We start from the raw sequence: 1,153,433 nt of genomic DNA, 5'->3' as shown, positions 1-1,153,433 counted from the left end.
TTTATAAAACTGGCAAGACTCATGCTGCTATGTCCTTGGACTTTGAAAAGAAAGGGAAGATCTGCCTCCATAGATTAAAGACCGAATATAACAATGTATTTATTGGTTCCAGTGAGTGCGAACATAATTTCTTAGTTATTGAGAGATGGGGATTAAAAGGTGGAACAGATCCAGTGGTTCCTGGAGTTTATTACGTGTGTGGCAATAAAGCCTATTTCAGGCTGCCTGATCATTGGTACGGGAGCTGCTATTTTGGAATAGTATTCCCAAAAGTGCACCATGTGAAAAGAATCACTGGAAGCAAAGGAACTAACACGTATAAAAAGAGCTAGTTTTTCTGAAGTAGCAGGTGACATTTTTAGTGCATTGATACCTTCAGTGGGAGTAATTCTGAATTCACGAAAAATTTGTCAGCTATCTACAGTAGTAGATCGGTTATCTACTGACACTGCTGGAGGATTTTTGATGATCAATACAGAAATGGTTGCGATCAGATCTATGGTTTTGCAAAATCGATTTGCTCTTGATATATTATTGGCAAAAGAGGGCGGAGTCTGTAAAATGCTATAGCGCATCATTGTTGCACCTACATACCTGACAAAAGCATTGAAATCGGAAGATATATTAAAAACATTACGAAATTGGAAGAAGATTTGAAAACACTGGAAGTTGACAGTGTATGGAAGAAATTAACAAATAGTATTACTACTCTAGGGAGCTGATTTTCTAACATAGGTAAGGGCATAATAGGTCAAATAATACTGCCAATCTTAGGAATAACATTATTAGTCTTAGCAGTAATGATGTGGTTCAAATGTTGCTAGAAAAGAAAAAAGTACGAAGTAAATGAAAAGGGAAAGAAAAGAAAGTATGAGGAAATACAACTTGAGGAAATGAAAGGGAATCTATATAAAAGAATGAAGGGTTTACAGTACAGAAATGAAAAGGAAGGAAATGAAAAGGTTGAAGAGGGAATCGAGATGTGCTAAAGTTGGCATCGGATTTGGTGATGGGAATTTAGTGATGGCATAAAATGCCATTAGAGAGGGGACTGATGGAGCAAGGGCTTGTATAAAAGAGACTTGCTCTGAAGCAATCTTCTAAAATAACTTGTAATACCGTAATAATTGTGTTCGTAAATACTAATAATGCATCAAAAAATGTGTACGCTTAAGGGAAGCTTGCCTATGTGTCGTACTAACAAGTAACAGAGTGTGATTAAAATGGCTGTTAACGCGGGAATTTTCACTGTGCATGCATCACCTATATCTACGTAGTAATCACGTACCTATGCTTTGGAGGGAAATCTTTGCAGCTGCCCAATAGCTTCCAAAATGGCCGCTTGGAACTCACATGTTAATGCGCATGCTTAAGCTGAAACAAAACCCTGCTAATTTAATAAAATGCTAATGCGAAAGATTTATATAAGTAAAGGGGGTTAGTATACAGTGAAATAATTTTAATTTTAATTTAATATGTCTCTTTCTGACTTCTTTATTAGCTCGTATTTTGGGCCTCAAAGAATGACAGAGGTCCGTGCCCCCTTGTCTTCTGCACATGCGTATTTGCATCCCGCTAGGAACCATGAAGAACGAATAGAAACTCATCCAAGGCCACAACCTCTGTTTGTCCTGGGAACAGAACCCTCTTCCTGACCAGTGAATGGAAAAGTTATTAAATTGTATAATTTTGATTGATAAAAATGTGAACTCGGGTGGGAAATAAAGCATGGGTGGGGTGCGACGCAGGCGTCGTATCTAGAAGAGGTCATCTATCCTGGGGTTGGTTTCCACACCATTCTAGGTAACTATAATTCTGTGTAGTATGTCATTGTACTGCTCTCTCTGTTTCCTCCCTATTCAGGTTCTGTCATCGTAATAATTTTGTTTTAACAATGAATCCAATCAAATTTTATTCCCTTCCTCTCTTTGAAGAAAACAGTGTTCTAACTTATTTTGGTTTTGGCTCACATGAATTTGCAAGATACATTTTTTAAACTCTCCAGAGTCTGTGGTTATTTAAAGAAGGTTATTCTAGGTAATTTACATCTATTTAGTTAACTAAAAGGTCCATTGACCAGAGGAAAATATATTGGGTCAAGAGGTTTGGTAAGAAATAATTAGGTACAATTAATCTTACAGGTATCAGCACAATAAATTGACCCCAGCGGTATCTACTAGCCTATATGAATGAATGTGTGTTTATGGGCCCAAGAGAATATATGATGGTTGAGTACCTGAGGTTGGTAACCTGCTGGATCATCCTGCTGTCTGACTACTAAAAGTGCCCGTACCTGCTTCCTTAGACCTGCGCCAACTTGCATCTTTACAGCGAGTGCCGTGTGAAGTGGGAACCTCCTTCTACATGTACCCTCAAGTCTCTTTTAACTTTATTGGGGACTCTGCTGCATGCTTTCTGATCCTGCTGTCTCCCTGACCTGAGAGCTTTAACGGGACAAAGAGACCAAGAACCAGGGAATGAGGACGAGATCCGGTCAGTGTTTTTTCACCCTGCTGAGCTTGAGACAACTTTATTTTACCAGCTCCTCCTGCCTGCTAACCTGCTGTCTGCCAGTTCTTGTACATCGGTCGGCCTCACTTTGTTGTTTCCTGCTCAGGTTACAGAGCAGGTTGCACAGAGCCAAGAACGGGGGGAAGAAAATCTGAACCTGTACAAGCCCTTATCTTAGTCCAAGTTTTCAATACTGTAGTGACCTGGAGACAGGGCACTAGGACCCTGCAGCGGGACACTTGGGGACCTGAGGGCAACCGGACACCACATCCGGTCAAGGGTGTGGGGAGGGGCAGAAAGGGCATGAGAGGGAACGAGGGTGGACATAGGAACAAGGAACTCGTGGGCAGACAGAGAATACAGTAACGAGATCACCCTTACCTGTGTTCTGTGTCTTTCTTGGGGACACGACAAATACCAGCGAAGAAAAATGTACACCGGAGAAAGAGACCCTGAACCGGAGATACTACAGGACAAGAGGCTGATTTTACAAAAGGAAGTTTATGGATATTTGCTGCCATCTACTGGAGGTCAGCTTAACTTTTATTTGTCTACATTTTCATTTTATTATGGAAAACGTTTCCCTGAGCCACGTTACTGTCTTCGGAACACCAATATGTGAGTACTTTACGTTTTGGCATATTATCTCGCTCTGCTCCCGTTATGGCAGTTGAACCGCTGCTGTACATTTTAAATTTGGCACGAGCTGCATGCAGCGTATATACACATAGAGCACGCAGCCATACCTGTGCCACGCGTTCCTGCAATGCTTCATCATTTTTTTTTTTGTGACGTCTGGATGCCGGGAGCCCTCCGGCGTGGCATCACCAGTGCGTGCTGCCATTTTGTGTTTGGCGCCTTCCATCAATTAACATGCAGCTCCCAGCATACTACAACAATACTACAAGCTTTGCCAACGTACTGTGTATGCCGATAAAGTTTATTCAAGTTGTCTTCGTGAACGTCATCGTCACCGGTATTTTCCCCTTAAGGCTCCCCTGTCGTGTTTTTTTTTCTTTCAAGTTCCTACGTTTTCTCCTGACGTATGGATTTCCTTTAAAACTTCTTCTGAGCGTTGTTGTGGATCATCATGCTTCACTGTAGGTACTGTTTTTAAACTTGCTGGCCCTCCTGTGCTGCTCTTTTATTCAAGCCTTCTTTTCTGGGAATGACTCTGGCTGTGAAGGACTTCTAACAGTTTCACTATTAGCACACTCAAAGTACTTGTTTTTTTTTTCTACTGTGCCATCTAGTTCTTTAATTTTGCCTGCTGTGCTACAAGGATTCACCCTGCTGCGCTACAAGGATTATTTAACCTGCTGTCAACCTGCAATTTGCTTGGACATTTATTCTCCTTCATTGTTTATTTATTTATTTATTTATTTCTCTATTTATTTTTCTTGCGATGTCCTGCGTAATCTACATTTACTTTACTGCAAGTTTCTCTTACATGCTGTTGTTTCTTTTCTGGGGAACCTTTCTTTACGTAATATTATTGCTCTGGTAGTTTCTACCCTCTGCTTTTGCTACTTATTGTATTGTTCTGTGTGGTGTCTGCCCACACCTTTCCTGTGTTTGGAGTAGTTTTACAGTTCCTATTAGTACTGTGTGGTTATTTCCACACCTCCACTTGCAAAGTTTTGCTGTACTTTGTGCCGTGCTCCACACCTAATTTTACAGTTCCTGCATATTACATTATTACAAGTGGAATTTTACACCACACCTTGTGTTTTTACTGTATGGTATTTTACACCATACCTTGTGTTACTGTGATATTTTATGTCACACTAGTTTTACGTTTCCGTATGGCATTGTACTGTGTGGTTCTTCCCGCACCTATTTCTGTTTTTTGCATATACATATTGCAATGTACCGTGTGGCATTTTCTGCCATACCTAGGATTTGCTGTCTTTCTGGGGACTTTTCTCCATACTCTTACTTTAGTTAAAGGCAACTATCCTTTTGCTTGTTCTATCTATAGCTGTCTTCCACCCTTTCATTGTTCTTTTGCTTCTGTCTTTTGTTCTCTTCTTCGCCTTTTTTTTGCTATGCCCTTGTATATTTTTTTGTTTGCCTGGCCAGCTTTCATATCTTTTTACTTGGGTTTGTTTTGATATTTATGTGAGGGAGGATGTGGGTTTGTCTTTCTGTGAGAAAGGGTGTTGGTGCATTAGTCATTGTTTTCTTTTCATCTTTTCTTGTCTGCGTTTCCTACTTTTCCACCTTTCATTTCCATGCTTTCTTCCAGTTTATTTTCTTCTTCATTTTCTGATGTACTTCAATACTTCCTTCTTTTCCATTGTAAAGGAGGGAGATATGTGGTATCCTGCTGCTCAGCCAGAATGATTGCGTGAGAGTTGGGGTGTGGCATGTTGGAGTGCCTGAGTCAGTTGGTGTATGGGCTGAGAAGCAGGGAAGCTGCTCCTGGTGGGGATCTTATTCTTCTTTTCCATGTAATCTGCTAACTAATAAATCTTCATGGAAAATTACTTGGACTTGACTTTTTTCAGTATACTACAGTGGAATAAGTCAAAGGACAAAAGCATCATTCAGGTTCAAAAAGAGAAACGAGAACAGTGGGAGATTAATTAAATATGTAAGAGTAAGTACCCAAGAGTCAAATTCCATTTAGAAATGGGACATTTGGGATCCTGAACTATAAAAACTCATCTGACGGGTTTTCTGGATTTTATCCTACAGAGTACCTCTTTATACAACACAGTGGTGAGAGTGCGAATTTTATTGAATACGAAAGAACTGTGAAGGATGCAAAGAAAGCCTCCTTAGGAAGGTAAGTTTTTTTTCCAAGAATGATGCATTAGATGCCGTAATGGTAAACTAAACCTCTGGAGGATGACTGACTCCGCCATCAAGCCGACTTGCGGGGATCGTTTTGTCGTGGGTCAAAGCCCCGCGATCAGAAATCGGAGTAAGAGATTCAGTGATCCGACCTGAACTCTGCAGTTCCGAGCTCAGGGGGTCATAACTCTGCGAATCAGAGCTAAAAAGGCAGGACTCTGCGAATCAGAGCTCTGGGGATCAGAACTTTGGGAATCCGAGCTCCACGGGATATGAACACTGAGAATTGGAGCTAAAGGGTCAGAACTCAGCGACTCAAAGCTCCGGGGAACAGAACTTTGGAATTCCAAGCTCCAGGGGACAAGAACGCTGCAAACCAGAGGCCCAGCAGAAACAGGGGTTGAGTCCAGAGTCCGATGTCCAGGAATCACTTTTAAATGCTTGGAATAAGAGCTTGGGACAGTGTGAGGACTTACTGTAGATGTTTTTGCCGCTTTTGCCCCCGTTGTTTGGGGCTAACACCAGCATTGTGCCGATTTTAAAGGGGGACCGGAGTTTCAGCGGACAAACCCGACCACACAGCTCTTCCTGGCACTCATAGCGCTGCATCGCTACATCACGAACTACAAGTCCCAGCATCCCCAGCCCTACACCAGGATCCGCCGGTCAGAGGGAAGCGTGGCTATCGCGCTTACATCGCTGCCTCTCCCACCACGGCGCAGGACTTCCTGTTGCTGTTTTTGCCCCAGTTGTTTGGGGCTTGGGGCTAACACCAGCATTGTGCCTATTTTAAAGGGAGACCGGAGTTTCAGCGGACACACCCGACAACACAGTGCTTCCTGGCACTCATAGCGCTGCATCGCGGACTACAAGTCCCAGCGTCCCCAGCCCTACACCAGGTGCCGCCGGTCAGAGGGAGGCGTGGCCATCGCGCCTATAGCGCTATAGCGCTGCCTCTTCCACCGCGGCGCGGGACACGTGCAGGTGGTGCCCGGGCCAAGGGCGGGCCCGTCTGCAGCCGGACGAGGCAGGGCAGGGCCACCTCCCTAAGGACTCGGTTACGGGCACATCTGTAATGATATGGACAAGTATGTGTAACATTTCACTGTAGTATAATTCATACTGTACGCTTGATTCGCTATTATCAGTATGAGTAAACGAAAACTAGGAGTAGGTTAGGGTGTTGTAAGGACCCTTGACGCTTATTTGCTGAGGGCAGAATCAGCTTTTATCAATGAGATCAAACTCACGGAGCAAAGATTATCCCTTCAACCCCCTCCCCCTAGACTTTCCCTGAGCCCTGTACTCACTGATACGAGATCAAAGTCCATCCAAGAGGCACCCCTATACGGAATAGAGCACCATTATGTACTGAACCTGAAGCAGTTACGGAATTTCTTTCCTCTTTCTTGTCTTCTAACTCAGAATGTAGCCCTGTCAGACCTAAAGTAACAACTAGAGGCCAGAAAGCCAATTTAAGTTCGTATCACTCTGTTGATTCTATACCCAAGAAAAAGAAGGGTTGAGGACATTAGAAACAGAGTAGGCCTGCCCAAAAAGTTCCAGGGAAGAGATCGAGACTCGCTGTAAGCGAAAAGGAGCCCAATAAGAGTCCCTCTAACACTATCTCCCATACTGAGACAGAAGAGCCTGCCAACGCCACACAAGAGGGGAACTTTTGGGGTAGATTGGAAACAATGTTTACTGTATTATTGGAACCAATTCTGCTAAAATTAACAAACGTAGAAGCCAGGTTGATTAAGGTAGAAGAGATGGTAACCTGCAAAGCGTCGGCCCTACCAGATGTTAGTTCTCCGACAATTCATGGTACATCAAATAACAGGGTGAAGGGCAAGGGGGCTGGTCAACCTGAAAGTTCTTCCGCGAACAGGCAGGTAAATAGACAGACCCACACCAGGAGCTCTTCTAATAACATCGTCCATAATACAGCCAACGCCCTTAGTAATTCTGGGCCTCCTCCCCTCAAAACAGGACCCCCCATAGTAGAATCCAGCAGTTCCGCTATTACAGAAAGAGGCCCTGACGGAAATAAGGAAGTGGAGAGAGATATTTATTCAAAAGACTACTCTGACAAGTCTCCCAATAACTCACGAAATCTAAATTTGCCACCAGAAGCGACCCTGTACACTGTCGTCCTGGCCAACGTACCTCCCCTGTCACATAATGCCTTCGAACATTGGTTGACCTTAAAGAATAAATCACTACATTTCTTAAGTTCAAGGACTGGCATTAGTAACACCCTTTTCTCAGATTCAAAATTGTATGGAGAATAGGGTGTGTGGGTACCTCAGCAAAAACTTTGCAGGGAGACTGTGTTGTTCTAACTTTTAGTTTGCCAGCTTTGTTATATACAATCCTGGCGAGGGGAGGTAATGGGTCTGTGAATTCCAATGACATCAACATCTTACCACTCAGGTTTTTCTACCAACCGCCCAAACATTATATACCACAATGGTGTGTGCCTGTAGGTGAAAACTTCATGGGTAGTAGGGAACCCAGACATTTGGTCCCAGTGAGCAACCGTTTTAATGTCTTGAGCTCACTGGAAGAGATTGATTGACTGGTTTCAGGGAAGTATGGTCAACCCAAAACCCTATCCGTTCGGTCCGAAGCTAGGGGCAATCAAGGTTTGGCTGAGGCAGGAAAGGTTGTGCCCCTCCCCACTTGCACTGGTAAAAGCCATACAGATGAGGATCTAGGGACAATAGTTCTGAAATCAGTAGTTTTAACGGATCCTGCGGGTTGTGCAGATAATTCCCATCGATATAGTAATACACCTAAGGAACCACTCAGGATAAGAACCCCTACTAACACCCCCGACGCTGGTAAACTACTTCTTTGTAACATCGCTTCATGGAACATTGCTGGTATTTCTTCCAAGTTAAATAATACTCTGTGGTGAGACTTCATCCTGCAATTCGGGGTTTTATGTTTTCAAGAAACCTGGTCAAGGGAGGCGACCCATATGAATGGTTACAGGACGTATCACACCCCAGCGATAGATGGTCTAAGTGGTAGGGCTAAGGGTGGGCTGTGCACATATATATCATGCAGCTTAAAAGTGGAGGTAATAACGATGTTTAAAAGTGATCCCTACTACCAAATGGTCATACTGGATTTGGACAAAAAACACTGTATAGTCCTGACCAACTTTTACAACAATATCCCATCTGAGTGGGAAATGTAGTAAAAGATATGATCAAATCGTTGAAATGTGCCTGTAAAAATAAGGCAAAAGACTGGCAGGGAATTTTAACTGTGCACTATGCACCAATGCTGATAACTTATGTGGTGTTTTGAATGAAGATGGGGCATGCTCATCCCACTTTCGGCATTCTGTGCTGGGAGAGCAATTTAATGAATCAATTTTCAGCCTTAACTTGGGCTTTGTAAATTAATTATGTCAACCACCCATCCCCATGCCCTGGACATTTAATGGTAGGGGCTTTCACACCACCATAGATTACATTTTAACATCATGTAATTATGCGCATAGGTTGAACTCATTTACTGTCTCAGATAATTCTCTCAGCCATCATTTCCCACTGTGTCGGTCAGTGATATTGCCCTCAAGTACAGCAGCTAGACTAGATAAAAATGACCAGCTGTTAGAAAACATAGCGATCGGGAGATCGAATGGGTATTGCCTGCACTGGGCTATGGTGGACCAGGAAGCAACAATAAAGACAGTGGTGGACAAATGTAGATCTGACATCGGGACTTTTTTGAATGAATCAGCTGCCCCAGATAATATCCTAGCCTCATTCCAGGTGATATCCAACGCAATAAAAGAATCCCTCTTAAGACGTAATAGCAGCAGCAGACACTCGAACGGATGGTTTGATTACAGGTGTACTCTGGCATACTCCTTTTTAAAAAAGGAGTTACACAAAACTCCCAGAATCTTAGCTGACGTGAGGAGTGCTAGAGTGGAATATAAAAAAGCTATAAAGGCCAGAAAAACTTCCCTGAAAAACGAGGCATGGGAGGCTTTACATAAGGCCTCAATAACAAATGACAGCTCAGCTTTTTGGAAGGTAGTTAAAGCTCCTTTCTTGTCAAGCGAGGTTGGTCCTTCCATTGAAATTGCAATTGCTGAGGAAGAATGGATCAAACACTTTTCTGGAGTATATAGTGGCGAGGGAAACCCGGACGTGATATGTATTTTTGCCCAGGAGGTCTATAATTTGAAGTCCCCTCCTCACTACTCTGACTTGTTATTTACTCTGGACGAGGTGGAGCGGGCCTTATCCTTAAGTCGGGGTGGTAAGGCTCCTGGACCAGATGGGGTCCCTATAGAGCTGTTTAAAACAAACATTTCTTTTTGGGGCCCATTCTGGTCCAGGTAATTAGAGAGAGCTGCAGCAGCACTTTCCCATCGACTTGGGTAGAATCTACTATTGCACCGATCTTTAAAAAGGGGGACAGACAGGACCCTGGTTGTTACCGGCCAATCTCCTTGCTGGATGCAGTAACTAAAGTTATAGGTAGGATAATCTTAGAACGCCTTCAGGATTGGGCAGAGGAGAACTCTGTCCTATCCGACCTGCAATACGGATTGCGAGCAGGATTGGGGTCGGTGGAACAGGGCTTAAATCTGTCTATCTTGGTGGGGAAATACACGAGGGCAAAGAAGGGGAACTTATTTTTAGCGTTTGTGGATCTCACAGCCGCTTTTGACTGTGTCGTCCACGGCAAACTTTGGTCTATTTTAAAAGTCATGGGGGTTGACGTTCAGATTATCGATTTTCTTAAGCGTTTTTATTGTGATTCCAATGCACGCGTCCGCTATGGACTGAGGGGCGAGTGTTTGGCTGCATTTCCCATTAGGAGCCGAGTCAGGCAAGGTTCCGTCCTGGCTCCGTTCCTTTTTAATCTCTATATCAACGGCTTGGAGGAGGCCCTCCTGAAAGATAATAATGACTTTCCCCAAGTGGCAGGACATCCAATTCCAGCCCTTCTTTACGCAGATGATGCGGTGCTGATGTCCCGCACACAAGTAGGTCTTCAGAGGGTGCTAGACAGTTTCTCCCATTTTATGAAAGATCTTGGCTTAAGAGTAAACTCCTCTAAGACCTTTATTATGCGATGTGGCTCTGGTGTCAAGAAACCTGAAGACATGTTTGTGGCAGGACAGAAGATTGGGGTAACCAAGAGGTTCTCATATTTGGGAATCCTTTTTGCTCATAATGATACTTTAGCACAAACTGTAGCAGTGAAAAAATTGGTACTCTTAAGAACAACATCTGCCCTTACTAACTTTGCCAGGAAACTGGGAAAAAGGCCACCTGAGGAGCTCATTAAAATCTATAAGGCAACGTGTGTCTCTTCAGTAGTGTATGGTGCAGGGGTTTGGGTGTTTACTGATTTGCTGCCTATTCAACATATTCCCAACAGTACATCATCATGTATATGTCACGTGGAGCTGGGACTTCCCTTGATCACTGATCTAATAAAGCTTGAGCCTGTGCTCTTATGGCACAGGCTCTGGACTAAAGATGAGGCAAAATTGAACAGATATTTTACTACATATTTTGAAACTAGGAGGGGTCTTAAATATTTCATGGATAAGGTACGTCCGCAACTTCTTACAAGATCTTGGCCCTATAGACCATTTTAATAACCCTAGAACTATTGAATTAAGGAATTACGAAAGGAGGGCCTCTTGTTGCTGGACTCTATTAGAATGTCCTCCGAGATACTGAAACCAACAGTCCTGCACCACCATACTTGACTTTTGTACCCGGAGTATATGATAGGTTTTTAATAATTAGATTTAGGTTGGGGGTATTTCATAGACTAGTCAATTAACCCACAATGAATGACTGGACTCATAACCTTAGACCCTTTCCCTGTAATAATAACTCCAGCCAATCTACGATTCATGTTGGCTTTTTTCGTAGATTCTATACCCATGGAAGGAAAATTTACTTAGTACCAGTTTTAAAATTGTTTGGCTCCGCCAATGTCGACCTGCTCTTCTTGCACTGCAACACCTATATTACGAGCATAGTGTTTTTAGAATTGTAATTTTTCTGAAGGAAGTTCTGAGTCAAAGAAAAAGTACGCTTATTTAATCTATTCTAATCAGACAAAGGTTTCAATTTAATACTGCAACTGCCCTCCTCTCTAAATCTGTTAGAATTGGTATACCTCTAATTGGTACATTTAATTTCCTAGTAAAACCCTAGTACATGATATCACATTCCCCTATTTAAAAGGTGGTGCATGTACATTTAATGTTTTACAAGCCCTGACAGTGGAAAACGTCCAAAGCCGTTTTTTCACTGTGGCAAGGTTGGCTATTACCTAAGGTAACACTGGTTTCCAGTATTATACTTAATAACTGCCAACTCCAGTTTAGGAGTAGCTATAAAAAAAAAATAGCTCAAGGACTCATTTTAATAGTAATTTTAAAATCCAACTCAATGGCCAATGCGATCTTTATATTACTATTTTAGAAATTACACTTCTAGAAAATGTCATTTTCTTGTTCAAGCAAAAAGGGCTTTTCTGCCAATGTTACCCGACTGCTGATGGCTCCCCTGTGGTGAGATCTGGATTGCTTCCAGACAGTAGACAAAGGGCTAAAGAGTAAGGAGGTGTTTTTCTTACTTGAGTAGGATGGCCGGGGGCAGTGCCCAGCCCCTTCCTGAGCTTCAAAGGATTAATACCCTGTCCCTGACACATGTACTTCTCACCCAAGCCTGCCCACCTTGATATTCCTAGTTACCTTGGCTCTAAACCCAGTGGAAGGGGGGAGCTGCCCCAGAACTGGTTTGGAGTGACCACAATGGAGGGGTTGGCATTATCATAGCCACATCTCTGGGTGGGCACATGGAGCTCTACACAAGGAAAGGAAGGTTATGCCATATTGGTTTTTGGCAAAGAGGGGCACTGTGGAATAGTTTACAATAGAACACACAGGCAGTGCTGCAAAAGTGGGTAGGGTCACACGTGGGAACTTTTACCCCGTTGGCTAAGGAATGGCCTAGGGTTTCTGCCACTCGCAGGCTGCCACGGCTCATAAATGTTCCATCCCCACTACTCTCCTCAGATCACTTCTGGACCTATGGAAGAATAGAAGAGGACTGTAGCTGCTGTCTCTGACCTAAGATGAGACTTGAAGATTGAACCTGCTCTTTCCCTTGTACTAGGACACAGTAGTGAACTCCAAGGGCCATAAGGCTGACTTCCTGTAAGGGCTACAGGGACACAACAAGCTCCAAGAGGCCTTATACGTACATTCCCAGCTGACCAATTCCAATTGAACTTGCCCATGACCCAGCTGTTGGCCTCCACTGGAGTGATGGAAGACCGAGACCAACCTGCCAAGCTGAGCCAACAAAGAAGCATCACCTCTGAGCCAAAGATCCAGATTGCTCCTGCTACGTTCTCCATAACAGCAAATCCAATTTAGCTGTACCTCACGCAAAAGGTATCCAGCCTTGTACAGCCGGATTCGGCTGTAGCCTTGCCCCGCTAGAAGAATCCGATCTCCAAAAAATTGATTAAATCCGAAAGTAGAAATCTTCACTGGGCAAAGGCGAGAAAAGTATCTGGCTGGAAAGAAACCTTATTTGGACACAAAATTGAAATTTCTCACACTTGGATATTTCCTGCCAAAAGTCTACTGCTTCACGAGACCTCATCAAGTGGGTATTCGACGACATGGAGCCCTCTTCAGCCACAGCTGGATGCCTTGCCTCACTGCGATTTTTGACTTCCGTCCCAGACACTAAGTTAGAAGGTAAAACTTTTCACCAGGACAAACCTAGTTCATGTATTCGACATGTGCTCCACCGAGGTTGGCATTAAACCTTACCTTCCGGTCAAGCTCAACCATATGACAGCGGTTAATGCTTTTGGTGCTATTTTGAACCTTAAACTTTAAACATTCATAATGCAGAGAGCTACTTTTTGGTTTTTGTTATTTTGGTGTCATTTTATTTACTAAAATACTCTCGATTTTTATAAATCTGTTTGGGATTTTTCTTGTGTTGTGTTTTCACTTTAATACTGTTTGAGTACTGCATAAATACTTTGCACATTTCCTCTAAGTTAAGCCTGCTTTGAGGCAAGCTACCATAGGGTTAAGCACAGTTTTATTTAGAGACCTTTATGGTTAATTTGGACAAGGATTGTGATTATTATTTGACGTGGATTCTCACCTCCTCAACTAATACTTCAATCTCTTACACTCCTTTATGCACTGTTACCATTTAATTGGAGTTATTTTCAAATGAAAACTACTCTACATAGAGATCACAAAGTAGATTACAATACTACAAATAGGGTCACACAAAGCTGAACCATGGCGAACTACCGGTGAACCTGTGAGAAATCAGAAACAAGCAAAGAATGGTCAGCTGATCTAAATGAAGATTTGCACTGTAAATATGCAGTCAGATAAACCTATTTCTGTAGGTCTTATAAACAACCTTTCCAGGAACGGGATACGGTGGTTGGATCCCTCTGAGATTAATGGGTGGAGAAAGCAATCAATCAGGTACGGTGTGTGCCCCTTGCTCATGTGCTGCCATCAAAATGACCATTTTAATATCGCAGCGCCATTAGAACCAGCATAAACATTTCCGTTTTCTAAAGCTTCCTGAAGAACAGGTAAGTTTCCTTTGGTAATGCTCTTTCTGGTGGATACTGTATTTAACCACAGATTCCTCACCTTTAGAATATCCCGAGATGCCAGACTAGATCTGGAAACTTTTACACAGCAGTGCTCCTGCTTGCTGGTAGGGAGGGGGCGGCATGCAGCTTCACACTGACTATGCTACCTCTGAAACAGATGAACAGAGCTGCTTATAAGCGCCATCCCTGCGTGATGACATGAGTTTCTTTCTTGAAACTGTCTGTGTCCTTGGACGTAGAGTCCAAAAAACAATGAGAGTACCAGTGTGCTGATCTCAAGCTTGGGACCTGTTTGATAGAAAAAGAGAGCAATCCACAGAACAGGGAGATGGAAGGGCAGTGAGGTATCTAGGGTGAGATGGAGTAGCCACCAGAAAGAGCGCTGCCAAAGGTAACTGCTGTGTGTAACTTGTATTTCTGATGGATACTTCTAACTGCAGAGTCCTCGTCTTTAAAATAGATACCAAATCAGTACCTCCGAAGGTAGAGGGTCTTTGAATTGGGCTCAGACCAAAATGTCCTGCAGGCCCGAACAGGCGAAATGCCTTTCTCATCGAACCTGGCTGCAAGGCAGTAGTGTTGTGTGACTGTATGTATGGATGCCCATGTCACAGCTTAACAACTGTCAAAAACAGGTACTCCGCATGCCAATGCAGTGGTAGCAACCTTGGCCCTGGTGGAATGAGCCCTCAGTCCTTCTGGAAGCTGCTTCTTTACCAGTCAGCATCAGATCTATTCACCATGACAATGTTCTTTTTTGTACTGCCTTACCTTTCTTTACCACCGAGAACACCACAAAAAGCTGATCATCCACTTGACGGTCTTTGGTGTGATGGAAGTAGAAGCTCAAGGCTTTTTGTGGGTCTAGCATATGAAGCCTCTCCCTCCCCTTTGGAGGGGTGAGGAGAAGCAAAGAACATTGGAAGGGTGATGGATTGACCAATATGAAGAAGTCACAACGTTTGTCAAAAAGTTCTCAACATCAGTTTGTCTGGGGAAAAAGGTAGTGTAGGTCGGGTGCACCTAAGGAGCCTGAAACTAATTAACACAAGGAGCCGAAGTAATTACAACAGGGAACAATGTCATTAAAGTCAGTGAGCAGAGATACAATGAAATTCCGTAAAGGATGCAACGAGCAGTAGTGTATCGACTCAAATGGAATTCTCACGAGAGAAGTCCGGACCGCTGTAACATCACAAAGGGTGTTGGGTAAACGTATCTCTTGGCCCAATACAGAGGCATTAGGATGAGGAAACAAATATCCACAACCAGCAAATATAATTATCTTGGTGTCTGACTGTCAGATACAGGGAAACCCAGGGGCACTAGGTGGCGCACGAGCAGAATGGCCGCACTGGAGTGAGGCTCCCGCAGCTCGGTGCCATAATCCGATCACAAATCCTGCCCAGATGGCTCCAAGTGGTAAATAATCCTAACAACGGAAAGCCTACATAACCGTGCTTTGATCCTGAAAGTTTGGTGCAGGTGGCGTGCTGCTAACGGCTGCTACGACGCCGCTGTACAAACGCCACTGCTGGTAACCTGAGTGCCTGGAGCTGCTGATGGGCGAGTCTGACTACGCAAGCACCGTGGTGCCCACGTGGTGGAAGGGCCTCAAAGCCGCTACGGTCCTCAATCTCGGCATACCTGCTAATCGCGGTGAGTGCGCAGACAACCCACCCTCCACGAGTACTACCGTGTCAGAGCTCACACTGCCCTGCAGCGCTGGACGCCTTACCCACTCCTACACCCTACCGCCGATATAATTATCGCGAAATCCCTGTGGACGCCGCATCGCCACTGCCTCAATGGGACTGGCAAACGGCGATATACGGGAGACGCTGAGGCCCACTAATCGCGACGCTGCTAATGCTGCAATACGGCGGCGCTTAACTCTCTATCTGGTGTTAGCATTTCAGCCTAGTGAAGAAACACACGCCAAAAGAAACAGCACTACTGCGCGCTACAACAGGCGCGCACAATAATTCTCCGGTAACTCTGCGACGATTGCTGAATCTATCTGTGCTCGGCATAGTGACAGCGGGACAGGTGGAGGGGTATACCACGGCTCTTGCGCTTAATACAGCAGAGGACACTACCACGCCCTGCCATTAGATGTAACATTTCATCCTCTAAACCCCTGCATAGAGTGGTGACATTTTGCGCTGCGCCATGCCAAGGAGCCCAGCCTCGCGCCCTCCCTGATACTCTGCAGCACGCTCTCACTGGAAACAATAGTGGAAGTTGCAGTTTCTCCATACCCATAGAGCTGCTAGCGACACCGGTCGTTGCCATAGACGGCCGCGCGGCGCAGAAAGGGAGACTGGAAACTGCATACCCGTTGGTTCACACTACCTCTGTAGCCGCACCAAACCCAATATGGGAAAGCCAGACGCAAAGGCCAGGAAAAGCAGTCGCATGTCACAGGAAGATCCTGACATGGCTAGAGGCGCTACCGCACAGGGGTCATATCCTGCACCAGAGGATGACATGAAAGCCATACTCCTGGAAGTACGCCAAAGTCTCACATCCATAGCCAAAAAGATGGACGCCATGAATCATCTGATGGACGCCATCGTACATAAGCTGGAGGGCCACAAAGACACGGAGCGGCGGATCTCAGATGCTGGAGACGCCACAGTCCATCTCCAAGCAAACGTGGCACACATGGACAAGCTGCTGAAACTCATTGCTGTGAAAAATGAAGATTTAGAAGCGCGCAGCAGAAGGAACAACATACGGTCCTTGGTATTCCCGAGAATACCAATACTGGGAAGATGGAAGAGTACATAGAAAAGCTGCTGTGCGACATAATAGTTGCCAAATCCTTCTTGCCCCAGTTCATCGTTGAAAGGGCACACAGATCACTCGGACCCAGACCTCCCTCGAGAAGCACGCCACGCCCGGCTTCTAAATTACCAGGATACTACGCTTAAGGCGGCTAGAGAGAAGCGCCAATTGATCTTTGCAGGCACTCATTTCACCATTTACCTGGACTTCACAGCCACGGTGCAGGAAGAACGGCGCAAGTTCATGCCCGCCAAAAAGAAACTGCGAGAGGCCCAAATCGACTACGCACTCCTGTACCCAGCACGACTGCGCGTCACCCACCAAGGCAAGCAGACTTTTTTTTACTAAACCGAGTGGATGACTTTCTAAAGCATCACAACAACCCCTCTGCCACACCAACCTCATCACCTAGGTCAAGATCCCGGCCACAGAATAGCGGACACTGGCAGCATGGCAAAGTCGTCAGTCGAAATATTGGTGCCATCGCAAAGCCGCAGAGACGCCCGTCCTAGACAGTACACGGAAACAACTGCCTGGTGGTGCGCATGAAATGAATGACTCTTTGAGACAATGGGACACTTAACTCCCGAGCACCCTGGCCCTCTTGGAGCGAGACCACTCCATAGTCCTGACTCCCTGAGGGTGGGAAGCACACGTGCATGACCCTAGGAGTTCCCCCCTTTGTTCTGTGATGCAGATTCATATGCAGCTTGTTCTTGCAGTTACAGGGTCTACGGAAGGGGGGTGGGGACAGTCTTTCTGGCATGTTTGGGATGCTTCAGGGGGAGGGAATGGGGATGTTTTCAGAATTTCATCATAGCACACACATCACATGTGACAACAAGTTGCATTGCTGCTTCTTCTATCTATCTATCTTCTTCTATCTTCCTCACAGACACTGAGTAGTTACCCATAGCTCACTACAGCACATGGCTAGCCTAACACCTTCCCAACCCGTACAGGTCCTCACCTGGAATGTCAGGGGGCTGGGAGACCTGAGGAAACGCCGCCAAATACTGTCATACTTGGATAGACATCAGGCCCATATTGCAATGCTTCAGGAAACTCATATTAACCCCAAATGGTCAGACCACAGAATATTCTTGTCCTATTCCTCGTACTCTAGAGGGACGGTCATACTCATTAAAAAAAAAAATCGCTTTTATTTTAGATGGTTCAGCACAAGATCAACACGGCGCTACTGTCTAGCATGGGGCAGGCTGGGCATCACTTTAGCGTGTTGCTACGGCCCCAATGTTGATTCCCCTGATTTCTTTAACATGCTATGGGGAAAGATCATAGAGATAGGGTCTACCCACATCATATGGGGAGGGAATTTTAATGTTACTCTCTATCCTGCCAAAGATAGATCCAATCCTACTACACACCATTACAATGGGTCACATAAAGCGTTACAGGGCATAACAACGAATAATGGTTTACTAGACGCATGGCGCCATCTGAACCCGAATGCCACTAAAGGCACACACTTCACCACTAAGTTCGCATCCTGGGCCCGACTAGGCTACTTCCTACTAACACGTGGTTTAGGCCCCTTGATCACTACTGTCACGCACTTAGCGAGAACGTACTCTGACCATGCTCCTGTGAGACTAACTCTTGCACCCCCAGGTTATGACGCTCCACGTAGAATCTGGAGACTCCAGCCCTTAGCATTGCTGGATGCAGTGTTTCAAGATGAATTAGGGAAAGAAATTCAGGAGTTCTTGCAAAGGAACAAAGGTTCTGTAGAGAGTGTTGAGACAGTCTGGGAGGCCTTCAAGGCCACAATCAGGGGCTTCTGTATCTCTAAGAGCTCGAGGGTCCTGCGGTATTTACAAGGTAGACTGAAAAAATTGGAAACTGAGTTCAAGAGGCTCGAGACACAGCTCTCTGCCGGAGACACTCGACATGAACTTCGTGACCGGGAAATGAAATTCAGAGGTAAACATTGGGTCGCTCGAAGATATGGTGAAAGGGAGCGCCCTGGGAAGGCGCTAGCTGAAACAATTCAACGGCCTCGCTTTTCCAATCATATATTAGAAATCACTGGTCCTGGTGACATCTTATACAGAGATACCACCAACATACTCAGTACATTATCAACACACTATTCCTCATTGTATACATCACAGAGACAAGACAAACTCAATCTAGACAACTACCTAGAGGACGTAGCATTTGGATGGCTGGGCGACATACAGAGGGAGTTCCTATGCGCCCCCTTCGAGTTGGATGAGATACGGGAAGCCATAATGCACAAGAAATCAGGCAAGGCCCCAGGTATGGACGGGATCCCCATAGAATCCTATAAAACATACATAGATCACCTAGCTCCTATCCTTAAAGAAGTATATGAGGAAGTTCTAGAAGTTGGCACACTCCCCCCGTCCATGAGAGAGGTACTCATTACATCTCTGCTTAAGCCTGGAAAACCTGCTCACCACTGTGACTCGTACAGGCCACTTTCTCTCATTAATTGCAATACTAAAATCCTGGCCGAAGTCATTGCCAACAGTTTGAATTTGCTTATGGACAAATTGGCTCTCTCTGACCAAGCAGGCTTTATCGCTGGTAGAGCAACCACACATAACCTCTGCACTTTTTTCTCAATAATGTTGACCCAGATCTGCCACTTGCGGCAGTGTTTTTGGACGCCACCAAGGCGTTCGATTCCGTCGAGTAGGACTACCTAATAGGGATCCTTCAACGCATGGGCTTTCCTCCATTGTTCCTCTCCTGGATCAAACTGCTCTATTGACGTCCCACACCCAAAGTCCTTATTAATGGTCATTTATCTCCAGCTTTTCATATCTCCAGAGGCACCCGGCAGGGATGCCATCTCTCACCCCGGCTCTTTGCCCTTGCGGTAGAGCCATTGGGGGCCAAATTGCGACAACACCATAAGGATAAAGCACTGCGCTGTAATCTGCGTCAGATATTACTATCTCTCTATGCAGATGACATCACCCTATATATCCGGGACCCGCAGGCCAACATAAACTGCCTTCTACGAGAATTTATCGTTTTTGGGAAATTATCGGGGATTCACATAATCTGGGGAAAGTCACAAATATTCCCTCTCACTGCTGCAGTCACGCCATTCCCACTGAACTTCCCACTTGAATGGTGCCATTCAGACATGCGCTACCTGGGAATGCGCATCACTAAAGACAGGGAAGAGCTCATGCGCCTAAATTATGGTAAAGCACTAGACCACATCATGGATAATGTCATCCGATGGATCTCTCTGCCGCTCTCATTAGCAGGCCGCGCCTCTCTGATCAAAATGGTGGTCCTCCCACAGTTGCTGTATCTTTTCCTTAATATCCAGTATAAACCTGGGCGTCATTGTTTTAAGGCATTACGAACAGAAATGATTAGGCTTGTATGGGGAGGCAAACAAATGTGATTACAGTGGAACATACACACCATGCCTTACTCGCTGGGGGGCTTTGACATTCCTAATTTCGAACTCTACTACACATGTGCCCAAGCGCACTACGCATATTATTGGTTTCACCCTCCCCGCTATATGCCACAGGGTGCGACAGAACACTGGTTGGCTGACCCTGTGCCCCTCGAAGGTGTACTGTGCGACAACCCCCCGCCGCAAGACAAGAACCCAACCACAGTTACATGTACGGTTAATGCCTGGAATCGCATTTCACACTTATTACAATGCCCCATGCTTTACTCCACACTAATCCAATTATCATACCATCCCCGCATGCAGCTCCTACAGGAAAAGGGATTTCGCAAGCTCCTTGAACATACTAAAATTGTTACATGGGGTGACCTTTACCATGATGGGCAGTTTCGGACACTAAACCAAATATTTCACGAGACCCAGCCGTCCCCTCTCGACGTATTCCTCTATATACGACTTTGACAAGGCATCCGCTCCATCACCCCGGAGTTTCCCCATGAGCCCCCACTCTGGCCCCCCTACACTTGATATTACGAGCATATTCTCCAGGGCATATGGTTTCCACACTTTACCACACCATACATACGACACAGGAGACATCATCATGCCCCTCCAGAACCCACTGGACTGCGGAGCTAGGCTACGAACTCACAGACGAACAATGGACGTATTGTTGTTTACAAACGGAGCAAATTTCAGCCAGCACTAGATTGGTTATCACGCACTTTAAATTCCTGCACTGGTTATACTACACTCCAGCAAGAATGTACAAGTATGGGTTGAGGGACTATGACAGTTGTGACAGATGCGGAACCCCGAAGGCTTATTTCCTCCACTTAGCCTGGGAATGCCAGGGAGTGCACAAATACTGGGAACAAGTGTTCAATGCCCTTGATCAGATGGTGAGGTTGTCTTTGGAGCGTACTCCCCTGGTCTCCTTACTGGGGTATACCGAACTTATTGCCAAGCCATACCGTAGGTACATCGCCATGGCCAAGCGCCTTATTGCCTGTCGGTGGGGCAGAGGGCGAGCGTCCAAATTCAAAGACTGGCTCAGCGATTTCATATATTGCCAGGAACAGTTAACCAATTATGCAGAACTGCTTCCCCGGGCCTCACGCCCCACAGACATGTGGGGCCCTCTACAAACTTACCTCCTCACACATTCTCTTGACATGTCAGCTGCCACCCCATCGGAATCAACGTCATACCTACTGCGCTTCCAGAAGCCTAGTAAACGACACACACATCTTGCACCTGGGGTTCCCACCTCACCCCCAGTCTCTGCTACACCCCCAGACTAGGAACTAAGGGCAGACTCCCAGTACCGAGTAGGAAATGTAACAGAGACAACATTCATGACAAATGTGTAGATATGAATGCCAATCTGTTTATTTGCTGCTGTGAAATATAGGGCAACGCTTTGTGACGAACAGAGGGAAGGTGACAATCATATTACGGAATTAGATGGCATTTGTCTACGCCATGAGCTACGTGTGTGAATAAGGTAAAACATTTGTATATTGGAAATCACGTCTGATTATACATATTGATTACTGTGACTGCATTACCTTATTATGAAAAACAACCAATAAACACAGTTTAAAAAAAATAATAATAAGATACGGAGAAACCCTTGTGGCAGGTCACAGCAGTGACAGAAAAAACATCTAAAATCACTTCTGCTTTATCCAAATGAAATCACAACTTACAAAGCCACTTGGCTGAGGCCATCCGAAGGGCCATACAGGTGAAATTGCCACTTGCAAGTAAGCTACGGGCACCTTGCCTTCCCCGGTAGGCTCACGGACCCTTCAGAGTGCTGTCACACAGCAGCATACAAGAAAATATTTAACATCCCTAAACATACCCGGCGCACACTGATCCGCCTAGAGTTCGACTTAGTGAACATGGACATTGAATCAAGGAAGGATATTATTAGGTTCCATTTTCGGGTGACCAGGGCAGATCCGGTGTCCTTGTGAGGCGCTATGAACACCATATTTCTAGACAAAAAGTTGTTGGTCAAAAGTTCTCGGTAATGCTAGAGTCTCATTAAACCTGGCCCCAATCGACTTAACAGATTCAAGTAAGAGCAAGGCAAACAGGTTTCAAGAGACTGTGATATAAAACAAATCCAAAACATTCCAGGTGCAGTGGGTCTCGCTACTTCGCACAAATCCAATTCCTGCCAACCGTATCTGAAGGCTACTTTGGGCAGACAGCCCTAAAAAGCACACTGCTGAACAGGCTCTTAATAATGCCTATATGGGAATATAGGTCCCAATGGAAGAATCCTGTACCGGGGCATGGGCAGTGCATGTTGCGCCACTATTAGTCTGAATCGGCAGCACACATTGTATGCTGCTACTTGGGTTTGATTGCACTAACAAGAGGCACTTTAATGCACTACTCTGACGCGGGGGTCCGGATTCAGCTAACAAGGCACTTCGCACACTAATCGGCACTAGCATTGCAGTTTGTCATAGAACAGCCTTCGAATCTGACTTTTTGTATCCTACATTCCTTTATTTCTACGTCCAGTAACACTGTAAGTGCTTGCCACTGTGCCCTATGCCAGTAATATAGTAAGGCTTCCTTACTACTTGCCTAAGACTGTGCACTTCTTACTTCTAGGTCCACCAAATCTGTAAGTGCGTGTCACAACGCCTAGAGTCCCTGGGCCAATATCAGATAACTGGGTACCTGGCTAGCGGGCTTTCAAACAGGCGCACTCTTAATTGCACTAGCAAGGGGCACTTTATTCGTACTAGCACAGGGCACTTTACATTACTACCAAAGCAATGTCGGATAGGTTCTTGCCAATAGGGAACCTTGCCACATGGCTTTCTATAGAATACCCTTAGAACTTGGCCTCTAGCACACGGCATGTGTTAGGAATGCCCTTCGACCTCTTGCGTTTAAGCTAGTTTATTACCTTTCAATAGTAGGCTCACTAACGTTGCACATGCTTGCTTTGTGAAATTGCTCAAGTGAATGTTAGCTGTTCTATAACTTTTAACTTGTGATGTAACTTTTTAAATGATTGTAAAGATTTTAAGTAATCATACAATAAAGCTTTTACTACTAATACTCCTACTTAGGATGACTTGGGCCTGGTCGTTCCTGATCTTCATCACTCTGGACAGGAGAGGTAGGGGTGGAAAGGCATATAGGAGTCCTGTGCTTCAAACTAGCTGGAATGTCTCTCCTAGAGAGCCTTCTTGAGAACACTGGCACGCAAAAGCAGTGTTTTTGCGTGTTCTCGGCTGTGGCAAAAATATCTTGCTAGGGTTCTTCCCATTTTTGGAACAGGCTCTGTGCCACCTCAGAATGGAACCGCAATTCATGATCCACCAGGCACCGTCAGGAGAGCACATTTGGCTCAAGGATCCCTCCAGATGGCTAGCGACCAGGAAAAGGCCCCGATGTCCCAACCAACCCAAGGTGAAGAGCCTCTCGACACAGAACTCGGGATCCCACACTGCCCTGATTATTGCAAAACCACATGGTGCCCTGGTGATTGTTGCAGTACCACCTATGCCATTCTACCTTTGATGGATGGCACGAAGGCTGTCAGCACCAGGCAAATGGCCTGCAACTCCAACAGGTTGATATGGAGTTGGATTTCTGCCATATACCAGAGTCCTCTGATCTCTACCTCTCACAGATGACTCCACAATCCAGCAGCTACATATACGTCGTAACTGTCTGTTTTGGGTAAGGAAGAGAGAGGGGTCTGCCACAAGTCCAACGGAGGTTAAGCAACCACCACTGTAGATCATTTGCCGTCTCCTCCTAAACCTGGATGGAATCCAACAGGTTCCCTTGGTGCTGGACCCAGTGAGATTTCAGGTTTCACTGTACAGCCTACATATGCCACCTGGCGAGAGATGAGCAGGATACAGGAGGCCAGAAGTCTCACGACTCTCACTGAGACCCAAGACTGAGGCTGAAACATCAGGATCGTAGCCTGAATCTCCTGGACTCATTGTGACAGAAGGAATGCCCTAAACTGCGCCATATCTAAGATGGCTTCAACGAAACAGAACCTCTCTGAAGGAGTCAGGTGTGACTTCGGCACATTGATTATGAACCCCAACGATGTCAGAAGGTTTGCCGTCATCTAAAGGTAGTCTACGACTGACTGGCGAGCCCGCCTTCAGCAACCAGTCACCTAGTTAGAGTAAAACTGGTATCACTAAATATGTGCTGCGATCAATGCCATCACTTTTATGACCACCCGAGGGGCAGTAGTGAGACCGTAAGGAAGCATGGTAAATTGAAAAGGCTCCTGGCCTATCTTGAACCGCAGGTTATATCTGTGGGACTGCTATATAAAACCACATGTTTTGTAAGTCCAGGCTACCATTTAGCTGCCTGGATCCAGCAACAAAAGAACCTAGGTCAATGTAAGCATTTTGAATTAGTCATTCTGCAGGAAGGCATTCAGATGGCAGAGATTGAGAATAGGATGATAACCTCTGTCCTTCTTAGGTCCAAGGAAACAGCAGGAGTATCAACAGTTCCTATTTCCAAGGCCGGTTCCTGTTGCAGGGATTCTGCACCTACACAGATCTATGCGCAGGAAAACAGGACCTCAGTGAATAGGGGTGTACCAACCTACCACATTAGTACCCAAAATCCCAAACCAACTAGCTATAGTGTCTCATTCGTTCTCCACCAAAGATCACAGAGCTACAAATGATTAGACAACCCAGAACAGAACACTCCTAACTCTCTCAGGAATCGTGGTAGCAAGACATACTCTTTCGCTCGCTCACTCGTACTTGTCCACAATAAGAATTGTCAGAGTCACTGAAATAGTTCAAAATGTTTATTTTAACTATCGTGCTCTGCAATACAGTATGCGAGCCACTACCAGCAGCAAAATGCATAAACTCTGCACAGTTAGCATTGTTACAATACCATAGAATACAAAGGGAGAAGTAATTTTATAAAGACTGTGGAAAAAGGGCAATTGGGCCTAACCACCCTCTCCTGGACTAGAAGATGTTTATTTTATATAAAGGAAGATCTCTGGGCTTGGACAGCAGACCCCATATCTTAAAGCCTGGATGTAAGGTTTACATCATAGGAACATCGGAGCTCTTCTCCATGGAATGGCTTTCTCCAAGTTTGTTAAAACAACATGCAACAATGTAATATCAAAGCAAGAGTCTTCAGTACTGCAGCTGTGTGTAGCATGTTATGTCTAGGTGCTAGGGCTTGACCAGAACAGAACAACAAGTGGCATTGCAAATCGTGTTCAGACTAAACTCCAGGAAAGGCAGAGAACGTGAAAAGGCAGCCCTGTCTCATGTGAAAGGGCACAAACAGAGTCTTGCAAAAACAAGGTTATGTAGTAACGTGCGCAAAAGCGGCATCATGGCAGCAAAGCTCATGCCAACTTAGTAATGTCGACAATGTCCCTACGGAGCATATAACACCCTCCCCCTGGTACGGTCATAGGACATAGATAAAGGATTAAAACAGAGTTCAAAGTCAAGCAGAGTTCAAAGTGTTTGAAAAAATAAATTTGGAAAAAAATCGAAAGTGTAAAAAAATGTTGAATAAAAAAAAACTCAATACTGTTATTTAGAACGTATTGATTGAGTGATGTCTACGTGATAACAAAGTTATTAAGGAGGAGGCGTTCAATCCAAGGTGTGTGAACAGAGTAATGCAATTCCTTCTAACAGATCATCCCTATCGTTGGGTTTCAGTATCAATGTTACTGTTGCCTTGGCCCAACTTACAGGAGGATCTTCCCCCTTTCTTAGTATTAAATTAAAAAGTTCCCTGAGCTCTGGAACCACCTCATCTAAGAGGTTAAGATAGATCTCGGTTGGAAGGCCATCTGGCCTTGCGGCTTTCCCTCTAGCCATTTCCCTGAACTGTTGTCGGATCTCCTCTTCTGTTATATCCACTGATATTGTTACCTTCTGATCTTCGCTCAACTTTGGGAGTTCAATTGCCTTAAAGAAACCTTCAATGTTATCCCTCCCAGGGGAGGTATCTTCCTTATACAATTTACACATGTGTCAGAGACCTCCAGCCCAATTTTGGTATTAGTATCCAATATGTCCCCTGTCATATCATCTCTCAGGCATTTTATTTGGTTACGTACTCTATCGGTCTTTGCTTTCCATGCCAACAGGGCACCGCTTTTCTCCCCATAAGCAAAATGCTGCAGTTTACTAACCTTCCATTTATCTGTTAATATTTTATCCAGGGCTCCTTGATATTCTGATTGCAGCAGTTCTAGTTGTTTCCTAAGAGATGCCACATTACTGGAGCTCGCAAGGGAAGCTTTTTGTACCTCCTGCTCTTTATTCTTAATGGTTTCCAAAAGCCTTTCTTCTTGATGCCTCACACTACTTTTTTACCTGCCATAAAAGGCCTTAAAAGAATCCCAAATAAATTGAGGTGTGGCTGACCCCGTTAGCTTAAAAAATATCTTCTATTTTGAAAATTACCCACTCATCCAACAGAATTGTCTTATCTGGAGTCCATCTGGTTATACCCCTCTTATCGGGGGTTTTTAGTGATAAGAGGACAACCGAATGATCTGAAAATATAGCAGGTACATGCTTAATCGTTTCAACCCCAGATACTAGCTCATAATTTTATTAAAAATAATCGATTCGGGAATGATGGCCATACTTTTTACTAAAAAATGTAAAATCTCTTTTATCCCCCATCTTATGTCTCCAAATATCGATTAAGTTTAACTCTCTAATCATATATTTAAGCACTGCTATAGTTTTTAGTGGCGTAACATATTTAGCTTTGGAGGTTCTATCCAAGCTTTTATTTAAGACTAAATTGAAATACCCTCCAATTACCACTGGGATGTTAAAAGACATTAAGCATGATTCCAATTTGATTAGTGCATCCGGGTTGTGTTCATTGGGCCCATAATAACTAATTACAATTACAGATGCTCCTTGTACTTTTATCTTAGCTAGGGCCCACCTCCCAGAAGGATCTGTCTGATGACTTTCTACTATAATACCATCATTATTTCTTATAAGAATGGCCACCCCCCTCGTATTACTACTTTGATCCGAACAAACGTTATCTTGCACCCAAGACAATTTTTTAAAAGCGTTCATACATTCGTGTTTTGTTAGGTGCGTCTCTTGTAATAATAGAACGTTCGCCTCAGATCTCTTCACAAATTCCATTACTCAACCTAACTTCTTTGCAGACCTCAAGCCATTTACATTCCATGATACAAAGTGCACTAAATTCTTCATCATTTACCTATTTATTTATCTACCCGTAGGCCTCTACCAATACCTTCTAAGTCACTCTTATATTGACCAACCCTAATACACAAATCAGCATAAATTAATAGGGACCACCCATCAAATAGCTGAAACCCAATAAGGATCCCCTAATGGTAGACTCATATAGGGCCATATCTTTGTTAAACACGGACTATAAGGTGTTTGCGGGGATTTTTGCCGCTAGAATTGCAAAGATTATTAAGAGTATAATACACAAAGACAAGAAAGGTTTTATTTCTGGAAGGCAGCTTAACAAATTGACTTTTCAAATATTGGGAGTGATAGATCTGGTGGAAATATATAATCTTCCCCTAATGCTGGTGGCAGTAGATGCTGCAAAGGCTTTTGACCAGGTTCACTGGTCTTATCTGTGGGAAGTTTTAAAGTTATTTGGATTTCCTCCCAATTTAATAAAGGCCGTACAACTTCTATATAAATCACCAAGGGCTAAGGTCTTGGTTAACGGGGAGTTAACCGATTGGGTCAATATACTACGTGGAACAAGGCAGGGATGTCCCCTGTCTCCACTTTTGTTTAATATGTATATTGAAGCACTAGCGGCATGGATTAGACAAGACCCCGATATCATTCCTTTCAGATATGGGAATCTTGAGATTAAGTTAGCGCTTTATGCAGACGATCTTTTACTTTATACTGTGAATCCGCGAGTGGCTATTCCCATATTAATGGCTAAAGCCAAAGCATTTGGAAGGGTTTCAGGATACAGAGTAAATATAAATAAGACCGAAATTATGGAATGGAATCAACCAGTACAAGAATTAGAGGCAAAACCGAACATGCATTACCTTGGCGTTAAAATTAAGCAGAAATTGGCAGAAGTCACTAAGGTAAATTGGGAAAAGATTAGGCAAGAAGTAGAGAAATGGCTGGTCAGATGGGCAAATCTTCCGTTAAATTTGTACGGTAGGGTAAAATTTATCAAAATGATTATTGTACCCAAAATAACGTTTCTTTTTAATTCGATACCACTATTGTTTGATAGAACAAAAATTGCTAAACTCCGAGGAAGGCTAGGAAGCTTTATTTGGGCTTCCAAGGGTTCACGCATATCTTGGAAGAGATTGAGGAGGAGATTGGAGAAGGGTGGGCTGGCTTTAGCGGATTTGATGACGTATGGGTATGCTTATTTAAGAATTGTAGGATGGTTTTAAATAAGGTTGACAGTTCTGCTATAGGCAGCCTGTTTGGAGCCATGCTTAGAGAACTAAGGGAGGGCCAAGACAAATGTTTGTTTAAGTTCGCAGACCCGAAGTTCTTCAAAAAAGTAAGGTTGAAGATTCTATTGGATGTTTCGAAAGCATGGGTTCATATCTGAAAAAAATTAGGAATTCCATATTATTCGTCTAGGGCCCCGATTTGGGAGTCTCCAGGGACTCCGGAATGTTTGAATGATTCACTTAGTCTTCCATTAAAGGCTTCGGATATCTCCTGCTGGGGGGATTTGAAGACGGGAACCGAGCTAGTTAGTTGGGAATTTCTAAATCTAATTACGGGGGGAAATTTAACTAGGTTTAAATATTATCAGCTCTCTGCGTGGTGGGGGGATCAAAACTGGAGTGAAGAGAAGGATGATACCTGGTTAGCTCAAGCGATCAAAACTGGTGTTATTAAGAAGGAGGTAGCTTTGTGGTACCAATTTCTGATCAATTCAGAAGTTGAGTTAGAAAGAGATATTCAGAGGCTTTGGGGGGAGGAAATTTCGAACATTGATTTGAGGGAATCGTGGTTGGCCTCCTTTGTATTGTTGAGAGAAAGTGTGAAACCTGCTTATTTAAAACGTAACCACCTCTTCGCTGTATATAGGTCCCCGGCGAGATTAGAAAAATTCTTTGGTACACATTATGAATGCCCAAGATGCAAAGACCCCGTAGCTGATAACATTCATATTTTTCTTACATGCCCTGAAATTGAGAAGTTTTGGTTCGAGGTGTGCCATTTTTTAACTGAAGTTACAGGCATTATTGTGAAGGTCAGTCCCGCCCTGGTCTTTCTTGGAATTTGGCAAGATAATACTGCTAATATTAGTAGATTAGATGCAAGATTTATTGTTTATGTAATTATTTTAGGAAGAAGAGAGATCTGTAAATTATGGAAGGTGAATCTTCCACTGCACTTCCTGGAATGAAAAAAGTGTTATATATATAAGTAAGCAGGACCTATTGTGTGATCCTAGTAGTAAAGAGAAAGTATGGCTTAAGTTGGTGGACTGGATCCAAAAATCTGTGGTCCAATGATTAACCCAATGTTGAGCTGTCGGTCCTGTGGTCCTTCCGAGCTATGGGCATTCCCGGGAAGGGTGGAATTGGAAACAGCTTTTCCCTCTTGATTGTAAGGACTCCAGCCTGTCCTGGTATACCAGAGATGGGTAAGAGTATAGCCAGCAAGTAAATTGGCAGAATGAGGACAAAAAACAAAAAAAAATCCCTATCATTTGTAGAAAAAAGGGATGCCGTCCAATTAAGTAAGTAAAAGGAGCAAACGTGATCCTCATAATGAGACGCCTCCAAAAGCATAACTGGGCACCTTGCGTGATATTCAATGAAGCTCTGTTGCATGATGTGCGGCGCTGCCGCACATGCATCCCATTCAGCCAATACTCCAAGTGCTGCTGCACGCGCCATTCGACCATCCCCAGAACAAGCCTGGTCATGAGCCTCTAAGGGACCCATCAACTGGTTAAAATCCGGGACTGGACGCATCACGTTGGAGAGGCATACATCCATTGCCCAATAGAAGGGGCATCGCGGACAGTAAAACACGGGTTGCACGCAAGTGAAGTAGGTGAAGGGAAAAGTTAATACATAACTTACGCCAAGCGTTGCTAAAGGCAAGCATCCAAAAGGCTGGTGAATGCGATCACCGTACAGCGGCAATTGGTCTGGTCTGTGCATTGCCACAAGATGAGCAGCAATTGCGCAGCAGGAACAGGAGAAGCAGGATTCCAGTGACTAATGTCAAAACTAAGTGGAAGTCTCCGAAGACGCTGGAAAAAATTGAATGAATAAAGGCCAGTATTACTCCAAATATCGTCTGAAAAGAAGTCACAAGGCCAGATCCCATAAGTTTAAAAAAATTTGCAAGGCAGGTAGTGTCAAACACATTAAATATTTGATGTAAAAGCTCCCCAAAGTGAAGTGAGAGGTTAGTGTTCAGAAGTGGCTGTATCTTGCTAGAGGTCCTAGCCACCTGTAACTCGAAGGGTCTCTCGGGCCGAAGTGAGAGCTACTGCTTGGAATAATAGCGGTTTGAGCCTGTTCAACTTGTTGAAGTCTGTTTTCAAAGTTGGAATGGAAGGCCAAATGGAGCTATCTAAACTCCCATGCGGGGGAGCGGAAAAAGCACATTGCTACAACAAGTTACGCAATGGGAAACCGTTACTTAATACGGGACTCCTGCCCGTAAATCACAGCAGTCTTGGTTGTTCAAATTAAGATAACTGCCGTTTGTAAGCAATGTAAAAGCGGGAATTGTTGCTGGTACTGGGGTCCCTTTTAAAAAACAAGCCAGATTGGGCGCCGACACATTACAAGCACCGTGCAACTTAACGTGATTGCAAACCAGGGAATGTCCTACTGTGTTATCACTGTCTTCCCCTATAATAAAAACGTCCTTACCCTCCCTCTGACATCTGTAAGTGAAATGTAGGGACCACTATTCATGTAGAAAAGCACTACCCAGTGGTTCAAAACGTCCAATCGGAAAATGTTGCATGCAGCATTTAAATTGAAACAGCGAAAAAGGTAGAGAGATAACCCCATGAATTAACCAAACACCCGAGTCGGTTTCCGCTACCGAAAACGGTAAGGGCTCCAATTTTCAATATGCAAAAGTGTGTATGTAGCATCTTTCATGGACATTAATCCTCTGTCGTCAGTTAGATTAAATGGCAAAAATAAAGGAGTGGCATTCAAATAATCCCAAGGCACTTTCCCCAATTTAAGAGTTTGCAATGTCCAAGCAAATTGCATAACAGATCGTAACTGAGTTTGACCATGGTATAACACAGACACATCACTTTGCACAATATCAATAACAGACGAAAGAATATTATCAAACGTGTAAATGTATGAGGAAAGTGTGTTGATGCTATTGTCTACTACGGCAAGGACTTTTTCTAAGTTTGCTTGATCAATTTGGCGCAGACGGAAGGCGGCCTCCATTTGCGAAAGTTTCCAAATTTAATTGTATGCAGCATAAAGGAATCGCATAGCCCTAGGATTTCTAGTTCCAAGGATGAAATCAGCCAAATTGATGTCATGCGACAAAAGATATTGTTTCACTGATGCTAACGTGGAATGTTCCAACCATTGTTGGCATAATTTACCCACTGAATATGTGGTGACCGAATGTGTAAGGGTATAACGAGAATCAAGTAGAGTCTGAATGAAACCAGGCGTTGCATTATAAAAACGCAATTGGCATGCATTCGCAGTAGATTGCCACACCAACCACACGGAGGAATCAATTTCAGAGACATTGAAAGTGTCATTACGAAGCAAAGCTTGCAATGTTTCAACTGTATAATTTGTCTGAGAGCACCAGTCGTCATATTCCGCTAAAGACGGAATGGACGGGGTGGTCAAATTTTTGACAGATGCCAGGCCAAAACAAGTGGTCTGGTACACTGTATCATTTAAGAATACAATTTGAGCTGGGATCAGGCAGGCACGATGTAAAGCCTCATTGCCCTGAACCTGAGTTGGACAATGTTCCCATTGTGTATAATTAAAAACAGGTCTTAAAGTGTTTGATTTGTGTAAAAAATAATGCTGATAGTAAAATAGATCACAATAATTGGCCAAATTGAAATACAAATCTTCAGCATCTATTCAGAATATTTCAAATCAGAAAATAATGCATGAACTGCCTGTACATCCCAATCGTCAGAATGTAGATCCCGTGTTGCCACATCTCCTAATGAGATATGAAACACATATGGAACCCTGAGAACCTCAGTCGGACCATGGATTTCGTAGGCTACATTATCCCAAATGATGCCATCTGCCACCGGGAATGGTGAAATGTTAACAAGTGTTTCTTCACGTTTAATAATATGGGACGAAGTGTGAGGGGCCAGAATTCCATCAACCAAGTTCACTGAAGAGCATTTTGGCAAGTAATGACCATTGATGAGCAAAAAGAACACTGTCACAAAACCAATTGACATGAAGAAGAAAATTAGTATAAGCACCAACCAAATGTAGGTCCATGGAGGGACCAGGTAAGTCTTTTTGAACCAAGTGAAGAAATTACTCAATTTAGTCAGCCAAGCTGGAAGTTGAGGAGGACAAGCTCGAAGATAGGCTGGTATGATTGTCATAGTAGTAACTCGTAGGTCGATTAATCAGAGGTGGAAGTGCTGCGTCTGCCTGATGTTCTTGAGGACTGCTTGCCACTTCACTCACGGACTCCTCAGGATGATATACATACTCGACATCCATAGTGGATAGAGGTCGGATGGGTGAAAGATCAATTATAGTGTCCATCACTTTCTTAGCCACACGAGGACCAGTGGAAGATGATAAAGTCAGTGGATCCAATGAAATGGCATTGCACGAAACTGCAGGCGTGACACTAATCAGAATCGGGTACATGGTGTAACTTGACATTGTCCACTGAGATGTATCTGTTGTCTTTGCAACCAGGTAAAGGTGGTAAAATGACTGTACGAGTACCCTTCAGTCCAAGCGAACAAGTTACTTACCTTCGGTATCGCCTTTTCTGGTGGATAAAGTATCTGCCTGTGGATTCCTCACCTTGTGAATATCCCCTGCGCCAGCAACATTCGGAAACTTTTGTAGCAGTCCACGCCGATTAGGTCGAAGACGACGTCACAGAGACACGGCTCCGCTCGCGACTCCGCTGACTTCACCGGCTCCATAAGAAGACTTCATCAGCGTGATGACGTCAGTTCTGCCCTTTTTTCCATGCCTTCGAGGCACACGGACGGACTGACAGCAATATATACACAGTACATAATATACCATTCGACACGCACAGTGTCGAGAATAAAAAGGAAGGCAAAAGAAACAACACAATGCCTTTGACAGTAACAAATAAATTTTGAGACATTATCATCAGAATTGTAGGTATACAAGAGTGGACAACGGGGAGGCGGGTGGGTCAGTGAGGAATCCACAGGCAGATACTGTATCAACCAGAAAAAGCATTACCGAAGGTAAGTAACTTGTTCTTCTGATGGATTCATCTGCCAGTGGATTCCTCACCTTGTGAAAAGATTCCCACAGCAGTCCCACTCCCGGAGGAGGGTGTCCACCCTTCTATATCAGAAAGTCCTGAAGGACGGAACGAGCAAAATGTCCGTCCCTCCTCACATCGGAATCCAAGCAGTAATGCTTTGCGAAAGTGTGAAGGGAGGCCCAAGTTGCCGCCCTACAAATGTCCTCCACAGGAACACCTCTAGACAAGGCAGAAGTGGAAGACTTAGCTCTAGTAGAATGAGCCCTTAAACCCTCTGGGTGTTCCCTACCGGCCAAAAAATAGCATATCTTGATGCACAAGACAATTCATCTGGAAAGGGTGCGCTTGTGCACCGCTCTGCTTTTCCTGCAGCCAACAAAGCCCACGAAGAGCTGGTCGTCAACTTGAAAGTATTTTGTCCTGTCAAGGTAGAAGCTCACCGCCCTCTTAGGGTCCAAGCGGTGAAGTCCCATCTCAACTGAAACGCGTCCCCCAAAGCTCCCTGCATCGGATACTGGAGACTGAAGAATGACGGGCAGTGAGCGTTCTTGTGAGTGGCAAACAGGTCCACCCGAGGAGTTCCCCATATCTGAAAGACGTGACGAACCACCTCCGGATGAAGCCTCCACTCGTGGTCGGCGGAGAACTGCCGACTGAGACTGTCTGCACGTACGTTCAGAACCCCGGCCAGATGATTTGCCATCAGACAAATCTGATGATCCTGAGCCCAGGACCAGAGACGCAGAGCCTCTCTGCAGAGACAAAGAGACCCCACTCCTCCCTGCATGTTGACATACCACATCGCGGTAGTGTTGTCCGTCAGAACTTGAACCGACTGACCGCGAAGGGAAGGGAGAAAGGCCTTGAGCGCCAAACGTATCGCCTGCAATTCCAGAAGGTTGATGTGAAGCAACCTTTCCTCTGGAGACCAAAGACCCTTGATCTCCAGATCCCCCAGACCTAAAGTGGATGCATCCGTTATCACTGTGGCCACCGATGGAGGTAGATGAAAGGGCTTTCCTGGAGACAGATTGCCCTCCACGCTCCACCAAGAAAGATCCGCTGCAGCTTCTCCCGAGATCCTCACAGACTTCCTGAGATCTCCTTTGTGCAGATACCACTGCCTGCGAAGACACCACTGGAGCGCCCTCATGTGCCAGCGTGCATGGTTAACCAACAGAATGCAGGAAGCAAACAGACTGAGCAGGCGAAGGTCCTTCAGGACAGGAACGACCGCTCCATTGTAAAACAAAGGAATCATTTCCTGTATGTCGAGAACCCTTTGTGGAGGTGGGAATGCCCAACACACAGTAGTGTCCAGTACCGCCCCTATGAACAGGTTGCGCTGAGAGGGCACCAGGTGAGATTTGGATACGTTTATCGAAAAACCCAATTTGTACAACAGCTGAGTTGTAACCAGCAGATGATGAAGCACCTTCCCTGGCGACTCCGCCTTGATCAGCCAGTCGTCTAGATAGGGGAAAACTGAGATCCCTGACCTTCTGAGATGGGCTGCCACCACTGCCATCACCTTCGTGAAGACTCGAGGTGCAGTAATAAGACCAAACGGAAGGACCGCAAACTGATAATGTTACGACCCTACCGTAAACCGGAGATACTTTCTGTGCGACTTCAGGATGGGGATGTGAAAATACGCACCCTGCAAATCGATCGACACCATCCAGTCCTCCTGATTCAGCGCTTGAAGAACCTGTGCAAGGGTGAGCATCTTGAACTTCTCTTACTTCAGATAAAGATTCAAGATCCTGAGGTCCAATATCGGACGCAATCTGCCATCCTTTTTCGGGATCAGGAAATACCGGGAGTAGCATCCCTGACCCCTCTCCTGCTCTGGAACCACCTCTATCGCACCTTTTCTTAGTAACGTCAGGACTTCCTCCTGCAGGAGAAGACGGTGGTCCTCCGAGCAAGCACCTTGACAAGGAGGGTAATTTGGAGGAAATTCCCGAAAGGGAAGGGTGTACCCATTTTCTACAAGATCTATAATCCAAAGGTCTGTAGTAACCGATTCCCAATCTTGTAGAAAATGGGTAAGCCGGCCCCCCACAGGACCAACATGATCCAGAATGGTGGATCTAGGGCTGCTTTGCGGTGGTGGGAGGGGCTGAGGAAGAGGAGGAGAGCTGCCGACCTCGAGAGCGACCCCTGAGTCTGCCTCTGTAGCTCTTATACAGAGTGCTTTGTTGCTGTTGCTGCTGCTGCTGGGGCTGTCTGTAAGAACGAAAGGTTGACCTTCCGAAGCCCCTGTACCTCTTGAACGAACCCCTTGACTGAGATTGAAGGCCCAAAGATTTAGCCATGGCCTTACTCTCTTTAAATCGTTCAAGCACTGCATCCGCTTTCTTGCCAAGGAGTCCGGAGCCTTCAATAGGCAAGTCCAATAGCGTTGACTGAACATCAGGGGAGAATTCTGAAGATTTAAGCCACAAACTCCTCCTGGTGGCAACAGAAGACCCCATGACTCTTGCAACCGAGTCAGCTGTATCCAAGCCACTTTGGATCACCTGACGTGACGCCGCTTAGGTATCCGAAAGGACCTCATTGAAACTTAACCTATCCTCTTCTGACAGCTTAGGGGCTAGCTGCTTTGCTGAGTCCATAAATGCATGTATATACCGGCCCAAAAGACAGGTGGCATTCGTAGACTTAAGGGCCATGCTGGCAGAAGAGAAGACCTTCTTGGCTGACTGATCCAATTTCTTCTCCTCCCTGTCACTCGGGACCTGGAGAAAAGAACCCGATAATTTTCTGGAACAGGCAGCCTGAACCACCAGACTCTCCCGAGATGGGCGAGATGTCAAAAAGTCTGGGTCCCCCGGAGCTGCCCTATACCTCCTGGCAATAACTTTACAGACTGCCGGAGCAGAATAGGGCTTATGCCACACCTCCATTACTGGCTCTATAATGGTGTCATTAAAAGGGAGTAAAGGCTCCGAAACAGCAGAAGGAGAGTGCAGAACTTCTGTTAAGATGTTAGGCTTGAACTCTGCAGAAGGCAATTGCAGATCCAAAAGTTCAGCTGCCTTCTTTATAACGGCATGGTATGGAGCCACATCCTTTGAAGGAAGGTTAGAAGGAGGAGTAATCTCCCATTCCGGTGATAAGTCCAGGCCACTAGCCTCTTCAACTCATCAAACACATCGTCCGATTCCATGAGCTCCCCTTCCTCTACTTCCTCTATCAGGTATCTTTGTTCATCCAGCACCCTTTGGGCCTCCCTCCTAGACCTGATCCTCACAACTGGAGTCGGCGGTGCCGTGACCGAATCTGACAGCGCCGGAGCCAAGCGTGGATCCGATGGACCAGCCGGCGTCGAACGATGTCGAGTCAGCACCGGTGAAGAAGGGAGTGGCGTCGATGTCCACGGCGCCGCTAGATGCCAAGACGGCGTCGCCGGAAAAAATGGCATGAAGGGAGCCTGAGGATAGGCTTGGGGAACTCCCAAACTAAAGGCCATAGGACCCGAAGGTGCACCAGAGGGGTACATGGCTCTGGAGAAGACTCCGTATATAGCTTTAAGATAATGCGTAGGGTCCTGACCTGGTCCTGGAAATGCAGGATATTGTTCAGGCATCACTGGAGTCGGGCCAACCGGCGCCGACAGTGGAATCAGCGGAGCCAAAGGCTCTCCCGGAGCTGGAAGCTCCTCAATCGGAACCAGGGACCGAGCCGGCGTCGGAGATGGAGCCGGGGCCGGAGCATGTTCCGGTGAAGCCACAGTTGACGACAGGCCAATAGGTGAATCCGGAACGGGCGAGGGAGATACAAAGTCCTTACGGTGTCGGGAGGGCAATGTCGATCTCGGAGCCGCATCCCTATCCGAGTGACGTCGAGATGAATGCCTCCTCCTTTTCTTGTGCTTCCTAGATTTAGAAGCATGCCCAGGAAGTCGACTTCGACGCCGACCTCGATCTCGACCTCGATTTCCTCCGGCCCCTTTTTTCTTTCTTCATCTTGGTTATGAAGAGCATTGCTTCCCTCTCCTTATGAGCCTTGGAGCTCATCTTGCGGCAGCAAGAGCATCCTTCCACATCATGGTCCGATGACAGACGCCACACGCAGTCGTCATGCGGATCCGTTATCGTCATGTGTTTCCCACATTCTCGACAAGGTTTGAATTCAGACATCTTCGTCGATATTTCAGCTGAAGAAGACAAAGAAAAACCAGCAGAAAACAAAGTAACAAGTATAGCTACAGAGAGAACTGACGTCATCACGCCGACGAGGTTTTCTTATGGAGCCGGTGACGTCAGCGGAGTCGCGAGCGGAGCCGTGTCTCTGTGACGTCGTCTTCGACCTCATCGGCGTGGACTGCTACAAAAGTTTCCGAATGTTGCTGGCGTAGGGGATATTCACAAGGTGATGAATCCACTGGCAGATGTATCCATCAGAAACTGGTACCGGTGGACGATAAGAGGGACCAAATTCTTTTTTGTTCTCCAACTTTTCTCGTACCAGCTCTCCAATTTTTGGAAGCCAACCGGCAACTGGAATCAGAAGTGCTGCATCAGTGTAAGAGGGTAAATGTTCAGTTGCAAAGCTGTGACATGTCTTTTGTAGATCCTGTAACACAGTAGAATGATTATCTACGTCAAAGGTTGTGGCAGCTGCCACAACGTCTAGACGATCAAGGTCTGGCACAAACATTTTAATGCCAAAGAGCATTTCGTATGGGATCCGCCCACCCAGAGATCTTCTAGGGAGATTATTAAGTGCACGTTAAACCCCATACAAGTGGGCCAGCCAGTTCCTGCCAGTATCTAAAACTCTAGCTGGCGAGGATTGCTCTAAGTCACGGATGATTCGCTCCACAATTGAATTGTCCTCAGGCCTGTATGGAGACGAAAACTGCACCAGGGCCCCCATTGACTTCATCGCATCCATGTACGACGAACGCCGGACCTTGGTCTGAATGAAAGGTGCCACAGGCAAACATCCTGACAAAGACACGCAAATCCCTGATGACATTTCGAGCGTCAGCACTGCGTTGTGGCCAAACCCAAAGGAATGTAGTGCACAAATCAACTGCAACAAATATATATTTAAACACAGTATCAGAAGAGAGTGGACCGCAGTGATCAAGATAGACACAGCCAAAAGTTTGATTGGAAATACATAGCTGTGTTTCAGGCGGGCGTGTGACCGTAGACGGCTTAATTTGTTGACAAATGTCACAAGAGAGTACATAATTACGGGTCTGTTTATATGAACTATGCCACCAGAAACGTTAAAATAGAGACCGTAGCCGACACACCGGCATGCGCAGACGCAATACCTTCGTGTGAGGCTATGATCAGAGTTGGTCTGCGGTCCAAGTTGGGAATCATCCGATCCCCAACTGAAGGAATCATCACATAAGGAACCTATTCGGAAGTTAAGCGATTAGAGTATTTTGAAGGGAAACTCTCAGGATACGCAGTTCCCTCCCTCGTTGCAGCGACAGCTGCCAAAATCTCATTATCTATTTTAGTCTTGGATCTTGTAACTGCTGCTACGGAACACATGGCTACTGCAAACTTGGCCGCTTCATCAGTCAAAGAATTACCAAGAGCATGTGCTCCCACACGCTGATGGCAAAGAGTATGTATAACATGTGTGAGGTGCAGATATTTCTTAAGATCTGCCACTCGAACCCAAAGCATTTTCTGCTTAATTGTGCTGCCTTTAGAGTCTCAGTAATCATTTTGAGACCAGAAAAATAGGTTATCATTAAAAGACTGGACACAGTAATAAGAATCGCACACAATAAGAGTATTCACATTAGGATCAGCAAACTCGAGAGCAAGTACAAGTGCACGCAGCTCCCCCAATTGTGCCGTACAGTCTCCAAGTGCCTGAGTGTGCACAATGGAAGACTTAAACTCTCCATTAACAATTGAGCCAGAAACAATAGCGCAAGCCGCAGAATAAGCATGCTTGGAATCCGTGGCCAGTTGCGCCGAGCCATCGGTATAAATGATGCAGGTGTACTCATGCAGAGGAAGTAGAGACAAGAGAGGAGGATAAACATGTTCATACCGTAAGAACTCCTGTGTCTGAAGTGCAGGATCAAAGATAAACACGACATCAGCTGATGTCAAATTAGCCCATTGTATCCAACCGGGGTGTAGTGCTTTCGAGTTAGGTAAACTCGCCTTAGTCACAGATTCCAAAGCCGCGAAGGGTGTGGCCATAAGAATGCGTTTTACTTGCACCAGTGAGCGTGCTTTTAGAATCGCCATCTGAACGGGCGTCAAGATCTTTTCAATAGATGAAAAATGCATTTCAGCAGCAGTGTATAAATGTTATTTGTATGCGATAGGAATTGTGTCATTGAACGTCAAATAAGTGAAACCCACAACTATACGTATAACTCGGTTTGTTGTGTTATCACGCGTCAATAAGTAGTTAGTTGCAAGCAAGTCTGATTGCAAAGAATTCAGGATAGAAGAATGTTCCGGAAGCCAGCTGGCAGCAGAAAAAGTTGGTTGTATCAACGCATAAAGCGGTTTGATACGCTGGGCATAATCAGGAATGTATGTCCTCCCGAAATGTCAAAATCCCAGCAAAGACTGAAGTTTCTTCAGTGTAGAAGGGGGTTGCAATTGCACACATTTTTCCAAGAAGTGAGGGGCTAAGCCCTTTCCCTCATTATTGAGCTCATAGTCCATAAAGAGTACCGCCAAATGGGGGATGTGCGATTTTGCAAAATTGAATTTATATCCATAGTCAGCAAAGGATAAGGTAATCCTGTCAACTCGGACAAGATGTGGCATTAGTTCATTGTCCGTCAGATAAATGTCATCTATGTAGGAGAACGCATCTGGGTCCGTGTCGTTCAACTACCACACAATTTGTGCCGCAAATGCCCCGGGACTAATCTTATACCCCATAGGAAATCTTGTAAATTTTTCTAATTCCTGACGGCAGTAAATGCTGTCAATTCACGGCTCTCAGGAGCAAGATTGTGACTGTAGGAACCATTAGAAATATCAAGTGTAGTTTTGTATTTTTTAGGAACAAAATTTTTCACCAGCGCAGAGCTGTGTGTGTTCTGCACTGCAAAAGTGCGGCAATGACTGTTCAGATTTCAGTAATCCAATACAATCCGATATAAACCATCAGGTTTTGATACCATAAAGAGAGAATTATTCATCTGTGATGTACATGATTGAATCACTCCCTGATACTCTAACTGGGTTAGAATGTCACCGACGAAAGCTTTCGCTTCACGCCTGATTGTATATTGCGATTGTGGCATAGAATGTAAAGGTATTTCATGAGCCGGTGAATCAACATCCCAACCAACCTGATTACGATACGCCGCCGGGGCAAGGGCCAAAGCCCACTCTGCTGCGTATGCCTTCGCATGTTCTACCAAATTCGTTCCTCAGCGGCTCAGGAGCATGACAGAGGCACATAGATGATCTAGCAACTTCTCTGGTGACAGAGTGGAAGAAAGGGGATGAGTCCCATTTGGTTTCTTGTATGTCCTCTTTGACCTTGATTTGGACTTACTCAAAACTTCGAACTGTTGCAGGTACGATCTTGGGAGGGGGAATGAGTCTGCACTCTCGACTTCTGAGTGGAACTTGTGCTATTTCTTTGAGTGTTTGGTGACATTGTTTGGCTATGTTCCCGGTTCACATTCCAAGTCAATACAGTGCATTGCTCACATGACTTGGAGTAGTGTTCGGAGCCTAGGCACCAATGGCATAACTCATGCGAGTCTATCACAGACATTTGGTTGCAACAGTCCCGGCATGGCTTACATGCTGCAGTTTTAGGAGGAGACATAGGGCTACATGCATCAAAATTGTAAGTTGCGAATACCTAATTGCGAATTCTTGAGACTCGCAATTAGGTAATCGCAATTTACAATGTATGAAACTCAAAGAGTTTCATAAAGCGATTCCTAGGGGGTTGCAAATCGCTTTACCTCATTAATCTTAATGAGGTAGATCACAATTTGCAAACCGCTAGGAATCACTAAAGTCATGGGGATGGTGGCCTGCTGGGGTCAGCAGACCACCATGTCCGTGATTGCTTTTAAATAAAGCACTTTTTTTTGTTTTGAAATGCATATTATTTTCTTTAAAGGAAAATGGGATACGTTTCAAAAACAAAAATGAAAAGTTTTAATTTCTTTTTTAAGAGCAGGCAGTGGTCCGTGGGACCACTGCCTGCTCTTAAAAAATGCTGTAACAAACATTCATAAAGGGGAAAGGGTCCCTTGCAGACCCCTTCCCATTTGCGAATGGGTTACCACCTAGGTGGTAAAGTGCGAATGTTTTGTGACTGCATTTCGGTCACAAAACATTCCTACATACTGATGCGATTCGGTATTAGGAAGGGACGCCCTAAGCACGCCACTTCCTAATAGTGAATCACAAACCCATTTTGCGATTCAGTAACAGGTTACTGAATCACAAAATGGGTTTTGATACATGTAAAATGCCTTTTTAGCATTCGCAAACGGGCGGATTCGCAGAATCGGCCCGTTTACGAACGCTAAATAACTTGATACATGTAGACCATAGTTCCCTTGCACACTGGTTGATAATATGTGGAAGAAAAAAATTGCATCAACCGACAAAGAAAAAAAGGAGTGGAGCTCCTGATCTGCATACAAAGGAACAGAAAGAAACTGATGTCAGCGTGCAGGGACTGCACTTATATGTGGCTGCATTACTCACTTCAGGACAAATCAGCGTGAAGCTGCATGGCGCCGCCTACCGGAGTGTGGAAGCACTGCTGTGTAAAAGTTTCCAGATCCATCAGAAAGAGCATGTGGCAATAAACAACACAGTGTATCAGTATCCTGCAAGCTAACGGGCAGTGTCTCAAAGTGTTTCGGAGCTTGGGAAAGTGATGAGCTGCAGAAACCAAAACATCAAGACTAACTCCTGTTTAGATTAGGTGGTGTCAGCCCCTCAAAATGTGGAAATGTTTCTACTCACTGACTAACTGTACAGATTTAAGGCAACCAAAATGCAGACCATTTGATACTCCTGCATATGTAATAATTGTGAGAAAGAACCAAAGACAACATTCAATTTATCAAAAATACAAAAAGTTAGCATTTATTAAGTTTTTAAACCGTGAAAGAAAATTTATTTTAAATCATTCATTCACTTTCATATCCATCATACAAACTCACAACCATACTGAAAACAGATTAAAAACATTGTTATAATGATAACAAATTATCATGAATTAATAAATCAGCACAAAATTTGCAATACACTATCCGAAAAGTAGCACAAATTCAATTGACTGGTGGAATTCTACGCGTGTTTCGGCACTACAAAAGTGCCTTCGTCAGGAAGACGGCCACAGTGAAAGCAATTGATGAATTCTTTGTTTAGATAGCACAGTCGAATAAGGACAATACGATATTTCGAAGATAATCTCAAAACAAATGACGATGGAACATCAGTTTATGCCGCAAAATACAGAAAGATATCCTGATGTGGTTTCAATAAGGGTATACTGATTGTCCAATGGACATGCATCGCCTGGACAGGCAAAAAGGATTAGTAATGTCTGTAGATAACAGGATGTCACTTGCTATTCTTTCTGCGCTAAAAGAAGTATATAGCGATCTTAGTTACGTTATGATGCAGATGAAGGGACTAAATACAATTCTAATTGCTGGTTTCACAGATAATGGTGAATAAAATCAGAGCCTCCGGGTATAGGGTTCCTTTTGTCTGCAGGTGTGTCTGAAAACTCACGGACTACTCACTCGGAGACCAACCTTGATACAAAAGGGTGAAAACAACAGTCTAACCGGTAATGGTTGCAAGCCCAAACACTCACAGGGCCGACTCTAGACTGCACACAATCTGGCTAGCCGAGAGCTGGACCTTCACCAAAGCAGCAGAGTCAAAGAAGAAAACAATTTGTAGAACGGAAGTGTGCTTACCAGGTAGGGTCACCACTCAGCTCACCAACTGTAAGAAAAGGTTTGGAATTTGGATGGGTAAGATTTACTATTCCCATTCTAGCCTGCGCAACAGCAAAGAAAACACAGGGCTGTGGAGAAGTCAGAATTACTATTCCCACTACAACCTAAGCAAGAGTTGGGAAAGCAACAGCAGGGAAAGCATTGGACTTTGGAGGGATCCAATTTCATAGGATCACTTCAATCTAAGGAGAAGTAGGGAAAGAGTTGGACTTTGGGGTGAGGGCGGTTCTCCTATTCCTACATCTAATAAAAGTAGGGCAATTACTAGATTCTGGTGGAGTTGTGGGGTGTGCAGGGGGATGGGTTCAGATTTACTGGTCCCTCACCAACCTAAATAACAGTAAAGAAAGTGTTCGACTTTGGAGGGCGCAGATTTAATATTCTCACTACAAACTAAGCAACAGTAGGGAAAGTGTTTAACCAAATAAATAATTGTTATAAAATATTTTATAAATAGCACAATATTAACAAGCATTGGCAATGCCACTAGGTCTCGCCAATGGGAGACCTATTGGCTTTGTCAATGGGGTGCTGCACGGAGATCGCCTGAGTGATGGAGAAGAGAGCTTAAGTGAAGAATTTGGTTTGAACTTAAATATTAGCCCTGGAAGAGTGTTCAATACTTTAAGAATTGGGTCATTAACGATAAATCATAGACGCAGTTCATACTTGAGGTCTCACATGTAAGACATGGACTGTCATACATATGTGCATTGCAAACATGGTAATGGCACAGATAAGTAGCCCGAAATCTTGGCAGTCCTGAGCACTGTATGAAGACAGTGCAGGAAAACGAGACCTATACTGGAGTCAGTTATCCGAAAATACAATTAAAATATTTCTGATAAACTTCTAATTTTACAGTCGGCAGAGACCTAAAAGTAACCCAATATAAAATGCTGATCAAGAGTATCTTTTTTTTTTTTAACATGCTATTGGATTGCCTTCGACTGCATAGTAGCAATTCCTCTCTTCACCCGTCAGTATACATGACAATTCACACATGATTTGCAAATATTGAGGATGCATACAATCTTGGCCATTACACAATAAATGCTTATTTCACAATAATAAAAAAAGAACGCAATTATTGATTTAACAGCTCTTGCGTATGAGCACTAAAAATCATGTTTTATGTATTTTCGCTATCAGCTTATGAAGAAATTCACATAATTCGGGTTTGGTTTTGAAAAACATACACAGTGGATCTTTGCAGAATGGGACATGTGTTTGTTGATCCAGTAGGCAGCGGCGGGGCTCACTAGAACCCACAGCCTAAGGAGCATGTGTACTCAAGTGCAGACAAGCAGCTTTGTTGTAGCAAGCACAACTTTCTTAGAAATGCAGGCATGACCAGTGGTGGTTCAAAGAGGCTTTTCTCTGTGTCACTGCAAACAGCATGCATAAACGTCTTTCTTTATCTTAGCCGGCAATGGGCTAGAGCACCATGCACTCAAGGAAATGTATAAGCAGCTAACAGAGCGCCATCGTGTGGCTCACAAACAGTGCAACACGATGAAAGGCTTATACCCTTCTTACTGCGAAAGAAACAGCACCATACAGAGTCCCCTTGCCAGCCTTGTTGTTGCCAGTGTGGGCCACTCTAAGGGGGTTCTCAAGGGACAGGCACTGGAATACCACCCACAGCTGAACACAAGCCAGAACAAACAGATGTACAACAAGAAGGTACCCTGAGGCTCAGATGGGCAGACGGGAAGGGCCATTGCACGCCGTGCCAGGAGAAAGCGTGAACGCGTTGCGATGGCCAACAAAAAAAGGATCACTTAGTGAAAACACCTGGGCGGGAACAAAGCACCCAAAGAAGATACAATTACTACGAATGCACCAAAAAAGGCAGCATTTCTGAATGGCACAACAAAGAAGGAATGGCAACGATGGGCATGCAAATCCCACAGAGAAAATACAACACGTCTTGCAGACAGCGTGTGCATGCTGCCTGGGCTCGACCTAAAAACAAATATCAAAAATAATATCAAATAAAATATTATTTTTAAAGTTATTTTTTAAAACAAAACTAATATCTATAAACAACTAAACAGTCTAAATATTTACCTAAAACATAATTTAAAGTGTTACTTATAAAAAAACCAATGTAAACATAATCAAAAATACAAAAGATTTCAGTAGAAACACTTCTCATCCTTCAAATCTACAATCCAAACTGGAAAAAACATAAAATCATGCTAAAATGATTACTCACAACAAAAAAGGCAACCTTTACAAATTTTAAAAGAAACACCTTACTATAATCAATGAAATAGTTATCCACTTAAAATTTAAAAAAAACAATTAAAAAAAATAATTGAATAAATGAATCAAAAGATTAACATAACCTATAATCTACTTAACCACTTAAAAAAATTATGTTTTACAATATTGTTTCAATAATGTAACAAATAATTCACATATGTATTAATAGAATTAAGTTTAACAAATAAGAAATGTATAAACAAAAATATCTATGTTATAATAGCTTCCCATTTTCTCTACTACAAGCTCAACTATCCTCCAATAAAAAATGAAAATATACTCAAAAACAAAACATTAAATATTACAAAAAATATAAAGTTACTGAACAAAATTGCAGATGACTAGCATAAATATATTAGTAACTTAAAGTACACAAAATCATAAAACATTAAAATAAAAGAAAATCGACATTATACCCAACAAAATTTAAATAAAAACAATATTCAAATCCTCCAGCGTTTTGCGATTCACAAAAAAAAGCGAAATTAGCTGACAAGTGCAATGGCTGCAATATTTACTATTTGGCCGCAAAAACAAGGTCTCCCGGCAGATACCAAAATAAATTGTGCCCCCTTATTGGCTGTACGCAATCACAGTGAAACCAGAAATCTGGGTTTTCCCCATTGACAAAATTGTGTGCTCCTAGGTTAGTGGGTTGTACAAAAACCTCTTGTGTTTTGTTTAATACACTACACAGACCCTCCAGCATTTCGTGATTTTCGTGGCCATCGTGCTATTCAGCTGATTTCGCAATTTGTTTGTGAATCGAGAAATGCTGGAGGGTCTGTAAACAAATAATATTAAAGCAAATAAGCATGTGTGCCCCACTATGTTCTGGTAGGTCAGGCCGCCGGTTTCTAACATATGCTCTTGGGTACCCTCATATGTACTAATGGACTAGTTACTTCAGTACACGAAATGAGGGGGATCTTTAGGACTAATTACACACCAATTTAAAAAGCACTTACAAATTAATATTTTAATTCTTTTCTTTTAATAGCGCTATTCTTTCTAATGCAGGATCTCAGAGTGCTTTGCATCACACCCACGTATTAGACAGAGACAATAAATCATACACGTATGTGACTCACATGTATATGGCGTTACTTATGACAAAAAGGGTTACAAGGTGTAAGAGTCCCCTATCATCCATACTGGAAGGCATTAGATTGTATTAGAAAGATTGAAACGTAAGAGCTGCAAGTAACAAAAAGATCTCTGTGCCAAAAGCAGTAGCACCTTACTTATGTACATCAAATACACATGTGATTTGCATGTTAGACAATGTGCTTTGCAGCGAGCACATTAACCGTTTATGCTGCCTAATGAGTCAATACTGTGACCAGACAAAACGTAACCGATTCAAGCTTGTTTCCGAGAGTTGAACAGAATAAAATACTATCTCCAGAGAACATGCAGGAAGAGGCTGGTGCAGTAACTTGTTGAGAGACCGAGTGCTGCTGTTTGGAAAAAAGAGGGGTGTGGCGCTTGTGGTATTGTCCCGGGACAACACTGTACATAACGACAAATAACTCAATACAGGTGTGAGGCGAGAGATGGGACAATGGTGAAGCTGGTATAATTATTGTGTGTGTGTGTGTGTACATTAACTGTAAAAATGTTCTTTACTAACTTGGCCTGCCAAACTCTTATCAGTGGGGCGCTGGGTAGCTGCAGTTAAGTTAATGCATGCGTCATTATTTAACACTGAAATGTGAGCTATCGGCATATCAGGGACTCTGTGTACTATGGCTCTAGTGACCCTGTTTGGGCAACCACACAGTACCACATAGTGTTCCATTTGTTAAGGTCGCAAAAAATAAAAACTTTTCCGGAAGGGGACAGGTGTTAAAGGAGTTTTAAAAGTCAACTATATTTAAACTCTTTATAAACAAAAGAATTGATGACGTAATTTTTTTTAAGGTCTTTCTTAAAATGTACTAAAATATCATACAGAAAATTAAAAAGATGGTAAAGTTTCAATGGTTTTCGGTTATATTACCTTGCAGGTCACTTGAAGATTGACAGCCGGGTGATGACCTATGGACACTGCAATCAAAAGTGAAAACAGACTACAATGCACTGGATGAAGAAACGCAATATCACTGTTTTCTTAAACCAAACATTTTTATTGGTTCCCATTGGCAACAAAACATAACCTCATTATGAGGCAACAGTAACCAATGGGATACAAGCAGATGCATCATGAGGTCGGGTTTTGCATAACTGCTTAGAGTCTTTGTGTTGCCCTCAGCCCAGGCTCAGTTCAGATAACAGCAAACTCAATGAACGGGTGTCCAGTGGGGGAGATAAAAGGACTCTAAACCGGTCTACTAACTGCAATTTGCTTAATTGATAAGTTTCACGAGGCACTTGTTATCACACCTGCACACAAGCTCTCAAACTGGTGCAAGGAGAAAGTGAGCCAGAAAGTGGAAAACTTCTTTGCCATCCACTGGCCGAGCCAAGAAAAGAGGTGATCCTTCCTGCCAGTACCTTTCGTGTGGTTGGATAAGATAATAAAACAATGTTATAAATAAATATACGAAATAAAAGTTTGATAGAACTGTGTTTGCAGAAGTTGCAGCTGTGTTTCCAGGAACCACTGGCAGCTCGACCAAAAGGCTCAAGGTTGTTGTTAAAAGTAAACTGAGAAACGTTCAGAAACTCTCAGAGCCAGACTGCAACAGCTATTAGCCTCAGGTGTTTAGACTGCATCGAAACAATGCCTGGTTCAAAGAAGCAAAAAAAGTGAATCACACGTGTTGAATTGTGACACATGGACAGAAGGGGAGTGAGAGGATGAAAACCTATGCAGTGCACCTGAGATACCTTGCAGCCTAATGACACAAGGAAGTGCTGTACTTGGAAAGAAGCCGGGGCATCAGTTAGTGGTGCATGGTCCCTGGAGGGTTGGACTACACAATCTAATAGCCACATCTGACAATAGCTGGCTGCCTTGTGGACCAGGTGAGCATCATTTCTGCTAACCGGTATAAAGCCTCACAACATGAAAAACACAAGGTGTGGATTGTTTGCCAATATGGACACATTAAATCACAGTCTGATAAAGTGATTGTCAACTTCATAGGGCGTCACGCGCTTACCAGAAGAACTACCATTTCTCTCATCCAAAAGCAGCGCCATTAGCACATGCCAGAGCAGATAAGGGGTTCAAAGGACAGATGTGTGTTCTAACCACTGGCTGTGCATGAAAATATGAGGCAGATGCTTAACAAGGTAACTATGTTCTTTCTGGTACTAGTTGGTGCTTTTTACTTCTCCCCAGAGTCTGACTTTCCACTTTAATACAAACACAATCAACAACAGCCTTTGACTGACACTGGCCCTGTCAGGCAGCAGGAGCCAGTGTGGACTGAGGAACTGGAGCCCCTCACAACCACACTTATGCGCACTCTGGCCACTACCTCTCGGCCATCAAGTCGCCAAGGAATGGACTTCTTCGATAGCTCCCAGGGGATCCAACTTGTGCATCATAAAATGTCCCTGGACTTGGGCAGCGCTGAGGCGGTCAGAGGCCTCCAGAGCTGCTGTGGCAAACCTCTCGGCTTCAGCTGCAGGCTGCTCGGGGTAGAAGCGGAGGTACATCTGAGTGAGCTGCCAGTGGGAGCAGTGCCCAACATACTGTTTAACATCCACTCTGCCGGGGCGGACCAGGGCAGGATCCAATCTGACATTAAAAACAGAAGAGAAGATAAAGTCTTGTCATCAGATCGTGTTGTATAGCGTACTTTGGGGACAGTCATAGGTTTTCCTGCTTTTTCTATACAGTTACAACAAAGTAAAACTCTGTACGTTAATTGAAATAAAAGAACAATGTTGCACATACATAACAAAGTGCGTTTCATTATTATCCCCTACTAATTCCTCTACATTGTGTTTAAACTTGCAAAGGGGAGCTGTGCATCTTAGCTCAGTGTTAATGGAACCTGTAAGCCTGGGATTTCCAGATCTTCTCAGGAGGGCCTATACTCAATTGTCTGCTGCGGAATCAGGCCTCAGGTTAAAGTGGTTTATAAGTGCCAAATCACAGGCTCTCTGCTTCCATGCATATACATATTGATGAAGGGATGACAAACATGCATAGAGAAACCCTTTTTGTCTACATAAATGCAGATTTTGTTTAGTGTAATCTTGCATGTACAGCTTGACGGAGAGGGTCTATATCCTCTGCTACACTCCATAACAATGTACTGACCTAACGTCTTCCTGTATGCAGACTCCTGAATTCAAGTGAGATAGGGCTTTCCTTATTTAACACTGGACAGCACAAATTTCAGTAGCAGACGCCCTGTGACCGGAACCTCCCACATTAATCTGGGCCAATCACATCTAAGAGAGGGAGGCACTTCCCATCCACTGCCTTTCATTGCCATTCAATCAATCAATCAGGGAATTGTAAGCGCGCTACTCACCCGTGAGGGTCTCAAGGCGCTGAGAAGGGGGGGGGGGGGGGTGGGGCAGAGGGGCGGGGGAGTCCGCAGATCTGTTTAGCCGAAGAGCCAAGTTTTGAGGTTCTTCCTGAAGGTGTTCAGGGAGGGGGCGCGTCTGATATCTGCCAGTTGCTCGTTCCAGGTCTTGGCTGCAATGTGAGAGAAGGATCTTCCGCCTGCTTTGGCTCTGTGGATGGTCAGGGTTTCGGCCAGTGCGAGGTTGGAAGATCTGAGGTTTCTTTTGGGTACGTGGAAGTTGATTCTGTCGTTGAGGTATTTGGGTCCGTTGTTGTGTAGGCATTTGTAGGCGTGAGTGAGGATTTTTAAAGTGACTCTTTTCTCCACGGGGAGCCAGTGGAGATTTCGTAGGTGTTGACTGATGTGTTCGTGTCGGGGGATGCTGAGGACGAGTCTGGTGACGGTGTTCTATATTGTCTGGAGTTTGCAGAGTAGGGACTTGTTGATGTCGGCATAGAATGCATTTCCATAGTGCAGTCTGCTGGTGATGAGTGCGTGGGTGACTGTCTTCCTTGACTCAGGGGGGATCCACTTGAAGGTCTTGCGGAGGATGCGGAGGGTGTAGAAGCAGCTGGAGGTGACGGCGTTGACCTGTCTGTTCATGGTGAGTGATGAGTCGAGTACGATGCCAAAGTCATTGGCGTGGTCTGAGGGGGTAGGTGGGCTTCCGAGGGCGGTCGGTCACCAGGTGCTGTCCCATGCAGAAGGGGTGGTACCGAGGACGAGCACTTCTGTCTTCTCAGCATTGAGCTTCAGGCAGCTGTTGGTCATCCAGACTGCAACGTCTTGCATTCCTTTCTGGAAGTTGAGTTTGGCAGTGGTGGGGTCCTTGGTGAGGGAGAGGATGAGCTGGGTGTCATCGGCGTAGGATACGATGTTAAGACCGTGTTGTCGGACGATAGCTGCGAGGGGGGCCATGTAGATGTTGAAGAGGCTGGGGCTCAGGTGGAACCCTGTGGGACTCTGCAGGTGATTTTCGTGGGGTCGGAGAGGAAGGGTGGGAGTCGGATCCTTTGGCTTCTTCCGGTGAGGAATGATCGTATCCAGTCCAGGGCTGTTCCTTGTATGCCTGCATCTTGTATTCTGGCGACTAGTGTGCGGAGGGAAACGGTGTCGAAGGCCGCTGATAGGTCGAGTAGGATGAGAGCTGCGGAGTGGCCTTGGTCCAGGAGGGTGCGGATGTCATCTGTGGCTGCAAGTAGGGTGGTCTCTGTGCTGTGGTTGCTTCAGAATCCGGATTGGGACGAGTCGAGGTCGGCATTCTCTTCAATGAATCGTGTCAGTTTGCTGTGGACTGTTTTCTCTGCAACTTTGGCTGCGAATCTGAGGAGCGAGATGGACTAACAGTTCTTGAGGTCGGTGGGGTCAGCTGTGGGCTTCTTCTGCGTGCTTCCAGTCGTCTGGGAAGGTGCCTGTTTTGAAGGTGGTGTTGATGGTGTGTTGTAGTTCAGGTGCGATGGCGACCGCGGCTCTGTGGTAGATGTGAGGGGGCAGGGGTCGGTGGAGGCCCCCCGAGTGGATACTTTTCATGGTCTAGGCGGTGTCTTCGGCTGTGATTGGTGTCCAGTTGGAGATGGTGGGCTGGCTGGTGTTTCAGGGGGGCGGGCGGCCGTCTGTGGCGCCAGGTGGATGGTCGATAAAGTTGTCATAGAGGTTTTTGATCTTGAGGTGGAAATAGATTTCAAGCTTGTTGCAGAGGTCTTGGGATGGGGTGATGTCTGTGGCTTCGCTGCGTGGGTTGGTTAATTCTTGAATGATACTGAAAAGTTCCTTGGAATTGGTGGAGGTGGCCAGGATTTTGTTGTGGATGAAGTTCCTCTTGGTGGCTCTAATCTGGTTGTGGTAGTCCGTCATAGAGTCCTTGTAGGTGGTGTGGTTTTTGGTTGTCTCTGTGTTTCTCCAGTTCTTCTCCAGGCATCTGCAAGTGCGTCTGGCTTCTTGGAGAGCAGAGGTGAACCAGGCGGCTTTCCTGGAGCGTTGTATGTCGGGGTTGCGCAGCGGGGCAAGCTCGTCTGCGCAGTCAGAGATCCAGGTGTGGAGTTCTCTGGCTGCGTCGTTTGCGTCGGGTGCCCAGGTGTGGTTGTCTCGGGTGAGGGTGGAGTTAAGTTGCTCGTCGGTAACCTTGCTCCAGTTCCTTCATGGGGGGCGTGGGGCTGGTTTGGGTGCCTTGGGTTTGTTGATGGTGAAGGGTACATAGTGGTGGTCGGTCCATGGCGACTGCGTTGTGTGGCTGAATTGGATGTTGTTTCCTGCCGCGTAGATGGGATCGAGGGTGTGTCCTGCGCTGTGGGTTGGTGTGTTGACGAGTTGTTTAAGTACGATGCTGGCGAGGTTGTCACGAAGGACAGTGGAGTTGGGGTCGCTGGGGTTGTCGAGATGGAAGTTCAGGTCTCCAATGAGTATGTAGTTTGTTGAGGCGATGTCATTGAGTGCGATGAAGTTGGTGATGGTGGTGGCCAAGGGTGTTCGGGGGCCGGGGGGTCTGTAGACGAGGGTTCCTCAGAGTGTGGCTTTGGGGGTGGTCTGGATCTGGAAGTGCAGGTGTTCGGCAGAGGGGAAGGTTTCGCTGGAGGTGGTGAGGCGGAGGGTGCTCTTGTGGGCGATGGGAGGCCCTCTCCTGGGTGGTTAGGGCGGTCTTTCTCTTGGATCTTGCATCTGTCTGGGATGGCGGTGCTGATGTCGGGGGCGGAGAAGCGTTGGTCCAGGACTCTGTGAAGAAGGCGATGTCGGACGAGAGAGAGAGTAGGTTCCAGATTTCCATGGAGTGTTTGTGTACGGAGCGTACGTTGAGGAGGATGCATTTTAGGGTGTCGCCGGTGCTGGCGTCGGCGGTGTTGGGGGCCGGGGTGGCGGTGAGTGTCTGGTGGCAGTGGAGGCAGGAGAACTGGCTGTGGGTCGTGTTCGGCGAGGCCTGTTGACATTCTTTAAGTCTTCCAGGGTTGAGTGCGAGGAGGGTGGTGGTGTCGTAGCGATGGGTAGTGGGAGGGCCAGGGTTTCTAGCGCTGGCCGCAGCCGGGTCGCGGACGGGTGCAGACGGGCTTGCCTTTGGCACGCCGGTGGCGCAACCGCGCAGCGGCCGCTATTAAGTAGGGGAGGTGGGAGGGAGGAGAGGCTGGGAGGTGGGAGCGGGGGAATTCCGGGGGGGTATTCCGGGGGGGAGGTGCCGCAGGGGCAGCAGCGGCGAAAGGAACAGGCAGGCACGAGAAAATAAAAACAGTGGTGGAATCAGAGCAAGACACAGATGGGCACAATAAAAGTGGCACAACAGGGAAAAATTAAGAAAAGTCACAGTGATTGCAGGCAGTCTGGTCCTAGTTGGAGCGGGCAGCAGGCGCAGGAGCGGGCAGCAGCCTCGAATCTCACAAGGAGGAGGTCAGGGTCTGGAGGCAAGAGACGGCACAGCAGAGCTGCGGGGAGAGAGTGGACCTAGACCGAGGGTCATTGCCTAAGACAGAAGCTTAGTATCTCTTCTATGGGAGACTTTACAAATAGGAAGCTTATCACATAAAGTGAATGATCATAAACTGTAGATGATGACAGCAGTACAGAGTCAATGACAGGGATGCCTTATCCACTTATAAGTCTTGCATATCCTTTCAAGAGCTCTCTTATCTTAAAAATAAAACTCATGCATTAACTTTAGGACAACTCCAATCATGTCCATGCATCTACATTCACAAATACTCTCTCTCACTTTTGAGACTCAAAGATTTCCTAAATATACAGTGTAGTCTGAAGTCCGAGCTAGAGTCTGCACATATCAGTCTAAGCTGAGAAGCTCAAAATGTGACCCCTCATTGGTCTGAATTCATCAACAGTGCTCCCCCAATGGATACAGGAGCCATGAGAATAACCAAGAATCCCTAAGCTTTTATACTTATTAGCCTTATTCCATCCAGAGTGCTGTGCGGAGTGCAAAACCAGCCTGTACAGTGTTTGGAACGCTTACACACTGTACATACATCATTGGCCGTGTACAAACTATGCTGAGTCCCGGGTCTATGAACTCAGTTTTCTCCAGGTTTAACCATAGGAAACTGCACATTTACACGGTCTGATAAAGGCTGATTGCAATACAGTTCTCAGAACGAGGCCACGATGGCTTTGACATCAGCCTTTCAATTCCAAAGTGCCTTCTTGAGATTTTATGTTACTACATCGACCACCACTACACTGATGGCACCACACTGCAGCACTGTGGCTACATCCTTTCAATGGTACTTACTTACCTGTCAATGTAATTGGTGGTCATGAACACGATTCTCGCTTCAGTGGAGGCCACGCCATCCAGAGCGTTCAGTAAGCCGCTGAAGGTCAGTCGCCCCATTCCCTGGTAAGCAGTAGGATCTGTAGGAAGAAGAGCCATAAGATGCAAGTGTTTGTGAGATCATAATGTGGAGTCGGGACGATACTATACCAGAATAAAAACCCAATGAAACAAAGTGATTCCATATTTAACAGATTAAATAGGAAGTCTCAGGTGTTTTCATCGTCAACAATAGGACATCACAAATGTTGCTATAAAAGGGGCAGAGTTAACGATAAAGAACAGACTAGATAGTCATGTGTATGCCTGTCTGCCTTTAGTATCTAGGCACCTCCATGTGAGAGGCCAGCTCGGCTGGCCAGGGTCGTGGCTCCGTTACTCACTCTGTGTGCCCATGTCCCGGCTCACAAATGCCGCATCCACGTCCTCCAGAAGGATGATGCTCTGCTGGGGTGCCACGCTCAGCAGGTGGTTCAGGCGATCATCAGACAGACTGCTGTCACTCAGGCTCATCAGACAGATGCTGTACTCTAGTTCCCCAGCAAGGGCCGTGCTGAACAAAAGATAAAAGATGTCAACAAAAGACACAAGAAGTCAACAAAAGAGACAAGAAGTCAACAAAAGAGACAAGAAGTCAACAAAAGAGACAAGAAGTCAACAAAAGAGACAAGAAGTCAACAAAAGAGTCAAGAACTCAACAGGAACCGCAATGGAAAGGAATTACATTACTTTAGGCACAACTAGAGTACCAAACTAAAACCTGTGAGGCTTACCACAAAAGACAACTAACACTAAACAATGTACACAAAATACTTTTGGTTGGGTCCAATTAGCAATATGTATCATCGCAAGGCCTATCACTAAGCCAAAAAGAAAGACCAATTAGCAACGTGTCTGCAATGAACACAGGAATTTGGTCAGCACAGATGCATGCCGCATACACATGCACAAACATGAAACTCACTATTCAATGCATTCATCGCCACCAACAGCTGCAGGACTTTTCCGGGGAGACAGGCGGAAGTCTCTCAAAGTTTACATCATCCGCATACCTTAGGTGTCATACTGAAGCCCCCTTTTAACAATGCAGCATGGGGAGAATGCAAAAGGTGTGGTGTATAAAAGTAACATTCTTAAGCACCTACCTCTAACCTTAGACCAGACCCGATATGCTGCAACTTTTACCCAGGACGTAAAGGTACATGTTTGGGGCCGTCTGTGCAAGACTTTGCCGGACACCCTAAATTGGACTGCCAATCAATCTGCATTCCCAGCAGCATCACAAATGTACAATGGTCTTCCCGTTGATGATGAAGATGATCATAGCATACCTGTGAAGTACTTTGTTGTCCCAGATGGTGATGTGGCACTCAGAATCAGCTAACGTGGCAGATTAACGGGAATTCAGTAGGAAAAGAAATAGATTTTCAGGGATTTTCAAAAAGAAGATAGTTGGAGAGACGACAGAGAGAGAGACGACAGAGAGGTGGAGACAGAAGGTTTCAGCATTTACTGTAAAAAAAGAAGAGGCTTGATCACCAGCTCCATGCCCTATGAATTATGGAAGGGTGAATCAAATAATACTGAAAGTAACAAAGGAAACAGCTTGGAATATAGGGGGTAAGTATGTACTAAAAGTAAAGTGGTTCAGATCTAACAAAGCCTTGATGAAGCAGGAAAAACGCAGTGAAGACAATCTGTCTGGTGATGAGCATAAGTCAAGGGCGGACAGGTGATTGGTAACAGAGAACCACTGCAGGAAGCCAACAATGAGTCGAATGACAGCATTCTGGAGAACCTCAAGCTGACAAATTAGAGAGCGGGAGAGCCAAAGATAGGAATTTCCGTAGACCAGTCCTGAAAGAGTGGCTGCCAGGACAACAGTTTATATGTATTCGGAGGCAGAGAAAGAAGAACTTTAAGCAGTGAGACCAAACAATTGCTAGTTTAAGGGGAATTGGTGAGCTGAGAGTGGACATGTTCCTCACAGATTCTGTATACATAGCAGAAGAAAAATGGGGTGATAGTAAGAGCTGTGCGCTCCACAGAAAAACTCTTTCTCAAGGAACAATTAAGGCTAGATTCCAACTGGCTTGCAATAGGGCTACTGTGATCAAAGCATTATTGCGCTCAATAGTAGCTGGGAAGATTGGGTGTCAGGAGGAAGGGGGCTTGGGTCCAAGTTAAAAGAGGAGCAGATGCATTAAATGTTAATATGGAAGTCGTTCAAGAGGGAGCAACAAAGCTCATAAGAAGATAAAATGCTAGTTTGCAAGCAGCGTAATATACGCAAAATAAAAAGCAAAGCTGAGGCTTCTCCTAAGAGATTGTGTGCTTTGCTGTCAGCAAAAGAGCAAGTGGAGTACTCCCTACAAGTGAAGGTTTGGGAAGGAAACTTCATTTAATGTGGTTTATTACCGAGAAGCAATGGCGAAGAAGACTGACTGTTCATGACATCTTTACATCAAGCCAGGACAGGATTGGATTCATTTCCAATAGAGCTAATAAAACCTTGAGAACTACTGAGAGATTGTGGTCTTATTATATTCGAAAACACGCAAGAGCACAATTAGTTGTCTGAACACAAAGTTGTGTATTCCCAACAAGACGTGTGGTCTCATTTAAGGCAAAGTCACATTCGACTTGTTAAAGATGTCCTAATTAAGGCAATGGAAATTTACCTTTCCAGATGGCACACAGCTGTGCTGTTCTCGGCTTCTACTTAGTGCAGTTTATGCTGGAAAACAAGAGCATTATAAGCATGCGCCAAAAGCCAAGCGATCCTTAATGTCTTCAGTTATTGAGACAGGCCTTTCGGGAGAGAGAACAGCACAGGAAAAGGCAAAAAAATGCACGCACTCTCAAGGAGTACTTAATTAAAAAATAAGAAAACAAGTTACTTACCTGTAACTTTACTTCTCCACTATTGGAAGCTTTCATAGATTCAAATGCATGAATCAATCCCCGTCGTCGAGATGGGAGTCCCCAGTATATAAGAATAGCAATGCAAAGCCATTACAAACTAGAAATCAGGCCTAGGCCAATTCCAGTTTTGTAACATATCCATCTCTTTTTGTAAAAGAGACTAAATAAACTCCACAACCAATCAGATCAGCCTCACCCTCTAGAACCCTCCTGAGAGAACCTCAGACCTTCAGAGTTTCGTAGCCATAGTGGCATAGGATAACCATAAAAGATGCAGAATGCCGAGCTTTCCATGGGGAGGAGGGTGGGTTGCATATGAATCTATGAAAGCTTCCGTTACTGGAGAACTAACGTTGTTTTCTTACTCCAGTACTGGAACTTGCATAGATTCACATGCTTGAAACAGAGTAGCTAGCAGTCAAGGGCACATTTTTTGTTCTTATTATCTTGAACAACCGCAAATAATGCACAGAACAGATTAGAGAAAGGAAAACATTTCCTCAATTTAGACTTCTTAAAATATCAAGACTACATACAGCTTAATCGTACAGAAAATTCAAAGAAGTAGTAAGAAAAACAAAAGGCATCATCAAAGCTTATAGGCAGACAATATAGCCAGAAACAATACATTTATCAAAGAATGTGCGAAGATCTTAGGAAAGAAAAGGAAGGAGGGATGAGAGGAAAAGCTCACCGCTACTGAAACAGGTACCTCAGAATTGCTTGGCCCGCTGCAGTATCACTGCGCGTCGAAGAATCAAAGCAGTAATGTCTGGTAAAAGTATGGATGCTCTTCCAGGTAGCCGCTCTGCATACATCCCAGATAAGTACCCCCGCAAAGAGGGCCGTAGAGGAAGAGACTGCCCTCGTAGAGTGAGCACGCACCTTTCCTTGGAGGGGTTTCCCAGCCAATTGATGAAAGTACTGGATAGAACTGGAAATCGAACGTGCAATACCTTGCTTGGATAGGGGATAACCCTTACGAGGAGCACTAAAAGCCACAAAGAGCTGAGGTGACTTTCTAAAGTGTTTAGTTCTATGGAGATAGAATTTTAAACAGCGTTGAATGTCTAAAGAATGGAGTGGTTTCTCAGCTGGTGTAGTAGGCAGAGGGAAAAAAATCTTAAGAACCAGAGGTTCATTCAAATGAAAGTCCGAAGGCACCTTAGGGATGAATTTGGGGTTAGTACAAAGAACCACTGTATCATTTTTGAATTGAAGAAAAGGCTCCTGAATCGTGAGCGCCTGCAATTCGCTAACCCTTCTTGCAGATATTAGCGCTAAAAGAAGAGCCACCTTAAACGAAATACATTTTAACTCAGCTTTATGGATAAGCTCGAACAGATGTTTCATGAGCTGAGCCTAGACCACATTAAGGTGCCAGAGTGGAGGAAAGACCCGAAAGAGTCCCTTCATGAATTGCTTTATTATGCTTGTTGACCATAGAGTAGGGCCTGAAGACGTCCTTCTGAAACGAGAGATGGCTGCAAGGTGAACTTTGATGGATGCGTGAGCTAAACCAGCCTTGGCCAAGGAAAGAATATAAGGAAGAATCTCTTGAGCTGAGGAAGAGAAAGGGTGAACTCCTGATCTTTGACACCAGAGACAAAATCTCTTCCACTTCATACGGTATGTCTTGTTCGTACTCTGAGCACAAGCCGGGGAAAGGATGTCTCTACACTCTGTGGACAGATTCAGGTCGAGAAACTCTCTGTGCTCAGGAGCCAAGCTGATAATTGAAGGGATATGGGATCCGGATGCAGTACTTGGCCCTGGGACATCATCAGCAATGATGGGATAGGATCCAAGGGAATATGTTGATCCACTGACAGAAGTAGCAGCTCCGTGTACCAGTACTGGCAAGGCCAGTACAGTGCTATGAGAATCATTTTGCAGGGTTCTGACTTTATCTTCCTGCGAAGCCTAGGGAGAAGCATAATGGGGGGAAAAGCGTAGCCTAAGGCGCCTGACCATGCTATCGAAAACGCATTCCCCCAGGATCCCGGATGGTAATGCTAGCTTGCAAAGCACTGACATTTCTTGTTCTCTGGTGTCGCAAACAGATCAATGGACGGTCTGCCCCATCTCCAGAAGATGTCGTCCAGTGTCCTCTGGTCCAGCTCCCACTCGTGGCAGCCTGACTTTAGCCTGCTTAGTGTGTCTGCTGTCTCGTTGAGATTCCCTGGAAGATTCTCGGCTTTCAGCGAAACCCCATGTAGGATCTCCCATTCCCAGATACTTTGGGTTTCCACAGAAGATAGACGGGATCTCATGCCGCCCTGCTTGTTGACGTAATGCATGGCCGTGGTATTGTCTGTTCTGATCAGAACCGATTAATTTTTTATTCTTGGAAGAAACGCCTGTAGGGCTAGGCGAATCGCTCTTAGCTCCAGCTGATTGACGTGTAGAAGGCGATGATGCTGTTGCCATCGACCATTGATTTAGAGGTCCTGCAAGACCGCTCCCCAACCCTCCAGAGATGCATCTGTTGGAATTATCTGAGGAGCTGGGATGACCAGAACAGAGGCCCTGCGAAATGTTCGCTTTGTGAATCCACCATGAAGCAGCCTGTCTCATTGGCGAAGTTACTGTGATCATGTCCTCGAAAGATCCTTCCACCTGACACCACTGTAAGTCTAGTTGCTCCTGTAGAGGATGCATTTGTAGCCTGCAGTGGGGTATCAGAGAACACAGGATGAATTGTATCCCAGAAGGGACTTGTAGAGGCGAACTGAAAGTGACCACCTTTTTAGAAGCCGACGAGCCATTGACATCAGCCTGACTTGACTTTCTAGTGATGGAAATGCTCTGTTTAGGGACGTGTCCAATATGGCTCCCAGAAACATGGCGTTCATGGAAGGACGCAAGTTTGACTTTTCCCTGTTGAGGGTAAGACCTAGACCTTTGAAAAGCGTTGTACAGGCCGTCACATAATTCCTGGCTGCTGCTTTGGAAGGGGCTTTAATTAACCAGTCATCTAGGTAGGGAAACACCTGGTGCTGTTGTCTTCTTAGGAAAGCCGCCACCGGAGCCAGAATTTTCGTAAAGATTCTTGGTGCCGATCTGAGGCCGAAAGGGAGGACCTTGAATTGAAAGTGGCTCTTGGCTACTGTGAAGCGAAGGAATTTCCTGTGCGATGGATGAATGGGGACGTGAAAATATGCGTCCTCTAGGTCCAAAGTGGCCATGAAATCTCCTGAATTTAGAAGTCGAAGTATATCCTGCAAGATCATTCGGAACGACTGCTTTATGAGATCCCTCAGATCAAGGATAGGGCGCCACTTTTCGACAGTCTTTCGGTTCAGAAAGAACCAAGATTAGAACCCCCTTCCTCTTTGTGATAAAGGGACCGGTTCTATTGCCCCTTTCTGCAACAGTTGTAGGACTTCTAAGTGCAGGAGACGGATATGTCTTGTTAAGTGGGTGCAAGGAGGGGTGCTTGGAGGAGGGTGAACAAACTCCAACGTATGGCCAAATTGAACTATGCTGAGCACCCAACGATCCAATGTTATTTGTTGCTAATTTTGGAAGTAGAGAGAAATCCAGCCCCCTACAGGCGAGTGATGAGGGGGAGGAACAGTAGTCAGAGCCTGCAAGCCGCTATTGCCGTCTTGAGGAATCCTTCCTCTGACGTCCTGCTCTGCCTCTGGCAGCCGATTTGGAATGGTTTGCTGACTAACCTTGTCGCTGATTGTACTGCGGACGGTAACACTGCGTGGCAGGTGTATAAGAGGAGAATCTATACTGTTTGTACCCTCCTCTATATGAAGGAAGCCCTCCACCCTTGCGTCTCGATAATTAACCTTGCGGTATTGAAGCGTCCCCAGCGACTTCACCGTGTCTTTGTCATTTTTTAAGCCTTGGAGAGCGTCATCCACGTTTTCCAAAGAGCGCTTCTCCATCGAATGGAAGGTCTAATATTTTGTTCTGAACCTCTGGTCTAAAAGGTTGCTCGAAGCCAACCCTGGCGACGTAGGACTGCCGCTCCTGCCAGGGAACGAAAAGCAGTTGTAGCACTATCCATTGCACAATCAATGACCTCAGGGGAGGCTCTCTCTCCTTTCAAGAGGATCTTTCTTGCTTCGGTTTTGCTGTCTTCAGGAAGGTGGTCGTGGTAAGGAGACAGATCACACCAGATATGACGGTTGTAGCGTCCCAAAATCGCTAAAGCGTTAGCTGCTTTGACCAGTAGGCCTGACATAGAGGAATATCTTTTGCCCGCATTGTCCAGACGTCTGCCTTCCTTGTCCGGAGGTGTAGTCAGAGGAGCTGCCGGATTCTTCGACTTCCGCTGCGCTGCGTGCGATATGAGTCCGGATTCGGCTGACTCACTAGGCAGGCCGGGCTATCCTCTGGGGCTTTATATTTCTTTTCCAATCGAGGAAGCAACGGGATCACCGTGGCTGGGGCCTTCGTGATTTTAATACCCTCATCCCATACATGATTTACAATGGGACTGGTTCTTACCGTCTTCTTATAGGGTTCCTTAAAGTCATATAAGAAACAGTCTGTCTGCACCGAAGGCATAGGCAGATGAAACCTCTTGGCCGCCCTCTCAAACAAATTGTGGAAACCACCTATGTCCCCCGGCGGAGAATCCACAGGAGCCGGTGAAGGGGAAGAAGGAGTAGGAATAATATAATCATCCCATTCCCCATGAGGGTCTGGAAGATCTGTGCCCCTTGGTCATCATCGAGGTATCTTGTTGGATAATAGGAGTAGTAGGTGGAGGATCCTCTATCAATTGCAGCGGCGGTGGTGGTACCCAGGGGGTGGAAGGCACAGAGGTTGGTCCAGTGGGAACGGAGCCCTGTTCAGGAGCCAAAGATGGTGTTGGAAATCTCCGTTTGTAGTCTGACAGCATAAATTGCAAGTCTGAAATCAACGAGGACGGCATATAGACCATCTCCTCTTGATATCCTCTATGGTAGTCCTGGGGAGGATCATAGTCCTGTTCCCCTTCATTTCCCTCTTCAGAATCCTCTTACTGGCACTTAACGTGCAGTTCGCAGGGCTATGGGCAGATCCGAAAGGACCGTCATCCTCCGAGTCCTCCTCTTCAAGGAGGTGAGCGGGTAGAAGAGGGATCACCTTGCTAGGTGAAGTGACTTCCGGAGTCACATGGCGCTTTCTGTCCTTCTCTGCAGAATTTTTCACTCCCTTCGACGATGAAGATATTGCCACAGACAGGGCTGTTGTCAATACCATCGTTGTCTTAGTGGCCATCATTGCTGCAGGCATCGACAGCTTCGTCCTCACTGCCGTCGTCGCCTCCGTCGTCGACAGAGTTGGAACTACCTTCGTCACCATCCAAGCTCCCGGAGACGATCCCGTCGTCAGAACTGACGAAAGTTGCCACTCCGCGACGACGATGTCGATGATGGTTTCTTCACCGACTGTGTCGTCGACTGCTTTGTCGACGGTGGTAACTTTTTTTCCTGTCATTCCTCAAGAGGCACAGAGGATGGTTTCTTGAGCACTTTCGTCCCTCAGGAGGGGAAGAAGGAAGAATAGCGCTTGACTTCCTCACTCCACTTTCTCCTGTTTTAATTTCTTTCCTCTCCTTTTCACCTCGGTGAGGAGATTTAGTTGGACTGAGCCTGTCAGACCCATGAGAGTTCTTTTAAGAGGCTTTTTGAGGGCACTCCTCAGAAGAAGTAGGGTCAGACCTTCTTTTTACAGATCTTCTGGAAGATGAAGCAGATGAGGCCTCATCACTGTCATCACTAGAAACTGGATCTCCTCTGGATTTTAGCTTCTGGACACCAAAGGTGTTGATGGACGGAGAGTTTGAGCAAATCAAACACTCACCCCCAGTCAACTGATCTGGGTTTAATCCATCATCATTCTTTAGCTCACTCCACCACCCCAGTTCAGACATGGCCATATGCAAATCAGTCTGACCCTGTGCCTCATGGGAACAGTCCAGCCCGAACTGCTAAGCCATGTCTTCCTTGGACCGAAACAAGCATCCTGGGACCGGTTTCGGGTTCATAACCCTCATCAGCCAGGCTATCTTGAATCCAGTGGCAAAGTGAGCAAGTTACCCACGTCTGGGCATACCCTGCCAACTTAGGGCGAACAAAGCAATACCAAAGGGAATGATGGACGGAGCGTTTGAGCAAATCAAACACTCACCCCCAGTCAACTGATCTGGGTTTAATCCATCATCATTCTTTAGCCCCGAAACCGGTCCTAGGATGCTTGTTTCCAGTCCAGGGAGGACCTGGCTTGGCAGTTCGAGCTGGACTGTTCCCATGAGGCACAGGATCAAGACTGATTTGCATATGGCTGGGTTCAAACTGGAATGGCATTGTGAGCAAAAAAACGATGGATTTAGGCCCTAATCTCTATACTGGGGTGAATGTATGACATTGTTCTGCATTCTGTCCATCAATTGTTGTTTTTGCTTTTAGCTTCTGGAGCCAGGTAAGGAGACGTCCCCTCAAGATCCCTCAATGTTTTAGTAGAAAAGGTACGACATACCTTGCAGTCCTTGGCCTTGTGGTCTGGATACACGCAATATATACAAACTTTATGTGGGTCATCCACATAAAGCCTCTTTTTAGAGCATGTGGCACAAGCTCTAAAAAGGCCTTTTTTCTCCTTGTCTACCATGATAAATAGAGAACAGACCAAGATTTAAGAGTAATCTCAAAATTAGAGCTGAAAGATTTCTCTCAAGAGTAGTAGAAAAAGGAATAGCTGAGCAGAGCTCAGTCTAGATGCTCTAGCACAACGTACGGTAGAAAATCTGAAGGTCTGAGGTTCTCTCAGGAGGGTTCTAGAGGGTGAGGCTGATCTGACTGGTTGTGGATTTTATTTGGTCCCTTATACAAAGAGGTGGATATGTTACAAAACTGGAATGGCCTGGTTTCTAGTTTGTAATGGCTATGCATTGCTATTTTTATATACCGGGGACTCCCATCTCGATGACAGGAATGATTCAAGCATGTGGATCTATGAAAGTTCCAGTACTGGAGTAAAAAGTAGTTCCCTAATGTGAGAAGTGCAAGAAGACAAGTCACCTAATCAAAAAGATGGTAAAGAGGCTATACTCCACGGAAGTGGCAAATGTGAGAAGAGGGGGGCAAGCCCTTGAATAAGAAGCAAATGAGTGACAATACAGACAATTAAGCAATAGCAGGCTCTAAGTTCACTGTAAGGTTTTGGCATGGTTGACAAGAGGTCACAAATGCGTATAATGCATTAATAACCCACAACCCAGCTTCTTCATCTATTACTCATTGTCTTTATGCTTGTCTTTAAACTTACCTCTTGGCTGCCTTATGGGCAGGTCTGTGCTATAGAACTGCCACATACACACATACAGGACTTGTGCAGAAGCTAAAAGATGTCTGGAGGCGAGACCGAAACCTCTACTGGTACTCACATGAAGCTGCTCTTTCCGCAGCCAGGAGGACCGTAGAGCAGGTAGCCTCTCCTGTACGGGATTCCTGGAAACAGATAAATCATATTAATCAACTCCAAACTGCTGCCCATTGGTTTTTATTTCGGGAAAGTACAATTGTGCTTTCCTCACTAATCTAATCTTTAGAGTATTGGATTTAGATGGATTGCATTTCATGCAATTTTCTTAACTGAGTGAATATCCACTTCAGTGAACCAACTACCAGCAGTGGAATGACACTCTGCGTAAGCCAGCGCAGCTCTGCAGTGCTAGTAATGCAATACCACACTTTAGCCCCACCACTAATGCCGCCTTTCACAGCCGCACTGGATAGAGCACACATAACACACCACCGTCTTCCTCTGCTGGTGGGCATTCTTACTTTGAACTGTGGCATAATCATGTTCACAACAATCTACTCTCAAGCAGAACCAACAAAGGCAACAGGTGCCCCACCAAATCAAAAGACCCATGCGCCCACATGAGGGCAAACTATTCAGGCACCAATATTCAATCAAAATAAACCGACACCAATGTCAATCAAAAACCCACGCATCCTTCTACAATGGGACCACATAGATGCCCACGCCCTATTCAAACAAGTACAATAATTAGACACACCAGCATACAGAAACAATCTATCACAGAGATATACTCACAGCTAGCAAATCACATACAAAAAGAGTCAGAGACACAAATAATGCTACAAGAAAAAGAAATATGTGGCGACAGCGACTTAATGCTCAAATGGTCACATTCGAGTTGCCATAAACCGCTAACACAGTCGTACATACTGCCAAATAGTGTAAAATGCACTGCCAGAACATGCACAACCAAAATCGTGTAAAATGCACTGCCCAGGACTTGCACAACCAGAATATTGTAAAATGCACTGACAAGGACATGCACAACCAATCACACACATGACCACATATGTGGGGTGAACTAGTAGAAGGGGTGCTTGCCTCTGTCGCTGTACCATTTTGGGTTATTGATGAATCCTTTAACGTCCTCCACGATCTTCTCCGATAATCCCTCATCGAGCACCACAGAGGCCAAAGGACGACGGCGACGCGGAAAGCCAAAGAGACGCCATTCAGCTCCCATGGCTGTGTACATCACTGTCTTTCCTTCCTGCTGCTTCAAGGCCAGCTCCTTGGCTGTGAAGGGGAGAATAGGAAGATGGGATCAAACAGGTTTTCAGAAAGTGACACTGTAGCCTTAAGGCCCTAAGTCCATCCAAGTCATGATATCCTGTGTATGCAGAGCAGGTCATGGATTTCAAAGCTCAAAAATACTGCTGGTGACCTGAGCAGTATGGTGTTCAGCCTCCTACTCCCAAAGGAGCTCCTGGAACCGAGCTTGCACCTGTAATCGGGGTACACCAAACTAATCAGCAAGAGCCATGCTAAGGGAGAGGGTCTGCTTAAAACAAACCAACCAACCATGGGGTAATTTGAGAATTGTCACTGCCACTTTACATCGGGCACCCCGTTTCTTAAAGAGGGTTTGGGAATGAGGTGTTGGAGTAACCTATTGATCCAAAATATTATTTGTTAAATTAGATTGTAATATATTTGCTCTATTCTTCTGTATTTCTCTTTTTTTAAATGATTCTGGCCACTTGGAGCTCCAAGAACAGAATCAGTGGGGTATAGAGATTGCAGCAGCCTGCAGAGGGAAGAAGGGAAGGAAACTGTTTCTGCAGACGGCTGCTTGGACTTGGACCAGGCAGGTCACAGTATTTCATACATGAAAAGCTGGGATTGGCCTATGTGACCGATCTGGTCTCAGGGCCTCTATATGGGATAACCGCAAGGCCTTCTTTAATCGTGAGATTGTTGAGGATTGTTTGTCTTGTGGTCATGGCTTAAGAATCCCCTGGTTGAAATATATACAGAAAACAGCAGAAGCTATTGCAAAACCTACTTTCTAAACCCCACGCTCTTCTAAAGCGAAATACCAAGAACATTACAGATTTGTTTTTGAGCAGGGCAGTGTTTGAAGCACAATATCAGAGACTGATCAGCTTACAAAGGTTTTGAACCATGGGCCGTATTACACATTATCACTGTTTGCGCCAGGCGCACCTTTCAAAAGGAGCGCCAGGCGCAAACAGTGATAACACACCCCAGTATGGTGTATGCGCTGCCCTGGGGGCAGCGCATTCATGTGAAAAAACGGAGCAGCCGCTCTTGTTTTCACAGTGCATGCGGCACCCGCCTGCACTTTCAAAGGGGTTTAGAGATCCCCTTGCAGGCGGGTGCAGTCAGTGACTGGTTCCGCCTAAAGGGGATGTGTATGGAGTCCAGGGGACATCCTTTACCCCCTGCAAAGGGCTGCTGTCAGGAGGCGCACTGACAGTGCGCCACCTTTTAAATGAGGTCCTGTCAGCGAGCCTCCTGAGGGCTTCTTTGACTGTACGCTCGCGTCTGTAATATGGCGCGGGTGCAGAGTCAAAGGACTTCCCTCATTTGCATAAGGCACATCCCCTATTGATGGCGCTGGCGCTTGAAGTGCACCAGCGCTATCAGTATTATAGAAGGGGACGGACAAGCATCTGCGTCCCCTTCTATAATACCAAAGTGCCCCGGGGCACGCAAAGCAGGCACAAACGCGTGTTGCGCCCCCGGGGCACCCTCTGTAATATGGCCCCATATCTCCAGCACATAGATGATGCTAGGGAAAAGTAATTGCTGCCGAAATTCCGTCTAGCAACAGTAAGATGCTATTTAAGTTTCCCTGTTGGCCCCCAAACCCTGTATCATGGTATGTTCTTCTGTCAGTTCAATAAGGAGGCAAGAAGGAAATTATCAATTTTAAAGAACATGGGTTATTGCCAGTACAGACCCGCACTTTGGTATCCTCGAATGCTTCCAAGCCACGAGGTGTGTTATTCTGTAGGAGCTTTCCGAAAAAAATGCATTTTATTGGTGGGAGCAAATGACTTTTTAGATACAACGGATCGGTGTTCTTATCTTCTTTTATGTGAATTATTATCTGGATGTTATTGATTTTACTCTGATCTCAATGAAGTGGGAGAGTTTTTTATATGGGGAATTGAGGTGTTACACGATTTTATCATTATGTGTTAACAATGTTTTATATGACTTTTTGGTACTTGATAAATTCCATTTTAGAGCTGAACAGGGGCTGCGCACCTCCCTTATAACACAGCAGACCCATAACTGACGATTTTGTGATTAGGTTCATGATGTGCGAGTCCCCCAGGTTCTTACAGTATTTTTAATCTGCGTTTTGAATTCCCGGCTATGTAATGGAATTTATTCCTGTTTTATGATGATGTTTTTGATGCTTTCATGGTCAATATATACCGAATAAAGTGATGGATTGATCCAAAACATTATTTGCCAAATAAGATCGTAATATATTTGTTCTATTCTGCTGTATTTTCAATCATGATGTCCGAAACTTGAAACTCCTTACAACATAATCACATTCACTACTTTGAATTCAGAATCTGAATGAATTGTTCACATTTTTCATTAGATTACATTTTCTAGACATGTGTGCTTTACATTATATTTTTATCCACTGTGCTCATAGCTAACATTTATGATTAAAACATACTCCAAGAAATGATTATGCTAGTGTTCATATATATTTGTATTAATTCATTCAATGTGAGGTTGTGCTGTGTTGAGTCCCGAGATGCTTGACTAATACCTAGGGCTGCTAAGGACAATGTGAAATAGAGCAGGGCTATCAGTAATCTGACACAGTTTCTTTTTGGTTCAAGCAGAACAATTGAATGAATAGTTTAAATGGCATTGTTTTTTCAGAGCAATAAAGAAATATATAATGCAAGCAGGTATCAAGTAGGTAAATTGCTAAATAGGGTCTGTGATATTTTTTTAAGTGCTTATCTATTGAGAATTTTGTTTAAAAGCACCAAATATGTGTTTGGTGAATTGTACATACATAATTGAATAATTGTCTCGGTTTCCACAAAGATTTCAATTTTGTTAGCCATTATGGCTAGAGACAAATAAGAACTGTAGCCACAGATAGAGCCCTGGTGTCCTCTAAAAAAAGGGTGCAACATTTCTCTTGGTTTTGCAGGCAAACAATCCCTTCACTCAGTCGCACAGACCCATGGGAAGAAAGCTGACTTGGCCAATCAGAATGCTCTATTTTTTTTTATTTGTGGTGCTGCTGGAGAATCGTGGTTCTTCCGCTGGACCAACCGCCGCTATATCACTAAATGTTTTACCTTCATTTCTCGAAAATGGCTAAACAGATTTACACCAAATCACAAAAACACACTTTCTGAATAAAGATTTGGTGTAATTCTGCATCCCTTCCCAAAATTCCTACGGGGAATTATATTGTAAAAAGAAGTTTTTAGACCCTCTTCCTTGGCTCCCGCTTGGCGGATCGCTCCGAAACTCTCCACGGAGGAGATTAGATAGATGAACTTTTTTAGGTAAGTTTTGTGGCAACCACTATACATTTATCTATTTTTGGGACACAAGCATTTTTTTCTTTTCCTAATAATTTTGGTGCGGTTTGACGAATCTTCGTGAAACTTAAATAAAAATAAGTTGTTTCACCTTGCTCCTTTCTGGAAGGTTTTAGGGAGATCTGTCAAGCTGGGGCTGAGGAAACAGAGGGGTCCAAAAATGAGTTTTCCCCATTAATTTATCCATAGCAACTTTAGACACAGTATAGCTCAAACCGCTGAATGGATTTATACTAAATTTGGCCGAAAGCTAGATCTTGGTTCAAAAAGAGTACTTTTCTTGATTTAGTGTAAATCTGTTCAGTAGTTTTTGAGCAATTCATGGTCGAAACTTCATACATATCACGCCGCTGAGCCGACAAATCTCTTGGTGAGATCTGATTGGCTGATACCACATCAACAAGGATGTGGCGGCATCCATCTTAGGACTCGGGTCTCAGTCTTGAGTCCTAGAAAGAATGCAAAAAAAAACATAAGTAGCAGAGTCGGATTACCCGGACTCCCTAGGGGTCCAAAAACATTTTTTGTTTGTTAACTTTTGCCTCATCTTTGCCTGAAATTAATCCCTCCTCCCTAGTGGGCATAGGGAGAGGATGGCCTGTTAAATTAATAGGGGGCACGTGCCCCCTCCTCCCCTAACCTCCCCTCCCCTCCCCGAGCCCCGAAGAGGCCAGGGGGACCCCATTCCCCAGAGACAGCTTATTAAGGGGTGGAGAGCATGCAGGCCCCTCCCCCATGAGCCATAATGGGCCCCAGGGACCCCATCCTCTGTGGCTGGCTCACACACCGTTTCCCAGGGAGCCCAACCCCCTAGCCACAGTAGTTTTAACAAAAGTCTGTTTCCACCTAACAGGAGCTTTGAAAATGCTTTTGCCGGGTGGGTGCAGACTTCTGTTTCCCTGCAGGCATTCCTACAGGCAGGGAAACACACATTGCTCCTTTCCAGAAGGAGCAAGCAGAACAGTAGCTACCTCTGGGCGGGAGGAATGTCAGCTCCAACAGCATTCAGCTCCCCACTAGTAATTTGTGTGTGGCAGGGTGGGAACCCACCTCTGTACCTGGGTTTGGGGGTCTCTAGACAGAAATCCCCCCCCCAAAAAATTAGAATAAAAGAAAAAAGGGATCTGGGTAGGAATACACTATTACAATATATTTACTGAGCCCTCAGGGATCCCCCCCTGCCAACCTTCTCCCTGGAGGTTTCTACCAATAGTGGAGGGGGGCCGAGTGGACCCCCCCTCGAGGGACTTGAATATGCCCCAGGGACCACCACCTCCCCGGGGCTAAGTAAATACTATTGGGGGGGGGAGGGGGAGGGAGGGGAGAGGTCCCCCTTCTGGAGCCATGTATGGCCCTGGGGCCTGCCACCCCCAGGGCCAGATCCTGCTATGTCCGGGGTGCCCGCCAAGTGAGAGCAAACACTAATTCCGCACCCAGCAAACGGGAACTGTCAAACTGTTCCCGCTCGCTGGTAGCGGAGTTATCATCTGTTTTCCTGCCTGCTTCCATGTGGGCAGGGAACTAGATAAGCACGCAAGGAGCTGCACAGTGGCATTCAGGCTATCCTCGCGCTCCCTATGAAAGGACACTGGGTGCCCTGGGTGGGACCAGGGGACAAAGGTAGACGTGGCTGGGCGCCAAGAGATAGGTCACCGGGGTCAAAATCAGCCCGGGAAGAGGGGCTGTGCGGCCCCCCCCTTCCCGTAGTTTTGGCCTAGTCCCGGGGGGGGGGGGGGTCCTGGCCCTGATGCGCATTTCACAGAATTCCAGATTTGTAAAGTGCGACTCATCACACCAAAGGGTATCCAGGTGCTGGTATGTCCGGGGTGCCAACCAAGTGAGAGCAAACACTAATTCCGCACCCAGCAAACAGGAACTGTCAAGCGGAGTTATCATCTGTTTTCCTGCCTGCTTCCATGTGGGCAGGGAACTAGATAAAAAATTGCTCCAGCACGCAAGGAGCTGCACGGGGGCATTCAGGCTACCCGTGCGCTCCCTATGAAAGTACACTGGGTGCCCTGGGTGGGACCAGGGGACAAAGGTTGACGTGGCCGAACCCCAAGGGATAGGGTCACCGGGGTCAAAATCAGCCCGGGAAGAGGGGCTGTGCGGGCCCCCCTCCCTTCCCTTAATTTTGTCCGAGTCCCGGGGATGCGCATTTCACAGAATTCCAGATTTTTAAAGAGCGACTCATCACCCCAAGGGGTATTCAGGAGCTGGGGGTTGTCGGGGAGATTAAGTGAGCTATTGCTCAGAGTCACATGATGCTGAGCTGCTGCTGGCACCCGGGGATCGAACCTTGAGCCCTGTGCTCTGGAGTCAACCACTCTGGCCGCTGCGCCACACCTCTCCCACTAATCACTTGGAAGCTTCACCATTTGGCTCTGCCCAGCTTAGTTGTTAGCAAAGGTCTTCCTGCCTTTTGCCAGGATGATGAACAGCTAACCATGGGGCGCCCCAGTGCGTTTCCCGCTGATTTTGGTGGGTCGTTCTTGATGCCAAGGAATATGAGCACATCTCCACCAAAAAAGGAGCATTTACTTCACATAGTTAAGGAGAAAGAACCTTCTTTGGTGGAGATTTACCTCTTTCTAGTCTCATGGTCTTCTCTATAGGAGGATTCATGTTATCCCATATATTTGGATAAAGATGCACCAGGAACAATCACATTGCCAAAACACACACGGTCACCGGTGACATTTCCTTGTGCTCAATTACGCAGCTATAGTGTAGAATATTTACTGGACATTTACCCAAGGAGGTAGCACTTAGTAATTAGCCAGTAGAAAATACTTAACTTGGGTAGATATTTTGTGCAAGACTGTAGACTCTGTTGGATAAAGGGGCAGATGAGATTCCTTTGTGGCCGTCACTCACACAGCTACTGACACACCCACACAGACCCTTAGACACCCTCTCACACAATAAGGCACTCACACACCCTCTGACAGACCCACTCAGACACAGATACACCCACTCACACACCCACTCAGACACACATGCACCCACTCACAGACACACTCAGACACTCTCACACCCACTCACAAACCAACTCAGGCACTCATGCACCACTCACAGACACTCATGCATCCACTTACTGAACCACTCATACTCTCTCACACCCATTCACAGACCCACTCAAAGACTCACGCACATACTCACAGACCCACTCAGATTCACGCACTCACTCAAAGACTCAAACACTCATGCACTCACTCACACACTAACTCACAGAGGCACTCACAAACTCACTCACGCACCCACTCACACACCCATTCACAGACCCATACAGCGACTCTCTCTCTCACACAGACCTTACAGTTTGGAAATAAAAAAATGTACAAAACCTTCAAAATGCACACACAAAAAAAAAAGGTTACAGGGACGTTCTAGTTAGGAATAAACATTAAAAATCATCAAAATACATTTGTATGATTTGTAATGATTAGAATGAATCTGTCCACACTTCCAGTTCTAAATGTACCTTCTTGTAGGATGGTGAAGAAGAGCTCACGGTTGGTGCCCATGGCAGTGAAAGTGACGGACTCCCAGGGGGTGCCTGTGTGAAGGTCAATCATCTGTTTTTCTCGGTTTCTCTCAATACGGATCCATTTATTCCTGTACCTGGAAGCAATAGAAAACAACCATTGGCAAAGCTAATAGCCCTGGCACTGGAGTGCCTGCAGTGTTTTCTTTTGTAAACGCATTAAAATAAGCATTAAAAGTTTAAAAGCAAAAATGCTGTAATCTAAATACATAAAAACACATGAAATAAAAGCAGCAAGCATGTTCCTTACCTTCAATAATGCGCTTTCTGGTGGATACTCTAAATAACCGCAGATTCCTCACCTTTAGAACATTCCAGGTGCCAAACGGGATCAACGCTCCCTCGCGCGAGTAGGTGGCACAATATGTTTTTGTGGTGATTTCATACCGCCATGGAAATAACAGATTGGATCCACGTAGAAGTGGCACTCCAGACGCTGAATTCAGTTTCTTAACCTATCTCATTCATAGCTTTCAGATGCAGACCACTTCAATATTACAGGTTACAGTGTGCCAAAATCTAACCGGAGACCTCCAGAGAATGGGGAGTCAGGGACTATGGTTAGACAGATTATCCACCAGAGTGTTACTTAAGTAACTTGCTCTTCTAAGGATACGTCTGACCACAGATTCCTCACTGTAAACCATGCTATGTTAAATATTTGTAAGTGCTTCCTGTTGAAGTTTAAGTTCTTCCTGGGCAGTGATACCTTGTAAACAAAATTGAGAATTGTGCTTCCGTGCAGCTTTGGAGTGATAAATCGATTTAGGATGAGAAATCTAAATCAACAAACTATTAAGATCTTGCTGCATGAGTGAAAAGGTATATGACAAAACTTTCTCAGTTCCTTAAAATCATATGAAAAATTTCTGATCCACAAGCATTGGCAAAGCCAATAAGTGTTTCTTCAATGACTGGGCTTTTGTGTCATTTTGTAGAAAGGATGGGCTTATGACTAACAGAGTGAATCAACAGTTGTGAGACTGGATGTATAAACCAAATGCACTTATGAATAGATAAGAATAAAAAAGAATCTGTAAGTCTAATGGAAAATACTAACGGATCGTGATTAATAGCACTCACAGTGGGTTTAACTGGATGTCTGCTTTTGTTTAATATAGGAGAGTGTATACGTATCAATTTAGAACTGAGTGGGATATGTGCATGTTGGTACTTGGTTCCATGTTTGCACATATATGCATGGAAGAGTCATTCAATTATTAATCCTCTGCAGAAACCCAGATTACCCAGATGTCACCACTGCGTCCTACATAGATAAACACATATATGGAGCTTATCTACTTGTTACAGTCATCATATATTTTTTTTTAGGTATCCCCCTTCTTGAATTACTTGTTGTTTATTTAGGGATACGTGTCAAATATAAATGCATGTTTATTCATGACTTCCATAGAAAGCCACTATTGTTTCCAGCAGGGGTGTGGAATTTAATAAAATATCTACTCGTCCATGGGGCAAGTTGCTTCATAAATCTACTTGTCCTGTAACAAAATCCACTTGTCCCTTTTGGTGGCATGTAATGCGACGACAAATTATGGTGGCAAACTAATTATATACGATTTCTGATATAGCCTCTCTGATTATGCCAGGCCTCATACCATAGTAGGGTTATGTTTCCGCAGATCTACATACTAGAGCTGAAAGTAGTGGTAAGCAATAGTTCCAGGGTTGGAATGCACTTTTGAGTCTCTGCAAACCTACTAACTTGCATGTTTTAAGGGTTTTCACCAACTATTCTCTAATCTTTTCCCATTCTGAGAAAAGTTGAAAATGTACTCCTGACAATGGCAGACATAAAACTTTTTCTAGGCCTGGGAAAAAGTGAACTTGCAAACACTCAACAGATTTTTGCATGAGCAAATCCACACATGCATATTTGTTCATACTTTAATGCAGTTGACAAATATTTCTAGGAGAACCATTTCGTTGGCCTTCTTCTGTAAATTCTTGTGAATTCACCAAAGCCGTAAATCTGAACTTAATGCATAGACATATACCATGGGTACACTTCGAGACTTTCATTAATAATTGGGCCCCTTATTAGGTGTGCCGTTAACCATGACCTTTTGTGTTTATTAAAATTCTGTCTCTCCCTCTCGCTCTGTCTATTGGCTGGCTTCACTGTGAGTGACATTATTCTGCTCTTTCACAAAGAATATAATCGGCATACAAAGTAGTTTTGTTGCCACTACTGTGGCAGTGTGTGCTTTTTGAGACCAAACGCAAGTTTTGCTGTTGTCAATGTTTGTTATAATGGTGAGGACCTGGCAGCTCCCACACCAATAAGGTTATACAAAAACCATGCCAAAGCAAGACACATTATCAAAATCGAAAGGCTGACCACCAATTTCTGACCTACTTGCTTCGCCAATGCTGGTTTATTTTTGTTTCCAATAATCTTATTGAAACTGGTTACACTGATTATCCATTATGAATATTTTTGGGAAATGCTAGCATACATCAACACATTTTACTAAATGATGCTGGAAAGAAATGGTACCTAACATATTACAGTAGTTTAGCAAAATGTTTTTTTTCCCCATTTGCATTTTTTATGAACATTTTATTTTGAAAGCAAAGAATCATCAAGTCATGCTTTCAAGCTTCTGCACATATTTTCATCTAAGCAGAGAGCATTATACATAGCCTCAAATTGCTCAACTTTGAAAACGTATGTACACCTTTTTATACTGGAAATACTGTCAGTAATGCAGTCCTAGCTTACATTTACTTAGAGCGCAACCCTAATAATAAAGGCTTTGTAATAATGAACCATAAATACAAGTTTAAACAGCATTAATACATGGACACAATTAACTGCAGACAATGCCCTTCGCTGATCCATAGTGTGGTAATGTAAAATGGCAGCCAAATGGTTTGTGCTGTAGAGGGTTGGACGTACTTATCCCAAGGACAAAATACACATGAGAACTTGTTGCCCTTGACCCTAAACAATATGTCCTGGGTGTCCGGCTACATCAGATTCTAAATCTAGTAACTCGTTGCTATGACGTGGCAACAGTTGATAACAAAACTGGTTACCTAATGAGGCTATGTCATAAAGGTCTTCCAGGCCAGGTTGACCCAAAAAAAAAAAAAAGAGTCTGTAAGTCTAATAGAAAATACTAACGGATCGTGGTTAATAGCACTCACAGTGGGTTTAACTGGATGCCTGCTTCTGTTTACTATAGACTGGGTGGGATATGTGCATGTTGGTACTTTGTTCCATGTTTGCACATATATCCACTTTTAATCCTCAGCAGAATCCCAGATTACCTTAAAAATCAATAGGCTGTGTGAAGAATAAATTAAGTTATAGACTGAGACATGCAACTGCATATCAGCAGGTTTGAAGTAGATGATATCTTGCACTGCAAGGTAAGTACACTATCCTCCCCAGGGACTACTGCTGGTAGTACTGAGAGAGTAACCCTGTACCTTTTCACCAAAGGAGACACCTCCTCGTATACCTCCTGATGTGCCCACCAGAAACTTACAGGATCCACAGTGGGATGCTCCCTTGATCACATATGTTTCAGTTCATCTGCTACAATAATCAAGGATATTATAAAGGAGTCTTCATACTGGGATTGCGCTGGAAGGGGGATCAACAGCAATTCAAAATCCCAGGCTGCTACCTAATGCTTCGAGACACTTTGAAAATTGTAGACCAATCTGTACTGCGATGCGATACAGAGCTGCCCTCTTTGGAACTGGGGTACCTGGTGGATCAACATCCTGTGATTCTGGTGAAATCACTTAATCTCCCTGTGCCTACAAGAAATGAATGTGTACTTGTGTAATGTAACTGGTGCTCATGTAACGCGTTCCAAAACCGTTGGGTGAGTTTGGCTATATTTAAAAAAAAAAAAAAAAAAATAGATAATGGATGATGCAAGCACAGGTCGGGTGGGGTACTCCTCTGAGCCTCAGATGCCACTCCAGCATTGTGGGGTGTCCCTGCTGCTATGCAGGCCCTCACCTTTGTGTGGCAACCAAGCTACTGGATTCAGCACACAACAGCTGCTCAGGAGGCTGGTGTGTCTACTGCTGTAATCATGTTAAAGGGCAAAATGCAGTCGCTCTTGATTAAAGCAGCAAATTGAAGAAGGGGGGTTGGCCCGCTGTCCAATGCTGTATGTTGTGGTGGGCAGAAGCAAAATGTGAGTGACAGATGAACAGACCAATGGATGAAGAGGGCTGTCCACAAGACACTATATGTATCTCTTTTATTACATGAAGCTGGTAAGACAGCTAAAGCTTTCCCTAAGCCAAACCTAAAAATGTATGTAATCCATAACTCTTAACATAGTCTAACCTTCTCTTTCAACGCTTTAAGTTTTAGAATGCAGATCAATATTTAAATGTTGGTACAAATCACTTTCCATAATGTCACGGAAGGTTTCAACTTATTACGACATCATTAAACCATTGCTCCATTAGGAGGAACACTAATATTAAAGAACATAAATGCATATGTCACCACTGCAACCTACATAGATAAAAACATACATGGAACTTGCCTACTTGTTACAGTCATCATATATTTTTTCTTTTGGGTATCCCATTTCTTGAATTACATGTTGTTTATTTAGGGATAAGTGTCAAATATAAATGCATGTTTATTCATAACTTCTATTGGAAGCCACTATAGTTTACATCAGATTCTAAATCTAGTAGCTCGCTGCTATGACGTGGCAACAGTTTATAACAAAACTGGTTACCTAATGTGGCTATATCTTAAACGCCTTCCAGGCCAGGTTGACTGGGCTCTCAGAGAGCCGGTCAGTGCGGCACTGCTTTTCTGCTTTGACTGAAAGCAGAAAGCACAGGTGCAGGAGTGGGAAGGTGAGGGCTGGCTAAGAATTGCAGGTAAGGCATTTTTTGCACAACACGCGCATCCTGCGGTGCAGGCAATTAGTCCACACACTATAAATGCCATTATGGGCAAAGCACCCACAAATCAGGATGAGATTCGGTTTTGGGTCGCTTGTGAAACAAGCCAGCTAGAAGTGTTCTATCCTCATACAACACCCCATAATACACATAGATGTGAAGTAGGTGTGTACCACTTGGCATGGTACCATCTGTAGAAGAGAGTACTACTTTGGGAACACTATTTGCGAGTATCTATACAATTCTGCATGGCACAACCTCACCAGTGGTGTCACTGGAGGTGTTAAAACAAATACAAAACAAGCATGGAGCTGCACCTGCTCTTGATATAGATATCAAATTCTTAGGTATTTTTGAGAGTTTCCTTGATAGTTCTTAGTAGCGTTCAAAGAGAAGCGGCAGGACTAGCAGTAAGCCAGTGGTTGGCAGCAGTTCCCATTCAAGATCACGAACACGAACTTCCTACGTTTATTTCAGAAATTTACACCTGTGGGCTGTGATACCTTATCTTCTCATGCGTCAAAACCAAAACTCAAAGAAAAAAATAAGAATGACTGTACACCACGTGTGTGACTATGATCATTTAAATTCGTAGATTTTTAAACTATTCCACATGAACTATCAAGTGTTAACACCGAAAAAGAGGAGTGTTTATGGTGGAATGAAAAGGCACTAAGTCTTTGTGACACCCATGAAAAAAGGCTGGTTCCCACTGTAATTCAGTGCCCAGCCGGTTCCGCTCCTCCAAAGGTTTATCTTGTCTCACAGGAAAGACACATGCTTTCACCAAGTTTATCTTCAGACCAGAAACCTGTGCGAAATCTTGCAGTGCCCGTCTCACTGCAGGCAGGTGTGCCATTGAATCTATGAGAAATAACTGGACATCATCGCATACAGCAAGCTAACAATCTCCTTGGGGAAAAGCTATACCTCATTCACAGGCTAGAGTATGCAGCCACGGTGCCAATGGCTCCACAGTTAATGAAAATAACATCAGCAGGTAGAGACAACCCTGTCTGGTGCCTCTGGCAATCGGACACTGCTGAGAAACAACTAGGCCATTTCTTATTTGCAAAAGGGGTTACGCGGGGTGGAGTCTGGCCACCAACTGAAATGGCCGCCTCGCTGGAGGGAAGAATTCTTCAATTCAGCTGTCAACTGGTGTCCTTGGAGCCAGAATGAAAGCAATATGAATGAGACAACAGAACCCTAACTTTGAGGTTATTTTTCACATGAGAAATTTCAGTTAACCAGCTCCTCAATGAAAATGAAATCCTGGTCTTTTTCTTCAGCTGAGATTCACAAATCATTCTGTGAGACAACAGTCAGCTGCTCAAGAGATAAGTGACTTTCCTTGATTTTAAACACAGAGGCAACTTCAGGGGAATTTAATTACTCTTGAACTTTAGTTGAACTCTTCACACTGGCAGAGGGGAAGGGCAGGTGTTTTCCTGAGCCTGTGGAGGGAAAATTAGAGCACCATTTCTGTAGCTGAGAGAGTCTGTGAAAAACAACTCATTCTGTCAGGAAACAGCTTGATTCTAAAGAGTTAAGAGAAATTCCCTTTCTTGAAGTGAAAAGACTGCTGTGTGTTTAGGTCTCCCGCCTAGGGTTGCACTGTGCAGCAGTGCTCACGGTGCAAGAGTCCTTTTGTCCAGAAATGGACCCTGGAATCATACACGCTCGTGCATGTGTTTTTTGTTTTGTCTTCTATTATTGGGCTTTTAGTGGCTGCATCTTTTAGACAGAGCACGCAATAGGCCAAAGGCGGGCACATCGCTCCGCCCACAGCATATTGGTGTCTGTTATGCGCACTAAAGCCGATCTGGTTTCAATTAACGTGCCCAGACACAGGCACGATAATTGAAAGCATATGGCTGTCTGTGGCGCACGCACCATTGGCGGCTGTCTCTCCTTCCAAAAGCGATTGCTTTCGGTTTTGCGATCGCTTTAATTGTGGCTTTGCTTTCAGTTTTGCGATCACTTTACTTGTGGCTTTGCGGCTGCAATACAGTTTGTTGCTTAATTGGGAGGAATGCGTGGCTAATCTTTACGCGGTTACAAGGTAAAATAAATGAAGGCGGTTACATGGCAAAAAGAATAAAAAATGCGCTGCAAATATTTACGCGGTTACAAGGTAAACAATGCGTGCCTAATAATTGCACTATACTTCTCTTTTTCTAATGTTGCGTCAGGCTTACTGAGATAATTGACTGTATCTGCTTAGCTACAAAACAAGGACTCGTTGGGGCTAAGTCATACTTTCTGACTGGACTGAAAATGTGTGATTTTGGATAGAGTTCTTTCTCTATCCGTTACCCGATTCCCTTAATCTAAAATGGCGCTTGCTTACAAATAGAGTTATAGACATATAGACAGAAATACACAGAGCTAGACCTAGGTACAGGAAAACAGACGTACACACATATAGAAAAGGAGATTAACAAGCAAAGAGATATACAGAAACAGAGGCACATACACAAAGCTAGAAACTGAGACAGATAGACAACGAGGAACAGAGGCAGAGATAAAGACAGAAACTATACTAAAAGGCACATATAGAGTTTGATACATACACGCAAATACAGTGTACACATAGGTAGACACATATAGCGGAGCATGACAGGCAGAGAGGAGCATATACAAAGACAGAGACACACAGATAGATTGAGAGAGAGATAGAAATGCACAAACTAAGAGAAAGATGAAAACACTATGAGAGAAGAAACAGAGTAAAACAAATACATCTTGTGGCTTTGCTTTGAGTTTTGCGATCACTTTACTTGTGGCTTTGCGGCTGCAATACAGTTTGTTGCTTAATTGGGAGGAATGCGTGGCTAATCTTTACGCGGTTACAAGGTAAAATAGCGGTTACAAGGCAAAGTAAATGAAAATGAGCTGCAAATATTTACTTTGTTACAAGGTAAAATAAATGAAGGCGGTTACAAGGTAAAAAAAATGAAAATGCGCTGCAAAGATTTACGCGGTTACAAGGTAAACAATGCGTGCCTAATAATTGCACCATACTGCTCTTTTTCTTATGTCGCATCAGGCCTACTGAAATAATTAACTGTATCTGCTTAGCTACAAAACAAGGACTCGTTGGGGCTAAGTCATACTTTCTGACTGGACTGAAAACGTGTGATTTTGGATAGAGTTCTTTCTCTTTCCATTACCCGATTCCCTTAAGTTGTGTGTGATTGTGTGTGTGTGTGGTTGTGTGGGTGGCTGTGTGTGTGTGGTTGTGTGTCTGGTTGTGGTTGTGTGTGTGGTTGTGTGTGTGGTTGTGTGTGTGGTTGTGTGTGTGTGCGTGTAGTTGTGTGTGAGTGTGGTTGAGTGGTTGTGTGTGGCTGTGTGTGTTGTGTTTGTGTGTGTGTTGTGTTTGTGTGTGTGGTTGTGTGTGTGTGTGGTTGTGTGTGTGTGTGGTTGTGTGTGTGGTTGTGTGTGTGGTTGGGTGTGTGTGGTTGTGTGTGGTTGGGTGTGTGTGGTTGGGTGTGTGTGGTTGGGTGTGTATGGTTGTGTGTGTGTTTGTGTGTGTGTGTGTGTGTGTGGTTGTGTGTGTGGTTGTGTGTGTGGTTGTGTGTGTGGTTGTGTGTGTGTGGTTGTGTGTGTGTGGTTGTGTGTGTGTGGTTGTGTGTGTGGTTGTGTGTGTGGTGTGGCGAAAGACGCTGCTGTTTCCACTACTTTGTAGCCCTAAAAACAACGCCCGAGCTACAGGAGTAGCAAAATAATCATATCCTGTGTGGCTGCAGAGGAGGGTGAGGCGCTGGCCCCGGGACTGCGAGGACCAGCATACAACAGCTCCAGCTGGTCCTCTTCCCGCGAGAGCCGCGCCCCCTCACAGTGCCACGCCCACAGCCAAGCCCTTCAACTTCTCGCGGCACCCGCTTCGCGGGTGCCACTCGCAAAAGACGCTGCTGTTTCCACTACTTTGGAGCCCTAAAAACAACGCCCGAGCTACAGGAGTAGCAAAATAATCATATCCTGTGTTGCTGTGACCTGGGAAAAAACCGCGTGGCTGCAGAGGAGGGTGAGGCGCTGGCCCCGGGACTGCGAGGACCAGCATACAACAGCTCCAGCTGGTCCTCTTCCCGCGAGAGCCGCGCCCCCTCACAGTGCCACGCCCACAGCCAAGCCCTTCAACTTCTCGCGGCACCCGCTTCGCGGGTGCCACTCGCAAAAGACGCTGCTGTTTCCACTACTTTGGAGCCCTAAAAACAACGCCCGAGCTACAGGAGTAGCAAAATAATCATATCCTGTGTTGCTGTGACCTGGGAAAAAAACGCGTGGCTGCAGAGGAGGGTGAGGCGCTGGCCCCGGGACTGCGAGGACCAGCATACAACAGCTCCAGCTGGTCCTCTTCCCGCGAGAGCCGCGCCCCCTCACAGTGCCACGCCCACAGCCAAGCCCTTCAACTTCTCGCGGCACCCGCTTCGCGGGTGCCACTCGCAAAAGACGCTGCTGTTTCCACTACTTTGGAGCCCTAAAAACAACGCCCGAGCTACAGGAGTAGCAAAATAATCATATCTTGTGTTGCTGTGACCTGGGAAAAAAACGCGTGGCTGCAGAGGAGGGTGAGGCGCTGGCCCCGGGACTGCGAGGACCAGCATACAACAGCTCCAGCTGGACCTCTTCCCGCGAGAGCCGCGCCCCCTCACAGTGCCAAGCCCACAGCCAAGCCCTTCAACTTCTCGCGGCACCCGCTTCGCGGGTGCCACTCGCAAAAGACGCTGCTGTTTCCACTACTTTGGAGCCCTAAAAACAACGCCCGAGCTACAGGAGTAGCAAAATAATCATATCCTGTGTTGCTGTGACCTGGGAAAAAAACGCGTGGCTGCAGAGGAGGGTGAGGCGCTGGCCCCGGGACTGCGAGGACCAGCATACAACAGCTCCAGCTGGTCCTCTTCCCGTGAGAGCCGCGCCCCCTCACAGTGCCACGCCCACAGCCAAGCCCTTCAACTTCTCGCGGCACCCGCTTCGCGGGTGCCACTCGCAAAAGACGCTGTTGTTTCCACTACTTTGGAGCCCTAAAAACAACGCCCGAGCTACAGGAGTAGCAAAATAATCATATCCTGTGTTGCTGTGACCTGGGAAAAAACCGCGTGGCTGCAGAGGAGGGTGAGGCGCTGGCCCCGGGACTGCGAGGACCAGCATACAACAGCTCCAGCTGGTCCTCTTCCCGCGAGAGCCGCGCCCCCTCACAGTGCCACGCCCACAGCCAAGCCCTTCAACTTCCCGCGGCACCCGCTTCGCGGGTGCCACTCGCAAAAGACGCTGCTGTTTCCACTACTTTGGAGCCCTAAAAACAACGCCCGAGCTACAGGAGTAGCAAAATAATCATATCCTGTGTTGCTGTGACCTGGGAAAAAAACGCGTGGCTGCAGAGGAGGGTGAGGCGCTGGCCCCGGGACTGCGAGGACCAGCATACAACAGCTCCAGCTGGTCCTCTTCCCGCGAGAGCCGCGCCCCCTCACAGTGCCACGCCCACAGCCAAGCCCTTCAACTTCTCGCGGCACCCGCTTCGCGGGTGCCACTCGCAAAAGACGCTGCTGTTTCCACTACTTTGGAGCCCTAAAAACAACGCCCGAGCTACAGGAGTAGCAAAATAATCATATCCTGTGTTGCTGTGACCTGGGAAAAAACCGCGTGGCTGCAGAGGAGGGTGAGGCGCTGGCCCCGGGACTGCGAGGACCAGCATACAACAGCTCCAGCTGGTCCTCTTCCCGCGAGAGCCGCGCCCCCTCACAGTGCCACGCCCACAGCCAAGCCCTTCAACTTCTCGCGGCACCCGCTTCGCGGGTGCCACTCGCAAAAGACGCTGCTGTTTCCACTACTTTGGAGCCCTAAAAACAACGCCCGAGCTACAGGAGTAGCAAAATAATCATATCCTGTGTTGCTGTGACCTGGGAAAAAACCGCGTGGCTGCAGAGGAGGGTGAGGCGCTGGCCCCGGGACTGCGAGGACCAGCATACAACAGCTCCAGCTGGTCCTCTTCCCGCGAGAGCCGCGCCCCCTCACAGTGCCACGCCCACAGCCAAGCCCTTCAACTTCTCGCGGCACCCGCTTTGCGGGTGCCACTCGCAAAAGACGCTGCTGTTTCCAGTACTTTGGAGCCCTAAAAACAACGCCCGAGCTACAGGAGTAGCAAAATAATCATATCCTGTGTTGCTGTGACCTGGGAAAAAAACGCGTGGCTGCAGAGGAGGGTGAGGCGCTGGCCCCGGGACTGCGAGGACCAGCATACAACAGCTCCAGCTGGTCCTCTTCCCGCGAGAGCCGCGCCCCCTCACAGTGCCACGCCCACAGCCAAGCCCTTCAACTTCTCGCGGCACCCGCTTCGCGGGTGCCACTCGCAAAAGACGCTGCTGTTTCCACTACTTTGGAGCCCTAAAAACAACGCCCGAGCTACAGGAGTAGCAAAATAATCATATCCTGTGTTGCTGTGACCTGGGAAAAAACCGCGTGGCTGCAGAGGAGGGTGAGGCGCTGGCCCCGGGACTGCGAGGACCAGCATACAACAGCTCCAGCTGGTCCTCTTCCCGCGAGAGCCGCGCCCCCTCACAGTGCCACGCCCACAGCCAAGCCCTTCAACTTCTCGCGGCACCCGCTTCGCGGGTGCCACTCGCAAAAGACGCTGCTGTTTCCACTACTTTGGAGCCCTAAAAACAACGCCCGAGCTACAGGAGTAGCAAAATAATCATATCCTGTGTTGCTGTGACCTGGGAAAAAACCGCGTGGCTGCAGAGGAGGGTGAGGCGCTGGCCCCGGGACTGCGAGGACCAGCATACAACAGCTCCAGCTGGTCCTCTTCCCGCGAGAGCCGCGCCCCCTCACAGTGCCACGCCCACAGCCAAGCCCTTCAACTTCTCGCGGCACCCGCTTCGCGGGTGCCACTCGCAAAAGACGCTGCTGTTTCCACTACTTTGGAGCCCTAAAAACAACGCCCGAGCTACAGGAGTAGCAAAATAATCATATCCTGTGTTGCTGTGACCTGGGAAAAAACCGCGTGGCTGCAGAGGAGGGTGAGGCGCTGGCCCCGGGACTGCGAGGACCAGCATACAACAGCTCCAGCTGGTCCTCTTCCCGCGAGAGCCGCGCCCCCTCACAGTGCCACGCCCCCACAATCTATCCCATCTTAAAAGCGATTACCGGACCGCGCATCGCGGGACGCGCGCGGGTCGCAGCCCGGGGCGAAGACCGGGCAAAGAGCGGGCCGTTTGAGGCCGTTCGAGAACGTGAGAGTCCGGTCCGGCCCACCCTCCTAAGCCCTACATTCAGGACATCCAAATACAGGTATCTGTCACTTCTCTGATTTTCCTTACAAGCTAACAGTCGCCACATAAAGTTCCCTCTACAATCACTCATTGGAAAATGAATACGAGATCTAGCAAGCAAAAGAAACTTAAAACAAAAAACGGGATTGGAGAAAAACTGCTAGGCCCAATGGATGATTTCCTTGCCAAAGCTAACACATTCATTGACCAAAGTCTAAGTCTAATTGAGGGGAGGGTTTCAACCGAACTTGCAATTGCACGTCGATCCTCAATGGGACTATTAGCAGCCGCAAGAACTCCAGACATACAGCCACTGTTAACTCAAACTTCCGTGGCTTTAAACAGACTTAGCCTTCCAAACAACGTAGACCTTTCAGCTTCCCAATTCAGTGTAACTTTTACAGAAAGCGACCTAGAAAAAACCCCAGACATCTTCCCTGATCCAACCCCCGAAGAAGTAAGGCAAATGAGAGGGAGACGGGAGGGAGCCATAAAGAAAAGGAACGCTAGGAAAAACCTAATCCACACTGAAAACACCAAAACAACTGAGCACACAGTTTTGGTTGGTGACACAGACTCAGCAGTATTGCCCCATCACTCTGTCCCCCCAAATAACAACGTAGTAGTAATACATCAGCCACCACACGACCATCAAGACATCTCTATTCCAGATCCCCCAAGCACACATCAACTAGGCAAAGAAAGAGAAGTAGCGAGAATAATCAAAGAGATAGCCTCCCTCCTAAACTCCTATATTCGCCCTTTAGAAACTAGACTTAGTAACATCGAGGGTCAACTAACAAAAATTTCTGGTTCTTTTAAAACTCTTCCCCCTCAAGCCCTTCCAAAACCAGTCTTAAATCCCACTACTACTCTTCCTATACTTAAGCAACCTGTAACCTTACCTCTTCCACACACTAAAAAACAACCCACACTAATACCCCCTACCGTACCAAACACTCCGACTGTAAAAAACCCAATCCCCAAGCCCCTGATCAATCCCCCACAAACTAATTCCCAACCTATATCAATAGCAAATACCCCAATCATAGGCTCATCTGCCTCCAAAACCCCTGTCATAACAAACACATATCCAACAAAAACAAAAGGACCCCTGAAAGAGCCCTCTGATCAGGGACCTACCTTAAACATGCCACCTGAGGCATGCCCATATGTGGTAGTCATGACGGGGGTCCCCGAACTTACAGGTGAGGGGACAGAACCCAACTGGTCACTGAAGAACAAAGTCCAGTACTGGCTGAATACAAACCGCCCCATCCCGCCACCCTGGAAAAGCAGAATAGTATCAGTCAGCAGGACCTCGTGGGTGGGTCATAGGAAAAAAACTATTCGGGGAGACTGCGTTGTAATCACGTTCGAGGACCCCACTATAGCGGAGTACATCTGCTCCTGGGAACACAATAACATCACAGGGGGGATCACTACAAGATCTTTGTCATACTTTTACCCAAAAAGATACAATAACAACAATCACTTACGTGACACTGATAACATCTGGCGGAAACCTATTCCACAGCCATGGGAGCTAGAGGTCGTTGGACCAAAACTACCCCCGCGACATAGTGACCTTGATAACCCCTGGTGGCCAGCAAATCAGAATCACCAGCAAAGAAAAGTCCCGTGGCAGATTATGGGACCACAAAACAGACCTAGAAACTGGGAGCAGTGGGAGAGACCACCCCACCAACCATACGGATCCAATTATAGAGATACCACCAATGGGCAAAACTGGCCAGGCATACCGACTATGAATCGGTTTAGCGGCCTGGAAATGGTCGATTGACCAATAATTAAATCCCCGGAGCCCCCACAAGAAACCTTGGCTCCATCCATCTCCATTCCAGCCGCTCTACAATCGAAAACCCTAGCCTTAGACAACACATCCTTACAGCTTCCTGTGATCTTTTGGAACGTGGCGGGTCTCCGAAATAAAATAGAGGACGGTTCGGCCGCTGGTTTCTTGAAGGAGGCCCAAATTATTTGTTTACAAGAAACCTGGGCAACGACGCCCCTACACCTTGAGGGATACAGGACATTTACATCCCCCGCTCTTCCTAGTATTTCAGGTAGACCTAAAGGGGGTCTGGTAACCTACCTAGCAAATACAATTTCTGACATGAAGATCGTCAAGGTAGACCTTCTATCAAATTTCCAGATCCTCACCTTCATAATTGGGAAAAAACTCCTCATCACAATAATCAACATATATAACAACCTAGCGGATGACAATTTTTTGAACGTTCTTTCCCTAATTCAAGAAAAAATAATCGAACACTGGCACCCCAAACAGAAAATCGGAAGTGCCCATATAATTTGGGGAGGAGATTTCAATCTACATCCCTGCCCCAACAACGACACCTGTGGAATGGTGGACGAATATGAGAACCCTATAATCCACTTTATAGACTCAGGAGTGGGGCCAATCATGAATAAAATACTTTCCGATCTGGATTTGCAAATTATAAACCCCATTCAACAGTCAAACAACAAACTAGAACCCACCTACAGAGGAAGGGGCCATGAGACCACTGTTTACTACGTAATAGTCTCAGAAGCCCTCAAAGACCAAATTAATAACTTTAAAATTCTGCAAAACAATCTGAGCGATCATTCTGCCTTAAGTATAAACTTCCAAACAAACCAACCAAGAACATTAATGGCAACTATAGCAGATACTCTAACACAGAACAGGTTAGAATTGGGAAAAAACAATGGATATACCATAAAATGGGAAAAAGTGGACCCAAATATTCTTACAAAACAACTAGTTAAATCTACCTATAATAATATTTTGATTTGTCTCGACCCTCATGCAGAGCTGAATCAAATCGTGGAAAACTTTATGACAATTACAGAGCAAGTCAGAAAACTACTAACTAAAACTCCTAAACAAAACAAAACAAGCTCCACGGGTTGGTTTAACCGAGACTGTACCAAGGCACAGACTAACCTGAAGAAAGCTCTCGGAAATCCAAATAGAGACAAAACAAACATCCAATCTCTTCGACGGGAGTATAACACCGCTAGAAAAGCAAGGAAAAAAGAACTGAAACAATCTTTGTGGAATGCTCTGCACAAGAGTGCACTTCTGAAAGATAGTCAGGCATTCTGGAAAATAGTTAAATCTCCCTTGCTAACGGACCTCAACGGCCCAAAAATAGATGTGGCCATTGACGAGGATTCGTGGGTGAACCACTTTTCAAAAATCTTCAAACTGACATCTACTAGTGAAGAACACCATTCTAACATCAACCCAGTAGTTTACCCAATCTTAATGGATGTTGAGCTGCAGGACTTTGAAATGGCGCTATCACTAAGTAAGAGTGGGAAAGCTCCCGGCCCAGATGGGGTCCCAGTCGACTTATTTAAACACCTCCCAGACCTCTGGGTACCAATACTCACAAGAGTTTGCATAGCAACAACGAAACTCGGCCTGTTAGAGTCATGGTCATCTTCCATTATGGTCCCAATCTTTAAGAAGGGGGACCGACAAGACACTAAGTGTTATCGACCAATTTCGCTCCTCGACTCCTTGGGCAAATTAGTTGGCAGAGTTCTTCTTGAGAAGTTACAGCAATGGGTAGAAGACAATAACATCCTCTCAGATTTACAGTTCGGGTTCAGGGAGGGCTTTGGAACTGTCGAACAGGCCCTAAATTTAAGCCTGCTAACATCAAAATATACTCATGCGAAACCTGGTTCCATCTACATGGTATATGTGGACTTGTCCTCCGCATTCGACTGCGTTTCGCACGCGAAGCTCTGGTCGCTGCTGAGCGCAATGGGGGTAGACCCCCCTCTTTTGGACTTTCTGAGGGAGCTATACAGTGAAGCCACGGCGAGAGTGAGGTACGGGACAAAAGGAGAACTGACATCACCATTCAGGGTAGAGCGGGGAGTGAGGCAAGGCTGCGTCCTGGCCCCCTTCCTCTTCTCTTTGTACACCAATGGCTTAGAAGAGTCTATGTTGAGAGGGGGGAGAGACCTCCCAAGAGCAAAAGATCGCTTGATCCCCGCGCTGCTCTACGCGGACGATGCAGTCATTTTAGCACGTACCCCCATTGAACTGCAGAAATCTTTATCCAAATACGCAGATTTCATGGGTGCCTTGGACTTGCACATTAATGTCAAAAAAACTTTTGTCATGGTAGTCGGTGGATCAAGAAAAGCAACTAAGTCCATCTTTCTGAAAGACCAAAAAATTGAAAAGACCTCACAATATCCCTACTTAGGCATTATGATCGACGACGCCCTAAACTGGAAAGCGGCGGTTGAGGCCAGGAGACATCTCTTCAAACGAGCGATCATGGCATTGATGAAATTCTCCAATAAACTCGGGAAAAGACCATCAGTAGAATTACTACAGATTTATGTGGCGAAATGCCAAGCCATCGCACTATACGGTGCAGGGATCTGGGGACATACACCCACCGGCTCCATACAAAAAGAGGAGAATATCTTCATGAGATTCCTTTTATCAACCCCAAGAGGCACCTCCACCTATGCCTCACACATAGAATTGGGAATCCCTTATATCGAAGATTTAATGAAAATCCAACCTCTTTTACTTTGGAGGCGAGTCTGGCTGTCGGAAAAAAATAGCCTGACCAAAAGCATTCTGCACGACTCTATGGTGTTGGACCACGCTCACAAAATACCCTGGCTCTCTTATGTAAGACATTTTTTTTCTGACCTGGGTCTACAAAAATATTACCACACGCCAGAAAATTTGAAAGAAATATCCAAAAAAGAACTGAAATTATTTGCGTTTGAGCCATCTGGAATCCCTTAGACTGACCTCGCTGATTGCGAAAAAATCTGTTACTCACGCAATCATGACACAGCAGTCCCCGAAAATCCAGCCATATTTGACTCTGGAGATTACAACTTATGAAAAGATGCTCCTAACAAGGTTCAGAATGAATCTTTTCTTCAGGCTAGTGTCATTTCCTGAAAAAAACAACTGGAATACTCAGATGGATCCGTGCCCATGTGATGATCTTTCCCAACAGTCCACCATGCACACAATATTGTTTTGCAAATTTTTTTATACCCATCGAAAAATCTGGCTAATCCCTTTACTAAAAAAATGGGGTCACAGACAATGCCGTCCAGCTATGCTGGCACTTCAAACTTTGGACTCAGAATGTACTGTTTATCATGTATTGAATTTTTTAAAGTGTATCATGAGGCACAGAAATAATCTGTAAAACTGAGGACTAATTCGCATACCATCTAACCGTTTACATTTCCCTCTTTTTAACTGTATATTTAATTATACTTTTTAAAACAAATTTTACTGTGAATATTTGTATGCTATGATATCTTTTATGGTTTTGCAATGCTAAAAAACCGAATAAAGATTATTATTATTATTATTATTGTGTGTGTGGTTGTATGTGTGGTTGTGTGTGTGGTTGTGTGTGTGGCTGTGTGTGGTTGTATGTGTGGTTGTGTGTGTGGTTGTGTGTGTGGCTGTGTGTGTGGTTGTGTGTGTGGTTGTGTGTGTGGTTGTGTGTGTGGTTGTGTGTGTGGTTGTGTGTGTGGTTGTGTGTGTGGTTGTGTGTGGTTGTGTGTGGTTGGGTGTGGTTGGGTGTGTGTGTGTAGTTGTGTGTGTTTGTGTGTGTGGTTGTGTGTGTGTGGTTGTGTGTGTGTGTGGTTGTGTGTGTAGTTGTGTGCGAGTGGTTGTGTGTTTGTGGTTGTGTGTGTGTGGTTGTGTGTGTGGTTGTGTGTGTGGTTATGGTTGTGTGGTGTGTGTGGTTGTGTGTGGTTGTGTGTGCATAGGTGTGTGTGCATAGGTGTGTGTGGTTGTGTGTGTGTGTTTGTGTGTGTTTGTGTGTGGTTGTGTGTGGTTGTGTGGTTGTGTGTGTGTGGTTGTGTGGTTGTGTGTGGATGTGTGTGTGTGGTGTGTGTGGTTGTGTGTGCATAGGTGTGTGTGGTTGTGTGTGTGTGTGGTTGTGTGTGTTTGTGTGTGGTTGTGTGTGTGTGGTTGTGTGTGGATGTGTGTGTGTGGTGTGTGTGTGGTTGTGTGTGCATGGTTGTGTGTGTGTGGTTGTGTGTGTGTGGGTGTGTGTGGTTGTGTGTGTGGTTGTGTGTGAGTGTGTGTGGTTGTATGTGTGGTTGTGTGTGTGGTTGTGTATGTGGTTGTGTGTGTGGTTGTGGTGGTTATGTGTGTGGTTGTGGTGGTTGGGTGTGTGGTTGTGGTTGTGTGTGTGTTTGTGGTTGTGCGTGTGGTTGTGTGTGTGTGGGTTGTGTGTGTGGTTGTATGTGGTTGTGTGTGTGAGGTTGTGTATGTGGTTGTGGTTGTGTGTGTGGTTGTGGGTGTGGTTGTGTGATTACACATCACATAATTACACTGTATTCAATACAACAAACACACTCCACATACCACTCAGTACTACATAACTGCACGTCACATAATTACGCTCTACTTAATGCAATATAAATACACTCCACACAATACCACTCTGTGCCACATAATAACACAACACATAATTACACTGTACTCAATGCAACATAAATACACACCTTTCACTCAAGTTCGTGCTATATAAAAAAAACAACTAAAAAAACAATTGCAATGCAATAGGTCTCACATTACTGAATCTTTGAGGTGCTATTTGTGTTGCATTATTATTAGCAATGCCAACAGCTCAAACTTTAATAATGCGAGACCTATTGCATTGAAAATGCTTGTTTTTAATTGCTGTTGTATTTCTCACAGGACACAGGAGAAGCATAGACTCTGTTACGTAACATGGGAATTCCTGTCAGCAGAGTGGGTAGAGGGAATTTGGCTAAAAAGGGGAAAGCTATGTGGCATTTCTGACACTCTGTTTTTCAGCAACCCCTGTTTGAAAACATGCAGCCATACTTTTTAGAATCCCAGAAGTCTGTGAAAAAAGGACTCATTCTGTCATTAAACAGCCTGATTCTAAAGAGTTAAGAGAAATTCCCTTTGTTGAAGTGGAAAGACTGCTGCCTGTTTTTGAATTGTTTTTGAATTGCTCACATGACACATGAGAAGCATATAAGAACTTTCAACTCTGTGGTATTTATCTCTCTCCATTTGATAGCTTAGTCTCTGCTACGTAACATGGGGATTCCTATTAGCAGAGAGTGTAGAGGGAATTTGGCTAGGCAGGGGAAAGCGGTGTGGCATTTCTGATACCCTGTTTTTTAGCACCCCTTGTTTGAAAACATGAAGCCATAATTTGTTTTTTTTAGAATCACAGAAGTCTGTGGATAAAATGACTCATGTTGTCAGGAAACACAGCAGGGGAAAGCTGTATGACATTTCTGATTACCCGCTGACAGTTTTTCAGCAAATTTTAAAAATAGGGACAATAGTGGATTTGTACCATGTCGTTAACAGCCCCATTGAACAGCATGCATTAAAAAGTTGCGTAAGCAGTGGTCCCCATATTGCCACATTATTTTTAAACAAGTCAACCGGGACACCATCCGGGCCCGGTGCCTTGCCGCCCATGCTAGCCATTATGGCAGAATTGACCTCACTCAAAGTAAAGTCCATTCTAAGATAATGTAAAGAGGATAAGAGCTCCAAGTCAGCCTCTATCTCCACCGGCACATGATCATCTAGTGGTTTATTAGTGTAGAGCTTGGAGTAATGTGATACCCATTCCTCCTCCGGGATGGCAATCTCTATAATTGCTTTAGTTTTATCAATAAGGAGAGGCGCGTTAACCGCCTTCCAAAAGGCAGCGGAATCGCGATTCGTCCAAGCCTCATGCAGGGCATTCCACGCTTCCTCTTTTAATTAATCCTTCCTTTTTGTTAGTGCCCTCTTGTAATTCCTTCTGGCTTCTCTAATAAGGTCATAGTCCTTAACTCTAGCTTTTAAGGCATGTTTAAGTCTAGAATAGGCCTTAGTACAGGTAGAATCAAACCATCCTTCACTGTTAGTGCTGCACCTTTTGGCGTTTACCCAGAGACAATTTTTAATTTGGGCTGAAATACCTATAAAATTCTCTATAATTGCTGAGTGAGAAGAATTTTCATCTAAGCAGACACGAAAACTATTTTTACATGTCATCAGTAATTTAGAAAGAAATTCCTCTGGTATCACTTTCGTCCACTTCAATGCGTATCCATTTTGTCTGCTCAAGATGATGTTATTCAAGAATTGCGTGGATCTATTTTTCCTATTAAAGTCTTGATTAAACACCAAAATATCAACACTTAATGGAAAATGGTCGCTTAAAGCGATATCATGAGTAATAAAGTTCCTAACATGGGCAGAGTGTCTACAGGATATCAGGATGTAATCGATAGTTGAAAAGACACCTCTACCATTAAAAGTTGGACTGAAAGGGGCCTCAGGTAAACATAGGCTATTTGCAAACCCCATGTCACAAGAGAATATAATGTCATTCAGGAGATCCCCATGCAATGAATGAGAAAAGTGTGGGAAACTAGTGTCTTTACCAAGACTAATCCCACACACCCCCCTGTCTCCCTTGTTACATAAAACAATTAAAATCGCCTCCCCAAATGACAAAAAAGTCTTTGGTAATCCAGCTAAGCAAATCTTTCACATCTCTGCATAAATGTCCCAATACCTCCTCCACCATTTCAGAGGGGGCATTATTATAGGAATTCAAAATAATCACACAGGAAGCCTTGTCCACGTGCATACTAATAATATGATAATAACTATTATTAGCCACCATCTCAACTTTCCTAGTTTTTAAATAATTGGAGATGTAAGTACAAAGACCCCCTTTTGCTCTGCCATGTATCGATCTGGTTGCTGGGGTGTGCAATGTTTTATAGCCACACAAATGAATCGGCTCCTCAGCCCAGGTTTCTTGTAGACTAAGTATCTCATATTTGTTTACATAATCCACCCACACAGTGTTAGTCACTGTTGTTTTCAGTCCAGCCACATTCCAAAACATGATCTGACATTTGATATCCTTTACATTGCTGCCCAATTTACCACCAGTACCTATGCCAAAAGTGGGGATAATTTCATTGTGAGGGATGGAAGTATGCACAAAATTATCCCGCTTCTCTCCATGATTGACAGCTGTGTTGGCTGGTATCTCTTGGGGTGGTTGTACTGTTCTAGTACAACTAGGGCGGACTAATAAAGGACCCTTATAGCGGACACCATCTGATGGGCTAATAGGGGCAGCTTCGATAGAGTCCCCAGATCTCAGGCAGTCTACTTCTTCAAGCTCGTTAAGTCTGTCAAAGCGATTTTGGGTGGAAATATTAAACTGACTCCTATAGGACTGCATAGACTTTTTCCCAGTTTGGCCTAGGGGGATTCCATTGTAAGGGCTGATGAAAATATCCTAGGGTAACGGCACTGATCTGTGAGTTTCCCATAAGGTTATCTCCAACTCTATTCAGGATTAATCTCACAGAATTTGGCGTTTTGAATGTCAACACAACGCAGTCCCCTTGGTAGTTTTTTGGCCCTCTCCCTAACCAGCCTACCCTCCTTACCATTTTGAACTCATCAAATAATTTGCCGGTTAAGCCTGACCTACAACCCAGCCACTGTAAGGACTTATTCCTTAGATTCACCCATGTCATCAGCCAATGCAGGGACATTAACTAAAATCACTACATACGGTGTAACCGCTGGTGGTAAATCTAAGCGTGTGACATGTTTTAACTCCGGATTCTGGCTCGCATTACTTGGGTTTGCTAAGGAAGAAGTTGTTGCTGACTTCAACAGGGCCGGTGCGCTAGTAGCTAAGTGGACCGATGAATTAGCGGCTAGTGTATTTTGAATTATTGGAGGGGAGACAATTGTAGGAGCCTTAAAGCTAGTACTAACAGGACCAGTGTGTCTTGTATGTCAGATAATAGCTAAATGGTCATCTTTAGTAGTGTGGCCAACCAAATTCATTCTACCTGATACTGAAAGCTGAACGATATCTAAGCATTTAGCTAAAGATGCCTCAATTGCGCCTATTCTAGTTATCAGGCTACCTAGGCTGTCTCTTATCAATGTGTCTAGAACATCCAGTATAACTTTTAGCTTTTCTACCTCAATTTGCGTGCGCGTGTTAGTATTAATTATTGCTTTTTCCCCGTTTTTTGATTTAGTTACTGGTATTGACTTTGTCCTTTTCTGGGCCCATTTTCGGGTTTTAGGGGAAAACCTCTCTACTGCAATAGAGTCTATAGCTTCCCCACCGTTGGTGTTCGGGCAGATACTGGGACAATTACTCGGATTCCTGGCACGCTTATTTGGTGGCTGGTGCTGCGCATCAAGTTCCTGCTCACTACCTGACAGATGGTCAGAAATATTCACCACACAGCCATTTTACTTCTCTTATCCTCAACTAATTCAGAGCTCACTTTCTCTGTGGTACTCTCATCTACACCAGGTTTAAGGACCTCCTCGACTGTGTTAATCTGCCATTCTATGGCGCCTACAGCTCCAGTGAGGTAGCTGAGTAAAGACTGGCGGGAGTGCTCTCCTGTACTAACTGATTTCCTATTCTGAGTGGACATTGTTTTTCTCTTCCCCATATTGAGTATGTCACAAACAGATGGCAAAAATCAGGATAAAAAGGACCCAACACTTTTTAAATTACCAACAAAGCAGAGATAAAAGAAAAAAGAAGAAGGATAAAAATATATATTAGCCAATACTCATGGCAGGCTTAAAACCTTTCAAACGCACTCCCTTGGGTGTGAATAGCAGCAAAACAGCAGTCCAGTATCCAACCAAAGTTATATCAGATGTCTACAAAGTTCCAATCCTTAGGCGTTATGACACCTTTAGCAAAATAATTTCAAAGACACGATACCTTGGGACATGAATTTCAGAGCTGTGGCCCAGCCCGGGTGCGGCCGTGCTGCGGGAGCCCTGGCAACCTTTAGGCGCCTCCTGGCGCGCTGGTGACTGCGTGCACTGCGTGAAGCGCCGCTAAGGATCTTGGGAGGCGTAGTTCTCCTGTCCGGCGGTCCGCCCGGTCTGCCTGCGTGCTCCCCTTAGGCTTCTCCGGTCAACAGTGGGTAGAAGAGCAGAAGGACAAAACTGCTGGTGCAAGGTGCGTGTAATGGGCTCCCAGAAATGAAGTCAATAAGGATGGACCTAAACTATTTTCATACCAAAGTGGAAACTCTAGATAAACGAACCACCCTTTTGGAAGAAAGATTAGATAATGCAGTTTGTTGGGGTCCAGATATCTGGCATTTAAAACAAAAAGTAATAGATTTGGAAGACAGGGCCCGAAGAAATAATGTTCGCTTTTATGGAATTCCAGAAAAAATGGAAATGAATAATGATGTAAAGAGCTTGCTACTAACCTTGATACCGCGGCTACTGAACATATCTTTTGAACATCCCCTTGAGTTGCAGAGAGCTCACAGGATTCGGTCAAGAACTTCAACTTCAACCCTTGAATCTAGACCTAGACCAATTGCGTGTCTCCTGCGTCATGAACCGGTCCGTCAAGTACTCACACAGGAAAATACCAGAGACAAATCGAGATCACCTCTGAAGTTATCCACGTCTTTTGATAAAGTATCTGATGCTAAACCTTCCACTGTTGCTTCTTACAGGTAGAAGATTATATATGCATGCTATGTATTAATATAATTTTATTACTGTTTTACTCCAGTTATTACCTCTGATAGATATGATTCATTTCCTTTTCTCCTACATTGTTGTTCAATACACCATGTATATCTCATACTGTATTTGTATATACAAATCTCCTAGATGGACTTTATAACTCCATGGCTTGGTTCTTTTCATAATCTGTTTACCACGTGTAGTTTTCGCCCCTGCGTCTGCGTCTCACATTGATGTTTAAACCCACCGACGAAAGATATACATTGTTGATTCGTCGTGTTCTTTTCTTTTCTAGCAGGTAGAACGGTGTACTTACACCAATTGAAGTTTAGTATAAACAATATTTTGTGATCATATTTGCACATATTGGTTTCAGGTTAATTATACTTTTTTTTTCCACTCTCTCCCTCGCTTCAGTAATTTTCCATTACCATATTCTCACATCATTTATCAACCTTCCTTTCCCTTTTTACCCTCTTTGATACATTCTCACACAATACAAACATACAACATTTCCAATCAGCATCATGACAACTAGTCCTATGCACATTGTGCCTATCAATGTCAATGGCTTTACTAATTACATTAAAAGGAAGAAAATTCTTTCCTATTTAGCCTCCAAACATACAGATATTGCTCTCATTCAAGAGACACATCTATCCGGTATAGAATCAGAAAAATTAAAACGAGATTGGGTAGGCCAGATTCTTTACAGCTGTAAACCTCCTTCTCACACGTCAGGAGATCCTATGTCCCATACTATTACTAGAAAATGTGGTGTAGCCATTCTGATACGGAAAACTCTGCAATATCAAATACCACAGTCCTGGTCAGATGAAGATGGTCAGTTTGTTTTAGCCAAGCTGAAAATCGGTAATAACATATTAGGAGTGGGGTCCATTTATGCCCCCGTTGGAAACAAAGCTTCTTTTTTCCTTCATCCAAACAGAATTGTAACAGAGATGGGAATTTCCAAAATAGCTCTGGGGGTGACTGGAATCTTGCCCCAGATGTGGTCTTAGACAGGACGGGCCCCCTAGACACGACACATGGCAGAGATAGAGCGATACTTGGAGACATCCGTGAAGATCATGGGTTGACTGACATTTGGCGTTTACTACATCCTTCAGATAAGGGGTTTACATATCACTCTGCAGTACACGATTCCTATTCTAGAATAGACTATTTCCTTATTTCACATTCTATCATACCACATGTACCGAATTGTGATATTTTAGAAATTGCACTTTCAGACCATGCTCCTATCAGTCTACAGCTTAATTTTGGCCTGAAACGTCCTTGTAGGAACCATGGCGTTTAAACATATCCCGATACAAACTACCAACAGAAAAATCACAATCACATTTGACGACTTATATGAATGACAACAAAGGTTCAGTTTCTTCTCCACAAATTTTATGGGCAGCTGAAAAAGCCACCATTAGGGGTCAAATTATGAGAGATTCTGCCATAGCAAATAAACGTAGAACAGAACAACAGAGTATTTTAGAAAATGATATCAAAACCCTGACACATGCTCATTTTACCAATCCAATCGAAGCTTCCAGATGTAGATTGGAAAAGGCTAAAAAGGACTTCAATACACTATATACTTCAGAAGCAGTATATATGTTATATAGACTTAGGGCTCGAAATTACGAACAAGGAGAAAAAGCCGGTCGTTTACTAGCAGAACGATTAAAACAGAGAGAAGCTATGACAGCTATTTATAATTCTGAAGGTAAGCTGATAACTGAGACTCAGGAAATAGCTAATACATTTGCAGATTATTATGAGAAGTTATATAGCTCAGAGGTTGATGATGATCACCACAAAGATCCGGATTTTTTTTATAAAATAACACTCCTCCCGCCTAAATGAACAGGATCGGCATATTCTGGCAGGCAGAACAACAAGAGATGAAATTGCCCAACCAATCTTTAATCTTCCATACAAAAAAGCACCGGGAGAAGATGGTTTTCCTGGGGAATTTTACTGTTGGGTAAAACCAGAAGCAATAGACGCCCTTTATGAGGCCTATAAAGAAGCAGAGGAAACTGGTATCCTCTCCTCTCTCACAAATAAAGCTACCATAACGGTCCTTCCCAAACCTGAGAAAGATCCATTATACTGCAGTAACAATCGTCCAATTTCCCTTCTGGATACAGATTTAAAGATATTAGCCACCATTCTCGCCAAAAGACTCAAACAAGTTATCGCTAAACTCATACATAATTCTCAAGTGGGATTCATGCCAGGCTGAAATTCTCATAAACATCTACGCACTCTGGCTCACATACTCTGGCTTTCGAAGGATGCTGGAGAAGACAGAGTAGCCTTATCCTTAGATGCCAAAAAGGCCTTTGACCGTATTGAATGGAGCTATATGTTCCGTACACTACGTAGGCTGGGGTTAGGCAATGAATATATCTCTAAGGACAAATGGTTATATGAGACACCCTCCTCACAAGTGAATTGTGGGGGTTTCCTTTCAAAATCTTTTTTAGTGCCAAGAGGAATCTGCCATGGTTGCCCTTTATCGCCCCTTTTGTTCCTTCTTGCTCTTGAAACGCTGGCTGCGGCAATAGGACAGTGTTTACAAATAGCAGGCATTCCTACACCAGCAGGGATCTCAAAAATACTTCTTTATGCAGATGACATATTGCTCACACTTACTGATCTGCCTACTTCACTCCCTAGACTCATGTCTACCATTTCTCGCTTCTCAATCATTTCTGACTACAAATTCAATTGGAATAAGAGTGAAGCTCTACCATTGTTCAGGGGTACAATGAAAGCAGCTATTTTGGGCTATAATTTTAAATGTAAAGTGGACCGCCTGAAGAATTTAGGTATTTACATCAACACAGGTTTAGAACGTATGATTCAAGATAACTTAGATCTACTTATTGCCAAAACGAAGTCAGAGTATGAAAAATGGTCCCATCTTAACTTGTCTTTTTGGGGTAGAGTACAGGCAGTGAAAATGATTATAGTGCCCCGTTTCACTTATGTTTTAGGTATGTTGCCTTTGACAGTTAAAATATCAATATTGCGAGATATTGACAAAGGTATTAAAACCTTTATTTGGGGATCCCTGAGACCTAGACTTAGAACCTCAAAATTGATTGCTCACAGGCGATATGGGGGGGGGTCTTAGTTTACCATGTATTGAGCATTATTATACAGCCCTCAATTTATCTCAATCGGTTTATCTTTGGCCCAGACAGGATGATCCCCCACTATGGGTTCTCACTGAAAGACAACTGTACAGGCAACTTCAGGTTTGCACATGTTTTACACTCATAAATCACCTGCTTTACAAACTTCCAACCCTATTATTCAATCTATGCTTAAGATTTGGATACATGCCCACAAACTCCTTAAGAGTGACCAAAGACTGCATGGAAAGGTCCCCATATGGCATAACACTGATATTAGAATAGTTCAACAGACTATATCCTGGGATATATGGGAGAGAGAAGGTATTCTAACGTTGGATCACTTACTCACTTTAGAAGGTGAGCTTAAAACCTTTGAAATGCTTCAGATAGAATTTCAACTCCCTGCCCCCCAAGAGGGGAAATACTTACAACTAAAACCAGCCCTATTTCGTAGACTAGGACCATTTCCTTGGATAGTTGAGGATTCCCCAATGTTACAATACTTTAAAAGTTGGGGGGAATTCAAAGGTGCAGTCTCTGGATTTTATAATCTCATAGTGCATACATTACACTCATACCCATCACTAGCACAACTTCATGTCAAATGGCAAGGGTTAATTACTGTAGCTTATTCCAATGAGAAATGGGAGGATGTTATTATGAACATGGATAAGGGAGTCAGAGAGGCCAAAATGAAATTTACTCTTTTCAAAATTCTTCATAACTGTTACTGGTCACCACAAAAACTCAAGTCAGCAGGTTTACTACACCAATCTACCTGTTGGAGGTGCCCATAGCAGGACTGCGATATACTACACATTTTATTTCGATGCCCAATTTTGAAGGAATATTGGTCTTCCATAACTGCCTCTCTACACAGAGCTATACAAGTGTCCATTCCCTTAACGGAAAAATGTGTTCTATTACATGATGTTACTAATCTCCCAAATCTCACATTTCATACAAGACGATTGATAGCTATTGCACTCACTGTAGGAAACATTTGTATATTAAGACATTGGAGAACACCACAATGCCCTACACATGATGAATGGCTTATTGAAATGTATAAAATAGCATCATATGAAAAACTCATTTATAGATTGCAGGACAATGTTGGAACTTTCATCCAAATTTGGAACCCCTTTCTAGCTAATAAATATTCTATTTCTGGTAATATTTCAGATTTTTCTTCTAATTAGGAACTACAATCAGGGAATCACTTTTTTTTTTCTTCATTTCCTTATTAATTTATTACCATCATTATTTATATTCATGCTGTTGATGTTATCATTAGGGCTGTTGATGCTTTAGCCAGTAACACTGTTATTTGAATTAGGACTTACTGTTCACCTATTGGAAATTGTTGAGTTAGTGAGAATATCTTCAATTGAAATATTATATGTGTATGATATTATCGCTACTATCTTCCATCTATCTAGAATACATGGTTTACTGCATATTGTATACTATCTTTATCATCTCCTCCCTAGTCCACGATTCCTATTTCTTCCTTTCCAGGTTTTATGAGTGCCTCAACAATTCTATCTTTTGATATCTGTATTATCTTTTTTATATTTAGAAATCTGAGAAGGTAACATTTCATAGTAATTTATTGTGTGGCCATAATTTGATTTGTTTATACTCCTTTTTTTAATGTATTGTTTATGAACTGACATGTACTTCTAAAAAAAATAATAATAATACTAAGTACATCATGGTAATAGCTGGAATTCTAACAGGTCAGTTGGGGCCTATGGCAAAGCCTTCAGTTGTCTTTTGTGCAAGATATTTTACTATACGTGCATAAACATATAGCTATTAGAATAAAACAATGTGCCTGATAAAAAAAAAAGGGTTACGCATATAGGGGATGACTCTCACAGAGGGATCACTTAGACTCCAGAGTATACATATTGGATATTTCCCCAACAAGGGGAGAAGGAGTGCTTAGTCAAAGGGCACAAGGGACAGGGGGCAAGGCGGCGTCGCAGGCAAGGGGAGAGATTCAGGGGAGAAGGGATAGGAGCAGTGGGAGTAGACAAAGAATGAAAGAGGGAAAACGGTGGGGGAGGGTGAGACAGAGCGTGAAAGAGGAGGGGGAGGGTGAAGGGGAAGGGCGCACAAACCGGAGGCTCCCTTTACGCAGTTGACTCTCTCAGAGGGGTCTCCAAGACTCCAAGGCCTACCTACTGAATCCTTCCCCAACGAGGGGAGGAGGAGTGCTTAGTCAAGGGCGACAGGGGGTAGGAGGCGGGTCGGAACTGGTAGGTCAACAGAGGGGGAACAAACAGCAAAAGAAAAATCACATTCATTACAGAAAGTTAACACATTCAATACCAGGGTAAATTAGCGATCCAGAAAAAGACAGGATCCCCAAAAGGCAGGGGTCAGGGAGAACAAAGGGAGGGAGTCAACGAGTTGAAGAGTCCCACAAGGAAGATATATAGATAGAAGAAAAGGGAATGTGTATGTTGTAGAGTCACTCAGGGGAGAGATGCAAATGGGGAAGCTCAGAATCACAGAATAGTGATATTAAGTACAAATAACTGCTACATATAATAGTGGTTAGAGTTGAAACTATGTAAATAGTAAATTCACTCAGGATTCCATTTTCACAACGATTTGGCTAAAAACAATAGTATATTACTTATCTACAGAGCGAACGGAGAAATAAGACATCCAAGGGGGTAGAGGGGGGGGGGGGGGGGAGATGAAATGGGTGATATCAGAGCGCTTTACCTAAGGTTCCATAAAATAGCAAAGTACATTAGAATCAAGATACATCAGTAGCGAAAAACATTTCAAGAGAAGGGAAGACGATAAAAATGGAAAGTAAAAGGGTAATGGCGTAGGGTAGGGGTTAAGGGGGAGATAGGACAGAGAGACGGAGGAATGTCTGCCCAAAGACCGGCTGGGATAGTCCTGGCATAGTAACACTGTCCATTCAGGGGGCCCATAGCCCAACATATTCCGCTGTCACTGGCCGTTTGTCTTCGCTTTCTTCGCTGCTACGCAGCCGAACTAAGTACCCTCCAGTTATCTGTTACTGTTTGGTGCTAATGCTGTGTTTTTTTGTAGACTTGTTTCTCATGCGCTGTTAATTTTTATGTTTAGCGCTTCTGGATGTGTCATATTGATTGATGTTAATGGTTTAGTTATTGCTGCCGTGCGAGTGTTACTGCGTCTTTCAATCAATCAATCAATCAGGGTACTTGTAAAGCGCGCTACTTACCCGTGAGGGTCTCAAGGCGCTGAGGGGCGCTACTGCTCGAAGAGGCTGGTCTTGAGGAGTCTTCTGAAGGAAAGTAGGTCTTGGGTCTGTCGTAGGTGGGTTGGAAGGGTGTTCCAGGTCTTGGTGGCGAGGTAGGAGAAGGATCTGCCACCGGCGGTCGTACGTTGGATGCAGGGGATAGCTGCGAGGGCGAGGCTGGTGGAGCGGAGCTGGCGGGTGGGGGTGTAGAAGCTGAGTCGGCTGTTCAGGTAGTCTGGTCCGGCGTTGTGGAGTGCTTTGTGTGCGTGGGTGAGGAGCTTGAAGGTGATCCTCTTGTCCATGGGGAGCGAGTGCAGGTCTCTCAGGAGGGGGGAGATTTGCTTGATTTAGCTTCGTCAGCATTGCATGTGTTTTTTCCGCAGCGCTGACCGCACTCGACTAATTACTCTGGAATCGTTATCCGATTTCCCATCGGTTTCGCTCTTACGCGGTGTTGCTGGTGCCTTCGCTCGTCGCGTCAACCTCCCAGCGCCAGGGGGCGTGGTAGACGACGCAGAGTGCAGCGCGATCTTTGAATTGCTTGCATTCCTGGAATTTAATCATCGCGTGCATTCCTCGAGCGGCCGGTGGGGAAGGCGAGACACCAGTCTGGGTCCGTATGCAGTCAGGCTGTAAGAGACAGAAAGGAGCCGATCGCTTTTACATAATTATCAACGCTCTGCTACCAAGTGAGATTGGGAGCAGAGTCTGCACTTCAGTTTGTTGCAGCCCGCATTTTAGGGGTCTGTATTAGCCTGAAGGCCTACTTATGGAACACTGCCCCCACCGGCGCCTTTAACAGGGGTTGCTACCCTAACATTTTAAAATCTTGTTTACCAGCCTGTGTCCCGAGGGGCTTTAACCCCATTGATTTGCGAGTGGCTTGCACCTAATTTTAGGCTGACACCCAGCCCCTGAGATTGTAGGCCCTACTGTGAGGCCAGGTGCTCTGACAACCAGGCATCCCTATTGGTCCCTAACCTGACCCACCCTATTATCATGGAATACCAGGATGATTATCAGGACATGGAAGACCCTCTGGCTGATCTTCCTAGGGGGGATGATTTTTATGACGCTGTAGACACATCAATCTATCAGGCAGTGGCGGAGGCCATGACTCCGTTAGAAAGGTTTTCCTGCCAGATTGCCCAGGCATTTGAATGGCTGCCCCCAGTCTACCACTCCTGATACCACTCCTTCAATCCCGGAGGGGACAGTACAAGGGGAACAGGGCCCACCACCATCTACGAAAAACCAGTGACTCAGGGGTGGTTTTGGATGCTTTTACCAGTTAAGCAAGCCTTCCTTGACAGCCAACCTGCCCTTCTGGCAGGGAAGCCCCCTACTCCTCCGCCCTGTAGGGCCTTCAAACGTGGCAGGAGATGCAGATGAAGAACCAGGTCCTTCCAGATCTTGGCTCCCTTCCCACCCCTCTCAGGCCTCTAAGAATTCGTCAGACATGTTAGACCGTGACGATATTGTCCACCTAAGTTCCTCCGAATGGCCCCGGCCGACAAGGTCGATACTTACGTGGCGGGGTGCATTCGTAGGCCCCTAGAAAAAGAAGCCCGTAACAGTCGCAGGGCGGAGTGTCCCCGGCCCTCCCTCGAGGGTAGAGTGGCCCTTACCCCGGATATTGCTCCCCGCATGGCCACTTTTTGACATAAATGTATTAGAGATCCCAAAAAGGGGATTGACAAGTCATGGTGGGCCTGCCACGACAAGCTCCTGGATGTCCTAGGCCCTCTTACAAAGATTTTAGATATGGCCGAGGAGGCCAAGGTCTCAGGTTCTTTAATTTCCTCTGACACTTTGTCGGGGTGGGCCCAGAGAGCCGTAGTTTTTTTGGGCAACGCTAATTGAGCACTGTCCACCGAGCGCCGCTGCTCCCTTCAAATTAAGGTAGCCCTGAAATTTGGGGATCTGGCGGACTCTGAGGCGGGCGCTATAGCTCAAGGAGGTCTCTTCGGAGTGCCCTTTATAATGGAATTAGGAAAATTTGTCAATACATTTACATCGCTTGACAAAGCCCAGACGACAATTAAAAAAGTGTTTTACAGGCCGTCAGTTCCACCAGAACGCGCAGAGAGGATAAGGCCTCAGAGAGTATCAGGACCAGTCCCGATTTGGGAACTTTTACCCGACGTGAGGATGTTGTGGCAAAGGCAGAAGCTTCCGAGAAGCAGCGGCCACTGCAAGTCCTGGTGAGTGTTCTCCCTTCTTCCCGCCTAAAAATAGGGGGGCGACTGGCGAATTTTTTCAAGGCATGGGTTTCCCTCACAGGGGATGCATGGGTCCTTCAGGCGTTGCAAGGGTTCCGTTTAGACTATCTAGGGGAACCTGTCCAGTGGTCCAGACCCTGTCCCATTCAGTTCTCTCTCCAGGAGACCGCCCTCGTGGACGAGGAAGTGACATCCCTCCTCGACAAGGGCACCATCTCTCCCGTCTCCCCACATCCCGCAGGCTTAATCAGCAATATATTCTTGGTCGACAAGACCGATGGTGGCAACAGGCCGGTCATAAATCTAAGCGAATTCAACGAGTGGCTAGTGTACCGCCACTTCAAGATGGAGGGTATTCCCCTCCTCAGAAACGTTTTGCGAACTCAGGATTGGATGGTGTGTCTAGACCTCAAAGTCGCTCACCTGGTAATTCCAATTTTTCCTCCACACAGACGTTTCCTTCAGTTCGTCTGGCGTCAAACTTATGAGTTTTCTGCTCTTCCATTCAAATTGTTCACAGCTCCTTGGTGCTTAACCAAGGTTCTCAAATCAGTGGTGGAGTTCTTGAGAGCTCAAGGCATTCAGATGATTGTGTATCTGGACGATCTCCTTCTTATGGGGGATTGCCCGCGGCAGTTGTCGGCGCATCTTCAGAAGGCGGTGGATCTACTTCGGGCCTCGGTTTCGTAGTAAACGAGAAAAAGTCCCTGTTACAGCCCTCTCAATCCGTCATCTATTTGGGGTTCGTAATAGACTCCACCGCCTCTACTCTAAGTCTTCCCTCCAGTAAAGTGTTAAAAATCCGGCACGAACTTCGACGTGTCCTTTCCAGGCAACAGGTATCCCTCCGCTAATTGGCTCGAGTGGTCGGCCTCCTTTCAGCTTCATATAAGCTATTTTCCCGGGACCGCTGCATTATCGGGCCCTACAGCGCCTGAAGGTATATTTCCTTCGCAAGGGGTTCCCTTACTCTCACAAAGTGTCCTTGCCCAGCGAGGCTCGAGAGGAGATACAGTGGTGGTCAGACCACATGGAGGCCTGGAACAGCCGCGCGATTTTGGGCTCAACACCAGACCTGGTTATAGAGTCCGACGCCAGCAGGCTAGGATAGGGAGCCAGGTGCGGGGACCTCTCTACAGGGGGTTTGTGGTCTCCTGATGGACAGAAGTTACATATAAATTGTTTCGAGTTTCTGGCGGGATCTTTCGCCGTCCGCTGCTGGACGAGGGACTCAGTACAGTCATGCGTCCTTCTCAAGCTGGACAACATTTCGGCAGTCCGGTATATAAACCACCTGGGGGGCACCAGATCCAAAGCCCTTTCGGACCTAGCCGCGAGCTTCTGCCAGCACTGCCTGGACAGTGAGGTAGCGGTGAAAGCGGAATACTTGCCAGGTCTAGAGAACCAGGAGGTGGATTTTCAGTCCCGCAATTTCTGGGATTCCAGCCTCTGGATGCTCGATCCGAGCATATTCGCGATGTTGAACGACCGCTGGGGCCCATTCTCGGTGGATCCGTTTGCCTCGAGGATAGACCACCAGCTTCCCCGGTTTTTCAGCTGGAGACCGGATCCCTTGGCAGTGGCCATTGACGCTTTTCTGCAGGACTGGAGCTTGGAGAAGGGGTATGCATTCCCTCCGTTTGCGATAATCACAAGATCGACAGCTCAAGTTCGGCATCAAAACGCAGAGTTGGTCATAATCACCCCCTATTGAAGGTCACAAGTCTGGTTTCCAGTTCTTCTGGAACTTTCTTGGGATTCTCCAATCCTACTCCCCCAGTCTCCGACTCTGCTTCTGAGTCCCTACAAGGTTCAACATCCTCTGGTGTGGACAAATCGTTGTGACTCATGGCGTGGCGGATTTCAGGGGACGATGGGAGGTCCCAGTGCATTTGCAGGAGGCTGAAACCTTTATATCCAAGGCTTGGGCGGACAGCACTGTCAAGAGGGAGAGATCAGTTTGGGGCAGATGGTCCCGTTGGTGTTTGCGATGGGGTTTGGATACCCTGGTCGCCGATGTAGCGCATGTCATCAATTTGTTTTCTGGCATCCAAGGGCATGGCTTATAGGTCGATAAACACCTTTCGCTCTGCCATTTCCTCCGGACATCTACTGGTGAATGATGCCTCTGTAGGCGAACACCCTTTGGTATGCAGGCTGCTGAGGTGTATTCGGCTTTCGCATCCTCCGGAATCTCGCTACTCCGTCCTTTGGGATGTGAACCAAGTGCTTAACTTATTTTTGTCTTGGCAACCAAACCGTTTCCTTTCCAGAAAAGAGCTTTCGGCTAAATTAGCTATGCTTCTAGGCCTCATCTCCTGCAGACGGGTCTCTGATATCAGAGCTTTAGATGTCACAAGCAGAATGTTTACTCCAAATAGGGTGACATTCACTCTCCTTAGAAGGACGAAATGTCATTCCAAGGTTATTTCTTACCCAGAGTTTCCAGATTCCTTGAAACTGTGTGTTAGATGTTTTAAAGCATATGAAGAGATGACGGAGGAAGTTCATCCACTAGGTGAACGTCAGCTCCTTATTGCTCTCCAGAAACCTTTTAAAGCGGTCTCTTCCCCCTACCATTGCTAGATGGGTGATGCAGGAAGCAGGCATCAACCTCCCTCAATTTGGTGCCCATTCGGCACGAGGGGCTATGGCCTCCAAAGCATTCGGCTTGGGTGCCTGGCTTGAGGATATCCTCAACGCAGGCAGATTGGTCTTCGGACTCGATGTTCAAGAGATTTTATTTCAAGCCGGTGATGGACAAGGCTCAGCTCGTTGTGAGCAAGCTTTGAACTAGCATAATCCTCACCTCCAGTCCTGACATAGAATTAAAAATTTCCTAGCTATCGTAACAAAGTTTCAATTCAATTAAGGACTCGGAGGCGAGGATTATCCCACCCTAGGGTCCAAAGGAGGACAGCCCTCCCCGTATGCGAGTAAGTATTTGCTTTTATTGAGAGGGTTTGGTGGGGAACGATTGTTCTGCAATGCACTAACTATGTGGCTGATTATCTTTCGCAGGCTTTGTAGTTTTGGTTCAGGTGATAATGTTCTCTCTGTCTTCGCAGGGTCTGATGCGAACAAACAGGGTGCAATTACAGTGCGCCAACGGCTGGCTTCGCACGACGAAAGTGGACAAACGGTCAGTGACAGAGGACTATGTTAGGCTATGAGCCCCCTGATTGGACAGTGTTACTATTCGAGGATTGGCTGTTTCTATGTGTTTTCTAAACTACCTTTTGCCCTATGATGTTGGGAATCGTATTTTTTTGTTATCCTTTTAATGAGTTGCTATGTTAATAAAGTGAAGAAAGAAGGCATAATCATTGCCTCCCGAGTCCTTAACAGAATTTAAACTTTCTGTTACGATAGCTAGGAAATCTTTTGTTAGAGGGTTTCTCCTAGACTGTGGATAAAAAAGGTAAACCAAGATATGCTGTTCATTGGCAAAACGTCCATTCTCTGCTGATGCCGCTGAGCACTGTTTGCTTATCTTTTCGGTTTTATGAGAAAATCAAAAAGTGTTTAATAAAGCAAATTAACATTTATAAAATACACAGACTGCTGCAAGTATTTTTTCTGGTGTTGTAAAATACCATGTGCTGACCTGCTCATGTTATTGCCGGTGAACTTAACTATTCCACTTACTACATCATAAAAGAAGTATCATCTCTGCTATATATTGTGCTTCATCTGACTACATACAGAGAACTGGCGGTGGATAGAAAAGAGGTTTTGCCAGTGGGAGGAGAACAAAATCATTTTCCACTCCGAACACTGCATAGATTGCTAACAATTAGCACCATTTTAAGTCACCAAATTCATCAGAAAGGCTGTATATTTAGCATTTGACGGCTCTTCTAATCTATCACAAGGCGGGGAAAAATCCTGGGAGTTTAGAAAATGCATCACCAGCTTCTGCAAAGAGTGTTCCATCTGCAAGGTGTATCCATGCATTGGACTGATCCTCAAGAGACTGGTACGTGTTCACTAACACTCGGGCTATACGTGGAAGAAAAAAAGAGGGGGTTTCTAAAAGGGAAGTGGCCTATCTAATAAAGGGTGTGGCTTAAACACCTAAACTGTGTTTACCACTGTCTGCCATTCGATTGTTATTTTAGTTCCTCTCTGATCTTTCTCTTATTGTATCAAGATATACAACACAACACCTAAACCCAACCAGAACAATTGGCTCTGTCAATGGTTCTTAGTTATGTAGGATAAACAAGTAACAACGATTTTGTTGTAAATAATATTGAAAATGCTTCAATTCTGAAATTATGAGACTATGAATTACAATTACTGAGGTCTGTGGAAGAGTAATGGTATTTAGGGTGTTTCAATCACCCCCAATGTGTTCCCTTCTTATTAGACATGTATGTCCCTATTTCTCTTCACAGTTTGTTCATTTGCATATCTTACACCTCATCTCTTTCCTCTTCAGCATCCTCTTTTCACTCTCTCCTGTATTCCCCTTTCACTCTCTCCTGCATTCCCCCTTCACTATTCCCTGCATGTCTTTTGCTTCACCCCATGCCCCAAACACACAATGTACCCACTCACCTGTAGGCACTGCATTTCCTTTTACTTTCGCCTTGTCATCATTTTGACAACCATGTACCTCCTTCACATCATTTGCATAGAATCACAATGGCAACTGGCATACGTGCCATTGCTTTGTGCACTTTGCAGAGAGGCCAAGGATTGAATGACCATGTATTCTGAACGGTGCTTTTACCCAGTGACGGGCACTGAGAGAAACTCGCACTACCTTCAGTCTCAGCTCCAGAGATTTCAATCGTGGTCCCTCAAACACCTGGTGGCGACAGCGTTCAAGGTATCCCCTATAGAAAAGAAATACCCTACACGAAAAAAATAGAAACATAACTTACTGGAAATAACTAACCTACTTAAAGAATGTAAGATTAGGTGAAATGTAAAATAAACAGAAGCTAAATTGTTCACATAGATTATCTTTTTTTACATTAATTATATCAGTGTTTTTGCTCTTAAAGTTAAGGACATGAACATTGAGCTTGAGAGGGACCCATCTCAATGACCATATTCATCACTACTGGACCGAAGACCAGAAGACACGCAGCCCACTTAAAGCCCTGACTAAAACTACCCTTCGAGACACGGACTATGGTGTTTTAAAGTAAAGGGCGAGGCTGCTAAATTCTGAAGGATTTTTTTAAAATTGACAGCCCTTTAAACTGAAGGGTAATGTGGGACCGTGGTCTTTACAGTCAGTGGGACTATATGCTTGCTATTGCATCCTACCTGGGAGATCAATACCTCCAGAATTATGTTTGAGTTCTTCCTGTTGCAAGCTATTGGTGGACGAAGGCGTACCTTACAAGAATAAACTTCAGTTATCTTCGTATTTGCATACAACTTCTTATCAATTCGAAAGGAAGAGGCAAAAAAACGATTAAAGGAATTCTATTTCCAAAGGATTGTACACACTAGGCAAAATATAGTGCGATGTGATTCTTCAGACCTCATGTTATACCTAAAACTTCAATTATGACTGCTTGAGTACACAATCATAGTACTGAGCATTCTCGTTAAATCTTAAATCTTATACCAGTTGTGCGATGGCTTTTATCTGTAAGGCTTTTCATCACGTGTAGAAATCAAAAATACAACTGTAAGCTTGATCTTCAACTTCAGGAAAAGAGATCGTGTATAAGAAATGTGTTAACTTAGAATTGGCTCACAACTTGACTCCTTGACTCCGGATCAATTTCACAATTGTTTCAGTCCCATCCATGAGCGTTACTATGGTATGGAATGTCACCTCGCTAGGTATCTCACATGCTATTGGCATATGATCCACTCCTGCTAACTGCTGCCAAACCCATGAAACGATGGATGGCTTGACATATGTGATTCCCAAAGGTGCTTTATCATCAAGAAATTAATAACCATAGGCCTCATTTGCAAAGTCCTCTGTTAGGATCATTTCCAGACAGCCTCCCGCTTGGTGTATATTGATTAGCACCAAGAGAGACCAATTATGCACATCCCAAAAATGAAAATATTGTGTCTTACCAGATGAAATGGTTTCCAGGACTAGGGATGAACTCGAACTTGGTGGAGATGCGGCCACTCTCATGCTGCAGGTATGAGGTCTCAACGCTGAGATGCTGGGTGCGCTTGGCATAGTGGGAAATCCAGCTCAGTAGCCACTGGTAGCTCTTGTCCCGGCTGGGCACCTCCAGGGTGATCATGTACATTCTACGGAAGGCGATCACTCCAAACTGGGCACCCTTGCGGGCTAGAGCCAAGGCAGTGCCAACTCCAACCAGACCAAAGCCGGCTCCAAAATAGGGATTGTCCTTCAAGGCCACAACAAAATCGGAGAGAGGCATTTTCTGGGATATGAATCATTAAACACCACGTTCAGCGCTGCTTCTCAGTCTTGGTTGTTTAGCAGCGCCAGCCCACACCTTGGAGTAAAAAAGAAAATATTACACTTTTTTTCTCTGACAGTATAAAAATCTCCATTTTGCAGTACGGTCTTTACAGTGGCAATGTTATGTTAAATTGTCAACAAGTTTAAATACTATCTATGATGTATTTGCTGATGATAAGAATCTTTTATATGAGCCAAGCTGTCGGCTATTTTATACGAGCTCAAGTACTCACCACTGATCGTTATAAGGATATCGCAAATAACTGAGGAGTTTCGTCACCACACAGAGCAACGAAGGCAAAGATCCTTTATCATGTTAAGGAATTCCTACGTGACTTGCAATATGCTTGTGTACATATAGTTAAGGGTATTTTATCCGTAATAATAGATGATTAGACACACTGTCACCGTTCCTTCACCCGTCTCAATTTCTTGTCTAATGCTCTTTCTTATGAAAGACACCCACTGGTGACAGATTTGTAGAATGAATGTGGAATTGGTACTGTGAAAATATGCCACTATGCGGACTGTAATCTGCGGTAAATATATATGTTAAAATGGTTAAAGTATTTCAAATCCAGTAGTCCACAGAAACATTACTACAAAATCCCATTCTTCTTTGCTGATAAAAATATTTTTGTAGTGAATAAAACTAAAAACAAAACAGCTGAAAATGTAGTACGCCTTTTGTCAGGTTAAGAGATAGTTGTAATTCTAGACAATGATCTGCCAATTACATAGTCTGCTGTCTCTAGTATCGTGCACAGCGATGTCACAACTCCAATGTATTAAGGTATTTCAGTAGATTAGTGAAGTCACTTTTTTAATTACAAGTGATTAGTGATGTCACAACTAGCCTGTAAAAACAATGGGAGGCAAACTGTTATACACTTATTGTAGACTTCCATGCTTTACATAGCTGTATATTGATACTGAAGATTAAATATTTCCTGTAGTTTGAATAGAAACCAGTATTACCAATTATTTGAACTGGCTACAGGAATGAAAGAACATATATTTGGTATTATTTCTCCCAAATAAATCAGACCAGTACTGCCAATATCAGGAACATTGCCAAATCCCCAGGCAGCAACCATCAGTGAGGTAACACCATACCAACCACTTTGAGCAACATCTAGGTATCGGGACCGCCCCAACAATGAAACAATTTTGTAAATAGTTGAAGCCGCACCTTTTAAAAAATACTGCATTACAATGCATTAACTGTCCACAAACCAGTGTTGCAGGTAGTCTGCACATATACAGAACTATGCGCAGGAAACCAGGACCTCAGTGTGTCGTGGTGTACCAAAACCCACCTTAGTGCCCGGAAACCCAACCAGACTAGCTATAGTGTCTCATTCGTTCTCCAAACTACAGCGAAGCTACCTATGATTAGACATCCTAGAACGTGTAACTCAGATCCTCCCAGGAATCGCGGGAGCAAGAACACTCTTTCGCTCACTCACTCATACTTGTCCACAACGTGAATAATCAGAGACACTGTATAGTTTAAAATGTTTATTTTAACTAACGTGCTCTATAAAGCAGTATATGAGCCAATACCTGCAGCAAAATACATAAACACAAGATAGTAAGCATTGTTACAATTCCATAGAAAATAAACTGAGATAATATTCTATAAAGATAGCTTACATCTCCGTTCAAGCACAGCTCTTCTCTCTGGAAGGGTCTTCTTGAAATGCCTCATATGCATGCAATGCCTTATTAAAAGCACTCGATTTTCATTAGTGGAGCTGTGTGTGTATTATGTCTAACATGCGTGGGACTGACCAAAGCAGATTAATGAGGGACATTTTTTTTCGACCTTGAACACGATGTGCAGACAAGACCCACAGAGTACAGCAAGAAACGTGAAAGGTAGACGGTTCTCATGTGGACAAGCACTGGTTTTGCGAAAACAAAGTAATATAGAAACGTGTGCAAAAGCGGCAACATGCCAGCCAAGCGTGTACTAACATATGCTAACTTAGCAATGTCCGCAGTGAATCCCGTATCCTCACTACACCTTCTCCTATCACCCATTGACTTTATGCTATCTTTGACCATATACTGCACTCAGCTGCCTTTTGGCTAGGTTTACCCTACAGAAATACTACTGATTGCATACATCTCTTATTATCCCCGAATTACATCACCACTTAGTAAAGAGTATCAGCAAAGCAGCAAGCCCCCTAACCATCTAGGAATGTCTGCTTCGTAACCAAGCAACATCGTCAAAGGTGAGAGATCAATAGTAACCCGAGTGATCTTGGATATCATTTCAATTGCTGCCATCCAGTAAATCTAAATGCCCAGGCAATGCCAAGCTCAGTAGATACAGTCCATGTAGAGGAGTGCAGATCTGTGACAGATAGAACTAAAGGCATTATCTGTGTTAGTAGTACTGGGATAGAGTAAATATAGTGCATACATGTAAACTTTAAACGTATGTGTCTGTAATCATGAAAACATCAGAGCCCAAGCACAATAATAATGACCGCAATCCTCTTTTATAGTTCGCACGAAATCTGCCTCCCATAATTTACGAGCTGGAATTCCTATGTTTGTAGCTGTGAAGATAAGAGTCTTTAGTAAGTAACACTGATGTTAGTACAGACTCCAGGGGTTCCTCTGGAAAGGACAATAATTAATACTACAAAGTCTGCCTCAATCTAAAGTCTGCAAATAATTTAAGTGACGTGGCCCCCAGATTCCCACGAAATTGAGCCATGAAAATGGAACTGCCAAATTTATGTCAGACCTCGGCTAGTCAGTACATATCTCTCAAAATTATATAATGAAGGAGGAAGTACAGTGTAATGGAGAAGAGAAACTGTAGGAGAGTAGAGGTGTACATGGCCTGCTAACCTGCTCATCTAATGCCACGTCCAGTGACTACATATACAACCAAAAACATACAAACGATCTGGTGTAGTCATGTAGTCAGGATTGTCTGGAGTTCTCCCAACTCAACCTGGTCTTTCTTTGCCACTAAAAGAGACCTATGGAGGGAAGGGTGGGACTAGAATATGGCGTAGAGGGCCTGGGGAGCAAAATAATACCTCTCAAAGTCAGGGATTGAGAATCCATCTCTTTCATAAGGTAGAGTTAATATAAGCCATCATTACCAAGGTTGCTAGTAACTCCACATCAGCTTGGACAACAAAGATTATTAGATTTTTTTTTTTATAGTCACAAAATCTGCACAAATGAGTACAAACAATTTCCTTCCAATAGTCATATTTAGGACCACAAAACATAACCCCATCACGCAAGAACACTGCTGAAATTTATAACAAATGAACTTTGGAAATTATGTCAATGCCCTTGGAAATTAAAATGGTGCTGCTCACAAGGCGCAAAAGAGGGGGAGAGGAAAGCAGAGAGGCAACCAACACACTGAGGAAACAATCGGAGTACCTAAGCCCACCCATCGCAAGTTCTTCTGATTACTCATCTTTACCCTAATCATACCCCAGACTCAGCACTAGCCCCATATCTCAAATAACACCACATCTACCACAACATAGGCATCACTACTTCCACCTCATCCATAGTCCCTATGCAACCCCTCAACGTCGAGTTCACCTGCCCGAACACATAGCGCTTCGCACCGAGTTCTACTCGAAATCTGATCAGGAAGACCACAGAGGCTGGCGGACCCCACGTCACTAGTTTTTCTGACCTCCATCAAAGCTCTCTTTCTTGCCAAGGTTCCGGCACTGCCCATAGCATCCGCTCTCTTCTGTCCTGAGACTGTAATATCATCACCATAGTGTCTCATCACTGCAAACACCCTATCCTGGCACTTCAAGGGCAGTCAGTAAGTCTTTCAGATTACTGCGGCATTGTTTCCCAGACCTTTTAACTGATCGCAAAGCACACGCCACCACCAAGCAGGCACGGAGCCAGAATCTCGGATGGTATCCCTAACTCTCAGACATTGGCATCCCTCCTCCCAGGTCATCAAACATCTCAAAACTTGCCTTACATTTCAGCATCTCTTCTGTGGTGCAATGTTTAAGGGGTGCTACATCTTTCAACACTTCGTCACAGCTTCTTTTCCACATTCGGACCACTGTTTCAATTGTGTTGATCTTCTCTTTTACTATTGTGCATAGCTGCTATAGATTCCCCTTTCTTCATGGCTGCCTCATTGGATGCAGCTTGACCCTTTGGAAGCCCGTGTTCGAGGCTTTCTTCTTTGCAGCCACGATGAAGGTCTGTTGTACAACCTGTTCACTAATTCAACAGGGTCATTGACTGGTATTATGTTTATGAGCAGGGACCCCCTCAGGGAACTGCTAGAGAGGCAAAAGGACTGGTAGGTAACCACATCCTCCCTTGGCTCAGTCCCTTCTCTCTCTGGTCCTCTTCTGGGTGTGTACTGGATACTGCAGATCTGGCCTCCATCAGATAAGTGCAGGGCATCCACCAACCACTTCACGCAGTCAGCAACACTGCCTCACTATGGAAGAGAAGGTACAGTGGGGAAACATGGGAGAGGGAAGTGATGCCATGCCTGAGGTCACCTCCACCAGCCGTAGACTCTCCTGTGCCACGGAGTGAGCCCACTGGCACGAAGATAAGCAGGGAGCGATCATTCAAAACACTGGTGTCAGAAGAAAAAAGACGCACTCCAATGAGAGCTCAGATATCCTGTTGCATCTACCATCAACTCTTGCAGTACGGCAGTACCTGGTATCTGCCGAAAAAAACAGAAACAGAGCTCGAGCTCCAAGATTTCACAGTCATCTTTGGATCTGCTCAGCTCTGCTGCAGAATGTAATTTAGAACAAGCATTTGCAATGCAATAGGTCTCGCATTTACGCGAGTTTGAGCTATTGACCTTGTAAATGACAAAGTCTTTTATTTTTGTTTTTGTTTTTAAAACCTAAATGAAAGGCATGTCATTTACAATACTAATAGCTTAAACTTGTGTAAATGCGAGACCTATTGCATTGCAAATGCTTGTTTACCTGTTGAGGTGGTTCTTTTATTAACTGTTGAGGTGGTTCCTATATATATATATATATATATATTATTACCAGTATTAATCCGCGAGACGCACGCAGAGGTCAGGTACCACACTCCTGTGCTCTTACTCGTCACCTCGGCCCTGCTAGAGCGCTGCGTGGAGGGGAGACAGGTCTTCCTGGCGCCTGGCAGCAGTGACTGCTATCTACGCAGCAGATCTTGTCTCTAGGGGCCCAAGTGAAAACTTTCACATCTCCTTTTCAAGTCATTTCTTCCCTAAAGAGTCGCTCAAGCCCTCCCTGGGAGTCTCCCCCCCCCCCCCCTACACTTCCACCAGGTCTGTTGTTGTGCAGATTTACCGTCTCCAGGCAAGATGCCTGTCTGCGCAGAACTGCAGCCCCCTCCCATCCACAAGGCCCCACTGACAGTACGGGAAACACACAAAGTCTGCCAATATCGAAGTACGGGAAACACACAAAGTCTGTCTGTCAATATCAGCGCTTGCCTCGAAGTACGGGAAACACACAAAGTCTGTCACTATCAGCGGTTGCCTGGAAGTAAAAAAGATGCCAGGAAACACACTCGGGCTGAAACATTTAAACTCTGTCAAAAAGCAAGGCACATTAAAAAATGAGATCTCCCCCAAACAACAGACCAGAAAAAAGTGGACTAATACAAGTAAATGGGCCAATAGCCATAGGCGTGCACAACAGGAAAAAAGGATGGACTTGGAACACTAAGTCAATAGCAAGTAGTAAATTTTGAAAGACACACTCAAAAACAATTAGTAAATGGAGGCGGAGACTCCCTCACTAAAGCATATACTGCATGTCTCAACGAGACAGCGCATGCGCTGCCTAGGCGAGACCTAAAACGGGACACTCCTTAGTCTCTCTTTATTTTCTATCAATCCAACTCGATGATGTTCATTTTCTATGTTTATTCTTAGGGTGGCAGTGCCTGCAAGGTTTTTCTCAGGACCCTTTTCCGTTTCTCTACTCTGCGCATTGACATCGTGAAGGGCGGAATAAAGGGGTGGCCGGTAACCATAAGTAACGACGGAAATATTAACCTGGAGTTGCTAGGTAAGGATTTTTAGGGATGACACAGTCCCTGTAGTGCCAACTTTACCATAAAACAGGCTTATGATATGATAGCCTTTATTAATTGTCCCGTGTTGTCGGCTAACCTAACTCTCACTAATAACGTAGAAATTTAGCCACTACTCTATCTCTCTTGGCAAGCAATGCATTGTACGAATGAGCCAGCACCAACGCTTTTCCAAATTCTGGTTAACGTTCTCTGTACAAGCGCTTTCCTTTAGCACAGTACCACCAGCTCAGAAAAGAAAATTAATCGCTTAATACGTTTGTTTTGTAATAATTAGGTTTGTTAGGCTATTCAGCCTTTCCAAACATTTCACATAAAAACAAATCTGGACAAAAGTTAATGAAAACAAGTATTAAACCACGAGCGTTTGCATAGCTGTGGCTGTCTTCTATCAAGAAGTGTTTGCAACTTAGGTTCCTCTTGACCAGGTAAACCTGTGAAGAGCCTTTATTGCTTCCCTTTCTGTGCTTTGACATGTAACATTTGTAGTTCTCGTTTCCCTGATGTAGTGACCCTTTTATCTGAATCTAGGCTTGTTTTTGCCCTGATGCGGGACATATGTGATATTTGTCCCGTGTTTTATTTGATTTCTAGACTAATTACCTAGATTTATTTTTCCCTTACAGTGGGGACCGAACATTATCTCGTTCTCTTCATTCTATGACTCCATCTATATACAGCTTACACTGAATAATACGCTGCATGACTACACACTTATAAAGGTCCAAAGGCGAGACATATTGGCTATGCCAATGCTTGTCAATGAGAGCCACTAAAACACCTATAGACAGCTGGTGTGCGATTAATTACTCCACTTAAGAGAGCAGGTTTTCAAGCACTAGTCCTTACTTCTCTGGATTCTTTCAATAAATATTGTGATCTCTTTGTATATGGATGCCTAAATAGCGCACCGAATCTGTGAACCAATGCAAAGGATATTTCAGGTTGGGCTCAAGTTACGTATCCAATATTAGTAGATATATTTAAGACTTTCCACAGTACATTCCTGTATGAGAGAAGTATCTGAATACAATGATTTCCCAAATAATGGGCAAGAGATTCATCTCAGGATGCTTAACAAATAAAAGGACATTGTCACCATAAAGCAAAACAAGTAGCTTCCCAGTGGTAAAAGCAACACCCAGTGAGCACCCAGTTTCCTCAGCCACCAAAATAAGTGGTTCCATTCCAAAAGTGGAGAGCAAAGAGGATATGGGCCATCACTGCCAGAAACCCATGTCAACTGAAAGGGGTTCATGCAGACTGCCTTTAACAGGGAACCTGCCTACGGGGTCAGAATAGAGACAGGAGGAGCTTCAGCAGACCAATAAGGAAGTGCCCAAGCCAGTCCTGCGAAGGACGGGCATCAAAAAGGGCAATTCTAATGAACAAGAATCTTTTTCTGCATTGGTAAATAAAAAGGCTGTCTCAATTCTAGTCTGAGTTCGTGTATTAGAGCAGGGATACTCAAAGTGCGGCCCTCCTGACCTTTACATGCAGCCTCCTGACCTGCAGCAGCTTTGGGCTGCTGCTTACTCAACTCAGCACTAACATTTAAAAAATGTAAAAAACAGCAATCACTTATTTAAAGGTTAATTGCAGTTAAACAAAAGGAAGTAACTAGGCCCTTAACTTTAGGAACACCTTCATTTTTAAAGACAGCTCACATATACAAATATGATAGTCTTTTCAAAATTCAAGAAGTGTGTTTCATTAACTTGTAGAACCATTTCACATTAGTAAATCAGATGATAGCAGTTCATTCAGAAGTATTTTTTTTAAAGGTGATGGTCTTCAAACATGAATTTAGAAAGATTCGTTCCTTTCATCCCTACCCTGACAACAATGCCATCAGTGATTACTTCCAAACATAGGAGAAGGTTTTGTACAAGTCATGTATTTCGAGGTCCTCTTATTTGCGATAATGAAGAAAGGAAGTTGAAATAAAACAATTGCCTAGGATCACGCAATTTGGTCAAGTGGGGAAGCCGGGATTCATGCCATGTTTTCTGGTTTTATATTGTGCAATTGAGTTCAGCCACCAAAGGTACATGCTTTGCTTCCCCTACACCCACTTTATGCAACCCCCCCTGCTGTCATCAGTGAGGCCCTCGGTCACATCAAAGACATTGCGAGTACCCCATGTATTCGAGCAAATGGAGTCAGCATACTGCAATATTGGTCTGCCAGGAATTAAACCAGCATGATCCAGAATAACCAGTTTGTCCAGCAATAATATGCAAAGATCTGAGCAAGCATTTTATTACCCTAATTCAGGAGCGAACACAGGGATACGTTTAACAGACCCTATCTTCTTTGTCAGGTAAGCACCTATACACAACCTCAGAATAGACAGGCAAAAAGACTGCATTCTTTATAAAAATGTGCTTGTAAAGCCATCAAAGCCCTCTGCTTAACCAGTGGCAAGACTTTCAATAACAGCCTTGTCTCTGCAACATTAAGCAGTTCCACAAAGGGCCGTCTGTAAACCTTGTCAATAGAGGTGGGTGCCATACCATCTACAGAGGTGTCTAGAGATGTCTTAGAGGTATCCAACTTGGTGTAGAATTGACAAAACCTCCAAGAAACTTTCCCAAATACTGTCAGCAATGGAGCCATCTTCTTGGCACAGCGTTGCCATGCCATTTTAGCTATGACACCAAGAAGCCAACCCAGGCTTGAGGCTGTGATCCAGGGTCTGTAGCGGCCTCCACACCACAATTCAGGGATTCCTTATGAATGCTACATTCTAAGTGACACCAAAGAGCAGACATGGCCTCAGGCTCTTCAGCAGAAACTGTCACTGCAAGTCCTCTGTGGTCATACTCTGCAGAAAGCCCAGAAGTTCAGCGATCATGGGCTGCAGGCTTCACAGATAACATTGATGAAGTAAGACTGGATCCAAGCCGCCAATTCAGAGGGGACCAACGTTTATTTGAAGCATGGCTGTTCCTGCCAGTGGTGGCATCGTCGGCAAAAGAACAAAGATGGACTGGGTTGCAATCCAAAACTATCAGTGGGTGAAATTAAATCAAGCAATCCACTCATCAATTGATGCACCAAGTGCAACAGGTATACCCATATATGGGTCCTGCGCTCACTGTGCTATAAACCTCATGTTCCACCCTACTGATGAGGCCCATATAGGCCGATACCAGTATAGGGTTGCTTGTGTTCCCATTCAGATGCAACCTGACTAGGCAGTTCAGGCTGGATGGTTGCATCTAAAGCAGGATCATGGTTCTTGTCTAAGGTGGCATGGTGGGCAAAAAGAAAAAGCCCATTTTGTACTGGACTGCTGCCAGAGTTCTTGCCAGTGGCTGAGATTAATTCCAGCAATACACCTATCATTTTTTGTTTTCCTCAGTGCTAGCTCCATGTAGTCAACAGATGCACCCAGTGAGAAGATGATGCAACTGTGGTAGTGCAGCACCAATATCAAGTTGCCATTCTAGCCTGCAGCTCAGTCATGCACAACCCCTTCACTGTACCATATACCACACAAATAAATTGCAAAACATTTGTGACTTGGACCTCTGCAAGCAACTGTCACAGTGACCCTATGACCAGACCTGAGGGCACACTGCAACCAAATAGAAATCCAGTGGGCAAGCCATTCTCTCATCCCCTTCCCTCTCTACTCTGCCACAGCAGACAAGTGATCTGGGGTTCCAGGATATGATTTCAGCAGCCATCTTTTCCTCCTTTCTCTGCAGCTTTTCCAAGACACCGACACCAAACAATATTTTACTAGAAAATTATTTGATACAGGGGGTATGCATTTGGTGAGACAGCTGCTTTCACAGCAGATGGTTGGAAAATAACAAATATCAAAGTCTAAACTTAATGTATGATCTCTCAGTCTAAACAGGTCCAGTTTCAGGCAGATCACGTTAGCAAATCAAATACATTCACAGTTATCTCTTTTGGCTTGTTTGCGTCAGCTTCCTTAAGCTGTTGTTGAAGAAAAAAAAAGTTGCATTCACATTCTGGAACAGGCCAGAGCGGCATTTCTCTCGCTCATCCAGTCTGGTGTGCCTCAATACGGTGCTAGGGTAGCCTATGTCATTGCAAAAGAGGAGCACTGTTTAACTTTAACTGTTGACGTGAGCTCCCCTAAAAGTCCCACTTCCTCTCATAACAGTCAATATAGAACTGATGCCACCAGTACACAGTGCTTGAGCCCACGCCGGCTTAGTGACGGGCAGTGGAGTCACACCAGAGCCTACTTTTGCTCCCTCAGAACTAAGTGTGGTGCGCAGCTGCTTCTCCCCAGCGATCAATGCCAGCCAATCCACAAAGCACGATCTGTGCTCTTCTCAGGGGCAGCCAATCCGCTGCAATGCTTGTGAAGGGCACAGTCATGAGAGAAGTAGGCTTAGGCAAAAATCCTTGGTGACAAACCATTTACCAGTAATCCACCCCCATCGGCTTGCAACAAAGACCCCCAAACCCAAAATGTTTCTACAACACTACCACGGATTTACTGCTTTGGTGGGAAGAGGTGTTGTACGTCAACCATATAAATATGGCCACCACTTTCAGAGCAGAAACAACATTATGATGCACCTTTTGTAGTCCCAGACTCTGCTAACCACTCTGCCACCAGGGCATTTTGTTCGACTTACCATTGCTTGCATGCAGACAGCATGAGCTGCACATGCCACATAGGACCACACATGTCACATAGCCTTGACCCGCTGGATGCATCCTACTTGATTCACGGGCAGAAAGCCAAATTCAAGAGCAACATTAAGAGAAACCATGTTGAGTTCAAGAAGAAGCAGCTCAAAAGACAGGCCAGGCAGATACATTCCTAAATACTGTGGCCATCTGGTTCACCCAATAGAAAAACGTCAGATTCAACATTGTATTCAGGGGACTAGGGCTTCAGTGCATACTCACACTGCATGCCCTGTGCAATCACACTTCACACTAAGAAGACAAGAAGTGTACCAGGCGAGGGCTGCATTACACAAACCCTGAACAGTGCACCCTAAAGTAGCTACACAGCTTTATTTCAGTACAACTCCTACCGAAGAAGAGAATGAAGTGATTCATTCCAAAGTAGCCCAGGAATGAACAACATTGTTTTTTACATTTAAGATGTGAACAGGTGTCTCTGTTAAACTGTACCTCCTAACTGAAGGACGTCCTTTGATTTCTGATTCTCATATCATGTAAAACGCGATTGGAGTGTCCTATGGAGATCATTGCTTTTTATTTTCTTAGATTTTTTTTTTTATATATGCTTTCCAACATTATGGCCAGCAGAATCTATAATTCACTGCAGACGAGTTAGCGTTTGGTACAGAAAAGAATAGACGTGAACTTATATGAAAGGGATCACAGAATATTAGATAAAATGGCAGTTGGAAATGACCACCTTTTGCATGGTGTACCCCCAGTTTTTTACTTTGACTGTTTTTAATGGCTGTAAAACTCTGTGCACTTTACCTCTTGAACCCATATTAAAGTGCCAGTACCCCCTTTAAACACGATGAAACATACCCCTTATTGAAATAATTAGTTTAACTATGAGTCCCTATGATATAAAGTGTATCTAGCGCCTGTAAGTTAAATGTCGCCAGTGGGCTGCAGCACCCATTGTGCCACCCACTGCAGTCCCAATGCAAACAGGACTGTAGTCTATCCTCTGAAGCCTGGCTTTGCAGTTTAAAAACTGCACATTGGGCTTGTCAAAATAACCCCTTTTGACAGGCATAAGCCTTATTTTAATAAGTCAACCTTAAGTGTCTGTTATTTTCCATAAGGCATAGTGCATCGTATTTAACAGTAGGACATAAAAAAAATGTAAGGTTAAAGATGTCTTTATACTGAAAAGGAGCTAAAAGCCATTTTCACTGTAGTAGTTGTTGGCTGCTCCTTAGGACAGCACTAGGTTACAGTATTACACTGATGTTGCAAAGTCCTCTTGTGCCCTGGGCACCCCCCAACTTTTTGCAGAATGGTACTGGTGGTAACTGACTCTGACTGACCCCGGGCTCTGCCTAACCAGGCCCAGGGCCAGTGCTATGCTGAAAGAGACACATTAAAATACAGTTAAAACACCTACATACACTAGGGTACACAATGGTACGGTGGGGTACCCCTGTGACTGGCATGACATTACCCTATAAGCCCCTAGTAAATAATAGGGCAGGGGGATTGAAACTACCTAGAAGTCCCCAGTACTCTGGGGCATGGCAGTTTAGAGGCCAGCAGCCTTTTTCAGCACTTGCATGGGTGCACTGCTGAAGCCTGAGGTCAGTTTAAAAACAGCCCTAGGCGCCAGGACTGCTTTTAAAAGGTAAATTGTGCTCAAACTCGACTTTGGTGTTTGGGGCCCTTAAACATGGACAACCTACAATGTTTTGGCATATTAGGGACCCCCAGGGTCTCCCCTAGGTATCCCAGGGATGGGGGGATCGGGTATTTAGAAGGCACACCCTTATAAAATTAGTTTTTATATGCCTTGGTAAAGTGGAATTTCACATTTCACTCCCCACATTGTGGTAACATGCTGCTCAAATTCGACTTTGATGCTAGGAGCACTGTGGAGGGAGAATCTGCAATATTTCTACAGATTCAGAACCCCTAAAGTTCCCCTAGTTGCAACTTGGGTGGGGGTTCCTGTAAATCTAAGACAAGTACTTTTGAAGTATGTTTTTGTTATTCCTGGTGCTGGAAAACTGGCCCAAGTAATTTTTCCCATTGCAAATCCCCTGCTACATAGGTTAACATGGTAGGAAGTTATTGATTAATAACTCTTGATAGGAGAGGGCTAGAAATGCCATTCAAAGACTTCCCAGAATGGTATTCATAAATCCAACAATATCATATTGTTGAATTTCTCCTAAAGTGTATATACAAGAAGTTATAAGTCTTTCTTGTTTGTAAGTCCAAATTCAGCTTTCCAGTGGTCTGTCCTGATTGGTCAGAGTTAAGTGGATTAGCCAGACTGCCTTGTAGAGGTCATAAAGAGCCCCTGGGGTTAACCAGCTCTGCTGGCAGAGCAGTGTGCTGTTTCATAGGAATGCCAGGCCAGGGGTAGGAGTCGTAAACTATGTTCTTCAAAGAGGAGAGTAGAGACCAGTGTCATTTACAGATCTGAATGTCCTGACCTTAGGCAGATGGTAGGATTAAGGAAGGTATGAGCAGGTGCAGGGGGGAGAGTCTAAGTAAATTAGCCATCCTAGGGGTGTGTTTAGCCAGCTCTTACCTCCTTGGTGGAAAATCAGCCATTATGGAATTGGAAGATTTGATGCACTCTGATACAACATAATGCCACACTCTACAGGATGTGGTCATATATTGGAGGAGTTACCCTGCTCCCATTAGTCAGATGTGACCTCCTGCTTGACCCAGAGAGCTAGTAATATATATCTGAGAGGGGCGGAACCTTTCAGATCTGCTGCTTGAAACTTACTGAAGCATGAAGTGCCCTGTTGAGCAGATAACTGACCTCTGAAGACTGCACCATCTGAAACTACAGCCCTGTGGATGATCTTGCTGAAAAGGAACTAAAGAGTGGACTCCCTGAAAGCTACAGGTTAAAAGAGCTCATCTGGAACATCACCAACTAAATCTACACCGTGGAGAACCATCAGTGGATTTGTAAGGGTTTTGTACCAGTGGATTGTGGGAACTGACGTCCTCAACTTTCAAGGACAATCTTGGAGCTTCCAGACACTTGGAGTAAGTTTGAGACACTTTGGGACCCCTTGAGGAACTTCAGGAAGAAGTACAAGAAGTTTGGAGAACTTTGAAAAAAAGCTCCATAAAGATACCGAATCAACTTGGCCAGCCAGGCCGCCTGTCTTCAACCACGAGCAGGCCAAGCCAACCAGGTTCGTCCCACTAAATGCTCCATGGATCCAACTTCCAGAGTTTGACCAGGACTAGAAGAAAACTGAAGCCGGCGAACCCTCACCGGATCCGGCTACATGAGGAGCATCGAGAGACCCCGCGAGAAAAAGCTCCAGAAACGTTTCTAAGTCCGCTTGTAGAAAAGGTGACCGGGAGCAACCGCGAGAGCCAAGTCGCCTGCCTTCCATCGTGTGCCAGCCAAGATTCCTGGGTTGCCCCACTGAAGTAATCTTGGAAGTTGACCGGGACCTCGTCACAAGTCAAGCCGGCGAACCCTCACCAGATCCAGACTGGCTGGGAGCTTTGAGGGCCCTCGGGAGGAAAAGCTCCAGAAAAGTTTCTAAGTGTGAAGGTAGAAACTGCGACTGGGACCTGCTGCGAGCTGTAGCCGCTCAGGGCTCCATCGCGCCCGGCCAGAAACTTTGACTTTGGCCCAGTCTATCGCGAGCAGGTATCACAATATGGTGCTATAATCTAAGTGCAATATTTTATTAAATCTTTGAAAATTCATATCTCCGGTTCCCTACATTGGATTCTTGTCGTTTTGGTGTCATTTTAAAGATAAAATTGTTTCCTATTTTTATAAATTGGTGTTGGATTTGTATTATGTGTTGTGTCTTAATTATTTACTGAAATTGTGTTTTTAAATGCTTTACATACCTGTTTTTGAAATTAAGCCGGTCTGTTTGCAGCCACATTACCAAGGGTTGAGCATAGGAATAAATTGTCTAAGACCTATGCTGAGTCCTACCATGTGTTAGAGGCCTTATTGCCAGTGGCAGACCTACATTTGCCCCTACCAATAACTCACTTTCCAAAAATTGAATATTCCCTTTAGTTAAGAAGCAGCTACAAACTTATTTTTTGACTGTTTGAAATATTTATTACAATCCCAATTCACTGGTGAGGTTGGATTTGTAATAAATATTTTGGAAATGAGACGTTTGGAAAGTTACCTTTTCCCTGCTTAAAGCCCTTAAGGGCTAATTTGTGTGAGCTACAGATGTTACCCAGGAGCTAAATAGCCCTTTAATGAGATGGGAACATGCTCATAGAGTTGAGATCAAGGTCTTAGGTAAGGGGTAGTGTTCTGTTCCTCTGGCAGGATGACCATCTGGGCTGTGCCCGGGAACTTATTTACCTTCAAAGACGCCTACCCTGTCAAAGACAGATGTAGCTAACACATGGGCCTAACTCCTCTTTTTTCCCCTCTGGTCAGCCAGGCACCAACCCAGTAGGGAGGGGGGCTGCACCCAGAAATGGTTTTTAGAGACCACAGAGGAGGGGTTGCTCATTTCCCTGGCCACATCTCTATGGTGGGCACAGGAGCTCTGCGTCGGAAAGGAAGGATCTGTCATCTTGGTTTTAGGTAGAGAAGGGCAGTGTAGGATTGCTTGCAGTAGGGCACAGAGGAAATGCAGAAAAGTGGGCAGTCACCCCTTTGAACTTTGAACCCATTGGTTAAGTAGCCAGGAGTTCCACAGCCACATGCTGGTGCCAAGCATACAAGTGGTACCCTAAGCACCCTCCTCAGAAGACTTTCTGGACCTGTGCAAGAATAGAAGAGGTCTGTGACCTGAGAAGTGCCTAGAGAACTGGAGCTGCTCTCCCTCTTGTATCCAGAACAAAGAAGTGGACTCCAAGGATTATACGGCTGACCTCCTGTTTAAGCTGCATGGACACTGACAAGAGATCTTTTCTGCAACTGCTCAGCTCACCAGTTCCTGATTTTGCTTTGGGAACAAGGGGTCTTCAAATCCAAAATCTCAGCTATTGCTGAAGTCAAATTGTACTTAAGAAATGTGTGCCTATCCCCTTGAGGATATGACACCAACCCCTCACACTGAGAATCAACAAGGTTCTGTTAATGTATGGGGATACTGTTGCACAACGTTATGTACACAATAATTGCTAATAGCATTACAATTCTTAATATGGTAAATAAAATAACGATAATGTACATATATATGGCCAATCATCCATTTGATGACGAAGAGCCAATGCAAGTTAAGATTGGTTTATTCTGTGTTCTTCAACATCTACAGACAACAGCCAACGCCTGTTTTGCCCCATAGCAGGCCTTGACCTTTTTCAAGGCTGGAAAATCTCATTGGCATAAACGGAATTAAAATCAGGAGATAACCGACATATGTAACACCGAGGAATGTGGGCAGGACAATCAGTGTCAGGTACAAAAAACAACACACCAATGTTAAGCATACTCATGATCAAAGACTGCAGAAAAAATTAGAGGGGCCCAACACACCAAAGGAACAATTCAAAAGCATAAGAAATTCCCCTTGGGAGCAATATACCATACAGTAGGAAAAGTCAGAACCTACTCACCACACTCAATCAGTTTTTTCGGGTCCCAATCAAGATTCTACTCATTAAACATTAACTACCACGCAGAAAATATGCATAAAGCGTCAACATCCTAAAATGCATATATTCCTGCCCAACTCGTGATCAAACTTCACATTAAGTGAAAAGGCGGCCTCAGAAACGCTGTGTTTCAGGTGAGCAATCCCAAAAATAAGTATAAACGGGCAGATTGCACCGTCCGTTAGTCAGCATGGTGTACAGTAAACAAAGTGAGTGAATATTGTGAGAGGGAGGCAGGGAAAAGGAAAACGTCCGAGTGCATCAAAGGATTACCTCAAAGTCACGTTAGAAGAGTGACTATTCTCCGCATACGTCACAAAAGCAGATAGTCCACACACGAGAATCTAAGTAAATCAAAATTAAAAAAATCATTTTAATGTTGACCACAAACGGTCAAACAAGAGAACAGTTAGGGACAGTAATACTTGAAGAGATTTAATCGAAAGTACTTTACAGTCAGATGGAGCAAAAAGGCTGGGGTGGAAATAACAGACACCATCATTAGAAAGAGGCCTATGACATGGGGATAGACATTAGCAAAAACATGTATAAAACCTGTGATAAATTGTAGCTGTAGACGTCAAGTGAGCTTCTGTCTCTGTATCCAAAAATCCGAATCTGTCTTCGGATCCGTAGTGGGAATGTATAAGACAATCACATACGGTCTGAGAGTCAGAAAGAGTAGAGGAGGAGTGTGCGGGTGTAAATTTGACTGGTGAAAAACAGAAATTGGAAGGCATGCCAAATCTATGTGTCCATTGAAGCAAATGGTCAAGCATATTGGCTATCTTGGAAAGGTGTTTTGGAAAAGCAGCACTGTTATAAGAGACACATATTAAATTCCACCCCTTTAGTTAATACATTGCTTATTGGAAAATGTTTTAAAGAAAGTAACATTCGATATCCAAATTCTATTTAAGGAAAAATGTATCTCTAATATAGAAAAAGCAATAAATGAATCCCAGTACATAAATACACCAGACCAGTGATTTCTTACCTGTGGTTCAGGGACCCCTGGTGTCCGTGTTGCCTAATCAGGCAACTGTGAATAATATTAACAGATAATACGTTTTATAAAAATAAAGAAGCAAAATGTAAAATTGGAATTTTTAAAACACTGTATAAAATGTGTAGGAATTGAAAATTGGAGGCTAAAAATGAAGTTGCTATTCTCATATTGATTCAAGTGCAAACAGAATATAATATATGATATTAATATAATATAGATGATGAGTGGCCATGATCAAATTAAGAAAAGCTCCAACCTTCCCATTGAACTTTAGATATTTTGTTTGTTAAAATGAAGTGGCTATCCTCATAGTGATTCAAGTGCATCAAACAAAAAATAATATGGATGATGCATGGCTTGAATCCAATTAAATTAGAATTTAGATCAATTTTTCCTTTTTTGTTAATTAAATATTTCATACTTTGTGTATTAGTTTGATAAATGCTTGTGTCTGTATGTTTGGGTATAGTTTTACAGTCCAAATCATCACAGTTGCTTAGGCCGAGGTCCCCGTATTCCAATAATGAGTCAGTGGGGATCCCCAGACTCTAGTAATAATTAAGAGGGGGCTCATAGTAGTCAAAGATTAAGAACCATTGCACTAGCCATCATCAAGGGGGTCAGGCTGCATTTCCAGTAGTAAACAACACATCTTTCCTGAATTACCATATATGACACCAGGTCTTGATAAATTGGAATTGGTCACAATGCTGGGTGACTCTCTCCTATAGCTACTATGCTGGTATACGATGCATTATTTTATAACAAACCACAGTTTCTCTTCTGAGATCAAACTTTCTCTCTTGAGGATATTTAGTGTCTTTATATGATTACTGTCTTACCAAGTGATTATGATATGTATAATTATGAATTATTATGCAGCAAGGTGAGTTATTGCACTATAAACAGTCTGGTTTCAAACTATGATACTGTACTGGTTTAGCACTAGTGGAGGTGATAGATTCTGTCAAGTTGACACTTAATCAGGGAAAACAGGCTGTATTGATCCTACTCGATCTAGCTGCAGCCTCTGACACGGTGTCTCATTCCATTCTTCTCCAGTGACAGGAAGATATCAGTCAGTCGTACTGCCTTGGCATGGATTTGTTCTTTTGTCTCGAACAGAGGCCAAGCAGTCTGAATGGCACCACACTCCTTGGATTTTAAAGAGATTCAGTTTGGAGTCCCAGAAGGTTCAGCAAGGAGTCTTACTCTTTTCCACAATTACAAGTCCCTTTTGGCGTCATTAGTTGAGTCTGTTGGGGGGGGGGCGTGGCTACGGCGGCGATGGAGGAAGACGTGTCCGGGTGAAGCTCCGGCGGAGGCTCCCCCCAAACGGGCTCCAAACCCTGGCGACGGAAACCCTAGTACGCAGCACTGAGCGCCGACCTGGCGGGGACCCGTCCTGGCCCTCCGCTGCTCACGCTGTCTCCGTGGGTTGCTCTGGCTGCCGCGGACCGACGGGTCCTAGCTCACTCCGGCTGAGACACACTGGGCGAGCCCGGGGATTGGCTCCGCCCACTAGGCCGCGAGGAGATGGTGTAGCGGCGAAACGCACCTCCACCGGTTAATGCGGGGGGTGAGGTAAGATCGGAGTCCCCCCGCACCCCCTGCTGCACTGCCTGCACTGGCCTCCTGCGACACCCGACTGCAGCTGATGCCGGCAGGATCGCGGCTGCTGCTTCCGAGGTGTGACTGCGACAAAGCTGGACTGCCCATGCATTTATGCTGGAGGGCTTGCACTGCACCGGCTGTGAGTGCGACGGCTGTGGGGATCATCTAGCTGCCCCTCCGCTACATTGAGGCGAGCAGTGGCCCCATCTGGACGGGGGTTGCCTATGTTGCTGATTACTGCGAGGTTGAGCCTGTGGGTGGCTGCTGCATGCTCCGTGAACTCCAGGGGGAAAGAGACAGCAGAAGTGACTGCCAGCCCTGCTATCATTGGCATTGCCCTCCTGGCAGGCCCAATCGGAGCGAGCCACTGCTACTGGGCTGTTTGCAAAGGCCTGAAGACCCATGCCCGCCTTGCCGCCACCTCCCATGCTGCCACTATCGACACCGGCGTTCATGGCGTGGATATCTCACACCAACTAAGGTATGATGAGGAGTGCAGTGCTGATGCCTCTGTGCGTGGGATGTGGTGCTGCATGGTGAGGCGCGGGGCCTGTCCTGCCTGATGCCCGGTGGCGGTGGCGCTTGGGGTCTAGCGCGCCCTGCCATTTGACTATTATACTGGAATACCGCACCATCGCCTTTGTGTTGACAGAGGGGCGCACATTGACACGAGGAGGCTCTTGCGCTGCTGGGTCACGCTCGGAGGACTCTGTGTGGGATGTCTGTGTGCCTAGCGGATGCCCACGAACCGGAGTGAACCAGATGCCAGCAAGCCGCGGATGGTGGTTGTGCTGTGACGGAGACACCAGTGCGGGGCGGGAGTGCCCTATCGCCGGGGCTCCGGGCAGTGGAGCGGACGCAGTTGCTGACCGCGACTTCCGAATATCACCGGGACCCCGCCGTGACCCTTGAGCCCCGACGTCATCGTCTTGAGATCCTGTCCTAAACGGAGCGGCACGGTGTTTGGTCGCGGTGACCTATGTCGGGGGGTACCCGGGCACGGGCCGGAACGAGGGGTACACAGGCCCAACAGCCGCCGACTAAGTCCAAGACGGACAAAATGGCGAAGCAAGGACACGATGATCAGACTGCGAACAAATTGGATGCTGTGCTGGCTGCAATGGAACGTATGGAAGAAACCCTCAATCAGACCCGCACATCCTTGGAATCTAAGATTGACAAGGTTGCCATTGATCTCACTCATCTGCATGCTGACCATCGGAAACTAACGGATCGCACGACCGTCCTGGAGTCCGCGATTGCAGACATTAAGCCGCAGGTGGCCCAGGCAGATAAACAAGTACAAGATTTGCTCGCTCAAGTGGAGTTTCTGGAGGACAGAGCCGAGGACGCGGAAGGACAAGCGCGCCGCAACAACGTGCGAATAGTAGGTGTGCCGGAACGCTGGGAAGGAAAGGTGCCTATCGTGCACATGGAAAAATGGCTCAGAAGCCTGCTGCCGGAGGGAACACTCTCGCCTCACTTTGTCATAGAACGTGCGCATAGAGTACCGGCAAGACCTCCCCCCACGGGAGCGAATCCTCGGCCAATGCTCCTCCAACTTCTCAACTATCGAGACCGCGACTCAATCCTACAAGAAACCAGAAAGCTACAATAAATTCAAATAGATAATCACAAAATAATGTTTTTCCCGGACTATACCATCCAGGTGCAGAGACAGAGGTTTTCATTCCTGGCAGTGAAAAAACGTCTTCGGCAACACAACCTGAAATACTCCCTGCTTTTTCCGGCATGTTTGCGGGTCGTGGCAAATGACAAGACACACTTCTTTGCCACATCGGAGGAAGCGGAGGACTGGCTGGACACCTTCACTGCTGCGGGGCCTCGTGATGCCCCTGTGACGACGGCCCCATTGAGATCGAGGGGCCCCCTTCGCCGCCGCCGGAGAGAGCGTAGGCCGGCGAGGATCCGGGCACCGCCATCGCCTCCGGTGGGACCACATACAGATTTGATTCTTAGCGGACAAAGAGATGCCCTGCAGGCGGTAGCGGAGATCAGAGGTTCTTTGGTGACCGTGGATGCGTCCAGCTCCGGCCAGCGTGAGCTGTCCAGCGATGATGAGAGAATGTATGGCCTACAGGACTTACAGGAATCAACTGAGCAGCCGGACGTTACCCCGCAGACAGCCGATACAATTATATAACCAATGTACAATATAATCCTATTCTGGACTGCGACCTGAGGTATTGTACTCTATACATGGGGGTATGCAGTCGCACATGGTATAGTCATGTGTAATAGTCCTGATATGACTTTGAATATAGCATGCGATGGTGGGTGGTGTCGCGCTGGGAGGGGGGGGGGGGGGGCTTGGACGGGAACTGATTTTGGGCTTGATTGCGGCTGGGTGGACACTAGCACCCAGTGTCGGCCTGGTGGGTACTCCTGAGCCGGGTTACAAAGTTTGCTTTTATTATATTGTATTATGCCTGGAGGCGGGGAGCCTCTGAAATGCGGGCCACATATACCGTAAGTTAACGGAACGAGAGACGTAGCGCATCCCCCCTAGATTGGTTGTTACTGTTACCTCCCTTGGGAGTTTGGGCGATTGCTGGTTACATCATCGCCCTTTTGGCATTCTCTTTAGTTTATTATTCAGTTTTGGTTTTTATTATGAGATCCTTTATTGTATGCTGTTCACACAAACTGCATGATGCCTTGGGTCATTGAGCTTGGGGACTGGTACGTTGCTGGGTCCTTCACACTGCATAAGTTTGTCGCACTGCCGCGACTGAGATGCTACTCAACACATTATAAGACCTATGGCTACACTTAAAATGGGTACATGGAATATGCGGGGCATGCCCACACCGTCACGTAGATACCAGATATACTCGTACCTCAAACGACATCACATACAGATAGCTCTTTTGCAAGAGACACATGTGGCCAAGTCAGAAATCCAACAATTACACCGCCGCTGGCGCGGTCAACTATATGCCACAGGGTATTCAGCCTACGCGCGAGGTGCACTAATCTGGGTACGACCAGGGGTCCCACTTAAGATCACACAAACATTAATAGACACGGAAGGCAGATATGTAGTGATCAGGGGCTCATTAGATGGCCGACAGGTGGTAATTGCATCAATATATGCTCCCAACACGGACCAGGCTAGTTTCTTTGATGATATGTCGTGCGTCCTGGCGCCATGGCATGATATTCCTATGCTCTTGGGGAGGGGATTACAATTGTGTACTGGATGTCTCATTGGACCGCTACTTTCCACCCCTTCCAGGTACAAATGCGCATGTCGCCATGAAGGCATTACACAGCTGGGCAAGGCAGTGGCATCTAAAGGACGTCTGGAGACACCGGAACCCCCATGACAGGGTGTATTCCTATTACTCTGGTGCTCATACGTTGCATGTCCGGTTAGACCGCTACATGCTCTCAGAAGGGTTGCTCCCACATGTATATACAGTACACTATTTGGGCAGGACACATTCAGATCACAACCCGCATGTATTGGAATTATCCGGGGACTGCGCCCAACCGCCAATTCCTGCCTGGCGACTGCAGCCAGATGTATTATTGGACGCACCTTTCAGGAGTCTCCTAGCCGCCAATATTGCACAATATTTTGAAGAGAACACAGGCACAGCTGCAACACCTCAGGTTGAATGGGATGCATTTAAAGTAGTGGTCAGGGGCGATTGCCTAGGCATGCAAGCGGGTATGCGGAGACAATTAGAGACTGAACTCACACACCTTGAAAATCAGCTGCTCCAGAGAGAGGGGGAGGCACTGGGAGGGGATGATAGGTCCTTGATGCAGATAAGAGGGGAGCACTCCAGATTGCTGGACCGACTTCGCAATCTGAATTATGCAGCACACTCAGCGCGCTCCCATGGTGCGAGAGACAAACCAGGCAAGCTGATGTCGTGGCTGATAAGACAGGAGGCGACTACCCCACACGGTGACTTAGTACATTCCCAACGAGATATACATGAAGCCTTTGTAGAACATTACTCCGCGGTATACAGGTCTCACCTCCTAGCTACAGACGCGGACATAAGAGAATTTCTCTCTGCCCTGACGCTTCCGCAATTGACAGACCATCAGCAGGAGGAATTGGGTGCTCCTTTGCTATCGGAGGAACTGCGCGATAGTATTTTCTCCCTCTCAAATGGTAAATCTCCGGGTCCGGATGGACTGCCGGCTGAATTTTATAAAGCCTACTCGGACATATTAGTACCGGAACTGTTGCGTATATACTCAGCGGCCCTAGAGGACTCGTCCCTCACGCTCACGCAAAATGAGGCACTGCTGGTCTCCCTCTTGAAGCCCGGCAGGGATCCCGAAATCCTTGGTTCTTATCGTCCACTGGCCCTATTGAACACAGACTATAAAATACTTGCTTCCGCCCTCGCCAAACGAATAACCCCGTTCGTCCCAGCCATAGTCCACACCGATCAAAACGGCTTTGTCCCAAACAGCAGCACCTCTCTTAATATACGCAGATTCTTCAGAGTTCAGAAGTATGCAACGAGGGACTGGCCACGGACGGGCTGCTTAGTGCTGGATTTAGAAAAAGCCTTTGATTCATTGGAATGGCCCTATCTAGCGGCAGTGCTACGTAAATATGAACTAGGCGACGGGTACCTCAAACTGGTGCGATTGTTATACCAGCGACCCATGGTACGGGTCCGCACAAGCAAACTCATATCTGACGCAATCAGGGTCAGACGTGGCACTAGGCAGGGATGCCCTTTATCACCGCTGCTTTTCTCTCTTGCCATGGAGCCGTTGGCAGCTATGCTCCGGGAGAGCGGCGCGGACTGGGGTGTCCCCCTCGATGATGGTTTGCATACGGTGTCTCTATATGCGGATGATTTGCTGATCTATATACGTGACTTGCATGCTATACCGCCGGTCATATCGGAGATATTCCATAACTTCGAGGTGGTGTCTGGCCTTAGGGTAAACTGGACTAAATCGGGAGCCTATCCTTTTCATGAAAGTGTAGCCTTGACGGACATAGTTGTTAACGGGACCATGCTTACTTGGTACCCGACCACGTTCAGATACCTCGGCATATATATTTACAGGTCACCGGTGGACGTGCTGGAGGGTAACCTGGTACGAGCTGTCACCTCCATAAGGGCACAGATCCAATTCTGGAAGACTCTGCCGCTAAATGTCATGGGCCGTATCACTCTAACCAAGATGATAATACTGCCGAGGCTGTTGTATTATTTTGCAAACCTCCCAGTGTGTGTTCCGGTGCGAATGTTTAGGGAGCTAGAGGGATTAATACGGGGTCTAATCTGGAATGCGGGACGGCCCAGGATAGCATTGCAGAAGCTATATGCACCGCCAGAGAATGGGGGCTTAGCAGTTCCCCGTTTCGAACTGTATTACTTAGCGGCGCAGCTACAATGGGTAGCCAAATGGCTAAGTGGCAAGAACCTAGCGGACACTGCCACCGCATCAGCGTCATGGACACAGACTCAGATCTATAGTCTATTTCATCCATTGGCGAAACTTCCCCGTCCGACACAGATACATATAGAATTAGCCCATAGATGCTCTCGAAGGAGCCTTCAACTCACAAAAGACGTCATTCCCTACGCCCCGGTACTCCCACTAACTGGGACACCCAGAGGCAGGGATACTGTAACGGACACGGTATTAGCACCCTGGACCACTGCAGGAGTGGAGACACTAGGAGACTTATTCGAGGATGGTGCCCTGCTGCCTTTTGCAGCCTTGTCGGCGGATACAAGATTGCCGTTGGGCCAGTTCCTCCTGCATGCAGCCATCATACGAACGCTGACACTAGCGTGGGGAGACTTGACTACTGAGCCGCCAATGCATCAGCTTATACAATATCTGTATGTGATGGGGGAGGGGTCGCATGTGGTTCACTGGCTGGTGCAGGCCCTACTCACGCATGTATTAAAACCACCACAACGACTCCGTACGCGCTGGACTGAAGACAGGGGTAGGCCCTGGACTGACAAAGAATGGGAACGTATCTTAGCTAGTGCCACGCACATACCACGCAACTCACGCTTTAAACTCATACAAACATTCATACTACACAGAGCGTATCTGTCGCCAGACAAGATAAATAACTATTTCAACGTTACTACCTCTGATTACCCAAGATGCCATTGCATAGGGGCTGACCTGCTACATATGCTGTGGTCTTGCCCATCACTCCTGTCCTATTGGCGAAAGTAACGGAAACACTCACAAGCAGCACTGGCGTCGAGATATCGAACACGTGGGAGGTCTGCATATTGGGACTCTACAAACGATCAAAAGAAAATAAAGTGAGATCTAGGTTCCAAGACTTAGGCCTAATAACCGCCAAACGATTGATAACCAAGAGATGGAAACATAAAGACTCTCCAGAGGCACCCCATTGGTTGAAATCCCTAGAGGACTGGGCGCAGACGGAGAGCATTATTCTGCATAGGGAGGAAACGGCAGGACGGCGCAAATTCCCCATCGCGCAGGCCTGGGATGAACTTTTAAGAACTCTTATACAAACTAAAATTACACCGCATGCGCCTCCTACGCAGCAGGCGGAGGTGGATGCCTAATAGGCAGTCTGGGTGGGAATGGGCGGGCTATGCATGCAAGACGTCTAAGTCACAGATGTCAAGTTCAGTAATGATCCCACATTCCAACACGGTGATCCATAGACAAAACTCCAGATACACGACACTTCATTGCCTGTATGCCCACACACAACACAGGACGAGCATCTCATATCCGCTGTGCACACATGACTCTTGGCACAACCCTACTCGGAAGTCGCAAAACCCGGCACATACACGTCCTGCTAGATAATTGATGTCTCTCATTCTCTTTTTATTTATTTATTTTCCTTTCGTTAGTTGTGGTTTAATTGTTGTAAGTAAAGACATTTTGTATTGCATTGAGATGGTAACTGTTTATCGCTCATGCACCAACGTTTATTGTGATTTTAAAGCGGCATTACGTATGAGTCACGCACCCCTAAAATAACTGATGTCGCTGTACATGGCTCATTGTCATTATGGGGACACATGAGAGGTAGATGGACCCTGCCCCCCTGATAGGAGGTGACAATCCGAATGAGATGCAGGCTTCCACACCAGTCGGTACATTTATGTTAACTCTTACACCACAGACGCTACCTGTGCCATGGTTGTTAGATGGCAAATGCTCGGAACAGTATTAGTAATGGCATAGCGAAAATGATTCTGTTACAGAATAAAGAAAAGAGGGGGGGAAAAAGAACAGGAGTAAAAAGTGGAAAATGTAACACTGTTCAGCTTGGCTGTATTAGGAAAATTGAAAATTGTAATAAAGATATTTAAACAAAATTAGTTGAGTCTGTTGGGGTCCGGATAGTGTCACATGCGGATGACGCGCAGCTCTTTCTCTCAATGGAGAAAGACTCTGCCTAAGCACCTAGAATGTTCAAGAACTGTCTAGAAGCAGTCTTCAGTGGACATGGGCCAGCAAGCTTCAATGAACATGGGCCAGCAATCTTCGATTAAATACCAGAAAACTGAAATTCTACTGTTTGGCCCCCTATTGGGATGCTGAGTGCTGGATGGCGTGTGGTGCTTCACCTTCTCCTCAGACCACTGCAGCTCGTAATTTGGGCATGAGGATCGACTGCCAGTTGACCTGGAGTTTTCAGGTTGCAGCTGTAGTTGGATCTTGCTTTGGTCTTTAAAGTCAGTAAAGAAATGTCTTCCTTTGCTCCCTTTTCAGGCTCAAACAACTGTGATGCGTGCGCTTATTTCGTAACTGGATTACACTAATGCGCTATATGTGGGTCTTCCTGCCTAGCTATTCAAAATGTTGCAGGTGGTTCGGAACGCAGCTGTTAGGATGTTATTGAAGGCCATTAGGAAGCTGGCATGTTCTCCATATCTGAAGGAGCTCCATTGGCTCACTATCAGGGAGAGGATTCAGTTTAAAACATTAGCCCTAGCCCACAGGGCTTTCTATTGCACAGGTCTGATCAATCTTTCCATTAGACTTACTCACTATTCCCTGCCAGAGCTCTCAGCTCCTCTGATGCTTCGCTTACCGAGATTTAAGCATAAGAAGTGCGATGCTCATCCTTTTCCTATCTTGAGGCGCACGCATGAAATCGCCTCCCACTTTATCGGAGCGAAATGAGGGATAAAACTGCTTTAGGAGAGCCCTCAAAACTTGGTTATTTGACAGAGCTTTCCGAGCTGGAGAAGATAGGGCCGGGGGTTTGGGTGAATACCGTCTTCCAGCACCAGGACACTCCTGTCAGAGTAGATGGGCGCTGTACAAATGCTTGATTGATTGATGGCATGCAACTTGAAAATACTTTTTCCTGTGGCGAATTGTAGTTACAACCAGGAGAATGCATCCGTGGATCGTGTACGTTGATTAACAGATTACTTTTTCTATTTAAGAGATACTTTTTCCCTAAACAGAATGTGGATATTGAATGTTAATTGCTGAAAAAACCTTTTGAGTAAGAGGTGTTGTATTAACTAAAGGGATCTAATTTAATATGCGTCTCTTATAACATTGCCGCTTTTCCACTACCCCTTTCCAAGATGCTCGACATACTTGATTGCTTGCTACAATGGACACAGAGTAGACATGACTTCTGGCCTTTCCACCAGTTATAGTTTCACCCGCACAACTCTCCCTGACTCATTCCGACAAACCCCGACTGTATGCGATTGTCGTACGCGCACTAAATATGGACCTGGAGAGAGACGCGTACGTTTGGATATAGAGATAGAAGCTCACTTGACGACTAGTACAGGTACAATCTGTCCCGCAAGTTTTATCTCGCTTTGTTGGCCTGGCAAGCTGGCCAACGCTAATTTATTTATGAGTTTTATATAGCGCAAACTTGACCCAAAAGTATTAGAAAACTTTACAGAGTAAGCGCAACAGCAATAACATGAGGTACATAGGAAACAGATTAAATATATGCTAACAGTGAAAAGACATGGGGAGATGCGGAAAGGGAACCAGATACGTAACAGGTGCTGCAGACTCTGATTACACATGGGAAGGGCAGACACGCGGTGACGGCCTTATACAGTTCTCTCAACCCCGCTTCTATCCTCCTACTGGCGCCACTCCAGGAATACTGAGATTCTGAGCTGACAACCACCATAACCGATAAACAGTGGACGCAGTGTATTGGGTATCCCCAAAGAGTATCCACAAACGCCAGACTCAAATATACACAATTTAATTATTTGCATCACACATATCTAACACTGCACAGACTGGCCTGTATGTACCCCACGTCAGTCGATATATATGCCCTCGCTGTTTGGAGTCGGATGCCACGTTCCTCCACATGGTATGGACATGCCCTCGTCTGGGGGCGTATTAGAATGAAAATGCGGGGACACTTGGGGGGCAACGGACACACTGATACCTGTGCAGGGCTTGCACTTTCTACTTGGCGTCACCAAGCGCAATGCGAAGCGGAACAACTTGAACAAATTCCTAGATTTAGCACTGGCACTAGCAACGCGGAGAATAGCTATGTTTTGGAAGTCGAGAGCAGCACCCGATCTGCGTATATGGCTGCTGGACCTCCGCAGGCCACTGTTGGTGGAACATACGACAAGTTTTGACGGCAACTCGTAACCCCCCTCAGGCCCATCCTATGTCCGGGCAGGAATATTTGTCCTTTGTGGAAGGCAGACTGAACGCGTCTAGACCCTCGCAGGGCTGAGAGGGTCTCTCGCATTTGGATCCGATACCAATACTATGGAACACAGATATGAGCAACTTGGACACTTCCTTATGGCGCTTTAGCTTCTCCATGATCCCCATCCCCAACCCCCCTTATCCTTCCACCTCCTGCTCTCGCAGACCACAAAGAGCACATACTTATACACACACTGTAGCTCATGCACGATTCGCATCACTGCCATGTGTGGGCCATTACACATTGTATAGGTTTCTTTTTCTGTGTTTTGTTTTCTATTCTTCCGATTTGTTTATAACGTTTTGATTGGTGTGCAAATAAGGTGACAAGGATGGTCTGTTGTATTGTTTGCGGAGTATAAAGTGGATAGCATACAAAGATATATATATATATAAAGTTTGTTTTCTCCTCTTGTCACCAGCATACAGGGTAGCCCAGCTCCTCACCAAGTGGCGGGTTAGTAAATGTCACTGTATGATATTGTATGACGACGACGGCAACTTGTACTATGCTTAAAACTGTGAAAAAAACAATAAAGACGATTTTTAAAAAACGGTGAAAAGAGTAAATGGAATACAGTGGGATATGTAGGCAGAAAAACAGTAGGTACACGAGTTACATAAAGCGAATTTTGACATGAGGCACCCAATGCTTTTCAATGGGGATTCTTCTTTTGGCCAACAGGGTGCAGATGTTGCACGGGAGGTTGCAGGAGGGAGACCAACAAAAGCAGAGGTAAGTAGAGATGTAGATGATAGTAGGGGCACAGTCCAGTCAGCTCACCAACGCACAGGGGCTTAAAGTGCTTTGGGTGCCTTTCAACGTCGGAGTGTTCTTACTGGAGCCGGTCGCGGTCAGAGGAAGCCTCTGGATTCACACTGCAGGCGCCGCCATGGGGATCAGGAGAGGCCAGCCCACGCTGGACACAAGGTCAGGATCACTGGAGAGACTTCACTGCACTGGTGGGCCACTCAGACTCTGGCCAGGGGCGTAGCGTACAGAGTGGGCAGGTATTGAGGTTCCAGCTGGATCTGGAGCCCTTGGAGTCGGTTTCTTCTAGACAGGTCGCTGTCCACGGGAGATTGGAGTCTTTTTCGAAGGTAGCAGCCCTCCCACGGTTCTCAGAGCTCACTGGTTGCAAGACAGGTTGCTGGTTTGCAGAAGCCAGAGACAGGCCGGTAGGGCTGGGGCCAAGGCAGTCATCATCTTCAATCTTCTCTGCAAGGTTGTCTTCTTGCATCTTAGGTCGTCGCAGATCTAGTTTCATAGTTATGGGGAAGCCAGCTAAATACTACATTTAGGGGCATTTTAGTGGAGTAGCAGGTAAGGCCAATAGGCACCTTACCTGGGAGTAACCACACCCTCTATTAGGCCACCCTCCTGTTGGAGGGGACAAAGACCTAGTCCTGATTGGAGGGGTTTCCCCATTTTCAAGATAGCGGAGACTGAAAGATGTGCTTCACCTCGCCTCCCCCACCTTAGAGATGGTGTTGTCAGAGGAGGGCACACCTCTTCTCCTGAATTTTTTCGCCCAAAGTGGGGGTGTAAACCAGGGGCTGCCATCTACCGCTAGCAGCAGAGGCTGGGGGTTGCGTTACAAAGGCAGCATGCCTTTGAAGCTTCCTCCTTCGACAACTGGCTGATCCTGGGGAGGAGGTGTGATACTTCTGCACAGGATGTGCATTGTTTCTAGTCCTACCCAGGGGTCCAGAAACATGTCTGGTGGTGGGTGGGTGGCTGGCTGCAGCGGATCAGAGACTGTAAGAAACCGGCTCCATATATACTGCACCAAAGTGAGGTACAGGGTGTATAGAGTCCAAGAGTCTCCAGAGGTTTGGCAGAGGTTAAAGTTAGATAGAAATTTACTCTCTAAAGTGGTAACTTGGTCGAGCAGTAAGGAAGTATCAGAGGACAGTGTAAAGCATTTGATTTACACACTCAGTCAGCAAATGGTCTCACACACTCAAGAACTGAACTCTAGGCCAATTGTTTTGTATAAAAAAAAATATACTGTTGTTTTATTTCTAGAACCAAGCAAGCTTGGTACAGGTAAAGCATATAAATACTTTGCAGTAGTAATTGACTTGTCTGAACACAGTTCAGAATTGCAGTATAACTGGTACTGGTTTTGATTACAGGTTTAAGAAAGAAGTTTGCAACACATTGCAGGTATAGTACATTCAATTGAATGGGCTTTTTAAGTAAAATGCAGTTAATTACTTTTCAGATTACTTTTCGAACCACATGACTGGATCCTAGATTCAGCCCTGGGACATTTCCTGAAAACAGATTAGCAAATGCATTTTGGTTAAAGGTATGATTTTTAAGGAATATTATTGTATTTCAAAAGTTGACACTTGGAAACTTTTTCACATAAAATCACCAATGTGGGGAGGAGCCAAGATGGCGACCGGACCAGACGCTTGAGCGCCCGGCTCCGTCGGCCCGTGGCCTCGGACTACTATCCTGACGCCCATCCTCGCCGATTCTCGAGGTGCAACGTGTGCGAAGACACGCTGACCGCGCTGCCGCTTTCCCGGAGTCTCAGCCCGCCCGGATGCCCGAGTTCTGGGTGCTTTTGTCCTCTGCACGGAACCCCTGCGCCATTATGGCCTTTGCCGGCCCCCTGGAAGCTCCGCAGATACCGGACCAGCTAGCTCTAAACTGAGCCCCGCGGTCCCGATCTCACCTCGCACCACGGATCGTTGCTGGATGAGTCCGGGGAGGGACGGCCGGACACCTTCTGCACCCTGTGCCTGACGGGCTGGAGCTGTGGGGTGGGCCCCGGTGCGGCGGGCCTCCTGCCCCGCTCTGAGGACCGCGCTGTGGGAGGCTGCTGACCCCCTTCACCTATTGCCCAGCCGGCGGCAAAGAGAACCTGCGAGTAGAGAAGCGACTGTCGGCCTTCCCTGTTGCGGTGTAGACTTGAGGGGAATTGACTCCTTGCCACGAACCCCCCCCCCCTGGCCATTGCAACGTACAGCGGCAAAACATGGCGTTGAGTGCCTGCTCGCGGCTGGGGGGTGATACTCTGGTCTCGCCCGCTGCCCACTTCGCCCTCCCTCTTCCGGACACCAGCTCCACAGTGCCGTCCCGGATTGCTGCCGATTTGGGGGCCCAGCTTCCGCTGACATGCGGCTCCGTTCTGGCTGTCCTGCGGGACTTTCAACTACAGATGTGCGCTGGCCTGCAGGCGCTGAGTGAGCAGTTTGACCCCATACTGTCGGCTGCGGGTCGTGAGCGCTCTGTTTGTTATCCACAGGGCGTGGGTCTCCCGGTGCTTTTATCCTCTTGCGGGGACGCAACGGTGGTGTATGATTGTGCTACACTGGTGCCTTCATCCGGTGTTCCCGGCACCCGGGGTCCACCGCTCTCCACCTCAACTGCGGATACTTTGTCCCCCTGGTCATGGCTGCCTGTTTCATTGTTGCCTGCCTCACCGCGTCCGCAAGAGTATCCTGTTGAACGACACCTAACGGCTCCGAGGAACCGTCCGCTGTGGCCCACTGCTTCTTTTTTGTGGAACTCCTGTACTTTACTTGCCAGGTTTGGATTTTATGTGGTGCACAGAGGGGCCTCAATAGCTGGTCGGCGGCCATTTCGTGATCCTACTTCACCATCTTCTCACAAGCGGCCATCTTGCCTTTGTCTGCTCGGGACACGGGGCCTTCATGTAGGGGCTGGTTTAATCCCAAGCCCGCGATCGGGCCAGGGCTAGACTGACTTCTATCGCCATGGTTCATGGACGGGCTGGCCTTGGACTGGAACTGTATGTCTGTTTTGTGCGCACTCGTCGCGACTTGTATTCCTTCGCTTACATTGTGGTGACAGGGTATCTTCGCATGCAATTTTTTGGCGTAGTGGGCTCTCAGTGTGTGGAGGCCATAACTGGCTGATGGTTTGGGGCGCTCTGGTGTCCCGTGGGCTCCTCCTCACCTTCTTTTCTGTTTTCTTCATTTCCTTACTCGATTCCTACTTTCTCTCTTGTCTATATTTCGGGTTCATTGGGCGACAGGCACTATGCTGGGGGGGGGGGCAGGCCGTAGCCTCCGCATTGGTGTTGGGTGGGGGGATTATACTCTGTTCTTAATTAGTTCTATGGGCCTTTTTCTCTTATGTCTCTGCGCTTTACTTGCTTCGATTCGGGGTCCGGGTGTGGGGTGGATCGAGTGGGGGCGGCTCTGGAGGGGTGCGTACTTGCTCATGTGACTATCCTGTAATATCTCTGCACCGCCTCACTGCGTGAGATTTTACTTCCATTGTTGTTTTTATTGATGTTGCTGCTCTCCCGTGTGGTGAAGCTATCTTGCGGACTCGAATCTCCTTTGTTCTTATCCTTCACTTACTTTTTTTTTTTTTCCCTGATAAAATTACCTTTAAAACCTAAAATTAACCTTCATCTCTCCTTCCCCGGGTGTCAAAGATATCTCCAGTATGTAACTCATAACTCGGTGTTAATCTTGACCGTTGACACACGGGGGCTGTAATGTGGGTATCAGTGCTTCACTGTATCGTGGCCGGCCTGACGGTTGTAGGCCCGTATTTGTTCTTTTAAGATGCACGAATAAAGGTTTTAAAAAAATAAATAAATAAATAAATAAATAAAATCACCAATGTTATCCTACGGGAGGAAATTCACTTAGCTGGTAAGTTGGGTTATCGTTACTTTTTCTTACTCAGTGCTGGATCCTGGAGTTGAGAAAATGCGTTTTGGTTAATCGGCTGATTTTTAAGGAAGATTTGCAGTTTTCAAAAGTCGACACTTAAAAACTTTTTGAGAGAAAAAGTGTCAATGTTATCCTATGAGGAAAAATGAGTTATCGGTTTCAAGGTAAGTAATTGGTCTTTTGAGTTAGGGTTCTGGGGTTAGACTCAGGGCACTACCAGGGTCAGTGATGCACTGTTGTTGCACCTTCAGTGGCACTCGGGCGGGCAGGTGTAGAGTGTTGAGGCCCAATGTTATCCTATGGTGGATAGGGTGTCTCCGGTTGGTGGCTGCTGGCAAGCAGGCCACAGGGTTGTGGGAGCAAAGCTCCTAGGGTTAAGCTCAGGGCACGTTGGGGACCAAGTTAGCACCACAGGGGCGCCCTCCGCGGCGCTAGGGCAGCAGGGTGCAGGGTGCAGTTTTGAGGTCGGATGCCCTGTTGAATTCAATGGAGATTCTCTGGGACAAAGAAACACTGCAGGCTCAGGGACGAAGATCTTCCAGGAGTGACCACCACTTCGAGGTGTAAGTTGGGATGGTTAGGCACCACTGTGGGGTGACGAGTGCGGGGGATCCTTTAGACGTCGGATTTTCTTACCCGCTCTGGTCGCGGTGGGGGGGGGGGGTCTCCTGGATTTAGGCTACAGGCGTCGTCGGAAGGCTTGAGGTAGGTCAGGAGTCGCCGAATCTCGGGTCAGGATCGCTAGGGGGGGCCTCCTCGTGGTGTTTGTTCACTCAAACACGGGCCAGGCTCGGCGTATGCAGAGTGTGCTGGATTTGCAGGTCCTGGCTGGCACCAGAAGCTGCAGTTCAAACACGTCCAGTGTTCACGGGAGAAACAGCTTGGAAGGTGAATGCAGGCAGGTCCTCCGGGGTTTTTGAGGTTGCTGGCCGCTGGACACGTCGGGGTTTTGCAGGAGCAGGTTCGAGGGTAGACAGGCCTGTAGAGCTGGGGCCAAGTCAGTGGGCGTCGTCCTCTTGTTAGCTCTGCACGGCTTCTCGTCCTTCTTCTTTTCTTGTTGTTGCTGGATCTGAGGAAGGAAGGTTCAGGGTGCCCCTAAATACTAAATTTAGGGGTGTTACAGGTAGGTGAAGGGCAGTGACCAATGGGTCCCTTCCCTGGGGTGGGTACACCCTCTATTCTGCTACTCTCCAATGGTTGGCTGTGTCCCCCTATCCTCAAGATGACTCAAGGTTGTGCTTCACCTCGCCTCCCCCACCTTAGGGGGGAGTTGGCAGAGGTGGGCACACCTCTCTTCCTCACTTGTTTTTCCCGCCGGTTCTCTCGCCCAAAGTGGGGGGTAGAACCAGTGGGGACCAGTTGCTGAAAGCAGCAAATTGTCTGGAGAGGTTCACAAAGGCAGCATGCCTTTGAAGCTTCTCCTTCGTGAACCCTGCCCTTCCTGGGGGATGAGGCTTGGCACCTCGTCCCAGGATGTGCATTGTTTCAGGCCCCCCGAGAGCAGCAGGCTCTCGACCCAGGGGTCCAGAAACTTGTCTGGTGGTGGCAGTCTGCACAGCCACTCAGTCAGGTCACTGGTAGTAGGTCGTTTTTCAGGGGGCATCTCTAAGATGCCCTCTGTGGTGCATTTTACATTAAATCCCACACTGGCATCAGTGTGGGTTTAACGTGCTGAGAAGTTTGATACCAAACTTCCCAGTCTTCAGTGTAGCCATTATGGTGCATGTGGAGTTCGTAATGACAACCTCCCAGCACTATATACTCTTAATGGCAGCACTGCACTTACAGGGCCCAGGAATGGACCTGGACACTGTAGGGGTACAGGGCTCATGCACCTGTACCCTAACCACTGGCACAGGGCACCCAGCTAGAGGGTTGACTGATGTAAGCAGGGCAGTGGTTTGTGGGCATGGCACACAGGGATGTGTGCCATGTCGACTCTTTGTTTTGTTCTGCACCCAGACACTCAGCCTGCAAAGGCAGTGTATGTGTGTCAGGGTACAGGGCCTCTAAGGGTGGCACAATAAGTGCTGCAGTCCTTAGGGGCCTTCTCTGGTCACAGTGCCCTGGGTACGTATGGTACCATTTACCAGGGGCTGACATGTGGCCAGAGATGCCAATTGGGTTTTGTTTTGGGGAAAGAACACAGGCTCTGGGGTTACTGCAACAGAAACCCACTTTCTCATAGAGACCACACCAGGGTTGGTAGGTTTTGGTGGCACCTCTGAGGTGCCCTTACAGTAAATGGTACAACAAATCACACACTGGCATCAGTGTGGATTTATTGCAAGAAGTCGTTTGGTGCCAAACACTCCTGTGTTCAGTGAATCCATCATGGTGCTGATGAACTCAGGTTGTCGAGTTTCCAGTCCATATACTCTCTATGGCTCACTTGCAATATTAAGGAGAGGACCCCAATATTGTAGGTGCTTATCTGCTCATGCACATATGCCCTCATCTGTAGTATAGTGCACCCTGCCATAGGACTGAGGTCGCTAGAGGATGGCTTACCTATGCCTTCAGCCAGTGCCGGCTGGCATGGCAGAAAAATAAAGTGCATTTTAACAAATGAAATGACACCAAGACAACAAAAATTGAATAAGGGAAACTGGAGTTATGAGTTTTCAGACCTTAAATGTGGAAATAGCACCAAAAAGCGCTAAACGCCAATCGCGGTCATCTAATTGCGCTTGACCATTACTCAGGTGCACGTTAAGGCCAAACAAGATGGACCATCTGTCGGATACATGAACTAGGTTTGCTCTAGTCGGAAGTTTTATCTTCAGACTTAGTCTCTGAAATGGAAGTGAAAAATCCTCATCTTGGAAAAACAGCAGGCTGTGGCCAAAGAAGGCTCCATGTTGTTAGATAGCCACTGGATGAGGTCTGGGTGAAGCTGTTCACTTTTGGCATAGTGGCTCAGAGCGGTAGACATTTGCATTTCTTGCCTAGAGAGGGTCCCTCGCTGGCCGGATACTTTTTTACGCCTTCGCTCAGTGAAGATTTCTACCACTGGACTTAGCCAGCTTTTTGGAGCTTGATTCTTCATGTGTGGCAAGGCTGCAAACTGTAGTCGAAGAGGGCTCCACGAGGCCATAAACCTTCTCCGTGAAGTCTAACTGAATTGGATTTGCTGCTGCAGGAAAGCTCCTAGTGGGAGCAGTCTACATTTTTGACCCACCTGCAACTCGTGTTTGTCAGATCAGCTTGGCAGATTGGTTCCAGTACTCCGGAGATCCTTGAAGCCAAAAAGATTTAAAGTGGCAGGTTTCAAGAAAAGCTAGGTAGTGAACACTTTGACACCTGCCAGGGGCCCAGGATTGTGGGGTCAGGATCTGAGGGGGGGGTTGGGGTGTCAAGGCTCACTCCAGCAGAGTCCAGGACAGGTTCAGTTGGAACTGGTGAGCTCATGTTAATGTATAGGGATGCTGTTGCACAAAGTTATATAATAAATAATTGCTGTAGCATATACAATTGTTAATTTGTAAAACACTTATTTTAGAGAACATATATCAAATGTACTTATATATAGACAATCATCCATTTGACTAAAGAAAGGGGACTTAGGAATGTGTAGTATTATGCAGTGAGGATGGTTAGGCTTTACTACGCAATACTCTTACAATAACCCAAATAAGTCCAGTGGATTCACACTAATAAAATTCCTAGCTCTGTCCTGGTAGTGTGGCACAGTGCAGTCAGGCTTTACTAGAGGAACGTGTTAAGCAATTCAGAGTATCAACATGGACGATAAGTAATTGCTATTACTTAAAAGAAATCCATCATGAATTTATTAAAATAATGCAGATTTCTAAATAGTTATAGACATCAAAAGGAAGACAATCGGATGAGTACAACCGGAGATATGGACAGCCAGTTGATTTTTACCTAGCTAGTTGAGCCTGAGTGCAGAGAAGTCCTGCCCGTCCTTGGTGCTAAAGAACGGGAGCCGCGGTTTCTGCTTTTAACTCGTAGACGTGCTTGTGAGTAAAGGGATGCAAGCTCTCGACAACGGGGTCAAGGAGGCGTCAGATTGAAGATGCTGCGGGGCTCCCCCCGAGGCACAGCGAACAAACAATCCTTGGCAGGAGCAAGCTCAGCCTGTGGTCACTATGACGTCCTTGAGTTTGGGGGAATACGGTAGCCGTATGAAACTTGCTGGAGGTCAGTACTGCATTTCCGACAGTGCACTAGACCAGTGATACTTAAAGTGCGGCCCTCCTGACCTTTACTTTTGGCCCCCTGGGCAACAGCAGCACTGGGCTGCTTTTTATGCGACTCAGCACAAACATTCAAAACATTTTAAATAAACTGCAAGCATTTAGTTAAAGGTTAATTACAGTTAAAGGAAGTAATTAGGGTGTACTGCACTCCTTAACTTTAGGAACAACTGCATCTTTAAAGACAGCAAATGTGTAAAAATATGATAGGCTCTCCAGATTTCAAAAAGTGTATTTCATTAACCTGCTGAACTGTTTCACCTAGTAAATCAGATTTTAGCCGTGCATTCAGAAGTATTATTTTAAAAGTAATAGTTTTCAAATATTAATTTAGAAACTGCCATGCTCTCTCCCCCCCACCCTGATAACAATGCCATTAGTGATTAAATTCGAACACAGGAGAAGGTTTTGTACAGTACGCATCCTGAAGTCATGTATTTCGAGGTCCTCTTATGTGTAATAATGAAGAATAAGGAGGGAAATTGAAATGAAAAAATTGCCCCGGGATTCATCCCAGCCTTCTGTTTCCACATTGTGTAATTCAGTTCAGCCATTAGTTGTACATGCTTTGCTTCCCCTACACCCACTTTATGCCCCCGACCATCAGTGGAGCCATTGGTCATACCAAAGACCAAATTTTTTGGCCCCTGGGAAAATGTTTGCGAGTACTCATGCACTAGACCATTTACTTTTGGAAGATTCCCTCGGCAGGCCAAATGGCCAGTGATTCTTTGGATCCGGGTGCGGTTCTTGGCTGCTGGGGGCTAGCACCTCTAGTCTAGGGAAGTTCTGGATTTGCCTTTGGATTGTAGAGAGGTTATGGTTTCTGGTCCAGGATGAGTCCCAGTCGTGCAGTTGCAGGGTGGTTACCACAGGTCTAGTTTGTGCTGCCTTTGCTTTGTGCAGGTCCTGAACTCGCAGACTCTGGTCTCTTCTTTGACCTTTTGTTGCAAGTCAATCCGATTTGAGGTTATGATGCCCCTTAAATTCTAGATTTAGAAGTTTTATGGGTGTGGGTGCTAGTAGCCAATAGGCTGCTGTTCCCAGTGGCCAATCCGTACCTGAGGTAACCACTTCTGGACGAGTGAGGCACCTTTTCTACTCAGATGCTTCTATTCTTCCACTTTTAAAAATGGCAGAAACCTTCTTTGTCTGTACAGCCCAGGTAGCCTACCCTAGGGGTGTGGATAGCCTTCTTGGGGTTTACGCCTACTGACTACCTAATATTCCCACCTGCCTGGGTTGCAAATGTGCTGGGAGTAGGAGATTGGCTTTTCCTCTTCTGGTAGGGAAGCCTGCTTGCATATCAGAGGCGGTGACAGCTGTGAAGCTCACTGCTCTGATACACCACTTCACTAGACATTCTGTCAGGGAGGGAGGTGACACTCCCTTCCAGACAGGCCTTTGTTTCTGACTCCTGGAAGTGTTTACACATCCTGGCAGGGTGTCCGATTCTTGTCTTGGCAGCTGCAGGCTGTCAACCAGAGCACCGGAAAGGCTGGGGCAACCAGGCAGGCAACCTCTAAGGTAGCCACCTGGGTGCATGCCACATCAAATCCGACTTTGGAAAAAGGTTAGGTTAGTCAACAACAAAGTCGACATGGCACCGTACCTGGGTGTAATTTTGGGGGATTTTTCTTGTGTTGCGTTTTCACTTTATTACTGTATTGGCACAACATTAATACTTCACACATTGCCTCCAAGTTAAGACGGTCTGCTCTGTGCCATTACTACCAAGGGGTTGTGCTCAGCTTAATTTAGTAAATTTAAGAGTTTCCCCTGACAAGGGTTTGGGTTATTACTTGAGGTAGTCACCCCCCCCCCCCCCCCCCCATCAACTAACATCCCAATTTCTTACAATATCGTATTGGAAGGTGGGCAAATAGCTATCTATCTCTTACAGAGTTGGGACCTTGAAAAGCCTATTACTTGAAAATATATCCTGCAAATTTTAATAAACTACTTGATGGGCAAAACAATCCCAACCGAAAAAAACAGCTGCCAAGTTGAATAAAAATAACAATTATAACATTAAAGATTTTATCAAGTGTACACTATTTTCAGCATGGCTTGGAGGATTTTGAATAATTAAGTAATTAAAGTAAATCATTTCCCCTTGAAATATACAATACAAAACAATTTTTAAGTCAGGATTCTGTTGTCGGTCCCCTTCCTTGTCCACCCTGAACAAACACGCTCACCACAAAGGCCCTGTTTGCAAAGCTTCAAAACTTTCCATTTCAGGTGTCTATTTTGAATTACAGTTGCAAAAAGAACAGTTGATGGACAGAATGCAGAACAATGTCATACATTCACCCCAGTACAGAGATCTGCACCTAAATCCATCATATTTTTTTTTAGTTTTTATGGCCAGGTCTAAACTGGGGTGGCATGGAGAGCAAAAGAATGATGTATTTAACCAAGATCTGTTGACTGGGGGATGAATGTTTTGATTTGTTCTGCATTCCGTCCATCAATTGTGTGTCTCTAGCTTTCTCGCCCTCAGTGCGCCAGGTACACCCAGACGTGGGTCCTGGGCTCACTGTGCCACTGGATTCAAGCGATCCTGGCTGATGAGGGGTGAAACCCCAAAACCGGTCCTAGGATGCTTTTTTACGGTCCCGGGAGGACCTGGCTTGCCAGTTCGGGCTGGACTGTTTACATGAGGCACAGGGTTAAGACTGATTTGCATATGGCCAGGTCTAAAATGGGGTGACATGGTGAGCAAAAGAATGATGGATTTAACCCAGATCTCTTGACTAGGGGTGAAGGTTTTGATTTGTTCTGCATTCCGTTAATTAATTGTGTGTCTTTCATTTTGAATTACAGAGCAATTGATTTCTTACTCTCTCCATCCTACTCTTCAAGTTAACCATCGCCAGCATTACTTCAGCTCTGCCCCAAAACATGGAAGGCTTTCTCATTAGACATGTATCTGGCTATGCAACTTATTGCATTCAGAGGTGCTATGAAACCCCAACTGTGCTAGTAGTCCTTCCCTACACTCTGAATCCACTGGTAATTTCAACTCAATTCAACCTAGGATAAACTAATCATTCCATGTATACTCAACTCCACGTACACTTGTTGGGGGTGTTAATACAAAGTGTTAGCTCAGTTGCAACAAAAAGACTGTTTCTAATGTGTAGGGGAAAAAACAATTTAAAGAGGTTCTGTGGTGGGGATTCTTAATGTTTAAGGACGAAAGCCCTCACTCACCCAATGTGCGCCATGCGTCACCATCTGGCCCCTCCCAGAACCATTCCGATTGGATAAGGTGCAGGACTCATGTGGTCTCCCTAAGAGTGAAAATACGTGTGAGGCTTAAGTGCAGAGGGTACTGATGTTGTGAAAACGAAGACAAGTATGGGTGGAGTAAATGATTTGATTAGGTCCCCCAGTGACAGAGTTAAAAGAAAGTGGGGAATAGTTCTGCGCACTAGCAAGGAAGTTTACCTTTGCTAGTTGGTAGAACTACTCCCTGCTTTCTTTTAACTCTGCCATAGAGGGACTTAATAACATTTTTTACTCCAACTAGGAAGCGGTTTTAATTCCCCCATACATGTATTTTCACACTTAAGGAGACCACAATATACTTATGAAAACATTGCCCCAAAGCTCCCCATATAGTAGCTGGGTAGTAGCTTGCACCTTATCCAATTGAAAGGGTGCTAGGATGGGCCCAATTATGAAGCATACCACACACTGTGTTTACACCCAGTGCGTGGTATGCTTCATAATTGGGGCTTTTATCCTTAAGCATTAAGAATTTCCAACACTGGTAGTTTCAAAATTATTGTGTTTCTCCAGAACAAATTAGTAAAAGTCAGTGTTGGCGTGTTTTGTTGTGACAGAATAGAAGGTTGAATTGACTGTTTTGACTCTTACTAACCCTGTTGTGTTCGATGGTTAGCTCAGTTGCCTTAAATGAAAACTACAAATCTCAGAATGCACTGATTTGCTAAATGAAAACTCAGGCCTGAAAATATAATGCAAGACCTTCTTGGAAACTTCTGGAAACCTTAGTGCTAAACAAGAGCATTCATCTAATCCAGGGGTCTCCAACCTTTTCTATAGTGAGAGCTGCTTTAGATAATTGAAGGCTTTCCTGAGTCACTGCCCAACATAATCATTCTGTAAGGGTAAACAACTTAAACACCGACTCGAGTACCCTCAGTTGTGCTCCGGTGAGCAATACACCACTGTTACAATAGCTGTATCACAGAAGCTGAGATGCATGCAAAAAACAGAAGTAGCTGTTAAAAAAAAGGAAAGGAAAGAAATGAAGATAGTGAAGAAAGAAAGAAGCAAAAAATAGTAAGAAGCCAGCATAAAAATTAAAGAACAAAAGAAAGAATTTTGTTTTAAAAGGACACAAAAGTGACTTTAATGAAAGGAAGAGGGAGGCACAAAAGGAAAGAAGTAAAAACAAAGAAAGCAGCAAAAAAGAAAACGAAAAGAAAGGTGTGAAAACAAGAAGCAATAAACAAAGTGGAGTGAATAAAAGGTGAAGAAGAAAATAAAACAGTGGATAAAGTAACAAAGGAATGAGCAAGAAAAAATGAACTAGAATGAAACAATACAGAGAAATGTAGAGGAAGAAAGAAAAAAGTAAAGAGAAAAACAAAAGTAAGAAAAAAGGCAAGGCAAAAGGAAAGAAGTAAAGCATGAAAGACAGGAAGAGAAAATGAAAATGGAGAAAGCAAAAAAAGAGAAAAAAGTGACGATGGAAAAAAGTCTAGAAATAAAAGAATGATCCAAGGAAGGGGAGTAGGTAAAGAAAGGAGAAAAAGAATTAAGTAGAAAAGGAAAGAAAAATAAAGAACATTTTCAGAAGACGGTACCCGGCACTGTGAGCTTCACAGAAAGGGGTGCACATTGCTTCAAAGTGCTGCCTTTGCAAAAGGACAGCTGCATATTATCACACTAGCTAACAGGCAATAAAGTCCGAGCTACTGGTAGCTCACAATCGACATGTTGGAGACCCCTGGTCTAATCACTGACCTTTTCAATGGCCTATGCTTTTATTTTTGTCCCATAACTGCATTGCTGCCAACCTGTCATGTGACCAACTTTCAGCTTGAGATGGTTTTCAAACCAACAGCACTAGGACTATGGTGATGTGTTTTCCTATAGTCTAGGGTGACAAGATATCACGGATTTCAGAGGTCTTTCTCGGCGTCCCTGCGGTTTTCTACGTTTTAAATACATGTCCCGGTTTTGGTACAAGGTCAAGACATCAAGGAAAGCAGACCTGACACCTTGTTTCCACAGGTGCCTTTAAAGTGTAGGGTGGCCGAGGAGGGAGGGGGGGACAGGCTAGAGGTCCTACCACAGTAGCTAATTTTTGTGCAACTGTAGCCGTGTAAATAGAGAGTTCAACTGAACAAGTGTTAAAACTGGTTTCAGTGTTTTAAAGTCACTTCCACACACTGAATGTCTATATATCTTTTGATCACTGTGAGCCTTTAGTCCTACTTCTATGTTTAGCCTGTCCTGGGTCTTGCTTCTCAAAAGTTGGTCACTTTAGTAGCAATGGCAAACTTGAAAAAACAAAGCTCAGCTCGCTTAGTATCAATGGATGAAAATCACAGAATTAAAAATTTGCGAACAGACATGACAAGAATTTTCAATTCTATTAAGGACACGGAGGCGAGGATTAGGCTTCTCATTTCTTTGCATTTATTACAACAGCAACCAATTACAACACTTTTACGAATAAAAAACTACAAATCCCATGAGCACTAGGTGCCCCGTAACCATAGAGAGTACCCTATATAAAGTCTCACAGAGGTAGTCACCTCCTCTTTCTTTGCATGATCCATCTGAAAACGATTAAGTCCAACGTCTTTAACTGAAAACAATCCAGTACGGTAACCAACGTTCCGACGCCCAACAGGAACTTTCCAGCTCTCGGGGAGGAACAACTCCGCGTCCTAAAAATCGACGAACGCTCGCCGCACTTCAAAGGAAATAGAACACTCCAACAAAGCCAGGAAGGCGAAAGCAGAAATCCTTACTTGCCATTCGTATCTGAAAACAAAAAGAAAAAGCCCGTAATAATGGTCACAGAAGAACTTTTCGCATATATATAGATTATTTAATCAGGGTGGGAATACAAATCAACAGTACAATCAAATAGCATTAACAGTAAACACTGCAATTCATGACATATGATTCAGTCGAACGTATAGTCTTGGGTGGGATAATCCTCGCCTCTGTGTCCTTTATAGAATTGAAAATTCTTGTCACGTCTGTTCGCAAATTTTTTATTCTATGTCAGGACCGGAGGCTCCGACTATGCTTGTTCAAACAGCTGACCTTGCATATTAGAACGAAACTCAGCCGTGCTTACCTCATACACTTTATGGCATTGAACCACACATAAGTTCGGATTATCCGGAAAACTAGGATATGAAACTGAAGTGGTATTGCACTTGGTACGCCTGGAGATAGTAAAAGTGACCCCTTCTGGGGAGAAATGGCGACCAGCCAAATACAAAGCTCTGATATCAGACACTCTGTTGCAAGAGACCAAACATAACAGCATGGCCAATTTGGCCGAAATCTGCTTGCGCGATAGATATCTGTTAGCAGGCCAGGATCCTAAAAACTGTAGAACTACTGCGACGTCCCATAGGAACGCGTACTTTGGACATGGGGGTTTGACCATCCGAATAGCCCTTAGCAGCTTGCAGACCAAGGGATGCTCTCCCACCGGTTTGCCATCCAGCTGAACATGTCCCGCCGATATCGCAGAACGAAATGTATCAACTGTTCTGTACGCAAGACCCGCTGAGGCTAGGAAAGACAGATAATTCATGATCATGGAGACATTTGCTATAGTGGGATTGATATCCCGTTGAGCACACCAGCTACACCATTTGTTTCATGCTGATGAATACCTCTTGTGGGTATTATCGGACCAAGCCTGTTTAATGAAGGCGTTAGCGTCTCTCGAAAGGCCAGGGATCTCCCATCTATCCCTGAAACTCGCCATGCCACCAGCGGGAGTTGCCCTGCTATTACCAAGGGATGGGGTAGCTTGTGAGGATCCAGCAACAGGTTCCATGTCTGCGGAAGTAATATAGGTAAAGCACAAGACATCTCCTGTACAACTAGGAACCAAGCTTGTGCTCTCCACAACAGAGTGACTACAATGAGCTCCATTTGCTGATGCCTGGCCTGCGCCAGTACTCTGGGTATCATTACAAATGGCGGGAAGGCATAGCAAAGGCCGGGAGGCCAGACCTGCAGAAATGCGTCTGAGGCAATCGCATCTGTGTCCCGAAGTCAACTGAAAAATTTCTGGAGTTGTTTGTTCAGGCGAGATGCAAACAAGTCTAATTGACAAGTGCCCCATGTTTGGTTCATGAAGCGAAAGATTAGAGGATGAAGTCTCCAATTGCTGTAATCGCATAGGTACCGAGAGTGCCAATCCGCCACTTCGTTGCTGCGCCCTGGGAGATATTCCGCCACAACTGATATTTTGGCGATCTCCACAAGAATCTGTGACTTCGTCCCGCCCAGCTTGTTCACGTATCGAACTGCCGATATGTTGTCCATCCGTAAGAGGATACAGCAATTCATCTTCTGGGGGGAAAGACTGTGAACTGCAAACGAGCCTGCCAGCAGCTCCAGACGATTGATGTGTAGGAAAAGCTCCTCTGGGGACCACCGACCTCCATCAAAATCGGCCCGCAGCGGGCTTCCCAGACCCAGCTGCTGGCGTCCAATTCGATCACTATCGTTGTACTCGATCCAAATATGGCTCTGCCATTCCACAACTCCATGTGATCTAACCACCATGACATCTCCCACCTCGCTTCCTCGGAAAGAGGGATCCGTTCTGCATAACCGAGGCCTTTGCGGAGATATTTGATCTTCAAGAGCTGGAGGGCGCGATAATGCAGAGGTCCCGGAAATATGGCCTGGATCGATGAGGCTAACAGGCCCACAACTCGGGCCACCGCCCTCAAGGATACAATCCGCTTGTTCACAATCAATCTCAATTCTTTCTGGATTGCTCTGATCTTTTGTGCTGGAAGGAGAAGCTGGCAGCTCCGAGAGTCGACTTGAAAACCCAGGAATTCTATAGATTGCGTGGGGGACAGAATGGACTTCTGCGGGTTCACCATGAAACCTAGGCTCTGAAGTAAATCGATTGTCCACTCTAGGTGCATGAGTACCAGGCGAGGGCAACGGCCATGATAATGATGTCGCCGAGATAGACGATCAAGCGAACTCCCAGAGCTCGCAACGACACCATGACTGGGCACAGGAGTTTCGTGAAGCACCAAGGGAAGGACCTTGTACCCGTAGCAGACGCCCTGCCAGAGAAACTGAAGAAACCTCTGATGTGGAGCGTAGATGGGCACTGAAAGATAGGCATCTTTCAGGTCGAGACGCACCATCCAATCCCCTTTCTATAGAAGGTCCCGCAACAAATGGATGCCTTCCATTTTGAAGTGTTGGTAAATGATCCACCCGTTAAACTCTTTCAAGTTCAGAATCAATCTGGATCTGCCCCCTTTCTTCTGGACTAAGAAAACCGTGCTGATGAAACCTCGAGGATGGGGTTGAGTGGCCACGATAGCCCCTTTCTTGAGAAGAGCGAGGATTTCGTCTGTAATGAAATCCTGATCTTGACGGGAAAAATGAATGGGAGGAGGAAGGGAATCCTGGGAGGGAGTATCGTACAATTCCAGTATGTAACCCTGAACCATCTCCAAGACCCAAGCATCTTGCGAGATCGTTTGCGAGGCCTGTAGAAAAAATTGAATGCAACCCACCAGAACCACTTCTGAAAACAGAATGAGCCTCACCTGCATTTCCGGTGTCCTGGTGGTTTACCTGGTTGCCACCAAATCGGCCTTTTCTGAAGCAGTTTCGACCTCTTCGAGAGGGGTAGAAGGAGGTGTTGCCGGAGTTATTATCCTGGTAACCTCTTCTGTGATGTTGTTGTCCACGTGTTGCGCCTTGATTGTACCCGCGGCCGAACGACCGCCCTCGATTTCGTCCGGCCCTGGTGAAAACCGGGCAGAAGGCACGCCTGAGCGATTCCTGCACCTTGTCCAAGCCACTGAAAGTGGCCACAAACTTGGTCAACTCCTTCAAAAATGGCTGGCCGAAGAGAAGACCTTGGGCCAAGGGAATCGCCTCCGAAGAGGATAACTCTGCCAACTTGGGGTCCAATTTGAGGAGGATAGAGCGCCTCCTTTCGCTTGACATGGCGCAGTAGGCGTTGCCCAACTGGCACACTGCCTGCTGCGCCCATTCGATCAACTCATCTGGGTTTATCGGGGATCCGGATTCCTTGGCCTGAAACCCCATTTCCAGTATCTTGGTAAGTTGTCCGGATACGTCTAGCAATTTATCTTGGCATGTCCGCCAGGCGCGATCTATGCCTTTCTTGGGGTCTTTGGCATATTTCTTTAAATATGTGGGCATTGTAGGATCCACTTCGGGTGTCTCCGCAACTCGCACCGCTAGATCAGGCCTCGGGCACTCCGACCGCAGTCGGGCCCTAACGTCCTTGTCAAAGGGACGTCGGAGGTGCGATTGTACATAATCTGCCACCTCCTGCGACGGAAGCCACGCGGTGGAATTAGGGTGGACTATGTCCGTAGGGTCAAAGGTAAGGAGATTAGGCTGACTGGGAACCTCAAGGTGGTGTTCCTTCCTAGACTTTTTCGCTGGTCGGGGTGCTTCATCCTCCTCTGACTTCTTGTCCGATGAGGAGTCCCCTTTCTCACCTTGAGTGGAGTCAGTAGACTCCTTTTGAAGCAAGGTACGCATGGTCGTTCACCAGAGCCCTGGATAGTAGAGCGAAGACCTCTGAGTAAGGGTTAGAACCTTTTTTGTTGTTGGCTGGTGGTTTAGCGCTTGCTGCCGGAACCCACCCCTGCTGGATGGCGTATTCATTTAGATGTCGTTTAAGGGGTGCAATCACCCTTACTAGGGCATTGTTGACAGAATCTTGCACCCTGGCATCCAGGGCCTCCATGAGGTCCTGCTCTAGTGTGCGAGATGGCTCCTCCTCCAGATAGTCATCTTCGAAGAAGAACTCAGCCACTGTGTGACAGAGAAGTGGCCTTTACTACTGTACTTCAATTTAGGGTTGTGCCAATTGTAAGGAGGAGACACAGGGGGAAGAGGAGCAACCCCCAGACAAGCCAGACAGACAAAATACAATTTTGTGGTGGACGGAGGGCTTGTATAGACCTCTCTCGGCAGAGCCTATGCGTGATTGTACGGCCCTCCACTATAGGAATGCCTCGGGCGTCAATGGGGACTGTAGGCAGGTTTTGAATTACAAAAGCAGCTTTAAAATTGGAGCGTTTTCCCGCTCGTAATACTCACGTACACCAGTGACTCAAAGTGCACAAAATGGCTGCTGCGCAGGCGCCTGCCAGACAACAAAAGAGGACGAAACGCGGTCCTCGTCCCCGACTCCCACTCCACCTGAAATTACCGAGGGCGCAGCGCGCCCGGTAAGGGAGGCAAAAGCGCTCCCGCTCGCGAAGGGAAAAGCAACACCAATATCGAGCTATTAAAACTCTGAGCGCGCTAACAAAGCGCTTGTGAACAACACAATATTAAACATCAAAATGAAGAATAAAACCCCCAAACGGGGACAAACACATAGCATAAGAGGCTATACTCCAAGGAAAAACGCATTAATAAAGCGCATTACATTTAAACTGAAGGCAAAACCCATACAGTACAGTATTATAGAGTAGCAAGGGAAAGGCACTTAACTGGCTGCGGAGCAGCAAAGAAAGAGGAGATGACTACCTCTGTGATACTTTATATAGGGTACTCTCTATGGCTTTGGGGCACTTAGTGCTCATGGGATTTGTAGTTTTACGAATAAAAAAGTGATTTTATTGGCTGCTGTTGTAATAAATGCAAAGAAATGAGAAGCATAATCGGAGCCTCCGGTCCGGACATAGAATTTAGGGCGAGTAGATGTACCGGATTCCACACGACAGTCCCAATTTTAACCGACATGTCCCGTGGTCCTGGAAATTTCTTGAAACTCTGTTAAACGTTCAAGTCGTGTCTCCGTTTTCAGATGTCTACACTTTTCTGTAAATAAAATGAAAGTGTCTGTTTCGAGAGCGAGCATAGGATACGCATGTGCACAGTTTACACGCTTCCCATTTCGCCACCTACCTCCCTGTCTCATGAGATTGACAAGCATAGCATGGGAGCCTTCCAAAACAAATACGCTTCCCTGTATTTCTTCTATCCAGACTATTACATACCTCTCAACCCACAGCGTCTCCAAGGAGTTTGAGGTGGAGTGGTTTTGAAAGACAAGGCAATTGAAATCAATGTAGGATAAATATTTTTGGAGGCCGTGTTCGATTTTGGGGTGAGGGACATCCCACTTAACTCTAACATCAACATATTGGTAGTGTGGAAGGTAAAGATTAGTCCAGGGAGTGTGACACAAAACGAGGGTGAGGTTAAAGGTAGGTATACATCAGATCTTTAAATCGGCAGGTACTGTCCGGTACTGAGTACCTGGAGTACCTGGACTTCTTTAACTTTAAAGGGAGAGTACATGCACTTCTCAACACAATTGCAATAAAATAAATAGGGGAATACCGGCAGTTCCTAGATGCAAACAGGTACTTTAAATAGTGAGTACCTCCACTCCTCTATTTACATTTAAAAAGATGGGTATATACTGTTACAGCTCGCAGTCAAAGCCATCCTCAATGTGCTCTAGCAATGTTGTCTGTGCCATATAATATCAGAGTCTAACCCAGGAAAATTCTGACGAGGGAGGCAGGTCTCCACACATTACAAACCAACTTAGGCTGCAAATGCGCTAGGTTCTCTGTGTATGCATTTATTCCGCAGGCGCATCAACGATTCGCATAATGGAATGAATCGATTCTGCAGACTATAAACGATCAGACAATAAAATGTAAGTATAAAATGACTTGCCAAGTTTGTATTTCATTTGTCCTATGGCACCGTTGCGAAAGTGCCAGTCCTTGGAGTTTCGTAATGTCATTGACTCTCCAGTACAGCCTGGTTTTGGTACTGTGGTCCTTCTATATCCAGGACATTGACAAATGTTAGTCCTACCTCCCTGTCTACTGCCCCCAGTCCCTCGTTTTTTAAAAAAATTCTGGCTACTAGTACTACGTTCTAGTACTTTTGGCTTACCTCCCACTTTCCAAACACCTATTACAATCCGACTGACTCGGTCCCTTTTCTTGTTTTGCCGACTGTTAGCTATAAACGAAAGCAGGGGAAAAGAAGCCTGTAAACGGTGTTATACTGACTCAAGCTGCCAGTTTAAGTTAAACTAAATAGACTTGTGTCCAGTGATTGGCTAGAAATACGACCTACCTCGGAAAGCTCTATTCTCCCCGGAAGTAAACACATACGCTCCGGAACGAATGACCCATCTTTTACGGAAGTTGCGGTCCAGCTACAGGTGGGCCGGTGTGTCCAAAACTGTGCAGGCGACGAATCGATGCACTCTGCTGGTTCGTGCTGCCCGTGTTGGCCAGGGTACACTCTGGTACTATAGCCAGGGAGGTCCGGTCTCTGGCACTGTAGGGGGAGCTTCACCTGTAGGTGGCACCGCAGCACAGCCCGTGGGCAAGGTCAGTGTTAGTGTCTTAATATTTAAGCGGAGGATGTGTGCACGAGCAGTGTTTTTTTTACCTGATACTTATGAGCAAAGGAAATGGCGTTGGACGGAGGCACTTAGGCTGCCGGATTTTAAGTTTGAGTAGGAGTTTTGTGAGGTGTTTCAGGATTTTTATGACGCTTTTATACATTTTGTTTGGCCGAGTAAATGGATACCCTTTTGATGTGCACTGCTGTGTGAGTTGGCTATGCTGTCATACATGCTTATATTTTAAATATTGTAAACGTATTTGGATGAACTATTATTGAAACCTGTTGATATTAGTCAATGTGCTCCCGCATGGTTAATCTTTGATCTAACATCATGATATTTATGTTTCCAGTTCGCCATGTGGTATTGGAATGCAGGCTGAAGATTATTCAGCATGGTCTGTTGCTAGAGGAAGGTAAAGGAAGTATTGGCTTAATGGCGCAGTAAGACGATGACGAACCTGTGTGCAGAGCTCCTTCTACTACCTTCTGTATCCTCCACTGGGTCTTGCCATGTGGGTGCTGAGCCGGAGTCAGCAGAACAAGATGCTGATAAGGTCATTGGAGGGACGAAGAGGACCATATCCCCTCTCAGCATGGACCATGACTATCAGGTGGTGGGGATTGAGACTGCCCACCAAGGAACCTCACTGGAAGAAAACTGCACTGAAACATATGCAGGTACATTAGAGGAGGCGGTCTCTGTAATTACCCCTTGCAGTCCTGCAGGTAGAGTGTTGCGTCTTTCTTCTGAACCATTAAACTATGTACGATCGTAGCTAGATCGAGAAACCAACATGGTAATTTCAGTGGTAAGTGCTGTTATGAGGTCTTATGTGGTTAAATGACATTGCTGCTGCCAGCATGGTTAATAAACCTTAGTGCATAGAATTTCGACTCTGAAGGAGAAGGGTTCTGGAAGGACTCGGAGTAGTGCGACATCAGTAATTATTCAATCTGTGGCATTTGTCGAGGTTCCGGGAGAGACGATTCCAAAAAAGGATCATTGAAGTTTTGTTAACTTGTAGGAGGATGAAAAATAGCTTTGTTTCCATCCAACTTAACTGTGCAGTAAACCTAAACCTCCTGTAACATTCAGTTTCTATAATTTCCAGTTGTTTTACATTGGCCCGCCAAAACTTAGTTCTAACCCATTTAGCTGAAGAATCGAGACTAGACCACAGTTTTCATATACAAGACTATTGTAATATATGTTTTGTAATTTGTAATTGAGGCTAGAAATACATTAAAGTTTTTTACTAAAGTAGGCCTTGGTGAAAGATACATTACTCCTGTGTAATTTGCTGAATTTAATTGTGCATTAACGCTTCTTATGCAAAATTCCCAATATTATGTCACTTCGAATAATTACATGCCATATGCGGTATAATTTAACACAAATGCACGGGAACAAAAGGACACTAGCCGTTGTTTGCAGTAAATTTGTTTAAATGCATCCTTGCAACAAAATTTGATGTAAGGACGCATTCCATGTTAAAATTCAGTGCAAAATGACAGATTTGCAATTCACATAAATTTGCAAAAATGCCTCACAGCTACACAAAAATAAATTGTGAATTTCGCACAACCCTATACTAAGGCACAGACACAGTCAGTCTTTAGAAGTCATAAACGGTGAAATGGACATGCAGATGGCATATGGAGAGACACCAAAACAAGTAAGCTGAAACATGGTCATCTAAAACATCATAACTCACAAGGCCCAGGATGCTATGATTACTTACCGGTAATCCCCATTACTCTTAGTCCTACTCGTCCTCGACCCAGTCATTACTAATGAGGTATTCCACTTGACAGGAAACGCTTTTAGGCTCCACCCACCCTCCTGCCAGGGGCAATAAGTACATAGCTAACAGAAAGCACATCCTGATATACCAAGCAACAAAGGCCTGAACAGGGAGGGTGGGTGGGAAGTATGACTGGGTCGAGGACGAGTAGGACTAAGAGTAATGGGGATTACCTCTATGTCCCTCGTCCTCGACCCAGTCATTACTAATGAGGCATACCAAAGCAATCTCACAAGCAGGCCTTTGGCAAACCACACAGAGAACAGAGACCGAACACAAAAAGTGGAGTGCAGCAAGTGAAAAACTTTAATAACACACAGAATCGGGGGGGGGGGGACAACCCCAACAGCACGCAACACACCACAACCAAAATTGGTCCGGTCAGGCAGAGCACAATTCAGACGATCTTGCCGAACAAAAGTAGAATCAGACGCCCAAGTCCCAGCCCAACAGATCTCATCAAGGGAAACCCCATGAAAAGCAGCCCAGAAAGCAGAAACACCCCTAGTGGAACGGGCCTGAACCCCAGAAGGGCAAGGCAAACCAGAGCCCTGATATGCCAGAGAAATGACAGCCTTGATCCAGCGACCCAGAGTAAGACTGGAGGCAGCCTTACCCCGACCAGCCAGACCAAAGGTCACAAAGAGAGAGTCTGAATAACGAAACCCCGTAGTGCGGGCAACATAAACAGACAACGCACGTTCACATCCAGAGAGTGAAGCTACAACTCAGCAGGTGAGGAAGAAGGACAGAAAGAAGGAATAATCAACTCCTGAGAACAATGAAAACGAGAACGAATCTTCGGAACAAACCCAGGATCCAAAGAAAGGACCACCGCGTCATCTAAGAAACGCAAAAAGGGAGGAGAACAACGCAAGGCAGTGAGCTCACCCAACTGCCGAGCAGAAGTAACAGTAACCAGAAAAGCCACCTTAAAAGAGAGGAATTTAAGGTCAACAGTCTGCAAGGGCTCAAAAGCAGAGGACTGCAGAGCACCCAGGACCAAAGAAAGATCCCAAGGAAGAACCGGAGAACGAGCAGAAGGAGAGGACAGCGAGAAACTCCGGAACAACTGGGAAACCAACAACCCATCCGAAGACGGGAGCGAAGCCGGATTCCGGAAAGCCCGAACAGCAGCCCACTGCCCCTTCGGAGTAGACAAGGCACACTTCTTCTGAAACCCATCCAAAAAAAACTGAAGGATAGAAGCGATAGGGCAAGAGACAGGAGACAGGAGACAGACCAAGCCCCAAACACCAGGAGGAGAAAGAATCCCAATGTTTTGAGTAGGAGGACAAAGTGGAACTCCTACGGGAGCCCTGCATCACAGTGATGAGGTGGTCAGGCAAACCCCGGACCCCAAGAGACATCCGTTCAACCTCCAGACCGCCAGGATGAGAGGGACCAGGAGCGAGGGAGAGGGCTACCTCAGCGGAGATGGGTAGCGGGGAAGAATCCAAGGAGGGCCCACTGCCAGGCTCAACAACAACGGGAACCAGGACGTCCGAGGCCAGTGAGGCAAGACAGCCACCACCCGGGCACCCACCCGCTGGACCTTCAGCAAGAAGGCTGGAATCGGAGGAAGGCGTACAGTAACCAAGGGGGCCACCGGAGAGACAACGCCTCCACCCCCCAAGCACCCAACTCCGGAGTCCGAGAACAAAAAAGGGTAGGTTGTGCATTGGCCCTCGAGGCAAACAAGTCCAGCTGGGGAGTCCCAAACCTCCGACAGATCATTCGGAAAATCCTGTGGAAGAGACACAGGGTCAGGGAAGACAGAAACCTGTGACTCAAGGCATCCGCCACCACATTGTCCACACCCCTGATATGCTGAGCAGAGATGGCTAGAAGATGACACTCCGCCCAACCCGTAATTGCACAGGCCACCAGATTCAACGAAGGGCTGCGAGTACTGCCCTGGTGGTTGATGTAAGCCACAGCTACTGAGTTGTCGGACCTCACCAGGACATTGCACCCCAGTAGACGATCCCGGAAGAAACAAAGAGCACGGTCCACCGCAGACAGCTCCCTCCAATTGGATGACCGGCGGGACTCCGACCGGAGCCAACGAGCCTGAACAGTCCACTGACCCAGAGTCGCCCCCCAACCGGACGCACTGGCATCCGTCGTCAACACCAATGGAGGCGGCAGGCGAATCCACATTTCCGTGGAGAGATTGGAGGAATCCAGCCACCACTGGAGAGCGGACACAACCTCCAGAGACACTGGCACAGAGAGAGCATAGTCCCTAACTGGAAACGGCACCCAACGTTGAAGATGCCACAGCAGAGGTCGAAGATGAACCCTGGCCCAGGGCAGCGTGAAGACAGTAGCAGCCATATGACCCTGAAACTCGAGCCACTGAAGGAGGGGAGCCGCAGCCTGGGACAACAAACTCGATCCGATACCCCCGTTCCAACAGCACCCACTGTTCGGAGGTTGTCAGATGCCAAGCAGGAAGGAACAACTGCAACCTCCCACCAACCTCGGGCGCAACACCAGTATGACCAACCTCTGGGGTGGCATAGACAGGAACGCTGCGGCCCCTGTCCAGCATCACAGGGAGGCTTCTTCTGGAACTTCTGGGGGAAACACCTACCAGTACCTAGCAAACAAAGTCCTGCGCACGCAATCAGGATAACGCTATTGTTAGCATATAAAGCGAACTGAACAATAATCAGAGACTCAGGTTTCTTGAAAGGAAAACATCAACAACAATGACATTTTTCAGAGTGATGTTCTTTATATATAACAAAGTCTGACCAATACATGGTACAAGAACATTCAGCCGACACGTGTTTCGTCACACTGTGTGTAGCTATGACTCTTCAGGGCTGAGAAGGACATGGAAATAAAGAAAAATTCTTTTAGAAGAAAAACATACATACTATAGCAAAAAAGAGAAATAGAAGCACATGGGTTCACATGGCCTAGTACTTGACCAGTACAAGTAAATCACTTAATCCAACACAAAACGAAAAGAGCAATGTGACTATTATGGCCGGAGAGGAAAACCACCCCAAGTGTTGGGGTGGAAGTGACTGTCCAGTCAAAGAGGAAAATCATTGGCCATGCGAAGTGCTCGTGGATGAGGATAATACCATAAGGTGTTGAGAAGATTGAAAACGTGAGGAATGAAAAGTCAAACTCGCATCACTGGGTAAACGTGAGTGAAAGCCCTAAATAGTATTAAGGTGGGACCCCATGCAATGGGCCCAATATTATTTAAACTGGAAAGCAAAAAAGACCGGGAAAAATAAGGTGGGGAGACAGAAAAGGAGTAATCAGTAACAATCGTGAAGTCAAAACATCAAATTTGGAAGAAAAACATTCGATATTTAGAAAAGATGCAAATGCAAAACTGTCAGTAGTGAGTTAAAGAACGATTGAACTATTGACACTGACATAATTCAAGATCACGTGGTATATACATTATCCGTGAGAATTGGTGAAAGATCCAAAAAGAAAAAAACAACCACTGATGCGTAGCAATGTACATAGTTAAAGCAAGCTGTAACATGCCTGCCATTATGCGGCGAGAAGCAGTAAGTGCTGGGTTCGAAATTATGAGAACAAGAATTACGACATTTGATAATGAACGCAACAATGCTTTAGAAAAACAAACTCCTACAATTATGGAAAACAGAGGTTAAAGGAGTCTACCCCAAAGGGGAAAAATAGAGAATCAAAAAGCCTGTGTTGTAGGAAAAGAGCAACCTAAGGAAAATTAAGCATGCACGTATCGTGACAAAGATCGCATGGAGGTAGAAAGAACACAGACAATCCCGTACCTGTATTAATGTACGAGAACGTGGTTTCAGAGAATATTGTGCTATAAAAATAAATCGTATCCGGAGTAATCAGGTGAGCGGCGAGATATTTCAAACAGCTAGGGTGATCAGCTGGGCGCTCTAGGGTAGAAAAGGCAGAGTGAGCCTGTGTGCCGGTATGGGAACAGTTAGTGAAACTGGCGGGAAAAACACTCTTACCAAAATGTATTGCGGATCACGGGTGGTGGATCCTCCGGTACGGGTGAAAGCTCTGGAGTGGGGAGAGGGGCAGAGTGAGCCGAGCGTACTGAGCAAAAAACCAATAGTAATGGTTGGCGCTGGTGGAGTCTTACCCGATATCTGAGTGGATCGCGGATAACGAGTTCCCGGTTTCCAAGATGTTGGAACCCCGAGGTCTAAACACCGGAAGTTTAAGTAGGTCAGGTGCCTCAGGGGGCAAAACAACTAAAACGCGCGATGCATGCAGCTGAAATAGTGAAGAGGAAGTGAGGGAGACGTAGTATCGCGTCGTCATGGTGACGCGTGTTGGAAGCGGCACACCGACGGATGTGAGGGCCATGCACGTAGACAGGAAAGATTATAAGAGGCAGTGTCAAAGAGTTCAAGATAAACAGTATCTAAAACATGACAGAAATAATGAGCTGGCTTGCTGAATACACAGTATACATGTGATGAGCAACATTTTAAATTCGTGTTTGGTATTGTAGGATGATAAGAGGGCATAGGGTAGAAAGTCAAACAATCTGAAATTGTATGTCACACAAACCAATCGGATATGAGTAATCAATGAGAGGGATAGGGATCCCTGCTTAAGAGAGAAAAGGCAAGACCAAAACATACAATGCATTGATAGGAGAATGAGTACATGTATGGGGAAGCATGATAGTCAGTGCTATCTATACAAAAGAAAATTGCATTATTGCACATGGAGAAACCTCAATGAAAATTTACAAGAAATCAGTTTAGGTTCCTAGAAAGTACTGTAGTTCGTGGTCGATATTGAGACCGTGTTTCACCGACTGAAGACGCATGATCCATGTCGCCTCCTGTCGTCTCAGTCTTAGCTCACGGTTGCCACCTCGGGCATTCTTCCTTGTGATGTCTATTCCGAAGAATGAAAGTTTTTTCCGTGCGCCCTGTGTTTTGCATGATGCTATGTGTGACGCCATCGGGTATTTGGCATCCACATTATGCATGGCACGTACATGTTCACTGATGCGCTCTTTTAATGGTCTGATCGTGCTTCCCACGTATTGGAGATTGCACGTACATTGTAGGATGTAGACTACAAAAGAGGAATTACAGTTGATATTGCAAGATATTTTGTATTTTCTGCCATTCCAGCTACTGAATTCCTTAGTGCCGTTCGCGGCCCATTTACAATTGCCACAGCAGCCACACTTGAAGAAACCAATGGTATGGGGTTTAAGCCACATGGTGGATGCCGGTGTGGAGTGAGGAATCGTTGGACAAAGTCTGCTTTTTAGCGTTCTTCCTCTTCTGAATGTGATTTGTGGGTGATTACTGATGTTCTCTTTGATGCTTGGGTCAGCTAGTAGTACACCCCAGTGTTTGTTGAAACTTTTGCGGATGGTGGTACTGATGGCATTATATTCTGTGATCAGTCTTACAGGTTGTTTGTCGGTGGAACCACCGGTTTTTATTTGTAGAGTTTTGTTTCTAGTGATGTTTTGGATTCGGGTGGCTGCTTTAGTGAGGGTCTGTGGTTTGTAACCTCGTTTCTCAAGTCTGTCCTTCATGTCATTTAAGCAGCTTGAGAATTCTGTGTCTTCACTACAATTCCTCCTGGCCCTGGTGAATTCCCCAAAAGGGATCGTCTCTATTTGGTGGATGGGATGAGCACTGTTCGCATGCAGAATGGCGTTGCATGAGGTCTGTTTGCGATATAATTTACTTTGTAGGGAATCATTTTTGACATAAAGTTCCACATCCAAAAAGGAGATATTAGTCTTGCTTGATTCACATGTAAATTTCATGTCCATGTGGTTTGAGTTGAGATAATCACAAAATAGATTGAGGTTATCCTGCGTGCCTGACCAGAGCAGAAGACAGTCGTCGATGTATCTGCCCCAGTATATGATGTAGTCTGTCCATTGGGCTGCTTTCTTGCCCCACACCCATTCTGTTTCTAGGGCACCCATATACAGGTTGGCAAAGGATGGTGAGAATTTGGAACCCATTGCCACGCCCTTGATCTGTCTGTACCAATTTTGTTCATACATGAAGACGTTATTATGAAGTATGATTTCCATCATGCTGGTTATCATGTTGGTGTGTTGCCACAATGAGGCTGATCTATGGTGAAGAGATTTAGACACCACCTCGAGTCCCAGATCAGGTTTGATGGATGTATACAGGGAGACGACGTCGAGAGTAGCTATAATCATGTTCGGTTGCCATTGTATGTCGTTCAGGATCCCTAGTATGTGCTTAGTATCTTGTATTTAAGAAGGCAAGTTTCTGACCACTGGGCTGAGGAACAAGTCCACATACTGGGAAAGTCTTTCAGTTGGTCCTCCTATGCCAGAGATTATCGGACGGCCAGGAGGAAAAGGGGCCTGCTTGTGTACCTTGGGAAGTGTATATAGCACAGGATATGTAGGTTTGCTGGTAGTCATGTAGCATGTCTCGGCATCATCAATCAGTCCCATCTCCTGCCAACTACGGAGTTTGCTGTTTATGAGGCTAGTCAAAGGGCCAATCGGGTTGTTATCGAGTAATTCATAACAAGTGCTGTCTTGTAATTGGCTCATGATCTCGGTGTGGTAGTCCTCGCGGTTCATCACAATGACGTTCCCGCCTTTGTCGGCTTCCCTGATGATAATGTTCGGCTCCGCGGACAAATTCTTGAGGGCTATTTTTTCGCCCTTGGTAAGATTTTCTTTGGTGTTATGGTTGCTCCTTCGTAAGTTATTTTCATATTTTTCAAGATCTTCCAGTACTAAGTTATGAAATGTGTCAATGTTATTCCCTCCAGACAGAGTAGGCGTCCATCTTGATTTGTTCTTAAGGCCACTAGGGATGGTGCCAAATGGGTCGATGTCGAGGTCTTGTAATAAAAGTTCCAGGCTTGGAGGTGGATCATCTAATTCAGAGATGGACAGGAGTAGGTGGGTGTCGTAGACCTCTTTGATGGTTTGAGGGTTGAGAGGGCCGGTGTTGCGAGTAGGTTCAGTATGGTATGTGGGCATAGTTTGAAAATGTTTTTTGAGTTTGAGTCCTCTGATGAATTTAAACAAATCTATTTTGGTTCTGCACACGTCCCCTACTTCGTACGGATTGAAGCTAAGGCCCTTGCTGAGTAGAGAGATCATATTGTTGTTGAGAGGAAAGGAGGAAAGATTGACTACTTGTATTGCAGAGTTGTCGGTCACTGTTTTTCGTTGCCCGATCTCAGTTTTTTCTTGTATTGTTCGGTTTCCTCCCCTTTTCCCCCTGTGGGTTTTTTGTCCCCTGTGCCCTGTCTCTGTTGTGTTCTCGTCTCGCGTCTGATGGCTTGTACCTCGCGTAAAAAACTGGAACTAGTTGTCTGTGGATTGGCTGAATCTGTGTTTTCCGGATCACTTTCACTGGTGGCCTCAGTGTTGAGGGATGAAGTGCTCGAGGAGGTTGGAGATTTGTTGATATTTGTGGTTCTTGGTGCATTAGGGACTACGCGGTCGTATTTGCGAGCAAAGGTGAATACCCGTCCCTCTTTGTAGTCAGCCTCATCCCTTTTAAGTTGTCTAGTTTTTCTTTCTTTTATGTCATTTTGATGTTTGGTCAATACTTCTTTCAGAATTGCATAGTTTTTTTCGGTTGCGTCTTTCAGGTTGAGTTCTGCAATTTCTTTTTCCAGATTTGTGATTTCTAGTTGTAGTTTATTCACTTTGCGCTCTGCATTTTCTATTAAGATGTGAATGAGTGTTTTGGAGTTATTTGTTAAAGATTCTTCCCATTTGCCCAACAAGTCATCATCCAGGTCATCAAAAGTAGGGAATATTTGTGAACGTAATCCTCTTGGTACTCTGTTTAATCTCAGGTAATGTTTCAGTGTGGCGCTGTCCCACCATCTAGAATTTTCTGTCTTTTTTAGCTTTTCCAATTTAATGAATTTTTCTTTAAGTCCTTCTTTACGTTGTGGATCACTGTTATTAGCTGTACCGGTCAGTGGTGTACCTTTTGCTAAATTCTCAAAAAGATCTGCTGCCACCTTGTCTCTATCCATAACAAGGGAGATGGGCACGGTGCTTGAAATATAGAGAAATATGAGTGAGGAGATTGGTGCTATGCGGCTGCCCTTCCTTATTTTGTCCAGAAAAATACACAAAAATGGCCGGGTTGGATGGGTATGAAGGAAAAGGCGCTCAAGCGTGTGCACTAAGGGTATCACTTTTCGATAGTAAGTTTAGGTGCTGCCAGGTCAGGGATACCAACCCAAAGGATCCCTGCGATAAAGTGGGAGAACCCACTTAAGGAAATAGCAAACAAAGTCCTGCGCACGCAATCAGGATAACGCTATTGTTAGCATATAAAGCGAACTGAACAATAATCAGAGACTCAGGTTTCTTGAAAGGAAAACATCAACAACAATGACATTTTTCAGAGTGATGTTCTTTATATATAACAAAGTCTGACCAATACATGGTACAAGAACATTCAGCCGACACGTGTTTCGTCACACTGTGTGTAGCTATGACTCTTCAGGGCTGAGAAGGACATGGAAATAAAGAAAAATTCTTTTAGAAGAAAAACATACATACTATAGCAAAAAAGAGAAATAGAAGCACATGGGTTCACATGGCCTAGTACTTGACCAGTACAAGTAAATCACTTAATCCAACACAAAACGAAAAGAGCAATGTGACTATTATGGCCGGAGAGGAAAACCACCCCAAGTGTTGGGGTGGAAGTGACTGTCCAGTCAAAGAGGAAAATCATTGGCCATGCGAAGTGCTCGTGGATGAGGATAATACCATAAGGTGTTGAGAAGATTGAAAACGTGAGGAATGAAAAGTCAAACTCGCATCACTGGGTAAACGTGAGTGAAAGCCCTAAATAGTATTAAGGTGGGACCCCATGCAATGGGCCCAATATTATTTAAACTGGAAAGCAAAAAAGACCGGGAAAAATAAGAATTTTTCTTTATTTCCATGTCCTTCTCAGCCCTGAAGAGTCATAGCTACACACAGTGTGACGAAACACGTGTCGGCTGAATGTTCTTGTACCATGTATTGGTCAGACTTTGTTATATATAAAGAACATCACTCTGAAAAATGTCATTGTTGTTGATGTTTTCCTTTCAAGAAACCTGAGTCTCTGATTATTGTTCAGTTCGCTTTATATGCTAACAATAGCGTTATCCTGATTGCGTGCGCAGGACTTTGTTTGCTATTTCCTTAAGTGGGTTCTCCCACTTTATCGCAGGGATCCTTTGGGTTGGTATCCCTGACCTGGCAGCACCTAAACTTACTATCGAAAAGTGATACCCTTAGTGCACACGCTTGAGCGCCTTTTCCTTCATACCCATCCAACCTACCAGTACCTCTCGGGCCCTTAAAGGAGGACTGCTGAAACCTGGAAGGCTGGCAAAGTCTTGGCATAAGAAAAAGAAAAATCCTTACGAGAAGGCTGCTGACGAAAGGAAAAGGAATGCTTTCGCTCTTCGAACACCTTATGAAGCTTATCCTCAAAAACGTCCCCATAGATACGAGGGCTAGTAAAGGGCAAACGCAAAGCCATGGACCTCTGCGCGGCGTCAGTATTCCAACCCTTCAGCAACAAATTCCGACGAGCAGCAATAGAGGAACCACAGGACAAGGCAGAAGCGCGCACAGAATTGAAGGCAATGTCCGAGAGGAATTCGGCCTGACGTTCCATGGATTCCAGCAAGTCCGGGCAACTGCCCCCCTCCTGCATCATGGAAAACAAAGTCTTAAAGTCAGTCAACAGTGACTGAGCGACATAAGCCCCATAGACACCAGAACGGATACCAAGGTGAGAACCAGCATAAGACTTCCTCAACGCAGAGTCAATCTTCTTATCCACACCATCACGTAGAATGTTATCATCCGCCATAGAAGGACGACCCACCAAACTTGCGACAATGGAATCCACATGCACCGACTCAGGAAACGATTCCTCCATGTCCTGTAAAGGATACAGTTTTGACATGAAGCGCGGCATTATAATGTGATCCGGATCCTTCCATTCTTTCAAGAGGACATCCATCACAAATGGATAGATTGTGTTGGACTTGGCCCTTTTTGCAGGGTCATCCCTAAACTTTTTGCCTTCCTCCGGTATTTTTTCTGACCTGGTGTTGGCTATTTTATGACTCTGGGCACCTTACCACTGCTGACCAGTGCTAAGGTGCATATGCTCTCCCTATGGTAAAATGTATTCATTAATTGATATTCATGATTGGTTTATTGGATTTACTGTCAGTCCCCAGTAAAGTGCACCAGGAGTGCCAGGGCTTGTGAATGCCAATGCTGCTAGTGGGCCTGCAGCGCTGGTTGCGCCACCCACAGAAGCGGCCTTGTAAAATGTGTCTAGGGTCTGCCACTGCAGAACCTGCGTGCAGTCTGGTACTGTCATGCTGGCTGGGCAAGTGCACACACTTGCCAGCCTCCAAACCTTCCCTTTGCCTCATGTTAGTCACCCCTATGGTAGGCCCACGGGCAGGGTGCATTGTAGGTGTAAGGTAGGACAAGCCCTGAGTGTGTGGCATGTCCTAATAGTGAACTACAGCCATTTTCGTTTTTCACTATTGAAGGCTACCTGCTCTCCATAGGCCAGAATGGGCTGCTGGAGTCACTACACGCTGTGACCCCAGTGGACTCATAGAGCATGGTAGAATGTCAAGTTTCGTATGCCTGAACTCAGAATAATAAAATACTTCTTGTAGTCAAGTTTATTTTAGTATTCTGGGTTTGTAAATACTACTTTTAGAAAGTTAGTATTTACTGACCTGGCCATTTCAGTCCGCCTCTGCTGTGTGTGTGTGTGTTCTGCCTAGCAACAGTAAGGAGCAGGGTTGGGGAATCCCCAGAGACAGGCTGGCTGCCAGGTGGTGGGTAGAGAGATTACACCAGGATGGGTGGGAGGAGTACACCTTGATTCTTGAATAGACCTGTGCTCTGCCACTACAAAAGCCGGCTCCGCCCCCTGTGGAGCGGCTGATGTCTCTGCCCTGCTGCTGAAAGGAAAGAGCAGAGTCACCATAACAAAGTGCTCCAGAACTGGACTGGGCCAGGCCCCCTGGCGCTAAAGAACAAAAGAATCACTGTATAAAAGTAGGAGCCTGGCTCCTAAGAAATCAGAATCCTGTTTTACCACAAAGAACCTCTGCCCGACTAGAAGGAGAAGACGACGCTGGAGGAACTGGCCTGCTGCTTGCCTTGCTGAGAAAGGAGAGGAAGAGACTTGCTGAAAAAACTTTGCTGCTTTGTGCTTTAAACATTCTCCAAGGGCTTGATCTGAGCTTGCCCCCTGAACTGAACCCCAGGACCAGTGGGTTCTTTGTGCCTTTGCTCGTCCTGAAACTCGAGCCGTCTGTGCATCCCGCTTGAGGAAGACTGCGCCCCTCATCGCCCCTCCTAGGGCCGTGACACTCGGGAACTTGCCTGCCTTCGCCCCGTGAGAGCCTCGCTCCGACCGGAGTCGCTCTCTGCCCCCGGGCTAGGCTGCCTGCGCCTCTGCCACCGCCCGCTACTGGAGCGCGCTGAAGCGCTATCACCCCTCCCGCCGGAATCCCTATCCGACGATCGTGATCCCCGCCGGGTCCCCAGCTGCACGGACCGTGCCCTGTGACCCCGCTTCGCGATCTCGGTCTGAGATCAGGCCGCGCCGCCCCCGCTGAGGAGACCCCCGCACTGCCGTGCTGAGGGTCGTGGGCCGCGCCTGCCTGAATACACGCACCCGCTCAAGAGGATCCAAAGGTGCTCCCCCTCCCATCACCGGAGTCGCACTGCCCCGTGCCGGCTCCCCCAAGGGACTGCAACGTTCCTCAGCATTCCAGTTTCGGGCTCGGGGCCCGCAACGCCTTCTTTCCCCGTCTTCGAGAGCCGCGGCAGGGTCCGGGCTGATCGTTGACAGAAGGGAGAGAGATACGCGAAGAAGAGCACCGAAGGGCTGAGACTGCCCCAAACCCCCCTGTAAGTGACTGGAATCCCGAGTAAGCCATGCTAAAAAGACTGAAGAGTATAACATTTTAAACTACCAACAAAGAACATTTGCCTGCTTTACAATCTGGTGGCATAGCGAAAATGTTATTGGTCTTGTGATAAGTCTGCTGATATATATACCTATTTTTACATAAAGAGCGTATTTTTACATATCCAAGCCTGGTGTCCATTTCTGGGGGGATTGATGTATTTACTGTGTGTGCGGTTACAAATGCTTAACTGACTAACGCCTGGAGAATAGCCTTGGCTGCTCACGCCACGCACCTAGAGGGTGAGCAAGGGTCCTTCAGAAGGGGTATCCTGCGCCCTGACGTAGAGGAGAGGGTTCCTGCTTGACACAAGGGCAACCTTGCGCCCACCAGAGACCCCCAAGTCTAACAGATAGGAAGAGAAGTAGTAACAGGCTTCCGAAATTGCCGCAAAACAACATCCGAGGAAGTACTGGCCTCCGCATCATCAGGAAACCCCATGTTCTCACACACATGAGAAAGAAGGTCAGGCAACAACTCCTTGGAAACATATTTACCTTTCAGATCCACCCCCCCCAAGGAAGCGTCATCAGAAGAATGGGAAGAAGAAATGTCCGACTAGAGGGCAACACCCCCACCTGAATGACTCCCAGCAGACTTCTTGGAGGACTTCAGATCAGACAAAGTCTCCAAAATCAGGTGCTTTAATCTGCCGTCATCCAACCTGGCTCGCTTCACCGCTGGGGCAGAATCCCCACTGTCAGCAGGGGAAGAGGAAACAGACACATGCTTTCGCTTTTTGTGATGTTTCCCCATCATGAACATGCAGCAAGTGAAAAAACTACAAAGACAGGACCCAGCGCACACAACCAACAAAGGCAGGAACAGACCAGAATGCGACCCCCCCACCCCCACCTTAAACAAAAAAACAAGCCGGAAACCGCCCATAATCAATCCGGCAAGTGAAAACAGCTGAGCTGAACCAAAACCAGGGCGGGAGGGGGCGTGGCCAATCCCTAAACTTCAAAACACCACTCATTATGGCCGCCGAAGGCCGAAAACTCGTCAAGCCCCAGTGCGAATGGCACGGCGCTCTATGGAGTAGCAGAGCACCTGGAGCCCACCCGGGCGCACCACATCGGGAGCAGGACACAGGTAAGCCGAACGGAGTACTCGGAACCCAACCCGATTGCTCCTAAAGATAACGCGGCACACGGAGCGCCCAGACACCACCTCGGGCACTCCACAAAGACCGCGCCAGAGCGGGCCAGAAAAAAGCACAGCGTAGCATTCTGGGCCAAACACGAGCGCACCGAAAGAGAAGCGGCCGGCACACGGAGCGCCCAGTCCCCACCCCGGGCGCTCCACAAAGTCCGCGACCGAGCGGCGATATTGTAACAAAAGAAGAAATACCAGGAATCGAACACTCGACCCTGAGGGCAAGAGTGACTCCCTTGCCAGAAACACCCGGGATTGAACACGGAAACTTGAGAGCAAGAGTCCCGCTCCTAACCATTAGGCCACAGTGTCTCATGCAAAAAATGAGGCACAGAAAGGACGCCCGTACGATCGGCGAGGTCTAGGCTCCTGGAAATACTTCGGACGGCAGAAAAAAATATAACACAAAGCCCCAAGGAGGCGCAGCAGGGAAGGACTCACCCGACAACAGGACCCCAGGAAACCAGCGCAGCCCAGCAGAACCGGTAACCAGGCACCCGAAGGAGTCCAGAAAGCCAAGCAGCCCGACTCAAGTAGCTCCCACGAAGGCCCATGAGCACCCCCAGAGCCCAGCAGAGGAGGAAACTACAGGACACGAAGCAGGTAAATGCCCAGCACCTACCCCAGCATCCCCGTCGGGTCCACTGACAGGAAACAAAACAGGATATGCTTTGTGATGGCTATGTACTTATAGCCCCTGGCAGGAGGGTGGGTGGAGCCTAAAAGCGTTTCCTGTTTTTTTTTCCTGTCAAGTGGAATACCTCATTAGTAATGACTGGGTCGAGGATGAGGGACGTAGAGGTAATGGCTGATTCTGCACCACACATCGTCATGTCAAGGAGTGACAGCCCTGCAACATCTCTGTATTATTTTATTTATTAATCAAATTTTGTATTGCACAAATTTGACCCAAAGGTATCCGAGCGCTTTACAGAGTTAGCACAGCAACAATTGCATGAGTTACATAGAGTAAATAAAAGCACATAGTAACGGTATAAAATAAGTATACAGTAGGATATGTAAATGAGATAGCAGCAATTACACAAGTTATATAGTAACAAGAAATATAAGCTAGCCAGTAGGATGTGGAATTGACAGTTCTGAGGTAGTTATGGTGGGAAGATTGAGGGTGGGGAGCTTAGAGGTAGCGATGTTCAAATTTACATGGAGTGTGAGGGGTAGGAGCATCAAGCCAATCCGGTTTGGGAGTGTAGGTATTTATTGAGAAGCAGAAGTTTACGTTTCTTCCTGAAATGAGGGAATGAGTGGATTTCGCATAAACCCTGAGGCAACAAGTTCCAAATTCCGGTAGCGTTCCTGGAGTAGCGTGTGCAGGATTTTATTTCTTAAATTTGAGCAGAATCAGGAGTAGTCTATTGGCTCTTAGAAGAGACCTCATTTATCCTGCTTTTGATAGCTTGTCTGTGAGAGAGACTGGTTTTGCCGTTTGGAGTTTGGTTATGCAGGCAGTTTTGATTATACATCTTGCCTCCATTGGTAGCCCTTTGAGTTTCATGAGAGTGGAAGTAATGTGGTGAAAGCGACTCTCCCCCGAGAGTAGTCTGGCCAGTGCATGGAGTGTAGCTTTCAAAGGGGCTAAGTGTGTTTTTGCGGTGCCCTTGATCGCTGTGTTACCACAGTCTAGCTTGGAGAGGACTAAGTATTGCACTACAGTCTTAAAGTCTTCGATAGGGATGAAGAGGTTTTTTTTTTTTGTGTTATTTTTTTTTTTTTGGTATAAGGTGTTTCAATGTGTAGAATTAAGTAAGAGGGTGCCTACAAGGGATTTTATTTCTGTATTTGATTCAATAGTTATTTCTGTAAAAGTCACTTCCTGTTCAACCCTAATCAGTGATGAACCAATGATTAATCAAACAAACAAAACAAGACACATTTCTTTTTCATGCGGACAATTTTCTCGCAACCAAGGAATGGGTAGAAGGCACTTTTAGCTGAGGCATTGACATGCTTTCATGTTCGGGTTTTTCTCAAGTGTATCCCTACCTGTGATAGTTCCTGGCAAGCTTAAGATCTTGAGATCTCATTGTAGAAGTTCTATTCCTTGACTTGTTGATTCTTTGAGATTCAGAACTGTAATACCACAATAAAACATGAATTGAAAGTTAGTTTGGTCAGTATATTCATCTCATATGTCTCTTTGTACAGGTACATGTATGGCATGTACCTGTATTTGGAAGCAAGACTATTCGAGGGGCCAGGAGAATATGTGCTATATGTTGCTACATAATACGTCCATTGTCTTGTTAAAAGAGAACAGAGAGCATGATAGTTGCAGGATTGCGGTCCGAGTGCCTTTTTATTAGGTTTGGTAATAGCCTACGACCTTTTAATTTCACTCACATTTTATGTAGGTTATAATTATTTTAGGGGCTTCAGCCAGCTGCCTTCATGCGTTATGTTATTGTTTCATTCACGTTTTTCTTCAGCCCACTACATACAGGATGGACCAGTTTGCGATTCTACTTCAGATATTGGCTAACTTCACTGTGAATAACTGCATTGTGTCGTTTTACCAGAAACGCATGCTCAAACTACGTAGCTTCTTTAAATGGCATGAACTGTATGGTAATTTATGCTTTTTGATACCAAAAATATATTTTTATTTTAGCCAAATTTTTAAAAAACATTGATTACGGCCCTGCAGCTTCCCCAACAATAATGTTTTGCAGAAACTTCAACAAAACGTGCATTAACAAGGCCAAAGAACTGTTGGCTGAAGCCAGACCTATTGACTTTGCCACTGTTTGTTTAGACAGAAGTGGGCCATCAAAGGCCTTCCTTTCATTTCCTTAAATCGGATAATATGGACGCTGGAAAGAATGTGCCTGGCGAAAGGCAGCCAGTGAGAGCACGTCCTCGGGTCAGATTCTTTACACTTGGGAGTGCTAGTGGGTCGTAATTAATCTGTGATTGCATCCCTTCTAGTAGAGATGATACCTTTATTTGGCAAACTCTTGTCAGGTAACCTAGAATTGCCAGTGCCAGGTGCCTAGTCAGGTCTGGAAGTTAAACTGCCAAAACTATGAACTGATGTCCTCCCTGCACGGTAATTTGCTTTTAGAAACCTGTTTCAAGTGCTACACTTTTGCCTGGCCTGCACGGAGTTTCCTCCACTGTATGATTGCTTTTTAACAGAGCATAAACTGGAATGGCAAGGAAATTAGTTGATATATACATTTAAACATGCCTCTCAAGTACAAGGAGCTAAGTAGGCCCTGCTGAGTTTCGTATGTGTGACCTGTTTCCCGAATCCCATATCTCTCAATTAAATGATTTTTCTCAGTGAGCTACTGTCTGGCGCTGCATGTTGGCACTATAGAACACCTTAGTGATTTATAAATCCCAACCTAATATGCCATAGTCAAGGTGAAGCCGTTGGTGGATCCCCCCTCTTTATTCTTGAGACAATCAAGCCTCTATTTTTAGAGGAGATAGTGACCAAGACAGCAACTATAGCCTCAGATTAACTGGGTTATAAGAATTCATGCACCCGAACCATTATGTAATCCTGAGCAGATTTCGCTTTACCATATTGCATCTCTGGTCCCTTATCTGCCAAAGCAGGAAACGTTTATTAACAGGTTAGAGGTGCAACCACAGGAATTACTACTTAGTTGACTATAGTCTGTGATAGCCACTGTGTGCATCCTGGGACTATTTACAGCAAAATAAATGAAAGTATAAATGCCCAACGAGCAAGATCAAAGGTGGTCCCTTTGGTATGAACATTTTTTAATTAGAGGCTGCCTCTACTATTTGAAAAGCCGGGTACGGTTTTGGCCCTTTCTGCCACATGCCAGCTTTGCAAATGTGACTGGCTCAGTCTTTCAGGGTTCCAGACATTTGGGCAGTTACAAGTTTTCCCTATAGACCAGGAACTGATAGTTTGGAGGTAATGTGCTGTTAGAATCCGGGGTCTCTGGTTGGCGCAGGTATGCACTTGCGACAAGCAGGGACCCTTTCCTCTAAGTCAGGGCAAAGGATTACCTCTTTAAAAATAACCCCTGCTCACCCTCTAGGTAACGTGGCGCGAGCAGTCAGGCTAGATTTCCAGAGGGCATTAGGTTAAGCATTCAAAGTGTCCCACACAATAATCACCACCCCACCACACAAAGACACGAGGCTGTATTTATCAAAATAAAGTTCTTTATAGATAAGATTTCTTTAGGCAGGTTGTCAAAATACAGTTCTCTTGTATAAATAATGTTCCAGTTACTTTCAAATGCTTTCAGGCAGTCCACAGTTCTTAAAATGGCAAAGTTCTACTTCAAAAATGCTTCTTTGGGGTATTGTGCGCTTCGTAGCGCCTCCGGTACGCATCGTACCGCTATCTGGACGCGTCGTGCCGTTCCTCACGCTTCTCGCGTGAGTACGCATATGCCGGACGTGAACCGTACGGACCGTACCCTCGTTGGTACGCGTCGTACACGTTCGGGACATCTCTTGCCAAGTCCCCGGCTTCCCACGTGAGCGCCGACAATGGATTTCACACTGTACGGACCTTACAGAGGCAGGGACGCGCCGCACAAGGACGGCAGAGCAGGTATGGCTCGTACAGAAAAGGGGAGAAAGGCCCCTATCCCTTACTCGCCAGGTATTAAGCGTTTGTCAAAAGGTGCTGGTTCTTGCCCGATGACAGGGGGAGACCCCTATCCCCCTAATTTTAGCAAAAGTTCTGAGGGTTTGTCTAGGCAAGATTGATATATTTTAATTCTTGGAGGAACAAATTCCAATTCAAAACAAGTTGATCCAGAGGTGAAAAAGTCCTTTATTTGCACTCTCACATAGGAGTGGGTATGAAGGATGAGGAAAGAGGTGGCACAGCCAACACGTGTTTCGCCCCCTACATGGCCTATAGGCCTGGGGCTTCTTCAGGGCTGTACAGTAAGGGTTAATAAAGCCATTTGAGAGTATGCAGATACATATAAGAGTATATATCAAGAGAGTCAGAGAGAATATACCGGTGGATCAAGATGTGAAAGCGCGTTGGGAGGAGAGAGAAAGGCGAGAAGGTGGATGAACAGGGTGATAAACGTTACAAGACAGCGAGTATATAGTTGACAGCGGAGAGTTAGTGAGGGAATGAATAGTGCATTGAAAGGGAAAAACAAAAGGGAGGTTGTAATGCAGAAGTCATGTGAGGGTTAGTGATGGAGATGCAGTAAGAGTTAATATGTACAAGTTTAGATACAGTGTGTAGCATATTTTAGAATGAAACACGATAATGGTCATATCATATGTCCATATTTTAGAACAAAGAGAAAGAGCAGTACGTGATTATAGGTGACCAAACCGAAGACATCAAGGGTTGCATTGGCCACAGGTCATTTAAGTATACGAAGAGAAACATTGTTATATACAGTTGGTATGTCAGTAAGGGCCATAAACAGAGATTGAACACGAGGTTGTTACAAGATACAGGGTAAATGGAATGTGATCCACATAGGCGGAACGAAGAAAGTGAGAAATTCGACAAGTCATGGAACATGGAACATATGGGTGGAGTAACGAACATAACAATGCATACACAAGACATTTAAGGCCAACAAAACATTATTATATGGAATGTAAATAAGTAAAGGTTGTATATTTACAAGGTCAGTACCGGATCACGGGCAGCAAGGTGATGAGTTGATAATGGGTTGGTAAAGGGTTATCACGAGAGAGAAGATCACAATTAGTCTTAATAATGGGTCTGGTTGTTGAGCATGCAGTGCAAGTCAGGCGATATCTAGATGCTCGACGAAACAGTGAATTTGCTAAGAGGCAAGTAGTGGTGATCTGCGGTCGTGTGAAGGCAAGTGGCGTGGTTGCTAGGCAATATCATGCTCTATAGTGATTACATTAGTCGGTTTGTATCAGGTTGCAGGCGTGGTCACGATTCAAGTATCCAACGTAGTGCTTTCAAGGATTGTTTCCATTTAAAGTTGATCATAGGTATTAACGTGCTCATGAAGGTTCCATGCGTGAACTATTTTAAGGTGATGATGATTTCAGCTGAGGTCGGCAACGCGGCAAAGTGCGGTCCCAAGGGGGATTGACGTGTTGAGATACGAGTGGCGCGGTATTAGAAAGATGTAGGTTTGGATTGAACGTGCTCATGACGATTGAGGCTTATTTTGATTCTGACAGTGCGGTGGTAGGAGTGAAGACTTATCACAGTGACAGCAAAAACGTGATCAGAATGGCGCTTACCGGGTGTTTTTAAAATAAGTAATTTACAACGAGATACGAGTGGCGTGGTAGTGCGAGTATTTATTTGGAATGAGGGTGTTTGTGACAGGTGAGGCTTAAAAACTACAAAAGTAGGCTAGTCACGGTGATGCGTTAAGGCAGTAGAAGCAAGAAGTAAGCAGAATAGGGCTTACCGGGTGTTTCTGTAATAAGAGGTTTCAACGATGTACTAGGTAAATTACCGTAGGATTCTAAGGGGAGGGGATCAAAAAGGAGAAAGAGATTTCCTTAGCACATGGTAAGAGGTAAAGCCAAAGCGAAGTATCAGCTATGTTGCAATGCTTACCTCAAGTCTTGGCAAATGCCTAATGCGAGTGTTCTATTCGGTTCGGTTCAGTGTTCGATGTGTGCCCTGAGAAAGCAGCGTTAACAACGGGGCTCAGAGGAGGACATCCGGGTTAGAACCGGGGGCGAAACACGTGTTGGCTGTGCCACCTCTTTCCTCATCCTTCATACCCACTCCTATGTGAGAGTGCAAATAAAGGACTTTTTCACCTCTGGATCAACTTGTTTTGAATTGGAATTTGTTCCTCCAAGAATTAAAATATATCAATCTTGCCTAGACAAACTCTCAGAACTTTTGCTAAAATTAGGGGGATAGGGGTCTCCCCCTGTCATCGGGCAAGAACCAGCACCTTTTGACAAATGCTTAATACCTGGCGAGTAAGGGATAGGGGCCTTTCTCCCCTTTTCTTGAAGAAACCTTACCACAAGGCCATATCCCTGAATAACCAATAAGCTTCATCAATCGTGAAAAGATATTAGCAAACACCACCTGTAAGAAGACACCGGGATACTTATAATATACATTAGATCTAGATCTCATGGCATCGTGCCAAGATCGACGAGCACAACGTTCAACAAGGGTTGAGGAAACGTTTTCAACTGAACCTTTAACCAATAGGAGCACAACGTCCAAACCAAACCCTACATCGGCAAGAAATACATTCCAAAACTTGCAACGCGCAGTAAAGAGAGAAACCAGCAAATTGTGGGAAGCAGAATCCTTAAAATAATACCTTGAAGCTGACTGAATCCCACGGGGACCAAGAATACTAATCTTTCCCCCCTCAGACTCCACCAACCCCCAATACATCAAGAAATGAGAGGAGAACCTAAAAGAATGTTCTAATAACATGATCAGACAACTCATAGATCATGCAGAAGAGGAATACAACACAGCAAAAACCGAAGTTGACTCCTTAAGTAAACATATAGAGGATTCTAACTGGGGAGAACTCATAAAGAAAAACTACGAGATCCTTAATCAAATAATTGATGAATACGAAGAGGATATTATAAAAAGGAAGAATCGCAAATTCAGAAGAGACCAACTTGACTATCAGTTCGGAAGAGTCTATACTTTCGCCAAAAAGTACGACACGAAACCACAGGATGCTTCAAACACAAACAATTCGGTGCAATACCCAGGAACCACTACCAGCTCTGACATCGACTCACCTACACCTGCATCGGAAGGCGAAAATCCAAGATGCAAGGTCAATTTTTTAGAGGAAGTACTACGTTATCGACTCGGTATGAAAACCTCAAACACCACAAATATTTCAACCATGGGAGGTTCCCAGCAATTTGGACGCCAACAGACCCCAACAATCGGCGTAACTACAAGATCCAGGAAAAAGGAGATGGAAAGAAGAACATAATGTCCACCAACCTAATAAAAAATCTATCCCACATCCAACTATCCGAACATGAAATCAGTATACTCAACAAGGGACTCTCATTCTGCCCAACTGCCCAATGGAATTTGACCAAAACACAAATAGATCTGTTCAAATTCATTCGCAAACTAAAACTCAAGGTTTTCTTTGCAGACAGGGATATGAGACAGGAAGCGCCACTCATAGCCACAACCTCAGAACTATCAATTCAAGAACTAGAAAATGTGGATTTATTAATTCACTTGAGCGAGGAAGAAAATGACTCAGACACACTAACCACAACTGCGCTGGAACTAGGAATAGAAACCAATATCTTCATAGACAGCAAACTAACCAAAAAATCCACTTTCTTACCACAACTACCTGCAGGGAACAGCATAGATGCCTTCCATCTAGCAGTTACACGCGATCTGGCAAATGAATACACCAAACACCAACGAAAATTAAAATACCTCCCACACAACACCACTCCAGAAGAAAGGAGAGCAATAAAACAACTGAAAGACAGGAAAGACCTGATAGTGAAAGAGGCTGACAAGGGAGGTAACCCAGTCACAATACATATAGATGATTACATACTAGAAGCAAATCGACAACTTGGGGATAACACCTGTTATGAACTCCTCACGAGCGATCCCACCACAGATATCCTCAAATCTATCAAAACCAGACTTGACAAATGGTACACCCTGGGACTTATATCCCAATCAGAGAAATCATTCCTATATATACCATACCCCACCATGCCAACCCTCTACCTCCTTCCCAAAATACATAAAGGCATCTACCCCCCACCTGGAAGACCTATCATAGCAGGTATCAATTCCCCTTGCTCACGGATAGGAGAGTACGTGGACAGAAAACTACAGGGACTTATGAAAGAAATACCGTCTTTCATCCAAGACACAAAAGACATTCTTGATAAACTCCAAGATATAACTTGGGAATCAGATTTCATACTAGTCTCTATTGACATTGTTAGCCTGTACACATCCATCGAACACCGCGATGGATTAACTGCAGCACAACTCTCATTATGGACACAATCAGCCAACCTATTGGAAAGCAATAAAATGACTCTTGAAATGCTGAACTTCTGCTTGGAAAACAACGTCTTCAGTTTCAATGGGAAGATATACAGACAGAGACGCGGTACGGCTATGGGAGCCAAATTCGCGCCGCCGTACGCATGTATCTTTATGAGCCATGTGGAAAAATTCTGGCTGTGGGACCATGACTTCGCCGATTTCACCTCCCACATAATATTTTGGCGACGATACATCAACGACATTTTATGCATCTGGCAAGGAGATGAAACACTCCTAAAAAGATTTCTGGACAAACTCGACAAAAACCCCTGGGGAATAAAAACGACTCACACTTTCTCCAAGAAGGAGGTCAATTTCCTGGACGTTACTCTTTATGTCAAAGATAACACTCTACATAGCAAACTTTACAGAAAGGAGACAGCTGCCAATTCCATCCTGCGATCTGATAGCTTTCACCCACGTCACAACATTAAAAATATCCCTAAAGGAGAATTTCTGAGGACCCGCAGGAACTGCAGCGAGGATGAAGTTTTTGAAACTAAAGGGAGAGAGATCATATCAAGACTATCCCAAAGAGGATATGAGCAATCCATACTTAAAAACACTATGAACACAGTATCAAAGTTAGAACGCAAACGGATGTTCACAACCAATGGAAGGGGAGAAAAAAAGAACGACTCAGCAATAAGATTCATCACAGACTATAGCAATGGCCATCACCAAATAAGACAAAGCCTGAAAAGACACTGGCACCTGTTACAACATACTCCGAACCTAGTTGAAGAAATCAAAACATATCCTGAGATAACCTTCAGACGTGCCCCGAACTTGAAAGACATCCTGTGCAAATCAGAATTCGAAGATAAACGCAAACAAGTTACCACTTTTCTGGACAGACCACCAGGATACCATACATGCAAAAACTGCAGTGTCTGCAAATTGAGCCGCAACAAAACCAAAAAGATACCAATGACACAAGGGAAAGAATTCACCATAAAAGAATGGATTGATTGCAATAGCAAATTCTGTATTTATGTGATCCTCTGCCCATGCAACCTACCGTACATTGGGAGTACAATCCGACCGTTGCGTATCCGGATACAAGAACACTACCGCAATATCCATAAATACACATCTGGTCACCCCCTGACAGAACACTTTGCCGACAAACATCAACATAAAAAGGATTTCCTTTTCTTTGGACTGGAGATTGTACACCAGACCAAAAGAGGAGGAAACCGGGAACTGAGGCTTCACAGACGTGAAAGTGAGCTAATCATGACTTTCAAAACAACTGAACTGGGACTTAACAAGGATGCAGAAATGCATGTATGGCTGGGAGAAGATTAATTTCATCAAATGTGTTTCCATTGTTTCTAATTGTTTTTCTCCCTTCCCTGTAATACAACTGCTAATACATCCCTAATTTCCTTTTTATTTTCCTTTTTCATCCCCCTTGGGAATGAGTTAGGTATTAATGTTAAGAACACTTTGCCACATATACCTAGATTTCCTTCTAGGTCCGACCCTTTCGCATACCCTACGTAATCGTTGCATAATTGTACGCATCCTTATTGACATGCAACTAACTACTCTCCCCATATTTTTCTCATTTCCCCACTACATTTCAAATCAGAACCTTATCCGTCCTTTTTCTGATTACACATGACATTTGGCAGCTGATCACCCTCCCGCGTCCCCTTCCCATTCCAAAATGGCGCATTCGCGCGAACCTGGCCACTTCCGGGTCCTAACCCGGATGTCCTCCCCTGAGCCCCGTTGTTAACGCTGCTTTCTCAGGGCACACATCGAACACTGAACCGAACCGAATAGAACACTCGCATTAGGCATTTGCCAAGACTTGAGGTAAGCATTGCAACATAGCTGATACTTCGCTTTGGCTTTACCTCTTACCATGTGCTAAGGAAATCTCTTTCTCCTTTTTGATCCCCTCCCCTTAGAATCCTACGGTAATTTACCTAGTACATCGTTGAAACCTCTTATTACAGAAACACCCGGTAAGCCCTCTTCTGCTTACTTCTTGCTTCTACTGCCTTAACGCATCACCGTGACTAGCCTACTTTTGTAGTTTTTAAGCCTCACCTGTCACGAACACCCTCATTCCAAATAAATACTCGCACTACCGCGCCACTCGTATCTCGTTGTAAATTACTTATTTTAAAAACACCCGGTAAGCGCCATTCTGATCACGTTTTTGCTGTCACTGTGATAAGTCTTCACTCCTACCACCGCACTGTCAGAATCAAAATAAGCCTCAATCGTCATGAGCACGTTCAATCCAAACCTACATCTTTCTAATACCGCGCCACTCGTATCTCAACACGTCAATCCCCCTTGGGACCGCACTTTGCCGCGTTGCAGACCTCAGCTGAAATCATCATCACCTTAAAATAGTTCACGCATGGAACCTTCATGAGCACGTTAATACCTATGATCAACTTTAAATGGAAACAATCCTTGAAAGCACTACGTTGGATACTTGAATCGTGACCACGCCTGCAACCTGATACAAACCGACTAATGTAATCACTATAGAGCATGATATTGCCTAGCAACCACGCCACTTGCCTTCACACGACCGCAGATCACCACTACTTGCCTCTTAGCAAATTCACTGTTTCGTCGAGCATCTAGATATCGCCTGACTTGCACTGCATGCTCAACAACCAGACCCATTATTAAGACTAATTGTGATCTTCTCTCTCGTGATAACCCTTTACCAACCCATTATCAACTCATCACCTTGCTGCCCGTGATCCGGTACTGACCTTGTAAATATACAACCTTTATTTATTTACATTCCATATAATAATGTTTTGTTGGCCTTAAATGTCTTGTGTATGCATTGTTATGTTCGTTACTCCACCCATATGTTCCATGACTTGTCGAATTTCTCACTTTCTTCGTTCCGCCTATGTGGATCACATTCCATTTACCCTGTATCTTGTAACAACCACGTGTTCAATCTCTGTTTATGGCCCTTACTGACATACCAACTGTATATAACAATGTTTCTCTTCGTATACTTAAATGACCTGTGGCCTATGCAACCCTTGATGTCTTCGGTTTGGTCACCTATAATCACGTACTGCTCTTTCTCTTTGTTCTAAAATATGGACATATGATATGACCATTATCGTGTTTCATTCTAAAATATGCTACACACTGTATCTAAACTTGTACATGTTAACTCTTACTGCATCTCCATCACTAACCCTCACATGACTTCTGCATTACAACCCCCCTTTTGTTTTTCCCTTTCAATGCACTATTCATTCCCTCACTAACTCTCCGATGTCAACTATATACTCGCTGTCTTGTAACGTTTATCACCCTGTTCATCCACCTTCTCGCCTTTCTCTCTCCTCCCAACGCGCTTTCACATCTTGATCCACCGGTATGTTCTCTCTGACTCTCTTGATATATACTCTTATATGTATCTGCATACTCTCAAATGGCTTTATTAACCCTTACTGTACAGCCCTGAAGAAGCCCCAGGCCTATAGGCCATGTAGGGGGCGAAACACGTGTTGGCTGTGCCACTTCTTTCCTCATCCTTCATACCCACTCCTATGTGAGAGTGCAAATAAAGGACTTTTTCACCTCTGGATCAACTTGTTTTGAATTGGAATTTGTTCCTCCAAGAATTAAAATATATCAATCTTGCCTAGACAAACCCTCAGAACAGGTACGGCTCGTACAAAGGCAAGTACGGGTCGTACCACAGCGTACAAGTCACAAATACCTTAGTTCTTTGATGGGAAGGTTCGCTGCGGCCTCAGGAGTCCACAAGGAGGTGTCCCACGTCGCGTTGTCGTCCCGTGCAGTCAGAGGGCGGCGGTGCTTCGTGGAACACTCGAGGACAGTCCCCGGCTCACAACGAGATTGGCAGAAGGAGGAGCGGCTCGGGGGTGATTCCTAGCGCGTCGCAGCACTGTCTGCTTCGTCCAGGTGACGAACAGGTGCTTGGGGTCTTTACAGTGATCTCAGCGGCGCAGGGTCGCAGAAGCTCGGCGCTTGGACGTCCAGGGTCTCTTCCTTGCGGTGCGAGCTACGGCACGGGGGGGGGGGCAGGTGCTTGCGGTGCTTGGGCCATGCCGGCAGGCCTTTGCGGTGCTCACGGTAGCCCCGGTGGCAGACGTCGCGGTGCTCGGAGAGAGGAGCACCCAGGTTTTCTGGGGGTCAGCGTTACAGGGTCACCTCCAGCAGCTTCTCTTCTTCTTAGGGACAGGTAGCGCCCACTGTTCCTGGGGCGCAATTCAGGGGGCAAGTTCACAAGCAAGCCCTTGGAGATTGTTTAAAAGCACAAGTTGAATCAAAGTCTTTTCCTTTAGTCTTTTCCTCTCCTTCCAGCACACAGGCACCCACTGCAGGCCAGTCTCTCCAGCAGAGGGACAGTATTCCTCCTTCAGCTTCTCCAGGTCCTTCTCCTTCAGGCAGAGGTTCGTCTTGTTGCAAACAGGATCTGATTTCTTAGGAGCAGAGCTCCTTCTTTTATAGCACAATTCTTTTGTTCTTTGTCGCCAGGGGGCCTGGGCCGGGCTCAGTCCAGTTCTGGAGCACTTTGTTGTGGTGACTCTGCTCTTTCCTTTCAGCAGCAGGGCAGAGACATCAGACGCTCCACAGGGGGCGGAGCCGGCATTGTGGTGGCAGAGCACAGGTCTATTCAGAGTCAAAGGTGTACTCCTCCAACCCATCCTGGTGTAATCTCTCTACCCACCACCTGGCAGCCAGCCTGTCTCCTGGAATTCCCCAGCTCTGCTCTTCTCTGTTACTAGGCAGAACACACACACACAGCAGAGGCGGACTGAAATGGCCAGGTCAGTAAATACTAACTTTCTAAAAGTAGTATTTACAAACACAGGATATTAACCCCTTGGCTGCGGCAGGAATTCCGCCGCAGCGCTGGGGGGGGAGGGGGGGGTTTGGGGGCAGTGCGGTGGCGCTGTGCTCATGACGGAGCCACTCCGTCATGAGTCACGGTTGAGCTGTGCTCATGACGGAGTGGTTCCGTCATGACTCCACCCACTGCGCTAATCGCCCGCACAGGCGGGGAATTAGCACCGCGTGGGCGGAGCGGCCGCCAACGGCCGCAGCATGACGGAACCACTCCGTCATGAGCACACGGCGCCCGTGGCTCATGACGGCGTGGTTCCGTCATGAGCACGGAACGGGTTAAAATAAACTTTACTAAAAGAAGTATTTTATTATTCTGAGTTCAGGCATACTAAATATGACTTTCTACCATGCTCTCGGAGTCCACTGGGATTACAGCGTGTAGTAATTCCAGCAGCCCATTCTGGCCTATGGAGAGCAGGTAGCCTTCAATAGTGAAAAACGAAAATGGCTGTAATTCACTATTAGGACATGCCACACACATCAGGGCATGTCCTACCTTATGCCTACAATGCACCCTGCCCTTGGGCCTCCCAGACGGGTGACTAATATGTAGTTAAGGGAAGGTTTAGGGACTGGCAAGTAGGTGCACTTGCGCAATCAGCGCGACAGTACCAGACCGCGCGCAGGTTCTGCAGTGGCAGATCCTAGACATATTTTACTAGGCCGCTTCTGTGGGTGGCACAACCAGTGCTGCAAGCCCACCAGCAGCATTTGTATGTACAAGCCCTGGCACTCCTGGTGCACTTTACTAGGGGCTGATAGTAAACCAAATAGGCCAAACATGGACACTAATCAATGTATGCACTTTTCAAAAGGGAGCACTTGCACTGTGGCACTGATTAGCAGTGGCACAGTTCCCTAAGCAGCTAACACCAACAAAACACAATGAGGCACATCAGCAAAAAGTGGAAGGGAAACTCACGCCAAGGTGCCAGGTCTAACATGTGCCCTAGTTACTAAGTTGTAGTCTGAATTGGAGTCTAAACCTGCTTCCTGCTATTGACCACAGAGTGCGATTACGGGAAAATCACTATACCTCCTAGAATTCAAGTTCCCTTTTTGTGGGTGAATTGGCTCAGTAACTTGTGTCTCTTTTTACATAGATTTCCAAGTAATTTGCAATAGTTTGAATACCTGTTAGAAATGGGGGTCTCTAGTTAGCAAGGGCTTGCACCTTTGTCCAAATAGGGACCCTTCTTCCTAGTCAGGATAAGGGAGTTACACTCCTAAAATAACCCCTGCTCACCCCATTGGTAGCATGGCACGAGCAGTCAGGCTTATCTTAGAGGCAGTGTGTAAAGCATTTGCACATAACCAACAGTAATACAGTGTAAGCACTAGAAAAGGATACCACACCAGTTTAGAAAAATATCCAATATTTTTAAATACTTAAGACGACCAAAAATGATAAAAATCCACAATACAGTACTTAAAAATCTACAGTTATCAAAATCCGCTTCAAAAACAGTTCCTTGATGTCGATAGCTCCGTCCGGGGCTATCACGGCGTCCTGAGCAAACAAATCCAAACCGTTCTGGCTGACCGTGGCGTCGCGGGCCAGCTATGGTGTCGAGAAGACCCGCAAACAGTACCTTTTAGAAATGCAGTGCGTCTATGACCTCTCGTTGAGCTTCCGAAAACCCTGCTTCTGCAGGCGTCGGTTCCGGACGTCGGTGCAGGAGTCATCGGGGCCCTCTAAGTCACACACGTTCCAAGTCGATCTTCTCTCTTTTGGAGTCAGGAGCGATGGCGGCGTGCGGTGCCCTCAGGTCGCGGTGGGAGTAGCGGCCCGGGGCGGCGTCAGATGGCGTCGCCGGTTAGACCAGAGTCTTGGTGCGAGATGAAGGCGGTGCTCGTCACGGTGCTGGCAGGTAACGGTGCAAGCAGCGTTGTCGTAGTTGCTGAAGCGCTGTCGCTGGCTGACGAACTGAAGTCGATGGCGCCGGCGTCGATAGGCCAAGGCTGCGATGCGGGATGAGGGCGGTGCATCGTGTATCTTTACGAGTGGTGCCCTCGAACCACGGTGCAAGCAGCGGTGTCGATGTCGGCATGAAGCGTCGTAGTTGAGGATACCAAGGCGTCGTCGTGAAGCGAGGCGGTGCAGAGTGCGGTGCCCACAGGTCGTGGTGCGAACAACGGCTCGGTGGCGGCATCAGCGGTCGGCGTCGGTGAGACCAGGGTCACCGTGCCCTCTGCAGTGCCTTCAGGACACGGAGTCGGCAGCGGTGTTGTAGACGTCATTGAGTTGCTTTTCTTCTGTTGCAGCACAAAACACACAGTCCCCAGTGCTGAGGGCAGAAGAGCTTGAAGTCCTTGCTGTTCCTGAGACTTCTTGAACAGGGGGCAGGCTCTACCTCCAGCCCTTGGAGAGACTCACAAAGTAGATTGCAGAAAGTTCAGTCCAGTCCTTTCACTGCCCAAGACCGAAGCAACCACTGCAGGCCAAGACAGCAAAGCACACAGCAAAGTGGATGTCCTCCTCACAGCTTCTCCAGCTCTTCTTCTTAGCAGTCTTCTTGATCCAAAAGAGTTCTAAAGTTCAGGGGTCTGGGCCCCAATAGTTATATCCCCAAATCCTTTGATCTCTTAGGTAGAGAGTGTTTGTGCCCAGCCAGAACCACTTCTGCCTTCTCTGGTGTGATTTCCTGACAGGAGGTGTAGACGTCATTGTCGGAGGCAGACCAGGTCCTCTGAGGTGCAAGGAGATCTCCCCCTTTCCCCATTGCAGCCCAGGTCTATTCAGCCCTTTCCTGACCCACCTAGACTATCTGGAGCCACTCCTGCTCCCCCAGCCTTCTGTCATCCAAAACCCAGACAGGCAATCCATATTCCAGCAGGGGCACACGGGATGATTGAGCAAGAATATACCTACTTTCTAAAAGTGGGATTTTAAAACACAGAATGTAAAAATCACCTTCACTAAAAAATGCATCTTTAGATTCTGAGTTTAGGCATACTAAACTTTATTATCCTACCTAATTCCCCGGGCCAGTTATGTTTATAAGATGTTATAAACAAACTTCCCATTCTGTCCTATGGGGAACAAGCAGCCTTGCAATAGTGTAAAACGAAATTGGCTGTAATTCACTATCAGGACATGCCACACACACCAGGGCATGTCCTACCTTTCACATACACTGCACCCTGCCCACAGGGGTAACTTGGGCCTACCTTAGGGGTGCCTGACATTTAAGAAAAGGGAAGGTTAGGGACTGGCCAGTGTGTGCACTGGCCAAGTCGACATGGGAGTTACAAACTGCGCGCACGCTCTGCAATGGCAGGTCTGAGGTACCTTTTCAGGACTACTCACGTGGGTGGCACAATCAGTGCTGCAGGCCCACGAGTAGCATTTGATTCACAGGCCCTGCCACACTCAGTGCACTTTACTAAGGGCTGACAAGTAAATCAAATATCCAATCATGGAACCACCAATCCATGACACACTTTACCACAGGAGCACTTGCACTTTACCACTGATCAGCAGTGCAAAAAGTGCGCAGAAACGCTAAGCCAGCAAAAACAGAGTCAAAACCGGGAGGTCAGAAAGCAAAAACTCAGAGGAAACACGCCAAAAGATGCCAAGTCTAACAATACCCAACAGGGCTGATGAAAGTAACCTTCCAGTGTCCATAAATGTATTTCACTTAGGTAGGTTGATATTTAAACCTGCTCTTTACAACAGATAAAATGTCAAACTACGGTAGCAAGATAAACTACCTTGACAGCTAGCTAGACAAACAATATATTTGACAAAATTGTCAGCACATAAAAACGTTCTGTTTTTTAGGCCATATGAAAACAGTATTTTGGTCAATAGGTAGACCTCTAACCTCAGGAGAGAAATTGCTCCAAAAAACCGCACCAATTCTAAATGTGTTTGCATAATTTTTTTGTGTGTGGAAATGCTACAAGAGAAAGCATGCATCACACATTTCATGTATATTTGCCACTTGTTGAAAAATATGCGACTGTGTGTGCATCCATTTTGCCCAACTACTCTTCTGTGTCTATAGCAGTGACTATTAACATCACTGAGTATGAAGTAAAGATGGAGAGTACCGTTTCTAGGTTTGACATGATTGGCGTGTTCACCTTTTAAGGTTTGATGTGTATGGTGTTTGCACAATTCGTTTTGAACATATTGTATTCCATACTCCCTTTTTAAGGAGCTTTGATTAAGCTGGTTTCTTCCCTGACTTCTTTTGATCGATACTTCTCTTGCTGGCTTGAAATATTGTCAATTACATCTTGGATCAGCCTACAGGAGTATTTCTGTCTCAATATTTTCCTATTGGTTGCTTGGGTATGTTCTTCTGCCTCCATTGCAATGCATGAGTGATATCTGAAATCAGTTAACCAGTGGCACGGGTGGCACATGGGAGCGATCCCTGACAGTGGTATCTGAAAAAGTGTATACAAAAAAAGTAGCTTTTTTACGCCTTGCTTGACAGCGCAGCGACCGTGCAACTCCTGTTACCAATACTTCAGCATATGTAGAGTGGGATTTGGCTCTCAGACAAGTATTTCTGTTGACCTCATGCTACTGGTTATATGGTGCATCTTTCCTCTTCGTAAGGGATTCTTGCAAGAGATCTACATTACATCAATCCGTGCTGTAAATCATCACACATACAATTGTTTATCTCATACATGCAGTAAACACAGAACACAAATATTTGTGTGTGTATATATATATATATATATATATATATATATATATATATATATATATATAATAATTATATATACACAAAAAACAGGATACCCAAACGAAGAGGCCACAGGAAGACTAATTTGGTCACGTAGTTTATTTGACTGCTTGCAAGCCGGCAACGTGACAGAAACCTCATCGGTAAAAGTCCTTACGCCAGACGCGTTTCGGGAATCACAAAGTCCCTTCTTCAGTGGCGTGTGGTTTGTTGAAAAGCAGAAAGCCTCTTTGTTTGGGTATCCTGTTTTTTATGGATGTATTATGTAGGAAGGTGGATATCTGACTATGGTTACCCCCAACTTTTTGCCTAGTGTCTAGCTGGTTTTTCGACTTAGTTGGCCTGAGATCCTGCCATTCAGGGTCTCAGGCTGTCTGCTCTCTCTGTAAAATGGACTCCATGTACCCTAGGTACATAACCAATTGGTAAGGATCACCTTATTGGACCCTGTACAGTGTACCCTAGGTACCCAGGGCATAGGTGTACCCTAGGCCTCCCAGGGGCTGCAGCATGTATTATGCCACCCCTGGTCTGGCCTTCCAATCAGACACAACTGGCTGATCACTCAGCTGGGGCAAGGTCGTGTAATCACCCCTTGCTTAGATATAGTATGCCTATATCTACCCTTATATATAGACACATGTGTACCTATCAGTCACTCCTATGGCAGGCCTTAACAATCCTGGAGGCAGAGTGCTTGGTAATATGTGAGATGGTGCTCTAGCATGAGCTGAGCCTGTCTGCAGCTTTCGGAACCATGTCCTTATAGCTGTTCTATGATATAACCTACCATATACTCTTAAAGTGCCTTATAATCTTAAACGGTTATGGTAACTATGGTTGGGCTGTATCAAAACATGTCGTGTAAGGTGTCTAACACTTTGGAATAATACCCCCATGCCATTTCTGGTGATGAGGATATTATTCCCCCCTTCTAGAGGGAGAGACATGTTAAAATCCTACTTTGCTGTGTAACCTCTGACCAAAGCCTCAGCATCACAAAATGGATGCTGCTGCCACGACACAAGTCTGACCTCCTGCAGCTGGGAGTGATCCCAGCCAGGGAGGCCTGGACAATAGGTTTCCTGCTTGGGGAGGTGCTAGCACCTCCCCAGACAGCCTTTAGTGTATTGGGGCAGGGTGGGCTGAAAGGAATGAGACATGCCTGGGGCACACAAGGTGTTCCTTGCATAGTCCAGTTCAAACCGGCGCTGGGGCACTCCAGCCCCAGCTCTGGCGCGAAACTGGACAAAGGGAAGTGGGTGTAACCACCCCCTCCCAGGTCCCACCCATAAGGCGTGACCTAGCAGGTATCCCAGCCCCCCAGATTAGTATAAGAGTGGGAGTTGGGCCTCAAGACTTTAGATTATCCTGAACCTGCAAAACTGAACAGAAACTCTGGACCTTCGACATTCGACGAAAGAAGAAGACTGAAGAATCTCCCTTGTAGCCAAGGAGTGGCTACCCTGTGCAAACAGGCACCATCAAGAGACTACCCTTTGCTTTGTGAAACGTTCGACGAGGAACCGACTGCAGAGCCCGACCAGAGCCTTGATTTCCAGACTTCTCCGACCCTCATCCACATCTGCAGCAGAGCTGAGATCCGTGGAGGCGACGAGCGACGTGGGACCGGCTACCTGGGAAAAGTGGCTAGTAACTTACAGCGCAGCTTCTGAGGTACCCTCGAAGTTGTGCACCGGGGATTGAGAAGCCCCAACCCCAAGTACCATCTGCACCGAAGACCAGCCCCCCACACTCCACGAGTCCTGCGTGGGGCCCTTCAGCATTTTCCTGCTTGCCGCGTCTGTCCGGTTGCTTGCCCGCTGGCTAGTGGCCTTTGTGACGACGCTCCCTGAAATCTTCTGCGCTGGTTTGGCTCCTCCAGACTGGCTCCCGCTTCTCTGCAAAGAAGAAGCACCCCAGACCTTCCTGGTCTGCACCAGAAGCAAGTCCTTTGTTCTTCGTGGGTTCCGCTTGCCAAGGCTTGGTGAGTCCTAGTCCAACTTCGACGCCGCCGACAGCAAGAGCCTTCGTGGGACAGCTCGCCTCCTGGTCCTGGTCGTCCTCGACGCTTCCTGGTCCTCCTGGCTGCAGCGACAAGCTTCACCTTCACCTGCAACTCTTCACGACATCGCCTGGTTCCTTCCTGGTTCCACGTGGTCACTGGCTAGTGACCTTGACTCTGTCCCCTCTGCTTGCAGGTTTCTTCGCTTCTTGATCCCAGCCTTGGGATCCACCGGACACTCTCCCCTGACTGCCTGTCAGCATCTTTCTTCAGGCATCCATAGGAGTCGACGACGAAAACGACGCATCTTCACCCCTATGCACCCGCAGCCTGTGGGCTAGGTAACTTGGGTACTCCGGTGCTCATCAGGATAGTGACTATCCTAGTGTCTAGTTTTCAAGTCTCAACTTCCTAGCTACTCCGGAAGTGTCCTAAATCTATCTATTTCTAAACTGTAACATTGCTATTGACTTTTACGCATTACGCGTGAGTGTTTCCACTCTGCACACGAATCCCGTGGGCCTCCCACTCCCTAACTAACGCTAGTGTAGTGTAGCCCCAGCGATTCCCTAGGCCTAGGCCTATTCTATTTCCGTGACAGTGGTTCTTATACCACTTATTTAGTATATGGTTTGCGTGGCCCCTAGGGCCTAACTGTATTACTTACCTGTGTGACTTACTGTATGCATTAATAAGACTGTGTTGTACTTACCTCTAAACTCATAAAGAGTGCTGAGGGTTTGCTTAGAATAAATACACTTTATTTTATATATATATATCTGTTGTGGTGTCCTTTCATTTGGTATTCAAGGGATTATATATGGTATCACAGCTGGCTTCACATGCCATTCAGAGTTTAGCCTAAGACTGCTCTTGTCCATGCTACCACTAGGATAGCTGGTCTATAAGGTTGACTTTACAACCAATCACCATAAGGGTATTTGGACTGATATAAGGTGTACACTATAACTAGTGACATCATACATCAGGCCAACTTCTCACATATTACGGCTGTTCCGGGTCATGAAGTTAGGCCCACCGCCAGTTCGCGGGTCCGAGCTGGCACCACATCGGTGCTGGAGAAGGAAGGAAGGAGGTCTGGCACCATTGCAGGGTGGTGTCTGATCGCTCGCATTGGCAGCAGGAAAGCAGGGTAGGCTACTGCTAGCATTCGCATCTACCCACTTGGGGAACCTACATGGTTTTATTTGAGGAAATGAACAGCACGCCCACTTGGGATGAACTACTGCGCACTACAACATCCAGAAGGCCATGTATTTGACCACGCCCACCGTGGCAGGTGTATATAATTGAGCCGTGCGCAAGTAACAGTGCTTTCTGCTTTTCAACAAACCACACACCACTGAAAAAGGGACTTTGTGATTCCCGAAACGCGCCTGGCGTAAGGACTTTTACCGATGCGGTTTCTGTCACATTGCCTGCTTGCAAGCTGTCATATAAACCACGTGAGCAAATTCATCTGCCTGTGGCCTCTTCGTTTGGGTATCCTGTTTTTTGTGGATGTATTACGGCTGTTCCCGGTCGTGAAGTTAGGCCCACCGCAGGTTCGCGGGTCCGAGCTGGCACCACATCGGTGCTGGAGAAGGAAGGAAGGAAAGAGGTCTGGCGCCATTGCAGGGTGGTGCCTGATCGCTCGCATTGGCAGCAGGAAAGCAGGGTAGGCTACTGCTAGCATTCGCATCTACCCACTTGGGGACCAAACATGGTTTTATTTGAGGAAATGAACAGCACGCCCACTTGGGATGAACTACTGCGCGCTACAACATCTAGAAGGCCATGTATGTGGCCACGCCCACCGTGGCAGGTGTTTATAATTGAGCCGTGCGCAAGTAACAGTGCTTTCTGCTCTTCAACAAACCACACGCCACTGAAGAAGGGACTTTGTGATTCCTGAAACGCTTCTGGCGTAAGGACTTTTACTAATGCGGTTTCTGTCACGTGTTATTTATATATATATATATAGAATTTTTTTTTTCCCCACCGAAGCAGCACCAGTACATTATATGCAGCAGCATTGCAAGCTTCCTTCAGACACACACACACTCTGGGCACAGGTATATCATGGACAATGGCAGTAAAAGGTTATATATACATGCACTACCCCCAAAAAATGAAACCGCAAATTATCATTTAGCTTGGTACACTGAATATTATTCTCACTATCAGGATTTCTAGCAGGCAAAAGCCAACCAGTCTGACTTTAGTGTGCTAACACGTGTAAATAGCATTTGAAATGCCTTTGTTTACACGTATTAGCGCATTAAAGCCAGACCTATTGGCTATGCAAATGGTTAGTTCTATAGCGCCTGTTTTTCAGATGCTTTTGTTTGCCCCTTAGTAAAATAGGTTTAATGTTTGTTTGGCACGCTCACTGCCTTTGCCAATGCTTGTTCCCTGCTGTCCTGCCATGTAAAATCCAAGAGTTTGACAGTAGCAGTTATTCATTCTCGTATGTATGTGTGTGTGTTTTCTTCATTAATTAACTGCATGTGGCTGGTTTTCCAGTCATGGGGATGTAGATTTATTTAGCCTCATTAGTTGAACTGATGTTAATGGAACATGGTGGGGAGAAGGTCTCCCTGGTTGATCAGAGAAACGTCAGTAAGTGAGTTATGTGCGGGAAGGGTTAGACCCATGATGGAGAAAGGAGTAATTAGTGATATCTTTGTGAGAGCCTTTCATATCTGGTACCACCAGATCTAGCTGTTTCTTTGCCTTTTACATTGTGTTTCCCATATCCAGCAGGACGGTGGCAATATGCACCATAACATACCCATGGTCCCAAAACTAGAAATATTCTGTCACATTTTCACTAATCTTTTTGTTCTTCATCATTGTTGAACAACCTCTAAGTCTGCTTCTGCTTGGGAAAGGTGCAGGCTTTTCTTTGCTTGCTCCACTTCTCGTACTTGGTCGAGCTTTTGTCCTCCATTTTGTGTTCCTACTTTCTTGCACAGAATAGTAGCTTGTGTTTTGTGTGACTTTATCACACAAAAGGTGATGAGGAATGCTTGTAGTAAGTCTACCCACTGGCAATCGTTTGGGGTACCATTGCAACCCATCAGTCTTTTGCCCACCATGCTTCCTTCGGTTTGGACCTAGCAATTTGCAAATCAGTCTTGGTCCTGCTCTAGTAGGAACAGTCCAGCTCGAGCTGCCAAGCCCGGTCCTCTCATTACCTCAGGGCCGGTTTAACCCTGAAGTCCATCCATCTCCAAGTGGTTCTTCCAGTTTATTTCCTAAGTACAATCTGATTGCCCAGACGTGGGTCCTGTGCTCACTGTATCACAGTGCTCAAGGCATACGTCACTGATGCGACCTTAATAGGTCGAAACCGGTTTGGGGTTGCCTGTGTTCCCTTCTGAAGGAGGGCTTGCCTGGCAGTTTGGAATGGCCTGTTTCCATGAGAAGCAGGGTTGGTACTGATTTGCATAAGACAAGTTTTTTACTGGAGTAGCATGGTCGGGCAAAAAATGATGGACTGGAATGCGGTTTACAAGATTTATCAGTTGTGGTCTAGATTAATTCATGCATTCCATCCATCACCTTCTTGTCACTGCAGTTTGTGTAACTTTATGCAGCCCAGTTCACTTTAGATCTAAATACATCTGCCTACGTCTAACCTTCTGGGAAGTTTGCTAAGACACTGATTGTATATTGGGGAAAGAGCTGCGTAAACTGGGCAAATGTTCAGTTTTCTTGTAGTGAGAGAGTAGGTTGACCCAGCAGTTTGCTTGGCTATGAGCCCAAGTAATGTTTTTAAAGTGGGAGGAAAGGAACTGGGTCAACTAGACCGAGCAACTCGTATAAATGGTAGTGTGACTTGTTCAAACATTGTAAGAAGCTCATATTTAAATGTTTTTAAAATAAATATTTGAAATTAGGGAGGATATGTGGTATACTGGCAGAGTTGCAGACTTTGGAAAGTGAATGGGGATTGAAATAAAGACTTCATCATGATTGAAAAGCTCATGTAGGATACCAAGTTGTGTTATATAATTTTTCTTTTACATACTTCTGGAATGAGAGGCAAGGGTCTTTCTGGAAGCCCCAGGCCTTGCCATTTGTAAGGTAAGCTTTCTAGCTTGAAATCGGTAAGGCAATATGCAAACTGAGGCTAGTGCTTAGACTGCTTGAGGATAAGCACCCTTTTGGTTGGGAGTGCAGAGTATAAAACTGGAGGAAGCTTAAATAATTGTATTAATTTTTGCTTTGTATCCACTAAACCCTAGGTGTCTTGGTTGAAGAAGGTGGCCAATATTTGTGCCAGAAATGTGGTGAGAACTTTCCGTATTCCAGCCTCCTGTCCCCACATCAGTGCACTATGTTTTCTCAGTCTGAAAATTTGGATTTCCATGCAGCTTCCCACCTGAGTCTGACTGGGCACATACCGGAAATGCCAATATATGGCCAGGAAAGTAAGGCGCACCAAACCCGGCGTAGCCTCTACCTAAGCAAGGCACTGAGCTCCACAGAAGACAGTGGACAGGAGCTTAATATCATGCCTTTGGATACAGAGAACGTGTTTTGCCCAATTTGTAAAGAGCAATTTACACAGCTTGATGAACTGAAGGGCCATTTTAAGTGTCACTCCCATCATCAGGAGATGTTCACCTGCACGAATGGGGATTGTCGGTTTGCCACAGATGAACGCAAGTTGTTTCACATCCACCTACAACGGGTGCATAAAGTGACCCCTATTCCCTGTGCCCATAACGCCTGCCAACTCTTGTTTACTAACGCAGATGATATGTCACAGCACCACCGTACTCACTTCCCCTTCCACTGTCTTCATTGTAGCTTCGTGAGCTCAAATGTAAAGCTTTTCTGGCAGCACCGGAAAAACCATGTGGATCAGGCTGAGGATTCTCAGTCAACTCCTACAAGGAACATTGGTCTGAAAGCGCTCTCCAGGTGCAACAAGTGTGACTTTACTACAGTGTCGACGAAGACCCTGACTCATCACCTCCTTCTTCATTCAGGTACTTTCTCTGTTCTTATTGGTGACACTGTGCTCCTGCAAAAGATGCCAGGTAACCTGAATGACTTGAAGTAATTTAGGATTTCAAATAATCTGCAACTAACGCGGACTGTGAAGTGCCAGACTTAAATATCAAATGTATATGCATTTGTAAATATGGGAGGAATAATGTAGAATGTATTTGTCCAAATTAAGTGATTTGGAACTTCAGGGTAATCAATCCTTGTTACAGGAAGTGATGCAAATGTAGGGCAATAAAATTAAGTGACCCAACAAAAGAAGGGTACATGAGGTTGTTGTGGAAGGGATGCCATCATAAGGTAAAGGTGGAGATCAATAAAGTTAAAATTGGGTAGAATACAGGAAGGGATGTAGGTGCAAACCATGGATATAAGAAGTAGTGCAGAATTCTGGAAGGGATCGTGAGACGGAGAGAAAGTTGGAGAGGATGCAGTCATGGACAAAATTATAGAAGGGATGTAGGGCCGAAGAAAACGCTCAAAAGAGAAGCAAGTAGAGAGAGAACACAATAAAAACAATGCCAGGCGTATAAGTACAAAGAAGAATTTTGAGTGGCTTTCGGACATTATGAATGCTATACAGGTAGAATGGAAGACAGCTGGCAGAGAGATAAAGGCAAAATGATGGTATACTAGTTGCAGACACAGTAAGACAAAATTAGAAGCAAACTCCGAGGATACTGTAGATGGTACAGGCACTATGGCAGCATAGAGAAGATAATACTAGCTGAGAAGGGGTTTCAGGTACTGGATAAATATTATGTAGAGGGTGTAATTTCCATAGGGGCAGCATTTAGAAGGGATGTGGAATATAGTGCTAACACTGACCGTGATACAGCCACATGGCTGAGGTACAGGAACTGATGCAGAGAGGGAACATATTCTGAAACGAGTTCAGGAAAGAAAAGGGACCTGAAAAACATGCATGCAAATGATGGAAGGACGGCTGGCACAATGAAAGAATGCACACCCAAAGCAAGGTTAGACTTATGGCAGCCGACACCAGGAAAGGATGCTAGGAAAGATGCAACGATGAGACCAGGACAGAGCATTACGACAGCAAACTCTAGAAAAGGGCACTGAGAGGGATGCGGCAGAAGATAAGGGTAGATAAATTGCTGTTGATGCCAGGCATTTGCACTGGGATTGACACAGACTCAACAGACGAGCAGAGGAAGGGCTACAGACAGAAACAAAGATTACAGACATGAGAGAAGGCTGCTGGGAAAGATGCAGACCTAAAAGAATGGCATTTAAAGAGCTAAATGTTGTTGGGATGCTAGGGAATGAAAATGATGCAGGTACAAAGGGAGGAAATGGAAAAGTACGACGATGATGAAAATAGAATAGTGTTACAGGGTATACATATTATGTGGAGTGAGGCTAAGTGGGGGGCCCATTCAGAGAAAGATTTGAAAGGGGTTGTCACCCTGCGTAACAGTCAGTCATTTGTTTCCAAGAATTTCATCAGCTGGGAGTCTGACGCATTGAATTTTAGAATCTACATCACTTTCCCCTTAATTCAAAGTGGAAAAATTACAAAAGCCAGATTCCTCGCAGATAAACTGTTTCTTTGACATTAACATTTGTATTATTTTGTGATCTAACCAGAATTATCATGAAAGTTTTCCTCAATGCAGCGCTTTACGGTAGACCTGACGTTTTAATGCTTTATAGCTGTTAAAATATTGTTTTCCAATGGTTGCAAGCAGATGGGGATGTCTCACAAGAGGAACAGAATAGTCGGGAGACAGGTGACCAGGGAGACAACGTGGTCAGCAGTGCCAGTGATGGGTCCCTCCATGGCAGAAGAGGGACCGCAAGAGAAGAAAATTCTGAGAGCAAAGAGGACAGTTCATCTTCATCAGAAGAGGAGGAAACAGGGGAGTTTAGACGAAGTATATGTAACGCGGCACAGGGAAAAAGAGCACCACATATGATGGCCCAGGGACCCCGGGATCGACATTTCAAAGGTATGGGCATCTGTGTACGTTTTAGACCCCCTTAAGGGATTTGGGTGAAATTGGAATGCCTGAATTAGGGGCACCAGATAAGCTTACACAGTCTGTTTTTGTCATCGTGTAGTAACAGCATGCTGTTCGTATTGTGGAATGTTATTATTATTATTAAATGCAGCTTGTAGAGTGCCTGGTTGCTCCCGCGCTAGAAACCAACTGAGCCAGAGTGAGAGATACTGGTCAGCAGGACAAGCATACTGTTGATTGAGTTGCTTCTTGAAAAGCCAGGTTTGAGGTGTTTACGGAAGGCCAATTCAGATTGCTCTAATCTGACATCTAACAAGTCAGAGTTCCAAAGTTTGGCTGCCAAGAACCTGAAGGAGGCGCCGCCCAAGCGTTTTCTGTTGTATGAGGGGACCTAAACCTATCCCTTTCCGTCTGAGTCAAACCATCTGCTTTTGTTTGTTGTACTTTGAGAAGAAGTCAAAAGGGCGGAGACTGCAGATGCACATCAAAAGCCAAAAACTGGACTATAGTAAGAAACTGATGCACAGAAAGCAAAACAGTAGACTGACTTACACAAACACATCCAATGTGTGTCATCCAATCACTGCATCCGAGCAGGTTTGTTCTGAACAAGAGAATACAAAGTGCAATCTTTTCTCACATGCATTCTGTGTTGAACACCTAACTTTTCATATCTATATCAGTTAATGCAATATGTATTACTTTTAGACGTGCATTTAGAGAAATGCAGAGGTAGAGATCTGTCATTCTAGTCCTTGTGTCTCAGTCTTCGAGGAACCTTCTTTAGTGGTCCTATTTTCACCAGCTACATTCAAATGTAAAATTTGTCTCCTCACACCAAATGTTCTAGATAAAGGAAGACTAATATGACATGCCCACAGAGACGGATTGTACTTGCCTCTGCACATTATATTTTATGGGATGCAGTGGGCTTACTTGGGGTATAGAAGTACAGGAATTTCATTCAGAATCTACTGTCCACTAAACCGTGGCAGCACTCTCCTTGGTGAGTTAAGCTCTTTTAAAACTATTATTTAAATCTTCCTAGGACCACAGTTAAATTCCTTGATGTCCCATGAATAAGAACGTCTATTCTTTATAAATGAAAATTTGGATTGAATTTAACCCTTGAGCACAGTGAGTGTTCAAAGGTTTCTGCAGTCAGTCATTGAGACTTTCTGATAGGCACTCCCTTGGTAGGTTTTAAATTCCTTTCAGCAGAAGTGAATGTAATTGTCACTTTAGGGACCAAGATCAGCTTTCTAAGATCAGCCATTAGATATTCTTGCATGAAATAGGTTGATTAAAACTTGAAATTACTTTAAACTTAATGTTTAGTTTGATCTGGATGCCAGGCAACAGATCAATTTTAATATATTAAGATCTATTAGTTCTCCCAACAATGAGATATTTTGTATTTTCTGGATAGTCTGATGGCCTTCTATGTATACCAATTTTATGCAAACATAGATGATGCCTAGGTTATTCTGCATTTGGATGTTTACGCCAGCACCCTGCATGATCGATTTAAGAGTCATCTAGTTGAGGTGGCTAGTTGGATGAACATGAATGCCCTATGTCACAATTCTGACAAAACAGAGGTTCTGGTCTTTCCCCTCCTACTGTTTGCGTTCCCGGTGGCCTGAATCTCTAAGTAAATGTCCCACACCGACTGCCAACGTTCAAACCCTGGGGGGTCATATTTCACATGTAAAAATGTTTACAGTATCATCAGTGAAGGGAATTTATATCCAAAACATATTTGGAGATAAAAGGTAAAACCTATCATAAAAACTGATTGAAAAGTAGTTTTCCTTGCTTCTTGCAGTGCATAAGGCTAGTGTAAGAAAATGGAGTACAGGATAATGTTTCTAGATGCGGGAAACTGATCAATATAAGGTTTGCGCTTTAATTTAATTTTTTTAATTGGGTAGTTTCCGTCCATGGGATAGATTTACTTTAAAGACTTTAAAGAAAAGACATATTGTTTCTATTAGTATTTCATTTCCAGCAGTAGCCAATGCGATGTCCTAAGGCCAGAGGTGTTCTGCCCTAACTTACAAGTTCTAGGACTGGACTAAATTGCAGCATTTAACTCTGCCACAACTGGCACCACAAGGATTCCTTGAGGATTCCCTTAATCAAAAATGTTTGATCACACCACTGATATTTCATAATTGGATACAATAGATCTTTCTTACAATAGTATGTTTCTGATAATTTGTCTCTTACATTTTTCTCCCACCAATCCACCTGTCTTTATGGAGCAGGAGGGTTGGGGGTGGCGGTGGATTGCAGCCACTATCCACTATGGTTGGTGTACAGTTCCAGGTCAGCCCAGCCTACCAAAACTATGTTCACTGCTGTTGCTGCAACACAAAAATATGGTACACCATCCTGGGACTAAAAGAACCTGGTCCAAGGCAGAATATTTTTCTTCATTGAAATATATAATAAAATCAAAATAATTGGAACACAAATTTCCAAGCAGTCTCACTTGTTTGGGTCCAGAATGTCGAGCTTGTCAAATATTCTTCCCTTCGTCCCCCACCTCCATCTTCTCAGGGCTCAGTTTGAGCCAGGAGGAGGCCTTCTAGTCCATTACCTCCAAAATGCACTTGCGTCAGCTTGCAACTGCTATTCTTAGATCACCATTTATCTAAAGGATGATCTAGGTATTCTCAATGTGCAATTTGAAGAGAAAGGCATAACGGTCTGATAGGATTGACCCTTGAGTTAATACAGAAATGGATGGGTGGGATCTAGATTTCAGTACTAGAAAACCAGGCATATTCCTGAAACTGACAATGATAGTGTAACGGTGTCTTGAAAGCCTTTGCCCCATAATTTCATTTCTATTTCTCTCTAGGGTCTTGAAAATGTTTATTGTAATTTGGAGCGTGGAACCTTATCATTATATCCTAGGATGGCCGCATTTGGTGCATATATCGTTGATGAGCAGTAACCGTAAACAGTACGTTGGTGCTTGCAGCTTCCTCTGACTCAGTCTCTTGTACTTTTGTAGGTGATGTTGAGGAAGGCACAGAGTATCTATTCAAAACCCACATGTGTCCGGAATGCAAACGCTGCTTTAAAAAAAGGACCCACCTGGTGGAGCACCTGCACCTGCACTTCCCAGACCCTAGCCTTCAGTGCCCAAACTGCCAGCGGTTCTTCACCAGCCGCAGCAAGCTTAAGATCCACATGATGAGGGAGCTAGGAGAGAAGAGCCACCACTGCCCAATCTGTGACTACAGCGCTGTTGAAAAGAACGCCTTGAATCGCCACATGGCCAGCATGCATGAGGACATTTCCAACTTCTACTCAGATACTTATGCCTGCCCAGTGTGCGAGGAGAAGTTTAGACTGAGCCAGACTCTAAAGGAGCACATGAAGACCCACAAGGCCGAGCAGCAGCTGTTGACCTGCTTCCAGCAGGATTGTGGAAGTTCCACCACCGACCGCAAAGAGTTCCTACGGCACCTGAAAGAAGCTCATAGCATAAGAGCAGTGGAGTGCCGCTACCATGCCTGCTCCCTACTCTTCCCCACACGGGAAGAGATGGAGGTGCACCGCCAGAGCCACTATGCTTTCCACTGTGATCAATGCACCTTTGTCTGTTCCAACAAGCATGCCTTTCGCAAACACAAAAGGCAGGGCCACCCAGGCAGTGAGGAACTAGAGTGTGATTTCTGCCCCTTTAAGACCTTCAATCCGGTAGAGTTCAGTGACCATGTGGGGAAGATGCACGCTAATGAGAAGATCCACAAGTGCACTGAGTGCGACTTTGCCACAGCACACAAACGGGTTCTGATCCGGCACATGCTTCTGCACACAGGTAACACAGCTCATCTTGTCCTAGAGTTTACCTTTGTCTGGCCCTTACTTTTATTTATCTTGCTTATTGTGACTTAGAGAACTGTTTATTTTTGCTCATGGGCAGAAATACTGCTTCCACTCTAGTCCATTTGTCCAGTTTTTGCTTTGAGGACTTTATTGATCCCTTTCTGTGGCAATTTACATGTGTGAACAAACTTGGGGGAGGAGGCTATTACATATGTGGGTCATGAAAGTAAACCACACAAGTATGTGTGATTAGAGAAATCCTTGTTGCAAGACAGCTGCAACTGTTTTTGATTTTAGAACCCCCAGCAAAATCTTTTACTTAAATATAAACTATTTCAGAGGTAGTTGAGTTGGCACCCATGTTGTATGTATTCTCTATTAAATATGGGAATTAGTCCTCAACTGCTTCTGTCTGTTCTGTGTACGAGGTACAGTTTCAATCATGCTCACCATGGTGCACCTGTTGTCTATCACGGAAACTGGCACTGTTGCTTGCTATGCTGTGCCTTTTCTCTGTGTGATGCAAGCTTGCATCACTACTCTTTGCGATTAATCTCTTGTCTCTGTGAAGAATGTTTGTTCATCTATCATTTATGCTGTGTGTGTTGTGTGCAGTGTTGTAAGCACTGTACCTTTAGTCTGTGTTGCTTACATTACTACTCCATGTTGTACCAGTTGCTAATGGATACGGAAGCATGCATTGTTGGTGCCCATGCTGTCTCTGTTCTGTACATGTTTACTGAACGTTTGCTGAGCCGCCTCAGTGTTGCGGCTTGTTAGGAAGCCTGCACTGCATTTGCCCAGGCTTTTCCTTCTGTGTGTAGGGGAAATGTTCACTGCTGCTTCCACTGCTGTTTCTTCTCTGTACTATTGCCCTTGTACTGTTTGTACTGTTTATGTTTTGTTGATGAAACCCTCCAAGTTCTTCTACATACATTCTTTCCATATTCAAAGCTAACACTTGCAGACTAGTGATTTTGGACCCATAATGTACTTTAAAGAGTCCTGACCTATTTACCGTCTCTGCCATCCAAATCATCCTGCCACTGCCTGCTTGCAGCTTTAATATAAAGGCTTTGGGTTTGTGCTTGAGTAGAGTTTGAGTTCTCCCTCCTCCTCTTGGTTCTAGGTGAGAAGCCCCACAAGTGTCAACGCTGCGAATTCACCTGCAGAGATGTGAGCTATCTGTCCAAGCACATGCTGACGCACTCCAGTGACAAGAACTACATGTGCACCGAGTGTGGCTATGTCACCAAGTGGAAGCACTACTTGAACGTACACATGCGCAAGCACACCGGAGACCTCAGGTATGGCATTGCACACAATTTATTATGGATGCATGAAAAGTGTATGTGAGATCTACACACAATATTAACCATCACTGGCAAAACCAATAGATATGGGCTTAATAAGTGAACACATGCACACACAGCCATGCACAAATGTGCACAGATTGTGCGTTTCTATGTACAGGCTCCCTCTTCCTGTGCTTTCTTTGTCATTGCTCTATTTGTTTCTTCCCCAAGCCTGTGTTCCTTGAGGTTCATGCGTGTTATTATTTCGGTCTCTGAGTTTAGCATTGATGGGGTGCATGAAGGTGATGATTTTAAAAGGAATACAGAACCTGTCTGACAAATCATTGTTGAAACGGTTGGGGATTTGTATGTCTTATATTTTTTTTAGGAAACCATATCCACAGTAGATCAGTAATTGTGGGCAAGAATGTCTTATCTTTTACCCAGGTGCGGTTAAAATCTACGGGTTGCATTGCAGGTCAGAAACGTACGAGGCCTGCTATGATGTGATGTGATGTAATGGTTAGAAGGTAGGTCACTAGGTTGGGAGGAGATGATTCTTCTGCGACCGCCTGGGCAGACGTTGTACTTGTGACATCAGCTGTGGAGAAACTGACAATAGGATCGGTTGTCATAACTGTGATGGTAGAGTACTCCGTTGCTCTGGGTATTAGTGCTTTGCTTGTAGAGGAGTGCTGCAAAGGGTGAAGAATGTACTCTTCAATAGAAAGTCTAACCGGGTTTAGGAGAACTTGTGGCAGAGAGATGGGGAGTGTGGTTTGCAGACTTTTATTATCATCTCAAGTGGGTGATCCACCTTCAGTTCGATGTGAAATAGTTTGTTTGGGGTTTGTGCTCTAATCAAGAGTAAGTAGTTGTAATGAAGTGTGAGGCGAGTAATATCACCTCTCATGTGACTCATGGGTGGTTGAGTACTTCAGTGGAGAGTCTGCATGCGATTGGTTTGTTAAAGCTGGGCTGGACCTGAAGATTGGTTGGACTGGAAGTCTGTTTAGAATGGGGATGTTGGCTACCAGGTTAGTACTTTGCAGTAATTCATTGTATGTCATGAAGGAACACCTTTCTTTCAGGTTATGGCCCAGACTACCTTGATTTATCCTGCCATTATTGACTACACAGCTCGTGTAAGGATCCAAAATATTGTACAGGTTTATTTGACACAGAACAGCGTCCAGCCTACCAGTGACCAACAGGCTGACCGAGAACACTAACACATCCTTGAATCAGACTGATACTGTGACGGCACAGCTCATTCTGCAGTCAAAACCCCTCTTTAATCAAATGTGCATTTTCTGGTTTGTTGCATAAAGACATGTGATAATGAAATATACAATGAAAACAGTATACTTACAGTTCTTGCCGACCTCCCGCTGTAATAGAACTCACACCTACACACACATCTAATTATCCCAATTCTGATTGGATCGAACGATTTAATGAGCTAGCCATCGTCCTAGTCCATCTCAAGGCTGAAATGCAAAATCTATCAACCATCACCAAAGAACTCCTAAACACACACACAGCTACTAGGGCCACCGTGAACCGAATCAGTCACCAAACTAGCAGATATATCACCAAGAACTCAAGCCTCGAGGACACCAGACAGTATAAGATACCTTCCCCCAATGATCCATCTCGTCCTAGGAGGGCAACTGCTGTACTGTCTGACAATGACATTGATGACCTCTGCACATCCTATGCCCGCCAGACCGGCATCAGTGAGTCTCGTTGTGGCACTATCCAATCCATTCAAACCAACCCCTTCAGAGAACCCACTCACAACTACAGATCCATTAATAGAGAAAATCTCACAAATATCAACATAGTGCAGACCACTCCCCCCCCCCCCCCCCCACTTCGACTAGCAAGCGGAAATTTGCACTCATCAATTGCAGATCTGCTAACAAACATGCCCCTAACATTTACGACTTCATCCTCGCGAATGATCTTTACATTATCGTCCTTACCAAAACGTGGCTAAATAGTTCCTGCTCTCCCATCTTGGACCTACTGGTCCCTCTTAGTCACGACCTAATCCGCCTAGACAGAAACATGCAAGGGCTAGCATGCATTTATCGAAACACAATCGCAGTCAATCAAGCAGACTCCATCTCTTTATGCTCTTGCGAATATCTCTGTATCAACATCTCTGATGACGAGTGCCTCGCCTGCAAACTTCACATAATTTACCAACCCCCGGGTGATAATTTGACGTTCATCGATGAGCTAATGGAAGTTATTGCATCCAATGACAACTCACAAGTACCACAGATTTTCCTGGGCGACTTCAATCTCCATGGGAATAACTCAAGCAATCATGGTGTAAGCTGTCTTAAATCTTTTCTGGCAAATCAGGATCTGTCCCAACCATGTGACAGTCCAACCCACAACAAGGGAGAGACACTAGACCTCATCATAGCTAAAATGAACACGGTATCATTAGAATCCATCACCCCATGTGACTGGACAGACCATTATAGCACTCTCTTCTCCATCAATATCGTGGTAACTCCTAAAAGGGGTCAACCCACAAAAACAAAACAATGGAAAAGGAATGTACAAAATATCAACCCCATCGACCTGGTAAACCGATGCAACTCTGCCCTGATCCCCTCGACAGAAATGGCTGACGTCCATGACCTCACAGTCTTTTACAATTCCACAATGCTTAAAATTCTTGACTCTGCAGCGCCCATCCAGGAAAAAAAACGTTTCCTCCAAACTCTCCAAACCATGGTTCAGTGAGAACCTGAATTCGGATCGTCGAAAGCTAAGCTCAGCGGAGCGACTATGGAAATCAGCACCCTCCATTGAGCCTCTATATCACCTATATCAACTCAGAGTGCTGAGGAATTCATACAATAGGAAGATCCTGAAGGCTAAGGCAGACTTTTTCAAATCCCAGCTGAACCAAGCCATCAACCGTCCCAAAAAACGATTCGAAATCATCAAACAACAAGCGCGCAACAAGCCAAACTCCCTGGAACCAAGCGACTCGGTTGCACCTAACTGCGATGAGCTGGCCAACTTCTTCCTAGAAAAAAACAAAATCCATTGAACTCAACATCCAATCTAAGAAGGCCCTCCCTCAGGCTATGGCCCTTGATGATAAATCTCACTCTCAGATCAAGGTCCATTTTATTACTCCGATGGAAATCCCAAAAAACAATGCCTTTTGGCACACCTTCTCGCCCATCCCTGAACAAGAATTCTATAACACTCTTCTAACGATTAACCCCTCAAATCACTTCTCGGACCCCTTACCTCCTTCTCTATTCAAAATGATAAAAACCTCTATGCTTTCCCTATGGTCAAAGATCGTAAACGCCTCCCTGAGACAAGGGTCCATACCGGCCTGTCTTAAAATAGGGCATGTCACACCTATACTAAAGAAGTCTGACTCCCTCTCCACCGATCTCAATAACTACTGCCCTATATCCAACATCCCCACTCTGGCGAAATTGCTGGAAAAATGTGTTTAAATACAACTATGCAACCACATCGAGAATTACAACCTACAATATGACACAATTAAATTACTGTGTAATACTTCGTACATGAATATCATTTTAAAAGAACCATCTTAAAATACAGATAAAACCTTCATAATGTATTACAAACTTAAAGGTTGTAACATATCTTGACGACACCAATCCACAGTTATTTCATTTCATAGATCTTATTGCGCTTATTAGACCCATTACTCCTAAGATTTACTATTTACACTATTGTTGGTTAAACTACAGTTCAATATGTGCAAAGTAATCAATAAAGTGCAACATGCCATGCTAGGTTCCTGTTATCCTGGTACTAAATAATGGACATGGATTAAACCAACCTAATTAGTACATGCAGTCATACACCAAAACTAATTGAGGGCAACAATCTACAGGTTTTGCTTATCATTAGCTTTGTTGCCCGTGGTTCAATACCATTGCACCTTCAATTAGATTCTGTCCCTGTTTTTCTGTAGACAAGGATTTAATTTATGCAGAATAATATTTAAAGTGCAACATGTCTTTCCTAAAATCCTTACTCGTCTTAATACTATATGTTGGTCATAATTAAAACCATCCTGTTTAATCCTAAATCAGAAATGCCCATTAAACCAAGTGAAAAATAACTCATTATAGCTATGCCTCATACAATCTACTTGTGTCCCTGTCAATGGGCAGTGCTGTTCGCTCTTTGGAAGTTTCCCCTCTGCTATGGACATGTATTTTTTAAAAAGATCCAGAAAATAATCAGGTCCTCTTCCTGAAGACACGCTACAACTGCTTGCCGACATGTGCGTATAGTGTTCTGGTTAAAATACTGTCTCAACAAACTTGCGGTCATCCGTTAGGGCTTGGCAACAGCAGACAATATGGCAGACGCCTTCCTTACAATAATTACTAAGACGGCATGACATTTCTTTGGTCTGCCTTTTCCAAGCTGGTAAATTACAACAAAATTGGAAATTTCCAAGCCAGAATCGCAAAAGCTTTCATTTTGAATTTAGACCATTCCTGCCTCCCAGATAATTCTGAAATTTTAAAAGGCCATATGTAACGATGGCCATCTGTGCCTGGGCACTATCTGCTAACACCTCTCTATCCATCAAAGCTTAAACCTTTTTGCTGATACCTTTAGTGACTCTATTAAATGCAATTTGAGAGAAGGGTGCAGCACAGAGTTCATCTGCCTTAAAAGTGGATGCAGCCAATTAAAAAAATTTGTGTGCTGCAACATTTCTAGGGTCATTTATTGCCTCCCATACGAGTGTGGATCATGATTCATTCTTCAATTTAAAACCATTTCGAATATGTTCCAGGGTCACTTATGTACGAATTTGGGCTGGCGAAGCCTGAAGAAGTAGATTAAACAGGCAACAATAAGTTCTGTTACGGTGTTATGTGGCCCTTAGAGACCTTGTCGATATTGCTAAGTTAGCATGAGTTTGCCTGCTCTATGCTGATGCCTTTGCGTACGCCCCTGCTAGAGTTTGTTTTCGCGACACTTTGCCTCTGCCCTTTACATGATAACAGATTGTTTTTCACGTTCTCTGCTTTCCCTTGAGTTCTGTCTGAACATAATGTGCAAGGTCGATCAACAATGTTTTTGTCAGTCCCTAATACCTAGACAAAACATGTTACAAACAGCTGCAATGCGGAAAAATCGTGCTTTGATATAGCGTTGTTGCATGTTTTTAAAACACACTTGAAGAAAGCCGTTCCATGGAGCTGAGCTCTGCTGTTCCTATGATGTTAACCTTTGCGTTTAGGCTTTCAGGTAGGGGGCTGCTATCAACGCCTAGAGATCTTCTGTTTTATAAAATAACTTCTTACTACCAAGGGGAGGGGAATTAGGCCTAGGTATTTTGCTTTTTTTCATAGTCTTTTTAAAATGACGACTCCTTTTGTATTCTATGGTATTGTAACAATGCTTATGGTGCTTACTTTATGCATTTTGCTGCTGGTCGTGGTGCGCATGCTGTTTTATGAATCACTATAGTCAAAATAAACATTTTGAACTTATTTAGTGACTCTGATTATTCTTATTGTGGACAAGTACGAGTGAGCGAAAGAGTGTCTTGTTCCCGCGACTCTGAGAGGGTCGGGAGTGTTAAGTTCTGGGTTGTCAAATCATTTGTAGCTTCTTAATATTTGTTGGAGACCGAATGAGACACTATAGCTAGTTGGTTGGGATTTTGGGTACTAATGTGGTAGGTGGTACACCCCTGTTCACTGAGGTCCTGTAATCTTGTACATAGTTCTGTGTTTGAGCAGAATCCCCGCAACATGGTGCCCAACATTTGGTCTAGTTCTTATCTGCGAGACGCTTGAGTAGTGCTTGTGCTGGTCCACAATCCCCTCACTTCTGTTTCCTGTGACGGTGTAACCTCCGATATTGACGTTTTTATAGGTTTATTCAAGCTTGAAGTTTTACAAGGTATTCTTTTCTTATAGTCCATGTTTGCGCTGACGCTCTTCAAGTTGTTTTACTCCCTTATTTATAATGGCTGCGATTGATGTTCCGGCTCATAGTAGAGCCGTGCTGAGGGTGCACTTTATTCATTACGCAGTCCCTGATGCTGGGGCCGCACTTATTTTCACGGTAAAAGCCGTCCCAGCTCACCAGTTTGAAGAATTTAATTCTTGGGTCACCTTACTGGCGGTGGATGGAACTGATAATTTGTTTCACGAATACACTCCTCAGCTATATCAGCCTTATAGAGCTCTTGAAATTCCACTTACAGCTTGACAACACCGTATATGGTTTAATAGTGCCCTTCCTCACCCAATAACGGCAGTCCGTTTAGGCCCTTTAGCTATAGATGGGGCCACATGGCCTGGTTTGGCAGGGTTCACCCCACACCCACATGCTTTTAAAACATGCAACACTTCATGAGCTCCTCATTTTACACACTTTATTGATACTCATGTATAGAGCTGTAATACAGTACGTAACACGCAACGTCCAGGTGGGACCACCTGGCACTGCTGTGCAACCTGCTCGTCCTGGTGCCGTGACCATCAGTCCCCTAATGGTTAATTCTGTCATGGGCAAGCACCCACAGAATAAGGATGAATTTCCTTATTGGCTTGCAGAGAAATTTGGACAGATAGAAGCTGTCTTTCCTAATACCACTCCTGGGGAAAAACACAGGATCTTAACTATTAGTTTACCTAAAGACTTAATTCCTGAGTTGGCGGATTGTAACACCTGAGCCAGAGTGTTTGCAGCCGTATATTCTATATGTTTCAGCACTCCCCCCATGATCGTGCTCCCTTCTGTGATTAAACGCGTTCAAGATGAACACGGAGCTGAAGCGGCTGTCGAGCTGGGGATGAGACTGGTGGGGGTGTTCGACGTGGTAGCTGATATGATCCTTGCGAATGTCAAGGGCGATACTGTTAGCTTTCAAGTGGCGAACCGCTTGGAGACTGTAGCGGAAGCTGACAAACCACGAAAATTACCTAAGATAATTGCAAAGGCTTATAAAATGATAGGCCGCAATAGTTTGGGAAATAAGCCTTCTAATCCAACACAACCGCAGTCTCAGAATCAACAAAAAGCCCAACCTGAAAAGGATGGGTGTCCTTTCTTTCCTAAAAAGATTTGGAAAAATTCTAAAAAGCAGGTTCCGCAACAACAGAAGCAGGGTTCGTGTGCTAGTTCACCGGCACCTGAGTCTTCTGAGCGTACTTATGATTTGCGCGACCGCGCTCAAATTAAGTCTCCTGATATGTATCAAGTTCCTGATCAGCGTTCTTCTCGTTCTTTTGGTTCTATTGGTCTCTCAAGCTGGTGGAGGTGATCGCCAGGATCGGAGTAGAAGTCAACCTGCATCACAAACTCATGAACAGCCTCGACAGATTGATGTCAAGGACAAGCAGAGTGATTTCCCATGCCTCCGTCCCCAGTTTCAGAAGAAAAAAGTTGCCGCTTTAACCGCGAGTTATACCACAGACGGTGAGAACGCGACTCCTGGATTGGACTTGGGTAGGGCATCTGCTCGACAGTGCGGCGGAAGTTACCATAGGCCGGGAGGCTCTACGTCCAACTGACACATTCATTACTATTGAGACTGCAGATACCTGGGTTACCCCCCCCCCCACCCCCACCCCCACCCCCCCAGATAGACTCTATGAAGTCCTTTTCCTAATTGAAGGTGATATACTTTGTCCCATTAAGGCAGTTTTCTGGGAGAATCTGACCTCTTCCAGGGGTGGGGGAATCATATCGCCCGACGCCCGAAACATGTTGATTTTTATGTTGGCCAAGAAGATTTAATATCTACTTTGTTCGACGGACAACTAGACATTAAATCACAAAAAATATACGAGCTGCGTGCACTCTCGGGTACTTGCGGTGATTAGACATGCTGACAGCCTAAGAACATTGGAGGCTTCTGATTGGCTAAAAGTCCATGACTGGGCTCTAGCCAGTGATTGGCTGGAAGTCTTTAGCCCAGCAAAACATCACTGTTTCTTTAGTGGGAAAAGCGCGGGTTAAACACTGGTGCAGCCCACCCACTCTCTGAACCAAGCTGCCGAACATGCAAAGAGTGGGGCGAGGCAGGAAACGCTTTCTCTGCTGCCTGGTCCAAGCGTCGTGGGACGGGGCATCCGTGTAGTCTCTCTGCCGCCGGTTATAGAGTGGCTCGATTTTCCCCGTCCTGCAGTGTCCGTTACGGCCTAACGCAGGCGCTCGTGTTTCTGGAATTGTCAGTGGCAGGTGTCTCTGAAAGGTGAGTCGGACCCTGAATAAACCCATTAATTATCTGCAGAAAACCGCACCATTTACTAAGAAATGTACGGAAACTGTGATGCTGCATGCTACGGGCCAGGATCAATGACCATGGGAGTGGGGGTTAAAAGGTAATTTACAGCAAGGGTATGAATTTATCACGCATAACCACATTACGTTAGTTAGTGCTGGGCAAATGTTTTCCCTTTGCTGAAAAAGCGCACTCCGGTGACAGTGATCGATGGATTCAATAGTCACAGGAGCTCATCAGCTTGGATGTACCTTGCAGCTGGAGAGCTCTAGACTGGGTCATATTTAGACCCAACTGTGGCCTCGCATCCTCCATGTTGACACGGAAACCTTGTATTCTGTTTACTATGGCTGTGGTTATGTCACGCGAATATGGCGTCTTTACACATGCCCCTATATGAGCAGGGCACTCTTCTATGTAAATTGAGACTATTTATGCAGCTCACCTCTTGATAACTAACGATTGTGATATATTGGGCACTAAAATAATTGAACAACAGTGCCCCCTGTCATTTCCAAGGATGCATTAGTGACAGTCTGTGAGTCTTTTACTGTAAACACAGGGTATTCTAATCCCTGCAGGAGTTATACCTATGCACAACATTTACAGTACTGCAAGTCATTTTGTTTAGGTTTATTAAGGAAAACCTCAATAAAAAGACAGAAATGAAACGTTCTTTTATTTAAGTTTATGCCTTAGCTGTTCAAAGTGTGCTAACACGCTATTCTACATCTTCAGCATCGCAATCTCAATCACTTCAAGTTCATATTGTCAAAGACTGAGATTCTCGCACGTAAAACAAACTTGGACACAGTATCACCTCTTCACCATCTGGACACAGGGGCATGAACCAGAGCTATCAAATGAAGTGAGAAACATGATGGGGACTATGGCCTCGACCCACTGCTTAGGTAAACTAAGTGACTAAGGCATGTTTTACTCAATGTGAACTCAATGCCACATTTTTCTACATCTGGGGTTTCCTCACAGGGAGATGGCCACCATCTCTTTGGGTCAGTCACACCTACATTATGCCAAGAGTTTATTTACTGGTGCCCAATGCTATTTTTCCTCCCCAACTTTGAGCTAATTATGAATGCAGGCGTCAGACAATATCAACACCCATGTATGCATAATCCTATCACTCACATTCTTCAAGAATGACACTGGCTGCAAGAAACAGCTCATTCATGGCTCTCTGCATCGCACACGAGACCATCCATTACACCGGACCGATCTTTCTTCAACTCAAACGTCACACCTACTGCTAAAGAATGTGTCTCTGGTACAGACTGGCCCTGCGAGTCACACTCTGGAAAATCTCCCAGTCAAGAATACGGATACTTCAAAAACACCCAGAATTTCAGACAGCGGTAAGGAATTGGCACCTCCCAAACACACAAGCCTTTCCCAGCAGAGGTCCAACAAAAGAATGGAAAAACATTACTTACCTGTAACTTAGTTTGCACCTTATAAATGTTACAAATCACCATGCTGTTCATTTCGTGCTGAGCTTAGACCACTGCAAGGTGTCCTTCGTTGTTGTGCAAATTTGGGTTTCAAGCTTGTGACATGACGTATGATCAGCATGATCAAATACCCTGCAACCAAAAATGCACCATTCGGTATCACATCATGCCTAGATACAACTTCAAGCTTGCCACAACAAAACTGGAGTACTTTCAAACCCCCCTTGCAACATCCAATACAGATATTTTAAACCCACTGTCTACAAAATTCATGCTTTAAAGGACATGTTGGCGTGCTATAAATCAACCTAATAAATCTACCAGTCATGCAAAGCTAACGAGGTGGTAACTTTTCAGAAAATCCAGAGTCCCCTTCAGGCCCTTGACATGAGCACGCAGTGCTGTAGAAATGCAACAACGTGTAATACAAAATAAAAATATAGTGAATGTTACTCTGCCAGCTTATATAATTATGTCGGGAGTTGGTGGGACAAGTGGATTTTTCAAGACATGTAGATCTTAGTAGGATTTTGTCTCTTGGCCAAGTAGATTATTTTAAAAATTCCACACCCCTGTCTTCAGATGACATTTTGTTAGCGGAGGCAGATTGGCCTCCAGCCTTTGTGTTAGCCTCATCTCGAGGGGAAGATGTGATTCTTCCGAGTTTTCCGTGTTGCGTCCCTGAGGAACAAGCGCAGACTTTCGCGGAGGACTGGGCTTTGGCCTTAGCCCCAGCGGTGTATCGCAATCAGGTGGGTTGGGATGTTGAATCATCGGCACATTTAATACCGTTGCGCTCTATGCCGCAACCACAACCTCAATATCCCATCAACCGTGAAGCCAAAGCTTCAGTTTGTGACATTCTACGACAGTTGGAGTATCAGGGGTAATTGAGTCATGTACATCACCTATGCATAATCCTCTCTTTACAGTCCCTAAACGTGATGGTTCCTTTCGGATTGTATTGTTTTATAGAAATTTGAACAGCCATTGCAGCACATTTGCGGTACAAAGCACACACAGCTCAGCGCTGGTGAACAATATAGTTAGTAAAAAATACAAAACAACGCTTGATATTTCCAATGGTTTCTAAAGTCACAATATCGACCATGCGAGTAGTGACTTGAGAGCATTCAGTGCCGTCGGAAATCAGAAAAAATGTACACAATTGCCTATGGGGTATAAGAATAGCCGCGGGGCATTTACGGCACGCATAGTGTCTTTCTTACATGGCTTTGACCCCGAGGCCTTGTCGTACGTTGATGACTTTTATTTGACTGACGACGAAATCAGCCGCATCTTGAACGAGTCGACCACATAATATTGTCTTTTGCCGACTGTGGTTATAAATTAAATTTTGCAAAGTCACACATTGCCCATTTGGCAGTGCTCTTTTTGGGCTATGAGCTCAATAACGAGGGAAAGGGTTTAGCACCTCATTTCCTAGAGAAATGTGCACATTTGCAACCACCTTCATCATTGAAAAAGCTTCAATCCCTGCTGGGTTTTTTGAATTTCGGAAGAATATACGTTCCCGATTATACCTAGCGTATCAAACCGCTTTATGCGTTGATACAACCCAAGTTTTCCTCTGCCAGCTGGCTACCAGAACATACTTCCGTCCTGCAGTCTTTGCAAGCGTATTTGCTTGCAACTAACTTCCTAATGACTCTTGATAACACCCTCAACCGGGTGATACATATAATTTCAGGAGCAGTGGGTTTCACGTACTTAATGTTCAATGAAGGGGACACAATACCTATTGCATACAAATCACATTTATACACTGCGGCTGAAATGCGTTTTTCCTCTTTTAAAAAAATCTTGACGGCAGTGCAGATGGCGATTCTAAAGTAACGCTCACTGGCGCAGGGCAAATGCATTCTTATGGTCACGCCCTTACCTGCTTTGGAAGTGGTGACTTAAGCAACTGTACCTAGTGTAAGGCACTACACCCCGTTGGATTCTTAGGGCTACTTCCTTGACGTGTTCGGATGTCACGTTTATCTTTGATCCTTCTCTTCAGACTCAGGAATTTTTACAGTATGAATGTATTCATCCTCCTCCTTTGTCGCTTCTTCCTCTGCATGAATACAAATGCATAATTTATACTGATGGCTCGGTGCGACCGGCCACGGGTTCCAAACATGCTTATTCAGCATCTTGCGCTATTGTAGCTTTCTCCATTGTAGATGGAGAGTTTAAATCTTCCATTGTGCACACTCAGGCACTCGGTGACTGTATGGCGCAATTGGTGGAGCTGCGTGCTCTTGTTCTTGCTCTCGAGTTTGCTGATTCTCTTGTGAAAACTCTTATTGTGTGTGATTCTTACTATTGTGTCCAGTCGTTCAATGACAACTTATTCTTTTGGTCTCAAAATGACTACTGCGATTCTAAAGGCAGCGCAATTAAGCATAAAATGCATTGGGTTCGAGTGGCAGATCATAAACGTCTGCCTCTCACACGTTATTCACACCCTTGGCCACCAGCGTGTCGGAACACACGGTCTTGGTAATTCTTTGGCAGATGAAGCACCCAAATCTGCAGTAGCCACGTGTTCCGTAGCAGCAGTTACAAGATCCATGACACAAATAGATAATTAGATTCTGGCAGCAGTCGCTGGTACAAGGGAGGGAGGTAATTATCCTTCCGGTTTCCCTTCTAAGTACTCTTATCATGTAACTCCCGAACCGGTTCCTTATACTACCATTCCTTCGGTTGGGGATCGGCTGATTCCCACCGCATTCAAGCTTTGATCAAGGCCGCACAAGAAGGCATTGCTTCGGCCCATGCTGGTGGGTCAGCACCAGGCTCTATTCTTCAGCAACGTTACTGGTGGCGTGGTTTATGTAAACAGACTCTTAATTATGTTCTTTGCTGTGATGTTTGTCAACAAATCAAGCCTTCTACGGTCCCACATCCGCTATAAACTCCGCTATGTATTTCTAATAAACCTTTTGGCTGTGTCTATCTTGATCGCTGCAGTCCTCTTTGTTCTGATACTACATACAAGTATATCTTTGTTGCCGTTGATTCGTACACTAGATTCCTGTGGGGCTGACGCTCGAAATGTCATCAGGGATTTGCGTGTCTTTGTCGGGATGTTTGCCTGTGGTACCTTCCATTCTGACCAAGGTCTAGCGTTCCCCTCTAAGGCATACAAGGATGCGATAAAGTCGTTGGGGGGTACAGGTGCAGTTTTCGTCTCCATTCAACCCGAGGCCAATTCAGTTGTGGAGCGAATGAACCTTGACTTAAAGCAATCCTTGACAGCTAGAGTCTTAGGTACTGGCAGGAACTGGCTGGCCCACTTGTATGGGGTTCAACGTGCACTTAATTATCTCCCTAGAAGATCTCTCGGTTGCTTTCATATGTTTGTTCCTGACCTTGATGGCCTGGACATTGTGGAAGCTGCCTCTAAGTTTGACGTAGATAATCATTCTGCTATGTTACAGGATCTACAAAAGAAACGCGATACCCTGGCAACTGAGCATTTACCCTCTTCCACTGATGAAGCACTACTGATTCCTGTTACCGGTTGGCTTCCTAAAGTTGGAGATCTGGTACAAGAAAGGATTGAAAATAAAAAGAATTTGGTCTCTTATTGTGCTCCTGTTTCAGTACTTGGACTGAAGGATACTCGTACAATCCTTCTACCACCGTTGCCATGTCGAAAGACAACAGAGACATCTCAGTGGACAATGTCAAGTTGCACCGTGTGGCCGATTTGAATAGTGTGACACCTGCAGTTTAGTGCAACGCTATTTCCTTAGCACTATTGGCTTTGTCGTCATCTGTTACCCCACGGATGTCTGCTTATATGGTGGACTCTAATTGATCTTCAACCAGTTCGACAATCCTCTTCTGCAATGGATATCGGGTGCCCTTTTCAGGCTCTTAATTCCGCGAGTGAGATGCCATCTATCCCATGAGTACAACTGGACTATTTGGCGCATTCACCTTTGCTTGCACATCCAGTGAGTGCCTGCCATGGAGAACCGGCAAACCTTTCTTCCGGCTCGTCGTCCTCAACATCCAGTTTGTCTGATGCACCACCATCTAAATTGCGTATTGTATACTCTTGGTTCAAAAAGACGTACCTCATTCCCCCATGGACCTACATTTGGTTGCTCCTTAGCCTGATTTTCCTCTTTATGTCAATTGGATTTGTGACAGTGTTCTTTTTTACTAATAAATGGCCATTATCTCCCTGAACGCTCTGCAGTAAGAATGGTGGACGGAACTTTGGCTCCACAAACATTGTCCCATATCATGAAACGTGACCAGTCTCTTGTGAACATTTCAGCATTCCCAGTTCCAGATGACATCGTTTGGTACAAAGTTGCTTACGAAATTTATGGGCCGACTGAGGTCCTTCGAGTTCCATACGTGTTTCGCGTCTCATTAGGAGATGTGGTGACACAGGGGACATACATCCGGATGATTGGGATGTACAAGCAGTTCATGCATTGTTTTCAGATTTAAAATATTATGCTGCCTTTGATGCTGAAGATTTATATTTAAATTCTGCAATTATGGTGATCTTTTTTGCTAACAACAATATGGGCATCATTTATTCCACAAAACTAACATGTTGAGACATGTTTTTAATTTTACACAATGGGAACAATGTCCAACTCCCTTAGAGGGGAGTTCTAAAACTCTACGAAATAAATTCACCTATTTTTCAAATTATGATGTAGATAATCCTGCATCTTAATTTTTTAAGCTTCAAAAATCCCCTGAATCCAAGTTTCTGTTATCCCACACTAAACTGATTTATGCCAACTTGGTTAAAAACGCAATTGGCTACACGGTTATGACCACTGGAAATAGACTATAGATTTAAAATCAATCTTGGCAGGTACAGGGCACTGAGGCATTGCATCGTGCATGCCTGATCCCTGCTCAAATTTTATTTTTAAATGATACTATTTACCAAACCTCTTGTTTTGGCCTGGCAACTGTCAAAAAAGTAAATACCCCCTCCATTCCTTTCTTAGCGGAATATGACGATTGGCGGTTACATAATAACTACACTATTGAGGCTTTGCGAGCTTTGCTTCGAAATACCTCTTTTAATGTTTCTGAAATTGACTTATCAGGATGCTTGGTGTGGCAAACTAATACAAATGCATGCCAGTTGCGTTTCTATAATGTTACCCCTGGTTTCATTCAGACTAAGCCTGACCCTCGTTATCCACCTCTTCATTCTGTGACTACATACTCAGTGGGTGATTTATGCCAACAGTGGTTGGAACATTCCACCCTGGCATCAGTGAAACAACATCTTTCCCTCTTATCGAACGATATTGACTTGGCTGATTTCTCCTGGACCCTCGTAATCCAAGAGCCAAGCGATTTGTTTTTGCCGCTTACAATGAAATTTGGAAACTTTCACAGATGGAAGCAGCCTTCTGTCTGCGTCAAATTGATCAGGCTAATTTAGAAAAAGTCCTTGCTGTAGTGGACAATAGCATTGGCACACTTTCATCACGCATTTACACCTTAGATGATAATGTTTCCTCTGTGATAGATATTGTTCACAGTGATGTTTCTGTGTTATATCATGGTCAGAATCAGTTCAGGTCAGTCATGCAATTTGCTTCGACATTGCAGACACTGAAAATGGGTAAAGTGCCTTGGGATTATTTGAATGCCACTGCTTTATTTTTGCCTTTTAACCTGACTGATAAACTGACTTTTATGTCCATGAAAGATGCTGTATATACACTGTTACATATTGAACAATTAGAGCCTCTGCTGTTCTCTGTGGCGGAAAATGACTCTGCTGTTTGGTTAATTCATGGGGTTATCACTTTGCCCTTTTCACTTTTACAATTTAAATCATGCATGCAACACTTTCCTTTTGGCCGCTTTGAACTGCTTTTCTGCATGAATTATGGACCCTGCCCTTTGCATATCGGTATCTGAGGGAAGGTTTCCTTACAGGGGAGGAGTGTGATTCGACAGTGGGACACTCTCTTGTGTGCATACACGTTCAATTGCACGGCGCGTGTAACGTGTCGGCACCGAATCTTGCTTGCTTTTTAAAAGTGACACCAGTGCCATCCATCACTCCTGTCTTTACATTACTTACTAACGGCAGCTATTTTATTTTAAATAATCAAGACTGCTGTGGTTTGCGAGCGGGAGTCCCGTATTTGGTAACAGTTTCCCAGCGCGTAACTTGCTGTAGCAATGTCCTTTTTCCGCCGTCCCTAGGGAGTTTAGATTCTTCACTTTCGCCTTCCATTCTGACTTTGAAACAGAGTTCAACAAGTTGAGCAGGCTCAAAGCCCTGTTATTCCAACAGGAGGTGGCTCTTATTTCCGCCCGAGAGACCTTCCAGTTGCAGGTGGCTCGGACCGCAAGTGAGATACAGTCCCTTCTGAACACTAACCGCCCACTACATTTTGGGGAGCTAATAAACCAAATATTTAATGCATCTGACACTTCTGGCCCTGCACATTTTTTTAAACGTGTGGGATCTGGCCTTGTGTCTTCCTTTCAGACTATATTCGGAGTAATACCGGCTTTTATTCAATATTTTCCATAGTTTTTGGAGGGTTTCCCTTAATATTGGTGCTAGCAGTGGGTGTCATGCTTCTACTCATTGTGCTTCGAAATGGTTGCTCGCCTTGTGGCATTACACCACAAGCCGGGCCAGCTGCAACTGTACCGTTATCACCTGTATGAGACTTTTGGATGCTGGCCTTTAGCAACGCTTAGTGTCAGTTACGACTTGAACTTTCGCTTTGCCTACTATACTTGCGTGCAACCAGTGCTTCATTGCAAAATGTCCTTTCTCCTATGGATCTTTGCCTATCTAATACGTGGTGTCCAATCCCTGGTTTCAGCCAGTTGATGGGTCCCTTGGAGGCACATGACGAGGCTTGTTCTTTGGATGGTCAAATGACCCTTGCCGCTTTACTTGGAATCTTGGCTAAATGGGATATCTGTGTGGCTGCACAGACCTTCCTACAATGTAGTTTCATTGAATATTATGCAAGTTTTCCAATTCTGCTTTTGAAAGCTCCTGCTTATGAGGAACATGATTGTTCCTTCGACTTACTTGATTGGATGTCATCGCTTTTTTCTACCAATGACCGAGATGAGCTATTGGAGGGAATTGCATTTCTTTGCACACAGACCTTCATGGATTGACTACTTTGGTCGTCACAACCCCGCTGTCTGGGTTACAGACTCTTTTTTTCAAGCTCACTGTGCTTTTTTGCGAACTTTTCCCCTTTTTCTCCGATTTGGTTTTTTAGAAAGTTCCTCACCATTATGTTGAACATTGCCTGACTTTTTAACTCTGTTTTGTTCTTCTGTCTATGCCCTACTGACTTACCAGGGGGAGAGTGATATAGGGTGTTATTTGGCCCTTAGAAACATTGTCGACATTGCTAAGTTAGCATGAGTTTGACTGCCCTTGTGCTGCTGCTTTTGCGCATAGCTCTGCTAGAGTTTGTTTTTGCGACACTTTGCCTCTGCTCTTTACATGATAACAGATTGTTTTTCACGTTCTCTGCTTTCTCTTGAGTTCTGGCTGAACATAATCAATATCTCTTGTTATTCTGTTCTGGTCAGTCCCTAATACCTTGACAAAACATGTTACAAATCATTCGTAGCTTCTTAATATTTGTAGGAGACTGAATGAGACATTATAGCTAGTCGGTTGGGATTTTGGGTACCAATGTGGTAGGTGGTACACCCCTATTCACTGAGGTCCTGTTTTCTTGTGCATAGTTCTGTGTATGAGCAGAATCCCCGCAACAGTTCCTACCATGACGTTATCTATGATTTTGTTGTATTTCCCTCTTAGTATTTTCACACCATACATCCAGGAAGGAACATGTTTAGCTGCCAGTACTTACAGTAGCGGCTGAAGGGACAAGCTTTTCAAGGAGTTCTGTAGTGAGGCAAACACAACAACTAATTAACTATTCCTTCTTGAAACTGCAGCACCCTGATTCTTGAATGACCCTCTGGAATCGAATCTCACTCCTAAATATCTGTACTCTAATACTGATTCCAGCGCTGTCCCTTCTGTGTAAAATTTTGGGCGGGAAACTCTTCCCCTTGAAACTATCATGCTTTTAGTTTTGTTTAAGTTGAATTTTAATCCATGGTTCGCAGCATACTGAGCGGTTTTAGTAATTCAGCGCTGAAGCCCCACCTTTGTATAGCTAATCAAGAAAATATTGTCAGCATACAACAGATGGGAGACATTAAAGCAGGCCACAGTCAGGAATGCAAATTGATACTGGTCAAAGCACGGGTAATATCGGCTCGATACAAGTTAAATAAAAGGAGGGCCAGTACACAGCCTTGTTTTAGACTGATCCTTGTAGGGATTATTTTGGAGACTGTTGATCCGCTGCCCAGTCTAACTCTTGTCCAGCTATTTGTGTACAGTAGTTGAATCGCTCTGAGGAGAGAGGAAGAAATTCCCCAGTTCGTCCGCTTTACCCAAAGGATATTTCTCTGCACTGCATCGAATGCTGAGCGAAAGTCAATAAAAAAGAAATGAAGGTCAGTTGAGCATAGCCTTGCTTGTTCAATTGTTGAAGCCAGCAACTGAATATTGGTGGATGTACCAATTCCTTATATAAAACCGATCTGGTGTCTCGGCACCAAAGCATTGGACTCCACCCAGGCCATTAGTTCAGTAAGGAGGCATTTAGCAAACATCTTTGCCTCCCCATACATTAAGGCAATCGGCCTGTAATTATAGGGTAGCTTTATGTATAGGGGCCAGTAGTGACCCCCTCCAAATATCGGGTATTTCTTGGATGTGGAGCATGTGATTAAATAAAGTGACCAACCTATCTGCCCAGAATTGCGAGTTCTGTTTATAGAGAGCCTGTGGAAGACCATTAGGGCCAGACTCCCCATTTCAATGACTGTTGCTGATTATTTTTTCCACCTCGCCAGATGAGAACACTTTGAAAGGAACTTCTCTATCAAATTTTGAGTGCCAGCTTTTGGGGGGACCTTGGTTGTGACGGTGCCCCCATACATTTCTTCCAGGTGATTTGTCCAAGAGGCTTCTAAAATATTCAATGACGAAAGGTGAGTTTTCCAGATGTTAGGTTGGTTCACTAATTTCCAGAATTCTCTGGTATCCTTACACTTGGAGGCAAGTAGGATTTTGCACCAATACTGGTCTACTTCTGTTTTTGCTTTAATCCATACAGCTTTTTATATAGCAGTCTTTAGTTTGGTAGGAGTTCGTTCCGCACACTTGGGTTTGAGTTGTTTTTCAACACCCTCAATGCGTGATTCAGCTTCGTTTTTTGCTGTTAGAAGTTGGGCTGATGTTTTCTTTGGCTAAAGACTTGCCGAATCAGTTGTGGCTCTAGCCCTATGGCAGCCTGCATTCCTCTCTAATAAGAGCTTTGAGAATTCTACCCTATGATCCAATGGATTAAAAGTTGATTCACACTACTTATCCCATTAGGGTCTGGCTAGATGTTACACTTTTTGGATGTATGTATGCTACCGACCACCGAAGCTTTTTTATAATTCGACATTATGGAATAACTAATATCTGGTGGGACTTGTTCATGCAAAGAAACTTTTAGATCTAGTCCAATCATTTGTGGTTGGTAATCACTTTCCAGTCTATTTCCTAGTTCATAATTAGTCACCATATGGAATGAAGGAAGAGACAGTAAGGTGTAGTCTGACTGACTGGGAGCTTGCTGAGTGAAGCGTTGTGTGAGCCGGGATGTTTCGGAGCCACCCAGCCGGTCGGGACTTCCAGACCCAGGTGCTCCATAGTGCTTGCAAATTGCTTCCCACATGCATCTATTCTTTGTTTGATTGGTTGTAGCATTGGAATACGGCAAATCTGATCATCAGTTTTCATTATTTGATCCCTGGACACCATCTGGAGCTAGTTAATGTTAAAATAACTGGTCATAAAAATAAGAGGCAAAGGATTAGATGTACACTGAGTGGATATAAAACCCAATAAAGGTTCGATGGTTTCTTTTGTGCCTGGCTGTGGATATATATAAACCTGAATGATCAACATGGGGAGCGCACTTGGTGAGTTATTGTCCCAAACCTTTCCTGCTTGCAGATTAGGATGTTCAATGTTGATCTTTTCTATTCTGACGTTAAGTTAATCTGATACATATAACGCCAACCCTCCAAAGCGTGTCACATTGTTTTTATTGTATTTGCCGGTTTACTAAAACACAAATAGGCTGAAAGGTCTATCGCGTCTTGGGCCCACGTTCCGTGCAAAATTATCAATCTGAAATGTGTTAATAAAGTTTAAAAAGTCCTCGTCATCAATTTCTCCTAGGAGACTCTCTATATTCCAGACGCAAAACAGTATGGACTCCTGCGGTTGACTAACGGTCAGGTGATTATTCTGTCACTTGTGCAAATTCTTATGTGGAGCAGATAAAAGTGCACTCTGGAGCCAGGATTAGTCCATGTTTCATATTGAACTTAACATACTATTCAATCCTCAGTGCTTCATTTGTTTAAATTGAACTTAGTGGCACTGGCCAACGTGATCGACTGGCTCTTGATCCCTCTTAAGATTGATGCTGCAGTGGGCTGGATACGACCCATGGAACTTTTAAAACGTTTCCTCTGGCCTTGAGAGCCCCTACCGCCCCTTTCCCTACTACTGGGGAACAGACCACAAGCCTTTCAGGCTGAAGAAATTGACAGTAGGCTTCGTCCTTTTCTCATGTAATTTCTATATCCCCTTTGATAACACCTGCGTCTCTTCCCACACTTGCTCAGCAAACTGAGCCGCAGCCCTGGAAAAATTGGTCAGTTCTTCCCCACCCGAGATTGGAGCATTTAAAAAAGTGACTGAATAAATTTCGGATGATTCAGTGCGACATAAGGACGGAATTTCTTGAACCATATTTAGCACTGACCCTCTATTGATTTTGTCAGAATGCCCCCTTGATTTATAGTTTGGTGTAAAGGTCACGTTACAATGTTTGTTAGGTGGGCAGGTAAAAGGTGGGACTGATATTAAACTTGGCAGTGTATTGTAAACTTCAGCTGGCTGTTGAGTAATCGGCACCTGTGCAGTGGTTTTTAAGACTTTATTAATTGTTGGAGGGACTGCAGATTCGGACTGTTGGCTTCGAACTTGAATTTTTCTCCTGTCATCTTTATAAGAGATCGACCTTTCATTGATAGGAGAGTGCATTCCTCTTACAGGGTGACGGACTCTGGAATTATAGTTCTTTTTTACAAGATGAGCTGTTGTGATGGCCTGGCTGTTTGAAAAAATAGTTCACCCCACTTTTGGGCCTATTTCCTCCTACTGGTACTTGCTCTTGCTTTAACCCTAGTATGTCGAGTCCCATCTTTCCCTGAGCGAGGAGGGCTTCCAACAGTGGATTAGATTCTGATTGTGATGTAGGTTCACTTGAATTTGTGATGGTGGCCATGTTAGCTTGGTTGGTGTCCAAATTAATCTGGTTGTTGTCAATAGCTGCCCTCTCATTATGATCCATTTCATTTTACGTTATAACGGCTGTCTCTGTTTGTATTTGCAGATGTTTTGAAAATAGCATAAACTTGACCTCTCCGTCCAGGGTGTATTTCACCCATGCACGAGATAGTTTTTATTGTGGGCTTTCCTAAGCCTTTTGTGCTGTCTTTTAGAAGGCTGAGCAGGATCTACAAGTGGAGCAGACCTTGTAGCATTGTGTGTTTACGGTAACTCCCGACACCGGGCTAATGTTTAGAGGTGATTGAGGCCAGGGCCTGTCACTGCCATCGAAAATGGTGAGATACTTACTGGTTGAAAGCCTTTCAGTAGGATTACCCTGCTGTTCCAGATCCGTAGCGCTCAACTCCACTGTGGCATTTTCAGCTGGTGTTTTATTTATAAAGATGACTTTATTGTTAGAGATGACTTCAGTCGGTTTAGTATATCCCTGGATCTGTTGGCTGGGCAACATTTGCTTCGTCGTGGTGCTCGAGGAGTTTTCCTGTTTTTGGTCTTCAGAGACACAATTGTCCGAGTTAGTTGGCGTTAGTATATCCACTGCTTCTGAGATTATTTTTAGCTACAGCTTGATGTCTGCTAGCACGGTTTCTAAAATTCCTGGGAGATACGCCAGTTTATCGAAGACTGGACTGCAAGCTCAAGACTGGACTTATTGAACGTCAACTTGTGCCCTCTGGACCTGCAAGTTTAATGCACCTATTTGTGAATCAGTTGCAGAAATATATAAAGACCTTTGTTGCTGTATTTGGTCACAATTAAAACATATAAAAACTGCAAAGTTAAAAAACACACAATATAGAATAATCCTATCTATTACTGTCTACCACGTTACTTCACAGGGAGAAAATCAATAGACAAAAATATCTGTCATTGATTACCACATTCACAACTGACAATTAGACCAACTTGTAGGGTGTTTAAATATACAACATCAAGGTCTACTGTCCATCAATAGATGGAATTTGTGGATTTTCGTTAGAGGGCGTCGACGCGTTTCGAAGGACTGATCAAATTGTGCCTTCTTTTTCAAGACCAGACATTATTTTTCAACTCCCGTATTTGAAAAATCTATAAACATAAACATATAAATGTATTTAAGTTAACATTTAGATCAAGGTTGTATTACATCAACAATGTTACAATGTTTAGTGTACCATGGATCTGGTAAACCATCTTTTTCTTACTTAATACTAAAAAAGGTAAAACATGCTTGTCTAAACAATTTATCAAATTTATTTGTCTATTGTCTTTTAACAGTTTATTTAGGTACTTGCATGTCATACTGAGAATAAAAAAAAGGGGGGGGGGAAAACAACCTCCTACATAAAAGTAAATGTATGCCAATACATTACCTCATTGGTTCTGGATTTATACACACCCACAGCGTTCCACATTCAAATAATCAAACTTCACATTCACACTATCATGCATTCGAAATTACAGCTGATTCGACAAAGTTCGAAAAATGATTTTAATCTATGGGCAGGGAGGGTAAAGCATCCTTCTCCTTACCTCTTCCCGTATTCCTATTGTGGAGAACACACCATGTATTTTTGGTAATTGGCCACTTAAATACTTTGGGAGACGTGAACCCAGGTAGCCGTGATGACTCCTGTGGAGACCAAAGATTATTACTGTTAGTCTTCCCTTACTGAGTAAATGTCTAATTGCGTAATTCTGTTTTCTATAGATGGTATCTACCTGATTCTTTAATTCCGAATTCCAATTAGTTCTATCCGTGGAATATCCTCGTTTTCCCTTGTTTCCTTGCGTTTAATGAAACTGAGGGGCGGAAGGCCGTTAATTGTTTTCCTCCATGTTTCTTACGGACCTGTGCTGCTTATTCTGATACGTTCCTTATTCCCCGTATTATTATTTTTCGGGCCTTATATCAATAAAAACAAAGCGAAATGGAGTATTACTTCTCGCTCAATTGTGTCATTATTTAAGTCTACCTATCACTTTCTCTAATGTCTAACCAATCTATACATGACTTCATTTTTCCTTTTTATATGTCTCCGTTATTGTCGCTAAATCTCTTTTCTCATTTGTTCAACTCACTCGTATGGTGGCCTTTCTATTACTAAAATATGTTACCTTCTGATCAAAACTACACCTTGGGTATGAAAATAAAAACCAGATTGTTGTTCTACTGTGTACAAGGAGAAGAAGGATCACGGAGTCCCGTAGTGCAAATAGTTATTCATGCATTTTATCGTCTGTCATCTCCCCTCGTTAACCTCTATGGCCACCCTTTCATTTCAATTCTAGAGAACGATCTACTACTTCCTATTTTAACTCCCCCATTATCTAGAGTGTAGCTCGACGGATTCTTACCCGTTTCTTCAGTTGTAGCTCCGATAGCCGGCGGCGTCTCTCTGCGTCCGTCACGGTGTCGTCTAGTGTATTGTATGCCCTACATCAGTTTCTCTTTATTTACGTGTGTGCGTTAGTCGTCATCACGTTAGTCCTGTCATCATTTATATCTCTATTCCCGATTGGATGTCCTGACTACTCCTTATCCATTCACATTTGTTATTCTGTTAGACGGTCTTAGCAGAGTGAAAACTTTATTTAAAAAAAAGTGTTCATGTGTACACACAAACTCGATGTGTATGATGTTTTATAAGTGTGTTATCTCCAATTTCAAAATGAGATGAGGACCATATCCACTTAAATAGTGATTTCTGTCCTATTTAACATGCTCACTTATATTTTATATTTTGAGCAAATTATAAAAGTTCCTCAAACTCTAGTCCTTTGGGTTACCAAGGGTTCCTCTCTTTTTTTTATACGAAATATATAAAGAGCCATTGTGTTGAGGAGGTCCACATATACGTCTAGCTTACTAGACTGATGTGTTAGAGCATCAACCACACCTTGAAATGAACAAAGCAGGATATCCCATGTATTGCTGGCTTTTCCTACCCGGCGAGGTGATTGGCTATATGATGTATCAGCTTGAAGAGAAATGTCTGGGGACACCGATGAAGGGGAGCAAGCCAAATACATTCCTTCATCCTGTATCACCGCTGGCTCCACCTGAGCGAGTGGAAAGCCCTCATCCAACTGAGCCTCTTCCACCAAGGATATACTGATTTTTGTCTGGCCTGTGAGTGGTGAACCCTTAGCTGTCTGCTGTACGGTACCCGGGATAGAATCGTTGCCAACCGGGCCTGTTGGTTAAGATTTAAAACTGTTATTATTGGAGGAAAAATGATGGTGCACCTCGACTGCTACCTGAGTGACCTTGCCCTTTATCGATACATAATTGGACTCCATGCTGCATTTAGCTAATTCTAGTCCATTGGGATTGTGAACCTCGCCCTCAGAACTTTGACAAACTCAGGCTGCGAGGTCTCAGGATTGTTGTTAATTTTTGAAGAACGAGCACCTGAAATTGCCTTATCTCCAAGGATTGAATGCTCCTTTTCACCCAGTCCTCCCACTGAAAGGCAGGCTTTTTTTTTTTTTTTTCTTCAAGGATGACTGACCCAGGAGTTTCCTTCTGATGTTTTGATACTGAGTTAGTCACCAGGCGAGAATGGTTGTAATGGACTTTGCAGTCCGCTTATATCTTTATGATATGAAAGTAAGGTGTTCACAGAATTCTTTAGAAAGACCAATTTTGTCTGAACTTTCCCCTGTGATTTTTAGCTGAGGGTCGAAACCTCTGTTGTAATAAAAAATAATGCCTTTTCTTGTTCTGCAGTTGCTGTCGCAGCCTCTACTTGTGTGAGCCTTTGTTTAAAATTGACAAGTTGGAACTCTTCTGTCTGCACCGGGCAATTATAGGGACCCCTCTTGTCCTCCCTGAGCGCATGGTGAAAGAGGCAATAAACGTTGTACTGGATAGCTGGAGGAACAAAGAGGTTGCAGAGGCAGTTGTATGGAAGACACCTTCTTCAGTTTCCACACTTGTACACTTCCTGAAGCCTGGCGGTAACACCAAGCACCCTGCGTTGTTTCTGCCAAAACAGGGAGGTTAAAAGAGCTTATAAAATCTCACACAAACCTCTGCATCATCAGTTATTAATGCTGTTAAAATTGAACAAGGTTAAATGAGCTTAGATGCACAGGTTACTTACCTTCGGTAACGATATATCTGTAAGAAACATTAATTAGTTATAGATTCCTTACCTTAGAATTACCCCAAGGTGTCAGACTGGATCCGGAAAGTTTTTTTTTTTATCAGCAGTACCTCTGCGCGTCGGAAGGTGGCGTCTGTCAGCACCGCGTCTGCGTCGTGGTCGCCGGGATGACGTCGCGGCAGCTACTTAAACGCTGCCCTCGCGCGCTGACGTCCGTTCTGTACACGACTTTCCGCGCTAGAAATGCAGAGCCATGCAAGACACTGTCCATTGGTGCACAAAACTAGGGCCTTGAAAGGATGTCCTTAACGCTAGAAATCAGTTTGCAGAACGGGGAGGATGGGTGGGGCGGTAAGGAATCTATAACTAACTAATGTTTCTTACAGATATATCGTTACCGAAGGTAAGTAACTTGTGCATCTGCAAGATACACGTTAGTTATAGATTCCTTACCTTAGAATAGATACCCCAGCAATACCAACCCTGGTGATGGGTCTGCGAACCAAGATCACACCAGAAAGTCCTGGAGAACAGAACGCCCAAAGACGCCGTCTCTCCGGACTTGGCTGTCCAGACAGTAGTGTTTCGTAGACGTGTGCAGTGATGCCCACGTGGCTGCCTGACGGATGTCATTAAGAGGCACTCCCCTTTCTAAGGCAGTAGTAGCTGCCGTTGCCCTGGTAGAATGGGCGCGTAGCCCGACTGGAGGCTCCTTTTTAGCCAGAGAGTAACATAACATAATACACAGCACGACCCATCGAGAAATGGTGCTTTTGTGTACGGCCGACCCTTCTTTGCACCCACGTAGCCAACAAGAAGTTGATCATCCACCCGGAACTGCTTTGTGCGATCCAGATACGAGAGCGCACGTTTTGGGTCCATACGGTGGAGCCTCTCTTCTTCCTTTTAAGTATGCGGAAGCATAAAGAAGTTGGCCAAAGTAATGGTCTGCCCGATGTGGAAGGCAGTGACCACCTTAGGAAGAAAGGACGGACGGGTCCGGAGAACTACCGTGTCTGGATGAACAGACAAGAAAGGAGGTTTTGAGGAGAGAGCCTGGAGCCCACTCACCCTTCTAGCAGAAGTGATGGCTACCAGGAAAGCAGTCTTAAGGGTTAAAAGAAGTAAAGGACAGTTATGAAGCGGCTCAAAGGGAGCGCACATTAAGTAAGTTAGCACAAGTTTCAAGATCCACTGAGGCATAACAAAAGGAATTGGAGGAAAAAGATGTGTTAAGCCTTTCAAGAAACGGTTAACTACCGGGGACTTGAAAAGAGAAGGCTGATCTGGCAGCCGAAGAAAAGCAGAGATGGCTGAAAGGTAGCCCTTGATAGTGCCCAGAGCAGAACCCTGCTGGGCCAAACAGAGCAGGAACAAGAGTACTTCAGAGAGAGGGCCAGAAAGGGGATCCACAGCCTGTGCTGTGCACCATGCCACAAATTTGTTCCACCTGCAGGTGTATACCGTCTTTGTGGAGAGGCGCCTGGCTGTCAAGATTACATCACAGATTTTGGGAGGCAGTTTGAAAGACGTCAACTGCCGCCGCTCAATCGCCACGCGAGGAGATGGAGACTGGACAGGTTCGGGTGGAGGACCGTCCCCTGCGGCTGCGACAGAAGATCCTCCCGAAGAGGCAGTCTGATCGGAGGATCGATGGCCATGTTGAGCAGCTCGGGATACCAGACTCTTCGTGCCCTATCCGGAGCCAGAATAATGTCTTGGCCCCGGTCGCGCCTGATGTTCTTCAGTACTCTGGGCAGAAGTGGTATAGGTGGAAAGGCGTACAACAGACCACAACTCCACTAGCGATGAAAACCGTCACCGAGCGAGTGCCGCCTTGGAAAATCCAACACGCAGAACTGCTGACATTGTGCGTTCTCTTCGGTGGCGAATAGATCTAACCAAGGCTCTCACCACTGTTGAAAGAGACCTTGCACCACCTCAGAGTGAAGACACCGTTCGTGATCCATCATGCACCGGCGGCTGAGTTTGTCTGCCATGGCATTCAGAGAACCTGCCAGGTGTTGAACCACCAAGGAAAGGCCCTGATGTTCCAGCCATGTCCAGAGGCTGAGGGCCTCCTGACATAGGATCCACAACCCCACCCCGCCCTGTTTGTTGCAATACCACATGGCGGTGGTATTTTCCGTGAACACCTGCACTACTCTTCCCCGTACAGAGGGAATCGATGCCTTCAGTACAAGACGAATCGCCCGGAGCTCCAGGAGGTTGATGTGAAACCCCGACTCTGCCGGAGACTAGAACCCTCTGATCTCCGCCTCTCCCATGTGGCCGCCCCATCCCAGAATGGAAGCATCCGTCACCACAGTGTGGTCTGGTTGGGGAAGGGAGCGGGACCTGCCACTGACCCAATCCTGGTTCATGAGCCACCACTGCAGTTGTTGAGCAGTGCCCTCCGAGATCTGGACGTAACCTGACCGATTCCCCTGATGCTGCACCGACTGGAACTTCCGGTCCCACTGCAGAGCCCGCATATGCCACCTGGCATGATTGATCAGCAGGATGCAGGAGGCCATGAGGCACAACAGCCTCAGGGTCATTCTGACCAAAACACGGAACAAGGGCTGAAAAAGATCGGTATCATAGCCCGAATGTCCCGGACTCGCTGTTTGGGAGGATAGACCCGAAACTGCGTAGTGTCCAGAACCGCTCCGATGAAGAGGAGCTTCTGAGAGGGAATCTGGTGCGACTTCAGCACATTGATGAAGAAGCCCAGCTGATGCAGGAGGTCGGACGTAGTCTGGAGGTGGGAGACAACTGCCTTGGGCGAGCCTGCCTTCAACAGCCAGTCTTCGAGATAGGGGAAGACTGAAACCCCGATCTGCGCAGATGTGCTGCGACCACCGCCATCACTTTCGTGAACATCCGAGGGGTGCTGGTAAGGCCAGAGGGGAGCACGGTAAACTGAAAGTGCTCGTGGCTTACCGTGAACCGCAGGTAACGCCAGTGGCCCGGCAGGACGGAGATGTGAAAATAAGCGTTCTGCAAGTCCAACGCTACCATCCAGTCTTGCGGGTCGAGGGCAGACAGGCCCTAAACAAGCGTCAGCATCATGAACTTCTCCTTCCGGAGGAAGCGATTGACGTCCCTGAGTTCCAAGATGGGGCGCAGGCCCTTGTCCTTCTTTGGAACCAGAAAGCAGTGGGAGTAGCAACCACGACCTACTTCTGGGACATGAACGCGCTCGATGGCTCCCTTGGCCAAGAGAGCCGTAACTTCCTGCTGGAGAAGAGCCAGATGATCCTCCGACATGCGGTGGTAGCGAGGTGGCATGGCTGGAGGGGTAGTTTCGAAGGGGAGGGAGTAGCCCCTTCAGACTATCTGCAAAACCCACCTGTCAGAAGTGATGGTGCGCCAGTGGGGGAGGTGATGGCGAATCCTGCCGCCCACTGGCGTTTGATGGGCCTGAAAGGTCGAACTAGGAGGCTGCTGCAATGGGGGAGGGGGGGGTGGTGGTGTTGGGCGTCTGGCCCCCCCGTCCCCTGAACCACGACTCTGATTCCCATGTCTCCGGCCACGCGAAGGTTGGGGGTAACTTGCTGCGGCCTGTGACCCTGGGCGGGACGTAGCGGGACACCCCTTCCGTAGCCACAAAAGGAGCGAAAAGCAGACTGCACCGGACGGGAGCAGAGGCCCAAGGACTTGGCAGTAGCCTGTGAGTCCTTGGAGTGCTCTAGGGCGTTGTCTGCTTTGTCGCCAAAAAGGCGATTGCCATCAAAGGGCATGTCCATCAGGGTGTTCTAGACATCCCCCAAAAAGCCAGTGGACATAGCGACGGAGCGTTACCGACGTTGAAATGTTCCTGCCCAGAGAGTCGGCGGTGTCCAGCCCACAACTGATAGTAAACTTAGCTGCATCTCTCCCGGCGGCGACCGCCTGGGAGAACACTGCCAGAGCCACCTCCGGACACTGAGGCAGCACTTGTGGCACCGTATCCCACACTGAGTTACGAATAACGGCCCAAGAGACATGCAGTGTTTACGTACTGCAGTCCTAAGCTGACGGAAGAGAAATTTTTCTTCCCAAGATGGTCCAGCTTCTTGGATTCCCTTTCTTGGTGGAGCCGTAGGGAAGGCGCCAGGCGCTCCGAAGAGCACGCTGCCGGTTGAAGCACCTCAATCAGGAGGTTAGTCATGACCACCACTGTAGGAAGCTCGAGGTTGAGAGCCTCAGCCGCCCTACGCAACACCACAGCGTAAGACGCTCCTGCCTCCGTAGCCACGGGGGGAGGGGACAACATGCCACGGTCGGGTGAAGTGTCAAGACCACTGGCATCCCCCAGTTCCTCACTCCAGCCCTGTTCAAGCTGGTCAGTTAAAGGGTCACCTGACCCCTCCCAGTCCTACTCATGTTCCTCTGAGTGCCACTGTGGTTGGAAAGGGGCCCCAGGAGTGAACAGAGGCATAAAAACCCCACCTGTCGTCGGTCGATGCTGGTCCGGCGCCATGTCCACGTCAGGAAAGAGGCTGGGGTCGACGCTGGCAGGGGGGCCGACCGGCGTCGGGCACGGTAGTGGTGCCATTGGAAGCAGCGCTGGTGGAGGTGTAATAAGTTAAACCGGTGCGATCTGGATCAAGGCCTGGATCCAAGGGGGCCTGCGGCGCCGGAGCTGCCTGCAACGAAGACCTAGGCCCCCCCAACCGAGTCCGCGGGGTCCAAAGGTGCGCCGGTGGGAGGTCTACCCAAAGATGGCATGCATCGCCTCGTAGAACATACGAAGCTGAGCGGGGGTCGCTCCGGGTCCTGGAAAGGGAGGGGAGCTCGTAGTTGACCCTTCATGCTCCGCGGTCGGAGCCGTGAGAATGGCACCACCCGCGCGCCTCGTTGAGTCGGCCGACTGACGAGGAGAAGGCGAAGAGCGATGATGCTTTTTCGACTTCTTCTTGTGCTTAGACTTACCCGACCCTGAGTGCAAAGACTTGGATGACTTTGAGCCAGACTGATGGTGGCCCCACGACCGGTCCCTCGACCTCTCTCTCGGAAGCTCGAACGGTGCAGAGCCAGCTGCTGTCGTTCAAGCAGCTTTCGGGACCGCTCCCGCAAACCCTTTGGCATCAACAACTGATAGTTGGAGCACGACTTGGGGTCATGGTCGCGCTTCAGGCAAAAGAGCCACACGCGGTGCGGATCCGTCTCCGATATCAATCGGTTACAGGATCCACAGGCCTTAAAACCAGGCATCCCTTGTGCACCTGTTCGGAGACTCGAAATAAGACGTAGACAAAAGTCGAGAAAAACGTAGTAAAAAAATGACTGAGGTATCGCTCTTCCTGGATCTGCGCTGGCTGACGCGGAAAAAGAAAGAACTGACGTCAGCACACGAGGGCGGTGTCTAAGTAGCTGCTGCGACGTCATCCCGGCGACCACAACGCTGACGACTGATGCAGAGCCGACCGACTCCACCTTCCGACGCGCTGAGGTACTGCTGACGAAAAAACTTTCCGGATGAGGTCTGACGCCTGGGGGTAGTTCTAAGGTAAGGAATCTATAACTAACGTGTTTCTTTCAGATTCTTTTATCAAGAGTGTTGGTGATTTATGCACAGAACCGCTGGCATTTAGGCAGTCAGCTGCAGGAGTGGACCTCTGATTGGGCAAGCCATGCCGGCTGCTTCCGTACGTAACGGAGGATATCGCAGCTCTAGCCTTAACTGTGCCTTCCAACTATGCTCCTAGTCTCATCCCCCTGCTTTGACAGCTTTGGGCGGCACTTCCTTCTTCTTAAGGCTCACCACCATCTACATGAGCCAGAAGACGCCTGTTTCTGCCAAACACCAGATGTCTTCCGCTGCAGAGGGGCCCAATACAAGCTGGAGCATGATGGGGCACACCTGCTCTGAAGCCGCACAGTCCAGAGCCACACAGACTGCGATTGATTATTTCTGCCAAGCAGCAAACCGCTTCCGCTATGAGGGGGTGGGGGAGTGATGGTGCAAGCCCGAGAGAGAGGGTGGGGGGGGGGGGGGGGTGGGAGGGAGTGACTGTGCAAGCTGGAGCGGGATGGCGTGGAACTGTTCCGGAGCCTCGCAGTTCCAAGCCACACAGTTCTGGCACCAACACGCTGTCACTTCACTTGCTCTCCTCACAAGTTTCTAGGAGGTACTCCATTGTTAAGATTAGAGTCTTCTAAATTTTAAAGTCCGGCTTTTCCTGAAATGGCGGCTCCTATCTCAGTTTATTTGCCAGTGTAACTTTTGGCTTTTGACAGCTTAGTTTTCAGTCTCTGTCACTAGTCGCATCTTGACTTTTGACACCGATTCAGTTCGGACAGTCTGCATGAAACCTCTCCCAAAGACAGGACACACATGTTCAAAGACATTGGGTGTGTCATGGCATATGACAATCCAACGGAAGGAGTGACACGACTGACTGAGTGTGACTAGGACCTCCCGGCTTTCCTCTCACGCTATCCCCTGCCTTTCAACCTCCTATTCCACCAAAGCGTTTGGACGTATATATTCTATGGAGTCTCTTTATTTGTACTTTGTGAGTTTTGATTCTCATCCCATTGTTGAATGAGGAAATTATTAGTGTTCTAAAATTTGCATTGATATCATGCTGCAATAGTCCAAGACTGTCCTCTGATAGTTCCGTTACAGTTCTCACTTGCATGACACCACTTCTATTAATTTAGAATCCTCCCCATCCCTGATTGCTGTAACAGGTCCACCGAGGATGTGTTAGGTAGGATCAGGAGTGTTCAACTCTGCTCGGATCTTTCAGACTAGGCCTGGGTGAAATTTTATGCTGGCATAATTCAAGTAACTTAGGGAAATTTATGTGTGCCTATTTCACGAAATTACTCCAATTTCATGGTAAAAATGTACAGCATATGCATCATTAACAGAAAAAAAGAAATATTCCAAAAGCATGGTAGCGGAACTTGAGCAAATGTTTTTGGCGCTTTTGCTTTTTTTAGTGTGCACTTTTTGGGGGAGTGAAGTGTCCCCTTGCCAAACATTTACCAGAGGACGCATTTCACACTAAAATGTAGTGAAAATGGCTGCTTTGCATTCCCCTCGTTCGAGTAATTCTGTGTAATTTTGTTAAAATGACATCATTTTGCAGTGGCGGCTTCTCTACTAAGGTGGAGGAGTCGCCCGTCGTCCCACTGCTCAAAAGGAAAAATAAAATGATAATGTATCGTTATTATCATATTAGTTTTCCTATTGCAGTCAGTGGCTCTCGGTGCGGGGCTGACCAGAGCAGGGGGAGGAGTGGTTTTCAAACCCCAAGTGCGCATGACTGCTTGAGCCAGTCAAACAGTTATGCACACTTTGCATCTTCCACACCAGGCTGTAATGCCCAGCCTCCCATTCCCCGCCTGAGCGCCGAACCACAGCGTTCGAGCCAATCACAACGCTGCATTGCAGCATTATGATTAGCTCAGGAGAGGCAGGGTGCTTCCTGCTCCTGGGACCGGAGACAGGAAGAGGAGGATGGAGGAGGGGCGGCGGCCGGTAGAAGCCGCTACTGTACTTATGTGACAGCAAATTATGCAAATTTTGCACAGACCTAAACCATGCTCTTCAGTCTGTTTCAGATAATATATAGAAAAATATTACTTTTGAAATGCATCATATTTCAGGCCTTATCAGTTTGAACTACCAAACACTCAATATCGGTTGCATTTTAACAATATTTGTTTTTAACAGTAAAGCATGGTCTAGGTACTTCAAAATTGCTCTGCCACTCCATTTTCACCAAAACATTTAAGACCATAAGTTCTATGCCAATATCAATTTTAACTCCATTTGACCAAGATGTTCAACTCTATTAACAGAATGTTGAGCAGCTGTATGTTAGGGTTTTTTTCTCTGAAGTTTGCAACTGTATGGTTGTTTTCTTGTCTGCAGAATGTCCATCTTTTCAAATGCAGGGCTACACAAAGGATTTGGAAGAAGTTCTAATTTTTTCATGTGCCTTGGCATGACACTTCTGGTCCTTGAATTTAATCACTAGGATTGTATTTTAGACTCGTAGATTATTTTCCTCTTGGTTGCTGAGACTTTAGATTTCCCATCTATCCTGTGTCATCTGCCCTAGCTGTATTAGAGAAATTTCCAGCTGCATTAGGTCTCTTGTCTTAAGACTCTGGCCCCTAAAGAGTGGAACTCCCTTGTCGGGACAAGAGATGGTGGCATTTGATTACTTGAGGCAGAAGAAACCATAAGCGCAATCCCTCCTGTGTGACAGCTCAGATAATTGCAGAAATTCTTAACCTGTGAAATATTTGAAGTGTTGTACAGGAGGTGCTAGCTTCTTCAATGACTGCTAATTGAGTTAGTGTAAGGGGTTAGGAGATTTTTTTTATTGTGTCCTTTGCAATTTCCTCAACTTTGTCGCCAGAACTGGGAATAGAAAAGTTAAGATAGGCTTAAAGACCTTCCCACTTGGTGCATCGGGGAGTCCATGTTCTCATTCGTAATCCTTTTTGGTAAAATGGAGGAGGATGGTGTAAGAACTAAGGCAGTGTTGGACTTTGAAAGAGCACCGTGAATATGCTGGATGGAGAATACCTGTGAAAGACTGGCCCGTTGAGTGTTTGTGGTACTAGAATTTGTATGTGCTTGCTTCTTGTCTCTATGAATCATCAGCAGACTGCTGGAAGCTCCATGGTGTTTTAAATTTTTAAAACATTTTTTTTATTGTGTTTCAGACAAAACAAATAACAAAACAATCCACCCCAACACAGGGGGCATGTGGACAAACGTGTTACCAGTTACAGACAATGCTACCCTTTAAGCTGGGACGGGACCATTGTTTTCTGTAACCTGACATCAGTCATCCAATGTTTCTTGAGCCCGCAGGGCTTTGTCCAAGACCCAAGTCAGACTGATATTTTCAACTTGTGTCACCCCTCTCCCGGAGTCCTACCCTATGTCTTTTGTCATTTCCATCCATGGGCCTCAAATCGTTTCAAATTCCGATGACGAGGGATTGCGATGTGAAGTCTACCGCTGAGGAGGAATTGGATCCAAGGAGCCGTGAGACTGCGATGCGAAGTCCGGCACCATCAACAAGGGATGCGAGGACATGTGCTGGGGATGCGTCATGCAGTGGCGGTTCGGACGTGGCTGTGGGCTGCAAAGGCGATGCTGGTCTTTACAACAAGTCCAATCCACACTGCACCATGCAAAGGCGATCCATGACTCTGTGACCGGTTCAATCCACGCAGCAGTGGTGATGCGTCTGTTCTGCTCGGGGTTCATCGCACAGCAGAGGAGATGCCTCCGTTGCCCTGGATCAACAGAGACTGGCAGAGCACCTTAGGTCCACTACCAAGTGTCCAGGACCAGGATGGCACCACTTGTCAGGGTAAACGCACAGATGGCAGAGTCCAGGTGCTGAGTTCAAGGTTGTTGGAGCCTTCTGTCCCTGAGGGTCTAGTAAGGAGGCCAGCCAACTAGCCCTTGGAGTCATTTTGTGGTCCTAGGTTCTAAAGATTCAGGTCCAGTCGGTCTCACCCAACCAAGAGGGCAGCAGGTCAGCACAACAGGGCAGCAGTCCAGCAGACTGGTAGTCCTTTCAGTTGCCCAGCAGTCCTTCTTCCTGGCAGAGTATCCACAAGTCCAAAAGTGAACTGACGAGTTGGGAGTCTGAGGTCCAATATTTAAACCCAGTGCCTGCTTTGAATTTGGAGAAGCTTGTAGAGGTTTCTACCCTCCTGAGGTGTCGGGCATTCCCTTCTCACTGTTCTGGCACCAGCTTGTCTAAGGGTCACAGTGGACTAGTGACAAATACCCAGAAGGAATGTTCAGTAGACCTCTAGGAGTCAGTTACAAATGCATAAAAGGCCTCGAAAAATCTACTCGCTATGGCGAGTTAGAATATATCAGGTCAAGCTATTTTTAGCACCTACTCATCCATTCTGGTGAGTGAACTTAAGCAGGAAGGAACCGGTGTTCTGTTCATTCAGAAAGTGAATTAGCAATAAAGACGCCTTTGAATCTTATTTTTATCTTGAAACATTTGCTGTACTTTCAAGGACAAAGGTCAAATTTCAGTTTTTCTTTTTACTTATTGTTTCTCATGTTATCCTGGAGGTTTTTGTCAAGCGAGCTCTCTGACAATCATTGTGAAACAAAAAGCTGTTAATGTCGAGATTTATTTTTCTCTGACACAACATTTAAACAGCTTGTAAATGAACAGTAAAACATTTCAAAATATATCCAGAATTACTAAATATTTTTTTTTTGTTGTAATTCTGAATTTTGATACACACAAAGATTTAAGTAGGAGCAAATCAAAATACTTTACTTGATGATGTGCAAATCACAAATATTTGCAGAAACTCAATCTCCAAACATTGGGCACTATATAGTTTTATCAGTAAAATTGTAAGTGGGAAATGTTGTGGCCATTTCAGTGGAAAATCTGCTGATAGCAAATAAGTGCACTACCACTTCATGCTTCAGGTATGTATTTATTAAAAGTGAATTGATAAACATTCCTGCCCCAGCGCTGATGACAATGCGGTTAATGAAAGTAAGTCAGTGGCCATGTGTATCCAATATGTGGTAGATGAACACTGAGCAAATGTTTAGTCTATTCGAGCAAACAAAAGTATTTTTTGAACAGCAGACACGCTGCACTCGCATGTTTGAAGGGGTTTGCATATGTGATCAAGAAAAAATTGGCGGCTCAGTGAATAAAAACATTTGCCCAGAATCACATGATTTTAAACCATTTTATGTGCCAAGAGCATTATAATTAGGTTGAGTAGATTTTTTAAGTCACTAGACCTGCAGGTCTAGTAACATTTTTATGTTGTGCATTTCGTAATGGATTTGCATGTAGAGTTTGAAATGATTTAGAGTGTAATTCACTCTTGTCATAGATCAAGCTTTCTAAACATTTTCTTTATCTTCACTCCTGACTACTGAGAGTGAGGGTATGAGTTTCCTTTCAAGTACAGACATTAAGAGACACCTTTTGAAATGGGTACACGAGGGTTGGCCATGCAACCCAAATGGTCCCTCACAAACAGCCACCAACACATTGATAAGGCTATAACTACAAAGGTATCCAATGTTTTATGTCTGCAGATTCAGAAAATAGTTTCACACTTCATATTAGTTTGTGAGTACTTTGAAATTGCACCCGATTTAATGGCAACACACCTCATATTATTGCAACAGAAGCACTGTTGTGCACAGAAGGATCTGGTATTGTGGTGCATCACAAGTTTCTCTGGAAGGATATTTCTAATGTAATCATCGCACTTGCAAACGTTAGCATAAAACTTTGTCTCAGGAGGAAGATTGCTTTAATTGTGGGCCAGTGGTTTTCATTTCAGTTCTCATTCTTTTCTCTTATTTCCTTCTTAGATATCGTTGCAATCAGTGTTCCTACCGCTGCCATCGAGCTGACCAGCTCAGCAGCCACAAGTTACGCCACCAAGGCAAGTCCCTCATCTGTGAAGTTTGCGGTTTCGCCTGCAAGCGCAAATATGAGCTGCAGAAGCATAAGCAGGCCAAGCATTCTCTGAACTACCAAATCCCAGTATACCATTGCCAGTACTGCAGCTACCAAAGTAAGTACAAGCAGGCCCTCCACAACCATGAAAACTGCAAGCACACCAAGCAGAAGGAGTTCCGCTGCGCCCTTTGCACATACCGGACGTTCAGTAACACCAGCCTCTTTTTGCATAAACGGAAGACTCATGGCTATGTCCCAGGTGACAAGGACTGGCTAGAAAACTATGCAAACAAGGAACAGGAGATAAACTCTGCTGATGTGTTAATAAACTATGACCTTAGTGCTGCCCTGAGATTAGAAGCCAACCTGACTACATCTGGGAGGGATGTGTGTCAAAGAGGGAAATCTGCTCCCATAGAAGACCATAACAATGATTTTCCACAGATCCATGACGTAGCTGTGTCTGGCGGTGAACATTCACAGCTCAAACCCCAAGATTCCTTGGACGGTGGACCCACAGACTTTTTTTCAAAGATGTCCTCTGTGGAACCACAGTCCCACCTTCCTGATCGCACATCTGATGACATTGCGAGCTGCAGCGTGCTGCTGGAGAGCATGGGTCCCCAGGATGACTCCGTCTCTGCTTCTAAGCAGTTATCTAAAGAGTCCACAGCAGTGCAGTTTGAGGACATGACCACATTAAGCTGTGAAGAACCATCCACTAGATATCCAGACCTGGGCACAGGGCAAGCGATGGTAATGGAAGAAAATAGTAATGCTGTGGATAGCTTTCAAGATTCTGAGCTGTCAAATGGGCCACTTACAGAAGAGTGCAGTGGATTAGAAAATGTGGTTGTCTCTAGTGCAGCAAGGATTGTGGTCGATAATGCAGCGGATGCCATGAATACTCTTTGTGAAAAACAGCCACCAGCTCTTGAGAAATCTTTGTTAGATGCTGGCCTAGGAACGGATGGACAGATTAACATTGATATTCAGGAGTCCTGGGCCAGTGTGTTGAAGCCAGGAGAGCTCTTGACTATTGACCTGACTGTCTGCAGCTCTGCTGCTCCTGAGCAGAATCTTCCATCTACGGACGATGATCCAACTATTTTCTCAGAAGACGTGGAAGAAGAAAGTAGATCTGACTCTGCCCTTAAAGCTTTACGAAAGCAAGACAAAGACCAGGCTGAGTCCCTCATGCTGGAAGGTAGGGTGCAGATGCTTGTGCTTCAGTCTGAAGGCCAAGTGTTCAAATGCGAAAACTGCTCCTACATTACTAGGAAGGAACGGGCGCTGTCCCTGCACTCCAAAGCTGGCTGCCTGGGTAGAAAGTCCACTCTGCTGTGCAAGGAGTGTGGTGCCAGTTTTAAACAGCAGAGGGGCTTGAACACCCACATCATGAAAAGATGCCCAGTCACCCAAAAAAAGAACAAATCCAGGACCCCTTTTCATTTAGAACATGAAAGTTGCCCAACCACAAGGGAAAGTGTGTTGCAACTAGAGAGTGTGTCCAACGAGTTGGCATGTGGATTTGTATCCTCGTTGTCACATAACCAAAGTGCGGTAGGAGCACAGTGTTCTAAAAATGGTGTTGAGGATCTCCAGGAATCTGCAGGCAAGGTCCTTGTTGACCTCTGTGTCCCTCAGGAAGTGGTTTGTGAGGATCTTTCATGTGATGCGCTGCTTAGAGAAATGCCCCCTGGCAGTAAGTATGTCTCTGGAGCAGAATGTCCTAGTTCACCTCTGAGCACAGACAAGTACACTTTCCAGCAAGGGAAATATCACTGCAGTGGCTGCTCTTTTGTGTGTTCCAGAATCTCAACCATAATCCGCCATGTAGAGGAAGCGTGCAAACAGTTGCGACAGTTCAAGTGCGCAAAAATGACTTTGAAAGGTCATCAGATGGAGAAACATATGGTCCTGGAGTCTACCTCAGAAGGAGGTAGTAGCACTGGCTCTTCCAAAGAGGATGGGGACCAAGTGAATAGCGACCAAGAACAGGATGGCGATACAGATGTGAGTGAAACTGATCTGGTCAGTGACTTGCCAGGCACCTCGGAACTGGGAAGGAAAACCGGTTCCAGAAAAGGCAAGGGAGAGTGTCTATTCTGTCCTGAATGTCCTTTTACCTGTTACCAGGAGAGAGCCATGGACACTCACAAGAAGAGAGGCTGTTTGAAGTCTGGGGAGTTCCAGTGTCCCTCCTGCTCCTTCAGCTGCAAGTCTTCCACGGCACTTCAGCATCACAAACAACTGCATAAGAAGTTCTACAGCAAGAGGCCACAGCTGAGGTGCAGGCACTGTGAGTTTACCTGCAAGCAGTCCAGATGCTTAAAACAGCACATCAGGATCCGCCATGAGGGTGTGAAGCCCTACAAATGCGCCTACTGTGACTTCAGCACTACTCGGCGCTACCGCCTAGAGGCCCACGAGTCACTGCACACAGGGGTGGGGCGGATTGCATGTGATGTGTGCAGCCAGACATTCGGTACCAACTCCAAACTGAGGATTCACAAGTTGCGGGTGCACGAGAAGAAGCCCACCCACTTCTGCTCCCTATGTGACTACAGCGGCTATAACCAGAACGACATAAGCAGGCATATGAACAGCTGCCACAACGGGGAACTCCGCTTCAGCTGCTCCCAGTGCGAGGCTAGATTCAGCTCCGAGACAGCTTTGAAGCAGCATTGCTTGCGCAAGCATGAAGAGAAGATCTGCCTCAGCTGTGAACACTGCTTCTTTGTGTGCCACAGCGATACCACACTGAAATACCACATGCAGAAACAGCACCCCCACCTTCAGTGTGGCACATGCAAGGAGATGTTCGACAGCCGTGATGACCTGGAGGGCCACAAAAAGAGCCACTTCAGCCACCACTGTGAGCTCTGTGACTTTGCAGCCAAAGAACGGCCACAACTTGTGCATCATTACATGGAGGCTCATGAGCCTGGTGAAGGTGTTGAGCGCAATCTTTGCTGTCCCTTTTGTGACTTTGCCTGCCATCACCAGCTGGTGCTCGACCACCACATGAAGGGACACGGGGGCACCCGAGCCTACAAGTGCTCAGATTGTCAGTATACCACCAAGAACAAGCAAAAGATCACATGGCATATCCGCATCCACACCGGGGAGAAGCCGTACAAGTGCCACCTCTGCGTGTATGCCTGTGCTGATCCGTCCCGCTTGAAGGTGAGCTCTGGTTACCACTGACTTGCTTGTCAGAGACTCTTCATTGGACACGTTGGTGTACTCCTCTGGTGTGAAAGGAAGTGCAGCATGTGTTGCAGTGCTCTGCTTAGTGAAGCAAAGCTAGCTTTCCAACCAAGCTTCAGATGTCGACCTTACCCAAAGAGAATTAATTTCCTATCAGCTGACTAAGATAATAAAGGAGCTTCCAGTGGCTGAGCCCCGGCCATGTAAAGAAGGGCGCACCTAAACCTGCCCAACACCAATGTAGTCACCCTTCTCATTTTCTTCTGATTCTGCTAAAAGTCATGTGGGTCTTTACGAGCAGTCTGGCGGTTATACCAGAATGTTGTGCGTGGCACAAAGAATACTACCACCCCTTCCTCAGTTTTTCGATGGGGATAGATGGGAGAACTGGTGACAGTCTTTCTTTTCTCAATTCATTAGGATGTTTTTCTTGTAGCATGCAGGATTCTTAAAGGAATGATCTTACTTGTAGCATGCAGAATTTTTTGAGTGGTCGTATAACTGACTGGAATAAAACCTTTCTCCCATCTTGTTATAACCACAGCCCCTAGCGTCCTGCCTTAAATATCTGAATGCTTCGCTCATACTGTGCCATAAACAGGCAGGAGAGAGTCTGAAAGGCTGTGGATACATATAGAGAAATCATAACTCTCTGCTGGAGATTATCCATGCTTGACAAAGGAAAACACCTCAGAGCCCTTTACCAGGGATTACTGGCTGCTTTGTTCCTATGGAGATATCACTGATCCCAAAAAATCATCCTAATGAATTGGGAGAGGAAAGACTGTCACTAGCTCTCCCATCTATCTTCATCGGAAAACGGAGGAAGCAGAACCAGGGAAATAAGGGTGCCTGCGTTGGTGTTAGGCAGGCTTAGGTATGCCCTTCGTTCCATGGCTGGGGGTAAGCCACTGGAAGTTCCTTTATTAGACAGGTATCAATCATGGTTGTCACACATTGGGTTTGCAGAGCAGTGTTCTGCCACTATGCCTCATCCTGGCATACTCGTGTACCATGAGTACATTCTGTTGCTGGCAATATCCCTGTGTAAGCTAAACCCTCACCACTGACTTTGGCTGTGATCTGCAGGTCTCACGCTTGAACACAGGCATGGCCAAGGGCTTTGATTTTTCTGAAGTTGGTAAATTGAGTGCCATTAACATGTACAACAACAACACCGGTTATTCACTCTTCTTAGAAATTTCAAAAAATGGAATACAAAGTGCTATCAAAAATACTGTATTATTATTATTATTAGGGTGCAGGTGTGTCCAAGGGCTACTGGTCAAAGCATAGACAATACTGGCTAGAGCACAGTGGAGTGAGCCTGGCTGATTGCACGTGTTTTGGATGTGAGAGTGCATACCATGTGACATTTAACAGTATTGAGATAAGAAGAACAGCAAGCCATAGCCTTAACCCCTACAGAGATTAAATGTTTCTGTGCCAGGAGAGGGCACTGAGGGAAAATCACAACTTCTGAGAAAATGGGCAAAGCTCAAATGTAAACTAAGTGGGAAAGCACATTTTGTACCAAGGGATGAAAACCCTGGGGGCGGGGTGAACTTGGTGAGGCTCCAAGGATTAGTGTAAATCAGGAATGCCTTGGCTCCACTGTGATGATTAGACTTTATTGTTGTCACTTCCTGTAGTTGTCTGAATCATGCTAATGCATATATACTGCTGCAACGTCGCTAACCACCAAGCGATTGGCAGGGGCCCAAAGGTGGCATGGTGGTTCTGTTTATGGATTTGTTATATTTGAAATGCTCATAATATGTCACCAGGACATGTTTGCAGTGGAAATAAACTGAATAAGATCCTGTAATCCTTTCGATGAGAGAAGTAGGAACGTTTATATGTGAATCAATAGAAAGAAAGGACACAAAGTCCAAAGGGGTCCAACCCCTTTAAGAAAAACAGAGGGTGGTCCCGATGGAGACGATCATACATTAGAAGTCTCTTTAAATCTGTATATTTCAAGGCTCCCAGGATCCCTGGAGGGGATCCTGCCAGTTCAAGAAGCTTGTTTCCTTTAATTTTTCCACCATAATTCTTTCCCTTGTGTTTGGAAGTGCACTGGTGAATGGGGTCTTTAACAAAATTGCATTGCTTTGATCTGTGGTCGAGCCAAGGTTCCAGAGGAGACTTGTGTCTTGTAAGTGCTTGGGATCTTCTCACTGATATGATTTGAAAACAAGTCTTCAAACACAAAATGTTACCCTTTACTTACCCTTTATTCTTCCGTAGCCAGTGAAATATTTGAAGGACTTAGTGATGTTTCTAATTATTGAGACAGAGACTTGCAAACTGTTTATCACAATGATGATTTAGTCCTACAGTGCTCTTTGGTGATGGATTGAACCTTGTTCACTCCCAGTTGCTTTATTATTATCCACACTGTTGTTGATCTTTCTTCGACCCGCACTCCACATAGGAAAAGCCTGGAAAGTCAATGGTATTAAGACTTTCCTGACCAGTAGAGCTGAGATGTGGTTATGGTAAGTGATTTGGAATGGTTGTGTGTGAAAGAGCGTCTCCTCCTTGGGGGTTTTAAATATGAATCTCTTTGAGACAAGTCCATAACAAGAAGGCTCTGATAGCCGTGCGACACAGTGGACTGCTTTACGGAAGTAGAGCAACCGCAAAAAATGAAGGACAAAGGAACACATTTGAAATTCGTTTTTAGAAGCTGGACAAATATAAAGGCCGTGGAAAATAAGAGCTTCTCAAGCTTAATGTTAATGTGGAAAGGTAAAGTGTACTTTCATTAATTGGTCATGTAGGTCTTAAAGTTAGACAGAAAAAGTCCAGGCTGTAGGTAAATGGCAGTGGTGAATGACTGTTGAATCATAAACGAAAAATGTCTTCAAGTCGTGTTTGGAGACCGAAGCAATAGGAACCTTCATTCAGTAGAAAAGCAGATCTCCTGCTATTCCCCGAAGAGGTTAGGATGCTGTGTGATCTGTTCTTGAAATGACTATTCCATCGTCCTCTATTCTAGTGTGTTTAATAATGGAGAACCTGTTCACGGGTAGCTTACGACTGCTTCAATTTGAAGGGAGCTTAGTAGAATTCATGTCTCTCTTGCCCATAGGCCCTTCCACTTGCTTCCAATGTGAATGATTACCATGCTAAAAGTGACCTGCTAACCATATCATGACCATTCCTGGATCTACCCTTAAACCCCACTTGATCAACCAGATTATCTTTCATACACCTACCCGAACATTCACTCTTGGTTGTCAAATCAGGCCAGATTCTTCAGGTTTGTTTCAGTATCTTCTGAGTGGTCAACTTTATACTTCCTGTCAAGTTACTTATACACAAGTCTCTGTCACTCTTCTCATAGCAACTCAAGTCTTGGCTCTTTTAATAAAGCATTAATGTCTTCCCAGCACCTTTGGTATCACTGGTTAGTGATAGTTTGCTATGTAACTGCACTTGCAGGTCTTATTTTGCAAAATCCCTTCATAATGTAGTTTGGTTGGTTGCATACTAAGAGCTCCATTGTTGCTTCCTTCTTTTTCCACAGTGTTTTACTTTTTATTTGCTCTCCCAAAAACATATAAAGAAACAAAACACTCCACTCAGAAGCCCAAAAATGAATGTCTTGTGGTATTACCATTAGGATGCAGGATGGAAAGTTTTCAAATTGTGGTAGTAAGCAAGAAGTCTGGAGAAGAATCTACCAGTGGAATTTCCTTCACCATAGGAACAGCATGATGGAGCCTGTTCGTCTAAGTGTCCTAATAGAGCACCATCCGCCTTTTGTACGATGTACTGTGCTGCTTGCTTCAGTTTACATTTGGTGGACTTACATCCAGGACAGTCCTCAGAATTAAGTGATTGAAAACAAATGCAGTTCCAGGTGCAGCTGCAGACGAGGAATCCCATAGGATGGTGCCTCTTTACTGCACTAACCACATAGAAACCCACTAGATGGTGGATTGGTGGATTTTATTTTAGGAAGGGTGTCTCTACCCTGACTGCCCGTAAGCCTGTATTCAGAGGAGAGCTGCTGCTCAGTCCAGTGTACATCATTTCCACACCTGAATTTTATGAACCTGTTCTTACTAACCACGTCACTGATCAGGAGCAGTTAGTCAGGTCCATCATTTCTGTACTTTGTGGGATCCACACCTTCCTGTCCCATAGCCGTACCAGGCTCAGAGAGGGAGTTCCTGGACATCTAAAAGCAGCACACCTGTATCTATGCAATTCTGAGGGAAGATTTGAAAGATTTGCAGGTGTGAATGCAGGACCTTGATGAGTTCCCTGGTCCGGGATGCTGTTATTCTTTCTCTGAAAAGCCTGAGTGATCTGCTAGGTTAGGCAATGGACCACTGGCAGAGACGTGCTCGCCTTTATAGAGTCCTAAATAGGAACACCAAATAACATCGCTCTGGAATCTAGCAGGGTCTTCAGGCAATAGGGAAGCAGGACAGGTTCCCGTAGGATGCCTACATGATATACAGGCTGTATACCATGGGGTTAAACATGAAGCAGGATCAGAATAAAGGTGTTCTAAGGCTATGCTGTCCTTAGAAGTCTACAGAAAAAACTTTTTTTCAAATGTGTTTATTACCTTTCCACTTTTCGATTAGTTTACCCCGTTCTCTGTAAAAAAATTATAGAGGCGAGACTACTGTCTAATGCAGCTGTCTAAGTGATGTATGTTATGAAATGTAAAACCCATTAGTAAGCGGTCACCAATCCGCTTCAAATTGCCATGAAACACGCAAGAGATCCTAGCCAGACTAGCATCTAAATCTGAAGAGTGCTTGAACACTACTGAAAATAGCTGCTCTGTTCCCAGCCTGCATGCACTCTATCTACCAGGTTAGTTCTTCTCTTGTAAAAAACAGAGAATTCTATTTCATCTGTATATGAGATCTTAGAAAAGATGTAAGGTGTCCAACCTCTGAAGAGTGCAATAATGCAACAAGGTTAGAATGTTCTCCTTCATGGACACTAGAAGCAGACCAGTATTCTGAGTTGGTGTCTTCAATATCTAAACTGTGAAATCGGGCTTTACGTACTGCTTGATTCTCTTTTTAGCTTGGACGGATGATTTTTAATTGGGGCGTCTCTCTGCCTGGAAAAAACAGAAATTTGAATTCTGTATTTTTTCTTCGAGTTAGTTGAAACGTTTCTCAGAATATGCCAAAATCCATATTTTGAAGCAGATTGGTTTTAATATGTGTGTGTTTTGATATGGACAAATCGTCAGGTGAACACTTAAGTAAAGCCCTATCACTCACTGAGCCGTAACCACTACTGTTCTCAGTGTCGTGAAACCTCATGGAGACATAACAGGTCGAATGGTATACAAACACACTTTAATACCGTGTTGTCTCAAGGAAAGCATGGGCACTTCCGAAAGCCTTTGGAATGCTGAAAAAAAACCTATTAAACTTACAGACCAGCAGAAGTGGAGGGTGCATCAGGTATGCCGTGGCCTACTGTAGCTGCTGAGTGGTGGTTGATCTATCGGCACTCTGGGTGTGTTGTTGTTAGTGTTCTTTGCCTTTCTTTGCTGGTAAGAGTTGAATAAAGGTGGCCAATGCAACATTTGAGCGTCAATATCCTGTTGGAAAAATGTCATTTGTATTTCTGTGAGCTCAGTGGATTCATATGACAACATAGTGTTCTTGCTTAAGTTTAATAATTAAATCCTTTTTTAAATGTATTGCATGCCTTTGCAGCAGAACCAAAATGTAATGGAGGCAAAACGTTGATTAAGCGAACATGATTTGCCTATATCCTATTAGTACCTGGTATACGAAGTGAAAGTGGCCACCATGTCTGCATTCTGCTGAGGACAGTTTATGTTCTGTTTCACTCTCTCTCCCCCGCCCTGCCAAATGTAAATATGGCAGCCCTCATTAGAAACTAGTAATTCAGTGTACTACAGCTCAGATCGCATGAAAAAACTGGCTTCATGGGGGTGTGGGGTTTAAACTAATTAACTTGTGAAGAACATTGCATGCCTGTGCTCTAGTATGCCTGGAGAGAGGCTTGCATGCTGTGGAGTGTTCCGATGCTCAAGCTTAACTGTTGCTCCCAGCTACTGACTCTGCATGTGTCTCGCGTTCCTCCCTTTAGTACCACATGCGGATCCACAAGGATGAGCGGAAATACCTCTGCCCTGACTGCGGTTACAAGTGCAAGTGGGTGAACCAGCTGAAGTACCACATGACCAAGCACACAGGTTAGTCTCCAGACATCATGGAGGGCAAGCAGTTAGAGCTTCTGTGGTTAGGCGACCCCCTGCACTAAGCTGTTAATATGACCTCCCTAGTAATTAGGCTACTGAAACCGCATTTTCGCTAAAACTATACATTGGGTGATGCTTCTAGTGTAGAATGTTAGTTACGGAATATTTCTTCATTAAACGCTTCTCTGTAGTTGAAAATAGAGCCTTATTTAGTAACTGCAAAGTAGTGGGCACCTGAAAGAAAAACTTACCAAGATAAACAATGTTAGCACTGAAAGAGGTAATGCATTGACTAGGTGGCCATCAAAAGGGAATTCCTCGTCTTTTCTGCTTTTCCTCATCTGTCATCATCTAAGGATGTTTTTTAAAATATGTGTTTCTCTATATGGCTGGATTTCTGGGATATACTTTTTGGACAACTAGGCAGATCTGCAGCTTTTGTTCTGGGCAACACCTCATATTTAGAAACCACTTGAAGGTTGCTCTGGTTTGAAGTTGGAAAGCTTTAGAATTTACTACTAACATGGTAGCTCACTGAGTTGATCCTTAGCAGAGATCTTTGTATAACTTGTACATCTCTGGTTCGAATTTCAGCTGGGCAGACTCCTCATTTCTTCTGAAGCGGTTAATATAATGAGTACCATTAAATTGTGTACTGCTTTGATGACTCCGGATTTGAGCCCTGTGTTAAAATAAGAAATTGTCATCACAGAAACATAGTTCCTCTCCACATCTTCGCACATCCTAGACGTCCTTCTTTCCACAGGCTACAGCATCCATTGTGTGGACCGTGCACATACAAGGGGAGGAGGCCTCTTTGTCATACATAATTCGTCCTGAACCTGCACCGTAGGCAGCCAGCACTCCACTCCGTAGAGCTGCTGACATGCCATTTCCCTCTCTTTGCACTAGCAAAAAAGCGGATGAGATATTCGTCATGTTTGTGATGGAACTTTATACCACAGACACCAAAGCACACCAAAATAGAGTTACTGTATTCCTTAGTAAATTACACGCTATCTACAGTCAAAGATCACAATTAACTGATCAAGTTCCAGGTATGCTGTCTTGATACACAGTCCACAACAAATTGATCCGCAGCTGGTGAAGTGTTCCGTTATCACTTTGTATTTCATACAAAATGGCAGCCGACGCGCGTTTCGCTCTCCTGGGCTTCCTCAAGGCTTATTCTGACCGTGTTGATGTCTTATACATTCAGAGCCAGTCGTCTCATATGAGTATCAGTTACCACTAGAGTCTTTCCATTATTTCTAGTCCAATAAATCGAAGTTTGTTCAACAAAATCTATTGTAGTTAGATAATCACAACTGTTTTTTCAAAAGGTCCAAGGCACAGTCATCCCATATGGGCAGGGACCATGATAAGTCCACGAATATCTGTACGGGTCCCGAAGGCGTCTTTACGTTTAGTGCTCCTAGTGGTAACTGATACTCATATGAGACGACTGGCTCTGAATGTATAAGACACCAATACGGTCAGAAAATGTCGGCTGCCCTTTTTGAATGAAATAAAAAGTCATACAGAACACTTCACCAGCTGCGGATCATTTATTGTGGACTGTGTATCAAGACAGTATACATGAAACTTGATCAATTAATTGCGATCTTTGACTGTAGATAGCGTGTAATTTACTAAGGAATACAGTAACTCTATTTTGGTGTGCTTTGATTGTCTGTGGTATAAAGTTGCATCTAGACTATGTTGTAGATCTAGTAGTGTAAAACTCAAGGTGGGTGAGTATTTTTGCACCATGTGAGCACCATTTACTTGATGTGGTTTGTACTACTAATGAACATTTTTGATGTGCAGGTCAAAAAAGCATATCCACCAATTCTCTTTGACATATGTTTGTGATGGAGTAACCATCTACCAAACTCTAAATCCAGCCCTTGCGTCTTCGGCAGTGGATCGTAGGTGCTAAGAGTAGTTCGTCTTCAAGGTATAGCTACAGATAAAGTGTGAAGATCTTTCCTTTTGCGTCAATAGCCACTCTGCTTTTAGTGGAACTACATTAAAACAATCACAATAATAAGTAAATGAAACCATACATTTTCAAGGACGTGTTCCCCTAACACCTGGATTCAGTAACGCTAGCATTTGTGTTGCCTGAGAGTTCTTTTTTTTATGTCCCTAACAATATATTGGAATGAAAGAACCATCCGGCATACCAATTATGTCAGTATACAGCGGCTACTTTTTTTTTTAAGACTCTTAAGAATACCACTTTGTGTGTTGTTTGTCATGGAGCATCTGATATGAGATACTAGAAATGTGCACATTAGTTATTTTGTTTTGTATTGATTTCTCATGATATTGCATTCGATTACAGCCAATACAGATAGTTTAAGTATGTATTAAATAAGTAGAAGCATTTGACTGATAGTTGTCTGCATTGATTGTATTGCTCATTTTTGGTTGCACACCTATGACCTTGTATGCCAACAATTTGCCTCATTTCTTCCAGGCTACAAACCATACCAGTGTGATGAGTGCGAGTACTGTACCAATCGGGCAGATGCTCTTCGAATCCACAAGGAGACACGGCACCGGGACACACGCGCCTTCATCTGTGAGCAGTGCGGCAAGGCCTTCAAGACTCGCTTCCTGCTGAAGACTCACATGAAAAAACACAGTGAGGATAAGCCCTATGTTTGCAATGTCTGCCTACGAGGCTTCCGTTGGGCAGCTGGCCTGCGCCACCACTACCTCACTCACACAAAGGAACACCCCTTCTTCTGTCGCTACTGCCCCTACAAGGCAAAGCAGAAGTTCCAGGTCATCAAGCATATCCGGCGCCACCACCCAGACAAAGCTGCTGTTGATCCCCAGGAAGGTGTTGGCAAGGATCCGAGCGCACCTACTGTCCACCTGCATGAAGTCCAGCTGGAGAGTACAGAGAGCACTGCTCCCTCCTTGCATGCCCCAGCAGAAGCATTGGCATGAGGCCCACGTGCAAAGAATCTGCCCCCAAACTCTCATGCCCTTTTTCCACTCTACTGAAAATGGATTTGAGGCACCAATGACCACGCCCTCAACTAACATCCCACAAAATCATTATAAAGTAGAGTTCTGGCACTGGCTGCCATATATATAGACTGAGGGCAGACCTTGTGTGACTTGTGAGTCTCTTGCTTCCTCTACCAGGAAGACTAAAGGGATTCAAGAACACACCCATGCTGACTGCAGCAGGACAGAGTGTTCTCTAAAACTAAACCGAACTGTACAGAATCAACCAGACATTACCTCTGCCTTCCTAGAACTCTGTTTTTTGGGGGAGGCTAGCAATTTTTCTTCAAATCTAAAGCACTTTTAATGTGAAATACCCGACTCTAAAGAATGTATGTACCATACGGAGCGTCCAAGACGTTTCTTTGGGACACTTCCCGGGTATGTCCATCCAAATGTTGGGTGTTGTCTCAACAGGTGAGAAGAGCCTTTGGAAGGAGAAAGGCACTTGTTTAAATTTTGGCACAATCTAAAGAATAGAAGCACTGCACCTTTCCTTAAACTCCTGCATTAAGGAAATAGAATAAATTGGAAATATTGGAACAGTGTGATTTAATAAGATTGATGTGAAATAACTTATCCCTACCAGGGTCTGTCTGTCTTTGACTGGCAACATTCTGCATGATACAGTGGCCTCCAGTACTGGAGCATATGCTTTCATACAAGTTGGCTTAAGCCAAAGGTAATAGTGACAGGAGCAGTGGGCACTTCTTCTCATATACTTCTACTGTTTGGTGCACGCCAGGTACCACCAATTAGCTTTTAAGTTGTCATTAAGCAATGCCATCGTGCAATGAACTGTTGAGCTCCGGCTGCATGGTATAAGGGGAGTGGAGAAAAGTAACCTGAAATGCATGTTTTTTAACTAGGAATCTGACACAAATAGCTTTAGAAAAGCCATTGTCTGCTTGACCTCGTTCAGACAAAAGGCTGCATATATTTCCAGTTTGAAAATCTTAAAATATATAAATGTGTTGAATATTTATTTATTTTTAATGATTTATAAAGCGCACAGCTACCCAACAGGGTTTCCTGGCGCTGAGCAGGATGAGTGAGGTTGCGGCAGGATTGGAGGAGGGAGTTAAACCTGACTATAAAGGAAGGTCTTAAGATTTTTGCGGAAGGCTAAGAGAGACTGACAGATACTAACTTCCAGTGGAAGAGAATTCTACAATTTAGGTCCAAGGTAAGAGAACGAGTGACCTCCCATACGGGTCAGTCGTTCTCTAGGAACTGAAAAAAGAGAAAGGCTGGCCGTTCTCAACTGGCGGGAGGGTAGGTAAGGCTGGACAAGGCTTTGAATGTATGAGGGTGCCAAGACCTGCTGAACTCAAATGATATAACAAAGGGCCTTGAACTCACTACGTTTGTTAACCCTGAGCCAGTGGAGTTGATGGAGCAGAGGAGAGACAAGAGGCGTGACGGGGCAGCTGAAAAAGGCTAGCGGCCGCATTTTGAATGAGTTGAAGAAGGGCGAACAGAAGCCTTGTCCGCACCAAAGAAAAGTACATTGCAATAGTCCAGTCTGGAAATCACCAAAGCTTGCAGTATGGTTCTTTGGGCAGCAGGTGGAATTAACCAAAGGATCTTTTTTAGCCATTTTAGGACCGCAAAGCAAGCTGCGGTGACTCCAGACACTTCGGCTTCAAGAGAAAGCTTGCTATCAACGGTAAAACCCAAGTTCTTAACCTTTGTGACCGGAGCAGGTAAAGGTCCCAAAGAGGCGGGCCAATGACTAGCTTCCCAAAGTTCAGGATTGTTCCCCAGGATGAACGACCTCAGTCTTAGAGCCGTTCAACTTTAAAGCATTGCTGGACATCGATAAGGAAATGTTATGTAGTCCAAGCTGGAGTAGTGAGGGGTCCTGATGTTGAGAAGATCAAAGAGAGAAAACGATCTGAGTATCATCTACGTAAAAAAAGATGGTCAAACCAGATTGTTCTGCGATGTCCGCCAGGGGGTGAACATAAAGGTTAAAAAGCAGAGGACTCCGAATCGAGCCCTCCGGTACTCCTGATGTTAAGGCTACTGATTTAGATTTAGTTGTATGTGAAAAGACCTGAAAGGAGCGGTCCTCTAGACAATAGGTCAGCCACTGCAAGGCCACACCTTCACTGCCTGCGACTTTAAGGCCATCCACTAGGATGGAATGGGTGACTGCGTCGAAGGCTGCGCTCCAATCCAATAGGATGAGCGCTGCCGTTCCACCCCTGTCAAGCTGCTGCCTGAGATCCTCCGTCGCCCCAAGCAGAGCTGATTCTGTGCTATGACCAGTACGAAAACCCAGCTGCGATGGATGGAATAATTTGTACAATGTCACATGTGCAGAGAGTTGAGAATTGATATGTCTGTCCGGTATTTTGGAAAAGGTTGAAAGAAGATATATGGGTCAGTAATTTGACCAAAGAGAGGGGGTCCAGGCAGGTCTATTTTTAGTAAAGGGAGCACAAGTGCTTGTTTCCAATTTCGAAGCACCTGCTCATAATTTAATCCCTTCCCTGCGGGGGTAATTCCCCCACGGTGCGGGGGGGGGGGCACGGCGCCGCTGTGCTCCTGACGAGCTCAGCTCGTCATGACTCACAGTGGAGCTGTGCTCATGACGAGCTGAGCTCGTTACGACCTCGCTCACTGATTAATTCTCCCGCACAGGCAGGGAATTTATCACGCGTGGGTGGGCCGCGGCCGTTATGACGAGCTCAGCTCGTCATGAGCGCAGCTCCACTGTGACTCATGACGAGCTGAGCTCGTCATAAGCGTGGAAGGGGTTAAAGAGGAATTGAGGAGAGTGAGAATCACACCAAGGGCAGACTCATACAAAAGTCTGACCTTGGATGGAGGGAGCGGATCAAGTTGGGACCCAGACTTAATAGTTTCCAGTAGTCATTGAAGGGAGGTGAAATTAAGTGGGAGCCAGGCCTTAATTTGACAAGACTCAACAGATGAGAGGGCTTGGGGAGCGATATTGCCCTGATCAGATAGTTGAGTGTTAGGAAAGATGAGGTTGTCTTGAAGGGAGGAGTCAGAATCAAGCTGGTGATGAATAGAAACAACTTTATTGTGGAAGAACAGTGATAGTTTGTTACATTGAAGTCGCGAAAGTGAAGGGGACGACAGGAACGTGCTTGACGCAGAGAGTTCCGACACAACTTTAAATAGAGTTTTCTGGCAATTTTGAGCAGTCATAATCTTGTCCGTATAAAAGGAAGCTTGTGTTGATCTGCATAGAGCATGGTATTTTTTCAGTGCCTCCAGATAGGCAGTCTTAGCCTGTGGAGCATAGTGCTTTCTCCACTGTCTTTCCACAAATTTACAGTGTTTTTTATCAAGTCTAAGAGAGTCGGTGAAACACGGGGCAGGGAGAAGCACCCAGGGTTGAGATATGGTGGAAAGAGGAAGAGTGGAATCAAGAGCCTCCAACAGCCAGTGATGCAGCAGAAGTTGATCCGAGTCCAGTTGGGAAGTACTGGTAGGAATTGTGTTGGAGAGCTGCTTATTAAGTGCCTTCATATTGAGTTTAGACCAGTTCCTCTTTTTTTGGCAAGACGGAAGGTCACGACAGAGGGACCAGAGAAGACACAATGGAGAAAGGGACAGCAAAGTGATCGACAAACCAAGTTTAATAGGAGGTGCAGTGGACAAGGAAGGGAGATTAGGAAAGATAGGGTCCAAGAGATGCCCCGCTGAATGTGTGGGTAGGGAATTGATAAGTGAAAGGTTCAGGATCTTCAGATCATCCATAAGAGTTAAAGCTGCTTTGTTATTAGAGGCATCAAGATAAAAATGTAGATCACCGAGCACTGAGAAGTTAGCCACCCAGAGTATATGGGGGCCGGGTTAATGATTCAGCAAAGATGGAACTCCAATTACTAGATGGCCCCTGGGGGGCGATAGACAAGACCACCAAAGAGGGTGAATTTGGGCAAGATAGAAATAGAAAAAAGCAAAGCTTCGCAATTAGGAATCGTAAGTGCCTCAATTTTACAATTTATTTTTTTAAAAAAATAACAGCAATCCCACCACCAGTTTTCTGCGATCTGTTAATACCTAGCAGCGTAAAGTTCTTAGGGAGCGCCGCAAACACGTCCGGCATGGACCCAGCATGAAGCCAGGTTTTCTGTTAGAAAACATCACATCTGGATCAGTCTCAACGAGGAAGTGAAATGGGTCCAATTGATGTTTAGGAAGAGAGCGACAATTAAGACTAAAACAGCGAAATTCCTTAGATGGACAAACAATGGTCTGATCGCATACTGAAGTATGGGAGGTCTCCATGCCAAAGGGAAAGTGGGGCCCAGTCCCGAAATGAGAGGCAGTAATGTCGAATAGGCAACTAGTGCAATGCCTAATGCCTGTATCTGGCACAAGAAATTGGCAACAAGCGTTAGGGGTGGGTTTAAGTCTGACAAGGGCCTGAGGGGAATAGATGAAGCGGGGGTGTGAAACGAACTGAGCAGGGCTTCTGGCTGTGAGCGGGTGCAGATGGGCTTGCCTTTAGCGCCAGCGGCGCTCCAGCTGCGCACGCCTGCCATGGCATGATTTTAAATATTGTGATGCTGTGCCCCACCTCAAGTGCCGCCAAACACTAGCCTGACTGAATTTGGTCACGTTTCTGCACAAACAACATGCAGCCGCGGCGGAACGGGGCTAAAACAGAAGAAATCAACAGGGAGTGTGAGCAAAGCGCCGGGAAGCAATCAACTGTAAGTCTAATCCCACTGGAAAAGTAGTTCCCTACTGAAATAGTAATCCCCCAAGTCATTCCACCAGCGGTAATCCCAAACTGTGCAAGATATGTGCAAAATAGCAACACATAATCAAAATGCTTTTAGGTTAAAAAGGTTCAAACAAAATGCATAAAAACTGAAATAACTGCAGGGTAGCCGCAGACACTCAATCATGTCCGCTGCACGTCCGCCACGGTATGATTATTACTCGAATGGTGCTACAGCGGTGAATTGAATGCAGTGCACAGTGTTTATTTTTCAGATTTATTTGCTTCCCTTAACGATTCAACAAAGCATCTGATGTAAGAATATAAAGACCATTCTACCTCTCACCCTACTAAAAATTGAATTGTGCTGAGAGAAGCTCACTCTGCATTCGCCGCTTGTGGAGATGTGGTGGCAAATACTGGATCTCAAACCCTAGCTTCATGTAACCAAATTGTGTGATCATTTGCAAATCACTTAATTTCCTTGAAACCCACATCCTATAATAACCCAAAATATTAATCGCAGGATGCCCTTCAATGTTATATGCCAAGGACAAATTAGATGTTACTAGAGGAGAAAAGGATGGTGCAAATATGATAGTACAATATCAGAGTAGACTGGCACAAGCGAAGGTACTGTGCCTTGTGTTTCCCAAGTTGCTATGCTTTTTGATTATTTTGTAATGATGCCATGTTGTATCATTCATGAATTGACTGTTTCTGGGCTACAGCTGGAGTACAAAGGAGGAAAGGTAATATCTGCCCATCCATGCACTTACTTTATATAGTAAATATTGACTTTGAACACGACAGAGGTTCACTTGCTTACAAGCCGATTTTAAGTAAGCTGGATGCAGTTTACTTTGAGGTAGGATTGTCTTCCGTTGCCTGAGCGCATTGCTTATGAAGGCTCGTTTACTGAGCTTTACTCTAACACTTCTTGAGTGTGTTCAACAGTGTGTGATACTGGCCGTGCACCTCCAAACCATAGCCCAAAGTACCTGAATAGTTGAAGACTTCAGTCGGCGGGGACACAAACTTGACTCCTAGTCAGCAACTGAGGTTTTAATGAAAATAAGCACCTTGGGCTCAGTCAACCATTGAGTTCAATTTGTGTGAGCTAATTGCTAACACAATTGGTATAAAGTCAATCATTGTGAAACTATGCAAACCTTTGATGGTTTAACAGCCAAATTGTGGTGGTTTCATTTTTTGGGGTGGTTGTGGGGTGTTGTGCAGGAAAGTGTCTGTTTTTTTTTCTTAATAATGGCACCAACCAAAGGTTTTCTGTGCTGAGGTCATGTTATTCCCAGCTGAGGATTTATATCTTTTTTTATTTTTGAGTGAAAGTGTGAAACCCATGGGTGAACCCTGTGAGCTTTATATTTCTGAAAAGTAGATAAAATTCTGAATTCAGTAAAGCAGCATTTGTGTATATTCCTCATTTGTTTTCCATAGAAACTATTACAATTGAAAACTAATGAAAGTAAGTAGGAAGAAAATAGAAGTAGGTATCAATGTTTTCAGCTGTGTTCTTTTGTGCCCAGTGGCCGATTTACAAAAATTACATACCGATACACCCATCAGGGATTTCTATTCACCGGCTAATATAGTGTTTGCTGGCTGTCAAAAACACACCATCTCTAGAGACATCAACTAAACTGCAGCTTAAAATGATTGTTCATTGTGTACCAACCATGCTTCGGCTCATGTGGTAGAATTTAAAGAGTGAAAATGGGTGTGAAGGAAACCTTTGTATTTTTAAATGTTCTAAGATAAAGACTTTAGAAATAGTGGTAGTTTTAGAAATCTGAATTTGGGATTACCTGTAATAGTATGAATATCAGGTGATTCAAAGAGTATTTTGCAAAATCTGTTCTCTCTTGCACACTGGCTTACATTTGGAAGCCAAAAAGGTAGAGAAATTAATTTGATAATAACTAAGGTTCTACTATTCTGTATTGACACACTTCTCATGATTTAAAAACGACACCTCACATGTGTGGCTGGCCCCTTCACCTGTGACCAACTAGGCCCCAAAATGCAAAAGGGAAACTTCAAGATTTTTTATTTTGATTTAATTAATTCTTGCATTGTGACTAGCATTGGTATTTGGGCCTGGGTTCTGTTCACATTCAGTGAAACTTACCAGATCCAGACCTTTCTGTTAACTAGAATGAAGGTAGTAACAAGTATGACCTTTTTCTGTAGTGGTGGGTATAGTGATCTATGTCACTCCTAAAATGACCATCTGCCTTCTACCTACACAAGATCTGAGAAAACAAGTTTAGGCTAAGCTATGCATACATCTCTTCATGTCTGTCTCGCTTGATTCCTGACTGATATTGTGCGTCAGGTGAACCTTTACTAACGCCTCACCATGGCAGCCTGTTTAGGCTGAAGAGGACTTGTCTTTCTTGTACTTTTAGCTCACCCACTGTGCTAAATTGGACTCCTTTCACTTTGTGGTGGTAATTTTGGAAGTGTTTAAGATGTTTTGTTGACCCATGCTTTGGACAGAGTGAGCATACACCTCAGACAGTTTCCCAGAACTTCACTTTTGTGTGGTATAAAGAGAAGCAAATTACAATGAACTGGCTAAAATGGGCACTGGGGCAGTAGTAACAACCCTCTTGCCTCTTTCCTTGCTGAGTGCAAGCTTGGCTTCTGAGATGTGGCTGACTGTTCTCTGATGCAGAAATGAGGTCTGCAAAGTGTCAATCTTGCAGTCTTGCAACGTCTTCTATAACAGATGTATAGGGTACGGCTTCTACAATGGTAGGACTAACAATAATGGCCAACTCATAAGTCAAAAAAGGACAACAGTCTTCCAGTGGTAGTGTGATGAACACCCTATGCGTTGTCCAATGCCATATGGATCATGTGAGTTTCAAGAGTCCGATTGTATGGATGAAATAGCTCGGCTGTTTTATCAACTCCACCCATTTACTACTTCTAATCAAGTATGCAGGTGGCTTGTACACTTCTGCCAACTGACCTTAAACCATGACTCGAGAAGTGCACTAATCATAAACTGTAGTGAGAACGCAAACTTCTCTCCTGTCTGAGAATTTCACAGGAAGGAGTTTGGAGTTTTGTTTTTTTGTACTAACACTTGAGGCAACGCTTTGCGGTGACTTTGAGTTGTGCACAGTGCCAATGTTGTACAAGTCGCTGAACAGCTATACTCCTGTATAAAAATTGTCCACATAAATGTTTGAACCAATATAAAAAAGGGATTGAGCAAGATCCAACACATTAGTTTCACTAGTTTTCCAGTATGCTCTCAGGTTGTATGTGTAACCAATGGAATTCTTGCGCCACATCAACATATAAAGATTGATCAGCACTGAGGTCTCTTGCTTGGTCCATACTGCTAAACAGCAGCCGCACTTTGTAAAGGATGAAAGACTTGTCAACCACTATCCTCTTCGCTCAGTACAATTGATTAGGAAGCTTGGCAGATAGATTTTTCAGGACCGGACAAATTTTAGCAACTGCAGTTCTGCTTTTTGGAACCCAAACCTCGATCTTGAAAATAACTGGTGGCATGAGACATTAAGTATTTTACCTATGCCAACAGAGAAGGCTAAGAATTTAGGGGTGATCATGGACTGCAAGCCTTCTTTAGATTGGCAGGCCAGCCGTATATCGTCAAGTTGTTTTTGGCTTATAAGAATGTTGAGGAAGCTCTTTCCTTTCATCCCCATCTCGGCACAGAAACTAGTGGCCCTGGCGTTAGGCATGTCAAACATCAACTAGGGTAATGCTCTTTATCTAGTTACCAACAACAGCACCCAAGCCAAACTGCAGGTAGTGCAGAATGCGTTGGCCAGGATTTCTATGGATATACCAAAACGGCAACCTGCGGCCAAGGTCTGATCTGCACCGGCTCCCAAAACAAAGCGCATTATGTTCATGGCCATCTGCATAGTGATCAAGGCCTTTCATCAGGACAGCCCGGTGGGAATCAAGACAATGTTTGACCAGTATAGCCCTGGGAGAAATCTTCGCTCAGCTCACCTCACCTTAATTTGGTGAACGTGCTCACAGCTCAGAGGAAGAGATGGGGAGGCAAACCGTTCTCAGTTGCGGCAGCAATACTGTGGAAGGCAATGTCAAATAATTTGACTGGTATCAAATTACACTTTCCCTTCAGAAAATCTTTAAAGACCTGGCTTTTCACATTGTAGGGAAATCCCCTCCTCCCCTTCCGCTAATCTTCTTCTGGCTGTATTGGACCACAAAGACTATAGCGCCTTGATGCCCACCGGCATTTGCTGTGCTTTATAAATCCCATTCAATTCAAAACATGTTCTGGATGGCCCTGTGGCAATCAAACAGAGTTATTAGTGAAATACATCATATGCTGCAGACTTAAACTCCACTGACTGAAAATTTACTTCCCAAATCTGGTCCATGATCTCCCTCAGATGAAGTCTTAGTATCAGAACCAGCCTCAGATCCCTCTGCCCATTTGGCCTAATTTTATGTATTTTATTTTTAAAGATTTATAGAGCGCGCAGCTACCCAACAGGGTTTCCCGGGCCTACACAGTAATCATCCACTACACAGTAATCATCCAATAAGCCATGTACATTTCCTATCTTTTTTTGCTTAAATATTGTGTGCTGGATAGAATACAGAGGTCCTCCTAGAAATGTTACTCCACTGACCGTGATCTGTGTGTGAGATATGGAGAGAAAGGGAGAATATGGTGCAGTTCAAGTGAGAATGGGTGCAACCGAAAACGAGTGAATCTTGTGATATTCATGGAAAACAAGGTGTGCTTACCAGCAAAAAATATCCTACAAGAGAAAATAAAGGAAATAAAGAAACTTCAAATTTTACCACATGAAGACAAGTAATATTCAAAGAAGCAAGTCTGTACAGATGATAAACAACCACAGATATGGTTTAAGCACCACAACTCATCAACAGCAAAGGAATCAAAGTCTGTGATCATGCAGGAATGATGAGAATAAATTAAATTCTTGGCATTTCATTCTTCTGTTTTTATTCTAATCAGTGACGGTGTTGCTTTTCTTCATCAGCCGACGCGTTACGTCCTGTTGACTTACGACTTCTTCAGGGCTGAAATAAAAAAAAAAAATATATATATATATATATATATATATATATATATACACAATTGTATAATCTTACACATACATATGTACAAACAAATTGACATGTCACAGACAATAGTTTATCTTCTTTCATATATATCAAAATACAGAAAACATCACCATATGATGCAAAGGAATATATTTAACACCATACCCACAGACCAAAAAAACAAAAAGTAATAATACAAAGAACAACGATTAGCTAAAAATGCAGAATATTTTTTTTTTTTTGCATAGGAGAGAAATCGAATAAATTCCAATAAGCATAATGTTCCAAAGTAAATAACTAAGAATAAAGAGAAAGGGAAAGTGAAGAGAAAAGGAAAAGCGAAAAAGAAATAAATAATAAGTGCACAGTAAATAGTGAACCAACTGAGTGAAAAAAACACACCACATAATACAAGTTAGAAGTGTGTTTTTATCAGAAGGTAGGTGCCACCGTGTAGGTTAAAATCAAACAAGAGTCCTCACCACCTTAGAAAACCCATAAAGGTGGGGAACCCATGAAGTTAAGAGACACATAAAGTCAAATATATCATTCTATATTATATGCTTGATCGACAACGCAGCTCCTCGTCCACCGGTGCACTGAGGGACTTGCATTGGCTCCCGGTCAGGGAAAGGGTCTCCTTCAAGTCTCTGTGTATGACATTCAGAGCAGTGCATGGACTGGGCCCAGCCCCTCTGCAGGATAAACTTGCTCTCCATATACCAACCAGGCAGCTGCGCTCCTCCACAGCAGGCCTACTGGTAGTCCCGAGATTTAAAAACTCGCGGGTAGGCGGCAGGGCCTTCAGCATAGTAGCCCCGGGTTGTGAAATAAGCTCCCTCTGAACTTGAGACAGTGTAACTCTCTACTCGAATTCCGCAAGGGACTCAAAACCTGGCTCTATCCTAAAGTCTAGCCTGGTCCACTCTCCCTGTCTCGTCTTCTGTCTTTCCGGTATGGTTTCCTCAGTCTAAAGCGCCAAGATGCCCGTAGGGTGATAGTTGCGCTCTACAAGTACATCATCAATCAATCAATCAATCAATCAATATTGAAAGTTGAGAGAAAACACCTCTTGAAGCCAGTATGCAAAGTAATGAGAGTTCTTCAATGAATAATATTAAAGGTCACATACCATTCCATTCATTAGTCTTTATTGTCGATGTATTTCATCATAAAAGACAGTTACAATACATAAAGAAAAATACAAACAAAATACATAATAACAAAACCAGATAGTCACACTTAAAAAATTAATCATATTAGCATATTCAGTAACCTAATACCTCTTGATTCTAATAAACCAAACCCAAGCCAAAAATTTAGCAACAGCAATAGCAACGTATTCACTAGGGTTAAAAACGCAATATTTCAAGTGCTTCTGACCCTTGTCTTGTTCCCAGGGTACGACATATTGGTTTGAGCCATTTAGCTCGGGGTGCAGCATAAGCGGGACATACAAAAAAGATATGACCAACAGAATCAATGCAGTCAATACACCTTTTACAGGAATCACAGGAAACACCCTTCCATTTTTTAGTAAAAGAGTTAGTCGGAAGGGTGCCTACCCTAAATTGGTGGTAGAGTTTCCTGTCACAAGGTCTAGTGATGGTATCCCAGTAGGCTTCAAGGAGAGGGATTTTTTTTTGGACTAGGAACCTTCCTGTCAGAGACTCTGCAGAAGCTGAATTTAGATGTTTTTGCTGCACCATTAACCAATAAAGGCCCTTAAAATCTTTCTTGGAGGAAAAGGGGTTATTGGCCGGATCGGTCCATAGATTACCCAACCCCATAGAATCCAGGAGTTGTTTAGTCTGTCTGAACCAGGGGATGTTGCCAGCCCCCAAGATGGATCGCACATCAAGAAAAGCCTTGGCATAGAGGTCCAACTCGGGGACTGTCCATAATCGCCTCCAAAAGGCCAATGGCTTGAACCTAGCAATGTCATCAAAAGAGTGACAGCCAAGATCCAACAGGAGCGGTTTAACTGGGGTAGAACAAGGAAGGCCCGTGAGCATTCTGAGAAATTTATGTTGTGCCTTAACCAGGGGAGAAAGATCAGCAAAACCCCAAAGTTCAGCGCCATAGAGGATCGCCGAATTGATCCTAACATTAAAGATTTTAATGGGGGGGCCTAGCATTCTCGACTGGGATTGCTTTTGTTCTTTAACTAGGCAACCAGAAAGCTGTGCAAATTTTAGGGTTAGAACATCAATTTGCGGCCTCCAATCCAACTTGTTTTCAAAAACTACCCCCAGATAGGTCATGACATTAGTTCGTTCAAGCAGGACATTGTCCATGGAAACATGACCCTTCACACCTCTCCCTTTGTTAAAAACCATATATTTGGTTTTGGACACATTAACAGACAAATCAAAATCAGAGCAAAAGTTCGTGAAAACATTCAGAGCCACCTGTAGTCCAGACAAAGTCTGGGAAAGGAGTAGGGTGTCATCGGCGAACATAAGGAGTGGAATTTTGGTGCCACCCAGCGTTGGGGCGTCCGTGGAGGTGTTGGAATAGTACTGGACCACTCTGTTAATAAACAGTAAAAACAGAGTGGGAGCAAGGACGCACCCCTGCCTGACACCCCTATTGACCCTAAATCTATCTGTAACCTGGCCCTGTTTCCCCCAGCGAACTTGTGCAAAGTTATTATCATGGAGCCTAATGATGATATTCAGGAGATCAACTGGGATCCCTAGCTCGGCCAATACACTCCAAAGTTTCGTCCTATTGACTAAGTCAAATGCTGACCGAAGGTCTACAAATGCAGCATATAAAGTACCGCCACACAGATAGACCGTTTTCCAGACAATCAATTGAAATTTGAAAGCCTGGTCGATGGTACTAGTACACGGTCTGAAACCGGCTTGCAGGGGAGAGATGATGTCCTCCTGCTCAATCCAGGCCTGGATTCGTGCCAGGATCATTCTAGCGATAATTTTCTGGACAGAGTCAATAAGACTAATTGGGCGGTAGTTCCCCGGGCAGGAGCGGTCACCTTTTTTGAAGATAGGAAGAATCTCAGCCCCCCCCCAAGAATCAGGAATGTCGGCCCCTCTGGCTACGGCGTTAGCAAAATGTGCAATATAAGGCACCCAATTCCCAGGGTCAGATTTAAAGAGATCCGTGGGAACACAATCCATACCCGGCGCCTTACCACTTGGAACCTTACTTAAAGCCTTTTCAACCTCAACACAGTCGAAGATTAAGGTCGGGGAGATGGACAGGTCCCTGTTTATTGCTGGGGCAGGCCCCTCAACCTGTGAGGAATCCGAAAACTGGGATTCAAAATGCGTCACCCAGGCGTCCGGAGGAACGTGGTTGGTGGGGACCTGGCTATTCTGTGAATTGCCCCACTTAACAATGTGCCAGAACAGGGTTAGGTTCCGGTGTTTACTGGCAGCCAGAAGGTCGTTCCAGTGATCGTTGTCCCACTCTTGTTTGGCCTTGGCTTTAGCCTTATTATAAACTTTTCTAGCCAATCTGATATTATCTGGATCTTTGTTGGCAATAGCGAGTTTTAAATTTCTATATGAATCTCGGCAAGCTTTATTGTACCAAGTAGATGGTTTTAAGATAACAGATTTCTTAGCCTTACAAGGTTTTGAGAAAAGAGATTTAGGGCCAGAGAAGAGGTGGTCATGTACGCGTGTAGCTTTGCCAACAACATCCTCAGTGCTCTGAAGAGACTGTAAATCATCCAGAGCACAGGATACCTTGGAGCTGATCTCTGATAATAGTGCACTATCAATAGCAACCTTGTCCCAGCGTACACGCCGTTGGTCATTGGTTAAAACGGCTTCCGCAGTCACTGTTTCAGAGGGTTTGGTTCTATATGCTGGACAGAGTGAGAGACTTAAAACCAGTGGGTTATGGTCACTCTCGGGGCGGTCGAAAACCGCCATATCACATAAAGTGGACCAGAACTCCACTTTAACAAGGGCATAGTCAATTCTGCTGTTACAACGTCGGCCATCTGAAAAAGTCATCTTTCCACCCTTATCAGAGGCGGTCCGCCCATTGGCGGCCCTGAAACCCCGCTCCATACATAATCCCATCCACTGAGTGGCAGACTCGGTCCACCTCTTGATAGGAGGGAGATCGAGAGGAGGGATGTTTAGGATCGCGTCCACCTCCCAAGTAAGTGAGTCGAGAGCAGAGAGCAGGGGTTCAAAACAGCAATTTAAGTCACCCACAATGAAAACATTAGTGTATATATTAATAGTGTCCAGAAACCCATCTAATTGTAAAAAGGTATTAGTACCACGTCCACCTGGAAGGCCTCTATTATAGACATTTATAATTAAAACTTCAGGTTCATTGCGGTGTTGCAAAGAAATAATCAATAGATCAGGGCTATCGATGACCAATTCTTTAAGGGAATACCCAAGGGATTGCTTAACCCATATACAGAGCCCGCCAGACAGACGGCCCCTGATACCACGAGTAGCCCCCTTGAAAAAATTTACATACCCGGAAAAATAGATAGGGTCCACAGCCCAGGTTTCCTGAAAAACCAGGATATCATGGGTGTTTACCCAACCTGACCAATCTTCCGAGGTTACCCTACTACTGAGGCCCGCAACATTCCACGAGACCAGGGTCAGGGGGAGAGAACTAGATGACATAATACACGGGGAAGCAGGGGCGGGGCCCATAATGGCTGGATTGGTTGCAAAGTTATTGGGGCCCTTACTCTCGCTTTCGGGGGGGCGAGGATCGATAGGGGTAGAGGGTGGGCTGATTAGTGGAAAAGGCGGGGTGCTGGGAGACATAGTATCCAGACCAACTTGTGCCCCCCATAAACCACCTCTCCCTGTTAGCCCCGTGTTATCTGGACCGAGACAGACCTCCCGCATGTTACTCGAGTTTTCCATGTTTGGTGACTGTCAATCAACCCCATCTAGAGAGTTCAAGGGGGCATAAAAATTTGACAATGGGAGGTTGAAATCCGGACTTGTCTGTTGGTGGGAATTCCTATTAACCCTTTACCAAGCAATGGGCGTATCACGTGTTGATGCAAGGGGGTTGTGAGGATAGAAATATGACAAATCCACAGTGGATATGCCAGTCGCTCTCGAGGTGTTGGGAAAAGAGCGAATGTGGCTCACCACCCTAGGGCCACGAAAATTTATAATCACACAATCACCCTCCACTTGTTTGGCTCTATTGCCCAACCAACATACCCTACGTACAGTCAATATTTCAGCCCGTAGACCAGCAGGTAAAGGCCTGTTATTATTTAACCAGTGTGTGACTTTGTTCTTCAGCTCACTACTTTGCCTGTAGGAGCCGAGGAACACCGGCCATTATAATTGTATAAGGTTGGGACTCGGGTGGAAGGTTAATACATGGGAGTTTTTGGAGAGGGTCAACATCCTCTAGGTTGGGCTTACTGATAGAGATATTGTTCATATTGGTGGCAGTGTTAATATTACAACCTGATTCTATCGGAACATCGATGTTGACATGAAGGCGAGGTGCTTCCACGGCCTGATGGTTAAGAGCAGGGATATTGGGTGGTGCTCTATCCATGAGTGCATTAGCAGTGGAAGCAGGCCTAGTTTTGTCAACTTTGTCTAAGTTAGAAGGAGTTTTGGGACCAATAGAAGACACTGCAATCTTTTCCAACAGAGACGTATTGGCAAACACCATACCCTCTATCTTCTCAAGCGAGGTGGAGAGTCGAGTAACTCTCTCTAATAAAGGAAGGAGAAGTGATTTAAATAACTTCTCTACAGGCTTGAGAAAATCAGAGGTAGTGGAGTCTGCGTTGGATTGGAGGGTAGAAGGGTGCGGGGACCTCGGACTACCAGTTGCCAAGTGGGAGCTATCAAACATGGTAGAATTGGAAGCGTCACAAATATTTGCAGATTTATGTGAGTTGGACACTTTGGAGGTTTTAGCACGTTTCCCCTTGGGGGGAGCTCCCGTACATTTTCTTTTACTCGGAATACGCCTAGGCTTGTGGACCTGGGTCAATGCTACAGTAGATAGTTGGTCAGAGGTAAACTGTGGGAGGCTGGTGCTAACAATAGTTGGTTCACCACTGGACTCGGGAGTACTAATTATCTCATGCAAGTCAACCAACGGACAATGAACAGGTGTGTCCGACGGTACATTTGGGGAATTACATGACATGCTGGAGAGTGGTTGGGGCTGGCTGTTGTCGGGCGAGACGGCTGTCATAATGTTGCCAAGAGATGATCTTTTAGCAGACAATTCAAGGGACAATCTTTTTTCCGTTAATAAAATCTCATGTTCGAGAACACGAGCAGCTCTTGTGATAAAGTTATCAAGGGTCCCTGTTACTTGACCCCCTAAGCTACCCCGGGCCACCTTCCTACCGGACCTTAAAGAGGTCATGATTTAGGAAGAGAGCAGACAAACAATGGGGGGGGGTAACCGAGGAGAATAAAAGATGAACCTCTGAAATTAAAATAGGATAAAATTGACTAAATATGTCTAAATCACACTAAAATGTTGGAGTGCTAAATATGGGCAACAAATACTGAATAAGGCAGTTCACCAGTCAGCAGTGACACGTGTACTCGCAATAACAACAATGTTTGTAACTCGTTGGGGGCGACCCTTTTTCAGGGGGGTGGCCCGCCCCGACCACAACCGACCACGAACGGCCACAAACGGCCCGCTCTTTGCCCCGGTCGGCGGCCCGCGCGCGTTCCGCTGGCACGTTACAAGGTTGGGATGTTAATAACGAGGGCCGTTAACAAGGAGGCGGCACCGGGAAGAGCAACCAGATGAGGCGGATCTGATTGGCGCTGGGCCCCTTGGTCCTCGCAGTCCCAGAGCTGATCAAGGCAGCAGCCTTCCCCCTAGTGCAGCGTAGCGTCCGTAGAAGTCTGTTAGCTCCGAGGCACACAGCAAGAATGGAGACTCATCCAGGGTTTTATGCTGATAGAGCCGGCGAGCGGCTCCCGCGAAGCGGGGGCCGCGAGGCGTTGATTGATGCTGGGAGGCGGCTCCGGGAAGAGCAACCAGGTGAGGCGGATCTGATTGGCGCTGGGCCCCTTGGTCCTCGCAGTCCCAGAGCTGATCAAGGCAGCAGCCTTCCCCCTAGTGCAGCGTAGCGTCCGTAGAAGTCTGTTAGCTCCGAGGCACACAGCAAGAATGGAGACTCATCCAGGGTTTTATGCTGATAGAGCCGGCGAGCGGCTCCCGCGAAGCGGGGGCCGCGAGGCGTTGATTGATGCTGGGAGGCGGCTCCGGGAAGAGCAACCAGGTGAGGCGGATCTGATTGGCGCTGGGCCCCTTGGTCCTCGCAGTCCCAGAGCTGATCAAGGCAGCAGCCTTCCCCCTAGTGCAGCGTAGCGTCCGTAGAAGTCTGTTAGCTCCGAGGTCACATACCAAAATAGTGGCACACCAGCCACCCTTGATTTCAGATATTTTGTATATCCATATGACCGCAATTATTTTTTGCGTAAATTCTATTATTACCCAGTGGTTTCTGCAAGCTAACGCGAAGAGGGGAAGATAAAAGACAAAAAGAAATATTTTTGTGTCTTTCTTCAAGGGCAAACGCCACTATTAATCTAATTTAATAACCTTAAGCATTCAATATACCATCTCACCTATTAAGGATACTTTAAAAAAATTCCCAGATACATAAAGATGTCAAATACGCATCTATGATGGCACTTTGCTATCCTTAGACAAAAATGGCTTGGTAACCAAATTTTCAGGACAATGTATAGCCAAATAATTCTAATAGGAAAGTTTGGCAATGAAGAGACAAATAGTGTCCAATTCGACCTGCAAATGAGTAGATCCAAATATCAAAATGTATTCTACATGACCCATTCACAATCTGCATATTTTTTAGCATGAAAAACGCACCATTTATCCCATCAATATTCCGTCAGGACAAACCTAAGTAATTCATTAGGAGTTTCTACCTGCATTATATAACTTCCCAAGGGTGCCTTAGTCATCACCCCACATCCTTATGAACATATCGAAAGAAAAGTAATTACCACAAAAGTGTCGGGCCACTATTATAGAGGAAAAAACCCCCACCACGAGGGAGAAGTAACATGATCGCTTTTCGCATCGATTGTCAGTCTCGAAGTAGGAACGTCAAAGTTTAAATTTAAATCTAGATTTAAAAGTTGCCACAAGAGACCGCATGCAAGTAGTTAGAAGATATGTATATACATAACATCAAACACTTAATTATACTCAATAGAGGCACCGTCTCCTGTCCAATTCACCAAACACCAGAATCGGCTCAGCGTTTCTCTTGAAGCACCCGCCGTGCAATCCTATCCCGATCATGTGATGGGTGCTCATGCCGGTATTGCGCAACCACCCTGATACAACAAACGCATGGGTGCCATATTTTAGTGGTATCCCAATAGTCAAGGCATACATGAAGTCATCATGAATGAATTTCGATATTGTGACTTCACAATCCAAAATTTCAAACAACATATTTCGAAACAAATGTATTCCGTTCTAAATGAAAACCAAAAACGTTCCAAACATTTTCTTGCCCTTTGTCCCGGCAAAAAAACCAATGTATTACAATCCTATATTTCAGTTAAATTTATCATAGAAAGTTCTAGTATACTAAATAAATATGCCTCACTCACTTAGTATCGATATAGCGGTGTATCGAAGTGAGGTCGACTAACTTCTTATCTCCTCCTCTCAGGGTTTAAAAAAGACCATATGAGAGAGGTCCCAAGGGAAAAGTTTATAAAAATCATATAATAAGGGTCCCGATACAGATCATAGAGAAAAAATAAATCCACTGTTTTGATATAAACAACGCCATCTTAAAGGACAATTTTATATGAACACTAAACCAATCCCAATGTGTGAGCCACTATAAACAATCAATGTTTTGGCTCCCGAACTGACAAAAGAAGTGCAATGTATACAGGTTGAAAATTAACCATGATTAATTTATAGGAAAAGGAAAGGACACAAGAAGCAAGTATATATAGAATGGTAAAAAGCAAAAAAGACACACAGTATCCAATGTGTATATAATTAAACATTTCCTTGTGTACAGTCCAACATCCTCTATGATGCTTGTGTTGACACACAAATAAAGGTTGCTGTCAACACGTCATCAAAAATGGAGGCTAATATGAAAAAATGTTTTTGAGCACAAGGACAGTCAAGCCAATCCATTCCGAATACTAATAGTATAGCACAATCCAATGTAGTCACACATACTCAACCGGAGGTGTGACCAAATGCAATCAAGAATGTATCAAAATTACATAAAAACTCAGAGGGTGACCTATTTTCAAAAATCTGGTAGGGCCAGTTGACAATTTCCATATTTTTATCAATCACCTAGAGGTGTCCAGAGTAACATTGGCATTTGGCATATAGAAACAAACAGAGAATGGAAACACATCAGGAAATCTGAATCCATGCATTAGATAATTGATTGTTTCATTTGATAAGTTGTTTTTTCTCTTAGAAACAAATGAGAAACACTAAAGTACAACATCAAGAACCGATTGTAAAAGCAAAAAACTGTTAAATCATAAATGGTAATGCATTTCATCCTCTGTATTGTGTCCCAGTTCAACACATCTCAGACGACAAATCCAAATAGCTTCCCTACGGCGTAAGGCAAGCAGCCTGTCCCCCCCCCCCCCCCACGTGGGGGTAATGGGATATGGTCAATACCATAAAACCATATCTTGCATTCTCCCCCATGATGCTCACCCATATGGTAAGTCATTGGAAATCTAAGGTTGTTGTTTCTTATAGCTCGTACATGCTCCTGAATCCGCTGTTTAAGCGGTCTAACAGTGCTCCCTACATCAATCTTATTGCATTCGCACCCAAGCACATATACCACATATTTAGTTTTACAATTGATGAAGTGTCTTATTTCATATTCCTTATTCGTATGGTATCTGAACTTTTTTTATCTTGTTGGTACCAAAAATGCAAACATTACAGCTTTGGCATGTGAAAAAACCCTTGGGTGCCTGTGGGAGCCAAGTTACCTCAGTCTTGTCCATAATGTAACTGGGACACAGTATGTTTCTCAAAGTTTTCCCCCTGCGGAAAGTAACCCTCGGTGTGGGTGTCACATGTTCCCTTAGACTTGGTGTACTATATAGTAAGTCCTAGTGTTTTCTAAGAATCTTGAACACCTTATCACTATTTTCAGTATACTGGGTGATAAATGCCACGTGTGTGTTGGGAACACCACTAGTAGCCCCTTTTGGCTTTTTCACAAGGGTATTGGCCCTACTCATATGTCGAATTCTCTGGTCCGCTTTCTTCAAAATTTCTTTACTATAGCCCCTCCTTTTGAATCTATTTTTAACATCTAAGATGTTCTCCTTAAATGTGAACTCTGTGCTGCAATTGCGGCGAACACGTATGGTATATTTTTTATCACTGATTTGGGGTGGGTGCTCGTCGCATGTAGGGTGCTCTTAATACAAAATGTAGGTTTTCAAAAGATGGTACTCTGTACAGTGTTGTTCTCAATAAAAAACAGTACATCCAAAAACTCAATACTATGGTTGTTATATTTGATGGTCAAATGTACATTATATGGATTATAATTAAGAAATGAGTGAAACTCCAATAGTTGTTCAGGGGAACCCTTCCATAATAATATAAGATCATCAATATACCTCCACCAGAAGACAATCATGTCCATCCAGGGGGAGGCATATTTGCCGCAGGCATGCTCCCTCTCCCACCCGCCCATAAACAGGCCGGCGTACGAGGGAGCAAACCTGGAACCCATTGCGGTCCCTTGTATCTGATGGTACCAGGATCTCCTTTGCTGTTGATGATTTATGGTGCTTAAACCATATCTGTGGTTGTTTGTATTTTATCCCCTTTAGTGGGGAGGTGCCCTTGGGCAGGGGGCCCTTTTTGGTTTTCTAGCACGCTTTCCATGATTGTTATTGCATAGGTGATCTACGGTACAGGTGCTGCCATGTGTGTATGGTCCACGGCTCTTATTTTTTGTATTGTCTGTACAGATGATGATTAAGATTGGACAACAAAACTAAATTAGTGCACATGCTCCCATGTGCTGTCAAACTAGGATTACAATCCATAAGCAACATTCACCCTCAGAGGAGTTGGTGCACACTTAATATTCTGGAACTCTACTATATCACTTCTGTAGCGTGATAATCCCTGCACAGATATGATTTTTTGGATCAATTTCTTATTCATGCCATGATTAATTCATACACTTGTATTAGTCCCTTGAATGATTCCTTTTTGATGTTACTTCAAAATGTATTCCTATATCCATTTATTTTTCATAGTGATATTATTGAAGCTGCCCCAATGCATTTCAGGGAGGGAGCAGTTGTAGGGGAGAGGAGGGTATAAACGTTCGTCAGGAGGCTAATCTCTACATGGAATATTGTCCGAAATGAGAGCGTGCCATGGAGCAGGATTTTAAGGGATTAAATGGTCCTGAGAGTATCATTTACCTGATGGCTGGATGTTTTTAGTTATGATAGACCCCTGAACAGGAATTCATTTGTACCCAGGGGTGATCGATATCCCACCAAATGTTAATTGCAGTTCGTACTTGCTTCCTGTGGCTGTGTTGTCCAGTTGATAAATCAATGATGTCATCGATCTGGTGTGGTAGAGGTGGGGGGGCTGATGTAGTAGTGCTTCTGCATGATTCCCCAGTGAGGGCTGAAACGAGGGAAGCCTCTGGTGAAATCACTGTAGGTTTCTAGGTTTCTATATACCTTCCCCAGGAGGGTGAGACATTTACTTCCTCTGCACTGGGGAGGTAGTGCACATGACCTGAATATCTCATCCTTTGCACCTACCAGATTAGCACTGCTGGCCTTGATCGCCTCTGGGTAGATCCTATTGGTTAATTTAACCGCACCTCCAGTGGGTGGGGCATATGTCACTGCTGAGTAAACTCCATTGTTAAGTTCAATAGCGCCTCCAATGAGAGGGTATTCCCTTGGTAGATGAGCAGCTTGTTCAATGAGATGGCCCTCTATTGCTAAGGATGAACTCTTAATCAATCAGGGGAATTGTAAGCACGCTACTCACCCGTGAGGGTCTCCAGGCACTAGGGGAGGGGAGGTGCAGCTCCGATCCGTCCAGGAGCCAGATCTTGAGTGTTTTCCTGAAGACGTTCAGGGAGGGGGCGCATCTGATGTTAGTCGGGAGCTCGTTCCAGGTCTTGGCCGCTATGTAGAAGGCTCTTCCACCTGTTCTGGCTCTCTGGATGCTCGGGAATTTGGGGAGAGCGAGGTCGGCGGATTGGAGGTTTCTCTTGGGTACGTGAAAGGTGATACTATCGTTGAGGTATTGTGCTCCGGTGTTAGAGGCATTTGTAGGCGTGGGTAAGCATCTTGAAAGTAACTCTCTTCTCAACAGGGAGCCAGCGGTGGTCTCGCAGGTGTTGGGTGATGTGCTCGGTTTGAGGGATGCGGAGGACGAGTTTGGCTGCAGTGTTCTGTATGATCTGGAGCTTGCCGAGCAGAGACTTGTTGATCCCGGTGTAGAGGGTGTTTCCGTAGTCCAGTCTGCTGGTTATGAGTGCGTGGGTGACGGCCTTTCTTGATTGGAAGATCTTTTATTGGATGCGAAGGGTGTTGAAGCAGCTGGAGGTGATGGTGTTGACCTATCGGAGTCGAGTACGATGCCGAGTTTTTGGGCGTGGTCCGTCTTGTAAGGGCTGCCAAGGGCGGTGAGCCACCAAGTGTTGTCCCATGCAGAGGACGAGGACCTCTGTCTTCTCTGAGTTGAGCTTCAGGCAGCTGCTGTAGGAGAGTAGGATCTGCACTTATGTTGCCCCCACTTTTTTTCTGATGTATACACTGGTTTCTGGCTATAGTCTGGCTGGGTCCCTGCTAATCAGGGCCCCAGTCTCACTGATCTCTCTAAACAACTTGGTGTGCATATTAGATGCACTAGTGATTGGATACTGTGGTACCTTATGAGCCCCTAGTATATGGTACCTTAGGTACCTAGGGCATTGGTACTTCACAGGCCTACCAGGGGCTGCAGCATGTATTATGTCACCCCTGGGAAGCATTCTCAATCGGACACTACAGGCCTGCTACGGCAGCCTGTGTGAGGTAGTGTTAGCACTCCTCACTGAGGTATAGGTTCCTATATCTCAATATACACACACATATAAACCTATCAGCCACCCCTCTTGCAGGCCCTAACAATCCTGAGGGCAGGGTGCTTGGTTTACTATGTGAGGGGGAGCTTCTGCATGAGCAGGACCCCTCTGCAGCTGGCAGTCTATTCTCTGCTGCTGTTTGTGGATGCGGTTAAACTATATACTCTTAAGTGCATTATAACCTCGCGGTAAATGCTAACTTTGGAATGACTGCATCAAAACATGTCGTGTTTGGTGTCAAACAACTTGGAATCGTACCCCCACACCAGTAACTGGTGTGGAAGTATGATCCCACCCTTCTAGATGGGGATGACATGTACCCACTGTACTAAACGGTAGAAATCTTCTAGAGCCCTGGCATCACAAAATGGATGCCACCAGCACAGACACTGGGCTGCCCTCCTGCTGCTGACCGAAACTCGCAGTGGAGGAAGCCCAACAAAAGGTATCCTGTCACAGGGAGGTGTCACCACCTCCCAGACAGGATTTAGTGTATTGGAGCTGGGTGGGTGCACTCTTAGAGTGCTTTGAAGTCCTGCACTGGGGGAGCAGTAGGCTCCTCTGTGCATATGCCAGCTCAAACCGGTTCAGGGGCTACCTGCCCCTGCTCCGGCGCGAAACTGGACAAAGGGAAGTGGGTGTAACCACCCACTACCCTGACCCTCCTAGAGGAGTGGTCATAGAGCTAGTCCCTCCCCTATCTTCACTATAAGATACCAAGTATTGACAATGCAATTCAGATTACCCTGGACGATGCTCTACAAAGAAGAATCCTGGCCCTTCGACATTCCACTATCTCTGGAAGACTGAAGAATCTCCCTTGGAGTCAAGGAGTGACTCCCCTGCTTGGCAGGCACCTATAACTTCAATCAACGGTTGCAAACTTCACCGCTCCCGCCGGAGTCCGAAGTCCCTGCGTCCCCAGAAGCGGATTTCCTGACCTCTCGACGGCCATTTTGAGTCCCCAGCGAAGCTGTGGCATCTGGACCCCACGAGTGACGAGGAACAGCAATACCTGGGAACCGTGCACTGATTTCGAATGCAAACCCTAAACAACGTTCTACTAACTTGTGCTTTGGACCATCTGTAGTCCAAGTCCCTAGCAGGTGTTGTTCCAAAAATCAGCGGCCTACCCCGTCCCGAGTGACCGTGGGCTCCTGTGAAACTTTTCCTGTGAAGGCGTCTTCGCGGTTACTTGCCCGTTGGCTAGTGACTCACCCGAAGACTTTCTAACCGACTTCAAGGGCTCTCCTTGTTGCTCCGGGCCTGCCCTCACTTACCCTCGCTGGGTAAGTCCATCAGACCTTGCTGGTCTGCATCACCGACTATCTTCAGTCCACACGAGACTTGCAGTTGCCAAGGCTTGTTGGCTCCAATCCGGTTGCCGACACCGTCATCAGCTGCAGACGTTGTGGGACACTCCGAATCCAGCTGCTGGTCATCGTCGATCCCTCCTGGACCTCGTGAGCGAAGAGACAAATCACCATCGACTACCTGAAACGACGCAACATCTGTGGTCATCCATCCTGCTGGCCACCGGTCATTGGCAAGTGACTCTGAACACTGTCCCCTCAATTTTCAGGTCCTCTTCATCTTCAATCCACCTTCGGATTCCAGCGGACACCTCTTCAGTCGTCTCAAGCAGCAAGTCTTCATTCGTCTCCATTGAAAACAGCATCGCGACCCGACACCAAAAGACACCTATGCACCCGGCTTCCCTGGGTGAGGTAACTCGTGCACTCCGGTGCCCAATTGTGTGTAGGCCCTCGAAATACTTACCCTGTAAGTGGCTTGCTTGTTGACTTCTTCGAAGTGTCCTAAAACTTTAAAATACAAACCGCGAATTGCTCCATTGTAACCTATAGGAAACCCGCGGCTTTGTTTAGACACTGCACGCGTCTCCCGTGGGCTTGTTACTTACCTGCTAATACTGCAGTAGTGAAGCCCCAGCGATTCCCAAGGCCCTAGTCTTTGTCATTTTGCAAGTCGACTTTGTTAAACCATTTTCTTAGTATATGGTCTGGTACGCCCCTAGGGCTACAGCCATATATGTGCTTAATTTATTGAGATCTGTTGACATTTGAATGTGTATCTGGGTTCTAATCTCATAAAGAGATTAGTAGAGTGTATCTAGAAATAAATACATATATATTTGATATATATACCTGTGTGGTGTCCTTTTCATTTGGTAATTCAAGAGTTTATAAGGTAAAACAAGCTGCTTTACATTCCTCAGAGACTTAGCCTGAAGGCTGCTTTCCACAGCTACCACTAGGATAGCTTTCTTTAAAAGGTTGTCTTAAACCTATCTACCATAAGAGTCGAATTGGACTGGTGCAAGGTGGCCACTATAACTAGTGACCAGCATATGCCAGGCCAACTTCTCACAGCTGCCGCTCATCCAAAAAGCGATGTCCTTCATTCCTTCCTGGAAGTTGAGTCTGGTGGTGATGGGGTCCTTGGTGAGGGAGAGGATGAGCTGGGTGTCATCGGCGTAGGATATTATGCTGAGTCCATGCTGTCTGACGATGGCGGCGAGGGGGGCCATGTAGATGTTGAAAAGCGTATAATACTTCATTGGTTTCCTTAATAGTGCCTCCAATGGTTTAGGTTTTTATGCTGCTAAGTGGCGTCCATAGTTGACACAACTGATACACATCAACTTAAAGTTCTACATTTGGTATTATCCACCCTAACTTTTGTGGCTACCTGCATATTCTAAGAAATCTATTCTTTCACTCTCCACTACAGCCCAAGTGTGAGAGGCTGGCTCACAATATGCTATACCACAAAGGGGTTTAGTGTGTAGTGAGTCTAGTGGGTTTCCTGAGATTGTACAGAGGCTAAAAAGATAACACTAATTGCTCCTTTTTGTGGCAGTGTAGGCGAGCATTTAGGCTTATCAGGTGGTTGTGTTAATTAATTTGTTACACAGTGGCAATAAATGAGACACACACTCAACGAATACCTCCAAGACCAATTTATAAAAATAGTACTTTTATATATTTATTTACTAAGACCACAAAACTTTCGTAGCAGCAAGTACGTTTTGAAATAAAATACTTTTCAATTTCAGAAGTGGACATTTTGTGCCATTTTCAGTTTTTGCAATGTTAACCTATTGGGAGTAAAACAATAATGCGGTTTTACAGGTAATTACACAACTTACAGTTCCAGTCTTCGGGATTGGAGGTCAAGGTTCAGGTAAGCACAAACACTGCACAACTAGCGGCACAGGGGTGGCCGGGTGAAGAAGCCAAATCTGGAGTTAGGGTCCAAAGTTAACTAATGGAGAGTGGGGGTGCTTGAAGACACGCTGCTTGCAAATGAGTAATGCGGCTTCTGGGTTCAAGCTTCGGACGTTTAGGCATACACTGGGTGGAGTAGAAGGGGCACAAGGCAGCACCAAACATACACCACCAGCAGCACAAATCAAGCCTGGTGCAGGGTGCAAACACGGTGTAGGTCGCCCAATGCAAGTCAATGGAGAAACTTGGTTTTGGAAACAGGCTGCAGGCACTGTACTGGAGGCTGCACGAAGAACACCAGCAACAGCAGAGGTAAGTTGGGATGCTGAGGGTTGCAGGGACACCGATGGTTGAGCTCCTCAAGTTCCAGGGACTTTTTCGTGCAAGGGTGTCCTTTGACGTCGGGTTTCTCTTACCGGAGCCTGTAACTTTGTATTCACGCTGCAGGCATCCTCGTGGAGTCCAGGAGGGGCCAGCCAACACTGGACTTGGACTCAGGATTGCTGGGGAACCTACTCTGGACTGGTGAACCATCTGAACACAGGCTGGAGGCATCCGTGCAGAATAGTCAATAATCGCTGTCCTGGAGGGCATCAGAGCCCTTTCTTTTGGTTTCTTGGGGACAGAGCCGCTGTCCTCGGAAGTTCTGGTCTTTTGCAACGGCAGGCAGTCCTCCTACGGGTTTTGGAGGTTGCTGGCTGCAAGACCGGTGGTGTTTTCTTTGCAGGATCCTCTAAGCTGTAGACAGGCTGGTAGGGCTGAGGCCAAGTCAATGGGCATCTTCAGTCTTCATTGCAGTGTTCTTTGTCTTCTTTCTTCTCCGGTCGGAAGGAACTAGTTTCAGGGTCAGGGGGAGCCACCTAAATACTAGATTTAAGGGCTTCACAGGGGAGTAGCAGGTAGGGACCAATGGGATCCTTACCTGGGGTGGCTACACCCACTTAGTCCACCCTCCTGTGGAAGGGGGGGGGGGGTGGGCATAGCCCTAGCCCTGATTGGATAAGTTACACCATCTTCAGGATGCTGGGCACTGAAAAGTGTGATTTACTCCGTCTCCTCCTTAGGGGTGTAATTAGTGAAGGAAGGGCCACCGCCTATTTTTACAAAGTTTTCCCACCGGTTCTTCCTCCTAAAGTAAGGGTTTGAACTGGAGGCTGCCATCTGCTACTAGCAGCCGGGACTGGGGTCGCATTACGAAGGCGGCATGCCTTTAAAGTTCCCCTTTCGAGCAATGTGCCCATCCTGAAGGAGGAAGTGTGACCTCCTCCGCCCAGGATGTGCTTTGATTCTGGCCACAGAGCAGAGGCTCTCGACCCAGGGGTCCAGAAACATGTCTGATGGAGACAGGCTGCCTAAAGGTAGGTTTTCAGGGGGGCACCTCTGAGGTGCCCTCTGAGTACCTGGTTTAATAATTCCAACACTGGCATCAGTGAGGGTTTATTAAGGGGAGTTGTTTGGTACCAAAAACTATTTGGTTCAGAGAAGCCATCATGGTGCTGGGGAACTCGAGCTGTCGAGTTTCCAGCCCTTGTACTCAAGGCAATATTCCCTGGCACTTCAATATCTAAGAATAGACCTAAATAGCTAACTCATCACCACGACCATGAAGTAGACTCACTCAGGAGCACCTACGGACCCCCTGCCCACCACACATATTCCACAGGGCTGCCGCCGCCATCGCACCCAAACTTGGTCACGCCATCAACGCCTCCCTCACATCTGGCATCTTCCCCGACGATTGGAAACGGGCGGAGGTGAAACCCCTCCTCAAGAAACCAACGGCCGACCTAACGGACCTGAAAAACTACCGACCCATCTCTCTCCTCCCCTTTGCGGCCAAAGTCACAGAGAGACTTGTAAACGCCCAGCTGACCACCTTCGTCGAAGATATATCCTAGATGCCACCAGTCTGGATTCCGCAGCAACCACAGCACTGAGACTGCCCTCCCCACCGCTACTGACGACATTCACAAGCTACTGGACCAGGCACACATGGCAGCCCTCATCCTGCTTGACCTCTCCGCGGCCTTCAACACTGTTTCACATCGCACACTCACAGCCAGGCTTCACAATGCAGGGATATAAGGACCCGCCCTCGACTGAATCCAATCCTTCCTCTCCGGCTGAACCAAGAGGATCAGACTCCCTCCCTTCCACTCCGAACCCACCAATATCAACTGCGGTGTACCCCTGGGATCATCCCTCAGCCCCACGCTCTTCAACATCTACATGGCCCCCCTCGCTGCCATCGTCAGACAACATGGGCTCAACATCGTATCCTACGCCGACGACACCGCTCATCCTCTCACTCACAAAGAATCCCGAAGACACCAGACTCTGCTTCCAGGAATGAAGAACGTGGCAGCTTGGATGAAGCACAGCTGCCTGAAGCTCAACTCAGAGAAGACCGAGGTCCTCATCCTCGGACCCTGCCCCACCGCCTGGGACAATACGTGGTGGTTGTCCGCCCTCGGGAGCCCACCCTCCCCCACCGACCACGCCCAGAACCTTGGCATCATCCTCAACTCCTCCCTCTCCATGAAACGCCAGATCAATGCCGTCACCTCCACCAGTTTCAACTGCCTTCTCATACTCTGTAAGACCTTCAAATGAATCCTCCCAGACTGCAGAAGGACCGTCACTCGCGCACTCCTAACCAGCAGACTTGACTACGGCAACCCCCTCTATGCCGGAATCAACAGAACTCTTCTACACAGACTCCAAACCATCCAGAAGGCTGCAGCCAGACACGTCCTCGGAACCCCACGGCGCGAGCACATGACCCAACACCTACGCGGCCTCCACTGGCTCCCCGTCGAGAAGAGTCACTTTCAAACTCCTCACCCACGCCTACAAAGCCATCAACAACATCAGACCCAAATACCTCAACGAGAGAGAGTCTCCTTCCAAGCACCAAAGAGAAACTTCCGCTCCACAGACCTCGCCCTGGCAGAGGTACGCCGCAGAAACAAAACCGGAGGGAGAGCCTTCTCCTACATCGCAGCCAAGACCTGGAACGAGCTTCTGGTGAACATCAGACGCTCCCCGACTCTGCACAGTTTCAGGAGGGACCTCAAGACCTGGCTCTTCGACTGATTCCGGAGCTGCCTCTCCCCTCCTCCCCCCCAAGTGCCTTGAGACCCTCACGGGTGATTAGAGCGCTACACAAACCCCTGATTGATTGATTGATTGAATCTTAATGCTCAAAGAAGGATCCTTAGCTCGATTCTGGCAGTATGTGAACACCTTAAAATCTCTCGGACCCCCAAGATCAAACGCGGGACCTGTGTGACCTTGTGGGAGAATCACGTGAGAACCCAATTTCTGGCGCAGAATCACTCAGTTACCACGACCACAGTCTCATTGAACGGAAAAAAACACCAAATCCAGATCCAACCGAAGGAAATCGTTAAACTAATAAAATCAATGAAGTCTAGTAGGGTGCCGGGCCGAAATGGGCTCCCTGCGGGGATCTTCCAATCTGCCACCGAGGGCTGGGCAGCGCTACTCACCCCATTATTTAACAGAGCATACACCCTTAGTAAAACACCTGAAAATTGGAGTTGCTCAATACTTTGCCCAATCTACAAAAAAGGAGACTGTCTAAATCCAACCAGCTATCATCTAATAGCCCTGTTAGATCTGGAAGCTAAAACGTATGCATGTATCCTTTTGGAAAAACTAGAAACTTGGGCAGAAGAAAACTAGCTGCTCCCTTTCTTTCAAACAGGCTTCTGAGGCGGAGCTGCTACAACTGATAACATAATCGCTCTATCAGCCTCCTGTCACCAAGCCACCCAGCCGGACCAACCTCCACTCTTTTGCTGCTTTGCCAACCTAACAGCAGCCTTTGAATAGGTCGACAGACAACTGCTGTGAAAGAAACTAGCAAACTGGGGCATTCCATCTTCATTTCTAACAGCCATAATGTCCCTATATTCGGAAACCTGGGTACAGGTGAAAACAGGCCCCACATCTCTCTCCGCTAAAATCTGTACGACCAGAGGTCTGAAACAAGGTTGCGTGCTGGCTAGGGGTGGGCAGAAAATTCTGCTCCGCCAGCAGAGCTGATAAAGCTAGCCACCCCGCTCCCCGACCCGGTCCCTGCTTCTGAAAGCAGCCAGGCCAGGGAGAGTCTCCCCAGGCCCCGGTGGACCCTCGGCTGGCTTGCAGGACGGGGGGCGCCCGTGGCCCGCCGGATGGAGTTTGAGCCCCGGGCCCGGTCTCAGCTTCTGAATCCTAGCCAGGCCGGGGAGAGCCTCCCCGGGCCCCGGTGGACCCCTTTCCTCAGCACCCGGACCCTTCGCTGGCTTGCAGGACGGGGGGCTCCCGCACCCTAGGGCATGATGGACGGTGCACGAGCCCCGGGCCCGGCCCCGGCCCCAACTTCCGAACCCCAGCCAGGTCAGGGAGAGCCTCCCCGGGTCCTGGTGGACCCCCTTCTCCAGCGCCCAGATTGTCGGCTGGCTTGCAGGACAAGGGGCTCCCGCACCCTGGGGCTCGCCAGACAGAGCACAAGCCCCGGGCCTGGTCCCAGCTTCCGAACCCTAGGCAGTCCAGGGAGAGCCGCCCCGGTGGAGCCCCGTCCCCAGTGCCCGGACCCTCAGCTGGCTTGCAGGACGGGGGGATCCCGCACCCTGGGACGGAGCACGAGTCCCGGGCCCGGTCCCAGCTTCTGAACCCTAGCCAGGCCGGGGAGAGCTTCCCTGGGCCCCAGTGGACCCCCGTCCCCAGCGCCCGGACCCTCGGCTGGCTTGCAGGACAGGGAGCTCCCGCACCCAGGGATGTAGCCCAAGCCCCGGGCCCAGCTTCCGAACCCTAGCCAGGCCGGGAAGAGCCTCCCCGGGTCCTGGTGGAACCCCGTCCCCAGCGCCGAGACCCTCTGCTGACTTTCAGGATGGGGGGCTCCCGCACCCTGGGATGAAGCCCAAGCCCCGGGCCCTGTCACAGCTTCTGAACCCTAGCCAGGCCGGGAAGAGCCTCCCCGGGCCCTGGTGGAACCCCGTCCCCAGCGCCCAGACCCTCGGCTGGCTTTCAGGACGAGGGGCTCCCGCACCCTGGGACGGAACACGAGCCCCGGGCGCAGACCCAGCTTCCAAACCCTAGCCAGTCCGGGGAGGGCCTCCCCCAGGGCCCCAGTGGACCCCCTTCCCCAGCACCCGGACCCTCGGCTGGCTTGCAAGATGGGGGGCTTCAGCACCCCGGAGCCTGCCAGATGGAGCACAAGCCCGGAGCCCGGTCCCAGCTTCAGAACCCTAGCCAGGCAGTGTAGAGCCTCCCCAGGCCCCGGTGGACCCCCGTCCCCAGCGCCCTGACCCTCGGCTGGCTTGCAGGATGGTGGGATCCCGCACCCTGGGACGCAGCATGAGCCCGGGCCTGGTCCCAGCTTTCAGACCCTAGCCAGGCCGGGGAGAGCCTCCCCGACCCTGGTGGACCCCCATCCCCAGCGCCTGGACCCCCGGATGGCTTGCAGGACGGGGGCTCCCACACCCTGGGACGGAGCACAAGCCCCGGGCCCGGTCACAGCTTCCGAACCCCAGCCAGGCCGCGTAGAGCCTCCCCGCGCCCTGGTGGAACCCCATCCCCAGCGCCCGGACCCTCGACTGGCTTGCAGGACAGGGGGCTCCCGCACCCTGGGACGAAGCACGAGCCCCAGGCGCGGTCCCAGCTTCCGAACCCTAGCCAGGCCGGGGAAAGCCTCCCTGGGTCTTGGTGGACCTCCGTCCCCAGCGCCCGGACCCTCGGCTGGCTTGCAGGACAGGGGGAACTTGCACCCAGGGGCTCGCCGGTCAGAGCACAAACCCCGGGCCCGGTCCCTGTCCCAGCTTCTGAACCCTAGCCAGGCTGTGGAGAGCCTCCCCGGTCCCTGGTGGACCCCTGTCCCCAGTGCCCGGACCCTCAGCTGACTTGCAGGACAGGGGGCTCCCGTACCCTGGGACGGAGCAAGAGCCCCGGGCCCAGCTTCCGAACCCTAGCCAGGCTGGGGAGAGCCTCCCTGGGCCCCGGTGGATCCCCTGTCCTCAGCGCCCGGACCCTCGGCTGGCTTGCAGGACGGGGGGCTCCCGCACCCTGGGACGGAGCACAAGCCCCGGTCACAGCTTCCGAACCCTAGCCAGTTTGGGGAGACCCTCTGCGGGCCCTGGTGGAACCCTGTCCCCAGCGCACGGACCGTCGGCTGGCTTGCAGGACGAGGGGCTCCCGCACCCTGGGACGGAGCACGAGCCCCGGGCGCGGTCCTAGCTTCCGAACCCTAGCCAGGCCGGGGAGAACCTCCCCAGGTCCTGGTGGACCCCCGTCCCCAGCGCACGGACCGTCGGCTGGCTTGCAGGACAGGGGGCTCCCGCACCCAGGGGCCCGCCAGACAGAGCACAAGCCCGGGCCCGGTCCCAGCTTCCGAATCCTGCCAGGCCGGGGAGAGTCTCCCCGGTGAACCCCTTTCCCCAGCGTCAGGACCCTCGCTGGCTTGCAGGACGGGGGGCTCCCGCACCCCGGGGCCCGCCGGATGGAGCACGTGCCCGGTCCCAGCTTCCAAACCCTAGCCAGGCCGGGGAGAGCCTCCCAGGGCCCTGGTGGACCCCAGCGCACAGACCCTCAGCTGGAACCAAGGAGGGTTAAGCCCAGGCCACGTCCTCTCCTCACCGGCCTGCCTGGGGAGCCCATTTTCTTCGAATATTAAGACCCCACTACAGAACTCTGGGGAAGGACAAACGATGGAGACAACCCGGCCGGCCAGCAGCCCAGCCAACTGGTCATCCAGTCCGCAGGGCCATCTAGTCACATGGCCCGCAGGGCCATCTGGTCGCACAGCCAGGCGACCAGATGGCCTGGGAGGCTGCCATACCCAGTCGCCCTTGCAGTCCGGCCGAGGGTGAACAGGCGCTCCGAGGCAGCCGCTCGGGAGGTTCCTTCCCCGGGGCTGCCGCTGCTCGCCTCCCTGCTCGACGTGCCTGGGAGCAGCGGGAAGGGGAGTGCCGGCCCAGGCCATCTGGTCACCCTGCTGACCCATAAGGGATGGTGGTCCCTGTACCTTACCCCGGTGGGGCAGGGTCAGGAGGGGGAGGCACATGATGGTGGTGGCGGTGGCCTCTCGCAGGCCCACGTTACCCCCTCCGCATCCCACCTGGCGGCAGAGAGACCCACCCCTGGGTGTGGTGGATGGGGTCCGCGGGTGCCCACGCACAGACAAAAGCTTGGCTCAGATGATGACCAGGTCGTCTACGAATGATTTAGCACCGGGTGCCCCACGAACATGCAGTGCAATAAGGGCGGTGGAGGCGGCCCCCTTCTGTCCACGCTCCGGTCCCCAAGCGAGCGGCTCTACGCATCCCCCCTCCCCCCCAAGAGAGGCCGGCTATCCCAGGCCAAATGAGGCTCCATGGCACTGCGGTATCGTTACGTTTTAGGGGGGATTCTGACTTAGAGGCGTTCAGTCATAATCCCACAGATGGTAGCTTCGCCCCATTGGCTCCTCAGCCAAGCACATACACCAAATGTATGAACCTGAGCAGGATTAGTATTGCAACAACACATCATCAGTAGGGTAAAACTAACCTATCTCACGACGGTCTAAACCCAGCTCACGTTCCCTATTAGTGGGTGAACAATCCAACACTTGGTGAATTCTGCTTCACAATGATGGGAAGAGCCGACATCGAAGGATCAAAAAGCGACGTTGCTATGAACGCTTGGCTGCCGCAAGCCAGTTATCCCTGTGGTAACTTTTCTGACACCTCCTGCTTGAAACACCAAAAGTCAGAAAGATCGTGAGGCCCCGCTTTCACAGTCTGTATTCATACTGAAAATCAAGATCAAGCGAGCTTTTGCCCTTCTGCTGCACGGGAGGTTTCTGTACTCCCTGAGCTCGCCTAAGGACACCTGCATTATCGTTTGACAGGTGTACCGTCCCAGTCAAGCTCCCCAACTGCCACTGTCCTCTGAGCGGGTCGCACCGGGCAGGCGCCGGGCACTTGGAGCCAGAAGCGAGAGCCCCACGGGGCTCGCCCTCCCGCCTCACCAGGTAAATGAAAAAACGATAAAAGTAGTGGTATTTCACTGGCGGCTCGAGGGCCTCCCACTTATCCTACACCTTTCATGTCTCTTCACAGGGCCAGACTAGAGTCAAGCTCCCACAGGCCCTCTTTCCCTGCTGATTCTGCGAAGCCCGTTCCCTTGGCTGTGGTTTCGCTAGATAGTACTATCCAGAATCCTTTGGGGTTATTTGCAGTATGACGAGCAGTGTCGCGACCCACTACGTAAACTATTTTAAGCTCATTCGAGCGACTTTGGGCTGACGAGCCTGGTGTCTGCACCTGCGCGCCTTGAAAGGTACTTTACCTATATATTTTGGCAGTCATCGGCACCCCGCATACCTACCTGCTCCCTGCTGACGAGAGGCAATTACCTCGAAACACGTGTCCAGGGATGGCATTATTTTCATATACTCGTGGCGTAGGCGTACTCACCGCAGCCACTACACTATCCAGAATCCTTTGGGGTTATTTGCAGTATGACGAGCAGTGTCGCGACCCACTACGTAAACTATTTTAAGCTCATTCGAGCGACTTTGGGCTGACGAGCCTGGTGTCTGCACCTGCGCGCCTTGAAAGGTACTTTACCTATATATTTTGGCAGTCATCGGCACCCCGCATACCTACCTGCTCCCTGCTGACGAGAGGCAATTACCTCGAAACACGTGTCCAGGGATGGCATTATTTTCATATACTCGTGGCGTAGGCGTACTCACCGCAGCCACTACACTATCCAGAATCCTTTGGGGTTATTTGCAGTATGACGAGCAGTGTCGCGACCCACTACGTAAACTTTAGATTTAGTTTACCACCCGCTCTGGGCTGCATTCCGCGGGGTGTGCCTCGATCAGAAGGACTTGGGCCCCGTGAGCAGCGCCGGCCAGTCTGTCTTCTGTATGCCACATTTCCCGTGCCCGCCGCCGGGTGGGGATTCGGCACTGGGCTCTTCCCTCTTCCCTCTCCGTTACTGGGGGAATCCTGGTTAGTTTCTTTTCCTCCGCTTAGTAATATGCTTAAATTCAGCGGGTCGCCATGTCTGATCTGAGGTCGTAGTCGGGGGGGAAAAAAATGCCGAAGCGTCGGGGGGAGCCGCCGGGGGAGTCTATGTCCCTGCCGGAGCAGGGGCCTGGTGTCCCGGCAGCGCACGGGCCCTCTTTCCCTGGATCGGATCTGGAGGGCGTTCGACCTCCCCAGGGAGCCGGCCCGGGAGAATTTCACCTCTAGCAGCACAATACGAATGCCCCCGGCCGTCCCTCTTAACCATGGCCCCAGTTCGGAAAACCAACACATTAGAAGTGGATTCCTATTCCATTATTCCTAGCTGAAGTATTCAGGTGACCGGCCTGCTTTGAACACTCTCATTTTTTCAAAGTAAACGCTTCGGACCCCCAGGACACTCAGTCAAAAGCATCGAAGGGGCGCCGAGAGGCTGGAGCTGGGATAGGCAGTAGCTAGCCTCGCGGTGGACCGCCAGCTCGATCCCAAGATCCAACTACAACCTTTTTAACTGCAGCAACTTTAATATACGCTATTGGAGCTGGAATTACCGCAGCTGCTGACACCAGACTTGCCCTTCAATGGATCCTCGTTAAAGGATTTAAATTGTACCCATTCCAATTACAGGGCCTCAAAAGAGTCCTGTGTTGTTATTTTTCGTCACTACCTCCCCGAGTCGGGAGTGGGTAATTTGCACGCCTGCTGCTTTCCTTGAATGTGGTAGCTCTGTCTCAGGCTCCCTCTCCGGAATCGAACCCTGATTCCCCGTTACCCGTGGTCACTATGGTAGGCACAGAAAGTACCATCGAAAGTTGATAGGGCTGACATCCGAATGTATCGTCGCCGTCACGGGGACGTGCGAACGGCCCGAGGTTATCTAGAGTCACCAAAACGGCCGGGCGAGCCCGGATTGGTCTTGGTCTGATAAATGCACGCATCCTGGGAGGTCAGCGCTCGTCAGCATGTATTAGCCCTAGAATTACCACCGTTATCCAAGTAACAGATGGAGCGATCAAAGGAACCATAATTGATGTAATGAACCATTCGCAGTTTCACTGTACCGGCCGTGTGTACTTGCACGTGCATGGCTTAATCTTTGAGACAAGCATATGCTACTGGCAGGATCAACCAGGTACCCCCACCTGCTGATGGGGTGGGTTCGGGGGGCGCGTGCCCATCTCCCTGACAGGCAATCTTCATGCACCCCTCCCTCTGGGAGCCTGCTGGGAGGGCTCGCTGGAGGGGTGGAGAGGTGCGGTCACATGGGCACGAGAGGCCCAGCCATCTCTCCCGGAAGGGAGAGGCGGCCCGAGGCGCAGCCTGAGCGAGATGCAGGGGTGTTAGAGCCTGGCGGCGGCACCCCTCGGAACGTTTGTTCCGAGCTGCTGTGGAAATGTGCTGGGCAGAGAGGGGTGACAGCGTGGTGCACGGAGCCTACGAACCTGCTGGGCAGCAGCATCCGAGGGCCTGGCACCACCCAACCCCTTCCGCTCGGGTCAGACCACTGGGGGGCATAAGCTGCCGAGGCCACTCGGCCTTCGCTCTGCTGGGTAGGGTGAATGGCCTCCCGCCAGGCAACAGGCCCTCGAGTTGGACGGTCCATGCGGGGAGGAAGCTCCTTGCTTGAAACAGCCGAGGCTGGCTAAGCAGTCCATCCCTAAACGGACCGAGAGTGCCCAATCGATCAGAGTACAGCTGGGGCATCCCCTGGCAGGCCGCCCTGCGCAGGGGGTATGCTGGCTTAGCGCCCCTGCCTGCTCCCGGGGCAAGCAGGCTCGGAGAAAAACGACCATTGGGAAGGGGCTGAGAGTTCGGTGCGTACCTGGGCCCTTGGAGGCCCCGGCGGGCGGACCCGGGTGCTGCCTTCCCCCATCTCGGCATCGCTGGACCTCACGGAGGTCTGACTGAGCAAACTCGGAGAAAAAAGGACCATCGGGAAGGGGCTGATAGGCTTGTGCCTACCCGGACTCCTGAGGGTCCCGGCGGTCTGGCCCGGGTGCTTCCTTCCCCCCCCCCCCGTCTCAGCATCGCCAGACCTCACGGAGGTCTGACTGAGCAACCGCGGAGAAAAACGACCATCGGGAAGGGGCTGAGATGCAGGTGCGTACCAGGGCCCCTGGGGGCCCCCCGGGGCAGGCCCAGGTGCTGCCTTCCCCCATCTCAGCATCACCGCACCTCACGGAGCTGAGAGGCAGGCACGGACCCGGGCCCCTTGGAGGCCCCGGTGGGCAGGCCCGGGTGCTGCCTTCCCCTTTCTCAGAATCCACACGAAGGTCTGACTGACCCTCTCCCTACTAATCCGGAGGAGAATTACCCCCCTTTCTTGTAATCCGTGCACACAAGGTGACAGAGGGAACCCAAGGCGTGAATGTGCCTGATCTCCTGGAGCCCAGACTGGGATTCGGGAGGCAAATGAGCCCTCATCGAGGCTTCCAGGGAAACTCGGCCATCTGGTCGCCCCATTGGAAAGCGTTGTGTGCGACCAGATGGTCGGACTGGAAAGGGAAGCCATCTGGTCGCTCTGTGCCCCAACTAAAGAGTGAGCAGGCACCGGGCATGGGGGGCAGAGGCCCAGGGCCCCAGCCATGGAGGCTGCGAGGGGGACCCAACGGGCCCACCGACCCGGGGCCCGCGGACACTTTGAGGAGCAGGGAAGGCCTGCACGGGACCGATGGACCACCGTCCTGGGCCTTTGGCAGAGCGGCAGGCCGGGGGACGGTGCCCAGGGCGGGGGGCCCCGGGACCCAGCCGGGGCTCCCGGGCCCAGAGGTGCAGGGGAAGCCTCCACAGGCCCACGGGACCCCATCCCGGGCACCCTGCCACACGGCAGGACCGAGGACACAGCCCGGGGTGGGGAGGCCACCCTCCCCGGGGCCCCGGCCAGAGCTCCTGAACGAAGCCAAGCAAGGGGAGGCTCTCCAGGCACAACGGAACACCGACCTGGGCCTTTGGCAGAGCGGCAGGCCGGGGGACAGGGCCAGAGCACCCGACCTGGGGCCCGCTGGGGCCCCTGGACCCACCCGGAGGCGAAGGGGAACCCTGCCCGGGCCTGCGGGACCCCGTCCCGGGCACCCTGCCATGCGGCAGGACCAAGGATGGACCCTGGGGTGGGGAGGGGCCCCTGGGAGCCGCTGAACCCAGCCGAGCACGCGGAGGCTTCCCGGGCATGACGGAACTCCGTCCTGGGCCTTTGGCAGGCTGGCAGGCTGGAGGACGGGGCCCAGGGTTGGAGCAACCAACCCGGGGGCCCGGTGGGCCCCTGGAACTACCCGAGGTTCCCAGAGGCGAAGGGGGAGCCTCCACTGGCCCGCGGGACCCCGTCATGCGGCAGGACTGAGGACGGAGCCCGGGGTGGGGAGGCCGCCCTCCCCGGGGTCCCTGGGAGCCCCTGAACCCAGCCGAGCAGGGAGAGGAAGGCTACCCCTCTTTCTGGGAACCAGTGCGCACCGAAAGATGCAATTGACCCTAGGTCCGGACGTGCCCGGCCTCCAGAAGCCCTGGCTGGTATCAGGGAGGCGAATGAGCCCTCATCAGGACTTCCAGGGCAGTCCGGCCATCTGGTCGCCCCATTGGAAAGCATTGCGCGCGACCAGTTGGCCGAGGGGAGAGGTACGACCAGATGGCTGGGACCGAAAGAACTCCCATCTGCCCGCCCCGAGCCTCCGCGGTAGGGCTCCCGCCTGCCCTTGCAGGGCTTGGGGGCTCCGCGTCCTGGGGGTCTCTGGGACCCTGGCTGGGCCTTAGGCACGGGGAGGACCACTGGAGCTCTCGGGCCCAGACGCCCGGGGGAGGACTGCCCGGGACCCATGGAGCCGGTCCCGGCCACTTTGCCACGCCGTGGGCTGGAGGAGGGAGACCCCGGACGGAGGGGAGGTGTTGTCCGGGCATAGCCTATCTGGTCCCCGGCAAAGAAACGCCAGCCCAGAAGTGGTGTTCCAGCATACCCTGCCCCTACTAATCTGGAGGAAATCTACCCCTCTTTCTGGGAACCCGTGCGGACCGCGAGACTCAGGGGACCCTGGGACGAACGTGCCGACATCTTAGAGCACTGGCTGGGATCCGGGAGGCAAATGAGCCCTCATCTGGACTTCCAGGGCAGCCTGGCCATCTGGTCGCCCCATTGGAAAGCATTGCGTGCGACCAGATGACCGAGGGGACAGGTGCGACCAGATGGCCGGGACTGAAAGGACGCCCATCTGCCCTCCCCGAGCTGAGCCATAGCGGTAGGGCTCCCGCTTGCCCTTGCAGGGCTCCGGGGCTCTGCACCAGAGACCCTTGTCCTGGGCAGATGGACACTTAGCAGGATGGGGGCTCCCACACCCTGACTGGTCCCTGCTTCTCAACCCAGCCAGGCAGGGGAGATCGGGGAGCCTGCCTGGGCATGAGGGACCCCTGTCCTGGGCACACGGACCCTCAGGACGTGCGCTCGTTTTCCACACATTTTTTTCCATAATTCTGCGTATTGGCGTTACGCCAATTCCACCCAGCCCTAGTGCTGGCTCCCCTCCTTTTCAACCTGTTCACGGCAGACCTGGGAAAAGCTCTTGTCAAAAGCAGCCTGGCCCGCCCTCGCCTAGGCAACCGATCCCTACACATTCTCCAGTACGCACATGACATAGTCATCATGAATCACACCAAAGTGGGCCTCCAAAGAGCCCTGACCAGTTTACATGAATGCAGCACATCGAATTACCTTACCATTAACTCAGAAAATATCAAGATTATAATAATAGGCAAGCGAAAGCACAAAAGACATATTACATGTACTATAGGCCCCAGGAAATTCAATCCAGTGCAGAAATGCAAGTACTTTGGGGGGGAGGGGGATCTGGTTTACAGAAACGGCAACCTCTGCCCATAAAAAGGAACTGACTAACAAATTGACTGCCGTAACATATGGTCTGATGAAATTGAACAGCAAGTTAAAAAGTCCCTCAGCCTTGGGCATCAGAAAGGTCACTCAAGCTTCTGTTCTCCCAGCACTCTTGTATGGGCATCAAGCGTTTCCTGAAGCATGTTCGGAAATTCTAGAGCGGGCTCAATGTGTGTCTTATTAAACTTTCTTTCTATTTCCAAAACACCTCTCCAGGGCGAGACTGAGGCTGGAGCTCGGCCTGGTCAAACAATCATTAACCCTTGAGGCCAACTTTCTAAAATATTATATCCGAATTCTAAAATCTCCGAGGGACTCCTTAAAGAGCTGCCTCAGACACATATTCGAAAAAACTGGCTCGCCATGGAATAAACAGCTCACAAGAGCCATGACCTCCCTTGAAATTAACAAACCTGCACTCGCTCTCCGTGGCATTTCATACGCCATCTGGAAATCGCGTATTAATAAACAAATCCAGTTAGTCTTGTTCCCGCAAGACCAGGCCACATTAAAAACCTTATCCTTCCTGACCCCGCTGAATGACTCCTAACTAGTGAATAAACCTCATCCCTACCTTAATGTCCCGCTTAACCCTAAAACCAGATGAGAGATTATGTGCATGCGATTGCTGGCACTTCCAATTAAGGACTTCGGTAGGGCCTGGGCATAGCAAAACACCGAAGGAGCCTGCCGACTGTGTGATTACAAATGTGAATCATGGCTACACCTCCTATGCTGTTGCCCGACCTTAACCACAGAAAGGAGGATTCTTCTGAGAGAACTATGCCTAAGAGAAAAAGTAACTACTTGCCACTAGGCCTCTACAGTATGTCTTTCACAAAAAGAACCTCACAGCCTGGCCCGCTGCAGAAGATTTGTACAACTGATCAGAAGTGCTATGTACCCCGGAACTGCCCCCATCTCAGCCCTCGTAAGGTCCTGTTAGAAATGGGGGGTCTCCAGTTGGCAATGGCGGGCGCCAATGTCAGATTAGGGACCCTTCTTCCTAAGTCAGGGCAAGCGGGCTACCCCCTTTGACAACCCCTGCTCAACCCTGTGGTAATGTAGCACGAGCAGTTAGGCATATCTCAGAGGCAGTGTTTGAAGCATGTATGACCATGTACAATAAGGCAGCAACGACACCACAAAAGGACACAACTCAGGTAGGTATAGAAAAATAATATCTTTATCTAACAGTTTTACTCGAAATTCTCAAAGCATTTCAACAACTACAATTCATGTCAACCCGTAGGGACTCCAAAAGGCAATTACTTATTCACCAGAACTTGATACTGACTAAGTTCAAGGCCGGGGCCTATGCGACCCGTTGCGCACCAGATACCTGTCGGTGAAAGGGGACACAGCACGCAGCTTCTCGAAGAAGCGGAGACGATGACAGGCGGACTCCCAGCGACCACAAGTCCGGGCTACAGAGGTCCGTAGCGTGCACCCACAATGATTCGGGCACTCGGGGACAGGCGGGCTCTCAGCGGCAGCAGCATGCGGCTGCGGTGGCCTGGGCTGGGGGTGGCGATGACTCTCGTCGTGCAGCTCCGTGGTGGGCTCACAGCGGCAGCAGCTCTCTTAGCTGCGGCAGCCCACGATCAATAGCAACAATCCTCGACAAGGATGAACAAGGTGCAGGCCCACAGCAGCAGTAGCTCTCTCTTCGCTGCAGCAGCCCACAGGACAAATCCCAAGGATGCAAAGTTGATAAAGGTGCGGGCACTCAGCGGTCACAGCTCTCTCTTCGCTGCGGCGGCCCACAGGACAAATCACGATGGTGCAAAGTGTGCGGTGCACATGGCAGTCTTTAGGGCATCAAAAGCTTTTTGACGGGTGTCAGTCCAGTTAACGTTCTTTGGCTGCTTCTTAGAAGTCAGCTCAGTCAAGGGTGCACCAATCCCCTGACAAACAACCGGCAGTACAGTTTTGTTTGACCAGGAGAGACGCCTAAAGAGCTACCCTCATAGTGGTGGAAGGAAGAGGCAGAGAGTTAAGTAGCACAAGCACAGTAGTGATCAGTAGGAGTCAACAATTCCTTTGTAACCTGTGTGTCCCTGGAGTGTGGCCTAATGGCGCACTCATTTTAAAGTTCCACTGCAGTGTGCTTTAACTCCCTCCTGGCCTGCCTCGGGTTGGTGTGTAGTGCTGCTTAGTGCATGTGTGGGGTATCTGCATTGGGTGTATGGGGTACTGGGAGGGGTACAATACAGGGATAATGCAGAACTGTGCAGTGAGGGTATGTTGAATGCACGAGCTGGGTGTATATATACTTATCAGTGGTTTAGTACATGAAAGATGTAGTGCTGAGCAGTGCATGCAGGTCAAATGCATGTGCTGGGTGTATGTGTGCCTGTGAGAGGTGCAATACAAAAGTGGAGTGTGTGCATAGTAAATATAGGTGCTGTATGTATGAGTGATACAGCACAAGAAGGGCACAGTGCTGTGCAGTGCGTCTATGTTGTATACATGCACTGGGTTTACATGTGCCTCTTAATGGTGCAATAAATGGAGGACCCTAGCTTCCATTTTGGGAGACACAAGCCTGAATGGCGAAGCATTAAGAGCGGAGGTGGAGTTAACGCCCAGAATGATTTGTGTATTGCTGCGTTCTTGTAAGCTGGGTGGGACCCAGACTGGAGACGGCAGAGCCAGGTTTCCCACCGTACACTTTAAAGGGTGCTCTTTGATTCAATGAGAGGTCACACAGAAGGGACATGGACACATCACAGGAAGGATCCTAAAGAGTAGGGCTGAGGACTTGGAGTCACCCTTTGATCCACATATCACTGTGGCTGACATCCAGATGTGAACTCTAGTCACTCCCATGGCCTGCGTTGTGGGGCTATCAGCTTTGCAGTCACTCATGCTGTAACAGACTACTTTTAAGAGGAAGAGAGGCCAGTGAAGTGGGCACTTCAAAAGAAGCAGACCCCCAACATAAACTTAAAAGCCTCAGACTCTAAATCACATTTGGTGTCTGGAAATGGACTTTAAGAAGGGGAGCTTGAGACCCCAATAATTGTCATCTGCCTAGCAACCAGATGGGCTGTGTGAGGAGGGAAGCCCAGCAAGACTTCTGCCTGTGACCAGGACTGACGGCCAAGGCCTACTAGTCTCCCTGCTGCGTAAGGGAACATGACCCAGGAAATCCAAGACCAGCTGTCCTGGCACCTGGAGCGCTAACACCTACCTGCTTGCCAAGGTCAGTGTGCCCTGTGATGAAGAAGAGAGCATTGGCGGGATCGAGGTTTAGTGAGGAGCCTGTTGTATTTTATGATGTAACATTCCTGGCTATCGATGCTGTTCCTAGGCAACGTGATGCTTCTACTACTGGAATCTGGTCAGTGAATTCTAGGAGGCTGGTGGCAGACAGTTGCTGAGGAGCAGGGTGGTCAGGAGTCGTCGTAAGCAGCTAAATGAACACCTCTCAGTTATACCCCGACAGTGTCCTGACTTCTTAACATTGGCAACAAGGATGGGATCCTGACCAAGAGGGCACCGTGGTAGTGAGGATTTTGTGGACTGCAAGCGAGATTCAGGTTTCCTATCGGATTGAGGAAGGATACCAGCTCTGGCCAGAAAAGGGAAATAATTTTGATGCAGCTCAAGTGCAACCTGACTCTATGCCCAAACTGAGTAGAGTGCAGTGACTATTCTGCACTGTTTTGGGGGGCAAACCTGTAGCCTGACAAGAGAGTTCTGCCCATAAGAGTGTGCAAAACTGTGCTGAGTGCATTAAGTTATTGCCGATCTGTCTGGAGGTGTGGGACAATGTACAATATGCGATAGGAGCTGCACGCAAAACTGTGGAGGTTGCATGGGTGACTATTGTGCCCCCGAATTGATGGCGAGTGTTGAAGGTGAACCGCTCACCTGCAAGTGGTATCAATGGAATCTAAAGGAGCGCGCTTCCCGCAGAATTTTTCAAAGGCATGGCAATTTTCTAAGAGGCCTGTCGGTGTAATCAGGAAGTGAAGAAACTGTGACGTCAGGTGGCTGTCATGATTGCTGGCTGTTCATTGAAGGGTGTGTTGTCAAGGTTGCTTGCTTTTTATTGGAGGGTGCATTCAGGGATACGGCACCCGCTTTTGGTGAAACGAAAAGTAAACTAAGCGGCACCAGCTGGAGACAGAAGTGTCGCTGGTGCATACAGCAGTGGGTGTTCATGAGTGTAGGGTGACCAACTGGCATGGGTGCAAATTCAGGATGGTGAGTGTAAAAATTCAGGACAGGAGGTCAAAATTCAGGACAAAACTTCAGGACAAAAGGTAAGTTTCACAGACACATCAGAGGAGGTCACACAATAGTATATAATGAACTCCATCCATATCCAAACAAATTCAACCATTTGCAAACCTATCCATCATGTATCCTTCCATCCATAATTTCACTCATCCATCCCTCCATCCACCCTTTGACTCATCCATCCATTAGTCATCCATCCATGCTTTCACCCTATTCATTGTAACACTCATCCATCCACTCTTGCACCCATCCAGCCATTCACTCATCCATGGAGCCTTTTAGCCTTTCACCCATCCAGCCATCCTTTCACTTCCTCATCCATCCACCCAGTTACTCATCCTTCCACCCCTTCACCCTTTCAGTCATCCATCCATCCTCTCTTTCTCTCTCCATCAACCCTTTCACTTAGCCATCCTTCCACCCATCCATCTGCTCATCCACTCATGAATCCATACATTGACCCTATCACTCATCCAGCCACCATTTCACTCCTTCAGTCATCTATCCATCCTTTTATCCATCTACCCTCCCGTTCACTCACTCATCCATCCTTACATCCACCTTTTCACTCATCCATCCATTCACCCTTCCACTTATCAATTCATCAATCCATCCATCATTTCACTCATCCATCCACCCATTCACTCGCCTATCATCCACCCTTTCACTCATCCATCCACCCTTTTACCCATCCATCTACCCTTCCACCCATACATCAATCTTTTTACCTTTTCTCTCATCCATCCTTCCACTCACTCATCCCTCCATCCTTTCTCATTATCCATCGATTCACCCTTTCATTCATCCATTCACCTTTTCACTAATCCATCCTGCATCCCTTCACTTACTCATTCACGCACCTTTTCATATTAATTATGAGCTGAGCCTTTGTCTGCAGAGTTGCAGACAGAAGAGGCCCATCAAGAATTTCACCCTTGCTGTAGTTCCTATAGCAAGGGGTGGGGTGGGGGTAGGGTTCACTATGCCCTTGCGCATAGGCAATCTGAGTCATGAGTAATGCATGATGCACAGTGCCAGGCCATGAGGTGACTGTGACATGGTGATTGTTTCCAGGGCTTTGTGGGATGAAAAACTGGGGGGGGGTCTCTCCAAAGGGGATGTTCGATGTAATTAAAGGAGTGGCTTAAAACACCTAAACTAAAAATCTGTGCTTAGTATAGTGTACCGCCTGACTGGTATTCTGCCTCTTCTGTCATTGTATCCAGATATATAACACTACAAGTAACGTTACACCTGTAACAAGCCAGAACTATTGGCTTTGTCAATAGTTGTTCGTTGCATAAAATAAAAAAAAAACAGCAATCATGGCTTCCTTGAATATAATATTGAAAATGCATCAGTTCTAAAATGGCGAGACTGTGAAAGAACTCTAGCCCCTTCCTTTTAACTTGTTTCACCAGCTTCTTTTCATGAACTGGATGCTCATGTAGCAGCATTGGCGTTTTTGCACATTTCTTCTGTCTGACAGAATGCCCTGCCCTAGACCGCGGCTGGAGGAGGCCACCACATGCTTTGCAGCCCAGACTGGCCCATTGTCATTCTGTATGTGGCAATAAGCCGCATACAGAATGACAATGGGCGGGTGGGGCTGCTCTTGTGCTCCGAAGAGGAGTGCGAGGCGGCCCCAGCAGGGAGTTAAGGCTTCATGCAGGGAACAGTGCTGTCCCCTACAGTGCCCAAAATTACGGACAAAAGGCGTCCGTAAAAAGGCTCCTCACAGACAACGGACGTGAGGTCCAAATTGCGGATGGCCCATGAAATGTACGGACGGTTGGTCACCCTACACGAGTGGTTAATTGCTGTGGCTGGTAGCAGCGCCCACAGGAGGAAGAAGCGTTGCTGATGTGCACAGCAGTGTGTGCACTGAAGTATGTTTGCACTGACCGAAGCATTGCTGCTGCACACAGACGGGCGCGCACATTCGTAAATATGTGCTGTGACTGGCAGCGGCACCAACAGGAGGAGGACGCTTTGCGGGTGTGCACAGTGTTACAGTTAGCGCTCTAGCTTTTCGGCTAGAGCGCTGGAGGAGACGCGTAGGTTGTGCTCACCTCAGGGACGTGAGCGCGTAGTTAAATAATAAACGGGCGGGCGAGCGAGGCAGTTCGCGCCCAACTGAGCAAGAGGCTGCAGAGTGATTATTGTGCTGCGCGCGCTAGGCACCTACCTGCTCCCAGACCGCAGGGGTGTGTACCCAGGGCCCCCACTCATCACAAGCAGAGGTCAGGGAATGAAACATAACACTGGCGACGAGGGTTGACTGCTGAACCCCAGGAACTCATCCACCGGCTGAACAGCCAAGGAAGCCTCGCCTAGCTGCACAGCACACCGCGCCTGCCCACGTGCAGCTGCCACCTAGTCAAGTGAGTGCACGACGGTCACTGCTCACGAGTCAGTGGTTTCGACACCACCATGAGCGACACTGAGACGCCCGACCCTGCGGGGGTGCTGCCCCATCACCCCGCATCAGGAGTGCTGCCTCCTTTTAGCGAAACCGCGGACCCCGCGACCGCCGCTCCGCGGTGGCAAACATGGATGGGTAGGCTGGAAAACTATTTCGTTGGGTCCAGAGAGACGGACGGAGCAGTGAAACGCTCCCTACTCCTCCACTATGCGGGAGAGGAGATTTACCTCTTATTTAAACACCTGCCCGACACGGGACCCCCGACTGACTATGCAGCAGTGGTGGCAGCTCTGAATGCACATTTTGGCCCCCAAGTCAACCCGGATTATGAACACTTCAAACTTCGACAAGCGAAGCAGCGTGAGGGGGAGTCGGTTGACGCGTTCCACGCGAGGCTGAGAGCCCTCGCCGACACGCACCTGGTCGGGGACCGGGCCAAGGAAGAAATCAGGGCGCAGCTGATATTGGGAATCAGGAGCAAGACGCTACGAGGCCTGACACTTCGCAAGCCCAACATCGCGATGAACGAAATCCTCGTCCTGGCCAGAACACACGATTTGTCAGCGGCGCGCGCAGAGGAGATGGATTTGGCCCTGGTGAAAGGAGCTGACAGAAGCGTAGAGGTGAAGGTGGAGAAAACGGACGCAGTCCGGAGGAAAGAACGGCCACAGAGGCCCTGCGACCGGCGGGCCCCAGACCAAGCCAAGCAATGCGGATACTGCGGTTACGACGAACACCCCCTCAAGACATGCCCGGCTCGAGGGAAAACGTGCACCAACTGTGGCATTGACAACCACTTCGCGTCGGTCTGTCGCAGGAGGACGCAAAGAAGCAGCTACAAGCGAGACAAGCCAGTAAGGAAACTGGTGCGACAACTGTCACACACGTCGCTGTCGTCGCAGCCGAGGCCCAGAAGAGAACAAACCAGAGATTATCCTGACTCAAGCACTGAGTCCGACGATGGGGAAGAAACGTACCTTGTGTCGTTCACCAGAGCCCTCAAAAGCACCCGGCGACCACAGCCACGATGTGACATACTAGTAGCTGGATCGGAGGTGAACGCCGTGATAGACACCGGCGCGTCAGTGACGGTGATGGGCGTGCAACAGTACAACCGCCTCAGACCGAGGCCGGAGCTCCGGCCGTCGAAGGCCAAGATATTAGCTTATGGAAGTGACACGCCGCTTCCGCTGAAGGGAAAGATGACGGTGGCAGTACAGTCAGAAAAGGCGGAAGATCTAGGACTGATCACATTTCTCAGAGTGGTCCAAGACAGGCAAGTCGAAGACCTGCTGGAAGCATTTCAAGGCCTATTTTCAGGACTAGGGAAGATCAAAAGGCCACCGGTACGGCTCCACATAGACCCCGCGGTACAACCGACAGCCCTTAGGCACAGGCGCATTCCGTTCCACTTACGCCCGTTAGTGGAGGAGGAGCTCCAAAGGTTGGAGGAACAGGGTGTAATAGAAAAGGTCACAGGACCCACACCATGGGTGTCACCGATGGTGATAGCCGAGAAGCCACGACAACCTGGGAAGATCCGGCTATGCATCGACATGCGCCTCCCAAACAAAGCCATCAAAAGGGAAAGGCATATCACGCCAACCATGGATGACATTGTATCTGATCTAAACGGCGCCCGATGGTTCTCAAAACTGGATTTAAATGCAGGGTACCACCAACTCACCCTAGCAAAGGAGAGCCGTTACATTACCACCTTTAGCACACACTTAGGGCTAAGGCGGTACAGACGCCTGAATTTTGGGATCTCATCGGCTGCCGAAATTTTCCAGAACACTATTAGAGATATCCTGGTCGGACTCCCTGGCGTCCTGAACGTGAGCGATGATATCCTCATCTACTCCAAAACAGTGGAGGAGCATTACCGACATGTCCGGGCCCCCCTAGTGCATCTGCAAGGGCACAGAGTCACCCTCCACCGAGAGAAGTGCCAACTGTTCCAACAAAAGATCGAATTCTTTGGCTACATCTTCACCAAGGAAGGCATCCAAGTAGACCCCCGAAAGTCGCACGCCATCAAAATGGCTGCGGCCCCCGCATCAGTGGCGAAAGTATGCAGTTTCTTGGGAATGGCCACATACTGCGGAAGGTTCGTCCCGAACTTGGCCACCCTGGCCGAGCCCCTCAGGCGCCTCACCAAAACTGACGTGGTATGGCAGTGGACTGACACCGACGAAAAGGCATTTGAGGCGATCAAAGAGGCGCTACTAGACCAAACGACACTAGTCTATTTTGATCCGACCAAGAAGACCGAAATCCTGGTGGATGTCAGCCCCGTAGGGCTCGGGGCAGTCTTAACACAAGAACAAGAACCGGGGCAATGGGCAACTCTGGCGTATGCTAGCAAGGCCCTCACAGACACAGAAAAGCGATACTCCCAAATCGAGCGGGAAGCACTGGCGATCCGATGGGGCTGCAGTCACTTCCATCTGTATGTATGTGGACATCCGTTCACAGTGGTGACCGACCATCAGCCGCTGGTGCCGCTATTCCGGGGAACGGTGCCACACCCGCCCCCACGCATAGAGCGGTGGCCCATCGGCCTGCAACAATACCACCTGAGTGTAATGTACCGGCCAGGGGCCAAAAACCCAGCGGATTCCTTGTCCCGACACCCAGAACACCGCAGTGAGCCCAAGCACAAAGACGCTGAGGACGAGGCCGAAGAGCACCTTGACATGGTGGCGGCACTGACGTGTCCCCGGGCCATAACGCTGGAGGAGCTCCGAGAGACAGCCGACCAAGACCCCGTGATGGTCAAGGTCAAGAGCACCATCCTCGAGGGAACCTGGCAGCATTTTCTGCAAGCAGCGAACTCGTGGGCCAGTGAAGACCGCGAGGACCTTCAACAGATGTGGCGGGTACGCCACGACTGAGCGTGACCAGAGGGGGGCTCCTTCTAAGAGGTTCCTGAATCATCGTCCCAGTGGCACTGAGGACAAGAGCGACACAGCTAGCCCACAAGGGGCACCAGGGGACGGAGAGGATGAAAGCCCGGGTGAGAGAGAAGGTTTGGTTCCCGGGTATGGACGACTATGTCAACGACACCGTCCGCAGCTGCCAGTCATGCCAACTAACAGGGGAGGCCCAACCACCGGCGCCCATCATAACCGAAGAGTACGGGCGAAGCCCATGGGAGAAGATCAGCGTGAACTTTGGGAGCCTGCCCGACGGGTGAGTCACACTAGTCATCATCGACAGTTACTCGAAATACCTGATAGCAGAGGCCTTACCATCCACCGCCTTCGTGCATGTAGGGCCCGCCCTGGAAAAGGTGTTTGGGATGTTCGGATACCCCGCGGAGCTGCGGAGTGACAACGGACCCCCATTTCAAGGACACGAGTTCGAAGAACTCCTAAAGTCACACGGCATCAGACACAGGCGCATCACCCCGCAATGGCCCCCAAGCCAACGGAGAGGTGGAGCGGTTCATGCGCACCATCAACAAAATAATACGCATCGCCGTGTCCGAACAACTAGACCCGGAACACGAGCTACAGCGATTCCTGGGGGAGTACAGCAGCACTCCCCATTGTTCCACCCGACAAGCGCCCTGGGCCCTAATGTTCCACGGGGCTCGCAGGGATGGGTTACCAGTAGCCCCAGGCTGGGTAGCGCCGCCATTCAGCGAGGAAGAAGCGTTCCGGAGGCGCCAAAGGCGAAATAACAGAGTCAGTGAGGCACGGAGGGCTGTGACCCGAGAGGTTCAGGCTGGAGACACGGTGGTCCTAAAAGAGCGCCGGCCGGGAGGAAAGTTTAAGACACGATATGAAAGAGGGTACTGGAGAGTGGTCGACCGTCGAGGGACCATGGTGACAGCGCGCTGAGGGAGAGACCTGGTCACCCGGAACATATCGTGGTTCAAGGTGGTGAGAAGACCCGCAGACGACCAAAGGGTGACCGACCTCAACGAAGACCATGACTCCGGGGACATCCCGGCGAGTGCACCCAGCTCCGACCCACGGAGCAACACAGAGTCTGAGCCAGGTGGCGCCGACTGCACAGGTGGTGGACCAAGGCAAGAGGTGGCACCCGAGACCCAGGCCCCGGGCGCACGAAGGGCCGCCAGGTATGAACTGAGGGAGAACCCCAGGCCCAGCAGTCGGCTGAGAGACTTTGCGTGCCAAGTAAGTGATGCGGCGAACTAAGAATCGAACTGTCGTCAAGGACTGAGTTGAGAAGGGATGTTACAGTTAGCGCTCTAGCTTTTCGGCTAGAGCGCTGGAGGAGACGCGTAGGTTGCGCTCACGTCGGGGACGTGAGCGCGTAGTTAAATAATAAACGGGCGGGCGAGCGAGGCAGTTCGCGCCCAACTGAGCAAGAGGCTGCAGAGTGATTATTGTGCTGCGCGCGCTAGGCCCCTACCTGCTCCCAGACCGCAGGGGTGTGTACCCAGGGCCCCCACTCATCACAGGCAGAGGTCAGGGAATGAAACATAACACACAGCAGTGTGTGAATTGAGATGTATTTTCGCTTACGTGCACAGCAGGGTGCGTGTTGAAGGCTGTTTTTGCTGATGCGCACAGCTTCGTGATTACATCAGAGGATAATCAGAACGAGGCGCTTGGTTTGAGCGCTACATTGACACCACTCTTTGCGCATTATAACAAAGTACTGTTGACAGTTTTCAACTGGGTGGGGGGTGGGGGGGGGTTAAGTATCTTTCTTACACCGTGTTGGCTCTCTATCCAAGCCAAATCAAGAATTTCATCTGCTGGGCGGTGACACTCAGCTCAACAGAAGTCTCACCTCAACACTGACATGTTTGTTGAACTCCTAAGGAATGTGTGGTTCATCTCTTTGGGTGTCAGACACACAAGATAAGTGACGAAGGGAAAGCTAGTAAGCTTCTATTCCATTTGTAATGCATCCTATTACTGGATGACCTGACGGCAAGGGTGTTAAACTGTCAGTTACCAGAATAGTCCTGTTGTGAGTGAAGTCAGGAGAAAGCATTTCCCCCCTATAATGTAGTCATGACAACGCAGTCTATATACGTCTTATTACAAGATCCAGGGGTTCCATGTAAGGGAGGGGAAGATTGGAAGGAAACTCTTGAGACCTATATGGTGTCTATAGGGGGAGATGTTTTTGTTGCCAAAAGAAAATTGGCCATTTTAAAACATAGTTTGGGGCTGGAAGGCACAAAGGTGGTCCAGACTCTGCCAAGACGGGTTGTGGAAGGGAGAAATGCAGATGAGGAGTCTGATGCGGACGAGGACGAAGAGTGCGAAACTGTGATTAGGGCCCTGGAGGAGAATTGTGGCACATATCTTAAATGTGATCTATCATGTAAAGAGTCCAAGGGTTCCCTTTGAAATGGACAGAGGCTTGCTCTAAAATCCCAAGGTACTCTTCTAGGGGTAGTGTGGTCGAGCAGCCTTAGGCTTATCTTAGAGGAGGGCAAGACATCTGAAAATACACACACTGGTCAATGAACGAGACACACAACTCAATAAGGTGATCCACAACAATTTCCAAAAACAACATGTATCTTGTTATATGTTCAGGCACCAGAAGCAATTAGTTCAGGTAAGTACATTTTTAAATAAGAATTATTTTCAGTTCAAAAAGTTGACAGTGCAATTTTTAGAAGCTGCTATGTTATCCTATGGAAGGAAAAGTCAATGCGGCATTCAGGTGCAGTACAGCAATTTACGGCACCAATCTCCAGGAGTTAAGGCGAGTGGTGAGCAAAGTCCAAGGCAGCATCAGCAGAACATCACAGTGGCACTAGGGCGGCCGGGTACAGGGGTGTAAAACAGCGTTGGGTGCCCAATGTTACTCTATTGGGATTGATCTTTGCGTAAAGAGGCTGCAGGCTCGGATTGGGAGGCCAGTCGGGCTGAACCGACAGCAGGGCTCACGATGCTCGGGATGTAGGGACACCTTTGGTACTCTTCTCCATGGCCCAGGGGCGATGGGCTCAGAGGTGTCTTTAGGTGTCAGGTTTTCCTTACCAGGAGCAGTTGTGGAAGAGGGCGCCTGTGTGCAGAAGCTGCAGGTGACATCAGAGAGTTCCCTGGGGACGTAACCATGGTGGACTCAGTCTCTAGAGGGATAGGGGACCACGATAACACAGTTGGCCCACTTCAACTCAGGCATGGAGCGAGGGGTGCAGTGGGGTCTTCAGGCATCGTGTTTCTGCGGTAACAAAGTCCTCACAGGAGTACCTGCAGGTTGCAGGGAAGCAGATCTGCTACTTCTCTGGAGGTCTTGGTTCATGGGTGAAGTACTGGCAGGTCTCCCGGACTTTGGGGACTCAGAAGCTGCAGGACAAGTCATCTTTTGGCGCAATAGTCTAAAGTCAGCAGGCAGGCTCGTAGGGTTGGTGCCAGGTGAGTTGCTGGGTTTTCAGTTCTTGCAGGATCTGATTTCCTGGTGCCAGTGGCTCCCTTAAATACTGAATTCAGGGGGGTTAGGGGAGTGTAGGTATGGGCTATTGACCTTTGGGGTCACTATGACCCCTAGTTGACCATTTCTTATGGGAAGTGGGCACAAGCATGTCACAGAGTTCCTAGTTATGGCAACACAAATGTGGCCACTTCTGGAAATCCATACCCACATCAGGTTAAGCCATCTTAGAGGTGGTACTAGCCTGGGCATGGGCATGCCTACCTGACTAGCTACTTTTCCATTTGTCCAGGTGCCAAAGGGAGCTGGACAAAGGGGGTTGGCCTCCTCTTCTGTGAGGGGAGTCAGTTTCGCATTTAAAAGGATGCAGCTTCTTTGAAGCTCACCGGCTTAGGAGTGCTAATCAGTAGGCCATCCTGAGGGAGGTGGTGTGAACACCGTCTTCCCGGGACGTCTTTGTTTCTGACCCCCTGAGAGCAAAGGCCCTCACTCTAGTAGGTCAGTAATCTGTCTTGATGACAGACTGGCAGAGACCAGTCCGCCAACACACCAGAGGCTGGTAGGTTTTCAGGGTGCACCGCTAAGGAGCCTTTTGTGTGCATGTATTCACAAATCCATCACTGGACTCAGAGTGAGTTTGTAAATACGAGATGTTTGATACCAAACATCCCTATTTTCAGTGAAAACAACATGAGGATGGGGAACTCGTGTTCATCAGTGTACAGTACATGTTCTAAAAGGGCTTCCCTAAAAATGGACAATTCAATCTGAAATCTCTGAAGTTGTTTCATGATAGGTCCCAGCCTACTTTGCTTTTTGTGGATTATGTTTTTATTACCCTATAGCTTTAAGAGAATGTGTTCAAACTAAACATATCTTAACATTTTATTGTGTGTGATAGGAAGATCTCAACTTGCTCCATGGCTGGCTGAATAACTCCTCCACTCCCATTTTTAGGTCTGGCATTAGCCAAGAACGTTTGATTTACAAAAATTATATGTATGACATACTTCTAGGAGTTTTCAGCAACCACTCGTCAACAATTGCTCTATTATTCTGTCATTCATGTTTTTCCTTCCACTTACAATAGTATACAGCAAGGGGCAATGTGTCAGCCCACTTCAACCAGTATCTAATGTCATTGTGAGTGACACCATTATCCCCTTCTCAAGGCACACATCCACACACAAAGTATTTCCCTTAAGTGCCACAGACTACTATGGTAATGAGTGCTTTTTGAGACCACAAACATGTGTTTGCCTTTAGCAATGACCAGTGTCTGCAAACCTTGGTGAACTTCACAGCTGCAGTTCATTGAAATAGCCTCGCACTTTGAAAGACCATCAGTCTTGGCACAATATTCTTCAATGATCCAGCACTACTTCAGTCACAATATTTATCTGTATAAATATTTCTGAACAAAATGATGTTGGTTGATTGGTTCGATTCTTCCTTTCTTAGACAAAGGGGCCTATTGTTGAGTTTCGTGGCGCAGGGCAGCGCAGCAATCCACCCTACTGCGCTGCGTCATAGTGGAAGGGCACAAATGCGCCCTATTTATCCAATACAGCGCATTCCTCTCCTTTTTCCTGGCGCTGGTGTCGTTTTAACGGCCTAGCGCCAATGCAGTCATCTTTGCATCATGGTGCAAGGGTGCCTGGGTTCTGTAGGCAAGATTGTTTTGTGCAGGAAGGGGTAGCTTCCTGCACAAAAACAATCCTGAGAAGCTGCTGGAATTATAATTCCTGGTTGGCTGTGCTATTCAGCCAAGCCCGGCAGGAACCGCCAATCTAGTCACAGTAAGATCAGTATACACTAGAGGATAACCTGTTCTCACCCTCTGGTAGCTTGGCGCAGAGTAGTCAGGCTTATCAACACACACACGCGCACACACACGCACACACACACACGCACACACACACACACCAAATTCACCACAAAAATACTCCACACAGGTTTATAAAAATAGTTGTCTTTATTATTAGCAAAACAAGACCAAAACGATAAAATTATCACATGTTTTTCTTAAGACATGCACAATTAAAGAATACCGAGGATCACAGCGTTCAATTGTTCTTGAGTATCAAAGGGACATTAGCATTCAAATCGGTCTGTCTAAAGCAGGCAAAAATGCAAGATTAGCAAACTCTGGCGTGCCGAAAAACACTCTTGTTGGATCGGGCAGTCACAGTATCGCTGAACGGTTTACACTACCAGGCTCAAGCAAAAGAGGAGTTGAAACAACATGGCCCTTCTACTGAGCCAGACTCCGCAGCCTGTCAGTGGTAGCAAGGAAGCTGCTGGGACCTCTGAGGTCTGCTCTGAATCCAGACCTGCTCTGGCACTGAAAACAAGGGAAGTTGTTCACCAGCATCAGACTACCCAAGGTGGCTGTGGTGGGGATGATGTAGTCGATGCACTCCATGTTGCCCAGGCAACACGTTAGAAGGGAATACAGCTTATGTGCTAGGCACCCAGCCCGAGGCGTTGCTCTCGTCTAGAGTTTCAGCTTACATGGCGCGGATGTGGAGGCCACGGAGCGCTGGCCTCCCAAGATGGAGTGCTGGTCCTTGGAGAAGGGAAGCACAGAGCCTGAGGAGATTGCAGCTGCCAGACTCAGGAGTCTCACTACAGCACCGGTACGGCAAAAAGTCTTTGATGACCCTGAGACATTTAGGGACAAGGGGCAAGCTAACCAGCCATTGGAAAACAATTGTAGCACAACAAAAGGTAGCAGGGCAGCACACAAAAGCATGTAGCAGAGTGGCATTCCCTCCTGCAGCACAGCACTCATCAAGCAGCAGGCCAAAAGGGAAAAGCAGTTAGCAAATTGTCAGTCCCTCCTGGCAGCGCAGCTGTCCTTTTGGCAATGTGCAGATGTTTCGCCAGCAGCATCTGTTTACAAGTCCCAAGCAGGGTCAGATTTTAGGGGGTCAGAGCCCCAGTACTTATACCCAAAAGTGCCTCTGATGTAGGGACTGACTTCACAGGAGTTCTCTGAAGTGCACCAAGATCCCTTGGAACCCAGTCCTGTCTGCCAGTCTGTCGGTGGGGAGTTATCAGTACCTTGTGGGTGGGCAGGACCCTACCTATTCAAGTGGAGTTGGAGCCCCTCCTACCCCTCCCAGCCTAGTGGGACCCATCAGAATGCAGATAAATGCAGATGCAGTTGAGCGACCTGTGTTGTGGCTGTCTAGCGGGAATGCACAAATGTAGCTGTCACCCAGCCCAATGCAGACATGTATTGGAGACAGGCTGTCAGGCACATAGAGCAGCAAGTGCAGAGAAATGTCCACTTCCTAAAAGTAGCATTTCTAAAATAGTTAAATAAAATTCAACCTCACCAGTAAGTAGAATTTATCAATACCATTCCAAACATATGATACATCAAAAAGCTACTCCGCTCCGATCAGGAATTACCACTTAAAAAGGAATAAGGGAATTCCTAATGCTAACCTATGAGAGTGGTAGGCCTTACAGTAGTGCAAAATGAATTAGGCTGAATGTCACTACCAGGGCATGCAAACCACCACAGTACATATCCTATCTTTTACTTACATAGCACCCTGCCCTTAGGGCTCCCTAGGACCTGCCTTAAGGGTGACTTATATGTAATAAAAGGGAGTTTAAGGTTTGGCAAATAGTTTTAAATGCCAAGTCAAAGTGGTAGTAAACTGCACACACAGGCAATGAAGTGGCCGGCATGAGAGGTTTAAAAGTCTGCTTCGATTGGTGGCACAATCAGTGCTGCAGCCCACTGGCGGCATTTAACTTCCAGTCCTCAGGTATATGGGATACCACTTTACAAGGGGCTTACAAGTAAATTAAATAGGTCAATCAGGTATACACCAACTACACACATGTTTAGGGAAGAAGCACATGCACTTTAGCACGGATTAGCAGTGGTAAAGTGCTCAGAGTCCTAAAACCAACAAAAAGGATATAAAAAGCAAAAAGATTGAGGAAAGACCACCCTAAGGATGCCGGGGTCTAATAGAGTAATTTTCCTGTTTCTATGTGTGCTGCAGAATGCAGCACACATAGAAAGCGGAAAACTAGGAGAAATAAAGATAATTCTCCTTGTTATGCCTCACCAGGGGAGGAGTATCCTTTTGTTGCATTCCCAGGTTTACAAGTCCTTGCAAATTTGGGAATGTTTCAAAAAACCATTGGGAGTTGCATGGGAACACCCATGGAATGCCTACCCAGGGCCGAGGAATGTAATGCAGCAATTTGTGCTGCAAACTGGGTCAAAAGTTTTCAAAACTTTCCGAAATGCACACTGAAATGTTTAGAGAACAAGAAACACTCTTCAGCTCTTCATCAAGAATTTTCACAAGAAATTATGGTACAAGCCATGTGAATATTTTCATGGAAGCATGCTCCTTCCTAAAGCAACATTTATAAGAAGCTTGAATGAAGCAATTATAATTTTAGAAACCTATACAGTCAGTAACTTTTGATTATTTGGAACCCACTGTGGTGAAAAGTGGATGTTGCTGTGCGTGTCGTCTGTAGCCTCGGCTTAGAGGCAAGGTCTTCCCTACTCAACTAGGCTTTGAGGCTGTACTTTTAAATCCACATAATTTCAGTGGTTTTGCATACGTGAGGGTCCCTAGCTGATGTCATTAGCCGCATTGTGTAATTACATTCCTGTTTGCTGAAAATTATAGCGCAATATAAATAACCAGATTGTGAACAGCCGTTATTCACTGCAACTGTGTTTTTTGCACTTTTATTTTAACACATAATGCATCCTTTCGTAGAAAAATGACCCAAGGATGCATTTTGTGCCACAACATAGAGCTAAATGACAGATTTGCATTTTTCGTAGTTATAGGTAATTTTGCCTAATATTCGTGAACTTTGACATAATTATGTGAATTTCGCACACCCCTAGTGAAATACTGGGGATTCGAGTGTGCTGGGAAACCTATTTTTGGGTCGGGTGTTAGCCAAGACCTTTTGATTTTACTACAATTGTATGTATCATATACTTGCATAAAGGGGCTTTAAGCCTCTCTTTTTATCCATTGGGCTATTGTTGTGTCATTCACATTTTGCTTCCGCCCACTACAGCGTACAGCATGGGGCAATGGGTCAGCCTATTTCAGCTACTGGCTAACTTAACTTTGAGTAACTGCATTTATCCCTTTCACAAGGAGCACATCCGCACATAAGGTAGTTCCCTTAAGTGTCAATGTTTTTGTTTTTACTTTATTAATACTTTAGTGTTGTAAAGCTACATTCAAGCTTTATCAGTTCTTGTCTCCTGACAATGCTGTTGTAAATTCCATTTGAAGTGGCATTTAATTATTTATCTGACTGCTGCTTTTTCACATCATACCAGCAGCTCACATGAACTATAAATATAAGCACTCGAGGGTGCTCTATCTTTGTAACCTGTCTGTCACTTAGTTTGTTTCTTTGTTTCACTCATTCTTTCTTTCTTCACTTTTTGTTTCTTGCCTTCCTGTTTCTTTCCTTCTTTCTTGCCTCTTTCTTTCTTATGTGTTTCTTTCTCTCTTTCTTTCTTACTCCTTTCCTTTCTCTTTCCTGACTTCCTTTGTCTTTCTTCTTTCCTGTCTTCCCATTTCTTTTTCTTTCTTTCTTTCTTCCTTGCTTTCTTTCTTTCTTTCCATCTTTCATTCTTCTTTTTCTTTCATTCTTGCCTTCCTCCTTCTTACTTTCCTTTTTCTATCCTCCCTCTTTCTATCTTTCTTTCTGTTTTTCCTTTTTTTCTGTCCATTTTTCTTTTGTTCCTTTTTTCCTTTTGCTTTGTTTCTTTGTTTCATTCTTTCTTTTCCCCTTTCTTTCTATCCTTTCTTTGTTCCCTCTTTCTTCCTTGCCTTCCTCTTTCTTCCGTTTGTTCCTTATTGTCTTTTTTCCTTGTTTCCTTCTATTCTTTCTTTTCTTTGTTTCTCTCTTTATCTCCTTTCTTTCTTTTCTTTCTTTTTTTTCTTGCTTTTCTCTTTCATTTTTCTTTCTTTCATTCATTCTTTCTTTCTTTTTTGCCTTCTTTCGAAATGTCAAGAGGCTGACAGCCAGTGCCAGACCAGTTGGCTTTTTTAAGTCTAAGTAAGCCAAGACCTTTAGATTTTACAGAAATATGTGTATAACATAGTTGCAAAATTGGGGTTTTCAGGCAGACCTCATCCATAATTCTGTGGTTCTGTCAGTCAAACTTTTCTTCCACCCACTCCACCATGCTTCAAGGGGCAATGTGTCAGCCGACTTCAGCCTTTGGATGACTTCACTACGAGTTACAGCTTACAGCTGTTTCACACAGAGCACATCAACACACAAAGAAGTTCTCTTCAGTGCTTTTTTGATACCAAGACAACATTTTTGACTTTAGACAACGATTTTACTGCTAAGGGAGCTTCGCGAAAGATAACGTCTTGCAAAAGCCATGACAAAACAAAACAAGATTTGCCACAAGGTTGGCATGCCAAGGCCAGACATATTGGCTTTGCAAATGCTTGTTTTACCAGGAAAGTAATAGGTTTAGCTTCCCACAATTTGAAGTCTTCCTTCCTGTGGCAGGGCAGATCACAGGGTGAGGGTGGGTGCCACTATAGCTTCTTGTTCTCAAGGAGCTTGACGTGTGAGTAAACGTTCTCTTTCGCTAGTGAGAGTTCTATTTGTGCATCTTGCGTGTTTGGGTAGTTTGAGCAAAGGCTGACTGTCAGCAGGACCGGGAGAGATGAGACACATTCTCCAGGAGAGCTAGCCCAGTTCGGCTGATGCAGCCCTGCCAACTCACACAGTGTCACCTTGTGACACACGATATCGGCTCCCATCACATGGTCACTCAGTGAGGAGCCAATATCACACAGTGGCAAAAAGGGCAGAAAACCACTATAAATTGTGGATTTTATGGCAAGACAGGAAGTTAGCTTTATGCATAAACATCTTATGGCCACTTCCAAGTGGCAAACCTTCAAAGAATTCCAAATAGCACTTTAACAACCAAAGAATATGAAAGAACTCAGATTTTCAGCTCATTTTAGGAAGCTTTGAACTGCCGATGTCCATTTAGGGGTGTGAAAACACCCCAAGACATTGGCACCGGCCTCAGCAAGCTTTTTATTTTATTTTGAGAAGGGGGCTTGAGGGATAGGGCAAACGTGCCTCTTAGGTACTTCTCGGCACAAGACACCACCCCCTCCTCACACGGTGAGATTTTTGTTCGAGTTGGCAGGTCTGCTGATGGGCATCTTTGGATGACCTACAGCCATGTTTCCTCCGCTTCATCATTAAGCATTGAGTTACTCATTCCGATGTGCGTCAGTGGTCGAAGTGCAGAAAGAAAATGTGGAGGAACTGTGGGCGAAGAACCAGAGGCGGGAATAACCTGAGCATTGTGTCAGTGTTGGAAGGCGTTCCCCGGGGAGGCTGCGGAGTGTGTTCCTGACCACCCTGAGGCCCACCTTTCCCAGAATTAGGCCGAGCAAGAGCAGAGAGGCCCTTCCTGGAAGGGTCTCGCACCTAGGATCGCACGCGCTGCGCTTACTCTCTCTTCGGATAGAGGGACACCACACAGTAGGTCGTTATAAGGCAATAAGTTTTTATCGGTAGTTGTCAGGGATCTTTATGATCCGGCAGGCAGGTGCAGAAGTAATGCCACAAGCGGCAGCGATCTCGTGATGAGGGAAAAGGGGTAGCGGGACAGTCTTTGAATCAGTGTCTCTGCGAGTTATCCGGCGCACAGCTCTCAATCCTCGAGCTGAGGGGATGTTGCTTCTCTCGGCGATCTCTGCCGATTCTCTTGGAGGAACGGGCCGCGAGTCACTCAGCAGGCACCGGAGGGTCTTAGTTCAGGGAGCCGCGACGGCGTCAGCAGGGCTCAGATGGATCAGAGTTCGGGGAGCCGCGACGGCGTCAGCAGGGCTCAGATGGTTCAGGGTTCGGGGAGCCGCGACGGCGTCAGCAGGGCTCAGATGGTTCAGAGTTCGGGGAGCCGCGACGGCGTCAGCAGGGCTCAGATGGTTTCAGAGTTCGGGGAACCGCGACAGCGTCAGCAGGGCTCAGGTGGTTTCAGAGTTCGGATAGCGATCTTCTGTTCGGTGAGCGATCGAGCCGCGACCAGGTCAGCAGGCTCTCGTCAGTCCAGGTCTTCTCTGCCTCTCGTCCCTTCAGCACCCCTTGTTATACTCCCCTTCCTCTTTGAAGTCCGGAGTCCTTGCGGAGAGGGGTCTGGTGCCTGGGGGGCGGTGTGTCGGGGTTTCCTGTCGCTCAGCCCCCTTGATCTGTTCAGATGTGTCCGGGAGGGACTCCAGACGCCCAGCAGGAGAGGCGCCCGCTCACCGGGGGCCTGGTGGCCGATCGAAACCTCCCTCGGGGAAGAGACCAGAGGTGTGACAGAGTCGGCGCCTCTCGGTCTGGTTTGGGGGGGGTGTCGTTCTCCCTCGGCCGGGCATGCGTTTTGGGGATCTGGTCGGCCCTCGGGATGTTGGTCCACGGAAGCCGGAAGGCCGTGCCCACGAGGTTCGGCGTGTTTGTAGTGTGACTTGCTGGTCGGGAGGGCCCACGCCACGAGGCCGGTCTCACACGGGCCCCCCCCAGCTGAAAGGCGGGGAGAACTACCCATCCACTTGGGAGTTCTCCTCGCTGAAGCGGAAGAATCGGGACAGGCCGTCCGCGTTGGCGTGGTCAGTCCCGGGGCGATGTTCCACAGTGAAATCCATCCCCTGGAGAGAGATGGAGCAGCGTAGCAGCTTGGGGTTTTCCCCTCGCATCTGCATCAACCACCGCAGGGGTCGATGATCTGTTTGCACTCGGAAGTGTGTTCCGAACAGGTAGGGCCGTAGCTTTTTGAGGGCCCAGACTACGGCGAACGTCTCTCGTTCAATTGTGCTCCACCGCTGTTCCCGGGGCAGTAACCTTCGGCTGATGAAGGCTATGGGCTGATCTATGCCTTCGTCGTCATATTGTGAGAGGACTGCCCCGATGCCGTGTTCTGAGGCGTCCGTCTGGACCACAAACTCCTGGGCGTAGTCGGGTGCTTTGAGTACTGGAGCCGCGCACATTGCGGCCTTTAGGGTGTCGAACGCCTTCTGGCAGGCGGGAGTCCAGTGTATTTTCTTGGGGTGTTTTTTGGAGGTTAGTTCTGTGAGAGGGCCGGCGATGCTGCCATAGTTTTTAATAAACCTTCGGTAGTAGCCGGTGAGGCCCAGGAAGGCTCGGACTTCCGTTTGGGTTGCAGGGGGTTCCCCAGACAAGATGGCGTCGATCTTCGGCTGGAGGGGGGCGACCTGCCCACTCCCCACCTGGTGCCCCAGATAAGTTACGGAGCCGTGCCCAATTTGACATTTGCTAGCTTTGATGGTGAGGCCGGCCCGGCGTAGAGCCAGCAGGACTTGACGGAGGTGCTGGAGGTGCTCGGTCCATTGGGAGCTGAAGACTTCTATGTCGTCAAGGTATGCTGCGCTGAACCCCTCTAGTCCGGCCAGGACCCTGTTCACCAGCCGCTGGAAGGTGGCCGGGGCATTTTTCATTCCGAACGGCATCACTCTAAAGCGGTAGTGCCCATCCGGAGTGGAGAAGGCGGAGCGCTCCTTGGCTCCCTCGGTGAGGGCAATCTGCCAGTACCCACTGGTCAGGTCGAAGGTGCTGAGGTAGCAGGCGGCCCCAAGGCGGTCAATGAGTTCGTCGGCACGGGGGATAGGATGAGCGTCTGCTCGGGTGACCGCATTGAGGCCTCGGTAGTCCACGCAGAATCTCAGCTCGGGGGCAACACCCGGGGTAGTCGCTTTCGGAACCAGGACTACCGTCGGTCTGTTGGGCTGTGAGGGCGGTCGATAGTCTCACTGCTTCCACGGATCCATCGGTTTCCTTCGCCCCCAGGGGGTCTGGGAGGGGCTCGGTGTCTTCTTCGGCCCCATCGTCGGTGGCTAGGAGTAGACTTAATTCGGTCCGAACAAAGTGGGGCTTGAGGCGGTTCACGTGGAGAACCCGGAGGGGGTTCCGCGGGGACTGCACATCGATGAGATAGGTGACTTGGCTCTTCCGCTCGATCACCTTGTAGGGCCCAGTCCATTTATCTTGGAGAGCGCAGGGTCTCACCGGGGCCATGACCCAGACTTGTTGGCCCGGCTGAAACTCGACCAGCGTAGCATTCTGGTCATACCAGCGCTTCATCTCTTCTTGACTGGCCTCGAGGTTTGCTTCTGCGAGTTCCCTGAATTTTCGGGTCTGGTTGCGGAGCGCCAAGATGTAACGGAACACGTCCGGAGGGGTCCCCCGGGGGGTTGCTTCCCACCCCTCTTTGACCAGGCTCAGGGGTCCTCGGACGGGGTGTCCGTATAACAGTTCGAATGGGCTGAATCCCAGGGATTTTTGGGGAACCTCCCGGTAGGCGAACAGGAGACATCGGAGGAGGACGTCCCACCTCCGGCGTAGGGGTTCCTCGAGGCCCATGATCATCCCTTTCAGTGTCTTGTTAAAGCGCTCGACTAGGCCGTTTCCTTGGGGGTGGTACGGGGTGGTGAATTTGTACGATACTCTGCACTGCTGCCAGAGGGACTTCCTATAGCGGGAGATAAAGTTTGTACCCCGGTCACTCACGACTTCGCGGGGGAACCCCATGCGGGAGAAGATCCCCATCAAGGCCCGGCCCACCAAGGGGGCCGTCACGGTGCGGAGAGGGATGGCTTCGGGGTAACGGGTGGCATGGTCCACCAGGACGAGGATGAATCAGTGGCCCTGGGCGGTCTTGGGGTCCAGGGGTCCGACAATGTCGATTCCTACCCGCTCAAAAGGGGTACTGACGACGGGGAAGTGTTGGAGCGGAGCCTTGCGCTTGCCCCCACTCTTTCCGCTGGCCTGGCACGTGGGGCAGGACTTGCAGTGGGCCTCCACATTTGCTCGCATCTTGGGCAATAGAAGTTGGTGACGAGTCGCTGGTAGGTCTTACCCTGGCCTAAGTGTCCGGCCAGGGGTACATCATGGGCCAGGCCTGTCGCGGCTGTGTTAGCAGCTTACCTGAAAACCACTAACCTGACTAGAAGACAGCAGGGACGATGTTCGAAGAAAGGTCCTTCTTCCCGATAGCGCGGCTACCCCCAGAGAGGAAACAACTACTCTGGGAACTGGCGCCCCACCGGGAGGGAAGGGAGTGAAGGAACGGGACTGGAAAACTGTGCGATGGAATCTTTCGACGAGCCTCTGAGGTGTCAGGGGCCTCGGGGAAGGTCGCACCAACTAGAAGGGAGCACAGGCAGACATCAGTATACGTCCCCCGGCCTGCAATGCCTACTACCCTCTATTGAGGACCCCAATCCGTTCCCCAACACAGCTTACCTCAAGGAATGGGGAAAAGGATGTTGTAGTTCCTCAGACAACAATGAACTCAAGGAAGTAAAATAGGTAAGTGATAGGAGGGACCGGCACGAGAGCGAGTCCAGTCGTGTCGTCCTCCACTGCAGTCTTTCCTAGCTGGTACGCTGTTCAATGCACAGCGTGCACCTAGGATCAAAATATCCTCAATACGAGTCAACGCTGTTATTGGCACAGCGTGGAATGAGCAGCTCTACTAACGGAGGGTTTTTTGAAGCTGTACTACGCGTTTTCAAGCACGCGTCTAAGGGCCTAAGTACCTAGTAACAAGGTGAACAGGTTCTGTTCTCCTAAGGGAAGATAACCGGTGAGGAACCAAGGGTCTCGTGCTCCCGAGGAGCCCTACCTGTTCCTTTCGCGATGTCGGATGGAACGAAGCTAGCGCCCGACCTCCGGCGGGGAAGCACCTTCCGCCCGGCGCTATCCTGAAATGACTGAAGTCTCTGGAAGCAGCTTGATCTCTGGGTGAATCCGGAACGTTGATATCACGCCCGACCTCCGGCGGGGAAGCACCGTCCGCCTGGCGTGCAGGAACGAAATAGGATTGTCAAGCCCCGCTTCCTGGACTGGGCGGGGCTTAAATAGCTGTCCAATCAGAAAACGCGCGGTTTTCCCCAGCCGCGAGCTCGCGAAGCGGGGCGCTGTGGGAATTGTAGTTTAGTAACCGGTTGTCCGGTTGTCCGACAGCCGTGAGGAATACAGGCCATGACAGGCCCAGGAGAAGACTTCGGAAGCATAGGGGTACTACTAGTACTCGGGCCGATCCCAACTCGGCCGACTTCTGTTCGCTGTAAAGCAGTCCGTTCTCCCAGTATACCCAGTGGGTGCCAGTCCGGTCGCCGGCTGCTTGGGCCTCGGCCTGTTGTCGGGGTCCAATGAGGGACGGGCAGGTGGATTGTTCTTGGCAGAACTCTTCACGGGAGGGGCCCCCTTCGCAGGGCCACGGGGCCAGTTCTGTCAAGTCCCCGAGTTTGGTCAGGGCTTCGGGGTCGGAAGGCCCGGATTCTTCGCCGGGAGCGGTTGGTTCGTCCAGAAGGGGGTCGTTGGCCTCTGGTGGTGTATTCTGGCTCTCGGGGATAGTGGCGGTGCTCAGGGGCCTGGCCTCTCCCCCCTCGGAGGAAGGCGCCCGGAGAGTCATCGAGCGCATGGTGGCGCATACCCACTCGGGTAGGCCCATCATCTCGAGGTGGGCCCTTCGTTCCACTTGTCCCCACGGGGAGTTCTCCAGGTCATTGCCCAGGAGGCAGTCCACGGGCCGGGAGGTTCGGACTGCTACTTTTAACTTGCCGGTGACTCCCCCCCATTCGAAGGGGACTAGGGCCATCCGGCAGAGGCTCTCGGAATTGTCTGATGATATGACGGGGCAAAAGGCGTCAGGCAGGATCTGATCCTCGGAAATCAGGTGACAATGGGCCGCCGTGACACTCGCCCCCGTGTCCCGGAGCCCCTCGATGCGGTGACCGTTGACCGTTACCTGCTGTCGGTACTTCTTCGTGTTGGCGGGCAGGGGCGTTCCGGGGACCATCTCCCGGTCCCCTAGGGAGACCAAGGCCATGGCGGCTGGTTCCCATTCTTCGGAGTCTTCCATCTCTTCCCCCAGGGCTACAGAGGCCATCTGTCGAGCCGGCAGGGTTGTGGTGGCGGTCCGCTGGTACAGGGGACACTGAGGGTCACTGGCATAGTGTCCGGTCTGCTGGCAGCGGAAACAGGTGATCCTCACTCGGGGCCCCGGCCTCCCGGGTGGCCCGGTGCTGGCCGGAGGTGGAGCTGGAAAGGGTGGAGATTGTCCTCTGGGAGGGCTGAGCGGGGATCCCCCCGGGAGCTCCCTTGGCCGGCCTTGGTTCCCTCCGCCCCTCTGGCGGGGGGGTCCCTGACTGTGGCGACCGTAGTCTCCCACGGGGCCCCGGGAGGTCCGGGTGTTCACCCACCGGTCAGCCTCGACGGCCAGTTTCCGAAGGTTTGTGAGTTTGCTGTCCAGGAGGTGCTGCCACAGCTCTACGAAGCAATTAGCGGCCAAGTGTTCCCATGCGATTAGGTCGAACAGCTCCTCAAAGGTGGAGACCTTGCTGCCCTTGATCCATCCGTCCAAGGCCCGGCTGTAAAAGTTCACGTACTCCACCCAGGTGGTACCGGGTATCTTTTTGCAGTCTCTAAACCGTTGCCGGTACATTTCAGGGGTGAGCCCATATCTGGCTACTAGAGCCTCTTTCATGTGACTGTAGGAGTTCATCACGGTGGAGGGCAGGTCCAGCAGGGTATCTCTCCCCTCACTCAGGAACCGGCCCCACAGCCCAGCCCCCCAGTCTTTCTGCGGGACTCGGTGGGAGGTCATGGCGACTTCGTAGGCCTTGAACCATTGCTGAATGTCGTCGTTCTTATAATATTCTCTCACCACATCTTTGGGGATGTGGACCTTCGGTTCCACGGTGGAGGAGATGGGTTGGGTTTCCGAGGGTCGGGCCTCCGCCCTCTTGGCCTTGAGCTCGATTTCTTTTAGGCTACGTTCGTGCTCTAGTTGGAGTTTCTTTTCTTCGTGTTCTCTCTGTCGTTTCTTTTCCTCTTGTTCTCCTTGTAGGCGTAACTGTTCCACCGCCAGTTTTTTCTCAGCCAGTTTTATCTCTCCTTCGATTTTTAGTTTTGCTAGTTCCAGTTCGTGGTTGCGACCTCTTTCTCGGTCCGCTAGTTCCTCTGGGGATAGGCCCCCTCAGGGGCGCCGTTCCTCCCCGGGGTGCTTCGTGGTTCGTTGGGGGTTTCTCCTTCTGTTTGTGTCTGGGGAGCTTCTGCCTCGACCCAGGTTTTTAATGCCCCCTGGAAGTCCTCTTTCGTGCTTAGTCCGGTGGTAGCGATTCCAAAGTCTTTGCAAAATTGTTTCAGTTCTCGGTGCATATAAGATTCTAACTGGTCTTTTTGAAATGCCGTGCTTGGGTTGGTGCCTGTGGCACCTAGGGAAGTTTCTCCTTCCATTCTTCACGGTAGTGCGTCAGCCGTCTACTGCACGATCTCTAGGTGTTGGCTCGGATCCCGTCGCCTGCCACCAAATGTTGGAAGGCGTTCCCCGGGGAGGCTGCGGAGTGTGTTCCTGACCACCCTGAGGCCCACCTTTCCCAGAATTAGGCCGAGCAAGAGCAGAGAGGCCCTTCCTGGAAGGGTCTCGCACCTAGGATCGCACGCGCTGCGCTTACTCTCTCTTCGGATAGAGGGACACCACACAGTAGGTCGTTATAAGGCAATAAGTTTTTATCGGTAGTTGTCAGGGATCTTTATGATCCGGCAGGCAGGTGCAGAAGTAATGCCACAAGCGGCAGCGATCTCGTGATGAGGGAAAAGGGGTAGCGGGACAGTCTTTGAATCAGTGTCTCTGCGAGTTATCCGGCGCACAGCTCTCAATCCTCGAGCTGAGGGGATGTTGCTTCTCTCGGCGATCTCTGCCGATTCTCTTGGAGGAACGGGCCGCGAGTCACTCAGCAGGCACCGGAGGGTCTTAGTTCAGGGAGCCGCGACGGCGTCAGCAGGGCTCAGATGGATCAGAGTTCGGGGAGCCGCGACGGCGTCAGCAGGGCTCAGATGGTTCAGGGTTCGGGGAGCCGCGACGGCGTCAGCAGGGCTCAGATGGTTCAGAGTTCGGGGAGCCGCGACGGCGTCAGCAGGGCTCAGATGGTTTCAGAGTTCGGGGAGCCGCGACAGCGTCAGCAGGGCTCAGGTGGTTTCAGAGTTCGGATAGCGATCTTCTGTTCGGTGAGCAATCGAGCCGCGACCAGGTCAGCAGGCTCTCGTCAGTCCAGGTCTTCTCTGCCTCTCGTCCCTTCAGCACCCCTTGTCATACTCCCCTTCCTCTTTGAAGTCCGGAGTCCTCGCGGAGAGGGGTCTGGTGTCTGGGGGGCGGTGTGTCGGGGTTTCCTGTCGCTCAGCCCCCTTGATCTGTTCAGATGTGTCCGGGAGGGACTCCAGACGCCCAGCAGGAGAGGCGCCCGCTCACCGGGGGCCTGGTGGCCGATCGAAACCTCCCTCGGGGAAGAGACCAGAGGTGTGACAGAGTCGGCGCCTCTCGGTCTGGTTTGGGGGGGGTGTTGTTCTCCCTCGGCCGGGCATGCGTGTTGGGGATCTGGTCGGCCCTCGGGATGTTGGTCCACGGAAGCCGGAAGGCCGTGCCCACGAGGTTCGGCGTGTTTGTAGTGTGACTTGCTGGTCGGGAGGGCCCACGCCACGAGGCCGGTCTCACAGTCAGTGTGTGGAGTCAGAGGTGTGGCCAGAAAGAGCAAAACATCCCAATCTTTAGTATTTGTTTGGCATTTCACTGACCTGTTACAGCTTATTACGTTATTTAATTCAACCAATGGATGCTCATGTTTAGTTAAGGTTTAGTATGAGTTATTGACATTAAAATACATTCACAAAGTGGGATATGTTTCCAATCACAGAGAGCCCCAAATATGCTTAAAGGTGGAATCACAAGCCATTTGTCTCCGATCCATGCACATTCTGTCATCAGCACTTCTCTCTTTTTCCACAAGAGCAGTTCAGACATAAATGGCAAAATATCCTAGTTTGCAATTGTTTTCCACATAATTATGGCTTTGCCATATTCGCCACATAATACATCATCTGCTGCATAATCTGACAATTTTATTTAAAAAATTGTTGGTAGCTCAAACAGATCAAAAGTTACTAAAACATGTGACTTGTGTTGCTGCAAAGTGGAGTGCCCTTTGCAAAGGTTGACTGGTCATCTTTCTCACTGCTGCATTTGCGTATTACACTGGTACTAATGAGGCAAAATCTTTGAAGAGACAGTATGTGTAAAAATGTCAAAATAATGTTTCAGAAAATGTATCGCATTATGCTGCAGCCTTTTTTTTGCTGCATAATTTAGTCAATGCACATAATTTTGTCCTCCATTGTGGCATAATTCCAATGCCCCCAAAGCAGGCAGCAGATGTTAAAAGTGCGTGTGCATGAAGTGGAGAGACTATGAAGTTTGTGAACTTAGTTTGGTGTGCTTGCAAATCCTGCATTGCCAATCCCTGGTGAGTTGCACTAGTACAGCTGAAACACGGCAAATGGGTGAGGCGGGCTGGCCTCAAGGGTCCTGTGACCTCAGTGACAGAGTCACTGTCACTCTAGGGTGTGCTGCTTCATAGGCCTGCCCGCAACACTGGAGGTGAACTTCAGTGTGGATTGTGGTGGAAAGCATTCAAGGTTAAGCCACACTTGCCACCGCTCGGGACCACCTGCTAGTGCTAAGACACCAGAGCTTCTGAGGTCTAGCAGGGCCTTCTGAGGTCTAGCAGGGCCTTCTATGATCTAGCATGGGAATGTGCTCCCTCTGGAGAGTGGTCTGGTGGACTGGTCATGAAGGGTGAACCTGGTTCCCCAGTTCCAAATTCGGTTGATCTGGCCATAGTGCCACATCCTATCCCCCACTGAACACCATACTGCCCCACTCATAGAAACCTGCATTGCCTTCAGCTGCAACCCAATTGTGCCCCACTATAAACACCTGGATCTGACTCAATTCAAATTCCGCACTAGACAAGAGTAATATGCTGCCTGAAATAACAAGTGATAACATCCTGGAAAAAGCAAACACTCTTAGAGAATGCAAGATTATGTAAAGGACGTCAAATGTAGGCAGGAACAACATGGTCACCTTAACGCTTGTACACATTATTCAGAAATCAATGAGTGTTTTTGCCTGAAAAGTTAAGGACATGACTTCAGGGCCCGGAAGGGACCCCTCTCAATGTCCATTGCTTATATCCTTATAAAACATAAGCAAAAAGTCCTCATCTCTGAACAAAGAGGCGTGATACACATTGGCTAAACTAAAATAAGGAAAACAGCTGATAAGAATCACATTAGAGTTGCACACTCCATGCATTGATCCGGTATTGCAGGACCTCAAGGAATGGTGCACTTCCGCACCCAGGGAAAACAATGCTCTTCAAAGTAAGACGAGAAAACCAAAGTTTTGCTTCACTAGCAAACTCTGTAAAGTGTTGTTAATGTGTGTGGGTGTGAATGAAACCAATCTGTCAACTCGCGAAAACTCTGGCTTGCTTCATTTTGTTATTTTTTGTATTTTTAAACTTTTTTTCTCTTCATCCCGAGGCTGCACTTTGGAATAGAAAAATGTCAGAAAAAGACGACATTTCGAGCAAAGGTGTTCCTTTCTCTTTTGGATCCATTTCACAGGAGAACGAATGAAGGAGAGCAGAGGAAAGAGAGGGTAAGAGCCGTTTTTGAAGTCTGAGGAGGAGTGAGACAGAAAGAGAGGGAGGAAGAGGCAGAGAGAGAGGGGGGGCTGCTCCCAGCGGTTGAGCGGGAGAAGTGGACACTGTCATTGTCTTCTCTGGGCAGGAAGGAAAGGACAGTGTGGCATACTTACAAGCTCCTATTGCCACCACAATGTCACTTTTTACAACGTTGTGGTGGCAATAGTGGTTTCACGTTATTTAGAAGACAGGGTTAAGCCACATTAAAGGTTTAATGCCACCTTATAAATAAGGCACCCTTTCACACTATACTTAGCGTGAAAGGGGAGGTCAATCGGTGTTGTGGTGGGCGTTCCACTGCAACACCCATTGATTTTGATGCTTCCCCATATCTACAAGGGTGGCGTAAATATGGAGCAGCGCCAACATTAAGACCAGTGAAAACCTTGTCTTACCCTGGAGCAACGAAGAGAAATGTTTAATTTCTCCTTGTTTTTGCTGTTTCCGTGTATGCTGCGTTGTGAAGCACACATGGAAACAGCAAAGCGCCATGGATTGTTTATGTGCAGGAAGGTGTCTCTTACGGAACATAAACAATCATTTGAAAAAATAACAATTTGCAACTTCTGTGTGTGCTGCAGCACACACAGATGTAACAAAATGCTATTTAAAGATTATTTATGTGCAGGAAGGGACACCTTTCTGCAAATCAAAAATATTTCCCAGCAACGCAGACACCCTTGCACTATGGTGCAAGGGTGCCTTTGTTGGCATTAGGCAGCTAATTTTAGCAGTAGCGGTGCAGAGGGAAACGCAGGGCTGCACCAAATTGTTGTAAATAAGGTGCAGCCCTGCGTTTCAGAAGTGGTGGAGCACGGTGTTAAGCCAAGAAGGCTGACAATGCGCTCCGTCACTTCTATTGTAAATATGCCCCAGAGTGCCTTTACTTCTCTGCCACCTGCCCATCCCCGAACAGGTCAAGCTTTATCTATAGGCCTTGGTTATTTCTGCCCTTTTTGGGATACATTTTTAAAATAAAAATGTAGAGGAACAGATTCTATTAAATTTAAAAAGTAGGACCACGCTGTGCCCTGCAGATCCTGCCTAATTCCACCACTGATAAACTGGCATTCTCATATTCACTAGATGACCCTAAGCTACCATTTTATCTTTCTGCTTCTCGCACTGTGAGAAAGCAGAAGAGTTTAGTTGGGAGCGGGCAGGTGGGCGGGTCTGTTCTAGAGCAGGGGAGGAGTGGTTTGCCCACTCCTGAGGGCGCTGACTGGTTGGTCGGCCCTTTGGGGCTGCCGAAACAAGTCATGCGCACTCTGTCCTTTCTCCATGCAGGCTGCAATGCAGCCTACATGGAGAAAATGGCCTCTCCATAGGCACCTGGATTGGATCCGCCCCGACCAATCACAACGCTGCCATTGCAGGGTTGGGATTGGCTTAGGGGAGACTGTAGAGCAGGAATTGGGACCCAACCGGCCGTTAGACAGGTCAGTTTTTAAAATGTATTATCCCTTCCCCGCCGGCCCCACCTATTTCCAACCCGCGATTAATGCCTCCTGCGACTAGATTTGAGCTTGACGTGCATTTCGCTTTGCAGGATTATTAGATCAATTATAATCAGGGTGTAATTGTGTATTTGTGTCTGGCTGGTCCCGAAAATAGCACGCTCCAACCATGGTACCTTAAGAAATGCCTCCTGGCACTGAGGTTTCAACTTCATGGACAAATATAAAATACATCCTTTCCAGTCAGCAGACTTGGTATTATTGGAGCAAGGTTGCCATCAAGTGGCCAAATGAATAACTACACATTACATTCATTTGTCGATCAATTCTCGCCATATTTGATAATGTAGTCACAAGGAGTATAGTAAGTTTTGTTGCTCTGAAGCTAGGGAACTGTAAAATCCGCTTTCTTAGAAACCATCATTTGCGTTAAACAGAAGCGAGTTCTTTCTTTAACATTATCTGCTTAAAAACAGTTTCTCAGGTTTGAAGATGTGTCCACTGGTCACAAACGCCCAGATTCATCAAAACATTGTTTTTGTCATTGGTTCACGCAAGTTGACACAAGGGCAACGCGATCCTTAAGTCAGATTTGAAAAGCCACACAAGGCCACCTTCCGTGGTCCTGTGTTGCTTGGTAAATTGAAGTAACTCAAGGCAGCGGAAGCCGCTGCCTTGTGTTGTTCTTCGCCTGGAAGGAGTGTGGGTGTTCTCACGCATCCAGCCATGCTTTTTTGCGCATTCCCACATTTACCAAGACTAGTAAACCTGGGAAATGCATCAAAATCAGAAGCCTTGCTTATAGAGATGCAACTAGGAGAAACACCTGTATTTCTGCTCATTGCTTCCTCTTTGTAAGCGTGCTGCATTCTCCAGCACAATTAGTAGAGGAAAACGTTTTTAAGGATTGTTTTTTGCAGGAAGGTGTCCTTTTCTGCACAAAAACTATCTTACCTGCAAAACAGGAACCCTTCCACCATAGCCCAAGGGTGCTTGCCTTGGCGCTAGGCAGCGCACAGCGCACCAGCGCAGGGAGAGAGCAGGAATGTGCGTTCCTGCCCTCTCCCTTTGACGCAGCACAGCAAGTTGTCTCCCCGTGTTGCGCTGCATCAAATAGTGATAAATCTGGGACAAGGTAACTTAGAAAGTTCTAGACCCCTAGGCCCAGAGTAGCTAAGCACTTGTGTTTCCCTTGCGCCACACAAGGCAAAGCAAGCCCTAAAATCAGATTTACTAAGCCACGCAAAGCCGCCTTGCGTGGCTATGCATGGCTTGGTAATCTAGGGTAACGCAAGGGAGCACACGTCGCTGCCTTGCATTACTTTGCGTTGGGAAGGCGTTCAGTGGGTGGAATGTGGGTGTTCCCACGCATCCACTGATTGATGTTGGCACATTCCCACACTTATCAAGAGTAGTAAACCCGGGAATGTGTCAAAATGTTATGCCTTCCCAACAGAGGTGTAATGAGGGGAAATATGTTTATTTTTCTTTGTTATTTCCTCTTTCTATGTGTGCTGCATTCTACAGCACACGCAGATAGAGGAAAATGTCTCTGAGGATTGAGTTTGTGAGGGAGACGCCGCGTCTCTCACAAAAACAATCCCGCCTGGCACCATGGTGCAAGGGTGGCTGCATTGGCGCTGGGCTGCACTGTGTACCAGCGTAAGGAGAGAGCAAGAATGCATCATACCTAAGTAGATATGGTGCATTCCTGCTTCCCCCTGTCATGCAGTACAGCACAGCCAGTTGTCTTGCTGTGTTGCACTACTTTTTAGCAATCTGGGCCCTAGTCTTTACAACAAAGTTGTGTTTATCATTTCGTTTCCTGTGTTGTCTCAGTAATACTAATTGTGAGAGACAGTATGTTTTGCAATACATTAATATTCATCAATATTCACAGGCAGGGTTGATGTTTCAGTCGGCTGGAGTGAATATTCCAAGAAAGACATTCATGGTGACTCCAGTGCTGTGCCCTCGCTTTTAAAGTGGATGGGGGAATCAACATGGGGGAGCCGTGGATGGGGCGGGGGGGATGTGACAGAAGTGACATGGGGATGAAAGCAACATGGGTGGCGAGGGTGGAAGGGCAGAAGCTACAAGGGTGAAAGGATATTGCAGGAGCAAATTGGATCACCAGGTAGGGGGGAGCAATCAGGAGAAAAAGAGCCATGTGGAGCTGGAGGGGAGAAGCCCACAGACAACAAAGCAATGTAGATGAAGTGGAGGAAAAGCACACAGGTAAGAGAGAGGAATCCCGGAGCAAAGTGGGTACGCAAAACTATATGAGGGAGACAGCTGGAAAACACATGCACTCTCTGGGAATGCTTAACCATAAAGAAAAAAGTAGCACCTGAAAAAGCGAGCAGTGAAAGGCTCAGTGATGTGTCCATGTTCTAGGTGAGGGAAAAGCACAAGTAGAGGAAGGAAATCCCACATTTGTTAACAAATACAAAGCAGGTAAATGAGAGTGAGATGAAGCTAACCCTCTTTGCCCCCGAGAGCCAGCAGAGCTGTTCTTCTGCCTCTTTGCCCCCGAGAGCCAGAGGAGTTGTTCTTCTGCCTGTTTGCCCCGAGAACCAGAGGAATCGTTCTTCAGCCTCTTTGCCCCGAGAACCAGAGGAGTAATTCTTCTGCCCCTTTACTCCCCCTGAGAACCAGAGGAGTCATTCATCTGTCTCTTTGCCCCCCTGAGAACCAGAAATCGCCTTTTGCCTCCTCAGAACCCCTTCTGCCTCTTTGCAACCGAGAACGAGAGGAGTCGTTCTTCTGCTTCCTTGCCCATGAGAACCAGAGGAGTCGTTCTTCTGCCTCTTTGCAACCGAGAACCAGAGGAGTCGTTCTTCTGCCTCTTTGCCCCCAAGAAGCAGAGAGGTTGTTCTTCTGCCTCTTTGCCCCTGAGAACCAGAGGAGGTGTTCTTCTGCCTCTTTGCACCCGAGAACCAGAGGAGTCGTTCTTCTGCCTCTTTGACCCCCTGAGAACCAGGGGAGTCGTTTTTCTGCCTCTTTGCCCATGAGAACCAGAGGAGTTATTCTTCTGCCTCTACCCCCCAGAACCAGAGGAGGTGTTCTTTTGCCTCTTTGCCTTAGAGAAACAGAGGAGTCGTTGTTCTGCCTCTTTGCACCTGAGAACCAGAGCAGTCATTCTTCCGCCTCTTTGCAACCGAGAACCAGAGTTGTTCTTCTGCCTCTTTGCGCCTGAGAATCAGAGGAGTCGTTCTTCTGCCTCTTTGCCCCCAAGAACCAGAGGAGTCATTCTTCCGCCTCTTTGCAACCGAGAACCAGAGTCGTTCTTCTGCCTCTTTGCCCCTGAGAATCAGAGGAGTCTTTCCTCTGCTTCTTTGCCCCTGAGAACCAGAGGAGTCGTTCTTCTGCCTCTTTGCAACCGAGAACCAGAGGAATCGTTCTTCTGCCGCTTAGCAACTAAAAACCAGGGGAGGTGGTCTTCTGCTCCTATCCCCAGAGAACCAGATGAGGTGTTCTTCTGCCTCATTGCCCCCCTGAGAACCAGAGGAGTCGTTCTTCTGCCTCTTACTCCCACCCGATAGAAACTAACAAGTCCTACCGAGGTCAAATCCAAACCATTCAGGCTAAGCCCTACAGAGAACCCAGGCACAATCACAGAGCTGTAAATAGCAACAACCTCAAGCGCATTAACATCTCTCAGGCTGCCACTGTCCATAACAATAGCCAACTGAAATGCGTACTCCTCCACTGCAGATCAGCTAGTAAACATGCACCCGATATCTACAAACTCATTGTCACAATGAGCTTGATATCGTTATCCTCATGGAAACCTGGATAAACAGCTCATCTCCTCCTATTTGAGACTTACTTGGCCCCCCTAGTCACGGCATATTTGACTGGACAGATTTAGGAAGCCAGGTGGTGGAATAGCCCGCATCCCCTGAAACACAATCTCTGTGCACCAGTCAGAAACTGTCATATGAATATGTTTGCATCAACATCGCTAGCAACAACAGTTTCATTTGCAAACTACACATGTTCTACCACCCCCTGAAGACAATCTGCTGTTCATTGATCAAATTATGGAAGTCATCACATCCAACGATGACCCTCAAGTGGCCCAGATCTTCCTCGGAGACTTCAACCTCCACTGGAATAATCCGAACGACCATGCAGTGAACTGCCTAAATCTTTCTATCAGACCACGAGTTGATGCAATTCTGCGACAGTCCCACCCACAACAAGGGTGAGACATTGGACCATTTCTAAAATGAACAACATCACATTGCAAACCATTATCCCCTGCAACTAGTCAGACCACTACAGTATCATTTTCCTCATCAACGTGGAGGTGACCTCGAAGAGAGATCAACCCAAGAAAACAAAACAATGGAAAAGGAATCTTTGAAACATTAATCCTAATGACTTATCAACCCGATGTAACATTGCCTTGACTCCTCAGATGGGCATGGTAGATGTCCATGACCTCACGGAGTTCTATAATACTTTTGTTTTGGATGTCCTTGACTCTATCGCTCCCCTTCAAAAACAAAACTTTTCCATCAAAGTCTTCAAACCTTGGTTCAATGACAATCTAAACTCTGAAAGACGCAATCTAAGATTAGCAGAAAGAGCCTGGAGATCCGTATCATCCACTGAACACCTAAAACGCTTAAGATCAGTAAGGAACACATACAACAGAAAAATCCAAAATGCAAAGGCCAACTTCTTTAGAACCCAGCTTAACCTAGCCAGATATTGTCCCCAAAACCTTTTTGAAATCGTCACACACCAATCGCTCAATGCTTCAAACTCACTGGACCCTGGATTTATCACTCGCCCAAACTGTAAGGAATTGGCCTCCTTTTTCATGGGAAAAACTAAAACCATTGAAAACAACCTACAATCAACGAGGGAACTATGTCCAGCGGCCTTGCACTTTTTTCCACTCACCACCCAGGTCACGGATCAGCTTGGTCCCTCAGGACCCTATTGATTGATTGACCTGGGGTACCCACGTAGGTGCCAGCGTGTTGTGGGACCACTCTTTCCAGGGCCAGAGACCTTTCACCAGAGAGGTGGGGCACAATCTTACCGTGGTGAAACAAAGTGCCAGGGCAGCATAGGGATCATATGTGAGGTCTCCGATTGTTAATCTGGGTAGACAGAGGGTCGACCCGGTGTCTCAAGTGCCAAGATGATCAAGGGGAAGAAGAAGAAAGGCACGTCTGACTCTCATGAACTCCACCACCCCCAGCTCATGCTATGCTGCAACCAGCGGTTAAATGCCTGGCAAGCAGGTGGGGGCAGGTGGTAGGTTGGAGAATATCAGCTGGCATAGGCAGATAGTCATCGACGATGGCCGCACTTCTCAAGGGTTAGAGCAAGCTCCAGCCCAGTTGCTGCAGATAACTGGATCCATCAAGTAAGTAATTATGATGTTTGTCCCGCTGTGTTCCTCATGCAAGCTTCATTCCTAGGATGGTTGTTGGTGTCGTGGCTGGTAGCGTTAAGCTAAGGATAAGTGCCCATAGGTAATCCCAAACTCTGGGAGCTGCCACCATGAGCTCCTACACAGTGGCCATCTTGAAAGCTCCTCCCACAGTTTACCACACAAAGGGCTGATTACCCCCTACTCATAGTCTGGAGCCAGGGCTAGGATGTAAGGGGGACCTGTGTGCCTCAAGAAACCAATGCATCGGAACCATGCATAGCTGTTGCAGCTCAGAGAGATCAACGCATCCCTTAACTGCATGGAGAAAACCAGCGCATCACTCTATGGAACCAAGGCATCTTGGCCCAACATCGTACCTTCTAAACTGATGCATTGCCATCCCCGCGTGGAGAAGAATTGATGCATCCTCGACCTGCGGGATTGACATCTATGCATCTCACAATGCATCTCGCTTTCACAACCAGGAAAGATACTTTGTTCACCAGGGCCTGCATAGGTCCTGGAGCCGGCCTTTGCTCCATTGCGGTTGGCCTGAACTTTGAGTCTGCCCCGGTCCAACGTGACCTCAAGTAACCCCTAAAGAGCTATTTGCTTCAAAGTGCTATTTTACACTTATTCTTTTAAAATGTTTATCTCGACTTGTATATATTGGATTTTTGTCGTGTTGGTCTTGTTTTATTCAGACTATTATAAATAAATTTTCTAAACCTGTGTGGAGTCTTTTTGTGGTGTTTGCATTGTGTTACTGTGGTTGTGTGTGTTACACAAATACTTTACACATTGCCTCTATAGATTAGCCCACCTGCGATGTGCCAAGTTACCAGAGGTTGAGCAGAGATAATCTCAAAGTGTGTCTCTGATTTACCCTGACTAGGATTGTGGTTTCTGCCTGTAAAGGGTGCATACTCTTACAACCGGAAATCCAATTTCTAACACAATGGATATCACAATTTGAGGGTCCAACCCCTTCGGTTTTATAAGTGCTCCAGCTCATTTATGTTTACACTGGTGAATTCTAGCACAGAATGGACAGAACTTCACTGGGTGGAGAATATGCAATCTAAAATGCAGGATTAGGTAGGGTCACCCACAGACAACTGCTAGTTATGTACTATGCGCTGCTACAAGCCTGTCATAACCATCACACACAGGACAGGGAAACAAAGAAGTTTTTAGTCACCCAATCCCAGACCAGGATACTGTGAAAGAACAAAAGCACTGCCAAAACAAAAGGAAAAATCCAGCGAAGCAATGCTCAGTTTGTAGCTTTGTATGTGAAGAAGAATCAGGCACTGCACATGCGCTGTCATTTGAGGGACATTTTGTTTACTTACATGGGACTCAGAACCCTCCCACTGCTTACCATTGGTTGTCTTCATCATCACTTTAATTTCCTTGCTTCTCTTTGGTCAGTGCGTGCCGTCTTCAAATCTTCGTGTGGTTATCCCTATACTGGAGCATGGCACAAGTACTGCTTCCTTGCTCTGTGTCCTTCCATTGCTTGTTCTTTCAGAGCTACTTTTCTATTTTAGATGCAGCACTCCATAAGACCGCTTGTGCTTGCCAATGTTGTTTGAAGCTTTGCTTTGCCCCCACCCACTCTCTCTGCTGTTTGTGTTGCTTTGCCTCCATCCTCTCTGCCATCCATGTTCCTTTGCCCCATCCTCCCTTTCCAGCACCCGTGTTGCTTTGCCCCATCCTCCCTTCCCACCATCTGTGTTGCTTTGCCCCATCCTCCCTTTCCAGCGCCCTTGTCGCTTGGATCCATCTTCCCTTCTCACCATCTGGGTTGCTTTGCCCCATCCTCCCTTCCCACCATCTGTGTGCTTTGCTCCATCCTCCCTTCCCACCATCTGTGTTGCTTTGCCCCATCCTCCTTTCCCACCATCTGTGTTGCTTTGCTCCCGCCCTCCCTTCCTGTCGTCCATCTGCTTTTCCCCAGGACCTGCCATAAAAACACGCTATGATGCAGCATCGCCGGCCGCATCATAGCACCTTTTCACTTCCCCTATATGCCTGTGTGGTGCCTCCCTACACTCTACTTTTCTATTTTAGATGCAGCACTCCATAAGACTGCTTGTGCTTGCCCATGTTGTTTGAGGCTTTGCTTTGCCCCCACCCACCCTCTCTGCTGTTTGTGTTGCTTTGCCTCCACCATCCCTGCCATCCATGTTGCTTTGCCCCATCCTCCCTTCCCACAATCTGTGTTGCTTTGCCCCATCCTCCCTTTCCAGCACCCGTGTTGCTTTGCCCCATCCTCCCTTCCCACCATCTGTGTTGCTTTGCCCCATCCTCCCTTTCCAGCACCCGTGTTGCTTTGCCCCATCCTCCCTTCCCACCATCTGTGTTGCTTTGCCCATCCTTCCTTTCCAGCACCCGTGTTGCTTTGCCCCATCCACACTTCCCACCATCTGTGTTGCTTTGCCCCATCCTCCCTTTCCAGCACCCGTGTTGTTTTGCTCCATCCTCCCTTCCACCATCTGTGTTACTTTGCCCCATCCTCCCTTCCCACCATCTGTGTTGCTTTGCCCCATCCTCCCTTTCCAGCACCCGTGTTGCTTTGCCCCATCCTCCCTTCCCACCATCTGTGTTGCTTTGCCCCATCCTCCCTTTCCAGCACCCGTGTTGTTTTGCTCCATCCTCCTTTCCACCATCTGTGCTACTTTGCCCCATTCTCCCTCCCCACCATCTGTGTTGCTTTGCTCCCGCCCTCCCTTCCTGTCGTCCATCTGCTTTTACCAAGGACCTGCCATAAAAAAACGCTATGATTCGTCACTGCCAGCCGCATCATAGCACCTTTTTACTTCCCCCACATGCCTGTGTGGAGCCTCCTTAACCTCCCCTATGTTGCCTGCCTTGCCGCCCTCCATCCCAGCACTAATTAAAACAACAAGCACTGGTAAAGCCAATAGGTCTTGGGTATGTGAGGTCTGGTGACTTTGTTCGTGGTTTGTTTAGCTGTGTTTACAGCAGCTACTGTGCAGCATGGCTGAAGGTAAAGAAGAAAGCAATATGATGCAGCCATAAAAAACATTGAGAAAGCTTATAGCTCTCACGTAGGCGAGACTGATTGGCTTAGCCAATTTTTGTTTTTAGAGAGGCAGCGTTCTTTCAAAGCACCCTTCGGGGCATATTCTCAAGAACGTGTGATAACCATCGCAAAAGTAACTTAATGCAACTCTCAACATCGCAGTCTATCACGGGAAAATTATGCTGTGTCAACTAAGTATTCACAACACGGCGGTACCATGCGATAGTCACCAGATAACGCGTCAAATGGCCGCGCTAAAATCAAAGCCATGCCGCAAAAATGCGAAACACAAATGCAATAAAAGCTGCGATGAGGCCAATTGCGATACAAAAAGCAGCGGAAACCAGCGGCAGGCTTGCAAATCCCACGTGTCTGGCGGGAAAATGCACTATAAAAGCTACAAAAACAACATACCAGAAACAATCCAAAGTGCGTAGCAACATGGATGCACCCCGACCGTGCGCAGAGGCTAACGCGAACCCCACAGACCCCCCCGACCACCAGCAAGGAACAACGGGGTCGGGGAAGGCCAAGGAGAATGGGGAGAGGAGTTGGCCTAACGGCTAGGGCGGTCGACCTCGAATCTGGGGAACAGGGTTTGAGTCTCGGCAATGACACTGAACATCCTGTGATTCTGGGCAAATCACTTAATCTCCCCGTACCTAACAAACATGAATGTGTCCTCATGTAATGCAACTGGTTCTATGTAAAGCAATTTGATACCCGATACCAGGTCAGGTTCGCGCTATATAAAACTCCGTAAAAAAAAAAAAGGAGAAGAGGAAGACGGGGTACAGTCTGCAGGAAAACAAGATCAGCGTCACGGAGGTGACAGAACACTACCAGCAACTGATCCACAATCAGACTACCTTGAATGCAGCCGGAATGTCAAGGAGGCCAATGGAGGAGGCCAAGAGGCGTTGGCATGACGTGAAAACTTAAACCAGGCACAAAGACGCTGCCAACAGGAAGGCAGCAACAGCGACATGAGGTGTGAGTCCTGCGCCACAGGAGGAGCTGGAGGAAATGGAGGCCAGTCATCAGTGCGGAGACGGTGCAAGGAGGTGAGAGTACGGACACAACTCGAGAGGACCTGACACAACAACAACAGGGTGAGTAACGACCAGGGACTGGGGGGACGGGGGGAGATGGGCACAATGACACACATGCACAAGTATGTATAGCACACTGCACACCCACAATGACCCAGGATCATGTCCCTCATCCCCGTGGCAGACTGCAGCACACACACATAGCAATCACACCCCATCCCATGACAATGTGGCACAAAGTGCAACACCGACACTGCAGAACAGGGGACACAACTGGGTCCCCTCATGCGCAGAAACAGGCCAATCACATTTGACAGAGCAGGGAACTGTGAGATGCATATGTGCGGGTACAACCTCACATCCGTCATGTAGTCCATATGTCCACTGTCCCCCCTCAAATTGCCAGCACCGCCCAAATAGTCACAATGTACATTGTCACACAGTCTGCATGTGAACAAGAACAATACGCTAACAAAAATGTCAACACAATGTCAACATGCATCTCCCCTTCACATTGCAGAGGTACAAAAAAACACCTCCAGCAGGTCAGACCAGACAACCCATCAGTGATGCCGGAGACGACCACCACACCTTCGACACCGACGCCCTACAACAGCTCATGGACATCTCAGGCAACCCACCCCCAGGAGCAGGGCAGCCAAGCTACATAGAGGAGACCCCAGCCCCTGCACAGACCACACAGCAGGAAGCACCCGCCACCACGGCTGGCTCCCAACACTTCACCGAGGCACACATCGCATTCCAATGCTAGGTGTCAGAATGCCAAAAGGAGGTGGCTGAACATGTGCGGCTGGGGTCAGAGCTCATGGAAACCAAACTTCATCACATACGGGGTGTCGAAGTCCCATCAGGGACCACCTACACCCCACAAAGGAGACCCACACTGCGACAGAGACACATGCATTTGCACATTTCCTGAAGTGAACTACGCCCAGAGCCCCGTAAATACCATCCACACACCCACGCTGGTCCTCTGTACGACGGCCCAGTACACGCCTCTTATGTATCGAGTGGCTGACGACAAAGCTACATCTCCAAGCTCTAACCATCTGTCTGCGATGACATGGTTTGCGTTCGCTGTACACAGCACAAGGTAATGTTGTAGGGCCTGGGGCCTTCGTGCACATATCATGACCACACGGACACACGCAGATATTTTTTGCAACTGGCTACGGGCAGCTGCAGTGGGGGGGTGTCACACCTGCATCATCTTCCTCATCGTCGTCCCAGGTCTCCCACACTGCCTGAGGTGACATTGCTGCGTGGGCTCTCCACAGCACATAACCAAAACAGTAAAGGACGATGATTCTTGGTGCACTGAGTTAGTGGCACCTAGAATGCTGAGCAGGGGATCAGGCAGAAGATGGCATCCACGACAGGTGCGAGCAACTCCGTCAGTCTGCCAGTACGACTGTTTCGACACTGGCAGTTGGAGTTGGTCCTGGCGATGGTGGCGTGTGCCTCCTGCGGTAATGCGACGTCCGGGCCGGTCAGGACTTGATTTGATGTGTGAGCCCTGGTGGGCCGCAGTTGAGGCTGGAGGCAGCGGTCAGCGCAGGGCCACAGACACATGGCGTTGATGACCCTAAGGCCATCACCTCAGATGCCATCCAATATCTCAGAAGAAGGGGTCCCTGACCTGACCAGCACAGAGTCCCGGATGCACAGTAGCCGGCATAGGTAACCCACCACGGGATGGTGACTTGCGGTGCACTGAGGTAGGGCCACACGTACAGAGCGGGTCCTCATCGATGTCGAAGGTGAATGTGGTAGAGGGTTGCGGGGGACAGTGGAAGGTGTCCTCCAGAGCATGATGCAGGGGGCAGAAGCTATCCGGAAGCAGCAAATGGAGGAGTGTAAAGCGACAGCCTCATTGCCACCAGCAATTCGGTATCAGCTTCATGAGGATGAAAACTACCCCCTAGTCCATAGACTCAGACGCCACCAATGTATGACCACAGTGTCCATGAATGTCGGGGAACAGACTTAGTGGCACCGGGGCTGATAGGGGATGCAGTCTGTGATGATGCTGGCACACTGACATGAACTCCGGCGTTGCCAAATCAAGACTCTGTGACCTACTGGACCACAGTGTAGGCCGAAGGCAGCGGTCAGCAGTGGGCCACAGCCATGTGTCGTAGGCTCGCGATGGACAGAGTTAATGACACCAGGGCAGTTGTCGGTAGTGTTCGATCACCTCCGTAATGATGATCCTTTTTTCCTCCCAAATGCAACGTATCATCCTTTTACACCTCTCCTTGTGTGCAATGATATGTACTCTGCCTTTGAATAATCGATGTTCAGTTCCAATTCTGTGACCTACTCGAGCACAGCGTAGGCCGAGAGCAGTGGTCCGCGTGCGCCCACAGAATCTTGTGGTTGTGATGTACCACTAAGACCTGGCGGCACATCGAAGGTTGTATAGTGACATACACTCAGCCATAATGAATGTGCTCTGCCATGGTGTAATCAAGACTCAGTTCCAAATGTGTGACCTACTTGTCCGCTGTGCATGCCGGTGGAGTACGTCAACAAGTAAGGAGTACTGCGGGCCTGTGTTGCGGAGGCCATGATGGTCTGAGGAGGCTGCCAAGGCGCAGGCCTTGGGTTTGGAGATTGCACCGGCACATGGTGGGTCCTCTTTGACACACGCAGGTGTCGGCAGGTGGGCATTGAGGCCTGGGTGCGCTGGGGCGGGCAGGACTGGTTCGGGGACCAGCGTCCCGGGGTGCAGCAGGCGGGCAGGATCGCTAGAAACACCGCTCACAGCATCAGCTTAGTGGCGGGGTGAGAGGCGCCACCCTGGCAGTTGTTGTTCATCCACTCGGACACTGCCGCAAGGTCGCCCTGAAACTTAAGGGCATCCTGCTCAGTATTATTAGAGAGTGCCACCACCACCAACTGAGTATCGTCAGCGTAGGAGACCATGGTTAGGGCCCTGCTGCTGGCTACTGCCGCTAAAGGTTGAACATAGATATTAAATAACAGGGGACTGAGGGAGGAGCCCTGTGACACCCCTTGTTTCACTGGATGTTAGCCAGACGCAAACGGTGGGGCAGTTACCGTAAAAGACCTCTCATGGAGAAATGAGGCAAGCCACTTCAGAGCCAAGCACGTAATTCCAATCTCCGCGAGGCGTCTCAGCAGTATACCATGAGACACAGAATCAAACCAGCGCTTAGATCTAACAAGATCAGCGCCGACCTTTGACCCTCATCCATTGCTGACCAGAGATGTTCTGTAACAGCTAGGAGAGCTGACTCCGTGCTGTGGCCCGGCCTGAAACCATTCTGGGAAGGGTCCAGTATGTTATTCACTGCCAGAAAATCCGACAGAAGGGAGTTCACATAAGCCTCAGTAATCTTTGCCCCCCAGGGGAGCAAAGAAATAGGGCGATAGTTTTCTGGTTTGGCTGGGTCGAGCGCAGGTTTCTTAAGTAATGGAATTACTTTAGCCTTTTCTAGGCCCTGGTACAGTAGCTGTACTGAGGGACACATTGATCACCTGGTTCAAGAGAGGTAAAATTGTCGCCAGCATTTTCTTGAATTGGTCAGGTTTAAGTGGGTCAGCGGGGGATCCTGACTTGATCCTGCTACAAAGAGCTACCAGTTGATCAACCGGGATCGGCGGAAAGGTATGAAGACCATTATTATTTGTTTATCTCACTTGTAAAGCGCACTGTCACCTAGCAGGCATCCTGGCGCTGACAAACAAGAGTGCACAAATTGTGGGTAAACCCCGAGGAGCTAACAACAAACTAGAAATTGGGGAATAGCCAGGTTTTTAATCTCTTCCTGAAAGGGAAAAGATCCCTGACATGTCTCAGTTCCAGCGGAAGCTCATTCCATAGTCTGGCAACTGATACACTGACGGCTCTGCCGCCTGATTTGACTTTCTTGACTCTAGGTGTTTTCACCAGTCTAGCTGAGGAGGAACGCAGGCATCTCCCTGGAGTATACCATTCAAACTTTCGCTGCATGGAGACGGGCCCGATCCCATGCAGGGCCTTGAACACTAAGCAGAGAGATTTAAACTGGATTCTTTGTCTAATTGGGAGCCAATGCAGCTCCGGCATAGCCAGTGAGGATGAGGAATCTCTAGGCCAGCCTAATACTAACTTGGCCGCTGTTGACTGAATCCACTGAAGTCTATCTAAAAGATATTTCGGGGACCCAAGTAGCAGCGCATTACAGTATTCTAATCTGCTTAGTATAGTACTTTGTACTACTAGCGCTCGCGCCTGGGAAGGCATTAAGGGAAAGATCTTTCGCAGAGTTCGAATAATGGCGAAACAACTTCCCACTGTTTGGTTAACCTGAGCCCCCAACGTTAGTTTGTTACTAAACATAACGCCCAGGTTCCGAACCTTCTCCACCGGTCGTAATGCGGTAGGTGAATCTGAAGGCCAAAAGTTAACAGGCTGCACCGAAGGAATCTTCCCGACTGAATAATAAAAGACCTCGGTCTTTCCAGCATTGAATTGCAAAGAGTTTCCCCTCAACCAGTGAGCCATGGCCCGCAGGCAGCCATGAAACACTTCCAAAGAAGTCGACTGAACTCCCTCTAAGGAGAGAATCAGTTGCGTGTCATCGGCATAATTTACTACAATAATATTATGCGCCCTAATGACAGCGATCAGGGGTAACATGTAAATATTAAAAAGAATAGGGCTAATTGCAGAACCCTGAGGTACCCCATGCGTGATGTTAGTAAAGGCAGATTGGTAAGGTGGAAGGGCCACTGCTTGACTCCTCTCTGAAATAAAGGATTGAAACCAGCTCAGAGCGAGGCCAGTCACCCCAACCTCCCTCAGCCTCCTCAAAAGGATGACATGGTTGAGCGTGTTGAATGCGGCAGACAGGTCAAGCAGAATAAGAACTGCTGCCTGCCCTCTGTCTGCCCGCATCCGAAGCTCGTCCATCATCGTCACCAAAGCCGTCTCTGTGCCATGCGCAAGCCGGAAGCCAAATTGTACATCCTCTAAGATTTTGTTTATTTCGAGGAATTTTGAGAGATAGCTTCCAACCACTCTTTCTACAATTTTGGCCGGAAATGGCAGGAGGGAGATAGGTCTATAGTTGTTGGGACTGGCAGGGTCCAGAGTGGACTTCTTTAACAGAGGAGTCACCACTAAGGAGAGACTGATTACAGATCAGCCGAAGTGTAGGAAACAGCTCTGCTTCAAACTCCTTCCAGAATCTCTGTGGCAGGGGGTCCAAAGGTGAACCCGAGGAAATCCCTAGGACCATCTTACCAAAGTCTTCTGCTGAGAGTATCGCAAACTCAGTTAGCTTATCAAAGGGCAGACTCTCCGAGCCTCTAGGTATGATTTCATTACCACCCAAAGAGCAGCCACTGAGACCGTTGCATTCTGGACTTGCTAACTCAGAGTGCCGAGGATCCTCACCCAGGTCAGCAATAATAGTTTTAATTTTGTCATGAAAAAATCTTGCCAGACTATCGCATAAATCTTGGGAAGGGGGTGTCTGATTCTTAGTGCAGTCGGGACTGATTAAATTGTTCAATATTTTAAAAAATGCATCTCGGTCTATTATGAGCATTCAGGATAGTGCTGGAATAATAGTCTGCTTTGGACAAATTTCTTTCTTTCTTATAACACACCATCAGACTTTTCCAAATAAGTTTATCCTTACCATCATATGCCCTTCTCCACTTTCTCTCCGCCTGTTTACAGTCAAGTTTCAGTTTTTTTTAGTTTATCATTAAACCAGGGGTCCGAAGGTCTGCCCCCTCTCTTATGATCTTTTAGTGGGGCAGGTGAGTCTAATACCGAGGTGATCTGTGAGCAGAGGGAAGCATAATTCTCCGAATTTCGTAGTGCGCGCTGCATCGCATTTTGTGATGCAGGGCGCGCAACGAAATTCGTTTTATTTATTTAATTGTTTACTTACCTCCAATTATTCATATTCCGGTGTTTGGTACCCCCCACCCTGCCCCTCCCCGCCTTTCTGCCCCACGGAACTCCCTCCACGGGCCGTGGCTGGATGCCAACCACATTTAGTTGCAACACACTATAAAGAGGGGGGGCAGGAAGCAGCTTAGAAAAGGAAAGGTCCAGTACCGATGCTCCCAAGGACTGACGTTGTACTCACTGAGGGGTAGCTGTTCCTAAAGAAGAGAAGAAAAGGTAACCTATTGTGATTGAGAAAGAGTGTAGGGGTGATCTTTCAATGAAGTTGGGTTTGACAATGAATATACGGGGTAGTGGTGGTCAAAGCAGTAGCACATCAATCCTATAGATATTCAATATGGTGAGAGTTAACAATACTTGATTCACAGTCAAGGTGCCCCTCAAGGTAACAAATAAAACACCCCACTACCCAGGATGTCACCTAATGAGAGTTCAGCCGAACTTCCATATTCAACTGATTAATGTAAAAGATTGTACCTTGGCACTCTCCAAATTCAAATTACCATTTGTTTATGGCTGTAAGCCGAAAGGATACATAAAAAAATAAATGTGACAACTCACAGGAAACACTAGTCAAGAAGCATGAATTCAAAAGAGATCAGGTTTAATATTGAATAACCTTAGATAAGCCGTGTTCCACTAGAAACCTACAGTCATGTCTAGGACACCAATATCTAAAACAGTAATACAAATAAGGCTAACACAGTCCTGTTGATTATTGTTACACAGCAGAAGTATGGTTGATGTATGGAGGTCCTGTTCTTAAAGCTTCCTGGTTAGTGGCAGATGATGGCAGCCGACACACCCTGAAGCGCGAAACATGTTGACCTAACTTCACTTTTTTCACTTATTTTCCCGGATTTGAGAGCAGCAGGAAGACACTCGTCCTTCCTCTTCGTTTGTTTCAAGGAGGAGCTCCATATCCCTTGTCTTTTAACCTTATCTTCCGGACCCCTGAATAAAACTAGTTTCTGGGCACCGTGAAGGTAATTTTAACTCACCCACTCACTTCCCTAGACCCACATACTCATATGCACAACTGCGGTGTCTCCTTAAAAGATCTCCGATAAAGAGCCCTCTTACGGGACCCGTGGACGGCAGCGCCACCCCCACGAGGAGCCACGCCCAATGATGAAGCATGACACTCGCAAGGGTGTGTGAGGGCACTAAGTTGAAAAGGAGTAATTCCCCCACCTGCACTCAAACCCAACTTCATTGAAAGATCACCCCTACACTCTTTCTCAACCACAATAGGTTGCCTTTTCTTCTCTTCTTTAGGGACAGCTACCCCTCAGTGAGTACAATGTCAGTCCTTGGGAGCGTCGGCACTGGACCTTTCCTTTTCTAAGCTGCTCCCTGCCCCCCCCTCTTTATAGTGTGTTGTAGCTAAATGTGGTTGGCATGGGCTTAAATTAAAAAGTAATACTTAACACTGGTCTGCCGTCTTGGAGCAGCAAAACAAATGATTGAGTATGCAGAATACTGCCTCAAGACGGTGGAATGGTTTTGAAGCTTGCAGCAGTGATGTCTGGCGCTCTGCATAAGAGAGGTCTGGTCCAATGACAGCACGACTGCTGGTACTCTCCTCACTCAATCAGCACCAGTCTGCATTTGCAGGTGGGCTGCGGGGGGGGATGCATTTAAAGGAAATATCTCCTGAGGTCAGCCTTCTCTGGATGCAGAGTAACACAGAGTCAATAGGCAAATACTGGTACTTAGTTCTCTTCTTTAGACACAGCTACCCCTCAGTGAGTGCCACCAATTAAGTTGACATTTTTAAATGTATTTTAGGATATGTTTGTACTAAAAGGAAAATGCGCCACCTTGTTTTTTAGAAGGAAAGTGGGACTTTGTTGAGGCCAAGACAAAAGTCAACCCAGATCAGACTCGCACGGCTGGCCCGAGGGCGGCTGATGGGAGATGCAATCGCCTCCGTTGGCCTTCAGGCTTCAGTGCAGTTTGCCTCAGCATTTGTGAATTGCACTAGTGGGCAGAGGCACCCGATACTCAACCTGTGCCTCCTGTGCCACCAGCTGTCCGAACTCTGCTTCCTCCTAGGGAGCGGTGCACCTCTGCTTGTGTGCGGGAAGGATAGCCACCATGTTTGTGAGTGCATTGTGAGGGATTTATCTATATGAATACACGATTAACACTGTCTTTTGTGAACTCAGGGTAAGTGGTTTACAGGTTGAAAGTTGTGCCTGTGTGAGTGCAGGATGAGGCATATGACTGTGTGAGAGCCGTGTTTGGGGTGTGCCTATGTGAGGACAGCAGTGTGAGTGTGGGGTCCATGCATGTTATGTCTTTGTGTGAATGCACTTTACCAATAACAATCCTATTGGCTTTGGCATTTTACCCTTAACAAGCACACATACATGGACTTTCAGAAATACAGTGCGGAGAGAGCAAATGAAATAGTGTGTATGAGAATGGTAGTGAGTTTTGAAATGGCAGAGGCAGACTCTGTCGAAGGAGGCTGTGGAGTGTCGGGGGGCAGCGGACAGAGAGATATCACTCTAGCCACGGGGCCAGTTACTCTGATTGCACTTGGGCCCGTGGCACCCTAGCTCCGCCAGTGGTGGCACGACATGGCAGAAGGCACATTAAGAGAAAGGCTACAATGACGGGCACACGCTCTGCAGGCAGGAGAGGTGGCATGCACTGGCAGAGGGTTGGTGTACCCATGGCAGGGCGGGCGGGAGGGGTGCTGGAAGTACTGCTGGATATTTAAGATGCAAAACAGGACTTCTAGAAATGCCTCCCAGTTGTTTCCTTACAGTGCACTCCTGTCCTCTCTGGCCAGTAATATTTGTGCACAACAGCTTTGTTTTATTTACAATTTGAAAGTACAGCTTGTGATTGGTCAATTCTCCGGTGTCTGCCATTGTTTCATCACAGTTTACCTGCTTTGTCTCTGCTTTCTCACTTCCAGGCTTCCTTGCATCTTGTTGTTGCAGAAGGTTTCTGTATATTGTAACACCTACTGGATGAACAAAAACAGTGCACACATGTTCCCTTCGGGCATCCTTCGAGGTTTATTCTTTGCATGTGATGTAGCAGACATTTGCAAACAATACAGTGTTATTTTTATTGCCAATTCCTTTATATATTTGTTTCCACTTGGTAATGAAAGGTTCTGGACGGAATTTAGGAGACAAAGGGGGGCACAGCTTGCAACACCTGGCAGGTGTTGGAAAAAAGGGGTACCTGGAGGCGTGTGTGGGAGGCTGGCATACAGATATACAAAAATATCTCCATGGAAACTGACCATCACAAGGGGGAGCAGACAAGGCTGCACCTGAGAGGGGATGAACTCAGGGCTCTGGTGGGGGAAGGTGCCAACGTCCTCAAGCACAGGGACAGTAAATTGCATCATACAGACATAAATATCTATGTGTAGTAATGTGTCTAGTGTGCAGTGAAGTACATGGAGTAACAGTATTATCAAGCCGTACACGTGACACACAAGCAGTGCTTTACTGGAAATCTTTAGGACGTGTTATTGTTGAAAAACCTACAAACAACGGTAAGGGTAATACTAGGTATGCACTGGTGAGATGTACATGAATAGTACAAAATTATATGTATGATTCGGGCGCTCCTCTTCCAATGGTCTACCGTCAAGACCAAATGATTCCAAAAATATGAAGATTCGTGTTATTGTTGTTGCATTGTGTCCCCTGTGTAGAACATTACTCATGGAACCTACTGTGACAGCCTTTGTCCTTTGTATTTGGGTTCATTCTATGTACACCGAATGAGAGGGCATCTATCTGTTGCTGTAATGTGATTTTTAGTCTAGTATTCAAATACAAACCTCTTGTACGTTTCCAAATGATGTATAACCCTTTCATGTGGATGTGTGCTCCAGACAGTTTGGGTTTCATTTATATGGCATTACATTTAGTCATCACCTTGGGTACACCTAGTTTTAGCAGGGAAGTAGTCTGTGGTAGGACCAGTTCACAATTAACAATTCAAATTTGTTTCTATGCTACAGTAACCACCCATATTGTGGAGTGTGCAGACATTTCTTTCCACTGCTGCCCTTGTGATGGTCCATGAACAGAAACATGTCCAATCAATGGAAAGCGCTGCCTGTTTAGGGAAGAGGTTTGTCCAAATATTAAAAGGCGGCCAGAACATTACAAACTAATGCCCAATTCTCTGTCATTAACAACCATTCTCCAATCTACATAGCCTCAACAAGGCACAGAACCCTCACACTCATGCTCGGCTTTTCCTTGAGAATATACAGCATATTATTATTGAACAACACTCCAGAAGGAATTGCTTGGTGGGTTAACTCCCCTGCAGCAGAGCTCTATGTCGAACCTGCAGGCCACAGAATGAAATCCCAGCAGACACTCAGAGCCTCTTCACCAGCTGTCTGTTAAACTTCGACATGTGCAATATCTCTTGTTACTTTGCATATCAGAATTATGAGTATTGTGACAACAATTGCATCCCCGGATGACTTTAGTCAGGTGAAAGATGCTTGGTAAATACTGGGAGATCCGGATTTTGGTGCAGTAGGTTGCAAAGCCCATATTATTTCGCTTTATAAAAATTCCTACTTTGGTGGTATTTTTTGCATCAAATAAATTCTGATTAAGAGAATATGCATTTTACCACATACGATAAATATCGCACTAATTCCTAATTCGTAATGAAGGTGTCATTCTTTCATCCATTTGAGGTCAATAAAATATGAACTATTGAAGGTTCAAGGTTAAGATATACATTAAAAAATATCAACTATTAAAAAGACTCGAAAATAAATATGGAAAAACTCTCCATCATCTATTAACAATGCCCAAATCTAGCTAAATTCACATTCCACTGGTGTATGGAATCATCTAACTAGAAGTCTAGTACTAACATATTTTGGGGCAAATCTAGGATTCTTGAAGGTCAAATGATTTGGATCTATTCACGTTTAATTGGTGTTTATTTTTAAAGATGTTATCTTGGAAGTCTTTGCTGGTTGATGATAACACGTATTTTTAAACAGCACTCGAAAATGTAGGGAGTCATTTAAAATCAGTCAAAAGCAGGACATTAGTCAGAAATTAGCTGATGTCACACGGATCAAAAGTCGCGTTTCACCTGCCGCATTTAGGCAGGTGAACAGGGTCCCCTGCTTCTATGCGTCTACAATGACCCCTATGTATGGAGCGGCATGGCTGGCATCTGAAGCCCCCACCAACAGCGAAAAAAACAGTGCCATTGTTTCTATATTTCAGAAACATCCCCCACCACCACCACATTTTGTGGGTTTGTTTGTAAAATACAAATACAAATGAAGACTGGCTGCAATGACACTGCGCAGGGCCGGACAGGCCTTTTATTCCACCGGGCATTTCCCCAGTGGGCTGGAGCCCTTGGAGGCTGGTTTTGAAATCCCAGAGCCGCTCCTGGTGCCTCTGTCATTGGCACAGTAACACAAAAGACCCCAGTTTCCCGCAACCCAAAAGGAATTTTTTTCTTTTCACAAATGAATGAAAGCCCAATCAGCGGCGTAGGAAGGGGGGTGCGGGCCGCCCCAGGTGTCATCACTGAGGGGGGTGACAAAATGGCAGAAGTAGGACCAGCTGTCCTATTTTTGACATTTTGTCACCCCCTCAGTCCTGTTTCTGTCATTTCTAACCTGGGAAATCAGTGGCGTAGCAGGGGGGGAGAACTCCCCCCCCCCCCACCCCCGGCCGCCCCAAGCGGGCTAAGATCTAGCTACGCCACTGAGCCCAATCCATAGAACGTCAGTGTATGGGGCTAGCCAGTATAATCATCTGGTTCAAAAAAGACCAGGGGTATGAAGGTCAAAGAATTATCGTCAAACTAGCTGCGTGCCTTCTCAGCTACACATAATAAAAGGAAGTAGGAGTCGCCTCGTGTAAGCTTCCACTGCGAGCCATTGGGTAACAATGGCCGCTCGCTCCTGCTTCTCATCATTGGCTGAGCTCGTACACTGCAGGGAAGGCACTCAAACATCATGCCCAAAACAACACTGTGTCCCTTGGTCAGTGTCTTCATCTGACAACGCGGAAAAGATAATAGATCACCTACAATATCCCTGCAAAAAACACCCTGCTTGTAGTGTATAAGACAGACTCTCTGATAAACATAGACTGCAGACTTTACACTCGACATACAACTAAAAATGTGCCCAGGGAACTGTGCCATACCTACATTTAATCGTCCAGACCCTGGCACGTGATTAAAAACACAAACTCATGTTCTGATCGATAATTATGAAATGCCATTATTGGCCTTTTGTGATACTATTCTGTTTTAAGCGGAGGGGCTCCCTTTTTCCTTAATTCCCCTTTGTTTTGAGAGGGGGCTTCTGTCACTCTCCCCAACTCCCTGAGATTAATCCCAGCCGGCACGAGGGGGCTTCAAGAGAGAGGGAAGGAGGGGAGAGGTAGAGAGAAGAGTCAGAGTAGAGAAGGAGAGAGAATTGATAGATGGAAAGAGAGGAAGCGATTGAGCGAGAAGAGGAAGGTAGCAGGGTGGTTTGGGCATTTTTGGGAGGTCTGCTTTGGGTTCCCCAGTTTGGCCCAGTCACTGCGGCTGGCTGACAGCAATGTCCCTGCAAGGGCCCACTATAAAGCAGGCGGTCCTCCTCCAAGCTGGTGAAGCTGAGCCCCTGCCACCCTGGATGGTTAGCGAACCCCCCGCTGGGCTCTAAGTGAGCCCCTTAGTTTGTGATAGACAAGATTTACCTATATTATCTTTAGGTGAAAATGCTACATGGGACACGGAACATCTGGAGTGTTCCTTTCGGATGTGCTTCCCTAGAAGGAGGTATTGCACTATTACATCAGATATACTTCCCTTCGCGTTCCTTTACCCTGTAGTACAAACCTCTCCGCTTAACCTTTTTTTTCCTACAAAAAGCAGCGCAATCAACAGCTGCATTTCAGACATCATATATAATCATACATACATAAATAAAAATAAATAGAACAGAAATGTACAATTAACACTGTCAAATGGGCTGGCCACAATGCAGGAATTGGGCTAAAACATGGTATTACGCAATGTTGCAGGTAGACCAGAGCACGTGGCCAGGCCCGTGTCGGCGTGACACTGATGCAGGAAGCCATGTAGCAGAAGGGCGGAGCTACACAAATAGGCATGCTAGAAACATTTGCCAGTGCACTGAAAAAAACATACATTAAAATCCATTGCCTCTGCTGAGTGCATATACATGTTAAAATTAGCAATATCTTTGCACCAACAGAAACAGGATACAGAAAATACCGCGCTAATCAGTCAAGGGCCCAAATGTAAAAAAATAAATCCTCAGTGGCGCAATACTGTTGGTAATGTACAAGTAGGAATAAATAAATAAAAGCATAGATTAAATATTATACGTACATAAGTTCTCTATGGCCTAGGGCTACAAACTTATAATGTACCCGGCAACCACAGAACCATCAATATCTTACAGGTCAGCAAGCCATGTATCAAAAACAGCAGCAACAGAAACTGTACAATGTACACAATAAAAAAATATATATACATAGCGGTCAGCATTGAAGTGCAAAGCCAGGATTTAGCAGGTGATGTATACAGACGGGCCATTTTCAGCATTGCTGTGCGTTTAGCAATGGGGTGCACACCGTCTACAGCATTCTCTACAGCCCCTGGGGGTCAGTCCCCTGGCGGCAGTGGGGTTCGAAAAGAACACAGGTGTGGTCCACATACACCCTCAGCAGTTTATAGCTTTCTACGGTTTGTTATCTTTATATGGACGAAAACAGTGGCGGGCGGGATTTTGGTGCCATCTTTGGAGAGAAGGTGGATGTGTCGATAGCCTGCAAGTGGAATAAGGTGAAATCAGCATTCTTGTACAAGGACATTTCACTGATCAATCATTTAATGATTCACTGACATTAGGCCTGATATAAACACATACTGGCAGTGGAAGGTCAGACATATTTAAAGATGGCGGTAGCTGTGGCGGAAGTTTCTCCCTCTGAGGAGGCTTCTTTGGCTATGCCAGGAAACCATCATGGAAACATTTTGTAGTTGCAATTGCCCCATTTCTATTTGGCATGTCTGAATCACTCCCACCACATGCAGGTACTGGCAATCTTAAAACCAGACAGGTACTTAACATGCTAACAGAATTCAACAGCATGTCAGGGACACTTGTGTGCTGTTCTGTGCAGGCCCCATGCTTCCATATGCAGCATTGTCCAGAGGCAGCACAACTGAAAATGGTACCAATCCAAAAGTCTAAATTGAGATGCCAGTCTGAAACTATATTCTGCTGCGTCCATACCTCTCACAAAATGTTTACAATTATGGAGCATTCTGCTTCTGGGATAGCCCCCATCCGACATCTAATAATAGAGGGGGGAACAGATAGGATGGCGAACGAGGACCCTCTGCATTTTCTAGTAGGAGTCACGTTACTGTCATGTTGGTATTCGCTGCTGTCCATGCGCAAGGGTGAACTTCCAGCCTCCTGCTCTCTGAGGCGTTAAGTCCTCAGAGCATCTAGCCTCATTCTCACTGGTGTAAATCCAGATCCTGCAGAACTGATTATAAGATAGACCTCAGTATCCTCTTCTCACACATGTGAATGGCTTACTCATTCCTGACCTGCACATTAGCCCAGCCTGTGCTACCACTCCACCCTCCCCAGGGTCACCCCACCTCCATTCGCTGAGAGTCGTGCCCTAGGTGACATGGTCTACAAGGCGACTAGAGTTAGAGCAGGAGGTCACTGTTGTGGGGTTGTACAATAACCTGTGGACATTGAAAGAACCATGCCAGCGGTAGAGGGCTTCAGACTCTAGTTCACACACTCTCTATGCAAATGAAATGTGTGCAACAGGTGGAAGGGCCTCACATCGCACCAGTAGGTCCTCTTCCACCATGAGAGAACATCTCACCTTCGTTGATGCTCATGAACGGCAGTGTGTACTGCCCGACAAAGTCGTTCTTTGAGGCTAGGTCGTAGTCCTCCACCACAAAGCGCACGAGTGCCAGCTCGGGGACGTGGATATTGAAGTGCAGAGTTTCATTCCAGACCGGATTAAATCCTGAGTGTAAAGAAAAAGAATAGACATGGTCAGGGAGGAGGGTTACTGTTGTAGAAAGGAAAAGTCACTCATCATGGACCTTAAAACTTGTAATTGTATTTATTTGTAAAAGAAACATTTCCACCATAAGCACTGTATGCAGCAAGAAAGCTGCAGACATGACCAGGGCAGGGAACTGGTTCTGTTGATCTGTGGTGCTGTTCACTTGGAATGACTGGGACAGGTACATACAGACATGTTTACATTACACAGATTTACAATTTAAGAAGACGTGCGCCCAGAATCACACAATGTTTGGTCAAGTTTTGAAGGCGGGATTAGGACACAAGTCTCAAGGATCGGAAATCTGTTGTTTTGTCACTTGGCCATATCTCCTGCCTATTGCTCTCCTGGTTCATAGTTCTTGCTTCTAACTCGCAGAATGCTCATGTCATTCAGGAGACCATGGCCCCTTTATGCAGCATCTATCTGCTTCCATGAGCGAATTAAAGCCCTTGTGCAGAGGCGGGCCCTCTAACAGGACCACAACCACGCCCCAGGCACCACCTCCCAACAGCCCCATTTGTCTTCAGGACCATTTTCATAACCAAAAGCCAGGCGATGTACAAACAGCAATTAAGGATGGTACTTGGGTCAAATAAAATAGGAGTACAATAGTCACAGGTGTGAGTGACATACGTACTCCTACATATTCATTGAAAGAAATGAAAGCAGTCGTTAAAGACCTCAGGAGGCCGCAAAGAGACTACAAAACAGCCCTAGTAAAACAAGTTCTTTAGTAAGGCCCAGCCAAAGTAAACATCTCACCCAGAGCACACTTCTGAAGTAGGATGTTTACATGTAGATACCCCATGGAGCAGTGATACAAAGGATGTTCAGGAGCACCTGCTGCAAAGCCGCTGTTGCCCCTAGGATGTGTCAAGATGCGCATATATGTGTATCCTGGGAGGGAGGGTGGGGCAGTAGACACCGCCCAACACTGAGCAGGGGTCCAATGCACCATTACCTAAATGTATTCAGTCTCCTTTGCCCTGGGTGTAATGATGAGGCTGCTGCAGGTATCACTGGGGACCTCAACAACGCCTTCCTGAGGAGGAACCGAAGGCGTCTCACTATCGTATGCAGAAGGATGGATACCAGCACCCCCTTTCCATGTAGGGGTGCATCCCACGGACTTGAGGCCCTAGGAGAACCACTGCTTCACGTGTAAGACTAGGGAAGGACGTCATGTAGTCTTTTCACACTGTCCTCTGAACTCGCGTCAGAATCAGGGTCAACGGACGGGTCAGTCTGCTGGGAAGCGATCGAGGATCACCACTGTTGGACTGAGAAGAAACTGGAACATTTTGTCAATTGAAGACCCTTTGCTCCCATCCTTGTAGGGTCTGCTCTTGAAAATGGGATCTGTAAGAGCCCCTGACCTGCAGCATAGGTGGGAGACATGTGATTGACAAAGCCAATAGGAAGTGAAAGTGCTCACTAGAGCTTCAGTCAAATAGGTGGAAAAAGAAGTTGTATTCTTGGGAAACACACACTGTACACAGGCATCCAGACCCCCAAAGCAGATATAAAGGGCTGGTGCTCTAGAAGTTGGCAGGCATGCTGGGGGAATGGGCCATGAATACCTGTGAGCTTTTTTCATAAACACGCTGGATTATGCCATCATCATTGATAACTTTATTTCGGTCAAAGACCATAAAAGTGCAGATAAAATACATACAAAGCACGAAAGAATAAAACAAGATAAAAATAGAGTGTTAAAAAGACATTAAATTCAGAGGTTATCAAAAAGTCAAATTTAAAAGAGAAAAACTTTATCTATCACATATTTACAAAAACATTTGTCTTCTGCACCACATACTAAGTAGAATACGAGATACGGCAAAGACAATAGGAGGATGGGTATCATAGATCAAAACCCGACAGGCCTGTGCAAAATGGCAAAATCCAAGATTCCTGCATATCGGGATTAACCAACATTTCCTAATTCGAGCATATGCGGGGCAAAAAAACAGAACATGAGTAACATCTTCGCTTTTGTAGTTACATGTAGGACAGGCTTCCCCTTCTGATTTGGCCCATTTAGAGGTAAAATGCCTAATGGGTAGGCTACCATGCCTGAGTTGAAGGTACAGCTTCCTCGCTAGAGGCGGTTGTATTACGTCTAAAAGTTCCTCAAATCGGGGTTCAATTTTTACTAAGAGGAACTCAGCAGACAACCTACTCAATGTTGCCGATCTCTGCAGATTTGACAGATTCTGCCGCCTCGTCTGAATTTGAAGATCTAATTTCGTCATCCCTGGACAAGACAGCTCAGGGGTCTCCCTAATCTGTGCAATACCTAGCCTCTTACTAGAAGCCTTGATATCGAGCAACCATGGGATATTTTGATTTTTTAATTGGGGCAAGATCTCCAAAAACTCAGCTCTATAAGGGGCCAACTCAGGAACAGACCACAACCTCTTCCAGTATAACATAGGTCTTGCAGCTACGAGCTCATCTATCGGCTCCAGCCCCAGATCAAAGCGTAGGGGAATGAGTGGTGTACTTAGTGGTAAGCCTACCAGATTCCTCGTAAAATTCTGCTCTGCCCTCAAAAGATTGGAAATATTTTTGTGGCCCCAAAATTCAGCACCATAAATTGAGGCCATTCTTGCTTGGAGTCGGTAGATTTCAAGAGCCGGGGCTACCGGTTTAAGATCGGATATCCTATGAACTTTGCTAATACCTCCACTCATTTGCGTTAGTTTAAGGGAAGATTTGGAGATTTGAGGGCCCCATTCAAAATTCTCTGTTATGGTTATGCCAAGATAGATATATATTTTGACCCGTTCCAGAGGGATCCCGTTAAGGACAGGGTTCGGTCGAGTCCGCCTCAGGGGATTGAAGATCATATACTTGGTTTTATCCAGGTTTATCTCCAGTCCCCGCGAGGCGCAAAATGCCACAAAGCCGTCCAGGGTACGCTGGAGGCCCGATGATGTTTTGGATAGCAACAAGGTGTCATCCGCAAACATCAGAGCGGGCACTCTCCCAGTCGCTAGTCTGGGAGAATCACTGTCTGTAATACCAGACAGATGATCAACCAGACCATTTATATATAGACTGAATAGCGTTGGGGCCAGGACACAACCCTGGCGTACTCCCCTTAAGACAGGGAAGCGTTTAGATAGATCCCCATGCCTCCCGCACCTGACCCGGGCATAATTGTTAGTATGTAATCTGATTAATGCTGTCAAAAGGTAGGGCGGGAGTCCCAGGTCTGCGAGGACCTCCCATAGCTTAGCCCTGGGAACAAGATCGAATGCCGCCCGCAAGTCAACAAACACAAGGTAGAGGCTGCCACCCTCCACTCTTGCAGTTTTCCAAAATAAGACCTGGAGGCGGAATATTTGGTTCAGAGTAGAGATACCTGACCTAAATCCTGCCTGAAGTGTTGTTAATACTTCATTTTCCTCCATCCAGCCCAAGATCCGATCCAGAAGAATCCTGCCCATTAGCTTTTGGGTTGTGTCTATAAGGCTAATGGGCCTGTAGTTGGATGGGGTTAGCGGGCAACCCTTTTTATAAATGGGAACCACCTCAGCACCTAACCATGACCCCGGCAGATCAGTTCCAAATAAGATCTCATTAAACAGAGCAACCAGATACGGTGCCCATATTTTTGGCTGCGTACGAAATAGATCTCCTGGAAGTTTATCCAGGCCGGGGGCCTTATTGGGAGGTAGCCTTCCTATTGCTGACTCAACCTCCTTCAGGGTAACAATTTTGAGGCATTCGGGGTACCTCCCATCCCCAGTATCGTTTTGGTTCTTATTCCGCCGTCCACCCAAGGCCCACTCCAATCGATACTCATGGGGGGAGCCCCGAGAGGTCGACGGGTAAAGTACCCCATCTATCCCAAGCGGTAGGACAGCCGACCATTTCAATCCCATTTCCTTCGGGGGTTTACTATTTGGATCAATTATAGTATCCAATTCAGCACTAGCGTATAGAGCACTAAAGTGTGCCTCCCATGCTGATGACGCAATGTTTGGGGCACATGCCCTATCACCCCCGTTCGTGGCTGTTATGACGGCAGCCCAAAATAATTTGGTATCCCTACACTTAAGCGCGGATCCCATCTCTTCCCATATCTTATCCTCCCAATCCTTCTTACCCCTTATAATTGCCTTTTTATAGAGTAGTCGAGATTTCTTTATACATATTCTATCTTGGGTTTATGCAGTACAGATATGCTCTGGATCTTTTCTCTTACTGACAGAGACATTGCACAAGTGCATTCTGCAGTCTGAACTCCCATACAGGGTTGACAGACCCCAAACATGCTGGGTGAGAGGTTCTGACCACCTCTACCTGCACATCCTATCAAGGGCACACATTACCAAGCTTTTCATACACGTACACCCTCCAGGCTTGACAGATTTTAGAGCTTTCAAAGGAACCAAACTTTCAGAAAATCTCAGAATTTTAAATTCCCAGTTCCACACTTATTGTGAGCAGGTGACGTCCAACCTTTCCATCACAAAAGCAGAAGCGCACACCACAGGAAGGAACATGCTTAATACCCGAAAGGAAGTCTCTTAGAGTGCACATCAAAGGCCCCAATTAACAAATGCCTTGTGTTATGGCCATTGCAGTGAACCTACCTTATGCTGTCCTGTGACTGCCTGTTGACACCTCAGTTGTGGTCTGCCTGTTGCTTGTGTTTCTGCTCTCAAACTGCCAGTTGCTCAATAGTATTGCCTTATAGCCTTTCGTCATGGGCAATACCTGCCATTGAAGGCCAGCTCCAGTGTTATAGGCCCAAGCCAAAGGCAAGGAACTATGATTTGGAAGCAAGACTTTATAAGCAGAATAGCCCCTTCTGACAGGCTAGTAGGCAATTAGAACATTGTCCACCTTTGGAAAAACAAGCCAGCCAGGTTTAAAACCACCAGCGACTAAAAATGTCATCTCTCTACTTTCACGGCTTGTGCTGTTCACTGGTCAGTTAATGCCGTGGCTGTGAGTGCTGGGCACTCACTAACATAAAAGTACACAAGGAACTGCGAAGGTAGTGAAAGTGATGTGTCCATAACCCTAGTTTGTTCCTTAGCTCTGCAAATTGCTTCACTTTGTCTGGCAAAGCAGAGGAGACAGGAACTGGAATGGCTGACTCGTTCTGCCTCCCAAGGCTTTGTGGCAGTGTGTTGCGCACACTGAGTCTCTCACTCAGCTCTACAAGGTATGTTTTGACACCCACAGGTCCCACAAGCGAACTTAGTTCAATGCACCAGCACTGAATGTAAATAACAAGTTATTATAGCTCCGCAGAACCCAACCCAATACATAAGTGAGGTGGTGTTAATGCTTTTGGGTTACAAACTGGGAGCGGGTGCAATCCAAGCAGCGTGAAGAATTTACCCCCGCAAAAAAGAAACTGCAGTCCCTGGGCCACAAGTACGCAATGTTGTACCTTGCCCATTTGAGAATAGACCATGAGGGCAAGCAAACCATATTCACTTCTCCGAAAGCAGTCATAGACTTCATCCAGAGTCTGGGGCGGAATCGCAATACCCCTCCACGACCTGACATGGGTGTCACAGATGCTGAGGAATAATGTGCTCTGCCTGATATAATCAAAGTCTCTTGCTGAGGCATACAATGATCTATATTGGGCTCACTGAGGTATGCTGTATACTTATAGACTATGTATTGGGAAATGCAGGTTTTATATAGCCCGTTGGTGATCTGTTAAATGGTTCCATACTAGAGCCCACATCATATAAGTTAGACTCGATACTATTAGTATAACGCTTAACCAGTGGCAGCTGTTGCTTTCTCCTAAACTGCACCTCTTTGTGGCCTGGCAAAATGTACTGTTCTCCCGGCCCCCTCTGTCCATCCAGAGGGTAGATGGCATCTCGATCCCCGGGAGGGTAAACCCCACTGGGATCAGGTGCGTTTAAAAGGTTGTTCTGGTCCTCTTGGACTAACGTGTTCTGTACGAATGTATTGTATCTTTTTATTGCATTGGGGATGGCTTTGGCAAGTTCATGCCGCTGCAGCGGATGGGGGGTGGGTATGTTGTTTTTTTGTTGTGACTCTGGGTGCATGTTACCAAGTAGACGGTCATACTGACATGCTTCTTGCCCCGCAGCCTCATTCCCATCATGGCAGCGTAGATGGAAAGGAGTGTTATGAGTGGCCGCCCCAACCTGCTCGCGTGGAAAGTACGCAGGTTAAACAACCACAAAAAGGTTAGGCAACTGCTGGTGCACCTGGATCATCATCAGGTTCACAGTGCATCCTACAGGAAACGCACCTCACTACACAATCAGCTACCAATATTGGGGCGCGATGGGCACACACGAGACTGGCCTCCTCCCACTCTTCCTATTTCAGGGGAGTTCTCTTCCTGGTCCGTAGAGGTACCCCCTTTAGCACACTACACTCTGAAACAGACGATCAAGGCAGGGAATATGCTACTTACCAGTATGCATCTGTTCTTGGCATGTAGAGCTGCAGATCTACACACTTTTGCATAGATCGCCATCTGGTGTTGGGCCCGGATGTTTTCAGTTTGTTTTTCCTCTTGGCAAGTCTTTGGATGTCACAAGGTCGGTGACTCCTCCTTTGGATCGTATTGCGCATGGGCTTCGGCTCCATCCTCAGATTGTTTTTCGCCAGCAGGGAAAGATGGAGCGTAGTAACAACAGTGAAGAAACCCTTGTGTGTTGTATCTAAATAAGATAAACTGGAACAGATACAGGTAGCCGGGGAGGCGGGTGGGCGTGTGTAGATCTGCAGCTCTACATGCCAAGAACAGATGCATACTGGTAAGTAGCATATTCCGTTTGAGGCATATGAGCTGCAGATTACACACTTTTGCATAGACTATATAGCAGTTCCCAACCTTAGCGGCGACCACCGGTATCTGTTGCAGTGGTTTGAAATAGTGTTTTAAGTACAGCCTGGCCCACACAAGCTTGTTGCTTAGTTTGCACATCTGCACAATAGTGTTTGGTGAAAGTGTGCGGTGGTGACCATGTAGCTGCTTTGCAGATATCGTCTAATGGGATGTTCCCTAGAAATGCCATGGAAGCCCCTATCTTTCGTGTAGAATGGGCTTTAGGGGGAACGGAAAGTGTTCGTTTTGCTTTGTGGTAGCAAATCTGGATGCATTTTACAATCCACCTAGCTATCCCTGATTTTGAGATGGGGTTACCCTTGTGTGGTGGAGAGAAAGAGACAAACAGTTGTTTGGTCTTTCGGAAAGGTTGTGTTCTCTCGATGTAGTAAAGTAAGGCTCGTTTTACATCTAGCGTGTGAAGAGCCCTTTCTGCAACGGTCTGAGGTTGCGAGAAAAATACTGGTAGTTCTACAGATTGGTTTAGGTGAAAAGGGGAAATGACTTTAGGTAGGAATTTTGGGTTGGTACGGAGAACAACCTTGTTCTGGTGCATTTGAAGAAAAGGTTCTTGTATAGTAAGTGCTTGTATCTCACTGACTCTTCTAAGGGAAGTGATGGCTACAAGGAAAGCTGTTTTCCATGTTAGGAATTGCAGTTCGTATTTATGCAAAGGTTCGAAGGGAGGCCCCATCAGCCTTGTGAGAACGATATTTAAGTTCCACACAGGTGAGGGTGGTACTCTGGGGGGAATTATTCTTTTCAGGCCTTCCATGAAGGCTTTAATGGCAGATACTCTGAAGAGTGATAGATGTTGCCTGTTTTGTAAGTAAGCTGCAATTGCTGCGAGGTGTAGTTGAAGGGACGTTTAGGCTAGATTACACCCTTGTAGGTGGAGTAAGTAGCCTATGATGTTTTGTATAGACACGTCCAGAGGATTGATGGTGTTGTTATGGCAATAAACCACAAATATTCCAATTGGCAGCGTAGCAGGCTCTAGTGGTAGGGCGTCTAGCTTCTCTGATGACGTTCATACAGTCAGGGGGAAGATTTAGGTACCCGAATTCTAGGATTTCAGGAGCCAGATCGCAAGGTTGAGCTGAGCTGGGTCCAGGTGCCTGATCTCTCCATGGTTCTGGGTCAGGAGGCATGGTGAGAGGTGTAGCTTTTGGTGTGGTACTACCGAGAGTTCCAGCAGCGTGGTGTACCACGGTTGTCTGGCCCACGTTGGAGCTACTAGGATTAGTGTGAGGGAGTGCTGTTGTAGTTTTTGCACCACTAATGGAATGAGTGGGAGAGGCGGAAAAGCGTACGTAAATTTGCCTGACCAGTTCATCCTTATCGCATTGGGTGTGGGTATCTGGTGGCGAAGCTTGGGCATTTTGTGTTTTCGTGGGTGGCGGAGAGGTCTATCTGCGGATGCCCCCACATTTGAAAGAACGGATGAAGAACGTGTGGGTGAAGTTCCCACTCGTGGATTTGTTGTGTCTGTCTGCTGAGCAGATCTGCCACGGTGTTTTGGACTCCTGGGACATGTTGAGCTAGGAGAAAGATTTTGTGGGGAATTGCCCATCTCCATATGCTCTGTGCTAATTGAGAGAGCTGTGGAGAGTGTGTGCCGCCTTGTTTTTGTATTTAATACATGGCCGTCATGTTGTCTGTGCGAATGAGGACTGCCTTGCCTGAAATCTGTGTTTGAAAAGATTTCAGGGCTAGAAAGATTGCTAGTAACTCCAGATGGTTGATATGGAGTAACTTTTGGTGCGGCGTCCATGTGCCCTGCACTGTGAGGTGTAATAGATGAGCTCCCCAGCCGGAGAGCGATGCGTCCGTTGTTAGTATTATCTGGGGAACCGGGTCCAGGAACGGTCGACCTTTGGAAAGGTTTGTGGTGTTCCACCACTGCAGAGAGTGATGGGTGCGACCGCCTACCAACACCAGATCTGTCAGTTGACCCTGGGCCTGGTTCCATTGGCGCACTAAGCACTCTTGGAGTGGACGCATCTGGAGTCTTGCGTGGGGCACTATAAAAATGCAAGAGGCCATCATCCCTATTAGTTGCATGAACACTCGTGCTGGAAGGGAGTGTTGAGGTATGAATTTTTGTCGCAAAGCCTGAATGCTTGCAATCCTGGCCGGATTGGGGTAGGCTATTGCTTTTGAGGTGTCTATGGTGGCACCGAGGTATTGTTTTATGTGGGATGGTGTTAGCTGGGACTTTTGGTGGTTCACCGTGAAGCCTAGTTGGTGAAGTAGTTGGATTGTGGTGGCGGTGTGGTGTACACATTTATTGTATGAAGTGGCTTTTATCAGCCAATCGTCCAAGTATGGTAAGACGTGAATGTGCTGTCTTCTCAGGTGTGCCACCACCACCGCTAGGCACTTGGTGAATACCCGTGGTGCTGTTGTGACTCCGAACGGGAGCACTTTGAATTGGTAGTGTTGTCCGTCCACTACAAATCTGAGGTACTTTCTGTGAGCATGGTTTACTGGAATGTGGAAGTATGCGCCTTTCAAGTCCAGTGTGGTGAGAAAGTCGTTCTGGGAGAGGAGCGAAAGTACCTGCTGAAGCGTTACCATGTGAAAATGGTCTGAGTGTATGTATGTGTTTAGGGGCCGGAGATCTAGAATAGGTCGTAGAGTCTCGTCCCTTTTTGGTATTAGAAAATATAGAGAGTAGACCCCCAAATTTTGTTGATTGACAGGAACGTGTTCTATTACCTGTTTTTGTAGGAGGGAGATTACCTCCTGCTTTAGTAATGTTGAATGTTCTTGTGACATTGGGCGTTGCCTGGGTGGAATGTTTGGGGGGGTAGATGTTAGTTCCAGGCAGTAGCCTGACCAAATTATTTGAGTCACCCATTTGTCTGAGGTGTTGGTCTCCCAGATATGAAGGAAATGTTGGAGTCTGCCCCCGACCGGAGTGGAATGGTCTGGGGGGAACGGGGAGAAGTCATTGGGTAGTAGGTGTGGCAGAACGGGCGTTGTTTGTTTTTCCTCTGCCCTTGTTGTTGTTACCCCTGTAGCCGCCTCTTTGGTAACCTTTTATAAAGGTGGTCTGAGTAGGGGATTTGTACGATGTGGACGCTGTGTCTGAGGAGTAGCCTCTGGATGCACTCCGAAAGGAGGAGCGGTGAAAGGAGCGTCTGGGCGGGTGAGACTGTAAGGCCCCCATGGATTTTGCGGTATCCGTGTCCTTTTTCATCTTCTCTAAGGCCTCATCCACCTTTGGCCCGAATAGATGTTCCTGGTCAAAGGGATGGTTAAGGATGGAGGCTTGTACTTCTGGTTTAAACCCAGATACCCTTAACCAAGCATGACGAAGGAAAGGACGCTGGTGTTAATGGTTCTGGAGGCTGTGTCTGTTGCATCTAGGGCACAACGTATAGAGGTGTTTGTGATTGTTTTACCCTCTTGAATTAACTCTTTGGCTCTACTTTTATATTTTTCAGGGAGATCGGATTATGCTTTCTAATTCGTCATAATGAGCCCTGTCATATCTGGCCAGCAGTGCCTGAGTGTTTGCTATACGCCATATGTTGGCGGCCTGGGATGCTGTGCGTTTGCCTGTTGCATCTAGCAGTTTTGACTCCTTGTCAGGTGGTGGTGCATCACCTGACGCTTGTGGGTTTGCCCTTTTACGTGCCGTAGATACCACTAAGGAATCTAGTGGCGCTGGTCCTCTGATGTAAGAGGGATCTGAGGGAGGAGGTTTGTATTTCTTTTCAATACGTGGGTTAAAGACCTTGGCTCTAACTGGGTCTTTAAAAACTTCTGCTGCATGCTTTACCACCCCTTTGAGCATGGGCAGTATGGAGGTGGACCTATGTGAAGTATCAAATGTGTCTAGGAGGAAATCTTCCTCCACAGGGTCATTATGCATGTCTACCCCGTGATAACGTGCTGCCCTTTGCAGAAGATGGTTAAACCCTAATGAATCTTCTGGTGGAGATGGTCTAGAAGGGTAAATATTGTCTTGTGGGACGTTGGGGATATCTGGTATATTGTAATCGTCCCATGGATCTGGAGAGCCTGTAGGGGTGGGGTCTTGTGGCACATCCCCTGTATCATCATATGGGTCCCCCTGATCATCATCGTCTGGAGCCGGAGTAGGAGAACGATGAGGTGGGGGTGGAGAGGGTGGAGGGGGTGGAGGTGGGGAAGGAGGAGGAGGTGGAGGGTGAGGGGAAGGTATTCTGAACGGAGAGATAGCAGAGTCCTTCCTCTTTGGAGGTGGAGGCGGAGCAGGCTTCTCCAAATGTCTCTTCTTAGTAGAGAGTGTCAAATGTCCAGTTTTTGGATTCTTGGTGAGAGTTTTTTGCAAGGGATCTGATGTAAATAGCTCTGGTGAGGTAATTTGGTCCGTCGGCGCTGAAGGCGTCGGGCCGATGATTTTTTATGTTTTTCCGTGCCGGTTTGATGTTTAGAACCCGGCTTGGGACCCTCCGGTCTCTTGGTCGGCGCCGAGATGGGCTTCGGCTTGGAAGTGTCGGTGCCGGTGACCTTGTGTGGTTTGGTCGGCACCGAAGATGGCGTCGGTGCCGAAGAGCTGGGTTTCGACCCGGAGGGCTTCGGTGCGGAGCTCGGTGTCGAGGTGGAGGCCGGTTTCTTTTTCGGTGCCGAAGAGTGTTTCTCGGCACCGCTGGCAGGCTGGCTCGAGCCCGAGCCGCCGGAAGGCTTACTTGGCTTCCTCACCGGGCCCGAAGGTGGGGTGTGTGAAGCAGTGACTCTGGTCTTGCCTAGGCCTGGAGGCGAAGACGTGACTGAAGCCTTTTTGGGTGTTGGCGCGGGTGTGGGAGGGGGTAGATTGGTACTCACAAACCCCTGCGCCGGAGTGATGTCCTCCACATCTGACTCGTCGGCCTCGGAAGCGCTGACGAGGTCCTCTTCGGTGCGATGATGTTCCGGATCGTCGATGTCGTCTCCGAAGATGTCGACTGGAATGGACGTCGAGGAGTGTGCCATGTTCCATCTGGCTCTTCGGTCCCGAATAGTCTTTTTGGATCGGAAAGACTTACAGGCCGGACAGTCTCGAGCCTCGTGTTCAGGTGAGAGGCAAAGGTTGCATACCTCATGAAGATCGGTGTGGGGAAATTTGGACCCAAATCGAGGGCACTTTTTAAATGGAGTTCTTTCCATGAGCCAGGACCGGAGCCTGGGTAGGCGCGAAGGCCGCCGTCGACGACTGGAATCGAAGGTTTGTGTCGATGAGAAGGCGCGTTGATTGAAGAGATCGTGATCAAAACAATACAGCGATTGGGGAGAGGATTGCGCGTCGATCGTCGAACTGGAAGCTGTTCGGAACCGGAGCGCGAAGATTACATCCGAGCCCGATGGCGGAAAAAAACAAGCTGACGATGGAGCCGAAGCCCATGCACAATACGATCCAAAGGAGGAGTCACCGACCTCGTGACTTCCAAAGACTTTCCAAGAGAAAAAACAAACTGCAAACATCCGGGCCCAACACCAGATGTCGATCTATGCAAAAGTGTGTAATCTGCAGCTCATATGCCTCGAACATATATAATATCTGGCCGGTAACAGTGGAGGGACAATCCTGTCCCTAATAAACATATATGGCCCTAACATTGTTGACCCCGAATTCTACACCACACTCTACACCCAAATATATGACCTACAACCTTCTACTATCATCTGAGGTGGAGATTTTAATTTTCCAATAGACTCACACATAGATAGGTCCGCTGTCTCATCAGGGCAGGACAAACAGGCAGCCAGGGTGCTCAGGGAAGGAATGGGGGATTACGGACTTGCTGATGTGTGGCGGGTTCAACATCCAGAGGGCCGAGAGGGCACGTTCATCTCTACTGAACATTGCATGTGGTCACAATTAGATTACTGGTTGGTGACCAAGGAAGCTAGCACATGGGTATTATAAATGCGTCATCTACCTAGGATGTTATCAGATCACTGTCCTGTTTTGTTGTCCCTGGCACTCCCATCTAAGGCTCCTCAACCCTTTCAATGGAGACTCCAGGCCTCTGCTCTGTTGGATGCAGTGTTTAGGGATGGAGTAAGGACGGCAATCGTACAGTATTTTGCTGAAAACAAGGGTTCGGTTGCTTCAGTTGGCGTGTTGTGGGAAGCCTTTAAAGCCACCATTCGTGGGACATGTATAGGGCTTTGAGCTGGTGTGCTGCAATCCTTGCGCTTTCTCGAAAATACCCTGCAGACACTGGACAGGGCCTATGAAGCCACTTCGGATCCCATGACGCTGACGTACATCATAACGCACTTGACGGAATACACCGAGGTGGCGGACCAAGAGGTTTGCTATCTGTCAAAACACTGGGTAACACAAGGGTATGGGGAGAGGGTTAGCCCAGGCATAGCTTAGCAGCCAGAATCAGGGGACCTCGGGACGCTCAACATATACCAACCATTACCACCACAGATGGGGAACATTTTTACGAGTCCCGGGCAATTTTAAACTGTTTTGTTGATTTTTATACAGATCTCTACAGCACACATCCCTCTGCGGATGTGTGTGAAACGGCCATATATCTGAATGACTTTGCACTGGCTTGGTTCTCACCGGGGGATTGAGAGTTTCTGCTTCAGCTGATAAGGACAGAAGAGCTTGGTGATGCCATCCTTTCATTTCAAAACCTGAAGGTGATGGCCTTCCTTGCAAATTTTTCAAGATGTTCTCAGAGTTGATAATACCCACCTCATAGAAATGTTCCAGGAGGCATGTGAGAGCCAAGCGCTACCTCCCACCCTGTGGGCAGCGCTGTTAATCACACTGTTGAAACCAGGCAAAACATCAGAGAAGATTGTTTCGTATTGTCCGCTTTCACTAATCAGCACTGACTTCAAAATCCTGGTGAAAATGATCACATCCAGGCTACAACCGCTATTGCAGTTAATGGTCCTGCCAGACTAGACAGGCTTTATCCCTTCTAGATCTACCGCTCACAATCTCCGCAGGCGATTCACAGTCCTACTTCAACTGAATCCACCATTGCCAGCTGCAGCAGTTTTTCTAGACACCGCAAAGGCATTTGATTCTATAAAATGGCCTTACATGTTCACTGTGCTAGCCTGGATGGGGATACCACCAGCCTTCCTACGTCGGATCCGCCTGTTATATGCAGAACCATTTGCCCACGTCTGAGTGAACGGCATAATTTCTGATCCCATGCGCATTTGTAGGAGGACGGGTCAGGGTTGTCTGCTCTCGATTTTATTCACCCTGGCGCTGGAGCCCCTTGCTTGCATCATCAGACAAAAGCACTCATCTGCGGCATGGCGCTTCTGCCAACGCCCCCAGGTCTTATTATTATATGCTGATGATATGGTGGTGTATGCAAGGGAAACAAGTGTGAATCTAGACTCAATGGTGCGTGTATACGTTAAATACGAATGTACTTTGGTCTAAGCGTTAACTGGGCTAAATCGGTTGTCTTTCCACCGACCCCTGCCACGGTGCCTCATGTGCTAGAGTACCCATTAGAGTGGTGCACGGAACCCCTGAAATACTTGGGGTATGGATACATCGCAACCCTGAAGTTCTAATCCACCAAAATTACGGCACAGCCATTTCAAAGCTGCGGGACCAAGTGGCCCGTTGGGCCGCCTCCCCCTTTCACTGACGGACAGACTAGCAATCATAAAGATGGTCGTGTTACCCAAGTTGTTATACCTTTTTATCAACATCCCCATTCCACTGACACCGGCTTTTTTCAAATTGTTACAATCCTGCATGACGACTCTAGCGTAAGGCGATAAAGAGCCTAGGATCAGTTCGTAGACACTTATGTGCCCCTACATTCAAGGAGGATTTGGAGCTCCGGACTTTCACCTGTATTATTTGTGTGCTCAAGCCCACTTTGCCCATTATTGGTATCACCCTCAACGTTACACAGGACACACCGCTATTGAATACGATGAAGCCCACCTTATTGCCCTCACTGCTGTCCTTCCGTATGTGCAAATGACAAATACGCTCAAGACAGTCGTCCACTAAGCAGCACGACTAGAGCCTGGCAGGCACTCACCATGCGTGCGAACAAGACTACACTGTATGCTCCGTCATTACCCCACTACACCACCCATCCCTACCTGTCACAAAGGAGTCAGGGGCACTAGCCATACTGCAGGAGGCGGGACTATGGGTTATGGGCGACGCATTCTCTGATGGATACTTTATCACGCCTACAGAGTTTGGAGGAAACCGGGACTGCACCTCCCTACAGAGCTTTGTACATTAGCTATGGAAGCGCTATACCCATCGTTTCCCCAAGAGCCACCCGCGCGGCATTCTCTACAGACCCTACTGTCGTGCAGAGAAATGGAATGAGATCTTAGACATCCTATTAACGCAAACGGACTGGGAATTCTGCTTTGTTCTATTGAATAAACTCACACCAAACTGTAAACTCAGGATCATACATTTTAAATATCTTCAGCAGACCTATTACTCCACCCTTCAACTTCCCAAATTTGAGCTACGAGCAGAGGCGACTTGTGTGCGGCATATTTTTTGCATCTGGTGTGGATGTGGGGTACAGTGGCCTTGTACTGGACGCAAGTCACACAGACCATATCAAAGAGGGTAGAGGAGCAGGTAGATTGCTCCCCCAAAGTGTGCCGACTGGGCCTTATTAAATCGCTCCAGCCCGCTAACCGCAAACTAGTAGTGGTGTCATTGCAACTAGCTAAACGCAAAGGAGCTCATTTATGAGCCCCTGCGTCACTTTTGCGCCACCGGTGCGTCACTTTTTGTGACGCACCAGTGGTGTAAAACATGCGCCATGTTGCGCCATATTTACGAAGCGACGCATCTAGGTAGATGCGTCACTTCGTAAACCCCTGCGCTACATTATACGTGCGCCAGGTATAATGTATGCAGGGTGGGCGTACCCCCGCAAGAAAGGGTCGTAGGTGTGGCGCAGCGAAATCTATGAGATTTCGCTGCGTCACTTCTAGGACGCCAATGCGTCAAAACCTTACGCCTGCCTCATGCCAGGCGTAAGGGTGACGCAGGCCCTTTCACATGGGGCTTGCCCCATGTGAAAGGAACATTGCTGGAGTTGCGTCAAGCTTCCGACACAACTCCAGCAATGCGCCACTTTTTGCGCTGACAGATACGTCAGTTATACTGACACTCGAACTGCCGCCGGAGATCTGGGGCGGAATTCCTCCACAGCGCTTAGTTCGCTGTTATTTCTGTCAGTACTGATCATTGTGCTGCCGTAGGGAAAGGTCTTGAACTGAAGAGTCTTCATTTCATCGAGGCAGCGCCGGGACAAAATGGTGGCCGGTTGAATCGCCTCGGAGCAGAACGGCTACTGAACTCTGGAGGGGCGACAAAAGCTCTGATTGTCCCCCTATGAATACCACAGACTAGTGACAGACACCTACGGCCCGACAACATCACCCGAGCGCACACGGGGACGTTCTCTCCACACCCCCTCAACTAAACTTAACATCTAGTACCTCCCATGCACAGCACGAACCCGACCGCCTGGGCCACACTACAAGTAACTGACTTTCATGAGCTTCCCCTCCGGGGCAGCAATCAGGCAAGAATACACTTGTGAAGGGGATGCCTGACTTCAACATGGCGGCCGTGGGAGCCACAATCATCAGGATGCAGCGATCAAGGGATCTCAAAATACCCGGGTGCCCGACCTCGTCATGTCCTCCACACAAATGGACTAAACAACTAGGCTCCTACCTTCTATTCCTCACACTTGAAGCCCCTCCATCCACACCGGACTCCTTGGACTGGCACATAGAGCTTACTCTAGCGAGGCTAGGGGTGCTCCCCCACTCTCTTCCCCCTCCCTCCCTCGGCTCACCCACCATGACATTAATTTTGGGATCTTCCTTTGACCGTTGAGACCTATCTAGCTGACCGATGCCCGTTAGAGCTACCTGTTAGCTAAAGACTTCCCCCCGGCCGTCACCTACCCAGCCGGACTTTGGGCAGACTTTCCTTTGTCTCTCCGTTGTATTCTCCCCCTACCCCTTTTCCCTTCCCCCTACCCTTCTACGCTCCATTTTTCTCGTCTTCCTCTGCTCTTTAAAATGTTTTTCTTTTTTAACCGAGACCTGCTATTTGGCCGTTGCCCGGTGGAGCTAAAGACGAGATGGGCCGTGGCCTTCCCCCTAGGCCGTCACCTACTCAGGCAGACTTGGGGCAGACTTTCCTCCGTCACGCCGTCGTATCTCCCTCTTACCCCTTCACCCTAGCCTTCTACGCTCCCATTTATCTCATCTCCTATGCTCTTTAAATGTTTTACTAGTAACTAATGTAACCTGTTAACTGATGTTATTTTGTAACTTTGTGGTACCTCATGTAAAGCGCTCTGATACCCTCGGGTCTAGACAGCGCTATATAAAACTCAATAATAAATAAGTGAGAGAATCAGAGGCTGCAGATTAGGACATTAGAAGGTTACAGCAGAAGGCCTATACTAGTGATGTGTAGCACGTTGCTGCTCCACTGTCTTCACTAGAGCTCTCAGCATTCCAATGTTCTAATATAGCCTTATGGCCAGCTGCCGAGGACTGTACCAGCTGCTATAAAGGCTCTGCACCAGAGTTATAGGCCCGAGCCGCAGACGAAGGCCTGTAACGAGGGTGAGGGTCTTTAACAGCGGGTATAGCCTGAGGCAGAAGGGCACTAAGGCTAGAACATTCAACTCACTGAGGGTAGAACGTTCTTAATTAAAAAGGTAGAAACAGAAAGACCATGTTGGAGCTCCGGGCTTATACCAGCCATTATAAGCCCAGAGCTGCTTAATTATCAATTGAGCTCTCAACATTCCAATGTTCTAATAGTAATTATAGCCAGCTCGTTTGTCTTCAAAGGAGCTGTCAGCATTCCAATGTTCTTAATTAACAGCACGCCTTGGTATTTTCACTTGTTGAGCATAAAAAAGAGTTCATGTGATGTTCCGGCTTCAAACGGTTAATAAAAGCCTCTACTAAAATCCTGTTTGTGAAAAAAGAACCATAAATACGTCTGCACAACTGTGTTGGAAAACTTCATTTTTTGTGTGTGTGTCTTTCTTCATTGTTTATTCTGATGAAGGCCTATGGGTGCAGATGCATCCTGATCAAAAAGGCCAAAATATGTCGCAATTTCTATAGGTTTGTAGTTTTTTAAATAACTTTATACTGAATAGTTTCTTTGTTACACCGACAGTCTTTTATTATAAACTTTGTGTAACTTTGATTTCTCTATTTAAACTACTGAGTCGAACATGATACAATTGTGAAGACAAGTTAAATGGGAAGTGAATATTAACATAACTATGTTGAGAGGTTTTTTATGTAAGTCGTATTTTTTTTTATAAATCTTAAAAAAAAAAAGAAAACAACATAAAACAATACAAACCAAAACAAGTGCAGTAAGGTGCAGTTATCAGGAATTACAATACTGTCGATATTAAAAAGCAGTAAAAGACAAGTCAGTAAATTGGGTCATTATCACAATCATCCACTTCGTAGGTCCTGTCATTGATTAAAATCTTTAAAGAGTCTCATGATCAGAAGACATTGGTGGAGCATCACTGAAAGGGGTACATGGTAAACCTCTATGCTCGTTCCAGGGGCCCCATATTTTTGTCCATTTAAGTGGGAATCCCCTGCTCTCATAGACAACCCTCTCTGCCTTCCTACACCAGTCCATATCGATTTCCCAGACAGTGTGACGTGGCTTAGCCACTCCCTTCCATGTTCTGGCAATATTGCGCTTTGCCACCATGCAACCCAACGAAATCCACATTTTCTGTGTTCTTGACAAATCCGTGGCGTTCCAGATATTTAGTAGACAAAGCAGGGGGGAAACTTCTATAGGAGTATGGCAATCCCGGTGCAAAGTAGAGACAATCTTTCCCCAGTATTTCTGAAGGATAGGGCATTCCCACCATTGGTGTAGATAGGTACCGATATGACCACATAGGCTGGGGAACCAAGAATCCCCATCTTAACTAGCACTGAGCTAGTGTAATATGCCCTGTGGAGAAGTTTAAGTTGTATTAGCTTGAAACGAGACCGGATCGCCACCTCCCCGGGTGAAGCCAAGGCCTTCCTCCAGTCTTCATCAGTTATGTCCCCTACATTGTCCATCCACTTATTACGTAGTCTATCTTGAACGTCAGGTGTGTTATTAAGGATTTTATGATAGGTCAAAGAGGTGGCTTTCTCTGGAAGGTAATTGTCCAGTAGTCGATCTTTCAAGGGCGAGGAGGCCGGCAGGACAGAACCCCTAGGTATTGCTTTATGTAACGTGCTGCAAGCTTGAAGGTAGCGAAAGGTTTCCCCCCTTGCAATTGATATTCTAGACCTGGCATTTCTTGGCGTGGTTACCCCTGACTTTTTGCCTCTACCTCCTCTATTTTTGATGCTGTGATTGATTTTGTTTTGCTGGCTTAGATGCTTTGGACACTCTGCCACTGCTGATTAGTGTCAAAGTGCAAGTGCTCCCTGTATAAAGTGTTATGGTAATTGGTTGTCCATAATTGGTATGTTTGTCTTAATAGTAAAGTCCCTAGTAGAGTGCACTATGTGTGCCAGGGCTGGTAATGCAAATGCTACTAGTGGGCCTGCAGCACTAATGAGGCACAAACACAAGTAGCCCTAAAAAGAGATCTCAGGCCTGCCACTGCAGTGCCTGCGCGCAGTTTGTTAACTGCCTTATTGTCCTGGCAAGTGCACGCACTTGCCAGGCCTTACCCTTCCCTTTTTGTGCACATCAGACAACCCTATAGTAGGCCCAAGATAACCCCCTGGGCAGGGTGCAATGTATGTGAAAGGTAGGACATGTACTGAGGTGTGTACCATGTCCTGCCAGTGAAATACTACTAAATTCGTTTTTCAATGTTGCAAGGCCATCTTGCCCATAGAACAGAATGGGGAATGCTGTGTCACATGTTTCCAGCATATCTTCCCATAGGCATAAGATGGAGGGTTGGAGTTTAGTGTGCCTGAACTCAGAATTTAATAACACATCTTTTTGTGAAGATGGGTTTTGAAACCACGCTTTTAGAAGTGTCTGGTTTCTTGTCCTAACCATCCTGCATGCCTCTTCCTGATTGTGTATTGACTGTCTGGGTTTGGATGTGACAGGGTCTGGGAAGTGTCCTGACACCAGGGAGCAACAACAGGTTTGGCCTGCATTTGGTGTGTTGGGAGGAGTAGCCCCTTTGATGCGAAGAGGGTTGTGCGTCTGCCACAAAAGAATGGCTCCACCTCCTGCGGAGTGTCTGAAGCCCAGACCCCGACGATCAAAGAAAGAAGGTGTGCACTGGCAGGAAGACCCCCAGGTCTGGTGTGGACCTCAAAGACTTCAAAGGCATTTAGGGGTATAAATGTGAGAGCTGAAACCTCTGAACTCAAGACTGAACTTAAGCCTGAAAAAGGATTGAAACTACTTTGTGATCAAGCGGAACCTATGCCAAAGAAGAACAGCTGAAGAGACTGAAGAGAAGGACTGCCTTTGCTGTGTGTTCAGGGGTTGGCCTGTAGTTTGCTGATTTGACTAAGGAGAGGACAAGGGACTTTTCTGTGTGCTGTGTCCCCCCCCCTTGAAAGGCCTTTGCTGCGTGCTCTAGTAACTTGTCTCCAAGGACTCGAGAGGAGCTGGCTACCTGTTGTGGAAACTCAGGAACATAAAAGTTTCCAAGTGTGTCTCAGTGACGCTTTGTGCTTTTTGCAGCCTGAGATCTTCGTGAGAATTGCCCCGTGACCCTGTGGCCCGGAGCAGTCTTGCGCTCTACTTCGATCGGCAGCGTGACCAGAAGTGCTGTGATCATTATCGCCATTGGCCCGGACCGTCGTCCCAAGGGGGAGCCGTGAGAAATCACCATCGCCCGCCCAAGCCTGCCTTTGCCAAGGAGAGACCTGTGAACCTTCACCATTGTGGGTCCGAGGTCCTTTGCCCAAGATCAATGGAGTCGCGCCTGGAGCCGAGTCAGCTGTGAGGCCGTCGCCTAGTAGCCTGACTCTCACTGCGAGGAGCAGCCGCCGCCAGCCCGAAGCCGCACAGCGTGACGCTCAAGCTGTGAGGAGAGGAGAGAGATACTGCACCCCCCAGGTAACGCTCAGCAAGCGTGCATGTGTCGCTGCATGGGGCGGAGTGTGTGATACGAGAAACCGCTCTCGGCCTTTCCCATCTTTGCAGCGCGAGCCTCCGCTCAAGTCAGTATCGCGGCCCGTACTCGCCGAGGAGTGGCAGAACCGGGGTAGGATTGTGGAGCTGTACTTTGTTTCCTTCATAACAGTATTGGGGGCATATTTTGGCAGTTGCTGACCGCGAGTCAGCCAAGAGTGGCATAGAGACCTTCACTAGCACCGATCCGTGCCGAACTGCATTATTACTTGCTTTTACGATCCGCATTGGTACTTGCATTACGAACTGCATTATTACTTGCTTTACGAACCGCATTAGTACTTGCATTAAGGACTGTCTTATTTCTACATTATGAACTGCATTACGTACTGTGTAACATTGTATTAGGACTGCATTAGATCATCGCGAACTGCTCATTAATACCGCAGGAACCTACAAATGATTACTGGCCTAATAACCGGCCCAGTGAAATATTATGAATACGCATATGCTGGATATTTTCTTTATCGTTTGGTCTCATCGTATTTCTGCTTGATAAAGATACCGCTATTATCCTAAATCAGTGTGGTGTCCATTTGTGGCGTTATCACTGTGTTACTGGGAGTGTGGTTGCAAATACTTTACACATTGCCTTGGAAATAGCCTGGCTGCTCGTGCCAAGCTACCGGGGGGTGAGTAGGGGTTATCTAAGAGTGTGTCCCTCCTTTCCCTGACTAGAAGCAAGGGTCCCTATTTGGACTAAGGTACCTACCTCAGCCAACTAGAGTCCCCATGTTCTAACAGTCTCTCTGTAGGTCGCTAAACGGGACGACCCCACCCTCCGCCCACCTGTCACCAACCATAGTTAGACCAATCAGGTCCCATTTGTCGAACACCGGCTGTTTTGACAGGCTTCAAGCAACGGAGTAACTTGCATGATTTTACCTTTCCAGCCTAAAGCAGCTGTTGCCTTGTGCCAGAGGGAAAACAGTGGTGGATGTTGGGGTGTGTCTGGGCGCGTGTTTTGTCCCACCATATAGAGTTCTCAAGTAAGTACCGGGAAACATATTATGCCTGTCGATCCTATAGGCAGGGTCTGCAGTGTGTCGATGCGTCCAATGATTAAGGACCACTAATTGTGAGGCCCAATAGTAGGATCTGATGGCGGGCAGGGCGATGTCACAATCATATCAGCTTTTTGTAAGCTTGGTGAGGGCGATTCGGGGTGTACCGCTACTCCAGAGCAGGGTGCGTACCTCGGAGTCAACTGATTGAAAGTAACGAGGTGAGACCAAATACGGTGTATTCTGTAGGACATAAAGAAAGCGTGGAAGAGCCATCATTTTATAAAGGGCGGCCCTGCCTAACAGTGTGAGAGGTAATGTTTTCCAGTGCTGCATGTCAGTTCTGAGGCAACGGAAGGGGGGTACGAGATTTCGTTCATGGAAGATTACTGGGTCAATTGTGACATATATACCAAGATATTGGAAGCCTTCCGTGACTATTTTTGTGTCACAACCAGCGGGGAGGAGCGGGCGGTTACCACTTAAAACGGAAATCAATGATTTATCCCACTTGATAGTGTAACCAGGATATTTTTGAAAAAGTGCAAAAATGTGTAACACCCGGTGAATAGAGAACCGGGGTTTGGCCAGGTAAAGTAAAATGTCGCTAACGTGGAGGGAAATGTTATCCCTCTAGTCCATCGACCAATTAAGCCCCCGAATAAAGGGGACTCCCCTAATACAGAGAGCCAGGGGTTCAAGCGCCAAAGCAAAAAGCAGAGGCGACAGAGGTGGGGGGGTAGGACACCCCCAGAGTACGCAATGATCGGGGAATGGTCCGAGACACCTCTGGGAAGGAAGGAGAACTCGCCGAACATGAGGAACTGGGAGGCTTTGCAGAAGAGGTAATCTATGAGGGACATTCTCCCATGTACCCCGGAATGGAATGTGTATTGTGTGGTTGCATGGCCTCCATACGTCTATCAGCCCCAAGGCTCCAAGGAAATCTTCCAGTAGTTTCCCAGACGACTCCCCTCGTCTGGGCGGCAATCTATCTAAATCTCCAGTCAGGGCTGCATTGCAGTCTCCCCCCACCAATATGTCACCCTCTGGCAGGCTCAACAGATGTGGACCCAGGTCGGTCAAAGTAGAGGAGTGAAGTCTGGGGGGCACGTATAGGGAAGTCACGTTTAGGGATCTACCCTCCCACTGCCCCGATGCTGTGACAAATCTGCCCAGAGGGTCACGGGTGATCTTATGCATCTGGAAGGGGAGGGAGCTGCGCACCAGGATACCCACCCCCTGGAACCCGGAGTATAACCTGCATGTGCAACCAATTTATATCTCCATCTATTGAGTGCGCAGTAGGAGGTACCCTGGATATGTGTCTCCTGGAGTAATACGAGGTCGGGGCTTGTCGTTTCAGATATTGTACCACTATTTCTCGCTTAATTCGATCTCCCAGGCCGTTAACATTCCACAAGAGTAATTTCAGGCGGCCCATAGACGTAGCCGCAGTGTGATCAGCACTCATTTATATTTAACCAGATAAGCAGTAGTGCGGGACCTCAAACCCTCTCCCACTACACACAACAGTGGAGACATTGCAGATGTGACCATAGAAAAATGATGAATCATATTATTGACGACCCAAGTTGCACTGAAAACGACACCATTAATCAGGCTACACAAAAAACACAATCGAAATCTACAATAAAACCCTTGAAAACTCCCTGGAACCCACCCCCACCCTGCCTCCCTGCAAAGTAGACCGAGAAGTGCCCACCCCCCAATTGTGCAGAGCACCTGTGTACCCAAAACAAGTAGACTGTGTAAAGGGGAACGCTACACAGCCGAACTACCCAAGGATATAGCACTCCTCCCCCATGTAAAAACTATGTAAGCCCAGGATGTAGCACGTACAAAACCATGAACCCTATCTGGGAAGTTACGCACCCCCCTACCCCGCAATCAGCAGCCCCACTCTCCACAGTGGCCCACCGCAGTGGGTCAAGAACTATGATAACAATTAGGTGAGACACACAAATATTATCAGTGAGGGAAATATGCAATTATCAAACATTATTTCTCAGAATATAGTCACCCCTGACCCGTTGGGCCGGCCACAGCATAGAATCCATGTGACAGATCACGGGACGCCATTAGTCATAAAGGGAAAGTTTGGCCACAGTTGCGGATGAAAGTCAGCGGATGATCAAACGCCTTTGTCTCGGTCTGCCTTCTCTATTCGCCTTTCCTGACTTAGCGAGCAATTAGGGGAGGAATGTCTCTGTGTTCCAGAGGACCACCAACCGTCCAACCAGTCCCAGGCTTCCTCCGGCGTCTGGAAAAACACAACCTTCCTTCCGCTTGTAGTTTTGCTGGAAAGAGCATCGCATATTTCAGGTTGTGACCCCTGAGGGCCCATTTTACTTCGAGAAAGGACCTGCATTCTTGTTGCACCTTGTAAGTGAAGTCGGAAAAGAATCTAACGGTGGAGTTCTCAAATTTGAGTGGTGGGTCAGCCCTTGACGCTTGAAGGATGATGTCCCTGTCCCGGAAATTGAAGATCCACGCTAATATAGGACATGGTGGAGCAACGGGCTTCAGGGGACCCCCGGACACCTTGTGGGCACGTTCCACCTAAAAAGATTTTGAGAGGGTCCGAGGTTGTAGGTGGTTTTGGATTAGATCCTCGACAAAGGGGTCCGCTGCTTGCCCTTCCGCCCTTTTGGGGACCCCATTCATTTGCATGTTATTTCTGTGTGCGCGTCCTTCGTAATCCTCCAGCTTAGGTTAAAGATCAGATGTCTGAGCCTGCAGTCGCATCATCGTCGATTCGAGTGTTTTCTTTGCGTGTTGAAGCATGGAGAACGACTCTTTGGTCACAATGACCCTGTTCCCAATATTGCGTAGATCAGCACGTATGAGGGTGACTTCCATTGACACCATGTCTATCTTGTGTTCTAGTGCCATCCGGACTCCTTGTATGGCCTCCATGCCATCCACTAACGTCGGGGCCCCTTCGTCGGTATGTTGCTTAGCTTCCAGTTCGTCTGGCTTACCTTCCGTGGCGTAGGGCTTAGAGTGCGCAAATTTCGCTAACTTCAGCTAGTGGGTTTGCCTAGAACCCTTTGCGGCGGCCATTGCTTCAGACTCAAATGGTGGGTTAAGAACAAAGAGACAATAAGTCTTGGGGGCCCAGTTGAGTAGGACGACCAATAGTGCGGCAGCGTAATGATGTTTCAAACCGCACAAGTATACACCAGGAGTGCACCAGTGTCGTCGGGGCCTCGGTGATCCGCGTCTTGTGCTAGTGTCGTGGCCTCTCTATACATGTGTGTAGTAGCCCACACCCGTAGTTCCACACTCCCGGGCTCCAGTATGCCAATTCAACGTTGTTTATTGATCAAGTATGAGGCCTTGTACACAAGGAGAGCGTCTGGACCAACCACACGATCCGCGTCCTTCGGGAGACACAGGGGAAGTGATAATTTATTTATTTATTTATATATAAAGCACCAGAATCGACCCCCAAAGGGGTATCTCTGCACTTGGAAGGGCAGCGTATGGAGAACTGTCTGCTATAAATCAAAAACAGAAGAGGGAAGTCTTGAGCTGTTTCCTGAAGTGGAGATAGTCCGTGCACTGTCTCAGTTGCAAAGAAAGCTCATTCCAATAGCGGGGGCCCAGATAAGATAGGGACTTGCCGCCCAATCTGGCCCTTTTAATTCCAGGTACCTCAAGTAGGGATTTAGATTCTGAGCGGAGAGACCTCCGAGGTATATAAGGGATGAATTTGTCCGCAAGGTAAGTAGGACCAGAGTTGGCCAAGGCCTTATATATGATACAGCAAACCTTGAACTTCACTCGCTCCCGTATAGGGAGCCAGTGGATCTTGTAAAGCAAAAGGCGGGAGGCAGTCCTGGGGGGGCATTGACGATCAGGCAGCAACTCAGCAAATATCCACTACGCTGCTAAATTCAATGAACCCTCACCCGTACCTTGCCTTACTTCATGGGGGAGGGGTGCAATAAAGAGTTGCGGGACGGGCCAGTGGAAAGAAGATGAGGCCCCACCCCGTATGTCAAGCTTGCACTTGCCCCAAAGTACTGCGGAGGGGGAGCGAGCCCGACCACAGTCCACTTCCTCTTCCCTTGTCGTCGGAGTTGTAGTGGCAGTGCGGGAAAAGCTCTGAGGCCAGCCGCGCACATCGGGTCCCATCCGGCGCACCTGATCACTGGTGCTTGGCCGAGAGCCCCCGCGGACGACCCAGGGAGACTGGCACGGAGACTCACCTGGAATCGAGGCGCAGATTTGCCAGGGACGGGTGGGGGCGTTCAACTGGGCCAATATTCAGGGCCTGTGGGCCCGCGTCTGAAACCCTGGAGCTGCATAGTGGAACGGCGTGAGGCGTCACGGCCAGATATCTCCCCCTCTCACGGCCAGCAGTTTAAGTGACAATTTCTCGGGATCAGGATGTCGGATCTTCTTCGCTGTTTGATCGGGTAATACCTGGGAAATAGGAGCCCCTGGTCCTTGGAAATGACGGGCTGAACGGATATTGGAAACGGATGGGGGGAGTTTAATTAAATAGTAAATGGAGCTCTACTCCATTGCGGCCATCTTGAGTGTTGGCTAGCCACGTCCCCGTAATTTGTATTTTTAATAGTTTGTTTATATGACTGAATACAATGATGAGGATTTTAATTATTCTGGTGATTGAGTGGTTTACTTTTTTTTTTACTTTTGGACTGATTTAGCTATCAATTTCAGATGCCTCATTATTTGGCCCTTTCTAAATACATACACACTCTGTTGATAAATGATCGGTTTACAGTTATTTTTTTTGTTTGCTGTTGTTGGACTGGCTCTTGACTCCACTTTTGTTTGACTGCCTTTGCCTGTTCAACAAGCATTGGCATAGCCAATAGGTCTCGCCTTTAGGACCTTATAAGTGTTTAGTTATCCAGCACAATATCCTTGGTGCAACAACCTCAAGTGCTGCATGGCTAAACACTTATAAGGTCCCAAAGGCGAGACCTATTGGCTGTGCCAATGCTTGTTGTTCAAATCTACTTGAACTGAGGGAGCACTGCTTTCTGGTGGCATAATGCCATTGAATTTAAAGTTACCTGCATATGCAGAGAGCAGGGACCACCTACCATCAGCCTTGTAACACAATGCACACAGTCCCAAGGTTTACCCACGACAGCCGTTAATCTTTCCTTAACCCCTTATCATCTGTCCTGGCTGTAGACATCAGTAGCAGCTATATGATGAGTTTCAGAGTCTTTCTCGTCTTGCTGACAAATAGCTTTTCCCACTTGTGGCACCAAAAGAATGACTGCTGCTGAGCACAGAGTAACTCTGCAAATTGCATGACAAAATAATCCAGTTCTGGAATGCTGACTAATGAATTGCGTTAGTCTGAGTCGGACCCATGATGATTGGCACTTGGTGGAGCTGGATGTAGTACAGATAGGTCCACACCAAGCTACACATCCATAAAACCATTTTAGCGAGTGTGTATGACAAACATGACATGGAGGATGAGCCGCATTCAGTGAACTAGAAGAGTGCTGCGAGTACAGAGACGCATTTCACAATGATAATTACATAAGGAAAAGAATGTTGACAGGCAAAGTTTCTGATAATTGCTTTGTCACCAAAGACCAACACAATGAGCGCAATTTTGACAGAACTGCCAGGAATAACATTAAATGGCATAGACTGAGGAAAAAAGGAATAAATCATGGTGAAGGGAAATAGTAATCCCAGTGACGCCACCTTACTTGATCCATAGGTGGGCTCAAACTCAGGAAATACTCAACACTCACCGCAATCAAGCCCGAGGTTCGCGCATCAGAACGCTCCTCCTGGAACTAATTGCGTGGGATTAAGATTGTGATTGACAAGAGAAGCTAAGCATTCTGGGAGTTGAAGGCAAAGTGAGTAACGTATGTAAGACTCGGTAACAAGCAAGCGTTGTGGGACAATTTAGTATAGTCTCAAGCAAAGTTCATGACGCATTATTTTTGTATTGTGAAAACTGAATGACAACCTGAAATAATTGACGCAAACATCCATTTTTATATTTACTTCAACACTTAGGAGTTTTCTGTAAAGCACTTAAATTTGCCAGAAAACTCTTGGAACTTGTTTGCTGCAGTTACACCATTTGATGTCTCTCTCGTTAAATAATCTTTATGTCAGCTGAGGTTGAAATTCAGCCTCTTTGCTTTTAACCCATTAACTCATTGGATTTGTGAGCCCGAAGTGTGGACAGTCATAGCTATCTCTGACTCACACTGACTTCTGGGGCCGCCAACCACAATAGACCCTAGTAACCCCCGCGTTGTAATGGTCTGTGATCTAGCTACGACCTGGGTCGACGAGGAGAGGAGGAGGCAGCAGGGGGAGGGGAGAGTGGACCTGTTTCCCTTGCGGGAACGAGCAGGAACCATCTGTTAATTACAAACAGATGGTTTCAAAGCTCGCTCCCGCAAGGGAATCGCCAAACGTGCACGCGTTGCCATTGAAAGTGATGCAACGTGTGCACGTTTTTGGGCCAAAAACTGAATCAATTACTAAAGGTCTCCTCCTATGCAGCACATGCGAGGTGCGTAGGCGAGACCTAAAAATGCTGAGGCAGGGGAATTAACTAGAAAATACTCGAGCGAGTGAATTTGTTCTTCAAGCGTTCACTCACCAATATACATATGTCACTCAACTCTTCCTATAAATGTCGTCTCTCAATGACACTTTTTGAAATTTTCTAGGGAAACTCCAAGAATGAATGCCTGACCACCTCCTGAAGACCATGCCTCAGAAAACGTAGAGCCTCCTCATCTCTTCCAGACTCAAAAATACATTCAACCTATTGCTTCTCAACAAACTCAATGTTAAGGTGTCTCAACATTTCTTGGTCCACACTGAAATCTATGAGAATGCAGTCTTTCACACAACCTTAAAATGTGACCACTAGCTAAGTCTCCCAACTTTCACCTTGCCTCTCACCTGCACACTTGAGAACAGCAGTCAAGGCTTCAGGTTTCACACTCTGGTAATGCCATATAGGCAGGTGCCATACATTCGTAGATGGGCAAATAAAAACATGTAGACCTCATAATGGATTTTGCCACTTAGTTTAACTCCCGGGTGATTGTCGTAGCCTTGTCAAAACACCAGACTATCTGTCAGTATTTCAAATAAACATTATGTGAGGTAGATTACCACCCAGTTTTATTACATGCCAGAGGGTACAGCTTGCAACCGCTGCAGTTAAAGGCACAACGGGATGAATACAAGGCGCTCAAAGGCGGGATTGGCAACCTCAAGGATATTGATAGTAAGTCTCACCAATAGAGCCCGAATCTCAGCAGTGACCAGAGCTGGGTGCTTTGAACCTGATGAACACAAAATGCACCTCACCAGTTACTACTTAAAACATTCGGTCTATGTCAAATCCAGTAACTCTCAAGGAACTGTGCCGCATTTGATCGATTTCATGGGAGATAAGAAGTTAGAATGTTGTATGTTCTAATATGTGTATAGGAAAAATACCACCAGTTTAAAGGGTTGATCAAAAGGAGGGCTAGCTAACAAATCAGAAGCAAACATTGACACCTTATTTGAAAGAAGGGCTGGAGTCGCAGCCAACCATAAAGCTGTATACAGTACTGATGTAAGCAGCAGAAGTGCCCATCTTATGGGCCAATAACTGTAACTAATAGCTGAGCTTGGACTCTGCCCACCATCACCTCAGTTTATGTTACCCCCATCCCAGGCTTTAACCAATGGTTGGGCTGCGACACTGCACACCATCACCTCAGCTTATGTTACCCTCATCCTAGGTGGCAACCAATGGCTGGGCTGGGAAACTGCCCACCATCACCTCAGCTTATGGTACCCCCATCCCAGGCTGTAACCAATGGCTGGGCTTGGACTCTGCCCACCATCACCTCAGTTTATGGTACCCCCATCCCACGCTGTAACCAATGGCTGGCCCTAGACTCTGCCTACCATCACCTACACTTATGGTACCCCCATCCCAGGTTGTAACCAATGGCTGGCCCTGGACTCTGCCCACCATCATCTCAGCTTATGCTACCCTCATCCAAGGCTGTAACCAATGGCCGGCCCTGGACTCTGCCCACCATCACCTCAGCTTATGGTACCCCCATCCTAGGCTGTAACCAATGGCTGGCCCTGGACTCTGCCCACCATCATCTCAGCTTAATGCTACCCTCATCCCAGGCTGTAACCAATGGCTGGGCTGGAACACTGTCCACCATTACCTCAGCTTATGTTACCCCCATCCCAGGTAAACATCCATAAGGCTGGTGTTATGGGCAACAGAAAGAGTCTTAAGACAAAGTGCTTTAACCACAATCAGAGCAGTGAGGGCATGAGGCACAAACAATATGCAAAAGGCAAAGACATTTGAGCCATGAGATGTAAAATAGGCAGATGTCCAGAACACAGACCACCAAGGCAGAGAACATGACTAAAAGACAGAGTCCAAAGACAGGGAGAATTTATAACAGACAGAGTCCTAGGACAGGGACCCCTGCAGTTATTTCCTTCCAGACCAGACTGGCGTACGGACATGCTGTGCCTGGATCGGCATGGCACAACACGCATTTATTTTCCAAGGCGCTGCAAGAGAAGAAGCCAACTAGACCCGATCTCACCTATGTTGTAAATGTAAGCTCCCAACTCCTGATCCTTGTGGGGTCCAGGTTACCCTCATCCTCAGGCCCTTCTGCCCATGATCTATTAGGGTCAACTCCAAAAACTATGAATGAGCTTCCATTAGTTTGCAATCCAGCATGAACAGCTAGCAAATTTCTGGCGTTTCCTCTTAACTTTCCATATGAACTGGATTTTTACTAGACTAAGAAGCAGAGAACCTCCTTCACGTAAAGTGTATTTTCATTCTGCATTTGGCCAATTGTCTATAGGAGTCGATTTATTTAGAAATAATATAATTAGGAAAAAAGTTTATTAGATTTTATTAATTATATTTTTTACTAGTAAGCATTTCATGCTTTTCTGTGATTTATGGTTTAAATGTTTCTATTAATAATAATGCACACACGACAAACAAAATTACATGCGCATAGCGCTCATCAAACCAGCAAGAAAATACCTGACGGAAGTCCTGTAACAGTGTCATCCGAACTGCATGCGCATAAGCGATGAGAAACTATAACCTGGATAAAAATAACACAGAACCCCCCCCCCCGCCCTGCGCTCCACGTCCTCCCCAGCGACCCTCTGACCTTCGTGCTCCTATCGTCCTCCCTCCTCTGGGACCCTCGTTATGCGTAGGAGCCGGAGATACCGGGGGCATGTGACTTCTGTAAACTCAGTTGCCAAAAGTGACAGAAAGGGCTACCACAATTCCTGATATCGGTCCCCCTCCCCGGCCAGAGTCAGAGCCAATTTTTCCATGCCCAGAACATACCACAAACGGTGCAACCAGCCGGTGAAGGTGGGAATCCGAGGGGTGCGCCAATGTGTGAGAATGTTTTGTATCGCCGACCCTAGGGCAATGGCTATCTGTCTGCCCCTACGGGATCTCAATGGGTAGGTCAGGGGATTAGGAAGGCCTAACAATACATATGCTGGAAAGCGCAGTATTTCAGTCTGGAAGTGCTTATCCACTTCATCTAACACCTGGGTCCAGTATGCTTGAATAAGGGTACAGTCCCATAGTATGTGGACCAAGCTTCCCCGCTGGCCGCAACCCCTCCAACACGCCGCCTCACAAGAGTTGTCCATCACGTGTAGTTGCTCCGGAGTATAATACCAGTATGTTACAATCTTTGTAAGTGTCTCCGTGAGCCCCATGTGGTATGCAGAGTGTCTGGCCCTATGGTAAATACCCTCCCAGTCCTTATGGCTCAAGGTTCTGCCCAACTCCCGCTCCCACCGCTCCCTGCTGGGGTTGTGTGAGTGCTTGTGTTTGAGTTGCAGTTGCTTGTAGAGATCAGAGATGAGATTTTTGTCCGTCGTGCGTGTGAGGAGCCAACGCTCATACGTGGAGAATCGCCTATTGGCCTCAGTGCACACCTGCGGCTGGAGCGCCCAGTGCCGCACCTGCAAGTACCGTAGCCTCTCCGTCTCAGGTAGCCCAAATTCGTCCTGCATCTGAGTGAACGAGTGCACCCCTTCCACCCCATATATGTGGTACAGGAACCGGCAACCCGCCGCCTTCCAACCTGCGAAGGCCGCGTCGTCTAACCCAGGAGTGAAGTCCGGATTGCCAGTCAGCGGTGTGAGTGGAGACGGAAAGGTCCTGAGCTCATGGGCGAGACTAGTGGCATCCCACACCTCCAGGGGAACACGTGTAATAAAGGAGGCGTACAGATTGGGGGGCCTATGAGGCTTACGCAGGAAGGGGATGTCTTGCAAGGGCCGCACCGCCACCGCCTGGTCCTGAAACAGCCAGTGTTTCTCGGATTCCCATTTGCTCCATTCTACTAAATATCGCAACTGAGCAGCCTAGAAATAAAGCTTTAAGTTGGGAACCCCCAAGCTCCCAGCCTCCGGCGCCAACGACAGCAGAATTCTTCGCATGCGCGGCTTCCGACCGTTCCAGACAAACCTGGCCAGGTCGGCCTGCATTTTTGGAAGCCACCCGATTGGCGGCCGTAGAGGTATAGTGCGGAAAATATATAGAATCTGCGGGAGGATAGTCATCTTGACCGCCGCAACCCTGCCCAACCAGGAAAGGGGGTAATGCCGCCACCGATCAAGCTCCCGCCGGACTCTGTAGCGAAGCAGGGAGTAATTAACGTCCACCACCTGAGGAAGGGAGGGGGCCAGCCGGATCCCTAGGTACGGTATAGTGTCCGACGCGCAGTAGGAGTAGAGTCTGCAACAACTCCTGGGTGGGATGTGACGAGGAGAGGTCCAGGGCTAAGGACTTCTCCGCATTCACTTTAAACCCGGCCACCTGCGAGAAAGCATCCATGTCCGCCCAGCAGACCGGGAGTGCAGTCGCCGGGTCCGCTAACGAGATCAATACATCATCAGCGTATAAGCTAATCGTGTGAACAAAGCCTCCAAACTTAACCCCCTTGATCCCCGGGTTCTGTCGCAGCCTCTGGGCCAGGGGCTCCATATAAAGGGCAAAGAGGAGGGGAGATAAGGGACACCCCTGCTTCGTGCTGCGCTCAATACGAAAGCGAGAGGAGGTGTGACCATTCACCCGGACCGGACTCAGAAAATACTCAACACTCACCGCAATCAAGCCCGAGGTTCGCACATCAGAACGCTCCTCCTGGAACTAATTGCGCGGGATTAAGATTGTGATTGACAAGAGAAGCTAAGCATTCTGGGAGTTGAAGGCAAAGTGAGTAACGTATGTAAGACTCGGTAACAAGCAAGCGTTGTGGGACAATTTAGTATAGTCTCAAGCAAAGTTCATGACGCATTATTTTTGTATTGTGAAAACTGAATGACAACCTGAAATAATTGACGCAAACATCCACTTTTATATTTACTTCAACACTTAGGAGTTTTCTGTAAAGCACTTTAATTTGCCAGAATACTCTTGGAACTTGTTTGCTGCAGTTACACCATTTGATGTCTCTCTCGTTAAATAATCTTTATGTCAGCTGAGGTTGAAATTCAGCCTCTTTGCTTTTAACCCTTTAACTCATTGGATTTGTGAGCCCGAAGTGTGGACAGTCATAGCTATCTCTGACTCACACTGACTACTGGGGCCGCCAACCACAATAGACCCTAGTAACCCCTGCGTTGTAATGGTCTGTGATCTAGCTACGACCTGGGTCGACGAGGAGAGGAGGAGGCAGCAGGGGGAGGGGAGAAATCTATGAGAATGCAGTCTTTCACACAACCTTAAAATGTGACCACTTCATAAGTCTGCCAACTTTCACCTTGCCTCTCACCTGCACACTTGAGAACAGCAGTCAAGGCTTCAGGTTTCACACTCTGGTAATGCCATATAGGCAGGTGCCATACATTCGTAGATGGGCAAATAAAAACATGTAGACCTCATAATGGATTTTGCCACTTAGTTTAACTCCCGGGTGATTGTCGTAGCCTTGTCAAAACACCAGACTATCTGTCAGTATTTCAAATAAACATTATGTGAGGTAGATTACCACCCAGTTTTATTACATGCTAGAGGGTACAGCTTGCAACCGCTGCAGTTAAAGGCACAACGGGATGAATACAAGGCGCTCAAAGGCGAGATTGGCAACCTCAAGGATATTGATAGTAAGTCTCACCAATAGAGCCCGAATCTGTGGAGAAGTGTAGCTCACTGGTTAGAGGAGGCATACCCTGAAGCAGAGATCAGACCCGGGACCTGGGTTCGATTCCCGACGCGGCAGGGTCCAGAGCCCAATCGTCCACGGACTCGATAATTCTCGCTTCGGTGCCCACTCTAAGCACGAGTTCACACTATGCAGCTCTGGGCAACAAGCCTGCTTAATCTCCACAATGGCCCCCCGCGGCGGGATGCCTGGCTTTCACCTTGGGGATGCCCAGTACGGGTTATCTTACAGGGAAAAACCAGGACGGGTTCCCAATGCAAGCGCCAAGATGCCCGTAGGGTGATAGCTGCGCTCTATAAGTACATCAATCAATCAATCTCAGCAGTGACCAGAGCTGGGTGCTTTGAACCTGATGAACACAAAATGCACCTCACCAGTTACTACTTAAAACATTCGGTCTATGTCAAATCCAGTAACTCTCAAGGAACTGTGCCGCATTTGATCGATTTCATGGGAGATAAGATAAGAAGTTAGAATGTTGTATGTTCTAATATGTGTATAGGAAAAATACCACCAGTTTAAAGGGTTGATCAAAAGGAGGGCTAGCTAACAGATCAGAAGCAAACATTGACACCTTATTTGAAAGAAGGGCTGGAGTCGCAGCCAACCATAAAGCTGTATACAGTACTGATGTAAGCAGCAGAAGTGCCCATCTTATGGGCCAATAACTGTAACTAATAGCTGAGCTTGGACTCTGCCCACCATCACCTCAGTTTATGTTACACCCATCCCAGGCTTTAACCAATGGTTGGGCTGCGACACTGCACACCATCACCTCAGCTTATGTTACCCTCATCCTAGGTGGCAACCAATGGCTGGGCTGGGAAACTGCCCACCATCACCTCAGCTTATGTTACCCTCATCCTAGGTGGTAACCAATGGCTGGGCTGGGAAACTGCCCACCATCACCTCAGCTTATGGTACCCCCATCCCAGGCTTTAACCAATGGCTGGCCCTGGACTCTGCCCACCATCATCTCAGCTTATGTTACCCCCATCCCAGGCTGTAACCAATGGCTGGGCTTGGACTCTGCCCACCATCACCTCAGTTTATGGTACCCCCATCCCAGGCTGTAACCAATGGCTGGCCCTAGACTCTGCCTACCATCACCTACACTTATGGTACCCCCATCCCAGGTTGTAACCAATGGCTGGCCCTGGACTCTGCCCACCATCATCTCAGCTTATGCTACCCTCATCCAAGGCTGTAACCAATGGCTGGCCCTGGACTCTGCCCACCATCACCTCAGCTTATGGTACCCCCATCCTAGGCTGTAACCAATGGCTGGCCCTGGACTCTGCCCACCATCATCTCAGCTTAATGCTACCCTCATCCCAGGCTGTAACCAATGGCTGGGCTGGAACACTGTCCACCATCACCTCAGCCTATGTTACCCCCATCCCAGGTAAACATCCATAAGGCTGGTGTTATGGGCAACAGAAAGAGTCTTAAAACAAAGTGCTTTAACCACAATCAGAGCAGTGAGGGCATGAGGCACAAACAATATGCAAAAGGCAAAGACATTTGAGCCATGAGATGTAAAATGGGCAGATGTCCAGAACACAGACCACCAAGGCAGAGAACATGACTAAAGGACAGAGTCCAAAAACAGGGAGACTTTATAACAGACAGAGTCCTAGGACAGGGACCCCTGCAGTTATTTCCTTCCAGACCAGACTGGTGTACGGACATGCTGTGCCTGGATCGGCATGGCACCAGTGGGAAACAAGAATTTCTTTTCCAAGGAGCTGCAAGAGAAGAAGCCAACTAGACCCGATCTCACCTATGTTGTAAATCTAAGCCCCCTCACTCCTGATCTTTGTAGGGTCCAGGTTACCCTCATCCTCAGGCCCTTCTGCCCATGACCTATTAGGGTCAACTCCAAAAACTATGAATGAGCTTCCATTAGTTTGCAGTCCAGCATGAACAGCTGGCAAATGTCTGGCGTTTCCTCTTAACTTTCCATATGAACTGGATTTTTACTAGACTAAGAAGCAGAGAACCTCCTTCACGTAAAGGGTATTTTCATTCTGCATTTGGCCAATTGTCTATAGGAGTCGATTTGTTTCTAAATAATATAATTAGGAAAAAAGGTTTTTTTATTAGATTTTATTAAATATATTTTTTACTAGTAAGCATTTCATGCCTTTCTGTGATTTAAACTGTTTTCGATGCAGCTGTAACTGTTGATATGGACCATTGGGTTTCTAAATAAACTATTTAAAAAAAGCAAAAATAAATACACAAGTTAACTGTTTTGTTGCTTCAATTCAGCCCATGCGAATGCTTCCAATGCCTGATGGCAGAAAATGCAATCTGAGGATGACACTCGCGCACTGGGGCATTGTGGGCCTAGGGTCGTGTTATCCTTTTCAACTTCCTCCCCTACCCAAGCATTAGATGAATAACAGCTTGTGAAAGTAAAATAGGTTCCCACTGCATACTATGGTACATCATCGTGCTCCGCCTTGGCCTCTCCTAAATTCTGCAAGGCTCTGAAACTTATTCCATTGCCCACAATGTTCCTGGCACACGCGACAAAAATGATAACATTGCAAAGAATATAGGTAACCCGTTCCTGGTCCGCACTAGTCACTCTAGTCCTGTCCAGCAAGTGCTTCTCCACTTACCGTTATTGTCTATGTAGGTGGTCTCCTGCTTCACCTGGTCCATGGGAACGCCATAGATTTCCACTCGCACTAGCGGGTCCACAATGTCATACGCGCTGTTCTCCACCTTGGGCAGCTGCTGAGCGCTGATGACCTGCAACAGCAAAACACATCCAGCTGATTCCATCACATTGGGAGTCATACCTCCACGGAATCAGTTTTAGGACCTTTGGGAGGAAATTGTAGTCTATGTGCCATGAATGAAAGGCAGGACATCAATGGACTAGCTGGAGAGACCTATCAGCAGCCTGCAATCACAGGGTCCTAGCTCTACCCTCTCTGGAAGGAATATCCCTAATTTCAGACTATGGGCTGCATTACTATAAACATTTTACCCTTTGTATCTGTGTAGCTACCTGCACCTGCACTGGATAATATTCTTAAATTACTAGGGTTTGGAGATTGGTCACAGCTTGTGAAATGTCTAGCCCAAGTCTACCATCAGAAGTACCAAACACACAAAATGTGATGGGAGGACGCCTGTAATAAGTCTAACCACTGGGAACCGCTCAGGGTAACATTCCAACCAATCGTTGCTTCGCCCACCATGCCCCCCTCGATTATCCCCGAGCCATAAGCAAATCAGCAATGATCCTGCTCTCTTCGGGCTGGACTCCTCCTACTGGAGCAGGGTCAAGGCTGATTTGCATATGGATGGGTAACATCTGGGGTAGCAAAGTGAGCAAAAGAACGATGGGTTGGAATGCTTCCCGAGCGGCGGCAGTGGTTGGGCTTATTACAAGCTTTCCTCCCATCACCTTTTGTGTGTTTTATCTGGGAGACATCTGTTACATCGCGGTCTTCACACCGCAATACCTTTACAATGCAGGCATTACAACGCAAGTCATTACTACGAGTTGCGCTGGATGGCGCTCTAAGCTAAGTAATGGTATGATTTACTATTCCAATACCTTCCCTACTGTAACGTAGGCTGGAGTTGGAATAGTAAATCATACTATTCCTAAGTCCAGCGCCCTCCAGCGCAAGTCGTTGTAACGCCTTGCGTTGTAATACCTACGTTGTAAAGATATTGCGATGTGAAGACCGCGATGTAATATCACATATTAGTTTGATCTACCAATTAGAAGTAGCCAGTGGCAGTTTGGATCTGGTTACCTCTTTTGTCACAATTCCTGACAGACAGTGTTAAAACATGTGACCTCAATCAAGTATATTTCTGGTGGCCGTTCAATCTGTTACTGTGGTGTCTGATCTGACCCCTTTTCTAGCGGCGACTACGGCGTAGATATTACATTATACATTCTGGGGCGTCTAGAGGCTCTGCAATTGGGAACACTACTTTAATACTCACTCAATGACACATGAGAGCATTCTCATGATGGCCACTTCCGCCAAGGAAGGAAAGGAGATGCTATCAACCAAAGTTGGTAAGAGACATTGAAAGGTTGCGTTAGATGCTACTTTGCGGATGGCGACACCGCTTGCCCACGACCCAAACATTACCAGTCTGGCTCAGCTAATCTGAAGGCAGGAGAAGCAGGCAACATCCTTGTGACAATTTAGAAGAAGGACCTGGGACGCAAGTAGACAAAACTCTATAAATAACACGATGCAAAGCATTCTCACTTGTATGTTTAATTCGACGGGTGAGTAGCCATCCTTGCCCTCCGGCTGTTCTGGATTAAAGTTGCCGTCAATTTTCCGAAGGAAACTTGGTTTCAGAAGGTATCCACAGGCAGCATTCTGGTGAAAGAGACCATCACAGAGGTCCATGTCTACACCGGCCGTCTGGAAATTTAGGGCCACTGTAAGCAAAGTAAGAAGAACATTCCTCAGCAAATGTGGCTTTTGACAACACAAGCTTTTAAGACTACAACCTCCATCATACACCTGCAACAGAGTGGCTAGAATAGCACTGCTCGCAGCCTTGGGTGTGATAAATACAGTGGTGTCCAATGTAGATTCCGATGGAATGGATTCCTGCAAAAAATTCCAAAGATATCCAAATAGAAGGAAATTTACATATGCAGGGCCCAATTCACAGAACTAACTTAAGACAAAATCCTAAATTTACTACCATTTTGGTATTCCCAGAAGGCAGTTACTCATTTTGGTATTCACAGAAGGCACTTACTCATTTCGGTATTCACAGTAGTTAGGAGTCCTAAAGTTAGGACTCCTATATGCCTTCTGTGAATACCGAAAGTCTTAAAATTAGGATTTTTCTCAGTTTAGGAGTCCTAAAGTTAGGAGTCCTAACTTTACTACTACTAAATTGAAAAAAATCCTGATTTTAAGACTACTAAATTGAGAAAAATCCTAATTTTAAGACTTTCGGTATTCAGAGAAGGCATTTAGGAGTCCTAAAGTTAGGAGTCCTAACTTTACTACTCCTAAACTGAGAAAAATCCTAATTTTTTTTTTTTTGAAACAATTTTTATTGGAAGTACACATCAGGTCAATTCACTAATTTTAAGACTTTCGGTATTCACAGAAGGCATTTAGGAGTCCTAAAGTTAGGACTCCTAACTTCTGTGAATACCGAAATGAGTAAGTGCCTTCTGTGAATACCAAAATGAGAGTACGTTTAGGATTTTGTCTTAAGTTAGTTCTGTGAATCGGGCCCAATAAGTCCTAATATAGGTAATTTAAATAGCTTATGATTGGTCTGTAAACCTTATCTGGATCCAGCCCTTGTTGACTTACTTTGGACGCCTGCTCCTTATGACCGGCTCTAGGGACCTGCCAACAGTTTGAAAAACGCGTCTGTCAAGATGTCCTTTTCTCACAGAAACAGGTACCCCTTGAGCCATCACGTTACACTCACATCATCTGCCCTCTGTGTCAATGACATCCCGCAGGTGTAGACCCAGTGCCTCATCAGCTTTGGTTGTACACAAGGGGCTATCTCATGCCAGAGGCGGGATCGGCATCAGGGCGTCATCCACAGATCCACTCTTAACTTCTACTTCCACCCCTGGAGTTCCGCACCCAGACGACTAACTTCAGTCTCCTCTACAAGGCTGGACTCCAAGGTTCACACAAGCTTTTGAACCCAGAAACTGCTGAGATGGTCTTTTTCCACACAATGGGTCCTGAAACCCTTGGCTATAATAACACCTGCTCGCGGACTCCCTCTCACCAGCGGCCTGGAATTCTGATAAGCTGAGAGTTAAACCCTTAATAGCTACTGCTCTAGCTGGGTGAGGTGCCAGAAAATCATAACGAAAATATTGTCTGTCAGGATAAGGTGTCCTAAATGTACACTAAAACTAATTTGGACACAATGGGGCATATTTACACCAGAATGGAGAAGCGTGGCGTTAAGCAAACATTGCTAATGCCAAGCTTCTCCAATCTGAAAACACAGGGATATGCTGTATTCACAAGAATGCGTCGCACCCCTGCGTTTCCCCTAGCACTGGCGCTGAGTACATCTGCCTAGCGCCAACGCACCATAGTGCAAGGGTGTCTGCATTGAGGGTAAGATTTTTATGTGCAGGAAGGTCCTCCTTCTTGAACATAAACAATCTTTAAATGCATTTTTGTAACTTCTGTGTGTGCTGCTTAAAGCAGCACACATAGAAGTTGTAAAACTGATTTTTTTATAAATGATTGTTTGTGTGCAGGAAGGGTCACCTTCCTGGACATAAACAATCATAGGCAATTTGCTGTTCCTATGTGTGCTGCACAAGGCAGTACACATGAAAACAGCACAAACGAGAAATCAAGCATTTCTCCTCGTTTTGCCTGTTTAAGACCAGGTTTGGTCTTAATTTTGGCGCTTCTCCTATTTACGCTGCTCTTGTAAATAGGGGACAGCGCCAAAATCAATGGGTGTTGCAGTGGAACGCCCACCGCAACACCCACTGCCCACCCCTTTCACGCTAAATACAGTGTGAAAGTGGTCTTCTATTTACAAGGCAGCTTTAAGCCATGGTAAGTGGCTTAACGCTGCCTTGTAAATAAGGCGAGGCCCCTATCGCCACCACAACTTCACCGAAGTGGCAATAGGGGCTTGTAAATATGCCCCCATATTCCTGTCAAATGATAGTTTTACTAACGATTTTAGCCTTAGCAGTTGCTTTATGGAGTTGTCAAGTTTGGTCAAATGCAAAACTCGAATATGATAGACGCAATGAAAATAACACTGGCGGAGCTTCCAGAAGCTTGCTCAACAACACAAGAGTTGATTCAGAGTTTGGCGGGCGGGGTTATGTACGTCACAAACGTGATGGAAATGCCGTCCGCCATATTATAAGTGACACTGGATATAAATATGATGCACTTGTAATAGTGCGGGGGGATATCCGTCATGTTTGTGACAGGGTAACGCGTCCGCCAAAGTCCAAATCAGACCCCTGATCTCTTCACATGAACTCGAGGGGCAAACTAAGTCCGGCTCCCATGCACACACATCCTACGTACATCTGAGACACAATGTTATTCTGGTTGGTAGTATGAAATGTTCAAAGCAATAATATCACAGGAAGATAAAATAAACAAAGAGGCGGCCTAGCCCTGTGTGCTGGTCTGCACAACGGCTGGCTCCGGAGCTCTCCTGTCCCACACAAAGGGCCGGCCTAGCCCTGTGTGCTGGTGTGCACAAGGGTGGCTCCGGAGCTCTCCTGTCCCACACAAAGGGCCGGCCGAGCCCTGTGTGCTGGTGTGCACAGGGGCGGCTCTGGAGCTCTCATGTCCCACGCAAAGGGCCGGCCTAGCCCTGTGTGCTGGTCTGCACAGGGGCGGCTCTGAAGCTCTCCTGTCCCACACAAAGGGCCGGCCGAGCCCTGTGTGCTGGTGTGCACAGGGGCGGCTCCGGAGCTCTCCATTCCCACACAAAGGGTCAGCCTAGCCCTGTGTGCTGGTGTGCACAGGGGCGGCTCCGGAGCTCTCCTGTCCCACACAAAGGGCCGGCCGAGCCCTGTGTGCTGGTGTGCACAGGGGCGGCTCCGGAGCTCTCCTGTCCCACACAAAGGGCCGACCTAGCCCTGTGTGCTGGTCTGCACAGGGGCGGCTCCGGAGCTCTCATGTCCCACACAAAGGGCCGGCCTAGCCCTGTGTACTGGTCTGCACAGGGGCGGCTCCGGAGCTCTCCTGTCCCACACAAAGGGCCGGCCTAGCCCTGTGTGCTGGTCTGCACAGGGGCGGCTCTGAAGCTCTCCTGTCCCACACAAAGGCCCGGCCTAGCCCTGTGTGCTGGTGTGCACAAGGGTGGCTCTGGAGCTCTCCTGTCCCACACAAAGGGCCGGCCGAGCCCTGTGTGCTGGTCTGCACAACGGCTGGCTCCGGAGCTCTTCTGTCCCACACAAAGGGCCGGCCGAGCCCTGTGTGCTGGTGTGCACAGGGGCGGCTCCGGATCTTTCCTGTCCCACACAAAGGGCCGGCCTAGCCCTGTGTGCTGGTCTGCACAGGGGCGGCTCTGAAGCTCTCCTGTCCCACACAAAGGGCCGGCCGAGCCCTGTGTGCTGGTGTGCACAGGGGCGGCTCCGGAGCTCTCCATTCCCACACAAAGGGTCAGCCTAACCCTGTGTGCTGGTGTGCACAGGGGCGGCTCCGGAGCTCTCCTGTCCCACACAAAGGGCCGGCCGAGCCCTGTGTGCTGGTGTGCACAGGGGCGGCTCCGGAGCTCTCCTGTCCCACACAAAGGGCCGGCCTAGCCCTGTGTGCTGGTCTGCACAGGGGCGGCTCCGGAGCTCTCCTGTCCCACACAAAGGCCCGGCCTAGCCCTGTGTGCTGGTGTGCACAAGGGTGGCTCTGGAGCTCTCCTGTCCCACACAAAGGGCCGGCCGAGCCCTGTGTGCTGGTCTGCACAACGGCTGGCTCCGGAGCTCTTCTGTCCCACACAAAGGGCCGGCAGAGCCCTGTGTGCTGGTGTGCACAGGGGCGGCTCCGGATCTTTCCTGTCCCACACAAAGGGCCGGCCTAGCCCTGTGTGCTGGTCTGCACAGGGGCGGCTCCGGAGCTCTCCTGTCCCACACAAAGGGCCAACCTAGCCCTGTGTGCTGGTGTGCACAGGGGCGGCTCCGGAGCTCTCCTGTCCCACACAAAGGGCCAACCTAGCCCTGTGTGCTGGTGTGCACAGGGACGGCTCCGGAGCTCTCCTGTCCCACACAAAGGGCCGGCCTAGCCCTGTGTGCTGGTGTGCACAGGAGCGGCTCCGGAGCTCTCCTGTCCCACACAAAGGGCCAACCTAGCCCTGTGTGCTGGTGTGTACAGGGGCAGCTCCGGAGCTCTACTGTCCCACACAAAGGGCCAGCCTAGCCCTGTGTGCTGGTGTGCACAGGGGCGGCTCCGGAGCTCTCCATTCCCACACAAAAAGGGCCGGCCTAGCCCTGTGTGCTGGTGTGCACAGGGGCGGCTCCAGGGCTCTCCTGTCTCACACAAATGGCCGGCCTAGCCCTGTGTGCTGGTCTGTACAGGGGCGGCTCCGGAGCTCTCCATTCCCACACAAAGGGCCGGCCTAGCCCTGTGTGCTGGTGTGCACAGGGGCGGCTCCGGAGCTCTCCATTCCCACACAAAGGGTCAGCCTAGCCCTGTGTGCTGGTGTGCACAGGGGCGGCTCCGGAGCTCTCCATTCCCACACAAAGGGCCGGCCTAGCCCTGTGTGCTGGTGTGCACAGGGGCGGCTCCGGAGCTCTCCATTCCCACACAAGGGGCCGGCCTAGCCCTGTGTGCTGGTGTGCACAGGGGCGGCTCCGGAGCTCTCCTGTCCCACACAAAGGGCCGGCCTAGCCCTGTGTGCTGGTGTGCACAGGGGCGGCTCCGGAGCTCTCCTGTCCCACACAAAGGGTCAGCCTAGCCCTGTGTGCTGGCCAAGCTTCTTTGGTGTATTTCTTTACCATACAGAAGCATTTCACCTTGGTACATATCAATGCTAGAAAGACATTTATTAATGGTGATAGTTTTTAAACATGAACTTAGAAACATTTATGGATCACCCCAAACACAAAGTCTGTTGTGAACTGACAGGCAAATCAAGTATATTATCAATTAGGGGGACTGTTGGGCTTTTATGAGAGGTCCAGCATACATGCCCTTACAGTTATCCAAAACTGAAGAGTATGCAGTTCCTCAGAATAAGAGAGAGAGAGAGAGTGTTAATGTGTTAAGTAGTCATGTACAACCTAAACAGGGCCCACATTCCAATTATATATAGAGTAACATTATAGATTATTAATTCAAACGTAAATAGAGATTCTACAGTGCACGAACCTGAACTCAACATTTAAACCTGCCCTCATAAGTGTTAATAGGAAAAACGAGGCTCCGTGAGATATAATGCTTGCCCAGGATCACACCATTTTAACAAGCAGGGAAGCTGGTATGGATTCCAGGTTATCTGGTTTCACATTTTGAAATTCAGACATCAGAAGATTATCTCTGTCGTGCTCTCTCTTCAGTTTTACATCAAAAGTCGGTGTTTGGCTCCATGTTTGGACCACATAAAATGACACAGACATACCAGACCCACCTGGCAAGCCAAGAAATCATATATTTGGGAAGAGGGATCACACCACAAACACTCCTTCCGAAGCTACACCCCTGGCTACCTGTGTGGCAGCGGTACCCTCTAGAGGAGGAAGGAAGGGGTGGAGGGGTCCAGCGGCAGTAATGGGGGCCAATGACAGCAAAGAACCCAGTGCACAGACTCATGCGCACAGCAATGCTCCAAGGGCCGCTGGAGGCCATGGCTGCTGTTGCTTGGGGTGAGCAAAGGCAGCTGCCTGTAGCATGTGGTGGGGATTGATAAAACAAGAGTACAAAGGTGTGCATCTCACCACCACATATGTACATTGTATGAATTTTTCCGTCCAAAACGGCGAGATTGCACCCACGGTTGAAGACACTGATGAACAGTAAAAGCAGGAAAATGGCCACAATAACCATAGTAAGACTTTCCATCTACACAGGAGTGTTGGTTTCCAGATAGATGCGACAAGAAACATGGGAATAACATCAAGACGCAAGAAACTTTTTGTGTTTTTATATTGGGAGGGAGGATGTTTGGATTTAGCGTGAGAAATGATAGATGACATATTACCTGATTGTATTTTGATTGCCCTCATTAGGAGCGTTTGGTTGAGTTCACATGTTTTAATTAATTATTATTGTAAATTATATGGCATTGAAGTAGGGAGAGTAAAAGTATAATGTTTTCGTGTTAGAACACAGATACAGCATTCTGGGAGTTGTAGTTTTACAGTTGATCTCTCATTAAAGGGAGAGCGTTAAATTCTGATGTTTAAACTGTCAGTTAGGTGACTGCACACCTGAAGGCATGGGGAGGAGCTACACACGGTGGCGACAGATTGCATTTGTTTAAAAAGCCACAGTGAATGAAGACGTGCAGAGGCACTCGCCATAACAATTAACTCGGGTCTCTGACTGATGTTTTTAAAGTTATGCTTGTCACGGTAAGCGCGCTCGCAATTAGTTTGTGTTACTAAAGCTTTAGGACTGACATGGGGTTAATGGGGACAATGGCAGTAATCTTAGAATGTAAAGAGATATGCTGTATCTTTCTCTCACAGGGCCGTTGAATTCGAATCGAGGCTTCAGTTTTTATTAATATGTGAACCATATTGAAAGTTAAGTCGAGTTTTTATGTGCATGCAGCGCTATTGATAGATAAATACAGTTCATTAGGTCATTGAGAAGTATTATGAGAGGCATTGTGTTTGTGCATAGATGAAAAGTGGTACATTTTTCAAAAACTAATGGTGTTGTGTTTATGGGTTTGTTATAGATACCCCTGACGAAGGGAAATCCTTTTTCCCGAAATGCATTGGGTGCATTGGTAAATAAAGTCGTGACATGTGGAAACCCCTCCTGTTTGTAATTATTCTTGGAGCATATTCGGGCATGGATAAAATAAATCGATTAAAAATGGAAAAAGAAGAAAAGGAACAGTATTAAAGAGTATATAAATTGAAGAAAATATATTGACAAACTTGATTTATTGGATTCATTGGAGTGACGGGCAAGGCTGTGCTGCGTGTAAAGGGATCTAACTGGGTCCCTGTGTATTCGTTTCTAATTCGCAAGCGCAATTGGACGGAGCGCGTATCTCGCATTGCACGCCATAATAGGTCTGAAGCAGATAAACAGAGTTAAAAAAAGATTGATAAAACAAGAGTACAAAGGTGTGCATCTCACCACCACATATGTACAATGTGGTGGGGTCCCTCAACTCCTGCTGGCTGGGCTCAAGACAGCAAGCCCTTCCGCCTATGCTTCATGTGTACCCCAACACCACGGGTAGCATGTCGGTGCACATTGAAATCTTGGGTCATTATGAACCCCTGGGTGCATGCACGGCCCCCTGCACTCTCTGGACACCACCATTTATTTACTCTGGTTATCGTCTTCCACCGTCGCCATCTGTCTCCTACGATGCCCCCCATCCATCTAGTCCTCTTCTAGCCTGTGCGCTTTAGGTGTCATTGCCTCGCTCGTGCAGCTCCCAGCTTGTCTAACTGAGAAGCCTCAGAAGTGGCACGTCGTCTTGACTGGAGCATCCTCGGCATAGTGTGCCTGCTGCTCAGGATCCTAGCCACTGACTGAGAGAGGCTGCATGACAGCTCCCCTGATCTCATGCCCCTGGAAGAAAGGATACAAAAGGGGGTGGTGATGGACGGAGCATCAGAACCAATCAAACACTCACACCCAGTCCACAGATCTGGGTTTGATCCATCACCGTTCTTTAGCCCACTCTGCCACCCCAGTTCAGACATGGCCATATGCAAATCAGTCTGACCCTGTGCCTCATGGGAACAGTCCAGCCCGAACTGCCAAGCCATTCCTTCCCTGGACCGGAAACAAGCTTCCTAGGACCGGTTTCTGGCATTTCAGCCGTCTTCAGCCAGGCTTGCTTGAATCCAGTGGCAAAGTGAGCAAGGGACTCACGTCTGAGCATACCCTGCCAACTTATGGCGAACAAAGCGGTACAAAAGGGGGTGGTGATGGACGGAGCATCAGAACCAATCAAACACTCACACCCAGTCCACAGATCTGGGTTTGATCCATCACCGTTCTTTAGCCCACTCTGCCACCCCAGTTCAGACATGGCCATATGCAAATCAGTCTGACCCTGTGCCTCATGGGAACAGTCCAGCCCGAACTGCCAAGCCATTCCTTCCCTGGACCGGAAACAAGCTTCCTAGGACCGGTTTCTGGCATTTCAGCCGTCTTCAGCCAGGCTTGCTTGAATCCAGTGGCAAAGTGAGCAAGGGACTCATGTCTGAGTATACCCTGCCAACTTATGGCGAACAAAGCGGTACAAAAGGGGGTGGTGATGGATGGAGCATCAGAACCAATCAAACACTCACACCCAGTCAACAGATCTGGGTTTGATCCATCACCGTTCTTTAGCCCACTCTGCCACCCCAGTTCAGACATGGCCATATGCAAATCAGTCTGACCCTGTGCCTCATGGGAACAGTCCAGCCCGAACTGCCAAGCCATTCCTTCCCTGGACCGGAAACAAGCTTCCTAGGACCGGTTTCTGGCATTTCAGCCGTCTTCAGCCAGGCTTGCTTGAATCCAGTGGCAAAGTGAGCAAGGGACTCACGTCTGAGCATACCCTGCCAACTTATGGCGAACAAAGCAAAAACCAAAGGAAATGATGGACGGGGTGCTGAACATCACATCTCATGTGCCAGATCACAAATGACCGCCCACAGCTACCAATGGCGAGTCGAGGAAGCTAAAAATCCTGTTTATAGATTGCAGACCTAGTATTCAGAACTCTCTGGCCTGGAACAAATAGTAATGCATAAGAAACTGCCATGGGCGCCCCGTGTGTTACCAAATAAAAAACAAGCATTGGCATAGCCAATAGGTCTCGCCTTTGGGACCTTATAAGTGCTTAGCCATGCAACAGTTGCATAACTAAATACTTATAAGGTCCCAAAAGCGAAACCTATTGGCTATGGAAAGCAGCTGTGCGGCCTCGAAAGTAAAAGTGATCGCGATCAAACATCAAAGCGGCCGTTAAAGTGAAAGTAATCGCGGTAAAGCGCGGTGCGTGCGCCCGCGCACATGCACTGTAGCTCTAGGCTGGCCTGATAGCACTTTTTGGAGCGCTGGGTCAGGCAAGACCTAAAAAAAACTTTTAGTCATGAGGCACAGCAGACACGCTGCTCTACAAAACGGCAAAGCCAATAGCTCGCACATAGGCGAGGCCTATTGACTTTGCTAATGTTTATTCCTAATAGTAGTTCTGCGCTTTGAGTACGATAAAAAGAAAAAAAACTCCCTGAAGTAAGGTACCTCTGTTGCCCACTGTTCAAACAAGCAAGGGCACTTTTCTAGCGCTGTGTGCTGGTTACATGGCTCACTACTGCGGCGCTTAAAGGCAGAAATAGTCTGAATTGCGTTTCTAGGGCGGCATTTTCAGGGATCTTCTGATTAGTGCTTAGAAAATGTACATTTTATTGCTGTATCGAGGGTCATCGCTTTAGTGAAATCAATGTGAATACTTGAATATTTGCAGTGCCCGATACTGTCCTGTTGTCTACGAGTAAACAGGTGATCCTGCCTTGTTCGGATTGCAGAGCAGAATGTTTCTCGTGATTGCTGCATCCGTCACTTCCTTTTGAAGGGGAGCTCGTGCGCTCAGATGGCTCAGTGAGCTACGGCTCGCTGCTGTCATCTAGCGTGACCTGTGGGCCCCGAGTTCGAGTCCCAGGAAGGCTCCCTTGCCACTCCTTCTGTATCTAGCACTGTGTGTTATTTTCAGTGCTTAGAAGCGGCAGAAGAGTAGTATGGAGCTGTATATGCATTACAAGTTGCAGAGTTATTATTAAACTCATGGGATGACCCTGATGTATAGAAACCGAACGCCGGCATAATGACGCAGCGTGCTGGTTAAGGTGGGGCTGCCTGGAACAGTAAATTAGTATTTAACACACATTTCAGCAATAGAGCCCCAAACTGTTCTTTTCTATTTCAGATATGCGTGCTTATTTTTTTGTAATCGGTTTAGGGTTTTTGATGTACAAGTCCCACCTTTCTATTCTTGAAGCGCTAATCATGTTTACAGCTACAATCAATAGCCGCGGAAACAGATATTTTTTAACAAAGTCCTCCAAGAAACAAATGAAAATAAATTGAGAGTCTACCGACAATGTCTCAGTAAACTATTGGTTGGCACACTGTGCGGCTATTGGGGTCTCAGTTTTAGGAAATGTTTGTACAGGGCACTAGTTACCAAGCAAAGTCTCAGTAAAGGATGAGTTTGAACAGGTGTGGCTATTAGGGTCTCAGTTTTTAGAAATAGTGGCACAGGGCACTAGTTCTCACAGTGAGTCTTAGTAAAGTATGGCTTTGCACTTTGTGTGGCTATTGGGGTCTCAGTTTGAGGAAATGGTAAAAAAGGGCACTAGTCTCAGTAAAGTATCTGTGTGCACACTGTGCGGCTATTGGAATCTCAGTTTTAGGAATTGGTGGCACAGGGCCTACTTCTCAGACAAAGTCTCAGTAAGGAGCGGATTTGCACCCGGTGTGGCTTTTGGGGTCTTAGTTTTAGGAAATGGTGGCATAGGGCATTTGTTATCAAACAAAGTCTCAGTAAAGTATAGGTTTGCACACTGTGCGCCTTTTGGGGTTTTTAGATTTATGAAATTGTGGCAGAGCTCACTAGTTTTATAAAACATTGGCTGTATATAGTACATTTTTATTTTTCACCATTATTATGTCAAACATCCCTGTAATGTTCAGCGTTGTCTTTAATGCACATCTTGGCAAGTACCAGAGCAAAGTGCTGTTGGTTTTATCAGACTCGTAAGTGACCATGGAGACTTCATTGCTCCTTCTTGTCACGGGACCTCCCTGAACGTCGTTTTTTCCCATCTTAAAGAACACTAAACTACAGAGTGTCAAGTGTGAGATGGGCGCACAGGTAAGGGAAATAAAACCACAGGGATAGCTAAGGAGTAGGGGGTGAGCAAAGGAAGCATAAGACAGAACTGAATTCAGGGCCCGATGCACAAAGCCATTTTGCTATCGTAAACCCTTCGATTTGAAGAAGCACAGGGTCTGAGACTGCACAATTGCACTTTTCTCTGTTTCCTGAAGCCCAGTTGAGACTCAGAAAAGCCTCTCTGACTCACAAAAGGGGTTTGGGGATCCATTCTGAATCGCAGTTAGGATAGGGCATGAAAGGGGCCTCTCCTCATTACGAGTGCAGGTGCAAATCGTTGATCAGCTATGAACACCTCAAAGGAGATGGCAACTGATCTGCAAAGGAGAAGAGGCCGCTTTGTGAATGGTCAGTCAACATTCGTGCAGAGCAGGCAATGTTCCCCGAAACCACTGCCTGCGCCTCCTATGCATTCCGAAACCAGAAACTTATTTAGGTCTAGCTTGACAGTGCATCTGTTGCCAGACCGTACGTGAACAACATTAAACAAGCATTGGCATAGCCAATAGGTCTCGCCTTTGGGACCTTATAAGTGTTTAGTTATGCAGCATAATATCCTTGGTGCAACAACATCAAGTGTTGCATGGCTAAACACTTATAAGGTCCCAAAGGTGAGACCGATTGGCTATGCCAATGCTTGTTAGATCTCGCCTCAGACAGTACATGCACTGTCAGTTGCAAAACATAAGGTTAGCGTGCAGGGGAATTCTAGCCCCCCCAGTGCTTACCATTTGTTATCTTTATTGTCACTATCTTTTGCTTGCTTTTTATTCGTCAGCTTTTGTGGGCTTTCCTTCCGCTTCTGTTGTTTGTCCCTCCCCTGTCGTATGGACCCGTTACTTACTTCCACTGCTCCCTTTTTTCAAGCATTACTTTTTTTTGTTTTTGGTTACACACTGTACAAGTGTGCATGTGTTTTCCAGCTGTCTCCCATGTGTACTTTGTGTTCCTCTCTCCAGGCCTTGTGCTTCTACCTTACCCGCACACCTTTCGTTCATTCATATTGGTGCGCACCTACAAAATGACAGACAGCTGTGGCAACACTTTTTTTCTACGTTATTTTCAGCCATGCTGCACAGCTGCCATGCTGCTTTACTCATGGTCAAAACGAATATGACTCATAGGCGAGACCTATTGGCTTTAAATACAGTCAGAGTCCTGCCCACCCAGCTCATCATATGTTGACCTGATACAAGCCCCAAGCAGTAGAGTCATCACTGCTCGGCCCCTGCATATGAGCCGGGCACCCCCTCTTCTCACAGACCACAGTGGGGCGGGCTGGCAGTCATACAGCTATCGACCCAACGTGAGATGGCGGGATAGAAGGCGCTATCATGCATGCATCACATGTTCCATCCATCCTCAAACTCAACTGACCCCACTCATCCAAATTCTTCTCTCACAGTCAAACGCCTCTCAGAAGCACATGGGCTGCCTTTAAACGCTGCCTTCAAAGTTTAAAGGATGCATTCGAACCTGCAGCCTATCAAATTGGAGAGCGGTGGACCTAAGGCATGGACTCATTTAGGGGTCACCGGGGTCACAGCTGTGACCACTGGCTTGCTTTTTGCAACCCCTGCACTGCCTTTGCGACCCGTGGCCTCAGAGGGGGGACAGGCAAGGAAGTGACCCAGTGCTGAGATGCGCAGTGTTACTTTTACTGCAGCCTCTGCTGTATATTTATTTATTTGAACATTTGTAAAGCACGCTGTCACCATGGCAGGCATCCTGGCGCTAACTGAAACTAATGAGAAGAGGCCAGAGGCAGCAGGGGAACAAGATTAGTGGGCAGAAGAATTGGGCAAAAGCCAGGTTTTGATTCTTTTCCTAAAGGGTAGAAATTCAGAAATATGTCTAATTTCCACTGGGTGCGAATTCCAAAGCTTGGCAGCTGCCACATTGAAGGATCTGCCTCCGGATCTGAGTTTTTTTAATTTTGGGACCATTACCAGCTTAGCTTCAGAAGAGCGGAGCTGCCTAGCTGGGGAATACCAAGCAAATTTAGATTGGAGGGACGCAGGGCCTGTTGCATATAATGCTCTAAACACTATACAGAGGGCTTTAAATTGGACTCTCTGCCTCACCGGGAGCCAGTGGAGTTTGCTCAATGAGGAGGCTGCACTTGCTCTTCTAGGAAGCCCCAGTGCCAATTTTGCCGCTGCTGATTGGACTCTTTGGAGTCTGTCTAACAGGAAACCAGGGGATTCCAGCAACAGGGCGTTACAATAGTCGAGACGACTAAGGATGGTACAGCGTACCACCTGGGCCCGTGCCTGAGTGGGGAGGAGAGGTAATATCTTCCTTAGGGAGCGGAGGATGGCGAAGCAACAAGCAGAGATCTTGTGAATGTTCGTCTCCATACTGAGTTCCTGATTCAGCATGACCCCGAGGTTGCGGATTGTGGCTACTGGACGCACTATGGTCCCGGATTCAGGAGGCCAGAAGTTGTCTGGGAAGGGCCGAGGAATCTTAGTACTAGTGCTAAAAAGTACCTCCGTTTTCCCTACGTTGAATTGGAGGGAGTTGTTTTTTAGCCAGTAAGAGATGTCCCGTAGACATTTGTGAAAGGTCTCAATAGAGATAGAGTCTTCTCCCTCCAAGGAGAGTATCAACTGCGTATCGTCAGCGTAGTTGATAATTTTGATGTTGTAGCTTTTGATAAGCGAGATCAGAGTTCTTAGGTATAGATTAAAAAGAATTGGACTGATTGCAGAGCCCTGGGGGACCCCATGTGGGACCAGAGTGAACATCGACTGAAAAGGGGGAATGGATACCGCTTGCTGTCAATCCTGGAGGAACGAGTGGAACCATTGTACTGCTGAGCCTCTTATTCCTGCCTCAAACAGTCGTTTCAACAGAATATCATGGTTCACAGTGTCAAAGGCGGCAGACATGTCAAGCAGGATAAGGAACGCTGCCTGCCTTCTGTCTGCACGCCTCTGAAGCTCGTCCATCGCTGTGATCAAGTGGGCCTGAAACCAAATTGATCCGCGTCCAAAAGATGATGACGTTCCAGATGGGTAGAGAGGGTGTTACTAACCCAGCTTTCGACAATTTTGGCTGGGAAGGGTAGCAAAGATATGGGACGATAGTTCTTAGAGCAATCTGGGTCAAGAGAGGGTTTCTTCAACAGGGGGGAAACTAATGCCCGCTTCCACTGAGCAGGAACTATTCTGGTTGCAAGAGATTGGTTGCAAATAACGTGCAAAGAAGGAAGAAGTTCCAGCTCAAATTCTTTCCAAACTTTTTGAGGGACAGGGTCTAAAGGAGACCCAGAGGAGATCTTGCTGGCTAGTTTAACAAAGGCCTCATACGAGATAGAAGGGAGCTCAAGTAGGAAATCATTTGAGGCCAATGGTGGAACTGCTGTCTGATTCACGGGGGGTCTTGAATTAAGATCAGGGTATAGGGTGGTGTCAGGGGAGGCATCTAGGTCCTTAATGATGAGCTCGATTTTATTTTTAAAAAACGCAGCAAGATTGTCACAAAGATCTTGAGACGGGGTAATGGTGTTTTTGACACATTCCGGGTTGGTGACACTATTCAATATATTAAAGATGTTTCTAGAATTATTAGAAGAATTGCAGATCATGGATGAGTAGTAATCAGCTTTAGATTTTTTTATTAAGTTCTTATATTCCCGCATTTTATTTTTCCAAAGTTCTTTGGTGGTTTCAGAGTAATTTCGTCTCCACCTTCTCTCAGCCTGTTTACAACTATGTTTCAGATCTTTAAGGCTGTCATTAAACCAAGGCGCAGAATTGACGCTCCTGCATTTGCGAGTTTTAAGAGGGGCATGAACATCAAGGATAGTGGTAATCCTTGAACAGAGAGAGGAATAGTTATTATCAACCTGTTTATTCTCGTCAAAGAGATGATCTAAATGAAACACTTCCCCTATAGAGTGCAGACGAGTAAGGGCTTTCCAGTCTCTACACTTGGTTTTATTGGACATCCCAAGAGCTTTGGGATAGTCACTCTTAAGGTCTAAAAGGAACTTAATGAGTGAATGGTCAGTCCAATCCATGGGTAGAGTTTCTCCCATTGTTACTAACTGGGGGCCAGCAAACAATAGGTCTAAGAGGTGTCCACCCCTGTGGGTTGGTCCTGTGACCAACTGGGAGAGTCCAAGGCTCTTGCAGGAGTTCAGAAGGTTGCGAAGACCGGAGTCGAGGACGCCATTCTGCCATAGATTAAAGTCACCCAGAATTAACAATTTTTGATGCGAAAGTGCAATATTAGTTAAGATGGTCAAGAGCGCCTGTTGATGTTGAAGGCTAAACGCGCCCGGTGGACGATAGCAGACTATCCCGGTAACAATGTTTCCGGACCGAGTCTGAATAGATAGTCCAAGAAGTTCAGTTCCTTCGATCGAGTCTAGAGCACAGGACTTAATGTTGCAGGTTGCAGTGAAAATCACACCTACCCCCCCTCCTCTACCGTTAGGTCTAGGGATATGTAGGAATTTGAACCCAAGAGGACATGTAAAGCCCGGGTCGACCATGCAGTCAGGGCGCGTCCAAGTTTCTGTCATAAAAAGGACGTCAAGTTCGTGAGATTCAATAAGGAGTTGGATTTCAATACAGTGCTTGGGCAGGGACCTTACATTCAGAAGTCCACAATTCAACAGGTTGTTGGCCAGAAAGTCAGCTCGGGGCAGAGCCGTGTTAAGTAGAGAGAAGGTTCCTTTGTCAGCATGAAACTTACCAAGTTGTAAGAGCGTCTCTCTGGAGTAAGGAGGGCCAGAGGGGAGTATGCTAAAGTCGGTAGGAGCGAGACATGCAGCATAGCCGGCGCTAGGCGCTACCTTGGCGCGGACGGGCGCAGAAGGGCTTGCCTTAGGCGCGCCTTCGGCGCGCAAACGGCGCTCCCGCTGCGCTCGTCCGCTGCGCGTCCGAAATCTGCACATGATTTATGGATCTGTGGGAAGGGGCGGAAAGGGGGGGGGTGTGGCCTCAAAAAGGATCGTGGTCACGGCAAGAGCCGGAAATGGCGCCAAGAGTGTCCCGGTACTAGCAGCCGCGGCAACGCTAAATCCGCTGTGCGACGTAGTCTGGGCGATAGAAGTTTACCATCTACAGCTTTGAAGGGAACAGAGGGTGAGTAGTTAAAAAATACAGAGATAATGAACATTCAATTTTAAAAACGTACAGGAATCGTGCTCCCGGCTTTCCGCCTCAGGAGTATCAGTTAACCGAGGCCCTTAACCCTAAGCTGGTTAAAACAAATTTGTGTACAGCAGCGCAATGTATACTCTGCTACAGAACAATAGACACATGAAATAAAAAACAGTTTTTGTAAACAAGATGTTACAGATCTGTATTATCGTGAACCCACAGAAAATATTGTGTTTGAATGAAAACCCCACTTATCTGCTGTGGTGAGTGATAACGCCTTGCAAGAGGTGCTAATAAAAATTTATTAACGACACCAAGGAAACATTTGTATCACACAGGTCTACAAGTGGACAAAACCAATAATGTTTTTTAAATCTTTTTGTGCGTCTTTCTGGAATTTTCCAATACATTTTCTGCTCAAGGTATATATTAGCGAAGCTATTAAATTCTGACAGTGTGAGGTATAAATAATGTGGCTTCAAAGAGTGGCACTATATTTCCCCCCTCCGACAAACAAACATGCGTATGGTCCCATTATCTCAGCATCCTATTTAAAATGTAGGTGGTATGGGCATTTATCTGTGTTAGTAACTTGAGTCTTTTAACTTCAACCGTGTCAGTTACTGAGATGTCATGCGACATCACATTCTGGTTGGACTCAGCGCCAAAGATCATATGATGTCACTTTCCGTGATGTCATTGGGTCAAAGGTAGGAGATGTTGTGTCACTTCCGCTACCCCTGTCATTTTGGTGACATGACGCCCATGCCTAAAGGGAGGAACGGACCTTGAGAATGGGGGACCAGAGAGGAGGGGCCTCAGAAGAAGGGCCTATGCCTTTAAGTTGTCACTAAAGATTCCTGTGACATTCCTATGCTTCACAGGTTGCCTATGTGTGGAGTCTTCACGCCTGATGAGTGACACTTTGACACGTTACAGAGAGTTCGGATTCATAGTGAAGGAGGTGCAAGTCGGACCATTCACCGTTGAGTAAAAGGGTCAATCGAAACATGCCGAATGTTGGTAATTCTTTTTTTTTTTAAATTATATATTTTATTATTTTCTTTTATATAACCGTTATACAACTCACACAGACGTAGTTGGAAGTACATTTTATAAAAGTATATCAGTATTGCATATACATCACAACTAGTTACAGGTTAGTACAAATATTTCTGAATATATTCTTTGGTACAGGCAATCTGTTTATCAGCGGGTGTCTTGTGTTCCCCTTGGTGTCGTCGTATTTTCTTTATTTTGAGTTTGAGAATGACTCCCCGTAGTCATAATTCCGTAGTATTCCTGACATGGACCCCATATTTTATCAAACGTCCCTGGACACCTTCGTGCCATATGGTATGGTATTTTTTCTGCTGTCATATATACATCCATCACTTTTTTCCAATCCAGCAACATGGGTGGTGTTGGAACCCTCTAGTGTTTTGCTAGGAACCTTTTCCCCACTATTATTCCTAGGTTTGCAGAGAGTAGCTTGGTTCTGGTTAGATCTATTTCTGTGGGTATTCACAGAAGTAGGTACTTGGGGTCCATTGGTATTGATGTTCCTACTATGTGGCTAGGTTCTTGGGTGAGGGAGGTCCAGTATACGGTGTTTGTTCGCCAGTGCCTTAATGTATGGAAGTATGTTCCCATTTCCGTGTAACATCTAAGACAGTTTGGTGTAGCTGTCCTCTCGGATTTATGTAGCCGGGCCCTGTCATAATATGTTCTATGCAGGATTTTAAATTGTACCAGTCGGAGACGTGCTTTTATCGCTACCTCCCTGGGGTGCATCAGTGCTGCTTCGCTACCCTATATCTTCGAGGGGTCCTAGTTCTACCTCCCATTTCGTCCTTAACCCCTTGCGCGCTGCGCACATTCCCCCGCTATGCGGGCGAATTAATGAGTGGGCGGGGTTCTGACAGCCCCCTACCGTGCTCCGCACACGCCCACCGTGACATCGGACGGCTGGGGGCCGTCCGAAGCATGCAAGGGGTTAAGGTTACCAGTGTGTCTGGCTGATTATTGATCAGTGTTTTATATGTTCAGGAGATTGCCTTTTCATCTATTTCTCCCATGAGTAGGCTTCCCTCTAGCTGTGAATATTCACGCACTGTCTCAATTTCGATCTGTTGTGATTCCAGGCGTGAGTAATTTGTCGGTATTTGTGTTATTGTGTTTGAGATACTTCAAATTCTTTCTGTAGGAAGTCAAATGAAGCTAGGGTTCTCCTTCCAGGATGTCTCCTACTTTCGAGATCCCCAGTGTTTGAACCCTTGCAGTTTTGCGAATTCCTTAGTCGCGTTCCTACCCATAGTGGGGTCTCCCATGTTACCCGTGTATCCCAGAGCATTTATTTTTCTGCTTTTTTTCCAGGCCTCTATCACCACTTGTGGAGCCGGGAGTATTCTTTTGGTGTCCTCCCCCCATAGAGGTAATGAGTGTGGGATTGGGAACTGAATTGGGTTAGTTCACGTGCATATGTGGGATGGTTATTCAGGGCGTGCTCCCAGTCATTAATGATAATGAGTGTGCCGCCCATTAGTAGGCTCTGATGCTAGGAAGAGATGTAACTAAGTTATTTTGATTTCTTTACAATGTACCGAGCGCTACTCTCGGGGCTTTACCCTCCCAGAGGAACTCTCGGACCGCCCCCTCGATCTTGTGGAATACCTCGTCTGGCAGTTTCTGGTATGTGTTTTGGAATATGTAGATACGTTTTGGTAGCGTTATCATCCTATACATGACAACTCTGCCTAGGAGTGTCAGTGGGAGGGTTTTCCATCCGTCTGTCGTTCTGGAAGTCCGCCATCACCCTGTAAATGTTATGTTGCATGCTTATGTCTCTATCCAGGGCAATATACATGCCCAAGTATGTAAAGCCGTTTTGAGTTATTTTCAGGTTTCCTGGGACGTCTTCCTGATCTACCTCGTGTCCTGCTGTGTATGCACTGGATTTCTTCCCGTTTATCCTGTATCCCTCATGGATCCCGTATGTCTCAAAGGTTTTTAATATGCGGGGAAGAGTTTGCCGTGGGTTTGTATCATATAGAAGGATACCGTCTGCATAAAGGGATATCTTTTCATCCTCAGATATTGCCTCCTTCTCACGGAAACCTGTAATATGAGGATGTGCACGTACCATGAATGGAAGTGGTTCCAACGTTAACGCGAATTATAGTGGTGATAGCGGTCTTCCCAGTCTTGTGCCCCTTCCAATCTGAAATTCATCCGAAACTGCTCCGTTCACCCATACCCTGGTGCATGGTTTTGTGCATAATAACTTGAGCCGGGCTCGGTTGTGGGGCCCAAATCCATATCTCTAGAGAACCTACTTCAAGACGGGTCAATGAATGGCGTCAATTGCTTTTACAGCGTCTAGGGATACTATTAGATGTGGTGTGTCTCGTTGTCTTGTGGCCTCTAGCCAGTTGTTAAGACAACTAAGGTTGGGGCGGGTCGACCTTTTAGGCATGAAGCCAGTTTTGTCCATATGTATGAAAGTGGTTAGGACTTGTACCACTCTATTTGCCAATACTGTGGCTAGAATATTAGTCTCTATCTTTAGTAGAGAGATGGGGCGATACAAGCTGCAGGTCGTTTGTGGTTTATTTGGTTTATATATGACTGCTATCATAGCGTTCCTGAGATCAGGGTGTAATATGCCCTGCTCCTTTGCTTCAAGAAATGATATATGTGGGTGCGGGCTTAGTATGTTTCTGTTCCTTTTATAGAATTCCACGGGTATACCGTTTGGTCCTGGGGTTTTCCCTGCTTTCAAGCGCCCTATGGCTTCCTCTATCTCAGTCACAGTTATCTCCTCTTCTAATTTCTGTACTGCCTCTGTCGGGAGGGTTGGGGAGTGAGATTTGTGCCAGGTACAGATCTATCTGGTGAGTGTTCGCTAGGGGCCTTGCTTTGTAAGATGCTGTGTAGTAGTGGGTAAATTCATTCGCAATCTCTCGGGGTGTTGTGTATGTGTGGCCTGCTTCTGCCTCTATAGCTGTCACCCATCGGGCTTCTGCCTCGTTCTTGCCCAGCCAGGCTATCAGTTTCCCGGCTTTGTCTCCTGCATCATAGAGATGTTTATGAGAGGCTTGGAGCTCAGCTCTGGCTTTTTTCGATGGCAAGGCCTGATATTCGGTACGCAGGTTCATCATTTCGCGTAGTTGCTTGGGATTAGGGGGTGTCTAGGGAAGCTTCTAGCTGAAGGAGACGAGACTCTATGTCCGTTATGTCCTGTACTTCCTGCCTCTTTTTTTGTGGAATTATATTTTCTGCTCTGTCGTGGAGGACGGTCTAATATGCCTCCCAAAGTATTATGGTGGATTGTACTGATACGGTGTTTCCCTAAAAATATAGTTTTGTGGCTGCTCTAATCTTTCTTGCCTCTTTTTCGTCTCTTAGTTCCCATGCGTTTAATGTTTGGCCTTAGTTTCGTGTCTGCTGCCCCACAGTGAGCCACTTTGGGGAGTGGTCAGAGAGGCCCCTGGGTAGGTTTACCGCCTTTTCTTTCTTTTTTATTTCTCCTGCTGGGGCAAATATATAACCCACCCCACCCCCATCACCTCCCACACACTTTCCCCCATATGTCAACATGGCAACTGTGTTGCACGTAGCTCTGAGAGGTTTGTCGCCCACCCCACCCTCTTAATTCCCCTTTGGCCCCACTATTGTTCTACATAACTATCAACAAACACAAATACGTATTAAATTGGGGGTCGTGGCTCCGGACTGTTCCTGTACTCAAATATCAATTGAATTGGTTTGTCTTACTTGCCTCTTTCCAGCCTACCATAACTGATGTTAATGTCCTCCCTCTGCAGAGTCTAGCTTACATGCTTTATCCAGCATTTCTTCATATGGGTTTTCCCGTGTTTATTATCGTCGTCATCAGTGGGTGTTCTGGTTCCGAGTTCGTTGAATTACCAGAGCGTGGATCTGTTTCGTTTTCGTCTTCAGCTCCTGATCTAGGCGTCTTAGGGTCTTGGCTGTAGAGAGTTCTTCTTGTGTCAACAGACATTCTGGTTCTTGAGGTCGTTTTTCAGACTGTGTGGATTTCCATTGCTTCATAAGTACCAGGGATCTCTTGCAATGTTTTTCCCTATGCCATTGTTTGGACGCCAATGCTGGCTGCCAGCTGGTTACTGGGGATCTCCTGATATCTTTATCGGGTCGGAGCTCCTCTATCCATGACCATGCCTCTGCCGGGGAGTGGAAGAACAGAGCATTCTGGTTGTAAAGGACCTTGAGTTTAGCTGGGAATATGAGCATATGTTGTATGTTCAGTGCTCTGAGTTTGGTCTTTACCGCATCAAAGGTGCGTCGTTGGGATTGCACATCCCTCAAATAGTCTGGAAAAATCATTATTTTGACCTGTTCGTGTTTGAGTTCTCCTAGTTTCCTTGCTTCTCTCAGGATCAAGTCTGTTTCCTGGAATATCAGGAACTTTGCAATGAGGGGACGGGGCGGAGTACCCACGGGGGTTTGCATTGGGTGCCCTATGTGCTCTCTTTATTATAAAGCATGCTGAGAAGCCCGCAGCTGGAAACGTGGTTTGCAGCCAGTTTTACAGAAATTCTCCTGTGTCGATCCCTCCACCCCCTCGGGAAATCCCACAAAGCGTAGGTTGTTCATCCTTGCACGATTTTCGGTATCGTCCACTCTCCACACCATCTCCTTCATCGTGGCTTTGAGTTCTGAGACGTCTTTCTGCATGTTATGATTCAGATCTTCCACTTCTGAAATGTTGTTTTCTGCTTGCATTACCCATTCCACTACTTGATGTAGATCTCGGCGCAGAAGGGTAACTTCTTCACGCACTTCCCTATTTTCCCCTCTAGGGGGGCTCTAGCTGCATGGATTACTTGCAGGAGCATTGGTGTGTTAGGTATTGGGGGGCCCAACCTCTTGGTCTACCAGTGGGACTGTTGTTTTCATAAACTTGTCCAGTTTACTCTGTCCTTGCGGATTGGGTTCTTTGTCCCTAGCCATGGTTTGAATTTCTTTGGCGTGTCGTTTAGGGGTAGCCGTGTCTTCTTTTAGTCTCAATGATTACTCTTCCTTGGGTTTCTTCCGTCTTTCGCTCCTCTTATTCAAGCCAGTTCAGGGTGCATGAGACAATGGGGACCTGTTCAGTTCCTGTTTAATTCTTCTTTTTCTTCCTCCTCATGGGAGGGGGGCCGGCTATCTTCTTATTCTGTGGGTGAATGCCCCTAGGGCAGGGTGGTCATAACCATAATCCCTGTGGGGAGACCTGTTATGTCAGGGTGCGCTTTCCTTAAAGCCTTCCCCCCGCCTCACAGGGGTTTCGTACCCCTAATGGTCACTGTCTTATCTCCAAAGGGCCTATTGATTGTATTGTTGCTGGCCCCCTCACCCGGCTCACCTGGTTGCCCGCTCAGCCGTGGGTAGAAGGTCCACGATACCTCAATTTCTGTGTCACTTCTGCCTGTTCCAGGGCCTTCTCCATTCCAATTCTAAGTTGAGGTGAGGGGGGCGGGACCCTATTGTAGCCTGGGTCTCCTCCTGTTGGTCTCAGGGCTGAACAGAGGAGTGTCCTCTCATTTGTCGGTGGGGGGATGGCCTGCAACAGCCCACTCGGTGTCCCTGCTGTCTGCTACTCAGCATGCAGGAGTTCCAGGCCACTGAGGACCTCCCTCGTCTACTGGAGAGGGTTGTCGAACTGTCGGCCCAGTCCCCGTCTTCACCCCCTTGGAAGCACACTCAAGCGTGATATGCGGGGGGCGGGGGTGGGGAGATGCCTCCCTCCCGACTAGGCGGGGAAACAGGAGATGCCAGGCAGGGGCCACATTTGGGCGCGAGGCAAGATCGGCCCTCACTTCCTGCACAAGCCGCACCTGCCTAATGCCGGCCGCCTCTGAACAGACGGGAGTCACCGCGGCGCTAGCCTATGCCTGCCCCCCCACGGCTCACTTGCCTTACTGTCTTCAACTTCAACTCGTCTCAGCCAGCACCGCACCTTCCAGATGTCCTCGCCTCCACCTCAGATCCCCAACCACTTGGGGCAATGTGGGCTCTAATCCAGAATCCCGGAGGTGCCGGAAGAAGGTAGGGGGAAGCCGCAGACAAGTCGAGGGCAGTGCCCAGGCGAAGACGTTCAGGCCAAGTCCCCCGGATATTAAAAGGCCACGTCTGGCGGGGACCGGAGGTATATGTGGGGGGGGGGAAAGGCAGATCTTCTAGTTTCTGTTGTCGGCATAGGTTTAAACTGGAGAGGTGTGTTGGGGGCAACTTCTGGTCTTTAACGTCAGCTTATGTCCGGGTCAGAAGGATATGTGGCTCACGCCCTCTGCATGGTGTTTTCGGATGGAGCCTCCATCAGTGAGCCACTCGATGTCTGGGCTCCAGATCTGGTCGTCTGTTGGTCTTGGGTTGCTCATCACCCCTCCTTCGTTTCGGGGCGTTCAGCAAGTCAGGTCAACCACTTTGCCTGGCTCATCTCCCCACATCGCCGCGGCACTCCAGCCGCACCTGTGCTCAGCCGTTGCTCCGAGGCCACCTGTTTCCGGCTCTGTTTATCACCAATATTTGGCTCAGCAGGCACCAGGAGTTAGCGTCATGTTTTCCACTCTGGTCTGATTTTCTGGATGGGCGCGGGAGGTATGGATCTGTGCTGGATTTGTTGGTAGGCTGGCGGAGCCCTCGTTCAGAGCTGCTACTCCGCCATGTTGATGGCCACGCCCCCAATGTTGGTAATTCTTGACACTGTGAGGGCATTCTTACCACATGGTGCAAAGTCTGCAATGGCATGAAGTTTGCCATTCATAATCAATGCACTCAGTTACTCGATCATTCATCCATGCACTCCCACATCTCTCTTTTTGTTCACAGTGTAAAATTCCTCCATTTATCCATAAACACACATTCTCACCAACTAGGAGGAAACTGAGATAGTAAAGAAAGTCATCAAATTGTGAGCAAGGGGCAGGCAAAAAACCCACTCTAAAGTCCTAGTTTAGATCTTGGCAGATGGGTTACTCTTTCACAATAGTGACGAATATACAGTCCCCCTAAATATAAATCCCATTATATCCTATGGGATTTATATTTCGGTGTGACGGAGTAAACCATTTGCCACGATCTAAATCAGGCCTTAAGTCTGTATTGGATGCAATAGGGCCATCTGTCAACAGACAGCGACGTCTGAATGAAGGTGAAATCCAAAAACTGAGTGAGAATGAAAAGAGGTCCCAGATTTTTTCAGTATCTTTTCTGCTGGGACTCTGGGGAGTGAGTGAGAGACTGAGAGGATGTGACACTGCAATCTTCAGCCCTTCCATCTTCTCTCCTCTCGACTGGCGTCTCCAGGTGATACTCATAAATGTGGCAAAAATGCAGCAATCTGTACCTCAGGTTTGCAACCAACTTCTATTACCCCATTGGTTGCTTGCAAATACTCATGTGCATCCACATGACCCACGCATACAGAGTGGGCTCCCATTGGCTATTTGAATAAATGGGACCCTACATTGCCCTTTGTGAAGTCACACAATGGACTCCTACCACTAATCACCCCCAAAGGGAAGGTGTGTAAAACTAGAGTTGCAGAACCAAAAGTACTTTCTCTCTAGTCTTGAGACAAAACATTTGTGGAGCCACGGCTGTTTGCTTATGTGCAGGGTGAGTCAGAGACTTCAAAAGGGCTCATTTTAATTATAGTGTATCAGGTGAGTTTATTACTAAATATAAAAAAATAGAACACACAAGTATTGCTGTTCTCTCTAGCATATTAACATGATTTTCAGCACTTCATGGTTAGAGTGAGTAGTCAGGCCATGTGCGCTTTGGGCCACAGCTGTGTGGAGAAATCACCCAATGTTAAGACTCCCTCTACAAACTATGAAACTGTCAAGTACCCTCGACTGACGATGTTGTTTCTCCACAGTATTTCTGCAGCAGTAAGGTCCTGCACATAAATACAAGCAAAGTGAGTCCAGAAAATAAGCACTGTGCCATGTAACCTACATATGTTGACATATTGTTGCACTTGAGACCCTACCTACTGTCCAATCATACTATATCTGCTCCCCAACATTTACTCCCCATTATGGGTTATTAGCTTTTGAAATTCTGTCCTGTGGTTGGTCAACACCATAAGTCCTTGAAGACTGTTTTTCCCATTGAGTGTATTGTGGAGGTGAAACTGAATGTTGGGTACTTACCACATGTCTGAGTGACAATGATGCAGAGCTCAACTGCCTCTGCCAAGCCCTGGTGGACTGGGCTTGACCTATGTGTTCACAACCTTTTCACTGATTATTACTTCTACATGACTTGCCTGTAATGTTGTTTTGTTTCTTGGAAATATAAATATATGTTAAGAAACAAAAATAAACAACCATAACTGCGTATTCATGGGCCATGGTCAACCGCTGAGAAAGATGGCTGCACAGTGGGGCGGCTCCGTCTAAACTCACCGGTTCGAACATAAATCCGCTTACTGATCCGTGAATACTGGTGCTACAATTACTCCCTCATGTGCCGCAGCCTGCAGGGAACGATTCGAGCTGGGAACCGGACAGCACAGACAGGTGGTGGTGGAGAACGGCTTGCCTGCGTGGTGACTCCGGCGGCGCAGCGTAAATGCTGGGAGAGAGCGCTCTGAGCCCTGCCGCTGCCGCGGTGATCAGAGCCGCGGCTGGAAGTGAATGAAACAGCCAGCGACCCAGGAAACTCCGCAAAGGGTGAGTGCAATCCACTCTGGTGGGAGACAACCTTGGCGGGTGTGCCGGTGGGAATCAACAGACGGGCAGCAAGCTGAAGTCGGGGAACAGCCCTAAAGAGGACAGGGCTTCGCGAGCATACCGCAGAGACTAGCGGCGTCGGGCTGTTTCGTCTGCCATGCCCGTGTCCACTTTGAAAACCCAATGGAGTATTCTGCCTGGATTGGAATCGCCCATGAGTTGAGGGGAAAGGAGAAGACAGGTCACAAGAATTGAGGGAGTGTCAGCAGGTCCCTGCTGCTCGGGCGCTCTGAAGAGACGTGAGCCTGGCTGTCCTTGCCGGCACACGGGCTACCCTGAAATGAGCTTCACAGCCATGAGGCCATAAACGTTTGCGTTATGGGCTGAGACTTTGCAGCCATCTGATTTGGGGAAAATACAGGACTTGGTCTCGACCTGTGGGTGCAGAGATGGACCGTGACTGTATCAGTAACTGTGCCTATTCGACTCCACTACATCCATCTAGTACTGCACTTGTTGTACAAGCCAGTATAGACCCGAACTTCTTACATTTGCGGGCAGCACGAAGGCAGTGAAAGCACAAGCAGCTCCAGCGGCCCAAAAGCTGAAGAGAAAGTCATACATATACAGCGCCACCTTGGGGACTCAACTGCAGAGGCGGCGTCAGCTGCATTAGTAGACAGGGGACAGGTGGAGATCCTGAAAACACGTGTTGCTGCCTCCTTTATAGTGGCCTATGTGACTCTCGGCCCCCCCCTGGTGCCACAAGCGACGATGCCCAGAGGAGATTGGGTAATCAGACAATCCGGGCAGGACTAGACAGAAACCGTGCACCGGAATAGGGCGTACCGACATGAGGCAGTGAATAAAGACAGAAGCGGCGGAGAGGTGGGCTAACCGCACCCGCACCCGCAGGAGTGGCAAAGGTACCCTGGTGAACCTCAACAAATACAGCAAGGGGACTCCTTTGGCCAATATAGTTTGTCCACCTAACAGCACATACGTCCTCATCATGGCTGGAGGCCGCAATGCCAAGTCCACCATGCAGGCTAAATTAGACAAATATGCTTGGAGCAAGAGCGCGGGCGCTAAAGAAAAAGAACTCGACGACGAGCCTGAGAAGAGGCAGGAAGTAACCGAAGAGCCGAAATTAACCCTTCACGATATAATGTCAGCCATTACGACAGTCAGGACGTCACTGGAGTCCAGAATTGACAATGTCTCTACAGAAGTATCGTTGATAAAAGCTGACATGAGTTCAATGAACACTAGACTCAAAGAGGTTGAGTCAACCACAAGCTCCCTGCCAAAGACGCATCCACCCTCCAACAAGCGGTAAGTGACCTAACACCACGCTATGATAGGATGGAAGCTCAGCTGGATGAGTATGAGGGGCGTTCCAGACGCAACAACGTGCGTATTCTTGGTGTGCCCGAGAAAGCGGAAGGACAGGCAACAGACTTCTACGTGGAAGACAATGTCACGAAATACCTAAAGCCATCAAGATTGTCAAAGTTCTTTTTGATTGAGCGGGTGCACAGAGTGCCTAAGGGCAGACCAAAACCCTGTGCTCTGCGGAGACCCATCTCGCACATCACCCCCAATTGAGCTTGACAACAGTAAGGTGTCCTTCTTCCCGGACTTCACCCTAAAGGTACAGCGACAGCGACTAAAATTTCTCGAATTAAAAAAAGCCTTGCGCGATAAGGATATTAAATATGCGATGCTCTTCTGGGCCAAGCTACGAGTGGAATCGAAGTGAAAGGCCTGGTTCTTCGCTACTCCGGAAGAAGCATGGGACCGGCTCGACGGCTCCACACGGCGGGAAAGAGGGGTCACCAAGGCCAACGAGATAGACCAGGGAAACCGCAAGTAGAACACAGAGCAAGATCCTCCACAGAAGAACGGGCACTGATTGAAGGCAACAAAGAGGACTAGTCAAGAATCTTTACTTCTTTCAGAGACTTACGCTGACTCTTACAGAGAGCCCTACACGAACTTGAATCCGGTTGGCGCGCCTTTGAGAGGAAGGTGAGGTGTAACGGGCTACTGGCTGCGAGGGGCAGGAGACGAGTCGATTTACAGTAAGATGGAGCAAATGGAGAAACTAAGACACTAAACCAGTATTCACATAAAGTTATTGTTAAACGGACGTGGAGTTGACACACGCACCACAAGTTAAAGGGGTGGGCGATAGGCACTCTGCAAGTTTGGGGTGGCGGGAGGTTCCGATATCGCCATGCAGGGAGGGGGGAAGTTTTATGAAAAGGGAGAGGTGGGTTTCCAAATATCGACAATTTCCGGCAAGCAACATGTTGCACGCCCAAATGATTGCTCAACTTTCATTGATGAGAGGGAGCGGGTTGGGGAATGTGAAGTTAGGAAAATGGACAGTTTGGACAAGTTACGCACTACACGAAAAGCAGAAGTTAGCACAATCCACGCATTGGGAATGTTGAGACTGACAACTGGTAGGCTGAGATGGACGAAAGGTCCCCCACACAGATTCGAGGTGGGTGGAGGTCCTCCCTCGATGACACAGATCACCAATTTGCGCGCACATGGCTACAGCATCGAAACAGGGACTTAAATTGTTATCCTGGAATATGAATGGGTTAGGGGATAAGATTAAAAGAAGAGTTGTGCTGCAATATATAAAACATCATTCCCCTGATGTGATTCTACTCTAGGAGACCCACTTATTAAGCAGTGCCTGTAAAGCACTGACGGGATGGGGGTTTAAGCTTGTAGGGCACTCAGCGCTTGGCTCAGGCTCCTGGGGGGTTGGAATAATGACTCGTAAGACATTCCAGATGACAACTGAGCGCATATGGACAGATAACTTGGGTCGATATGTGGCAGTCTCCGGGATGTGGGAGAGACGGGCTTAAACTTGGTATCCGTTTATCTACCGCCAGGCCTTCAGCCCCCAGCACTCAGAGACCTTGGTGATCTCCTGCTCACCTTACCAGAGGGTAGACTCCTAATTGAAGGCGATTTTAATTCAATAGTCTCGGATTCCTTATATAGATGGCTCCCGAAAACGCTACCTCCTGCTCGCACACAAATTCACAATTTTATGGAGGCCATGGGCCTAGTAGAAGACTGAAGGATGCTCCACTCCGGGGGACAGCAGTACACATATTACTCTGGGGCTCACCGCAGTATGTCCAGAATTGACTACATCATAACGCTAGTGGACCAGCTAGAGACCATCAAAGAAGTGCGCCACCTTGCCAGAGGTATATCAGATCACTCACTCGTATGGGCCCAAATTGAGGTGGGAGAACCCAGAATTGTCAGAGTAGCACCTATTAATTCGTGGTCTCTGAAAAATCCTCAAATAAAGGAGAAAATTGTACAAGACACAGAATTATACTTTCAGGAAAACGAACATTCGGTGGAATCGGCTCAGACATTATGGGAAGCCTATAAGGTTATAATTCGAGGAACCGCTATCTCTCAAATAGCTGGGTTTAGAAGACAAAAGCAGGAAGAATTAGTGGGTCTAGAAATAGATATACTGGAACTAGAAGGGAAGCTCCAAGATACAAACTTTGACGAGACATTAAAGACAAAAGAGTATTCAGCAGTGGCCACTGAGGCGGCCAAGACATTGCACCGGGCAACGCTCAGCAAGATCTATGATGTCGGGGATAAAGCTGGAAAACTGCTGGCCTGGTTGGACCCTAGGAAACAAGCAAGTAGTGTAGTGGTAGAGCTCGAATTGGTGTCCGGGAGAGAGACTCACTGAACCACAGGAGATTGCAGATGCCTTTGGTACCTATTATCGTGGTATATATAAGTCTCAGACGCCATATACCGAGGAGGACATGCACTCCTTTTTGGGGAATATATCCCTGCCTGCTCTCTCTGAGGGAGATTGGGCAGAACTTGACAAGGAGCTGACCATTACAGAGGTAGAGAAAGCCTTACACTACTTACGGGTGGGAAAGGCGTCGGGCCCAAATGGCTTGCCCATCGAAATGTACAAGTTAACCTCGAGTAAGATCGCACCCTATCTCACTGGAATGTTTCAGGAGAGTAGAGAAGCAGGATCGCTTCCCATCAACCAGAGGTTGTCGACGATTGTGGTAATTCACAAGAGTGACAAACCCACGAATCTGTGCTCGTCTTACAGGCCAATATTGCTGCTCAATGCAGAAGCCAAGATACTGGCGAAAGTCCTAGCCACTCGCTTACTAAGCGTCATAATGCAACTGGTACATCCAGACCAATCGGGCTTTATGCCTGCTAGGAACACTTCTCTAAATTTGTGGAGACTGCAGGGAGTGCTAGACCGAGCCACCACGATTGCTGAAGACACTGTGGTGGTATCTCTGGACGCGGCCATGGCGTTTGATACAACAGAATGGTCCTACATGTTTGCAGTATTAAAGAAGCTAGGGTTCGGCCCAGGCTACTTGGGGTGGGTCCGCCTCCTTTACTCCACACTGCTTTTCCAAATAGTAGTCAATAATAAAAAGTGTCCCGTCTTCGAACTTGGCAGGGGTACCAGGCTGGGCTGTCCCCTCTCCCCACTGTTCTTCGCTCTAGTGCTCAAACCATTGGCGAAGTGGATACGGAAGGACCCCGTCATTAGAGGGCTAAAATGGACAGAGGGCTGGGAGGACTGTATTTCGTTATATGCCGATGACATTCTATTGTATTAAGCATCCCCTCGGCCTCCCTAAATAGAGTGCTCCACAAATTATCATGGTATTTGGAAGATTTGCAGGCTACACGATAAATTGGTCCAAATCGATCTTCTATGTCCTTAGTGGAGGGATGCCGTCCCTGTCCAGAGGCTTCCTCATAGCAAAAGCAGTGAAGGGGTTTAAATATTTGTGGATCCGAGTCTCTAAAGACCCGACTCAATTTCATGAGCATAATCTTCTACCCCCGTTGCAGAGACTCAAAAGTGATGTTCAGCACTGGAGATCGCTTCCATTGCGCCTACTGTGGTGTGCAGCCTTATTTAAAATGATGTCCCTCCCACGGTATTTGTATGTTTTACAGAACACGCTGCACCCAGTGGGAGCTGATTACTTTGGAACCATAGATGGAGCCATGAGAGAACTCCTGTGGGATGGCAAACCACCTCGAATAGCTATACAAAAACTTACATTGGGGTGGTATGATGAGGGAATTGGCCTCCCAGACATTAAGAAATATTACTGGGCGGCACAATTAACAGCTATAAATCAGTGCACAGGGAGATCCCGGAATTAAAATGGACAGGTGGCTACTCCCGGGAGGGAGTTTTGCAGGGGCACTATACACTAACACAGCCAGTAAGAAATTGTCGGGCCCACTGGACACACGATCCAAGTGTGGCGGGTGGCTACTCTGAGCATGGGATGGAAGGGTAAGATCATACTGGCCACCCCACTCTGGGATACCGACCTTCTTGGTAACCTGCGATACACCCGAGGATTTGACCGCTAGAACTTAATAGGGATCTCTAGGGTTGGGGATCTATGGAAGACAGGAAAAAATGTTCTCTTTGCCCAATTACAAGTGGAGTATGAATTGGCCAGTTCCGAGTATTTAAGGTATCTGCAGATCCGACATGCGCTACTCGCGGCGATATCACAGGGGGAGATGCCGCCAGACTCCACCCCACTGGAAGATGGAGTCCTGGACGGGGATCGCCCAGAAAAAGCCATATCACTAATATATAAAAAACTCGTCAACAACATGACAGACCCTCTTATTCGATTACGGGCCAAGTGGGACTATGATTTCGCTGGCCTGGAGGATGACGAATGGCTTGAAGCCTTGGCCTCCCCTAAGGAAACTGCTATATGTACCAGGCTTAGGCTCGTGCAGCTGAAAATAATCCATCGAATAGACCCAGCGGGACCTATGTTAGTAAAGATGGGTTATAGGGAGGAGGCAGGATGCATGAGGGGAAGTGGTCAAGAGGGCACTTTTATACATACACTTTGGGAATGTACAGTAATCCAGAGATACTGATTGTCCTTATAGAAATGTATGGAACGTGTAATGGGCTGCACAATCGACTGTAACATTAAACTATATCTCCTAAATATCTGGGGCCCCACGAACCTACGTACCAAAGAAAGGACATTGGTGACACTTGGGTTGGCAATAGCCAAGAGAAATATCGCTAGACGGTGGAGGGCGAAGGAACCGCCAGTGCCGGCCGAATGGAGAAAGGACATGGACTGGTGTATGGTAACAGAGAAAACTGTGAATGAGTCTCGGGGATGCCCCACCAAATGGACACAGATTTGGGGAAAGTGGAATGACTACAGGGGAGGGATATGTGATCCCCGGGAGCAAGGGCGGGATGCTGCTAGGGGAAGGCCGAGTGCTGGCGGTCCCAATGGAAATGGTTTGTAACATTTAAGTAATCTCAGATGCATTGTGAAGCTCATGCCAGAACAAAACCAAGTGAATGTAAGTTTAAAATTGACTACTGTGTATGCTATTTGTCTCAAATAAAAAAAAGTTTCTTAAAAAAAAAAAAAGAACTGCGTATTCAGCTATTCAGATAAATACTTACCAAGTTGGCATCCCACGTTCCACATCTCCTGGGGATTGTAGTTGGAGGAGTCAGTCCTCAGGCCACTTGGGTAGATCCGAGAGAGTAACCGGGAGTTATAGAGGACAAACTCGTTCCCTGTGAGAAGACAGAGGTGGTGAGACAGTGTGTTCTTCCTAATGATTGGGGTCTAGGAATATCCCCACCATGCCACAAGCCTCTCCCCTGCCCACTGGAGAGAATTCTTGCTATCAAAAACACCCCCTAGATGAGGGGCAGGCAGGGGATTCAAAAGGAATTTGTATGGTAGCAGGACTCAGAAAGTTAGGGAATGATAGGAGGGGTCTGCGGAACTACCTTAAAGCACATATATTCATACAGTGTTCATGGTGGCAGTTTAAGTCTCCGGTTATTTATCTAAAGCCCAGATAGAAAAACCAACTGGCTCTCACACTCAATGCTACAAACTGGATTGCAGTCTTATTAGTCTTATTACTGTCAAACATCAAAGATCCTTTAAACCTTAAGGTGGTCTTATTACTGTCAAACCACAAAGACCCTGTAAACGTTAGTGGAGTCGTAATACTGCCAAACATCAACGGTCCTGTAAACTTTAATGGAGTCTTTTACTGCCAAATCTCAGAGACCCAGTAACCTTTAATGAAGCCACACTACTATCAAACCCCAAAGACCGTACAACAATTTGAGGCTTACTACTACCAATCCACAAACCCTCTTTAAACTTTAATGAAGTCCTATTACTGCCAAACATCAGAGGTCCTGTAAACTTTAATGGAGTATTTTTACCACCAAATCTCAAAGACCTTATAAACATTAATAACGTTTTACTACTGTCAAACCTCAATGACTCAGTAAACCGTAATACAGTCTTATTGCTGCCAAACCTCAAAGATCCTGTACATTTTAATGGAGTCTATCACTGCCAAACCTCAAAGACCCAATAAGCTTTACTGGAGCCATACTGCTAACAAACCCCAAAGACCCTGTAACAATGGAAGTCTTATTTACTACCAAACCGCAAGCATCTTCTAAACTTTGATGGAGTCCTACTACGGCCAAACCTCAAAGACCCAGTAAACTTTAATGAAGATGCACTACTTTCAAACCCCAAAGACCCTGTAACAAATAGAGTCTTACTATTATCAAACCGGCATAACCCTGTAAACTTTAGACAGAGACTTATTACGGCACAAAATTAAAGACACTGTAAACTTTAATGACATCTGATTACTGGCAAACCTCAAAGACCCTGTAACTGTTATAGGAACCTTATTACTAACTAGCCTGAAAGACCATGTGACATTTAATGAAGTCTCATTACTGCTATACCTGAAAGACCCAGTAAACTTTAATGGAGTCTTCCTACTTATTACCTGTTGGAAATGCCATTCTTTTCGTGGTATTCCCTCAGATTTTTGCTTTGACAGTTTTCTTTGGCAGTAGAACTCTTTGCACTTTACCCCTGCTGACTGGGGGTAAAGTGTTGTGCTCCCCCTTTAAATTGGTTTTAACTGCAAATTTTACTTCTGAAATGACTAAACCTTACTTTAAAATATTTATAAATCAACCCTAAATAGACCTTGTTACCCATATGGCAGGGTTCTTGGTATTTAACTGCAAGACATGTAAAACGTTAATGTTGAAGATGTCATTGCAGTAAAAAAGCCCTTAAAGCTGTTTTCGCCGGAGCAGGGTTGGCTGTCCCATAGTAAAGCATTGTAAAACAATATTATGGCTAATAAATGTTATCTCTACCCAGGAAGCCACTATAAATTGAATTGTTGGACTCCTTGAGATATTTTTGTGCCCAATTCACTTATGAAGTTGGATTTGTAATAAATATTTTAGAAATATGAGGCGTGGCTAATATCCAGGCCTCCACCCTTGTTTTGGTTGCTAAGCCTGACTGGTCTCCATCCCAATGGGCCTCTTGCTGACATCACAGAGAGATCCTGATGAAGTGTTAAGACCTGTTTGACAGGTCTGCTGGATGTACATGTAATATTTGAGGTGCACTTTAACCCCTTCAGTGCCCATGACGAGCTGGACTCGTCATGGGCTGCGGTGGCGCTGTGCCCATGACGAGTCCAGCTCGTCATGAACTCCGCCCGCTAATGGAAGGCGCGGCACTGGGCGGGGAAAGGGGCGGGCATGCAAGGGGTTAAAGCAGGGGATAAGAATGACAAAACAATTTCTGTGTATCCACTGTCTGCTACCAGACTATTGCATCTGAGATGTTTGGAGTACAGGGACTGCCTAATTTGTAGTGTTAGGATTAGGAGAACCCTAGGATTACCACAGCACACTCCCCACACACTTTTAGCCCTCAGAGGACACTTTGGCCATCTTAAAAATTCCCAATGTGGGTAGGGTTAGCTCCAGGAACCTTTACCCCATCAGTTAGGTTGTCCCCATGGGTCATTCCAGTCACACCCCGGTTTGCCTCTAATGTCTGTTCCACATGGTTCTCATTGTTTTCTAGTTGGGTAGGTGCCATATACTCTGCTATGCACTTTATAACTATTTTCTAGTTGGGAAGATGCAACTGTTTCTCGATTTATTTACCTAAGTGCTAATGCAAACAGGCAGTGCTGATTACTTAAAGGCCTCTGTTTACAGCTGACCTCAAGATTGCCTGATACTTGTCTGTTGTTTATTTGTTTAACTGCTGTAAAAGGTGGTGCTGACTACTTAAAAGCCTCGTTATCCTGCTGAAGGTCACCTGGTAGGCTTGTTGTAGTTTTATTTGTTGTAACCTAATTAGGGGCCTCCACTCCCAGCTACAGTTTCCTGCCAGACACAGCCTTCTAATTGACAGGAAACACTCAATAATCACCAGGAAGGCTCCAGTGTTCAATATGTTTGTTTACTCAACATTCAATTTCCTGCCTCAGTTTCCCACCAGAGATAGCATTTGAATTGAAAGGAAACACTCAGTAATCTTCTAGAAGGCGCCAGATATACTCTTGTATGACAGGCTATAAACACAGCTTCCAAACTTAGTCCCCTGCTTGGCCTTGTCGATCTGTCTTGAGAGAGCTGTGTCCTGTCTGTTCCGGCCTTGAGTTCCCGAGCCCTGCCGCCTGCAACAGGAATAATGTGGACATCTTCCCCTGGAAGCTGGGGGAAAGCAACCCCTCTTGGTAATCTGTCCCTTCGAGAAAGCTACCAACAATCTTGAACCCTGAAACCTCCTCGATCAGACAGCGCCGCTGTGTCCCCACCGTCTATCTATTCATCATTTAACGCTCCACCTCTTTTCGGCCCATTATATGGACATCAGGTTATTGCACTAACCTGGCTCTTGTAGTTTTAGTACTATTTTTTTCTTCAAGGACACTTTGATTTGAAGAGGTAAGCCGTGGCTAAAGGAAAAGGACTAATTGCGTGAAGTATTCATCGCAGGAGTCGGTGCTCAAGGGCCCTTCACATGGAGTCAAATTTCTTATAGTAATTCTTGTTTGTTATGTTTCATTAAAGACTCCCATCTCAGGCTGCCTGTAAATTATCCAAGTATTATTGTCTGAAATGATTGTGTTCTTGTTGCAGAGTATCTCTCCGTACCTCCCCTGACTGGAAGACTCTTGCTAAACCCCTTCCTCCCAAGGGTTAGTCACCGGTATCATTCATCTCTTCTGATACTAAAGCTTCCCCTCAAGGGGAAGTGGTGGAATATCTTTGCTTCTGGATAAGCCCTTGGAAGTGAGGTGGGTGGCCCTAGATGTGACACTTCTCAATAACTTGTGCAAGGCATAACTGTGGCATCTCCATGCACCCACTCCAGAACACTCATGGAAGATCAGAAGAGGACTTAAGCTGCTGTCTGATACCCGAGAAGAGCCAGGAAGACTGGATCAGCACTCCCTCTTGTACCCTAGTCAAACAAGTGGACTCCAAGGGTCATAAGACTGACCTTCTGTTAAAGCCACAGGGACACAACAAGCTACACGAGGCCTATTCCTGCAATTGCCCTGCTGACCAGTGGCAACGGGACCTGCACTGGTCTCTGCCTGCCACCCTGTGAGTCTCTGAGCGCCCCCTCAAATGCCCTGGGGGGGTCTAGAAGCGTAATTCTGTGGTGGATTGGGTCTTAAAGGACTTAAGTCAGAATGTAAAATCTTTGACTAGGATGAGCCTGCTTAATGGATCTGACCCGTGCTCCATCGTGGTCAGAGTCAATTTTGCTCCTCGGTTCTGTTGTTCTACAACTTTGTGCTTCTTGGCACTATTTCCACTTAAAACTTTAAACATTTATATCTCTAGTTCCCCTTATTGGATGTTTGCCATTTGGTGTCACTTTGTAAATTGTACTCTATATTTCTAATTTGGGCTTTTCATTGTTTTGCATTTTGACTTAATTACTGTTTTAATATTGCATAAATATTTTACACATGGCCTGTAAATCAAGTCAGTCTGCTCTGTGCCATAGCCACGGTGGGATGAGCTCAACTAATTTAGTGGCCTGTAGGGTTTGCCCTCAGAAGGACTGTGATTATTGCTGGAGGTGGGTACTTAGTGTAAAGTTCAATGGAGTTTTCCTACTGCCAGACCTCAACGTAGTCATGCTACTGCTGAACATTAATGACTCTATAAACTTTAATGTAGCTTAAAGATGACAAATCTAAAGATATTGTAACATTAAATGGAGTTTTACTACTGCTGAACCTTAAGGACCTGGTAAACATCAACTGAGTCACGCTGATGCCAAACATCAATGACTCCCTGTAAACCCTGACAAATCATTATTAGTGCAAAACATCAAAGGTACTTTAAACCTTATTGGAATCTGAATACTGCCAAACCCCAAAGGCCCTGCAGACATTAATGAATTATTAGTGCTAGTAAACCCCAGATGAGCAGTTTAAAGTAGAGGTACTACTACTACCAATCCTCAAAGGCTCTGTAAACAGCACTGGACTCCCACTACGAGCAAACCTAACTACGCTTTAATCTTTAAGAGAGTCTTACTACATTGAAATATGAGGACCCTGCACATTTGTCAGTCTTACTCCTGCATACCCCAATGAACCTGTAAGCTCCAATGGAGTCTCTACTGCCAAATCTCGAAGACCCTCCCATTCTTATGGAGTCTCAAATCAAGTTATCTTACATAAACTATAAAAAAGATGCCCATTTAAGCTCAAAAAGGGCCCCTTCAGCATTTGTAGTATTCGTGTCTTGATCCGCAGTGAGACCCCAGTGTATCGATCCTTGCGGTCATTCTTATGGTGCATTTATGAAGATTGTTTAAAAGCAATGCGCAAGTGACTTTAAAACTGAAAACATTTGAAAGATTGGTTTATGAAAGTATACTAGACCCGAAATTAGCAGGGATTCATTGGGGACTGTAGCCTTGGTACTATACATGGCAAAGTTGTCTTGCCTAAGAGCAACCACGCCTCATTTTAAATGTCCCTCAATAACCCCAGTGAATTCAATGGGGTTTTGGTTCTGACAGGTCCCAATGGGCACACAGACATTAGTGAAGCGCTGCTACGTCATTTTAGCTACAAGGACTACATCTCTGCAGTCTCGTTTTCAGGCCCTTGGAGCCCGAGATCTTTGCTCTCTCACCCTCCCCTACTTTACCCCATGCCATACTGCCTCCTGACCTCACCAACACTTACCAGACTCTTTGATCAGCTTGCGGGCCTTGCTTTCGGTGAAGGAGGACATCTCGTAGGGTTTTCCGTGGGCGGCAGTGTGGTGAAAGCCGGCGAAGTGGACAGACTTGCAGTAAATGACGAGGTCGCTGAGTGCCTGAGAGAGGCGCCTCTTGGACTTCTGAAACACAGGAAATCATATTACAGCTCATGCGGTTGAGTGACCTGCTTGGGCAGTGGGGTACTCGACCCCCAGGGTTTATTCTTATACCACAATAAGAGAGTGCTATGCCAAGCTCGCACCACTGTACAGGAACCCATGGACCATCTCCTACAACCAAGACCAGCCAGCCCTGGCAGCTTAGGCAGCAAACTGACTGGCCTGGCTTTAACAGTAACATCCAGACCACTGCTCCATGAAGGGAGGTGCTTGTGCAGCAAATGAGCACGTCTTTGGAATACACACACAGTACCAGCAAAAGTTCAAAACATGATCACGAAATACCTTGATTCCATTCTTATGATTCTGTGCAATATATACTTGTATTAAACTTGAGGAAGTCCCGTTCAGACTTGGAGGGACTGGACTGCCAGTATGCAAGTTAGTAGGGTGAAACCTACTTTTTATTCACTTTATTCAACATAATTATGGAGCACTTACATCCTGATATGTACTCAGATATAGTCATGAGATGCATATAAATAAAACATTTAAATTGCACAAGAAAGAAATGGTCTGATTACAATTAAGAGAATAATTATTAAAATATTTTTTAAAAGATTGTCGCTGCAGATGTAGGGGGAGGTAGGAACATGGAAAACGAACCAGGTAGTAGCAATAAATGTAGATCATTGTAGTGGTGGTCGATGTAGTAACACATCCTGACCTACAACCAAGGACCAGGGACCACATAAAAGAAGCCGGCCGGAGGCTTTCATTTCCCTTTCACACCTTCCACCCCAGGCAACCTTGGTGGATATCCTATTTAGCCAATACTGTAGTTCGGTAGGAGTTATGCCAAAGTAATGTATTTGACATCAGAACGCACCACTAAACTCAAGCTACGTGGTTACCTCAAACCGGTATTATAAGGTGGGACTCCCAACGAGAACAGGGAGACCTTTCTGTACCATGAGAGCTCACCAAGAAACTCACTACAAGGCTACAGACCATCCAGAACTGGATCTTAACCTGCCACACAGAACTCACATCACACCACACCTCAGGAGACCACACTGGCTTCCACTACACAAACATGCTCAATTCAAACTCCTGACACACACATTCAAGGCGCTCCACAACTCAGGCCTCACCTACCTGCACCGTCACGTCTCCTTCCACCATCCATCCAGACACCTCTGCTCAGCAGGGCTCCTACTCGCCAACATCCCACCCATACACAAAACCAGATCCGGAGGATGAGCGCTCGCTTACATCGCTCCTAAAGCATGGAATGACCTCCGTCTCCACATCGGAGCCTCCTCCTCTCTTCTTGAATTCCACAAGAAGCTTAAGAGCTGGATCTTCAATTAACCAACCCACCATGGGCAGGGCGTGGCACACACACCTGCTCAGCAGCAGGAGGCCCTCACTGGTGATGGTGCACTTTACAAATACACATCACATAACTGAACAAGAATAGAATAATGCATGTCTCAACTGTCAATCCCCTTCCCATTCACCTCAATTGATCAATCAATCTAAATGAGATATTGCAAAGACATTGGAAGATTTTGAATGCAACTGAAATAGCTACCTCCCCACCCCGAGTCTGAAAAGCTAGCCGGTCCACGTGGACTTTGTGGCACTGTCTAAAAGGAACAAGCATTGGCAAAAGCCAATAGATCTCCCTTTTGGGACCTACTGGTTTTGCCAATGGTTTTAGCCATGCCACAGAGCATCCTGGATGCTGTGCATTGTCGCTAATGAATAAAAAGACATGGCCACTGCGTTATCTTGTAGGAAGAAGCACCTCACATGCACCCACCAATAAAATGAGTTACTGCTTTTTTTCTGTTTAGTTACCGGTCAGAGTTGGACGGCAACACGGGGTGGGAAACAGGAAGCACCATGGAAGGTGTGGTTAGGAGAGAAGCGATGGGCGTCAGAGCAACTTGGAGCATGCAGGAAAGAAGCACATATGGGAGTGCAAGGCCAGGAGGAGAAGCAACGGGTGAAAGGAGGGGCTGCCGGCTGAGGAAGCTACACTGAGTGCGGATGGGTATGAGAAGCAATGAGCCAGCAAGGCAGAGCAGATGAAGGTGAGGCACACGGGTGAGAAAGCAACAGGAAGTGGAAGTATACAAGGATGATTGCAACATGGAGGGGCATAAGTAGAAGTACATGGACAGCTGAGAGCAACAGAGTCCAGGAAGAAAAAAGTACACAAGGGAAATAGCTGAAAAAGCATGCACTCTCATGGAGTGTTCAAACGAAAAGAAACAAGCACAGTCTGAAAAACAATCAGTTGAAGAGTAGAAGCCAGCCATTCAAAATTGATGGTAAAGGGCAATGCACCATGGAAGAGACAAACACAAGATTGACAAGCCAGGACACAAATAAAAAGCAGGAAAATGAGTGACAGGAAAGCCAACCAATGGTAAGCAATGGGTGGGCTCCAAGCCCCTGTGTATTCTTGGTAAGCCCACAATATGTCTCACAACAGACTGTGCAATGTGCTGTCTAGTACGCGAAACTAAACAAAGGTAGTGCCTTGAACACTTGGACGTCTTCCTGCCCATGAATGGTCACTACCCATGTGACTAGTGGAAGGAATGTGAGGTAGAACAATACATGGACCTAGCAGCTTAACTTAGGTGTGACAGCTCTGTGACAACAAAGGACCTGTACTAACTGCAACATAAGTCATCGTATAAATGTATATATGTGTGTGTGTGTGTGTGTGTGTGTGTGAGCGTGCATGCGTGTGTGCGTGCGTGTGTGTTGAGCACCCTTCCATATTTACATTATTTTTAAAAATATTTTGCAAAATTAGTAAATGTAAAAGTTAAAATTAAAATGCTTGAAGGAATAAAGTTAATTTTTACGTGTTGCTGGTTCTCACAAAGGTACCATGATGCCTCGCAACTATAATAAGTTATTACAATATAATACATGGGAGTCTGCAATCCGCATATAAAAATCTATCTCTAATTTCCTTATTACAGGTGACTTCTAACATGTCTAGCCACCTGAAATCAGGGACACTGGAATTCAGCTCAAGGTAGGACAAATTATGTGGTATGGTTGGCAGTGCTGACTAAATAATGCATCAAGAAAAAGCTAATTATGTGGTGTAATGCGGCACATTTTGTGATAGCATTGGTTCAATATTGATTCAATATTTTGTCATTTTTACACATTTTTAACATTGTCTGGGCAAAGATTACACCTCACTCATACCAGCTTTAGAACCAAATGCAGAAATAAGCTACTGAAAGACGATTAGTCATCTTCCAAAACGCGGGAACACGTGTCGCCATGTTTTAGTAACTTTTGGCATGTTTGAGCCAGAAACATTTTTTGTTGGTTAAACTCTGCAGATTATGCAGCAGATAATACAGAAATGAGTAGCTGGTCAACTGTAATAAATTATTACAGTAGTCTTCTAGCGTCACAACTACTGAACTACTGAAGGCTTCCATGTATAATAAAGCTCTTACAAGCTAGTAGTTTAACCACATCAGACTGTGCTCTGGGCACTGCAATACTGAAGTTAACAGAAGTGGCGCAGGAATTATGTGTGGTATATTCTGAAGCACAGAACACCTTGGGGCAGATTTACAAGCCCCGTGTGCCACTTTTGCACCGCCATTGCGTCACTTCTCTGATGCAGAGGTGGCGTAAAGCTAGCGCCATGCTGTGGGAGATTTACAACGTGACGCATCTAGGGAGATGCGTCACGTTGTAAAGCCCTGCGCCACATGAAACCTGCGTCAGGTTTCATGTGGGCGTTCTGGTTCAGGGTGGGCGTTCCGGGCGCAGGAACGCCTCGAAAAAGTGCCTGAGTGAAATCTACAAGATTTCACTCAGTCACTTTTCCGACCCCGCTGCGTCAAAACCTTGCGCCTGCTTGAAGCAGGCGTAAGGTGTGACACACCATGTGGAAGATAGGCTGGGTTGGCACAGTCCTGGAGTTGCTTCGCGCCCGCGACACAACTCCAGCACTGCGCAAGCCTTACACCAGCAGATGCAACACGTATCTGCCTATACTTGCGCCATGGCGTGCCGCTTTGTAAATGCGGGGCATCCGTGGTGGCGCAACAATGGCATTGCGTGTCGCACGTTTCTTGGCGCATCCCTGCTGATTTGCAGGGATGCGCCAGGAAACATAAATCTGCCCCCTTGTGTCTAAAGTCTTTGGCACAGTCATTTTTTTTAATGAAGCTTTTTATTTTCCTGTGGTTCTTATAGTTTTTTCTTCATTTTTCAAAAACCTTTTATTGAAACAACAACTCGCCATCTGTATTTACAGGATACATAATGCAAAATAGACCGACAATTTACCTACAAATCAGATATGTCATGGTCATTAGCTAATAATGATTGTTCAGTTACCAGCTGTCTTCTCCCCCCCCACCCTGCCACAGTCATTGGTAAGGCTTCTTGGCACCAGATGCACAGTTTGTGCCTCTTCACCTGGCACATTGACAGGATAGGCATCTACCACACCAAGCTTTTGGGGGATGCAGAGTAATGAACATCACGAGTTTTCTTGATTATAAATCCACGAGGCACATTATTGTTGACACCTGATTCCCAGGGTCCCTTTTCCTTTGCCTGTTTAACTAACATTGGATAGAGACACAGCTACTCCAGTGTTGTGTGCCTGTACACGCTAGGCGCTTTGGTAGAGTAGAACAGGCCTGTGTTTGATTAATGTCGTTGCATATTTAACAAACTACATAGGTACTTATCATGAGAGTCCAGTGAATACCGATTCAACGCAAATAGTTGCTTGTACCCAAACTGGGGTTACAAATTGAGAACACATTGTATTTTTTTAGCTGCACGATTTGCACAAAGTAAAATAGAGCACGTGCACGGTTGACCAGTGGCGGGCGGTGACCGACAACACTGGAGGGGCGTTGAGCGGACCGAGAGCTAAACCCAATGACAGGCATTGTAATAAATCACACTGCCTTCAGGCTCACGATCATGGCTCCTCAACAGATTGTTGTTTGTAACAGGCCATGACTGAGGGCTCTGGAGTTGAGGCACAAGGCAATGCGAGTTTCTCACAGTGCCTGTCAGTGGGCCACAAAGATAATCCGGTACAAAAGGGGGTGGTGATGGACAGAGCATCAGAACCAATCAAACACTCACACCCAGTCAACAGATCTGGGTTTGATCCATCACCGTTCTTTAGCCCACTCTGCCACCCCAGTTCAGACATGGCCATATGCAAATCAGTCTGACCCTGTGCCTCATGGGAACAGTCCAGCCCGAACTGCCAAGCCATGCCTTCCCTGGACCGGAAACAAGCTTCCTAGGACCGGTTTCTGGCATTTCAGCCGTCTTCAGCCAGGCTTGCTTGAATCCAGTGGCAAAGTGAGCAAGGGACTCACGTCTGAGCATACCCTGCCAACTTATGGCGAACAAAGCGGTACAAAAGGGGGTGGTGATGGACAGAGCATCAGAACCAATCAAACACTCACACCCAGTCAACAGATCTGGGTTTGATCCATCACCGTTCTTTAGCCCACTCTGCCACCCCAGTTCAGACATGGCCATATGCAAATCAGTCTGACCCTGTGCCTCATGGGAACAGTCCAGCCCGAACTGCCAAGCTATGCCTTCCCTGGACCGGAAACAAGCTTCCTAGGACCGGTTTCTGGCATTTCAGCCGTCTTCAGCCAGGTTTGCTTGAATCCAGTGGCAAACTGAGCAAGGGACTCACGTCTGAGCATACCCTGCCAACTTATGGCGAACAAAGCGGTACAAAAGGGGGTGGTGATGGACAGAGCATCAGAACCAATCAAACACTCACACCCAGTCAACAGTTCTGGGTTTGATCCATCACCGTTCTTTAGCCCACTCTGCCACCCCAGTTCAGACATGGCCATATGCAAATCAGTCTGACCCTGTGCCTCATGGGAACAGTCCAGCCCGAACTGCCAAGCCATGCCTTCCCTGGACCGGAAACAAGCTTCCTAGGACCGGTTTCTGGCATTTCAGCCGTCTTCAGCCAGGCTTGCTTGAATCCAGTGGCAAAGTGAGCAAGGGACTCACGTCTGAGCATACCCTGCCAATTTATGGCGAACAAAGCGGTACAAAAGGGGGTGGTGATGGACAGAGCATCAGAACCAATCAAACACTCACACCCAGTCAACAGATCTGGGTTTGATCCATCACCGTTCTTTAGCCCACTCTGCCACCCCAGTTCAGACATGGCAATATGCAAATCAGTCTGACCCTGTGCCTCATGGGAACAGTCCAGCCCGAACTGCCAAGCCATGCCTTCCCTGGACCGGAAACAAGCTTCCTAGGACCGGTTTCTGGCATTTCAGCCGTCTTCAGCCAGGCTTGCTTGAATCCAGTGGCAAAGTGAGCAAGGGACTCACGTCTGAGCATACCCTGCCAACTTATGGCGAACAAAGCGGTACAAAAGGGGGTGGTGATGGACAGAGCATCAGAACCAATCAAACACTCACACCCAGTCAACAGATCTGGGTTTGATCCATCACCGTTCTTTAGCCCACTCTGCCACCCCAGTTCAGACATGGCCATATGCAAATCAGTCTGACCCTGTGCCTCATGGGAACAGTCCAGCCCGAACTGCCAAGCCATGCCTTCCCTGGACCGGAAACAAGCTTCCTAGGACCGGTTTCTGGTATTTCAGCCGTCTTCAGCCAGGCTTGCTTGAATCCAGTGGCAAAGTGAGCAAGGGACTCACGTCTGAGCATACCCTGCCAACTTATGGCGAACAAAGCGGTACAAAAGGGGGTGGTGATGGACAGAGCATCAGAACCAATCAAACACTCACACCCAGTCAACAGATCTGGGTTTGATCCATCACGGTTCTTTAGCCCACTCTGCCACCCCAGTTCAGACATGGCCATATGCAAATCAGTCTGACCCTATGCCTCATGGGAACAGTCCAGCCCGAACTGCCAAGCCATGCCTTCCCTGGACCGGAAACAAGCTTCCTAGGACCGGTTTCTGGCATTTCAGCCGTCTTCAGCCAGGCTTGCTTGAATCCAGTGGCAAAGTGAGCAAGGGACTCACGTCTGAGCATACCCTGCCAACTTATGGCGAACAAAGCGGTACAAAAGGGGGTGGTGATAGACAGAGCATCAGAACCAATCAAACACTCACACCCAGTCAACAGATCTGGGTTTGATCCATCACCGTTCTTTAGCCCACTCTGCCACCCCAGTTCAGACATGGCCATATGCAAATCAGTCTGACCCTGTGCCTCATGGGAACAGTCCAGCCCGAACTGCCAAGCCATGCCTTCCCTGGACCGGAAACAAGCTTCCTAGGACCGGTTTCTGGCATTTCAGCCGTCTTCAGCCAGGCTTGCTTGAATCCAGTGGCAAAGTGAGCAAGGGACTCACGTCTGAGCATACCCTGCCAACTTATGGCGAACAAAGCGGTACAAAAGGGGGTGGTGATGGACAGAGCATCAGAACCAATCAAACACTCACACCCAGTCAACAGATCTGGGTTTGATCCATCACCGTTCTTTAGCCTACTCTGCCACCCCAGTTCAGACATGGCCATATGCAAATCAGTCTGACCCTGTGCCTCATGGGAACAGTCCAGCCCGAACTGCCAAGCCATGCCTTCCCTGGACCGGAAACAAGCTTCCTAGGACCGGTTTCTGGCATTTCAGCCGTCTTCAGCCAGGCTTGCTTGAATCCAGTGGCAAAGTGAGCAAGGGACTCACGTCTGAGCATACCCTGCCAACGTATGGCGAACAAAGCGGTACAAAAGGGGGTGGTGATGGACAGAGCATCAATCAATCAATCAATCAATCATAGGCATTTATAAAGCGCACTACTCACCCGGAGGGTCTCAAGGCGCTAGGGGGGGGGGGGGTTCCGCTACTGCTCGAACAACCAGGTCTTGAGCTTCTTCCTGAAGGAGAGGTGGTCTTGGGTCAGGCGTAGGTCGGTGGGGAGGGCGTTCCAAGTCTTGGCGGCCAGGTGGGAGAAGGATCTTCCTCCTGTTGTCGCTCTGTGGATGCGGGGGACGGCTGCGAGGGCGTGACTGGTCGAGCGGAGGTGGCGTTTGGGAGCGTAGAAGTTGAGGCGGCTGTTGAGGTAGGTCGGGCCTTGGTTGTGTAGGGCTTTGTGTGCGTGGGTGAGGAGCCGGAAGGTGATTCTTTTGTTGATCGGGAGCCAGTGCAGGTCTCTCAGGTGTCTGGAGATGTGAGTTCGTCTGGGGACGTCGAGGATGAGTCTCGCCGAGGCGTTCTGGATCCGCTGGAGTCTCTTCTGGAGCTTGGCGGTGGTACCGGCGTAGAGGGCGTTGCCATAGTCCAGTCGACTGGTGACGAGGGCCTGGGTGACCGTTTCCCTGGTCTCGGTGGGGATCCACCGGAAGATCTTACGTAGCATGCGCAGGATGTTGAAACAGGACGAGGAGACGGCGTTGACTTGTCTGGTCATGGAGAGGGAGGAGTCCAGGATGAAGCCCAGGTTGCGTGCGTGGTCTGTCGGTTTGGGTGCGTTGCCCAGGGCGGGGGGCCACCAGGAGTCGTCCCAGGCGGAGGGTGAGGAGCCCAGGATGAGGACTTCCGTCTTGTCTGTGTTCAGTTTCAGGCGGCTGGTCGTCATCCACTCGGCCACGTTTTTCATCCCTTCGTGTAGGTTGGCTCTGGCGGTGGCGGGGTCGTTGGTCAGGGAGAGGATCAGCTGGGTGTCATTGGCGTAGGAGATGATGTTCAGGTTGTGTTGGCGTGCGATGGCCGCAAGGGGGCTCATGTAGACATTGAAGAGGGTGGGGCTGAGCGAGGACCCCTGAGGGACGCCGCAGATGACTTCCGTGGCTTCTGATCTGAACGGGGGCAGGCGGACTCTCTGTGTCCTTCCGGTGAGGAAGGAGATGATCCATTCCAGTGCCTTCTCCTCGATCCCGACGTTGCTGAGGCGCTGCACTAGGGTGCGGTGGCAGACAGTGTCGAATGCCGCGGAGAGGTCCAGGAGGATGAGGGCCGCTGTTTCTCCGTTGTCCAGCACGGTTCGGATGTCGTCGGTGGCAGCGATGAGGGCGGTCTCGGTGCTGTGGTTGGCCCGGAAGCCTGACTGGGAAGGGTCGAGGGAACCAGTCGTCTCGAGGAAGGCTGCCAGTTGCTTGTTGATGGTCTTCTCGATGACTTTGGCTGGAAACGGGAGGAGCGAGATGGGGCGGTAGTTCTTGAGTTCGGTGGGGTCCGCCGTTGGTTTCTTTAGTAGAGCGCTGAGTTCGGCGTGCTTCCAGCTCTCAGGGAAGGTGGCGGTGTCGAGGGAGGTGTTGATGATGTCCCGCAGGTGGGGTGCGATGACAGCGTCGGCCTTGTTGAAGATGTGGTGAGGGCAGGGGTCGGTTGGGGATCCGGAGTGGATGGAGTTCATCGTGCTGATTGTGTCTTCGAGGTTGATCGGTGTCCAGGCGTTGAGGGTGGTGGTGGGGGGCGTTGGTTTGGTCGTGGGGAGCGTTGGTTGTGTTCTGAAGCTGTTATGTATGTCAGCGATCTTGTTGTGGAAGTAGGAGGCGAGGGAGTTGCAGAGGTCTTGCGATGGGGTGATGTCGTTGGTTCCGGCGTCGGGGTTGGAGAGCTCTCTGACGATGTTGAAGAGTTCCTTGCTGTTGTGTGCGTTGTTGTCCAGCCGGTCCTTGAATGCTGTTTTCTTGGTGGCGTGGATCAGTTGATGGTGCATTCGGGTGGCGAGCTTGAGGGTAGTCATGTTGTCCGGCGTTGGGTCTCTTCTCCAGGCTTTCTCGAGGGCTCGGCAGTTCTTCTTGGAGCTCTTGAGTTCGTCGGTGAACCACGGGGCCTTCTTGCTTCCGGGTCTGCTGGGTGGGGTCCTCAGAGGGGCGAGCTCGTCCGCGCAGGTGGAGATCCATTTCGTGAGGTTGTCGGCGGCTTGGCTGGGGTTCGGTGAGCTGGTGGGAGGGTGCTGGCTCAGGGATGCGGTGAGTTGTTCGGCTGTGATCTTGTTCCAGCTTCTTCGTGCAGCCTGTTGCTGGTGGTGGTGGACCGTGGTTCTTTTGAAGGTGAAGTGGATGCAGCTGTGGTCCGTCCAGTGGAGTCCAGTGGCGTGGCTGAAGGAGACGGGCGCAGACGGGCTTACCTTTGGCGCACCTTCGGCACTCAATCGGTGCTCCCGCTGCGCGCGTCCGCTGCGCGGTCGCTCTGGGGGCGTCATAAGAGGGGAGCCGGGAGGGAGGGTCTGCGGGGAGGCGGGGAGCGCGGGATCCAATCGGCGGGCGGGGGGGCGGGGTCTCGTGGGAAGCCGCGGGAACCTGGGGGCTCGGTGGCGGCTGGGGCGGCGCTCGGCGTCCCTGTGGTGGCTCAGGCGGAAGGCAGCAGCAGGAGGCCCAGCAGGTAAGGAGCAGGCGGGAGGTGTGGGGGCAACCAGGCCGAGGGCACAGTGGTCACACCAATCAAACACTCACACCCAGTCAACAGATCTGGATTTGATCCATCACCGTTCTTTAGCCCACTCTGCCACCCCAGTTCAGACATGGCCATATGCAAATCAGTCTGACCCTGTGCCTCATGGGAACAGTCCAACCCGAACTGCCAAGCCATGCCTTCCCTGGACCGGAAACAAGCTTCCTAGGACCGGTTTCTGGCATTTCAGCCGTCTTCAGCCAGGCTTGCTTGAATCCAGTGGCAAAGTGAGCAAGGGACTCACGTCTGAGCATACCCTGCCAACTTATGGCGATCAAAGCAAAACCAAAGAGAATGATGGACGGAGTGTTGAACATTGCAAGCACTCACCCCCAGTCAACTGATCTGGATTTAATCCATCACCGTTCTTTAGCCCACTCTGCCACCCCAGTTCAGACATGGCCATATGCAAATCAGTCTGACCCTGTGCCTCATGGGAACAGTCCAGCCCGAACTGCCAAGCCATGTCTTCCCTGGACCGGAAACAAGCTTCCTAGGTCAGGGTCAGTGGTCAGGGATGGGTGATGTTTATGGATAGAAAGAGTTTTATGGTTCAGGAATGTTTGTTGTAACGCTTTTCGCCCTAAGTGGGATGGGTATTCCCAGACGTGGGTCCCGTGCTCACTACGCCACTGGAGTCAAGCTATCCTGGCTGATGACGGCTGATAGCCAGAAACCGGTCCTAGGATGCTTGATTCCGGTCCAGGGAAGACATGGCTTGGCAGTTCGGGCTGGACTGTTCCCATGAGGCACAGGGTCAAGACTGATTTGCATATGGCCATGTCTAAACTGGGGTGGCATAGTGGGCAAAAGAACGATGGATTTAACCCAGATCTCTTGACTGGGGGAGAATGTCTGCATTGTCAGCATTCCTTCCATCATTTGTTTGTTGTAACGCTTTTCGCCCTAAGTGGGATGGGTATTCCCAGACGTGGGACCCGTGCTCACTACGCCACTGGAGTCAAGCTATCCTGGCTGATGACGGCTGATAGCCAGAAACCGGTCCTAGGATGCTTGATTCCGGTCCAGGGAAGACATGGCTTGGCAGTTCGGGCTGGACTGTTCCCATGAGGCACAGGGTCAAGACTGATTTGCATATGGCCATGTCTAAACTGGGGTGGCATAGTGGGCAAAAGAACGATGGATTTAACCCAGATCTCTTGACTGGGGGAGAATGTCTGCATTGTCAGCATTCCGTCCATCATTTGTTTGTTGTAACGCTTTTCGCCCTAAGTGGGATGGGTATTCCCAGACCTGGGACCCGTGCTCACTACGCCACTGGAGTCAAGCTATCCTGGCTGATGACGGCTGATAGCCAGAAACCGGTCCTAGGATGCTTGATTCCGGTCCAGGGAAGACATGGCTTGGCAGTTCGGGCTGGACTGTTCCCATGAGGCACAGGGTCAAGACTGATTTGCATATGGCCATGTCTAAACTGGGGTGGCATAGTGGGCAAAATAACGATGGATTTAACCCAGATCTCTTGACTGGGGGAGAATGTCTGCATTGTCAGCATTCCGTCCATCATTTGTTTGTTGTAACGCTTTTCGCCCTAAGTGGGATGGGTATTCCCAGACGTGGCACCCGTGCTCACTAAGCCACTGGAGTCAAGCTATCCTGGCTGATGACGGCTGATAGCCAGAAACCGGTCCTAGGATGCTTGATTCCGGTCCAGGGAAGACATGGCTTGGCAGTTCGGGCTGGACTGTTCCCATGAGGCACAGGGTCAAGACTGATTTGCATATGGCCATGTCTAAACTGGGGTGGCATAGTGGGCAAAAGAACGATGGATTTAACCCAGATCTCTTGACTGGGGGAGAATGTCTGCATTGTCAGCATTCCGTCCATCATTTGTTTGTTGTAACGCTTTTCGCCCTAAGTGGGATGGGTATTCCCAGACGTGGGACCCGTGCTCATTACGCCACTGGAGTCAAGCTATCCTGGCTGATGACGGCTGATAGCCAGAAACCGGTCCTAGGATGCTTGATTCCGGTCCAGGGAAGACATGGCTTGGCAGTTCGGGCTGGACTGTTCCCATGAGGCACAGGGTCAAGACTGATTTGCATATGGCCATGTCTAAACTGGGGTGGCATAGTGGGCAAAAGAACGATGGATTTAACCCAGATCTCTTGACTGGGGGAGAATGTCTGCATTGTCAGCATTCCGTCCATCATTTGTTTGTTGTAACGCTTTTCGCCCTAAGTGGGATGGGTATTCCCAGACGTGGGACCCGTGCTCACTACGCCACTGGAGTCAAGCTATCCTGGCTGATGACGGCTGATAGCCAGAAACCGGTCCTAGGATGCTTGATTCCGGTCCAGGGAAGACATGGCTTGGCAGTTCGGGCTGGACTGTTCCCATGAGGCACAGGGTCAAGACTGATTTGCATATGGCCATGTCTAAACTGGGGTGGCATAGTGGGCAAAAGAACGATGGATTTAACCCAGATCTCTTGACTGGGGGAGAATGTCTGCATTGTCAGCATTCCGTCCATCAATTGTTTGTTGTAACGCTTTTCGCCCTAAGTGGGATGGGTATTCCCAGACGTGGGACCCGTGCTCATTACGCCACTGGAGTCAAGCTATCCTGGCTGATGACGGCTGATAGCCAGAAACCGGTCCTAGGATGCTTGATTCCGGTCCAGGGAGGACATGGCTTGGCAGTTCGGGCTGGACTGTTCCCATGAGGCACAGGTTCAAGACTGATTTGCATATGGCCATGTCTAAACTGGGGTGGCATAGTGGGCAAAAGAACGATGGATTTAACCCAGATCTCTTGACTGGGGGAGAATGTCTGCATTGTCAGCATTCCGTCCATCATTTGTTTGTTGTAACGCTTTTCGCCCTAAGTGGGATGGGTATTCCCAGACGTGGGACCCGTGCTCACTACGCCACTGGAGTCAAGCTATCCTGGCTGATGACGGCTGATAGCCAGAAACCGGTCCTAGGATGCTTGATTCCGGTCCAGGGAAGACATGGCTTGGCAGTTCGGGCTGGACTGTTCCCATGAGGCACAGGGTCAAGACTGATTTGCATATGGCCATGTCTAAACTGGGGTGGCATAGTGGGCAAAAGAACGATGGATTTAACCCAGATCTCTTGACTGGGGGCGAATGTCTGCATTGTCAGCATTCCGTCCATCATTTGTTTGTTGTAACGCTTTTTGCCCTAAGTGGGATGGGTATTCCCAGACGTGGGACCCGTGCTCACTATGCCACTGGAGTCAAGCTATCCTGGCTGATGACGGCTGATAGCCAGAAACCGGTCCTAGGATGCTTGATTCCGGTCCAGGGAAGACATGGCTTGGCAGTTCGGGCTGGACTGTTCCCATGAGGCACAGGGTCAAGACTGATTTGCATATGGCCATGTCTAAACTGGGGTGGCATAGTGGGCAAAAGAACGATGGATTTAACCCAGATCTCTTGACTGGGGGAGAATGTCTGCATTGTCAGCATTCCGTCCATCATTTGTTTGTTGTAACGCTTTTCGCCCTAAGTGGGATGGGTATTCCCAGACGTGGGACCCGTGCTCACTACGCCACTGGAGTCAAGCTATCCTGGCTGATGACGGCTGATAGCCAGAAACCGGTCCTAGGATGCTTGATTCCGGTCCAGGGAAGACATGGCTTGGCAGTTCGGGCTGGACTGTTCCCATGAGGCACAGGGTCAAGACTGATTTGCATATGGCCATGTCTAAACTGGGGTGGCATAGTGGGCAAAAGAACGATGGATTTAACCCAGATCTCTTGACTGGGGGAGAATGTCTGCATTGTCAGCATTCCGTCCATCATTTGTTTGTTGTAACGCTTTTCGCCCTAAGTGGGATGGGTATTCCCAGATGTGGGACCCGTGCTCACTACGCCACTGGAGTCAAGCTATCCTGGCTGATGACGGCTGATAGCCAGAAACCGGTCCTAGGATGCTTGATTCCGGTCCAGGGAAGACATGGCTTGGCAGTTCGGGCTGGACTGTTCCCATGAGGCACAGGGTCAAGACTGATTTGCATATGGCCATGTCTAAACTGGGGTGGCATAGTGGGCAAAAGAACGATGGATTTAACCCAGATCTCTTGACTGGGGGAGAATGTCTGCATTGTCAGCATTCCGTCCATCATTTGTTTGTTGTAACGCTTTTCGCCCTAAGTGGGATGGGTATTCCCAGACGTGGGACCCGTGCTCACTACGCCACTGGAGTCAAGCTATCCTGGCTGATGACGGCTGATAGCCAGAAACCGGTCCTAGGATGCTTGATTCCGGTCCAGGGAAGACATGGCTTGGCAGTTCGGGCTGGACTGTTCCCATGAGGCACAGGGTCAAGACTGATTTGCATATGGCCATGTCTAAACTGGGGTGGCATAGTGGGCAAAAGAACGATGGATTTAACCCAGATCTCTTGACTGGGGGAGAATGTCTGCATTGTCAGCATTCCGTCCATCATTTGTTTGTTGTAACGCTTTTCGCCCTAAGTGGGATGGGTATTCCCAGACGTGGGACCCGTGCTCACTACGCCACTGGAGTCAAGCTATCCTGGCTGATGACGGCTGATAGCCAGAAACCGGTCCTAGGATGCTTGATTCCGGTCCAGGGAAGACATGGCTTGGCAGTTCGGGCTGGACTGTTCCCATGAGGCACAGGGTCAAGACTGATTTGCATATGGCCATGTCTAAACTGGGGTGGCATAGTGGGCAAAAGAACGATGGATTTAACCCAGATCTCTTGACTGGGGGAGAATGTCTGCATTGTCAGCATTCCGTCCATCATTTGTTTGTTGTAACGCTTTTCGCCCTAAGTGGGATGGGTATTCCCAGACGTGGGACCCGTGCTCACTACGCCACTGGAGTCAAGCTATCCTGGCTGATGACGGCTGATAGCCAGAAACCGGTCCTAGGATGCTTGATTCCGGTCCAGGGAAGACATGGCTTGGCAGTTCGGGCTGGACTGTTCCCATGAGGCACAGGGTCAAGACTGATTTGCATATGGCCATGTCTAAACTGGGGTGGCATAGTGGGCAAAAGAACGATGGATTTAACCCAGATCTCTTGACTGGGGGAGAATGTCTGCATTGTCAGCATTCCGTCCATCATTTGTTTGTTGTAACGCTTTTCGCCCTAAGTGGGATGGGTATTCCCAGACGTGGGACCCGTGCTCACTACGCCACTGGAGTCAAGCTATCCTGGCTGATGACGGCTGATTGCCAGAAACCGGTCCTAGGATGCTTGATTCCGGTCCAGGGAAGACATGGCTTGGCAGTTCGGGCTGGACTGTTCCCATGAGGCACAGGGTCAAGACTGATTTGCATATGGCCATGTCTAAACTGGGGTGGCATAGTGGGCAAAAGAACGATGGATTTAACCCAGATCTCTTGACTGGGGGAGAATGTCTGCATTGTCAGCATTCCGTCCATCATTTGTTTGTTGTAACGCTTTTCGCCCTAAGTGGGATGGGTATTCCCAGACGTGGGACCCGTGCTCACTACGCCACTGGAGTCAAGCTATCCTGGCTGATGACGACTGATAGCCAGAAACCGGTCCTAGGATGCTTGATTCCGGTCCAGGGAAGACATGGCTTGGCAGTTCGGGCTGGACTGTTCCCATGAGGCACAGGGTCAAGACTGATTTGCATATGGCCATGTCTAAACTGGGGTGGCATAGTGGGCAAAAGAACGATGGATTTAACCCAGATCTCTTGACTGGGGGAGAATGTCTGCATTGTCAGCATTCCGTCCATCATTTGTTTGTTGTAACGCTTTTCGCCCTAAGTGGGATGGGTATTCCCAGACGTGGGACCCGTGCTCACTACGCCACTGGAGTCAAGCTATCCTGGCTGATGACGGCTGATAGCCAGAAACCGGTCCTAGGATGCTTGATTCCGGTCCAGGGAAGACATGGCTTGGCAGTTCGGGCTGGACTGTTCCCATGAGGCACAGGGTCAAGACTGATTTGCATATGGCCATGTCTAAACTGGGGTGGCATAGTGGGCAAAAGAACGATGGATTTAACCCAGATCTCTTGACTGGGGGAGAATGTCTGCATTGTCAGCATTCCGTCCATCATTTGTTTGTTGTAACGCTTTTCGCCCTAAGTGGGATGGGTATTCCCAGACGTGGGACCCGTGCTCACTACGCCACTGGAGTCAAGCTATCCTGGCTGATGACGGCTGATAGCCAGAAACCGGTCCTAGGATGCTTGATTCCGGTCCAGGGAAGACATGGCTTGGCAGTTCGGGCTGGACTGTTCCCATGAGGCACAGGGTCAAGACTGATTTGCATATGGCCATGTCTAAACTGGGGTGGCATAGTGGGCAAAAGAACGATGGATTTAACCCAGATCTCTTGACTGGGGGAGAATGTCTGCATTGTCAGCATTCCGTCCATCATTTGTTTGTTGTAACGCTTTTCGCCCTAAGTGGGATGGGTATTCCCAGACGTGGGACCCGTGCTCACTACGCCACTGGAGTCAAGCTATCCTGGCTGATGACGGCTGATAGCCAGAAACCGGTCCTAGGATGCTTGATTCCGGTCCAGGGAAGACATGGCTTGGCAGTTCGGGCTGGACTGTTCCCATGAGGCACAGGGTCAAGACTGATTTGCATATGGCCATGTCTAAACTGGGGTGGCATAGTGGGCAAAAGAACGATGGATTTAACCCAGATCTCTTGACTGGGGGAGAATGTCTGCATTGTCAGCATTCCGTCCATCATTTGTTTGTTGTAACGCTTTTCGCCCTAAGTGGGATGGGTATTCCCAGACGTGGGACCCGTGCTCACTACGCCACTGGAGTCAAGCTATCCTGGCTGATGACGGCTGATAGCCAGAAACCGGTCCTAGGATGCTTGATTCCGGTCCAGGGAAGACATGGCTTGGCAGTTCGGGCTGGACTGTTCCCATGAGGCACAGGGTCAAGACTGATTTGCATATGGCCATGTCTAAACTGGGGTGGCATAGTGGGCAAAAGAACGATGGATTTAACCCAGATCTCTTGACTGGGGGAGAATGTCTGCATTGTCAGCATTCCGTCCATCATTTGTTTGTTGTAACGCACAAAGATAATCCAGCAGGCACTGGGGGTCTGTGCCTGCTCTCCACCCAGCTGTCTGAAACAGCTAGTGAAGAGCTTTAAAGTGCGCATGTCAGGTTGTCCAACACAAGGCAGCCGGCCAAAGTGGCATGCGCAGTGTAAACTGGAGTGAGCACTACTCCCCTGCTGCCAGTCAGCAGCTATGGCCCAACCTCAAACTGCTCAGGCTGGGAGCAGTGAAAATAAACTGGTCATTCATTTTATTAGCATTTCATTTTTCATCTCTGCTGCACTGGCAGCAGTGGGGCGACACTCCTCCTCCCTAATGAGGGGGCCGCCACTGCGGTTCACGGACCACAGAATGAGGTATAATGTGCACTACTAATGCTTTCTTCCTAATTACAAAATACATATATTATAACGGTGAGCAAATTACGTATCCAGTAAATACTAAACCCTGATTACTCTGCATTTAACAGACACACAAGATGGAGTGCAATCTGTGGCCCTCTGCGAATGAGGGCCTCATTCTTCTAAGTGTATTCCGGTCGAGCTGGAACAATTGTCAGTGTGGTGGTGCTGCCCTCAATATACATCACTGAAGTCAGAGAATGTGAAAAATAGTCACAAGAGTGTCACATAAAGAACAAATATAGCAAAGACGTCAGGCTCGTTCAGCAGTGGAGAAATAAGGCTGTGGTATGCAGCTGGTGGTCCAATGTGGAGAACACTCACAAATATGTTACTAAAGCATGGGATGAATGAATGAATGAGTTTTTATTGCACAATTGCTTAGAATCATTTGCCATTTTCCATATTAAAATTCACACTTAAAGTTGTACACATTGCCTAATCTTCCAGCAGAGGTCATTTAAATGTGTGACTCGGGTAAAAAACATCCTTAAGCAACCAACGATCTAAGAGCTAAATTCAGTTCCTATTGATAATACATACAGAAAAGCGAAAGCAGCCATTCGATATGCAGAATTGTCTAAAACCCTTGAGGCTTAAAGTGCTGCTGCGCTCTTTATGACATGTGGAAGCATGGTGAGGTGGTGCACTGTAATTTACAGACAGCACGTTTTCCATTGAAACGAAAAACAACATTTGCATTTTACTGATCAAAACCATAGTTCACAAACTAACGTGTGAAAATCTGGCTTCAGCAAATATTTATCATTTGCACATCACCAAGTATAGTGTCTTAAATTGTTTTGATCCAATTGTTTTTTTTGTTTCCATCACACTTTAGAATTACAAAACAATGCGCTTCATTTGTGCTTTTCCAGTTGCTTATATAATTTGAAATATTTAGAAGTTAATTTACTGGTATTTACATTTCGTTTGGTGTAGATAAAAACTGACATCCAACAGCCTTTCCTTTCCCACTCCCTGTTCCCCAGCAAGATTATGCCATGGATTAATACACAAACAAGCATTGGCACAGGCAATAGGCCTTGCCTATGCGAGATCTTTCAGCTTTGTCAATATGTATTTTAGCCACGTTGGACAGCACAACATCTGTGATGCAACTTGGCTTAAAGTTAAAAAAACGAAAGTGCTATGATACAGTCACCACTGATCGCGTCATAGCACTTTTATTTTCATGGTATTGCATAGGCAAGAGCTATTGGCTTTGCCAAGGCTCGTTATAAAATGTATGCTGGTGTGAAGTAGGCAGAACCCCAGCCAAGCCTTGCCCTCACACAGCAAGTGACCCTAGTTCTTTCCCATTGTGCGGGAGAAGCCTGCCTCTGCTCATACACTAATTCAATTACCAGCCGTAAACTGATATCCAGCCATTGGCTGCCAGTAGAGGGGCGGGGCCAGGCGAGCTGCTGCTGCCCTTAGCACACACGAACAAGCCAAAACCACCCGGGCCCTGCACCCACCACCCCCGTCCTCAGATGGTGTTACCTGGGCATCCTGTCAGTTCAATTCCATGGTACCCCGCATGGGGAAGGAAAGACTGTCATACAAATAAAAGCCCCTTCTGTCACCTCAACGGATGCCCACCAAAGCTCACTCCCCATTAATAGTTCTTGTTGATCACGTGTCATGGTACACTTTGTTTTGAAAGCAGCTCTTATGATAGCACAGTGGGCTGACTGTGTGCTGCGGTGATCCATGTTTAGGGCAGGATGGCATGTCCCAGTCCCAGTGAGGTTGCCATGGCCGGTCTTTAGCATGGGCGAGCTGGGCCCAGGGCGGAAATTTTCTGAGGGGCGTATAGAGGTGTGTGCATTAAGGTTATGCCAACAGAAGTGCCCTCTCATCTTGATCCAGCCGTATCCATGCCTGTTCATTTCTGTCTGATTTGACAGCTTAGAGTGGTTTTAGTCCTTCATCATCATTCAGCGGGGATGTTTTTAGCACTCCTTTAGCCTCCTTCCTTACCCTCCCTTCTAGCGGCGGATGGTAAAGAGAGTGGGGGGTGGCGGGTGGGGGGATTTGGAGGGAGGTGAAAGAAAAAATAAAAATCCCACATATCTCCTCTGCCAGGCCGCCATCTCTCTCTCTCTCCTGTGGTTGCGACGTCTCTCATCCAGAAGCAGGAAGCACACAGGCTCCCCTAAACCAATAACGATGCTGCTGTCAACCTGCTGTCACCAGTATGACAGCAGCGTTTTGATTGGGTGGACCGCCGTGATTCAGCGCTCAGACGGGGACTGGGAGCCTGTGCACGTTTTCCACCCAGGCTGCAATACAGCCTGGTGGAGACGGCCGGCCTAACCATCATGCGCACTTAGGTGCATAAACCACTCCTCCCCCTGCTGACTATGAGACAGTCCAGCCCGCCCCATAAAACAGCCTCAGTAAGGAAACATAATATGGTAATAACAATCTGTTGTTATTTTATTTTTCCTTTTTTGCAGTGCTGAAAAGCAGTGGGGCGACGCTCCTCTCTCTGCCTTAGGAGCCGCCACTGCCCCTCTTCCCCCTCTGACTCCTGCTGACACACATCAACAAAACCATCCTCTGCGTGAGGCAGCTGAGGTATCGGTGACTCAGATGAGCTGACTTAGGAGGTCCGGGCATGTTTGTGTTCAGAGGCCGGTCCCTGCTCACAGGGCCGGACTGGCCATAACGGGCACCGGGCATTTCCCCGGTAGGCCGTTGGGGTAAGGGCCAGTTTGGGGCCCCTTGGGGGCCGTTTTTGTTGCCGGGGTTCAGCAATATCGGCCCCCGGTATCAAAATCGGCCGAAACCGGCCCTCGCAAACTACTCGGCTGCACTCCCCCTCACCCCAGGGGGGGGCAGCTGAGCAGTTTGTCAGGGCCGGTTTCTGTTCCCAGTCCGGCCCTGCCTGCTTATCCAGGTACTGGCCAGTGAACACAAAAGGGACCCCTGTTGGCTCGTTTAGCTCACTGCCATCAGCAAGGGTGCCAGATATCCCTCCGCCCAGGGCGCTGTCAGAGCAAAGGCCGGCTCTGGAGGTAGCTTCAATGGTTAATGAAAATCAGAACCTTATGTCACACGCAGCGCCCAGAGAAAATGTAGTGTCCATCAAAGGAGGAAATGCGTGCATTTAGGAACGGTTGTATGGCCTAGCTGTGTGGATGGATTAATCCCAAGGCACCATCTCGCAGGAGCGAGCGGGGGAAGAGTGCCCTATGGAGATGAAGCCGTAAAATAAACTCTTTCACGCTGTAGGGGAGAGAAGGATGGGAAATGTCTGAGGGATGAGACACTGAACTGATTCTCCGAACACGCTCCATTGCAGAAGGGAGGTGCATGCCCCGAGCGAGACAATAAACTGCTTCGCCTCAATGCATGAGTGAGTGAGTGGGCAGAGATGTGGTCGGAATAAGAGTGTGAACTGATTCACCATAGGGTCTCCATGGCAGGAGTGAGTGAATGGTGGGATTTGTGTTTGCGGTGACTCACCTTACTGGTTCCCTCAGGGCACTCCCTCGCATGAGTGAGTGAGTGGGTGAGTGAGTGAGTGGGCAGAGATGTGGTCGTAATAAGAGTGTGAACTGATTCACCATAGGGTCTCCATGGCAGGAGTGAGTGAATGGTGGGAGATGTGTTTGCGGTGACTCACTCGACTGATTCCCTCAGGGCACTCCCTCGCATGAGTGAGTGAGTGGGTGAGTGAGCAGGGACATGTGTGGAATGAGAGTGTGAACTGATTCACCATAGGGTCTCCATGGCAGGAGTGAGTGAACGGTGGGAGATGTGTTTGCGGTGACTTACTCGACTGGTTCCCTCAGGGCACTCCCTCGCATGAGTGAGTGAGTGGGCAGAGAGGTGTGTGGAATGAGAGTCTGAACTGATTCACCATGGGGTCTCCATGGCAGCAGTGAGTGAACGGTGGGAGATGTGTTTGCGGTGGCTCACTCGACGGGTTCCTTCAGGGCACTCCCTCGCATGAGGGAGTGAATGAGCATGGACATGTGCAGAGTCAGACAACTGGCTTCAGTCAGGGTGCTACTATAGAATGGGTTCGGTAGTCTGGGTTCTTGCACTGAGAAGTGCCGGCCCCTTCTAGGCGCTAGCCACTCTGGATGGGAGATGATTTGCCAGATGAGGGCGGGGAGCGCCAGCAGGCTGTAATGATTTTACTGAGGGGGTTTGCATGCCTGACAGAGGGTGCATCTGCGAAGGAAGTCCAGGTTCTGGCAGGTGACTTGGGGTTAACAACGTTGGGAGGCGGGCGGGTGCGAGGCTGAAAGGCCTCAATCAGATGCACTCTTATGGAGTGCTGGCACCAAAACAAAAGAAAAGTACCTCCAGAAGCATGCAGCCAGTGGAAGGACACTGGCTGCGGACAGGAAGCTGTAGTTGGTCCATGCTCCAGGCATGGACTGACCCTCAAAGAGAAAGTGAAACTCGGAGGTGCCTGGGAGGTGCTGATCAATGAGTAAAGCATAAAATGTGTCAAAATACAACCAAATTTAAAGGCATCTTTATTGCTCGTTCACCTTCCAAACTCCAGCGTGCAGTAGCAGCTCCAACCGGACAGGTGTGGTAGGGCGGGGGGGAGGGGCGTGGGGGGTTAATTAATAGGGGGAAAAAACACTTACTTTAGAACGGCTGGCCGGCCTCGCCTCAACCCCATTATCTTCTTCCTTCCTCTGCAGCAGGAAGCACCCGACATACAGGCTCCCCTGAGCCAATCACAATGCTGCAATGCAGCGTTGTGATTGGTCTGAGCATGTGTATGGAAGTTCCGACCTCCAACAGGGAGCATGTGCTTTATTCCTGACCAGGCTGTGTCATGCAGCCTGGTAGGAACACGCAAAGTGTGCATAAACTGTTTGGTTGGCCCAAGAAGGCCGGCCAAACAGTTCATGAGCACTTTGAGAGTGCAAACCACTCCTCCCCTGGCCATCCCCCACCCCGCCCAACACTGCACACGGGGTGCATGCAATAGGAGAAATAAAATGACAATAACGATACGTTGTTGTGATTTTTTTTTCATTTTTGCGCAGTGAGGCAACGTTCCTCTGCCCTAGCAGAGGAGCCGCCACTGGCAGCGTGGTTATTAGGTGTTATGCAAATGATATTACATGAATCATATTACACCCACTTATTACTGTGACTGATAAAGTTTCCATACTCCGTTAAATGTCAGGAGGTCAAACCTGCTGGAATTTAACAGAGAAAAAATGCCCGATAATTAGGGAACACGCAGGTTTTATTGGGAGCAATAAACACTGCACGTTCCTCCGGTCACTCGGTGTTAGTGTTTTTATGGATAACTTGTAATTTAAAAAATATATTAAAAATCTCAGGCTCGATTACAAATAAATGGACGTGGTTCATTAAATGTTTGGCCATGGGAATGAATTACAAAACGTTTATATTTTTCTTAACGATTATTAAGACAATTATTGTACAACAGTTCACTGATTACATGTATGAACGTTTGAGTTTAGGAATTACACGTTGTTTTTGTATGTTTTACATGATTCATTGGTAATATATTGTACATTTCCTTTTGTAGGCAGGCCTGGAAAGCCCCCTTTCTAATGATCATTAGCTCTAATCTATCTTTTTCTCTCTTCCTTTATCAAACAATATTTTTAATTTCTGTCTCTAAAAGCCTAAATCCTGTGTACTATATTTACTTCTAAAGTGGTCATGAGATTGCTGCCCACCTCTACGTGAGGTCACGCACCGGTCTCGACCCCTGAGAGTCTCCAGTCTCTTCTTACAGCAAAGGCTCTCCGGCACGAGGAGCACACGGCGTCCCTCGTCTCCCAGGCTGCGCTGACACGGCTGAGGGGCGCCATTGTGTGTGCGCGAGAGGCCCAGTGATGACGAGGAGGAGGGACCCACCACGTTCCCACACGGGCTAGATTGGGTTACGCGGTCCGAGCACAGAGCCTGGCACAGCCGTTGTTCACCAGTGGCACCAAGAGCGGCCTGGCATCAGTGCCCTGGTTCCAACAACAAAGTATCTATGGGTCTCTTTCATTAGGTTTATTCTTTACACAGTGGACATTTTATTTTGCTGTAAACAATAAAGAATGACCTGCTTTGAATTTTTTTAATGCAAAATGTTGTGCATGGAATCACCTCTATTACACAGTAACTCAAAGTGTACAGTTGTGTGCATGTGGTTGTGTGTGTGACAGGTATGGTGCTGCATAGTGGCGGCTCATCATTACGGGTGTTCGGACAGTGCCCCGCTGATAGAAACCGAGTTATTATTTTGGGAGATGGTGATTTCCATCAACGTATAATGGGCAGTCTGACTAGAGCAACCCACAGTTCTTACAGAATCTCTGCGCATACCGTAGAAGCTAAGGCATGAGCAGCAAGCAACCCGAAGAGGGTTGGGAGTTAGACTCCGGCATGACCAACAGTTTTAAAGCCGAGAAAACAGCTCAGTTAAATTCCCTAAAACAAGTTAAAAAAAGAGAAATGTTTAATGAGCAAATAGAAACAAAAAACAATTAAAATCGGATCAGAAGGACTGAAGAAAATAATTTTTAACGTTTATGACAAACTTGCCTAGAAAATGTGTACAACTATTGAACAAATAACAGTTCGCAGTTCAGTGGCATAAACCATCATTCGGGCTGATTGCAGTGGAGCAGAGATCAGATACACCAAGCAGCTGTCCTGGTCAGAGGTTTTACCTTTGGACTTGGCCTTCTGAGCCTCTCTTATGAAAGTCACAATCCTGCAGTGGGGCGGGGGGTTCAATACGGAACCCAACACGGGGCTAGGTGAAGCCAAATATGTTGGCGACAAACTCCTGTTGAGGCTGTTGGTTTTGGTGCCAAGCACTTACCACGAGACACAGCTGTACTTGGGTAGACACCAAGGCTGCTTTGCTGCTGACAAAAGGTTGCCACCTCAGCAGATCCAAGGTTTCACCATCAGACTTAGTCAGTTTTTGGTTCTCAAAATCTTCTAGTGGGCAAGGCAAGGACGGTAACTGGGCAGAACTCTAGAACGCCAGAGGCTTCCATCACCAGCTGTCACTGAATCAGTACTCAGTGTGCAAAAACCTTTTGAGTTGTCAAACCCGGTTTTCATGCCCAAGAGTGCGGCCTCCATAGAGGAGCCTCAGCACCATGTCCTGGTCTTCTGGAGGTAGAGAAAATAATGAAGTCCTACTCTTTCACTCTCTAATTATCCTTGGCTCTCTTTTTCTCTCTTTTTCACCACCTGTATCTCTGGTATCACGCCCAAGATGGCACTGAATATGCGCTCCACGCGCATCGCATACTGACTGTGAGAAGGTGGCCTGATGTATGCTGTCCACTGTTTCTAGTGGGCACCTTGTCGCAGTCCAAACAACCCCTTATGGTGAATGGTTAAAGACAACTTTTATTGAAAGCTATCCTAGTGGTAGCTGTGGAGAGCAGCCTTCAGGCTAAGTCTTGAAGGAATGTAAAGCAGCTTGTTTTACCAGTCTATAATCTCTTGAATGATCAAATGAAAGGACAACCACACCAGGTATATATTCAAAATATATGAATTTAAGATAAAACACACCCATGCTAGATGTCAGTATTCACCCATGCTCAAGTCCGTCTGTACCGATAATTTAAGGTTGAGAGGTTAACCTAACCTGCTGTCCGAGTGCTTCCTGCATGTGTGGCAAACCTCAAGAGCATTGATCTATAGGCGGCAGCCCAGCCGCTAGGAATGCACCACCCTACGAAGAATGGGGGCCGCTGAGGACTTGTCTTTACTCGTCCTCTTGTGGGACAACAGGCTGTGGATTAGGACGAACTGGCAAGCGAGGGGCTCATGCGGAGCCTTGACAAACGGCAGATAAATAAAGCACCGATTCACGGCGAAGTAAGTGGACTCTCATTTCCATAAGGCAGCAAACATGGAACCCATTTGGGCGGCCCATCGAGGGCGTGTCATAGTGCCAATATAATTGTGGGGGAGTGTCCGCAATTGCAACCATCAACGTCCAGCCTCTGAAGAAGAGATTAACTCGAAACGTGTAAGGCAAAGCGTTGGGACTGCTCGTTTTCTTGCATGTCAAGTCCGTCTGTACCGATAATTAAAGGTTGAGAGGTTAACCTTACCTGCTGTCCGAGTGCTTTCTGCATGTGTGGCAAACCTCAAGAGCATTGATCTATAGGTGGCAGCCCAGCCGCTAGGAATTCACCACCCTACAAAGAATGGGGGCCGCTGAGGACTTGTCTTTACTCGTCCTCTTGTGGGACAACAGGCTGTGGATTAGGAGGAACTGGCAAGCGAGGGGCTCATGCGGAGCCTTGACAAACGGCAGATAAATAAAGCACCGATTCACGGCAAAGTAAGTGGACTCTCATTCCCATAAGGCAGCAAACATGGAACCCATTTGGGCGGCCCATCGAGGGCGTGTCATAGTGCCAATATAATTGTGGGGGAGTGTCCGCAATTGCAACCATCAACGTCCCGCCTCTGAAGAAGAGATTAACTCGAAACGCGTAAGGCACAGCGTTGGGACTGCTCGTTTTCTTGCATGTCAAGTCCGTCTGTACCGATAATTAAAGGTTGAGAGGTTAACCTTACCTGCTGTCCGAGTGCTTCCTGCATGTGTGGCAAACCTCAAGAGCATTGATCTGTAGGCGGCAGCCCAGCCGCTAGGAATGCACCACCCTACGAAGAATGGGGGCCGCTGAGGACTTGTCTTTACTCGTCCTCTTGTGGGACAACAGGCTGTGGATTAGGATGAACTGGCAAGCGAGGGGCTCATGCGGAGCTTTGATAAACGGCAGATAAATAAAGCACCGATTCACGGCGCAGTAAGTGGACTCTCATTCCCATAAGGCAGCAAACATGGAACCCATTTGGGCGGCCCATCGAGGGCGTGTCATAGTGCCAATATAATTGTGGGGGAGTGTCCGCAATTGCAACCATCAACGTTCAGCCTCTGAAGAAGAGATTAACTCGAAACGCGTAAGGCAAAGCGTTGGGACTGCTTGTTTTCTTGCATGTCAAGTCCGTCTGTACCGATAATTAAAGGTTGAGAGGTTAACCTTACCTGCTGTCCGAGTGCTTCCTGCATGTGTGGCAAACCTCAAGAGTATTGATCTATAGGCGGCAGCCCAGCCGCTAGGAATGCACCTCCCGACGAAGAATGGGGGCCGCTGAGGACTTGTCTTTACTCGTTGTGAGACCGGCCTCGGGCGTGGGCCCTCCCGACCAGCAAGTTACCCTACAACCACGCCGAACCTCGTGGACACGGCCTTCCGGCTTCCGTGGGCCAACATCCCGAGGGCCGACCAGATCCCCAACACGCATGCCCGGCCGAGGGAGAGTGGAACCCCCCAAACCAGACCTAGAGGCGCCGACCCTGTCACACCTCTGGCCTCTCCCCCGAGGGAGGTTTCGATCGCCCACCAGGCCCCCGGTGAGCGGGCGCCTCGCCTGCTGGGTGTCTGGAGTCCCTCCCGGACCCACCTGAACAGATCAAAGGGCCGAGCGACAGGAAACCCCGTCACACCACCCCCCCCAGGCACCAGACCCCTCTCCGCGAGGACTCCGGACTTCAAAGAGGAGGGGGAGTATAACAAGGGGTGCTGACGGGACGGGAGCAGAGAAGACCTGGACTGACGAGAGCCTGCTGACTTGGTCGCGGCTCGATCGCTCCCCGAAGAGAAGAACGCTACCCGAACCCTGAACCACCTGAGCCCTGCGGACGCTGTCGCGGCTCCCCGAACTCTGAACCATCTGAGCCCTGCTGACGCTGTCGCGGCTCCCCGAACTCTGAACCATCTGAGCCCTGCGGACGCTGTCGCGGCTCCCCGAACTCTGAACCATCTGAGCCCTGCTGACGCCGTCGCGGCTCCCTGAACTACGACCCTCCGGGGCCTGCTGAGTGACTCACGGCCCGCTCCTCCAAGAGAATCGGCAGAGATTGCCGAGAGAAGCAACATCCCCTCAGCTCGAGGATTGAGAGCTGTGCGCCGGATATCTCGCAGAGACACTGATTCAAAGACTGTCCCGCTACCCCTTTTTCCCTCATCACGAGATCGCTGCCGCTTGTGGCCTTAAATCTGCACCTGCCTGCCGGATCATAAAGATCCCTTACAACCACCGATAAAAGCATATTATCTTGCAACGAATTACTGTGTGGTGTCCCTCTATCTAAAGAAGAGAGTAAGCGCAGCGTGTGCGATCCTAGGTACGAAACCCTTCCAGGAAGGGCATCCCTGCTCTTGCTCGGCCTAACTCTGGGTAAGGTGGGCCTCCGGGTGGTCGGGAACGCATTCCGCAGCCTCCCCGGAGAACGCCTTCCAACATTTGGTGGCAGGCGACGGGATCCGAGCCAACACCTAGAGATCGTACAGTAGACGGCTTACGCAATACCAAGAAGAAATGGAAGGAGAAACTTCCCTAGGTGCCGCAGGCACCAACACAAGCACGGCATTCCAAAAGGACCAGTTAGAATCTTATACGCACCGAGAACTGAAACAATTTTGCAAAGACTACCACCGGACTAAGCACGAAAGAGGACTTCCAGGGGGCATTAAAAACCTGGGTCGAGGCGGAAACTCCCCGGACGCAAACAGAAGGAGAGTCTCCCAACGAACCACGAAGCACCCCGGGGAGGAACGGCGCCCCCGAGAGGGGCCTATCCCCAGAGGAACTAGCGGACCGAGAAAGAGGTCGCAACCACGAACTAGAACTAGCAAAATTAAAAATCGAAGGAGAGCTAAAACTGGCTGAAAAAAAACTGGCGGTGGAACAGTTACGCCTACAAGGAGAACTAGAGGAAAAGAAACAACAGAGAGAACACGAAGAAAAAAAACTCCAACTAGAGCACGAACGTAGCCTAAAAGAAATCGAGCTCAAGGCTAAGAAGGCGGAGGCCCGACCCTCGGAAACCCAACCCATCTCCTCCACCGTGGAACCAAAGGTCCACATCCCCAAAGATGTGGTGAAAGAATACTATAAGAACGACGATATTCAGCAATGGTTCAAGGCCTACGAAGTCGCCATGACCTCCCACCGAGTCCTGCAGAAAGACTGGGGGGCTGGGCTGTGGGGCCGGTTCCTGAGCGAGGGGAGAGATACCCTGCTGGACCTGCCCTCCACCGTGATGAACTCCTACAGTCACATGAAAGAGGCTCTAGTAGCCAGATATGGGCTCACCCCTGAAATGTACCGGCAACGGTTTAGAGACTGCAAAAAGATACCCGGTACCACCTGGGTGGAATACGTGAACTTTTACAGCCGGGCTTTGGACGGATGGATCAAGGGCAGCAAGGTCTCCACCTTTGAGGAGCTGTTCGACCTAATCGCATGGGAACACTTGTCTGCTAATTGCTTCGTAGAGCTGCGCCAGCACCTCCTGGACAGCAAACTCACAGACCCTCGAAAACTGACCGAGGCTGACCGGTGGGTGAACACCCGGGCCTCCCGGGGCCCCGTGGGAGACTACGGTCGCCACAGTCAGGGACCCCCCCGCCAGAGGGGCGGAGGGAATCAAGGCCGGCAAAGGGAGCTCCCGGGGGGATCCCCGCTCAGCCCTCCCAGAGGACAATCTCCGCCCTTTCCAGCTCCACCTCCGACCAGCCCCGGGCCACCAGGGAGGCCGGGGCCCCGAGTGAGAATCACCTGTTTCCACTGCCAACAGACCGGACACTATGCCAGCGACCCTCAATGTCCCATGTACCAGCGAACCACAACAACCACCCCGCCGGCTCGACAAATGGCCTCCGTAGCCCTGGGGGAAGAGATGGAAGACTCCGAAGAATGGGAACCAGCCGCCATGGCCTTGGTCTCCCTGGGGGACCGGGAGATGGTCCCCGGAACGCCCCTACCCGCCAACACGAAGAAGTACCGACAGCAGGTGACGGTCAACGGTCACCGCGTCGAGGGCCTCCGGGACACGGGGGCGAGTGTCACGGCGGTTCATTGTCACCTGGTCTCCGAAGATCAAATCCTGCCCGGCGCCTTTTGCCCCGTCATATCATCAGACAATTCCGAGAGCTTCTGCCGGATGGCCCTAGTCCCTTTCGAATGGGGGGGAGTCACCGGCAAGTTAAAGGTGGCGGTCCGAACCTCCCAGCCCGTGGACTGCCTCCTGGGCAACGACCTTGAGAACTCCCCGTGGGGACAAGTGGAACGAAGAGCCCACCTCGAGATGATGGGCCTACCCGAGTGGGTATGCGCCACCACGCGCTCAATGACTCTCAGGGCGCCTTCCTCCGAGGGGGGAGAGGCCATGCCGCTAAACACCGCCACCATCCCCGAGATCCAGAATACACCACCAGCGGCCAACGACCCCCTTCTGGACGAACCGACCGCTCCCGACGAAGGGTCAGTGCCTTCCGACCCCGAAACCCTGACCAAACTCGGGGACTTGACAGAACTGGCCCAGTGGCCCTACGAAGGGGGCCCCTCCCGTGAAGAGCTCTGCCAAGAACAATCCACCTGCCCGTCCCTCATTGGACCCCGACAACAGGCCGAGGCACAAGCAGCAGGCGACCGGACTGGCACCCACTGGGTATACTGGGAGAACGGCCTCCTGTACAGCGAACAGAAGTCGGCCGAGTTGGGATCGGCCCGGGTACTAGTGGTACTCCTACGCTTCCGAAGTCTCCTCCTGGGCCTGGCCCATGATGTACCCCTGGCCGGACACTTAGGCCAAGATAAGACCTACCAACGACTCGTCACCCACTTCTATTGGCCCAAGATGCGAGCAAATGTGGAGGCCCACTGCAAGTCCTGCCCCACGTGCCAGGCCAGCGGAAAGAGTGGGGGCAAGCGCAAGGCTCCGCTACAGCCCTTCCCCGTCGTCAGTACCCCTTTTGAGCGGGTAGGAATCGACATTGTGGGACCGCTGGACCCCAAGACCGCCCAGGGCCACCGGTTCATCCTCGTCCTGGTGGATCATGCCACCCGTTACCCCGAAGCCATCCCCCTCCGCACCGTGACGGCCCCCGTGGTAGGCCGGGCCTTGATGGGGATCTTCTCCCGCATGGGGTTCCCCCGCGAAGTCGTGAGTGACCGGGGTACGAACTTTATCTCCTGATATATGAAGTCCCTCTGGCAGCAGTGCGGAGTATCGTACAAATTCACCACCCCGTACCACCCCCAAGGAAACGGCCTAGTCGAGCGCTTTAACAAAACACTGAAAGGAATGATCATGGGCCTCGAGGAACCCCTACGCCGGAGGTGGGACGTCCTCCTCCCATGTCTCCTGTTCGCCTACCGGGAGGTTCCCCAAAAATCCCTGGGATTCAGCCCATTCGAACTACTAAATGGACACCCCGTCCGAGGACCCCTGAGCCTGGTCAAGGAGGGGTGGGAAACAAGCCCCCGGGGGACCCCTCCGGATGTGTTCCGATACATCTTGGCGCTCCGCAACCAGACCCGGAAATTCAGAGAACTCGCAGAAGCGAACCTCGAGGCTAGCCAGGAAGAAATGAAGCGCTGGTATGACCAGAATGCTACGCTGGTCGAGTCTCAGCCGGGCCAACAGGTCTGGGTCATGGCCCCGGTGAGACCCTGCGCTCTCCAAGATAAATGGACTGGACCCTTCAAGGTGATCGAGCGGAAGAGCCAAGTCACCTATCTCGTCGATGTGCAGTCCCCCGAAACCCCCTCCGGGTTCTCCACGTGAACCGCCTCAAACCTCACTTTGTACGGACCGAATTGAGTTTACTCCTGGCCACCGACGATGGGGCCGAAGAAGACACCGAGCCCCTTCCCGACATCCTGGGGGCGAAAGAGACCGATGGGTCCGTGGAGGGAGTGAGACTGTCAACCGCCCTCACAGCCCAACAGTCCGACGACTGCCGCCAGCTACTAGGGCAGTTCGCGGACCTCTTCTCCCTGACCCCTGGGGTCACCAACTGGTGTGTCCACGACGTGAACACCGGCGACAGCCCGCCAGTGAGACATCGGGCCTACCGGGTCCCTGATCGGGTCCGAACCTGCATCCAGACCGAGGTGGCGAAGATGCTAGACCTCGGGGTGATTGAACCCTCCGACAGCCCCTGGGCCAGCCCGGTAGTCCTGGTTCCGAAAGCGACTACCCCGGGTGTTGCCCCCGAGCTGAGGTTTTGCGTGGACTACAGAGGACTCAATGCGGTCACCCGAGCGGACGCTCACCCTATCCCCCGTGCCGACGAGCTCATTGACCGCCTTGGGGCCGCTCGCTACCTCAGCACCTTCGACCTGACTAGTGAATACTGGCAGATTGCCCTCACCGAGGGAGCCAAGGAGTGCTCCGCCTTCTCCACCCCGGATGGGCACTACCGCTTTAGGGTGATGCCGTTTGGAATGAAGAATGCCCCGGCCACCTTCCAGCGGCTGGAGAACAGGGTCCTGTCCGGACTAGAGGGGTTCAGCGCAGCATACCTCGACGACATAGCGGTCTTCAGCTCCCAATGGACCGAGCACCTCCAGCACCTCCGTCAAGTCCTGCTGGCTCTGCGCCGGGCCGGCCTCACCATCAAAGCCAGCAAATATCAAATTGGGCACGGCTCCGTAACCTATCTGGGGCACCAGGTCGGAAGTGGGCAGGTCGCCCCCCTCCAGCCGAAGATCGACGCCATCTTGTCCTGGGAACCCCCCGCAACACAAACGGAAGTCCGGGCCTTCCTGGGACTCACCGGCTACTACCGAAGGTTTATTAAGAACTATGGCAGCATCGCAGGCCCCCTCACAGAACTAACCTCCAAAAGGCACCCCAAGAAAGTACACTGGACTCCCGCCTGCCAGAAGGCGTTCGACACCCTAAAGGCCGCCATGTGCGCGGCTCCAGTGCTCAAAGCACCCGACTACGCCCAGGAGTTTGTGGTCCAGACGGACGCCTCGGAACACGGCATCGGGGCAGTCCTCTCACAGTACGACGACAAGGGCATAGATCGGCCCATAGCCTTCATCAGCCGAAGGTTGCTGCCCCGGGAGCAGCGTTGGAGCACAATTGAAAGAGAGACCTTCGCAGTAGTCTGGGCCCTCAAAAAGCTACGGCCCTACCTGTTCGGAACACACTTCCGAGTACAAACATATCATCGACCCCTGCGGTGGTTGATGATGATGCGAGGGGAAAACCCCAAGCTGCTACGCTGGTCCATCTCCCTCCAAGGGATGGATTTCACTGTGGAACATCGCCCCGGGACGGACCACGCCAACGCGGACGGCCTGTCCCGATTCTTCCGCTTCAGCGAGGAGAACCCCCAAGTGGATGGGTAGTTCTCCCCGCCTTTCAGCTGGGGGGGGCACGTGTGAGACCGGCCTCGTGGCGTGGGCCCTCCCGACCAGCAAGTTACCCTACAACCACGCCGAACCTCGTGGACACGGCCTTCCGGCTCCCGTGGGCCAACATCCCGAGGGCCGACCAGATCCCCAACACGCATGCCCGGCCAAGGGAGAGCGGAATCCCCCAAACCAGACCAAGAGGCGCCGACCCTGTCACACCTCTGGCCTCTCCCCCGAGGGAGGTTTCGATCGCCCACCAGGCCCCCGGTGAGCGGCCGCCTCGCCTGCTGGGTGTCTGGAGTCCCTCCCGGACCCACCTGAACAGATCAAAGGGCCGAGCGACAGGAAACCCCGTCACACCGCCCCCCCCAGGCACCAGACCCCTCTCCGCGAGGACTCCGGACTTCAAAGAGGAGGGGGAGTATAACAAGGGGTGCTGACGGGACGGGAGCAGAAAAGACCTGGACTGACGAGAGCCTGCTGACTTGGTCGCGGCTCGATCGCTCCCCGAAGAGAAGAACGCTACCCGAACCCTGAACCACCTCAGCCCTGCGGACGCTGTCGCGGCTCCCCGAACTCTGAACCATCTGAGCCCTGCTGACGCTGTCGCGGCTCCCCGAACTCTGAACCATCTGAGCCCTGCGGACGCTGTCGCGGCTCCCCGAACTCTGAACCATCTGAGCCCTGCTGACGCCGTCGCGGCTCCCTGGACTACGACCCTCCGGTGCCTGCTGAGTGACTCGCGGCCCGCTCCTCCAAGAGAATCGGCAGAGATTACCGAGAGAAGCAACATCCCCTCAGCTCGAGGATTGAGAGCTGTGCGCCGGATATCTCGCAGAGACACTGATTCAAAGACTGTCCCGCTACCCCTTTTTCCCTCATCACGAGATCGCTGCCGCTTGTGGCCTTAAATTTGCACCTGCCTGCCGGATCATAAAGATCCCTTACAACCACCGATAAAAGCATATTATCTTGCAATGAATTACTGTGTGGTGTCCCTCTATCTAAAGAAGAGAGTAAGCGCAGCGTGTGCGATCCTAGGTACGAGACCCTTCCAGGAAGGGCCTCCCTGCTCTTGCTCGGCCTAACTCTGGGTAAGGTGGGCCTCCGGGTGGTCGGGAACGCATTCCGCAGCCTCCCCGGAGAACGCCTTCCAACACTCGTCCTCTTGTGGGACAACAGGCTGTGGATTAGGACGAACTGGCAAGCGAGGGGCTCATGCGGAGCCTTGACAAACGGCAGATAAATAAAGCACCGATTCACGGCGAAGTAAGTGGACTCTCATTCCCATAAGGCAGCAAACATGGAACCCATTTGTGCGGCCCATCGAGGGCGTGTCATAGTGCCAATATAATTGTGGGGGAGTGTCCGCAATTGCAACCATCAACGTCCAGCCTCTGAAGAAGAGATTAACTCGAAACGCATAAGGCAAAGCGTTGGGACTGCTCGTTTTCTTGCATGTCAAGTCCGTCTGTACCGATAATTAAAGGTTGAGAGGTTAACCTTACCTGCTGTCCGAGTGCTTCCTGCATGTGTGGCAAACCTCAAGAGCATTGATATATATATATATATATACACACACACACATATGTGTGTGGAGCCTGTATATGATATTTACTGTTCTCATAACTGGCGCGCTTTTCCTGGTAAAGGATAATTAAATAGACAAATTTAGTGAAACCAATTTTAGCTGTACCATTTTAGGGTCAGAGGACATGACCTGTGGCACTGAATAATGGCCAAAAGTCACAGTCTTAACCAGCAAAATTAGGGTCCAGAAAAAGGTGAAAAATCCAGAGTGACACCTGCAGAAAAGGTGGATTCCATACATCCGCCATCTCCAAGCTTGTAGACTGTGCCTCATACCCCATAATTGTATCATGTTTTCCATTTTGTGAGAACTCATTAGTATCACTATAAAATGTCAGCCTGAATACCTACACAGTTGGTGACAGTGCAGGACTCTGAGAGCTGGGTCTGCAGCAGGGTAGGAGGTGTGGCCATCATCCAGCCTATACCAGTTGAGTGATGGCTTCAAGCTGAATTAATTGAGCATGTCTGGATTTAGCCGCACACATGTGCACTTTAATGCCTCTTCTATTAGATGCAACTTGTGCTGTGTCAGAGAGCCCACGGGGCAGATGACTCAGCCCCCACACCCCTTGAATAGGGCTGGGTTTCCCAGGCAATCTGATGCCATTCTTTGTAGCTGCGCATTATTAGGATGTGGCCTAATGGCTACAGCGGTCGACCTTGAAGCTGGGGAACCAGCTTCGAGTCTCAGCAGGAACGCTCAACATCCTGTGATTCTGAGCAAATCTCTTAATCTCCCTGTGCCTAACAAAAAGAATGTGTCCATCTGTAACACAGCTGGTGCTCATGTAAAGTGCTCTGATACCTTCGGGTCGAGTTTGCGCTATATTAAACAAAACAAAAAATGTTTGCAAATTGAGCGTTCTTTATTATGATTAGATCAGAATATAACTATGTGATGTAATCAAACTACTCATTATATGTGTATTAATTTTTGTGCTCCTCATATGTGTTCGTGAGAACATACAAATTTATCTTGTAATGGTAATGCAAATGTTAATAAAAGATATATAATAATTAAACAAAAACAAAAAAAGAGCTGCATGGTCACAGGGTGTTGCTGCCAGAGGAGCGCAAGGCCAATTAAAAGCCGCCAGCTAAGGAGACTTAAACCTATGCAGCTGTGGGGCCTTTCCCACCAGCTGGAGGTAGGCCAAAGCCAGGCGACAGAGGGATTTTCAACCGGCTCGCATACAGACCCATCAGTGGAAGGTGGATGACCCTTGAAACCAAAGGTGAGGACATTAGTGAATGCATTCACGGTCCTTCACTGTGCCATGTCCATGTTTTGAGGATGGGAAGTGCTTGGAATAAATAACTACATGTGCAGAAGTCGTCAGACGTACTGCATTAGAATATATCAGTTCTCTACTAATTCTCTTAGATCTTTCTGCGGCCTTTGATACCGTCTCGCGAACAAGGCTCGTCAGCCGTCTTAACGAATTTGGGGTCGCAGGCTGCGCTTTGTAGCTTTTGTCCTCATTTCTCACAGATAGGTCTCAAAAAGTAAAAATGGACCAATTTTACTCTGATTCCACTCACACCTTCTGTGGGGTGCCACAGGGATCCTCATTGAGTCCAACATTACTCAACATCTACGTCGTTCAATTGGTCAAGGTAATTCATCTTTTGGGCTGGGGGTTTTGTCCTATGTGGATGATACACAAATAATTGTATCAATTACCAACAGCATTGAGGCTTCCGCAACCAATTTTAAAAGCTACATGCAGGCCGTCGCCGCTTGGATTGCAGACAACTACCTGCGGCTCAATGGGGACAAAACGGAAGTCCTGATTTTTGGCAATCAACTATCCATTTGGTCCCTCTCTTGGTGGCCTGAAATGCTCGGCCCATGCACCTGTCCTGCTGTATCTGCAAAGAATCTTGGTGTCATAGTAGACGGCTCACTCTCTTTGGACCCTCAGATCAATAGAACGGCATCCACCTGTTTTGATGTTATCAGGATTTTGAGGAAGATCTTTCCGTGTCTGGCTCTCTCTTCTCGTAAACAGGCAGTTGTTAACCTTGTTTTGTCCAGGTTGGATTACTGTAATGCCTTCTATCTGGACATCAACAGGGGATCTATTCACAAACTGCAACTTGTACAGAATGCAGCAGCAGGACTTGTGATGGATTTTCCAAAATTCCACCCAGTCTCTGCAGCAATTGGTAAATAACATTGGCTTCCTCTAGAAAAGAGAACTCTGTTCAAGGCCCTATGTCCTGTCAATAGGGCTCTTCATAAATCTGGTCCTGAAGGCATCAAAAAACTTTTCCAACGGTATGTCCCTACCAAATGATTGAGGTCTGTCAACAAAAACTGGCTGGTAGTCCCTAGGTTCAGGAGGGCCGGGGGAGGGGTAAGAGCCTTCTCCTTTGCCGCCTCCAAGCTCTGGAACACTCTCCCTCTAACAATCTCTTGTCTAGAGTTGAATCCACTTTTTCACAAGTCCTTACAAACATGGCACTTTAAATGCTAAATTCCTTCCCTCCCACTTAAGACCACCGGTTCTATCCCTAGCGCCTTGATGCCTTTGGGCAACGTTCCAGCTCTACAAGACTATTACTCATTCAGTCACTCATTAAAGTGAAAGTTTCCCCACCTGAACTTACACACATTCAAAAGCCTCCCCACCACCATGCACCCTGTTGATGATGATGCCATAATTAATCAGGAGGCGAGACTGATATCATATGTCCCTCAGAGGTGGCCAATGTTGTTCTTAGGGGTGAGTCAACATTATGTGCTATTAAGCCATATAAAATTGAGATGTTATCAACTGGTGCATCCTGAACCGAGTGCTTTCAAGGTGCTCTTATTTGACAATCAAGGAAAATGAGGCACAGCGAAGTAAAGGAATTTTGACTAAGATCACAGCATTTTCTCGCCTGGGGAAGCCGGGCTTTGATCCCAGGATTCCTGGTCACACATTGTGCTATTTATCCACTGGATTGATATCTTCTACTCTGTCTTGTTTAATAAGAAAGGACAAAGCTTTCTCCTCAGTTCGATCAGGAGCTAAGTAGTACACTGTGTTAAAATGAACCAACTACATGTTTAATCGATCTGACACAAGATGTCTTTCTAAATAAAAAGTACACCATGGACAGGTATTGTCTTAAAATTCAAGCGATCATTTCAAAGTTATATACTAAAAAAGCAAGGCAGACTAAAGAGCGAAAACTGGCACCTATATATTCTGCAAGGGCAGAGAGGTTTCAGCGGTGTGAAGCTTGTTTGCGTATTCATGGATATTTGGGTACCTTTTGTTATGCATTGTAGTTAATCTGCAGCTTTCTCTACCATCCCTTAATTTTTGTTTTATCAGAAGTTCCACCTTTTTCCCTCATTTAAACGTTAAAAGCTTTGACTTTTTTCCATGTCTCCTCGTTGCTTTATGTTTTGTACAGTGGCTAAACTAGTTTCATCTTCCTCTTCCATGCAGTATTGCTTCTAGACCTTATCTTCCTCCGAATTCACTGTCTGTATCTATCTGTACACGTCCCCCAGTAGCTCTTTATGTGTCAATATTTTTGTTTCTCATTCCATATTTCGTAAGTTGTTTTGTCTTTTTTCGTGTGCATGTGTATGGCAGTGGTAATGTGTCTTTTCCATCCTTTTATACTTCTCTTGTACTTTTGCGTCATAGAAGTGGTAGGCCTTGCTGTCACTGAGGATGTAGCTAATTCCTGAAATTTCACTGAGGAATATTTATGAACGAGAGATGCTTTTAGAGATTCTTGTAGATGGTATTGTTTTTTTTAACACTTTTTTTATGAAACGTACATCAGTGATAATGTACAGAATTACTTTAACAAACTGTCCGACAATACATATGCATCCCCCTTACATCGTAGTCTGCAATCTTCTATTACGGCAATCCTGACGGATCAGAAGTCATTCCTTCTATCATCCCATGCCTGCTAACCCCCTCCCGTCTTGGTGACCTAACCTCCCTCCCTCTCTCGCCTACTCAAGGATTCCTGAATGTCTCCCATTGATTCCACACTTTTTTCCATTTTTTGGGGCAGCCCCTACTCTCATATATTGTCTTCTCAGCTGCACAACAGCAGTCCAGGTCCATCTTCCATTGAGCTAACTTCGGGGGTTGGACAGCTCCCCATGTCCTAGCAATGTTCCTTTTGGCTAACATTGCCGCCACCAGCAGCCAGAGTTTCTGATATTTCGGCCAAGTCTGGTTCCCCGATACACACAATATGTGCCATCAGGCCTCCATAGTAGCCCTGGGCGTAGTTTGCGTAGTAGTGCTACGTGTAGCTACACGAAGTGCACTTCGCACTACGCACGCTACGCAACTACGTAGCGTGGTGGGGAAATGCTGTTTGCACTGATTGCACAGTGCCGGATGCTTGTCTGCACTGTGCAATCATTGCAAACGGCATCTTGCACAGTGCAAGTGGTTGTTTTCTGCCGCTCGAGGAGATTTCTCCTCGAGCGGCAGCTTTCTCAACGCGGACTGGTAGTTTCTCATCACGAGCGGTCGCGAGCATACGTGACCACTCGCAATGAGAAACCTGACCTCCCCGCGTTGAGAATCTCCCGGGAGGTTTATTTTCTACGCTCGCGATCGGCAACTTGATGTTGCTGATCGCGAACGAGGAAAAAGTCTCGCCGGGATGTTCATTTTGCTCACTCGCGGTCGCCAACTTGATGTTGAGGACCGCGAGCAAGCAAAAAATGTCCGCTACGCTATGCGTTTTTGCACTGTGCTACGTGTGCAATTCGTGTAGTGCGTAGTAGAGAAACCTACGCACGCTCCGTGAGCGTAGTACTACGCCCAGGGTTACTCCATAGGGACATGCTGTCCAATCACATCTGACATTACCCGCACCACCCTCTCCCAAAATTGTTGTATAGCAGGGCAGTCCCAAACTATGTGAAAGAAGGTACCCTTCTGCTCGCAGCCCCGCAGACAACGGTCCGTGGGAGTGCGCTCTAATTTGTGCATGAGCGTGCTGGTGAAGTACGACCTATAGAGAATTCTTAATTGTATGAGTCAGAATCTCACCCTGATTGCTACTTCTCTAGGGCTCTGCATGACCTCCGCCCAGTCGTCCTCTAGCAGACCAATGTCTCACGCAAAGTCCTTAACAAGCCAGGGGAATTATTGATAATCTTTTTATATGTACAGGACAATGCCTTCTGACTGACTGACTGACTGACTGACTGACGTATTTGTAGAGCGCACGAATGCCGCGGCGTCTTGGCGCTTACAGATCCAGAAAAGTGAGAGGCAGAGGAGCAGGGTGATCTAGACAAAAAGCCAGGTTTTTAGATCTTTTCTGAAGGGCGTTTTAGATTCTCTGGGATTGGGTCCAGTATGAGCCGGTCCTCTAATGGGCTGTATTCAGGGAGTTGTTCCCCTTCTCTGACATGTCTATGCAGCACATGTCCTAATAGTAGATAACGATATCTTTCTTTCTCAGCTAACTGGTATTCTTTTTAAAAATCTTCGAACGAGATTATCGCCTCAATCAATCAGGGAATTGTAAGTGCACTACTCACCTTTGAGGGTCTCAAGGCGCTGAGGGGGAGTCCGCAGATCTGTTTAGCAGAAGAGCCAAGTCTTGAGGGCCTTCCTGAATGTGGTCAGGGAGAGGACGGTGTCTAATGTCTGCTGGTAGCTTGTTCCAGGTCTTGGTTGCAATGAGATAGAAGGATCATCCCCCTGCTCTGGCTCTGTGGATACGTGGGGTTTCAGCCAGTGAGAGGTAGGAAGTACCAAGGTTTCTTTTGGGTACGTGGAAGTTGATTCTGTCATTGAGGTATTTGGGTCCGTTGTTGTGTAGGCATTTGTAGGCGTGAGTGAGGATTTTGAAAGTAACACTTTCCTCCAAAGGGAGCCAGTGGAGACTTTGTAGGTGTTGGCTGATGTGTTCGAGTCGGGGGATGCCGGGACGAGTCTGGCAGCGGTGTTCTGTATTGTCTAGAGTTTGCGGAGTAAGGACTTGTTGATGCCGGCGTAGAGTGCATTTCCATAGTCCAGTCTGCTGGTGATGAGTGCGTGGGTGACTGTCTTCCTTGACTCAGGGGGGATCTACTTGAAGGTCTTGTGGAGGATGCGGAAGGTGTTGAAGCAGCTGGGGGGGACGGCGTTGACCTGTCAGTTCATGTGTGATGAGTCGAGTACAATGCTGAGGTTCTTGGCGTGGTCTGAGGGGATAGGTGGGCTTCCAAGGGCGGTCGCCCACCAGGTGCTGTCCCATGCAGAAGGGGTGGTACTGAGGACGAGGACTTGTCTTCTCTGCGTTGAGCTTCAGGAAGATGTTGGTCATCCAGACTGCAACGTCTTGCATTCCTTTCTGGAAGTTGAGTTTGGCAGTGGTGGGGTCTTTGGTGAGGGAGAGGATGAGCTGGGTGTCGTCGGTGTAGGATACGATGTTGAGGTCGTGTTGTCGGACGATGGCTGCGAGGGGGCCATATAGATGTTGAAGAGGGTGGGGCTCTGTGATGAACCCTGTGGGACTCCGCAGGTGATTTTTGTGGGGTCGGAGAGGAAGGGTGGGAGTCTGATCCTTTGGCTTCTTCCGGTGAGGAGTGATCGGATCCAGTCCAGGGCTGTTCCTTGTATGCCTGCGTTGTGTAGTCTGGCGACTAGTGTGTGGTGGGAGACTGTGTCGAAGGCCGCTGATAGGTCGAGTAGGATGAGGGCTGCGGAGTGGCCTTGGTCCGGGAGGGTGTGGATGTCGTCTGTGGCGGCAAGTAGGGTGGTCTCTGTGCTGTGGTTGCTTTGGAATCCAGATTGGGACGGGTCGAGGACAGTGTTCTCTTCAATGAATCGTGTCAGTTTACTGTTGACTGTTTTCTCTGCAACTTTGGCTGCAAAGGGGAAGAGCGAGATGGGCCGATAGTTCTTGAGGTCCGTGGGGTCAGCTGTGGGTTTCTTGATCAGGGGTCTGACTTCTGAACGTTTCCAGTCATCTGGGAAGGTGCCTATTTTGAAGGTAGTGTTGATGGGGCTTTCTAGTTCAGGTGCGACGGCAGCCGCAGCTCTGTGGTAGATGTGAGGGGGGTAGGGGTTGGTGGGGGCCCCCGAGTGAATGCTTTTCATGCTCGAGGCGGTGTCTTCGGCCGTGATCGGTGTCAAGTTGGAGATGGTGGTCTGGCTGGTGTTTCTGAGGGGCAGGGAGCCGTCTGTGTCGCCTGGTGGAAGGTCGAGAAGTTGTCGTAGAGGTTTTTGATCTTGAGGTGGAAATAGGTTCCAAGCTTGTCGCAGAGGTCTTTGGATGGGGTGATATCTGTGGCTTTGCTGCATGGGTTGGTGAATTCCTGAATGACACTGAAAAGTTTCTTGGAGTTGGCCAGGATTTTGTTGTGGATGAAGTTTCTCTTGGTGGCTCTGATCTGGTTGTGGTAGTCCGTCATGGCGTCCTTGTAGGTGGTGTGGTTTTCTGTTGTCTTGGTGTTTCTCCAGTTCTTCTTCAGGTGTCTGAAGGTGCGTCTGGCTTCTTGGAGAGCGGTGGTGAACTAGGCGGCTTTCCTGGGGTGTTGTCTGTCGGGGTTGCGTAGCGGGACGAGCTCGTCTGCACAGTTGGAGATCCAGGTGTGGAGTTCTCTGGCTGCGTCGTTTGCGTCGTGTGCCCCGGTGTGGTCGTCTCGGGTGAGGGTGGAGTTAAGTTGCTCGTCCGTAACCTTGCTCCAGTTCCTTTGTGGTGGGCGTGGAGCTGGTTTGGGTGCCTTGGGTTTCTTGATGGTGAAGTGTACGCAGTGGTGGTCGGTCCTTGGCGGCTGTGTTGTGTGGCTGAATTGGACGCTATTTCCTGCCACGAAGATGGGGTCGAGGGTGTTTCCTGCTCTGTGGGTCAGTGTGTTGACGAGTTGTTTAAGTCCGATGCTGTCGAGTTTGTCACAAAGGTTTGTGGAGTTGGGGTCGCTGGGGTTGTCAAGGTGGAAGTTCAGGTCTCCAATGAGTATGTAGTTTGTTGAGGCGATGGCATGGGGTGCGATGAAATCGCTGATGGTGGTGGCAAAGGGTGTTTGGGTGCCGGGGGGTCTGTAGACGAGGGTTCCTCGGAGTGTGGCTTTGGGGGTGGTCTGGATCTGGAAGTGCAGGTGTTCAGCAGAGGAGAAGGTTTCGCTGGAGGTGATGAGGCGGAGGGTGCTCTTGTGGCCGATGGGAAGGCCCCCTCCTGGGTGGTTGGGGTGGTCTTTCCTCTGGATCTTGTATCCATCTGGGATGGCGGTGCTGATGTTGGGGGCGGAGGATGCGTTGGTCCAGGTCTTTGTGAAGAAGGCGATGTCAGGCGAGAGAGAGTCGAGTAGGATCCAGATTTCCATGGCGTGTTTGTGTACGGAGCGTACGTTGAGGAGGATGCATTTTAGGGTGTCACCGGTGCTGACGTCAGCGGTGTTGGAGGCCGGGGTGGCGGTGAGGGTCTGGCAGCAGTGGAGGTAGGAGAACTGGCCATGGGGCATGTTCGGCGAGGCCTGTTGGCATTAACTAAGTCTTCCAGGGTTGAGAGCAAGGAGTGATGAGTAGTGGGAGGTCCAGGGTTCATGGCGCTGGCCGCGGTCGGGTCACGGACGGGCTTGCCTTGGGCACGCCTGAGGTCAGGGTCTGGAGGCAAGGGACGGCACAGCGGAGCTGTGGGGAGAGAGTGGACCTAGACCGACTCCTCCATACATGGCAGAGGTGCACTATATCTAGTAGTTTCCACGTACTAAAACCCTGAAGGTTGCCCACCTCATTTAACATATCACTATCCCACAGCGAGGTTCTTTCGGTCAGTCTGTTGTCCCATCCTAGGAATATGTTAGCCCTGACCCACACCTCCAGCACCGTCTTTGTGTGTGGTGGCATACTTTATTTCCCTGCTCTTCGGTATAGTGCTCCTGGGTATCCTCTAGGCCCCATCACCCAATGATCAACTCGATATGTAGGGTCGTTCCTGTCTGTGAATATCTAATCATTAAGCGTTATTAATTGCGACGCCCAATACTATTTCTGGAGATCTGGTATGGCAAGGCCAGCATTATACTCCTCTCTGAAGTTTGGCTAGCGCAATTCTTGCCCCTCCTCCATCCCATAGTAATTTCCTTAGCTCGCTGTCAGCTTCCTTGAAGAATTTTGCGGGTATTGGAAAAGGGGTGTTTTGAAGGATATTCAACATTTGCGGCGGTGCCATCATCTAGAATAGGACTCCTCTCCCCATCAGGGAGATCGGCAGAGTCCTCCAGTGGGTGACATATCGTTTCAGACGTTTCATTTGGGGCTGCCGATTTCCTCCCAGAAATCCAGCCTTAGTCTTGTCAATGAGTATTCCCAAATATTTAAAATTATCTTTGACTAGGAGTTTTATCTCCCCACTAAGTACGTACGGGGTGGGCGTCTGATAGCATGAACAGAAGAGACTTATCCCAGTTATTCTGGTATCCTGAGTACCCTCTACATAGCTTAAAAATCTGTATTAACTGGTTTATTGTGAAGCAGAGAACGTCATCCGCGTACAATGATATTCACTCTTCCCATTGTCCGCCCCCTGGAATTCCGTAAATCACTGGGTCCCCTCTAACCCATGCTGCGAGTGGCTCCATTGTCAGTGCAAATAGGACGGGGGAAAGAGGGCACCCCTGTATCATTCCCTTGTGTAAGGCAAAAGAGCGGGACACCAAGCCGTTCACCCGTACCCTGGCCAGCAGGTTTTTATACAACAATTTGATCCAGGATTGAAACCGGGGATCGAACCCAAATCTTCCCAAAACTTCGAACAGGTAGTGCCATTCGATACTGTTGAACGCCATACGTACGTCCAATGACAGAAGCGCCACCTCCTCCCCAGGATGGGATCTTATTAGGTGCATTACCCCATATAGGCACCTGAGATTGGGCCTGGTGCTCCGGTGAGGCACAAAACCAGACTGATCTGTATGTATCAATGCCGTTATTGGCCCCAAAAGGTGATTCACCAGGACCTTAGCCAGTATTTTAACTTCCATGTTCCACAAGGATATAGGTCTATATGAACTACATTGGTCCGCTGGTTTTCCCGCCTTGGGGATTACTACGATGGTTGCTGTTCGTTGATCTAGTGGCAAACCACCCTTTTGCCTCACCTCATTGAACATTTCCGGGTGGTACGGTGCTAACACACTCACCGTGCTTTTGAATAACTCCACGGGCAACCCATTTGGTCCCGGGGCCTTCCCACCCTGTAACTCCTGTATGGCGCCCGTTATTTCCTCAGTTGTTATGTCTTTCTCAATGTCCTCGCTATCGTTATCGGGTAGCACCGGGAGTCTAATTTCAGCTAGTAGTTCCCTGCAGTTCATTTCCGACCTCTTCATAATAGTCTGCAAAGGCTCGCGCTATCTCCTCCCCAGTGCAATGCCTGTCCCCCCCCTGTAGGTCGCAGATTTCCCCCACCCAGTTTCTTTCCCTATCCCGCTTCTCCAACCAGGCGATCATTTTGTTGGCCTTGTCCGCCAAATCATATATTCTTCGTTGGGTGGCTAGTGCAGCCGATCTCGCGGCGCTGTTTGCCATATCCCGCATTTCCTGTCTAGGCGATGTGTGAGTCTTGGATCGGCTCTTCCCCCTTCTTTTAAATTGGCCTCAATGTCTACCACTTCTTTCTCCAGTGTATTGCATTGTAACCTTTTTTCTTTATTACTTCCACCAATGCAGGCCTGAATGTGTCCCCTTATGACTGGCTTAAACGCTTCCCATAGGGTGCACGCTGAGTCTATTGTACCCTTATTCTCCTGGAAGTAGACTTGTGCCCTCTCTTCAACCTTTTCGGTTACTTCCTTATTTTTAAAGAACCAGGGATTTATTCTGGGTGGTAGTGTAGTGGTTCGTGTCGGCCCCAGCAAGACCACCTCCATCGGGGATCGAACCGGGAGACCTTGTGGTCCAATTTTGGTATTGCATAACCACGCCTCACCCCGTGTGTTAAGACTCGATCTAGCCGGGAGTAGCTGCCATGTGCTGCTGAGTTAAAGGTGTATTGCCGGGTTCGGGAGTTGTGAAGTCGCCATAGATCCACCAAGCCCATGGCCTCGACAAATGCTCGAAGTGGCTCCACCCCTCTCACTCTAGTTGTCGTAGTTTCCCTATCTTGCCCTGGGTCAATAGTGGCATTCATGTGGCCCCCCAGCATCAATATTCCTGGTGGGAGATCTACCATGAGGGTCCCCAGCGCTGAGAACGCCTCTGACTGTATGGCTGGCGGAATGCAACGTGAGACAATATTGATAGTCTGTTCCTCCCACCTTCCCGTGAGAGCTACAGATCGTCCCAGGGGATCATGCCAAATCTTCCCCACCACCAGTGGGAGGCCTGTCTTTACAAGTATTCCCACTCCTCTCGATCCAGTTGTGTAATCGGCATGGGCAGCTAGTTTGTACCCATATCTGTCAAGTGCTCAATACCTGTTACCCTTCAGGTGTGTTTCCTGAAGCAGCACCACATCTGGGGAGTGTCGGTGCAGGTACTGTAGAACTATCGTTCGTTTAATACGGTTTCCCAAACCATTCACATTCCATGACATGACTCTAAGACTGGTATTCCTTCGACACTCCCCTTGGTGCTGCCCTTTCACAGTCTGACCCCTCCCCTGGGATATCACAACCTCAACAGATGCCATATCTGTAACGGTGCCATTATTTCATTTTCAGTATGCTGTACTAATATCACAAACGGACGTCTCAATACTTAATGAGAAATATTACTATAATAGGAGCAAAATAAACACATCGTACCCCAACTATTGCTACCCCCTTAAAACAATAACTGCATCAGGGTTGGCGGGTGCCAAACGATTGGAACACCAGCCCCGGGTCCCCTTGCCCCCCAAGATCCTTTAATGTTTGTTTTAGTCCTGTCAACAACTTAACTGACTTTTGGCCGCCAGAATTGTATCTACAGGTGGGAGTCCATTCTCACAGTCCCCCCACCCCCGTCTTCTTGAACCGTGGCATACGACCTGCTCTTCGCAGTCCTCAGCATAGGTCTTCCACGGTGTCTTCATTTTCCATACCCATCTTCCACTGCACCTGGTACCTGGGCCGGCGTACCCTTGCTCCCTGTTCTCCTTGATCATCTTTTTGCTGTTCTCATCATCTCCCACGCTGAGAGTTGTGGCCCACATTGCACCACCCCTCCAATGTTTCCTCTGCGGAGTTGAAGTACCATGTTTTCCCTTTGGCGATTACTCTCAATTTTGCAGGAAACATCATGGAGTACTTGATTTCTCTTTACTCCCTCGAAGCTAGTCGCTGTCATTGGACTTGCAGTGTAGAATCTGGAAAGAACCTGGTCACCGTGTTCTCATGGTGCAGATCCCCATACAAGCGTGCCGTCTGCAGAATGGTGTCCCTGTCGTGGAAACTGAGGAGCCGCGCAATGATTGTCCTGGGTGGGGCACCTGGCTTAAGTTTGGGGATGGACGCCCTGTGCGCCTGCTCTATTGTAAAGTAGTTTGAGAGTCCTTTTGGCTTCAAGTGATTTAGGATTAAGTCCTCCAAGAACAAATCAACACTGGGTCCCTCCATGCCCTCCGGAACCCCCACTACCCTAATGTTGTTCCTTCGTGCCTGCCATTCTTGGTCTTCTAGCTTGGCCACCATTGCCTCTTGTTGTTTTGTGAGGGCCTGAACTTGTTCCTCAAGGCTTTTCGTTCTGGTCTGCAGATGTGCCACCTCTGTGGCGGTGACCTTGTCTGCCGTTTTTTGGAGATCCCCTCTCAAGAGATTTACATCCACAGTTACTGCATCAATTTTAGGATCTATCGTGCCCTTCAGATCCGCAATGGCCGCCATTATTGCGCTCAGTGAGTGTCCGCCGTCTCTTCCGGTTGCTGGTCCTGGGCTTCCGCCGTCTGGTTTGGGACCGCATATTTATCCATCTTATTAGTCTGCGCCCCTGCGTATCCCTTTGGCTTCATTGGGGTGTGCTACATGGCAGTCCACTGTACTCCAAATTGTTTGCGAGGTTCCGGCCCCCTGGTGTATTCTCCTCCAGGCATGTCGTCTGTCTGTTTCCCCTCAGAGCCACGCAGGCACTCGGGACCTTGCTTGCCCACTGGCTTGTGTCGTTGTTCACTCCCTCTCCCCGACCGGGTGCGTTATCTGTCCCTTGGAGTCGAACTCGAGGGAGAGAAAAGTGGAAAGGCCCCTCTCGTCCGTAACACAATCGCTGTCTCTTTTGTCCACCTGTGGGTATGTCTGCCCCTAATGCCTTGTTACACTCTTTCACACCCAACGTGCTCTGTGTGGGCCGCTCTCCCCTTTGTCCCTTCTACCAAGGACTTGACCCCAGCTGCTTCCTGTGCTTCGTCGCCACTCGGTCTTTATAAGTTCTGTGCCAGCTTTTCTCCAGGTCTTGTAGTGCCCAGGACCCACTGTCACTGTGCAGTTGTTCCCTTTAGACTGTCCCCAGCTGTGGTGACTGCCCCAGTACGGGCTGTGTGAGCGTTTTCCAGGTGTTTTCTTGGCTCCCTTAATCCCCAGGGCCGGCCTCAGCCGTTCGCGCTCCATTTCGCCTCCAGCAGGGGCCGCTTTATTACAATATGGCCGTGCACGTCTCGGAACACTGTAACGTGCACTCTGGCATGGGACAGGGGGGTTGTGGCTGTTCAGGCTCCCGATCCGGTTGCGATGTCCTCCCTTGTGGTAATGTGTGGGGAGACTGGGAAGCAAGGCCGCACCTTCTCTTGTGGAGCCCGCTCATCCGCCCCGCCCGGCACGAACTTACAGTACTCCGGTGCTGCCCTCAGTAAGCGACCGCCCGCCCGCCGCTGTGCCTTGATCCCTGGGTGGTGCTTGGTGCCGTGGCGATGCTCCTTAGATTCTGCTCTCACGCCTCTCTTTCTTCAGCTTCACCCGACATGTGCACCGCCGTCCTGCAGGCCTCAACCTGGCTGGGTAACAAAAGACGCCTCACACGCCACGATCTTTTCCGACCATGGGCATGTCGTTGGCCCTCGATGTTCAGGTGCACATTTATGCTGTTTCCGTCGTTGCTGGGTGTCCGGATATTGGGGTATTAGAAACCCTTGTGCCGGAGCTCCGCTAGGATGCCGCCTTTTTGCTCAGCTCCTAGGCCACGCCCCCCTCTGTAGATAGTATTGTTGACTCACTCACCAGTACGGATGATCTCACCGAGGCCCAAAGTTACAAGAAGTCTGTTTTTGTGGAATGTTTGTATTTTAAAACATAACACAATACTTTTTATAAAGCACGCCGTTCACCCCAAAAGGTACCTTGGCACTGAAGTACCAGCTGAAATAGCAGATGTTCGTTACTAGACTAGAAAGTGGAAAGGAGCGATGTGTTGGGTCAGATGGCAGAGGATTCAACGGTATTTAAATGCAATGAGACACCACGAAAAAGGGGTGCTTTACTAGGTATAGTGTTTTGAGCAGGGCTTTTTCGGGTGGGGTATCCTTTAGGAACAGTATTTCCATTTTTTTCAGCAGATGAATATGAAAATGTCAGAAGGCGCTACCAATAAAAAATTAGGGGTTAAATCTGTGTAGTGAAACAAATTAACCTGGCATCATGAGTGTGGCTGCAACAGTTTTCTTCTGTAAAGTGATAGTTGCGATATTGATTGTCATCATACTCTTTATTTCAGTAAATTACCATAGAAGAGATGCAAAATAAGTAACATATTGAGAAATAAAATAGTAAAACCTATAAACGACTATTCAAATTCTAAAACATATCTGGACAATAGGCATGATTTATGGATTAAAAAAACACAAGTTCTTAGGTTTAATACAATAAAATACAAACTAGTCATGGTTCCATTAAATGTAAAATCATACATTTTATGCCATAAAAGTATCTTAGCTGTTATTGTCCGCTGGTATAGAAGCCATCTTTTCCTGATAAGCCAAGCAGACATTAAAAATCTTGAAACAGCAAAAACCAATGGTTAGGCTGGGTCTGTGTGCAAAATCCTGCACACTCCCTCATTTGGAGTGGTACTGAGGTTCCTGCATATAGGAATCAACCATTGCGACCTTGCACTTCTAAACGCCGGGCACAAAAAATAGCTTGTCGGCTATTGTCTCCTTCTTATGTCCACATGAAGAACAGCAAAACACACAAGGGTTGGGGGATCCCACCACACCAGAGGTAAAAGCACAAAGTGACAGTATTCCATACCTAAACTATACATATAGTTTTTTTGCTAGATTAGGTTCGATTTCATCTGTGAAGGATTCAACAAATTAAGTATCCTTGACCGTTAAAAAAGAAGGGCTTCATTTATGAGGCCCCTTGTGCAGCGGGGACGCCAATTTTTGTGATGTTCCGTGGTGCAGTAGCCTGCTCCATATTTACAAAGTCGCTATAGGCCACTTTTTTTTGGCTTAATGCTGCCTTGTTAATATCGTATGCAGCACACATAGAAAGAGGAAAAAGCCTCTTGCGATTGTTTTTGTGCAAGAAGTTGTCCCTGCCGGCACAATAATAATCATCCCTGAAACGCAGGCACCCTTGTACCATGGTGCAAAGGTGCCTGCCTTGGTGCATGGCAGCCCATTGTGCAGAAAAGGACCGGAATGCGCCGTATCTCATAGATACAGCACACTCCTGTCCTTTTCTTTTGAGGTCCAAAGTTGTTAAAGTGCCCTTTGGATTTGTTGTTAAGAGAATATTTAACTTGTAGGGCTTAAACTGACTTTATAGGTCCTTTACACTTCTACCTGGGCAAGATCCCCCAGGATCATACCAAAGATTGACTGGGCCTATCCCCACAAATGATTCTTTTATAAATTGAATCCAGGGAAATGAACAGCACAGGGGTATTTGAGTATTTCCTCCAACCCCCTACGATACGGTAACAGTTCAGGTCAAACCCTGACCTGAGGGGGGTTGGAAATAAGGGAAGGCTTGTCTTAACATCTAGAAACATCTAGAAAAGGCCCGGGAGTGGGTAAAATGGGCAAGCGCAAAACGGCGGCGGTGGTCCACACCGCACCAATCACCAGCACAATGGACAGTTTCCTACAAAGAGCAGCGGGGGTTCTAAATCAAATTTGTGTCCCGCCAACTTTCCCGATCCCCAGTGAATCACATCTTATCTTGCGCCTCCAATAGTGGGCTTCAGGATCCCGAGGAGGGAATCGAGCTGATAGCCACTTCTCCACGTCCTACTACTACCAACAAGCAGCTTGTTTGTGTTGAGCCTACTGCGGGGTGCACACTGGGGAGTAAGGTTCTAGCTCACACTAAAACTAACCAAGTAGTGGCCCAGGAGGGTCAGTCTTGTAGTGGGGCTGGTTCAGGGGCCAAGACTAAATACCCCACCACTGGGCCAAGGCGAAATGTTTGAAAGTGGACACATCAATGTTAAACAACCAAGGTGCTGCACCCTTGTCGAAAGACGACTTGGCGACCATGCTAGAGGCCGGCCTGATTTCTCTTCTGGACCACTTGGACCTTAAGTTGGAACCAATTAAACAAAGGCTGTCTTCTATAGAGAGAGATCTTTCAAACCTGTCTCTTTCTCTCAAAATTTCAATCCTACTCCCCGTGTCTGTGACACAGCTGAGGATCCCGCTGACTCGGCTCCTGTTATCCGCACCCCAAGCAGAATTCACTTTGCCCAAACCCTCCACCAAGTGAGCACCACCCCCTTACCTGGCCCATCAACGAGCACCGGAAAACTTCTAACCTGCACATGTGGCTCGCAGGTGAGGCCATGCGCCCAGTTGCCACCTGGAACCGAGGCCAGTCATTGCAGGGAGGCGGTTCCTCCTGTGAGGGGAGTAGAAGGGGATGCCTCAATCCGTTCTACTTTTAAATAGAATAGAGTATCTCAGGGTCCAGACTCCATTCATTTACCTCCGGAAGCAACACTGTATGTAGTGGTTTTATGCAATGTGCCAGTACTTAGGCCGGATACCACCGAGAACTTTTACCAATTAAAGACCAAGGTCCTGTACTGGCTTACCAACAACACTCCCCGGGGCGTTGAAGTGAAAGGGACATCCTCATGGTTAGGAGGGTGGCCTGGATAGGAGGCTTGAAGAAGTGTAGTGATGGTGACTGTATAATCATCAATTTTAACAGACCACACCTGGCAGATAGGATTCTCCATGCCGCCAACCATTGTAATAGAACAGGGGTTATTTTTATCCACCTACATCTATGATTTCGCACCCGACCCCGTCTCCATCTGAATGGGCTCAGCATCTGCCCCCGGTCCCTTTATTCAACTCATTTGAGCCGCTGGGTTACCTTGATCACTGTGATTGACTGAGTAGCCGGGACCAAGAAATTCTATAGTGCCCTTCAATAAGATCAGCGATCCCAGGTAAACCACAGTAGTCATTCATCAGGTAAAAACCTCTGCACCATCATATCATGGAATATAGCCGGCTTGGCTAGTAAGTTCACGGATCCAGGGTGGCTGGCCTTTATCAAAAACATGACATTATCTGTTTCCAAGAGACATGGACCATTGACAATATTTATTTTTTGGAGGGCTTTAAGCTTTTTAATATTCCAGCTCAGTCTACATGGTGCCATTGAGGTATTGGGCGTTAACCTTCAACTCAGGGTCCCACAGTCTAACGCTCCTGAAATTTTATAATGCCACTTCCCTTCTCCCTGAGGTGTGTAATGTCACTCGCCTAAGCGCATTCTTAACGAATGGTAGGGCCACGCCACGGAAGCCTGGTTTCATAATCCTGGTAGGGAACTTTAACAGACATATCTATGGGGCTCTGAGGCAGGGGGGCACAGGGGCTAGTGAGGATTCCATTTGTCCTCTTGTAGACGGTATGCATTTTGATCATTGTAAGCAGGGGAGAAACTAAACGCACTGAATGGTGAACTGGACTTGAAATTAACAATAGGGAAATTGAACCCCCCCCCCCCCCAAGCGATATCTTACTCCAACTTTTAAGGGGTGGGCCGGGAATCTTCAATCATTGATTTTATTTTAATTTCTACCCCCCTTAATTATTTGATTTCTGACTTTTCAATAATAGCCAATAGTTTAGTGACCACAACCCCTTGTGTATCAAAGGTAGATGGCTCATTTTTTATTTAAAAAGTCACCACAGGAGGAGGGGTCCTACGGGCAACAGACAGAGGGAGACGACTTAGATGGGGGCAGATTTTTCCAGACATTCTGTGCGGGTCTCTATTTGAGATGTGCCACAGTGAATTCCACATCTGCCAGAATGCGAAGGAAGCGTCAGATGAGTCTATCATCTGCATATTTGAATCAATATCCTGTTCCGTCGCGAGATTATTGACTGTTCCATCTCAGGGAGCTCAGAGGGAGAGGGGACCCAGATGGTTTAACCCAGAATGCTCACTGGCAGCCAGGAGGCTGAAACTAGCTCTTCATGCCTCCCCGATGAATGTCACGCTAGTTAAAATCCGTTGAAAACAGTATAAAATAGCTTTAAGTAAACGTAGGGCGGCCCTGAATGAAGAAGCTTGGGGCAACCTCATGAAAGCAACAACATATAAGTCCAGCGCAAAGTTCTGGTTATCAATAGTCCTATCTTGGTAGAAGAGGCAGCCAATGTATTAGAAGCTCATATCACTGAAAATGAAAGGGTCAGCCATTTCGAGGACATGTTTAAGGGAGACCTGGTCCCTCTTCCTTTAAGTAATCCTGGTGGTACACAAAAAAACTAGTAGTACTGGAAGTAGAAGTAAGGCGTGGGATTACAGGATTGACATATAAAAAGGCCCCGGGCCCTGGTGGAATCCCACCCGATCTTTATCTGTCGGATGTGACACGTTGGGCTCCCATGCTCACCTCCGTAATTAATGCTGTTGCTAGGTTTGGCATCCCGTCTTCATGGGCGACCTCCATTATTGTGCCTGTTTTTAAAAGGGGGATAGGGGTAGCACTGTCTGTTAGAGACCTATCTCCCTGCTAGATTCGGTAGTAAAAGTTGTGGGCTGGATATTGTTGGTTAGGTTATCGTCCTGGGCTACTGACAATAACATTCTGTCGGACGCCCCATATGGGTTTCGCCCTGGCCGCTTCACAATCGATCAATCTTTGAATCTATTCCTAATAATTAGTAAATACACAGTCGCCCACAGGTGTACCATCTTCCTGGCTTTCATGGATCTGTCATCCGCCTTCGATTGCGTTAACAGGGGCAAATTATGTCAGATTCTTTTAGCATTAGGGGTAGACAGGGAGAAAGTCTCTTTTCTTCACGATCTCCACCGGAACACCAGGGCGGTAGTGCGATATTCGTCAAGTTTGACTGTATCACGTTCATTTCCTGTCAGGGGTGGTGTCCGTCAAGGCTGTAAACTGGCTCAGTTTCTTTTTAATCTTTACATCAACAACTTAGAGAAAACCCTCTTGGAAACTATGGCTGATTATCCCCGGATCAGACGGCGAGGTCTGCCTATTCTGCTATATGCAGACAACGACGTCTTGATGGCCAGGACAGAGAGGGGTTTACCAACCATTTTATCTTCGTTTGCCCAGTTTATGGGACATTTGGACTTAAAAGTCAACAACTCCAAATCTTATATTATGCAACTGGGGATGCAGCCTAGTAGATCATATGCCTTCAAGGTAGGGCCGACCCGAGCCCTAAAACATCTGCTTTCTCCTACCTAGGGGTGCTCCTGGATGACAAACTGAACTGGGGCCCAACAACTCACACGAAAAAGAAACAACCTCAATAGCTTTTAACAGTTTTTAACAAGTCTTTTGCCCTACCTGCACTGTGCTACTTGTTCCCCACAATCTCGAGAGCTGGCACTGGCCCTCCTGCGGTGGGAGCACGGGTCCGCCATCTTGGACAGTCTCGGGGTTGGCGGGCTAGTCTTTTTGCACACAGAGCATATTTCAACACTAAATAGCGCGAGCGCGCTCAGTGTGATTTTCTCCTGAGGCTCAGCCGGGAGTGTTTCTTTTTTACATGCTGCTAGAATTGCGATGTTTGCACTTTGATCTATGAATTTTTAGAATAACGTTTTTAACAGCCTTTAGCAAGACTTTTGCCCTACCTGTACTTTGCTACTTGTTCCCCGCAATCTCGAGTGCTGGCACTGGCCCTCCTGCGGTGGGAGCGCGGGTCCGCCATCTTGGACAGTGTCAGGGTTGGCGGGCTAGTCTTTTTGCACACAGAGCATATTTAAACACTGAATGGCACGAGTGCGCCGGCTGCACCACGAAGGCGCGCCAAAGGCAAGGCCGTCTGCGTCCGTCCACGATCGTTCCGCGATCAGCGCCAGCCCCCCTGCTCAGGGAAGTTCAGGTAACTCCTCTAAACTGCAGTATGATAGTACACTTTTAAAAAATATTAATTCTAAAACTAACTCTGATACTAGGGCCCACTCCTGCCTCTGTATCAGTCCCGACTGTCAGCTCATGGAGCATTTTAAGGGTTGCCCAGGGTGCAGGATCGAAATTCCAGAGCTTTTATTTCAAACTATAGATTCTTTTAGAACTTGTGTAAAGTTAGATTCAAAGATGAGTACCTCCATTTGGAAATGTGTTCTCATGAATGTGAGATCACTGATTAAACATAGTTTGGAGTGTGTTTCATCTATAGAGGATGTAGGCGTAAAGATTGCTTTCATCACAGAATCCTGCACTGATAACGCATCAGGTCCGGACTTAGTTAAGGCCACGCCTCCTAACTATGTATGCTATACTTTGAATAGGCCCACTGGAAGATGAGGCGGATTAGCGGTAATCTACCATTCCTCGCTGGTCGCTACATTTAGTCCAGGAGGGGTGGAAGGCTGTGAGGTTTTGGACTTCTCCTTTCACCTGTCTCCTCAGTACACTTTTTCTAGGCTCACTTATCTATAGACCACCTGGCCCTAAAGGTTGTTTTTGCGATCAGGCGGGAAGATTTGTGAAAAGTGGTATCACCGCTAACTCCTACACCGTTTTAGGCAATTTCAATTTCCATTTGGAAGCCTCTTCAGATACGGACACAGCCAAATTGTTAGATTTGATGAAGGACAATAACTTAGAGCAACTTGTGACTGGTGTGACCCATCAGGCAGGACATACACTTGATGGTATTTTTTCTAACAATCCACAATTGCAAGTTACGACTATTCTTCCGTTACTCTGGTCTGACCACAAGGCGGTTCTATTTAACCTTACTATCCCCGAGCGCCATTCTCAAAAGCCAATAAATAAAAAACTGGTGAAAAGAGCGTGGAACAAAGTAACGGCTGAAGATCTCTCCGAGGTCTTCAATAAGACCTTAATCATGCCTCCTAGTAACCTTGAAGAGGCTACACGATCCTATTCAAGCTGGTTAGAAGAAGCAGGTCATAAATTAGCTACCAGTAAAATGTGCCATTTTACAAGGCGGGTACCCTCTGCCCCTTGGTATTCTCAGGAACTAAGGGATCAAAAATTGACTTCTAGGGAGGAGCCTAGCGCGGGACCAAGATGGCTGCGTGAGCACAGAGCTCCCGAGACCCTCGTTCCCTCCGGCAACTATCCTGGCAAAAATCCTGTGTCAAATATCCGGAATATTGGAGATGAACCATTGCTGAGGCGAACGTCGTTGTCCGGACTGAAATTGCACACCGGAGACCGAAGTGGTGACAAGTGGAAGTTTGCGGCCCATCCCCGGGAGGTGCCCGGGTCTCGCGTTGGCAAGGGCCCGGACACTAATTGAACAACAGCGGCCGTGTGTGGTGCAGACCATCGGATGGGGGCTGTTTTTTACTTTCGCTTTCGCTTTCCTCTACAACTGCATGCCTCGGCCCGAGAGTGTCTTGGGCACCAGTCGCCTGTAGCTCAGCCTGCACATGCAGGGGCTTGAATCGGGGTCCCGGATCCAGCGGACCTCGTGCCAATTGGGTGGCTGAGTGGCCTGTCTTTGACGCTGACTGTTCTGGTGTTGAGGATGTCGGCCAAATCGGAAGCCGAAAAACAGAAGCCCAAGAATACCAGGCGGGGGGGCTACACCCAAACTAACAATATGGACCGCTATGCCCAGCAAAAGGGATCGCCAAGCGGACCCGGGAAACCACAGGAAGTATCGAGAGATGACTCGGTCCCCGCACCGGAATTGACCCTGCAAGACATCATGGGCGCCATTGAGGGGATGAAGTCCTCTATTGGGCAACAGTTCGAGACCTTGGCACACAAAGTGGACACTATTTCAGTTGACGTTAACTTGCTTCGCGCAGACCTGGGGAAAACTAATGAAAGAGTTAAATCATTGGACCTCAAAACCTCTACCCTCACGGGGGACGTCTCTGATCTGCAAATAGAGGTCCGTACGCTGAGGACTGCTAACGATCTCTTTGCCCGCAAGATGGAGGATTTTGAAGGCCGGGCGCGGCGCAATAACGTGCGCATTGTTGGCGTTCCGGAGAAATCGGAGGAGCAATCAGCGGACTTGTTTGTCGAGGACTTGGTGGTTAATCATCTGGCGCCTAAGGGCCTCAGCAAGTTCTTTGCGGTCGAGCGGGCCCACCGAGTCCCGGGTGGGAGGCCCAAGGTGGGAGCCCCCCCGAGACCGATCATCGCCAGGATCTTCAATTTCAGGGACCGCGACGCCATTCTACAGGCGTCACGAGTGTCCGGACCAGTCACTTTCCAGAACACTGCAGTGAGTTTTTATCCTGACTTCACCCAGGCGGTGCAGAAGCAACGGCAGAGTTTCCTGGGGGTTAAGAGGAGGATACGCGAGATGGGCCTGAAGTATGCCATGCTCTTCCCGGCCAAGTTGCGCGTCGAGTACGAAGTGCGAACCTTTTTCTTTGACTTGCCAGACGAGGTTGGGGAATGGCTCGACACATTGTCTCAGCGGCGGACTAGCGGGGATCATGCTGGCGGAGCAGAAGGTGGTCATGTCGCACAAGAGTGAGGACTCCGGTGATTGAACATTTTGGCTAAGCTCAGGACAGTGGTTTGCTGATTTGCTTTCATTGCTGGCTATTGTCCGGGGGTGGCGAGGGTACAATGGGAACTCTTTCCTCCTACGGGGTTTCTTCTTGTAGATTAGTTTCTGCTAGGGCGACAGGCACACTGCAAGTTGGGGGGGCTTTTTAGGCTTACGCAGGGGTGCAGGTGGGGGGTGGTATGGGTCTGTTGGGGTGTTTGTTGTTGTTTTTCATTTTGCAAGGTATCGCAATGCAAGTCTTTTTCGCTCGTGTGCTGCTCTCTGGGAGGGGCGGGGGTCTCTTGCCATTTTGTGATGGGGGTAGGGGTTTGAATATACTTAGTTGGAATGTTAATGGCCTGGGGGATCGTATCAAGCGGGGGATTGTTTTGCAATTTCTGAAGAGGTGCTCTCCTGACATAGTCTTGCTGCAGGAGACGCACCTGATAGGCAATACGTGTCATGCGCTCAATAGAAAGGGTTATAAATTTGTTGCGCACTCTGGGTTTTCCTCGGGATCTCGGGGGGCTAAAAATACTCGTTAGGACCTCGCTGCCGTTTGAGATTGATTCTACCACTGTCGATGAAAAGGGGCGCTTTGTGGCTGTTGCGGGGAGGTGGGAGGGCAGGACACTGGTTTTGGTTTCTGTTTATGTCCCTCCTGGCCTGCAGACCGCCACATTTGCTGACTTGGGGAGGGCTATGCTGGATCTCCCCGAGGGCGTGTTGTTGGTGGGTGGTGACTTTAATGCAGTTGGTTCCGGATTACTAGACAGGCATCCGCCAAGGGACCCCGGGGGGGCGCAGAGATGGCTCCCAGATTTTATTGATACATTAGGTCTGGTTGACTGCTGGAGGCTGCTGCATCCCGCTCAGCGGCAGTACACTTTTCACTCTGGGGCACACGATAGTCTCTCTAGAATAGACTATGTTCTCACGTTGGCTGCCCAAGCTTCATTGGTGTCCGAGGCTAGGCACATGGCTAGGGGCATCTCCGATCATTCGCCGGTGTGGATTTGTATGGATTTTGGCCGGGGAGCGGCAGGTAGGATGGCTCCGATTAACCCCTGGTATTTCCGTGACCCTAGGACTCGTAGCGCATTGCTGAAAGCGGTCGATCTCTACTTTTTGGAGAATCTCGGCTCGGTTACCTCCGCCGTGTCTTTGTGGGAAGCATTTAAAACAGTACTGAGAGGGGAGGCCCTCTCCTTGATAGCGGATGTCAAACGTCGGAGAGACGCGGAGGTGGCACAGATCGAGGCTGAGATAGTGGTATTAGAGTCAGTCCTGGAAGACGGGGTTACGGCGGAAACACTGCATAAGTTGAGAGTAAAACAGTCTGAATATAAAGCACTGGTGACAAACGCGGCCAAGGTTCTTAGCAGGGATCAGCAAGGGCGATTGTATGATGTAGGGGACAAGGCTGGGGAATTAATAGCGTGGCTAGACAGAAAAGAACGAGTGAATAGAGTTGTGCCAGAAATAGTGACAGTCGGCGGGGATATTGTCACCGAACCCGACGGGATAGTCCAGTGTTTCGCGGACCACTTCCGCATGGTCTATACGTCTGTGTCGGACAAGCCGGAGGAAGACTCGCACGAACTGCTGCGAGATATTGCACTGCCTTGTCTCTCTGACATAGACAGGGAAGACCTTGATGGTAACATCACCGCGGATGAGGTTGCAGTTGCTATCCGCTCGCTACACCCGGGCAAGGCCTAGGGCCCGAATGGTTTGCCGATCGAGTTGTATAAACTCAGGCCGGATAAGATTGCTCCGCATTTGCGCGATATGTTTGTAGAGGCGCGGGAGAACGGGTGTCTCCCATTTGACCAACGTCTGGCGACAATAGTGGTTATACACAAAGATGGCAAACCCCGGAACAGATGTGGATCGTATAGGCCGATCTCCCTACTCAACGCTGAGCCAAAAATCCTCGCCAAACTGTTGGCTAACCGTTTGATCAGGGTCATTGGGGACTTGATCCACCCGGACCAATCCGGGTTTATCCCACACCGCAACACCGCGTTGAACCTCAGGCGACTCCATGGCGTGCTCGCGAGGGTTGGGACGCTGCGGGAGTCGGCCATCTTGGCGTCACTTGATGCCACGATGGCTTTCGACACTGTAGAATGGCCGTATCTGTGGGCAGCGCTCACCAAATTTGGCTTCGGACCGGGTTTTATAGGCTGGATTAGGCTACTCTATGAGGAACCTTTGGCTAAAATTGCGGTGAACGGTAGGGCGTCATCTCCGTTCGAGCTTGGGAGGAGCACCCGGCAGGGTTGTCCTCTGTCGCCACTATTGTTCGCCCTCGCCTTTGAGCCGCTGGCGGCATGGATTAGATGGCAGCCAGACATAATAGGGATCCGATGGTCGCCAGACCACGAGGACCGAATTTCTTTGTATGCAGACGACATTTTGTTATACTTGACCTCATCTAGGAAATCCCTCATAGTGGTCTGTGACGTCTTGAATTCTTTTGGTAGAAACTCGGGTCTCGCCATTAACTGGGGAAAGTCGCATCTATATGTTCTAAGTGGAGACACCCCTATCGTCCCGCGGAATTGCTCCATCCAGATCACGCATATATTGGGGAAATTATGGCACACGAAAGGATTTGAGAAGTGGGACCTAATTGGGATTTCTAGAGTTGGGGATTTGCTGGCTAAGGGTAAGGTGAAATCGTTTGAGATGCTGCAGACGGAGTACGAATTAGGGGGTACTGAATACTTTCGATATGCCCAGGTACGTCATGCTCTGCTATCAGTCTTCGCCGAGGGGGAGGTCGTGCCTGAGTCTTCTCCTTTGGAGGATCGGATTCTGGATGGTCATATGCCGGAGAGTACAATCTCCTTGATTTACAAGAAGCTTGTAAATGTTTGGACCGATCTCCTCCTTGATGTGCGAGAACAATGGACTAGGGATGGTCTCGAGCTGGACGATGAGGACTGGCAATATGCCATTTCCTCTCCGAAGGAGGTTGTGATTCCGGCGAGACTTCGGCTGGTGCAGCTTAAGATACTTCACAGGGTTTACGTCACGGGGCCCCGCCTGATTCACATGGGTTTCTCGGATGATGGCTTATGCAAGAGAGGTTGTGGGATGTTGGGCACCTTTCTACACATTATTTGGGAGTGTGGGGAGATCGTAGAGTTCTGGAAACAAATTCATGACGTGATGGAAGAGGTCACGGGTATCGCACTCTTCCCGGAGGCAAGACGATGCCTATTGAATGTCTGGGGTCCCACCGACTATGATGCCGCTCAGACCCAATGGGTGACCCTGGGGAATATGGTGGCGAAGCGAGATATTGCGCAGCTGTGGGGATCCCAGAGACCTCCCACCCTGGTAACATGGATGGAAAATATGGACTGGGGCATGTTCCGGGAGAAAACGGTGTACAGTGCCCGAGGTCGCCCTAAGAAATGGCATAAGATATGGGGGCAATGGAACCATTATAGGGGAGATATTTGTGTGCCCCCGGTTACTGAGATTCTTGACGTGCAACTTTCCCCTTAGCTCTACTTCCAACATTGGACGTTAAACTGTTCACAACCTGGAGTTCGTACCTCTGCTTTCCCCTCACTTCTTTGGCGTGGTGTGCTGCCCCGCTGAGGGGGGTGGAGCCTCGCCCCGGCTGAGAACTAGCGCATGCTTATTATATGCTCTGCCTTGCTTGTGTGTTTTTTATTTTTAGTTTGCATTAAAACTAAACCTTTGTTACTCCTGATCTATAGCTATGGACCTTCTTACGTATTGCTCTCATCGTGCTGCCGGACCTCCGGGATGTCGGCTGAATAGCTGTGTACCATGCTGACGTAAATAAAGGTTTTAAAAAAAAAAAAAAATTGACTTCTAAACATTTGGAGAGAAATGGAGAAATAAATATATGGATTGTGATAAGGAGGAATATAAACGTGGACTTGCTAAGTATAAGCAGCTGATTCATAACGCAAAGGTAACCTTCTTCTCCATTAAGATCAATAACGCAAAAAACTCAGCAAGGGAATTATTTAACACAGTCACCAGTCTGGCAAACCCAGTGGCTATTACTACCATACCGAGTCAGGAACTTTGTGACAAATTGGCTAATTTCTTCTATGAGAAAGTGAATGCCATCTTTTCCACTTTCTCTAATGCTAAATCTAAGAGGACATTGGGCAATACGGATGACCTAATTTCAGAAAAGAAAGCTCATCTGGATAAATTTGCCCAGCTCACAGTTATTGACACTTTTAATCTTCTTATGCAGGTTAAATCTGGCTCCCCTCCTGACCCTTGTCCGACACCTATAATAAAGTTAGCGGCAGAACCGATCTCCCAAGTTTTGACCCCCATTTTTAATACTATGTATTCATAAGGATACTTCCCATTAGAATGGAAAAAAACCTCTATCTTGCCTCTTTTAAAAAAACTGAATCTAGATGTAAAAGACCCCAACAGTTTCAGGCCGATATCCAGACTCCCGTTATCTGCATAAATTGTTGAGAGGAATTTAAACATGCAACTTAGTTAATTTCTGGAGTTGACGCAAGCATTGGACCCAACCCAGCATGGATTCAGAGGGGGCCACAGCACTGAATCGGCTCTTTTGAAATCTACCGGAGAGATTCGGACTATTTTAGATGAAGGGGGCAAGGCTGCTCTGATCATGCTAGATCTCTCGGCAGCATTTGATATGGTCCATCACGATTTGTTGATGGACCGGCTGCGGGAGATCGGAGGTCAGGGCTCCGCATGGAGACTTCTGAAATCCTTTTTCTCAAATCGGAGTCAGTCAGTGTCTTTGGGGGAATTTTCGTCCGAGCCCTTTTCATTACCTTGTGGGGTCCCACAAGGGTCCTCTCTAAGCCCGACACTATTTAATGTATATGTGTCCTCTTTGGCGCCCCTTATTCAGTCATTCGGGTTTAGTTTGACCTCCTACGCCGACGACAAACAAATCATGGTCTCATTACAAACAGAGGAGTGGCGGAGCACAGCGAATCGATTTAAAGACTGTATGAATGCCGTAGGGATTTGGATGGCCCAAAACTGCCTTAAATTGAACTCCAGTAAGACGGAGGTGGTATGTTTTGGCAACGATCTGAATTTTTGGACCACTGAATGGTGGCCAGACACCTTGGGTCCTCTCCCCGAACCCAACAAGAAGGTAAAATCTTAGGAGTGTGGGTGGACCAAAAGCTCAGTTTTAGAGACCAAGTGAATTCAGTGTCTTCCGCTACGTCCTTTGCCCTTAGGTCTTGTAAGAAAATTCTGCTGCTCTTACCTGTAGAATGTCACCAAACAGTTGTCACAGCACTTACTATGTCTAGGCTTGATAATTGTAATAGCCTGTATTTCAATTTCCAGGAAGGAATAATGAATAAGTTGCAACTCCTGCAGAATGCTGCCGCTAGGTTGGTGTCAGGTATCCCTAAATATGCTTCAATCTCTAAGGAGATTTGGAGGCTTCATTGGCTGCCAGTTAGGAAGCGTACCCAGTTTAAAGCTTTGTGTCTGGTTCACAAGGCGATTCATGGAACAAGGTCAGCTTACTTAAAAGAGCGGCTATTTTGGTATACTCCTACTAGATTACTGCGCTCATCTGCAGCTAAGCAGGTCTATGTGCCTTATGCAAAAAAGGCCTCCTGGGGTAATTGAAGCTTTGTAGTGAATGCAGCTAAAGCTTGGAATAATCTTCCATTACACCTCCGAGGGTTGACAAACCTGTTGGCTTTTCGTAAAGCTTTAAAAACCTGGCTGTTTACAGAATAATTTCACTTTGGCTTTGACCCTTGGGTAGATCTCACACAGCGCCAGGACACCCACGGGTAACAGTAGCGCATAATAAATGTAATAAATAAATAAAATGAAATAAATAAATAGGGAAACCACCGCAATTTTAATTTTGCTGGTAGACTGGGTAAAAGACCCGTGGGGGCTCTCTTGGAGCTATACAGAGCTAAGTGTCAGTCAAAAGTACTTTATGTCATCGAAATATTGGGATATGCTGATGTAAAGGATGTCCAAATAGCTGGAAAAAAATTCTTGAGACGTCTGCTGTCAGTTCCCCAGGGTACCCCTCTTTTATTGTCCACGAAGAGTTAGGAATGCCTTATATCACAGATTAGATAGCCTTTTGACCGTTGCTACTTTGGCTAAAAATATGGGTCTAGGCTGGGGATTCGCTAAATAAAGCACTCATGAAGGATTGCATGGCCCTGGATCAAGTATTAAAGATTTTATGGTTGAAGTATATCAAAATGAGTTTAACGAACCTGGGTAGAGGTGACCTTTATTCTAATCCTGAAGGAACTCGAAAGGTAGATATACCCTTTATTAAGATGGCATTCAGAACGCGTCAGACTATACTAAGTGGCCCATTAGTATGTCGGGTGGATCGCCACCGCCCGCATGGCGGTGGCGATCCGCCTGACATTTCCTCACGCCCGCATGTAAATTCCCCCCGCCAAATTACTATGACAGGGGGACCCCGGCGGACGGAAAGACCGTCCACCGGTTTTCCGCCCGGTCGATGAGTGGACCGGGCGGAAAAGCTGTTATTATGGTGGCGGTGTCTGGTAGACACCGCCATCCATATTAAGATACATGCAGGGTTATGCCTTTCCGTGGCGGTAACGTCGCCACGGAAAGGCATGCAGTCTTCTACATAGGGGGCCCAGGGATTCTGGGGGGTGCACATGGGGGGTACCTATGGTACACCCCTGCATTTCAATGTACAACGTGGCAGGCACCGCGCGGGGCCAGTCACGTTGTGCATTGAAATGCACAACTTGCATTTTTGCCATTGCGGCAGGCGGTGCTTTCAGCCTACTAGCGTGAAACAAACTATTTGGATCATTTAGTCAGTCAACAAGGTCTAGGGAGCAAAACCTACTATACACCAGCACATTAAATGGACCTGGGGCTGCTAAATACAAGATGACCTGGGGTGTCAATTATTAAGTATCAAGGATCGATGGTTCACCAGGCCAAAACCTGCATGAGGTTTGTAAAACTACCCCAATGGAAGGAGAGTCAACTCAGAACCCCTCGCTTGGTGGTATCCAATGTCAAATAACATTTTGTGAACTACTGCAAGCTCTCTGAAGTTAATGATCAAGCAGTCCCCTGGTCGGTCTTTCTGCCCCCTCCCAATCCACCTCACTTGGCGTGTAAACAGGATATTGTTGGCCACAGAAGTCAAGAAGTTCTTGTACTTCCTCAGCCAATTTAGGCATAAGTTTCCCAGTTCAGAATATGTCTCAATCTGACCACCACTTAGCTTTGGAACTCCAGTCAATCCAGGCACGTAGAGACTGGCCGCTTGGGGCAGACTAATTATCGGAAGATTCCTTGTTCCTTGGGCGGAAGGTCCTGCCTCGTTGTTCCCAGAAACGGTTCCCCCGGTATCATGGGCGCCCTGTTTGTTGTTTTCACATGGTTTTGAGGCAATTTTAGTATAGGTTTCAATCTCAGTTAGCCTCGCCAAGATAAGGGAGAGTTCCGCCCACAAAATTCCATCAAATTGCTTTGCCAGGGCTTCCATGAAGTCATCGGTCCAACTAGGTTTTAGTGTATCGACTATCCCTGCATTATTGTTAAGGTTTTTAGTACAACTAGTTTGTGAAGGCAAATGTGCAGTTGCGCACCCCCAAGTGGTAACTTTTTTCTAAGAGACCGCTTTGCTTTTTTGCTACTTTTTGCATTTTCTCTAGAGCACTATCATGGGATGACCCAGCTACGGTAGCAGACGTTCAGGCCTTATCTGTCAGGTGATAATCAACATCAGGCAGGAGTGCAGATGGAAATTCTGTGACACCCACAGATAGGATTGAAAGGAAGGAAGCAAAGTTCAGCACATGTTCCACACCTACCAACGAAAGTCTCTTCTCCGTCAGTTCAGTCTTGGTGGCAATAACCCCAATAGCCATTAGGAGCATCTAATTAATTGAGGTGATTTTAAGAGGAGGCGGAGTAGCTTGCGCACCCCTGTGCACTTAGGTTTCTCCATACTTGGTTCTACTTGTTAGAACCAAGTATCAAATGATGGTTCTTGGGGGATGGGCGAAGCCCTACACTCCCGGAAATTTTAGGCTGGTGGTAGGGTCTAGGAGCGAAGGACTTAAGGCTTGCCCAGGGGGTGAGGGGCAGGGCTTAGTTAGGGTTCTTGGGCGACTGTTAACGGGGTTGAGGTGCCATTTTGAATTAGCACACACCAGCTGGCAGGGATAGAGTTAGGTTTGTGTAGGTTGTCTGGCTTGGGGAAGCGGCATGGCTGTTCTGGTCGACGTGCAGAAGGCGCTGCTTGTGTTGCAGCAGGCGGGCAGGTCTGACGTGCTGGCGAATGGAGTGCTGGTTCAGGCAGGCATTGCCCCTGAAGAGTGCCCAAAGAGATGATCGGCGGGCGGAGAGGCAGCAGCCGTTTTGGCTTGTGTGTCACCCGCCTGCAAGGTACAACGAGATGGGGTGAGTGTGGGCGGCGGGCCATCTGCTACAACCCGTGGTTTCGCAAAGGGGCTGAGCTGCAGGGTCGGGTGGGGGTGTGGCCAGGATTGCTCCAGTTGCAGGGCAGGTGTAAGCGGGGGGGGGGTGCGTCCTAAAGAAGTTGTTTTGTGTTCCGCGCAATGAGGTGGGAGGGCGTGGGAACAGAGGCAGGGTTCGCGGTGTGGGGCCCAAGTTTAGGCCCCTACCTTTTGTTGAAGGGCGGTGGAAGACAGTTTCCGCCGGCAAATCCTTGGGCGGGGATTTAGTGCTTTCTCATGGCTTTGGCCTGCACACTGTAGTGCAGCCTGAGGGTGCGGTGATGCCGTCGGGCCGGCAGGAGGCTGGGTAGAGTGACGCGTCAGGGTGAGGGGTTTTATATGATCAGGGATTGCTACTGGACCTCTCGAGCCCACGAAGGCAGGCCCTGATTGAGAGGAATGTTGACGAGGCAGGACTGGGGAGAGGGATGATGTAGCGTAAGCAGCTGGCACCCAGCCCCCTCCCAGGGTTTGTCACAGGGGGTAGTGGGGCCACTGAAGAGGACACGTTGGTGCTTGGGGGGCAGGGGGAGGCCATTACCCTGGGGGTTGGAGGTTTGTCCCGGGGCTTATGGGTAGGTGGGGAGAGAGTGACGCCCGAGCATTACCAGTGGGGGCGGAAGCGGTTGGTGCTGTAGTTGCAGGGGAGCAGAGGTGTGGGGGTCCTGGGATAGTGGCCCTGCCCCGATACATGGTTTGGTTGGTGGTGGAGGCTTTCCAGGAAGGGGCCCAGAGCGGTGGGTGCGGTGCCATCTTCCTTATGTTTTGGCAGTGCAGGCAGGGACAGCCTAGTGCCAATCAGGGGTTGGCGGTCGGTGTTAGGGATTGGTCGTGGACGGGTCATTCGGGAGGATCTAGTGCGGCCTGTCCAACCCGGGCCCGAAGACAGGGCGTGCGTGCGTTGCTACAGCCAGCCCTGGAAAGGCAGGGGACCTGAGCCAAGTGAGCCAAGGCCAGGAGGGTGCATCTGTCTGGCGAGAATACGACCCTTCAGAGGAGTTGTTCCTGTAGCAATTTTGGAGATAGGGAGATGGGGAAGTGCCGGGCATGAGTGCGCAGTCAGCGATGGCTGGAGCATGCTGGGCATTTAATGGGGTACAGTGTTTTGCTGGAATATTGTAAATACTGCCACGAGTGTTCAAAATGTGGTGGCAAGCACATGCTTACCCAGTGTGGCATCCAGGGAGGGATTGTGGGGTCACACAGGGGGCATTGGGGGACAGTGGATATGTTACAGTGACTGGAGACGGGGCAGGGGTGGTCAGGGTTCCATGGGAAAAGGCATGAACACCGGTTACATTATTTAGGTATAGCAGGTCAGGTGCAGATGCTTGTGGGGTTCCACTGTTCAGCCTATTTGTCCTCCTATGAACGCCGGTTAAGTTGGACTGCTTGGACAGATGGCTGGTCATGCTGGGGTCTGAACAGGAGATGGAATAGTTGTTGACAGGTTTCCAGTTGGGTTTTCATTTGTGTTATGAGGGTCCTAGGGTTTGACAGTGGGCGTAAAACGTGAGATCAGTCAGGAGCCACGAGGTGCTGGTTTGGAGAAAGTTAACGAAGGAGGTCAGAATGGAAGGGCAGTTTTCAGACTGGTCAATTTGATCATTTCACCTATTGGGGTGGTGCCCAAGAAGGAATCGGGTAAGTATCGCCTCATCCATCACCTTTCGTGGCCTGAGGGATTGTCGGTTAATGATTTCATTCATGAAGGGTGTAGTAAGGTGCAATACTGCTCAGTTGACACTGCTGTTCAGTTGGTCAACAAGGTTGCAAGGGGCACCCTTATGGCAAAATGTGACATCAAATCAGCATTTCTCTTGCTTTCGGGTCACCCTGTGGACCATGAGTTGTTGGGTATTCAGTTTGGTGGGCAGTTTTTTGTGGACAAAGCTTTGCCAATGGGTTGTTCAGTTTCTTGTTCTCTGAGGCTTTTAGTTCTTTTTGCAAAACTATTTTGTCTACGTGGCTGGAAAAGAAGTGATGACTCACTATTTGGATGATTTTTCCACGTTCCGGGGATTGTTAGGAGAGTTTGCCAGGGTCTAATGCAGGACTTGGGGGTCCCTTTGGCGCCCAAAAACACAGTGGGGCCTGTTCAGGTGATTACCTTCTTGGGCATGGAGCTGGATTCGGACAAGATGGAGATTTGTCTGCCTGATGAGAAGAAGAGGCATTGTTTGGAGATTTTGGATGCGGTGTTGGCTAGGTCAAGGATGTGCAGATCTTGTTAGGGCACCTGAATATTGAAGGTAGGGCGGTCAGGTCCGGCAGGACATTTTGGAGGAGATTAGGCTGGGAACTGTCCGGGACCTCAATGCCGCATCACAGGGTGAGAATCACAGCAGGGGTGCAAGTGGATCTGAGAATTTGGCATACGTTTCTGGACGAGTGCAATGGCATTCCAAAGTCTGGGTTTGGGGAGCAGATGGAGTGGTCCGTGGAGATGTATTCAGATGCCGCTGGAAGACACTGTTTTGGCCTTTTCTGGCAGGGGAGTTGGTGTGCCGAGGAGTGGCCGGAGCAGTACAAAAGGGGGTGGTGATGGACGGAGCATCAGAACCAATCAAACACTCACACCCAGTCAACAGATCTGGGTTTGATCCATCACCGTTCTTTAGCCCACTCTGCCACCCCAGTTCAGACATGGCCATATGCAAATCAGTCTGACCCTGTGCCTCATGGGAACAGTCCAGCCCGAACTGCCAAGCCATGCCTTCCCTGGACCGGAAACAAGCTTCCTAGGACCGGTTTCTGGCATTTCAGCCGTCTTCAGGAGTTGGTGTGCCGAGGAGTGGCCGGAGGCATGGAAGGGGAAGGGCATAGCATTGCGTTCCTGGAATTATTTCCCCTTGTAGTGGCTGTGTGCTTGTGGGGACGCTACTTGGTGAACAAGACAGTCCTTTTTCAATGTGGATAAAATGGCGGTTGTGGATATGGTCAATCGGCAGGCTGCGAAGGAGCCAAAAGTGTGGCGGCTGTTGAGAGTGTTTGTGTTACAATGTTTGAGGCACAACGTGACTTTCAAGGCGAGACACCTTCCAGGAATACACAATGAAATTGCTCGATTTCAGTGTACGAGGTTCCATGGGTTGGCCCCAGGAGCGGACGAGAGGAAGTCTGTGATGCCAGACCACTTGTGGGACGCAGGCAAAGGTGCGTGATGTAACTGATCCTGGGTTCGCTATCCGACTCGATCCAGAAGGCTTATGGGCTGGCGTGGGAGGAGTTTCTGCGGTCGGGGCTGTCCCCCAGGGAATTTCAGATGGAGGTCGAGCCCAACGGGATGATGTGGTACATTTTATCATGTACTTGATTCACAAGGGTATGTCGGCAGTCACAATAGCGGGTAAGTTGCCGGGCTTAGCCTTTTTTGGAAAACGGCAGTGGGGATACGAGCCCTTGGCGGGTGACATGGGGAAAAGCATCTCGGAGGGGTGGTTGAGGGAGAGTGGTATGGGTGCCCGATTGAGACGGCCCATTACCTTGCACATTTTGAAGCAGGTGATTGCTGTGCTTCCAAGGGTGTGTCAGAATGCATGGGAGACACTCTGTTTTTCAGTTATTATGATGTGGCTGTTTTTTGGCACTTTCCGAGTTATGGAGGTGGTTGGTTTTGCGACGCGTGTGGGACTGCTTTGGCGTGAGGTCCGTATGCTTGGGGGGGGCAGTGCAGGTTTGGATTCCCAAGTCCAAGACGGATCAGTCAGGAAAGGGCCTTTGTGTGACATTGCGGGCGTACCCTGATCTGTGCATTTGACCATGTGCTTGGTGGAAAAGGTTGAGGGAGTTGGGGGGGTGGGGGGGTAGAGATTTTTCTGCATGAGAATGGAGAGTGTTTTTCGGCTTCTCAGGCGTTGGGGGCCCTGAGGAAAACTTTAGGTTTGTTGGGCTATGTGGCAAAGGATTTTGGGACGCATTCTTTCAGGGCTGGAATGGCGACGGAGGCCAAGGGCAGGTGGTTGGTCGGCGGGGGAGATTCAGCAGGCTAGGCATTGGCGATCTAGCTGTTATCGGCGCTATGTGCGTTTGGGGTGGCGGTTGCACGATGACTAATAACATGAGTTTGTTTTCTGATAGGTTGCATTGCGGGCCCACTTCGAGGCCATTTAGAGGTTTGAATCCGCGGGCATTCTTTTGTGAAGTGGGCAGCAAGACATGTTGAGTCTCGGCGAGGAGGAAGACAGCTGGGTCTGCCTGATATGGTAGTACAGTTGAAATGGTTTGGGAAAAGGAGCATGAGTTGGCACGAGCTATTCCACAAATTGAGGGACTTGGTAAAAGGAGCCCATTGCCCGGACATTTTATTGGTGCACCTAAGAGATAATGAAAGGTCTGGCTTTAGTAAAAACTGTGAAGCAGGACATGCTTGAAATTAAAGCAGCATGGGCGGGAACAACAGTGGTTTTCACTGAGTTGATGCCAAGAAGAGAATAGAGGAGGGCAAACAAGCCAGGGGCCATTAATAGAGCAAGGCGAAAAGGGAACAGGGAGTTGCGGAAGTTTTGCAAAGCGCAGGAATTTTTCTTTTTGGGGCACAGCGATATCAAATATGACGCATCAAAGTTTTTTCGCGATGATGGGGTGCATTTGTCTGTTTACAGGGTGGAATAGTATTTGATGCAGATCAGTGGTATGTTGGCGGGGAGGCTGCATTTGCAAACAGGAATGTAAGTTTGTTTCTATGTGGGGAGGATAGAAAAACTCTGGGGGGGGTTTCTGGTGGCAGGTTTTTTCCAACAGTTTGAAAGATTCAGAAAAAGAAAGCACAGGTCAATGTTCAGACCCAGTTCAATTTTGGGGTGGAGGGGAAGGGGATTTGTGGAATGAGATGACAGCAGTGAAGACGGATAGATGTGGGGAATTGTGAGTGACGGGTGTGAGTGGAGTTTGATTGATTTAGTTAATACACTGTATAGTGAGGCCAAGGCAATGAGTAGTCTGTATGGTGGAGAGCCAGGTTAATGGGGTTTTACTGTTTTGTGCACCTGTTTCATTAAAGCGGCCTTTTCCACACCATGACAATATTCTGTAGGTATTGGAGACCCCATCGTGCCCGATGATGGTTCTGGGGGGTGGGCAAAGCCCTACCCACCCGGAAATTTTGGACTGGTGGTAGGGTCCGGGAACAAATGACTTAAGGATTGGCCAGGGGGTGAGCGGCGGGGCTTAGCTAGGGTTCTTGGGCAACGGTTGTCAGTGTTGAGGTGCCATTTTGAAAAAGCATGCCCTTGTTGGTAGGGATAGAGTTAGGTTTGTCCCTCCCACCCATCCCCAATTTTTGGTTGGTTCTTTCTGCGGTCTTTGATGAGGTTGGTGCACGAGACGGGGAGGCAGGTTGGGGGGTTTTGTTGCTTTATGAGCAGGTGCATGACGTTTATTTTCCCATCAGTTTAAAAGGTTCGGAAAAGTGATGGGTGTGAGTGCAGTTTGATTGTTTTGGTTTTAAAAGGGAGTTTTGATTAGGGGAGGGGGAGGGGGTTTTGAGTCCAAGGCAATGCGTAGTATGTATGGCATAGAGCCAGGTTAACGGGGTTTTACTGTCGTTTTGTGCACCTGTTTTATTTAAGCGGCCTTTTCCACACCATGACAATAGTCTGTAGTTATTGGAGACGCCAACCCACCTGATAGAAGGGTGTACTCACCGAGGTGGAACAGCAAATACCAAAAGGAAAGCCAAGTGAGGTTGCCCAGCCCAGTCTCTTTTGGGAGTAGACTGGCCCGCCCTTGGCCCGAGCTTTCCCGGGCGAGTCATTAAGAGCGCATGGTGACTGGTGCAGGGGCTGCGGAGGCGTGTAGTCCCCCAGCAGTGTGGGCGTCTTGGCACAGCTTCCCCCTCCCTTGCAATACAAACCAGGATCCATCAGCGACTACAACTTGCTGTGTTACGCTTACGAGCTCGTGGTGACCGTTGCAGAGGCTGATGGGGCGTGTTGTCCTCCAGCTGCGGGCATCGCGGCACAGCTTCCCCCTCCTTTCTCAGCACAAACCAGGATCCAGCAGAAGCTACAGCTTGCCACGGGCCTGCGTCCCGCTTGAGAGCGAGCAGTGACTGATGCAGAGACTGATGGGGCATGTTGTCCCCCAGTGGTGTGAGCGTCTTGGCACAGCTTCCCCCTCCTTTGCAGCACAAACCAGGATCCAGCAGCGGTCACTGATCTGTACACTCCCGGCTGCTTCCCAGATTATTTGACTTTGCCACTCTCCATCAGGGCAAAATATAGTCTCATGAGGTGTTAATGAGGTGGCAATGTGTTTTGATACCTCTAAGAGGCTATTGGCATGGTCGCCAAAATGGAGCTCTGAGTAAACAATGTAGACGCATTTGCGAGACACTAACAGGAAGTTTTGGCTACGACCAATGTTTTGCACCTTAAATATCTGATCTAGTAGGAACACCATCATCTGCTTCCTAGGAGGTGAATCATGTCAGCTCTCAAGCGCTGCATATGAAACTTGAAAGCACTGTCAGATCTTCAGCAACAAGCTGGCTTCTCTGACATTCAGCCACGAGGAAGAACAATGATCAATATGCTGCACAAAATATTGAAACGCTCCATAATTTTTGGATGCATCAAGTTTTTGCTTGTGAACTAAGTATGAATTTTAATGCTTTTACCTGTTATGCTCCAAAAAAGGATGGGTTGGGGGTAGGAATGGGAGAAGTGTTTTATGGTACAACAGATCAATCCAGGGGTTATTTAAGGTGAACCATGTAACTCTCTCATTGAAGGACGTCTAGGGTTTAGAAGTGTTGTGTATAATAATGGGAACCATGCCATTTCCACTGAAGGATAAGTCAGGGTATGGTATGGTTCAGACAGGCTTGTGTGCAATTATGGAATAATGGATTTGAGCAATTGCTACAGCAGGACAACAAGGGAAAGGATTGTGTTGGGTGAGATTGAGCGCAGTGCTTAGGAAGAGTGCAATTTCTATTAGAGCTGTTGAACTGCTATCCTAGATGCAGGTTGGCTAACAATTCTAATAGAAATTGTGCAATTCTGTTTGACAGCTCCTCTTTTTAAGTAAAGCATGCTATGTGTATTTGGGGGAACTATGTAATTTGTTACTGAAGAAAACAGGCATAAGTGAAACGTGATTAAAAGATCTGATTCCTGGGGCGTGGCCAACAGCATGACCGGGTAGCCGCATCTTCTGCGAGCTCCGCTGGCCTGTATGAAATCCTGGTAATATCCTGCTCCTCATCGCCGTTCCCTTGATGAAATCCAAATCGGAGGGCGAGCTAAATCGGCGGGCGTTGAGAGGGGAGCATCATGCCACTTCACATGAAGAAACTGAGGCTTTTCTCAGTGTGTTGGGCAACGCGCGGTCTCACCCAGGATGGCGGCGGCAGCAATCTAAGTGTGGCTGCGGATCGCGTCGCAGGGTAGCGGGCCGGTGCCCTGGAGAAGTACCCTGCGGTTTGAGGGGAGTGGCGAGGAGAGTAGGAGTCACAGTCGGCCTTTTCCCCCTGAAAACATAATTGGAGCATCGTTCGGCCGTGCCTTGAGGGACTCCGGGAGCGGCAGTCAAGCACAGACCGGGGGCGGGGATCCGCCCGCAGTAGCAGCAGCCGGTCCCAACGGAGACCGGGGACGAGGCCTTGTGCGGGAAGAAATTACAGTGGCGGATGAGGAACGAAGGGACCCCGGCGGAGGGGCTCCTAACATCGCCAAGACTCTCCGGGATACTGACTGTGGAGAGGGACTGCTTGAAACGAAGCCGCGGTAAGCCGCTGATTTACGGCGCACCGGCTGGGCTCTGCGCGACGGTCGTGGCGCCCCCCCCCCCCCCCCGGTGTTCCCGGGACTCTGTTGTGGTTCCGAGGTGCCACAAGGGACACAATATTGCCAGACACGGGGGACCACGAGTGTTGGAACCGGCGCTCTGTGGCGGAGCTATTGGAGGTCAGATCCTGTAGCATTTGAAGCGCTGGGGGGCCCCAAAGCATGACAGAGCCTGCAGGTGAGGGGAGGTTTCCCCCTTTCTGTTATATTGCTTCACCAGCCAGCAAGGCATGTTGTCCTACACACATGTGTGAGGTGACACTAATTTGGTGCGAGACCCACCCGCCCCGCACTGGTGCCCACTGCGAGGTCTGCGAGCTGGGAAGTGCACACGGCAGCGCAACGCATAAGAACAGTCCAAGGCTTGGAAGGTGAGCCCGAGAAGCGCAGTGCCTGTGTCCCCCAGCCCCCCTCGCTGTGAGCCGTGCGTAGTGTGTGCACCGTTGTACTGGAGTGAGGGTACAGGGGGGAGCGGAGATTATTCTGGACTGCTGCGATTCGCAGGCGTGCTGCAGCCGCTGCCCTCCCTACTGCGCCCCCTGAGGAGAGCTGGGCCCACTGAACGAGAGGTGGGGAATGCCTACACACTTGAATCACATGGACAGATTGCGCTGGGAGGTGTGCCACTGATGAGAGCCTAGTATTCATATTGCGACTTCCAGATTGGAGAGGCACTAATACCCCAAGCGTTGGGAGACAGGTGGTGGCGAAGAGACAGTCACCAGAGAGGCGGCCCTTCGCACTCCCATAGACTTTAGTTGTGGCCTCAGAGGCGATTCTCGGCTCCAGGGCGGGAGCACGCTTTTGATTGGACCATAGGTAGTCCGTGGGTTGCAGTAACAAGTACAGGAGGCTTGCTGCGCCACATGCAACGGTGGATTGCCTATCCCTTTGTCGGGCCCCGGTAGAAGAGACAAGAGGTTCCGCTCATTTTGAGAACATTTTGAGTGCTTTAGCGACAGTAACCGCGGGCAATTGTTACAGCCGGTGTGGATTGGCGTCATGTAGTGGGGTGCTTCCCTGGCCCACTGATACCTGACACACAACATATCTGAGTGAGACGTAAAGGCAGCAGCCGGATCACAGGGTCGCCACAATGGCAAGAAACAAGGAGCAAAAAACGACCACACAGGAGAGGCTGGACCGCTTCACGACAATTTTATCTGCCCCACCAGGAGCGGAGGGAGGTTCCACTCCCCGCCCAGGCATGGATGCAATACTACAAGCGATCCAGGCTACACGAGAAAGCCTGGAAACTAAGATGGCTGAGTTGCGGATGGAGGTCTCTTTTCTGCGTCAGGACCTGAGAAAAGTCTCTGAAAGAGTGACAGAGGTTGAACAGCGAGTCTCAGACCTGGAGGATCACTCGCAGAACAAAACCACAGGAGTAGCCGGTTTATTAGAGACTGTGAAGGAAGTGGCCTGGCGGGTTGATGACGCAGAAAACAGGGCCCGTAGGAACAACCTGCGATTCGTTGGCTTTCCAGAAAACGCAGAACGCTCAGATCCAGCCCGGTTCCTCCTCACTTTCATCACAAACGCTCTCCCGGAGGCACAATTCTCATTGTGCTTCGTCATAGAATGGGCACACAGAATGCCTGGAGCTCGACCGCAGCCAGGAGCCCCACCTCTGCCAATGATAGCTCGATTCTTGAACTTTTAGGACCGAGATTTAATACTTCAAGAGTTCCGGAAGAAGGGCGAGGTCAAATATGAGAATACGAAGGTGATGGTCTTCCCTGACTACTCCAGAGATGTTCAAAAACAACACCGCACCTTTGACCCAGTAAAGGTGAAACTCTGGGCTCTTGGGATCCAATATATGCTCCTGTTTCCTGCCAAACTCAAGGTAATTTTTCAAGACAAGACACATTTTTTCCAGACACCAGAGCAGGCTTGGTCATGGATTGAGGAAAAACCTCAGTTGAGATGGGCAACCCCGCCCGCGGCTCTCCCAATAGCCGACAAGCGGCTGGGCTTGGACTGGGGGCTGAGCAAGGAGAGGCGACGGAGACGACCGCCCAGGCACCAGACTCAGATTACAACTACACCTGGGAGAACCCTGAGACCCAGTGGCCATAGAAATGCTAACACAGATACAGACGATGATACTGCCCTCGAATGTACATCAAAAACCTCGCAGAGGTCAAGTGGTGATGAGAACTCTGATGAAGCAAAAGCGTGCAGATCCGCGAACGAAGACGACGCGCACCCCCTTCTGGAGCAGATCCAACACATGGAGGCTTCAGGCTCGAACCCTCCGTGCAATAACCCTCAAATCCAGCAGTTGCACAACGGCGATGAAGAGAAAGGATGAACTGGGGCTAGCCGCCCTCTGAGGGACGATGTGGGCTTCCCGAGGTTTGGAGGACTTTGGCCACTTTTTGGGTAAAGGGAAGCACACAGTGAACTGTTCCTTTAGTGTTCTATCGTTGAGTGGGAAGGAGAGGGGGGCAGGCTACAGACCTCTGGGTGGTCTACCTGCACCAGTGTTGTCCTGTTGACCAGTTAAGGGGTGACGGGAGTGCTTGCAGAGTGTGGGGAGGGGGGTATGCTGGGTGTAGCTCGTTATTTGGGACTCAGAGTTTAGGGTAGGGGGGTTGTTTTGTTTTACAAAATTATACATGCGATGACATTGATGCAGGGTGGCATAGCGATGAAGAGGCATATACTGTGATATTACGGAATAGACAGCGGTGGGGAGGGGGTAAGGGGACCGCTGATGTGTTTGACACACTAGACCACCAGGATGGCTACATCTAATTCAGAAATGTACTCAATCCTCTCCTGGAATGTGAATGGGATGGGAAGCAAGGTTAAGAGGGACTAGTGGCTGCGTACTTCAAAAGGTTGAAACCTGATGTCATTCTCCTACAAGAGACACATTTGAAAGGCACTAAATGTGGGTTCCTAGGCAGAGGAGCTTACAGACTTATGGCCCACTCTGGATTCTCCACAGGGGCGAGTGGCGTGGCAATACTTCTCAGGAAAAACCCACCCTTCAGAGTAGAACGCACCTGAGCAGACCCCAATGGCACGTATGTGGCGATTAAAGGGGTATGGAATAGGAGGCACATCACACTTATTAGTGGATATGCACCACCCAAGCTCCAAAAGCAAACAACAAGCTCGTAGCGATTCTCTTAGAAGCTGGGTCAGATACACACATTATAGGGGGAGATATTAACGATGTTATGGACCCCATGAAGGAGCGCATGACTGTCCCAACTGGGAACCTTAAAGAGACGCCGCTTAAGCGGTATGCAGACACCCTAGCGCTCACGGACATATGGTGTCGACAACATCCTCAGATTAGAGCCTACTCATTTCACTCGGGGCACACAAGTCCTTTTCATGGATCAATTATATATTTGCTCCAATGGGGGAACTTGGGGAGGTCCACAGGGTAGAGTACCTGGCAAGGGGCCTCTCAGATCACTCACCCTTGTGGCTCACGGTGGGCGCCCGTACACACCGACAGAAGGGGGAGTGGAAACTGAGCCCGTGGGAACTTAAGGACCCGCTGGTTGCTAAGGAGCTCAGGGTGGATACGGAGTTGTATTTTAATGAGAATCTGGGGTCGGTGGATTCAGCCATCACCCTATGGGAGGCCTATAAACCGGTGCTAAGAGACAGGGCACAAAATATTATAGCACATAAGAAACGAGAAGAGCATGAGGAGATCGCGGGGCTATTATCCCAGTTGCTGCAGCTCGAGTCACAGGCAAGCAAGGGTGGTGACCCCTCAATGCTACGCAGTCTACAACTCCTCCGACAGGAATACTTTTCATTGGCCAAAAAAGACGCACAGAATGTGATACAAGACATGTACCGGCACATATACGACGTAGGTGATAAGACTGGTAGGTTACTCGCCTGGCTTAGTAAGAAAGAGCTCGAAAGTAGATGGGTTGAACAGATACAAACGGAGGATGGTCGGATTCACCTGACCCCTATTGCAATAGCCAATGCCTTCGCAGACTATTATGTGGCCTTCTACATGCGGCTTCACCTGGCCGAAACATCCCACATACAAACATATCTTCGTGATATACAACTCCCCAAATTAATGGACAATGAGTCCAAGATGTTAGAAGACAAAATCACATCAGAAGAAATCGCATCAGCGATTGGCCAAATGAAAACGGGAAAGGCTCCGGGACCTAACGGGCTACCCCCAGAATTCTTTAAGCAACATGCAGCACTTTTTAACATAACATAACATAACATAACTATACTTGGAGGCGCATGAGACGGGCAGCCTCCCCAGAAGCTTGCAGACGGCCAGGATTGTAGTAATCACCAAAAAGGACAAGTCACCGCAAGAGTGTAGTTCATATCTCCCAATCTCTTTAATTAATATGGAGACAAAGATATTGGTTAGAATATTAGCAAACAGGCTAGCGGTAGTCATTACTGGTCTCATTCACAGGGACCAATCCGGCTTTATGCCCAAACGATCGACAAGGCTTAATTTGAGGAGACTGCACAATTGGTTAGAAGAGGTTCACGGTAGAGAGGATCCCCACCTGGTCTTCTCCCTCGATGCTGAAAAGGCATTCGACACTGTCCACTGGCCTTTCCTCATGTCTATATTGAAGGTATTTGGAATTGGTCCTATATTCAGACGCTGGATCGCTGTACTCTATGAAAGACCCGTGGCCAGGGTTAGAGTCAGTTGCTCGTTATCGCCCCTGCTCTTCGCCGTGGTGTTGGAACCACTCGCCCGTGATCTGACTGCACCCGGGCATCATGGGATTTAGGAGCGGAGAGGATGCAGAGACTGATGAACGCATATCCTTATATGCGGATGACATCTTAATGTATGTCACAAACCCAGAGAAGACGCTCCCCACAATTATGGATAGCTGTGAGACGTATGGTATTCATGCTGGGTACAAAATTATTTGGGAGAAATGTTATGTTATGTTATGTCGGGTATTTGTAGAGCGTGTGGCTACTCCCAGGAGTGTCCCGGCGCTAGAACAAAGAACACGCACCCGAACAACAGAAAGATGAACCAGGCAACAGAATGCTAGTTGAGCCGGTTTAAAGTTGGAATAGCCATGTCTTGAGCATTTTTCTAAAGGCAAGCAGATTCTGGGCCTGGCGGAGAGGCAGGGGGAGGTTGTTCCATAGGCCGGATGCAACCGCCTGACAAGAGTGACCACCGACCCGCGCAAGTGCGATTTTCGGCACAGAGGTCAGGAGTTGAGACGAGGATCTCAGAGTACGTTGAGGGACATAGCGGCGGAACCTATGTCTTAAGTAAGGAGCTCCAATCTGATTAAAAGCTTTAAACACAAGAACAAGGGCTTTAAAATAAATTCTCTTCTGAACCGGCAGCCAGTGCAGGGAGGACAAGAGCGGAGATGTCCGAGTGCTAGAGGGCACCAGGAAAATGGCCCTGGCCGCCGCATTTTGAATCACCTGCAAACGGGAGATCAAATAGCTAGGGAGACCCAAATACAAAGAGTTCGCATAGTCCAGACGCGAGGCAACCAGAGCCTGGACTTTGATTCTTCTGTGGGAGACAGAAAGCAAAGGTAAGAAGTTCCTCATCATTCTTAAAATCCCGAAACATGTCCCTGCCACAGACTGAATCTGGGGTTTCATAGAAAGCGAGGAGTCCATCTTGACTCTGAGATTCTTGACCACGGTCACTGACGACCCAGGGGGGGACAGATCCAGCGGCCACCAATTATGCCAGATCTCACAGGGGCGGTGGCCAAAGAAGATAATCTCGGATTTGTCAGGATTACATTTCATTTGGTTATCCTTCAACCACGAGAAGACTTCAGCGAGACAGGTATTTATTGCATGACCTTCAAACTCGGCGCCCTTCGCACAGGTGAATAGCAGCTGAGTATCGTCTGCGTACGATACAATCTTTGCCCCGTGTTGTTCAGCGAGGCAAGCAATAGGGGTCATGTAAAGATTGAACAGAGTAGGGCTCAAGATAGAGCCCTGCGGGACCCCAACATTCAAAGGTGGAATAGCAGCTGCCAACGGAGGGGACCATAAGGTTTGAAGATGATTACTGAGAAAGGACCTGATCCAACTCAGTGCCATGCCGCCTACACCCCCCTCGGCCAACCTTTGCACCAGTCTGTTATGGGGCACGATGTCAAAGGCCGCGGAGAGGTCCAAAAGGACCAACACCGCGTTGCCTCCCCTGTCAAGCGTGGCTTTAATAGTCTCAGATATTTCTAAAAGGGCTGTTTCGGTACTGAAATTAGCCCTAAAACCGGACTGACTAGGGTGCAAAAGATGGTTAGTCTCAATGTACTCCGTGAGAATGGAGTTAACATATTTCTCCAGAACCTTTGCAAAAACAGGAAGTAACGATATGGGACAGTAATTACCGGCTTCCTCCGGATCCGCCGTGGTTTTTTTTAGCAGAGGGAGAATTCTGGCATGTTTCCAGCACAAAGGCATATATCCTTCCCGTAGGGAATTGTTTAAAATCCGATTCACTATAGGGTTGATAGCCTCAGCAATTGCCGACAACACCCTGGCAGGACAGGGGTCGGCCGGTGAGCCCGATTTCAAGGACTTCATAATGGATAGTGATAGTGATTGGACCATGGGGATAGCAGGATCCTACATATATCCAGTGGGTGAGAGTAGCGATCATGCCATCGGCCACAGTCAACTCCAGCTGGCCCAGGAGGGTGTCAAGTATTTAGGGATTTATGTTATCACTAATGCAGCAATGGCGTTGGACCGCAATCTATATAGGGTGCTCAGGGAGTTTCAAGTGGACGTTGAAAGGTGGGGAACTCTGCCACTAACGTTGTTGGGCAGGGCAGCACTGTATAAAATGATAGTGCTCCCCAAATTTCTTTACGTATTGCAAAATACCTACCAGTTCATACCAGTCGAGGCGTTCAATAAAATTGATGACCTGTTGCGCAAGTTTATTTGGGAGGGGAAGCCGCCTAGGATAGCATTAGCGACACTGCAACGTAACCAATACAGCGGCGGTATCTCGCTGCCTGGCCTTCGGACATATTACTGGGCGGCCCACCTAGTTGTTGTGAACAAGTGGCAGCATGCAGAGAGAGATCACCCCACATATGTACTTGAACGCACACAGTTTACCAAACACCCACACACGCACTACTTATATGGAGGGAAGGGGGCAGCTCAACACCTGACTGCAACACGGATTGTTATAACAGCCTGGAAACAGGCTGAACGACAAATGAAGTGGGATGGCCAGATCACTAGGGAAACCCCACTTTGGGTCGGCACCCGGCTTCAGGAAATTACAAAACTCCGAGGCTTCCAATAATGGGACCTACTAGGCATTTCACAACTTGGATATATCACACCGTAAAGAACTTGTCACGTTCTCCCACCTACAGGCTGAATATGACATGAGCAAGACTCAACACTACAAATACTTGCAGCTGACCCATGCCTGGCGAGCGCAACACTTAGACACTAATGATATACCGGAATATGCACCACTGGAGGGGCGACTACTGATGGGAGAAATCGCGGAGAAAGCGGTTATCTGCACATATAGGACAATAATTAACAACAAGCCAGATACTTTACGGAAGTTGCAGGCGAAATGGGAGGCAGAGTTAGGTGAGATGGAAGACTTAGATTGGGAAATGGCACTGATTCACCCACGTGAGGTGGCCATTAAGTCCAGGCTTCGACTGATACAATTTAAATATCTGCATAGAGCGTATTATGATAGGGCGCGACTGCACAGTATGTGGAGGGTGGAAACACCAGACTGTTTGCGATGTGGGGTGACGGTGGGTACACTCTTTCACACTGTGTGGGACTGCTCACGGATTCAACAGTATTGGGCCACCATGTTGGGAAGGTTGGGTACTGTCTTGGGAGAGACGATTCCACTCAGTCCGCAGTTTGTTTTGTTGGGAATATCCACTGACATTGATCTCCCTAAACCAAAGTTAACCTTACTTCAACTAGGATTAGTGGTAGAGAAACGCAACTTGGCCAAGGCGTGGGGGGCGGTGGCGATCCCATCCCTGACGGAATGGGAAGAAAGTATGAATATGTATATGTTGTGAGAAAAGACAACGTATAAAGCACGGGGCTGCCCCAAAAAGTTCTGGCAAATATGGAAGCCATGGTTAACACATTATGGATTGTCACTCTCTGACTCACAGTGATCCCCTGTGGCGGGTGTGTGGGTTATACAGCTGAAAGATGCCCACAAAAAATGTACAAGATTCTAGAACAGTTACTAGATTATTCACCATATGATACCGATGTCTCGCTGAAGGTGCCACCATGTGTTGATATTAATCAATGTCTTTGTAATGTAATAAAGAAAATGTTAATAAATATATTATTAAAAAAAAAAAGATCTGATTCCTGTTATTTGGCTTATATATGAAATGTGTAAATGGGGACTTTTCAGACAGTGTAAGGAGGTTTTCTTCTTTTATATGGGCTATTAGGTGGTGGAGGGGTACATATATTTTTTGCTGTAATGATTTTAACTAACCGAAAAATTCAATAAATCTTAATCCAATCTGTGCAGTAAGACACAATAACCAGGCCTCATGAGTATGGTTCCAATTGCTTTCTTCTGTAAAGCGATTCTACAGCAAATGACTAAAATGGCATGAATGAAAAAAAAATCATGATATACAAATATTGCATCAAAAATATTGTCAACTCAAAATTACTTTGGAACAGAAAATAAAAGGCAAGAATATTGTTTGTTTAGGTATATATTATTGTGTATTTAAATACCATTTTATATACTATTGTTGTATTTAGCATTGGTTGGAGAAAACACAATTTTCTATAATTTGATATAATATTGTTTTTAATTGTTTAAGGGAAATTTAATTTAAAAAAATGATTAGCATTTTTAATTTTATAGGGGGTTGTAAGGTTTGTCGGCAATTAGGGTGAGATGTTATTTAAAAAATAAGTTATTGTTTTTAATTTCAGTTTATTTAAGTATACAATTATTTTAATGAATTGTATATGTATTAATTGTTTTGGTTTTAATTCTTTCATTTAATAATTTAATATTAATATTAAATTTTTATATTTCTTTCATTTAATTTCAATTGTTGGTGTTTGTTTTTTGAGCAATGAGAGCGAAGTGTATTTTTAAATATTTATACGTTTTCTATATTTTTCAGTGTATTTGTAATATAAAAATTTGTTTTTAGAATTTCAATTAATTTGTTTTCTATTTAATGATTGCACTTTATTTTACATATTTTTAATTTAATTTAATTTTTAAATAGTTTTTAAAAAAATTAGGCGTCTACCACTGTCCATACTTTTGCTTATGTTGGAGCGGAAATAGTAAAACTTACCTCTCAAAAGGCCAGCACTTTCCTTGCTTTTGCTTACATAGATTTGGGAATCGTAAATTTTACCCCTCTAAATTCCAACATCTTCCATACTGTTGCTGAAATTGATGTGGAAAATCAAACCCCTCCAAAGTCCAACACTTTCCCTGCTTTTGCTTCCATTGGATTGGGATTAGTAAATCTGATGCGAATAGTAAATATGACTCCTTCAAAGTCCAACGGATTCTCTACTTTTGTTAAGATTGTTAATATTTATTATATTTTATTACAGTTTTAAAAATATTTTTCAAATTATTTTTAAAACTAAACACTTTTTAGTTATTTATTTACATTTGTATTTTAATGGTTTTGTATTAAGTTTATATTTATTATATAGTGTTGTATGCTTTTTTGAATATTGTTTTGTAATTTATTTGTATTATAAATTTAATGCAAATGTGTTTTAATTGTTTACATATTGTCTTAAGGTTTTGATATATTTTTTTGATATTTTTATTCGACAATTATTTTCAATATTTTTTACATTTATTTTTAATTATATTATCATTTTAAAATCTAATATGTCAAATAAATTAAATATAATTCTATATATCTTTATACATTTAAGTATAGAGCAATAAATATATATATATATGTATATGTAGATAGATATGTTCATGTACTTACATTTTTCTGACAATATGTTTTTCAATATTTTTGTAGTTTACGTACAAAGTATGCAAAATCGATATTTTGGTTTCTGATATTTTCTCTCAATATTTGTATAACACAATAAATATGTTCCTGACATTTGGTCATACAAATTATTCTAGAACACAATCTGTAGCCATTACGCTGTTCCATGGTATCAACATGAAATCTGACCTTTGCACTGTAGTCATAAACGTGCAAATTTACTTTTTTATTGCATTTGTTGTAAATTGCATGTTTCACAAGACCACTGTTTCATAACAGTATTGTTATGCTTCTTCAGTTATAATAATTGTATCCCAGCAACACAGTACTTAGAACAAGTGCTCTAAAATGCAGAGTCGCACATGTAAGCCCTTTTTTCTGATTATAGTGAAATATCTTGGCTGATAATAACTACACACAAAAAACAGAATAGCACAAATGGTGAGTGTAAAGTGCTATTCATTACCATTGCAGTTGTCTAGATTTAGACTCTTGTGATGCACAGCCCCTTCGCACACCCACCGATAGAAACAGATAGCATATTGAGATGACCAAGTCGGTCACTAAGATCTTTCACCTGTCAGTGTTTATCAGCTGATGCAATGAAGACACAGGCATGTGTGCAAGCAGGAAAAACATCACTTGGGGCACTGTACAAACCTGCCAATAAGTATAGTATTATGTCTCATAATTTTTTACAGCTGCACAAAATGCCATGATAATACAGGCAGAAAGGGGGCAATTTCCTTCGGTAGTCCTGGCTCCATACTGAAATTGTCATTTGCTGAATTCCACAAATGAGATATGCACCTGTTATAATCAGAAGCAGATGATATATATGTTGTTTACTGTATTGTCATATGAGCTGTTACTGTAAGAGATAACCGCCAAAAAGTAATAAAGAGATTCAAATAAATAAGTTTTTACAGTTGCTAAACAATTAGGACAATATCTAAAATATTTAAGATGTTTACATCTCATCACTTTCACATGTCTCCAGCCGCCACTAGTTATACCCATGCGTATGTACACAAACCAAGGTGAAGAGACAGTGAGCCGTGGTGTCCAGTAGCAAAAGTATTTTTACCTCTATGGAGTGGCATAAACTGTATATGATGTTGGTGGAAGTGCAAAGTGTAAATGGAGGATTCGGGTCTGAGACACAGTGAGGAAGGATGGAGTGCAGGGGATGGCGGGAGAGCTGTTGGGGCGTTGGCTGACAGAAGCTCTGGCTATAATAAGAGTCATGAATTGTGAGTGGGTAGAAGAGATTGCTGGGGTGTGAGTTTGAAGCGTAAGTGACCACAAGTGGTATGAGGATGATAGTGTAGTGTTTGTAGCAGCGGATGGAGCTAAGTGGAAAGAAGGATATGGCTGGAAGGGAAGGGGTTCACTAGTTAGTTATCTTACCTTTGGCCTACCTGGTGATGTGGTACGACGCGGAGAGGAAGGGGATGTTGTCTTTCCTTTGCTCCTCTTTCCACTAGTGGGACTCTCCGCCTCCATCTCCGCCTCTTCATCTTCACCCGTGTCCTCCCCTGAGCATACTTCGTTGCTCTGCCCATCCGCACAGTCATGCAGATTCCCAATCTTCTTTCCCTTCAGAAGGATTTTTCCTCTCAGCTGCTAAAAGACAAATTGAAAGAAAAGAAGTTGATTCTATTGGGACATCACCCATCAAAGGCAAGGTGCATCACATGCAGAGGGGCACCTCGCCCTTCCCCATCATTACACCACCCTCGTAAATAGGGGGCAGCGTAAAAATCAATGGGTGTTGCTGTGGAACGCCCAGTGCAGCAACCATTGCCCGCCCCGTTCAAGCTAGTGTTAGGGTGAATGGGTGGCTTATTTACAAGGTGGAACTAAGCCACATTAAGTGGCTTAATGCTGCCTTGTACATGAGGCGAAGAGCTTATCGCCAAAGGAAAGTCACCAAAAGTGATGTTCCTGTGGCGATAAACTCATGTAAATATGCCCCATAGAGTGTGAAGTGAAACACAAAGCCCACATTGCATTTATAGGAAATAACAGAGTGTAACAGGATGGTACGAGCAGAGAATAACAGTAGACTAAGAAAATACCCCTGTTTGATACCATGGTGAAGAGAGTGAGATACCGACAGAGAATATTTTCAAGAAGAGGAAATGGTACATTGGAGAGATAAGACTGACATGAACCACACGATCAGTCAGTGATCACTAGTGTAGAAAAATAGATTCCAGAAAATTATGGTGATCCACCCTTTCAAAAGGTACAAACAGGTTTAGTTAGTTTAGAACAGAGGAATGTTTAATATGCCTGGCTTGATGAAGAGTATTGGAAGCAGAGTGAAGCAGTTTCTATGGGGTAAACAGTACAGACGCCAGATTGAACTGGTGAAAAGAGATGAGTACGCAGAAACTAGGTGAGCTCGCTGAGAGCTATATGTTAAAGTTTTTTACATAAATATGGGGGAAGAGAAATCAGCTGTAAATTAGAACGGTAGTAAGGTTAATCAACATTTATTAGAACAGAGGGAGTACTGAATACTTATAGAAAGCATAAAAGACACCATATAGAGTTGTTAAATCATTTTTAGATAAGATAGGAAATGAGATTGATTTCACCATGAAGATGCGAATCGTCACTGAAAGAGGTAGTAGGGCCAAAAGAAAATTAGGTTGTCCTCAAAGACTACAGATGCATCAAAGGAGCACAGAAAGAGATGGTCGGGGTAGAAGGATATAAAGGAAAGAAAAAAGAGGAGTTGAAGAAAAAGGAGAAAAATTATATTGGATGTCAGATTTTGTGAGAGAAATAAGAGGAAAGTCACAGGACCCAATTCACAGAACTAATCTGAGACAAAATCCTAAACTTTCTACTTTTGGTATTCACAGAAGGTATTTAGTAGTAGTAACGTTAGGATTTTGTCTGAAGTCTGTCTTAAATCTGTCTCAGGTCTGTCTTAAGTCTGTCTTAAGTTTGTCTTAAGTCTGTCTTAAGTTTGTCTTAAGTCTGTCTTAAGTCAAATTAAAGTCAAACTTAGGACAAAATCCTAACTTTACTACTACTAAATACCTTCTGTGAATACCAAAAGTAGTAAGTTTAGGATTTTGTCTCAGATTAGTTCTGTGAATTGGCCCCATGAACATTAAAGAACTAAGAGAAAGACAAGCAAGATAGGAATACTTAGATTACTGAGAGCATAATACAGACCCCGTGGGTTGTCGGACTGATTAGTAAAAAAGGCTTGAAAGTAATGATCACTAGCTGCCTTCAGCTTTCCATACGAAACAGCTCTGCAGTCTTTCTGCTCTATGTTACTGGAAAGTATTGTGTGTTGTCACCTTTTCTTTTGTCTAATAATTGTGTCTCTTTTGTTCAATCTGGTTTTCAGCCTGGTCATTCTAGTCCACAATACTTTTTGTTCCTAACTCTCTAATTCACATTCGACACAATAATCAATCTTCAGCTCTTCTTCTTCTCAATCTGTCAATCTCTCTACTGCTTTGAAGATGGTGGATCACTCAAATCTTATTCATTCTCTATCAACACTTGGGATTTCTGGCACTGCTCTTAATTGTTTTCATTCTTTCAACATACAGATCATTCGTTTTCAATGTGCAAGAAAGGAGTTGTCATTTCTCCCCACTCTGTTCTCCTTGGTCTACTTCTTTATCTGCATACCATCGCGTTCGGTTCTATTACTTTTCATTTCACATTGCTATGCTGATGACTCTCAGATCTATTATTCATTTTCCTTCTTTACTGACCCCCACTTGTCTTTCTGCCATTGCAACTGGATGGTGTTGCAGTTTCCAAACCGTAATCCAAAAACAACTGAGATTTTCTTTTCTCCTGCCTCATAAACTATACCTACTCCTATTTACTTTAATTCTACTCCTTTTCACTTTTCTTCCCCAGCGTGATGACTTGGAAGGATCTTTGATTCATCATTAACTTTGTCCAAACAACTTTTGTCAGAACTGTCACTTGTATCTTCATAATATCCAAAAAGTGGAATGCAGGTCACTCTCTGGAAGCTCTAAAGCTTGGTGGGCTCCAATGCAGTTAACATGTAAACATGCTGCAAATTGCAACTGCATGTAATCCATGACCTACTGCAAGAGTGAGATGTGGCTAAGGACAGGAAGTAACAGTTCAAGGTCTCCCTATCTCAGAGTTTCTACTAAAAGCTCTGGTGCTCTCCATTTACAAGTATTGCAACCCTTCCTAGAAGTGCTGCTTCTCTCTGTTTCAAATGCAAGAAGTGCAGGTAATCAATTCCTGGCAGCATCTTCCCATTTAAGCGACTGTTGCTTCATACTTTATCAGTGACCTCTGGCGGGCCAGTTTTATTTGATATAACTAAATAAGGCTGATTAGACACATGTAATACTGACCACTGGGGAGAACTACTGTGGTTTGTCCTAAACTACTTATGGCACCAGTGACAACTGTGTGTACATTTTCAGGCAGATACAAAGACTTCTGTAGAGAGCATAGAGATGAAATTCAGGTTCAAATCTCATTGTCTGATGAGTTTACATTTTATCATGTTTGAAAAATGTGAACTTCAACACAGTCACAAAAAAATGACCAACTATTGAATAATGAGTTAAACACACAAAAATGTAAGGTCCGAACACACATACCTAAATTGCATACCAGCTTCCAGTGGGTCTGTATTTCAGTTCAATTTTGTCCCTTTAGTCCACTGAGGTTACATTTTACTACTTCCATTTTAATTGGTAGTATACAACATGGAGGCGCAGGGCCGGCTCTAGGGCGGTGTGACTGGTGCAGCCGCACCTGGCACTGACCTCGGGAAGGGAGGAGTGCTACGTTTTGAAATAATGTGGGTTTAAAAAGAACATGCTGAAAAGTTCCTTGTGTGTCCAGCAGTTTTTGTGCAACGATAAAAATGTCAAAACAACTCTTGGGATTAATGCTCCTGCTGGAGAGGGATCAGAGTTCTTCTAGTGGCAGTTTTCATTCATGATAAAGTAGAGCAGAGGGTTAATGTGCCTGCTGCAAAAAACGCATACCGCACAAATAACCAAACTGTATTTTATGCGGATCGCTCAGTAGGTTACTGCTTTTGTCATAGAGAGCCTTTTGTTACTTGTAGATCGTAAGTTGCAATGCTAATACAGCACAGTGACCTATGAACTGTTATCAAACAGCTGCATGCAAACTGCATGGTATAGACTAGAATGTTATTTTTATTCCAGTCTTTCATGATCTTAATGTTGCTAAAAAACGGTTGATTTGGATAGTAATACATTCTTTTTAGTTAAGCCAACTCCAACGACTATGCTACGTTTTAAGTCCAGAGGTTGTCCTTCTCCAGACCAAACACTCTTAAAATGCCTACTAGTATCGATGACATGTTACTCCTACACCTTCTAACCCTCATTGTCTTATGCTACATTTCCTATAGAGTGATTTATATATCAATGATTCATTGGCTCTGTATAATATGTGTGTGATGTACAGTGCTCTGACACCCTACACTGGTATGAGTAGCGCTATAAAACAAATAAAATGCATGTGAGAGAGGTGCTATGGAGAGATGAGGGGCACTAGCAGTGAGGGAATTTGTGGAGAAGGAGGTCAGCACAGATTGTCGCACTGGGCGCCACCAGTGTTAACACCGGCCCTGTGGAGGTGATTACGCAATGATTCAACCCACACAGCCTATCTTGCTTTTTGCTTTTGTCTTCCTTCTGTGCCCCAAGGGGACACCAATGGTGGAAACTGAGCCGATTCCATGGACTGTCCATCTGTGGAATCTGCTTTGACTTTTACTAAACCTCTTACTCGCATACGAGTGGACCACTGTGGAACGTGAATTTGCCACAGGTCTTTATGACTGTGTCTCATCTCATGTAGCATCTTTACTGAATGGGAGAGAGAGTGAAATTGTGTGAGAGCTATTTTTAGTGAGTGAATGAGACTGTGAGTGACCTGGAGAGTGAGTGAGCTTGTGAGTGGGTGAGCGAGCGAGTGAGTAAGTGAATGAGACTGTGTGTGAGCTGGAGAGTGAGTGACCTTTTGAGAGAGCTTGTGAGCGAGTGAGTGAGAGAGTGAGTGTGTGGTTCCTATTATCTTTTGAGAGATCAAGCAAGCACATTTAACAACTTTAGGAGTATATAGTCCACTCTGCCAGGTCCATCACAGATGGAATGTAGCGCAGTTTGTGCAAGCTCTGATTGGCAGTCCTACCTGCGGGGATGGCAGCTCGGTGGGCACGAGTCCATCGATGGTGGTCTTCAGGAGCTTGTTACCCAGGATATTCTTCAGATGGTAGGCCATGACATCTTGCTGCTCCACACTGCAGTGGTTCTCCAAGGAGAGGATGACAGGGTACTCCGAGGTCTGCAATACAACATAAAGTAACAGGTGTCAAGGACAAGCACTCTGAGCACTCTGAGTGGGCGAGGACTTGGCTACCATAACCACTTGGCTCAGAGTTAGCTGGAAACATATGTAAATCTACAAACCATTATAATGTGTCCATTTGGGTAAAATGAAGTGAAGCAAGACTTGTATCATTGCTTTATTTGAGCTGGTGGTTGCCAGTGGGAGCCACTGGCACTCATTTTTGTGGACCAGCTCTTAAGTTTTCTAATTAGACTTTCACCCAGAGCAAGAGCGAGAAAAACACAAAACACTGAATGAAAGAAGAGATAGACAAAACAATAGTGACAACTGGTGACATCTCAGATGAGAAAGAACAAGCAAGCATGAGATAACGGGCAGGGAGTGTCAGGTCGTTAATACAAGATGCATGAGGCGGAATCAAGACTACGCAGTCCTGGTATTCAGCACCCCCAAAATATTCATAGTATCAGCAGAGGGACTTTGGGCTCTGGCGCTTATTGTTTTTCCAAGGAACCAAACAGTAACAGTGACTTGTTGGATGTTTAGTAAACTATGGCATGATAGTAAAATGAGGAATAACAAGAAGGTGCTAGAAGTTGTAGGTTTAGTGGTAGGATACTGGAAACCACAAATGAACCTCTCTACACAAGTGGTATTCTCGCTGCAAGAGTGAAAATCAGAGCACGGCTCTGAAGATTTTCATCAGTCCATTAGGTGAAATCTGATGTTTATCTCCTTCATTCAATCTCCAGGCCTTACCCCTCCTCTACTGGTTCAATGTTGATTCTTCTCTCGCTAGACAGTGGCTCCTTACTCTGCTGACTAAGTGAAGTGGCAGAGGGTGGGAGACAAGAGTAGAACAGAGAAGTAAAGTGAATGATCATGATGTAGCAAAAGTGAAACACAGGTGAGGTAGGGATAGATATTGTAAAGGGTGTGGTAGCCAGAAAGAAAGATACAGGAAGGTAGAGAAAGGGAGGAAGAGATCTATGTAAGATTTTAGAATGAGTTCAAGAAGTATAACGAGCTAAATATAGGAATAAGGAAATTTAGAGAGGAAGAAAGGCACGGTGCACCAAGGTGAGAGGTAAAGATACAGAAATAGCAGAAGAAATGTGAGTTAGAGTAAGGCAGAGAAAACAAGCTTATTTACAAGCCCCATGCCCGTAAGTCACTTTTTCCTATGTTAAAAGTGACGCATCGGCGGCGCAGGGGGCTTGTAAATAAGCCCCTTAATTTTTAGCTTCCAATTCCATATTCCTCTGCTTTTACAGAGCGTTTCAAAACTTAAAATTTACAATTTACTTCTTTATGTGTGTTTTAATGAATCTGCTAATAATTTTTTATTTTATAAACAGTAGCGGACCCCTGAGTAGGTGTCGCAGGACTAGGGTGCGCAAACTACAGGTTAAGAATTACTGGCCTAGAGTAAAGAAAAGGTGAGGGCTGGTAGGATGGAGGAAGTGAGTTTGGAGTACAGAAGAGATAACAGTGAGTTTGGAGTACAAAGAGACCTATAGAAAAACGGTTTCCATGGTTCACCCCAAAAATACGAGAATTTAAGCAAAATTGCTAGAAACTTGAGAGGGCCTGGAGAAAAGATTACAGCCTAGAGAAAAAACAGAAATATAGAGAAGCGATCAAAACCTACCAGACAGAAACTAAGAGAGCTCAGGCCCAATACTGTGAAAATAAAATAAAGGGTGCAGCCAATGCACCCAGGGAAATTACCAGAATAGCAAAAAAACTGACAAACTGTCCCCAGCCAGAAAGGTCCGCAGAATCTGCACCTCAACCCTGTATGGAATTAGCAGAATTTTTTAACAAAAAAACTCTCTCGATATATAATGCATTCCCCCTGCTCCCAGCCCCGAGAACCTGAACTCTGATTCAGAAAGGGCTGAGGGTGGCTCTGCTCCTTTAGAAGATCTTCCCATGCCAGACCTTGATACTCTCTCCAAACTGCTAACTACAATCAAGGCAGGCTCCCCCAGCGATGCAGCCCCAGTGCACATGTTGCACAAGGTAATGAAGGTTATACTTCCGGTTTTATTGGAAGTTCTCAACTCGTCCATAACCAGTCCAGTACCGAGGTCTTGGAAACACGCCATGGTAAAGGCATTACTTAAACACCAAACCTCAACCCGGAAGTATGGAGCAACTACCGACCAGTTTCGCTACTTCCTGTGTCCAGCAAAACTTTAGAAAGACATATAAACAATACCCTCACTAATTACCTTGAATCCCACCAAGTCTTACACACATCCCAGACAGGCACAGAAACAGCACTGTTAACAGTTATGGAGGAATCTCGGAAACTCCTTGATCAGGGAGGCACAGTGGCGATCATCCTGCTTGACCTTAGGGCCACATTTGACACTGTAAATCACAGCATTCTCTTGAACAGACTCAAAGCGGTAGGAGTGTCAGGCAAAGCCATCTCCTGGTTTAAATCGTTTTTAATGGACAGAACATTCCAGGTATTCGAAGGCATCCACTCCTCTAGAAAGCTCCCGCTAACATGTGGAGTCCCTCAGGGATCCTCATTGAGCCCGATCCTTTTTAATGCGTACCTAAGACCCCTTGCTGAGATAGTTCTCCCGTATGGGGTCCAGATTGTGACCTATGCGGATGTCACTCAGCTAGTTGTAACCCTTAACCGCCCAAAGAAGATCTCAGTCGACCTAGAAGCCTGCCTAAGAACTGTGGCTTCTTGGATGGACCAGTCATACCTCAAGCTGAACGGGGATAAGACTGAGCTAATGATTCTCGGCAATCACACTAGCAGCTCTCCAGCTGTGAAATGGCCCAGCTGCTTGGGCTCACCTCCAAAACCCAAAGAAAGGATCAAAAGCTTAGGAATCTGGCTAGACAAATCACTTGAACTGGACCACCAAGCAGTACAAGTAGCAGCTTCATGCTATGGCATTATAAGGCAACTGCGGAAAATTCTGCCATTGCTTCCGGTAACTGCACGCAGAACTATGGTACAAGCTTTGGTATTGCCACGGTTGGACTATTGTAATTCTCTATACCTGGGCACCCCGAAAGCTACCACAAGGAAACTACAGGTGGTGCAGAACTGCGCAGCGAGGCTGCTACACAACATCCCCAGAAAACAATCAGCTAAACTAGCACTGAAGGAACTGCACTGGCTACCCATCACATAACGCATAATGTTCAAAGCACTATGCATAGCGCACAAGACCCTCTGGGGTACAGATCCAAAAATTAACCGCGCGGTGATGTCTTTTCATTGCCCCTCCCGTATCCTAAGATCTGCCAATCTATTCCAAGCAACTGTTCCCAATGTCCGGAGAGTACGTTCTGGTGGTCGTATGTTCTCATACAATGCATCTACTCTATGGAACATGCTCCTGATTCAGCTGCGTTCAATTACCCACCACCTTGCATTCAGGAAGCAACTAAAAACATGGCTCTTCCAGAACCTGCCGTGAGATTGTAGTCCTCTAGTGGTTGCTACCAGCGCTGGGAGGCCTAAGGGTAGCCATGCGCAATATCAAGAATGAATTAATAATAATAATAACACAGGTTCCAGTCCTCTGCTGACCATGCTCTGTTTCCTACCTTAAACGCATACTTGTTGATGGTGGAAACAACGTCTTTGAATAGGATCTTCGACGTTAATGTGTGCCCGTGGTATATGATCGGCTGCCCATTGGGTCCATCCCAGATGTCCAACTCCACACACCGGCATCCCCTTTTCAAGGCCCTGTAGGAGGCGAGAACTTTTCAGAAATAGCCATCTACACCCCTTAGCACATCCCACACTCCTACTTCAATCACAAAAATAGTTACTCGAATCTGTATTATCGCAGGCATTTCAGGCCAGTTCTCTTATAGGTTTCTGGCTACAGGCAGCTTTGGCTGTCAGTTGTAAGCGTTCATGTGATCAAAACAGGATCAAAGCATTTCAAGGATGGTTTCACTGTGCCATTGACTATGCATTTTGGATTTGGGGCCATATGTATTTAGCTATTTTGCATTCGCATACAGGCCGATTCGCAGATTTGGCCTGTTTGCGAACGTGAAAAAGGCTTTTCCCATCTATCAAACCCTATTTTGCAAATTGGTAACCTGTTAGCGAATCGCAAAATGGGTTTGCGAGTTGGTATTTTGAAGGGGTGCGTTTAGGGCGTCCCTTCCAAATACCGAATCGCAGCGGTATGTATGTATGTTTTGTGACAGTGAAACATCCTAAGGGACCCCTTTCTCTTTGGGAATGGTGGTGAAAACATTTTTTAAGAGCCTGCTCTTAAAAAATGAAAAGAAAACATTGCATTTTTTTCTTTTAAACGCAACCTATTTTCTTTTAAGGAAAACTGGCTGCTTTTATTAAAACAAGCATTTGAAATGCAATAGGTCTCGCAGTTACACGAGTTAAAGCTATTGGCATTGTAAATGACAATGCCAATAGGCATTGTTATTTGCAATGTCAATAGCTCAAACTCGCGTAAATGCGAGACCTAATGCATTGCAAATGCTTGTTTCTTTTTCTGTCACCTTAGTACATCAGATTATATCAGTGCATTGAGAAGTATTTTTGAAAAGTGATAAATTACAAACATGACTTTACAAACATTCATGTTTCCACCCACCCTGACAGCAATGCCAGTCGTGAACTAAGAGGCAAGTCGGTTATGTGCGCCTTTTGGGCAGTCTGGGTTGCTATTATACAGAAACAACATTATGGTTTAGTAAATCAAACACAGAATGTTTTGCACAGAACAAGTCCTGAAGTCTATTATTTGGAGGTCCTTTTATATGTGATAATAAAGTAAAAGGAGGGAAAATTAAATAGAAAAAATTGCCTAGGATCACACTGTTTGATGAGGTGGGGAAACTGGGATTGATACAGATTTTCTGGTTTAACATTGTGCAATTCAGCCACTAGAAATACATGCTTCGCCTCATATACACCCACCTTATCTCTCCCTGCCCCCTCGACAGCCACCCTGCTGGCTTCAATGTGGCCCTCAGTCAGGTCATAGACCAAACTTTTTGACCCCTGGGAAAATGTTTGCGAATACTCATGTTTTGGAACATGTTACCTCTTGTCAGTAGATGAAGAGTCCATCGTTTTTAAATAGATTCATTTGGCGAATGGTTTATAAACAAAAGTAGGTACCAATAAAAACTTACTAAACTCTGCAAGCCATATTGGAAGTTTCGATACACGTTCTTGCACATCACGAACACTTTGAGTTGTATTTAGAAGATGTTTTATTGTGCACAGATCCTTATCTGGTTAGACAGCAGGACGCATCACGTGTCTGTTGGCACTGTCTTGTAATTTGCACTTTCCATTCATAAAGCATGTGACGAAGGGCGCCGGGGTTACATCGTGACACTCCTGGAGGCGACAATAAAGGGATGCGAACAAAACGCGCGGCGGACCCTTTAAGAAGAAAAAGGCGGGTCCAGCAAAAAGGAAGCCGGGCACATTCTTATCGCCGAAGCCCCTGGACCAAAAGCTAAAGTAGAAGAGGACCGTGAAAAAAAAGAGAAATTCTCGTCGTTGAAACCCCCTCGTCGCCGAAGGTCTGAGAGGTGTTGTTGTCCTTCTCGTTCTTACTTCACCAGGGAGACTTGGTTGTTCTTTGTGAGCCGCTGAAAAATCGCCGACGGGCTGAAAGGGGGAAGTTAGAAGGGACGGGGATTTTGCTGGATGGGAAGAAGACAGACGTTGAGGACGAAAGTGCGCCACAGACAGCCCCGGTGCCCGGCCAGAGGGGCGCGAGAGCACCCAGCGCGAGCTCAGGAGGGCACAGGTGAGCGCGCGCGCCCCCCGTCAAGCGGCAGCGGGTGTGCGGAGGTAGCGCGAGGGCCCCTGCGGGTGAGGAGAAGGAGGGCGCGCGCCAGAGACCATCCGGCGCTGGTGGCGGCCGGGGTCGAGGCTTGAGACGCAGTGGCCCCGGCTGCAGCCAAGGGGGCAGAGCTCGGTGCAGCCCGCGTGGAGGCGAGAAGTTGTGTGTTGAGCCATGGGAAATTGAAACAAGTGTCTTGTGATGAAATCGTTCACAAGTGGCGAGCCTTCAGTTTCATTAATGCGTCACTCGCAGTATTAGATAGAGACGTGTTAAAAGTGGGAGCACGCAAGATCGCTTTGAATTGTGTTGAGCAAAAGGGTTACATTTTAAAAAGATAATTTAGACTGTAAATCATCAGTTATGCACCATCAATGTCCGTTCCTACTCGCTTTGTTGCTGCCCGTCGTTTTACATTTGTCATTTGAAGCACTTTGCAACCGTTTTTGGCATCTAAATATGACACACAAGGCATATAAACCACGGCAGGGAAAGGGTTAATTAAATTACTCATGTTCTGCTGTTACTGAAACATATTGTTCTATTCAAGCCCACTGCGTTCCAGTGACAAACAAGCCAAAAACAGGGAGGCTGGCGATTACACAAAAGGGTTCATTATAAGGGAAGGTACATACAAAACGTGGTTTGCAGGAGCTTATTCTAAAAGCAAAGTACTTTAATAGGTAACAGGCCAAAAACAGGGAGGCTGGTTAGGACGAAAGTGAAACTGCATACTGGCTTGCTGAGGGAAGGGAGACAGGAGATGTGCACGCCGCGTGGCTGTAGGCGCGTACACCAACTCAAATCCGCCGAGACCATGCGCGTGCCCATCTCCTGTCCCACTTCCGAGGCAAGTCAGCAACAATAGATCTCGCTGGCGACAGCGCTTCGCGCTGCGTTCGCCAGGCGAGACCTAAAAATGATTGCTTTATTGAAATGCAATCACGGACATGGTAGTCTGCTGACTCCAGCAGGCCACCATCACTGTGCTTTTAGCAATTCCCCGGGTCGCAAATTGCAATCTACTTAATTAATATTAATGAGGTAGGTTGATTTGTGACCCCCTAGGAATCACTAAATGAAACTCTGAGTTTCATACATTTGGGATAGCTATTACCTAATTGCGATTTGCAGAAAATTGCAATTAGATAATCGCTATTACAAATGTTGACACATGTGGCCATTGGTGATTTGGAAAAGTTGCTCCTCCTTACTACACACACAGAAGGTGGAGATCTGTTAGGAGCAGAATCAGGTTCTCCAGTCCTATGAGGGGCATCAGACCAGAGGCTTGCAACCCCACTAGGTGCACTCACAGGGCCCTCTCTTGTCAAAGGTAACTCTCTCTGATTAAGGCTCCACAGAACTCTTAGCATAGTGCAAGTCAGACATGTTAGCTTTGTCGGTAGTTGTTTAGAACTGCTTACCCTCCAATAGGGGGTGCATGTAAGCTTTTTCTTAGGGGATATCTTATTCCTGCAAGTTATAATTCATAGAAAATGTACTTTATATAGGTGGGATGATTTTAGGAATTAAGAGCTACAATGACATTGGCAAAGTTTCCATAAAGGATGATAACATTTTTAAAAGTTTCAAAAATGTTAAACATCTTTTGGATCTTTAATAAAGTTGGTCTTGTGGTTCCAAGATACAGCTTTAAAACAGTATTTCATTTACTAACATTGACATTGTAAAAATACTTTAAATCCTTTGTACAATGTTGATTCTTAACTTTTTAAGAAAAGAGTCCAATTTAGCTAAACAAAGTTGCAATTTCTTCTCATTTAATACGTCAAAAATAGTAACAAGCATCTGTTTGTAGCATGTAGTGCTGTAGATTCACATGCATGTATACTCCTACCATCTAGTGATGGACTCAGACATTACAACTTGTTTTTTAGGTCTCGCGCCTAGGGTTTCAGTGCGCAGCACTGCTCGCGCAGCGAGAGACCTCATGTAGGGGTTTGAAAACGGACCTAGGAATCGCACACTTTTCCTTTTGGCCCACGCTATTGGCCTTTGCGTGCCTCTTTTTATTAAAGACAGCACGCAATTGGCCAAAGGCGGGCGCATTGCTCCGCCCATGGCCTATTGGTGTCTATTACGCGCACCGCTGCCATGTGGTTTCAATTATCGTGCCCAGACACGGGCGCGATAATTGAAACAACATGTCTCGCTTTGGCGCGCGTGCACCACTTGCGGACTTTTTGTAAATGTTATGTATCCCAAAAACAACGATGGGTGTACTGGTGGCCTTCAGTCCTTTCCTTCAATGTCTACAACGCGAGTGAAGAGAGGGGGTTAATAAAGTGCTCTTGGGTAACTAAAAATGTAAACAGGACGCATCGCAAAAACAACTCGCCTATAAATATAATCTAGGGATGCTACCTTGCTTGCGCCTTACTCTGTTAGGACATCATGTTTCTACTACAGGCTTTATTATCCGGTGTGTCTGTTCTATTACTTTATCTGACATGCTAGTCCAGCTGGTTCAATAGAAAAAAACATCACAAGTCCTCGTACTTTCTCCTGCTACCAAATACAGTTCGGCCATTGCTTCCATGCTCACTTCACCCTCCCTATGTTTTCCACTCCCTGTGCCTGTCCCTCTGCCTTGCACTCTCTTTGCCACTTATCCTCATGTTATTCTCTTGTGCCCAGTCCCTCGGCTCCACACTTTGCTTTGCCACTTATCCTTATGTTCTTTATTCATTGTACCTACTTGTCTATCCTGCACTCTGTCCTAACAGTTATCCTTATGTTTTTTTCTTTTCCTTTCACCTGCCCTGTTATTCTCATATAAGTGCTCGTGAGTAACTACAGTTGTAAACAAAATGCAGCACAACGACTACTCTCCTATAAATATAATCTAGGGTTGCTACCTTGCTTGCGCGTTACTCCATGTTGTTAGGACATCAGGTTTCTGGTACGGGACTTGTTATCCGGTATGTCAGTTCAATTACCATATCCGGCATGCTAGTCCAGCTGGTTCAATAGAAAGAAAACACAACTCCCAGAACGTATAACGTTGTCTCAGAAGTATTCAAAAAACGTTAGAACTATCCCTCTGTCCCGCACTCTCTCCTCCCACTTAAACATATGCATACAGTCTACCTTTCCTTACTCCTCGTTGCTTGCTCCCTTTTTTTGTCTTTATTAGGTCCCTCATGTTTTATTTTCTGCCACATAGTACTTAACATTGCATTTTTTCGCTTTTGCTGCCTAAACACGCACCAGTACAATATGCTCTCCCTTTTGCCCTACACTCTAAACTTGCCACTTATCCTCATATTCTTCAATCATCGTGTCTATCTCTTACTACACACTTTCTGCTGCCACCTCTCCTCATGTTTCTCCACTTGCTCGATCTGTCTCTCTGCTTTGCACTCTCTACTGCCACCTATCCTTATATTTTACTACTGTGCTACTTACAAATTTTATGTTTCTTTTATTTTTGCTTTTGCCGTTAGCCAATATTTTGCCACTACAGATTTTTTAGAGTGCATACCTTAATGTCCAACAGTTATCATTGCACACGCACACATAACAGCTCTATTATACCAGCCTATTTACAAACATTACGACAAAAAGACATCAGATTACCTCTTCGTAAAACACTCCAATAGATTTGCAATTATACTTTAAAAAAAAAAGTTTCACAGCATGTTTTTAAACCCCTACCAAATCTAAAAAAAAACCTTCACCATTACATACCGTATTTTCAAACACGTTAATATAGCACGTCTTTACATAACACTTGCACCCTTCTTACACACATTTAGGGCACCCTTAGCATGGCGGGCGGACAAAGTCTGCCCACCATAGCCCCGGGAAATGTGAACGCCCGCAATGCATGCGGCGGTCCCGCAGATACAATTAGGATGCGCCCGCCATACTGGCGGGCGCATCCCGCATTTTTAACATTGCGGCGGGTGGTGCAGAAGGCACCGCCCGCCGCAATTCCAAAAATGCAAGTTGTCCATTTGCATGAACAACATGACAGGCACCACGCAGTGCCTGCCATGTTGTACATGCAAATGCAGGGGGGTACCATAGGTACCCCCATGTGCACTCCCCACCCCCCAAAATTACCTGGGGGCCCGCTACGGGCCCTCAATGTAAAAGACCGCATGCCTTTCCGTGAAAGGCAAATCCCCGCAGGCATCCTGATATGGATGGCGGTATCTAACAGACACCGCCACCATATTAACAGCTTTTCCGCCCGGTAGGCAATCGGGCGGATTGCCTACCAGCGGAAAAAAACAGCAGACGATCTTTCCGTCCGCCAGCGGGTGGGAGAAAATGTCGGGCGGGTTGCCACCGCCATGCGGGCGGTGGCGATCCGCCCGACATACTAATGGGCCTCATAGTCTTCTATTATCATTTATACCATACCTAAAAAAATAAACCATTTCTATACACACATATTATATGGCTTTGATACCGCTGCTCCAAAAAGTATACATGCTCTAGCTATAATTATTACATTTACCCACTGTCCTACCGCATTAATCTGACAATGCATACAATTACTTCTATTACATATATCTGTACATATAGAAGCCATTTTTTGTAAACTCTTTCTCAAAATATATTTTTTCGTTAACAAGCTAAACAAGCATTTGCAATGCAATAGGTCTCGCATTTACGCGAGTTTGAGCTATTGGCATTGTAAATGACAATGCCTTTTATTTATGTTTTGGTTTTTAATGCATAAAATAAAAGGCATTGTCATTTACAATGCCAATAGCTTAAACTCACGTAAATGCGAGACCTATCACATTGCAGATGCTTGTCTTCAAAGAGTTTAGAGTCATTAGATAAGCTGTGACTCTTTACTTAGGTCACAATCGCATGGGCATCAACTTCACCCTTAATTTCTTTCAGTTTGGGTGAGAGGTGAAAGGTGAAAGGAGAGGTCAGATTAAAACTACTGTGATGTGCTGTGCACATTATAAACTGGTTGAAAAGTAAAGTGTGGAAAAGGTAAACAAATGCCATTATTGTCAGCTTACAGGTAGGAGAGGGGACCTGTGAATCTGCAATATTATATGCTACAAACTGATGCTTACTGGGTAAGTAACAGTTTTTATTCGACGGCCCCCAGCGCCGGGATGGCGCCGGGTAGCTGTGCGCTTTACAAATACTGGATTAACCTTTTTTTTTTTATTTGTAGCATGTGTGGCTGTAGATACACATGCAATGCATCGACTGTAAATCAGTTTTCTCCTAAGCAGTGGCTAGCGAGTAGATAATGCAGGTGTTTGGAAAACATTTCTGAATAGCATTTGGCCAACCATAGCCTGTTGATGGGCCAGAATGTCCACACACTAGTGCTTCCTAAAGGTGTGTGGAGCTGACCAGGTACCTGCTTTGCTTAAGTATGATAATAGGATGTTACCTACAAATGCCATTGTCACCCTCTTTTGGCATGTGGTGTGTGCCCTGGGAGGTAGGGATGTGCGTTTGGCTTTGGAATAGCAACTGTGAATGGACTTGATGATCCCCTGGCAATGCCTACCTTGGAAACTGGTTACCTTTGTGTGGCTTAGCAAAAGCTACAAAAAGCTAGTTAGTCCTGCAGAAAGATTTAGGACTGTCATTATAGAACATGACTGTCCAGTTGACATCTAATGTATGTTACACCTTTTCCACTAATTAATCTGGTTAAGGAAAGAATAAAGGCAGGTCCATAGTCTAGTTAATGTGGAAAGGTGAGACTACCTTAGGCAAGAACCTTGGATTCGTTTTGAGGACCACCCTGTCAATTTGTGAATTAATGAATGGTTCTTGAATGGTTAGTGCTTGACACTCTGTGGTGTGCCTGAGCAAGCTTATGGCTACTAAATGCTACTTACTAGGATCAGAACTGTAAGTTACAAGAGTGGATGGGTTCAAAAGGTGTACCCATAGGCCTTGTGAGAACAATGCTAAGGTGCCACACAAGGTCTTGGGGGATGGGGTTCTGCCCCTTTTAAGCCCCTCCACCAACACCTTAACCACAGGGATTTGGAAGATGGACGAGTGTTCTCTATTCTGCCTTTATGCCATGCCAGCAAGTGAGTGAAGATGTACAGAGTGTACGCAAGACTTGACTTGTGGAGGTTCAAAGGTTAGCAGAGGATGTCTAGAACCCTGACTCTGAAAGGATCTATTCGCTTCGAGATGCAGTAGAGGACGAATCGCTTTCACTTGGCTGCTTAGCATGCACATGTGGTAGGACTACATGTCTTGTGCAATATGGCCCTACACTTATCGGCGAGATTTATTATTATTATTAATTACATTTGTAAAGCGCAACTTTCACCTTAAAGGTATCCTGGCGCTTGAGCAACCTTACCAAAAACGGATCAGAAACACTTTTAAGTCCACATCTAAGGTAAATCATTAGGTCCATCCTGCTGGTGCAAAACTGGTCATCCCGGGAAAAGTCTAGTATTCAGATGTTACCTGAATTGAACAAGGTTCCTACTGGCTCCTAGAGGGGCGGGTTGCATGCTCCAGAAATGCGCTGTCCCGGCTGAGAAGGCCCAGCCTCCATTTCTCACTTTCTGAAATATCGGGATACAGAAAGGGTTGACTGAGGATACACGTAGGTTCCTCGATGGCATGTATTGTGTACATTTTCTTTGTAACAGACTGGGTCCTGTTTCTTTTAGTGCCGTGTACACAATACATACTGGTTTAAATGTGATTCTTTCTTTCACAGGAAGCTAGTGCAGTTCCTTAAGGGTGCCCGTGGAAGAGGCATGTCTGGGTTTGTGTACTGCAATGTGTGGTGCTGCAGCCTGCACTCTGTGCAATTTTTATTAGATAATCTGGGGATCCAAGTAGCAGCGTATTGTAATAATCAATTCGGCCCAAGACTGCACTTTGAACCACTAGCTTTCTTGCTGGCTGTGGCAGCAGGGGTACCATTTTCCTTAGGTTCCGGAGTAGTCCAAAACACATGGCTGCCGTCCTATTGACTCTTGTCTCCATGGAGAGCATGTCATCATTATATACTCCCAGGTTACGTACTAACTGTGATATCTCTGGGGTGCCTGTGTTTGTCCAAGGCCTGTGCTTGCCCAAATTGTTCGGGAGTATATAAGGAGCTTTGGAGAATGGGCAACCCAGAAATTCAGTTTTTTCTCCAATGAGTTTAAATGAGTTGAAGTTAAATCACTTTACAATCTCTCTTAGACCGTTGTGGAATGCTGCTAGTGAAATGTGCCTGATTGTCCAATGAAAGGATCAACTGCATGTCATCAGCATAGTTTACAAAGCTAATACCGTAAGACTGAGTAAGTATCAACAATGGGTATAGATAGATATAAAAAAAAGGATAGGGTTAAGGGCTGAGGACTGAGGTACACCTTGTTCTACTTTTTAAAACTCTGAGTAAAAAGAGGGAAGTGAGATTGCTTGGGTTCTATTTGCGAGCTATGATTCGAGCCACCTTAGTAGTGTCCAACACACACCTGTATCTGCTGAATGCCTGTGTAGGTAGGAATACTCTAGAACCTCTGGTGCTGAATCACTATTTTGAGCTGCTTGCAATCGGGGTGCCTAATCTGACAATGCTGTTATGTGAGAAGGTCATGCGTGGTCAGCAACGTCTTGTGAGGACTGAAGAACATCTGCATTGAGTATCAGGTTTGTCTGGCCCTAGTTGGGCGAAGGAGGAAAGGTGTAAGCAATTATCCCGGTCATACAGAGTGCAAGGACTGCGGTGTGGGTACTTGGAATGGAAGCTTAGGCATTTTGCTTTTTCGTCGGCGGAGGGGCCGAGAGGAGAATGGCTGTTCTTCATAATTTGAAGTACCAATGTAGGACATGCCGGTGGAGTTCTGACTCATGGATTTGTTGACCCATGCTGCTTAACAGATCTGCAAACTCAATTTCCACCCCCCGTAGGTGCTCTGCTAACAGGTGGATTTTGTTGCCGAATTTCCAGTGCCAGATTTCTTGTGTTTAAGCAGACATCTGGGTGGAGGGACTACATCTCTGTTTTTGTATGTAATACATGGCTGTGATGTCATCAGTCTTTATGAGTACCAACTAAACAAGCTTGTAGAAAAGTTTGGGGGCTAGGCAGATGTCTGGCAGCTATAGGAAGTTGATGTGGTGACCCTATTGCTGGGGAGATCCTTGCACATACATGGTGCTAAGATATGCTTCCCACTCACTGAGCGATGCATCAGTGATATTAGTCACCTGTGGAAGTGTGTCTAAGAAAGGCCTGCTAAGCAACTGGCTGTTAATGTTCCACCATTGCAGAAAGCACTGGCTTTTTTCAATAGCAGATCTTTCCACTGACCCGCCACTTGTGCACACGGCCTCGTGAGACACTGTTGGAGTGGGCAAATGTGTAATCTGACCAGTTGTGTAATTGCTTTGCAGGATCCCATCATACCCAAGAACTTCATTACAGTTTTACAGGAAGGGTACGAGTGAACTGAAAAAGAGGCAGCAGCTGAAATGCCATCACCTTCTACTGGGTGGGTTGTGCTTTCCCTGTGACAGTGTTAATCCCTGAGCCAAGGAAAGACTTTATCTGTTGAGGTTGAAGGTGGGATGTCTTTGCTTTTATGGCAAACCCTAAGCTGTAGAGCAGGATTATGGCTGTTTGAGTGTGTGCTGGGCTGTTTCAGTGTCTGCTGATGCTCTTGATCACTCAGTGGCCAAGTTACAGGGAAGCCATGGATACCTCTTTGGTGAAGATGAGCGGCAACCACTTCCAGGCATTTGGTGGAGATCCTGGGGGCTGTAGTGACTCCAAAGTATAGACCTTTGAATTAGTAGGTATGTCCACTTACCACAAACCGAAGGTACCTGTGATTGGCAGGGTGTATGGGAGTATGGAAGTAGGTGTTCATCAGTTCTTGCATCACCATGAAATCCCCTTGTGGCAGAGCAGTGGAATGACGCCTTGCAAGGCTATCATATGAAAGTGCTCTGTCAGGATGTACTGATTTTATGGACTCATATCCAGGAGCCTGAGCGTGCTGTCCTTCTTTGGGATGAGGAAGTACCGCAAATAGATGCCTTTTCCCCATTGGGTGGTGGCACGAGCCGTATTGCACCAATTTCTAGAAGCGTTTGGAACTCTTCCTTGAGAAGAGTGAGGTGGTCTTAGCTGAGGATGTGGTATCAGGGTTTTATGTTGGTGGGGTGGTGTTGAATTCTAAGCAGCAGTCCTGATGGAGTTATATTCACACCGCTTGGTGTTGTCTATGTTTGGTACCCTGCTGGTTTCAATGCTGAGAATGCCCCGTCTTGGTTTCTCCTTTGGATGCACTCTAGGACAGCATTTCAGCGCTGGGTGTTAGTTGGGCCGCCGCGATCCCTGACGGGCCTGTCTTGTCCTTCTTGAAGCCAAGAGAGTCCTGTTCTCTTTTAATGTCAGAGGACTCCAAGGATGACTGCTAATACATTTTGGAATACTCGTATCACCATTCCCCTTTGTTCCTTAAGGTTTTATTGTAGCAAAAGGTGAGGGAGAATTTGCAGGAGGCCTAACTGTGGTCGGAGGAGAGACAAAGGTTGCCAATGCCATGCTGGTCTGCCCAGGGATATTTTGCATTGCAACTTGGACAAATTAGAAGTTTGTGCATCCAATCAGCACTTTTCTGTATTCATTTTTGGGGATAACTTAACTGTCGGACAGGTCCGACTGCACAGTCACTGTGATCCGTGTCACTGGTATCAAAGAGTGGAGCAAGGAGGCCCAAGAGTGACTTGGCATCACATCGGTGTTGCAGACATTGCTGCAGGCGCCTGAACCCGATGGTAGAAAAAACAAACTAGAGAGGAGGAGGTGGCCAAAACAATCTAGAGTGGAGCTGGCACCCAAAACAATCTGGAGTGGAGCTGGGACCCTAAACAATCTGGAGTGGAGCTGGAACCCAAAACAATCTAGAGTGGAGCTAAGACCAAAAACAATCTAGAGTGGAGCTGGGACCCAAAAAAAGCAATAGTGGAGCTGAGACCCAAAACAATCTAGAGTGGAGCTAAGACCCAAAACAATCTAGAGTGGAGCTAAGACCCAAAACAATCTAGAGTGGAGCTGGGACCCAAAACAAGCAATAGTGGAGCTGAGTCCCAAAACAATCTAGAGTGGAGCTTAGACCCAAAACAATCTAGAGTGGAGCTGGAACCCAAAACAATCTAGAGTAGAACTGGTACCCAAAACAATCTGGAGTGGAACTGGAACCCAAAACAATCTGGAGTGGAGCTGGGACCCAAAACAATCTGGAGTGGAGCTGGAACCCAAAACAATCTAGAGTGGAGCTGGAACCCAAAACAATCTGGAGTGGAGCTGGAACCCAAAACAATCTACAGTGGAGATGGGACCCAAAACAAGCAATAGTGGAGCCGGGACCCAAAACAATGTAGAGTGGAGCTGGTACTAAAAACAAGCAATAGTGGAGCTGGGACCCAAAACAATGTAGATTGGAGCTAAGACCCAAAACAATGTAGAGTGGAGCTGGGACCCAAAACAAGCAATAGTGGAGCTGAGACCCAAAACAATCTAGAGTGGAGGTGGAACCCAAAATAATCTAGAGTAGAGCTGGTACCCAAAACAATCTGGAGTGGAGCTGGAACCCTAAACAATCTGGAGTGGAGCTGGAACCCAAAACAATCTAGAGTGGAGATGGGACCCAAAACAATCTGGAGTGGAGCTGGAACTCAAAACAATCTAGAGTGGAGATGGGACCCAAAACAATCTGGAGTGGAGATGGGACCCAAAACAATCTGGATTGGAGCTGGAAACCAAAACAATCTAGATTGGAGCTAAGACCCAAAACAATCCAGAGTGGAGCTGGGACCCAAAACAAGCAATAGTGGAGCTGAGACCCAAAACAATCTAGAGTGGAGCTAAGACCCAAAACAATCTAGAGTGGAGCTAAGACCCAAAACAATCTAGAGTGGAGCTGGGACCCAAAACAAGCAATAGTGGAGCTGAGACCCAAAACATTCTAGAGTGGAGCTGGGACCCAAAACAATCTGGAGTGGAGCTGGGACCCAAAACAATCTAGAGTAGAGATGGTACCCAAAACAATCTGGATTGGAGCTGGACACCAAAACAATATGGGGTCCGATTCACAGAACTAACTTAAGAAATAATCCTAAACTTACTACTTTTGGTATTCACAGAAGTTAGGATTTTGTCTTAAGTTTGTCTCAAGACAAACTTAAGACAGACTTAAGACAGACTTAAGTTAGGATTTTGTCTCAAGTTTGTCTTAAGTCTGTCTTAAGTCTGTCTTAATTCTGTTCTGTGAATACCAAAAGTAGTAAATTTAGGGTTTTGTCTTAAGTTAGTTCTGTGAATCGGGCCCCTAGAGTGGAGCTAAGACCCAAAACAATCCAGAGTGGAGCTGGGACCCAAAACAAGCAATAGTGGAGCTGAGACCCAAAACAATCTATAGTGGAGCTGGGACCCAAAACAATCTAGAGTGGAGCTAAGACCCAAAACAATCTAGAGTGGAGGTAAGACCCAAAACAATCTAGAGTGGAGCTGGGACCCAAAACAAGCAATAGTGGAGCTGGTACCCAAAACAATATGGAGTGGAGCTGGAACCCAAAACAATCTGGAGTGGAGCTGGAACCCAAAACAATCTAGAGTGGAGATGAGACCCAAAACAAGCAATAGTGGAGCTGGGACCCAAAACAATGTAGAGTGGAGGTAAGACCCAAAACAATATAGAGTGGCGCTGGGACCCAAAACAATCAATAGTGGAGCTGAGACCCAAAACAATCTAGAGTGGAGCTGGAACCCAAAACAATCTAGACTAGAGCTGGAACCCAAAACAATCTGGAGTGGAGCTGGGACCCAAAACAATCTAGAGTAGAGCTGGAACCCAAAACAATCTAGAGTAGAGCTGGTACCCAAAACAATCTGGAGTGGAGCTGGGACCCAAAACAATCTAGAGTGGAGATGGGACCCAAAACAATCTGGAGTGGAGCTGGAACCCAAAACAATCTAGGGTGGAGCTGGTATCGATGTGACTGGTCTTACAGCACATTTGTATCTTGAACCTTATTGAAGGAAAACAAGTTGTAAAGTGCAAGGCCAGCATTAGTTCGCAGGAGCACGCAGAGCATGTGTATCTGTAGCGACACATGATACAACCAAGCTATTTAACAACTTTTAAAAAGCTGTCATTCTTTTTAAGAAATATATATCAAACCCGTTTCAAAGACATTGACATGTTTATGTAAAAGTGATATGTATACTTATTTCTGAAACAAGTAAGACGACAAAGTAATTGAAGACCTGTTGTCCTCAATATAATCCACGTAGCGTCTGTACTGTGTCACCCTGTTTCTTATGGACGGCTTAAGTGACTTTTTTTTGCACTTTATTCAGTTACTTTCCTCCCTATTCTTGCATTTGTCCTATCCCTGGAGGATTTCTACTTCTCCATGTTTCTGATTGGTTGACTTGTGTCCTTTTCGTGCTGTTGTTTTTGTATTTGTTTTTTAGCACTTTCATCGCTCTCGTCCCTGTTTCACAGAACCTTTATGGTATATTTACTACCTTTTTTACGTTTTTTGTGAGGCCACAGGAGCTACACTCGTCTAGCTCCTTCTAGCATTAGGATGGCATCACAGCACTGGTGACAAGAAGACCCCTTCCTTTCTTGAGCACACCCGGGCCCTTGCAGCCATCGTCAATATACTCCCTGGCTCCAGCTCACATGGTGGACGTCCAATTATCAGGGGGACATTGCACGGTTGGATCAGCGCAGGCACCCACAGTTTTTGACACAAAGCCTTTTCTGCTTAGATTGACCGGGCTTTTGTAAAAAAAAATAACGCCCTCTTGACGCAGGCGCAAAGTGGGAGAAATATTTGAATATTTCCAAACATTTCACACACTGCATGTTTGCTGCACAGCATAGCACACATCCATTGAGTGGAATGTTATAGGCAAATTTAAAGTCAAAATACAAAAACGACTCTGGAAGGAGTAATGTACACATCACTTCGGCTAAATAAAGGCGCTAGACATCGCAGGAAACCAATCCCTAAAAACAAGGAAAAATACTGGTGCTGAAATAACCCATATTCATACAATGTAACGTGCGGAAGCGCACTCTGTTTGAAATATGAGAAGCATAGGATTTTTTAATACAGATATATCAGTCCATTTTCCATCACGTTGTCGGGTCATGAATAAAAACGCAGACCGACTGCGCAGTAGTCAAAGATACTGAGATCTAAGTTCATTTAGCGGTGACTAATGGCAGCCGGGAAATCCACTCAAGCCATCCCAGTCCATCGAGAAATCCTTCCATTATCGGTTGTACATCACATGTGGTGTGTGGCAGATAGATGGTAGAAGGGGGGATGCTGTCTAGGTTTCTGTCTCTTGTGTAAAAAAAAAACACATGACCATCCTCGGGCCAGTGTTGATTATAGAAAAGAAATGGCTGACCCTAGAAAGGACAGAAACTGTCAGGAGAAATTAATTCACGGGTGAAATCTGAGTACCAAACAAACATCAAACAAGCCAAGACTTTCGAGTAACTAGAAATGCTGTGTCAAACAACAGTTCCACCACTAGTCGCCAGGATCACCAATAAGTCGCCCAGATCATGAATAAATTATTTATTGTGACACAAGTTTCCGCTATACAAAACTGCAAAAAACAGGAGACTGGTTAACTCAGATGGTTAAGTACTTACATTTGAGGTAGGTGCTGACCTTTGGGTCACATATTCAAGCACGTGTAGGGCTGGTTCACTCTTTCATCCTTCTGATGTTGTTAACATGATCAATTCTGATCGATTATTGTCTGTTTATAGAGGCAGCGGCTGCCCCATGTCCTGCTGCATCTGCTCCCCCAGCCCCGCCATCGCGCTTCCGTGAGGCGCTAGACAGACGTTCGTCGTCACACGCTGCGGTCTCGAGGCGATGTCTCTGCTGAGACCAAGCATTGCCACGGCTTAGGTGAGCTGCTCTCGTCTACACAATATGCGCCCTACTGTCACGAGACATCTTCGCCCTCAGCTTGTCTCTCCAGCCCCTCCCAAACAGCGCAAGAAAGCCTCACAAAGCCGAGGTGCCGGATGGCGAGACAAACCGGCGGAGAGTCCGGTAGGCGCTCCTGTTTTTACATTGAATCCTGGGCAGAGGATGGAAGGTGAGGGTGAGGGCGCAGTTTGTGGGTCATTCCTACACAAGTCAAGCAGAAGTAGCTCGTAACTCTTTTTCAATTTCCAGTGGCTCAGAAAGCTCAGCTCCTTCTCCAGCTCAACTAATGGCGAGCGCGGAGCACGATAAAAGATGCAGCCCTCTCAGAAGCCAAAACCTATGTCGAGGGCCATGCTGATGCTAGCATAGGGCAGGCGGCGAGTACCTCCACCGGTAGTACGGACTCAGGTGCCATCGATAACTGCGGGGGGTGACTCCCTAAAAGAGGCAGAGGGGCCAAACACTAGTCCTCCACCTGTTCTCCAGATTGTAGAAGAATTTTCAATTCAATAATCTTTATTCGGATACAGATATCCATATAAGCACAGTTCAGATACACCAGCAACAGTACAATTTCTTATTTAAAAAGCGCCCTATAAAAAGCAATGGTTAAAAAGAACTCTCGAAACAAAAGGCTACAATTATGTACAAATGTTAAAGGGACATAATATACAAACAGCACTATCATGATTAAGATTTTCAAACGGACGGGTGGATGGCGGCGTTAAAATGTCAGCACATTAAAAGGTTGGACAAACGTATAGCAGCATATTGGGGTAAAGTGCCATCAGTTGTAAACAGTTTTAGCAGCATAATGTAAGTGCGATTCAATTTTCAACTTATAAGGTGTTCCAGACTGCAGGTAGCACTTTAGTTAGTGTTACAGCTATAAGGTAAAGGTGAGTGCGTACAATAGCGCAGTAGTATGTTTTCAGGTGCACGTAACGCATTAAAAGTTGCTCATGGAAATACGCGAGCGGACGGCCGCTCTCAGGAAAGAGCTGACACGAAAGATCAGGTCATCGCTCTCAAGTCTAATAATCTCCCGGTATGCTGTTCTATAATCGATGTTAGTGAATGCCTTGAAATACGGGATCAGGTGTTGTTTTGTGTATTTTTCATAAAAATTGCAAAAGAGTAAAAAATGTACCATCGTTTGATTACTGCCGGTGCCACATGGGCAGGGCCTGTGCTCGAGATTACTATTAAATCCCAAAGGGAAGCAGAGTGAGTATTTTAAGGTGCCATCCCTAAGACGAAAAAGCAAACTTGTCCCCCAACGTCCAGTATTCTTCAGGAGATATTTAGATGGCATATGCGTTTGACGGCTGTTTGGCTCCAATAGTGACATGTACCTAACGACTGATGATTTTGAGCGCTCTGTAACGTGTCTTGCGTTGTTATAAGACTCGTACAATGCACCCATGAGTACTCTTTTGTTCATACCCTCTAGGTCCGATGGATTTACAAAGATATGCCCTAGGTTCAGACTGGTTAGGCCTTTTCTGACAGCGGAAAGCCAGGCTATGCACCCTCCCTTGTCGCAGTTAAGGCAGTCTACAATAATCTCCCTTGTCAGGGTTGCTGCAGGGTTTTGCCAAATGTTTAGCCAAAATATAGCTGGACGTGACCTGATAAAATCTTCTGTGTAGTACAAGTTTAATTCCTTGTGACACACAAAGTTTGGGGAGGAGATTTGAGCCCCTAAAAGTTTCCTACAAAGTCTGTTTTCCTCTATTTGGATCCCACTACAGTTTATAAAACCCCAGACTTCAGCGCCATATGTGGCAGTAGGAATGCACTGCGATTTATAGATCTTGATAATGGGTAGGACTACCTCTGCTTGTTTTGGTTGAGGAAGGCTCAGGATCGAGTTAGTCGCTTTTAGGAACTTACTTCTACTATGGGCAGCATGAGCTGCCCAGGATCCAGTATCAGAGAATACTAAACCCAGATATGGGAAAGTGCGAGTGCGTAAGAAGCATCCAGAAGCAGAGGTTATTGAGTTGATACAGTGTTTTTTTGGGCCACAGGTCATTATGAAAGATTTCTTAAAATTAGTGCAGAGGTCTAGGTCTGCCATGAAGGGTACAAAACCCCCAACTAAAGTGCGTATTGCATTCGGAGTGCGGCCCATTAGGACCGCATCATCCGCATATAAAAGGGCGGGGAGTACATTACCATTGATTCTTGGTACATCATTGGTAAGTTCTGACAGAATATTATGTAATTCGTTTGTATAAAGAATAAATAGGAGAGGGGCCGGTACACATCTCTGTCTGACCCCTCTACCAATAATGATGTCCCCGGAGATCTCCCCGTCATTGCTGATCCTTACCTGTGCCTTCAGGTCCCTAGGCCAGTATGCCAAAAAATAAACAAAGGCCTCGTCCAACCCATAGTTTAAAAGGACCGACCACAAGCGTGACCTGTTGACAAAATCAAAAGCTGAGGTGTGGTCCATAAAGGTCAAATAAATAGGTGACTTCTGTGCTTTCGTATACTTGCCAACAATCTGATTTAAGTTAAGGCATTGTTCCACTGTTCCCAATTTGCTTCTAAAACCCAGCTGGCACCGATTTAAAATTTGTTCCCTTTCAGCCCAAGTCCTTATTTTGTTAAACACGACCCTCCCGAGGATCTTTAGAGTGTTATCGATCAGGGAGATAGGTCTGTAGCAGCTAGGGTGGATCAGTCTCCCTTTTTAAAAATAGGCACGATGATGCTAGTAAACCAGGTACTTGGGATAAAAGTGCTTGTTAGATTGTTAAAGACATGAAGTACAAGAGGTGCCCAGAAGTCCGGTTCATGTTTAATAAGATCGATAGAAAGCCCATCCGGCCCTGGGGCTTTGTTGCCTGCGCTTTGGTGTATGGCATCCTCAACTTCTGACACCGATATAAAAACCCTAGTGGCAGGAGGACTGTTTAACATGTCCTCAGTCTGAGGCGTGGCTGTATAGATCCTAGAAAAATGTGCGTCCCATGATTCACTGGTTATGTTGCAGCTTAGGGGAGTAAGGGTGAGGCCCATAGATCTCATGGCTTTGACTGCAGCCCAGAAACCGTTCCCACTGTTAAGTGTGGCAGCACGGGCAAGATTGTACCAGCGTTCATTTAGAAGCTCGTCTTTTTGTTGCCTGGCTGCTTCTTTGTAACTGGATCGTAATAATTTAACAAGAGTTGCATCCCTGGGTGTAGCCGCCAATGCTACACACAGTTCTCTCTTTGCTCGCGAGCGGCTGCCATTGAACCATCTAGGTTTCTCGCTGGTGTTTAACGCTGGTCTAGAGATCATTTGTTTAATACCAGCGCATAGGTTAGAATCGCTAATTGACAAGTGAAGTTTCAATGAGCAGTGGGTGTAGTTTTATCATATTGGCAAATAAAGCTTTGTTATCAATGCCTTTCCAAATTACTCTTAGTTTGTCAGTCGAGGCCACTAAGTTGCTTGCCCCAGGCTCTTTAATAAGACTGGGTCTAGAGGAAAATGTAATTGTTGCTAGAATTGGGTTATGGTCGCCCTGCATAGTGCACAAGACCTCTGCCCTTACTAAAAGAACATCCAATGAGGCAGATATAAAAACAAAATCGATAACAGAGGCACTGCCACGACCCCTATAAGTGGGTATTGGATGATTTTTGTTTTTTATGTACATCCGCTACTTCCATCACATTAAGTAAATTACAGATGGACAGATGGTCTGATAGTTCCATCCCTCTTTTACATGAAGGTTCGAAAGCCATAGAGATAGTAGTTGGGCCATTTGCTTTAGGAAGTCTGGCGTTAAAATCAGCGCCCAGGCAGATTCCGGCCAGTTTCTCATACACATTCTGGTTTTGTAAATTAACGATAAACTCAAACAAATAATAAAATTCATGTTAGGTAATGTTGTGAAATCTTTGTTGTAAAGTTAATAAAACAAATTGACGCCCCTCGTGTATAGATCATTGCTTGAAAGTTATCATTATTTGTCACAAGAGACTTTATGCTCCCACCTGCTGAGATGTTAATCCAGGTTGAGAGTCCACCTGATGGGCGGCCTGCTTTAGGGCTCGGTACAATACTATTAAAACATACAAAACCTTCTAAGAATAGTTCCTTTGTGCACCATGTTTCCTGGAACATAAAGATATCATATGTTTGGACTATGTTAACCCAGCCTGTGGAGCATAGCTTGGAAGCTAGGCCTGCAACATTCCAGCTAATCGCCTGCAGATTTGAATCGTCTCGTTCAGGCGTAGCAATGGCAAGAGGGTATAACAAGGGTCCAGTAGTAGCAGGTGCAACTGGTGTTGGGGAGGGTGACAGTCAATCCAGGCTGTCTAAACCAGACAAAGCAGAGAACCTGTTATGCATGGTGTGAGGGGGGATAACAAAGGTATTTGGGCCCGGGGTTGGTTTATAGAAAAACACCTAGGGGCAACGACCAAATAAGGGTTGGGAAGTTATTATTAGATTCCTGTACTGACAGCAACGATTTTACCAGTAACGGTCGTCTAAAATTAATAACAAGAAAGTCTCCTTTGACGTTCTTTTGTGAGGGTCCTATCCAGCCCACCCTGCGCACCATTAATATCTCACTGACATTTGCCACCCTAAGGCCTTTGTGTTTAGCTAACCAATCGGCGCTTTTATTCCGCAGTTGGGCCCAAGTCTCAGTTTGTTTTTTTCTTAAGGGAGGAACACCTGCTAAGACTAGGACATAGGGACATGCTGCAGGTGGTAAGTTAAGAACATCACTCCTAGTCTCTAAGGCCGGCCCCATTTCATGGTTATCTGCGATGAAGGTGGCGCTCAAGATGTTGGGCCACAAGGGGGCCAGAATTGTAGGGTTATTAGTCACAGAAGGATTGACTAGAGGAACATTACAATGCGAGCTGTTGCAGTTGTTAGTGTGCTCTGTGCATAATAAAGTGTTCTCACTAGGGATAGTTTTAGGGGGTAGACTTTCTTTGATTTTACCACACATAACACTGGCATTTTTAAAAGGGGAAGGTATAGAATTCGCAATTTGCTGTTGCGTATTTGAGTTCACTACGCCAGAAGGCTTTGGATTCTGAACCCCCCCTGATGTGGTTGTAGCTTTAGGTGTACTTGTATATGTATTTGATTCATTTATCAAAGTCTCCAAACGATCTAGACGTTTCAAAAGAGCGTTAGCATTTTTATCCACCAAGTTTTTCATACGTTCACATACCTTGTCCACTATGGTGTCAGTTAAAATGTCACCAGGTCTGATGCGAGTTGTCGGGGCTACTATTGTATGCTCTGTTTGCGTGTAGATAGAGTGAGTTGGAGCTTCTGGTGGGGCTAGGTAAACAGTGGTGTCAATAGTGGCATTAATATACTCCGTATTTACTGTGATCGCCGGGGCCGGGGCAGCCGTGCCTCGTATCCATGAGCTCAGGGCTGTGCGTTGTGGTTTGGATCGTGATGGTTGTTTCCTCTTGGAACTAATTGGTTTGGCCAAAGTTCTTTTTCTTTTAGCCCCTGTAGTTGTTGGATCTGGGGAGACATTTTTGTTTGGAACAATGTCTTTTGCGGGGATCATAGTTTGATTTTCCATAAAGACATTGTTGTCCTTATTGCCCTCATTACTTACCAACTCACAACCGCCTCTCTGAATTGGTGAGTGTCTGCTGGTGTTGACAATTACACTTGGCGTTGGAGGAGGGCCAGTACAGTCCTCCTGCTCCTCCCCTTCCATCATATCATCATCATCTTCGAATCTCTACAATTGCCCTCTTTCTCCAGAAGTTTGAGCGATTCCCTCGATAAGCCCATTTCACAAATTGAAGTCAGCAATATATTTTACAACTATGGTTAATGCGAAAGCCGCACGCAATGATGGCATCCCCGTTGAAGTTTTTAAGACCTTTGAGCCTCTGTTTCTGCTTTTTCTTATTAATTTGTTTTATCTGATAAAAAATGGTGAGCCTGTATCAAAACACTTTAAAGAAGCTGTGGTGGTATGCTTTCTAAAGAAAGATAAGGACCCTAGGGATCCTAGTGCATATTTCCCCATCAGTCTATTAAATGTAGAATATGAAATGTTTATGAAAATTTGGGCATCAAGGCTGGCTCCTTGTGCACAACAGGTGGTCCATCCGGATCAGACAGGTTTTGTACCTCATAGATCTATGGCCTCAAACACCTACTTTTTAACACAAACGATTGATTTCCTGTCAGTCAACAAGGTCAAGGCAGCAATCTTAATGCTTGATGCAGAAAAAGCATTTGATCTTGTTGACTGGCAGGCTTTGTTTTTAAATTACAAAAATTCGGTCTCCCCGTTCAGCTGATTAAAATATTAAGAGAGCTCTATGCAGGTTCAGAGGCTAAAATTCCGATTAATAAAGAAGAGGTGGGGGTGGTAAAGATCAGACGGGGACTAGGCAAGGGTGCCCGCTGCCCCCTATTCTATTCTCATTTTTTTAAGAGCCTTTTGTCAATACAAATCCGCAATAATTCCCGGATAGTGCCATCTTTGGCTGCAATGCCAAAAATCAAACTATTTGCAGATGATATTATTCTTTATTTATTAACAGATTCACTAAATATTCCAAATGTATTTGATGAAATACTAGCTTCAAAATGAATAGGTGGGTATAGGTTAAACCAAGCCAAGACTGAGGTTTTGTTGTTTAATGCTCCGTCGGTATCGCTTCCATTTTCCCTAACAACAGACACCTACAAAACCTACTAGATATCTAGGGTTATTTGTGTCTAATCAGTATGATCAATGATTCATGCTAAACCATGGACGCACATTTAAAAAAACCAAGAGGCTTTTGGATAGCTGGTCTCTTCTTCCTTTAACACTAATTGGTCACAATTCTTTACTTAAAATGTCAATTTTACCATTATTTTTTACTCTTGTTTATTAACCTTCCTATCAAATTACCTACATTTTATTTTAGTGATTTACATAAAATAATTCGGAATTTCATTTGGGGGAAATAAACAGGACAGAACTTCATTAGCAATATTACAATTAGACTCATCTCAGGGGGGCTTGCCCTCCCAAATATTGAACTTTATTGTCATGCAGCCTTGTTGAATGTTTTGGTTCAGCTCCCAATGATATCTTCTACATTTGAAAATGTCATGCTAAATACAATGTTGGCTGACAGTGCAACTAAATCATCTGTTTTTCTTTGCGTCCCGAAATTGCTGAAAAAATCTAGATGTAGGACACTATTAGATTTAGCTTATTGCATCCAACTATTTTTTACATCAAGTAAAATTCCTAGCTATCATCCATAACTAAAAATGTACGATTGCCAGGGTTCCGGCTTACAGTTCTCCCAGGGGACCCTAGCGTTATGGAAGGAGGCGGGGTTTGAACGTTTGGGGGATTTTTTTTAATCTATCAAATCTGATTACTTGTGAGTCGTTGACTCAGCAGTTCGGCTCTAGGATTTTAGCCCTTCCTTTTAGCTTTAATCAAATAACCAGCTTTTAAAGATCAAATTATGCTATTCCCATTCATTCGGCATCAAGGATTTTATGCCATCTATATGTTCATGACTTCACTGGAGTCGGCAAATGGTACTCTTGTTTATCTCAGCTGGGAGAGCAGAAAGAGGTTGGTAACTTTCTCTCTATGGGGCATATCAGCAACGAGGCGATAAAAAATTTATCGCTGCTTTTGCGTCCATTTTCGGGTGAAAAGCGGCGATAGTTTTATCGCCTAATCAGCAAGGTCACGCTATTGCGTGAAACCTTGCATTAGCGCCTGAATTCTGAACGCCCAGCTTTGCATCTCTAATGAGATGCAAAGTGGGCGTTCCTGCCCTGACATGACTGACATTCCTCCTATCATCAAGCCCCACGCTATGAAGCATAGCGGCAAGAAAAGTAGCGATAACCCCTGTTATCACTACTTTCCGTACACCTGCTTCAGGATTGACTTAGCCATGATATCCTATGGAAGGTGGATATCATGGCTAAGTTTGCCTTGCCCTATCATCAAGCTCACCCCAAACTTCGTGAGATTATCGCTGGGTTTCCAGCGATAATCTCACGTTTGGCAGTTAGCACTAGGATTTTTATCACTTTTAAGATAAGCGTTACTAATAGCACGCTTTCTCAGCGATAAAAATCCACATTAGCCGGCGATAATTATCCTAGCGCTAAGTACGCTTAGCGATAATTATCGCCGGTCCTTGATGATATGCCCCTAAATTAGCAAAAGAAACCGGGTGCAGTCTTAGCAAAAAAGAGTGGCTGACTTACTACACGCCGAAAAGGCTGCCCAAGATGTTCCAGGCTTCTTCAGAGTATTGTATTAGGTGCCAGGACCTAGAGACAGGGTCTTGTCATAATTTACAACAGTTCTGGTCTGTTGTATTTCAAATGGTAAATCAATCGTTATCACTATCGGTTTACATTATCCCTTCACTTAAATTGGTCTTATTTGGTTCTTCAATGGAGGTCCACCATTTGTCTAAGTACCAGCAATATTTCTTTTCCATAGCTATAGCAGTAGCTAGGTCGTTAATTCTTCAGAATTGGAAATCCGATAAGATACCTTCAATTCACTATTGGCATGAGAAGATGGCTAGGACATATATTTGAGAACAAGCATACGCTAAACGTATAGGGGACTTACACAGATTTAAAGCAACCTAGTCAGGGTTTTATTGCAATGCACACTAGGATCTCTTTGTTGCTTTTTCACTGTTATTGTTTTTTATTCTTTTGTAGATTGCATGTCTTATCTCTCTTAGACGAGAACAGATTTTTGAATTATTATTAACTTTATTCCTATTTGACTTAAGCGTGATCTAGGTTTAAGATGCTACTACTGATGTAGTTTATGATGGCTGTTTTTTGCTCTTTGTCTGATATATCGATACTGTATTTCTTCTTGGAATCTTAGCACCTTATTGTTACTGCACTAGCACTGTATTGGGTTTCTCTTTACCCCTTATGCCATGTATCGATTGTTCTATGGAACAGTTTTGCTTGATGAAATTTCATCTTTTTCTTTTCTTTTCTGTATTATTGCATCAATTGTAATGCTTGAATCCACTCGAAAAAAAAAGATTATAGTCTGTTTATGTACAAACCTTCTTGTTAAAGTGTTCTGAAAGTGCAATGCAACTTTTTTAATGATTTTTTTCAGCCCCTCTCCGACTGCTCTTTAACAAAGGACACCTCAAATGAAAAACGCTATTGTAACCTTCTCAAACAGCCCGTCCCCAGAAGAAAATAGATATACAGAACATTAAACTACCCACTCTCGCCTCTGACGTCAGCTGTTATGATTCGACCCAATGGTACGTATTTCACCCACTTGAGAGGGTACTTTTGAGAACCGGCTTGAGGAGGTAGGGGAGCTCGTGTCATGGACTACATCAGGGGAGGAAAGGTGGGGGGGGCTCCTGTTGGAAAGCTCTGATGTCTGACCAACAGGGAATCCCTCCACAGATGATTCACAGGATAAAATGAGCATCAGTGGGTAACAATAACAACATAAAGTGATGAGCAGCAATTTAGTACCTGATGAGCACTATGCAAGTGAACATTACATTTTTCACACCTGTTGTGGTCATTTTATATATCATTGTATTACTTTATGATATTTTCGTAAAGCCCCTGTACATTTTACAGCTTTGAGGGTCATCTCTGCTACCTCATATGATAATGAGCATATATTCCACAGCTCCCAGACGAGGCAGTTCGCAGTGTCAGGCTAGACCCTGGGTCTGCATAATGTAGGGCCCAGTGGGGTCTATGGCTGTTTTTCCAGGGGGTGCAAGATATTGTAAACAAAGATGCCCCCAAAGCACGGCCTTGTTTATCTGGCACGTTTCCAGGCTATCTTCATCTATATGCAGCAGTTGAAGTGCCTAAAAAAGTGCAAACTCTAACCTGTAGTGCAATGGGGTAGGGCCAGTGAGTGTGACAGCGCGGCCACAGATGTGGCTTAAAAGAACAAGGTATTCTGTGAGTATTTTGTTGTTTTCTCACCACAAGGTAACTGCATAGAAAAGTCCACACACACCTTAAAAGTTTTATAAATGCAAGATAACAACTAATTAATGGGAATGACCCCTTTTTTGGAAAATGTGATCACCGCAGGTGTCTGTGCGTGTAACCGGAGAGGCACAGAGTTGAATCCTGGTTGGCCCAGTGGGAATAGTGACCTGTGCTTTTATAGTGCCACAAGGCCCCAGCCCTGTGACAACAAGCACTGTGAATATTAGGTAATTCATTATTTTAGAACTGTAGTGTACACACTGTTTAATAGGCTGACGCAAGATGATGAAGTGTTTAAGATAAAACAAGTGCTTGTAAAGTATACATTTTGTGATAAGTAGTCTGAGTATACCCAGTACAAAAATTTCTATAGGTGTCCATAAATCCATGGATAGTGTCAAAGAGATGGCCCAAAAGAGGGGGTGCTATGTGGGTTCTGAATGTATTATTTACAAATGGACAGAAAGGGCCATCAATGCCATTAGTGCAGCAGATGCGGTGGTACTGAGATCAGGGGTGTTAGTGGTCACTACACTCAAATATGGCTGTTTTACTACAAACAAGTGGAGTGTTGGGGTACTTGCCCAGCATAAGGGCCCAAATGACCCTTGCTGCACAGGGAAAAGGGTCCAAGCAACAGTGGAACAAGATGTGGGATTTGTTTTTCTACTCAAAGCGGCAGAAGGCCTGCTTTGGGTCTCCGGCCTGGGTGCAACGGCCCAATAGAGAGGGCATAGCAGGGAGCCTGTGTCTCAGGGCTGTAGCTCTCATTGGTGCTCTAGGTCCAGTGGCGCCTTCGCCAAATGGTGTGAGAGGTCAACTAAGCCCTTGCTTGCATTAGGGGCCAATTCACACTTGCTGTGCCAGTGTTACTTTGGACCTTGGGGCAGTGGCCGAAAGTAGGGGCAAACTCAAGCACCGAAGACGCCTTAGTTTGGGCCTCAGCCCAAGCACAGTGCAGCGGACACAGCCTGCTTCGCAAGGCGGTAGCTTTCATTAGAGAAGCAGTTGCAGCAGCACTGGGGCTCAGGCGTCTGAAAGGTGCACTGCATCACAATTATCACTGTCTTATTTTAAAAAAAGGGCATGGGTGCTAATTCTTCTGGCTAGCATTAGGGGTGAGTTGCCCTTACTGCAAAGAGGGGCACTACAAGTGGGAGCTATTTTTTTCCGGAACTAGACTGTTTCAAGATCAGAGTGACGGCAACACATGGTGGGGAACAGGTGTAAGAGGTAGAGGAATACCCGCCACTAAGGGCTACAGATATCCTTAGTACAGCAGACACCGTTGAATTGGGCCTATGAGTGATGGGGGCTCACCACACCCCAATTATGGGGGGCAATGTGTTTTAGTCTTGATCTGTATTTGAATGATGCATTCTGCTTTTCTATAAGTCTCACATTTAGTGTGGATTATGAGCTACAGAAAAAGTACCCCTGAAAAGATCTCATATGCCCAACCCCTATGCTCAGCCCTGCCCCTCCCACTGCTGTAGTCTTTGCCATAAGGTTTTAGACGGGTGCTCGACTTCAAAACATTTGGTTAGGGGGCTCAAAGCAAGGAAGTTTTAAGACCTCTGGGCTACACCCAAAAAAACACAATTACAATCAAAATGTGTCTTTGCACACTCAATACTACACCACAAGCCTGAGACTGAAAGGCAATTGTAGCTTATAGGTATTTCTGTTGCACATTTGGAATGTTGATTACCTCTGGAGCCCCCATTGGTCCCCATTCATCAATGGTGGCTGGCTTGTATCGGTGGTGGCAGGGCGGGGGGAATGGTGTAGTGTAAAAAATAAATAAAAACAAACGTACTTTATCACTGCATCTCTCCTCTGCCGTCTTCCCTGTCAGGCCAAAAACAGGAAGTACCCAGCCCCCCCCCCCCAAGTCAATCACCATGCTGCAATGCAGAATGGTAATTGGTCTGAGCACCGTCGTTTGGCCCTCACACGGGGATAGGGAGCCTAGGCGTGTTCTCCACCCAGGCTGTAATGCAGCTTGGGTGGAGAACATGAGAAGTGCGCATGACTGTTTGTCCAGCCCATGACAGTGTGCCAAACATTCATGCGCACTTGCAGAGTGCCACCACTCCTCCCCCTGCTCTGGGAGCAGAGCAGACCTACCCCACCCGCCCCACAAAACTGCAGCAGCAGGAAGAAATAAAATGAAAATAAGACTGAGTTATTATTATTTTATTTTTCCTTTTTTACACTGCTGAAAAGCAGTGGGGCGCCGCTTCTTTGCCTTAGCAGAGGAGCCACCACTTCCCTTCATCACCCACCGCATCTACCACAGACACAAAATATGACTAAAAGAACAGATATCTAAGAGAGGCGTCTCCGTTTCAAAGCGAGTTATTACCACCGATTACCAGCTATTATCCACTCTCCTTAAGGGTGAAACACTGAGCACTTGAATGAATGAATGATGGATTTATAAAGCACAAGGGTACTCCAAGGAGTGTACCAGCGTTAGCAGGAGAGCCCAGTGCCCAGCCCCAAACTGGAAGAACTACTTCTCCCCAGAGAAAAACCGAGTCTTTCGTTTTTTCCGGAAGACGGGCTCGGGGACAGTCCATTGCAGCTCACAGAGGAGCTCATTCCAGGCCTCAGCAGCCAGAAAAGAAAAGGCCTCATCATCTCTTCAAACTCGCTTAAAGCAAGGAATAACTAAAGGAAAAGCAGAAGAGGAGTGCAGCGTCCTGGGGGGAATATACTGAGTGAATCTATCAGCCAAATGGAGAGGGCTGGAAGAGAATACTGCTCTATGGACCATCACTAATGCTTTGAAGAGGACGCGTTTCTTAACAGGCAGCCAATGCAAAGCCGTGAGAGCAGCTGTCGTTGAGGAACGCCGAGGCAGACGGAGATGTAACCTGGCTGCCGCGTTTGAACCCCCTGCAGGCACTCCACCTGGGCTTCAGCAGCTCCCAAGAACAGAACATTCGCATAATCAAGATGTGAAGTGCTCATGGCATGGATCACCACTCTTCTTGCCTCCAAAGGCAGGAGGGGAAGAAATTCCATAATGGTTGTATGGAGCAGTGTAAGGCGTTGACCTACTACTGTCGAAATCTGAGCCTTCATAGAGCGGGTATTGTCCAGTTTTACTCCCAAATCTTTTGCCACTAGAGAAGGAGGTGGCGGGGCAGGCAATGCCGAGGGCCAGGGATCTTCCCACAAGTTGGACAAATGAGGCCTGAAAGAGATAATTTCAGTCTTCTCCGCGTTGCCTTTCAGTTGGCTGCTCTCCTTCCAATAAAAGACAGCCCGCATGCAGTCCAGGAAAAGGGCCTACGATAGAGGCAGGCAACCCTCGAAGGCAAAGAGCAGCTGCGTGTCATCGGCGTAAGAAATTATTTTACAGCCAAACAGCTCGACAACAGACATTAGGGGGGCCATGAAGAATTTAAAAGGGGTAGGGCTAAGAGAAGAACCCAGCAGTACCCGTTGCTTAACTGCCTTGAACTCCGAGAAAAGAGGAGTGAGCCAAATCGATTGGCCTCTATTGGTCAAAAATGACTTGCACCAGTCCCACATAGAAGCATCCACACCCAAGATGGAAATATGGAGCAGGACGATAGAGTGTGGGATGGTGTCAAAGGAGGCAGGCACGTCAAGAAGAATCAGGGCTGTACTTTTTCCGGAATCCAAAGCCAATTTGATATGGTCAGAGATTTCCAGTAATGCTGATTCGAATAGGCCACATTATAACCCAGGCATTTAGAACGCATGACATTACAACGCGGTCATTACAACGACCGGGTTGTTACATCCATAGCATTACAATGCAAGTCATTACAACGACTTGCTGTAGGGGGGCCCTGGATGTTGGAATAGTATAATTTACTATTCCAACTCCAGTCTGTGCAACAGTAGGGAAGGTGTTGGAATTGAAATCCAACACCTTCTGCCCCTACAGCAAGTCGTTGTAACGGCTTGCGTTGTAATGGCATGCGATGTAACAACGTATTCATTGTAATAACCACATTGTAATGGCATGCGTTGTTTAACATGCGGGTAAATTATGTTTCCAGCTGATTCAGTGCTATGACGGGGACGATAACCAGATTGACTAGGGCGTAGCAAATTCCCTTTCTCAAGATATTCTGATAGCTGGATGTCAACAAGCTTTTCCAGCCTCTGTGTCAAGGCCTACAATACAGAGATGGACCTATAGTCGGGCCCTTTGCAGTCAGTATCCTTGTATAAAAGTCCGGATTCAGACACTGAAGAACAACACTTTGTGATTGCTGGGAGGGGTATCTATCAAGGCCATGACATTCTGAGCATGGATATATTGTCCCATTCATATTCTCAGTAGATTTTGATAATAAGTTCAAGAAGTTCTTTTGTTAAACTGCAGATGACTCCTGGTGGCCCGCCGCGTTAGGAACACCCCCCACACCCACGGACCACGCATGAAACCTCAGCATCATACTGTACTCATCGCTGACAATGAACCAGATAACGTCGTCTCCTCATCATGCTTCCACATGCTTTGCCTGCTTCAAAAGACCTTCAGCTGGATTCCCACCGAATCCAGAAAGACGGTCACCCACACGCTCATCAGCGAAAGACTCGACTACGGCAACGCACTCTGTGCCAGAGTCACCCAGAAACTCCTCAGGAAACTACAGAAGGTTTAAAACGCTGCAGCCAGACTGGGCCTCAACATCCCTCGCCGCTGCCACTTCACCGAACAGCTGTGAGAACTCCACATGCTCCCAGTCAACAAAAGAGTCCTTTTCAAGCTCCTCACACACGCCTACAAAACCCTCCACGATGCAGGTCCAGCACATCTGAACCACCACCTCTCATTCCACGTACTCACCAGACACCTCCGCTCTGCCCAACTTGCCCTGGCCACCAGCCTACGGATCCGCAAGACCAGCACAGAAGGAAGATCCTTCTTCTACCTCGCCACCAAGACCTGCCCTCCACCTCAGGCAAACCCCGTCACTGACCAAATATAGGGAGGATCTCAAGATCTGGCTCTTCGACTGAACCCAGCACTGAGACAGATCAGCAGCGCCTCATCCCCCCTCAGCGCCTTTAGACCCTCATGGGTGATTAGCTGCGCTATACAAACCTTGATTGATTGATTGATGCAGCGCAACATAGGATGAAATTGGGGCTCTGTATGTTATGTGATTTATTTACTTTGCAGACGAAAACAACATTTTAATTGCTTATTTACAGCTTTAATGCTTGGATGGATGAGCCTATAATAAAGGCACATCACTGTTCATTAATCACCCTTGCAATTCCATTTATTTGATCAACTATCATAACAACATGTTGTTGGATTTGCAGTTTTTTTGTTCACAAGGTAAAGATGTGTAGCTGGGCTTTCTTAAAGCCACCCCAAAAGTACTGGCCCTTGTCAAAAGTGTCTATCACTCTACATTTTGTTGTGAGCGCTTTTTAAAATCAGTACTTGCAATACACAAATCATCGTTTGTCTCAATCTTGGAGCACTCTCCTTCAAGGACCAGCTTAACCCTGCTAATGTAGTCTGTTCAGAGAAGGAGGTCTTTGTAGTCATTATTATTATTGGTGCTAGCAGCAGCAGTTGTAGTATTTGTTATGACTGCCAAGTTTTCAGATTGCTTGTGTGTGACATTTCTATGGTTTTAGTTAGGCATATGAGTGACATTCTATGTCAAATGAGTGGCACTTAGAGTGACACCTTCTCACGAATAAATCAAGGCAGTAACCATTGTTTGAGTGTGACTCCAAGCATTATCCGTGTCCACACATATCACCCAGCAATGATCATATGCTAAAACAATTCAAACCTATTGGTGTTGCCAATGCATGTTAGCAGTATCAGATCCAGGAGTAATTATGATTTTGTTGTGAATGAATAGAATTGAAAATGTTTAAATTCTAACAATACCAGACTTTACATTTAATATAACTTGCTCTGTGGAAGGGGTAGGGGCACTCGGGTGGCTTGCATAGCGGTAGGCCTCAGTAGATGCTGCTGTGTTCAGGTGGTAACTGGTACTAATGAGGTGAAAGCTTTGCCCAGACAATATACTGGTAAATGGACATAATAAAGAATACTAGTACTTAATGTGCCACGTTATTTTTCTTTTCTTGCTGCATATCGTTGACAACCATGACAAATAATCTGGGCCGCCATTGACTCTCTTTATAGTTTCAATAGTGCAGGTTGGTCCACATGGGTCTCAAAGTGCTGTACAGATTGTGAAAGAATTTAAGGGAGTTACACTAAACTGTGCCTAAAAGGGTGTATATGGACAAGAGCACAATATGGTGCATAGACGTCAATATAGGTTATGGATTGTACTTTTCAGATTTACTGTGTCATCATTCTTTTTAAAAACTTACATCCAGAGTATACATGCAAATAATGTAGTCTGTTGCATAGACCACTTGTCAAGGGCTTTCAACAATGAACAGCAAGTTGAAAGAAAAAAAGTCAACAAGACAAAAAGATAGTTGTGTAATTGGCATTATGAGTTTGGATTACTCTGGAAACATTCAGGGCCCGATTCACAGAGGTAAATTTAAACTAAGTTTGGACCTGAGGTCTATGTTTAGACCTGGGGCCACATTATGCATACGGCGCATTTTCCTTGATTGAGCCAGGCGCACCTTTTAAAAAGTGCACCCAGCGCAATCAAGGAAAATACACCATATTAGGGTGAATGCTCTGCCATGGGGGCAGTCTCGAACTCACACTGTCCTGGGGCCAGCACATGCAGGTGAAAAACGGAGTGGTTGCTTTAAAGCCGCACTGTGTTTTCACAGTGCAGGTGGCACACGCCTGAACTTTTAAAGGGGATTAGAGAGCCCCTTGCAGGCAAGTGCAGTGAGTGACTGCACCCACCTGAAAGGGGATGTCTGGGGGGGTCAATGGAACCCACTTTTCCCCCACCAGAGGGCTGCAATCAGGGGGTTCCCGGACAGTGCACCACCTAACCTGACAGTGCACCACCTTCTAGGTGGTGCACTGGCTGTGTGCCTCCTGAGAGCTTCTTTGCCTCTGCGTCCGCGTCTGTAACCCGGCGCGAATGCAGAGGCAAGGGAATTCTCTCATTTGCATGGGGCAACGCTTTTATGCAAATGAGGGTACGCCCTCATGAGGAAGCGTTGGCACTGTATGTGCGCCAGAGCTTTCAGTAGTACAGAAGAGGATGCACAAGCCTCTGCGCCCCCTTCTGTAATACCTAATTGCCCCAGGGGTGCGCACAGCAGGAGCAAACGGCCGTTGCACCCCGGGGCACTTGTATAACATGGCTCCTAATGTCTAATGATAGACTTAAGGTCTAGGTTTAGACTTCAGGTCTAATGTTAGAATTGAAGTCTAAGTTAAGAATTCTGGTCTAAAGTTAGACTTAAGGCCTGAACTTAGACTTCAGGTCTAAAGTTAGCTTATTTGCGGCAGTGTGGTGCATTTGGAGAGGGAACGCTACGGTGTATTGGATGCCATGAGGTCGCGCAGTAAGTCAAGCGACATGAACGCGGTTAGGAGCACCCAAACACTCTTAGACAATTCACGGGACTCTTTTGCCTGATTGGACTATCAGTACTACAACACCTCTTTTTTCATTTGTCCTGAAGAGGCTGGAATAACAAAGCCGAAGGAGCCTGTCCCTTTTTCTTGGGTTGAATACAAATGGACTAAGGACATATGGCTTCTGTGAAGATTGTAGGAGGCATGGTGGCATGGTGGCGTATGGTGGGTTTGGTGAAGTGGTCGGTCCAGTGTGGCTGAGAGCGATGTTGTTGCTGGCGGAGAAGATGGGGTCGAACGTGTGGTGACGGTGGGGTTGTTTTTCAGTAGGGATGGGGGGTTGTGGTCTTTAAAGTTGTCCAGGTGGAAATTGAGATCGCCGAGGAGGATGCAGTACTTTGAGGCGAGAGCGTGGTGTGCGATGAAGTCAGCTCTGGTTTCGCTGAAGGGGGGCGGGGTCCAGGGGGTCTGTAGACAAGGATGACTCAGAGAGTGGTGTTCGGGTTGTTCTTGATATGGAAGTGGAAGTGCTCTATGTTGCGTGAGTGGTCGTCGGAGCTGGTTATGAGGCAGGGGGTGTCTTTGTATATGATGACGATGCCTCCTCCCAATCAGTTGATGCAGTCCTTGTGGATGATTTTATATCTATCAGGGATGGCGATGTCCGGAGCTGAGCTGGAGTTCACCCAGGTTTCTGTGAAAAAGGCAACCTTGGGGTAGGTGACGTTGAGCAGGTCCTAGGTCTCCAAGACATGTCTTTTAAGGGAGATGGTGTTGAGTAGGATACATCCGAGGTCTGTGTCTGGGTCGTGCAGTCGGTAGGTCTGGTGTGCGGAGGTCGGTAAAGTTGCAGTTGGCAGATGGGAAGGTGAACCGGCCTTTGGTATTCTTCGGCAATGCGAGGTGGCAAGTGGAGTGGCATCTTGTGTTGAGGGCCTGGAGGGTGCTAGTGTTGTTGCAATGGATGGTCCAAGAACCAGGGTCTGTGGCGCTCGGCGCGGTCAATGCGTGGACGGGAGCAGACAGGCTTGTCTTTGATGCCTGAGCATCGTGCAGCGGCCGCCATTAAGTAGTGTGAGGGGGAGGGTTGGACAGCTGGGAGGCTGGAAAGTGGGAAGCGGCTCTTGAGGGCCGGTGCAAGAGGGGACGAGCAGGAACATAAAGTGGAAGAGGTGCTTGCCTTGCTAGCTGAGGCGAGAGAAGCTCGGGAATGGGAATTACGGAAAGTGCAGTGCATTTTGGATAATCTTAATTTTGCATGTAGTGCAGTGCGAGCAGGGAGAACATTTTGCAGGAGGATCGGTTTGGCAATGTCGGGAGAAGTGCTACAGCACCAGAATATGAGGGTGGCATTGGCTTTAAGAGCAGATTTCAGAGTCTGACAACATTTTTGGTTTATTTCAATGGAGTCAGTTTTTGTTGAGGAAGAGACATCTTGGCATGTTTAAGTTTTTTCAGACTCAGCAGGAGCTGCAGGTTTTTGCCTTTTCTGGGACGGAAGATGGTATGTGGGAAATGGCCAGAGTCATAAGATGGCACAGGGGAGGAACCTTGCTTTTTGAACCCCTATGCGGTCAGGAGGTGGCTAATAGACAGGTGCTGTTAAATGTTGATAACATGACAATGATTGAGTTGGTCAACAAACAGAAGGCCCGTGATTTGCAGGCTCTGAGACTGCTGAGGAGGTTTATGCTAGGATGTTTGCATTATATCACCTTATACCGGGTGAAAGCAATGGTATACCTGATGTTTTATCTTGTTCACAGTGGCAGAGGTTCCGCAGTTGGCTTCTGGTGCAGAAGACAAGAAGACAGAGTTTTCGTGGACATCTGGGCACTGGGGGAATGAGGGTTGCGAGTTAGGTGGCACATTACGTATCTAGTACTACTAGAAGGTCCTATTTTCAGTTAGGGAAGAAGTTTATCGAGAGCAGTGCCAGACGGGGTGGGATTGGTAAGGATGGACTTTTACAGCGCAAGGAAGATGCTATGAACTTTGTGTTGATGTTTATTGATAGAGGTTTGTCAGCATCGACTATTTCTGGTAAGTAGGCTGGTTTGTCTTTTTATGGTAAGCTGTTTTGGGATTATGACCCTGCTGTAGGGGATTTGGCAAGGTGAGGTCTGTTGAGATAGTTCAGGTTTCAGGGTTGTGTGGAGTCTATAAGCGAAACAGTTGCTTCTGAGGTTAATGCAAGCATTGGTAGTTTGTTGTTATTATGATTTTGAAGTGTGGATTTTTCGATTGTGTATAGTTTAGATGTTTTTTGGGACTTTCTGCGTTTCTGAGCTTTTGGGTGTTAAAGGCAGTCATGGCTTACATTTTCCATACGTGGTAATGGAGAGTGAGCTTTTCAAAATGTTGCTTCAATCGAAGATGGATCAAAAGGATAGAGGGCAGTGGATCATGCTTCAGCGATGCGAGGTACGTAAGGTGTGTCCTGTAGAGGTTGGACACAGGTATTTGATGGGCTGCCAAAGGAGAGATGGACCAATTTTTTGTCATTCCAATGGTAAGAAAGTTACAGTGGCCCATGTGTTAGGTGATCTTAGGAAGGCTTTAGTTTATTTGGGAGTGAATGCAAAGCGTTTTGGTACTCATTCATTTAGAATATGAGCTGCTTCTGAAGCAGCGTGCATGGGACTGCATAGTGCAATTATCAGCCATTTTGGGAAATGGCGCTCTAGATGTGCTGAACATTACATCAGGCTGCGGATTGAGTTATTACTTTTCATAACGTTTTTATTTTGTTTTCTAAAATTGTTCTGTTTTTTCGGAGGTTGTGCCAAAGGTCCAGCAGTTGGAAAAATGGTGACATGGATAGTTGGACATTCCTTAGTGCGCTAGGCTGCAAAATTTCCAGATAGTCTCCCTAAAAGCCATTCTTTAGGGTTACCGAGCAGCCGTCATGAAGTCAGTTGGTGGGGTAAGAGCGCAATAAGATGGGGGCAGTTACTCCCTTTCATGGCTGAGCTGTTTGAAGGGAGGGGATTTCCTGACCTTTTAATTGTCCACTTGGGCAAGAAAGATTTAGTCCAGCTCTTGGGGTTGACCTTGATCAAAGCCATGAAGGAAGATTCGATGCAGACTTGTCAGAGTTGGGTGGGCAAGTGCGCGGCGTGGAGAGCATTTGTGCCCAGGAGATATTGGTGAGGTGCTGTTAAGCATACTGCAGTGGGAGAAGCCAGGTGAAAACAGAACAAGGCCATGAAAGTATTTTGTTGGGAGAATGGTGTGAAAGTATTGGTCCACGATCACATCACGGAGGAAGATGTTAATTTATTTTTCACTGATGGTGTTCATTTGTCACTTTTTGATAACGGTTTTTATCTCATGGATTTGCATCAGCTTTTGGCCACGCAGCTGTTTCTGTTGTTTTCTGTTGAGTGGTGGAGGTGAGGGGAATGGAAAACTCCGTAGCAGGGTTATCCTGCGTGGTGGTAGTTGGGGAGATGAGGAGTCACAAGCAGGTGTATCCACCCCTCGGGGGGCAGGAACATAGAGCCGCCCCTGGGGGACAACTCCAGGACCTATTGAAGCATGGTTTGAATAATGGGAGAGTTTTGGGGCATGCTTGGGTGAGGTGTCTGTAGCAAGAATGGGCTTCAGATGCGAAAGAGTAAAGAAAAAGGGGGGCGTGTGAAAGTTCTTGGGTGTGAATTTCACATGTTGGGAGGGAACCTTAAGAGAGATGGGCTGGTCAGGTTGGCTACTGTGTATTATTGAGGGTTTTATTATATGTATCTTATTGTTAGAAAACCGGTTACTAGTTGGGGGGGGGGGAAACCCTACTCAAGCAGTAGTCACAATCTCTGTCAGGGTGAAAAACAAGCAAACCTCAAATTAACCTGTGCTCAACCCTCTGGTAGTTTGACACAAAAGCAGTCAGGCTTAACTGAGAGGCAATGTGTAAAGTATTTATGCAGCACTTCAAACAATATTAAAGTGAAAACACACCACAAGAAAAATCCCACATCAATTTAGAAAAATTGAGTAAAATGTAATAAATAATTTCTCACCAAAATGACAAAACTGCAATCTGTAGAACCGGAGATTTGCAATTTTAAAGATTAAAGGGATGCGCGGGATTAATAGAGGGACCAGATTAGCACTGCTGAAAGAATTACCTTCGAAAATTAACGCATTGAGTTCCGGGACCAGGTTAGTCCTGCTGAAAGAATAACCTTTGAAATTCAATGCAAGAATTAAGTTTGAGGTGGAAGGGGCAGCGAGGGACAGGGAAAGCTTCATGGATAGTCTTCAATGTAGCGCGACAAGGAAGCCGGGAGTCACAGACGGTTATCTCTGTAGCGTGAAGATGTTGTTGTGTGCCACTGGAATCAAGCTATCCTGGCTGAAGAGGGGTGAAACCCCGAAACCGGACCTAGGATGCTTGTTTCCTGTCCAGGGAGGACCTGGCTTGGCAGTTCGGGCTGGACTGTTCCCATGAGGCACAGGGTCAAGACTGATTTGCATATGGCCAGGTCTAAACTGGGGTGGCATGGTGAGCAACAGAAGGATGGATTTAACCCAGATCTCTTGACTGGGGGGGTGAATGTTTTGATTTGTTCTGCATTCCGTCCATCAATAGTGTGTCCTTTGCTTTCTCGCCCTAAGTGCGCCAGGTATGCCCAGATGTGAGTCCTGGGCTCACTGTGCCACTGGAATCAAGCTATCCTGGCTGAAGAGGGGTGAAACCCCGAAACTCGTCCTTGGATGCTTGTTTCCGGTCCAGGGAGGACCTGGCTTGGCAGTTTGGGCTCAACTGTTCCCATAAGGCACAGGGTCAAGACTGATTTGCATATGGCCAGGTCTAAACTGGGGTGGCATGGTGAGCAAAAGAATGATGGATTTAACCTAGATCGCTTGACTGGGGGTGAATGTTTTGATTTGTTCTGCATTCCAACCATCAATTGTGTGTCCGCTATGTGTCGCAAGCAGGCGCTGTTGGAGCTTCACGTTAGTGGTCACCACAAGTTGTTGATGCCGTAGCGCTGAGGTGGTGGTGTGAAAAGTTGGGTTTGCTGGAACTTTCCTCTGGTGGGTGGTGCTGGCAACAAGATCTTGGTGTTCGGGAAGAGCCCGATACTTCATGATTTCTCATTTTCTTGAGGAAAGAGCTGCTCAACTGATGCCACACCAAGGATCCAGGACCTGAGGCGCATCTCTTGGGGATCATGAACTCACTCCAGCAGAGCGCAGCAGGGTTCAGGCAGGTCCAGTTGGAGGTCCAGGTAGCAAGTCAGTTGGGCAGTTGCAGGGAGCTACTGGAACTTGTTATGTCCCTGTAGCTTAGAACAGGCGGTCAGCTGGCTGGCACTTGGAGTCATCTCAGCCTGCAATGGAGGGTGAAGGTCCAGTCTTCCTTCTTAGCAAGCAGGCCAGCAGGTTGGTAGTCCTTCTGGCAGCAGAGGACTGCTATTGCAGTCCTTCTTCTGTAGTATACACAGGTCCAGGAGTGTACTGAAGAGTTGGGTCTGAGGGTCCAATATTTATATCTGGTGCCCACCTTGAAGTACAAGAAGTTTCTAGAGAATTTCACTTGAAGTTCTTGAAGTTCCCTGCCTCCCCTATCCTGGCTCCAAGCTGGCTAAATGTACAATGCAGTGGTGACATGTCCTTTGCATGAAGGCAGGGCATAGCCTATTAATTTGCAAACGGGGCTGTGCCCAGCTCCCAGACCATCTTGCTAATTGATGGCCCCTTCAGGCACACCTAATCACTCTATTGTGTGGATGTCTGGGAGGAATAAACAAAGTCCAACTGCCAACTACACCCAGTGATGTGACCCAGGAACAGGCTGGAGGCACCAAATAGTTAAGGCAGGAAAACTGTAACTTTTTCAAAGTGCCATTTTCAAAATTGTAACTGAAAATTAGCCCTGGGCGGAGTTCGTGGAGTTCTGTTACGCGGAACTCCGCGAGTGCAAAAAAGCTACACTGCACTACGCGGGGCTCGGTAAGCGGCAGAGTGCGTTAAAAAAATGCTGTTCGCCGTAATTTTTAGTGCCGGGTGTTTGTCAGTGCTGTGAAATTATCGCGAACACCACCATGCACAGCACTAGAGAGCGCAAGCGGGTGCTGCTTCCTTTCTGCTGCTCAAGTAGATTTTCCGATCGCCGGCGTTGAGAAATCTCGCCGGAGGTTGATTTCCCTCGCTCGTGCTAAACCAAATTGACGTTGACAAGCGAGAAAGAGAAAAAATCCCACTGGGAGGTGGATTGATGTTGACGAGCGCGAGCGTGGAAAAAAACTCCGCTCTGCATACTCCGCGAGCTCCGTGTAATGCGGACACTCCACAAACTCTGCGAGCGGAGTATCACCGCCAGGCTTACTTAAAATCCAACTTTACCATTAAAGAGGATTTTTAAATGACTATTTCTCAGACACCAAACATGGCATACTCATCTTCTCCCAATTTAAAGTTATCGCCTATTATATGCAATAAGGTAACCCAATGTTATCCTTTGGGAGAGGTAGGCCTCACAATAGTGAAAAGCGAATTTAGACTTTTCTCACTTACAAGACATGTAAAACGTAAAAGTACATGCCTAACTTTTCAAATACGCTGCACCCGGCCCACTGGGCTGCTTAGGGCCTACCATATGGGTGACTTATATGTGTTAAAAAGGAAGTTTGAGCCTGGCAAGAGGTTTATCTTGCCAGGTCAAAATGGCAGTTTAAAACTGCACATACAGGCTGCAATGGCAGGCCTGGCACATGTTTAAAGGACCACTTAAGTGTCTGGCACATTCTTAGGGTGAAGAAATGGCATGTGTTTCTGGTCCAATATCGCTTTTGCTGGCTAATTTCTCTGTAAATGCAAAGAAGAGCGAAAAATGTGATGGGGAGGGTGCCGGGCTGCTAATATTTTACTTATACATGAAGCGCTAGCATACGGGTCTGAATGAATAGACTGTAGCCACCACCTGTTTCTCATGGACTATCGGTGTGGGAAAGCGGAAGAGAGCTCTGTGCGTTTAAATCGGGAGGTAGTAGCGGTCCTGAAATGCTCATTATAAATGCCAGTGAACGCTGATATAGAATGCCCCTTCATATCACCTCGATATATTGGAAAGGTCGCAGTCATTGTATAGTAGTTTTTCGTACCTTGCTGCTCGTAAGTTGTAGATCCTGACTTGCTTCTATTCGGCGTTTGCTTCGTCTACGTCCTCAGCAGTTGGAAAAGGCTCCGATTCGGTGGGGCGTGCTGGTTGGTTCATTTGAACTTCCGGCGTGGCTACGTCCAGCGTCGTCCCCGATGCGTTGCTGTGGCAACGTTGGGTGTATATGCAGCTTCCTTTGTCTTTTAGTACTTCGTTTTTGAATAGGGGCAAATATCCTTCATCTATGAGACCCGTTCCTGTTAGTTATTAGCGCTGTTGTACATTCCTTTCCAGATTTTTTTGTTATGGTGCTACAGTATTGACGATGTTTGTAGCATCCGCTTGCCATTGTGTTAAGGCTGCCTGAAATGGTCAAATGTTCGTTATGATGAAGGGAACATCCTTCGTTTATTCCGGTGTTCAGTTCCGTGTTATTGTGAAAGCTTAAACACGGCTTGTGGCTGTCAATAAAACTTCATGTTGTTCTTCTGGTTTGTGGTTGTGTGACTTTGGTGGACAATAAAGTTCAATTTTTTCTTGTTGAAAAAAAGTTTTTGTGACTCATGTCGACCTCAAAACTCTGTACCACGGGAGGAAAAGACTGCTGGAACCCTTCTTCTATATAATGTGTGTTAGTTCTGTCATTTCATTTAGCCCGTTTTCGATAGTTCCAAGGAACATTATGGTTTTTGCTTCAATTTTGGATAATAAGGCGTCGATGTTTTTGCCTTTGATGTGGCGCAGAACTGTCCATTTTAGATCGTTTGGACCATGGTTTTTTTCTATGCAATGTGATACCATGGGAGCGTTAGGTGTTTTACACTTAATTCTGGAACGGTGTTGGGAAATGCGATTTTTTTATGGGTTGAGTAGTTTTCCCAATGTAGGCTAATGGGCAAGGGCAAAGAACGCAATATATGACGTTATGAGTATTGCAGTTGGTGAAATTTTCATGATTTATGTATTTCGGACCATACACAAATTGGGTTCCTTCTAATGTACTGTCACATGATACGCAAGTACCACATTTTCTGTGACCTTTGATCGGTGGTAGTGATAGCATGGTCCTCAGGGTTGTTTCTGGTTGTTTGATGGTTGTGTTGGCTCGTACAAGTTTCTCTCTTATGCTTGTGTTTTTTTTCAGTGCAAATATTGGAATTTGTGAAAATGATGGAATGCTTTTTATTGTGTTCCAATTCTTTCGGATGATTTTTTGCATCTCTGTTGTTCGACCTGAGAACGTGGTGACGCATACCAAAGGTGTACTTTTTTTCTCCTTCTTCGGAATGAGGAGGGACTCTCGTGGGGTGTACCATGCTCGTTTCAACGCCTTCTTGAGGAGTTTTTTGGGATAATTTCTCATTACCAGTTTCTCCAGTAGTTCTGTCGCATTTCTGAAATAATCCTCTTTTTTCGAGCAGTTTGTCAAAATGAAGAAGTATTCTCCTTGTTCTAAATAATTGCAGATTGTAATAATTGAATTAAAACTCGCAGTCAATAAATGGGCTCGCTGAGAAAAGAAAAAAGTGTGATCCATGGTGTCAGAGGCAACTGCATGTCAAAAAAGTTACTGTATAGATTCCGGCCTCTGAAAACCTTATAGAATCTTTCCCCTTCATTTATATCCCTATGTAGAGTGGGCACCAGGCCTACGAGGGTATAGGTAGAATCGTTTACCGTAGGGAATTAAAAGCTCCCGTCACCTAGACTAAAGTCATCTAGGTGGCTCAAATTATTTCTGAACACTCCCACACTGAGACAAAACACTGCCCAACCCATAACCAATTTTAGAATCTCATAAAAACTTGCGTACCCAGAAACCAGGCCAAACTAAGGACCAGATTAACTCATTACTGATTCAATCCTCCATATACCAATGACAGAACCCAAAACTCTCAGTATCAGAGAGGAGGACATTGAAGAACTCTTAAGACGTCCATCTACATTCAATCTAGGCAACAACCTAACAAGTTTTGCCCAGCAATCAGACTTGGAAAAAATAACAAGGCTCAAGAAAAAACAAATACGAACAGCCCTACACGGCGAAGTATTACTAGAACATCTAAGAGCCGGCACAATACCATCTGGATTACAAGTAAAGAATATTCCTGTTATATTCACAGATCAACCCGAATACCTGGAAGGATTTAGTCACATCGGAACCAAATGTTCAAGAGATTGGATGTTCCATTCAATTAAAACTGCAGAGCGTTTGAGTCACAAAGAACTAGAACTAATCAAAGAATTAGAAGAACCTTTGCTGAACAACTCAGCGATAGAAAACGCCCAAACACTACTGTGTAAACTGGAAAAAGAGAATACGACCTTCAAAAAAAACACAGAAGACGCAAAAAGATTAAAACTACACAAAGATATAACAAACTTTTCAGAAATCAGGATTTACCCATATCTAGACAAGGAATACTACAAACAACCTCAAAACACCGTAGCCCTTGGAACATAGGGAGGAAGAAGTAAGAGACGGTTTCTCACATTCTCGGACGCCTCATCTTCCTCGGGCACCTCAAGTGAAAGTGAAGGATCCTCCACTACCAGAAACAATCAACAAAGACCATTCTACCAGCCGGCTCCTTTTTTAGACAGAGGAAACAGCCGACCGAGAGGCAGATCACGAGCAAACAGATGGTACAACCCCCAATCCAATCAATACCAAGGGGAGATCACCACCCGGAGGAACGTATACCATTGGTAATGGAAGAGACGGATTGCATATACAACTTATCAAACTACGATTTAACCTTAGATGAAATCAAAGTACTCCAGAAAGGGTTATCATTTATCCCCACCGTGAGACCAGACCTCAATCAAACCAAAATGGAAATAATCCAATTATTTCGCAAAATGCGACTCAAAATATTTTTCCAGGATAGCGAAGAGACGATACCTCGAAATTTTTCAGGCTTGAAAAATCCTTCGACATTTTTTCATAGCGCTACCAACATGCCCATTGAACTCTTAACATTTGAGAAAAATGTATTAAGAGACTTGGATAACCTTGAAAAAAAGATAACATTCACCAAATGGAACCTTACAAAGGATGAAAGAAAAGCTCTAGAACACCTATCACACAGTAAGAGCCTTATAATAAAGCCAGCCGATAAAGGAGGAGGAATTGTAATTTGGCCCAGAGAGAAATACGAGCTGGAAGTACAGCGACAACTATCAGATAACAAATACTACCGGAAAACCAACGAAGATTGGAATAAAAAAATCAAAGAGAGATTACTGCCCATTATACAAACTGGAAAGGAAGAAGGTTGGTTAACAAAAAAAGAGTCACAATTTCTGATTAATGACAACCCACGGACACCAATCATGTATGTCCTTCCCAAAGTGCACAAGGACTCCAGCAACCCGCCAGGAAGACCAATAATCTCGGAAGTCAACTCGATGCTTGAAAGACCGGCCAAATACGTAGATACGTTTTTGAAACCACTAGTCTGGGATACACCAAGTTACATTAAAGACACCATGCAAGCCATTACCATGCTGGAACACTACCCCTTTGATGAAGAAAATGAATTCCTAGTGACTCTTGACATCGTGAGTCTGTATTCCAACATTCCCCAAGAAGCTGGTTTGGAAGCTCTTCAAGTGTTCTTAGACAAACGCATTCGACCACATAATGTACCAACGACCTCCCTAATACAGCTAGCAGAAATCTGCTTGAAATACAACTTCTTCACATTCAATGACACACAATTTCTACAAATCATGGGTACCGCGATGGGTTGTCCCTTCGCTCCAGAAACGGCCATAATGTTTATGGCACTCTTTGAGGAAAAATGGAAATACAACAACAACCCTTACGACGGACACATCAAAATTTGGCGTCGATATATCGACGATGTGTTTCTTCTGTGGAGAGGGGATGAAGAACAACTTGAAACCTTCGTGATCTGGCTAAATAACAGGAACCCAAATATTCAATTCACGGTAAACTACAACAAAGTAGAAATGAACTTTCTGGACCTCCTAATCAAACATGAAGAGGGCCATATATACACTACACTTTACACCAAAAAAACGAACAGAAACACATTCCTACATTTCTCAAGCTTCCACCAACGCAATTTGCGCGAGAACCTCCCATTTAGCCAGTTCCTGAGGATAAGGCGGAACTGCTTGAAAAAAGAGGATTATTTCAGAAATGCGACAGAACTACTGGAGAAACTGGTAATGAGAAATGATCCCAAAAAACTCCTCAAGAAGGCGTTGAAACGAGCATGGTACACCCCACGAGAGTCCCTCCTCATTCCGAAGAAGGAGAAAAAAAGTACACCTTTGGTATGCGTCACCACGTTCTCAGGTCAAACAACAGAGATGCAAAAAATCATCCGAAAGAATTGGAACACAATAAAAAGCATTCCATCATTTTCACAAATTCCAATATTTGCACTGAAAAAAAACACAAGCATAAGAGAGAAACTTGTACGAGCCAACACAACCATCAAACAACCAGAAACAACCCTGAGGACCATGCTATCACTACCACCGATCAAAGGTCACAGAAAATGTGGTACTTGCGTATCATGTGACAGTACATTAGAAGGAACCCAATTTGTGTATGGTCCGAAATACATAAATCATGAAAATTTCACCAACTGCAATACTCATAACGTCATATATTGCGTTCTTTGCCCTTGCCCATTAGCCTACATTGGGAAAACTACTCAACCCATAAAAAATCGCATTTCCCAACACCGTTCCAGAATTAAGTGTAAAACACCTAACGCTCCCATGGTATCACATTGCATAGAAAAAAACCATGGTCCAAACGATCTAAAATGGACAGTTCTGTGCCACATCAAAGGCAAAAACATCGACGCCTTATTATCCAAAATTGAAGCAAAAACCATAATGTTCCTGGGAACTATCGAAAACGGGCTAAATGAAATGACAGAACTAACACACATTATATAGAAGAAGGGTTCCAGCAGTCTTTTCCTCCCGTGGTACAGAGTTTTGAGGTCGACATGAGTCACAAAAACTTTTTTTCAACTAGAAAAAATTGAACTTTATTGTCCACCAAAGTCACACAACCACAAACCAGAAGAACAACATGAAGTTTTATTGACAGCCACAAGCCGTGATTAAGCTTTCACAATAACACGGAACTGAACACCGGAATAAACGAAGGATGTTCCCTTCATCATAACGAACATTTGACCATTTCAGGCAGCCTTAACACAATGGCAGGCGGATGCTACAAACATCGTCAATACTGTAGCACCATAACAAAAAAATCTGGAAAGGAATGTACAACAGCGCTAATAACTAACAGGAACGGGTCTCATAGATGAAGGATATTTGCCCCGATTCAAAAACGAAGTACTAAAAGACAAAGGAAACTGCATATACACCCAACGTTGCCACAGCAACGCATCGGGGACGACGCTGGACGTAGCCACGCCGGAAGTTCAAATGAACCAACCAGCACGCCCCACCGAATCGGAGCCTTTTCCAACTGCTGAGGACGTAGACGAAGCAAACGCCGAATAGAAGCAATTCAGGATCTACAACTTACGAGCAGCAAGGTACGAAAAACTACTATACAACGACTGCGATCTTTCCACTATATCAAGGTGATATGAAGGGGCATTCCATATCAGCGTTCACTGGCATTTATAATGAGCATTTCAGGACCGCCACTACCTCCCGATTTAAATGGACAGAGCTCTCTTCCGCTTTCCCACACCGTTAGTCCATGAGAAACAGGTGGTGGCTACAGTCTATTCATTCAGACCCGTATGCTAGCGCTTCATGTATAAGTAAAATATTAGCAGCCCGGCACCCTCCCCATCACATTTTTCGCTCTTCTTTGCATTTACAGAGAAATTAGCCGGCAAAAGCGATATTGGACCCGAAACACATGCCATTTCTTCACCCTAAGAATCAACCAAAAGGGTACGTAAAAACTAAGCAGACACAGCACGTCCTGGAAGTGTGAGCAAGCCACAAAACCACCAGGGAACCCCATATTTCATAAATCCATTCTCATTTGTGTGTTATAGGCAAAGAAGATGACAGCAACCTATAACTGGTAGTACGTAAGTTTTTCCACCAATAATGTCTTTTTTTTAAAAAAACTCTTTTTTATATCACATAAAATGAACACACACTTAAATTAGGCGTATTATTATTTTTACAGGAAAAAGATGTCCCATTGGAACCATTTATGAGCCCTGACGAAGACCTTATTATTAATACATAGGTCCAACATAATATAGGTCGAAACGCGTCGGCTAGCAGAGATTCAGATAACTTGGGATAAAAACAAGACACTAGCGTCCCCCACAGAGCAAAAACAACAATTCAGTTATCGCTCTCTATATAATCACTCTGAAATAACTCTTTCTGACCCTGCTTAGGATCATAAGAAGTAGTCAACGTTGAGGACCCGACAAGCTAGAGTCCCCACAATCTACCAAATCGGATATCTAAGTACTGTAGTGCAACAATTTTCTCGTTTGTGTAAAGTACTTCATTTATGTTTGTATGATATTCCGTAAAGTCATTGTGAAAAATGTAAAGAATTTTCCACGTTTTATGTAAAGGGCATGTGTTTGTCAAAATGAAGAAAAGTTCTCCTTGTTCTAAATAATTGCAGATTGTAATAATTGAATTAAAACTCGCAGTCAATAAATAGGCTCGCTGAGAAAAGAAAAAAGTGTGATCCATGGTGTCAGGGGCAACTGCATGTCAAAAAAGTTACTGTAGAGATTCCGGCTTCTGAAAACCTTATAGAATCTTTCCCCTTCATTTATATCCATAAGGATATCAGGTCCAACACATATGTTTAATGAAGTAGATTTACTTCAGACCTGTCCTAACAAAGTGCCTTTTAACAACTATGAGAATGCACTGTTAGCTACAGCTAATGACACCCTGCTGGATAAACTGCAAGTTGTGCAGAATACAGCTGCACAGCAAATTTGTAATCTTCCGGTATGGCCTTCCTCTGTTCCATCTTAAACTCCTCGCATTGGCTTTCCATCAGGAAACAGACTATCTTTAAGCTATGTTGGATGACTCATAAGGTATTAAACAAGGCCCTTGCTGCCTAGCTTCATTCTAGACTTTGCCATTATAAGCCCATTAGACTGCTAAGGTCCACAAATAAGGCCCTTCTTCTAGATTTGGTGTCAGATCCTTCTTGCATTTGACCCCTTTTCATTAGAACAAACTTCCTTTTCATATCCATATCTGCTTCGATTTCATGAAATTCAAGAAGTTGTTAAAAACGTGGCTGTTCCAAAGTGCATTAGTTTCTGAATAACTTAATACGACATTCTCTTTCTGGAGTGAACCTCGCACAATACTGGGTAGCCAGCAAATGTTATCATACATGCCAGCACTCTCTTCAGTGTCACCTAATGCTGATGCAAATGTTTCATACGCACACATTCCATGGGATAAAACCACGACACACCTCAGGGTCAGGTGACTCAGGTCTCGACCCAGATAGAACCACTGAGCAGCTTCACCTTGAGATCACACCCGAATGTTCATGTGCACACAGTTTTGACAGTGGAGGAGGATTAAACTAAGCGTGGGGGTGCACATTTGTAGTAAGGTCTCTGCTGTTTTCTTTTACCTGTGAGGCGGCCATACGTTTCAGGGTCTGTCTCTGTGTCATCCATGGCTATAGGTCTACACTGACCCTCCATGGAAAAAACAAGGCTGCCGTCGCCTTTGGAACACTCATCTACTGATTGGGACATGGTGGCCACTGGGTGCCTTGTGGAAAACAACAGAAGGCAAGGCGCTGTCAGATGCCCACGTGAGGTTGCTGGGCCAACCAAAGGATAATGACCACCTGGCTGTCTCTTATTCAATACTCAGGACCCACCACTGACCACAGGGTCCACCCAGAGACTAGAGAGTGAGGCCAGGCTTCTGTATTGGAAGTCGCCCAGCCTACTAGTGTCTTACTGGACTGTAAAAAAAGAAGAAAAGCCCAGAGACATGTTCCAATGTAAGACAAAAAGTCATTACTCCCGGCAACAGCACTGCAGCCAAATTAAAGTGCACTCGCTGTTTCTGTTATGCAGCTTCATTAGCGCCTTCTAATCCTCGGTCCAGGAGCTATTATGGGTGAGTAGTGCTCTTTTTTAATGTGGCGATGCAGACAACAGCACTAAAATGCGTTGGTTTGAGCCTTCTGCATGGCACTTGGCAGAACTGTTTTTTATATTTCATGCTGTGAACTGTAAGCACATAGCATTAACCATTTCCAGCATTTAGATATAATAAACTGCTCATCTATAATCAAGAGTAGTTTCTTAATAGCATTACATGATTATGTATCTCATTAAGAATGTAAAAGGTCTAGAAAATGCTTCAATATCACACACTTGTAAATATGTTATGTTTTACCATCACATAACTTACCATGCCTACCTTCCATATATAACTTACCGAACCACTCTACCATAGCCAACCTGTTGTACTTACCTTCCACCTTTAACTTAACAAACCAACCTAGCATGCCTAACCTATTATACCTACCTATCACACCTTCCTACCATACCTGTCGACCATAGCTACCATACTTACCAACCTTTGCATAACCTGTCATAATCACCTAAGTAACCTATCACGCCTTCCATATCCACCATACCCGCCACCCACACCTAACATACCTAACCTACTGACTAAAGATGTTTAGATAGAGGAGTTGTGGCACACCCCTTTGCTTGCACACCAAAGTGTCAATATTACAGTAGCCCTTAGATGTGAAATCCAAAAAGGTCCATTAACACAGTCTTTCTTTTATTCAAGACTTCAGTCTTTTTATAAGTATTCCAGTGCAGCCTACACGTGTTTCGTCATGCAGGTATGACCCAGTGACTTCGCCAGGGCTACTGCAAGTAAGATTAATTGCTAAGCATTGACTGTATTCACATCTTTTAATGTTACTCAAGCCATCAGGTGCTTCTATGGATTCCCTGTCTTATGTTGAGTTTTGTGAGGAGCGGTGTCCCTGCAGTCGCTGTCGCAGCATAAAACTCTAGGCATCTGTGCATGTCCAGAGAGACTAGATCCCTTTCTGCAGCATCCTTAGCATTCTGAAAGAACTTTTAAGGGCTATCAGTTTATTAAGATGAAATTCCATTTTATCTTTAGGTATAAACTATGGATTTATGAGCAGTATCATCTTGTCATTAAAGAACTGTTAATAGCATTCTATTATTCTGACACGCAAGCATTTCATTGACTATCTTTGCTGAGCCGAGAGACAAAAGTAACGCAGATAGAAACTTATGATCGGCTCTGTGGATCCGCTCCAAAAGGACTTCATCAATTGGGATACTACTGTGTTGGGTTCTCTTTGTAGTGGAGATTTTCTCGTCCGGTAGAAGGGTCTAAAGTCTCCTTTTCTAAATTCCCTCATTATTTTGTGAGGATTGTGATGCAGGTGAGCAGCGGTACCTTGATATGACTGTGAGGTGTACCCTTTCTGCATGGCTTAGGCCCACTCTAACAGGTATGGCAAAATCTAGTGAGCTTGAAAGAAGAACGAGTGAAGGGCTTCGGATAAGCACCCAAAGCGAAACCTTCCCCATTTTGCCGTGTACCTTCTGTTAGTGTATGTAGCTCTGGCTGATGCAAAGATGGCTTTACACTCTGCAGGAACGGCTCGGTGAGAGAACTCATGGAATACAGGAGTCATGCCGACAACTTCAACGATCCTGGGTTGTGAAGAAGGATCTGCCCTGGTTCCTGCTGCGATGTGTTTGTACTTCCAACTGCATAGGTGGTTCTTCCTGTAGTTGCAGGAAATCCATGAACTATTAGTGAATGGGCCACCTTGAGGCCATTCAGATAATCCCTCATGGTTCCCTTTTGAGCTTTGTGATACTCTTGCAAGCAAGAGGAGAGGTGGAAAAGCAAACGCATAAAACCATAACCATGCGATCAGAACTGCACTCTCCCACAATTCCAGCTGTGGGTATCTGCTGGCATAAAACTGGCTTTCCTTGTTTGCCCTGGTTGTGAACAGACACAGGCCCAGATTTTCTATGATTGTGCAGCGGGGTTGCATCACTTTTGTGGCACAGCCTCAGAGCAAAATCCTTTTTGGCATTTACTCGTAAGACAGCCCTCTGTTTCAGCACATTGATGTGCATGTTTGTTACATCCCCTTTGGCTGTCTACCCTCGAAGATGAATCCCACCCATCCATCCATTGAGGCATCCGTGGTTAAGACTAAGGGCCTGCTTTAGAGATTGGTGAATGGGTACATCAAACGTGACGGATATCCTGTCCACCTTATTACAAGTGCCATTGGATATAATTTGCTTGTAATAAGACGGAGGATATGATCGGTCTGCTTCCATGTTCTTCGTTGATGTTCACCCCGGAGAGCCTTATTCATTGTCGCTGTTACCTGAATTTGGTCATCGATAGAGGCACACATTTGTGCACATTGATTGGTCAGTTCCTACTGTATCGACAAAACAGTATAAGTCATATACAAGACAACGTCATACGTAGTAATCTTTTCAGCGGGCATACCTTGACATTGGGTGGCTTTTAAATCTAATGCCAACGCCGCTAGACTCACTTATCTGTCTTGAAGTGATACACCTTTGCCTCGTCTGCATCTAGGAGTGGCCTCCAGAAATGAATTGTGCGAGATTCGCGCAGAGACAGATTTCTCTTTATTGAGTGTGAGAACTAATCTTTGGGACACCTGGATACAGACTATGTTGTTCGTGTCTACCTTAAATGAGCCTTTGATCAACCAAACGGTGAGATCTGGATACACCTGGTGACCCATGCACCAAAGGTTTGCTGCCACTGATGCCATACACCCTATGAAGATCCTGGGACCATGATTGACCTCCACAATGGAGTGCAGGGCTTTGACTGGTCATCTTTCTAATCAATGCACACACAGACATGCACACACACACACACACATACACACTGTTCAATCATATGAGCGGTTTGTGTGTGTTTCACCCTTGCCCCATTGGACAGGGCCATCCTTCATCTTCTCACATAGGTTGCCAAAACGTATTAAGTGAGACACATGGTAAATAACAACAGGCTACACCAGGGGCTTCCAGCACAGGTCCTGGAGGCTGAATCCATACCAGGTGTTTAGAATATTGACATAATATATATTTGCAAACACTGAAGCCAAATAGAAGTTAATTACACAGTGATTCCTCATCCTGAAATCTGCCCTCCTGGAACTACACTGCACACCTCAGGCCTAAAATGCAAGTCTCTGGCATGCAGTGCTTCTGTCACTCTCTCATGGTTTCTCACTCCCACCACATAGTGTTTAAATGCAGAACACAGCAACCTCTGTAGTATGCCTGCCAGTTCCTTATTCTTCTAGATACATGGCTTCTCTAAACCTTGCAGTCTTACAATCCTAAATTCTCTTCTCTGTATTTCTTCCTCCCCTGCAGACTTCTTCTCTTTAAGTAAACATTGGTCGCTGTGCCTGAGGCCTGGCACTTATGTGAGGCTTCTGCGCATACTTTTTTGCTGTAAATGTTTACATTATTTTTTTTTGTAGGTCTGAGATGCAGATATATATAGCCACCATAGGACGTTTTCACAGGTGTGAATCTTCTTTCTACTAAAGCACTTTAAGCTCTTTCTGATGCATCCATTACTGTGTCCTCCTTGAAGAGTCAAGCTGTGTGGGTTCAGTCATGTTAGTTTCAAAGAGCACCAAAACACTTGACTGTTAATAACACATGATTTTCTGGGCCTAATCACTGGAAGGAGGGAAGGTGAATGGTATGTCACTCTAGAATACAGCAAATGACTGTGAATTGTGCGTACTTCGAACTCGCCATACTGACGGTATGATAGTTATATGTCCAGCAGACCACAACGTTTCAACTTGCTACCTTGTTTGTTCAACACGACACATGAAGCTGGGCCAATCCCATACACAGCTCCTGCTTCCGCCTGCTTCGCATTCTAAAAAGGTTTCTGCTCTTCCTCTCATTTTCTGCCAGAAAATCCGTTGTCCAAGCACTCTTCGCTTCCAGGTTGGACTATGCAAACGCTCTGTATCTGAGACTATCTGACTGTACTATGCAAACGCTCTGTATCTGAGACTATCTGACTGGACTATGCAAACACTCTGTATCTGAGACTACCTGATTGAACTATGCAAACGCTCTGTATCTGGGACTACCTGATTGGACTATGCAAACGCTCTGTATCTGGGACTACCTGATTGGACTATGCAAACGCTCTGTATCTGGGACTACCTGATTGGACTATGCAAACGCTCTGTATCTGAGACTACCTGATTGGACTATGCAAACGCTCTGTATCTGAGACTACCTCATTGGACTATGCAAACGCTCTGTATCTGAGCTTCCTGATTGGACTATGCAAACGCTCTGTATCTGAGCTTCCTGATTGGACTATGCAAACGCTCTGTATCTGGGACTACCTGATTGGACTATGCAAACGCTCTGTATCTGAGACTACCTGATTGGACTATGCAAATGCTCTGTATCTGAGACTATCTGACTGTACTGTGCAAACACTCTGTATCTGGGACTACCCAACTACTGGATCGATAGACTTCAGGTGTCCCAGACCACGGCAGCCCGCCTTTTTCTCAATCTTCCTCCTAGATTGCATGTGTCTCCCCATCTACGTGCCCTCCACTGGCTGCCAGTGAGTAAGAGGATTTTGTTTAAAGCTCTGGATTTAGTCCACAAAGGGGGTGGTTACCTGAGGGCCAGAATTAGCTTCTACCTCCCCCCAGGAACCTGCGATCTGCTAGTAGTCTATGGGCTTGGAGTCCCAAAATTCACCTTTTTCTATCTGGGGTCATCAACATGTAATAAGCTCCCTCTTGAACTCTGCCTGTGAAATCAATTTCCATGTTCAGAAAAGGCTGAAAACATGGCTGTTCACAAAAGAACAGAGGTCCTGTCAGATCCTGCGACTCTACCTGTGAGGTGAGCTCCGGGACACCCCTAGGAGTACCTATGTGTTATAAAAATTCTGATTCATTCATTCATTCATTGTGCAGCTTTCTGTTACATAGAGGCATTATTTCCTGGTATAAAGCTACCCACATACCAATGCTCAGTAACACCTTACTTTGCACCCCCCTGCCTCTATGGTCTCCAACATACAGTCTCACCTCCTTTTCAGCACTCACACTGGCCCCCGCCTCTATAAAAACAACCCCCCGCTGTTCATAAACACCACTCACTCACAACCTGCAACTCTCATGTCCTGCTCAGAGGTCTTCAAACCTTCATGACTCTGAGGAACGGTTCCACCACGCTTCGTTGGCGCGGGCCTTTTTCTGCAGTGCCTCACCGGCAACCCTTTTCAACAGCACCCCACACTCCTCTGCTCACCTGATGTAGCCCTCGATGCTGCTTTGGCCCCGTAGCTGGTCCTCGATCAGGTACGTGTTGTGCGAGGAGGAGATGAAGTAATGACACAGGGGCTGCGTCATGTCCTGGTAGAGCTTGCGGTGTTCCTTCTTGAAGATGTTACCCTGGCGGGAGAGCAGGTAGGCCAGGAACCCATCAATACTCATGGCGCGAAGCTTCTTGGCTGCAAACGAAAGACATTGCACTGACTGTGGGCCAGATGGGCATAGAGGGGCACCAGCTGCACAAGACCCCGGGTTTAAAGCAATGCTTGGGCTTCTAATTTCAGAACTTTATCAGGGTCCCAATATTGAAGAGGTATTATTATGGGAGGCCCACTACTCCATCTGTATCTGGGTCCCAGTACTACATCGGCACGAGGGACCCAGTACTACATCGGCATGAGGGACCCAGTACTACATCGTCATGAGGGACCCAGTACTACATCGGCATCAGGGTCACAGTACTACCCTGCCATCGGGGTCTCGGTACTCGACTGGTAGGGTTGAGGCTCATTGACAGCGCTGTGTGGGCCAGCAGCGGCCCATCCAGGTACAAGCAGTGGGGCGCTGGGGCCAGGTTGGGCGGGGGGGGTTGGATTCAACAGACGACCACTAGGGAAAATTAAATAAATAATTTCCCCTCATCGTCATCTGTCGAAATACCCCACCCGGCCCCACCGCTCTTACCTGCACAGGCCGCTGCTGGTGTGGGCGTCCTTGTATTAGAGCTCTGTGAGGTGCCAGCATTATATCTAGATCAAGTTTTGAGTATTAGAGCTGTATCTGGCTCCTAGTATTGGAATAACAGGATTGAGGGTACTGATGAAGCTGTATGTATGGCCCTGTAATAGAACTGCGTCTGGAGTCCAGCATTCACAGCTGTACCTGGGTCTTAATATACTATGGTAGCATGAATGACACTAACTGACAAAGCTGTATGGGTGGCCTTGTATTAGAGCCGCATCAGGGTCCCGGTATTACATCTGTATGAGGTGTCTAGCATTAGAGGTGTACCAGTATTAGAGCTGTATCAGGGTCCCAGTATTAGATCTGTATGAGGTGTCTAGCATTAGAGGTGTCTCAGTATTGGAGCTGTATCAGGGTCCCAGTATTAGATCTGTATGAGGTGTCTAGCATTAGAGGTGTCCCAGTATTGGAGCTGTATCGGGGTCCCAGTATTACATCTGTATGAGCTGTCTTGCATTAGAGGTGTCCCAGTATTAGAGCTGAATCAGGGTCCCAGTATTAGATCTGTATGAGGTGTCTAGCATTAGAGGTGTCCCAGTATTAGAGCTGTATCAGGGTCCCAGTATTAGATCTGTATGAGGTGTCTAGCATTAGAGGTGTCCCAGTATTAGAGCTGTATCAGGGTCCCAGTATTAGATCTGTATCAGGTTTTGGATCGTTTTAAGTTTTCAAATATTAGAGCTGTAACAGGGTCCCAGTATTATATCTGTATGAGGTGTCTAGCATTAGAGGTGTCCCAGTAGTAGGGCTGTTTCAGGGTCCCAGTATTAGATCTGTATGAGGTGTCTAGCATTAGAGGTGTCCCAGTATTAGAGCTGTATCAGGGTCCCAGTATTAGATCTGTATCAGGCTTTGGATCGTTTTAAGTTTTCAAATATTAGAGCTGTAACAGGGTCCCAGTATTAGATCTGTATGAGGTGTCTAGCATTAGAGGTGTCCCAGTATTAGAGCTGTATCAGGGTCCCAGTATTAGAGCTGTATCAGGTTTCGGATCGTTTCAAGTTTTCAAATATTAGAGCTGTAACAGGGTTCCAGTACAAGAGCTGTGTCAGACTCCTCGTAATGAAATAACTGGCCTGAGGCTCACTGATGGAGCTGTATTAGAACTGCTTCAGGGTTCGATTATCAGAGCTGAACCAGGGTCACAGAATTAGAGCCCTGTCAAGTCTGAAAGTAAAGAGTATTATTTGACGATGAATAAAAACCATAACAAACACAATCACACAATGTGTTCCAATGGCTATGGCTCGGATCCTGGCCAGCACACAAAAACAACCAAGCTCGTTCATCACAGGGCCATTAAAGACTTTAAAAGCAATACTGGCAATCTGAAAATATTATATGTGCCAAAACCTTCAAGTGTAACACATATTAATATGACTCTGGTGCTGGCCCTCGCAGCAGAAAAACATGAGTCACAAAGCAGACCCACCTTTCAAGACATCTACAACGTTATTTTATAAATTAAAAAAACAAAAAAAGCCACAGGCAAACCCTGCTAGATTACGATTTATCAAAAAAGTAGTTAGGCGAGTCCATAAACTTCTCAAATGCATCTTGCGACCGGTCACCTCTTGGACACTACAAGGCGGGAGTCTGCATGGGAGTCACCTCTTGGACACTGCAAGGCGGGAGTCTGCATGGGAGTCACCTCTTGGAGACTACAAGGCGGGAGTCTGCATGGGAGTCACCTCTTGGACACTGCAAGGCGGGAGTCTGCATGGGAGTCACCTCTTGGAGACTACAAGGCGGGAGTCTGCATGGGAGTCACCTCTTGGACACTGCAAGGCGGGAGTCTGCATGGGAGTCACCTCTTGGAGACTACAAGGCGGGAGTCTGCATGGGAGTCACCTCTTGGAGACTACAAGGCGGGAGTCTGCATGGGAGTCACCTCTTGGACACTGCAAGGCGGGAGTCTGCATGGGAGTCACCTCTTGTAGACTACAAGGCGGGAGTCTGCATGGGAGTCACCTCTTGGACACTGCAAGGCGGGAGTCTGCATGGGAGTCACCTCTTGGACACTACAAGGCGGGAGTCTGCATGGGAGTCATCTCTTGGACACTGCAAGGCGGGAGTCTGCATGGGGCAGGCCCAGCCTTTGGCCAAGCCGTCTTAGCCACATCCTGCATTTGTTTTTTAACTTCGGGCAGGAGCAAAGCACATGGACCAAAGACTCCTTTGATAAAGCCACAGTCATGGCATTTATTAGCAATTTTATAACAGCGGCTGCCCTCTATCTTCAGACCACCAAGATACCTCCAAGCTGGTTTCCGGGCTCGTCATCGAGCATGTGGCCACCTTGGTTTTATCAACGTTTGCCACCAGTTTACTATTCTCACAGTGCACAACTAGGGCAACTAACAACACTTGAGGCCATACGCTTGTATGGCCAAAAAGAACCATGATGACACAGGTATCCTGGTGTAAGAGGCCTGGGGCTGTATTATACATACAGCATATTTTCTTTGATAGCGCCGAGCGCTACAATTTAAAACATGCGCCCGGTGCAATCAAGGAAAATGCGCCATATTAGGGTGAATGCGTCAGTCTTGACCCTGCCTGAAGTGCCAAGCCAAATCCTTCCTGACCGGAAACAAGCCTCCTGGGACCGGTTTCGGGGGGGTGGGGGGTAATAACCCCTCCTCAGCCAGACTAGCTTGAATCCAGTGGCACAGTGAGCAAGGGACCCACGTCTGGGCATACCCATCCCAGTTAGGGCAAAAAAGTGCTATGCACACAAATGTCCCTTGCTCACATTGCAACTGGATTTAAGCTAGCCTTGCTGATGAGGGGTAATACCCCGAAACCGGTCCATGGATGCTTGTTTCCGGTCCAGGGAGGACCTAGCCTGGCAGTTTGGGCTGGACTGTTCCCATGTGGAACAGGGGCAGAACGGATTTGCATATGGCTTGGTCTAAACTGCTGTGGCATGGTGAGCAAAAGAACAATGGATTTAAGCCAAATCTCTTGACTGGTGGTGAATGTATGATTCATCCAGCATTCCGTCCATCATTTGAGTGCGTAACACCCACACAAATGAGGGCATGTCCTCTTTTTAAAAAAAACAAACACATTTTATTAAACATTTCTTCTACAAGTCCATACATTTTAGATTATACATTGGAGCCTTATAATCAGAACCGCTTTACGATACAATCTCTAGGTATTAACCGTAGACATACAGTACCTAACAATGACTAATGTTGGCCACTCAGTATATCATGAATGCGTTAAATACCCCAATACGTCTGTCAGATAGGTTCTGTTGTCCTTTTGACACAACATTTACTAAGCTAGCTCCTTTTTCTGCTGACATATCTTCATGTCCTACTAAACACAGTTAGGTACCCAACTCCCATCCCTCCCCCCACCCTCCCGCTAGGCGTGCCTTGATGTGATAAGTTTCTATTAAAGTCTCCCTATCTAGTTTCACTCCTTGGTTTTGGGCTCTTCATCTCCTGCTAGGAATTATGAGAAGGTGTTTTTTTTATCACCCTTGACGTCCCTCCTCAATGGGCTTGACCCGGGCTCCTTGATCCTCTGCTTTAGGTGGTTGTCTTAGTAGCGGCACTAATGCTTCCCACGCTCTAGCTGGTTCCAGGGAACCCCCTTGCCTTGCCTGGCGTCACTCAATCTTACGTCTCCCTCGTATGTCGCCCATTTTGTAAAGTCCTTTTTCCATCGTTCCATCGAGGGACCCCCAGGGACTTATAGTTTTTAGTGACCTCTCTTTTGGCTATCAGTAGCACCAAGTCTGGGAACCGACTCGTGACCTTAAATTTGGATGTGTGTGGGAACCAGTGTAAGTATCCTGGTATAGCTTGGATCTTTTTCGGAGTTAATTCAGCTAATGTTGCTGTCACTTCCCTCCAGAAAGACCCTGTCCTCGGGCAGTCCCAGAACATATGCAGGTATGCTGCATCTATCTCCCCGCATCTTGGGCATTGGGCTTTTCCTATTCCAAAGTATTTGTTGATGCGTGCTGGTGTGAGGTAGGCTCTGTGTAACACATAAAAATTGATTAATTGGAATCTAGCATTCCTAGTGACTATTGTTGTTCTCTCTACCAATGTGTCCCATGCTTTCTCCTCAATAGCTGTTCCCAGGTCTTCATCCAAGGTTTTCCTCAGTCCGGTAAGGGCGGGCAGTGTTTCATTTCTGAGACGTCAGTAGAGACAAGTCACCGCTTTAAAAGTTCCGGAAGCTGACACCATGTATTGGCACCCTCATGATGTGGGCGGTTCCGAGTGTCCCCCTCCCCAGTGTTTTTGTATATCTTTTGTAAGGGCAGTATTTAGCAAAAAATGGCCTCTGGGTACGCGGTATCGTTCTCTGAATTCATGAAACGGGAGTTAGGTTCCATCCTCATACAATATGCCCATAGTGGTCACTCCCGCCTCTGCCCAGGCCTCCAGCCCTCGTCAGTTCCCTCCGTGTTGAAGTGGAATCTCCGGGGCATATGGTTTTTTAAGTTTAGCTCTCTGGTGAGTCCTAATCCAGCATTTGCCTATTACCCTGATTTAATTATTTTCATCACCCCTGTGGGCAGGTAGGCAGAGCCCTATATTGGACAATACCGTCAGACTGGGAACTGCCTCATTTGGTTAGGCCGTGCACCCATTTTGTGAACCACTGCAGTTGCGCTGCAAGGTAGTAGTATTCGAAATCCGAAGTGCAAGGCCTCCCGCCCCCTTTGGTCTTGTTAGTGTAACCCACGCCACTCTACGCCTACCTGTACCCCATACAAAGGAAATCACTAGGGACTTAAGGGTACAAAACATTACTGCTGGGATCCAAATAGGAAGAACCCCAAACAGATACAACAACCTTGGCAGTGTCACAATTTTCAACAAGGATATCCTCCCCATACCCGAAAGGGGTAGTATTACCCAAAAGGTGAATGATGCTTTTGCTTCACTAATTGCCTTTGCTACATTTCCCTCCAGTAAGTCCGCACTCTCATGATAAATAGTAACACCCAAGCAGGAGAGACACTTGCCCTCCCAATTCACTTACACTGCCAATTGGGGTTTCCCACGTCCTGCTATTGTGGGGAAAAGGCACGATTTCCGACAATTGACTCTGAGGCCCGATACTCTAGCTAGTGATGCAATAAGTTCCCCCGCTCTCTCCAGTTCTGCACTCGCATCTCTGAGGAATAACAATAAGTCATCAGCGTATAACGCGATGTGGTGTGTTCGGCCCACCGCCTTTAACCCTCTGTAATGGAGACAACTGCTGGCCCTGGATGTGATGGGCTCCATAGCCAAACCAAATAATAGTGGGGAGAGCAGGCAACCCTGCTGTGTACTCCTCCCCACCCGCTAAGTCTCAGAGATCACACCCCCAGTCTTGGCTCTGGCAGTAGAATCTGCGTATAGCAGGGACGACCATACGGGCGGGTTGCCTAGTATTAGACCTCGAAAAAGCCTTCGATAGCCTGGAATGGGGCTACCTGGTGGCAGCACTATCGCATTACGGACTAGGCCTTGGGTTTCTGCAAATGGCGGTGCTCCTCTATAAGAACCCTGTGGTCCGGGGGAGAACCGGCCCGTATATTTCCGAGGCCATCTCGGTTGGCCGAGGTACCAGGCAGGGGTGCCCCCTTTCACCCCTCCTTTTTGCGCTTGCCATTGAGCCCTTGGCGGCCACCCTGCGGAGGGTGTTGACGGACGGCATTCCAATGGGCGACGCCACCCACCAGGTCTCCTTGTATGCGGATGACCTCTTGATCTTCGTGCGGGACGTGGTGAATATTCCAGGGGACCTTGAACAGGTTCTCGCGGAGTTTGCAACGCTTTCCGGGTTAAGGGTGAACGCAGCCAAATCGTGTCTCTACCCGTTCCGTGATGATGCCCTGGATCCTCGGTTTCAGCTGGGGGGTGTGCCTGTCCGGTGGCAGCCGGACACCTTCCGTTACCTGGGTATTCAGGTGTACCGGCGACCCGCTGACTTAGTGGAGGGTAACTTGGGCAGGGCGGTGACGGCGATCAGGGCCCAGATGCGTTTCTGGGGCACCCTCCCCCTTGCGGTCACGGGTCGCATTGCACTGGTCAAAATGGTGGCCCTGCCCAGACTCCTCTACTATTTTGCTAACCTGCCGACCTACATCCCGGCGTCCTTTTTTGCCGCCTTGGAGCGCTCCCTTCGGGATTTTGTGTGGGGCACCGCACGCCACAGAGTGGCGCTCTCTAAGTTGTACCTCCCCACGGGGCAGGGGGGACTCGCGATGCCCTGCTTTGCGCACTATTACCTAGCAGCACAGCTGCAATGGGTGGCCAAGTGGTTGGCCGACCGGGAGAGGGATGACACGGCATCCATGGAGCCACCACTCCCCCTGACGGATATTATCGCGTTGTTCCACCCGACGGCCAGAGTGGTCAAGTCGGGGCCCCTTCTAGTGGCGGTGGCCTGTAAATGCTATCGGCGTGCCCTCTACTTGACTCGGTCGCATACCCCATATGCCCCTGCCATGCCGATTGAGGGTTCACCTAGCGGTCGAGGGATATTGCGCTCGGCAGAGCTTGCCGACTGGCACGCAGTGGATATTTGTATGCTGGGGGACCTCTACCACGATGGTGCGCTTATACCGTTCGCTCAACTGGCGGAGGAGACGGGGTTAGCGGCCGGTCAGTTCCTCCGTCACCGCTCGCTAATCGCGACGCTGACGAGTCGGTGGGGTGCTCTTCAGGAGGAACCGGCACAACACCTCATGATGCAGTACCTCCACGTCATGGGACGGGGCGGTCACATGATTCGCTGGTTCGCGGCCTCCTTGCGCACGCTGGTGGCGGCGGACCTGTCTCCATTGCGGGGTAAATGGGAAGTGGATCTAGACCGCCCCATGAGCGACAAAGAATGGAGGGATACGCTACGGGGGCCCACACGGGTCCCCAGGAACCTACGGTTTCGCCAAATCCAGTACTTCATACTGCACAGAGCATATCTCACTCCCGACTCCATAAATCGCTATTTCCACCGGGCGGACGCTGAATGCCCATGCTGCAAGGCTCTAGATGCTGGACTGGTGCACATGTTATGGAGCTGTCCAGCGCTCGGCTCATACTGGCGGACGGTGCATGGAGCGTTACGTACTTGCGTCGGTCCGCTGGCGCGGCGGGACTGGCCAGCCTGTCTGTTGCACTTGTTTCGCAGAACTCCCCCCACGAAGGTTGCCTGTCGTTTCCTCGACCTGGGCCTGATTGTGGCGAAGCGGTTAATTACTAAGCGCTGGAAGGCGGCTGAGCCCCCTCGGGCGCGGGCGTGGCGGCGTTCCCTGCTAGTGTGGGCGGGGGCGGAGGGTACGGCTCTCTTGCGAGAGGAAACGTTAGGCCTCAGACGCACACTCATAGCGAATCAATGGGACGTACACTTACAGGTCCTGATGCAGCTGGATGGGGATGCCCTGGGACTCTGTGGGACACATCCTGCGGAGCCACTTCCTGGAGGGGAGGGGAATGGAGGTGAGACTGGGAGACCCACTCTGGGGATTGGCGGGGAGGTCCTAGCCGAACCGGGTGGATGTGCGGACAACGACAATTGCCTTTCATAGAACGATATGTCACGGGGGATGGGGGGCCGGGTCTGGGGGGGGGGATGGACTGGGGGGGGGGTATCCTGAGGGTCGTATGGTCTAAGATTGAACCTGCTGCTGTTGTTCTGTTGGGCTTCTGTTGTTTAACCTGTTTTCTTTTACCCCATTTCGGTTGTTCCATGGATCTGTTCAAATGCGGGCGGTGGCCCTGACACTTATCAATTTGCATTACTCCACGCCTCGTAGTGGCGATGGATCCTGCGGCTCACCGCATTCACAATTGGCGGATACTCCTCCGAGTACCAGACTCATTGCCTGTGGGACATTACATTTATGATGTATGCTATGTCTATATTAACAAATGCTAATAAACAGATTTCATAATAATAATAGCAGGGACGACCATTTTACGAACTCTGATCCTAGGTCAAATCTCTCCATCAACCTGAACAGATATGGCCATTCTAAGCTATCAAAGTATTTTTCAATATCGACTGCGAATATGACTGCCTCATCTTTGTCATAGCTTTTGGACTCTAGGATACGCATCCATCTTCTGACATTCATTGCGGTGTTGTGTGCTGGGATAAACCCCGCTTGGTCTATGTGTATAAGGTCTGCCCTATGCGAGAGTAGCCTCGTAGCTAGGATTTTACTTAAGACTTTATAATCGAAGTTGAGCATGGAGAGTGGCCTATATGCTGTTTTATCCAATGCTGCTTTGCCAGGTTTTAGCAGTGGAATGATCAGGGCTTCTCTCGTGAGCTCGGTAGTACCCCCTCCCTCCCATTTTGCTTGATTATATTTGGCCCCAAAATGTCAACATACGTTGAGTAGAACTAAACTGGAAGGCAGTCTGTCCCTGGTGCCTTATTTCTGGCCATGGCTTTAATGGCTGTTCTGAGCTCCTGTAGCTCTATATCCCTTCCCAGTGTTGTGGCTGCTTCTTTGTCTATAGTTGGTAAAGCCCGAGGCCCTATGAAGCTGTCTATATCAGCCACTGAGCTCATCGTCCTACTACTATATAACTCAACATAGTATTTAAAGAACACCTTATTTATATATTGTTGTGTATATGAGTCCCCTTCTAGTTCATCTCTGATTTCGAGGATAATTGACCCTCTTTTAGCCGGGTTAGCTAGCCACGCGAGCATCGCACTAGACTTGTCCCTTTCCGCGTGAGCTCTGACCATGTATTTTTTATAATCAAAACACCGAAGTCTTTTGACATGTTCCACCACCGACTCTTTGGCAGCTAGAAGTTGTTCTTGTAGTTCCCTGTTGCCTGGTCTTTCTTGCTCGAGTTCCCTAAGCTATTGTTCAGCTTCCAGAGTATCTCTCAAGAGCGTCCCCCTGGTCCACACCGTCTCTGAGAAGCCCTTCCCTCCGACCACAACTTTGAATGCGTCCCATTCGCTCAATTGGTTACTGGCAGTCCCTGCATTATCTTCGAAGTATTGTCCTATTGATGAGGAGTCCACTAGTCCCCACTGTTTTGGCCATGCTCTTCGTGCTTCGGCCGTACGAACAATGGGGGAATCCTTCAGGGTTGGGTGGGCGCGATCTAAGGGCCCGATTCACAGAACCAACTTAAGACAAAATCCTAAACTTACTACCATTTTCGTATTCACAGAAGGCACTTACTCATTTTGGTATTCACAGAAGACACTTACTCACTTCGGTATTCACAGAAGTTAGGAGTCCTAACTTTAGGACTCCTAAATGCCTTCTGTGAATAGCGAAAGTCTTAAAATTAGGATTTTTCTCAGTTTAGTAGTAGTAAAGTTAGGAGTCCTAACTTTAGGACTCCTAAACTGAGAAAACTCCTAATTTTAAGACTTTCGGTATTCACAGAAGGCATTTAGGAGTCCTAAAGTTAGGAGTCCTAACTATACTACTACTAAACTGAGAAAAATCCTAATTTTAAGACTTTCGGTATTCACAGAAGGCATTTAGGAGTCCTAAAGTTAGGAGTCCTAACTATACTACTACTAAACTGAGAAAAATCCTAATTTTAAGACTTTCGGTATTCACAGAAGGCATTTAGGAGTCCTAAAGTTAGGACTCTTAACTTCTGTGAATACCAAAATGAGTAAGTGCCTTCTGTGAATACCAAAATGAGTAAGTGCCTTCTGTGAATACCAAAATGGTAGTAAGTTTAGGATTTTGTCTTAAGTTAGTTCTGTGAATCGGGCCCTAAGTCTATATCTGTGATGCAATTAAAGTCATCGCCCAGTAGCACCGAGCCAGTCAAGTATGGGGCTAAATTCTTAGAGAGACCCGCTAATAATGAGGCTTGATCTGTATTTGGTCTGTATATGTTACCAATTGTTATATCTCTGCCATCTAACTTGCCTACTAGGACTACGTAGCACCCCTCTGGGTTGATTATGTGTTTAATACATTGAAATGGGACTCCCACTCTCACCCATGCAAGGACCCCCCTGGCAAAGGCAGAGTCATTCATAAAGTACACCTGTCCTCACCATCTTCTCTGAAGTGCTTCACCTTTCGCAGCAGTAATATGCGTTTCTTGTAGAAGCGCTATGTGGACACCCCTTCTGGCAAGATATGCATGTATTTTATGGCACTTGGCCATAGTGTGCATCCCTCTGACATTCCATAAGATATATTTAATGGTTATGGCAGAAACTATTCGGTCGGTGCCGAGGTTAGCCTATTAATTACTATAGTACAGGCACGCCTAGCCCTAACTTGTGATCCCCTTAAAGAACAAACTCCCCAACGTCACCCACCCAGGCCTGGACGACAGTCCAGTACCCATCCAAACTCAATACCAATTGGTATCGTTTCACAAATTATCTGCGCTGTTGTGATTGGGGTGAAGTCTAGGTGTAGTGTCCTCGGGTCTGTCCGCACCCGGGTCCCGATCCGGCATCTAGATGAGGATTTTTCCCGCCCCCTCTCTTCCCCTATTGGTTAGAAACCCCCTCCAATGTGATTGTTTTCCCCCAATTCAAAAGGATATCAATAAGGAGAGTTATTGTCCATGCAGCTACGCCTGCCGCTTGGAGCACTGTTCAGATGATCTTGTCTGCCGACTTAGGGTTGACCTTGGGAAGGTCTGCGTCAGATTCCTCCGTCAAGCTAACACTTCGGGAACCATCTAATGTTCTCTCCTCCATGTCATTCCTCATGGATTTAGGACTGGAGTCCGCCTGAATCAGCTCTACAACCTCTCATAGTATTCTATATCTTTCTTCCCTACCTTCCTCTGAGGAGGGCGTGCTAACTTTTTCTGGAGTCCTTTGTTTCTTCTGGGCTATTTCTGCCAGATCTCTCGGGATCTTTGCAAATGGACTGTTTCCAGTCAGGTCCACGTTTCTTGGGTAGTCTGGAAGAATTGAGTGCCCATTGGCGAGGCCACTCTTAGTCTGGCTGGGAATATCATTGCGTACGGAAGCTGAAGCTGTCTGAGCCACTTCTTTACAGCCAGGAAGGAGGCACACTGCTGCTGCACCTCCCTCGTGAAATCCGGGAAAATCATTATTTTGCTGTTCCCAATTTGCAGAGTCTTGTTTTGTTGGGCATGCGAAAGGATATGGTCCCGATCTCTAAAATGGAGCAGGTGAGCAATCACAGGTCATGGGGGGGGGGGGGCTCCTGGCTTTGGAGGTCGCGCAAGTACCCTGTGCGCTCGCTCCAGCGCATAGAATTGCGTTAGAACCTCTCGGGGCAACTTCTGTTTTCAGCCAATGTTCTACAAATTGCACCATGTCAGCGCCTTCTGCCCGCTCCGGTAGCCCAATGATTTGTATATTATTTATACGGGATCTCCCTTCACTATCTTTCACTCTCATTTCTAGGGTCTTCACCCTGTTTATTACCTCTGACAACGATTTACCCATTTCTGTGACCTCCGAGGGTATGTCTGCCATCGTGCATTCAGTGTTCGTTAGCCGCTCCACCAGGCGTCAATGGTCTTCTTTAAGTAGATTCAAATCTGTGTCTATGGCATCTATCTTAGTTTCATGCACTTCACAAGATGCTGTGATTGCCTGCATTCTACCTGCCAAGATAGAAAGGGATTGGGTGATCTCCTTTGCCGCTCCTCCTGCATCATCTTCCTCATCAGTGTGCTCCTGTCTTTTCCTGAGATCCATAGTGTCCTGGCCTCGGCGTATGGATACTCGCCCTATTACCGGCTGGTGCATCATCTTCCTCATCAGTGTGCTGTCTTTTGCTGAGATCCATAGTGTCCTGGCCTCGGCGTATGGATACTCGCCCTATTACCGGCTGGTGCATCATCTTCCTCATCAGTGTGCTGTCTTTTGCTGAGATCCATAGTGTCCTGGCCTCGGCGTTTGGATACTCGCCCTACTACACGCTGGTGCAATCCCAACTTTGCCGTGCCAGGCAGCTGCGCTACCGAGAGACGAGGACTTCCTCAGCCGTTTGGAATTATCGCTGTACGTGTGATTTCTCTACATTTGGGTTTCGTTGACGGTGTTGTTGGGGGCAGCTCTCTATTCCACTTTCAGTTAATGCAGCCGTTTCCCCGGAGGCGGCCACCTCTTTGTGTCGGGCTGGCAAGGTGGCGGGGCTACGGTCTCTGATCTTGTGGTATATCTGGCCTGTGTATTTCGCTCCAGGATTAACCACCCAGGTTCAAGTGTTCCTTGTTGAAGAGGATTGTCTCAATTATTTCGAACTTGGTCTCTGGTCTTCCCTCACTGCATTGAGTCCGCACAAGTCTGCGTGCTTCCCTACGGCATTGTAGGGGGTATTAACTTCTTACCCTCATTATGGGAGTCTCCTGCTTCGGTCCTCTCTGCTCCCCTCAATTAGTCACTTCCTTATTCCAGCTATCCCTCAGTATAGTCAGGCTGGTTCTATTACTTGGGGGAATTCATGTGTTATGACTTGTTGTCCCGCCTTGGTAGCCGTCCACTCCCAGTCTGAGGGCAGTTCGAGCAACATGGTATGTTATCTCGCCTTGGCAGCCCTCCGTTCCAGGACTAATTCAGCTCAACTGATTTATGAGGGCAGCCTCCTGGCTCCCGCTCCCACTCCCGGACTCCTTGTCCTCCTTTTAGGTGGTTCCCTTCCACGCTGCTTTGCTTTAGACTATAGTGATGCAGTGATTAATTAGAACCATGTGGCTTCCACCACTCATGTGGCCTACTGTGTCAGCTTGCCTCTTCACCACTGCCGCTATATCCCCTCTTGACCAGGCTGTCCGGTCTGTCTCACTGCCCTTGGAGCTCCTTCTCTACTCTGGGCTTCCTCGCTCTGTTGGTCTTTTTCCTGCAGCCCTAGCACGTCTGCCTGGAGACCGTTTGCCTCTGCGATATCTGCAGTTTTTCCCCGCTCTTGCAGCCCGCCTCTGCCCGCGCTGTGTGAGTCTTAACAGTTACCCCTCCGGTTCCTGTTCCGCTACACTGTGTGAGTATCCTTCTTGCCTCCGATGCGCTCCTCCTCACCTTTGGTAGTGTTTGTGTCGTTTCAGGGCTCTCCAATGATGTCATCTGGGCTCCTGTGATTTTTCCGCTCTCCGCTGTCCGGCAGTAGTCTCCTCCATGTCGGCCTTTCCCTGCCCTCAGTGGGGGGCAGGTTGGCGTTGTCACTGTGCTCTTACTGTCTTCCTCGGGATCAGGGCTCTCCCCACAGGCCTCAGCTGCAGCTGCCGTGGATCCCGCTGCAGACATCCAGCCTTGTTTCGGCTACCGCCGTGCTGGCCTCCCGTCAGGATCCTCGGGAACCTTATGGCTTCTAGTGACGACTCAAGGCCACTCCGCCTGGGCCCTTGAATGTCAGAGCTGTCCCCACTTACGCGTCAGCGTCCACGGCCAGAGATTTGAGCACCCCGGTCCTTCCTTCTCGTCCGGGTAGCAAACACTTCACCTAGCGGCCGCACTTTTCAAAACACACGCGGTTGCCTCCTCTAGTCTCTCGAATGTGGGGCTCTCGGAACTGTTTCATCTCCTCTTGTTCAGCAGATACACCCCAGTCCCCTCATATCTCTGTGGTAGCATGGGGTTTCAGGATAATTGCGGATGGAGGATCGCCGGGCAGGAGCTCATCGAGGAACGTCCTACTCCATTGGCGTTTAGCCACATCCCGAGTGCACACTCTCTTGAGGAAGCACTGGCACTGTATGAACACTTTCAGTATTACAGTAGGGACGCACACAGCATCTGCGGCCCCCTCTGTAACACCAGTGCCACAGGGCCAACCAATGCCGGCGCAAATGCCTTTTGCGCCACTGTGGCACATCTATACGACCCCTGGTGGAATCCGCCAGACACTTAGTTTACTTTTTAAAAGAGAGCTCTTTCCTCACTGTCAAAGAGAGCGTTGTAGTCTATGAAGCATGTGTATTGAAAACATTCTTTGGTTTTGCTACAACGATGGCTTATCCCAAAGATGGACAGAATATAATCTGTGATGCTGCAACTGCCCAAAAGCACTGGAGGCAGAGTCCTCCCTTCAGACCAGTCTTCTAGCTCACCAAAGAGAATTCTAAATTTACGTTTTCTACCACATCAAGTAGAGCGCTAAGACTATAGTTTGGAGAATAGAACTCTGCAGAATTGAACCCTCCAAGGGCCAGGAATATCTGGCGCTTGATAGCATTGCATGTACAGAGGATAAAGCCACCAGCCCAATAATCTGGATCTTCTATAAACACAGCAGCTGGAGGGCTCTTGCGACTCTGGACCCCTCCTGCTCTCCATCAATCAAGTGTTCATTACACTCTATTAACATGAATTACCAAACCTCCCTCTCTTACACCTCACAACTTGGATGGGGTATGCCTATTCAAATCCCTCGATTTGTGAAAATGGCCTTTTGTTCAAGAGCAAAGCTGGTGCTATCTGCATGAACCAGGCGAGTCTAGTGGAAACAACTGGCTTTACTTTAGTATGCTAAGCTTAAATTCACATATATGTACCTTGACAATATATATTTTGAACATATGTAGATGTGGGAGTAGTAAATCTATACTTACGTATATTTTGATCTCCGGATTTAGGCCAATATATTTTAGCAGCACAATACTTTTGCTCTTGATATTCTGACATACTACCCTCTGTACATTGTTCAAGCTAGAAATGCTTAATTTACAAATAAATAAATCTGGGACACAGCTGTGGGACCTACCAACCAAAATCAGATACAATGAGGTATCTCCGTAGCAGGAGAAGATGTAAATTAGGATTGTGGCACACCAGCTAAAGATCAGGGTTTTTTAAACAGCAGCGGGTGAGGATAACCATGTAATAGAAAAGTGTGCTGAAGGGTCGGCAGCAGCTGCTTGCTTGTAGGCTAGTTCTGCTGTGGGCCAATTTTGCCTGAAATACCTCTGCAGTTTCTAGATTCACCCAATGTCAAACAGAGGTAGGCAGAGAGAGAAAGAAGTAGCTATAGAGAGAGTTAGATAGAGAAACAGAAGTATTGGCGTGCGTTGGATCGCCTACCAGTCTCGGACGGCTCGTATCTGGCTACAATGTCCGTTGCATGCTCCTGAACGTGGTCCTTCTCTAGTTGCTCATGCTTTAGAAAGTCCACTAACTCCAGCAGGGTCAGTTTCTTCCCATCCTTGGAGTACTCATTGAAGATCTTCAGGACATCATCCCGTTGGGTCAGAGCGTGGTAGAACGAGACAAACTCCTCGCCTTCCAGAGTTCCCGTTTGAGATTTATCCGCCATCTGCAAGTGGTAGGAATGAGAAACAAACACAAGTAACATAAATGGCATAGAAGCATAATGATCCTTTCAGATGTACAGAGACTGCTGGTTGCCCTCCTACCTTTCCAACCAGCACCAATTTGTTCACATGGGTATCTCCAGGTCCCAAAAGATCCAATTCACATGCGGAGTCCCCCAGGGTTCCAAATCTTAAACTTTATTTGGCAAAACGTCATGAAAGTTACTGGTAAAAGATACAGTAGGACACTCATGTACTATACGTAGTCAGGATGTTATACATGCATATATACTCTATATGAAAAACAACTCATCCAAACAATTGATATACAAAATATCATATACAATTTTCGACCAGTTTTTCGATAGACGATCAATAAAAAGGAAAAATAGATTGCTAAACTGGAAACATGTTTCAAGTTCCTCTATTTTCTTAACAGTAAAAGCCTTTGGGTAGCATCCTTCTGGCTTGCTTGCTACCGTGATAGAGAAAGCTTAAGAGATCACACATAGTCCCTGCATGTATCCCTGTGTGCCCACACCCCAATTGCCCCCAAAGATCAGATCCCTGTTTGCCATTCGTCCACATCAAGACCAGGCTCCCCTCTGAATACAAAACCATTGATCCCTAAACCGTGGGGTACTTGAGGCTGCAAAATAAATAGGTTTTGAACTATCAGCAACTAGGCTTCCCTGTCACTTGCCTCTCGATTGTGAAGACTGAGACACTTGATTGATGCTTGAATCCTTATTTTCTTTCCACACATGATGCATCATTTGTACTGTCTATTTTTTGTACTGTTACCAATAATTGTGATCAATTAAGGATCACAATGTTTTGATGGGAGGAACAATACCCTCCTTGTTATAAATTCCGAACAGCGCAGCGTCTACAATTAGTTAGTGACTGTGAAAAGTATGTTTAGGGAACCTGAGTACAGAGTATTCAAACTCTGTTTTGTTGTTTAGCGTGCTGTTACTTAATCTGCATCATTGTCAATGTTTGGTCACAAAGCTACCCAAGAGAGTAAATATAAAAGAGGAGTGGGAGGCCAACTTCCTGTCACAGATCACATACTTGTTGTCCTGGTTTCTATGCAATACTTCCATTACCCTCTTACCCCTGCAGCTACAAGGCCCCTAGAGAAATGCCTGGGATTTTTGCTGAATATAGTATAAGAAGCTGATGCAGAATACAGGAGTTAATGCTGAAATTCTTGAACTGCGAACATATTCCAGAAGGTTAACACTTACATACACAGTCTTTGCAGATATTCTGGAGTATTACATCAGGAGTAATTGCTAATATAGTAGTATTTCAGATATATTGAAGAGTTACTCTTGATAATCTGGAATTCTGGTCTTAGGTGAGAAACTGCATCTATAATTCTTACATGCATTAAAGTAGTAACTAACAAAATCACATGTATTATGGTTTTGCACAAATACTGTGATACTGTAGTGGAATCTATTCCATGCATCATGTGACACTGAGCTGTGGAGCTTCTAGGTTAATGCACTGAGAACTGAACAGCAAGGACCGCAGGGTACATGAATGCCAGTTCTGGTTCATGCTGGCGAGTTTCTTGTCTCAAGCAAACAGTGTTCCTTGTTATCCATCACCCTGTACCAGCCTGGCAGCCGCTGAGCTTGTTAGTGCCAGAGCCTAAGGGACTTCACACCCTCTTCTCTTCACTTCAGCTCATGTATGGCAGCCCTCAAAACTTGAAATTCTATTGTGTAGAGCTGGGCTGGAACGGCAAGGGTCTGCTTGGGACCACTAGAAGTTTAATCACTCATTCCTACCTGTGCACACTGCTAATTACAGTCGGTCACCGAGCGTCTTCCCCGGTCCACCAGGGATTCTTCCGATTGTGTGGAGGGAATTACGGCGCAGACCGGAAGTGCTGTTTTTGCGGACACAACGCATTACGGAGGTTAGCAGTTTAGTTTCTTGACTGGCTGCATTAATTTAGATGCTTGCCTCAACGTGCAGCATGCGTGCCGCTGGCACGCCTAAGGCAAGCCCGTGTGCGCCCGTCCGCGCCTGGACCGGGCCCAGGGCCACGAACCCTGGCTCATCTACGCCAGCAATACACGACACAACGATAACCTACTCCAGCACCCAGCTAGAAAATATCAGCCTTGCCACTAATACAAAAACAACAATTGATGGACAGAATGCAGAACAATGTCATACATTCACCCCAGTACAGAGATCTGGGCCTAAATCCATCGTTTTTGTGCTCACCATGCCATTCCAGTTTGAACCCAGCCATATGCAAATCAGTCTTGACCCTGTGCCCCATGGGAACAGTCCAGCCCGAAATGCCAAGCCAGGTCCTCCCTGGACTGGAAACAAGCATCCTAGGACCGGTTTCGGGCTTTCAGCCCTCGTCAGCCAGGATAGCTTGATTCCAGTGGCATGGAGAGCAAGGGACTCACGTCTGAGCATACCCTTCCCACTTGGGGTGACAAATGCAAAAACAACAATTGATGGACAGAATGCAGAACAATGTCATACATTCACCCCAGTACAGAGATCTGGGCCTAAATCCATCTTTTTTATGCTCGCCATTCCAGTTTGAACCCAGCCATATGCAAATCAGTCTTGACCCTGTGCCCCATGGGAACAGTCCAGCCCGAACTGCCAAGCCAGGTCCTCCCTGGACTGGAAACAAGCATCGTAGGACCGGTTTCGGGCTTTCAGCCCTTGTCAGCCAGGATAGCTTGATTCCAGTGGCATGGAGAGCAAGGGACTCACGTCTGAGCATACCCTTCCCACTCGGGGTGACAAATGCAAAAACAACAATTGATGGACAGAATGCAGAACAATGTCATACATTCATCCCAGTACAGAGATCTGGGCCTAAATCCATCGTTTTTTTGCTCACCATGCCATTCCAGTTTGAACCCAGCCATATGCAAATCAGTCTTGACCCTGTGCCCCATGGGAACAGTCCAGCCCGAACTGCCAAGCCAGGTCCTCCCTGGACTGGAAACAAGCATTCTAGGACCGGTTTCGGGCTTTCAGCCCTCGTCAGCCAGGATAGCTTGATTTCAGTGGCATGGAGAGCAAGGGACTCACGTCTGAGCATACCCTTCCCACTCGGGGTGACAAATGCAAAAACAACAATTGATGGACAGAATGCAGAACAATGTCATACATTCACCCCAGTACAGAGATCTGGGCCTAAATCCATCGTTTTTGTGCTCACCATGCCATTCAAGTTTGAACCCAGCCATATGCAAATCAGTCTTGACCCTGTGCCCCATGGGAACAGTCCAGCCCGAACTGCCAAGCCAGGTCCTCCCTGGACTGGAAACAAGCATCCTAGGACCGGTTTCGGGCTTTCAGCCTTCGTCAGCCAGGATAGCTTGATTCCAGTGGCATGGAGAGCAAGGGACTCACGTCTGAGCATACCCTTCCCACTCGGGGTGACAAATGCAAAAACAACAATTGATGGACAGAATGCAGAACAATGTCATACATTCACCCCAGTACAGAGATCTGGGCCTAAATCCATCGTTTTTGTGCTCACCATGCCATTCCAGTTTGAACCCAGCCATATGCAAATCAGTCTTGACCCTGTGCCCCATGGGAACAGTCCAGCCCGAACTGCCAAGCCAGGTCCTCCCTGGACTGGAAACAAGCATCGTAGGACCGGTTTCGGGCTTTCAGCCCTCGTCAGCCAGGATAGCTTGATTCCAGTGGCATGGAGAGCAAGGGACTCACGTCTGAGCATACCCTTCCCACTCGGGGTGACAAATGCAAAAACAACAATTGATGGACAGAATGCAGAACAATGTCATACATTCACCCCAGTACAGAGATCTGGGCCTAAATCCATCGTTTTTGTGCTCAACTGGGGTGGCAGAGTGGGCTAAAGAACAGTGATGGATTAAACCCAGATCAGTTGACTGGGGGTGAGTGCTTGCAATGTTCAACACTCCGTCCATCATTTCCTTTGGGTTTTGATTTGTTCGCCATAAGTTGGCAGGGTATGCTCAGACGTGAGTCCCTTGCTCACTTTGCCACTGGATTCAAGCAAGCCTGGCTGAAGACGGCTGTAATGCCAGAAACCGGTCCTAGGAAGCTTGTTTCCGGTCCAGGGAAGACATGGCTTGGCAGTTCGGGCTGGACTGTTCCCATGAGGCACAGTGTCAGACTGATTTGCATATGGCCATGTCTGAACTGGGGTGGCAGAGTGGGCTAAAGAACAGTGATGGATTAAACCCAGATCAGTTGACTGGGGGTGAGTGCTTGCAATGTTCAACACTCCGTCCATCATTTCCTTTGGGTTTTGCTTTGTTCGCCATAAGTTGGCAGGGTATGCTCAGACGTGAGTCCCTTGCTCACTTTGCCACTGGATTCAAGCAAGCCTGGCTGAAGACGGCTGAAATGCCAGAAACCGGTCCTAGGAAGCTTGTTTCCGGTCCAGGGAAGACATGGCTTGGCAGTTCGGGCTGGACTGTTCCCATGAGGCACAGTGTCAGACTGATTTGCATATGGCCATGTCTGAACTGGGGTGGCAGAGTGGGCTAAAGAACAGTGATGGATTAAACCCAGATCAGTTGACTGGGGGTGAGTGCTTGCAATGTTCAACACTCCGTCCATCATTTCCTTTGGGTTTTGCTTTGTTCGCCATAAGTTGGCAGGGTATGCTCAGACGTGAGTCCCTTGCTCACTTTGCCACTGGATTCAAGCAAGCCTGGCTGAAGACGGCTGAAATGCCAGAAACCGGTCCTAGGAAGCTTGTTTCCGGTCCAGGGAAGACATGGCTTGGCAGTTCGGGCTGGACTGTTCCCATGAGGCACAGTGTCAGACTGATTTGCATATGGCCATGTCTGAACTGGGGTGGCAGAGTGGGCTAAAGAACAGTGATGGATTAAACCCAGATCAGTTGACTGGGGGTGAGTGCTTGCAATGTTCAACACTCCGTCCATCATTTTCTTTGGGTTTTGCTTTGTTCGCCATAAGTTGGCAGGGTATGCTCAGACGTGAGTCCCTTGCTCACTTTGCCACTGGATTCAAGCAAGCCTGGCTGAAGACGGCTGAAATGCCAGAAACCGGTCCTAGGAAGCTTGTTTCCGGTCCAGGGAAGACATGGCTTGGCAGTTCGGGCTGGACTGTTCCCATGAGGCACAGTGTCAGACTGATTTGCATATGGCCATGTCTGAACTGGGGTGGCAGAGTGGGCTAAAGAACAGTGATGGATTAAACCCAGATCAGTTGACTGGGGGTGAGTGCTTGCAATGTTCAACACTCCGTCCATCATTTCCTTTGGGTTTTGCTTTGCCACTAATACATACACATGTCCTCGCCTTCACACATGCTCATTATCCAGTAATTCTTTTTTCAGCTGTTCCAATTGATCATTTAAGCTGAATACTAACATCAAATCAGCAGCTCCTTTGGCCCAATCCTTGCACACGAATCACGATCTTGTGCATTTAGCACTCATAAACTCCAGTTCACTCCCCAAACATAAATCTCAAATAGCGGACATCATACCAGACCAAAATTTAGACACATTATTCATAACAGAAACCTGGGGAGACCCATCATCTGGTCCTGATTTTTGCACCGCAACCCCGGAAGGGTACTGCATATTTAGACAGGACAGAACTACAAAAAAAGGATGAGGAATAGCAATTATATACTGAGATAAAGTTAGGTCAGAGACCATCCCCACCACAACCTGTGAAGCCGTGACATTTACCATAACGCTCAATTATTCACAAACCTTCAAAGGAACCCTTCTTTATCGTGCCCCAGGCCCTCGAGCCGAGTTCCTCTCTGCCTTAGGTAGCTTACTGGAACCTTTAGCAGGAGAACCTGGCTTTACCTTCTTGGGTGATTTCAATTTCCACCTGGAAACCCTTGACGACAATGACACTTCAACCCTCATTACAGAACTGGAGGCAGTGGATCTACTCCAGTTGGTGACCAGCCCCACTCACTCAGCCGGTCATACGCTCAACGGGCTCTTCACCAGCAACACCCAAATATCACTAATAAAAACCATACCCCTGACATGGACTGACCACTGGGCAGTCCTGTTCAATATTCAGGCAAAAACAAAACGCCCTCAATACATTATCCCGACCCCCACCTACTAAATTTAAAGCTTGGAGCTGCCTGGATCAGCAACTCCTCAAAACACATCTGTCATCCACCAACTACGACCCCACACTAGACCCTCTACTTGCCTCATCTAATTATTCCGAATGGCTTAAACCTCCAAGTACCATTGAAAAACGTCTCAAAAAATAGGACCACTAAATCAGCCCCCTGGTTCTCTGAGGCTCTCAGGCTTGAAAAACAACGTTGCAGGAACCTCGTGAGACATTGGCGCAGAGTCTACAATATCACCGACAAAACCCGTTATAAGGAAGCAATCTCCAAGTATAAGCATCTCATTATCCTGGAGAAAAGCAAATACTACCTCAATCAGATAGAATCGGCCCAAAACTCCACTAAGCAGTTTTCTCAAGTAGTCACTAAACTATCAGGGTCTGCAATAAACCCTCCAATAGCTCCCACCCAAGACCTTTGCAATGCCCTGGCAAACTCCTTCCTAGAAAAAGTCAGCAATATATATGTCAACTTCGCGGCCCAACCTAAATCTGACTATTCGACGGTCACTCCTGACAACGCAGAAAACACCCCTTCTTTCTCAACTTTTAGCCAGGTCTCACCAAAACAGAGCAAGGACCTCATTTTAACCATCAAGTCAGGCTCCCCCACTGACCCTTGCCCTTCTGCTGTTTTAAAACTGATTCCTTACACACTAGCCCCAAACCTAACAGACATCTGCAATGCCATGTTTCACACAGGTACCTACCCCGCTACATCGAAAAAAGCTATCATCAAGCCGCTACTGAAGAAGCAGCACCTCGATCCTTTAGAAACAAAAAACAGACCTATTGCAAGCCTTGCTTTCCCAGCCAAAATATTTGAGAAATTATTGAACTCACAATTGACCCACTACATCGAAGACAATAACCTCCTGGATGAGACGCAATTCGGCTTTAGGAAAAGGTCATGGCACAGACACTGCCCTCATCAAAGCAGCAGATGAAATTAGAACAATCTTAGACCAAGGTGGTACGGCTGTGCTTGTGCTGCTAGATTTGTCAGCCTTTGACACGGTCGATCACTCTACTCTGATCGATCGTGTCTAAAACATTGGCATCAAACTGAAGGCCAAAGAACTACTGGCCTCCTTTCTTTCTAACCGTACACAACTAGTGAGTCTCGGCGATTACAAGTCCTACCCTTTTTTTCCCTCCTGTGTGGTGTGCCACAAGGTTCATCCTTGAGTTTGACACTTTTTAACATCAATGTGTCGGACCTGGCCAGGGTCATCAAAACCCACGGGATGGGTCTTACCTCCTACGCCGATGACACACAATTGGTGCTAGCAATCCACAATGACGGAGGAGCAATTGCGGCCGGATTCCAAAGTGGAATGCTCACCATCAGTACCTGGATGGCCAACAATTGCCTAAAGTTAAATTCCGACAAAACTGAGGTTTTGATTTTTGGTAAGCTCTATCCTGTCTGGTCCTCCATCTGCTGGCTCACCGATCTGGGACCACCGCCTCCCCGGTATCGAAAGTTAGAAATCTAGGTGTCATGTTCAACGACAAACTGGCTTTCACTTCACATGCCAACGCAGTCGTCTCGTCATCCTTCTACACCCTACGGATGATAAAAAAAACTCCTACCCTTTCTTCCACCCAACGCTGGAAAAACCCTGATCAGCACCCTAGTAATGTCAAAAATTGATTACTGTAATGGCCTTTTTATCAACGCTCAGAAAAAGGTCACTAACCGACTGCAGATGGTGCAGAACTCGGCCGCTAGAATGATAACAGGCACCCCCAAATATCGACCAATCTCATCAATAGTTTGAATACTTCATGGCCTACCTATAATAAGCTAAATTAAATTCAAAGCTCTTTGCATTGCCTTCAAGGCCATCCATAAAACTGGACCTGACTTCCTGAAGAAGGTATACTCCCAATAGAACCTTGCGCTCATTAACAGCCAACCTTTTGACGATCCCTCGCACAAAATAAGTTTCCTGGGGTGACAGAAGATTAACTGTCGCCCCTGCCAAACTATGGAACACCCTTCCTCTGCATATCAAATCCTGCCCAACTCTATTTGCCTTCAGGAAGCTGATAAAAACTTGGCTTTTTAATCAATAGGCACCCCACCTCTGGCTCCATCTTCTACACAGTCCGCAGCGCCGAGACACCCAAGGGTATTTGCGCGCTCTACAAATTGCTTAAATAACTAAATAAATGCTTGTCCAGAGAAAAAGATGTGAGACTCCAATAAAGTCAGAATTCAATTGAGACTGGCCACCAAAGTGTAAGAGCGTCACTTAGTGAGTCAGAGTTCAAACTGCTGAAGATAAACTCTGGTGCATTTCTATACCTGCTTGGAAGGCCATATCTTCTAACCCAAACATTACAGTACATGCGCCATAAAATAAAAACGAAGAGAATTGTGACAGTCAGTAGTCTTAATATTGTTTAAGCCTCCCTACCACAGAAGGAAATGGCATGCACCTGGAAGAGTCGATAGGCGTGCCGCTCATTCATGTCCACGTTCATCATCTTCAGAAGTTGTCGAGCCTCTTTGAAGTTTATCCGCCCGTCCTTGTTCTTATCGGCTTTCTTGAACCAGTCCCAGATCCACCTGGAGCAGCTGTTAAGGATAACTATTGCGACAAGACATGAATGGGCTTTCTAATACTGCTGCTCACTAGGTAAGTGCCTACTGAGCCTATGGGGTTACTTGAGAAAGAATGGCATTGGCTTCTTAGCTGCATTTTGGATCAGTATGAAGAGATATACAAAGTTATCAGACTAACTCAAACTTTCGGGCTAATTGAACCAACCTGGCCATCCTTTGGAAATAACTGGTGGTCTATACATTGCAATGGCTATTCTACTAAGAGATACTGATCTAAGGAGTTTCAGTGAAAGAAATTCTAGAAGTTACTTTTGCCTAAAAACACTAAATTACAAAATGTAATGATATTGTTTGGCTAAGCAAATTACTTCTATATGAATATGTTATGCAGTAGGCGTATTGTTATTAGTACTATCATTTTTTTTAAAATGTCATTAAAAATGTTTTCACTTCGCATGAAAAAAATCCTTTCCGTCAAACAGTTTTTTAAGCATATTTGATTTTCTGACAATGGTTTTCTACCAAAATGCATAATTTTGCATAGCCTGCCATTGAAAGATGAAACTCACCACCTGTCATTATGTAATGAATGGTCCATATCACATGGAATAGTGTGGCCACCTCTGGGAATTAGCAAACACCTATTTAAGTAATTTCAGCTCAGGACATTCTGTTTTTTTTAGATTGATATGGTTGACGGAGCATACAGTATACATTCCTCTGAAATAACTTCTCGAATCATTATGTATTTAGTATATGCTTATCGCATAAATATTATAAGACATGTCTAAAGTGAGTTTATAGAATGCTTTGAGTATAATTATTTTTTATGCTATAGGGAAATATTTACCTTACAAGTCTTACAAGTCCTAGGCTGCGAAACATTGTTTTTACATTTTCTCTGGGTCTACTAGTCATATATGTATAAGGGGACTGGGGTCCATATGCAGTGGTGCTGACAATGCAGGTATTAAGTGGGGGTGGAACCCAGCCATAAAGGCTCATTGCATTGGACTAGTCCCTCCTCAAGGATACTGGTCCATCATCTCCTTCCTGTCCATGTTTGCAACAGCCTTGATCAGGGTGCGGAGACCAGTGACCCAGAACTCTGCTTCCTCCGCAGTGTCGGTCACCAGGTCAATGTTGCCTTTCCGGCCTCGGAAGACGATGGTGAAGCATCGTTCCGGGGGGAACTCTTCAGCAAGGCTCTGTAGGACCTCGGACTGGTGACCCTCACGGACAGCTTCAACGTCACTGATGGAAACTGTTGTAGGAGAGAATGGAAAGAAAAGAACCCATTATGGTACAAAGGCACATGATGAGAAGACCTCGCATAGCCACTCTAGAACCCTAAAGACACTCACCTCGGGCTCAACTCAGCCCACCTTTAGATTCCACTCCAATGTTTCTGTCTTAAACAATAGAGGCCCGATTCACAGAACTAACTTAAGACAAAATCCTAAACTTACCACCATTTTGGTATTCACAGAAGGCACTTACTCATTTTGGTATTCACAGAAGGCACTTACTCATTTTGGTATTCACAGAAGGCACTTACTCATTTCGATATTCACAGAAGTTAGTAGTCCTAACTTTAGTACTCCTAAATGCCTTCTGTGAAAACCGAAAGTCTTAAAGTTAGGATTTTTCTAAGTTTAGGAGTAGTAAAGTTAGGACTCCTAACTTTACTACTACTAAACTGAGAAAACTCCTAATTTTAAGACTTTCGGTATTTACAGAAGGCATTTAGGAGTCCTAAAGTTAGGAGTCCCAACTTTACTACTCCTAAACTGAGAAAAATCCTAACTTTAAGACTTTCCGTATTCACAAAAGGCATTTAGGAGTCCTAAAGTTAGGACTCCTAACTTCTGTGAATACCGAAATGAGTAAGTGCCTTCTGTGAATACCAAAATGGTAGTAAGTTTAACATTTTTTCTTAAGTTAGTTCTGTGAATCGGGCCCCAGAATCGCATTGACTGGGGAGGGCACAGGGAACAAGATGTCGTTCAGCATTGATAATGAATGTGATGCAACCATGGTACCTTCCAAGAGACATTCTTCAAGCCTACTTACTAAATGCAGAATTAGTAAGCCAGCAATGCACAGATACAGTCATATGAGCCTACGATAAAGACCACAAGGACATGCCTGCTGGGACAGTATAAATGATGCTTAGTTTGCAGCAGGCACATTGTTTATTCCTCTGCGTAAGTTATGATTTACAGTACCATTAAACAGTATGGTACTGCAGGCTGAGCACTGTTTTTGCATACTGAATAATGAGAAAGATGAATTATGTAGAACCACTCATCCATCTGTGGTCCAATAATATGAGCTGCATCATTCATCTACCACCAAATCCCTGGGATTTCTCATTCACTTCTCTCTAGAATTAAAGTATCATATCAAGCAAAAAAAAACAGCATTGTTCAATAACTGCAAAGACAACAATTTCCTTAAATCTGCGAACTCACAGTCCACAGTCCTGCCCCCTTGCCTTCTTACAAATATACAGAGATGCCGGACTACTCCGGGGTCTCATGAGTCCTGAAAGACTTTCCGTGATATGAAAAAAGCCTCTAGTACCCCAAGAGTTGGAGGAGGCAAGGATTGTTGTATGTTTTTTCTGTAGTAAAATAGCCAAAGGAGCCGCTTTTTAATGGCAAAACCAGGGTAAAGTATCTGCAGTGCAATGCAATGTCTCAGAAAGAGCATAACGCTGTTTTAGTTTTTGGATACTTTAACTTCTCCAAATAAATATGCCAGACATCTTACTTGGGTGACAGCAAGGATACACTTCTTTGCATTAGCATGAAGTTCTGGCTTTGGAAGGGCAAAACACTCTTTTCATGGTGTTCTAGCTATACATTTTTAGTCTGAATTGAAAGTAATATCATCCAGGTAAGGCGCTGCACATTTTCTTTGAGGTGCCAATATATTGCCCATAAGTCTTTCAAAGGTTGCCAGTCCCCCACACAACTCAAATTAGATTGCTGAAAATTGGTAAAGCCCCATAGGGGTGGAGAAGGCCATTTTCTCCTCCCACCATGGGTTTGGGTATGTATCAAACTGGAAGACACAACGAAAAAATCAGTATAAAAATAGATGGTACCATCTGGTTTGGAAACTAGCACTATATTTGAGTTCCATGATCTTCTAGTTGGTTCAATAATCCCAGGGGTTTTCATCTTGTGCCCTTTTCTTGAACAACTTCACGCTGTTTTTCTGACAACTTTCTGGGGTTCTGCTAAGGCAAGGTTTTTCATCTTATTTGTCAAGTCTGGCTGTTGTGAAAAAATTAGGACAAGCCTCTAGCACATGTTGAATGGGAAACATCCATTACAACGCAGTCGTTACATTGCGCTGCTTTTACAACGCAACTGTTACAATGCAACTGCCTTTACATCGCATGCCATTACAACGCATGCCATTACAACGCATGCCATTACAACGCATGCCATTACAACGCATGTCACTACAACGCATGCCATTACAACACATACCATTACAATGCATGCCATTACAACGCATTATAAGTTAAGTAATGGAGATTTTTAAGTTTTAGGGTGGGTATGGGTTTTGGGGTAGTTGGGAATAGTAATTTTAACCCCTCTGCTATCCAACACTTTCCCTACTGTTGCATTCACTGGAGTGGGAATAGTAATTTTTACCCCTACGCTATCCAACACTTTCTCTACTATTGCACTCACTGGAGTGGGCATAGTATTGTTTACCCCTACGCTTTCCAACACTTTCCCTACTGTTGCACTCACTGGAGTGGGAATAGTAATTTTTACCCATAAATTATCCTACCTTTGCACTAAATGTATTATGCGTTGTAATGGAATCCGTTGTAATGGTAGTTCTTAAAAATGTGTTGTAATGGCATGTGTTGTAAAATCATGCGATGTAATGGTAGTTGCGATGTAAAAACTGCGTTGTAAAAGCATGCATTGTAATTGTTTGCGTTGTAACGTCATATATTCACATTGAATGTCTTGTCAGTGTTCAGGTAGAAAACTGGTAAACTGTGACCTACTGGATGATTTTATTCGTTATGTCTAGATATTCAGTATCAAGCGAAACAGAATCAGACGCCATCAGAGAGGTAATATTAGGATTATCTTTCCATTTTTTTATTAAATGTATATTATAACTTTGTTCAACGTGTTTCTTTTTAAATAAGGCCGTGCTGTAGGTTGTGTGACCAAGCCCTTTCACAGTGGTGTAAGCGCCATCCCACTTAGCCTGGAGTTTATTATCAGAGTCAGATCCTAGTGCAAGTACAACATCTCCTGGTGAGACGTCGCCATCTTGCTCCTTTATCACGCAGTCCTGTGTGTCTAACCTGAGCGTGTTCTAAGTGAATATGAACTCTTTCTCTGATAGTGCCCACATGTACTTGTCGTTTACGGACACAGTCTGTAAGGGTTTGGTCTCATCAATTTGCTCCTCTAAATGTTGTCTAGCCATGCGAACAAACATTCTAAGCTATCTACCAAATAAAACGTCAAACGAGGAAAGCCCAGTGGAACTTTAAGTGTGACAAGACATTGCAAGAAGTGCTAAAGGTAACAAACGATCCCAATGCCTGCGTCTGCTTGCATGTAAATAGTCGAGGGCATATCTACAAGGCGGCGATATAAAATTATCGCTGCTTTTGCTGTTTTTGGCTGAAAAGCTGCGATAATCTTATCGCTATATTAGCAAGGTCACGCTATCGCGTGAAACCTTGCCTTAGCGCCTGAATTCCTAACGCCCATCTTTGCATCTCTAATGAGATGCAAAGTGGGCGTTCCTCCCCAGGATAACGGGAGAAATGTCACTAAGCGACATTTCTCCTATTATCAAGCCTCACGCAAAGCAGCAGAGCGATAAGAAAAGTAGCGATAACCTCTGTTATTGCTACTTTCCTTGCGCCTGCTTTGAAACTGACTTAGCCATGATATCCAATGGAAGGTGGATATCATGGCTAAGTATGTGAGGCCCTATCAGCAAGCTATCGCCAAACTTCGTGGGATTATCGCTGGGTTTCCGGCGATAATTATCCTAGCGCTAAGTGCGCTTAGCGATAATTCTCGCCGGTTGTTGCTGATATGCCCCTTAATTCCTTATTGTACTCTTCCACAAGACCATCAGTTTGTGGGTTATAAGCAGAGGACACTACTGTAATCCCTGAACACATTGCAAGAAAACAAAGATGGCCCGGTGCCAGCTAGCTCTCTTCTAAAAAAAAGTCTCACTGTTTTTCCTCTAAACAACTTCAGAACTGCAATTCAAGCCCTCGTAATGTTGCAACTGGATGCTGGTAATGCCCTACTCAGGCCTCCGAGAATTCACATTGTAAGTGTCTTTGGCCTTCTGCTAATTATCACAGTGTCTAGATTTGCTCCGGTACAGTCGGAAATCCTGGGACATATTTAATCCCGCTTCTGAAGCCATCTTTGATAGGTTGTATGAAAGAACCATCCATGCTATTACTTCGCATTCTTAACAACACCGTTTTTACCACAACTGCGTCTTTACCACGCATGCCTTTACAACGAATTTTCTTGTAGGGGCATGATTGGTAAAGGCATATGCGTGGCAAAAATAAACCCAGCCCCCCACCCTGAGGCTTAAAATCTGATCCCCAGCCCTAAAAAACGACACTGACCCCAGCCATTAAAACACCACAGCCCCCTGCCCTGAGCCCTAAAACTGGCCCTCATCTTTAAAACCTACACCAACCCCAGTCCTAAAAAACACCCCAACCCCCTTACTAAAACTGCCCCCCAGCCCTAAAAACTACTCAATGCCCCGCCTTAACCCCTAAACCATAAAACCCAGCCCTCTGCCCTGAAAACTACCCCAACCCTTCCCAAACAAGCATTTGCAATGCAATAGGTCTCGCATTATTAAAGTTTGAGCTATTGGCATTGCTAATAATAATGCAACACCAATAGCTCAAACATTCAGTTATGCGAGACCTATTGCATTGCAAATGCTTGTTTTTTTTGCTGTTTTATATAGAGCGAACTCGACCCAAAGGTATCAGAGTGCTTTACATGTGCACCAGTTGCATTACAGATGGAATGGAAAGTAAACTTTTATGAATTAGAAATGTGAATTTACAATCATAAATCATGCAACTTCTTGGTGTAAGCCACAAATAAGCTGTAGAAAATGCAAAGCACTTAGAGATTCAAACCAGGGCAAGGATTAGTTACTAGTGTAGGCATGTTAACACAAGTACTAGAGCTTCTAAACGGATACTTTCGAAATCTCTGAATGAAGATGCCTAAAACTCTGAACATGTGCCCCTCAGCCTAGGAGCAGACTCCAGAGATGTAGGAAGCTAGACCGTAGAAACCGGGGGATATGAACCTGGCACACCAGAAACACAAGACATTAAAGTTTAGACATGTATGTTGCAGACAGAGCAACTAGTAACAAATCCTAGAAACCTAGTAACACAGAGCTGAGAATGTGGAAACCCCTTATGTAAAACACACCCACCAGCACTACTTCCCCTGTGCTGTGTACGTCCTGGCGTTCCGACAGGGTCCTGGTGTGTCATCCTATGTATTTCTCTTCTATCTCAAGCGGTAATGAGGCTCTAATAATTCCATATCCCTATAGTATCAGTAGCGATTGGTGGAGCAGGACAGGATAATCTGCTAATTAGAAGTGAGACCCTAAAATAAATGAAATGTGCGTGTATCAGTTCAGTTCAGTTCAGTTCATAAACTTTATTTGTGTAACTTGGTACCCATAAAAGCACATCATAACAAAATAAATAACGAATGGAGGGTTTACAATACACGATGATAAAACATTTGTAGTGATATAACTATTTGATAAATTGAGTGATAGGTTAAAAAAAGAACTTAATTGGTAATAAGTTGATAATTTACTGTTAATAAAACATTATATCAACTTACAATTACACGGAGATAGTCAATCATAATAAAAACTCAGGGATCGGGCATAGTCTTACGTGCTCTAATGGCAGTTCTCAAAAAGGTGCTTATACGGAAAATCAGCTCTTCATCGGCCAGGGAGACTAAGCATGAATAGGCATTATCCAGACTAATAGGTCTTCTCTTTTTAAAAAATGGATTTAAAAGCCACTTTGTATATTTTATATAATATTTACAAAAAAAATAAAAATGTAAAATTGATTGGCCACTCACCCCATCACAAGGGCATGGTACATGATCGAGATTAGGGTAGTATCCAAGAGGGAATCACAGTGCAAATCTAACAGTTCCTGCCCTAAGACGGAATAATAGGCTCCTTTCCCAATGGCTCATGCGTAGGGTGAGGTTTATTGGTAGGGAATGATGGTGCTGTTCGATGGACATGTAACTAAGAACAGAAGATTTCTTGGATTCCAGACCAATCCTTTCTGTATTATATAAAGAGTAGAGAACATCCCTTAGCTCCTTTTTTTGCACGGTGTCAGCTATATTTAGGTTTAAGAAAATACTTTCTTTATTGACACTGCGCAAGCTTTGTTGTACTCCACCCAACCAAGGAATTTTCATCCCTTTCTCACACATGAGACAGTCATTAATAGTATCTCTAGTGAGGGAGGCAGCCTGGTTCTTCCATACCGATAACAAAAAAAGAGCAGGACGGGCGCGTATAAAATCCGATATAAAATTAGCATTAAGTTCTCTGTGGCAGATATATTGTGGGGTAGAGATTGGGATACCCAAAAGTTTCCTGCAGAACCTATTTTCTCCCTGCTGGATGCAGGAACAACTTGCGATACCCCAAATCTCAGCCCCATAAGTAGCCACAGGGACACACTGTAATTTTAAAAAAATTAGGATGGCTGCTATGGCACCAGTGGTCTTTGGACGGGGAAGGCTAAGGATTGAATTGGTGGCCTTTGAGAACTTGCTCCTGGAGTTAGCAAGGTGCTCAGTCCAGGAGCCGTTCGCAGCAAAGACCAACCCAAGATAGGGAAATGTGCGGGTGCTTGTCAGTTTCTGGCTGCCCACTACAAAAGAGCTTAACTGTCGCTTCCCAGGACCACAGGACATTAAAAATGACTTATTAAAATTGACACATAGGTCCAAGCTATCCATATACCCAACAAAGGTCTGTACTAAACTACGCAGGGAGTTCCGAGTGCGGCTTATAAGGACTGCATCATCTGCGTATAATAGCCCGGGGAGAGTTTTACCATTAATCATGGGAACGTCATGGGTCTCGGTTTTAAGCAAATTGTTCAGCCCATTAAAATAGATTATAAAAAGAAGGGGGGCCAAGACAAAGCCCTGTCTGACCCCCCCTTCCTACCTTAAGGGCTCCCGAAACCTCTCCGCCCATGCCGATCCGCACCTGCGCCTGAAGGTCTTTATGGAGGTGCGCTAGAAAATGTACCAGAGGCTCGTCCAAGTCATATGCCAAAAAGATTGCCCAGAGCTTTGACCTATTAACAAGGTCAAACGCTGAGGACAAATCCATAAATGCCAAATAGACCGAAGACTTCCGTGCAAAGGTGTATTTCCCAATAACCAAATTAAGGTTGAGACATTGTTCATTGGTACCCACCTTGCTACGGAAGCCTAGCTGACAGGGCTCTAAGATACTATTTTCCTCTGTCCAGGTTAAGATTTTATTATACAAGACTCCCCCCAATATTTTGAGGGTATTATCAATTAATGAGATCGGCCTATAATTACTAGGCTGGGACCGATCTACTTTTTTAAAAATTGGAACTATGATACTCTTAGCCCATGTGTCTGGTAGCGTAACATGGGTTAGACTATTAAAAACATTCAAAAGTAGCGGGGCCCAGAAGTCTGGTTTACATTTTATTAAATCGATTGGTAACCCATCTCGGCCAGGTGCTTTGTTCCCAATACTCTGTTGGATGGCCTCTTCTACCTCAGAAATGGTTAGCTCAATGGTGGTAAATGGGCCATAATCATATTGATCAAGCTCTGGTTGGGGGGTAGCATAAATCTTTGAGAAATGATTTTACCAGGACTCGCTCGAAATATTGCAGCTAATGGGGGTTAGTAGTTGGCCCATCGATCGAAGCTCCTTTACTGCGGAACAAAAAATGTTGCCCTTTTTTATACTTGCGGCCTGGGATAAAGTTTCCCAACGTTCATTTAGAAGGGCTACCTTCCTATTCGAAGTTACTGTATTATATTCCCGCCTTGCCAATTGTACGTCTGTGGCACACCTCGGGTTAGATGACAGTGCCCTGCGAAGGTTCCTATTGGCCAATGTACACTCGCGGTCGAACCATCTAGGATTGTTTCCTGCCAAGGAGGCAGGTTTCGACAGCAGAGTTTTAATGGCTAGGCACAATTTAGAAAAATCCTGAACTACCTCGGTGTGTGCAATCTGTGTTGACAAGCAAGAACTGATAAGGTGCATATGGGCTCTAACTAATGTTTTAAAAAGTTCGCCACTATCCACACCCTTCCAAATTAGTCTCAGATTATCAGTTGAGGGCATGAGATTTTTTGCCCCGCATTCGGAGGGAAACACAGGCCGAGGTGCAGAGCTCAGTACTATTTTGATGGGGTTATGATCCCCATAATCCGTGGCAATGACTTCGGTGGCCATTAGTTGATCTTCAAGACAGGGGGAAATAAAGATAAAGTCAATAGTTGACGAGCAACCCCTTCCCCTAAATGTTGGTAATATTTTATTGGTGGTACTAGGGCTGCTCACCAGGTCCATAACATTGGTCAGATTGTATGATTTTAAGAACAATGTTAACTCTGCGCCCCTACGGAACGAGGGCCCAGGATTGCTTGTTCCTTCATCATGCACCGTGCTGGTAATTTTAGCGTTAAAATCTCCCCCCAAGAGAATTCCGATAGGTCTCTCCATATTTTGCTGGCTATCTAAGTTAGAAATAAAATCAAAGAGTCCAATGAAGTTCCTATTAGGAACGGAATAAAAATCATTATTATAAAAATTTACCAAATAGAAACAAACCCTCCTTTTAAAAAACACAACTTGATAGTTCCTACTGTTAGTTGAAAGAACCTTATAGCTGCCTCCAGCAGCCACATTAATCCCAATAAATAGCCCCCCTGATGGTCTACCCGATTTGGGGCTTGGGGCTACTACACTAAAACAGTGGAACCCTTCGATGTGTATATCGTCGGTAGCCCAGGTCTCCTGGAACATGACTACGTCTTGTTCCTTTACTATATGCAAGCAATCTTGTTCTCCGAGCCTGGATTGGAGTCCCGCCACGTTCCAGCTTAAAACGCTTAAAACGCTCAGGTTGGCTCCCCTATTTGCCGTAATTGGGGCTGGTTTATCATTAGAGGGTGGGAGTAAGGTATCTAAATGATCTAAATGATCCTCCTCATGAACCTGTGGGTTAATCAACAACGGTGATTGTCAGTCCTGAGCGTCCAAATTGGAAAGTGCGTGAAACCTATTAGCTACCAGCGGTATTACATGGGCATCCCTAAACGATATGACAGGTGGTTTATAAAAATAACCTAAAGGGAGTGCACAAATGTCAGTATGTTGTAAAAGGGATTGCTCTTGGATGCTAAGTAAATGGCAAACCATGTGTGGTCTGCGAAAATTAAGGACGATACAATCACCGTTAATGTTCTTATCCGATTGGCCAACCCACCCTACTCTCCTAGCCATAATAATTTCATTCATTGAAGAGGGGTGGAAACCTTTGTGTTTACGTGGCCAGTCTGCAGATTTGTTGTGGAGGTCTAGCCAGGAGTCCCTTTGTCCCTCACAAGGTTGGGAACAACAGCCAATACTAACACGTAAGGACTAGAGGCCGGTGGTAGGCTCAGGACATCTGTGTTGGGACTTAAATGTATATCCCTAGGGTGGTCTGCAACAACATTGTTTGGGTCAACCACAGTAGTTCCCTGCTGAGGCAGATTACGGTTCACACTACCTAAGGCCACGTTGGAATCATTTGAATTACATGTTTGAGGTATGCCCAAACATTCCCTCTGCGCAAGAACAGACAAGTTATTTTGGTTACAACGGGATACACCAGAATTGAGGTAAACACCCAAAATATCGAATCCAAAATATCTACTGCCCAGAATATCGAAGTTAAAATATAGAGTGGACAGAATATCGACTCTACAAAATATAGATAGGTCAGAATATCGAAATTGGGGTACAAAATATCGATTACCAAAATATAGACCTTAAAAATATAGATTACCAAAATATAGACCTTAAAAATATCGAATACCATAATATCGAATTTTAAAATATAGATTACCATAATATCGAATTTTTTTTTGTGTTATGTATGGTAGTATATGTGTTAAAATGATGTATTATTGTTGTAATGTATGTTTAATTTATTTAAACAAATGAATGTTATGTAATTTAATTATTGCGTAATTTAATTCCGTAGCGGGTTGTGGGTTTATAGGGGAATAGGGTGGGAAGTAATTTAATTATGGTTAATTAAATGTTAAATATATTTATATGTTTTGATAATTAATTAATTGATAATTAATTATTAATTGGTAATTTATTTTTATTAATTGGTAATTAATTTATATTAATTGATTAATTGATAATTATGTTAATTGTATTTGTTATTAATAGGAGCGGGTTGTGGGTTTGTAGGGGAATAGGGTGGGAAGTAATTTAATTATGGTTAATTAAATGTTAATTATATTCATATGTTTTGATAATGAATTAATTGATAATTAATTATTAATTGGTAGTTTATTTTTAATAATTGGTAATTAATTTATATTAATTGATTAATTGATAATTATGTTAATTGTATTTGTTATTAATAGGAGCGGGTTGTGGGTTTGTAGGGGAATTGGGTGGGAAGTAAATTAATTGTAATAAAGTAAATAATTAATTTTTTATTTATGTGTATTGATAATTGATCATTAATTTGTAATTGGTAATTAATTATTATTAATTGGTATTAATTTTTTATCAATTGATAATTAATATTTTTAAATGGTAATTAATTGTTATTAATTGGTAATTATTTTTAATTAACTTTTTATCAGTATTGATAATTAATGTCATTTTATATTTAATTTAAATCATTACTTTCCCTACTTTTGCACTCTCTGGAGTGGGAATAGTAATTTTTACCTCTACGCTATCCAACGCTTTTCCTACTGTTGCACCGTTTGGAGTTGGAATAGTAATTTTTACCCCTACGCTATCCAACGTTTTCCCTACTGTTGCACTCACTGGAGTGGGAATAGTAATTTTTACCCCTACGCTATCCAACGTTTTCCCTACTGTTGCACTCACTGGAGTGGGAATAGTAATTTTTACCCCTACGCTATCCAACGCTTTCCCTACTGTTGCACTCTCTGGAGTGGGAATAGTAATTTTTACCCCTACGCTATCCAACGTTTTCCCTACTGTTGCACTCACTGGAGTGGGAATAGTAATTTTTACCCCTACGCTATCCAACGCTTTCCCTACTGTTGCACTCTCTGGAGTGGGAATAGTAATTTTTACCCCTACGCTATCCAACGTTTTCCCTACTGTTGCACTCACTGGAGTGGGAATAGTAATTTTTACCTCTACGCTATCCAACGCTTTCCCTACTGTTGCACTCTCTGGAGTGGGAATAGTAATTTTTACCCCTACGCTATCCAACGTTTTCCCTACTGTTGCACTCACTGGAGTGGGAATAGTAATTTTTACCCCTACGCTATCCAACGCTTTCCCTACTGTTGCACTCACTGGAGTGGGAATAGTAATTTTTACGCTCTCAGTATCCAACAAAATTTCGACTTTTTATAAATTACTTATATTATGTTTACATTTTAAGCTATTTTATATTATATTATATATGTTTTATTTAATTGTTTTTAATATTTAATTAATTTTATATTATTTTTAATACATTTAAAAAATTCGATATTTTGGCTAACTATATTTTGACAGTCTATATTTTGGAATCTATATTTTAGTACTTACCTGTTTGTAGATAGGGAGTCGATATTCTGTCCCTCGATATTTTAGTGTCGATATTTTGTATAGTCTATATTTTGTCCCTCGATATTTAGTCACTGAACCCAGAATTGACAAAGGGGGTAACCTGGGGAAGGTGAACAGTACCCATCGATTGCATATCAAGCCCATGTTAGTTGACCACAGATGTTATAGGATTCCCTCGTCCCGCTTCTTCAGGGTCTTTTTTCAACCTCCCACCACTTAAGTTGTCCACAATACGATGCAGTTGCTTAAATTTCCCCCACAACAGTTCAAAGTTTTTATCGATCACATCCTTGAGGATATCCAACATAGACACAAGTGCTTCTGTTGCAGACCCTGCATGCATGGCTCCCCCCACAGCACCTGTGTTGGCCTCATTACACGTAGATTCAAAGGCAATGTCTGTCTGGGTCGCTACTGAGTTTGTAATGGCAGCCGCATGAGTATTTAAGCTACTGACCGGTTGACGGCCTTTAGCATTTTTAGAATTGGGTTTAGCGATAGTGGTATGCTTTTTTTTAGTAGATTGGGCACTTGATTTAATATTCCTTTGTGCCTTAGCAGCATTTCCCCTGGTGTTAATACAGGGAACGTCTGGGACAGACACATTAGGAGAGTCCAAAAATGGTAAGGGTGGGTTAGGGGAAACAAAGTCAGGCCTCGCCGGTGATATATTTAATATATGCGGGCAAGTTGTGTTAGCACTAATGGAACCACCCAGCGACAGACGAGATTGTAGCATGGCAGGGTCCAAAGACAGCCGTCTTTCAGTTAGATGGATTTCGTGCATTAAGAGCGATTCGGCCCACACAATAAATGCGTCCAGGGTCCCAGCTACACCTCTTAATTTGCTCATTTTATATTATATAGTAACCAGATTACCCCGTTGTGGACCCACCAAACAATAACACGTGGCAATAAGCAGAAAGCTGCTTCACGTTACCTTAACACCAGATGTTTCCAGATGAGAGGTCAGAACAGCAGTGAGTGCCACCGCCAGGGCCAAATAACGTGGCCCAACCCAGCCTCCTTCGGCCTCTGACGGCCTCAGACGGGCCCGCCCTTGGTCCAGGCTTCATCCGGGCCACGTCCCGCGCGCATCCCGCACCGTGGTGGGAGAGGCTGCGCTATGAGCGCGTTGACCCCACCTCTCCCTCATTCGTGGCAGGTGTGAGGGTCAACAATAAACTGGTGCACTCTGGGGGTTGAAGTCCACCCCAGAGTGTGGTTGGTAAAGCGCCGATGGCAGCGGATGCTGCGTTGCCCCTGGGACCCACGTTCCACCAGGGCAGGCTTCAAGGGAGGCTTCAGGGATCTGGCGGGGGCAACAGATTACGGCGATATCATCAAGGGAGCACTAGAGGGGACGAAAGCAAGCAGGACAACACCCGCACCGCGGTGGGAGAGGCTGCGCTTTGAGCGCATTGGCCCCGCCTCTCCCTCACTCGCGGCAGGTGTGAGGGTCAACAATACACTGGTGCACTCTGGCGGTTGAAGTCCACCCCAGAGTGTGGTTGGTAAAGTGCTGATGGCAGCGGATGCTGCGTGGCCCCTGGGACCCACGTCCCACCAGGGGAGGCTTCAAGGGAGGCTTCAGGGATCCGGCAGGGGCAACAGATTACAGCGATATCATCAAGGGAGCACCTGAGGGGACGAAAGCAAGCAGTAGTAAAGTTAGGAGTCCTAACTTTACTACTACTAAACTACTAAACGCCTTCTGTGAATACCAAAAGTAGTAAGTTTAGGATTTTATCTCAGATTAGCTCTGTGAATCGGCCCCTCTGTGAGGCTACCATTTTCCCCACCAGCTTGCCAGCACTGCCTGAGACCCCAACAGGCTCCTCAGATCAATGCATTAGGTTCCTCTCTCCAGTGGGCAACTTTTTATGTAGTAGTTTGTCAGGTTGCCAAATGCATGCTCATCTGCTTCCCTCCCGGTAATGGCTTACCAATATGGCTCTTTTCCACAAACCGTCATCTCATTTTCAGAGTCGCTTGTTCATAAGAGTTAGCCCCTTCTGTCCAATCCACACACAAAGGGCATGCCTCATCTCCAAGCAATTCCATCTCAGCTCCTTACTCTTCCTTTTTCTGTGTTCTTCCACCAATTTCTATCAGAATGAGGCAGTGAATGTTCCTTCACCTTTGCTTAATGTACAGTGTCTTAGTCCATTTTGCCTGACCTCCTGATGATAGTAGGTTGGTCCTGAAAGGGGAGGTGGAATCAGATATGAACTGGCTTTAGGACTTTCTACAGGCCTGTCTACTTGTCTCGGACCATGACAGGAGCATTCTATGTATGCACGTATGTATATGGTATTTCTATAGGGCAAACCTAGCCAAAAGGCAGCACAGTATTGCACCGAGACCCAATGTTTACTTAATAGGTCAATTATTTAGCAATACTTGGTGCTGGACCTCTTTAAGCTCTGACCCTGGTCTCTTGTTTAGCACAGTAGAAAGGGTCTGGGTGGCATTGTCAGTGCTGCGTGGTCAAGATGTCTTAAGAACTCAAGAGCAGCTTTGCAGGGGCCGTCAAAAGGCTAGCTCGGGCTCAGATGCTGGAGATATCCTCTAGACTCCATCACATACAATAGCGATATCTCCATCAATCCTATTTATCACCATATCGCCTATGTAAGGCCAGTATTTGTGCTTCTCCTGCATGCCCGGGTGCCACGCCCAGAGGGGTGACTTCTACCATATGGTTTGGAACTGGCCAGTGATTCATACCTATTGGACCACCATTCTCAACGTCCTCTCTGCGTTGGTGGAGGTCCCCATAGAGTTAACTCCCTGTAATACACTGTTGGAAATAGTGGAGGAGGTTTTGGGGATCCAGGGGGAGAGATCTCTGATTGTTCTTGACACAATCATAGCAAACAGTGGCATAGCCCACCAATGGACATCTCCCACAGCCGCTGCTGAGGAAGCTTGGACGCGAGGCATGGACTGGGGTGGCAGATTGAAAGAAGCAACATATGAGGGGACGGCCTGCTCCCAGAAGTATAACAAAATATGGAGGAAATCATGCGACTAACATGGACCAGTTGGTTGATATGACACCTGAGTGCCTCAACGTTTATCCGGGGCATTGTAGGGTCGGACGGCGATGGGGACCTGATAATACACTGGATCATTATATACCTGTATGTAAGCTGAGCAGAGTCATTGTTTATAATAGCCTGTTTTTAAAAACAATAAAAAAAATTGTCACTGACTTTGCCTGCTTTGCTACAACTCTCAGAGCTGGTCAAAGCTGGTCATTCCCCGGCACTGTCACAGCCATGTTCAAGAAAGAAATAGGATCAATGCAGTGGGCTGATGATAAGGCACTTAAACTCATACATTTTGAGTATCTTTGAGTGATGATGAGTTGGATGCTGAAGTATGAAAGGCAGGTGTGTTTGATTAAATATTGAAAATAATTGAAGTATTTGTCCACTCCGCTGCAATCTGCAGTCAGCCTAATAATGGAGACCACTGACTCAGGATAGCGAGAAAGAAAGAGATGGGCGATCAATAGAGGAAGAGAGAAGGAGAGGGAGTACAAAGAGAGGCGATGATCATGAAAGAAAGAGAGACAGAAGGAAACTGATTAGATGGGAAGTTCTCCTTTGTTTTGAACAGTAGGGTACCCGTGACTTTTTATGGTCCAGGCAGCACACCAATCTAGTAAATGCACAAAGGCTTAGATCTGTCCCTGGTAATTCGAAGTCCATAACCTTTTTTGCGACCTGGAGGGGGCCTCTAAAGCGTAAGTAAAGGGGTGGTGGCAGCGTACAGAGTTTCTGTGAATGTTTAAAATGATCAGACCTTTGTCTCTGTGCCAGTAGGAGTCCAGTCTTCTGGTGCCTCTCGTATCAAGTCCTTCTTTGTATGTGAACCCTAGATCTCGTGCTGATATTCCTTGGGCAAGAAGAGTGTGTTATGTGAACTAAACCTGTAACATAGGTGAGGTGGAAGGACTCTGTGTGTGTGAGAGTTGGTGTACTAAGACCAGTGGGATCCATTTTGGGAGGCCACTAGTTTAGCGTGGCACTTGGCGGGAGGGACACAGCTTCTCCAAACAGTGGTAGTGTATTGCCTACATCTCTGTGGCTGGAGGATGGAGACCCAGACACTGAGGTAAGGAAGAGTGAAGACAGGACTACCTTTATGAATCCAGTGACGACCTTGTTACCAAAAGGCTGCTGATTACATCTTGCTGGGCACTGCCATTTGGTGGATGTGTGGGTGAGTGGTGGGACTGCGGGTTCTGTTGTTCAAGGTGAGGTCACTTTTAGGCAATGCCTTGCCCTTTTCTCTGTCCCTGATGACTGCTTCAAAAAGGCTAAAGACCGACAGTTGAAGAGATCTTATACTTCAGTGTTCTCTTGTTTTGTGTATTCATGTAGGAACCAACACTACGGCTACTTGTTGTGAGCGCCATCACCATGCAAAAAGGCTGTGTTTAGAGCAAGAAAATTAGATTTGAAAGAAAACAAACCCAAAGCAGGTTTAAAGCCTATTCAGAGGGTCAACATCCCTTGCTTGAAAACTTTCTATAAAAGTGGATTGCAAACCATTCCAGTTCCAAGTTGTTCTTGACTAAGGAAACAAGGGGCATAGTATCAAGCACGGCGTTAAAATTATCGCCGCTTTAGCGTCAGAAAACTGCAGCTAAAGCGGCGATAATGGGCTTGATAATATGCCGCAGAGAATTCCAATAGAAGCCCATGTTGACACCAGAACATGGGCTTCTATGGGAATTCTTAAAGGCATATTATCAAAGAGGAAGTGTTACCGTTACATGGGCTTTTATACTATGTATGCCCCAGTGATTGGTGGAGACTGGACTACTGGGGCTCATGGGAAATGTTGTTTTTGATCTGTAAAGGTTTTGATTGGCTACTGTTTTCGCATTAGTAAAGAAAGTGAAGCATTATCCGAAGCCTCTTTTCCTGACATAGACTCAGGGGAATCCCTCATGACATAATGTACCAGCAAAGTTCTCTAGTAGTACTGGTGTTGTAGCTCTCTTTCTGACGCATATGTACCTGTGCATACACACACGCGTTCACTCACACGCACATAGTCTTATTCACGCACAAACACACGCACTCGTTTTCATTCACATGGTTTCATTCAGTTTAATTTGCATACAAGATTTCATTCCCACACAAACACCCAGTTTTATCCACACACAAAGTCTGTGTTATATAAAATTGCAAATACATAAATAACTAAATAGCCCAGCTGTTTTATTAGTATAGATTTACTTGGTTTATCTCCCTGAAAATCAAAACATATCCCCAAAATAGGTGACACAGTAAATTAAATCATTTATTTCGTCACTGATTATATCATCAATGACTTCATGAATGACATCACTGATAACATCACCAGTGGCATCTAGAATTCACTATCGTATCCCACCATATGCTGCCCCAAACTTCTACCCTCACACTTAAGGACTAAATGAGTTACCCAGTTACTCATACTTCACTCACCTACCCACACACCACTATCTTATTTGTTCATGCGCACACTCACTTACCTCTCTAACATCCAAGCATAATTGATCCCGTCACTCATTCACTTACTCTTTCGTCCACCTACTCTCAAAGTCAGTGGCACTCACCTATGCACACAAGTCAAATACTCAACCAGCCCACTAACTGACATATGTTTTCGCTCACTCACACACGCCTCTGGTCATCTGTCAACTCACACATCTATTCATTCTTACACTCATGCAAACAAGGAACCGCCTAGACAATAACTCTCATGCAGTATTAAATACTTACTACATCTTCCCTTCAGATAATAGTCCTGGTCTGTAACTCCTGCTATGTACTATGGGGTAGCAGCTACACCAAACAGTGGGGGATCTGTGGTCCTTTAGTGTACACGCGGGTTACAGTAGAGAAACTGGAAAATATAGTTAAAGGTAGCGTTCCAAAATGTAATTGGTGACAACATTCACTATGTCAGACATTGAGCCATCAGTGATATTCGCGGTGACGTCATAGATGAGGCCATGAGGAGTGCATTGAGGTTGAGTAGCTGATCTTAGCTGGTAAATCTGGGATCATTTGGGGTTTTGTGCCATAACCTCAATACGCGTTCACAACATGTTAATCATACAACATATGGATAATATGATAAAAGAGGGGCATTGGTACCTATGAAATTATGACCCGGTCCCTCTGAAATAGTTTATTTTTGTAATGTTAAGGATTTTAGGACTGTTTGATGAACTTGCACAAAACTCCACAAATAAAATGAATTTCCTTTTGTTCGATCAGCTGAAGTTGTGTGCAGTTACGCCTGTCAATGGCGTCAATCATGAAAGGGTAGGAATAGGACAACGGAGAGTTTTATACCAAATACCTGTGGGTATTTTTAGGTCTGGCGTTAGGCATTGAATGTACAATATACATACAGGAAGGGGCTTTCAGCCACCTCTTTTTATCCATTGGTCGTTTCTTGTGTCATTCAAATGTTGCTTCCACCCACTACAGCATACAGCATGGGGCAGTGGGTCAGCCTATTTCAGCCACTGGCTAACTTCCCTGTAAGTGACCCTTCTGCTCTTTCCTATGGACCCTATAGCAATTTCCAAAATATTGGTGCTCGCCAGTGTGCTCTACCTCTTCTCCCCCATCCCTGCTGTGTTCACCAAGGGGTTCTTTTGGGGTCTCCGCTCACTTCTGAACACATTGATATGGGATAGAAGGGTATGCTGGGCGACGATCTCCGAATTGTATGTCCCTTTGATCGAGGGTCGCCTAGGAGCCCTGAATTACGAATACTATTACGCCGCGGCTCATCTGCAGAGGCCGGCACGCTGGCGGACTGGTTCTGGTATGTTCGAGTTGGTGCACTGGTTCCGGAGATCCTACTCCCTAGAGGTATTGCAGTAGTTGCTGGGCTTAGAAGTGGTGGTGCCTAGACGAGAAGGTAACATCCTTATGCATGTGGCGAGAGCCTGCTGGAGCACCTACACCACCAAATATCACTCGTACATGCCCTGTGCACTGGACCTGCGCCTTTGGAGGATGCCTGGTTGCACTGCGCTCCGTCTGAGACAGGAGGTACCCAATGAACAGAGATGGGCCTCAATACCTGGGGGGATCTATTTAATGACAAGGTACTGTACATGTTTGAAGGCCTGGTGTCTGCACATCTTCAGGAAGAGCCTCAAGACCTATCTCTTGGCTGATTGGAGCTGCACCCCACTCCCCCTCCCCAGCGCCTTGAGACCCTCACGGGTGAGTAGCACTCTTTAAACCCCCAGACTGATGGATTGATAGAGGCCTATGGCATCTCTTTCTTTCTTTTTCTCTTTGCTTTCTTTTTTCTTTCTTGCTTGTCTTCCTCCTTCTTTCCTGTTTCTTCTCTTCTTTCTTCCATTTTTCCTTTTCTTTCCTTTTTTCCTTCTTTCCTATTTTAGATCTCTTTCCTTCTTTCTTGCCTTCCCCTTTCTTTCTTTCTCGACTTTGTTTTACAGAGGCAAGAGACTGGCAGCCAATGTCAGAGCGATTGGCTTTTTCAAGTCTGTTTTGGCCAACAGCTTTTTGTACTTTACTAAAATGATGTGTATGACATAGTTACTTACAGGGGTTTTCAGTTAGATGTCATCTATTAGTCTGTGGTTCTGTCATTCACACTTTTCTTCCCCCCACTCCAGCATGCATCAAGGGGCAATGTGTCAGCGGACTGCGGCCACTGGCTGCCTTCACTGTGAGTTACAGCTTGCTGCCATCTCACAAGGAGCACAAAAACACACAAAGTAGTTCCCTTCCGTGCCAGGGGATACTATGTCAATGTGTGCTTTTTTTTTTTTACAACAAAACCACATTATTGCCTATAGCCGATGTTTTATGTTTAGATTGATGAGGGCCCGGCAGCTTCCCAAACAATAAAGTTTTGCAAAAACCAGGACATAACAAGGATTGGCCACAGGCTGGCAGTCAACACCAGACTTCTTGGCTTTGCCGATCCATTCACGGTTTGGGGAGGGCAATGCAAAAACAGCTGGACAGAGCGCCACAAATTCCTGTGCAGAATTAAAGTAATTCTCTGCATTAGGTTTGCTGTATATTCAAATATCAAACACACCTCGGAGGGGAAACAGCAAATGGATGTCAGACTTCTCGACATAATGCACTCAGACTGCTGCATCTCAATGAAAAATGTCTTAAATAGCACTGTTGGAAATTTGCATGCATATTGGTGGTATTTGTGTAGCGCAAACCGTGCTATAATGCAACGGAGCACTATACAGAGTTAAAGACAAGCATGAACTGAACGAGGGGGCGCACCTGGGGTGGGTGCAGTTAATGCATTGTGATGTAGCGCGCTTTAAAGTGATGCGTATTTAACTCTTCTCTCAATTGGAGCAGAGTTGGGGCGGTCCTGATGAATACAAGACGGGATTCCAGATCCAGGGGGCATAGATGGAAACAGCCTTGTTTTTTCTTTTTTACACTTCTTAGTCTGCAGTCTGACGGTGTCCTGGCTGCGGGGGTACGAGAGCCACTAGAGATGGTGAGCTTGACTGCAAGATAAGCAGAGCTGCTATTTTTGACGGCTTTGCGAAGGATGCGGCTGGGGGAACAACCTTTACAACGCAACTTTTACAACGCACTACCTTTACAACGCATTTTTTACAACGCATAATCCATTACAACGCATGACATTACAACGCATGACACTACAACGCATTTTTAAAAACTACCTTTACAACGCATTCCATTACAACGCATACTACCATTACAACGCATACCATTACAACGCATAATATTACACTACACTATCCAACACTTACCCTACTGATGCACCCCCTGGAGTTAGAATAGTAATTTTTACCCCTATACTATCCAACACTTACCCTACTGTTGCACCCCCTGGAGTTAGAATAGTAATTTTTACCCCTATACTATCCAACACTTACCCTACTGTTGCACCCCCTGGAGTTAGAATAGTAATTTTTACCCCTATACTATCCAACACTTACCCTACTGTTGCACCCCCTGGAGTTAGAATAGTAATTTTTACCCCTATTCTATCCAACACTTACCCTACTGTTGCACCCCCTGGAGTTAGAATAGTAATTTTTACCCCTATACTATCCAACACTTACCCTACTGTTGCACCCCCTGGAGTTAGAATAGTAATTTTTACCCCTATACTATCCAACACTTACCCTACTGTTGCACCCCCTGGAGTTAGAATAGTAATTTTTACCCCTATTCTATCCAACACTTACCCTACTGTTGCACCCCCTGGAGTTAGAATAGTAATTTTTACCCCTATACTATCCAACACTTACCCTACTGTTGCACCCCCTGGAGTTAGAATAGTAATTTTTACCCCTATACTATCCAACAATTACCCTACTGTTGCACCCCCTGGAGTTAGAATAGTAATTTTTACCCCTATACTATCCAACACTTACCCTACTGTTGCACCCCCTGGAGTTAGAATAGTAATTTTTACCCCTATACTATCCAACACTTACCCTACTGTTGCACCCCCTGGAGTTAGAAAAGTAACTTTTACCCCTATACTATCTAATACTTACCTTAAATGTAATTTAATATTATGCGTTGTAATGGTATGCGTTGTAAAGGTAGTATGCGTTGTAATGGAAATGCGTTGTAAAGGTATTTTTTAAAAATGCGTTGTAGTGTCCTGCGTTGTAATGTCATGCGTTGTAATGGATTATGCGTTGTAAAAAATGCGTTGTAAGTGCATGCGTTGTAAAAGTGTGCGTTGTAACGTCATACATCCATGCGGCTGGGTTTGAGGATTGTGCAGGCCAGAAGAGGACCAAGGGGTTCTATCGGGAGGAAGGTGATGTGATCATATTTCTTCAGGCCCTGGAAAGAGTCTAAATACAAACTTTCAAAAAGTCGTTGAATCCCTCACTGCAGAGAGAGCACAAGTGACCTATGTTGGGAGAATGCTAGCTACATAACCTAGAAAATAACCCCAGACTGCCGTGGAGCCTGTCTGTTGAATCCTAGGACTACAAGGAAAGCTTAGTGATTGGATGTGGAGAGGGGATGATTGATAGAATTTGACTGACTATACATAGTGCTCATATTTCTGTGGCCGCTCACTGTTGCGCGCTCCCTAGCCCCATGTCCATTTCTGATGACCGCACTGCTCAGCCCTTCTGGCAGCCATGCATTAGCAATGCAGCTGATGGACAAGGACTAATGGTGGCCTCGGTGACCTGCTTCCACTTACCTTGATTGGATCTCCTGCGGCTGGAAAGCTCTTAGGGAAATTACTGGCACTGTCCCGGGGGAGGGGCCGGCATGTCTGGCTCGCTGCAGCCTCCACCGCAGGCAATCCTCGATCCAAAATTGCAAATTTGAAGTCTCGTCACGTATGAGAAGAAGGTGGTGCGTATGTGTTTCCCCTTCCAAGAAGCCTTACTGCAGCATCCTTGATTGGGGCCAAGCAGACTGTGCGGTGTGATCTTCAGCTCCTTGGAAGACATCATATCCAAGGCCCAAGCAATGGCACATTGGAAGGGATACATCATAGTGTGAGCGAGACACATCCAGCCGTAGGCATGAGGTGTCTTCAAAATCTAGAATTACAGATTGGGGCTGCCTGGCCCTCCCAACACATGGAAATGACCCCAGGGAGCCTCTGTCTTTACCTGTGCTCAGGCCTGGCCCATCCAACACATGCAATGGAAGAGGAATCCTGACAAAGCCTGCTTCAGAGGAATGCAAGATTCCTCCAAAAATGTGCTCGGAATAATTACACTGTAGGCCATACTGATGTTGAAGCAAACACGTGGCAGCAGCAGCATCACCCCACTGATTTCTAACCAAAGCAAACCAAAGCTGCCTGTGGCGATCAGGCCATAGTCTGCAGGAAGCCTCTCCCATCCAAAGATAGCAGCTACTGCTTCACTTTCACAAGCTGTTTCCTGTAGAAGGAATTCATTTATTTTATAAACTTGACTTCCATTTTATTATTTTCTAGTGCAATCACCTTCGTACAGGGGAGGGGCCTCACTCTTAAATAGGTAAAAAAAAGGCAAAAAGAGCTTCAGTACCACAGTAACCCGAGAAAGAGTGTCCTGTACTTGGCACAGAAAACAATGTTTTGGGTAAGGAACTGAGAGCACAAAGGACAGCTGCCCGGGGATGCCTCACATGTGGCTGGTTGCACCAGGGCGTTTATTCAGTGTATTTGTGGAAGCTAAATAGTCCCTCACACACACAGCAGTGTAAACACTGCATTGGAGGCGGAATGGCACAATATACAGCCAATACCATGAGGTGAGAGAGCAGTACTTTTCTAGCCAAAGCCTATTTATGTATATTTTGAAGAAGGCATAACAGTATGTCTTGGAGACTGCTGGCCCGTCAAGCCAGACCTAAAAACTGATGAATTTCATGAACCAAAAGTAGTGACTTGAGTTTAGGTCTAAATGCTCCAGGACCAGTATTTTATTAAACCCTTTCTTTAGTTGTTTTTTTGTGCTTCTAAGTACCCGTTGGAGACAGACATCAACACATCTTTAACTTATACATTTTCATACATCTTCTACAGGACCAGTATTGACCAAGGAAAGTGCAGTGAAGGGGTCCTCTCAGCATTCAAGGCGCTATGTTCTGTGGAATTCAGAGTCTATAAATAAATAAAAACTCCTGGTACGCGACTATTCACTCTAGACTGTTGGCTGCGTCAGCTCCATCTCTGGTGGAGGCACCTCCATCCCATGGCAGACCTGGAGGAGTTTCCACTGGTGGCGTGTTCACCCCCCGACTGATAGTACACCGAATAAGACGGTGATGGGTGGGAGCATGGCGCCTGTTATTTTTGGCAGATTTTCCACAACAGGCCTCCCAGAGACCGGCTGTAACTAGTGAGCCAGGCATGGTGTTTAGAGTTTGGGAGAACAGAAATGCCACCATAAATGGAGATCTTCTTACTCCGTCAAGGCCACAGTTCTGCTGATTTGAGTCTATCTGAGGGTAGAGCCTCAACTGGCACCGCCGTCGCAAGAAAAGCCCAAACACATCACTCCGTCTTTGAAAGTTTGTTGCAGTAAAACAAAAAAAGAATGCTGAGCAGGCGGTACAAACATGCACTTCAGGGCTTCTGTTGCATTAGCGGTTGCACCATATGCGTTGATATTCCCACCAGGAAATAAGGGTCGTAAATGTGGCAGGTGGCCCTCCACCCTGAGAGTAGGAGCTAGACTGCGACTGGTGGTGACACTCTGGCCCAGCCTGACCTGAGGGTTTTCAGCCCAAGAAGCCTGCTCAAGGATGCACTGCAGGCTACAGGCCTGAGTGTGAGAATGCCAGAGGCGCCCTGTGGCGCGACACCATATTAAACCCCACAGTCTGCAGGCATGAAGCCGGAATGACTCTGTGAGAAGTGGCCCACGAGGAAGCCCGCCACCGTTGTGAACCCCTCTACACCTCATGCATGTGGCCGGTATGTGACCCTGTGCGAAGCGCTCTATGACATGGCCCATGACTGCTGTGAGCCTCTGCACCATTTAGGCAAGAGGCACCCTCTGTGGTGGTCTGTCACTAATGGGAGCCCCCTGCAGCTTGAACCAAGCGGTTATTGTGAGCCAGCACACTGATAAATGAATGCAAGCTGCAAAGAAGAGAGTAGAGGGCCAGCATGACTCTCCACCCATCTCCACCCTGAGACTGTGACCTTCAGGAACGGCTGCATCGCGCAGCATGTGTACCCGAGTGCTCTCGCCACCCAAGGTCCATTCAACCGGGACTGTTTCACTCCAGTCTGTGTCCCACCAACAAAGTATTAGGGACCAACATTCCCAAGTTTAGAGACATACTTTTCCCCAAACCATCAGGTAGAAAGTTTGTAAAAAGAAGCCCCTGTGGTGTTAAGAGACATAGAAACTATCAATCCAGGTGAAAGAAAAGTAAGAGGCGGCGAAGGAAAGAGCAGAAAAATTGGGTTAAAGCACTTTGAATCGTGACCACCTGGGTTTACTGGAATCTGGGGAACAGGGATATATTAAATCAAGAACAGTGTCAGAATGCTACCTTAGATGATGTCCTTCAGTGAATCCGGAAAGAGTCTGACACCGCTCTTCTTCCTAAGTGTCCCTATTTTGAACGGGAGAAGGGATTTAATGTATGGGATTGTACCACAAGCTCAGGGATCTACAATTTGGTAGATCCTATTTCCTACACCTTATAGGGAACTTGGCACATAGCCATTTGTTGGAATTGGCACATAGCCATATTACCGGAGCCATCTAGTGGCTGAGAAAACCCAGCAGACTATGCTACAGTAGTACTACTAGCCAGAAATGTTATGCAGAATCTGCAAGGTACTGTAAGTGGTATCCTGACTGTCCGCTGGTAAATCTGGATTATACCCCAAGAGCTCCCTTACAGCAGCCGCCACTGATTACCAAACCCGGACCTCTTGGTGAGGTATACTGGCCACAGTGGGCTATGCTACCTGGTACCTGGTACCCAGAGCCATTTTCTCGATGATGAACTTCAACTACTCATATTTGCAATGTGTATAATGTACATTAATTTACACAAGTGGGACTGCCGGAGGAGATTTTGACAGACCACGGAACCAATTTCATTTCAAAACCTTCGGCTCTAGTATGTGACAGACTTCATATTAAGTCGCGTGTCAATCATTACCGAATGGAGAGGTTGGTGGAATGTTTCAATAAAACATTAAAACAGATATTAAGAAAAGTTATCGGTCCAGATGCAAGGACTGGGACAAAGTATCGACTGGTTCTATTCATTCTGTACAGTGTTCCTCAATCTTCTATAGGGTACTCCCCATTTGAATTACTTTTCAGCCATCAATTTGAGATGTGGCTCTAGTAGAGTGAATGGACTCAGAAGAAAGCTCAGTGCTTGGTGGAATATGTGGCAGCTTTGAATGACTGATTGCGTACACTCAGACAAGTGGCAGCTAAACATATGCACAGTGCGCTATGAACCCAGGAACAGTACAACTGAGGAACCCACCTCCAGTGTCTGGAACTAGGGGACAAAATATTGGTATTGGTGCCAACTTCTGGGAACAAAATGCTGGTTAAGAGGCATGGACCATATGAAGTTATAGAACAATAGGGTCATAGGTGTATCAGGTGTCACAAACTAGGAAATTAAAGAAATCTCAGGTCTACCATATAAATCTCTTTAAAAATTGGAATAAATTCCAAAAGTAGACAATGAAATGTTCCTGGCACGGAACGAAAGGATCGGGAGAGGAGTTAGTCAAGAAAGTATCAGTATCAGATAAGGAAAGGTTGAACAAACTACTTTTGGAAGCAGGAGGAGTATTTTCATGTTTTCCGGATCACACAACTATAGTAGAACATGCTTTTGTCACCCTACCTGGAGTTACAATGCGGATGTAACCGTATTGTATTCTGGAACCGCAGAGAGAGGGCTTGAAAGATGAGACTGAGTCCATGTTGTCTTTGGATATAATAGAGCTATCCCCGAGTGGGTGATCTTCACCTACTGGTGCCAAAATCAGACAGAACCATCAGTTTTTGCATTGATTTTCATTGAGTAAATGAGGTATCTTTTATTAATGCATACGCTATGCCCAGAGTGGATGATCTCACAGAGCTACTGGGGCTGGCCAAGTCCATCAGCATGCCAGATCTGACTAAGAGACACTGGCAGGTTTCTTTGAGGAGTGCAGCTAAACACAGAACAGCCTTTTCAACACCATCTTGTGCGTTTCTATTTAAAGTGCTTTCATTTGGACTGCATGGACCTTCAAACACATTCCAATGGCTCATGGATCAGGTTCTAACACCTCCACATAATGTTGAAGCTGCCTACCCGGATGATATTGTTATTTTCAGTCCAAATTGGAAGTCCAATATAAAGCATTTGGGGTTGGTACTGGGAGCATTACAACGAGCAGGGTTAACGGCTAATCTAGCTAAGTGCTTCACCATTGCAACTCAAGTACAATACCTGGCTTGTTGTATTGGGAATGGTAGGGTCCACCTTCCAGTGAAGAAAATTGATGCTCTGACTAGATCCCAGGATCTAGAAATAGGGAGGTTCATTCCCTTTTTGATTTTAATATCAGCGGCTAGTTACACACTTTTTGACTTTATCCGAACCACTTACAGCAAAGTTAAGACCGTCTTGCCCAAATAGAATATCTTGGGGTCAGGAAAAAAAAAATACATTTAGAGCACTACAGACCGCCCTAGCAGTGGACCTGTGCTAAGATGGGTAGATTTTGAACAAGCCATTATATTGTATACAGATGCTTATGGGATGCTTTTAAGCTCAGGACAGTCTTGGCACAGGAATTTGAGACCGTCTCACACAGCACTCTCGCAGCCACACTCCACGACGCCGGTATACGAGGAACCGCCCTCGACTGGATAAGCTCCTTTCTCTCCGGCAGAACCCAAAGGATCATACTCCCTCCCTTCCTCTCCGAACCTACAGAGATCAACTGTGGAGTACCCCAAGGATCTTCGCTCAGCCCCACACTCTTCAACATCTACATGACCCCCCTCGCTGCCATTGTCAGACAGCATGGGCTCAGCATAGTATATAACGCTGACGACACCCAGCTCATCCTCTCTCTCATGAAGAACCCCGAAGACACCAGACTCAGCTTCCAAGAAGGAATGAAAGACGTTGCAGCCTGGATGAGCGACAGCTGCCTAAAACTGAACTCGGAGAAGACAGAGGTCCTCGTCCTTGGACCCTCCCCCACTGCGTGGGACAGCTCCTGGTGGCCCACTGCCCTCGGAAACTCACCCACCCCGACGGACCACGCCCAGAACCTCAACATCATTCTAAACTCCTCCCTCACCATGACCCGCCAGACCAACGCCGTTGCCTCCACCTGCTTCAACTCCCTTCACATTCTCCGCAAGACCTTCAAGTGGATCCCCCCGAATGCAGAAAGACCGTCACCCACGCACTCATAACCAGCAGACTGGACTACGGTAATGCCCTCTACACCGGAATCAACAAAACCCTGCTACACAAGCTCCAAACGATCCAGAACACCGCAGCCAGACTCGTCCTGGGAACCCCACGACAGGAGCACATGACCCAGCACCTACGAGACCTCCACTGGCTCCCCATCGAGAAGAGAGTAACCTTGAAGCTACTCACTCACAGCTACAAATCCCTCCACAACATCGGACCCAAATACATCAACGAAAGAGTCTCCTTCCACATCCTCAAAACCTCTGCTTTGCCGACCTCGCCCTGGCAGAGACCCCACGCATCTTCAGATCCAGAGCAGGCGGAATAGCCTTCTCTTACGTCACAGCAAAGACCTGGAACAAGCTCCCAGTCAACATCAGACGCTCCCCCACTCTGCACACCTTCAGGAAGAGCCTCAAGACCTGGCTCTTTGACTGATCCGGAGCTGCAACCCCTCCCCCAAGCGCCTAGAGACCCTCGCGGGTGAGTAGCGCGCTTTATAAACCCCTGATTGATTGATTGATTGATTGATTGATTGAACAGCAAATAATATGCATTGGCAGGAAGTTACTGCATCATGGAGTCTCATGGGTAACCAGGAAGTCACTAAAATATTATCTTTGAGGATGACATTTTGAACTTGTTAGCCCAGAATAAGGATAGCGACCATTAAGTGTTATGATGGCTCCTAGCATTATACACTCCTTCGTGATAAGGCAACAACCTGGAAAGCTAATCAGCACAGCAGATTATTTGCCAAGGATGTCAAGGAAGCTGTCCTGACCAAATGTAAGGGCTTAAGGGGGAGCGAATGTAAGGAGGTGAATGCAGTATACACCCAGAACCAAACTCCTGAGGGAGAAGAGTCTGAGACAGGAATTTCTGCGGTTGGGAAGAAGGTGCATATGGGAAGGATAGGAGATCACAATCAACAAGAGTTGTAGCATGCAGGAGGGGAACACAATCACTCACCTGGGAAGGGAGAATGGGCAGGTTTTAGGGAGAAGGAGTAATCTCCACAGCAGGGCAACATCAGCATGCTGAGAAAGCCGTGGAGTGTTAGTGAGGCGAAAGGGACATGGCCTGGAGATTTGAAGAGGGCGGAGCCACATAAAAGGAGGATCAACAGTAGAGAAGTGAATAGGCAATAACTTGCAGAAAGTACCTCCACCAATCAGAACAGAAGGGGAGGGACATGGAAAGGAAGAAGGCGGGGTCTGGGGCTTTATAAGTCAGTATTCTGTCTGTAGGGATGGAGACTGGGTAGGCGGCAATGCCTTGCCTTACCATTGATTCTCTTTCTTTCTAGGAAAGTACAAAGAAAGAGGGAGTGGGAGACTGACAATGCGGCAACATCCTTCCTTTCCATATGTCCTCCTTCTGTCCAGGGGGAGGCACTAGAGACTGCCAGAAATTAGAGCAGTACCAGGAGTCAGAAGCCAGAAGGAGAAGCCTAATTCCTGTGGGCTAAAAGGGAGTGGGGCGACATTCAAGCACAGGATAAAAGTCAACCCCACGGAAGCTCAAGCCCAGAGCACGAGAGGTATACCCTGGAACTCATAAGTAAGGCCACTGTGACAACCCAGACTGGGAAGATTAGCAGTGCGAGGAAAGACTCCAGATTAGGGGATATTCCATGAAGGTGGTTAAACCTGAGAATGAAAATTAATAAACTACTTTGTCAGCACACACAGCCTGTCTCTGGATATGTCATTGTCCAGTTGACACTGAGCACGTTCTAAATGAATACTACTTCTTGTAAGCAATTCATATGCTATCTGAACTAGACATTGCATGCCCAAGCCAGCATCCAAGAGTAGGGCTTTACTTGATGACTCTGCACCCTGTTAAAGCCAATCAACGGAGACACTTGGCATTTCAGTGAGCTTGCAGTAATAAATGGTTTCTGCATCTCCTCGAACAACAGCAAAGCTGGCCGAAGAGACGAGAAAGGAATAATTAAGAGGTGGAGAGGAGAAGAGGGATCATATGGAGGAGGAGGGCTAGGAAAGAGGCATCGAAAAGGAGATGAGAAAAGTAGATGAGAGAGAAATCATAATGAGGTGCTTTGTAGGAAGAGCAGGAATCACATATTGAAGATTGGTATGGAGGGGTAAGGAGAAACATGTTTAGCAGTGCTGGGGAAGCTGAGAGAAGAGGGAAAAATTAGAGAGGAGGTAAGAAAAGGGACGAGGATGGAACCATAAAGATGGTTCAGCTAAGAAGAAAAGAGGTGGCTCTTATCAAAGAGCTTGGTAAATATAGGAAACAGGGATTATGTAAAGAAAAGAGCGAAGGAGATGCAAATAAAATCATAGTAAGGAGTTGGGCAAGGAGATAAAGGACTCATAGAAATGTACTGGGCAAGAAGATGAGTCTGGAGCCACAAAGAGGACTAAGAAATCCTGTAAAGGAATTGGATATAGAAGGGAGAGGTGAATGATAGTGATCAAGAAGCAAGGAAATGAGCAAGGAATCAGAGGGAAGCTAGGTGGGTAGACAAGAAAGGTATTTATAGAAGAGCAGGTCACAAGGAAGAGAATTATGCAGAGTGGTTGGACAAGGAAATGTGAGAGGATACATGGGGAGCAACTGGATAAAGAGAGGAGAGAGGAATAATAGAGGAAACATAGAGACGAGAAAGGCAGGGAGAAGAGAGAGGCATGAAGGATGGAAGTTAGAGTGGAATCATAGAGAGGGGAGGAAAGAGGATCTCAGGGGACAAAGAGAATCCGGGTAAGAGTAGGAGAGATGAATGACATAAAAGAGCTGGGCAAGAAGAAGAGAAGATTCATATAGAGATTCTAGTTCAGGAGAGGAGTATGGAAGCTTAGAGAGTAGTTGGGCACAGAGAGGAGAAATGAGTGATCCAAGGTTCTCGGCAAGAAGAAGTCAGAGGAATCATTGACGGACGAGGGTAGAGAGAGGAGGTGGGAATCATAGATAAGGGATTGGGAAGTTGAAAAAGCAATCTCAGATAGATGTTGGGCAAGGGGCAGAGCATTGGATCTCATAGAAGAGCAGGACAAGGAGAAGAGAGAAGAGTCACACAGATGAGCTTGACAAGAGGTGAGAATAACTAAAGACAGAAGCTGGACATATAGAGGAAAGAGAAATCATACAGGAATCATAGAGATAAGACGGCAAGGTGAGGAGAGAGGAATGGCAGAACGGGATAAGGAGAACAGAGTGGAATCACAGGTACATTCTGGTTTAGGGGAGCAGACTGGAACCCTGAGGAGGAGCTGGAGGAGGAGAAAACAGTGCCACAGGAGCTGGACAAGTTGAAGAGAGAAGAACCGTGCAACGGAGTAACATATAGAGAAAAACTGTGGGAAATGCCTGGTGATGAGGAAGGGTCTGTGTAGAACCTGAGTCCAGAGAAAGGCATTAGATGGAGAAGTTGTATGGATCAATGGTTGGATTAAAGTGATCAAAAGGATACTTACCTGTAACTACAGTTCTGCAGCATTTGTATCTTTCATAGATTCACATATTTTGGGTGATTATTTTGACAGCAGATTAAGCCTAGACTAAGCGTTACCTGGATCAGATCCACCCGGAACTGAAGCGCAGTTCAGACGAGGGATGTCAGGTGTGCAAGGCTCTCATGGGGAAGTGACTTCTGTGACTGTAGGACTGGGGAAAGGATAGTATTCTGCTCCTTTGTACAAAATGTGTTAAAAAAGATGGCTGTCCCCTTTAATCAGGCATTACCAGATTGGCTTCACTAGGACTGCACTAGCCTTGTGCCTTAGGACAGATGAGGATATCATTACCTCTGTAGCTTCCTGCCTGTGGGCAGTCCGGCCACGCGTAAGGAAGGTACATGCACTGAAAAGGCAAGTTCTGGAGTTATGGAGAATGTCTAACTGTATAGTGCATGCCAACATTTTAATTATGAAATTGTTTTAGGTGCGATGTGGCTTGAATTGTACACCTTTTTGCACTTTGTTCAATTATTTTATATATTGGATATGTACTGACAACATTGCCCAAATCAAGAAGAATTTAATCAAATGTATGTTGTTGTTACTTCATATTTAAACAGTAACTGCTTTCTTCGCTTAGTGACATGTTAGCGAAATACGGATCATCTATGGAAAAGCGCGGTATACTGACGGACAGTGTAATTGTCGCATTGATTAACATTTGATGGCACATTTTAATTAAATTATTTTAGATGTAACTCAAACTGCAATTCTTTGAAATCTACATGCACATGCTCTTTGTTAAAACATCTGTGTTAAAAATTAGCCTTGTCTGTATGCCATAGTGCGTGCAAATTCCACATAAAAATAACATTTTAATTGATGGAGTATATGCTTTTAGACCATGGATCATCATCATATGTATATTTTGATTGTATTTATGTATAGTAAATCTATCAAGTGTTGACTTGTAAGGCATATAGCTGAAAGAATAACATTCTATTCTGTTCTTGATTCACATGACTGAATAATTCTTCAACATGAGACTGGGGCCCTTGGCAGTCAGTGCTAACATAGCAACATTTCAATACATAACAAGACATTGAAAAGAAAGGGAAAAAGATTCATAGGCCACCATTAGCAGATCCACTTCATGATATGACCTGAGGGTTCCAAGCCTGACCTGGGGAAGAGTTCAAGCATGGGAATGTATGGGCTAGTGCTGTAGAACCGATGGCTCACCTGTTTAGAAGCCCTGCAGCATGTGTGAATAGGGGAATCCTAAGGTGAGAATATACGCCTGAATAGAGGTCCACAGTAAGAAGAATGTACAGAGAAACTGATCAGTAAAGCCGAGGGTATGTTTGGGAGCTGTGCAAGGTGGGGCAAGTGGGTTTGTGTATGGTGGCTGGTAAGCGGGGCTGGCCATCACAATCTAGACATGCTACTACTTGAATGACCAACTCCTGCCCCACCAGGAGGTCAGCACAACATGCACTGAGGCTCATAGCATGCAGACCCTTAGCAGGTACCTACAGGTGGACGTATCCTTTCCAGTCTTCCTGGACTGGTACCAGATGGTCATGCAGTCATCCTGGAGTTTAAAGGTCCGATGCCTCTTCCAATACTTGTTTTTTACCTTCCGCATCATTGTCCCAACCATCATACGCTGCAGGTTCTCGTCCAACTGGAGGCCTGCAAAAAAAGAGGCACAGAGGGTATTGAGAGGCGTGGGGAATTCACATCTTGAGGCCAGCAGCAAAAAGAAGCACAGGGGATAGTGAGAGGCATGGGGAAATCACACGTTGAGGCCAGCAATAAAAAGGGGCTCAGTGGAGTGAGGGGCATGAGAAATCACTCTTTGAGAGCAACAAAAAAAGAGGCACAGAGGGTAGTGAGAGGCATGGGAAATCACTCTTTGAGAGCAACAACAAAAGAGGCACAGAGGGTAGTGAGAGGCATGGGAAATCACTCTTTGAGAGCAGCAACAAAAAGAGGCACAGAGGGTAGTGAGAGGCATGGGAAATCACTCTTTGAGAGCAGCAACAAAAGAGGCACAGAGGGTAGTGAGAGGCATGAGAAATCACTCTCTGAGAGCAGCAACAAAAGAGGCACAGAGGGCAGTGAGAGGCATGGGAAATCACACCTTGAGAGCAGCAACAAAAATAGGCACAGAGGGTAGTGAGAGGCATGGGAAATCACACCTTGAGAGCAGCAACAAAAAGAGGCACAGAGGGTAGTGAGAGGCATGGGAAATCACACCTTGAGAGCAGCAACAAAAAGAGGCACAGAGGGTAGTGAGAGGCATAGGAAATCACACCTGAGGCCAGCAATAAAAAGAGGCCCATAGGAGTGAGAGGCATGAGATATCACACCTTGAGAGCAGCAACAAAAAGAGGCACAGAGGGTAGTGAGAGGGATGGGGAAATCACACCTTGAGGCCAGCAATAAAAAGAGGCCCAGGGGAGTGAGAGGCCTGGGATATCACACCTTGAGGCCAGCAGCAAAAAGAGGCACAGGGAGTGGTGAGAGGCATGGGAAATCACACCTTGAGGCCAGCAACAAAAAAGAGGCACAGAGGGTAGTGAGAGGGATGGGGAAATCACACCTTGAGGCCAGCAACAAAAAGAGGCACAGAGGGTGGTGAGAGGCATGGGGAAATCACACCTTGTGGCCAGCAACAAAAAGAGGCACAGAGGGTGGTGAAAGGCATGGGAAAACACTTTGAGCCTAGCAATAAAAAGAGGCACAGAGGGTAGTGAGAGACATGAGGAAATCACACCTTGAGGCCAGCAGCAAAAAGAGGCACAGCGGGTTGTGAGAGGCATAGGAATTCACATCTTGAGGCCAGCAACAAAAAGAGGTACAGGGTTAGTGAGAGGCATCAGGAGTCCCACCTCGAGGCCAGCAACAAAAAGAGGCACAGAGGGTAGTGAGAGAAATGGGGAAATCACACCTTGAGGCCAGCAACAAAAAGAGGCACAGAGGGTAGTGAGATGCATGGGGAAATCACACCTTAAGGCCAGCAACAACAAGAGGCACAGAGGGTAGTGAGAGGCATGGGGAAATCACACCTTGAGGCTAGCAACAAAAAGAGGCACACAAAGTAGTGAGAGGCATGGGAAATCATACCTTGAGACCAGCAACAAAAAGAGGCACAGGGGATAGTGAGAGGCAGGGGGAATCACACCTTGAGGCCAGCAACAAAAAGAGGCACAGAGGGTAGTGAGAGGCATGGGGAAATCATACCTTGAGGCCAGCAACAAAAAGAGGCACAGAGGGTGGTGAGAGGCATGGGCAAATCATACCTTGAGGCCAGCATCAAACAGAGGCACAGGGGATAGTGAGAGGCAGGGGGAATCACACCTTGAGGCCAGCAACAAACAGAGGCACAGAGGGTAGTGAGAGGCATGGGAAAATCATACCTTGAGGCCAGCATCAAACAGAGGCACAGGGGGTAGTGAGAGGCATGGGAAATCACACCTTGAGGCCAGCAACAAAAAGAGGCACAGAGGGTAGTGAGAGGCATAGACGTTCACACTTTGGTGTTAAATATAAAGGTGAAGGAGGTATGCAATGACAAGTGATACAGAGCACTGCAGGGACAAGGAAAGAAATAAGACAACCATGCCTGGAGTCTTCCAATGACAAAAGAGAAAGATCACTCATTTTATGAGGAAACATCACCTGAAGGACTGTAACGACAAGAGTCAAAGAGCGCAGTGAAAGGAAAGAGGAGGCCACAGCTGGAGGCCTGCAACAACAAAAGACACAGAGCACAGCTGTTAGAGGAAAAGGAAACAGAAGGTCACACCTGGAGGCATGCAACAATAGGAGCTATAGAGCACTCGTATCAGTAGAGCAGTCAGAAGATTGGAAAGACCCACTCCATGGACTGCAACAGAGATATTAGGAGATTCGAAGCAACAACAATAGATGGAGAGAGCTGTCTGTTAAAAGGCGAGGAGTCAGAGGAAGTGCGGAAATCCATGGGGCTGTTTGTCTGACAAGACTCACAGACACATAAGTCACAAAACTGTTACTAAAGGAATAACAGGCCTTCAACAACAACAAACACAGAGGGCAGCCACTGAGACAAAGTAAGAGAAATTTCCTTATGATCTGCAGTGATGAGAGCCAAGCAGTACAGCTGTGCTATCTGGAGAGCAATGCAAGCAACTGCAAGAACCCTGGAGGCCAATTGGACCAACACCTAATTCTGTGTAGAACAAGTTACTTACCTTCGGTAACACCTTATCTGGTAGAGACTATATCTAGCCACTGATCCCTTATCTTAGAATTTCCTCAGATATTAGACTAGATCGGGAAGATATTTTGTGAGCCGTACCCCTGTGCACCACTAGGTGGTGTCGATCGGCTCTGCGTCTGTCATCGCCATCGTACTCACTATAAATCACATTGCAGTACCTAAATAGGTGCCACAAAGCTGCCCTGACGTCAGTTACTTTTCACGACTTTCCACTCCAGAAGTGTGGAGCCATGAAGAACACAGACCGCTGGCGTATCAAAACTAGGGAGCGGCGGTCGGTGCAGGTAAATGCTTCGGGGCAGAGTGGGGGGGAATGTCGACAGGGGATGGAATAGGATTGATTTATTTATTTTTCCCTATTCCCTCATCTGTCAACTCCCTCCCACCCCGCCACTGCTCCACCGCGCTTACCTGCACTGACCACCGCTGAAACTAGGGCCCTGAAAGGGGTCATCATTGTCCCTAGAAATCCATTCGCAGAGGATGGGTGGGCTTATAAGGAACCTGCAGCTAGATATAGTCTCTACTAGATAAGGTGTTACCAAAGTAACTTGTTCATCTGATAGAAACTTCTATCTGCAGATTCCTTACCCTAGAATAGATACCGACGTATGCCATCCCCGGAGGTGGGTCTGTGGACCAATTTCAAACGAGAAAGTCCTTTAGGACCGAACAGGCAAAGTACCCATCCCTGCAGACCTGACTGTCCAGACAGTAATGTTTGGTGAACATGTGCAGGGAAGCCTACTTTGCTGCCTGGTAGTTATCCAGGACCGGACCTCCGGGTGCAAACGCAGTGCTTGTCACTATGGCCCTGATGGAATGAGCCCGTAAACCTTCAGGAGTTTGCTTCTTGGCCAGTGTGTTGCAGATGTTGATGCAGAGAATGACCCACCTGGAGGTGGACAGTTACTGCACAGCAGAACCTTTCTTTGCAACAACATACCCCACCATGAGTTGGTCGTCCACCTGTAACTCTCTGGTGTGGTTAAGATAGAACGACAGCAATCTTTTTATGTCCAGAAGGTGGAGTTACTCCTCTTCCTTAGAGGGATGTGGTTAGAAGGAAGGCAAGGTGATAGATTGGCCTACATGAAAAGGAGTGACCACTTTTGGTAGAAAGGAAGCCCTTGTGTGTAGCACCACTTTGTCAGGTTAGACTGAGAGGTAAGGCGGCTTAGATGATGAGGCCTGCAGCTCACTCACTCTGTGGGCAGATGTAATTGCCACACGAAAGGCTCTTATCAAGGTGATAAACCTAGGTTACAATTATGTAGAGGCTCGAAAGGAGCACACATCAAAAAGTTAAAACCAAATGAAGGTTCCACTAAAGCATAATGAATGGTGAAGGAGGCAAGAGATGAGTAAGACCCTCGAGGAACCTATGTACACTAGGGGATTTGAACAAAGAGGGTTGATCAGGTAACCGGATGAAGGCAGAAATGACAGACCTATAGCCCTAAGAGTGCCCAGAGCAGATCTCTACTAGGCAAGAGAAAGAATGAAAAAGCAGAACCTCAGAAAAAGGGGCAGAAAGCATATCAACACATTTAGCTGCATACCATGACACAATCTTTTCCAATGGCAGACGCACACCGTCTTGGTGGAGGGATGCATGGCTGCCAAGATGCCATTACAGACTTCGGGAGGAAGGTCAAAAGCTGTTAACTGCTGCCACTCAATCTCCACACAAAAAGGCGGATAGTGGACTGGTTTGAGTTTGAGTGAGCCAAGGGGCAGCCTGAGTGGAAGATCAATGGCCATGCTCAGTAGCTCGGGATACCAGACTCTCCATGCCCAGTCCGGAGCCACAAGGATGACCTGGGCCCGGTCATTCTTGATCTTCTTGAGAACTCTGGATAGGAGTGGTATGAGCGGAAAGGCGTACAGGAGGCCTGAGCTCTACTCAAGACAAAAAGAGTCCCAAGCAAGTGTCGCCTTGGAAACTCCAGTGTGCAGACATGCTGACATTGCATGTTCTCTGCAGTGTTGAACAAATCTAACCAAGGTTCTCCCCACTGCTGAAAACGACCTTGCACCACCTCCGGATGAAGATGCCATTCGTGATTCACAAGGCATCTTTGGCTGAATTTATCCTTTCTAGCATTCAGAGAACCTGCCAGATGTTGACCACTAGAGCTATGCCTTGGCATTCCACCAATGTTCAGAGATGCAGGGCCTCTCGACAAAGGGTCCATGACCCCAACTGTCTTGTTTGTTGCTGTACCACATGGCGGTGGTGTTGTCTGTGAACACTTTTAGCAGCCTTCCCTTAATGGAGGGTAGAAAGGTTTTCAATGCTAGTCGGATAGCACAGAGCCTGCATATACTATCAGGCATCTGTCACCAGCAGGATGCAGGAAGCTATTAGGCCCAGCAGCCTCAGAGTCAATCTCACTGAAACCCAAGAAAGAAGCTGAAACATCAATATCATAGCCTGAATATCCTGGACTCGCCACTCAGGAGGATAAGCCCGAAACTGCACTGTGTCCAGAACAGCTCTGATGAAAGGAAGCGTCTGAGAGGGAGTCCAGTGTGACTTCGGCATGTTGATAGTGAACACCAGTGAGAGCAAAAGGTCCACTGTAGTCTGAAGGTGGGAGACGGCAGCCTGGGGCAAGTCTGCTTTCCGGCTGCCAGTCGTCAAGGTAGGGGAAGACTGACACCCCTGACCTATGCAGATGAGCTGCAACCACCGCCATCACCTTGGTGAACACCAACAGAGGGCTTGTAAGACCAAAAGGTAGTATGGTGAACTGAAAGTGCTTGCGACCCACCATAAACTGCAGATAGTGACGGTAAACAGGCAGAATGGGAATATGAAAATAAGTGTCCTGCAAATCTAACGCTACCATCCAGTCTCCTTGGTACAGGGCCGACATGACTCGAGCTAATGCGAGCATTTGGAATTTCTCCTTTTTGAGGAAGAGGTTAAGAGTTCCAAGATGACGAAAGCCCTTGTCCTTTTTGGGAACAAGAAAGGAGCAGCAATAACAACCATAGACCACTTCTGGCACCGAAACCGCTCAATGGCTCCCTTGGCCAAGAGAGCCGTGACCTGCTTGCGGAGAACAGACAGATGATCCTCTGTCAGCCAATCGTGAAAGGGTTGCATGGGGTGAGGGGTAGTCTCAAAGGGAAGGTAGTAGCCCCTTCGGATAATCTGTAAAGCCCACCTGCCCGATGTTATGGTGAAGCCCCTCTGGCTCTGTGTCGGAGTCAGGAATGATGATAGGTACAGTGCCGCCATGCGACCCCAGGGAAATTGTAGTCTGAACGAGCTCTGTGGAAGGTCAAAATTACTCAACCAGCGCCGTTCCAAATCCAGGAATGGATCCATGGGGCCCCACCAGAGCCAGGGTAGGAGCTGCCAGTGCAGAACCAAAAGTGGCCCCCTCGAGTGTCACAAGGCCCGAAGAAGCGTCGTATGGGTCAGACCACCCAAAAATGAGGAGTGAAGCCTCATAGAACTCTCTTAACTGGACAGGGGTTGCTTCGGCCTTCTAAAATTCTGGAAGGTGCGGAGGCATAGGTAACAGAGAACGAGACCTGGAGCGCCAAGGTTCACTCGCCTCGAATAAGACTTCTGCCCACAAATGATCCTCGTACCTTCCCCCGACCAGGATCTTGAATGCCGCGGATCGCATGCCGGGCCACTAGCAGCTTCAGGACTGCTCCCTCAAAGCCTTTGGAGTCAGGGCCCAGCAATCGGAGCACACCTGGGTGTTGTGGTCACGTTGCAAACATCAAAGGCACATGAGGTACGGGTCCGTCACCAACAAGGTCCCAGTGACAGGTGCCACAGGGCTTAAAACCCAACTTTGCGTGAGGACTTCTTCGACACACCAGGAAGTAACCTCACAAGAAGTCGACAAACCGTCGGAAAAACGCCTGTCAAACAGTGACAGATGGGTAGCTCTTCTCCAGATCAACGCTAGCTGACATGGAAAGAAAAGGACTGATGTCAGAGCACCTGGGTGGCTCCTATATAGGTACCACAACATCATTTCTGGCATGGACAACACCGATGACGGAAGTGGAGCCAAACGATGAAACCTACCGGCGCTCAGGGGTACTGCTCACAAAAAATATTCTGAATCCAGTCCAATATCTGGTGAAATTCTAAAGTAAGGAATCTGCTGTTAGAAATCTGTATAAGATAGAACCCATGTGGGAACACATTGATGAGAGCCAATGAGCACTGCAGGGTAGTACTTGGAGACCTTTCATGAGGAGAGGCCTCAAGGGCTGAGGAAAGGTGCGACACCACACGGAGGAACTCAGTGTGACCAATATAAGGCACAGATCTTCGGAAGTGGAGAGCATACGTGTGACACCGCATTGAGATGGCTGTATGTGGATATAACAAGAAACTAACCTGAAGAAACTGTTTATGATTAATATTTTTCATCGAATCTTGATGAATGCCCTTCTTGATGAAACATATTTTATTGTAGGTTTTTTTTCATTTAAAGAGGGGATTCCCCATTCTTACCCCTCTCTCTTCTTTTGTCTTTTCTTTCACTTTATCTTTTTATGAGTGTTGGGGTTCCCCTGGTTAACTCCCCCTTTTTCTTCTTTCTTTTCTTTCTCTTTGCCAGTGCATCTTGTGCGCATGGGAAGCCGTTTGAAAATCTTGCCGAGAATTCTGTGACTGTGAAAGCAGGATGCGATCACAGTGTTGACCTGTTTATTCATAGTGAGATTGTCATCTAGGATGGTACTTAGGTTTCTGGTGTGGTCTATAGGGGTGGGTCCGATTTGGGCTGACCACCAGGAGGAGTCCCCTCGAGAGCTCCTGAATCTGAATATCAGGATCTCCATTTTGTCCGTGTTGAGGTTTAGGCAGTTCTCCCTCATCCAGTTGGCCACGTTGGTAATGCAGACAGTGAGGTTAGTCCTGATGGTGGTGTTTTCATCAGTAAAGGAGAGGATGAGCAGTGGGTCATCGGGGTAGGAGACAACGTTGATGTTGTGGGCTCTTATGATGTGGGTGAGGGGTGCCATGCACACATTGAAGAAGATCAGGCCGAGGAAGGATCCTTGGGGAACTCCGAAGATGAGCTTCTTGGATTCTGAGGTATACGAGGGGAGTCTGACTCATTGTATTCTGTCTGAGAGGAGGAAAGCAATCCAGCTTAGGGCGGGTCCTTGAATTCCTGAGTCATGAAGTCTAGAGATGAGGGTGCTGTGGGATACAGTGTTGCAGGCTGCTGATAGGTCAAGGAGAATAAGGGCAGCAGTTTCCCCTCTGTCCATGATGGTCCGGATGTTGTCTGTTGCTGCAAAGAGGACGGTTTCCATGCTGTTGTTGATGCAGAACCCTGACTGAGTGATGTCCAGGAGGTGGTGCTGTTCTAGGTGCGAGGAGAGTTGCCTGTTGATCTCTTTCTCCTTGACTTTGGATGAGAATGTTCGGAGTGAGATGGGTCTGTAATTGCTCTGAGTTCCTCTGGGTTTGCCGAAGGTTTCTTCAGGACAGCTTTGACCTCTGAGTAGCTTCCAGTAAGGATTGAGGTGTTGAACATGGTGGTGAGGTTGGCAGTGATCAATGTTCTTCCCAAGTTGTAGATGTAGTGAGGGCAGGGGTCAGTGGGGGCCCCTGAATGGATGGTCTTTATAATACTAGTGGTGTTTTCTGTAGTGAGGGGGCTCCAGTTCATTAGTTGATGAGGCACGTCTTTATTTACCCTTTGCCTTTAGTGACTGAATTGTTTACTTGCCTCTCTAGTTTAAAAGGTATGCCAGTTCCTCTCATACAGGTTCTTCACTCTATCCAGGCGGTACATGGAAGGTGCATCTGTGTGCTTGGTAAGCATGTGAAAGAGTGAACATTGAATGTGTGTCCCATGGTTGACTGCACAGTATGTGTAAATGGTTCACAAAATGGAAGCAATAGAGAGCCTACTGGACAGTGATGTGAGTTGTAGGAATCCCACAGAACATTTGTGATATGCTTTGAGATGTCGCATGCTCTTTTCAAAGAAAGGGAAGGAGGCGTTGGCTCCTTTTGAGGTGTGAGGACAGTTCCTACCCCTTTCTGTCCCATTCTTCCAACTGGAGTGGTACAGACCCTTTTTTTGTAGAAGACTAGTGGAGAAGGCCCCACTCCTTTTGTGCCATTTGTCTTATAAGCCCCTTCCTGAAAATTTACACAGGTTGAACCTTTTTGTCGTCACACATTCATCAAGAATAGTACCGGTGGAACAACCTACTTGGCTCCCGTGTAACCAGCCATGCAACACCGGTCCCCATGTAACGAGCAACTCACGTGGAATGGCTGGTTATATGGGGGGCCAAGTCGATTGTCCCACAGGTACTACTCTTGACAAATGTGTGACTACAGAGGGTACCACCTCTGACCAGACCATCATACAATAATGCTGAGAATTTCGAGAAACATATGTTTACAACAGTTGTCAATTGAGGAGATTTGTTCACTGAGCACCTCACATTCTATTGAGATAGAAATTATTTACGAAGACAGGGATCCCACTTGCCCTGATGAATGCACCTGACAATGATTGGCAATAGAGAGAGCTGAAACATTCTGTCTTAGTATGGATGTAAGGGTCATTGCCACTAACCATCTTACATTGATTGTTTTTAGGTATTTTTAATTGATCTGGATCCCTTCCTTATCTAGGAAAACTGTTATTAAGACTCCCTCTTATAGAGGTTGAGTCCATGCTTGTAATATCATCTTACCATGGTGGGATGAGTTTGCTGAGGATGAACATGCCACAATAAGTGGGCGAGGAATCATCATCCAATGTAACTGGAACTTCTAGATTGGTTAGGCCCTCGGTGGCAAAAGCAGTTAGGTTTACCTGACTCATAGCACTGATTGATTGTAAGCACAAATTGGACTTCTATATATTGCAAGCCTATGCCACAACAATAAAAGGAAAAATATAACCATACAATCCGCTAAACATGCCAGCCACATACTTGCAATAAAACAAGTATATTATCTTGGAGCGTTCTGCATGAAGTGAAGCATGAGGCTTGATGTCACCTCGTATTGTGCCTTCATTTTCAAGGGCAGGCATTAGCAAAGAAACTGCACTGGCATCTGAGACCAACCACCTGGCACAGGAAGAGCTGCCCATTTAACTGCACAGCTTTGCAGACCATCACTTAATGAATGCTGGCAACCACCAGAGGATCAATGGATTAGTAAGAATCCTTGTATTTGCTGCATGCTGACGCTGTTCCAATGCTCTGCACCAAAGGTGCTGGAAAGGTCTCTGTTGAGTGCAGCAATCGTGGACCTGGCTGCTCCCATGAGAACACAATGTAGAAGGGGGGACCGGGAGCTAATTGGAAAAGGGAGGTCCACTACCGATGCGCACAATGAATAACTTGGTAATTACTAGGGGGTTACTGTTCCTAATGGAGAAAGAAGGCGAGTGAATGTAACTCACAGTGAAGGCTGGATACCAATGAAGGTGTCATGCTTCATCATCAGGCGTGTGCTCCTCGTGGGGGTGGCACTTCTGTCCCCCACGGGCCCCGCGAGATGGCTCTTTTTCGGAGATCTTTTCAGGAGTGATGCCGCAGTTGTGCTTGCGGGTGTGTGGGTCTAAAAGCTGTGTCAGTGAGCTAAAATTACCCCCTCGGTACCCAGAAATTGAACTTTATTCAGGGGTCCAGGTGGTAAGATTAAAAGCAAGGGATGTGGAGGCCCTCTTTCAAACAAATATTGTAGAGAAGTGAGTATTATCTTGTTGCTCTCTTATCCGTAAGTGTAAGTGCTGGTGATATTGAGGTTAGGTCAACATGTTTCGTTCTAAAACTTGGTCGCTAGTGGATCCCGTTGTGCTTCTTCAGGACCGTGGTGTGGTATAAGATAATAAAACTAGGAATCAGAGACAGCAACACTCTATATTCCTATTGTACCTAGAGTCAGGTTTTTAGGTGCCAATGTGCCTATTTGAACGTCCGATAGGCGTTCCAGATTCCAACCCCTTAATTAGTAAAGATTGGCCTCCTCAGCTAAACCATGCGGTAATTGAGAAGTACACTGTGCTCCTCCTGAGATGCAGCCCGTTACCGGCCCCACCGCTGATTGGTTTGCCAGTATCCTAGCTGATGAGGGGGTGATGCCTCGAAACCGGTCCCAAGAAGCTTGTTTCTGGTACAGGGAGGTCCTAGCTTGGCTGTTCGGGCTGGACTGCTCCCATGAGGAACAGGGTCAAGACTGATTTGCATATGGTTGGGTCCAAATTGAGGTGGCGTAGTGAGCAAAAGAAAGATAGATTAAACACAGATCTTTGTGACTGGGGGTAAATGTTTGCATTATTCAATATTCCGGTCATCATTTGTTCCTTTTGCTATTGTCACCCTAAGTGGAAAGGGTATGTCCAGACGTGGGTCTCATGCTTGGATTCAAGCTATCCTGGCTGATAAATTGTGATTCCCTGAAACGGGTCCCATGATGTTTCTTTCCGGTTCAGGGAGGAACTGGCTTGGCAGGTCAGGCTAGACTGTTCCCATGAGGCACAGAGTCAAGACTGATTTGCATAGGGCTGGGTCCAAACTGGGGTGGCGAAGTGAGCTAAAGAACGATGGATTTAACCTAGATCTTTATGACTGGGGATGAATGTTTTCATTGCTCAGCATTCTGTTCATCATTTGTTCCTTTTGCGTCAATCATCCGCCTGGCAATGATTGGTTTTATATTCATCTGAAACTGTCCTGGATAGGTCTTTTTATTCATCCCTGAAGCCGTGTTTCACAAGTACCCAGGGGGCGTAACAGGCATGTGAATCCACCTACTGCACCCCAGGCCCTTTGATATTACAGAAGGGGCTACAGATGCTTGCACAGCCTATTATGTAATACAGATTGTGCTGGCACAGTCTAATGGAGGCGTTCCATCATTTGCATGGAGGCCTTGCCCCAAACAAGCATGGGGACGCTTTGCACCCTCGCCGTATTATAGAATCAGCCACAGATGCCACTGAGCGGTCAAGGGGATGCATTTATTGTGCACATCAATGAGGTGTGTTCCACTGAAGGTGCCCCCCCTTAAAAGTGGGGAAAGGGGGTCCCATCAACCTCCTAGATATCCCACTGTAGGCAGTTGTAGTCACACGTTGCACTCGCTTGTAAAGGGATCTCTGACACACTTTGAAGTGCAGACCAGTTGCCGCCTTGAAACAACCGGTCCGCCTTTCACTAACAGGCTGACCCCATGACAGGCTCAAAGTTACGCCTGCTCTGAGGGCAGCACATTCACTGTAATAAGGTCACTGAAGAGACCTGCACCCGGTGAAAGGTGTGATGTGGCTCGGACTATAATGTGCGCCCTAAACATAACGAGGCACTGGACTAGTACAAGCATTTTCAGCACTCAAAACTAAATTTGCTTCCTGGAGTGATCCCCATACACTGGAAAAAATCAGTTTTTTCTGCCAATTGCAGTAAATTTGGCTATAGAACCACTATGGGCCAGATTCTCAGAGTTTTAAGAGTTAGAAATCTACACCATTCGATTTACTGATATGTTTGAAGTAAATTTCCAGCTTTTACAAGATTCATAAAAAAAATCCCTTTAACATTTTGGAAATTATGAGAGTAGTATATTTCCAGTTTTTCAGTTCAAAAATATAATCTAGCTGATTTTCCAGTAGGGAGAATATCTACGACAACCGCTAAAATTGTGCATTTTCAAAAAAAAAAAAAAAATCCTTGTTGAGAACCCTATTATCCTACATTTATGTTAGATATTGGTATTGCCTTCACTGTCCCACCTTGGAAGCTCAGTGAGCTAAGGAGCCACAATACCACGAGGTGCTATGAAACCAGCAAGTAGGCGCCTCTCCACCTCCTTTGAACCTATGACAGGAAAGAGAAATGTACAGTCTATCTTCCTGGACCCTGGTCTACAAGAGCAGGTACCCCAGGTAAAAGGGGTGGGGCACAGGAGGTACAGGTGTGGCTACAATGAGTATGTATGACTAAGGCTGCACATATGAGGCTGCAGATAGGTATATGAAGCCAAAAGGTTAGTGCTGTGGGGTTTCCTTAAGGAATATGATGTCTCACCTGAGTATGAGGTTATGCCATGGAGTATGAGGTTATCTCTGATAACCTCATGCCTCATCTGGACACACAAGGCTATACCTGCTCTTATACCTTTACACAGGAAATGTCTATCTGCACCTCACCGCATTGAACTATATATCTGCATAAAAGGCTGACTTGGGCATACGTGTATAGGTGGAAGGCCTGTGAAAATGAGTCTACCCTTAGATATATATTTGTATATATTTAGATGAGGCTGCCCTGTACCTATCTGACTGTTCCTGACCATATAAGACTAAACTGCCCAACATAAGACTGTACCGGGAATATGACGCATGGCCCTTGGCATAAGATGAATGAGGCTTGGCATATGGATGTTCTGCCTTTAGCATCTAAGCTCACACCTGGTCTTCTGAGGATGTAACTGGGCGCCTGTGGTTATGTCTGTGCATTTCAGGAGGTAACTGGATAGTGAGGCTCTGCCTGGGAATGTTGAGAATATGGCTGAGTATTTCAGGCTAAGTTTGGGCATTTCAGGGTATGAAAGGGTACATTATGGTTGCAACTTGGCATTTGGCACCCTGGTTGGACATTTGATGGATTATCTTGGGCTTTGGAGGCTGTGCCCGGCATTGCGTTTGGGTTGTACCTGCGCGTTTGATGTTGTGCCTGACTGAGGGACTGACTGACACTTCTGTAGGACCCTCCCCCCAACTGAGCTTCCTTTGAGGAAGCGCATGGGCAAACGATGCAGCTTGAGCAGTTCAGGCTGAAATGTGGCTTTTGTCACTAGGTACATGAGGTTTTACTCCTATGATGACTGTAAAAGGGCTCTGACGCTGCACCCCTAGGATATCATGGTGGCACCGCAGCATACTGTGGCCTAACCCCGCTAACATACAGCTTGTGACCAAAAGAAATCTTATATCCATTGGTAACATATTTTGTGGGATTAGTCGTGCATGTATTTTACTCTTTTTACAACTCACTAGACAGCTTTCGCTGTCAATTAATAGACCTATTGTTACATAGACGTTTACACATACTTAGAGTGGGCTCTTTACTTGTATCATTAAGTGATGTGATCATGGGGGTGTGATGTCACTCTGTTCGGCGACCTGATGTCACTGGTTAGTGTGTAGTGAGCCATTACAAAAATGGGGTGACCCAGTAAATTAAGGACCTGGGTGAAATCTTGATACAAAAGACAATGGTCCTAAATTAATGATTCAAACAAAGTGGCAAAGGCACTTACATGAGTTAATTGATCTGCTAAGTCATGAGCTGGAAAAAACAATTATAGAAAGCTCACAATGTTCAATCTAACATTTGAATATGAACCACAACATCCAAAATTATAAATCACCAAATCTTTACTTCATTTGGACAATTCAATTACAATTTTTAATACAGTGTTAGACTCAAGGTTGCTCCAGAGGGAACGTGCAATAGGTGCAAGTGCTAAGGAGTGAGTATAAGAGGAAAAAGAGTAATAGAGCATAGTTGTGAAAGATATTCTTTGAATTCACAGAAGTGAACGGTTCATAATTCACCGTCACTAACAAAACCTGGTCACGTACACAATTTACAGCAATTCATGTTACATGATTATTTAGAGACAATTCAATTGTCTGGCACGAGAAAAATTGACGTGTCCCAGGTAGGAGGGGGGGCGTCGACGTTTCGACCCGACTAAGGGGCCTGGAGGGAGATTTGAACCTCGCCCATGCGGGTCTTCATCAGGAAATAGGGGTCTTTTAGATCTTTGTCTGGACCTGCTAATACCTGAATAGGTATTATGAGAACCCTCAATCACGTATTTTTGATGGTATTGGCGGTGTATCTTGGTTCTCCGCCTTATGAATACGTGTCAGCATTATCATTGGGTCTCTTGTGTGTAATGCTTCCTCCACCCGGAGGGAACCGCTAATTCGCAGTAGTGATCAGAAATATTGGTGCAAAGAAGGTGCAAAATAAAGTGATAAGTTGACGTTAAAAATGTCTTACCGACACTGCCCTCAAAAAGCAAAATTTATTCTGTCAGGTGTGTTGGTAGACTCTTAAAAATTAAAAATAGTGGTGCAGTAGGTCAAATTATGTAACCACAGCACATTTTGGTGTCCAAAACAAAAATGGTCGACATGTTTCTGCCCCTCTAGTGCCCCTGGAGGGGGTCGTTGGGCATTCTTCAGGACCTAGTGAATGTGTGAACCGGTGGTATCCAGTTCAAAAAAGAAGAGAAGTTTATGATTGTTTCCATAAACTATCAGTATCTTAAGGTTATTCTTTTCCTACAGAAAGGAAGAACAAATAAAAAATAAAATAAAAGAGACAAAACAATGAAATGCACACCAATCTAGGTGTTTATAAAGCAGATATCTTTGTAAAAATGGCAATTCTTTAAAATACTGTACTGTAAAGCAATGTCAAAAATGGCAAATCTTCACTGTATTCAGAGAGAGCGATCATGAAAGTTCGTATCTGTTACTATTTAAGTTGAGCACAGAGAGTTGGGTGCGAGGGGAGATAGTATCTGGGATATAGATCTCGCTATCACAATTGAAGTTATTGCGGTGGAGTGGTCTTGAACTGTTCAAGTGGAATATTCAGCATCAGAATAACACGTCACATCGTAGTTTTCTAGTAGAGACTATTAATCATATAAGCGGTATGTTTACAAACTTTAAATATCCCTTAGTACTTGGAGACAGAAAAAGGAAACGAAACAGAAACATTGTGAGTTACCTTTGGCGCATCCGTGTTGCGGCTGCTGCCTTGCCACCGTAAGCGCGTAGCCTGTGATAAAAAGAAACGGGATAGGGTAGGGATGGGTAGGGGTTGGGAGGTTTGAAATACCGTGTAATAGTTGAAGGCTGCAGGGCTGGTTGCCGTTTACAGGATTCTTCTTTCGTACCTCCTTTGCGGGCTATGCACAACTTGTGCTGACGCTGGCTTGCAGGGCTCGTACTGAACGAGATCCCGTGTTCTTGCCGTTTTGTACTCTCGTGATAAAGGTCGAGGAGGGACTATACAAGTCATCGAGGAAGGACTCACTTTGTGTGTGACGTGTTTTGTGCAATAAAGTAAGGCTCTTATTTGAAAAAGTGAATAGAAATATATAAAAAGAGCTTGGTTTTAATGTATAGGTGTTTTGTGTGTAATGGTAATGTATTTATACGCTTCATTTCCTGACGACGAAGCGTTTAGAAATTACATCGGATAGATATAGTTATCTCGTTGAGTTAAAAAAGGGGAAGCAAGTTGAGGTCAATGCTTATTTTTGTCGTGTAAATCAGAATATTGTCCATCGCATCATAGGTACAAGATGAAAGTATGTCAGGCTTAGTTCAGGAAGGACTCCTCACGTTGCAGTTGTAGAGGGTCAAGATCTGTCAGAAAAGTTATTTGAAACTTAACCAGGGTATATTATCGTTCAGTCCTTTAGTATCTGTACATAGACGGTGTACCCATCTTTGTTCTCTTTCAAATAGGATTTTTTCAGCATTAGTCTTTGATCCTAGTAGTGTTTCAATTACAATCCATTTCAAATCATCCACTGAGTGTTTTTGTTCAATGTAATGTCTGCTCATCTTTGTGGTTTCTCGTTTACATTTTACATTACTCCTATGTTCGCAAATTCTTACTTTTATTTTCCTGCATGACATACCGATGTATCTTAGGTTACAAGGACACGTGATCATGTAGATGACGAAGGATGTATTGCAGTTTGTGTGTTGTCTTATGGTCCACTTGAGGTTTGGTGTTAGTTGGATAGTCTTTGTTGATGTAGTTAGATGACATACTGAGCACTGTCCACATGGGTAATGACCTGTGACTGGTTGTAAGTCCCACAGGGTGTTGATCGTTTTTGGGGGGGGAAGGGGTGGTCGTGTATGTACCAAGATATCTTTTATATTCCTTGTCCTTCTGTTGGCAAACCTGGGTTTGTGCCATTTCAAAGTACCTGAGGTCAAGATCCGCCAATTTTTGTTGATTATTTTCTTTACAGCATTGCTTGCTGTACTGTAGGTTGTCACGCATGTAGGTGTATCATCTGTAGGATCTCTTTGCATTGTTTCCAGTAGACAATACCTTGGCTGATTTCTCGCCCTTTTTTTGCATTTTGATATTATTTTGGTTGGATAGTCTCGTTTGAGAAGCTTTTGGCTGAGGTCGTTTGCTTGCTTTTTGTATTCCGTTAAATCACTGCAGTTACGCTTCAGCCTTAAGAACTGGCTGTATGGTAGGTTTTCTTTTAACGGACGAGGATGAAAACTGTTAAATGATAATAGACTGTTTCTGGCAGTCGGTTTGAAGAAAGTCCGTGTCTTGATAGTGTCTTCTTCAATGTAAATCGTGAGATCTAAGAAATCCAGCTGTGTGTCATTAGCTGTATAAGTGAATCTCAAACATTCATCTTGTTCGTTCATCCATTGGTGAAACTTCCTCAGGCTTTCTTGATCACCTTCCCAAATCACTATGATGTCATCAATGTATCGTTTCCAAAAACGGATGTTAGTTTGATATGGATTCCTTGCATTTTGTATATAGATTTTTTCAAAAGTGCTTCCGTATAGTCCCGCTACACTCGGCGCAAATGTGCTCCCCATAGATGTTCCGTGTCGCTGATGGTATAGTTTCCCTTCGTACTCGAAGTAGTTCTCGGTGAGCGCCAGGGTGCAGCATTGTAATACAAAATGTCGTGGGGTCTGGTATGTCCAGTTTTGATCAAAAAGTATTGTTTCGAGGGTTTCGAGAGTTTTCTGCTGAGGCAGGCTGGTGTACAAACTCTCTACATCAAAACCTGCCAGGAGCATTGTTTTTGAAGTGTAATTTTCATTTTTCAGAAGATTCAATAGATCACGTGTATCCTTCAGGTAAGTTGGTGTCTGTTGAACCAAAGGCTTTAAAAAATGGTCCGCAAATTGTGAAAGAGGCTCTAGGACAGATCCAATGCCTGACACAATTGGGCGGCCTGGGGGTGGTCTCCTCTCTTTATGTATTTTAGGGAGAGAATAGAAGTATGGTATTCTTGGGGATGTAGTCTTCAGGAAATCTGCTTCGTTCTGTGATATCCACCTGTTGGTTTCGGCTTCTTCTACCATGATCTTGATTGTTTGTTGTAGTCTTGCAGTGGGATCTGTTGTAATAATAGTGTAGAATTTCTCGTCGGATAGTAGGTTCAGGCATTGTTGATTGTAGCCTTCCTTACTTATTAAGACGATTCCTCCTCCCTTGTCTGCTGGTTTTATTATCATGTCTTTGGCATTTTTCAAGGTTTCCAGAGCTTGTTTTTCAGCTCTTGTCAAATTCATGAATGGTTTTCTTGTTGATTCTGTCAGTTCACCGATTTCCTTCATTATGGCTTGTTCAAATGTCTGGAGCTCAATGGGAACTTGATGATTTAGTGGGCAGAAGGTGGATTTGAGGCGTAATGATGTATCACCTTCTTTTTTCTCAGTATCTTTATTCGAGAAAAAGGCTTTGAGTTTTAACTTTCTACAAAATTCAGCGGCTTCACATTTTATCTTGAAGACATCTAGGTTCGGGGTTGGTACATACCCGAGTCCTTTATTAAGCACCTTTTCTTGTGCCTCCGTCAGGATTGTATCCGTTAAATTGATTACGAGCGAGTCGTGCTCGTTCCTGGTTTCTCCTTGGACATGTTGGACATGCTCCTGGTTTGGACTTGTCTTTCTTGGTCTGTCCACGTCACTCCTTTTCTTCGTCCTCTCTGGTTCATCTGACCACGTCCTAAAAAAGACGGTTGTTGCATGTATGGTCCTAGATAGTGTCCCATTGGTGGAGGCCCTGAAGTAAACGGATTCATCCAACCTTGAAAGTTCGGTGTGTATGGTTGGAAGGGGAGTGGTTGTTGGTTGCCGTATTGAGGAGTACGCCAGAAATTTGGTCTCCGCTGTTGTTGGCGTCTGTAGGTGCCTCGGTTCCTTCTCGGTTGTCTTGTCTCTACATTGTTCCAGTCGGAACTGTCAATTGATGTTCCGCTTGTATCGGTATCGGACTGATAATCTGGTATTTCATAATCTTCTTTGCTATATGGGTGCATTTTCTCCATGGAGAAGCGTTTGAGATCTTTTCCCAATTTCTGTATTTTGTTGTTAGTGATGTACTCCTTGGTCTCATTCATGTCTTTATTGATTTCCTCAAGTCTTTTTTTATAGATTGATAGTTGAACCATGTTCTTAATTTTGGTTTCATATAGTTGAATTTTGATAGTTAGAGCATCTGTCAGTCTTGTGGCTGTTTTTATTATTAACACAAGGTAGTCTCTTGTGCACTTCCACGAAATCGCAGACCAGTCCTTACGGAATGCTAGATCTTTTAGAAAAATTCGTGGTGCATTATGTACCCAGAGGCCCTTAGGGGCTGCATTAGCTCGCAAATATTCAGTCATTATGACGCCGTGGATAGCAGTCCTTACTTGCTCCTTTTTCAGCTCAGAGAGTTCTTCCCAGTCTGTATTTTGTTCCAATGTTTGTGTGAGGTCGCTGTTCTGAAGTAGTGATGGTAAAGAAAGAATTGCATTTATTTCATCTGCCGAGTAACTTAAACCCAGGTTTTCAGCCATGGTTGATTAAGTAGGTTCGAGGTTTGTATCTAGAAAAGTTATGTTAGTAAGCAAAGTTATTGGTTCCTTTGCAGGCAGGTAACTGACTCCGCGCTGGACCGCGAGGACGTCCTCGCGGTCCAGCGCGGAGTCAGTTACCTGCGCGTTGAGAGATTTCTACACACCGATTAACTCGGCGTTCGTTCAATTCTGAACCTGATCAACTAAAGAGGTTCTTACCCCGCTGAGAGAAGAAACCAGACAACCGACCCCTAAATCATGAGGGACGTCTGGAACTATTACCTCACATGCCCCTAACCATAACGGGCCCCTGATAATTCAGGCACCCTCTTGCGTCTAGGAGTCACTCAGGTTGCCCTTCTGGTCCTAATGAAGACCCGCATGGGCGAGGTTCAAATCTCCCTCCAGGCCCCTTAGTCGGGTCGAAACGTCGACGCCCCCCCCTCCTACCTGGGACACGTCAATTTTTCTCGTGCCAGACAATTGAATTGTCTCTAAATAATCATGTAACATGAATTGCTGTAAATTGTGTACGTGACCAGGTTTTGTTAGTGACGGTGAATTATGAACCATTCACTTCTGTGAATTCAAAGAATATCTTTCACAACTATGCTCTATTACTCTTTTTCCTCTTATACTCACTCCTTAGCACTTGCACCTATTGCACGTTCCCTCTGGAGCAACCTTGAGTCTAACACTGTATTAAAAATTGTAATTGAATTGTCCAAATGAAGTAAAGATTTGGTGATTTATAATTTTGGATGTTGTGGTTCATATTCAAATGTTAGATTGAACATTGTGAGCTTTCTATAATTGTTTTTTCCAGCTCATGACTTAGCAGATCAATTAACTCATGTAAGTGCCTTAGTGGGTAGTGAAGCAGTAAGTATGCAGTTCCTATGGGGGTAGTCTAGAGGATCATGGGAAGACGGGATTCCAGGTAAGAGAGGGAAGGAAGGGAGGGGAGAGCTCCAATAAGGAGCAAGGGCCCTCGCACACCCGAGAGGTGTCATGCTTCATCATAGGGCAGCTCCTCGTTGGGCCGGTGCTGCAATGTCCAACGGGCCTTACAGAGGGCTCTTTGCCGGAAGTCATGTTGTTTGCCAGGAGGCCCTAGACGATGGGGTGGTGAGGCAAGTATGTAGTGAGTAGAGTGGGTGTCAAAGTGAGTCTAAAAATAGCTATGAGTGTCCGAAGAATCTTTATTCACAGGACACTGATGCTATGGTTAAAAGCTGACTAGGAGAGTCATGGCTGGAAAGGAAAATTAAACCTGCTGCAGCCCAGTGTGTGAGGTGAGAGGCGAAACGTGTATGAAAGGTTGACATGTTTCATGCCTTGATTCTCCTAATGGATGAGTGGCATTTCATCAGGAACGGGATGAAGAAGAATCCTAATCTACTCTAAAGTGTTGGGGACGGTCAAGAGGATGCCCTAAGGAGTAACGTCCCTGTGTAATGGATTCATCAGAAATCCAGAGGAAAGGGGAGGAGGGTGAGAGAAATATCTTCCTTCTGGCAAGACCTAGAAGGTAATGTAGTTGATCCCCAGCCTGGACGTCCGAATTTACCGCAGCACTGGCGGGAGTGAATCACGGCTAAGTAGGGGTTCCTACTCGTGGGGAGGATCCTCCCAGGTGTCCGGACGTGGGTAGGTCAGGTCATACTGCAAGCAGAATTGACTGGCATGCTCTTCTTTCACAGGCGCCTCTTATGTCTGAAATAATGCATCTGTGTCTGCCAGACACCACAGGAGGAGGTCGCTGCCTGCTCCCAGCAGAGAGGCAGAACAAGGAGGAGAGGGCAAGGGGAGAAGGGTAGAGGTCCCGCCGTTGCTAAAGTTATGTTAAAGTAGCCTTGTAAATGTGTGTGCGTATGGGCCCCTCTCTATGATAAATGCAGACCTAAAGATCCTTGGTGGCATACTGGCGGCTCGCCTGCTGGGCCACCTTTCGACATTAATATATATGGATCAATGCAGATTTATCCCAAAACGGAATACCTTCTGTAATCTGAGGTGCTTTTCGCATGCTTATCTCTCTCCGCAGCTGTTGGGTGATCCCTATGCCCTAGCATTTCTAGACATCGAACAAGCGTTCGACTTGATAGACTGGGGCTACCTCTGGCTGGTGCTCGAAAATGTGGGACTCAGTCCCAAATACATATAATAGATTAAACTACTGAATACGAACCTGAGCACCAGAGTGCGGATGGTCGGGACACTCTCAGACAGTTTCCAATTGAATAGAGGCACTCGACAGGGGTGACCACTGTCGCCGCTCCTGTTTGCTCTGGCAACGGAGCGAGTGGAAGACGTGCTGCGTTGGGTGTGCGGTCCATGGGAAATCACAGTGGGGGAGACCACACACTTGGTTTCCCTATATGCTAATGACACACTGGTCTATCTGAGACAACCAAAGTATTCGGTATCCATACTATAGAATGCAATGCGCAAATTCATGGGGTCTAAGGACTCTATGTCAACTGAATAAAGTGTAGTCTGTTCCCACTGGGGGCGCTGGGTGCGACACCGAACGAAATACTTGCAGACGTCAAACTCCGCTAGGAGACTGAAAATGTGAAATACTTTTGGAATGGCTCTCATCTTCTCAAAGATGGATTACTGCAATGCCTTATATTTAGGTACCCTTAAACACCTGACAAAGAAACTGCAGTCCTTGCGGAACGCGGCAGCAAGAACGCAGCTGAAGGTCCCTAAGTTTGCACCAATATCTCACCTAATGCACGGCCTGCACTGGCTCCCGGTGGAAAAAAGGATTACTTTCAAGGCTCTGTGTGTAATGTACAAGGCCCTCTACAGGGCTGGCCCTACCTACTTTCAGGATCGGTTCTCCTGGTACACTCCCAGCAGGAACCTCAGACCGAGCTCTGCACGAATGATTACTGTCCCAAGAATAAACAAAGTAAAATGGGGTGGAAAAATGTTCTCTTACTATGGAACTCCTTGCCTTTTGCTTTACCCTCGCAGCCCACCATGCGGCAATTCAGAAAACAGTTGTAGACCTGGCCGTTTACTCAATAGATCAAGGAGCTTGCCAGATGTGTCTATCTGGCAGGAGGTCTCCTTGGTCTCAGCTGTGCAGCGGGCTAAGACATGTTCGGGTATTGCGCGCTCTATACAATTATTTATTTTCATTTCATGAAGGTTGCCCACATGGAACAGGCAGTTTTAGACCTTAAAGTGGTAAAGGGACTGCGAGCCACAGTCTGGTTCTGGAGGGACCTACCCCTGTCCTTGATGAGCAGAATTGCACTAGGTAAGACGGTTGTGCTGCCGCTGTGCCTATACACCTTGCAAGGTGCCTTTTACAACATTCCTCACTTTTACTTCCCTGAAATTGATAGTCTTATTATAGTTTTGCTGTGGGTGAATAAGCGGAGGCGTGTTGAGGACATGGAGAAAAGGGGGCCTAGAAGTCCCAAACATGGATGTGTATTACATGGCGGCGCCCTTACAGCATGCCGTCCACTGGCCGGACCCAGAGGATAACTGGAAACAAAGCTACTGGGGTCTCCTATGATGCAACATCACTGCCTGTTTTGTTGATGGGAGGAAAGACAATGCCACCGGGCACACCACATGTCGCGTATCAGGTAAGCAAGCTCTGAAAAATGGTGGTCACAAGAGTGATACGCCGAGCACTGTATGCCCTGGACATGTTGATAAGGGTTCCACAACCGTTCGTTAAGATAACTGCGGCTATGTCGGTTCATAAATGGAAAGGTGGAGGGGCTGCGACGCACTGGGCGACTTATATCCTGAAGTTTATTGTGAGATAGAATGCTATCAAGTCCTTTGCACTGGGGACTGGCCAATACCTGCATTATGCAAAGATCTCTGCCATGGCACACAAGTATTGGCTGCGCTTCCCGGAGGCGCCGCCACACACCCAGACGTTGGCACTGATGGGGGGGGGGAGCGACGATTGATTTCCAATGTGTATCGAGCATTGAGAGACCAACTCCCAGTTCTGTCACTCTGAATATATGAAAAATGGGAGGAGGTGGTTTAGGAGCCCATCACTGCCAAAGACTGGAAACGGGTAGATGCTGGGGTCAGGATGGTTAATTCTAATGCCCGCTTCAAAATGATACAAAGCAACTACGTACCCCAGACTTATCTTTCCCCCAGAACACTGCATATTATTTATGATGACTGAGTGGCTTGCTGCTCTAGAGGCAAATTTCCTACATGTTGTGTGGTCTTGTCCTTCACTGGCACCTTACTGGCAGGTGACGATAGAGCAACTGAACAGAGCTACCTAATGCGAAATCCAACCTCGTCAGAGGCCCCGACCCCTTTCTCTGCCACTCCGAAAAGGGGTCTCCTGGTGCACTACTGGTTGGGAGATTAAGTCCCCTTGACTGTTTAGGGCCGTTGGGGCCAGGAACCCCTATTGTTGCTTAAAGTAAGTCCTCCATAGCAGGATTGCGTAGACCTCGTCGGAGGCCCCAACCCCTGTCTCACCCATACTGCAAAGGGGCCTCCTGGTGCACTACTGGTTGGGGGATGAAGTCCTCTTGGCTGTTGAAGGTCATTGGGGGTCAAGAACCCCTATTGTTGCCACAAAAAGTCCCCCACAGTGGGATTTCTGAGACCTCATCGGAGGCCCGCCCCCTTTCTCAACCACTCTTGAAAGGGGCCTCCTAGTAGACTGCTGCTTGGGGGATGAAGTCTAGGGGTGGGCACACCAGTAAACTCTTTTTGCTCAACTCTGAGTTCCATGCGGAGCGCAGAATGGCAAAACTCCAAAAATCTACCGGCAGAGTGGAGTTTACCACCCAGCCCCATCAGAGACCCACTCAAAGACCCACTCAGACACTCATATACCCACCTACAGTCCCACTTATACTCTCTCACACCTACTTATAAGCCTACTCAGACACTCATACACCTACTGAGATATTCATGCACTCACTCACACACTTAGGTCCTGATTACGATGTCAGGCGATCGTATCGGCCTGGAAACCCCCCACCATAGGCCGCCAGTTCCGACCATACAAATAGGATATGACTGCCCATAAGGTGGTCGGAAACATCCATTTTGCTGTGGCAGCTTGTGTGGCGGGCGGAAAAGGCCCGCAGCACAAGCTGCAATAGCATAATGTATGTTTGTAAGCATCCCTGCACCGTGTGGCAGGCACCTCACAGTGCCAGCCACATGGTGCAGGGAAGTTTAGGGGGACACAGGCCCTTTTGTGGAGGGCCGGGGGAAAGGTCCCTTCTAGGGGCCCCTAAGACACTTTCCGACATGCTTTTCATGTCGGAAAGGCTGACACGAAATGGCTGTCGTAAAGTGCCGTCAAATCCTAATAGTGGAACTGAGCCAGGCTCTGCCGTCATTAGGGAACAATGGTGGGTTCTGACAAACCGGCGTGCTCCTTGACCCTGTCGGAAGTGCCGTGGACGGTGCCTCTGCCCGATGCCTCCGCCTGCCGCATCATAATGTGGCAGGCGGACCGCAATGTCAGATGTCGGGCGGACTGCAACCGATGGTAGGTCAGGTGCAGTGCGCCTGACATCATAATCCGGCCCTTTGTGTCAAAGGTTAGTGGATGCAGTTAGGAAATACAATTTTAAAAACCTTACAAAATCACTTAAAAAAACAATGGTTAAATGGACATTATAGTTAAGAAATAGAATTTTAAAAAACATAGAAATTCAGTGAAAAAAGCAAAGGTACAAGGATGTTTGGTTAGCAAATAGAAAACAAAACGTAGAAATTCACTGGAAAAAACAAAGGTTACAGGGCAGTTATAGTTAGGCTCAGATTTAACTCATACACAACCAGTGAAATTCAGCAGTTATTGTTACCTGAGCTAACTTTAACTCACTCCCCCGCAATGCAATGCTTATAACCTCACATATTACATCATTCATGACATGGCCAATGACATCACTGATGACACCATCCAGTGTTTTCTAAAAGTTTTTGTGTGTCAAACATATATACTAAGGTATCACAAAAGTTAAATCAGTATACTTTGTGTACTAATGAGTGATTCCTTTTTTTAACATAGTTTATGCGAGTCTCTATGTGACTGTGTGTATCCATGTGTGAGTGGGTGTCTGAGTGACTGTACAGGTTGAGAGTGCATGTGAGGGTGTGTGAGTCGCTATTTGACCTTCAGAAGTACAAACTTCACAGCTCAGCTGGTAACTCCCTTGCAATACCACTCAAAAAGAATATATCTTTGTCATCAGGACGCTTCAAGTGATTATCTTAATTGAAGCCAATGCTAGCTTCCAAGCACCCTTCACATTTGCAGATTGACGAGTTGCACACATTTACATTTCTTTCATGCAAGCAGGCATCCCAGCAAGAAGGCTTGTTTAGCTGTCTGCCCTTCCCTCATTTGCACAGCACAGGAGACTACCTGCCTTACATTTCATCTGAGGCATTTTAGTTCTCGAAATTAACCACTCCGGGGCGGTTGTCTTTTCCAAAAAAGTATGGGAGCCGTATTGGGCAAATTTATAAAAGTCTGGGCACGTCATGCTCCTCCCATCCTGCCCACTTTGACAACTGCTGGTGCTAGAAGCTTTTTCAGTGCTCCCCCATGGCCTCTCCTTCTCCATGGATTCCTTCACTACTGCCCTCCAGTACTGCCCCTCATCTTTCCATAACCACTCATTCTCGAGCATTTCATTTGTTTATTAGCAGTACTCATACCAGTGGTGGGTGTCAGAGCACTTTACATCACACACAGATGCGGAGACAAAGAATCATATATGTGTAAATCAGTCTATAGTAAAATGTTACATAAGACAGTGAGGCTTAAAAAGCGTAGGAATCACACGTCATCCATACTTGTAGGCAGAATATTTAAACAGTATTTGGTCTAGAGAAGCACAAACTCGGGATTTAACAAGTAATACAGTGGTTGGGGTTGGCTTTAAAAATAAGAATGTATATCTACCTAAATGAACCCTTTTTAGCAACATTAGGATAATGAAAGGCTGTGTAAAAAAAATAGAATGCTCTAACCTATACGATGCAGTTTGCTTGCAGCCCTTTAAACACAGTTCATAGGTCATTGTTCTATATTCGGAGTGTAATTTATGAGCTGCGAGTAACAAAAGATGTCTGAGACAAAAGCAGTAACCCACTGAGCTATCCACATAAAATACAGATCTGTGATTTGCACGGCACACGTTCTTTACAGCAGGGATATTAACCCTCTGCACTGCCACAATGAATCAAAATGGCCACTAGATACAACTCTGATCTCTCCCAATCAGAAATAGTAATCATCAGAGTTACCTTGACATTTTTACTGTTGACTGAAAACTGCTGGCCACACAAGGACCTCTGCAGCAGGTGTTTTTAAATGCATAAGTTATTTCTACACACAGCGACAACCTTCGTCTTTTGAAATAACTCACAGGTTTCCCAGGCAGGCCCTTGCGACCATTTCCAGAATGAACACGTCCTGAATTTACGGATAGACTCAGGACCAGTAATCAATAACCCGACTTAATAGAAAAGGAGGCTGCATCCCAGAGGTTCCAAGTGGTAAAGAGCTGCTGCACCCCCAAACCTCCCCTGGCACACCCGTTGAGAGGCCTAAGATTTCACAAAAGCAACCAGTGCGCATGGGCGTGGCTTCCATTGGCGCAGCAGTCACTGGTCTGATGGAAAGCCTTCTAACTTCCCTCTAGGCCTAGGGTAACATGCCTCTACTTACCACGCACCCACCAGTTAGTGAGGTCAACAGATTCACTACTCACGGGTAACAAGCAGCGGCGACTCCATGAGTCCGTCCTCACGATCTTGGCACTGAGGGCATCTGGCAAAAAACATAAAAGCATGTCAAAAACAGCAATCAGCAAACAGCATGTCACATAAAAGCATGTCAAAAACAGCAAACAGCATGTCACATAAAAGCATGTTTAAAAGATTATATGAAGCCATTTATTCACTACCAACCCCCTACTATGACAAATACCGACATGCAATGGGCCTCCGGTGACTGGACACCAGTGGGTGGAGAAGCAGCGCTGTTCCCTGCTCTGACCGTCTTTTAGGTCGGTCATAGCAGGTTCAGAGGGTTTAAACAAGTGACCTGTTTGCAGGTGGAATGTCCGTGACGGACATGGGGTGGGCTCGGTTTGTTTTCCTGTGAGTCAGATATACAAGGGTTTCGATAGCAGATACGGACTGTGTGGCTCGTGGAACTGTAGTTACACTGGTACTTGCCAAAGTATCTCTTTTGTGCCTGCCCCTTCCTCCTTCCTTTGGACCCATGCGTCTTTCTTCGTCAGACTTCATGCAGACCTTGCGTCAGCGTGTTCCTTCTCCTCTGGCCACCACTAACCTTACATGTGTCGTACGGGAGCAGTGTCCCCCCCCCAACTGGACATGAAGCTCCATCGGGAACTACACCGGTGACCTCCTTTCTTCTGGTGGACATTGCTGCTCATGGGGTCAGGATGCTGAAAAGAGCATCTTTGGACCATGCATGATAAGGCATGACCTTACATGGTATGGTATGGTACGGAATGGTATGATACGGCTGTAAAGGGGGCCGCAGCGCAAGGTAGATGGTGCGCACTGCGGCGGCCGCAATAGTGACACTACACGAGTGCTCAGTTCTCTAGCGTGGTCCCGACTGACGATACGGGACCGTACCTCTTTATTTTATCCAGGCGCATGGCGTCACACGCCAGCGCCGATGCCTACGCTCCGGGCGTGGGTAAGCTAAACTGCTACCCCGCCGGAGAACATTACATTCCTTCCAACCTTTATTAAACATAAACAAAACATCAACATTTTGATCCGTTGCCAGTTCTGGTCGTGCCATCTGCTCTCAGCTCCCACACAGGTACAGGTCACAGTCCGCTGCGGGTCTTTGGTTCTTCACACCATGAGCCCTGCCAGACGGGAGGAGGGAGCCGGATTGCTCCTCAGGCAGTATCTGGAACGCACTCCTCGTGATGATGATAGGGACAGGGCCACTTCCTGCGAGACCCTGCCCTCAGGAGATCTCATTGGGGAGTTGGACAGTCCTCCGTCCGGAGCTACGAGCGGTGATAGTGGTCCTCTGTCAGATCCGTCCGGATCATCCATGGGGATAGTTCCTTGGCTGTCTTCTACCTCCTCAGCCATTCTCTGACTTGGGCCAGCCTCCATACTATCCAGGATTGGAAGGTTGGGAGTTCCAGCATGGGCCTTTTTGAAGAACACTACATTCCGTGTGAGTTCTTCCGTTCCTCTGCGGGCTGTTACCATCGTGCCCGTCCGGCAAGTTACTGTCCATGGACGCTGCTCAAACGGGAGATGGAATTTGCTCCCTGGGTGTCTGTCTTTGACATAGACCATGTCCCTTTCTCGGATGGTCGCCGCTTTCGCTCTTCGTTTGATACTGGCATGGTCGTTGGTACTGGTCCTTTTGGCTAGGACCCTCGTAGTGTCAATCTGGGAAGGGTGCCAGTTCGGGGATGAGGAATAGTGTCTTGCGTCACTCGACCCATGCTTGCTGGTCCCGGTGCCCTCTCGGTCATGAAATGTGGCGTCAATCTGTATTCCCTCAGGAAGCTATAGATGGCTCTTTCCAGGGGCGCTTCCTCGGCATGCACGATGCAAATGACTTTGTTGAGAGGGCGCATGAACCTCTCTACTTCCCCGTTTGCTTGGGGCCAGCGCGGTGTTACTTTCCGATGGTGAATGCCCCAAGACTTGAGATAGGCGACAAACTCTTGTTCCTGAAAGGGCGGGCCATTGTCTGTCTTCACCAACTCAAAGATCCCATGAGTGGCAATGATCTTCTCCACTTTGATGATCACCTCCGTGGCCGTTTGGCCTCCGACAATTTGTATTTTGTGTAGTCATCTATGACCACGAGGGCATAGCGTCCGTCTGGTAGGTGCCCAAAGTCTATACTGACACACTCCCACGGTCGTCGTGGGTTGTCTTCAGTGATGACGGGGTGAGGTCTATCTGGTTGGCCTGACATCTGGCACCATTGGCATGTTCTGACTGTCTGCTCTACCATAGTGTCCATCCCCGGGAACCACAACTTTGCTCTCAGCCGGCCCTTGGTCTTCACCACGCCTTGGTGCCCTTGATGTGCGAGATCTACTGCTTGTTGGGCAAGGCTCGACGGAATCACTAGCCGCGAACGCCTCAGCAAGCACCCACTGCTGTCGATAGAGAGCTCTTCTTTGATCCTCATGATCGACTCCAGCGTGGTCTTTGCTTGTGGTGTTCACCAGATCATCGTGGTTTGGACGGGGCGCCAGTCATTTGTTCGGACTGCGGTGATGGCTAGCTGCAGACACTCATCATTTCGGGTGGCTTCCACAATCGCTTCGAGACTCATCGGAAGCAGTCGGGACCATTCTGCTATGAAACGGACGTACTCTTTGCTGTCCTCGGCATCTTCTTCCTCTTCTTTGGTCACAGCCCTCGAGTGCCTCGAGAGGTAGTCTGCTGGATTGGACGAACCTGGTTCGTACTCAACCCGGTAATTGTATCCTTGTAGCTGGTGGATCCATTTTTCTATCCTCGGGGGAGGCCTGGACGCTGATCCTTGGAAGAGTGGTAGGAGGGGCTTGTGGTCTGTGGAAACTGTAAATGGGTGGCCATACACGTAAATGTGGAAATGCCGACAGGCCCAATGGATGGCAATCGCCTCCCTCTCGATCTGAGAGTAGCGCTGTTCGGTTTCCGTCAGGGAACGGCTTGCGTAGGCAATCGGAGCCCATTCTTCATTGGTTGTTGTTGGATGAGCACTGCCCCTAGCCCGTAGGGCAGAGGTCTTCAAACCTTTGGTTGCCGAGACCCCCCTGTCAACATTTTGAGGCGTAAGGACCCCTCCTGACAAAAATTTCTAAACCTGTTGACTACATTGTGTGGGATGAAAATGTAAATTAGGTTATGTGATGCAGCGTATTTTGGGATAGCATTGCTTCATTATTTTGACATTTTTTACACACAGTATCACCGAGGAAAGATTTCACCCAATCAGTACCCATTTATAGCCAAAATACAGCAATTATCATCAGAAAGATTTCTAGTCCACCTTTTTGAAGGGTCTTCCACTCTGCAGCAATACGTGCTGCCACATTAGAGGCTCACCTGGCCCTGACCGGGAGAAGCAGGGGTCCCTTAAAACCCTGGCAGTTTTGTGCAGAGTTAAACAGTTTACCCATGCAGCTTTCCTCTCACCCCCTCCCTTCCATCCCTCTCTCCTCTCCTAACCCTGGATCCCTCCCTCACTTTGCAGGCCATTTTCTTTCACCCTTTTTTACAACTTCTGAATTCTCCCCATTCAACCTCTCACTTCACCTTTAATCACCTCTTGCCATTCTGTCTTTTCACTGCCCTCATTTCTAACAGTCTCTCACATTTATCTCATGGCCTCTCTGGTCCTGTCACCTCCCGTGCCCCTCAGCACTTCTCATTCACCTCGTCTCTCCATTCAAATTTTTGTCTATTTGTTTCTTACACCTCTCCAGTCCCCCCATTCCTCTTTCACATCTCCCCTTTGTTCTAACAGAAGCCCTCCCCTTTGGCTCACACTCACTTCTTGTGTGTCCACACTTCTCTTCGGCAATTCACATTTCTCCTCATCTCTGACCTCTTCAATCAAATTTTCTCACTCCCTTGCTATCCTCTCTCATCCTCTCATCTCTCCTCATCAAGCATACGGGTCGGACCCGTATGCTCCTCTTCGCCTGTGCCACTCTGCTTATTGTTCCCTAATTGAAGAAGGCATGAGTTGTCTGTCTCACTGTTTTGAATCTATTATCCTTTAGGAAGATATAAAAACCTTTCTATATGCTCTGTAGGTTACCCCATTTGGCTGGTTCTCCTTCTGTGTGTTTCTCATTTGCCGTCAGGCAGTCGATGGTTATTAGCCCTAGGACATCTTTTGGTAACAGTAGTGCATTACAAATGTAAATAATAATAGGCAGAAGCAGGGGAGCCACTAGACCAGAACTTCAGAGGGGTGGGGGGGGCTAACACTCCCAGTCAGGGCTGGTCCTAACACTGCTCGCACCCGGTGCAACAGTCTTTTTTGATGCCCCACCCCCGTTTCCTCCTTCTCCATGAATTCCTTCACTGCCACTCACCAACAATGCACCGCATCTCTCTATAGCACCTTTCTGACAAACATTTCATTTTTTATAGCACTAATCATAGTTTACTCACACTCATTTCTGTGATCTGCATGGTACATATTCTTTGTAGCAGGCACATTAACCCTCTGCCCTGTGTGGGTGACAAGAGTGCCCATGTGAGTGCATGGTGAGCGATGCAACAGTGTGAGAGTAGGGCAAGAGGAGTGACTGCAGGGTGAGTGAGGTGGCGTATGAATTTGGGTGCGGATGCAAGTTCAGAATGGAATGAATGATTACTGATGGGCTTGTTTGAGTGAGTTGCATATTGAGTAGTGAGGGGGACAGATGAGTGAAGTGTCACATGAGTGCAGGATGAGTAGTGTGCTCATGTGACTGCAGGGTGAGGTATAGGGTGAGCAGCACAAGTGCACTGTGAGTGCAGAGTGATCACTGTGAGTGCAAGATGAGCGGGTGAATGGTGCAAGTGCATGGTGATCAGTGTGAGTGCATTGTGATCGCTGTGCGTGCAGGGTGAGCGTTAAAGTGAAGGGCGAGAAAGAGGAATGAGTTGTCTGAATGCAGGGTGCATTCCCAGACCCATGAAGAAACTCAGCATGTTATTGACGGCTGCGTAGAGTTTAAGATCTAAGTTAAACTATTGCGGCATTAATCGAGGGTGAAGGAAATAAATAATGTGCTGATCCTGCAACAAACTTCCAGTCCTATGGTTAGGGTTGCCTACTCATTATTTTGATGGCCCAGTCGGTACAAAAAAAGCAGTCACCTAAATATAAATAGAAAACACTTTTAATTGTGTTCTAGGGCTGCCTCAATGATCCATGACTGATAATTAAAGAGAACAAAGACAGAAAAGTCATAAAAGGAATGCATACATACTTTTTTATTTCTAAGTCTATTTAGTGCTAAGAGGAGATCTTTGCAGGCTCTTTAAACAAAACACGGCAGGCATTTTTCTTTTGGCAAGCCTACTTTATATTCCTTTCCATGAAATGCATTCTCACACTACAGCAGTAAATGTAAAATACCAATGTAAGGAATAGGCTGAGTGGGGACCCAGGGGGTACTGGAACCAGGGAAAAAACCTAAGCCTCTGTAACCAGTTTGCAAAGGCATGTAAATATGCAAATGGTCTTTAAAGACCTGTGAAAAACACGGGAGTGCTGGAGATAAGACTCCAGACACTGCCCAGCTGAGCCCCCAGCAGCTCAAATTTCACTGCAGCAGCCCGGACTGAGACACAGGACGGGGAAGACGGAGGGGGGGGTTGAAGCCCTTGGGCCTGGGCAGAAGTGTGACTGGGATGGCGTGACCCCCTTTGCATCACTCCACGGCCCCCCTGGGGGTCGCGCCCCACAGTTTGAAGACCCCTGCCGTAGGGCCTGGCATCAATGGCGACGTTGGTGGGCTGGGCTGGGTCAAAGTATGACAGCATGATGTCTGCCGATAGTGCTGCTTTGGTGTCTTGGGAGGCTTGTTCTTGGTCAGGGCCCCATTGCCACGTGGTGGCAGACTTCGTCAGCTCCCAGAGGTGCTTCGTGATGTTGGTCAGGTCGGGGATGAAATGCCTGCAGAAGTTTACCATCCCTAGGAAACTCCGCACTTCTGAGAAGTTGGAGGGTGCGGGACTTCCTGGATATCTCGCACCTTGTCGGAGTCTGGGGCTACTCCTTTGTCCGAGAACGTGTAGCCAAAGAAGCTGATCCTCCTTTTCAAGAATTGGCATTTTTCCTTGTGCAAGGTGAGGCCAGACTATTGGATCCGCTGGAGAACACTGCAGAGTCTTCTGTGGTGGTCTTCCAGGGACATGGTGTAGACCAACAGGTCGTCACTGACATTCAGAACTCCTGGGAACCCGCTGAGGACTTCCCTAATGGTGTTTTGAAACACCTCAGCGGCGCTCGAGATCCCAAAATTGAGGCGCTTGTATCGTCTGAGGCCTGGGACGTGGTGTAGACCAACAGGTCGTCACTGATATTCAGAACTCCTGGGAACCCGCTGAGGACTTCCCTAATGGTGTTTTGAAACAACTCAGCGGTGCTCGAGATCCCAAAATTGAGGCGCTTGTATCGTCTGAGGCCTACGTGGGTAGAGAAGGTGGTGACGTATCGGTAAGTCCATTTTGGAGAACCACACTGCACTGTTCAACTCCCCCAGAATGTCGTTGATGGTGGGAGTTATGTGCCGTTCCCTTTTTATAGCTACATTTGGGAGGCGCATGTCGACTCAGATGCGGACCTACCCTGGCTGTTTTGGTTTCCTTGCCACTACGATCGGGGACACCCACGGAGTGGGCCCGCTGACCTGCTCTATGATCCCTTGCCTTTCCAAAGCCTCCAGTCCCTCTTCGACTTTCTGTCGCAGGTGGAACGCTATGCGTCTGTGCCTCAGTGCCACCGGTTGAACTGACTGGTCGATGTGAAGTGAGACTTCTTTTCCTTTTAGGCATCCGATTACTTTGAAGATGTCGTCAAACTCCTCCAAGATGGCCGCTAGTTTCTCTTCCTGGACGGCGAGAGCAAAGGAGATTAGTCTAAGCTCTTCTGCTGTCTGGCCACTCACCAGCATTCCACTCCCTTCCTTTGTTACATACACCATGGTGGGGACCCTTAGATCCTGATGCAGAATTTCGCTTTTTGAATCATCCCAGGAGTGGCATGGGTGTCTTCTGCCCATAGGTGAATACACAAATCTTTGCTTCACGCAATGGTGGACGGGGACTCAGATGGTTGTACACGGTGGCGGCTATCAGTTCGATCGAGGCACCCGTGTCTATGGTGGCCTGCATGTCTTGGTGGTGGATCGGGACAAAGCACTTTGGGAGCCTGCGTCGTTTCCGCGGCGGTTGGTCTACTGCAAACACATAATGGACGGGGTAATCTCCCGTGTCGTCATCCATGTCTTCGCTGTCTTGCGTTTTGTCTAAGGTCTGGGCTTCTTCTTTTTGGGGCTTCGATGACCTGCAGACTGCTGCGAAATGGTTCATCCTGCCGCAGGCCGAGCACCTCTTCCCCTTCGCCGGGCAGTCCTGCATGCGGTGGGGCGTACCCCCACAGTAGCTGCATTCCTTCTTGTCTTGCGGGCGCCTCCCTGAGTTTTGGCGCGACTTGGCTTTTACATCATTCACCTGCTCCGTCTTGATGGGACGGTGGAGAGCGGCCTCAATGTGGGATGCTCTGGCCTTTGCTAGTTCTTTAGACCTCCCCATGGCAAGGATATCTGCCAAGGGTTTTCCGGATTCTTGGAGGATGTTTTCCCTGAGCTTCGAGGAGTAACAGCCTTGTATTATCTGGGCCCTGATTTCCTCCTGTTCGTCTTGAATACTGCACGTGCTGGCCAGCTCTCAAAGACGCCCATGGAACGCTTCTAACGACTCCACCGCTTCCTGTTTGGCCTGGCAAAAGATAAATCTCTCGTAGTCTCTTTTAGCCATAGGCTCGAAGTGTGCATTTAGAGTGTTTAGCATTGTCGCGTATGTCTTGGGGGTGGCCTCTACCAGCGTTTTGTAGATGCGATGTATGTCTTTTCCACTGAGGTGGAGGAGCAGTGATCTGCGCCTGTCTCGGGCTATTCCTGCCCCTTCAAAATAGAATTGGAGACGATCGGTCCAGTATCTCCATTTTGGGGCAAGGGAGGAGGAGGCACCGTCCACCACAAATGGCTCTATGGCCGGGATCGTCGCCATCCTGATGCAGCTGTGGGAGTACCTCGCGGCACGTGCACTGCCTCTCTACTGGACTGGAGCGGCAGCCCCCTGGTCGAGGTTGGCTGTGATGCAGTTGACACGATGTACCATGGTTATTCTGCCAGCCCCCGCCGTTAACATCCACCAGGGGGTGCTGGGAGACTGATGCATGCGTGCCGGCTGGGATGCTGAGGGTTAATCACTGGCCCGAGCATTGGCTCTCATTTGGGCTGCAGGGCCTCTCCTAGTGGCAGCAGGCTGGCTCTGTATGTGGCTGCAGGGCCTTCCTTAGTGGCAACAGGCTGATAGGCTGACTCTGAATGTGGCTGCAGGGCCTCAACTAGTGGCAGCAGGATGTGTGCTAGAGGGACTGTAGGGTCTGCACTCGTGGTACCTGCTGCTCACTGTGGTGGACCGCCGGAGCTGGGTCGATAATGTGGCGTGAGCTCGTCACCGCCGTTGTCGCCAGTGTAAAGGGAACCGCAGCGCAAGGTAGATGGAGTGCACTGCGGAGGCCGCAATAAGGACACTACACGAGTGCTCAGTTCTCTAGCGTGGTCCTGACTGACGATACGGGGCCACACCTCTTTATTTTATCGTCACACACCAGCGCCGATGCGTATGCTCTAGGCGTGGGTAAGCTAAACCGCTACCCCGCCGGAGAACATTACAACAGCATGGTATAGTATGGTGGGGTACTGTATGGTATGGCACAGTACAGTATGGTATGGTATGGTATAGTAGGGAATGGTATGGTACAGTACAGTACGGTATGGTATGGTACACTACAGTACGGTATGGTATGGTATGATATGATATGGTATGGTGTAGTATGCCATGGTATGGTATGTCATGGTATAGTAGGGCATGGTATGGTATGGTATGGTATAGTAGGGTATGGTGTGGTATGGTATGGTACAGTAGGGCATGATACGGTATGGTATAGTAGGACATGGTATGGTATGGTATAGTAGGGTATGGTATGGTATGGTACGGTACGGTATGGTATAGTAGGGCATGGTATGGTATGGTATAGTAGGGCATTGAATGGTAGGGTATGGTATAGTATGGTATAGTAGGGCATGGTATGGTATGGTATGGTAGAGTAGGGCATGGTATGGTATGGTATAGTAGGGCATGGTATAGTAGGTCATGGTATGGTATGGCATAGCATGGTATGGTATTGTAGGGCATGGTATAGTTGGCATGGTATGGTATGATATGGTATAGTAGGGCATGGTATGGTATGGTATAATAGGGCACGGTATGGTATGGTACAGTAGGGCATGTTACGGTAGGGCATGGTATAGTAGGGCATGGTATGGTATGGTATAGAATGGTATGGTATGGTACAGTATGGTATGGAATAGTAAGGCATGTTATGGTATGGTATGGTAGGGCATGGTATAGTAGGCCATGGTATGAAATGGTATGGTATAGTAGGGCATGGTATGATATGGTGTGGTATAGTAGGGCACGGTATGGTATGGTACAGTAGGGCATGTTATGGTAGGGCATGGTATAGTAGGGCATGGTATGGTATGGTATAGAATGGTATGGTATGGTAAAGTTTGGTATGGTATAGTAGGGCATGGTATGGTATGTTATAGTAGGGCATGGCATAGTAGGGCATGGTATGAAATGGTATGGTATAGTAGGGCATGGTATGATATGGTGAGGTATAGTAGGTAATGGTATGGTATGGTAGGGCATGGTATAGTAGGACATGGTATGGTATAGTATGGTATGATATGGTATAGTAGGGCATGGTACGGTATGGTATGGTATAGTAGGGCATCGTGTAGTAGGGCATGGTATGGTTCAGTATGGTATGGTATAATATGGTATAGTTGGGCATAGTATAGTAGAGTATGGTATGGTATGGTATAGTAGGGCATGGTAAGGTATGGTATAGTAGGGCATGGTATGGTAAGGTGTGGTATAGTAGGGCATGGTATGGTATGGTATGGTATAGCAGGGCATGGTATGGTATAGTAGGGCATGGTATGGTATGGTATAGTAGAGCATGGTATAGTAGGGCATGGAATGATATGGTATGGTATGGTATAGTAGGGCATGGTATAGTAGGGCATGGTATGGTATGGTATAGTAGTGCATGGTATAGTAGGGCATGGTATGGTATGGTATAGTAGGGCATAATATGGTATAGTATAGAATGGTATGGTATAGGATAGTATGGTATGGAATAGTAAGGCATGGTATGGTATGGTACGGTATGGTAGGGCATGGTATAGTAGGGCATGGTATGGTATAGTATGGTATGGTATGGTATAGTTAGGCATGGTATAGTAGGGCATGGTATGGTATGGTATAGTAGGAAATGGTATGGTATAGTAGGGCATGGTATGGTATAGTATGGTATGGTATGATATGGTATAGTTGGGCATGGCATAGTAGCGCATGCTATGGTATGGTATAATAGGGCATGGTATGGCATTGTACAGCATGGTAGGGTATGGTATGGTATGTTATGGTATAGTTGGGCATGGTATGGTATGGTATAGTAGGGCATGGTATGGTATAGTAGGGCATGGTATGGTATGGTATAGTAGGGCATAATATGGTATAGTATAGAATGGTATGGTATAGGATAGTATGGTATGGAATAGTAAGGCATGGTATGGTATGGTACGGTATGGTAGGGCATGGTATAGTAGGGCATGGTATGGTATAGTATGGTATGGTATGGTATAGTTAGGCATGGTATAGTAGGGCATGGTATGGTATGGTATAGTAGGAAATGGTATGGTATAGTAGGGCATGGTATGGTATAGTATGGTATGGTATGATATGGTATAGTTGGGCATGGCATAGTTGGGCATGCTATGGTATGGTATAATAGGGCATGGTATGGTATTGTACAGCATGGTAGGGTATGGTATGGTATGTTATGGTATAGTTGGGCATGGTATGGTATGGTATGGTATAGTAGAGCATGGTATGGTATGGTATAGTAGGGCATGGTATAATAGGCCATGGTATAGTAGGGCATGGTATGGTATGGTAGGGCATGGTATGGTATGGTATAGAAGCACATGGTATGGTATGGTATAGTATGATATAGTAGGGCATGGAATGGTATGGTATTGAAGGGTAGGTATGGTATGGTATAGTATCATATAGTAGGGCATGGTATGGTATGGTACAGTAGGGCATGGTATAGTAGGGCATGGTAGGGTATGGTATGGTATGGTACAGTATGGTATGGTATGGTATAGTAGGGCATGGTATAGTAGGGCATGGTATGGTATAGTATGGTACGGTATGGTATGGTAGGGCATGTTATGGCATGGTATAGTAGGGCATGGTATGGTATGGTATAGTAGGTCATAGCATAGTAGGGCATTGTATGGTATGGTATAGTAGGGCATGGTAGGGTATGGTATTGTATGGTACAGCATGGTATGGTATAGTAGGTAATGGTATGGTGTGGTATAGTAGGGCATGGTATGGTATGGTATAGTAGGGCATGGTATGCTATGGTATGGTAGGGCATGGTATGGTATGGTATGGTATGGTATAGTAGGCCATTGTATGGTATAGTATGGTACGGTATGGTATAGTAGGGCATGGTATGGTATGGTATAGTAGGGCAAGTATGGTATGGTATAGCAGGGCATGGTATGGTATGGTATTGTATAGTAGGGCATGGTATGGTATGGTATAGTAGGGCATGGTATGATATGGTAAGGTATGGTATAGTAGGGCATGGTATGGTATGGTATAGTAGGGCATGGTATAGTAGGTCATGGTATGGTATGGCATAGTATGGTATGGTATAGTAGGGCATGGTATGGTATGGTATGGTATAATAGAGCACGGTATGATATGGTGAGGTATAGTAGGGAATGGTATAGTAGGGCATGGTACGGTATGGTATAGTATAGTAGGGCATCGTGCATGGTATGGTACAGTATGGTATGGTATAGTATGGTATAGTTGGGCATAGAATAGTAGGGCATGGTATGATATGGTATAGTAGGGCATGGTAAGGTATGGTATAGTAGGGCATGGTATAGTAGGGCATGATATGGTATGGTATAGCAGGGCATGGTATGGTATGGTATAGTAGGGCATGGTATGGTATGGTATAGTAGAGCATGGTATAGTAGGGCATGGAATGGTATAGTAGTGCATCGTATAGTAGGACATGGTATGGTATGGTATGGTATGATATGGTATGGTATGGTATAGTAGGGTATAATTTGGTATAGTATAGAATGGTATGGTATAGGATAGCATGGTATGGAATAATAAGGCATGGTATGGTATGGTATGATACGGTATGGTATAGTTGGGCATGGTATAGTAGGGCATGGAATGGTATGGTATAGTAGGGCATGGTATGGTATAGTAGTGCATCGTATAGTAGGACATGGTATGGTATGGTATGGTATGATATGGTATGGTATGGTATAGTAGGGTATAATTTGGTATAGTATAGAATGGTATGGTATAGGATAGCATGGTATGGAATAATAAGGCATGGTATGGTATGGTATGATACGGTATGGTATAGTTGGGCATGGTATAGTAGGGCATGGTATGGTATGGTATAGTAGGAAATGGTATGGTATAGTAGGGCATGGTATGGTATAGTATGGTATGGTATGATATGGTATAGCTGGGCATGGTATAGTAGGGCATGCTATGGTATGGTATAGTAGGGCATGGTATGGTATTGTACAGCATGGTAGGGTATGTTATGGTATAGTTGGGCATGGTATAGTAGGGCATGGTATGGTATAGTAGGGCATGGTATGGTATATTAGGGCATGGTATAATAGGCCATGGTATAGTAGAGCATGGTATGGTATAGTAGGGCATGGTATGGTATGGTATAGTAGCGCATGGTATGGTGTGGCATAGTATGATATAGTAGGGCATGGTATGGTATGGTATTCGTAGGGTAGGTATGGTACGGTATAGAATCATATAGTAGGACATGGTATGGTATGGTACAGTAGGGTATGGTATGGTATAGTAGGGAATGGAATAGTAGGGCATGGTATGGTATAGTATGGTACGGTATGGTATGGTATGGTTGGGCATGTTATGGCATGGTATAGTAGGGCATGGTATGGTATGGTATAGTAGGGCATAGTATAGTAGGTCATTGTATGGTATGGTATAGTAGGGCATGGTATAGTAGGGCATGGCAGGGCATGGTATGGTATGGTATAGTAGGGAATGGTATGGTATGTTATAGTAGGGTATGGTATGGTATAGTATGGTATGGTATGGTATAGTGGTGCATGGTATGGTATGGTATGGTAAGGCATTGTATGGTATGGTATGGTACGGTATGGTATAGTAGGGCATGGTATGGTATGGTATGGTATAGTAGGGCAAGTATGGTATGGTATAGCAGGGCATGGTATGGTATGGTATTGTATAGTAGGGCATGGTATCATATGGTAGAGTAGGGCATGGTATGGTATGATATGGTATGGTATAGTAGGGCATGGTATGGTATAGTATGGTATAGTTCGGCATGGTATGGTATAGTATGGTAGGACATGGTATAGCTGGGCATGGTATGGTATGGTATTGTATAGTAGGGCATGGTATGGTATGGTATAGTAGGGTATGGTATGGTATGATATGGTATGGTATGGTATGGTATGGTATGGTATAGTAGGGCATGGTATGGTATGGTATAGTAGGGCATGGTATGGTATGGTATAGTATGGCATGGTATGGCATAGTAGGGCATGGTGCGGTATGGTATAGTAGGGCATGCTATGGTATGGTATGGTATAGTAGGGCATTGTATGGTATAGTAGGGAATTGTATGGTATGGTATAGTATAGTAGGGCATGGTATGGTATGATATGGTATGGTATGGTACAGTACGGTATGGTATGGTGTAGTATGGTATGGTATGGTATAGTATAGTAGTGCATGGTATGGTATGGTATACTAGGGCATGGTACGGTATGGTATAGTACAGTATGGTATGTATGGTATAATATGGTATAGTAGCGTATGGTATGGTACAGTACGGTATGGTATGGTATGGTGTAATAGGGCATGGTATGGTATATTATGGTATAGTAGGGCATGGTATGATATGGTATGGTAGGGCATGGTATAGTATGGTATGGTATAGTAGGGCATGGTATGGTATGGTATAGTAGGGCATGGTATGGTATAGTATGGTATGGTATAGTAGGGCATGGTATGGTATAGTATGGTATAGTAGGGCATAGTATAGTACGGCATGGAATGGTATGGTGTGGTTTGGTATGATATTGTATGGTATAGTAGGGCATGGTATAGTAGGGCATAGTATAGTAGGGCATGGTATTGTATGGTATAGTAGGGCATGGCATGGTATGGTATAGTATAGTAGGGCATGGTATGGTATGGTATAGTAGGACATGGTATGGTATGGTAGGGTATAGTAGGGCATGGTATAGTAGGGCATGGTATGGTATGGTATAGTAGGGCACGGTATGGTATATGGTATAGTAGCGCATGGTATAGTAGGGCATGGTATGGTATGGTATAGTAGGGCACGGTATGGTATAGTAGGGCATGGTATGGTTTGGAATAGTAGGGCATGTTATGGAATGGTATGGTATAGTAGGACATGGTATGGTATAGTAAGGTATTGTATGGTAAGTAGGGCATGGTATGATATGGTATAGTAGGGCATGATATGGTATGGTAGGGCATGGTATGGTATGGTATAGTAGGGCATGGTATGGTATAGTATAGTATGGTATAGTAGGGCATGATATAGAATGGGTACGATTTTTTATATCGCGCAAACTAGACCCGATAAATCGGGTATCATATCGCTTTACATAGCACCAGTATCGTTACACAAGGACACTTTCATTTTTTTCTTAGGCACGGGGAGATTAAGTGTTTTGCCCAGAATCAAAGGATGTTGAGCGTCGTAGCCGAGACTCGGACCCGGTTCTCCAGCTTCGACGTCGACCGCTCTAGCCGCAAGGCTACATCCTCTCCCCATGGTATGGTATAGTAGGGCATGGTACGGTTTGGTATGGTATAGTAGGGCATGGTATGGTATGGTATGTTATTGTATGGTATGGTATAGTAGGGCATGGTACGGTATGGTATGGTATAGTAGGGCATGGTATGGTATGGTATGGTATGGTATAGTAGGGCATTATATGGTATGGTATAGTAGGGCATGGTATGGTATGGTACAGCTTGGTATGGTATGGTATAGTAGGGCATGGCATGGTTTGGTATAGTAGGGCATGTTATGGCATGGTATGGTATAGTAGGGCATGGTATGGTATAGTAAGGGCATGGTATGATATGGTATAGTAGGGCATGGCATGGTATGGTAGGGCATGGTATGGTATGGTATAGTAGGGCATGGTATGGTATAGTATGGTATGGTATGGTATGGTATAGTAGGGCATGGTATGGTATGGGTATGTTTTTTTTATATCGTGCAAACTAGACCCGATAAATCGGGTATCATATCGCTTTACATAGCACCAGTATCGTTACACAAGGACACTTTAATTTTTTCTTAGGCATGGGGAGATTAAGGGCCATATGTAGGAAGGCAAATACCGGTCGGTAACGGCCGATTTTCGGTAAATATCCCGTTACCGACCGGTATTTAGGCTTTTGGTATGTAGGGGGCATATTTCAGGATTCGGTAATATACCGAATCGGTAATATTACCGAATCGGTAATTTTACCGATTCGGTAAATACCGAATCCTGAAATGATATGTAGGGGGAGTGTGTGGTTGGTGTGGGGATTCGTTATTTACCACCAACTAAAAGTTGATGGTAAATGACGAATACCTGGAAAAAAGCATTTTTTTTCCATTTGAAGTGTGCAATGTGGCAGACATACATGCCCTTAGGGCATGTATGTGCGCCACATGTGTACACATGGATGAATCAGGGGTGCAACAGGGTGTCAATGTGACACCCTGCCACCCATGATGATGCCTCCCCCATTACCGATTCGGTATTTACCGAATCGGTAATGGCAACTGGCTTCCCATTCATTCCTATGGGCCTCCAGGCCCATAGGAATGAATGGGAAGCCAGTTGCCATTACCAAATCGGTAAATACCGATTCTAAAATACCGACATATACCGAATCGGTAATTATTTACCTACATTACATTTACCGATTCATAAATACCGAATCGGTAAAATTCGGTATTTAAGAATCGGTAAATGTAATTTACCTACATATGGCCCTAAGTGTTTTGCCCAGAATCAAAGGATGTTGAGCGTCGTAGCCGAGACTCGGACCCGGTTCCCCAGCTTCGACGTCGACCGCTCTAGCCGCAAGGCTACATCCTCTCCCCATGGTATGGTATAGTAGGGCATGGTACGGTATGGTGTGGTATAGTAGGGCATGGTATGGTATGGTATGTTATTGTATGGTATGGTATAGTAAGGCATGGTACGGTATGGTATGGTATAGTAGGGCATAGTATGGTATGGTATGTTATGGTATGGTATGGTATAGTAGGGCATGATATGGTATGGTATAGTAGGGCATGGTAAGGTATGGTACAGTAGGTCATGGTATGGTATGGGATGGTATAGTAGGGCATGGTATGGTATGGTACAGTATGGTATGGTATAGTAGGGCATGGTATGGTATGGTATGGTAGGGCATGGTATAGTAGGGCATGGCATGGTATGGTATGGTATGGTAGGGCATGGTATAGTAGGACATGGTATAGTAGGGCATGGTATGGTATGGTATGGTATGGTAGGGCATGGTATGGTATGGTATAGTAGGGCATGATATGTTATAGTAGGGCATGGTAGGGTATGGTATGCTTTGATATGGTATGGTATGGTAGGGCATGGTAGAGTAGGGCATGGTATGGTATGGTATGGTAGGGCATGGTATAGTAGGGCATGGTATGGTAGGGAATGGTATAGTAGGGCATGGTATGGTATAGTAGGGCATGGTATGGTATGGTATAGTAGGGCATGAAATGTTATGGTATAGTAGGGCATGGTATAGTATGGTATGAAATGGTATGGTATGGTATGGTACAGTACAGTATGGTATGGTATGGTATGGTGGGGCATGGTATGGTATGGTATGGTATACTAGGGCATGGTATAGTAAGGTATGGTATGGTATGCTATGGTACAGTACAGTACGGTATGGTATGGTATAGTAGGGCATGGTATGGTATAGTACAGTACGGTATGGTATGTTATGGTATGGTATAGTAGGGCATGGTATGGTATGGTACAGTACAAGACGGTACGGTATGGTATGGTAGGGCATGGGATGGTATGGTATGGTATAGTAGGGCATGGTATGGTATGGTATAGTAGGGCATGGTATGGTATAGTAGGGCATGGTATGGTAGGACATGGTATGGTATAGTAGGGTATGGTATGAAACGGTATGGTAGGGTATGATATGGTATGGTATGGTATGCTATGCTATGCTATGGTACAGTACAGTATTGTATGGTATGGTATGGTATAGTAGGGCATGGTATGGTATGCTATAGTACAGTACGGTATGGTATGTTATGGTATGGCATGGTATAGTAGGTCTGGTAGGGTATCAGAGCGCTTTACATAGCACCGGTTTCGTTACACAAGGACACATTCATGTTTTCTTAGGCACGGGGAGATTAAGTGATTTTCCCAGAGTCACAGGATGTTGAGCTTCGTAGCTGAGACGCGGACCTGGGTCCCCAGCTTTGGCGTCGACCGCTCTAGACAAAAGGGTACTTCCTCTCACCATGGTATGGTATAGTATGGTATGGTGTGGTATAGTTTGGAACGGTACAGTATGGTATGGTACATCCGAGCACACGTTCACCTTAAGACAATTAAATCCGAGCACAAGAACAGCATCAGACAGTTTCAGGTTAGTACATTCAAGCACAAGTACAGCATAAGGCAAGTACGAGAAGTACATCCAAGCACAATTACACAGTAGGACAAGCATACTTGAGCACGAGTACAGCTTAGCACAAGTACAGAGTTAAGACAAGTAGAACCGAGCACAAGTGCAGCATAAGACCAGGACATCTGAGCAGAAGTGCAGCATAAGACAAGAACATCTGAGCACAAGTGCAGCATAAGACAAGAACATCTGAGCACAAGTGCAGCATAAGACAAGAACATCTGAGCACAAGTGCAGCATAAGACAAGAACATCTGAGCACAAGTACTGTAGAGATAACTACCATAGGTACATTTGAGCATGAGTACAGTGTAAGACAAGTACATCCCGCACTAGCACATATGACCACCTGTACTGCGTAAAATAAGTACATCCGGGCACAGGTACAGCATAAGACAAGAACATCTGAGCCCAAGTACAGCATAAAACAAGTATGTATACCTAACCACAAGTACATCTGGGTCGTTCTCCACACGCCACTAATGCCCATAGACTGTAGGTACAGTTGTACGACACTCATTGCATGCTTGGCTCTGTCCCACTATTCACATGGAAACTACCTAACCCCTTGTCCGGCTTCCTATGTGGAGTATTGTAAGGCTAGGTTTCGATTGAATACCTGATGCTGAATGCAATAATTCACTGCCATGAAGTAGCACCAGTGGTGTGGGGTCGATGGATATTACTACTCTGACCAGCTCCCCCGCGAAAACCCGTTCGCACCCCCCTTACTGTGTTTTGTCTTTTCTCTGACGTAATTTTGCTATTTGGGGAACCCTGTAATTTTACTGCAGAACTGTCTCTGTTAACTTTCACTTCATTGTTTCTGACATCTGTCTGTGATAGCTCAGTTAGCACATTCCTTTGTTAGTTAGTACTGTACATTTACCGCTCTCAACTGCATTGTTTTATTTGATACTTTGCAGCTGATTGTGGCGACTTTGTGTATCTGATTGTGTTGACTTTGCCCCATGCCGCTCACTCCCACCACCTCGCTGCCGTTTTCCCTCCCGCCGCCACGCCCACCACCTCAGCGCCCCTCCCTCCTCCCTTCCAACCCAATAAACGCCTTGCAGCGCGCGCGCGCCTCGGGTACGCTAAAGTAATACTAGGAACAACAGCCCCTAAACTGAACAAGGTTATATTTCTTTACAAAATTGTCCTTATGGATACAATAATCATTTCCATGAATGGATTCGATGATCAGAATTTCGAGTTTTTATTACAAAATATAAATTCAACTAAAGGAATATAGGAATTACTCCTGCCAGAGTAATATCAGAGAACAAAAAACAAAAAGCAGATGTTAAAAACTGACAAAACAATACATTTGAACACATACAGGCAAAAAGACAGTGACCAACATTTGTGTATAACCCTAAGGTCAAACACTAAGGTCAAAGCATAGTATAACGGGTCAGGGTGTGTGTTGACGGCGTTTCGATCACCTAAGAACTTGGGATCATCATCATCAGGACTGAAGATCAGTTGCTTAGCATAATACCGATTGGTATATTACATTAAACACCTGATTTTTACAGCAATCTGTAATAACAAACAACAGGCCTCACACATTTTGTACCTGATTAAGAATTTCATACAAACACGAACCACCTGAAATAAAGAGGGAAGAAAAAAAGAAATAAGAAATTAAAGATTGGGGAAAACATGGCGGCCGCTAGCTAGAGCGGTTCGCACGCTCCGATCAGCCTCCCGAGACTCGCACCGCTGCGTTGCTGATTTCAAAATTATGCCGACAAATCTGACCCGCGGAGAGCTCCGATGACAGAGCGTGTTTGATTCCGAAGGATTAGAAGGAAACTGACATCGTGGAACGGCAGGTACCGGTGAATGTGTCTGCCGGCGGTACCTCCCTCTCCTGCCCCCGCCTTTCTCCCATGTTGGAGACGGGCAGCCGTGGAGTTTAGGCGCGGCCGTGCGGCCGCTGCTCGGGGGCTCCACACCGCGAATTCGGTCGGCAGTGGAAGAGGGAAATCAACGCTGAGGGATACAGCACTGCATAGTTTTCCCCTCACTGGAGAAACATCGGCGCCAGAATCAGTTGGAGCGGCTGCTGACTCGGATGAGCAAGAAGACCGGGGTGAATTTTCTTCAACTGAAAGTAAGCTGTTTGGTTTGATTAGAGACGGACTTAAGACAGGCAGCAATGAAAGTAAAGACCTGCAATTAAGAATCACAAGGAGTAAGATCAGGAATCGAGGTAAGGAGTTCAGGTTGGAAGATAGCAAACTACAGCTCCCAGAGTGCACCTTGGGGCTGGCTCCAAAGATAAGTCAGGAGCTTAAAACGAGCTTAGCTGAGATCAAGGGAGAGACTGTGAAAGAAGGGAAAAAAACACTAGGCAAAAAAAGACCAAAAACAAAAATCTGAAAACCCCAGGAGGAATAACTCCATCACTGCGCTCCTACTTCAAAGCTCTGCCCCAAGTGTTAGAGATTTGGCAGGATATGGCAGCATCCAGGGGAGAAAGCCTGCAGCAGGATAAGCAAGAAAGGCAGGATATATCTAAAGCTGTCTCCAGCTCAGTCTCCTCCTCTATCCCGTCCTCGGAAGTGGTAGCGCCCGAGGCTCCCTTAGAACCTATTCCGCCTGACTCGTTAATGGTCATAGAGAAAGCTACTGTTAGCAAAACATCCATTCAACAAGATAAAATGCTAGATGAAGAGACACAAAATGCAACAGCAGCAGGAAAGGAGACGAAGCAGGATGCAGTAGACTGGGGTCAGGAAGATCTGGGAGTAGGTAATGCACTTGAGGCCCTAGTCAGTTCTATCGCTGCCATGAGGGAGGAGATAAGACATGATTTTGCAGTTTCTAAAACTAATCAGATTGAAATAAGAGCAACATGTGAGGTATTAGGTCAAAAGGTGGATGGCCTATGTGAAAGAACTGAAATACTGGAAAGTTCAGTAGGTCTTTTGACTACAAATTTAGAGACTGCTAGACCTAAAATACACACCCTCCAAAGAGATGGGGACAATATGAGAGAGAGGATCGAAGTGTTGGAAAATTATTCAAGACGTAATAACATTCGACTTCTGAAAATCCCAGAAGGCAAGGAAGCTGCTGACCTCAAAGGCTTTATAATTCAGACATTAAAGGAATCCCTTAACCTTGACGAAACAGCTGAAGAATTAGACAAGGATATTCAGCGAATACATAGAGATCCGTTTCGCATGAACCCGGCAATAATTAAACCCAGAAAGGTGTTAATCAACTTCCTGACTTACGCACTTAAAGAAAAGATCCTAAACCTTGCTCTGAAAGCTAGAACGATGAAGGGCCTGGATTTCTCCTTTGAGATACGTTCAGACCTTTCTAAAACCACACTGGATAGACAGTGGGAGTTGGGGCAGCGCATGGACAAATTTAGGTCACTAGGAGCCACAGTGCAGATGAGGTTCCCAGCATTTTTACGGATCATGTATAACAACAAGATGCACAATATCCGTTCTATACATGATGCTGATGACTTATTAGAATCCATCCGAGAACACGCCCAGGCTCAGAGCACAAAATAACTTAGATGTGACTAGTAGTACAGAGGTCCCTTTGGGCCCCTATAGGTCTCTATATGTCCCTATATGTAAGTTATCTCAAGTTACCTCTAATTCCTGCACTAATTTAAAAGGCATGATACAATAAGGGGGTGATACGATAAAAGGGAGGAAAAAAATAAAATATATATATATATATATATATATTACCTACTGGCGGTCGCCAGTAGGTAGTTATAGTTAGGACCCCTTTTCCATAGGAAAACCTCAACATTCTATTTTGAATAACTTTGGCGCCGGTCGATGAATCCTCGCGAATTTCTCAAAATAGGTGGGGCGCTACGCTCCGCTCCTACCCTGAAAGTCTCGGGGGGATCCGTCAAGCGGGGGCTGAGATAAAAGGGGGTCCCAAAACGCGTTTTTCCCATGCATTTTTCCATAGGACCTTTAGAACGAGCTACAGCCCGAACGGCTGAACAGAATTACTCGAAATTTGGCAGAGAGGTAGTCCCTAGGTCAAGGAAGTGCCTTTTGTAGGTTTGTTGTAAATCTGTTCAGTAGATTCTGAGAAAATAGCCTTTAAATCAATATATATATCTGAGCCCGCTTACGGTACGCTTACCGTACGCTTACCGTAAGCGTACGGTGGCGTGCGCGAGCGCGATTCTGATTGGCTCTTAGATCTTAGTAAACATTCGAATCGGCCGAAACCAGGAAGCGGCGGCCGCCATTTTGTGTATTTCACTCTGAAAAAAAAGAGTGAAAAAAAGAAAAGGGGGCAATGAGGAGAGTTACAGACCCCCTAACATTTGTAAGCGTACGGTAAAAAAATAAAAATAAATAAATGAAAAGCAGATTTAAGAGTTTAGATATTAGGGAGCTCTAAAAAGAGCTGTTGTGTTTATGAAGTCATTTTTTTAGTGGTACCTACAAGTAAGTACCGATGCAGAGTCTAAGGTTCAAAAGGAAGACTCTGTTCCCTTCATCATTGAAGTGCACACCATCTCCTCTATAAATGTCTTGCATGTCATAACGCAAGTTGTTGTGGTAAATGGCACCCATACCATAGTCACGGAGGAAAGCAGAAACAGATTTGTTGACGTGCTTTCTTGCTTTGTCAATCTGTGGACAGAAATGATTGGACCAGTTCCATTTTTGCCTTTGGCATATGTTGGAAAACACAAAGGCAGTTTTAGGGAAAAGTGAAAACAGTTGTGCAAAGGTGTCCTTCATAAGCATTTCCAGACCTACCCCAGTCAAAGTGCCTAGGTCATTGCCACCACAGTGCACTATTATGAGGTCAGGGTGTTGGATTTGCATGAAGGATTTCACCAATGGCATCAATTGGTGCCACTTTAACCCTCTCTGACCAATCCATTTAATGTCTACATTTGGCAAAGCAAGGTCTCTCACCATATCTGTTTTCTCTGCAAACTTTTCACTCCAGAAGACATAGCTGTGCCCTACAATCCACACTGTGAACATCTTCAAAGGAGATCTGGATGCACTCAGGAGGTGTCTTTCAGTAGAATGGCAATATGAAAAGAAAGACAGTTTGGAAATGGAGGCATACATATTTTTTTCAAAAAAAAAAAAACTGATTGGCTGTTTCATACCATTCTAGAATAAAAACTAGGCTGTATGTGTAAATTAATAGAAGCATGTTTTGTATTGGTACAGAAAAATGTGTTACCAAAGAACAGTACTATGGATTTGCTGTTAGGTTTGAAAAGTCAAGCACTCTTGCTCTGTGGAATTGAAACATTGTTTGGCGAACTTCTGACCTAACTCAACACAGCAGTGTTCCATGAGCTGTTGCTATGGTAGCAGGCAGAAGTCAAGTTGGGGGAAGGGTACTAGGCAGAAGTCAAGTTGGGGGAAGGGTACTTTTGGAAAAGGGTTGGTTTTCAACCACTAGAAATGTGTGATTACATTTGAAAAAAAGGGGGAAGCACTGAGATTTGAAACTTACATGTACATGTGTGGAAAAATAGAGGGAAAGTTTGCCATTATCTGGTTCTGCTGAGAGGAGAGAGGTGAACACAACAGAGATCCTGGCTCTGATAATCTGCTGTTTGAGTGTCACATTTCTTTCACAACTAACTAATTTTAAAGGTGAGTTTACAGTTTGAGAGGGGATGTATGTGGTAACTTAAGAAATGAATAATAGAAATGGAAATTGTTTTTGTTGTAGTTGCGTTTATCATTTTCTGTTTTGGGAGAAATTTAAATGTGAGGAACATGTAAAATAATATGGAGTATGTTTTCACAATAAATTAAGGTGTACTGGAAAAAAAAAGAATAGTTTAAGGGTTTGAGGTTGGACTCAGTAATGCAAATACATTCAGCATCACTAAGGCTGGTTGCCCTTGCTGGAGTGTAGGCAGTCACCGAGAATACACATGGTGGTGGTCTGAAAAAACAGTTTGGACATGTGCATTTAAATAAATCAAAAAAAGTGGTTTCATAATGTGTCAGTCTGTAAAAGTGATTTTCACTTGCCCCGAAAAAAAAAAGAGCAGTAAGTGTGCTTTCAAATTGGCAAAGAAATTTCGTTTTGGGACTAATGTGAAAACAGAAATGAAATGAAATCAGATGTATTTTGGAGTTATTTGAGATATAATATTGTGATTATACTTCTGAAACAAACATATCAGACGGTATTTTAAAGAAATAAGTATTGGTATTAGATGATATTTTTTTAGAATATTATGCATTTCTATAATGTTAAGTTTAAGTAAAAAAAGAATCAGGGCTTTTTTAATACAATCTTTGTGATTGTTATTTTTTTTTGCCCGCTGTAAAATGATGAATGCAATTGCTTTCACAATTTATAGTGAAATGCAATATATTCTGAAAACAGCAAAAATAAGGCAAAAATATTTTTTGGAAAAAAATGTAAATATGTGTACTGTATTATAAAATGTTTTAAAAATATTAATACTTTTTTCTTTTTTTCCAGATAGATATAGAAAATTTTCGAAAACTACAAACATTTTTAAAACTATTTTTTAAAAAAACAAATGAATAAATATTTTTTCAGTGAGTATGGTAAGTCAATAATAATAATTGTAGTCTCTCAAGGACCTTGTAATGTGTTTATTGATTTTTAGTGTTTTTAAAAAAAAAAAAAAAAAAGTACGCGCACCGTACGCGCACGGTAAAAAAAAATAAAAAAAAGTTTTTAAAAACATATGTAAAAAAAAGATGAAAGATAAGGTTGGCTCTTAAAAGAACCGTTGTGTTCATGCAGGGACAGAGGAAAGGAAGCATGGGAAAATTATTCAAAGCGACAAATGTGCTGATCTATTTTGTTGTTCACTAGGGAAACACTGGTCTCCCTATAGCAAATTAGATCTTGACAAAATGTGCATCGAATATCAACCTTCCGAAATCGAGGGTTGATTTCCAGAGGGCCAGCAAAAGGAGATTCTCCCCCCACAGATGAAGGGCTCACCTGACCTGCAGAAGAAGGAGTCAGCCCTGCAGATGATGGTCCAGGCTGAGCTGCTGTGGATGTACTGGCTTGTCTTTCTGAAGAGTTACCTCCAAAAAGATGACCATGTGTCCTTCTGTGTACATCCTGGAGGTGTCTCTTCATGGTGTGATTCCCAAAGGAATACTTCCTGTTAGGATTACCTCTAGAAAGTACACGCTTACACAGCTTACAAGTCACTAAGGGTGCATTTACCTTTTGCTGGCCTTCAGGAAAAGTAAAATAATCCCATACATAAGAGGGCTTTTGTTTCCTCGATCTCTGCCTCAAGACAGTGCTGCTAGTGCTAGCCTCACTCTCAGAAGAGCTCTGCTGTTCTGCCATCGTATCCCAAAGACAAACCAGCTCCTTCTCCCAAGGGATCACAAGCAGAAATGAGGGGAATGGGTGTGGTGTAGGAGAGTTCTAGAACTGAAAGTAGTTTCAACCAATCAAAAGTTGTGTTTCATGATCACATGACCTACCGTACGCTTACGGTACGCTTACGGCAAAAGTGCGCATGCGCGTAAAAAAGACACGCGCTTGCGCGCATGCGCATAACAGTCACTCCCGGCACTTCTGCGTAACGTGCGCGTGTAGCGTACACGCGTACGCGTCCCACGCGGAGTACGCGCGGCTACGCAAATTGCGTAACTATACGCAAGCAGCGTAGGAAAATTACGGACGTTGCGTAAACCGTACGCTTACCGTGAGCTTACGGTACGCGTACTAAAAAAATTTAAAAAAAAATAGTAAAAAAGTACTGCAAATAAATTTTACATGTTTATTTTAAAAAATATATAAAATAAAACATATTAAAGAATTTTAAAAATTTAATCATAGTCTTTATAAAAGGTAAGAAAATTAAAATAAAAATATGTTAGAAAAAATAGAAGAAAAAAAAAAAATTAGCATTTAAAAAACCTTGCAAATTCACTGAAAAAACCATGGGTTTCACACACGTTATAGTTAGGAATTAGCATTTAAAAAACCTTGCAAATTCACTGAAAAAACCATGGGTTTCACACACGTTATAGTTAGGAATTAGCATTTAAAAAACCTTAGAAATTCAGTGAAAAAACCATAGGTTTCACACACGTTATAGTTAGGAATTAGCATTTAAAAAACCTTAGAAATTCAGTGAAAAAACCATAGGTTTCACACATGTTATAGTTAGCTGGACATTTTACTCGTAAAAAACCAATGAAATTCCCCCGTTATAGTTAGTTCAGCTAACTATAACTCGCGCGCCCGCAATGCACTGCTGATGACGTCACATATTACATCACTCATGACATGGTCAGTGACATCACTCATGACATCACTGATGACATCTCAAATGACATCACTGATGACCTCACTGATGACATCATCCTTGTGATAGAGTGGCAGACCTCCTCTTCCCCTAATAAAACCTTTGATACACACATTCAAAAATAGAGACTAAAATTTACAAAACAATGGACATACCAATAACAGTTACAACAACCTCTTCAGTAATTCTAAGATCCACATACACATCCACTCATTCACCAACAGTCCAATACAGTCACTCATACATGTACTCACTTATCATATGTACTCATACACCTATACATCCTGTTACACAATGCCACTCATCCATAGAGCTACTCACACACATAGTCACTCATGCTAATAAAGAATCAAACATACATTTACTTGCATATACAGTTATACACACACCACCACACTTACTTCTACGGAAACTTACACATACTTAGTCTTTTAAACAATTACTTATAGAAATACATACTTATTCATACAGGAACTCTTTCAATCTCTCACTCTCACATATACTCACATATATAAACCAATAGTCACATATACTAGTTTTAAACATATGTAGTTACTCATAAAGACACTATTGAGACAGTCATTCACTCACTAACACACCCATACACACACTCATCCACCCATGCAGTCCTGCACACATGCTCTGTTCAACACATACAAACAGTGAGTCACTCATTCATGCACCTATGCACTACGTCATACCCCCCACCGAACCATGCAGACACTCATACTGATACTCAAAAAACCAACTAATAACCTATATAGACACCCATGTAGCTACTCTCCAACCCATGCAGCCACTTGTACACAAAGTGAGAGACTGATACAGATATTTATATATTTAAACATTACTCACTAAGCCATGTATTCACTATGATACACTTAATCAGTCAGTTACACAATCAATTTTTCAAAAAGAAATCATCCATTTAGACAGTAATATACCCATTTATTCTTCCATCGACCTTGAGATATACATATATAAAACATATTTAATTTTCAGAAAAACACACATTCACTGGATGATGTCATCAGTGAGGTCATCAGTGATGTCATTTGAGATGTCATCAGTGATGTCATGAGTGATGTCACTGACCATGTCATGAGTGATGTAATATGTGACGTCATCAGCAGTGCATTGCGGGCGCGCGAGTTATAGTTAGCTGAACTAACTATAACGGGGCAATTTCATTGGTTTTTTACGAGTAAAATGTCCAGCTAACTATAACATGTGTGAAACCTATGGTTTTTTCACTGAATTTCTAAGGTTTTTTAAATGCTAATTCCTAACTATAACGTGTGTGAAACCTATGGTTTTTTCACTGAATTTCTAAGGTTTTTTAAATGCTAATTCCTAACTATAACGTGTGTGAAACCCATGGTTTTTTCAGTGAATATATATATATATATAAAGTCCACTGCCCACTCAAAAGAACGAATGAGCTGATAGTTATAGTTAGCGGAAATTTTACTGATAAAAAACCAGTGAAATTCCCCCGTTATAGTTAGTGTAGGCAACTATAACTCACGCGACCGCAATCCTCTGCTGATGCTAATACTGTATTTAGACACTTATTTGCCCATGTCTTCTTCCATACATTTTTAGCTATACATATATTTCAAATATTTTTTTTTCATAAAGACACATATGTCATCAGCAGAAGATTGCGGTTGCGTGAGTTATAGTTGCCTACACTAACTATAACGGGGGAATTTCACTGGTTTTTTATCAGTAAAATTTCCGCTAACTATAACATGTGTGAAACCTATGGTTTTTTCAGTGAATTTGCAAGGTTTTTTAAATGCTAATTCCTAACTATAACGTGTGTGAAACCTATGGTTTTTTCAGTGAATTTGTACGGTTTTTTAAATGCTAAGTTACTTTACGCCATTCATGGCGTGCGCGCCCACTTAACGCAGTTCGTTCCGTGCGCGCACGGTGCGCTTCGCGCACCGTGCGCGCACAGTAAGCACGCGGTGCGCTTCGCGCACCGCGCGCCCACTTTACGCAGTTAGTGCCGTGCACGCACGGTGGGCACGCGGTGCGCTACGCGCACCGCGTGCCCACGTTATGCTAGATGGGCCATGTACGCACGATGCGCTTCGCGCACCGTGCGCACATGGAGGACATATGATGCACTTCGTTTTGAAAGGTAATATTTTAATTTTTCGTAATTTTTATAAGCCATGCACAAATGGTGCCCTTCGGGCACCATTTGCACACGGGGTGGAGAGAGTGTTGTTAATTTTTTCTTTTATTATTTTTGTTTAAAATATTGGGGTTTTTCACAAGTCTAATAAGCCATGCACATTTGGTGGCCTGCGGCCACCAAAAGCACAGGGGGTGGGGAGAGTGTGGATAGTGTTTTTTTTTTTTACATTTTTTACCGTACGCGTACGGTAAGCGTAATCGGCGAAATTAGCGAAAAAATAAAATTAGCATTTTTGGCCTTGGGGGGTCTTTGGGGACTCCCTCAACATGGCTATGTGTGTGGGAGCTGTCTAAACAGCCCCTTTACATGTTTATTGGTTTTATTTAACAACCTAGCTCTCAGTGCGAGAGAGAAAATGGCGGCCGCCGCTTCCTGGTTTCGGCTGTTTCGAATGTTTACTAAGATCTAAGAGCCAATCAGAATCGCGCTCGCGCACGCCACCGTACGCGTACGGTAAGCTTACGGTAAGCGTACCGTAAGCTGGCTCAGATATATATATTGATTTAAAGGCTATTTTCTCAGAATCTACTGAACAGATTTACACCAAACCTACAAAAGGCACTTCCTTGACCTGAGGACTACCTCTCTGCCAAATTTCTAGTAATTCTGTTCAGCCGTTCGGGCTGTAGCCCTGTCTAAAGGTCCTATGGAAAAATGCATGGGAAAAACGCGTTTTGGGACCCCCCTTTTATCTCAGCCCCCGCTTGACGAATCCCCCCGAGACTTTCAGGGTAGGAGCGGAGCGTAGCGCCCCACCTATTTTGAGAAATTCGCGAGGATTCGTCGACCGGCGCCAAAGTTATTCAAAATAGAATGTTGCGGATTTCCTATGGAAAAGGGGTCCTAACTATAACTACCTACTGGCGACCGCCAGTAGGTAATATATATATATATATATATATATATATAACAAATAAATGATATAATTAAATTTAAATTTACAAAGGGAAAAGAGGGGGAAAAAAAAGGAAAAATTTATATAATCTTATCTTAAAAATGGAAGAAAAGAAAATAAAGATATAGGGGGAAAGGAGGAGAAAAAAAAAAAAACCCTTAAAAGAATGAAGGTAATGTCCAAACATTTTTTGGGATACTATTAATGGTTTATTTTGCATCCATATTGGTCGGCAATAGCAGCTTCTTACCTCAAAACATAGCAGCGGGGGGTCGAAGGGTAAGGCTGTAGGTGGGCGTAAATCTGGCCAGACACCAGGCCAGAGTAAGTAGGGGTGGGTTTTCCAGGGGGTGGGGAGGGGAGGGGGCGAAGAAAGGTTAATATAGCAAAAAATCCTCATCTGTCTACCCTTTTTAGTTTTTCAGCCTGTCCTTTTTTCCAAATTCAGACTTTTAACATGCAAAAATCAAAATGTCAACAAACGGGGTATAAAAGAATGAAGGACTTAGGGATAGTATCTATAGCATGACATTTATCCATTATATGTCCTGGAACGTCAATGGTCTGCGTGTGAGAGGTAGACGAGATCGTATTCTACAATATCTGAGAGAACCTTAAGCGCAGATCATAGCTCTCCAGGAAACACATCTCCTTAAAACAGAGGCCATTACCCTACTTAAAAAACAGAGGTGGATTGATAAATTCTGCTCCACAGACCACAATGCGAACATCAGGGGGGTAATATTCATTTTTTTTAAATCCGCAAAGCGCAAATCCTGGACTGCAAAGAAGACCACACAGGGAGATGGCTATTAGTGAGAGTCTCGCTGGATGGTCAGATCCGTACCTTGGTGGGTTACTATGGTCCCAACTCAGATTATCCTTCGTATTTGGTTTCTGTCAGAAATCAACTAGTATTAGTCCAGGATCCAGTGATTTGGATGGGGGATTTTAACATCGTCCTTAACCCCAGGCTGGATAAATCGACAAAATCTAGAACTTGTAGCTCCGCTAAATCTAGGCAAACCCTTATTACAATTATGACACAACTTGGCTTGGCGGATTTGTGGAGAGAAAGAGTTGGCAATAAGTTAGGAGTGTCCTATCGGAATAGTCGCTTCAAACACAAATCTAGAATTGACTATGCTCTTTTTAGCTATTGCTTAAAGGACACTCTGACAATGATAGACTATTTACCATCACACTTGTCAGACCACTCCGCACTAACATTCACTTTGAGATCTGAAAACAACATTAAACACCCATCCTGGTGTTTTAACCGGACACTCTTGCTCGAAGATCAAGAGGTTAAATTTCTGGTAGCTGAGTCCTCAGTATTTCTTGATATAAATAGAGACTCTGCAGACTTGGCTGTTGTCTGGGAGACATTCAAGGTCTTTTTAAGAGGTCAGATTACTAACAGAGCCTCTTATAGGCGAAAAATGTATAGAGAAAGGGTAGCTAGTCTAGAGCAAGACATGAAATGTCTAGAGTTAAAGATTGACCCGTCCTCAGGAACATCAGAGGAACAGGAAAAATTGGCCGAGTTAAAATCACAACTGGAAAATATCCTACAGGAGAGAGTAAATAAAAGGTGGGAAGCGACCAAGATTTCCCAATTTGAATTCGGAGAAGCCGCAGGGAAAGTGTTAGCATGGAAAATAAAATCTGACCAAGCCCTCAAATATATTAAGGAAATCAGGATAGAGGGAGAGGCCACGGCAAGATCCACTAACCTAGATATAGGTAGAGCCTTCTTTGAATTTTTTGAGGCGATATATAGGGAAGATCTTCCCAATTACCAGCAGGCAAGGGATGGATGGCTGGAAGCTATTATGCTTCCAACCCTCTCAACAACACAGAGTAAGTCCTTAGAGTCTGAGATAACAGAGGCTGCGGTGAAAAAAGCTATTCGTCAATCGAAAAAAGGGAAAGCGGCAGGTCCAGATGGTCTGCCGGGGGAGATTTATAGATCATTAGAAATCGTTATCGCCCCTGTGCTGATGGCCCTATTTAATGGCATCCTAATAGAAGGAGATTTACCGCCTAAATCTTGGGGGGAGGCTACAATTGTACTTATCCCGAAACCAGGGAAATCTCCCCTTGAGTGCTGGTCATATAGACCAATATCATTACTAAATAATGACTATAAAATTTTTACAACAATTATTTCAGCAAGACTGGTTAGTGTTATTGGTACTATAGTTCATTTGGATCAAAAAAGATTCATTAAAGGTCGACAACTATCAGATTTAACACATGAATTGATAGGGGCCATAGATATCGCCACAGCCTTTTCCCTACCTTTAGCTACCCTAACCTTAGACGCAACTAAGGCTTTTGATAGAGTCAACTGGCTCTATCTGAATGACGTACTTAAAAAATTCAATTGTGGGAGGGTTTTCGCAGAACTATAAATCAGCTTTATGGTGCCCCTTCGGCCAGGTTGTTGGTCAATGGGGTTTTGACGGATGCCTTTAATATAACCAGAGGTACAAGGCAGGGCTGCCCGCTCTCCCCCCTCCTCTTCAATTTATATATTGAACCATTTGCCCAGCTTTTGCGGGAGGAGGTTAACATCCATCTTTTAGCTTTGGAGAATGGGAAAGGCGGGTAGCACTTTATGCAGACGATATCCTGGTTTTTACATCTGACCCATTAAAGGCACTTCCAGTCATTATTAAGCGGGCAGAAGAGTTTGGTCATATCTCGGGTTATGACATTAACTCGAGTAAAAGTGAAATAATGGTATGGAACCTATCAGATATACAGCTTGGGGTAAATATCTCAACCTCCATGCGTTATCTTGGGATAAGAGTCACCCAAGAAGTGGGCAGCATTGGTCAAACCAACTTGAATAGAATATACAGTGAGAGTAAAAGACTTTTAAAATCTTGGACTCACTTGCCACTTTCTATAATGGGCAGGGTAAATCTGGTCAAAATGTGTATTCTTCCAAAGTTCACGTTCATTTTTAATGCTATCCCTATGGCATTTGACATTAAAACAATTGAAAAATGTCAGCGAGAAATTAACTCCTTCATATGGAATTACAAATCCACCAGAATAGCATGGAAAAAGTTGAGGAGAAGAAGAGAGAAGGGTGGGCTTGCTTTGTCGGATCTATTGTACTATGCATGGGCCTTCCAGATGTCACACTCTAGGATGCTTTTAAAAATGCCATCTAATCTTCCTACTGGGTCAATGTATAGAGCTACGCTAATGGGGGCGAATCTTGCAGTAGACGGATTCATGTTCAAATTTGGGAGTCAGAAATTCTTTAAAAAAATTTAACTTAAAACTTTACAGTCATGGACTAAAGCCTGGCTTATCATTAGAAAAAGATTGGGGTTGTCCTACTATTCTAATTTCTCCCCAATCTGGGACTCGCCTGGTCTACCACCATGTTTGAGAGATAGTCTGTCTTCCATAATAGAACAAGCCGGGATCACAAGATGGGGTCAGCTATTTAAGGAAGGATCACTAATAGCCTGGGATGAGTTATACAATCGCGTTGGCCCTGGGCTTTCTAGATTTAAGTATATTCAACTGGAAAGCTGGATGAGATCCCAACGCCGTTTAGACGCCCACCTTGGGAAGGCTAGCATATTGGAGCAACGGTTAGTGGAACGACCAATGGGAGGGAAAGAAGTAGCCATATGGTATTGGCAGTTGTTGGAGGAAATTGATGGGGAGTTTCTCCTTCCAGATGAGTTATGGGGGGCGGTGACTGGCCTCCAATGCGAAGAGATGTGGCTAAACTCCTTCGGTCTTCTTCATAAAATCGTGAAACCATCATGGTTAAGACGAAATCATCTTTTTTCAGCTCACCGTGCATACATAACACCGTTGAAACTGTCTAAATTTCTCTCCGACAAAAAGTGCAATAAATGTAACTTTATCGGAGCATGTGATGTTCACATGTTCTTGGATTGCCCTGACACTGCCAGATTTGGGGAGGAAGTGAAGAATACCTTAAACTCCATTTTAAATGCATCCTTGTCAATAACTCTACCACTTGTCATCTTTGGGATGGAAGATAACATCATTGGCAAAACAAGGTCCTTCCTCTTCTATGCAATTTTACTGGCCAGAAGGCAAATTTGTATAAATTGGGTAGAGAAAACAGCCCCATCACACTCTGGGTGGCTCTCGTCTCTATATGAAACATCTAAAGCTGACCTCAATAGATCATGCAGTAAACGTAACTTGGCTTTCTGGGATCTGTTGATCAAATGGAGATAGTACCCCGGGGTTTTTTTTTTTTTTCTTTTCCCCGGGTCCTATGATTATGCCACGAACACTCCCTGGACCGGGTCTAGCCTAGTTACGATGATGGTCCTGCAGGTTGGAATATACCTAGATGGAGTCAGCGAAAGCCCCTCTGGTTTTGGGACATCTCTGCCACCAATATAACCCCTCAAGTCTTTGCGTCGTGTAAGGTGGTTGGAATCTCCCATATTGAGGGCAAGGCAAATGAGGACAAAAAAAAAGAAATTAAAGATTTAAATAAAAGGATTTCAATTACTGACCCATCCAAAGTCCAACACATACCCTACTGTTAGTTTAATGTACATATTTTTTATATTTTTTGCAGTAATAATTGTATTAATTGATTTTTTATTTTAATGTTATTGTACATTTTTTTATATATTTTAATATGTAGTACTTGTAGTGATAATAATAGCTAATATAATTAATTATCTATAATTTGTGACATTTTGGTGCCGATTCCGATCCTGTAAAACCAGGTTACAAATGGTCGTACGGAGCGTTTTCTCCGTACGACTCGTACCCGGGAATTCCACCGTACAAACCAGCAAGTACGATTCGTACAGAAATACCATTTCTGTACGAATCGTAAAAAACACCATACGGCTAAAAAATACATACAATTCCGATCCTGGACAGCACGTACGCGACGTCCACACGGAGTCAGGCAGCGTTTTACGGACCAGCACGTACGATTCGTACCCACAGCACTCCGCACAGCTATATTTTTACGGGGGCCAAAAAGTGCCGGAAAAGCTAAGTACGCCGCAATGCACGAGGAAAAGGGGGCCGGTACGCGCCGTACATGCCATCACCCACATCGTACGTGTCATATGTATGGACCGTACCCCCAGCCCCCCGTATGTACGGCACGTACCCCCCACCCTCTGTAGGTACGTGCCGTACCCCCAGCCTCCCGTATGTACGCACCATACCCCCAGCCCCCCGTATGTACGCGCCGTGCCCCCAGCCCCGTATGTACGCGCCGTACCCCCAGCCCCCGTACGTACGTGCCATACCCCCAGCCCCATATGTACGTGCCGTATCCCCAGCCCCCCGTATGTACGCGTCGTACCCCCAGCCCCCCCGTATGTACGCGCCGTACCCCCAGCCCCGTATGTAGGCGCTGTACCCCAGCCCCGTATGTACGCGCCGTACCCCCAGCCCCCCCGTATGTACGTGCCATACCCCAGCCCCGTATGTACGCGCCGTACCCCCAGCCCCGTATGTACGCGCCGTAACCCTAGCCCCCCCGTATGTACGCGCTGGGGGTACGGCGCGTACATACGGGGCTGGGGGTACGGCGCGTACATACGGGACTGGGGGTATGGCGCGTACATACGGGGGGCTGGGGGTACGGCGCGTACATACGGGGCTGGGGGTATGGCGCGTACTTACGGGGGGTGGGGGGTATGCCCCGTACATACGGGGGTGGGGGTATGGTGCGGACGTACGCGGGAGGGGAGGGAGACTGGGGGGGCCGTACGATTCATACCCCGGGCACAAGTGTACCCGGGGTAGGGGTCGTGCAAAGTTCGCTCCGTACGGGACGTTTTCCATACGCTTGTGTATTCGGGACGCCGGTATGGATCGGACTTGTGCGCTCGGACTTCAGTTTTACGACTCGTACGTAAAACTGTCCGGGGACGTCTCGTAGACTTTTCCCGAGGTCATTCGTATGTATTTTTTACGTACGAATCGTACTTCGCCGTTTGTACGGGATTTGTACAATTCGTACGTAAAAAAATACGGATACAAGTCGGACGGTAAATTTTTTTATCGGATCGGAATCGGCACCTTTATGTTTAAATAATCATTTTTGATTCTTTAAGTTTGATGTTAATTTTTTGACACTTTCGGAAAGTATAGATTTTTATTTTAATGTTTGCAGATTTTTATTTTATGTTTGTAAGCTATACATTTGTTATATATTTTTATATAATGAGTAGACTTTTTAAATTGTAGTATTACTTTTTAAGTTAATATTATTTTTAAAGTTAATATAGTCTATAATAGTTACAATTCAATATATATATCTTTTTCACGAAGTTTTATATAGCGCGTACTTGACCCGGTATCAGGTATCAGAGCGCTTTACATAGCACCAGTTGTGTTACATGAGGACACATTCATTTTTGTTAGGCACGGGGAGATTAAGGGGCATATTTACAAGCTGGCGATAAAAAATTATTGCCGCTTTTGCGGCCGTTTTCGGCCGAAAAGTGGCGATAATTCTATTGCATAATTGGCCAGGCCACGCTAACGCTTGAAACCTTGCATTAGCATCAGGATTCCTAACGCCCAGCTTTGCATCTCTAATGAGATGCAAAGTGGGCGTTCCTGACCTAACATGACAGGAGAAATGTCGCTAAGCGACATTTCTCCTATCATCAAGCCCTGCGCTATGAAGCATAGCGTCAGGTAAAGTAGCGATAACCCCTGTTATCGCTACTTTCCTTACGCCTGCTTCAGGACTGACTTAGCCATGATATCCTATGGAAGGTGGATATCATGGCTAAGTTTGTGAGTCCCTATCAGCAAGCTAACGCCACACTACGTGAGATTATCGCTGGGTTTCCAGCGATAATCTCACGTTAGGCAGTTAGCGTGAGGATTTTTTTCACTGAGGAGATAAGCGTTGCTAATAGCACGCTATCTCAGTGATAAAAATCCACGTTACCCGGCGATAATTATCCTCACGCTAAGAGCGCTAAGCGACAATTATCGCCGGTTGTTGCTGATATGCACCTAAGTGATTTGCCCAGAATCACAGGATGTTCAGCATCATTGCCGAGACTTGAAACCGGTTCCCAGATTCGAGGTTGACCGTCCTAGCCGTTAGGCCAACTCCTCTCCCATATATTTTTACCTATTTTCTGACATTATTGTTGTCTTCTATATTTTTGTCGTTGATATTTCTGACTTCACGTACAAAATGTATTAAGTCGATATTTGCCTCCTCAATAGTTATTTGGTGTTTTCTTTGTCGTTGATATTTTTGTCAGCAATATTTTGTCGTACAACCACAACGGTGATCCTGTCCTGGGAGCTGTCCGCAGCCTTCACAATGGCCTTCAAATGTGATGGCTTGTAGGTGTGGCCAGAATGCGGAGCGGAGGACATCAGTACTAGGGTTACCCACTGCCCCTCCCCCATGCTCATGTCCTTGTGTCCACCCACCCCCTAGTCAAAATGACTCGCCTGCCAGACCCAGTTTTAAAAAGACTTAAAGAAGCAAAGTCAGGACGAGGAGACTCGACACAACAGTTCGTAGACCATTGAAGCAGGTTCATCGTAGTGACGGGTGAGGTCTTGCACCCCATGGCATGTCAAGGCTAGAGCCAGTCATAAAGGCTCCTGGGAAACTGGAGTGCATGTTTCTCTGGTGATTGAAGGAAAGATCCAGAACTGAGAATTTGTTGATTTTCCTGTGATTCGGGATAAGCAAGCTAGAGTGGACCTCAACTATGGAAAATATCTGGTACACAATAATTAAAAGTCAAAAAGAATTTAAGCAATTGGCTATTGGACATCACAGTAAACCAATCTAGACTTGGCTGTGCATCAGATTCCTATATTGCAAAAATGTAAGGAGTTGCATCAACTATGGAGGGAACGCTTGACTGTTGGGGTACGGCAAGGGTGAGCGAGGGCTGATAGCAATTACAGAGATTTGGCTCCAAAAATACAAACTAGGGAATACCCAGCTCAATATTCACGCAAGGGACTGGGGTAACCAATCAAATCAACACATCAAATGGTGCCCATTGTACATAACATATACAAGAATTAAACACAGAACATTCTCAGAAGGGAGAAGAAGGTGGAGAAGATGTTATAAGCAAGATCAAAAGAAAGACATAATCATTAAAAAAATTAATTTTAAGGTTATATATACAGAGAATACAATCTTTACACTTCACAAATTGCCCTAATTTGCCCCACACACAAATTCACATTAACCCCATCAAACATCCCTATTTAAAAAACATAAATACAATACATAAAATACACTAAATAAAAACCAAAGAAGGGAAGTAAGCCAGCAGGAGAGACAACCTCCTTGTAGGGCAGTGCATAGACCCACTACACTTTTGACAAAAAGTGTACCATGCCCTACACAACTTTCAAACTGTTGATGTTTCGGTCCCAGTGATGTTACTTCACAGGACTATCCTCAGGACTTGGTGAGGGTTGTATGATAGGGTACTCAAGTGACTCATAAGGAATTCAAAAATACCACTGTTTACCTCGATCTAATCTGGATAAAACCCAACAAGATCTTCAAGAGCAGTTCTCTGTTGTGGGTGACACGATCGAAAGTTCTTACGCTTTGGTCAGAGAGCCAGGCCACAGATTCAGAAAGCATCCATATTATATTTCCTTTCATTATGCTGCTTGAACTGAATTTTTCAATCCCACTATTTCATCCAAAATAGCAGTGAATGAAGACTGAACTAGGACCGCAGCAGACCGCGACTCAAACACTGAGGACATAAGTTATTTCATAACTGTCATCATAATCCTCCGGTAAGTATTCCCAACTCTCAACATCACAACTTTTTTAAATGATTATTTCTCTCTTTTGATCTCGAGTGCAGATTTGGCTCGGTCTACAGGTAAGAGTTCATGTATAAAAACACACGGTTTTTATCAAGCCAAATACCTTTCCTTTGAGAGCGACAAGGCAGGAGCATGCTTGGACTTTAATAAGAGAGTGTTTACATCAGGACCATGTAACCACGAGCATGGATTCTGTCTCTGCAGACTTCCTTCATACCTAGAGTCCAAGTGTACTAAGAGGTCAAAACTCAAGAACTTAAGGCGCCTTTGCGTAATATATCTTGAATTTATGTAACAGTGGCGGCCATCTTACTGTGACGTGGTGACAGCCCCCAAATTGTGTTTTGGCATTGAGCATGGTTTTGGAACCCAAAGCTGTCATGAACCAGGCGTTGTTGCTTGTGAGATCATTGTGTAGCCATGAGTGAAACGGAGAAAAACATACTGCTTAGGATGGAATGGGGGTCCAGTTAAGGCTTTCGAAGACTATTTTTGCTCCTATCAGGGTATTTTACATCGAGAAAAAAAACAGGTCAGTTTTGCTTAGACCAAAATTTCTCTACTGCGAAGAGGTTGTCGATGAACAATCCTACTGACCAAGTTTCTGTTCCCTGAAATATGCATCTCTGGAGCAGGTCCTGGAAAAGCTTGGGTGACTGGCTATGGTTGCTAGTTGGCAAAGGGAGACACTGGCTCCGGGTTTTGGTTGCTGCTGGTACCCACTGACTATTCAATGCTGTCAGGTTTTGAATTCAAGGGTTTCTTTGCCTTTGAGGTGTGCATGCTCATTAGTTAGTCTCATGGCCTGTTTCAAGCAGTTCGCTTCTCTTGGGGGGACAATGTGCCATTTAGCTGCATCTGGCAACATCACCCACCTTGTTCATCACATGCTATATGGATTGGTCAGGGAGCTTTGTATGTTCTCTGGCTGTTGGCGTATTTATTGGCCGCTTGAAAACCATGGTGTACTCTTGGTGGAGGACACATCTGTTGGACCAGCTGCGGCGTTGATCTGTGTGGGCACTGAGATCATCTGTCGCTGGATGGTTCTTGCCGACTTTGAAAAATGTGTAGGCATTTCATTATTCAATGTCTTGTTTCTTAGAGAAATAATGGTTTGAGGTGCCCCCTAAACCTCTTCTTCAGGACCCCATGGGGAAAGGTGGGCAGGCAATATGTACTAATCTCTTTGTCACTTTATCTCCTTGAACAGATACTACGAGTCTGATTTCAACCGTATGTATTTAATTTTGGTGCTCACACATTAGGTGTGCATCTGTTCTTTATTATATTATTTCTTTAGCATAGGATTGTTTTTCTCACGGAGTGGTATGCATTGGGTGGGTCCCCATATGGTCCTGAAGAAAAGGTTTAGGGGACACCTCGAAACATGTCGACCAAATACTAGGGACAGTATACACATAACAGTTACACTTCCTCCCTACTATTAACCCCTTTTTATCCCTACCAACTAGGAGTAGGAATAAATTAATCGCTCACTAGCAAGGTATTTTTAGCATCACCATCACCACTCCCCCATACACTGCACTTCACATTTATTCACAAAAAGTGCTCCTACGTAGTTCCGCAAGTTGCAGCACGCCCCAGACAGTAGCTGTCTGCGATGGCCCCAATGATGAAGCTTGTCACCTAGGGGCAACCCTTGGTGAGTGCGGGGACTCAAGAAGAGAATTTTCTCTTCTTAGATTCGGGGCGCTGTTTCGCACATTTAGTGGAAGCCCCTCTCTTTGGTGAGGTTCTCTGATCTGTCATTTAAAGATTTGTTAATAACTTGTTTCTTGTAGAGTCATGCTGCACCAGGGAAAGATGCGTTGCATATCATCATAGTGGGGTGTCATTTTGCAGAACATCTGCTTTCTTTATGGCAGCACTACAATTGTAAAAGAAAAATGTATATGTGCAGGGGTCCAAAGTTTTTCTTAGGAGCTCATACCTACTGGCAACAGAGGTTGCCAAATACCGAGCCTGCCTGGTCTTGATTACACCTCGTGTCTCTTTCTCCTACCACCCAAGACTTCTCACTCGTGTACGTTTTTTCTCGTCCCTGCTTTCTTCTCATGTCTCTGGTTTACTATTCTTCTCTTCCTCCGTCTTGCCTCTTTTATGCCTTTCTCTTTCTTGCTGTAGATGAAAGTCTCATGTAGAAAACCATCTCCCAGTCCCCAAACATAAGTGCAGGTGCCCATCATATGCAAACACTGGGACAAATTAAGCACAGCTCCACGACTGAGGTGCATAAAGGTCTGCACACGTGCCATGGGTCTGCGCTGTGGCTGGCCCAGCTCAACAGGTAGCACAGGCTTTGGGAATACACAAGGCCAAGAAGGGTGTATGTAGTTGCCCTCAGAGGGTTTGTATCGGTCACAGATATTACACTCCTTGAAGTGCTTCTAACTGTCACAGCACTAGAAGTGTGTACTTTGCGTCTGATGGGCTGGTCTGCAGACTGCTTGTTGTCAGACTCTATGTCGGTCTTTGACACCGGAGAGCAGCCTGTAAAATGATGCTGCATGTAGTTGCCCTCAGAGGGTTTGTATCGGTCACAGATATTACACTCCTTGAAGTGCTTCTAACTGTCACAGCACTGGAAGTGTGTACTTTGCGTCTGATAGGCTGGTCTGCAGACTGCTTGTTGTCAGACTCTATGTCGGTCTTTGACACCGAGGAGCAGCCTGTAAAATGATGCTGCATGTAGTTGCCCTCAGAGGGTTTGTATCGGTCACAGATATTACACTCCTTGAAGTGCTTCTAACTGTCACAGCACTGGAAGTGTGTACTTTGCGTCTGATAGGCTGGTCTGCAGACTGCTTGTTGTCAGACTCTATGTCGGTCTTTGACACCGAAGAGCAGCCTGTAAAATCATGCTGCAGTTATTAAAGAGAGTGTTCTTGTGATTCTGAGGGGAGGGGCGTCTTCCTTGTGCAATGAATGATGCTGCTAATATTCTGAGTCATTCAGAGATGCAGGGATCCTGGCAGTGGCATCCCTTGGCAGCGAAGGACAGGCTGCCTTCCCCGGAATAACTGCGCAGTTTTTTTTTTTTTTTAATTTGCATTTTTCAAGCAAGACAGACATTAACATTTCGCACACCAGAGCCACTTATACTCGAACTGATCATATCAATTGTGCAGTTCTGTTTCTGCACGGGCAGACGTCCAATACCTCCCTTCGCCCCTGATACTCCGCCCCCTATGACTCCTCCATGACTGACAACAGATAAGGAGTGAGAGGGCCCCACATTTTCTTTAGGCTTCGAGGGCCATGGTAGTTCTTCCACATAAAATTCTGACGGGTCCGTGCAATGTGCCAGACCCAAGAGCCATTGTGTGTCCTGCTCGCTTGCCTCAGTGCATAGCGCCTATGCGCTTTACCAGCAGCAGAACCACCGCCACAACTCACGATTGGTCGGTTGCCTTTCACCAGTCCCAGTGAGCAGACTCCAGGGGTGCAGTCCACCTGCCCCCAACACCATCCCCAGCAGAGACCCTGGAACGTGGGACCGGTCGCTCCTGATGGAAGCACCCGTCCAGGAAATCCACGTCTGACGCCCCACATCGTACATAGTTTGCGTCCCTCCTCAGGCCATATTTGTATAACTTAACAGGTGTGTAGTACATTTGGAGCAAATACTGAAAGTGTAGAAAGCACAAGTTGCAATATGAGCATGTTCAGCTGTGTGCAGCAAAGTTCCTAATTAGCCAACTCCGTCGGCCTATCAAGACCTCCGTTCCAGGTCTCTAGCGCTTTATCTGGAGTCGTTGAGCTATAGGTTTGCTCTGCTCCATATAGTCTCCTGCACGTGGAGGCATAATGTATCTCATCGGATCCCAGGCTGCTTCCCAGCCCACGTCAGTGCAAGCAGGTGTGTTCGAAGTGTTGCGGTGGTACATTGGGCATATTATAACAATAACATGTATTTGTAAAGTGCACATTCGCCCAAGGGTACCTTGGCACTGAATAGCAGATGTTCATTGTTACCTGACTCAATGGAACTCATTTTGTTGACATCAGAAGGATGAAAGGCTGAGTGGACCCAGCGGGATTTGAACCTGTGACCATACCATCAAAGGCAGAACCGCTACAGTGGAGGCATTACTAGCTAAGCCACCGACCCAGCTTAATAAAAAGGTGCTGACATTTAGGCATAACTACCATTCGCATGACAGCTATCCTGTCTGCCAAAGACAGCGGCAGCCTAGCCCAGACCTGATCTTCAATGCGAGACGGCCCTTCCAGAATTGCCGCATATCACCCTATGAATCCACCCCCAGATATTTAACAGGTTCCAAGCTCCGCGGCAAGGGACAGTGAAGATGGGACAGCAACGTACTGGACGTCCGGGGGAATAAGACTGACTTTCACCAATTGATACTCAGGCCTGAGCATCATTCAAACCTGATACACTCCAGAATTCCAGGCACCGAGTGCACAGGAGGGCCCATGACGTACATACAGCACCATATCGTCCGCATATAGGGCGATACTAAGGGGTCACAGCCTCAACCGTAGTGCAGAGGCAGCATGCCACTGCCGGATCACGCAGGCCAGTGTCTCCAGTGTTATGGCAAATAACAATGGCAACAGAGGGCACCTCTGTGGCATACCCCTATGCTTACGGTATGCGTCTTCATACAGGGCATGTAGGTGTGGTGCCGGGATGTTGGCGAATTCTCTATAGAACTCACCAGTGAGGCTCCAGTCCTGGAGCTTTACCATTAAGAAGGGAGCGTATGGCATCTTTCACCTCCTCAATTGTAACCAGTTATACAAAATATTTGCGATGTCTAAGGGGCAGCCACGCCTAGGCCACATCCTCCTGGCAGTCTCCTATCTCAGCCGCCTTTGCAGACTGATGGGTACTACAGAGGCGGGCGTAAAAGTTCATGAAATCTGTAAGAATAAAGGTTGTGTCGTAATAATCAATATTCCCCAGAGTAGTGATCCGCACTATGGGGGTCATTACGATGTCGTGCAGATCGCCACCACCCGGCCGGCAGTGGCAGGCAATGGCGATCCGCACGCCATCACACCACAATTTACCCCCCGCCATATTACTATGACAGGGGGTACCGCGTTGGATGGAAACTTCGTCCGCCGCTTTTCCGCCGGTCAGATTGCCGGCCGGGCAGAAAAGGCCCACAATATGGTGGCAGTGCCTTGCAGGCACCGCCATCCATATTAGTATGCCTGTGGTGGGTATACCTTTCAATGGCGGAGACGCCGCTATGGAAAGGCATACAGTAAATGACTATGGGGGCCTGTTTTGCGGGCCCCCGGAGGGGTAGGCGGTGGGTGGCTTCACTTGAGGGGTACCTATGGTACCCCGCTTCATTGCCACGCACAAGGTGGCAGGCACCGCCCGCCGCAATGTAAAATATGCGGGATGCGACCGCCAGGGTGGCGGTCGCATCCTAATTGGCCCCGCGGGACCGCCGCACCTCTGGCGGTCGGTCCCGTTTACCGTTACGGTGGCCTGCCATCGTAAAGGGGCCCTATGTGTTCTTGGCCCCTTGGTAGTCGCAGCTTCAAAGTCAAGCTACGTCCTGGTCTTCCACCCTCCCCATGTGTCCTAGCTGTGTGTTGCTTAGATAGAGAGTTTAGTTACTGTGCAGTCAGTTCATTGGAAGTGATCATGTGCCCCTGAATGGCAGCAAGGGTGGGATTGCGAGGGTTTACTTCAGAGTCACGCTCTAGGAACCTCAATTTATTCTCAGTATTTTGCAACTGTGTGCCTATTGCCCTTAGCATGCCTGCCAGCATGCTAGTCCATACCCCTTATGCCCCCCCCCCCGATTGTGACCTTAAAGGTCTCCCACAGCGTATCCACCCAGACCACGGAGCCAACATTTTTATCAAAATTTTTCAACAATAGTGGAACAGAGCCCATTCCGTAACACAGAATCTATGAGTGCCGTAGCTTGAAACCTCCGCGTGAATAGGGTGGGAGTATGAGAGGACTGAGATCACTAACTTCCCTGGCGCATGGTTGGACAGAGTCTTGGCAGGTGTGTGACCTCGGCCGTCGAGGCACAGATCTCTTGGGATACTAACCAGTAGTCTAGACGCGACTACGACCCATGTACAGAGGATGTGTATGTACCCTGCTCTTATGACGGGGTTGGAGTCTCCATACGTCCACAATGCCATACTCATCCATACCCTCGTGTATAACCCGGGCGGATTGCTTGCCATGCCAGTCCATCATGGCGGTGTCCAGCGTGGCATCTAAGGGCCTGATTTGGATTTCAGCAGACGGCTTACTCCGTCACAAGGGTGACGGATATCCTGTCCGCCGAAAAATAAATCCCATTTTATCCCATCCACCGAAATATAAATCCCACATTATCCCATGCACCAAAATCTCAACCAGGCCCTAAATATGTGTTGAGGTCTCTCCCCCATACAACAGCCATCGGAAAAAGTATAAATCTGGCACCAAAGAGCCGTATAAAAACCAGGATAAACCACATCGGGCTAACTGTGCAGTCTTCATGCCTGGGCCGGCTTGGTTTTTATCCTCATCCAGGGCTCTCAACACAATAAGGACCATCTTGGGGCTTACCGTGCTTGGATAAAACCTGTGCATTGTGGCAGTATTTTTGCCCCAGGGGCTGAGAGGTGGACATTGAGCATATGCGCGGCATGTTGTGCACTGTGGTACGTGTCCTTGTGCATTCATCAGTCATATGTCTTTTGCCCAAGCTAGCAGGCTCGAGCAGCTATTCGACACGTGTGAACTTTTTCAGGGGGAATAGAGCATACTCATGATACCGCAAACACAGCAGGTAAAACGTGATTTCACTTATATCCAATGACGCAGCACGTCCCCAAGGTGCCACCTACTAGGGCTGTCGTCACTGCTCCTTTCTTCATTTTATACGGTGTGGGTGAGCCTGTGCCTGCACTCTGACTCCTACAACTTTGAGCACACCTCTCCTGTCATACCCGCCAGCCCCATATAGACGCACAAACCTCAATGAAAGGAGATTGCCCTTACCTCAGCAGACCTACCTGACGGTGCTAAAATACAATGCTGCAGGATGGTGCTAATATAACGCCAAGGCTATCTATATACTCAAAGGACAGTCCCTTAGAAGCTACTACTACAGAAAGACGGCATCAACCACAACAACATAACGCGGAGTCCTGATGCCACTCCTGAAATGGACCCTGCAGAAGAACATACCCTACAGTGCCCCAGCGTCTATGATCCGCGACACGGGTACACTTATTCGGAGGAGTTCGACATGTAGAAACATATTGGGCTGCATTTTTTAAAAGTACTAACTAAAGTGGATTTTTATGGTTTGCCTTTCGGGAGGCACTGACGCATGGGGTAACGGAAGTACCCTTGGTGAACCCCCCCCCCCCTCATAAACGACAGTGCCCTTAAGTCCTGAAGAATCTGCCAGAGAAAAGCAGTGAAGCATTCAACCCCATTCTAAAGGTCTACTCATTGATCTTGTTTTTAATGTGTGCTAGCCAACACGGCCAATAAAGTAGCAGTGCTTCCCAGACATGCTTCTAGCGCAACAAATGATTGACGTATTACAAATCAAGTAGCCACACGCACTGTGTACTACACACATACATCCAGGAATGTCCCTAGACCCAGGGGTAGCACAGCCCTACCTGCCATTGCACAACATTGGCATGAACAGCTGGAATTGTCAAAACAAACTCCAATCCAGCAGTAGGCAGGATCTCAAATAAGAGGTATCACACCGATGATGAGAAGCCTAGGGCGCGCTAGCATGCAATGTGTGTACACACTGGTTGCTCCTCCAAGGACGAAGCAGTTGCCCTGAAACTATTCAGAACAGAGTAGTCAGACATATTAAATAGGATCCTGCTAGACTGCTAGGCACATGGCCGGCTTTAGCACTGGTGGCGCCCGGTGCGACAATGTTTGTTGGCGCCTCCCAATGACCACCATCGCCACGGATTCCCTCACTGCCACCATTTAATAGTGCCCCTCAAGTCTCCATAACCACTCTCTCTCAGATTCATTTAGTTTTATAGGGCAACTCATACCAGTGTAGAGCACTTTACATCACACACACATTGCACAGAGACAATCATGTGTGTGTAAATCAGTGTACAGGAAATGTTACATAAGACAGAGGACCACAAGGTGTAGGAGTCACATGTCATCCATACTGGTAGACAGTATAGTTTGAGTCCTTGGTCTGGAGAAGCACAAACTCAGAATTTATAACCTGACACCATTGGTAGGGTTTCTTTTTAATAATAATTATAGATTTCTAACAAAATTAACTCTTTATTAGGATAATGAAAGACTGGGCAAAAAAACATATAGCTCTGAAACATACCCTGCAGTTTGCATGCAGCTCTTTGATGAAAGTTAATAGCAAAGGGATCTCTCTGGCAAAAGCAGTAAGCCACTGACCTATTTACATTATATGCACTTTGTGATGTGCATTGTAGAGGTTCTTTGCAGCAGGCATATTAACCCTCTGTGCTACTTTATGATGAGTCAAAACTTCCTTTAAACAAAACTCTGGTCTCTCTTCAGGAAGAACATTAATCACCAGAATCATCTTGACATTTTTATTGATGCCTGAAAATTGCTGGAGGGAAGGAGCTGGGCAGCAGTTGCTTTTAAGACGATGATATACTTGCAAACATGGTGCCCTCACCTCAAGTAGGCACCCGGTGTGGTGGCACCGGTCGCACCGCCCTAGAGCCGGCCCTGGCTAGGCAGTATGAACAACAGAGGCTTATAATCTCTAGTAAGGTAAACAAGCAAACTTCACTTCACTGGCACTTCATCTAGAAACACAACAAGGGTGGCAACCTCTCAGTAGGGCTATTTTTAATAACACTGAGGGTAGAGGGTCCTCTAGTTATTGCCCTCAGACTCCTATTATACAATCAATTCCTTTACAGAGGACTAGACTCTGGGGTGTGAAGGATAGAAGACCGAGGGTCTTTTTGAAGTATAGGGGAAACCTCTGCCCTTCCCTGCTTCATTGATCCCTAGACATGATTTCCCCCAACCGGTTGTCTGGTAGTTAAGTGGTGAAGCCTTCTCCTCTTTGGTGCATATGTTTTGTGTCTTCTCAGCCAGGAGATTCCGAACACCACCACACCTTTCTCCTGACACTGCCAGGCAAAGGCTATGGCTGGACCATTCTGGGAGGAATACACAAAGTCAGGAACTGTCTGAAACCAGACCTAGAGCTGGACTTGTGGAATGCACAGAGTCTGTCTGCAAAGTTGGTGTAGCATGAGAAATAAGCTAGAGTACCAGGATTTCTCTACCAGAATCCAAGGCCCCACACCATTGGTGACCGAGAAACTCTTGTGCTTCAGTGTGGGGTTTGCTGACTGCCCACTCGCCTTCGCCATGTTTGGGAACAGGAACTTAGAAGTTCTGCATGCTGACAGCAGGAGCTGCCTTGGGCCTTTCTTGAGGGAAGGAGCTGTCTGGCTGCAAAGGAGCGGTACTGAAGGTACCCTGCAGAAAGACAAGTCTACCTAACAGGGGAGAGGCCCTGAAATTCAAATTGCTTCCTGAGGTCTCCCCACCCTCCCTCTTCTGCACCAGGCCGGAACAGGAAATCAAACTAGATTGTCACAGTCACATGCAGCTCACTCGTCCACCCACATTCCACTGCGCAAGTATCAACTACACGCACACATACAATCAAAACCCCACATGGATGGTGTGAAAGTCACGGTTGCAGGGGACTGATTTTAAAACACAGAGAAAGACAGTAATAACTCTCCCTGTCAAGCAACAGGTGAAAAGGTCTGTATTGCCAGTCCTCTGCAGCCAGTGGATGTTCGACCTTAATATCACTGAAAATATTTTGTGGTGCACTAATATTGCTAAAACAAATTGTGATGACAATAATATCACAAAACATAATATCTCAAGTGACCATATCTTTTTTAACCTTGTTAAAAATGTTGAAGTATTCAACATCTTTTTATATAATATCTGTTATTGATAATTTATAATGATTTTTTTGTTTCATTAATATAAGTTATAATTATTTTAATGTAATTTATTTGTAATTATTTTTAGAAAAGTGTACTTTTTGGGTTTGGTAATATATTTAAAGAATTATATTCTATTTAATTTTTTTTTTAACTTATGGGCAGATTGTTAGCTTGGGAGGGTAGTATGGTGGATGTATTTTAAAACATATCTTTTATAAACTTTTTTTATTGTATTCAATTGTTAATATGAATAATATTTATTTTAATTTAATTCAATTAATTTATTATTTTGATATGTACATTTTTGTGCAGTCTTAATTAAATTAATCAATTGAATTTATTAAAAATTATGCTTTTCAAAGTAATGTTTGTGTTCATTTTATGTATCATCAATGTTTAGATCACTGAGGACTTAGAACACATCCTGGGCAGAGGGTCTGCTTAACGTGGAAGCATGCCTGTTGGGTACATATAGATGATAGAGCGCCATGAGGTTCTGAGTGCATTATAATCACGCATAGTCTGCACCCGCATATACTCTTGTGCTGTATTAACAGATGATTACTAAAAATGTAAACGTAATAATGAACAATGTGAGTGTAATGTTAGGAATGTAGTTTGTGTTAGTCGAAAGAGTAAAATGATCTTTAAATGTAACTGCCTATTGCAAAGTGCCTAACGAATTAATTCGTGTGTCATGTAATGCATTAGATTTAAACGTGCACAATATTAAAGTCTGCACGCGTAGGAATGATTACTTACATATTGAATATATGAAATATAGTGCTTACAGATGCAGCGTATATTAATGCGTGTAGTTTTTGATGTATAGAGGCCTAAATGAATGTCTATGTTTTGCTGTGAAAGGCCTATTCGCGTTCCTTATGTTAGCTGAATTGTGCAGGGCGAAGTATACTTTCCTTGGGAAGGCACTCATTTGGAGGTAGTCAGCGAATTTCATGTGCAGGGAAGAATCTGTGGTTCACATGCTTCTGTTGCAGGTGCAAGGACACAGTTCTCGTTAGCTAAGAATAACCCTTTCTTTTAGGAGTTAGGTATGGAGGAGAGTTTGCTACAAGTGTCTCCAGGAATGCGGATAATGAGGAGCCGGTACTTTCGGTGCTGAAGGTGCCTGGGACCCAAGGACGTTTCAACTGTTGCTGGACGAAATACAGGTTTCAGTGGAAATTTACCTTCAGGAGGTGTCCAGCCAGAAGAGGTGTTACGGAGGCATGTCCTCCATGTTACGCATTTTGTATTAGGGACAGTGTCCCGAGGGATGAGCAGCACAGAAGAGGCAGATGAGGGTAGATGGAGCAGAGAGTCGTTAGAAGGTAAATGAAGTGATCGATACTGAGGAGGGAGACTTAGGATGGAGCAGTAGTTTTGGCTTCTGACCCTTTCAACGTGAGTGTACTTCTTAGGAAGTCTTCACGTGCTTACACCTTTTCGTAGGTCTTGTCTTGGAGATGCTAAGTAGGGATGTCACCTTAGTGATAGAGTAGGGACAGAGTAACGAATTTCTTTGCAGGTATTCATGAAGACCGATTTAGATGTTGGAGCAGTTATCTTTTGCTTAATATTACTAGAGTTCTTTATTCTTTTTATGCTTCATCCAATTAGGTTGTTGCATAGACTAAACTTTGTATTAGTGCCCATGTACTTTCTTAACCTCGTCATGAGGTGCTTGTATGTTCAGTTATTTTTGGCTTTGTAATAAATACCCTAAACCTTAATTCGGAGTTAGTGATTCTTCAGCGTCGGAACTGATTGGTTATTGATTTTATCTTAATGAATTGTTTTTCTCCCCTTTACACTTCACAGCAGGTAAAAAGGTCCAGTCGGCCGAGGATTCTTAGGAATGGTAAGATCTGATCAGATAAAATAAGATAAGAATCGGGCGTTATCAGAGACATTGCAAGGCACTGGCGATCACCTGGGGGTCTATCCCACAGCAGATGGAAAAGAAGGTAAAAACATTAGCAATAGTAGAGAGCGTCGTACTGTGGGCTGAAGACTGTCGCAATTGTGTGGTGAAAGCTGCTGGTGAATCCATTTACATAAGTAGAAGTGCCTTTCCTGGACCTCGGCAACCAGAAACTGGAAAATCCATCTTATATAAACTAGCTGTGCGGGTCACCCACTCCTCCCCCATTATCCTTCGTGATATAATTGCCATGTTCAACCTTTAGTGCCTGATTACCAGTTTGGCGGTGTGGGACGGCACAGCAGTCTAAAGGCTGCAATATGCTTGGCGAGACCGCCTTAGTCCTGTGAAGCATATTACGAGTTTCCTCTCCACCATGGTTTTCATAGCGATTCCACTGCCATGAAAACCGTGGCAGAGAGGAAACAAAGGGGACCCTACAGGGCCCCCTGGTGCCTCATGCCCTGTGGATGCACACAGGGGGGCACAACATGTGCTCTCCTGTGTGGATGCCCACTAGTTTCTGGATGGTATGGACGTTACAGTCCATGCCGTGCAGGAACCTTGTGTGGCTTTCCCATTCAGGTGCCTTTTTCAAAGGCATCACCGCCTTTGATAGAGGCACCACAGCGGGAACCACCATGCCACCCGCCCGCCCTCCAGACCACTCTTAAGTTGTAATCTGGCAGGTGGGCTGGGGCAACTCTTGGCAGTGCGGGGGCGCAGTAGTGGCATCTGCCCCAGCACTGGCAAAAGTCATAATCGGCCCTAAAACTATTCGATTGTTTCATAAAATTGTTTAATATATCTCAAATATTAGTGTTATTCATTATTTTGTAATTGTATGTAGCTTGCATGTTATGTTGGAGAAGTGTGGCTCAATGATTAGAGCGGCAGACCCTGATGCAGAGGTCTAGTCTGGGACCAGGGTTCAATTCCCTGCCTCGGCGGGTCTTGGGCTCAAAAATTCCACGGACCTGATAATTCTCGACTCGGTGCCTATTCCAAACATGGAGTCCCACTCTGCAACTCTGGGCAATAGCTTGCTTAATCTCCACAACGGCCCCCACAATGCTAAGGATGCCTGGCCTCCACCTTGTGGGTGCCCAGGAGTGGATGCCTCACAGGGAAAGCCAGGATGGGTTCCACAGCGGTATTCGTACAAGCGCCTTGAGACCCTTGCGGGTGAGTAGTGCGCTATACAAGTATCAAATTTACATTTATGTTTGATAAACTGTACTAATTATTTAGTTTATTTTTTATGGTTTTTCTGATTTGTAGAAAAGTGTGGTTGACATTTTTTGACTATATCTTTTTATTAATCTCAATTTTTATTAATAATTTAAAAGTTGCTAAATCATTAAATTGTATATAAATTATATATTTAAATTATTTATGTTGATTTTATATATTGCAGATTATATATATTTTTTCATTTTATATACATTTTATAAGGATAAATGTTTTAAATAAGTTTTATTTTTAATTATCATATTTACTTTTACCAAATACAATATTTGAAGTAACTAAAATAAATAAATATAAATGTAAATAGAACTTAAAATATAAAATCACAATTATTAAAGATTAATACAAAATATATTTAAAATGTAACTAGACAATACATAAACATAGATACAATTTTTTTTGTTAGGGTTACCAGACATAGGAATTCCTCCAATTTTCGACCCTTAATAAATTTGCACCTATTGGAAGAATCTCCACAAAACGTTCCAGACATATTCCCCCTATTACATTGGTGGGGTAGAAAGTATAAAGGAAGGTTTCAAAACAGGTTTTGACCCCAATGCATTTTACATTGACATTTTGTATTGCATGTTGCGGCAAAACGGCTGAACGGATTAAAATTAAATTAAATTTCACAGCAATGTATATTAGACTATGCAGATGATCCTTTTTGCTACTGTAAGTGATGTTATGAATTGGCATACATGCCAACGTTATAGAAGAGAAAACTGGGAGATTTCAAAACAATTATCGGGATAATGTATTTCCCCCTTTGACTTCTATTGGGGCTTGAATCAAATTATTATCATATATAAAGCTTGCACGTGTGTTGCTGCAGAATCGAATTAGAAATGCAAACATAATTTTGTTTTCCTAACTTTCAGGAGCACAGATAAATAGCTATGGCAGGCAGAGAAAGTGTGATAAAAATGATTCCACTGGCCTAGAGATGCTGTTTACTGGCAGCACATGCTGCAAGTCACACAAGACCAGTCCCTGTCAGCTGAAACCGAAGAGGAATTGGGTTTTTGAATGCAGGAATCGAGAGGCGGGAGACAAGCCTTGAAATAGGTAGCCTCCCACGTGAATCAAGAGGGTTGGCATGTATTAAGTGGTTATGAAGTTATAAGGGCCAAACACATAGTGTTATCTGTGTAGCAAATACTACTAAAAGTAGAAAGGAGGCCCAAAAAATAAACTCTACTGCGTAAGTAAAGTTTCAGATTTACTACAAGAACAACTGAAAGACCCATTTCTAATCACATGCTAATGGAAACCAATAAACAAATGCATATCAAATAGAATACATTTTAACTTAAATAAGTTTTCTTCACATGCTTTCTGCCTCACAAAATAAAACAGTGCCCAACAAGTCAAATAAAAAACATCTTCCTTATGCACTCCTGTGCAACAAACTGGAAAAGTGATCGAGCAGTGAGCTACACAAACTACTATATGACGGACATCATAGTTGGGCACAAGGAAAATAAATAGTAATCTTAGTTTTTATAACAACAATGATTGTCTTTCATTCACTTTGGGCTCCATATGTAGCACAATCCTAGTAAAAGTAGCAAGGTCCAAAAATAAACTAGACTGTATATGTAAAGTTTCAGAATTACTACATGGACAACTAGAGGGCACATTTATGGTCACATGATTATGTAAACCAATAAACAAATACAATAGATAAAAAGAAATAGAACCACATTAAATCTGATTGCCACTCTGTAGTTAAAGTTAGGAATCCCAGAGATAGGAATTCCTTTGAATTTTGCTCCCTAGTAACTTTCCACCTATTTAACGGATCACCCCAAAACTTTCCAGACCTATAGAATTTTCTATATTTTGTGATTATGTATTTTTTTGTGGTGAATCGTTAAGGGAGTCCAAGATAAATGTGGGGTCCAAAAACGCGTTTTTTTACCAATGTGTTTTACATAGACGTTTGTATTTCACATAGCGCAAAAACAGCAGAAAGGATTTACATGAAATTTGACAGGATTTGACATTATGGTGCGCAGATGATGAGTACTGCAGGTATGTAGGGTAAGTATTTTTTAAGTTATAATGCATTTAAACGTGGTGATATTTGTGACCGCAGTACTTTCACGGAATGTTGCAAAATTGTGTGAGACTAGGGTGATACATGACGATGACAAGTCATTATCTGATTGGATAACGACTTTATTTACACAGTCAGCCATGTTGTTTTAAGGCCACTTTGTCAGTGTTCTGGCTTAGGGCTTTAGATATGGGTAAGTATTATGTTTTATTATTTTTTCTTATCTTTTAAGTTTCTATATACTTATATATATATACTTATATATAAAAAAAAGTTATGTAGTACCGCAGTACTACTTAGGAAAGTACTGTGATAGTTTAAAACATATGTAAGTATCTTAAAATATTGAAACATACTGTAATAAACTAAATTTCACACATATAGTGTAGTATAGTGTTTTTACAATTTTTAACACATTTAATTCTGTAAAATAAAGTGTACAAAGTACAGCAGAAATTCCTCAAAAATACAGTCTTTGTCAGGTACTACTAGCGCAGTACTCTGTAAACTTATTTTTTTAAAATCATATTTCTAAGGCCCTAACACAGAACAGAGTCAAAGTGTACTAAAAACAATACGCTTGCCTTTTCATTTTCTGAAAACGGCCTTTACCCAAATATATAGTGGCTTGTCATTGCCATGTACCATGGTATGCCGCAAAGTTACTGTGGTATACCATGGCCCAAAGATAACTATGGTCTAGCAGTATTATTGTTTTGCAGTACCCTTGCATAACACATGGTGTCACATGGGTAACGTAATACTTAATTTAGATTTACATAGCAAAGCAAGGCCACCATTCTTGGCCCTGTTTTGATTGGTAAATCTGGAGAAACGCAAGCCAGTGCAATTAGCTGTTTTGTGTTACTCGACACACCATAATCTACATTGCTGCTAACTTTCACATACATCTGTATGTCACTACACTCTACGGTATTCTAGTACATGCCTCTCCAGTGTAAACCACCCCACTCTACGCCACTCCACTCAATGTCACGCCAGGCCACTGTATGCCACTCCGCTCAACGTCTCTCCACTGTACAAGACTCCACTCCACGCCACTCCACTCTATGCTCTCACACTGCACACATCTCCACTCTACCCCACTTCAGTCTATGACACTCCACTGTACGCCAAGCCACTGCATGCTACTCCACTGTTTGCTATTCCACTCTATGCCATTCCACAGTTTGCCACTCCGCTATATGCTATTCCAATATATGCCACTCCACTCTACAACACTGCACGCTATGCTATTCCCCTTTATGCTACACTCCACTGTACTCTACTCCACTCCAGTGTATGGAACTCCAATCTATGCCACTTCATGCTACACTATTCCATTGGAGGCTACTCCAATGTATGCCACTCCACTGTATGTTATTACACTCTACCCCACTCCACTGTACACTACTCCACAATACACTATTACACTATAAGCCACTCCACTGCACACAACTTCACTCTAGGTCAGTCCACCCCACGCTTTTACACTATAAGCAACTTCACTTCAGTATTTGCCACTACACTGTATGCAGAGCTGACTTTAGGGTGTTGCGACTGGTGCAGCCACAATGGGGGCCTACTTGGAGAGGTGTGCACTGAATTCAAGGGGGGCGCTATGTTTAGCAATAACTTATGAATTAAAAGCACCTGCTGCAAAAATCCTTGTGCGCACAGCTTTCAGGCAGGAATCAAAATGTCAAGATAACTCTTGTGACTAATGTTCCTGCTAGAAGGAGAGAGTGGCAGTTTTGACTCGCCATAAAGTAGCAAGGAGGGTTAATGTGCCTGCTGCAAAGAACATATCTGTATTATGTGTGGATAGCCAAATGGATTAGTAAAGCCAGCCTTTACCAGTGTTTTAAAACAAATGAAATGCATGTGAGAGAGGGACTATGGAGAGACGAGGGGCACTTTTGTCGGGAGGTAATGAGGGGATCAGAGGAGGAGGTCATGGGCGTGGGTGGGGGGGCTAGGAGCCCAAAAAAACTGTTGAACTGGGTGCCACTAGCGCGAAAGACAGCCCATACTGTATGTTCCTCTACTATACGCTACTCCACTAATTCCACTCTAGTCATTTTACTACACACAACTCTGGTCTATGTTATTCCACTGAATACTACTACACTGTACAACACTCAATGGTATGCTTTTTCACTGTATGCCACTACACTGTACACTACTCTACTACACGCCACTCCAGAGTATGCCACTCCACTCTATGGCAATCTGCTCTACGCTATTCCATTGGACGGCACTCCACTCTATGCCACTCCTCTGGATGCTATTACAATCTACCCCACCCCGGTGTACACCATTCACTGTACACAACTCCACTATATCAATTAATCAGTGAAACTTGTAAAGCGCTGCTAGTCACCCCAGGGGATATCCAGGCGCTGTTTTGCCACATTGGTTGAAGAGCCAGGTCCTGAGCTCCTTTCTGAAGGTGGTCAGTGATGGGACTCTGTGTAGGTGGAGAGGACGGGTGTTCCAGGAACTGGTGGCGAGATGGGAGAGGGAGCGTCCTCTGGTGTGAGCTAAGCAGATACAGGGGTGCTTGCAAAGGCAAGGTGTGCAGAGTGGATATTCCTCGTGGGTAGGTGGAAAGTCAGACGGTGGTTGAAGTAGTGGGGTCCGATGTTGTGTAGTGCCTTGTATGTGCAGGCGAGGAGTTTGAACTGGCATCTCTTGTTTACGGGAGCCAGTGGAGGTCATTCAGATGGGTGGAGATGTGTGATTTTATGGGAAGGCCAAGGATGAGTCTGGCTGCTGTATTCTGGATAGTCTGGAGTCTTTGCATGAGCTGGGTGGATGTGCCTGTGTAGAATGCATTGCCGCAGTCGAGTGTACTGGTGATGAGAGCTTGCGTGACTTGTGCTTGCAGGTAAACATTTGAAGATCTTGCGGAGTAGGTGAATTGTGTGAAAGCAGGATGAGGCAGAAGAGTCTATCTGGAGTTTCATTGTGAGTTTGTTGTCCAGTATGATGCCTAAGTTGCAAGTGTGTTTTTTTTCTCCCAAACTCTTATGGCCACCAGGAGTGGGTGTTTTCTTTGCCAAAGATTAGATCTTCAGTCTTGTGTGTTTCGCTTGAAGCAGCTCTCTGTCATCTATGTTGCAACATTTTGCGTGGAAGTTGACTTTTATGAGAGGATTAGCTGGGTGTCATCAGCAGAGGATATGATGTTAATGTGGTGTGATCTGATGATGCCTGCGAGTGGTGTCATGTAGATGTTGAAGAGGGTTGGGCTCAGGGAGAAGCCTTGTTGTACTCTGGAGATGATGTGTTGGAGGGGTGAGGTGAACGGGGTGAGGCAGACTTTCTGTGTGTGTCCGATGAGGAAAGACTCTATCCACATAAGTGCCTTGACCGTAATTCCAGTCATACAGAGTCTTTGGATGAGTGTGTGGTGTGTAACGGTGTTGATGGCTGCGGAGAGGTCCAGGAGGATGAGGGTGGTCGCCGAGTAGCGCTCGCATGTTGTCCATGGCAGCAATCAGGGCTGTCTCGGTGCTATGATTGGCTCTAAAGTTCGACTGGGATGTGGCAAGTAGGTTGTGCCTTTCCAAGTTGCTAGCCAGTTGAATGTTGATTGCTTTCTCCAGTACTGGGAAGGGAATGAGGGAGATCGGGCAGTAGTTCTGGAGGTCCGTCGGATCTTCTGATGGCTTCTTGAGGAGGACTACATGCTAATTTACTCTACGCCACTCCACTGTATGCCAATCCACTCTATGCTATGCCACTGTATGCCACTCCACTATATGCTCTCCACTCTACGCCATTCCAGTATATGTTACTCTACTCTATGCCAATCCATTCTACTCTAGTCCATTGGACGCCACTCTAGTCTATGCCACTCCACTGTATGCTATTGCACTCTATGCTATTCCACTCTACGCTATCCTACTCTAGGCCATCCCACAGTACTCCACTCTACACTATTCCACTGACCGCCACTCCACTCTTTGATACTACACTAAGCAACATCAATCTTTGCCACAGTACTGTATGATATTCCACTCTACCCATCTCCACTGTACGCCACTCCATTATATGCTATTCCATTGGAAGTCACTCTACTGTACGCCACCCCACTGTAGGCTGGTACAGGCCTCAAAAAATCTACTCACCCACTTGCAATGGCATTGAACTATTTTTAGCACCTACTGGTCTGTTCTAGTGAGTAAACATAATGGAGAAAGGAACATGTGTTCTGTTCATTAGGAAAGTACATGAGCAATAAAGATGCCTTTAAATCTTGTTTTTATCTTGACACATTTGATGTCTGTTCAAGGAAAGAGGTCAAAATGTCACTTTGTGTTTTTAACTAATTGCTGCTTGAAAAATTGAGTTTATTTTTCTTTCTCTTACTACAGCCAGCGGTTTTTGTCAATTGAGCTGTCTGATCATAATTGTGAAATAAATGGCTGTAAGATGTCTGTTTTTTCCAACACAACATTTAAACAGCTTGTAAATGAATAGTACAAATATTTCAAAATATGTCAGGAAGTACAAAAGCACATTTTTGTAATTGAAAAGGGTGATGCAAACAAAGATTTAAACAGAAGCAAAACAAATCAGAACACTTTACTTGGTGATGTGCAAATGACAAATATTTACAGAAACTCTATTTCCAAACATTATTGTTTGTACACTCTATAGTTTTACCAGTAAGACCGCATGTCAGTGGGAGATTTTGTGGCCATCTCAATGTAAAATCTGCTGATTTGAAATGACAGTCTGCTACCACTTCATGCTTTAGTTATGTATTTATTAAAAGTGATAGGTTTTAAACATGATTTGAGAAACATGCCTGCCCCACCCTGATGACAAATCTGTTAATGAACTAAGAGGCAAGTTAAAGGTTGTGTGCATCCCATATGTGGCTAGATTTGTATTATATATAGAGCAAACAGTTAGTCTATTAAATCAAACAAAAGAGTTTTTTGTACAACAGACATGCTGAACTCGCATATTTGAAGGTGCTCTCATGTATGATAATGAAGAAAATCACAGCTCAATAAATTAAAATATTTGCCCAGGATAACATCATATGAAACCAGTTTATGGGTCAAGAGCATTAAATTATGCCGAGTAGATTATTTAAGTCACTAGACCTGCAGGTCTTGAAAAATGTTAATGATTTTTTTAGGCCTGTGTTAAACTCTATCCCACTCCACTGTACACCACTCCAGTCTATACCATTCCACTGTACACCACTCCATTGCATGCTTCTACATTATATGCTATAACACTCTATGCCACTGCACTGTACAACACTCCACTCTACACCACTCCCCTCTATGCTATTCCACTGTATGCCACTCAAAGTTACTCTATTCTACTCTACGCCACTCCAGTGTACTTTCCTCCACTCTATATAACTCCACTCTACAAACTCTATTACACTCTATGCTACTCCACTAGACTCTACTTCACTCTATCCCGTACACTCCACTATCCAAATTTGTACTCAACTCTATGACTGTACACTCTATTGTTGAACACTCTACCCACTCGACGACAGTCTCCAACACGGTACAACATAACACAACACTCCACTCTACTGTATGGGATGCCACTCCAAGTTATAACAGTTTCCTCGACTCTACGCTCCGCTGTTTTGATGTATGCCACTCCATTCTATGCAAATCCACTATTCACTACTCTATTCTATGCCACCCCATGGTAAACCAAATGACTCTATGCTATTCCACTCTATGCCACTCCACTTTTCTACACTCCACTGGACGATATTCCACTGTATGCTTCTCCACTTTAAGGTAATCCACTCTACGTCACTGCCTTTTACGACACTCTCCTCCACTCCATATAACTCCACTCTATAAAACTCGATTAGTTTTATGGCACTCTATGATACTCTATTCCACTCTATTCTCGTACACACCATTGTCCACCTCTATACTCCCCATTATGCCTGTACACACCTTTGTACAACACTCTATTACAATGTTCAACACTTTCCTATACTCTACGACTCAGTACTCTAAAGTACCACCACTCCAATTTAGAATACCCTAGTACCTATGCTATGCCACTAAATCCCACTCAATGCCACTCTGCGAAACACCAATTCGCGCCATTATATTTCATTCCACACTACGTTACGTCACTCCACTCAACTCCACTCCACTGTACAAGACTTTATCTCACTTTAAGCTACTATACAACAATCCACGCAACGCAGCTCTAATGATTGATACTCCACTGTATCTATGCAACTCCTCTCTACTACACTGTATGCTATTCTCTGACTCCTTACACCTGTCTATACCCCTATACTCCACTGTACAATACTCTACTTCACTCTATGCGGCTCTATGATACTCTTGTCCGCTATGCAAGAATGTACTCCACTCGTTGTATGCCACTGCACCCCACTTTACTCCACTCTCGTCTATGACACAGTACTCCACTCTACTCCACTACTCCACTGTATGCCATCCCACTCTACGTCACTCTATGCCATTGTATTCTATAACACTGTATGCCAATCCACTGTACCACAGTCTACAACACTGTACTGTACTCTACACCACTCCACTGTACAAAACTCAACTAGACTATGGCACTCTCCTATACTGTAGTCTACAACACTTTCCAATACTGTACGACACGCCACTACACTCTAAGGGAGAACACGGTATTCCAATTTATGACACGTTACTTGATTTCATTCTACGCCACTCCACTCTAATGCACTCCACGCCACTATCATCTACGACATGCCACTCCACTTTATGACACTTTACTCCTCTTTGATACCCTGTTCTAGTGTACTCCACTCCACTCTACTATACTTTATCCCACTCTATGCCACTGTACCGTACTCCGCTCTACACTGCTCTACTGTTCAACACTCTACTACACTGTATGCAACTCCAATCTTCAACACTGTAATACACTCTGCCATTCTATGACACTCTACTACACTCTTTGCCTAACCACTCTACACCACTGTACTACACTGTATTATACTCCACGACATGCCACTCCACTCCTTTCTATGATACCCCACTCCACTATGTGTCAAGGCACTACACTCTACAACACTCTCCTACATTGTAGTCTATCACACTCCACTTGACAATACTCCACCCTACTACACTCTACTTCACCCTAACTCTACAACATTCAACGCAACTCTAGGACAGTCAATGACAACCTACTCTACTGTGTGACACACCAGTCCACTGTCCAACTGTCCAACTCACTGCTACAGTCTACAATAATTGACTCCACTATATGAGACAACATTCCACTATACTATATTACACTTTACTACACTGTACAATCTGGCACTTTACTCTACTTTACTCCACTCTATTCCACTATACAATACTCCACTCTATGACAATAGACTTTACAACACTCTCCTCCATTGTATTGTAGGACACTCCACTTAAGAACAGTCAACTCAACAACACTGGGCTTGACGTTTTGAAACACATTTTTGTTTGAAAATGTAAAAAAAAATGGAAATTCTAAGAAAAAAGCTTAGTTATAGTTAGGAAAACATTTTTCCCTATACAAACAAAACTTAAACTACACAAACGTAAAAAATGTGAAAGTTAAAGTTATAGCTTTCATTTACATTGTGTGTAAGTGTGCTTTTAAATGAGCACACCGGTGCAGAGGTCACCCTTCTCCGCCCACGGGTCCTTAGACCAACAAAATAGAGATTGGCACTGAAGCTGGAATTCAAATAAAAAGTTTATTAATGACTCATGAGTGGGACTACGTCCACACTGCACTCTCAAGTGCAGCCTGAGGTAGTACATTGTAGTCACAGAACACAGGCCTTATATACAGAGTTTGTTGCCGAGTAAGCATCTAGTTACAAATAGAAGGTACAAGCATACACAGGAATAACTACCAGCAAACATGCAGATGGGAAATCACTTAGTCAGCAAAGTGGGAGGGGGATCAGGAGTGCTTATGGCAGCACTAAGGAATTGACAGTTGAGTCTGAGACCAGGTGTTCTGGCAGCTACAAACTCTTTAGCATGCATATTGCTTTTAGCTGAGTCAGGAATTCAACTAAAAGAGACAGCACAGGCAGGGAAAAAGACGAGCAGCATGGATGGGAGAATTACAAAGCCAACAAAATGGATGCCATAACCAATATGGCTTCAGCTCATGCTAACAGATATTATTTCAGATTGCCACAGACGACCCTTTTAGCATTGGCTGAAGACATCTCTATGATTTTGAAGGAGCATGGAAGATATCATGTGCATCTATTCTCATGAGTTCATTAATTTCCTAGTCATTGCTAGGCGGGCATTTACATTCTTGACATTTTGTTTAGCTAGTATTCATGAGGTACAGGTAGAAATACAAAGGGAACAGAGCATCGGGCCACATTGGATACATAGGCACCAGGTGAAAAGAATCGCAAGAAATATACATAGTGCTGGTAACAGCTTCCATCCCCATACAGAAAATATGTTCCATAGCCATCCAGTCCAAGTCCATGTCCCTAACTCCTGATGGATTTCAGTGGCTATTTTGTGCATCTTGGAAATTGCTTTAAAAACTGAAGGGGCGTGGTCAGGGATGTACACACAACAACTGCTCCCAATGATGCGACATGCTCTACCACGGTCGGCTAGGATCACATCGAGCACCATCCTATTTTGGAGCGCCACAATTCTCGCAATTTGTAGCTCTTCTTTGATATTTCCAAGCGCCATTGCTGTCTGATTGGTTACAGCCTCTACAACTCATGTCAAACGTCTGATCTTTCGACTGTTTAAGGCTGCTCCAACAAAGAAGAATAGTCCCAAATTAAAGTCAATATACTGGTGTTGTGCCGTATCAGTTTGATCCACCTCATCATGATTTATTGTCCTCTTGAATCGGCTCTTAGAAATGTCATTTATATTTTAATTTATATTTATTCATTTGTAGAGCGCATGGCTACACCACCCGGTGTATTCCCATGCTGAGACATGACTAGTGAAACTGCTGCTGGCCACTGCAAGACCCGTCAAGCTGTATTTAAATCAGTTTTTGTGAACAGCCAAGTCTACGGAAGGTACTTTCGCTCGGTTCAGTTCTTATGGCAATTGGGATAGTATTCCAGATTTTTGCTGCTAGGTACCTGAAGGAGCAGGCCCCCATTCGTGCTCTGAATATTCTTGGAACTGTCACCAGTGCCTTTCCCAAGGATCTTAAGATGCACCCTGGGATGTATTTAGCCAGTAGTGATTGAAGGTATCTAGGCCCCTTATTTGAAAGGATGCAGTGACAGTGGCACATTGCCTTGAACACGACTCTCTTTCCCACTGGCAACCAGTGTAGGGTTGTTAGGGCTTTCTTCGTGTTAGCTCTCCTTGGAAGGCTGAGAACCAAGCGTGCCGCCGCATTTTGTACCCTCTGCAGTTTGGATAGGCCTTTTTTGGACGCACCGAGGTATAATACATTCCCATAGTCCAGTTGGGAAGTAATTACTGCGTGTACTATGGTTTTTCTGGCATTAGATGGTAACAAATCAATGACTTTCCTCAAGGTTTTCATAGCCCTATAACATTTCCCAGCTACCTTCCGAATCTGATTGCCAAATGTCAGTTTGGAATCGAACCAGATTCCGCGGTTTTTCACCTCTGTTTTCGGGGTTGGGACTTGTCCCAGTGATTCTGGCCACCATGCGAATGACCATATGGTTGGTGTCTTGCCTACCACCATTACCTCCGTCTTATTCCCATTTAGCTTGAGGCAGTGGTTTGAAATCCAGTCCGCCACCTCTTGTAAACATTTGGAGAAGCGGATAGCTGCCTGATCCTTGTCTTGGGACAGAGTTACAATTAGCTGCGTGTCATCCGCATATGACACTATCAACACCTTATGTTTCTCCACACATTCTGCCAGTGGTCCCACGTAAAGATTGAAAAGGGTAGGGCTCAGAATTGATCCCTGTGGGACCCCCTGGGGCAGTGGGAAGCTTTTGGACAGATGTGTCTGTTGTGAAACTTGTAAGCTCCTTTCGGAGAGAAACTATTGTTAGAAAGTGGCTCTGTATATACTGTTCCTTAATAGGTACAGGGTGTACAGAGTCCACAGTCCCCAAGGGTTTGACAGAGGCTAACGTTAGATATAACCTTACTCTCTAAAGGGTAGCTTGGTCGAGCAGTAAGGCAGTATCAGAGGACAGTTTAAAGCATTTGTTGTACACACTCAGTCAGCAAATGGTCTCACACACTCAATAACTGAACTCTAGGCCAATGGTTTATATATAAAAAATATATGCTTGTTTTATTTTAGAACCAACACTTGGCATTAAAATATACTTTCTCAGAATGAGATGCTTTATATAAATACTTTTGCAATATGCAATTGACTTTTGTAAACAGATACAAGTGGTTGCAATAGGCAACACTATTTTAATCACAACAATGCATTGAGCTCAATGGAAATTTCAAGTTATTTGCAACAGATTACTTTTAGGATTACTTTTGGAATTCCAGGACTGGATCCTAGATTCAGTCCTGGGTCAGTACTTAGAATCAAGTGATGAAAGTAATTACTGTGATGATTTTTAAACAATATTTAGCTACTTTAAAAGTTGACACTGAAAATATTTCAAAGAAAACAGTCAATGATTCCCTATGGAAGAAAATTCAAGTTGCAGGTACAGTATGTTCTCGTTACTTTTGTAATCCAGTACTGGGTACCTAGACTCAGTACTGGGACCTTTATCCAAAACAGGTAAGTAATTACGTTTTCAGATATTATAAGAATATTTAAAGATTGCAGAAATTGACACTCAGAAGAAATTTCACAGAAAAACAGTCAATGATTTCCTATGGGAGAAAATTGGGTTACTGGTAAGTACAGTTGTAAGTATTTTTCAGAGTCAGGGCTGGGCACCAAGATCCAGCACTGGGAGTTCACCTAAGAGCAGGTGAGTATTTTCGTTTTCGTTACTCTGTTGATGTTTGGTGAATATTTTAAGATTTGAAAAGTCCACACTTAGGAAATTTCAGGAAAAAGCCAGTCAATGTTACCCTATGAAGAAAATAGAGTTATCGGTTTAAAGGTAAGTACTCGACTGGCAGAGTTGAGGTTCTGGGCATAGACTCAGGGGTCCCCCAGGGTCAGGTAGGTACAGTTGGTTCTCCCTCGGCGACTCTAGGGCGGCCGGGTGCAGAGAGAGTTAGGCCCAATGTTATCCTACGAGGGATAGGGTGGCCTTGGTTGGTGGCTGCTGACTAGCAAGCCACGCTGCTGTGGGAGCTGGGCTCCTGGTCACTTACTCAGGGCAAGTGGGGAAGTAGGTAGGTGTAGAGGTTGCACTGCCAGGGCCACTCGGGCGGCTGGGTGCAGGGTGCTTTTGAGCCTTCGGGCGCTCAATTGATTTCAATGGGAAATCTCCGGTTTAGAAAAAGACTGCAAGCTCGGGGACGAGGATTCTTCAGGTGCCACCACCACTTCGAGAGGTAAGTTGGGTAATTGGAGGATAGGCAGGTACCCCGGGATTGGGCACAGGGGGCCGCGGGGCTCCGCGTGCAGGGGTGCCTTTTGGTGTCGAGAAATCTTACCCTCTGTTGATCGCGGTAGGGGGGGGGCACCTTGTTCTGAGGCTGCAGGCTTCTTCAGGAGTGTCGAGGGAGGTCCTTGGGTGCCGGACTCGGGGTCTTTGTTCACTCCGGCACTGGCCAGGCTTGGCTGGTGCAGAGTGTGCTGGGTTCGCGGTTCCGGGCTGCTGCCAGGGATTAGAGGTAGGTTTTGAGTAGAGCCTCTACTCATGGGAGTCCCAGGGGCTTAGAGCCAAAAGGTAGCCAGGTCCTCCGGGGTTTGTGAGGTTGCTGGCCACAAGAGATGCCGGGTTGGAGCAAGAGCAAGTTCGAGGGTCGACAGGCCGGTAGGGTTGGGGCCAAAGCAGTTGGTGTCTTCCTCTTCTTAGCAGCTGCAGGGCAGGTCTTCTTCCTTCTTGCTCTTCTTTGTATTTCGGAATCTGGAATCTCGAGAAGGAAGGTTCAGGGTGCCCCTAAATACTAGATTTAGGGGCGTTACAGGTAGGTGAAGGGCAGGGACCAATGGGTCCCTGTCCTGAGGTGGATACACCCCCCTATCCTGCCTCTCTCCTGTGGGAGGGGGGCAGTAGCCTAGTCCTGATAGGGTAGGGCTTCCCATCTTCAAGATGGCGAGAGCCCGGAGATGTGCTTCACCTCGCCTCCCCCACCTGAGGGGTGGGGTTGGCAGGCTGGCACATCCCCTGCCCTCATTTGGGGTTTCCGGCCAAGCTTCCCGCCAGAGTGGGGGGTTGCAGTGGCCTGGGGAAGCTCACAGAGGCGGCATGTCTTTGAAGCTTCCCCCTGCCCATCCTGGGGGAGGAGATTTGGTACCTCGCCCAGGATGTGCATTGTTGCAGGCCCAGGAGAGCAGGGGCTCTCCCACCCAGGGGTCCAGCAACATGTCTGCTGTGTGGCAGCCTAGGCAGCCTCAGAGCAGACGTGGATTGTAGGTTAGGTTTAAGGGGGCATCTCTAAGATGCCCTCTGGGGTGCTTGGCACATTAAATCCCACATTGGCATCAGTGTGGGTTTAATGTGCTGAGAAGTTTGATACCAAATTTCTCAGTCTTCAGTGTTGCCATTATGGTGCTGTGGAGTTTGTGTTTGACGAGCTCTCAGCACCATGTACTCTTAAATTGCAGTACTGCACTTACAGTGCTCAGGAATGGACCTGGGTACTGTAGGGGCACAGGGTTCCTGCTCCTGTGCCCACACCAGTGGCATAAGGCACCCAGCTAGAGGGGTGGCTGATGGATGCCATGGCAGTGTAGGTGATGGGCATGGCACACAGGGATGTGTGCCATGTCGACTTTGTTTTGTCTTGCACCCAGACACCCAGCCTTCAAAGTCAGTGTGTGTGTGTTAGGGTACAGGGCCTCTAAGGGTGGCACAATGAGTGCTGCAGCCCTTAGAGGCCTTCCCTGGTCACAAGGCCCTGGGTACCTAGGGTACCATTTACCAGGGGCTGACATGTGGCCAGGGTTTGCCAATTTGGGGTTTGTGTGTTTTAGGGAAGGAACATAGGCCCTGGGCACCAGATTGGCAGGAGTCCAGGGCACACTCAGTCAAAGTACATTCAGCAATTCAGCAAAAAGTGGGGGCATACCATGCAAGAAAGATGGCACTTTCTCACAACTATGTCATCCACTTCAGAGCGTTCCACCTGACGCCACAGGCCTCTAGTCTTTGGAGAAGCAATTGGTGCGAGACGGTGTCAAACGCCACACTGAGATCTAACAGGATCAGTGCGGCCGTTTGGCCTTCGTCAACATATTTTCTCAACGTGTCTGTGGTCATCAGTAGTGCTGACTCCATGGAGTGCGCCATTCTAAAGCCTGACTGGGATGGATGCAGTAAGTCATTAGTATTGATGTGGTAAACCAGCTGTTTATTTGTGATTTTTTCTGCGATCTTAGCCACAAAAGGTAGTAATGAGATCGGGCGTAGATTTTCTAATACTTTATATTCTAACAATGGTTTTTTCCTGAGTGGTTTGACGATGGCCTGTTTCCATTTGGTTGGGACCACTCCAGTCTGGAAGGAGCAGAGGATGACTTCCGCGATGTACGGCGTGATCATGTCTGCCCCATCCATTACTCTCTCTGGTCGGGCAGGGTCTAAAGTGGAACCAGATTTTATTCCTTTCGGTGTTCCTCTATTTCCTGTATCTTAAATTCATCCAGAGTTACTCCTGCAAAATTCCAATGACTTATACTGACTAAGTTGGTGCCCTGCCGTACTTCCATTGGGAAGGTCTCATATATTTTAGTTACTTTATTAGCAAAAAATTCTGCCACCTTATTACAGCTCTCTTTGGAGGATGTTATGTCTTTACTCTCTTCATGAGTTTTGAGAGACTTCAGAATTGTGAACATTTCTTTATGAGAATTAATGGCGCTTTCTATTTTATCCGTGTAAAATTCACATCTGATTTTCTTGATTAATGAATGATAGTCTTTAAGCTCCTTTTTATTTTCTTCTTTGGATCTATTACAGTAGTCTTTCCTCCAGACTCGTTCAAATTTTTTACACTTTTTTTTGGCCTTCTTTAATTATTCATTGAACTATGGTGCTATTTCTTTTTGTCTCTTAGGGATTCTAGTGCTCCATGGTGCTATCTTATCTAGAGCATCAGTAATCCATATCTCCACCTGATTATTGGCTAGCTTTATATCTTTATCCAGCGTGAGATTCTTCTCCCTAAGAGCTTGGGTGAAGGATGCGGAATTGAATTTATTCCACTTTCTGGTTGTGATTTCCTTCATTGGGTGTTGAGTCTTCCTTCTATGAGATGGCACTGTGAAAGGGACTAGGTAGTGATCCAACCATGGAACTGGCCAAGGCACTCCTACTTCTATCTCAGTAAAATTTGAGAAAATTGGGTCTAAAATGTGGCCCCCTTGGTGAGTTTGTGACTCCACTTTTTGTGTTAGATTCAATGTCAGCATGTCCTTGCATTTTGCCCGTATTTCTTGGTTATGTCATTATACAGTTTATAGTCTTTATGGTAGGATGCAGGTGCCAAAAACACAGGTGGAAGCAAAAAGGACACAAAGCAGCTTCCAAACCACCCAATAGGTAGGTGGTAATAACCTTTACTTCCACAAATGAAATAGGTGTTGTGTGAGGACAAAAAACTGCTATTGTTCATTCCAGTAATAGTTAACACTAAAGTACAGTCACTTTTTCCCACAGGAATATTGCCAATACTGCTTACACAAAGATCCGCTCGAGCTCTAGTAACAGCAATAACAGGAGGCCCATTTCCCTTGATGGTTCGAGTGTTAGGAAAAACATAGTGTGTGGAGGAATTTCCTCGACGATACTCCTCCATTTCCTATACAGTTCCTCTAGCTTGTGGATTCCTTCCTCATCAGGGTAACAGATTTTATTCAACTGAGCGTTAATTCTTCCTACATCAAAGTTAGTAATATTAGTGATATGAGAAGCCCACAATAGTGCAAACCAGTCTCTGCAGGAGCCATTATGTGAAAACGGCAAGGGAATAAAAGGTGTTCCTCCCTTTTTCTGCTGAGCTGGCATCATTCCACATACCCAGCAGTTGGCAATGTTCGTAGCATTGTAGGTATGGTACAACATCTGAATGAAAATGTTATTGAGGTAGGACATTCTATGTTTCTGCTCATGATAAGGAAGAGTGAAGTAGTGGTGTTCAATGGGGACAGGAGTAGTAGCAGTCAGTAGATTTTGGACAGGAGCTACTTCCTCTACAATCCACGTTATAGCAACTATAACAACAGTGAAAGTGAGTCCAGTAATGATCATGCTCTTTCGATCACAGACTCTTGCAGCAGTTTGTCTCTTTTCCTTAGGCATGTTCATCTCGTGTCAGACAACAAAACAGATGGTGCCCTAAGGTCCTGGGCAGATGTTGGTTTCTTCACTGAGATTGAGACGAGTAGTTACTAAAAGGTTACCCCTGTGTAACTCAGGCTTTCACTACCCAGGACAGTGGCTCAAACAGTCATTTTCAGCAACGAAGTGTCTTTCTTACTGGGTCGCAGCTGATATCGAGATGTACCAGGGATCGTGTGGTCCGGGAAGACTTCCTCAGGTCCTTCAGGTGTCGTAGCTTGTCCTTTCTCGTTATCCAGGATATCGCGGTGATCTGCCAACGCAGCTGGGCTCACTAGGTCTTGCAACACTTTTCGACAGTGTGTCGCGTGGACCCAGTTCTTCCGGTTCGTCACTCGAACTGCAGTCCTGGTAGCCAGCAGCACCTGCTCCGGTCCTCGCCACCTCGGTGCTAGGGAGCTGGTCCTCTGGAATGACTTTACGACCACAAAGTCACCGGGGCGCAAGCAGTGGCCCTCACCTTGCGACCTGTCTGGAAGAGTCTCCCGAACCTGTTGATAAATAGAAGACAAACTGTCAGTGAACTGTGACAAATAGTCATTCATCAATACATAGGGGACATCATGTATAGGGCGTGGCTTAGGAATCCCCAAATATTCATTGGCCTTCCGAAAACCCCCTCATACGGTGTGAGGCCAAATCGTGTATGTGGTATTGATCTAATGGATAGCAATGCTAAAGGCAGTGCATCAGGCCATTTGAAAGATGTGGAAGCCTGTATCTTGGCCAATTTAAATTTTAGGGTAGAGTTGTAACGTTCCACTAGCCCTGCTGATTGTGGGTGAAAAGCAGCATGAAACTTCTGTTTAATTCCCAACCCTTTCATGAGGTAATCAACAACTTGCCCAATAAAATGGGGTTCATTGTCACTCCACAAAACTCTGCAAATGCCGAATCAGGGAAAGAACTTCTTTAGGAGCACCTTTGCTGTAGTAAGAGCTGTATTATCTTTCGCAGCATATGACTCCACCCATTTACTTAAGGCACAAACCACTAACAAGACATACTTCAGGTTGTTACGGGCGCTCAAGCTGGATGTAATCCATTTGCAGGACTCAAAATGTGCAGTAGGTATTGCAAACCCTTCTGTTGGAGTTTGCGTTCCTTTTTCAGTATTCTACTGGAGACAGATCAGACAGGACTGGACTATTTTCTTAGCCATACCGACAATCTCTGGATGATCCCAAACGTGCATAAGTTGCTTTGCTATTGAGGATGCTCCAACATGTGCCGGCCCAAGTGCCATGTGAAGCAAAGGGTGTAAATAGGATGTGGGTAACTTCCATTTAGTCATTTCTTTATTCCTCCAACAACCCTCATCATCCAATGCTCCCTCCTTAGACCATTGGTCTAATTCTTCAACAAAAGCAGATTGTTGCATGTCCAGCACTTCTTGCCTGGCATCATGCCAACGTTCAGCCTGTGATTTGACTACATACATAGATGTGGTACTTTCCTGCATTGAGGTCTCTTGGGCTGTGTGATCCGCAAAGACATTGCCTGCCCCTAATTTATCGGTCACTTTCTTGTGTGCGCTACATTTAACAATTGCTACTTTCTTAGGATAGGTCAAGGCGGTAAGGAGACTATGTACTAATTCCCCATGCACTATTTGTGTCCCATGTTTAGTGAGAAAGCCTCTTTCTTTCCAGAGTTGCCCGAAGTTATGAGCCACGCCGAAGGCGTATTGGCTATCAGTGTAAATGTTAACAAGCAACTCTGTACTAAGCTCACATGCTCTTGTCGGTGCTATCAACTTAGCTGCTTGAGCTGACTTCTGTGGGATACGAGCTGTCTCAACTACTGTCTGAAGTGTTGTAATTGCACAAGCAGCAGATGTAGTGCCATCAGGCAATTTCAGGCAGGATCCATCAACCCACAATTCCCCATCAACACTAGAAAAAGGTGTATCTTGTAGGTCAACACGACCTTTTGTGTGTTCTTCAGTAAGGGATATGCAGTCATATAGCTCTTGTTGCTGAGACTGGGTAGCTGGAAGTGGCAAAAATGTAGCAATATTCAGAGTCAAACATCTTTGCAACGTGATATGAGGTGTCAAAAATGTTAATTCATATCCTGTCAAGCGAGCACTAGTCAGATGCTGTGTCTTTGTTTGATTTAGCAAGGCATCGACTGAATGAGGTACTAACACAAACAATCTATGTGACAAGACTATTCCCTGAAATGAAATGAAATGAAAAAAGGAATTTAGTAAAGCGCACTGCGGCCAAAGCGGCTTCCTGGCGCTGGGGGCTCAAACACGCTCACAGGGAAAACCCAAGAGGACTAGCCGGGAAAAGCCTGGGAAAAAAGAAAAGTTTTAAGGGCCTTGCGAAAGTGACGGTAAATGGGGATGGAACGGATAGCAAGAGGAAGGCTGTTCCAAAGCCGAGGGGCCAGAACCGAGAAGCGAGTGCCCCCGGTACGAGTTTTACGAAAGCGGGGAATGTGAAGCAGAGACAAAGATGAGGAGCGAAGAGTGCGAGCGGGGGCATGAGAGGTGATGAGGGAGTTAATGAACAGAGGGGCAGAACGATGGTGGGCCAGGAAGGCCAAACAAGCAAGTTTAAAAGAAGATCTGAAATGTACTGGGAGCCAGTGGAGAGACCTAAGGGCAGGAGTGATATGAGAGCATTTAGGTAAGTGAAGAATGAGTCGGGCCGCCTGATTTTGGATGGCCTCACTCTGACGTATGGACACAGCCGCTGCTGCTACCGCTCGGCAACAACCAGGCAGCGCGCGAGCAACTGGATCAAGAACAGCTGAGAAATATGCACAAGGATGTTGTTTATCACCGTGTGTCTGTGTTAAAACCGAGAGGGCACAACCTTCCCTCTCGTGTACATAGAGTGTGAAAGTCTTAGTGTAGTCTGGAGTTCCTAATACTGGTGCAGAACAAAGAGATTGACGTAGCTGTTGGAAAGCATTCTGGCATTCAGTAGTCCATGGGAGAGGCATCAGAGTGTCTTTAGTCAAAAGGGCCAACAAGGGTTTAAAAATGCATGAAAAGCTCGGGATCCACTGCCCACAGAAAGAAGGAAGGCCAATCAATGCATGCACGTCCTTCTGAGTACCGGGCACAGGTGTGTCTAAAATGGTCTGAATGCGATCTGGTGTGAGTGCACGTCCCTCCTTAGACAGGAGGTGACCTAAGGTAACCTGCTGTCTACAATATTGCAATTTCTTCCAAGAGACTTTGTGATGATGAGAGGCAAGAAATGATAACAATGACAGTGTTCCTTCTTTACACTGTTCAGGGGTATCGGCAGCCAACAAGATGTCATCGACATATTGAATACGAGCCATCCCTTTCTGTATCGGAAAATAATCAAGCTGCCTTCTCAATGCCTGAATATAAATGCTAGGATTCTCTGTATACCCTTGTGGAGCTCTACAGACTCTGTATGATCTACTTTTCAAAGTGAAGACGAACAAATAACGGCTATCAGGGTGAATAGGTATTGAAAAAAATGCATTCTTTAAATAAATGACACTAAATGTGGTGGCAGTAGGAGGAACCATAGTAAGGATTGTTTTGATGCCAGAGACTACCGGGTATTGGGGCACCACAATTTTATTAACCTCTCGTAAATCAATAATGAATCTGAAAAAATGTTGTGTCAGTGTCTCTTTTCAAAACAGGAAGGATAGGGCTATTACAAATGTTATAAGGGACTTCTTCCACAACCCCCACCTTAATCAAAACCTGAACAATGTGCGTCAATGCTTCTTCGCCTTCTCAAGATATTTTATATTGAGGCAGTCGATGCAATAAAGCACCTTCCTTCACTTGAATATGCACTGGTGGAATAATCATTTGTCCCACATCAGTATCTGATGTAGCCCATAAAGTACTAGGTAAAGATGCCAGAGCAATATCTTCTTTAATGAGACAAGACCTCTCAACCATTGGATAGTTATCATTTGGAGAAGTTTGGCTCAATGGTTAGAGTGGCAGACCTCGATGCAGAGCACTGGTCCGGGACCAGGGTTCAATTCCCGTCGCGGCAGGGTCTCGGGCTATAAATTCTGCGGACCGGATATTCTCGCCTCAGTGCCTATTCTAATCATGGGTCCCACGCTGCAACTCTGGGCAATAGCTTGCTTAATCTCCACAATGGCCCCAACAGCGCTGGGATGGCTGGCCTCACCATGGAGGTGCCCAGGAGTGGACACCTCACATGGAAAGCCAGGAAGGGTTCCTTTAGCGGTATGAGTACAGCGCTGAGATACCCGTAGTGGTGATCGGCGCTATATAAATACCTATACATTTACGTTTACATTTACATCATTTAAGATAACACGCACACCTTCTGGGGAACAATGTATTGTAGCACGAAAATGTTTGAGCATATCGATACCCACAATGTTATCTGGTGTGGTAGGGAAGAGCAAAAATGGACATGCTGCAGTGAATTTATCAAGACTAAAGGCAAGTGGCTGTGACAGTGGGCTAGATGTTGGTGTCCCATCAAATCCTATCAATGTTATCATTGCGCCAGACAGGGGAGCCCTATGAACTAATATTTTAGACAGACCACTATGAGTAGCTCCTGTATCAACCAGAAACCGATCAGTAGAGTCCAAAACATTTGCATCAACATAAGGACCTTTCCGATCTACTGGGACCTCAACCGGTTCCTTACCCCATCCTAGGAATTCCTATGCATATTCAGAATCCCTAAAACCATCAGCTGAATAATCTGACATTTGATATTGATTTTGTCTATCAAAAGTATTAGAATAATTATGCCCATGTTCAACTGCCTCAAACCTGGGATGAGTTCCTGTTCCTCCCCTATTTCCTGAATTCCCTGGGCATCCTCTCATGCTTCCTTGACCCTGTTGACACTGCTGACCTCGCAAAAGGGGGCACTCAGAACGCCAATGTCCAATCTCTTTACAATAAGCACACTGATCAGAAGAAAAAGTTGATTGAGAGAAAGGGGGTACACCAGGGGTATATACTGTACGTCCGCCTCTACCACCACCTCTGAATGGTGGACCATATACTTGAGCCAACATAACTTTTGTTTTTAATTCCTTTACCTTCTTATCCTCTTTGCCTTTTGCTTCTTATTCCTGACGCTCATAATACTAGGCCATAGTCAAAAGGGAGACTGGGGAAGACGTAGTCCATCAACCCTTGCTGCTCTTTAGGTGACTAGCTATTTCTGGCAACATGTTAGCGACAAATTTGTCAACGAACAGATGCTTACCCGTGTCATCTGTCAATGACTGTCCACTAAAGTCATGGAATGTCTCTTCAAATCGTGTAAAGAAATCAGAAACTGACTCATCCGCTTTCTGGTTACAAGACGCTAACGTAGTCCAATCTATTTTCTTACGGGGTATAAGAGTTTTCAACTTAGTTACACTAGCTTTGGGAAGATCTAATATATCCTGTTGTGGTTTCTGCGCAGGCTTTCTAGCCGCATCTATTTCTTCTAAATGCACCCAAGTATCACCATAGGCTACATTTTCATATATTTTCCGAATTGTTCTCCACATATCAGGGGGCAAAATAAGTCAAAAAAACATGTCAATATCTGGCAGAGTCATAGTACAGGAGCTAATAGCTCCTGCCACTTCTTCATAAAAAGCGGCCGGATTTTTCCAAGGATCAGGCAAAGCAGCTTTAAGAGCCATAACATCTGCTCTATTCCAGGGAGTACAGACCCAATTATAGACAAAATATCCCGTTTCATCATCTGAATCTTTATCAGCACATGTTCCCGCACCCTTCGGAGGAACATACAAAGGTGCAGCTTCACGCATCGGTTCTACAGTAACTACAGTATCACTAGGGTCATTGTCTGTCCCCAAAGCTTCTTCTTTCTGCACTGGGGTCTGAACTGTTTGTGCAGTTTTAACATTACCAGCTGATTTTTGCTCCGCTTTTAAATGTAGTGTAGCATGTCTTAATTTAGCTACTTGCCTAATTAAATCAGGTATATTTGAAAAAAGAAAAGTTCCATCATTTTATTGTTTATAATCAGAATTGATATCAGTGGGCTCTAAGTTTTTAGAAACGTTTCTAAAACCAAGTATTACCTCCCAGGAAAACTTCTCTGAAAAATATAGGTGTTCTAAATCCTTCCACTGCTGAACCATTGCTACAAGGTCTGGGGCAGAAGTAGTCCCATGAGCTTCTTTGCGAGCAGTGGATCTGATAGTGGCTTTTTGATCAACAGTCAAAGTTGAGTGAGTCTGCCGCCCATCTTGCTTATCTGTCTTTATCATCTGAAGAAAGATGTTCTTCTTCAGAAAGATCATCCTCAGGGGCAGAAGCAAATTTATACGGGGGCGGAGATCGATCTAACAAAATAGAGTCATCCTGAGGTTTATTAAGTATGGGATAAATGGGGCACCTAATAGGGTACTGGTCAGTTACCTCTAAACGACGCTCCCTTTCTTTTTCTTTTAGTGCCTTCATCTCTTTATTTTTTAATCCCAATACTTTTTGATATATCGTTTTACGCTGTTCTTTTTCTGCTATAGCTTCTTCTTTCCTCACTCTCTCTTGCACTTTTTTCTCTGACTTCTTTCTAAATCCATTTTGGTACCACCAAGACAGCAACACAACCTACGTAGTGAGCTAGGATCAGGCGTGCTACCAAATTTTTGTAAAATGTTACGTTTCCAAGATATACCAAAGTAGAGAAAAATCTCCACATTACCTTCCTTTATCTTTTGCAAATGATAAATCAAAAGAAACAAATCAGAATCTTGGCCAAGCAAATCAAGAGTGCCGCTTCAGCGACCGTACCAAACAAGAGTCTCCAACTGCCAATCTCTTGGTCGAAAAAAATGCCAAAGGATACCTCAGTCGGGACCGGCCAACACCTGGAGGGTCAAATCAAGAAAACTGGAAAAACCACTTTGGCTGCAAAGACAAGGGTCTCCTCATGCAGGACGTCTCCTCAGCAATATTCCACTATTCCATCAAGACCACTCCTTTGGACGGCCGCGTCTCCGACGAGAACCCACGTGTCGGGCGCCAACTGTGGAAATGTGCTTTTCAATGAGCACACTGGTGCAGGGGTCACCCTTCTCCGTCCACAGGTCCTTAGACCAACAAAATAGAGATTGGCACTGAAGCTGGAATTCAAATAACAAGTTTATTAATCACTCATGAGTGGGACTACGTCCACACAGCACTCTCAAGTGCTGCCTGAGGTAGTACATTGAAGTCACAGAACACAGGCCTTATATACAGAGTTTGTTGCAGAGTAAGCATGTAGTTACAAATAGAAGTTACAAGCTGTTGGACCCGGCCTCGTGGCGTGGTCTTAACCCTCTTGGATTGTGCTCGTCCCCCGCACCGGCCTACACGGGCCGCCATTTCAGGCCGCCAGGGACCCCTCCTCTCTTCGAGGTCCCCCTTGGATTGTACCCGTTTTCCTACACCCGCCTCAGCGGCCCCCTTTTCCAGGCCGCACAGGGACCCCTCATCCCTTCGGGGTCCCCCCCACGCTTGCTCCACGCACCAGCCCACGCAGCCCGGCTTCCTCCGGCCTCGGCCCCAGCGAAGCCCCGACATCGAGGCACCAAGATCTGGCCAAGGGGCTCCGCATGGCCACTTCACCACTCCCGGAGGAGGAGAGTTTCGATGGGACCCCCACTGTCCCTCAACACCTAGGTGCGATCTTCCTCCGGCCTCCCCGGGCCTGGCGCCTCTCCCGCTGGGCGTCTGGCCTCTCCCAGCCCGGCCTCTCCGCCCCCCCAGGCGCAAGGGTCCGGACATCAAAGGCCTCCAGACCTATATCTGGGGCAACCCCGCAATGGGACGGCAGTTGTATCCCGGAGTCAAGAGCCCTGCTGATGGAATCGCGGCTGACCCTACGGAGAAGAACTCTTGCTGACACTACCACGAGCCCTGCTGACTGCGTCGCGGCTCCACCTTATTGAGACAAGGAACCTCACGGAACATCGGAGCCCTGCTGACGCTGTCGCGGCCCAACCTCGCTGAAACCTCCACCAGAGCCCTGCTGACGTCGTCGCGGCTCGAGCTGAACTGAACCACCTTAAGAGCCCTGCTGACCTAGTCGCGGCTCAAGCTCCACGAACTGATCGCCAGAGCCCTGCTGACGCCGTCGCGGCTCGACCACTCCGAGACCCGGAGTCCCTCCAGCTTGAGGATCAAGAACTGGGCCTAAGGTACCCTCGTACCCAGCTGCTACTAAAGACTGTCCCGCTACCCCGTCCCTCCCAAAGACTTTGAGACTCGTGCGGATCCCTCGATCCCCCCTTGTATATATCGATAACCGTAACTTCCTAAATGCTGATAAAGAATTGCTCGTCTTGATAAACCTCCTCGAGTCCTGTGTGGTGGTGTTACTGTGCTAGTACGGAATAGGAGAAGGACCTCTCCTAGGAGGCTTCTCAGCAGCGCTCGGCTACTTCGTACAGTGTGGGGGCCCCTCTGGGTGGTCTCTCCGACTCCCCCGAGATCCGCCTTCCAACACAAGCATACACAGGAATAACTACCGGCAAGCATGGGCAGATGGGAAATCACTTAGTCAGCAAAGTGGGTGTGGGAGCAGGAGTGTTTATGGCAGCACTAAGAGATTGACAGTTGAGTCTGAGACCAGGTGTTCTGGCAGCTACAAACTCTTTAGCATGGATATTGCTTTTAGCTGAGTCAGGAAGTCAACTAAAATAGACAGCACAGGCAGGGGAAAAGACGAGCAGCAGGAAAGGGAGAATTACAAAGCCAACCAAATGGATGCCATAACCATGATGGCTTCAGCTCATGCTAACTGAAATTATTTCAGATTTCCACAAATGTATCCACCACCTTCAAAATATTATAAGTAGCACAACTCATTTCACACTGTCTCCAGCTTACTAACCAGACAACACTAACTATAACTCACCGCTCTACCATGCACTGCGTTCTCACAAATAAAGACTGTAGCCTCCTACAAAGACACTCCACTATATGACACTACACTGTACGAGACTCTCTACCACTCTACTGTAGAACACTGCACTTGACAACACTGAAATGTACGACACTCGTCTCCACTGAACTCTACTCTGTGCCACTATACTCTACAACACTCTACTATACTCTTTGCTACTCTACGACATTCTACTCAATGACACTCCACTCAATCACAGTCCATTTCATGACACTCCAGTAGAGAACCCTTCACTGTACCACACAACTTTTCTGTTCGACATGTAACTACATTGTACAACATGCCACACTACTCTACAATACTTCACCTCAATTTACAACACACCACGCCACGCCACTCCACTGTATTACACTTTATTCCATTGTATGCTACCTCACTCCACTCAAATTGACTGCACTCTATTCCACTATACAACAGCCCACTCTTCGACACTAGACTCTATAACACTGCCCTTTGCTGTACTGTAAGACATTCCACTATAGGACAATCCAAACAATGACACTATGATTTGAAACACGTTTCTTAAAAAATAAAAACAATGAGGATAATTTCTATTTAGAAATACTTTATTTATTCTTTCTGTACAAACCCAACTTAAAATAGACAAAAATTAAAAGTTGTAGAATTATAATTATAATTTCAATCAACTTAAAATACACAAACATTAAAAACTTAACAGTTATAATTATAACTTCAATGTATAATTTATGCACCACCTTCAAATAACTTTTACTGTGGTGCACCTCCGAAGACAGTCTTGTCACCTCACTTGTCACACTACATTAACTCTAACTCATGCCTTTTCCTAGCACCCTTGCATACTACATCACTTATAGCGTGGGAAATCCTAGCATTCATAACAATACATATCATTTCTCAAATTACATCATTTGTTGCAACACAGTGCATGGTAGAGCAGGGAGTTATGGCTAGCAACCTGAAAAGAGTGTGTTCCACGGTGCACTACTAATTGTAAATGAAATCAGAAACTATAACTTTTAGAATTTTTAAAGTTTGTGTAGTTTAAGTTTGGTTTGTATAGGAAAAAAAGATTTTCTACCTATAATTAAGCTTTAACCTTTGGCTTTTTATTGAAAGAAATCATACATATATATTTATATGTGTGTATGTGTTTGCGTGCGTGTGTGTATGCAACTATCCTCGTCAGGTTCAAACAAAGAAAGACGGCACTCCAAGCAGTGTTCATAGTTTATTGAAAATCGAACTTTAGGGCAGAAAAAAAGTATCAAACGTGTTTCGGCTTTCTTAGCCTTTGTCACTACACCCCAATACATGATAAACATAAAGGTCAGACTAGTATCAGTCCATAAATATCACGGACCTCTTAGAATGGAAGATGATATACTCTGCGTCTTTTGTTACATGCGCAGTAATTAAGCCCTATTGGGAAAAATTTGATTATGCGTTACAATTCATATAACATATTGTAGTTAATCATAAGCATTTTTGTATGGAGTGATACACACTGATGCCCTCCACCCCCCCACCAGCAGTGAAGTTTTTATGGTTGCTTTCAGGAGAGAGAAAAGTACTATTAACTGCGTAAAGTGGCACCACCAGTGTGAGTTTAACCACTGGGACTACAGACTCTGCCGCGGATATGATTGTGTAGCCTGTAAGCTGACGTGAGTCGGGCATTAATATGTGAACGAGCGTATTGTGCTGCTTTGAAGGGACATTGGGGCAGATTTACAAGCACCTCGCGTGACACACCGGTGGCGCAGCCTGCTAAGTGATGTTTACAAGAATAGGTAAAGTCACCCTGCGTGCTGATCTGGCGAGACTTTTAGTGAGGGCTAAAAAAAAGGCTACCATGGCCAGCCTAGAGCTACAGTGCATGTGCGCGGGCTCGAGCTTAGGAGCAGAGGCACCATATGGCAAACCTCGTCATGCTCATTAAGTGTCCGCGATCACTTTCACTTTCGTCCGCGATAACTTTCGCGGCGCCCCTTTGATGTTCTCGTTCAAAGAAAATCAAACATCAAAGAACATGTTGTTGTGTTAATGCTTTGCTGCGCCGTTTGACTTACAATGTGCTTTCTCTTTCCACAAACTCGATGTTTGTGTTCCTTTATTTTGAGATGCTTTTCGTAATACTGTTTTGTGACTTAAAGAACACTAAGGAAATGTTACTGTGAAACTGGACAACATTCACAGTGTTTATTTCTGATCGCAGCGGCTGCTTCATGTCCGTTGCACCATTCAGGGAGTCCTTTCGTTGGCGCTTTCATGAGGACATGATAAGGAAGCTGCAAACTTTTGGCACATTCTCTTTAAAAGCACAGCATGTTGGTGACTGGTTAATCGATTAGACCTATGTAGCGCTTTAGATCTCAAAGCGCTATGGTGGGTGCAGCAGTTACAACTCATGAAATATGGGGTGCAACTCACAAGGAGGGGGCAGGTTTGAGTGCACATTGGCTGCATTCAAACTCTCAAGATGATGGGCTGTGTGTGTCCATTATCAGCACTCAGTCTTCAATAGGTGATCTTGTTTGTTTTATTGTTGTGTTAATGCTTTGCTGCGCCCGTTTGAGTTACAATGTGCTTTCTCTTTCCACAAACTCGATGTTTGTGTTCCTTTATTTTGAGATGCTTTTAGTATTACTGTCACACACACAACCACATGCACACAACCACAACCACACACACACAACCACAACCACACAAACAACCACACATACAACCACACACACACACACAACCACACACACAACCACACACATACACACACACAGCCACACACACACAACAACCACACACACAACCACACACACACAACCAAACATAACCTCACACACATACACACAACCACATGCACAATCACAACCACACACACAACCACACACACAACCACAACCACACACACAACCACACACACAACCATACAACCGCACACACAACCACAACCACACACACAATCACACACACAACCACACACACAACCACACGCACAACCCCACAACCACACACACAACCACACACACACACAACCACACCCAACCACACAACCACACACACAACCACACACAACCACACACACAAACACACACAACCACACACACAACCGCACATACAACCACAACCACACATACAACCACAACCACACACACACACACAACCACACAAACAACCACACCCACACAACCACACAACCACACACACAACCACACACACAACCACACACACACACAACCACATGCACAACCACAACCACACACACAACCACATGCAAAACCACACAACCACACACACAACCACACCCAACCACACAACTACAACCACACACACAACCACACACACACACAACCACACCCAACCACACAACCACACACACAACCACAACCACACACAACCATCACATAACCACACACACAACCACACACACACAACCACACAACCACACGCACAACCACACACACAACCACACGCACAACCACACAACCACAACCACACAACCACACACAACCACACAACCACACACACAACCACAACCACACACACAACCACACACACAACCACACACACAACCACACACAACCACACACACAACCACACACACACACCCACACAAACAACCACACTCACACCCATAACCACACACACACACACACAACCACAACCACACATACACAACCACAACCACACACACACACAACCACACACACACAACCACACACACACACAGCCACACACACAACCACACACACAAACCACACACACAACACACACAACCACACACACAACCACACACACACAACCACACACACACAACCACACACACACATCCACACATAGCCACACACACACAACCACACACACAACCACAACCACACACACAGCCACACACAACCACACCCAACCACACACACAACCACACACACACAACCACACGCACACAACCACATGCACACAACCACACACACAACCACACACACACAACCACACACACACAACCACACACAACCACACACACAACCACACACACAACCACACACAACCACACACACAACCATACACACAACCACACACACAACTACACACTCACACACACAACCACACAAACACCCACACACACAACCACACACACAACCAGACACACACACAACCACAAACACAACCACACACACAACCACACACAACCACACACAACCACACATCCACCCACAACCACACCCACAACCACACCCACAACTGTACCCACACACAACCACAACCACACACACAACCACACACACAACCGCACTCACAAACCCACACAACCACACACACACAATCACAACCATACACACACACACAACCACACACAACCGCACACACAACCGCACACACAACACACTCAACCACAGCCACACACACACAACCACACACACACAACCACAACCACACACACAACCACACACAACCACACACACAACCACACACAACCACACACAACCACACACAAAACTACACACACAACCACACACACAACCACACACACAACCACACACACACAACCACAACCACACACACAACCACACACACCACACACAACCACACACACAAAACCACACACACACAACCACACACACACACACAACCACACACACACAACCACACACACATAACCACACACACACAACCACAACCACACACACACAACCACACACAGAACCACACACACAACCACAACCACACACACACACACAACCACACACACAAACACAACCACACACACAACCACACACACACATAACCACACACACACAACCACACACACAACCACACACACAACCACACACACAACCACACACACACCACACACAACCACACACACAACCACACACAACCACACACACAACCACAACCACACACACAACCACACATACAACCACACACACACAACCACACACACACATACACACACAACCACACACACAACCACGCACACAACCACACACATAACCACACACACACAACCACACACACCCCCACACACACACAACCACACACACACACAACCACACACCCAACCACACAGATCACACACACACAACCACACACAGAACCACACATACCACACACACAACCACACACACACACACAACCACACACACAACCACACACACCACACACACACAACCACACACATACAACACCACACACACAACCACACACACACACAACCACAACCACACACACACAATCACAACCACACACAACCGCACACACATAAGCACACACACACACAACCACACACACACAACCACACACAACCACACACACACACACACAACCACACACACAAAACCACACAAACGACCACACACACAACCACAACCACACACACAACCACACACACACAACCACACACACACAACCACACACACAACCACACACACACAACTGCACACACCCAACCACACACAACCACACACACAACAACCACACACACAACCACACATACAACCATACACAAACAACCACACAGCCACACACACACATGCACACAACCACACACACACACAACCACACACACACAACCACACACACACAACCACACACACACAACCACACACACAACCACACACACAACCACACACATCACACACACAACCACACACACACAACCACACACACAACCAAACATACAACCACACACACCACACACACACAACCACACACACACACACAACCACATACACAACCACACACACACACACAACCACACACACACAACCACACACAACCACACACACAAACACACACAACCACACACAACCACACACACACATAACCACACACACACACAACCACAACCACACACACAATCACACACACAACCACACACAACCACACATCCACACACACCCACAACCGCACCTGCACCCACAACTGCACCCACACCCGCACCCACAACCACACACACAACCACACACACAACCACACACACAACCACACACACACAACCACACACACACACAACCCCACACACACACACAACCCCACACACACACACAACCACACACACACACACACAACCACACACACAACCACACCAAGCATTGGCATAGCCAATAGGTCTCGCCTTTGGGACCTTATAAGTGTTTAGCCACGCAACAGTTGATGTGGTTGCACCAAGGATATTGTGCTGCATAACTAAATACTTAGAGGGTCCCAAAAGCGAGACCTATTGGCTATGCCAATGATTATTTTTCTCTTTCAATGCATGCTGCATTCTACAGCACAAATTGGAAGAGGAAATCACCTCAATTGATTGTTTTTGTGCAGGAAGGTGCTCCTTCCTGCACAAAAACAATCTTCCCACGACGCAGGCATCCTGCTCTGGCGCATGGCAGCAGTTTGTGCGCCACCGCAGGGGGAAGCACAGAAATGCGACATATTGTTGTAAATATGTTGCATCCCTGTGCTTCGAAGCTAACAGAACGCAGTGCAGCAAAATGACTTGCGGCACCGCGCTGCGTTAGTGTTTTGTAGATCTGCCCCATTGTGTTTTTAAGAGAGTGCTTAAGTCATACACCATGCTCCACTGGAAGTCAACCCTCATGGATTTAAAGGATCTACAGCTGATGAACCCTTCATATGAAACCGGCATTAAATAAGGCAATTAAATGCGTCTGGCTAGTGTTTGAAGAACTGCACACGGATATATATGAATTCACGTCCATGGTGGTCAAAATAAAACTCACAGGCTGTGCACCCGAGCTGTGTCGGAGCCCATTCTTGAACCAGAGAGGGTTTTGGAAGAAGAGAGTGTGTGTGTGCGTGCGTGCGTGCGTGCATGTGCATTGGTGTGCGCGCGCCACTATCCTTGTCAGGTTCAAGCAAAGAAAAACAGCACTCCAAGCAGTGTTCATAGTTTATTTAAAATCCGAATTTTTAACAGAAGAAAAAGTGTCAGACGTGTTTCAACTTTCTTAGCCTTTGTCAAAACGCCGACTCAGTCACTACAAATTGTTTAAGAATGCCCCACATACATAATAAACATAAAGGTCAGACTTGTATCAGCCCGTAAATAGCGCGGCCGTCTTAGAATGGAAAATTCTATACTCCGCCCCTTTTGTGACGTGCGCAGTATTTGAGTCCTCGGAGGCAAAATCTAATTATGCGTTACAATTAATATACTATAGTTTATCATAAACATTGTTGCACTCATGGTCCACTAAACATGAAAATTAACATATAAATCAATATCAAAGTTTACATCTAAGGGAGTACTCCAATCTACATGTTCAAGTGGCTATAAATAATTGTTCTCAGCTTCACGGATATCTACATACATTTTTACATACTCAATATCCGAGCCCAAGTGGGCAAACCTTATTACACGTACCAATTGGTATAACGTGATGCAATTAGTGAAAACGTTGTAGTACTCTAGGTCCACGTTATACCAATCCGTGAAGCAGAGAAAGAATCCGTGAGCAAAGCATAGTGATGCTGGAACGTGTTGGGTATTGATTACGGCATGTCCGTTAACTGGATTTTCACTACTAAGCGGTATGGAAGTCTCCGAACGTGGTGGTGACTGGAAAAGTGATATTCGTGGAATATGCTCCTCACGTGGAGGCACACCACCACTGAATGGGTCCCTTCCACAAAGATCGGTTTTCCGATTGGTTTTACGATCGAAACGCGTCAGTGGCGGACACTTGTCTGTTTGTATATTTTGAGGTGATGGACATGAATTAAAAGCACTTTTGTGGAACAGCAACTCTTGCCATCGTGGCAATCCTTGCGGTCTGTGCCTGGGGTATCCCACCCTGTGGCGAGGTGGGCCAGGATATTCTCAATTATATATATACATATATATATATATTTTCCAAAAAGATGCGGGTCCTTCCGGGATCAGTCCCGTTGCCAGGTGGTGCGTCTGCCGGCAGAAACACAAGCCGGTGCATAAACAATCCCAAATTTGTCGAAGTAAAGATGCACACTCAGGAGTCAGTAAGCCACCACAGGGGTTTATTTCCGTAAACCGCTACGCGTTTCGACACTCGAAGTGTCTTGATCACACGATTTTCACAGTGTTCCATGATGTGCATATAACAACAAAAAACATAGAAAAGGCACTTCATTTGAAAGACCCACATCCACCCTGGTTTTGGCATCCATCTTGTAGTGGTTAACATTACAAGTGCAAAACGCGTGAAACCTTGCTTTAGCATGGGGATTCCTCCTAACGCCCAGCTTTGCATCTCTGATGAGATGCAAAGTGGGCGTTCCAGACCTAACATGACAGGAGAAATGTTGCTAAGCGATATTTCTCCTCTCATCAAGCCCCACGCTATGAAGCATAGCGTCCGGAAAATTAGCGATAACCCCTGTTATCGCTACTTTCCTTACCCCTGCTTCAGGAATGACTTAGCCATGATATCCTATGGAAGGTGGATATCATGGCTAAGTTTGTGAGGCCCTATCAGCAAGCTAACGCCACACTATGTGAGATTATCGCTGCGTTTCCCGCGATAATCTTACGTTAGGCAGTTAGCGTTAGGATTTTTATCGCTGAGGAGATAAGCGTTGCTAATAGCACGCTATCTCAGAGATAAAAATCCACGTTACCCGGCGATAATTATCCTCACGCTAAGAGCGCTGAGCGACAATTATCGCCGGGTGTTGCTGATATGCCCCATAGTGAGCTGGCAATAGTCAATCTGAGTTTCATTTTGTGTCATCGGGAGACCCCTCAGCACACATACACAATTGCATGTGTGTGAGGCCAAAATCCAAACCCAACAGAAAATCTCTGTGGCGATCTCGACGCAGGGGCGGGAGCTCTCCAGGGCCAATCAGCAGGGGCGGGAGCTCTCCGGGGCCAATCAGGGGCCTTCTCCATCCCAAGGCAAGCTTCTTGGCTAAGACTGCGATCTCAGGATGGCAGCATTTGTGGAAACCTGAGCCCTCAGGACAGAGTGCTTATGACGTTGAGATGAGGGCAAGGCAAGAGTGACAAAATAGTCAAACCAAAATACAGGCATCAAAGATTGTGGACGTTGAAACACAGCAACTCGAATTAGAGCAAGTAAATGCGTTTTAATCCCATTTGAAAGCAGCAAAGCAAATACGTGGTGCCATCGTGTCCAAGATGAACATGGAAAAAAAACATTACTCCGGCTAAGTTACAAAAGGGCAGAGGAAAAACGATGACCTCCCCTCCCAGGAGGAAGATATCTATCGAGGCAAAGAAGAAGAACAGCGTGTATTACAATAATTAGATATGCCCAGCGAGAACATGTGGAAAAATAGTGGTGGACACGTGATGGTGTGACACATTAACGTGCCCAGCACACTATCTGACTTCGGCTAAAATAAAATAAAATCTAAAAAAAAACAACACCGCTCTCCAGACTTGAAATGTAACTCCTCAAGGCGCTAGATGTACTTATAACAAGCTGCTGCAACGGTTCTAATCTCCTTGCACATCAGGTTACAGAAAACAGTAGCCCTGGACACAAAACAAGCAGTGATGTCATCCGCATGCGTCTACAAGACAGAGCACAGCCAGGCTTCATTGGAGCAAAACGCTGCTGGGCTGAGGGTTAATGCAATTGTAGAGCATTAAGGGATGTGGAAAAATGGGTGCAGAGGCCAGGCAGGAGTCATGAGGGGACATCCCAGGGGATGTAAAATGAGAAACAACACGGAAGGAACTAAAGAGGGGCTCGCTGAAATACGTATGCTCTTCAGAACAGTATCTTCCTTCATGAGGGCGCGTTTCGGTGAGGAATTGGTATACAGAAATGATCAGCAACAAAAGATGTTTATGCTGGATCTGTTTGCACTTTTTACCAGCAGTAGGCGTAAAATGCGCAATTACGTGTAGCGTAATCACGCGGAGATTATGGAGAATTAGCAGAATTTCGTGAGAGGTGTAAATCTGCATTTAGCGCTATTTCTTAGAGCAAAAATACCCCCTCACATAAAAAAAGAAGGGGCATATTAACAACGGCCAGGGATAATTATCGCTGGCCGTTCTTAGCGATAATTATATTATCGCAGGCTATCTCTGGTATTTATCGCCCTGGTAGCGCGTTATTAACAACGCGTTACTCCAGGGCGATTAAAATTCCAGAGATAGCGAGGTTATAGCCCTTTTGCAGGGAACATCGCTGGTTTTCCAGCGATGTTCCCTGCAAAAGGGCGATAACCTTGGTCGTATCAGCATAATCCACTCCCTATGTTAGGGATGGCTAAATCAGGATTTTAGCAGACGTTAGGTTTTGGCGAAAACGGCTATTTTCACCAAAATCTAATGTGTGCTAAAATCATGTGGGTGCCTTGTAAATATCGCGATGTAAACATCAGCGATATTTGCAAGGCAGTCCATCTTGGGTACGCCCAGTAACGCCCACTTTGCATCTCATTAGAGATGCAAAGTGAGGCGTTGGGAAAAAGGGTGCTAACATGCGACTATGCATGTTAACGCCCTCTTGTAAATAGGGCGATAGTTTTATCTCTGCTTTTTTGACTTTGTAAGCCAAAAAAGCAGAGATAAAGCCCTTGTAAATATGCCCCACGTGAGGATTCGTTTGAGCTAAGAACTAGTGCTCCATGCAACACGACTAGCGGGCGCACTCACTAAATGTAATCTTGGAGTAGGATTTCCCCCTAATTTACTACCACCCATTGCCCCTGTCCATGTTGCCAGTAACATACTTACACAACTACTAACCTTCACATGACTACAAATGTGACAATTCAGACTGTTCGAGGCCCCCAAAGCTAGAAGAATGGCCTGGGAGGAAGGCATTAGTTGTTTTTAATGTATACTGAATTAATAAACAGCTGTTGTCATCTCTAAATTACACAAACAGCGCCACCATGTGGCAGCTATCATAAGTGAAGAGATGTGGTGCAGCGGCCAGGGCAGCTGCCGTGGGAACACAGGGTTCATGGTTCGATCCCCGGCTACGGCAGCAGCTCAGCTCAGCACCATGTGACTTTGGGCAATAGCTCACTTAATTTCCACGACGGCCCCCGGCGCCTTGAGACCCGTAAGGGTGAGTAGTTCGCAATTTACAAATACGGATTTACATTTACATAGGAGTCAGTGCACACAATTAAGGGCCTGTGCTGAACACCGGAAACCACTGGTTCGAATTAGGCGCTGACACAAAGGTCAAAGTTTTTATAGTAGTGCTCCGTGTGCTACTGGGGGCTCCACTCATGACAGCTTCTAAAAGCGATGGGGCAAAGATTAGCATACTTGGGGCGCATGTATCATACGCAACATACGTCATGAATCAGATTTCTCCGTTTAATGCAGACACATGACTCTGCAACTCCTCAGTGCATAGTGTATAACATACTAATAGCCCTAGACCTAAAAGAATAACTCAGTCCAATCGAAGAAGGAAACAACTTCAGAAGATTCAGAAAAGACCTATGAAGAGAACATCTGACGAATCTAAGCCCCTACGCTCATCTGCTCAGCTGTATGTAACCAGTGACTCAGTAACAGTCAGGGCTGCACTGAGTCACGCCTGTACAGGTGAACTGAGTCCGGGATGTACAGGTTCATGGACTCGAGGTTGTAGTGGTGCACTAACTCAGGACTGTACAGTTCCATTGACTCATGGTTGTACAGATGCATTGAGTCAGGATTTTACAATGTCATTGATCCACACTTCTACATGTGCACAGGGATGTATATGTGCATGGATGCAAGGCTGTACTGGGGCACTGAATCAGGGTTGTAAAGTTGCACTGACTCAGGGTTGTACAGTTCCATTGACTCAGGGTTGTACAGAAATCCTTCACCTGGACGCTAGCACTGTAGCTCAACCTCTTTCCAATTTAATGAACCAAGTAATTCTCGCCGGATCTTATCCCTGGAGATGGAAGGGGGCAATCATTAGGCCCCTCCTAAAGAACACCAACCTAGATAGTAAGGACTGTAAAAACTATTGCCCTATCTCGCTGCTTCTCTGTCCAGCAAAAATTCTAGAGAACCATATTAATATCCACTGGGTGGAATTTGCAGTACAGCAGGGCTGGCTGGACAACTCTCATTTCGTATTTAGAAAACTCCATGGACCGGAAGCTGCGCTGATTTCTGCCACGGACTGTATCAGGCGTTAAGTGGACGAAGGACAGGGCGTGGCATTGATACTGCTTGATCTATCAGCAGCGTTTGATGCCATCTCACTTCCAAGACCTGGGTGTCACACATCAAGCACTGGCCCTTGTGTCTTCTTTCCTGAGGGATCGATCACAGAGGGCGAAGTTACAGCGATTCGACTCAGAGGTTTTCTCTCTGCCGTGTGGCGTGCTGCAGGGCTCTACATTAAGCCCTATGCTCTTTAACCTTTATGTGGCACCTCTGGCAGCCATAATTTAGGCATTTGGATGAAGGTATTATCATATGCTGATGATACACAGATCGTGTAAGTCCCCAATAATTCAGGCTCCACTGCAGAAAGGTTTTCGCTATGTATATCGGCAGTGGCAGACTCGATGGGACGAAACTTTCTGAAACCAAATGGTGAAAAAACCGAGGAGCTGCTTTTTGGCACAGGTTCATCGAGCTGGAATAGCAGCTAGTGACCAGATGCTTTAGGTGCCTGCCCCATCCCAGGGAAGAAGGCTAAAAGTCTCGGAGTCGTCTTAAGCACTGAAATTAGTCTTAATGCCCAGGCTAATCGCACTGTGCTGACCTGCATCTGGCTTGTAAGGATGCTCAGGAAAATCTTTCCACTTATCCCTCAGCCAGCACATAAGCAAGTTGCACTAGCCCTGGTTATGTCCCGACTGGATTATTGTAATTCTTTTTACCTAGGCTCCAACACGAGCACCCAACACAAACGTCAAGTGGTACAGAATATGCTGGCCAGAACAACTCTTGACATTCCCAGGCACCAGTCAGCTACTAAGGGATTGGAGGCATAAGATAAGGCCCCATCTGAAGGCGCATTATGTTAAAAAGAACTCTGCATAGTGCATAAAACTCTTTTTCTCCCCAGTCTATCAAGAATTATAGATATGTTCCGCTGGCACTCTCCAGGGAGAAACCTGCGATCAGTTCATCAAAATCTGCTCGTTGTGCCTAGAACCAAAAAGAAGAAATGGAGTGACAGAGCATTCTCAATTGCGGCACACAGACTTTGGAACTCGCTCCCGCAAAGCCTGAGGGCTATTCCCTCAGTTGTTGCCCTTCAGGAAAGCACTTAAGACGTGGCTCTATACGCTCTATACGTTCTTTCAGGATGAATTTACAGGCAGGGCATTGTTTTCAGGACGTCGGCTTCAGCGCCTTGACGTCTTCGGGTAATTGTCACGCTCAATAAATTTAAAATCAAAACAAAATCAGGTGCACTGCGCCAGGGCTGTACAGGTGCATGGACGCAAGGTTGTATAGGACACTGACTCAGTGTTGTACAGGCCCATTGACTCAGGATTGCACTGGTTCACTGAGTCAGGGCTGTACTGGTGCTCTGACTCATGACTGTACAGATGAACTGAGTCAGGGATGCACAGGTGCATGGACTCAAGGTTGTACAGGCCCATTGACTCCGGGTTATACTGGTGCACTGACTCAGGATTGCACTGGTTCACTGAGTCAGGGCTGTACTGGTGCTCTGACTCATGACTGTGCAGATGAACTGAGTCAGGGATGCACAGGTGCATGGACTCAAGGTTGTACTGGTGCACTCACTCAAGGTTATACTGGTGCATTGACTCAGGATTGCACTGGTTCACTGAGTCAGGGTTGTACTGGTGCTCTGACTCATGACTGTACAGATGAACTGAGTCAGGGATGCACAGGTGCATGGACTCAAGGTTGTACTGGTGCACTCACTCAAGGTTATACTGGTGTACTGACTCGGGTCTGTACTGGTGCACTGAGTCATGGGTGCAAATGTGCATGGACTCAGGTTTGTGATTGTGCACTGACTCAAAGTTGTACAGTTCCATTGACTCAGCGTTGTACTGGTTAACTGATTCAGGGCTGCACAGTATTTTTGACTCGTGGTCGTACAGGTGCACTCTGCCCGGAGTTTACGAATGGACTCAAGGTTGTAGTGGGGCACTGACTCAGGGTTGTACTGGTGCATTGAGTCAGGGCTTTTCAATTCCATTGACCCACAGTTCTAAATGTGCACTGAGTCAAGGATGTACAGGTGCACAAATGCAAGGATGCACTGGGGCACTGACTCAGGGGTGCACAGTTCCATTGACTCAGGGTTTTACAGGTGCTTCGGGGCTGCACATGGACGTAAGGTTGTATAAGGGCACTGACTCTAGGTTGTACAGGCCCATTGACTCAGGGTTGTACAATTCCATTGATAGTCCCTTCCTTCCTGCACAAAAACAATCTCCCCCATAACGCAGACACCTTCGCACCATGGCGCATGGGTGCCTGCGTTGAGGCACGGACGCTAATTGTGCTCTAGTGCATGGGAGAGGTCAGGGATTTATTTATTTATTTGGAAAGTTTTCTAGAGCGCGAACATGACCCTTGTGGGTATCAGAGCGCTGTACATACGGCGAAAGCATGAATAAACGTCACACAATAGAAGTCAGTTAAGTATCATCACAAGGAGTACACAGTCAAGACCAGGGACCTGGAAGTGGGCCACACTAGAGCCATTTCTCCTGGGGCGTAACGTATTTCCTGTAACAATTAGCAAAACAAGCAAAAGTGAACTTGACGGCGAAGACATGATTAAAACTTCATACAGAAGGAGTCCGTAAAGTGACAACACGAGGAGTACGCAGTTAAGGTCAGGGACCTGGTAGTGGACCACACTAGAGCCATTTCTCCTGGGGGGTCACATGAAACCTGTAACATTTAGTAAAACAAGCACAAGTGAACTTGACCCAACATAGTACAATAATTAACAACCATGATGGATGAGGGCCCGATGGAAAAATAACAATTAACAACCAAACCTAAAATCAATGGAGAACAATAAGTTGGGAGAGATGTCTGTCAGCAAGGAGACATGGAAAAAAGAGCACGATGATGCCGTTAATGAACATTCAGGAAAAACGATTTGGCCTGTTTCTTGAAATAGGCCGTGGAGGGATTGGCTCTTATCTCCGAAGGAAGAGTGTTCCAAAGTCTGGGTGCCGACCGGAGAAAGCACGTTTGTACGTACTTTCCTTCTTGAATTTTGGTGGTTTCAAGAGAAGTGTGGCCGTACTTTTTAAGTTCCAATTGGAGCCAGAAAGAACGAGCTTGTTCGCTAGATAAGCCGGAGTGTTGTAATGCAAAGCTTTATGCACGAGGCAAGCTATTTTAAGGTGAATCCTCGCTTCAATAGAAAACCAGTTAAGCTGCACAAGGTTAGGTGTAATGTGATCATGTTTTTTGGATCCTGTGATGAACCTGGCAGATGCGTTGAGAGTGGCTCCGAGAGGGGCCAAGCTCACTTAAGGAAGCCCGCAAGGGTCACCAGACCATATTCAAGACATGAGATCACCAGGATCTCATGCAGGTCGGCAGAAAAGGTTTGATTTTCTAGAGGGTGTTAAAATGAAAGTTGGCACCCGTAATAGTGGCACTGATGTTATGTTAGCTGTACTTATAAAGCGCATGGCTACCCCAACATCAGGGCGTCCCAGCGCTAGCGGGTGGGAGACCAGGGAAAGTGATGCTAGCCAGAAGGAAAGACAACCAGGTATAGTCTGTTTCTAAAAGACCAGGGAACAAGGGCGCAGCATGCATACATGCACGTGTGCTTGCATGTTAAGTCGTTTGTCTAAGGTAATGCCTAATGATTTAGCAGAATCAACCATGAGAGGGATGCATCATATTGTTGTAAATATGACACATCCCTGTTCCTTGAAAGTGACGCAGCACGGCGCAGCCACATGGTTTGCGGTGCCATGCTGTGTCACTTTCTTGTAAATATGGCCTAAGGTTTTAATACCTTAGGTCTCGCAGACATCTTTTCCAATCCTGTTGACCCCTCTGATTAGACCCCTCTCAAACTAAAAGAATTATTTAACAGACGGAGTCAACTCTTATGATTGGCTAACCTGGAGAAAACGGCCGAGGGACCTTCTAACAGGAATTCCAATGGGAACCCAACCCCTGTATTGTATTTACAAGTAATCACTAAAGGGCGACAGATGTTTTTATGAACTAGATTTTGCCTCAATTCTCTTCACTTTCTGCTGGCCTTTCCTACCACGAGCATAACGAAACTCGGGGGGTGGTCACCCTGCAAACTATATGGAGCCCCCCCCCCTCCGAACTCACTCAGAAGCTCTCAAGCCAGGGTACTGTGCTGAGGGGGCCCCCTGGAGCTCGGGCCCTCCCCGCAACACCGGGCCTGTAGGGCCTATGTTACACCACTGTTTCCTACCCAAGGACCATGGAATGTTAGAAAGGGTAGACGGACCGGGAGGGTCGGCCGGGGTCAGGAGGAGAGGTCTCCGGGGAGAGCCGTCTCCAGCGATCGTACAGACAAGTAACTTCCCCCCCCACAGACAGATACCACACACGGATAAGGTTCAGTGTTCTTTATAAGCACTTCTTAAGGTACGGTTGAATGGTACAAGGAGGTCTGGACTCAGGGGTCCCCTCGATTCAAGTCTCTCAATGCAGGGTAAGGGGGAGCGGGACAGTCTGTTTACCAGTCAGGTAGTTCGGATGAGATGATGACTAGCTCACAATCCTCGAGCTTGGTGGTTTAGTTGGTACGGGCCGCGGCAGCGCCAGCAGGTCCCGGTCGGGATGGTCGGGACACGGTCCGCGGCAGCGCCAGCAGGTCCCGGAAAGATGGTCGGTACACGGTCCGCGGCGGCGCCAGCAGGTCCCGGAAAGATGGTCGATGTACGGTCCGCGGCAGCGCCAGCAGGTCCCGGTGAGGATGGTCGTTACAACGGGCCGCGGCAGCGCCAGCAGGTCCCGACGAGGATGGATGTTGCAGAAGGCCGCGGCAGCGCCAGCAGGCAGGACGATGGTTCACAAGAGCGGGCTACGGCACCGCCAGTAGTCCGTCAAGGCTGAGTTCTCTCGGTGTCTCTCGACTCCAGGATACAACTGCCTTCCTGCTCCGGAGTTGCCCCAGTTATAGGGCAGGCGCCCTTTGATGTCCGGACCCTCGCACTTGTAGGTCGGAGGGCCCGGGATGAAGGTGTCCAGACACCCAGCAGGGGGTGGAGCCAGCGCCTGGGGGAGCTGGAGGCGATCGGCACCTGGCGGGGGAAGAGCTCTTGACACTTCGTCCTCCCATTGACCTGCCAAGTGGTCCGCTCACCTCCTGGGTGGATGGTGGTGCCGGGATGTCGGGGCCGGCCAGGCCCGGGGTTAGGGTCGGGGCGAGGCCACGCGGCCTCGTGGTGCAGGGCCCAAGATGGTGGCTTGAACCGACCGGGGGAGCCGGTGGGGCTGGGCCCCGTGATGAGTCGAGGTCCGAGGGCAGAAGATCCGTCGGGAGACGGGGTACAGGTGCTTTTCGTGGGTTATGCCTGGTGGGCCGGAGCTCGGGCCCTGTCGTGCGGGGAGGGAGCAAGCCCTTCGTGTGGCCTGTCCAACATGCGTCCCCCCCAGCTGAAGGCGGGGAGAGTCACCCATCTCCTTGGGGACTCTCTTCGTCGAGGCGGAAAAAGCGGGACAGGCCATCCGCGTTGGCGTGGTCTTGGCCTGGTCGGTGCTCCACAGTGAAGTCCATTCCCTGCAGGGAAATGGACCAGCGCAAGAGTTTTGGGTTCTCCCCCCGCATCTGCATCAGCCACTGCAGGGGTCGATGGTCGGTTTGTACCCGGAAGTGGGTACCGAAGAGATAGGGCCGGAGCTTTTTGAGGGCCCACACCACTGCGAAGGCCTCCCTCTCGATGGTGCTCCAGCGCTGTTCTCGGGCCAGGAGACGTCGACTGATGAAGGCCACCGGCTGGTCATGACCTTCGGGGTTTAACTGAGAAAGGACGGCTCCGATGCCGTGGTCGGAGGCGTCGGTCTGTACCACGAATTCCCGACTGTAATCGGGGGCCTGGAGCACAGGGGCGGTGCACAGGGCGGCCTTCAGCTTCTCGAAGGCCGCTTGACAATCGGGGGTCCAGTTAATCCGCTTCGGTTGGTTCTTGGACGTGAGACCCGTGAGGGGCCCCACGATGCTGCCGTAGTCCTTCACGAACCGCCGGTAGTAGCCGGTGAGCCCCAAGAAGGCTCGGACCTCGGTCTGGGTGACGGGGGGCTGCCAGGACTGGATGGCAGCAATCTTAAGTTGTAGCGGGGCCACCAGCCCGCTTCCCACTTGGTGCCCAAGGTAGGTCACAGACCCTTGGCCAATTTGGCACTTGCCGGCCTTAATTGTGAGGCCGGCCCGCTGGAGGGCCTGTAGGACCTCTTGGAGGTGACGGAGGTGGTCGGGCCAGTGGCGGCTGTATACAGCGATATCGTCCAGGTAGGCAGCGCTGAACTCTTCGAGCCCCGCCAAGACCTGGTTCACGAGGCGTTGAAACGTGGCGGGGGCATTCTTCATGCCGAAGGGCATGACCTTGAATTGGTAGTGGCCATCGGGGGTAGAGAAGGCTGACCGTTCCTGAGCCCTGGGTGTGAGGCCGATCTGCCAGTAGCCCGCTGTTAGGTCGAAGATACTGAGGTAGCGGGCGGCCCCCAGCCGGTCGATCAGCTCGTCTGCTCGGGGGATCGGATGAGCGTCGGTCCGGGTGACAGCGTTCAAGCCCCGGTAGTCGACGCAGAATCTCAGTTCAGGTGCGGTGCCGGGGGCAGCGGCTTTGGGAACCAATACAACCGGACTGGCCCAGGGACTGTCCGAGGGCTCGATGACCCCGATTGTGAGCATCTTGGCCACTTCCTCCTGTATGCAGGCCCGTACCCGATCTGGTACGCGGTAGGCCCGGTGTCGGACAGGGGGACTGTCCCCGGTGTCCACGTCGTGCAAACACCAAGGGGTGACCCTGGGGGTGAGGGAGAACAGGGTAGCGAACTGCAGCAGGAGGCTCCGGCAGCCCTGGCGTTGCTCCGAAGTGAGGGCGTCAGAGAGCCGGACCCCGTCCACGGAGCCGTCATTCTCCTGAGTCTTCAGAAGATCCGGGAGGGGTTCGGAGTCTTCCTCTGCCCCACTGTCCGTAGCCATCAGGAGGCTGAGTTCTGAGCGCACAAAGTGTGGTTTGAGTCGGTTGGTGTGGAGGACCCGAAGGGGGTTCCGGGAGGTCCCCAGGTCGATGAGGTAAGTGACGGGGCTTTTGCGCTCGACCACTTTGAAGGGCCCCGTCCACTTATCTTGCAAGGCACATGGTTCGGTGGGGGACATCACCCATACTTGTTGTCCAGGCTCGAACTCAACGGAGGAGGCATTGTGATCATACCACCTCTTCATGTCCTCCTGGCTGGCCTCGAGGTTCGCCTTGGCCATCTCTCTGAAGCGCCGGGTCTGATTGCGTAGGGCCAGGAGGTATTTGAAGACGTCTGGAGGGGTCTTTAGGGGGGCCATCTCCCAACCTTCTTTTACTAGGCTGAGGGGCCCTCGCACAGGGTGCCCGTACAGGAGTTCGAAAGGGCTAAAACCGAGGGACTTCTGGGGAACTTCTCGGTAGGCGAAGAGGAGGCACGGGAGTAGTACGTCCCACTGGCGACGGAGGGGCTCTTCCAATCCCCCAATCATCCCCTTGAGAGTGCGGTTAAAACGCTCCACTAGTCCGTTCCCTTGGGGGTGATAGGGGGTCGTGAATCTGTAGGTGACCCCGCATTGTTGCCAGAGGGACTTCATGTATTTGGATATAAAGTTCGTGCCTCGGTCGCTGACGACTTCTCGGGGGAAGCCTACCCGGGAGAAGATCCCCATTAGGGCCCGGCCAACCACCGGAGCTGTCACGGTCCGTAGGGGCACCGCCTCGGGGTAGCGGGTGGCATGGTCCACCAGTACTAAGATGAACCTGTGTCCTTGTGCCGTGCGGGGGTCCAGAGGCCCCACAATGTCTATCCCCACCCTCTCGAACGGGGTGGTGACCACAGGGAAGGGTTGCAGAGGGGCTTTCAGCTTCCGACCACTCTTCCCGCTGGCTTGGCATGTGGGGCAAGATCGGCAATGGTTCAGGACGTCGTTCCTCATTTTCGGCCAGAAAAAGTGGGTCACTAGGCGGCTGTACGTTTTGTCCTGGCCCAGGTGTCCAGCCAGGGGGACATCGTGGGCCAGGTTGAGCAGAAAGTCTCTGAAGCGGAGAGGTACCACCAGTACTCGACCGGCCCCCAGCTCGGCGATTCTTTGCTCGCTGTATAGCAGGTCGTTATCCCAGTAGACCCAGTGAGTTCCGGTGGAGTCCCCTGCGTTCTGGGCGCTGGCTTGTTGGCGGAGTCCCTCGAGGGAGGGACAGGTCTTTTGTTCCTGGCGGAACTGTTCTTGGGTGGGCCCCCCTTCTTGACGCCACTGAGCCAGGTCAGGAAGGTCCTGGGGTTGCGCGTCCCCTTCGGTCGTCGGGTCTGGGAGGCTGGCCTCGTCGTTGTCTTCTACTGGGGCGACCGGGGGCGGAGGTGCTGGCCATTCCGGTTCTTCTGATCGGGGGGCGGCACGGGCGGCCATGGACCGGGTGGTTATGCAGGCCCAGTCCGGGAGGCCCAGCATCCCCAGGTGCTCTCTTCTCTCAACGGTGGCCCACGGGGAACTCTCGAGGTCATTCCCCAGGAGGCAGTCCACGGGGGCATCGTCCCGGACCGTCACCTTCAACAGGCCGGAGACCCCTCCCCATTCGAATGGGACGCAGGCCATTTGACACATACTCTCAGAGTTGTCTGCCGAGCGGACGGGGCAGAGAATGTTCGGCAGGATCTGCTCGGGCTTCACCAGGTGACAGCGGACGGCCGTCACACTGGCGCCTGTGTCACGCAAGGCCTCGGCTCGCTGTCCATTAATGGTCACCCACTGACCGTATTTCCTGGTGTTAGCGGGTAGGGGAGCCCGTGGGACCATGTCTCTTCCCCCTAAGCACGCCAGGACCATGGCGGCCGGTTCCCACTCTTGCTGGGCCGGCTCATACTCTTCTGGTTCCTCCGATAATCGCTCTTCCCCCAGGGCGGCGGCAGCTACCTGGCGGGGCTTGGGTGTTTGGTTCTGCGGGCAGCTCGGGTCATTGGCGTAGTGGCCGACTCGCTGGCATCGGTGGCACGTGACGTTGGCTCGGAACCCAGGACGCCACGGGGGGTTGCCCCGGCCGGCCGGAGGCGGGGTGCTGGCCACGGGTGTTGCTGGCAAGGCGTCTCTCCCTCGCCCCTGGCCCCCTCCTCCTCCCCGAGGACGGTGCTGGCCTTGGTTGCTTCTGTTCTGTTCGTGTGGCCCCCTCCGGCCCACTCGGGTGCTTTCCCATCGGTCAGCTTCGGCGGCGAGCTGCCGGGGGTCAGTCAGCTTACTGTCGAGGAGGTGCTGCCTGAGCTCGACGAAACAGTTGTTCGACAGGGGCTCCCATACCATAAGGTTAAAGAGTTGTTCGTAGGTGGTGACATGGCTCCCCTTGATCCAACCCTCGAAGGCACGGCTGAAATAGTTCACGTATTCTACCCAAGTTGTACCTGGGATCCGGGTGCAATCTCTGAACCTCTGGCGGTACATCTCGGGTGTGAGGCCGTAGCGGGTGAGGAGGGCAGCCTTCATGTGGTCGTAGGACGACATTTGGTGATCTGGGAGCTGCAGTAGGGCATCGCGACCCTCGTTGACAAACCTCCCCCAAAGTCCGGCTCCCCAATCACTCCGGTCGATCCGGTGGGAGGTCATGGCGATCTCGTAGGCTTTAAACCACTGTTGTATGTCGTCTTCTCGGACATACTCGCGGACAACATCCTTGGGGATGTGGACTTTTTTCTCGATTGGCCCCGGGGTGGGTGGTCGCTCAGGCACCCCCAGTTCTTTATTCTGTTTCCGAAGTTCTATCTCCGCTAGTTGGCGCTCGTGCTCGAGCGTTATTTTTTTCTCCTCCAGCTCTCTCTGTCTCTGCTTCTCTTCTCGTTCTTCTCGGAGCCGCATATGCTCGAGGTTGAGTTTCTGTTCAGCTAACTTGAGTTCCCCATCCATCTTGAGTCGTGCCATTTCCAACTCGTGCAATCTGGTTCTTTCTCTTTCTCGGATCTCCTCCTGCGAGAGGCCCGTTCCCCGCTCCTCGGGAGCCGTGGCGTTCCCCTCTGGTGTGATGCTGCTTTGGTCGGAGGGTCCGGCGACCCCAGTTTCTGTCCACGACTCTAGGGCGTGCTTTAGATCATCCTTGGTACTCAGGCCGGTGGTAGCAATGCCAAGTTCTATGCAGAATTGTCTCAGTTCGCGGTGGTTGTATTCTTCTAACTTATCCATTTGGAATTTCTCGGTGGAGCTGCTATCTTTGGCTGACATCGTGTTTTTGTCGTGGGGTGAGCTACTCTCTGTACGATTACGCGTTGATTCGGATCGCGCCGCTGGCCACCAATGTTAGAAAGGGTAGACGGACCGGGAGGGTCGGCCGGGGTCAGGAGGAGAGGTCTCCGGGGAGAGCCGTCTCCAGCGATCGTACAGACAAGTAACTTCCCCCCCCACAGACAGATACCACACACGGATAAGGTGCAGTGTTCTTTATAAACACTTCTTAAGGTACGGTTGAATGGTACAAGGAGGTCTGGACTCAGGGGTCCCCTCGATTCAAGTCTCTCAATGCAGGGTAAGGGGGAGCGGGACAGTCTGTTTACCAGTCAGGTAGTTCGGATGAGATGATGACTAGCTCACAATCCTCGAGCTTGGTGGTTTAGTTGGTACGGGCCGCGGCAGCGCCAGCAGGTCCCGGTCGGGATGGTCGGGACACGGTCTGCGGCAGCGCCAGCAGGTCCCGGAAAGATGGTCGATGTACGGTCCGCGGCAGCGCCAGCAGGTCCCGGTGAGGATGGTCGTTACAACGGGCCGCGGCAGCGCCAGCAGGTCCCGACGAGGATGGATGTTGCAGAAGGCCGCGGCAGCGCCAGCAGGCAGGACGATGGTTCACAAGAGCGGGCTACGGCAGCGCCAGTAGTCCGTCAAGGCTGAGTTCTCTCGGTGTCTCTCGACTCCAGGATACAACTGCCTTCCTGCTCCGGAGTTGCCCCAGTTATAGGGCAGGCGCCCTTTGATGTCCGGACCCTCGCACTTGGAGGTCGGAGGGCCCGGGATGAAGGTGTCCAGACACCCAGCAGGGGGTGGAGCCAGCGCCTGGGGGAGCTGGAGGCGATCGGCACCTGGCGGGGGAAGAGCTCTTGACACTTCGTCCTCCCATTGACCTGCCAAGTGGTCCGCTCACCTCCTGGGTGGATGGTGGTGCCGGGATGTCGGGGCCGGCCAGGCCCGGGGTTAGGGTCGGGGCGAGGCCACGCGGCCTCGTGGTGCAGGGCCCAAGATGGCGGCTTGAACCGACCGGGGGAGCCGGTGGGGCTGGGCCCCGTGATGAGTAGAGGTCCGAGGGCAAAAGATCCGTCGGGAGACGGGGTACAGGTGCTTTTCGTGGGTTATGCCTGGTGGGCCGGAGCTCGGGCCCTGTCGTGCGGGGAGGGAGCAAGCCCTTCGTGTGGCCTGTCCAACAGTTTCCATCTCTCTCTCCGTGCCCCTGTGGTGGTGGCACATACAGCACAAAGCACACTGCACTTTATAATATTCTGGCCTCTATATATCATACAAAGGAGACGCTTTTTGCTCCCAGCTCTGAGAGAATCTAAAGTCAGATCCCACAAACCTGCATTTTCACACCTGCAGCATCTAGGGACTTTAGAGACTTGATATACTGTGCTGAATTTTATAACAAGGGCTGTGCAAACTCGCAATACGTATTGAGGATTTGTATCGTTGATTTTAACAATTCTTTTAAGGGGTAATGAATCTAAATTTAAGAAGTTTTACATTGTATTTAGATTTTTTTAATTGTGACGTATATTTATCGATGTATTGAAATTGTATTTTTATTATCAATTTTTGTGGCTCTTTGTAAATTATTTTGACTGACTGACTATGGGTTATACACTCACTGTATCTGCACTCACTCCGGGTTGTACGGGTGCACAGATGCAGAGTTGTAAAGGTGCACTCACTCCGGGTTGTACGGGTGCACAGATGCAGAGTTGTACAGATGCACTGACTCCGGGTTGTACGGGTGTAAGGATTCAGAGTTGTACAGGTCCACTGATTATGTTGCACGGGTGCACAGATAATGAGTTGTATAAGTACACTGACTCCGGATTGCACGGGAGCACAGATGCAGAGTTGTAAAGGTGCACTCACTCTGGGTTGTACGGGTGCACAGATGCAGAGTTGTACAGATGCACTGACTCCGGGTTGTACGGGTGCAAGGATTCAGAGTTGTACAGGTCCACTGATTATGTTGCACGGGTGCACAGATAATGAGTTGTATAAGTACACTGACTCCGGATTGCACGGGAGCACAGATGCAGAGTTGTAAAGGTGCATTCACTACGGGTTGTACGGGTGCACAGATGCAGAGTTGTACAGGTGCACTGACTCCGGGTTGCACAGATGCCAAGTTGCACAGGTGCACTGACTCTTGGTTGTACGGGTGTAATGAATCAGAGTTGTGCAGGTGCACTGACTAGGTTGCACAGGTGCACAGATACAGAGTTGTATAAGTACACTGACTCCAGATTGCACGGGAGCACAGATGCAGAGTTGTAAAGGTGCACTCACTCTGGGTTGTACGGGTGCACAGATGCAGAGTTGTACAGATGCACTGACTCCGGGTTGTACGGGTGCAAGGATTCAGAGTTGTACAGGTCCACTGATTATGTTGCACGGGTGCACAGATAATGAGTTGTATAAGTACACTGACTCCGGATTGCACGGGAGCACAGATGCAGAGTTGTAAAGGTGCATTCACTACGGGTTGTACGGGTGCACAGATGCAGAGTTGTACAGGTGCACTGACTCCGGGTTGCACAGATGCCAAGTTGCACAGGTGCACTGACTCTTGGTTGTACGGGTGCAATGAATCAGAGTTTTGCAGGTGCACTTGCTAGGTTGCACGGGTGCACAGATACAGAGTTGTATAAGTACACTGACTCCAGATTGCACGGGAGCACAGATGCAGAGTTGTAAAGGTGCACTCTCTCTGGGTTGTACGGGTGCACAGATGTAGAGTTGTACAGGTGCACTGACTCCGGGTTGTACAAGTGCAAGGATTCAGAGTTGTACAGGTGCAATGACTCCGGGTTGCACAGATGCCAAGTTGCACAGGTGCACTGACTCCGGGTTGTACGGGTGTAATGAATCAGAGTTGTGCAGGTGCACTGACTAGGTTGCACGGGTGCATGGATACAGAGTTGTATAAGTACACTGACTCCAGATTGCACGGGAGCACAGATGCAGAGTTGTAAAGGTGCACTCACTCCGGGTTGTACGGGTGCACAGATGCAGAGTTGTACAGGTGCACTGACTCTGGCTTGGCCCAGGTGTACAGAGTTGTACAGATGTACAAATGGAAGACAGCTATTTGTACTTAGGGGTACGACATGGAGACAGTAAATATACACCAGACTTTTCCATAAACTGACAGAGAGAAATTGCTTGCTATTATATGAAAGTTACCACCCTCAGGCCATAAGTGATACCCTCTTGTTCGGAAAATTCCTGAGAATTAGGTAGAATTGTAAAAATAGAAATTACTTTTTCAATGAAGCCACTGTGCTCATGAAGAAATTAACTGACAGAGGTTATCTTCAAGGTCCTATCAAGAAAACTGCAAAAAGGCATGTTTCTGTCTCTGAGACCTTGTAAGAACCCAGAGGAGAACAGAAATGTCCGATCATCTGGTGTGTGTCAGTTCCTTTAACCCTGCAGTAATATGTTGCAGAAAATAAACACAATTAGCATATCTTGAGGGCCCTTAGCAAAGAGCCACCTCTATTTTTATTTAAATGCTCTAGAAATATCAGACAAGCTGTGGTAAAGGGTACAAAGAGACTGTGAAGAAGATGGCTCTATCACTACTCATTGGGGCCTACCACCCATAATACGTCACTTTCGATGTAGCAGATGCCAAGCTTGAATACCAGAATGATTCAACTTGTGGAACATTATCACATTGCCTTCCATTTATAGTTGTAATACACCAAATGTGATATATGTTAGGAAATGCCCTTGTCCCAAGGTGTACATAGGGCTAACTACACAGATGATAAAACAAATATTCTGCCATTCTAAGAGCAGAACAGGATGTGGAGTTTGTTGTAGACTCAGGGAGAACATTACTTAACTCACTAGCAGACAGATATTTACTTGGAATGGCGGGTTATTGAAGATTTCCGGCAACATTCCAGAGCTGGTAACCTTACAAACCTACTTACTGTCAGTCAGTATAGATGGATAGACCTGTTACACGCCACAGAGCCTGGACTTAATGACATGTGTGAACTGAGCAGTGTGGCTATACACATAAACCTACCCTCCTACTGTGCCAGACCCGACTGCTTTTAGGAATGGAAACTTGTCAGTTTTTGATTATTTGATATGAGTGCACTGGACTTGAGATGAGTTGAAAGACAATGCAATGACTTTAAAAGTGAGTGATGTCATATAACTGATATGGTTTCCTAGAAGCTTTTACTTCCAGCGTGACATTGACATGTAATATTCCATTATGTATGATATTAAGTTTTTATTGAAGTATAATGTCCATATAGAAACATCCATAGGTAGGCTATATGCATATAATTTTTGATTCATGCCTTTTTAATAGTTGCTGGATTTTTGGACTGATTCTCAGCACTTAGTTTGGACTCTGACTCTTTCCCTTTATGTCCACTTTATGTGCACGCTATGTCTCCCTTATGCTCTTCTCACCTGCCATGTGGTGGATCGCATATTTATAAATATGAAGGCTGCTACAAAATTATATTTCCTCTGTCTCCCTGATTGCACCTCTCACATTCCTGTATTAGCATGCTTCCTGTTTGATTGCACCTCTCACATTCCTGTATTAGCATGCTTCCTGTTTGATTGCACCTCTCACATTCCTGTATTTCGCATGCTTCCTGTTTCATTGCACCTCACATTACTGTATCTAGCATGCTTCCTGTTTGATTGCACCTCTAACATTACTGTATCTAGCATGCTTCCTGTTTGATTGCACCTCACATTACTGTATCTAGCATGCTTCCTGTTTGATTACACCTCTCACATTACTATATCTAGCATGCTTCCTGTTTGATTGCACCTCTCACATTCCTGTATTTCGCATGCTTCCTGTTTGATTGCACCTCTCACATTACTGTATCTAGCATGCTTCCTGTTTGATTGCACCTCACATTACTGTATCTAGCATGCTTCCTGTTTGATTGCACCTCTCACATTACTGTATCTAGCATGCTTCCTGTTTGATTGCACCTCACATTACTGTATCTAGCATGCTTCCTGTTTGATTGCACCTCTCACATTACTGTATCTAGCATGCTTCCTGTTTGATTGCACCTCTCACATTCCTGTATTTCGCATGCTTCCTGTTTGATTGCACCTCTCACATTACTGTATCTAGCATGCTTCCTGTTTGATTGCACCTCACATTACTGTATCTAGCATGCTTCCTGTTTGATTGCACCTCTCACATTCCTGTATTTCGCATGCTTCCTGTTTGATTGCATCTCACATTACTGTATCTAGCATGCTTCCTGTTTGATTGCACCTCACATTACTGTATCTAGCATGCTTCCTGTTTGATTGCACCTCTCACATTACTGTATCTAGCATGCTTCCTGTTTGATTGCACCTCACATTACTGTATCTAGCATGCTTCCTGTTTGATTGCACCTCACATTACTGTATCTAGCATGCTTCCACCTCACATTACTGTATCTAGCATGCTTCCTGTTTGATTGCACCTCACATTACTGTATCTAGCATGCTTCCTGTTTGATTGCACCTCTCACATTACTGTATCTAGCATGCTTCCTGTTTGATTGCACCTCACATTACTGTATCTAGCATGCTTCCTGTTTGATTGCACCTCACATTACTGTATCTAGCATGCTTCTTGTTTGATTGCACCTCTCACATTCCTGTATTTCGCATGCTTCCTGTTTGATTGCACCTCTCACATTCCTGTATTAGCATGCTTCCTGTTTGATTGCACCTCTCACATTACTGTATCTAGCATGCTTCCTGTTTGATTGCACCTCTCACATTACTGTATCTAGCATGCTTCCTGTTTGATTGCACCTCTCACATTACTGTATCTAGCATGCTTCCTGTTTGATTGCACCTCACATTACTGTATCTAGCATGCTTCCTGTTTGATTGCACCTCTCACATTACTGTATCTAGCATGCTTCCTGTTTGATTGCACCTCTCACATTACTGTATCTAGCATGCTTCCTGTTTGCACCTCTCACATTACTGTATCTAGCATGTTTCCTGTTTGATTGCACCTCACATTACTGTATCTAGCATGCTTCCTGTTTGATTGCACCTCTCACATTCCTGTATTAGCATGCTTCCTGTTTGATTGCACCTCACATTCCTGTATCTAGGATGCTTCCTGTTTGATTGCACCTCTCACATTCCTGTATTTCGCATGCTTCCTGTTTGATTGCACCTCTCACATTCCTGTATTTCGCATGCTTCCTGTTTGATTGCACCTCTCACATTACTGTATCTAGTATGCTTCCTGTTTGATTGCACCTCTCACATTCCTGTATTTCGCATGCTTCCTGTTTGATTGCACCTCTCACATTCCTGTATTTCGCATGCTTCCTGTTTGATTGCACCTCTCACATTCCTGTATTTCGCATGCTTCCTGTTTGATTGCACCTCACATTACTGTATCTAGCATGCTTCCTGTTTGATTGCACCTCACATTACTGTATTAGCATGCTTCCTGTTTGATTACACCTCTCACATTCCTGTATTTCGCATGCTTCCTGTTTGATTGCACCTCTCACATTACTGTATCTAGCATGCTTCCTGTTTGATTGCACCTCTCACATTACTATATCTAGCATGCTTCCTGTTTGATTGCACCTCACATTACTGTATCTAGCATGCTTCCTGTTTGATTGCACCTCTCACATCCCTGTATTTCGCATGCTTCCTGTTTGATTGCACCTCACATTACTGTATTAGCATGCTTCCTGTTTGATTGCACCTCTCACATTCCTGTATTTCGCATGCTTCCTGTTTGATTGCACCTCTCACATTACTGTATCTAGCATGCTTCCTGCTTGATTACACCTCTCACATTCCTGTATTTCGCATGCTTCCTGTTTGATTGCACCTCTTACATTCCTGTATTTCGCATGCTTCCTGTTTCCACTGCTTCTCTCCTCAGTGACACCCTACGTGTACTTCAATCGCAATCTGCCAGTCTCTTCCTACTCTCCATTTGGTGAACATGCAGCACTATGGGGCATAGTATCATTTTTTTTCACTACTCCTAATTCCAGTGAATCTACACTCCTGGGAGTGTATTCAGTCCTATGATTGCTGACTTTTGATTGGGTCGGCGTTTCAGTTCTCTGCTGGTGGCCATTTTGACACTTCGCGCATCTTCAAATAAGGGATTTTTAAGGCTTCACTTGCCACAATAGCACTGGGCCATCTCCACTTTTTAATGCTTTGTTACTTGTTCTAAAATGGAATTGATATGACTATAATGTCTTCTTATCTACAACTGACTTCCTGTCTTGCACTAATGTTTTGATGCTTTAATTAAATGTACCCAACTATTTGCATCTTTTGCTTTTATTCAGAGTATTTAACAACAAATTATCCAAAAATAAATTGAATATTCGCAGTGAATACATTCTTGGGACCAATTGTTACATTGTTTATTTGCATATCTGCTGTAGTGGCGTTAGTCTTTCCAGCTTGACTGGACCCTTCCCCCATGCACTCACACTTGCTACCCCCAGCACAGCTGCTTTCTTCCTTCCCCCAGGCACTCACACTTGCTACCCCCGGCACAGCTGCTTTCTTCCTTCCCCCAGGCACTCACACTTGCTACCCCCAGCACAGCTGCTTTCTTCCTTCCCGCAGGCACTCACACTTGTTACCCCCAGCACAGCTGCTTACTTCCTTCCCCCAGGCACTCACACTTGCTACCCTGCAGCACAGCTGCTTTCTTCCTTCCCCCAGGCACTCACACTTGCTACCCCCGGCACAGCTGCTTTCTTCCTTCCCCCAAGCACTCACACTTGCTACCCCACAGGACAGCTGCTTTCTTCCTTCCCCCAGGCACTCACACTTGCTACCCCCGGCACAGCTGCTTTCTTCCTTCCCGCAGGCACTCACACTTGTTACCCCCAGCACAGCTGCTTACTTCCTTCCCCCAGGCACTCACACTTGCTACCCCACAGGACAGCTGCTTTCTTCCTTCCCCCAGGCACTCACACTTGCTACCCCCAGCACAGCTGCTTTCTTCCTTCCCCCAGGCACTCACACTTGCTACCCCACAGGACAGCTGCTTTCTTCCTTCCCCCAGGCACTCACACTTGCTACCCCCGGCACAGCTGCTTTCTTCCTTCCCGCAGGCACTCATACATGCTACCCCCGGCACAGCTGCTTTCTTCCTTCCCGCAGGCACTCATACATGCTACCCCCGGCACAGCTGCTTACTTCCTTTCTCCAGGCACTCACACTTGCTACCCCCGGCACAGCTGCTTACTTCCTTCTCCCAGGCACTCACACTTGCTGGCCCCAGCACAGCTGCTTACTTCCTTCCCCCAAGCACTCGCACTTGCTTCCCCCAGCACAGCTGCTTACTTCCTTCCTCCAGGCACGCACACTTGCTACCCCTGGCACAGATGCTTACTTCCTTCCCCTAGGCACTCACACTTGCTTCCCCCAGCACAGCTGCTTACTTCCTTCCCCTAGGCACTCAAACTTGCTACTCCCGGCACAGCTGTTTACTTCCTTCCCCTAGGCACTCACACTTGCTACCCCCGGCACAGCTGCTTACTTCCTTCCCCTAGGCATTCCTGCTTGCGAGACGCTCAGACTTGCTAACTCCAGTTTCGAGCAGGAGTCTGCTGTATGAGGGTAAGAGCGTCAACCCAGAGGAGCTAACCACAGAAATCAGAAGATAATTCTAAACAAGCATTTCTCGCCTTTGGGACCTTTTATGTATTTAGCTATGCAGAACATTAGCCTGGGTGCTGAAACATCTACTGTTCTTTAACATGGAGGGAAAGTAAGCACCACACTGCATGACACACTAGGTATGGGTACACATGGAGAGAAATATTGCCTTTCAGCGGGAAATGGTGTAGTCCAAAGCTCTGTTTTTAATTTAAAAGCAGGGCCTTCGGTGGTCATATCACTGAAAATCCATGATTTGCAAAAAATATTATTGTCTACGGGTGCTCGTGGAAAACAATTTCTATGGACTGGAATCTAGAGAATGCTAAATTGATTCTTGTATTTTACTGACCTCTGCTGGTCGTTTTCCATCAAGAAAGTTAAATAGAGGTAGTTGAACAGAAAGTCCCAAAGCGGAAGCAGACAAGTCCTAGGGCTGATCTCCAGAGCCCACAAAGTACATACACATATAAGTATATACTAAAGTATATATACTAAAGTATATACAAGAGGTCTCGAATGCTCGACCTAAAGATGTTGATGCTGTGTGTGGTTGTGAATGTATACATGCGTTTTATGTGCACATGTCTAGGTGAGTGTGGATGCGTTCATGCCTCAATGTGTGTAGATGTGGGCACTATGTCTGTGGTGTGCTCTGGCACAATGATGATGGTATTTTGTACCAACCTGTGGCATCCATAGGAAAGTTCTCATGGCCCAAGCACGCTAAAATGCTGGCTCTCACATAGATGTGACAATTGTTAGCAACTTGTGGGCATCCATGGGATGAGACACATTGCCCACTCTGGTAAGATTGCGGTCCTGGCACAATGTTACTAATCCCTGGCAACTTGTGACATCCAAGAGAGGATCCCGATGGCCAACTCCTGGTGACATGCTGTCTCTTGCATAACAGTGCTAATTCTTGACAAATTGTGGGTATAGATGGCACGATGCTAAACCCTGGTAAAATGATGACACTGGCATAATGGTGGTAATTTCTGGCAACTCATGAGCATCTGTGGCATTTTGGCCGCCCTGGTAAAATGATGACCCTTGATGTTGTAATTTTTGGCATACTGTGAGCCTTCACGATATGATGGTGGCTGACTCTGGCATCACATTGGCCCTGAGTGGTTGTCATTCATGACACTGTGTGCATTCATCAGACAGTGGTGCCCAGTGGTGGACCTGGCAGTATTATGCTAATTCTTTGCAGCCATTCATAGTGGTACCCAATCATAGCACACTGATCACTCTGGTGTGATGGTGGTAATCATGGCACTATTGTTGGCATCCATGGAACACCCATGCCTTGGGCAGTATGGTGATAGTATATGCCATATGGTCACCATCTATTACACTATGGTGGTAATTGTTCACATATTGTGAGCTTACATTGCAAAATGGTACTCAAACATGACACAATGCTCACCCTGGCATGATGGTGGTCATTCCTGGCATATTCCGGGCATCCTTGAAACATTGATGATTCTGGCAATATGGAGGTAATTTTTGCCACATTGTGCACATTCATTGCACAATGGTGTCACTTCTTGACATTGTGGGCTTGCATGACAGCCACATCTGCTATACATCTTGTCCCTGAATGTTGGTGGTAGTTCATTGCATATTGTATGCACGCATAGCATGGCTGGGCTCATCATAATATAATGATGATCCTGGCTTGACGGTGGTAATTCCTGGCACATTTTGGCTAGCCGTAGTATGATAGTGCCACTACACAAATGACAATTATTTTGAATATATTAAAGTTCTAGAAGGCGCAAAGAAGACAGGAACCCGTGCGAGTGAACATATGGAATGTGTTTGGTCGTGTTTATACTTAAAAAAAACCTCCGTCCAACACCCACAACATATATGTCTTTGTCAATAACCAGTATATTGGGTAACGGTTGAGAAAGTCATTTTGTAAATGTTCCTTAGTGCAGCTGCTGCGATTGAGTGCCTTGTGCATTATGCGGTGCGTCATTAGCATCTTGTACTTTTTACACACTTCTAAAATGTGCTTTGTGTATAGTACACATTTTGGAAAAAAACATATAGCAAACTTGGAAAACTACACTTAGAGAGGAGTGCCTGTATGTTCTTATGAACCTGTGAAGCTTGCAAAGCATATGCACCGGGCCGCACAGGTCCCTTTTGTAATCCTAGCAGACTGGACGCCAATTTACCCAGGGAAAGCATGGCCACCCACCACCGGAAGCCATGGCTAGCAGCAGCCACTCCGGCCCACCTTTTGTGCCAGGGGTCATGAAGGCAGCTTTCTGCGGTGTCCATCCTTGGACGTCCTCTAATCACCCAGTTACAACAGTTGAATGTTCATTGGTGAATGTTGGGGCTCGTGGTCAGCCCTCTGATGTAATCAGAAGGTGGAGAGTGAGTGCATGATGCTACTTCCGTTCTCCCTGGCATTATGGGACATCCATATCAATCAGTGGGAGCACCTGTGCCCTGCAGTCTGCCCATAGCCTGCATCTGCAGGGACTGCACCTGAATCTTGCAGTCTGCCCATAGCCTGCAACTGCAGGGACTGCACCTGAGTCTTGCAGTCTGCCCATAGCCTGCAACTTCAGGGACTGCACCTGTGTCTTGCAGTCTGCCCATAGCCTGCAATCCAGGGACTGCACCTGAGTCTTGCAGTCTGCCCATAGCCTGCAACTGCAGGGACTGCACCTTAGTCTTGCAGTCTGCCCATAGCCTGCAACCCCAGGGACTGCACCTGAGTCTTGCAGTCTGCCCATAGGCTGCAACTGAGTCTTGCAGTCTGCCCATAGCCTGCAACTGCAGGGACTGCACCTGAGTCTTGCAGTCTGCCCGTAGCCTGCAACTGCAGGGACTGCACCTAAGTCTTGCAGTCTGCCCATAGCCTGCAATCCAGGGACTGCACCTGAGTCTTGCAGTCTGCTCATAGCCTGCAACTGCAGGGACTGCACCTGAGTCTTGCAGTCTGCCCATTGCCTGCAACTGCAGTGACTGCACCTGAGTCTTGCAGTCTGCCCATAGCCTGCAACTGCAGGGACTGCACCTGTGCCCTGCAGTCTGCCCATAGCCTGCATCTGCAGGGACTGCACCTGAGTCTTGCAGTCTGCCCATAGCCTGCAATCCAGGGACTGCACCTGTGTCTTGCAGTCTGCCCATAGCCTGCAATCCAGGGACTGCACATGTGTCTTGCAGTCTGCCCATAGCCTGCAACTGCAGGGACTGCACCTGAGTCTTGCAGTCTGCCCATTGCCTGCAACTGCAGGGACTGCACCTGAGTCTTGCAGTCTGCCCATAGCCTGCAACTGCAGGGACTGCACCTGAGTCTTGCAGTCTGCCCATAGCCTGCAATCCAGGGACTGCACCTGTGCCTTGCAGTCTGCCCATAGCCTGCATCTGCAGGGACTGCACCTGAGTCTTGCAGTCTGCCCATAGCCTGCAACTGCAGGGACAGCACCTGAGTCTTGCAGTTTGCCCATTGCCTGCAACTGCAGGGACTGCACCTGTGCCCTGCAGTCTGCCCATAGCCTGCAACTGCAGGGACTGCACCTGAGTCTTGCAGTCTGCCCATTGCCTGCAACTGCAGGGACTGCACCTGAGTCTTGCAGTCTGCCCATAGCCTGCAACTGCAGGGACTGCACCTGAGTCTTGCAGTCTGCCCACAGTCTGCAACTGCAGGGACTGCACCTGCGCCCTGCAGTCTGCCCATAGCCTGCATCTGCAGGGACTGCACCTGAGTCTTGCAGTCTGCCCACAGCCTGCAACTGCAGGGACTGCACCTGTGTCTTGCAGTCTGCCCATTGCCTGCAACTGCAGGGACTGCACCTGAGTTTTGCAGTCTGCCCATAGCCTGCAACTGCAGGGACTGCACCTGTGCCCTGCAGTCTGCCCATAGCCTGCAACTGCAGGGACTGCACCTGTGCCTTGCAGTCTGCCCATAGCCTGCATCTGCAGGGACTGCACCTGAGTCTTGCAGTCTGCCCATAGCCTGCAACTGCAGGGACTGCACCTGAGTCTTGCAGTCTGCCCATAGCCTGCAATCCAGGGACTGCACCTGAGTCTTGCAGTCTGCCCACAGCCTGCAACTGCAGGGACTGCACCTGTGTCTTGCAGTCTGCCCACAGCCTGCAACTGCAGGGACTGCACCTGAGTCTTGCAGTCTGCCCCTAGCCTGCAACTGCAGGGACTGCACCTGTGTCTTGCAGTCTGCCCACAGCCTGCAACTGCAGGGACTGCACCTGAGTCTTGCAGTCTGCCCCTAGCCTGCAATCCAGGGACAGCATCTGAGTCTTGCAGTCTGCCCATAGCCTGCAACTGCAGGGACTGCACCTGAGTCGTGCAGTCTGCCCATAGCCTGCAACTGCAGGGACTGCACCTGAGTCTTGCAGTCTGCCCATAGCCTGCAATCCAGGGACTGCACCTGTGCCTTGCAGTCTGCCCATAGCCTGCATCTGCAGGGACTGCACCTGAGTCTTGCAGTTTGCCCATTGCCTGCAACTGCAGGGACTGCACCTGTGCCCTGCAGTCTGACCATAGCCTGCAACTGCAGGGACTGCACCTGAGTTTTGCAGTCTGCCCATTGCCTGCAACTGCAGGGACTGCACCTGAGTCTTGCAGCCTGCCCATAGCCTGCAACTGCAGGGACTGCACCTGAGTCTTGCAGTCCGCCCACAGCCTGCAACTGCAGGGACTGCACCTGCGCCCTGCAGTCTGCCCATAGCCTGCATCTGCAGGGACTGCACCTGATTCTTGCAGTCTGCCCACAGCCTGCAACTGCAGGGACTGCACCTGTGTCTTGCAGTCTGCCCATTGCCTGCAACTGCAGGGACTGCACCTGAGTTTTGCAGTCTGCCCATAGCCTGCAACTGCAGGGACTGCACCTGTGCCCTGCAGTCTGCCCATAGCCTGCAACTGCAGGGACTGCACCTGTGCCTTGCAGTCTGCCCATAGCCTGCATCTGCAGGGACTGCACCTGAGTCTTGCAGTCTGCCCATAGCCTGCAACTGCAGGGACTGCACCTGAGTCTTGCAGTCTGCCCATAGCCTGCAATCCAGGGACTGCACCTGAGTCTTGCAGTCTGCCCACAGCCTGCAACTGCAGGGACTGCACCTGTGTCTTGCAGTCTGCCCACAGCCTGCAACTGCAGGGACTGTGCCTGAGTCTTGCAGTCTGCCCATAGCCTGCAACTGCAGGGACTGCACCTGAGTCTTGCAGTCTGCGCATTGCCTGCAACTGCAGGGACTGCACCTGAGTCTTGCAGTCTGCCCATAGCCTGCAACTGCAGGGACTGCACCTGAGTCTTGCAGTCTGCCCATAGCCTGCAACTGCAGGGACTGCACCTGAGTCTTGCAGTATGCCCATAGCCTGCAATCCAGGGATTGCACCTGTGCCTTGCAGTCTGCCCATAGCCTGCAACTGCAGGGACTGCACCTGAGTCTTGCAGCCTGCCCATAGCCTGCAACTGCAGGGACTGCACCTGAGTCTTGCAGTCTGCCCACAGCCTGCTACTGCAGGGACTGCACCTGCGCCCTGCAGTCTGCCCATAGCCTGCATCTGCAGGGACTGCACCTGATTCTTGCAGTCTGCCCACAGCCTGCAACTGCAGGGACTGCACCTGTGTCTTGCAGTCTGCCCATTGCCTGCAACTGCAGGGACTGCACCTGAGTTTTGCAGTCTGCCCATAGCCTGCAACTGCAGGGACTGCACCTGTGCCCTGCAGTCTGCCCATAGCCTGCATCTGCAGGGACTGCACCTGAGTCTTGCAGTCTGCCCATAGCCTGCAACTGCAGGGACTGCACCTGAGTCTTGCAGTCTGCCCATAGCCTGCAATCCAGGGACTGCACCTGAGTCTTGCAGTCTGCCCACAGCCTGCAACTGCAGGGACTGCACCTGTGTCTTGCAGTCTGCCCACAGCCTGCAACTGCAGGGACTGTGCCTGAGTCTTGCAGTCTGCCCCTAGCCTGCAATCCAGGGACAGCATCTGAGTCTTGCAGTCTGCCCATAGCCTGCAACTGCAGGGACTGCACCTGAGTCTTGCAGTCTGCGCATTGCCTGCAACTGCAGGGACTGCACCTGAGTCTTGCAGTCTGCCCATAGCCTGCAACTGCAGGGACTGCACCTGAGTCTTGCAGTCTGCCCATAGCCTGCAACTGCAGGGACTGCACCTGAGTCTTGCAGTATGCCCATAGCCTGCAATCCAGGGATTGCACCAGTGCCTTGCAGTCTGCCCATAGCCTGCATCTGCAGGGACTGCACCTGAGTCTTGCAGTCTGCCCATAGCCTGCAATCCAGGGACTGCACCTGAGTCTTGCAGTCTGCCCACAGCCTGCAACTGCAGGGACTGCACCTTAGTCTTGCAGTCTGCCCATAGCCTGCAACCCCAGGGACTGCACCTGAGTCTTGCAGTCTGCCCATAGCCTGCATCTGCAGGGACTGCACCCGAGTCTTGCAGTCTGCCCATAGCCTGCAACTGCAGGGACTGCACCTGAGTCTTGCAGTCTGCCCATTGCCTGCAACTGCAGGGACTGCACCTGAGTCTTGCAGTCTGCCCATAGCCTGCAACTGCAGGGACTGCACCTGAGTCTTGCAGTCTGCCCATAGCCTGCAACTGCAGGGACTGCACCTGAGTCTTGCAGTCTGCCCATTGCCTGCAACTGCAGGGACTGCACCTGAGTCTTGCAGTCTGCCCATAGCCTGCAACTGCAGGGACTGCACCTGTGCCTTGCAGTCTGCCCATAGCCTGCATCTGCAGGGACTGCACCTGAGTCTTGCAGTCTGCCCATAGCCTGCAATCCAGGGACTGCACCTGTGTCTTGCAGTCTGCCCATAGCCTGCAACTGCAGGGACTGCACCTGAGTCTTGCAGTCTGCCCACCGCCTGCAACTGCAGGGACTGCACCTGCGCCCTGCAGTCTGCCCATAGCCTGCATCTGCAGGGACTGCACCTGAGTCTTGCATGAACCAGCAGCCAGGTCTCTCTACACTATAGGCTGATTTATGCCCTCTTTGGGGTTTCCCTTTCCTTGTAGCTCTCGCCTCTGCCATTGAATTTGCAAGTTGATATTGAAACCTTGTCCAGTGTTCGGCTTGGGCGAGCTGGCATCGTCGCACTCCGGAGTGGCAGCGAGAATGAGACGCTCAGGTTACCTGTGCGACAGGTGCTCGGTGACTTATAAAGAGTCCGCTGTGGCCTGAAGTAGCCCCATCCTGGATCTACTGCCAGGCGGGACGATGACACTGTATCCCTGCAGAACCTACAGACGATAAGTCATGCAGAGAGAACCCTAAAAGGTCTGAGTTTGTAGTATGTGCAGAGCAGGACCCCAGAACAGGATAGGTAGCAGGCCCAGACGAGCAGTGTTTGTGCCACTGTAACATTAGGTAGGGGGCGCTAGACCTGCAGTAGTGTATGGGTTGTGCTACGTCCGGGTACGTGCAGCTGTGGAGGCGTAGACATGTCCAGAGTCTCCTTTGTTACTGCTGCAGCCCACATGTTCGGACAACTGCTCTGACATCACTACCCTTCGTTCCACTGCACCCAAATCAAGCCCAAACCATTGCACCTCCAATTCTTCAGACTGGTGCTGTCCCTTCTGCTTCTGCTTCTGGACTAGGACCAGGTTCCAGTCAAGTGCTAGGGACTGGGAGATGGACTTCCGGCTATTTAAAATGCTATCCACTCCCTAACCTCTTGAACATTTGAGTGCCAATTACTTGTTTCAAGTGGTATCTCAAGGCTTGCTGTTTTTCCTTCATCTTAGTGGCCATGGAACACTCCTCAGACTGCAATGGAGAGAAAAGATCATCTGATCTGCTAAGGAAGGCCTGATGGGGCAGCATTAAACAGGTGTAATACCGTGGGTATGACGTGTTGGCAGCTGTGAGTTGATGCCTCCCAATGTCTCTGCCCTCCACCCAGGAGGTAATAAAGACAAAGTGGTGCATCTTGGTTGACTGGAATGTCATGAACCTTTGCTGATGGGTCTTACATTTGTGGCTAATACTTTCTTCAATGTCGGATGGGGCTTGGTCACAATGATTCCCAAGACGATGCATGTCAGGACGTTCCCTGGCAGGCACTTACATTTCAACCTATCATGAGAATGGAGGTGTCTCCATGTCACCTAACACGGAACACTTCAGGTTCATTCTATAACTCCAAGTGCCACTGGGATGAGTCTGTCTGTCCCATATTGGTACAGACATCTTTCCTGATGTGAGAGGGTGATGGAAGATAGGGAATGTCACCCTTCTGCAGGGTGCACTTATGGTAACTATGTAAACACTACATGACAGTACAGTACAATTGATGCCTTAATTTACTTTTTCCACCAGATGTGAGGTGTGGGTTTTTTTGGTCTCCAAGGGGTAAGTTCCTTCCGTGACCTCCCACTGGCTGGCTGTGGTGCCTCACCTATACCACCTCTTGTTTCATGCAGCCGCTGATAGCTGGAAGCAAGGGCTCAGCCACGAGACATTCTTGGGCAGGGACCGAAACAGGGACATGGTTTATAAATGACATTGGCTGAGGCCTGACTTCTTTGTTTCTGAAGCAACCCCATGTTTGGACCTGTGCTCTGATAACACACGTGTCTGTGTTCGACTTGTGCCCGTCATTTCCCCATAATGTTTTTGTCAGCCTCAAGCCTTGAATGGAATTCAATGGCAATGCCCTTCACTTGTTGTCCTCCTGCCTATCCAACCAACACCAGGTCATGCACATGGGCGCCACCAGGTCCCCTGAAGATCTTTATTATCTTCAGAGACTCACAAGGTTTCGTCCAGTCCCCTGTCATCTTCAACCTCTCCATGAAGCTCATCGGGGCTCTATGCACCATTAACAGCATTAACATTTGCTAATACAACACAAAATTCTGAAATTCTCCTCTGTTCCAGACATCTGTCCCCTCAAAGACTGCCTTCATATTATCCACATATAGATGTCCAGCATCTCTCTAAAGCTCACCTAGACAAAGTCTTGGACATCCGAAGCGGCTGCAGATTAGATGTCACCAGAACCCAAGGCTTCATCAGAAAGCTCAATGTCATCACCTACAACAGGCGTTTCCAACCAGTCCATTCTGAGCAACCATTGGCCCGAGACACCTTAGAGTGGCAGCTCACAGCCCCATTTTACATTGTTATCAGCAGGGTGCACATAGCAGGGCCTGGTAACGAGCAGCACTAAGTCTAATGTATGACCCAGGCTGGAGCTGGGGCACAGAGGTGAAAAACTGAAGCACTGAGGTATTTAACTCTTAATCAAAAGTCCTTGTCAAATCAATATTGGAGTGTGAGAAAAAATATCTCTGAATGCCTCTAAATGGGAGAAAATTAAAATGATAAGTTACCTTAATGATTACGTTAACTCTTCACTTTAATTTTTTCCTATTTTAAAGTGGTGTATTAACTAACAGCAGGCCTCCTGCTCCCAGTTGGCAGTGGGCTGTGCCATATGTAGAACTGGAAAATACCGTACTTGTTTTAAGTGGGAGAACGTTAAAGTGCAGAAAAATCTGCGATACTTTGAACAATTTTTAGAACATTTTCTGCACTTTACATTTCTCCCATTTAAAAGAAATGATTGTATGTTTGTGTTATACATGTAACTATGCCACATATGGCGAAAGGTATGTCCTGTGCCACAAGTACCTGCAACACAAGCTCTCAGTCACCAATTCACATATATCCCATTCATATACACACGTGTTCATACATCCCCAAAGACCACGCTCTTACTGGCACACATGGCAGCCCTGTTGTTAGAAAGGGTAGACGGACCGGGAGGGTCGGCCGGGGTCAGGAGGAGAGGTCTCCGGGGAGAGCCGTCTCCAGCGATCGTACAGACAAGTAACTTCCCCCCCACAGACAGATACCACACACGGATAAGGTTCAGTGTTCTTTATAAGCACTTCTTAAGGTACGGTTGAATGGTACAAGGAGGTCTGGACTCAGGGGTCCCCTCGATTCAAGTCTCTCAAAGCAGGGTAAGGGGTAGCGGGACAGTCTGTCTACCAGTCAGGTAGTTCGGATGAGATGATGACTAGCTCACAATCCTCGAGCTTGGTGGTTTAGTCGGTACGGGCCGCGGCAGCGCCAGCAGGTCCCGGTTGAGATGGTCGGTACACGGTCCGCGGCAGCGCCAGCAGGTCCCGGAAAGATGGTCGATACAACGGGCCGCGGCAGCGCCAGCAGGTCCCGACGAAGATGGTCGTTACAACGGGCCGCGGCAGCGCCAGCAGGTCCCGACGAGGATGGTCGTTACAACGGGCCGCGGCAGCGCCAGCAGGTCCCGACGAGGATGGATGTTGCAGAAGGCCGCGGCAGCGCCAGCAGGCAGGACGATGGTTCACAAGAGCGGGCTACGGCAGCGCCAGTAGTCCGTCAAGGCTGAGTTCTCTCGGTGTCTCTCGACTCCAGGATACAACTGCCTTCCTGCTCCGGAGTTGCCCCAGTTATAGGGCAGGCGCCCTTTGATGTCCGGACCCTCGCACGTGGAGGTCGGAGGGCCCGGGATGAAGGTGTCCAGACACCCAGCAGGGGGTGGAGCCAGCGCCTGGGGGAGCTGGAGGCGATCGGCACCTGGCGGGGGAAGAACTCTTGACACTTCGTTCTCCCATTGACCTGCCAAGTGGTCCGCTCACCTCCTGGGTGGAGGGTGGTGCCGGGATGTCGGGGCCGGCCAGGCCCGGGGTTAGGGTCGGGCCGAGGCCACGCGGCCTCGTGGTGCAGGGCCCAAGATGGCGGCTTGAACTGGCCGGGGGAGCCGGTGGGGCCGGGCCCCGTGATGAGTAGAGGTCCGAGGGCAGAAGATCCGTCGGGGGACGGGGTACAGGTGCTTTTCGTGGGTTATGCCTGGTGGGCCGGAGCTCGGGCCCTGTCGTGCGGGGGGGGAGCAAGCCCTTCGTGTGGCCTGTCCAACATGCGTCCCCCCCAGCTGAAGGCGGGGAGAGTCACCCATCTCCTTGGGGACTCTCTTCGTCGAGGCGGAAAAAGCGGGACAGGCCATCCGCGTTGGCGTGGTCTGGGCCTGGTCGGTGCTCCACAGTGAAGTCCATTCCCTGCAGGGAAATGGACCAGCGCAAGAGTTTCGGGTTCTCCCCCCGCATCTACATCAGCCACTGCAGGGGTCGATGGTCGGTTTGTACCCGGAAGTGGGTACCGAAGAGATAGGGCCGGAGCTTTTTGAGGGCCCACACCACTGCGAAGGCCTCCCTCTCGATGGTGCTCCAGCGCTGTTCTCGGGCCAGGAGACGTCGACTGATGAAGGCCACCGGCTGGTCATGACCCTCGGGGTTTAACTGAGAAAGGACGGCTCCGATGCCGTGGTCGGAGGCGTCGGTCTGTACCACGAATTCCCAACTGTAATCGGGGGCCTGGAGCACAGGGGCGGTGCACAGGGCGGCCTTCAGCTTCTCGAAGGCCGCTTGACAATCGGGGGTCCAGTTAATCCGCCTCGGCTGGTTCTTGGACGTGAGACCCGTGAGGGGCCCCACGATGCTGCCGTAGTCTTTCACGAACCGCCGGTAGTAGCCGGTGAGCCCCAAGAAGGCTCGGACCTCGGTCTGGGTGACGGGGGGCTGCCAGGACTGGATGGCAGCAATCTTAAGTTGTAGCGGGGCCACCAGCCCGCTTCCCACTTGGTGCCCAAGGTAGGTCACAGACCCTTGGCCAATTTGGCACTTGCCGGCCTTAATTGTGAGGCCGGCCCGCTGGAGGGCCTGTAGGACCTCTTGGAGGTGACGGAGGTGGTCGGGCCAGTGGCGGCTGTATACAGCGATATCGTCCAGGTAGGCAGCGCTGAACTCTTCGAGCCCCGCCAAGACCTGGTTCACGAGGCGTTGAAACGTGGCGGGGGCATTCTTCATGCCGAAGGGCATGACCTTGAATTGGTAGTGGCCATCGGGGGTAGAGAAGGCTGACCGTTCCTGAGCCCTGGGTGTGAGGCCGATCTGCCAGTAGCCCGCTGTTAGGTCGAAGGTACTAAGGTAGCGGGCGGCCCCCAGCCGGTCGATCAGCTCGTCTGCTCGGGGAATCGGATGAGCGTCGGTCCGGGTGACAGCGTTCAAGCCCCGGTAGTCGACGCAGAATCTCAGTTCAGGTGCGGTGCCGGGGGCAGCGGCTTTGGGAACCAATACAACCGGACTGGCCCAGGGACTGTCCGAGGGCTCGATGACCCCGATTGTGAGCATCTTGGCCACTTCCTCCTGTATGCAGGCCCGTACCCGATCTGGTACGCGGTAGGCCCGGTGTCGGACAGGGGGACTGTCCCCGGTGTCCACGTCGTGCAGACACCAAGGGGTGACCCCGGGGGTGAGGGAGAACAGGGTAGCGAACTGCAGCAGGAGGTTCCGGCAGCCCTGGCGTTGCTCCGAAGTGAGGGCGTCAGAGAGCCGGACCCCGTCCACGGAGCCGTCATTCTCCTGAGTCTTCAGAAGATCCGGGAGAGGTTCGGAGTCTTCTTCTGCCCCACTGTCCGTAGCCATCAGGAGGCTGAGTTCTGAGCGCACAAAGTGTGGTTTGAGTCGGTTGGTGTGGAGGACCCGGAGGGGGTTCCGGGAGGTCCCCAGGTCGATGAGATAAGTGACGGGGCTTTTGCGCTCGACCACTTTGAAGGGCCCCGTCCACTTATCTTGCAAGGCACATGGTTCGGTGGGGGACATCACCCATACTTGTTGTCCGGGCTCGAACTCAACGGAGGAGGCATTGTGATCATACCACCTCTTCATGTCCTCCTGGCTGGTCTCGAGGTTCGCCTTGGCCATCTCTCTGAAGCGCCGGGTCTGATTGCGTAGGGCCAGGATGTATTTGAAGACGTCTGGAGGGGTCTTTAGGGGGGCCATCTCCCAACCTTCTTTTACGAGGCTGAGGGGCCCTCGCACAGGGTGCCCGTACAGGAGTTCGAAAGGGCTAAAACCGAGGGACTTCTGGGGAACTTCTCGGTAGGCGAAGAGGAGGCACGGGAGTAGTACATCCCACTGGCGACGGAGGGGCTCTTCCAATCCCCCAATCATCCCCTTGAGAGTGCGGTTAAAACGCTCCACTAGTCCGTTCCCTTGGGGGTGATAGGGGGTCGTGAATCTGTAGGTGACCCCGCATTGTTGCCAGAGGGACTTCATGTATTTGGATATAAAGTTCGTGCCTCGGTCGCTGACGACTTCTCGGGGGAAGCCTACCCGGGAGAAGATCCCCATTAGGGCCCGGCCAACCACCGGAGCTGTCACGGTCCGTAGGGGCACCGCCTCGGGGTAGCGGGTGGCATGGTCCACCAGTACTAAGATGAACCGGTGTCCTTGTGCCGTGCGGGGGTCCAGAGGCCCCACAATGTCTATCCCCACCCTTTCGAACGGGGTGGTGACCACAGGGAAGGGTTGCAGAGGGGCTTTCAGCTTCCGACCACTCTTCCCGCTGGCTTGGCATGTGGGGCAAGATCGGCAGTGGTTCAGGACGTCGTTCCTCATTTTCGGCCAGAAAAAGTGGGTCACTAGGCGGCTGTACGTTTTGTCCTGGCCCAGGTGTCCAGCCAGGGGGACATCGTGGGCCAGGTTGAGCAGAAAGTCTCTGAAGCGGAGAGGTACCACCAGTACTCGACCGGCCCCCAGCTCGGCGATTCTTTGCTCGCTGTATAGCAGGTCGTTATCCCAGTAGACCCAGTGAGTTCCGGTGGAGTCCCCTGCGTTCTGGGCGCTGGCTTGTTGGCGGAGTCCCTCGAGGGAGGGACAGGTCTTTTGTTCCTGGCGGAACTGTTCTTGGGTGGGCCCCCCTTCTTGACGCCACTGAGCCAGGTCAGGAAGGTCCTGGGGTTGCGCGTCCCCTTCGGTCGTCGGGACTGGGAGGCTGGCCTCGTCGTTGTCTTCTACTGGGGCGACCGGGGGCGGAGGTGCTGGCCATTCCGGTTCTTCTGATCGAGGGACGGCACGGGCGGCCATGGACCGGGTGGTTATGCAGGCCCAGTCCGGGAGGCCCAGCATCCCCAGGTGCTCTCTTCTCTCAACGGTGGCCCACGGGGAACTCTCGAGGTCATTCCCCAGGAGGCAGTCCACGGGGGCATCGTCCCGGACCGTCACCTTCAACAGGCCGGAGACCCCTCCCCATTCGAATGGGACGCAGGCCATTTGACACATACTTTCAGAGTTGTCTGCCGAGCGGACGGGGCAGAGAATGTTCAGCAGGATCTGCTCGGGCTTCACCAGGTGATAGCGGACGGCCGTCACACTGGCGCCTGTGTCACGCAAGGCCTCGGCTCGCTGTCCATTAATGGTCACCCACTGACCGTATTTCCTGGTGTTAGCGGGTAGGGGAGCCCGCGGGACCATGTCTCTTCCCCCTAAGCACGCCAGGACCATGGCGGCCGGTTCCCACTCTTGCTGGGCCGGCTCATACTCTTCTGGTTCCTCCGATGATCGCTCTTCCCCCAGGGCGGCGGCAGCTACCTGGCGGGGCTTGGGGGTTTGGTTCTGCGGGCAGCTCGGGTCATTGGCGTAGTGGCCGACTCGCTGGCATCGGTGGCACGTGACGTTGGCTCGGACCCCAGGACGCCACGGGGGGTTGCCCCGGCCGGCCGGAGGCGGGGTGCTGGCCACGGGTGTTGCTGGCAAGGCGTCTCTCCCTCGCCCCTGGCCCCCTCCTCCTCCCCAAGGACGGTGCTGGCCTTGGTTGCTTCTGTTCTGTTCGTGTGGCCCCCTCCGGCCCACTCGGGTGCTTTCCCATCGGTCAGCTTCGGCGGCGAGCTGCCGGGGGTCAGTCAGCTTACTGTCGAGGAGGTGCTGCCGGAGCTCGACGAAACAGTTGTTCGACAGGTGCTCCCACACCATAAGGTTAAAGAGTTGTTCGTAGGTGGTGACATGGCTCCCCTTTATCCAACCCTCGAAGGCACGGCTGAAATAGTTCACGTATTCTACCCAAGTTGTACCTGGGATCCGGGTGCAATCTCTGAACCTCTGGCGGTACATCTCGGGTGTGAGGCCGTAGCGGGTGAGGAGGGCAGCCTTCATGTGGTCGTAGGACGACATTTGGTGATCTGGGAGCTGCAGTAGGGCGTCGCGACCCTCGTTGATAAACCTCCCCCAAAGTCCGGCTCCCCAATCACTCCGGTCGATCCGGTGGGAAGTCATGGCGATTTCGTAGGCTTTAAACCACTGTTGTATGTCGTCTTCTCGGACATACTCGCGGACAACATCCTTGGGGATGTGGACTTTTTTCTCGATTGGCCCCGGGGTGTGTGGTCGCTCAGGCACCCCCAGTTCTTTATTCTGTTTCCGAAGTTCTATCTCCGCTAGTTGGCGCTCGTGCTCGAGCGTTATTTTTTTCTCCTCCAGCTCTCTCTGTCTCTGCTTCTCTTCTCGTTCATCTCGGAGCCGCATCTGCTCGAGGTTGAGTTTCTGTTCAGCTAACTTGAGTTCCCCATCCATCTTGAGCCGTGCCATTTCCAACTCGTGCAATCTGGTTCTTTCTCTTTCTCGGATCTCCTCCTGCGAGAGGCCCGTTCCCCGCTCCTCGGGAGCCGTGGCGTTCCCCTCTGGTGTGATGCTGCTTTGGTCGGAGGGTCCGGCGACCCCAGTTTCTGTCCACGACTCTAGGGCGTGCTTTAGATCATCCTTGGTACTCAGGCCGGTGGTAGCAATGCCAAGTTCTATGCAGAATTGTCTCAGTTCGCGGTGGTTGTATTCTTCTATTTTATCCATTTGGAATTTCTCGGTGGAGCTGCTATCTTTGGCTGACATCGTGTTTTTGTCGTGGGGTGAGCTACTCTCTGTACGATTACGCGTTGATTCGGATCGCGCCGCTGGCCACCAATGTTAGAAAGGGTAGACGGACCGGGAGGGTCGGCCGGGGTCAGGAGGAGAGGTCTCCGGGGAGAGCCGTCTCCAGCGATCGTACAGACAAGTAACTTCCCCCCCACAGACAGATACCACACACGGATAAGGTTCAGTGTTCTTTATAAGCACTTCTTATGGTACGGTTGAATGGTACAAGGAGGTCTGGACTCAGGGGTCCCCTCGATTCAAGTCTCTCAAAGCAGGGTAAGGGGTAGCGGGACAGTCTGTCTACCAGTCAGGTAGTTCGGATGAGATGATGACTAGCTCACAATCCTCGAGCTTGGTGGTTTAGTCGGTACGGGCCGCGGCAGCGCCAGCAGGTCCCGGTTCAGATGGTCGGTACACGGTCCGCGGCAGCGCCAGCAGGTCCCGGAAAGATGGTCGATACAACGGGCCGCGGCAGCGCCAGCAGGTCCCGACGAAGATGGTCGTTACAACGGGCCGCGGCAGCGCCAGCAGGTCCCGACGAGGATGGTCGTTACAACGGGCCGCGGCAGCGCCAGCAGGTCCCGACGAGGATGGATGTTGCAGAAGGCCGCGGCAGCGCCAGCAGGCAGGACGATGGTTCACAAGAGCGGGCTACGGCAGCGCCAGTAGTCCGTCAAGGCTGAGTTCTCTCGGTGTCTCTCGACTCCAGGATACAACTGCCTTCCTGCTCCGGAGTTGCCCCAGTTATAGGGCAGGCGCCCTTTGATGTCCGGACCCTCGCACGTGGAGGTCGGAGGGCCCGGGATGAAGGTGTCCAGACACCCAGCAGGGGGTGGAGCCAGCGCCTGGGGGAGCTGGAGGCGATCGGCACCTGGCGGGGGAAGAACTCTTGACACTTCGTTCTCCCATTGACCTGCCAAGTGGTCCGCTCACCTCCTGGGTGGAGGGTGGTGCCGGGATGTCGGGGCCGGCCAGGCCCGGGGTTAGGGTCGGGCCGAGGCCACGCGGCCTCGTGGTGCAGGGCCCAAGATGGCGGCTTGAACTGGCCGGGGGAGCCGGTGGGGCCGGGCCCCGTGATGAGTAGAGGTCCGAGGGCAGAAGATCCGTCGGGGGACGGGGTACAGGTGCTTTTCGTGGGTTATGCCTGGTGGGCCGGAGCTCGGGCCCTGTCGTGCGGGGGGGGAGCAAGCCCTTCGTGTGGCCTGTCCAACACCTGTCATAGTGCCCTCTAGTCAAAGTATTTTTTCCAGACCATAGTCTCCGGCTCTATGGACATTAGGCTCAAAGTAAATGAAGCTTGGCATGGGGGTGTCTGGTAAGAATGTGCAAGTTGTTTAGCCTTCAGTAGTTCACAATCATTTTTACTGATCAGAAGTAGCTCTCACTACAGAAAAGGTTGGAGCACCCTGCAAGAGACCCACTGGGCAATGAGAGGTTGAAACCACATAATATCTAGGCGCACTAACCCTACCTGATCCGGCATGTCCACCCTCTAGATCACCTTTTTCTCTGACTGGTCGGTGCTCTTTCCAGATATTGTGCTCTGGAGTAGCCAGAGAATTACACGCAGTGAACTATAAAGCACCCAAATAAATGTATAATGCTGAAAGTTTGAGATCCATGGTGTTTTGAGCAGACTGGTGTCAAAAAAGGAGGAAGGCAGTCTAGACAGCTGCACTCTAAATTGGCCGTCACTGCTCCTGTAATGTCTTAAGTCCCTGGTCCAGGAAAACCACAGAAGACAGGCATGACTTAGCATATCACAATAAAACTGGCTCCATATAGTATGCACCACACATGAAACTATTTCATCCAGGCCTTTAATGTCCTTCGTCGATTCTGATGATATCATAAGCCAAAAACCTGAAGTTAAAGTGCTTCATTTCTTCACCAGGGTTATAGGGTAGGAAGTTAATTAAGTAATTATTAATTAACTATTAATTTGTATTTGTAAATTAACAACTTACTTGAATTTTCAATATGTAAATTGTGGCATACTCTTAATTTCATTTCATTTTAGTGGCACAATGCTAGGTGTTAGGAGTTTAGAGTGGGAAGTTAATTAAGCAATAATTATCCACATTACATTATTAATTGTTAATTATTTAATTCATTTAAAAATGTTAGTTATGGAATCGTTTTTTTCGTCATGGGTGTACACGTTGGGAAGTTAACTAGTTCATAATTGAATAACAGTTCAGTTAAGTTCAGTAAGTCTTTATTTCGATTTCCTAAAATCATTAAAGACATCATACACCAAAAAAGGTAGGAAATCACTAACATGTTCACAATATTAAAATAGCTTAATAAATACATATTGATAACATTTCAGAATATTTTACAATAATAAGAACACTCAATAATAAGTTAAAATTTAAAGGTAGATGATGTTGAATAGTTAAAACCACTGATTCAAACTTTACACAGTGCTATCACAATTAGACCGCAATGTTTGGCCACATAATTGATAAAGGGCCGGTACTGATGCGCTCTCTTGCTGAAGAAAGAAATGTACATATGTTGGCAAGATGACAACAATAGTCAGGTACCACTAAACAATTTACCGCAGAAACATATTAAAAAGATGTTAAAAAGAAAAAACAAAAACAAAAATGGCTCAGCTATGGTACCTTCATCATTTTCGCTCGTATGGCCAACATCCATCTTAGGAATTTGGCAACAGCGATCACCAGGGACTCATGTGTGTCAGATTTCAAAATTCGTAATGCCTCCACACTTGACCTGGTGCCCAGAGTCAAACAGATAGGTCTAAGCCATTTGTGCCATGGTGGCCTATAAGCTGGGCAAGCAAACAGAACGTGTGTTAACGATTCTTTAAGTTCAGGACATACAATACATTTATCGTCATTTGAGAGATGCCATTTACTAGTAAAGAGATTTAATTGGGACGGAACCCACTCTAATCTGATGATACAGCTTCCTATCGTAGGGTAGTGTAATAAAATCCCAATAGCTTTCATACACGAACTCTTGCTTGAGTTCCAAAAATTCCCTCGTCAAGGTTGGCCTTGTTAGAGATGAAAATAGCTTCGTCATAACCAAATTCCAATAGGCTGCCTTGAATTCTTTCTTAGGAGGGAAGGGATTTCCTACGGGATCCTCCCAAAGGTTACTGTTGGACAGGCCACACGAAGGGCTTGCTCCCTCCCCGCACGACAGGGCCCGAGCTCCGGCCCACCAGGCATAACCCACGAAAAGCACCTGCACCCCGTCTCCCGACGGATCTTCTGCCCTCGGACCTCTACTCATCACGGGGCCCGGCCCCACCGGCTCCCCTGGCCGGTTCAAGACGCCATCTTGGGCCCTGCACCACGAGGCCGCGTGGCCTCGGCCCGACCCTAACCCCGGGCCTGGCCGGCCCCGACATCCCGGCACCACCCTCCACCCAGGAGGTGAGCGGACCACTTGGCAGGTCAATGGGAGAACGAAGTGTCAAGAGCTCTTCCCCCGCCAGGTGCCGATCGCCTCCAGCTCCCCCAGGCGCTGGCTCCACCCCCTGCTGGGTGTCTGGACACCTTCATCCCGGGCCCTCCGACCTCCACGTGCGAGGGTCCGGACATCAAAGGGCGCCTGCCCTATAACTGGGGCAACTCCGGAGCAGGAAGGCAGTTGTATCCTGGAGTCGAGAGACACCGAGAGAACTCAGCCTTGACGGACTACTGGCGCTGCCGTAGCCCGCTCTTGTGAACCATCGTCCTGCCTGCTGGCGCTGCCGCGGCCTTCTGCAACATCCATCCTCGTCGGGACCTGCTGGCGCTGCCGCGGCCCGTTGTAACGACCATCTTCGTCGGGACCTGCTGGCGCTGCCGCGGCCCGTTGTATCGACCATCCTCACCGGGACCTGCTGGCGCTGCCGCGGACCGTACATCAACCATCTTTCCGGGACCTGCTGGCGCTGCCGCGGACCGTGTACCGACCATCTCAACCGGGACCTGCTGGCGCTGCCGCGGCCCGTACCAACTAAACCACCAAGCTCGAGGATTGTGAGCTAGTCATCATCTCATCCGAACTACCTGACTGGTAGACAGACTGTCCCGCTACCCCTTACCCTGCTTTGAGAGACTTGAATCGAGGGGACCCCTGAGTCCAGACCTCCTTGTACCATTCAACCGTACCTTAAGAAGTGCTTATAAAGAACACTGAACCTTATCCGTGTGTGGTATCTGTCTGAGGGGGGGAAGTTACTTGTCTGTACGATCGCTGGAGACGGCTCTCCCCGGAGACCTCTCCTCCTGACCCCGGCCGACCCTCCCGGTCCGTCTACCCTTTCTAACATTGGTGGCCAGCGGCGCGATCCGAATCAACGCGTAATCGTACAGAGAGTAGCTCACCCCACGACAAAAACACGATGTCAGCCAAAGATAGCAGCTCCACCGAGAAATTCCAAATGGATAAAATAGAAGAATACAACCACCGCGAACTGAGACAATTCTGCATAGAACTTGGCATTGCTACCACCGGCCTGAGTACCAAGGATGATCTAAAGCACGCCCTAGAGTCGTGGACAGAAACTGGGGTCGCCGGACCCTCCGACCAAAGCAACATCACACCAGAGGGGAACGCCACGGCTCCCGAGGAGCGGGGAACGGGCCTCTCGCAGGAGGAGATCCGAGAAAGAGAAAGGACCAGATTGCACGAGTTGGAAATGGCACGACTCAAGATGGATGGGGAACTCAAGTTAGCTGAACAGAAACTCAACCTCGAGCAGATGCGGCTCCGAGATGAACGAGAAGAGAAGCAGAGACAGAGAGAGCTGGAGGAGAAAAAAATAACGCTTGAGCACGAGCGCCAACTGGCGGAGATAGAACTTCGGAAACAGAATAAAGAACTGGGGTGCCTGAGCGACCACACACCCCGGGGCCAATCGAGAAAAAAGTCCACATCCCCAAGGATGTTGTCCGCGAGTATGTCCGAGAAGACAACATACAACAGTGGTTTAAAGCCTACGAGATCGCCATGACCTCCCACCGGATCGACCGGAGTGATTGGGGAGCCGGACTTTGGGGGAGGTTTATCAACGAGGGTCGCGACGCCCTACTGCAGCTCCCAGATCACCAAATGTCGTCCTACGACCACATGAAGGCTGCCCTCCTCACCCGCTACGGCCTCACACCCGAGATGTACCGCCAGAGGTTCAGAGATTGCACCCGGATCCCAGGTACAACTTGGGTAGAATACGTGAACTATTTCAGCCGTGCCTTCGAGGGTTGGATAAAGGGGAGCCATGTCACCACCTACGAACAACTCTTTAACCTTATGGTGTGGGAGCACCTGTCGAACAACTGTTTCGTCGAGCTCCGGCAGCACCTCCTCGACAGTAAGCTGACTGACCCCCGGCAGCTCGCCGCCGAAGCTGACCGATGGGAAAGCACCCGAGTGGGCCGGAGGGGGCCACACGAACAGAACAGAAGCAACCAAGGCCAGCACCGTCCTCGGGGAGGAGGAGGGGGCCAGGGGCGAGGGAGAGACGCCTTGCCAGCAACACCCGTGGCCAGCACCCCGCCTCCGGCCGGCCGGGGCAACCCCCAGTGGCGTCCTGGGGTCCGAGCCAACGTCACGTGCCACCGATGCCAGCGAGTCGGCCACTACGCCAATGACCCGAGCTGCCCGCAGAACCAAACACCCAAGCCCCGCCAGGTAGCTGCCGCCGCCCTGGGGGAAGAGCGATCATCGGAGGAACCAGAAGAGTATGAGCCGGCCCAGCAAGAGTGGGAACCGGCCGCCATGGTCCTGGCGTGCTTAGGGGGAAGAGACATGGTCCCGCGGGCTCCCCTACCCGCTAACACCAGGAAATACGGTCAGTGGGTGACCATTAATGGACAGCGAGCCGAGGCCTTGCGTGACACAGGCGCCAGTGTGACGGCCGTCCGCTGTCACCTGGTGAAGCCCGAGCAGATCCTGCCGAACATTCTCTGCCCCGTCCGCTCGGCAGACAACTCTGAAAGTATGTGTCAAATGGCCTGCGTCCCATTCGAATGGGGAGGGGTCTCCGGCCTGTTGAAGGTGACGGTCCGGGACGATGCCCCCGTGGACTGCCTCCTGGGGAATGACCTCGAGAGTTCCCCGTGGGCCACCGTTGAGAGAAGAGAGCACCTGGGGATGCTGGGCCTCCCGGACTGGGCCTGCATAACCACCCGGTCCATGGCCGCCCGTGCCGCCCCTCGATCAGAAGAACCGGAATGGCCAGCACCTCCGCCCCCGGTCGCCCCAGTAGAAGACAACGACGAGGCCAGCCTCCCAGACCCGACGACCGAAGGGGACGCGCAACCCCAGGACCTTCCTGACCTGGCTCAGTGGTGTCAAGAAGGGGGGCCCACCCAAGAACAGTTCCGCCAGGAACAAAAGACCTGTCCCTCCCTCGAGGGACTCCGCCAACAAGCCAGCGCCCAGAACGCAGGGGACTCCACCGGAACTCACTGGGTCTACTGGGATAACGACCTGCTATACAGCGAGCAAAGAATCGCCGAGCTGGGGGCCGGTCGAGTACTGGTGGTACCTCTCCGCTTCAGAGACTTTCTGCTCAACCTGGCCCACGATGTCCCCCTGGCTGGACACCTGGGCCAGGACAAAACGTACAGCCGCCTAGTGACCCACTTTTTCTGGCCGAAAATGAGGAACGACGTCCTGAACCACTGCCGATCTTGCCCCACATGCCAAGCCAGCGGGAAGAGTGGTCGGAAGCGGAAAGCCCCTCTGCAACCCTTCCCTGTGGTCACCACCCCGTTCGAAAGGGTGGGGATAGACATTGTGGGGCCTCTTGACCCCCGCACGGCACAAGGACACATGTTCATCTTAGTACTGGTGGACCATGCCACCCGCTACCCCGAGGCGGTGCCCCTACGGACCGTGACAGCTCCGGGGGTTGGCCGGGCCCTAATGGGGATCTTCTCCCGGGTAGGCTTCCCCCGAGAAGTCGTCAGCGACCGAGGCACGAACTTTATATCCAAATACATGAAGTCCCTCTGGCAACAATGCGGGGTCACCTACAGATTCACGACCCCCTATCACCCCCAAGGGAACGGACTAGTGGAGCGTTTTAACCGCACTCTCAAGGGGATGATTGGGGGATTGGAAGAGCCCCTCCGTCGCCAGTGGGATGTACTACTCCCGTGCCTCCTCTTCGCCTACCGAGAAGTTCCCCAGAAGTCCCTCGGTTTTAGCCCTTTCGAACTCCTGTACGGGCACCCTGTGCGAGGGCCCCTCAGCCTCGTAAAAGAAGGTTGGGAGATGGCCCCCCTAAAGACCCCTCCAGATGTCTTCAAATACATCCTGGCCCTACGCAATCAGACCCGGCGCTTCAGAGAGATGGCCAAGGCGAACCTCGAGAACAGCCAGGAGGACATGAAGAGGTGGTATGATCACAATGCCTCCTCCGTTGAGTTCGAGCCCGGACAACAAGTATGGGTGATGTCCCCCACCGAACCATGTGCCTTGCAAGATGAGTGGACGGGGCCCTTCAAAGTGGTCGAGCGCAAAAGCCCCGTCACTTATCTCATCGACCTGGGGACCTCCCGGAACCCCCTCCGGGTCCTCCACACCAACCGACTCAAACCACACTTTGTGCGCTCAGAACTCAGCCTCCTGATGGCTACGGACAGTGGGGCAGAGGAAGACTCCGAACCCCTCCCGGATCTTCTGAAGACTCAGGAGAATGACGGCTCCGTGGACGGGGTCCGGCTCTCTGACGCCCTCACTTCGGAGCAACGCCAGGGCTGACGGAACCTCCTGCTGCAGTTCGCTACCCTGTTCTCCCTCACCCCCGGGGTCACCCCTTGGTGTTTGCACGACGTGGACACCGGGGACAGTCCCCCTGTCCGACACCGGGCCTACCGCGTACCAGATCGGGTACGGGCCTGCATACAGGAGGAAGTGGCCAAGATGCTCACAATCGGGGGTCATCGAGCCCTCGGACAGTCCCTGGGCCAGTCCGGTTGTATTGGTTCCCAAAGCCGCTGCCCCCGGCACCGCACCTGAACTGAGATTCTGCGTCGACTACCGGGGCTTGAACGCTGTCACCCGGACCGACGCTCATCCGATTCCCCGAGCAGACGAGCTGATCGACCGGCTGGGGGCCGCCCGCTACCTTAGTACCTTCGACCTAACAGCGGGCTACTGGCAGATCGGCCTCACGCCCAGGGCTCAGGAACGGTCAGCCTTCTCTACCCCCGATGGCCACTACCAATTCAAGGTCATGCCCTTCGGCATGAAGAATGCCCCCGCCACGTTTCAACGCCTCGTGAACCAGGTCTTGGCGGGGCTCGAAGAGTTCAGCGCTGCCTACCTGGACGATATCGCTGTATACAGCCGCCACTGGCCCGACCACCTCCGTCACCTCCAAGAGGTCCTACAGGCCCTCCAGCGGGCCGGCCTCACAATTAAGGCCGGCAAGTGCCAAATTGGCCAAGGGTCTGTGACCTACCTTGGGCACCAAGTGGGAAGCGGGCTGGTGGCCCCGCTACAACTTAAGATTGCTGCCATCCAGTCCTGGCAGCCCCCCGTCACCCAGACCGAGGTCCGAGCCTTCTTGGGGCTCACCGGCTACTACCGGCGGTTCGTGAAAGACTACGGCAGCATCGTGGGGCCCCTCACGGGTCTCACGTCCAAGAACCAGCCGAGGCGGATTAACTGGACCCCCGATTGTCAAGCGGCCTTCGAGAAGCTGAAGGCCGCCCTGTGCACCGCCCCTGTGCTCCAGGCCCCCGATTACAGTCGGGAATTCGTGGTACAGACCGACGCCTCCGACCACGGCATCGGAGCCGTCCTTTCTCAGTTAAACCCCGAGGGTCATGACCAGCCGGTGGCCTTCATCAGTCGACGTCTCCTGGCCCGAGAACAGCGCTGGAGCACCATCGAGAGGGAGGCCTTCGCAGTGGTGTGGGCCCTCAAAAAGCTCCGGCCCTATCTCTTCGGTACCCACTTCCGGGTACAAACCGACCATCGACCCCTGCAGTGGCTGATGCAGATGCGGGGGGAGAACCCGAAACTCTTGCGCTGGTCCATTTCCCTGCAGGGAATGGACTTCACTGTGGAGCACCGACCAGGCCAAGACCACGCCAACGCGGATGGCCTGTCCCGCTTTTTCCGCCTCGACGAAGAGAGTCCCCAAGGAGATGGGTGACTCTCCCCGCCTTCAGCTGGGGGGGACGCATGTTGGACAGGCCACACGAAGGGCTTGCTCCCTCCCCGCACGACAGGGCCCGAGCTCCGGCCCACCAGGCATAACCCACGAAAAGCACCTGCACCCCGTCTCCCGACGGATCTTCTGCCCTCGGACCTCTACTCATCACGGGGCCCGGCCCCACCGGCTCCCCCGGCCGGTTCAAGCCGCCATCTTGGGCCCTGCACCACGAGGCCGCGTGGCCTCGGCCCGACCCTAACCCCGGGCCTGGCCGGCCCCGACATCCCGGCACCACCCTCCACCCAGGAGGTGAGCGGACCACTTGGCAGGTCAATGGGAGAACGAAGTGTCAAGAGCTCTTCCCCCGCCAGGTGCCGATCGCCTCCAGCTCCCCCAGGCGCTGGCTCCACCCCCTGCTGGGTGTCTGGACACCTTCATCCCGGGCCCTCCGACCTCCACGTGCGAGGGTCCGGACATCAAAGGGCGCCTGCCCTATAACTGGGGCAACTCCGGAGCAGGAAGGCAGTTGTATCCTGGAGTCGAGAGACACCGAGAGAACTCAGCCTTGACGGACTACTGGCGCTGCCGTAGCCCGCTCTTGTGAACCATCGTCCTGCCTGCTGGCGCTGCCGCGGCCTTCTGCAACATCCATCCTCGTCGGGACCTGCTGGCGCTGCCGCGGCCCGTTGTAACGACCATCTTCGTCGGGACCTGCTGGCGCTGCCGCGGCCCGTTGTATCGACCATCCTCACCGGGACCTGCTGGCGCTGCCGCGGACCGTACATCAACCATCTTTCCGGGACCTGCTGGCGCTGCCGCGGACCGTGTACCGACCATCTCAACCGGGACCTGCTGGCGCTGCCGCGGCCCGTACCAACTAAACCACCAAGCTCGAGGATTGTGAGCTAGTCATCATCTCATCCGAACTACCTGACTGGTAGACAGACTGTCCCGCTACCCCTTACCCTGCTTTGAGAGACTTGAATCGAGGGGACCCCTGAGTCCAGACCTCCTTGTACCATTCAACCGTACCTTAAGAAGTGCTTATAAAGAACACTGAACCTTATCCGTGTGTGGTATCTGTCTGTGGGGGGGAAGTTACTTGTCTGTACGATCGCTGGAGACGGCTCTCCCCGGAGACCTCTCCTCCTGACCCCGGCCGACCCTCCCGGTCCGTCTACCCTTTCTAACAGTTACTTAGCCCCATATCCCTTAAGGTGTATTTTACCTTTCTTAACCAGGAGATCTTTTTTGGTTTTTTTAATTATCAGTTTTTCATTCATCATTGCAACAAAAAAAAGCCATACAATGTTATACAGGATTTTTTTACACTAAAAGAAAAAAAATAAAAGGGAAAAAAAGAAAGAATAAGACAGAAAACAAGCTCAAACAAGCCGTCGAGTAGCTATATCTTCAGCAAGGCGAACAGAGAATAAATAATTCATTAAATCTATTACATTCCAGATACATTCCAGATACCCGCCCCCAAATCAATAAAAAAAGGTAAGAGAGCTATTGAGATCATAACATATGCAATTTTTACACAGTTCACAGCCAAAAATTATGGTCAAGAATTATGGCTGGAGTCGCTCCAATCTAGCCTTCCAATCGGTAACTGGGGCCCAAATAAGTTTCCCCAATTTCATAGCCTTTCACCCTTTCTTCTCGTAAAGGCCTTTTTCCAGACTGTAAATGGCTAAAAGCCGTGATACCCATTGTTGGAAGGTAGGAGGATTAGGATCCTTCCAAGCGGCTGCAACACAAATCCTAACAACTGCCATGGCGAGGAATAAAAATTCATGGTGTGCTACTTAAGCTCCATCCCTGCCCACACCTAAAACCACTAATTCATTAGTTAATCTTATTTGAATCCTCAAGGTTTGTCCCTTAAAATGCTCAATTGTTTTTTTCAAAGGATCCAACATAGGGCAAGAGGTGAACATATGTACCGTATCAGCCTCTGCGCTGCAACATCGCGGACAACAAATGCCCATTGTCCCTCCCCACTGGGCTATTCTTGCAGGGGTGTAATAGAGTTCAAAAATGGTTTTAAAGTGTTGAGCTTGTAGGTTAGCTACCTTCAATACCGTGCATCCTAACTTAAGCGAGGCTATAAACTCACTCCCTTCAATGCCGAGCTTCACCCGCCATTTCTCCGAATATTTTTCCAGATCGTCGTTTTGATATTGGTTACTCTCACTATAAATCTGGGTGATAGAGCACCCTTCGGGATTTTGCACCCTTTCCATAACTGTGTCTCTGTTAAATGCTCTTGCTCCCCCACTTTTCCTTACAAGAGCCGACCGTATCTGTAAAAATTAAAAAAATTCCCTGCGCTCCAAGTTAAACCAGGTTTGGGCTCTTTCAAATGTAGTTATACCATCAGAATCTATAATGTCTCCAACTGTTTTAACACCTAACCCGTCCCATCGCCTCATTAAGCTATCATGAAAAACCTCAGGTAAGAATGGATTCCCAAATAGAGGAGTATAACAGTTCAGTCTGCCCAGTCCCAGCTTTTTCCTGACAGAAGACCAAACTGATATTGCTGCATCTAAGGTCTTAAATGTAACTTTTTAATAATAGCTGGCCTCACTAAATTTCAGAAGCCAACTACACGCTTCACCATCTATAAGTAGATCGTACAGTTCAGTGACACCATCGCCGACTTCATCAGCACGCACGCCCTGACCTCCACCGACTACATCCTCCTCGGAGACCTGAACTTTCACATTGAGAACAACAACGACAGCAACACCACAACCCTGATCGATAACCTCGTCAACCTCGGACTGAGGCAACTCGTCACTACGCCCACCCACTCCGCCGGCCACACGCTCGACCCCGTCTTCTCCTCAAGCCCGCACGTCCTCTTCAACCACACAACCGAACTCCTCTGGACCGACCACCACTGCATCCACTTCACCTTCCAGAAACCCACCACACACCACCGCACCCAACAGATCCCCCACCGCTGCTGGAGCAAAATCACCGAAGATCAACTAAATGTAACCTCGCTCTCAGCCCACCTACCGTACCCTCCAACACCGACGACGCTGCCCACAGCCTCAGACGCTGTATCGAGGACTGCGCCAACACCCTTGCCCCGCTGAAGAAACCCCCCTACAGAGACACCAGCAAGAGGGCCAGCTGGTTCTCCCAAGAACTCCTAGCCTCCAAGCAAGCTTGCCGTAAGCTAGAGAAGAAACGGCACAGTGAACAGACCCTGCACAGTCATGCAGCACACAAGGACGCCATCCGCAACCACCACCACCTCATCAAGGCTGCCAAGAGGACCTCCTTCAAAGACCGTCTCGACAACAACGCACACGACAGCAAGGAGCTCTTCAACATCGTGAAGGAACTCTCCAACCCCAGCTCCAACACCAACGACATCCTGCCGTTGCAAGCCCTGTGCGACTCCCTAGCTACTTTCTTCCACCGCAAGATAGCTGACATCCATGACAACTTCAACACCCAGACAGCCCAAACAGACAGCAACACAACAGACTCTCCACACATCATCGACCACGACCCCCTGCTAGCCTGGGCCAGCGTGAGCATCGATGACACCATCAAGACCATGAGCACAATCCACTCCGGCTCTCCGTCAGACCCATTCCCGCACCACGTCTTCAACAAAGCAAGCAGCTCCATCGCGCCCCACCTGCGCAACATCATCAACCTCTCCCTCGAGACCCCGACCTTCCCAGAGAGCTGGAAACACGCCGAGATCAACGCCCTACTCAAAAAACCCAAGGCAGACCCAATAGACCTCAAGAACTTCCGGCCCATCTCTCTGCTCCCGTTCCCGGCCAAGGTCATCGAGAAGATCGTCAATAGACAGCTAACCCGATACCTCAAAGAAAACAGAATCCTGGACCCTTCCCAGTCAGGGTCCCGCAGCAACCACAGCACCGAGACCGCCCTCATCGCCGCCACCGACGACATCAGGACCCTGCTGGACAACGGTGAGCTCGCAGCACTCATCCTCCTAGACTTCTCCGCCGCCTTCGACACCGTCTGCCACCGCACACTACGCGCACGCCTCCACGCCGTAGGGATGCGCGACAAGGCTCTGGAATGGACCACATTCTTCCTCTCAGGTAGAACCCAGAGCATCCGCCTCCCCCCTTTCCGATCCGAAGCCTCCGAGATCATCCTCGGCATACCCCAGGGATCCTCCCTCAGCCCGACACTGTTCAACATCTACATGACCCCGCTTGCACACGTCGTCCGACAGCACGACCTCAACATAATCTCCTACGCCGACGACACTCAACTGATCCTCTCCCTCACCAAGGACCCCATCACCGCCAAAGCCAACCTCCACAAAGGAATGAAGGCCGTCGCCGACTGGATGAAGATCAGCCGTCTGAAGCTGAACTCAGACAAGATGGAGGTCCTCATCCTCGGCTCCAACCCTTCAGCATGGGACGACTCCGGGTGGCCGACGGCACTGGGGACAGCCCCGACACGCACAGAACACGCACGCAACCTAGGAATCATCCTCGACTCAACGCTCTCAATGACCAAGCAAGTCAACGCCGTCTCCTCCTCCTGCTTCAACACCCTCTGCATGCTTCGCAAGATCTACAAATGCATCCCAACAGATACAAGAAAGACAGTCACCCAGGCCCTCGTCAGCATCAGACTCGACTACGGAAATGCCCTCTACGCGGGAGCCCCGACCAAGCTCATCAAACGACTACAACGCATCCGAAACGCCTCGGCACGACTGATCCTCGACGTACCACGCCACAGCCACATCACCCCCCACCTGAGAAACCTGCACTGGCTCCCCGTCAACAAGAGGATATCCTTCAAGCTCCTCATCCACGCACACAAGGCACTCCACAAGACCGGCCCTGCCTACCTCAACAGACGTCTCTCCTTCTACATCCCCAACCGCCAGCTACGCTCCGCCGACCTCTCACTAGCCACCGTCCCGCGCATCCGAAGAACTACCACCGGCAGGAGATCCTTCTCCCACCTCGCCGCCAAAACATGGAACACCCTCCCACCGAGCCTACGACAGACCCAAGACCTGCTGACCTTCAGAAAAACACTCAAGACCTGGCTGTTCGATCAGTAGCGCCACCCAGCGCATTGAGACCCTCGCGGGTATGTAGTGCGCTTTACAAATAACTGATTGATTGATTGATCGTATACATCAGGTACACCCTCGTCAACCCTCCACCTATCAATAACAATGCCTCCCAGCAGCCCACGCATATATTGTAATACTGCGGCCCAGTGATATGCGTTTAAAACAGGCACTGCCCAGCCCCCTTTCTCCCTGGGGAGGGTCATAAATTTAAGTGCCCTTCTCGTCTTCCCTTGTGCCCAAATAAACCTATTTATCATTCTTACCATTTCTTTAAACCAACCGTTATCAAACGTCAGGGGTATCGTTCTAAAAAAAGATAAAACTTTTGGGAGAAATATTATTTTAATAATGTTAAATCTTCCCACATTCGAAAAGTGTAAATTATTCAACCTATCAAGATCCCTCCTTGATTTCTGGATCACTGGTACAAGATTCTTTTCGACGATCTTAGTTAAGTCCGATGTAATGACGACCCCTAAGTAGGTGGCTGACTCGGTCACCCGTGGGTCTACCAAGTTGGTCTTCGCGTTAACAACAATTTGCGTCTTTTCCCCGGTTGAGTCTGTAATCAGAAACTACCCCAAAGCGCTCTGCCTCATGTTCTATTTCGCCTAGCGCTACAGTGGGGTTAGCGGCCGTGATTACCAGGTCGTCTGCATGCCCCAAGATCTTAGTTTCAAATCCATTAAGCCGTATTGGGGAAATGCCTCTGTTTAACTCTATTCTCCTGATAAAGGGATCAATGTAAAAAGCAAAGAGGGGGCGTGAACACGGGCACCCCTGCCAAGTTCCTCGCCAGCCGCGGTCGGTAGTGGGAGTAACTGCCGAGCGGTGACGTGGGGAGGGGGAGGGGCAGGGTGGGGGGTAGTAAACTATGGATTACGGAGGTTTACAGGTAAGTAAACATATAAATTAATAAAACAAATTTTGTTGCGCGCACTGCATCCCCAAATGCGATGCAGTACAAGCAACGAAATTCGTTTTTATTAAGTTATATGTTTACTTACCTGTAAACCTCCGTAATCCATAGTTTACTAACTAAGTCTTGTGTGACTGAGGTGCCGTCGATCAGGGCGCAGACTCTCCTGATATGTTCCGCAGTTCCCCTGCCAGGGATGAAACCATGCTGGCGGGTCGAGATCACCTTCCCTTTTATTGTGCTAAGGCGATTGGCTAAGATTTTTGAATAAATCTTTGCATCACCAGGAGATCTTATATGTACAATCCACCCCCCTTGTTTCAAGAAGTGCTTGGGCGTACAGGGCCAGTTCAGGGGTTACCCAGAGTCTTCTCTAGTACGCCACTGGTCTAAAGCGGGCTAAGTCCTCGATTTTGTTACAGCCCAGATCTAAATAAAGGGGTAGCAAAGGTGTCGATTGAGGGAGACCTAGTAATCCTCTCACAAATTTGTTCTGAGCTGTAATCAGGGGAGCAATAACAATTATTTGTTAATTGATAACTTTTTAATTAAATAGTAATTATGTAAAGTTATTGTTTTTAGTTTTTTTATTGCATATATATATTTTTTATATTAATCAATATTTTTTTCATCAAGAGTTTATTATTCCATCGACATTCATGGGGTTACTCATATACGTAATATGTTTGAAGTTAAGTATTTTCCCTACTCTTGCTTAACCTGCAGTAGGAATAGTAAAATTAACCACTTTGCAGTTCAACACTTTCCCTAATTTTGCACAGACTGGAGTAGGAATAGTAAATGTTACCCCTCCAAAATTCAACGCTTTCCCTGCTGTTGCAGAGACTGGAGTGAGCATAGTAAATTACACACTCCCCCCAAATAGTCCAACACTTTCCCTATTTTTGCATATTTTTCTGAGAAACACAGGGATTGATATCATTCACATATTGAGATATTTGTTTAATTAGTATGGTTTGAGTGGAGAATATGAGGTGTTGGCTGAGGTATGACATTAAAGGCCTCATTATAATGTCGGTAGAAAAGCCTACGACCAACAGTCGGTTCTCCTTAGACCATGTCGGAACCCATCTGCCCAACTTGGTTGGAAACAATTCCAACCAACCAATTACATTGCTCACGGTCGGAAGGGGAACTGTTTGGTTATTCCGAATTGGTTTCGATCAGCATTCGGAGAATCCGAGTCGGTCGGAGCCGATTCGTACAGCTCAACAGACAGCGATTACAATTTCGGATTTCAACAGCCTTTCCGACTCGGTTTGTCTGACACAAAAAGGCTGTCGGAAACTGACTTACGGTGCCCCTAGCAGGCCCTGCTTAACCCTGACTCCTACGGTTTGGGGTCGAAGGGTACCTAAAGGTCCGTACTGTAAAACTTTACGGAGTGGCAGGCACTATGGGGTGCCCACGACTGGGTGCAAGGTTTTCCGTAGACACCCAATTTCGCCATAAGAGCCTATGTTGTCGGTCGGAAAACAGGCTCACATTGAAGTCATTGAGAGTCCTTTCGAACGGTGTTTGAATGTATCATAATCGTTGGAGCGGAACCGTCGACTACGAGTCAGTCGGAACTGAATCCGACAAGGAGTTGGCGGTTTAGTTTCCAACCGACATCATAATGAGAACCTAGGTGAAAATATTGGAATGGTTAATGAAATAATTGGCAAATATTATGATGTTGTACATGGATTATTTGAAATATGATATCAAAGAATACAAATAAATGATGACCAAGAAAAAGAAAAATACTTGATTCATTGTATTCGTAAGGGGAGGTGAATTGTTTGCTATTTATCTTGATATTTTTTCCCCGTTCCCTCTCTCCTTCAAATCAGGGGACCCCTTGTGTTTATTGGTTCTCAGTACTGCTGTGATGCCAGGAGTGCCCACTAATATATTAAGAATACCCACAATATGTCAAGAATGGGTACCATTAGCCCAAAGATCAACATTACTTTGTGAATAATGCTTACAACGGGACAGTCAGCATGTGGTGACTATTGTCCACAATACACAGATTGGTCACTATTTTGAGAGAGAGAGCCAATCAAGATGAGGGCCAGACATGATGCCAACTTGAGGACTGTTTCTGAGTGAGGGGACTGTGTGCAGACAAATAACATAACAGATGCTTCAAATGAATATTTCATTAAGCCTTTACGAGGGAAAATTTACTCTAGTAATCATAAAATCAACACAGATAAACCTCCTATTAACCCCAGGTGCAACGAGTATGAATATTTTGTGGCGAGGCTGTGCTCAAATGAAACATTTGTGGAGAGAAGTTTTGAACTATATGGCAGACTACCTTGGAAGGAATCTGGTGACCTCACCATGTCTATTTGATTGGTCTACTACCTCGTGGCATCATGTGCAAGGTTTATTACCATGAGATGGAAGCCAATTGTTCCCTCAACAAGAAATGCATAATTACATGATCATATGAAATGGATAGTAGTGGAAAGGGACTAGAAGCCTCCAGGAGAAGGAGCAGAGTAGATGGGAGGTGAGAGGTGGTTGAATATATACATTTGGAAGAAAGCCTTCAAAAATAAGAGTCCATGGTTCTGAAGATGCATTCTTAAGACAGCAGTATGTGTAGGGTATATAGCACCTGGATGAGTTGAGTTATGCATTTACTGAATGTCAACACCTTGCACTATGATCTGGGACATCTAAGGAGCCTAACCTGTTGATTAGCTCTACACTAATCTGTTTGGTGCTCAAACATTGTGACTGATTAGGGCCCATGCCCTGTTTGGACACTGATATGTTGAACGAGGAATTCACCCCAATGAACCGTGCAGACTTATCTGTGTTCTTTGATGGCACCTTGGTTGATGCTTGCTGTTCAACAGTTTAAAAATGAAAAAGAGGAAGAGGGTTAGCCGGCTGCGTGGACACCACTCTACGACACAACAGCGGCAGGACAGAAACCAAAGCCGGCTGCCCTTGCTGACCCAGAGTACAGTTTGGATGATTATGTTTGCTTTCTCTCCTGGATTGAGATTCAATCAGTCTGCTCATGTTTCTCCTCGGATGGCTGCCACACGCCCTGCTGTATGCTACTGGAAGAGCCAGGGAGTTGATGAATACACTGCAGACATCAGTGTGACTCGAACATCACAGGTTCAAATCCCGGCAGTGCTGTGAGGAGAGGAGGAGGCAGAATTGGATCATAAAAGTAATGAGAGGACAATGCGGATTTGTAACAGTAGTCACTCCAGGAGCAGATCAGACCCGGCACCTGGCATCTGGAGGTTCAGATATGGTCAGAGGGCTCACTCACTGATTTACTACCAAGCTACTTTTCTGCCTCCACTTACGGCGCAAGAAAATACCCAATTACAATCCTCTGAGACAGGCAACCCCAGTCTTCTTCCTCAAAATGTTTAGAAAGGTCCTCATACATCCATTCTTAGATGTAGAGCTAGAACAGAACCCGAACACTGGGCAAATTAACATATCCAGAGCAATGGATAGTCTACCACTAGTGCCAAGAGGAGACACATCAGTGCTCTTTCAACATTTCATCTTTCACCAACTTCAAATTTGGTCTGTAAATATTTTAGATAAATTTGACCATTGAAGAAATTTTTAGATTTCACCTCAACAGCGATTTAAGGTGTTATGTAGAAATACCTGAAAAAAGCATCTGGCTGTGTAAAAAAACAATAAAGGTAGAAAAAAACTCTCACCTGAATAGCAAAGGTAAAGAAGAGTCCTTCTGCTAGCCTCTCAAGCAAGGGGAGGGGACAAAAAAGAATCCCTCAGAGCCAGAGGTTTTCCCTGTTGCAGGCTCTCCCTGAGAGTGCCAACACCCCTACCTCACCCAGCCTCCAGGCCATCACTCAGTCTTCTGGACACCCGAAGCACACCGGATGTCCCTTCCCCTGGCAACCTAAAGAAGACCAATGCCCTGGGTATACTCACTTGCCTCCGTCCGCATGGAGCACTCCTGTTTACCCCTTCCTCCAATGGACTCCCGCATTCTTCCTTTCAAACTGTCCTCCACTTGCCCCCTGGCACCAGGCACTTGGATTGGCCACTCTTGACAGGGTTTGCCCTGGCCCAGGCTTCTAAGACAATCTGATTCACTCCTTCTATCTGCAGATACAGCAAAAGGAACTAAAGCAGGGTGCCCTGTGCTAACCCAGAGGAGTGGGGAGACAACTAGAAGCAACAGCAGGAGTCAAGATGGGGCCTCCACATGGCAGTTAAAGGTAAGTATGTGAACAATGTCTGAATGCTGTGTGAGTCTGTAAGTGTGCAGGGCTCACTGCCCATCCTGGTAAAACATAGGGCACAATGGTAATCATTCTTGAACAACCTGTAGGCATCAGTTGTATAATTCTGATTACCCAACCCTACTACAATGCTGACCTCTGATAACACTAATAATTCTTCATAACTTCTGGGCATTCATTTGGCGATGCCCATAGCCCAACATGATAAAACAATGGTCTTGCAACAATTTTGATAATTCTTGGCAATGTCTGGTCATCCTACAGATGGTGAAAATGGCCCACCCCTGGTAAAAGGATGGCCCTCAAATACTAGTGGTGATTTTTGCCAACTTGTGGGCATTCGTGGTCAAATGCTTAAGAACCCACTCCTGATAGAACTGTCTCTTTTTTTAATTTTTTATTTGTAGAGCGCACTACATACCCGCGAGGGTCTCAAGGCGCTGGGAGGGGGGGGGTGCTACTGGTCAAACAGACAGGTCTTGATTACCTCCTGAAGGTCAGCAGGTCTTGGGTCTGTTGTAGGCTCAGTGGGAGGGTGTGCCAGGTCTTTGCGACGAGGTGGGAGAAGGATCTTCTGCTGGTGGTTGTTCTATGGATGCGACGGACAGTGGCGAGTGAGAGGTCAGCGGAGCGGAGCGGAGCGGAGCTGGCCTTGTGTGCGTGGATCAGGAGCTTGAATGATATCCTCTTGTTGAAGGGGAGCCAGTGCAGGTTTCTCAGGTGGGGGGTGATGTGGCTGTGGTGTGGTACATCGAGGATCAGTCGTGCAGAGGCGTTTTGGATGTGTTGCAGTCATTTGATGAGCTTGGTCGGGGCTCCCGCGTAGAGGGTGTTTCCGTAGTCGAGTCTGCTGCTGATGAGGGCCTGGGTGACTGTTCTTCTTGTGTCTGTCGGGATCCACCTGTAGATCTTGCGGAGCATGCGGAGGGTGTTGAAGCAGGAGGAGGAGACGGCGTTGATTTGCTTGGTCATGGAGAGCGTTGAGTCGAGGATGATTCCCAGGTTGCGTGCGTGGTCGGTGGGTGTCGGGGTTGCCCCCAGTGCCGTCGGCCACCAGGAGTCGTCCCAGGCTGAAGGGTTGGAGCCGAGGATGAGGACCTCCGTCTTGTCCGTGTTCAGCTTCAGTCGGCTGATCTTCATCCAGTCGGTGACGGCCTTCATTCCTTCATGAAGGTTGGATTTGGTGGTGATGGGGTCCTTGGTGAGGGAGAGGATCAGTTGAGTTTCGTCGGCGTAGGAGATTATGTTGAGGTCGTGCTGTCGGGCGACGTGTGCGAGCAGGGCCATGTAGATGTTGAACAGTGTTGGGCTGAGGGAAGATCCCTGGGGTACGCCGCAGATGATCTTGGAGGCTTCGGATCGGAATGGGGGGAGGCGGACGCTCTGGGTTCTGCCGGAGAGGAAGGAGGTGGTCCATTCCAGAGCCTTATCTCGGATTCCTACGGTGTGGAGGCGTGTGCGTAGTGTGCGGTGGCAGACGGTGGCAGACGGTGTCGAAGGCGGCGGAGAGGTCCAGGAGGATGAGGGCCGCGGTCTCACCATTGTCCAGCAGGGTCCTGATGTCGTCGGTGGCGACGATGAGGGCAGTCTCGGTTCTGTGGTTGCTGTGGACCCCTGACTGAGAAGGGTCCAGGATTCTGTTTTCTTCAAGGTATCGGGTTAGCTGTCTGTTGACGATCTTCTCGATGACCTTGGCCACGAAAGGAAGCAGAGAGATGGGCTAGAAGTTCTTGAGGTCTCTTGGGTCCGCCTTGAGTTTTTGGAGTAGGGCGTTGATCTCGGCGTGTTTCCAGCTCTCTGGGAAGGTCGCGGTCTCGAGGGAGAGATTGATGACGTTGCGCAGATAGGGTGCGATGGAGCTGCTGGCTTTGTTGAAGATGTGGTGCGGGAATGAGTCTGACAGGGAGCCGGAGTGGATTGTACTCATGGTCTTGATGGTGTCATCGAGGCTCACGTTGTCCCAGGCTAGCAGGGGGTCGTGGTCTATGGTGTGCGGAGAGTCTGTTGTGTTGATGTCTATTTGGGGCTGTCTGGGTGTTGAAGCTGTCGTGGATGTCTGCTATCTTGCAGTTGAAAAAAGTGGCGAGGGAGTCGCGCAGGGCTTGCGACGGCGGGATGTCGTTGGTGTTGGAGCTGGGGTTGGAAAGTTCCTTCACGATGTTGAAGAGCTCCTTGCTATGTTGTGTGCGTTGTTGTCGAGGCGGTCTTTGAAGGAGGTCCTTTTGGCAGTCCTGATGAGGTGATGGTGGTGGCGGATGGCGTCCTTGTGGGCTGCGTGGCTGTCCGGAGTCTGCTCACTGTACCATTTCTTCTTTAGTTTCCGGCAGGCTCGCTTGGAGGCTAGGAGTTCTGGGGTGAACCAGCTGGCCCTCTTGTTGGTGTCTCTGTAGGAGGGTTTCTTCAGCGGGGCGAGGGTGTTGGTGCAGTCGTCGATCCAGCGTCTGAGGCTGTGGGCAGCGTCATCAGTGTTGGAGGGTTCGGTGGGTGGGCTGAGAGCGAGGTTTGCGTGTAGTTGGTCTTCGGTGATCATTTGTTGGCTCCTTGTGGGACTCCATGGTATGATGCCCACCGCTAGTAAAATTCTGGCAGTGGTACTATGGTGATAATGATTAGAACTTGCCCACTTCTGGTAAAATGCTGACCCTATCCATGGCACACTGGTGCAATCCGGGCATAATGGTGGCTCTGGCTTAACTGTGGTAATTCCTAACATATTTTTGGCAATCATGTTATGATGGTGCCAAAGCACAACTGTAAATAGTTGTATCCCTTGCCTTGCTGGGAAGCCGCAACACCACTTCCCTAACATTGACCTGTAAATTGCATCTGTAGTAGCGGAGCGGAGCTTGAGAGCATGAGATGGGAGAACTCGCTCTGATCCAAACAGAGCAGCTATGTTCAAGAGGGGGGTATATCCAGAGTCACTGATAACGTTCTTCTGGATATCAGTGTTTGGCCAAAGCTTTACGATATGGAGGTCCTGACGCGTACAGACAGTGACCACAATCTCCTGATTGTCACTCTAATCGGGGATGACTTTAGGAGACTGTTGTCTTCTTATCTTACTGTGGTTCCTGAACCAACTGTGGCCAACAACTTTAGAAGAGTCTCCTGGCCAAATGGGATGGCCAATAGGAATCTCCATGATCTATCAGTGGTTTGTACATTATCTGTCTAATTATGAGAATGCCCCTGATGAAGACATACTCAAGATATTCATGGTCGTCTTTTTAATCCTCTAGGGAGTATTCTCAAAAGAGAGATTTGTTGTAAACCAATAATCTCTCCTAAGGATCCTAAGCTGTTTTTGCCCGAATGTGAATTGGCCAAACAAACATTAAAAAGTGCTATCAAGGGTTGTCATTGCTTCGATATTTGTACAGCACGCCTAAAACACAAGTCTACAATTTTCCATGATAAGCGGAATTGGGAGAACAGTGATTGCAAGATATGCTCCAGGCACTTAAAGTGAACGACGATCGAACCTTCTGGGATATTATTGCACATGGGTCTACTGGAGGTATCAACCCGAGAAGACATAATATTGAACCAGAGAGATGGGAAGAACATTTCTCCATATTGTATGCTCGGGATTGCCTTACTAAACAGTCTTCTAAAGTGGTAAATAGGTGCCCCAGAGGGTGACGCTTTAAAATTGGGAAACGGGCAGATCAATAAGTCCTTTTCATAGCCTAGAGGACACCCTCTTTGCTATCGATAGTCTAAAGTCGACAAAAGCCCCCAGTCCTGATCGCGTACCTGGAGACCTATACAAATCTGAACCTTGGCTGTGGACTACTTTGTGTAAATCTTTTATCAAATGCAGGAGCCAAGGGGGGAGAAATCCTGGATGTGTGGAGGCTGGCAGAAATAATTCCTATCTTTAAGCAGGGGGATGCTGGATGTCTTTCTAATTACAGGCCTATCAGTTTAATAGATGATCTTCAAAAGATATTTTATAGGCAGGGATTAAAACAATTGCAAGACTGGATAGCTGAAAGGCACATACTTTCCCCCAGGCAGGCTTTCATGCACAAAGTAGCACACTAGATCAAGTTTTCAAGTTCCCTGTTTTATACTGGAAGTAAGCCTCGTTGAGCCGTCAAAAACTATATGTGGCATTTCTCGAACTGCGCACTGTGTTTGATTTGGTTCCCCGTGAAAATCTCTGGAAAGTACTAGCCAACATGGGGGTTCCCAGTGGTATAATTAAGTTATTAGCCAGACTACATGAAATAAATTACACAAAGGTCAGGTGAGGCGACAAAAGGAAACTGACAAAGTGCATCCCAATTTCTCAGGAGTTTCCACAGGGGTGCGTTTTTTCGCCACCCTGTTTGCCCTATACATCAATGATGTGACCAAGGAACTACGGGGCATATTATCAAGAAACGGCGTTAAAATTATTGCCGCTTTAGCGGCAGAAAACTGCCACTAAAGCGGCGATAATGGGCTTGACAATATGCCGCAGAGAATTCCCATAGAAGCCCAGGTTCTGGTGTCAACATGGGCTTCTATTGAAATTCTCCAGGGCATATTATCAAGCCCATTATCGCCGCTTTAGCGGCAGTTTTCTGCCGCTAAAGCGGCGATAATTTTAACGCCATGCTTGATAATATGCCCCCAAGAAAGTGTGTAAATGACTCACCCATCGTGAACAGGCTTAAAACAGCTAAACTGCTGTTTGCAGATGTTTCTTTATTAATGCCAAAAAGCCTGATGGCTCTACAAACTCTGGGGCATATTATTAAGAAACAGCGTTAAAATTGCTCCTAAAGCGGCGATAATGGGCTTGATAATAGGCCCTTAAGAATTTCCATAGAAGCCCATGTTCTGGTGTCAACAGGGGCTTCTATTGGAATTCTCTGCGGCATATTATCAAGCCCATTATCACCGCTTTAGCGGCAGTTTTCTGCCGCCAAAGCGGCGATAATTTTAACGCCGTGCTTGATAATATGCCCCTCTATTAGTTACATTTTTTGAGTTTTGTAGAGAGAGGGTCTGGAACTTAACGCGGCTAAAAGAAGGTTTATGGCCCTCCGCAAGAGTGCTTCTAAAAGCTGCACTGTTAATGCTGGACCGGACTGGTTACGTAGGGTGTATAGTTTTGATTACTTGGGTGTGCACTTCACAGGTCTTTAAAAGACCATTTGCATGTTAATGAGGCCTTGCTGTTGTTTCACCCCTTTTAAGAGCCCCTGCAGCTCCACTCTGCCTATTGCATAAAGACTCAGCCCCCCCCCCCGAAATTTTTTCTCACCCCCCCCCCCCGAAATTTGGCTCTAGTTGCGCCTCTGGTGTGAACCTGTCTGACAAATTAAAGTGGGGGCCAAAATGAATAAAAGATCGCTTTGAATATCCCATAGATGGAAAGCTATACTTCGTTTTCAATAGAAGACACACACACACATTCCCTCTCTCCTGCCCTAGGCGCCTTTCGTGCAAGGCCCACAGTGCCGCTTTGCATGGCGCAGAGGTTTGGGGTCACACTGATGCATACAAGCTGGATGCAGCCGAGAATAACTCTACTAGAGCCCTGTCTGTCTCTGTACCACGACGCCCCCACCCCATTCCGCTTTATTTTGGTTCAGGTTTCAAACGAGCGTCTGACCTGGCTGGATTGAAACCGTCGTTATTTTGGATTCGAATGTGGAAACCCCCGATTATCAGAATACAGAGATTCCTTGAGAGTCGATCGATCACCGCTGCATCCTCTTTGCGAAGCACTTGTGTGTGATGCTCGGCTGCTGATGTGAGATGCTTCTAGGAGGGTTTCATGAGATTAGGGGATTATGCAGTAAATAGGTCAGGAATGGATAGCCCATGTACTCTGCAGTTTGTATTTTGGTATTATTTTAAGTGATTAATATAAAGGGTGGCAGCAGGAATTCTATGTGTTTTAATTCTTATTTACATTTCTTCCCATTGCACTGACAATTAATTGTGCAGCAATATATGTAACTCCCCTGTTTAGAGGGATGACTTGTATATCCAGTGTCTTATATCAACTGAGAGTTCTATGAAAATCCGTTTTATTTAAGATGTTTGCAGTAAGAGAATTGAGAATTTTACTGTTTTTTAATATATTTTGTGTGTGAAGGATGAAGAATGATGATCTATGTTTTTATGATGTTTTTTGGAAAATTTAAAACTTTGATGGTCAAGAACCCGGATAAAGTATTCTTGAACTGAATTGTGCATACATTAAAGTTGAAATTAGCTCACAGTCGAGAGGACCCAGTGCAAGTGAACATATGTCACACAGGCTGGCGCGCGTGCTTACCCAGCCTGCTCTAGGACAGGCTCGCTTTTGCCAATGCAAAGATTTTGGAGAGAGGTTTGGGCAAAATAAAATCTTTTGCACTTGTAGATGCCTGACGTTTATTGTTTATCCATACATACCTCGGGCTCTGTCTGTAAAATACTGTATTGTCCCTAGCTTGGTGCAGGCTTCTCCAACGAGTAGCACAGCCGATGCCGGTAGCTCTCCAGCGACCTATAAGTAGAGCTCCTGTGTGCATCAGAGCTCACTAAATCAGAAGCCTTTGTTTGGTTGAATTATTATATGTATACCAATAGTGAAAAGCATGTATTTGAGAATTAAAAGTGTGTCTTTTCAGAATTTATAAGCTGGTGTTTGGGAAATTTCCAAAATATATTGGATATTTCAGTGCTAAATCAAGCAGGATTTGGGACACGTATTCCTAACATGATTCACTTGGTGCCAGAGGCTGTTACGTATCGCCAACATAGAGGCATTCCACATTGACATACACCTCTTCACAATGCTGCTGGCACCCCTGCCTGATGAACTGGGATGATCACTGTGGGATTTCATGAATGTGGTTTCCATTATTGTAATCTTGTGTGACGTGGTCACTATCGCAACCCTATTTATATTAGTAACTCGGGATGATTTTCACTGACTATAAGCATCTCCTACTACAGAAAAGGTTGGGCACCCTGTAGTGCCCTAAGGCTGCAAGTTTTATGGTGGTATGGGGTGCCTAATGCATAACAAAAAGAAAGAACCTAGTCTACAAACAATGTCTCCTTACAGAAATAGCCATCAAGAGGAGCGGCCACAGCCTTGAGTGGCATTGCCCACAGTCCAATGTCGACAGGAGCAGGACACTCTGCAACATCTTCTCCAAGCGACCCTTCCTTAGCCCATGTTATCATTTGTGGTTCCAAACATATGCCGAGGGCACCCAGATCCTCGCCTGCAGGTGAACAATGCTGGCCTCCTGAGCTGCATCTCCAAGGGCCTGACCGTAAGTGAAGCACTGACACCAGCCCAGAGATCAGACACAACTGGCAGGTCACTGAAGGGTGAAGTACCTCTTTTTCAGGCTTTGTGTGAATGATCAAGTCTTACTTTTTGAAGGTTGTGTGGGGTAGAACATCAGATACCAGAAGCAGGTAGATACCAGAGTAACAGGCTACATGTTATTTTCAGTGTCATTACTTTAGAAAGATTAGAAGACATGTATGCGCAAGCCAACAGGGAGCGAAAATTCAGGTGACAAAAATGCAAAACAGTAACTGATAATGATGGAGCACGGACTCGTTTATGTGAGACTTGCTTGAATTCAATTCACTCGTTTAGCTTATTAACATGAATGATTAATTTTGGTTTGTGATTAATCCTTGCACATTTCAGTTACATAAATAAGATAGAGAAGCTTGCCTATGTGTTTTCTAGCCATTAATACGGATAGCGAACCAAAAGCGTGACTCTAACAGGGAAAACTTTACTGCGCATGCGTCAATTACATCTACGTAATGTGACGTTTAACAAGCTTTAGAGGGAATTTCTTGCGCATGAGCAGAATGCACTAACATGGCGTCTTCAAGACCCACATGCCTGACACCTGCTTTGCTATTCAGAAAACGCTTTATTTACTAAGAGCTAATGCAGGGAAAGTATTAAATAAATAAAGGGGAATAGAGTAGATGTAGGTGGTATGCAGTGAAATCATTTATTTCTTGAATTATTATTTTCTCTCTTCATCTTTTATTAGTTCGTATTTTAGGCCTTCTTGCCACAACCCGAGTGATTGCTAGACAGTCTTCTACGCATGTGTGACCGATATTTCCCCTGGAAGAATGAGCCCATGATTGGACCACATCCAAGGCCATCGACTGCTAAATCCTGGGAAACTCGGATGTCAGAACTGGAGTGGCTAAAGTCATATGAACATTATTGATATAAATGGATCAACTGTGAATAAACTCGGGTGGGAATAAAATAAAATGCATATTAATAAGGTAGTGGGTTTGGGAACAAAGAAAAGTGCTATGCCATCATGGTGTGATGACCAAAACGCACTTTGCCTGTCCAATCAGAATTCATATTTTTACGATATTGCAACTTTAGGGGGTGGTACATGAATCCCAAAAGGTATAACTAAGGTAGTTTAGTTATTTGGGTGTGCTTGATCCTGAGAGAATGCTGAGAGGGAAGATGCTGTTGGAGTGAGATGCTGAAGAAGATTCAATTAGAGAATTACTTATTCTAAAGCAAATTGATTAGAAAGAAGATCACAGAAGAATCTCGAGGAGGAAGAGAGTGTCAGAGAGGGGTGCGACGTGTTCGGTGGTCTACAGAGGTTCACTATCCTATCCTGATTCCTGTCCTGAAGTCTTTGCCCCTGATCTTTCCCGGGGACCCTTACCAGCCCTTTTGCCAGTGGGTTGGTCTTCACACCATCTGTGATAACTATAAAATTTGTATATTTTCCTGATGTACTGCTGTCTCTATCCTCTCCTTTCTAAGCAACGTCAATCTATTGAAGTTTGTGAGAGTATTTGAATTGATTGATTCTTCCTCCCTAATGATTGATGGTGTCCTTGGTGCATTTGAATGGTTCACTCACATTTAAACTTAGATAAAGGTTTTGAAAACTTCCTGAGTCTGTGTTTATTATTATAAATGAATTATTTGCAAGATAGGTTAAGTGCATCATCACCACCAACTAGTTCCAACTAATTTGGTTCATCGACCAAATGGAAAAAAATTATTCATCAGTGATAATAAATAGGGTGAAATCCGAATTATTGGGGTACTGATCAATTCATTAAATAATAAACAAACAAACCCACCAGCGGCTAACCAGGTGAATTTGAGTGTATGTGGTATTGAGGGGCCCAGTTGAATATATGGTATTGGAGTAGCTGTTGTTAATGCACCGCTGGATCAGTTTTCTGTTAGCACTGTAATGTTTTTTATTGACTAGTTTGGTGATGAGTATTGATTCTTGATCATTGATTATTAATTTATGTTTTAACAAAATCCATCTGTGTCATGTTTTATGTTGTCTGGAAACATGGGTATAGTGATACCTGTAACTCCCGGGAAGGAATAGCCGGTGGTAGAAGTAGCCATACTGCTCTGAGGTTACTCGTCTGTTGGTTGAAATAGCACTGAGAGGCTATGCAGTGTTAAATTAGGGACTATTTTGTATAAAAGTAAGAGTGATTGAAAGCAGAGAGTTCGCTGGTTAAACTTTGGTGTTATATCACCTAGAAAGGGTAACGCTGGAGGAGTAGCAGGTTCTTCTGAGCTTAAGTGAAGAGTAAACGGAAGACTTTACTCAATGAAGAGTGAGCGGAAAGTTTTACTCGCAGTGTATGAAGAGTAAACGGAAGTTCTTACTCAATGAAGAGTAAGTGGAATGTGTTACTTGCAGTGAAAATACATCTATCCTTTGTTTAATGGAACAGGCAGAGTAGCAAATATTTTTTTATGTTGTAACTAACGAAGAATTTAATGAAAAGTATTGAGAAAAGTCATTGCATTACCTTGTAAAGGGAGGGTCAGTCGCCAGAGGTAGACTGACGTCACAGTGTGCCACGCTGGGATTGGTGGAAACAGCGGGCGTGTGTGACAAACGCAGATTGTAAAGGAGGGGTCAGTAGTAAGGAGTGATACCGACGTTACAAAGGCTGGGATTGGTCAAACCACAAGTGTGAGCCCGAGTCTGATTGGTTGGGAAAATAGAAGCAATTTTCGGATTGGACTGAAGAAAAATTATATGCAAGATTGGGAAAAGGCTATTGTAAGTAACCGCCCAGATAGGAGATTTTTAGGATTTGCAGAGTACAATTTCATACATCGATACTTACCCAAAATGTATACAGAAGAGAGAAAAATGTCATTGATAAAAAGAATTAAGAATTTCTTTAAGAAAGACAAGCCCGTATTGACTTAAGAAGGGATTCTTATCCCTCCACCAAAAACACCTGCTTCATTCATGATGATGGAGAGAGGTTATCATACCTCTGTATAGTTAGATAATTTGGTAAGTTACACCAAAGGTGATGGAGTCTTAGCTTTCCCAGAATATGGTACATTTAATGAGAGATTTCATCAGAATTTGAGAATGAGAATGAATGATTTAGAACCAAGACCTTGATTAACTCAGTATGAAGCTTTAGAGAAATGGGAAACTGAGTAATATATGAGAGAGAGAAACACGGAAGAGGTAGAATGAAGGGATTTTTTCACAGATATATGAATGGATCACGAGAAGATCAATGGAGAAGAGCAATGGTATCAAAAGGGTTATATCCATTTTTGACGGCTTAAGAACAGACAGGTAGTAAGTGTAGAGAGAAAACCAAGCACCTGAGTGTGACAGGGTATGGTGAATCAGAAGATCAATTTTTGGAGGATATTTTAACAAAGAATCCTCTCCCATATCAGGAAGGACTCAATAGAGTAGTCACTCTAAGTGCCCCAGTATTAGTAACTCCTTTAGTTCCGCAAATTATGCATGATAATTCAATAGAGTACTCCAAGAAAAAGAAATTGAGGTTTTGAACAAAAATAGAGAAGAATTGATACAGAAAATAAATCAGTTAAATTTGCCCGCAGAAGCCCTGTCAGTACCTGTAACTATAGGTCCTGTTATACCATTATTCGGGAATAAAGCGAATGTTCAAAATTCTCAAACTGTACCTGCCCCAATGAGCAACTCCAGAACAGAAATAATATTTGCGGAAGTTCAAGCCAGTGAGTGCAGTTCAGTCATTTCATTAATGGATCCCCCTATATGAGAGCCAGTAATTGGAACTCCAAAAAGAAGTTTACCTGATCATGGGGGGAAAGAGGGACAGTGGCACCTTCAATCACTAAAAGCGGTCACTCCAGAAGATTTGGAAAGGTGGTCACAGGGAATAGAAAGACGTAGTTCAGTCCCAAAGATTTTAGACATTTATAAGTTGAAAGTGGAGTTAGAGGAAATGATTGCTGGAAATGTGGGATTAGGAAGATTTAATGATTACAATGAAGAAGAATTGTTGTTTGTATGTAGGAGTATTACGCGAAATGCAAAGGTGTATCATGAAAAATTGATGGAAATGGCTGCAGAAATTGGAATAGACATAGGGAAATCTAAGAAGTTTCAAAAGCCCTATCGAGTGGAATTCACAGATAAGGATTTGGAAAACATGAATGTGTCTGGTAGAAAATTACAAGTAAAAAAATTAATGAACATTTTGCAGAAGTGGGGAGATATGGACAAGTGGAAAACTAGGTGGACAAAAAAGAAAGAGGAAGCAAAGGCTAGGGAAGCGTCAACATCTGCTTTCTTATTGAAAGACACAGAAAAGGTAGAAAGGTTGTGTCCCATGAGAGAAGTACCTGGTGGAGGATATGTTCATGTCCCATGGAGCAGACAGGCTATTTTGTCATTTACAAATGATTTTCCGAAATTGAGAGAAGAATCCGTGGAGTGGTACAAGCAGGTTGAGAGGTTCATGAAGGTGTCGGAGGTTTTGTTACAGGACCTGGATGGTTTGTTTGACATTGTGGTACCTGCAGATTTGTGGACAGAATGTAAAATCACAGTTGATTGGCCAAGTGAAGAGTATCCAAGGGATGCTAAAACAGGAGCACCCTCAGGTGATGTGATGAAAATGTATCATCAGTGATTACTTTCTTAAAAGGGACACATTGGGTAAAGATAGACAGGACAACTCAAGAATCAAATGAGTCTGTGCATGCCTATTATGAGAGGCTGTTGCAGGTGTTCAAGCAGTACAGCTGTTTTGAGAATATTGGAGATAAGGACATGGGGCATTTTGTGTATCTGTTTGTGTATGGCTTGAAACCAGAGATTAGTCCGATGATTCAACGGCATATGCTTTGCTGGCAGAGCAAAAGCATTGATGATATTTTGAAGTACGCAAAATATTGTGGCGACGATATTGAAGCCAGACTTAAAAAGTTAAAACAGAAGATGATGTGGGCACAAGTGAAATTAGCAGAACAGCAGGAATTAAAATTAAATGCAGAGACTGTCAAAGGGTTGAACCAGAGTGATCAGGGAATGAATGGTGGTAAATTGAGAGGATGAATGAATAGAGAGGATGCGAAAAAGAAGTTTCCATGTCACAGATGCGGAAAGCTTAGACATTGGAGAACTGCGCATGCGTCAATGACATCTACGTAATGTGACGTTCAACAAGCTTTGGAGGGAATTTCTTGCGCATGAGCAAAATGCACTAACATGGCGTCTTCAAGACCCACATGCATGGCATCTGCTTTGCTATTTAGAAAACGCTTTATTTACTAAGAGCTAATGCAAGGAAAGTATTAAATAAATAAAGGGGAATAGAGTAGATGTAGGTGGTATACCGTGAAATCATTTATTTCTTGGATTAATATTTTCTCTCTTCACCTTTTATTAGTTCGTATTTTGGGCCTTCTTGCCACAACCTGAGTGATTGAAAGACAGCCTTCTGTGCACGTGTGACCACTATTTCCCCTGGAAGAATGATCTCATGATTGGAACACATCCAAGGCCATCGACTGCTAAACCCTGGGAAACTCGGATGTCAGAACTGAAGTGGCTAAAGTCATATGAACACTATTGATAAAAATGTTTCAACTGTGAATAAACTCGGTGGGAATAAAATAAAATGCATATTAATAAGGGGATGGGTTTGGCAACTAAGAAAAGTGCTATGCCATCGTGGTATGATGACCAAAATGCCCTTTGCCTGTTCAATCAGAATTCATATTTTTACGATATTGCAACTTTAGGGGGTGGTACATGAATCCCAAAAGGTATAACTAAGGTAGTTTAGTTAGTTCTGTGTGCGTGATCCTCAGAGAATGCTGAGAGGGAAGATGCTGTCGGAGTGAGATGCTGAAGAAGATTCAATTAGAGAATTACTTATTCTAAAGCAAATTGAAAGAAGATTGCGGAAGAATCTTGAGGAGGAAGATCGTGTCAGAGAGGGTTGCGAGGTGTTCGGGGGTCTAGAGCGGTTCACTATCCTGTCCTGATTCCTGTTCTGCAGTCTTTGTCCCTGATCTTTCCCATGGACCCTAACCAGCCCTTTGGCCAGGGGGTTGGTCTTCACACCATCTGTAGTAACTTTAACATTTTTATATTTTCCTGATGTACTGCTGTCTTTATCCTCTCCTTTCTGAGTAACGTCAATCTATTGAAGCGTAAGAGTATTTGAATTGATTGATTCTTCCTCCCTAATGATTGATAGTGTCCGTGGTGTATTTGAATGGTTCACTCACATTTAAACTTAGATAAGGTTTTGAAAACTTCCAGAGTCTGTGTTTATTATTATAAATGAATTATTAGCAAGATTGGTTAAGTGCATCGTCACCATCAACTAGTTCCAACTAATTTGGTTCATCAACCAAATGGAAATAACTTATTGATCAGTGATAATACATAGGGTGAAATACAAATTATTGGGGTACTGACCAATCCATGAAATAATAAACAAACAAACTCCCCAGCGGCTAACCAGGGGAATTTGAATGTATGTGGTATTGATGGGCCCAGTTGAATATATGGTATTGGAGTATCTGTTGTTGCTGCGCCGCTGGATCAAGGGGGCAAAAATTCAGGTGACAAAAATGCAAATCAGTAACTGATAATAATGCCACACCACTATGCATTCAGAACACCACTGAGAAGTTGTTAAATATTATAAAAGACAAGAACACAACCATGCATGGTCAGTTATGTGGTACATTCTCTTACAATGTTGGTGTGTATTACACTATACATTGTCGCTATCTTTACCATATACAATGTTATGACTGCCCTCACATTTCTATACACCCATGTCCATCCAAACCAGAAGTATTCAATGATGATTCATGAGAGTTGGATTCAAGTTTTAGCGTCAGGACATCCGTGCAGGATGAATGTACAAACAATTCTAATGGGAATGTTTTAAGTAGTCAGTGACTATCGTAGAAATGTGTCATGGATCTGGCCCTGACAGACAATGTTGGGCACCCTGGATTTACATTGTATCCCCGCAGGGTCGGTGCTTGCAGATTCTTTATTTTATTTATTTATTTTTTGGATAGTGTGCTCTGAACCGTATGTAGAATGTCAGAAAGTTTCACACAGCAACAGATGTGAGTTATACAAAGCTGCGTATAGGTGCCGCATCCGTGCCCATACACCAGTTTCATCGTTCCAATCTCTTTGTGGATCTAGGGCTCCAACCCCACATTTTTGGGTGTGTTACCCAATTTTTTCAACATTCACACTGACTGTGTAAATGTCTAAAAAGACAGGGAAGCCATACCATCCTTGCAGGAAGTAAGGGCTTCAACAGTTTGCCGCTATGTCCTCTGGGTGCATTGATGCGCCTCTGGCCTTGACGCCGGTTCCGCTATCTGTTGCCGCTCTGTCAGCGGATCCTGGGCCAGCTTCAATGAGAACTTACCCTACTTCTGGCTATGCAATCACTAAGCTAAGGAGCTGTCTCAGTCAGCACAAAGTGCCAAGAGGACATACAGGCACTTGACACAAACTGAGGCGATTCACCCAACAAAACCTCACATTTACGTCGAAATATGGATGGAGTATATAACTGAGCCACGGCAGTAAGTACTTGAAGAAATCACTGACTGTACTCTTCACATGACGACCCGAAACCTGCAAAATGATATATGTGGCTCTGTCCATAACCCCCCCTCCACAAACTCTTTACACCGACAGTAAACTATGTCTATCTTACCTTCAACCTCTTAATATAAGATAGTGGAGAGTTACACTGGTCTTTATTACAGTCCACCCACTATCATTTCATGTCGCCATGTGACACTGTAAACTAGATCATTTCCAGGTGCCTCATCGTCAACTGGACGGGTATGTAATGTATGAAAGGACCTGTGGAACCTTGCATGCTACTGAATAGCACAGAATGAGGTTACAGAAGCAGCTTAATTAACTACTTGGTACCAAAGAGGTCTGTCACAAAGAATATAACATGCTACAACGCATGCTTTTACATCGCGTTCCACTACAACGCGGTCGTTACAATGACCACGTTGTTAGAACGCGCTACCTTTACAACGCAAGTCATTAGATCGACTTGCACTAGATGGCGCTCCAACATTAGGAATAATATAATTTACTATTCCAACTCCACTCTGCGCAACAGTAAGGAATGTGTTGGAATAGTAAATCATGCTATTCCTTAGGTTGGAGCGCCATCTAGAGCAAGTCGATGTAATGACTTGCGTTGCAAAGGTACTGCGTTCTAACAATGTGGTCGTTGTAACGACTGCGTTGTAATGGAACGCGATCGAATAACTGCGTTGTAAAGGTTGTTTCCCGTCACAAACTGCTGGTCACTGGAGGACTCTAACATAGTCCACGCGGCAGGTTCCAAAGAGTCTCAAAATCTGACCATTCAACATCTTATAATGACAAAAAGGAAGACGATAATGCAGCCCATCTTGGCAAACCGCTTCAATAGAAATATCATAAGGTCAGTTATGTAAAGTAGCAATGTAATGTAGAGTGTCCAGGCAGATCCCTGCTCCCCACTCATTCTTTATCGATCCCTGTTACTTCTAGTGTATCCCAAAAATCACAGCGTGCACACTTCCTGCTACAGCCGGCATAGGAAACCGGATCTAGAACATGAAAAATAAACTATTAACACAATAAAAGGACCTGCAGAGGTAATCAGAGCTACCAGCATAACACATTATAACACTGTGCATTTATCTCTCACACTTCCTCATCCGTTGCACTGCTAAGCATTGCGTTCCTTAACACGATAATCGCACCTTAGTGGTCACTGCGTTTGACATCGGAATTCTTCCCACATAGGATCGCAGCACAGACGACATAGTTCCAACCACACACGCATATCATGCAGTGGGCTACCAGCATGGACATGTGCTTCAGCAACCCACATAGGTGTAGTGAGTTCTGTACAAATTCCACAATACAATACAACACAATACAATATGCAGTAATATGGTCCAATGATATAGAGAAAGGCATATTTAGGATTCATGAGGTTGACAACATATGTATAGGTGAGCAAGCTAGCTGTAGCTGTTGTTTCAAGAAGAGTGAAGGAGGGTATAGTATCTAGTTAGCACAGTTCCATATGTTAGGCGTTGCCAGAGAAGGCTTCCATTGTGGTGGGACTTTTCTTAAACCTGGGTAGGTTTGGGTGTGGGGAGACGTTCCCTCTGGCTGTGGTAAGTTCACTAGCTGGGTAGGATTGGGTGCTCCTTTGTAAGGCGATTAAAGTAGTTTGAAAGATGCTTCAAGATGTAGCCAGTTTAGGAAAGTCAGTATTGGGGAGATGTGGTCTACTTGTTTTACTGAACATTAGTCGGCAATGGAGGACAGCTTTTAATGATGCATGTCGCGCTTCTGGTAGATCAGTGAGGAGAGACTTGCTGTGTTCAGTTTTGAATATGATGATTGAACTCAATTTTTAGGTCGGATCTAGACGGAAAGAATATGATATTTCTTGTGAGTTTGAGATGGTGGTTGGCGACCATGCTGTTGTCTTTATGTCTGAGTCTGGGGTCTAGTGCGATTCCCAAGGATGTGGTTGAGGAGATTGTTTTCAGTGAGAAAGGGTGCATACAACACAAGTCCCAGATGTTTGCATCTGCACACAACACACAGGATTCTCACAAAAGACACAGGCCAGAAGTCTTGATCAAAATGGAGGTACCAAAAAGATACAAAACAGCCACAGATCTTGCTGTTAACCAGATAACAGATGAATCTTGAAAAATTTCCCTCCAGGTACATTTATAAAAAAACATTCACAGGGGAATGATTGCGTGAGTCCAGTGTGTCCGCAACCCTATCACAGTGACTACATAACAGTCATAACCACCATCACCATCATAGTGGTTCTCCAGTTTTACTCGCTGCAGCCCACATGACATGATTTGCTGATAATCAAAAGAAATTGCTGGGACCAACCAGAGGCCACAACCGAGTGCAACAAACCATCAACTGTAGCCTCAATAAGCACTTGACGATGAGAGAAGAGAGAGCTCAATTAACGGATAGGCTGCAGTGCAATGCCTGTGTCAGAACTGGGGCCATCACAGTCAGGCAACTGTAAACAGAAGCAGGTTCTCCTGTCATGAGTCCATTCCCAACACTACGAAACAAGAGGTGTTATGGAAACACAGTAAAGTGTTCACTTTAAAGTTTGTGTCCAATCTGCCCTATCAAATTTCCCTTGAAGTGAACAATACTAAACAGTGTACAACAGGCAACGGGAGCTCAAGATGCACTATTACAGGTCCTGTTTAGTTTCCACTGAGTTTATTGAGCTGCGTAAAGGCAGGTTCCACAACTACAGTGCCTACCTTACACTCTATGGGCCCGATTCACAGAACTAACTTAAGACAAAATCCTAAACTTACTACTTTTGGTATCCACAAAAGTTAGGATTTTGTCTCAAGTTTGTCTTAAGACAAACTTAAGACAGACTTAAAAGACAGAGTTAAGACAGACTTAAGACAAACTTAAGACAGACTTAAGACAGACTTAAGACAGACTTAAGTTAGGATTTTGTCTTAAGTTTGTCTTAAGTCTGTCTTAAGTCTGTCTTAATTCTGTCTTAAGTTTGTCTTAACTCTTTCTTAAGTCTGTCTTAAGTCTGTCTTAAGTTTGTCTTAAGACAAACTTAAGACAAAATCCTAACTTAAGTCTGTCTTAAGTCTGTCTTAAGCCTGTATTAAGTCTGTCTTAAGTCTGTCTTAAGTCTGTCTTAAGTTTGTCTTAAGACAAACTTATGACAAAATCCTAACTTCTGTGAATACCAAAAGTAGTAAGTTTAGGATTTTGTCTTAAGTTAGTTCTGTGAATCGGCCCCTATCAGAAGACAGGATTAGCACACTGGGTACTGCTGAGTTCACACTGCTGCAGGGGCTGAATGGACCTAGAATCCAGAAACAATCCTGAGTTGTAGGCTTGTGGGAGAAGATGCCGATGTGCTTGAAGTACGTCCAGGACAGGGAGACCCAGAGCCTTGTGCCAGAGGAGTGGTACAAGATGCCACTCGTGAAAATAGAGCTCCCACCAGAACCAAAGACTGTTCGCCAGGGGTGGGATCATTGGGTGGACGGAAGACCCTCAGATAGGCAATGCTTGCTGGGCGAGAGCTCCAATGTGAAGACTGGACTAAGACAGGAATGAACCTATGTCTACAATATGAACCCACAATATCAAAAGCTTCATTTTTAAGATATTCGCCCCACACTTGCACATTAAAGTAAGTGACATTGTTTGCAACCCAGAAAGAGGTGGCTACATGAGGAATCTGCTGCTCGGAAGAGAGAACTGGTGGATGCAGATGCTAGAGACAGTCAGTTCAGATGGACTAAACGAATATCAAGGATATAGATGTTATTTAAAATGTGGCAAGAATTACAGAAATGTTAACAGATAGATGGAGTCATGATACGATGGGTGGGGGGCAGAACAATGTAAACAGTTAAAGAAAAGGGACACAGTCTTCACACATGATTAATGATGGCTGCACCAGCACAATGCCAACATGGAGAGACGTTTTAAGGACTGCGGCTGTCTGTGAAGTATGGATTTTGAGGTAAAATAATATATAAGCTGTTGCTAGAATGTACACACGTAAACAAAGAAGAAAGTCAGATAATAAAAATATGTTTTGAGTAGATAAAACCATTCCTCCTGAAGAAGGGATTTGAATTTCAAAATTTGTAGAGAAAATATGTTTGAAACTTTGCTATGTGATACAGATGCATGAACAAATTAACAATTAATGATTTAAAATCAAAAGACATAAGAATAATACGATGAAACTTGTTTTTTTAAAGCAACAAGAAAGCTTTGGTTCACAACTGGACGTGGGTCTTCCATTACATGAGTGTGAACTGAGAACAGGAATCAGGGAGAAATACCCAAAAATGTATGAGTGAAGGCCAGACTGGGCTGCTATCATTTGGCTCTGAAACACTGGGGGCTAAAGAGTTTTACTGCTTTTGGTAAAAGCTGTTTTACTTGCACCTCAAGAGTGACTGAAAAAGTCACTATTTTGGGAAAGTCAGTCTGTGGTTAAGCTTTAAATGCCAGTATCACAGTTCATTAGCGAATCTTTTACACCTTTTAATATTCTCTCAATTATTATGATATTATTAATTCATGAACATGCATTTTGGGCTGGGTTATTGCTATAACACTTGTAACTAATTACAGTAGGTCTCCTGAGATTGTTGAGTTAAAATACCACACTTTACACCGCGGACAAAACAGAAGTGGTTAATGTGTTAGAAGTATAAAATCTAAGTGTGTGATGCAAATTGGCCAATGATATTCAAGTCTGTGAATAGAGCCAGAGCTCCCCTCCACCGTGCAGCAGGTCTCAAGCAGAGGGAACCCTGCAGGCACTTTACTGATATCAACTAACCAGTAGGCATATTCCTTTCCTCCTCGGACATGAAGGTTGGATGGATGTTCCACTGCTGGGTGAGATCGGATGTCTCCTCTCTGCTTCCGGGGACCTTAAGCTCACCTCCAACTGTTGTTGCTAAACTGAACTTCCACATCATTGTGTGGCCACGTTGTCATCAGCTTTCACCCACGTGGGGTGTCCCCCTTCTCCCTGCATCAAGTGCAAGTGGGTCACTCTCAGCTACACAGTCCACATGACCGTGTGGCCCCGGTGTTATCCACCTTCACCCACCGCGGGTTGTCCCCATCTCCCTGCATCAAGTGCAAGTGGGTCACTCTCAGTTACACAGTCCACATGACCGTGTGGCCCCGGTGTTATCCACCGTCACCCACCGCGGGGTGTCTCCATCTCCCTGCACCACAGGGGGGTGTTGAGTACAAGTGGGTGACTCTCACTTACACAGTCCACATCACCGTGTGGCCCCGGTGTTATCCACCTTCACCAACCGCGGGGTGTCCCCATCTCCCTGCATCAAGTGCAAGTGGGTCACTCTCAGTTACACAGTCCACATGACCGTGTGGCCCCGGTGTTATTCACCTTCACCCACCGTGGGGTGTCTCCATCTGTGTTGAGTGTGGGTGTTGAGTGCAAGTGGGTGACTCTCACTTACACAGTCCACATCAGTGTGTGTGTGTCTCAGTCCCTTCAGGTCAGGGTAGGTCATGCTGAGCTATGCTCCGATACGCTATGTTGCTATGATCTATTACTATATATTATGTTGTTACAAAATGAATAAGTACCTACTCAGTTACAAAATGTGAAGAACAGATATTGGAATAAAGGATGCTCTTTTCTTATGTAGGACAATACAATCAGTTTCCGCAGTTCACACCTTGAGTATTGACTGAACTTTTTTAATTTTCTGGAACAGAAAGAGGACATTGAATATATCAGTGGGGGCTTGTGGTAGGCCTCAGAGCTATGGATGGGTGATGGGTAAGTACACTGGTGTTTGCATGTCTATGATGGTGTTAATCTTTCTAAGATTAACGATGCATTAACTATTGAATGTTTGGTATTTACATGCACTCTCATTGTATGCGTCTGTTTACATTACTACACTCGCGCCTTGACACCCTTTCCTTTTTCACATCCCTGAGTCAACATCCTGGACCCTCTATTTCTATCTCAGAATTGTTTTCTATAATGTGTTTTTGTTTTTTTAATATGGGAATTCTGTTCAGTGGTTGTTATTTCGAGGATTATTTATGGTTGGGGACGGGTGTGGGGCAGATGATTAATATGTTGGAGCATGAGCGTTGAGAAGATTTTAAATAAATGAATGCGGTAACGTAGATACGAAGATTTTACAGATAAGATTGTTAACTTGTAAATTTTGAATTGTGCAATTGGAAATAAAATTGAAAATATTACTTTATGAATTTCAAAACGAATGTGTTGCATTATGTTCTATTGCCTTATGTTGTGGTTAAGTTACTTTATGCTATGTTGAGTTGCCGTGTGTTATGTTATGGTACGTTATATTATGTTATGTTGTGGTTATATTATGTTATGTTATGTTTAAGATGAATATAGCACGTTACTACGCGTGCTATTACCATGCAGTAGGTTACAACACTGTCATTACAACGACCGCGTTGTTACCACGTGTGGTTTTACATCGCAAGTCGTTTCTACGACTTGCGCTTGGTGGCACGCTGGACTTAGGAATAGTATAAATTACTATTCCTACTCCACTACGCGCAACAGCAGAGAATGTGTTGGATTTAAAATCCAACACATTCTCTGGTATTGCACACCACCGAGCGCAAGTCGTAGAAACGACTTGCGATGTAAAGCCAAGCCTGGTAACAACACGGTCATTGTAATGACCGCGTTCTAACCTACTGCGTGGTAATAGCAGCGTTGTAAACACTGTTTCCCGGTTATGATACATTATGTTATGACACGTAGGGTTACGTTACGTTATGTCAAAACCAAGCCACTGACCCCTCTGAGATCTAAGTGGGAGATGGAGGCCGGGGACAGCTGATGGATGCAGAGTGATCACAGGCTCTTCAGTATCTACATGTGTCCATAAACGCAGGTCTTTAACTTTGAATTCAAACTTCTACATAGAACATATCTAACCCCCGCATGACTACGAGTAATGCCACTCGCATGGCCATGATGCGGCCAGGAGGGAGTGGGTGTTGGTCATATGGTCTGGTCCTGTGGAATTATCAGGCGCTGGTGGGGGGACTTTGACAGCCAGCAACTATCTGAATAGATGGGGAGATAAGATATGGGGCCGTATTCCGCATTGTCATTGTTTATGCGCCCCATTAGGATGTATGCACTACACCCAGTGCAGCCGCAAACTCGCTCTGCCCTGGGGGCAGCGCATTCATGTGAAAATACGAAGCGGCTGCTTTGCAGCCTGTGGTTTCACAGTGCAGGTGGCAACCCACCTGTACTTTGCAGGGAGATTAGAGTCAATGACTGCAACCGCCTGCAAGGGGATGTCTAGGGGGTCCATAGGCGATGTCTGGGGGTCCAGAGGACCCCTTTTCGCCCCTCCTGAGGGCTGCTTTCAGGGGGTGCACTCACTGTGAGTGCGCCCCCTAGGAGCTTTGTTGCCTCTAAACACGTGTACAATAGCGCAGGCGCAGAGGCAAAGCAATTCCCTCATTTGCATAGGGCAATGATTTCAGACTTGTCTTTGTTAGGTTCATAATTCAAGACTTTGGCATATTCTTATTCTATGGTCTGGAGCAAGGCAGGAATAGATTGGGTAGCTCTTTTGGACATAACTAAGATATCGTCATCGCAAGCCACAACTTCACTGTAGCGCTATTGAAGGAGATACCATGTTTGTGGAGGTCATCTCTAATCTTATGGGGTAAGGGTTCTAGGCTTAAGACGAAGAGTGAAGGAGAGAGAGTGCAGCCTTGTCTTGTACCTCTTTCTAATTTAAACTCTGGGGAAAGTAGACCTCCGGATCTAATTTTAGCTGACGGGCTGCTGTAAAGAGCCATGATTATTTTGGTGAAAGGATCCTCTAAGTTAAATTTCCAAAGAGATTCACATAGAAAGGTCCATGAAACCCTATTGAATGCTTTTTCAGCATCAAGGGTACCCGCATATGTTTCGGTGGAGGCTGCCTTTTCAATGATGTGGCAAAGGAGACGAATGTTATCACTCGAAAGTCTGTGTTTCATGAAACCCACTTGTGAACGCTCAATCAGGAGGGGGAGGAGTACTTCCAGCCTCTTGCAGAGTATCTTGCCATAGATCTTTGCCTCTAGGTTAATTAGAGTGATTGGTCTATAACTTTTGAACTGCGTCTGGTTTTTCCCCTCTTTGGGGATTTTGACAATAGTGGCTTCACTAGTAGTACCAGATATAGTACCGGAATCGGCTAAGTGTTGGAAAAGGGTCAGAAAGTTCAGATTAAGTATATGAGTGAAAGTTTTGAAAAAGGTAGCTGTGTATCCATCTGGACCAGGGCTTTATGGGATTTTAGAGAGCAGATTGCTGTATCATTCCTTATGGGGTAAACGGGGAGCTCAGATCAGTTTTTTCTTGGTCCAAGATGGTCATAAGGGGTATGTTCCTAACATAGTCTGCACAGGAAGATGCTGTGATCAAGGAGTCATCTGTGTATAAAGTTGGTAGAAATCTGTCAGCATTTCTAGTATTTTCGGTGGTCTAGTGTGGATGATAATATCTTTGTCAGTGAGGGAATTGATTCCTTTGAGGTTCTGTTTGTGTTTTATGTAGGAGGCTAGTGTTTTCCCTGCCTCGTTTGCTTCACAAAGTTTTAAGCTTTTGTGTTTGTTGACCCATACTCTCACACTTTCGCTTAGGATTCTATTGTATTCATACTTTTTGGTAGTGAGGTTTAATAGGGTTTGGGGATTTGAGTTAGAAATGTGGTCAGCCTTCAGTGTTTTGATGTCTTTTTCTAGGTTCAGAAATTATTTATTATGTTCCTTGTTAATTTTGGTTTGAATGTTATTAAGAGTCCCCCTTAGCGTAGCTTTCAGGGAGTCTCAGTGATTGGACGGAGAGGAACCAGAGATTAGTTCGTCATTCAGGTAATTTAGAATAGTTTTTTCAATCATTGCCTTTAAGGCAGTATCTTTAATTGACTCGTTGTTAAATCTCCATATCTCACTCTAGGTAGTCGCATTAGTACCAGTGAGAGAAAGAGTTATGGCAGAATGGTCTGCAATTAGTCTTGTCAGTATGTTGGTTTGATCAATTAGGTGAATATGGGGCTTGGATATCCATAGGTGGTCTATTCTGGAATAGGAGTTATGGGGATTAGAGAAGAAGGTGTAGTCTCTGGTGTCTCGGTGTTGAAGTCTCCAAGAATCGCATAGACCAAACCTAGAGCATAATTTGTGTAGTGACTTGTGCGCCCTAGATGGTTGGAGGGAGGACCTGAACTGCCTGTCAATGGTAACATCTATGGGGAGGTTGAAGTCGCCACCCATAATAACAAGGTCATCTGTGTGTATTTAACTCAGGGGTAGTGTTAGAGAATCCCAGAACTCAGGGTCGTCCGTGTTCGGGCCGTATACATTGAGTACATGGAAATGCCCTGAGTTTTTTGCGAACTTTGTTAAAGCCCAACTTCCATTATTATCAATTAAGTATGATTCGGTGGACAGGTCTGAGCTCTTAGAGATTAATGTGGCCACCCCACCTTTCTTTCATTGGACGAGCCAATGACGTCAGGGATCCACCTCTATCCAAAGTTCTCGAGCCCTCCCTGGGTCATTTTTGTTTCTTGTAGCAGGATTATGTGTGGTTTTAACCAAAAGAGGTAGTTTTCGATTTTTTGGGGTGGTTAAGACCCTTGGGGGGGCTTGGCTTGAACGGCGCGGTGAATGGCAGCATAGATGCGCTCCTCCTGCCGTCGCAGCGGACAATCGGCAACCTCCCATCTGACAACAAGGCGAACAGAGTGACAGAGCTTCAGGCAGTGGCAGAAGGTTGAGGGTTCCTTTTGATGAAGGTGCTGCCATGAACAGAGCGCTTGCTATCTACTTTTCCAACGAGTTTGTAAGTGCCTACCATGACTGCGTGGATCGACATGCCTGGACCTTCAAAATGGCGGATCCCACAACGCTACCTCGGACAACCAGCCACTCCCGCTAGTGCCAAGTAAGACCTCCGGCCCATGGACCCTTAGCACATGCAGCAGTCCTCCTTAAGCACTAACCACTCAACAGGTCCTATTCACCTATAATCAAAGGGCAGATCAAACTAGATGATATCTCGCTTTCTATGACCCTATGATGGCCGCCGTACGCGTGGCTTAAAAGCTATAGAAGCCACAGAAGAGTATTTCCGAACTGAATTTGTTCAACACGCCTGTTGGGGGAAGAAAGCCCCAGAGCCTAGGTGTCCCCCGCCTCTCCTATTCAACAAGAACAAGAGCACAGGTTGCACGCTAACAGAAGGCACTAGACAGCCCCTTTCCAGGACCTGCTCATAGAGGATCACAACAGTACCCCATAAACTCAGCAACCCTCATGGTAATCTGTCAACTCTAAACAGATTACACCATTGCTTCACCTCTATAATCCTACGCCTTCAGTGCTTCAACCATACTAGTCCTGCATACGCCACAACAATCCTACAGCTAATCTGGCGATTCTGGCAACTCTGAGCAGATTATCCCCATTGCTCCGCCTCTGTACATACCTCAACGCAAGGTGTCTGTGTTCTCTCTCCCAGGGCGATGACCCGCTTTCTGTGCTTCAACCGCTTTTGTCCTGAACTCACCAAAAAACGGGTATAATCTGGCGTTCAACCAGCCTCAGTCGCTTCAGGGAAAGCCATGACCGATAAGGAGTCTAAACCAGGGAATAAATGTTCCAAAGCGGAACCTCCGCTTCCTGACTCTCCAATCAAGAATAAGAGCGAAAGGAGAAACACAATGGACATAATACTAAAAAAACTGGACATGGTTCATAATCTAGCAAAATCTACCAAACTCAACACGGACGTCATGCAACAGGATCGGTACTCCATCAAATCAGAACTTGGTTCCATCAACAACAGAGTATCAGTTATCGAACGGGCCTCCGCCGCTACTGGGCACAGACTCCAAATTGCAGATTAAAGATAGTTTAAAGTACCTGGGTATACAAATAACAAAAACAGATTCAGCATTGTTGGTGGGGAATCTACAGCCACAGCTGGAACATTTGAGGAGAGACGTAGCTCACTGGAGGACGCTACCGACATCCCTTATGGGAAAAGCAGTCCTCTTTAAAATGATGTCCCTGCCACGAATACTATATGTCATACAAAACACCCCCTGTCAAATACCGGACAAGTTCTTTAAGGATGTGGATAGCGAACTGAGGACGCTGCTGTGGGATGGCAAGGGAGCACGGATCGCACTGGATAAGCTGCAAAGGGGAGTATGTGATGGTGGACTAGCCATTCCAGATCTACACAAGTATTACTGGGCCTCTCACCTAATGGTCATTAATGCTTGGGTATTCGAGGATAGAAATGACCCAGCGTATAGGGTGGATCACTGGGCGATGGGGACTAGCAGCTATTTAGGGGCACTGTACGGGTGAGGAAGGCTAGGAAGCATGCCCCCACATAGTCAGATAGTATTGAAAGTGTGGTCAAGGGCCAATCGATTTCTAGGTTGGGCCAACCGCCTGACGGAACAGACCCCTCTAAGGAACAGTGAAATGCTCCGGGAAGTAGGTAGACTGCGGGGCTTCTCTAAATGTAAATTAATAGATATTATACGCCTATGAGATGTGTGGAGGAGGCAGGCAATGCTATCGTTCCCACAACAGCAGAAAGAATATATCAATTAGCGCACACAGAACACTATAGATATCAGCAACTGAAGCATGCGCTGGGCAGACACCTCAAAGAGGGGGATCATCTCCCTGAATATAGCCCGCTAGAGGACAGACTAGTGTTAGACCCAATTCCGGAGAAAGCACTGTCATGCACGTACAAGAAGATAATCAACAATTCCCCGGATCTACTCACAAAGATGAGGGAGGCATGGCAGTCAGATGTGGGCTTGTTAAAAGATGATGATTTGGCGGAGGCGGTGCAGAGTCCTAGGGAGGTGGCGATCCCGGCAAGATTTATACTGGTCTAACTGAGGATCCTGCATAGGTCATACTACACCAGCACACTAATGTTCAAGGTGGGGCGCATACGCAGAGGAATGTCAGAGGGGATGTGCTCAGAGGGGCATCTTTTTCCTCATCCTGTGGGAATGCCCGGTTATACAGAGATATTGGAGGAAGGTGACCGAACAGGATGGCTCCCTTGATGCCAGGTGGCATGTACTATGCGTCTCTGGGGAACAGACGTGGCCCAAATACCAAAGTATTTGGCTAATGGTGGCTGCAATGGTGGACACGACAAATATTGCGGGGGCCTTGGGGGATGTTCAACCGCCGAAGGTGTCACAATGGAAGAAAGATATGGACTGGTGCCGTGCTGCGGAAAAGACAATCTAGTCGAGAGTTGGGGCTGCCCTATAAAATGGGAGAAATTTTGGCATGGTTGGGAAACGTACAGGGGGAGCTGGGGGGTGCCTGACAGCTAGAAGGGAGGGGGAGGTAGATGGGGGGTAACATGACGGAATGTATCCACTTATATTATAGACTTTTCCCAAAAAGCCATATGTCAAAGGGTGTGCTGGATGATAAGATACTTGGTATTTTAACCATTGATTGTGCAAATTATATATTGATGCTGACACTTGTTTGATAAAAAGATTTAAAAAAAAAAAAACTGAGTATCAGAGGCGGAGGGCCGTATCACCACACTAGAGGACAAATCCAATACCTCAATAAGAGACATTCAAAACCTATAAATCACTATTAAGGGAGTGAGTTTAGCAAATGGTCAGTAGCTTTGCCAGCAAATTGGGCTCTTGGGCACCAGAAGTTATTCTAAAATTGTACAACTCCAAGGTCATCGCAAAAGTTTTATATGCCAGCGAGATCTGGGGGTATATCAGCTCTCAGCGGTTAAAAGTGGCCGAAAATGCATTTTTTGCACCAGATCCTTCAAGCCCCCAACGCACCCCAGCCTGGCTCGTGCAAGAAGAGCTAGGGGCTGATTATTTGATGGACCAAGTGGCAACCAAACCCTTACTGTGTTGGATAAAGACATGGATACGCGCGGAAAAGGGCTTGAACTGTTTGATCCTAGCAGATTGTTTGGCCATGGAACAGGGCCAAACATGGCTACGCTATGTTAAGGAATCTTTTCTGGCAATAGGAAGACCAGACATTTTTTTTGCACACAACACTTTAAGCTCTAGGGATATTAACATCACAAAAGATCTATTCCACAAATGTTCTAATGCGCAGCGTGAAAACATTGAGCTTAAGAAACCCACAGCGAGGGCTTATGTAATGTTAAAATCTGTGTTGGACATGGAGCCATACCTCTTAGCATTAACTAGCACGCATGACAGATTTTTAATCACGCATTTTAGATTAATCCAACTTCACCATCTTCTGGCATCCCTGCTGTTTTCTTTTCCATCAACCCAAAGGGGTCCTTGTGGCTGCAATCTCAGATCTCCACAGGACACGCTCCACTGTGTTTTATTTTGCAGATTGTTTTCATTGGCATGAAAAGGATTTCTTTGGACCCTGTTAAAGAACTTGAAGTTCAGGCAAGCTAAAGTGGCACTTTTGCACCTCCAGCTGTTACCAAATCCTTATACCCTTTGTGCTGTGATAAGCTTTTTACAGGCAGCCTATAGATCTAGTATAGACTAATTTCTGAATAGCCAGCATCTACGAAGCCACGCCTAGCGTGATGGTGAGAATAGCTTTAGACTGTCAGAGTTTTAACGTTTTGTACTGGTTTTAAAAGAGGGTGATGTTTTAACCTGTGTGTAGTGATTGTTGTTTCAAGATATGTATCTTGTTTTATTGTGTGATTGTATTCTTGTATCTTTTATGGACGCTTTTGCACCCGAATAAAGAAAGAATTATTATTACAAATCACTATAGATGCGCTGAAGAAAGATGTGGCCGAATTGGAGGATCGTAACCACAGAGGTAATCTACGCATCTTTGGAATGCCAGAAGGAACAGAGGACTCATCTACCGCGTGCTTGGACTTCCTGCAGAAACAGCTTCCTCAAATTACATGCCTCTCCTTCAAATAAGACTCTGAACTCAAAAGGGCGCACCAGGTTCCTTCTTTCAGGCCTGCTGGCAGAAACATTGCCAGACAGATCGTGTGTTGTCCCCTGAGATACCAAAATGCAGAGATGATCCTCAACTACATGGGCAAAAACAATCACATCCTCTGGCAAGGCCATAAAATCTACGTATCCCAAGACTACTCAAGGCCTACACTGGAAACAAGGAAGGGCTTCCTTGCTCTCAGACCCAAACTCAAGTCTTTAAACCTTCAATCCTGGTTCATCGGACCGACGAAATTCAAAGTCACTGTAAATGGAAAAAACACATCCTTAGCAACCAAAAGGACCTCCAACTGTTCCTAGGCAACAGAGGTTCTACCATGATGGACAGAGGACCTGCTCCCTCCGCAAAAGGCATGATTCACCCTATACAGAAACGCTGTGTTTCATATCCTTTCCTAACAACAAATTAGGCATAAAATGTTTTCTAATTTACGGTAACTCACACAAGCTGTGGAATCTGTATCACTGTCTTTCTGAATCTTACTCAACCGTACTGAATCATACTTCCACAGCCCAGTAGGCTTGCTCCTTTATACTGTTTACAGACCCCCATGGTCTGGCGCTTTGGTTGTTGAGCTACAGAAACACTACGAGATATAATATGTGAGATTTAGGGCCTGTTGCCCTTCCTTATAGCTTACTGCTGCAGCACACTAGGTTTGTTCTTCTCTTCCGCTCCCATAATTCCATGCTCTCAACCGCTGTCGTCTCCCTCTCTTACAACGTTTGGGGTGGGTGGGGTGGGTTGGGTGTCGGGATGAGGGTGATTGGGTTACACCCCTCTTCTCTTTTTTCTTCTTTTTTCCTCCTTCAGCTGTAGATTTATTGCTAGCGTAGATGTACACTTGCACTTAGGTGATGCTGCAGCTTGGTGTATATCTTTTCCTGTAGCCTATGGAATGTATCACATTCCCCACCTTGTTCTCACCCCTTCCACGGGCTCTCCATCAAGTGTTACCAGACTACATTCACATCTTGCACCACTTGTCCTCGGCTTACCTCAACTCATGCCGAAGATTACCCTCGTACTCACATAGCCATGACTGCATCTCTTTTATATCAATGACCCACCACCAGGTAGAAATGTGTATTTTTAAAGGACAACTATAGAAAAATTGCACAATGTACATTCTGGGTATTACAAAAACCTATATTTGGCAAGTGCTTTTTATCTTACACATTTTGAGCATCTAATAGCAGCCTATCTTAGACAGTATGTAGTGCAAGTTTAAAATAATGACTTACATATTTGTAGTGCTTTCTGTCATAGACTGGGACCTCATAGCACTAAACATACACAAGTCACTATTCTCCTCTGCACCAACCTGGATTCAATTCTATAGCTCCCTGGTTACACAAGCAGACCTCTGCAGTGCATTAACTAATAGATGTATCATAATGTACGATAGTGGACTTCCCCCGCTTATTAACTTAACTTGCATGTATTTTTCAGTTAAACTGTTTGCTATGTTATATGTAGTTACCTGAAGGTGAAAGACTAATAAAAGTTACATAATATTTAAAAAGTTTTTAGCCACATCTTTGACTCCGCCCTCACACTCACTCACCCTGCCCCCTTTGCACACAGCATCAGAGTTCCCATACTTTTTTTAATACACTTCGACCACTGAGTGTCACTGAAAATGGCACCGCAGGAAGCAAGAGAGGAATTCCAGGGCCCCGAGCAAAGGGGAAAAGAGAACTCAACTAACAGCACGGGCTGCCGCGGTGATCCTACAATCTCCAGCATCTCTCAATCTCTGTCCGCAATGTGAAAAATCCCATAATGTGCCAAATGCAGATAGATATCGCTCAGTGTTAGAGTAGGAAGGTGTGACGTTATAAGCGATGTAATGGAGTGGCCTGGAGGACATCCACTGACCAACTGAAGGCATCAAGCAGATATGTAATGGTTCATTCGGCTCTCGCTGCCAAGGATATTTGGCTGGCATACCTTTTCTCTATTCTGGCATCTTCCAATAGTGTGCTGCAGAGATTAATGCCCAAGTTTCCTCCACAACAACCAACCCCCAGACACACACACCTCCTCAAAGCTGATGTCTGTAGGTACCCGGCACGCGTTCAACCAACCCCTAGACACACACACCTCCTCAAAGCTGATGTCTGTAGGTACCCGGCACGCGTTCAACCAACCCCTAGACACACACACCTCCTCAAAGCTGATCGTCTGTAGGTACCCGGCACGCGTTCAACCAACCCCCAGACACACACACCTCCTCAAAGCTGATGTCTGTAGGTACCCGGCACACGTTCAACCAACCCCCAGACACACACACCTCCTCAAAGCTGATGTCTGTAGGTACCCGGCACACGTTCAACCAACCCCCAGACACACACACCTCCTCAAAGCTGATGTCTGTAGGTACCCGGCACGCGTAAGATGGCACTGGGCGATCGGAAACCTCCATGCACGAGTCTTGGGTTGGTTCTTGAGTGCTGGGTTCTTGGGCTCAGGGCATGGGTCACTTGGAGGACCCATGTCAAGCTTGCAGCATGACTGACCAGGTGGTAAGGGGCTCAGTCATGACCATAAGTTTTGGGGGTGCCGGTGACTATCAGGATTGGATAAAGCAGGGCAGGAAGAACCAAGACAACTATAGTACACGCTTTGATTACCTCCCTCCTTGATTATACAAATATTCTTTCTCTTGGCCTGCAGGAATACCTTCTCCAGCGTCTACAGCTAGTTCAGAATGCCGCCGTTTGGTTGCTTCTCAATATCCAAAGGCAGGACCCTATCTTGGTGCACCTCAGGCTACTGGTTCGTAAGGGTATTATTACTTTTAATACTCTGGTACTTACGTTCCGTGCGTTCCACAATAAATGTTTACCCCAGAAGGAGAACTCAACACTATGCCCCTTCAAGATCCCTAAGATCTCCCATCAACTGTTGCTCAGGGTTCCCTCGATTAGGCGCGCACGTTTGGGAGGCAGTTCTTTTACTCAACTGGCCCCTTCCATTATCTACCAGGGCTTCTCCGGATGAAGGCTTATTCTAGAAAAGGCTTAAAACGTGGCTCTTCAAGTCGGATTCATCCCCATCATCTTTATCTTTATTCTCTGTAAGAGCACCAGGACGTTTTTGACAGCTGTGCGCTTTATAAGTGGTATATTCATTCATTCATTCATTCTGGATGGGATGGAAAGCAAGAATGACCGTGAGGAAACAGAGCGGCCAAAGCCCTGGAAGCCAGTAGTCTTTTAGAAAATCCATAATGCTAGCACAAATACTAGCTTTATAGTTCCACTTTATAAAGTCTTGCTGACTCCACACTTAGAAAATTGTGTCTGGTTTTGGTCAACAGATTATGGCAAAGACACCGACACAATATGGGCAAGTCCTAAAAGAGAAACGAACCAATGCATGGGAGGGTGCATTTCACATCAATAAAGTCTAAACGCTCACACAACATACTGTCTTTATGTTATATTATGTCATACAGATTTGTAGAGCACCTCGGAGGGTACCCTGGTGCTAAGAAGGTGTGACTCTAGCCGCAAGGCAACCTAAAGCAAGCTTGTCCGATGTCGGGCCGGGCCAGCAGGTCCATTCCAGAGTTTGAGAATAACCACTGACTGAGCAGATGCACATGAGCAGATGTACAAATTTGAGTAAGTTTACTACTTTTGTGTATTCACAAAGTCCGAGTGTAAATTACTGCCAAAAAAAAAACAGGAGTAAGTCCAGCATAACACAGAGCCAACCACTGGTACTGCAACACCCTCACATAGAAATTAATGGAGGTAGGGAATTAAAATAAAATCCCATAGAAATTATGTTAAATTAAATTTTTTTAATTAAAATATCTAAAAATATAAATATAATGTAATGTAAAACAAAACTATAAAATAGTACAAATGTATTATTTAAATATAAAATATTGTAATTCTTTATATAAAAAATATTTTTTATTAAGCTATAACGATTATAATTACTATACATCAATTTTAATATTTATTAATGGATCATAAGAAAAGTGGGAATTTAGGATCTCATTAGGATGGCGGTGGGACCGCCACCAATACCCCATCAGTGGCGGTCCCACCGCCATCCGTGACAGCGTTACCACCCACCTCATTATAAAGGCGGGCAGTTCTTTGGCGGTCAGAGACACCAACCACCACGGATCCGATGGGCTCAAAAAGCCCATCGGTCCATCGGAGGTGCAGTAATACCTACAATGGTGGCGGTGCCAGCCATGCACTGCCATAGGTATTACAATGTTCCTTTCCGCCGATTAACCCACCGTGAAAAGGTTCGCGGAAAGGGACATTGGGGGCCCGTAGCGGTCCCCCCTTGCCCTGGGCCTCAGCTTTGGGTTAAGGTGCCCCCTACATATCCCTGCACCATGTGCCACGTAGTGCAGGGAAATGTGTAATGTCCATTTTTTGTACTGCGGTGTCTGCTGCAGCCCGCAGCACCAGCCACAATACAAAATATAGACATTGCAACCGCCATGGTGGCGTTCGCATCCTAGTTCACCTGGCGGTCCCATTTCCAAATTGGTGGCAGTCGGACGTAAGTCTGACTGTCATCCTAAGGAGGCACTTAGTTTTTAATATAAACTTCAGAAAAATAATTTTAAGTTAATGTAATATATTTTTATTAATGAAAGCTTTTTCTCAAAACTAATTTAATAATGCTATAGCATTTTTTGTATTCTTTTCTACATTTAAAATAGATATGTAAATTTGTGTAATATTTATTTTTGGATTACATTTTTTTTCCCTATACTTTACCATGGGGAGGGCTCCATATGGAAAAGGATAGGGGGCAATAATAACATTTAAAATGTAACAGGAAAAAATATTAAACATTTTTAAGGTACATTTTCATGTAAATTCGGTTTTATACATTTATTTTCAATTTAATACAAACTAAAACATGCTCCAGGATTATAACTTTTATTTTTACTATGCTTTATTAACTACCAAAAGTGATGTACAGAATTATTTACAAGTAATTCAATTATATTTTTGAAAAAGTCTTACATGAATGTTTACTTTGAAATTGTTAAAATGTTTTAAAATGTAATAATAAATATGCATTGTTTTATATATTTTTAACATTATATTACATTTATTTATATTTATTTTTAACTATTTATAATATTTTTATTAAAATGTAGCATTATTTTCTAGAGGAAATGTAACTGAAAGTTCCTACCACCATTATTTTCTATGGGATGTAGTTGTAGTACCAGTGGTTGGCTATGAATGACACTAGACTTACAACTTCTTTGGAAGTAGTAACTTACACTCATAAATTTAGGTCCACCCTATTTTCAGGGGAACATGTAAGGTACAATTTTTTTGTAACTTTACGCTCAAATTGTGAAAATAGCCAAAAAGTAGTAAAAGAACTAAAAAGTGCAAATTACTGAAAAGTGTACATTGCTTTTGTAAATCTATTCCATTGTCTCTAAATGTATTTTATGTGCACAGCTTGAAAATCTGGACATGCGCTAGGCACTCCTGGTCTGCAGCGATGGAGAGAAAATATGATATCACTATATAAATATTTAAAGAGGAGCAATTAACAAGCAAGGAACGGTTTACTGTACGTACAAATGCTAATCCAACCACTAACGGGTTCAAATTAGGCATGGGAGAAATTCAAGCCAGGGATTAGTAAATAGCCCTAACCATCCGTGCAATTAACTCCAAATTGGTCACCGCGGTAAGGAGTTTGGACGCCCCACCAATACGAGGCGTCAAATAATCTTAATACAGTAAAGAGTTTGTTGATAGAATGACCATCACACCTCACAGCAGGGGTTGGGCACAATGATCAGCTTCAGACAACCTTAAAACATCAGTACCATACACCATCTATCAATCTATGATAATATTTCCAGCAACAAAGTATACTTCGATGAGTTAAACACTCGCCACTGTCATCTGGTGTGATCTGTAAGTCATGAGCTTGAATATTAGCAAAGTCAACTCAGCCATTCATCATTCTGAGGTGGATACAATGGGTACCTGTGGATTTGGTAACTAGAATACCTGGCATTTACCGTTCTGGTAGGTGCAGCTGTGTTAAGTAGTACACAAATTATAGTTGAAAAAACACTCCTATCTGATCTAAGCACTGAAAACCGATACCACACGACCTTAGTTCAGAGGCTTCTAAAACTTCAGGACATTCAATATTCTGTGTAAAATTGAACGTGTTTAGACACTCACTTAAAAAGAAAATGGGGTATTCTAGCGTGCCCAACTTTCCAGTTTATTGCGATTTTGCACTTGAGTGCCCTTCACTTTCAAACATGTTGGTAAACAGTGAAACGTTGAATATTTCCCCTCCAGGCCCCTCTGGTGATCAGTCTGAAGGAGGAATAAAAATGCAAGCAGTGTCCTGGTTAAGATGAAAGGCGGAGCAACTACGATTTCAAGCAGGTTTGAAAGTAGGCTGCAATCAGCCTGAGAGTTTGATGGATATTTGAATAAATTCACATATCCCTGAGAGATAAAGTACACAAAACAGCACACAATCAGGATAGCTAAAGGGATCCTGGCGGGAGCTGAGCGGCTGTGATGAGAGGGGGCTGACGGCTATCGGGGATTTATATGAAGGCGGGATCATGCTGCCCTTTCGTGCTCCGCAGGAGCGTTTTGATTTCCGAGGGGGGACTTCTTGCTCCATGCCGCACTTACTGCGGCTATCCGTGCGCACTGGAAGGAGGGCCAAGCGGAACCTAGGGCTTCTTTAGGCGGTCAATATATAGTAACTGCTGCGGGGAAGTATAAGGCGGTCACATGCCTGTACAAGCGTATGACCCCAGAGAAGCTGCCCCCTTTGGACGTACTCAAGCAAAAGAGGGAGGTATATGTGGGAGTTGAGATCCCGGGTAGGGCCTGGGCCGAGGCGGTGGAGCGAGCGTGGAAAAGTACCAGGAATGCCCGCTTTCAATTGGTTCATTTTTATGTTACATCGCACATACCTCACGCCGGCGAAAATCAAAACATACTTCAACACAGACGAATGCCCAAGGTGCCGAGGCGAGTGAGCGGACTTTCCTCATATGATCTGGGGATGCCCGCTACTAGCTAGCTATTGAACTGAGGGAATTGCATTGTTGAAGGCTGTGACGGAAAGAGAACTAGAGCTGACACTAGGGACTTCCATATTGCATTGGTTCCCCCACCCAGCTAAACCTAAGATCACCGGCACCTTTATAGATATGGGGCTGGTGTTGGCCAAGAGGGAAATTACGATGCACTGGAAAGCGAGTAGGGTCCGGACATAGCTAGATGGAAGAGAGAGTTCATCAAGTGGGCGGAATGCGATGGGATAGTTCGATTGCAGTTAGAAAAGAGAATGGGAAGTGAGAGGGCGCTGGAGACGGCTAGGGCATAGGAGCACTTGGTGAGATTATTGAGAGACCCGGACGCTGATAGTGACGACGACACTGATCCGGGAGCGCCGGAAACAGAGTAGGCCCTTAATAACATGTAGCTGGACTCATAAGACCACATTAGACACATTTATGGTAAATGAGCCTGGAATGGCGATTTGTACAAGCCTGCACTGGTTGACTAGTGGAGACCACCAGCTATGTACTGGTAATGATTATTGATAGCACAGAGTAACACTGGAAGTGACATGCCTGGAAGGAGGGTGGGGGAGGGAAGTGTGGGAGTGTTTTAGGTTAGATTTATTAGGACTAGCGATGCCGGACTATTTTAAGAATACCATTGAGAGCTAGAGGTTATTCCTCTTGACCCATGTTTATTTTGTGTCAGCCTGGAACTCAAGGAGAGGGGGCTCTTAAATCCAAAGGGATGGAGCACCCAGTAACTATGAAGTTAAAAGAAATGTTCCCTTTGGATAAACCATATGGTCAACACTTTACACTCATACAGCCGCCATACTTAAATAGTCCACACATCCCGCACTCATTAATGATTAAAGCACTTATAAGTCGATTACAACTTCTTATCAAAATATTAATATATTTTAATAAGTATAAAAATGCACAAATATGTATTGCACACAAAGATTTGATCACATCAAGAAAACCCCTAAATTCATATACATAATAAGCACAATGATTGAAAATACACAATTAAAAAAAGGAGAATATGAAAAAGACAGTTCACTATGTCTTCTGAATGTTAATTTGGGTATCTACATAGACAGCATAAAGCGTGGGTCTAAGTACCTCAAACTACATCAACTTCTCTGCATCGAAGAATTGAATTTGCAGTGAATGAGGTAACATTTAAATGAATAATCTAGAAAGATTGGCTTGGACAGCACTCCCATATGTAACAGGCTAGGTCATTTGCACTACATGTAAGTTACAGACCAGTAGCAGTATTATAGCTATTATATCCAAAGTTTGTATGTCGCCTGCGCTGGCTATTGAGCCAGCGCAGGCACTCTTTTTCGTGACACATCCTTGTAGACCTGACCATGTCACCTGTGCTGTGACTACCCCACGTTTTGTATACATCTATTGAGTTCTACCCTTACTCCAGGGGATTTGTCCAGATGGAGGACTCATACAAAGGACATTATTTTATGGATCTATACTCAATAGCAATACTTAGTGGCTACCAGCTTATTTTACACATACTCCGCACTTTGCCTTGAAAAAGTCGTTGTACTTACTGTGTACAGACGAAACACGTGTTGGCTGTTTTCTTTTATACAACATGTATTGAAGAACATTAAAATCATCAACTACACTGGAACTCTAGTTGGATCATCATTTCATCATCTTTGAAAACTTTGCGCCACATTAAACCCGAGTCAGGTTTAATGTATGCAGGGTGGGCGTTATGTCGTAAAAAGCCTCGGAAAAGGGGTGCAGTGAAATCTACAAGATTTCACGCAGTCACTTTTTCCGACGCACCATGTTAGAGATAGGGCAGGTTGGAACAGTGCTGGAGTTGCGTCGCGCTTGTGACACAACTTCAGCACTGCGCCAAACTTACGCCGGCAGATGCATCACGCATCTGCTTGTCCTTGCACCACGATGCACCGCATTGTAAATGTGGCGCATCTGCGGTGGCGCAAGTGCAAACTTGCGTGATGCATCTTCCCTGGCGCATCCCTCCTGATTTGCAAGGATGCGCCAGGGAACGTAAATCTGCCCCAAGGTGTCTGTGGAGATGACTTATGAGAATTAATGATTATGGTTTGCTAAATTGAGTTCATGGTTTGCTAAATTAAGTTCCAGGCATGAATGGTTGGTGCACTTATAACTCCAGATAGGCAAAAGTGTATAGGATTGGGATAAGACAAAATGAAAAGAAATTACTGGGTATCAAATTGATCTTAATCGTAGTATATTCAAAAGATGATCACCGTTTGTATAGTGATATACATTTTTATTTGTTTTCATTTGTAATATAGGTCAATATAGCACCCGGTTTTTTAACTAAGAGGAGAAAAAATTTACTGTCTTGAAGAAGGTGGCCCTATTGCGAATATACCACCGAAACGCGTCGACGCCCAGAGTACATGTTGTGTTAAATTTGGAAAAGTCAGCAACAAGTTATAGACAGGGAATTTAGACCCATGCTTTATGCTGTCTATGTAGATACCCAAATTAACACTTAGGTGCCGATTCCGATCCGGGTCGGAAAGCACTCCGACCGAGTCGGATCCGGAGTGTTTTCTGACCGAGCCGGACCCCTACAGTCCGACCGAGCGAGTACGATGCGCAGGTATGCTGTCGGACTCAGTTCGGTCAGACTCCCATAGAAGTCAATGGGAGCCAGTTATATGTCGCGGTCATGCGCTCCCATTGACTGAATGGGTACGTCTCGAACAAGTGTGCCCCCTACAGTGGGTACGCATCGGTGCCATCCACGCCGTACATGCCAGTGTAGGTGAGACCCATGGGTCTCCCTATGTGTGTGAGTCGTACGGCTGCGGGTGTCGGTGAGTCGGACGCGGACCCCGGAAGTCCGACTCCGGGAGCATTTGCGAGCCAGACGCTCCGACTCGGTCGAGCTGTCCGATTCGAGCATCGTACTTGTTTGGTCGAGAATCATCTCCATTGCACGCATCGGTTTGCGTGTGACCGAGTCGGACGGATCGGGTCGGAGCCGGGAACGAGTCGGTCGGTAAATTCGTGCATCTTCGCATCGTACTTCGTCGTCCGGACCCGTGTACGGATCGGTCGGAAAAGAAGCCTCGGAATCGGATCCGCTACGGCCAAACCCGATTCGGTGCCTATCTGACCGAGATCGGAATCGGCCCTTTAGAAGACATAGTGAACTGCCTTTTTTATATTCTCCTTTTTTTAATTGTGTAATTTAAATCATTGTGCTTATTATGTATATGAATTTATGTGTTTTCTTGATGTGATCAAATCTTTGTGTGCAATACATATTTGTGCATGTTTATACTGATTAAAATATAGTCATATTTTGATAAGAAGTTGTAATCAACTTATAAGTGCTTTAATCATTAATGAGTGTGGGATGTGTGGACTATAAGTATGGTGGCTGTATGAGTGTAAAGTGTTGACCATATGGTTTATCCAAAGGGAAAATTTCTTTTAACTATTTTGTGTCAGCGACAAAGAAGCCTCTGATTGATTGGGCAGTCAATTATACTACGAAATTATCATTGACAGTATCAGGGGGGTACGTAGAAGATCTTATGATTAAATGCTTGTAACAAGTGTCAGGGGAGGGGAGACCAGATTTACGATTTGTAAATTGCCAATGTCTTGCTTTATAAACCTAATAAAGTTTGTTTAAAAAAAATCAGGATAGATCAATCAATCAAAATCTTTATTTGGCCCGAGCCATAAAAGTCAGAGATAAATTATACAGAACAGGTGTTTGTCGTATGAATTATAAACACAGTTATTAAAATCAGCATTGTTCATGAAAGCATACTCAATCAATCAAGTTGTATTTGTATAGTGCAGCTATTCACCTCGGTGAGTGTTCAGGTGCTTCGATGCACGTATCAGTTGAACAGCCAGGTCGAGTCCCTTTCTGAAGTGATTCATCGAGGGTGCGGTGCGTAGGTGGCAGAGGAAGGAGTTCCAGGATTTTACGGCGAGGTGGGAGAAGGAACGTCCTCCGACTTGGCTACGGCGGATGCGATATGTCTGAGTGAGGGCGAGCTGTGCGGAACGGAGCGGAGGTTTCTGGTGGATTGGTGGAAGGTCAGGCGATGGTTTATGTAGTCTGGTCCTTGGTGGAGGGTTCTGCAGACGTGGGTTAGGAGCTTGAACTGCATCTCTTGTGGACGGGGATCCAGTGGAGGTCTTTCAGGTGATGTGTGTCCTCTTGGGCAGGATGAGGACCAGCCTAGCCGCTACGTTCTGGATTGTCTATAGTCTTTGAATGAGTTCGGTGGTGGTGCCGGCAGAGAGTGCGTAGCCATAGTCAAGTCGGCTGGTGACGAGGGCCTGTGTCTCTATCTTCCTGGTGCTAATGGGGAGGCACCTGAAGATCTTTGGGAGAATGCGGATAGTGTGAAAGTAGGCTGAGGTGACGGCATTGGCCTGACGTTTCATGGAGAGTTCGCTATCCAGTATGATTCCGAGGTTGCAGTTGTGGTCTTTCGGCGTGGGGGTAGGTCCGACCTCCGCTGACCACCAGAAGTCGTTCCAAAAAGTGGTGTGTCTGCTGAAGATCAGAACTTCTGTTTTGTCGGTGTTGAATATAAGGCAAATGTATATAAATTCTGCATACAAAGGTGCATTTCCACACAATCTCAAAAAAAGCATTACTACAAGGGCCATGGTGCAGTCTCTATGGCACTTTGTAAATTAACAAACTAAAAAGGCATTAATAATAGCATAGAAACAGCAGGGGCGAAACAGAATCCAATTCCTTCATCAAAGAGGGATCCTCTCATATTTCTTTCTGATCGCTACTGCTCTTCTTATGAAATGAAGTACGGCAAAGCAGGTATCTATACTGGAAAGATTCTGTAAAAAGGTCAAAGCCTCCCTGTGAATTCTCAGATTGGTTTTCCGTAATACAGGCCTCAAGATCTCACGTCTGGGATCAAAATATAATGAGCAGAAGAAAATAAAGTGGCGCGTGCTTTGTTTCATGGTTTGGTCACCCGGCAAGGAGGTAAATCATTTGAGAAAACCCATTGAATAGGAAAGGCTACCTTAAAATGTATCATAAAAAAATCTAAAAAAAGGAGATATAGCAGCGAGAAATAGGGTTTGTGACCCAAGCAAGATTATTTCTCTACATTAGCTGATGTATAGATCAGTACATATCTAGTGATCTCTACCATAGACGGTGCTTTCTAGAGCCTTAAATTCAAACGAAAATTAAGGAAACACAACAATAATTCAAAGGTCTCCTTCAAGCATGTGACCCAGTGGATTTGTGCCACCCCGTTCATGGCAAGACAGGGACGCAAGATCGCACCAGCGCTGCTTCTGGGTTTATCCAGGCCTTAGCCCACAATAACAGTGGTACAAGGCCCCGGGTGAAGTTCAAATAGGTAAGGCCTAGTTCTACCTGGCAAATCAAAGTAGCAGTGCCCTGGGGGACCATTAATAATCTCCATAAAAACAGGTTTCGGCCCACTGTAGGGTTACCAGAACATAATCAGGATATGCCACGTCACTGCCGAATCCCCTGACAATAAAGGGAGCGGAGACTAAGGGCTTTTATAAGGTCATGAGAGTGAGAGGTGACGCGCGATATCCTCATTGCATACACTCGGGTTCATTGTATTCATTTTAATGCAAAGTCCCTCAAACCCCGCACATGGAGAAGAAATCGAAAGTGAAACATGAAAACTCTCCACACACATTAGCATCTGTTAGATGCAGCCTGTATCCCCAAGCCTTGTGAACCCTATAACCCATAGCAACTGATGAGAGAAAAGAAGAAATTGTAGTAAAAATGCAAAAAGGATCTTCACCACAATGATTAAATCTATTATATAAATGATTTCAAGATAAAATAAGTAAACCAGAGAAGACGCTAAAAGGGTCTGTGGTTGTGTTTGTAAAGAACAAAGCGGATTCGTATAGTAAGTAGAAGTTCTTTATTCACCAACACAGCTCCACACGTGGAGCGCAAGAATGCATCCGCTGCTGTGGATCACCAGCTGTCAACTGTCATCAACTGCCAGCTGGTGATGTCACAGCTGTCAACAACATTGATACGGTGTCCTCGCAGGGACACGCAAAAGCAAGTGACACAACGGTGTCCCCAAGCAGTCAATACAGGTACACAACACATCTTCCCCCTTTATGAACAGAGTGACAATGGCTAACAAAACTAAACAGAAAAGCCTAGTCACAAATGTAATCGTTAAGTTTCGCAGGTGGTATTATCCTTCTGCCACACCTGCTGGTACTAGAGGGTAGTGACACGTCATATCTGGGAGTAGGTGGCAAAACTCTGACTACTCTGCCAGGATCTGTGCTAAGGGTGCGTGTCTCGGGATTGGGAGCTTCAGCGTGTGTAGTGAGAGGGTACTGGGTGGCTTCACTGTCGGATGAGTCAGATAGGGAAATGTGGTGCTTGTTATACTTAGGCTTACAGTGTACTCCGTTAGTGACTCCCAGGGTAGGCTTGCACACAGATAAGGCTGAGAAGTGATGCACCTTACCGTCGCTTAAGAGGGCGGAGTTGCAATACACCTCTTTAACCGTTAGGGGTGGAGAGAACTTGTTCTGTCCCTTAGCAATGTGGCCACTTTTCTTTACCTTAACGGTTTCCCCTAGGGAGAGTTGCACATCCCTGCAACCATGTTTGTGGTCGTATCTTTTTTTTGTTCTATTCTGACCCTGCCCAACCTTCCTTCTTACTTGGTCACTGGACCAGTGTACACTCTTTGAAGCTAATGCCCAACCCACATTATCCTTAGAGAGAGGCGTTCTGCCCCGCATAAGTACGAAGGGGCTGTGACCAGTTGATTCGCACGGTGTGATCCTGTAGGCCCACACAGTTTTTAGGATCTCACTCTTCCAACACAGTCTGTTGTCGTTGGACAACTGGATAATGCCTTTGAGTACTCTATTGAAGCGTTCCACCGCTCCGTTACCGGCGGGATGGTACACTGATGTGGTTTTGTGTGCAATTTGGTTCCTAGAAGTGTAGGCCTTAAACAGGTCAGAGAGGAACTGTGGGCCATTATCACTGGTGATTTGTTTGGGGAGCCCTTCTCGCGTAAAAACAGAATCCAGAAACTCTACCACCGCCCTGGAATCAGGTTTAACCGTGAACGTGAGTTCAGGCCACTTGGTAAAATGGTCAATGAGTACTATTACATACCATTGCTCCTCTTTTCCTTCTATGGGGCCCATGATATCAATCCCCACTCTTTCCCATGGCATAGACGGACAACTAATGGGGTGTAGTGGTGGTCTAAGAGTTACCTGGGTCTTGTCAGATTGCTGACACATGTTGCAGTTTCTTACTACTCTTTCCATGTCCTTGCTTACCCCGGGCCACCAGTAGCTTTCCTTGACTCTCCTTTTGCACTTAACTATGCCTAAATGTCCCTCGTGACAAATATCAAGGATTCTTTTTCTTAACGTGACTGGGGGTATCACCCTACAACCTCTCAACATTAAGTCATTCTCGTGTGACAGTTCCTGCTTCACTTCATAGAAATGCCTCATAGCTTCGGTGAGTTTATTTTTGTGTGTCCATTCTCCTTCTAACATTCTAATCACTTGGCAGATGTCCTTGTCCTTCTCTTGCTCAGTGAGCCACTCTTCCTTAGAGATTCCCTGGATATTGTCGTCAAGGCTGGCAATACAGTATTCTACTTCGTCAGTTCCATTCTCCTGGTTTTCGTTTTTTAACGGCAATCTGCTCAAATAGTCCGCTACAACGTTCTTCACCCCTGGCACGTATTCAATATTATAATTGAAGTCAAATAGGCGTACCGATAAACGCGCCAGCCTCGGTGAAGCCGAGTACAGACCCTTAGTGGTGAACACCTTGGTGAGTGGCTTATGGTCCGTGCATAGCGTGACCTTATTTCCCCACACATAGTTCCGAAAATGCTCCAAGGCCCACACACACGCCAATGCTTCACGTTCGATAACAGAGAATCTCTCCTCCGTTGGTGTCAATGACCGTGATGCAAATGCTATTGTGTACTGTAGACCCTTGTCATCTCCTTGAGTCAAGACGGCTCCCAGACCCTTAGAGCTTGCGTCCGTTGTTATGGTGTTGTAGAGTGAAGGGTCAAATCCTTGTAGGGGTATCGCATTGCACAGGTCTTCCTAATGGTGTTGAAAGCAGCTTGGCACGTGTCGGTCCAAACAAACTCGCTTCTCATTTTTAATAGTTGTCGTAGATCGTACGTCTTTTCCGAAAAATTCTTCACAAACTTTGCATAGAATTCTACAAGGCCTAAGAAAGACTTCAACTCTTCTTTGTTTTTGGGTACTGGAGAGTTTTTAATTGCTTCCATCAAGTCTTTCTTCGGGAAGATTCCTTTACCATTAATTTCGTGCCCTAGATAGTTCACTGACTCACATGCAAACTTGCATTTACTGTACTCAGCCGTGAGTCCCTTCGTCTCCAGGATGTTTAGCACTTGCTCAACCTTGCATCGTGTTCTTCCCTTGTCTTTCCCATAATAAGGATATCATCTTGAAACATCAGAATACCCTTAACTCCCTTGAAGATGTTGTTCATTAGTCTCTGAAACATCGCTGCTGCGGATGCCAATCCAAAGGGTACTCTCGTAAATTGGTAACACCCAAATGGCGTAATGAATGTTGTAAGTCTTTTGCTCTCGCGGTGCAGTGGCACCTGGTGGTAAGCAGACTTAAGGTCGATTGTAGAAAACCATCTGACACCTTTGGTTGTTGCAAGCATTTCGCTTATTTTAGGTAACGGGAACTGCTCAATTATTATACTCTTGTTAAGGTCCCGCAAGTCCACACAGAGTCTCAATTTTCCATTTGGTCGTTTGGCTACCACCAAAGGTGCGACCCATTCACTTGCCTCCACTTGTTCAATTATACCTTCCTTTAGGAGTCTCTCGATTTGTCTTTTAACTTCGTCCTTGATTGCAAATGGTAGATTGCGAGTCTTGTGTACCACAGGTGTAGCATTTGGTTTGACGACTATCTTATGTTGGTATCCCTTAAGTGCACCAATTTTTTCCTTAAAGACATTGGGGAACTTGTTTAGAATGGATTTGTTGTAGTCGTCCGCGTTCTGCACCACTAGGACAGGGTCAGAGCTGCTGGGGTCCAAGATGATGCTCAAATTCCCCTGGTCCATCCAGCCCAAGACCGATGGCCCCACAGCGGATACATAGAGTTTGCCTTCTGCTTCTCTCCCTTTGTAGGCGAAATTTAGTTTCCTGTAGCCACACACGTCAATTGCTTCTCCAGTGAATGACTTGATCAGGATGTCAGCTTTCTCAAGGTGATTGCCAATATGTGGTGTAAACTTTTCTTCCCATACTTTTTTGTTCACTATAGTATATGGTGAGCCTGAATCAGCAACTATGTTGATATCCACGCCTCCAATTACCATGTTGCATGTTGGTTTTTTCTTTTTATTTACACCATCTGTACTGACTTCGTTTATCATTTCCTCCTCGATGCTGAGGACATACATGTTGATGTCGTCATCCTCCGATTCTTCACTCTCTGATTCTTCTGCTTCATAGATGTTCTTCACAGAGCGTGCTTTACGCCTTCGACATGCCTTCTGGAAATGCCCAATGACTCCGCAGTATGTGCATTTTGCTCCCCGTGCTGGGCATTTTTTGTCGTCGGCCCAATGTGTATTGTCGCCACATCTGTAGCAACGCCTTGCCTCGGTATCCGTAGATTTGTTGCTTATTTTCTTTGCAGGCTTGTTCCATGTATTCTTCGTGTTTTGCTTGACATGTGTCACCTTGCTGACAGTTCCGCCATCTTTTTTCCCATTGCTTTCGGCTATCACTGCCTTTGCACAGCGTCCTGTTAATTCAGATTTTCTTGCAACGTCGATAATATTCTGGAGTGGATACTCTCCTTTTGCCCAGAGGCTGTCCTGTATGTCAGCATTTGACCCCTGCATAACAATTTGGTCTCTAATGAACTCGTCGTGTAGATTCCCAAAACGACAATTCAATGCCAACTCCTTTAGTGCAGAGACATAGTCATCGACCGACTCTTCTTTCCCTTGCTTCCTGTGGAAGAATTTATATCTATCCACACCAACACACACATTAGGCTTGTAATACGCATTCAGGTCATCTATTGCATTTGCGTAAACGTCGTCTTCTCCCTCACCTCTCGCTTTCTTGTTGATGCTGTTGTACACCTTTATTCCACCAGCTCCAAGGCAATGTAGCAGGAGTTTGTATTTCTTCTTTGGTGTAAATTCGTCATCATCATCAAACTGCGAGATGTAGTTATTAAAATACTCCCTCCATTCTTCCCATTTTAGTAATGGTTCTCCCTTGCCAGGTAGGAATGATTGTGGTGGGGAAAGATTCCACAAGTAACCTGATGACATTCTGCGTCTAATTTATTATTATATTTTTGTTTTAATACAGTGCTGCAACTGTGATGACAGTTCACTTTTAGTGTCTTTGAATACTGTTGTATTTTTTTTTTATTGAATTGTGTTGCTGGCGTACGAAATTAAGCTTTTGTTTACTTCTGGCAGCTGATTTGAAGCTTAGTTCCGAGTTGCCGATGTTTTTTTTTTCCTTGCGCGTGACGCGCGTTGCCCAGGAGATTCAATTTCACTGGTTGTTTACTTTCCACAGATTCCAAAATGGCCGCACGTTGAGTACGTAGCACGTCACTGCTGAAGAATTCCTATGCGCATCAGCCTACGTCACATCCAATTTGCATACGTGACGCTTGATCAGCTGGCAGTTTGTTTCGCTAAACTGTCATATTATTGCCGTTGGGGGGTGCGAAGCGTTTTTCCTCACAGGAGCCTTAAGAACAGAGTTAATAACGGTGTTAAACGTCTAATACGCCGACATAAATGTTACACTACGTTACTCACAGTGTCCACAATGCTCGCTCTAGCTTTTCCTTCGCAGATCCATCGACTTTTCTTTCTTTATGTATTGTTGCCTTATTTTTCTTTTACTTATCGGTTGCTGAACGCACCTTGAATTCTTCATAAATTCGTATTTTCGTCCGCAGCAGCTTTCTCCACAGTTTATCAACTCCTCACGTGAAGGTAATTGTTCAGGGACTGCAGATTTCATTTACGCCGGTTTTTCTTTCTTAAAAATACCGGTAGTGGGTTCCGGTGTTGGCGCTCGTCGCCACTTTGTAAAGAACAAAGCGGATTCGTATAGTAAGTAGAAGTTCTTTATTCACCAACACAGCTCCACACGTGGAGCGCAAGAATGCATCCGCTGCTGTGGATCACCAGCTGTCAACTGTCATCAACTGCCAGCTGGTGATGTCACAGCTGTCAACAACATTGATACGGTGTCCTCGCAGGGACACGCAAAAGCAAGTGACACAACGGTGTCCCCAAGCAGTCAATACAGGTACACAATGATTAAATCTATTATATAAATGATTTCAAGATAAAATAAGTAAACCAGAGAAGACGCTAAAAGGGTCTGTGGTTGTGTTTGACACAGGCTTGCTCGCAGCCCATGCTGGGAAACATACAGTCGTCTCAGGCAATGTTTCAGGCATTTGTTTTCTTTCAGCATTCTTTTCAATGTTGCACTCTAAAAAAAATGAACCCAGCGTTGACCTCCTTCCATTTTACTTCCAGTTAATGAGAGGAGGCGGGAAGGAACTGTGTGACCGCATTGCATGCTGGGCCGTTCTTGGCCCTGACGTCAGTACTCTCTTGTAATAAAATAAGTGTCAGGCTTCTATAGAGAGGCCATATTTTCTCAATATAATAACACATCTAATATATTATAAGGGGACGCTGCAATACATCGAAAAACACCTACAAACGCCCGAAGAGTACCGCAGTGACATCACGTCTGGTCTGTAGCAATAAAATGGCGTCTCCGCTGTAACGATCCGTTTTATTCCAGGTGAGTTCTGACGTCACATGGAATCCCGCGAGAGCCATCGACGTGCAGAAGAGACGCCAGCTGCCACGTGAACAGTGAATTCATCAGAGGGCTCTTTCACATTCCTCTCATGTCAACGTCCCTTCTCTGTCAGACCGCAGTCTTCAGCTGATGAGGAAGCAATTAGGCGCCTCTATTTACCCAGAGCACGGCTCAAACCCAGAGAGCGGGGGATATTTACAGATGAACATCTGCTAACACACGATTCGAAAGTAAACTGCTTTAGAGGATTTCAAAAGCTCGCCAAAACCCTGGGCTGAAGAAAAATGATATCTAATTTCCCATAATTCGACTCAAAAACGGGGTTTCTGTCAAAAATCATGACAGCAGCGCACATGGGCCAGGGATGACTGTGTGATTGCCGCCATGAATTATGAGGAATAAAGTACTCCACCAGACAAGAAAGGACACTGTAGCCACCTCGCTTTCAGCCTCGTTCCTGCAGATGGCCAAAGAACCTTTCTCCGTTTTTAATCACATGTGTAACTATCATTATTGTAGTGGGATGTGATGGAAACTGCCTGGAATGTCAGCCATGACGCCATTTCTGTAGCCAGTATTCCTCTTTCTTAATCCATATAAACAGCCATCATTGTACCTCTCAGTCCGCGCCATCATTCTTCTGTTCATCCAAGCCTTCGAACAGTCCACCCATCCACATTTCTGTCTCAAAGCTGACCCACCCACCCATCCATCCATCCTTTACGTTAGACATTAACTCATTCAGTAATCTAGTCACCCGTCCATCATTATAGCCACCCATCTACAAGTCAATCCAGCCATTCATCCACCCACTAGCCGAGATTCCAACTCAACTGACAATCTAGTATTCCATCTAGCGATCCTGGTTTCCATTCGCGCCATCATCTACTCTTTCATCTATCCCTGACAACCTGGCTTTCGACCCATAACCCCTTCTCATGGATTCATCTAATTAATTATCTGTTACCTTATGATCTCATCTGCTGCCCTCATTTACACACCCAGTCATCTAACAAAGTAGCGTTCTTTAATTAACAATCAGGTCACATTATTCCAACAACCAAAACAAATCTGTCTTTATTACCATTGAAGCAATGCATCTCTCATTCAGACTTACCTTCTGTAGCTAAAACAATTAAATCCACCCAGCCATCAACGAATCTTGCCACAATTAATTGAAAAACGTGATTATCTGAGTCTCGGTTCTCATTGGACTAATGCACCCACTGCAGGGATCTGTGTTTGGCTTCATGATCACAGGTACACTCAGCCTTTCCTCCTTCTGAGGTCGATAAAATTAGTACAAGTGGGTTGGGTAACAATACACATCTGTTATTTCAGCACAGAGATACCCTGTTAAATTATGTTATGCTATGAGGAAATGCCAGAAACCGGTCCTAGGAAGCTTGTTTCCGGTCCAGGGAAGGCATGGCTTGGCAGTTCAGGCTGGACTGTTCCCATGAGGCACAGGGTCAGACTGATTTGCATATGACCATGTCTGAACTGGGGTGGCAGAGTGGGCTAAAGAACGGTGGTGGACTAAACCCAGATCTGTTGACTGGGGGTGAGTGTTTGCAATGTTCAACACTCCATCCATCATTTCCTTTGGTTTTTGCTATGAGGATTTGTACAGCGCTCTTATCACCCAATAGGTATCCAGGCACTAGAGTAGATGGGTAGGGCGATCGGGCTCCTAGTTGAATAGCCTAGTCTTCAGTTTCTTGCAGAATTCGGGAAGGGATGGAGAGGTGCTGCGTGGTGTGGAAGGTCATGCCAGGATTTGGCAGCAACGGAGGAAAGGCAGCGTCCTCCTGACATGCTGCTGCGGATGAGGGGTATTTGCACAAGGTGAAGCGAGGCTGAGCACGGTTGCCTTGTGAGTTTGTGGAACTTGAGCCCGTGGTTGAGGCAGGCAGGTCTGACGTTGTGGAGGACTTTGTATGTGTGCGTGAGCAGTGAGCACGGTTGCCTTATGAGTTTGTGGAACTTCAGCCGGTGGTTGAGGCAGGCAGGTCTGACGTTGTGGAGGACTTTGTATGTGTGCGTGAGCAGTTTGAATTGTGTATCTCTCCGAGGTGGGGTGTGATGTGTGCATTGCGGGGGGATGAGTCTGACAGCAGGGTTCTGGGTGGTCAGGGGTCTCTGTAAGAGTTGATTTGTGATGTTGGGAACCGCTGATAGCCTTTTCCGCAGCCTTGGATGGGAAAGATGGTGTGAAAGGGAGGAGTGAGATGGGTCTCTGGTTGCTGAGCACCTTGGGGTCTACTGTGGGTTTTTCCAGGACAGCTGTGATTTCTGTGTGTTTCCAGTTGTACAGGAACATTCCACTCTGGATGGAGGCGTTGATGATGCTGGTGAGGTGGGAGCTGATCCTAGGTTGAAGACACCTTAATGGTGAACATGTACTTTGAAAGTACACTATATGTGATCTATTTGTAAATCTAGCCAGCCTTCCACAGATCACTCTAGAGATCCCACTACCTACTGAGGGAAAAATCTATCCAGATACCAATCTCCTAACACTAGTCGTACATTTTTAACAAACCTATACTTTATCATTAGCAATATAGCCACATTAATCCTTAAATCTAAAACCCTACCCACCTAGCAGGCTAGCCCCTGACAATCCAGCTATGTGCCCTCCTAACAATGTATCAGCAGCGCACTCTACTAACCTAGCCATTCATATTTCCAAACCTAGCTCATCCATTAACCAATCTAGTAATCCATTAATCGAGCCTAACCATCTAATCCACTCATCTAACAATCCACCGTGCATCCTTCAATCAGACCAGGCATTCCTCTAACGACCGAGTCCATTTTACCAGTCATACATCAAGCAACCGAGTCATTTATCCATCATTCCAGACATCAACGCATCCACCATCCACCCCACCCACCCACCCAGGTATCACTGGATGCCCAGCATGCCATCCATCCATCTGAAGATCTAAGCAACCATCCACAGAACAATTTGATGACCCATTTGTGTATCTATCAAGTCCCCAACAATGCACCCATCCATCCATCCATCCACCCAATGTAGACATGCACCTTTCTCTATCCAGCCATCTATCCGTCATTCTAGTCATTCACTCATTAATCAAGTTACTCATCTAACAATTCAATTATTCCTTCATCATATTCACTCATTAATCTAGTCAACCATCTAACAACTCAATTATTCCTTCATCAATGTACCTATCCACACATCCATGCATCCGTTTACCAATGTAGCCAACATTCCCCAAGTAACTCATTCATCCATTCCATTCACCCATCAACTCATCTAAGGTAACAGTATCTGCCTGTAACGCTAGCTATTTACCCATCTGTCAGTCTAGCTTCCCTCTCTACAACCTAATCATTCATCCATGACTCTAGTCACTCATGTATCAATCGCATCATTCACTGAGCCATCACACAATGCATGCACGAGCGAAAGTTCTCAGTTCTGATTCATCTTATATTCCAGTCTTTTGGCCGTCGATCGATTTAGCCATGCGTCCATCACTCCAGGTCACATTCATCCACCCATCTCTCCAGTCATCATCCACCCAGCAATATCACCACCCATCAATAATCTCGCCCCCTACATCCATCTATCGATGTAGCTCTTGTGCAGCCAATGATCTAGCCAGGGCACGAGTCGAGGTACACGCAGGTGGACGGCGCCCGCCCACTATTTTCACAGGGTGGACGCCGTCCACCCTGCCAAGAATTTGGGCCCCACTGAAAAATGTGCTGAACTCGTCCCGGTGTAATTTGCAAACACCGGGACACATTCAGCAGCGCCTGCACTTTGTCTGCTTTTGATCCACAACAAGGTTCAGGCGGGGATGGGGCGGGGTTTTCTTATTTCTGACTCCTGCTGGGCCAATAACAAAGGCCGAATCTGAGGGGTCATCAGGCCTCCTTTTGTTCCAGTCTCCTGGCTGGCAGCAGTCAGGAGACTCCCACCTCATGCAAATGCAGCAGAGGGGAAACAAAGGCTCACACCTTGTTAGCACATCACCCATACAAGAGAGGCAGCTTCTCACTTTGTTCAGGCTCTGTTTACAAGATATGCACGCAGTGTAAGAACGGCAGATGTGTTGGTCTTTCCCTGTAATTACACAAATAAATGTAATTCATATAGTGCTTACTACCCCTGAGGAGACGTTGAAATAATTTAAGTGCCATTATTTTTTCTTGTAAAGCACTATGGGTAGAGGAAGTTTATGCTGACAAAAAGCAACACTGTTTTATGTGTAGCTTACAAAAGTGTGAATCTTCTGCCTAAATCAGGAGGGTTTCCCTGTATACTCGAAATATGCTCCAATGTACTCATGATAGACATGTTAAACATATATGTGTGGGCTTAAGATCTGATGTCGGTTCCTGTGATGTCACGCGCCGTGAAGTCACGTGCCGTGATGCCACTTGCATTCTGATTAACTAGGTTAGTCCCCCCCACTTCTCTTTTTTAGGACTTGTGCCCTGGATCTAGCTACCCTTCCATCTCTCTAGTCATAGTCCTTCGTGCAACATATCTAGCCATCTTTCAAATCCATCCGTCCAGCGATCCATCACGCGAGTCATCGTGTATCGAGCAGTACACCCTCACACATGCACTCCCATCCACTCACTCGCATTCCTCACATGTGCACTCACAAATGTAGTCAAACACCTAAACCTATTCACACATGGACACATTCACTCAAAGTCTCACGCGCACTTATACAGTAATTTACATTGGTGCATGTGCCTCAGGGCTCTCCACATGCCCATATGCATACTCTCACACATACTGTCACTCACGGATACATGCTCTCATGTGAATTTGCACGATCAGTACTTGGACAAGTTCTCTACTGCACTAACATGTATATTCCTGCCTGCATACTGCATACACACAAGTTTTCATACATTCACACTTGTGTGCACTTTGTGTTCACACATGCTTGTGTGCATCTTGTGTTCACGCATGCTTGTGTGTGTTCAAATAGCGTGCACTCATATATGATCGTGTACATACTACACGTTCTCGTGCACGCTTATAATTACATGAAGTCACGCATGCTCTCTTCTCACATATGCTCTCACATACCCACGTGCACTGGAACATGCTGACATGCACTCGCATATGCTACGATGCACTTACACACAGCTCAATACTCCCACACATGGTCTGGTGCACTCACGACTATCCTTACGGGTACTGGGACAAGCAGCAAATACTCACAATGCTACGAAACACTCGTATGCGTTCTGCGGTGCTTACACATATGTCCATGCACTCACACATTCATCGATGCACTCAGATATCCTCGCGTTCAGTAGCAAATGCTATTTGCATCCACTTATGCATGTTATCTACATATTCACAAGCACTCAAGCATGCACCCATGCACTTGAACATATTAATGGCTCTTTCTCCGTCATACGTGTTTTCATGCACTCGACCATGTGCTGGTGCACACGCACCTTCTGTGTCCTCTGTCCCGTGCTCACACACTCTCAACACATATTAGTGCGCACGGAGAAATGCCCACATCCGATAACCTCCTCAAACTCTCCTTTACACGTGCTCCTCTGCACTCCTGCAAGTTTCTGGGCACGCCAGCAAGCTCTCGTACACTCCGGCATACTTTTGTGCTCGCGCTTGTTCTCGTGAAATCCCGCATGTTCACGTGCGCTCCCGTATGCTCCCGTAAACTAACTCAGGCATGTCCTGGTGCTGCACCCACGCATGTTCCCATGCACTCCCGCATGCGCTTGTGCACTCACGCATGTTCCCGTGCAATCACGCATGATCCTGTGCACTCTCGCATGTCTGTGCACTCACACATGCATGTTCTTGTGCACTCACGCATGTTCCCGTCGACTCTCGCAAGTCTGGGCACACGCACACGCTGGCCCGCACCGAGACGTGTCCCAGGCAGCCATGTCTATCCTTGTGCAGTAATTCTCACGAGCTGTCGTGTACTCCACGCACAGGGCTGAAAGCGCTGTCCCTTACCCATTCGAAGTTCTCCTCGCTGCCAGCGCCTGTGGCGGGTCTTCATTGGCTGCGGGGCCGGGGGTCTTCTCCTTCACTTCTCCCTTACCGGTTCATTCTCTCTCTTCCTCTTCATTGCTTTGTCCTCCTCACCCTCAGGCTCTCTTCCTCTGCGGTCCCTTCCTCGTCCTCTTCGGCAGGAGCTCTCCATGGGCTGTGGTGCTGAGGCTGTGCCCGGAGGGAGTGTCCAGGCTGAGCTCACAGCCCCGCCTCCAGGCCTCCCGACCCCTCCCCCCTGAGCTCCAAGGCAAGTGGGCAGGTCACTGGTGTGTCATCCAAGGCCGTGGCAGCAGGAGGCAGGGATGAGATGGACTCCAAGACAGATGACCTCCGCTCCCTTCCTGGATCGTGAACACGGGAGCTAGCGAGACAGCGCAGGGCCACAGGCACCAGTGACGTCACTCTCCAGCAGCTCGGGGTGCTCATGGGGGCGTGTAGAGCAGCCGAGGACGCCTCAGTACTCGGCGCAGGGTAGCGCTATCCAAAGGGGCCTCTGTCGCAACCAAAGGGCACATCTCGCCCTTAACGTGCACCTCTTCTGTGTGCAACTTGAAAAGCCAATGAGGAACCTCAGTGCCACCTGGCACACAAACCAGAGCAACATCCGCACTCGAGGGGCCCAGGCTGGATTGTGTTGTATTTGCATTTACATAGCACTTCCTACCCCTAGATGAAATACAACCGGCTCTAGCCAGGAAACTGGACATACAATTCAGGCACTGCTCCCTGCCCCTGCGGCTTCCTCTTCCTGCGCGCATTTACCAACACATGGCCCGGCGGCTCTGCTCTTGGTTGTCCAACCTGCCACAGGGGAGAGACGACCCAACTCGATGTTCTCTTTTTCTGTCCTGGGTACCAACAGAATAGACTTAGATGGCTGCTTCAACTGTGCAGGAACCTAGGTACACGGCACTGTGAAGAAGCATTTAGGCTTCTAAAATACAACACTCAAATGCCAATTGTCTATGCCATGTCCCGTTTTTTGAAGCTCTACGTGGTGGGCGCCAAAGGTCTTTCTAGGATCCAGCAATGAATCTAATGTCCACTGATTTTTAACTGCTGTGTTTAATCATATCACGTTTTCTGTGTTTTAGCTTTTTTTTTTTTTTAAGTTTAAGTTTATTGAGATAAAAATTATTGAATCATAAGAGAACTTCAGATATTATACAATATAACATAATAAATTGAAAATTCAGCAAGATCCATTTAAGAAAAAGGAGATATCGGAGGAAAACAGGGAGGGGGAGAGAACGGGAAGGGAAAAGGAAAGAGTATGGGGGAGAGGTCAAAAAACCAGAAATAACACCCGAGTCCAGAACTCTATAAATACGAAAAAGAAAGTTATTAGAATATACAGAATAAATGCAATTAACAATATAACAAAAGGAGTAATCATGAACCCATATTCTGATTTAAATTAAGAGACTAACGGTCACCTCAAGGAGGTTTCTGGACATCATCGGAATTGTTAACTGGTGTAGATTTGGTAGATGCAACGTTTGTGAGATACGAGGATAATGGTAGCCATAACAGATCTCTTTTAATGGAAAGCGATATGGGAGTAATATAGCTAGTGTCTAGTCTATGGTGAAAACAAACAGCATTCCACCATGCTTTAAAAGTAACTTTATCTAACTGTTTCCAATTGGAAGTTATCAGGTGGAAAGCAATTGCCAGTAATAAGTCAACTAATTTGGAGTTAGGAGATGTAGCAGACCAAGCAGGCGAAAGTGAACCTAAGAAAATGTTGGTAAGTGAGAAAGGGATTTGAGTGTGAAAGATTTTGTTAATTTGAGACCAAATTAATAACCAGAAGCGGGATATTGGAGGGCAAGTAAAAAGCATATGTTGTAAATCAGCCGCTAAACAAGAACAGGACCAGCAAGAAGAGGGAGAATCTGAAGAAATAGAAGCCAGCCTAGCAGGAGTGAATAAAATACGTTTATAAATTTAAAAAAAGGGTCTGGGAGATGTTAGCAGCTCTGGAAGTCTTGTGAATTTTTAGCCATAATTTATCCCGGAGGGGAATGGGCCAACTATCATCCAAATCCTTCTCCCAAGCCAATTCAACCTTCTCCTTGCCCCTATTAGAAGAGAAATATAAACACTTATATAAAGAAGATGCTGATACGGTGGATGAGAGTAAAGGAAAAATAATGGAACATTTAGACGAAGGAGTGGAAAGAGACGGTAAGGAGTGAAGATATCGGGAAAGGGAAGGACACAATAAAACATATTTATCTTTACAGGAGGATGGCAAAGAGAATTTTGACTGTAGATCTAAAAAAGAAAAAGGAACATTGTTGATTAGCAGTTGGGAGATCCAGAGTAATCCTTTGAATCTCCACGTTTTCCAATAAATGGCGCGATTGTTAATACGTAATAAATTATTATGCCAAATGGGCTGATGATCCAAGGAGGACAGCGAGGGGTATGAAGAGGGAAGAAGAGGTGCAAGGATTTTACGAGTGTGAGAGATGACTGGAGAGCGAAAAAGGGAGATGTTGTTGGTGAAGACAAGAGCTTCCTTGAATTCAAAAGGAGATATAAAATGTTTTTCTATGTTTAACCAAATAGGAGGATGAGTCAGTTGGTCATTAGAAAACCAGCAAGAAGATTGTGTCAAAGAAAAAGCAAGATGAAATGATTTAAAATCAGGAAATTTAAGGCCCCCAGAAGATTAATCTGCTTTTAAAGTAGAGAGAGCAATTCGAGAGGGCTTATTTTTCCAAAGAAATTTGGTCAAAAGAGAATCAATTTTTTTAAAGTAAGATACGGGAATATGAACCGGAATCATAGAAAGGAGATAAAGAATCAAAGGAGAAAGCATCATCTTGATGGAATCCAAACGCCCCCACCAAGAGAGAAAAAGAGGATGCCAGCGGTCAATAGAATCAGATAAAGTTTTAAGCATACCATCAAAGTTTAGTTTTAGTGTTTCAGGGATGTTAGAAGAAAACCACAGGCCTAGATATTTAATCTTAGAGGTTTGCCAGGAAAAAACCTGTTTGAGTGAAATCATGCTTAAGACAGAAAACATTTAAAGGTCGGACTTCACATTTGTCAGTGTTAAGACGATATCCAGATAATTGAGAGAAGTTTTCAACTAAAGATAAAAAAGAAGGAATAGAGGTGGAAGGATTGGAACAGTAAAAGAGAATATCGTCCGCATATACGGATAGTTTAATATGAGAGGAGTCCAGTTGAAATCCAGGTTTTTTTTCTTCTAATCTAATTTTAGTCAAAAAGGGCTCCAAAGCTATTATGAATAGAAGAGGGGAAAGAGGGCAACCTTGACGCACTCCTCTAGAGGGCAAGAAATAGTCCGAAGTTGTGCCATTTACAAAAATAGAGGCTTTGGGACCTGAGTATAAAATAGAAATAAGAGATATTAGCTTAGGAGGAAATCCTATCCATATTAATGCTTGAAACATAAAATCCCAACCTATTCTGTCAAATGCCTTTTCTGCGTCCAATGCTATAGCGGCAATGGGAAAATCAAGAGAAGAGGCCTTACTAAGGATATTAAAAAATACTCTGGAATTATCAGATGAAATACGACCCTTTACAAAACCTGATTGTTCCGGGCCGATAAGAATGGGTAAAATAGGATATATGCGGTGCGCGAGAATTTTTGCAAAAATCTTATAATCCAAATTAACTAAAGAAATTGGCCTGTAATTTTTACAGAGAGAAGGGTCTTTATTTTCTTTAGGAATTAAACATATCATGGCTTCTTGAAAGGTTCCAGCCGAGGACCCGCTAGAGATAAAGGCATTATAAAGCGATAGGAGGTGTGGCAGTAAAATACTCGCAAAATGCACGTAAAATTCAATGGTAAAACCATCAGGACCCGGGGCCTTCCCTCTTTTCAATAACGAAACAGTGTGAGTGATTTCAGATAAAGTGATATCTGCCTCTAGGGAGGAAAAATCAATATCGTGAGGAAAAGGAGATTCGATGGACTGAAAATAAGTGGACAAATCAGTCTGATTTGGTTGGTGTTCAGGAGTATATAATTTTTTATAAAAAGAGACAAATTCATTCAAAATATCGTTGTCTTTAAAGAGAGATAAACCCGCCTCATTCCGAATAGATTCTATTTTAGTCCGCTCACGTCTAATTTTCAAATAATTAGCTAAGAGTTTCCCCATCTTGTTTTGGCCTCCATAGTATCGAACGCTGCTTTTTAAAAGATAAGAGGAAGCTGCTTCCGTGGACATTTTAATGAATTTTTTTTTGCATCAATTAGATTTTTCAAAGCAGATTCGGAATTCGTATGGTAATAGGTGTGTTCAAGATTTTTGATGTTAGCAAGTATTTGGGAGTTTCTACGTTCAAAAGCTTTTTTCTTTTGCGAAACAAAGTTAATGATAAAACCTCTGGAAGCAGCCTTAAAAGAGTCCCAAATCATTACCTGAGACGAATCCAAGGTAGAGTTAAGAGAAAAGAACTCAGAAGCAAAGGAGGAGAATTGGCTTGTGAAGTTAGGATCCAATAATAACGCGTTATTAAAACGCCACCTCCCTGCATGGGGGATATAAGGGAGCAAGTCGAAATCAACTAAAACTGGAGCATGGTCTGATATTAAAATAGAACCAAATTCAGAGTGGGAAACTTGTTGAGTTAAGGGTTTACTAAAGAAAAGATAATCTATACGAGATTGTGAATGGTGTGCGGGTCAATAAAAGCTGTATTCACGAGTATCAGGATTGCAAAGTCACCATATATCCACTAAGGATTTACGATGTATAGAAGAAGTAAACTGTGTATACATCTTTGTATTAGAAAATTTAACCGAAGAATGACTATCTATTATGGGATCAAAAACTTGGTTACAATCTCCACCAAAAATAACATAATCTTCATCAAATAAAAGAAGCTTATCAGAGACATGTATCCAAAAGATATTATCCACAGTGACAGGAGAATATACATTAAATAGAACCAGAGGTATTCGATTTATCAGAAGTTTGACAATTACCCAACGCCCCTCTAAATCAGTTTCTTGATGTACAACTGTAATCTGGTACTTCTTATGACATAAAATGGAAACTCCATTTTTCTTACCTAAAGCAGGGGAAGAAAAAACATTGCCTACCCAACCACGTCTCAATTTAGAAGCTTCGCTATCAGATAAATGTGTTTCTTGAATTAGAGCAATGTCAGTATTTAATCTAGCTAAATGCGTTAATACTCGTTGTCTTTTAATGGAATTATTTACTCCTTTAACATTCCAAGTTACAACTCTAAAGATAAAACATCAAGTAAAACATGAACCGTTAAAGTGAAAAAAGAATAGAAGTTAGAACTTTCATTACAAAAAAGATTGGAGTTGATGGAAAGAAAATTAAGAAAGAAACTCAGGAAGGAGTGTAGGAAGAAGATAAACATTAAAGGAATGATGTAAGGTGTATCCAAGTAAGAGGAGAAGACAGGGGAGGAGAAAAAGAAAGAATGGAAAGGGAGAAAAACCAGTTGAGGGAAAGAAAAACACAAAACAAAAATACAATACAGACCAAACATTTGGCCATAAAAGAGGATATTGAAAGAACATACCACAGAAAAACAATAAGACTGGGGATGGTGGAACCACATGAGGAAGGAAGCACACCGGATTGGAAACTCCATCAGAACGCGGCAAAGAGGGAGCGACTTCCAGGCATATATGACGAAAACATACATCAAAGGAGCACGTAACAGCATCTAAAAGAGGTCAAAAAGAAAAAAAACATTAATCACATAAACTTACAACAGAGTACAATACAACAAGCAGGATAGGATAACAAACTTCAAGAAGTAGAAACGGGTATGTAGGTACACAGAATAATCATGCTCGAGGGATGTCCATAGAGTCATCTCTACAAGAGTTCAGAAATTGTTGAAGCACCGCCGGGTCTTCATAGGTCGTCGTTTTATTATTGTAAGTCACTTTAAAGAGGCAAGGGTGGAATAAGCCATAGCGAGCATTCAGAGAACGAAGAGCAGGTCTCATGTCCAAGAATTTCTTCCGACGATCTTTAGTAACTTTGGCGTAGTCTTGTGCAAAGAAAAGATTGGAGCCATTCCAAGTAATCTTCCCTTTCTGCTTGGCCGTTTGAAGAACTTTAAGGAGGTCAGTATACTCTAGAAAGTACAAAATAATTCCTCTAGGTTTAGTTGAAGAGGAAGAAGAGGCAGTGGAAGAACGAGAGATTGAGCCCAAGCGATGCACACGTTGAATATTTAAAGTCAGTGAACTTGGGAGGCCAAGAAGCGTGGGCAAAAAAGATTCAAAAAAGGAAATAGGATTTGATCCCTCAAGGCCTTCCGCAATTCCGTAAATGCGTAAATTGTTATGCCTAATGCGATTTTCTAAATTTTCGACTTGTTGCTTAAGATTGTGAATTTCCCTATGGAGGCATGGAACTTGTTCTGTAACCCCCCGAACCGAAGCCACTTCCCTCTCCAAATCCTCCACTTTTTGTTTAGTGGGTGACCAGTTATCCTCGAGACTTTGGAGACGAGAATTTGTTTCCGCCATGTAGGGTTTGAGTGAGCGAATTTCCTCAAGTAAAAGTTCCATTGAAATAGAAGAGGGAGTGTTAGTAGGAGAGGGAGGGTTCGCCTTCACTCGCTTCCCTGGTGTAGAGGTAGAAGCAGAGGATACTTTAGGCGAGATTTTAGAGCCTGGGCGAGAAGTTTGAGGAGAGGGCATATTTGCGGCAGAGGAATCGTTAGTGAGCTCTACTATGCAGTCCTGTAGCACACTAAAAGGGTTAATGTCTTCCAACTGTCCTGTGATCGCATTAGGTGCTTGAGGAGTATTGCAAGTATGCCGTGACAACGCCATTGAAAGTTTGAAAGGCACGAAAAGGTAGTGAAACAAGCTCCAAAGGACTAAAAAGATGGTGGAAAATTAGTACAGGAGCGCTGGGATGAGACTCCTGTAAGTGGCAGACAGAAATCAGCGCTGATATCGATGACAAACAGCATATGTAGAGAGAGACCAATCTCTAGCAATGGTTAAAAGAGAAAGAGGTACTACCTCAAGTTGTTATACATTCTACGGCAAACAATAGGTGAAAAAAGCAAAAAGCTTGAAAGCAGCAAAAAATACAAAAAAAAATACTTCTTTCTCCGCTACATATTATACTGACCGCTTTATGAAGTAAAACCTTTATTTAATCCTCCAGCATGACATCAAAGAAGGCATTAAATCCGTGAGGGGCAGACAACAAGAGAAGCTTCCATTATTAAAAAGAAGAAAATCTTCCTACCCCAATCTTCAAAATGGTGATTCCTGCCCTGGGCTTGGCAAAAACAAAGCAGCGCCTCCCAAAAACAAGAAGCGTGAGGCAGACGGTAGATGCAAAGCTCTCCGAAATGATGAAGCTTCAAAATGGCGGCCACGCTTGACGTCCGATCCGCGGCAGAGTAAAAATGGAAAGAGCAGCCCGTTCCGCACACCTCCTCTCTCTATGTTGTGGAAATCGAGGGAGCAGACATTCCGATGAGGTTCTAGCGCATTTCCAGCGACGTGCGTTCACATGAGCCTGCTGGAGGCTCCCATTGCACTTACGGTCCGACGGAGCTCCTCACGGCGGCGAGCATCATCTTCGGCGCCTAGCCACGCCCCGTGTTTTAGCTTTTTAACCTAGTTTTATGCATTGTTTATATTTGTGAATGTTCTTTTATGGTTTAAGGACCGAAACAAATAAAGAAAGAAAGAAAGACTACAGGAAATGTACCAAATAAGGCGACCAGTGCATCAGTGAGGACAACGCAACATAATCTTCTAATGTTGATGACTTATACTAGACGATTCTGAGTATCTGTACAGGTGCCCAAGGCTCCATGAGGTCAGCCCTGTGTGCACATAACGAACTCTTCACAGAGCTGTATCTGTGCGTCCCTGGAACTTGCAAGAATCCACGCCCACTCAACGAGAAAGTGAAGCGCTATCTGCCACCTAGAGAGTTTCTGATTCTTTAAGAGCCTCTCATGCATTTAAAGAACTAACGCCTAAAGAGCCGGTGTAGTGGGTAATGGAGATAGCCACCGCTTAAAAAGTGTCTAGGTGAAGCGTTCAGAGCCTATACAGTGCTTCAAGTGCACACATAGCGCCTATAACACCAGAACGTACACAATATACTTAACACTTTACAAATATGTGTAGCACTTTAAAAGCCTGTGGGTCAATTAAAGCTCTCGAAATAGCCACTTCAAAGCGAACAACAAGATGTGACATCATGTTCCCTTCAATGTGTCCTCCCTCCATTGTTTCATCTGTAGCGCTTGAAAAAGCCCCAAAGTGAGTGGAATAAAGCACTGAATAAGCCCTCACCAGCATGTCAGACACTTAATTAGCCAGTTGGACACATAAGTGCCAAATTTACTCCTGGAAGACTAGACATGGCAAGTTCAATTCGTTTTTAAGTTCGCCTCGACAATGCAGTTGTCACATAACCTACGTGATCAACAGAAAGACAACTTTCGGAGATGCTTGCAAGAAAGGGGCTTAGGCTCCACCCACACGCTGACTCTCTTAAGTACAGCATTCGATTTGGCCAAAGCTGTGTGCTTCCACTGTAAAAGAGTGCTTGTATTGCACCTTTAGCCTTGCAGGACATAGTACATTGAACACAACAGGACTGAGTTGGCTATCAAGCCGAGCCAATGATAAATGCTATAAGGCTGAGTAGTGAATTGGGAAAAGTGATATCCAGTGTCATAGGGTTGAACTGTTTATTATGAAATGCTATGACAAAGGAAGTAGTTCTGGCCTATTTATTGTGAAAAGCATTTATGACTAAAAGGCTTTTATTAGAGGATTGTTACCACATTATGTTGGTCTGTAAACTCGTTTTTGGTGACATGAAATCTTGTAGATTACCGTCGTAGGAAAGTGTTTTGGTGTTCATAACCCGCTCTGACAAACCTTGGATGTAGAAGATTTTCAGTGTAGTGAGTCGTGTTCGGCCCTATTGAGAGGGGCTCTATATATTGTTTTGACAACTGTAAATCTTTAAGTATTTGTAATTTTAAAACTGTATGCATGATGTGTGGCAGTTTGTACGCACTTCAGTAGGGATATACTGGTTATGGTGTCCCGCCAGTGGTGAAGGCTTTAATGGTTCATTGGAAAAAGTTATTTCAGGTGCCGTAGGTCTGATCTGTTTATTATGAAAAGTTATGACAAAGCCATAAGGCTTAACTTACTTATTATGAAAAGCATGTGCTGAAGGAAATATGTTTTACGGGCGGACTGTTATTACACAGTGCTAAAGGTTGTACGCAAGTATTTTGTTACATGTAATATGACAGACTACCGCAGCAGGCAGGGGTTTCGCTGTCAGTAACCCACTGGAAGAAACCATGGGGACAGAAGAGGTACACAATGTTTATCGTTATTAGCCCCGCCAAGGGGGGGGTGCAACGTTGTTTGACAATGGTCATTCTGCACAGCTTTGTATTTGAATTGCACTATACCTGATGGCTGTCTGGTGGGAAGGTGTATGCTCAGTACAGACGGTCTTCATTGGTTATGGTGACATGATGATGAGAAAGTTTAGTTGCCTAACTGGTTCATTGGTCCAGTAATTTCAGATGCCACAACGTTAATTCTCATCTTTTTATTATGAAAAGGTATAACAAACGCAGCATGTCTGATTTATTTATGAGGAATAAGACTCCCAGTTTTCTGTTTTTACTGATTATTACAGATAAATATAGACAGAAAATAATGTGTTTCCTCTCTGTCTTTAGTTTTAAAAACGCAAAAGTATAGTAAATTTCACATCTTATGAGTGACTCTTAGTGCTGGCCTTCATAATTTCTAGGTCAACAGCTGAGCGCAGAGACAGCATGGGGAGGTAAAGAATACGATGAGAGTTCCTTAAATACAGATATAGCTTAACGTATATTTGTATATAATGCTAATATTTACCTGTGGGTGTAGTGTTTTCTTATATTTGGCTGCTTAATTTGCCAGAACATGACAGGCATCATAGTATGAGTTCAAGTTAATCCGTTAAATAAATGTGGAAATATACCATTTTACGACTGCATTTATTCTCAAACCACAAAATAAATATGGATTAGTACCAATAAAATGGACAAAAAGTAAATATGGATATATACAGATGGAAATGTTAAAAAAAAAATATACCAGGAATCCTAATTATGAACACAAATATTAAAGCATTTAGGGCCATATGTAGGTAAATTACATTTACCGATTCTTAAATACCGAATTTTACCGATTCGGTATTTATGAATCGGTAAATGTAATGTAGGTAAATTATTACCGATTCGGTAAATATCGGTATTTAAGAATCGGTATTTACCGATTCGGTAATGGCAACTGAGTTCCCATTCATTCCTATGGGCCTGGCGGCCCATAGGAATGAATGGGAAGCCAGTTACCATTACCGAATCGGTAAGTACCGAATCGGTAATGGGGGAGGCAGTATCATGGGTGGCAGGGTGTCACATTGACACCCTGTTGCACCCCTGAATCGTCCATGTGTGCACATGTGGCGCACATACATGCCCTAAGGGCATGTATGTCTGCCACATTGCACACTTCAAATTGCACATAAATGCTTTTTTACAGGTATTCGTCATTTACCACCAACGAGACACTCCCCCTACATATCATTTCAGGATTCGGTATTTACCGAATCGGTAATTTTACCGATTCGGTAATTTTACCGATTCGGTAAATTACCGAATCCTGAAATATGCCCCCTACATAGCAAAAGCCTAAATACCGGTCGGTAACGGGATATTTACCGAAAATCGGCCGTTACCGACCGGTATTTGGCTTCCTACATATGGCCCTAGGTCTTGAGGGGTGGATTACTATTTTAGTCTGTTAAAGCCAGACCACTAGAATTATGCGATTCTGCATCCACAGCTTTTTCGCATAACTATTGCTTTGCCACATTTGCCACATAATCCTTCATCTGCTGCATAATCTGCAGATTTTAACAAAAATAATTGTTTCCAGCTCAAATAGATGAAGAGTTACTAAAAACGTGTCGACATTTGCTCGTGTAGAGTGGAAGGCTCTTCACAAACGTTAGTTGGTCATCTTTCAGTTGCTTATTGCAGTATTTTGTTGTTCAGATGGTACTAATGATGTGTAATCTTTGCCCAGCCAGTCTTACCATGTGTAAAAATTACAAAATAATGAAGTAATACTATAAAAAAAAGTGCTGCCTTTTGCCACATAATTTGCCTTTTCTTGCCGCATAATTTTGTGCCCTCCTGCTGTGGCACAGGTTAAAGCCTGTAGTCATATACTGTGTTACAAGAAATCTCACATATTTTGGATTTTGGTGCTGATTACCCCATTTGACAAACACCAAGGGGAAAAGATTTGCACTGTAATAATTCTGGCTGTAATCTCTTCGGAAGGCCTCACAAATTTAGTTGCCTCACAGGATCATGTCATTTAAAAAAAATCATTAAATAATACATACATAAATTTAAATATATAGACAAAGACATCTAAAAAGAGGGGCTTTATATGATACATACATAAATCTAAATATATAGACATAGACATCTACAAAGAAGGGCTTTATGCAGCCTTCTTCTGACATTGGTCCCTGTAGGGGTCATTTACACTCAGCTGCCGTCCATGACAGCATCATTAAATTAGGTACTTTTCATAGCTGATAACAGTTGTAATGCATTGCAATCACAGCCCCTAAAAGCCATCACAGGTAAAATCCCAGGATTAAGCATTTACAGCCAGACACCCTAGCAGGAATGTCTGGCAACATAACTCCACTTCGTTTATGACCCCACCTTACAGAGGTACTTCACATTGCACACGTGACTTTCAGTCCCTCTAAAAGAAAAAACATTGGTAAATGCACTTCTCGTGCCGTTACATCTCTTCACATCCAGGAATGACCCTTTCCAGACATCTCCAACCTCAGCGTTTCACATTTCATTTCTCCTTAACGCACCACCAGCTGAAGAACAAAAATTCCAGCCACAGGATGCTGTTGACACCTATGCTGAGCCCATGAGGGGTTATTCTTTCCAAGTCCCCAGAGACTTAGGGAGGGACTTTCTTCTGTCGTGCTGGGGGAGACTGCGTTGCTCCTGCAGCTCCCCGTGCACCTTGGCACACCTCTGGTGGTGACCCCGTCCTCCTGGGGCCACCACACACCAAGAACCATCCTCCTTTTCCTTGCAGGCCGGTCCGGGCCTGCAAGGCATTATGGGGCGAAGCGCTCCTTGCGCGCATATTATAACAGCGGCTCTCCTGGTGCTCCGGGGAGAGCCACGCTGCCCCCGCCGCCTCACGCCCCCAGGTGGGCAATGGCAGCTCGGGAAGCCCATCCCCGGCTGCTCCATTTGTGTTTCAGGAGCTCGGTCCCACCCGGGCCCCTCGCTGCAGGCTCGATGGAGAGCCACTCGGGGAGCCCACCCCAGTGGCTCCCGCCGGCTCCCCGCCCGGTCATCAACCTCATGTGCTGCCACGGGAGCCTGCATTCCTCTTCTGGACACGGAGATTCCCGCTGGTCTGGCCGGACCTCGGGGGAGTGCGACAGCACTCCCCTGCCCTCCTCCAGCCACAAGGAGTGCGGCGGCACTCCCCCGCCTCGTCACCCACATCAGGGCCCGGAGTTGGGATCCCGGGCCCCCAGCGCATCTTCACGGGGAGAGCGTCGTCACTTCCTGACTTGGCTTCGGCGGTGCGGGCCCGGAGTTGGGATCCCGGGCCCCAGGGAATCTTCACAGGGAGCGGGACGGCACTCCCCGACTTGACTTCTTACGCAAGGGGGGTTGCGCGACGGGGCGCACCCCTCCTCTTTAGCACCATCCCCCGGAGCCAGGGTGGGCTCCTGCCCCCCCTTTTTGGGCATGTTCACAGGGAGCGCGACGGCGCTCCCTGGCTTGACTTCTTCTGGGGGCAGCCCCCGGGACATGACCCACCCCGGGGGCACATCCAGGAGAGCCCCTCGCGCTTCGTCGTCAGTCCTCTCAGAGGTCAAGGGTCACCTACCTTCTGGGGGGCATATCTCAGCCCTCAGGCACCCGATTTTCATAATTTTGGACTCTTCTTGCTCCTGGTGGTGCTCCCCAGCCAGGAGCTGTTCTCTTGGTCTCCAGTGGGGTGAATTTGTCAGGGAGCGGTCTTCAGTGGCTCCCTGCGCCAGCCTCTCACCTGGCTCTTCTCCTTTGTCTCTCTTCTCCTTGCGCAGAGGCCCAGGCTTCTGCTCACTGGTCCTGGTCTCCACATGTGGCGTAAGTCAGGGCCCTGGGCCAGGCTGGAGGTTCTTCCTTCCAGCTGCCCATGGTGCCAGGCTCCAGCACCTGTCGTCCTCAGCAGACCACACCCCAGAGAGAGCTCCTCTTCCTGTGCAAACTCTTTTTAAAGAATGGGAAGGGGTCTGGCAGGAAGTCTCTGTTTGCCCTATCAAACAGCGACACATCACTTCTCTGCCCCTGCTCCCTCCTTCCTGCCCAGGCCGCTGGGTTTGTTCAAAATGGCGTCGTCCAGGGGACTCATGCCACATGGTCTCTGAGAGCCCCTTCCCCCCTTGCTGCCTTCCCTCCAGAGCAGCTTGGTGCCTGGCACCAGGTGTCAGCTGCTTATGGATTAACCTGTAGCTCCACCTATCTTCTCATCTTGGAGTGGAGGCCTTCGCCCTTGGAATGCTTGTTGTGCAGGGCTAGGCGTCTGATGCTACAGCTTGGGGAGGAAGGTCATTATTTCAGCCTGGCAGGGTCAGCCCCAGCCAGGCCATGATTATGAGCTGACTCAGAGAAATATGACATTTCTGGATGACCCAAAAAGCAGTACAAATATGCTTGTCGTGCAGGGCTAGGCGTCTGATGCTACAGCTTGGGGAGGAAGGTCATTATTTCAGCCTGGCAGGGTCAGCCCCAGCCAGGCCATGATTATGAGCTGACTCAGAGAAATATGACATTTCTGGATGACCCAAAAAGCAGTACAAATATGACTTTGGACTCTGCTGCAGAATACTTCTTCTCACATAAGTTACAGTGGACTTTAGTGCTGTTCTTAAATTTGTAGGCCCTAGGAAAGTGAAACTAGCCCATGTGCTCCCCATCCTCTTAGGAGAGTAATGGAGTGAAAACAGTAAAGCACACTGACTTTCCCTCAAATGTTTCTTCCCATTGTAGAAAGCCTATTCCATGTCACCACCCAGCTTTGTTTATGTCCTGCCACACTATTCAATTTGTAGCTGCTCCTGGGCTGCACACGCCAGGAATCCCCCCTGAGCAGCCCTTTCACTTGTGCACACACATGTACACACATGTCTGCATGTAGCCAGCCCAGTGCCCTTTACTCTGGTTGCAGCACAGCGGCCTACCCGCGCCAGGGGGACACCGGTAAAATACACATGCAGTCCCTTTCATCTTGAGTTCACTGTGGGTGAGTCCCAACGTATGAGGCTCTCTCACAGTAAAATCTCAACAAATAGGTGTTCAAAAAGCGAAAAATCGGGGCGACTCAGATGGTCAGAACCACCTTCTCACAGCCTTTAATAGGGCCCCATTCATTACTTTCCTTGTTCACTGTCATAGAGTGTACTGCTCTATGGAGCAGTGCTAATAGGTTTCTTGCTTGCCGCTCATTTCCTCTGCAGTGTACCACATCCTGCACAGCCGCTAATCTCTAAACCTGGTGAACTTGACTGAATGATTTTGTCCACAGTAGGGCACAATTTTACCATTCCAAGGTGGCCACATGTTGGCTTTAAACAAGACACCCATGCTTGAACTTTAAAGCAATACATTATTTACAATATCACTGCAATACAGCCACCTGCTGCTATGTTTAATTTCATTTGTTATTGCAAGCATATTGCCGCAATGCATATGTCAAATAATTTATGTGTGTCTTTCATTGTGGTTGTGTAAGTGGTAGATTGCAGAGATGAGTCAGTGACTGGGTGAATAGACATATAAATGCAAGGCTTAGTGAGAGAGTGCATGCGGTCCCCGCGCTTTGTTTTCCTGGGACGCCATCTTGGGTGGGTCACAAGCGCTCCTCAGCCATTCGCTGAAGCCGCCACGTGGATTGGCTAGAGGCTGATACTGGCGATAGCTTATAAGGCAGGTAGGAGAGTCTTTCACTCCTGTTTGAACTTCGCTCTGCATATAGCGCTCTGCATATAGCGCTATGCGCTAGAAAGCTTGCATTGAATTTTAAAATACCCCGTTTTGTCCATTGTTTTCAATTTAAATTTGCGCTCATTATACCTCGTTTTTAATGCACAATTAGATTTTTCAGCCGCCCTACCTGTGTCCTTGATCCCGGAACGCACTGCCTCATTTAAATTGGTGATATTCACCGCCATTCGGGCGGCCCGGTCCCCGCGCTTTGTTTTCCTGGGACGCCATCTTGGGTGGGTCACAAGCGCTCCTCAGCCATTCGCTGAAGCCGCCACGTGGATTGGCTAGAGCTCTACTTAATTAGCAGGGCATGGCGCGCAGCGTGTACGCGCAGCGCGGACGCCTTAGTGACGCCGGAGTCACGCCAGAGTCCAGCCCGTCTGCGCCCGTCTGCGCCCGTCTGCGCCCGTCCGCGCTGAGGAAGCGCTGGATGGCTGGACTCTGGATTCCGCCGATTCCCCCCCACCCCGCTATAGCTATTCATCTGGGCAAATGCTAGGTCTGAAACCTCGAGGATTGAGATGTTTGCACTCTTATGAGCCTGATGAACTCCTTCTTCCCCTACGCTGTGGCTGCCATCTCACGCGTAGGCCTCCCAACTTTGCCCACTATCACCCTTCCTCTGTTCAACCAGCCATCACCAGCTCTAGTACAGTGAGAGTAGAAGGTATCCTTATTAATGCCCGCTCCCTTGTGAAAAATAAGATCATGTTTAAGGAGATGGTATCAGATAGAATGCCTACCCTAGTACTTGTCACGGAAACATGGGCCAAAGATTCATCTGGTCCTGATCTAATTGAAGCGGTCCCGGTAGGGTACTGCCTGGTCAGACTCGACAGACAGGGTCGAGTGGGAGGGGGCGTAGCGATCCTCCATAAAACCCACCTTCATTGTCACACGGTACCTATATCTGATTTCCCGGATTGCTTTCAAGCTCTTTATTTTACTATAAAGGAAGCGCAATGTCCCGTTCTTAATGGAATTCTAATATATCGACCTCCAGGCTCGAGGGCCGATTTTGCGCATAACCTTTTTCGGTCCCTGGAACCCTATTTTGGCCAAGAAAATCTTTCCATCTTGGGTGATTTTAATTTTCATTTAGAACGGTCTGACCTACCTGATACATCAAGCCTTATTGAGACCCTGGCGTCCTGTGGACTCACGCAGCGAGTCAGCAGGGCCACCCATCGCGCAGGCCACACATTAGATGGCATCTTTTCTAATGATCTTCGTTTGACCACCAAAGATCCAGTGTTTCTATCCTGGTCGGACCATCTTGCGGTTCCTTTCTGCTTGGAATACCATAGGGTGAGTGTTTGTAAAACAGGGAATCACGTAATGGAATCTGCTAGGAATCTTAGAAACATTAGCAATGACTCCTTTGCGCCCTGGGCTGCTAGCCTCTCCAACTTAGACTCGGGTAGTGTACAGTCTGCAGTTGGCCACTTCGAACAGGTTACCAGGGAGGCCCTGAATGAATTAGCCCCAGTACAGACCCGCCGCCGAGCCAGAAAGAGACCATCTGCCCCTTGGTTCTCCGACTCCCTTAGACTCCTCCGCCAAGAAGTGAGGAGGAAGGAGAGGCTCTGGCATGCCAGCTGGGACTTTAAGAACAAGGAAGTTCACAAACTCCTTATCAAGAAATATAAGATGGCGATCATTCAGGCCAAACAAGACTACTTTGTAGCCTTAACAACCTCGCTCTCTTCGCCGAAGGAGCTTTTCAAAATTGTGGACTCCTTAGTCAACTTGCAAACTCCTGATCCTGTCACTCCATCCCAAGACCTATGTGATAAGATTGCCTCTTTCTTCCACACTAAAATTCACGACATCCATATCGGTCTTGAGGAACAAAGAGCGTCTATCAGTGTGCCTACCGCCTTGGCTGAGATGAACACGATCTCTACTGACATCTCCCCACTATGCACCCTGGACTCTTTTCCCCCGCTGGCTCTGCATGATCTGGAGATCTTGCTTGAAAAGACCAAGTCCGGCTCGCCCCTGGATACTTGCCCTTTGAAGATCATCAAGCAGTGTAGGGAGATCCTTCTACCTCCACTGCTAGAAATAATGAATCTTGCCATCACTGATGGCATCTTTCCTCTGGAGTGGAAGAAGGCAGTGGTGAAACCTCTGCTAAAGAAGGCCTCTCTCGATCCGGAAGTCTTAAAAAATTTCCGTCCAATCTCACTGCTCCCGGCTCCTGCAAAGATGCTTGAGGTACATCTTAACAAGCATCTCGCTGCCTTTGTGGAGAGTTCGGGCTGCCTGGACCCCTCCCAGCATGGATTCAGGAGGGATCATAGTACCGAGTCAGCCCTTACCATCGTGCTTGATAAGATCCGCACGACAGTTGATGGGGGCCAGACCGCCCTCCTGGTCCTACTTGATCTAACGGCGGCCTTCGATACCCTCTCCCCCTCAGTTCTTACATCACGCCTGAGGGATGTGGGGGTGAAGGACGCAGCTCTAGATCTATTGACTTCTTTCCTTGTTGGGAGGGAACAAAGAGTCAAGCTGGGGGAGTTTCTATCTCCATCCCGTCCTGTGCTATGTGGGGTCCCCCAAGGGTCGGCGCTTAGCCCGACCCTATTTAACATCTATGTTACCCCTCTAGCCAGACTAATAAGAACGTTCGGGATGGAGGTAGTTTCTTACGCAGATGACACCCAAATACTCGTCTCTCTCTCCCATTCAGATGTGCAAACCGCCTCCAAGTTTAGATCTTGTATGGAGGCGGTCGGTCATTGGATGATCCAGAACTCCCTTAAACTGAATGGGGAGAAGACTGAGGTGATGGTGTTTGGAGGGAAAGAAAACATCTGGTCAGCCAATTGGTGGCCTGACTCGTTGGGAATCTGTCCTTCCCCCACTACATCTGCTAAGAATCTCGGGGTGCTGATAGACCCTGCTCTTGACATGAACAAACAGGTGAGTAGGACCATCTCCACCTGTTGGGGTCTGATCCACACTCTTCGAAGGATTAGGAAATACCTTTCTTTGCAGGCCAGAAAGCAAATCGCTGTCGCACTTATTGGCTCACGTTTGGACTACTGTAATGCGTTGTATGCGGGGCTAAATAAGAGCCTCCTGCAACGCTTACAGGTAGTTCAAAATGCCACAGCCAGATTTGTTCTGGATATCCCCAGACGCTCTTCGGCCATGGAGGCTAGGAAAACGCTGCACTGGCTACCGGTGGAACTCCGAATACGGTTTAAGATCCTATGTATGACATACAGAGCCTTTGCCAAGAATAATGATTCAGGAGTCGGATCTATTATTTCCCATTACATTCCTGGAAGGAACTTGCGTTCCGCCGGGAAATTGCTTCTTATAGCTCCCCGTATTCGAAGAGCTAAATGGGGTGGCAGGGCCTTTTCCACTCTGGCCCCCAAATGGTGGAATGATCTTCCCCTTGACCTCAGATCTTTGCCCTCCTTGCTGAAGTTCCGTAGCGCGCTTAAAACTTGCCTCTTTCGGCAGGCCTATATGTAATGATGTTTGTTTCAATTACTGATCGTATTCTTAGGCGCCTTGATACCTTTGGGTTATTGTTTTGCGCGATATAAATTTTCATCAAATCAAATCAAATCATGCATGGTGAATTATTGAGTGCCTCAAACCATCAATGACTAAAGAGGCACTCCTCCTTATAAGCAGAACCTATTGGCATTGCCAGTGCTTGTTCCTATTTTTCATTGTTTTGATTCTTTAATTAACAAGCTTACATACTAATGAAAACTCAAAAAATGTGCATTAGGTCACACAGAATCACAACCATAGGTATGAAAGGTGGCAATTTAATACTAAACATTGCATTAAAGTTTGCGGTGCTTGTAAAGCGTCTGCGTATGCGATGTATACTGTGGGGTGGTGTGCACAGAATATTGTTTGTAGCACTACAGAACACTACTCATGGAACTCCACAAATATGGAATTATTGCTGATTCGATCAGTTTCCTGAAAAGTGTAGAACTATGTGCCTTTTTTCTTTTTAGATCAGTGCTGGGAGTTCAACCCCAACTTGGTTAATTTGGATAGATGCTGCCGGTTCATGACTCTGGGTACTTTGGATTGGTACTAGGAGATCGGCTGAAGTATTTGACTTTAGTTACTTTAAATAGATGCTGGCAGTTCTGCTGAAGTACATGACCGTGGTTACTTTAGATATGTCAAGGGAGTTTGGCAGAAGTACATGCATTTGGTTATCTTGGATTGGAACTAGGAGTTCTACTGAAATACATGACTTTGGTTACTTTAGAAAGGCACTGGGAGTTCTGCCGAAGTCCATGGTTTTGGTTACTATGGATAGGTGCAGGGAGTTCTACTGAGGAAGTACTTGACTTTGATTACTTTAAATAGGCCCCGGTCACAGAAGACACCGCACCCTGCGGGGCCCGCTGCACCTGCATAGCCAGTCTGTGGCCCCAATCATCCTACTCATCCATGTGAGGGCTTGCTGCTGCCTTCTGGGAGCTCCCACCTGTCTGCAGTGAGGTAGGCCCGAGGTGCGGGGCAGATTTCTTTGTGACCCGGGGTGTTGCAGAGCCGGCCCCTCCAGGGATCTGGGGGGGGCTTGAAGCTGGATATTGGATCCGGGCCTTGGTGGTTGTGTGGCCTGGGGCTCACCGGACTTGGGATGCCCGGGGCCTTTGGCCCGCTTCCCCCCTTAGGTGTGCGCCGAGGAGCACGTAGTGGCCCCGGGGCCTGCAGTAACAGGAACACAGGAGGTCTGGCAAACAGGGTCCTTGTAGGGGCCCGCTTTGCGGTCCATCCCCATGCTGCGGAAGCAGCCGAGCTAGTCCCGGTGTGGCATGTGGCCGGAGGCAGGCGGATCCATGAGGCCAGGCCCACAGCGGTTCACCCTGACAGACCCTTGGAGCTCCCTGAGTGCGCTACTGCCTTACTTCGGGAAAGTGCTTGAATCCCTGGTAAACAAACAACTTACCACCCACCTGGAAAATCATGGATTCCTTGATCCATTGCAATCTGGTTTCCGGTCGGCACATAGTACCGAAACGGCGGTAGTAGAGATTGTTGATAATATCAGGCTGGCCCTGGACAAAAGAGAATCCGCTATGCTGGTCCTTTTGGACCTGTCTGCTGCTTTCAACACCATCTCCCACAGCATTTTAGAACAGCGGCTCTGGGAGGTGGGAGTCAGGGAGAAAGCCCTGGACTGGTTCAAAAACTTTTTAAAGAACCGTGCAACTACCGTACATATAGGTCCGTGGCCTCACGTAGTATGCCAGTAAGCATAGGAGTTCCCCAGAGATCCATCTTGAGCCCTATGCTTTTTAACCTCTGTTTAACACCTTTGGCCAGAGTAATCAGGTCCTATGGTTTTGAGGCCGTGTCTTACGCTGATGACACTCAGTTGTTGATTAAGTTTGGTCCCGATCCTGCAGACACAATTATCCGGTTTAAAAACTGTATGATCCATATTAACAACTGGATGGGCAATAACAAATTACAGCTCAATGGCAGTAAAACGGAGATCATCTTGTTTGGCAGGGCTGAAGAAAATTGGTGGCCACAGGAATTGGGCTTATGCCAATCCCCAAAACAAGCTGTGTGTAATCTTGGAATAACTATCGATAACAACTATCCATGAAAACTCATGTCAATCTTGTATTAGGCACCTGCTATGGCATCCTGCGGAAATTGCGTAACATTTTTAAATGGATACCTATTGAATCCAGGAAACCTTTGGTGCAGGGTCTAATTGTAAGTCGATTGGGTTATGTGAATGCTTTGCTGGCTTCCCTAAACGAAGATCTTTTTTCCAAACTGCAAATCCTGCAGAACACCGCTGCCAGACTTATTTTGAATCTCCCACCTAGATCTCCTTCAGCCCCCAGCCTGAGGTCCCTCCACTGGCTTCCGGTAAGAAAGAGAGGCCATTTTAAAATCCTATGCCTCACCCATAAGATCATATATAGAACCGGACCCTGTTATCTAACGAAAAAGCTTAACCGGTACCAGCCAGGAAGACTGTTAAGATCTAGTACAAAATCTCTCCTTACCCCACTTCGAATCCGCACTGTACGTAGTGGGGGACGATCCTTTTCTATTCTTGCCCCCCATCTCTGGAATAAGCTTCAGTCCCATCTTCTCTCCATCGTCGAACATAAACATTTCCGGTAAGAATTAAAAACGCGGCTATTTGATCAGAAATAATAGTAATAGATATGACCTTCAGTCTACTGGAGCCCCGTAAGCGCCATGAGACCTTAAGGTGATTTGTGCGCTCAAAAAGTTTCTTTGACTATGACCTGACCCACCATGAGACCCGCCACCGGCAGTGTGGCGCAGGGTGGGTGATGCCGGGATCCTGAATTGGCCCTCTGTGCACCATGGTGAAAGATAAGCCCATCGACACTGCCACGAAGTAAAGCACCATTGATCAATTTGCCACCGCCCGAGCGGTGCCGGAGGTGCGGAGGGTGGGAGCCCTGTTCGGGGGCTCGGAGGTTTCATTTTTAATACAAGACCTCATTAAGGCCGTCGACTGCATTTCAGAAACTGAGACCAGGTTATCGTCCATGGAAGATACTGTCGCGACTTTGCAACAAAAGGTCAATAAACTCACGGTGGTGACACAAGAACTGGCCTCCCGGGTGGAGGATGCGGAGGGCCGCTTACGGAGAAATAACATCCTCCTGATTGGCCTCCCGGAGGGCTGCGAAGGTGCCTCCATGGAACGCTGCATCACACAATAGCTTAAATCCATCATGCTGGTCGATTCCCTATCCCCTGTTTCGTGGTGGAGTGGGTTCACCAGGCGCTGACTCGGAACCCCACCGAGGGGGAACGCCCCATCCCATCATAGCCAAGCTGTTGAGCTATATGGACCGAGACACCATTCTCAAATTTGCCAGGGGACACAAAGAGAAGTTGGTCTATAACTCTCCCAACATTATGCTATCTCCCAACTATACTCGGCTAGTCCAGCAGCAACACCAATCCTTTGCCGCAGCCAAATACAAGCTTAACATCCAGTATATGCTATTATACCCGGCCCGCAAGCTGGTTATTTATAAGTCCAAATATCTGTTCGCCTGGACAGATGAGGCAGTTCGTCTTAAGCCACATATCCCGCCTCCTCCAGAGTCTGACTCCTCTCAGGGCACCCAAAGACCGAAAAAGTCCACCTCCAAGAGACGCCACAGATCACGATCCAATTGGCAATCTCAAGCGCAGGAGGATGAGTCCTAACTGCATGAGGATGCTTTTGACTCTCTGACACGATCTCCATAGATATTTGCCTATTCAGGTAATATGGTCCACCCAGGGTGTACAGCCTGGTTCAGGGGTCTGAAACCAACGTCCCACCACACCCTGAACAATTCTGTTGAGGACAAAGGGAAGTTGGGAAACCATTGGTGATGGCTCTCTGGGGTTCCCGTTTGGGGCCCCAAAAGTCTTATTGCTGCCACAGACACTTCATGTTTGAGGATATATCGGGGGGGGATGATACCAGGTTTACATGTACAAATTTTGCATGGTTCGCGCACAGGCACAGAGTCACAGTCACACAGGCCTCACTGCTGGTATCCTCCTTGATATGCAGATGGCCACACATGCCACCAATGCTCACATGGGAGGGCTTAATATCATGACTTTGAATGTAGGGGGGTCCTGGACAAGATCAAACGAGGCGCTGTCCTGCGACAGGCCAAACGTCTAGAGGTAGATGTTCTCCTTCTTCAGGAGATCCATATTTTGGGCAATAAAGACCCTTGTCTCCAACGCTTTGGCTGCCATCAGGTATATCACTCAGGTTTTGTCCATGAGTCCTGTGGGACAGCTATTCTCATACATCGTCGAGTTCCATTCATCATGTCCAAAACATTGTCGGATTCCGGTGGGCGCTACACCATTGTGACAGGCATATTACATGGGGAATCACTGACACTGGGTAGCTTCTATGTGCCACCTCCCCTGAGTCAAACGTTTGTGGGCAGGGTCACAAGCTAGTAGGGGGAACTTCCATGGGACATATCCATGATGGGGGGTGACTAGAACACTATTATGGCACCTTTGGACCGGTTGCGGGAATCGGGCCCAGGCCCCCACCCCAGAGACTCCAAACTACATCAACTGGCCACAACCCTAGGGTGGGCAGACTTGCGGCAAGTGCGACCCCACATTCCTGGGCTTCACTTTAAAGCTGCTCATAGGACCCCTTGGATCCCCCCCTTTGGATGGCAAATGTCGCCCTGGCATTTGAGGGACCCAACATATCACACCACCCTCCGGCAGGAGATCACAAATTACTTAGACTCAAACGTCACCACTGTCTCCTCATGTACCACCCTGTGGGAAGCCCTTAAACCCACAATTCGAGGGATTGATATTAGGTGCCGCACAAGAGAAAAGCACCACTGTCTAATACAGGTGGTAGAATTAGAAATTCACCAGCGAGACCTAGAGACCAGGGTGGGGGAGAGAAGGGACCCTGAGGCAAATTGCAGCCTTCTCCCCGCCCAACAACAATTACATCAGTTGCTGACTGACAAAGCCTGTGATATTTGGTTGGCGACCTAATCTAGAATCTATCAATGGGGATACAAATCAAGTAATTTGCTTCACTGCCTGTGCCAGGTGACACACGCACCAACCCCGTTGCCTGTGTTGCGAAACGCAGTGGGCGCTTTGTGTTCTTTCCCTGGCCCAGTTGCACAGGTATTTGCAGCGTACTACGCATGCCTTTATGCCAAAAAGGAGGCTATCTCAGCAGACCAGATAGGGGAGTTCCTCAGTGATATCCCACCCAGGGCCCTACCGGACCATGTCTGTGACCAACTCGATGCCCCGATCACTCTGGAGGAGCTCAGTGCAGCCCTATTGGGCATACGTCCAGACCACGCACCGGGTCCTAATGGGTTCCCGAATGACTTCATATGATCTCATATGTCTCTCTTGGGCCCTCACCTCCTAAACGTACTTCAGGAAGCCCTAGAGCAGCGGATTCTCGGTCCAGGCTGGCATCATGCTAAGATTGTAGTCTTTCACAAACCAGGGCATCCTCCTGGGGAGCATTCCTCATACCTCATTCCTCATTCCTCATACCATAAACTTTGAAGCAAAACTGCTTGGCAAAGATCTTGCAGACCCCCTACATGCGCATATCCACGGGCTGATCCTTCCCGCTCAGGCGGGCTTTATGACTGGCAGATCCACAAGACACAACATAAGGCAAGTTCATAATGACATTGCCCCTGCACTTGGACGACCTACAGCACTCCTCCTGGCTGATAGCGATAAGGCATTTGATTCTTTGAGTTGGGAGTATCTCTTCCTACTTCTCCAAGATCTCAACTTTGGACAACGTTTCCTTGCATATATACAACTTCTCTATTCAGATCTCACTGCCTCCGTCAGAGTGGCGGGCACATGGTCGGGACAGTTCACAATACGTGGGGGAACAAGACAGGGTTGTCCGCTTTCACCAATGTTATTCGCTTTGGCCATAGAATCCCTGGCCACATGGGTGAGGCGCGACCACCTGGTTCAGGGATTTGACTGGTCAGCTGAGACATCAGACAGAATTGTACTGTATGCAGACGACGTTCTGTTTTTCCTCGTTGACCTGGGATTCTCTGGCCCAAGAATCCTACAAATCGTCTGCGCTTTCGGGGAAACATCGGGTCTAGGTACTAATCTCTCGAGGCCACACTGCCTGGTTTCCGTGTATGGGACCTGATTGGGATCTCGACGCTGAGCGATATAATGCAAGGCAGAGTCCATAAATCCTTCCTACAACTCCAAGCGGAGTTCCAGCTCCACCGCAACCAATTTTACAGATATTTACAGCTTAGGCATACGCTGACCCCAATGATCTGTTCTCTGGAAGGGTTGCTGGAATTTCACCCATTGGAGGAGCGTCTGCTGACCAGGGGGAACCTGGGGGCACATAAAATCCGCCAGATCTACCAAACCTTAGTCACACATAACCACATGACATTAAATGCAACGCGTGTGGCGTGGGAGGCAGATATTCCGGACCTCACAGATGATGAGTAGACAGAGGCGCTAGCAAGACCGCGAGAGGGAGTTTGACAGAAGTGCATGTCTTCGGTTACTTTGGACAGGTGTAAGGAGTTCGACTGAAGTGCATGCCTTTGGTTACTTTGGACAGGTGTAAGGAGTTCGACAGAAGTGCATGCCTTTGGTTACTTTGGACAGGTGTAAGGAGTTCGACAGAAGTGCATGCCTTAGGTTACTTTGGACAGGTGTAAGGAGTTTGACAGAAGTGCATGCCTTCGGTTACTTTGGACAGGTGCAGGGAGTTCGACAGAAGTGCATGCCTTCGGTTACTTTGGACAGGTGCAGGGAGTTCGACAGAAGTGCATGCCTTCGGTTACTTTGGACAGGTGCAGGGAGTTCGACAGAAGTGCATGCCTTTGGTTACTTTGGACAGGTGCAGGGAGTTCGACAGAAGTGCATGCCTTTGTTTACTTTGGACAGGTGCAGGGAGTTCGACAGAAGTGCATGCCTTCGGTTACTTTGGGCAGGTGCAGGGAGTTCGACAGAAGTGCATGCCTTCGGTTACTTTGGACAGGTGCAGGGAGTTTGACAGAAGTGCATGCATTCGGTTACTTTGGACAGGTGCAGGGAGTTTAACAGAAGTGCATGCCTTCGGTTAGGGAAACATCGTTTACAACGCGGGGATTACATCCCGATGCCATTACATCGCGGTTTTTACAACGCAAGTCGTTACAACGACTTGCGCTAGATGGCGCTCTAGGACAAGGAATAGTATAATTTACTATCCAACACCTTTCCTACTGTACGTGGACTGGAGTTGGAATAGTAAATTATACTACTCCTAAGTCCAGCGCCCTCCAACGCAAGTCGTTGTAACGACTTGCGTTGTCAAAACCGCGATGTAATGTACCGCGATGTAAATGTATGCGTTGTAACGTCATACATCCCTTTGGTTACTTTGGACAGGTGCTGGTAGTTCAGCCGAAATACATGACTTTTGCAACTTTGAACAGGTGCAGGGAGTTCGACAGAAGTGCATGCCTTCGGTTACTTTGGACAGGTGCAGGGAGTTCGACAGAAGTGCATGACTTTGGCTACTTTGAATATGAGCCCAGAGTTCAGCAATTTCCCGGCACAGTTTTTCCCCCCAAGCTCCTTCATGTGATAGGAGGCCCTGGTAGTGGGTCACAGGGTAGCCCCCTCTTACTTGGAAACTGCTTAAGTCCGACGTAAAGGATTAAAGTACTTTCTCTGTTTATTATAATGGGAAAACATCTTAAGCTTTCAAACCCTACAATGAATTCGGATACCGCCTCTGGCCTAAAAGCGAAGTCACGTACCGCCCAAATGAAGCTGGCATCAGCAGCAGCCGGGGCAGAGCGCAGTCAGAAGTCACGCTGAGGATCGGTAGCAGCAAGCAGCCCTTAAAGCTCAGAGCAAGATCTGTCGGATCAGGTGGCTGGCACTACCATCTTCAATAACTCGCAGGACCCGGTACATGGTATTGGTATGTCCATTGTTTTGAAAAGTTTAGTCTTTATTTTTGAATGTGTGTATCAAAGGTTATATTAGGTTGAGAGGAGGTCTGCCACTCTATCACAAGGATGATGTCATCAGTGATGTCATTTGAGATGTCATCAGTGATGTCATGAGTGATGTCACTGACCATGTCATGAGTGATGTAATATGTGACGTCATCAGCAGTGCATTGCGGGCGCGCGAGTTATAGTTAGCTGAACTAACTATAACGGGGAAATTTCAATGGTTTTGTACAAGTGAAAAGTCCAGCTAACTATAACACCCCTGAAACCTATGGTTTTTTCAGTGAATTTCTGAGGTTTTTTAAATGCTAATTCCTAACTATAACGTGCCTGAAACCTATGTTTTTTTCTGTGAATTTCAAAGGTTTTTTAAATGCTAATTTCTAACTATGCCTACAGAGATAGGACATGTGAAGAAAGAAGAAAAAATGCACAGAAAGAATCAAAAGAAGTGCAGAAAGAAGCAACAGAAGTCCTCAAATACGAAGATGAGTGCAGGAAGAAGGATAACGTGCAGAAAGAACAAAAAGAAGAGCAGAAAGAAGCCTTGTTGCAAAATCATCCTGTACCCTCAACTTTTTCAGACGGATACTGGTGGTAACTGAGTCTGACTAACCAGTCCTAGAGCCAGTGCTATGTTAAAAGACACTTAGAATACAGTGAAAACACCTACATACACTAGGGAACATTATGCGTTGGGGTCCCCCTGTGATTAGCATGTCCTCCTCTGTAAGCCCCTAGTATATAATAGGGCATGGGGATTAAAACTACCTCTTAAAACAGGCCACAGGGCGTTTTTGCACACGTTAACTCAGGCCCCGTCCCCTCCCTTCACCACTGTGTAAACACGCCCTGTGTACGTTTTTAGTTGGGAGATTAAGTTCATTTGAATCCTGAGGGTCCCTAGGGTCCAACTAGCCCACTAGGTACCTCCAGTAAGTGCTACAGAGCTGCGTTGCAGAGAGGTGTAAAAAGTGGCATGACCTGGACCACCTCTCTGCAATGCAGCTCAGTGGCCCTTACTGGAAGCACTTGGTGGGCTAGTTAGCCCCCAGGGGCCCTCAGTATTGAAGGGAAATTATATCCCTAATTTAAAACGTGCCATAGTGCGTGTTTGCACACGTCACCTCAGGCCCCGTCCCCTCCCTCCACCACTGTGTAAACGTGCCCTGTGGCTGTTCTAAGTTGAGAGATTAAGTCCCATTGAATCCTAAGGGTCCCTAGGGTCAAACTAGACCACTAGGTACCTCCAGTAAGCGCCACAGAGCTGCGTTGCAGAGAGGTGTAAAAAGTGGCTTGGCCTCAGAACACCTGTCTGCAGCGCAGCTCCCTGGCGCATACTGGAGATGCCTGTTGGGGGCGCGTTTGCAGAGTGCTGCACGGAGGGGGCATGGCCTCCGGCACGATGCCAGTCTTTTATTTATTTTAATTTTTTAAGAAGGGGGGCTGTGTGGTTCCCCTTCTAATTTTAATTTATTGGCCCTGATGACCCCATCCCCCAGGGCCTGTCTCCTAATTATATTTTTTTGACCCCAATCCCCAGGGCGGGCCACTGTTTTTTATTATTCTTAAACAATATATATTTATAGACACACCTAGGACATGCTGGACAAACCGTACGTACCTATCACCATGACGATTTGCGTGATATTCATTAAAAGGCGACTATGCATGCAATGAATCCACGTGGAATGTCTTTACACCACTAGTGAAGCTCTGACATGTCTGATGCCCTACCGTGCCTAATCCCGGTAGACACCCTTGTCGTTTATTTATACAAACATGGGAAGCTATTGACGGGCACATTTAATACACATGCACACCAAGCCATTCAAAGGGGATTCGACAAAAATTCGACCAAAACTATGCAAGAAACCCCCCTCACGGTTAATAAAACACACATCCACTGCCGGATGTGTAATACTTTTTATTTTACTCTCTGGAAAGGGGACGAACATCACTTGAGAGTCACAGCGCGCTCCTGACAGAGCCCAATGCTGTGTTACACCCACCATTGCCTGCCGAGTGCCACACACCTCTGTGTTGTATTCCACTAGCTAGTGCATATGCTATGACACTCTCTAGCCCATGTGCACTGTAACACCACCCCGTGAATATGTCATGCCACACTTGTCTTCGCACGGGTTATATTGCCCCATCTAACGTGCCTTCCTCGATGCCTATGTTATAACGCACAGTGCTATGCCATACATATTACAATCTGGGATCTATATCTTTGTCACAGTGCATATGCAACGTTACACTCCCCAGCACATATTTTATATTACAACTTTAGAGACTAGTTACGTTACACAACACTGCCCTGTGCATATTACACTCCAAGGCGCATATCGCATAGCACGCGCTAGTGCCTGTGCCATCTCACGCTCTCCAATGAATCTGTCATTGCTCACAATGTATTGCATATTATATTTCACGCCCGGTTCATCTTATATCACACTTTTTGGTGCATAGTTTATACCATACACTATATCTAGTTTTCATTTTCAATCGTGCTCTCAGGACTATGTTCTATATAACACTGTGTTCACCTACCCTTTTCACAGGCATTACATTTTGCGATAGGGGGTGGAGGGTCAGGGGGTGTTTCTGCCAAGTGAGCCCGGAGTCACAGTCACAAACGTCCTCTTCTTCCTGAATAAAATTGAGATTATGCTGCATACTTGTTCATATTTTAAGTAGTTCGCACAGAGACAATGTTTTAAAAACAAAAAAGTTCCTAATACCCGCCTTCTCTGAACAGTTAGCTTGCTGCCCCATCCCCCTCCTCCCTATCCTCTGTTGTGTGAATCCATGGACTAGCCTCCTCCCTCCTGCCATGCATGGTCTGATGTGCTGCCACTGCCCTCAATTTAGTATGATGTACCAGTCCACTCCTCCTGCCCTCCATTGCCCAATTCTATGCCCCATCATTGACCTCCTGCTTAAACTCTGTGCTTAGCTTGCTGCCCCTATTCTCCTTCCCCCTGCCCTCCGATATCTTTGTGCATGCCCCTGCTCCATCCTTTTTGCCCACCATGTCCCATGGACCTGCCACTCCTATCTACTCTGAGTGTTCTGTTGAGCTGCCACTCCCCTCCCACCTGCCTAGCATTGTCAGATGACTGTAACCTGTCCCTGCCACCTCCACCCTGCCTGTCCACATGCCATGCCCCTATCCTCTTCCTCCTGTCCTACATGGTCCATTGTACTGCCACACCCTTCTGCCCTCCCTGGTCTGTTGTGCTGCAACTGCTCCTCCTGCCTGCCCCGTGTGGTCTGTTGTGAGGCCCCTTCCCCTGAACTTTCTTGTCTGTGCACAGGTCCTGACCCTCCCTTCTATCCTCCATCGTCCTTTGTGCATGCCCCTGCACCCTCCTTCTTGCCCATCATAGCCATTGTGCTGCCACTAACCCTCCCACTTGCCATGCATGGTCTTCTGTGCTGCCATGGCCCCTCCCACCTTCCCTGTGTGGTCAGTTAGCTGCCCCTGACCCCCTCCCACCTTCCCTCCATGGTCTGTGTGTATGCCATCACAGTCTCACTGTTGCTCTTCATGGTGTGTCTTGCTTCTAGTGCCCATCCTGCCTGACCTCCATGGCTATCTTGCTGCTCCTGCCCTGCCCCTTTGCCCCCAGCCCTCTGTTTACATGTGCATACCCCTACTCTCTCCCTCCTGGCTTGTCTGTTCCATTGTAATGCCCCTGATCCGTCCCTCCTGCCCTTTATGGTCTGTTATGTTGCAGCTTTCTCTCCTGTCTGTCCATTATGGTCAGCTAGCTACCATTGCCTCTTGCCCCTCTGTTCTCTGTTGTCCATGTGCATGGTCCTGTCCCCTCCCTCTAGCTTTCTATGGATTGTTGTGCTGCACTCCCATCCTGCATGCCCTGTGTGGTGTATTGTGCTGCTGCAAACCCTGATGCCTGCCCTGCAGGGTCAGTTTGGTGCACCTCTCCATGTCCCTCCTGTCCTCTGTTATCCAAGTCCATGTCCCTATCCCATTTCCTTCCATGATCCAATGTACCATACTTGCGAACATTTTGAACTTGGTAAGAGGGAGATTTTGAAAAAAAACTGGGGTATTGATTTTCCCCTTTGAGTTACATTGAAAAAGAGGAGATTGTAGACAGGAGACAGATCAAATAAAGCCCATTTGAGCTTAAAAACATTGGACGTTTCCTGGCTGAATCGGGTCTGTTGGCATGTATGGTTGTACTACCATTGCCTCTTCCTTCTGCCCACAATGGTCTATTACATTGCCACAGCCTCTCTTGCAAGTCCTGTATTGTTGGTTTGTTGCCCCTGCCCCCCTTTCCACTGCCCTCCATAGTCTGTTGTGCTTCCACGGCCCTTCCTGCCTGCTCAGTGTGGTTAAATTGTTGCCTTTGCACCCTCCTACCTGCCTTCAATTTTCAGAGTCCGTGCCCCTGGCCTCTGCCTCTCAACAGTATCCTAATGAACAACTAGATTGCTAACATTCTATATTTATTACAAAAGTGTGGAACGCCTGACATCATCTTGATGTAATCAAAACTGTAATACCTAGAGCATTTCCTTTAGAAATTACATATATGAGAGGGTCTTATTGGCATCAAAATTATGGTTAGTGCTCTAAAAGACTAAAATAAGGACATATTTTCTGAGTTTTCAAATAGCGACAAAGCACTTTTAAATTATTTGTTATCTTTATGTTTTTTATCCAGTTGACCACTTGATTAAATGTTGCACTTAGGGGAGAGGATGTGGTGTTACTTCCAGAACTGCAGACTTTGAAACTGGGGAACCAGGTTGAAGTTTCTGCTTCAGCTCGACATTCTGTGATTCTGGTCAAATCACTTAGTCTCCCCATGTCTACAACCAAAATGAATTTGTTCTTGTGTGATGTAACCAATGCTCATGTAAAGCACTCCAATACCTGACAAGTCTGCACTATATAACACTGCAAAAACACAAAATAATAAGTGTTTTGCACACTTCTGTCATTGGGCTATATTTGGGCTACATCTGGGTGATTTTGGGCTACATTTGGGCTCTTTTGTCTCCGGTGGCCATCTTGGGAGATTTATTTGTTATGAAGTTTCCTAATTTCCTCATGTACTGCAGTCTCCTCAGTAGGAAATGCTTTCAGTTTTTTACTTTGATTCCATCATGAAGGTATTCAGATATGTCACACATTTGCCATAAATTCTGAATGTTAGCACTCTAGTTGCTCATTAGATCACTGTAGTAAAACTACTGTTCACCATGGAAGTCTGCTCCTGGTATTAAAAGTGCATGTTTCAGTCTGCATGTCAGAATTTTTTTATGAAATAGAAGAGGATTTGAGAAGTCACTCAAAATGTGCCCTCATTTTCTTTCTTCAGCATTAATCATAATTTCTATGGCAAAATGAACCCCCTCATTGTGTTCCTTTTTAAATTAAATGTTTTAAGTGTTACCAGTTTATTCCAATCAAGATGGCTTCAGGTGTGCCATACGTTTGTCATAATGAAAACAGTAAGCGCTCTAGTTGTTTTTAAGAACATTCTGGGACATTCTGTCATTGGGCTATACTTGGGCTACATCTGGGTGATATTTGGGCTACATTTGGGCTCTTTTGTCTCTGGTGGCCATCTTGGGAGACTTATTTGTTATGAAGTTTCCTAATTTCCTCATTTACTGCAGTCTCCTCAGTAGGAAATACTTTCAGTTTTTTACTTTGATTCCATCAAGAAGGCATTCAGATGTGTCACACATTTGCCATAAATTCAGAATGTTAGCACTCTTTTTGCTCATTAGATCACTGTAGTAAAGCTACTGCTCACCAGGGAAAACTGCTGCTGGTATTGAAAGTGCATGTTTCAGTCTGCATGTCGGAATTTTTTAATGAAATAGAAGAGGATTTGAGAAGTCACTCAAAATGTGCCCTAATTTTTCTTTCTGCAGCACTAATCATACTTTTTATGGAAAAATGAACCCCCTCATTTTGTTCCTTTTTAAATTAAATGTTTTAAGAGTTACCACTTTAATCCAAGCAAGATGGCTTCAGGTGTGCCATACGTTTATCATAAGTAGGACTGTTAGCGCTCTAGTAGTTCTTTGGAACACTCTGGGAAGCTGCAGTAGAACACAAAGGAATCAACTGACAGTCTCTGCCCTTGTTGGATGTACATGTTTTACTGAGAATGTCAGACTTCATGCTCACATGACTGAGAAAGATAATGTGAATTTACAGAAAATAAGCTCTCAGTTTAGCTTATAGATCACCTTCCAAACCTCTGTGGTAAAAGCATGAGAAAATATTTTTCTCTCAATCATGATATCCCAGCAGAAGGCTGTTTCACATGGTGAAATCACCTTAGAACATACCACAATTCCTAAAATGAGTATGGTACCATCAACAAATGATTTATAATGTAACTAAAGTCTTAAAACCTTCTATTAACTGCAATGCTTTTTAATGAGGTGCTATCATGTATATTGGTCCCAAGATGGCTGCCAACACTTCTTGGATGAAGTGCTGACAGCCAATCAGATCTCAGGATGAGATGTGTGGTTAGGCTCCGCCCACATATATATATGCTTTTAAATGCTATTTTCTCAGGCAGGAAATACTGAACAGATTTACACCAGACCTGCAAAAGGCACTTCCTTGACCTTATGGCTACCTCTCTGACAAATTTCAAGTAATTCTGTTCAGCCGTTCGGGCTGTAGCTGTGTCTAAAGGTCCTATGGAAAAATGCATGGGGAAAACGCGTTTTGGGACCCCCCTTTTTTCTCGGCCCCTGCTTGACGAATCACCCCGAGACTTTCAGGGTAGGAGCTGAACGGAGCGCCCCATTCGTTTTGAAAATTTCGCGAGGATTCGTCAACCGGCGCCAAAGTTATTCAAAATAGAATTTTGAGATTTCCTATGGAAACTAGGTTGTAACTATAACTATCTACTGGCGACCGCCAGTAGATAATATATATAGATATATATATAGATAAATATCTATATATATATATATATATATTTATATAAATATATATATATATATTTATATAAATATATATAAATATACATATATATATTCACTTAAAAAACCATAGGTTTCACACATGTTATAGTTAGCTGGACATTTCACTCGTGAAAAACCATTGAAATTCCCCCGTTATAGTTAGTGCAGGCAACTATAACTCACGCGACCGCAATCCTCTGCTGATGACGTCAGATATTACATCACTGTATTTAGACACTTATTTACCCATGTCTTCTTCCATTAATTTTTAGCTATACATATATTACAAATATTTTTTTTTCAGAAAGACACATATGTCATCAGTGATGTAATATCTGACGTCATCAGCAGAGGATTGCGGTCGCGTGAGTTATAGTTGCCTGCACTAACTATAATGGGGGAATTTCAATGGTTTTTCACAAGTGAAATGTCCAGATAACTATAACATGTGTGAAACCTATGGTTTTTTAAGTGAATTTGCAAGGTTTTTTAAATGCTAATTCCTAACTATAACGTTTGTGAAACCTATGGTTTTTTCAGTGAATTTGTACGGTTTTTTAAATGCTAAGTTATGTATTTTTTTTAAGTTTTTTCACCGTGCGCGTACCGTACGCGCACGGTGCGCTTCGCGCGCCGTGCGTTGTTCGTGCCGTGCGCGTACGGTGCGCGCACCCCGCGATTTTTCGCAAAAAAAATATCTTTTTTTTCCCTTGGGGGTCCTTCAGTGACCCCCTGACAAAAGCTAGGGGGTCAGGACCTGTCCATCCTGCCCCCTTCTCACGTTTTCCCCCTTTGTTTTTCATTGCCTCAGACTGCGAGAGACAAAATGGCGGCCGACACTTCCTGATTTCGACCAATTCGAATGTTTACTGACATCTAACAACCAATCAGAATTGCGCTCGCGCACGTCACCGTGCGCGTACAGTATGCTTACCGTACACGCACGGTGCGCGCTTATAGATATATATATGCTTTTAACTGCAATTTTCTCAGGAACTAATGAACAGATTTACACCAGACCTTCAAAAGGCACATCCCTGAACTGAGGACTACCTCTCTGCCAAATTTCAAGTAATTCTGTTCAGCCGTTCGGGCTGTAGCTTGGACTAAAGGTCCTATGGAAAAATGCATGGGGAAAACGCGTTTTGGACCCCCCCTTTTTCTCAGCCCCCGCTTCACGAATCCCCTCGAGACTTTCAGGGAAGGAGCGGAGCGGAGCGCCCCACCTATTTTGAAAATTTCGCGAGGATTCGTCAATCGGCGCCAAAGTTATTCCAAATAGAATGTTGCGGATTTCCTATGGAAACACGGTCCTAACTATAACTATCTACTGGCGACCGCCAGTAGATAATATATATATATATATATATATATATATATATATATATATATAAAGAGAGAGAGAGAGAGAGAGAGAGAGAGAGAGAGAGAGAGATACATATATAAATTTCATGTGCACTCCTTCCGAATGACTTGGGACCCTTGAAGAGTGGCGCACACGCCGGCGGAGTATATCGGCATATCAATCCATAAACACAGTTACTCGTAAGCATGCTCTCAGAAACAGAAGACTCTGTGTAAGTTATTGTTCACCGCTGTTTATTCACAACGCGTTTCACTTCCAATCAAGCTTGGTCACGAGTAATTGTGTTTACGGATATATATATATATATATATATATATATATATATGGAGCTATTTGAATATATATATATATATATATATATATATATTCACTTAAAAAACCATAGGTTTCACACATGTTATAGTTAGGTGGATATTTCACTCGTAAAAAACCAATGAAATTCCCCCGTTATAGTTAGTTCAGATAACTATAACTCGCGCGCCCGCAATCCACTGCTCATGACGTCACATATTACATCACTCATGACATGGTCAGTGGCATCACTCATGACATCACTGATGACATCATCCTTGTGATAGAGTGGCGGTCTCGCGAGTTATAGTTATCTGAACTAACTATAACGGGGAAATTTCATTGTTTTTTTACGAGTGAAATATCCACCTAACTATAACATGTGTAAAACCTATGGTTTTTTAAGTGAATTTGCAAGGTTTTTTAAATGCTAATTCCTAACTATAACGTGTGTGAAACCTATGGTTTTTTCAGTGAATTTGTGCGGTTTTTTAAATGCTAATTTATTTATGTATTATTATTTTTTTTATATATAGATTTTACAATAAACTACGTATTAAAAAATTATTAATTATTAATTTTTTTTTTTTGGTTTTCATCGTGCGCGCACGGTGCGTGCACCCCCGCGATTTTTAAAAAATATATATATATATATTTTTTTTTGGTTTTTCAACGTGCGCGCACGGTGCGCGCACCCCGCGATTTAAAAAACAATAATAATTCTGCCTTCGGGGTCCTTCAGGGACCCCCTGACAAAGACTCGGGGGTCAGGAACTCTCTACCCTGCCCCCTTTTCACGTTCGCCACCTTCCTTTTTCACTCTCGCACTGAAAACAAACAAAATGGCGGCCGACACTTCCTGATTTCGAACGTTGACTGACATGTAACCACCAATCAGAATTACGCTCGCGCACGTTAGGGTGCTCGCACGGTGCGCGCACAGTGCCGCACCGTGCACGCACCCTGCGCGCGTATAGATATTAATATGCTTTTAAATGCTATTTTCTCAGGAAATACTGAACAGATTTACACCAGACCTGCAAAAGGCACTTCCTTGACCTTATGGCTACCTCTCTGCCAAATTTCAAGTAATTCTGTTCAGCCGTTCGGGCTGTAGCTGCGTCTAAAGGTCCTATGGAAAAATGCATGGGGAAAACGCGTTTTGGGACCCCCCTTTTTTCTCGGCCCCCGCTTGACGAATCACCCCGAGACTTTCAGGGTAGGAGCTGAACGGAGCGCCCCATTCGTTTTGAAAATTTCACGAGGATTCGTCAACCGGCGCCAAAGTTATTCAAAATAGAATTTTGAGATTTCCTATGGAAACACGGTCCTAACTATAACTATCTACTGGCGACCGCCAGTAGATAATATATATATATTCAAATAGCTCCACGTTGATCCTCGGGTTTCAATGAAGGGACACGGCACCACTCCAGAGGTAAAGAATAAAGATTATTTATTTATTTAGCACACCCACAGTACTTCACAGGATGAAATAGGGACGGCCTACGCATTTCGGCTCCACAGCCTTCTACTGGACCATAGAGTCCCACCACCTAGAATGTCTTTTTAAAGTGCACAAATGCTCAGTCCTTCTTCACTTTTAACTGCAAATTGGCAGCTAGATTGAATATCCTCCATAAGTGTAGGATGGCGAATACCATCCTTCATTTTGATTTTTACATATTTTTTAGATATTTTTGGGAAACAGTTCACAATAAGCATTTTGTACTTTTTGATGTTCGTAATTTTTTCACATAGATTTTGTACATGTACTGTTCCTCATAAATGTGAAGTACATTATTATTCAATTCCCTCGTGATGAAAAAAGTGCATGTGCAGAACAAATTTGACAATTCGAGTTTATAGCCACAGTTTATCTATCCACTTAAAGTAACATAGCGATATAATAAGTGGCCTTGGATTAAAAAGGTAGTTCATTATATAAATAGAATAATTATCATAACAATGCAGTGCATGATACGCTAAGGTGACTGGTGCAATCATGGATCATATATGAAAATGTCATGTCATGGATGAGAGTTCATTCAGAGTGAAGTACTGAAGTTGAACCCATTCAATATTCGTCATCCAGTTCGATTTTCCAAGACACCTGACGCAGACGCTTTTTAGAGACTTTTTTTAACACATTTAAACATAAGAGTGGTCAGTCAAGTAAAAAGGAGGGCTATGTTGTATCTGGGGTTATCATATTTACAATATTTACAAAATATAGCCATCTGAGGTTATGTTTTAATATCCTAAAATTAATGATGACTAGAGATAAAGGATTGATTACTGTAAAGTACAGATTCCAATCGGTGGCAAAGGCGACTCAATGTCCCATGACCTATATAATGCCTCCTTAATCCAAGACTAAATAAGAAACTCCCCTACAAGCATCCTACCTGCATTGTCAAAATTAATTAATCAATGATACACATATCTGGGACTGAGATCTTCCTGTGGGCATGAGATGAAAATAAGCAAGATGATGATGTATCTAAATACACATGAATGAGAATGCAGATACAGACCAGTTGCATGAATCATGGCTAGATGACGACAAAAGAGAGAGAAGGATATAGAGAGCCTAACTTTGAAAATGGTGAGGGGCAAGCTCTGGTGCAGAACGTCTTAAGGGCTTTATCAGCACAGATGTTCCATGTCAAGTTACTGTAAATGTATATGAAGTTTCTGCATCCAGATTATGCCCTCGTGGGCTCTCAGTCCCCATGGCCAAAATGAATCGTGACTCAGCGTTTCTCAGATTCAATATTCTATCTCCACCTCGTTCTTTAGGCATGATGATTTTGATGCCAAAGTACTTTAGATGTTGGTTATCACTTGAGTGGAAGTCATGGAAATGTTTGGCCATGGGGTCAGAGAAATCCAACTTCTTGATAGCCCGTAGGTGTTGTAAAATTCTCGATTTCAGTTTGTTTATCGTGCTCCCCACGTATAGTTTCTCGCAGGGACACTGTAGTATATACACCACAAACTTGGATTCACAAGTTATGTGATCAGTGATCTGCTCTGTTTTGCTATTAGCGAGTTGGAATGTTTTGGTGTTTAGGCCATGGGCACATGCCTTGCACTTTTTGCATTTCCAAAAACCAGGAGTGTTGAGCCAAGTGGTAGTGATGGGCTGTTTAATCATCAAATGATTGTGTGTCAGAATGTCACCGAGCGATCATGTTTTTCTGTAGGTGATACTTGGATGCAGTGAGAGAGTGGTCTTTAAAGTCTCATCCAGTATAAATATTTTCCAATTCCTCTTTATGATATCTCCCAGATCTTTGTGTTGATTACTAAAATCAATGATCAGGCAGTGGTGTCCTTGTCATGTTGTATGTCTGGAGATTCCTGGTGTTTACTTAGGAGATCTTTTCGAATTCTTGATCCCACTTTAGTTCTAGCATTATCTATAACTTTTAGTGGGTATCCCCTTTCAAGAAAACGACCAGTCATTTCATCAAGTTGGACCACGCTTTCTGAACAGTTTCTTTTGGCCCAAAGCATCTCTCCATAGGGTATACTCCATTTTCAATATCATCTTTATTCGGATACAGATACATATCCATAAAAGTACATACAGACAACAACATAAGCAATAAAAAATTCCAGCGACAAAGGGGCAGTTAAAATATCCAACTAAAATTGGTCCTCCAGTAATACAATGCACAAGAAAATAAAAAGAAAGCAAAATTCATTAGAATATTTATATGCCAACATTTACATATAGCTTAAGAATTAAAAGGAACGGGATAAAATGATATGGTTCAGCAGGGGCACATAGAGTTACGAGTGCGCACCGCCGCTTTCAAAAAAGAACCAACCCGAAGGGTTAGCTCATCATCTTTCAAAGCAATGACCTTCCCATATGCTGCCTTGTAGTCAATCTCAGGTAAAGCCTTAAAATATGGAATCAAAAACCTTTTGGTAAGTGTTGAATAGTAACTACAGAAAAATAAAAAGTGCAGCATAGATTGTTTGTGTTGGCTATTGCATGGACATGGCAAATGATTGAGGTTGGAAATATATCCCGCAGGGAATGAAAGCATGAATTTCATAGTGTCAGTCCTCAACCGGAAAAGTAGACCCCTTTCCCAACGACCAATGGGTTTTACTAAATAGCTAGAGGGTGCGCATGAGATGTTCTCAATACGCATGTATCTAGCGACGGACGTTTTCTTACACTCTTCAACAAATCTAGCATTCCTATAAGATGCGTAAAGGGTCGTTTGAAGGAATTTCTTACTAATAGTGCCAAGGTCTGACGGGTTTGAAAATAAATATTCATGATTCACACTGATTAAACTTTTGAGTACAGCAGCCAGCCAAGGCATTTCCATCCCTTTATCACATTTTAAACAATCTGATATTATCTCCCTATTAAGTTGAGCCGCTGGGTTTCTCCAAACTCTCACCCAAAATAATGCTGGGCGAGACTTGATGTAATCTTCAATATATGGCAAGTTGAGATCACAGTGACTGGCATATTTAGAAGAGGAAATGGGTGCGCCCAGGATTTTACGGGAAAATCTATTCTCTTCATCCTGGATGCTGCCACTATTAGTATGGCCCCAAACTTCTGCACCGTAAGTGGCCATTGGTATACATTGGAGTTTAAAAATGTTAACAGTAGCAGATACAACCTCTGTGTTCCTCGGCTTTGGCAACCCGAGTATCATATTAGTAGAGTTTGTAAACTTTCTCCTACAGTAAGCCACATGGTCAGCCCACAATCCATTTGAAGCAAATACCAGCCCAAGATATGGGAAAGTGCGAGTGCTTTATAAACTGAATTTAAAACAATTGATGTGTTAAAATACTTCTTCGGCCCACATGCCATTAAAACATTTTTTTTTTAATTGGTACATAAATCCAGGGCAGCCATAAAATCTACGATGCCCCGCACCAGAATGCGGAGAGCTTTTGGGCAGCCACGGCCGTATAGGGCGTGCCACCAGGCGGTGACATGGGGCGGAGGAGGTGGGTTGTAAAATACGGCATACGGACGATTTCAGGTAAGTAACGAAAAAAGGAAATAAAACTAATTTCGTTGCGCACGCTGCATCGCCAAATGCGATGCAGCGCGCACACCAAAATATGTTTTTTTTTTTCGTTACTTATTTGAAATTGTCCGTATGCCGCATTTTACAACCCCCCACCCTGCCCCTCCCTCGCCCCACATCACCGCCCGGTGGCACGCCCTATACGGGCCGTGGCTGCTTTTGGGGTGCGACCCATCAGCACCGCATCGTCGGCATATAACAGGGCAGGAAGTTTGTTACCGTTGATGCAGGGAACATCATGGGTAAGTGTTACCAAAGAATTATTCAAATTGTTAATATACAGAATAAATAAGAGAGGGGCCAGGACACAGCCCTGCCTGACCCCTCTGCCAACTTCAATGACTTTGGAAACCTCGCCATCCCTGCTAATACGCACCCGGGCGTGTAGGTCTTTATGCAAATGAGCTAAGAGATGTATGAGGGACTCGTCCAGACCATAGTTTAAAAGAGTAGTCCACAGCCGTGACCTGTTAACAAAGTCAAAGGCCGAGGTGAGATCCATAAATGCTAGATATATAGGTGTTTTGTTAGCAACATTATATTTACTGATAATCAAGTTGAGGTGAAGGCACTGTTCAACAGTGCCAATATTGCTCCTGAACCCCAACTGACAAGGGTGAAGGATCTGAACTTCCTCGGCCCATGACCTGATCTTATTGTACAGGACCCTCCCCAGAATTTTCAGCATATTATCAATTAGGGAGATCGGCCTGTAACAACTTGGGTTGGAACAGTCCCCCTTTTTAAAAATCGGCACGATAATGCTGGAAGACCAAGTATTGGGTGTGGTGGAATTTGTTAAATTATTAAAAACATTCAACAGTAGGGGCGCCCAAAAATCCGGGTGACTTTTAATAAGGTCAATGGGCAAACCATCAGGGCCGGGGGCTTTGCATCCCAGACTCTGATCGATAGCCTCCTCTACTTCCGATAAGTCAATCAGGACCCTAGTGGTCATTGCGTACTCATTAGTAGCTATAAATGAGACTGGGGCAGAATAGATCTTCGTAAAGTGTGCTTCCCAGGACTCACTAGAAATATTGCAGCTAATTGTGGACATAGGATGTCCCAAGGACCTCATGCCTTTAACGACTAACCAAAAATCCTAGCCATTTTTAGCGAGGTGGACCGAGCAAGATTGTCCCAGTGCTCTCTTCTAATTTCCTCCTTTCTAGTTGCTATAGCTAGTTTATAGCGTAGTCTAAGTGATTTAATAAGGGAGCTGTCTCTAGGTTTATTAACGAGCGCCCTTCGGAGAGCTCTATTAGCTGCAGAACAGTCAGCGTTAAACCAACCTGGGTCCGGATGAATTTTCTTAATAGGGCTAAACAACAAAATTTTGACACCCGCACAGAGCTGCGTGAAAGCGTCAACTGCCTCAGAGTTATGTTCCTTAAATGACAAACAAGTGTCGATTAAGTCAGAGTGAGTTCTTACCATCCTACCAAATATGGCTTTGTTGTCTATACCACACCAGACCAATCTGAGGTTGTCGGTAGAGGGGGACAAATCCCTTGCACCACACTCTTTACCGTAGGTCGGTCTGGATGCGAGACTCAGAGTTACGTTGATAGGGTTGTGATCCCCATGTAGTGTAGAGACTACCTCGGCTTTTAGCACACAATTCCTCAAAGGGGTGGTGATAAAAATATAATCGATAGTAGAGGACGAGCCCCTGCCTCTATAGGTAGGTTCTATGTGGCAGGCTCTAGTCACGACTGCGGCAAGCTCTATCACATCTGAGAGGTAGTTAGTACTTAAGGTCTAATAATTGGGCCCCCCTATTACATAATGGTGCCATAATCGTAGGATGGATGGCAGAATGAATACCCCTCGGTAGCTTGTCATTAAAATCACCCCCTAAACAGATTCCAAAAGGTTTAGTTGTCTGTAAGATAGAAATAAAATTAAACAAATCAATAAAGTTCATAATAGGGACATTCTTAAAATCATCGTTATAAAAATTAATTAAATAAAACGATATCCCCCGTTTATAGGTTATGGCCTGAAATTTATCATTATTGGTGGCGAGGGCCCTAGCACGACCCCCTACCGTGATATTAATCCAAATTGAAAGACCTCCTGTCGGTCATCGGGAATCTGGGGTAGGAGCTACGATGTTAAAACGTTCAAACCCCTCCAAAAATAGCTCCCGGGTGGCCCAAGTCTCCTGAAACATTACAATGTCCTGTTTATGAACTAACACCAACCAGTCTGGCAGATTCATTTTAGACGCGAGACCTGCAACATTCCAACTCAGTGTTTTACGGGTGGGTTCTACATTGAGTGCGGTTGGGATGTCAGGTTCACAAGATGGGGATACAATTAAAAGAGGGGCTGGCTCTGCTGATACTGGTGTTTAAAGGGGAGGAGACAGTCAATCCTGACTATCCAAACCCGATAGGGGCAAAAATCTGTTATGTAGAGAGAGGGGGCGGGCAGTGAGGGGCGTGTCAGGGAATGATGCCCCCAGGGAAGGTTTATAAAAATACCCAAATGTCAATGCCCAGATATTGGTACTTAAGTAAAACTGGGCCTCCTGTGACAATAGTATTGATTTTGCCACTGACGGTCTGCGAAAGTTAATAACTATGCAGTCCCCCTTGATGCATTTTAAGGACTGCCCCACCCAACCAACTCTCCGTACCATAATGATGTTGTCAATAAATGATGCCCTAAACCGTTTGTGTTTAGATAGGCAATCTGAACTCTTGTGGCGCAATTGCTCCCATGATTCAGTCTGATTTGACCTTAGGGGGTGTACTGCTTGATTTTCCTGGCCTTCTTGTGTTATAGAGCGATCAATATGACTTCAGTCTCTTTCCATCCAAGTCTAAGGACTAGAGTAGTGAATAGGGCCTATCTATTAGACACGTTGACACAATCCTGTGCTCCTACCCATAGATCAGGGCCTACATACATAGCCTAGGGGATAGATTCGTTAGCATTAGGGGTAATCTGTTCTGTAGTGAGGGTATCTAATGGAGCTGTGCTGCATTCAGGCCTGGTAGGCCTTAAACGGGAGAGACTCCATCTTTCCTCCTGCTCTGGCAGCTTGGGAAGTTTCCAGGTCATAGGCAGTGTTTTAGTTAGGAGGTGTTATTCGCTTGGAGAGAACCGGTTCAGGCCGGCCCTTATCGAAGGATTGTATTCTCCTTCATGCCGAAGACACTACATCAGGCCGGCCGGCTGGGAACGTGTCCTTGGCACGGGGAGGTACAGGAATTTGGTGGGCGGCAGGTTTCGAGCTGGAAATTTCCATGAGAGAATGCACATCTATATTAGTGAAAGTCTGAGGCAGACACTGGCACTTGCTTCTAGACCATAGGCGGCATCTGGCCGTTAGCAGAAAAAGCTACTACTCATTCCAGGGAAGACAGATGACGAACTTGAATCTAAAGAGGAGAGAGTAGCCGATGAGGAAGAGGTTCCAGTGACTCGGAGAGGGAGAAGGGAGTAGATCCGCGACTGCGGAGGTGTGACTTCCAGGCGAAGCCGAGGCACAGAGGGAGAAGGGAACCTAGATGACCATTGAGCACAGGCTACATACAATCCAGGTGATGTCGACCCCTTTTTCTTTGAAGTGTATAACTTAACCTTTCACTTTCCTTGCAGGTTATATATATATATATGATGTATTCTGCGAATGTGCATGTGGCATTTAAATAAAGTATTTAGCTTGTCGTGAGTTAGCATGTGTTGTGTATTTTTGTATAGGAGGATAGCCTATTCTTTTAGTCAGAGTTAACTCAACATGAACAGAGGTTAATCCTGGTCAGGTAAATGGTAACTGGATGAGGGGGAAAACGAGCCCCTCGAACTAGAGAACAGGTTGTGCTCAACTAATAGTCTTTGTGTGATCTGATATATGGTAATCCCGATTCCCCTGTCATGTACTACGGTAACAATAGGATGAGCTCGTGCTAAGGCTGCCGTCTAGGTAGGAGATTCTGGGTCTGACTGAGGCCGCGAGACTATGTGTGTTGCTGCCGGCTGGGTAGGAGATTCTGGGTCTGACTGAGGCCGCGAGACTGTGTGTGTTGCTGCCGTCTGGGTAGGAGATTCTGGGTCTGACTGAGGCCGCGAGACTGTGTGTGTTGCTGCCGTCTGGGTAGGAGATTCTGGGTCTGCCTGAGGCCGCGAGACTGTGTGTGTTGCTGCCGTCTGGGTAGGAGATTCTGGGTCTGACTGAGGCCGCGAGACTGTGTGTGTTGCTGCCGTCTGGGTAGGAGATTCTGGGTCTGCCTGAGGCCGCGAGACTGTGTGTGTTGCTGCCGGCTGGGTAGGAGATTCTGGGTCTGACTGAGGCCGCGAGACTGTGTGTGTTGCTGCCGTCTGGGTAGGAGATTCTGGGTCTGCCTGAGGCCGCGAGACTGTGTGTGTTGCTGCCGTCTGGGTAGGAGATTCTGGGTCTGACTGAGGCCGCGAGACTGTAAGTGTTGCTGCCGTCTGGGTAGGAGATTCTGGGTCTGCCTGAGGCCGCGAGACTGTGTGTGTTGCTGCCGTCTGGGTAGGAGATTCTGGGTCTGACTGAGGCCGCGAGACTGTGAGTGTTGCTGCCGTCTGGGTAGGAGATTCTGGGTCTGCTGAAGGCCGCGAGACTGTGGTTGCTGAGATCGCTAGACGGTGAGGTCTTGATATATATATATATATATATATATATATATATATATATATATATATATATATATATATATATAATAGGAATTCCCTGTCCTTAGGTGGTACATATATATGTGGTTATTTAGGTGTGAAAAGGCCCTAGGGAGGGGGTAACGTTCTGGTTTGGGTCAGGAGGGCTCTGTAGAGCGGGTTCCACCCGATCTGAACACCCAAGCAGAACATTTGGCGTCACGAACTGTTTACGAAACCTGTGTGCGTTGTCTTTGTCTTGTGTTTGCTTTCAGCGTGTGCGTGGTTTTCTTTTTTATATATTTGCGTGTATAGTTTTTTTTCTCTCTTCTCTTTCTCTGCGTTTATTTTTCTTTCTTTTTTGCGATGTTTTCTAAGAAATCTAAATCTACTCTTAAGTTGTCCGTTGATATTCCCGGATGGGATTCAACGCCTTATGGAGCCTTAGCCCGCGAGTGGGCTGACTCTACTGGTCTGAGTGAAAATTGGAACTCTTCTTTGGAGTCAGCGGAACCGGCTGACGTAATTACTTGTTTGCAGACGGCACCTGTATTGAAGGGTGAGGAAGTTCCCGCTTTGGGGCGCAGAGGTTGGGTTATTCTGTCTGCGTATCGGATTCTGCATGAGAGATTGTTGAAATTGCAGATCTCTCTTAAGGATGTAGAGACACACTTTGTTGAGATTCAGAATTCTAATACTTTATTGCGGTGTCAAAATAAGTTGCTTTCTGACAAACTTGACACTTATCAAACGGTTGCCGAAAGGGCGGCTGTGCGGATTGCTCGTTATAAGTACAAGAACAGGCGTGGTCGAGTTTCGACGCGTAAGGTGCGTCTGGTCGTGGCGAAAGCTGGACTAGATTGGAACCCTGATGAATGGGATGGTAATATCTGGGACTCGACTACGTCTTGTTCCTCGGGTGAGGAGTCTGTCAAGCACGAGTCTTCTCGTTCCCGTCATGAATGTAAGTCTGCCTCTCGCACCTCTGATGGTGCACCCCGTGATTAAGCTCGCTCTTCGGGCGGCATCGATGCTTCTTACACTGATTGTCCCTCTACTAGTACTGCTCGAGCTCCTTGTGATGCTCGTCCCGTGGTCTCTGCGCATCCGGTTTTTCGTCGGAAGTTGCAGCAGTCTCCCAATGCTCCGCAGGGTATTTCTTTAGACTGTTTAGAAGATTTTACCCAACAGGAAATTAGTGACATTTTGCTGCGCTTTCGGCAGCGGGCTGGTGAGGCTTTGCTCACATGGATGGTGCGCCTTTATGAACTGGGCGCTGCTGGTATTATGTTGGATACTGGCGATTGTTTGAAATTTTGTTCTTTGAGTTTGGATTCTACTGTGCAAGATCATTTTCGTAACTATAATGGTGGTGGTCAAATTTCTTTGCTCCAATTGGCGACTGAGGGTTGTAATTTGAAGTATCCTACTGAATCTGACTGGCCTGTCAATGACAAGCCATGGTATACCTTGCGTGATGCTGCGCAACGTCTTAAGGAAGAAGTGGTGAAAACGGCTATTTTTCTGGGCACTGCTGACAGGTTGCTTGATGGGATGTTGACTTCTTCTGTGCGAAATCGTATCATTCGCTCTTCTCCTGTTGCCTACAAGCAGGTCATGATGACTTTGTTGATTAACCAGACTGGTAATGTACTGTCTACAGTGTTGGAATCGGTACGCCAACTAGGTGAGTTGGGTGAGTGGTTTAAACCTGAACGTCAGTCCCGGCCTGACACTCGTACTCCTGGTGAATATAAATTTACTAGACGTGACATCTTTACTGGTCTTTTGGCTGATGGTGTGCGTCGGGAGGACATTGATGGTGAGACTACTGCTCGTTTGTGGGAGATGTTTCGCAAACGGGGCTTGGATCGGAAGGAGGGTGCCCGGCGTGTTCGAACGACTGCGTGTGATCGTGGTTGTTCTGATGGTAGCAGTGATGATGATCGCCGTGGGCGCTCTGATCGTCGTGATGATCGGCGTCCTGTACGTGATCTGTCTCCCCGTCGAGAGCGGGACAGGGAGAGAGAGGGGGAAAAGGAAAGGGGAAGAAATGATCATGCTTACAGCAGACGTAGAGATGATAGGGATCAATCCCCTGAGTTGAGAAGGAGAGAGGATCGACACAGTTTGGCCGATCGAAACCCGCAGTACAATGCAGAGGACAGGAATCCATTTCGTAATAGAGATGGATATGAACAGGAGGTATCGATACCTAAGAAACGTGAGAGCCTTTATCCTGATTTGTCCTGGTACACAGAATGCAGTAAGAATGACTAGGAAATAGGTCAAGCTCCGGTACACAGATGGGCTCACAGAGATAATAGACCCTATGTAGATATTGATATTTATTGGAGACATCGTAATATCCAAAGGGCCCGAGCATTAGTTGATACAGGAGCGGAGGCCACTCTTATTCATGGAAAATCAAAGAAATTTACAGGGCAGCCTTTTACTATTACCGGATTAGGAGGAAAAGAAACCCCTGCAGTTCAAACTTTGCTTGAAATGAGAATAGGTAGAATCCCTAGAAAGGAATATTCTGTATTAGTGGTGCCACTCTTAGAATTCATAATTGGAATTGATATTTTGAAGGGAATGACGTTGCATCTTGATGATGGGTGTTACCAATTTGGAACGACGCATTATATCTCGTCCAGACCTATACGGGTTGGTCGTTTAAGGATGCCCCCTATACAAGTTCCCCAGGCGACCAAAGTGGTTTGTCAGAAGCAGTATCGCATTCCGGGTGGTCATGAAGAGATTAGTACCACCATTCAGGAGTTGGTTGATGCAGGCGTTATAACTCCAGTTACTTCTCCTTGGAATAATCCTGTTTGGCCGGTGCGTAAGAGTGATAATTCTTGGCGCATGACTGTTGATTATCGAGAATTGAACAAACACACACCCTCTTTGACTGTTGCAGTACCGGATGTCATTACTTTAATTGAAAGAATCCAAAAACATCCGGGTACATGGTATGCGTCCATTGATATTGCTAATGCCTTCTTTTCTATTCCAATTGCCCCTGAGTGTCAGGAACAGTTCAGTTTTACGTGGAACGGGCGCCAGATGACGTTCAGAAGTCTTCCTCAGGGCTATGTGCATAGTCCTACGATTTGTCACCGGCTGGTGGCAGAACATTTGGCTGAAGTACCAGTTCATCCCAAAATTCAGATATGTCATTATATTGATGATGTTTTGATCCAAGGCGAAACACAAGAGGATGTTCAGACACAATTAGATAGAGTCATTGAGTGTCTGCGTGGGAAAGGTTGGGAGATCAATCCGGATAAATTACAAGGTCCGTCTCAAGCTGTAAAATTTTTAGGTATTAATTGGCACGAGGGACACCGCGAGGTGATCCCTCAAGTTAAACAGAAGATTCTTGATTTTTCGGTTCCGAGGAATAGGAAGGAAGCCCAGAGCTTCATTGGCTTATTTGGTTTTTGGCGCCAGCATATTCCTCATTTGAGTCAAATATTGGCCCCTTTGTACCGAATTACACGTAAAAAGAATGCATTTGAATGGGGTGAGCAACAGCAAGATGCATTTAGTTTGGCGAAAGAGGCAATTCAACATGCTATGGATCTATGGCCTGTACGTGATGGTGATGTGGATTTGAATGTGTCTGTGCAAGGCCCTTATGCAAATTGGAGTCTATGGCAGAAACAAGGCAGGAGTAAGGTACCGTTAGGGTTTTGGACCAAAAAGCTACCTGATGCTGGTGAGCGTTATACACCCTTTGAGAAACAGCTACTTGCTTGTTATTGGGCTTTGGTGGATACCGAGCAATTGACTTTGGGACATGACATATTTTTGCGTCCTGAAATTCCTATTATGCAGTGGGTTTTGAGTTCACCAAAAACTCATCGAATTGGGCATGCTCAGGAGGCGAGTGTGATTAAATGGAAATGGTACATACAAGACAGGGCACGTGTGGGTCCGAAAGGAGTTGCGTTTTTACATGAGCAAGTGGCGCAAGCACCATCGACTGAGACTGAGAGTGAGTGTTCCGTACCTTTAGAACAGGAGTCCCCTGTCAAGTGGGGTAGACCTTTTGATGATTTGTCCGCTGAGGACAGAAACCATGTTTGGTTTACAGATGGGTCGGCGAAGTTTATTGGAACGACACGACACTGGAAGGCGGTGTCTTATAATCCGATCACACAGAGACTATTGAGCACAACTGGTGAAGGGAAGAGTAGCCAATTTGCCGAGCTTTACGCTGTTTACCAAGTTTTGAAACAAGAGTTACCCGGCACATGCCACATTTTCACCGATTCCTGGTCCACTGCCAATGGACTGGCTGTTTGGTTGCCGACCTGGCATTCCCATAGTTGGAGGTTACACTCCAAAGAATTGTGGGGAAAAGAGTTATGGCAAGAGATTTGGGAGATGCTCCCACAGAGTACTGTTACCATCTTCCATGTGGATGCTCACACCCCAATAGACTCCCTTGACAAATTTTTTCATAACATTGCAGATGAAAAATCTAAAATTGCTGAGGCAGTGGTGGACAGACAAGATCCTGACATTGCGGGATTGGCGAAATGGGCACACCAGAAGGCAGGACACTTTGGAGAGAAGGCCACTAGCAGGTGGGCTGCTGATAGAGGAATTTATATTCCTCTGGATCTAATCAAAAATGTTATCTTACATTGTCCCGTCTGTCAACATATCAGACAGCGTAAGGTACCCCAAATTGTTAGAGGCCATTTACATCGCGGGAAACTGCCCGCTCAAATTTGGCAGATTGATTACATCGGGCCCCTTCCCATGAGTAGAAATTGTCAATATGTTTGCACAATTGTCGATACATATAGTGGCTTGCTGGTAGCTCTTCCATGTAAGCAAGCCACCCAATTGAATACCATAAAAACATTAGAATTGATTATGATGTATTATGGTGTGCCATTCCAAATTCAATCTGATAATGCATCCCATTTTCGTGGAAGATTGGTACAGGAATTCTGTGTGGAAAATAACATTGAATGGATATTTCACATACCCTATTACCCGCAGGCCTCAGGCCTGGTGGAGAGATTGAATGGCCTGCTAAAGGATCAGTTACGAAAGTTAACAGATGACAAGTATAAAAATTGGCGAGACTTTTTACCCCAAGCACTATTGATCCTGAATAATCGTCCTTTTTTAAATGCTGAATCTCCGTTCATGCGTTTGTTTCCCCCAAATGTTGAGACTATGCCTAATGTAATCAATGAAACTGTGATGTATTGGGAAATTACTCCCGGAGCTCTGGCTCCATGCAGAGCGACCCCAGGGTCGGCAGGTTTAGACTTGCATGCTATGGATGACACCGTTCTGGAAAGTAAAAATCGGGTCATCATTGCTACCGGTGTTGGTATTCATATACCACCGGGGAATTTTGGATTGATTGCCCCTAGATCGGGGCTGGCTGTAAAAGGCATCCAGGTGCTTGGAGGAGTTATTGACAGCGACTATCAGGGAGAGATTAAGGTACTTCTGCTAAATAGCAGTGAGATTGACTTGCTGATACATCGTACTGACCGAGTGGCTCAATTACTCATTATGCCTGTTTTCAGTGGTGAAATAATGAAAGGCACTGCCCCAACTTTGCTAACTGTACGTGGCCAGAAAGGCTTTGGCTCTACGGATAACCCTGGGGCCAAGGTTTGGGTGCAATCGCCTAAGAATCCCCCTGAACAAGCAGAGGTTATTGCCACCGGTCAGGATAATACCATTTTGGTTATGAGGCCAGGGAAAGATAGCTGGGAAGCTGTCCCAGCTGATAAATGTTATTTACGAGACTGATTAATGCCTGTATTTGGTTCTTTTTCAGATCATTCTTTGGATTGTTGCTGCAGGATGTGCCGGTATTGGACCCCCTTCAGACTACTTCGGCGAGAGGGAAGGGATCCCATCAACCCGGGATGAACTGGGAACCCGAGTGTTGCGTTCCTTCAATGCGTGGGATTCATCATCGAACTTCTGGACCCTACTGGCCAAAAGAGTAACTGATGCCCCTCACTTCTGTTTGACACCGATGAGATCTGTGCACGATATTCTTGCGACCTGCCTAGTTGCTGTCCCCGCCTCGCTGGAGACTTTAATCAGTATCTTTAACATTTCGAAGGCTCGTCCGAATATTATCCTGGGTGATTTTGCTACCCATGTATATTGTCCTTTGTGTACTGAACTGCCGAATGAGCAACTCCCCATCCAGTCCCAAATAATTACGTATAATATTACACAAGGTGACCTATGCTTCTTTCTTACATGTAATGCTAATGCAATTTCTGAATGCCTACGCCTCAAGTTAAGGGGCGCCACTTCCTTTACACCTCACGAACGAACTTTGTGTTTCCAGAGGACACCGACGACATGTGTCTCAGTCCAGAACAATATGACTTGCAATAGTTTGGTAGTTACTCCCAGTCACTATCGTGCGATGTTGCTACCTGCCGGATGGCTTTTCTCGTGTGGTAATACTTCCTGGCCATATTTCCCCGCAAACATTTCCGGAGGCCCGTGTGCCATTACTAGATTGAGTTTATTAATGTTTTCTTCACATCCAAATGCCAACTCTCGTGTGCTTCGAGATACAGTGATATTACAGGAGGATTGTGACTCATCTTTGCATTTATATTCCAAGTCTGAATATCTTAGCCTAGCTGTTTCAATTATTGGTGTTCCTGCTTTGGCGGTTTACAATGCCAAATCCATTGGGAAAATGGCTTGCTGGATGGTTAAATCTATTAATCATACTTCTACAGTCTTGTCTGACTTGCTATTAGACGCCCAGGGTGAACGTAGGGCCATTTTGCAAAATAGAGCAGCCATTGATTATCTTTTGCTTAAACATGGACATGGTTGCTCAGATTTCGAAGGTCTCTGCTGTTTTAACTTATCTGATCATACACAATCCATTCGTGCACACATAGATAAATTGCATGACTTAACCGATGAAGTTAGAAAACACATTGATCAGGGCTGGTTTGACTGGCTCTTTAATTGGTTACCGGACATGCATATGCTACGCTACATATTAGGTGGCATTTTGATTGCTATTGCTGTTTTGATTTCTATCTGTTGTTTTATTCAATGTATCCCTTCACTGCTTCAATTCTGCACATCTGGTACTAGACATAGATCGGTTAGTTTTGTTTCATATTATTCTTCCACCGATGTGAGTTCCGTTTAAATGTATGTATAATAGACTGAAGTCAAGGGTGAAATGTACTGCTTGATTTTCCTGGCCTTCTTGTGTTATAGAGCGATCAATATGACTTCAGTCTCTTTCCATCCAAGTCTAAGGACTAGAGTAGTGAATAGGGCCTATCTATTAGACACGTTGACACAATCCTGTGCTCCTACCCATAGATCAGGGCCTACATACATAGCCTAGGGGATAGATTCGTTAGCATTAGGGGTAATCTGTTCTGTAGTGAGGGTATCTAATGGAGCTGTGCTGCATTCAGGCCTGGTAGGCCTTAAACGGGAGAGACTCCATCTTTCCTCCTGCTCTGGCAGCTTGGGAAGTTTCCAGGTCATAGGCAGTGTTTTAGTTATGAGGTGTTATTCGCTTGGAGAGAACCGGTTCAGGCCGGCCCTTATCGAAGGATTGTATTCTCCTTCATGCCGAAGACACTACATCAGGCCGGCCGGCTGGGAACGTGTCCTTGGCACGGGGAGGTACAGGAATTTGGTGGGCGGCAGGTTTCGAGCTGGAAATTTCCATGAGAGAATGCACATCTATATTAGTGAAAGTCTGAGGCAGACACTGGCACTTGCTTCTAGACCATAGGCGGCATCTGGCCGTTAGCAGAAAAAGCTACTACTCATTCCAGGGAAGACAGATGACGAACTTGAATCTAAAGAGGAGAGAGTAGCCGATGAGGAAGAGGTTCCAGTGACTCGGAGAGGGAGAAGGGAGTAGATCCGCGACTGCGGAGGTGTGACTTCCAGGCGAAGCCGAGGCACAGAGGGAGAAGGGAACCTAGATGACCATTGAGCACAGGCTACATACAATCCAGGTGATGTCGACCCCTTTTTCTTTGAAGTGTATAACTTAACCTTTCACTTTCCTTGCAGGTTATATATATATATATGATGTATTCTGCGAATGTGCATGTGGCATTTAAATAAAGTATTTAGCTTGTCGTGAGTTAGCATGTGTTGTGTATTTTTGTATAGGAGGATAGCCTATTCTTTTAGTCAGAGTTAACTCAACATGAACAGAGGTTAATCCTGGTCAGGTAAGTGGTAACTGGATGAGGGGGAAAACGAGCCCCTCGAACTAGAGAACAGGTTGTGCTCAACTAATAGTCTTTGTGTGATCTGATATATGGTAATCCCGATTCCCCTGTCATGTACTACGGTAACAATAGGATGAGCTCGTGCTAAGGCTGCCGTCTAGGTAGGAGATTCTGGGTCTGACTGAGGCCGCGAGACTATGTGTGTTGCTGCCGGCTGGGTAGGAGATTCTAGGTCTGACTGAGGCCGCGAGACTGTGTGTGTTGCTGCCGTCTGGGTAGGAGATTCTGGGTCTGACTGAGGCCGCGAGACTGTGTGTGTTGCTGCCGTCTGGGTAGGAGATTCTGGGTCTGCCTGAGGCCGCGAGACTGTGTGTGTTGCTGCCGTCTGGGTAGGAGATTCTGGGTCTGACTGAGGCCGCGAGACTGTGTGTGTTGCTGCCGTCTGGGTAGGAGATTCTGGGTCTGCCTGAGGCCGCGAGACTGTGTGTGTTGCTGCCGGCTGGGTAGGAGATTCTGGGTCTGACTGAGGCCGCGAGACTGTGTGTGTTGCTGCCGTCTGGGTAGGAGATTCTGGGTCTGCCTGAGGCCGCGAGACTGTGTGTGTTGCTGCCGTCTGGGTAGGAGATTCTGGGTCTGACTGAGGCCGCGAGACTGTAAGTGTTGCTGCCGTCTGGGTAGGAGATTCTGGGTCTGCCTGAGGCCGCGAGACTGTGTGTGTTGCTGCCGTCTGGGTAGGAGATTCTGGGTCTGACTGAGGCCGCGAGACTGTGAGTGTTGCTGCCGTCTGGGTAGGAGATTCTGGGTCTGCTGAAGGCCGCGAGACTGTGGTTGCTGAGATCGCTAGACGGTGAGGTCTTGATATATATATATATATATATATATATATATATATATATATATAATAGGAATTCCCTGTCCTTAGGTGGTACATATATATGTGGTTATTTAGGTGTGAAAAGGCCCTAGGGAGGGGGTAACGTTCTGGTTTGGGTCAGGAGGGCTCTGTAGAGCGGGTTCCACCCGATCTGAAAACCCAAGCAGAACAGGGGGGCACACCTGCCAAGACCACAACATAAGGGCAAGCCGCCGGTGGTAAATTTAACACCTCCCTGCTACCCATAGGGTCTGACAAGCATGTAATATCAGTGCCACCCTCCCGTGATATGCTGCCAGCAGCATGAGCATGAGTATTAGTTCGAGCCACAGTAGGGATGCTAGCAGTGGTCGTAAGGCGCAACACGTTCTTAGCGAGTGGACGATTTACACTTCCATTATCAGGGGTGCTGTTTTCTGCACCATTACCCTTAGATACAAAACACATCTTAATTTTGTTACACATGTCACATGAATTAGTCACTGAGTTCGAATTGGGCGCACCGGTCAGAGTATTTGAGGTGTAGGTTGACGCATAATTAGGTGGTGCGGATGTATATGACCTTCCAGATGTAGTAGGCACAGTGGGGCTAACTTGAGCGGAGGAGATCGTATTAAGAGACTCAAGCTGAGGCATGGGCAGATGTTCCCTCAGGCTGGCGAAGTGACTGTCAAGTACGCCTTTAACACACTCAAAGACGGTATCCACAATGTAACTAATAATGGTTTCGCTATAGCCGTGACTCTCAGAAGGAGACGGACCAGTCTCAGTCTGGGTTCCGATAGAACGGCAAGGATCAATAGTTGGGGTATGCACAGGGTCGACAACTGTCATGGGATCTGGAGAGGCACGTATTCATGAGCTCAGGGCTGAGCGAGATGAGCAAGGGTGAATAGGCTGCTCCGTCTCGGCACTTGTAACTTTAGCAGGCTTCCTTTTGCGTTTCGCCCTGGTGATTGCCTCAGAGCTCGTCGGAATATCCAATGAGATAACATCTGGTGTGGGAGCGTGATATATAATACCATCATTGGAAACCGCACAGTTGGTGGTAGAACCATCTGGTGCACTAGCATTCAAGTTAGCGCCCACCACAGTGGGAGGTGAAAGAAGAGGAGGTACCCCCAGGCCGAGAGAGATGCTCCTCTCGGTCAATTCTATCTCGTTAGTCACAATACTGACAGCTCTTTCCAACATGCTGTCATTACTTGTTGTGGCAGGCCTTAGTGCCGACTGGCCCACTCGCCTACCCATAATCACGATAGGCAGGTTTAGGTGATGAATGAGGCAGGATTAGATAGGCTCACCTCAAGGAAATCAGCAGAACTCCGATGTAAAGGGGGTGGCCCAGACCAGTCACCTCTGGTCTCTGACAGGCGCAGACGGGCAGCTTCGTCTGGCATGCATCTGGCATGCATCTGGCGTGCATCCTGCGCGCTTCCCGTGCCATGGGTGGAGAGGCAGCGCTATAAGCGTGATGGCCACCCCTCTCCCTCACTCGCGGCAGCTACCCTGTGTAGAGGTGAACTCTGGGGGTTGCAGTCCTCCCCAGAGTGAAGTAAAGATGGAGGTGCGGCAGTGCGGGCAATGCGGCAAGTCGACGTGTCCCCTGGGACCCTCGTCTCACGAGAGGAGCTGTCAAGAGACAATGACGGCGTTCAGGCAACAATCAAGCAGGTAATGTCTCAATTTTAGATTCTGTGGGTGCCCACTGTTGGCATGGAGGATGCTATTGCACGACGTTGGCTTCCGGTGCATTTTAGTGCAAATGTTGTTGTTTTTGATGAATACTTCAACATCTAGGAACACCACACTGGATTCACTGAAGCTGGAAGTGAAAGCAAGATTACATGTGTTGTTGTTCAGTGTTTGAAGAAATTCTTCAAGTTCAGTGCAACTTCCATCCCAGATCACAAAAAGATCGTCAATATATCTGATCCATAACTTGATGTTATTAATGAATGGGGTTTTCAAAATTTCTGTCTCCCAGACTGTCATCACAAGATTCCAATAAGTGGGCGCAAAAGATGTCCCCATTGCCGTTCCCTGCTTCTAGTGAAAGAAGTTGCCCATAAAGAGAAATACATTGTGGTTAAGGCAATTGGTTAACATATCCAACAACATTTCAGAATGTTCAAGGAAGCTCACCGATCTGGTGCTGAGGAAGTGTTTCACTGCTGCAATACCCACAGAATGAACGATGGACGTATACAAGGAAGTAACATCGATGGTGGACATAATCAAGCCTTCTTTCCATTCAATTCCCTGGATCTTATTTAAAAAAATCCATGGTGTCTTTTAAATAGAAGGGCAATGATGTTCCGTATGTCATTAGGAAAATATCGATGAAACGTGATGTGTTTTCTAGATAGATAGATATTAACATTGATTAATACCTGCCGTCCAAGCCATTCATACAGCTGTGGGAGCCTGGTATAATCTGCATTGTCACCATTGTGCGAGTTTGATGGTTAGTAGTTGGTTTGGCAATGTCTTTCGTAGCGCTGACAGGAACAATGAATGGTGCAAGAAACAGCGGCCTCCTGTTGAGGGCCCTGGAACTTAGATTCGGTCCCAGCTATGACTATGAGTCAGTAGGTTGACAAGTGGAGGTGAAGCTTCGGAGTGAGTGTGACAACAGGTCTCTCACAGAACCGGAGGACCCATGATGCAGAAGTTTTTGCATCTTTTATAGTGACAAGCAGTACTTACCAAGCAGGTGCTGTACAAACCAAACTAAAATATTACTGTTTGGCATGCAGTGGGCATGCGATTAGCAAAACAGGAGTTGTATGAGGGAGTTTGTTTCCCTTGGTCCTGATTAAAGCCTATAGGGTGCGGCTTGAAACATGTTGACCTTTTAGAAAGGCCGGCACATTAAAGCCTTTCCTTTAATTTCCCCCTTGTTTTTAACTATGCCAACTAGAGGCCAGAATAAATAGTGGTCCACCTACTGGGCAGGTATTTTTTATCTCACTCTCCCAAAAAACCTTTCCCCTTCTATTGGTTTACATCCCCTTTATCATTTGAATACACCCAAAGTGCTCCCGGGTATCTCGGAGGTCGTAGCACCCCTCATTCCACAGCGGAACAGGATGGACTCATTGATGAAGCATGCCACCAAGGGGTAACCCTTGTGGGTGCTGGTTTTATAAGAAAACCTATTGTTTTCTTTCCTTTAGGAGGGTTAGTCCTTTTGAAACAATTGGACACTCTGTTTTTATTTATGCTTTGGCGGGAGGATGTGCCCTGTTGATCTTCTTTCTCCCCATTTGTTTGAGAAGTTGCTCTGTATCACACAGAGCCTAACGCTGTGATGCAAAGGAGACGCTGCACTATTTTTACAAATTAGACACTGGATATATAAGTTGACCACTTGGTTGCGCTTGCTTTTCCTTAGCTTTAGGATTTGGGTCGGAGCCATATCATGCTGATATAATAAATCTGGCTTTGCACGAAAACCGATGGCTTTGCTCTGTCCCACCCAACCCTCCTGGCATACATTACCAAGGGGTGATGCAAAAGTGTCAGGAAGCTGCGTGAGGGGCAAGTTTCAACGCAAAAGAGCACATCGCTGCTGTTTGTTGCACTCATCACATAGGCCCCGATTATGACTTTGTGGCAGAGTGAGGCACGACGGTGCAAACTGCGGCACCACCACTCTGCCAAAGGTTGCTGCCGCCGACAAGAATGAGAATTTTAAGTAGTCTGGCAGGCGGACGGCATGGCAGTCTTTAAAGACCGCAGTGCCATTGAAAAAGGCACCGAAACGGAACCACATTACAAGTTTCCTACACGGCATGGACTTGAAAGTCCGTGCCGTGCAGGAACCTATGTGCATGCAGACAGGGGTGCACATGTTCTGCCTCCCTGTGTGCATCCACATGCGTTTCAGGGCCCGTTTGTTTCCTCTCCTCCAAGGTTTACAATGGAGGAAGAACCTCCATGTAAACCCTGGAGGAGGAACCTTCATGTAAATCTTGGAGGAGGAACCTCCATGTAAACCCTGGAAGAAGAACCTCCATGTAAACCCTGGAGGAGGAACCTCCATGTAAACCCTGGAGGAGGAACCTTCATGTAAATCTTGGAGGAGGAACCTCCATGTAAACCCTGGAAGAGGAACCTCCATGTAAACCCTGGAGGAGGAACCTCCATGTAAACCCTGGAGGAGGAACCTCCATGTAAACCCTGGAAGAAGAACCTCCATGTAAACCCTGGAGGAGGAACCTCCATGTAAACCCTGGAGGAGGAACCTCCATGTAAACCCTGGAAGAAGAACCTCCATGTAAACCCTGGAGGAGGAACCTCCATGTAAACCCTGGAGGAGGAACCTCCATGTAAACCCTGGAGGAGGAACCTCCATGTAAACCCTGGAGGAGGAACCTCCATGTAAACCCTGGAGGAGGATCCTCCATGTAAATCCTGGAGGAGGAACCTCCATGTAAACCCTGGAGGAGGAACCTCCATGTAAACCCTGGAGGAGGAACCTCCATGTAAACCCTGGAGGAGGATCCTCCATGTAAATCCTGGAGGAGGAACCTCCATGTAAACCCTGGAGGAGGAACCTCCATGTAAACCCTGGAGGAGGAACCTCCATGTAAACCCTGGAGGAGGATCCTCCATGTAAATCCTGGAGGAGGAGGTAAACCCTGGAGGAGGATCCTCCATGTAAATCCTGGAGGAGGAACCTCCATGTAAACCCTGGAGTAGGAACCTCCATGTAAACCCTGGAGGAGAGGAAACTCGTAAAAGGCTTGGCAGGACCACAGCGGTCTGATGAATGCAGGTCTCTCCAGCTCTCAGTCCGAAGGGTGGTCCAACCAGCCAACTCCTAATGGGGTGGTCGGAAGGCCAGCGTGGCGATGGCTGGATTCGCCACCGCCGAGCCACCACAAGTCCGGCGGATTGTCAGACTCATAATCTGACCCTACGTGTTGCCCAAGAAACCTATGCAAACCCTCAATAAATCTGTCCTTGAGTCTCTGTAACACTTAAAGAGCACCCCTCCTCTTATCAGCCCATCCTGAGCTGTTTCCACAAAACTAACGAGGGTATTTATTACACCACTAAAGCGAATATTCATTGCTGTTGTTGGCGTTATTCTTGATCACAGATTGTTAATCCTACTATCATTGCTAACAATAGTAGAAGGCAATGTTGAACATTACTATCGTTATTTCTTTATGAAATTATTATCGTTATTGGTTCCATTTATAGTTAAATATTACGATTTACAAATGTATTACACTACTATTGACGACAACAATAATAATAAGCATTTCACAGCAGCAGAGTAAAACACACCGAAAGGCCTCTCTAACCTCGCTCTTGTTTTCCTCACTCTGTTCCCTCCGCGTGCCCGCTCCTTCCCATGCCTTTTATTTTACGCACTTCCGTCCCGTGCCTCGCACCCGCGCGCCTCTGAGCTCATACAGAAGTGGGCGTGTGCCCCACTAAGGCCCTCTCCTCCACTGGTCGAGGCTGCCGGTCATGGTGTGTGACGTTACCTCGCCATTATGAGGTATAAGGAAGTGACGTCACCGCAGAGAGCAGGATGCACTTCTTACCGAGGTGCTCGGGAAGGCCAAACAAGCCACTTGGGATATGCGAATTCAGCGTCATGTTGTGGTCACAAACACGAATGTCGTCAACCAGTCATGTGATGAAAGTGTATGGCAGCGCCACCCACTGTCCCACTACCGAACAAGCTGTTAATACGTTTTTCACTACCGGACAACCTGTAAAAAAAAATATTTTTTCCTGCAGAATCTAGAGGTGGGCGAGCCAACAAATTAACAGGGCCAAAGCCGAGCCAAGGAACTGGCTTGGTTCGAAGAGCCCGTGCACGACCCAGGCAAAGAGAATATTTGGCATGTAAATCTTGCAAAAAACACAACATGTAAAAATATGTTAAAGTCTCTTCAAATTAAAGAGAGAAGTCTCCCTTTAACGCACTGAATGAAGCCTTTTACGTTCTGTAAGTATCACTACATTGCGAGGTATTTACTAACTGATAGTTTTTCAACATGAATTAAAAAACTTTCCTAGCCTCCGAATGTGACCACAATGCTATTAGTGAGCTGGGATGCAAGTCATGTGTTTCCTATACTTTGCCTGGATTCTTATTATAGATGTGGCAACAGTATAGTCTATTAAATGAAACACAGGAGGTGTTTGTACAGCACACATTCTGTACTCGCATATTTGAAGGTGCGCTCGTGTGTAGCAATGAATTAAAGGAGTCTCAGAAATAAAATATATGCCTAGGATCACACCATTTGGACAAGAAGGGAGGTGGGATTGAACCCACATTATCTAGTTTCACATTGTGGAATCCAGCCACGAGATGGGTCTCTCTCTTGCTCTCTTGTTTTACATCAAAGGTCACTGCCTTGTCTTTCATTGTAGGTGCCTCAGTTACAGAGTGGGTGGCAGGCGGAAGCCAAATGGAGGTTTGTTTGTCTTGTTTTGGACTCAAGATTCCAAGGGAACATAAACCGAGCCAGAGCCGCGCATCCGCCTCAAGCCTGGCTCAAGCTCTCAGTCAGTGGCTCGTGCACATATAACACGATCTATGTAATAACGGCAAAGGCATCAGTGGCGCAAGCCTCAGACACAGAGCAAGCTTCACTTACTCACACACATGTAAGCACGCACACATACGTACACACACAAGAACCACACCAGCTGCAGCCATGCCAGTATAGCGCAGGGGTGCAAGGTTCACACACAGACCTGGTACTGCCTGGGCAGCAACTGTGAAAGCTTTACACACAGACTCTGTACAGCACGGGTGGCAAAGGTGAATCTTCACTAGGAGAACAGATACTGCTCAGCATCATTGGTGCACGTTTTCTTCACACAGAACACGTACAAGACAAACGTAAGTAGCTCAATCTTTATTCACCAATAGACAGCACTGACAGATGCACAAACTTCCCTTCTACAGAAATCAGGTTCAGTGCAGTCATCATCTGGGCAAGCTTCACGCAGAGCATGTGCAGCAGAGGACACAGCTGTGCAAGCTTCACCTACACGGAGCAGCTACAGCACGAGTGGCAGCGATGCAGCTTTACTTACAGAACAGGTACAGCACCAGAAGGAGTGCAAGCTTCACCCACACAGAGTGCATACAGCGCGAGCGGCAGCAATGCAGGTTCTCTTACAGAACAGGTCCAGCACCAGGAGCAGGAGTGCACGCTTCACTCACACAGAGGATATACAGCACAAGTGGCAGCAACACAGCTTCACTTACAGAACAGATACAGCACCAGGAGTGCAAGCTTCACCCACACAGAGTGCATATAGCGCGAGCGGCAGCAATGCAGGTTCTCTTACAGAACAGATCCAGCACCAGAAGCAGGAGGGCAAGCTTCACTCACACAGAGGATATACAGCACAAGTGGCAGCAACACAGCTTCAACTTACAGAACAGATACAGCACCAGGAGTGCAAGCTTCACCCACACAGAGTGCATATAGCGCGAGCGGCAGCAATGCAGGTTCTCTTACAGAACAGATCCAGCACCAGAAGCAGGAGTGCAAGCTTCACTCACACAGAGGATATACAGCACAAGTGGCAGCAACACAGCTTCACTTACAGAACAGATACAGCACCAGGAGTGCAAGCTTCACCGACACAGAGTGCATATAGCGCGAGCGGCAGCAATGCAGGTTCTCTTACAGAACAGATCCAGCACCAGAAGCAGGAGTGCAAGCTTCACTCACACAGAGGATATACAGCACAACTGGCAGCAACACAGCTTCACTTACAGAACAGATACAGCACCAGGAGTGCAAGCTTCACCCACACAGAGTGCATATAGCGCGAGCGGCAGCAATGCAGGTTCTCTTACAGAACAGATCCAGCACCAGAAGCAGGAGTGCAAGCTTCACTCACACAGAGGATATACAGCACAAGTGGCAGCAACACAGTTTCACTTACAGAACAGATACAGCACCAGGAGTGCAAGCTTCACCCACACAGAGTGCATATAGCGCGAGCGGCAGCAATGCAGGTTCTCCTACAGAACAGATCCAGCACCAGGAGCAGGAGTGCAAGCTTCACCCACACGAGCAGATACAGCATGAGTAGCAGCAACACAGCTTCACTTACAGAACAGGTACAGCACCGGGAGAAGGAGTGCAAGCTTCACCCACACTGAGCAGATACAGCATGAGTAGCAGCAATGCAGCTTCACTTACAGAACAGGTACAGCACCAGGAGTAGGAGTGCAAGCTTCACCCACACCGAGCAGATACAGCATGAGTAGCAGCAATGCAGCTTCACTTACAGAACAGGCACAGCACCAGGAGCAGGAGTGCAAGCTTCACCCACATAGAGGCGACACAGCACGAGTAGCAGCAGTGCACCTTCGTTTACAGAGCGGGTACAGCATCAGGAGTGGAGTGCAAGCTTCACCCACACGGAGCAGATACAGCACAAGTGGCAGTGATGCAGCTTCACTTACAGAACAGGTACAGCCCCAGGAGTGCAAGCTTCCCCCACATAGAGGCAACACAGCACGAGTAGCAGCAGTGCACCTTCGTTTACAGAGCGGGTACAGCATCAGGAGTGGAGTGCAAGCTTCACCCACACGGAGCAGACACAGCCCTAGCAGACAGCAGTGGTGCAAGCTTTCCTGAGACAATGAACACAGACAGTACAATACTTAGCTCGACGATCTTTGCACGTAAAACACATACAGGGAAGTATTAGCACTGCAAGATTCAGAATTGGTATTGCATGGGCAGCAGCAGTACAAGCTTCCCTCACACAGCACAGACATCAGCAACACAAGTGCCTGATCCACACATAGAACAGACAGCACACTCAGCCATGCTATACAGCCGGATCTGCTGGGGCTGCAAGGCTCTCTGACTCACCTCTAGCCCCCCCAGTAGCAAAATCAGCCGGCAAGCAAATCCACTCAGTTTCTTTTCTAGCCTCCTGTGGGTCAGCCAGCCTCCACACATGCACTCTAGTGTGCCCTTTAAAAAACAAACATAAATACAAAATGTAGCACCGAGTTCCTTTTATAGCCAGACGTTTTCAGGCGACACTCAAAGGTCAAGATAACTCTGGTGATGAATCTTCCTGCTAGAGAAGGGCAGCTTTGGCTAGTGGTGGTTTTGACTCCTCCAAAGTAGCACAGAGCATTAATAGGCCTGCTGCAAAGAAGTGTGCCGTGCAAATCACATAACTATAGTTTATATGGATAACTCAGTGGGTTACTGCTGCTGTCATGGAGATCCCTTTCTTACTTGCAGTTCATAGGACTCAATCGTAATATAGCAGAATGAGCTATGATCTGTCATCAAAGAGCTGCATGCAAAGTGCATGATACAGGTTGGAAAGTTATGTTTCTTCCCAGTCTTTCAACATCCTAATTTTGCTAAAAAGGGTTTGTTTGGGTAGAAATAAATTCTTATTAGTACAACCAACCCTAACCCCTGTGTTATGTTGTGAATCCTAAGTTTGTACTTCTCCAGACAAATTACTCTTAAAAAACGCCGACCAGCATGGATGACATTTGAATATTACATCTTTTAGTTACCTTTGTCTTATGTAACCTTTTGTATACATAGATTTACACATGCATGATTCATTGTCTCTGTGTTTGTGTGTGATGTAAAGTGCTTTGTCACCCACCCTGGTGTGAAAGGCAGTGTAAAAGAGATGAAATACATGTGAGAGGGGCTATGGGGAGATGAGGGGCACTGTTGGAGAGTGACAGTGAGGGACTCTGTAGAGGAGGAGGCGGGGGGGGGGGTGCTCCAAAACATTGTTGCACTGGGCGCCCCCAGCGTGAAGCCAGCCCTGCCCTGCCCTGCCTCTAGTGGGGTGGAAGACGCTAGAGGATGCTAACATGCCTCACAATGGTCTTTCCTCGTGTTTTCAGTAAATGTGTGCACTTATGTTACATTTAAATTCATGTTTCATGCATGATGTCTGATTGTTTGGTGTTCTCAGAAGAATGTCTGTGGGTGTGACTCGGTGCCCTCGTGCACTGTAAGGTAATCACTTACTATGCTTTAAAAGCTGATACAATTGAATGTATAATGGAAAAAAAGTGTTGTGGAATGCACCATTTTTGCCATAAGTTCCCAACCTGTCTAAGAGGATGACCCCCCCAACCCCCCAAAGAAAAAAAAACCTTGTAGTGGTCAGGCTCACTCGCTGGGCTCGCTCGCTGGGCACCATACTGGGGCTGGTCTGACAAAATATGCCAGGGCTCCTCTGAGTTCCCAGTCCGGCCCTGGGTAAGAGGCACACATAGGGCTCACTGAGGCGCAGCAGCAAGGAGGTACAGACACTGACACTGGGGTGGGGAGACTGGATAGAGAGACACAGAGAGACATTGAAGCAACACAGACCAGACATACAAAGATTGGAGCTGGGGCGGGCGATGCATACACTGACACCAGGGCAGGGACAGACAGGCAGAATGGAGAGGCACAGACACAGGCGCAAGAAGGCGCAGACACTGAAACCAGGGTAAGCAGGCACAGATATAAGTGGTGACAAAGACACTGATACCGGAGTACGGAGACACAGATAGGTAAAAATTGTGATCACAGAGGCGCGGCAGCAAGGGGATAGAGACACTGACACTGGGGTGGACAGACAGGGTAGAGAGACACAAATACACATTGAAGCAACACAGACTAGACATACAGAGATTGGAGCAGGGGTGGGCGATGCATGCACTGACTCCAGGATAAGCAAACACCGAGATCACAGCCCATGATATCACTCAAAACCCCAAAGTGAAAATCGTCCCTGTTATTCACCATGTACCCATCGACAGTGTTATGTGATCTGTGCAAATTATCTGCCTTGCTTTCAATAGCTGCAAGGAGGCAGCGGCGTGATGTGGGACCCATACATAATATGGCCTCTCCTCCCAAATAAAACACAAAACTGCATTCTTTCTGTCACCCACCTCCTCTCTCACTCCCTTTTAATTTACCCTCATCAGACACTCAAACTGAAAAACAACCCGACCGCCTCCCATCCTCACATTCCCTCCTTCTTCCTACTCAAAGCCCCACGCAGAGCCGGCGCAGCGCTGACAGTGCCCCTGTGAAAGCCACTAGTTAATACTAGACGGATCAGCAGCACCCTCCCCACAAGCGCCTTGATACCCTTACGGGTGAGTAGCCACGCTTTACAAGCATTTGATTGATTGATCGATTGATTGATTGATTGACGCATGTTTCCCTGTCATAGTGCTATGCAGATATTAGCGCTGTTAAAAGATGAGCAGAACAACAGTTGTTTATTAATTTTTTTTTTTTATTAATTTATCATTTTATCATGGCATATAATATAACAGTCCCAAAGTATGGGAAACAGCTTATTAATTCAAATATATTAAAAACAAATAAAACCAGCCGCCGAAGCCATTCTCCTAGCTTTGAGGGCATCAACAGTCTGAAATGTCACACGTGCAGCAGTGTGATGGTTGGTAGTTGTGTAGGTACTGCCATTCAGCCATTGACAGTGCCAATGGGTGGAGCAAGCTGCGGTGGCCTCCTCGTGAGGGCCCCGGCACTTATTGTTTTACAAATTAAGCCCTGGCATGGAAATATGGCGGTTGGAACAGACTTCGCACCGCCTGCTTTCTCCCTCCACCCTCGGGTCTGTGTAGACCCAAGAGAGGCGTTAGAAGGAGGGTGGGACTGCCGTCCGCCATTCCGCCTCTTCCCCCATAACCCTGGAGAGCCTGGGGAGTCAGGAGGACACAAGGGAGGTGAGCGCCCCCTGGTGAGGTAACAACAGGAGGGAGTAAGTCCTGTTTTCCATCGCTCTTAGGCCGCAGCGGTCCAGAGCAGGATTTTGAATCCAATGGTTCCTACTAACAGTTCTCTATTCAATCAACAAGGGGAGAAAATAACGCGCAGGCTAAAATGGGGGCACTGCCTCCAATGACCCTGTCCTACCATCTGTACCCCTTGCCAGGCATTAGAGCCATCCAGCCAAAACTGCGCCCCAGGTTGTTCCTAGGGTCCTGATCATGCCAGAAAGATAGGGAAGTGGGGCACGGCCTGTTGGAGCCCCAGCGCTGCCCGCTCAGCCTTTCATCCTTCGGGTGCATTTCCCCCGACAGTCCCGATTTCCAGAAGACTGTCCCGGCATTTCGGCGCTTTTCCTAATTTTTAATAATTTCCCGGTTTCTGGGACAGAAAGAAAGTCATTCTGCAAAGCAGAAATACAATTATTCTGTCTTTTCAAGAGACCCCCTAAAGGGATTTAATTTTTGTATCTGTTTCTTTCCGGCGGCACAGGAGGTGGTCGGCTGCCTGCTCACAGCAGAGGGAAGAGAAGAGGAGAGGAGAAGAGAGGAGAGGAGAGGAGAGGAGAGAAGAGAAGAGAAGAGAAGAGAAGAGAAGAGAAGAGAAGAGAAGAGAAGAGAAGAGAAGAGAAGAGAAGAGAAGAGAAGAGGAGTGCAGAGCAGAGCAGAGAAGAGAAGGGAAGAGAAGAGAAGAGAAGAGAAGAGAAGAGAAGAGAAGAGGAGTGCAGAGCAGAGCAGAGAAGAGAAGGGAAGAGAAGAGAAGAGAAGAGAAGGGAAGAGAAGAGGAGTGCAGAGCAGAGCAGAGAAGAGAAGAGAAGAGAAGAGGAGTGCAGAGCAGAGAAGAGAAGGGAAGAGAAGAGGAGAGAAGGGAAGAGAAGAGAAGAGAAGAGAAGGGAAGAGAAGGGGCTCAGGGTGGAGGTCCTGCCACAGCTAATGTTATATAACATAGGCGTGTAAATGCTTGTGAATATATCTGCATTTACAGTTGCGGCCGGTGCCGGTAAGAGCGGTGGGCAGTGAGGCGGTGGGGCGCTGATCGGGGGCAGCAGGAGTGAACAGCCGACGGAATAGGGAACATAACATTTAAAAAAAAAAAAGAAAACAATTTTCTCTGTGTTCCCCGCGAGCGCAAGGTAAGGGATTTTATTTATTTTTTAGTTTATTGTATTTTCCTTATTCCGTCGTATGACAACGTCCTCCCCTCCACCCGACTGTGCATTTCCATTTACATGGCTACGCAAAAATCGGGACAGGCCAGACACAAAAGTAACACGAAATACTTTAGTCCAACTTTTATTTCTGACGCGTAGCGGTTTTTGCTTCTCAAAATCAATTCGCCCTATAATATCACCCTTGAGTTGTGGAAAAAGATTGCTATTTTAAAAAATGCTAAGACTCAATTTACTTTCAGATGTGTTATACAGTTACTTAATTATAACATCATTAACATATCAAGACCACCAGTTATAAGTTTTTCAGCCATTACTCAAGAAGCTCAGAAACTGGAGTGACTTAAAACATAAAATCCAGGATTCAAGGACAATTTGATAAGTTTTAGCTACAAACGAGCCATTGCCTTCATGTCCCTAAAAGGGCTCGGCCATGGTAGCCAAGTTGACCCCTTTTGTGACACAGTCAGTCTGTTCTGTGTTTGGCAAACAGCACTTTGCATTCTGGGATTTGTAGTTGCACCATTCCTGTTATCCTTCGGGAGTTTCTCGTTTAGATGATCCTGTACCATTGAAAGTTATCCCCACTCCACAAGGTTAAGTTCTTCTGAACAGCTGTAATGAAACAGAAACATCATGATGTCAGGAGATTATCTCAGAGAAGAGCGAACTGTACTATACATTTAATTGAATCAAGATTGCATCACTGAAAATTGATCGGTACTTTACGGCTAAGTGACGACTAAGAAGTGAAATGAAAGATGCAAGGACTATATATACCACAAAGCTTGTGGGGATCCCAGAGGCCCCCTGCGGTGTCGGCCTGGAAAGAGCATATGGATTGGTGTATGTTTCGTGAAAAGGTGGTGTATGTGGCGAGGGGTAAGCCTGGGGCGTGGGTGAAACTCTGGGGCCCCTGGAACGCCTACCGCGGGGGTATTTGTGAGCCACCACTGCTACCGGCTGCCTCGCCTGCTCCGTCTCCCTAGACTGCCCCCCTCCCTCGGCCGCGGGCGCGCGGTCCCCCAGTCCCTGATCTACTCCCATTCCCCTCCTCAGAGTTCTGCTGCTGGTTTGGATCCCCCACTTATGGAGCACGTGCTGTCACTTTGGATCGCGGGTTGCCTTGCGGGTGTGGTTTTGTGGTGTTGTTTTGTTTTAAGAAAAGGGAACCGTACTGTGGGCTTGGAGCTGTGTGGCCTGCACCATTGACTACTCCTGTTTTCACTGCTCTGCACTGCCGAGAGACTTTTACTGTATCTATGCAATATGCTTTTGTCATTCTAGCGGCCGGCCGGGTGGTTGTAGGCCCATACCTGTAACTTTTACAAACTGCAATAAACGGTTTCAAAAAAAAAAAAAAAAATATATACCACAAAGCAACTGAGCTCCGAAGAAGGCCTCCTTACAAAAGACACATGGCTGTAACCCCATCCAGGCGGCGGATCTCCCCTCCCTGCTTCCCCCCCCTCGTACCATCCTGCTATGCTCTGCTACCTCAAATCACCACTGACAACTTCTGTTGGGTGCCTGAAAAGGTCGCAGTTTATTCATATCACAAACACTTTATACAATTGTAACGCATTGTTCATGGTTATGTACATGTTGCATGGTTATTCTTGCCCCAGCTTTATCAATCACCTGGGAGGGGAGGGAACCCTGCTTCCGGGTTTAGGCTTCAGCTTGCTACCGATTGGGCGGGTCTCCGTTTGGACCTGTCCGGGCCGCAAGTGCCGTCCCGCTCGCCCTGTGTCCTTACATGGGCCCTCCCTTCTCCCAGAGGCCCCTGCCGGCTGGCATCCCAAGGGCCTTTCTTGTGTATCTACTTTAATTTCTTGTGACTGGGTCCTTTGTTCTTGTCTCCTTCTGAGCCCCTGCCGTGAGGCATCCCAAGGGTCATGGGGAGAGCATTGTCTCTAGTCTTTGCTGGCGGCGTGCCGCCCTTTTGGCTCCCTCAGCGCCCCTGCCGTGCGGCATCCCCAAGGCACTGCGAGAGCCTCTCATCTATCTTCTAATGGGTTCTCCCCTTTCTTTTGTTAATTTAGTCTGTCTAGCTCCGCCATGCTCCCTATGGTTTCTCGATCAGAGGGAGCTCCCCCCTAGCCGACTCCTACCCTGCCCGACTGTCATAGGAAACCCCTCTGCTCCAGAACCCCCACAATGTTCAGCAGGAACATATCCATCCCCACCCCTGTGAGGTGAACTCCGTCTTCGCTGTGATACCCCGGGGATCTTAAGTTTATGAACCCATGACGTACGAAACCCCAGCCATTCGCCTTACATACTTTTGCCATGGTAATATTGAGTTTCTTCCTAGACTTTTCCACCGCCCCCAGGTCGATTGCCCCCCGCCAGGTGTTCCGCACTATGATTTCCGAAAAAATTATGTCCGCGGGGCGTGTCATTCGTGCTAGTGCTGTGAGACCCTTCTGCATGTCTTCCAGGAGTGCCTTTCGCCCCATTGCTGCCAAGTCATTCCCGCCCAAGTGGACCACCACTGCGTCTGGCTTGCTGCCCCGCTGTCGAGCATCCCGCGCCATGGACAGCAGCTCTCCCCATCTCATCCCGGGGCACCCCCACCATTCTATGTCGGTGTCCCGTAGCCAGATGCCGCCAAAGTCCCGTCTAGCCGCTGCCCACCGCTGTGCCCACGAAACGTACGAGTGCCCCACGATCCACACCTTCTTGTGTGCAGCGCCCGAGTCTAGAAGAGAGGAGGCCCTCCTGGCCGCGATGCTCAGCTTCCTTGGTGGCCCAGGTCCAGGGAGAGCCCCTTTCTTAAAGCCTGTGTACACATTCAGTGGTGAGTATGTAGGGTCAGTCTTCCTGCCCCATCACCGCTACCCGTTGAATGGAATGTTAGCGGATCCCTTCATGGATGACAATGACTCTGGCTGGGAGGTGCCAGTAGTCAAGGTGGAGAAACCATGGCTCTTACTCATGCGATTGGAGTGTCCTGCCCTCCTATCACTGGCAACGAGTTACCCTTTGAGATTCTTATTGGCTTCCCGTCCTTTCTCTGCGTCCTCGGGGTGAGGGGGGCGTCTGTGAATTTTGCTGTCCAAGAGCCACCCCCTGAGTGCAGCTGCTGCATGATCTGAACGAGCAGAGCTCAACGTTTTGACTGGCGCCATCACCCTCTCCACACCATCCATGTGTGTGTCATTGTCAACAGTGGAGTAGACCAGATACCCAGGCAAGCTCCTACTGGGCAAACTCAGATGTGACCGAGAAACATCATGAAAGTAGTGTTTGCACAAAATATTGAGCTTTAAATATCGAGGGACATAAATATAATTAAAACAATATCACTAACAAAATATCGTGAGACCAAATATAAGAATAACACTTTTTATTGGCATATAGTATTATTTTCAAGAATATTGATTTTTTATATCTTTTTTTAAATAAAGTCGCACAAAAATATCGCTTTTTAAATTCATTTTACATGTTTTAGTTATTATATATATATATATATTATGTGTTAGTGTAATTGTTATATATATTTTTTAATTTTGTTTATAATTTTAAGTGTTTTAGTAGTTTATTTTTTAATGTAATTAGCATTTCATAGTGTAGTAGCAGGTTGTTGGGTTTCTAGGGAAATAGGGTGGGAATTAATGAAATGATTAATAATTTAAATGGAATGGTAATTAGTTTTTTAATTGTAAATTACATAATGAATTTATTTATTTATGTGAATTATTCAGTTGTTATATTATATTTTTGGTTTAATGTTTTAGTTTTATTGTATATTTTAATTATATAATTGCTAACTGAATGTTATATTTTAGTAGTGGGTTATTGGGTTTGTTGAGACCAGGTGGGAAGTTAATTCAAATAAAATATGTTTATATTTAATATTACCTTTTTTATGTTAAATATTTAATTAACATATATATGTGTGTGTGTTTATATAAATACATATATATATAATACGAAATAATTGGTCAAAACTATATCTTTTACTTATTTTTTTTATATTAATTTGATGTATTTCAATATTTTTCCTAGTGGCAGCCGTCACTGGCTAGTTGTAGTTAGGATTGCATTTCATAGGATATGCATTTTTGTGTTGCTAATAACTTTGTTTGATGAATCACCAGGAAACTTTCCAAAAAGAGCCCATTCTCTCAGGGCCCGGTGTCTTTTTTGCGGGTGGAGGGGCGTGTGGACCCTTCCCCAGGCCTTTCTCGGCCATCCCCGGGGCTCAACGTTTCTTTGAGGGGAAGGGGTGTGTGCGGCCTCCTTCCTGGGGCTGATTTTGGCCCCAGGGACCGCTCCCCTGGGCCCACTTAACTTTTGAAAAGGGAGGGGAGCTGCGTGGTACCCCTCCCTATGTGTTCATGGATATGGGGACTCCATCCCCCGGGGCCAGCTCACTAGCTATGTCCCGGGTAGCCCCCTCTGGGACATAGCGGTTTCCCTGCCTGCACTGGCGCAGGCAGGGCAATCTGTGTTTGCTCCCGCCTGGCGGGAGCATTCTAAAAACTCCTGCCATGTGGGAGCAAATACAAAGTTAACTTACAGTTGGCAGAAGCTTTGAAAATTCTCCGGCCTGGCTGGGAGCAGCCTTTTGATTTGTTTCCTGCCTGCACTGATACGGGCTAGGAAACAGATCAAAATATTGCTCCCGCCAGAGAAAGCAGTATTAGTAGCTCCCGCTGCTTTTGGGGAGCAGGCAGGGGCTCCCCCTCGTGACTCCCAATGAGTATATGGTGGGTGCTCTTGGTGAGCACAAGGGCACCCACCTTTAAGCAATGAGGGCGCTTGGGGATGAGGTCCCCGTGGCCTAATATGGCTCGGGGGCCAGTGGCCCCCTTTCCCTTTAATTAAAAAAGGGCCCTGGAGAATGGGGTCCCCAGGACCTAACAAGGTTTGAGGAGGAGGGTTGCGCAGTCCCCTCCCCTTTATTTTTAGTAGTTGCCCTAGAGGATGGGATCCCCAGGGCCTCATAAAGCTCGGAGAGGGGAGTCATCTGGTCCCCTCAACTTTATTTTTTTTTAAAGTCCCTGGGGGCATGGGGTCCCTAGAGCCATGCCTTGTGGCCAACCCCCCAGTCGCGCATGGCCAAAAGTCGTGTACAGTGTGGGGTTGGCTGTCTTTGAAGAGGTTCGCCACAGAGCCTGGCCACAAGCCAGGACTGGGCGCATGCAAACATGACGCCCATCAACCATTTTAAATTGGGAAACCAAATGAAGCAATCAAAGCCACTCGCATACCCACTGAGTGTGTGCAACATGTGAACAAACACTGCTTCAGCATCAATATTAGTGTAAAGACCCTGGTAAGATTGTTACTAAGTGGGTAATGGAAATATAACGTTGAACCTCAATTGTAGGAAGTTTGCCCTTTCTGCAGGATCATCCCAGATTTTTCACCTTTTACTGGACCCAATTATTTTGCTGGCTGTAGAACTTTCTGCACTTTACCCTGCTAACCCGTTATAAAGTGCCTGTGCTTCCTTTTCAACATGGTGAAATTGGCATATCCCTGATTAGCAAGTCCAACTTACCTGTAAGTCCCTAGTATATGGTACAAAGGTTGTCCCTGGCCTATAAGTTAAATGTCACTAGTGGACTGCAGCACTCAGTGTGTCATCCACTACTGTAAGTGGCAATGCATACATGACGGAAGGCCTACCATTTGTAGCTTGGCTGTCGCAGTTTTAAACTACAAGTGCAACCTGTCAAAATAACCCCTTTTGACAGATTAAAACTTTCCTTTTAAATATTTATAAGACACCCTTACCCCTACGTAGGTCATATTGCCCATTTGTATTTAAAGGTAGGACATGCAGGAATTGGATGCTAAGCATGAGCCCTAAAAGCTATTTTCACTGTAGCAAGGCAGGATATTCCATAGGAAAACACCAGGTTACATTAATACATATAATAATGCTAATTTCCTTTAGGAAAGAGCTAGAAAAATGATTAAACATTGTTTTTTAATATTTATTAAAAATCTAATTCAATGATGAAGTCAGATTGTGATCAATATTAAGGAAAATGTAATTTTTGAAAGTTACCTTCTCCTCGCCTAAAGCCTTTGAAGGCTAGTCTGCATGTGTTCTCCCAATTCTGCCTGTCACTACTTAGCATTTAAAAGATGTGAAAACTGATCCCAGAGCAGAGAACAAAGGCCTAGGTTGGGGAGGTGTTGTCGTTCCCTTGAAAGGATGACCAGTGGATTTGAGTCCAGGAACTGGATTAACTTCAAAGAGCCTCCCCTATCACAGACAAATGTTAGCTGACACCTGGGTTGGGCCCTCAACCAGGCATTCTCCACTAACAGTGTGCTTCTTCTTGACAGTACAGTGTCCTGCTTGACAGATCTGCTGGGATTTACATATAACACTGGGGGCGCATTTGAAAAATAGAGAAACAGAATGCCAATACAATTTGTGTATAGCCACTGTCTGGTTCCTGAAAACTCGGTTTTGTTCTACTAGACTTCTGTCTCTGAATTTGTTGAGGGTACAGGGACTGCCTATAACTTCATTTTAGTGTTAGATGGTGGAGAACTCCAGGTTTACCACAGTACACCCCCACACACACACAGGTGCAGACTTCAGAGCCCCAGTTGAGTGTGGTCAAAGACTTTGGCCATTTTAAAAATGCCCAGAGTGCGTAGGGTTAGCCCTGGTAACCGTAAACCCATTGGTTAGGGTGTCTCTAGGTGTCATTACCACTGACTAGCTTTTGTCAGGCATTATTGTGTCATCTCTAGCCACCCACTTCAGAACACTGCAGATCAAAAAAGGACTGCACATGAATAGAAGAATGGAACTGGTCTCCCTCTTGTACCCGGGATAAAGAAGATGACTCCAAGGGTCATAAGGCTGACCTACTGCTAAAGCTACAAGGATACAACAAGCTACAAGAGGACATTGTCCTACAATTGCCGAACTGACCAGTGACAAATGAACCTGGGCTGGCTCCTCCGATTGGCCTTGCCTAACACCTTGTGGGTCTCTAAGTGCCTCCTGTGAGGTATGGGGGCTTTAGAAGTGTAATTCCGGGGTGGATTAGGACCTAAAGGACTAAAGTCACAAGGTAAACTCTTTGAAAAGGATGAATCTGGTTGGTGTATCTGACCCACGCTCCATCGTGGTCAGCATTACATTGCGTCTAGATCCGGTCTATGGGGACTATTGACTATCATTGCTTCTTGGTGATATTTTTACTGTAAAAAGATTTTTATTGTGTTGCCTTTCGACTCTATTACTGTTTTGGTCCGCCATAAATACACATTGCCCTGCATTAAGCGTGTCTGCTCTGTGCCATAGTTGAGCTCAGGTTAGTTTAGTGAATTTGAGGGTTCTTCTCCCCGACAAGGGTTGTGATTATTCCTTGAGGTGGGTAGTCACGCAGCCTAAATATTAATCCAATTGAGTACGTATTTATTGTTTGATTAATTAAATCATTACAATCCACATATGAAAATCAAAACTTAAAAACATTAGAAAATATTTTTCACTAACCTCCTCCCATCATTCTCAATAAAAATAAGGCAATAAAATTATTAATATAAAATTTATTTTAGGACAGGTTATCCTTCGCTTAAGTGAAACCACATGGCAGCATAATATCAATAAATACAATTAGAAAAAATAGAGTTTACCTCTAAAAGCAACAGGTAAGACACCAACTTGAAAAAGAACATCCCAAAGTTAATGTGCAATTCAGAGTAACAACAGTCAATAGTCAATGACGAGTCGTTGAATCCAGGTTCCATGTTGTGAGGCTGGGGCTGGATACACTGGTTTTGCTGGAGAGCAGCTTCAAAGATGTACCATTATTATTGCCACCTGTGCTTGTTTCCTGGTTTTGACACAGGGCCTGGGATTTACTGATTAAGCTTGCGATATGCAAGATGGATAAAGAGTGTCCGGCTAATGTTTAAAGCTGTGTTCTCCGCATTCAATGCTTCTTAATACCCTGCCACCAAGACTGGACTCCCCATCTGTTCCACACATGTCTCAGTTTTGATCTACGCAAGGACAGCAATGCTGGGCAGAGGCATACCACATGCTCCAGAGACTTGATCGATTCCCCGTAGCCCCTGCACAGAAGCTCATCTGATGGACAACGCCAAGGGGGTAGATGTTTCAAAAAGTGCCACTCCCCCAGTCTAAGTGCCATGAACCGCTGTTTTAGATACAGATGGTACGTGCAGGCCAGAAAAGCCAACTGATAAGAGTTGATCACTGACCATGCGTGCTTACGTTTGGCAAGGGTCACTTTGTCGGAAGAATAGGAGCACATTCGGATGCGCTTCTTGATACTTACTTTAAAAGCTGTGTTACTTGGGTTGAGCTTCCAGAGGTCACTTGCTGATAATTGCTGTACGCATTCATGGAAGAAATGAAATATGAAATAAGGTATTTATTCAAGCTCCCAGCTACTCAAAATAGAGTGTCCTGGGGCCTTTGACAACAGTGGTAAGGAGTGAGAGAGATCCCGATGAAAGACTGAAGAGCAACGTTTTCAGGTTCTTCCTGAAAGACAGAAGATTTGCATTTGATCTCAAGGCTTCAGGGAGGCTGTTCCACAACTTAGCACCCAGATAGCCGAAGGATCTGCCTCCTGTGCGAGCCAGACGTATCTTGGGGATGCAGGCCAGGTTGGCATTTGAAGAGCAGAGAGGCCTCGAGGGAAAGTAATGAGAGACCTGTTTAGTTAAATAGCCTGCTGGAGGCAATTGGCATAATCCAGTTTTGTGGTTATCAGTGCCTGCACCACGATCTTCCTGCTCTCCACTGGGAGAAGTGGCAGGAATTGTTTGAGCATGCGAAGTGTACCAAAGTCGGTGCCATTAAGATTCTGGATCTGAGATTGCATAGAAAGTGCTTTATCTACAATGACTCCCAGATATTTTGCTTTCTCCTTTTCAGCCGAGGGTTGTGGAAAATAATTTGGCCACCAGCCGGTCCATTTCGGAATAACTGGGCAACCAAAGAAAACCACCTCAGTTTTATCTGGGTTGCACTTTAGCTGATTAATCTTAAGCCAGTTGAATATTTTTGTTTAGCAAGTCCTAATCTTGGCCCCGTCGAAGTCTGAACCCTTGTCACAGGTAAAAATCAGCTGAGTGTCATCTGCGTAAGAGATGATCTTGACACCCTCTTCCTCTACAATAGATGCCAGGGGGGATAGGTAGATATTGAAAAGGGTGGGGCTAAGGATGGAACCCTGGGGGGCACCCACCTCCAAGAATGGTATCTGTGATGAGAACGGAGGGAGCCAGTTGGGCTGAGATCTCTCTCCCAGGAAGGAGGACAGCCATGACAGGGCCATTCCACGTAGGCCGATGTCCTTGAGCCTATTTAGGAGCCTGACGTGTGGGACCGTGTCAAAGGCCGCTGACAGATCGAGAAGAATCAGAACGGCCTTGCCTCCTTGATCCAAGCAGTCCCTGATGGACTCCGTCAGCTCTAGCAAAGCTGATTCAGTACTAAAATTGGCTCTGAAGCCGGACTGGGTTTCATGGAGAAGAAGATTCCCATCTTTGATGTGTCTTAGTAGGGCCTTATTAACATGCTTCTCTAATGCTCTAGAGAAGGCTGGAAGCAGGGATATTGGCCTATAATTAGCTGGATCCTTCCGATTGCCATCGGCTTATTTTATCAGTGGGAGGATCATAGCATGTTTCCATAAATTTGGCAGGTCCCAGAAGAGAGGGAGACATTGAAGCGCTGATGTACTAAGGGATTCATCGAAGGGGCTAGAGTGCGGCCAGAATGTTTGCTGGGGAGGGGTCGGACGGGGAGCCCGATTTAATACTTTGCATAAGGGACAATGATTCTTCCAGCTGGAGTTTCGGAAAAGAATGTAATAGGGGAGGGTCCTTTATTTGAAAAGTATCATTTGTGCTATGATAGAAGGCCAACTCGGCTTCTGTGGTGTTATGGAAGGCTTGTTGGATCAGCGCAATCTTTAGGTCTCGCTCCTAGCGTTGCAGTGCGTAGCACTGCTCGCGCAGCGAGAGACCTCTTGTAGGGGGTTTGAAAACGTACCTAGAAATTGTACATGCTTGTGCGTGTGCCTTTCCTTATGTGTTACACGATTGGCCTTTCTGTTCGTGTTTTTATTTAAGACATCACGCAATTGGCCAAAGCGGATGCATTGCTCCGCCCATGGCCTATTGGTGTCTATTACACGCACCGGCCGTCATGTGGTTTCAATTATCGTGCCCAGACAGGGGCGCGATAATTGAAACCACATGGCTCGCTGTGGCGCGCGCGCGCACCACTCGCTGGCTTCATCTATTTTGCATCCATTTCCCAGGGAAGCAACTAAATAAAATAAGGAAAAAGAGGTGGGCTGCTTGTGCGCACCACTCGTTTTTTTATTGCCATTATGGCAGTAAGATCTCCCCGTTTGCCGTCGACAGTTTGCAAGTGTGACTTTTGCGTGTGTTGGGAAGCGCCACGCGGGGATGAGAAGCCGGGGTCAGCTTCCAGCGGGCAGTGCTTGTTTGCTGAAAGGTGCAGGCAGGTTGGCTCATCCACTACCGCTCTTGCCTGCGACAGTATGATAAAAATAATCTTCTCATTGCCTGTGCCGCTGCCTGGTTGAGGCCGTCCCCTGTGGCATTGCGACGCTCCTGTTAAGTTTCCGCTTAGCAGGCTGGGTTAGTTGCTTGACACTGCCGTGCTTAATGAATGAAGTCTAATGTGTCTTACATAGTGTTTTTACAACGCAAAGTTTCCCTTTATATCAGACAAACACAAATATATGCCAAACACTGCCCCCCTCATCGCTGCAAGCCCACCCCCTCCAACCCTTCCGCCTCGCTGCTGGGCCACCCCCACAAGCACATCCCTCCTGCGTCGCTGATGGGACCTACTGCCCATCCCACCCGCGTCGCTGCTGGGACCACCACCCCCTATCCCTCTGTGTCGCTGCTGGGACCACCCCCCCCATCCGTCCCACATCACTGTTGGGACCACCCCTCACCCCCCATCTCTCCATGCGTCGAAGTCTAATATGTCTTACGTAGTGTTTTTACAATTATGCAATGCAAAGTTTTCCATCATATCGGACAAACACAAATATATGCTAAACACTGCCCCCCCCCCGTCGCTGCTGGCCCACCCCATCCATCCCTCCCGCATCGCTGCTGGGCCACCCCCATCCCTCCTGCGTTGCTGATGGGGCCTTACCGCCCATCCCACCCGCGTCGCTGCTGGGACCACAACCCCCCATTCCTCTGTGTCGCTGCTGGGACCACAACTCCCCCCACATCTCTACTGGGACCACCACCCCCATCCCTCCTGCTTCGCTGCTGGGACCACCACCCCCCCCCCCCCATCCCTCCCGCGTCGCTGCTGGGACCACCACCCCGACCTCTAGAAATCCCTTCCTCTCAATCTCTGATCCCAATCGATCAACAATTTCTTCTAGAAACTAATATTTTTAGGCCCATTGTCACCTTAACCATTTTGCCATTTCCTGCAGTGTTTTGCAACTACAAATTTTTCAATGTGCAGTTTCAGAATGTTGCAATTTAGCCTTATTACAGCTCAATTTAAAGTGTCTCAAGGCCTGTGAGGTGCAGTTGTGCTACAGAAAAATGTAAAAAACAAATCTGAGGTTTCTGAATAGGTAAATGGCTACATAAGATAGGATGGTAAATCTATCAGCAGGACGGGGCTGACAGGTCAGTTTTTTTTCAAACTGGAATGACTTCTTATTTTTATAACACTCAGGATAGGAGTCAGATAGACACTTACGTTTCCCTATTTGCCCTTTTTCCAAATGTTTTGGGAAATAGTGCAAAGGCTAGCTAGGGGCAAACAATGTGAGCGATGTTACTAACCATGCACTGACCCTTTTACCCCTCTAATATTGGAGGACGAGGCCCCTAACCTGAGTAATGTTTCTAAGAGCCGCAATGTGCCCCTTCACCTAACTAAGGTGGGCGTTGCCTTAGCGGGATGGAGCTTCTTGAAAGGGCTGCGTGAATGCCTTTAGATGTGTAGCCTGTATGCTAAGTGTAACCTACTATTTTACTGTTGTAGTGTGTGCAGAGGGACCGTGACTCGCGAAAGGCAAGTGTAGGAGAGTAGGATCTGCTTCACATGGGTACCCCCACTTTTTGCTGGTGTTTAACTGTTTTTCGACCTTAGTCTGGCTGTGGCCCTGCTAATCAGGACCACAGCCTAGATGCTTCCTCTCTAAAATGGTTTGCATGTACATTAGGTACATATCGAATTGGATTCTGGAGTGCCTTATAAGCCCCTAGTATATGGTATACTATGTACCTAGGGCATAGGTACCTCAGAGGCCTACCAGGGGCTGAAGCACGTATTATGCCACCCCCTGGGAAGCACTCCAAAATGGCACCACAGTTCGGCTACTGCAGCCTGGGTAAGGTGGTGCTTGCACCCCTTACAGTATTATAGGCTACCTATATCACTACCATTGCATACACATACAAAACCTATAAGTCACTCCTATGGCAGGCCTTAACAATCCTGAAGGCAGAGTGCTTGGTTTTTATGTGAAAGGGCCCCTCTGCAGCGTTCAGAGTATCTCCTCTGATGCTGTTTGTGGTGCAGCCTGACCATATACTTTTAAGTGCATTATAGCCTCGCGGTAAATGCTAACTTTGGGATGGCTGCACGGAAACATGTCGTGTTTGGTGTCAAACGCTTTGGAATACTACCTCCCCCCCCCCCAGTTCTGGTGGTGGGGGAAGCATTCCACCCTTCTAGAGGAAGAGACACGTTCACACTGGTCTAACCAGGTAGGACTTTCTAGAGCCCTGGCATCACAAAATGCATGCCTCTGCCACAGACACGGGTCTGGCCTCCTGCTGCTGACCGAAACTCCGGCAGGGGAGGCCTGAACAATAGGTTTCCTGTCCCAGGGAGGTGTAACCACCTCCCCGGACAGGCAGATGTGTATTGGAGCTGGGCGGGAGCACTCTCTGGTGCTTTGAAGTCCTGAACTGGGGGCACACTTGGTGTCCCTGTGCTTAGTCCAGTTCAAACCGGTTGCAGGGGCTACCTGCCCCTGCTGTGGCGTGAAACTGGACAAAGGAAATGGGTGTAACCACCCCTCTTTCCAAACCCTCCCATAGGTGGGTCCCTAGAGTATGTTCAACCACAAACTTAGTATAAGTATGGGAACCCAGTCCTTGTGACTTTAGATTACCCTGGACGAAACTCTGCAATATATATCCTAGACCTTCGACTTTCTATCCTGACTAGAAGACTGAAGAAATCTCACTTGGGGTCGAAGCAACTGTCCGGTCTGCAATTCCAAAGCTCCCGTTGGACGCCAATGTTTCTGCATCACTAGAGGTGGATTTCCTGACTTCCCCGAGGCTACCCTGAGTCCACAGCAAAGCTGAGGCCTGTGGCTATCGTAGATGACGAGGAACCATGACCCCTGGACACTGCGTACTATTGCTGGTACGTCAACTTCTTGTGTTTTCTTGAAGTTCTGCTTTGGGCTCCCAGTAGCTCCAGCCTTGAGCACTGACTGCACTGAATATCTCTAGCCTCCACGCCACGAGTGACCCGTGGGCCAGTTTCCAGTGCGACCGCTCGAGGTTCCTTCGCGATCGCTAGCCCGTTGGCTAGTGGGTCCCCACGAAGGCAACTCCACTTCTGCTTGGGCTTTCCTGGTTGCTCCAGATGTGCCATGACTTACCCTTGCTGGGTGAGTCCCTCAGACCTTGCTGGTCTGCACCGACTTTCTACTTCTCTTTCCACGAGACTTGCCGTTGCCAAGGCTTGTTGGGTCCATTCTGGTCGCCGACACCGCAGCACTCGACAGTCTTCGCGGGACAGCTCGAATCCGGCTCGTGGACTTCATCGACACCTCCTGGACCTCGTGGCTGAAGAGTCAAGGCACCCGTCAACTCACCTGAAGCACCCAACATCTGTGGGCATTGGTCCATCCTGCCCTCGGTCACTGGCAAGTGACCCAGACTCTGTCCCCTCTGCTTACAGGTTCCTTACATCATAGATCCAGTCTTGGATCTCTGCGGACACTGCTCCTCTTCACGGCAGCAGCACTTCTTCGCCAGCTTCCATTGAAATCGACAACGCGACCCGACACCAAAAGACACCTATGCCCCCGGCTTCCCTGGGTGACGTAAAACAAGTACTCTGGTGCTCCCGTGGGTGCTAGCCCCAGAACTGCTTGAGTCCAAAAGGGTTTGGTCCTGACTCGATTCTAAGTGCCCCTAATCTTTAAATTTCCAACCGTGACATTGCCCATAGAAGCTAACGGGAACCCGCGACTGTGTTCACACACTGTGTCATTACCTTGGGTGGTTCCTTGGAGTCCCAGCGATTCTATAGGCTCTAGGCCTTGTGTCTAGTTCAGTCGTGGTTCTTATACCACTTTGTTGGTATATGGTTTGGTACGCCCCTAGGGCCCAAACGTGTATTTGTGATAATATTGTTGATTACTAACTTGTAACCTAAGTACTTCGAACTCCAGTCTCATAAAGAGACTAGAGGGGTGTGTTTGATCTTAAATACATATATTTTAAATATATACCTGGTGTGGTTGTCCTTTCATTTGATATTTCAAGAGGTTATAGACTGGTAAAACAAGCTTCTTTACATTCCTTCAAGACTTAGCCTGAAGGCTGCTCGCTATAGCTACCACTAGGATAGCTTTCAATAAAGGTTATCTTTAACCAATCACCATAAGGGGTTGTTTGGACTGATAAAAGGTACCCAGTAGAACTAGTGGACAGCATATATCAGGCCAACTTCTCACATTGGTGTGCAGCGTGTGGGATTCCAGCTTGCTATTGTTTTACCAGATAATCTCAATTGAATTGATCAACTGAAAACCACTGAAGGTACCTTAGGTACATATAATATCAAGTTTAGTATTCAATAAATTCTACTGAACTTAGAGTTGTGTGTTAAGGGATAGCACACCCTTTCTACAACTCAAGAGAGTTTAGTAGGCCACACTAGTGCAATACACCACACCACATTAGTAATGTCTAATCAGCCAGGAACCAGTGGGTCCCTGCCAGACGCCAGTGGGCTTCTCCCCTATAAATATGAGGATCTCTCCTTTGCACAGCTTAGGGCCTTATGTTCCATTAGGAAGCTGAAGACAGGCAAAAGCCCATCCACCCAGCATCTCATAAAGATACTTAAGCTGGATGATATCTCAGGGCCTAGTGGGCCTGATGGGGTAGACAGTGTGGGTGGGGCAGCAGGTGAGGGTGGGCCTAGGGGGTAGCACTTCCCCTGTCCCTACCTCCAATGCTGACCAGACTGATGACAATGATCAGGATCTGGTGGACCCAGCTCCCCTGGATGAGGATGAGGAGGATGACAATAATGCCCCCTCCTTTATTCCTCCAGGAAGAGTTGAACATAGGGCTAGAAGAGATAGATCTCTCTCAAGGGGATCTATCCAGTCTACCTCGTCTGTAGGGACCTCTGTTTCTTCTCATAGAGGGAGGGAAACCTCCCAGGAGAGAAGAGAGAGACTGCTGAAGTATGAGCAAGACAAGTTCAACCTCAGAAAGCAGAAGATGGCCTTAGATAGGGAAGCCCTAGAGCTCTATAAAGCTAGTAAAAAGGAGGGACTAGAGTCCCTTGGTGGCAGCAATTTCCCTAGAGATAGGGAGAGGTCTTATGACCATAGAAACCTGAGTAAGATTGTCCCTCCCTACCAGAGTGGGGATGACATCCACAAATGGATAACTGCCTTGGAGAGGGCCTGTAAGGTACAGAAGGTCCCTCAAGGTCAGTGGGCAGCAATCTTTTGGCTCTCCTTTGCAGACAAAGATAGAGATAAGCTCCTCACTGTAAGAGAAGAGGATGCTGATGATTACCAGGTCTTGAAAAGTGCACTAATAGATGGATTTGGCCTAACCACTGAACAATACAGGTTAAAGTTTAGAGACACCCAAACAGCACAAAATCAGGACTGGGTTGACTTTGTTGATTGTGCTGCTAAGGCTCTGGAAGGTTGGTTACTGGGAAGTAAAGTGTGTGACTTCATAGGATTGTACAATCTGATAATGAGGGAGCAGATTCTTAATAACTGTCAAAATCAGCGTTTGCACCAGTACCTGGTAGACTCTGATCTGACCTCTCCCCAAGAATGGGAAAGAAGGCAGACAAATGGGTCAGAACCAGGGTGAGGCAGAAGGTACAGAACCAAGGTGGTGCCCCAAAGAAGCAGGATTCTAAGTACTCCGACAAGGGTGGGGACAAGGGTAAAGACCAGAAGTCTTCTCAAGGGCCCCAAAAATCTTCTTCTAATGGGGAGTCACAGTCAAGTACGGGTAAAGGCCAAAAGAAACCTTGGTGCAAAATCTGTAAGCAGGAAACTCACTGGACCAGTGACTGCACCAAGGCCAAGGAATCTACTCCAGCCACCATTGCCCCTAAGGCAACTGTTCCCCATAGTACAGCTACAATAGGTGGTGGCAATGTTCAGAATAAAGGTGTAGTAGAGTTGACCCTGGGTTCTGAGATGGACTCTGGCCTAGTCAGAGTTCCACCTCAGGCTGTGCTTGTCTGTGATTGGGGCTTGGATATGTCCCCCTTTGTGAGTCCCAGTAACCTGGGCAAATACAGACAACAGTCTTTGATAAATGGAGTAGAGGCTTGGGCATTCAGGGACACATGAGCAAGTGTCACAATGGTGACAAACGATCTTGTGGATCCTGGGCAGATTATAATTGGTGAAATGTACCAAGTGACCAATGCTAGCAATGTCAGAACAGACCATTCTCTGGCAGTTGTTAACTTCTCCTGGGGAGGGGTAACTGGCCTTAAGAAGGTTGTGGTAAGTGCAGACCTACCAGTGCAGTGCTTGCTTGGCAATGATCTAGAAACTTCAGCTTGGGCTGAAGTGGAGCTCAGGACACATGCAGAAATGTTAGGGATCCCTGCTCATGTCTTTGCTGTGACTAGGTCTCAGGCCAAAATGTCTAAAGCTGAACAGGCCCTGGATTCTGGGAAAATGGACCAGGTGCCTCACAAGAGGAGCAGTAGGGTTAAGGCAGAGCCTTCCCACCTGACTCAGAATGCTGATCAGTCTCCTCAGGGAGATGATCTTGAGCCTGAAGAAGGAACTGTCCCAGAGGAGCTTGAGCCTGACCAGGTTGAGTTCTTGGGTACAGGGGGCCCTTCCATGTCTGATCTGAACCAGGAGCAGAAAACCTGCCCCTCTCTAGAACCCCTCAAACAGCAAGCTGCTGCTGAGGCTGCTGGGAATGATAGTGGCACCCATAAAGTTTATTGGGATGATGGACTCCTTTACTCAGAGAGTAGAGACCCCAAGCCTGGTGCATCCAGGAGATTGGTTATACCTCTGAAGTTTAGGGGCTTCCTATTGACACTAGCCCATGATATTCCCCTAGCAGGACACCTGGGCCAGAACAAGACTTGCGACAGAATTGTCCCTCACTTTCACTGGCCCCACATGTCTGAAGACACAAAGGAGTTTTGTCGCTCCTGTGTAACCTGCCAAGCCAGTGGCAAAGCAGGTGGCACTACAAAGGCCCCCTGATACCACTACCTGTGGTGGGGGTGCCCTTTGAAAGGGTAGGGATTAACATTGTTGGTCCCATGGATCCCCAAACAGCATCTGGGCACAGAATTATACTGGTGGTAGTGGATCATGCCACCAGGTACTCAGAGGCATATCCCCTAAGGACCACTACAGCACCTGTAGTGGCAAGAGCTCTCTTGAGGGTGTTCTCAAGAGTAGGCTTTCCTAAGGAGGTAGTATCTGACAGGGATGCAAACTTCATGTCTAGTTACTTGACTGCTATGTGGAAGGATTGTGGAGTGAACCACAAGTTCACCACACCCTATCACCCACAATGCAATGGTTTAGTTGAGAGATTCAACAAAACCTTAAAGGGCATGATTAAAGGACTCCCAGAGAAGCTTAGGTGAAAATGGGACCTTCTCTTGCCCTGCCTTTTATTTGCATACAGGGAGGTGCCTCAAAAGGGGGTTGGCTACAGCCCATTTGAACTTTTGTTTGGTCACCCTGTCAGGGGTCCATTGTGTTTGGTAAATGAAGGATGGGAGTTACCTCCCAAGCCCCCAAAGCAAGACATAGTGGACTATGTACTTGGTCTCAGCTCCAGGATGGATGAGTACATGAAAAAGGCAAACAAAAACCTTGAGGCTAGCCAGGAACTGCAAAAAGCCTGGCATGACCAAAAGGCTGTACTGACTGTTTACCAGCCAGGACAGAAAGTGTGGGTGTTGGAGCCTGTGGCCCCAGCAGCCCACCAGGACAAATGGAGCGGCCCCCATACAATTGTTGAACAGAAAGGGGAGGTTACCTACTTGGTAGACCTAGGAACCCCTAGAAGTCCCCACATGGTACTTCATGTCAACAGACTTAAACCATATGTTGACGGGGCAGACATGAGCTTGCTCATGGCTACTGATGAAGGACAGGAGGAAGAGAGTGACCCACTCCATGACCTGCTTTCTCAGAACCCTGATGATGGGTCAGTTGGTGGTGTAGCCTTGGCAGGAAGCCTCACTGCCCAGCAGCAAACTGACTGCAGAAACCTTCTCAGCCAGTTTAGACATATGTCTCACACCAGTGGTGGCAAGAGAGAAATGAGGTTTTGTGTAGACTACAGGGGTCTCAATGCAGTCACTAGGACTGATGCCCATCCCATCCCCAGGTTAGATGAGCTAATAGATACTTTGGACTCAGTCAAGTTTCTAAGCACATTTGACCTGACAGCTGGCTACTGGCAGATCAGACTAGCTGATGATGCAAAGCCAAAGACAGCATTTTCTACCCCTAGTAGGCACTATCAATTTGTGGTAATGCCCTTTGGTTTGAAGAATGCACCTGCCACTTTCCAGAGGTTGGTGAATCAAACCCTTACAGGCCTGGAAGACTATATTGCAGCATATCTAGATGATATTGCTGTCTTTAGGTCCAGCTGGGAGGATCACCTGGCCCACCTGAGGAATGTTTTGGAGGACCTGCAAAAAGCAGGCCTAACTATCAAGGCTACTATTTGCCAGATAGGGCAGAGTCAGGTTGTGTACCTCGGCCACCTTGTAGGTGGAGGCCAGGTTCAACCATTACAGAGCAAAATCCAGACCATAATGGACTGGGTTGCTCCAACTACCCAGACTCAAGTGAGAGCCTTCTTAGGCCTGACTGGGTACTATAGGAGATTTGTCAAGGGGTATGGCTCAATAGTGACACCCCTAAATGACTTAACTTCTAAAATGATGCCCAAAAAGGTTCAGTGGACAGCTAGCTGTCAAAAGGCATTTGATGACCTGAAGCAGGCCATGTGCACTGCTCCCATTCTGCAGAGTCCTGACTACTCCAAGAAGTTCATTGTCCAAACAGATGCATCTGAATTGGGGGTAGGGGCTGTACTGTCACAAATGAATGATGAAGGTCAGGATCAGCCAGTAGCTTTCATAAGCAGAAGGCTGACCCCTACAGAGAAACGTTGGTCAGCCATTGAGAGGGAGTCCTTTGCTGTGGTTTGGGCTCCGAAGAAGTTGAGGTACTTGTTTGGTACTCACTTCCTTGTTCAGACAGACCATAAGCCCCTCTTATGGCTAAAACAAATGAAGGGTGAAAACCCCAAACTGCTTAGGTGGTCCATTTCCCTACAGGGGATGGACTTTACAGTGGAACATAGACCTGGGGGTAACCATGCCAATGCAGATGGACTCTCTAGGTATTTCCACTTAGAACATGAAGACTCAACTAGTCAAGGTTAGTTTAATGTCCTTGTGTTTGGAGGGGGGGTTGTGTAGGAGAGTAGGATCTGCTTCACATGGGTATCCCCACGTTTTGCTGGTGTTTCACTGTTTTTCGACCTTAGTCTGGCTGTGGCCCTGCTAAACAGGACCACAGCCTAGCTGCTTCCTCTCTAAAATGGTTTTGCATGTACATTAGGTACATATCTAATTGGATTCTGGAGTGCCTTATAAGCCCCTAGTATATGGTATACTATGTACCTAGGGCATAGGTACCTCAGAGGCCTACCAGGGGCTGAAGCATGTATTATGCCACCCCTGGGAAGCACTCCAAAATGGCACCACAGGTCTGCTACTGCAGCCTGGGCAAGGGTGTGCTTGCACCCCTTACAGTGGTAGAGGCTACCTATAACACTACCATTGCACACACATAAAAAACCTATAAGTCACTTCTATGGCAGGCCTTAACAATCCTGAAGGCAGAGTGCTTGGTTTTTATGTGAGAGGCCCCTCTGCAGCGTTCGGAGTATCTCCTCTGATGCTGTTTGTGGTGCAGTCTGACCATATACTCTTAAGTGCATTATAACCTTGCGGTAAATGCTTTGGGATGGCTGCACGGAAACATGTCTGGTGTCAAACGCTTTGGAATACTACCCACCCCCCCCCCCCGCCAGTTCTACTGGCGTGGGTAGCATTCCACCCTTCTAGAGGGAGAGACATGTTCACACTGGTCTAACCCGGTAGGACTTTCTAGAGCCCTGGCATCACAAAATGGATGCCTCTGCCACAGTCACGGGTCTGGCCTCCTGCTGCTGACCGGGAGGCCTGGACAATAGGTTTCCTGTCCCAGGGAGGTGTAACCACCTCCCCAGACAGGCAGATGTGTATTGGGGCTGGGCGGGAGCACTCTCTGGTGCTTTGAAGTCCTGCACTAGGGGCACACTTGGTGTCCCTGTGCATAGACCAGTTCAAACCGATTACAGGGGCTTCCTGCCCCAGCTCTGGCCTGAAACTAGACAAAGGAAATGGGTGTAACCACCCCTCTTTCCAAACCCTCCCATAGGTAGGTCCCTAGAGTATGTCCAACCCTCAAACTTAGTATAAGTATGGGAACCCAGTCCTTGTGAATTTAGATTACCCTGGACGAAACTCTGCAATATATATCCTGGACCTTCGACTTTCTATCCTGACTAGAAGACTGAAGAAATCTCCTTTGGGGTCAAGGAGTGACTCCCCTGCTTGGCAGACTGCCGAATTTTCGCAGCGCTACAAAACTTAACAGAATAAACTTCTTCAATTGAGAAGTTGCTGGGGACTGGAAATTTAATTACACCGTCCAAAAAGCACCAGAGTTCACTTACCTGTATCTTTTGACGATTATTCACCTTAAACAAAAGCTACAGAACGACGATCGATTTGACTTATACGCATCAATTGTATTCTATAATTCTTGAATCTTTGGAAACACCATTCAGGGGTCAACTGTTTACATGTATGATAGTCCTGAAGATGGTCTGATGGACAAATGCATAGAGACTGAAACGTCGACATTCACACTCTCTTCTGGAAAATAATGTACAATAAGAAGAAGTGTTTACAATAGTGACATCGAAGGATTATACAATTGTATTTATTTTCCTCTTGTTACATTGTTTGTATAACTGTGTAGTACCCTTGATAAATTTCAAAAGATAAAACCTTTTTCTATATATATACCCGTGTTTTGAATATTTATTGTTTTGTGATTGGTTCATTGGTTCTTATGTCCTCACAAGGAAAAATATTTCTTAATTAAAATACATTTGAATAATATCTCTCTGGCGAGTTTATCAATAATTCTTGCAGTTAAAAATATATATCAAAAGCAATAGAACAGAGTATTCCAAATAAATCCCTTGAAGGCGCCTTTTACCCGTTCATTTGCCTTCTAAATATGACCACTTGAGTTTTCTTTAAGTTGACCTCTAGGTTGCTCATGGCGGATAACTATAGAATTTTTTTAGCAGTCGTTGCAGCCCAACTCGTGTAAGGCTGAAGAGGACAAGGTCATCGGCATACAGAAGGTTGCTTAACTGAACACCGCCAATCTTGGGGGGGGGGGTGACTATTTATTGCGTCTAGCTCCGCTGAAGGGTCGGCAATGAATAGATTAAAGATCAGCGGACTAGCACACATCCCTGTTTGACTCCCCTTGTAGTCCTGATTTTTCGAGATTGGTGTGAGCCAGTATGTTGGAGCCGGCCTCGTGGCGTGGTCCTGTTCCCCCTCGCCAAGCCGCACGAGGTCCCCTGCACCTCGGGGCTCCTCCATTTTGGATTGTACGTGACTGCGCACCAGCCTAAGTGACCCCGCTCAACCCGGCCTCGGCCCCAGCAAGCCCCGACATCAAGGCACCAACAACTGGCCAGGGGGTACCACGTGAACACTTCCCCACTCCCGGCGGAGGGCAGTATCGATGGGAACCCCAACCGTCCTCCCACACCTAGGTGCGATCGCCCCACAGCTCTCCTGGGCCTGGCGCCTCTCCTGCTGAGCGTCTGGCCGCTCCCGACCCGGCCTCTCCGCCCCCCCGGGCGCAAGGGTCCGGACATCAAAGGGCTCCAGACCTATATCTGGGGCGACCCTGCAACAGGACAGCAGTTGTATCCCGGAGTCAAGAGCCCTGCTGATCGGATCGCGGCTGACCCTACGGAGAAAGACTCATCCTGGAACCACGCTCTGAGCCCTGCTGACTACGTCGCGGCTCCACCGTGCTTAAAGACCTTCACGAACCTTTGGGGCCCTGCTGACGCTGTCGCGGCCCGACCTTGTTGAACTTGCCATCAGAGCCCAGCTGACCCCGTCGCGGCTCGACCAAAGCGGACCTACCACCGGAGCCCTGCTGACGGATGTATGACGTTACAACGCATACTATTACAACGCATACCATTACAACGCATTTTTTACAACGCAAGTACTACTACAACGCATTACTTTACAACGAATACTTTTACAACGCAAAACCTATTAAAATACTGAAAAGTGCTGTTACAACGAAATCTATTACAACGCATACCATTACAACGCGAATTTTTTTTTTTTTTATTTAAAAGTACAATAAAATCTGGCACGGGATGCAGGGAAATTAGGGGTTTTAGGGTGGGGAAGTGTATTAAAATGTGGAGAAAAACTGTACGTAAATCTACTGAAATTCATTACCAAATTAATACTCGAGTATTAAAATTAATACTCAACATCCCCCCTAAAATTCAGTTTTCACACATTTCAAAGTTTTACACAATGAACGAAAGATTTAACAACAGTTCATACACATTTTTATCATGATTACATCGGAAAGTAAGTAAACAGAGTAAAACAGAAGACACATACACATAGGCGCCATTTTATCCATCTCACTTGTAAAACTTGTCCTACAACACTTTCTATGAAAACAATACCAAAAGACATGTTCCAAAATGGATGCCAAAACGGAGCAAATGAATGAAAACAATACATTTTAAAATGCACTTTTAAATTATCATTTTCCACAGTAAAATAAAGTATAAAAAAAAACACAACGAACGCAGTTTTTAAAAAAATTAATAGTGACACAGAGTAAAACTTATAAATACCAGGAAGACACCATTTTGCAATCAGTTGATTATCAACTACCAGAGAGACCAGACGTCAAAACCTGACCCTCTGTCACCTCCACTGCGACCTCCTCAGAGAGAGCACTGAATTCGTTCGGGAAAGCATTATTAGTTAGCAACTACTAGTAAGTCAGTAAAAAATATATATACCTTGGTTTAGCGTAAAATATGTTTGCTTTCCATACAAAATATATTTTAAAATTGTTAATATTAACTTTTAAAATGTACTGTTTCTAATTTGTTATGACTAAAAATATATACCAACTTAAAACAACTACTTTCTATTCCAAAAACAGAAACTTGCAATATCTTGAGAATCAAGAATTGGTGTACCTAATTTTGCATCACCTCCACGTAATCGACTCACCTTTACTATTGTGAAGGTAAATGTAATTTAATTTTAATTATTTTACTTTAAAAATATATTTTTAGCATTAGCTAAAGTGTTGTATGGCAAAGGAGATTTTTTTTCTTTCCTCATTCTCACTACATCATAAACGAAATTATACCATGGTGCAGGGGTAACAATTACTAATAAAACTTCAGTTAGGTACTACATCTGAAAAAGCGTTTCAAGTTACTGAGGTAACTATTAGTATTCTAAGTCCCAGAATGTTCAGCAGTCGAGTAATTGAGTGATAGTGTAGGTGTATCCATTATTACTCTTATTTTAAAATGCATTCAATGTGTATTATGTTTTGCTTAACCAATTGTTACTCATACTCATTTGTCAAATATCATACTTTTCAAAAATGGTTTTTTTTTTTTAACCAACGTTGGCTAAGTAACATTAATTTTTAAAACTTTTTTTTTTTCCCAGAGTAAATCGGTTACAAAAAAATAACTTTATCCTGCAGCAAGCATTACCTTAAAGGCACGAGAACAAACAACAACTGAAAAAGGTATTTTACATTATGAGTGTTATAATTTCCTCCATTTAATAGTCATTCCTTTTGCTATTGTTACTCCACTAAAGTGCAGAAATAGGATAACTGATGGATAGTGTAGGGGTACAATTTACTATTCCAACTCCAGGAAGGTGCAGCAGTAGGGAAAGTGTTGGATGGTGTAGGGGTACATTTCTCTATTTTAACTCCAGGAAGATGCAGTACTTAGGAAAGTGTTATGTAGTATTAGTTATATTCTATGTCAAAATTTTTAAAAGTTAATCTGAATTTACATTTTAAAACAACATTAAGTTTTTTTTTCCTCTTTTTTTCCCAAAGACAATTGTTTTTTTCGTTGCTGGAAGATTCTTTCCATCACATACGTTACAACTGCAGCCAACAGGCCAATTCAACTTTACAAGCCTCACCAAGAAAAGCAATTTAAAAAAAACAAGGTATTGTTATACAGCATTGTTTTTAAACCTTCAATATGTTAGACTAACCATTTAATTCTTAATGTAAATAAAATCCCAAAATAATTAGAAAAAGAGTTGCAGTTTGAAGAATTTTTTTCAGAACTCCAGGATGGTGCAGCAGTAGGAAAAGTGTTGGATGGTGTAGGGGTGCAATTTACTATTCCAACTCCAGGAAGGTGCAGCAGTAGGGAAAGTGTTGGATGGTGTAGGGGTGCAATTTACTATTCCAACTCCAGGAAGGTGCAGCAGTAGGGAAAGTGTTGGATGGTGTAGGGGTGCAATTTACTATTCCCACTCCAGGAAGGTGCAGCAGTAGGGAAAGTGTTGGATGGTGTAGGGGTGCAATTTACTATTCCAACTCCAGGAAGGTGCAGTAGTAGGGAAAGTGTTGGATGGTGTAGGGGTGTAATTTACTATTCCAACTCCAGGAAGGTGCAGCAGTAGGGAAAGTGTTGGATGGTGTAGGGGTGTAATTTACTATTCCAACTCCAGGAAGGTGCAGCAGTAGGGAAAGTGTTGGATGGTGTAGGGGTGTAATTTACTATTCCAACTCCAGGAAGGTGCAGCAGTAGGGAAAGTGTTGGATGGTGTAGGGGTGCAATTTACTATTCCAACTCCAGGAAGGTGCAGCAGTAGGGAAAGTGTTGGATGGTATAGAGGTGCAATTTACTATTCCAACTCCAGGAAGGTGCATCAGTAGGGAAAGTGTTGGATGGTGTAGGGGTGCAATTTACTATTCCAACTCCAGGAAGGTGCAGCAGTAGGGAAAGTGTTGGATGGTGTAGGGGTGCAATTTACTATTCCAACTCCAGGAAGGTGCAGCAGTAGGGAAAGTTTAGGATGGTGTAGGGGTGCAATTTACTATTCCAACTCCAGGAAGGTGCAACAGTAGGGAAAGTGTTATGTACTATATGTTAAAATGAATTTAATTTTTGCAAAAAGTTATTGTAAATTTGCATTTCTCTACAACGTTCAGTTTTCTCATTTTTTCCTTTTATCACTTTTGCAGACAATTGTTTTTGTTTTACGATTGCAATCAACACATAAGTGTCTACTCCAGCCTACAGGCCATTCCCACTTAAGAAGACTCACCAAGAAAACCAATTTAAAAAAAACAAGGTATTTTTAAACAACATTATAAGGTGCAGCAGTAGGGAAAGTGTTGGATGGTGTAGGGGTGCAATTTACTATTCCAACTCCAGGAAGGTGCAGCAGTAGGGAAAGTGTTGGATGGTGTAGGGGTGCAATTTACTTTTCCAACTCCAGGAAGGTGCAGCAGTAGGGAAAGTGTTGGATGGTGTAGAGGTGCAATTTACTATTCCAACTCCAGGAAGGTGCAGCAGTAGGGAAAGTGTAGGATGGTGTAGGGGTGCAATTTACTATTCCAACTCCAGGAAGGTGCAGCAGTAGGGAAAGTGTTGGATGGTGTAGGGGTGCAATTTACTATTCCAACTCCAGGAAGGTGCAGCAGTAGGGAAAGTGTTGGATGGTGTAGGGGTGCAATTTACTATTCCAACTCCAGGAAGGTGCAGCAGTAGGGAAAGTATTGGATGGTGTAGGGGTGTAATTTACTATTCCAACTCCAGGAAGGTGCAGCAGTAGGGAAAGTGTTGGATGGTGTAGGGGTATAATTTACTATTACAACTCCAGGAAGGTGCAGCAGTAGGGAAAGTGTTGGATGGTGTAGGGGTGTAATTTACTATTCCAACTCCAGGAAGGTGCAGCAGCAGGGAAAGTGTTGGATGGTGTAGGGGTGCAATTTACTATTCCAACTCCAGGAAGGTGCAGCAGTAGGGAAAGTGTTGGATGGTGTAGGGGTGCAATTTACTATTCCAACTCCAGGAAGGTGCATCAGTAGGGAAAGTGTTGGATGGTGTAGGGGTGCAATTTACTATTCCAACTCCAGGAAGGTGCATCTGTAGGGAAAGTTTTGGATGGTGTAGGGGTGCAATTTACTATTCCAACTCCAGGAAGGTGCATCTGTAGGGAAAGTGTTGAATGGTGTAACTGTTATATTTTAGGTATTTCATTTAATTTTTAAGACTAATTTGTTTTTCTTCTCTTCTCTTTTCAGATAATGTCTAGTCTGGAAGCTGCAAAGTATATTAAATCCAGGAAGGGCAAAAATTTATTAAACCATGGAGGATACATATATAGTAAGGAAAGAATAAGTTTAACTAGAAATCATTGGAGGTGTGTGCAATACTACACTACCCATTGCAGTGGCAGAGCGGTTACTGTTGATAATTTAGTTGTGAAAACCACAGAACATAACCACTCTGCCTCTGCAATGGAGGTAGAAATTAGAGAAACAGTGAACGAAATGAAAGCTATTGCAAACACCTCCAATGATTCTACAGGATCCATTTTAAGAGAGGTTGCACAGCATGTCCCCAGTCATGTTGCTAGTAACATGCCTATAATTCCTAATTTGAGAAGAATTATTCAAAGACAAAAGCAGGCAAGTAACATTCAATTATCTACACCACATTCTTTCTCTGACATTAGAATTCCACATGATCTTTCTATTTCTTTTTCTGATGAACCTTTCCTTCTGCATGACAACGAAAACCCTCAGAAACGAATTCTCATTTTTAGTACCCCACGTAACCTTGCTAAGTTAGAAAGTAGTGAAATTTGGATGATGGATGGGACGTTTAAAAGTACACCCCATCCTTTCACTCAAATTTACACTATACATGCCAAAATTAACAATAGTGTAATTCCCTTAGTATATAGTTTGCTACCTGATAAGACTTCTGCAACATACACTGAACTTTTATCAGTGATTAAAAGTAAAACATCTCAAAGTCCTCGGAAAATAATTATTGATTTTGAATTGAGCATGATCAATGTGATCACTAAAACGTACACGGATACCCAAATTCAGGGATGTTTTTTTCATTTTTCCCAGGCATTTTGGAGTAAATTACAAAAAACATCCCTAGTTGCAGAATATTCTCGTGATAGCAAACTACAATTTGAACTAAAAAAATTAACTGCACTTTGTTTTGTTGCTCCCGATAGTGTGGACGAGTACTACACTGCAATTATAGAATCTGTTTATTATACGAGTAACGAAGAAAAATTGGCACCCATTCTAAATTATTTCGAGGACACATGGATTGGACACCTAAGCAGATCGGGTCGCAGGAGGAAGCCACGATTCCATGTGGAGTGGTGGAACTGCTACACGAGTTGTTTAGAGGGAGAAGCAAAAACAAACAATGCCATTGAGGGATGGCATAACTCCTTCAACCACACAATTGGCAAACCTCATCCAAACTTCTACTCTTTTTTGGAAACTTTGAAGAAGGAGCAAAGTTTTCAAGAAATGAGAATAGCCCAAACACTCGCAGGTAGTCTAAACCCACGAGTAACAGTCAAAACAAGGGAAATGTCTGAGAGACTATTGGCTATTGTACAACAATTTTCGTTGTGTGTGGCTATAGACTACCTGGAAAATCTTTCTAACATTCTTTCTTTCTAAATTTAGTTTTTTACTTACTTTCTTGCTTTGCTTCAAATTTAAAAAAATTTCAAATTACAATTGGCATACAATGTTTTTTCTAAAAAAAATTTCAAACAAACAAGTCGGGTCCTTTTTTTTTTTTCAAAATCTTCATTTCTAGCACAACTACCAATGTCAACAAATTTACTGTCCCATAGTATTGGACCAATTTTTCAACATCCGAACGCCATTAATATAATTACAGAAAACTTCGTTTTTTATTTCCGACCTAAAAAATCACCAAAACTCAAACCAATCTAAATTGTACATGTCAAGCCATAATCCAAAATGCACATTGCTGCATAAACACCAATTTTTATTAAATCATTAATTCCCAAAATTTACGAGTACGCTATTTTTTTTCACTTAGAAATGAAGATCAAAATCACTTTTTTTAGTTCCGAAGTAAAGAAATAAACTTTGTGAACAGTAACTTTAAATTTTTAAACAGTTACATACATTTTTTAAATAAACAAATAACTTTTCGCGACCCGACATAGGCATACATTAATGACATTATTGTGGACATGTTTAAAAACATTTAAAACATCAATTAGTTTTCCCGCAACCTCTCCTTATTCTTTCCTCACTATATATGTATCACTATTAAATGTTTAATCTATATTTTAAAGTAAAAATATTTCCTACCTGGACGCAGATCAGCTTCCTGCTGCTTCCTCCTCCGATGCTCTTCAAAATGGCGCATTACGTCGACGCACACGTCATTACGTCATCGCGTGCATCAATATTTATAACGGACTACTTTATTTAACTAATCTGTAAATAAATGTTTAAAAATGTAATTAAAATATTTATATGTTTTCAAAAAAATGTTACTTGCTTTGCAAAATTAAATAAAAATATGGTTTATTTTTTAAGGATTTTTCAATAAATAAATATTTTGAAAACATTATTTGTTTACTGTTATTATTTTTAAATTGTAATTTATTCATTAAAAATGTAACTTTTTTAATGTAAATTTACTAAATGTGTTCCTTACCTCGACTCTATTGTCTTTTTCCTTCAAAACTTGCTCTTTCTTCTCTTTCTGATCCTTCTTTTCTTGCTCCGCGGGTTGTATATTCTGAAGCTGCCAAAATAAATGAAGGACAAATAAGCTCATAGACTTCAATGCAAAAGCGTGGGAATTTTTTTTTAAAGTAAGTTCTTTTTTTCCTGCTATTTTTTCTTAAGGTATTATTATTTCTGAAATTCATTTCTTATTACTCTTTTAATATTAAATATATATTTTTTTTCTTTAATTAACTGTTATTATTTTTAAATAATTGGTCTAGTATTAATATTTAATAATAATCCTTATTTCAATTTTTTTTACATATTTAATTTAAAATAAAATTACTCATTTATTAATTTCTCATAATACAATTCTTTTACTATTAATATTAATACTCTTTTATATTTGAAAAATACTCAAGTATTAATATTTTGTTAAACTACTCACACTTATATTTTTAAATTTAAAATAAAATATACTCTTTGTATTTTGAAAAATACTCAAGTATTAATTTTACTTAAAAAATATTTTGTTAAACTACTCACACTTATATTTTTAAATTTAAATTAAAATATACTCTTTCTTTTTTGAAAAATACTCAAGTATTAATTTAAAAAAAAATACTCTTTTATATTTGAAAAATACTCAAGTATTAATATTTTGTAAAACTACTCACTTTTTTTAATTTATAATATAAAAAAAAACATTAAATTAAACGATATATATTTATTTAAGTTAAAATCCCAAAATTAAAAAATGCGTTGTAATAGTATATGCGTTGTAAAAGTACTTACCATATAACATCATGCGTTGTAAAAGCATGCGTTGTAAATGCATGCGTTGTAAAGGCATTTTCAAAGAATGCGTTGTAATGGTATATGCGTTGTAAAAGTACTTACCATATAATAGCATGCGTTGTAAAAGCATGCGTTGCAAAAGCTTTTGCGTTGTAAAAAATGCGTTGTAATAGCATAGCGTTGTAAAAGTTGCGTTGTAAAGGTAGTTCCCCCCTGCTGACTGTGTCGCGGCTCGACCCAAGCGGAACTACCACCCGAGCCCTGCAGACACCGTCGCGGCTCTCCACGTCCGAGCTGCTTTGAGACCAGCACCTGCCGCTCCGGTCCCCGGAGCCACCTTCGGCCTAACGCAAGGTCTGGCGCAGAGCTTCCCCGTACCAGGCTGGTACTAAGACTGTCCCGCTACCCTGTCCCTACAAAGACATTGAGACTCTTTCTGGATCTCTCGATCTCCCTGTAAATATTTTGAATGTGCTACTATTGATAAAGTACCTAGATAAGCAACTGATACGGAGTCCTGTGTGGTGGTGTTACTGGGCCTAGTACGATCATAGGAGAAAGACCTCTCCTAGGAGGCTTCTCAGCGGCGCTCGGCTATAACTTTGCGATAGGAAGGTTCCCCGGAGTGGTCCCCCTGACTCTCCGGTGGTCCTCCCTCCAACACAGTACCAAGCTTGACTTGTATCCAGGTGTTAGTGTGTAGTTGGACTATTGCGTCCAGGAGTTGAATTGGGATTCCACATTTCATTAGCTTGGCCCAAAGTGCTTAGCTTGGAACCCGGTCAAAGACAGCTTTGAAATCAACAAAACAGCAATAAACCACCTTAGAAAAAACTATCGCTTATCGATAAGTATTGTTATGGCCAGTAGATTGGACATGGTGCCAGAGTTTGCAGTGAAGCCTGTTTCATTTTTTGGGATCAGTCCTTTCAAGTCAGCCCAAGCGCTCAGTTCTTCAAGGAGAATGCTTGCAAAATGCTTTGCCTCGTTGTCCAGTAAGTCTATCAGCCTGTAGCTGTTTGGGGATGTATGAGAGGCTACCTTGTAAATTGGGTGAAGTATTGCCCCTCACCAAGAGTCAGGTATAATTGAGCTCCTTAGGGAGTAATCGAAAAGGATTGCTAGCTGTTTTGACCAGAGAGGGATGTTCAATTTAAACAGGGCCTGTGGCAGGCCATTAGGGCCTGGCGCTCCATCTGATCTTCCTTTAGTTCTTTATTTAGCCAGCCTTGTTTGGGTGATAGAGATGGTCTCGCTTAGATGTTGCTGCGACTCTTGTGAGCAATCCTGGCACTCCTTAGGGGCATCTTTAATCAGTGGGGGATTTGTTGATTACTATAGATTTTACTCCTACATTAGCCCGGAAATGACCAGTCAGAAATGTTACCCATTCTACCTCTGAAATGTTTGCACTCCCCTGGCTGATGTTTCCATTAGATTGCCTGTTCACTAGCGCCCAGAATTTTCTTGACTTCCGGTTTTTACTTTCTCAGAAGAGCGTACACCAAAATTGTTCAAGATGGTTTTGTTTATCCATTTGGTACGCCCATCTATAGTTTTTTTGTGTGATTTTATACTAATTCAGTAGTTCATCAGGATGCTTCCTGGCTGCCCTGAAAGCGGTATTTCTGGTCTTCTTTAACGCCATAGTTTGATTTGAAGTGGGGGTCTGTATACTATGAAAGTCGGTATAGGAATGCGATGGTGATGGAAATTGACTCAAAAGTTGAGAACAAAAGTTGGTCCAATCAGCTATAGGAGAGGCTTTCAACAAAGAACAACCTGCAGTAAGTAGCAGGCATTCCTTCATAATGTTTATTCTGATGTCGTCATTCCATCTTAAACGTTTTAGGTTTTCAGAATTAACTCCCTTGTGTGTAATTGTAGCAGGATCATGATAGACTGAGGTTAGGGTAATCGTTAAGACTTGTGGGTGGTGATCACTGTCGGTTCGTGCTATCCTGTGAAAATCTGCCATTCATTACAATGAAACTGGCGCTGTAAAGTTGCAACACACAGTGTTCCCCTAAACCACAATGAGGTTGGAGTTTGGGTTTGACCTGATCCTACAATACCAGCGGAGGGAATGGAAGGAGACTCCCCAAATCCGCTGGGTTTCCCTAAAAAACGTTGGTGTTAAAATCCCCGGTAAGCAAATAATCTGCGTGAGGAAAATCCCCAGACAGGTCACACAGAACTGTGAGCAGTCGATTTAACTGAGACCTTTTGGTTTGTGCACTCGGATTCATGTACGCATGACAACAACGCACACAACAGCAAAGAGCTCTTCAACATCGTGAAGGAACTCTCCAACCCCAGCTCCAACTTCAACGACATCCTGCCGTCGAAAGATCTCTGCGACACCCTAGCCACCTTCTTCCACCGCAAGATCGCAGACATCCATGACAGCTTCAACAACCGGACCCCCCCAACAGCCACCGACACCTCAGAATCACCGCCCCCCAGCCACACCGGCCTCCTGCTCTCCTGGACCCAAGTCAATGACGACGACACCATAAAATCATGAATACCATCCACTCCGGCTCACCATCAGACCCCTGCCCGCACCACATCTTCAACAAAGCAAGCTCCATCTTGGCACCCCACCTCCGGAAGATCGTCAACAACTCTTTCTAGACCACCACCTCCCAGGAGAGCTTGAAGCACGCCGAGATCAATGCCTTACTCAAGAAACCCAAGGCGGACCCTAAGGACCTCAAGAACTTCCAGCCCATCTCCCTGCTTCCATTCCCGGCGAAAGTCATCGAGAAGATTGTCAACAGGCAACTAATACGCTTCCTTGAAGAGAACAACGCTCTGGACTCATCCCAATCTGGATTCAACAGCACCGAAACTGCCCTCATCGCCGCCACTGACGACATCAGGACCATGCTGGACAACGGCAAAACCGCAGCCCTCATCCTCCTGGACCTTTCGGCTGCCTTTGACACATTCTGCCACCACACCCTATGCACACGCCTCCACAATGCAGGGATCCGCGACAAAGCCCTGGACTGGACCACCTCCTTCCTCGCTGACAGAACCCAAAGGTTCCGCCTCCCCCGTTCCGATCAGAAGCCACCAAGATCATCTGCGGTGTTCCCCAATGATCATCCCTCAGCCCGACACTCTTCAACATCTACATGGCACCTCTCGCCGAGATCGTCCAATCGCACGACCTCAACATTATCTCACACGCCGACGACACCCAGCTGATCCTCTCCCTCAGCAAGGCCCCCACCACCGCCAACACCAACCTCCACGAAGGAATGAAGGCCGTTGCCCAATAGATGAAGAACAGCCGCCTGAAACTGAACTCAGACAAGACGGAGGTTCTCATCTTCGGCTCCACCCCCTCCGCCTGGGATGACTCTTGGTGGCCGACAACCCTGGGAGCCGTACCAACACCCACCGACCGCGCACGCAACCTGGGGTTCATACTAGACTCATCGCTATCAATGACCCAGCAAGTCAACGCCATCTCATCCTCCTGCTTTAACACCCTCCGCATGCTCCGCAAGATCTACAGATGGATCCCCACCAGAACCAGAAAAACAGTCACCCAGGCCCTCGTCAGCAGCAGACTGGACTACGGCAACGCCCTCTACGCAGGAATCAAACTCCAGAAACGACTCCAACGCATACAGAACGCCTCTGCACACCTCATCCTCGACATCCCCCGCCACAGTCACATCACAGCCCACCTGAGAGACCTGCACTGGCTCCCCGTCAACAACAGGATCACCTTCAAGCTCCTCACCCACGCTCACAAGGCACTACACAACACCGGACCAGCATACCTCAACAACCGGCTCACCTTCTACACCCTGAACCGCCAGCTCTGCTCCGCTGACCTCGCCCTCGCCACCGTCCATGCATCCGCAGAACGACCGCCGGTGGCAGATCATTCTCCCACCTCGCCGCCAAGACCTAGAACACCCTCCCCATCCACCTGTGGCAGACACAGGACCTACTGACCTTCAGGAGACTCCTCAAGACCTGGCTGTTCGAGCAGTAGCAGCACCCCCCCCAGTGCCTTGAGACCCTCACGGGTGAGTAGTACGCTCTACAAATGATTGATTGATTGATTGATTGATTCATGTAAACATTGAGAAGCAGCAGAGGACGCTGTTGTCTCCACAAATACATTTTAACTCCAAGCAGCCAGTTCTCATCGAGGTCTAATAGCTCAATTGGGCCTTTTAAGCTGCAAAAAATATAAATGGACAAGGCCCCCTTAGGCCGTCCATAATTGCAATGCCTTAGAACTGGTTTCCAGTATTCGATGTATCATACTAAGGGGCAGTTTTGAGTAGCCCATGTTTCCTGGAAGGCAAGTAGGTCATATCTAAAAATAAAGTTTCGAAACTCTAATGAGGCCTTTTTTGTGTTGCAGGCCACTAATGTTACAGGAGCATAGAGATGAGGAAGACTGCGAGTTGGTAAGAGTTACAGGTTGAGGGTGAAGTTCGCTATGTTTGACAATTTCCTTTTGTTTTAATTTTTGCGAGCATTGCCCGTCTGGTCAAGCTGAGCTTTTGTGGGACAAGGCTGCTGGCAACCATCCCCAATCTTTAATTTTATTAAAATTAGGGGGTGTGGTCCATGGTCTGTCTTATGGAGCTGCGTGACCTACAGCATTTTTTAGGATTGAATACGGCTTGATTCTATCACCGTACTGGGTCCGGCGAGAACTTGGCTGGGTAACTGGTAACTTAGCTAGCATAGTAGGATAGCCTGGTTTATGATATGGGTAGATTTTAATTCCCCATGACCGGAAGATGCCTTTGCTAGCTAAGAGGGCTTGAGCCCAGATAGAAGATTTAAATGTTGCCAATGTTACTTCTGAGGGTTGTAGCCCTCTTGGAGGGAGACATTCGATATACTCGATGTCTTCAGATGCCAGTGTATCAAACCCGGTACCCCTTTTAATAATTTAACGATGTTAGCTCTATTAAGGACATCATGCTGTCCTTTTGATTTGTATTCAGGTATGAAGAGAATTTTGATGTTCTTAGGGTCACAGTCGAATGAATCATAGTTATCTGGTGGTGAGCCAGAAGATGTTCCTAGTTTGTGCAGACAATTTTCTCGAGCGTCTAGCTGACTAGTCGGGGGTTCTCCAAGTGACTTTGGTGCATGCTTGATGGTTACTTTGAGGTGGTTGTCTCCAGCAATAGTATGGAGAGTCCAAGGTCGAGAGTGAGGAAACAATTGAATTGGAGTGGTCAATTCGGTAGTCGAATCTTTCTCTACTTGTAGTTGACCGTTTGCTTTTTCCATGCCAATTGAAAGCTCTTTTGGTTCTACAATGACTGCCGCGTCGTGGGGGTTTAATGAAGGTCTTCTTAATCAAGGAGGGGACACATGATGAACCTGGTGGTGTACGAGAGTGGGCTATTGAGCATTTAATATGTTTCTGTAAGTTGGGACTTGAAGCTTGTTAATTGTCCGCTAATTTAAACAGTGGGTACATCTTAAGAGATTCGGCTGTGGTTTTTATCATTAACTTGTTTTTTTGCTTACGTTGAGGATTGAGAATTTGGCTTAGAATGTTGTAAGGCCAATGTGAGTCGCTTAGGGTCTGGCTCTGGGTCAGCTGGGTCAACTGGAGAAATTAAGTCACTCCCAACTTGAGGGCTCTGCGGCAAAGGTGATGGGCTCTTGTCCGACAGCATCAGAACTTGATAATTGTAGAAAGGATCTGATGCTACGCAGGGATTTACCTCTCCACTCCCTGTCACCCCATAAACCACTGGCGACAGAGTTTTTTTATTTATTTTAGCAGAGCGTGGTCCTGCACGTTTTAATTGGACCTGTTCCTGGCACTTACTGTCACTGTCTCCAGTCAGTTGTTTGACTTCGTCCAGGACACAATTTTAAAAGGCTGGAAGCGCTGAAAGACTGTCAATGATGCGTGAGCAATAACAAACTGACTGGACCAGGTTTGAAGATGATTGAGCCCTTATTATTAGGTTGTTTAGGTTCTCTAGCTGGTCGTCAATGCTTGCTGTAAACAGGGCTAGCGTGTTCAAAAGATCAACTTGAATGGCCAGTTTATCTGAATGATAATTTAATGCCGTAACAGTAGTTTGAAGAGTTTGCAGCAGTTGTGACCATGCTGCCGACATTGGTGTAGAGATAGGGCCCCTTGTACCGGGATCCGATTTTTGACGGTGGTTTGTCTGCATCTTCAGGAAAAAAGGTTAACTCCAATAATGATTGGTCATTTAGGTCAGCTCCTGTTTGCTGCTTTGTTGGGGCAGTTACTATTACTGTATAACTGGGTTAGGAGGGATTTGGGGCAGAAATGGTTTAATGTTTCCCTTCAGTGATCAGTCCCATTGGGCTGAACACATTGGAACTTGTTGATTGTACTTTTAATTTGAGTGGAGAACTTGGAGGCAGATGTTGTTGTGACATAATGGTAAAAGGGTCTGTTTGTTGTAACAGAGCATTAGATATTGACTCCAGAAGTGATTGTTTGAAGCATATGGTTCATGACTTTCCTGGGACTGAGATGGATAATGAGGTAGAGAGTGCTGAGAGTCTGGTTGAGCCCCCGATGATTGGCCCAAGGGAATTTTCTAGTCTTCTGCTGTTGGAGTTACACTGGGAACGTCCAACGGTGGTTGAGTTTTATTGATTGGCGGCGTGTGGACAATTGCCTCTGTTGTTATTTGTTGTAGTATTCTAACCTTGGGCACCTCTGGATCTAGGGTGGGGGGGAGAACCTAACCCCTCCTGATGTTTTTTTGAAATAATCTAGGATGGAAGAGGGTTGCGGATGCATAGAACCGTACGGAGAAGGACGCTCCTTGTTGCTGTCACAGTCTGGTCCAGGAAGAAGAGGGCTTGATAAATGCAGTGGCGGCGGCTTATCCATGGATTGTTTAAGAATAGTTGCTGCAGCTCCTTCTGCCACTGCTGCCATCCATTTACATTTTTTGGGCTTGGGAGATAGAAATACCTTCCTTGTTTTCCCGGATCTCATCACTTTGTTTTCTTAAGCTGCCTTGGTTTCTCTGATTTAGAAACAGCTATAAGTATTGCTAAAGCTACAGAAACCCCAGACGCATATTTCAAGGAATTAACCTCACAAGTTGATGCTCTGCTTTGCAAGGAGATTCAGGGACAACGTGAGGAGAGGACCACAAAGACATGAAGAAGGTACCAGAGACTAAATTGAGGCTAAATATGAACATCGTGATAGTGACGCCATAATATGTTTTACGTGCAGCAGCAGGAATCATGTTTGTTCTGCAAAGAGCTGTTGTGCTACATTTCATACATGTTATAAGTGTAACCGTGAAGGACACTGTGCACGGGTGTGTCACAGTTTGGAGAAACCTATGGTTTCAGAAGTGCATGATTGTGGTGTGAGTGATGGAGACTGTTGTTTTGGTCTCAGAGTTGTAGGAGCAAAGGAAACTGACTGTGATGCTTGTACTGACAACTGTGAGGATCCAAGGACCTCTTATGGGGAAATCAAAAAGGAAGCCTCCATATTGAAAGGTGCGCCTTAATGGGATTGAAATACAAGCGACCACTGACTCTGGGTCACCGTTCAAAATCAACGGATTTGAAATATTCAGAAAATCTCAACCACTGGACTCATGGTGCTCCAACAACAAGATGTTTGCATAAGGAAGAAAGAGAATTGAAACTGAGTGTGAATGTGATGGATTGCTGGAGCTTGAGGGTAAGTCTGCAATGAGTGTTATTTATGTTGCAAAACATGCGTTGAACTTGTTAGGGTGGGACGCTAGGCGGAGTTGGCTTTCATATTAGACCCCCAATCACCCGCATTGTGTAGTCTGGAAGTCTAAATTGTTCAGAATGTTGTTTGAGAATTGTCTGAAGATGTCCCAAAGTTTTACTGAGTGGAAAAATTCGCTGACATTTTCTCTGATGTTTTAGGGAGATTAAAATGGCTTCAGCAAAAGATTATTTAGAAGGACCAAGCAGTGCCGTGGCTCATCACATGCAGAGAGTTACTTTGTGTTTAAAGGAAAGAGTTACTTAAAAAACTAGACAAAATCTGTGATTTGGATGTCATAAAACACATTGGGGGGTGAATGGTTGGCTCCATTGACCTGGTACATAAGGGGTACAAAAATGTATGTTTTTGTGTGGACTTACTCGACCGAACTCGTAACATTTGAGTCAACTGAGCCTCTGTACAACATTTTGGAAATGCTGTGTCCGCCGAAAAGAGCAGTGGTATTTACTGCTCTTGATATGTCTGTGAACTATCATCAGGAAGTCCTGAGTGAAGGTTCCAAACATCTCACTTCCTTTAATATGTCGAAAGCACATCCCTCTCGGGTTGGAGTCGGCATCCTCTGTATTTAGCGACTCATGAACGTGATCTTCCAGGACATCAAGGGTATTTTAGTTCCAAGAAAACATCTTGATGTATGGTGAAGATGTGAGAGACCATAACCCCAAACTAGACAAAGTATTACAAATTTTGCATGACAGAGACTTGACTTTGCGTTTTGATAAGTGCAAGTTTGAGGAAGGAGGCGAAGATTATCTGGGCCATCACATATCTAAGAGCCAGGTAAAACCAAAGACGAAAATCCGAAAGGCAATCGAGGAGAGCCCGGCTCCCATGAACAAAGAGCAATTGAGATCCTTCTAGGGTTTTGTTAAGTTCTACTCAAAATGTATCTCACATTTGCATTTGCTGTTAAGGGAGCTGCTCAGGAACGGAGAAGTGTGTGTATGGAGTGCGGAATGTCAGTGTGTGTTTGATGGAGTTCACACACACATCATCAATGGTCGGCCATTAAAGCCTTATGACACAAAAGACTTAAGCATCATTGTTTGCGATGCCAGTAATGCTGGTTTGGGGGCTGTGTTGACACAAAAAAGAGATGATGGAAGAGAGGGAATAGTGGTGTTTGCTTCGAGAGCCCTCCATGGCACAGAAGCAACTCGCTCTGCCATTGAAAAAGAGGCCTTGGCATTGTGGTGGGGAGCACAGCATGACAGATCAGATGTGTGGGGTGTTCTGTTTGTGGTACTGATGGACCACACGCCTTTGTTAGGCCTGTTAAGTACAAAGTCGCACTAACGATAGCAAAGTGGCAGTTACATTTGCAAAAATACAAATACACAGTATACATATGTAATGCAGTGTGCAGTTCCTTGTAAATGTCAAGGTGTCAAAATGTAGTGCCCTAGAAAACATATGGTCAGAAAAAAGTGTTTACTTATCAGAGCAAGAACTCTCGCCTATCCAAGGGTGGCATGCTTTATCATCGGACTATGTGCCAGGAATGTAAAATGTGTTGCTGACTTCCTGTCACGACTGCCACTTGTCAAGAAGTAGAATGGATGTGATTGGTAAAACATATTTAGGATATGTAGAATGGAGCTCTTTCCGAGCTAGAGCGGAGGATTCTCTAGATCATGAGTACTCACAAACTTTCTCTCGGGGCCAAATTTACATTGTGGTTTGTGGCCGAGGGCCGCACCGGTGGGGGTGGTGGCAGTGGGGGAGGGGGCAGGGCTAGAGCAAAAAAAAACTGTGACCATGAGCTTGAACACAGGCCCCTGCAGCGGACGGCTTAGTCCACTGAGCCACCAGACCCGGCATTCACACATATCTATCTATCTATCTATCTATCTATCTATCTATCTATCTATCTATCTATCTATCTATCTATCTATCTATCTATCTATCTATCTCTCACTCTATCTCCCTCTCTCCCTCTATCACTCTCTCTCTCTCTCTCTCTATCACTCTCCCTCTCTCTGTCTCCCTCTCTCTCTATCTCTCTCTCTCTCTCTCTCTCTCTCCCTCTGTCTCCCTTTCTCTCTCCCTCCCTCCCTCTCTCTCTCTGTCTCCCTCCCTCTGTCTCCCTCAGTCTCACTCACTCTGTGTCTCCCTCCCTCTGTCTCCCTCCCTCTCTCTGTCTCCCTCCCTCTCTCTATCTCTCTCTCTCAATCAGTTTGTCTCCCTTTCTCTCCGTCTCCATCCCTCTCTGTCTCCCTCCCTCTCTCTCTCTCTGTCTCTCTCTCCCTCTGTCTCACTCACTCTGTTTGTCTCCCTCTCTCTGTGTCTCCCTCTGTCTCCCTCCCTCCCTCCCTCTCGGTCTCCCTCTCTCTCCCTCTCTGTCTCCCGCTCTCTGTTTTCCCCCTCTCCCTCTCTCTCTCCCTCCCCCTCTCCCTCCCTCTGTCGCACTCTGTCTTCCTTCCTCTGTAAACTCACCCGCTGTTCTCACTAGCTGCTGCCCCCCCCTCACCTCACCCTGCTGTTCCTGGCACCTTACCCCGCGCTGAGACAGCTTCCCTGGAACACACACAGCTGCCGTACCCAAGTACTTCACAGGTCTTTTAAAGGCCAAGTCACTTGTTAATGAGGCTTTGATGAATTTCACCTCTTCTTAGCGCCCCTGCATCTCCACTCAATCAGAGTGGAGACGCAGGGGCGCTAAGAAGAGATGAAATACAACAAAGCCTCATTAACAAGTGAATGTTTTTTAAAAGAATCGCCCGGCCCCCATAGCTCCGCGCTGCTGCAACCTGCGATATAAAAAAACAGAGGTATGTTGCCTGCAAGGTCCGCGGGCCGCCAAGGAAGGCTTGCCGGGCCGCTGGCGGCCCGCGGGCCGTACTATGAGTACCCGTGGTCTAGATGAAGATTTGGCATTGGAACGAGTCAGGGTGTGCGTAGCGAATGGATGGCCTAGTGTTAAGGGACTGAGTACAGAATTAGCCCTTACCACACGCTGAGCCAAAATGTACTTGCGGTGAAGGTTTAGTCTGGTGAATTGCTCAGTTAGTCTTCCAGTAAACCTAAGAAAAAGGGTATTGGAATTGGCTCGCAAAGTTCACATGGGTATTCAGTAAATAAAGTGCAGTGTATGTGAGGATTCCTGGTGGCCTGGCATGGATAAAGCTGTAGAATGTTTTGTGAGGGGTTGTGGCATGTGAATACTGGGTAATAAGTCTCAGGTGGCCAATCCTGCCCCCATAACTCCTGTTGTAGCACTTAGGACAAAACTAGCTTGCGATATATCTAGTGCATTCAAGGTGTTGGGGGAATCCTCCAATTATGCATTGATGCCCATCGATTATATCTCCAAATGGCCTGAAGCTGCCTTTGTGAACAATGTGGACACGTACACCATAACCTAGTTTTCACAATGGGTAATTGGTAGAGAGGTTGTCCCAGTGAGCTCGTTACAGATACGGGTAATTAATTGGTCTCTGAGGAGATGCGCACACACGCGTACAGCTTTGTATCATCCTAGGACCAATGGGCTGGTGGTAGTGACCAACCGTCCGTAAATTTCACGGACCGTCCGTAATTTGGATCTCACGTCCGTTGGCCGTGATGATCCCTTTTACGGACGCCTTTTGTCCGTAATTTTGGGCATTGGGGGAACAGCACTGTTCCCCTGCGCGAAGCCTCAGCTCTCTGATTGGGCCGCCTCCGCCGAAGCCTCAGCTGTCTGATTGGGCCGCCTCGCACTCCTCGGAGCACAAGAGCAGCCCCACCCGCCTATTGTCACTCTGTTTGCCACTGATTGCCACATACAGAATGACAATGGGCCAGCCTGAGCTGTTGCAGCATGTGGAGCCTCCTCCCGCTTCAGTACTTTGCACATATACATGCTTCGTAAGCACCGCTTAATCAGAGCAGGTGTCCATCAGAGGACTATACTGTGATGTTTACAGGGTACCTAACACCTGATTCCTTAAGGAAGGCATTTGCTACCAAGTCTGTAATACAATTTCTTATTTATCAATGTATATCCAGACAGACTAATGGGACATACATATGGCCTGACACAGTGGACACCGAACTATTGCCACCTTGTGGTCTTTCATCATAATTACCCAATGGGAGGCAGAGGCTCATAAAGGGGCACCCTTAGCCTGAGCAGTAACACACACACACGAAGATAACAGGCCTGAGGAAAAGCCGGGTGACAGGAGAGCTACGGGGGATGTCCTGATAGCAAAACGGCCCAGCCAGTCCCTTCAATCTGCAAAGCCCCGCTCGACCTTCAGGTTTATTTATCGAAAGGATGCAAAAGATTAGACTCCTCTCCCGAAGGCCTAAAACTCAAAATTGTTGCTAGGATAGGGCAAGCTCTGAAACCTGCCCCCCTCTCCTCCCCCAGGTGCCAGGATGAAGTGGAAACGGAGGGAAGGAGAAAACTAATAGGGAACTAACTGCAGAAGAAAGGGAAACCCCCCAAAAAGTATCAGGATGCTAAACCGGCTTCAAGTGAGATGGGAAAGGAGGAAATTCAACAACTTCTGTTGCCAAGCACAGGCCTCATGGATTGCTGTGCTTTTAACAGTTCCCGACCTTACTGACCTGAGCTCCACAGCCCCAACCGTAAAGGGCCATCCCCTGTTTGTGCTAGCCGCTACTGTAATTTGCTAAGGCCATTGGTAAAAGCTGTCCTAACTTGCTACAGATGTTTTTCTGGAGAACGGATCGCTAGAGAACCCCGAGTCTGAGGTTGAGTCCTGAAACATTGCTGCAGGGCACAAGTTGGGAGTACACGCGGGTAGACTGTGTCCACCCACCGTTTTCACAGGGTGGACGCCGTCTCCCCTGGCAAGATGTTGGGCCCCAGTAAAATATGCTAAACTTGTTTAATTTAATTTTCCGACACCGGGCCAAAGTTAAGGGCCATCCTTTTTGTTCCATTTTGATCCTGGCTGAGAGCTATCTGGAGCCTAACAACTAGAATCCAATGCAAAGGATAGGAAATAAAGGCACACAGCTTATCACTTCAATACTTCACAAGTACTTAGGAGAAACTACTATTTGAAGGCAAGCTTTTCACTTTTAGTCCCTGTATATAAGAGATCTGCATGCCCCGTATGAAGGTCAGATGTATCGGTCTGTATGAGTATTTACACGAATAACACTTTAAATACCACTATTTTCTTTTTTAATCTATTGTTTCCCAATGTAGGGTGTCGGAGCACTTTAAACCACAGGCACAAGTTCTACACTGACAGTAAATCTTACAAGTGTGTAAATCAATGTACAGGTCATGATGTCACTTCCTGTGATGCCTTGTACATGACATGCACTTCCTGTCATGCCAGATACAATGGCACTCACTGTGATATTACACGCCATGATGTGCAAACATAATTATTGTCGGCTGGTGATCTTGTCCACGCTGATGTTACTGCCTCGGTTACTGCCCCTGATACGTGAATAGGTGCCACTCAGATCATACACTGGAATTCATTGATGGTTATCGAATGATGGTGTATTAGAACCAGCAGATATTGGTGATGAGGAATATGTGAGTGAGCAGGCTGCTGGAATGGAGTGTTCACTGGGGCAGGGGGCTCCCTGCAGCGACTCAAGGCTTCTCTTTAACCTGGGCTCTTGATTCCACTGCACACATCTCGTGACTTGCAACTGGGGAGTCGGGGCCTGAGTTCACTCTCCAGTGAGATGTAAAAGTGTCTGAAGAAACTTACAGCCAGATTTAACATTGTATTCCGTTGCCCTTGTCATGCATCGCGTTGCAAGTAGGGTGACCCACTGTCCGTAAGTTTCACGGACCGTCTGTAATTTGTATCTCACACCCGTTGGCCGTGATGATCCCTTTTACGGACGCCTTTTGTCCGTAATTTTGGCCATTGGGGAACAGCGCTGTTCCCTTGCATGAAGCCCAGGGCTGGACTAGGAACCAAAGCCGGCCCTGACAAAGTGCTCGGATGGATGGATTGATAAGTGAATGGATGGATGGATGGATGGACGGATGAGTGAAAGGGTGGATGTAAGGATGAGTGAATGAAAGGGAGGGTAGACGGACAAGAGGATGGATGGATGAGAGAGGATGGATGGATGAGAGAGGATGGATGGATGAGTGAAAGGATGGATGAGTGATGGGGTCAATGGATGGATTCATGAGTGGATGGGTGGATGGATGGGAGGATGGCTAAGTGAAAGGGTGGATGGAGAGAGAGAAAGGGAGAATGGATGGATGACTGAAAGGGTGAATGGGTGGAAGGGTGAGTAAGTGAAAGAATGGCTGGATGGGTGAAAGGGTAAATGTCTGGATGGATGAGTGGAAGAGTGCATGGATTAGTGTACGAATGGATGGGGTGGATGAGTGAAATGATGGATGGAAGGATACATGTTGGATACATTTGCAAATGGTTGAATATGTTTGGATATGGCTGGGCTTACTTTTATACTATTGCGCAACCTCCTCTGATGTATCTGTAAAACGTCCCTTTTGTCCCGCAGTTTTGTCCTGAATTTTGACCCTTTGTCCTGAATTTTTACACTCACCGTCCTGAATTTGCACCCAAGGCAGTTGGTCACCCTAGCTGGTGGAGTGTTTCAATTGTGTCCTGAAAGATCAATTGCAATCAGCATTGAATAATGGACTACACTGGAGATCTCCAGCTGATGATATGTTGCGGGGTACAAGAACTGCACCAATGTGAGCCCGGGCGTTTCGCCTTTGTGTTGTTGAGCAGACGAGGCCCAGATTCCAAATGAAACAGGGAATGGATTGGCCGATCTGCACCTACACAATGTGAAAGAGGTGAGGAGGAAAGTGCAAAGAGGCGGGTCAGAGTCAGGTAATCTAGACAAGTGCAGATGGGGGAGCCTACATTATGGTCCCTGTACAGGTGGTCCGGGCCTCATCTAACGAGTTGCGGACGAGGGATGGTCGTGTACGAAACAAGGAAAGAGTGGCTGTGATCTCCCGCGTGTCCTTGTATGGATGGTGGAGAGGCGGAGATACATAGTGGTGAGGCACGTCACGTGCATTCTTATTCTGGTAAATGTATTTCTGATCAGCTTAAAGGTTTTGGTTTGCAATAATAGCTGGTTAGCAAGTGTTAAATCGTGGGTATATTATTTTATTAACCAGTAATAGTTTGTTGGCAAGTGTTATCTCATGGCGATATTACTTTAATTGTCGCCCTTTATCGTTTCCTTCCAACTTTTCTAGTTGCTCCATTGTTTTTACTAAAGCGGGAGGGGGTGTGTAGAGTCTGTCTTCCTGCTCCATTCTGACCTGCTCCATCCTATAGAATGTTGGCTGACAGCTGCATAGGTGGCACTTAAGAAGTGCCTGTGGTTGCTGTATTTCAAGCTGAGCACACCTGGCACTAAGTCACTGAACCGGAGTGCCCTTTCTTCTCCTAGGAGAACCATTTAAATACAGTCAAATTAAATGATGGAATGTTCGGGCTGATAAATATACATAAAAGCACTTTCGGCCCCTGCGCGCGCCCGAGCCCTGAGATGGCGGCAGACAGGCGGGAAAGCTGAGACCGCGCTGGCGAGGATCTGCCCGATACCCTTTCCGTTGGCCCGCGTTCCTGGCACGGTGTGTACCTCGCAGAAGATTCCCTCTTTTCCGAAACGCAAGCTCCCTCCCCGGGCACGGCTCCTGCCGCCATCAATTATTGAGAGCGATCGGAAACACAATCAGAGGGTGAAAAGCCCTGGCAGCCGTCCAGGACGGGCCCTCCCTCAGTCGCCAGCAGGACTTTTACTGGCGGGATCTGGACGGGGTCCAGCGGCCTCGTGACGCGCACACCTCGAGCTGCTGCCAGGCGCTTCCGTACAACATTCCATTCTACGGACCTCGCATGGATAAAAGGCTGAGCCGTCTCTGCCAGGGTCTGAACGTGCAGCCTGCAGGTTCACGCAGATCATGCATCCACTGCACCCACGTAGACATGTGATCCCCATGCGTGCAAGCACATCTATATATGTTTGAAACGAAGATTTACTAGTGAGATACCTCAGTGGGTTGAATGCCCTGTTGTAGAGAGCAAATAAACCCCTGGCGACCAGATACTCGAATTAGCATCGCCGACCCAGTTCCTCTTCCTTTCGGGGTTAATGAAAGGAGGGCCACGGAGCGGCTTAATGCAGACCATCGTGTTTTACATGACAAGCGGCAGCGGAGTTTGTTTGTAGTGCGTACTAAATGCATTCTCGTTGTTATGTTTTTTTTATTGGTTCAGTGGATGTTAAAAAATAAAAACCATAACAAGAATATTAAAAATAAAATGCTACCAATAATAAAATAATAACAAGTAGCAGTATTAGGAGGTAATGCTAATATCCCCACCCCCCTTTCATTTAGCCACAGATCTCCTGCGCCGTTCCCGGGCACCCCGAAGCCCCCCGCGAGGCGCTCTCCTGCCCGGGTAGGGGCAGTGACTCCTCTTGGCTCCGCGTGGTAGGCCGCTTCTCACGGATTCTCTTGCCAGGGGACAGTGAATCATTCATGAGGCCCCGTGGTAACCCGAGCGGGGCTGGTATCCTCCAGGGAGGGCGCGGGGCCATGTGCTGGCCGGGCACGCACCGGGCAGGTCTGCAGCGGGTCTGTGCGCTGGAGGAAGACGCATTCTTTGTAAAGAGCTGTTTACTCTTTTACTGGAAACAAAGCATGCGGCGCTTTATAAAACTAATATATGAATACAAGACACCAGAGTGGTTCATCAAGGGAATGCAAAAGCAAACGTACTAGCCCCGAACACATTCAGTTTGGTAAGCGTCAATATATTGCCATTCTTGAGATATGGCAAGTGCAACATCTAGTGGCCGACTTTAGGATTGTTCACAGAGTTAAATGAAGTGAAACCAGGCAGGGTGCATGCAGGCAACCCCAATGTGCCTGCTGTGATGACCTGGTGTGGGGGTGAGGGGTATGGGCTTAGAAGTGGCCCACAGTGGAAGTAAGGGACGCCACACACAGTCCTTACATACTTGGCGGTCTCCACCGTTTATTTGTCTCCTCGGGCGAGCCCGCCCGAGACGTGCGTGCGGGGACACATTGGGCCCGATTCACAGAACTAACTTAAGACAAAATCCTAAACTTACTACCATTTTCGTATTCACAGAAGGCACTTACTCATTTTGGTATCCACAGAAGACACTTACTCACTTCGGTATTCACAGAAGTTAGGAGTCCTAACTTTAGGACTCCTAAATGTCTTCTGTGAATACCCGAAGTCTTAAAATTAGGATTTTTCTCAGTTTAGGAGTCCTAAAGTTAGGACTCCTAACTTTACTACTACTAAACTGAGAACAATCAAAATTTTAAGGCTTTTGGTATTCACAGAAGGCATTTAGGAGTCCTAAAGTTAGGAGTCCTAACTTTACTACTACTAAATTGAGAAAAATCCTTATTTTAAGACTTTCGGTATTCACAGGAGGCATTTAGGAGTCCTAAAGTTAGGAGTCCTAACTATACTACTACTAAACTGAGAAAAATCAAAATTTTAAGGCTTTCGATATTCACAGAAGGCATTTAGGAGTCCTAAAGTTAGGAGTCCTAACTTTACTACTACTAAATTGAGAAAAATCCTAATTTTAAGACTTTCGGTATTCACAGAAGGCATTTAGGAGTCCTAAAGTTAGGAGTCCTAACTATACTACTACTAAACTGAGAAAAATCCTAATTTTAAGACTTTCGGTATTCACAGAAGGGATTTAGGAGTCCTAAAGTTAGGACTCCTAACTTCTGTGAATACCGAAATGGTAGTAAGTTTAGGATTTTGTCTTAAGTTAGTTCTGTGAATCGGGCCCAGGGTATTAAAGGGCTCGGGTGGCTCTCTACATCCCTCCTTTTCTTTAGCTCATGACAATACTGCAAACTTTCAGTTAAAGCGAGACACGCACAAAGTCTAGGAGCCACTGACTAAGGGCAGGGTTCCGGCGGAGACCATATCTCTGGCTCCGGGAGTTGGAACTGGTCTCTACCCCATCTCAGCTTGGTGAGGGTCGCTGGGGATCCTCTTGGGCTGACGCAGCCACGCTAGCCTGAGCTTCTTCAGAGTTTCGTGCAGCAGTGGGGGGAACTAATTCCTTCGTTCTCAGACCCCGCCAGGAAGTTCGTTAGTCATTGTAAATTTGTTATATTTATTTATTTTTGTACATTCCTTGCTTGCTGTGTTTGATATTGTGTTCAGGGCCGGACTGGGAACCACAACCGGCCCTGGCAACGTGCTCGGCCGGCCCCATCCCCCCCCGGACGAGGGGGCGGTCGTTGCCGCCGAGCTCTTTGACAGGGCCGGTTTTCGGCCGATTTTGTTACAGGGCCGATTTTGCAGCTATGCTGCAAAAACGGCCCTGTAACATAAACGGCCCCGTAGCATAAACGGCCCCCAGGGGCCCAAAACCGGCCCCCACCCGTGCGGCACACCGGGGGATTGCCCGGTGCCTGCTACGGCCAGTCCGGCCCTGATTGTGTTCCTCTTGCCTGCTGTGTTTGATTCTGTGTCCTGCTATTTTTGTACGTTCTATTTTGTAACATTTCTCTCATGTAACGTAACTGGTTCTATTGTACAGCGCTCTGACACCTTCGGGTAAAGTCCTCGCTTTATAAAAATGCATACATAAATAAATAAATAAATGTGGTCTCATCCTTCCTCCTGCACAGCAAAGTCTCTGCCAGTCGGGCAGGGCCCGACACTTTCTTGAACCACAAAATATTTCTTGTGACCGTTTGTTGTCCTCTCCTTGCGGATATCATGGTCCCTCGGGCGTGGGAGACTCTCCACACCTCCGGCTCATATGATGTCCGGAATTTCCAGCCAGGATGTCTGTCTTTGACCAGCACATAGTCTTCCACCTTTATGGACGGCACCTTCGCACCTCAGCTGATACTTGCCTACTTGTTTGTTGTTTCTCTCCATGCTTGCACCACTGCGTCGTCTCTCTCAGGGGGCCTCCAAGCCGGTCGGTCAGGATGCTGTCTCTTAGGGCTCGATGGAAAAGTAGGTGGGACGGTGCGCAGTGGGTGGTGCTGTGGGATGTCTGCCGAAAGGCCTATAGAAATCTGGGCACAGCTATTTCCGCGTCTTCTCCCTGTTCCACAGCTATGCGTAGTATCCGATTCAGCGTCCGTATGAAACGCTCAACCTCCCCATTTGCTTGGGGCCACTGGGGTGTGATTTTCCTGTGCCTGATGACCCTCCTCTCCAAATTCTCCTGAAACTCCCTCCCTTGGAAAGGAGGTCCGTTGTCTGATCTTAGTTCTTCCGGGAGACCCAACAGTGTGAATGTCCTTTCAAGGGCCGTGAATGCGACCAATTCCACTACTGGGATTTCAGGGTAAGAGTCCATTAGCACCACTGTGTTGCGTCCATCCAGAAAACTGCCAAAGTCAATGCTGACCTTGGACCAGGGTGCTTCGCTCTCTTCCTCTGTGATTACAGGGGCTGGGGCAGGGTCACTCCCGGTGATGGCACACGAGTGACAGCCTCTGATCCTCTCTTCCACAGCGGTATCCATGCCAGGGAACCATACCTTGCATCTCAAGCGGGCCTTCATTTTTCGCCATGCCCTGGTGTCCCACGTGTGCTAGACTGATGACTTGGTCTTGTAGCTCTTTTGGGACTACAATCACGTGGCCTCTGAGCACGGCACCATGCTCTCCCATGCTGAGTTCGCTGCGAATTCTCCATAGCTGCTGACGAGCTAGCTGGTTTTCGGTGTTGAGCCCCTGTGCATTGTCCAAGAAATGGGTCCAGCCTCTCGAAAGTAGGACCTCCTTGACCCTCACTAGCGTTTCGTCTCGGGCAGCGGCTTGCCCAAGCTCTTCGAGTGTCACTGCTTTTGGGCACGCTTCTCGGCTGATCATCCGGATGAGCGCTTCAGTGTGTTCTTCATCTTGATGTGTGCACTGCCTCACTGTTGCCTCTGGGTGTCTTGAGAGGTAATCCACTGGGTTGTGCACTCCGGGGCAGAACAGGACCTTGAATCTATACGTCTGCAGCCACACTGCCCACCTCTCTATCCTAGGTGAAGCCAATCTCGACATCCCCGCGAACAGGGGGAGCAACGGCTTGTGGTCGGTCACCACTTGAAATATGTTGAAAGAATGGATTGTAGCCATGAGGTATAACATAATTAGAGGTTTATTAAGTAAGTTACAGGATGGTTGTTCATCAGCTCAGCTGTTAAGGGGCCCCACCAGGAGCAGCATCTTTGCCGCTCAGCCCACTCTCTCTAACTGTCATTCACCCTAGTCCACCAGGCACACCAACATTCTACTCAGTCATCAGGCATTCCAACATTCCACACACACACTCATGCATACTGGCTGAGCAGCAGGAAATCTAAGTACAACAACATTTCTGTCCGTAAAGATAGAGATGAAAGTGCTGGTATGCCCATTTTATGGCTAGGTCTCCCGTCTCGATCTGGCGTACCTCGTCTCAATGTCAGATAGTGCACAGCTGGCATATGCAACGGGCACCCATGTTTCGCGATCATGCTCTTGGAGGACTGCTCCGAGCCGCACCAGGCTGGTGTCTTCCACCAACTCGGTGAGTCAGGCCATGGCAGTTTTTATCCATTAGGGCCGCTTTGATGGCATGAAATGCCGTGTTGGCTTCAGTAGTCCATTCCCACGGACATCCATAGCTAGTCAGGGCTCGTAATGGTTCGGACAGCGAGGCGAGGTTCGGTATGAACCGGCCGCAGTAAGTGACCATTCCTAGGAAGCTGCAAACTTCTGTGGCCAATGTGGGAGTTTGAGCCAACCGGATGGCCGTTGCCTTCTTGGGGTCCACCTTTAATCCATCACAGGAGAATGTGTAGCGGAAAAAGTCTATGGACTCCTGGTAGAATGAACACTTGGTCTTGTGGAGTGTCAGACCACAGTCCGCCAGTCATTGCAGAGTGGCACGGAGGCGTGCATGGTGGTCCTCCAGTTATGTTATGTTATAAAGAGCGTGTAGCGCGCACAAATACTCTAGAGTGTCCTGGTGCGGGGGTGAGCTGGGGGTGGAGCAAGCAAGAGCCATTTAGAAGAGCTGACTGAACAGATGCGTCTTTAAACGTTTTTTAAAAAGACGGAAGTCTTGAATGTGCTGTAGATCCAAGGGGAGAGCATTCCAGGCCACTGCTGTTTTTACAGAAAGAGACTGGCTCCCCAAACGTGATCTACAAAATCGCGGAATAGTCATCTGACGTAGAAAGGCAGACCGCAGGGATCGATTGGGTACATACAGAGCAAAACACCTCCTGAGATACACAGGGCCTTGGCCATGGAGGGCCCTGTGCGAAAGGGTAAGGGCCTTAAATTGTACCCACTGGGCTGCAGGCAGCCAGTGCAGATCCCGTAAATGCTGCCGAGCACTAGATCTCCTAGCGATGTTGAACAGGAGTCTGGCTACGGCATTCTGTATAGTTTGCCGTTTTTTCAGCAAATACCCAGGAATGCCAATGAACAAAGCATTGGCATAGTCGAGGTGGGAGAGAATCAAGGCACGGGCTACCGTCCCTTTAGCCTCCCTAGGGAGTAAGGGAAAGAACCTTCTTAAGGCCTTGAGGGTGCCAAAGCAGACTCCGGTGAGCTTTTTAACATGATCAGTGAACCGGAGATCCTTGCTGAACCACACCCCTAAGTTTTTTTGCCGGGCCTCCCTCAGAGTTAGGACAAAGGAAATCTGGGGGCCACAGAGATTGACTGAAGGCCGGAGGAAACTGGCCGTACAGGAGAACCTCCGACTTGTCCTCATTGCACTTCAAAAGGGCCTGTGCAAGCCAGTGAAATACGGACGCTAGGCACGTCTGGGTGATGATAGTGTCCAGATCCGAGCCCCTCCAGGTAAATAGCAACTGGGTATCATCCGAATACGCTATTATTTTTGCTCCCAGCTCCTCTGCCAGATAAATCAAAGGGGTCAGATATATATTAAAAAGAAGAGGGCTCAGAGTAGAGCCCTGAGGGACCCCCGTAGAGAGTTTCCTGACAGAGGATGAAAAAGGAGCCATGCAGACCTGCTGCGTGCGACCATCCAGGAAGGATATGACCCACTCCCATGCCGGACCGGCAACACCGATAGATGATAGCCGGGCAAGGAGGAGTTGGTCTGGCACCGTATCGAAGGCAGCAGTGAGGTCCAGTAAAATCAAGGCCGCCCTGCCGCCCCCATCCAGGCACTCCCTGATTGCTTCCGACATCTCCACCAGAGTGGTCTCTGTGCTATAGGCAGTTCTAAACCCAGATTGGGCCGGGTGTAAAGCACCCGATGTTTCAGAAAAGGTCTCAAGCTGCCGAAAAACCACCTTCTCACAAACCTTGGCCAGGGCTGGTAAAAGAGAAATAGGCCGATAATTGGCTGGAACCAAAGGGTCCAGCGAAGGTTTCTTGAGAAGGGGTAACAGTTTGGCCTGTTTCCATCGCACTTGAACCGTGGCGGTCCGAAGGGAGAGATTAACAATCGCCATTACCTCAGGACAGACCTCCTCGGCTACCCCAGCCAATACTCGAGCCGGGCAGGGATCAGTAGGAGAGCCCAACTTGAGAGATCTGAGGATGGCCAAAATGTCAGGCTCAGCAGCGGGCATAAATAGTGTAAACCGAGGGGTGGGAGCACTGGAAATAAGGGGAGACACCGCAGGAGGAATCCCTAGTATCCTAGAATGTGTGCCCACGCTGTCCTGAATCCTTAATATCTTTTCAACAAAAAAGGTGGACAGCTCCTCGCACCATTGTTGGGAGACAGGAAGAGTCCTTTGCTCCGCACAAGGCGATAGAAAGCTCTTGACCATGGCAAAGATCTCCTTACTGTTGTTACTTGCCATCGCAATCCTCCCAGCATAGTAATCGCTTTTAGCCTTCCTAATGGGCGTGTAGTAATCCCTCTACGCTACTCGGAGGGACGACTTGGCGGAAGTGCAATTTTTCTGTCGCCAACAGCGCTCCAGTTTTTCACACCCCAATTTCATATCCTTGAGAGAATTCGAAAACCAAGGCTTCGAGGGTGGAGAGCGCTGTTTACTGCAACAAGCTGGTTTGGAGCAGGAGCTAACCCCCCAGCCAATCCAGAAGTCAAAGCTGTCCACCGCCCCTTCAAGATCCGGGGCGGGGACCGGGCGTGCCTGAAGCGAAACCTCTGAGAGTGCCAGTAGATTAATCTTCCCAGGATGCATATCAGAGGGCAGAACAGGGGTTCGAGAAAACGTACCCATAGGCCAAGAGAACCTAATCAAGTAATGGTCAGACCAGGTAACGGGTTCTGGATCCCCTACCTCTACATCAAAATTAGTGCACACCAAATCAATTAGATGACCACCAGAATGCGATGGCAACTTGACCCATTGAATCAGCTAAGCCAAATTAAGTGAGTCCAAAAGAGCCCTCGAGTCAGGCGCATCGGGAGCATCCAGATGGATATTAAAATCCCCCAGAAGTAGAAACTTGGAATAGTGAAGGGCGAGAGGGATAATAACGTCATCAAGCACCTTCAAAAAGGCTCCAGGAGGACCAGGCAGTCGGTAAACCAGCGTGCCACCCAGCGTAAAATGAGGGGAAAGGGTGAAAGTGAAATCCAAAGCCTCTCCCTCCACCCACTCCCCAGTGTCTGCGAAAACACCAGGATGTCGTCACCCAGATTTATGACGCGGTGGAGGCCGGATGAGGTAGCCCCGGATGGCGTTTTGGAAGACCTCAGCTGCTGAGGATACCCCAAAACTCAGCCTTCTGTATCGGCCTTAGTGCCACATGGGTGGAGAATGTAGTGATGAATCGGCTCTTTGATTCGAGGTCTAGCTGATGGTATCCGGCATTCAGGTCGAGGTTTGAGAACCACATGCCCCCGTTGAGGTCTGCCACGATGTCATCCATGGTGGGCATGAGATGACGCTCTCGCTTGATGGTTGAGAGGCGCATGTCCACCCAAAGTCTGATGGCGCCGGGCTGTAGGGCTTCGGGGCAATGACTAGTGGCGACACCCATGGAGTTGGGCCTGGTACCTTCTCGATGACATCGATATCTTCCAGCTTCTTCAGTTCGGCTTCCACTTGTGGACGCAGATGGAAAGGCACTCTCTGATGTCTCAGGGCAATCGGTCGGATGGATGGGTTGATGTGCAGTTTAAACTGTTTGCCTTTGAGCTTTTAGAGACCCTTAAACAGCTCCGGGAAATTGTGTAGTATAGCGTTGGCGTGAGAGTCATGCACCTGATTTACAAAAAAGACTAGGCCAAGGTCTTCTGCAGTGTGGCAGCTTAGTAGTGTTCCTTTTCTTCCTTCGGTGATGTGGAAGCGGGCTCTTATCGTACGTTTGTCGCAGGAAATGTTGGCTTCGATCACCCCTCTTAGGGGATGAGGGTGTGTTCCTCCATACTTATATATTCTTGCTTTCTTGGGAGCCAGCGGGGGACGTGGAGATAGACGGTAGTACTGTTCAGAGTCCATGACGTTCACGGACGCCCTGGTGTCGATCAGTGCCTGGACGGTAGACCCTGCCACTTGGACGGCGCACTTGGGATGAGGTCTCTTGTGTTTGTCCGAGCTACTCACGAATGATATGACGAAGACATCGTCGCCATCCAGGGTGAATTGCCGTCACCCTGGATTCCCAATGCTTTATAACATCTACAGTGAGATTTGACTCCTCCCCTCCCAGAGGAGTGTATCCCTCTCACCTGACGCTATTGGATGCTTGGTGTATCATTCCACCTCCCACGAGCGCTTGCTTCGTAATGCAACATCCCAAGTTCGCTGCATCATCACTCGTTACATTGTATATCTCTTGATGCAGCCTTTTCAGCAGTCATGTGTTGCATGTTTCAGTGCAGCTGACTGTTTTAATCAGGACTCAGAATGCCAGCGCGTGTTACCTCAAGGATTCCACAGCCTTGTGGCTCTTGGAGTGGCCTTTCACTGGCATGTAGCACCTAAAAAGTGCAGGACATAAATGCACAGGTGCTTCTGGTTGCTGTTGCAAGCAGGGGAGGGCAGCGTTTGTGAACCTCCAGCGACACATTTTCCAGCCATTTTCCAACCTCCAGCGACAACACCTCTTGGATATGAGGATCGGCTATTGACAATTGACGAATTTGCGACATGGCCTTACGTTTGTGAACCCTGGCCAAGACCTGCCACTTCGGCACACCTTCACGGAATGGTTTGACTTCCCGCATCGCGAACAGGTCTTCCCTTTGGCAAAGCAAAACCCAGTTGGGGGATGTTCTGCCCCGCAGTTGCCGTAAGTTCCACCCCCTTGCACCTTAGTAGCAGCGTGCCCGGGGTGGGGGCGTCGGTGAATCGCCTCTACTCTCTCCTCTTTGATGGGGGCATATCTTGGGGCGTGGGCTTGTGGCACCTCTGTTCAGGGTGGCTTCCATTTCTTCTGCTCGGGTGTCTGAGAGTTCATGGGACCGGGCGAGAACCAGTATTTGGTCTAGTGATATCCCTGGTTGTCGGAGAATCAGCTTCCGGAGCATCACCGATTGACACCCTTGAATCACCTGGGCCCGGATTTCTTCCGTTTGATCGGCGAATGTGCAGGTGCTGGCCAGCCGCCTCAGCCGGGCGTAGAACATTCCCACGGACTCGATGTCAGATTGTTTTGCCTGCCGCAGCTTGAAGCGCTCAAAGTCGGGGTTGAGCTGGGGGTCGAAGTGCCGACTAAGAGCCGCGACTGCAGCCTCGTAGTCGTCGTCTCCCATGTCTGGGAGCATCTCAAACATGTCATATATTTTGCCGCCTCCATAGTATATTTGTAGGGATTTCTTAACTGTTCCATCTATCTTTTGTGTACCTTTAAAGTAATGGTTAAGGCGGCCAATCCATGCTTTCCAGCGTAGGGAAACCTTTGCGGAATCGGCGGTCTCACTGAACGGGGGCAGCGGGGATACTGGAGCGTGGTTGTGTACCGGGTGTGGCGGGGGTGCTCCCGCTCCTGCCTGGTGGCTTGCAGCGCCACCTTGTGAGGACGTACTCATGCTAGCGAATGTTGTTGGGACTGGGCTTCCTTGTGGAGTATGCTTGCCAGTTCACCATATGCAGGGGTGAGACTTGGGCTCAATGTCTCCTGTGTCATTAGGCTGTGTAGTCTGGTGTTCCTGGTGTGGGCTTCTTGCTTTGCCACAGACTGATGCTGCCTGCCTGCTGATCTCCCCTTCTATTCTAGCTCCATCACTGTTGCTTTGGAGAGAGAGAAAAGTCCCAGTCCTTGTGGAGAAATGCGAAGACATTGACCCTGAGGACGCACTGTGTACCTCGTGGCTCTGAGGAGTGCTGCAGTGTTCAAGTGTGGCCACTAGGGGTGTCACGCTCCCTCGATGAAAACACACGGTGCTGCCTGCCCCTGCAGCGTATGGAGACGCTCGCCTGCAGTGTTGGTAGGGAGCCGGTTGACACGCTGCCTCGACCGGTCTGAGCAGCATTTGAGGAAGCAGGGGGGGGGGGCCTCCGCCAACGGCACTGCCGGTGACCTCCGGCACAGAGTGCGCTGATGCGGAGACAGACAGGCAACGTGGCCCAGGATGGGCGGAGGGGCCACAGAGCATCAGTGATCCGGCGCCAGGGCCAGCAGCACGCTGATGCGTGCGCCGAGACAAATGCAGGGAGCCTCTGCACCGAAACCAGGTAGGAAGCGAAGCGCGGATCCACTACCACCCTCGTCACCAATGTTGTGACCTGGTGTTGGGGTGAGGGGTATAGGCCTAGAAGTGCCCCACAGTGGAAGTAAGGGACGCCACACACAGTCCTTACGTACTTGGCAGGAAGACCCCGTGCGGTTTCTCCGCCGTTTATTTATCTCCTTGGTACGAGCCCGCCCCGAGGAGTGTGTGCGGTATACATTGTATTAGATGGCCCGGGTGGCTCTCTACACCTGCATCTGCTTTGACGTGCCTCCAATGTGGACCCCACAGTTTTCTAATTGCCACCGACATGAAGGAGGGAACCACGGTGCCATGAACCCTCACACCCCGGCCCTCCCACCGCTCCAGCATCTGCTGCCCGAGCTGGGCTGAGTGCCACTGAAGTACTGCTTAATAGACTTCAAAGTAGGCCCCTGGGTCTCAAAACAGACACGCACACATACCCTTGCAAGAGGACAGTACGATAAACCTGTTGGGGTGGGGGAGCAAACAGAGCAATAGACAATGGCTGGATGGATCAGAGATGGGTGAATAAATGGAAGGAAGGAACAAGAAGGCTGATGATACAGAGAAAAAACGATGGTTGGAGAGATGGATCGATAGATGCAGAAACAAGTAGATGGAGAGCATGGATAGATAGGAGAATAGATAGAGATAAAGGAAAATTGATGGATGGTGAGACTTCCGACGAGGTGAGTATGGATGGATGTAGAGAAGAAAGGAAATAGAGAGAAAAAAGGATAACAAAATAATGAAAATGGGTGAATGAACAAAAGAAAGGTTAAATGATAGTTTGAAGAAGGTATAGAGGGGTAGAAAAGAAAGAATGATAAAAAGAAATAAACATAGATCAAAAAAGGACAGAAAGAAGGTGGAGAGATGGGAGGCTAAAAGAAAGATAGAAAAAGATAGACCTATGGTTGAAAAGAAAAAGTGAAAAAAGGAAAAAGACTGAAAGAAGGTTAGAGAGCCAAAAGGGAAGATAAAAAATAAGTGACAGAAAGAAGGATGAAGTGAAGGAAAGAAGAAAGCGAGATTGAGAGAAGGCAAGAAAATGACAAAATGAAAGAAGGAAGGTAAAATAAAGATGGGTGAAAGACAGAAAAAGGAACAGAAAAAATGAGCACGAAAAAAGAAAAACGAAGAGATAAATAAAATAATGAAATGTTGAGGGAAGGATATGGTTAGGGAAAATGAATGAAAGCACATACAAAAATAGGAAAGGTAAACAGAAGGAAATATGAACAGACAGAAATGAAAAACAAAAGAAATATGAAAGGACATAAGAAAAAAAGAATCAAAAATATGAACAAAAGTTAAGATGGATAGAAAGAAAGATTAAAAGATGGGAAAGAAAGATGTAAAAAAGAAGGAATAAAAAATATATGGAAATAGTAAATAAATAACAGAAGAAGAAAAAAGGAGGACATAAATGGGAAGGTGGAAAGATGCATGGAAAACAAGATGAAATAAAGATGAGAGAAATAATTAAAGATCTATTAGGGAACTCAGTCTCTGGGTTGCATAAGACTTGTCTCATGCGCGATTGCCCCTTCACAGCTGCATCTAAAATCTAGAGCTTTTTGTGGCCAATTTGGAAATTGTGCTCTAAAATGCATAATGTGGGCCCATTTTTTAAAATTATTTCTCTGGAATTATTTCTCAATAGCCGCTACAACTTCTCTAAAGAAGCCCTTGCTGAACTTAATTGTTTCATGAGTGTCCATTGATGACTTCCTAAAAACCCCTACATTTTTGGACAAATTGTTTGAGAATTGCACTCCGTCCATTACCTTGTTGTGCCTTTTATGTTTGTCCTAAGTGGCCAAGGGTATGCTCAGACGTGGATCCCTTGCTCGCTGTGCCACTGAATTCAAACTAGCCTGGCTGATGAGGTGTGAAACCCAGAAACCCGTCCCAAGATGCTTGTTTACGGTCCAGGGAGGATCTTGGCCATGCAGTTCGGGCTGAGCTGTTCCAATGACTGATTTGCATATGGCTGGGTCCAAACGGGGGTGGCATAGTGAGCAAATGAACGATGGATTGAACCCAGATCTCTTGACTGGGGGTGAATGGATAAAAAGTTTCATCACTCCTCCACCATCTTGTTGTGTTTGCAATATTGCATAATTGCCTGCATCTTGAAATGGTGTACGTCTGAAAAGTACACTCAACCATCAAGCTGATTGTCACATTCAGTTCTTTTCTTTTTCACCTATATGCAATATATAGAGAAGGTAAACCTTTTTGCTCCTTTTTCCCACCTCTGGTGAAGCTAATAAGGCAGGTTTTAATGCAATTAACACAATTTGTGTGTACAACGCAGTGAAACGGCATTAGTGCGGGCCTCTGCTATGTGTTGGTGCATTAGAGCCAGACCTATTGCCCTTTACGGTGGTAGGGCAAGGTTTAGATCTCACTTAGTCCCGGCCCGCTTCACCCTTCTCACAGTACTCCTTGGATCCTTCTCCGTGCACCTTTCTTCTATTTTTCATTCTGTCCTTTTCAGAGCAAGTGACCGCACTATAGCCCTCTGATAAGACTCATCCATCCTAGCCACCCTCTTCTTCCACCTTGGTGTCCTTGAATCATGCTTTGTGGTGCAGGGTTTTTGCATTTAGGATTCTGATTTTCTTCTCCACTCCCCATCTCCTACCTGTCCCCCATTATGATTCTTTAATGCCTAGCTCCGCTCACCCATCCCTCTCTTCCACCTGTATCCCTTCCCAATCTTGGTAGAACTGAAAAAAGATCGCTCTGAATGAATTCTGCTTTTTTTTAAGAGGTTTTTTTTATTAATTCCAAACTTCAGATAATCACAAACCCATTTGGGGTTTTTGAACATGTTTTTTGCTTCATTTTATTAATTTATAGAATTTGTAAAGCAAAAGCTTTTGAGGAAGCTATACCTTATGCTATAGGAAAAGGCTATAGCTCAAAAGCCCACGTTTTGAATGATTTTCTGAAGTTCAGACAGATAGCGTTGAGGCGATCTGTGGTACCAACCTGTGACGAGAAGGTGCAACCACCTAGATGCACATGTCCCGTCGAAGACACCTTTAGAAGATGTACCATAACAGAGAAACAGGATGTACTAGTTGAAAAGATGCTGTTTGAAGGATGAGACTTTGTTATGCAGCGGAAGCTCTCTAACATGGGACGTTTATGGAACGATGGTCAGTGAAGCCTCCTGATATGTCCAATAATAGACCAGTTCTGCAGAAGGTAGAGCAGAAGACAAGCTGACATGTTTTGGACCAACTGGAGGGAATGGTCTGGAGAAGAAGGAAGCTTTAAATACAGGGCATTAGCATCATCGAGATTAGAGCCGAAAACTGCCTGAAGAATATTGTAGTGAGCACGGTCAGGCAGGAAAGGATGAATTTTATTCAAAGCTTTAGGTGTAATAAGTATGTGGAAGGAACCTTGGTCGCATGAGATTCAAAAAAACAATTTATTGTCAGAGTGAACATCCACGTTTTTACCTGTTTGAGAGGGAATTGGGCATTGACCAAAAGCATTTGGCGACCAAGATGATGGGCTTGAGGGAGAGCCTCCAAATACCACCACCTCCATCTTGTCTTTCTTCAGTTTCAGGCAATTGATACTCATCCAGTCATCAACAACCGCACAGCAAGCCCAAAAGGTACTAGGTGCCAGCTCAGCGTTCCCATCTAATCTCAACATAAGCCGAGTATCATCAGTGTAGCACACGCAAGACACTCTGAAGGATCATGAGCCTGGCCTGAGGCCCCACATAGGGACTGGAATCCGAAGAGCCCAGGCGCGTTTCACAGCTTCATAGAAGAGGAGCGATAAGGTGGCATCAAGTCCACCTGACTATGGTCAGAAAGGAGGGAGCCTGGACCCATCAGCCTCTATATAAGTAGCGCATGTGAAACGGTGGCGAAGGCTGCGGAGAAATTGAGTAGGTTCAGTTCAGGTTTGCCTCCCTGACCCACAACCACATGACGTTCACTGTGGACAGCCACCGGGGCAACTTCAGTTCCATCAAAATGTTAAAAGCCTACTTGGGCCAAGTCTAGTCATCTCTTCTCAAGGTTGTGAGCATTGACTTCTCTTCTCACCGTCTTACTGCCGTCTATTTGTGTTACTTGCGCCTCTTCGTATTTTTTTGCGGATTTGATGTTACATTTTGGAATTTTAAGAACATTTTTGTATGGATAGCTTCTTTTTGTTAGAAATTTCATTTTATCACTAGAAACCCCACTTTTTTATAGGGCCATTAGGAAGATATTTACTTTAGTATATTCTCCTCAAAGAGACATAGTTCGTTCCATGGCCAGCCCAGAGTGGGGCATAGTCGGTGCCACCGGCTTGCTCAGGGAGCTTGCTTTGTTATCAGAATGGATCAGATCCATCTCCTCTGGTTCCAATAAGTTCAGAGCTCTGAAGGTCACCTTCAGCACTGGGATGTGGATGTGATGAGGTCTCTTCCGATGACTATAGGCCGCCCTAGAAGGAGGTTGTACTGCTCTCCGGCCACAATTTGATGAGTCGCTGAACTCAAGAACCTAATTGGTGAAACATGTTGAGAAGGATCACAACCAGCGCTTAGTTTGTTAATAAATAAGGGCCAGGGCTCTCATCAGGAGGCCCCTGCAGCTTGCAATGCACATTGCCCCTGCCATGCTCCCAGTGATAGTAACAACACAACTTCTAACCATCACACTCCTACAAGTGTGATCATTGGGACTATTTCAGGCCCCCAAAGCTATAAGAATGGCTTGGGTGGCTGGTGAAAGTATTTTTTTATGTATATTGAATTAATTGACTGCTGTTGTGGTCATATCTAAATTAGTCAGATTGTACCACCTTGTGGCAGACTGTCACAGGCACTGGTGTTGACAATTAAGTGCCGTGCCGAGCACCGGAAACCACCGGCTCAAATTAAGCATTGAACCAAGGACCGCGAGGTCAGGGCTAGTGGAGGGGTTGGCACACTGGCGCAACTCTTCATCAGTGGAATCCTGGTTGAGTGGATGGGATTGTGCATAAGGGCTCTCGGACACTACACCTGAGGTGGCAGGATGGCCCTCCAAGTGAAGCAGAGTGCCCTTTGAGGAACTTGCTTGCTTTGGGGGAGACATCCTTCCATGTCCCAGAAACGCCTCACGATCTGAGGATGGAGAGTGAGGTGTAGAACTCTCACCGGGCGTGAGCACACTGCTTTGCCATCCCAGCACCAAGTTCACACAGATGCATTCTGGTAAATGCAGTGCATGGTAACACTTCCATTAAAGGTGTAGCGCTCTACCTGCTTCCGTGTCCCATGGATCTCTGCTCAGACTCATTGATGACGTTCTGAGGGGTGTGTGTGGGAATGCTCACAGCCTAATATCCTTAGTAAACATTTTGTGGGAACCTGACAGTGTGTGGGCAGTGAACCCAACTGCGGATGCCCTTTTCACCTGCATCAGTAATTCACACAAGAGCCTGGCCGAGAAGGCGACCAAGAAAGGCGGCGAGGGAGACAGCCAGACTTGTTAGTCCAGAAGGAGGTGCCACAGTAGAGGCCACGAGCAGAAGCCCCGGCGTGGCAGAGCCCAGGGGCAGCTAGCAAGGTCCTCAACACACCTGGACGCGGCTATGGCTCTGGGAACAGCAAGGTTATAGCGCTTCGAAGCCCACTGCGCTCTGTTTAGGCACTGCAGCAGAAAAGGTCGACGAGACAGCAATGTCTCGGCAAACACCACAACGCGGCAGGCCTGACTGAAGACATCAATGCGGAAACCCGCACAGCAAAGCCTGGTGTCAGCGAGCCTGCATGTCCAGGCTTCACAGAGTGCCAGGGAGAGGCCTCAGAAACGTACACAGGTTGCAGATTCACTGCCTCCTGGTGCCTGTGTTTACTGCTACAGAGGTCTGCTTTGCAATCAAACCGCAGGCGTAAGGCAGCAAAGTGCAACATACTTCAATGGCGCGCCCAGGCGGAAGATGTTGGGGTGGGGGGAGCAGTTTCAGAAGCAGCTCGCACTCATTGAAGTGTGGAGTTTGGGTGCGGGAAGGGACTGGACATATATGTGTCTGGGGGGATATTCGGCACTTCCCTAATGACCACTCCCTCCTTGCTTTCTCCTGAAACAACCATGCTCTCACGCCTCATCCCACAATTACAGCGGACTACAATCTGCCAGAGTGGCAGATTTCCCATTGCTAGAAGCGACACTTGGGGACTCCCCCCCTCAAACGTTTCCTAAGATTCAACTGCAGAACCATTTGAAATCGTCAAAAATATGTATCGCTTTCTTCAACATCATGCATTTTTTGGGCAACTTTCCAGCCCTCAATGAAATTTTTTGAGGCGGCGGCTGTAAATGTAATTTTGATCCCAAACATTTTCAGGGCCCGAGAATCTGTTAAGGTGCAGAAGAGAAGGGTAGTGTGTAAGGGCTACAGATTGGGGAAGGAGGCCCTCTTGGACAGGTGCACTAAAAGAGATTGCATCAACATGGCGGATCCATGACAATAACAAAGCAATATCAGCCGGGACATACACAATCCTAGACCTTGGCACAGCCTGGGCTGCTGGGCTAATCCAGACTGATGCCCTATAGAGAAAGAGCACTGGAAGGCGCAGAGAGAGGCTGCGATCTCAGCACAGACTTCCCCCCACACCCCCCTGGTTGCTGGTGATGGAGGAGGAACCCCAATGCTGAAGATCCGGAAGCTTCTGTGCATCAAGCGAGGGACGGAGTGTGCACAGCAGATGGGCCTGGCACTGTCCCCTGATGCAAAAACGTCTTGTACACAGGAACGCGTGGTCTAAGGGAACAGCAATATCTTCGAAGGCGTCGTGCGAGGTATCCTTGGTGCACCATGGTACCTTCATCAGAGCACCATGGTACCTTCATCAGAGCACCATGGTACCTTCATCAGAGCACCAAAGTACTCACCAGTGGCTGACATTAGTTCAAGCACGCCACCCTTCACTTTTGTGTTTTCCTCCGTGCAGCGCCCTGTATGCGATGCGTATGCCTAGACGTGGGTCTTGTGCTCACTCCTCTGTAGAACGGAAACTGCACACGCTGCCGAAGCCCAAATGGGCCAAAACCGGGCTGGTGTTGCGTGTGTTCCCATTCTGGCCTGGTAGTTCTGGCTGCGCTGTTCCTATTGGAGATGGACCAATACTGGTTAGAATATGGCCTGTTCCTCCCGAGGTGCAATGGTGGACAAAGGAACGCTGCACTGGAATGCAGTCCAGAGTCATTACCAGTGGCTGAGATCAATTCAAGCGCTGCTCCCATCAGTTTGTGTTTTCCCATGCCAGGCTTGGCAGGGTGGGCAAGAATTCCTACTTTTTTCGCTGGAAGATTCAACACATACACTAAAGCACAAATGTTATGGTATGTATATCTGTAAAGCGCACTATCATCCGGGAGGGTATCCTGGCGCTGAGCAGGTGCGAGTCTGGCCTCACCTAGCGTGGGAGGGGCTGATCAAAGAGGAACTCTTGGAATGAGGGGAGGCTCAGCTGTATAGCGATAGGCCATTCCATTTTTTTAGGAGCGATGTAGAAGGCCCGACCCCCAGATCTGGCTTTGCCTATGCCAGGGTGTGTGCAGGGCGGAGTCCAGCTGAGTGGAGGTGTTTGGCTGGTTTATGAAAGGAGATGCAGCTACTTAGGTAAGCTAGATCAGCGTCAGGTGCGCAGCGCACATTAGGCTATAAGGGCCTCAGCGAACCCCACTCCTCCCAAGCCCCTCCCCCACCCTCCCACCCCGGTCGTGTGTGTCAGCTCGGGGTTGCTGCAGCTCGAGCTACTGTGGTCTCGGCTGGGCAGTGTCTGGAGTTTTAACTCCGGCACGCCCGAGTTTTTCACAGGTCTGTAAAGACCATTTGCATATTTACATATCTTTGTAAACTGGTAACGGTGGTTTAGGGTTTTTTTGCTTGCTCCAGCACCCCCTGGACCCCCACTCTGCCTATTCCTTACATTTGGATTAGACATTTACTAGTGTGAGAATGCATTTCATTAAAAGGAATATAAAGTCGGGTTGCCAAAAGCAAAATGCCAGCCATGTGTTGTTTAAAGAGCCTGCAAAGACCTCGTCTTGACACTAAACAGGGTTATAAATTAAAAAGTATGTATTCATTTGTAATGTGACTTCTCTGTCTTTGTTCCCTTTAATTATCAGTCATGGATCATTCAGGCAGCCCTAGAACACAATTAAAAGTGCTTTCTATTTATATTTACTGTTCGAAAATACAGCTTTAGGTGACTGCTTATTTTTGTATTGTCTGGGACATCACAATAATGAGCTGGCAACCCTGATCATAAGACTGGAAGTTTGTTGCAGGATCAGCACATTATTCAGTCAGTCAGTCAGTGATAACTTTATTTCGGCCATAAGACCATAAAAGTGCACATAAGTACATCAACAAGTACAATAAAGCAATAAATAATTTTACAATTTAAAAGAGAATTAAACAACACGTTATCATGAGAAAAGTAGATACAAAAATTAATTTAAAAAGATTTGTCTCCTGCGCCACATGCCATATAGATAGCGAGATACTGCAAATACGATAGGGGGGTGGGTGTCATAAGTTAGGGACCTAAGGGCCTGCTTAAAATAACGAAATCCCAAATTCCTACAAATGGGAATTAACCAACATTTTCTAATTGCAGAGTATGCAGGGCAGAAGAACAACACATGTGAAACGGTCTCCAATTTGTAGTTACATGCGGGACAACTTTCCTGATTCTGCGTCTGCCACTTAACTGAAAAAGACCTGACTGGTAGAGTGCCGTGTCTTAGCTGAATGTATAATTTTTGAGCAAGCGGGGGTTCGATTTGATCCATGAATTCCTCAAATTTTGAGTCAGATTTAACTGTGAGGAACTCAGAAGTCAATCTACCCACCGTTATAGAGCTCGAAAGTATTTGAAGATTCCGTGTACATATCAGTGAGAATAATTCTTTCTTTGTTAGCCCGGTACAAAAAGTTTCTGGGAAAGCCCAGAGTTCCGGGAGTCCTAGACAGGCGCTGGCTGCTTTGATATGTTGGAGCTAGGGGATCTTTTTAGATTTAAGGAGAGGCCAGATCGCAATGAATTCAGCTCTGTATGAGGCCAGTTCAGGAACCGGCCACAACCTTTTCCAATACAAGATTGGTCTGGCGCTTGCAATCTCATCTATTGAGACTAGGCCAAAATCAAATTTCAAGGGAGTCAGAGGCGTGCTAGAGGGGAGCCCTACAAGTGTTCTTAAGAAGGACTGCTCAACCTTGGTAAGGGTCTCTATTTGCTTATGTCCCCACAGATCAGCCCCGTAGATTACAGCCGCTCTGGCCTGTCGACAAAAAATCTCCAAGACAGGTGACACTGGTTTGTAGGTCGATTTTTTAAAAACTTTATTGAGACCCCCCACCAACTGGGAAAGCTTAAGCGTCGACTTGGCTATCTGCTTATCCCAGTTAAATTTCTCAGTTAGAGTAAGGCCCAGGTAAACAAAAGTTTTAACCCTTTCAAGAGGAGTGCCGTATAAAACTGGGTTTGGACGTACCCGCTTAGGGGGGTTGAAAATCATAAATTTTGTTTTCCCCAGGTTGATTTCCAATCCCCGCTGCTCACACAACTTTACAAAACCATCGAGTGTGTTTTGCATGCCCGATGATGTTCTAGACAACAACAGGGTGTCGTCTGCGAACATCAGAGCGGGCACTCGTCCTGTTACCAATTTTGGGGCATCGTTGTTTACCACACAATTCAAATGGTCGACAAGACCATTGATGTAAAGGCTAAATAGTGTGGGAGCCAACACACACCCTTGGCGGACACCTTTGTGAACAGGAAATCGATCAGTAAGGTCACCATGCTTGCCACATCTCACCTGGGCAAAGTTATTTTCATGGAGCCTAAGTAAGACTGCTAGCAAATAGGGGGGAAGGCCCAAATCAGCTAGAACCTGCCACAATTTAGCTCGTGGAACTAAGTCGAAAGCTGCCCGCAGGTCCACAAACACAAGGTAGAGGCTGCCACCCTCCACCTTGGCTGTTTTCCAATACAGGACCTGCAGGCGAAAAATCTGATCGACAGTAGAAATACCAGCCCTAAAACCTGCCTGGAAGGTAGAAAGGATCCCTTTCTCTTCAATCCACTCCAGGACCCTATCCAGCAGAATCCTCCCCATTAATTTTTGGGAAGTGTCAATTAGGCTAATGGGCCTGTAGTTGGAAGGGATCAATGGGCAACCCTTTTTTAGGATAGGGACAATTTCAGCTCCAAGCCAAGTTGGAGGCACATTGTCCCCCTGTAAAATGCAGTTAAATAGGGTAACCAAATAGGGGGCCCATATCTTTGGTTGTGCCCTGAACAGGTCTCCAGGCAATTTATCAAGGCCGGGAGCCTTGTTGGGGAGCATCTTTCCTATCGCTGTTTCCACTTCAATCAGAGTAAAAAGATCAGCTGAATCACAGCAACCGGGAGGTGGTAAAAGTTCGGGAGTGTCAATAATTAAACCATCCTGATCGGGCATACCATATAAGTCACCAAAATGACTTTCCCAGATTGAGGAGGCGATATTAGGTGCAGGAGCGTGGTGTTGCCCACCAACTCCAGTTGCTACAATGGACCAATAAGATTTGGCATCATTTCGGCTAAGTGCCAAACCCAGTTCTTCCCACATTGCAACCTCCCTTTCCTTCTTCGCGTCACTAATTGCTTTTTTATACAGGGAACGATTTACCCTGATGACTTCTCTGTCGTTGGTTTTAATGGCCAGCAACAGAGCCTTTTTGGCCATGCGACAGGTCGTATTAAACCAGCGAACAGTTGTGGTCTGAAGCTGAGTTACCTTCTTTACCGAGAACAATGTATCTTTTAAAGCCGTAACCAGTTGGCCATGTAGATCGATTGGGCTAGCTGATGGGCCAATTCTCCCCATTTCTTCAAGAAATGGTATGATAATCTCGTATAGTTCCGCAAGTTTACTATCGGACGTTAGGAATTCAGGCCATTTGACCCTCCTTCTGCAATTTGCAATGATCAGTGGACTAATTGCTTTATTTACGTTCGATGTAGGATTTTTTAGGCCAAAGCTCCCCGGTTTAAGGGTCAATGCTAAGGCATTGTGGTCACTATCAAACCTCTCAATGACCTCAAATTTATAAATCCTGTCCCAATACCTAGCTTCAAAAAAAATATAATCAATTATTGAAGTATGATTTGGTCTGTTAAATGTTGACTTCCCAGGTCTATCAGGATTCACCCTGCCATTGCATGCTCGTAATGATGCCGCTAGGGCCAGCGACTGCAATTGCAAAACAGGGGGAGTCCAGACTTTAACCAACGGCATCAACGGATCAGGGATATTCCATAATAAATCCACTTCATCTACATCTCCTAAATTTGGGTCCCAAAGGGGCTCAAAGTGGCAATTAAAATCCCCACCCAGTAATATCACAGTGGAGGGGTCAAGTGGCTGCATAAGTTTGGACAGTTCAGCAATAGTCTTAGATTCATGGCCCCGCTTGTTTGGCCTTGCATAAACATTAATCAATGCAATTTTAGGGCCATTTGCTGGATCCAATAAAATGAGTTGTACATCCAGAGAGTTGGTTTGGATTTCCACTGCCTTTACTCCTAGGCATGTACCAACCCATATGGACAGGCCACCCGAAGGTCTACCCCTAGTGCTCATACTTGCCAAAATATCATATGTTGCAAAGCCCGAAACCACACTCTCATTAAGCAGCCAAGTTTCCTGGAACAAACAGATATCAAAAGTGGCAATGAACGCACCCCACTCAGCAATAGGAAGCTTGTTTTTGAGACCCGCCACATTCCACGAAAGGATTCTAACATGGTCAGCAGCCATAGCATTCTTAGGTAATAGGATATCCAGGGAACCATTGGAATTGCTCAACATAGGTAAACCAACACCAACCCCTACGACAGGTATAGAATTTATGGGGAGACAAAGAGTAGAAAAAGGGATAGGAGGGAATTCAACAAAGGGTTCTAAAATCTGGGTCCCCATACACTGTCCAGATCGTTCAATTAGGTCGGGTTTGCCAATATCCAATGGGCTGAAAATATCATTTGGATTAAATTGGGCAAGAACAGGGGGTGAATTAGTCAGTGACCACGTATGTCAGTCGCATCCGTCGAGGTCAGAAAGAGCTTCATATCTATTTACAGCCTCGAGCGGCGTGAATGGCATCAGGTGATCCATCCTCCTGCTTCTATTCCCATAATTCCTAGGCGGTATAGTATCCCACCTTGGGGCATTATCCAAAACTTTTGGAATATGGTTTGGTTCTAGTAATGTATAGCCATCGTCAGGAGGTGCATGTAGGTTAATCTGGGGGAAATCACAAACTACAGGGTACCCAACTCTAATCCCTTGGGTTCTGGGATAGAAGTAAGTAAGTTCGAGGGGGACAATAGAATTACCAGGATTCCCTACTGGCCAGTTTAGGATGTGTCTAACAGCCTTGGGATCTCTAAAATGTATAACAATTAGGTCCCCCTTGATATCATTCGCCCTGCTTCCTAGCCAAGGGAGTCGACGTACATGGAGGATCTCACCATTAATGTTATAAGGAAGGGGACGATTCTGTCTTAGCCAGTGTACTGTTTTATTTTTAAGTTGAAAGAACCCTTCCCTCCTGCCTTCTTGTAGTTTAGGAACTCCCGCTAGTACAACTACGTAAGGGACAGATTCTGGAGGTAGTTCAACTTGGGGCTCCTTACATTTTATATCCTTAACAGTACTAGAACTCCTATCGACACCCATATTTCCCACACCCTGATTTTTTCCGGCCCTATATGTTTTGCTGGGAGCAGATGGGACCGAATGCCTTACAGGTTTGGGAGATATAGGCCTCTGTTGCCTGGGATCTAGAGTCGTGCTACCTGCAGTTGGGCATTCACTTAAAACAGGAATAGACGAAGGCGTGATAGCTACTGGAGGATGGGCTAGAACCGATAGGTCCTTAGCCTGCCCCACTTTATTGCAGGTAGCCAGCTCTAAATTCCGTAGCCTTTCCTTAACCCTCTTTAGCCTCTCAATGATTGGTAGAATAAATGACCTTATGAGATGTTCAATATTTGCCAACTGGTCAATATGCTGTATTTCCTTAGGTGGACAGTGTGAGGTAGCGACCAATTCCACTGATGTCGGAACTGTGTTAGAGGCAACCTTTGGAGTAGGTATATTTACTGTAGGGGCCTTAAGAGTAGATGCATCCAAGTTAGTGGCATTCATTTTTTTCCCAAAGTCACTATGGCTAGTCCTAAGTCTGCTTGAGTCTCCCCCCTTTTTCCTCCTTTTAATTGGTGGAGGACCAGGAACTTTGGAAGACACTAATTTCCTAGTCTTCTTTTTAGCTATCACTGCGTTCGACAAAGGAGAATTAGCTATCTCTTCTATGTCCACTAAAGAATTAACGTGAGTGGGAATAGAGTTCGTATGGACATTATCCTGCGGGTTGGGTTGAAGACTTCGGGGGGATAACTCCCGCAGGAGTACAGGAACGCTATCTGTAGACAACAAGTCATCACTTTCATTAAAAGGGCTGGCATCAGGCAAGGTAGCTTGTTGAATTAAGTCTATGAAGGGCCTATTCTTCATGTATTCCACTGACTGGCGACGCTCAGCCAGAGTGTCTTCCTTCCCTCCATCTATGAGAACCTTACTAAAATAGCGATCTAATGTACCTTTCGTGGGACCCCCTGCCTTACTCGATGTCACAGTATCGTGACTCTCGGCCATGGTTGATAAGTGGTATGGTATACAGTGTATGACCCTCACGCAGGACAGGGTATGACCCCCGCCCGGCCTCCTCTGGCCTCTGAGGGCCTCAAAGGACCCACCCTTTGCCCGGGCTTAGCCCCAGACTACTCCCCACACGCGTCCCGCTCACGCGAAAAAGGAAGGGAGTAGAGTAGGGAAGATAATTAGTAGGAGGGGTCAGGAGGAGGGCCAGGTGCGGCAAAGCAGTCAAGCAACAAGGCGCCCTGGTCCTCGCAGTCCCGCGGTGACAAATAATGCAAATCTATCCCTTTAGCTCCTCAAACAGGAAAGAGTTCTCCGCATCTGCCCCAAACAGAAAGAGTCACGGTCCAAGTCCTCGAGCGGCACCCGCAGAGCGGGGGCCGGGAGGCGCTTTGTGCAAGCAAAGGGAGGAGTCGGGAAGAGGACCAGGTGCGGCAGATCAGTCAAGCAGCAAGGCGCCCTGGTCCTCGCATCCCGGGGTGGCAAATAATGCAAATCTATCCCTTTAGCTCCTCAAACGGGAGGAGAGTTCTCTACATCAGCCCCAAACAGAAAGAGTCACGGTCCAAATCCTCGAGTTGCAATAACAGTACGGCAGTGATGCAAGAGGGTAACAATGTCAGTTACGATAAGATAAAGGAAGTGGGTGGTGCTCACCTAACAAGTAGCCTCTGGCTGTCCTCAATAGTCAGGGGTATGGCCCAGACCAGACTCCTCCGGGCTCTGACGGGCTCTGACGGGCCCGCCCTTGGCCCGGGCGCTGCCCGCGCGCGTCCCGCGCTGCGGTGGCACCCGGCGGCTTAAGTGCTGTTCCGGTATGCCTGGGGGACGTCACCTGCAGCGCCGATGGTGAAGGATGCCGGTTAGCGTAGTCGCCTTCAAGCCGTTCCCCTCACGGCGTCAGGAATGAGGAAAATGACCAGGATTCCCCCACTGGCGAAGCCGTTCCCCTCACGGCGGATGAAAAGGTAGGGATTGTGTCAGGTTCTCAGCTCTCAAGCACATTATTTATTTCCTCCACCCTCGATCCCTGATTATTGTCATAAGAGCAGGGCTTTAAGTGGGCCATGTCCTGCTGGTGTTCAGCACCAGCAGTTCTTAAAAGCAGGCATCGAGACGGGTCCCTATCGGGCTCTCCATTTTCACCCTCACACTCAGAATGGAGAAAAAAAAACTTAACTCTGCAGCAGTTCGCTGTTTTGATGCAACTTTTATTTTTTTGCAGTTCTGTATTGCTAAATTCGAAGTGCTTCACATGAGCACCAACAAGGACATCTTCATTTTTTTTTGGTAGGCACGGACGATTAAGTGATTTGCCCAGAAACACAGGATGTTGAGCCGACGCTGAGACTCAAATCTGCACAACCTCTTGCTCAAGAACTAAAGCATTTTCAATATTATATACAACGAAGCCAAAGTTGTATGTGTAGATGCAGAATATTTATCTTAAGCAACTAACAACCTTTGAGAAATCCAATAGTCCTGGCTTGTTGTAGATGTAATGTTACTGATGTGGAGGCAATAACAGAAGCAGCGAAATTCCATACGGGCGGAACATTATGCTGAGCACAGATTTTTCGCATAAATGTTTCAAGCCAAGTCCTTAATTACATCAGCCACACCCCTTTGAGAGATCCCCCTACCCAGGTTTTTCCCAATTAAAGCCCTGCATAATAGTAATCGTTTAATTTGTATCTGAAGCCCTACACTGCCGTCAATAACATGCTGAGTTACTTCAAGTGCCTAGGAATGCACACTGCATTCACACAACTCACTCTTCATTCTCGCCCTTTACTCTCACGCTCACCCTGCGATCACAGCGATCACAATGCACTCACACTGATCACCATACACTCACACCATTCATCTGCTCATCCTGCACCCACAGTGATCACTCTGCACTCTCAATGCGCTTGCGCTGTTCATCCTGTACATCACCCTGCAGTCTCACGAGCACACTACTCACCCAGCACTCACCTGTTCCCCTCACTGCTCAATCTGCAATCTCACTCAACCAAGCCCATCACTAACCATGCATTAATGTGTCCCACTTTCATCTGCACCCAAATTCATATGGTCACCTCACTCAACCTGTAATTACTCCTTTTACCCTACTCTCGCACAGTCCCATAGTTCACTGTGCACTCACATGCGCACTCCTACCACCCACACAGTGCAGAGGGTTAATGTGCCTGCTACAAAGAACGTGTACCATGCAGATCACAGAACTGAGTGTGAGTAAACTATGAGTTGTCAGAAAGGTGCAATAGAGAGATGAGGTGCATTATTGGTGAGTGGTAGTGAGGGAATTCACGGAGAAGGATGAAATGGGGGCGGGGTGCCCAAAACTACTGTTGCACTGTGTGGGACCAGTGCTAAGGCCAGCTCTGGCTGGGAGTGTTAGCCCCCCGAAGTTCGGGTCTAGTTGCGCCCCTGATCAGTGTTGTAAGGTGCTTTGAAGGTGTGAGTGGGAGTTTCAACTGTGCATGCTTGTGCATAGGGAGCCAGCAGAACTTCTTAAGAGGAAGCTGTGCGGAAGGTTGGGACTGATTTTGCCCGACGAGTTCTGGATGGTTTGCAATCATCTGGTGAGTTGTTTGCTGACCCTGGTGTAGAGGGTATTCCCGTAGTCCAGGTTGCTATTAGAAACTCACATCTTCTGCCTTGTCGGTGCTGGGTTTGAGACAGTTGGTCTTTATCCAGTATGTAACTCCGGTCATGTAGGTGAAGAAATTGTTCCAGATGTTGGGAATGTTGTCCAAGAGGGAGAGTATGCGTTGGGTTTCGTCAGCGTAGGGAAGGACATCAATGTTGTGTGTCTGATTGACACTGACCAGAGGGATCATGTATGCATTGAAGAGGGTCGGGCTGAGTGAGCATCCTTGCCGCACTCCACACATGAGGTTGCGGATGCCCGAGGGGTAGGGTGCCTGGCTGACTGCCTGTGCCCTGCCAGTCAGGAAGAAGCATTTCCATTGGCGGACGGGTTCTTGTATTCCGATCTTGTGTAGATGGCTGATGAGAATGGGAAATCATGTTGAATGCTGGGTGGAGGTCCAGGAGGATAAGGGCAGCCGTGTCTCCTCAGTACAGGATTATGCGGATGTCATCTGTGGTGGTGATGAGAACTGTTTCTGTGCTTGAATCTGATGCCGAACTGTGTGATGTCAAAAAGTTGCTGTTCATTGAGATGGTTGGTGAGGTGTCCGTAGATGAGGTTCTGTAGGACTTTGTCTGGGTATGGTAGCAGGACGAGTAGTCTCTAGCTGGGGAGCGATGATGGGCCTGTGGAGGGCTTCTAGAGCAGGAGAAGGTAGCTGATGAGATGGAGGCGTATAGGAAGGGTGTGAGCACTTTGCTTCTAGGGTGAAGTGCTTTGGGTAGGCATGGTAGGGGCATGGGGTTTATCGAGCCCGAGTGAATGGACAACTAGATAAAGGCAGTTTCATTCAAGGTCATGGCGAGCCATGTGGTCAGAGTCAGCACCCTGGACGCGACGGGGAGTCATGGAGCGAGGTCTGCTGGGTCCGGTTAAAGGTTAAAGTTGCTGTATATGGAATTGATTTGTTGCAGAAGAAATGTGAAAAATTATGAGAGCTTGTTGCGTAGGTCCTATGAAGGGTTGATGCTGTTGGAAGCAGCCGCCAGTAAGATGAAACCTTTCACAGTGGCAAAGATCTCTCCGCTGCTATTGGAGCAAAGATCTCTTTGCTGCTATTGGAGCTGACATTGATGTGGTCTGCAAATGCGGTGCATTTGGCGATCCAGAACTGTTGGTGATAGCATCTCAGGGCGGACTTGAAGGTGTTTTTGTACGCGATGTCTTTGCTCGTTCTCCATCTGCAGTGACACTGTCATCCTGAGTTTCTCCATGTACCAACTGGTTTGAGGTCTGGCTCTAGTGGCTTTGCTGTACTGGGGGGCGAGGGGGAGGAATAGGGGAAGAGGGGGAATGGGGGAAGAGGGGGAAGAGGGGGGAGGGGTGAAGGAGAGGTAAGGGCGGGCCACAGTGTTGGTGCAAGCAGTGATCCAGTTATTGAAGTTAAATGTATTCTGGTAAGCTGCTGCTGTGTTCAGGTCCGAGGGAGAGTGGTAGTCCTGTCGTCCCCTAGGATATTTTTCCAGTTTCGGTGGGCAGGTCTGGCGGTGTTCGGTCTGTGATGGTACAGGACAGAAATGCTAAACTTGACGAGGGCTTTGTCCCTTCAGGAGACCAGTGTGGGCTTCTCAACTGAGATGCATGAACTTGTTGAAAGATCCTGAAAATCGGCTCCAGGAGGTGACCGGCAGAGTGTGTGGGTTCATTCACGCATTGGGTGAGGCCAATGTTTCCACCCTTCCAATGTCCAACTTTTCTTCCACCATGACACATGGCTATTCTTGTGCTCACTGCTCAGCTACCAGTGCATACGCTGCAGTCGCACAGCTGCCACAGGCACACCGACACAACCAGAGGGGTTTGCGGAAGCATTCCTATATCTCTCTGCATCTGCATTGAGAGCTTCCCCGGCAAAGGCACTGACCATAGCACCTGCAACAACAACAACAAAAAAAAAGAAACCTGACTTTGACAATGCCATTACTACAGTGGAAGAGAGCGCTCAACGGGCATGTCTTAGACTGGAGACAGAGCTCAAGGACCACACTTCCTGCTAGGCACCCACGGGCCTATCTCATTGTGTAGGAGCCATCGATACTATTAGTCGCTGTATATAAGCATCCGCTAAAATCAATAGAATACCTTCATCCACAAGATAAGTGAGTCGTGATTGGACTTCTCCCTGTGGTTTATACAGTTTTCTAAATTTTGGGAATTTCACGGATTGTGTTGCTTTCTTTGCATTGCAACTCAGTAGTTAAAATCTGATTCAGCGTTTCCGGCCTCCCTGCTCTCTACGAAAGCATTTCCGGGTCAGGTCTCACTTATCTTGTGGATGAAGGTATTCTATTGATTTGAGCGGATGCTTATATACAGCAACTAATAGTATTGCTGGCTCCTACAAATGTATCGTTTAAGAACATAGTACCACATAAAGAGGTTACTTTTGTTATTGCTTCCACTAAAACGCCTGGAAGAATGTCTCTATTGAATCATACAAGGGATACATGGTTGAACTGTATTAGAAAACGTTGTCCTGAAGAAGGTGGTTGATCCAAATTGCACTGAAACGCTGCGTCGACTTTTAATTTTCTTGTTCAGATGATGAACATGTTGTAAAAATGGATTGTTTTTAACTTATTTTTAACAATTTTAAAAATGGATGTGTATCTTTGAAGGCAATAATAAATAAAAAAAATCGATTTATACTTTATGCAAAAATCTCTTTGGTTCTTGGGCATTATTGTCTTCACTGTATTTACAAGTCATACGTAATTTATGTTTAAATACTGTATATGTTCTAACCCCATTTAGTATTGTAAATGATTATGAGGCAAATCATGATCCACAAATTAGACTAGGGACCAGTTTTTCTTTCATGGAACAAATTACAGTACAGCGCCTTCCGCACGTCGTGCTGACAAGGCCCACGTTGCAACAAGCGTCGCATTTATAACCTTTTCCGGCAAACTGGCATTTCTCCCAAGAAGATCAAAAGATTTTCTCTGGAATCCCACAATTTGGTGAATACTACTGTGGATGTTGTTTTTCCCGTCATATGCATTTCTGAACTGAGCTTATGCCTACCCGAACGACATTTACAATGTCCTCCTTCCTGCACCGACCTCACCATACATCACGTGACAACTGCTGCTGATCTTTCTGTGCTAAGTAAAGTCTTGCGAGCTTTACCACCGCACCATACAGTATCTGCATGTGATGTTGCGGGGTAGGCACTTGATACGTTGGTTTGCGGCCTCCCTCCGCACGCACGTGGCGATCAGTCTAGAACCGCTTCGCCGCAAATGGGAGATAGACCTGGGAAGGATACTGGTCGACAGGGAATGGGGCAAGATGCTACAGAGCCCAACGCACATTCCCCGCAACATGCGGTTTCGCCAGATACAGCTGTTTATACGCCACAGGGCGTACCTCACACCCGAAATGATTATTAGATACTTCCATCGCACAGACACGGCTTGCCCCCGCTGCGCGGAGTTAGGAGCTGGGCTGGTGCACCTGCTGTGGAGTTGCCGCAAGCTGCGCCCATATTGGGAGTCAGTCCCCGAGGCGCTGCATATTGGGAGTCAGTCCACGAGGCGCTGCATATATGCACAGGCCGTACCATACCATTCGAGTGGCCCGTCTACCTACTACACCTATTCCGCAGAACGCCAGCTATGAAAGTCACCTCCTGTTTCCTCGACTTGGGGTTGGTGGTGGCCAAACGGCTACTCCCTAAACACTGGAAGGCACCGGATCCACCACACACACGGGCATGGTGGTTTTCACTACAGGCATGGGCCAAGGCGGAAGGCATAGCTCTCCTGAGAGAGGAGACACTGGGACATCGGAGGACACCTATCACGACACAGTGGGAAGGTCTCCTGCAGGCCTTGACACGGATTGAGGGGGACACGGCGGAGAGACACACTGCCCAGGGGGGAGGGGTGTCCCCGGAGATTGCCGAGTAGGTGTATGCGGTCTGTTAGCCTGCCAAGTAGTCAACTGCGTAATGCCTGATGCCCAGGGTGGGCAATACCGGGTTTCCTATGTGGGACTGCTCATTTGAGGGGTGCTTGGTAGGGGAGGTGGGGGGGGCGGAAGGGCTGTGGAGTTAATGTGAAATATACGTTTGCAGGTCGGACTTTGCTGCTGTTCTTGGTTGCTGGGGGTTCTTGACGTTCTGCCCCCTGTTTATGCTCTTTTATTATCTGTACCCGCAAGTATCCTGACGAATTTGAGTAGACTCTGTACACTATACCACTGGACCTATCATACCAAAGCACGATATTGTGCATCGTACTGGGGTTCGTATTATTACCACTAGGTCATTGAAACCATTGACTGTCGGGTGAGAGGCCCACATGTTTCACGGTACGGCTCCTCTGTTCTAGCCTACTACGTTATGATATGGCCAACGTTAATTGAGTCCTGGTGCCTGTCTGTAAGCTGTAAAATTTGCAAAACAATAAACAGATTTTTCACAAAAAAAAACGTCTTGCAAGCTTTACAATAATAAAGAGAATGTTCCAAGAGACTTTCACTCACTGTGCCTAAGCAAGGGCATCTCAACTGCCTCAGACTAGTATCAAACGGCATGCTCAAATGTAATGCGAGAACCACTAAAAACCAATGTACGACTACCATGAGACAATCTCCAAATATTCTCCTTGCCTGCTCCCCATTGGTGCGTATCCTGAGAACTATGTATTTGTGTAGACCTATGAAGGTCTTAGTCTAGAGTCCTATAAAAGACTGGTAGTTTCTGTACCCAGAGAGAGCCCTTTCTCCCCACCTTCCGAAGGCCAATCTACGCCGGGTTTCGCATACAACTGTACCGAGTTCTTTGTACTTACGATCTGCATACTGTATTGCTAACGGCATTATTTCATGTGCTTCTCTATTAATATTTCATAGTGACGAGTCCAATTGGGGAGCACCAAAGTCTATATTGGGATCAGGGGCATAGGGATCCCCCCGCCCCGCCCCCCCCCCCCCCCCCCCCTTAGCAGCTTAAGCGGGGACTCCCATTGGGCCTGATAAGTTGGTGAACTGAGTCCACACCACATAACCATGTTGTTGTTTATGGAGCTCTTATGACTGCAGATAAAATGCTGATAAACAGCACAGCTCGGAAAATAAGGAGAGAGGGCAATGAGCCTCCATTCGGCATGCACAGGGAAGGGAGAAGGGACCAGATGAAAGAGCGGAACATGCAGAGAGAGGCGCGCATTGGAAAACAAGGAGCATGACAGAGAAAGATATGAAAGAAAAAGTAAGGATGAGAGAAACAGATGGGTAGATACAAAGGAGGAAGCATGGATGGAAGGTCGAAAGAAAGGTGAAAGGATCAAACGGTGAAAGAATGACCGGATGGAAGTGTGAAAGGATTCACTGGTGAACATGTGAATGGATGGAAGCATGCACAGGTGAATGAGTAGGTGAATGTATAAAAGGCAGATGGATGCATGAACATACTGATGGGTGAGAATATGAATGGATGGAAATATGTAAAGGTGAATGTATGGACAGATGGATGAATGAACAGATGGAAGGAAAATGGGTGGACAGATGAAAGGTGGGTGAAAGTAACTTCTTAAGAGGGTTACATGTGGTCACTTTGCCTGCTGGGTCTGATAAGAGGTATGTTTCAAGTGGGGGGGGGGGGGGTATTTTTATTTTGTCTACTCCCTAGATCGGGAATACGCCGCTCCACTCCCAGCAGTTGGCGCACCCGGCATGATCGATAAGGGCAGATTTGAGCGCAGACACTAGCAGGCACGGCCCTAGGTGGGCGCTTGGTCCATAACATGTGTTTAATTTGTGAAAGAATGACTGCTGGGCCGGTGTCCAAAGCTCTGCTCAGAAGCCGCATCCGGCGCAATCAAATACCGGGCTCGGAATACCAATGCCGCCCAGCATTAAATCCACCTCAGGCCCCTTTAACAAACCACCAGACCCTTCCTGCCCCTTCTCTTGCCGGCTCCTCCATGCGCCCTTGGTGACGGGTTTCCCTCTTTCTCCTTCTACCGCCTTTATTTTTACCCACATGCTCTCTAGAAGTGCTGACAGCCGCTCCCGCACAATGAGCGCGGGCGGACCCACCGGCTCAAATTAAGCACCGTCCAGATCTCGCTGCAGCTTTTGGACAGTGCAGGGTCTCGGGGCTTTAGACCAAACTATTATTATATGAGGCGGTCGATCTAAAGGGCATAACTTTAAACGCTCATGTTTGGCACAAACACAGGCGGGTGCCTTTTAAGCAACAAATATGACGCACTGGCCGGGGTGCTGGTTCGATAACACAATCCTAGGTTTTAAACGTCTAGCTTGGATTACGAAAATGCTTACAAATAATAGTTTTGAGAGGGATGCTTCCTAATTTAGAAACCACGTGAAGATGAGGCGCCAAGCGCCAAGTCTGCTGTTCCGAATACCGTGCAGGGAAAGGAGACGTTTCATCCGAGCCTTGGCAGCCACAGCCCTCCATTACTGGCAGTAAAGAGGCGCGCAGCGCCACCAGTGTCCTCGCGGTGCCATTTCCATGCTCCCCCGCCCTAATGACACTCCATGCACCTCTTTTTTGGAGGGAAAATGAAAGTCATCGTCATGAAAAATAAATGAGCCACACAGACACACAGCAGGTCTGCTGTCACGGCTTGTGGCGGCAAGACGGGGCTGAAGGCGCGCTTCCGAGATGGCGGGAAGGCGCCGGGCACGTGGCAGGTGCCAGCTTCTCACGTTGTGACCGTGGGCGAGCCATCGACACCTCGAGCCTGAAGCCTGGCTCCGGCTCAGCTCGAGTTCCTGTTGCACAGCCGAGCTCTATGCGCATGCCCAAAGGTAAAAACAAAGCATGAACATTCCAGGTAAAAAGGTGAGAATCATTTGTTCAAGTGAAAGCAGAAAACTGGACGAATTGCTGCTTCCCGGCTCACCAAACTGTGTGATCTTAGGCAACTATTTAATGTCATAGGTCCTTCCTTTTCGTCTTAATCGTATTTAAAGCACTTTCAAACACGTGGGCTCAGAATGCCAGCTGTACAAAACCTACTGGGCTCGATTTACTAGACTACAATGTTTCTCAATATGTAAGAATGTGGGCCACTTATAGGGTTTAAGTGGCAGTTGTCTTGCCTCTTGGTTCGCTGATGGCACTGCCTGCCACCAGGACGAGGGCAGGAGTAATTCCAAGTTCATGTTTACAAACTAGCACTTCTAATAAGTACTGCTCGGTGCAGTTCTAGGTGAACAATAAATATCAAAGCTTCCACATGTTAAAGAATAACATTTTTTTTTTTAATTTTGAAGAGACTATCATATTCTACATGTTACTGGACGTATGATTTACTTGGCAAACATTTTCAGGCATGACCTTGCGCATGCGCTCTAGAGCCAAGACATACCCCCTGGCTCAGCTCCCTGTTAATTTGCTGGGACGCCCACCTCTATCATTTTGCCCCCAAAACAGTTTTGCAGAGCCGGCCTTTGCACGAAAAGCGAGCGGGGCGGAAATAAATTGAGGTCAGTGCTGCTGCTGACTACAACGAGGAGGGCACTTTGTGCTCACAGGCCAGTCACTGGGCGATCACATCAGAGAAGTAACTGGCTGCAGTGTTTGCCAAGTGGACCCGACCACTGTTACGGGGGTCCCTGGCAAGGATACAAGAGCTCCCCGCCTGGGCGTGCGCCCTGTGGACGTGCCCGACATCCACACGGGAGGCACGTGGTTTAAAGCAATAAATAGCCAAGAGTGCTGGGCGTGGCAAGCAGTACACTGGCCACTACAGTAACGCATGTGTGGTGTACCCGTTCACTCCTAGGCCCTGGGTCACGATAGTACACTGGCAACGAGGTGGTCTATCCACTCCATCGCGTGCTCTGCCGCCTCCCGCTCTTGCCAGAGGAGCGGATCGATTCCCCTCCTCCTGAGGCCGTGCACCGACCCCTGTGGCCCCAGCCTCCAGGCTGTCGACTCCTTGCCCGGACGTGCTGCCTGCGTCCCCCGCCTGGCCGGGCCCACTGCAGCGCCCCCCCCCCCTGGCGACCTCCTCCTACCTGCGAAGCCTCTGTCCCTGCAGAGCCTGCACCTGCGGAACGACGCGACCCGCCTGCCGTTTCTCACGCATCTCGCGTGCAACGCGAGGTCCGGACCTGCTGTTTCTCTCGCATCTCGCGTGAGATGCGAATTTGACCATTTTGAGGCCCCGGGTCACCTTTCCTGCTTCCCTAGACGCCTGTGGATGCCGAAGCGGCCCTAGGGACCAGCGCACAACGCCGGGAAGACTGGTGCACCACCCCCGGAGGTGTGAAGGTGAGCCCATCCCTGCTGCGGAGCCCTTGCCCAACAGACATGGCCAAAGTACCCCCTTTGGAGCCGTTCGCTGTCACCGGCACTCCCCGTCGCAGGCTGCACGGTGGAAGAAGTGGGTGGAACGGCTCGAGAACTACTTTGTGGCGGCAGAAATCGCAGCCGAGCGGCAGCGCGCCTTGCTTTTACAGGAGGAGAGGCTATCCACGAAATTTCGAAGGACGTAACTGAGGTTGGCCCCGCCCAGAACGCATGCCACACTGCGCAACGCCATCACAGCGTACTTTGAACCTTTCGCTAGCGCCGACTAGGAGAGATTCCTACTCCGCCAAGCCTGCCAACTCCCGGAGTCAGTAGACGTCTTTTACGCAAGGTTGAAGAAGCTAGCCAGCACGTGCACCCTCCCCGACGTGGACGACGAAATCCGCGCCCAATTAATCCAGGGCTGTGCGTCTTCGAAGCTGCGTGAGAGAGTGTTGGAAGCGGACAACATGCCCATGCGCAACATCCTCGTACTAGGGCGGTCAAAGGAGTTATCCAAGGCGAGAGCCGCAAACATGGAGCCAAAGCCGGCGTTCGCAATCAAGACGGAACCAGTGTGCGCCCTAAAGACCGTCGCTTCCGAGAACTACACGAGGCAACCCCAGCGGAGAAACCCAAGACTGACTCAAGCCCCCCCCCCCCTTCCCCCAAGGCCGCGCCTGCGCGTGGTGCGGAGGCACGACACCCCACAGAGGAGCATGCTCGGCACAAGGCAAAGTGTGCAGCGCGTGTGGAAAAGCCAATCACTTCGCAAGTGTATGTCTGTCGGCACCCAAGAAGAAACAGAGTGGCCCATCCAGGAGGGTACGACAGGTAGAGCCGCTACCCAGCACGTCTACGAGCAGCGACATGGATGATGAAGCGGATTCAGCCTCCGTCCATGTCGTGAGAGTGCTTCACACCTTGGCAGCTACACCATCCTCAGAACCCATGTGCACGGTCAGCGTGCAAGACCAAGCAGTGGCGGCATTGATCGACACAGGCACGTCAATCAACCTGATGGCCGCCAGCATGTACCAGACACTAGAAAATGCCCCGGTACTCCATCCCACGAGGGTACAAGTATACGCCTACAGCACCAATCGCCCACTCAGCCTGTGCGGGGTGTTCCGGACGGATCTGTCCCACGCCACCACTCGCCTGCAAACCAAGGTTTATGTGTCGCAAGAAGGATCGGGGTTCTTGCTTGGTTGCCGAACAGCCCAAGACCTCGGGCTGATCCATTTCGCGCTCACAGTCCAAGCCCGCAGCCTCGACCATCTAGTACTAAAACACCCGTCTCTATTCAAAGGTATCGGCTGTTTGAAGGGACACGCCATCCACCTCCACATAGACAAGTCGGTCGCCCCGGTAGCCCTCCGTCACCGACGCATTACGTTCCACCTACGACTCAAGGTTGAAGCAGAGTTGAGGGTACTCGAGCGAGCGGGAATCATTGAAAGGGTAAGCGGGCCCACCCCGTGGGTGTCACCCATCGTGGTGGCCAAGAAGCCGACACAGCCGGACGCCGTGCGGATCTGCGTGGACATGCGCATCCCCAACCTCGCTATCAAGCGCGGGCGCCACCTGACACCAACTATAGACGAAATAGTCGGAGAGCTGTCTGGCTCAAATTGGTTCTCAAAGATGGACCTGAGGTCTGGATACCACCAGATTCCCCTATACCCTGATTCGCGCCCGATTACCACTTTCTCCACGCACGCGGGCCTCTGACGTTACACACGGCTCAATTTTGGAATATCGAATGCAGCAGAGGTGTTTCAAAATATCATCCAGAACGTCCTGCAAGGGCTCGACAGAGTTTTAAATGTCAGCGACGACATTTTGGTCCACGCACCAACCTTGGAGGAACACAACCGACGCCTCCAGGCAGTGTTCTCCCGGCTTCAATAGCAAGGGTTGACCCTCCACCGAGAAAATTGCGACTTCCTACGCAAGGACATCAGTTTCTTTGGCTACAGGTTTTCTGACCAAGGAATTGGCCCGGACCCAGAAAAGGTCAAGGATATTCACGCGGCCCCCGCCCCCACGTCGGTGACAGCAATCCGCAGTTTCCTCGGGATGGTCACCTACTGCGGGAGGTTCATCAAGGATCTGTCTGACCTCACCGGCCCCCTTCGGGACCTCACAAAAGCCGCTGCCATTTGGGAGTGGGGTCCGGCACAGCAAGAGTCATTCCAAAAGACCAAAGCAGCGCTCTCAGCTGACACAACCTTGGCCTACTTCAATCCCCAAAACGAATCACAACTCGTGGTGGATGCCAGCCCGACAGGCCTGGGGGCCGTGCTAACTCAACAACAGGCATGTGGAGAATGGGCCCCCATTGCATATGCAAGCAGAACCCTCACACCAACGGAACAGCGGTACTTGCAGATCGAACGAGAGGCTATCGCCATCCTGTGGGTGTGCCGGCACTTCCACATCTACCTGTACGGGCACCCTTTTGTGGTCATCACAGATCACAAACCTCTAGTCCCGCTGTTCCAAGGATCCTCCACACGTCGTCCTCCGTGGATCGAAAAATGGGTGCTCCAGCTCACTGTGGAGTATCGGCCGGGCACCCGGAACCCAGCCGACTTCTTGTCGAGGCACGCACGCCCAGCCACTGACTCTGAGGCTGCAGAAGCCGCGGCCACGGAGGAGTATGTCAGGATGATCGTGGAAAGGTCACGGCCGCTACCAATCTCACTGGAGGAGGTGGCGCGAGCCACCAAAGAGGACGACTGCCTACAGATCGCCATCCAGGCCATCACGTCAGGCAACTGGAAGTCGCTCCAAAGCCCATCGTGCCCAAGCGACACTTAAGGAGCTCCAAGTCCGGAACGAACTGTCCGTATCTCTGGAAGGATGCCTCCTAAGAGGCCCCCGCCTGGTGATACCTGACTGTCTCACCCAACAGGCAGCCCTCCTGGCGCATGGCGCCACCAAGGCATTGTAAAGTCAAAAAAGCCACCTTCGGAGTAAGCTCAGGTTCCCCGGCCTCGATAGAATTGTGGAAACAGTCGTCCAGTGATGTCCAGTGTGTTTGGCGACCAGCCTACCCAACCCTCCAGCGCCAGTAGTCACTGAGGAAGGACCAACGTCTCCATGGGCACGAGCCAGCGCAGACTTCGGCAGTCTCCCCAGGGGAAAGTACACGCTGGTGGTGGTGGATGACTTCTCACGGTACCCGAAGTGGAGTTTCTGTCTCGACAGCCGCCTCTGAGGTAGTTCCCAAGCTGGAAAAGATAATCGCCACCCATGGCCTCATTGGGGAGCTGCGCACGGACAATGGTACCCCTTTCAATGGCGCCGAGCTAGCAGATTACCTGCAGTCCCATCGTATCAAGCACCGACGTATAACCCCGAGGTGGCCTCAAGCTAATGGGGAAGTCGAGCGGCTAATGAGAACCCTAAACAAAACCATTCAGATCGCACTGGCGGACGGCCAAGGCATAGAGCTAGCCCTCTATCAGTTTCTACGCAAATACAGGCTGATGCCCCACTGCACCATGGGGGTTCCTCCAAGCCGCCTCTGTTTTGGCAGAACAGTCACAGACACCATCCCACACCACCCCATGTGGGCGTCAGCACCGACCCCGCCTAACCGGTCCATGGAACACAGAACAAAGACCAATCGCGAAGCATCCCGGAAGAGGAGAGCTGCCGACAGCCCCATCCAAGCAGGAGACCGAGTGCTTGTGAAAGACCGCCACCCAGGGGGAAAGTTCCACCTGCCCTTCGAGCTAGACCCCTGGACGGTCACACGGGTCAACGGAACGCTGATCACAGCAGTCAGGAATGAAGAAGAGGTCACAAGAAATGTATCTTTCTTTAAGAAAGTCCCAGAAGAAGAGTTTCCCGAGCCAGGAGGCTACCGCCCAGCGGCATCCCCGGGTTCTCGGGAAGCCACGGAAGAAGAAACAGCCGCGGAAGGAGAGACTCCACGCAGAACTGAAAACGAGGAGAACACTGTAACCACGCCAGCCCAAGGAGATCTGGAGTCGCAGAGGACGCAGAGCCGCCCCGGCGTGGCGGGTACAGACTGTTCTGAAGACCTGTTTCCAACCCCTCCAGAAGGGCGCAGCCAGAGCAGGTACCATCTACGCCCATGTCCGCAGCCATCCCAGAGGTACCGAGACTTTGTGGCCCGCTGTCAACTCCTGAGGTGGAAGTGAGCTGTACCTCCGCCAAGACCAAGTAAGACTGTTCTTTTGTTTGTTCAGGAAACCTGCAGAGACTGAGTTTGAGACTTTAAAGATGCTTTGCCGTTAGGCCTTATGTTTTAGTTTTTGCATTTGTGGGTAAAGGAGGAATGTAGTGTTTGCCAAGTGGACCCGACCACTGTTACGGGGGTCCCTGGCAAGGGCTCCATTTGGGAGAAGTTGGCGGCGTAACTTGATACACGCTTAACATAAGGACCAATGAAAGGTATTGGCAGGTATTGATCTGCTTTATGTAAGAAGACCAAATTGATGTTGGTCTCTCAACACCTACGAATCATAAGTATGGTTTATATTATCAATTTTTAAGCAGAGTGACAAGACAATGGTCCTGATTAATGCCATGAATTCACCTCAGTTTGGCAGAAACATGTTGACCTGACCTAGTCAGATAGGAAACATTTTTTTCCCTGTCGTCACACTCCTTATTTTAAGACCCATCCCTAAGGGAGAGCTAATAAATAATTTTTCTCCATAGAGAGATGGTTTTAACTCACATTTGATATTATTTGCACTCTGCCCCCCACTCACAGACTCACATTGGAGTGTTAAAACACCTCAGCTCCTCTCCTAAGGGAGAGTAGAAGCCCACACAGTGTACCTTGCGGACACTGTGTGCAAGAGGGGACCCAATGATGAAGCATGTCACCATCATGGTGAGTGAGGGTTCTCGTCTTTAAAAACTAATATTTTTGAAGGTGTGTGTGCTGTACACTTTAGTAATTAACCTTTGATATCTTCTCCACTACGGTATATTTTTGTGAGTTTAGATACAGGAGTAATACCGTGTGTGGATTTACTCTCCTCTTTGACCTTGTCGTGAGATATAAGGATACAAGAGCGCCCCCCCCTGGGCGTGCGCCCTGTGGACGTGCCCGACATCCACACGGGAGGCACGTGGTTTAAAGCAATAAATATCCCTGAGTGCTGGGCGTGGCAAGCAGTACACTGGCCACTACAGTAACGCATGTGTGGTGTACCCGTTTATTCCTAGGCCCTGGGTCACGATATTACACTGGCCTCTGAACACAACTCCCTCCACCAATCGCTAGATTCATCCACAGCGTATCTCCACCACCCTGGCACCAACTCTGTATTGGGGTGGATGGTACAGGGGGTGAGAGTGGGGCGGTAGGGAGGCGAGAGTGGGGTGGGGTCGGTGCAAAATTAAGACAGCGGGGGGGGGGGGGGGGGAGGGGGTGGCGGGTAAGATTGGGGGCTCTAGCCGCTACTCATTGGTCGTTAATGGGGAGTTAAAACACTACATGTGGCAAGTAACACAAAACAAATATTTAACAGTTTAAACTGCATCATTGCAGCCAAGTGAGAGGGACGCCGCTGATTGCAGAACCGATGCAAGAGCTCCACGGGACCCTCTGAAGGTTGCCTGCCCGGGCCCAGCTCCCCCAGGCCGAAGCCAGCCATGCATATAGGTACAGATGTACCCCGCCTTAGACTCGAAAGCGATAGTGCCCACAGGGTTCACATGGCGCTATATGGAACACATCCGATTTAAGTGCCCTTCGTCCACCTCCTGGGCACCATCACTGGTACACGGGCTCGCCTCAGCGAGACTGGCTGGGCAGGTTGTGGGCTGTGACCCACATACACAGTAAGTGGGTGAGGTATGGAGGCGCGTGGGGCAGTGTATGTCTGAAAAATGTAAAGCACCCGGAGAACACTCCGAGCACAGAAACCTGTCCCAAAGTCTTCATTGTTGCCACCTTAGCTGAGCTCACATGGGGCTACACTTAGTGCTTGTCTGGTCGCTCGGGAATTGAGGTTGGCCACCATGTTACACCACCCCAAGAGAATAAAATGGCAGCATCACACGATGTGTTGGAAGGGAAGCCGAGGTTGGTAGCCATGTCTCCTGGTTTCACAGCCACAGACGGAACCACAAGAACACATCGGCTTCACCGTTTGCAACACCTCCTATCCAAGGCAAGTGCCAACTCCCCAATATAAAGGGGTTCTTGTGTTTGGTACTGCCAGCATGGTCTTCCCGATTTGTGAGCTTGCATTGGGGTTCACTTATCCTGCTTCCATCACTTCTTGCTAAAAACATAAATAAAAAAAAAAAACGTTTTGTGCCTTCTTCCCCTCTTCATCCATCAGTTGTCCTATTAAGACCACAAACTGCCTTTATTGCTCACCCCCCCACCCCTCCACCCTGTCTTATCCACATACTAGATTTGGAGCATTGTTATTGGATGCCAAATCAGTAAATTTTACACAAGATAAGCTGATCATCGTGTCAAGGCTTGCATATGAAAAGTGAAGATAATCAGAATAAAAAAATGTCCTGGATGGGAACGATCATGCTTGGACCCTTCTGAGAGAAGGAGTTTAAAAAATGAAAAAATAAAAACATTCACATATAAGCCTTGAAAGAAGCAACGTATATTGAGCAAAAGGAAGGTCTGTATTGAACCATGGATAAATATAGACCAAGAACCTCAGAGAGAAAATGCTTTTTGCATTAACTAGTCTTGTACTGAGGAAGGCTATTTATTGACTGTATTAGCCGAAACATCAGTAAGTTTGAGACTCCCAGGCTGAGATAAGGCTATTCCCATAGCTCGACGGCAAGGGGCAATACTGGTCATTACATGGGCTTAGCCCACCCGAAAGGAGCAGGAATTTAACCAGTGTGGACTACGACAGCCCACGAGGGCAAAATGTCCTGACAGACGTGGTGGTCTCTTCGGCAGTTTTTGTTCGCTGAGAGCAGCAGGGTGAAGCCTTCAAAGACTCCCACTTCTCACTCTGCACTTCCAGACTGCTCCATCTTTGGCCTCGTTTGGAACCACCAACTGGGGTGCTGATGAGTGTGATGTCAGGCCATGGTAGGGCTTGGAGACACCTTCCCCTCTTCCCGCTTGCAGTAAGTATGGTCGGTGAATGAGAGCGGGGAGCTAAGAGAGGGGCAAGCACCTTTGTTTTTCACAATCACTGCCCCAGCCGCAGAAGTTGAAGATAGAGAAGCAGAGGCCACCGTGGGGAGTAAGGATACAGCAGCAGGCCCACGCTTGATGGGAGCATTGGAGCGTGCAGAGCTTCACTGGACACAGCTAGTACTGCCCTCTGGCTGTTTTCCATATTAGCTGCGTGGACAGTATTTTATTAGTAATATTAGGAAAACCATTCTAAGGCAATATTTTTCCCCTCCATCAGTACATACTTAAAACTGTAAAATATAAAATGAAAACACTTTAAAATGTGTTCCAAAACTGTCTTAATGAGCCAAGACCGATAATTCGAGTAAACAAAGACAGAACGGTTATGTTACAAATACATGGATACTTTTATATAAAGTTCTATGTAGGTATTACGGCAAATCCTTTGCAGCATTTTAAATCGGAAATAACAGCTGCTACTTTTGTCTGGGAAAGAAGCCACTCTAAAAAATGTAAATGTAGTTGAGCTTATATAGCGCACAGCTACCCGCTGTGGGTTTCCCGGCGCTTGCTTAGGGAACCCGTCCTGGTATTCCCCTGTGAGATAGCAGGGTATCCACAAGGTGAAAGTCAGGCATCCCGCCGCGAGGGGCCGTTGTGGAGATTAAGCAAGCTATTGCCCAGAGTCGCAGAGTGTGAACCCATGAGTCGAGGAGGCACCGGGGTGAGAATTATCGAGTCCGTGGAATTTTTAGCCCAAGACCTGCTGAGGCGGGGAAATGAACCCTGGTCCAGGACCGATCTCAGCTTCCGGGTCTGCCGCCTCTAACCCCTGAGCCACACTTCTCCACTCTCAGCTTCCGGGTCTGCCGCCTCTAACCCCTGAGCCACACTTCTCCACAGGCAGCAGTGTCAGTGGAGTAGCACAAGCAGGAGGAGTAGGTGTGCTGCCTCCCTTAGGACAGGGAGAGCAAGGTATTCTAGGATGCATGGATGCTACGATGGCCATAATGTACTGGTACCGCCAGGGCCATTCCCTTGCATCCTCGGTAAAGGATAACAAGTGACATTTCTTAGAAGGAGGTAGGCACCCCACAAAAACCAATAACCCTGGCCGAAATTGAATCATGAGCTTGGTCAAATAGAGCAGGTTTGTTTCAAGCTACACGTTACTTACTTTTGGTAATGCTTTTTCTGGTAGATACTCTATCCAATCGTAGATTCCTCACTTTTAGAATATTCCCAGACACCATTCTAGATGTGGAAATGTTTGAGCAATATTCCCTCGGTACCAGTAGGTGGATCCATACAGCTCCAGTTATTTGACTCCGCCCCAGACATGAAGATGCAGAGGTTTTTATTGTTTTGTTTGCAGATTTATATAGCGCTAACTCGACCTGAAGGTATTGGAGCGCTTTACATGAGCACCAGTTACTTTACACAAGGACACATTCCTTTTTTGGTAGGCACAGGGAGATTTGGTGATTTGCCCATAATCATAGGATGTTGAGCAGAGGCTCGAACTTGGTTCACCAGCTCCAGAGTTGGCAGCTTTAGCCGTGAGAGCATATCCTCAGGGCTACATCCTGTTGCACCCTGCTGTCGGTTTATTAATTTTTCTTCTTCTGCGCCCTCCTAAAATACAGACCGCCTCAAACAAATAGAAGGTGACAGTATACCAAAATCTAACTTTAAACCCTAATATGACATAGTTCAAAACGGGGAAATGGGAGGATCAATGAATCTGTGGTCCATATCCACTAGAAAAAGCGTTACGGAAGGTAAACAACTTGATCTGCCAAATGATACTGCCAACCTCAGATTCCTCGCCTTTAGACAGCAGTACCTTCCAGAGGTGGAGGTTCTGAGGAGTGGACTTCGATTAGGACATCTTGCCAGACGGAGCGGTCAAAATGTCCCTCCAGTCAGACATGGATGTCAAAGTAGTGTTTCTTAAACATGTTCGCCTATGTCACAGTCTAGCAGATTATCCTGAACTGACACCACCCTCATTGCCAATCCATTCATGGCAGCCTTGGCCCTAGTGGAACGAGCCCAAAGGCTTTCTAGGGACTTAATAGCCAGAACGCAGATGTTAATGCAGAAAACTATCCACCTGGACAGCGTCCTTTTCTTCACCGCCATGCCTTTCCTTGTCCCAGCGAACCCCACAAAGAGCTCATCTGCACAATGGTCTCTTCCAGTCACCGTAGAAGCTCAAAGGTCTCTTAGGGTCAAGCTGGCAAAGCCTCTCCTATTTTGAGAGATGTCAGCGTAAACAATGGCATTCGGATTAACCTTTGGCAGAGTGGCAGGCCGAATATGTAGTCCTTACATGTCAGGGAACTAAATGGTGTAGGGAGGTGCACACAGAGTGCCTGTAGTTTGCTTCCTCAGTGCACACATGTACTGGCTAGAAGACGGTTTAGATCATAAGAAGCCACAGCGAGCAACCATGCACAGGCTTGGGTGATATACAGATGAGGAACTGCATAACTAGATTCAGGTCCCACAAAGGCATGAAGATTGGTTTTGGAGTAACAATTGTCAGGCCCTTCAGAAAATACATCACAACTGGTGATTTAAAGAAACGTTTGATCAGGCAAACATGCAATGGCCAAAATTGCCAACAAGTTGCCCTTAACGGTGCCCAGTGCAATGCTGTGCTAGATTATGTACACCGGGCCCCAATCTTTTCTCAGTCTGGTATAGATGGACTTCAAGAATGACATCTACCACTTCAGTCGGCAAGCCAAAAGAACGTAGCTGGCACTGCTCAGTCTCCAAGGATGGAGTTGCAGGTTGCAAATATTCAGGTGAAAGACCCTGCCCTGTTAGAGACAGGAGGTCCCCCTAGAGGGATAGCCCAGTAGGGTAAATGCACAGGATCAGGAGCTCTGGACACAACATTCTCTTGGTCCAGTCGTAGGCTATTAAGATGACTTGAACAGGTTTATCCTGAATTCCCTCAGAACCTGAAGCAGGAAAAGACAATGGGAGAAATGCATACAAGACAAAGGTGTCTCATCACAGATCACTGGAACTTTTTGGGAGGAAAATACATTGCACAGTAACTTTGATGCTGCATGTTCAAGGGCGGTGAACAGATCTAGCCACAGAACACCACGGACTGAAGATGCCTTGCGTATGCTTTAGATGGAGACACCACTCATGGTCTGCTAAAATTATCTACTGTGGCATTCAGGGGCCAGTTAGGTGACTAAGCGACCGGAAAGAGAGGCCGGTCGAACCACCTTCAGAGACGTAGTGCCTCCTGGCACAGAAAACAGGACTCCAACTTGCCCTACTTGTGGAGTACCAAATGGAAGTGTAGTTGTCCATTAAGACCTGTACCAGTCTTCTCTTGGTGTTGGGTAGGAAGGCTTCCAGGGTATACACGAGGAGAATTATTCACACAGCCATGTGCCCAAGAAGACTTGGAACCGTTCTCACAGAGATCTAGGACCGAGCTGAAAAGGAAGGATCATATTATGAATGCCCCAGACTAGCTGTGATGGTGACAAGGCCTTGAACTCTACTGTACCCAGGATAACCCCTATCTTGTGCATAGTACCAAGGTGAGACATTCTCTCAGATGCAAAACCCCATGAAGTTCTCAAGAGTCCATCTGCTGCACGAGGTGATCTATGACAGACTGCAGCAAATCCACCTTGAGTAGACCATCGTTGAGGTACACTAGTACATGTATCCGTGACCTCCAAAGATGGACAGTGGGTACCGCCATCACTTTGTGAAAACCCAAAGGGCCAACATAAGGCCAAAGCCAACAGAGAATTGAAAATGTTCCGACCCCACCATGAATAGAAGTAATACCTTTGGGACAGCAAAAAGGATATATGAGAAAACATCCTACAAGTGCAGGGACACATCGCAGTCCCCAGGATCTAAAGTAGAGTGGATATGGGCCAGAACAAGGATTTTGAATTTGTCCTTCGGAAAAGCATTCAATGGCCATAGGTGGGGCAGAAGGCCATTCGGGATGAGTAAAGCACACAGTTAGCACCCTTTGTTGCTCTGAGTCCGGTCCTTCAGGATGAGGAAAGTGCAGTTAGCACCTTTAGCTGCGGAGTACAGTACCTGCTCGATGGTAGCCAGCAGAGCATTTGACTTCTTGCATGAAGACAGTGGCTTAACCTGCTAAAAAAAGAAAAAAAGCGTTCGGCAGCGGGAGAAATAAGATGTTACAAGGATATGAAAGACATGGTATAGACCTTCTGAACATTTTCCAAGATCTATAGGTCGGACGTTCGGGATCACCAGACAGGGTGAAAATATCTTATGCTACCTCCTACAGGCTGGTCACAAGGCTTCGGGGGCGGGCAGGTAAGGCAAAGCAGCTTGGGGCCCACTGCAGCAGGAGTGTAAGAGTTGGAAAATAATTGCCCCTTCTGTTGTGAACTGCCTCTGCTGCCACCTCGCCCTCTGGCCCAAAAGAGCTGCGTTTGCTGCTGCATCAGCTAAGATTGGCGCTGTACGATATGTAGACTTCTAAAATAGCCATAAACTATCTGCACTGCTGGAAAAATTGTCTAGCTTGGGATAATAACCTTAAGGACCAGGTTGTGGTGTGACCATCTTTGCATTGCTCACAGGCTGAGTCGGTCTAGAGTCAAAGGGTATTGTCAGAACCCCATTCAAAAAGGAGGACAGGGCAAGCAGGAGCTACTGGGTCCAACTGTGGGGGTGGAGGCCTTTTACTCATGATGTGCCGGGGCCCCACCTCCTACGGATCCAGAGTAACGGGGCAAATTATCACTTCAACACTTGACTCAATGGTAGTGCGGATTGAGCAGTCCAAGGCATATTTTGGAGGGAGGGGCGGGGGAAAGATAGTGGGGGTGAACACAGCTCAAAATATGCTCAGCAGCAATAAAAAGGGTGCGATACTCCTGGTGCTGGTCCTGCATGCACAGTTTAGGCACATTTGGTCCACCACAGCAGCCTCCTAACCTGATGACCGTCTTGTCCAGACCACACTTTGTCTAGCCCCGGGATCCCTCTGGCATACAGGTTCACCACTTCTGTGTTCGGGCAACGGCGCGATCGGCAAAGCAGCAATTTACACTGCACATGGCAAATACCCGATCAGTACAGCAATAGTCATGGCTCACTTCATGGGGTCTCTTCTAGCATACAGGCGTTGCCAACCTTCCCTGCATTTGGGCAACGACCCGATCAGTGCAGCAGCCATCTTACTATGGGGATCCAATCTCCAGGATACTCCCTCTTGCTCCCTCCAATGCTCTCCTCTCACAGGGCAAACTGGTCTTGGCAAGCAGGCAGACAATGGTGCTCCATGCTCCAAGGGCAGGTGGTTTGGATTCCCTGCGACATGTCCCCTCGACCAGCATGGAGACAAGGCGGCCTTGGACCCACCCCCAAAATCCCAACTCCCCCACAATCCCGGGTCACTCTCAATTATCTTTTTCTTCTCTGCAAATGTCACATGTGTCCACCGCTGCAAGTTCTTGAGTGTACCACGGTCCAGCGGTGCATATTTTCAGCGTTATGTCCAGTTCAACATACTTTCGAAAGATTGCGCTTAAGTATCAAGGAGTTTGTTGACATAGTTTAAGAGACTGCAAAGTTCGTGGAGATGAATTTGTTGGAAAGCCTTTGAAGGGCCAGAATGTGTTTTTCTATTTAACCGGAGGATTGAAAGGGGCATGTCCAATTCAGGGGTATTGCAAGAGGAGGGTGCGAGTAGGGTCTTTGGAATGGGTTGGTTCAGAGATGTGTTGCCTGATGTCCAATATTTTGAAGAGTAGAGGGATTCGGTTAGTGTCCCCATGCTATAATCACAAGGGCGTCTGAAGCATCAGGACTATGCATTGGGTGCGCTGCATGGAGGCAAAGGAGCTGTCTGACATAGCTTCTGTGAAGTGGTTGTTGGGTCTGGGGTAGCGGTCTTTTGGTAAAATAGGAGGCCGATTGAGATGCTGAGAAAGGGGAGTAGCAGGCAAGGACTTGTAGCAGAGCCATTAAGATTGGAGGGAGAGTTGTGGCTGTGTGTGGAGCAGTCATTTGATACTGTAGTCTGCAATAATCAGGGCACCAAAGCCAGGTTGAGAGTGAGCCATGTTTCTCTGTAAACACGAGAAAAATGAAGTTAAGTAACTAACAAATGATTCTTCCCATAGATTCCTCATCTTTGAAAGACTTCCGTTGCAGCCTTCAACAGAGGAGGGTCTACCAGGGACATGTATATGCATTGTGGCAGAACACTAACACTGCCCTCAAGAAATGGGACTCTTATCTTGCACTTGAATCCAAACAGTGATGTTTTGTTAATATATGGAACAATAGTTACTTGTCTGCAAAACAAATATACTATAGCTTTCTGTCTTGGAACATGTTCTCTGCTACATTCAAAATGGCCTTCAAGAGACTATGTGTAACATTTTGAAACGGAGTGGACTCCATCTCTGAATAAGGCATTATATCTCGTTCTACTTTCTTGTTCCAGAATAACCCACACAAAGAGGTTTCGTAATCGATTCAGAACTTGTCAAGTCTATACAGTTATTCCATACATTCAGAAGTGCATGGAGGAGGAAACCATGGAGTTATTTAACAGAGATGAAACTTTGCAGAAATTACAAGTGCACATAAACTACAAACTTTTCCAGCAACAAGAGGATTTGTTAGACAATGTTTCTCACACACCTAGCCAGTCAAAGTTATCGGAAATAGTTTAGAATGTGAGAGAGTGCAAAAGGCACGAGTTTATGGTGTGAAATGTGCTCCCTTTCTAAATGAGAGGACTAAGTGCACATGGACATGAATGGTTTTTGGTGCAAATGTGTGTCGATTCAAAATTCGAGACGCTATAAGAACCTTGAATAAAGGCGGTTACTTGGGATGCCTACTATTGCCAGCCAATATCCCTTGGCGATATCCGTTACGAACTTCAGCAAAGGACACAGTAATGTGCAACACATTCGTAACTTGTGCCATAAGAGGTCTCTTTTTGCAACACACCTATGCACACATTTTCTCGCTATTCCTGGTTATAGACTTCGAGCTATTCCACCTACCTCTCTCAGTTGTTATCAGACACCATATATTCATCAATTCATCCTTTCAACCACCTGGCCCACGGGCTGCGTGTCTGCAGGTTCCACTGTAGTGGTTTGCTGAGACAGTCAGGAGCTCACCATGGGGCGCGTATAAACATTTAGAGTAGGCTATCCTAATCTACTGGTGCGACACCAGGACCGGCGGGAAGGAAAGGAGCAGGAACTCATATTTCAAGTCTTATCAAATGAAGTTCATCTCTCGTCCAATTTCTATGCTGTTCAGTGAGCAGGTGATGGATCTAGCTTTAAGAACATGTTCTCAAACGCTTTGAAGGATTCCAAGCTGCGACCCATTTACACAGATCCCAGATCTCCTCTTCGAGTATCACACACAAAAGGGAAGAGGGTCAGCGAGCACAGAACTGCTGTCTTCGGAGAGATGACTTTGGACAGGGTTTGAAAACAAAAATTTTAAAACAAAATCATAGGGGGGGGCGAACACCAGTGTAGTATAAACAGTGAGAGTTCAGCATTCTCAAATCCAGGGCAGGTGAAAAAGAAACAGATGTCGGATGCAGATTAAGTGTTCAAGGATCTGCTAGGGAGCATACTAGCAGACCCACAGCTCCTGACCCAGGAGCAGTATGCCAGAGCTACAAAAAGCATCCAGAGCTAGAGTACTTCTAGGGGACTTCAAGGATAAGGCATTTGCAGGAAGGTGAAATGTACTACATACCATGGACCCCAGCCAGCGCCCCACATCTACTGGAGAGATATGGGAAAACAGGATGGATTGACTGGTGGGAGACACCACCATATGAATATGACTGGCTGAAACCTGAAAGCCTGCTTTAGAAAATGGGGTTAATCTAGCATACTATGTATAGTAACAATAAATAAAACGCATGCTCAAGGTAGGAGTGGGAAACAGGGAAAAAAATTGACTCAAACTTTATTACAAATCTCGAAGCAAGACCTGAAGCACTGAAAGTGATATTAGCTCGCATGTCTGATTCTTTCAAGGCAAAGAGGAAAGTATTTCTAAGATGCTAATAGCAGTTTAACACCCATATCCCTCCCAGGCCTATTCCAGACTACGGTCCCCATGGAAGAGCTGCATTTCTGATGTTGGAAAGCTTTGATTTCTCATGCTCACTTCTCTATTCATGCACTGGTTCATTCTATCAACACCTTCACACACCAGTGTTTGAATTCAGACTTTGCCTGAAGTATGCTCCAAGACACAGACATGCTCACTTGTAACATGGAATATTTGTTTTTATTCTTTTGGGAAAAAAAGCGAATATAAACCAATATCCAGAAAAAAACCTGTTTGCACTACCTGACCAATAACTGCAGGAGAGTGCTTAAAAGTGCTGCTAACCACACGCGGCAGAAAGATGGGGTGTGCAATCTGCAAGCCACGCCTCTCCTTGCCTCCTTCTGCTTCCTAAGGCGACATGTACCATCCCGTTTTGTACAAGTGGATTGGACCCTCCAAATGAATTCCATTAATGTGTCTATATGGAAACCTGATGAACATTATAGAAACTAGGTCCTCACCCCCTGAAAAGAGAAGGCAGGGACTGATTTTTTCCCACTGCCCTTCTAATGGATATTCTATCTGTCCTCCATCATGGGTTACTTCCGAAAAGCATTTATGGCAAAGCAGGGAAGAGGCAGACATTTAGTGCGTTCAGCTGCATAATGTTACAAAACAGATCTACTGAAAAGTAACAGTTTGGGCAGCTATTAAACATTGGCTTGTAAACAGTGTGACCTTCAAGATGCCAGAGAAACAGCACCGACCCCTCCCCAACGAGAGAGTTCAAACATTCCTCCATTCGTTTATCTCCTGCATGTGGCGGGAAACCAAATGAAGAGGAAAAGAAGTTGTCCTTTAAGTAAACTTGTTTCTTAGCATTTCTTAAAGCTGCGTTAACGTGCTGGTGTTTGTACTCCCCCACAGATGTGGTGTTATTAGTCCCATCATAAAGAAGCAGATGTTCCAGGCTTCCCCAAAAAGTTTTAAGTCTGTAGGTCTTTCTCCTTCTGTCTCAGCGTCCAGCTTTCCCCAGAAGGCACCGCACTGCTCCGGCTGGCTCAGAAGAGCTGGGCTCTTGCCCTCTCTGTACCACCTCTTCCTCACAACCCCACAGGCTCACTGGGGAGGAAGAGGTATGCCCCTAGGGTCAGTGACCTGTCCCTCCTGGAGATTCTTCACCAGCTGTGCCAGCCAGCGTTTGGTGGTTGTGTCGTCCTTCAGAACCTGGGCAAAAGTGGTGTCCTTGAGCTGATCTGGGAGGCACTGCCTCAGAGCTTCACGTGCCCTGCAACAAAGAAAAGGGAAGAATAAGGCTGTAGTTCTGGAAAAAAAGCAATACGCCATCTCTGACAATATGCAGGCGAGTGCTCTTAAGAGCGAAGTACTCGCAGCATGGTTAAAAGTGTTTAATTGTTAAGAGTCAGACGTCAATCAAATTGGACCATACTCAAATAGTTGAATGCAAACTAGAAGCCACTCCCTGGCACAAGAAACATGCAGTGGATGGACTGTGCTCTGCTCATTGACATTCTATCAGATAGTGGAAAAACGAGTCACAAGAAAAACTGGACCTCAAAACTCATCCAACCAACTCTCATCCAGCATTATGAACTACACAAACTCGAGATTTACACCCCCAAATTAGGCAAACAAATATATCATTCAGCTACCTCATTGGATGCCTCCCACATGGTTGCCAATTTCGACATCACAGACTGATATTTCTTTTGCTATATGGGTGCTCAATGTTCCACTCTTAGACCAAATGAACAAGTTCCTTTCCTTTTCAATCAAAGTCATTTGTGAAAACGTGTGGCTACCTTGACTGAGGCGTCCCAGCGCTCAAAAGCAGAGACTGAAGAACAGTGTTGGAAAACCACTCCCACACTAGAAGGGGTGGTGGTGGTCTTCCGGACACACTGTGGTAGCTTGGCTCGAGTGGTCAGGAATCAGGCTCCGTGCTAAGCATACAACATACCCAAACAATAACCATGCGTGCATCCGTTCCAAAAACGACTCTACACCGTAAAAATTATGAAAATATCTTTCTTTATCTGCTTTTTCTCTTAGTTGCTGATTGGGAAAATAAATAAGTCAATCACAATATACAAATCTTAAATAGTGCCGGTCAAATAAATACTGTCTGAAGATTCAATAAATAGGGATGATCATAAATACAAGGGACATAAATATAAGTGCAGGTAATACAGGCAATTAAATATTCTGAGGCAATAAATACTGTACCAACAAATATTGTGCACCAACAAGTCCTGTGGACCAATAAATATAGTGAAGCAATAAATAGGTTAAACACAATAAATACAGTGCCCCCAATAAATAATTAAAAGTATACAGCAACACTCATGTAATCAGATCACTTTTCAATTCCTAAGGGCTGATTTGGCCCAGGCACAGCTTGTAGGGTTGTGGAAGGCTTGAGGGGGTCTACTCCCTGGCTGGGTCAAGGCTGAGGCCTAAACTGAGGTAGATAAAAGGGGGGAAATACCAGAGACCTGGCTCTCTCTCTCCACACAACCTCTCTAGATTAGTCCCAGTTCACCCCTGGCACAGTCAGGTTGGTTCCAGCACCTCCCTAGCCCCTTAGAGCAGTCTCTCAGGTCTCCACAGGGCCTTAGGCGCCCTCTACTCCACTTACTGCCCTTTTTCTGATGTTCCGACGCCGCTGGAGTCGTGTCGATGCCGTGAGGCGGTTCCGGTTCGGTCTAGGCGGCCTCGGCACAATGTCAGTTCTAGACGACGCCGGTAGGCGGTTCCGGTCCGATGTCGGCGGCCTCGGTTCGATCTCGACCTCCGATTCGGCGGCGTCGGGCAGTCTCTACTCGATGTCGACTTCGGGCGGCTCCGGTCCGATGGCGCTCTCGGCTTCGATGACGTCGGCCGGCCTGGCCTGGATGTCGACTTCCGGCGACTCCGGGGTGCGATCCTCACCCCCGACCTCCGGTGCTCCTCCTCACAGGTTCCGGGCGACTCCGGAGTGCGATCCTCACTCCCGACCTCCGGTACACTTCACCTCGGTCTCCGACGACTCCGGAGGGCGGACTTCACTCCTCCGATGACGCCGCTCACTCGACCTCGGTTAACTTCCTCCTCGACCTTTGGTATTCCTCACGACCTCCGTCGGCGCCCTCTCACGACCTCAGGCGGCTCCGGGTACGACGTCTGCTTCTTCAGTCAGCGCCGCTTCTCCACCTCGGGCTCCAGGTCTCAGGCTACTCGACGCCGGACTCCAGGGAAACCAGTTTCCAGGTCAGGATCTTGCTGCTTTCTGCTTCTAAGGCCTGTTCCTGCTGTCCAGGTCCTTAGGATGAGTTTTTCTGGCTTCTTCCCACACAGGGCTACAGGCTGGGATCCATCAGTAGGGACTAGTATCAAGGGTGGGTTTATGGACCCCACTCCAGGCACAAGTTTCCACCCCTGCTGCTTCACTCCTTCCTCCTTCACTGTTGTGCTGCTCTCTCTTCACCAGTCAGGTGCCAACTGCCAGCTCCAACTGCCAACTCTCTCTCTTAGCTTCCCAACATTCTAAACCGCCTCCAACTGTCACAGGGTTCTGGAATGTTCTGGAAGGTGCTGGTAGGTTCCAGTGGATGCTGGTGATGTCACAGGTGGCCACCATTTTGTGCTCCAGGCCCTCAGACAGAAGTTTCAGGGGTAGCTAAAATGGCTCCCTGAATCTGCAGCAACACGAAAAAGTCTGGTGGTTCCCAAAAAGGAAAAATTCAAACAGGGTTGGAGGCAAAAGTGGGACAAAATAAATAATGATGAGGAGGGACCACCCAAAGGGCTGACAGGTCTAACACGCGTCCCCCCCAGCTGAAAGTGGGGAGAGCTACCCAACCCCTTGGGAGTTCTCATCACTAAGGCGGAAATACCTTGAGAGACCGTCTGCATTGGCGTGGTCCACTCCAGGCCGATGTTCCACCTGAAAGTCCATCCCCTGTAGGGAAATAGACCACCTCAACAACTTGGGATTCTCCCCCTTCATTTGCATCAGCCAACGAAGGGGTCTGTGGTCGGTCTGAACCAGGAAGTGCGAGCCAAACAGGTATGGCCGCAACTTCTTCAGAGCCCATACCACTGCAAAGGCTTCACGCTCTATTGCACTCCACTTCTGTTCCCTGGGAAGTAGTCTCCGGGATAGGAAGACCACGGGTTGATCCAGACCCTCTTCGTTGAGTTGCGATAACACTGCCCCAATGCCATGTTCTGATGCATCTGTCTGGACAATGAACTCCTTGGAAAAGTCTGGGGCCCTTAAGACCGGGGCCTCGCACATGGCTTTCTTCAATTTCACAAAGGCCTGCTGACAGGCCTCCGTCCAGACTACCCGTCGAGGTTGTTTCTTGGACGTGAGCTCCGTGAGGGGGGCTACGATGGTACCGTACCCCTTCACGAAGCGGCGGTAGTATCCCGTGAGGCCCAAAAATGCTCGGACCTCAGTCTGAGTCTTGGGGGGTTCCCAGGCCATGATGGCCTCGATCTTCGCCTGGAGGGGTTGCACCGCTCCCCTACCCACCAAGTGTCCAAGGTACACTACCGACCCCTGCCCGATCTGGCACTTGCTGGCCTTGATCGTCAATCCAGCTTGTCACAGGGCCTGGAGAACAGCTTGCAGGTGACGCAAGTGATCCTCCCAGCTGTTACTGAAGACGGCTATGTCATCCAGATAAGCAGCAGAGAAACTCTCCATTCCGGTGAGGATCTGGTTTACCAGGCGCTGAAACGTGGCAGGTGCGTTCTTGAGCCCAAAGGGCATCACACAGAACTGGTAGTGGCCATTGGGCGTGGAGAAGGCTGACCTTTCCCTTGCTCCATCAGTCAAAGAGATCTGCCAGTACCCTGAAGTAAGGTCAAAGGTACTTAGATATTGGGCAGCTCCCAGCCGGTCAATCAATTCATCCGCCCTAGGGATCGGATGAGCATCAGTTTTGGTCACTGAATTCAGTCCCCGATAGTCCACACAGAACCTCAGTTCTGGTTGGGCACCCGGTGGTGCAGCTTTTGGTACTAACACCACCGGACTGGACCAGGGGCTGCTAGAAGGTTCGATCACTCCTAGCTCCAGCATCTTAGTGACTTCACTATGAATGCTGGCCTTCACCTTGTCTGACATCCGGTAGATCTTGGACTTCACAGGTGGGCTGTCTGTGTCCACGTCATGGACGCACAGGTGAGTCCTACCCGGGACAAGGGAGAACAACGAGGAGCACTGCCCCAGGACCTGGCGACAGTCCTCCTGCTGTTCAGGAGTTAGAGATGGGGAGAGAATCACTCCCTCCACCGACCCATCCTTCTCTTGAGACGCAAACAGATCAGGGAGAGGCTCGCTTTCCACGTCCTCTCCTCCGTCAGTCACCATCATCAAGATGACTTCGGGCCTCTCGTGGTGGGGTTTGAGGCGGTTGGCATGCAGCACCCGCAGGGGCTGACGAGGGGTCTTCAGGTCCACCAAGTAGGTAGCCTTACCCTTCTTCTCCAACACCTCAAAGGGTCCTGACCAGCGATCCTGGAGGGCACTAAGCTCTCCCGGTTCGATCACCCACACCTTCTGGCCAGGCTCCAACTCCACCGGGTGAGCATGGTGGTCATACCACGCCTTCATCACTGCTTGGCTGGCTTCCAAGTTGTCAGAAGCTTGCTTCCACAACTTAGCCATTTGGCTCCGGAAGGCCAGCATGTAGCTCACCACATCCTGGGGAAGCTTTCTGGGAGTTCTTTCCCATCCGTCTCTCACCAGGTTGAGAGGTCCACGTACAGGGTGCCCATACAGAAGCTCGAAGGGGCTGAAGCCCACTCCCTTCTGTGGCACTTCCCTGTAAGAAAAAAGTAAACAGGGTAGGAGGACGTCCCATTTCCTCCGCAGGCTTTCAGGCAGACTTCTGATCATGCCCTTCAAGGTTTTGTTAAACCTCTCCACCAGACCATTTGTCTGGGGGTGGTAAGGAGTGGTGAACCGGTATGTCACTCCACACTCCTTCCACATCGCCCGCATATACGCTGACATGAAGTTGGTCCCCCTGTCGGACACAACTTCCTTGGGAAAACCCACTCGGGTAAAGATTCCCATCAGGGCCCTAGCCACAACAGGTGCTGTTATGGTCCTCAGAGGTATTGCCTCTGGGTACCGTGTGGCATGATCCACCAGAACCAGGATAAACCTGTGACCAGCTGTAGTCGGTGGATCTAACGGACCCACAATGTCGATGCCCACCCTTTCAAAGGGGGTGCTAACGACAGGAAGTGGTTCCAGGGGAGCTTTCAGCTTCACCCCTGTTTTCCCACTGGCTTGGCAAGACACACATGTCCGGCAGTAGGTATCGGACGACACTTTCATCTGAGGCCAATAAAAGTGTGGGACAAGACGGGCGAAGGTCTTGTCTTGCCCCAGGTGTCCTGCCAATGGTATCTCGTGAGCCAACTCCAGAAGGAAGGCTCGATAACGTTGAGGAACTACCAAGGCTCGTGATGATCCGTGTAGGGGTGCCTTGGGTTCACTGTAGAGGAGGCCATCCTCCCAGTAAACACTGTAGTTCCCTTCAACGTTCCCTGCTGCCTGGGCTTCGGCCTGTCGCCTCAGCCCCTCAAGGGTAGGGCACTCCCTCTGGCCCTGGCAGAATTCCTCCCTGGACGGGCCTCCCTCCACGTGCCACTCGGCCGGGATGGGTAGGTCCTCCAGGTTGGTAACGTCCCCCACCGCAGACTCCTGGTCCACCACCTCCGGTGGCCTATCCGTCCTACGGGGTGGGGACGCCGAGGCAGGCTCCTCCTGTCCTCGGTTCTTCCCTTGACTGGCAGCTGGCTGGGCCTTTGTTCCAGGCTCCAGCCGGAATGAACTCCCTCTTCGGGTAGTCGTGGACCTTGTGCTAACACAGGCCCAGTCAGGTGTACCCAGCATCTCGGTGTGAGTCCGGTATTCCACCTCCTTCCAAGCGTTGTGCTCCATGTCATTCCCCAGCAGACAATCGACTGGCACGGCAGGGCTTACGGCAACTCGAAGTGAACCTGCAACCCCCCCCCCATTCAAAGGGAACCTCGGCCACGGGATAGTGGCCTGTTCTGCCGTCAGCCATCGCGGCTGGGTGGAGTACATCGGGAATTACCTGCTCTGGAGACACCAGTTGGCTACGCACCATAGTCATACTGGCTCCTGTGTCTCTCAGAGCCTCCCCTCTTTGGCCGTTGATGGTGACCCATTGCCCATACTTTGCGGTATTTGCGGGCACCTGGATCTTAGGAACCATCTCCCGTTCTCCCAGGGACACTAAAGTGACACCCGCCCACTCCCTTCCCTTAGTTAAGGGCATCTCCTCCCCGAGCACTACACTAGCTACTCCGGGGGTCTTTCCTCCAGTGGGAGGGGGTGGTCGTTTCAAGCACTTCGGATCTCCTTTATAGTGTCCAACGCCACCGCACTCATAGCAATGGACAACCCTTGGCTGCTGACTCTGGCCAGGATTAGGGTTTCTGGGCGGGTTAGCCTTAGGGGTGAATCCTGTTCCCTTCCCTTGGAAGTTATTTTGGGGGCCTTTGGAGAACTCCTTTTTCTTTTCCCCTCCCTCTTTCTTCTGGGGGGCGCCCTGTCCGGCCTTTTGAGTATCCCCTCCAGTCTCCCTTGTGGACACCCGGGTACTAGCCCAAATGTCCGCCTCCTCAGCAAGCTTCCGGGGACTGGTCAGCTTGCTATCCACCAGGTGTTGCCGCAGTTCAGGGAAACATTTCTCGAGCAGGTGTTCCTTCAGTACCAGGTCAAACAACCCCTCGTAGTTCCTCACTTCACTGCCCTGAATCCAACCTTCCATTGCCTTCTTCGCATAGTCCAGGAAGTCCACCCAATTCTGCGTGCCCAGTTTGTGACTACCCCTGAACTTCTGTCTGTACTTTTCAGGTGTTAGTCCAAACTTTCTGATGAGCGCCAGTTTCATGGTGGGGTAGTGGGTCTGCTCATCCTCCTCGAGGGCCAATAAAGCATCCCTAACCGCTGGAGGCATGTACTTGTACAATCCCCCTCCCCAGTACTTCTCTGGAACCCCATGGGCCCTCAATGAGACCTCATAGGCCGCTAGCCACTTGGCGATATCGTCGCCCACTCCATAGCTAGCTACTATGTCCTTTGGCAGGTATGGTTTAGGTTCCCTGGTGATCTCTTGGGTTTGGCTGCCACCATTAGGAACAGGTTGTGCCCCGATTCTCAAGATCTGAAGATCTATTTCTTTCAGTCGTAATTCATGGGCCATCCTCTGCTCCTCCTTCTCCTTTTCCAGCCTTGCTAAGTCCCATGTGAGCTGTCTTTTCTCCCTCCGGTCTGTTAGCTCCACTTCAGACAAGCCACCGCTAGAGGCACTGCTGCCCTTCCTAGAAATGGTTCTGGGCCCTGCTGACAGGTTCCCCACCTCAGGTTGGTACATCTCAGCCCCCTCGGGGTCAGGCTCTCTATCCCTGTCCTCCTCCTCAGCCTTGCTTTCTCGGCGTGCCTCCCCCCAAGCCCTTAAGCTGGTTTGGAGTGCACCCTTCTTTGCTCCTGGGGGACAGTACACCCCCTCCCGCTGGCAAAACTCCCTGAGTTGGGCCACAGTGTACGTTTCTAGATTTTCTAGTACAAACTCCATCTTGCCCACTCAGGTTAGAGGACAGGTTTTGTGCAGTAACTATGCAGGGGGGTACCTTTAATAATACCTCCTCCCACCACCAGAGTAAATTTGGAAAAAACAAAAACCCACAATTAGGAAGGCCGCTCTTGAGAAAACTCCCGGTGTAGGCCTATGGACTACCCACAGTTATTGTTGAGTATGCGTAGGCACAGCTCTATCCCACCACTGAACACCAATTTATGTTGGAAAACCACTCCCACACTAGAAGGGGTGGTGGTGGTCTTCCGGACACACTGTGGTAGCTTGGCTCGAGTGGTCAGGAATCAGGCTCCGTGCTAAGCATACAACATACCCAAACAATAACCATGCGTGCATCCGTTCCAAAAACGACTCTACACCGTAAAAATTATGAAAATATCTTTCTTTATCTGCTTTTTCTCTTAGTTGCTGATTGGGAAAATAAATAAGTCAATCACAATATACAAATCTTAAATAGTGCCGGTCAAATAAATACTGTCTGAAGATTCAATAAATAGGGATGGTCATAAATACAAGGGACATAAATATAAGTGCAGGTAATACAGGCAATTAAATATTCTGAGGCAATAAATACTGTACCAACAAATATTGTGCACCAACAAGTCCTGTGGACCAATAAATATAGTGAAGCAATAAATAGGTTAAACACAATAAATACAGTGCCCCCAATAAATAATTAAAAGTATACAGCAACACTCATGTAATCAGATCACTTTTCAATTCCTAAGGGCTGATTTGGCCCAGGCACAGCTTGTAGGGTTGTGGAAGGCTTGAGGGGGTCTACTCCCTGGCTGGGTCAAGGCTGAGGCCTAAACTGAGGTAGATAAAAGGGGGGAAATACCAGAGACCTGGCTCTCTCTCTCCACACAACCTCTCTAGATTAGTCCCAGTTCACCCCTGGCACAGTCAGGTTGGTTCCAGCACCTCCCTAGCCCCTTAGAGCAGTCTCTCAGGTCTCCACAGGGCCTTAGGCGCCCTCTACTCCACTTACTGCCCTTTTTCAGATGTTCCGACGCCGCTGGAGTCGTGTCGATGCCGTGAGGCGGTTCCGGTTCGGTCTAGGCGGCCTCGGCACAATGTCAGTTCTAGACGACGCCGGTAGGCGGTTCCGGTCCGATGTCGGCGGCCTCGGTTCGATCTCGACCTCCGATTCGGCGGCGTCGGGCAGTCTCTACTCGATGTCGACTTCGGGCGGCTCCGGTCCGATGGCGCTCTCGGCTTCGATGACGTCGGCCGGCCTGGCCTGGATGTCGACTTCCGGCGACTCCGGGGTGCGATCCTCACCCCCGACCTCCGGTGCTCCTCCTCACAGGTTCCGGGCGACTCCGGAGTGCGATCCTCACTCCCGACCTCCGGTACACTTCACCTCGGTCTCCGACGACTCCGGAGGGCGGACTTCACTCCTCCGATGACGCCGCTCACTCGACCTCGGTTAACTTCCTCCTCGACCTTTGGTATTCCTCACGACCTCCGTCGGCGCCCTCTCACGACCTCAGGCGGCTCCGGGTACGACGTCTGCTTCTTCAGTCAGCGCCGCTTCTCCACCTCGGGCTCCAGGTCTCAGGCTACTCGACGCCGGACTCCAGGGAAACCAGTTTCCAGGTCAGGATCTTGCTGCTTTCTGCTTCTAAGGCCTGTTCCTGCTGTCCAGGTCCTTAGGATGAGTTTTTCTGGCTTCTTCCCACACAGGGCTACAGGCTGGGATCCATCAGTAGGGACTAGTATCAAGGGTGGGTTTATGGACCCCACTCCAGGCACAAGTTTCCACCCCTGCTGCTTCACTCCTTCCTCCTTCACTGTTGTGCTGCTCTCTCTTCACCAGTCAGGTGCCAACTGCCAGCTCCAACTGCCAACTCTCTCTCTTAGCTTCCCAACATTCTAAACCGCCTCCAACTGTCACAGGGTTCTGGAATGTTCTGGAAGGTGCTGGTAGGTTCCAGTGGATGCTGGTGATGTCACAGGTGGCCACCATTTTGTGCTCCAGGCCCTCAGACAGAAGTTTCAGGGGTAGCTAAAATGGCTCCCTGAATCTGCAGCAACACGAAAAAGTCTGGTGGTTCCCAAAAAGGAAAAATTCAAACAGGGTTGGAGGCAAAAGTGGGACAAAATAAATAATGATGAGGAGGGACCACCCAAAGGGCTGACAGGTCTAACAAACAGAATCAGCCACTCATGTCTACACTTGAGCCAGAATTATAAATCTTAAATCTAATAGTGTCCGGACTCGGCCATGCAGGAAGATAGGCAAGCAGTTCCAAAGCTTGGCCATTAGCACAGAGATAGACCTACCGCCTCGACGAACCTTGGCAAACCCCGTGATGCAGAAGAAACGCAGGTGATTAGATCTCAAGGCTCTCTCCTGATAGTACTGACTGAGCCCATTTCTCTGGTATCGTGGACCTTTGCCCCTAATGGCCATGTCCGGTACCTTCTGTAATGCTCTCCCTGGTGGATGCTCTAACTGCAGACTCATCACCTTTAGAATATCCCCAGGTGTCAGATTGGCTTCAGAAGATTTTTCAGGAACGCCCCTGGGTGCCATTAGGTGGCAGCATAGGTCTCCAAACGGACTCTGCTCTGAAAAGGATGGCTTGAGCCGCACATTGGTTCCACCCAAAGGTGCCGATGTCAGTTTCTTTCTCTACACCATCTGCACGCGGAGCCCAAAATCCAATTGTTGGCACCAGTATGCAGATCTCAAATTTTTAACCTTTTTAAATGGAAGAGCCCATTCCACAGACCAGAGATGAGAGGACGGTGAGGAATCTGCAAAAGCATTACTGTAAGCAAGTGACAAATTCTTCTGATGGACACCTCATGTTTAGAAAAGATATCAAAGCAGTACCTCCCCTGGTGGTGGGTTTCTTGAATGAGTCAGACCAAGAAGTCCTGCAGGACAGAACGGCCAAAGCACATCCCATCAGACCGGATGAGGCAGTAGTTCTTCGTGAACAGTTGCACTAATGCCCATGTTGCAGCCTGAAAAATATCAGACTGGCATTAAACATGCCATGGCAATGGTAGCACCCAGGCCCATGTGAAACGGGCCCTCAACCCTTCTAGAGGCTGCTACATCGTGTCACAGATTTTAATGTCGAGAACTATATACCTGGACAAATATGCTTTCTGCATCACATTGCGTATCTTTGGAGAAGAGGAGAACTCCACAAAAGAGCTGATCATCCACACAAAGGTCTTTGGTCCAATCAATTTAAAATCTGAGCACTCTGTAGGGAACCAAACAATGGAGTCTCTCCTCCCCCTGTAAGGGGTGAAGTATGGCAAAACTTCGGACGGGTGAAGGCCTGCCGATGTGAAAGGAAACAAAATGGTCACTAAGCAGTAGGAGCAGTTTTGCAGCCTGAAGACGTTTCTGGATTCACACACTGTGCATCTATTCCACATTTGCGAGTGCAGGCGTTAACCTCCATTTGGTGGTAAATCGACCCCCTGTGCGACAGACAGCATCTCGGGAGTTCCTGTGCCTGGTCACCATCTTCAGATTCTTTTTTTCCCTGGCACCTGTTCTATTTGGAACTTTCCTTGTTTTGAAGTGTTGCTCACCTCACCGGTTTGCTTAATCCCCCATTTCCAGGGAGGCCAATGGGTTTCATGTGAATCCAAAAAACTCTTCTGCATGCAAAACGTCTCCCATTGGTAAGTAACCATACCGTTTTGCAGCACAAATCCTTTTCTGGATTCATATGCAGTGCTTCTGATGAAGATGCAGTGTTTGGTCCCTGGAAAAGGAGGACACTGAATAGGAGTGACGTGTCTGGCATTGTACAGTACCCTTGGGATCAGGGCAATCAGTGGAAAGGTGTACGCAAATCTTACGTAAACAGTCTATTGATAGGGCACTCCCCTTGGACTAGTGATGTGGCGGTCGTGACACAAAGTCATGGCATTTTCTGGACTTGCGAATAGGCCTATGCTTGGTGTATCACAGCGTCTGAACATGCTGTCCAGTACTTCCTGCTTTCTCCCCCATTCATGGAAGGTGTTTTGCCTGCTCAATCTGCCTGCTTCTGTGCTCTGTTTCCCCCAGGAGGTGTATTGTTACTAGGGTCGTGTTTTGTTGGATCACCCATTTCTATAACTCTTGCACTAGTCTTGACAGTGGGAACAACTTTGTTCCTTCCTGCTAGTTGAGGTAGAACACAGTTGTCGTGTTGACCAATTGGATACGCACTGTGTCCCCTCATGTGCACCTGGAATGCTTTCAGCTCTAGGAAGACAGTCTTTGGAGTCCAGTGGATGCCATGAAGCACATTAACTACTTGGAACTAGAGTGGAGGTCTTCAAACTTTTTTGTTCGGAGTCTTCCCTAAGCAAAACGTTTTGAATTTGGGACCCCCTGGAAAACTACATGGCAAGGATTTGGGAAGGGCAAGGGATGATCACAGGGGCTACTGTGCTGTAAAATAGATAGAGAACTAAAGAAAAAACATGTATTCCCACCAAAGTGCCTGCTACCTGAACTAATGTAAATGTGCACAATGGTTAATCAAAATATAAAGGCTGCTTTGGAGCCACTGTAGCTTCCTCGTCAGGTGGTGCCATTATTTAGCGGGCCGTGTGTGGCTTGTTGGCTGAAGACCTGATGTTGGTGTTGTGGTGCTGGCATGAAAACTGCCCTGCCTATTGGTCTGCTGTTGGAGATGCCTCCTCTTCTGAAGGATCCTCCGAATTACAAGACCCCCAGTGGCCTTGGCCGTTTTCGAATCCTTTTTCATTTCTTGCAGACCCTTATCTATTGCGGTCCTGTGAAAGGCATTTTGACGGCTGACACCTACACCTCTATCTTGAATCCAGACAAAATGAGCAATGTGTGTCTCCGGAGGTTAGTGAGTGTGCATATCTGCCCGCTGGCAGTATCTGCCCCATCCAGTGCTGATTTGAGGCAGAAGTTGGCAATGTTCTTGCCCTTCTGGATCACTGCCTTTGCCCTCTTTCTGAATACCTCTGAAAGGTTCTGCATGAGCCCTTCAGTGTCCTCCCATAGCTTGTGGCTGAACCCATTGATGAGTGCATTTGAATTTAATGCTCCACTACGTCACTGCTTCTATTTTTCGAACCAGCAGGTCCATTCTTTTGCTCTTCGTCTCTGGAGGTGGGCTGGTGGATGTGCACGGGTTATTCCTCTTCCTGGCTGTTGCCAATCTGATGCGAGTCTGTTGCTTCGCTCCATTTGATGTATTGGATCTCTTAAGTGGAATGTTCATATTTTTTCTCCACTCGAGGAGTAATCGCCCTAGGTGTGGCAGGTTCTTTGAAAGCTTTATGACGCTGATCAAGGATGCTGGGAGGCAGGAGTGGGTACAGTTCGCCTTTTGAGATTGCATCAGGTTTTCGAGGAGGAAGCAGGATTCCTCCCTCTATTCCTCGAGCTGGACACCAACCGTGTCCGTTGCCCTCTTAATTAGCAATGTCATTCAGGGGCAAGGGCCTCAAGAGTAGTTGTTGACACTCTCCTTGGGGGATTCAGCGTCGAGATGCAGACACTCATCGCTGGACTGGCCCTGCTTCTCCTTGGTGGATTAGTCTCTCTCATAATTGAAGCGATCTTCCTGCTCCTCTTTGTGCAGAGGCTAGGGTGCTTCGGTATGTAGTAGCTAGTCACCCAATTACCTCAACTCCGAGGGTTCTGTGGGCTTGAGCAACGACTTCAAGGAGTCAAACTCTTTCTTGCGTTGCAGGAGCGCTGGCATCTCGGCCTAAAGTTGGAGTCTTTCTCTTAACCTCGAGTGAGCATTCGGTGTAGAGGAGGGGGCAGCAGAGTCTTTCCTTTGCTTCCTTGTCCTTTCCTTCACACTCTAGTCAGCGCCTGTTCGTGTCAAGAGTTGGTCCGACGGCTTGCCCCTATTGGTGTCCTTTGGTTGGGACCTGTGCGGCTATTTGTTTGTGCTGCTTTGCGGTCATCCAGTGTTTGGATGCAGAAGTGGCTCTTGAGTCTTTTGCTACCTTCTTCCGCTTGGTCTTATCTGGGCCTGCGCTGTCTTCTTCGCGGCTTCTCTCTCTCTCTCTCTATGACAAAGCTACCTTTGGCATCCAACTCCCCTCCTAGTGCTGACTAAGCTTTCTCAACCTTTTCCTCGTCATCACTGGGGATGGTCAGGTCGTTCTTGTAGTTTGAGGGGACCAACCATGCTTTCATGTGCCAGTTACTGTTTCAATCTAAAAAGTCTTTGGTGCAAATTAAACGCAGGCTTCGACATTGTGATTCTTCATCAGGGACAGGTTACAGAGCTCACATGGGTCCCTCTGCGCAAACTTGTGATGGCAGATTTTATAGGGGTTTGTGTTCTCCATATCCATTAGCTGCTCCTTTCCTCTGCATTCCCCGCAGATTTGGTCTTCACCAGTGCGGTCCACCATCAGGATCAAGGCGGCTCCCCTCCTCAGTCTTCGGAATTTCTCGTGGCCTCTGATTTTCAGTGCATGCGGTCGACTTTCTCCCTCTCCTTTCTGTAATTTTTCCATGATTCTTCAGGGCACCTCCGGTGTGCTTCCAGACCGAACGATGGAAAATCCAGGACCACAAGGATGACTTTGGCCCGGTGACTTCTGATTTCCAGAAATCGGGGCAAGAGTGGTAGTGGCGGGAAGGTAGGCAGAAGTCTCATGCTCCATTCTATACAGAACGAGTCTCCGAGAGAGGACCTTCTTGCGAAAACCAACATGCAAAAGAGTTGACACTGACTTCAACATTGGCAAATAGATGGAGTCCGGGTTCTAGACATTACTGGAAGACGCCCTCTGCCACGTCTGGATGAAGCTACAATTTGTGACTCTTGGCGTCTCTGGCCAGGTTACTTCGCACTGGCTTTTCAACATCCTGCCAGCTGGGGCACAATCTGGGCGATGGGCGGACGATTCAGCCAATTTCAAAGAAGCAGGGCCACTTGGCACAGAATTCATGGCCCTGCCCCACCCTGCTTGTTGCAGTACCAAGAGGTGGGGATGTTGCTCATTAGGACCTGAAACAGCCTCCCTTTAATGAACGTCAGGAAGGCTTTCAACACCAAGCGAATGTCCCACGACTACAGCACATGCCATCTGGCATACTCTACGAGGAGGCTGCAGGAGGTCAGTAGACCAAGAAGACTCCGATGCATCCTTATGGATACCCAGGACTGAGGCTGAAATATCAATGAAAATGCACCATATCCAGAATGGCTCTGATAAAAGGGTGTCCGGAATAAAGTGTGACTTTGGCACTTCGATCAGAAATCCCAATGTTGTAAGTTTACTGCTGTCTAGAGGTGACCCGTAACTGACTGTGGCAAGTCTGCTATCAACCGTCAGTTTGAGGTAGGGGAAAACTGGTATCCTCAACCTCCAAAGGTAAGCTGCGACCACTGCAATCACCTTCGTGAACACTCAAGGAGCAATGCTTGTGGCCCACCCTGAACAGCAGGTAACACCTGTGAGCCTGCGGGTGAGGGATGTGAAAACAGCCATCCTGCAGGTTCAACGCCATCATCCAGTCTTCTGGATCTAGGGCAGATAAAACTTGGGCCAGCATGAGCATGCCGAATATACTTTCACAGGAGGAAATTGAGAGGTCGCAAATCTAAAAAATAGGGCAAAGATCTTTGCTCTTTTTAGGCACTAGGAAATACCAGATGTAACACCCATTCTGATCTCAGGGGCCAAGACCCTATATGCCTCCTTTCTCTAAAAGAGCCAGAACTTTCTGCATCTAAATAGACCAATGATCATCTGAAAGCGGTTCTGATGAGGGAGGCACATGCAGCGGAATAGAAAAGAACTGCAGGGCTTAGCCTCGCTGGACTACCGGCAGAGCCCACCTTTCAGATATTATGGTCTACCATCTGTGGAGAATATGCCTGATCCTGCCTCCCATGGGGTGGTCATATGCCGCCATGGGCAAGCTAAAGTGGCTAGGTGGCTGCTGGCGCAGGGGTTAGGGACTGGAAAGTTCGCTCCCCCTGCTGGCTGAGACGCTATCTGCCAGATCCCACTAACTTGACCTCGAAAGGATTGGGAGACGTCTTATTCAGGTGGTGGGCCCTTATGCGGTCTTAATGCAAAACCTTTAGTGATACTTCGAAAGGGCCAAAACTGTGAAGGACACAGTGACTTAACTGTTTAAAGCACCTGCGGGTGGAGTCAGCCTTTTTGCAAAAGAAGTGAGACTTTATCAAAAGGAATATTTGAGTGACACCTAAACTTCAACCGAGAAGGCTTGGATCTCTCGCACATGTAACGTTTGAGCACCATGCTAGTGCCGACCACTCTGCCTAAAACTCGTGCATGTTCATTCCTGACTATCTTAAACGCTTTGTGCCAATTTCCATGAAATTCTTTTAGGACTGCTGGTAAGATCTTGGCGACCGAGCCACCTAATGCATGGGAGTACCTTCCCAGCAAACAACTGGTGTTTACGGTCTGGAGGGGATGCCTAGCAGAAGAACACACCCTCTTCCCAAATGCCTCAATTCGAAACTGTCAGGGAGAAAGAACTGATTGGGCTTAACACTGCCAACTAGAGGCCAGTACTACCAGACTCTTAGGAGTATGGTACTGCATCAAAAAGGCAAGGTCACCTGATTTCTCTGCACAGTGCCATAGAATAAGAGATGTTATAATGAAGGCGATGCTTATTGATGCTTGACAACTGATGTATCGTACCAGATAAAAAATATAATAATAAAGATAATCCAAAAAAGAAAAATCAAAAAGGCAAGGTCACAGAGAAAGTGATGCAGTGCCACCTGTGTTTACAAGTGGGAAATAGAGTTTGGGGCATGTGTCCATAAGGGTATTATCAGGGTATTGTTGAACTGCAATAGAGGTTCATATGCGGATTTGTCTGGGTTGTAGAACTTAAGTGAGAACATTCGGCTTTGCCTCAACAGAAAGCAACAGCCAACCAAAGAAATAGCTCAGCCACCCATCTAATGACCATAGCGAAAACAGCAGATCTTTCCTGGAAGGGCCGGGGGAAACCAGCCCCATGTCAGAGAAAGTATCTGGCCCACTGGCCTCTTGTAGGCATAAATAAAAATCACCATATGGTGGTTAGAATTCGTCCCCATCATCAACTTCACCACCAAAAGCTGATTTGCTAGAGTCCAATCTGAACAGCTGCTAGTGTACTGAAGGGCAGCTCTTAGGCAAAAGCACATCATTAAAACAGAATTAAAGTATGGCTTCGGCTCGGAGTCTGACAGAGCAACAGGATCAATGTTTTCCTCTGGTGGCGCCGACGCAGTAGGGACCGGCATGAATCGTGATGCCATGCATGGAGTGTGCTCCAAAGTCAGAGGAGAACCCGAAACGGGTTATGTAGGCACACACCACCATGGGCAGAGCAGCCAGTGGTAACTGACGGTAGGCCTCTGCAAATCCATGGACTCTGGAGATGCACCAGAGGGAGTCGGTAGGGTGCCCAAGATGAGGAGCATGGCCTCCTTAAATGCCTCAATCTGTTGTGGCAGCACCAATACGCCAGGGAATTCAGGGTGCATCGGACTCCACTGCAGAATCTGCTCCTCTGTAGGGTGCCAGGAGCAAGAACGTGGGACTTCTTTGTTATGTTTTTTTTAACCGGTCATTGACATCCGTTTGTAACATTCCCTGCAAGCCTTAAATCCTGTGGTTTTAGGAGAGGACATGGTTCCCTTGTACACTGGAAATAAATCTGAAGCGAAAGAAGCTTGTCAACTGATGAGAAAAAGAAGGGTCTAGCTCTGGATCGGCATATGGAAGTGCAGAAATGAAGGAACGGATGCCAGCACACTTTGATAGGGCTTCTATGAGGCTCTAGTTGTCAATTTTCGGGATATAGTGGAGTTAACGTGAATCTGCACAACAGTACATACTGGCATGCAGGGTCCCTGCTGAAGAATCTTCTTGATCCAGTCTACCGCCTGGGGATAATCTAAAGGTGAGGAAGCTGCAGTTCAAGGTATCCATGAAAAATTAAGGCCCCGTTTGCCACAAACCCAAAGTGTTAAGAGAAGAATATTATGAAGCTTAACAAGGACCAAGCTTCCTTTCGGCACAGCTGACAAGTGAGAGGGGTAGGGCAATACTTACTATATCAGTAGCATTGAAAACACTATACTTCACGATCTCAACAGAATATTATGCTGCTGGGTTAACCATGTATTTCTTATCTTTAGTTTGTGTTTATGTAGACTATACAGTGCATTGTGAATAGGCTGATCCTAGAACTTTATCAAACAGAGAAGTGCAGATGGTTCTTAACTTCATCAGTCTGCGTCAATGTCAAACAGAAGGTGGCTGCTTTAGGATGTAGAAAGATTAGGTATGGGAATCGTGGTCCATGCACTCAGCCTGCAAAACTTTGCACATAGCTGTCAGAGTTTAAAAGGTGATAGACACTACGGAAACACTAGAGGGGAGAGACTGCTGGAAAGAGCCGATGGGGAGGCACAGAGGAAGTGCGGAAGAGAACATGCAGAGAAGTGGAGGGTTGGAAGATGCCAAGGAAGGACAGATTTAAAAAAGGAGAAAAGGAAGTGAAAAATAAAGGTACTGGAGAACAAGACAAAAGAAGGGTGGAAGGGAGAGAAAGATAAATAAGGGATAGAAGAGGGAAGACCGACGGCCGAAAAAACGAAGACCGAGCAGGAGCCGCAAAGAGAAGACAGAGCAGGAGCATAAGGGGAAAACAAAGAGGAGATCTGGAAGAGAAAACAAAGGATGTACAAGAGGGCAGTGTTATGATGAAACGTAAATTATATGGTGCTAGAGTAGGCAACTATATATCCCAAAGACTGCACCAACTGAAACAAAAAGTGCACTTGGAAAATGTTGAAAAATGGACAACTGTCTCGTCAAGTAAAACAGATATAAAAACAAACACAGGATCTGTAGGCAAAAGTGGAAGATAAGACTGCTACAGATTTAAATTCTCTCTGGTATACTGAAATTAAGAGATGGGGGGGGGGTAAAGAATATGATTTTGTCAATGTGTGAAGCTTACGTTTCTCTGCCATTCAAGCACTGTCCTCATTCTGTCACACAGTGCAAGTTACCCAGAGTAGGAAATGTTAAGACTACAGGTGCAGGGAAGCATGGACACATGGCATACAAGACAACAATGAGGCTTAATAGAAACTGTTCAGTTTTAAGGCATACCTTGGGTTATCAGAGAGACGGAGGTAGCATCGGACTACATGTTTCAGCAATCGGGCAGAAGGTTCCTTTGAGAGCTGCAAGACCATTTTACCCTACCAAGCAAAGGTAAATGTATTACTATACATTCTTCCAAAAAGACTGATCATCAATGCAAAAAAGCAATTCGCTGCTTCACTATATTCAAATTCTCAGCAGCCAATGGACCGATCCTTACCAATATCATGGCGACGTGGGAAAATCTCTCATAGGTCTGACAGATGTAGGCCAGGCCAGTGTCATCAAGGAGGATCTTCTGAAGAATGAAGGTTGCAACCTAACATAAAAAGGAGATTAATGAATGCAGATTCCCTGCACTGTTAAAATCAAACTATAAATGGTCTGTAGATGATCAAAGTATGCACCTTAATTTCTAGATGCGTCTAAGCATATACTAATACTCGCAAAAATGCCAAGGAGTATACAAAAGGTCAGGCACAACACCACACAGCATACAGAGTTTCAGCACTTTAGAATCACTACCATGCCCTGCAGAGAAGGCAGAAGAAAGGTATGCTGCTAGAGTTTAAGGTGATGTATGCTGCCAACACACAGGGCGTAATAAAACATGGTTGAGCAGTTTATGGAACGCAGCTAAAACTTAAGCAGGGGCACAGCACAAGTCAAGGCATAATGGTAGAGGGACAAGAATGGTGTGCCGTCAGAGCTTCAAAAAAAGCAAGGTACCGTTTCTTACTAACTATGTCCTGAAGAATCGCACAACGTAGAAAAGTCCACATTTTTGGCAAACGCCGACGTGTTTTGGATTTTAAAACTGTCACAGACCTGTAATGTGATTTGGAATGAAGAAAGTGGCCTATCTTGCAGCCTGTGTGGGGTGGGACTGTTCGCTTAGCATGAAAATTCACTTTTTCAATGTGGTCTTCAGGATCAGGCAGATGTACTGCGATAGTACTCTGCTTTTATTTCCCAAGACAACCCAGATTAACAGGCTGGGTGTTTATGTGCTTCTTGACTGCTAAGTATGATCACCCATACTCACTGATCAGTAAAATCAGGAGCAAACATCTGGAGACACAGACACACCATGTGTTATTACTCTTATGCACTATTGTGCTACTGTTAGAGTCTAGACCTATTTGCCTGACACGTAACAATTTATTTCTCCCGATTTCGGACTATACACTTAAAAAGTTATGGCCATTGTGATAATGTTAAGCACACAATACAGTTTACCTATGAATGGCCAGGTAAAGACAAGAGCACAGAAAGTAAGAACAGCAATAAAGTACCGTCTTGGAAAGTTCGCTTCCTGACTCCATGATACGAAGGCAGAGTGGAATGATTTCTGTGGTCAGGAGAAAGTTGATGACTTCTTGCTCATCAGTTTTTACCAGCGCCCCTATAAAACCAAGCAATTTCACAATCATTCAAACTTTATTGGAAATGATATACAAACCAAAATATCCACAAGAAAATTGATGGGTAAACTGAGTTGAAACCCAGGCAAAAAAAAAAGCATAGCAGCAAATAAATATGGATTTGTTACACTACATAAAACTAGTATTCCACGCCCTACACAAGCCAAAGTGCTTCTTGTCAAACAAGCTATAAGGGTATGGCCACTGAACAGGAAAAGTAGTAAATACTAATTTATTCAGAAGGCATGGACCTGCAAAGAATAATCAAACCTTGAAAATATGTTATAGTAGCAATACAGACTCCTTGTGGAAAAGAGTTAACATGCACCAGTACAGCCCACAGCAGTGTTTTGCACACAATACCACAGAGAACAGGAGCACAAACACCATGCAAACTGAGCATACTTGCACACACAGAAAGGATGTATCTGCAGAAAAATGTGATATTTGATGGAGGTGTTAGTGATCCTCAAGGGCTAGCTCATGAAGTTAGTTAGCAGATGCACACAGCACTTGTGGCCTCATTAACCACAACCTGCATGATCTGACAAATATCCTAGACGCCTGTTTACATATCTATCATCCAGAATGCTAAACACAGGTCTGTGTGTATCAGGAGACAAAAAGTTACAAATTGATGCAAAATGCAGATTTTAATTACACATCAAGATTTCCTCTTGAATTTGCATGTCTGAGTTGATCTTTGCTGCAGTTCCAGAGGCACTCTTGTCTACAGACTAAGTACATTCAGCTCTTCCTGCTCTGCCAAAAAGTCAAGTCAATATTCATTTAAAATTTATAAGCGAGTTACAAGATAGAAAGTGATGGGACTCCCCGTCTCCTTATTCACTGTTTGATGGGAACGAAAAACGTAGAAATGTGTCCCCAATTGTCTATTCTTATCAGCAATCTGCAACTTATTGTGTTACAAAAAGAGAGCACGTGCCCAACCCAAAAAAAAAAAAAAACCATTTAAAAAAAAAAAAAAATCGCAGCTTGCCTCAGTTTACAGTCAGAGTGCCAAAGTCATACATGTCAAACTAGTGGCCCTTCCTAGAGTCCTTGCAGGCATCAATTCCGACAGGTCCTTTGCTCTTGAGGGAAGTCTTTTCAGGTGCCATTTGTTTCTCCAGACTACTGCGTTTGTGTTCCCCACATGCTGCTTCATAGCAGATACTCTCTGGGTTCTCAGGTGTTGCATTTAGCAGCAAAATGTCCATTCCATATTGGGCACCTCCAGGGGCACACGTTCTTGTAGTATTTGTTCCGAGCATAGTACTGCCTCCTAGATAAACTGTATGGCATTGACCAATTTCAAAGACTGACCAACTTTCCGACATGGCATGCAGGGCCCAACGTTTTAGTATTGATGTACCAACTGTCTGCTAGCCATAAATCAGCATAAACATTCAAAACACCTGGCAATCCCTTGGAAGGAATGAAATGACATATCTCCAGTCAGCTCTGACTGTAAGAATTCCAAACTCCACAAAAAGGTCTGAATTTCGTATTGATCTATGAAAAACAAGCAGGCAGTTGGGAACGGCTGATTGGGGGGGGCTCTTCTGTTCCATCTTATATTTGCTCTTTTCCTCGTGACCAAATCACGTGGTGGGGAGAAAAAAAAAATCTACAGACAGTGCTAGATTGTGGGACATAGTGGAGCCCTAGTTAATAATGTATTGGAAATTCGTATTAGACACGTACATTGTCAATGCCCACAAAATGGTTTCATATGGACTCCTTGCTATAGTCCCAAAACAAAACGTCAATTGAATGTGACACATTTTGCACCTGTAGTCAAATCTGGCACACCAACACTAGAATTCCCCTTACACCTCCTAATATACTGCCTACAGTTTAACTTCAGGTTCCCTCACGGTCTTTCCTCGCTGACCCACCACACACATGGTCTGCTACAGACTGAACAAGCCAATACATAGATGCTGCTGGTTATCGAGACAGACCAGATGCATACTCCCACTGATGACATGGTCATCAGCTCTTCCTCCTGCCTCTAACCCTTCTTCTGACTCACTCTTATGAAAGCACTTCAAGCAGCCGAAAGGCTGAATATAGAGCTTTCTAAAAATAAATAAATGGTTATGGTCACATTTACAGGCCAGGAAGGTATCCTAGGTACAAAGAACTTTATTTACCACAAATTGAGATCACAGACCGAGTAAATACTTATCTGTCACTGTATACGTTTCTCAATAATACTGCAGTCATAACACAAATTATATTTATCCAAGTTTCATCATGTGCTTCTAAATCAATACTAAACCACATCAAGAGACTATGGGTAAACCATAAGTGATCATTTGGCATGAAAGTATGAATTAAAATGCATATTGCATACAAGTTTGATGTCTGTAAGCAGGATACATAGGAAAATGCATTAGAAAATTAAGATGAAGTGTCTTTGCAAGAGAGGCAGGAATACATTCTGCTCCTCCACCCATTTTTTTTAGGACACTGTCAAAGAGTTGATAAAAGCTTTCCTTATTATACCAAAGGGATGAAGGTCTATGCACAGGATAAGACTAATTGTGGGCATATTTAGTTTACTGGTCACACTGTACAGCATTCCGCTGCTTTTTGGGTAGGTTAGTGCTACAGAAATACCATGTACAGAGTTCTTGAGGGGGAACTCCATGTCATTGTAGCAGGTTTTTTTTCTCCATTCCAATTCCCCCACGAAGATGACTACGCTTACATCAAATGCACAAAAGGTGATGAGAGGAATCCTTGCAACAAGTCGATCTACTTGCCAACTGATGAGCCGCAATATAGGCAAGAACGGTCTTGGGTTGAATGTGTTTCGGTTCAGAGAGGGCCTGGCAGTTCGGGTTAGACTGTTCCTATTGAACCAATGTCAAGACTGATTTGCATTTGGATGGCTCCAAATTAAGGTGGCATGGTGGGCAAAAGAACGATGGGTCGGAAAGCTACCCCAAGTAATTGCCAGTGGTTAGATTTATTCTAAGCATTCCTCCCATCACCTATTTTGTATTGATGTGGAATACATTGAAGCCCTGGCATCACTCTCTCCTTTTAACACTAATATTTTTCCCCAGAGTAGAAAATTATAATTGTTCTTGCAGTATGAAATCAATGTTACCGTCATGTATGCAGTTAAGCCAGCACCCGAGGGTTCTTATTTTTACAGCATTCAGTGTTCCTGCTTTCATGCAGAGAGGCTCGAATCCACATGGAGAAGCTACTATCCACCCACAGGCCCATTTGTATAGTGAGAGTCACTGCTGTGTTCAAGCAATGTTGCTTATATAAATATATGCAGGACATTTAAGTTGGGATTCAATATTGCAGAGGTACTTTTCTGCTGACTGGCCTTCATTTTGGGTAGTTGGAAATGCTGCTCTGTGGCAAAAAGTGTAGTTCAATACAACAGGCATCAAGTGATTTTGAACTGTGAGCTTCAGTAATAGCTCTGAGAGATCAAGTATTGCAAGTGGATCTCTTTTCAGTTGTTGCATGCCAAGGGATTGTTGAAGTCAAGGTGATCCTGGCAAAGAAAGGATTACTAATCATCTTACACAAGGCAAAAAAGTAAGAGTTACGCACCCGCCTAAATGTAGAAGCCATGCCAATGTGGTACTAGTGTTGCATCAAACTCCTCGTATATTAAATCCAAGGAATTATGGTTTTTAGAACAAGATAAGGGAGAACCATCTTAATGAAAACCTGGAGTTCTTAAATATAAGAAAATGTAGCCTCTAGAGGACTCAATTTTGTATGTTCAAATCACTTCTAACCATTTTGAGATCTTAATTGATGTGTATAAGAATGGTTTTGTAGATTATTCCGAAACACTATCACAAAAGCGATTAGCACATTACCCTAGGTAAAAACGAACAGTAATCTATATGAAATTAAATCAATTAAGGGAATGCCAATAGTAATACTTATTCTCCCGAAGTAGAGAGAGATTTTTATCGTAGAACCATATAAATCTATTCTGGAGATTAATCGGTCCACTGCAATCATTTTTGTTCGTCAGTATAGGTAGCAACCGGAGAGCCTGGTGTTTTAAGAAAATTGACCTAATCGTGCTCCTTTAATAATTTATCTCACAATATTGCTTTGGATTTGGCTATTTTTTTTTATAATAGTAACAACTTATTTCCTTTTGATTAAAAACGCAATTTTCTCAAAGCAATGTGTGTTGGGGTTACAGCAGAAAGCAGTAATTTCCCTACATTTTTTGGTCACTACCAAATGCTTGAAAATAAAAGGAAATTCAAACATTAGTGAAACATACTTAAAGATCGCATACAGGCAAAATCAGTCACAACCTTGTTTGGGAAGTATGTAGTTCAATGTTTTAAAATAGTCTGAAACCAATATATGAGACTGTATAATTTTAATGCATCACAAACAATAAATGCAGAACAAAAAGGCATTGAAGCTGCCTCAACACTTCATGTATCTGCATAAGTAGGACAGTCAAATTATGAAGATTTAAATAGAGAAGTTAAAAATGACTTAAAACCAATGCGGGCAGGAACATGCTTAAAAATATTTGAAGCCGCTATTAACAGACAGCAATTGTTTGCCTGCTTTGTGGAATTCTGCACTGCCTCTGATACAGCAGACTGTTCCCCCTCTCGGTTACAAGCCAGTCTATTTGCTGACATCCACGACTTACTCTCCATAGTTCAACCTTGGCTGGTCAAGCAGAGCCCCAGAGGGCAATAGTCTGCAAATATTATTCAATCTGCTTAACGCTGTTTTCTTGTACATCTGCTGTTCAGTGTTTGTCTGTGTGACCTTCCTGCTGAAGTCCATGGGATTTTCCCCTAAAATTCTAAATAGACCCATCACGTTTTTATTTGCGCTGATGGCCTTGTAGTTGTTGATAAGACACTAGAGTCAGATGTTCGAAAAACTTATTTCTTACTCTTGGTCTTTTGTTGCTGAAAACTAGAAGTATTTAAAAGGCTTAGTTTACATGTAATATTTTCTGAGAAAGCATAGAGCAATGGTCGTCAGAAGCATCATATTAAGTTTGAAGGCTCTAGCTTGGATTAGCTGGGCATACTGTGGCTACATGGTTAGGCCATTCAGCAGGGGAAAGGTCGCCCCACATGCTTTTCATATTGCATCAGCATTTATATTTGACTCAACCAGTGATTTTAAAAATACAGTAAGCATGAGCTTGAACTCTGCACATTTGCTACTCAAGTATTTTGAGTGAGAGGCTGTGCTTCACTCTAGGCCTCCCTGTGAACTCAGGGGATGGTGTGGCAAATTTAGTCAGGAGATTATATAAGGGACAGAAAATCAGTCTCCAGTCAAGGTACTGGTTTGATTGAGGTGAATGCTAGTCTCCTTAAAAAGATTTCATTTCTCAACTCAGTTTGAATCAATCATATGTAGACTGAGACTAAGTCACTTTCTGCCTTTTGATTTAAATGGTCACTAATAATCAGTGAGCAGCTATTACTTTTAATGACAGAAGGTATATACGAAGACACTATCTGATAAGCAAGGTGGGCCTCCACCAAACTGATGTTCTGATTCCGCTCTCAATACGAGAGAGTTTACCGTGACTTGGGGCATTCACACATCCTTCTGCTGCAATATATTTGTCTGAACAGGACTTCACGAATGCACAGGATCACACAAATAGTTCAAGTCCCCAACTCATCCCTGACTGCCCCTGCCGGCTTACCCTAATGATCCCACTCCCCAGTCTACGCTCTCTCATAGCTCTACTGAGCACCCATTACGGTTAGTTCTCCTTATTGCCCCCAGTGGCCACTGCTAGGTCTCCTGCTCACCTTCCCATGCTCCTTCAGAACTGCCCTCAGTTTCCACCTCCCCTTGTCTGAGACCTTGGCCCTTCCCCCTGTGGTACTGCCCCATTCTGCTTCTGTCCCTTTTGGTTGCTCTCTATGCTCTCATTCTGGACCATGCTTCAGCAGAGTTCCCCCAGGACCTCCCTGTCAGTGCCCCAGAGTTCTGTCTGTTCTGCCCCCTTCTGCCTTAACTTTTTCTTTCGGTCTCTCCCTGCACCAAACTTCCTACCAATGCTCATAACAAAGATCCCTTGGTTTGGGCCTCCTTTTCTTCTCCCCTAATCTGCCTTATTCCCTAATCCAGACAGTTCTGTGATTGCCTTGGCCTCCTGGGGTTTGCCACCAGTTTCACGTGAGGACGACCCCCAACTGCACTTTTCCATGATCCCTGCTCAACATGTTAGCAATACACAACCTGCAACACCTACTTCTAGGAAAGACTGTTTTCTTCTGAATTACCAACAAATTGCCATCAGCCGGCTCATTACGCCTATTTAAAGTAGCATGGAGTGCTAGCCTGCCCATCAGCAACTTTTATGAGTAAATTATTCCCAAAACTGTATAATCCATTTCGGATTGCATCAAGAGCCGACTGGAAGAACCAGAGTCAAATATACACACATACACAAGCTAGTGATACACTGATGTTTGTTGATCAGAGGACATCTGATCAATGGGACACTGTGGCAAAAGAAGTTACAGCGTCAGAGCCCAGGGCTACGCCCCTGTTTGGCTCTGAAGAGGGCATATGGCCAGAAATTTAGCAATTTTGCCACTCACTCTTATTTAAACTTCTACCACAGCTTCCTATGATCAAAAGACACTCCTTCAAAATCTCACACCAGATTTCAACAAATTTAAATATCTGTTATCAACTATCCAAAACAAGATATGTGAAAGTAAAACAGATGTATACTCGGCACTGCTACCAAAGTGAATTCACTAATGAGTCATGTTCTGTCTTGTACTCATACAGCATGTCAAATTTGCTTCTTATTGCTATAAACTAAATGAAAAGAGTACAGATCTAGGAGCTGGCACGGAGGTAGAAAGTTGGATGCTGTAACCAAGAAGGTCGCCACAAGGCTAGATAACTTCATTGCAAGGTACCAATGAAGCCTTCGTATTCTTGACGCAAAGGGAGAACCTAAAGTGCTGCCTATCCATGGTGCATACAACCCGTGGTAACCTCAGCACTTCGTTGAAGGCACCTAGAGGTCACAAAAAGAAAACAATGACCTACGACAAAGTTTCTTAATCCTGGGAAAGACTGCCCAGCTTTCTTTTGCAGTACTCTGGTCCTCAGGTCAGGATTCTAGACACCAGGTCACACCAGCCAGGGCTCTCTCAGAGTCTAGGCCCAAGCGGTCAGATGGGTGAAGCTCAGAAGGCCAAGCACTCACCCCTCTGAGAGCATCGCGAGTCCCTGGGGGCCGCGCAGGAGTCAAGAGTCTTTCAGTCTTCTTTTTCAGCAATGAGACAGAAGCTTGTTTCCACCTCCTGTCCCTCAAGGTCCAGAAATGTGCATTAGGCAGCAACTGGAGAATTCTTAATCCAACAAACCTGGCACCTCCGTCATGGAAAACCCTCCTCCTTTTGCAGCACTTCCTTTCCACAACTTCCTTTCCCTGTTCGGAATTTGGGCCAGAACCACTGACTTTTACACTCCTTTCCTTCATTAAGTCAAATTACTACTTTGATACAGAAGACAATATTCAATTTTCTTTTAGGGCACATCTACACTGAGTGATGTTGAATAAACTATTTAGAGTGAAGGAGATCGTGAGAAAGCTTTAAAGAAGGAAAATGAGAGAGGAAGAGAATAAGTGCGAGTTTAAGCAAGTGACTAAATGAGTAAAAACATGCCCGTAAGCAAGACAGAGTGATTAAGTCAGGCCCGAAGCGAGATATACTGTGGGGATGATAGGATGAGTGAGTATGACTAGTGGAATAAGTGAGTGAAAGTGAATGTGAGCCAGTGAGAGCGAGACTAACTGGATGCCAGTGATAGTGAGCATGAAAGATTAAGTGCGGGAGAGGAACAGAAATAAATTGAATTGGAAAGATAGAGAGGAATGGAAGGCTGATTTGGATGGGAGGAACAGGAAAAGAGATGAGGGAAAAGGAATAGCGGGAAATGTGAATTTGAGAGGTAAATGGAGTTCTGGCATTCCTGTGGCCCAGTAAAGATTTGACGGGCCTCTCTACACAGACTGTAGTAACAGCAGTCTGGATATCTTTTTACTCTGTTCTCTAGACTTCTAATAATTCTATGGACATACCTTACAGCCACATTCTCTCTGGTGGACATATTGTCTGGCATGGTAAATTAGATGGCAATTCTTTCTGATGTGAGCGGATGAACACAGATGCTATTTTTACTGGCAAGTAAGCGCTAACATTCAGCAGCTGTTGTGTGTCATTTCTTCAGATAGGTATGATTTTACCTGTGGCGCAAACGTGATCTGCCGTGCATCTGTGAAACATATGGTCATCACTTACTATGTTTGAGGCATACACTGCTGACGTGCACAGAACGGTACAAAAGGGGGTGGTGATGGACGGAGCATCAGAACCAATCAAACACTCACACCCAGTCAATAGATCTGGGTTTGATCCATCACCGTTCTTTAGCCCACTCTGTCACCCCAGTTCAGACATGGCCATATGCAAATCAGTCTGACCCTGTGCCTCATGGGAACAGTCCAGCCCGACCTGCCAAGCCATGCCTTCCCTGGACCGGAAACAAGCTTCCTAGGACCGGTTTCTGGCATTTCAGCCGTCTTCAGCCAGGCTTGCTTGAATCCAGTGGCAAAGTGAGCAAGGGACTCACGTCTGAGCATACCCTGCCAACTTATGGCGAACAAAGCGGTACAAAAGGGGGTGGTGATGGACGGAGCATCAGAACCAATCAAACACTCACACCCAGTCAATAGATCTGGGTTTGATCCATCACCGTTCTTTAGCCCACTCTGTCACCCCAGTTCAGACATGGCCATATGCAAATCAGTCTGACCCTGTGCCTCATGGGAACAGTCCAGCCCGACCTGCCAAGCCATGCCTTCCCTGGACCGGAAACAAGCTTCCTAGGACCGGTTTCTGGCATTTCAGCCGTCTTCAGCCAGGCTTGCTTGAATCCAGTGGCAAAGTGAGCAAGGGACTCACGTCTGAGCATACCCTGCCAACTTATGGCGAACAAAGCGGTACAAAAGGGGGTGGTGATGGACGGAGCATCAGAACCAATCAAACACTCACACCCAGTCAATAGATCTGGGTTTGATCCATCACCGTTCTTTAGCCCACTCTGTCACCCCAGTTCAGACATGGCCATATGCAAATCAGTCTGACCCTGTGCCTCATGGGAACAGTCCAGCCCGAACTGCCAAGCCAAGCCATGCCTTCCCTGGACCGGAAACAAGCTTCCTAGGACCGGTTTCTGGCATTTCAGCCGTCTTCAGCCAGGCTTGCTTGAATCCAGTGGCAAAGTGAGCAAGGGACTCACGTCTGAGCATACCCTGCCAACTTATGGCGAACAAAGCGGTACAAAAGGGGGTGGTGATGGACGGAGCATCAGAACCAAGAACGGTGATGGATCAAACTCAGATCTGTTGACTGGGTGTGAGTGTTTGATTGGTTCTGGTGCTCCGTCCATCACCACCCCCTTTTGTACCGCTTTGTTCGCCATAAGTTGGCAGGGTATGCTCAGACGTGAGTCCCTTGCTCACTTTGCCACTGGATTCAAGCAAGCCTGGCTGAAGACGGCTGAAATGCCAGAAACCGGTCCTAGGAAGCTTGTTTCCGGTCCAGGGAAGGCATGGCTTGGCAGTTCGGGCTGGACTGTTCCCATGAGGCACAGGGTCAGACTGATTTGCATATGGCCATGTCTGAACTGGGGTGGCAGAGTGGGCTAAAGAACGGTGATGGATCAAACTCAGATCTGTTGACTGGGTGTGAGTGTTTGATTGGTTCTGATGCTCCGTCCATCACCACCCCCTTTTGTACCGCTTTGTTCGCCATAAGTTGGCAGGGTATGCTCAGACGTGAGTCCCTTGCTCACTTTGCCACTGGATTCAAGCAAGCCTGGCTGAAGACGGCTGAAATGCCAGAAACCGGTCCTAGGAAGCTTGTTTCCGGTCCAGGGAAGGCATGGCTTGGCAGTTCGGGCTGGACTGTTCCCATGAGGCACAGGGTCAGACTGATTTGCATATGGCCATGTCTGAACTGGGGTGGCAGAGTGGGCTAAAGAACGGTGATGGATCAAACTCAGATCTGTTGACTGGGTGTGAGTGTTTGATTGGTTCTGATGCTCCGTCCATCACCACCCCCTTTTGTACCGCTTTGTTCGCCATAAGTTGGCAGGGTATGCTCAGACGTGAGTCCCTTGCTCACTTTGCCACTGGATTCAAGCAAGCCTGGCTGAAGACGGCTGAAATGCCAGAAACCGGTCCTAGGAAGCTTGTTTCCGGTCCAGGGAAGGCATGGCTTGGCAGTTCGGGCTGGACTGTTCCCATGAGGCACAGGGTCAGACTGATTTGCATATGGCCATGTCTGAACTGGGGTGGCAGAGTGGGCTAAAGAACGGTGATGGATCAAACTCAGATCTGTTGACTGGGTGTGAGTGTTTGATTGGTTCTGATGCTCCGTCCATCACCACCCCCTTTTGTACCGCTTTGTTCGCCATAAGTTGGCAGGGTATGCTCAGACGTGAGTCCCTTGCTCACTTTGCCACTGGATTCAAGCAAGCCTGGCTGAAGACGGCTGAAATGCCAGAAACCGGTCCTAGGAAGCTTGTTTCCGGTCCAGGGAAGGCATGGCTTGGCAGTTCGGGCTGGACTGTTCCCATGAGGCACAGGGTCAGACTGATTTGCATATGGCCATGTCTGAACTGGGGTGGCAGAGTGGGCTAAAGAACGGTGATGGATCAAACTCAGATCTGTTGACTGGGTGTGAGTGTTTGATTGGTTCTGATGCTCCGTCCATCACCACCCCCTTTTGTACCGCTTTGTTCGCCATAAGTTGGCAGGGTATGCTCAGACGTGAGTCCCTTGCTCACTTTGCCACTGGATTCAAGCAAGCCTGGCTGAAGACGGCTGAAATGCCAGAAACCGGTCCTAGGAAGCTTGTTTCCGGTCCAGGGAAGGCATGGCTTGGCAGTTCGGGCTGGACTGTTCCCATGAGGCACAGGGTCAGACTGATTTGCATATGGCCATGTCTGAACTGGGGTGGCAGAGTGGGCTAAAGAACGGTGATGGATCAAACTCAGATCTGTTGACTGGGTGTGAGTGTTTGATTGGTTCTGATGCTCCGTCCATCACCACCCCCTTTTGTACCGCTTTGTTCGCCATAAGTTGGCAGGGTATGCTCAGACGTGAGTCCCTTGCTCACTTTGCCACTGGATTCAAGCAAGCCTGGTTGAAGACGGCTGAAATGCCAGAAACCGGTCCTAGGAAGCTTGTTTCCGGTCCAGGGAAGGCATGGCTTGGCAGTTCGGGCTGGACTGTTCCCATGAGGCACAGGGTCAGACTGATTTGCATATGGCCATGTCTGAACTGGGGTGGCAGAGTGGGCTAAAGAACGGTGATGGATCAAACTCAGATCTGTTGACTGGGTGTGAGTGTTTGATTGGTTCTGATGCTCCGTCCATCACCACCCCCTTTTGTACCGCTTTGTTCGCCATAAGTTGGCAGGGTATGCTCAGACGTGAGTCCCTTGCTCACTTTGCCACTGGATTCAAGCAAGCCTGGCTGAAGACGGCTGAAATGCCAGAAACCGGTCCTAGGAAGCTTGTTTCCGGTCCAGGGAAGGCATGGCTTGGCAGTTCGGGCTGGACTGTTCCCATGAGGCACAGGGTCAGACTGATTTGCATATGGCCATGTCTGAACTGGGGTGGCAGAGTGGGCTAAAGAACGGTGATGGATCAAACTCAGATCTGTTGACTGGGTGTGAGTGTTTGATTGGTTCTGATGCTCCGTCCATCACCACCCCCTTTTGTACCGCTTTGTTCGCCATAAGTTGGCAGGGTATGCTCAGACGTGAGTCCCTTGCTCACTTTGCCACTGGATTCAAGCAAGCCTGGCTGAAGACGGCTGAAATGCCAGAAACCGGTCCTAGGAAGCTTGTTTCCGGTCCAGGGAAGGCATGGCTTGGCAGTTCGGGCTGGACTGTTCCCATGAGGCACAGGGTCAGACTGATTTGCATATGGCCATGTCTGAACTGGGGTGGCAGAGTGGGCTAAAGAACGGTGATGGATCAAACTCAGATCTGTTGACTGGGTGTGAGTGTTTGATTGGTTCTGATGCTCCGTCCATCACCACCCCCTTTTGTACCGCTTTGTTCGCCATAAGTTGGCAGGGTATGCTCAGACGTGAGTCCCTTGCTCACTTTGCCACTGGATTCAAGCAAGCCTGGCTGAAGACGGCTGAAATGCCAGAAACCGGTCCTAGGAAGCTTGTTTCCGGTCCAGGGAAGGCATGGCTTGGCAGTTCGGGCTGGACTGTTCCCATGAGGCACAGGGTCAGACTGATTTGCATATGGCCATGTCTGAACTGGGGTGGCAGAGTGGGCTAAAGAACGGTGATGGATCAAACTCAGATCTGTTGACTGGGTGTGAGTGTTTGATTGGTTCTGATGCTCCGTCCATCACCACCCCCTTTTGTACCGCTTTGTTCGCCATAAGTTGGCAGGGTATGCTCAGACGTGAGTCCCTTGCTCACTTTGCCACTGGATTCAAGCAAGCCTGGCTGAAGACGGCTGAAATGCCAGAAACCGGTCCTAGGAAGCTTGTTTCCGGTCCAGGGAAGGCATGGCTTGGCAGTTCGGGCTGGACTGTTCCCATGAGGCACAGGGTCAGACTGATTTGCATATGGCCATGTCTGAACTGGGGTGGCAGAGTGGGCTAAAGAACGGTGATGGATCAAACTCAGATCTGTTGACTGGGTGTGAGTGTTTGATTGGTTCTGATGCTCCGTCCATCACCACCCCCTTTTGTACCGCTTTGTTCGCCATAAGTTGGCAGGGTATGCTCAGACGTGAGTCCCTTGCTCACTTTGCCACTGGATTCAAGCAAGCCTGGCTGAAGACGGCTGAAATGCCAGAAACCGGTCCTAGGAAGCTTGTTTCCGGTCCAGGGAAGGCATGGCTTGGCAGTTCGGGCTGGACTGTTCCCATGAGGCACAGGGTCAGACTGATTTGCATATGGCCATGTCTGAACTGGGGTGGCAGAGTGGGCTAAAGAACGGTGATGGATCAAACTCAGATCTGTTGACTGGGTGTGAGTGTTTGATTGGTTCTGATGCTCCGTCCATCACCACCCCCTTTTGTACCGACGTGCACAGAACAACACCGGAATACCAGATTGCATGTAAATGACAAAATACATTGTACTGCTGCAGAGAATTAATACTGTAGACGAGAAAAGCCTAAAGAAATGAGCTTTGTTTCAGAACAGTTTTGAAAAGCTACATCTTTAGTCCATTTAGTAGGAAACAATGCGTTAAATGAACCTATTAAAAAATGTTAAATGAATTGTGAAGGATTCCTTTTCAGTCTAATAGTAGGAGTATGTGTCTTTGTATCACTCAATTGCTCACACAATCAAAAACAGGTGCACAGAAACAAGTCCGTGCCACACAAGAAAAATAATTAGAGCGAATACTTGTTAAATTGCCTGTGGTGGGGGCAAACTGATTTACCTAGGTCAATTGGTAAAGCTGCTGTTACAAGAAAGTATACAGTGAAAATTACTGAAAGAAAATGCCCTGGCACAACTCTTCTGTTAGTGTAGTTGCTGGTGGTTTGTAATTTGCTGTTACTTACCAATTACTCCAAGGCTAGTTAGCCGCAGGTATTCAAAAGGCCGGGTCTTACTGACGGTGTGCAAGAATGGATACAAGAAAAGAGGGATGTGGGCAGCAAGAAACGCTGATCTAAAAGGAAAAGACAGGAGTAATGTAGTAATGTGCCAAGAGTGAAAACAAAATTAAAAGACATTTCAATCACAAACCATGGAGGGCATAGTCCTACTATGGTAGTTACAGCAATTGTTCCTTTCTGTTGTGTACACAGGGACAAAAGTGGTGGATAGCTGCGCAAGCCCACAGGCATCAATAAATATACTGCATGGCTGTTTCCTAAGTGGGTGTCTTGACCAACAAGCACCTAAATCTAGTTAACTTGACTAAATGCTTGCAAGGAGTCTAAACATGAATGTCTCAGACGTCACTCAAACTAAATTCCAACAAAACGGAGGTTTTGGTAGTAACATTGAGAAACAGCAAGTTAAACTGTTGCCTCCAACCCTAGAAGAGGCTCCATACCCTGGCAAGGGACAGGCTCCATGCCCAGGAATAAAAGTTACATCCCTAGGAGTCTGTCTGGAAAAAGACCGCTCTGTTAAAGCCTAGTTTAATACAATCTTTTCAGCAAGTTTGCTAAGAATTCTGGGAAACGCCCTTCCCTTGGTGCCAAGTCGTTCTAGTTTATTGTAACCTTCTCTGTCTAGAATGACATGAAATCTTCTTAGCTTAGCTAAAATGCAGAAGATTCATAACTTTGCAGTATGGAAAGCAAGCCAACTGTGAGAATTTCACCAGTGAAGGTGAGCAACAACTTACCTTCACTGACTCCCAGTCACAAAGACTCTTTCAAGACATTCTGACTTAAATATAAGGTTTTCTATAAAGCCAACACATCTACTCTTTATTCTGTCGATTATTCCTCTCTGCAAGAATTCTGGGTCCTCATTTGCTGCTTTTTTAGTCCAATCCAGGTTTCAAACATCCTAGTGAGGGGGTTGCACTCCCTTCGCTTGCGCAGCTCTCAGCGTTGGAATAATTATCTGATGTGTTTTAGGAAAATCAATTCACAGCTTGCATTTTGAAAAGCCTCAACTGATTCCACTCACCCATCACAGTGACTGGCCACCTGCTCGTATATAAGAATCTACTAGCTGTCTGACACTTCAAACAGACCATAGCCATATAGTTGACCAAAACAAACAATGAGAACAGTTGGCAGCTACACCACCACATCGCTGTGATGTACACAACTCTAGTTCCGGCTACAACACATCCATTTGATGTGCATGACACTACCTGAGGCAATGTAGCTCTATACCACCGCGCATATGAGGAATTCGAAGGCATGCCTATAAAAACAAAACCCCAAGATCTTGGAAAGGACAATTCTACACATTACTAATCTTGTCTGCATAGAAAGCTTCTAGCTAAACGTTTGCTGCTGAACGCTAATGGAGAACAAGGATTACATATGTTCAGAATGCTTGCCCTTTAAGATGTGTAAGTATCAATTCTCGTGCTTCAGGAGCAGACATAATTGTATGACTGGCAGCAACGAGCATTTGAAAGGACAGTGCATCAGTGAAGCGTATTCAGTGTAATGTAAGCAATTTTCTAAAGTCATCACACACTTTACCCAGCTCAGCTCTATGTGCCAGAGTAAACAAATACAGACATATTGAACTCTCGCAATCTGAAAGTGTGACAACACTTAGCTGTCAGTCATGTTATTTAGAAACCGTTAACGCGAGAAAGTGTTCAGAGACTCAGATCAATTTCCTTTCATTAGAATCAACCAGTGTGCCTTCAGTATGTCCATATACAGTCTCCTAGAAATACTAAAAGTACAGATGGAGGCAGCACTCTGAAAGCTTCTATCTAGCATTTACTTGCAGTGCATTTATCATGAACTGCAGACCTGGCTGCACTTGGGCGGTTATGCTGAACAAGGAAAGTGTTCCAGGACAAGGACTGCAGTTTACAGAGCCAGGTCACAGGGCTAGTGAATGGTACTCCAGCTTCTCCGGTGGGATACGGATTACTGTCCGACGAAAATCAAGCACCTAGCAGCTCTGGACATATGTCTATCTTGACCTTCTAGTAGCAGAGTTTCTCCCTAGTCATACTAGGCCACAACAAGTAGAAGGGCACTGTTCATGATGTAGGTTGCTATGCCCTGACTAAAGACCCCTTTGGTTGCTTTGGCCGAAGATTTATAGTTATTCAAGACAGAAGGTTACAAACATGGCTAAGGCCATCTTGTAGGTCGTAAATATATTTTTGGGGAAAAAAAGACAATGGAAGTGAAGGCAATTAAAGAAACCAAAATGTACAGAGGAAAATTAACAAGCCATTCACCTGATCACCCGGAAACTGATCCAGTAATAGGCATAAGGTCAGTACACCAAATTCGCTAAAATTCATGCAGCCTGTGACACAGGTTGGCTCTCACTCTTTTTGCACGCAGTCAGTTGCGGAATAAAAAGGACCCTTGGATGACATCCTTCTTTTCAGTGTAGGACATACGAACAAATAAATGTGCTTGACATCTGAAATAGGCATCCACTTTGAGGGAAAGGCACATGGAAGGGTTGAGGCAGGCTGTTTGGGAAAGCTAGCATCACAGTGGAGTAATTAACTTCTCTAACTACAAATAAAAGCCTAAAACACTCGCCCTGCCCGCAAAACTCATACAGGTGACCGGGGACATTGAAAAAAATGCACATTCACGAACTGAACGGTATCCTCTATATTGTCTCACTAGCCTCTATACCAAATCACATTTTTTGGTATAAGAAATAATATATTTGTGGCATGTGTTGCTGTAGATACACATGCTCTGCACACTTCTGCTATCCAGTGTTGGGCTTTGACTTGTGCAACTGGTTATTCTTCAAAGAAGTGTTTTCAGTCCCACAGTATAGGGACTCCTGCCTATGACTGGTAATGCTCATAGGCATCAGCCTCATTGTTAGATTGTTTTGTTCCGTCGTCGGAAGTGCATCCACTGAGCTCAGTGTCAACGCCCTGTAGTGTTTGTCGTCGAATGTGATCTTCGGGGCTTCCATTCCAGTATTTGGAGTAAATCTATTTTGGTTTGTTTTCTTGTTATCACTACCTTAATTGGGCTCAGCGACTGAGATCTATTTGATGCATCTCATGGGGCCTTCAACTCCGTATTCTTCTTCAAAAATGTGGAGTTCGTAAGGGAAAGGACTCCATTTCAGTACTGTCTACAGTGTAATGCAAAGGACATCTGGACAGACCTCCGTAAAGTCTGCAACCTCGGTTTCCAGAGCACGACGAGGTCTCAAGTTTACCCTGCCTCCCTTACGATCCAAGAAGACCCTGCAGTACCGACGAGATCTGACACTTTAGCTGTCCAAGCGAAGGCCCAGGATACGAACAACGTACCCCCACAGATAAAGAACTAACAAATCAACTCCAGCTGCATGTGGGCCAGGTATCCCAGGTTCACCACCCATCTTGACCTGTTCCTAGTGCCCTACAAGAAGCAGCACAAAGAGCAAGACCTTCTTACTCGGAACCAGGGCACATAAGTCACCCGAACCCCAAGCAACTTAATCTTGCAATTTGGCTCAATTTGGCTCTTTAAGTCTTAGAATTTGGCTAACTTAATATGCCTCCCAAGGGTATGTCCATCCTGAAGGAGGTCCGCAGACCCACCAAATGGGCCGACTATACAGCCAAACGTAGAAGATTTGTCCATTACTGCCTTCCTAAAAAAGAATGACCCATTGATAATGGGTCCAAGACCAAGTTTGCAACCTGCTTCATTTGCAGGCACCAGGCCTCGCCTAGGTTTATTTGTCTCCGTTTCAGAGTAGGGAGCATTCTTCCCTCGTTCCAATCATCAAAGTTGTAATGGAGGGACTTAAACGGGTTATTCCACCTAGGGGAGGGTACCGCCAGTCCTGTCTAGAGCCTCAACTTTGGCTACACTCTACTTCTGGGCCTTCTTTTCAAGCCCCTTCATTCATGCACTCTACAGTTTCACTTGGAAGGTGACCTCCCTAGTTGCCTTTACATTTCTCAAGCGAGTGAATGAGCTTCAATCTCCTACCCTCGAAGAACCCTTCTTTCAGGTTCACCATGAGAGAGTCATTCATTAACCAAACTATACACCTCCCGGTGGTCTTCGCACACCAAGACTCTGTTGCAGAGAACACTTCATACACTAGACATTAAAAGAGGTCTCAAGCACTACATTGATAGAACAAAGGTATTCCGCAAAATGCAACAACTATCTCATTCACAAAACCATATATAGACCATGCTTCAGACTGGCTACGCTGAAGCCAAAAGATAATTGCCTACACCACCCAGTCCCACTCTACTGGCAAAAAGGGGGGCCTCCATTGCTTTCCTTAATAACCTTCCCATAGCGGACCTATGTAAAGTAGCTACTTGGTCCACTCCACACATAATTACTAAGCCTTACTGTGTAGATGTTTTAGCACGCCAACAAGCTAATGTTGGACAAGCTGTAATACATACACTTTTACAATCATCTGCAACATCCCTCCTGCTAGCGATTGCTTACGGTCTATGCAGAGAATGTGCATCTACAGCTACACATGCCCCGATCTGAAAGTGTTACTTACCTCGTAAGCATCTGGGTGTGGCATGTAGTACCGTAAATTCACATGGCCCACCACTCTCCCCCGAAGCCTCAAGTTGTCAAAGATAACACCCTTTTTTGTTTTTTATATGGTCATCTTCTGCTTTTCTATGCTCTATTTTGATCCTTACCCCGCAATTTAACAATGGAACCATGGTCCTCCCGCAATAGCAGTCATATAAGGAGTCACTATACCTCATGACTCAAAATGCTTCTTCGAAGACTAACAAGTTGCATATGTCCTAGCCCAAAACTTGAAGACATGGGCAATGCAGAGTATGTGAATCTAGAGCATTACATGCCATGAACAGATGCCTACAAGGAAAGTAACATTTTCCTTCCATGTTAATACAAAATAAGCTAAATAATAAAAAGTTATTATTAGGTCTACCATACACACTCATTTTTCTTAAATCATTGTCTGTTAGCTAACATCCCTTCCATTTCAAAACATTGTACAGCTTCTAACACTGGTGACAAATGTGCACAGGCCTTATTGCTACCCTTTTACCACGAAAACAACAGTTGATGGACAGAATGCAGAACAATGTCATACATTCACCCCAGTACAGAGATCTAGGCCTAAAGCCATCATTTTTTTACTCACCATGCCATTCCAGTTTGAACCCAGCCATATGCAAATCAGTCTTGACCCTGTGCCCCATAGGAACAGTCCAGCCTCAACTGCCAAGCGAGGTCCTCCCTGGATTGGTAACAAGCATCCTAGGACCGGTTTTGGGATTTCACCCCTCTTCAGCCAGGATAGCTTGATTCCAGTGGCATGGAGACCACGGGACCCACGTCTGGGCATACCCGCCCCACTCGGGTGACAAATGCAAAAACAAAAGTTGATGGACAGAATGCAGAACAATGTCATACATTCACCCCAGTACAGAGATCTGGGCCTAAATCCATCGTTTTTTTGGTCACCATGCCATTCCACTTTGAACCCAGCCATATGCAAATCAGTCTGACCCTGTGCCTCATGGGAACAGTCCAGCCCAAACTGCCAGGCCGGGTCCTCCCTGGACTGGTAAACCGGGGTGGCATAGTGGAGAAAAGAACGATGGACTTAACCCAGATCTTTTGACTGGGGGAGAATGTTTGCATTGTCAGCATTCCGTCCATCATTTGTTTGCTGTAACACCTTTCGCCCTAAGTGGGATGGGTATGCCCAGACGTGGGTCCCTTGCTCACTGTGCCACTGGATTCAAGCTAGCCTGGCTGAAGAAGGGTGACATACCCTGATACCGGTCCCAGGATGCTGGTTTCCAGTCCAGGGAGGACCTGGTCTGGCCTGGCAGTTCGGTCTGGACTGGTCCATGGTGCACAGGGTAAGGACTGATTTGCATATGGCTGGGTCCAAACTGGGATGGCGTAGTGGGCAAAAGAACAATGGATTTAACCCAGATCTTTTGACTGGGGGAAAATGTTTGCATTGTCGGCATTCCGTCCATAATTTGTTTGCTGTAACACCCTTCTACCACAGGCTTGTACCTAGAGTTCACACCAAAGCAGCCAACAGTGTGCAACAACCCTGGATCAAGGCCTTATTTAAAAAAATTTAAAAAAGGAATACCAAGCAATATCTAAGCAGCTTTAGAGGTCTTTGCAGCAGTATACCACAGGAGTCCTCGGAGGTCTTGGAATTTCTTCAGCAGGCTCTCAAGCACTGCTAGAATTGCTCGTTAGTGGGCTTGCCTCAACCCCACCATCCCCTGTTCCGACAGACACTACATTAACTCAATGCGGAGTGGCATGGGAACAATCAATTGATTTTCTTGGGACGATAGTCTAGCGACAACTTAAAGTCACTAAAGAACCTATATAATACCATAAAGAAAGTTGCTATAGGAAGAGTGAAGACTTACATTCTGAGAAAGTGAGATGACCAATAGCAATATAAAGAGTGAAGCCAGACTTTCTTAGATCTGTCACAAACCATCTGAATAGCTGGATTTCACATTCTAGCTCAAATGCTTACCTGGTTTCCGGATGAGATGCCACACACTGCAGTAAGGCCAAGGCATTACAAACTCTGTTTGACTGATGTGCTGTAAGGGTGGGCGGGTTAATTGATGGATAGATATTTACAATCTCCTAAAAGGAAAAACAGAAAGGGAAACCAGAACGTCACAACCGAATTCTATGCCTGCAAAGTACTATAAAACGTGTATAGTACAAAAGTATGAAGTAAATACAAAGTCTAAAGTTGCAATGCATTAATGTCCACGCCATACACTAAAATAACATGGGACAGCAAGTTTTTTCACTAGGGTGTATGCGGCCTACCAGTCAGAAAGGCCCTGTGCAAGAATGAGAGTTTACAGAGGATGAAAACAGACAAAAAGCATGACCAGACAATCTCCCTCAGTAACATCAATTCAATGTATCAAAAGTTGATGAAGTTACAGGTTTATTTCATTTTTTTTTTCTTGCCCTGTCCAATATGATGGTTAATAAAACAGCATTCAGCAGACAAGTAGTGGAAAACAGGGAAAGAAAGCCTGTGTGGTGAACAGGTTTTAACAACATTTCGCAAATTAATTCCAATCACTTGAATTTATTTGATCTTATAAACTGGTAAGTCAAACTTTCATCAACTTATATGGACCCTGCGCTCAGGTTCCCAAGTTCAAGTTTTTGGAATTAGATTGAAATTGAGAAAGAAAAACTTAAGTGTGCAACTGTGGTTTCCATATAATCTCACCACAGAATATATCCAACCATATCAGCCCAAACCCCAAACTTCAAGTGTCATCTGTATGCATGCAGGCTACCCATGTGAGCCCACTTTCTGCAAATGAGCTCCATGAATTATCATGAAGACAATGCAGCTCATGGCTATACAGATACTGTTAAACATTAGTATTTTTAGCCAATGCAATAACTGGTTTTGAGGTACATTGATTAGGAGAACAAACTGATTTCAAGTGAATTCAAGCACCTAATCACCTACTTTTACCTGCAAACAGACCCCACAAAACAAACTACAAACACAACAAATAACAGCACTCAGACATGGGTGGTCTCAGCTTTTATCAAACAAGTACCTCACTTCATAGAGAAATTAATTCAGTGAACGCCAACAGTGGATACGGAGCACAGTACATCTGTGTAGTATGCAGACAATCAAAATTTACAAATATGATTTAATTAAAATTATTATTTTGTTCGTAAGGAATATGCTACTTACCAGTATGCATCTGTTCTTGGCATGTAGAGCTGCAGAGTTGTACACTTAGCATAGGTCGCCATCTGGTGTTGGGCCCGGATGTTTGCAGTTTGTTTTTCTTCTTGGACCGTCTTTGGAAGTCACGAGTTTGGTGACTCCTCCTTCGGTCCGTACTGCGCATGGGCTTCGGCTCCATCCTCAGATTGTTTTTCGCCAACAGGGAAATGATGGAGCGTAGTAATAACAGTGAGAAACCCATGTGTGGTGTATCTAAATAAGATGGACTGGAACGGATACAGGTAGCCGGGGAGGCGGGTGGGCGTGTACAACTCTGCAGCTCTACATGCCAAGAACAGATGCATACTGGTAAGTAGCATATTCCGTTCGAGGCATATGAGCTGCAGATTGTACACTTAGCATAGATTATATAGCAGTACCCAACCTTAGCGGCGACCACCGGTATCCGTTGCAGCTGTTTGAAAGAGTGTTTTTAGTACAGCCTGGCCCACCCTAGCTTGCTGCTGGGAATGCACATCTACACAGTAGTGTTTTGTGAATGTGTGCGGTGTAGACCATGTGGCTGCCTTGCATATGTCATCTAAGGGTATATTCCCTAGAAAAGCCATAGAAGCCCCTAACTTTCTTGTAGAGTGGGCTTTAGGGGGAACAGATAATGTTCTCTTTGCCTTCTGATAGCAAATTTGTATGCATTTTACAATCCACCTAGCTATCCCTGATTTTGAGATGGGGTTGCCTTTATGTGGTGGAGAAAAGGAAACGAACAACTGTTTGGTCTTCCTGAAGGGTTGCGTTCTTTGTATGTAATATAGCAACGCTCTTTTCACATCTAGTGTGTGTAAAGCCCTTTCCGCAACAGATTGGGGTTGCGAAAAGAAGACAGGTAATTCCACTGATTGATTGAGGTGGAAGGGGGTAATGACTTTGGGCAGGAACTTCGGATTAGTTCGAAGTATGACCTTGCTGTGATGCATTTGTATGTAAGGTTCCTGTATGGTGAACGCTTGTATTTCACCAACCCTTCTAAGGGAAGTGATAGCTACAAGGAAAGCTGTTTTCCAGGTGAGAAATTGTAGCTCACATTTGTGCATTGGTTCGAAGGGCGGACCCATTAGTCGTGTAAGGACCAAATTTAGATTCCATACAGGGGAGGGTGGTGCCCTGGGAGGAATTACTCGTTTAAGGCCTTCCATGAAGGCTTTAATAGCGGGCACTCTGAAGAGTGACAAATGCTGTCTGTTTTGTAGATAGGCAGCGATCGCTGCTAGGTGTAGGCGTATGGATGAATACGCCAGGTTACACCTGTGAAGATGGAGCAGATAGCATATGATGTGTTGTATGGATGCATCTAGAGGGTTGATTGTATTGTTACGGCAGTACATTACAAATCTTTTCCACTTTGCGGCATAGCATGCTCTAGTGGTAGGACGTCTGGCTTCCATGATGATGTTCATGCAATCAGGGGGAAGGTTAAGGTACCCGAATTCTAAGATTTCAGGAGCCAGATCGCCAGGTTGAGCTGAGCTGGGTCCGGGTGCCTGATTTCTCCATGGTTCTGGGTTAGGAGGCATGGGGAAAGGTGCAGTTTTTGATGTGGTACCACTGATAGTTGTAGTAGCGTGGTGTACCACGGCTGTCTGGCCCACGTCGGAGCTACCAGAATGAGTGTGAGGGAGTGCTGTTGTAGTTTCCTGACCACTAATGGAATTAGTGGGAGAGGTGGAAAGGCGTATGCAAATCTGCCTGACCAGTTCATCCATATCGCATTGCCCTTGGACAATGGGTGTGGGTATCTGGCGGCGAAGCTTGGGCATTTTTTGTTTTCGTGGGTGGCGAAGAGGTCTATTTGAGGATGCCCCCACTGTCGGAAGAATGGGTGAAGAACTTGTGGATGCAGTTCCCATTCGTGTAGTTGTTGAGTCTGTCTGCTGAGCAGATCTGCTATGGTGTTTTGTACGCCTGGAACATGTTGTGCCAGGAGAAAAATGTTTTGGGGAATTGCCCATCTCCATATGCTCTGGGCTAAGCGGGAGAGCTGGGGAGAGTGTGTCCCCCCCTGTTTCTGTATATAATACATCGCAGTCATGTTGTCTGTGCGAATGAGGACTGCTTTGCCTGAAATCTGCTTTTGGAAAGATTTTAGGGCTAGAAAGATCGCCAAAAGCTCCAGATGGTTGATGTGGAGCGTTTTTTGCTGTGGCGTCCATAGACCTTGCATTGTGAGGTGTAAGAGGTGCGCTCCCCAGCCGGAGAGCGATGCGTCCGCTGTTAGAGTCACTTGGGGAACCGGGTCCAGGAACGGCCGTCCCTTGGAAAGGTTTGTGGTGTTCCACCACTGCAGAGAGTGATGTGTGCGGCCGTCCACCAACACCAGATCCGTCAGCTGACCCTGGGCCTGGTTCCACTGTTGTGCTAGGCACTCCTGAAGTGGACGCATGTGGAGTCTTGCATGGGGCACTATGAAGATGCAAGACGCCATCATCCCTATGAGCTTCATAAACACTCTTGCTGGTAGAGAGTGTTGAGGAAGGAATATTTTGCGTAAGGCTAGAATGCTTGTGATTCTGGCTGAGTTTGGATAGGCAATACCTTTTGAGGTGTCTATGGTGGCCCCGAGATATTGCTTTGTGTGAGATGGTATGAGGTGGGACTTTTGGTAGTTCACCGTGAAGCCTAGCTGATGAAGCAGTTGGATGGTGCTGTTTGTATGTTGCACGCATTGGTGGTAGGACGCGGCTTTTATGAGCCAGTCGTCTAAGTAAGGGAAGACGTGAACATGTTGACGTCTGAGGTGTGCTGCTACTACTGCTAGGCATTTGGTAAACACCCGTGGTGCAGTGGTGACCCCGAAGGGGAGAACCTTGAATTGGTAATGTTGCCCGTCCACCACGAACCTGAGGTATTTTCTGTGAGAGGGGTGTATTGGAATGTGAAAGTACGCGTCTTTCAGATCCAGTGTTGTGAGAAAGTCTCCCTGGCAGAGGAGTGGGAGGACTTGTTGTAAGGTGACCATGTGAAAGTGGTCTGAATGTATGTAGGCATTTAGAGGCCGGAGATCCAGAATGGGTCTGAGGGTCTCGTCTTTCTTTGGGATTAAGAAATATAGGGAGTAGACCCCTAGATTTCGTTGATTGCCGGGTACCTGCTCTATGGCGTGTTTCTGGAGGAGCGAGAGTACCTCTTGTTTGAGCAGTGTGGAATGCTCTTGGGACATTGGACGGTGCCTTGGTGGGATATTGGGTGGGGTAGATGTTAGCTCGAGGCAGTACCCTGACCGAATGATTTGGGTCACCCATTTGTCCGATGTTATGGACTCCCATACGTGGATAAAATCTTGTAGTCTGCCCCCGACCGGAGTGGAATGGTCTGGGGGGAGCGAAGGGGAGTCATTGTGCGGGTGGGGTGGCAGAACGGGTATTGTTGGTTTTGCCCCTGCCCTTATTGTTGTTGCCTCTGTAACCACCTCTTTGGTTGCCCTTTGAAAAGGTATTTTGAGGAGGGGATTTGTAGGAGGTAGAGGCATTATCGGTGGAGGAGCCTCTACCTGTGCCACGAAAGGACGAGCGTCGAAAGGAACGCTTAGAGGCTTGGGTCTGGAGCGCTCCCATAGACTTCGCTGTGTCTGTATCTTTCTTCATTTTTTCGAGCGCTTCGTCTACCTTTGGGCCAAAGAGTGTTTGCTGGTCAAAGGTGTGATTAAGTATTGATGTCTGGACCTCAGGCTTGAACCCTGATATCCTGAGCCAGGCATGGCGGCGAAGCAGGACACTGGTGTTTATGGCTCTAGAAGCAGTGTCTGCTGCATCGAGGGCACACTTAATGGAGGTGTTTGTGATTAGTTTGCCCTCCTGTATCAGGTCATGAGCTTGGCGTTTGTATTTCTCTGGAAGGTGCTGCATAAGAGCCTCTAATTCATCATAGTGTGCTCTATCATATCGCGCAAGCAGTGCTTGTGTATTTGCAATGCGCCACATGTTTGCAGCCTGGTAGGCGGTGCGTTTACCAGACGCGTCCAGAAGTTTAGATTCCTTGTCTGGTGGTGGGGCATCTCCTGAGGATTGGGAGTTAGCCCGCTTTCTAGCTGTGGAGACAACTAGGGAATCTAGAGGAGCAGGGCCCTTGATGTATGCAGGGTCTGTGGGTGCCGCCTTGTACTTCTTCTCTATTCTAGGGTTTAGTACTCTGGCTCTGACAGGGTCTTTGAATACCTCTGTAGCGTGCTTGGTGACACCCTTAAGCATGGGTAAAATAGCAGTGGAACGATCTTGTAAATCAAATGTATCCAGTAGGAAGTCTTCTTCCACTGGTTCCGTGTGCATGTCCACCCCATGGTAGTGTGCTGCTCTCTGCACTAAATGGTGAAACCCTAAAGAGTCCTCTGGAGGAGACGGCCTTGATGGGTATAGGTCGTCTTGAGGTACATTGGGTACATCAGGGTTATTATAATCCTCCCATGGATCTGGGGTCCCTGGTGGAGTGGGATCCATTGGGGCGTCCCCTGGGTCATTGTCCGGGTCCCCGTCATCCGGGTCTGGGGATGGGGCCGGATCGTAGTGAGGTAAAGGTGGAGGGGGTGGTGGTGGGAGGGGGGGTGGCAGTGGGGAGGGTACTCTAAGGGGAGAAGTAGCTGAGTCCCTCTTTTTGGGTGGAGGAGGAGGAGCCGGAGCCTCAAGGCGACGCTTCTTAGTAATCACAGTCAAAAGGCCAGTCTTTGGATCTCTGGACAAAGTCTTTTGTAAAGGGTCTGGTGTAAACAGAGCCAATGGCGCCGAGTCGTCTGTCGGCACCGGCGATTTCGGAACCGGAGGTTTCGATGTTCTGTGTACGCCCTGCTTTTTGGAGGTCTCCGTGTGTTTCGGCGTCGAATGCTGTTTCGGCGCCGGAGCGTCGGTGCCGACCGATTTCTGTTTGTGTTTGGTCGGCGCCGAGTGTCCAGGCTTCGGCACCGGTGGTTTCGGAGTCGAGCTGGATTTTGCAGGCTTCGGTGCCGAGTGGTGTTTATCGGCACCGGGCGTCGGCTGGCTCGATCCCGAGCTGCCGTGAGACTTTGAGTGCTTCGACACCGGGCCCGAAGGTGGGGTGATCGAGGCTTTGGTTTTGGTTTTGCCCAGGCCGGCAGGCGAGGGAGTAACCGGAGTCTCTTTGGTTTTCGGTGCGGGGCTGGGAGGGGGCATTGTACTCACGGCCCGCTGTCCTGGTGTTACGTCCTCCAGGTCGGAGTCGTCGGCCTCGGAAGCGCTGACGATGTCTTCTCCCAGTTCGGTGTGTGTCTGCCCCGAAGCTTCGGCGTCGTCTCCGAAGATGTCCGGTGGAGCTGTCGAGGATGAGTGCGCCATGGTGCGTCGAGCCCTTCGATCTCGGATCGTTTTCTTCGATCGAAAAGACTTGCAGGCGGGGCAGTCTCGAGCCTCGTGTTCCGGAGAGAGGCAAAGGTTACACACCTGATGGAGGTCGGTGTGGGGAAATTTAGACCCACATTTTGGGCACTTTTTGAACGGAGTCCTTTCCATCGGCCGGGACCGGAGTCGCGGAGGGCCCGAAGGCCGGTGTCGATGTACGGGATGGAGAAAGTGCCGCTTCGAGAGATGAAGATGATGAAGGAACTCGAAGAATCGAGGATTTTCCGTCGAGGCTGGAACCGTAGAAGTTCGAAGCCGGAGTACGAAGTATCACATCCGAGCCCGATGGCGGAAAAAAACAATCTGAGGATGGAGCCGAAGCCCATGCGCAGTACGGACCGAAGGAGGAGTCACCAAACTCGTGACTTCCAAAGACGGTCCAAGAAGAAAAACAAACTGCAAACATCCGGGCCCAACACCAGATGGCGACCTATGCTAAGTGTACAATCTGCAGCTCATATGCCTCGAACATGTATGTTTCCGCAAACCATGTCCTCACTTCCTTCGCATCAAGTCTATGTTGCTGCCTGCACTACAAAATTCCATCTATAGCCTTCTCTTAATCAAACAGGACCTGAATCTCAGTTGATTATGGTTGTATTTACCTATCAAAATGTTTTGATATAAGATTTATTGGAAGAGGTTAACTGAGATGCTTTGCCTGCTATAGTTTGACCTAGAATTCTGCAATGTCAATATAATAAATGTCATAAAGTGACCTCGGTTTTGGGAGGTCATTGAGAGTTTTTAATTTTTTTAGGGTGACTTATCTGCTGGTAATATTGAACTTTAACACTGGGTCACTACTCGGACTCCTAAAACACGTTTATATGCTCAAAATCGTATTGTACTTTTAACTTTCCTATAGGGCCATATTAAATGGTGTAGACGTACACCAGTGGCATGGAAAGTTAAATGTCACTTGCGGACTGCGACACCTATCTTACAACCCACTATAATAGCTGTGAAATCAAGGGTTCAGGTCTACCCTACGTAGCCTAACAGCAGAAGCTTGAGCCCTGCTGCATAGACATCACCCCTTTGACAGGGAGGAAAACCTGATTTTATATATTAAGTAAGTCACCCTCAAGCACACCTATTGTGGAACATGTGTGACATTAGAAATGGCATGTTCTCCCTGTGACTCTTCCCAAAACTGCGCTGTCCCTAGTCAGGCTGCAGCTGGCACATAAGAAAGGTCAAAGTATTGATTATACACTTTAATCTATAACATTTGGCCTGTACCAGCTACAGGCCCCAATCAAAAATGTATTTTTATATTTAATGAAAAATCCACTCGAATGGTGAAGTTGGATTTTTATTAAATATATGTGAAAACCAACTTTCTAAAAGTCATCTTTACCCTGCCCGAAGCTGCTAGAGTCCAATTTGCATTAGCTCTCCAGCATTTGCCCAGCCTGAACAAGGTGTAAAGACTGCTGCCAGGGTGAGGTGGCGTTTTCTTCCCACTGGAAGGAAGGCCAGGCAGGGTGGGCCTAGGATCTTCAATAACTTCAAATGCGTCTGCTCTTTCACAAGCATCTGCGCGCTACATGGAAATCGCCAGCCTTTCTCCCCATAGTCAGGCTATCCCCAAAACCGGTTTTGAATGACCACAGAGCCTGTGTGCCGCAACACCTTAGAGTGGTCAGAGCACACGGAAACAACTGAAAAAATGAGTAATACTGCCCACTAGAACTTTTACCCCATTGGCTAGACATTTACCTCATTGTTTAGTCACCCTCAGCCACTAACTGACCAGGCATAAATGTGGCATCCCCAGGATGCTGCCTCAGATCACTTTATGGACCAGCAGTATGTTACAAGAGGACTGTTGCCTGGGACTTGAATGGAGTCTTCAAGAACTGGACCTGCTCACTCTTATACCCAGGACAAAAGTAGTGCACTCCAAGGGTCAGTTGGTTGATCTCATGTGTGGCTACAGAGACACCAAGCGTCAAGAGGCCTTTTTCTTGAAGTGCCCAGTTGCGAATGTACCCGGACAGAGTTTTGCTGGTGGCCTCTGCCTAACACTTTAATTGTATCTACATGCCTTCTCCGGATGTCTTGGTGGCATTAGAATTGTACTTCTGAGGTGGTTTGACAACAAAAACAAGTCTGGAAGCTTTCGCTAACTTGTTCTTTAGACCTCCAGCGGCTACAGCAGGAAAACGTATCTGACCAGCAGTTCTACAGCATCAGGATAAGTTTCACCTTTGTACCGCTCAAGGCTTCCAGCATATTATTATAAACTCAGAAAACACCCCAAATAGCCCATATTTATGCTAAAGAGGTCTTTATTCAGGATACAGATGGCAGTCATCCACAAACCCATTTTGACTCTTATTATAAAAGTCTCCTTTCACAGTTTTGAACCTTAACATTTCAACGATACAGAGATGAGACAAAAAGATCAACATGAAAGGAATATGCCATTCAATTAGTTTGGCACTGGGACCAAATATCAGTTCCTTATCAACTAATTCAAATCCTCCCAATAATTCACTTGTAGATTTTTTACATACAAGTTCAATGTATAAATCAGATTGTAATTAATCACTATATATAAAATTGATTCCAAAGTGTCTAGTTTCTATTCATAACAGTATTAAAAAAGAATGGGCAACAAATAAGTGCAAACAATATAAAACAATCTCCATCTACATTTCGTAAACGAGTGTCATGGGGATTATTGAAAAGGGTTTAATTAAATCCTTTCTATTGACCCAAGTGAGAATGTTATCAAGGGGCTTTAAAATTAGAATAATCATACAAACAATGAAACTAAATCCGATAGGTTTCTAAATTTACACAAAAAACTTTGTCCAGGTTTAGACCCATCACTGGAGCCCTAGTTTGACAATCAATAATATACTTTGATGCCAGGCTTCCAAGTTGCAATCCATTATCCACTCCATACACGTCTTAAACACACTATCAATTCCAAAATACTTTGCCAGATTTGGATTCCTCTCACAAGTTGCTTTTGTGATTGTTCTTAATAATCCACAAGCAATCCAAAATGTGTGATTACTCCTCTAACACTTAGTAAAAGGACACATAAGAACAGAAACAGTATACACGAAGGTATACGTGATCAACTGTCTAATCTATTTTTCAATAAAAGAAACCTTTTTATGTTTTACCATATATAAATGCATGTTCGTATTCTACAGACAAAAAACTTGTCCTTCACATTTCTTTTTTCTTGGAGTATTTGTTTAGCGCATACTAGACCCGAAGGTATCAGAGAGCTTTACATGAGCACCTGTTACGTTACAGACGCATTCATTTTTGTTAGGCACTGGAACCTATTTTGCCCGTTAGAAACCAGGCCATCACTAGGTCACTTTTCAAAGCCGCCCCAGAAAATCCATTTATCTCAATAAAGGCACTCTTGGTTGTACAGTTCCTGTATGCACAAGGGAATTCTCTATGTGGAGTATGATATTTGAGGGTTGGTAGAGGTAAACTTCCTGCATTCAGGATACAACTGACAGGTAGGTTTGCAAACCAACAAGGTCATTAATTTGTTGTCTTCTGCCTCTATTGCAAATATCCAGTTCTGGATTCTATAAAATTCACTTTCTGCTTTAGGTTGATTTAATTATCAATGAAAAAACAATAATTCTTAGACCTTATTGAACTTCAAAGATAGGGTGCTGATGATATGAGAAGAAAGGCGGAGTGTGAAGTCTTCCCTGAATCAGAATAATAATGACTTTTCCAGACTACACGAGAACTGTTCAATGGCAGTAGAAGTCTAAGAACCAGGTCAAATAGAGACCAAATGCAACAGGCCTCAAATATTTTAAAGTTATTTTGCAGACTAAGACATTCTTCTAAAATTATGCAAACCAAGCCACAAAAGAATGATATCCTAAAGGAGGAATAAGACAACTAGTGGGTACAAAGTGGATCAAAGCAGCTAAGATGACCAGATACAAAGTCCAATCTGTAGACACGGATCAAGAGCTGAAAGAAACTATAAATTAGCCCTGACCCCCCCCCCCCCCAGCAGGTCACAGGTATTAAGACAGAAGTGACAGAGCATTACATACTAGTAGACAACAGGCAATCAGAATAATGTTAATAGTTGTGTTGGTTGAAGGGGATGGGGGGCATTCCAATTCTTTAGGGAGAAATGTTCTCTAGAGGCTGCAAAGCTTCAGGGGTGGAAGTGTAGAGAAAGGGGGAAGTGGGGGGGAATGGGAGCGGCAAATGGGGCTGTGAGCACATATCCTGACTTTATTGCAGACACACGCATTAAAGCAATGGCTTGCACACTGCAAAATCTCCAACCACCAGGCCACACAATACAACGGCAAGGAAATAACAGACGTTATGGAATTTAAATGGTCCAGACAATAAAAATGAGAAGAGTGGTCATCCATTATGCTAAAAAACACTCGGCAGACAAGCCTTTTCTCCATGAAATACACGTGTCACAAAATGTGACTTCCTTGGCAACTACAGCTATGCCAGAGTCTAAAACGTGGGCTTTACCCGGTTTTCTAATGGTGACTGATCTGAAAGAACATTCAAGGACGCTGGTTTGTGTTTACATTCCTACTAAATTGTTGCAGGATTCTCTCCATAGCATCATGAACTTCTCCGCCTGGGATTACAATTATGGGGTTGGGGACCGTGAACCTCATTATGAACCCAGCCCTCGACTTAAATAGTTCAGCTTCCTCAAACAGGTCTATGAACATGTTGAGATGGGCAACTACACTGGGATTAAGCAACACAGGGCAGAGGTGGCATGTAGGGAAAAACACTATAAATATTCCTCAACACCTAACAAGTACATTTTGTGAGCAAAACTCATATTTGCCCCAGCAACAGAAATAGATGGTATAAAAAAAACATACAAACCCTATTCTATCGGACCACTCACTAGTGGAGTTAGTACTCCGCACCCAGACCGGGTTTCCGAGGGGACAAAGCGTCTAAATATCTGGTGCTTGAAGGATAAGTAATTGGTAAACCTCCTTTGGGATGAGATTGCTGAAAACTTTGAAATTAATGGTGTGACTGTGCTCTTGTCAACCACTGTCTTGGAAGCATTTAAGGTAGTGGTCTGTGGATAAGCCATGTGCTTAGGAGGAAAGCCAGAGACTAGGAGCATGAAATGGATGCTTTGAGCAACGAGCTTTAAAAAAGTTGGCGAATTTTTTTTTTTCTAGGAACACAATTCTCAGGTAGCTTGTAGCTGCAAAGTTGATACAGACACAAAAAATGCTTAATGCAGCGCAAGTGGCGTAGGTGATCTCTTAGCACAGAATTTAGAAGTATGGGGACAAGGCTAGTAAATTACTTTACTGGTTCGCCGAAAAGGAAATCAAGGCCAAGGTGTTCCTTCTTTCCTCGATGTCAACCCAATCAAGAGCAGCAATTGAGCGTCCTATAATGAAAGACCACATTATGCATGCCTTTTCAATCGTTGATCAAACTGAATTGGACCTCCCCAAAAACGCTGGAGAGATTCAACAGGCCATTCCATGAACTGAGTCAGACAAGATTTCTTGGACGAATGAAATTCCACTAGAAGGTTTTTAAAAATATACCTCACTACTGACACTCCTCCATTTGCAAACAATGTTTGAAGAGGCTCCCCTAAAAAACTCCATACCACCCGACCTCAACAGCACCACTTTATTAGTAGTCTTAGAGCTCAACAAACTGCCAAATGATTGTGCATCCTACCACCTAATGTCTTTAATAAATGTTGAGGCCAAGATACCAGAAAACATTCTTGCCAGAAGATTGGCCAGAATATTGAGCACCCTAATTTAAAGTGACCAGAACGCTTCATGCCTAAGCGGGGCACCAGACACTGCCTGTGGCATTTACATATGGCATCAGCGAGAACCAATGCGTTTGACACACCCATGTGGGTGTTCATGGCATCATGCACCAGTTTGAACTTTGAGAAGCTGACCTCAAATATGACACAGGTCTTTGTGGCAACAACTTATTAAATAGGAGACACTTGCACGTATTAGTGTGGGATGGAGTGGATTAACAAACGGGGGAGGGAGAGGGCAAAAAAAGAAACCTACCTGAAGAAGTGCTGCAATGGTACCAAAAGAATGCCAGAGCATTGGGGCGAGGTCCGGAACAGATTCTCGCTTCTTACTCAGTTCCAGCAAGGCATTCTCACGGGTCTCAGGGCTGGATAGCTCGTTGATCCACTGGTAGATCTTTTCTCTGTCCACCTGCGCCAGTGCCGCTGGCACAGGCTGAATACAATACAAAAGAACAGGTTAGCACATTAATATCACATGACCAGATTATATGTTACATACAGATCAAGACGTGGCACGCATTATCATGGGGACCCGTTGGCATGTTTAACATATGCGTGTTACAAAGCAGAGCAAGGGGTCACCTTGTTAGGCCAGAAGACACATTTTACCCAAGTGGTTGCCTCCAATAGTATACTGCTACAGAACCTTTAGAAGACGCATTTGGCATCAAGTTGAGTCCTTCAACAACATAGAAGGTTGCAGGACTTGTATCAGAAGGTGTGCTATGCTAACATGAAGCATGCTACTATTTATAACAGGTTCAAATGTAGGTAAGTACCATATATGGATATTCTACTAATAGGAAGTTGGCCAGTAACTTCAAAACAAAAGTTGGGCCCCTCCTGATGTAATGACTGTGAAAGAAATTACTAAGTCTCAATGCTTCGGTAACAGCAGACAGATCTGTAATAGCAGCTTAAATAACCAGAAAATATTAATCTGCTTCTTGCATAATTGAAAAACAGCGATATTAATGTTTTAACTATACACAAGACAAATCTTTAACAGTGCAGAATACGAAATCATTAAATGCTTGGTTTTTCAATAACCAGTGGTTACTCATTTATTAACATCAGTAGGACAGCAAGCATTGACAAACTTAATAGGCTTTAGTTGTTTATACTGTATGACCAAACTCCCAACATTCACAAGAATTCCCACATATCACACCTCGAAGCATACATAGTCATCAGTGCACACGCACCAGCAAACAAAGAGGTACGTATACACAAGGCTACATGCACCTATATAGCAACACAAAAAGATGGACGAAATGCTGAACATTGTCAAACATTTAACCCCAGTCACAGATCTGGGTTCAATCCATCGAATATTTGCTCACCATGCCACCCCAGTCTGGACCCAGCCATATGCAAAATCCGTCTTGACCGTGCTCTCTATGCAGGCATGTTATCAGAGACGTTTTTCTTATGATAGATGGCAGACTAACAGGAATGGTTTGCTTTCAATCTGTGCACCCATCACTCCTCTTGGCATTTCCCCCCCTGCCTTCAGGGAGGAGTCCCTGTTACAGAATACAGCTAAGCGGCATATTAATGCAACAATTATTAAACTTGTTACTAAAAATCTGTAAAGTTATTGCTACCTTACATTTAACGTGCCATGTTTTGCTCATTTTCATTCTTGTCAATATGTAAGTGGGTACAGCTTATGCTTCTAGTTTGAACATTATGCAGCTTGTTGTAGGCACTTCAAGAAAGTAGGACAGCTAACTTTTCTAATGCAATCTTAGACTGTCATGTTAAACATGGGTTTGTTTTGCAGGTAAAAACACGGAGGCTACACCTTCAGCATGACTGTTTCTCACCTAATGTAATAAGCTGTTAAGGCACATGGGGCAGCAAAAGCCTCTCTTAGGCCCACATGGAGTACCAGACTTAAGCCATGGGTGCAGTTTGTGCACACCTATGGCAGACAAAGACAAGTCAAACATGGCAAAAACATCCAGCCAAAATACTTTCGGTGTTGAAGGAATGGCACCTGTTGTAAGAACTGTTAAGCAGCCTCTTACTGACCCGAGGGTGGACATCACATCGAACAAAGGGAAAAAACGCAAGGGGAGACACAAAAAAACATTTTCCTACAGTAACACATTTTGATTCGATAAGAAAGGAGCGACTGGCAAGGTATAATGTTTTTTTCCATCTGTTTACAAACTTAGCCATTTGGATTCAAGTGGAATCAAGCAGTATTTGGAGTTTTATTCAACAAGGATTTTGGTTTCCTTTCGCCCCTACAAAGTTAATGGGAGATTCCTATGGCTAAACTGGCAGATTGTCACCCTTTTCATTTTTAAAATCTGGGGACACAAACATGGCAAGCCAAAGCTCATTCAGCGAAGCAAGAATTTTAATACTTAAAGCTTCCTAAGGCTCTCGGATTGCAGTAGATGAACAGTTACAAAAAAATGGTACGTCCCTCAGACTAGTTCTGAGACATCTTCATTAGTCACTAGGACATAGATCCCTTTTCTTTGACAATTCACACTGAGCTAATTTCCCAAGATTCTGTATACTTTCCTTGAACAGTCAACTATTTCTTCAGTCACTCTCTGCACCCAAACTACCTGTAGGAGCTTTAAGCACTTTGGTGCCATTATATAACTTTTCTTTTTTTTCTAATATCTTTTTATTAAATTCAAGCAAATAGATAACATCTTAATGTAGTTATATACGTACATGATCATATCTCTTCTCACAAAGTCCGGTAGGATTCTCTCTTGTTTATACATGACATAGTAGGGTTACATCCCCATTACTGTTAGTTTTTTTATTCCGAGGCGACTGTACCAAGGCTGGGAAAGGCTATCTCCCCCAAGGGAGGCGTGCAGGGATACCCTCTATATTTATTCCATTTTTCCCCATTTGTTTGGACATCCCCTACTAATATAGACTTGCTTTCTCTGCCACCATACACCAGTCAATATCTCGCTTCTATTCTCTTAGGATTGGCATTTCACTCGACCCCCATCTGCGGACAATGTTACGCTTTGCTACCATTAGGCCCAGTGTAACCCAGGTCCGGACCGACTGCCCCAAGTCGGAGTCCTTCCACACATTCAGCAGACACCACCTTGGGGCCGGTGTTTATTCCATTCAAGTTATCCCTGTCATAAGGGAAACCGTGGCTTCCAAGTAGTTTTGAATTCTTTGGCATATCCACAGACTATGAAAGAACGACCCTTCCTTACCACATCTTCTATAGCAGAGGGTGTCCGTTTTCCTACCCATTTTATGTAATGTGTTGCAGAAAATGTATGCCCTATGGAGGATTTTGAGTTGGACCCGTCTAAAACAGGCCCAAATAGCCACTTCTTTAGGGGATGCCAGGATTTCTAGCCAGTCTTTTCCTGTAGGTCCCTAATGTCTTGTCCTCAGCGGTCTCTCAATTTTGTCCCAGTGTAAGGCATGTTATTAAGAAGCTTCTGGTATGTCAGGGATATCGCCCTCAGAGTTAGATGTTCTTTGAGGAGCCGGCACTCCAACAGCGAAGTCAAGTATGGACTCTTCACGGGGAACTACCGCTCTTATGCATGCTGAATTTGCCTATTACGGAAGAACTCCGTGAGGACCAGTTCATTCGATTGTTGCAGTTGTTCGAACAATTTCATGTCTACTCCTGTGTAGGTTTCCCACCCTCGAGATACCAATAAGGTCCCACTTAGCAAATCCCACTTTCAACCCTATTGTGCGAGATTTTTTTGAATCGCATACAGGGGGGGGGGGGGGGGGGGGGTCGCTGTTGTGATAGTTTTTCCACCCCAGTTTAGCCAGGGTTGAGTGCCAGACTTTGACTGTCAATTCTGTGGGGCCTCCTACTGAGACACCTTGGGTCTGTACACAGCGCCCGCAAATACCCTCTCGGTTGGAGAGCTAATCGGTCCATTTTATAGGCTGGTTCTGAGAGCGGATGATTGACCCACTGATTTATTGTTAATAGTTGGGCTGCCCTGGAGTAGCACTGTATATGTGGCAGTGTGATTCCCCCATCATACCAACTAAGAGTCAATTTAAAAGGGGCAATTCTGGGGGTTCCTCCGTCCCACAGAAGCGTTTGGACTGCGCGATCTATCGCATTAAAATATCACTCAGGGACTGGGAAGGGAGTATTGCGTAGCATATGGAGAAATCTCGGCAGCGCCTTCATTTTAAATAGGGCTGCCCTGCCCAAGAGGGACAGGGGGAGGGTCCGCCAGTGTTGGACATCATTTTGAAGTCTAGACAATGGTTTCAGCAGGTTCCGGGCATAAAACCGGGCGGGGTCTGTCGTAACAAATATCCCAAGATATCAAAATCCCTCCGACACCACTAGGGCCTCTAACTCTGATGGAAGAGAGGGTCTTGGCCGCTGATAACTAACACCACAGATTTTGACCAGTTGATTGTATATCCAGAATATTTGCTAAAGGAGCTAAAGAGGTTTCTGGTGATAGAGGAGCGGGGAGAGGTCCCTTACAACAGAATATCGTCTGCATATAGCAATACTCTATCCTCCCAATTCTCCATCCACCGAAGATCTATTATGGGGTCCACCATTTCCAGGTTGCCACTGGTTCCAGCATCAGCGCAAATATTAACGGGGATACAGGCAACCCTACCTTGTGCGCCTCTGCAGCGGGAACATTCGATTTCTTCCCACTGATCAACACCAGAGACAGGGCCCTCTCATATAGAAGTCCAACCCAGGACAAAAAGATTAGGCAAAATCCCATGCGGCTCAGCACAGCAAACATATATGGCCATTCAATGGAGTCAAACGCCATACATGCGTCAAGGGAGAGAACTGCTGCGTCCTCTTGGATCCGGTGTGCCCTCCCCAACACTCCATGCAAGCACCAGAGGTTCAGCACTGCACAGCAGCCAGGCATAAAGCCCGATTGATCCGGGTGAACTAAGGTGGGTAACAGTGGGATCAGCCTTAGAGCTAATAATTTTTCTAAAATGTTAACCTGTGCGTTGAGGAGGGAAATGGGCCGGTAAGAGGAGCAAATATCCCTAGGCTTGCCTTCTTTATGTATCTCTAGTATTGTGCCGTACCTTTGGTCGGCCGGATACCTACCATTTGTTTTGCTTTTTTCGAACATTGCAGGTCATATGGTGCAGTTTTAGATGCTGTGAGTTTATAAAGATCACTAGCGTTTGCGTTACTTCTTCCTTCATGATTTCGGGCTCCAGGAGTTGATTTTCTTCCATCGTTACGACTGGAAGCAGAATATCTGCTAAGAACTCTAAGGAGTCTCAATGGGTTGCTCTCGCTGCATAAACCACAGAGTAATAATCCACGAAGGCCTCGGCAACATCCCCTGGATCCCGCAGGACCACCCCAGTATCTAGAGTGATTTGCAGCACCCACAGATACGCCCTATCCCGCTGATCCAGCCACACCAGTAGCTTTCCTGTTTTATCACCAACCTCAAACTCTGTGTTGTGTCGCCCTAAGGGTGTTTCTGGCCTCCTCTGTCACCCAGTCAGAATAGACCTATTGTTTGATTTTCAGTGTGTGTTGCAAGTTTTCATCCCCTCCGCCCACAATTTGGAGTTCGAGACCAAGAATTTCCTGCTCCAGTTCCGTCAACTTCGCCCTTTTGTTCTCGCTTATGCCCGGAGATCAATGAAAGGGCCTGTCTCCAGACCACTGCCTTATATGCCTCCCAGACTACTTGGGATCATGTGACCGAACGTGTGTTTTCCTGGAAATAGTGCTCAGTGGCAACAGTAATTCCCTTCCTAATTGTGGGTACTTTAAGATACCATGGGTTCATTGGAACTGGGCCCATGCTATGCTGGGTCCCCACACTATATCTCATCATAAGGGAGAGTGGTCAGAGATCCCCATGCCATATGCACCACATCAGTAAAGTAGGGGAGATGTGGGGCTAGAGAGATCAGGTGGTCAATTGGTGACCGACTCCCACGTGCCTCCGAGTGGAAGGTGTACTCCCACTTATTAGGGTTTAGCACCCTCCAAATATCTATGAAGCCCAGAGCCTCCAGAAACCTCGTCAGACGTGTAGGAGGGGGACAAGGGGCCCTAGCCGGAAGTTGGTTCAGAGAATCACATCCCATCCTGTTAAAGTTGCCCACCATGAAAAGACATCCCGTTGGGAGTTCTAACATCAGAGCCCCCAGGTCCTCCAAAGTGGATTCTTTCAGGGTTGGAGGGACGTAAATCGAGAGACCATTCACCACTTCTCCCACCCAGGTCCCCAAGAGTACAGCATATCTTCCCAGTCTATCCGCTTAGGTCTTTCCGACCACCAGGGAGAGACTTTTCTTTGGACAAATTCCAGTGCCCCTGGATCCCGATGTGTACCCTGCGTGTACCTTCATTTCATACCCCCCCCCGATTGAGGACGCGAAAAGTATTCCCCATAAGGTGAGTCTCCTGCAGCAACACCACATCCAGGGAGTGCCTCTTTATGTATTGCAGAACTATACCCCGTTTGATCTCATTTCCCAACCCATTTACATTCCAGATCACTAACTTGAGATCCGCAGGCGATTGCCAAGTCATGTGTCAGTTGTTAATGCGGTCATTCTAGACATACGTTTTATCTCTACCGGAGCTTTGCCCTCCCTAGCCCATGTCATTGAATATTACCTCCTGCACAAGGGACCGCCTCCTTGCAGCCCAGACATAACATTCTTACCCCATGAGTCCACTGGCCCCCGACTATATGCAGTTCTGCCACAGTTCATAGGCCTCCAAAAGGTCCGGGGCACTCCCTCATTCCTGCCTCGTGTATCACTCCCTCGTTCCCCCTACTTAATCCTTTATCCGCTGGTCTCACTTTTAACCAGTTCATACTTCCTCTCCCGATTAGACTTTCCATTATTTAACTTTTGAGTTGCTTTGTAGTGGCTGAGATGCTCTGCATTGGTAAACAAGCAGTTGTAACATTCCGTCTGGCTCTAGAATGCAACTGACTGTTTAGTAATCAGTCAACATTTATGTCCTTTTGTCTCAAGTTTTCTCAATCTTCACAACTCTTACTTAAGACTCACGATCATAGCCTCAATTGAGCTGGGTTAACGATTCCTATCTTCATGGAATTTCTGCTTGGGATGACGAACAGTCTTTGACAAAAGAGAAATGAGCAGGAGAGAACGTGAACCTGCGTGTTGTTACTCGGACAGAGGGTCACTGCATTGCTTGCATGAAGCCCCATGTTAACCTGGCTACTCCACCGCCGTCTTGTGTTGAGGAATGGACTTCTGCAGCTATCGAATTCATTGAAATTGAACAAAGCTATCAGAGATATGACATTAATGACTTGTTTGCAGTAGACAAACCCAAAAATGTAAAGTTTACAAGACAAGGTGGGGCAGAGCTGCATATTCTTGACTCCCCCCCCCCCCCACCCCCCAGAACAGGGTGCAGAATTTGCACTTACACCCCGCCCCCCCAGACAAACAAGAGCCGTGCTTTCAAACACGACAACTCGTACAAGGAATGAATGCCCCAGCCTCGGAAGCAGTGCCAGCACAACCCATATGGACGTTACTATTTGTCTAACAAAGTTACAACTGGGCACAATGAAAACTATTTCATATTTTCTAACTCACGTGAAATTTTCTAAACTACGCCAGTCGCAAGGTTGGGTAATTTTTTCCAGACAGTTCTCGGGTCATAAAGGCTGCTCAGAGCAACCACATGTGGGCGACTTCAAAGGCGGCCGAGTGGACTTAGCAGCGTCAGCAAAAGTGAAAGCAGGCTGGCTGGCGAGTGGTGTGCGATGTGCGCGCACCATGACGAGAGAGGAAAGCCATATGGCGCCTCTGCTCGTCATTGTGCGCGTAACCGCACGCCCGTCGCCAGTGCACACTCCAGTGGGCTGAAGTGCTTCCCCAAAAGTGGATTGCATGGCGGCACGATGCACGTGATTGTGCGCGTGCTCGCCATGCAATCCACTTTTGGGAGCACTTTTGGGAGCCCCTTTGGGAGCTCCTTACTAGAGTCTCGCATAGCGATTGCTACGCAATAGGTAGGCAAGACCTAAAAAGGCATTGTGCATCACTTTCAAGGCACTTCACAGCATAGGCCTGGAGTACCTTTAACACAGATTTCGGTGGTATATCTCATTTAGACCGTTGCGATCTGCCTCGGCACTCACTTGGATACTGCCCAAATACAAAAGAGCTAGCGGGGCAGTAGAAGACTTTGGAACTCCCTTACCCTGGAACTTAAAAGAAAGAAAATGCCCCATTAGCCTTCAGGAAGGCACTCAAAACATGTTTTTTTAATCAATAATCTTATTTCTCCCTTCTGGAAGTCCTTTTTTCGAGCTAGTGCCTAGACATCCTTGGCTATTAGATGCGCTTTATAAGTCTCATTTCCATTTCAAAGGAAAACCTCTGACAAAAATCTTTGAATTAAAAAGGTAAGAAAAAAGATACCGAAAAAGTACAGCACCCTGACCCCTACCTGCCACAAAGCCGCCACATTGCATCCCCCCAAAGGCTTACTCCTCAGGCTGAATTTGTTAACAGGCAAATTGCACACAAATTAGCTGCAAGCATTTGCTTTGCACTTTTGACTATCGAAAGCCCAGAGCCCTGCCCTGAAACTCATGGGGGAAGAACGAGGTCTGCCAAATAATGGAAAGGGGACAATAATTAAGGATGCCTTAAAAAATAAACGGAGATCAACCTTAAAGTGCAGGTGAAACTATTGTTAAAACAAGTCTCTTTGCTTACCCACCTTCTGCACAGTCTCCTTCAAACCTTACCCTTCCATGTTGGCTGCCCACTTTTAAGGAACAGCTAAAAACTATGGCCCAGAAATTAAACTGCCTACCCTGGATGCTCACAGCTGAAATCGGACCATAGCACATCGAATTTAAGAAATCTGACTACAGCACATCGAATTTAAGAGTTTTTAACTGTCCAACCTGGCAGCAGGGCAGTGCGAGGAAGAACTTGGGCCGAGTGATACAAGCCAGATGTTGAGAAATTCAAACTTGTCCGACAGACTGCCCCTCAATAGAAAGTAGAGCCTCCTGTGCAAATGCCAGGCCTGTCCATTCCCTTTCTACTACATCTCTTAATCCCCGCACATTCTTAGACGTAAATTTGGACACTGCCCAGTTTACATCCAGTCTCACTCCACTAATAGTCCAGGGAACAAGCAAAAGGAAAGTGGCCAAGCCACTGTTTATGCATAATGTTTCGAAACTTAAATAAGGGCCATGGAAGAAACCCATTCTTTGACTAACTAAGTGATACATTGGCTATGTGGTGTTCGTAATTGTTGTTCTAATGTCTGTTCGGACATTGCTAGGGCCACTCGTCATAGTGCCCCTGGTGGTGCCTTTGATTATCTTGAAATCTTCTTAATCTCACAACTGGCCCAGGACCATATAGCTTGGAAGTGCTATCGGCCACCATGTCAACGTCCATTAATAAACTAAAGCTTTTACCTCCAGAAAAGGGCCCACTCATGTCCCAAAGTGTTGGCTGTAGTTCCTCGGTCCCCAATCGGAATTCAGCAGTTGACCAAAGCAAGTGGGACTAACCTGTGGAAACTCCTAGAAGTTCCCAGTCCTACACCCTTTTGGCCTAGTGTCCTGAATAGTCTGCCTCCTGACAACCGCGTCATTTTATCCTGGAATATTGCTGGGCTCAAATCCAAACTTGCGGTCCCTTATTTGGGAATTTCATAGGCTTGTTCGATATTTGTATATTCCAAGAGACATGGTGCATAGACCCTTTATACAGAACAGGGCCACTTTTCTGGGTCAAAACTACGCTCAACTGTAGAATATTAAGCTTACCTTAGAATTCTCCTGATATCTTGGTTTCTTCTGCAGGGAAGGTGATTTACATATTTAATGTGTATAACAGACCTGGGGGTCATCACAAAGAATCAAGTACTCTAAATAGTTTAGGGGAGTGTATTTCGGGTGTCCTGCCAGGCGGATCGACTAATGTTGCAGGTGATTTTCATGTCACTTATGAGCCTATTGATTGTGAAGATTTTGGTATTACTAAGGATGAGAAGGGAGCATGGGTATTCCACAATTAGATCTAGAGCTGCTGTAGAGGTACTCTATCTTGGCATGAAAACTCTTTGGGCTCATGTTGTCTTTAGACCTTAGAGCGTGCAAAGGTAGGATGCCCTCAGATGTGAGGGTGGGCACATGTTCAAGCATTATAATTATGCAAGCAGAATTGACTAGATCCTAGGCGGGGGGTTTAAGGAAAAAGTATGCAGTGTGACTTAAGACACGGCAGAAAGACAAGTAGATGATGTGTTACGGAGTAATTTTATCTTGTGATTTTACTGCATGTGATCGGTTTGTAATTTGTTTTATCCTGTGCTTTTGTGATCTTTTCGACTGAATAAAGATTGACTGACTATATCTTAACTACCCTGAATTTATGGCCACTGCTAGAGGATATGAAGATTATACCCAGGTACGACAGTGACCATAATACACTAATTGGTGATGAGAAGATCTCCCTTTCCCAAGGGAGAATGGTCCCTGTCCAGGCAGCAGGGAGAAATCTATCTTATCAACCGGAGGGCCTTAAAATAGCCCTCAGTTTCCTGCGACCCCCGCTATTATGGCTCAGATATACAATAAGATTTCTGATTCCACAGAGTATATGATTGGACCAGAATCTGAAGGTATCAAAACAGTGGACTGTGTAAACCTCCATGACAACCTTTTTGACCAGTTAAGCACCTACTTCTATAAAGTGTATAAAGGGCCTCCCAAGGTAGGGAAAGAGCACCTGTGGTTCACCAACCAATGTAGACTCGCTAAGGCAGCAGTAATCAATTATCAGATTAAAGAAGAGACCTAATACCTAAAGCAAGAATGTAGTATAAACAACTAAAAATAGCAAGATCAGCTTGGGAGGTTGTGTGTGGGATGATCTGATCACTGAAGTGAGATCTAGGAACACAAAATCCTTTTGGATCATCATTGCTATTGGCAGCAAATCTGCTACAACCCAAGTTGATTTTATGCAGCCAAAAGCATAGGTAGATCACTTTGAAACGCACTAACCAGAGAAGGAAACACATTTAACTGCCCACTTCTAGGGAACAGCAAAACATGTTTAATTCACTCAGCGAGTAGCTTGTGGCCATGGCTGCCATAGTCCCTGGTAAAGCTCCAAGCCCCAACGGGATCCCAGGTGATCTATTGACTGTAGAGCCACAAGTTTGGGGACCTTTTTTCAATCTACTGTCTAATTCTATTTCCAGAGGTGGCCGCATACCCAAGTCATGCAATCAGCAGAGAAAGTTCCTATGTATAAACAAGCATTGGCGTAGCCAATACGTGTCGCCTTTGGAACCTTATAAGTGTTTAGCCATGCAGCATATTATCCCATGTGCTGTGCCACCAGGGATTGAAGAGCTATACGATCAGAGTTTAATGTGTTGGCAGTTTCTACTTATGACAAATGAGCGCATACAGTTAATATGTCAGCTGCAAAGAACGTGTACAATGAAAAATAGTCATACAACTTTCCCTGGCGCCGAGCGGGTACATTAAAGGCAGCCGCACTTAAAGCTTCATGTACACACACACACACACACACACACACACACACACACACACACACACGTACAGCGGAGGCATTCCTCACTCACAAACTGGTACAATGGGCAGCAATTTACTCTGTTTTTGATATACCTAGCACATACAGCACAGACACCAACAGTGAAAGCTTCCTTCGCACAGAGGACAAGCGAAGCATGGACATGGGCAGTACAGGCTTCCTTCGTAGACATAAGTATAGTGCAGGCAGTCGTATTCCAACTTTCCTGCACAGAACACAAGAACGACACAGATAAACGGTCCAAGCTTCCCTCGCACAAGGAACAGGTTCATCTTAAACAACAGCGTTGAAAGTGTCTCACATTCACACATCAGGTACATCACTGGCAGAAACACTGCAAGCTTCTTTAATCATTGGGGCACATAACAAGCTTCTTTGGGCACAGGACAGGTATGAAGCAGACAGCACTGCAAATTTCCTTCACATGCAAACAGGCGCTCAAGCTTCCTTCATGTACCCAACGGGTGCAGCAGACGCCCTAGCCACAAAAAGTTATTCGTGCACACAAAATATCCATGTGGCTTAATGGCTAGAGCAGCAGACTTTGGAGGTAGGGAACCGGGTTTGAGTCTGGCGTGAGGCTCAAGCATCCTGTGATTAGTGATTTGCTCAATCTCCCCATTCCTAAAAATGAATGTAATTCTGTAATGCACCGGTTGGTGCTCATGTAAAGCGGTCGAGTTCGTGCTATATAAAATTGCAAAAATAAAACAGCTGACACTGCAAACATTCCATAGACACAGAAGGACATAGTGGGCATCACCAGTGCAGGCTTCCCCGCACAGGTGCAGTGCATTCAACAGCAGCGCAAGCTTTCATCCCTGGGGCATTTAGGGCAAAAGACAGCTGTAGTACAAGCTCCATTTCCACTCAAAACAATGAATGCACTGGAAGCAGTTGGCAATGTTTAACACTCAGAATGTTTAACAGTATTTGTGTATGTGTATCTGATACACGGCATGTAAATCACATTGTGCACCAATGCAAGCTCTACTCTCCAGAACAGGAAAGAAAGAATCCCTTGGACAATGAACACAGGCAGCAGCAGTGCAAGCTTCTTTCACACAAACATGGTGAACAAAAACGTGCAAGCTCCATTCACAGTAGTTGCTTCATTCACAACAATCGCACATGTGCCTCAGCTCACCAATATATGGACAAAGCAAAGGCGTGAAAGTTAAATTTGGTCCAAGCAGCCACCCCGGTATCACTGGTTAAGGTAACAGCACTGATTCCTTGCCCCTCCAGTCCTGCGCCTCACTGCTGAAACTGCCGGAAAGACTGTATATAAGCAGGCTATCCGAATTATACGACAGGGGGAGAATCAAATTATGTAGCAGAGCGCTATACAAAACTAAGAAAAAAAAAAGTTTAAGAGCGAATCAAAAACGAAGAACACAATACTACCTGCCGTAACGTTAGCTGCCTGACCTTAACATGGCTACTTATCTCTTAACCCCTCGTGTGCCCCGCCCTTTCCCTGCCCTGTGCCGGGCGTTGAATTAGCGGGCAGGGTTCATGACGAGATAGTCTCGTCATGGGCACAGCGCAACCGCGGCCCATGACGAGACTATCTCGTCATGGGCACTCAAGGGGTTAATTGGGGAAACAGCCACCACACTACACATGCGTGGTGCGCTGAAGTCTGGGCGTGTTTGTATGCATAAAACGTATGATGTCAAGTAGTTCGACCATTAGTGTACCTGCTTTATTTGCCTTTCAATTTGAAAACTTCTAGCTGTGCACTTGTGCAGCGAAACAGTTGTAGTTGTGGCGCATCGCGTATCTAAATGCGGATTACTGCTAACTGGTTTGGAGCCTTTTGTAGGATTAAAAGAAACTGCTTCAGTTGCCGCTTTGTACGTGGGAAGGGGAGAACACGGATAGCCGCGATGAGACGGAGGTAAGGGAGACAGTGTTGGTGCCCTGTTCCTCGAAGGGTGAGGGGGGCTCTAAGGCGATGGCTGTTTTACAAATATTAGGCATCATTAGGGGGACCAAGAAAAGTGCAACAAAAAATGCAAGATTAGGAGGGCGGTAAAAGTTAGCAATTTACGCTACACTAACCATCGATGAATGATACTTTGGCGGGTTACCGGTTCATGTAAACTTGCACTCCCATCATACTTGAAATAAGCCCAGCCGCTTGGATTTAAAAGTGATCAGATTATCCTCACGGAGACTGTAAACAAACAAAGCGGGCCTGGGGGGTGCCCTGCCAGCCGTGGAATGGCTTACCACCGCGCGCCTGCCGCAGCCGGCCAACTTCCGCAGACGGAAGGACGGTGGGGAACAATTCGTTCACTGTACCTGCAGGAGAAACAAGAACAGACACTCACAGAAGTTGTGCACATAGTAGGCAGCCGACTCTGTTTCAACTGCGAGCGCAGTGAGAGAAAAAAAAAAAAACAAGGGTGTGCGCGCGTACTGCAAGGTATGCAGCTGGCACCCAGCTGCACTGCTGCTCGCTCTCGAGCTCCATAGGCCAGGGGAGAGAGAAGGCAGGACATGCACCCACCTTTGGCCAATTGCGTGCTGTCTTTCTTAGAAAGACGCACGCAAAGGCCAATAGCGTGTGAGCAAAAAAAAATAATTTAAAAAGCACCAGCATGTGGTCCGAGTTGAAAGGCAACAGGGATGACCCTCATAACTATATGCGGACCTTTTTGAAAGATGGGCTACAAAAATGTTTGTCGTCAAGTTCTAGGAAAGCTTGTTCATTGGATACAAGAAAAAAATATTCTCCACTAGAATGTATGCCCTATGGACCAAATCTTTAGGTTGTGCACTCTCCATTGGAAGACCGTGGTAAAAGAGAAGGGCCACTTATGCATACTATTTGTGGTCCTGAAATCGGTTTTTGATTTAATTGCTAGATGTAAGCTGTGGTTGGTTTTGGGAAGTTGGGGGAACATGGGGGTTTCAGAAGAGATTTGATCAATCATCGTAAGACTGCATGAAGAGAATTACGCCCGGGTAACATTTGGCAGGTAAGGAGAACTGACAAGTCCAATCCAGATCCAAAGCAGAGTGCGGAAGGGCTGCGTTCTAGCCCCCACTCTCTTCTCACTGTACATCAACTACCTAGTACATTAATTGGATGTCCTGGGCAACAATGCATCCCAAATTGGTGGATCAAAAGTCCCAACTCTGCTGTTTGCGGTGGATACTCTGCTCATTTCAAACACTCCCTCAGGTCTGCAAATGTTAGTGGACAGATTCTTCCAATTTGAATGCATTCCACTCTATGCATAAAATATTTGCAGATATTCTTTTTTTTGTGTTGAATTTTTTTATTGAGTTTTACAATATAATACATGTTAAAAACAAGAAGAAGGCAGCAATAAGTTGTTAATAGATACTTAAAAAACATAAGAATAAAAGATAAAAATGGATAAATAGCACTTGCTGGTGAATATAAGCGAATAAATATGGAGAGTATAAATCGGCATATTATAAATAGATTATCACAAATAAATAGAGAAGTAGTGGAAAGTACTATACATAAGAAATTGGTAAAAGATACATTATTAATTGAGGAAATCTAAATAATCCACATTTGTAAAGCACGAACAATCACCCGTAAGGGTCTCTGGGCGCTGGGGGCTGTCTGGAAGATTAAGCAAGCTATTGCCCAGAGTCGCATGGTGCTGGGCTAATCTGCCACCGGCACCGGGGATTGAACCGTGATCCCCAGATTCCAGAGTCAGTCGCCCTGGCGCCACACCTCTTCCAGTATGAATATGAAACAGACTTTACATGGGATTATCATCATAATGATAAAGGAATGTATCATAGGAAAAATACTCATCTTCGTAAAAGTTTAGGTCCTAATAGATTTGGAAGAATGGGTGAAGTAAGGAAGGCAAAAAGAAAGTAAGAAAAAGAAAGTAAACTTGAGGAATCATGTGAAGAAGTGGAGCCAGAGTACATGGAGGAAGGGAGAAATAATAGGAATGAAGAAAAAAGTAGTAGGAGGTGGAGATAGGAAAATGAGAGAGATAAAGCAAGTAATAATGAGAAGAACTTCGTAGACAAAGAAGAGAAGCAATGAATTAGTCTGCTCGAGTGGGTATATTAGGGGAGACAAAGGAGTTAGCATTATCATCAACTTTGGCTTTAAGGAAAGGCAACCAGGTCTGTAGAAATAGATAAACTGGATCCTGAAGATTGTAAATTATACGTTCATGTGAGGCCGTCACCATCATTGCCACGAACCATTCTTCTTGAGAGGGTGGGGATGATGACTTCCAATGACGTAAAATACAAATTTTAGCTGTAGCCAATGCAGTGTGGAAGAGACGGTGTTGACGTTTAGAGAGCTTTGGAGAATGACGTAGATCATGTAAAAGAATGTTGGCAGAAGTAAATGGTAGTTGTAAGGACATTGTAGAATGTAGTGTTTTACCAACATAGTTCCAAAAAGGTTGAATGCTCGGATACTCACAAATAATATGAGTTGTGTCACAGCCAGAGGAGAAACACCTCCAACAAGCAGTGTGTGAAAGTAAACCAGCTTTATGGAATTTGACCGGTGACCAATGCCAGTCATGAAGAATTTTAAACAGACAAAATGTAAGTCTTGCTTCACGGACGCCTTTGTGCAGACCTTCTAATATCTGATCCCATTCAACAGCTGTAAAAGAAGTTGATAAACAGACCTGCCATTTAAGCTGAAGATTATGAGAGAGGGTTTGCAGCAAGCGATGAAGCGTAAAGGTTTTAAAAAGATCAGAAGTCACTCCTTCATGCTTCGCCCACACATTCAAATAGGATAATATTGGAGATGTTTGAAGCAACCAAGGTGGCGACCCCAAATGTCTCTTTAAGCATTGAAGTTAAATGTATTTAGAAGAATGTTGTATAGGAAGATTAAATTACTCCCTCAATTGTAAGAAGGATTTGAATTCGCCATTGTGAAGAAGCTGATCTGGGGAGTGGATGCCCTCTGTTTACCACAGAGGCCAAGATAACATACGACCATTAATACGTATACCTGAATTATTCCACAAGGGAGCCATAACATGAATTCGTGCTTTTTAATCTAATAAACTATGCCCTCTTTGCCAGGATTTATGCATAGCTGATAAAATCGGGATTTTAGGATCAGAATGACTAGTGCCACTTCCACACAAAAGAATCCATGGATAAGAGATGACGTTCTAGGTAAACCCATTGCGGAATATCTTTCAGTCCTGGCAAGAAATAAGAGAATTGAGAGATGTGTAGTGCGAGGGAATAGTGTTCAATGGTGGGCTTTTACTTTTGCCATTGCAAGATGAGGCCTAGCTGAACCCCATATGAAGGTCTTAATTTTGGAATCTATTGATAGAAGCGTAGATAAAGGGATCTGAAGGGGGAGCATGCCTAAAATGTAGATGAAACACGGAAGAGTGCCCATTTTGATAGCTTGGACTCTACCCCAAAGAGAGAGCCCTAAAAGTTTCCATTTGTCAAAATCACGCTGCATTTGAGAAAGCAGAGGGGTTAAATTGTCAGTAACCATGTTTTCCAAGCCCTTATTGACTAAAATTCCTAGGTACTTAAGGCGTGAAGACTGCCAATGAAAAGGAAAGCCGTATATAGCTGCCTTTGTAGTTCCATCAGAGATGGGTAAAGCCTCACTCTTGTCCCAATTCATTTTATAACCTGAAAAGGAAGAGAAGTCGTCAATGATTTGAAGAAGGTACGGAAGAGATCGAGGAAGATTTCTAAGAGTAAGTAGGATATCATCTGCATACAAGTAGATTTTAGAGTGCCCAATTGGGAGGGGATCACCTGTGATTCCAGCAGATTGGCGAGTTGCGGCAGCTAATGGCTCCAAGAAAAGGGGATAAAGGGCATCCCTCTCCGAATCGGAAACATATCAGATTTAAAAAAAAATATGAAATTCACCTGAGCAGATGGATTGTCATACAACAAGCGTACTTTGGTTATAGATTGATTACCTAACCCAAATCGTTGCATTATTGTAAATAGGTATTCGCATTCAATGCGATCAAACACTTTTTCTGCGTCAAGTGAGAGGGCTAATGCATCCTCTGGGAGGTTTTTAGCAGACCATAATGTATGGGCTAACGTACGGATAGGATTTCGAGAGGAACGCCCCGGGACAAAGCCCACTTGGGTGTGGTGTATTAGGGAAGGTAGAACTTTACGGAGGCGCGACGCTAGGATGCTGGCTAATATTTGATATCACAATTTAATAACGAGATGGGACGATAGCTCAGAGAGACGGGGAAGGTCCACCCCTGTGAGGAAGGAAGACATCTTATCTAGATCTATTTGATTGCCTGGAGTATAAAGGGATTGGTAAAAAGAGGCGAATTCATTGACAATCTCTTGAGGTCTTGTGAGTATGTCGCCGTGCGTAATAGCCGGAATGGCCATGGCTGCCTCTCTTTGACGCAATTGTGCAGGTAACAATATCCCTGCCTTCTCCCCCTGTTCGTAATGTCGCCCCTTCCTTCTCTGCAGAGCATACTCACCTTTAGAGGTAAAAAGTCTGTTTAAGGCCATGCGTGCTTGTTCTAACGATTTGCGGTTCTGCAGGGTTGGGGTAGATGTGTATAGGTGATAGAAAGATTGGATATCACGTTCCAGCTCTATTTGTCGCAGAGCATTCTGCTCATTAGTGAGTGCAGCGTCACGCATTAACTGACCCCTAAAAGTGTCTTTAGCTGCAGTTCAGACAGTCCTACTGGAAGTTAGAGAGTCCTTGTTAATGGAAAGATAATCTTGGAGATGGGATTGCAGTTGAAGTTTACCCTTTGGCGTCCTATGCCGTTGAATGTTCAGGTGCCATGGTTTGCGCCCTGGCCGAGAGAGAGTCCAAGATCTAGAGACAGAAGGACAAGGGAGTGATCAGATAAAACCGCTTCGAAAATGCGAGACTGTGACCAATTGGACTGCTCTATGTGATGTCAAAAAGTAGTCTAAGCAAGAGAATGTGCCGTGGGTGGGAGAAAAGAATGTGAATTCTGGTGCCCGTTGGATGACTAAGATGCCAATGATAGATTAATCTGTTTTCTGAAATTGTATCATCTAAAATGGCTGTGTCTGCCGCATTTCCTTTATCTAGCGGACCTGTTTTATCTAGGATTGGGTCTTGTACCAGATTCCAATCCCCACCAATGAGATATTGTGAGGCATCAATCTCTGTTAGCAGACTGTTCATTTGGAAGAAGAATGATTTTTTAGTTCCTGTCAGAGCGTAAAATGATCCTAGGCAGATGTGAGAATTCCCAATACGTAACTTAGCAAACACATAACAGCCATTAAGGTCCGACCATGTTTTGGAGACTGTGACAGGAAGTGATTTGCGATCAAGAATCGCAACACCACACTTACAGATAGGGGTAGTATCTGTGGGTTCACCTTTCCAAAATGCTGCAGTGGATAACCTTTCCCACCCAATCCCTGCAGAGTTTATCAGATTCTAGTGCATCTAGATGGGTTTCTTGCAGTAAAGCCACATCAACATGTTTGGATTGAAAATAGGAAAGTACTTTTTTCCTTTTAATGTAGTGGGTGAGTCCATGAACATTACATGTAATGGTACATAGGGGGTGAGTACTCGTCATGCTGGAGCAATATCAAAATGAGTTAGTATTGCAAAAGGCAATACATTTGTCAGGATAAAGAGCGATAAATTAGAAAGAATACAATAAGAGGAGAAAAGGCGGCATATCAAAAAAGGTACTCTGGCTTACCACAAAGACACCAAGAGAGGAGGGAGGATATAGAATGAGGCTGATATAAAAGAGAGTAGAGAGAGTCAGTACAAAATATGAGGAGAGGGAAAGGGAAAAAAGGGGAAAACTGATAAAATAACTTGTTTAGTAGAAAATAATTAATCGAAGAAAAGAAAAATGTAAAGGAAGGTAAAAAAAGAAAATCAAAAAACGTTAGCCGCAGGTTTGGGCTTACTAGAGCACCACCACGGGTAGGAACCTCGTCAAGAGGGTTGAGACTTAATGAGGACTATGCAAGAAAATAAAGGAAGAATCTGAAGAGCGAAGTGTGCATAAGGAAGATGTAGAGAACCAATCATATATAGAAGAATGATTGTTGAGAAGCAGACACTAGTAAAATACATAAACATGTAGAGAATTAAGTAGGAGTTCACTATTACCTAAATATAACTTAGAGAAGATAGAGCAAATTACTACATATTGGCAACTGTGAATAAGATACATTGAACAATTAACAAAGCTATACAAAAAATTTGTAAGAAAAATGCGAACACTAATATATGTATATAAATATAATCGAGGGAAGTGAAGGGAAACAACTGTAAAAAGGAGGATACTAGCTTTAACAGAATATATAAATATATATTCAAAAGACTCTGAAATACAATTGATGCATTATAGACACAAAATGCGTAACATTTTTACTGATAACTTACAACTGTAAATAAGATATATCCAGCAATAAATACATTTGAATTCAAAGTAGTAATATAAACTTAGAAATTAATAGAAATAGAAACACGGGTGTAAAAAGTGAAGGAAAATAGCTGAGAAGGAAAGAAAAAATAGGATAGATAGTAAGACACCAAATATGTGTAGATTCAGTAACAGATAAGCATAGAGTAGAGAGGAAGGTGATTAAAAATATGCAGTTATAAATAAGACAGAAGAACAATTGTTACTTACCTGTAAACAGGTGGTTCTCCAGTATTGGTGTCTTTCATAGATTCACATGCTTGAATATTCCCCGTCGTCGGAGTGGGAGTCCCACGGTAAATAAAATAGCAATATATATATAGCAAAATATATACATAAATAATCACATAATTAGCGTTATACAGGTGTAAAAACACCCATAGTGTACCTATATGAGAAACTCCATAGGAATACAATGGAGAGAGACAAAAGACTTTTGTAGTCTATCTCTGTCATTATGCAAGTCCGAACTCCAGCCAATCAGGCGTCGGCCCCTCTCTAGAACCTTCTCCTCAGAGCTTCTCACCTCAGATTTTCGTAGCACAAGAGTGACTGTAGAGTGTATGAGGAGAAGAGAGCCTCTGAAGGGAGGAGGGAGGGTCGCATGTGAATCTATGAAAGACACCAATACTGGAGAACCACCTGTTTACAGGTAAGTAACAATTGTTCTTCTCCAGTATTAGGGTGTCTTTCATAGATTCACATGCTTGAATATAGAATAGCTAGCAGTAACAATCACCATTGTTTCCATGCCAAAATAGATTCAAAAATATAAAGATAATCAATCTTCTTATGCATAAAAACAGTATTGAACAACTGTAACATTGTAAATGCATAATATAAATGGAAACAATATGGAGGTGGGAGGAAGAGGCTCACCTTACTTAAAAAGATTGCGCAGCACTGCCTGTCCCACTGCAGCATCCTCCTCGCTTAAAGTTGCCAAGCAGTAGTGCTTAGTAAACGTGTGTCTGGTCGACCACGTAGCTGCTCTGCAGATGTGTTGCAAAGATACTCCAGCAAATAAGGCAGTAGATGATGATACTGCCCTAGTGGAGTGTGCCCTCACTGGAGACTGCAGAGGTTTATTTGCCCTTTGGTGGCAGAAGACAATAGCTGCCGAAATCCAGCGTGCAATCGTTGGTTTAGTAACCGGACGTCCTTTATGACAGAGTCCATATGCTATAAAAAGTTGATCGGATTTTCGGAACGAAGCTGTCTTACTGATGTAGAACTTTAGACACCGCTTCACGTCCAAAGAATGCAATCTTTGCTCTGCAGGTGTCTGAGGATTGGCAAAAAAGGTCTTTAATATTACTGGCTAATTAATATGAAAGTCAGTAGGCACCTTGGGTAGAAATGATGGATTGGTGCGTAACACTACAGCATCCGGTTTGAACTGCAGGAAAGGAGGTTTGATGGTAAAAGCATGAATGTCACTGACACGACGTGAAGACGTTAGTGCCAGAAGTAGGGCTACTTTCCAAGTTAGATATTTTAGGTCGGCCTTGTGAATGGGCTCGAACGGAGGTCTCATCAATTGCGCTAACACAATGTTGAGGTGCCACAACGGAGGACGACGCCGAACTGGCGGAAATTTTCGGAATAAGCCTTTAAAGAATTGGCGGATTATTCTTGAGGAACAAAGGGAACTTGATCCATCTTGCCGGAAACGGGAAATAGCTGCTAGAAAAACCCGTAAGGTTGCATGAGACAGTCCAGAACTAGCTAGGTGCAAGAAGAATGGCAGCAATTGCTCTGCCGTGGAATGTATCGGATGGACTCCGTTAGCAGCACACCAGTGGCAGAATCTTTTCCATTTGAACTTGTATGTTCTGACTGTAGAGGGTGCTCTTGCTTGGGCCAAAATATCCCTACAATCCTGCGGGATGTCTAGGTAGGCGAACTCATGGTGTTCAGGTTCCAGGCCGATAAGCTCAGTGAGGAGGGATTTGGATGACAAATTCTCCCTTCGCTCATAGTGAGCAGATCCGTCCGATGTTGCAGGAGGATTGGTTGGCATTGGGACAGCAGGAGCAGTTCTGAGAACCACGCTTGACGTGGCCAGCGCGGGGCTATTAGAATCAGGTGGCAAGGTTGTCTCCTCATTTTCCAAAGAACCCGAGGTATCTTCCTGCAAGAGTAAGCGAAAGATGTCTACTAGCGTCATCATACGGAAGGATTGGCTCTTTATATATTTGTTTAGTGCCCTTAGATCGAGGATGGGCCTCCACTCTCCGTTTTTCTTTGTGATCAGAAAGAACCGGGAATAAAAACCTTTTCCCTTTTGAGACACAGGCACCAATTCTATAGCTCCTTTTTGCCTTAAAAGTCGAACTTGATGCAACAGTTCTTTCATGTGAGCTGGTGGTGGTCCGGAGGGTGGTGTGGGAGGAGGGAATTTGGTGAATTCTAAGGCGTGTCCCTTTTTTACAATGTCCAAAACCCAACGGTCCCTTGAGATGGAGGACCATTAGGAAAAGAACACAGAGATTCGACCTCCAACCTTGTCCGTCTGGTAAGAGTCACTGTCTCTTTGACGCGGTTCCTCTGTATGAGGATTTTCCTCTATATGACTTGGAGGTTTGCTGTCGTGATGCTTGCTGTTGCTGGCCATAAGAGTAACGGTTGGATCCTTGATTGTAAGGTTTGTATTGTTTATTGTCCCTTCGAAAACTTGAGTAGGTGCCGCGTCCACCACGAAAATTGCTCCTTTGAAATTGAAGGTTTCCTAACGATCTCGCTGTCTCAGTATCCTTCTTAATGGACTGTAGAGCTTCATCGACGTGGCTTCCAAATAACGCCTCGCCGTCATACGCCATGTTAAGGATCATGGACTGTACCTCCTGACGAAAGGATGTCGATCTTAACCATCCTTGCCTACGCAGAACAGCCGCTCCGGCAAGCTGACGGAACCCCATGCAGGCTATGTCTACTGCACAATCGATTATTTCCGCCGATGCCGCTTCTCCCTCTTGGAGCAACTTCATTGCCTCCACCTTAGATGGCTCCGGCAACTCCTGAACCACATCCGAAATATCAGCCCAAACTTGTCTGTCATATCGTCCCAAGATGGCCAAGGCATTAGCTGCTCTAACCACAGTAGAGGCCATAGAAGAGAATTTACGCCCTATGGCATCCATCCGACGTCCATCACGATCCGGAGGTGTGGTGATAGTAGATGCAGGATTTTTCGCCTTACGTTGCGCTGCCTGCGTAACGACAGACTCAGGTTTAGCCTGACCCGTGAGGCATGCTGGGGTTCCTATTGGTGCCTTATATTTCTTTTCTAATCGAGGCACCTGTGCTGGCAAGGTATTCGGTGTCTGCATTAATTTCTTGTCTTCTTCCCAAATAAACTCCACAATGGGAATAGCATGCGTCTGTTAATAAGGTTGATTCTTGAAATCATAAAGGAAGCAATCTTCCTCTCTGCGCTCCGTTGTTAGTTTAAAACGGTGTGCTGCCCTTTCCATCAGTTGGTGAAAATTGGCTATGTCCACTGGAGGTGAATCCCCTGTTACTATCTGTGAGGGGGATGGTGTTTGTGCCTGGTAATTGTCCCACTCCGCCATATCATCGTCATTGTCATCCACATCCCCATCATCATCTGGGATTTCACCCTCTTCTGTGTCCTGAGGGCCTTCCTCTACAGGCTCATAGTGAGGCAACAACCTTTCTGGAACCTGTCTTGGAGGTGCAGGCGGCATCTGAGGAGCAGGATTTACAATAGGTACCGGTGGAATATTTGCCGGAATCACCGGGGCTGACGGAACCTCTGAACGTTGAGGGGATAGAGGGAACCGTTGGTTGTAGTCGTCCAACATGCGTTGGAGATTAGTTATGAGCGACAAAGGAAGAGTCGCCGTTTTATGCTTCGGAGGGACCTGCTGTATGTAAACTGGATCTTCATCCTCACTGCTGACATCCTGGCATTTAATAACTAAGTCGGACGGGCTTTGTGCCGTTCCAAAAGACTCCGGTAACCCCTCGGACTCCTGATCAGAATCCGTGGCGAATAATGGTGAGGGAGGCTGTGCATCTCCCACAGGAATATTGTCTTCCTGGCTATCCAGGCCAACACTAGGAGGTAATGGTGTCCAAGAAACCCCGGTTAAAGATGAAGCCGACGCTGAAGTTAGCTGAGGTAGTTGTTCCCTCTTTGTCTTCTGGGCAGACGAAACGCTGCTCACTCTTATCTTTACAAATGTCCCTGCCGTCGACTGCTGCAAGGTATGTTCTGCAGACGCCTTTGGAGAGGCCCTCGTCGACGGAATGATGGTCGACAGAGCCGTCGTCGACGGAATGATGGTCGACAGAGCCGTCGTCGACGGAATGATGGTCGACAGAGCCGTCGTCGACGGAATGATGGTCGACAGAGCCGCCGTCGACAGAGCCGCCGTCGACAGAGCCGCCGTCGACAGAGCCGCCGTCGACAGAGCCGCCGTCGACAGAGCCGCCGTCGACAGAGCCGCCGTCGACAGAGCCGCCGTCGACAGAGCCGCCGTCGACGGGGTAGTCGATGCTTTCGTCGACAAGGCTTTCGTCGACGGAACCACCGTCGACTGTGTCGTCGACGGTATCTTCTTTTTCTTCGTCGACGGAGTGGGCGTCGACGAGCTAGACGACGTCTTCGTCGACGACACAATCTTCGTCGACGGAACCTTTACCTTATTCGTCGACTATGAAGTAATGGGCAAAATAGAAGTCACCGCCCTCGAGGTACTGATGGTAATCATCGACGAGGATAACGTCGACAGAACGCTCGTCGACGACGAAGCAGCTGATGTCGTCGTCAGAGTCACCGTCGACGAGCTAGAAACAGCAGATCTCGTCGACGGGATAAAAGTCGACGAGGCGGACAATCTTTTCCCAGAGGACTGGGAAGTAGACGCCTCAGCAGCCTGAGAACAGTGTCCCTTAGGCGACAAAGCAGTAGGTGAGACAGCAGAAGTGGCAGCTGCCAGAGTCAAAGATAGTTTCTTTTTCTTGAGGAAAGGAGATGGTAACTCCTGCACACTACTGCGCTTAGAGGCTGGTTGAGAACGGCCAGAAAGAAGACTTTCAGCGTCAGAGAGTGGGTTATCCTTATCCTTCAGTCTCTGTAGCCATATTAACAGGCGGCCTTCTCTGTCCTTTAAAGTTTCTGTAGAAAAGGTTCTACAAAATTTACATTTTGCCACTTCATGGTCTGGGTATAAACAGTAAATGCACTTACTGTGTGGGTCCTCAGAAAATAAACGCAGCTTTCCACACGAAGAACATGGTCTAAACAAAGATTTCTTACTAGAAGACATCCTGACTGACAAAAACTGAGCAGAGCTCAGGGAGACTCCCTGTCACACGACGTGCGGTAGAAAATCTGAGGTGAGAAGCTCTGAGGAGAAGGTTCTAGAGAGGGGCTGACGCCTGATTGGCTGGAGTTCGGACTTACATAATGACAGAGATAGACTACAAAAGTCTTTTGTCTCTCTCCATTGTATTCCTATGGAGTTTCTCATATAGGTACACTATGGTTGTTTTTACACCTGTATAACGCTAATTATGTGATTATTTATGTATATATTTTGCTATATATATATTGCTATTTTATTTACCGTGGGACTCCCACTCCGACGACGGGGAATATTCAAGCATGTGAATCTATGAAAGACACCCTAATACTGGAGAAACAACAAGTACACACTACATTAAAAATACATTAATACATAAAGATATCTAATATATAGTAGTGACATGTTGAACATTGACTTATTTAAAGGGAAAAGATCAAAGCCAATAAAACTTAAAGGGATATAGTAAAATCTCTATAATTCTAAAGCATAAAGAAGAAGAATTGCATGTTGAAAGTTAAACAGTAAATCGGAGCACTAAATATCAGGTATAATAGATATTATGCAAGGCAAAAAATCTAATACTGTATTGCAACAAGTGATAAATAATAAGTAATCCTGGAATTAGTTTAAGTTGAGAAACAATTGTGAGGATAAAACAGAAACATCCCCTCTACAGGAGATAAGCTCTAATGTGAAGAGCTTGAAAAGAGTTGGAGAAAAGGATATGAGCTATCAATCATATCTAGCAAATTCTCAATAACTCTAAAACAAAGAAGAATAGATATGTTGAAGATTAAACAATAATTCAGAAAGTGAAATATCAAATAGAATAGATATTATGCAAGATAACATTTGATAGTACATTGCAATAAATTACAGACAGTGAGTAATCCTATAACCATTCTAAGTTGAGAAACAATTATGTGAATAAGGTAGAAAACCTTCATGACAGGAGGTAATCTCTGATGTGAAGAGCTAGAAGAGGGCTATAAAGGGGATATGGTTATCAATCATATCTGCAGTGGAACATAAATATTATGAAGGTCATTTTTCATCCGAAGCAGATAAGGGAGATCGGGATTTGTCTCTATGCAGATTTTGTGTGAAGGTAGATACTGACTGAAGGGCAGAGATTTTGTCCTCAAGACTACGAATTGATCGTTTAATGTCTCTTCCTCTATGACGAACTTCACTAGGATTAAGTCACCAAGTGTCTGACAGCTGTGGAGGATGTTGAGAGCTGTGAAGACTGTCGAGTAGGGGTATATTGAACTTCCATGTCTTGAATGTGTTGTGCATCTATAAAGTGTTTTAGGTCATCAGGACTGTAAAAGTCTTTGTATTCGCCATTTTAGTGATACGAAAACAGGCAGGATCAAACAAATCATATTTGATATCCATTTTCCGCAATTGTGGCCTCACAGAGAGGAAAGCTCATCTCCTTCCATTAGTTTCTCGTGAGAAGTCAGCTGCGATGCGGATTTCATGGCCGTCGTAGATGTATGAGCCTTGTGTGCGTGCTGCTGTTAATATTTGCCGCACTTGCTCATGCCTCAAGAAGCAAGCAATGAGGGGTCGTGGTCGAGGATCTGAGGCAGTACGTGGAGCACCGCTTTAAAGAGCACATTGGATTTCAAGCGGTGGACTGAAGGAGATACCCAGAAGCTTAGGAAGGACATTACATAGGAAAAGTCTGGCATTCTGATCTTCAATCTTTTCAGGAAAGCTATAAAACCGGACATTGTCTCGTCGGCTACGGTCTTCTAAATCAACTAGCCTACTGCTAAGAGGCAAGAGATCCTGATCCTTTATGTATGGAGATAAGTTTGGATTCTACCATGGATAGGTGTTGGTCTAGTTTATCCATTTTAGTGTTGAAGTGCACAATCCCTGCTTGGATGGATTTGGTCTCTGCTGCGAGAGAAGAGATATTTATATCCATATCTGTCAAACGACAACTGATAGTGGATATTTCCTGTAAAATACAATCCATAGTGGCTACTGGCACTGCAGAGGGGGTGGCCAAAGACGGAGTAGACATTGGTTGTTTACGAACGTCTGCGAAGAGAGGTTGCTTGGGAGCTTTGTTCTCACTCTTATGGTTAGGCATTTGGAGAGTGTCTGTTGTATATTAATAAAATATTAATAGTAGTAGCACAAGACCTCTTGTCCGGATTGTAACAGTGGCTAAAACTGACAAATTAAATACGTATAATTTGAAATAAATTAGGAAAATACGCTCCAAGTACAAAGTGATGCCCTCAAAAGCCACTATTCTTCAAAGAATACTGTCCATACTATAGCAAGATGGCAGGATTGAGGCTTTGTAATTTACCACATTTCTTCAGAGGATTCCCTCAGTTGAAGAAACAATATCCTGCCGATAATACGTTCAAAACTCAAAAGCTGATATAGTTCCACAGTAAGCTCTCTATACATTGCGCTGTGCTTGTTATAAAAATAAATTCACCTCCAGTCACGAGCTAAAATTAGCATCAAGAAACGGATAACTTCATGAGGCGACAGGGGTGACATCGTAAACCCACAGCGCAAAAGGGCTCAGACTACAGGAAGAGAATACTAGGGCGACCTGAAGAATACATCATCGAAGAATAAGAATTTGTAGAGTATTGAGCGCATTTATGGCCATCTAAGAATAAACATCTCAGTTGCTCGGAGAGTAATGTTCCGGTTTAAAAATATTGTCCATTAATATCCATGCATAGAAGCTGCCAAGGCGAGAGCAGAGAGTCTGTTATGTCAGAATTTGAAAAATGCTAGAATTTCTCACAATTTGTAGATGACCGGAGGCAAAATAATGTCATCTCCACATCCCCAGTATGCGCGGCAGCAAAAGCCTTGCTGTGAGGCAATAGACAGCGTGCACCAGTCAAGCGAGGGCCGGTGATTCTAATTGCGCAACAGGGCCCAGCACGCGTCTGACAGGCAATTACCTCCTCAACAAAATGAACTCTGAGAGAGCTCACATGGTCACGAAAGCCGGTTTAATCGCCGCCTCCACACTGGGCTTTTCAAATATCGTGTTGAAGCAGTCCTGGTCACGCTAAGGAGAGTGGCGCCTCCGAAGGTTCCACCCGAAGCGAAGCTCCTCTCCTAGGCGGTCATATTCCTAGCTGGCCAGACCGCGCCCCCTTGCAAATAATCTTTTGTATTCCAGAAGTCTGAAATGTTTCTATGAGAAGCAGCTGACTTGAGCAAGCACCCCATTTGAGAATTTGCTGCTCCTTGATTTCTACCTTAATCTTAGCTTCAGTGACTTAATTTCTTTGCTAAACTACAAATCTTTCTATACAAACTGGGACCGACTTAAATTATTTAAATCTCTTTTTCAGATATGAATTTCTTCAGCTGAATAATGTTAATACAGAAATTCTATGAATTAAAGTGGTTTACATTTAGGTTTACTTGTTGATTTTTTTTAGTAATGAATTGAAGACGTATCCAAGAGAGTAGAGTTCAAATTTAATTCTTTCTAAAGCTGAATTTAGAAAGTTCTGACCAGCATATTTTGGAATAGTTTATATAGCTAATAATATAGCTCCTCTCCTGGATAGAAGATTTGAGCTAATGTTAGAAACTCATTTTAAGGTTACTATAAACTAATCAAAATCGTTGTGTATTATTACGAGAGATATCTTCCATTCACTCCCACGCTGAGTGTTATCCTTGTTTGATGTTAAGAAGTTTATCAAAAAGGTGTTCCCGGGAGAAAAACTTGATAATTTCCTTTCTGGCCAGCCTTCTATTTCAATTACTGATTTGACTGAAAATTGGAAAGCCTTTTACATTTCCAAATCCCCATATCTCAAAACTGAACAAAGATTGGGGAAGCAGTGGAGACAGCACATTTAAGATAGTCATTCTGAAAATTCTGTTTACCCTGTGTCACAAGCAATACCTTAAGGGTATCTAAGAATATATTCACAATGTGATCAAAGTTACCAACCAACATCTCCAATAGAGACAAAAAAGGAGAGCATGCAATATAACACATGTAGTGCATCCAAAATAATAACTCACCTGGTCAATGCTACGAATCAAAAGCTTGTATGGATGGAGTTAATTAAGACCAGACCAAATATTTTGCTAAAACAGAGTATTCTTTGGCCTACACTATTGTTCATGCCTTGAGTTTTTGGCTGGTTTCCCTCTTTCTCATGCAGCCCAGGAGATTTATAAGGAGAGGAATGGTTAAAATTCAACGGTTGTTTATAAACGTCCAGTGGTTTATGAATGTCCGGTAATGAGGACTTAAAAAGCTTTCGTTTGAAAGATTCCTTATCTAATTGTCTGTGTTTTACTGGAGTCAATTGTCAGAGGTCAAGTATGCACACGATCAGCTGAACAGTGTAAAGGTGAACAGGGCTTTCCTAGTGCATCTGTGCTTTTCACAGAAGACTATTCGGAATGCAGTTCAAATTGCACAGTTACCTTGATATGAATGTTATGAGGACAGGCAGACTATGCTGCTGAAAATTGACTTTTAAAAGAAGTCATGGTCCACTGTGGCACCTCCTTCCTTTAACGGGCAATGCTTTTGCTGGTAGGGCTTTTTGTCGTTTACTAACCATCGCAGGAGGCTTTCTAGCTATTAAAATCCATCTTCGTAGCTTCTTGAAAATGTTTTTTTTGGTCAGCATTCTCTAAAGGCTGCGCACCGACTCTAGCCTTAAATAGGTCAAATAAAAATATTAGCAGCATGACTGACGAGAAACGAGTGCCTATCGAACTGAGCGACTCAAATTCTCTCTTTAAGAATCTAATATTTCAGCAAATTACAAAGATAATATGCACGTTTCAACGGCTGCTGGGTAGAATGGTGCAGTTTATAAATCCATTGCAAGAAAAAGAGGGAATGCTTTTGGCGCCAGTAATCCACCTCTCTCTTCCACCCATCACTATACAGCTACCAGCAGAGAGTTATCTTTAAGTTTACATTGCTTACTTACAATCGACTAAAATCTCCAGCCAACACAATTCAATGCATTTCTCTGCAATCAGAAGCAATGAACCATTTCAGAGTTGCCATGTGTGCACCATAACAACCGCCTGGCCCACTGTGATGTGCAATCTTTGTAATGGGCATTAACACTTCCTTCCTCTTCCCCTCCCCACTCCTTTGGTACTTATGGTTCTATAGAACCTTCATGTGAAGCTCACAGTAGAAAGTTCTGTGAGCTTCAATGACGGTTGGCGTTTGAGGATCTTGGTGATCTTGGCCTTGGTGTTTCTGCATCACCAACTGCCGGAAGTATTTCCTCCGTTACTCTGCCTTAGACCTTCGGGTTGTCTTTTATTTGGCTGAGGCTTGGTTGCTGTATCTAGGTATCTGCTCTGCTGAGACCTTCCCTGTGGGTGGGCCCACTTTCCGTAAATCTGTGGATTGTGCTGGGCCCTTGCCCCGGTTCCTTCTGACAGCGACTGTTGGCTGTGCCTCCTACTGGTCGTTCCTGAAGTCTCAGAGAAGCCTTACAAGCTTGTGTGTGGGGCGCCACATATTCCCCGGTTCAGTTTCTTCTGGGCTTTTGCGCACCCCTGTAGCTCTTTCGCTCTTAATCCACCTCAAGATTGGGGCTTCTCAGAGCTCTTCTGTCTGTTGCGGTCAGCCCCTGGACGACGCGGAGCCTTCCTCTTCTTCCCTCGATCGGCTCCTCCCTTCTGTGTCTCATTTCCAGAAACCTGTGAGCCGCTGACTCTGCTTTCCTCCTCGGTTTTGGCATCCACTGGATATCTCAGACTATGCTTCCTGTTGGGGACTGCGCCTCTTCTCTCAGCCCCAGCTAACTCCTGTTCAGTTCTTTGTGGACTCTACCTCTCCCCAGCGTGTACTCTGCCTTTTTTTTTCCTCAGCCCGACGAAATATACCCAGTCCCACGTCTTGGAGAATTTTATGGTACCTATGACCCGTGAGGGTTTTCCTCTACAGTTGAAAATTGATATACAATTCTAATTATTTTGTATATTTTTAAAACTGCATTACTTGACTGTGTGCTTTGCAATGCTGTTCAAGGGTAATTTTGGTTATCAGGAATATTCTGTCAATTTTCCTTCTGCTATAAGGACTTTGCCTTTAGTGTCCGGATATATCTTATGTTAATCTGTATTTGTATAGCGCGCGGCTACTCCCAGGAGTGTCCCGGCGCTAGGGCAAAACGCATAGACCACATAACCTCAAACCATGCACAGCCGCGACTCAAAACTTCACTGCTGGAAGAGCCACGTTTTCAGACTTTTTCTGAAAATGAGGTGGTCAGCTCGGTCTGATAGCAAAAGGTAGGCTATTCCACAATCTAGAGGCCACAACATGAAAAGATCTACCCCCTAGCCGGGAGAACTGAACCTTAGGGACGGTAATCAGCAGTTGAGAAGAAGATCTCAGAGTACGTTGGGGAAGATAAGGTTGCAATCTGTCCCCCAGGTAAGGTGCTCCAAACGTGTGGAATGCATTAAAAACCAGGACCAGGGCCTTGAAGTGTATTCTTTTTCGCACCGGAAGCCAGTGCAGCAAGGACAAAAGCTGAGAGGTATGGGTCTGGGCTTGCCTTAATTATTATCCTTTACTTTTTTTTCTTCTATCGCACCCTATTTCATCTCTGTTCTCCTTTCTCTACTTACCTTTCATCCAGTATTTATACAGTTATTACTTTTCTCTGTTAACATTAGGATTGTATCGCACTTATCCATTAGTATGTCATTGTTTGCAATGTCACAACCTCCTTCATTTTTAGGTCTCGCCTGACCCAGCGCATGCGCTGGTCTGGCGAGACTTTTAGTGTGTGGGTTTTCAAAGGGCAGCCACAGGCTTTTGGTGCCCTAGCGCTCGCGTGAGCTTGCATGCGTGCAGCCGCCATCTGTCTTTGATCGCGATCACTTTAGCGGGCCGCGCGGCCGTGTCACTTTCGCGGCCAATGCTTGCTAAATGACTTGTCAGTTCTCAAACTTTAGGATTTATCTTCTCAGTTTCTTTGTCTTTCAAACTGTAACACATTGAATGTTTACCAAAGGCATGAAACGTTTTTTTCCCTCTCTCCTCTCAATCGTCATGTGCTTTGATGCTGAAAATGCTGCTGTAGGGATTTTTAACTTTATAGTTCAATTTCTTCAGCTACAAAGGATGGTTTAACAGAGGCACTGTATGCTCTGTTCATTTCAGCATCAATAAAATGTTATTTGCAAGTCTTGGTTGCTCTTATATTTAGAAAACTACCATTATACTCGACATGGGAGTTAATGTATTTTATACCCTGCGTCTGCTCCACTACTCTGGAGCCCACCGTTTGGAATAGAGAACCTGGTCTAGCATGGCAGCTTGCACAGCACACAACATTTCATAGTCAGACATCTGCTCCATTTCATTAAATGCCCAGCATTGTTGCTCTTGTGTATTTCGAGTTTTAGGATTTTATTTCTGACAGTCCACACAATTTTGTAATGACACGTTGGGCTGAATGAACTTAAGCTAATCAATCATTGAAAGCCCAAAGCATGAGCAGAAAAACAAGCATTGGCATAGCCAATAGGTCTCGCCTTTGGGACCTTATAAGTGTTTAGCCATGCAACAGTTGATGTTGTTGCACCAAAGATATTGTGCTGGATAACAATACACTTATAAGGTCCCAAAGGCGAGACCTATTGGCTATGCCAATGCTTCTTAAATGAAGCAGGGGAGCCACTTATTCCATGGAAAAGATGAGTCTATCTTTTTGAGTCTTATTTAATTGCCATAGGTGATGGTAGATTTTTCTTTGTGCGTTACATAATTTAGGTAAACATGCTGGAGGAATTTGTAATGATCTTCCTGATGCAAAAGTTGAAATTAGTGAGGATGCTCAAGGAGATCTGAAACTTGACGTATATCAAAATACTCTTAAAAAATTGGAAATTCAGTTTGCTGAAAAGATAAATGTGGCGTTAAAACGTCAACATTCTTTTCCCGGTCACAAGGAAAAAATGTGAAAGTGAGTAACTATATTGCAGTCGAGGGGGTTAGCATCTACTTGTGACTTTGGAACTCTGACTGAATCCCTTATAGGGATCAATTGGTAAGGTGTACCTGTGATAAAAAAAAAATAAAAAAAATAATAAAAGAAAAATAAGCGGATGCCCCAGACCTAAAACGAGCTATAGACATTGCTAAGAGTATTGAACACACTGCGTTTTGCATGAATGAAATGAAAGATGCTGTAGATGTTAAGCAGGTTACGGACAAAGGAGTGAATAAAGTTTCTGGAAAAGATGAGAGCAAATTAGTCACAACAAATATTCTGAAGCAAAAAGGAGAAGGTAGTAAATTTAAATGTTTCAGGTATGGAAACTCCAACCATTTGGCTAATAACATCAAATGTCTTCGCTAGAGGAGTAATATGTAGGAAATGTCACAAGCATGGCCACTTTGCCAAAGTATGCAAAGATGTAAGAAGCACTGTCACGCACATGGTTAGAAACAAGGACATTCAGAAAGATGGTATCTTTCAAATTGCAGATAACACGGAAATCTCTGGTATCTGTTATCTTATGTGAATATTCTTTTGGATGATGTTTCTTATACTGTATTTGCGGACTCATGTTCTCCTTATACCTCGATTAATGAGTGTACTCTTATGGAAAATTTGCAGAACAAGGGTTACCCATTACTGCCTCCTGACATCAACCCGGGTGGTTACAACAATGATCCTATACTCCTGGCTGGCAAGTTACTTATGCAAATTGGTTTCAAGCATAGATCCACTCTGTCTGGTTTATACTACCATAAATGGCTCCAATCTGTTAGGGTGGAGACAACAACAAGATCTGGGTATCTAATTGGACCCGAATGCATCAGAACCAGTATATTTAGTTGACAGAGCTGTGGTTGGTAAGGATGTATGCGACAAATTCCCAGACGTGTTCTTGGATAAATTAGGTTTACTGAAAGGTTTCCTTCACAAAATAAAGATTTTTTAAGACAGCATACGCCAGCTGTACATAAAGCCAGATCGGCTCCGTTGCTAGTGAGGGACCTTTATTTATTTATTTTTTTTAAAAGGGAGTTGGACAAGCTGGAGTCTATGACTAATTGATAAAAATTGAGAGTTTCGAGTGGCTAGCTCCCATAGTTATAGCATCCAAAAAGGGAGGAAAGAGTACTCGGTTGGGTGTTGAACTTAAGAGATCGCAATGCCAACATTTGGGTGGATAGGCATCCCCTCCACAATATCAATAAAATGCTGAGTTAAACCTCACTGTATACTACTGCAAGTATTTAATGGAAATGTGGATTATTGAGCCATGTTAATAAAAAAGATTTAGAAAAAAAATAAAATACTGAGTGTGTTAGAAATGGGGGTCTCTAGTTGGCAATGGCTGGCCACTGTCCAAGTAGAGACCCTTCTTCCCAAGTCAGAGTAAGCAGCCTACACCCTTTGACAACCCCTGCTCAACCCTGTGGTAACGTAGCACGAGCAGCTAGGCTTATCTCAGAGGCAGTGTGTGAAGCATTTATGACCATACACAGTAATATAATGAGGAACACTACAAATGGACACCACTCAAGTAGTTATGAAAAATAGGTATTTTTATATAGAATTAATCACAAGACCAATAACAGTAAAAATCCACAATACTATAAAAATATAATTACTTTAGAAATGCTGCAAGGAAAAATAGTTCAGGATGCACAAAATGATGTTTAGTTCAAGGCAGTGGTCTCTGCGACCCTTTTACTCACAAAGGGTCTGGTTCCTGGAGCAAAGCAACAAAAATGTCGCTAAGGAGTTGTAGCGAGAAATTTCCTCACGCTAACCAGCGATGCGTTGAATCCTTACCACGAGGGAGGATGATGCGCTGGGTTGCGGGCAGGACAAAGCGACAAACTTCCTCACGCTAAGCCGGTGATGCGATGAAATCCTTGCCGCGAAGGGAGGATGATGCACCGAGCCTGTTGCGTGTGCGATCTTGCTGCGTTGACAAAGATGGCGCTCCGCGAGGGAGCGACGATCCGGATTCGATGCGGGGAAAATGGCAAACGCTCGGCGTCCGCGCTGCGATGATCCTGTTGCGATGATTTCAGATAGCGGGCGTTTTCAGGCCCGCAGACAGGTGCTGCGACGATCTTCGGGGTTAGCGAGCGCTCGGCGACAGCGGAGCGGCGATTTTTCTCATGCTCACCAGCTGCAGCGGCTCGCTAACGGAGGTTAGCGACGATTTTCAGCGCTCTCTTCTCAACAGTAGAAATAGAGGTCCTGGAACACACAGGAGCCTCACCTGCAGATAGTAATCCTCGCTGGGAGGAAACAGGAGGCTGATGGTGGAGTCTGATGTGCCTGAGACTCCAGCAGGAGGCTAGCTCTCTCCTAGCCCTTGGGTAGTTGCTGTAGCAAAAGAAATAAAAGTCCAATCAAAGTTCCTTTCCTCTTCTTGAAGTCCAGTAGTAACAGCTGCAGGCCAGTCCCAGAAACAGCACACAAGGCACAAGGACAGTCCTTCTCTTGCAGATCCCTGTAGCCACACGGACAGAGGTTCTTCTTGTTATCCAGGAGCAATACAAATTGTAGGGGTTTGTGCACAAATATTTATACCCCCAAAGTCTTTGTTCTTAGGGGTCCCAAGCCTCTGAACCCAGCCAGAACCAGTTTTGCCCAGCCCTGGAGCACTTTGTTGATCAGGCTGCATCCTTCCTTTCAGAAAGAGGGGGTCTGCCTCAGACGCACAGTGGGAGGTGGAGCCAGCTTTCACCTTGCCATGCACAGCCCTATTCAAGTGCAGGAGCTACCCCTCCCCTCACACCTAGGCAGGTCGCTCTATTCAACCCAGGTCTGACTCAGCCTGCCCTGCCCCTCCAAAACCAGACAGCCAATACACATAATAGCAACTGGAAGGCTTAGGCAAGAAAGTACCTATACTCTAAAAGTAGTAGTTTCAAACCCAGAATATAAAAATAACCTTCACTAAAAGATGTATTTTAATATTCTGAGCTCAGGCATACTAGATTCGTTTTTCTACCATGTTCTGCGGGTCAGTTAGGACTATAGGATGTAATAGCCCAGACCTCCCATTCTGGCCTATGGAGAACAGGTAGCCTTACAGTAGTGAAAAACGAAATTGGGTGTAATTCACTACTAGGACATGCTACATACAACAGGGCATGTCCTACCTTACACATACAATGCGCCCCATCATAAGGGGGGCTTACATGATGCCAAGGGAAGGTTTTAGGGGCTGGGAAGCGGGTGCACTTCCCAGCCAAGATGGCAGTTCTGGACTGCACGCAGACACTGCAGTGGCAGGTCTGAGACACACTTTACAAGCTGCTTCTGTGGGTGGCACAAACCAGTGCTGCAGGCCCACCAGCAGCATTCGGTTTACCAGCCCTGGGCACACACCGGCCACGCTACTAGGGACTAACAGGTAAACTGAATAAGCCAATCATGGATGTACCAATTCATATGTCATCTTTCCAAAGGGAGCATTCGCGCTGTGGCACTGAATGGCAGCGGCACAGCGCCCAGAGCATCCATCACCAGCAAAAACAGAGGAGAGACAGCGAAAAAAGGAAGGGAGACTCACGCCAATGGTGCCAGGTCTAACAGAGTGTTATACAGGGAGCAAAGTATTTCAGTGTCCTGGATATCTCATCGGCTTACCACCAGGTTGCTCTCCATCCTGACTCCAAAGCTCCGACTTCGTTCATAACTCCATTTGGTGCATACCAATTTTGTTGGATGCTATTTGGATTAGCATCTGCTGCGGCGGTTTGCCAACAAGTTATGCAACATATCTTGCATGGGACCGATAAGGTGCTATGCCTTCAAGATGATATCCTAATGTATGGTGAGTCAGAAGAAGAACATAACTAAGTGCTAGAGGATGTCTTTTTTTTTTTGTAAATGATTTTAGCAATGCAACACCCAGAGCATTTGCATAACAATTAGAGCATACTATTTGCCAACATTGTTTGGCAATGATACCGTATGGCTGGGGTAGGGACAAAGGAAAACTCTCAAATCAATTTAGCATGTCCATGGCTACTGTGCTGGGCGGGTCACTGCTTCACTCCGCAGCGCCGCACAGTCGGACATAGGTAAATCACAGCAAGATCATCAATAGGAGAGTTGGGCATTGCTCCACAAATCCAGTTTCGTAATAGACCGCATATCTCTGAGAGAGACAGCACGGAGTCTAACACAAGAAGCTCAATAAACGAGAAACAAAATAGAGAAATAATTTACATGTAACCTGAATAAGAGAACAAGAGCCAATCTCTGCATATACAAAGCTCATTTCAACTTTAGTCACCGGTCTGGTGTAATAGAGAGTGTCGTGATTATATATGTATAGGACCACGTTGGGTTGTGCACCGCTGTGTCGTGCATGTCGAGGATAAACACAGGAATATATGGAGGAGGTGGGGGGGAAGCAGTGGGCGTGCGGGGATTGGAGAGGAGGTTACACAGGAAGGTAACCCCACATCCCTATTCTACGTGGGAAAAAGGCTCAGGGAGGTGGGACAGTGCTAGAGGATGTCCTTAAGGCTGGGTTTACCACACAGAAAGAGAAATGTAAAATAGGGGTGGAATCAGTTATACCTTGAACACACCTTTTTGGGAGAAGATAAAAGAACCAAAACCAGTTTAGTAGACTCGGTCAAGTTGGCTCCCGAACAAAGAAGAACTTAAGTCTTTTCTGGGCCTGGGGAATATATGTCAAACATTTTGCAGATCATGTACTATCACTGCGGGCACTACTCAAAACAAGCATTGAAAATGCAATAGGTCTCACCTTTAATTAAGTTAAAGCCATTTGCTTTGCTAATGGTATTGTATAGCAAAGCAAATGCCTTTAACTTAATCAAAGGCGAGACCTTTGCATTTTTAATGCTTGTTCTATTAGTCTAACTCTCCCATGTCCTCTCCCCCTACAATCCTTGCCAAACATCTTCTACCTGCGACTATCTTTAGTGAGAGCCGAACAGCCTTAATCTGCTCTGTAGAGGGTAGATGTGGTGGTGGCGGCGAGGGTAGATGTGGTGGTGGCGACCATGGACGTGGTGGCGGCGGCGACAGAGGACGTGGCGGCGGCGACCGAGGACGTGGCGGCGGCGACCGAGGACGTGGCGGCGGCGACCGAGGACGTGGCGGCGGCGACCGAGGACGTGGCGGCGGCGACCGAGGACGTGGCGGCGGCGACCGAGGACGTGGCGGCGGCGACCGAGGACGTGGCGGCGGCGACCGAGGACGTGGCGGCGGCGACCGATACACTATTGAGTACAAAATAAACATGCAAATATACATTAAACAGACACTTGTGCAAAAAACAAAGGAAAGCGGTGAAAACATAATTGTCAATACATTACAATCATGTGAAAAATTAAACCAGCACGTCTTTAACACACTAAATCAAACAATGAGCACTCCCATAAAGCCCTGTAGTTAGCTTATTGGGGAGAGATGCTCTCCATGGGGAAAGAATTAATCTGTCTGTTTAATGTATATTTGCATTTTTATTTTGTACTCAATAGTGCATCTTTGAATGTCTCTGACATAATTTAAATGTTCTAAAAAAGTTTTTGGGAATATGTTAATCATGGCGAAATAATTAAGCCGGGTCCAAAGACTACATGTATTGGCCCTTAGCCTGCTGAAATAAATAGCAGCCTTTTAAAAATGGGAGCCAGGTACTTTTGTTTCTTCAAAATTTAGCACGTCCTACCTTGCCACCTGCAAGGACGTAACCCCCCTTTTAATACTCACAATAGAAAAAGAAGCACTTGCTTGTTAATGGGCAATAAGTTACTTCAAATAATTTTTTTGGGGGGGGGACCATTTACTTTAACAACTGACCATAAACCTTTACTTCTTATGTTCTCTACTAAGTGCATCGAGAAAGCCACTCCCCGGATCTCTAAATGGGTGTTAGGATTACAAGGTTTTAACTATAATATTGTGTATGTACCTAGAAGCAAGAATTAAGTTGCTGATTATCTATCCAGACTTCCCATTACTAACTTTACTGCAAAGCTCTTAAGCCTCTAGGGCAAAACACCGCCAAAAGCAGACTCTTGCTGGATAACTGGCCCGAGAAATAGGATCCCCAAAGCTCAAAGGGACCAACCAAAAACAGTCAAGAAATCAATAAACTCCACCCTAAGGCGCTTGAGGAGACATCCAGTGGACTTAAGCGCCCACACATTCTTGCGAGAACGACGGAAGCTTCTGAAGAAACTAAACTGGAAAATCAAGAAAGAGCAAGAAGATTCAATCTGGGTACAGTTGCTCCATGATGCTAATCACAAAGACAGCGCGCGTTTCTGGAAAAAGGTGAATGCTATAATCCGTCCACATCACGAGGCAATCTCGTCCCACATTTCAGAAGAAATATGGCTCAAATTTCTATCTGAGCACTTTAACAACAGAGCCGGGGACATAGGGTCAATTGACCCAAACGGACGAGTACCACGAGATCGCCCGGAAGCAGGCCTCGAGACAATGCAGGCATTACACATGCCTGATCCAGCAAAATTATCAGGGCGCGAGCAGGCAACCCACTCCCATCGGCAATCAAGAAGCAAATTACAAAAGGTAGAAGAGAGGGGGCTCCGGCCCGAATGGAACCCCACCGGCCCTGTTCAAACACAAACTGGCCAACTGTGCTAACTTCCTGCATCCTCTATTTTCAGAAACCCGGTCACAAGGCAGAATCATGGAGAGGCTCAACTATAGCGCTGATCTACAAGAGCGGCGACAAGGCCAGGCCTAGCAACTATCGCCTAGTGTCCCGGATTGTCAACGAGGCAAAGTATTTTGCAGGAACCATCTTGGAGGATCTCATATCCTGGGCGGACTCCAACAAAATAATCCCACCAAACCAGACCGGCTTCTGCAAAATGACTTGCGGTACGACAAACATCCTCGCACACTCTTATCGATGCAACCAAAACAGCCAACCTGCAACTACATCTATCTTCATTGACTTTAGTGCGGCTTTCGATAACGTTGAGAGGGGGAAACTCTGGGGGAAGCTGGCACAATGGGGAATCCCTCAGCATATCTTGGACATCCTGCTGCTTCTACACACTGGCACCTGGGTCCAGGTGAAACTGGGAGGGGGAACATCTCTCTAGAAAAGTCCCTACAACTTAAGGCCTGAAGCAGGGTTGCGTGCTGGCACCTACTCTGTTCAAACTCTATATAACCAACTTCCCTCAAGCTCTCAACATCAGCAATGCACATGCATCCAGACTCGGAGGAAAACCACTGACAAACCTTATGTATGCTGATGACGTGGTGCTGCTCAGCCATACAAAATGTCAGTCTTCAGCATCTGCTAGATGAAATGCAGAAGTACACCGCATAGAATAGTCTAAAAATTAATTTCAAGAAAACTTGGACTATGATGGCAAACAACAGAAGAAGGCGGCAGAAGAGGTGGCACCTGGGAGGTGCTCTTATTGAACCCACCACTGATTACAAATACCTCGGTGTCATTTTGGATAAGGAAGAGGCCTTTATGTGCCAAAAAGAAGAGATCAGAAGGAGAGGCCTAGTCGTAGCAATAACGCTGAAAACCCAGTCTTCAAAATTGACGGACCCTCACTATGCCACCTCCTGAAGGTAGCACAGGCCAAGCTACTCCCCACGTTAACTTACGGCAGCGAAGCAATGTGGGGGAGTGATGCCAAGCAACTGGACAGCTCCCTGATAATGGCGTATAGAACCATGCTCCGCCTCCCGAAATATACTTCACCAGCTCAGATAAGGCTGGAGTTCGGGTTAGTGAAACAGTCACTGGCCAGGCATGGCGCTTACATAAACTGCTGGAACAAGATGTGACTTTCTGCCTCAAACACTCTACACCAGCTGCTATGGCAAGTACTCCAGCATAGGGATACCTCTCCAGGCAGACGCTACCTTCAAGAATCCCTTGAAATCACAGGCCTCACTAATCTCTGGAACACTCCGCTACAACACACATCCTTCAGAAAATTGGTCTTGAAGTCAGTAAAACAAATCTCACGGCTGGAAGAGAAGGCTCTGTTCTCAGCTAGTTCTCATGCCTGGATGACCCAGAATTCTTATAAATCATCTGCACCCCAAAAATACTTCAATCAGGGTTACCCACAGAGACTCGATAAAGTTTTTAAAGCACCGCCTGGGCATTATACCGTGCGCCGAACACCTTCCACCATGTCAGAGAGGATGCTCCCCAAGCAGGTGCAGTTTGTGCGACACAAGCCCAGGAGACAAAGTGACGCTCAGGGATATCCTGACGGCCATTTTGATGAAGGTGAAGAAATCGGCAATCCTGGAAAACAAGGTCAATCGGAAATAGAAACTGATGACGGAAACGGCCTTTTAAGGTCTCGCCTAGCAACGCGCATGCGCTGCATAGGCAAAAAGACCTTTAGCAATCGCTTCGGCTTTTCAGCCGAAATGTGCACACGTTCCATTGCCTTCAATGGCAACGCGTGCACATGTGGCGATTGCCTTGCGGGAGCGAGCTTGACACCAAATGTTTGTAATGAACTTACAAACACATGGTGCCCCTGGCTCGCTCCCGCAAAGGAAACGCTTTGTGTGCTCTCGTACTTCCCCCCCCCCACCCCCCCACCCCTCCCACCTTTAGCGCGAGGCACGCTTGTAATTTACTTTATTTAGGTGTTTTGTGTAGCTCCCACGGTGCTACTCAGATGCATCAGTGCACTAACCATGGAGGATGCAGCGAAGGGGAGTGAAGTGCAACTCCCCGAACACTGGCTTAGGTGACCAAGCGGCAAATTTCAAATCAAATGCGCTTCTGGGGGCAGCCGTCCCAGATCACAATTGAATTTAAAACCCCTAATCATCGGGTTTCAACTATCAATAGTGCTTCTCTTATGATATTTACTTAATAAAATATTATAACTTAAGTAAAATGCTTTAAAAGAAGACTCAGGGGAAAGGACGTCAAAATAGTACAGTTGAACCCAGAAATTGCCTCACGGCCAAACACCGTGTTGTACAATTGACCCAAGTTTGGAAATAGCATTTCTACACGAGATTGTAACAGCGAGTGTGTGCGTGTCGGAGATCTATGAATGTTGGGCGGTAACAGCTTTCGGCGGTATTTTACTTCTTCGTTCTGTCTGTGTTGATTGAAAAACGCTCTGAGAACGGAGGCGCAACAAGCTGCGAAGTAGAAGCTCAGCAGAGTTTACTTCTGACAAAGGAAGATTCCGCCGTCGCCTTTTACGGCCACTTAAATACTACTCACAAACCTATTCAGAGTGGGGGGGTAGCGGGGATGGCGGAGATGGACAAAACTCGAGATTAGATTCTTCAAAAAAAATGATGTTTTTATTAAGGATCAAATAAGATATTCATCCAAATACAGCTCAAGATTAGATTCAACGACAATCAAAGTGAGACGGCACTGCTGGTGTCGGTCGTCATGATAAAGTTACAGATCGCGGAAAACAACTTTATTCTCAATAAATAAGGGGGTCGCGGAGCGGGACGCGCTCTGTCCAGGACTCGGGCTTTAGAAACACGCTCTATCAAGTGGGCTCTGCTGTTTCTCCTTCTCGCTGTGCTTGGTTTTCTAATAACATATACCCTTCTTCCTCTCGCCTCTCTAACCCTTCATATTCCCTTTCTCTCTACCTTCCTTCCATACTTCATCCTCTTGGCCCCCACATCCTTGATCCCGCCTCCTCGTCCTTTGCCATGCTTTCTCTTTCCTCTTCATTCTTCCATCCCCCTCGCCCCCTCTCTCCAACGCCTCTTTTTATCCCTTTTATCTCCACCTGTTGCTCCTTCCCTCCTGTCCCATCTTTCCTGTCCTTTCTATCGCCCATCTTTACTTCTGCCCTCTCCATTTCTTCCTCCACCCACCACCATCCACTCCTCCATCCCGTTCCTTTCTTACTTCCTCCCCAGGCATTTTCTTTCCTTCCTCTTTCCACTCCCCTCTCCCCATCACCCCTCCCTACACCCATGAACTCAAACCTACCCTACCCTCCCCTTCATCATCATTTGAGGAAACAAACGTACATGACAGTAGGTGAAGGTTCCTAAAACCCTCAATAAACAACACCCTATCTTTTTAAGTAACTGTAAAAAGCTGTTCGGACAGAGATTCAAGGCAATAAGAAAGGAGGAAGGGTGGTGGGGCGGGGGGGGGTTTGTGGGCAGTGATTGCAGCTGGTGCTTTATCGAAGGGACATTGCACATCTCTGGTTCATTTCAGCTTTGAGGAAGATGGCGCGAGTCATCCCTCTGCAGTCACTGAGATGTGCGATTGTTGACACTCCACCTCTGATCTGGCAGTTTACATAATGTATGCTTGACTGGAGTAATTCATTCTTCGTGCTTTCTTCCTGTGTCCTCACTAGAATGTAAATGTCAAGTTTGTGATAGTACGTTCTCTATATCACAGGCCTTGCTGTCACACAGTTTTTCACACTCCACAGGCCTCGTTACTTTCACATTTCACAGCACGTTTTACCTCACGCTTCCCCCTTAAGGTACCGGCATTCTTTCACAATTTCCAGGTACAGGTTCAGTTTCTATGGTCCTGTTCACAGGCCACAAGTCCTAAACAAGCATTGCCATAGCCAATAGGTCTCGCCTTTGGGACCTTGGAAGTATTTAGTTATGCAGCACAATATCATTGGTACAATAGCATCAACTGTTGCATGGCTAAACACTTATAATGTCCCAAAGGCGAGACCTATTGGCTATGCCAATGCTGGTTGTGTGTTTGGGAACACTGTAGTGTAATATGTTGAAAACACAAGATTAATAACTTAGAAGACGACTTATCCGACGAACAGCTCCACAAGTGATTAAACACACTGCAGGTGTGCCATTTTGCTAATACGGAGTACTAAGAAGATAGGCAAACTATCATCTTTGGAACAGCCTGTAAGCAGTGATAGGCACATTAATCATTCACTGGAACATTTGGAGACATTTCGCCATCATCATTCTGACTGCATGTCAGCAGTGACAGACATAACATTTTACATAAACAATTGGAAAAACTTCTGGAAGATAGTTTGTGTGTGGTATTGTCATTTTGTGGTTTACTTTTAGGTTTCCAAATCCAAGGTGTGATAAGAATAAGATTTAGTCGGGAGCCAAGTTGTAGCAACTCAGATAAAATTGGTGACAATTGACGCATATTAAGAGAACACATTTTTGGTGGAGTAGTCACTATAGAAACAAGCATTTGCAATGCAATAGGTCTCGCATTTATGCAAGATTGAGCTATTGACATTGTAAATGACAATGCCTTTTATTTTCGTTTTTAAAACATAAATAAAAGGCATGGCCATTTACAATGCCAATAGCTTAAACTCACGTATATGCGAGACCTACTGCATTGCAAATGCTTGTTTCCATGAATAGTGTTTGTGTGTGCGCATCGCAGCTATGCAAAAACAACCAGATTTCGGTGGGAATCAGTTGCAGTTTCCCAATGATCCTACCGAAGTAAATAAAATGGCAAAGACCCAACAAATAGGTTGCATTGTGCTGGCAGAACAAATTGTCAGTTACACGTGGTCTGTTGTGTGCGCATCACAGGTCCTCCATAACATACAAATTAGGTGTGCGCGTCACAGTTGAAAAACAGTGCACTGACAGTCCAAGCCGTAAATCATATGCTAGCCTACTATGCACCAATGACAGTTCACAGTCGCATGCAGACCTGGTTGGAAAAAAATTTATAATAACAGCTTACCCGAGTTTGCAATTTCACCATCACAGTATGTAGTCCATGTATGCCCTTCTGCAGATACACAGAACTAATGGACTATTGTGTGCTCCGACAAGGTAACCCGTTGTGTATATCACTAAGGATTCCCGAACTGAGACGGACTGTGGAGAAACTGGCACCTTGGCGTCTAGGTACCAGCAGTGTCCATGATATGCTGCTCCTAAGGTGGGAGGCAGGTAGCATCTCTATATGCCTCATCCACTTGACTTCCTATGTTTACATTAAGTTGCAGAGCCCCACAGCTGGAATGCAGATGTATTTCACTGTAGTTGTTGAACCTAGTAGCCACTGGACTACAGCGCACCTTGAAAAAGCAACAACACTCCTGAGCAGCGCCATCTAGTGCTCATGTCACACCAGGATCAAGTGCCACATGGAACGCAAGACTATATCTGTCAATATGTAAACTGGGCTCCATGAGAGGATGGTGCCTCAGCACTCACTATGAACAAATGACTTGCCTCCAACATGCATGCAGTCCTTCCCATAGCGCAAGGATCATCGCATTTGAAAAGAAGCTGCGAGGCAAGTATAGGCTAAGTACTATATTTCAGCAGAATGCGACCAGCAAGACCAAGGTCCGAGAAGCACCGTGGCCCACTGGACCCGCATTCCACAGGGACATTAACACATTATCTAACGCCCCAACATTCAAGCTCTATATACAATTCCACGGGCAAAACCCAACACAGAGCCATAAACCACAAGTCCCCATATGCTCATTACGAAATGAGCTGCTGTTGGAGTTTAAAACAGACAACATTGTGATGCAGTGCAGCGATGGTTGGCCAATCTGTGATGTGAGGGTTCTTTGTTCAGTTGTGACTTCATATGAGAGATCTTAAAAAACATAAATGTTCTCCTATGTTCTTGTCTGTTTGACTACAGCACCATGCCACAGGTACTGACTTTGTGGCACAGTGGTCAAAGCGCGTTCATGTCAGAGGTAATCATTATGTCACCAGGGTCTTTGGCCATTGTCGCTTACCCCCAAATGAGTCATGTGTGGACCGCTGTGAGAAAATTAATAATACCCCCGGAGCCGCTCCGGCCTTTTCAGTTGATGTAGAACAGAGCTTACTTTGGCGCTACAGCGCTGGGTCACACACCGGGGGGAGGTGGTGTGACAGAAATGGGCACAAGGCGCAGTTTGTGGACTCCGTCACACCACTAGAGAGCACGAATCACGTATGTGACAGGCCAGTGCCTTCGGCTCATCAGAAACTCTCTTCACTGCTGGAGTGCAGTGCAGCACAGTTGGTACTGCTTGGGTCTGGTTGAACTCCCGTGTGTCGAGGCACATAACCACACCAATCCTCCAGCCTTTCAGAGAGCTGAACATGTGCTAGGCTGGCCAGAAATGCAGGGCTCATAACACACTCACTCTGGGATAAAGAGGCCATCCACAGCACTCCCCACGTGCTGAGTGGAAGGACACAGGGTACGTCCCAGAGCAGAGGCAAGCCACTTCATCCTGCCGTTCGCAAAAAAAGAGCAAAACACTGTAGCAGTCAGCGCCATGTTGGAAGGGCAGTTTCCAGTTAGTTTCCTTAAATGGGAGATTAATATCAATTAATTATGCTCTTTCCCCCATATTTTTTGTAGCCTAGCGGCAGGAAGAGCAAGCATCCTGTGACTCAAAACATATCCCTTAATCTCATGGCTGCTCATGTAAAGCCCCGTCATATCGGGTGGGGGGGGGGGGGGGGGGGGGGGGAGGGAGGGGGGGGTCAAGTTTTCACTATATAAAATGGCAACAAAACACAAAACAAAAAAGCAGTGATGGGAGAGCACTGCTTACAGTCCAATAAAAGACACCTAGATGCTCCCATTCAGCGATGCTCATAGACTGGTTGGGCTGCAACCATGATTGCAGCTCCCTGACCGCCTATACTTTGGACTGGGCTAGTGGGAAGGTCCTGTTGATTTAGGGAGAGGTGAGGCCCCTATATTGCCTTGACCAGGGGGAGGGAATGCATCGAGAGTGGGAAAGGGGTAGTAGATGGGGGCACACTGACAGAGGGTGTGGGGGGGGGGGGGGGGGGAAGGGATTGGGTGGGACGGTTGAGTGGAAATGCTGGTAAATGTGGGTATTTCCTGAATGGGTGGGGGGTGAGAATTGATTGCTGCATTGATGTGCAAATAATAAAAAAATGTTTCAACAAAAAAAAACCATGATTGCAGCTCTGTGTATGCAATTAAAAACAAGCCCCCCCCCCCTTTTTCCCCCAAACGCCCAAAAAAGCAAATCCTGCCAGAAAGAAGTACAAATGCCATGGACACAGTAAAGTTTTAAAAAGCTAAATAAATACAATAAACAGAGCGGGACAGCGATATGCAGAGTGCCTGAGGCAGCACCAACACAACTGGAGCAGTAAAAGGAGATAGGAGGGAGGCTAGATTTCCATGTAAGCAGAAGCTGAACACAGGGAAACGGTAACAGACCAATAAATAAAATTAAAAAAATAGTCCCCCTAAGACCACATAAACATCCATAGCGGAATGAGACAGCAGTTAGTACCTGCTGTATGGGAGGAACGGAAGAGAGAAAGGAGGGACAAAGAGGCAGGACTGACCACTGGCAAGCAATGATTTTTGAAGGACACTGAAACATACAAATCAAAAGCTGGGGGATGGCTTTAAGCCAACATAAGAAATTACAAAAGGTCTCGAATGCTCGACCTAAAAATGCAGAATGTAAGGCAACCGCAGTTCTTTTTTAATAGTCCTGGAGAAACTACTGTGTGGTGGTGTAAATGGAAAAAAATGTTTGGGCATTATGCAAAAGTTTGCAGTACAAGTTTGAGATCGGAAAGGAAATACTCAATGCATTGTCTGGGAGGAGAAGGGCAACATTTTTGAAAATTTAACAGGAGTGTTGATAAACATAGATTTGAATGAATACGAGACTGGTCTGTTGAAAATGTATCGCCATTATCTTCCAAGAGATAGCACTATCAAGGAAAGGTATCATTTTGGGATAAGGAAAAACTGTGCAGAGGAAACACTAGAAGAATACATCACCAGCCTCAGAATATTAGGAGCCATATGCAAGTTTGGCGCAACTCTTAAAGAAAGTATTCAAGACCAGTTTGTGTTACAATCAGGGAGGAGTGATAGTTAAAAGATGAGCCACAGCCGGAAAAAGTCATTTTGGTGGCCAAAAGGGTGGAGTGTTAAAGTAGAGGAAGTTAAGTGCAAAATTAAGAAAGAAAAAGTAAAAAGTTTAAAGAAAGTCAGATAAAGATAAGTGCATGAAATTCACAGGAGAATGTTTTAGGTGTGGGGTAAGTGGCCACAAGGCAAATGCTATATTGTAATGGCTGTGGTAAAGGACACATTGTAATATTTGGCAGAACCAAGAGGAACATAAAGGAAGAAATAAACTAGGTTAAGCAAGAATTTGTTTTAAATGTGTAATCTTAGTAAACATGAAGAACATCCCAGTGAACTGGTAAAGCATGATGGAATATACTCATAGCTGAGATCTGTCTCATGTTCCGATCCATGTATAATTTCAAGGAGAACTTATGAAAAGTTATTTGCAAAATCTAACAAGTTGCGTGCCATGGATGTGGTTCCAGGAGGTAATGGAGGCCAATCCATCAAAATGTTGGGGCATTTTGAGAAATGTTTTGAGCAGGAGGGCGAGAGGGATATATAAGATTTACGTATCAACCATTGGTTATCACTTATTAAGTTGGCCACACCCAAGATTGTTAAGCGTGGTGCTGAACCCCAATGCTAAACCAGAGGTTCAAATCCAAGTGATAGAACCTTAGATCAATGATTTTGTGCCGGGATTTCCTGATCTACTCCATGAAACCTTATGATGTATGAAGAGGTACAGACTAAAGAAGAGTGTGACTTCAGCTACGGCACGAGTAAGGCAAATTCCTCTAGGATTGCAAGAGGAGGTAGACAATGAACGCAGTTCAGATGTCAGAGGCCTTTGACGCCATTGAGCAGTTGGCTCACATTGTGTTAGCTAAGAAACCCAATGGTGACATACGATTGTGTGTGGACCTCAGGGCACTTAATCAAGGGGTAGCAGTTGATAAATGTCCTCTTCCTTATATTGAATAAATGATTTCAACTTTGGGAGGAGTAAATCTTTACCACACTGGATCTCACCTTAGCATCCCATCAGGTTGAATTAGATGACATGTCACAAGAACTAACTGCTTTCATAATGCCTATGGGGGCATTGACATTTTAAAGAATTACATTTGGACTTGTGACAGCTTCCTCAGTTTTCAGCGTAAAACGACCACAGTTTTGAAAGATATAAAGTGTGTGAAATGCTACCAAGATGATGTGTTAGTTTTAGTTTTTCCTTCTCACCATTTAATGAGCATTACGGCAGAGTGTGAGAAGTACTGAAACGGTTGCTGAATGCAGCTTTACCTTTAAAAAAAGAAAAATGTCAATTGTGTGTGCAAAAAGTCAGCTATCTGGGGCATTTACTATCAGGTGCAAGAGTTAAACTCAAACAAGATTACTTGACACCATCATTAAACTGAAAGAACTGGAATCTAAGGAGGAAATCAGTTCATTTCTTGGGTTGGCGGAATATTATGGAAGATTCATGAAAGATTTGGCAGAATCAAGAATGTGAACTTTATTACATAAAGGAAAAGCGTATGAGTGCAATTCATTATGTCAATCGGAGTTTGACTTCTTGAAGACATGCTTTTTGTTTACATGCTTACATTTCAAGTGAAGAGAAACTGTAACTGTTGCCAGTTCTAAAGCATTGGCGGCGGTTTAAAAAAATAAAAAATAAAAAGACACAAAGATTAGTCGCTTGTGGCTCTAGGTCTTTGGGGGAATCTGAAAAAATTATTCAGTAATAGAAAGGGAAATGCTTGCCATTTTTTGGGTGTTAAAAAAAAGATTTGGGGCTTAGTCTGTGGCACAGTGTTTGGGGTTTGTTCATTTAGTAGAGGTTTTCAAAAAGAAAGCTTTAGATTTTATTTTGACAAGAACTGAGAGGGGTCAGCGCTCTACAAGAGTTTGATTTCAAGGGGGAATGTATGCCAGAAGTGAAAAATGTTACCAGCGGATTGTCTTTCAATGCTAGTTAATGCCAATGATGTAGACTGCAATGAGGATGAAGTGGGAGAGAGGGGGTGGAGATGTGTATGACATAGCTATGGGTGTGAAAATGGAGGAATGGAGATGTGACTTTAACAAAGATGCAGCATTAATAGAGGAGATGACTGTCATTAAACAAAACTGCCAATAGTCCGGGTTAGGGTATAAATGGGTTTTACTGAAAGATGAATTGTTTATAAAACAGATAGGTGCTGTTGAGAGGAACTAAGTTAAATCCTCCTACAGGCCTGAGGAATAAGCTCATAACACAGGCACATGTAGGCCATCTTGGAACAGCAAAAACTAAGGAGTGTTTAAGAGCTCATTTCTGGTGGCCAGGGCTGGACTTAGAAATTGAAAGATGTCAGAGAATATGTGGAGTGTTCATGCAGCTTTAACATTTTGAAAACAGGTCAAGTACCAATACTGTTTAGAGAGATGCCAGGTCATACTTGGAAGGAAATTTCTATTGATATAGCAGGACCATTGCATGGTGAAAATCCAAAACCATATTTAGTGGTGTTGATGGACCTGTATTCTGTGTAGGTGAAACTCACGAATCTGAGTGATATTTCATCGCTAGTGTAAGAACGTTTTTAGATTAAATATTCAGAACAAAGTTTCCCTAAAAAGTTATATTGTCTGAGAATGGACCTCAATTTCCCTCAAAGAAAATAAGTGTGTATTTTGAGTTTTGTGGCATTTCTCACAAACTGAGTTCAGTATATCATCCAAAAACCAGTGGAGCCATTGAGAGATTAAACAAAACAATGAAAGAAAGTATTCAGTTGGCTAGAGTGAATTCTTTGGATTGGAAATTAGAACTCCAGAAGAGGATCACAGCTTATTGCATGTCCCCATATACTTTGACGGGTAATTATTCAAAGGAAGAGCTCCCTAAACAATGTTATGTCGTGGATGAATAGATTGGGATAAAGGTGTAAAATATAATGGAATTGGAGACTGGAGAAATTGGGGGAAGTGAAGAGTGAACAAAATATAAATTTAGATGTCAGGAGAAATGGTAAAGATAACAAAGTTGGTGACTGGATTAAAATTAAAAGCACCAGTTGGTTGTGCAAATTGGTCAAAGCTTTCAAAAGGCACAAAAAGTCATCCAGGTTGCACACGCTGCTCCTATACTTGTCAAAATGGTTGCGCTTATTATCTACTGTCTGCACTGGTGGATTGTGCATATGTTTAATAAAAAAAAAAGTTTAAAAAAAATTCTTTGAAAAAAGTCATCAAGATATTTCATTAATGCGGCGAAAACAGCAATGGAAAGATCTGGAACAAGAGTTAAGTTGCTCTTTTGACTCCCAGAAATTGAAAGTAGGAATAAAAATATGAATTCTATGTCAGGACTGGACGCGAGGATTATGCCTTTTTTCTCCACTTTATTCTCACAGCAGCGTAGAACAAACAAACTACATTTCCCAAGGAACACAGGGAAAAGGTAGAAGAGAAACAACTTGGCAACAGCCAATCCAGAGGGAGCACCAATGTCCAATCGGGGGCCAGCGAGCCCAACATAGTCCTCTGTCAGTGTCCCAACTTCCTCTTTCTTTGCTGCTCCGCAGCTAGAGATAAGTGCTCCTCAGTTCTTTTTTCTGAAGTACTTTGACGTGTTATGTTTTATGACTTATTCGCTATTTTCATACTATTGTTGCCATGGTGTGATGCTTTGCTTGTGGCGAGCGATTACTGGCACTGTTCGGCACTTTTGACCGGGTTTTGCCCATTGCGTGTGCGTTTAAGCTGTCGGCATACTTTCCCGGATCGTTTTCATTGAGCTGAACACTAAAAACAAAGCGCTATCCTTTGGTGGCGCCGCGGGTACGGGGGGTTTCCATGTACCTATGCGGTGTCCGCTGGCTTGCTCCGTGGTCCTCCCGCCAGCAGGTGGCATGAGAGGCAGCCTTCGGCGCAGCGCGGCATTTGTTGTGAGGAATTCAAACGCCGCGAGCGAAGCGTCATTCAGGAGCTCTGGTCCGAGGCGAACGCCCTGTGGAGTCTGTACGCGGCGGTGAATATATTGTTATTACCGCTTTGATTTGGTTGCACGCTCCGCTTCCCAGCTGGTTGCATTGCGGGTTGTGGAGTCGGTACAATTCGTGCTTTACACCTCTGTTGAGGTCCTGTATCAGCCGGTGACGGCATTTTGAGGGGACGCTGCCAGGGCCAGTTTTTGCCCTTCAGGGTTTGGTTTTTTGGCTTGATTGGCCAGCGCTGTCGCCGGGGCTAGAACCCCCATTTAACTGCGGTTTCTGCCGCCCAAAGTATAGGCTGACACCCAGCCCTAGAATTAATCTGTACCCTTTTGGGACCCATCTTTCTACCTCACCCCGCCCTTTTTGAGATATGGAGTACTATGAGGAGTTCCCTTAAGAGGAGGACTCTCTTGCGGAAATGCCATGGGGAGATACCTTTTATGAGGCTGTGGACTCATCCATCTATCAGGCGGTGGATCAAGCGATCAACCCGTTAAAAGACAGGCTTTTGCGCCAAATCACTCAGGCGTTTTCTCGCCTGGAGCAGTGGATTGCTGCTGGTCCTTGTACCTCTGGGCCTTCGGGTCTTAGCACCACTAGCCCCCCTCCAGCCAAACGTTCCCGAGATTCCGGGGTGGATACAGACGCTTTTGAGCGTCTTCGTCAGGCCTTCGTTAGTAGCCAGAACTTTACGCCTGCTGGGAACCCTTCCCCTTCCCTCCCGATTCCCCCGTCTACTGACACGGGTGCGGTGGGCGATCCCAACTCCCCCGATCCTCCACGTCCTTGGCTGCCCTCCTGTCCTTCAGTTCTCCCGCCTCTTACTGCTGATATGTTGGATCCCAATGAGATCATCCACCCCCACTCCTCGGAATAGGTCTCTGCGGAGAAGGTAGCCGCGTATGTGGCAGAGCATATTTGCCACCCTTCAGAAAAGGAGGCCCGCAGTTGCCTACGGGCGGAATGTCCTCGTCCGGGCGGAATGTCCTCGTCCGTCTTTAGAAGGAAAGGTAGCCTTGACCCCAGAGATTGATCCCCGTATGTCCACTTTCCTCCAAAAATTCATTCGTGACCCCAAAAAAGGGATTGATAGATCCCGGCGAGCTTGCCAGGACAAGCTCCTGGATGCCTTGGGTCCTGCTACTAAAATTCTAGATATCGCCGAGGAGGCCAAGTCATCTGGCTCCATTATTTCTCCTGAGGTCCTCTCCAGCTGGGCGCAGAGGGTGGTTGTGTTTTGAGACAACGCAAATTGTGCTCTCACCACCGAGCGCCCTGGTCCCTCCTTATTAAAATTGACCCGAAGTTCGGGGACCTGGCCGACTCCGAGGCTGGCGCTGTGGCGCAGGGTGGCTTGTTTGGCGAGCCTTTTGTGAAAGAGCTTGGTAAATTCGTGAATACGCTCACGTCCTTGGACAGAGCTCAGTCTACCATTGAAAAGGTTTTTCCCTGTGTTTTTCGCGGGGCCGGCCGACGAAGGGGCCGCCCGTCAGCGCTCTCAAGGCAATCAGCGAGGCTCCGGTCAGTATCAGGACCAGTCCCGTTTCGGGAACTTTTACGAGGACGTCGTGGGAAAGGAAAAGGCTTCCGTGGAGGATCCTCCGCCTCTAACTCTGGTGAGTGTTCGCCCTTCTTCCCCGTTAGACATAGGGGGGAGGTTGGCAAATTGTTTCCACAACTGGTTGTCTCTGACACACGCCGCGTGGGTTCTCCAGACGGTACAGGGGTTCCACAGAGTTTTTGGGTCTTCCGTTACAAAAGTCCAGACCTCGTCCCATCCAGTTTTCCGCACAAAATACAGCCTTGGTGGACGAGGAGGTGGCTTCCCTCCTTCGCAAAGGCACTATTTCTCTTACTTCTCTGCACACCAGAGGTTTTTTAAGCAATCTTTTCTTAGTAGACAAACCTGACGGAGGCAAGCGTCCGGTGATAAATTTAAGCGATTTCAACCAGTGGCTAGTCTACCGGCATTTCAAAACGGAGGGGATTCACCTCCTCCGGGAAATCCTTAGTCCCCTGGATTGGATGGTACGTTTGGACCTCAAGGATGCCGATTTGGTGATCCCCATTTTTCCTATCCACAGGCGGTTCCTTCAGTTCACCTGGCGACACCTCATCTACAAGTTCACGGCCCTTCCGTTCGGTCTCTCTTCAGCCCCTTGGTGCTTTACCAAGGTCCTCCAGCCTGCGGTGGAGTTTTTGAGAGCCCGAGGGGTCAGAATGATCGTCTAGCTCGACAACATGCTTTTGATGGCTTCCTGCCCACAGATGCTGCTGTCGTAGCTTCGGATGACCGTCTCCCTCCTTCAGGATCTGGGTTTCGTGATCAACTAGAGCAAATCTCTTCTTCAGCCTGCCCAGTCTCTTACCTTTTTGGGGTTCGTCAGACTCCACAGCCTCTACTCTCAGTCTTCCTTCCAGGAAAATAGCCAAGATTCGGCACGAGTCGCAATGCGTTCTGACTGCTTCCCACGTGTCACTTCATCAGCTGGCCCGGGTTGTGTGGCAATTGTCAGCTTCCATTCAAGCAATCTTTCCGGGCCCGCTTCGTTACAGGGCTCTTCAACGCCTCAAGGCGCTTTTCCTCCGGAAAGGGTTTCCATAAAGTCCATTTGACAGCGGAAGCAATAGCCGAGATCCAGTGGTGGCTGAACCACATGTAGGCCTGGAATGGCCGCACGATCTTTGGCTCGGCCCCCGATCTGGTGATCGAATCAGACGCGAGCAAGCAGGGCTGGGGCGCCCGGCAGCTTGTGGTCACCCGAAGAACAGAAGTTGCATATCAACTGTCTGGAGCTTCTAGCGGGCTCCTTTGCAGTTCGCTGTTGGACGCGAGACTCGGTGAAGTCGTGCGTCCTTCTGAAAATGGACAACATCTCCACGGTGCGTTATGTCAATCACCTGGGAGGTGCCAGGTCGAAAGCAATCTCAGACCTGGCGGCGAGTTTTTGGGAGTATTGCCTGGACAGTCACATCTCTGTCACAGCGGAGTACCTGCTGGGCCGCGACAACATGGAAGCGGACTTCCAGTCTCGCCATTTACGGGACACCAGCCTTTGGAAGCTGGATCCGTCGGTTTTTGCGCAGTTGAACGACCTTTGGGGTCCCTTTTTGGTGGATCTGTTTGCATCGAGGCTGGATCACCAGCTTCCGCGGTTCTTCAGGAAGCCGGATCCGTGTGCCGCGGCCACAGATGCCTTCCTTTGGGACTGGAGTCTGGAACGAGATTATGCGTTTCCCCCGTTCGTCATGATCACGCAGGCTTCGGCCCAAGTCTGCAGACAATCGGCGGATCTGGTACCGATTACCCCTCTCTGGAGGTCTCAAGTCTGGTTTCCGGTTCTTCTGAAACTTTCTTGGGATTTTTCAATCCTACTCCACCCCCTCCCCCGCTCCACGCCTGCTCAGGAGTCTGGATTCCCCCATCCTCTGGTGGAGCAGGGATCGCTGTTGCTCATGGCGTGGCGGATTTCATGGGCAGATGGGAGACCCCAGGACTTTCGCGAGAGGATGAGAGGCTCATTTCCAAGGCTTGGGCTGACAGTACAGTCAAGAGATACAAGTCTGCATGGGCAGATGGTCCCGTTGGTGCTTGCGACGGGGTTTTGATCCCTTGGTCGTCGACATTGTTCATGTTGTGAACTTCTTGGCTCAGCTTGCTTCGGACGGTCTGGCGTATCGCTCCATTAACACCTTACGTTCGGCCATCTCCTCTGTCCATTTGCCTATCCAGGGAACTCCTGTTGGTGAACTTCCTTTGGTCTGCAGGCTTCTACGTGGTATTCACCTTTCATTGCCGCGCTACTCTGCGCTGTGGGACGTTAATCAGGTTCTTAATCAGTTTTCTTTCCTGGCAGCCTAATCTATTTCTTTCCAGAAAAGAGCTTTCAGCAAAATTGGCCATGCTTCTCTGCCTTGTGTCCTGCAGGCAAGTTTCGGATATTAGGGCTCTCGACATTTCCGGGAGGATGTTCACTCCCGATGGGGTGACTTTCACGTTGCTTCGTCGTACGAAATGCCATTCCAGGGTTATCTCCTATGCGGAGTTCCCGGACTCTCCGAAACTATGTGTTGTGCGACGCCTCAAAGCCTATGAGAAGAGGCCGGAAGAGTTACGGCCCCCAGGGGAGCGTCTGATCCGCATTGCGCTCCGGAAGTCCTTTAAGGCGGTTTCCTCCCCCACCATCGCTAGATGGGTCCGTTGGGTGATGCAGGAGGCTGGCATTAGTCTTCGCCTCTTTGGAGCGCATTCAACACGGGGAGCTATGGCCTCTAAAGCCTTTGGCCTGGGTGCCAGGTTGTAAGATATCCTCAATGCGGCCGATTGGTCCTCGGATTCTACCTTCAAGGGGTTATATTTTAAACCTGTACTGAATATGGCTCAGTTGGTTGTAAAGCATAATCCTCACCTCCAGTCCTGACATACAATAGCTAAGAAATTTTTCATTCTAACGGAAAGTTTCAATTCTTTTAAGGACTCGGAGGCAAGGACTATCCCGCCCTACACTCCTGGAGGAGACCCCTCCCCGTATGGCAGTAAGTACTTCTTTTAAGTGGTTTTTAAGGTCTCGCTGAGCCCAGCGCATGCGCTGGCTCGGAGAGACATATTGTATGTGCGCTTTTTTAAGTGCTGCTTGCTGGCCTAGCACTCGCGTGCATGTGAGCGTGCACTTGCGCAGCCGCCATGCGCTAGACCAGCCAGCAGCACTCAGGAGAGCGTCATCGCCATCACTTTCGCAGCGATCGTAATGACGTTATAATCACTGCACCGCGCGTTACTTTTAACATTAAAAGTAAAGCGCGGGTGCCGCTATTACACCAAAAGTAAAGTAATAGAAAAAAACATCTATTTCTTTACTTTTGGTATAATCGCGGCACCCGCGCTTTACTTTTAACGTTAAAAGTAAAGCGCGGGTGCAGCGATTAAAAAGTCAAGCGCGGGTACCACGGTTACACCAAAAGTAAAGAAATAGATGTTTTTTCTATTACTTCACTTTTGGTATAATCGCGGCACCCGCGCTTTACTTTTAATGTTAAAAGTAAAGGGCGGGTGCCGCAGCTGCCTGGCGAGCGCTTGTTACTTCTATCACATGACTGTTTTTTGTTGACCGTGCGCAGGCATTAACCCGCTACTCACCTCCAGACCACAAATTAGGCTGTGGCAGAATCAAAGCAAGGTTCAGTGGCGGAGCGAGTCTGCTGATGGCTATTCAGTCAGTCTGCACTTCAGCTCCCTTCAGTCTGACTGAACGACTAATAATATTGTTGTGGAAACAGAGAAGCGCCGCATTTTGCGACTCATAAGTGCTCGTTTCACATGTTGACATATCGTATAAGACCGAAAGGTCACTGTCGCAACACATAGTTCTCAGTGTATTGTGACCCGAAGGAGGAGCGAATACAAGTTAAAGAAACTTACCGAGGAAGGGAAGTAGGGCGATGCAAGAAGGATGTTCGAGGAGGGGCAGGGCTAGACAAGCAGGGCTCATACAGCCAGGAAAGTGGGCTCACCAGCAGGAGGATTAAAGACTATAGAGTGATCTCTTCCACTGTGTTTTCTTTTGTTCTTTGGTCAGAGCAGATTACAGCTGGGTGTTTTCAAAACGGACCTAAATATTTTATCTGAAGCGATTCTGGACCAGTTTATTAGGCAACAAAAATCTGATTTTTGAGCTATTGCTTAGCAAATGTCTTTTCCAATCTCCCATTCTGGGATCTCTCTCCTTGGGTCCCTAAATGTACCTCTCTAACTAACTCTCAGACATCCCCCATTCTCGGTCTGCCTCCTCTCGTTTGGATTGCCTCATTTATGGCCCATGTTGTATTGCTTATTATACCACGTTCTGCTTCCCTCCATCCCTTCACCCGGATTTTCTCATGTCCCTCTCATGCGTACCTCTCATTTTTCACCTCCAGTCCGTCAGTCCTGCTGATTTATCTTGTATTCCTGTCTTGCACAATAAAACTGTCATTCTGGTTGATGAATGTTATTTATTGCTTTCTCTTACTTTATGTCAGATCACGCACTGCTCCTGCCATTCTGATTCCCCTGTATCATTTTATATATTAAAACATTAGAAAGTGGAGATCTTCATTGAGGACAATGGAGTGGCTCAGGGCCAATAATAGCTGTTATAGATTGACTATGAGCTACTACACATCTTTTTTCATCGGTAGTCATCACACCGCAGTAAGTACAACACGAGAATGTTTACACATGGTGTGTTTCATCAGAGGTGCGCTTTCCTGATACTGCCGTCTCTCTGGATGTGCTGTTATTTCTTTGATGTTTGTTATTCCCTTTACTTTCAGCCACGCTGCTATACAACTAAAACATAGACAAAGCCAACAGCTCTCACATAGTAATGTGCTGCATGGCTACAAACACTTAGAAGGTCCCAAAGGCGAGACCTATTGGCTATGCCAATGCTTGTTGACTAAGCTGTGTTTCTTGCTGTTTCGGTGACTGCTACTTGTTTTCTGACAGTTTTTTCAGTAGTGGTTCCTCTGGGTAATATGCTCCCTGTTTCAGGTTCAGAGTCCCAGAAGCAAGATTCCTGATGTGCCTGCGGTTCCTGCCACCGCGCTCAGAAAGAGGACGTTGAGACACTGACAGTACTATGTTGGGCTCGCTGGCCCCTGATTGGACATTGGTGCTCCCTCTGGATTGGCTGTTGCCAAGTTGTTTCTCTTCTACCTTTTCCCTGTGTTCCTTGGGAAATGTAGTTTGTTTGTTCTACGCTGCTGTGAGAATAAAGTGGAGAAAGAAGGCATAATCCTCGCCTCCGAGTCCTTAATAGAATTGAAACTTTCCGTTACAATAGCTAGGAAATTTTTCATTCCACCCGAATAAACAACTTTCAAAAAAATTAAAGTAACTTCACGAGAGCGAGTCAGAGGAGAGGAAAGCGGCCAAAATATCTCAAAGGCTATATTACCAATTAAAATTAACAAATGCATTTCATCTTTTATTAGGAGTTAGGTATTATCCATATAAAAGTAGTCTGTTTAGTATTAAGTTTTTTTGAACCATTGTGTTTAAGTTTAATTTATTGATGAGTTTCCTTCAATATGAGGATGGGTGGAGTCTGATGTATTAGTCATGTAAGTTCCACCCTGAAACATTAGATGCAGAATGAGGGCATAGAATGTTGTGAGTGGGAGTTCACAAACAGTTGCTTCCGAGGGGTTGATGTATGATGTGTATATTAATAAACCCGACTTCTTACCTTTACATGGCCTTCTTCGGAGTCACATTTCTGTTAATGCCACACCCACCAGCCACGGACACAGCAGAAACAGAATACTCAGGGGTGCCAAAGTAATGGCCTGCACTTTGGTTGCCTGAGAGAGAGTGGGACCCTCTCAGGTCTACTGGTTTCAGCAACAAAACTTCAAGCAGCGGACAAGAAACAGCAGGTGTCCCAAGAGTACACAGAAAAAGTGGCAGAAAATTGTTCTAGCAGAGGGCAAGCACCCTTGAAACGTGCGAACCATCAGTCTCTTCTCCTGAGGACTCTGGGGGGAAAAATGCTCTCCCTTAAAGCCAAAAGACTCTATAAGCAGGTGAAATGCAGACTTACTGAGACGAGGGCAGGGAAGAGAGACACCAAGAGGACCAACACTGCCTCAGTTAAAAGAATGCAAAAGACACACAATTGATGGGCGGAAAGCAGAACAAATCAAAACATTCACCCCAGTCAAGAGATCTGGGTTAAATCCATCATTCTTTTGCTCACCATGCCACCCCTGTTTAGACCTGGCCATATGCAAATCAGTCTTGACCCTGTGCCTTATGGGAACAGTCCAGCCTGAACTGCCAAGCCAGGTCCTCCCTCGACCGGAAACAAGCATCCTAGGACTGGTTTCGGGGTTTCACCTCTCTTCAGCCAGGATAGCTTGATTCCAGTGGCACAGTGAGCCAAGTACCCACGTCTGTGCATACCTGGCGCACTTAGGGCGAGTAAGCAAAAGACATTGTGACAATGCTTGCATAGGAAAAGTGAAGATAATCAGAATAAAGAAATGTCCTGGATGGGAACGATCATGCTTGGACCTTACTGAGAGAAGGACTGAGAGAATAAGCCTTAAAAGGAGCAATGTATATTGAGCAAAAGGAAGGTCTGTATTGAACCATGGTTAAATATAGACCAAGAACCTCACAGAGAAAATGCTTTTTGCATTAACTAGTCTTGTACTGAGGAAGGCTATTTATTGACTGTATTAGCCGAAACATTAGTAACAGTTTGAGACTCACAGACTGGGATAAGGCTATTTCCAATGTTCAACACTCCGTCCATCATCCCCTTTGGTTTTGCTTTGTTCGCCCTAAGTTGGCAGGGTATGCCCAAACGTTGGTCCCTTGCTCACTTTGCCACTTTGCTTGTATTCAAGCTAGCCTGGCTGACAACGGCTGACTAGCCAGAAACCGGTCCCAAGATGCTTGTTTCTGATCCAGGGAAGACATGGCTTGGCAGTTCAGGCTGGACTGTTCCCATGAGGCACAGGGTCAGACTGATTTGCATATGGCCATGTCTGAACTGGGGTGGCGGAGTGAGCTAAAGAATGATGATGGATTAAACCCAGATCAGTTGACTGGTGGTGAGTGGTTGCAATGTTCAACACTCCGTCCATCATCTCCTTTGGTTTTGCTCAGTTAAAAGAATGAGCACGCATTTGAAACTTTCTCCCATTCTAATATCAGCAAATGTACATAACACCTGAACTTAACATACACTCGCTGAATGCCCCTTCTTACCTGGCAGGGGTCTGGTTTTCCTAGTGACTCATAGGTACTGTTCGGCCATCAGGGAGGTCTTCATAGTGCTTGCTTCGACAGCAATTTCAGGTCTAAGCAGACCGACTCAGTGGCAGCAAAATGCCAAACTATGCACTAGCAACATAGCATGAGAGAGCGCTGCACATGTTCAAAATTGGCGCACTGACCATCATTGTAGAAAATAAAGGCTAAATGACAGCCTGCACAGTGATTGAACAGTGCTGACACACCAATTTTACAGCTGAGCGTGACGTTTATACTGCTACTAAAGGAGCTAAATACTTAACCCCATGAAATGTCAGTGCCTCTAAACCAATCTCGCAAGCAGAAGGAGAAGCCCCCAAAAACCTCTCACACACACACTGGTCATTATGAATAGGCAATTACAGTTTCCAAACCCTCCACCCAATAAAGAAAGAAAAAAAATACACAAACGTGTATTTTGCATTAGGTTAACTAAAGAAGAAGCAGCAAGCAAGAGTGCCATAACATTGAAAATATAACCACCAACCACCTTCTTACATTCATTAACCCTAAACTTTGAACTAACATCACCCTAATCCTATACCAGTGTTAACCCTAGCACAAAATCAATGCCACATCTCCAACCCAAATGATAAAGATTGCCATCTTACCAATTCTACCTAATTCATTTTTAAGTAATTTTACATTGCTCTGCTAAAACATTTCTAAAATGTATATATTCTAAAGTGTTTCTTCTTCGTTAGTTATAGCATTTCATCATGTTAAATGTGTGCCTCTTACATTTTTTTAAAATTATGGTTTGTTTTCACATAATTTCAGTTCTTACCAGCTTATTATATTTTACTACAGTTTCATTCTTTTCAAATAATTTCATCGGTTCTCGCTAGCTGGTCAATTAATACAGTATGAAGAACTGATTAAAATGAACAGCACTACATTGCAAAACACGTGAAAGCAGGACTACTCTGATGCAGCACCCCACCCAAGCTCATGAGTGTAGGTTGGTGCTTTCACATTCACAAGGTAGCACTTATAGTTACTTCTGACTACACAAATTCCAGGAATAAGTGTTATTCCATAATGAGGCTCAAAGATAAATTTTGGGGCCTGACACTTTACAACTCCAATTTGAGGTGCAGCTTGCCAGGTGTTCGGAACTGTATCATTCCACAACGGACACCTCAGCAACCTATTATTAACAGCAAACACAATAACATACAACGGACACCTCAGCAACCTATTATTAACAGCAAACACAATAACATACATCTAAAAAAATAAGTTGTTGCAAAGTAATGCAGTATAATATCTGGTATTACCACTGGTTCTTCCAGCAAAACTGGGACTTATTGTTAACACCGAAAGAGGGAAAATGTGTAGTCACCCGATCACCAAACAATTTCAACTTTCTGCAAGCTAACTGTACACATCCACATAGAAGAGTTAGGCAGGCGAATGGGATTGAACACAAGACCTGCGCACAGCTCCGAGACTACTGCAGCAGACATGTAATGCAACAGGGTACATTACACCAAAAATTGCTTCCAAAAGCAGTAGCCATCAAAATATTACACATTATGTACATCCATCAGAGCAAAGAAATGCCTTAGGCGGCCACAAAACTCCCAAATGTTTCAACCCACTACAATACACACAGTGACTAAATACTGGGATTTTTCCAACTCAGAAATTCATAAAAAAGGATACAGATTGCCAGCAATGCATTACCCACTTTGAAGTCATAATCGGCAATTCAATTAGCAATGGCGCTGTCATTCAGTCTTCTGATATCAACACGTACAGTCCTTCTGAAAACCAACTCAATACTCCCGAAGCATTCAAAACAATCATAAGGATGATCTAGATCACAACACCCAAAAACACTTAATAGGGTAACAGGCACCAGGGTGCAGCAAACCTCCAGAAACAAACAAATGTAAATTTCAGTCAACCCAAAACTCCACAATGACCAACTAATGACAGTTATGTGACACACAAATGCCTGGAACATTAACCCATAAAGTCAAACTTGTGCCATTTGTGATGCAAACATATTTCTTTTCATTTTTGTTTCTTATTCAGGAAGAAAACGTTATTATATTGAAGCCCACATAGGAGAGTGGGTCATTGAAAAGGATCACAAATAATAAAATACGGTTTTATTTTCTTGTGATTTCCTATCTCCGATGTTTAGAGGACAATGCTGCGCTGATCTTTGGACTTGACATGCACTTGGTCCTTGAAAATTTTAACAAATTGGTCTGTCCCCACCAGCACCAAGAATTTGCCAAAGTAAAACCATTCTTCACAAAGATCAACATCAAGTTCTTTAATATAAGCATTGATGTAGTGCCATGGAAATATGCAATGTTATTTTTTAGCTAATTGGCGCACAGAACAGGGAACTAACAGATTGATATGCATTTAGAGACGTTTAAAGTTATGCAGTGTACTAACATCACTACCAAGGTCTGCACAGAGTGAGACCATATAATCATACTCACCACCCCAATCTGCTATTCCTAAACTTAAGGAACTGTTTCACTCCAGGGATGTGGAATTCCTATAGCCCGACGCCTGGGACATATTGTTTGGGGTCATGGGCAACAATTTCTCAAGTGTATCTTGTCTTTAGGACACGTAGACCCAACCCCCTACAGCTCAAATCCTTTGGCTGCCAATTTTTAGTACCACATTATGGATCAGGAAAGGGCATTGCCTACAATTAAGGTAATATGTGTGTCCATGTGCTAATACTGTTCAAATTTGTATTTATGGTTCATTAATAACGCAAAGCCTTTATTATTTGGGTGAGCATTAAAAGTAAATGTTGCAAGCTCTGCCTGCACTACAGTATAAATGTGTACACACGTTTTCAAAGTTTAGTAATATGAGGATATGTATAATGCTCCCAGAAAGCTCTCCGATTATATGCAAATATTTGCAGCTTCCTGAAAGCCAGAACGATAATTCTTTGCTTAAAAAAAATGCAAGTAGGAAAAAAACAATTTCGCTAAACTACTGTAAGATTGTAGGCATCATATCTTTGCAGCATCATTTAGTAACATATTGATGTAAGCTAGTATTTCCCAAAAATATTCTTAATGGAAAAATCGGTGTAAATAAGATTATGGGGGGGGGAAACAAGCATTGGCAAAGCCAATAGGACGGAAATTGGTGGTCAGCCTTTTGGTTTTGTCAAAGCGCCACGTGTTTAGGCATGGTTTTTGTAAAACCTTATCGGTGTGAGGAACTGCTGGGCCCTCACCATTCTTAGGCCAACGGATCTGCGACCACACCCTCCCCTCAGCGTCTTGAGACCCTCACGGTGAGTAGCGCGCTTAAGAACCCCGATTGATTGATTACTAAAATCTATACTTGCATGTGCGGAGACTCAGTCAGGGTGGAGAACTCAGCACATACGTATGACCAGAACTTACATTTTGCAGTACTGAAAGTTTGAGAATCAGGAACTCAGTATTGTCAAATCTATGACTCTTCTTAAGACATGGGGTTTAATTTAGAGGGCGGTATTGAATGAAGCCCTCAAAATAACTATGACTCAATATCAACACCATGTACATGCTTTGCTTTCCCCAAGTTCACTTTACGCGTCGCTCTGCCAACCCTGCTGGTATCAAAGCAGCCCTTTGCCACTCCACAGACTGTACTTTTAGGCCAAGATCTATGGAACTGCGTTCATATAGCCTGGTAAGCGAGGAACTCACAACCTCTTCTGCAGCACTCCCAAATCGGCCCCAGTTCCAAGAACACTTTGTAAGACTAGACAGTCATACCTCTGGATCAGCATCTCTCAACCCTGAGCTTGGCCAAGCCTTCAACCAACAGCTACTAACTTTTTGAATTCTGTGGACCACCAATTAATCCGAACTGGAAGCAGAGACCCCCAGTCTATGCAATTTCTACAATTGGAACCTCATAATACACAAAAACGAGTACACAGGTACACAAATTATGAAACCTTAATTCACAAGTACATTTATAAAACTCAATACTTTAATGGAAAGATTGGATCTTTACTAAAGTGTGGATTTATATACTAGACTCTACCACATCAATATATGTTTTGCTGCTAGCACATGCTGTCCTTTTGTTGGCACATACTAGTGCTTTAATTGAGGTAATCAAATCCCTACACTAGATTCCGCTTGATGTACTTGTGCTCCTCCAACAAATTAGCTAAGACTACCAACATAAACTTCAATTTCAAATTCGTTCACATTCGCAGGGTGTTTTAAAATGTTCAGTTTTACATTTTGCTTCTTTCATGTGCAAAAACTATTAATCCTAGGTTAAGAACTATTGCCTTAATCAGTCCAACTTTGTCATGCATATTCCTCTACGTGTCCTGTAGCATTAAAAAAAAAAAAACTTAACATGCCTTGGCAAAGCCAATAGATTGGCAAGTGCGGATTGTTTCTGCCTCAACCCTCTGGTCGCTAGCATTCATTCAGGTGTGCAAATTGTTTTAGCTATGTTGAACACCAGTGTGGCTGCTGTTTAACACGGCTATAAGTTTGTGCCATAGAGGAAAGTGGTGTAGAGTGGCTCTCCGAAGAGTGGAGTGTCGTAGAGTGTAGTGGCACTGAGTGTCATGTATTGAAGTGGCAAAGAGTGGAGTTGCTTAGCGTGGGCTGGTAAAGACTGCTTTGACGCAGAATGTTGTTGATTATAGCGGCGTAGAGTGCAGCAGCTTAGAAGTCAGCAGTATACAATGCAGCGTCAGAATTCAGTGGCTATGATTAGAGTGTGGCATAGTAGAGTGCAGTGATGCACAGCAGTGCGGCGTAGCTTGAAGTGGCGAAGACTGAAGTAGAGTGGATCAAAGTAGAATATAGTGCTGTAGGGTGGAGTGCTGCAAAGTAAAGTGGAGAAGAGGACATTGGAAAAAAATAAAGTAGCGCAGAGTAGAGTGGGGGTAGAGTGCATTGTCACTGAGTAGACTGTCGTACAGTGCATTTGGCAGAGTAGAGCGGCATTGAGTGTGGTGGTGCAGAATAGAGTGCAGTGGTGTATAATGGATTGGGGTAGAGTGGACTGGTGTAGAGTGCAACAGCACTGAGTGTTGAGGAGTATAGTGGCTTAGAATGCAGTGGCATTAAATGCAGCAACAGAATTCAGTAGCATACAACGCAGCATCATAGAAGGTAGCGGCATTAAATTAAAGTGGTGCATAGTAGAGTGTGGAGTTTGTGTAGAGTGGCACAGAGGGCACTGGCATAGAATACGTGAAGTGCTGTAGAGTGGTACAGAGTAGAGTGGCGTAGAAAGGTGCAAAGTACAGTATAGTGGCATGGCACAGAATGGAGTAGTACAGAGTACAGTGGCATAGAGGTCAGTGTCAGAAGAGTTTCAGAGTGCAGTGATGCAGAGTGGTGTAAATTGCAGTGGCAGTAATGAGAGTGGCTTAGACTACAGAGGTGCAGAACAGAGTGCATCAACAGAGTGGGGTGCAGCGGCTTAGACAGAATGCATCGGCAGAGTGGAGAGGCATACAGTTCAGTGGCACATAGTAGAATGATTCCCAGTAGAGCAAAGTGGCGTGGGTGGCGCAGGCTAGAGCCACGTAACGTAGAGTGGTGCAGGCCAGAGCCACGCGGCGCAGGCTAGAGCTGTGCAGGGTACAGCAGAGTGGCATAGGGTACAGCAGAGTGGCATAGGGTACAGCAGAGTGGCATAGAGCAAAGTGGACTGACGTGGTGCAGGGTGGAGCGGGCGGCGTGGTGCAGGGTACAGCGGCGTGGTGCAGGGTACAGCGGCATGGTGCAGGGTACAGCGGAACAGAGTAGATTGTATTGGCATACAGTGAAATAGTGTAGAGTGCAGGGGAGTGGCCTAGACTGGAGCAGAGTGAAGTGGAGTAGAGAGTAGTTACATGATGTAAAGCGGAGTGGTATGGAGTAGAGTGCAGTGGGGGATGCCGAGTGGAGTATGCATGGTGTGGTAGTACACTGCCATTACAGACAACTCATTTTAAACTGAAAGGACTATTACATTTGCACAGACACACAGTTTTACTAATAAAACTGTGCAGCGCACAAACAATGTGTGGAAACTGCATCACCTAGTGCAGTGTTTCCCAAGCTGGGGTCCGAGGACCCCCAGGGGTCCGTGGCACATTCCCAGGGGGTCCGCAGGCAGCAGTTTTAAAAACACTGCAAAGTTCCTTGTAAAATTAGCAGTTTTCGAGCAACTATAAAATTGTCAAGAAAATGCCAGTGATTAATGTACCTGCTGGAGAGAGATGAGAGTTTTGTCTAGTGGCAGCTTTGACTTATCCAATGTGACACAGAGGGTTAATATGCCTCCTGCAAAGAACGTGTACAATGCATTTTAAAAAACAGTATTTTATGTGCATAGGTCAGTGGGCTACTGATTTTGTCACAGAGATTCTTTTGTCACAGTGCAATTCATAAGGGACAATTGTAATCTAGCACAGTGTCCTATAAACTGTCAAAGAGCTGCTTACAAACTGCATGGTAAAAGTTAACAACATATGTTTATTCCCAGTCTATCATTATCCGGATGCTGCTATGTTCCCACTTCCTGCATATGAACACTTTTGTAATGCCTTTTTGTCACTTCTATGTGTGCTGCCTAATGCAGCACACATGGAAGTTACAAAACAAATTTTTTATTAAAGATTGTTTGTGCAGGAAGGGTCACCATCCTGCACATAAATAATCAAAGGTGTTTTGCTTTTTCCGTTGGAAAAAGCAAAAACGAGGAGAAATAAGGCATTTCTCCAAGTTAAGACCAGGTTTTTCATGGTCTTCATTCTGGTGCTGTCTCCTATTTAAGTTGACCTTGTAAATAGAGGGCAGCGTCAAAATCAATGGGTGTTGGAGTAAAACGGCCACTGCAACTCCCACTGCCCACCTTTTTCACGCAAAGCATTGCGTGAAAGGGGTCCTTATTTACAAGGCAGCGTTAAGCCACAATAAGTGGCTTAACACTGCCTTGTAAATAAGGCAAAGCCCCTATTGCCACAGGAACATCGCAAAAAGTGACGTTCCCATGGCGATAGGGACTTGTAAATATGCCCCTAAAATCCTTAGTAATTTGAGTATTTGTTTTGCGTGCACACGTTTGTTAATTTTTTTCGAATTACTGTTTTAATGTTTGAAATTTAAATCCTACAAATTGCTTGGGGGTCCCCGGCTTCCAGTGGTGACTCAATGGGGGTCCTCAGGAGTCAAAAGTTTGGGAACCACTGACCTAGTGTATTGATTTGAGCATATTAAATAAAGTATTTGTTTACAACACACTGCAGAATTTACAACAAATGAGCTTTGTTTGTTCGGATTCTAATATACTCTGAAATACTTTCACAGTTCATTTAAATGTTTTGTTTTAAGAAACAAAAATCCTTCCTTTACCCCCAGTATCCAGCAAGACTATCACAAACCCACTCACTTTGAAGTCGGGGGAAAGAAAAGTAAACATCAAGCTCCCTCGGAAGACAGCCTTACATTTGACCTCTGTCTTTGAATCCAGAGCAAATGTGACAAGATACAAACAAGATGTGCATGCCTCATTACAGAAAAGAGCACTCATCGAAGAATACAATGAGAGCAGTGTGAAAAGGCTTTGCTCTTTGTGAGGGATGAACTGAACCTGGACAGACTAAATAAATAAAGCCAACAAACTTCTTAACTCCAGAAAATTGGAGTTACAAAGCAATGCTAACAGGCGGCATGCATTTCCTAGGGAAAGTTCATGAAGGTCCCTAAAATGGCTTTACCAGCTGTGCTGTCTGGCAGGCTTCGACCTAAAAAGGGATCAACATACTAAGTTTTCATAAGTATGCAACAAGAACTGTGTTGAAACAGAAATAGTACCAAAATATCAGCACAGCAAACTCCAGGGACAAAAGAAAACCAAGCTAAGCTATAACCATAAAAACCAGTGCATCTGTTGTGTTAAACATTCACCAACTCATTCACCTCCGCTTAGTACCCAAGAAAACACCCAAAATCATATCGAACCAGTAATCCTTTCATTCACCCAAGGAACCATACATTCACCAGTATGTTTGTGTATGCCTCTACATGGCTTTTACATTGTGTGCAGCACGTGAGCCCGTTATTCTGTGAATGCTGGAGCCACCTTCTATTGACTGAGCAAGAATATCCGTGGGTGTACTTAGTGGCAGCACTTTTCAGTCTATGTTGCAGGTCTCTTTGGGGCTGCGATATTGAAAGCCATATCTATTGGATTTGCAATGGTAAGTACAACAATTTCTAGATTTTAACGTTAGTATTGATGGATCAAGGTTGCACATCTAAAGAAACTTGCTCGTATGCAATCCTCTTGAATAACATGTTATACTGAAACCAACTTGTCCGTGTGTACTAAAATTGCACCACATTTTACATAATCCTATCTAGGGGAAGCTTTTCTATGTGCTGTCTTAATAAGTAACCTGAGTGTTCTAAAAATGGCCTCTAAAAACGCGGGAACTTTTCTACGCATGCGTCTACCACATCACGTGGTGTGACATTCTTCTGTCGCTTGGGGGGAAACCTTTGCAGCTGCGCGGTAGCTTTTAAAATGGCCGCTTTCAAAATAAAACACTAATGCACATGCCGAGCTGAAACTAACCTATGCACGTACCACTAAGCTATTAATGCGAAAGATTTATTAAGTAAAAGGGGTTAGAGTGGAAGTGGTATACAGTGAATTCATTTATTTTTGTATTCTAATGTGTTCTTTTCTGACTTTATTAATAGTTCGTATTTGGGCCTTGGAGGGTGACCACGTCTCTATTCCCTTTATGATTTCTACGCATGCGCAAAACAAGTGCTTGCCCTGGAACAAGTGATGCAACTTGACTGACTGACAAACTAAGCCGACAAAGACATGAGAACCCAAACTTCTGACCCTACTAGAGGAAGAAAGGGGCAACAATTTATAAAAGACTTTCCGAGCCACATATGAAATGCTTGTGGGTATTAAAATTAAGGGGAGGAGAATTAGACAATAGCCTAAAGAAAAATATTGCACTTGGTATGGTGTGATTTCCTCACCCCACTGCTTGGCCCAATCAAATTTGCAGGTGAACATGGAATTGAAACATTTGTGGGTGGATCATACATTTGAATTTGGTGTAACGGAGGTAAGTTATAGATAGTTAGACACACTTGACACTTGATGCTGATGCTATGCTGAGATACTGCTCGATTGAGCTGCAATCTGACTGAAAAATCCTACACTAGGGAAAATTCGCGGAACCGAGGAGGCACATCTAGGGAAGGGTCCGGACGCGCCCAAGCGAGTAGCACCAGAGAGGGGTGTAACACTGGCGTTGCACTAGAAGAGGTTACCTTTCCCTGTCCCGAACCTGCCCTGAATCCTTGACTCTTTGATGTCAGGGTCCTCACACCATTCTAGGTAAATATATCTGTGGAGTAAATGCTCCGTACTTGTTCTCCATTCATTCTCTCCTCAGGTGCTGTCATTGCAAGAATTCATTAATGCAAATTTGATTATGAGCTAACTGTACTATTTTTTCTGATGGAGAATTCTGGTCTATTCGTGTGTATTTGATTCGACTCACAACATTTTTAATTCAGATAAACTTTTAAAACTCCTTCTGAGTCTGTGATTCTTTACAATAAAAGTTAAATGTATTGTTGTATTTTCCTCCCTATTCTAATCTACTACTAGATTCTTCGACAGTGCATTTACTCAGGAGACAGGATTGGTAAGAATACTGGTGTAAAGGTTTCCGAGGGTAAACAAATCGATATCCAGTGGATATATGCCAGCTCATTTGCATGTATGAATGTATATGGGCCCAAATGAGTGTTTTGTGTATGAATGTATTGAGCTGGTAAACTCCGCTGCATCACTATATTGACGTTGCAATTTATTTCACGTGTGAACTCCTTTACGTTTTCCTATTTTTAAATTGGGCTACTTTTATCAGCTACATTCTGCTGTTTAAATTATTTTTTATGAAGCTTTTCGTAAATGAAATGAACGCAGACACTCAGAAGACGCTGGACCCTGCTTTGTTGTGCCCAAAACGCGCCCACAAAAGTAAACCACTGCACGTTAATGACCCACGGAATGAATAAAGCTCCGACCGCAGGTCTCCGGTACCCCTACCTATCCCACTATCACGACACACCGCTGGCTAGGAGGCCTCCCCGGTACAGGCTGGCAACCCCTACTCGGTGACCCTTTCTCTACCAGGCCAGCCTACCCCGTGCATGCGTAAACCCACCGGCCCCTCACTCACCGCAGGCGTAGCTAGGCTGTGCATGCTCAGACCCCTCCGGGTCTCACAGCCGGGTCCCGCCGCAGCCGCGCCCTCTGGTAACCGCCGTCCCCAGTAGCAACGAAAGCCCTCCCCGCTGAAACGGACTGCGAGAGGCCGAGGCCCAACACAGTGGACATGAAGGAAGGACTACGCGCAGCTCCATGGAAGTGGAAGAAAAACTACAGTGCCAGAGTGCGGAGAGAAGAGGCCAGAAAAAAGACTGGCAACAGTACGGGTAATTAGAAGTAAAAGAAGCACTATCCGCCGTCCCAACGGTCAGAGAAGAAAGACTCGTGATTCAAAGAAAGTAACTTTAATGTCATGTCCAGAGATGCCGGTTATCCTAAATGATTCTACGTTATAGACAGGGCACTGGATTTATGCGGCAAGGGAGGGACACATTATGCAGCAGGACTGATTAATTATGCGGCTGGAAAAAACAAATTATGCAGCATTTTGTGACAGTATTACTTCATTATTATTTTGTTATTTGTCCACTTATTACTCTGGGCCTTGGTTGTACTTCATTAAAACCAGTT

General features: G+C 46.7%; 4 protein-coding genes and 1 pseudogene across 10 annotated transcripts; 1 reads left to right on the top strand and 4 right to left on the bottom strand.

Moving 5' to 3' along the window:
- Positions 1-48,063: 48,063 nt before the first annotated feature.
- BCS1L (BCS1 ubiquinol-cytochrome c reductase complex chaperone) lies at positions 48,064-161,811 on the bottom strand. Of its 4 annotated transcripts, none has more exons than XM_085650046.1 (9): positions 161,633-161,811; positions 128,516-128,586; positions 111,535-111,932; positions 72,998-73,137; positions 65,996-66,190; positions 65,013-65,076; positions 55,078-55,247; positions 54,657-54,774; positions 48,064-49,646 (listed from the first exon to the last, which is right to left on the bottom strand). In XM_085650046.1, exons 3-9 carry the CDS (start codon positions 111,852-111,854, stop codon positions 49,394-49,396), a joined length of 1,260 nt encoding a protein of 419 aa, XP_085506172.1. In that variant the 5' UTR covers positions 111,855-111,932; positions 128,516-128,586; positions 161,633-161,811; the 3' UTR covers positions 48,064-49,393. The 4 variants fall into 4 exon arrangements, with proteins under 4 accessions (XP_085506172.1, XP_085506173.1, XP_085506170.1 ...); XM_085650047.1 differs by lacking the exon at positions 161,633-161,811 and adding an exon at positions 161,408-161,558; XM_085650044.1 differs by lacking the exon at positions 128,516-128,586 and having other exon boundaries at positions 161,633-161,794.
- ZNF142 (zinc finger protein 142) lies at positions 161,779-259,644 on the top strand. Of its 4 annotated transcripts, none has more exons than XM_085650042.1 (9): positions 161,779-162,078; positions 162,448-162,775; positions 201,943-202,692; positions 204,424-204,684; positions 207,722-208,534; positions 209,672-209,849; positions 246,535-249,814; positions 255,947-256,052; positions 258,544-259,644. In XM_085650042.1, exons 2-9 carry the CDS (start codon positions 162,547-162,549, stop codon positions 259,020-259,022), a joined length of 6,096 nt encoding a protein of 2,031 aa, XP_085506168.1. In that variant the 5' UTR covers positions 161,779-162,078; positions 162,448-162,546; the 3' UTR covers positions 259,023-259,644. The 4 variants fall into 4 exon arrangements, with proteins under 4 accessions (XP_085506168.1, XP_085506166.1, XP_085506169.1 ...); XM_085650040.1 differs by having other exon boundaries at positions 162,448-162,823; XM_085650041.1 differs by lacking the exon at positions 161,779-162,078 and adding an exon at positions 162,194-162,301 and having other exon boundaries at positions 162,448-162,823.
- Positions 259,645-292,677: 33,033 nt separating this feature from the next.
- On the bottom strand, positions 292,678-294,374 carry LOC146859365 (28S ribosomal RNA; annotated as a pseudogene).
- A 55,474-nt stretch (positions 294,375-349,848) lies between these two features.
- PLCD4 (phospholipase C delta 4) lies at positions 349,849-864,474 on the bottom strand. The gene is made up of 17 exons (XM_085650039.1): positions 864,301-864,474; positions 666,405-666,463; positions 641,447-641,513; positions 639,296-639,454; positions 606,457-606,685; positions 605,295-605,424; positions 596,480-596,711; positions 580,737-580,938; positions 526,554-526,698; positions 522,807-522,959; positions 518,010-518,225; positions 432,662-432,818; positions 427,035-427,151; positions 394,380-394,558; positions 392,754-392,886; positions 355,678-355,827; positions 349,849-354,591 (listed from the first exon to the last, which is right to left on the bottom strand). The coding sequence occupies exons 1-17, from the start codon at positions 864,344-864,346 to the stop codon at positions 354,494-354,496; spliced, it is 2,472 nt and encodes an 823-aa protein (XP_085506165.1). The 5' UTR covers positions 864,347-864,474; the 3' UTR covers positions 349,849-354,493.
- Positions 864,475-1,027,639: 163,165 nt separating this feature from the next.
- On the bottom strand, positions 1,027,640-1,153,056 carry CNOT9 (CCR4-NOT transcription complex subunit 9). Its single transcript, XM_085650038.1, has 8 exons — positions 1,152,874-1,153,056; positions 1,081,872-1,082,051; positions 1,069,199-1,069,314; positions 1,062,592-1,062,701; positions 1,048,823-1,048,932; positions 1,047,748-1,047,846; positions 1,047,534-1,047,625; positions 1,027,640-1,029,034 (listed from the first exon to the last, which is right to left on the bottom strand). Exons 1-8 carry the CDS (start codon positions 1,152,895-1,152,897, stop codon positions 1,028,866-1,028,868), a joined length of 900 nt encoding a protein of 299 aa, XP_085506164.1. The 5' UTR covers positions 1,152,898-1,153,056; the 3' UTR covers positions 1,027,640-1,028,865.
- Positions 1,153,057-1,153,433: the final 377 nt, after the last annotated feature.

This window comes from Triturus cristatus, chromosome 3_2 (assembly GCF_964204655.1).
Source record: "Triturus cristatus chromosome 3_2, aTriCri1.1, whole genome shotgun sequence".
Taxonomy (NCBI): Eukaryota; Metazoa; Chordata; class Amphibia; order Caudata; family Salamandridae; genus Triturus; species Triturus cristatus.
Note: the sequence above shows the minus strand (reverse complement) of the source record. Positions and strands in the feature narration are given on the sequence as shown.

What these genes read in the sequence shown, in the direction of transcription:
- BCS1L (XM_085650046.1), bottom strand. Translation starts at nt 111,854, where the DNA reads ATGCCTCTCTCCGATTTTGTTGTGGCCTTGAAGGACAATCCCTATTTT. An exon ending in CCTGGAAACCATTTCATCTG is followed by an intron (nt 73,138 to 111,534) that starts GTAAGACACAAT and finishes TATTGCTTCCAG; the next exon opens with GTACAGGAATAAATGGATCC. An exon ending in AAAATGGTACAGCGACAGAG is followed by an intron (nt 65,077 to 65,995) that starts GCAAGCACCCCT and finishes ATCTGTTTCCAG; the next exon opens with GAATCCCGTACAGGAGAGGC.
- ZNF142 (XM_085650040.1), top strand. Translation starts at nt 162,547, where the DNA reads ATGACGAACCTGTGTGCAGAGCTCCTTCTACTACCTTCTGTATCCTCC. An exon ending in TACCCCTTGCAGTCCTGCAG is followed by an intron (nt 162,824 to 201,942) that starts GTAGAGTGTTGC and finishes ACTAAACCCTAG; the next exon opens with GTGTCTTGGTTGAAGAAGGT. An exon ending in CCGGGATCGACATTTCAAAG is followed by an intron (nt 204,685 to 207,721) that starts GTATGGGCATCT and finishes GTACTTTTGTAG; the next exon opens with GTGATGTTGAGGAAGGCACA.
- PLCD4 (XM_085650039.1), bottom strand. Translation starts at nt 864,346, where the DNA reads ATGAAGACCCGCCACAGGCGCTGGCAGCGAGGAGAACTTCGAATGG. An exon ending in TCAACAAGTATGCGTTTAAG is followed by an intron (nt 522,960 to 526,553) that starts GTAGGAAACAGA and finishes GTTGTATTGCAG; the next exon opens with ACCTCGGAGTACCCTGTCAT. An exon ending in CCGTCGAATTAAACATACAA is followed by an intron (nt 392,887 to 394,379) that starts GTGAGAATGCTT and finishes TTGCTGTTGCAG; the next exon opens with GTCATCAGCGCTCAGCAGCT.
- CNOT9 (XM_085650038.1), bottom strand. Translation starts at nt 1,152,897, where the DNA reads ATGCACAGCCTAGCTACGCCTGCG. An exon ending in AACTAGCCTTGGAGTAATTG is followed by an intron (nt 1,048,933 to 1,062,591) that starts GTAAGTAACAGC and finishes TTGGTTTTATAG; the next exon opens with GGGCGCTGGTAAAAACTGAT. An exon ending in CGTCTCTCTGATAACCCAAG is followed by an intron (nt 1,029,035 to 1,047,533) that starts GTATGCCTTAAA and finishes TCTTTGTTGCAG; the next exon opens with GGCACGTGAAGCTCTGAGGC.